At 45.3% G+C, this 1050407-nt stretch overlaps 2 protein-coding genes and 1 long non-coding RNA gene across 8 annotated transcripts; 2 read left to right on the forward strand and 1 right to left on the reverse strand.

Moving 5' to 3' along the window:
- The first annotated feature begins 31121 nt into the window (after window positions 1–31121).
- On the forward strand, window positions 31122–32183 carry LOC134949841 (paraneoplastic antigen Ma1 homolog). Its single transcript, XM_063938552.1, has one exon. The coding sequence runs from the start codon at window positions 31122–31124 to the stop codon at window positions 32181–32183; it is 1062 nt and encodes a 353-aa protein (XP_063794622.1).
- Window positions 32184–190975: 158792 nt separating this feature from the next.
- LOC134949072 (uncharacterized) lies at window positions 190976–204397 on the reverse strand. The gene is made up of 3 exons (XR_010183096.1): window positions 204182–204397; window positions 196710–196853; window positions 190976–191971 (listed from the first exon to the last, which is right to left on the reverse strand). It is a non-coding gene; the product is annotated as an uncharacterized LOC134949072 (long non-coding RNA).
- Window positions 204398–205020: 623 nt separating this feature from the next.
- FGF13 (fibroblast growth factor 13) lies at window positions 205021–881375 on the forward strand. Of its 6 annotated transcripts, XM_063937423.1 has the most exons (8): window positions 205021–205239; window positions 305533–305719; window positions 475885–476049; window positions 622731–622898; window positions 794262–794372; window positions 797835–797938; window positions 876861–877059; window positions 879723–881375. In XM_063937423.1, exons 3-8 carry the CDS (start codon window positions 476031–476033, stop codon window positions 879857–879859), a joined length of 738 nt encoding a protein of 245 aa, XP_063793493.1. In that variant the 5' UTR covers window positions 205021–205239; window positions 305533–305719; window positions 475885–476030; the 3' UTR covers window positions 879860–881375. The 6 variants fall into 6 exon arrangements, with proteins under 6 accessions (XP_063793493.1, XP_063793492.1, XP_063793496.1 ...); XM_063937422.1 differs by lacking the exon at window positions 475885–476049; XM_063937426.1 differs by lacking the exons at window positions 475885–476049; window positions 622731–622898.
- Window positions 881376–1050407: the final 169032 nt, after the last annotated feature.

Here is a 1050407-nt window from a genome sequence, read left to right on the forward strand (position 1 = left end):
TACTGGACACAGAGTCTCAGAAAGTATTCCTTCCCTTGGAAAAGGCAATGGTAATCCAGTTGATGGTTCAGGCCATCTTGAAGTCGACCCGTATCTCGATAAATCTCTGCATGCACCTTCTAGGGAAAATGGTGGCTTCTTACAAAGCAATTCAGTATGGAAGGTTTCATGCGAGACCCTTCCAGCTGGATCTGTTGGACAAATGGTCCGGATCGCATCTTCACATGTACTGGAGGATTCGACTGTCACCAAAACCAGGATCTCCCTCCTGTGGTGGTTACAGACTTCTCCCCTAGTCGAGGGTCAGAGGTTCGGGATTCAGAATTGGATTCTGCTAACCACAGACGCAAGCCTCAGAGGTTGGGGAGCAGTCACCCAGGGGGTGCAGTTTCTGGGAAGATGGTCAAGTCAAGAAGTCATCCTTCCAATAAACATCTTGGAACTAAGGGCTATCTACAACGCCCTTCTGCAGGCCTCGTCTCTTCTTCAGAACCAGATCATTCAGGTTCAGTCGGACAATGTTACGGCGGTAACGTACATAAACCGACAGGGCAGAACGAAAAGTAGAGCCGCAATGTCAGAGGTGTCATGAATTCTCCTCTTTGCGGAAAAACGTGCCGTGGCATTGTCGGCGATCTTCATTCCGAGGGTAGACAACTGGGAAGCAGGCTTCCTCAGCAGACACAATCTGCACCCGGGGGAATGGGGCCTCCACCCGGAGGTGTTCCGGTGGTTAACACGTCGGTGGGGATATCCACAAATCGACATGATGGCCTCTCGACTCAACAAGAAGCTCAAGCAGTATTATTCCAGGTCGAGGGACCCACAGGCAGTAGCGGTAGACATCCTAACAAATCCGTGGGTCTACCAGCTGGTGTACTTGTTTCCTCCCATTCCTCTGATCCCAAGAATTCTAAAAAGAATAAGAAGGGAAAAGGTTCAAGCAATACTCATTGCTCCAGACTGGCCAAGAAGGGCCTGGTATGCAGATCTTCTGGAGATGCTAAGCGAAGATCCTGGCCTCTGCCTCTTCAAGAGGATCTTCTGCAACAAGGCCCGTTCATCTATCAAGACTTACCACAGCTACGTTTAATGGCATGGAAGTTGAACGGCTGATTCTAGCCAGGAGAGGGATCCCGACTATGATCCAAGCCAGAAAGGGGGTAATGTCTAAGCATTACCATCGTATCTGGAAGAAATATGTCTCTTGGTGTGAGAGCAGACAATATTCTGCGGTGGAATTTCATCTGGGACGTTTCCTGCTTTTTCTGCATTCAGGAGTTGACGTGGGCCTACACCTAGACTCCATTAAAGTTCAGATTTTGGCCCTATCTGTTTTCTTTAAGAAACAATTGGCTTCTTTCCATGAGGTCCAGACATTCTTAAAAGGTGTTCTGCACTTACAGCCTACTTTTGTGCCTCCTACGGCACCTTGGGATCTCAATTTGGTACTGCAGTTCCTTCAATCAGACTGGTTTAAACCATTGCAGGAGGTAGACGTAAAGTACTTTATGTGGAAGACCGTCACACTGTTGGATTTGGCTTCAGCAAGACGTGTGTCAGAGCTGGGGGCGTTGTCTCACAAGAGCCCCTACTTAATTTTCAATGAGGACAGAGCTGAACTCAGGACTTGTTAGCAATTTCTTCCTAAGGTGGTGTCCGCGTTTCACATCAACCAACCTATTGTGGTTCCGGCTGTTGCGGACGCCTCTGCTACTTCAAAGTCTTTGGATGTCATAAGGGCTTTGAAGGTCTATGTGAAGAGAACAGCTTGTCACAGAAAATCAGACTCGCTGTTCGTTCTTTATGATCTCAATAAAATTGGATGTCCTGCTTCGAATCAGTCCATTGCACGCTGGATCAGACTCACTGTCCAGCATGCTTATTCCACAGCAAGTTTGCCGATTCCGAAATCTGTTCAAGCCCACTCTACTAGATCGGTGGGTTCCTCTCGGGTGGCTACCCGGGGTGTCTCGGCTTTACAGCTCTGCCGATCTGCAGCTACTTGGTCGGGGTCGAACACGTTTGCTAAGTTTTACAAGTTCAATACTTTGGCCTCTGTGGACCTTCAGTTTGGTCAGTCAGTTCGGCAGGAACCTCAGCACGCTCCCACCTGGATTTGGTGCTTTGGTACTTCCCCATGGTACTGAATGGATTCCCAGTATCCCCTAGGACTTAAGATAAAATAGGATTTTAATTACCTACCGGTAAATCCTTTTCTCGTAGTCTGTAGGGGATACTGGGCGCTCGCCCAGTGCTTCGTTCTTCCTGATCTGTTACTTGCTTCAGTAAAGTTGTTTGGTTCATCTGTTGCTGTCCCTGTTTGCAAGTTTGGTTAGCAAGGCTTTCCTCTTATTCTGGTTGTGCTGGTTCGAATTCTCACCACTTTCCTTTTCAGTGGCGGAACTAACAAGCGGTAGGCCCAGGTGCAACAAAATGCTTGGGTGCCTTCCCCTTCATCCCGTCCAAGTCCACCCCCTCACCCCTGGAGAGGATCTGGTGAGGGGGACCTGCTCAGGGCCAGGGAAATGGATACCTAGCAATAGTGTCGTAACTAGACATTTTAGCGCTGTGTGCAAGAAACTGCATCGGCGCCCCCTCTATGTAAAACAGGGGCAGTCCGCGGCGTAGGCGCGTGCAAAAAATATAGGGGCGTGGCTTCACAGGGAAGGAGTGTGGCCACAAAATAATACCAATTCATATAACGGTGCACAGTAGTCTCCATTATTCAAATTACGCCGCACAGTAGCACCATTACACCAGGTAGAGCCCCTTTTACACATTACGGTGGACAGATTCCCCTTTTTACACATTACGGCAGACAGCGTCCCCTTTTTACACATTACGGCAGACAGCGTCCCGTTTTTACACATTACGGCAGACAGCGTCCCCTTTTTTACACATTACGGCAGACAAAGTCCCCTTTTTTACACATTACAGCAGAAAGTCCCCCTTTTTTACACATTACGGCAGACAGTGTCCCCTTTTTACACATTACGGCATATAGCGTCCCCTTTTTACACATTACGGCAGACGGAGTCCCCTTTTTTACACATTACAGCAGACAGCGTCCCCCTTTTTTACACATTACGGCAGACAGAGTCCCCTTTTTTACACATTACGGCAGGCAGAGTCCCCTTTTTTACACATTACGGCAGACAGAGTCCCCTATTTTACACATTACAGCAGACAGCGTCCCCTTTTTTACACATTACGGCAGACAGCGTCCCCTTTTTTATACATTACGGCAGACAGCGTTCCCTTTTTACACATTACGGCAGAGTCCCCTTTTTTACACATTACGGCAGACTGCGTCCCCTTTTTACACATTAAGGCAGACAGACAGAATAGATAGATAGATAGAATAGATTATACTTACTGTCTCGGCTGGCAGTCAGGCTCCTTGGTGCAGCTTCTGGCAGATGATGATCCCGGGCAGGGGAGAAGAAGGAGGAGGGAGGGGGACTCGGGAGCCACAGCAGCGCAATGTAATTGGTGGAGGCGCTGCTGCAGCGGTCCCTCTCCTTCCACATAGGCTGTCCTCCGCCGCTGTGATGAGGGAAGCACATCCCTGCATTCACAGCGGTGGCCAGCCTATGTGGAAGGAGAGGGACAGCTGCAGCAGCGCCTCCACCAATTACACTGCGCTGCTGTGGCCCCCTCCTCCACCTCCCTCATCCTCCTTCCCCCCCATGGCCGATGCGTCCCTGTGCCCTTCTCGGTGGGCGGCAGTGGCCCGCAGCACACAGCGGCAGCCAGGCGGCATGTAATGAGTCAGTTTGACTCAATACATGCCACGCTGGCTTTGGGCCCCTTTACAGTGGCGGGCCCCAGTGCAAGGCATCGCTTGCACTGGTGGTAGAGCCACCACTGTTCCTTTTCTATATCCTTCTCTCAAAGTATGTACGTCTCCTCGGGCACAGTTTCTTAGACTGAGTCTTTAGGAGGGGCATAGAGGGAGGAGCCAGCACACACAATCAAAATTCTATAGTGCCCATGGCTCCTAGTGGACCCGTCTACGGACTACGAGAAAATGATTTACCGGTAGGTAATTAAAATCCTATTATCTAAATGTATCTATCTATCTATCTATCTATCTATCTATCTATCTATCTGTCTATCTATCTATATATATATATATATATACACACACACACACATGCACAAAAAACATCTGCCTAATGCTGTGGTTGTCTCCTCATGCAAAACAGATCTGACCTGTAGAGGTATGGATGCCACAAGACATCTGAACCTTTCTTTTGGTATCTAGCACCAAGAAGTACAGTAAGCCTGTAAATTCTCTAAGAGGTCTATTTATTAACATTATTTTTTACTAAAATAATGCGAAAAAGGGTGTTCTCACTAGAGATGTGCGGCTGACACTTTTTGTGTTTTGATTTTGGTTCTACAGTACTTCCACTTTCGTGTTTTGGTTTGGGCTTGGTTTTGCCAAAACCACCCTTTCGGGTTTTGGTTTTGGATCTGGATGATTTTTGAAAAAAACATAAAAACAGCTAAAATCACAGAATTTGGGGGTAATTTTGCTCCTATTATTAACCTCAGTAACATTCATTTCCAGTCTATTCTGAACACCTCACACCACACAATATTGTTTTTAGGCCTAAAAGTTGTACCGAGGTTGCAATCTCGGTATCGCCTGCCTAGTGAAGTGGAATCTACAGTAGATGGGATTTGATAGAGGGGACACAATACCTCCATCAATTGTCTAAATCCCACTGCACTAATGGCGGATACCGGACACACGTCTAACACCAACATAAGTGTCAAGGCCTCAGTTATGAGGGCTTGCATCGTCATGTGAAGCTGAACCACTAGTCATGAACATAGGCCACTCCGTGTCGTAAATGGCATATTGGCAAGTTTACATTTCTCCTCAGACTATTTAAATTTATTTTTTGGGGTCTTTTTACTGAACTTTGGCTTTTTGGATATTACATGCCCTCTACTATCACTCCTGGGGAAGCCTGCTTAGACAGGCCAAACTAGTTGATAGCAGAGGTATCAGCAACTGTCTGCCGGCAGACACCCGTTCTCATACTTGCTGTGGCATTAAAGTAAGTGATTTTTGAGCTCTATGGTCATCCGAATTGAGGACATGGTCTAAATATAAGGAGATGTCTGTTTGAACAAATATCAGAAGGACTGCTTTTTGGCTTGTATAAACCAGGGAACTTGATGGGACAATTTCCTGCTTGATACAGGAATATATTACAGCACCTGTTCCAGTATCCTGAGACTAACTAGAACTTACCTGAGGATTACAAATACTATACCCCAGTGTGTAATTCGTGAATTGAGCGTATCACGGAACTTATATGTTGTATGTTTTTGCCTTGTTTGTTTTGAGTATACCGGTATTAGGATTCACGAGTAGTAACTTTTACTAGACTTTTTAATATAAATGGAATAAAAGAGGACCTTTCTTCTACAGTTTATTTTAGTACTTTGTCTTATATAAAGGAAATAAGTATATTTTTATATTAAAGAAACATTGGTATTAGAATTATGTGGCTACCTATTATTTATATAGACAGATATCATAGTGAGAATATATAGAAAACACTTGATGAAATTAGCGCTGGGAGATATTCTTTTATTTGCACTAACTGTGAGGAAAGTGGAAATCCTTGTTTCTTTTCCATAGCAGCTTAAGTCTATCAAGTGAGGCATACAAGCGCAGTCCTCAACTCTTCTTTTTTGTAATTATACAGCAGCACTGGGCATATGGCAGCAGATGCCACCACCACTTTGAATGGTCACTGGACTGACTGATGCACAGGACACTAGCACTGGTCTGATGCAGGACAACACAGATATTTAATTATACAGCAGCACGGGGCATATGGCAGCAGATGCCACCACCACTGTGAATGGTCACTGGACTGACTGATACCCAGGACACTACCACTGGTCTGATGCAGGACAACACAGCAACACTGTAAGGGACTTATTATACAGCAGCACTTGGACATATGGCAGCAGAGGACACCACCACTGTGACTGATGCAGCACAACACACCACCACTGGACAGCACTGGACATATGGCAGCAGAGGACACAAGCACTGTGACTGGACAGATTCAGCACAAGACACGGACACTGAGAGAACGGAGACACATCCTCTCTCTACATTCTCCAATGCCGGAGTGAAAATGGCGGGGACGTGCGGCTCCTTATATGGAATCTAAACCCCGCGAGAAACCGACAGTGGGATGATGACATTTTGCCTCGTTCGTGTTTCCGAATCAGGCGGGAAAACCGGAGCCTGGCTCGGATCCGGACTCGAATGGTGAAGGAGACTATGGTCTTCCACGAAGAAATGGATAATTACACCCAACATGTCCTGATTTGGATGAGATATATAGACGACCTGCTGATATTGTGGGATAGTCCTAGGGATAAGTTTAGAGAATTCATTAACATACTTAATAACAATACACTTAATCTCAAACTTACCTATGAGATCAGTGACTCGGAGGTGACCTTTTTGGACTTAAGGGTGAGGAAAATAGAAGATGGTCGAATTGGAACAGACCTTTTCAGGAAACATACAGCGACCAATAGTGTCCTCCACAAATCAAGAGCACATTTTCCACCAGTACTCAAAGGAATACCCAATGGGGAATTTCTAAGAATGAGGAGAAATTGCTCTGGAGTAGGGGATTTCGAAAAGAGGGCGATGGAATTGAGCAAAAGACTCCTTAAAAGGGGATACTCCAAAAGGGCCATCAAAAAAGCAAGATACCAAGTGATACAAATGGACAGGAATCAGCTGTTATATCCAAATAAGAGTGAGACCAAGAAGCCCGAAGTGATTAGATTTGTGGGGGACTTTTGCTCTGAATGGGAGGAAATTCAGAGAATTCTGAAGAAACATTGGTCGATCCTGACATTAGATCCGGATCTGGCCAAAGAATTGGAACCCAAACCATCCATGAGCTGGAGGAGAGCAAATAATCTGAGAGATGAAGTGGTCCATAGCCATTATAGCTCAAAGAACATAACAACTAGAAAAGCAATCACAGGATCATACAGATGTGGGAACTGTAAGGCATGTGAATTCATGACAAAAACAACTGAATTCAAGGACAAATACTGTAAGACACATAAAATCAAGGACTATATTAACTGCAAAACATCAGTAGTAATATACTGCCTTACCTGTACCTGCGGAAAAAGATATGTTGGGATGACGACCAGGCCCCTAAATCAGAGAGTGCTAGAACACGTAGGCTCTATAAGAAATTGTAAAAAAGATCATAATAAATTCAAACAATTAACAACGGTGGCAAAGCATTTCTATGAAAAACATGCCGGGAATACAACTGACTTGAGAGTCTACGGGATAGAGCGAGTCCAACTGGGCATAAGAGGAGGTAGCCTTACCCAAGAATTGTTAAAAAGGGAAAGCCGGTGGACATTCCTGCTGGATGGACTCCAACCACATGGATTAAATGAACACATCAATTTTTCAGCATTCCTGAAATTGTAGATTCCTGGGAAGTACCCAGTGAAAACACAAAAAAACTGAAATTCAAACACAAGGTAACTGTGGGTGAGGACCAATAAAATTGATCCTCGCCACTAAAGGCTTAAATATCAGGACATATTTATATTAAAATCCAAGCGTCTGTCTAATTTTTTGTTTTTTGCACTTTCACGTAGTTTGACACTGTATTTGTGTGACACACTTTTATCACGTATTTCAAGTTGTAATAGATATACGCATATATTCTTAGATAGATGATATATCTATGCTAAGAACTATGTGACATATTTAAGATTTGTTATCTAAGTTAATTATCGTACCACCTTGCATACGCATCACAGGAGATTGATGGGTAGTGATTCACTATCCCATCCTTCAATGGGAGTATCCACACAGCACGAGCTCTTGACAAGATATAGCCTAAGAGCAATTAGATATATACAAAAGGAGACATATTTAAGATATTTCCATGCAATTCATCACGGTATCACTATACACAACATAGGAGATATACCCATCTTTTAAGGGGAGTATTCACATAGCACTGGTTCCTGATAAGATATACAGTAGAAAATTGTTTTACAGAAGACTCTTGTGTGGGTGCACTCTTGTATTAATTTGTTTTTATGAAAATATTAAAACATAACTTTTATTATCTAATTAAATTAAAATAAATCCTTCGGTGTTAGTTAGTTAGTGGGTTAGTAAAATTTGATATACTGGCAAGATTTTTTGTAACTAGTTACCCTTGGGCTACTGTATATCTTAAGGAGTAGGTATGATTCCGCACCAGTCCCAACGGTTCAAAAGAAGTAGTAAGGTACCAGAATAAACTACAATATACAGGAATAATTCCTATTATTAGTGCCTGGTGGTGCAGCCAGAGTCAGAGGGAAGCTCAGAAGAAAATTGTTTTACAGAAGACTCTTGTGTGGGTGCACTCTTGTATTAATTTGTTTATATGAAAATATTAAAACATAACTTTTATTATCTAATTAATTTAAAATAAACCCACACTTACTTAGTCCACCACAACTGGTCATGAACTATAATGATACATATATGTGCCTCAGCCCGCCAGTATCCCGGAGAGACACCATATATAATTTTAATGTGGCTGATTAGTGTAGAATACTGGAGCAAGTATAAGCAAAAGCCAGTAGATTCGTAGATTTAAAAAATTGGAAATGTTCTGGTTAGTCTATGCTGATAGACTTGAGGAGGGATGTAGACACTTTAAATCTACACCCTAATCCTATCCCACCAGCACAAGCTCAGCTTGTGTTAATAAGACCTCAAGGGGTCAATGAACTGGACTGTTATAGGGAGTATAGATCCTGGATTGTTTTAAAACTAAACAGATCTATGAGGTATCAGGGAAGGCGGTACTTAGGAAGAATATTCAGTGTCAAGTAAAAGAATGAACGAGAGAAATGATTGGAGAAAAAATGTGGTGATCCTGCTGTTGGTATACAGTCGAGAAAGGTCATGAATAACAACACCGGGTATTCTCTGGGGTCCCGCTCACAGATACTGGCCCAGCCAACCACCGTTTTGCTTCCAAGATCGGACGAGATCGGGCTCTGTCGGTGGGGTATGGTTGTAATTTCTCGGGCCCTCTATAACCGACTTACCAATGAGAGTGCACCTAAGGAAGATTGGGGGAGAAAATAGAAAAAGTAGCGGATCTGCTGTCTACGTTAGGCACAGGATGACCCTGTGGATCATAGATGAGAGTCCGCGGATATGATAGAGAGGAAAAATAGGAAGAGAGGGTAGAAAAAAGGAGAGAGAAATAAATTGGGACTGTCACCGGTGTCAGTATTGATCTCAGACCGGAGTTATGTCAAATTGAGTTTGTTGTGCATAAGACAAAAAGGTTGGCAATATTAAATATTCAGTATGTTAGGCCGTCACCCTTATTGCAGGCGAAATCAAACAGAGAAAAAATACATACATAGACCCTAATAGGTGCTGATTGACCCCCTTACTCACACATATGCTGTATCAAATCCTTATGCATAGCTTTCAGAGAAAGAGTAAATGGAGCCCGAACACAGACAGACAATATCTGTATACATTTAACAGCTGACAAATGACTGGAAAATGATAATGGTCCCTGCCCACAACCCTGGGTCACCCTTAATAAGGTCAAGGGGGTACACATACAGGGATAAGCCAGAATCATTCGCGATATTGGGTCTGTTGAGCAATAACCCTCTTTCCCAGCAGAATCAAATTGAGGGGGGGTGCCCTAGCCCTCCTAAGTGCTGATTAAACCACTTGCTCATACACATGCATATATTGAATCCCTATGCAAAAGCATTGGAAGTGAACAAGCCCGCAGGACGGGTGAAACGCGTTTTCCAGCATGAACTAAGGACCTAAGGAGTATTTTCTGGATCCTGGTAACCTGAGACTGACCCAGGGACCGGTACACTTCTATTCATTCATCTGACTCTATATACCCATAATAACAGCATTGGTACAGACATTTCATCCCCCTACAGGATTGATATATGCCGACCCTTAATTTTACATACATCTGAGGAATGCAGGATTTTGGCTAGGTTTTGGACAGATACTGTTTCATCACATTGCTTCTAGTCTATACAACATATATTATACTGATTCTTCAACAGGTTAATCCTTCATTTCTTTTTTCGTTCATTAAGCCTTTACTAACAGATTGTGCAATACTGACTACTAGTCCTGCGCATATGTAATTCTTTTTCCACCAACTTTTGCCCTATTTAGGGTGGCCCAGAGATCTGGGCAGAGACTGTTATTATCCGGCTACTTTTTTAGCCACCAGCGCACATGGACACTGTTTGTTCTGCTTTCTGGCTTTGATAACCTCTCTCTGAATACTTTTGCATAGGGATTCAATATATGCATGTGTATGAGCAAGTGGTTTAATCAGCACTTAGGAGGGCCAGTGCGCCCCCCCTCAAATTGATTCTACTGGGAAAGAAGGTTATTGCTCAACAGACCCAATATCGCGAATGATTCTGGCTTATCCCTGTATGTGTACCCCCTTGACCTTATTAAGGGTGACCCAGGGTTGTGGGCAGGGACCATTATCATTTTCCAGTCATTTGTCAGCTGTTAAATGTATACAGATATTGTCTGTCTGTGTTCGGGCTCCATTTACTCTTTCTCTGAAAGCTATGCATAAGGATTTGATACAGCATATGTGTGAGTAAGGGGGTCAATCAGCACCTATTAGGGTCTATGTATGTATTTTTTCTCTGTTTGATTTTGCCTGCAATAAGGGTGATGGCCTAACATACTGAATATTTAATATTGCCAACCTTTTTGTCTTATGCACAACAAACTCAATTTGACATAACTCCGGTCTGAGATCAATACTGACACCGGTGACAGTCCCAATTTATTTTTCTCTCCTCTTTTCTACCCTCTCTTCCTATTTTACCTCTCTATCATATCCGCGGACTCTCATCTATGATCCACAGGGTCATCCTGTGCCTAACGTAGACAGCAGATCCGCTACTTTTTCTATTTTCTCCCCCAATCTTTCTTAGGTGCACTCTCATTGGTAAGTTGGTTAAAGAGGGCCCGAGAAATTACTACCATACCCCACCGTCAGAGCCCGATCTCGTCCGATCTTGGAAGCAAAATGGTGGTGGGCTGGGCCAGTATCTGTGAGGGGGACCCCAGAGAATACCAGGTGTTGTTATTCATGACCTTTCTCGACTGTATACCAACAGCAGGATCACCACATTTTTTCTCCAATCATTTCTCTCGTTCATTCTTTTACTTGACACTGAATATTCTTCCTAAGTACCGCCTTCCCTGATACCTCATAGATCTGTTTAGTTTTAAAACAATCCAGGATCTATACTCCCTATAACAGTCCAGTTCGTTGACCCCTTGAGGTCTTATTAACACAAGCTGAGCTTGTGCTGGTGGGATAGGATTAAGGTGTAGATTTATAGTGTCTACATCCCTCCTCAAGTCTATCAGCATAGACTAACCAGAACATTTCCAATTTTTTCAATCTACGAATCTACTGGCTTTTGCTTATACTTGCTCCAGTATTCTACACTAATCAGCCACATTAAAATTATATATGGTATCTCTCCGGGATACTGGCGGGCTGAGGCACATATATGTATCATTATAGTTCATGACCAGTTGTGGTGGACTAAGTAAGTGTGGATTTATTTTAAATTAATTAGATAATAAAAGTTATGTTTTAATATTTTCATATAAACAAATTAATACAAGAGTGCACCCACACAAGAGTCTTCTGTAAAACAATTTTCTTCTGAGCTTCCCTCTGACTCTGGGTGCACCACCAGGCACTAATAATAGGAATTATTCCTGTATATTGTAGTTTATTCTGGTACCTTACTACTTCTTTTGAACCGTTGGGACTGGTGCGGAATCATACCTACTCCTTAAGATATACAGTAGCCCAAGGGTAACTAGTTACAAAAAATCTTGCCAGTATATCAAATTTTACTAACCCACTAACTAACACCGAAGGAATAAAAGGTGAAGAGGGATCTCCATGGATACTCATGGAGTCTGTAGACTTCCATAGCTAAACTAGATACCCAACAAGAATGAGGTATCTGTTTAATCCTCAAGGAAGTAGAAGAAACAAGCTAGGGGGACAAAATATAGAAGAGGTGCTTAATTGAGATAAATCTTACTGTCACCAACTAATGGACAATGGAAACAATCACTGGGTAAATTTATATCTGATATCCAAAATTAATAACAATATATGGTCATAATTATGCCTATGAAATTAGGGCATATTATATATCAAATTATCCATTTAAAAACAGTGCAATACTGTAACAGAAAACAACTTGCACCAATCATATCCCTAGAGAATGGGCTAATAGATAAACTAATAAATCATAGCCTGAAATGGTCTGCGGAAAAGGGGAGGAAAAAAAAGAGAGAGTATCTAAACATCAAAATATAAAAAAAAATAAAAACAATATAAACAATAAATATGAATAAAAATATAATTCATAATTCATTTAATTCAGATCTCAAAATAACCTTGATTTTGGAACCATCAGATCTGACATAATCATAATTAAGAATATTTGATTATCATGGGACATAATATGTTGATATATAATAAAATAAAGAATGCAATTTCCATACGTTTATTATTATTATTATTATACAATTCCCAGAATTAAGACACAAAGATAATAAAATTTCTTAGTGGTGAGTACCATCATATAACTCCCTCCAGGAGTAAGTAATTGGATTAAAAAGATAACATTAGACCTTATTGTTCCAAAAAAATGTTGATAGGTGATTGGACCTGTCAATCAAAAATAGTGACGAATGAGAGACTGAGACAGGGGATATAGTCCTCTCAAACCCGGAAATCGGGTTTCCTATGATTAAGCAAATGCAAAATGATCGTTAGGAGATCGGACGCAGATACTAGTATGTGTCCTATCCTTTTAATAGCTTAGCCACTGTCCTATGTATTGCATGTTTAGCTAAGTGTCTATTACACCTTAGTGCTGTGGTTTAAAGTAATAATACAGCCGCTGCTGGCGCTATTGCTCTTACAGCCGGAGACGGCTTTATTCTAATAAGTGCATGGCCACGTGGGTGGTCTCCGAGACGGGAGCCGCCATTAGCGGCTTCAGTGCTAGGGCACGCAGCCAAAGAGAGATATAGGCTGAGATAGCCTTGAGCTCAATGGGAGATGGTACACACGTGCGGAGGGTCGATTTATAAATACCGCCGCGTGTGAATCTGGGAGACAACAAATTGTTTAAGACTATAACGTGTCGGCAGTCACACATGGGGATACAGGACAGCCATTATTACACTGTGTTAACATTTATGTCAGAAATGCCTGTGACTGTTACATGTAAATAACTGGCGATGACTAGTTTACTTATCAACCCCACAAGTGATATATGATGGAGACCTCTTATTAACACCAGTACAGCGCTATACTAAATAAAGCATTTTGACTTAAATTAATAACATAGCTGCTGTCGGCAGCACTGATTTATAGCCGGAGATGGATCTATCATAACTAATGGACAGCCACGCATAGGCGTGCGCAGGACATTTTATTAGGGGGTGCACAATTAGAAGGGCGTGTTTAGCACCGCCTATTGGACATGTCTAACACCACCTAATGGGTGTGTCTAGCACTACCTATCAGGCGGGTCTACCACCACATATTGGCACTTAATGCAAACTAAATAATATAGAGAATTGATGCACAGATATATAGAGAGAGAGAGAGATACAGATATATAAAATCTGTTTACTATATGTTCAATTTGTATATTTTATTACCATGGATTAAAGCCTAATCTCTCGAAATTTATATTGATATTGAATTTGAACTTGTCCTCCTCCAAGAGGAACGCTGTATTCTGTGGCGTTGGCACATGATGAGGAGAGAGAGAGAGCATGGGTGGGAGCATGAGCGGGCATGCACGCTGCATGACATCATCACGACACATCCCACAGGTCAGAGGAACTGGGAGTAGGATTATGTCAGTGATGCTGCACCATAAAAATTAATGACAGCCACACTCAGCGATCGCCGATACTGCAGCAGCAGCAGCAAGTGTGTGTGAGGGTGTTACAGACATTAGGGGGTGCCTGTGCGCACCAGGCACCCCCCCTGCGCACGCCTATGCAGCCACGTATGTGATTATTACACGTAAACAACTGGCGATGACCAGTATATTCATCTAACCCCACAAGTGATATATGATGGAGACCTCTTATTAACAACAGTACAGCGCCATATTAAACAAAGCACTGTGATGTGACCTAAATTAACAATATAGCTGCCGTCGGTGCCACTGATTCACAGCCGGAGACGGCTTCATTATAACCAGTGGATAGCCACGGGTATCCGGACTCCAGGTCGACAACAAAAAGGTCGACACACCTTAGGTCGACACCAATTGGTCGACACACCTTAGGTCGACATGGACAAAAGGTCGACATGGGCAAAAGGTCGACAGGAGCAAGGTCGACATGGAAAAAGGTCGACATGAGTTTTTCACGATTTTTTTCTTTTTTGGAACCTTTTCATACTTAACGATCCACGTGGACTACGATCGGAATGGTAATCTGTGCCGAGCAAAGCGGTAGCGGAGCGAAAGCACCATGCCCGAAGCATGGCGAGCAAACGCGGTGCACTAATTGGGGTTCCCGGTCACTATACGAAGAAAACGACACCAAAAAAACATAAAAAACTCATGTCGACCTTTTTCCATGTTGACCTTGTTCCTGTCGACCTTTTGTACATGTCGACATTTTGTCCATGTTGACCTAAGGTGTGTCGACCAATTGGCGTCGACCTAAGGTGTGTCGACCTGTTGTCCCAGACCCATAGCCACGCGGGTGGTCTCCGAAACGGTAACCGCGGCTAGCGGCTTTATATTAGGACACGACGTCAAGGGGAGTCACAGGCTGAGTCAGCCTTGAGCTTCACAGGAAAGCACTGTGACTAATATAATACAGTAATTAGATCACAGAGTGAAAACAATTAATTGAAGCCTCTTATGACAAGTGGACTATATATATGTATATAGATATAATTATACATATATCAGATGGGGTTAGCATGTGAGAATCATCTATTACATTCCTCACTACACAGTGACACTGTATAGATTTAAGAGAAGGAACCTATTGACAATACTCCCTTAAGCAACCTAGTGGCTGTGGATACCATAAGGCACTTATTTAATTCATCCATTCAAGCAATAAGGTCCACCAATATCAACTATAATAAAAGGTGCATTATAAGTCAGTGATGCGCACACTGCAAGCATACTACATGATAAGGTTTATGGTGGTATGATTAAACTAATCATAGGAGTTATTTATCTTGAGATACATTAATATCGGTGAAAGACACTCAGCAGCTGACATTCCAATAAATATAGAAACATTGTTACAGAATAGTAGAGTCAGTGAAGAAAGAATACAACACAGCGGCAAAGCTTTTTAATTCACTTATTATAATTTTTCACACAAAGTATTACACTTGCACAATATTTCGCTTATGTTTTAAGGATGATAATAAAAGTTATATTTTAATATTATTGGTCATCTACTGTAAGGATATTTGACTATTAGAAAAAATATATTGGTCCGTGTGTGCCCATAATAGGGAATACTTTTTTCTGATTGTTCTGTACATATATGCCATTCCCAGGAGCACCTCCCTATAGGTTTAAGAAATATATATATACTGTATATATATTACTGATTAAAGGGGAAAGGACAAATATATTCACATACATATGATATAAAAATTAAATTTGAATAGAGGGTGTCTGTGCGACCTCTTTACCTAGTGTATAGACACTGAGAGAACGGGGACACGTCCTCTCTCTACACTCTCCAATGCCGGAGTGAAAATGGCGGGAAAACCCGAGCCTGGCTCGGATCTGGAATCGAATAGTGAAGTTCGGTACGGTTCGGTTCTCTGAGAACCAAACCCGCTCATCTCTAGTTCTCACACCCTTTTCACATTATTTTAGTATCACCTGAATGTATTAAAGGGCATTTGGAGCAGTTTACATGAAAAACTGCTCCAACCTTTTGATTCACTTTTTTTTAGTAAGCCACATCACATTCCCATACTTATAATGGGAAATGCGATCTGACCAGATTTACTTTAAAAAAAAATGTGAACAAATACCGCAGTGTGCCCTGTGATAATCTCGCCAGCTCAGGCTGGCGAGATCACAGGGCAGCGCTGTGATGGGAGTCATTTGCGCAGCTTTCTCTGCCCCTGGCAGAGAAAGCTGTGTGGGACCCAGCTCCAGTGATCACCTATATGTGTCCGGCAAATGCACAAGCTGATCAAAGTGTTTAAAAAAAAAAAAAAGGAAGTGCTGCCGGGCGCCAGATCCCCCATGTGTTGCAATGTGACCCTGATGCAGTAAAGTGACGCTGCAAAGCGGCAGCGCAATTTACAGCACCGGGGGTCACCGCAGCACACAGGATCCGGCGCCTGGCAGACCAGCTGAAGCAGCGCGGACCGGCGCCCTGGACAGGTGAGTATATTATCATGCTGGGGGGGTATCTGCAGCGCGGGGGTGGTTTCGACCAGGCAGCGGCGGTAGCGGCGATTTCGGTGGGGGCAGCGCATGCGCAGCAGGACATCGGGGCATTTTTTACTGAAAAATACCCCAATGATGCTGTGAAGAGGCATCGCAGGGACAGGGTTTGACCGCAAGCTCTGTCCCTGCATGCGATAATTGATACATCCCTGCAATGTAATCAATCATTGCAGTGCGAGTTTGGGCGATTTTATCACATGACTTCCGCATCAAAGATGCGGATGGTGATAAATAGGCCTCTAAGTCCTGTAAATTGTGAGTTGAGGCCTCCATGGCTCAGACTTGTTTTTCTATTACACTCAGTGCATTGTGGTAGGATATATTATCCTGCTGAAAGAGGCTACTGCCATCAAGGAATCCTGTTGTTATGAAAGGGTGTGTACAGTACTTGGTCTAAAGCAATGTTTAGGTAGGTGGTAAGTTTCAAAGTAGCATCCACATGAATGCCATGACCCAAGGTTTCCCAGCAGATCATTGCTCAGAGAATCACACTGCCTCTGCCAGCTTGCCTTCTTTCCATAGTGCATCCTGGTGACATCTCTTCCCCAGGTAAATGATGCACATACACCCACATGATGTAAAAGAAAACATGATTTATCAAACCAGGCCACCTTCTTCCATTGATCCATGGACCAGCTCTGACATTTATTGATACTGCTGCGTAACCCTAAGTGTCACACTGGTGTTGTCTTTTTTGTCACTGTCCGCAGTGCAGCTGCAGCCCAGTGCTATTATATATTTTGTACAACTGGTGTGTGCTGTGCCCCACTGCGTTCACATAAATAATATAAGCAGTGTGACTTCACAGTGAGCGGTCATTTAAAAAAAATGTTCAAGTAAATAAATAATACTGTTATACTGTACTATAGTTGTTTTTTTGTGTAATGTTTGTGTGCTCTGCTGTACTCCAGTGCATTCACATCAGATAAGCAGTGTGACTCCGTAGTGACTTGAGTGGTCATTTAAAAAAAAATGTTCAAGTAAATAAATAATACTGTTATACTGTACTATAGTTGTTTTTTTGTGTAATGTTTGTGTGCTCTGCTGTACTCCAGTGCATTCACATCAGATAAGCAGTGTGACTCCGTAGTGACTTGAGTGGTCATTTAAAAAAAAAAAAATTCAAGTAAATAAATATACAGTAATACTATTACACCATAGTTTTTTGTGTACAACGGGTGTGTGCTTTATGCCACTATGTTCACATAAATATAAGCACTGAGTTGTTATGGATCAGGATCAGTCGACAGAAGAGCAGGATCAGCAACCAGTTACTACTGCCATTGCTGCCGTCAGTCATGATAATACTACAACATCTAGTAAAGGTGGTCCAGGGGTCAGAAAGTTTAGGAAAGGGCACCTGAAATCAAAATATTTCACACTATAATAAAAAAGGAATAGAGGTGTCACATAAAAAAACCTGACAAATTAGTGGCAGAACAAACTGTGTATTCACAAATCCCTGAGGATAGTCTAGGGGTGTTCATGTTAGCTATGTGTGAGTCTGACATTGCTGATACTCCTTCCACCAACTCTGTACCCTCTGCAAATGTGAGGATGAGCAGTCCAAGTAAAGATGGTGATGACAATGACATAGTAATTGAGGATGCTATATTGGAAGTGAAACAGGATAAGGGGTATATTTGTGTACTCTCTGACGCTACTGTGGATGATGATAGGCTGTTGATGATGTTGTTTGTGTAAGTCAGCCAACAGTGGCAGAAATTATTGCCTTTGATAAAAAAAAAAAAATAGGCCATTGTGATGCTTGGGCATAATATAAAAAAAAGTCACCTCTTGGGTGTGGGATTATTTCTACCCAAATCCTGACAATGTTTGTGAAAGCATCTGCTCCATTTCTGATGCCACAGTTAGTAGAAGTAGGGACAGTGGCGGAACTGTGGGAGGCAATGGAGTCGCCTGCCGCCAGGCTTCTGACCTGCAGGGGGCACTTCTCCATTGCCTCCCACCCGACAATCCATCGCTGCATCTGACTGGAGTGGACGGAGGAGCTGTGTCACTGTCGTGACACGGCAGCAGCAGCTCTCTCATATGCAGAGAGTGAGCTCAGCTGACAGCTGGCTGCAGCTAGGGGGAGCTCCGGTGCACTGCTGCTCACAGGACTTCAAAATGAGCTGGCCGGCTGAAGCTCTCTCTTCCTCCGTCATGGGGATAGCAACAGGTAGGCACTGTCACCACCTGCCTCAAGCTGCTGCATTGAGTGTGTGTGTGTGTGTGTGTGTGTGGGTGCATGTGGGTGCGTGTGTGTGTGTAGGGGTATGTGGGCGAACGGGGGGGGGGGGTGATTACCAGGGGTATCTTTAATAAATGTTGTCAGCACTGTGTTTATGTGTGTGAATGTTTTTAAGTGATGTGTGTATGTCTGTGTTTTTTAATGGAAAGTTGTGTGTTCAAGTGAAAGAGTTGTGTGTGTGTTTGTGTGTTTGTGTAATTGTGTGTGTGTAAGTGAAAGTGATGTGTAATTGTGTGTAAGTGAAAGTGGCGTGTGTGTAAGTGAAAGTGGTGTGTAATTGTGTGTGTGTAAGTGAAAGAGGCGTGTGTGGGTGTGTGTGTGTGTGTGTGTGTATAAGTGAAAGAGGCATGTGTGTGTGTAATTATGTGAAAGTGGCGTCTGTGTGTAAGTGAAAGTGGCGTATGTGTAACTGTGTGTAAGTGAAAGTGACGTGTGTGTGTAATTGTGTGTGAGTGAAAAAGGCGTGTGTAAGTGAAAAAGGCGTGTGTGTGTGTGTGTGTGTGTGTGTGTGTGTGTGTGTGTAAGTGAGAGGTGTGTGTGTAAGTGAAAGAGGCATGTGAGTTAGTGAAAGAGGTGTGTGTGTGTGTGTGTAAGTGAAAAAGGCATGCGTGTAAGTGAAAGAGGCATGTGAGTTAGTGAAAAAGATGTGTGTGTGTGTAAGTGAAAGAGGTGTGTGTGTTTTAAGTGAAAAAGGCATGTGTGTGTGCAAGGAAAGGAGGCATATGTGTGTAAGTGAAAGAGGTGTGTGTGTGTGTGTATCTATACTATTGTGAAAGGCACCTGAGTATGCTGCTACTGTTCACCCTGTGTACAAGATATCTACGGGTTCAGTATGGTATGCCGGCGGTCGGGCTCCCGGTGACCAGCATACCGGCGCCGGGAGCCCGACCGCCGGCTTACCAACAGTGTGGCGAGCGCAAATGAGCCCCTTGTGGGCTTGCTGCGCTCGCCACGCTACGGGCACGGTGGCGCGCTATGTGCACCACGCTATTTTATTCTCCCTCCAGGGGGGTCGTGGACCCCCACGAGGGAGAATAAGTGTCGGTATGCCAGCTGTCAGGATTCCGGCGCTGGTATACTGTGCGCCGGGATCCCGTCAGTCGGCATACTGAAGACCACCCGATATCTACATATGGCATATATATATATATATATATATATATCCCTATATGGGGTGGGGTGGGCACCAACATTTTATCATGCCTCCGGGCGACTAGGGTGAACTTACGCCACTGAGTAGGGACATTCACCATCTAGGCACCTACTCCCTGTTATATCATTTGCAGCTAGTTCATGAAATGTATTTTACAAAATAATAATTGTTGTAATTATCAATAATAATAATAATAATAATAGTTTGATTTATATAGCGCTCTATATAGGACTCAAGGCATTTTACAGACATAAAAAACAATGCACATAGGGGGGTCACTCTGACATGATCGCACGCTGCAGTTTTTTGCAGCGATCAGGTCACTACTGCACATGCGTATGCACCGCAATGCGCAGGCGCATCATACGGGTACAAATCGGATCGTTGCTGGCAGTGGCGTAACTAGAAATTTTTCTCCCCCAAGCCAAAAAATTCTTCGGCGCCCCCCCCCCATCCCCCATAATTGCCACTATTAAAGGGATAAATGTGCGCGCGCCTCCGCCGCGCGCCGCAAAATAGGGGGTGTGGCTTCATTGGGATGGGCTTGGCTTCACATTAAGGGGCATGGCATTGCAGGAAAAGACTACGTTATACCCCAGTTTTCCAACCTGCACGCCCAGACGTTAGCCACCACTGGAAAGAAAAATAATCCTGATTCATGCCCCTTACATTATTTGTAATTTTCCTCCTTATAGTAATGCCCAGTATACATTATGCCACATACTGCAATGGCCCTTAGACCTTATGCCACACACAATAATGCACATGACACCATATGCACACACCATAATGCCCCCGACACATTATGCCACACACCGTAATGCCCCCGACACATTATGAAAGGAATCGCAATGCCCGTTATACATTATGCTACACACTGCAATGCCCCTGATACATTATACCACATACCACAATGCCCGTGATATAGTATACAACACACCGTAATGCCTGACACATTATGACAGGAATCGCAATGCCCGTTATACATTATGCTACACACTGCAATGCCCCTGATACATTATACCACATACCACAATGCCCGTGATATAGTATACAACACACCGTAATGCCTGACACATACCGCAATGCCCGTTATACCCCATGCTACACACCGCAATGCCCGTTATACATTATGCCACACTGCAATGACCCTGAGACATTATACCACATACCATAATGCCCGTGATACAGTATGCCACACACCGTAATGCCTGTGACACATTATGACACACACCGCAATGTCCGTGATACATTATGCCACACACCGTAATGCCCATTACACATTAAGTCCTACAGTAAGGCTTCTAATTACTTTTAAATTACCTGCTCATTGCCAGGGGTTTTCATGCTCAAGGTGTCATGCTCGTTGCCAGGGGTATCATGCACTGGGTGTCATGCTCGTTGCCAGGTGTTTCATGCACTGGGTGTCATGCTCGTTGCCAGGGGTTTCATGCACTGGGTGTCATGCTCGTTGCTAGGGGGTAGTGCTTGTTGCTAGGGCTGTGCTCCCAGTGCCACATATGTCCCCAGTGCCAGATATTACCCCACGGTGCCAGGTACTCACATGACCCCAGTGCACAATATAGCCCCCCCCCCTATGTGCCAGGTACACATATACCCCCCCAGTGCCACATATGCCCTTAGTGCCAGATATTCCCCCTCAGTGCCACATATGCCCCCAGTGCCAGATATCCCCCCCGTGCCACATATGCCCCCAGTGCCAGATATTCCCCCCCAGTGCCAGATATGCTCCCAGTGCCAGATTCCCCCAACCCCCAGTGCCACATATGCCCCCAGTGCCAGATATTCCCCCCCAGTGCCATATATGCCCCCTCCCCCGCCGCCGCTGCTCCCCCGCTGGTTTGTGTTGGAGGGACACGGAGGGCACAGCGCGCGCCTCTCCTGTGTCCCTCCTGCATCATCTCCGGCGGCCGCGGGTCTAATAAACGAAGTGCCGTTCATGAGCTCTGACTGGCTCACGAACCGACACTTCTTCTATTCGACCCGCGGCCGCCGGAGATGATGCAGGAGGGACACAGGAGAGGCGCGCGCTGTGCCCTCCGTGTCCCTCCAACACGGCAGGGAGGGTTAGTAGGAGCAGATTGACATGCGGACGCTCGTCCGCATGTCAATCTGTGCTAAATCAGTGGCGCCCCGCAGCCCCTCGCCCCCAAGCCACCGCGAGGGCTGCGGGGGCAGTAGTTACGCCACTGGTTGCTGGGTGATGGATTTAACGAAGAATCCATTCAAACAGCCGATCGCATAAAGATTGACAGGAAGAAGGCGTTTATGGGTGTCAACTGACCGTTTTCAGGGAGTGGTTGGTAAAACGCAGGCATGTCCATACGTTTGCAGGGCGGGTGTCTGAGTCAGTTCCGGGACCGGACAGGCTGAAGTGATCGCAGCGGCTGAGTAAGTTGAGACCTACTCAGAAACTGCACAAACTGTTTTTGTACCGCTCGGCTGCACAAGCATTCGCACACTTGCACAGCTAAAATACACTCCCCTGTGGGCGGCGAATATGCGTTTGCATGGCTGCAAAAAGTAGCTAGTGAGCAATTAACTCGGAATGACCCCCATAATACATAAGATTTAAGTAATACAGCAACAGATAAGCTACACAGACATATAAAGAAAACCTTGAGTGCACAGTATGCATAATGCAGGATTGGTTTAGACATTTTGGGTATTCCACCCTCACAGGTACCAGGTGAAGCAGCCATCTTGGGCTCACTGTGTAGCAATACCCTGGGTGGAAGAGTCCACCCCTAGAATAGATTACACAAAATGGGGTGATTGCAGTGCCCTAATGCTCAGAGTAGGGTCCCAACAAAACCGTCAGGTCCATGTATTTTTCATCCCATCCCCAAGCGTACCAGATGACGCAGCCATGTTGGACGCACTACAAAGGTTACACTGTGGGAAGTGAGGCCCAATGCATATATGGGAAAACTGACACTTGTGTAGTGGTATGATATACCCTGCAGGGAAAGATCCACGTGAAGCACATCCTGTCCATGGAGGAACCATCCGAGGAAACAATCTGGGATGCATTGCGTAGGTTGCTGTTGGCAGGGAGTGCAATCAGTGGAGGTATACATTACAAGAATACAGATGTAGCAATGCTTATCTTTGCTCTGATGCAACATGCTGCAACACAGCTTGCTGCATGGCATGCCATCATTCCTAATATTAATGGAGCGATCGCTGGCTGCGAATAGTTGCAGCCTGGCACGCCATGCAGTATGCCGTGATACAACATGCCGCATTGCAGTAAGATGAGCATGGCACACAGTGGAGTAGAAGTATGCAAAAAAACACATTTGCATGTAACCAGTGGAAGGAGGAATATTGGGATAAGATTATTTTGATAAACGTATAAATGTCCTGGTCATGTGAGCAGTATGGATGGATATGAGAATGTAGGAAGCACGCTAACGTCCAATGGAAATGTCCCTACTGAGCCTGGCCCCGGTGCTCTCCCCCCCACGGCTCCCTGCACAGCTTTAGGGGTAGGCCCAGGGGCAGTCCTGATGTCTGATGGAGGGGTGGTACAGTAAGCCTGGTCCTGGTGTTCTCATGGCAGAGTTGAGAGAGGCCACATAATGATCATGGGCTGCAGTGTTTGTAAAAAAATGTTTCATTTTAGAATCTAGAGTAGTCCAAAGTCCAAATCCAGTTCAAACTCCAGTTCTAACTGCATCCTTTACATGTCATCCTTAAAATGCATTCTTAACAAATGCAGGCCAAGACCTTGACTGCAGGAATTGTCAGTAATGTTCTTAAATATTACACACTGTCATCAGGGCTCAGGGAGAGGTGTGTTAATCATGTGCTGCAGTCTAATTAGCAGAGGGGGTTGTTGCATTGCAGACATGATCACAGTTGCAGATAAACTTTCTTGGGGTGTCTAAAGTGTAGCCAGAGAGAGATTGAAAACTCAGATATATAAGATTGAAAACTCAGATATATAAACGTGAAGATGGGTTTTACTGTTCTATGTTGATAGCAGTCCATTTGGAGGAGGCATAGAAGATTAGATACAGTAGTTGTCCCTCTGTTTTCTCCTGTTTATCTCCAGTCTATGTCCGATATTCATATTACTGTTTCATCACACATTACACTATTCATATTACTGTTTCATCACACATTACACTAACACACTTCACATCTACTCATCTACACAGCCGGTCAAATATTGATTAAGTACAGCATGGAGACCAGTGTAGAGGCTTACTGAGGGCAATGGGGATGGTCTTTTAACACTAATTTGCAACACATTTTTAACAAGAAATGATGTGGTGCCTTACACATGTTAATTTTAATGAATTAATCAATCAATCAATCAATCAATCAATCAGTCAATCGATCATTCTTGTTTTCTGTTATAGTCTTTTCTCTCCTGACTTAATGCAAAACAAAAGTTGATATAGTCCACGTCTTAATTTTTTTTTCTTTATCAATCAGTATATCAATTGATTATTCTTGTATTTTTTATTGCTTTTTCTCTCCTGACTTGCAGCAAAACAGAAAATCGATATAGTCCTCATCTCAGTTTTAATATTTTTAATAATCAATCGATCATTCTTGGATTTTTTAATTGCCTCTTTTCTTCTGACTTGCTGCAAAACAGAAAGTTGATATAGTCATCGTCTCAGTTTTATTTATTTTTTTAATAATGATTCAATCAATCGATCATTCTTGTATTTTTTATGGTCTTTTCTCTCCTGACTTGCTGCAAAACAGAAGGTTGAAATAGTCCACCTATTTTTTATTTAATTTTGATAATCAATCAATCGATCATTCTTTTACCTACCTTCCACTATATACTCCACCTCCATTTCCCTCTACTTCCCTCAGGTCTCTGATCTAATTCTTGATTAATGAAAACATTCTTGTTACTTTCTATAGGGTCGTATAGTTTATTAAACTACCATCCTGTCTGCTATTACAGTACCACTCGGTTTCCCAGATGTGCCATGTTTAAAGTTGAACTGCCACGTGTTTGTGCCACTTCCTGCTGTCACTTAGCTTAGTCAGTCAGCTACAGATGGAGCCACGCTAGTCGTGGCTCCGTCTGTGCCTGGGCACGCCCGCCCAGGCACGCCTAGCGACTACTGGTGTCTCTCTAGAATGGGAGAGCATCTCCGTCCGGGCGGAAGAGCACACCCCCGACGGAGACGCTCTCCCATTCATAGAATGGGAGAGCATCTCTGTGCACTCCCGGTGTGACTAGGCGGACAGATCACCTAGTCACGCCGGGAGTGCACGTCTGCGATGGAGCCACCTCAGATAAGCATGGCTCCACCTGTAGCTTGGTGCAACCTTTTGGCCTAAACTGGATTAAAACAATATTGTGAGCTTTGAGGTGGTCAAACTTGGTAATGGCTGGAAATGAATGTTATTGAGGATAATAAATACTGTAGGAACAAAAATAGAACCAAATTATGTGATTTTAGATGTTTTTATCAATTTTTGAAAAAATTACACATCCGAAACCAAAACATGTGAGGAAATGAATGTTACTGAGGTTAATAAATACTGTAGGAACAAAAATAGAACCAAATTATGTGATTTTAGCTGTTTTTATAAATTTTTTAAAACACTACACATCCGAAACCAAAACATGTGAAGGCAGTTTTGGCAAAACTGAAACACGCAGTTAATACAGTTTCAGAACCAAAACACGGGGGTCAGTGCACAGCTCTAATATATACAATCACAACACAGGTTATATGGATAAATAAATATGACAGAATGACTCATATTGCTGCTGTACTAATGTAGCATAATGAGAATAATAAGGTACAATGAAATTTGAATAACTCATTTGTAATTTGGTATATTATTTCATCTAATGATTTTATTAAACTGTCATACAGAAGCATGTGACAAACACACTTCCCCGCTGTTATACATAGGTCCCGTCCCCAGTGGTTGAGCCCTGTGCTTTAACGTGGTGCTTTAAAAATAAACAGTAATACTAATGTGAATAAGCACTGATATAATTCAACAATAAATGGATGACATATAACACTTAATACAAGGGATAATGCATTTATGGCAGTCACTTATAATGCAATTTTGTGTATATAATGACATATAGAACTCATTAGACCTTTAATAATGTTTCATATCTGCAATTACAATTTTTTCCATCATTTATTAAGTAGGTGATCTTGAAATATTGATATGGCAAAAGAGAAAAAGAGAGACTGGCAAAATTGAGAAAAAGTGAAAATTGGGTATCTATGCTAATAAATTGCGTGAATTTTTTTCTCATCCATCATTTATCTTACCTCATTATGACATTCAATGCATGCTCATTTCCCCATTCATGAGCCTTTTTAAGTACTTACAATTTCCCACCATACCTTGCTCACTCTCACATGTTCACTGTTGTACCCGCAAAACAACTCTCAGCACTATTCTCATTACACTTCACTTCACCTTGACCTAACAGACAATTCCTTAACATACACTCTGACCCACTCCCTTTAATTCTTCTCAGCGACATAACCTTTCACACCACACACATGGGACACATCTTGCACACATTATCGCGCCATACACTCTTTTTGCCCCAACCTAATCTCCTATTATCACCGGACCTGCACACCGACACACAAATATATCCACTTCCCCATTTTTACCTCATATCTTGTATTCCACACTAAAAGGGGGAGATTCAAATGTTTGAAAAGTCAGTTGGGTGTCTGTTTTTTCCTAATAGACTGGAAAAACAGACACCCAACCGACTTTTCAAACATTTGAATCTCCCCCAATGACTTATACTGAAAAGTGTGACCTTTAGTAGCTATCCTAAAACACTATGTTTTTCACGCAATTTATTAGCATAGATACCCAATTTTCACTTTTTCTCAATTTTTTATTTAAAAATGTTAATGTATTTATTATATATCCCCTCTCCTATATCTAGGATTAGAACAACTAACTCTAAGGCATGGGAATAAACGTACAAATGTTCCTATCCCTATGATTAGATCCCTAGTAGCTAATATCTCCCTTACAATATATTTAAAACTATCCTCTGCTGTATAGACTAAGCCAGTTGTTTCCAAACATTTTTGAATCACGGCGCCCTAGAGTATCAGAATTTTTTTCACTGCACCCCTAGGCCAAAAATTTCTTACTGAAAAATTTAGAAAGAAATATTAAATTAAGTAAATTGTATTTATATGTCATCCTTAGGCTCAATTGTGTGGTGAGGGACAATATTTGCTTCTGTTTGTCCCCATATTTTATGACTGACAGCCACCAGCACTAGTTTTGACTATTATATTGACCATAAATAATTTGAATTGGTCCTGGACCACCAATCCATGGCACCCCTGCAAGTGTTCCGAGGCACCCAAGGGAGCCACGGCACACAGTTTGGGAACCATTGGACTAAGCACTGCCGAACACCCATATGACTTGTCCTGATTCTCAGGCAACAAACATACTTAACGCTGATGTGGTTACCTGGCAACCAAAACATAACATTGTCACATGACTTCATTGCCGAGCAACCCTTCTGCCAGCCGCGATTGGCGCTTTTACAGAACCGGAAACAACGTGCCAGAAGCGGGCCTAGGGGTTACATCCTGCTACCTAGCAACTATCTGCTGCATCAGACGTGAAGCCGCGATCGGCCTCTCACGCCCAACAGGAACCGGAAGTGATGTGTCTTGACGCAACTTCCGGGAATACGCATTTACCGGAACCGGAAGTGATGTATTAGACGCAGCTTCCGCAGAATCGATCCCAGCACGTTCTTATGAGTGTTTATTTGTAAGAGACCAATCCCCTATTTTTACCTTAAATAAGGCAGCACTTTCCACTGTCATTACACAGTAAACAAGCCACTTCTAGGTGAAACGGGCGTCTGTGGATTAGTGGTGCTGAACCGTGCACAGTTCAGCCCACTCACCTCCTGGTATCGTATACATGCCCATTTGGGTTGAAAATTGTTTACTATTTCGCTTTTTCCTTTATTTCTATTGCTATGAATTGCGTATAATATCAGAGTCTTATTTACTATTTTTTACCAAAAGTGTATATATCTCTTTACATACTGTTGTCTCCATTACAAAAAACTTTTTCCAACCCCATTATGAAATACTTGCATATATTATCAGTACAAATCCCTTGCTCCAAAGAACTGCTATGTATATTTACTCTACAAAATAGCAACACTATAAATGTATTGGATTACTGACATTCGGGTAATTGTCTCTATGAGTCTTATCAATTACCAAAAAAAACTGCTATATTGTATATCTACCCCATATAGTAGATACATTATAATTGATTTGAGTATACTGCACTGTTTGCCAATTGGGTTACCAACATCTAGGCTATTGTTAAGTGTGAGTCTCATCAATAAATTTCACATTTTCCAATTTTTCTATTTTCATTAGGCTAAGGTAACCCACCTCTCTCATTCACTGTCCGCTATATTATCATATGACAGTGGACAACAGAAGACGGACCCTGAACCTATACATTTCTTTGTATCAGATCTATTTCCGTACTCTCTCATCCAAATGCCAGCCAATCATCTCTCTGCAATGCCACGGTAACAGAGAATCTGTGCATAATATTGGACAGCAGAAGTACTTCTTATCTCGGTATGCGCCAATAACCATACACTCGCTCATTTGCAACCACTGAGCAATTACTGCCATATTTCACTGGCTATGCCTAATCTTGACTGATCTTGGAAGCAAAGCAGTGAGAAGCCCTACTGGTACCTAGATGGGAGACCTCTAGGGAATATTGGGTGCAGTAAAAACACTCCTTATTTAATGTGAAAAGCAGAAGTGTTGGAGCAACCTTTGCGTCCTTACCAATCCATCTATCTATCTAGACTATACACTTTTTTGACATCAGATCTATACACAGCAAATTAGTGTAGCCCCTATACTCATATAAAAAAAAATGAGGTATAAAATAAATACATGTACCCCTGATTAATTGTTATAAATTAACTTACTATGTAAAATAGACAAGTCAGAAAATCTACTGTATATATATATGTATGGATATTAATTGTATAAGGAGGCTGTGGTACTGGTTGTGGTAAACACAAAGAACCAACATGGACCGCAGGACTTTTATATTAATATCATGGCACGAGGGGCTTGAGAGAGACTTCCAGAAGCACCTCGTGCAAGGAGAGGAGAGAGCGTGAGTGAGGAGGGAGGAAAAACGATGGTTGGTGTCGCAGAGAGGATCGAGGGAGCAACGGAGACGGACGGAGAAGAAGCAGCTCAGTCCGAGGGGAGAAAGCTATTCTCTACCGGAGGAAGAGAGAAGGCACCTGACATCCGACGGGACTAGCAAACCGGAGGAGGAACGGATCGTAGACCACTGGCATCATAGTGACGAGTGGAGCCGGAATCTCGCAAGCACCTAACCCCGCCATACACCGGAGCGCCCAGCCACCTGCAAGTCAGCTCCTGCTGCGGAATATCTCGGTAAGACACCTAGCTGAGATTAGCGGTAGAGCCTGCATATTAAACCCGGGAGGTAAATCAGTCTAGAGAGGATGGCTGGGGTCACCAAGCGACGGGTGGAAGTGCCTTAGAGGAGGAAATATAGAGAGAGTCAGGACCACCATTACCTGCAGTATAATTTCCGTGCCCGCAATTCGGGGGAGGAGTCAAGGAGCCTAATTAACAACTCCATGATATGGACTGTGGCCAGGAGTGTGTATTTGCAAACCTATATAGAGATATACACTAGTTCTGTGATGATTCTAAAGGCCAATGTTAATGTATACATTGAGGAGTGAATCACATAGTCCACCTCCATATGGCTTCCATGGGAGGAGGCTGATGCTATGACTGTGAAGAACTGGCGACAGCCCCTCCTTTATAGCCCCCGGAGTAAATACAGCTCGTCAGAGGATTTCACATCCCGATCTTCCTTCCGCTTTACGGAATTATTTATATGATCACTCTGCAGAGGAATACGAAAATTATACGTACACTATAATAATATCTGTTTTCCCTTTTCTTCATAATTTATCATATCTGTGGTGAACGATTAATTGAGGAATTAACTATTACCCTAATATCTACGAAATGGTGACGAAGGCACCCGCAATATAAATAAAATACTTTGACCTCCCTGAAATATATACAAAGTATAGCATATTGTATGGCCCATATTTCTATTCTAATATAGTCTATCCTGAAGTATGAGCACTGAGAAGCCCTGTTTAGTCCCTCAATAGGTTGCTCTTTTCAGCGTTGGAACAGTGGAAAAGTAGGATCCGCCTTCTATCCTATTAATGGTACTACTAATATATATAACAGTATTGTACTCTTCCTAGAATATTGACATTGAAGTAACTCTAGCTAATCAAGAAGTAGTACGTAATCCATTCAATATGATATATGTCTGTGCAAAAGCAAAGATACATACAGGAAGCTAACTTCATTAGTAGAACCAACCCAACCGACCTTTGAGTAATCAACGTCTCATGGGCCCCAACACGTGCACCAACTGTATATTAGTATAGACTATTATAATAATACTATTTAATATAAGCGCAGCGACTAACCCAGTACTTTTCCTTTACAAAGTGGGTTTTTTAAGGGTTTTTTGTGATGCATGCAATTTAATTGTATATAGAGGGGGAGGGAAAATATTAATTCTATATATACTCTTACAGCTAGAAAATGTTATAATCTTATAATAAAGTGACATAGTTATTCACTAATAAGGGGTATGGTATTTATTAGAAGTTAACACTTACCTTTAATCCGGAGTCCTGGGAAACGAGTCCGAAGAGGATCTGGAAAACACAGAAGACAAATATTTGAACCACATTTGGTAGGTGTATACAACACACTAAAATTACGATCATTGTTTTGGTAAAGGGAAACATTCCCTAAGGGCTTTCCCAAGTTAGCCCAACTATATCAAATCGATCAAATTAGCTTGGGTGGAGGCACTGCTGGTGGTAATACTTAGTAACTCTGGTGTCTAAGGTAGAGACGAGGGGGAGAGGGTTACATTTGGAGGCACTGCTGAGATCCTGAACCCTAGGTCTCTTGTTTATTACTAGGTAGGATGGCAGGAGTAAGAAAGGAAGATATCTTCCGTTGGTGTAGAGAAAAGGAGATAACTGTGGAAAGCAGTTTTGGATTAACTGGAAATTTGACTGATGCCAGCGATGATAGTATCATCAATTCAGTCAAGTTTCTGTATGGAGTCAGCGATCCGCGTATTGTGGATAAATGGAAAGGGTTAAATGGTAATATCACCGCTGTATTAATCAACAATAAGAACCTGCTAGACCCAGTGTTGCTTCCTAGTATGGTGGTAGTGGAGGGAGTACCTGGGTGGAAAGTACATGTGGTATGGCCTGAGTGGAAAAGCAGTGGGACTGGAACCGATATCCCGTGTGAAGAACTGGGCACGGGGGAGCCAAATATACTAGCTACGGGGGACCTTGTTCCTCCACCAGTGGCTGATACAGAAGTACCCCATCAACGGGAGGATGCAATTGAGAGTCAAGTGGATACAGTAGTGGGCAAAATGGTTAGTCATTTGGAAAAATGGCACTTTGAAGGGGGATATCGACGCCTTAGGATATTTTCAGGAATCACACCTATTCCAGCTGGAGAGGAGACCTACGAATTGTGGAGGGAGGCGGCAACCCAACATTCAGAGGAATGGCAATGCCCTGACCATGTCAAACGCCAGAGGGTGGTGGAAAGTCTGAGGGGGCCAGCTATGGGGGTAATTCAAGCTACCCGAAGAAGCAACCCAAAAGCCACCCTGAAAGATTATCTGGAGGCCTTGGACTTCTCTTTTGGTACAATGGATGATGTCGGGGATTTGTTAGCTCGACTGAACCATACTTATCAAGATCTGGGAGAAACATTGACTCATTATGTGTACAGGGTAGATAGACTTATTTATAAAATAGTGGACAAAGGGGGCATCGATAAAGATACAGTGGATAGTCGGAGACTGACACAAGTACTAAAAGGAGCGTTAACTAGCAATCCGGTAGCACAAAGATTGAGGTGCACCATGTCGGCTGCCCGGGCCCCTACATTGAATGAACTAGTTAGAGAAGTGAAATTAGAGGAGGTGCAAATTGAGAATAGGGAGAAAGGTTGTTGAAGCTCATGGAAGAACAAAATAAGAAACTGGAACAGTTAATAGCACTTCAGACGGTTAATCCCTATAGTCCGGTGTCTATCCAGGGATTTGATCGGGGAGTGAGAGCAAGAAGGGAGAACCGCCCTCCCATAATTTGCTATAGCTGTGGACAAGCTGGTCATCGATCCTTCGAATGCCCGATGAACGGAAACAGTACCCGGAGGAATGGAAGTAATGGTAACTATCAGAGGAGAAATTTACAGTTGGAAAACTCCAACGGGAGTGCTGTGAACCCCTCACAGGCTCCCCAGTAATTATCGTTCATGCCATGGGGAGTGCTCAGTGGTCCTCGGAGATTCCGGAGACTCTGATGGGCAATGCACCTAGGACCAAGGCTATGATTAATGGACATGCCTGTAATGTTCTGTTAGATAGTGGCTCCCAAATTTCCATTGTTTTCGAATCCTGGTACCAGAATTACCTGACAGATGTACCCATCCACCCGTTGAGTGGGCTCACCATCTGGGGATTGAGCGAGCAAAAGTACCCTTATTTGGGATATATCATCACACAAATCACTTTCGAGCCTGGACTGATATCCCCTAATGAAACAGTCCCATTTGTAGCTTTGGTTTGTCCAGACTCCCCTGGAGACAACGGGGAGTTACCTGTTATTGTAGGGACCAATACCAACATGTTTAAAAGCCTAATTAAGTGGTGTGATAAGCAAACACTGAAAAGTGAGGTAGTCGAGAAGAGTCGATCGGAAGGATCTGTGATCCCTTGCAAAAGAGTGGATATTAACCTTTCAAAGTCATTACTGATAAAATTGGAGTCCTGTTTCCAAGGGAGTGACATCGACCCCCACAACCGAGTTCTACTATTAGAACAATTACAGCAGAGAGATGCCGTATTTTCACAAAGTGAGTGGGATCTAGGGACCGCCAAGGATGTAGAACATCGGATTAAACTGTCTGACGAGACCCCCTTCAGAGAGCGATCTCGTCGATTGGCACCCGCTGATTTCGAAGACGTACGGACTCATTTGCGTAACCTTTCAGAGAATCAGGTGATTGCTGATTCGGAAAGTCAATATGCCTCCCCCATTGTGGTTGCAAGAAAGAAGAGTAGTGAGATCCGGCTGTGCATCGATTATAGGACATTAAATCAACGTACTATACCAGACCAATACACTGTCCCCAAAATTGAAGAAGCTCTGGACTGTTTACAAGGAAGTCAATGGTTTTCCGTACTAGATTTACGGTGTGGGTATTATCAAATCCCAATGTGCGCCAGTGATAGGGCCAAGACTGCGTTCATATGTCCCATCGGATTTTTCGAATTCTTAAAAATGCCCCAGGGTATAACGGGAGCGCCGGCCACCTTTCAGCGGACCATGGAAAAGACTGTGGGCGACATGTGCTACCGCGAGGTCCTAGTTTATTTAGATGACATCATAGTCTTTGGTAAAACATTGGAAGAACACAACGAGAGGCTCTTGAAAGTATTGGACCGACTCCAACGGCGAGGGTTGAAACTATCCATTGAGAAATGCCAGCTATGCCGATCCATGGTGAAGTACCTGGGGCATATTGTTAGTAGACAGGGGATTGCCACCGATCCGGAAAAGGTAGCTACCGTTATGAATTGGCCACGACCAAACACCCTTAAAGAATTGCGATCCTTTTTAGGATTTTGTGGTTATTATAGAAAATTTGTACCTAAATACTCTAAAATAGCCCGACCCTTGACAAATCTAACCAAAGGATATCCCCCCATTGCTACTAAAGGAAGGCTGAATTCTCAAAAGAGAATGGAATACTTTTGTCCCAGAGAACCCTTTGGGGATAGGTGGAATGAGGCATGTGAAGACGCATTCAATAATCTCAAAGAACGACTGTCGCAGTCGCCTGTGCTAGCTTATGCTGACCCAGAGCTTCCATATGAGGTGCATATTGATGCCTCCTTAGACGGCCTTGGAGGAGTATTGTACTAATGGAGGGAGGATCAACTCAGACCAATTGCGTACGTCAGCAGGGGTTTATCGGGGAGTGAAAGGAATTATCCCGCCCACAAACTAGAATTTTTGGCTTTGAAGTGGGCAATTAGTGAAAAATTCCACGACTATTTGTACAGAGCCTCTTTCACAATACATACGGATAATAACCCGTTAACCTACATTCAGTCAACAGCCAAACTAGATGCTACTGGTCATCGATGGTTAGCGGCTCTGTCTAACTACCAATTTACCATCAAGTATCGACCTGGTGTCAGCAATCAGGACGCGGATTCCTTGTCTAGGATAGCTCACAATGAAGTATCCTCACCCCTGGAAGAATGGATCGAGGTCCCAGCTGCGGAAGTAAGAGGCCTATGTCAATGGGTTAGAATAAACCCAATTGCTCCTTTAGTGGGGATAGTTAATACCGGGGCTTCGGCACAGGCAATACCTCCTCCATATCGTAGATTGAGCCCATCAGCAATGGAAGGATTGGAGATGGTGTCGCGGGACAAATTATCTCAAGAGCAAAGGGATGATACTCATATTGGTCCTATATATAAGTACTTGGAAAACTCCAAGCAGTTGATCGCCTGTTCTGGACTATCTAGGGAAACTAGAGTGTTGTGGCGACAGATTAAGCGACTAAAGATAAGGAAAGGGGTGCTTTATAGGACAACCCGAAACATAGCAGGCACTACTCGATTACAGATAGTATTACCATCTAAATATAAATCTATGGTATTGGTTGAGTTACATAATCATCATGGTCATGTGGGACAAGAAAAGACCCTAGGATTGATAGCTGAGAGATTTTTCTGGCCATTAATGAAGAGGGATGTCGAACAGTTCTGTAAATCATGTGGAAACTGTGTACTAAGGAAAACGGTACCTGGCAATGCCGCACCTCTTATCAACTTAAAGAGTGCAGGGCCCTTCGATTTAGTGTGTATCGATTTCTTATCCCTAGAAGGCCCCGACGGACGCGAAAGTAATATCTTAGTTGTCACTGATCACTTTACCAGGTATGCGCAAGCCTATGTCACGGTAAATCAAAGGACAGTGACGGTGGCTCGTACGCTGTGGGATAAATTTTTCGTCCATTATGGGCTGCCTGCACGAATTCATTCCGACCAAGGGAGGGAGTTTGAAAGCAACTTAATTAAAGAATTGTGCTACTGTTGCGGCATAAGAAAATCCAGAACTACACCGTACCATCCGCAGGGGGATCCACAACCCGAAAGATTCAACCGGACGTTATTAAATATGCTGGGAACATTGAATGACAAACAAAAGCGGTTATGGATACAACACATTACATATCTAGTTCATGCCTAAAATTGTACCCGGAATGAGGCGACGGGGTATAGTCCCTACCTACTTCTGTTTGGTAGAGAAGCAAGGTTACCTATAGATGTGTGTTTACCTACACAAATCAACGCTCCTTCCTGGGGTTCCCATTCCCATTATTTGAGAAAATTACAGCAACAATTACAAGAAGCCTATACACTGGCTCGAAATAATGCAGAGAAAATGGGGAAGAAAAATAAAATACAACACGATCGGAAAGTAGTAGAACATTGCTTGCAACCCGGGGACAGGGTATTGATTGAATTGCTAGGAGTACCCAGAAGACAGAAGCTTAAGAATCGATGGAAAACCGATCCATATATAGTATTAAAGCAACTACCTAATATACCAGTATATCAGCTCATTCCGGAGAAGGGAGAAGGAGCTGTAGTGACATATCACAGGCAACATATATTACCTATTGCCCAAAACATTAGATGGGATGAGTCAGAGACGGGACCTTCTCCTGGGCACTACAAAACCTCACCTGCAACATCAACATTGTTGACTACATACCCCGAAGAAGAGGATAGTAGTCAGGAAGATGAACCCTTTGGAAGTGGGGTATATTATAAAGACAAGGAGTATATAGATGCTGGTAGTACAATGTTCTCCACAGGGGGCCAACCTGATTTACCTTCAACTGCTCCAGAAGGGGAAGTAACCTATATAGATGGAAATCCGAATGTGGACTTGGGGGAGAGTCATTGGGCCAAAGAGGATTATAATAGTCCTATTAGAGGATTTCTTAATGATGAATACGATACTAGTGGTGAATCAACAATACGTACACGGGACAACCCACCCAGACCCCAGAGGATAAGAAAACCACCCCTTATACTTACCTATGACCGTTTGGGTATGCCCACGGAGATACCTTTGACGATTCATCCTAGTGTAGTAATGTCATGGCCTTATTTCGGATATGGAATAGATTGGGGGTAAAGTTATGTATTATAAGGTACCCTGTGGCCCATATAAGTACAGGATGGGGATTCCCATTTTCACATAAGAAGGGTAAAATGGGATCCCCAGGGGGAGAGTGTAGCCCCTATACTCATATAAAAAAAAAAAAAAATGAGGTATAAAATAAATACATGTACCCCTGATTAATTGTTATAAATTAACTTACTATGTAAAATAGACAAGTCAGAAAATCTTCTGTATATATATATATATATATATATATATATATATATGTATGGATATTAATTGTATAAGGAGGCTGTGGTACTGGTTGTGGTAAACACAAAGAACCAACATGGACCGCAGGACTTTTATATTAATATCATGGCACGAGGGGCTTGAGAGAGACTTCCAGAAGCACCTCGTGCAAGGAGAGGAGAGAGAGTGAGTGAGGAGGGAGGAAAAACGATGGTTGGTGTCGCAGAGAGGATCGAGGGAGCAACGGAGACGGACGGAGAAGAAGCAGCTCAGTCCAAGGGGAGAAAGCTATTCTCTGCCGGAGGAAGAGAGAAGGCACCTGACATCCGACGGGACTAGCGATCCGGAGGAGGAACGGATCGTAGACCACTGGCATCATAGTGACGAGTGGAGCCGGAATCTCGCAAGCACCTAACCCCGCCATACACCGGAGCGCCCAGCCGCCTGCAAGTCAGCTCCTGATGCGGAATATCTCGGTAAGACACCTAGCTGAGATTAGCGGTAGAGCCTGCATATTAAACCCGGGAGGTAAATCAGTCTAGAGAGGATGGCTGGGGTCACCAAGCGACGGGTGGAAGTGCCTTAGAGGAGGAAATATAGAGAGAGTCAGGACCACCATTACCTGCAGTATAATTTCCGTGCCCGCAATTCGGGGGAGGAGTCAAGGAGCCTAATTAACAACTCCATGATATGGACTGTGGCCAGGAGTGTGTATTTGCAAACCTATATAGAGATATACACTAGTTCTGTGACGATTCTAAAGGCCAATGTTAATGTATACATTGAGGAGTGAATCACAAAGTCCACCTCCATATGGCTTCCATGGGAGGAGGCTGATGCTATGACTGTGAAGAACTGGCGACAGCCCCTCCTTTATAGCCCCCGGAGTAAATACAGCTCGTCAGAGGATTTCACATCCCGATCTTCCTTCCGCTTTACGGAATTATTTATATGATCACTCTGCAGAGGAATCCGAAAATTATACGTACACTATAATAATATCTGTTTTCCCTTTTCTTCATAATTTATCATATCTGTGGTGAACGATTAATTGAGGAATTAACTATTACCCTAATACCTACGAAATGGTAACGAAGGCACCCGCAATATAAATAAAATACTTTGACCTCCCTGAAATATATACAAAGTATAGCATATTGTATGGCCCATATTTCTATTCTAATATAGTCTATCCTGAAGTATGAGCACTGAGAAGCCCTGTTTAGTCCCTCAATAGGTTGCTCTTTTCAGCGTTGGAACAGTGGAAAAGTAGGATCCGCCTTCTATCCTATTAATGGTACTACTAATATATATAACAGTATTGTACTCTTCCTAGAATATTGACATTGAAGTAACTCTAGCTAATCAAGAAGTAGTACGTAATCCATTCAATATGATATATGTCTGTGCAAAAGCAAAGATACATACAGGAAGCTAACTTCATTAGTAGAACCAACCCAACCGACCTTTGAGTAATCAACGTCTCATGGGCCCCAACACATGCACCAACTGTATATTAGTATAGACTATTATAATAATACTATTTAATATAAGCGCAGCGACTAACCCTGTACTTTTCCTTTACAGAGTGGGTTTTTTAAGAGTTTTTTGTGATGCATGCAATTTATTTGTATATAGAGGGGGAGGGAAAATATTAATTCTATATATACTCTTACAGCTAGAAAATGTTATAATCTTATAATAAAGTGACATAGTTATTCACTAATAAGGGTATGGTATTTATTAGAAGTTAACACTTACCTTTAATCCGGAGTCCTGGGAAAAGAGTCCGAAGAGGATCTGGAAAACACAGAAGACAAATATTTGAACCACATTTGGTAGGTGTATACAACACACTAAAATTACGATCATTGTTTAGGTAAAGGGAAACATTCCCTAAGGGCTTTCCCAAGTTAGCCCAACTATATCAAATCGATCAAATTAGCTTGGGTGGAGGCACTGCTGGTGGTAATACTTAGTAACTCTGGTGTCTAAGGTAGAGACGAGGGGGAGAGGGTTACATTACCTTATACCAGGGGATGATGTTACAGCTGGAACTTAACATTGGACTAACATTACAGTCGTGATTATTTTGGTATGTGACACTGTCTTTTACCTTTGATATTTTACTGATATTCATTTGATATTTCTATTCTGATATTTTCACCTCAGGTGCAACTGTCACCAAGAACATTTAGTTCTCGGAGTGTATTTACCTCCAGTTTTGATTAAGAATTTATGATATCAGATGTGGAGGTGAAATTCTGAAACCTTCCTTATGTGTCATTTTGTGTGTTTGTTTGTGTACAATCCTTTTATCATATTTAATTAAAAGTTAAGTTTTATTATATAAAGAGTGCCCCAACACAGAGTCTCTCTTTTTCTTTTTTGCCACATCAATAGTTCAAGATCACCTACTTAATAAATGATGGAAAAAATTGTAATTGCAAATATGAAAGTATTTCAGTGGCGATGGAAGGTTATGTGCTTTATCTAATGCTGCTTTTCTTGTTTCAAGCCCCATGTATAGTTTTGCCATATCGATACGTACCATTGACTCTTGGTAATTCCTTGGATACCTACTACAGACATCTTTCATGTATATGCACTGTTGGTTCACAAGGGACATATTTCATAAGAGCCCTTTATAAAGATTGCTAAAAAGGTCCTGTACGGTACCAAATCGAACCCTTCTCAAGTGTACCTGATCTTGAAATATTAAAAGATTGCCAAGGGCATATGATCACTAAGGGTCCTGACTCAAAGGTGCGAAAAAGATTGCAGCCACTTGCCGAAACACAATAATTTCACTTTCCATAACACACCTTTGACACCTCATCTTTTTGTGAAGACTTTAGGTCACCTCCCACTCTCCACACTGGACGATCCATGGATTGCAGAAGCCATTTCAAGTAATAGGGAAGCAGAGGCGTATCTACCTATTGGCAAGGATGGCACTCGCCAGGGGCGCCAGCCGAGGAGGGGCGCCACCGGACGGTGCCACCAGCGGCCAGGCGGTAGATACACTTCGTACCTTTGTTCCCCCTTCCCCTGGCAGTTCCTCACCCGCCCCGGCATCAACCACGGCAGGAAGCAGCAGGAGTCACTGTAAGGCACCAGGCAGAGCCGGCCCTAACCAATATGATGCTCTAGGCAAGACTTTGACTGGTGCCCCCTTGAACAGATGCTAGTTCCGCCTCTGACCCTGTACCCCTTTCCCAGCACCATCACCCCTCACCCATAGCAGTCCTCAATTTGGTGCTTCTACCCCTTATATTTTAAATAGGAACAGTGTGCACATTCGGTGCGCAGCCCAAAACGGGGCATGTTCTTGCTGGGAAGGGGCATGGCCACACAATAACACCCTTAGTTGAAATTATACCACACAGTACTGCAACTTTATTCACATTATATCATGCAATAGTGTCTCTTATTCACGTTACATCACACAGTAGTACTGTACCACATTACTCCTCACACTAGTGCCGCTTATTCATTTTACACCACACCATATTGCTCTTTATTCCCATTAGACCACACAGTAGTGCCCTTTCTATACATTACGCCACAAAGTACTGTAGTACACCTTATACACATAATGCCGCACATTAGTAATGCATTTTGTATGCAGATAGAGCTGCAGTCACACACAGAATATAGGCATGCTGCATATCATTTTAATCAGCAGGAGCTGCTTATGCCCATAGGCATTCCAAATGCCCTTGGCATTTGCCTAGTTTTCCTATGCCTAGGGCCAGCCCTGGCACCGGGGGCCGGCGCCGCACCGCATTACAATAAAGAAACATTGCATAAACTACAGCTCCCAGCAGCCCTTGCTTCTGTGAGCTGTAGTTAATGCTATGTTTCTTTATTGTAATGTGCTGGACACCGGCACCTACAGTGGCCCCAGCCGCTGGCTGCCGTGGTTGTTGCCTGTTGCCAGGGTGGGTGAGGAACTGCCAGGGGAAGAGGGAACAAAGGTACTGCCTCTTCACGTCCCTCCATTGCCCGGCAGGATTATAAATATATATATATATATGCACTATGAGCACTGACAGTGAAGACGCCTGCTGCTGCAATTTTTCCCAATTTGGTGCTATTCACGCATCAATTGGAGCTCTTGAACCAGCGCCGTCTGTGCGGCAGCTCCTGATTGGCTGCCAGTCCGCAGAAGATTAGATAATGATCTGGTCCAGAGAAGATTTGATAATGGTGGCGGTCATAGGAGCAGCGCCGAAGGCCGGCGACCAGAGTCTCCTCACCCGTGCCACTGCTCACAGCCTTCTCCACACCACAGATGCCCACAGCCGCCTCCTCTGCACCGCCACCACAGGGCCTCCTCATCCACCACACCGCCGACCACAGCCTCCTCCACGCTGCAGATGCCTACAGTCTGCTCATCCTCCGCACGAGCGACCACAGCCTCCTCCGCACCGCCGCTGCTCATTAGATAATCTCTTACCCTGCTGCCTTTCTCTCTCCTCAGTCCACATCATGTATGTCCATGATGTTCCTCTCTTTGTCACTCTCCCTGTCCCTATGATCCTGCTGTCACTCTCCCTGTCCCTGCTGTCACTCTCCCTGTCCCTATGTCCCTGCTGTCACTTTCCCTGTCCTTATGTCCCTGCTATCACTCACCCTGTCCCTGCTGTCACTCTCCCTGTCCCTGAATTTTCAGTATGGCATAATGTGAATTTTGTCTCATTCAGTGTGAATTGTGGCTCATACTGTGTGGCATCATGTGACTTGTGGCTCATACTGTGTGGCATAATGTGAATTTCATCTCATTCCGTGTGCATAATGTGATTTTTGTCTCATTCAGTGTGAATTTCGGCTCATACCGTGTGGCATATGTGAATTTCGGCTTATACTATGGGGGTAATTCCAAGTTGATCACAGCAGGAAATTTTTTAGCAGTTGGGCAAAACCATGTGCACTGCAGGGGGGCAGATATAACATGTGCAGAGAGAGATAGATTTGAGTGTGGTGAGTTCAATCTGCAATCTAAATTGCAGTGTAAAAATAAAGCAGCCAGTATTTACCCCACACAGAAACAAAATAACCCACCCAAATCTAACTCTCTCTGCACATGTTATATCTGCCTCCCCTCCAGCCACTCCCGCGTTTCAGGGAAAAACGCGGGAGTTGCTGGAGAAACGGGGGAGTGTCTGGGCGAACACTGGGTGTGTTTGTGACGTCAAACCAGGAACGAAACTGACTGAACTGATCGCAGTGGCAGAGTAAGTCCCGAACTGCTCAGAAACTGCAAAGAAATTTCTATTCGCAATTATGCTAATCTTTCGTTCGCAATTCTGCAAAGCTAAGATTCACTCCCAGTAGGCGGCGGTTTAGCGTGTGCAAAGCTGCTAAAAGCAGCTAGCGAGCGAACAACTCGGAATGAGGGCCATGGTTTTGCCCAACTGCTAAAAAATTTCCTGCTGCGATCAACTTGGAATTACCCCCTATGTCATGTAATGTGAATTTTGGCTCATTCCATGTGGCATAATGTGAAAGTTGCACCAGTACTAGATAGTATAAGGGGTCTTACTATTGTGGTAAATAATGTGTATAAGGGACATGACCCCTTTTGAGTAGCCACGGCCCCTTTTCTGGGGTGCTTGCATATTACAGCCTTTACTTTTCCATGCCGCCACTTCAAAATTTCCACATCGACCACTATATATATCTTCTTTAAAAAACAATCTACCTATTTCTCAATTTTTACGAGTTATGCGCATAAACAATGATGCGGGCAACAGAGAGAAACAACTTACAGAAATTAAACAAAGGTTTACCGAGAGAGGTTATTCAAATAAGGTGATTAACAACAGTTTACGCAAAGCTAGACGTAAATTTAATGAGACCACATCTGCTGCCTCGTCCATCGATAACCGCATGGTCTTTACGACCAAGTATGACAATTATGCACAGTTTACGCGTAAAACTTTACGCAAGCATTGGCCAATTGTAAAGTCAGATCCTGGGTTACCTTTCACGCACATGGATCCACCCATGATGGCTTATAAACGGGGACCAAACCTAAGACAGATTCTCATGAGACCGACAGCGGTACCCGAGACTAAATTGAATTTTCTCCAGATCATGAGCAGCAAACCGGGTTGCTTCTCATGTGGCAAATGTACAACCTGCAGATCTTTACTGACTGGCTCTACGTTTCCGCACCCTCACTCAGGGAGAAATATCAAAATCAGGTATCATCTACACTGTAGGCTAGACTTTGTGGTTTACACACTAACTTGCCCGTGTGGATTACACTATGTAGGCCTTACCACCCGGTGTTTCAGGGAACGAATGGCAAACCATCGGTTGTCCATTCGCACGGCTATCCAAACGGGTACGACTGATAAACCCGTTGCCAGACATTATCTACAGAGAGGACACCAGGTGGCAAACATCAAATGCAGACTCATAGACTGGGTCCCACCGTTGTCACATGGTGGGGACCGTACTCTTGCTTTACGACAACGCGAGAGTTTCTGGATTTCTCATCTCAATACAGTTTCACCTAAAGGCCTAAATGAACATTCTGCTATGAATGTTTTCCTGTGAATCATCTCTGAGGTTAGGTCCCCAGCAATTTCTTATCCGTTGAGCCTTCACACCCAATCGGTTTACCCATACTGGACTACCTTTAATCAGTAGTCCATCAGTAAGCAAGAGCTGGGAGTTTAGCAGGCAAGGGAAGATGCGGGTGTAGAGAGCTCATTTCTTACAGACATATGTGAACGACGCCATCTGTATACTACTAGACCCTATCTGACATAGATGACTATGTTACATATCCCTTTAAAATATATATTTAAGTACTATTCCTTTCTAGTCCCTAGTAGTATAATATAGGGTTAAGCTCTATAAGTGTCCACAGGGGTCTGGTAGTAGTCGGGTTGTGTCGGACTAAATATGTCTTTTTTTAATGTGTTGTTTATTTGTTTATTTGATTATTCTGTCCTATATGACACCGCGTCAGTTTGATCACTATAGCACCTTTAGTGGAGACTGTTGAGACCTGGTTTGCATTAATGCATTGGTATATTCCTATTCAGGATTTAATATCCTGTATTCCCACGAGAGCTTATCTCAGCACTAAGTGAGTAGTGTCACTTCCATTGTGTTCCCATTATTTGTCCTTTAGAAATCAGCATTGAGCAGCGCAGGATTTTATAGTTGGTCACCCTCTTATTCATGAGTATCTATACCCTAGGCAGTGGAACGCAAAGCGTTCCGTGGTTGCCATGGTGAGCGTTGTGTGTACGTCACCAAGTTATCAACAGGACTCTGACAACCTATTTCCTGTAGCGTGGAGCGCAATGCGCTCCACGAGCAGTGTATAAGACGAGACGACGTGTGCACCCGGCACTTCCGGTCACGAGGCCGTGGAACGCAATGCGTTCCACGAACGGTAATCAGTGGATTACAGTGTAAATTACGCATTATGAATGCTGGTTTCTGAACGCCCGAAATGTGATGACATTTGGACCGAGTTGGTAGGTTTCTGTTGGATATTAAGCCTGCCCAAACCCATAGTTCAGAGGAGTCTGTGTTTTACAGTGGTGCACGATCCATTTCCGGTGAGGGGGTATATAAGTGCTGGTAATGAGTGGTGTAGCAGTATGGCTGCCAATGCTGGTATGATATGATCATTCAGGGTAAGTACTTGGTATACCTCATGAGCTTAATTGACACTATTTGAGTGACACTTGTCTAGTGAGTTTTTTACTTACTAAGAGGTCTGATCATATATTACACATATGTTTTGTAGTGATCTATGGAGTTGTTTAAGTTGTCTACAAGAGCTGGTTGTCTACATGAGCTTGCAATCTACACGTGTGAGTATTATAATTCACACCTGTATAACTAGGGTGGTGACCAGTTGTAGCTTCCTCTATTTGCTTTGACTCTGATATGAATACTATCTTTCTAGAAACCGTTTTGCATATGGCTTCATGAGTTGTGCAGCCACGGTATAGTCCGAACTGGATGTATTGATTAGCAGAGTAAGTTTGTTTAATACCTTTGACACGCATTAAGCCCCGTGTGTTTTCTATATTTCACTGTAGCTCTTTATGACGTGCATGTGGTGCGAGGGTATTCACCCACTTTTGCTTTGGTGTCGCATTTGTCTTTCACCTGGTGCATAGTGAACTCAATTGACGCGGTGGTTCGCCACTATATGCTTTTTGTTTTTGTTTTGTGTTTTTTGTAATGTTTGTAAAACAGTGTGAATTTATATATGTATTGTTCATTGTATTGTAGAAATCAATATATGATGCCTTGTGAGCATTAATTATATGTCGAAGCTTGTCTTGAAAAAGATCCCGACAATGAGGATCGAAACGTCGACTGAATAAGCCGAATTTCCATCAATAAATTTATGTGAATTATGAAAAGCTGCTGTGAATCACTTATTGGATGAGTGCACCTCCAAAATTATTCTTTTGGACTCTAACCTGAATATTGTGGGCCCACCAGTACTTGGAGTACCCCACTAGGAGCACCCCACTGTTGTTATTTTTGATGCGAGTGCAGGAGTATACATGTTCTATATATATACCTATATATATATATATATATATATATATATACCTATATATATATATATATATATATATATAGACAGCAAAGTACTCTCCTGGCAGAGAGAGTAATACATGGCACTGCAGGATTTGTAAATAACAGAAAAGTTTACACTGGTCCGGTGTTTTCACATCCACACACTGGCAAATCTTACACCATCAGGCATCGTGTAACATGCACCACTACACATGTGGTTTACATGTTAAAGTGTCCCTGTGGTCTTGCCTATGTAGGCAAGACCCAGAGACAATTTCGTGAAAGAATGGCACTACACCGTAGTGCCATTAAGCAAGCGTATGAGAAAAAAACCAGTGACCAATCACTAGCACGGCATTGTTTAGCGGCGAAACATAATGTTTCCAGTTTACGTGCCATAATCATTGATCATGTCCCACAGTCCCATAGGGGGGGAGACCGCAATAAAATTCTATTGCAGCGAGAGAGTAGATGGATTTTCATCTTAAACACCTTAGCACCCAAGGGACTTAATGAAACACTGGGGCTCCAGTGTTTCTTATAACTTACATGAATGTTTTTAGATATTTGATATTGTTTTGGGGCTTTTCCGTGCTGCTCATTAATATGATTGTTGATATATAATGTTATACAGGTATCTGTAATAATCCAGGTATATATGTTCTTTATTTTATATTTTTATACATGGTAGGAGGTTTTTTGTTTGACACATATGTATGTTTTTCATGTTTTCCTTGATTGAAGCATCTCCTTAATTGATTCACCTGTCCTCGGCTCCTAAGCCTGACGTCTTTATCCTGCGTCTATAGTGTGGAGACGAGGGTTGGGCGTCAGCGGCACTGGTGGACAGGTGATGTGAAATGATGGATTGATTGTCTTTTGGGGGGTATATATTGTTTGTAAATGTCTGTCATTTGTATATGATTGTCCCTGAAGACGGGTTGTTACCCGAAACGGCGTAGGACGCAATAAAGTAAAAGCTGTTTTAATCTACTTGAAGTCTGTGGAGTGCCGCCATTTCTGCTATTTCTACATTGGGTCTGCTCAAGGCTTATGGAAGGCACCGCAGCCCGCAATTGGAATTCCCCACAGTGACTGCCGGGTTCTTTGGTATGCTTATTTGGAAGCTTGTGTTGTCGCCCATTGCTTTGGGGAAACACTGTCTTTCTAGCCAAGGCACCTAGGGAAGTGGTTCAAGTTATACCTCAGGACAATACATTCTTTCTTCATTTGTTTGTCGTATATTTTATACCACTGTGGTGATACCTGGAATTTACAGACATCTACATTTTGATATTTAACCACTATGGCTGAAGGTGGTTCAGATATGGATGCAGCATGGGAGTTAGCCCAGCAGGATGCCCGAGAGCGGTTCAGTTTCTCTGATGCTGAGGCACAAGCCATATTAATTACACGAAAACTGGATGACGACACAACTGTATCTACTTCAGAGGAATTGTATCGCCAATGGTTAAAACTTAAACAGCGTGAATGTGACTTTACTTACCATGGAATTAGTCTTTCTGACTATTATCGGAACAACCAAATACCGCGAGGATTCAGGATTCGCAACACGCCGACGATAGGGAGGTACAGCATACCTTTCTGTCGCCGGTGGGTTGCGATCCTGAACAAATGTTCTATGGACTTGCTACTTCTGGTGGTGGAGGAATCTACTCGTGAGCTGAACCTTGTTAAAGAACAATTGATTTCTTTTGAAACTTTACACCGTACTGCACTATCTCAGGATACCAGTACTAATTGGTTGGATAAATTAACAGTCCAAATGGACCAATACAAACGCGACCTTATTAAGTTTAAAAAGGAAAAATTATACAAGGTTCAACTTGATTATCAACAAAGACGTGTTTATTCATGGCTAAATAACACCAACTCTAATAGTGATGTCCACCAGCATGCCAGGAGACAGCGTCCACGTAGACGATTTCATGACAACACTGTGTCTAGCTCATCAGTTAGTGAATCAGATCAGTCTTCCTCTGCCAAAAATACCACAGTATCATACCCTTTAGGGTTAACTGCCGGTCTACCACATCATGCAACACCCGGCCGCGGACGAGGAGGTCGGGGCAGAATACAAGGCAACAACGGACGGCGACAGCCTCGACGGTGACAGATTTGGTTTTCAACCTATCATCGTCACCACTTACCGATTCCGAACTTAGTGTCCTCTCGAAGGGGTTAACCTTTGTACCTACAGTAAGACCAGATCCCTTTCAATCTAAAGTGGAACTCTATAAGTTCAACAGGACACTACATTTGAAAGAATACTTCGGAATGCAGGAGAATTCATCTACGACGAATCAATTACCTGATAAATTAAGGAAATTGGCCCCACGTTCCAGGTTTGATCCAGTCACCAGGAATTCATCGGTCCGGACGTTTTCACGGCTAATGGAACATAACTACCATACAGCCGTCCCTTCTTACCGGCACAATAATCTGACTGGCCCTGAATTAATGGCATTGAATGATTTATCTAAACGGACTGATTTGATAATCCGCAGTGCCGATAAGGGTGGTGCCATTGTGGTCCAAGACCTATCGGACTATATGAATGAATGCAGAAGACAACTCAGTGACGCAAGTACTTATGTATCATTAACGTATGAGCCAACTGCTAAATTTAAGTTAGAACTAGACGGTTTATTATTGTCAGCTAGGAACAGTGGTATTATCTCTGAAGCACAATTGAAGGCTATGACTGTGGACTGTCCCACGGTCCCTTTATTTTATACACTTCCGAAGGTGCACAAGTCCCTGTCACAGCCGCCTGGCCGACCAATTGTGTCAGCCAGAAATTCACTGTACTACCCCGTATCTGTCTTCCTTGACATTTATTTAAATCCCTGCATTCAGGGTTTGTCTTCACATTTACGGGATACTACAGCATTACTTAATGATTTGGGTCAATTGACAAATATTCCTACTGGGCTAGTGATGTGCAGTGCTGATGTAACCAGCCTCTACACCTGTATCCCACATGATGCAGGTGTAGAGGCTGTTAGAGAACTAATAACTAATAATCCGCTCTACCATGGTCCGGCGATAGACTTTTTTGTACAGCTGCTAAGGCTTGTTCTCACACGCAATTATTTTTCCTTTAATGGTTCTCTGTATTTACAGCTAGCTGGCTGTGCGATGGGGTCCCCGGTGGCCCCATCGTACGCTAATGCATTCATGTCCTTAATTGAAGGTGATTTGTTTGATTGTCATAAAGGTACCTCTTTGTTTTTTTACAAAAGGTACATCGACGATCTCTTGATCTTTTGGCAAGGCTCTCCCCAATCATTACAACAATTGATTGACACACATAATGACACCAATAGTGTAATTAAATTCACTTATGTGATGGATGAATTGTCGGTTCACTTTTTGGATGTGGATATATCAATTTCTGATGGTAATTTAAAAACCACACTTTTTGTCAAACCGACAGACAGAAATTCAGTACTGTGTCATGACAGTTTCCACCCTCTGCCTCTGAGGAGGGGTCTTCCGTACTCGCAGTTTTTGCGGGTCAAAAGGATCACGTCCAATGAGGAGGAGGTGGAACCAGCACTTGATTGTATGATAGATAAGTTTATACAAAGGGGATATCCCAAGAAAGAACTAATGATGAGTAAACAAAAGGTATTACAGAAGTCAAGGGACTCCTTATTGACACCATCAGTCTCCACAGTCAGTAATGTTAAAAACTCAGCCCCTTGCATTCCATGGGTTAATCGCTATACAACTACATCAGACTCCATCACAAAACGAGCTAAAAGTCTGTGGCCCATAGTAAATACTGACAGTGATTTGCCTAATTTAATGGATACTCGACTGCTCCCTTGTTATACGAGAGGGAAAAGCATTTCTGACAGGATCGTTAAACTTGATGTATATCCTTTAACCAAAAAACAACAAACACATTTTTTAAGACCCAGATTGGGCTGTTACCGCTGCCTTGGGTGTTCAACGTGTAACACACTGCTAACTGGTCCGGTGTTTTCACATCCACACACTGGCAAATCTTACACCATCAGGCATCGTGTAACATGCACCACTACACATGTGGTTTACATGTTAAAGTGTCCCTGTGGTCTTGCCTATGTAGGCAAGACCCAGAGACAATTTCGTGAAAGAATGGCACTACACCGTAGTGCCATTAAGCAAGCGTATGAGAAAAAAACCAGTGACCAATCACTAGCACGGCATTGTTTAGCGGCGAAACATAATGTTTCCAGTTTACGTGCCATAATCATTGATCATGTCCCACAGTCCCATAGGGGGGGAGACCGCAATAAAATTCTATTGCAGCGAGAGAGTAGATGGATTTTCATCTTAAACACCTTAGCACCCAAGGGACTTAATGAAACACTGGGGCTCCAGTGTTTCTTATAACTTACATGAATGTTTTTAGATATTTGATATTGTTTTGGGGCTTTTCCGTGCTGCTCATTAATATGATTGTTGATATATAATGTTATACAGGCATCTGTAATAATCCAGGTATATATGTTCTTTATTTTATATTTTTATACATGGTAGGAGGTTTTTTGTTTGACACATATGTATGTTTTTCATGTTTTCCTTGATTGAAGCATCTCCTTAATTGATTCACCTGTCCTCGGCTCCTAAGCCTGACGTCTTTATCCTGCGTCTATAGTGTGGAGACGAGGGTTGGGCGTCAGCGGCACTGGTGGACAGGTGATGTGAAATGATGGATTGATTGTCTTTTGGGGGGTATATATTGTTTGTAAATGTCTGTCATTTGTATATGATTGTCCCTGAAGACGGGTTGTTACCCGAAACGGCGTAGGACGCAATAAAGTAAAAGCTGTTTTAATCTACTTGAAGTCTGTGGAGTGCCGCCATTTCTGCTATTTCTACATTGGGTCTGCTCAAGGCTTATGGAAGGCACCGCAGCCTGCAATTGGAATTCCCCACAGTGAGTGCCGGGTTCTTTGGTATGCTATATATATATATATATATATGCAGAGAAAGGGGTGGTGTCTAATGGAGCTAAACCCAATAATATCTTCCAGAATTTGACCACAAATCACTTTAAAATATTTTTTTTATATATTTATATAAAAGTATTCAACAATCACAGTGAATAACAAATGGCTGACATAATCAAAATGCAGACATCAGATATGGACACCATATATTGTGGATAATTGGTAAGTCCAATGTGGTTTTCTTAATTAGTACATATCCGATGTTCTTATATCCGAACCAGAAACCCGATGCGTTCCGTCCAACTGGACTTCATCAGGGGCTCAATATCTAAACAATAAATAGATCAATGATATATGATAATATGAACAATCGCAAGGTCAGGCCATAGTGGTCAAAAGGTTAGGGACAGATAATTGGATTGTAATATATACATATATGTACATGCATATACATACCAAAAACAAGTCGGAAGAGCATAAAGGAATAGACGACCAATTAATGATCGTATTAATCCCACATCTGAAAAAAAAAACATTTTATATATATATATATATATATATATATAATATTTCCAAACTCTATCGGGTGAATTAAACTAAAACATTTTCAAAATGAAATGATGAGGTAAAAAAAGGGGAATATAGGTCCATTGGATATGTTTCAATTAATACGTTTGAACATCATTCAGTAATGTCTATTATAACATTATATGAGGGAGTCCAGAATGGAGGGGGTGGAGCATGAGGTGGAAAATGAACATACATAAAAATAGAGATACAGAGTATCAAATGACAATTGTTATACATACCAGTAAAACAGGCTTTGCAATAACAGATGTAATAAAGAATGAGCTGATTCCACAGCAATCCAAAACCACACACTCCTGGTGCTGTGATTGATTACAGATAGATGCTGCAATCCCCAAGGGTTTTTGGTTTTAACCCGTTATATAGTAACCAAGAAAAAAACGAATACAGGAACTGCGCAATCTAATCTTTTGTGGATATTTAATCTCACATAAAATTTAATCTTTACATACACACATACATATAATACTTGATACCGGCCAGCATCACATAAAATATTAATACATAAAACCAAGTAATAGATAATTATGCTCAATAGTATCTAATAATATTAAACTCCACAAGGGTTAATATATTTTATATTCCAATAAACTTTCTACTATATCCAAATATAAATACTCTATTGTCTAACAATATATTACTTTCGTTCTGAGTCGCTCAAGACCACATTTAGCACCTCTGTTCTGAATATGCTGTTTATATTTCCCTTCTATATGTATAAACATGCAATGTTAGTGAGGTTACTGCAGTTAGTGAGACCAATCAAGCAAGGATAGATTGTCCAATGTTGGTAATTAGTAGCATAAAAACATGCAAAAAGTCTCTTATTCCAGATGTTAATAATTCAGCATAGCATGCATTGATAAAGATCCTTATTACCAGATGAACCTTTTTTTCACATTAATAGGGACTACCAAATGTCACAAACGTCCATCAATTAGAAGCACTTTCCATAATATAAAGGCTCCTGCTGTTTAGCCAAGCAGATCATGCGTGATTATAGCCTCTTATATAACAGTTTGTGTCATTCATATGGTCCAGAATATATTATACTGTGCCTGTATGGTGCCTTTGAACAACCCCTCCCGGCTGGATCAGCCTTATCTGGAGCCTTCGGGTATTTTTCAAAGGCGCATTTCTCCTCCCCCAGCCAAAGATGGGGCTGTCACTCCTGCGGCCGGCCGGCTCGCTGATATCTTTTGCTGCTGGATCCTGTGTGTGGAAGTGATGACAGATGCGTTTCTCTGCCTATAATTATGTCAGCGGCTTCCTCAGTGTCGAATACTCCCACTTTCATTCATCTGGTTTAAATACCCAATCGCGCCAATCGCACATGCGCAGAACTACTGCGGGTCAAGCCTCATTTTGATTATAGCTTTCAGCATATAGACGTCTCCATTTTTGTACTCCAGACCTCAATTCTGTTTTGTATATAGACTGTATGTTTATTAGTATGGTCTCACTTATATATTCTACTCTATTTGGAGCCTATGGATAATTACTAGATTCATTAAAATAATATAAATACACAACAGTATTCTAATACATATTTATATATCTCACTCATCATTGGCATCGCTCAATATTACCACAAACTACCTACTAGCGCCATCTAGTGGTTAAAAATGATATCCTATTCTATAAATTCCAAAGCATCTCCCCTGGATATATACATACTCTAATTTATATTTATCTATACTCAGCATTTAGCCACTTATATCATCAATTTCATATATATTTATTCTTAACAGTTACCCCCCTCTTGATAGAGAACAACTAATAATTATAAATTATTCTTACACATTTTTAACATTTACATGTAGAATCACGAGAATCCTACATACATACCACTTGATACGATATTATCCCCATCTACACCCCATTAAGTTCCACCATATCGTTAAGGCCTGACGGTACTAATGTGTCCAATCTAAAGATCCAGTAAGCTTCGCGTCTCCGAAGCCTACTGAATCTATCACCCCCCCGATTGGTTGATTTAATTTGTTCAATTCCAACCATTGTTACATTTTTCCAATTTGCCTTTTGACAATAAATTACATGATCTGATAGTGCATGTTTTGCCCCTTTAATTATATTTCTTCGATGTTCCATATAGTGGATATGTAGGGTTCTCGTGGTTCGTCCCACATACTGCTTCCCACATTGATAGGTAATAAGATAAATAATATAAGTTGACATACAATTTATGAATTCTTTAATGGGAAAAATTTCTCTAGTAATAGAAGATGACTGAAAGGTGATACTCTTTCTTGGTATACTGTTACACGACTGACAATAAGTTTTTCCACATTTGTGACACCCTATTGGTCTCACAGACAACCATGTATTATTTGTATCAACTGTCTTTCTATTCTCTTTCTGAAAATGACTTGGCACCAGTTTCTTCCTTAGATTATCCGCTTTTCTGAAAATGGTATAGCCTCTCGGATCTATATGTGTTTTCAGCACCTCATCCAGAAGCAATAAGGATGTATTTTTCTTTACTACCTGACTTATCTTATACGCACAACTGTTATATTGTGTAACAAAGGCTTCACTTCTCTTACTATCCCGTTCCTTCACACCCTTACTATCTTTTGGTTTTAATAATATTTCCCTATCCATATGTTCTACCTCTCGATATGCTTTTTCTAATATCTCCCGTGGATATCCCTGTTCTTGGAATGATTCTATAAGCGTTTTTGCCTGTATTTGGAACATAGACATAGAGCTACAATTCCGGCGTAGCCTCACCAGCTCGCCCCTGGGGATATTATCTTTCCATCCACGTTTATGGGCACTCTTATAATCCAAATAACGATTATTGTCTACTGATTTAATGTGTGTTTTTGTAACTAGATTCTCCTCCTCTACTGATAGCTCTATATCTAGGAAACATAAACTAGTAGTGCTGTGATTCGATGTGAATTTTAAACCATAATTATTACTATTTAAACCATTAGTGAATGTCTGCAGTGCCTCATAACTCCCACCCCAAATTATAAATAAATCATCTATATATCGGCCATAGTATACCAGATCCGCCCCAATTCCGCCTCCCCACACATGTTCATCCTCAAAGATGCCCATATATAGGTTAGCGAAACTCAGAGCGAATCTGGCCCCCATGGCCGCACCCGTGTCTGTAAATAATAATGTGCATCAAACATAAAATAATTATGTGATAATATAAATTGAATTGCCTCTAATACAAAGATACGTAGAGGGTCCGAGGTATTCCCTTGTCTCAAGTAACTTTCTACCGCCGAAACCCCTTTTTCGTGTGGAATGTTTGAATATAGTGACTCTACGTCACATGTTACTAGATAGAAACCTTTTTTCCATTTAATTTTGTTTATAATATTCAGAAAATGCTGTGTATCTTTTATATGCGACTTCAGACCCTCTATGTATCCCTGCAAATAGTGCTCTACAAAAAAAGATAAGTTATTTGTGAGTGATCCCACGCCCGAAATAATAGGTCTCCCAGGTGGATTAACAAGTGTTTTATGAATCTTTGGTAAATAATAAAATGTTGGCGTAACTGGATGTGCACAAAGAAGAAAATTAAAAGTTTCCTTAGATATAGAGCCACCTTCAAGCGCTGCATCCAATAACTCCATATACTGTCTCTGAAAAAGGGTGGTGGGGTTGGAATCCAACCTACGATAGAAGTTTGTATCTTTTAATTGTCTATGACATTCTATTATGTATTCCTCCATTTCCAGGACTACAACCCCACCACCCTTATCAGCTGGCTTTATTATTATGCCATTATCATCTTGCAAAGATCTTATCGCCTTCCTTTCCCCAGGGGTCAGATTGTCTTGATATTTTATATCATGCGTTTTCTCACAGACTTGTCTAAAACTGGCGAGAGTAGATCTATAGAAACTTTCTATGTATGGTCCTTTATAGGCTAAAGCAGTGGCGGAACTAGCAAGCGGTGGGCCCAGGTGCGACAAAATGCTTTGGGCCCCACCCCCCCATCCCATCCAAGTCCACCCCCTCACCCCTTGAGAGGATCTGGTGAGGAAGACCTGCTCAGGGCCAGAGAAATGGATACCTAGCAACAGTGCCGTAACTAGATATTTTAGCACTGTGTGCAAGAAACGGCATCGGAGCCCCACCCCTGCATGCAAAACAGGGGCAGTGCGCGCCGTAGGCGCGCGCAAAAATACATAGTGGCGTGGCTTCGCGGGGAAGGGGTGTGGCCACAAAATAATACCAATTCCTAAAACGGTGCACAGTAGTCTCCATTCTTCAAATTACGCCGCACAGTAGCACCACTACACCAGGTAGAGACCCTTTTACACCTTACAGCGAACAGATTCCTCTTTTTACACATTACGGCAGACAGCGTCCCCTTTTTACACATTACGGCAGACAGCGTCCCCCTTTTTATACATTACGGCAGACAGCGTCCCCTTTTTATACATTACGGCAGACAGCGTCCCCTTTTTACACATAACGGCAGACAGCGTGCCCTTGTTACTCATAGCGGCAGACAGCGTGCACTTTTTACACATTACGGCAGACAGCGTACACTTTTTACACATAACGGCAGACAGCGTGCACTTTTTACACATAACGGCAGACAGCGTGCCCTTGTTAAACATAGCGGCAGACAGCGTACACTTTTTACACATAACGGCAGACAGCGCCCCCCTTTTTACACATTACGGCAGACAGCGTCCCCTTTTTACACATTACGGCAGACAGCGTCCCCTTTTTACACATAACGGCAGACAGCGTGCCCTTGTTACTCATAGCGGCAGACAGCGTGCACTTTTTACACATTACGGCAGACAGCGTACACTTTTTACACATAACGGCAGACAGCGTGCACTTTTTACACATAACGGCAGACAGCGTGCCCTTGTTAAACATAGCGGCAGACAGCGTACACTTTTTACACATAACGGCAGACAGCGTCCCCTTTTTACACATTACGGCAGACAGCGTACACTTTTTACACATAACGGCAGACAACGTACACTTTTTACACATAGCGGCAGACAGCGTGCCCTTGTTACACATAACGGCAGACAGCGTGCCCTTGTTACACATTACGGCAGACAGCGTGCCCTTGTTACACATTACGGCAGACAGCGTGCCCTTGTTACACATTACGGCAGGCAGATTCCCCCTTTTTACACGTTGCGGCAGGCAGTCCCCCGTTTTTACACATTGCGGCAGGCAGATTCCCAATTTTTACACATTGCGGCAGGCAGTCCCCTCTTTTTACACATTGCGGCAGGCAGTCCCCCATTTTTACACATAGCGGCAGGCAGTCCACCCTTTTTACACATTGCGGTAGGCAGTCCCCCATTTTTACACATAGCGGCAGGCAGTCCACCCTTTTTACACATTGCGGTAGGCAGTCCCCCATTTTTACACATAGCGGCAGGCAGTCCCAACAAATAAAGAAAGAAAGAGACAGAAAGAAATAAAGAAAGAAAGAGACAGAAAGAAAGAAAGAAAGAAAGAAATAAAGAGAAAGAAAGAAAGTAGAATCATACTTACCCTCTCCGCTGGCTCAGGCTCCTCGTGCAGCTTGACGATTCCCGGGCAGTAGACGAGGTGGAGGAGGGAGCCGCAGCAGCGCTGTGTTATTGGTGGAGGCGCTGCTGCTGCTGCCCCCCTGCTTCACTATAGGCTGTTCTCGGAAGACAGCCTATACTGAAGCAGAGGGGCAGCAGCAGCAGCGCCTCCACCAGTAACAAAGCGCTGCTGCGGCTCCCTCCTTCACCTCCGTCCTCCTCCTTCCCCCGTCCGTGCCGCTGCTCTTCTCCTCTGTGGGTGGCTGTGCGCTGCGGGCAGCGGTTGCCCGCAGCGCACAGCGACATGTAATGAGTCAGTTTGACTCATTACATGCTTGGGCCCCTGGACAGAGGCGGGCCCCAGTGCAACGCACTGCTTGCCCTGCCGGTAGTTCCGCCTCTGGGCTAAAGGGTAAAAATCTGATTTCTTTTTAAAGGGTTTCATTCCAATATCAAATATAGGTATTTCTACATCTATATCTTGTTCATTCGTAGCTCCCTATTGTCCCAAACTTTCGAGTACTTCTCTAATATCCTCATCGTCTTTATCCGAAAATTATGATTTAAAAAGAGTAAACACAGTTGTTTGACAATAAATGGCTTCACCCAACCACTAACCATGAGTGAAAGAAACGTTTGTGAGTTATCATTCATATTCTCTGACAAATGGCCAGAAAATCACAAATTCTGCTAGGGTATGTAAACTTATGAGCACAACTGTATATTCAAAAATATTATGTCTCCATAATCCCAAAAACGTCAGTCTTCTTGGAAAGTGGTTTGTTCCTTTGTAAGGGAAAGAGAACAAACGTTCTCAAACAACGGATTCTCAATTTCTTTTTCCTCTGGGAAGGGATTGTGGATTCGCAGGAATATCTGAGCATTTCTGTAATCTACAAATGTTTACGAATAATTCCAGTGATTTTGTCATTTTCTTCCAGTGATTTGGACCAATAATACCATTGATTAGAACGAATAATACCAGTGATTTTGTCATTTTCTTCCAGTGATTTGGACCAATAATACCATTGATTAGAACAAATAATTCCTGTGATATTGAGGTGTTTGTGTTGCTTAGCTTAGCCATCCAGCGACCACAGTGCACCTCTTTTTCTCTTTTCTTTGCATCATGTGCTGTTTGGGGCCAATTTTTTGAAGTGCCATCCTATCTGACACTGCAGTGCCACTCCTAGATGGGCCAGGTGTTTGTGCCGCCCTCTTGGGTCGCTTTGCTTAGGGGGTCATTCTGAGTTGTTCGCTCGTTGCCGATTTTCGCTATACTGCGATTAGTCGCTTACTGCGCATGCACAAGGTATGCAGAGTGCATGCGCTTAGTTATTTTACTAAAAACTTAGCTGTTTTGCTGTAGCGTCTGCGGCGCTTTTCAGTAGCACTGGTGTTCGGTAAGTGATTGACAGGAAAGGGGCATTTCTGGGCGGCAACTCAGCGTTTTCCCGGCGTTGGCTAAAAATCGCAGACGTGTCAGGGAAAAACGCGGGAGTGTCTGGAGAAATGGGGGAGTGGCTGGCCGAACGCGGGGCGTGTTTGTGATGTCAAACCAGTTACGAAACGGTCTGAGCTGATCGCAGTGTAAGAGTAAGTCTCGAGCTTCTCAGAAACTGCTAAGAATTTTCTATTCGCAATTCTGCTAATCTTTCGTTCACTATTCTGCTATGCTAAAATACACTCCCAGAGGGCGGCGGCCTAGCATGTTTAATGCTGCTAAAATCAGCTAGCAAGCGAACAACTCGGAATGACCCCCTTAGTCATCCAGCGACCTCGGTGCAAATTTTAGGACTAAAAATAGTATTGTGAGGTGTGAGGTGTTCAGAATAGTCTGGAAATGAGTGGAAATTGTGGTTATTGAGGTTAATAATACTATAGGATTAAAATTACCCCCAAATTCTATGATTTAAGATGTTTTTGAGGGGTTTTTGAATAAAACACCCGAATACAAAACACACCCGAATGTGACAAAAAATTTTCAGGGAGGGTTTGCCAAAATGCGTCCGAATCCAAAACACGGCCGTGGAACCGAATCCAAAACCAAAACACTGATTCTCTGGAAGAAGCCGCCGACTTGCACATAGGCAGAGAAACGCGTAGAGAGGAGTGCTATCTACGGCTGTAACATTGTGGTTATCCAGCGGCTATACGTGAGGACTGGAGTACGCCATTAGGAGTGAGACGTCACCCTGCATTTAGACCCCAGGTCTGAAGACACGTCGAGCTGGATATCTAATTAGCGTGGCCACGCTGGACTGATAAGCTGGACTGATAAGTATAAGTCTATCTCTGCTAAGAGATCATACGGAAAATTACTAATACTAAACTTCTACTACTAACCAAGTTTGCATGAATATCTACACGCTTTGATCTTATAATACTGCCATTTGATAAATACGAGGAACTGCCAGCTCATTATTGTCACATGACATTAACCATTGGTGCTTTCTGAGCTTTCTAACATCTCTGAGCTTTATTATATAGTAAGTAAGTACTGAAGCTAGGATTTGTTGGCTAAATGCCATTCATGCTGCTAATTATTAGTGAAGTAATCAAGCTAAACTAATTCAGAAGTGGCCACCAGCTTTTCCATATATATTTTATTATTTTAATTCATTGTTACGCCGGCCGTGTGATTAATGTTTGTATGTTATGTAATGTAAAATAAATGTTTTGTGTTTTGAAAATTCATTGATCTGGACAGCGCTTCATTTCTTGGAGTTTTGGATTTTTTGCTTTTTTAGGGGGTTAACAGTGACCTCTTAAGTGAAGCAGCAGTCCTTGATCTGTTTAATCTATTAATATCCCAGAATTTATTGTCTGTCAGCGCCCAGGTATTCTTTATTGTTTCGGTGTTCAGAATAGACTGGAAATGAGTGGAAATTGTGGTTATTGAGGTTAATAATACTATAGGATCAAAATTACCCCCAAATTCTATGATTTAAGATGTTTTTGAGGGGTTTTTGAAAAAAACACCCGAATACAAAACACACCCGAATGCGACAAAAAATTTTCAGGGAGGTTTTGCCAAAATGCGTCCGAATCCAAAACACGTCCGTGGAACCGAATCCAAAACCAAAACACAAAACCCGAAAAATTACCGGTGCACATCTCTAATATATATATATATATATATATTCATATAATATACAGAATATATGTATGTATATATATATATATATATATATATATTATACACACACAATCATAGTTACACCCATCTTCCCTATATCATATAGGAAAGGGGGGGGGGGCAGTCCCTTACTTTGCCAGGGGTGCTCGGACCCCTAAATACACCCCTGTAGGAAAGTCATATGCAAATATGTACACCATTGTTCACGTGTGTGCAGTAAGGGTTGTCTAGCAAACAATCACTCAATTGTACAGGAATCGCTACTACTGCGTCCACCTCTGAGTCAGGCCCTAAGAGAGAGGTTGTTGCTTTGAATCTAAGTAAGGCATTTGAATCCATTTTATGGCCTTAAATGTACTTGCTAAAGAGGCAACATACAAGTGTTAGTTTGGTGGTGTAATGTGGGGATCTATTTCAGAATGTCACACATTGGGCTTCCAGGCCCCCTTACCTGATGCAACGCTGCCACTTGCTGCTATTTGGGGCATCCTTGTGATCATCTCTCATATCTTTGGTGCTTGGGTTCCGACCATTTTGATTCCTATCAGCTAACTATATGATCACAAACCAGAATCCGCTCTAGGACCCAAGGAGACTATCAGGGTTAGGGCTTCCTATCTAAGGCTGTTCCGGTGAGCAGATCAGTCCCAGAATAAATTCACTTTTCTGACCTGCTGCTTGCTTCCGGTCATTATTCCTTGTGTGTCCCAGTTCCTTGTTGTGTTACTGACTGCTAGCTCCAGCAAGTACTAGTCTCCATTCTACACAGTGCACTTAAATATGCAAATATCAGTATCCATTCTATAAAGCACACTTCATGCTGCAAGTTCTAGTAAATATTCCAGTATGCAAATACTAGTTTCCATTATATGCAGTGCACTTCAGTCTGCAAGTACCAGTGACCATTCTACGCTGTGCACTTCATCCAGCAAAAAACAGTTCTCATTCTATTCTGTGCACTCATCTAGTTAGCACAGTGTGGTGCATTCCTCTCCTTAATACTCTATTTCTATAGTGAATGAAGGGCTCTATCCAGCAAGTGTTTTCATTAGAGATGAGCGGGTTCGGTTCCTCTGAATCCGAACCCGCCCGAACTTCATGTTTTTTTACACGGGTCCGAGCGACTCGGATCTTCCCGCCTTGCTCGGTTAACCCGAGCGCGCCCGAACGTCATCATCACGCTGTCGGATTCTCGCGAGGCTCGGATTCTATCGCGAGACTCGGATTCTATATAAGGAGCCGCGCGTCGCCGCCATTTTCACACGTGCATTGAGATTGATAGGGAGAGGACGTGGCTGGCATCCTCTCCGTTTAGAAATAGATAGGAGAGTGAGAGTGAGACACTTCATTTACTGGAGCTTAGGAGGAGTACTCAGAGAGTGCAGAATTTTGCTGATAGTAGTTAGTTAGTTATACTAGTGACTGACCAGTGAGACCACCAGTGCAGTTTTATTATTATTTAATATAATCCGTTCTCTGCCTGAAAAAAACGATACACAGTGACTCAGTCACATACCATATCTGTGCTCAGCCCAGTGTGCTGCATCATCTATGTATAATATCTGACTGTGCTCACACAGCTTAATTGTGGGGGAGACTGGGGAGCAGTTATAGGTTATAGCAGGAGCCAGGAGTACATATTAAACAGTGCACACTTTTGCTGCCAGAGTGCCACTGCCAGTGTGACTGACCAGTGACCTGACCACACTGACCACCAGTATATTGTGATTGTCTGCCTGAAAAAGTTAAACACTCGTCGTGTGACTTGTGTGGTGTTTTTTTATTCTATAAAAAACTCATTCTGCTGACAGACAGTGTCCAGCAGGTCCGTCATTATATAATATATACCTGTCCGGCTGCAGTAGTGATATATATATATTTTTTATATCATTATTTATCATCCAGTCTATACTAGCAGCAGACACAGTACGGTAGTTCACGGCTGTAGCTACCTCTGTGTCGGCACTCGGCAGTCCATCCATAATTGTATACCACCTACCCGTGGGTTTTTTTTTCTTTCTTCTTTATACATACTACATCTCATTATCATCCAGTCTATATTAGCAGCAGACACAGTACAGTACGGTAGTCCACGGCTGTAGCTATCTCTGTGTCGGCACTCGGCAGTCCATCCATAATTGTATACCACCACCTACCCGTGGTTTTTTTTTTCTTTCTTCTTTATACATACTACATCTCATTATCATCCAGTCTATATTAGCAGCAGACACAGTACGGTAGTCCACGGCTGTAGCTACCTCTGTGTCGGCACTCGGCAGTCCATCCATAATTGTATACCACCTACCCGTGGTTTTTTTTTTCTTTCTTCTTTATACATACTACATCTCATTATCAACCAGTCTATATTAGCAGCAGACACAGTACGGTAGTCCACGGCTGTAGCTACCTCTGTGTCGGCACTCAGCAGTCCATCCATAATTGTATACCACCTACCCGTGGTTTTTTTTTCTTTCTTCTTTATACATACTACATCTCATTATCATCCAGTCTATATTAGCAGCAGACACAGTACGGTAGTCCACATCTGTAGCTACCTCTGTGTCGGCACTCGGCAGTCCATCCATAATTGTATACCACCTACCCGTGGTTTTTTTTTCTTTCTTCTTTATACATACTACATCTCATTATCATCCAGTCTATATTAGCAGCAGACACAGTACGGTAGTCCACGGCTGTAGCTACCTCTGTGTCGGCACTCAGCAGTCCATCCATAATTGTATACCACCTACCCGTGGTTTTTTTTTTTTCTTTCTTCTTTGTACATACTACTATAGTATAGTAGCTTACTGTAGCAGTCTGCGGTGCTGCTGAGCTGACAGTGTCCAGCAGGTCCGTCATCAGTCATCATTACCTAATAAATATATTATCTACCTGTCCGGCTGCAGTACTAGTGATATTATATATACATACATATATATATTGATTTCATCTCATTATCAATCATCCAGTCTATATTAGCAGCAGACACAGTACGTTAGTCCACGGCTGTAGCTACCTCTGTGTCGGCACTCAGCAGTCCATCCATAATTGTATACCACCTACCCGTGTTTTTTTTTTTTTTCTTTCTTCTTTGTACATACTACTATAGTATAGTAGCTTACTGTAGCAGTCTGCGGTGCTGCTGAGCTGACAGTGTCCAGCAGGTCCGTCATCAGTCATCATTACCTAATAAATATATTATCTACCTGTCCAGCTGCAGTACTAGTGATATTATATATACATACATATATATATTGATTTCATCTCATTATCAATCATCCAGTCTATATTAGCAGCAGACACAGTACGTTAGTCCACGGCTGTAGCTACCTCTGTGTCGGCACTCAGCAGTCCATCCATAATTGTATACCACCTACCCGTGGTTTTTTTTTTTTCTTTCTTCTTTGTACATACTACTATAGTATAGTAGCTTACTGTAGCAGTCTGCGGTGCTGCTGAGCTGACAGTGTCCAGCAGGTCCGTCATCAGTCATCATTACCTAATAAATATATTATCTACCTGTCCGGCTGCAGTACTAGTGATATTATATATACATACATATATATATTGATTTCATCTCATTATCAATCATCCAGTCTATATTAGCAGCAGACACAGTACGTTAGTCCACGGCTGTAGCTACCTCTGTGTCGGCACTCAGCAGTCCATCTATAATTGTATACCACCTACCCGTGTTTTTTTTTTTCTTTCTTCTTTGTACATACTACTATAGTATAGTAGCTTACTGTAGCAGTCTGCGGTGCTGCTTAGCTGACAGTGTCCAGCAGGTCCGTCATCAGTCATCATTACCTAATAAATATATTATCTACCTGTCCGGCTGCAGTACTAGTGATATTATATATACATACATATATATATTGATTTCATCTCATTATCAATCATCCAGTCTATATTAGCAGCAGACACAGTACGTTAGTCCACGGCTGTAGCTACCTCTGTGTCGGCACTCGGCAGTCCATCCATAAGTATACTAGTATCCATCCATCTCCATTGTTTACCTGAGGTGCCTTTTAGTTGTGCCTATTAAAATATGGAGAACAAAAATGTTGAGGTTCCAAAATTAGGGAAAGATCAAGATCCACTTCCACCTCGTGCTGAAGCTGCTGCCACTAGTCATGGCCGAGACGATGAAATGCGAGCAACGTCGTCTGCCAAGGCCGATGCCCAATGTCATAGTACAGAGCATGTCAAATCCAAAACACCAAATATCAGTAAAAAAAGGACTCCAAAACCTAAAATAAAATTGTCGGAGGAGAAGCGTAAACTTGCCAATATGCCATTTACCACACGGAGTGGCAAGGAACGGCTGAGGCCCTGGCCTATGTTCATGGCTAGTGGTTCAGCTTCACATGAGGATGGAAGCACTCAGCCTCTCGCTAGAAAACTGAAAAGACTCAAGCTGGCAAAAGCACCGCAAAGAACTGTGCGTTCTTCGAAATCCCAAATCCACAAGGAGAGTCCAATTGTGTCGGTTGCGATGCCTGACCTTCCCAACACTGGACGTGAAGAGCATGCGCCTTCCACCATTTGCACGCCCCCTGCAAGTGCTGGAAGGAGCACCCGCAGTCCAGTTCCTGATAGTCAGATTGAAGATGTCAGTGTTGAAGTACACCAGGATGAGGAGGATATGGGTGTTGCTGGCGCTGGGGAGGAAATTGACCAGGAGGATTCTGATGGTGAGGTGGTTTGTTTAAGTCAGGCACCCGGGGAGACACCTGTTGTCCGTGGGAGGAATATGGCCACTGACATGCCTGGTGAAAATACCAAAAAAATCAGCTCTTCGGTGTGGAAGTATTTCAACAGAAATGCGGACAACAGGTGTCAAGCCGTGTGTTGCCTTTGTCAAGCTGTAATAAGTAGGGGTAAGGACGTTAACCACCTCGGAACATCCTCCCTTATACGTCACCTGCAGCGCATTCATAATAAGTCAGTGACAAGTTCAAAAACTTTGGGTGACAGCGGAAGCAGTCCACTGACCAGTAAATCCCTTCCTCTTGTAACCAAGCTCACGCAAACCACCCCACCAACTCCCTCAGTGTCAATTTCCTCCTTCCCCAGGAATGCCAATAGTCCTGCAGGCCATGTCACTGGCAATTCTGACGATTCCTCTCCTGCCTGGGATTCCTCCGATGCATCCTTGCGTGTAACGCCTACTGCTGCTGGCGCTGCTGTTGTTGCTGCTGGGAGTCGATGGTCATCCCAGAGGGGAAGTCGTAAGACCACTTTTACTACTTCCACCAAGCAATTGACTGTCCAACAGTCCTTTGCGAGGAAGATGAAATATCACAGCAGTCATCCTACTGCAAAGCGGATAACTGAGGCCTTGGCATCCTGGGTGGTGAGAAACGTGGTTCCGGTATCCATCATTACTGCAGAGCCAACTAGAGACTTGTTGGAGGTACTGTGTCCCCGGTACCAAATACCATCTAGGTTCCATTTCTCTAGGCAGGCGATACCGAAAATGTACACAGACCTCAGAAAAAGAGTCACCAGTGTCCTAAAAAATGCAGCTGTACCCAATGTCCACTTAACCACGGACATGTGGACAAGTGGAGCAGGGCAGGGTCAGGACTATATGACTGTGACAGCCCACTGGGTAGATGTATGGACTCCCGCCGCAAGAACAGCAGCGGCGGCACCAGTAGCAGCATCTCGCAAACGCCAACTCTTTCCTAGGCAGGCTACGCTTTGTATCACCGGTTTCCAGAATACGCACACAGCTGAAAACCTCTTACGGCAACTGAGGAAGATCATCGCGGAATGGCTTACCCCAATTGGACTCTCCTGTGGATTTGTGGCATCGGACAACGCCAGCAATATTGTGTGTGCATTAAATATGGGCAAATTCCAGCACGTCCCATGTTTTGCACATACCTTGAATTTGGTGGTGCAGAATTATTTAAAAAACGACAGGGGCGTGCAAGAGATGCTGTCGGTGGCCAGAAGAATTGCGGGACACTTTCGGCGTACAGGCACCACGTACAGAAGACTGGAGCACCACCAAAAACTACTGAACCTGCCCTGCCATCATCTGAAGCAAGAAGTGGTAACGAGGTGGAATTCAACCCTCTATATGCTTCAGAGGTTGGAGGAGCAGCAAAAGGCCATTCAAGCCTATACAATTGAGCACGATATAGGAGGTGGAATGCACCTGTCTCAAGCGCAGTGGAGAATGATTTCAACGTTGTGCAAGGTTCTGATGCCCTTTGAACTTGCCACACGTGAAGTCAGTTCAGACACTGCCAGCCTGAGTCAGGTCATTCCCCTCATCAGGCTTTTGCAGAAGAAGCTGGAGACATTGAAGGAGGAGCTAACACGGAGCGATTCCGCTAGGCATGTGGGACTTGTGGATGGAGCCCTTAATTCGCTTAACAAGGATTCACGGGTGGTCAATCTGTTGAAATCAGAGCACTACATTTTGGCCACCGTGCTCGATCCTAGATTTAAAGCCTACCTTGGATCTCTCTTTCTGGCAGACACAAGTCTGCTGGGGTTGAAAGACCTGCTGGTGAGAAAATTGTCAAGTCAAGCGCGACGTGTCAACATCTCCTCCTTCACATTCTCCCGCAACTGGGGGTGCGAGGAAAAGGCTCAGAATTCCGAGCCCACCCGCTGGCGGTGATGCAGGGCAGTCTGGAGCGACTGCTGATGCTGACATCTGGTCCGGACTGAAGGACCTGACAACGATTACGGACATGTCGTCTACTGTCACTGCATATGATTCTCTCAACATTGAAAGAATGGTGGAGGATTATATGAGTGACCGCATCCAAGTAGGCACGTCACACAGTCCGTACTTATACTGGCAGGAAAAAGAGGCAATTTGGAGGCCCTTGCACAAACTAGCTTTATTCTACCTAAGTTGCCCTCCCACAAGTGTGTACTCCGAAAGAGTGTTTAGTGCCGCCGCTCACCTTGTCAGCAATCGGCGTACGAGGTTACATCCAGAAAATGTGGAGAAGATGATGTTCATTAAAATGAATTATAATCAATTCCTCCGCTGAGACATTGACCAGCAGCAATTGCCTCCACAAAGTACACAGGGAGCTGAGATGGTGGATTCCAGTGGGGACGAATTGATAATCTGTGAGGAGGGGGATGTACACGGTGATATATCGGAGGATGATGATGAGGTGGACATCTTGCCTCTGTAGAGCCAGTTTGTGCAAGGAGAGATTAATTGCTTCTTTTTTGGTGGGGGTCCAAACCAACCCGTCATATCAGTCACAGTCGTGTGGCAGACCCTGTCACTGAAATGATGGGTTGGTTAAAGTGTGCATGTCCTGTTTATACAACATAAGGGTGGGTGGGAGGGCCCAAGGACAATTCCATCTTGCACCTCTTTTTTCTTTAATTTTTCTTTGCGTCATGTGCTGTTTGGGGAGTGTTTTTTGGAAGGGCCATCCTGCGTGACACTGCAGTGCCACTCCTAGATGGGCCCGGTGTTTGTGTCGGCCACTAGGGTCGCTTATCTTACTCACACAGCTACCTCATTGCGCCTCTTTTTTTCTTTGCGTCATGTGCTGTTTGGGGAGGGTTTTTTGGAAGGGACATCCTGCGTGACACTGCAGTGCCACTCCTAGATGGGCCCGGTGTTTGTGTCGGCCACTAGGGTCGCTTATCTTACTCACACAGCTACCTCATTGCGCCTCTTTTTTTCTTTGCGTCATGTGCTGTTTGGGGAGGGTTTTTTGGAAGGGACATCCTGCGTGACACTGCAGTGCCACTCCTAGATGGGCCCGGTGTTTGTGTCGGCCACTAGGGTCGCTTATCTTACTCACACAGCTACCTCATTGCGCCTCTTTTTTTCTTTGCGTCATGTGCTGTTTGGGGAGGTTTTTTTGGAAGGGACATCCTGCGTGACACTGCAGTGCCACTCCTAGATGGGCCAGGTGTTTGTGTCGGCCACTAGGGTCGCTTAGCTTAGTCATCCAGCGACCTCGGTGCAAATTTTAGGACTAAAAATAATATTGTGAGGTGTGAGGTATTCAGAGTAGACTGAAAATGAGTGGAAATGATGGTTTTTGAGGTTAATAATACTTTGGGATCAAAATGACCCCCAAATTCTATGATTTAAGCTGTTTTTTAGGTTTTTTGGAAAAAAAACACCCGAATCCAAAACACACCCGAATCCGACAAAAAAAATTCGGTTAGGTTTTGCCAAAACGCGGTCGAACCCAAAACACGGCCGCGGAACCGAACCCAAAACCAAAACACAAAACCCGAAAAATTTCCGGCGCTCATCTCTAGTTTTCATCCATCAAGGCCAGTGTGTGGTTCTGTAGCACTTCCTCACTATTCATCAGACGGTACATCATATCTGCTATCTTCTGACTCTTCTGATCATCAAGCACAACCTAGTTTGCCACATCACAAGCAACCATCAGTTCCATACAGGTCTATACACTGCAAACCCTGGTACTCATTCACCTCCCACTTGAGCAGGAGCCTCATGATGCCTCCTAGCTTCATACACTCTCCTAACACCCAAGTCGACCCTCTGGTTCCTGATCCGAGCTCACAAAACCCCAGAGACCTGACACAGAATTTATGTGCAAGCAATAAATATAGGGCATTCCAGTCATTAATAAGCTGGGATGAGGCTATGCCCTATCGAGACACTTTTTTTTGCAGAATGACAGACCCTAAAAAATGACCCCTTCTACCAGGTATAAAATACTCTACTCCTTAATTTCCCACTTAATTTATTATAGCAGACCCTGTGTTACATCACCATTCTACCCAATGTATTAGTCAACAAAGATGTCTGCATTTTGTACCTGGTGGAATGGGTCATGTTGGAGGGCGTTGTGTATGAAATGCTGACGGTGGGGATGACGACGGTCAGAAGGCCGACCGTGGCATCCTGATGCTTAGAATTCTGACATCGGGAAAGTCAGTTACCTTACCCCAATGCCCCCTAATGCCCCTTGCTGCAGTGTAAACCTAACCCATCCCCCGCAGCCTAAACCCAACCCTCCCCGGTGGTGCCTAAATCTAACTCCTGCAGCCTAAATCAAGCCCTCCCCCCCTCCCGCAGCCTAAATCTAACCCTCCCTCCCCCTACAGCCTAACCCTAGCTCTCCACGGGGATACTTTAACCCCCCTCCCAGCAGTGTAAACCTAACTCCCCTAGGCCGCAGCCTAACCCTACCAACCCCCCCCCCCCCCCCCTCCCCTGCAGCCTAAACCTAAGTTTACCCCCTGAGCGACTTATTTGCCTGGCGGCCCAGTCCACGATCATTCGGGATCCCCGCGGTCAGGGTTCCAGCGCTGGGATGGAGCTTCTTGTTGGGATGCCTGCGCCAGTATTTTGATCACTGTCAGGATTCCGGTGTCGGTATTTCTACTGCTGGGATCCTACCTGCCGGGATCCTGACCGAATCCTGTAGGAGGGTATAGAAAGTATGTATGAGGGGGCATTGTCATCCAATAGGGGTATGGTTACACCTCTCCAGCAAACCCGTGCCTCTCCCGGGTACTTAACTATGGAAGCCAACTTTTTCTAATTATTGGGGGTTGCTCACCTTACAGCCACCATATCACTCAAAAATACTATGCACAGGCATAACCGCTGTCATTTTTAGGGCCAGGCAAACAGTGGTATTGCACGGGGCGCCTGTAGTCAGTGTTTGCATAATATTTCATGTCTGGCTGTCCGCTTGAAATACTATTGAAAATGTCCCAAAATGGCTGTCGCCACAGAGGAGACAGTTTTGAAGGATGCTGGAAGATGAGGCCACATCGCTCCCCTGAAGTGCCGAGATTGAGGGGCGACTGCAGCTAAAGAAAGGCAGCGGCAGCGGTGTGAAACCATTGACAATGAGCAGGTAGTGGCTGTGGGGTATTATTATGTGAGGCTGACAGGGCTTAACTGTGGGGAATATTATGGTGCACTGCAAAGGGCATAATATGGTGCAAGGGGCATTTACTGTGTGGGGCATATGGTGAAAGGTGAATTACTGTGAGAGGCATATGGTGCAAGGGGCATTACTGTGTGGGGCATATGGTGCAAGTGGCATTACTGTGTGGGGATATGGTGCAAGGAACATAATATGGTGCAAGAGACATTACAGTGTGGGGCATAATAAGGTGCAAGGGGCATTTACTGTATTGGGCATAGGGTGCAAGGAGCATTACTGTGTGAGGCATAATATGGTGGAGTTTCTTTTTTCCAATGTTGGCCAATGTCTGGGGGTGCAGGGTCAAAAACTGGGGTATAAGGTAGTCTTTTCCTGCAAAGCCACGCCCATTTCAGTGAGACTATGCTCCATTTTTGGGATGCACGCTTCTATTTACATCTTAGAATGTCTATGGGGAGAGGGGCGCATTTTTCTACTGTTCGCACTGGGAACCAAATTGTCTAGAAACAGCCCTGGGCATAACTGTGGGAAGCACATATACTGGTGATGTTCCAGCATAGAATTGGCTCCAGTGCTTCTCTGTAACCCCTGTTGAAGGGTTTGCTATTAAAAAGACATTACTTCCTCAGACATTTCTTGCTACCTGTAACTGAGTTATACAATCCCAGAATTTCCATAAAGATTGCTTAGTGTCTTGAGATCTCACTGCAACTCAAACTCTACAACAAAATATTAAAGTCATCAGCAACGATGCTCTTGCATTTGCACTTGCAGATACTTTTATGATGAGGCTTTGTTTAAGTATACAGATGAGTCCACTTACTGTATAGCCAGGGGCGTAGGGAGGGTGGTTCCGGTGGAGCTCAAGCTCCAGGCGCCCAAGACAGTACAGGGCGCCGCAGCTCAACTCCACCGGGACCTCCGTCTGGCCGTACGGAGCTCGCAGCTGTCAGTCACTGACAGCTGCGAGCCGAAGCAGCGTCAACTCTCTAGCTTCCTCCCCTGCTCCGTGCTTTGTGATGCACGGGCGGCTGACGTCATGACGTCAGACACCCGACGGTTGGAGACGCACCGCAGCCAGACGGGACAGGACTGCGGAGACGGAGCAGCACGAGCGGGACAGGTGAGTATTGTTTTTTTTTTCTTTGTGTGTGAAGCGGCGCTACCAGGGGGCACAACTACTGGGGGCAAATATACAGGGGGCACAACTACTGTGGGCAAATATACAGAGGGCACAACTACTGGGGGCAAATATACAGGGGGCACTACTACTGTGGGCAAATCTACAGGGGGCACAATTACTGGGGGCAAATATACAGGGGGCACAACTACTGTGGGCAAATATACAGCAGGCACAACTACTGGGGGCAAATATACAGGGGGCACTACTACTGTGGGCAAATCTACAGTGGGCACAACTACTGGGGGCAAATCTACAGGGGGCACTACTACTATGGGCAAATCTACAGGGGGCACTACTACTGGGGCAAATCTAAAGGGGGTACAGCTACAAGGGGCACAGCTACAGGGGGCACAGCTACAGGGGGCACAACTACTGGGGGCAAATCTACAGGGAGCAAATCTACAGGGGGCTCAGCTACAGGGGCACAACTACGGGGGCAAATCTACAGGGGGCACAGCTACTGGGGGCACAACTACTGAGGGCACAACTACTGGGGAAAATCTACAGGGGCACAGCTACTGGGGGCACAACTACTGGGAGCACAACTACTGGGGGCAAATCTACAGGGAGCAAATCTACAGGGGGCTCAGCTACAGGCGCACAACTACTGGGGGCATATCTACAGGGGCACAGCTACTGGGGGCACAACTACTCCGGGCACAGCTATAGGGGGCACAACTACTGGGTCCATAACTACAGGCGGCATAACTGTGGCGATGCCCCTTCCCTATGAAGCCATGCATGTGTGTGTGCGGTGGTGGTGGTGGTGGGGGGGCGCAAAAAGGAAACTTTTGCTCTGAGTGCCACAAGGTCTAGAACCGGCCCAGGTGGCCACGCCCCCAATTCAGTACAGGGGAGGGGGGCGCCGAAACATACCTTGTTCCAGGCACCATGATACCTTGCTACATCTCTGTGTATAGCTATCCTAAAATCTTGCTAAATAGCAAATTGCTGTGCTGCCCAATGCATTCCACCCAGTGGCGTAACTACCATGGGTGCAGGGGATGTGACTGCTATGGGGCCCTGACTGCTTCAAGGGCCCGCCATGCCCCCTGCACCCAGGCATGCAGGGAGGGATGAACATCTAGAGCTGGAGCCCCTGCCTGCTCCCCTGCCTGCTGTCCTACCTGAACTCCATGTGCCTGCCTGCCCACCACACAATCCCACCGCACAGCCAACTCACATCACACAGTTACACCACACCCCGCAGGGAGAGAGAAAACATCACAGTGACAGCTGTAGCTGCAGCAGGATGAGGAGGAGCCAGCAGGCACATGAGGAGTGGAGCGGGAACAAGACGCTGAGAGGAAGAGACAACTGGTAAGGAGGAGCGGGGACGAATAGATGAAGAGCACGGAGGAACTGTTAGGAGGAGACAGACGTATGAAAGGAGTGGGGGAGGAGCTAGGAGGATGGATCAGTGATGGGACGCGTTGGGACAGCCGTAGTACAGACAGGACACTGGCACTCAGTATTAAGTGGCCCCATCTGCATAGAGCAGCTCTGAGTGAGGCTAGATGGGGTAGACACAGGCAGCAGTGTGGTGGAGTATGAACTGTTGCCTCCATGGGGTGTGAGTCACAGGGGCATTCATAAGTTATACACGGGTCAGGGGCAGGTATACACAGGCTAGGGGGCAATGATACTCCATACATGGGGTAGCTGGAAGTCATGCTTCATACATTAATGCTTACAGATGTGTCCTCTTACAACTTTGCCCCATGCGCTACAAGTAGCGTTACACATAACGTGTGAGTGCCGGGTGACTCGATAATGCAGAGCATCTTTTTTGCATCTTTTGCCACGAAAATAGACGTTATGGTAAGAACTTACCGTTGATAACGTAATTTCTCTTATGTCCACAGGTATCCACAGGATAACATTAGGATATGCCGGAGCGACAGCGGAAATGGCACCAAACAGTCACAAGCTTTCTGGCCTCCCAGGATGCATCGGGGCTTCACCATATAATCCCGCCCACTGACTCAGTCAAATCAGTTCTTTCCACAGCGATTAGGCAGGAGCATCAGATAGAAACCTATTTAGGCGATAAGAACACACATGCACACCCTTCCATACAAGAGGGAAGAGGCTTAGTGATTGTCAAGATCCTCAAATCAGGTTCGTCAGGGTGGGACCCCTGTGGATACCTGTGGACATAAAAGAAATTACGTTATCAACGGTAAGTTCTTACCATAACGTCTATTTCTCTGGCTGGGTCCACAGGTTATCCACAGGATAACATTGGGATTCCCAAAGCCATTTTTAGTGGTGGGGACGAACCTGATTACACAGGAGGACTTTTCGCCCGAAGTCTGCGTCATGAGAGGCAAAAGTATCCAAGGCATAATGTCTGATGAATGTGTTTATGGAAGACCATCTGGCTGCCTTACAAATCTGTTCTGCCGAAGCACCCTGTTGTGCTGCCCATGAAGGACCTACCTTACATGTAGAGTGAGCAGAGACATTAGCCGGAGTAGGGAGATCTGCATGAGAATAAGCATAAGCTTCTGATATTACTTTCGGAGCCATCTTGCGAGCGTCTGTTTACTAGCAGGCCATCCTCTTCTATGAAATCCATAGAGGATGAAGAGAGAATCTGTTTTTCCAATGGCACTAGTACAATCTATGTAGATTCTTAATGCTCGGACTACATCCAGTGACGCTTCTCCCGCAGAAAGTCCCGATACCTGAAAAGCTGGGACTACAATCTCTTCGTTAAGGTGAAACTTTGAAACCACCTTTGGAAGATAACCAGATCTAGTTCTGAGAACTGCTCTATCTGGAAAAAAACTTAGGAAAAGAAACTTACACGATAACGCTCCTAAATCTGACACTCTTCTGGCTGATGCCATTGCCAGTAGAAAAAGTACTTTAGCCATTAACCATTTAAGACCTGCTCTCTTAAGTGGTTCGAACGGAGGTCCCTGAAGGAATCTAAGATCTAGAAATCATCAATCTTACGCTGAAACCATCCAGTTAACGCTGATACTTGAACTCTCAAGGAAGCTACTTTTCAAACCTTTATCCAATCCTGCTTGAAGGAAATCCAAAATCCTGGATACTTTAAAAGATCTTGGATTCAAACTTTTTTCAGTACACCAATGAATATAGGCTTGCCATATTCGGTGATAAACACGAGCTGAAGAAGGCTTTCTTGCTCTAAACATAGTTTGAATTACTTGTTTTGAAAATCCTCTAGCTTTTAAGATAGAGGTTTCAACAGCCACGCCGTCAAAAACAGACGATCCAGATGGCTGTGACAACAAGGACCCTGCATTAGCAGATCTAGACGTTGAGGGAGCAGTATTGGTGCTTCCATGGACATTCTCAGTAGATCTGTGTACCAATGCCTTCTTGGCCAAGCTGGAGCTATTAGAATTATGGCTCCCTTTGCTTGCTTTATTTTTCTCACTACTCTGGGTAACAGAGATATTGGAGGGAACAGATACGCCAGACGAAATTTCCATTCTACTGACAGTGCATCTACAAGGACCGCTCCGGGATCCTTTGTTCTTAATCCGTACCTCGGAACTTTGTTGTTTAGACGAGACGCCATGAGATCTATCTCCGGTAGACCCCATCTGTTCACTATCATCTGAAACACTTCTGGGTGTAATGCCCATTCGGTTTCCTGAATGGTGTGTCGACTGAGAAAATCCGCTTCCCAGTTCAGTACACCTGGGACAAACACTGCTGACAATGCTGGAAGATGGAGTTTTGCCCACCTTAGAATGGGAGTTACTTCCTCCATCAGTCTCTTGCTGTGAGTTCCTCCTTGATGATTGAGGTACGCTAGTGCTGTCGCATTGTCTGAGTGAATCTGGACCGGTCTTCCTTGCAGACTGTCCTTTGCCTGAACTAGAGCCATATAAATGGCCCTTATTTCCAACAGATTTATTGGCAGGCGACTTTCCCTTACGGTCCATTTTCCCAAAGGCTTCCGAGTACCGCACCTCAGCTTTGCAGACTGGCATCTGTTGTCAGGACTTGCCATTCTTTTATCCAAAAGGGTCTCCCCTTGTTTAAATGGTCTGTCTGTAGCCACCACGCTAGAGACCTTTTTACGTTTACTGGAAACTTTATCATCTGCTTTTTATCGTCTGATGATTTCCATTCCATTTGGTCAGAATAAGGTGCTGTAACAGTCTGGAGTGTAATTGTGCATATTCTACCATGTCGAAGGTTGATACCATCAGACCCAACAGTCGCATTGCTGCATGGACTGACATTGTCTGGGTGTGCAACGCTTCCTGAGCCATGACCTGCACCTTGACTATCTTTTTCTCTGGTAAGAAAACTTTCTGTAGACCTGAATCCAATATGGCCCCCAAATGAACCATCTGTTTTGACGGATTCAGAGACGACTTTTCCCAATTTATGAATTCACGAATTCATTCATTCAATTCATTCAATTCATTCATTCAATTCATTCAATTTATGAAGTCACGAGCTTTCTGGCTTCCCAGGATGCATCGGGGCTTCACCATATAATCCCACCCACTGACTCAGTCAAATCAGTTTTTTGTTTGGTCCTGCAGGAGCCGGACCATGGTCACAGGGCTGCTGTTAATAAAGCAGCCTGAAGCTTTTATTATGTTATTTTTATAGTCTTACTATGTTTTTGAGTGACTTTTCTTACCAGCGTCTTAAACGCATATCAGAAAGAGTCGCTCCAACAACTCCCCACCGGGTCGCAACAACGCTTACCTTGGCGGTACAGTGCTGTCTCGACGGGCGTCTGTGTCGGATGTTCTAGCAGGTCCAGCAGACATAACCAGGCTGTGGCCGGAGCATGGGGGGAAGGTAAGTCTATGGATTTCCTCTTACTAGGGGGGTCCGGACACAGCTACACTGATGTACATCCAGAGATACCATGTAATCTCACGGTTCCATAGCCAACATTATGGAGCGTAATGTCTCCATGTGGAACCTTGGAATCCAAATGTATTTGTTTAACATTTTCAGATTGAGAATTGGTCGAAATGACCCATTTGGCTTCTGAATCAGAAATAGATTGGAGTAAAACCCCTGTCCCCTTTGTGATGTTGGTACTGGGACCATCACACCTGACTGCAGTAATTTTTGGACTGCTTCTTGCAGGGCATTGGCCTTCGACTCTATACGAGATGGGCTGGTGCAAAAAAATCTTTGAGGAGGCTGCCTCCTGAATGGGAACCCATACCCCTGAGATACCACCTTCTGCACCCAAGCATCTGTTGTCGACTGTTGCCATATGTGTGCAAAATGAAGGAGTCGGCCCCCAACCGTGGAATCCTCCAGGCGGAGGCCCGTCTCTTCAGGCTGATGGTTTCTGTTCAGGCTTGGAAGCTGGCTTTCTACTAGCCCATTGCTTCCTACCCCTGGCCGATCTATTGGACTGGGGTTGCTTAGACTCCTCTTTAGCTTTCGCTTTGCCTTGCCATCGAAATGGCCGAAACTTTGAACCCTTGGTCTTAGGGTTATAACTAGCCGGAAATCTGACCTTCTTTGATTCAGCTTCCGATTCTAGAATATCAGACAATTGTTTTCCAAACAATATATTACCCATGAAAGGCAATGCTTCCAATTCTTTCTTGGATTCCGTATATCTGCTTTCCAGGTACGTAGCCAGACTGCTCTATAAGCGGCTACTGTCAAGGCTGAAGCTTTAGAAGCAATTGTACCCATATCAATTGCTGCTTCTTCCAAAAATTGGGCAGATTGCCTTAAACGGCTTAAATGATACTCTTGCTCCCTATTAGGAGGAGAGAGGCCATTCTCTAGTTCCTCTAACCATTCGCCCATTGCCTTTGCTATCCAGGCCGAAGCCATAGCCGGTCTTACCACTGCTTCTGAGAGAGAAAATATATTTTTCAAGAAGCTATCTACCCTTCTGTCTGTGACATAATTTAGTGAGGTAGATGACAGTGGTAAAGCAGATTTATGCACAAGTCGCAGTACATGTGCATCTACTTTTGGAGGAACTTCTCTTTTTGAACAATCCACAGCTGGAAATGGATAAAAAGAATCCCATCTTTTCGGAATCTTATACTTTTTACTGGGCGTCGCCCAAGACTCATCCATCATTTCCGTCAGCTCATCTGACACTGGGAATTCAGTTTTAACTGTCTTTGTTCGTTTAAACACAGGTGATTTAGACTTTGACACTGTCTTGACTGACTCTTCCAAAGAGAGAACAGCCTTCACCGCATCAATAAGTTCAGCTACATCCTCTGAACTAAAACTCTGCGACTGATCATCATACGGAGTATTTGAATATACTGTATCATCTGTTGTATCATCTTGTGTAGTCTGCCACATAAACGCATCTGTCTTAGTCTTACCTGTCCCTTGGTTACTTATAGAGGCTACTGGAACCAACCCATAGGAAGGGAGCTGCATGTTTGGGTTAATAGTGTAACCTAACCCCTGGGGGGGTATTGCCGGAGTTAACCTATCCGCTTTTGAAGACAAAGTCTTTGCAAACATGCTCCATGGTGGCTCTGCTGGTTGTTGAACCATATCCTGTTTTTTACTTTGCTGAAAAGCAAAACAGTTCACACACAACCCCTCATAAGTGACCAACTGGTTCATACCAATTAACCCTGTCTTACAAGATAAGCATGTTAGGGATGTAGGAGTGCCTGATAAATTCTCCTCGTCACTTTTGCCGCTCACAGACATGGTAATATTCTGTTTATGACTACACAATATTGTGACTGAAAATCACCTATATATGGATATATAGAAGTGAGATCAATCTGACCACAACCGTGCACCTGATTTGAGGGTCAGAACAGGACTGACAACATAAAAAAGTCAGCACACATACTAGCAGTCAGTCACATGTTAAGGCATTAACATTGTCATATGAGAATACAACCCCCATAACAACATACAAGTAAGTAGGAAAATTGTACTTCTGTTTTTAACTGGTTTTCTCAAACATAACATGCAGAAACAACAGTAATATACAGGTCTCATATGCAATATGTACTAAAATTAACAATTCATACTAACAAGTAGAGAGAATTTTTAGTACTGTATACCCTTCCTACATAGAGCGGGATACAGGGAGACTCACCACACTTCCATATCCAAACAAATACGCTCGCAAGACGCTGAGTGGATTCAGACGCTACTGGTGTACACTGCCTTTCTGATAACTGATACAAGACACGGGCGCTCACTAACGGACACGGACGCTCAGTGAAATGCCACGTATATGCAGACGCTACGGCCTGCAACTCGGTCCGGCAATCTCTAGTGTACAACACCGCGGCGTCTAAGCTGCGACCGAGTACCCTCGTGGTAGCACCTGAGACGGAAGTGAGGTCATTCAGTTCATGGACGGGAGACGTGCGGAAACTGGTCATGAACTTGGGGGAGGGGAGGCCAGGAGAGCATCTGATTCCCCCCGTTGACTTAAACTTTAAGGATCGCGGCCTCAACTTAGTCCTGGCGCCTATGATCCCTAGAGCATAGCGCTGTCGCACCAGAGAATGTTCGGTGCATCAACACACTGTTTGTAGTCTCCACCAAAAATCAGTGTAGCTGTGTCCGGACCCCCCTAGTAAGAGGAAATCCATAGACTTACCTTCCCCCCATGCTCCGGCCACAGCCTGGTTACGTCTGCTGGACCTGCTAGAACATCCGACACAGACGCCCGTCGAGACAGCACTGTACCGCGAAGGTAAGCGTTGTTGCGACCCGGTGGGGAGTTGTTGGAGAGACTCTTTCTGATATGCGTTTAAGACGCTGGTAAGAAAAGTCACTCAAAAACATAGTAAGACTATAAAAATAACATAATAAAAGCTTCAGGCTGCTTTATTAACAGCAGCCCTGTGACCATGGTCCGGCTTCTGCAGGACCAAACAAAATACTGATTTGACTGAGTCAGTGGGCGGGATTATATGGTGAAGCCCCGATGCATCCTGGGAAGCCAGAAAGCTCGTAACCGTTTGGTGCCATTTCCGCTGTCGCTCGGGCATATCCCAATGTTATCCTTTGGATAACCTGTGGACCCAGCCAGAGAAATGCATCTTAGACGCAATGTAATGTAATAGGATGCACAAGAAGTTTCTGCTGATTAAAATAATATGCAGCATGCCTATATTCTGTGTGTGACTGAGACTGTATTTGCATACAAAATGCTATGCTACAGTGTTTTCCTGGAAACACTGAAACGTTTCATTTCGGATGCAAATAGAGCCGTAGTACCACACAGAAAATAGACATGCTGCATATCATGTTAATCAGTAGAAGCTGCTCGTGTGTCCCATTACTTTACATTGAGTGTAAGATGCATTTTTTCGTCAAAAGACACAAAAACAGATGCACAGCGATACGGAGTCCCACCACGGAATGGCTGGACTTGAAGGGCTGTTTAGCGTGACTGCAGCAAGGATGTAAGAGGACACATCTGTATGTACTTATAGCTTGTGTAGTGACACCCCTCCCCCCGTATATGCACTGACCCCCACTCTACCCATCTGCCTTACAGGGTATGTACGGAACCTCAGTCTCCAATATGTGCTCTGACCACCCACACCCCATACCTCCCATACATTGTGCAGGGTAAGTACCGTGACCTCCCCCATTGTACACAATGAACTATGAGAACTGTCCTTCACCCCCGAATATATGCTCTGACACCCACACCTCTCATCCCCGCAAACTGTGCAAGCTGAGTACTGAGACTCCCCCCCACACTATACACAGTGCACTGTGGGCCTAATTCAGCATGGAATGTAGATGTACGATAAATCACACAGGGCAAGTCCACCCCGCATGCCGGTTCCACCTCCGCCCTGCACACATGCGAAAACATCGCATGGTGGCGATGCTTTCACATGTTTAGGGTAGTCCACTGCCTACGTAAAGAACAGAAGCGCTTATAGATTCCTTATTAAAAGAACTTTTATTTTTACTTTTTTAGCTATTACTAAATAGCTCTTTAACTTACCTATATATCTAATTACACATTAAAGAGTTCTACTTTATATAGTGTTCTAAAAAATCTGGCCAGCTTAAAAAACAATAATAACACATTCACAATTAAATACTCTGCTCAGTGCGGTGAAATAAACAGTTAAATACAGATGGATCACACTGTTTCCTTTCGATGTTACAAGGTAACCAGCCTCAGGATTGATACATAATTACTCATTCAGCTTGTGCTTAAAGCCTTTCAGGTTTTGTAGCTGTGTTGAGAAATGATTTTGACACAGTTTCTCATTCAGAATGTAGACTAATATTCACAAGTCCACGCTCTTATAGATTGCAATAATCTTAACTTTCAGATGTATTGAACCATGTGCACAATCTCAGTAGCTGTTCCTTTTCACTTGGAAAGTATAGATGATTTAATACACAGCAGCAATGAATTGGTTGTTTGTAAGTTAGCGTGCAAAGCCAAAGTATAAGCTTCATTCAAAGCAATAAAGAGTTTTTACAGCTCAGCTGATGTTTTAAAGCTGATTAGATATATAGCATCAGCCACTTAATTGCTCATAGATTAGCAAATGGACATATGGGAGCTTTACTCCGAACGGTGATAGAAACTTTTTCTGCACCTCAGCTGATATTATAACATGGCCATGTTGTATGAAGATAATTACCACATAACCTCCTGGGTTCAAGTCCTTTTCACTCCCGGCTCTGGTGTTCGAATGCCTTTGTATGAGCCTTATCCGGAGGTCTTTGGATGTTTCCCAGCGTAATGAGGCAGATTCGTGGTGTAGTCCTCATAGGTAAGTAGGAACCAAATGGTGAGACGCGTTTCTCCGCCTACAACACTCGGCGGCTTCCTCAGTCAGACCTCCGGATAAGGAGGAAAAGGAGTGAAAAGGACTTGAACCCAGGAGGTTATGTGGTAATTATCTTCATACAACATGGCCATGTTATAATATCAGCTGAGGTGCAGAAAAAGTTTCTATCACCGTTCGAAGTAAAGCTCCCATATGTCCATTTGCTAATCTATGAGCAATTAAGTGGCTGATGCTATATATCTAATCAGCTTTAAAACATCAGCTGAGCTGTAAAAACTCTTTATTGCTTTGAATGAAGCTTATACTTTGGCTTTGCACGCTAACTTACAAGCAACCAATTAATCGCTGCTGTGTATTAAATCATCTATACTTTCCAAGTGAAAAGGAACAGCTACTGAGATTGTGCACATGGTTCAATACATCTGAAAGTTAAGATTATTGCAATCTATAAGAGCGTGGACTTGTGAATATTAGTCTACATTCTGAATGAGAAACTGTGTCAAAATCATTTCTCAACACAGCTACAAAACCTGAAAGGCTTTAAGCACAAGCTGAATGAGTAATTATGTATCAATCCTGAGGCTGGTTACCTTGTAACATCGAAAGGAAACAGTGTGATCCATCTGTATTTAACTGTTTATTTCACCGCACTGAGCAGAGTATTTAATTGTGAATGTGTTATTATTGTTTTTTAAGATGGCCAGATTTTTTAGAACACTATATAAAGTAAAACTCTTTAATGTGTAATTAGATATATAGGTAAGTTAAGGAGCTATTTAGTAATAGCTAAAAAAGTAAAAATAAAAGTTCTTTTAATAAGGAATCTATTAGCGCTTCTGTTCTTTTTTCTAAGAGTATTGTGGTAAGGGGGTAGAGAAGCCCCCATATTTACAGTGAGCTGCTTTTAGATTCTCCAAAACAAACGAATTTTAAAGGGTTAAAAACACTATAAGACATATATACGCATTAATTGTAAATTACTAATCAGCGCCAGGGGGTCACTTTGTTGTGCCCACTGCCTACGTAGCCTAACTGCAAAGGCAGATAGCTACCCGCCAACTTTTTGGTTGCCGCTGCTGCATGTGACATCATGCATCTGCCATGGCCCGCGCGGCAAACGGTCCAGACAAGACTGCATTGTCCAGACCGTGCCCCCCCAATGCCGCTGCGATGCCCCTTAAACGCTGCAGCAACGCCCCCTCCCGCCCCACGAATGCCTCTGCCTGTCAATCAGGCAGAGGTGTTCACACAGGTGAGATGCCGTTGCAACTCACAGTGTGTGCATGCGCAGTGCGGATTCTGCGAGTGCGCATACTTCACAGGGCATCAGCATGAGAAAGCGTTCCATGCTGAATTAGGCCCTGTGAGCGCTAATTCTCACCCTGCATATTCTCCACCTGACGACCCCCCCCCCACACACACACACTATGCAGTGCAGTATACTGACCTCCTCAATATGTGCTTTGTACCCCCCTTCCACCCCCTCTACACACACACATTATACACTATGCAAGGTGAGTACTGACATGCACCTCTCCCTTCCTCCCACCCTGATATGTCCTCTGTGCTCCCCCCATCCCATACACTTTGCAGGGTCAGTACTGTACACTTTCAATTCACCGCCCATGACAGCTTGCATTCAGCATCCATAACAGTACGGCAATTCACTGCCCATAACAGCTTGCATTCAGCATCCATAACAGTACGGCAATTCACCGCCCATGACAGCATGCATTCAGCATCCATAACAGTACGGCAATTCACTGCCCATAACAGCATGCATTCAGCATCCATAACAGTACGGCAATTCACTGCCCATAACAGCATGCATTCAGCATCCATAACAGTACGGCAATTCACCGCCCATGACAGCATGCATTCAGCATCCATAACAGTACGGCAATTCACTGCCCATAACAGCATGCATTCAGCATCCATAACAGTACGGCAATTCACTGCCCATAACAGCATGCATTCAGCATCCATAACAGTACGGCAATTCACCGCCCATGACAGCATGCATTCAGCATCCATAACAGTACGGCAATTCTCTGCCCATAACAGCATGCATTCAGCATCCATAACAGTACGGCAATTCACCGCCCATGACAGCATGCATTCAGCATCCATAACAGTACGGCAATTCACTGCCCATAACAGCATGCATTCAGCAACCATAACAGTACGGCATTTCACCGCCCATGACAGCATGCATTCAGCATCCATAACAGTACGGCAATTCACCGCCCATAACAGTACAGCAATTCACTGCCCATGACAGCTTGCATTCAGCATCCATAACAGTACGGCAATTCACTGCCCATGACAGCATGCATTCAGCATACATAACAGTACGGCAATTCACTGCCCATAACAGCTTGCATTCAGCATCCATAACAGTACGGCAATTCAATCCATAACAGTACGGCAATTCACTGCCCATGACAGCATGCATTCAGCATCCATAACAGTACTGCAATTCACTGCCCTTGACAGCATGCATTCAGCATCCATAACAGTACGGCAATTCACTGCCCATGACAGCATGCATTCAGCATCCATAACAGTACGGCAATTCACTGCCCATGACAGCATGCATTCAGCATCCATAACAGTACGGCAATTCACTGCCCACGACAGCTTGCATTCAGCATCCATAACAGTACGGCAATTCACTGCCCACGACAGCATGCATTCAGCATCCATAACAGTACGGCAATTCACTGCCCATGACAGCTTGCATTCAGCATCCATAACAGTACGGCAATTCACTGCCCATAACAGCTTGCATTCAGCATCCATAACAGTACGGCAATTCACTGCCCATGACAGCATGCATTCAGCATCCATAACAGTACGGCAATTCACTGCCCATGACAGCAGGCATTCAGCATCCATAACAGTACGGCAATTCACTGCCCATGACAGCATGCATTCAGCATCCATAACAGTACTGCAATTCACTGCCCTTGACAGCATGCATTCAGCATCCATAACAGTACGGCAATTCACTGCCCATGACAGCATGCATTCAGCATCCATAACAGTACGGCAATTCACTGCCCACGACAGCTTGCATTCAGCATCCATAACAGTATGGCAATTCACTGCCCATGACAGCATGCATTCAGCATCCATAACAGTACAGCAATTCACTGCCCATGACAGCATGCATTCAGCATCCATAACAGTACGGCAATTCACTGCCCATGACAGCTTGCATTCAGCATCCATAACAGTACGGCAATTCACTGCCCATAACAGCTTGCATTCAGCATCCATAACAGTACGGCAATTCACTGCCCATGACAGCATGCATTCAGCATCCATAACAGTACGGCAATTCACTGCCCATGACAGCTTGCATTCAGCATCCATAACAGTACGGCAATTCACTGCCCATAACAGCATGCATTCAGCATCCATAACAGTACGGCAATTCACTGCCCATGACAGCATGCATTCAGCATCCATAACAGTACGGCAATTCACTGCCCACGACAGCTTGCATTCAGCATCCATAACAGTACGGCAATTCACTGCCCATGACAGCTTGCATTCAGCATCCATAACAGTATGGCAATTCACCGCCCATAACAGCTTGCATTCAGCATCCATAACAGTACGGCAATTCACTGCCCATAACAGCATGCATTCAGCATCCATAACAGTACGGCAATTCACCGCCCATGACAGCATGCATTCAGCATCCATAACAGTACGGCAATTCTCTGCCCATAACAGCATGCATTCAGCATCCATAACAGTACGGCAATTCACCACCCATGACAGCATGCATTCAGCATCCATAACAGTACGGCAATTCACTGCCCATAACAGCATGCATTCAGCAACCATAACAGTACGGCATTTCACCGCCCATGACAGCATGCATTCAGCATCCATAACAGTACGGCAATTCACCGCCCATAACAGTACAGCAATTCACTGCCCATGACAGCTTGCATTCAGCATCCATAACAGTACAGCAATTCACTGCCCATGACAGCATGCATTCAGCATACATAACAGTACGGCAATTCACTGCCCATAACAGCTTGCATTCAGCATCCATAACAGTACGGCAATTCAATCCATAACAGTACGGCAATTCACTGCCCATGACAGCATGCATTCAGCATCCATAACAGTACTGCAATTCACTGCCCTTGACAGCATGCATTCAGCATCCATAACAGTACGGCAATTCACTGCCCATGACAGCATGCATTCAGCATCCATAACAGTACGGCAATTCACTGCCCATGACAGCATGCATTCAGCATCCATAACAGTACGGCAATTCACTGCCCACGACAGCTTGCATTCAGCATCCATAACAGTACGGCAATTCACTGCCCACGACAGCATGCATTCAGCATCCATAACAGTACGGCAATTCACTGCCCATGACAGCTTGCATTCAGCATCCATAACAGTACGGCAATTCACTGCCCATAACAGCTTGCATTCAGCATCCATAACAGTACGGCAATTCACTGCCCATGACAGCATGCATTCAGCATCCATAACAGTACGGCAATTCACTGCCCATGACAGCAGGCATTCAGCATCCATAACAGTACGGCAATTCACTGCCCATGACAGCATGCATTCAGCATCCATAACAGTACTGCAATTCACTGCCCTTGACAGCATGCATTCAGCATCCATAACAGTACGGCAATTCACTGCCCATGACAGCATGCATTCAGCATCCATAACAGTACGGCAATTCACTGCCCACGACAGCTTGCATTCAGCATCCATAACAGTATGGCAATTCACTGCCCATGACAGCATGCATTCAGCATCCATAACAGTACAGCAATTCACTGCCCATGACAGCATGCATTCAGCATCCATAACAGTACGGCAATTCACTGCCCATGACAGCTTGCATTCAGCATCCATAACAGTACGGCAATTCACTGCCCATAACAGCTTGCATTCAGCATCCATAACAGTACGGCAATTCACTGCCCATGACAGCATGCATTCAGCATCCATAACAGTACGGCAATTCACTGCCCATGACAGCTTGCATTCAGCATCCATAACAGTACGGCAATTCACTGCCCATAACAGCATGCATTCAGCATCCATAACAGTACGGCAATTCACTGCCCATAACAGCTTGCATTCAGCATCCATAACAGTACGGCAATTCACTGCCCATGACAGCATGCATTCAGCATCCATAACAGTACGGCAATTCACTGCCCATGACAGCTTGCATTCAGCATCCATAACAGTACGGCAATTCACTGCCCATAACAGCATGCATTCAGCATCCATAACAGTACGGCAATTCACTGCCCATGACAGCATGCATTCAGCATCCATAACAGTACGGCAATTCACTGCCCACGACAGCTTGCATTCAGCATCCATAACAGTACGGCAATTCACTGCCCATGACAGCTTGCATTCAGCATCCATAACAGTATGGCAATTCACCGCCCATAACAGCTTGCATTCAGCATCCATAACAGTACGGCAATTCACTGCCCATGACAGCTTGCATTCAGCATCCATAACATTATGGCAATTCACCGCCCATGACAGCATGCATTCAGCATCCATAACAGTACGGATAGTGTAATGGTTAGGGTGGGGCCCTTTCAAGATTTTGTAAGGGGCCCACAAAGTTCCAGTTGCGCCCCTGATTCCACCGTACACCGTGCATGCTATTTGCATTACCACTGCAACAAAAGTACAATGCACTAGGAACCTGTACAATGGTGCTGGCATGGCATGCATGCTGTGTGTGACTCGAGCGCTAAACTGGGTAAAAAAGACTGTAGACTGATATAAGGGAGCTGTGGTCATGTATCACGCCACGCATGGTTGTGCCTAATCTGTGACTTTATACAGGGGCGTTTCTAGAGAGGAGGAGGCCCGTGTTCAGGCTCTGGCTGGACCCCCTCCTCTCTAGTTGGCAGCGCTGTGTAGACTCAGGGCACTAGGGTCCCTAGGCGACCCTAGCGCTGTCCCAGAGTCTACAGCGCATGCGCAGATCTCCGAGAAAATGGCGCGGTGGCCATTTTCCCAGTGATTTACCTACTGCGCATGTGCAAAACACCGGGAAAATGGCGCCGCACCATTTTCCCAGTGATTTCGACAGTGCTGCTGCTGCGCCGTGGTACTCCGGAGGGTAAGTATTTCAATTAATTGGTGCAGGGTGTGCGTTGTGGGGCCCCCTGAACCTCCAGGGGCCCGTGTGCACCACACACACTGCTCCCATTATAAATACGCCAGTGACTTTACAGCAATTCATGCAACAAAATTGCTAATCCTAAGTGTCTAGGACAGTGTTTCCCAACCACGGTCCTCAAGGCACACTAACAGTCCTGGTTTTAGTGATATCCAGGCTTGAACACAGGTGACTCAATTAGAACCTCAGTTATTTGATTTAACCATCTGTGCTGAAGCCTGGATATCACTAAAACCTGCACTGTTGGTGTGCCTTGAGGACCGCGGTTGAGAATGCCTGGTCTAGGACACTATAAGCGAATTTGTAGGCACTTAATTCAGGAATAAGTACAAAAGTCCGGCGATCTCTACCTGTGGCAGAGCGTGTACGTCTCCTACTATAGGCCCAGACTGAATTATCTGTGATGTAAATTTTTATACAGTACTTTATATGTTATTTTTGGATATGAGGCGATGCTAATGAAAGACGCTGAATATAAAGTTGGCATTTCTCTCCTGCCAAACACTATATTTGCATATTGTTGTCTTTGAAAGATTAACTCAAGAATGTGCAAATGGACTTTAGAAAGTATACAGAACCTGAAAAATAGTCCTCGCCTCCCTAGCCAAGTGCGTTTACCCCTGACAGATAAAAACTATTGTAAGAAGAGACTTTCATTTTGATTTTAATTTCTCTGACCATTCTAAGAGAGTGTGAAGCTTCAAGCCTGCCTCAAGATCTCAGCTTAGCACACTGTGTAGCCATGTTATTGAAAAATCCAGATTCTCATTTTGAAAAACTAATTTTGGTGTAACTGCTCAGCTCACATTACAAAAGTGTCAGCAGATCTCCTACAGTCTTCAATATCTGACAGTTTCTGGAGGAGATGAGTTTATTGTGAAGCAGATGAGCGGGTTCGGTTTTACTCGGTTCTCAAACCGGCATCTTATTTGCTCACGGATGTCTCGTGTTTTGGATAGCCAATAAGATGCCGTTTTGAGAACCGAGTAAAACCGAATCCGCTCATCTCTAGCATCATTTAACATTGATGTGTTTCACCAAGTACATTGCATTGTTGCATGAGGTATAAGGCTGACTTGTAAGCCTGAGACCATTTAAAACACAAACAGTAGCAGTGATTGAGCTGAGCGACAATATATGTGGGTTAAACTTTAAAAAAATTGGGGTCCTACTCCACTGTTTCTTGATCCTATTACAAGGGGTCTAAGGGCAGACAACAGTTTGGACAGTGCTGGGGTGGTGTCAAGTGGCAGCTTGGGCAGTGCTTGGGACAGGTAGCAGTTAGGGTAGATCTGGGGCTCAAAGCAATCAGCAGTTAGGGTAGAGCTGGGGGTTGAGACAGGGAGCTGTTGGGGCAGGGTGCGAGAAGATGGGGGTAAGGGCAGACAGTGCTAGGAGTAGGGAGGGAGTAAGGGCAGGAAGCAGTTTGGAAAGTGCTGTCACAGGTAACAGTGGGGTAAAGGTTGATAACTGCATGCAGCAGTTTGGGTACTGTAAGGGTAGATAGTAGCTGCAGCAGTACTGGGGGCAAGAAGGGGGCTAGGGGCAGACAGTACTTGGGCAGTGCTCGGGGTAGGGAGGGGGTAAGTGTAGCTTGCTGCTGGAGCAGTGCCTGGGGGCAAGAAGGGGGCTAGGGGCAGACAGTACTTGGGCAGTGCTCGGGGTAGGGAGGGGGTAAGTGTAGCTTGCTGCTGGAGCAGTGCCTGGGGGCAAGAAGGGGGCTAGGGGCAGACAGTACTTGGGCAGTGCTCGGGGTAGGGAGGGGGTTAGTGTAGCTTGCTGCTGGAGCAGTGCCTGGGGGCAAGGAGGGAGTAAGTGTAGATAGCTGTACCCCCCAGTACAGTGCTGGGCGTGAAGTAGACTGGTGCACTATTGGGGGCAAAGAGAGGTGTAGGGGCAGGCAGTGTGTGAGTAGGGACGGGGGTAAGGGTAGATAGCTGCTGGGGCAGTACTAAGGGCGAAGAGAGGGTAATTTAAGATATCTGCTGGGGCAGGGTAGATAGCAGGTGAGGCAGTATTGGGGCAAATAGTGAGTTAGGGGCAGGCAGTACTGTGGGGTAGGGATAGAGGGTAAGGGTAGATAGCTGCTTGGGGAGTACTGGGGGTAAGGGGGTGGTTAGGGGCATTCTGTACTTGGGCTTGTCCTGGGGTGTAGATAGGGGGTAAGTGTAGGAAGCTGCTGGGGCAATACTGTGGTTAGGGTAAATAGCAGCTGGGGCAGTAGTTACCTGCATCCTTCTACTAGGAACCCCTAATCAGGTCACTGTTGTCTGTCTCTATCTTTAGCTGCAGCCCCAGTATGTTCCTCAGCGCCTGGGTAGAGATGGCCTCCTGCATGCAGAGAGCTGGCTGAAGAAGACAAGGATGGAGCGCTACTGGAGGGGCCCGGCACACCTGACATGATGTGAGAGGGGAAGCTGTATTCTGAGGAGGATGCCCAATCCATTTTTTTTACTAAGTCCCTCACTGCCTGTGTGCGCCATAGCACGTATTTGCAATCACTGCAGTGATTGAGATGTGAGCGTGTCCCCCCCCCCCCCCCCCCCTCCCTTATACAAATAAGTGATTAACACTTGTAGGGGGTTCTATGTTTTCCCTAGTGATTAGGGAGCCATTGTATTGTGAATGGCAGAGTTATATAAGTGTTTTCTATGGGTTGAAAGAATGTATGTTATTTATTTGTAGTATTTTATATTAGTTGGGTGCACTCTCACCAAAAATGATGTTAGGTCATTATTTTCCTGACAGGAAATTGGACTCCACCCTTTCGGGTGTGCTTTGTTGGCTGGGGAAGAGCTGAACACCAATTACTGAGTTTATGTATGCTAGATATTGTCTTGTTTTCTATTCTTTTTATCTGCCACCATACTAACAATTTTAAAAACTCAGTTATACCCCTTTCATGCCGAGCTGCTGACTCGGGATATTAAAAGGGGAAATCGGGTCCTGGCTTGGTGTTAAAGGGACTACCGGAGTCCGGTGCCCTAGAACCTGGGACCGACCCAGGTGGTCTTCAGTGTGAAAGCACGACCAGTGTAATACAACATGAGTTATGCTAAAAGTATGCAGAGAGCCGGATTACTGGCAAAGGGACAACCTGCCAATAACTGAGGGTGCAGCCTGCAGTGTGAACATGGTTTCAAGCAGCTAGAGATGGCTTGAAACTGTGGGCCTAATTCAGATCTGATCGCAGCAGCAAATTTGTTAGCTAAAATAAAGAAAATAAAGCAGACAGTATTTACCCAGCAGAGAAACAATATAACCCTCCCAAATCTAACTCTCTCTGCACGTTATATCTGTCCCCCCTGCAGTGCACATGGTTTTGTCCATTTGCTAACAAATTTGCGGCTGTGATCAAATCTGAATTAGGCCTTGTGTTCAATAACCTAGGTTGGACCCGGGTTATTGGTGTGAAAGGGGTGTCAAATGGGTATTAGATATCTATATCGATCTATCTATATATAATAAAGTTGTAATTTTTTTTTGTCTGTTCGTTCCGGCATCACGCAAAAACTACTGGATGAATCTGGATGGCGTTTTCACTGTTGTATAGCTTCGCAGTGACATGTGGTGGGGTGACGCAGAGCCTTTCCTGTCATACTAACGTTTGTGCCAGAGTTTTGACTGTATAAAATATATGAGAAACACAAAGAATATGTTAGAAATATCTTCTTTGTATTATTCTAATCATTATTTTTTATAACAATATTTTATTCAGTAGATGAAGAAAAATAAACAGTCAAGCATTTTATCCAAATATGGGACCCCTGGACTCCAAACTTCCAGATAACTCCAGCATTTCTATAAACCTGTCATGGATATCCCACACTTTAATCCTACTATGGGGGTAATTCAGACCTGATTGTAGCAGCAACTTTGTTAGCAGTTGGGCAAAATCATGGGGGTCATTCTGACCTGGTCGCATGCAGGCTATTTTTTGCACTGCTGCAACCAGGTACTCACCCGCTGCGATGATCCTTCCTGGAGCTGACGTCAGGATCCCTCCCTGCAAACGGCCGGGCACGCCTGCGTTTTCTTCGACGCTCCCAGAAAACAGTGAGTTGACACCCCCGGTCGGCCTCTTCCTGTCAATCTTCTTGCGTTCGCCGTTGCGAACGCTTTCTTCTATCAATCGGGCAACAATGCACCTGCTCATTGCGGCCCGCACGCATGCGCAGTTCAGACCTGATCGCGCTGCTGTGAAAAACAGCAGCGTGCGATCAGGTCGGAATGACCCCCCATGTGCACTGCAGGGGGGGCAGATATAACATGTGCAGACAGAGTTAGATTTGGGTGGGTTATATTGTTTCTGTGCAGGGTAAATACTGGCTGCTTTATTTTTACACTGCAATTTAGATTTCAGTTTGAACTAATGATAAGCGGGTTCGGTTTCTCGGAAGCCGAACCCCCTCGAACTTCACCCTTTTTACACGGGTCCGAGGCAGGTTCGAACCTTCCCGCCTTGCTCGGCTAACCCGAGCGCGCCCGAACGTCATCATCCGGCTGTCGGATTCTCGCGAGATTCGGATTCTATATAAGCAGCCGCGCGTCGCCGCCATTTTCACTCGTGCATTGGAGATGATAGGGAGAGGACGTGGCTGGCGTCCTCTCCGTTTATTGTTGAAGTTGATTGCTTTATTGCTTAATTGTGGGGAGGATTGGAAAGCAGCTGTTAGGAGGAGTACAGTGCAGAGTTTTGCTGATAAGTGACCACCAGTTTTTATCCGTTCTCTGCCTGAAAAAAACGCTCCATACAATATCTGTGCTCAGTGTGCTGCATAATATATCTGTGCTGAGTGCTCACACTGCTTAATTGTGGGGACTGGGGAGCAGCATATAGCAGGAGTACAGTGCAGAGTTTTGCTGACAGTGACCACCAGTATACGTTGTCTGCCTGAAAAACACTCCATATCTGTGCTCAGTGTGCTGCTTTATTGTGGGGACTGGGAACCACCAGTATAATTAATATTATATAGGAGGAGTACAGTGCAGAGTGCACTGCTGTACCTACCTCTGTGTCGTCATCCATTAAGTATACTATCCATCTACATTCTATACCTGTGGTGCATTTTAGTTCTGCAGTTTGCTGACACAGTGACCACCAGTATACCATATATAGCAGTACGGTAGGCCACTGCTGTACCTACCTCTGTGTCGTCATCCATTAAGTATACTATCCATCTACATTCTATACCTGTGGTGCATTTTAGTTTTGCAGTTTGCTGACACAGTGACCACCAGTATACTATATATAGCAGTACGGTAGGCCACTGCTGTACCTACCTCTGTGTCGTCATCCATTAAGTATACTATCCATCTACATTCTATACCTGTGGTGCATTTTAGTTTTGCAGTTTGCTGACACAGTGACCACCAGTATACTATATATAGCAGTACGGTAGGCCTCTGCTGTACCTACCTCTGTGTCGTCATCCATTAAGTATACTATCCATCTACATTCTATACCTGTGGTGCATTTTAGTTTTGCAGTTTGCTGACACAGTGACCACCAGTATACTATATATAGCAGTACGGTAGGCCACTGCATTACCTACCTTTGTGTCGTCATCCATTAAGTATACAATCCATCTACATTCTATACCTGTGGTGCATTTTAGTTTTGCAGTTTGCTGACACAGTGAACACCAGTATACTATATATAGCAGTACGGTAGGCCACTGCTGTACCTACCTCTGTGTCGTCATCCATTAAGTATACTATCCATCTACATTCTATACCTGTGGTGCATTTTAGTTTTGCAGTTTGCTGACACAGTGACCACCAGTATACTATATATAGCAGTACGGTAGGCCACTGCTGTACCTACCTCTGTGTCGTCATCCATTAAGTATACTATCCATCTACATTCTATACCTGTGGTGCATTTTAGTTTTGCAGTTTGCTGACACAGTGACCACCAGTATACTATATATAGCAGTACGGTAGGCCACTGCTGTACCTACCTCTGTGTCATCATCCATTAAGTATACTATCCATCTACATTCTATACCTGTGGTGCATTTTAGTTTTGCAGTTTGCTGACACAGTGACCACCAGTATACTATATATAGCAGTACGGTAGGCCACTGCTGTACCTACCTCTGTGTCGTCATCCATTAAGTATACTATCCATCTACATTCTATACCTGTGGTGCATTTTAGTTTTGCAGTTTGCTGACACAGTGACCACCAGTATACTATATATAGCAGTACGGTAGGCCACTGCTGTACCTACCTTTGTGTCGTCATCCATTAAGTATACTATCCATCTACATTCTATACCTGTGGTGCATTTTAGTTTTGCAGTTTGCTGACACAGTGACCCCCAGTATACTATATATAGCAGTACGGTAGGCCACTGCTGTACCTACCTCTGTGTCGTCATCCATTAAGTATACTATCCATCTACATTCTATACCTGTGGTGCATTTTAGTTTTGCAGTTTGCTGACACAGTGACCACCAGTATACTATATATAGCAGTACGGTAGGCCACTGCTGTACCTACCTCTGTGTCGTCATCCATTAAGTATACTATCCATCTACATTCTATACCTGTGGTGCATTTTAGTTTTGCAGTTTGCTGACACAGTGACCACCAGTATACTATATATAGCAGTACGGTAGGCCACTGCTGTACCTACCTCTGTGTCGTCATCCATTAAGTATACTATCCATCTACATTCTATACCTGTGGTGCATTTTAGTTTTGCAGTTTGCTGACACAGTGACCACCAGTATACTATATATAGCAGTACGGTAGGCCACTGCTTTACCTACCTCTGTATCGTCATCCATTAAGTATACTATCCATCTACATTCTATACCTGTGGTGCATTTTAGTTTTGCAGTTTGCTGACACAGTGACCACCAGTATACTATATGTAGCAGTACGGTAGGCCACTGCTGTACCTACCTCTGTGTCGTCATCCATTAAGTATACTATCCATCTACATTCTATACCTGTGGTGCATTTTAGTTTTGCAGTTTGCTGACACAGTGACCACCAGTATACTATATATAGCAGTACGGTAGGCCACTGCTGTACCTACCTCTGTGTCGTCATCCATTAAGTATACTATCCATCTACATTCTATACCTGTGGTGCATTTTAGTTTTGCAGTTTGCTGACACAGTGACCACCAGTATACTATATATAGCAGTACGGAAGGCCACTGCTGTACCTACCTCTGTGTCGTCATTCATTAAGTATACTATCCATCTCTTTTATCCGCCTCTTTTTTTCTTTGCATCATGTGCTGTTTGGGGACTATTTTTTTGAAGTGCCATCCTGCCTGACACTGCAGTGCCACTCCTAGATGGGCCAGGTGTTTGTGTCGGCCACTTGTGTCGCTTAGCTTAGTCACACAGCGACCTTGGTGCGCCTCTTTTTTTCTTTGCATCATGTGCTGTTTGGGGACAATTTTTTTGAAGTGCCATCCTGCCTGACACTGCAGTGCCACTCCTAGATGGGCCAGGTGTTTGTGTCGGCCACTTGTGTCGCTTAGCTTAGTCACACAGCGACCTTGGTGCGCCTCTTTTTTTCTTTGCAACATGTGCTGTTTGGGGACAATTTTTTTGAAGTCCCATCCTGCCTGACACTGCAGTGCCACTCCTAGATGGGCCAGGTGTTTGTGTCGGCCACTTGTGTCGCTTAGCTTAGTCACACAGCGACCTTGGTGCGCCTCTTTTTTTCTTTGCATCATGTGCTGTTTGGGGACAATTTTTTGAAGTGCCATCCTGCCTGACACTGCAGTGCCACTCCTAGATGGGCCAGGTGTTTGTGTCGGCCACTTGTGTCGCTTAGCTTAGTCACACAGCGACCTTGGTGCGCCTCTTTTTTTCTTTGCATCATGTGCTGTTTGGGGACAATTTTTTGGAAGTGTCATCCTGCCTGACACTGCAGTGCCACTCCTAGATGGGACAGGTGTTTGTGTCGGCCACTTGTGTCGCTTAGCTTAGTCACACAGCGACCTTGGTGCGCCTCTTTTTTTCTTTGCATCATGTGCTGTTTGGGGACAATTTTTTTGAAGTGCCATCCTGCCTGACACTGCAGTGCCACTCCTAGTTGGGCCAGGTGTTTGTGTCGGCCACTTGTGTCGCTTAGCTTTGTCACACAGCGACCTTGGTGCGCCTCTTTTTTTCTTTGCATCATGTGCTGTTTGGGGACAATTTTTTGGAAGTGCCATCCTGCCTGACACTGCAGTGCCACTCCTAGATGGGCCACGTGTTTGTGTCGGCCACTTGTGTCGCTTAGCTTAGTCACACAGCGACCTTGGTGCGCCTCTTTTTTTCTTTGCATCATGTGCTGTTTGGGGACAATTTTTTGAAGTGCCATCCTGCCTGACACTGCAGTGCCACTCCTAGATGGGCCAGGTGTTTGTGTCGGCCACTTGTGTCACTTAGCTTAGCCATCCAGCGACCTCGATGCAAATTGTAGGACTAAAAATAATATTGTGAGGTGTGAGGTGTTCAGAATAGACTGGAAATGAGTGGAAATTATGGTAATTGAGGTTAATAATACTATGGGATCAAAATGACCCCCAAATTCTATGATTTAAGCTGTTTTTTAGGTTTTTTTGAAAAAAACACCCGAATCCAAAACATACCCGAATCCGACAACATTTTTTTGGTGAGGTATTGCCAAAACGCGTCCGAATCCAAAACACGGCCGCGGAACCGAATCCAAAACCAAAACACAAAACCCGAAAAATGTCCGGTGCACATCACTAGTTTGAACACACCCCTCCCAAATCTAACTTTCTCTGCACATGTTACATCTGCCCCCCCCCCCTGCAGTGCACATGGTTTTGTCCAACTGCTAACAAATTTGCTGCTGTGATCAGGTCTGAATTACCCCCTATACTGTATCTATCCCTACCATACGTTGGGTTCTTCAGATGTCAGTAGATATATATAGGGGTATATTCAATTAGGGTCGGATCCATTCTGACATGCATTTGTCTGAATGAATCCGTCAACCCCTATTCAATCCCATCTCAATTCGACTTTAAAAAAAGTTGAATTGAGATGAGACCTGTGAGCGGAGGAGAGGGGGGAGACCAGCAGGGACAGCCGCAGGCAGACGGAGGAGAGCAGCGCTACAGCAGCGCTGCAGAAGGATGTCTCACAGTCGCCAGACCTCACGGCAGTGTCCACCCGGCTCCAGCAAGCGTGACCTCACTTCCTGGAGCCGGGTGGACGCTGCCGTGAGTGGCTGTGACACATCATCCTGCAGCGCTGTGCTGTAGCGTTGCTCTCCCCTGTCTGCCCGCGGCTCTCCCTCGTCTCCCCGCGGTTTCCCCCCCCCCCCCCCCGCCTCGTCTAAGGTCCCTCATCTCAGCCAGACATTTTCTTCATACTATTCGACAAGTTGAATTCCCCGACTTGTCGAATAAAAAGAGCTGGGATTGAATAGGTTAAATCAAAAAGTCGAAAACTGCCGTCTTTTCGACAGACGGCAGCTTTCGACCCTAATTGAATATACCCCATAGGAATTCAGTTGGGTAAAGATTTTCCTCTTTCCTTTTTCTCCCTATTCCTTTTCCCTTTCCTCCTTTTGTGTGCTTGCCACGCCAGACTGCTTTCTCTCTCTCTGTCTCTGTCTTTCTTTCTCTTCCTTTTACTCTTTCCTCCCTCCTTTCTATTTCTACTTTTATATTGCACTATTATTCTAATAATTTTTATAGTCAAAACTTTGGTGTAAAAAGTCTACATCAGGTGAGGCGCCTACCTTTTCCACACTTCTCTGATCAAAACTCAACAAATTTCCAGGAGTTTATACCCCTGCACCTTTGCATAATGCCCACATGAACCATTTGGCTCATATATTGTGTGTAAATCTGACTCTTATACTAGCCAGTGCCTCCTGACCATTTACCTCACCGCACGTCCCTGTAGCTTAGTGACCTAGAAAGAAATGGAGGTATGTATTATCTCGATGTGACATCAGGGAGAGGAGCAATAAAGGAAAAATTAGATGCTTGACATTCGGCGCGTACAGTGTGCAGGCTCCTCAAGTCCAAAATGACTAAATGTATATAAATTAGAGATGTGCACCGAAAACTTTTCGGATTTTGTGTTTTGGTTTTGGATTCGGTTCCGCGGCCGTGTTTTGAATTCGGACGCGTTTTGGCAAAACCTCCCTTAAAAGTGTTTGTCGGATTCGGGTGTTTTTTTTTCAAAAACCCCTCAAAAACAGCTTAAATCATAGAATTTGGGGGTAATTTTGATCCTATAGTATTATTAACCTCAATAACCATAATTTCCACTCATTTCCAGTCTATTCTGAACACCTCACACCTCACAATATTATTTTTAGTCCTAAAATTTGCACCGAGGTCGCTGGATGACTAAGCTAAGCGAGCCAAGTGGCCAGCACAAAAACCTGGCCCATCTAGGAGTGGCACAGCAGTGTCAGACAGGATGGCACTTAAAAAAAATTGGCCCCAAACATCACATGATGCAAAGATAAATTAAAGAAAAAAGAGGTGCAAGAATGAATTGCCCTTGGGCCCTCCCACCCACCCTTATGTTGTATTAACAGGACATGCACACTTTAACAAACACATAATTTCAGCGACAGGGTCTGCCACACGACTGTGACTGAATTAACTGGTTGGTTTGGGCCCCACCAAAAAAAGAAGCAATCAATCTCTCCTTGCACAAACTGGCTCTACAGAGGCAAGATGTCCACCTCCTCCTCATCCTCCGATTCATCACCCCTTTCACTGTGTACATCCCCCTCCTCACAGATTATTAATTCGTCCCCACTGGAATCCACCATCTCAGGTCCCTGTGTACTTTCTGGAGGCAATTGCTGGTAAATGTCTTCACGGAGGAATTGATTATAATTCATTTTGATGAACATCATCTTCTCCACATTTTGTGGAAGTAACCTCGTATGCCGATTGCTGACAAGGTGACCGGCTGCACTAACCACTCTTTAGGAGTACACACTGGAGGGGGGGGGGGCAACTTAGGTAAAATAAAGCCAGTTTGTGCAAGGGCCTCCAAATTGCCTCTTTTTCCTGCCAGTATACGTAGGGACTGTCTGACGTGCCTACTTGGATGCGGTCACTCACATAATACTTCACCATTTTTTCAATGGTGACAGAATCATATGCAGTGACAGTAGACGACATGTTAGTAATTGTTGGCAGGTCCTTCAGTCCGGACCAGATGTCAGCACTCGCTCCAGACTGCCCTGCATCACCGCCAGCGGGTGGGCTCGGAATTCTGAGCCTTTTCCTCGCAGCCCCAGTTGCGGGAGAATGTAAAGGAGGAGCTGTTGACGGGTCACGTTCCGCTTGACTTGACAAGTGTCTCACCAGCAGGTCTTTGCACCTCTGCAGACTTGTGTCTGCCGGAAAGAGAGATACAATGTAGGCTTTAAACCTAGGATCGAGCACGGTGGCCAAAATGTAGTGCTCTGATTTCAACAGATTGACCACCCGTGAATCCTGGTTAAGCGAATGAAGGGCTCCATCCACAAGTCTCACATGCCTAGCGGAATCGCTCCGTTTTACCTCCTCCTTCAATTTCTCCAGCTTCTTCTGCAAAAGCCTGATGAGGGTAATGACCTGACTCAGGCTGGCAGTGTCTGAACTGACTTCACGTGTGGCAAGTTCAAAGGGTTGCAGAACCTTGCACAACGTTGAAATCATTCTCCACTGCACTTGAGTCAGGTGCATTCCCCCTCCTTTGCCTATATCGTAGGCAGATGTATAGGCTTGAATGGACTTTTGTCTGCTCCTCCATCCTCTGAAGCACATAGAGGGTTGAATTCCATCTCGTTACCACCTCTTGCTTCAGATGATGGCGGGGCAGGTTCAGGAGTGTTTGCTGGTGCTCCAGTCTTCGGCACGCGATGGCTGAATGCCGAAAGTGGCCCGCAATTCTTCGGGCCACCGACAGCATCTCTTGCACGCCCCTGTCGTTTTTTTTTTTTTAATTCTGCACCACCAAATTCAATGTATGTGCAAAATATGGGACGTGCTGGAATTTGCCCAGATGTAATGCATGCACAATATTGGTTGCGTTGTCCGATGTCACAAATCCCCAGGAGAGTCCAATTGGGCAAGCCATTCTGCGATGATGTGTCTCAGTTTCCGTAAGAGGTTGTCAGCTGTGTGCCTCTTATGGAAAGCGGTGATACAAAGCGTAGCCTGCCTAGGAACGAGTTGGCGTTTGCGAGATGCTGCTACTGGTGCCGCCGCTGCTGTTCTTGCTGCGGGAGGCAATACATCTACCCAGTGGGCTGTCACAGTCATATAGTCCTGAGTCTGCCCTGCTCCACTTGTCCACATGTCCGTGGTTAAGTGGACATTGGGTACAACTGCATTTTTTTGGACACTGGTGAGTCTTTTTCTGAGGTCTGTGTACATTTTCGGTATCGCCTGCCTAGAGAAATGGAACCTAGATGGTATTTGGTACCGGGGACACAGTACCTCCAACAAGTCTCTAGTTGGCTCTGCAGTAATGATGGATACCGGAACCACGTTTCTCACCGCCCAGGAAGCCAAGGCCTCAGTTATCCGCTTTGCAGCAGGATGACTGCTGTGATATTTCATCTTCCTCGCAAAGGACTGTTGGACAGTCAATTGCTTGGTGGAAGTAGTAAAAGTGGTCTTACGAGTACGACTTCCCCTCTGGGATGACCATCGACTCCCAGCAGCAACAACAGCAGCGCCAGCAGCAGTAGGCGTTACACGCAAGGATGCATCGGAGGAATCCCAGGCAGGAGAGGACTCGTCAGAATTGCCAGTGACATGGCCTGCAGGACTATTGGCATTCCTGAGGAAGGAGGAAATAGACACTGAGGGAGTTGGTGGGGTGGTTTGCGTGAGCTTGGTTACAAGAGGAAGGGATTTAATGGTCAGTGGACTGCTTCCGCTGTCGCCCAAAGTTTTTGAACTTGTCACTGACTTATGATGAATGCGCTGCAGGTGACGTATAAGGGAGGATGTTCCGAGGTGGTTAACGTCCTTACCCCTACTTATTACAGCTTGACAAAGGCAACACACGGCTTGACAAATGTTGTCCGCATTTCTGTTGAAATACTTCCACACCGAAGAGCTGATTTTTTTGGTATTTTCACCAGGCATGTCAATGGCCCTATTCCTCCCACGGACAACAGGTGTCTCCCCGGGTGCCTGACTTAAACAAACCACCTCACCATCAGAATCCTCCTGGTCAATTTCCTCCCCAGCGCCAGCAACACCCATATCCTCCTCATCCTGGTGTACTTCAACACTGACATCTTCAATCTGACTATCAGGAACTGGACTGCGGGTGCTCCTTCCAGCACTTGCAGGGGGCGTGCAAATGGTGGAAGGCGCATGCTCTTCACGTCCAGTGTTGGGAAGGTCAGGCATCGCAAACGACACAATTGGACTCTCCTTGTGGATTTGTGATTTCGAAGAATGCACAGTTCTTTGCTGTGCTTTTGCCAGCTTGAGTCTTTTCATTTTTCTAGCGAGAGGCTGAGTGCTTCCATCCTCATGTGAAGCTGAACCACTAGCCATGAACATAGGCCAGGGCCTCAGCCGTTCCTTGCCACTCCGTGTGGTAAATGGCATATTGGCAAGTTTACGCTTCTCCTCTGACAATTTTATTTTAGATTTTTGAGTCCTTTTTTTACTGATATTTGGTGTTTTGGATTTTACATGCTCTGTACTATGACATTGGGCATCGGCCTTGGCAGACGACGTTGCTGGCATTTCATCGTCTCGGCCATGACTAGTGGCAGCAGCTTCAGCACGAGGTGGAAGTCGATCTTGATCTTTCCCTATTTTTGGAACCTCAACATTTTTGTTCTCCATATTTTAATAGGCACAACTAAAAGGCACCTCAGGTAAACAATGGAGATGGATGGATACTAGTATACTTATGGATGGACGAGCGACTGCCGACACAGAGGTAGCTACAGCCGTGGACTACCGTACTGCGTCTGCTGCTAATATAGACTGGATGATAATGATATAAAAAATATATATATATCACTACTGCAGCCGGACAGGTATATATTATATAATGACGGACCTGCTGGACACTGTCAGCACTGCAGACTCCTAAAGTAAGCTACTAGTATCAAGAAGATAGAAAAAAAAAAACACCACGGGTAGGTGGTATACAATTATGGATGGACGAGCGACTGCCGACACAGAGGTAGCTACAGCCGTGGACTACCGTACTGCGTCTGCTGCTAATATAGACTGGATGATAATGATATAAAAAATATATATATATATCACTACTGCAGCCGGACAGGTATATATTATATAATGACGGACCTGCTGGACACTGTCAGCTCAGCACTGCAGACTCCTAAAGTAAGCTACTAGTATCAAGAAGATAGAAAGAAAAAAAAACACCACGGGTAGGTGGTATACAATTATGGATGGACGAGCGACTGCCGACACAGAGGTAGCTACAGCCGTGGACTACCGTACTGCGTCTGCTGCTAATATAGACTGGATGATAATGAGATATAAAATATATATATATCACTACTGCAGCCGGACAGGTATATATTATATAATGACGGACCTGCTGGACACTGTCAGCTCAGCACTGCAGACTCCTAAAGTAAGCTACTAGTATCAAGAAGATAGACAAAAAAAAAACCACCACGGGTAGGTGGTATACAATTATGGATGGACGAGCGACTGCCGACACAGAGGTAGCTACAGCCGTGGACTACCGTACTGCGTCTGCTGCTAATATAGACTGGATGATAATGAGATATAAAATATATATATATATCACTACTGCAGCCGGACAGGTATATATTATATAATGACGGACCTGCTGGACACTGTCAGCTCAGCACTGCAGACTCCTAAAGTAAGCTACTAGTAGTATCAAGAAGATAGAAAAAAAAAAAAACACCACAGGTAGGTGGTATACAATTATGGATGGACGAGCGACTGCCGACACAGAGGTAGCTACAGCCGTGGACTACCGTACTGCGTCTGCTGCTAATATAGACTGGATGATAATGATATAAAAAATATATATATATCACTACTGCAGCCGGACAGGTATATATTATATAATGACGGACCTGCTGGACACTGTTAGCTCAGCACTGCAGACTCCTAAAGTAAGCTACTAGTATCAAGAAGATAGAAAAAAAAAAACACCACGGGTAGGTGGTATACAATTATGGATGGACGAGCGACTGCCGACACAGAGGTAGCTACAGCCGTGGACTACCGTACTGCGTCTGCTGCTAATATAGACTGGATGATAATGATATAAAAAATATATATATATCACTACTGCAGCCGGACAGGTATATATTATATAATGACGGACCTGCTGGACACTGTCAGCACTGCAGACTCCTAAAGTAAGCTACTAGTATCAAGAAGATAGAAAAAAAAAAAACACCACAGGTAGGTGGTATACAATTATGGATGGACGAGCGACTGCCGACACAGAGGTAGCTACAGCCGTGGACTACCATACTGCGTCTGCTGCTAATAATGACTGGATGATAATGATATAAAAAATATATATATATCACTACTGCAGCCGGACAGGTATATATTATATAATGACGGACCTGCTGGACACTGTCAGCTCAGCACTGCAGACTCCTAAAGTAAGCTACTAGTATCAAGAAGATAGAAAGAAAAAAAAACACCACGGGTAGGTGGTATACAATTATGGATGGACGAGCGACTGCCGACACAGAGGTAGCTACAGCCGTGGACTACCGTACTGCGTCTGCTGCTAATATAGACTGGATGATAATGAGATATAAAATATATATATATCACTACTGCAGCCGGACAGGTATATATTATATAATGACGGACCTGCTGGACACTGTCAGCTCAGCACTGCAGACTCCTAAAGTAAGCTACTAGTATCAAGAAGATAGAAAAAAAAAAACACCACGGGTAGGTGGTATACAATTATGGATGTACGAGCGACTGCCGACACAGAGGTAGCTACAGCCGTGGACTACCGTACTGCGTCTGCTGCTAATATAGACTGGATGATAATGAGATATAAAATATATATATATCACTACTGCAGCCGGACAGGTATATATTATATAATGACGGACCTGCTGGACACTGTCAGCTCAGCACTGCAGACTCCTAAAGTAAGCTACTAGTAGTATCAAGAAGATAGAAAAAAAAAACACCACAGGTAGGTGGTATACAATTATGGATGGACGAGCGACTGCCGACACAGAGGTAGCTACAGCCGTGGACTACCGTACTGCGTCTGCTGCTAATATAGACTGGATGATAATGAGATATAAAATATATATATATATATCACTACTGCAGCCGGACAGGTATATATTATATAATGACGGACCTTCTGGACACTGTCAGCTCAGCACTGCAGACTCCTAAAGTAAGCTACTAGTATCAAGAAGATAGAAAGAAAAAAAAAACACCACGGGTAGGTGGTATACAATTATGGATGGACGAGCGACTGCCGACACAGAGGTAGCTACAGCCGTGGACTACCGTACTGCGTCTGCTGCAGTGCTAATATAGACTGGATGATAATGATATAAAAAATATATATATATCACTACTGCAGCCGGACAGGTATATATTATATAATGACGGACCTGCTGGACACTGTCAGCAGAATGCGTTTATAGAATAAAAACACCACACGACGAGTGTTTAACTTTTTCAGGCAGACAATCACAATATACTGGTGGTCAGTGGTCACTGGTCAGTCACACTGGCAGTGGCACTCTGGCAGCAAAAGTGTGCACTGTTAAAATATGTACTCCTGCTATAACTGTTCCCCAGTCTCCCCCACAATTAAGCTGTGTGAGCAGTGAGCACTCAGCACAGTCAGATATACAGTATTACATAGATGATGCAGCACACTGAGGCTGAGTACAGATATGGTATGTGACTGTGTCACACTGTGTATCGTTTTTTTTCAGGCAGAGAACGGATTAATTAAACTGGTGGTCACTGGTCACACTATCAGCAAGTAGTACTCCTAATATGCTCCCCAAAATTAGTAAATCAAGTGTCTCTACTACTCTCTAGTCTACTCTAAACGGAGAGGACGCCAGCCACGTCCTCTCCCTATCAATCTCAATGCACGTGTGAAAATGGCGGCGACGCGCGGCTCCTTATATAGAATCCGAGTCTCGCGACAGAATACGAGCCTCGCGAGAATCCGACAGCGGGATGATGACGTTCGGGCGCGCTCGGTTAACCGAGCAAGGCGGGAAGATCCGAGTCTGCCTCGGACCCGTGTAAAAAGCGTGAAGTTCGGGGGGGTTCGGTTTCCGAGAAACCGAACCCGCTCATCACTATGCAAAATATCTTCTTTTTACAATACTTTTCATAACACACAATTGTTAAAGATTTTTTTTATTAATCACTTTAGAAGGCAAACAATGAGAAAACACTTCTACAATATAGAAAAAAATAGATGTCTATGTAGGAGAACTACTGTAGGAACAGGAATGGAACAAGAGGAGAGGAAGAGAGAAAGCTGGGGATAGTAGAATAACAATCGAGCAATAGTACAATCAACAAACTGAGCGTCGATGGGTACGGTATACAAGTTAGACAGTTAAAAAAGATAGACAGTCATTAGGTCGACACAATATGGTCAACAGTCGACAGGGTCAAAAGTCCGACAGTCAAAAAATCAACCGTGTCAAAAGGTCGACAAAAAATGAAAACCTTTTTCCGAAATTTGTTGAAATTTGTCCCGTCACATGCTCACTTTTCTCGCCACTCTTCGGGCTCGGTGGTACGCTCTGCTCCGCTTTGCTCGCCACTAGGTTGCTGAAGGTAAGAGTTTGTGACATGGATAGTAAATGCAAAAAAAAGTTGTAAAAGCATGAAAAAACACTAAAAAGCATTTGCTGACCCTGTCGACCTTTTGACCGTGTCAACCTTTTGACTGCCGACATATGGTGTCGACCTAATGACTGTCTATCTTTTAACTATCTATCAACCGCCTCTCTGTGTCAATTGGAAAATAAAGAAACTATAACATAATCAAAACTGAAATCAATAGTAACATAAAACCCTCAGTGGGATGAATGAAACCTCTGATGTGCACTAACCAGAGAAGGTCAGGCATCATCTGTGTTGTTGTAACAATACGGAACATTGCTGCATGGTGCTCATCATTCATGGAAGATCCGTGTTTTGACCTGTTGAATTGCATCACACAAAATGTCTGCTCGCTTAAGTATATTAAGCCAAATAGCACAAGCATCTAATGTGCATGAGCCTTGATCTCTGGAAAGCTTTGTCCACTGAGAGAGGCATGAAATCAACAAAGATGCTCTAATGTGAATTGCTCTTTAAGCAAAGCATCACACTGCAGCACTGCAGGTCAATAAGCTCAAGTTGGAGATCACATGGTGTGTCAACATCAAATGTGAAAGATGACGAGATCAAAGATAAATTATTTTCTATTGTTCTGAATCGCTGACCACGTAAATCAAGTATTGATGATGTGTATTATTCCAGATTTCCGTCTGAGACAGCAGTCTGCTGCAAAGAGGAGAAATGAACTACTTGTTTGCTGAATGATGGGGGAAAAGCAGCAATTTTGTCATAAATTACGTCACACTGAAATTCAGATCATGAGCAAAAAGCCCCTTCCTTTGCAGTCTTAAATTCAATTCATTTGTGTGGCCCATAACATCAACAGCAAATGCAAAATCAGAGCGACAGTCCTCATCTTTCAGCAGGAGAAAATCAGATTCTTTTCCTTTCATGTTTAGAAACACACCAATCTGCTCTCTCAGTTCCCACGTACTTTTCAAAACGTTCCCCAAGCTAAGTCATCTCACACTGGTATGACACAGAACATCTCTGTTTGGCTTCATACTCTTCTAGAAAAGATACAAATTGTCTGAGAATGAGGGGTCTATTAACTAAGCCTTGGATGGAGATATAGGGGTATATTCAATAAGAGTCGGATGGAGATATAGGGGTATATTCAACAAGAATCGGTTCCATTCCGACATGCATTTTTCGGAATGGATCTGACAACCCCTATTCAATAGAGTGGCTAAATCTGACTGTCGGATTTGGCCAGTGTCCGTGCGGCTGTCAGCAGCTCCCCGTGTGTGAGAACACAGGGAGCTGCTGGAGCCGCACATCACAGCCGCCCAGTGCCATGCCGCAGGGAGAGAGGTGCCTAGCCCGGTGACGGCCATTAAGGTACCTTTCATCCCCGTAGCCCGCCGCACCACTCCCCGTATCCTCGCCTCAATCTGACTTTTTGTAAAGTCGTATTGAGATTGTCAGAAAGGGGACCAAAACCTGTCGGATTTGGCCCAGTTTCCGAGAGAAGCACGCGGATCGGCGGCTATTCTGGAGATCCATGTGTTTTCTGACAAGTTGTGAATTCACGACTTGTCGGAAAAAAACTGCGCTTTTTGAATAGGTCAGAACCCCTTCCGACTGAAATCTGTAAGAAGCTGCCGTCTTTCCGACAAGACGGCAGTTTCCAACAGCTATTGAATACACCCCAAAGGGTACGGAGATAAAGTACCAGTCAATCAGCTCCTAACTGTCATTTTATCAAACACAGCCTGTGTCATGGCAGTTAGGAGCAGATTGGCTGGTACTTTATCTCCGTCGAATTTATCTCCATCCAAGGCTTAGTAAATAGACCGCTTAATCATCTTGCCTTCCTCTAGAATTAATGCTCTAGTTACCCACTTTTGTAACTGGTGTCCACAACATTGCTTAATTTTAAAATGCATTTACAAAGGACGTATTGATGGATAATGCAATGTTCAAAGACAATTTGAATTTTTGGATGCTTTTGTTTGACTCTTAAATTCTTTATAGCATTCCAACATTTTTTTCCTGTTTGATTCAGGCTTCTATCAGTTGTCACAGCAGCCACTCCACTCAAAATTTGGACACACTCCCATTTACCACTTCCAATAAATCCTTTCCAGTTGTATCTTTTCTTTGATACCTTGACTAAAAATCATAAATGAGAAATTGTCAAATTCATTTGTAATTGCAGTTCCATGTGCCAGAGCTGGATTAAGGGGGGGGGGGGGGGGGGGGCTGGGAGTAAGTACCCTGGGGCCCCCTTTCTAAAAGGGCCACCTGCCACAGGTCAGATCTTTACCGATCCCCGATCTGCAGTGCTCCCAGATCTTCACGGCACTGGTAGGCAAACAGTGCACCCAGTTCCTGCTGCCACTGGAGCCGCGCAGTGCGCCTACTGGTAGGCTTTTAATATTAAATCATCAAATATCCTCTCCCATCCTGCACAACACCTTCTCACCCTGCGTCCTCTCCCACCCTGCACAACACCTTCTCACCCTGCGTCCTCTCCCACCCTGCACAACCTCCTCTCACCCTGCACAACCCCCTCTCACCCTGCGTCCTCTCCCACCCTGCACAACCGCCTCTCACCCTGCATCCTCTCCCAACCTGCACACCCTCCTCTCACCCTGCACAACCCCCTCACCCTGCCCCCTCTCACAACCTGCACACCCCCCTCTCACCCTGCACACCCTCCTCTCACCCTGTGTCCTCTCCACCCTTCACACCCCCCTCTCACCCTGCGTCCTCTCCCAACCTGCACACCCCCCTCTCACCCTGCACACCCTCCTCTCACCCTGTGTCCTCTCCAACCTTCACACCCCCCTCTCACCCTGCGTCCTCTCCCAACCTGCACACCCCCCTCTCACCCTGCACACCCCCCTCTCACCCTGCGTCCTCTCCCAACTTGCACACACCCCTCTCACCCTGCGTCCTCTCCCAACCTGCACACCCCCTACTCACCCTGCACATCCCCTTCTCACCCTGCGTCCTCTCCCACCCTGCACAACCCCCTCTCACCCTGCGTCCTCTCCCAACCTGCACAACCCCCTTTCACCCTGCACACACCCCTCTCACCATGTGTCCTCTCCCAACCTGCACACCCCCCTCTCACCCTGCGTCCTCTCCAGTGGCGTAAGTTCGCCCCAGCCGCCCGGAGGCATGATAAAATGTTGGTGCCCCCCCTATACATATAGGAATATATATATATATATATATACACACATATATATGAAGAAGTGGCACTCACAGGACATGATTGATAAAAATAAGACTCAGAATACGGCTGTCTCAGATGAAAGATACACACACCACGCCTCATTCAATTACACACACACACAAACACACACACACCTGAGGCAAACGCAGGAATTTTAGGGGGGAAGGGGGGGTTCCAGAATATATTTTATATATATATGTGTGTGTGTGTGTACACTGAATTCCGCCCCCATGCAGTCCCGACAGTCGGAATGCCGACTAACAGGGACTATTTCCACTCATGGGTGTCCATGCCACCCATAGAGTGGGAATATAGCGAATGCAGGATGATGGCAGCAGAGGAAGAGGCTGACTGTTAATATGGGCTGAAATCTCAGTGACAGGAGAAGCAGGGAGCCAGCCGGAATGATAGCTGGGTATGAGGAGAGGAGAAGATGGTTACTACCTGTCAGCCACTGGCGTTCTGTCTTCTCTATCCTGTCTGAGCAGCGCTCTGGACTCGTGCTGGAACGCGGCTCCGTCTCTCGCCTTCTCCCTCTGTGGTGTGGAGGTTGTTTGACTGCCACTCCAGTTCCCGCCCCCGGCACCTTCAGCTGGCAGGGTCTCGCCCAAACTACACTTGCCGCCGGGTCCTCTCTTGACCTGGTGCGGCACCCGCTGCCTCAGTTCTCACAGCAGCGCATTTCTTTCCGGGCACAGCCGCGAGTCTATTGCCGCCTGGAGCTCTCCCTCTCCACTGCTGTACACTGCTCCGTCTGCCGCCTGAGAGGAGATGTGCGCTGTATTCAAGCAGACACATCTGCCGGAGCTGCTCAATTAAAAAAGAAAAAGCTAATATAGGTCAGCTTCACTGATATATCGGTGGGCAGGGGGGGTTTCTGGGTCCTCGGAAACCCCCCCTGCGTGCGCGTATGCGCACACACACACACACACACACACACACACACACACACACACACACACATGCCTTTCACTTACACACATGCCTATTTCAATTACGTACACACACACACACACCTCTTTCAATTACACACAGTTACACACCCACAATTACACACACACATGCCTCTTTCACTTAAACAGACACACACATGCCTCTTTCAACTACACACACAATTACACACACACACACACACCACGCCTCATTTAATTACACACACACACACACACACACACACACACACACACACACACACACACATTTCTTTCACTTAAACACACAACTTTCGTTAAAAAACAGACACACACACACACACACCTCCCTTAAAAACATCAACACACATAAACACAGTCAGTGCTGCCAATATTTATTAAAGATACCCCCAGTAATCACCCCCCCAATACACACACATACACCACACACACCACACATACACAGTACAGCAGCATGAGGCAGGTGGTGCCAGTGCCTACCTGCGGCTAGCAGCAGGACGGGGGAAGAGAGATCTTCAGCCGGCCAGCTCTATTTGAAGTGCTGGAAGCAGCTGTGTGCTGGAGCTCCCCCTAGCTGCAGCCAGCTGCCAGCACATCTCTGTGGATACGAGGAGGCAGCTGCTGCAGCCGTGTCACTCACGACACTGACACCGCTCCTCCATCCACATTCGGCGCAGCGGCAATGGACAGTCAGGCCAGGGCCGTCTTTTCATATGGGCTCAATGGGCTCTTGCCCAAGGGCCCCAGGAGTAAAAGGGCCCTAGACTGATAGCTGAGGGTCCCCTCTTTCCAGGGGTACCAGATTTTTGAAAATCGGCCCAGGGGATCCAGAGATATCCGACTTCAGAGCAGTGGTCCCCATCCAAGCCTGTTAATTGTTCTTCCCAGCCAGATATCTCGGGTTCTTTCTGAATTAGTGATTTTCTGAGGGTATACTCCAAAAGCTGGGACTCTCCCCATTCAGTGGACAATGGCAGCTTGTCTCTACTATGCCCAGAACCAGTGATATCAGCCTTCAAGCAGCTGGTCCCTGCTTCAGCTCCACACGCCTAATATGCAGTTTTATATTTTTGTTGGTGGATTGCTCTGACTACTGAAGTCTGATCCCCAAGTCCCCAGTACCTCCTGAAAGGTGGGACTCCCTAGGTTTTTTTTATCCCATTAAAGCTAAGAAATCTATTTCCAGGAACTGGAGATATCTGCGGTAAAGCAAGCTGTCCTGACCCCCGGAAAATGATGAATATTAAGCCCACTCCACTATCCACCCCTCCCCTGTGCATTAAACACCCCCTACCACCCTGGAAGTCATGTACCAGGGCCCCTTCATTCAGCACAATGTCCCCTTCTACAGTTTAGTATTCTCCTTCCCGCCCCACCTGTACAGTAAAGGTGTAATTAGCAGAAATTATTTCTCCAGGTCCTACATGCTGAGCAAAAGATAGAACCTCCCTAACCCCTGCGGGACATCAAAGCTGCCACTGATAGCACCCCCTACCCCTACCACTGATGGGTGGGTAGGGGCCCCAGTACATTGCTGTGCCCAGGGGCCTACACTGCTGTTAAGACAGCTCTGTGTCAGGCAGTGGGAGGCAATGGAGGACAGGTGCCCCCTTGAGGTCAGGAGCCCGGCGGCAGCCGACTCCACTGCCTCCCACAGTTCCGCCACTGGTCCTCTCCAACCCTGCATAACCCCCTATAACCCTGCATCCTCTCCCAACCTGCACACCGCCCTCTCATCCTGCACCCTCTCCCACCCTGCACACTACCCTCTCACCCTGCGTCCTCTCCCACCCTGCACACCCCCCTCTCACCCTGCGTCCTCTCCCAACCTGCACACCCGCCTCTCACCCTGCACACCCTCCTCTCATCCTGCGTCCTCTCCCACCCTGCACAACCCCCTCTCACCTTGCGTCCTCTCCCAACCTGCACACCACCCTCTCACCCTGCACACACCCCTCTTACCATGCGTCCTCTCCCAACCTGAACATCCCCTCTCACCCTGCGTCCTCTCCCACCCTGCATAACCCCCTCTAACCCTGCATCCTCTCCCAACCTGCAGACTGCCCTCTCATCCTGCATCCTCTCCCACCCTGCACACCACCCTCTCACCCTGCGTCCTCTCCCACCCTGCACACCCCCCTCTCACCCTGCGTCCTCTCCCAACCTGCACACACCGCTCTCACCCTGCGTCCTCTCCCACCCTGCACAACCGCCTCTCACCCTGCGTCCTATCCCAACCTGCACACCCTCCTCTCACCCTGCACAACCCCCTCTCACCCTGCGTCCTCTCCCAACCTGCACACCCCCCTCTCACCCTGCACACCCTCCTCTCACACTGCGTCCTCTCCCACCCTGCACACCCCCCTCTCACCCTGCGTCCTCTCCCACCCTGTACACCCCCCTCTCACTCTGCATCCTCTCTCAACCTGCACAGCCTCCTCTCACCCTGCACACCCCCTTCTCATCCTGCATCCTCTCCCACCCTGCACACCACCCTCTCACCCTGCGTCCTCTCCCACCCTGCGCACCCCTTCTCACCCTGCGTCCTCTCCCAACCAGCACACCCCCCCTCACCCTGCACACCCTCCTCTCACCCTGCGTCCTCTCCCACCCTGCACAACCCGCTCTCACCTCTCTCACCCTGCACACACCCCTCTCACCATGCGTCCTCTCCCAACCTGCACACCCCCCTCTCACCTGCATCCTCTCCCACCCTGCATAACCCCCTCTAACCCTGCATCCTCTCCCAACCTGCACACCACCCTCTCATCCTGCATCCTCTCCCACCCTGCACACCACCCTCTCACCCTGCGTCCTCTCCCACCCTGCACAACCCCCTCTCATCCTGCGTCCTCTCCCAACCTGCACACCCCCCTCTCACCCTGCACCCCTCCCTCACTATGTGTCCTCTCCCAACCTACACACCACCCTCTCACCCTGTGTCCTCTCCCACCCTGCATAACCCCCTCTAACCCTGCATCCTCTCCCAACCTGCACACCGCCCTCTCATCCTGCACACCCTCCTCTCACCCTGCGTCCTCTCCCAATCTGCACACCCCCCTCTCACCCTGCACACACCCCTCTCACCTTGCGTCCTCTCCCAACCTGCACACCCCCCTCGTACCCTGCGTCCTCTCCCACCCTGCATAACCCCCTCTCACCTTGCACACACCCCTCTCACCCTGCATCCTCTCCCAACCTGCACACACCCCTCTCACCCTGCGTCCTCTCCCAACCTGCACACACCCCTCTCACCCTGCGTCCTCTCCCACCCTGCACAACCCCCTCTCACCCTGCATCCTCTCCCAACCTGCACACCCCCCTCTCACCCTGCACACCCTCCTCTCACCCTGCGTCCTCTCCCACCCTGCACACACCCCTCTCACCCTGCGTCCTCTCCCACCCTGCATAACCCCCTCTAACCCTGCATCCTCTCCCAACCTGCACACCGCCCTCTCATCCTGCATCCTCTCCCACCCTGCACACCCCCCTCTCACCCTGCGTCCTCTCCCACCCTGCACACACCCCTCTCACCCTGCGTCCTTTCCCAACCTGCAGAACCCCCTCTCACCCTGCACACCCTCCTCTCACCCTGCGTCCTCTCCCAACCTGCACACACCCCTCTCACCCTGCATCCTCTCCCACCCTGCACAACCCCCTCTCACCCTGCGTCCTCTCCCAACCAGCACCCCCCCCCCTCTCACCCTGCACACCCTCCTCTCACTCTGCGTCCTCTCCCACCCTGCACAACCCCCTCTCACCTTGCGTCCTCTCCCAACCTGCACACCCCCCTCTCACCCTGCACACACCCCTCTCACCATGCGTCCTCTCCCAACCTGCACACCCCCCTCTCACCCTGCATCCTCCTCCACCCTGCATAACCCCCTCTAATCCTGCATCCTTTCCCAACCTGAACACCGCCCTCTCATCCTGCATCCTCTCGAACCCTGCACACCACCCTCTCACCCTGCATCCTCTCCCACCCTGCACACCCCCCTCTCACCCTGCGTCCTCTCCCAACCTGCACACCCCCCTCTCACCCTGCACACCCTCCTTTCACCCTGCGTCCTCTCCCACCCTGCACAACCCCCTCTCACCTTGCGTCCTCTCCCAACCTGCACACCCCCCTCTCACCCTGCACACACCCCTCTCACCTTGCGTCCTCTCCCAACCTGCACACACCCCTCTCACCCTGCATCCTCCTCCACCCTGCATTACCCCCTCTAACCCTGCATCCTCTCCCAACCTGAACACCGCCCTCTCATCCTGCATCTTCTCGAACCCTGCACACCCCCCTCTCACCCTGCACACCTTCCTCTCACCCTGCGTCCTCTCCCACCCTGCACAACCCCCTCTCACCTTGCGTCCTCTCCCAACCTGCACACCCTCCTCTCACCCTGCACACACCCCTCTCACCTTGCGTCATCTCCCAACCTTCACACCCCCCTCGCACCCTGCGTCCTCTCCCACCCTGCATAACCCCCTTTCACCCTGCACACACCCCTCTCACCCTGCATCCTCTCCCAACCTGCACACACCCCTCTCACCCTGCGTCCTCTCCCAACCTGCACACACCCCTCTCACCCTGCGTCCTCTCCCACCCTGCACAACCCCCTCTCACCCTGCATCCTCTCCCAACCTGCACACCCCCCTCTCACCCTGCACACCCCCCTCTCACCATGTGTCTTCTCCCAACCTGCACACCCCCCTCTCACCCTGCGTCCTCTCCCACCCTGCATAACCCCCTCTAACTCTGCATCCTCTCCCAACCTGCACACCGCCCTCTCATCCTGCATCCTCTCCCACCCTGCACACCACCCTCACACCCTGCGTCCTCTCCCACCCTGCACACCCCCTCTCACCCTGCGTCCTCTCCCAACCTGCACACCCGCCTCTCACCCTGCACACCCTCCTCTCATCCTGCGTCCTCTCCCACCCTGCACAACCCCCTCTCACCTTGCGTCCTCTCCCAACCTGCACACCCCCCTCTCACCCTGCACACACCCCTCTTACCATGCGTCCTCTCCCAACCTGCACACCCCCTCTCACCCTGCGTCCTCTTCCACCCTGCATAACCCCCTCTAACCCTGCATCCTCTACCAACCTGCAGACTGCCCTCTCATCCTGCATCCTCTCCCACCCTGCACACCACCCTCTCACCCTGCGTCCTCTCCCACCCTGCACACCCCCCTCTCACCCTGCGTCCTCTCCCAACCTGCACACACCGCTCTCACCCTGCGTCCTCTCCCACCCTGCACAACCGCCTCTCACCCTGCGTCCTATCCCAACCTGCACACCCTCCTCTCACCCTGCACAACCCCCTCTCACCCTGGGTCCTCTCCCAACCTGCACACCCCCCTCTCACCCTGCACACCCTCCTCTCACCCTGCGTCCTCTCCCACCCTGCACACCCCCCTCTCACCCTGCGTCCTCTCCCACCCTGTACACCCCCCTCTCACTCTGCATCCTCTCCCAACCTGCACACCCTCCTCTCACCCTGCACACCCCCTTCTCATCCTGCATCCTCTCCCACCCTGCACACCACCCTCTCACCCTGCGTCCTCTCCAACCCTGCACACCCCCTCTCACCCTGCGTCCTCTCCCAACCAGCACACCCCCCCTCACCCTGCACACCCTCCTCTCACCCTGCGTCCTCTCCCACCCTGCACAACCCCCTCTCACCTCTCTCACCCTGCACACACCCCTCTCACCATGCGTCCTCTCCCAACCTGCACACCCCCCTCTCACCTGCATGCTCTCCCACCCTGCATAACCCCCTCTAACCCTGCATCCTCTCCCAACCTGCACACCGCCCTCTCATCCTGCATCCTCTCCCACCCTGCACACCACCCTCTCACCCTGCGTCCTCTCCCACCCTGCACAACCCCCTCTCACCCTGCGTCCTCTCCCAACCTGCACACCCCCCTCTCACCCTGCGTCCTCTCCCAACCTGCACACCCGCCTCTCACCCTGCACACCCTCCTCTCATCCTGCGTCCTCTCCCACCCTGCACAACCCCCTCTCACCTTGCGTCCTCTCCCAACATGCACACCCCCCTCTCACCCTACACACACCCCTCTTACCATGCGTCCTCTCCCAACCTGCACACCCCCTCTCACCCTGCGTCCTCTCCCACCCTGCATAAACCCTTCTAACCCTGCATCCTCTCCCAACCTGCAGACTGCCCTCTCATCCTGCATCCTCTCCCACCCTGCACACCACCCTCTCACCTTGCGTCCTCTCCCACCCTGCACCCCCCCCTCTCACCCTGCGTCCTCTCCCAACCTGCACACACCGCTCTCACCCTGCGTCCTCTCCCACCCTGCACAACCGCCTCTCACCCTGCGTCCTATCCCAACCTGCACACCCTCCTCTCACCCTGCACAATCCCCTCTCACCCTGCGTCCTCTCCCAACCTGCACACCCCCCTCTCACCCTGCACACCCTCCTCTCACCCTGCGTCCTCTCCCACCCTGCACACCCCCCTCTCACCCTGCGTCCTCTCCCACCCTGTACACCCCCCTCTCACTCTGCATCCTCTCCCAACCTGCACACCCTCCTCTCACCCTGCACACCCCCTTCTCATCCTGCATCCTCTCCCACCCTGCACACCACCCTCTCACCCTGCGTCCTCTCCCACCCTGCACACCCCCTCTCACCCTGCGTCCTATCCCAACCAGCACCCCCCCCCCTCACCCTGCACACCCTCCTCTCACCCTGCGTCCTCTCCCACCCTGCACAACCCCCTCTCACCTCTCTCACCCTGCACACACCCCTCTCACCATGCGTCCTCTCCCAACCTGCACCCCCCCCTCTCACCTGCATCCTCTCCCACCCTGCATAACCCCCTCTAACCCTGCATCCTCTCCCAACCTGCACACCGCCCTCTCATCCTGCATCCTCTCCCACCCTGCACACCACCCTCTCACCCTGCGTCCTCTCCCACCCTGCACAACCCCCTCTCACCCTGCGTCCTCTCCCAACCTGCACACCCCCCTCTCACCCTGCACCCCCCCCCTCACTATGTGTCCTCTCCCAACCTACACACCACCCTCTCACCCTGCGTCCTCTCCCACCCTGCATAACCCCCTCTAACCCTGCATCCTCTCCCAACCTGCACACCGCCCTCTCATCCTGCATCCTCTCCCACCCTGCACACCACCCTCTCACCCTGCGTCCTCTCCCACCCTGCATTACCCCCTCTAACCCTGCATCCTCTCCCAACCTGCACACCGCCCTCTCATCCTGCACCCTCTCCCACCCTGCACACTACCCTCACCCTGCGTCCTCTCCCACCCTGCACCCCCCCCTCTCAAGCTGCGTCCTCTCCCAACCAGCACACCCCCCCTCACCCTGCACACCCTCCTCTCACCCTGCGTCCTCTCCCACCCTGCACAACCCCCTCTCACCTCTCTCACCCTGCACACACCCCTCTCACCATGCGTCCTCTCCCAACCTGCACAACCCCCTCTCACCCTGCATCCTCTCCCAACCTGCACACCCCCCTCTCACCCTGCACACCCCCCTCTCACCATGTGTCTTCTCCCAACCTGCACAACCCCCTCTCACCCTGCGTCCTCTCCCACCCTGCATAACCCCCTCTAACCCTGCATCCTCTCCCAACCTGCACACCGCCCTCTCATCCTGCATCCTCTCCCACCCTGCACACCACCCTCACACCCTGCGTCCTCTCCCACCCTGCACACCCCCCTCTCACCCTGCGTCCTCTCCCAACCTGCACACCCCCCTCTCACCCTGCACACCCTCCTCTCACCCTGCGTCCTCTCCCACCCTGCACAACCCCCTCTCACCTTGCGTCCTCTGCCAACCTGCACACCCCCCTCTCACCCTTCACACACCCCTCTTACCATGCGTCCTCTCCCAACCTGCACACCCCCTCTCACCCTGCGTCCTCTCCCACCCTGCATAACCCGCTCTAACCCTGCATCCTCTCCCAACCTGCAGACTGCCCTCTCATCCTGCATCCTCTCCCACCCTGCACACCACCCTCTCACCCTGCGTCCTCTCCCACCCTGCACACCCCCCTCTCACCCTGCATCCTCTCCCAACCTGCACACACCGCTCTCACCCTGCGTCCTCTCCCACCCTGCACAACCGCCTCTCACCCTGCATCCTATCCCAACCTGCACACCCTCCTCTCACCCTGCACAACCCCCTCTCACCCTGCGTCCTCTCCCACCCTGCACACCCCCTCTCACCCTGCGTCCTCTCCCAACCAGCACACCCCCCCTCACCCTGCACACCCTCCTCTCACCCTGCGTCCTCTCCCACCCTGCACAACCTCCTCTCACCTCTCTCACCCTGCACACACCCCTCTCACCATGCGTCCTCTCCCAACCTGCACACCCCCCTCTCACCTGCATCCTCTCCCACCCTGCATAACCCCCTCTCACCCTGCGTCCTCTCCCACCCTGCACAACCCCCTCTCACCCTGCGTCCTCTCCCAACCTGCACACCCCCCTCTCACCTGCATCCTCTCCCACCCTGCATAACCCCCTCTAACCCTGCATCCTCTCCCAACCTGCACACCGCCCTCTCATCCTGCATCCTCTCCCACCCTGCACACCACCCTCTCACCCTGCGTCCTCTCCCACCCTGCAAAACCCCCTCTCACCCTGCGTCCTCTCCCAACCTGCACACCCCCCTCTCACCCTGCACCCCCCCCCTCACTATGTGTCCTCTCCCAACCTACACACCACCCTCTCACCCTGCGTCCTCTCCCACCCTGCATAACCCCCTCTAACCCTGCATCCTCTCCCAACCTGCACACCGCCCTCTCATCCTGCATCCTCTCTCACCCTGCGTCCTCTCCCACCCTGCATTACCCCCTCTAACCCTGCATCCTCTCCCAACCTGCACACCGCCCTCTCATCCTGCACCCTCTCCCACCCTGCACACTACCCTCTCACCCTGCGTCCTCTCCCACCCTGCACACCCCCCTCTCAAGCTGCGTCCTCTCCCAACCAGCACCCCCCCTCACCCTGCACACCCTCCTCTCACCCTGCGTCCTCTCCCACCCTGCACAACCCCCTCTCACCTCTCTCACCCTGCACACACCCCTCTCACCATGCATCCTCTCCCAACCTGCACAACCCCCTCTCACCCTGCATCCTCTCCCAACCTGCACACCCCCCTCTCACCCTGCACCCCCCCCCTCTCACCATGTGTCTTCTCCCAACCTGCACAACCCCCTCTCACCCTGCGTCCTCTCCCACCCTGCATAACCCCCTCTAACCCTGCATCCTCTCCCAACCTGCACACCGCCCTCTCATCCTGCATCCTCTCCCACCCTGCACACCACCCTCTCACCCTGCGTCCTCTCCCACCCTGCACAACCCCCTCTCACCCTGCGTCCTCTCCCAACCTGCACACCCCCCTCTCACCCTGCACCCCCCCCCTCACTATGTGTCCTCTCCCAACCTACACACCACCCTCTCACCCTGCGTCCTCTCCCACCCTGCATAACCCCCTCTAACCCTGCATCCTCTCCCAACCTGCACACCGCCCTCTCATCCTGCATCCTTTCTCACCCTGCGTCCTCTCCCACCCTGCATTACCCCCTCTAACCCTGCATCCTCTCCCAACCTGCACACCGCCCTCTCATCCTGCACCCTCTCCCACCCTGCACACTACCCTCTCACCCTGCGTCCTCTCCCAGTCTGCACACCCCCCTCTCAAGCTGCGTCCTCTCCCAACCAGCACCCCCCCTCACCCTGCACACCCTCCTCTCACCCTGCGTCCTCTCCCACCCTGCACAACCCCCTCTCACCTCTCTCACCCTGCACACACCCCTCTCACCATGCATCCTCTCCCAACCTGCACAACCCCCCTCTCACCCTGCATCCTCTCCCAACCTGCACACCCCCCTCTCACCCTGCACCCCCCCCCTCTCACCATGTGTCTTCTCCCAACCTGCACAACCCCCTCTCACCCTGCGTCCTCTCCCACCCTGCATAACCCCCTCTAACCCTGCATCCTCTCCCAACCTGCACACCGCCCTCTCATCCTGCATCCTCTCCCACCCTGCACACCACCCTCACACCCTGCGTCCTCTCCCACCCTGCACACCCCCCTCTCACCCTGCGTCCTCTCCCAACCTGCACACCCCCCTCTCACCCTGCACACCCTCCTCTCACCCTGCGTCCTCTCCCACCCTGCACAACCCCCTCTCACCTTGCGTCTTCTGTCAACCTGCACACCCCCCTCTCACCCTTCACACACCCCTCTTACCATGCGTCCTCTCCCAACCTGCACACCCCCTCTCACCCTGCGTCCTCTCCCACCCTGCATAACCCCCTCTAACCCTGCATCCTCTCCCAACCTGCAGACTGCCCTCTCATCCTGCATCCTCTCCCACCCTGCACACCACCCTCTCACCCTGCGTCCTCTCCCACCCTGCACACACCCCTCTCACCCTGCGTCCTCTCCCAACCTGCACACACCGCTCTCAACCTGCGTCCTCTCCACCCTGCACAACCGCCTCTCACCCTGCATCCTATCCCAACCTGCACACCCTCCTCTCACCCTGCACAACCCCCTCTCACCCTGCGTCCTCTCCCAACCTGCACACCCCCCTCTCACCCTGCACACCCTCCTCTCACCCTGCGTCCTCTCCCACCCTGCACACCCCCCTCTCACCCTGCGTCCTCTCCCACCCTGTACACCCCCCTCTCACTCTGCATCCTCTCCCAACCTGCACACCCTCCTCTCACCCTGCACACCCCCTTCTCATCCTGCATCCTCTCCCACCCTGCACACCACCCTCTCACCCTGCGTCCTCTCCCACCCTGCACACCCCCTCTCATCCTCCGTCCTCTCCCAACCAGCACACCCCCCCTCACCCTGCACACCCTCCTCTCACCCTGCGTCCTCTCCCACCCTGCACAACCCCCTCTCACCTCTCTCACCCTGCACACACCCCTCTCACCATGCGTCCTCTCCCAACCTGCACAACCCCCTCTCACCTGCATCCTCTCCCACCCTGCATAACCCCCTCTAACCCTGCATCCTCTCCCAACCTGCACACCGCCCTCTCATCCTGCATCCTCTCCCACCCTGCACACCACCCTCTCACCCTGCGTCCTCTCCCACCCTGCACAACCCCCTCTCACCCTGCGTCCTCTCCCAACCTGCACACCCCCCTCTCACCCTGCACCCCCCCTCACTATGTGTCCTCTCCCAACCTACACACCGCCCTCTCATCCTGCATCCTCTCCCACCCTGCACACCACCCTCTCACCCTGCATCCTCTCCCACCCTGCACACCCCCCCTCTCACCCTGCGTCCTCTCCCAACCAGCACCCCCCCTCTCACCCTGCACACCCTCCTCTTACTCTGCGTCCTCTCCCACCCTGCACAACCCCCTCTCACCTTGCGTCCTTTCCCAACCTGCACACCCCCCTCTCACCCTGCACACACCCCTCTCACCATGCGTCCTCTCCCAACCTGCGCACCCCCCTCTCACCCTGCATCCTCCTCCACCCTGCATAACCCCCTCTAACCTTGCATTTTTTCTCCCAACCTGCACACCCCCCTCTCACCCTGCACCCCCCCTCTTATCATGCGTCCTCTCCCAACCTGCACACCCCCCTCTCACCCTGCGTCCTCTCCCACCCTGCATAACCCCCTCTAACCCTGCATCCTCTCTCAACCTGCACACCGCCCTCTCATCCTGCATCCTCTCCCACCCTGCACACCACCCTCACACCCTGCGTCCTCTCCCACCCTGCACACCCCCCTCTCACCCTGCGTCCTCTCCCAACCTGCACACCCCCCTCTCACCCTGCACACCCTCCTCTCACCCTGCGTCCTCTCCCACCCTGCACAACCCCCTCTCACCTTGCGTCCTCTCCCAACCTGAACACCCCCCCTCTCACCCTGCACACACACCACTCACCATGTGTCCTCTCCCACCCTGCACACACCCCTCTCACCCTGCATCCTCTCCCAACCTGCACACACCGCTCTCACCCTGCGTCCTCTCCCAACCTGCGCACCCCCCTCTCACCCTGCATCCTCCTCCACCCTGCATAACCCCCTCTAACCTTGCATTTTTTCTCCCAACCTGCACACCCCCCTCTCACCCTGCACCCCCCCCTCTTATCATGCGTCCTCTCCCAACCTGCACACCCCCCTCTCACCCTGCGTCCTCTCCCACCCTGCATAACCCCCTCTAACCCTGCATCCTCTCTCAACCTGCACACCGCCCTCTCATCCTGCATCCTCTCCCACCCTGCACACCACCCTCACACCCTGCGTCCTCTCCCACCCTGCACACCCCCCTCTCACCCTGCGTCCTCTCCCAACCTGCACACCCCCCTCTCACCCTGCACACCCTCCTCTCACCCTGCGTCCTCTCCCACCCTGCACAACCCCCTCTCACCTTGCGTCCTCTCCCAACCTGAACACCCCCCCTCTCACCCTGCACACACACCACTCACCATGCGTCTCTCCCACCCTGCATTACCCCCTCTAACCCTGCATCCTCTCCCAACCTGCACACACCGCTCTCACACCCTGCGTCCTCTCCCACCCTGCACAACCCCCTCTCACCCTGCGTCCTCTCCCAACCTGCACACCCCCCCTTTAACCCTGCATCCTCTCCCACCTGCACACCCCCCTCTCACCCTGCAACCTCTCCCAACCTGCACACCCCTCTCTCACCCTGCGTCCTCTCCAACCTGCACACCCCCCTCTCACCCTGCAACCTCTCCCAACCTGCACACCCCTCTCTCACCCTGCGTCCTCTCCCAACCTGCACACCCCCCTCTCACCCTGCATCCTCTCCCACCCTGCACAAACCCACTCTAAAACCTGCGTCCTCTCTCACCCTGCACACCCCCCTCTCACCCTGCACACCCCCCTTCTCACCCTGCGTCCTCTCCCACCCTGCACAACCCCCTCTCACCTGGTGCCCCCTGTGTTCCCCCTCTTCCTCTTTCCCTCTCCCCAATATGTCCTATTCACACCCTGCATCCCCCTCTCACCTGGTGCCCCTCTCCCACCCTGCAACCCTCTCCCACCAGTGTCCAATCCCCCACAATATGTCCATCTCCCACCCTGCATCCTCTCCCACCCAGCATTCCACCCTTCCTCTGTCCCTCTCCCCATTATGTCCTTCTCCCACACTGCATCCCCTTTCTCTCCCACTCTGCCCTAGTCCCCCTCAGTCTTTCCTCCGCCATGTGTCCTTCCTCTCGTCCAGTGCCTCTTAAGGACACACCCCTTTTTTGGCGCGCGCGACTTTGACGTGCGCAACAGTACACCCTGGAGTGGACACTATACCCCTTTAAATTTTCCATACCCTCACTTCAAAATTCCCACTTTGACCACTGTATATGTATGTGTGTGCGTATCTATGTATATATATATATATATATATATATATATAGCTCGAGGTAGAATAGGTGGCACTCAGTCAGACTCTTCGAGCGTAGTAGAAAAAAGGTAGGTTTATTACCTTTTTTCTACTACGATTGAAGAGTCTGACTTAGTGCCACCTATTCTACCTCCAGCTACATTGGGGAACAGCACATTCCTCCAGGAGGGCACCGCAGCATTTGTGACCGTTGTATTGGGGGGGGGTGCCAGGCCAACAGTGTATATATATATATATGTATTATATATATATATATATATATATATATATATTTATTTCATCTGCCTGCCTCTTTATTAGCGGCCCCATTGTCTGAAGTGCCCTAGGCCCCCATAGCCTTAATCCGGCTCTTCCATGTGCTTAGATACTGTATGTTCTCAATTCAGTTCAGAACAGTTCGCCTTGACAAGCTAATGTTTTCAAATTGCGGTTTCTTGTCTGGGCACAAGATTGCGGCAGAATGAACCATACGCCGCTTCAGTGAATGGTCTACTCATCTTGGTGATTTTTATGTGCTGTTACTAGGCTCACCCTTGTAATTGTATCCTGTGCAGATCTTGTGAAAAACATTATTTTTGCATTCGACCAACCATCTCTTTTGCTCTCTCATTTCTCTTCAGCAGATACGTTTTTATACTTCAAAGCATGTTTTGTCTCAAATGTCGATTCAAATTATACTCTTTGAGCACTGCCACAGATTCCTTACAAATTAAGCACATGGTTTTTTTCACCCACAATGTAAAATAAATATTTAACAGTCCATTCATTGCTGAATTTTCTGCATTCATTGTATATCTTTAATTTCACAATCTATTGATAATTTGAACTAAAAAGGTGGCAAGAAAATATAACAAGAGCGACACTTATCCTCTTATCCCCAGATGCCCACAGAATCCCCTCACCCCCACATATGACACCCCTATAAAATGTTTCTTTTATTATTTACTGTATATCACTATGCTCAGACTGTTTGATCAGTTTGCTTGGTATGCTATGCTTTCTGCCTCTGCTACTGTATGCTATTGTCATTAAAAACAAGTGATTAAAATCAATATATATATATATATATATATATATATAAATAAATAAAACATAAAATGTGCAGGATAAAAGGGGTCCCCTTGATGAAGTCCATGAGGGACGAAACGCGTTGGGTGCCACTCTGATTCTACCTCAATCACTGAAGTTAAGCTACTTCTCTCTTTTTTATCTTTTATCCTGCACATTTTATGCCTTATATCTTATGTTTTTATGTTCTCTTTTATGAAATTTGGCATATTGGTTTTTTGTATATTTTTATGCTTTTCCTTTACTTTTTTATACATCAATTTGCATAGGCTGCATTTTTATTGTCATTATCTTACACAATACCCCTTTTTTTAGTGCTATGTTTTCTGAAATAAATTTTATGTTTTCATAATTACCTGTCTTCATAATATTAATTGACACCTTTGGTCGCTTGCCAACACCTCATCCCCCTTGCACCAATTTGTAAAAATTTAGGCATATATACCAGTGCCTATATATTTTTTGAGGTTAATAAGCTGACGCCCTAATAGTCTGGAGGAGTGTCTACCAGTTCCTTTTTTGGCAATTATTCAGAACACATGGGTCCGATACTGTCGTTTTTATTTTAGATACTGTATCTGTGGCGCTGTTAGCTTCTCTGGTACACACACATATATATACATATATATATATATATATATATATATATATATATATAGATGAGCAATTATTGTTAAATTGGTTCAAAAAGTAGTGTTAATACATTATATTGGCAATATGTAGTATTCCAGTAATATCTGAATAGGTATATCTATAATGCTTTAATGTTGTCAATTTGTATCATTTTGTATTATCTTATGTAACTGAACTGCTGTGCACCTTGCATGGTCCGGTTTCGCATGTGAAGAATAACGGAGTTATCTGTATTAAGCAGTGTCACTATTTTGTGTTTTTGTTTATACGTTCCTAGGTTACCAGAGCAAGGACGGGGCTGTGAGCACGCTACACTTTATTTACTGCTGTTGATGAAGTCCTGTTTGAGTGCCGCCTGGTATACTGTACCTACCTTTATATTTGGCGTCCAGCATGGGTAGGCACCGGGGCATACAGTAAGGAGGTTGAGTGTCGGTAACACACAGTTTTTTATATATATATATATATACAACACACACAGCAAGCAGGTCCGGCTCTCCCATTACAATCAAAAGCGCTGGGTGCCCTCACATGGGATGGATACATACAGCGGGCTGGTGCGGCACTCCAAGCGGCTGACACAAATAGGCAGTAGAGTACTCGGTATGGACAACGTTTCAATGCAGTTTAATATAGCATTTTTCATCAGGTCATATAAAATAAACAAAGTGCACTCACCTAAATACCCAGCATGTGCGACGCTCACCACGTGCTTCCGGAGCTCAGGCACCCGCCAGGCTCGTCAGCGCTATGTGATGACGCAATCGGGCAGTGCCCATCACCATAGCAACGTATCGTTCAAAAACTGCACACTGTATACATACACATTAAAAAGACACAAAGATGGACAAATAGCATCCGGCAATAACATAATGGATATTGCACAACAAAGTATTGGAAAAAATTAAGTAAATACACAATGGAACAAATGTCAGCTAAATGAGCACTAACAACTGAGCAAATGTATCACATAAGGCACTATACCATATATAAATATATTAAATTGGATTAATATATAGTCACCAGCCTAATTAGAATAGTACTGACATACAATAAATGGCTAACTTTAATGGCACTACAATCCTCATAGTAGCGCATGCAGACCTAACTGTTCGTTTAGTCCCCTCGGATGGAGGGTCCCCAGATGGTGGATCCACCTGACCTCACATTCCAACAATTTATGTCCTCTATCACCCCCACGAATAAGGGGGGGGACATGCTCGATCATGCGGTAGCGTAATGCCGCTGGTGGATGCCGTGCCATCAGAAAGTGTCGGGCGCCCGGCTGGTCGCTCGAACCCTTCGTGATAGCCGATTTAATTGCCGACCTGTGGGCTGCCATACGTTCCTTGAACATACGTTCGGTCTTGCCAATGTATGACAGCCCACAGGGGCAAAGGAGCTGGTACACAACGAATTTCGAAGAGCATGTCAAGGTAAAATTGATAGTCAAAGAACGGCCAGTGAGAGGATGTTGGAAGGTCCTGCCACCAATCATGAACTGACAAGTAATACAGGTGCACCGAATGCACCCACGAGGGTTAGAATGCATACTGATTTGGGGTTTAGGTGTGATATCTGATTTGACCAAAATGTCCCTTATATTGCGTCGCCGGGTGTAGCAAGACATGAGGCGTGTTTCATGGAGATCTAGCTCAGGATCAGATTGTACAATATTCCAAAGTATTTTAGATACCTGGTTAATTTCTTTGCTAGCGGGGCTATATTGGCCTACCCATGGAATAATCTTATTAGCTTTAGGGCTTTTGGATTCCTGCTGTAGCAATTGAGCTCGATCTAATGCCATGACTTTTAATTTAGCTTGTTGGAGTAGCTGCGCGGGGTAACCTCTACAGCGGAATTTATGGATCATGGTAGACATTTGTGCCTCAGCTAACTCAGGATCAGATGTAATCCGCCGGATTCGCAATAGTTGGGAGTAGGGCAAGCCCCGCTTCAATGAAGGGGGATGAAAACTTGAAAAATGGAAGAGATCATTTCTATCAGTAGGTTTACTGAACAGCGATGTATGGACATAGCCATCGCTGATGGATATATTCACATCAAGATAATGTACTGATTGCGCACTCATGGTGTAAGTAAATTTAACCAGATGATTATTGTTATTATGTGTATCAATGATCTGTTTTAACCGTTCCGGGCTACCCTTCCATATGATGAGTAAATCATCTATATAACGATAGTAGCTGATAATATCAGCGGCTATCGTAGGGTCATCGAAGAACACCTCCTGTTCGACTTGGAACATGAAGATGTTCGAGTACGAAGGGGCCACAGGGGACCCCATCGCACACCCGGTTTGTTGCAAATAAATCTTACCATCAAAAGAAAATAAATTTTTGGTTAGAATCATATACAGCATGTCAAGACAAAATTGGAGGTCAGGACCTTTGTAATCAGGGTGGTTATGCAAGAAGCCATGTACCGCCTGCATCCCACTATTGTGGGGGATAATGGTGTACAAACTCTGTACATCGATGCTGCACAGAATTACCTCACCCTCAAATCTATTCAACATATGTAATTTGCGTAAATGCATGTTGGTATCAAGCAAAAAACGAGGATGTGATTGAATACAAGGCTGGAACACCGAGTCGAGGAATAGAGCAATCGGTTGGAACAGGGATTTGGTGGCCGATATAATTGGCCTACCCGGAGGTTTGTCTAAAGATTTATGGATTTTTGGAGTAGTATAAAGAAGTGGCATAACAGGAAATTTAGGCAATAAAGCATTACGAAGATTACTAGATATAATCCCTGCTCCAACCGCCTCATCCAATCTACTACTCATCTCATTCCTAAACTGCATAGTGGGGTCAATCTGTAAACGCCTATATGTGGATGAATCTGCAAGTTGTTTATAAATTTCCTCCTTGTATTCAGACAAATCCTGTAGCACAAGGGCACCCCCTTTATCTGCAGGTCTAAATACAATATCACGACAAGATGATAGACTATCTAAGGCTATTTGTTCAGCTCTACTGAGATTGTTTCTAATTGCCGGTAGAGCAGAAATACTTTTGTCCGTCTCAGACTCTAAAAGTCGCATGAATGTCCGGACAGATGCATTATGTGACTGGGGTTCAAAGGTAGATTTAGGTAGAAGGTTCTTGAGTTTAGGAGGAATGTCTGAAGTCTCTTCAAGCGCAGTGGGATGTCTAGTAAAATGCTCACGTAATTTAAGCTGTCGATGTAAACGATATTTGTCGGCCTTCCACTGCAAAGGATCTTGCCGGCAAGAAGGTATAAAAGATAGTCCACGTGAGAGGACAGATAATTCCACATCGCTTAATTCATTACTAGACAAATTGATTACTAAGTTCTCTGGGTTTTCGCATTCTTGGGCGGTCGCCCCACTCTGCCCCTTCCTCTGCCATTGGTGCCCACATCTTGTGTGGCGGCGTTGCCTCTTACACCAGGGATCTTGGCCCTGGTTGCCACCCCTAAAGGGTGAGTATGTCGAGATGTCTGAGCAGTATTGTCGGAATCACTGGTGGTTGAGGTGTGTTCGTGGGAGGACTCAAGGTCACGGGTACGGTGGGTCCTACGTCGAAAAAATGGACGTCTATATTCACGTTTAGCATTACCATCTACCCATTTGTAGACATTGTGTTGTTCATAGTCAATATTGACTTTCTGCCTTTTAGTTGCTTTAAATTTGATCAGTTCACGTTTATGTAGCTGTAGTTGGTCATTAAGCTTGGTGAACCAGTCTACCGCCGTGTCTGCCTCTAAATTGGCTTTGTGTATGGATTCAAATTCAGTTGCTTTGGCCTTATATACATTCATCTCCAGAGTAGATTTCTCAATGATAAGTAGCATCAAATCCATGGAGCAGCGGTTTAAGATGCCGACCCACTTGCGGCAAAACGAGGGGTCATTACGTCCAATTGTGGGGAAGTTACGCACTCGCAACCCACGTGGTATCTTTTTAGATCTATAGTATTCTGATAACGAGAGACAATGGTAAAAATAATCTCTCTCTTTCTTTTTAATTTTTAAAAGGTCATAGTAAAGATCCTCTAAAGATAAAGATTCTTGTTGTTCACACAGTTTAGCAGAGTATAAAATAGCATCAGCTTCAGCTTCAGAATCTCCTATATAATAGCCCAGATCTGTGATCTTGTGATTCATTTGCTAACGCTGGGCGGAGTCACAATAGTCGGCGGAGTTAGTCAAATGAGTCACAGATCTGGCCAAATCTATAGGACACTAGGTGACTAGGAGCAGCTGCAGAAGCAGATAGTATGGACATGGCACAGGCAGGGGTGCATAGCTCCCAGCTTTCACACACACACACACACACACACTCACACACACACACACACACACACACACACACACACACAGCGAAAAGGGGGCGTGGCTTCGCGGGAGGGGCCCCGTTTTTGTCAGTGAGGGGGCATGCCCAGCGCTCTGTGAGCTGCTGGCATGCCCCCAGGGGCTGATTATGAGTCCGGGGGGCACAGGGTACTTTAGACAGGGGAGCCCTATCTCATTGCTGTGCCTGCTGTGGGTTGGGGGCGTGGCCTAATCGCGGGACGCGAGGACACGCCCCATTATGCAAATTCCGGGTTTTTTTTGTTTTTATTTTAATGGAATTTTGGCCCCTCAGCTAGGGCTAAATCCAGAGGAGGTGGTCGCTCCCCCTATACACCCGCACAGGCAGAAGAAAGCAGGGAGACTGCTGCCACCCTGTAACACCACAGACCTGACAATACGCAGCAGCGTGTGCTGACTGTAGCACAATGCTGCCGCTGTTGCTGGCAGGACGGGGGAGCTTCTGAGCTGGGACAGAGCTACTCGAGCCGGGGGGGCCCCTAAAACTGTGGGGCCAACGGTACGTACCGCCTGCCCCCCCCCCCCCCTAATCCGGCTCTGCTGCTGGAACCCCCCCTTAATCTGTACCCCCCTGATGCCCCCTCTCCCTCTGTCTCCACTATTCACCGCTGCTCTGCTAAGCAGAACAGCGAGTACAGGAGCTTTCCAACTGCTCCCCCCTCCCCCACCCGCAGAACACTGCGACCCGCGGGTGGGACAGCGGGACAGACCCCAAAAAATGGGACTGTCCCGCGAAAATTGGGACATTTGGGAGGTATGGGGGTGTGTGAGGGGGTATGCCATACTTGACCCCCACATCAGCATACTCAGCAGGGTCTCTCTGGCGGGGAGGAGCGTCACATTCTGGCACACTCCACGCTTCTTAGCTGTAGTTTTGTGGGTCACCAGCCGCTGTGCACTTTCCGTACTGCCTCTGTTATCTCCAGCCCCTGCGACCCCACCGCTAGCTGCAGCGCTGCAACCCGCAGTGAGTTGCGCCCAGCTCCTTCACACACTTTAGCCGGCGGGTAGCACTGCAGAAGTCCGCGCTGCTTGCAGGCTCTGACCCCCTCCTCCCTCCAGCATCAGCGTCTCCTGGGAGCTAACCAGTCACTCCCAGTCTCCCCTTACCATAGTGCCCAGCAGCCGTGAGGTCCGCGCCACGTGCATGCTATGACCCCCTCCTCCCTCCAGCCGCAGCATCTCCTGGGGGCTAACCAGTCACTCCCAGTCTCACCTTACCACAGTGCCCGGCAGCTGCGCGAGGTCTGCGGTGTGTGACTGAGGAGGGGGGGAGTGATGCGGACGGGCAGAGGAAGCAGGAATACAGCCTAAGAGAGTCAGCCATGCCAAGTCTCCACCAGCAGCAGATGCCAACAGGTTGGAGTGGAACAGCAGCAGCCAGCAGCAGTGACTCCGGTAAGACACATCTGTCTGTCACCACTGTTCTGTCCCTAATACCAATCTCTCCCGTGCCCTGTGTTCTGTCATGTCCCTGTCACCCCTGGCCTTGACCTGCCACCCTTATCCTGGCCCTTTCACCCTTATCCTGGCCCTGTCACCCTTATGCTGGCCCTGCTACCCCTATCCTGGCCCTGTCACCCCTGTGCTTGCCCTGTCAACCCTATACTAGCCCTGTCACCCCTGTCCTGGTCCTGCCGCCCCTACACTGACCCTGTCACCCCTATCCTGTCCCTGTCATTTCTGTCCTGGCCCCGTTGCCCATGTCCTGGCCCCGTCACCCCTGTCCTGGCCCCGTCAACCCTGTTCTGACCCTGTCACCCCTGTTCTGACCCTGTCACCCCTGTCCTGGCCCAGTCAACCCTGTTCTGACCCTGTCACCCCTGTCCTGGCCCTGTTACTGCATACCCTCCAACTACCTGTTTGGCAGGTACAGTACCCGCAGCACCTCCAGACCTCTCCCCAATGCACCACACCTCCGCACCTTCCCCTCCACCACATGCGGCACTCCACCCCTCCCCCACATGCTGTGCCTCCAGACCCCAACACCACCCGCGGCTCCCACTCCTTCGCCCCTTCACCACCCCCAGCAATCTCCAGGCCCCCTCCACCATTCACCCCCCTTATATGTCTCCCCCACACCTGCCCCCCTCCACCTGCAGCATCTGCAGACACCCTCCTCCATCCGCGGTCCCCCCCTCACCCACCCCTCCCCCACCAATGGCACCCCCGCACCTGCCCCACCACCACCTGCAGCACCTCCGGACCTCCTTCCCCATCTGCCGCAACACCCGTACCTGCCCCTCCCCTACCCATGGCGCCTACGGACCCCTACCCCACCAGCAGCACTCCCGCCCCTTCCCATCCCACAGCACCTCCGGAACCCTTCACCCATCTGCAACATCCCCACACCTGCCCCTCCCCCACCCATGGCACCCCTGCCCCTCCCCCACCTGCAGTGCCTCCGGACCCCTCCCCCATCTGCATCCCCCACTCCTCTGCCCCTCCCCCACCCGCAGCACCTCCCAACCCTTCCCCATCCGGGCCCCACCCCCACTTCCGCCCCCCCTCCATCCGCAGCATCTACAGACACCATCCGCAGTACCCCCCGCACCCGCTACATTCTGTACATTGTGGCCTGCAGGTGCTGTTCACGCCGTCGCAAGGGGCTGCGCCTCCTTCACCATCGCACACCCTTTCATTGTGCAATATTTGGTTTTCACCTGACTGCGCTCATCCCCTACAGTTTGAGTATTCGTGAAATGATGCAAATGGATACTTATATAAAGGTGTGTTTTACTTTCACATGTATCAAATATGACACTCAATATAATGAAACAGTGCAGATAAATATTGTTGAACATGAAAAATGGGACAGATTGCAGGAACATGTGATCTGCCCCCTGCAATACTAACAACCTCAACCACCAATCAAAAAAACAAAACAAAAGGGAACTTCATTTGCATTGCCATGTTTTCAGACTTTCCCTGTTTCTGAAACTCACAAATGGGACAGATTGCAGGAACATGTGATCTGCCCCCTGCAATACTAACAACCTCAACCACCAATCAAAAAAAAAAAAAAAAAAAAATATTCCGTCTGTAATGAGAGAGGCAGACACTGAATACGGTATAGTAAAAGAACATTGAACGATGGGGAGCCTTGACAGAGAGTACACTCACGAGGTGGTGTGTAATCTCATACACATACAGCAAGCAGGTCCGGCTCTCCCATTACAATCAAAAGCGCTGGGTGCCCTCACATGGGATGGATACATACAGCAGGCTGGTGCGGCACTCCAAGCGGCTGACACAAATAGGCAGTAGAGTCCTCGGTGTGGACAACGTTTCAATGCAGTTTAATATAGCATTTTCATCAGGTCATATAAAACAAACAAAGTGCACTCACCTAAATACCCAGCATGTGCGACGCTCACCACGCGCTTCATCATTGAAGTGTATGAGAACTTTTTATTATTGACTTTGCACATTAGCACTGTGGGTTGCACTTTATTGCACTTAGGACTTTGTGATCTGTACGTGTTGCATGCACTGAACTTGATACACCCGGCACGGCTTGTGGATATCAGCATATAGGAAGTGATTTGTAAAGATCTTTCCAGTCCCCAAGTCTCTTATCTCACTGGCCCTCATTCCGAGTTGTTCGCTCGGTATTTTTCATCGCATCGCAGTGAAAATCCGCTTAGTACGCATGCGCAATGTTCGCACTGCGACTGCGCCAAGTAACTTTACTATGATGAAAGTATTTTTACTCACGGCTTTTTCTTCGCTCCGGCGATCGTAATGTGATTGACAGGAAATGGGTGTTACTGGGCGGAAACACGGCGTTTCAGGGGCGTGTGGCTGAAAACGCTACCGTTTCCGGAAAAAACGCAGGAGTGGCCGGAGAAACGGTGGGAGTGCCTGGGCGAACGCTGGGTGTGTTTGTGACGTCAACCAGGAACGACAAGCACTGAACTGATCGCACAGGCAGAGTAAGTCTGGAGCTACTCTGAAACTGCTAAGTAGTTAGTAATCGCAATATTGCGAATACATCGGTCGCAATTTTAAGAAGCTAAGATTCACTCCCAGTAGGCGGCGGCTTAGCGTGTGTAACTCTGCTAAATTCGCCTGGCGACCGATCAACTCGGAATGAGGGCCACTGGCTGGAGCTTTGATACATCGTAGTGCAAGCAGGTGGTGGTTATTATGGCAGATGAAACCAGTGAAACCAGCAGCCAAGGGGTGTCGTTTGCTCAATACCCTATTGGGGAATTATATGGATATTCTGAAGCTGAAGCTGATGCTATTTTATACTCTGCTAAACTGTGTGAACAACAAGAATCTATATCTTTAGAGGATCTTTACTCTGGCGTTTTAAAAATTAAAAAGAAAGAGATAGATTATTTTTACCATTGTCTCTCGTTATCAGAATACTATAGATCTAAAAAGATACCACGTGGGTTGCGAGTGCGTAACTCCCCCACAATTGGACGTAATGACCCCTCGTTTTGCCGCAAGTGGGTCGGCATCTTAAACCGCTGCTCCATGGATTTGATGCTACTTATCATTGAGAAATCTACTATGGAGATGAATGTATATAAGGCCAAAGCAACTGAATTTGAATCCATACACAAAGCCAATTTAGAGGCAGACACGACGGTAGACTGGTTCACCAAGCTTAATGACCAACTACAGCTACATAAACGTGAACTGATCAAATTGAAAGCAACTAAAAGGCAGAAAGTCGATATTGACTATGAATAACACAATGTCTACAAATGGGTAGATGGTAATGCTAAACGTGAATATAGACGTCCATTTTTTCGACGTAGGACCCACCGTACCCGTGACCTTGGGTCCTCCCACGAACACACCTCAACCACCAGTGATTCCGACAATACTGCTCAGACATCTCGATATACTCACCCTTTAGGGGTGGCCACCAGGGCCAAGATTCCTGGTGTATGAGGCAACGCCGCCACACAAGACGTGGGCACCAATGGCAGAGGAAGGGGCAGAGTGGGGCGACCGCCCAAGAATGCGAAAACCCAGAGAACTTAGTAATCAATTTGTCTAGTTATGAATTAAGCGATGTGGAATTATCTGTCCTCTCACGTGGACTATCTTTTATACCTTCTTGCCGGCAAGATCCTTTGCAGTGGAAGGCCGACAAATATCGTTTACATCGACAGCTTAAATTACGTGAGCATTTTACTAGACATCCCACTGCGCTTGAAGAGACTTCAGACGTTCCTCCTAAACTCAAGAACCTTCTACCTAAATCTACCTTTGAACACCAGTCACATAATGCATCTGTCCGGACATTCATGCGACTTTTAGAGTCTGAGACGGACAAAAGTATTTCTGCTCTACCGGCAATTAGAAACAATCTCAGTAGAGCTGAACAAATAGCCTTAGATAGTCTATCATCTTGTCGTGATATTGTATTTAGACCTGCAGATAAAGGGGGTGCCCTTGTGCTACAGGATTTGTCTGAATACAAGGAGGAAATTTATAAACAACTTGCAGATTCATCCACATATAGGTGTTTACAGATTGACCCCACTATGCAGTTTAGGAATGAGATGAGTAGTAGATTGGATGAGGCGGTTGGAGCAGGGATTATATCTAGTAATCTTCGTAATGCTTTATTGCCTAAATTTCCTGTTATGCCACTTCTTTATACTACTCCAAAAATCCATAAATCTTTAGACAAACCTCCGGGCAGGCCAATTATATCGGCCACCAAATCCCTGTTCCAACCGATTGCTCTATTCCTCGACTCGGTGTTCCAGCCTTGTATTCAATCACATCCTCGTTTTTTGCTTGATACCAACATGCATTTACGCAAATTACATATGTTGAATAGATTTGAGGGTGAGGTAATTCTGTGCAGCATCGATGTACAGAGTTTGTACACCATTATCCCCCACAATAGTGGGATGCAGGCGGTACATGGCTTCTTGCATAACCACCCTGATTACAAAGGTCCTGACCTCCAATTTTGTCTTGACATGCTGTATATGATTCTAACCAAAAATGTCTTTTCTTTTGATGGTAAGATTTATTTGCAACAAACCGGGTGTGTGATGGGGTCCCCTGTGGCCCCTTCGTACTCGAACATCTTCATGTTCCAAGTCGAACAGGAGGTGTTCTTCGATGACCCTACGATAGCCGCTGATATTATCAGCTACTATCGTTATATAGATGATTTACTCATCATATGGAAGGGTAGCCCGGAACGGTTAAAACAGATCATTGATACACATAATAACAATAATCATCCGGTTAAATTTACTTACACCATGAGTGCGCAATCAGTACATTATTTTGATGTGAATATATCCATCAGTGATGGCTATGTCCATACATCGCTGTTCAGTAAACCTACTGATAGAAATAACCTCCTACATTTTTCAAGTTTTCATCCCCCTTCATTGAAGCGGGGCTTGCCCTACTCCCAACTATTGCGAATCCGGCGGATTACATCTGATCCTGAGTTAGCTGAGGCACAAATGTCTACCATGATCCATAAATTCCGCTGTAGAGGTTACTAGAGATGAGCGGGTTCGGTTTCTCTGAATCCGAACCCGCCAGAACTTCATGTTTTTTTTCACGGGTCCGAGCGACTCGGATCTTCCCGCCTTGCTCGGTTAACCCGAGCGCGCCCGAACGTCATCATGACGCTGTCGGATTCTCGCGAGGCTCGGATTCTATCGCGAGACTCGGATTCTATATAAGGAGCCGCGCGTCGCCGCCATTTTCACACGTGCATTGAGATTGATAGGGAGAGGACGTGGCTGGCGTCCTCTCCGTTTAGAATTAGAATAGATTAGAGAGACACTTGATTTACTAATTTTGGGGAGCATTAGGAGTACTCAGTAGTGTACAGTGCAGAGTTTTGCTGATAGTGACCAGTGACCACCACTTTTATTTATAATCCGTTCTCTGCCTGAAAAAAGCGATACACAGCACACAGTGACTCAGTCACATACCATATCTGTGTGCACTGCTCAGGCTCAGGCCAGTGTGCTGCATCATCTATTATCTATATATAATATTATATATATCTGTCTGACTGCTCAGCTCACACAGCTTATAATTGTGGGGGAGACTGGGGAGCACTACTGCAGTGCCAGTTATAGGTTATAGCAGGAGCCAGGAGTACATAATATAATCCGTTCTCTGCCTGAAAAAAGCGATACACAGCACACAGTGACTCAGTCACATACCATATCTGTGTGCACTGCTCAGGCTCAGGCCAGTGTGCTGCATCATCTATTATCTATATATAATATTATATATATCTGTCTGACTGCTCAGCTCACACAGCTTATAATTGTGGGGGAGACTGGGGAGCACTACTGCAGTGCCAGTTATAGGTTATAGCAGGAGCCAGGAGTACATAATATATTATATAGTGAGTGACCACCAGACACACAGTGCAGTTTATTTAATATATCCGTTCTCTGCCTGAAAAAAGCGATACACACAGTGACTCAGTCAGTCACATACCATATCTGTGTGCACTGCTCAGGCTCAGGCCAGTGTGCTGCATCATCTATATATATTATATATCTGTCTGACTGCTCAGCTCACACAGCTTATAATTGTGGGGGAGACTGGGGAGCACTACTGCAGTGCCAGTTATAGGTTATAGCAGGAGCCAGGAGTACATAATATTATATTAAAATTAAACAGTGCACACTTTTGCTGCAGGAGTGCCACTGCCAGTGTGACTAGTGACCAGTGACCTGACCACCAGTATATAATATTAGTAGTATACTATCTCTTTATCAACCAGTCTATATTAGCAGCAGACACAGTACAGTGCGGTAGTTCACGGCTGTGGCTACCTCTGTGTCGGCACTCGGCAGCCCGTCCATAATTGTATATACCACCTAACCGTGTTTTTTTTTTCTTTCTTTATACATACATACTAGTTACGAGTATACTATCTCTTTATCAACCAGTCTATATATTAGCAGCAGACACAGTACAGTGCGGTAGTTCACGGCTGTGGCTACCTCTGTGTCGGCACTCGGCAGCCCGTCCATAATTGTATATACCACCTAACCGTGGTTTTTTTTTCTTTCTTTATACATACATACTAGTTACGAGTATACTATCTCTTTATCAACCAGTCTATATATTAGCAGCAGACACAGTACAGTGCGGTAGTTCACGGCTGTGGCTACCTCTGTGTCGGCACTCGGCAGCCCGTCCATAATTGTATATACCACCTAACCGTGGTTTTTTTTTCTTTCTTTATACATACATACTAGTTACGAGTATACTATCTCTTTATCAACCAGTCTATATTAGCAGCAGACACAGTACAGTGCGGTAGTTCACGGCTGTGGCTACCTCTGTATCGGCACTCGGCAGCCCGTCCATAATTGTATATACCACCTAACCGTGGTTTTTTTTTCTTTCTTTATACATACATACTAGTTACGAGTATACTATCTCTTTATCAACCAGTCTATATATTAGCAGCAGACACAGTACAGTGCGGTAGTTCACGGCTGTGGCTACCTCTGTGTCGGCACTCGGCAGCCCGTCCATAATTGTATATACCACCTAACCGTGGTTTTTTTTTCTTTCTTTATACATACATACTAGTTACGAGTATACTATCTCTTTATCAACCAGTCTATATATTAGCAGCAGACACAGTACAGTGCGGTAGTTCACGGCTGTGGCTACCTCTGTGTCGGCACTCGGCAGCCCGTCCATAATTGTATATACCACCTAACCGTGGTTTTTTTTTCTTTCTTTATACATACATACTAGTTACGAGTATACTATCTCTTTATCAACCAGTCTATATATTAGCAGCAGACACAGTACAGTGCGGTAGTTCACGGCTGTGGCTACCTCTGTGTCGGCACTCGGCAGCCCGTCCATAATTGTATATACCACCTAACCGTGGTTTTTTTTTCATTCTTTATACATACATACTAGTTACGAGTATACTATCTCTTTATCAACCAGTCTATATTAGCAGCAGACACAGTACAGTGCGGTAGTTCACGGCTGTGGCTACCTCTGTGTCGGCACTCGGCAGCCCGTCCATAATTGTATACTAGTATCCAATCCATCCATCTCCATTGTTTACCTGAGGTGCCTTTTAGTTGTGCCTATTAAAATATGGAGAACAAAAATGTTGAGGTTCCAAAATTAGGGAAAGATCAAGATCCACTTCCACCTCGTGCTGAAGCTGCTGCCACTAGTCATGGCCGAGACGATGAAATGCCAGCAACGTCGTCTGCCAAGGCCGATGCCCAATGGCATAGTACAGAGCATGTCAAAACCAAAACACCAAATATCAGTAAAAAAAGGACTCCAAAACCTAAAATAAAATTGTCGGAGGAGAAGCGTAAACTTGCCAATATGCCATTTACCACACGGAGTGGCAAGGAACGGCTGAGGCCCTGGCCTATGTTCATGGCTAGTGGTTCAGCTTCACATGAGGATGGAAGCACTCAGCCTCTCGCTAGAAAACTGAAAAGACTCAAGCTGGCAAAAGCACCGCAAAGAACTGTGCGTTCTTTGAAATCCCAAATCCACAAGGAGAGTCCAATTGTGTCGGTTGCGATGCCTGACCTTCCCAACACTGGACGTGAAGAGCATGCGCCTTCCACCATTTGCACGCCCCCTGCAAGTGCTGGAAGGAGCACCCGCAGTCCAGTTCCTGATAGTCAGATTGAAGATGTCAGTGTTGAAGTACACCAGGATGAGGAGGATATGGGTGTTGCTGGCGCTGGGGAGGAAATTGACCAGGAGGATTCTGATGGTGAGGTGGTTTGTTTAAGTCAGGCACCCGGGGAGACACCTGTTGTCCGTGGGAGGAATATGGCCGTTGACATGCCAGGTGAAAATACCAAAAAAATCAGCTCTTCGGTGTGGAGGTATTTCACCAGAAATGCGGACAACAGGTGTCAAGCCGTGTGTTCCCTTTGTCAAGCTGTAATAAGTAGGGGTAAGGACGTTAACCACCTCGGAACATCCTCCCTTATACGTCACCTGCAGCGCATTCATAATAAGTCAGTGACAAGTTCAAAAACTTTGGGTGACAGCGGAAGCAGTCCACTGACCAGTAAATCCCTTCCTCTTGTAACCAAGCTCACGCAAACCACCCCACCAACTCCCTCAGTGTCAATTTCCTCCTTCCCCAGGAATGCCAATAGTCCTGCAGGCCATGTCACTGGCAATTCTGACGAGTCCTCTCCTGCCTGGGATTCCTCCGATGCATCCTTGCGTGTAACGCCTACTGCTGCTGGCGCTGCTGTTGTTGCCGCTGGGAGTCGATGGTCATCCCAGAGGGGAAGTCGTAAGCCCACTTGTACTACTTCCAGTAAGCAATTGACTGTTCAACAGTCCTTTGCGAGGAAGATGAAATATCACAGCAGTCATCCTACTGCAAAGCGGATAACTGAGTCCTTGACAACTATGTTGGTGTTAGACGTGCGTCCGGTATCCGCCGTTAGTTCACAGGGAACTAGACAATTTATTGAGGCAGTGTGCCCCCGTTACCAAATACCATCTAGGTTCCACTTCTCTAGGCAGGCGATACCGAGAATGTACACGGACGTCAGAAAAAGACTCACCAGTGTCCTAAAAAATGCAGTTGTACCCAATGTCCACTTAACCACGGACATGTGGACAAGTGGAGCAGGGCAGGGTCAGGACTATATGACTGTGACAGCCCACTGGGTAGATGTATGGACTCCCGCCGCAAGAACAGCAGCGGCGGCACCAGTAGCAGCATCTCGCAAACGCCAACTCTTTCCTAGGCAGGCTACGCTTTGTATCACCGCTTTCCAGAATACGCACACAGCTGAAAACCTCTTACGGCAACTGAGGAAGATCATCGCGGAATGGCTTACCCCAATTGGACTCTCCTGTGGATTTGTGGCATCGGACAACGCCAGCAATATTGTGTGTGCATTAAATATGGGCAAATTCCAGCACGTCCCATGTTTTGCACATACCTTGAATTTGGTGGTGCAGAATTTTTTAAAAAACGACAGGGGCGTGCAAGAGATGCTGTCGGTGGCCAGAAAAATTGCGGGACACTTTCGGCGTACAGGCACCACGTACAGAAGACTGGAGCACCACCAAAAACTACTGAACCTGCCCTGCCATCATCTGAAGCAAGAAGTGGTAACGAGGTGGAATTCAACCCTCTATATGCTTCAGAGGTTGGAGGAGCAGCAAAAGGCCATTCAAGCCTATACAATTGAGCACGATATAGTAGGTGGAATGCACCTGTCTCAAGTGCAGTGGAGAATGATTTCAACGTTGTGCAAGGTTCTGATGCCCTTTGAACTTGCCACACGTGAAGTCAGTTCAGACACTGCCAGCCTGAGTCAGGTCATTCCCCTCATCAGGCTTTTGCAGAAGAAGCTGGAGGCATTGAAGGAGGAGCTAAAAGGGAGCGATTCCGCTAGGCATGTGGGACTTGTGGATGCAGCCCTTAATTCGCTTAACAAGGATTCACGGGTGGTCAATCTGTTGAAATCAGAGCACTACATTTTGGCCACCGTTCTCGATCCTAGATTTAAAGCCTACCTTGGATCTCTCTTTCCGGCAGACACAGGTCTGCTGGGGTTGAAAGACCTGCTGGTGACAAAATTGTCAAGTCAAGCGGAACGCGACCTGTCAACATCTCCTCCTTCACATTCTCCCGCAACTGGGGGTGCGAGGAAAAGGCTCAGAATTCCAAGCCCACCCGCTGGCGGTGATGCAGGGCAGTCTGGAGCGACTGCTGATGCTGACATCTGGTCCGGACTGAAGGACCTGACAACGATTACGGACATGTCGTCTACTGTCACTGCATATGATTCTCTCAACATTGATAGAATGGTGGAGGATTATATGAGTGACCGCATCCAAGTAGGCACGTCACACAGTCCGTACTTATACTGGCAGGAAAAAGAGGCAATTTGGAGGCCCTTGCACAAACTGGCTTTATTCTACCTAAGTTGCCCTCCCACAAGTGTGTACTCCGAAAGAGTGTTTAGTGCCGCCGCTCACCTTGTCAGCAATCGGCGTACGAGGTTACATCCAGAAAATGTGGAGAAGATGATGTTCATTAAAATGAATTATAATCAATTCCTCCGCGGAGACATTGACCAGCAGCAATTGCCTCCACAAAGTACACAGGGAGCTGAGATGGTGGATTCCAGTGGGGACGAATTGATAATCTGTGAGGAGGGGGATGTACACGGTGCTATATCAGAGGGTGAAGATGAGGTGGACATCTTGCCTCTGTAGAGCCAGTTTGTGCAAGGAGAGATTAATTGCTTCTTTTTTGGGGGGGGTCCAAACCAACCCGTCATATCAGTCACAGTCGTGTGGCAGACCCTGTCACTGAAATGATGGGTTGGTTAAAGTGTGCATGTCCTGTTTTGTTTATACAACATAAGGGTGGGTGGGAGGGCCCAAGGACAATTCCATCTTGCACCTCTTTTTTCTTTTCTTTTTCTTTGCATCATGTGCTGATTGGGGAGGGTTTTTTGGAAGGGACATCCTGCGTGACACTGCAGTGCCACTCCTAGATGGGCCCGGTGTTTGTGTCGGCCACTAGGGTCGCTAATCTTACTCACACAGTCAGCTACCTCATTGCGCCTCTTTTTTTCTTTGCGTCATGTGCTGTTTGGGGAGGGTTTTTTGGAAGGGACATCCTGCGTGACACTGCAGTGCCACTCCTAGATGGGCCCGGTGTTTGTGTCGGCCACTAGGGTCGCTAATCTTACTCACACAGCTACCTCATTGCGCCTCTTTTTTTCTTTGCGTCATGTGCTGTTTGGGGAGGGTTTTTTGGAAGGGACATCCTGCGTGACACTGCAGTGCCACTCCTAGATGGGCCCGGTGTTTGTGTCGGCCACTAGGGTCGCTAATCTTACTCACACAGCTACCTCATTGCGCCTCTTTTTTTCTTTGCGTCATGTGCTGTTTGGGGAGGGTTTTTTGGAAGGGACATCCTGCGTGACACTGCAGTGCCACTCCTAGATGGGCCCGGTGTTTGTGTCGGCCACTAGGGTCGCTAATCTTACTCACACAGCTACCTCATTGCGCCTCTTTTTTTCTTTGCGTCATGTGCTGTTTGGGGAGGGTTTTTTGGAAGGGCCATCCTGCGTGACACTGCAGTGCCACTCCTAGATGGGCCCGGTGTTTGTGTCGGCCACTAGGGTCGCTAATCTTACTCACACAGCTACCTCATTGCGCCTCTTTTTTTCTTTGCGTCATGTGCTGTTTGGGGAGGGTTTTTTGGAAGGGACATCCTGCGTGACACTGCAGTGCCACTCCTAGATGGGCCCGGTGTTTGTGTCGGCCACTAGGGTCGCTTATCTTACTCACACAGCGACCTCGGTGCAAATTTTAGGACTAAAAATAATATTGTGAGGTGTGAGGTATTCAGAATAGACTGAAAATGAGTGTAAATTATGGTTTTTGAGGTTAATAATACTTTGGGATCAAAATGACCCCCAAATTCTATGATTTAAGCTGTTTTTTAGTGTTTTTTGAAAAAAACACCCAAATCCAAAACACACCCGAATCCGACAAAAAAAATTCGGTGAGGTTTTGCCAAAACGCGTTCGAACCCAAAACACGGCCGCGGAACCGAACCCAAAACCAAAACACAAAACCCGAAAAATTTCAGGCGCTCATCTCTAGAGGTTACCCCGCGCAGCTACTCCAACAAGCTAAATTGAAAGTCATGGCATTAGATTGAGCTCAATTGCTACAGCAGGAATCCAAAAGCCCTAAAGCTAATAAGATTATTCCATGGGTAGGCCAATATAGCCCCGCTAGCAAAGAAATTCACCAGGTATCTAAAACACTTTGGAATATTGTACAATCTGATCCTGAGCTAGATCTCCATGAAACACGCCTCATGTCTTGCTACACCCGGCGACGCAATATAAGGGACATTTTGGTCAAATCAGATATCACACCTAAACCCCAAATCAGTATGCATTCTAACCCTCGTGGGTGCATTTGGTGCACCTGTATTACTTGTCAGTTCATGATTGGTGGCAGGACCTTCCAACATCTTCTCACTGGCCGTTCTTTGACTATCAATTTTACCTTGACATGCTCTTCGAAATTCGTTGTGTACCAGCTCCTTTGCCCCTGTGGGCTGTCATACATTGGCAAGACCGAACGTATGTTCAAGGAACATATGGCAGCCCACAGGTCGGCAATTAAATCAGCTATCACGAAGGGTTCGAGCGACCAGCCGGTCGCCCGACACTTTCTGATGGCACGGCATCCACTAGCGGCATTACGCTACCGCATGATCGACCATGTCCCCCCCTTATTCGTGGGGGTGATAGAGGACATAAATTGTTGGAATGTGAGGTCAGGTGGATCCACCGTCTGGGCACCCTCCATCCGAGGGGACTAAACGAACAGTTAGGTCTGCATGCGCTACTATGAGGATTGTAGTGCCATTAAAGTTTAGCCATTTATTGTATGTCAGTACTATTCTAATTAGGCTGGTGACTATATATTAATCCAATTTAATATATTTATATATGGTATTAGTGCCTTATGTGATGCATTTGCTCAGTTGTTAGTGCTCATTTAGCTGACATTTGTTCCATTGTGTATTTACTTGATTTTTTCCAATATTTTGTTGTGCAATATCCATTATGTTATTGCCGAATGCTATTTGTCCATCTTTGTGTCTTTTTTAATGTGTATGTATACAGTGTGCAGTTTTTGTACGATACGTTGCTATGGTGATGGGCACTGGCCAATTGCGTCATCACATAGCGCTGACGAGCCTGGCGGGTGCCTGAGCTCCGGAAGCGCGTGGTGAGCGTCGCACATGCTAGGTATTTAGGTGAGTGCACTTTGTTTGTTTTATATGACCTGCTGAAAAGTAAGAATTTACTCACCGGTAATTCTATTTCTCGTAGTCCGTAGTGGATGCTGGGAACTCCGTAAGGACCATGGGGAATAGACGGGCTCCGCAGGAGACTGGGCACTCTAAGAAAGAATTAGGACTACTGGTGTGCACTGGCTCCTCCCTCTATGCCCCTCCTCCAGACCTCAGTTAGGGAAACTGTGCCCGGAAGAGCTGACACAACAAGGAAAGGATTTGGAATCCCGGGTAAGACTCATACCAGCCACACCAATCACACCGTACAACTCGTGATACTATACCCAGTTAACAGTATGAATAACAACTGAGCCTCACTAACAGATGGCTCATAACAATAACCCTTTAGTTAGGCAATAACTATATACAAGTATTGCAGACAATCCGCACTTGGGATGGGCGCCCAGCATCCACTACGGACTACGAGAAATATAATTACCGGTGAGTAAATTCTTATTTTCTCTGACGTCCTAGTGGATGCTGGGAACTCCGTAAGGACCATGGGGATTATACCAAAGCTCCCAAACGGGCGGGAGAGTGCGGATGACTCTGCAGCACCGAATGAGCAAACTCAAGGTCCTCCTCAGCCAGGGTATCAAACTTGTAGAATTTTGCAAACGTGTTTGATCCCGACCAGGTAGCAGCTCGGCAAAGTTGTAAAGCCGAGACCCCTCGGGCAGCCGCCCAAGAAGAGCCCACCTTCCTCGTGGAATGGGCTTTTACTGATTTAGGATGCGGCAGTCCAGCCGCAGAATGTGCAAGTTGAATCGTGGAGCAGATCCAGCGAGCAATAGTCTGCTTAGAAGCAGGAGCACCCAGCTTGTTGGGTGCATGCAGGATAAACAGCGAGCCAGTCTTTCTGACTCTAGCCGTCCTAGAAAATAGATTTTCAGGGCCCGGACTACGTCCAGCAACTTGGAAGCCTCCAAGTCCCGAGTAGCCGCAGGCACCACAATAGGTTGGTTCAAATGAAACGCTGACACCACCTTAGGGAGGAATTGGGGACGAGTCCTCAATTCTGCTCTGTCCATATGGAAGATCAGATAGGGGCTTTTACAGGACAAAGCCGCCAATTCTGATACCCGCCTAGCCGAAGCCAAGGCCAAAAGCATGACCACTTTCCACGTGAGATATTTTAATTCCACGGTCTGAAGTGGCTCAAACCAATGTGATTTTAGGAAATCCAACACAACGTTGAGATCCCAAGGTGCCACTGGGGGCACAAAAGGGGGCTGAATATGCAGCACTCCCTTAACAAACGTCTGAACTTCAGGCAGTGAAGCCAGTTCTTTTTGAAAGAAAATAGACAGGGCCGAAATCTGGACTTTAATGGATCCCAATTTTAGGCCCATAGTCACTCCTGACTGTAGGAAATGCAGAAATCGACCCTGCTGAAATTCTTCTGTGGGGGCCTTCATAGCCTCACACCAAGCAACATATTTTCGCCATATGCGGTGATAATGTTTTGCTGTCACATCTTTCCTAGCTTTTATCAGCGTAGGAATGACTTCAACCGGAATGCCCTTTTCCATCAGGATCCGGCGTTCAACCGCCATGCCGTCAAACGCAGCCGCAGTAAGTCTTGGAACAGACAGGGCCCCTGCTGTAGCAGGTCCTGTCTGAGAGGCAGAGGCCATGGTTCCTCTGAGATAATTTCTTGTAGTTCCGGGTACCAAGTCCTTTTTGGCCAATCCGGAACGATGAGTATAGTTCTTACTCCTCTCTTTCTTATTATCCTCAGCACCTTTGGTATGAGAGGAAGAGGAGGGAACACATAAACCGACTGGTACACCCACGGTGTCACTAGAGCGTCCACAGCTATTGCCTGAGGGTCCCTTGACCTGGCGCAATATCTTTTTAGCTTTTTGTTGAGGCGGGACGCCATCATGTCCACCTGTGGCCTTTCCCAACGATTTACAATCAGTTGGAAGACTTCTGGATGAAGTCCCCACTCTCCCGGGTGGAGGTCGTGCCTGCTGAGGAAGTCTGCTTCCCAGTTGTCCACTCCCGGAATGAACACTGCTGACAGTGCTATCACGTGATTTTCCGCCCATTGGAGAATCCTTGTGGCTTCTGCCATCGCCATCCTGCTTCTTGTGCCGCCCTATCGGTTTACATGGGCGACCGCCGTGATGTTGTCTGACTGAATCAGCACCGGCAGGTTTTGGAGCAGGGGTCTTGCCTGAATTAGGGCATTGTAAATGGCCCTTAGTTCCAGAATATTTATGTGTAGGGAAGCTTCCTGACTCGACCATTGTCCTTGGAAGTTTCTTCCCTGAGTGACTGCCCCCCAACCTCGGAGGCTTGCATCCGTGGTCACCAGGATCCAGTCCTGTATGCCGAATCTGCGGCCCTCTAGAAGATGAGCACTTTGCAGCCACCACAGCAGAGACACCCTGGCCCTCGGGGACAGGGTGATCAGCCGATGCATCTGAAGATGCGATCCGGACCACTTGTCTAACAGATCCCACTGAAAGACCCTTGCATGGAACCTGCCGAATGGAATTGCCTCATAAGAAGCTACCATCTTTCCCAGGACTCGCGTGCAATGATGCACCGACACCTGTTTTGGTTTCAGGAGGTCTCTGACCAGAGATGACAACTCCTTGGCCTTCTCCTCTGGGAGAAACACCTTCTTCTGTCCTGTGTCCAGAATCATACCCAGGAACAGCAGACGCGTCGTAGGAACCAGCTGCGACTTTGGAATATTCAGAATCCAGCCGTGCTGTTGTAGCACTTCCTGAGATAGTGCTACTCCGACCAACAACTGCTCCCTGGACCTAGCCTTTATAAGGAGATCGTCCAAGTATGGGATAATTATAACTCCCTTCTTTCGAAGGAGTATCATCATTTCGGCCATTACCTTGGTAAATACCCTCGGTGCCGTGGACAGACTAAACGGCAACGTCTGGAATTGGTAATGGCAGTCCTGTATTACAAAACGGAGGTTCACCTGGTGAGGTAGGTAAATGGGGACATGCAGGTAAGCATCCTTGATGTCCAGTGATACCATGTAATCCCCTTCTCCCAGGCTTGCAATAACCACCCTGAGCGATTCCATTTTGAACTTGAACTTCCTTATATAAGTGTTCAAGGATTTCAAATTTAGAATGGGTCTCACCGAACCGTCTGGTTTCGGTACCACAAACATTGTGGAATAGTAACCCCGTCCCTGTTGAAGGAGGGGAACTTTTATTATCACCTGCTGGAGGTACAGCTTGTGAATTGCCGCCAGCACTACCTCCCTGTCCGGGGGAGTAGCTGGCAAGGCTGATTTGAGGTAACGGCGAGGGGGAGACGTCTCGAATTCCTGCTTGTATCCCTGAGATACCACTTGTAGAACCCAGGGATCCACCTGTGAGCGAACCCACCGGTCGCTGAAGTTCCGGAGACGGGCCCCCACCGCACCTGGCTCCACCAGTGGAGCCCCAGCATCATGCGGTGGATTTAGTGGAAGCAGGGGAGGATTTTTGTTCTTGGGAACTGGCTGTATGGTGCAGCTTTTTCCCTCTACCCCTGCCTCTGGGCAGAAAGGACGCGCCTTTAACCCGCTTGCCTTTCTGGGGCCGAAAGGACTGTACCTGATAATACGGTGCTTTCTTAGGCTGGGAGGGAACCTGAGGTAAAAATGTCGACTTCCCAGCTGTTGCTGTGGAAACGAGGTCCGAGAGACCATCCCCAAACAATTCCTCACCTTTGTAAGGCAAAACCTCCATGTGCCTTTTAGAATCCGCATCACCTGTCCACTGCCGAGTCCATAATACTCTCCTGGCAGAAATGGACATTGCATTAATTCTAGATGCCAGCCGGCAAATATCCCTCTGTGCATCTCTCATATATAAGACTACGTCTTTAATATGCTCTATGGTTAGCAATATAGTGTCCCTGTCAAGGGAATCAATGTTATCAGACAGGGAATCAGACCACGCTGCTGCAGCACTGCACATCCATGCTGAAGCAATAGCAGGTCTCAGTATAGTACCTGAGTGTGTATCAGACCACGCTGCTGCAGCACTGCACATCCATGCTAAAGCAATAGCAGGTCTCAGTATAGTACCTGAGTGTGTATATACAGACTTCAGGATAGCCTCCTGCTTTCTATCCGCAGGCTCCTTTAAGGCGGCCGTATCCTGAGACGGTAGTGCCACCTTTTTTGACAAGCGTGTGAGCGCTTTATCCACCCTCGGGGATGTCTCCCAACGTACCCTGTCCTCTGGCGGGAAAGGGTACGCCATCAGTAACTTTTTAGAAATCACTAGTTTTTTATCAGGGGAAGCCCACGCTTCTTCACACACGTCATTCAACTCATCTGATGGGGGAAAAACCACTGGTTGCTTTTTCTCCCCAAACATAATACCCTTTTTAGTGGTACCTGGGTTAATGTCAGAAATGTGCAACACATTTTTCATTGCCGTAATCATGCAACGGATGGCCCTAGTGGAATGTACATTAGTCTCGTCGTCGTCGACACTGGAGTCAGACTCCGTGTCGACATCTGTGTCAGCCATCTGAGGTAGCGGGCGTTTTTGAGCCCCTGATGGCCTTTGAGACGCCTGGGCAGGCACTGGCTGAGAAGCCGGCTGTCCCACAGCTGTTATGTCATCGAACCTTTTATGTAAGGAGTTGACACTGTCGTGTAAAACCTTCCACATATCCATCCACTCTGGTGTCGACCCCGCAGGGGGTGACATCACATTTATCGGCACCTGCTTCGCCTCCACATAAGCCTCCTCATCAAACATGTCGACACAGCCGTACCGACACACCGCACACACACAGGGAATGCTCTGACTGAGGACAGGACCCCACAAAATCCTTTGGGGAGACAGAGAGAGAGTATGCCAGCACACACCACAGCGCTATATAAACAGGGATTTACACTACACAAAGTGATTTTCCCTATAGCAGCTATACAATACAGTTTGCGCCTAAATTTAGTGCCCCCCCTCTCTTTTTTTACCCTTTGAGCCTGGAAACTGCAGGGGAGAGCCTAGGGAGCTGTCTTCCAGCGGAGCTGTGAAGAGGAAATGGCGCCAGTGTACTGAGGGAGATAGCCCCGCCCCCTTTTTGGCGGGCTTCACCCGCTCTTTTATTAATATTATGGCAGGGGATTTTTACACATATATAGTTTATTAGACTATATTATGTGTTGTTTTGCCAATTTAAGCTACTCTAATTGCAGCCCAGGGCGCCCCCCCCCCCAGCGCCCTGCACCCATCAGTGACCGGAGTATGTGGTGTGCATAGGGAGCAATGGCGCACAGCTGCAGTGCTGTGCGCTACCTTAATGAAGACCGGAGTCTTCAGCCGCCGATTTCCAGGACGTTCTTCTTGCTTCTGGCTCTGCAAGGGGGACGGCGGCGCGGCTCCGGGACCGGACGACCGAGGCTGGGCCTGTGTTCGATCCCTCTGGAGCTAATGGTGTCCAGTAGCCTAGAAGCCCAAGCTAGCTGCAAGCAGGTAGGTTCGCTTCTCTCCCCTAAGTCCCTCGTAGCACTGAGTCTGTTGCCAGCAGATCTCACTGAAAATAAAAAACCTAATAAATACTTTCTTTTCTAGAAGCTCAGGAGAGCCCCTAGTGTGCAACCAGCTCGAGCCGGGCACAGATTCTAACTGAGGTCTGGAGGAGGGGCATAGAGGGAGGAGCCAGTGCACACCAGTAGTCCTAATTCTTTCTTAGAATGCCCAGTCTCCTGCGGAGCCCGTCTATTCCCCATGGTCCTTACGGAGTTCCCAGCATCCACTAGGATGTCAGATAAATGCTATATTAAACTGCATTGAAACGTTGTCCACACCGAGGACTCTACTGCCTATTTGTGTCAGCCGCTTGGAGTGCCACACCAGCCCGCTGTATGTATCCATCCCATGTGAGGGCACCCAGCGCTTTCGATTGTAATGGGAGAGCCGGACCTGCTTGCTGTATGTGTATGAGATTACACACCACCTCGTGAGTGTACTCTCTGTCAAGGCTCCCCATCGTTCAATGTTCTTTTACTATACCGTATTCAGTGTCTGCCTCTCTCATCATTGAAGTGTATGAGAACTTTTTATTATTGACTTTGCACATTAGCACTGTGGGTTGCACTTTATTGCACTTAGGACTTTGTGATCTGTACGTGTTGCATGCACTGAACTTGATACACCCGGCATGGCTTGTGGATATCAACATATAGGAAGTGATTTGTAAAGATCTTTCCAGTCCCCAAGTCTCTTATCTCTCTGGCTGGAGTTTTGATACATCGTAGTGCAAGCAGGTGGTGGTTATTATGGCAGATGAAACCAGTGAAACCAGCAGCCAAGGGGTGTCGTTTGCTCAATACCCTACTGGGGAATTATATGGATATTCTGAAGCTGAAGCTGATGCTATTTTATACTCTGCTAAACTGTGTGAACAACAAGAATCTTTATCTTTAGAGGATCTTTACTATGACCTTTTAAAAATTAAAAAGAAAGAGATAGATTATTTTTACCATTGTCTCTCATTATCAGAATACTATAGATCTAAAAAGATACCACGTGGGTTGCGAGTGCTTAACTCCCCCACAATTGGACGTAATGACCCCTCGTTTTGCCGCAAGTGGGTCGGCATCTTAAACCGCTGCTCCATGGATTTGATGCTACTTATCATTGAGAAATCTACTATGGAGATGAATGTATAGAAGGCCAAAGCAACTGAATTTGAATCCATACACAAAGCCAATTTAGAGGCAGACACGACGGTAGACTGGTTCACCAAGCTTAATGACCAACTACAGCTACATAAACGTGAACTGATCAAATTGAAAGCAACTAAAAGGCAGAAAGTCGATATTGACTATGAACAACACAATGTCTACAAATGGGTAGATGGTAATGCTAAACGTGAATATAGACATCCATTTTTTCGACGTAGGACCCACCGTACCCGTGACCTTGGGTCCTCCCACGAACACACCTCAACCACCAGTGATTCCGACAATACTGCTAAGACATCTCGACATACTCACCCTTTAGGGGTGGCCACCAGGGCCAAGATTCCTGGTGTAAGAGGCAACGCCGCCACACAAGACGTGGGCACCAATGGCAGAGGAAGGGGCAGAGTGGGGCGACCGCCCAAGAATGCGAAAACCCAGAGAACTTAGTAATCAATTTGTCTAGTTATGAATTAAGCGATGTGGAATTATCTGTCCTCTCACGTGGACTATCTTTTATACCTTCTTGCCGGCAAGATCCTTTGCAGTGGAAGGCCGACAAGTATCGTTTACATCGACAGCTCAAATTACGTGAGCATTTTACTAGACATCCCACTGCGCTTGAAGAGACTTCAGACATTCCTCCTAAACTCAAGAACCTTCTACCTAAATCTACCTTTGAACACCAGTCACATAATGCATCTGTCCGGACATTCATGCGACTTTTAGAGTCTGAGACGGACAAAAGTATTTCTGCTCTGCCGGCAATTAGAAACAATCTCAGTAGAGCTGAACAAATTGCCTTAGATAGTCTATCATCCTGTCGTGATATTGTATTTAGACCTGCAGATAAAGGGGGTGCCCTTGTGCTACAGGATTTGTCTGAATACAAGGAGGAAATTTATAAACAACTTGCAGATTCATCCACATATAGGCGTTTACAGATTGACCCCACTATGCAGTTTAGGAATGAGATGAGTAGTAGATTGGATGAGGCGGTTGGAGCAGGGATTATATCTAGTAATCTTCGTAATGCTTTATTGCCTAAATTTCCTGTTATGCCGCTTCTTTATACTACTCCAAAAATCCATAAATCTTTAGACAAACCTCCGGGTAGGCCAATTATATCAGCCACCAAATCCCTGTTCCAACCGATTGCTCTATTCCTCGACTCGGTGTTCCAGCCTTGTATTCAATCACATCCTCGTTTTTTGCTTGATACCAACATGCTTTTACGCAAATTACATATGTTGAATAGATTTGAGGGTGAGGTAATTCTGTGCAGCATCGATGTACAGAGTTTGTACACCATTATCCCCCACAATAGTGGGATGCAGGCAGTACATGGCTTCTTGCATAACCACCCTGATTACAAAGGTCCTGACCTCCAATTTTGTCTTGACATGCTGTATATGATTCTAACCAAAAATTTATTTTCTTTTGATGGTAAGATTTATTTGCAACAAACCGGGTGTGCGATGGGGTCCCCTGTGGCCCCTTCGTACTCGAACATCTTCATGTTCCAAGTCGAACAGGAGGTGTTCTTCGATGACCCTACGATAGCCGCTGATATTATCAGCTACTATCGTTATATAGATGATTTACTCATCATATGGAAGGGTAGCCCGGAATGGTTAAAACGGATCATTGATACACATAATAACAATAATCATCCGGTTAAATTTACTTACACCATGAGTGCGCAATCAGTACATTATCTTGATGTGAATATATCCATCAGTGATGGCTATGTCCATACATCGCTGTTCAGTAAACCTACTGATAGAAATAACCTCTTACATTTTTCAAGTTTTCATCCCCCTTCATTGAAGCGGGGCTTGCCCTACTCCCAACTATTGCGAATCCGGCGGATTACATCTGATCCTGAGTTAGCTGAGGCACAAATGTCTACCATGATCCATAAATTCCGCTGTAGAGGTTACCCCGCGCAGCTACTCCAACAAGCTAAATTGAAAGTCATGGCATTAGATCGAGCTCAATTGCTACAGCAGGAATCCAAAAGCCCTAAAGCTAATAAGATTATTCCATGGGTAGACCAATATAGCCCCGCTAGCAAAGAAATTAACCAGGTATCTAAAACACTTTGGAATATTGTACAATCTGATCCTGAGCTAGATCTCCATGAAACACGCCTCATGTCTTGCTACACTCGGCGACGCAATATAAGGGACATTTTGGTCAAATCAGATATCACACCTAAACCCCAAATTAGTATGCATTCTAACCCTCGTGGGTGCATTTGGTGCACCTGTATTACTTGTCAGTTCATGATTGGTGGCAGGACCTTCCAACATCTTCTCACTGGCCGTTCTTTGACTATCAATTTTACCTTGACATGCTCTTCGAAATTCGTTGTGTACCAGCTTCTTTGCCCCTGTGGGCTGTCATACATTGGCAAGACCGAACGTATGTTCAAGGAACGTATGGCAGCCCACAGGTCGGCAATTAAATCGGCATCATATATTGATTTTCGACCAAGTCACTATATCAGGTTCAGACCCCATGGGGTGGCTGTAGAGGCTGTGAGGACCAGATCACCACGGTGATCTCCTGTGTTGTCCAAGCTGTTCTATGATTGTGAGTTTTTAATAACCACACATAATCTACATTTGAATATGGCCTCAATAGCCGTGCAGCCTTGGTACTGTCTGAACCTGATATAGTGACTTGGTCGAAAATCAATATATGATGCTTTCAAAGTATTGTCTATAACTGGAAGCTTGTCTTGATAAAGATCCTAAAACTGAGGATCGAAACGTCGACTGAATAAGCCGAATTTCTACCAATAAAGTCATTGTGAATAAGAAAAATTGTTGAAAAATTATTGAACCGGAAGAGTGCACCTCCAGATTTCTGGACTTCTGTCTATATATATATATATATATATATATATACACATTGTGGCTTTTGCAGGACAGGGTACAATAGTTCGGGTGCCCCGTGCCAAAGCGGCCAGGGTTTAGGACTGGACCAAGAGGAAGCCGCAGATGAGATCCCATCAATGCAGGTCCGGTCCAGGTGTTGGAGCAAGCGCTCCCAGCAATCAAGCACACCTGTACCACACTTTTATAAACCCTGTTATGGCTCCTGAGCGTTCCGGTCTATGGTACAAAAAAGTTCATGAACTGGTTAAAGGTAGCAAAGTGTCAGGGTGCTAATGTACTTGCCTATGTCAATGCCGTGGGATACTGTCAATAAGTCGGCGGTCGGGATCCTGGCTTTCGGGATCCCAGGGTTGGCGATTTTTGGTATCCCTGTGTTCAAAATACCAACACTGAAATCCCGCCTGCCGACAATGCTGCCAGCCGGAATCATAACGCAACAGGGCTATTCACATTTGTGGGTGTCGTGGACACTCACAGAATGAGAATAGATACTGTGGCGAGTGCAACAACTTATTTTATTTATATTAGTTAAATTTGTTTGCTACAGTCTATACTATAGTCCATCTATAGTGTCCATCTAGAGTCAATATAACAGTAGGTTCTTCTACTGCTCTCCCAGACTCCCGCACTTGCTCAAAGATCCACAGAGTGGGAGATTGTGGGTTGCATTTGGAAACGCCCCTTTAGACTACTGTACTTGACAACAGCTATGAAACTTAATTAGGAATCTTGATTAAAACTTGATTAAATATACATTACAACATAAAGAATATGAAGATTATATACCAACCAGAGGTATTACATAGGTACCCTCCTTCTTACAGTTCTAGCTCCCAACAGGCTTATGCCTCAGTGGGCACTATGTAGAAGTTGTCTGGATGGAAGTCCGGTGGGGAGCAGGCAGTGTAGGGATCTACAGAATGTTAATCTTTTGACACATAAGTGATAATATGGAAGCAACATCCCTGTATATGCTAGTGCTTAGTGCTGCTTAGGTGGTACAGTAGTTACCTACTTCCAATGTAGATTAATGGTCTAGATACAGAGGAAATGGCTGCTTGTGTCCATCCTCACATATTATTATTACCAGTTATTTCTATAGCGCACACATATTCCAAAACAAGGTATGATTCCGCACCAGTCCAAAGATCAGACAGAATTGTATTAAACCAGAATTATAACAATATACGGGTACAATCCCACTATAGTTACCTGGTGGTGCACCCAGAGTCAGAGAGAAACTTAGGAAAAAATTGGCTTGCAGAAGACTCTTGTGTGGGTGCACTCTTATGTAAATTTGTTTATATGAAAATGTTAAGACATAACTTTTAATAAATAATTAATTTAAGAAAAAGCTCCACATTATCGTGTTCCACCACCGTTGATCAGTAAGGATACACTGGTATCTATGTACCCACAAACGTGCCAACTTATCTATATCTCTTAGGGATAAGATAACACCAAAGGTGTGACTGCGTTAATCTGAATAGTGAAAACTATGCAGATTATAGGGTGAACCAATCAACTGATTGATGGGTTGAAAAATTGGAAATGTTCTGGTTTGTCTAAGGTATTAGACTTATAGGAGGATGTAGACACTAGCTCTACATCCAAATCCTCTCCAACCAGCACAAGCTAGGCTTGTTTTAATGAGACCTCAATGGGTCACTGGACCAGACTGATATTAGGAGTATAGGTCCCAACATATAAGTACGAGATCGACCTCTCTGGGACCGTGTACAAGTATAAACATATGTTATAAAAGTGACTCAGGCATTGTGCTTATGATGATTACATGTATTCGTGATGACATATATATGGAAACAAAAAGAAAACAGAAATACAGTATAGCATAGCCAATAAAAGTACAAACACCCTTTGGTGCAGGATAATGAATGCTGAGCAATGAGCATTTACACTTCCGCGGATGTATAAATGCCAATAAGCACATCAAAAACCACAATGTGCTTATTACCATCTATACATCCGGAAAAGTGCAAATGCTCATTGCTCCTGACGCAATGTGATTCAGGAAAACGTGTATAACATATGGGGACTGTGGAAACTTTCAATATAAAAGTTTGAGGCGAGGTCATCTTTACAGCCTGGGCAAAGCAATACACTGGGGGGGCCTGCCCAACCATTTACGGGAATGGGCCTGCCCACCCATTTACAGGAATAAATTAAAATAATAATAACTGACCCTTCCTGCAGTCCCGTGCTGGGCCGGGTATGATATGCCAGCGGTCAGAAGACCAACCGCAGCTTCCCGATGTTGAGAATCTCGACAAGGGCTAGGTACAGTAAGTATACTTACTTTCCCCCAATGCCCCTCTAACCCTCCCTTTACACAGCATAATCCCTAACCTTTCCCCCTCTGCAGCCTAACTTTAACCCTCCAAGGTGGTGCCTAAACCTAACCTCCCTTTCCCACAGCCTAAACCTAACCCTGCCTCCCCCGCAGCTGAGCCCTAACCTTCCCCAGGGATGCCTAAACCTATCCCTCTCCATGCAGCCTAACCCTGACCCTTCCTTTCTCAGAGCCTAACCCCAACCCCTACTACCCCCGCAGCGTAAACCTCACCCCACCCCCTGCGGCTTACCTGTCTGACAGCTACGACAAACCCTCGATCAGGATCCCGGTGGTCAGGATTCCGGGATTGTGATCCTTGTTGGGATGCCGTGGCCAGCATTCCGAGCAGTGTTGGGATTCCAGTGTCTGTATTGTGACCACTGGGAACCTGACCGAATTCCCCCTTGCTATCTCTCCACATACTTCCATACAGGGAATGGCTGTAAGCACTCTGATTGGTGAAAAACTACAACCATCTATCTTTCAGAATGCACACAGCCATTTGCTGTCTAACTGCAGGCTAGGAGGCAGTTAGAGTATACTGCCCTCTGATTGGTGAATAGCTCCAGCCATCAAGCAATCAACATGCTCACAGCCATTCATAGGCTTGGAGGCAGATAGAGAATGATTCCTGGCCACTCTATGTAATTCACAATCAGAGTAGACAGGCAGATGCTCTGGAGTGACCAGCATGGTGAGCAAATGACCCTGGCCCAGCCTGCCCCTGCCGGAAGGACCCTACAATCGTGGTACCCTAGGCAGTGTTAAGATGACCCTGGCTTGAGACACCTATTGTCACTCTTCTGCATTAATTTTCCTGCACCAAAGGGTGTTTGAACAGTATCCGGTCTTTAGGTCAACCACACTTAGGTTGACAGTCATTAGATCGACCACTATTGGTCGACATGTATTAGGTCAACATTGTTACTAGGTTGACATGTACTAGGTCGACACAAGTTTTTCACTTTGTTTTTTCATTTTTGAACTTTTTCATAATTTACAATCCGTGTGGACTACGAATGGGAATAGTAACCTGTGCTGAGCGCAGCGGTAGCAGAGCCATGCGAAGGGACACGGTACACTAATTGGGGTTCCCGGTCTCTTTACGAAGAAAACAACACCAAAACTCCCCAAAAAACTTCCCCTCCACTATGGATCAGGTTCCAGACTGTGCACTTGAATTGTACAAAATACATGTTACCTTATACTGCACAGGACTATGGTGTATTACTCTGGTACATTATCATGCATGCATTAGCAGCCCATGCACTCTCTCATGATTAGGCAAACCAATGTGGCGGCTGGCCACACCCCTCCAGGAGACTGGCCACACCTCTAAAAATGGGCCCCGACCACTGCATACCCCCGATGGGCCCTTTATGCCTCAGTCCGACACTGCATCTGTTTATCTACATGGTACAATAGCTGTGTACTGTACTTCTCCATAACCCTTCATGGCGTTGCACTGGGCATTTAATTCCCTCGCACTCCAAATTCCTACATAACCTGTCCCAGCCTTGGCGTTTATAGGTTGGTATGTTTACTTCCATACCCCTTTATCATTATTACACTAAACTTCTAATTTGTGATGCCGTACTGGCTAGAGCATCAATAGTTTCATGTACTGGGAATATACTGTAACTGAAAGGTTTTACGGAAAACCTTTGGGGTAACACTCAAAGGGGTAAATTTACTAAAATGGGAGTTCTATTTAAGATGGGATGTTACCCATAGCAACCAATCAGATTAAAGGTATTATGTTCTAGAAGGTGCTAGATAATTGAGAAGTAGAATCTGATTGGTTGCTATGGGCAACATCCCATCTTAAATAGAACTCTGAGTCCCATCTTAGTAAATTTACCCCATAGTGTTACTCAGTTCAGTTGTTCTTCTGTAAGAGACAGCATGGACATCATAATGCACTTAATGTGTTTGTCTCTAGATCACAGACTAGTAGACCAATTCAAATCATTATAACAATTATGTTGGTGCATCAGAATAACCAGTCAGAAAGGTCAGCTTGACAAAGCAAATTTGCTGGTATAATCCAATCAAAGTGCATAATTGAGTGCATTAAACAACTCCATGGCCCTGTTTATAAGGGATGCTTTGTATCTTTCTAAATAAGAATGACACAAAATCTTATATAATATCTTGTTTATATAAAACTGATATGATAAAAGCTAGTGCAGCGTCCGCCTGTAGCAAGAAGTATTTACAGCACCCATATAATTCAGTACAAAAACAAATGATATCATTAATCTGTTTTCAGAATCTATATTGTGTGTGCAATGTGCACATCCTGTAGTCAGAGAGAAATGCAGGGAAGAGCAGATTGTGTCTGTATTAGGTTTCTTCCGCCTTGTCTCCGCAAACTCATTGAATTACTTAAATATTAAATTTAGTACTCTGGCCACAGGAAACTGAGGTGATGTAAATCTCTGCACTTTTTGAGGCTTTAATGAAGAACCACTTAACTGAAAATGCAAGTTGACTTTATAAAAGCCTCCTAGCAAGATTCAGAATTGTACATGTAACTATTTGCTGGCTGTATACAAAACGACCTGTCGCGCTATACAGTAACTGCTTCAATTCTTGAATCAGGCAATCAGACTGAGGGCCGAAATCAATGTAGAGTGTTAAAGGCGACATAATGGGTGCACACATATGGTAAGCAAAATGACCACACAATTATATGGGCCAGCATGCTGAAGCTCACTCAGGCTGGTCGTAGGGTCCGAGCATTGGGGTCCAGGAAGTATGCGTCCGAAGACGTAGACCCTGGACCCATCACATTCAAAACGGGGGCGTCAAGCCCCCATTTTGAAGAACGGTGTCCACCCCCACTCTGCAGCATGTCAATCATGCTGTGACTGACAGGGGGCTGTGAGCGACATTGCACATGCACAGAATGAGTCTTGCGTCTGTGCAGTTCCCAAACATTGTATTTGTACAAAACCATTGGGTCCATCTTCTATCAACTTTTAATTTTAGGTGGATATTGGATAACAATACTGTACTGTACCTATTTTTTCCTAGAAATAAAGCACTGATGAACAGGTTGATGTGCTCACAGCACTTCCGATGTGCAGATATGCCATGGTAACTAATCAGGAATTTGTTATCTCCGCCTTGCACTAGCTTGTCTACTGTAAAGCTGATGGCTGATGTGTACTTTGAGGGTCATTCAGACCCAGCCGCTAGTGCGGCCTGCAGGCAAACTGTGCATTAGCATGGGCTGCGTCGTGACTGCACATGTGCAGTGGCCGCATCGCAGCTGCGCGGGCATACACACTGTGGTCTCATCCCCGATGGATGTGACCGCAATGTGACTGACAGCAGCAGGCGTTCGCAGGCGGCGACACAGCGATGGGGGAGTGGGGCGGACTGGTGTGAAAATCTGATATATCAGTTGTTGTTAATTCAAAGTATGTTTATTTCTGTTGTTCATTAAATTTAATGTAATCGTACTTCAATACCACGCGTCACCTTTTTATATTCTTATGCAGATACTGTTGTTACACTGAGGAATGGAGAATGGAGAGATACTGCCTGAAAGATTATTCTGATAACATGGATATTGGATTAACTCTGCACATGGTAATATCATTTTCCCACGGAAAATTATTAATTCAGCCTGTAAGATAAAGAGCTTTATTTCCTTATAAAATATAAGTGGTAGAAATCCCTGTCACTTATGTTTTCCCTTTACCTATGTATTGAGGCACTCTGTACAACATTGCTTTATAGTTCATTCTCTACACTAGTCTCGTTTTATTAAACTACAAACTCATGTACATCCAGTTGTAATTGATGTATAAAATGTATATGTAAGATAGCTGTAACTCTGTAGCTTTGTGCTGGTTACTGTGACATCACACCTAGCCTGTGACAACACAATGCTTCTTACTGTAACATTCTATCTACAGCTACTGACGTTTCCAGTTACCATGCAGGAAGACAGGTAGGAGGAGGTGAGTCCTACATAGCAGGGTATGATGGAGGGGGGTAAGGAAGACAGAGTGCAGTATAATCAGCTGAAAGACAAGACAAGATAGACAGATCAGGGAATATAGGTACAAGGACACATAATTAAGAGAAGCGCAGGAAGGAACGGCATATTTAGGAATAAAAATGTAGCAGTGCAGAAATAAAGAGGGCAGTATGGAGGATAAGCACACATACAGGGGATGCAGCTAACCTGAGGCAGGATCGTGGCTTTGGGATGAAATTAAAAAGTTTATAAAATACAGCAGATAAATGGGATGTTGATAACTTTGAAAGTATGTTTGGTTTAAGGAAAATTGGGAAACTGGTAGACTCATGGACGTTTTATTGTACTTAAACTAGTGCTATGCTTAATGATAGTCTTGTGTTTTTTAGATCATCATATGGATTCTGGCAAAGAGATTTGCAGAGTGTCGGGTGACCGGCAAAGAGATCTGCAAAGTGTCAGTTGAAGACGACGGGAGGGGTCGCAGAGGTAGCAAGGACTGGAGTATAACATGCAGGAGGTAAGTTACCATACTTGTGTAATTATGTGGGTGGTGGGGAGTATTATGAGCACGGTACAAAACAGAGACTATAGTGTGGGAAAGCGGATGATACAAAACATGCAGAAGGGGCAGCTCAGTATAGGACATACAGATGGTATGGGATGGGCAGAGGCGGTGCTGGGGTGTTTGGCGCCCCCTGCAAAATATAAATTTGAACCTTCCCATACTTTGTAAAGTGACAGCAAGCAGCCTGAGAAAGGGGTGTGTTCTCACATAGAAGGGGTGTGGCCACACAATAGTACTCCCAATTCAAATTACGCCACACAAAAGCATAATCTTATTCACATTACACCACATGTAGCTCCCCAATTCATAGTATGCCACATAGTAGTGTCCCTTATTCACATTACATCACACAGTAGTGCCCCCTAGTCACATCACATCACATCACACAGTAGTGCCCCCTAGTCACATTACGTCACACAGAATTGCCTATTATTCACATACAGATGGAGCCACGCTCATTGAGCGTGGCTACATCACAGGCAGGGGTGAGTGGCATACCTACACCTTGTCCTGTTGACGAGCGCACACAGACACTCCCATTCACTTTGAACGGGGCACGTGCGCGTCTACGACGCATGCGGGCCCGTTCGCTCCCAGCGGTCTGCCTCGCCGGGCGCGCCCAGGCACAAATGGAGCCACAATTAGCATAGCTCCATCTGTAATGCCCACAGCAGTGATACCCCTTACAAATAATGCCTATGGTAGTAGTGCTGCTTATACACATTATTCCCACAGTAGTGCCCCTTATATGCATAATGTCAACAGTAATAATGACCCTTATACACATGATGCACACATTAGTAGTGCCACTAAAACATAATGTCCACAGTAGTAGTGCCGCTTATAAGCATAATGTCAACGGTAGAAGTGCTGCTTATATGCATAATGTCCACAATAGTAGTGCCCCTATAGTGGTCCTTTATACATAATGCTTTATATACCATGCCCAGCATAGTAGTGATTCTTATACATAATGACCACAGTCGTGCCCCTTATACACATAATGCCCACAGTAGTAGTGCCCCGAACACATAATGCCCACAGTAGTAGTGTTCCTTATACATATAATGCCCACAGTAGTAGTGTTCCTTATACACATAATGCCCACAGTAGTGCCCCTTATACATATAATATCCACAATAATAGTGGCACTTATACACATAATGTCATCACTGATATAAACAATAGTTACAGTAGCTCTATCATTATAACTGTAACCTGGACACTGGGTATTGGGCATAATTCAGACCTGATCGCAGCTGCAAATTTGTTCTCTAATGGGCAAAACCATGTGCACTGCAGGGGGGAAGATTTTACATGTGCAGAGAGAGTTAAATTTGGGTGGGGTGTGTTCAAACTGAAATCTACATTTCAGTGTAAAAATAAAGCAGACAGTATTACTCTGCACAGAAACAAAATTTTGCCGGGCTACGATCAGGTCTGAATTATAGGCCATGGTTTTGTCCATTAGAGAACATATTTGTTGCTGCGATCAGGTCTGAATTAGGCCCAGTGTATGATACTAACATGGTCCTAGCACTAGGGAAGATTAAACCTGGAACTTGGGTCTCTATGAGAAAGGATCTTGGTTTTGGATAAAAAGTCAATAAAATAGATACATTGCAAATGAATAAAAATGAAAGTATGTAACAAAATGTAATAGTACAATTATACACATAGGGGGATATTCAATTTGGCCCGAAGAGACATCGGGAGTAAAAACCCCCGATGTTTCTTCGGGTGCTGCGGTCGGGCTATTTAATTTGCTCGGCCGGTAACAAGTCCTCTTACACCCTCAGTGAAACCTGTGTGTTTTCGGGTGAAACAGCCCCGTTTTCGGTTGAAAACGGGGCTGTTATCGGCATTTTGCTTCGCCTGCCGGAGGCAGGTGAAGCAAAACCCCCGATAAGCCGCGGCACGCGCCGGCTTATCGGGGCCAATTAAATAGCCCCCACCGGACTATACTTATCACCCGGCACCCCGGGCCAAATTGAATATCCCCCACAGTATGTCTGACCAAGAAATTCTGGTTATTTAGATCATCATTTGGCAAAGCTCTGGCAAAGAGATTTGCAGATTGTCGGGTGACCGGCAAAGAGATCTGCAAAGTGTCAGTTGAAAACGACGGAAGGGGTCGCAGAGGCAGCAAGGACTGGAGGATAGCATGCAGGAGGTAAGTTATCATACTTGTGTAATTGTGTGTGTGTGGTGGGGGGATTGAGAGAACAGTACAAAACATTGAGACTGTGGTGGGGAGAGCGGACAATACAAAACATGCAGAAGGGGGAAACTTGGTATAGCACATACAGATGGTGTGGGGGCACAATACAAAAACATAGAAATGGTGGTGTACTCTATAGGCCATACAGAGGAAGGACATAAACTTTGGGGGGTTACGAGATGTACAACATAATACAAAAAAAACAGGAAGAGCGGGGAGAGCACAATATAGAACATACAGATAGGGAGAAGAACAATACAGATTGGGGGAGGGCACAATATTGGACATACAGGTTAGGGGGTGTCGAAGTCAAAAATAGTACATAAAGAGAACATACAAACTACACACATTATGAGTCGCTATACTTGCAAATACGCGCAGCGAGCACAGCCATATATGGTAACACACGTATCTACACGGACATGCCACAGAGATGGATTCAACACTTATTTCATACAGTGCATAATTATAATAATATCAAGCGCCAGACATCATGATGATTTAAAATTATATCTAATGAATTAATGTCATGAATGTGTATTATTTGAACGAAGCAAGATAGACCTGTCATATTTACTCTTAAAACAACCAGCTTAATGTGTAGATTAATTTGATACTTGTTATTGAGTTGTGGGACATTGTGACGGATGGTTATGATTAGATGTATGGAAGCTGGGATCACTTTTGTTAGAACAATGGATGTTCCGAATAGGACAGTGGACAGGAAGCTCAGGCCAGCCCCTTTGGACGTCCCCAGGGCTGAGCCTGTTCAGCACATACAAAGGAACTGGTGACTCATCGTGAATCCCTCCCCCAGAAACTAGATAACACATTGATCACACAGGAAGGTAGTTCCTGTTTTGGTCTCAGAGTTGCTGTAAGGTCTCAGAGGAAGATGGAGTCCCAGCATTACATTAAAGAGAGAGAGAGAGTGATATGGAAAGATGAATTTATATAACTTAAGGATAATGGTATTGTATCGCTGGCATGTAACTGCATGTAACTGTATGTAATTGTATGTTTTAACTGCTTACTGTGTGAGTGTAACCATGTAACTATAGGTATACTGTACTTTGTAATATATATTGAATCCATATCCTTTTTAATAACAAATATATACATCAATGAGCTTTGGAACTCAGATAATGTGTGGGTGTATTTTTTTCTCTTATGGGATACAGTGTTTTGCGATGTACAGTGCATTTTTATCGTATATGGTAATAAGATGCGCCTGGCGTCTGCAATATATATTAGAGCGGGCATTTTAAATATTTGTGAGAAATCAATTTGTTATTCTTAGGGGCATGTGTGGGGTTTCTGATGGGCCTTATAATGGGCATGTGGGCAACACCTGGACCTGGGGAGAATATTTTTCTCTGTTCATTTCCCTTAATGTCAAAACTGGATAAGCCGTTCCCCTGGAGATAGTGATATGGCCGACCTTTATCTCAATGGACTGGGGGCAGATGTACTAAACCTGGGAGAGTGATAAAGTGGAGAGAGATAAACTAACAACCAATCAGCTCCTAGCTGTAATTTTTCAAACACAGCATGTAACATGGCAGTTAGGAGCTGATTGGCTGGTACTTTATCTCTCTCCACTTTATTACTCTGCAGGGCTTAATACATCTCCCCCATAGAATAATCAAATTATGAAATGGGATATAATGGTATAAATTATGTGAATTGGAGCTGTAACAAGTGACTGATTCCCTATCTCTGCCTACTATAAAGGTGACAAAGTCCTTTCCCAGGAGTCCTTCTCCTTACCGCTCAGGGGGCCTGAATCAGATGCGGACGAAGAGCTGCTGTTGCATCAAGTGGGTCATTGCTTTTTCACTGCGCATTTGTGTAAGCTGCACTGTGCACAAGATGCGATCAAGCTCACATAGAGGATCCCATCGCAAAGTGATTGACAGGAAGTCATTGTTTGGTGTGGTTACGGGTGTGGCTAACTGTACACAGGCGTGTCAGGTCCATTCGAATCCCAGTCCGTGCGCGTGCACAAATTGCCCATTGCGATCTGTGTTGCTGCTGGAGAGTCCCCTGTGTCTAGGAGACTTGCTCAGCCTACAACTGCTTAGACTCACGATGCAAGGGCGAACGGCAATATTTGTAGCAGCGATCGCTTCAACAACCACAACTGAATCAGGCCCACAATTACACCATTATATTTTACTATTTTATCACATCTAACAATTAAGGGGTCAATTTAATTAGGTGTGAGTTTGTCTTACAACAGCCGCACTTTCCGGCAGCCCCATAGGCTGAAATCTGGCCACGAAGGGTGTGAGTTTGGGTGCAGTTGCCGGTGTTGAAACGTCGCAGCAATGGTAACTCGTACCTAATTGGATTGACCCCTAAATTTTACCAATTTACAGCTTTTATTATTTACTGGTCAGTTTTATTTTCTGAAGGTACCCACTTATTACTATAAGAGAGAACTTATCCCCCAATGTGTGTATTGTATAAAAACAATGGGCCCTTGGGGATAATTGTCCTTATTTTAGGAATTTTCCATATCCTCAATAGTTAGAATAACTTATTTACACAGAGAGATTTTCCGCTTTACTTAACCACACCACTGTTTGCAGTTTGTGTCTCTGCTTGTTCATCCACTAACAATGTTTTTTCATCTTTTCCTCTCAGTGGGTGATCCCTGAATAGCTGCCCTAGGAGTAGAGCTGCAGACACATGCTCCAAATGTTGGGACATATGCATTACCTATTAGGAGATGCGGTAAAGATGCCAGCTGTTGGGTTTACGGCAGTCAGAATACTGACACTGGGATCCCGACACTTATCAGAATCCCGACGTTGGAACTCCGAATGGGCAAGGATACCGACGCCCGTATCCCCACGATTTTAGGTTTAGAGCCGGGGGAGGGGGGTTAGGTTTAGGCACCAGGCACGGGGAGTTAGGTTTAGGCATCAGACGGGGGTTTGGGTTAGGCTGCGGGGTGGAAGTTAGGGATAGGCTGCGGGCAGGGTGGGTTAGGGTTAGGCACCCCCTGGGGTGGTTAGGCTGCGGGGGAATGGAGGGTTAGGTTTAGGTGTCAGGCGGGGGTTTAGGTATCAGGTGGGAGGGTTAGGTTTAGGCTGCGGGTGGGGGGAGTTTAGGGTTAGACACCCCTGTGGGTGGTTAGGCTGCAGGGGAGCGAGGGTTAGGTTTAGGCATCAGGCGGGGGATTAGGTTTAGGCATCAGGTGGAGTGGTTAGGGTCATGCTGTGGGTGGGGGAGGTTAGGGTTAGACTGCGGGTAGGGTGGGTTAGGGTTAGGCACCCCCAGGGGTGGTTAGGCTAAGGGGGAGGGAGGGTTAGGTGTAGGCATCAGGTTGGAGCGTTAGGTTTAGGCGTCAGGTGGGGGGGTTTGGTTTAGGCTGCGGGTAGGGTGGGTTAGGGTTAAGCACCCCCGGGAGTGGTTAGGCTGTGGGTGAGGAAGTGTTAGGTTTAGGCAGCAGGGACAGAGGGGGGTGGTTAGGTGGTGGGGGAAGGAGGTATAGGCATCAGGTACAGAGGAGGGGTGGTTAGGCTGTGGGAGAGGGTTAGGTTTAGGCATCAGGTGGGGGGTTAGATTTAGGCTGCGGGTAGGGTGGGTTTGGGTTAGGCACTACCGGGGGTGGTTAGGTTGTGGTGGAGGAAGTATTAGGTTTAGGCATAAGGCAGTGGGATTAGGTTTAAGTATCAGGCTGGGGGGTTAGGTTTAGGAGTCAGGTGGGGGGGGGGTTAGGTTTAGGGTGTGTGTGGGGGGGAGGTTAGGGATAGGCTGCGGTAAGGGTGGGTTAGAGTTAGGCACCCCGGGAGTGGTTAGGCTGCGGGGGAGGGAGGGATAGGTTTAGGCAGCAGGGACGGAGGGGGGTGGTTAGACTGCAGGGGAGTGAGGGTTAGGTTTAGGCATTAGGTAGGGGGTTTAGGGTTAGGCTGTGGGTGGGGGGAGGATAGGGTTAGGCTGTGGGTAGGGTGGGCTAGGGTTAGGCAACCCCGGGGGTGGTTAGGCTGCGGGCGAAGGAGAGTTAGGTTTAGGCATCAGGCTGGGGGGTTAGGTTTAGGCTGTGGGTGTGGGGAGGTTAGGGTTAGGCTGCTGGTAGCGTGGGTTATGCAACCCTCGGGGTGGTTAGGCTGCAGGGGAGGGAGGGTTAGGTTTAGGCGTCAGGCGGGGGGGTTAGGATTAGGCTGTGGGTGGGGGGAGGTTAGGGTTAGGCTGCGGATGGGGGAGGTTAGGGTTAGGCTGCAGGTCGGGTGGGTTAGGGTTAGGCTGCGGATGGGGGAGGTTAGGGTTAGGCTGCAGGTCGGGTGGGTTAGGGTTAGGCACCCCCAGGAGTGGTTATGCTGCAGGGGAGGGAGGGTTAGGTTTAGGCAGCAGGGACGGAGGTTAGTATTAGGCACCTCCTCGGGAGGGTTAGGCACAAAGGGGAGAGGTTAGGGTGAGACTGCGGACAGGCATAGGTAGGGGGGTGGGGAGAGGGGAGAACACCTCTTACTCACCTCTGTCGGTCTTTTCTGCACTGGGATCCCAGCATCGGTATTACAACCACTGGGATCTCACTGGAATATCATACTGATCCCCCTATTAGTACACCTCTTAATGCCCAGAGGGAAGGGCGATCCTGAGGCCATGGTTCCCCAGAGGTTTCCCCCCAAGGGGGTTTTCCTCTCCAGAGTGCTGAAGGATGACTCTTTGTGAGTCCAGAGGTGTAGCTTTTATGCCATAATGAGTACCAATCTCATGCCCATCCCTGCAATGTACAAGAAGTAAAGTAATTGCTAATGCGATCCCTTTACTTCTGGGTTTAGACCCCGGCTGTGCTAGTTCACATGTGCAATCGTCAGACTGCGTATGTGAGAGACTGTGTATGTTGATCCCAAGGATCCTTCAACTGGGAATTATTGCATAATGTAGCCCACAGGCTACAAAAGCCATTTGGAAATGGCATTAGCTGCCGGGCCAAGCTCAGAAATGCTTTCCATTCTGGAACTTGGTAAGTTTCACAGTTTACCAACTGCGTAGAAACTTTTGGTGGCTGCTTTTGTGTTCAAAATAGGAGGAGCGCAACAGATATCCCCAATATCCATTGCAGTCCCCAATACATACATTCAGGGGCTGTTTAATATTTGTGGGCAGCCACCAAAACGAACTGTTTTTGGAGATGTTTCGCAAATATTATTTTTTAAATATCCCACATAATAAAATTTTTATATTTTAACATAAACTAAAAATGCTTTATGTATTCATTGACTGAGTCTCCCGTCTTTACTGCATGCTAATTTCACAGGGTCCTCAAATTATTACTGATATGACTGTTACTCTACTGTCCTGCTGGTGCTCCTGGCCTGCTATATAGCAGCTAGACATATTTTATATACAGCACTCTTGGGGAGATGTATCAAGCCTTGAGAGAGATAAAGTACAGATGTCCAAACCACCCAATCTTCTTCTGTCACTTACCTAGCACAGTACAGGTTGAGTATCCCTTATCCAAAATGCTTGGGACCAGAGGAATTTTGGATATGGGATTTTTCCGTATTTTGGAATAATTGCATACCATAATGAGATATCATGGTGATGGGACCTAAATCTAAGCACAGAATGCATTTATGTTACATATACACCTTATACACACAGCCTGAAGGTCATTATAGCCAATATTTTTTGTAACTTTGTGTACTAAACAAAGTGTGTCTACATTCACACAATTCATTTAGGTTTCATATACACCTTATATACACAGTCTGCAGGTCATTTAATACAATATATTTAATAACTTTGTATATTAAACAAAGTTTGTGTACACTGAGCCATCAAAAAACTAAGTTTTCACTATCTCAATCTCAGGAAAAAAAAGTCCGTATTTCGGAATATTCCGTATTTCGGAATATTTGGATAAGGGATACTCAACCTGTACATGAAATGATACCTGTAGCTAGAAGCTTCATTTGATTTTGGCAAATACTCAACTTTATCTCTCTCCACGGCTTGATACATCTCCTGGAAAATATCATGTCTTCCTTTCACTTAAATAACAAGTTAAATTCATAAATTGTCTTGAAACAGGGTAAGAAATTCACAGTATAAGATAACGTTATAAAGGGTTTCCATCTTTCGATAACTTTCTACTGGCTTGTCAATACCTCCTGGTACATTGACAATGATTTATCATTCACATTTATTCCATGCCAGACAGGGGCGGATTGGGAACATAAAGTGGCCTCATGTAGGTTTGAGTAAGTCAGCTATAAGCGGGGCCTAACACAAATTGGGGTTAAGCAAATTGTTAGCATTAGCCACAATGGTAGTAAGCAAGGCTAATGCAGCATGGTAGGCAGTCACAGAACCAGCAGGAGGATCCTGTCACAGGAGGTGGAGATCACACCAGTAGGTTAGGCATTGTACTGGTAGGCAGTCACAGTACCTATAGTAGCTACATAATACATGTAACTGTGACAGGGAAGGTGGCCCCTCTCAGCTCTGGGCCCCATAGCAGCTGCACTCCCCACACCTATGGTAGCTACACCCTTGTATATAACACATGTAACTGTGACAGGGAAGGTGGCCCCTCTCAGCTCTGGGCCCCATAGCAGCTGCACTCCCCGCACCTTTGGTAGCTACACCCTTGTATATAACACATGTAACTGTGACAGGGAAGGTGGCCCCTCTCAGCACTGGGCCCCATAGCAGCTGCACTTCCTGCACCTATAGTAGCTACACCCTGTATATAACACATGTAACTGTGACAGGAAAGGTGGCCCTTCTCAGCACTAGGCCCCAGAGCAGCTGCACTCCCCGCACCTATGGTAGCTACACCCTTGTACATAACACATGTAACTGTGACCGGGAAGGTGGCCCCTCTCAGCTCCGGGCCCCATAGCTGCTGCATTGCCATGAACCTATGGTAGCAACGCCCTTGGAGAGCCCGCATGGGGCTCTGTTGCACTCATTTCCTCACCGGCAATCTGACGGCCAGGATCCCGGCATCAGGATGCTGACCGCTGGGATCCCAACCACCTGTCACACGATCCCAATGCATGATAGAGCATATGGTACTTGCCTATTCTCCTGCAATGTCTTGGAGTCTCCACGATAGCAGACACCAAGGTGCATATCTCCAGTAAGCGCCTCAGTGTCACACACTAATGCCTGCTTCCTGTGTGCAGTGACCAGTCCAGGCGAGCTGATGACGCTATTCCTGCTGAATCCCATTATCATGGCCCCTTCCCCCGCTTTACAATGATGTAATCGTGGCTTTATATACTGTGCATTGATGATGTGATTCTGCTGTCATGCCCCTGCACTGCCCACATGATTGCAGTTGCACCACACCCCTCCCAACTGGCAGCCAGGAAGTTGGTAAGTGTGTGATATCTGGGCCCTGTAGCTCACCAGCAAAAAAGTATCTATTTTTTAACAATTCTATCACCCACACATCCACTGCATACAATGGGGTCTACATACCTCCCAACTTTTGTCTTCTGTGAAGAGGGACATATGCGCGGCTTCGCCGCGCGCGCTCCCGAAAAGGGGGTGTGGCCTGCGAAAAGGGGGCGTGGCTGCGCGGGAGGACCCGCGATCGCGAGCCACGCCCCCTGTTTTCGTCACTGAAGGGGCATGCCCAGCGCTCTGTGAGCCGCTGGCATGCCCCCTCTCCCTCTGTCTCCAATGAATAGACGCTGTGCGCATGCGCACAGTGTCTATTCTCCGCTGCTCTGCTAAGCAGGGCAGCGAGAGACAGAGACTCCCAACTGCCCCCCCCCCACCGCGGGACACTGCGGCCCGCGGGTGGGACAGCGGGACAGTCGCCCAAAAACGGGACTGTCCCGCGAAAATCGGGACAGTTGGGAGGTATGGGTCTATGTACTAAGCCTTGGAGAGAGATAAAGTGGATGGAGATAAAGTACCAGCCAATCAGCTCCTGTCATTTTTCAAGCCCAGCCTGTAATATGACAGTTAGCAGCTGATTGGCTGGTACTTATCTCCGTCCACTTTATCTTTCTCCAAGGCTTAGTAAATAGACCCCAGTATTTTTTAATGAGCCCCAGTGCTTTAGCCTACGTAAACACCCACCACCACCACGACCAATTTTGCAACTAAACACTGTAAAGCATGAGAGGACATGGGCTGTTATCCGATGTCTCCACTGCACAGCTGGCCACAATATATAGAAACTTGTTTACAAAAAGAAGGAAAGAAATGGACTTAATGTGGCGCACTAACATGAATTAAATAGACACATAAAATGTAACTTTTATTTATATACTTTTAAAAAGCCTGTAACTGTGAAATATTAAAACCCACATACAAGTTAAAAGACAATGTGTAACATAAATGTTTTGAAAACACACACTGTACTCCATGGTGGTCATTCCGAGCTGTTCGCTAGCTGTTTTCGGTCGCTGCGCAGCGTTCAGGCAAAAAACAGCACTTCTGCGCATGCGTATGCAGCGCAATGCACACGCGCGACGTACTTTCACAACAGCCGATGCAGTTTCACACAAGGTCTAGCGACGCTTTTCAATCACACTGCTGGCCGCAGAGTGATTGACAGGAAGTGGGTGTTTCTGGGAGGTAACTGACCGTTTTCGGGGAGTGTGTGGAAAAACGCAGTTGTGTCAGATACAAACGCAGGCGTGCCTGGGGAAACGCAGGCGTGGCTGGCCAAATGTAGGGCGTGTTCGTGACGTCAAAACAGGAACTAAACTGTCTGAAGTGATCGCAAGCTAGGAGTAAGTCTGGAGCCGCTCAGAAACTGCACAATCTTTTTTTGTAGCATTGCTGCGATCCTTTCGTTCGCACTTCTGCTAAGCTAAGATGCACTCCCAGAGGGCGACGGCTTAGCGTTTGCATGGCTGCTAAAAGCAGCTATCGAGCGAACAACTCGGAATGAGGGCCCATGTGTTATGCAATGGATATAAAGTTGATTCTGGGTACTATGACCTCCAATGGTATTCCATGTGTTAATCAGAATGTTTATCCCAAGTAATACCTATCAAAATATAGGTATCACATCGTGAAGACTATGCTGCTCACCGACTGATTTAAACTCGACCTAACATATATATTATTGCACTAAGTGAATCTACGATTACTTACAATTACTGGAAAAAACACGATGTGATACCTTTATTTTGATAGGAATTACTTAGGAAATTACTTGTTTGAAAATGCAATTTTCTTTTAATATGACAGAACTCTGCCTGCTATCATACGTATCAGTTGCTTGGGGTTAGAAACATTCCCATAGAGGGTCTTACATAGGCTTACCAAACTGGGGCACTCATAGATTACACAGGTTCTGTGGCTGGCTTAATTCAAGTCTGCATTTTGGGGGTAATTCCAAATTGATCGCAGCAGGATTTTTGTTAGCAGTTGGGCAAAACCATGTGCACTGCAGGGGGGGCAGATATAACATGTGCAGAAAGAATTAGATTTGGGTGGGTTATTTAATTTCTGTGCAGGGTAAATACTGGCTGCTTTATTTTTACACTGCAAATTAGATTTCAGATTGAACACACCACACCCAAATCTAAGGGTGTGTACACACGGTTAGATCTTTGCTTCCGATTCTGACTATATAGTCAGAATCGGAAGAAAAGATAGTGCAGATCGCAAGGTGACAGTCACCTTGCGATCCCGATCCGATGCCGATGTGCGGCCCCGCGCGGTCGGCATCGGCCGAAAAAACAGGCTGTGCAGGCAAGTCAATCCTGACTATCTCTATAGAAGAGATAGTCAGGATTGACACTTAGCCAAAATCGTATACAACCAGGATCGCAAGCACACTCATTATGTGCTTGCGATACTGGCTAAGTGCCGACCCGGCCCCCCGTCGCACAGTGAGAATCGGATAAGTCCGAATCTCACCGTGTGTACACGGCCTAATGGGCCCTACTCACTGGCCGACCCGCCGCCGAGCTGCCCGACGGCGGATACGGCCGACGAGCGACCCGGCGGCGGGGAGTCACTGACGGGGGGAGTGAAGTTTCTTCACTCCCCCCGTCACGCGGCTCCATAGAACTGCAGGCAAATATGGACGAGATCGTCCATATTGGCCTGCATGCACAGCAGACGGGGGACCAGCGATGAACGAGAGCGGGACCGCGCATCGTTCATCGCTGGAGCCTCCACACTGAAAGATATGAACGAGTTCTCGTTCATTTATGAACGAGATCGTTCATATCTTTCAAAAAATCGGCCAGTGTGTAGGGCCTATAACTCTCTCTGCACATGTTATATCTGCCTCTCCTGCAGAGCACATGGGGGGTAATTCCAAGTTGATCGCAGCAGGAAATTTTTTAGCAGTTGGGCAGAACCATGTGTACTGCAGGGGAGGCAGATATAACATGTGCAGAGAGAGTTAGATTTGGGTGGGTTATTTTGTTTCTGTGCAGGATAAATACTGGCTGCTTTACTTTTACACTGCAATTTAGATTGCAGATTGAACACACCACACCCAAATCTAGCTCTCTCTGCACATGTTATATCTGTCTCCCCTGCAGTGCACATGGTTTTGCCCAACTGCTAAAAAACTTGCTGCTGCGATCAACTCAGAATTACCCCCATGGTTTTGCCCAACTGCTAACAAAAATCCTGCTGCGATCAACTTGGAATTACCCCCTTTACCTGGTTTTAATCAGCCATAGAACCTGTGTAATCTATGAGCGTCCTGATTTAAAGGGATAGTCTATTGATAGGAGTGCCAAGAGGCAGGGTGTGTGTGGGTGTGTTGGGAAGGTATGGGCATATTTGCCTACCTGACCCTCTCCATGAGGGAGAAAATGCTCTGTTCCTGGACTTTCCTGGTAATGTATGATTGCCATCACCTGTGGTGAAACACCTTTCTTATAGTATCTGAGGTTGAAAAAAGACAATTGTCCATCGAGTTCAACCTATTTGTGGTGTCCTATGCATGATGATTTGACTAAAATTTCTGACTGATGCTGCTGTCAGCCATTGCATTTTATCCCTATTTATAGTAACTATAATGCATGACTATGCACCATACCCCTGGATATCCTTATCCAATAGGAATTTATCTAACCCATTCTTAAAGGTGTTGACAGATTCCGCCATTACAACTCCCTCGGGCAGGGAATTCCAAACACGTATTGTCCTTACCGTGAAAAAGCCTTTACGCCGTATTGTGCGGAATCTCCTTTCCTCTAACCTGAGCGAGTGTCCACGAGTCCTCTGTGTTGATCTAACCAAAAACAGGTCCCTCGCAAGCTCTGTGTATTGTCCCCTTATATATTTGTAGATGTTGATCATATCCCCTCTTAGTCTCCGCTTTTCCAATGTAAACATGCCTAGTCTTTCAAGCCTTTCCTTGTATTCCATCGTCTCCATGCCCTTAATTAGTTTGGTCGCCCTCCTCTGTACCTTTTCAAGCTCCATGATATCCTTTTTGTAGTACGGTGCCCAGAACTGTACACAGTATTCAAGGTGTGGCCTCACTAGTGATTTATATAACGGGAGTATAATACTCTCGTCCCTAGCATCAATACCCCGTTTTATGCATGCTAATATCTTATTAGCCTTCTTTGCTGCAGTCCTACTTTGGGTACTACTGCTTAGCTTGCTATCTATGAGGACACCTAAGTCCTTTTCCAGTACAGAATCCCCTAATTTTACCCCATTTAGTAGGTAGGTGTAATTTTTGTTCTTGTTACCACAGTGCATTACCTTACACTTGTCTGTGTTGAAGCGCATTCTCCATTTGGCTGCCCATGCTTCTAATTTAAGTCGTTCTGAAGAGACTCGGCATCCTCCTCTGTATTTATAGCCTTACACAAATCAATTAACTAGCTCACCACAGCTGATGGCAATCATACATTACCAGGAAAGTCCAGGAACAGAGCATTTTCTCCCTCATGGAGAGGGTCAGGTAGGCAAGTATGGGTATGGGATGCCAACCAATGATTATCAGCCGACAAAGAGGGCAACAGTAAGGTTTACTGGTCTATATATTCTGCTCTGGTAAGAAAATAATATGTTTGTTCCCTACGAGTGGGCATCATTTTTTGCACCATTCACATCCATTAAGAATACGGTTGCCACCTCATCCCTTTAATTCTGGACACATACTAATTACACAGGTTCTGTGGCTGGCTGACTTCAAGACTCCATTTCACCTGGTTTTAATCAGGTGAAATGCATGAGGTGGTAAATCTAATTTAGAATGCAGACTGTTACAATGACAGCTGATGTGTTCAGTGTAATACATTGCCCTCCCTTATACTGCTGCTTGCTGCGTATGATAGTTCATCTAGGTTCCTGCATTGTTTATTGTTTCTTTCTGGGGTTGTTCTTCCTTTCTCAGGCCACACATAGGATATTATTAGGTTGGGCCTCCTGTGAGCACCAGCCGTATCATGTAAGGTCTGTGTCTCATTCTGTTTGATTTGTATACAGGCTGCTTCTGAGTGCTGTGTGTGATGAAGGCCTAAGAGATGTTGTACGATAGCATTCAACTGGATAATAGGAATGACGTACTTGCTCCCTCTCCACTGAACCTGAAATGATGCGCAGGCAGATGCAGATGCACTTCTGATCTCTACCAGTGCATTATAATCTACCAGTGAACCAGCTCAACAGGATTTTTCACTGCTAGCAATTCTCAGAGAGAAACACAGGCGTTTATATCACACATGATCTTCCCTCCAATAGCCTAACCATCTTACAGCTGCAGCTCTTTGCTGTAACACAGTGATGATCTTAATTGTTAGCAGGTGCTATAGAACATTTAAGACACAAATAAACAGCTGTCTGAATCATAGTATGACTTATACACTGTAATATATATGAAGCTGAGCAGGTTTAAGGCTTGGGTTCTGCTCTCTATGATCCCTCCATAACAACAATAATAATAATAATAATATACAAAATGTCATTTTAGTTACCTAAGGTGAGTACATGTAGTTAATCATAAAGGCTTTTATATTATTATTACTGTAACTACTTAAGACTACATAGAATATGGATTGCTATTTGGTACAACATATTAATGGCATTTGCAGTTCTGTAGGTGTCTGCAAGCACCAATCAGTTAATGGATGATACTTGTAGTGTCCATTTTGATGGTAAATAACTACTCAGATTAAACTGGTATAGGAACGTGCTGTTACTAATGAACTTCGCACCGGGGTGTAAGTGGAATTTTACATCTGAGAGTTGAACTACCACATATGACGTCCGAATTGGCTGGAGGTGCGGGTTCCCAGCTGAACTCAGACTTTCTGCTGCGGGGTACACTGAGCTCCACAAGGATTGGACAATGGGGTCTAGAATAGGATCTTGATCCGAGGCACCAACAGGTTCAAAGCTTTAATTGCTCCCAGAATGCACAGCGCCGCCTTCTATATCACCCCGCCTCCCAGCACAGGAGCTCAGTTTCGTAAGTTGGTGCTGCAGTAAGCAGGCACTGAACAGAGGGGCTGCTCCAAGCAGCCCTAAGAAAAGCTTTTTATGAAATAAAAAGTGAAGACTTCAAGGGCAGCAGCGGTGGTAAATGTCTTGTGACATTCACTGCTACAGCTCCAGCTCTCCCCAGCGGCGCTGTACACTCCCGAGCCCTGGTTGCCGGGTACCTACAGCAGAGGCACCGGTTTTCTTCACGTTAGACACACATGGCTGGGGCTCTCCAGGATCGCGTGGCCGCGCTTCGGGAGGTGTTAAGTGGGTCCCGCTTGCGCGACCCGGTCTTTATCGTGATCCGGCGCGGTCAGTGGGAGGCGGGCCGCGCGCGTTGGTGGTGGACACTGTGGCAGTACAGGCGATCCCACTAGATCACCAGGGCATGGGCGCAGGTCAGGTTTTCTCTCTAAACCATTTCTTATATCGCCCACAGTACCCGGTGGTTTTGCCAGCAGAGGGGATAAGGCTTAGACCTGAAGCCCCTCCCCCAGCCCCAGGGCGCCATTTCTAGCAAGTGTTCCTGCCCTGGAGCTGCATATCTGTCTTTTCCTCACTCCCTGTCAGTGTCTGCGGCGCCATTATCCCTCAGCTCACTGTTCCTGGGACTACTTGGGCAAATCCTCCTATGTAAAACCGCCTGGTTGTCAGCGCTGTGCCTTTACATGACACTTAAGTATTCTACCTGCCTTTTTAGACAGTGATAGTTAAGAAAGAGTGCACTTAGTCAGGGTTTTATAGTACAATTACCCTGTGATATACATCCAGTTCTTACTGTGTACTGTTATATCTATTGTTATTTAGCTGTGTTAGCTAGTCCAGTGCAGTATTATTGTCAGTAATAACCTCTGCATTGTACAAACTGTGACTTTCAGTGTGTGCATTTGATAGCTGAGTGGTGTCCATTTCGTGTCTTTCACTCAACCTGCTATCCCTATATTCCATAACCTGAGGGGGCTTGGTGCGTCAGGTGTTATCTAATATAGGATTTTCACAAAGATATACTGTATTACGTATTTTTCTCTGTGATTTAGTCACCATATCTCTCCTTTATCTCTGCTAGTGCTGACTACACTGAACAGGGGTTTGGGTTCAGAGGTATAGTGCTGCTGATAATTGTACTGTGTTAACCTCATACTGCAAGTTATATCATGTCTGCTTCTGAGGGTAACGGTTCTGGGGCTGAACACACTGTCGGTGTTGCTGACGCCACGGGGCCATATGAGGAGAATTTAGCAGCTGTGGGCTCTGGTTCCGGGGGCTCCTTGCCACCCAGTGGGACTGTGGCAACGGAGGCACATACTGACCCACCGTGGGCCACTTTTTCCACGCTTCTGCATATGCTAGTTCACAAACTAACTCCCCCTATGGGACCCCCAATGCCGGTACAACCGTATGTGGTCCCTGCAGCTAACCCGCCGTGGGCGGACGATTTATCTGCTCAATTAAAGAAGTTGAACCAGTCCTTGACTACTAAAAAGTCTGACCAATGCTCGCCTAAGTCCAAGAGGTCCTCTAAGCGAGCGCTTATCACCTCACAATCCACTGCTGTCACTGACACCTCGTCTGATGAAGACAGCACATATACTGACCCCTCAGGTTCTGACTCAGATACGGCTGATGGGGAGGGTAGTTCACATGTGGATGTTCCTGATCTTTTGGAGGCTATTAAGTTAATTCTGCAGATTACGGATGATCCCGAGCCATCTGTCCCTCCTAAGAAACCAGATAAGTTCAAGCGTCCGAAGGTGGTTAAGCAAGTTTTACCTCACTCTGACCACCTAGTGGATATACATCAGGAACCCTGGGAAAACCCGGGTATGAAGTTTGTGCCTCAAAAGAAGATGCTGGCTCGCTATCCCCTCACGCCAGAGCTGTCTAAAAATTGGGAAACGCCTCCTCCAGTGGACTCACATGTGGCTAGGATGGTGGTTTCCTCAGCTCTACCTGTCACTACCGTCACGTCTCTAAAAGAGCCTACGGATAAACGTGTGGAGGGTTGTCTGAAAGCGATTTACACCCTCACGGGTGCTGCACAAAGGCCCACTATTGCAGCTACATGGGCTGCAGAGGCTATTGAAGCATGGGCCTTGGAGTTAGAAGCTGAAATCTCTTCTGACCATGCTAGACAATGCTTGTCATATATTGTCACAGCTTCTCGATATATTAAAGAGGCGGCTTCTGATGCCGGTATCCTATCAGCCAAGGCCTCTACTACATCAGTCCTGGCTTGCCGGATATTGTGGCTGAGATCCTGGTCTGTGGATCTGGACTCTAGAAAAACCCTGGAGGTACTCCCTTTCAAGAGATATTCTGTTTGGGGAGGACTTAAATAAGATTGTGGCTGACTTGGCTACTGCCAAAACTGCCTGTCTGCCTAATACTGCTCCTTCTGTGTCGAAGGCTAAAGGTACGTCCTTTCGCCCCTTTCGTCCTTCAAGTAAAGCAACAGGTCAGGCGTACCATAAGCAGGCCCGCACTTCCAAACCTAGTAAGCCAAAGCCCAAAAGAGCCTGGGCTGCCCGTCAGCCAGCTGCCAAGACCGATAAGCCTGCTACATGATTGGGCGGGCCTCCCCTGGGGGATCCCAGGGTGGGGGGCCGGCTTCCAGGATATACCCAGGAATGGTTGAAGACCACTTCAGATGCCTGGGTATGGGAAGTCGTCACTCGAGGTTACGCCATAGCCTTCAAAAACCGACCCCCTCATCGATTTTGCCAGACAGATGTCCCGTTGGACAAAACAAAGGCAAACACTTTACATTCGGTGGTACAGACCCTCCTGCATACAGGAGTCGTCGTACAGGTGCCTCTTGCTCAGAGGGGCCAGGGGTACTATTCTCTGCTGTTTCTGGTCCCGAAACCGAATGGGTCCTCCCGGCCCATTCTCAACCTCAAGGCATTGAACAGGTTTGTGAAGGTTTCCAAGTTCCGTATTGCAATCCTTCGCTCTATAGTTCTGGCCTTGGAGGCTGGGGACTACATGGTCTCCCTGGACATACAGGATGCTTACCTGCATATTCCTATAGCAGTGTCACATCAACAATACCTGTGGTTCGCTATTGGCAACCTACATTACCAGTTTCGGGCATTACCTTTTGGTTTAACGACGGCTCCGCGAGTCTTCACCAAAGTTATGGGGGTGATGACGGTGGTCCTCCGCCGTCAAGGGGTCAGGATACTGCCGTATCTGGACGACTTGTTAATCCTGGCCAATTCCCTAGATCTTCTCCTGCGTCATCTGGATATGACGGTCCGGTTTCTACAAGCCCACGGGTGGCTCATCAACTTGAAGAAATCCTCCCTGGTCCCTGCTCAGAGCATGGTGCACCTGGGAGCGTTGTTGGACACTCACAACCAGAGGTTGTTCTTGTCTCAGGAGAAAGTCCTAAAGATTCAGGACAGGATTCGTTGCTTCTTTTCTCGTCCGCAAGTGTTGATATATTCGGCAATGCAGGTGCTGGGCCTAATGGTATCAGCATTCGACATGGTGGAGTATGCTCAATTACGTTCTCGCCCCCTCCAGAGGCTGATTCTAGCAAAGTGGAACGGCCTGCCTCACCGGATCAGATCTCAAATGATCTTCTTGACTCCGGAGGTCCGTCTGTCGTTACACTGGTGGCTCGGGGACCTACAATTGTGCAGGGGTCATCCCTTCTGGATATCCAACTGGGTCCTGTTGACGACAGATGCCAGTCTAAGAGGTTGGGGCGCAGTGCTGGAGCAACACTCCCTTCAGGGTCGGTGGACCAAGGAGGAATCTCTCCTCTCGATCAACATTCTGGAATTGCGGGCGGTCTTCAATGCGTTGAACCTGGCCCAGCATTTAATTCAGAATCACCCTGTTCAAATACAGTTGGACAACACCACCACAGTGGCTTACATAAATCATCAAGGCGGCACTCGAAGCCGTTTGGCAATGAAGGAGGTCTCACGGATTCTACGTTGGGCGGAACGCCATCTACCGCCCATATCGGCAATATTCATTCCGGGAGTCTTGAATTGGGAAGCGGACTTTCTCAGTAATCAGGACGTGCATGCCGGCGAGTGGGGCCTCCATCCAGAAGTGTTTCAACTCCTCGTGGAAAAGTGGATTCTTCCAGACGTGGATCTGATGGCGTCTCGACACAATCACAAGGTTCCGGTCTTCGGAGCAAGGACAAGGGATCCTCGAGCAGCATTCGTGGATGCGCTGGTGATGCCGTGGAGGTTTCGGCTGCCGTATGTGTTCCCTCCGGTGTCACTCCTGCCCAGGGTAATTCGGAAGTTCAAGCAAGAAAAAGGAAATCTGCTTCTCATAGCTCCAGCGTGGCCCAGACGGCACTGGTTCTCAGACCTGCAGGGCCTATCGTCAAAGCGTCCAATTCTACTTCCACAACGCCCAGACCTCCTCGTTCAGGGCCCCTGTGTCTACCAGGACCAAGCCCGGCTGTCTTTGACGGCGTGGCTCTTGAAGCTTCCGTCTTGAGGGCTAAGGGTTTTTCTGAAGAGGTCATTAAAACTATGTTGCGGGCCCGGAAACCGGCTTCTGCTCGGATTTACCATAGGGTCTGGCATTCCTACTTTATTTGGTGCGCATCTAACAATTATGACGCTTCCAGGTTTAGTACAGCCAAGCTTTTGGCTTTTCTGCAGCAAGGCCTAGAGTTGGGCCTGCGTCTAGCCTCCCTAAAGGTTCATATTTCTGCCTTGTCGGTGTGGTTTCAGAGAAAAATTGCGACAATGCCTGATGTTCATACTTTCACTCAGGGTGTGTTGCGTATCCAACCTCCCTATGTCCCGCCTGTGGCTCCTTGGGACTTGTCGGTGGTTTTGGAGGCGTTGCAGGAGCCTCCGTTTGAACCCCTTGGTTCAGCTGACCTTAAGTGGCTTTCCCTTAAGGTGGGGTTCTTGCTGGCTATTGCCTCTGCTAGAAGAGTGTCGGATCTGGGTGCCTTGTCTTGTAGTTCCCCATATCTGATCTTTCACCGTGATCGGGCGGTTCTTAGGACACATCCCGGATATTTACCTAAGGTGGTTTCTTCGTTTCACCTTAAGCAGGAGATTGTGGTTCCGGCCTTTATCTCTCCTGATTTGTCTTCTAAAGAGCGGTCTTTGGATGTGGTACGGGCTCTCCGTATCTATGTGAAGAGAACTGCTTTTATCCGAAAATCTGATTCTTTGTTTTGTTTGGATTTTACAAACGTGGCTAGCCTGCTCACAAGCAGACCCTGGCCAGATGGATTAGAATGGTGATTGCACATGCTTATGTGAAGGCTGGTCTCTCTGCTCCTGATCACATCAAGGCCCATTCTACTCGGTCTGTTGGACCTTCTTGGGTGGCCCAACGTGGTGCGACCCTTGAACAATTGTGCAAGGCGGCTACGTGGTCTTCCGGGAACATGTTCATAAGGTTCTATGCCTTCGAGACTGCCGCTTCCCAGGATGCTTCCTTTGGACGCCGGGTTCTTGTGCCTTCTACAGTGCGTCTCCTCCCATAAGGAACTGCTTTAGGACATCCCCATTGTCCAATCATTGTGGAGCCCAGTGTACCCCGCAGCAGAAAACGAGTTTTATGGTAAGAAAATGCAAAAAAGAAAAATTGGTACTTAGTACCACCTGGCGCCAATTTTAAATGCTCAGTAATTTAAAGACAGTCTGTCTGCAGCTTTCTTAAATTAGAGGGACCACCACGCCCTCCACAGATAAGCAATACAAAATGAAAAAAACTAAGAAAGCGCTGACACACTGAATACTAAAATTCAATCACTTTTTATTAAAATATGTAAAATACACAAGGACTGTTCCTAGACCACCTTTATAAACTATATTAATACAATGAACCTAATCAATCCCTATCAATATATAGACATGTGGGTTCCCTATAATCACAACACTGTATGTTTTTTGGGCCAAAAGTAATTGTCATAGATATATATAGCAAGGTTAATGCACTCAATACAGCCAGATGTTTGAATTGGCAACAAAATAATTGAGTAATCTTTGTAGTGGTAACTGTTGCAGTATTTGTTTCATATAGTACAAATGGTTACAAGTCCACAGAATTATCTCCAAATATTTTAACAAAAGTTCCAGTTGTTAGATGTTAGTTTGCCAGGTAAATATGGAACTGTTATGCATGCAAAGTTGAAATGTGTTGCAGAGTTATAGTTATTGAACTCTATTAAGCATGGCCATGCTTTAAATATGATTGTTTTTACCGCGACCTCCCTCTGGTAAACGGGTTGCAGTCCACTCCCGGCTCTGGTGCTCCACGACCCTGAATCAAACCTTATCCGGAGTTAAAGACGGTCCCAAAAGCAATGGAGGGTGATGGTCCAGCGGTACAGAGAGGGAACCTCAGTGCGGGTCTCAGGTCACGGTCCGTATGAGACGCGTTTCCCCACCTTAGAGCAATTCAGCATCGGCGGCTTCATCAGTCAGTGACGTGTACAACAGTGCTTGGCTTTTTATCCACATCCCGGCTTCATTATCCACTACACCTGTGTAACTCAGCTGCAATTCACACCATTTTCATGACAATTATGTGAAACTACAGACTGATCATTTAGTCTGAATTTACCGGCCGCTGTATAATATTTAGACACCGGCCAATCTTAGACTTCTCTAAATCTATTACACATTGTATCTTCATTGGGTGTACTCCTTATAAATATTAATTGTTACTCGTCTAATATATATTAAGTTATACTATAAGGTGGATTTTTCACAGCTCTTCACCATTAATGTTATTTATAGAGCTTTTTCCCCTTTTAATTTTTGCCAGCACATTATACCAAAATTAACATTTAAAATTAACAGTTGAAGATTAAAAAACTGAGCATTGCAAAACTGAACATTTTAAACAGGTCCTTCTAGAAAAGGAAAAATTTCCCTCCTCTTATACTCACTCCCCCGGAATTGAACCCAGGACTTCTACGTGTAAAGCAGACATATTAACCACTACACTTTTACGGATGACATAGATCTTTACCACTCCATAGATGAATAGTTTTGTTCAGTTATTAGATTTTCTTAGATTATACTCAATGGGAGATAGTCCATAATCCTTATTATACATAGAGATGTTTCATAGATTCTTACCGTATTATTATACATATTCAGAGTTTAGATTAACTATATTAAGGTCAAGCTTTGCTGATAATAGACTTTTTTTAGTTTCAATATTAATATTAATATATAATTTATCAATATTATTCATATTTCTAATTTTCTTTGCCCTATTTATTCAATTCTAACTGCATCATGCATCTGAACCTCAATCGGGCCAGACTAAAATAAGAATTTACTTACCGATAATTCTATTTCTCGTAGTCCGTAGTGGATGCTGGGGACTCCGTAAGGACCATGGGGAATAGCGGCTCCACAGGAGACTGGGCACAAAAGTAAAGCTTTAGAACTACCTGGTGTGCACTGGCTCCTCCCCCTATGACCCTCCTCCAAGCCTCAGTTAGGATACTGTGCCCGGACGAGCGTACACAATAAGGAAGGATTTTGAATCCCGGGTAAGACTCATACCAGCCACACCAATCACACCATATAACTTGTGATCTAAACCCAGTTAACAGCATGATAACAGAGGAGCCTCTAGAAAAGATGGCTCACTACAGCAATAACCCGATTTTTTGGTAACAATAACTATGTACCAGTATTGCAGACAATCCGCACTTGGGATGGGCGCCCAGCATCCACTACGGACTACGAGAAATAGAATTATCGGTAAGTAAATTCTTATTTTCTCTAACGTCCTAAGTGGATGCTGGGGACTCCGTAAGGACCATGGGGATTATACCAAAGCTCCCAAACGGGCGGGAGAGTGCGGATGACTCTGCAGCACCAAATGAGAGAACTCCCGGTCCTCCTCAGCCAGGGTATCAAATTTGTAGAATTTTACAAACGTATTTGCTCCTGACCAAGTAGCTGCTCGGCAAAGTTGTAAAGCCGAGACCCCTCGGGCAGCCGCCCAAGATGAGCCCACCTTCCTTGTGGAATGGGCTTTTACAGATTTTGGCTGTGGCAGGCCTGCCACAGAATGTGCAAGCTGAATTGTACTACAAATCCAACGAGCAATAGTCTGCTTAGAAGCAGGAGCACCCAGCTTGTTGGGTGCATACAGAATAAACAACGAGTCAGATTTTCTGACTCCAGCCGTCCTGGAAACCTATATTTCCAGGGCTCTGACAACGTCTAGCAACTTGGAGTCCTCCAAGTCCCTAGTAGCCGCAGGCACCACAATAGGTTGATTCAGGTGAAACGCTGAAAACCACCTTAGGGAGAAACTGAGGACAAGTCCTCAATTCCGCCCTGTCCGAATGGAAAATCAGATGAGGGCTTTTACAGGATAAAGCCGCCAATTCTGACACGCACCTGGCCCAGGCCAGGGCCAACAGCATGACCACTTTCCATGTGAGATATTTTAACTCCACATATTTAAGTGGTTCAAACCAATGTGACTTTTGGAACTCAAAAACTACATTTAGATCCCAAGGTCCCACTGGAGGCACAAAAGGAGGCTGTATATACAGTACCCCTTTCACAAACGTCTGAACTTCAGGGACTGAAGCTAGTTCTTTTTGGAAGAAAATTGACAGGGCCTGAAATTTGAACCTTAATGGACCCCCATTTCAGGCCCATAGACACTCCTGTTTGCAGGAAATGTAGGAATCGACCTAGTTGAAAATTCCTCCGTCGGGGCCTTACTGGCCTCGCACCACGCAACATATTTTCGCCAAATGCGGTGATAATGTTTTGCGGTTATATCTTTCCTGGCTTTGATCAGGATAGGGATGACTTCATCCGGAATGCCTTTTTCCTTCAGGATCCGGCGTTCAACCGCCCTGCCGTTAAACGCAGCCGCGGTAAGTCTTGGAACAGACAGGGTCCTTGCTGGAGCAGGTCCCTTCTTAGAGGTAGAGGCCACGGATCCTCCGTGAGCATCTCTTGAAGTTCCGGTTACCAAGTCCTTCTTGGCCAATCCGGAGCCACGAATATAGTGCTTACTCCTCTCCATCTTATAATTCTCAGTACCTTGGTTATGAGAGGCAGAGGAGGGAACACATACACTGACTGGTACACCCACTGTGTTACCAGAGCGTCTACAGCTATTGCCTGAGGGTCCCTTGACCTGGCGCAATACTTGTCGAGTTTTATAAACATGTGGAAGACTTCTGGGTAAAGTCCTCACTCTCCCGGGTGGAGGTCGTGTCTGCTGAGGAAGTCTGCTTCCCAGTTGTCCACTCCCGGAATGAATACTGCTGACAGTGCTATCACATGATTTTCCGCCCAGCGAAGAATCCTTGCAGCTTCTGCCATTGCCCTTCTGCTTCTTGTGTCACCCTGTCTGTTTACGTGGGTGACTGCCGTGATGTTGTCCGAATGGATCAACTCCGGGTGACCTTGAAGCAGAGGTCTTGCTGAGCTTAGAGCATTGTAAATGGCCCTTAGCTTCAGGATATTTATGTGAAGTAATGTCTCCAGGCTTGACCATAAGCTCTGGAAATTCCTTCCCTGTGTGACTGCTCCCCAGCCTCGCAGGCTGGCATCCGTGGTCACCCGGACCCAGTCCTGAATGTGCGGCCCTCTAGAAGATGAGCACTCTGCAACCACCACAGGAGAGACACCCTTGTGCTTGGTGACAGGGTTATCCGCTGATGCATCTGAAGATGCGACCCAGACCATTTGTCCAGCAGGTCCCACTGGAAAGTTCTTGCGTGGAATCTGCCGCATGGGATTGCTTCATAGGAAGCCACCATTTTTTCCAGAACCATCTCATTGATGTACTGAGACTTGGCTCGGTTATAGGAGGTTCCCGACTAGCTCGGATAACTCCCTGACTTTCTCCTCCGGGAGAAACACCTTTTTCTGAACTGTGTCCAGGATCATCCCTAAGAACAGAAGACGAGTCGTCGGAATCAGCTGTGATTTTGGAATATTGAGAATCCAATCGTGCTGCCGCAACACTACCTGAGATAGTGCTACACCGACCTCCAACTGTTCCCTGGATCTTACCCTTATCAGGGAATCGTCCAAGTAAGGGATAACTAAAATTCCCTTCCTTCGAAGGAGTATCATCATTTCGGCCATTACCTTGGTAAAGACCCGGGGTGCCGTGGACCATCCATACGGCAGCGTCTGAAACTGATAGTGACAGTTCTGTACCATAAACCTGAGGTACCCTTGGTGAGAAGGGTAAATTGGGACATGAAGGTAAGCATCCTTGATGTACCGAGACATCATGTAGTCCTCTTCTTCCAGGTTCGCAATCACTGCTCTGAGTGACTCAATCTTGAATTTGAACCTCTGTATGTAAGTGTTCAAAGATTTTAGATTTAGAATCGGTCTCACCGAGCCGTCCGGCTTCGGTACCACAACAGTGTGGAATAATACCCCGTTCCCTGTTGCAGGAGGGGTACCTTGATTATCACCTGCTGGGAATACAGCTTGTGAATGGCTTCCAAAACTGTCTCCCTGTCAGAAGGAGACATCGGTAAAGCCGACTTTAGGAAACGGCGAGGGGGAGACGTCTCGAATTCCAATTTGTACCCCTGAGATATCACCTGAAGGATCCAGGGGTCTACTTGCGAGTGAGCCCACTGCGCGCTGAAATTCATTGAGACGGGCCCCCACCGTGCCTGATTCTGCTTGTAAAGCCCCAGCGTCATACTGAGGGCTTGGCAGAGGCGGGAGAGGGTTTCTGTTCCTGGGAACTGGCTGATTTCTGCAGCCTTTTTCCTCTCCCTCTGTCACGGGGCAGAAATGAGGAACCTTTTGCCCGCTTGCCCACGAAAAGACTGCGCCTGATAATACGGCGTCTTCTCATGTTGAGAGGCGACCTGGGGTACAAACGTGGATTTCCCAGCTGTTGCCATGGCCAACCCAGCACTGCACATCCAGGCTGAGGCGATTGCTGGTCGCAGTATAACACCAGTATGTGTGTAAATACCTTTTAGGATGCCCTCCTGCTTTCTATCAGCAGGATCCTTAAGGGCGGCCATCTCAGGAGAGGGTAGAGCCCTTGTTCTTACAAGCGTGTGAGCGCTTTATCCACCCTAGGGGGTGTTTCCCAACGCACCCTAACCTCTGGCGGGAAAGGATATAATGCCAATAACATTTTAGAAATTATCAGTTGTTATCGGGGGAAAACCACGCATCATCACACACCTCATTTAATTTCTCAGATTCAGGAAAACTACAGGTAGTTTTTCCTCACCGAACATAATACCCCTTTTTGGTGGTACTCGTATTATCAGAAATGTGTGAAACATTTTTCATTGCCTCAATCATGTAACGTGTGGCCCTACTGGAAGTCACATTTGTCTCTTCACCGTCGACACTGGAGTCAGTATCCGTGTCGGCGTCTATATCTGCCATCTGAGGTAACGGGCGCTTTAGAGCCCCTGACGGCCTATGAGACGTCTGGACAGGCACAAGCTGAGTAGCCGGCTGTCTCATGTCAACCACTGTCTTTTATACAGAGCTGACACTGTTACGTAATTCCTTCCAACAGTTCATTCACTCAGGTGTCGACCCCCTAGGGGGTGACATCACTATTACAGGCAATCTGCTCCGTCTCCACATCTTTTTTCTCCTCATACATGTCGACACAAACGTACCGACATACAGCACACACACAGGGAATGCTCTGATAGAGGACAGGACCCCACTAGCCCTTTGGGGAGACAGAGGGAGAGTTTGCCAGCACACACCAGAGCGCTATATATATACAGGGATAACCTTATATAAGTGTTTTTCCCCTTATAGCTGCTGTATTTTTTTATACTGCGCGTAATTAGTGCCCCCCTCTCTTTTTTAACCCTTTCTGTAGTGTAGTGACTGCAGGGGAGAGCCAGGGAGCTTCCCTCCAACGGAGCTGTGAGGGAAAATGGCGCCAGTGTGCTGAGGAGATAGGCTCCGCCCCCTTATCGGCGGCCTTATCTCCCGTTTTTCTGTGTATTCTGGCAGGGGTTAAATTCATCCATATAGCCCAGGAGCTATATGTGATGCATTTTTTGCCATCCAAGGTGTTTTTATTGCGTCTCAGGGCGCCCCCCCCCCCAGCGCCCTGCACCCTCAGTGACCGGAGTGTGAAGTGTGCTGAGAGCAATGGCGCACAGCTGCAGTGCTGTGCGCTACCTTGTTGAAGACAGGATGTCTTCTGCCGCCGATTTTCCGGACCTCTTCTGTCTTCTGGCTCTGTAAGGGGGCCGGCGGCGCGGATCTGGGACCCATCCATGACTGGGCCTGTGATCGTCCCTCTGGAGCTAATGTCCAGTAGCCTAAGAAGCCCAATCCACACTGCATGCAGGTGAGTTCGCTTCTTCTCCCCTTAGTCCCTCGATGCAGTGAGCCTGTTGCCAGCAGGTCTCACTGAAAATAAAAAACCTAAAACTAAACTTTTCACTAAGCAGCTCAGGAGAGCCACCTAGTGTGCACCCTTCTCGTTCGGGCACAAAAATCTAACTGAGGCTTGGAGGAGGGTCATAGGGGGAGGAGCCAGTGCACACCAGGTAGTTCTAAAGCTTTACTTTTGTGCCCAGTCTCCTGCGGAGCCGCTATTCCCCATGGTCCTTACGGAGTCCCCAGCATCCACTTAGGACGTTAGAGAAATAGTCCTGTTTGACTAACCCCGATGGACCTCAGGTGTTACCCGATTTAGAACCAACATCCACAGGGTACTACCCAGCTGGACATTTATACAATCACATAGAATAGCACCTTGGAAATAAAGGACACATGCAAAAAAACAGACAGTAGTACCTACTAGTTTGATTATCTACTGGATATGGTTAAGTTCCACCATATCTGTCAGGCCTTCTGGATATAAAGTATTTAGCTGATATATCCAGAATGCATCTCTGCGGCACAGGGTATTAAATCGATCTCCTCCTCTTATGGTAGTTTTGATTTGTTCTATCCATATTACTTTTATATCCTTCATTGTGTAGTCCCCGCACTTTGCAATGTGGCTTGACAGGGGATGTGTCTCTCAAATGATTATTTTGTATAGCAGTTACGCTTTATCCAAATAAACTGCCCTTTAGGAATATTTTCTTTCCATACCTTTGCATGTGAGCTGTCAAAGTTCAGATATCTACTCTATAATTTTTAGAAAAGCTGAAAATCTGAAACAGAAGTTAACAAGGAGTCACTACAAAAGAAGTGTGACATCACTGCAATCAAGCAGTATGTGGTTACCCTCCAAACCCTCCGGATACCATAGGTGTGGAAATCCTGTATGTAATAAATGTATTTACAGTAATAGAAAGGAAACTGAGTTTATCTCCCACTCAAATGGAAACAAGTTCAAAATAAAAAGTTTTATTAATTGCAGGTCCACCTTCGTTGTGTATATTGTACAATGTGGATGTGGCCGACAATACGTGGGAAGAACCACCTGTATGCTCCATACTAGAATAATGGAGCACCTTAGAAATATATCTAAAGGTGTAAAAACTCATCCCCTGTCGAGCCACATTGCAAAGTGCGGGGACTACACAATGAAGGATATAAAAGTTATAGGGATAGAACAAATCAAAACTACCATAAGAGGAGGAGATCGATTTAATACCCTGTGCCGCAGAGAGGCAAATACTTTATATCCAGAAGAGCTAAATACTTTATATCCAGAAGGCCTGAACGATATGGTGGAACTTAACCATATCCAGTAGATCATCAAACTAGTAGGTACTACTGTCTGTTTTTTGCATGTGTCCTTTATTTCCAAGGTGCTATTCTATGTGATTGTATAAATGTCCAGCTGGGTAGTACCCTGTGGATGTTGGTTCTAAATCGGGTAACACCTGAGGTCCATCGGGGTTAGTCGAACAGGACTATTTAGTCTGGCCCGATTGAGGTTCAGATGCATGATGCAGTTAGAATTGAATAAATAGGGCAAAGAAAATTAGAAATATGAATAATATTGATAAATTATATATTAATATTAATATTGAAACTAAAAAAAAGTCTATTATCAGCAAAGCTTGACCTTAATATAGTTAATCTAAACTCTGAATATGTATAATAATACGGTAAGAATCTATGAAACATCTCTATGTATAATAAGGATTATGGACTATCTCCCATTGAGTATAATCTAAGAAAATCTAATAACTGAACAAAACTATACATCTATGGAGTGGTAAAGATCTATGTCATCCGTAAGAGTGTAGTGGTTAATATGTCTGCTTTACACGTAGAAGTCCTGGGTTCAATTCCGGGGGAGTGAGTATAAGAGGAGGGAAATTTTTCCTTTTCTAGAAGGACCTGTTTAAAATGTTCAGTTTTGCAATGCTCAGTTTTTTAATCTTCAACTGTTAATTTTAAATGTTAATTTTGGTATAATGTGCTGGCAAAAATTAAAAGGGGAAAAAGCTCTTTAAATAACATTAATGGTGTAGAGCTGTGAAAAGTCCACCTTATAATATAACATAATATATATTAGACGAGTAACAATGAATATTTATAAGGAGTACACCCAATGAAGATACAATGTGTAATAGATTTAGAGAAGTCTAACATTGGCCGGTGTCTAAATATTATACAGCTAAATGGTCAATCTGTAGTTTCACATAATTGTCATGAAAATGGTGTGAATTGCAGCTGAGTTACACAGGTGTAGTGGATAATGAAGCCGGGATGTGGATAAAAAGCCAAGCACTGTTGTACACGTCAATGACTGATGAAGCCGCCGATGCTGAATTGCTCTAAGGTGGGGAAACGCATCTCATACGAACTGTGACCTGAGACCCGCACTGAGGTTCCTTCTCTGTACCGCTGGACCGATGGTCAAAATCCCGACAAGGTCAAAATCCCGACATGGACAAAATACCGACATTTAACATACCGAAAAGGTCAAAATACCGACATGTAAAATGCCGACAGGTCAAATACCGACATGAGTTTTTCATGAGTTTTTTCATTGAAACCGACTTGTTCATACTTTACCATCCCAGTGGACCTGGAGGGGGAATATAATAGTGTGCCGAGCGTAGCGAGGCACCGTGACATGCGAGGGGACGCGGTACACTTTATATGGTGTCCATGTTGACTTATGTCAACATACACACAGAAAACAACAAGAAAATGTGTGTCGGTATTTTGACCTGTCGGCATTTTACATGTCGGTATTTTGACCTTGTCAGTATTTTAAATGTCGGTATTTTGTCCATGTCGGTATTTTGACCTTGTAGGGATTTTGACCATCGGTCAATTGGTGTCGGGATTTTGAACGTCGGGATTTTGATTGGAGGTATTTCATACCGATCCCCTGACACACTGCTCCTAACTATCACATTTTAAGCTCTTTGATCTCAGACTTGCTATATGGTGGATTTTGTCCACATTAGACTATACAGCGCTGTTGTTTGAGTGCATATAACAGCCTTTTAGGTTCAGCAGCTGACATATTACTATACAGTTGTCTTTTTCTTTACTTTTTGCTCCCTCTCATTTCAAAACCTTGCTATGCAATTAGCACTGTTCTGTATTATCCCTTTTCCCTGGGACGCTCATGGATTACACAGGTTCTGTGGCTGATTTGAACCAGCTGAAATGTAGACTTGAAGTCAGCCAGCCACAGAACCTGTGTAATCCATCAGCGTCCCAGGAAAAAGGGATAATATGGTCACCCTACTGTAGGTCCAAAACTTTTATTAAAACACAAACAAATGGTTGTTTTTCAATGCACTGATTAAAATAATCCTATCTCCAAATTTAACACCTGCAAATTATTTCAATAAATCAAATTTATTTATTATTAATGCATTAAAATATATAATCCTATATAATAAAAGGCTAACACTGTTCCTAACCTCTTTGGGGGGAATTCAAGTGTTTTCCACACCAGCGGCCAGTAGATGGTATGCAAGAAAGATATATTTGTATCAATTGCTTGATACAAGTTCTGGCGCTATGATTGTGCTGGTTCTCTAAGCTGCTGCTAAAGTGAGAGACAGTCAATCTCTCATAGACTAGAAATACAACGTGTGAAACATAAAAACAGCGCTAATAATAAATCTAAAATCGGCCAGTAGATGGTGCCTGATGGAGCAATTAAAGTGTTGCTCCATTCGGACGTGCACAGCCGCCGGTGCTGACATTACTGTTATGTTGATCCATCATTTTGGATGGTAACTAGTCAAAATATAAGCAGCCCAATACTAACAAACAGATGTGTCCTCACCACTTGGGTGTCCATGCGCCATATGGCGTTAGACACCACTTTGCAGATGCAGTGAAAAGCAGCTCACAGTGCACTATAGAAGCTGGGCTGTGACTTTAACCACACAGGAATTAGTTTTACACACGTACAAAATCGCAGGTGAATCACAGCGGAACTTGGCGTGAGTAAAAGCTGCGACTGCAGAGCTCTTTGTACACAAACTCAAACGCAGCAGCACACAGATGTACATATGTTGTACACCCTATCAATAAAGTATATGCTAGCAATGTAGTCATGCCATTAATATGTGTTTTAATTATGCGAACAAGATGCATCGAGAGAAGCAACAGTAAATAAAAGGACATATCTGTATGTTGTGACAATAATATCCTAAATTTTAAATCAGATTTCATTTGGCTAATTTCACCCTTTTTTTTATTTTACTAAACTTTTGGTGCCTTAAACGTCATTCCCTCTTCCTTTTAAAGCCTTCTTGGGTGATTCGCATTTTGCACCCAGTTTATTAGAAATACATGAAACTTTACAGTTATCTATAGTATGCATACAGAAATACTTGTATATTACCTGTTGTAGATTCAGAATAAGAGAATATGCTGACAGCACTCACTCAGAATACAATTTGTCTTTTAAATACCAATCATACATTAAATTAACTAACTCTATGATAGATTACATCATCTGATTTCTTTAATCTCATTTCCTTGATGCAATGCTTGAATGGTTTGAATTAGGGAACATCTTACATGCCTTGTTATAATTTTCCTGGGTTAACATCTTTTTGTTTAATCCAGTTTGCATGACTACTGTAGGTGATGGGGACATCTATGTAGATTAGTCTCTCTCTTCCACTCGTATATTGGTTAATGCGGTCAAAGCAAGGTCCCAGTATCTGCAGGTGTGACAAAGGATGAAACACATGTTTGGCAGGTGGAATGGTGCACAGATCCATAGAAATAATGGATGTCAGCTAATCTTTAATATATATATATATATATATATATATATATATATACACACAGTGGGGCACAAAAGTATTTGGACAGCCACCGATTGTGCAAGTTGACCCACTTAAAAAGATGAGAGAGGTCTGTACTCTCCATCATAGGTACACTTCAACTGTGAGAGACAGAATCTGAAAACCAAGAAATCACATTGTATGATTTTTAAACAATTTACTTGTATATTCTTGTGGAAAATAAATATTTGGACACCTACCAAGCAGCAAGATTTCTGGCTCTCACAGACCAGTTACTTCTTCTTTAAGAAGCTCTTCTATCCTCCACTCGTTACCTGTATTAATGGCACCTGTTTGAACTGGTTATCTGCATAAAAGACACCTGTCCACACCCTCAAACAGTCAGACTCCTACCTCTCCACCATGGCCAAGACCAGAGAGCTGTCTAAGGACACCAGGGACAAAATTGTAGAGCTACACAAGGCTGGGATGAGCTACTCGACAACATGCAATCAGTTTGGTGAGAAGAGATCAACTATTGGCGCAATTAAGTAGAAGAAATACAAGATCACTGACAATCTCTCTCGACCTGGGGCTACATGCAAGATCTCACCTCGTGGGGTATCAATGATCTTGAGAACGGTAAGGAATCAGCACAGAGCTACACGGGGAGACCTGGTCAATGACCTCAAGAGAGCTGGGACCACAGTCACAAAGGTTACCATTAGTAACACACTACGTCATCATGGATTGAAATCCTCCAGCACCCGAAAGGTCCCCCTGCTTAAGCCAGCACATGTCCAGGCCCATCTAAAGTTTGCCAGTGACCATCTGAATGATCCAGAGGAGGATTGGGAGAATGTAATGTGGTCAGATGAGAGCAAAAATCAAACTTTTTTGTATAAACTCCACTTACCGTGTTTGGAGGGAGAAGAATGATGAATGGCATCCCAAGAACACCATACCCACTGTGAAGCATGGAGGTGGAAACATTATGCTTTGGGGCTGCTTTTCTGCAAAGGGGAAAGGACAGCTGATCCATATCATGGAGAGGATAAGATTTTGGGTGAAAACCTCCTTTCCTTAGTAAGAGCATTGAAGATGGAACGTGACTAGGTCTTCCAGCATGACAATGATCCCAAACACACCGCCCGGGCAACTAAGGAGTGGCACCGTAAGAAGCATTTCAAGGTCCTGGAGTGGCCTAGCCAGTCTCCAGACCTCAACCCAATAGAAAATCTGTGGAGGGAGTTGAAAGTCTGTGTTGCCCGGCGACAGCCCCAAAACATGATAGATCTAGAGAAGATCTGCATGGAAGAGTGGGCCAAAATACCTGCTACAGTGTGTGCAAAGCTGGTCAAAAACTACAGGCAATGTTTGACCTCTGTAATTGCCAACCGAGGTTATATTACAAAGTATTGAGTTAAACTTTTTGATTGTCCAAATATTTATTTTCCGCAAGACTATACAAATAAATTGTTTAAAAATCATACAATGTGATTTCCTAGTTTTTTTTTTTCAGATTCTGTCTCTCACAATTGAAGTGTACCTATGATGGAAATTACAGACCTCTCTCATCTTTTTAAGTGGGTCAACTTGCACAATCGGTGGCTGTCCAAATACTTTTTTGCACCTATATATATATGTACACATACATACATACATACATACATATATATAGGTGCGGGGGTGCCGTGGGTGGGGGAGGGGGGACCGCGGATGGAGGAGGGTGTCTGCAGATGCTGCGGGTGGAGGGAGGGCAGGTGGGTGGGGAGACATATATGGGGGGTGGATGGTGGAGGGGGTCTGGAGGTGCTGTGGGTGGTGGAGGGGCGGGAGAGTTTGAGCCACGGGTGGTGTAGGGGGTCTGGAGGCACAGTGTGTGGGGGAGGGGTGGAGTGCCGCATGTGGTGGAGGGGAAGGTGCGGAGGTGTGGTGCATTGGGGAGGGGTATGGAGGGTACTGTACCTGCCAAAAAGGTAGTTGGAGGGTATGCAGTAATAGGGCAAGGACAGGGGTGACAGGGTCAGAACAGGGGTGACAGGGTCAGAACAGGGGTGACAGGGCCAGGACAGGGGTGACAGGGTCAGAACAGGGGTGACGGGGCCAGGACAGGGGTGACGGGGCCAGGACAGGGGTGACGGGGCCAGGACAGGGACGACGGGGCCAGGACAGAAATGACAGGGACAGGATAGGGGTGACAGGGCCAGGGTAGGGGCAGCAGGACCAGGACAGGGTTGACAGGGCCAGGATAGAGTTGACAGGGCAAGCACAGGAGTGACAGGGCCAGGATAGGGGTAACAGGCCCAGGATAGGGGTAACAGGGCCAGGATAAGGGTGACAGGGCCAGGATAAGGGTGAAAGGGCCAGGATAAGGGTGAAAGGGCCAGGATAAGGGTGACAGGGCAAGGTCAGGGGTGACAGGGCAAGGCCAGGGGTGACAGGGACATGACAGAACACAGGGCACGGGAGAGATTGGTATTAGGGACAGAACAGAGGTGACAGTGACAGATGTGTGTTACTGGAGTCACCGCTGCTGGCTGCTGCTGTTCCACTCCAACCTGTTGGGATCTGCTGCTGGTGGAGACTTGGCATGGCTGACTCTCAGGCTGGAGTACTGCTTCCTCTGCCCATCCGCATCCCTCCCCCCCCCCCTCCTCAGTCACACACTGCAGACCTCGCGGCTGCCGGGCACTGTGGTAATGGGAGACTGGGAGTGACTGGTTAGCCCCCAGGAGATGCTGCGGCTGAAGAAAGGAGGGGGTCGGAGCCTGCAAGCAGCGTGGACTTCTGCAGCGCTGCCCGCCGGCTAAAGTGTGTGAAGGAGCTGGGCGCACCTCACTGCGGGCAGCAGCACTGCAGCTAGCGGTTGGGTTGCCGGGGCTGGAGATAACAGTAGCAGTACGGAACCTGCACATCGGCAGGTGCCCCACAAAACTGCAGCTATGAAGCGTGGAGTGTGCCAGAAAGTGACGCTCCTCCGCGCCAGAGAGCCCCTGCTGAGTATGCTGATGTGGGGGGTCAAGCACACAGTGAGCCGGTGCCCGTCTGTCTGTATGGCATACCCCCTCACACACACCCATAACTCCCAACTGTCCCGATTTTCACGGGACAGTCCCATTTTTTTGGGTCTGTCCCGCTGTTCCACCCATCTATTTAGTGGAGACGTAGGGAGAGGGGGCATCAGGGGGTACGGATTAAGGGGGGGTCCGGCAGCAGAGCCAGATTAAGGGGGGGGCCCAGGAGGTACGTACCATGGGCCCCACAGTTTTAGGGGCCCCCCCGGCTGGAGTAGCTCTGTCCCAGCTCTGAAGCTCCCCTGTCCTGCCAGCAATAGCAGCAGCATTGTGCTACAGTCAGTACACGCTGCTGCGTGTTGGCAGGTCTGTGGTGTTGCAGGGAGGCAGCAGTCTCCCTGCTTTCTTCTGCCTGTGCGGGTGTGTAGGGGGGAGTGACCACCCCCTCTGGATTTATCCCTAGCTGAGGGGCCAAAATCCCATTAAAAAAAAATATCCCGGAATTTGCATAAGGGGCGTGGCCACACGGCCGCGATTAGGCCACGCCCCAAACCCCACAGCAGGCACAGCAATGAGTAAGGCCCCCCCCTGTCTCAAGTGCCCTGAGCCCCCGGACTCATAATCCGCCCCTGAGGGCATGCCAGCAGCTCACGGAACGCTGGACATGTACCCTCACTGACGAAAACGGGGCGTGGCACGCGATCGCGGATCCTCCCGTGAAGCCACGCTCCATTTTCGTTGGTCATGCCCCCTTTTGCCGTGCGTGTGTCCCTCCTTCTGCCTGAAGAAAGCTGGGAGGTATGCACCCCTGTCTGCCTGAAGAAAGCTGGGAGGTATGCACCCCTGCCTGTGCTATGCCCATACCATCTGCTTCTGCTCCTAGTCTCCTATAGATTTACCCAGATCTGACTCATTTGACTAACTCCGCCCAGTGTTGTGACTCCGCCCAGCATTAGCAAATGAGGCACAAAGTAACAGATCTGGGCTATTATATAGGATATATATATACAGGTTGAGTATCCCTTATCCAAAATGCTTAGGACCAGAGGTATTTTGGATATCGGATTTTTCCGCATTTTGGAATAATTAGATACCATAATGAGATATCATGGTGATGGGACCTAAATCTAAGCACAGAATGCATTTAGGTTACATATACACCTTATACACACAGCCTGAAAGTAATTTTAGCCAATATATTTAATAACTTTGTGCATTAAACAAAGTGTGTCTACATTCACACAATTCATTTATGTTTCATATACACCTTATACACACAGCCTGAAGGTCATTTAATACAATATTATTAATAACTTTGTGTATTAAACAAAGTTTGTGTACATTGAGCCATCAAAAAACAAAGATTTCAGTATGTCACTCTCACTCAAAAAAGTCCGTATTTCGGAATATTCCGTATTTCGGAATATTTGGATATGGGATACTCAACCTGTATATATATATATATATATATATAGGATAAAGAAATCGGCGGCACTCAAGCAGGCTGGTAGATAGATGCAAAATAGTGTCCCTTTATTCGCCTACATGTTTCGGGGAAACTCCCCGTCCTCAGGGCTAGACAACAGTGAAAAACCCACATATACAACATTTATATACAACACAGACAAAGACATCAGTGTAAAGATTGTACTCACCTGTCCTCACGGCGCTGCCGCCCGCCTGCACACGCTGTTCGCTTCCGCGTCGCCGGGCTATGACGTCACGGTGCGCCGCGGGATGGGGAGATTGTCATGGTAACAGATAAAACAAGATCGCAGGCTCCCACATATCTGTAGAACCTGAAAAAAACATACATATATAACATGAAACAGCACATTTAAAATACACAAATATCACCACAAGGGAGGAAATCATAATAGCCCCTATCAGTCGCTATATCATTATAATAGTATACCATAAATAGGAACTATCCCACAAATTAGCGGATTTATACACCTCTCTATAGTGGTATAATATTCTGATACTGGAGACACAAGATTATCCCAGTGCTGTGCTACCTCCCATCTAAGGAACATATACATGATAACGTAGAGGTTAAACAAATAGGTACTCTCTAATTGGGCTAAAGAAAACACTGTAACCCCAAGTTTTCATTAAGACCACCAGGGGACAGTGTTCCCAGTCTGAAAATCCAACGTGACTCTTTTTGTAAACGTAACTTATCCCTATTGCCACCCCTCAACATAATGGGGGTATGGTCAATAAGGATAGCTTGAATGCTAGCCACCCCATGTTTTGCCAACAGGCAATGGCGAGCAAATGGCTGGTCACTGGAACCCTTCTCGAGCGCCTTTTTGATTGCGCTCCTGTGGAGTGCCATCCTTTCCCTAAATTGTCGTATGGTCTTGCCCACGTAGGCAAGACCACACGGACATGTGAGCAAAAATATCCCATGGGTAGTGGTACATGTGAGCCGATGTCTAATGGGTATTTTCTGGCCTGTTTGTAGATGATTAAAAGTGGTGCCCGTCTGCAAAGTATTGCAGGTGGCACATCCCAGACACCTATAACATCCCATCTTGGGTCTAAGAAAATGAGCTTGATCAGATCTAGTCATATTGGTAACATCAAGACGAACCACATGGTCCCCTATATTATTACCCCTAGTGTGGATAGGTAATAATCTGGTATTAGATAAACTACTCAAAGCTATCTCCGTTTGTATAATAGGCCACAGTTGCCCTGAGGACGGGGAGTTTCCCCGAAACATGTAGGTGAATAAAGGGACACTATTTTGCATCTATCTACCAGCCTGCTTGAGTGCCGCCGATTTCTTTATCCTGTTTTGTCATCAATTGACCTGGAGGGCACCGCAGCAAAGCAACTTTTTATAATTTGGAGTGCCGGTATAACTTTTCGATTTATATATATATATATATATATATATATATATATATATATACATACATATACATACACACACATATATATATATATATATATATATATATACATACATACATTTATTTTTTATTTATTTGTATACAGAGCCGGCCATAGGCATAGGCAAACTAGGCAATTGCCTAGGGCATTTGATATGCCTAGGGGCATCATCAGCTTCTGCTGATTAAAATGATATGCAGCATGCCTATATTCTCTATGTAGCATTTCATATGCAGATACAGCCACAGTCTCACACAGTATATAGGCATGCTGCATATCAGTTTAATCGGCAGAAGCTGCTTGTGCATCCTAGCCACATAGCAATGCAAATAAGATGCATTTTCATTAAAAAAAAGGTGCCCGACATTAGCATTGATGCAAGATTTGTGAGGACACATCTGTATCCAAGCAGAGGCAGAGGTCACAGTGTTAGTGGAAGTGTGAGTGCTATGTGCACGTGAGTGGGTTGGTTGTGCAGTAGTGTTCAGAATATGTGTAAGGAGCATTATGTGTCATGTAAAAATGCATTAATAATGTGCAACATATGTGTAAAGGGCCACTATGTGTGTCATTATGTGTATAAGGGCATTAATAATGTGCGGCATATGTGTAACAGGGTACTACTGTATGTGTGTCATTATGTGTATAGGGGCACTAATAATGTGCAGCAAATGTGTAGGGGGCACTATGTGTGTCATTATGTGTATAAGGGCATTAATAAAGGTTGTCAATAAATGTGTAAGGTACATTATGTTTATAAGGACATTAATGTGTCTCATGTGTAAGGGGCATTACTGTGTGGAATTGTGTATAAATGCATTACTAATATGTGGCATTATGTGAATAAGGTGCTCTACTATGTGGCGTTGCATATAGAAAGGGCACTACTGTGTCATCTAATGTGAATAAAGAGCAATAAGGTGTGGTGTAATGTGAATTAGGAGCAATTCAGTGTGATGTAATGTGAATAAGGGGCTCTACTGTGAGGAGTAACGTTTATACGGTAAAGTGATACTACTGTGGGATATAATATGAATTATGGACACTATCGCAAGATAAAATGTGAATAAAGTTGCAGTACTGTGTGGCGCAATTGGAATTGGGGTTACTATTGTGTGGCCATGCACCTTCCCAGCAAGAAGATGCCCCTTTTTGGGCTGTGCGTCAAATGTGCGAACTGTTCCTATTTAAAATATAGGGGGTACAAGGACTGCTATGGGTGAGGGGTGATGGTGCAGGGAAAGAGGTGCAAGGTCAGAGGCAGAACCAGTGGTGGTGCTAGGGGGCACCAGCCAAAATCTTGCCTAGGGCATCATATTGGTTAGGGCCGGCTCTGTTTGTATATATTTTAGTTTATGAATTGTACTATATATATAGTCATCATGGATTTAGATTATTATAGGGAAGAAGCTCTGAGCCAACTAGCTGAACAGGGGGTATATCGTAAGCTCTCCAAGAATCCAACGTTGGAATATCAACAGGAATTGTTCTCCATCTTAGATAAAGCCAAAACACAAGGCTTGTTATCGGACAAAGTACACAAGGTGCTATGTGTCCAGCATCCAAAGAGCCCTATACTTTATACGATTCCGAAGCTTCATAAGCATCAGACTAAACCCCCTGGGAGACCGATCAACTCCGCTAGAGACTCGCTTTACCAGCCTGTGTCCCAGCTTCTGGACAGTATCCTGCAACCATTACTATTGGAACAAAGAACATTCCTGAAGGATACTAATTCTTTCATTTTGAAATTGCAGGAACTTGCGGCACTACCTCCGGGCACGTTGATGTGCTGCCTGGATGTCTGCAGCTTATACACGTCCATCCCACATCAGGAGGGATGTGTGCGATGCGGGACTTCCTGGAGGACAACCTAGCTCCATCATCATTCAACCACAGTTTGTTTCTTACTCTGTAAGAGCTCACCTTAAGCAGAAATTATTTTCTGTTTGATGGTGAGTTCTACCTGCAGCTGCGAGGGTGCGCGATGGGATCATCGGTAGCACCCTCGTATGCTAACATTTATATGTTTGCACAGGAGCACAGAATGTTTTTCACTAATCAAGCTGTGGCTGACAATATCATTTTGTATACTAGGTATATTGATGATGTTTTCCTATTAAGGGGCGGGGGGGGGGGGGAAGAAGCCTTCCAGAACTTGATGTCAGAAATTAATACCCTTCCCTCCCCTATTAAATTCACGTATACTTGTGATGAGAGGGTGGCTAATTTTCTAGACGTTAAGATTATGCTTACTGGGGGCTGTATTTCTACTGAAATTTTTTCCAAACCTACCGATAGGAATACATTATTGATGGCCTCCAGTCAGCACCCCAAGCCGTTGAAAAAGGGAGTGTCCTTGTCCCAGATGATGCGGGTAGCCCGCATCACAAGTGACAGAGAGAAGATCCCTGCCCTACTAGATGACATGATCCTTAAGTTTCTAGCTAGGGGGTATGAAGACTCGGTTCTGCAGTCACAAAAACAACATGTGTTGCAGATGTCCAGGGATCAGCTGTTACATCCAGCAAAAAAAGATTCCAGCAACATTCTTCCCTGGGCCACCGACTTTTCAACGGCGAGTCCGATTATCTGCAGGGCTTCACAAGCTTTGTGGCCCATTGTGGCGTCGGACCCGGAACTGCCATCGTTTAAAAATATTAAACCCATTGCTGCATTCAGGCAAGGAGCTAATTTACGTGACAAAATTGTTAGAACCGACATTGCTGGGATGGGTAATCTTCCTGTGTCTAATGTTCAAAAAAAGTCCCCGGGGTGTTACCGTTGCCCCAAGTGCGCAACGTGTAACTATATGGTATCTTGTAGGGAATTCCAACACCCACATAGGAATTTCAAATTTTCCATTAGACAGGTGATTACCTGCAGTACTGCGTTTGTGGTGTATGCTATAGTTTGCCCATGTGGGTTGTACTACATAGGGCAGACTACACGCAAGTTTAGTGAACGCATGGCAGCACACCGCTCTGCCATCAAGTTTACTCTGGAAGGTAAACCTGTAGATCAGCCGGTGGCCTGGCATTTTAAGACCGCGGGCCACCCCTTAAGCTCTTTGAAATATTTTGGCATTGAACATGTACCATTGTCCATGAGGGGAGGGGATAGGGCCAGGATCCTACTGGAAAAGGAGACCCGTTGGATCTTGAAATTGGATACGTTCTGGCCTCGTGGCCTTAACGATAAAATTAATTGGAATGTGTTTGGCTAGGCACTTGTGCCTTTAGCCAAGCTTTTTCATACTAACATAGGAGCATTGGTGTTTTGGACCCATGTAGTGTTCATGAGCTCACTTTAGTATCTATAAGCTTTATTAACATGAGGGCTGTTATGTTGATTGTATCTACCACCCTGCTTATGTAAGCTTAGTCTCACTATTGGGAGCTGCCTGGGTGACAGAGTAGGGACTAGAATAGGCTCCCTGCCTGTGGGTCTGGGGACTTGAATTTTTCTTAGTTTATAACCACACTTTTCTATTTAATGTTACATATGTCTGTATTCTCTCTGCTGTGTGTTATTCATGTGCACTGTTTATTGTCTCTGTATAGGCGGAGGTGCATTAGGTCATCACCCCCCCTCTCCGATCGTGGGTGCCCTGGTTGAGGAGGAAGCAGAGCCGGTCCCCTGTGAGACGCAGCAGTGAAGTGGTGAACCGCAAGCAGCGGGTCCCCATGACAACTAGTGACGCGCTCACCGGAAGTGACCCGGCGGCTTCATTTCCGGAAGCAGGGACGCGTGGAGAGCATGCGGCGGTGAGCGCCTCAGCGGGTATTTAGGTGGGGTAAGTGTTGCTTGTTTGTTTGTTTTGTCCAGCATTTGGTGTTGTTGCTGCTTGAGGAAAGGGCTACTGCCCTGAAACTGCTGTCACTTTTAAATACACATCATCATTCCTGAATTCATTGCCTCCAGTGCCGTTCTTTTTGGAGTGGTGCATTGATATTTTGAACATCGCACAGAGGCTAGTTGTGGTGTTTAACCCTGTGAGTGCCGACTGCCTTGTCTGTATATATATATATAGTACAATTCATGAACTTAAACCCCATTATATTTCTAGTTATGTATTAAAGTCTTGAAGTGAATGAGGTTACTGAGGAGAGTGCTGGGTTCTCTGTATATGTATATGTGAGAAGGTGGGCCCAGCCAACTGCACCCCAACCTAGGGGTGGAGAGTGCATGTGGGCACCCCATTCCTGGGAATGCAGTGTGTGGTGGATTCCTGTATGTGTAGAATAGGGTTAATTTTTAATTAGCCTTTTTGTGATCATAGCTCTCCCATGCACCCCTTTCTAATCTCATTTACTTTAAACCTGTGTCAGCTGTTTCACTGGTGTGTTGGTGACTGTCTTACCTTTAAAAGCCAAAAGTTTGTTGGCAGGTGAGCTTTAAACCAGGTAAACACATTTCTTCTATTGGATAGCAGTTGCCAGGTTTCCAATAAATCTATGTGAAAAATGTATGTGATAGAGTAGGACTTGCAGTGAAATGGGGTCTCGTGATGTGGGCTGCAAGCTTAAATAGATTGTAAAATTCATGAACTAAAGCCCCATTATTTATCTAGTTATGTATTAATGCTTTGAAGTGAATGAGGCTACTGAGGAAAGTGCTGCGTTCTCTGTATATATATCTATCTATCTATCTATCTATCTATCTATCTATCTATCTATCTATCTATATATATACACACACACTTACATACTCTACACAGGCAGCAAGCAGTCTCTTGTATTCTATATCTAATAAAACATTGTAATAAAAATAAATCCTATGTCCACATCTTGACATTGCAGTTTAATTATCCTGCATCATCAGATTTATTGGGTGAGAGCACTCACTCATGTTGGGACTGTCTTTCCATACTTCACTATTAATCTCCTGTAGCCAGTCTCTGTTTCCACATAACTCCACTTGCCCAACTCCTCTCTTTACTTGATGGTCTTGTATAATAGGGTAACTGGGTTCTCCATACTCCAGTTATAAAGACACTTTGCATGTACCTAGATTTCACACTTGTCAGGATAAGCTGCACACTAAACTCTTTTGTTTGTCACCTGCTTTTACTTGACACTCTTCCTATCTCTCTGCACATTTATATCACATGTTCCTATCCCAATGTGTTGGCACTTCACTACACACGTTACTCTCAGAACATTTGTCTCTCGCTCCCCCCTCCTGCTCATCATCCGTCTTTCCAAGCTCTTCTCTGCTTAATGCTGAACTTGGCTCACACTGAACTCTGATCTCTGGACTCCTTGAACTTCGTAACTTCCTCTAATGCCCTAAGGAATTTTCAGAGGGATGTTATTTTCCTATATCTGGTGAGGTAGGATTGGCGGTGAACATACTTTGCAGTGGATGTGGTTGGGCATGAGTGTACACATGAGTGTGTGGTTAATGAGTTAGCGCACATGAATTTAAGATTCTTGGATTACCTTAAGGATGGGTTGGAGAATGTGCAGTAGATGCGTCATAGTGGTAGCTTTGGTATTTGGATTGAAAAAATAGAAAGATGGGCATTTGTGTATTTGAAGCGGCATAGAGGATACATATGCATTATATGCACTGATGTTTCTGATTCAGGGGTTAGGCATATGCACACTGGAATGGCTCTGTAGGTACATACTGTATGTGTATTTAGGGTGGGTCTATGTGCATTTGGGATGGGATGGTATTCGCATACATTGATGTGACAAGAGTTTGTGCACATCTATAGCTATATCATTTTCCTAAAATGTTTGCTACTTGCCCCAACTTTTATAATTGCCACCAATTGAGGAAACAAAATAGCCATCCATCCACTATAACAAGACACGCCCCATGCTCCACATTCCTGTACTTATAGGATGATCAGAACATTCTCCACACACCCAACACATTATCTGGACCACAATGTCAAAATATCATTTAGCACACTACCTGCATCAGGCATGGGGTGAAATGTAATAGGGTGTGAGAATGAGAAAGTAAGAGATTTTGGTAAAATTATCCTGTTATTTTTAAAAGTGGCAATCATTTACATGGCAAAACCAGGTTGATTTTGCCATGTAAATGATCGTCACTTTAAAAAAACAGGAGAATTTTACCAAAATCTCTCACTTTCTGATTCTCACTCCCTATAACATTTCCCCCTTGGGATTTAAAGCCCAACAGGCTTACATCATCTCCATTATTCTAATTATCTGGCTGGCGCATCTAGTCTGTGCATTCTGACCTGAGTGTTCTCTGCAGCAATGTGCTTTACTTCATTACAGTGGTCCCTTGTTAATACTGGGGCTCCCATTAGAGTCAACTCCGCAGAATAACCAGTGCAATTACTAACAGCATAGCCGTTCCACATCTGCATCCATCCCCACACTAAGCAGTAGCAGGCAGATCCTCCCTGACATCAGCTCCCGGTGTTAGGCTGCCGTATAATGGCATGCTCAGGTGACCGTTCCCACTGGAGCACCTTAGTTAACATAGATAGTCCTTAGTTGTCCAGCCCAGCAACTTGTATTTATTTATATTGCAGATGCCATGTGTTGGATGCAAGTAAACAACCACATACGGCACATGTTGATGTATTAAAGCTTACATCACCAGAAGTGTAGAGTTACTTTGCAGCAACCTTTCTTAACTCATTCCAAACCCAATGGCTGATCTCCATGACTTCTGACTGTCTGTGGAACCCAAGCCAAAGAATCACAGTTCCATCATCTATCTTCATGAGCTACGCTCATTCTTCTCTGTCTGTACCCACACCTAGTCTATCAAAACCACGTATACAGTAAGGACAACTACAACCATATCAATCTGTTTAAAAGTGAGGGTTATACATTAAGTCGTTCTACTTGAATACAATCAATAAAAATATACATTTTTCTGTATAAAAATAAATGAAATCTTTTTTTCTGTGTTTCCTTAACCTAATAAAGACGTAGTCTTGTAAGGTGATCTGCCCACAGCTGTCTCCTGCACTTAGTTAGAGCAACTTGGAAAGAAAAGGACCAGTCAGAGGAATTCAGTTTCCCTAAAAATAGAATCGATATACAGCCTGTGACATGCCACTTTTCAGATTACTCTGGTGTGAACTGCATGGAGCTGATGACCCCTGTAATTGCTCTTGACATCTATCCCATATTTGATTAACTTACTTTTTGTGGACAATATTAGCAACAAGTGGTCTTACCAAGGGGCGGGCAGGACCTACGGTTCTTCTTTTTAAAGTGATGCAGTTAAAAGCGTCTGGCTGCACAGTGTACTTGTATTGGAAATCATAACCAAGCAAAGGTATGTACAAATATACAGCGGCATCTGCCATTCTTGTCATCGCCCTAGACTTTGCTTGTTTGGGTAAAAAAAACAGAATAACACGGGAAATGTAATACATAGAGTCATATTTATGGAAGATTCTTCAGATAAGATAAAAAGTTCAGTTCAGATAAAAACTGAATTATGAAAAAAGCCTACAAAGTGATTTGTTTTACACTGTGTTACGTTTCTACTGAAGAATAGGTATTATCTGCCGTGTTCTTTTCTGAGAGATTTATGGACTAGATCTCTGTGTTGCTGTGTTCCCTAATCCCTTCTGCGATCTGCTGAGAAACCGTTTGGGGAAACATTTAAATGAAGTGAAGATATTTGGTTTTAAATGTGTTACTGTTTTAATCAGAAAACAAAAGGTGTTTTTTACTGGTATCATATTATTCAAAGTAAAAAGTAAACACTTTTATTTTGTTCAGTATTAGGGCCCCAATACACTGGTACCATTTGACAATTTTCTACACGATTTCGACCTATCGGGCCAATAAATCGTGTGTAGAGTATCAAATTGTGTGTCATTTATATCCAATTCCGATCATTTTGCATACGATGTTTCACATGCAATCCCATGCACTACTCCAGGATACAATGTATCCTTGGTACAGCAGTGACAATCTCCAGATCCGATCCGATGCGCACGGGGCCGCTCATCGGATCAGAATCGGAAGTGAATGACACACGATTTGACACTTTTCTCATGATTTCATACCTCCCAACATTTGTCAAGCGGGACATCTACGCAGGCAAAAAGGGGCATGGCCTATGTGAAAGGGGCGTGGCTACGTGGGAGGGCAGCGATCGCAAGCCATGCCCCCCGTTTCCATCACTGAGGGGGCATGCCCAGCGCTCTGTGAGCTGCTGGCATGCCTCCTCTTCATCTGTCTCCCGTGAATAGACGCTGTGCGCATGCAACGCTGCTCTGCTAAGCAGGGCAGCGAGTACAGGAGCCACCCAACTGCCCCGCCCCCCCCCCCCACCCCCCCGCCCACCACCACCACGGGACATTGCGGCCCAAAAAAAGGGACTGTCCCGTGAAAATCGGGACAGTTGGGAGCTGTGCGATTTATTGGCCCAATGGCTCGAAATCATGTAGAAAAGGGCCAAATCGTACTAGTGTATGGGGGTCTTAAGATGCTACTAGTCTCCCATACATTATGCCCATCCATACTGTACAGCACATTCACTGTTTTATTACTGCCTCATTGAGGGTGTGGGGGAAACCCCTGAAGTTTGTTGGTACAATTACCGTGTACTAGACCTAGTTTGTAAGAAGTATTCTGCAAGGTAACATTATATTTCTGGAACATCACCCTCACAAAATGATTACTGTAAATAGATCTGCATGAGTTGCAGGTACTCTCAGTAGATCATGTGATAGTTTTAAGTGTCACAAGTCTAAAAACACTTTTACTAGTTTGTTTCTGATCAGATTGTTGCTGTGTTGCCATGGATTTTTCACAGGTCCTTCATTCAGCACCTTTAGCCTGTGGCAGAAATGTAAAGCTCCAGACACCAAAGGTGAACGTAGAAAATGAGTCACAGAGTATAGACAAATGCATGTAGAAATTAGAGATGAGCGCCGGAAATTTTTCGGGTTTTGTGTTTTGGTTTTGGGTTCGGTTCCGCGGCCGTGTTTTGGGTTCGACCGCGTTTTGGCAAAACCTCACCGAATTTTTTTTGTCGGATTCGGGTGTGTTTTGGATTCGGGTGTTTTTTTCCAAAAAACCTAAAAAACAGCTTAAATCATAGAATTTGGCGGTCATTTTGATCCCAAAGTATTATTAACCTCAAAAACCATAATTTCCACTCATTTTCAGTCTATTCTGAATACCTCACACCTCACAATATTATTTTTAGTCCTAAAATTTGCACCGAGGTCGCTGTGTGAGTAAGATAAGCGACCCTAGTGGCCGACACAAACACCGGGCCCATCTAGGAGTGGCACTGCAGTGTCACGCAGGATGGCCCTTCCAAAAAACCCTCCCCAAACAGCACATGACGCAAAGAAAAAAAGAGGCGCAATGAGGTAGCTGTGTGAGTAAGATTAGCGACCCTAGTGGCCGACACAAACACCGGGCCCATCTAGGAGTGGCACTGCAGTGTCACGCAGGATGTCCCTTCCAAAAAACCCTCCCCAAACAGCACATGACGCAAAGAAAAAAAGAGGCGCAATGAGGTAGCTGTGTGAGTAAGATAAGCGACCCTAGTGGCCGACACAAACACCGGGCCCATCTAGGAGTGTCACTGCAGTGTCACGCAGGATGTCCCTTCCAAAAAACCCTCCCCAAACAGCACATGACGCAAAGAAAAAAAGAGGCGCAATATGAGGTAGCTGTGTGAGTAAGATAAGCGACCCTAGTGGCCGACACAAACACCGGGCCCATCTAGGAGTGGCACTGCAGTGTCACGCAGGATGTCCCTTCCAAAAAACCCTCCCCAAACAGCACATGACGCAAAGAAAAAGAAAAGAAAAAAGAGGTGCAAGATGGAATTGTCCTTGGGCCCTCCCACCCACCCTTATGTTGTATAAACAAAACAGGACATGCACACTTTAACCAACCCATCATTTCAGTGACAGGGTCTGCCACACGACTGTGACTGATATGACGGGTTGGTTAGGACCCCCCCCAAAAAAGAAGCAATTAATCTCTCCTTGCACAAACTGGCTCTACAGAGGCAAGATGTCCACCTCATCATCACCCTCCGATATATCACCGTGTACATCCCCCTCCTCACAGATTATCAATTCGTCCCCACTGGAATCCACCATCTCAGCTCCCTGTGTACTTTGTGGAGGCAATTGCTGCTGGTCAATGTCTCCGCGGAGGAATTGATTATAATTCATTTTAATGAACATCATCTTCTCCACATTTTCTGGATGTAACCTCGTACGCCGATTGCTGACAAGGTGAGTGGCGGCACTAAACACTCTTTCGGAGTACACACTTGTGGGAGGGCAACTTAGGTAGAATAAAGCCAGTTTGTGCAAGGGCCTCCAAATTGCCTCTTTTTCCTGCCAGTATAAGTACGGACTGTGTGACGTGCCTACTTGGATGCGGTCACTCATATAATCCTCCACCATTCTATCAATGTTGAGAGAATCATATGCAGTGACAGTAGACGACATGTCCGTAATCGTTGTCAGGTCCTTCAGTCCGGACCAGATGTCAGCATCAGCAGTCGCTCCAGACTGCCCTGCATCACCGCCAGCGGGTGGGCTCGGAATTCTGAGCCTTTTCCTCGCACCCCCAGTTGCGGGAGAATGTGAAGGAGGAGATGTTGACAGGTCGCGTTCCGCTTGACTTGACAATTTTGTCACCAGCAGGTCTTTCAACCCCAGCAGACTTGTGTCTGCCGGAAAGAGAGATCCAAGGTAGGCTTTAAATCTAGGATCGAGCACGGTGGCCAAAATGTAGTGCTCTGATTTCAACAGATTGACCACCCGTGAATCCTTGTTAAGCGAATTAAGGGCTCCATCCACAAGTCCCACATGCCTAGCGGAATCGCTCCGTGTTAGCTCCTCCTTCAATGTCTCCAGCTTCTTCTGCAAAAGCCTGATGAGGGGAATGACCTGACTCAGGCTGGCAGTGTCTGAACTGACTTCACGTGTGGCAAGTTCAAAGGGCATCAGAACCTTGCACAACGTTGAAATCATTCTCCACTGCGCTTGAGACAGGTGCATTCCACCTACTATATCGTGCTCAATTGTATAGGCTTGAATGGCCTTTTGCTGCTCCTCCAACCTCTGAAGCATATAAAGGGTTGAATTCCACCTCGTTACCACTTCTTGCTTCAGATGATGGCAGGGCAGGTTCAGTAGTTTTTGGTGGTGCTCCAGTCTTCTGTACGTGGTGCCTGTACGCCGAAAGTGTCCCGCAATTCTTCTGGCCACCGACAGCATCTCTTGCACGCCCCTGTCGTTTTTTAAAAAATTCTGCACCACCAAATTCAAGGTATGTGCAAAACATGGGACGTGCTGGAATTTGCCCATATTTAATGCACACACAATATTGCTGGCGTTGTCCGATGCCACAAATCCACAGGAGAGTCCAATTGGGGTAAGCCATTCCGCGATGATCTTCCTCAGTTGCCGTAAGAGGTTTTCAGCTGTGTGCGTATTCTGGAAAGCGGTGATACAAAGCGTAGCCTGCCTAGGAAAGAGTTGGCGTTTGCGAGATGCTGCTACTGGTGCCGCCGCTGCTGTTCTTGCGGCGGGAGTCCATACATCTACCCAGTGGGCTGTCACAGTCATATAGTCCTGACCCTGCCCTGCTCCACTTGTCCACATGTCCGTGGTTAAGTGGACATTGGGTACAACTGCATTTTTTAGGACACTGGAGAGTCTTTTTCTGACGTCCGTGTACATTCTCGGTATCGCCTGCCTAGAGAAGTGGAACCTAGATGGTATTTGGTAACGGGGGCACACTGCCTCAATAAATTGTCTAGTTCCCTGTGAACTAACGGCGGATACCGGACGCACGTCTAACACCAACATAGTTGTCAAGGCCTCAGTTATCCGCTTTGCAGCAGGATGACTGCTGTGATATTTCATCTTCCTCGCAAAGGACTGTTGAACAGTCAATTGCTTACTGGAAGTAGTACAAGTGGGCTTACGACTTCCCCTCTGGGATGACCATCGACTCCCAGCAGCAACAACAGCAGCGCCAGCAGCAGTAGGCGTTACACGCAAGGATGCATCGGAGGAATCCCAGGCAGGAGAGGACTCGTCAGAATTGCCAGTGACATTGCCTGCAGGACTATTGGCATTCCTGGGGAAGGAGGAAATTGACACTGAGGGAGTTGGTGGGGTGGTTTGCGTGAGCTTGGTTACAAGAGGAAGGGATTTACTGGTCAGTGGACTGCTTCCGCTGTCACCCAAAGTTTTTGAACTTGTCACTGACTTATTATGAATGCGCTGCAGGTGACGTATAAGGGAGGATGTTCCGAGGTGGTTAACGTCCTTACCCCTACTTATTACAGCTTGACAAAGGGAACACACGGCTTGACACCTGTTGTCCGCATTTCTGGTGAAATACTTCCACACCGAAGAGCTGATTTTTTTGGTATTTTCACCAGGCATGTCAACGGCCATATTCCTCCCACGGACAACAGGTGTCTCCCCGGGTGCCTGACTTAAACAAACCACCTCACCATCAGAATCCTCCTGGTCAATTTCCTCCCCAGCGCCAGCAACACCCATATCCTCCTCATCCTGGTGTACTTCAACACTGACATCTTCAATCTGACTATCAGGAACTGGACTGCGGGTGCTCCTTCCATCACTTGCAGGGGGCGTGCAAATGGTGGAAGGCGCATGCTCTTCACGTCCAGTGTTGGGAAGGTCAGGCATCGCAACCGACACAATTGGAGTCGGACTCTCCTTGTGGATTTGGGATTTCGAAGAACGCACAGTTCTTTGCGGTGCTACTGCTTTTGCCAGCTTTAGTCTTTTCATTTTTCTAGCGAGAGGCTGAGTGCTTCCATCCTCATGTGAAGCTGAACCACTAGCCATGAACATAGGCCAGGGCCTCAGCCGTTCCTTGCCACTCCGTGTGGTAAATGGCATATTGGCAAGTTTACGCTTCTCCTCCGACAATTTTATTTTAGGTTTTGGAGTCCTTTTTTTACTGATATTTGGTGTTTTGGATTTGACATGCTCTGTACTATGACATTGGGCATCGGCCTTGGCAGACGACGTTGCTGGCATTTCATCGTCTCGGCCATGACTAGTGGCAGCAGCTTCAGCACGAGGTGGAAGTGGATCTTGATCTTTCCCTAATTTTGGAACCTCAACATTTTTGTTCTCCATATTTTAATAGGCACAACTAAAAGGCACCTCAGGTAAACAATGGAGATGGATGGATTGGATACTAGTATACAATTATGGACGGGCTGCCGAGTGCCGACACAGAGGTAGCCACAGCCGTGAACTACCGCACTGTACTGTGTCTGCTGCTAATATATAGACTGGTTGATAAAGAGATAGTATACTCGTAACTAGTATGTATGTATAAAGAAAGAAAAAAAAACCACGGTTAGGTGGTATATACAATTATGGACGGGCTGCCGAGTGCCGACACAGAGGTAGCCACAGCCGTGAACTACCGCACTGTACTGTGTCTGCTGCTAATATATAGACTGGTTGATAAAGAGATAGTATACTCGTAACTAGTATGTATGTATAAAGAAAGAAAAAAAAACCACGGTTAGGTGGTATATACAATTATGGACGGGCTGCCGAGTGCCGACACAGAGGTAGCCACAGCCGTGAACTACCGCACTGTACTGTGTCTGCTGCTAATATATAGACTGGTTGAACTAGTATGTATGTATAAAGAAAGAAAAAAAAACCACGGTTAGGTGGTATATACAATTATGGACGGGCTGCCGAGTGCCGACACAGAGGTAGCCACAGCCGTGAACTACCGCACTGTACTGTGTCTGCTGCTAATATATAGACTGGTTGATAAAGAGATAGTATACTCGTAACTAGTATGTATGTATAAAGAAAGAAAAAAAAACCACGGTTAGGTGGTATATACAATTATGGACGGGCTGCCGAGTGCCGACACAGAGGTAGCCACAGCCGTGAACTACCGCACTGTACTGTGTCTGCTGCTAATATAGACTGGTTGATAAAGAGATAGTATACTCGTAACTAGTATGTATGTATAAAGAAAGAAAAAAAAACCACGGTTAGGTGGTATATACAATTATGGACGGGCTGCCGAGTGCCGACACAGAGGTAGCCACAGCCGTGAACTACCGCACTGTACTGTGTCTGCTGCTAATATATAGACTGGTTGATAAAGAGATAGTATACTCGTAACTAGTATGTATGTATAAAGAAAGAAAAAAAAACCACGGTTAGGTGGTATATACAATTATGGACGGGCTGCCGAGTGCCGACACAGAGGTAGCCACAGCCGTGAACTACCGCACTGTACTGTGTCTGCTGCTAATATATAGACTGGTTGATAAAGAGATAGTATACTCGTAACTAGTATGTATGTATAAAGAAAGAAAAAAAAACCACGGTTAGGTGGTATATACAATTATGGACGGGCTGCCGAGTGCCGACACAGAGGTAGCCACAGCCGTGAACTACCGCACTGTACTGTGTCTGCTGCTAATATATAGACTGGTTGATAAAGAGATAGTATACTCGTAACTAGTATGTATGTATAAAGAAAGAAAAAAAAACCACGGTTAGGTGGTATATACAATTATGGACGGGCTGCCGAGTGCCGACACAGAGGTAGCCACAGCCGTGAACTACCGCACTGTACTGTGTCTGCTGCTAATATATAGACTGGTTGATAAAGAGATAGTATACTCGTAACTAGTATGTATGTATAAAGAAAGAAAAAAAAACCACGGTTAGGTGGTATATACAATTATGGACGGGCTGCCGAGTGCCGACACAGAGGTAGCCACAGCCGTGAACTACCGCACTGTACTGTGTCTGCTGCTAATATAGACTGGTTGATAAAGAGATAGTATACTCGTAACTAGTATGTATGTATAAAGAAAGAAAAAAAAACCACGGTTAGGTGGTATATACAATTATGGACGGGCTGCCGAGTGCCGACACAGAGGTAGCCACAGCCGTGAACTACCGCACTGTACTGTGTCTGCTGCTAATATATAGACTGGTTGATAAAGAGATAGTATACTCGTAACTAGTATGTATGTATAAAGAAAGAAAAAAAAACCACGGTTAGGTGGTATATACAATTATGGACGGGCTGCCGAGTGCCGACACAGAGGTAGCCACAGCCGTGAACTACCGCACTGTACTGTGTCTGCTGCTAATATAGACTGGTTGATAAAGAGATAGTATACTCGTAACTAGTATGACTATAAAGAAAGAAAAAAAACCACGGTTAGGTGGTATATACAATTATGGACGGGCTGCCGAGTGCCGACACAGAGGTAGCCACAGCCGTGAACTACCGCACTGTAGTGTCTGCTGCTAATATATAGACTGGTTGATAAAGAGATAGTATACTCGTAACTAGTATGTATGTATAAAGAAAGAAAAAAAAAAACACGGTTAGGTGGTATATACAATTATGGACGGGCTGCCGAGTGCCGACACAGAGGTAGCCACAGCCGTGAACTACCGCACTGTACTGTGTCTGCTGCTAATATATAGACTGGTTGATAAAGAGATAGTATACTCGTAACTAGTATGTATGTATAAAGGAAAAAAAAAAAAACACGGTTAGGTGGTATATACAATTATGGACGGGCTGCCGAGTGCCGACACAGAGGTAGCCACAGCCGTGAACTACCGCACTGTACTGTGTCTGCTGCTAATATAGACTGGTTGATAAAGAGATAGTATACTCGTAACTAGTATGTATGTATAAAGAAAGAAAAAAAAACCACGGTTAGGTGGTATATACAATTATGGACGGGCTGCCGAGTGCCGACACAGAGGTAGCCACAGCCGTGAACTACCGCACTGTACTGTGTCTGCTGCTAATATAGACTGGTTGATAAAGAGATAGTATACTCGTAACTAGTATGACTATAAAGAAAGAAAAAAAAACCACGGTTAGGTGGTATATACAATTATGGACGGGCTGCCGAGTGCCGACACAGAGGTAGCCACAGCCGTGAACTACCGCACTGTACTGTGTCTGCTGCTAATATAGACTGGTTGATAAAGAGATAGTATACTACTAATATTATATATACTGGTGGTCAGGTCACTGGTCACTAGTCACACTGGCAGTGGCACTCCTGCAGCAAAAGTGTGCACTGTTTAATTTTAATATAATATTATGTACTCCTGGCTCCTGCTATAACCTATAACTGGCACTGCAGTGCTCCCCAGTCTCCCCCACAATTATAAGCTGTGTGAGCTGAGCACAGTCATATATATATATACATTGATGCAGCACACTGGGCTGAGCAGTGCACACAGATATGGTATGTGACTGAGTCACTGTGTGTATCGTTTTTTTCAGGCAGAGAACGGATATATTAAATAAAACAAACAACTGCACTGTCTGGTGGTCACTGTGGTCGTCAGTCACTAAACTCTGCACTCTCTTCTACAGTATCACAGCCTCAGGTCAATCTCTCTCTCTCTCTCTCTCAACCCTAATCTAAATGGAGAGGACGCCAGCCACGTCCTCTCCCTATCAACCTCAATGCACGTGTGAAAATGGCGGCGACGCGCGGCTCCTTATATAGAATCCGAGTCTCGCGATAGAATCCGAGCCTCGCGAGAATCCGACAGCGTCATGATGACGTTCGGGCGCGCTCGGGTTAACCGAGCAAGGCGGGAAGATCCGAGTCGCTCGGACCCGTGAAAAAAAACATGAAGTTCGGGCGGGTTCGGATTCAGAGAAACCGAACCCGCTCATCTCTAGTAGAAATCCCATATTATGATAGAAATTAGTATATAATACACAGTATTTGCTTTTTTTTGGGAAGACAACACTCAAGGAAGTTTAAAGTATAAAAGTAAATTGTAAACAAAGGCACAACATTTTGTGACTTTGTTAACAATATACTTTCACTTTCAAATCCTTGAGTGAGGACCATTCTTTCTGCCTATGTATACACGCTAGCTGGCATGGAAGGCCAATTTCACATTTATACATACATATATATTAGAGATGTGCGGCGGGCACTTTTCGTGTTTTGGTTTTGGATCTGGTTCCATGCTCTTGTTTTGGATCTAGATTGCTTTTGCCAAAGCCACCCTTTCAGGTTTTGGTTTTGGATCTGGATGATTTTTGAAAAAAATAACCCCCACAAAAACAGCTAAAATCACAGAATTTGGGTGTAATTTTGATCCTACGGTATTATTAACATCAATAACAATCATTTCCACTCATTTCCAGTCTATTCTGAACACCTCACACTATTGTTTTAGGCTAAAAGGTTGCATCGAGGTCGCTGGATGACTAAGCTAAACAACCCAAGTGAGCGGCACAAACACCTGGCCCACCTAGGAGTGGCACTGCAGTGGCAGACAGGATGGCAGATTTAAAAAAAATAGGCCCCAAACAGCACATCATGCAAAGAAGAAAAAGAGGTGCAATGAGGTAGCTGGATGGCTAGGCTAAGCGACACAAGTGTGTGGCACAAACACCTGGCCCATCTAGGAATGGCACTGCAGTGGCAGACAGGATGCCTTTGCACTTCTGCGGAGGGGGGGGGGGGGGGTGGACGGCACTGACATGCGGGGCTGACTAGCCCTGTGCTGGGCGTCCCCCCGCATGTCAGTGTGAATGATCGTAGCTGTGCTAAATTTAGCACAGTTACGATCAACTCGGAATCACACCTGATATTCCCTCCCATAGTCCAAATCACGTACTGATTTATTGTTTGGCTTCTGACATAATTTTATATGTTTGTTTGTGCGCGAGGAGCTGAGGCAGGGGACAAATCGTCTGATACAATTGTACAGAGCTGTAGTATATGTTGGTGCTATATAAATAAACCATACTGATAATTGAAACTGAATTTGAAAATGCTCAGCTTGTGTAGTACCAGGAATTTTATTCATGAGATTATTTTGTTTTGAACTGTGGCAAACTGTAAAATAAAGGTACTTAACTATTTTAAAGATAAAGACAGCTTTTAAAAGACAACATTTCATCATATTGAAGTGAACTCTAAGTATTCTATGCAGACGTCTGCTTTACCATGATGTGCCTTGATAGCTTGTCTTCAAATGAGCAATAATAAGCCAGGTACACTGAGAAAGTACATTTCCATGACAACAGAAATAAGTTTGATTACCTACATAAAACTCAGCATAATAATAGAAGTAAAATAAAAGTGCTGTAGAATACTATGTGATGGTTAGTGGCATGAAGTAGAATAACCATTACACAAATATGGCAATGTGAGCAAACAACTTCTGAATGATTTCTGTTATAACATCCAGTCAGGCAGTATGGGTCCCCATCTTTTACAAAAAAATTAAAGTTTTAAAGTCTTGACATATTACTGTATATTGCACATTAAATTTATAGTTTTACTCTTCCAAGTTTGGAGGTACCAGCTTGTCCACTGGTGGGATGTACAGTAATGCAGTCCGAAATCACCAGAGGTGTGGGTTTGCTGGCCGATCTCTACAATTTTTTAAAGGGGTAATCGCCTACAAGGCATGGTTTTGCCTTGTAAGTGATTGACAATTTAAAAAAATGTCCGAGATCGTCCAGCATCACTCATCTCTGGCGATCTCGGACTGCATTACATCCCGCCACCTATCTTAGATAGCCTGCTTACTGTAAAGTCATCTAACCCTAGAGCTATCACATACAGTCACATACAGTAGTTGTAAAGATTGAAAAAGACATACTGTACGTCTGTTAAGTAGACTTTCCAATCTCAAATAATCCCTGCTCATCCATAAAGAGGGGGAAAAAAAACATCTGAACAAGTATAGTCCAATAATACATACTGACCCTGTTGGGAATGATGTGTGTGCATGTGTTATTTGCAGAGTTATATAGGCACACACCAGTGGATGACTCAAACTATGAGCAGCCCAATTACCTAACCAGTAGTGTTGGTTTATTGAAGTATATAGGTTCAGACATACACACTGGTTCTCATGGAATGAAGCTTCAGCATAGTAGGGTTCTAAACAGCTCACCAGCTGCTGAGGGTATGCTAATTAAGGTCCTTGTGCTGGATGCTGGAACAGCTTTATATTGCAGGTATCTCTGGAGCTAAGTGGGAGACTTGTGTTTTCATCATATATCTTCTCACACAGTCAGGCTAAGGATCTACAACATGGCAACAGTGCAGTCACATGTGCAGTAATACATCAGATTGGAGGACAGACCACCCTGGGTCCTAGTGCCCATCATGTATGCACCGTGGACACATACACAGTTGAATGTGCCGTCTCATGACCCCCCATCCCCGCCAAGCTCCCTGGTGTGCAGTAGATCAAAAGGTGCTTTTGCACCTTATGATCTATCGTACGATCTGCACTGGACCCCTACCCAGATCGACTGATCATATGTGCAGCCACTCATCGCATAGTAATTGTACCCAAAACATGCACGATGTGCATGCAATGGGTCAAATGATGAGCCGATATCGTGTATTCGTACACAATATTGACCTAGTGTATGGCCGGTAATAGATACAACATAAAAATTGTGATAGGGCTTATTTTCACTTTAGCGATATATAAAGGAGGCTTTTTATTACTGCCAATAAATGTGTCAGTGTTAGTCTTCTCAAGGCAAAAGCAAAACCTATTTAACAAAGTGCAAGTATAGCATTGTGATGGTACAACAAAAGAATCACTTAGCAAATGTTGCTTATTGTCACATACACATGTTTACCTACTTTACTGCCCCTACTCTGGGAGGGGACAGCATGGTACTGTAGGTGCATAGGGGGCATGGCCAGTGGGAATGTGGGCTGCCTGTGGGCGTGACATCACAATTGCATCATCGTGGCTTCTCCCCCTGTTATACAGTACCAAGAAAACAGGCACTGAATAGTGGGAGGGCGGAGCTACGATGATGCAATTCAGCAAGTCTCCCTCGGACTACCCACTTGGGCTCTGCTGTGGGCGTTTGCGGGGGGCTGGCGAGGAAAGCAGGAGACTTGCCTACCTTTCTTGGGGGCCAGAGTGCCGCCCGATTTTTGGGAGCCTCCCGGCTGTCCCAGGAGGGTAGGCAAGTATGTGCATACATTCCATATAAAATGGCTGCTGTCAACATATTCCACCACTTAAAAAAAATAAAAAATAAACCTTTACTCAATTTGGCATAGCTATTAACTTGAGGTAGTTAAAAAGCTGCAATAGAAAAATAGATCTGTTTGTTGTTGTCTTGATCTTTGAAGTATATACTGTACTATATAAGACATTTTAATTAGAGATGAGCGGGTTCGGTTTCTCTGAATCCGAACCCGCCAGAACTTCATGTTTTTTTTCACGGGTCCGAGCGACTCGGATCTTCCCGCCTTGCTCGGTTAACCCGAGCGCGCCCGAACGTCATCATGACGCTGTCGGATTCTCGCGAGGCTCGGATTCTATCGCGAGACTCGGATTCTATATAAGGAGCCGCGCGTCGCCGCCATTTTCACACGTGCATTGAGATTGATAGGGAGAGGACGTGGCTGGCGTCCTCTCCATTTAGATTATAAGAGACTGAGAGAGATTTACTGGAGCTGACTAGGAGGAGTACTGTTACTGTAGAAGTGTAGAGACTGAGTGGAGAGAGTTTACTAGTGAGGACAGTGCAGTTTACTTTATAATCCGTTCTCTGCCTGAAAAAAGCGATACACAGCACACAGTGACTCAGTCACATACCATATCTGTGTGCACTGCTCAGGCTCAGGCCAGTGTGCTGCATCATCTATTATCTATATATAATATTATATATATCTGTCTGACTGCTCAGCTCACACAGCTTATAATTGTGGGGGAGACTGGGGAGCACTACTGCAGTGCCAGTTATAGGTTATAGCAGGAGCCAGGAGTACATAATATATTATATAGTGAGTGACCACCAGACACACAGTGCAGTTTATTTAATATATCCGTTCTCTGCCTGAAAAAAGCGATACACACAGTGACTCAGTCAGTCACATACCATATCTGTGTGCACTGCTCAGGCTCAGGCCAGTGTGCTGCATCATCTATTATCTATATATAATATTATATATATCTGTCTGACTGCTCAGCTCACACAGCTTATAATTGTGGGGGAGACTGGGGAGCACTACTGCAGTGCCAGTTATAGGTTATAGCAGGAGCCAGGAGTACATAATATATTATATAGTGAGTGACCACCAGACACACAGTGCAGTTTATTTAATATATCCGTTCTCTGCCTGAAAAAAGCGATACACACAGTGACTCAGTCAGTCACATACCATATCTGTGTGCACTGCTCAGGCTCAGGCCAGTGTGCTGCATCATCTATTATCTATATATAATATTATATATATCTGTCTGACTGCTCAGCTCACACAGCTTATAATTGTGGGGGAGACTGGGGAGCACTACTGCAGTGCCAGTTATAGGTTATAGCAGGAGCCAGGAGTACATAATATATTATATAGTGAGTGACCACCAGACACACAGTGCAGTTTATTTAATATATCCATTCTCTGCCTGAAAAAAGCGATACACACAGTGACTCAGTCAGTCACATACCATATCTGTGTGCACTGCTCAGGCTCAGGCCAGTGTGCTGCATCATCTATTATCTATATATAATATTATATATATCTGTCTGACTGCTCAGCTCACACAGCTTATAATTGTGGGGGAGACTGGGGAGCACTACTGCAGTGCCAGTTATAGGTTATAGCAGGAGCCAGGAGTACATAATATATTATATAGTGAGTGACCACCAGACACACAGTGCAGTTTATTTAATATATCCGTTCTCTGCCTGAAAAAAGCGATACACACAGTAACTCAGTCAGTCACATACCATATCTGTGTGCACTGCTCAGGCTCAGGCCAGTGTGCTGCATCATCTATATATATTATATATCTGTCTGACTGCTCAGCTCACACAGCTTATAATTGTGGGGGAGACTGGGGAGCACTACTGCAGTGCCAGTTATAGGTTATAGCAGGAGCCAGGAGTACATATTATATTAAAATTAAACAGTGCACACTTTTGCTGCAGGAGTGCCACTGCCAGTGTGACTGACCAGTGACCTGACCACACTGACCACCAGTATAGTTAGTAGTATACTTATATTGTGATTGCCTGAAAAAGTTAAACACTCGTCGTGTGACTTCACTTGTGTGTTTTTTTTTTTTTATTCTATAAAAATAAAACTCATTCTGCTGACAGACAGTGTCCAGCAGGTCCGTCATTATATAATATATAATATATACCTGTCCGGCTGCAGTAGTGATATATATATATTTTTTATATCATTTATCATCCAGTCGCAGCAGACACAGTACGGTAGTTCACGGCTGTGGCTACCTCTGTGTCTCTGCACTCGGCAGGCAGTCCGTCCATAATTGTAATACCACCTAACCGTGGATTTTTTTCATTCTTCTTTATACATACATAGTTACATAGACATCTTCTCTTTATCAACCAGTCTATATTAGCTGCAGACACAGTACAGTATGGTAGTTCACGGCTGTGGCTACCTCTGTGTCTGCACTCGGCAGGCAGTCCGTCCATAATTGTATACCACCTAACCGTGGTTTTTTTTCATTCTTCTTTATACATACATAGTTACATAGACATCTTCTCTTTATCAACCAGTCTATATTAGCTGCAGACACAGTACAGTACGGTAGTTCACGGCTGTGGCTACCTCTGTGTCTGCACTCGGCAGGCAGTCCGTCCATAATTGTATACCACCTAACCGTGGTTTTTTTTCATTCTTCTTTATACATACATAGTTACATAGACATCTTCTCTTTATCAACCAGTCTATATTAGCTGCAGACACAGTACAGTACGGTAGTTCACGGCTGTGGCTACCTCTGTGTCTGCACTCGGCAGGCAGTCCGTCCATAATTGTATACCACCTAACCGTGGATTTTTTTCAGTCTTCTTTATACATACATAGTTACATAGACATCTTCTCTTTATCAACCAGTCTATATTAGCTGCAGACACAGTACAGTACGGTAGTTCACGGCTGTGGCTACCTCTGTGTCTGCACTCGGCAGGCAGTCCGTCCATAATTGTATACCACCTAACCGTGGATTTTTTTCAGTCTTCTTTATACATACATAGTTACATAGACATCTTCTCTTTATCAACCAGTCTATATTAGCTGCAGACACAGTACAGTACGGTAGTTCACGGCTGTGGCTACCTCTGTGTCTGCAGTCGGCAGGCAGTCCATAATTGTATACTAGTATCCATCTCCATTGTTTACCTGAGGTGCCTTTTAGTTGTGCCTATTAAAATATGGAGAACAAAAATGTTGAGGTTCCAAAATTAGGGAAAGATCAAGATCCACTTCCACCTCGTGCTGAAGCTGCTGCCACTAGTCATGGCCGAGACGATGAAATGCCAGCAACGTCGTCTGCCAAGGCCGATGCCCAATGTCATAGTACAGAGCATGTCAAATCCAAAACACCAAATATCAGAAAAAAAAGGACTCCAAAACCTAAAATAAAATTGTCGGAGGAGAAGCGTAAACTTGCCAATATGCCATTTACCACACGGAGTGGCAAGGAACGGCTGAGGCCCTGGCCTATGTTCATGGCTAGTGGTTCAGCTTCACATGAGGATGGAAGCACTCAGCCTCTCGCTAGAAAAATGAAAAGACTCAAGCTGGCAAAAGCAGCACAGCAAAGAACTGTGCATTCTTCGAAATCCCAAATCCACAAGGAGAGTCCAATTGTGTCGGTTGCGATGCCTGACCTTCCCAACACTGGACGCGAAGAGCATGCGCCTTCCACCATTTGCACGCCCCCTGCAAGTGCTGGAAGGAGCACCCGCAGTCCAGTTCCTGATAGTCAGATTGAAGATGTCAGTGTTGAAGTACACCAGGATGAGGAGGATATGGGTGTTGCTGGCGCTGGGGAGGAAATTGACCAGGAGGATTCTGATGGTGAGGTGGTTTGTTTAAGTCAGGCACCCGGGGAGACACCTGTTGTCCGTGGGAGGAATATGGCCGTTGACATGCCAGGTGAAAATACCAAAAAAATCAGCTCTTCGGTGTGGAGGTATTTCACCAGAAATGCGGACAACAGGTGTCAAGCCGTGTGTTCCCTTTGTCAAGCTGTAATAAGTAGGGGTAAGGACGTTAACCACCTCGGAACATCCTCCCTTATACGTCACCTGCAGCGCATTCATAATAAGTCAGTGACAAGTTCAAAAACTTTGGGTGACAGCGGAAGCAGTCCACTGACCAGTAAATCCCTTCCTCTTGTAACCAAGCTCACGCAAACCACCCCACCAACTCCCTCAGTGTCAATTTCCTCCTTCCCCAGGAATGCCAATAGTCCTGCAGGCCATGTCACTGGCAATTCTGACGAGTCCTCTCCTGCCTGGGATTCCTCCGATGCATCCTTGCGTGTAACGCCTACTGCTGCTGGCGCTGCTGTTGTTGCCGCTGGGAGTCGATGGTCATCCCAGAGGGGAAGTCGTAAGCCCACTTGTACTACTTCCAGTAAGCAATTGACTGTTCAACAGTCCTTTGCGAGGAAGATGAAATATCACAGCAGTCATCCTACTGCAAAGCGGATAACTGAGGCCTTGACAACTATGTTGGTGTTAGACGTGCGTCCGGTATCCGCCGTTAGTTCACAGGGAACTAGACAATTTATTGAGGCAGTGTGCCCCCGTTACCAAATACCATCTAGGTTCCACTTCTCTAGGCAGGCGATACCGAGAATGTACACGGACGTCAGAAAAAGACTCACCAGTGTCCTAAAACATGCAGTTGTACCCAATGTCCACTTAACCACGGACATGTGGACAAGTGGAGCAGGGCAGGGTCAGGACTATATGACTGTGACAGCCCACTGGGTAGATGTATGGACTCCCGCCGCAAGAACAGCAGCGGCGGCACCAGTAGCAGCATCTCGCAAACGCCAACTCTTTCCTAGGCAGGCTACGCTTTGTATCACCGCTTTCCAGAATACGCACACAGCTGAAAACCTCTTACGGCAACTGAGGAAGATCATCGCGGAATGGCTTACCCCAATTGGACTCTCCTGTGGATTTGTGGCATCGGACAACGCCAGCAATATTGTGTGTGCATTAAATATGGGCAAATTCCAGCACGTCCCATGTTTTGCACATACCTTGAATTTGGTGGTGCAGAATTTTTTAAAAAACGACAGGGGCGTGCAAGAGATGCTGTCGGTGGCCAGAAAAATTGCGGGACACTTTCGGCGTACAGGCACCACGTACAGAAGACTGGAGCACCACCAAAAACTACTGAACCTGCCCTGCCATCATCTGAAGCAAGAAGTGGTAACGAGGTGGAATTCAACCCTCTATATGCTTCAGAGGTTGGAGGAGCAGCAAAAGGCCATTCAAGCCTATACAATTGAGCACGATATAGGAGGTGGAATGCACCTGTCTCAAGTGCAGTGGAGAATGATTTCAACGTTGTGCAAGGTTCTGATGCCCTTTGAACTTGCCACACGTGAAGTCAGTTCAGACACTGCCAGCCTGAGTCAGGTCATTCCCCTCATCAGGCTTTTGCAGAAGAAGCTGGAGGCATTGAAGAAGGAGCTAAAAGGGAGCGATTCCGCTAGGCATGTGGGACTTGTGGATGCAGCCCTTAATTCGCTTAACAAGGATTCACGGGTGGTCAATCTGTTGAAATCAGAGCACTACATTTTGGCCACCGTGCTCGATCCTAGATTTAAAGCCTACCTTGGATCTCTCTTTCCGGCAGACACAAGTCTGCTGGGGTTGAAAGACCTGCTGGTGACAAAATTGTCAAGTCAAGCGGAACGCGACCTGTCAACATCTCCTCCTTCACATTCTCCCGCAACTGGGGGTGCGAGGAAAAGGCTCAGAATTCCGAGCCCACCCGCTGGCGGTGATGCAGGGCAGTCTGGAGCGACTGCTGATGCTGACATCTGGTCCGGACTGAAGGACCTGACAACGATTACGGACATGTCGTCTACTGTCACTGCATATGATTCTCTCAACATTGATAGAATGGTGGAGGATTATATGAGTGACCGCATCCAAGTAGGCACGTCACACAGTCCGTACTTATACTGGCAGGAAAAAGAGGCAATTTGGAGGCCCTTGCACAAACTGGCTTTATTCTACCTAAGTTGCCCTCCCACAAGTGTGTACTCCGAAAGAGTGTTTAGTGCCGCCGCTCACCTTGTCAGCAATCGGCGTACGAGGTTACATCCAGAAAATGTGGAGAAGATGATGTTCATTAAAATGAATTATAATCAATTCCTCCGCGGAGACATTGACCAGCAGCAATTGCCTCCACAAAGTACACAGGGAGCTGAGATGGTGGATTCCAGTGGGGACGAATTGATAATCTGTGAGGAGGGGGATGTACACGGTGATATATCGGAGGGTGAAGATGAGGTGGACATCTTGCCTCTGTAGAGCCAGTTTGTGCAAGGAGAGATTAATTGCTTCTTTTTTGGGGGGGGTCCAAACCAACCCGTCATATCAGTCACAGTCGTGTGGCAGACCCTGTCACTGAAATGATGGGTTGGTTAAAGTGTGCATGTCCTGTTTTGTTTATACAACATAAGGGTGGGTGGGAGGGCCCAAGGACAATTCCATCTTGCACCTCTTTTTTCTTTTCTTTTTCTTTGCATCATGTGCTGATTGGGGAGGGTTTTTTGGAAGGGACATCCTGCGTGACACTGCAGTGCCACTCCTAGATGGGCCCGGTGTTTGTGTCGGCCACTAGGGTCGCTAATCTTACTCACACAGTCAGCTACCTCATTGCGCCTCTTTTTTTCTTTGCGTCATGTGCTGTTTGGGGAGGGTTTTTTGGAAGGGACATCCTGCGTGACACTGCAGTGCCACTCCTAGATGGGCCCGGTGTTTGTGTCGGCCACTAGGGTCGCTAATCTTACTCACACAGCTACCTCATTGCGCCTCTTTTTTTCTTTGCGTCATGTGCTGTTTGGGGAGGGTTTTTTGGAAGGGCCATCCTGCGTGACACTGCAGTGCCACTCCTAGATGGGCCCGGTGTTTGTGTCGGCCACTAGGGTCGCTAATCTTACTCACACAGCTACCTCATTGCGCCTCTTTTTTTCTTTGCGTCATGTGCTGTTTGGGGAGGGTTTTTTGGAAGGGACATCCTGCGTGACACTGCAGTGCCACTCCTAGATGGGCCCGGTGTTTGTGTCGGCCACTAGGGTCGCTTATCTTACTCACACAGCGACCTCGGTGCAAATTTTAGGACTAAAAATAATATTGTGAGGTGTGAGGTATTCAGAATAGACTGAAAATGAGTGTAAATTATGGTTTTTGAGGTTAATAATACTTTGGGATCAAAATGACCCCCAAATTCTATGATTTAAGCTGTTTTTTAGTGATTTTTGAAAAAAACACACCCGAATCCGACAAAAAAAATTCGGTGAGGTTTTGCCAAAACGCGTTCGAACCCAAAACACGGCCGCGGAACCGAACCCAAAACCAAAACACAAAACCCGAAAAATTTCAGGCGCTCATCTCTAATTTTAATAGTTTCGAAATACATAACTAGATGAAGCATTTTGCATTGCTTGCTCCGTTAATGTCCATATATTTTATTGGTATAATTAGTCAGCAAGACATATAGCTGTAGATTTCTTCTCCTATTCTCTCTGCCTTTATAGTGGATAAACAAAGTACATTTGCATCTTGCTTTGTCCATAACAGTATTATTTTATTACCGCAAATATTTGATTTGCAATAGTATTTATCTTCTCAGTACTTAGCTGCAATGTATCCTAATTATGCGCTCTGTGCTTTGGGGGTCATTTCAAGTTGATCGCTCGCTAGCAACTTTTTGCAGCGCTGCGATCAGGTTAAATCTCGGCAAAACTGCGCATATACCGCAATGCGCAGGCGCATCGTACGGGTACAAAGAGGATCGGTGCTGGGCGATGGATTTACCGAAGAATCGATTCGCACAGCCGATCGCAAGGTGATTGACAGAAAGAGGGCGTTTGTGGGTGTCAACTGACCGTTTTCTGGGAGTGTTTGGGAAAACACAGGCGTGTCCAAGCGTTTGCAGGGCGGGTGTCTGACATCAATTCCAGGACCAAAAAGACTGAAGTGATCGCAGCGGCTGAGTAAGTCCAGAGCTACTCAGAAACGGCAAAAAACTTTTTTTGTGCCATCGGCTGCAAAAGCGTTCGTACATTTGCAAAGCAAAAAATACACTCCCCAATAGGCGGCGACTATCTGATCGCAGCGCTGCAAAAAGTTGATAGCGAGCGATCAACTCGGAATGACCCCCTTTATACTTATGTTTTTATATCACTCAGCAAAGCTGCTTATTTTCCTTGCTGTTGGAAATGTGTGCTCTCTGCATTACTACCGTAGCCAGAGGGCAATTTAGGGCCTAATTCAGAGTTGATCGCAGCAGCAAATTTGTTAGCAGTTGGGCAAATCCATGTGCACTGCAGGGGGGGTGGTGCAGATATAACATATGCAGAGAGAGTTAAGGGCCCTACTCACTGGCCGAGCTGCCCGACGGCGGATACGGCCGACGAGCGACACGGCGGCGGGGGGGGCAGTGACGGGGGGAGTTAAGTTTCTTCACTCCCCCCGTCACGCGGCTACATAGATCTGCAGGCAAATATGCACGAGATCGTCCATATTGGCCTGCATGCACAGCCGACGGGGGACCAGCGATGAACGAGCGCGGGACCGCGCATCGTTCATCGCTGGAGCCTCCACACTGAAAGATATGAACGAGTTCTCATTCATTTATGAACGAGATCGTTCATATCTTTCAAAAAATCGGCCAGTGTGTAGTAGAGATGAGCGGGTTCGGTTTCTCTGAATCCGAACCCGCCAGAACTTCATGTTTTTTTTCACGAGTCCGAGCGACTCGGATCTTCCCGCCTTGCTCGGTTAACCCGAGCGCGCCCGAACGTCATCATGACGCTGTCGGATTCTCGCGAGGCTCGGATTCTATCGCGAGACTCGGATTCTATATAAGGAGTGGCGCGTCGCCGCCATTTTCACACGTGCATTGAGATTGATAGGGAGAGGACGTGGCTGGCGTCCTCTCCGTTTAGACACTTGATTTACTAATGTTGGGGAGCATTAGGAGTACTCAGTAGTGTACAGTGCAGAGTTTTGCTGATAGTGACCAGTGACCACCACTTTTATTTATAATCCGTTCTCTGCCTGAAAAAAGCGATACACAGCACACAGTGACTCAGTCACATACATACCATATCTGTGTGCACTGCTCAGGCTCAGGCCAGTGTGCTGCATCATCTATATATATTATATATCTGTCTGACTGCTCAGCTCACACAGCTTATAATTGTGGGGGAGACTGGGGAGCACTACTGCAGTGCCAGTTATAGGTTATAGCAGGAGCCAGGAGTACATAATATTATATTAAAATTAAACAGTGCACACTTTTGCTGCAGGAGTGCCACTGCCAGTGTGACTAGTGACCAGTGACCTGACCACCAGTATATAATATTAGTAGTATACTATCTCTTTATCAACCAGTCTATATTAGCAGCAGACACAGTACAGTGCGGTAGTTCACGGCTGTGGCTACCTCTGTGTCGGCACTCGGCAGCCCGTCCATAATTGTATATACCAGTGACCTAACCGTGTTTTTTTTTTCTTTCTTTATACATACATACTAGTTACGAGTATACTATCTCTTTATCAACCAGTCTATATATTAGCAGCAGACACAGTACAGTGCGGTAGTTCATGGCTGTGGCTACCTCTGTGTCGGCACTCGGCAGCCCGTCCATAATTGTATATACCAGTGACCTAACCGTGGTTTTTTTTTCTTTCTTTATACATACATACTAGTTACGAGTATACTATCTCTTTATCAACCAGTCTATATATTAGCAGCAGACACAGTACAGTGCGGTAGTTCACGGCTGTGGCTACCTCTGTGTCGGCACTCGGCAGCCCGTCCATAATTGTATATACCACCTAACCCTGGTTTTTTTTTCTTTCTTTATACATACATACTAGTTACGAGTATACTATCTCTTTATCAACCAGTCTATATATTAGCAGCAGACACAGTACAGTGCGGTAGTTCACGGCTGTGGCTACCTCTGTGTTGGCACTCCGCAGCCCGTCCATAATTGTATATACCAGTGACCTAACCGTGGTTTTTTTTTCTTTCTTTATACATACATACTAGTTACGAGTATACTATCTCTTTATCAACCAGTCTATATATTAGCAGCAGACACAGTACAGTGCGGTAGTTCACGGCTGTGGCTACCTCTGTGTCGGCACTCGGCAGCCCGTCCATAATTGTATATACCAGTGACCTAACCGTGGTTTTTTTTTCTTTCTTTATACATACATACTAGTTACGAGTATACTATCTCTTTATCAACCAGTCTATATATTAGCAGCAGACACAGTACAGTGCGGTAGTTCACGGCTGTGGCTACCTCTGTGTCGGCACTCGGCAGCCCGTCCATAATTGTATATACCAGTGACCTAACCGTGGTTTTTTTTTCTTTCTTTATACATACATACTAGTTACGAGTATACTATCTCTTTATCAACCAGTCTATATATTAGCAGCAGACACAGTACAGTGCGGTAGTTCACGGCTGTGGCTACCTCTGTGTCGGCACTCGGCAGCCCGTCCATAATTGTATACTAGTATCCAATCCATCCATCTCCATTGTTTACCTGAGGTGCCTTTTAGTTGTGCCTATTAAAATATGGAGAACAAAAATGTTGAGGTTCCAAAATTAGGGAAAGATCAAGATCCACTTCCACCTCGTGCTGAAGCTGCTGCCACTAGTCATGGCCGAGACGATGAAATGCCAGCAACGTCGTCTGCCAAGGCCGATGCCCAATGTCATAGTACAGAGCATGTCAAATCCAAAACACCAAATATCAGCAAAAAAAGGACTCCAAAACCTAAAATAAAATTGTCGGAGGAGAAGCGTAAACTTGCCAATATGCCATTTACCACACGGAGTGGCAAGGAACGGCTGAGGCCCTGGCCTATGTTCATGGCTAGTGGTTCAGCTTCACATGAGGATGGAAGCACTCAGCCTCTCGCTAGAAAAATGAAAAGACTCAAGCTGGCAAAAGCAGCACAGCAAAGAACTGTGCATTCTTCGAAATCCCAAATCCACAAGGAGAGTCCAATTGTGTCGGTTGCGATGCCTGACCTTCCCAACACTGGACGTGAAGAGCATGCGCCTTCCACCATTTGCACGCCCCCTGCAAGTGCTGGAAGGAGCACCCGCAGTCCAGTTCCTGATAGTCAGATTGAAGATGTCAGTGTTGAAGTACACCAGGATGAGGAGGATATGGGTGTTGCTGGCGCTGGGGAGGAAATTGACCAGGAGGATTCTGATGGTGAGGTGGTTTGTTTAAGTCAGGCACCCGGGGAGACACCTGTTGTCCGTGGGAGGAAAATGGCCGTTGACATGCCAGGTGAAAATACCAAAAAAATCAGCTCTTCGGTCAGTTCGGTGTGGAGGTATTTCACCAGAAATGCAGACAACAGGTGTCAAGCCGTGTGTTCCCTTTGTCAAGCTGTAATAAGTAGGGGTAAGGACGTTAACCACCTCGGAACATCCTCCCTTATACGTCACCTGCAGCGCATTCATAATAAGTCAGTGACAAGTTCAAAAACTTTGGGTGACAGCGGAAGCAGTCCACTGACCAGTAAATCCCTTCCTCTTGTAACCAAGCTCACGCAAACCACCCCACCAACTCCCTCAGTGTCAATTTCCTCCTTCCCCAGGAATGCCAATAGTCCTGCAGGCCATGTCACTGGCAATTCTGACGAGTCCTCTCCTGCCTGGGATTCCTCCGATGCATCCTTGCGTGTAACGCCTACTGCTGCTGGCGCTGCTGTTGTTGCCGCTGGGAGTCGATGGTCATCCCAGAGGGGAAGTCGTAAGCCCACTTGTACTACTTCCAGTAAGCAATTGACTGTTCAACAGTCCTTTGCGAGGAAGATGAAATATCACAGCAGTCATCCTACTGCAAAGCGGATAACTGAGGCCTTGGCATCCTGGGTGGTGAGAAACGTGGTTCCGGTATCCATCATTACTGCAGAGCCAACTAGAGACTTGTTGGAGGTACTGTGTCCCCGGTACCAAATACCATCTAGGTTCCATTTCTCTAGGCAGGCGATACCGAAAATGTACACAGACCTCAGAAAAAGAGTCACCAGTGTCCTAAAAAATGCAGCTGTACCCAATGTCCACTTAACCACGGACATGTGGACAAGTGGAGCAGGGCAGGGTCAGGACTATATGACTGTGACAGCCCACTGGGTAGATGTATGGACTCCCGCCGCAAGAACAGCAGCGGCGGCACCAGTAGCAGCATCTCGCAAACGCCAACTCTTTCCTAGGCAGGCTACGCTTTGTATCACCGCTTTCCAGAATACGCACACAGCTGAAAACCTCTTACGGCAACTGAGGAAGATCATCGCGGAATGGCTTACCCCAATTGGACTCTCCTGTGGATTTGTGGCATCGGACAACGCCAGCAATATTGTGTGTGCATTAAATCTGGGCCAATTCCAGCACGTCCCATGTTTTGCACATACCTTGAATTTGGTGGTGCAGAATTTTTTAAAAAACGACAGGGGCGTGCAAGAGATGCTGTCGGTGGCCAGAAGAATTGCGGGACACTTTCGGCGTACAGGCACCACGTACAGAAAACTGGAGCACCACCAAAAACTACTGAACCTGCCCTGCCATCATCTGAAGCAAGAAGTGGTAACGAGGTGGAATTCAACCCTCTATATGCTTCAGAGGTTGGAGGAGCAGCAAAAGGCCATTCAAGCCTATACAATTGAGCACGATATAGTAGGTGGAATGCACCTGTCTCAAGTGCAGTGGAGAATGATTTCAACATTGTGCAAGGTTCTGATGCCCTTTGAACTTGCCACACGTGAAGTCAGTTCAGACACTGCCAGCCTGAGTCAGGTCATTCCCCTCATCAGGCTTTTGCAGAAGAAGCTGGAGGCATTGAAGGAGGAGCTAACACGGAGCGATTCCGCTAGGCATGTGGGACTTGTGGATGCAGCCCTTAATTCGCTTAACAAGGATTCACGGGTGGTCAATCTGTTGAAATCAGAGCACTACATTTTGGCCACCGTGCTCGATCCTAGATTTAAAGCCTACCTTGGATCTCTCTTTCCGGCAGACACAGGTCTGCTGGGGTTGAAAGACCTGCTGGTGACAAAATTGTCAAGTCAAGCGGAACGCGACCTGTCAACATCTCCTCCTTCACATTCTCCCGCAACTGGGGGTGCGAGGAAAAGGCTCAGAATTCCGAGCCCACCCGCTGGCGGTGATGCAGGGCAGTCTGGAGCGACTGCTGATGCTGACATCTGGTCCGGACTGAAGGACCTGACAACGATTACGGACATGTCGTCTACTGTCACTGCATATGATTCTCTCAACATTGATAGAATGGTGGAGGATTATATGAGTGACCGCATCCAAGTAGGCACGTCACACAGTCCGTACTTATACTGGCAGGAAAAAGAGGCAATTTGGAGGCCCTTGCACAAACTGGCTTTATTCTACCTAAGTTGCCCTCCCACAAGTGTGTACTCCGAAAGAGTGTTTAGTGCCGCCGCTCACCTTGTCAGCAATCGGCGTACGAGGTTACATCCAGAAAATGTGGAGAAGATGATGTTCATTAAAATGAATTATAATCAATTCCTCCGCGGAGACATTGACCAGCAGCAATTGCCTCCACAAAGTACACAGGGAGCTGAGATGGTGGATTCCAGTGGGGACGAATTGATAATCTGTGAGGAGGGGGATGTACACGGTGATATATCGGAGGGTGAAGATGAGGTGGACATCTTGCCTCTGTAGAGCCAGTTTGTGCAAGGAGAGATTAATTGCTTCTTTTTTGGGGGGGGTCCAAACCAACCCGTCATATCAGTCACAGTCGTGTGGCAGACCCTGTCACTGAAATGATGGGTTGGTTAAAGTGTGCATGTCCTGTTTTGTTTATACAACATAAGGGTGGGTGGGAGGGCCCAAGGATAATTCCATCTTGCACCTCTTTTTTCTTTTCTTTTTCTTTGCATCATGTGCTGATTGGGGAGGGTTTTTTGGAAGGGACATCCTGCGTGACACTGCAGTGCCACTCCTAGATGGGCCCGGTGTTTGTGTCGGCCACTAGGGTCGCTAATCTTACTCACACAGCTACCTCATTGCGCCTCTTTTTTTCTTTGCGTCATGTGCTGTTTGGGGAGGGTTTTTTGGAAGGGACATCCTGCGTGACACTGCAGTGCCACTCCTAGATGTGCCCGGTGTTTGTGTCGGCCACTAGGGTCGCTAATCTTACTCACACAGCTACCTCATTGCGCCTCTTTTTTTCTTTGCGTCATGTGCTGTTTGGGGAGGGTTTTTTGGAAGGGACATCCTGCGTGACACTGCAGTGCCACTCCTAGATGGGCCCGGTGTTTGTGTCGGCCACTAGGGTCGCTAATCTTACTCACACAGTCAGCTACCTCATTGCGCCTCTTTTTTTCTTTGCGTCATGTGCTGTTTGGGGAGGGTTTTTTGGAAGGGCCATCCTGCGTGACACTGCAGTGCCACTCCTAGATGGGCCCGGTGTTTGTGTCGGCCACTAGGGTCGCTAATCTTACTCACACAGCTACCTCATTGCGCCTCTTTTTTTCTTTGCGTCATGTGCTGTTTGGGGAGGGTTTTTTGGAAGGGCCATCCTGCGTGACACTGCAGTGCCACTCCTAGATGGGCCCGGTGTTTGTGTCGGCCACTAGGGTCGCTAATCTTACTCACACAGCTACCTCATTGCGCCTCTTTTTTTCTTTGCGTCATGTGCTGTTTGGGGAGGGTTTTTTGGAAGGGACATCCTGCGTGACACTGCAGTGCCACTCCTAGATGGGCCCGGTGTTTGTGTCGGCCACTAGGGTCGCTTATCTTACTCACACAGCGACCTCGGTGCAAATTTTAGGACTAAAAATAATATTGTGAGGTGTGAGGTATTCAGAATAGACTGAAAATGAGTGTAAATTATGGTTTTTGAGGTTAATAATACTTTGGGATCAAAATGACCCCCAAATTCTATGATTTAAGCTGTTTTTTAGTGTTTTTGGAAAAAAACACCCGAATCCAAAACACACCCGAATCCGACAAAAATAATTCGGTGAGGTTTTGCCAAAACGCGTTCGAACCCAAAACACGGCCGCGGAACCGAACCCAAAACCAAAACACAAAACCCGAAAATTTTCAGGCGCTCATCTCTAGTGTGTAGGGCCGATTAGATTTGGGTGGGGTGTGTTCAATCTGCAATCTAAATTGCAGTGTAAAAATAAAGCAGCCAGTATTTACCCAGCACAGAAACAAAATAACCCACCCAAATCTAACTCTCTCTGCAAATGTTATATCTGCCCCCCCTGCAGTGCACATGGGGGGTAATTCCAAGTTGATCGCAGCAGGAAATTTTTTAGCAATTGGGCAAAACCATGTGCACTGCAGGGAAGGCAGATATAACATGTGCAGAAAGAGTTAGATTTGGGTGGGTTATTTTGTTTCTGTGCAGGGTTAATACTGGCTGCTTTATTTTTACACTGCAAATTAGATTGCAGATTGAACACACCACACCCAAATCTAACTCTCTCTGCACATGTTATATCTGCCTCCCCTGCAGTGCACATGGTTTTGCCCAACTGCTAAAAAAAATTCCTGCTGCGATCAACTTGGAATTACCCTCATGGTTTTGTCCAACTGCTAACAAATTTGCTGCTGCAATAAACTCTTAGTGCATTATCAAAAAGGGGGATCGGTATGGGATGTCGAATGTCAGTATACCGACATCGGCATCCCGTGCACCAGAATGCCGGCATGGAGGGGGGGGGGCGATCGCAATGAAGCCCCTTGCGGGCTCGGTGGCGAGCAGGTTCTATTCTCCCTCTGTGTCGTGGACACCCACAGAGGGGGAATCACCTACTTTGCCGGGACAGAAAATAAACAATGAATCATGGAAAGACATCGCGGAAAACACAACGAAAGCTACTGTGCCATAAAAATATCTCCTATATATTTGCCCAAGTCTATGACTCTGTGCCCGTAACGCTGGGCGGAGTCACAGGCACAGATCTGGCCAGGAATAGTCCCCTCCCTCTCTCCGCCCAGTCCCCTCCCCATCTCCGCCCAGTCCACTGTCTCCCTTCTCCCCGTACACTCTCTCTGGTGACACCGCAGCCGCTGACTGTGAGCGGAACTCACACTACCCGCCTCACAGAGTAGCGGCTGCTGCAGAGTTCAGGGGGACATGCTGAGCACTGGCAGCTGCTCTCGCTCCCTCTCCCACCCGCGGCATCCACCCGTCACTTACCCGCGGTCGCGGGTGAAAAGGAGGCGTGGCTTCGCGGAAGGGGGCGTGGCTTCGTGTCCCGACCCCCGTTTTCGGCACAATTCGCCCCCCTCCCACCCGCGGCAACCACCCGCATCTGCCTCCCACCCGCGGCATCCACCCGTCACTTACCCGCGGTCGCGGGTGAAAAGGGGGGCGTGGCTCCACGGAAGGGGGCGTGGCTTCGCGTCCTGACCCCCGTTTTCGGCACATTGTGGGTCGGGGCAGTGCTGGCTTCTGCACTGTGACAGGAGCCGGCACTTTGGTGTCACCCCTCAGAGGGTAACACCCGGGTGCGGCCCGCACCCACGTTGTGGCGCCACTGCTCCCGCCCCCACCCGTAGCACAAACACCCGCCGCATCCACCCACCACCCGCGGCACTCCCGTCCCCTCCCCCACCCAGAGCACAAACACCCGCGCCACCCACCCGCGGAACTCCCGCCCCCTCCCCCACCGGTAGCACCAACACCCGAGGCAGAACAACCGCATTCGCCCCCCACCCGCGGCACTCCCACCCGCAGCACCAACACCCGCGACACCCACCGCATCCACTCACCACCCGTGGCACTCCACCCCCTCCCCCACCTGCAGCACCAACACCCGCACCACCCGTGGCACTCTGCCCCCTCCCCCACCCACAGCACCAACACCCGCTGGCCCCCCCTGCGGCACCCAACGCATCCCCCACATCCGCTCCCACCCGCGGCACTCACGCCCCCACCCGTAGCTCCCACACCTGCAGCACCCCCGCCCCTCCCCCACCCGCTGCAACCCTGCCCCTCCCCCATACACACCTCTCCCCCCTGCTGCACCCTTCACCCAACCCGCACCACCACCGCAACTGCCCCATCCTGCACCCACCCCTCCTGCACCCACCCCTCCCCCACCCGCACCACCTCCCCAACCCTCGGAACCCCAGCAGCTGCCCCCACCACCCAACTGCACCACCACTGCTCCAGCCCCTGCCCCCCCTCCGCACCTGTCCCCCACCCACAGCACCTCCCCCATCCCTATCATCTACAGACACCTCCCCCACCCCCAGCACTTCTACAAACCATCACCCAACCTCCCCCTCTGCAACCCCAACTCCCCCTACATCGCCCCTCCCCCACACACAGCACCTCCAGACCCCCTCCTTTATCCACAGCCTCCTGCACCTGCCCATCCACCACCAGCATCTACAGACCCCATCCACACCCCCTCCCGCCCCCCCAACCCACCCGCAGCATCCTCACACCCGCCTCTTCCCCACCGCCGCACCCCCTCCCCTGCCCCTCCCCTACCCGCCGCAGCTGCACCAACCGCCCTACCCCAACTGCGGTATCCCTGCACCGGCACCCTCCCCCACCCACTGCAGCAGCACACCTGGCCCACTACAACATCCGTAACCCCACACCCACCACTCACTCATCCACAGCGCCCACGGACCCCCTCCCCCATCCGTGCCATCCCCGCACCCGCCCCTCCCCTAGCTACCGCACATCCACATCACCTACCCCATCCAGATCACGTACCCCACCCGCAACACCCCCGCCACTCCCACAGCACCTACCCGCCCGCATTATCTACAGGCACCCTCCACATCTGCGGACCTCCCACACCTGCCCCTCCCCCACCCGCGACACCTCTGGACCACCACCCGAACCACCTCCGGACTCCCTCCCCATCCACAGCTCCCCCGCATCCACCCCTCCCCCATCCACAACATCTACATCCCCCATCCGTGCCATCCCACACCTCCCCCACCCACAGCACTTCTGAAACCCATCACCTAAGCTCACCCCCCCCCTGCACCTCCAAACGCACACCCCTACATCGCCCTTCCCACACACACATCACCTCCATACCCCCTCCTTCATACAGAGTCCCCCTCCCCCACCCCTCCCCCACCAACAGCAACTACACTCCCCATCCGCGCCCCCTCTACACCTCCCCCACCCACAGGACCTCTGCACCCTTTACGCCATCCATGCCCCTGCACCCACCCCTCCGCCACCCACAACACCTCTGGACCCCCTCCCACACCCAACCCTCCACCACACGTAGCACCTCGAATCACCATCCACAGCCGCTACAAGTGATTCCCACGGATAGGAACCTCACTGTACCCACCCCCTTTCCAAACCCCCCAAACTTTTGTGAGTATAGTTGCTACCAATGAACATTGGATTAATTAGAAACACTAATACTGTGGCCATTATGTGTATAAGCAACACTGCTACCTGTGCCCATTGTGTATAAGTGGCGCTGCTACCTGTGCACACTGTGTGTATAAGCGGCTCTGCTACCTGTGGTCACTGTGTGTATAAGCGGCTTTGCTACCTGTGGGTATTGTGTGTATAAGCCGCTCTGCTACCTGTGGGTATTGTGTGTACACGTGGCTCTGCTACCTGTGCCCATTGTGTGCATAAGCACCTCTGCTACCTGTGGGCACTGTGTATAAGCGCCTCTGCTACCTGGGGGTATTGTGTGTATAAGCGGCTCAGCTAGCTGTGGGCACTGTGTGTATAAGCGTCTCTGCCCCCTGTGGGTATTGTGTGTATAAGCGGTTCTGCTACCTGTGGGTAATGTGTGTACATGTGGCTCTGCTACCTGTGCTCATTGTGCGTATAAGCCCCTCTGCTACCTGTGGTCACTGTGTGTATAAGCGCCTCTGCCCCTGTGGGTATTGTGTGTATAAGCGGTTCTGCTACCTGTGGGTAATGTGTGTATAAGTGGCTCTGCTACCTGTGGGTATTGTGTGTATAAGCGGTTCTGCTACCTGTGGGTATTGTGTGTATAAGCGGCTCTGCTACCTGTGGGCATTGTGTGTATAAGCGGCTCTGCTACCTGTGGCCACTGTGTGTATAAGCGCCTCTGCTACCTGTGGGTATTGTGTGTATAAGCGGCTCTTCTACCTGTGGCCATTGTGTGTATAAGCGGCTCTGCTACCTGTGGGTATTGTGTGTATAAGCGCCTCTGCTACCTGTGGGCACTGTGTGTATAAGCCCCTCTGCTACCTGTGGGTATTGTGTGTATAAGCGGTTCTGCTACCTGTGAGTATTGTGTGTATAAGCGGCTCTGCTACCTGTGGCCACTGTGTGTATAAGCGCCTCTGCTACCTGTGGGTATTGTGTGTATAAGCGGCTCTTCTACCTGTGGCCATTGTGTGTATAAGCGGCTCTGCTACCTGTGGGTATTGTGTGTATAAGCGCCTCTGCTACCTGTGGGCACTGTGTGTATAAGCCCCTCTGCTACCTGTGGGTATTGTGTGTATAAGCGGTTCTGCTACCTGTGGGTATTGTGTGTATAAGCGGTTCTGCTACCTGTGAGTATTGTGTGTATAAGCGGATCTGCTATCTGTGGGCACTGTGTGTAGAAGCGCCTCTGCCCCCTGTGGGTATTGTGTGTATAAGCGGCTCTGCTACCTGTGGCCACTGTGTGTATAAGCGGCTCTGCTACCTGTGGCCATTCTGTGTATAAGCGGTTCTGCTACCTGTGGGTATTGAGTGTATAAGCGGCTCTGCTACCTGTGGCCATTGTGTGTATAAGCGGCTCTGCTACCTGTGGCCACAGCACCTTCGTATCTTATCTACAGTGCATTGCTGTTACTCATCTGGTACTTCATAATGCAGACACTAGCAATATATACTACACTCTACACTATGTTATTCATTGTGCCCTGCGGCCACTCTGCACGCCCTCACAAAGGCCTACGCCCCCTTGACAATCGCACGCCCTCCCCCCTTACAATATTTACCCACTGCCATAAAAAAAAACCAGGTAATACTCCATATAATAACAATTATAGCACAGCTGAAGCCCGTGCAGGGGATAATGGATCGTAGCCCCTTGCAACGGTATTTTCTTTCTAACACCTTCCCTCTCTTTATCCTCTCCCTACCACCCTGCCTCTCCCTATCCTTTACCGATCGCACAGCGTTTCTGTACATTCCCTTTCTCTCCCCCTACGCCTCTCTATCTTATCTCAACCGGAACCCATTTCTGTATGCCCTCTATACTGCCCTGCGTTTCTGATTCTGTTATCTACCGCCCTGCGTATGTTCAAAGGCGTGCAGAGGTTAACGGGGCGTAGCCCCTAACGACGGTGTGAAGAGCGCCCGTAGGGCGCGATGAATCACCTAGTATTAAAGTATTTGTGCAATTTTATTTAATTATTCAGAAGAATCATATTATAAATAGCAATATAGATACATCAGACACTGAGTACACACACTGTCTGAGAGGCACAGAGTCTGGCTCCCTATGACCTTACACTAGTCACCTTATCTCCCAGAGCATGAGTACCAAAATTAGACTGCAGGCAACAAGGTAAAGGGTGTTTGTCAAAACTTGTGTTTGATGACAAGCACAATATCACAAATGTGCAATGTACAGAATTTCTATAATGATCTATGAATGTTTGTTCCCAGTTGGTGCTTTATTGCATGCAAAGTTAAAAACATAGAGGTCCAGCTATGCTAGGCAGTATATTAAATGACAATAAGTAAAAAGAAAAGTGACATTTATATTCATTGCAAACCAAAAATAGAATTCAGTCAAAACTTGCAATCTCCATGACCCCACCAAATGAAGCTGGGCAAATCGGACAATCCCTTGCTGATTGTGAGCGAAACAGAAAATTGTATCTTGTATTGTGCCCACAAGCGACACTAAGATTTATATTGCACTACAATATAGTTAACTGAGGGCAAAAGAGTAATTAATTTATGGGTATGTTCCTTTTTATCAGGTGTCCAAAGAGCCTTTTTACCCAACAAAACAGCCTTGATCTTCTACATTTTTATATTCTGGGTCTTGGTAAGTAGGACATACTAGCCTACATTTTTTTCTTACTCCTCTGGGAGATTTTCCAGAGAGGATATGCAGCTGTGCACTGTGGGAGGATGACCAGATAAAGCACATCATTTGGCCACACACTTGTGGCGCAATGACACAAACCACAGCTTCGCACAAAAGGGGGCAGGGCTCTGATGATGCAACTCACTGAGAATAGATATGAGCATAAAGCAATTCATGATGGGATCATGACACGTGGGAGAATCAATACAGGTGGAGTTTCCCATAACCAAAATGCTTGGGACCAGAAGTATTTTGGATTTCGCATTTTTCCACATTTTGCAGTATTTGCATACCATAATGAGATATCTTGGGGATAGGACACAAGTCTAAACACAAAATGCATTTATGTTTCATATGCACTTTATGCACATAGCCTGAAGGAAATTTGATACAATATTTTTAATTTTTGCAGAAAACCAGGACTGCCACATACGCACAAGTGGTGGGACTGCGCATGTGCAAAACAAGGGCTTCTATGGACTGCATCAGCTGCAGCCCAGCTTATCAGTAACACTAGCGCTGCCTGTATCATCTATTGATGTAGATGATGGGGCAAGTTTTTCTGTTGGAACCCCTGATATAGGGGTTGTTAGGGTGCTCTCTGCATTGTATAATGTTCACTATGATGCTGTCTATAGACAGGATGCATCAAGCGTCAGATCTTGAATGCAATGCATCTAGCCACTGATCACATGCATATAGTGGCACATTTAGGAATGCCATATGCTTTGTACATTTGCAGCTAAAAGGACAACTCTCCTGATAAGAGCTATACCTTGCGGAATAAGGACTCCCAGGTTTATGACCAAGGTGGCCAACTGTGCATGTGCAATCATTGGCCAGTGCAAGTGAGCCACCGGGGACATTGGAAGGGATCCAACTCACAGGAACCAATGTGGAGAGAAGCCCATAGGCTTCTATTAGGCAAGTGGGTATAGAGAAGACAAGTAATTGCGTAATTGCTGGTGGGCATAGCAGTGAGTGTGCAGTGGGTCTAGAGGAGACAAGGGATTGCGTAATTACTGGTGGGCACAGCAATGAGTGTGCAGTGGGCATAGACAGAGGAAACAATGCCTTGTTTAATTACTAGTGGGCATAGCAGTTATTGTGCAGTGGGTAAAAAGAGCCAGACTGTATCAGTTGTCCAGTAGTAGCCTTTATGGTGATTTTAACTGATTAAATGATGACCTGCTGAAAATAATGATGATAATAATTTTGTTGGGCTGTATTTACCAATGAGGAATAATTTTCTAGACTAATGACATTCATGTCAGCCTACCCATCTTCTACTGTTAAGTATAGATAAACATTTTGGATCTCCTATATCTAATTCCAGATCAAAGGTAAACAAGCATCACACTTTCCATGACTCATTGGGAGCCCTTGGCCTAAAGTTCTAGTTTCAGAAAATCATTTACACATAGATTATTGTGGTTTGTACTAGATACTGTATGAGCTACAGTAAATGTTAAACATATGAAGTTTTGCTGGGGAACAGTCTTGTTCGCAGAAGAGCAACGTTCAACCCATGTAATACATGAGTTCCACTTTTGCTTTGCAATTCTGCTGAATGCCATTTCACACTGTAATGAGGCAAATATTTCACACAACACTTGGTCATCTCTAGCTTGTGCCAGCCATGCACTTTTTTTGCATGTTATAGTAACAGTATAGTTATAGTCTCACAAATGGCACAGAACATATGGCTCAGCACTCCTCATGTCTGAAGAAAGAGGACCAGTGAGGAGAGTAATAATCAGAAGCAGAACTACCATGTTTGAAGGGAGTGCAGGTAATATGTAGAGATGAGCGCCGGAAATTTTTCGGGTTTTGTGTTTTGGTTTTGGGTTCGGTTCCGCGGCCGTGTTTTGGGTTCGACCGCGTTTTGGCAAAACCTCACCGAATTTTTTTTGTCGGATTCGGGTGTGTTTTGGATTCGGGTGTTTTTTTCCAAAAAAACCTAAAAAACAGCTTAAATCATAGAATTTGGCGGTCATTTTGATCCCAAAGTATTATTAACCTCAAAAACCATAATTTCCACTCATTTTCAGTCTATTCTGAATACCTCACACCTCACAATATTATTTTTAGTCCTAAAATTTGCACCGAGGTCGCTGTGTGAGTAAGATAAGCGACCCTAGTGGCCGACACAAACACCGGGCCCATCTAGGAGTGGCACTGCAGTGTCACGCAGGATGGCCCTTCCAAAAAACCCTCCCCAAACAGCACATGACACAAAGAAAAAAAGAGGCGCAATGAGGTAGCTGTGTGAGTAAGATTAGCGACCCTAGTGGCCGACACAAACACCGGGCCCATCTAGGAGTGGCACTGCAGTGTCACGCAGGATGTCCCTTCCAAAAAACCCTCCCCAAACAGCACATGACGCAAAGAAAAAAAGAGGCGCAATGAGGTAGCTGTGTGAGTAAGATAAGCGACCCTAGTGGCCGACACAAACACCGGGCCCATCTAGGAGTGTCACTGCAGTGTCACGCAGGATGTCCCTTCAAAAAAACCCTCCCCAAACAGTACATGACGCAAAGAAAAAAAGAGGCGCAATGAGGTAGCTGTGTGAGTAAGATAAGCGACCCTAGTGGCCGACACAAACACCGGGCCCATCTAGGAGTGGCACTGCAGTGTCACGCAGGATGTCCCTTCCAAAAAACCCTCCCCAAACAGCACATGACGCAAAGAAAAAGAAAAGAAAAAAGAGGTGCAAGATGGAATTGTCCTTGGGCCCTCCCACCCACCCTTATGTTGTATAAACAAAACAGGACATGCACACTTTAACCAACCCATCATTTCAGTGACAGGGTCTGCCACACGACTGTGACTGATATGACGGGTTGGTTTGGACCCCCCCCAAAAAAGAAGCAATTAATCTCTCCTTGCACAAACTGGCTCTACAGAGGCAAGATGTCCACCTCATCATCACCCTCCGATATATCACCGTGTACATCCCCCTCCTCACAGATTATCAATTCGTCCCCACTGGAATCCACCATCTCAGCTCCCTGTGTACTTTGTGGAGGCAATTGCTGCTGGTCAATGTCTCCGCGGAGGAATTGATTATAATTCATTTTAATGAACATCGTCTTCTCCACATTTTCTGGATGTAACCTCGTACGCCGATTGCTGACAAGGTGAGCGGCGGCACTAAACACTCTTTCGGAGTACACACTTGTGGGAGGGCAACTTAGGTAGAATAAAGCCAGTTTGTGCAAGGGCCTCCAAATTGCCTCTTTTTCCTGCCAGTATAAGTACGGACTGTGTGACGTGCCTACTTGGATGCGGTCACTCATATAATCCTCCACCATTCTATCAATGTTGAGAGAATCATATGCAGTGACAGTAGACGACATGTCCGTAATCGTTGTCAGGTCCTTCAGTCCGGACCAGATGTCAGCATCAGCAGTCGCTCCAGACTGCCCTGCATCACCGCCAGCGGGTGGGCTCGGAATTCTGAGCCTTTTCCTCGCACCCCCAGTTGCGGGAGAATGTGAAGGAGGAGATGTTGACAGGTCGCGTTCCGCTTGACTTGACAATTTTGTCACCAGCAGGTCTTTCAACCCCAGCAGACTTGTGTCTGCCGGAAAGAGAGATCCAAGGTAGGCTTTAAATCTAGGATCGAGCACGGTGGCCAAAATGTAGTGCTCTGATTTCAACAGATTGACCACCCGTGAATCCTTGTTAAGCGAATTAAGGGCTCCATCCACAAGTCCCACATGCCTAGCGGAATCGCTCCGTGTTAGCTCCTCCTTCAATGTCTCCAGCTTCTTCTGCAAAAGCCTGATGAGGGGAATGACCTGACTCAGGCTGGCAGTGTCTGAACTGACTTCACGTGTGGCAAGTTCAAAGGGCATCAGAACCTTGCACAACGTTGAAATCATTCTCCACTGCGCTTGAGACAGGTGCATTCCACCTACTATATCGTGCTCAATTGTATAGGCTTGAATGGCCTTTTGCTGCTCCTCCAACCTCTGAAGCATATAGAGGGTTGAATTCCACCTCGTTACCACTTCTTGCTTCAGATGATGGCAGGGCAGGTTCAGTAGTTTTTGGTGGTGCTCCAGTCTTCTGTACGTGGTGCCTGTACGCCGAAAGTGTCCCGCAATTCTTCTGGCCACCGACAGCATCTCTTGCACGCCCCTGTCGTTTTTAAAAAAATTCTGCACCACCAAATTCAAGGTATGTGCAAAACATGGGACGTGCTGGAATTTGCCCATATTTAATGCACACACAATATTGCTGGCGTTGTCCGATGCCACAAATCCACAGGAGAGTCCAATTGGGGTAAGCCATTCCGCGATGATCTTCCTCAGTTGCCGTAAGAGGTTTTCAGCTGTGTGCGTATTCTGGAAAGCGGTGATACAAAGCGTAGCCTGCCTAGGAAAGAGTTGGCGTTTGCGAGATGCTGCTACTGGTGCCGCCGCTGCTGTTCTTGCGGCGGGAGTCCATACATCTACCCAGTGGGCTGTCACAGTCATATAGTCCTGACCCTGCCCTGCTCCATTTGTCCACATGTCCGTGGTTAAGTGGACATTGGGTACAACTGCATTTTTTAGGACACTGGTGAGTCTTTTTCTGACGTCCGTGTACATTCTCGGTATCGCCTGCCTAGAGAAGTGGAACCTAGATGGTATTTGGTAACGGGGGCACACTGCCTCAATAAATTGTCTAGTTCCCTGTGAACTAACGGCGGATACCGGACGCACGTCTAACACCAACATAGTTGTCAAGGCCTCAGTTATCCGCTTTGCAGCAGGATGACTGCTGTGATATTTCATCTTCCTCGCAAAGGACTGTTGAACAGTCAATTGCTTACTGGAAGTAGTACAAGTGGGCTTACGACTTCCCCTCTGGGATGACCATCGACTCCCAGCAGCAACAACAGCAGCGCCAGCAGCAGTAGGCGTTACACGCAAGGATGCATCGGAGGAATCCCAGGCAGGAGAGGACTCGTCAGAATTGCCAGTGACATTGCCTGCAGGACTATTGGCATTCCTGGGGAAGGAGGAAATTGACACTGAGGGAGTTGGTGGGGTGGTTTGCGTGAGCTTGGTTACAAGAGGAAGGGATTTACTGGTCAGTGGACTGCTTCCGCTGTCACCCAAAGTTTTTGAACTTGTCACTGACTTATTATGAATGCGCTGCAGGTGACGTATAAGGGAGGATGTTCCGAGGTGGTTAACGTCCTTACCCCTACTTATTACAGCTTGACAAAGGGAACACACGGCTTGACACCTGTTGTCCGCATTTCTGGTGAAATACTTCCACACCGAAGAGCTGATTTTTTTGGTATTTTCACCAGGCATGTCAACGGCCATATTCCTCCCACGGACAACAGGTGTCTCCCCGGGTGCCTGACTTAAACAAACCACCTCACCATCAGAATACTCCTGGTCAATTTCCTCCCCAGCGCCAGCAACACCCATATCCTCCTCATCCTGGTGTACTTCAACACTGACATCTTCAATCTGACTATCAGGAACTGGACTGCGGGTGCTCCTTCCATCACTTGCAGGGGGCGTGCAAATGGTGGAAGGCGCATGCTCTTCACGTCCAGTGTTGGGAAGGTCAGGCATCGCAACCGACACAATTGGAGTCGGACTCTCCTTGTGGATTTGGGATTTCGAAGAACGCACAGTTCTTTGCGGTGCTACTGCTTTTGCCAGCTTTAGTCTTTTCATTTTTCTAGCGAGAGGCTGAGTGCTTCCATACTCATGTGAAGCTGAACCACTAGCCATGAACATAGGCCAGGGCCTCAGCCGTTCCTTGCCACTCCGTGTGGTAAATGGCATATTGGCAAGTTTACGCTTCTCCTCCGACAATTTTATTTTAGGTTTTGGAGTCCTTTTTTTACTGATATTTGGTGTTTTGGATTTGACATGCTCTGTACTATGACATTAGGCATCGGCCTTGGCAGACGACGTTGCTGGCATTTCATCGTCTCGGCCATGACTAGTGGCAGCAGCTTCAGCACGAGGTGGAAGTGGATCTTGATCTTTCCCTAATTTTGGAACCTCAACATTTTTGTTCTCCATATTTTAATAGGCACAACTAAAAGGCACCTCAGGTAAACAATGGAGATGGATGGATTGGATACTAGTATACAATTATGGACGGGCTGCCGAGTGCCGACACAGAGGTAGCCACAGCCGTGAACTACCGCACTGTACTGTGTCTGCTGCTAATATATAGACTGGTTGATAAAGAGATAGTATACTCGTAACTAGTATGTATGTATAAAGAAAGAAAAAAAAACCACGGTTAGGTGGTATATACAATTATGGACGGGCTGCCGAGTGCCGACACAGAGGTAGCCACAGCCGTGAACTACCGCACTGTACTGTGTCTGCTGCTAATATATAGACTGGTTGATAAAGAGATAGTATACTCGTAACTAGTATGTATGTATAAAGAAAGAAAAAAAAACCACGGTTAGGTGGTATATACAATTATGGACGGGCTGCCGAGTGCCGACACAGAGGTAGCCACAGCCGTGAACTACCGCACTGTACTGTGTCTGCTGCTAATATAGACTGGTTGATAAAGAGATAGTATACTCGTAACTAGTATGTATGTATAAAGAAAGAAAAAAAAACCACGGTTAGGTGGTATATACAATTATGGACGGGCTGCCGAGTGCCGACACAGAGGTAGCCACAGCCGTGAACTACCGCACTGTACTGTGTCTGCTGCTAATATATAGACTGGTTGATAAAGAGATAGTATACTCGTAACTAGTATGTATGTATAAAGAAAGAAAAAAAAACCACGGTTAGGTGGTATATACAATTATGGACGGGCTGCCGAGTGCCGACACAGAGGTAGCCACAGCCGTGAACTACCGCACTGTACTGTGTCTGCTGCTAATATAGACTGGTTGATAAAGAGATAGTATACTCGTAACTAGTATGACTATAAAGAAAGAAAAAAAAACCACGGTTAGGTGGTATATACAATTATGGACGGGCTGCCGAGTGCCGACACAGAGGTAGCCACAGCCGTGAACTACCGCACTGTACTGTGTCTGCTGCTAATATATAGACTGGTTGATAAAGAGATAGTATACTCGTGACTAGTATGTATGTATAAAGAAAGAAAAAAAAACCACGGTTAGGTGGTATATACAATTATGGACGGGCTGCCGAGTGCCGACACAGAGGTAGCCACAGCCGTGAACTACCGCACTGTACTGTGTCTGCTGCTAATATATAGACTGGTTGATAAAGAGATAGTATACTCGTAACTAGTATGTATGTATAAAGAAAGAAAAAAAAACCACGGTTAGGTGGTATATACAATTATGGACGGGCTGCCGAGTGCCGACACAGAGGTAGCCACAGCCGTGAACTACCGCACTGTACTGTGTCTGCTGCTAATATAGACTGGTTGATAAAGAGATAGTATACTCGTAACTAGTATGTATGTATGTATAAAGAAAGAAAAAAAAACCACGGTTAGGTGGTATATACAATTATGGACGGGCTGCCGAGTGCCGACACAGAGGTAGCCACAGCCGTGAACTACCGCACTGTACTGTGTCTGCTGCTAATATAGACTGGTTGATAAAGAGATAGTATACTCGTAACTAGTATGACTATAAAGAAAGAAAAAAAAACCACGGTTAGGTGGTATATACAATTATGGACGGGCTGCCGAGTGCCGACATAGAGGTAGCCACAGCCGTGAACTACCGCACTGTACTGTGTCTGCTGCTAATATAGACTGGTTGATAAAGAGATAGTATACTACTAATATTATATATACTGGTGGTCAGGTCACTGGTCACTAGTCACACTGGCAGTGGCACTCCTGCAGCAAAAGTGTGCACTGTTTAATTTTAATATAATATTATGTACTCCTGGCTCCTGCTATAACCTATAACTGGCACTGCAGTGCTCCCCAGTCTCCCCCACAATTATAAGCTGTGTGAGCTGAGCACAGTCAGATATATATATACATTGATGCAGCACACTGGGCTGAGCAGTGCACACAGATATGGTATGTGACTGAGTCACTGTGTGTATCGTTTTTTTCAGGCAGAGAACGGATATATTAAATAAAACAAACAACTGCACTGTCTGGTGGTCACTGTGGTCGTCAGTCACTAAACTCTGCACTCTCTTCTACAGTATCACAGCCTCAGGTCAATCTCTCTCTCTCTCTCTCTCAACCCTAATCTAAATGGAGAGGATGCCAGCCACGTCCTCTCCCTATCAATCTCAATGCACGTGTGAAAATGGCGGCGACGCGCGGCTCCTTATATAGAATCCGAGTCTCGCGAGAATCCGACAGCGTCATGATGACGTTCGGGCGCGCTCGGGTTAACCGAGCAAGGCGGGAGGATCCGAGTCTGCTCGGACCCGTGAAAAAAACATGAAGTTCGTGCGGGTTCGGATTCAGAGAAACCGAACCCGCTCATCTCTAGTAATATGGGGACTGCAGCTTTGGGGGCCACCACCCATGTCACCTTTATGGGCATAGTAGTGTGGCTGTAGACAGTTTATCTCCCCCTCTGATTTACTGAAACTCCCTCTAGTGATCAGGCACTAACGTCTATTGACGTAACCAATAGGAACCGGAAACCTTCTATTGGTTACCAATATAGACTGATTCCTATTGCTTACTATAACAGCAGCTATGGACTGATCACTGGCGAGAGCTTAAGTATGCCACCAGAGGTGTGAAATTGTCTGCTTCAGCTACATGGGGGCTATTACAAATATTTTGCTATAGGGCCCACAAATGGTGAGTTAATAACTAATGTTGCATATCTACAAAATAGCTGTACCAGTTTAGATTACATTCTTACTAAACTGTCTACTATAAGCAAACTTCCTGAACTGCTGTGTTACGTTTTTTCTAGTCCTCTGAAATACACTCACTTCTGAACTTGGCTGTGCTCCTTAATGTATTTAAGTAACTTCAGATTGCACACTCACTGAGCACATATGGTGGTTTTATTTCCAGCATCCATTTGTTATGTAGTTGTAAGAATTGTATTTATATGAAATTTAAAATACCATAAATAGAATAAGATATATGAACTAAAGTGGTTCAAATGGAAGTGCATGAGAAGACTTCACAAAGGCTTCCGCAGTGCAGTATCATTTGTGTTATACAAAGTGCATCTGAAGTATACTTGACATTCAAGTCGATCTTTATCAACCATTATAATGTTCACAGTGGCAAAATAACATGATGTAACTCTGTGTCACTGTGATCATGTGCAATAATACGAAACAACATGGCTCTATTACAGGTAAAACAATTGACCCTTAAAATTATAACTAAAACTTAAAATTGTTTCAGTAATGAAAGCAATATCTTAAAAGGAACATTTCCAGTCAGCAATAGATCAAATAAACATATTATTTGTTATTATGCAGTAAATAGCAACTTACAACAACTCACACACAGGATCTCTGTCCAGTACTATCTATCTATCTATCTATCTATCTATCTATCTATCTATCTATCTATCTATCTATCTATCTATCTATATCCTAAATAATAAAAAGCTAACACCTCTGTTGGTGGAATGAAGTGTTTTGCGCTCCGATGGCCACTACATGGATCCTGATGGAGCAATTCAATTGTTGTTCTGTTCGGCCACGCAGACCCGCTGGATCTGACAAAACTGTTATGTTGGTCTATCATGTTGATGGGCTGGTAACTAGTATGTGTATATATATATATATATATATATATATACATACACACACAGTATATATATATATATATATATATAATTGTAGTAAACGGATTGGCACTCACCTACCAGGTGGTAATTTGCTCCGGTGCCCTCTGAAACATCATTTAAATCACCATATCTAATCCATACAGCGGCACTCAGAGACTTGGTAAAGTGACAAAATACTTTTACTGGATAGTCATGATAAGTTGCATTCCAACGTTTCGGGGCGCAACCCGCCCCTTTGTCAAGGTGAGCAAACAAACAAGTGAATAAAGTGCAAAATCACATACCTTTATGCTTAGGAAAGACCCGTCGGCGGGAACAACAGCTGTGCGCGGTGAGGACCGGTGGCTTCCGGCTGTGTGCTGTGACGCGAGTGCAGGAAGTGTTAGTCAGGTGTTCACGGTCATCAGTTGCGGCTCTTAGGCGTTACCATGGCAGCCCCCAGTACACGGAAGTGGCAGCGCACTTACGTCGTGGTCATGGCAACCAAGGGACTCCGTGTGTTCGCGTCCTGAGACCGGCCCACTATTTGGTGACTGTGAAAAGTGATAGATAAGTAAAAAAGATAGATAAGTAAAAAAATGGATAAGAAGGATAAAAATGGAACAAGAAAAAAACTTCCTAAGAATACTGACACTTATGGCAGTGATATGAGCTGTACTATACACTGTTACTGTACTGGGCATAAACCATAAACAAATAATAAACAATAAACAATAAACAATGAACAAATAGACAGCATAGGGAAACACCACAAGTGAGGGAAAAGAAAGACAGGTGACCGACTATAGATGTATCATGTAAGTATGTATATGACCATCTAGACTACTGTTGGTCAAGTGTGAAAGCTATCTGATGTGTAAAAGTCCAGGATACGAGTTAGTATGATCAGGTCCCTGGACGCTGTGGTTATATAGGTATCCGTCACGTATATTGGTATGATGTGTGCGGATCCATCAGTTCTATATTCCAATCGAATATACTTTGTAGATGGAAACGAAGATGTTCAAAACACGCTCCATTGGATGCGGTCGTTGAGGCCCATTGGTTTGGTGGTATTCAGTTTGAACTGCCATCTTGCTTCCAATTTTAATAAAGTACCGGCTCTGTCCCCCCCACGGATGTTCTTGGGGATGTGGTCTATGATTTGAAAGTTCAGTTCACTCAACGCATGCCCACTTTCCACGTAATGTCTGGCCACCGGTTGTTCAGACTTGCGTTGTTTCAGTGCTGCTTTGACAGCGGATCTGTGCATGGCGAATCGTTCCCTGGCCGTACGTACTGTTTTGCCCACGTATTGTAATTTACATGGGCAAGTTATTAGATAAATTACATGGTTGGTGGTACACGTAAGTACATGCCTCATGGAGTATGTTCGGCCGGTCGCGTTGGAAGTAAACGTGTCTCCTGTGGTCATGTATTTGCATGTTTCACATCCAAGGCACTTATATAAAAACACTGCTCAAAAAAATAAAGGGAACACTAAGATAACACATCCTGGATCTGAATGAATGAAATATTCTTATTAAATACTTTGTTCTTTACATAGTTGAATGTGCTGACCACAAAATCACACAAAAATAATCAATGGAAATCAATTTTATTAACCCATGGAGGTCTGGATTTGGAGTCACACTCAAAAGTAAAGTGGAAAAACACACTACAGGCTGATCCAACTTTGATATAATGTCCTTAAAACAAGTCAAAATGAGGCTCAGTAGTGTGTGTGGCCTCCACGTGCCTGTATGACCTCCCTACAACCCACACAAGCGGCTCAGGTAGTGCAGCTCATCCAGGATGGCACATCAATGCGAGCTGTGGCAAGAAGGTTTGCTGTGTCTGTCAGCGTAGTGTCCAGAGCATGGAGGCGCTACCAGGAGACAGGCCAGTACATCAGGAGACGTGGAGGAGGCCGTAGGAGGGCAACAACCCAGCAGCAGGACCGCTACCTCCGCCTTTGTGCAAGGAGGAACAGGAGGAGCACTGCCAGAGCCCTGCAAAAGGACCTCCAGCAAGCCACAAATGTGCATGTGTCTACTCAAACGATCAGAAACAGACTCCATGAGGGTGGTATGAGGGCCCGACGTCCACAGGTGGGGGTTGTGCGTACAGCCCAACACCGTGCAGGACATTTGGCATTTGCCAGAGAACACCAAGATTGGCAAATTCGCCACTGGCGCCCTGTGCTCTTAACAGATGAAAGCAGGTTCTCACTGAGCACATGTGACAGACGTGACAGAGTCTGGAGACGCCAAGGAGAACGTTCTGCTGCCTGCAACATCCTCCAGCATGACCGGTTTGGCAGTGGGTCAGTAATGGTGTGGGGTGGCATTTCTTTGGGGGGCCGCACAGCCCTCCATGTGCTCGCCAGAGGTAGCCTGACTGCCATTAGGTACCGAGATGAGATCCTCAGACCCCTTGTGAGACCATATGCTGGTGCGGTTGGCCCTGGGTTCCTCCTAATGCAAGACAATGCTAGACCTCATGTGTCTGGAGTGTGTCAGCAGTTCCTGCAAGACGAAGGCATTGATGCTATGGACTGGCCCGTCCGTTCCTTAGACCTGAATCCAATTGAGCACATCTGGGACATCATGTCTCGCTCCATTCACCAACGGTACGTTGCACCACAGACTGTCCAGGAGTTGGCGGATGCTTTAGTCCAGGTCTGGGAGGAGATCCCTCAGGAGACCATCCGCCACCTCATCAGGAGCATGCCCAGGCATTGTAGGGAGGTCATACAGGCACAAGTAGGCCACAGACACTACTGAGCCTCATTTTGACTTGTTTTAAGGACATTACATCAAAGTTGGATCAGCCTGTAGTGTGTTTTTCCACTTTAATTTTGAGTGTGACTCCAAATCCAGACCTCCACGGGTTAATAAATTTGATTTCCATTGATAATTTTTGTGTGATTTTGTTGTCAGCACATTCAACTATGTAAAGAACAAAGTATTTAATAAGAATATTTCATTCACTCAGATCTAGGATGTGTTATTTTAGTGTTCCCTTTATTTTTTTGAGCAGTGTATATATAAGCACAATGAAGCGGCACTCCAGGACTTAATTCAAATAAACGGGTCCAGTCTGGAGTGTTGCTTCATTGTGCTTATGTCTGCAACCTACAAAGTTGATTTAGAGCGCACCGGGCAAGCTGACTGTGATGTTTATTTCATGAGTGCCGAATACAAATACTATATATATATATATATATATATATATATATATAAATACACTCACAACTGACTGAGGCAGCTTTATCAGGGCTGAGTGTTAACAAGCTGACTTGTTGGAAAGGTGGCATCCTATGACATGGGCTCAACAGGGCCAGATCTACCATTAGATACCTTTAGGCAGCTGCCTTGGGGCACTGGGAACTTCGGGGCACCATTGAAACCACTTAACACTAAAGTGAAGGCTGTCTCTGAAAAGGATCTGAAAATGAATTGCGCTCATCTGAGGCGGCTCCATCGCAACCGTGCAATCCCAGCGTGAGTAGGCGATCCATCCGCCTAGTCACGCAGGGAGTGCACAGAGCCGCTCCTACTCAGAGCGTCTCTGTCCGGGTACGCGGACGTAGACACTCTCCATTTAAGTGGAGGGGGGTGGCATCATCCTCGGTGAGCAGTGTGGGGGCATGGGCACGTGATTGCATCATTGTGGCCCTGCCCCCACTATGCAATACCCAGATTACTGGCATTGTAAAGCGGGGGTGGGGGTTGTGGAATGGGCAGGTGTGGGCGGTGGAGGCTGGTTAGGGGAGACTTGCCCACTTTTCCAGGTGACTGGGAGTGACATCTGATTTAGTATGCTTCTACTCAGGGGCGAATTTAGGGGTGAAGCTGCCCCTAGGCACAACAGTAATGCCCCCCCCCCCCCCCGACTAATTTTATTATTTTTATTGATTGGTTATAAGCCCTCATTTGAAAGCCAATTTAATAGAATAATAAAACGCCACTAACTATGACATTTTAATTATGTTTACATATTTACTAAGTAGGACAGCTTACAGAGGAGGTATGTGCATGTCCTACCCATTTACATTCCATTCAAGATGGCCGGCTAGATGCATCATCGCTTGGAGAGTGATAAAATGGAAAGTAATAAACTACCAGCCAACCAGCTCCTAACTGCCATTTTTTAAACAGGGCCTGTGACATGGTAGTTAGGAGCTGATTGGCTGGTGCCTTTTCTCTTTCCATTTTATCACTCTCTAAGCGATGATGCACCTAGCCCGCCGGCCATATGGTATAGTACAGTGGAAATATTTTGCAGTTACTGGTACTTTTTAGGCTGACAGTACCAACACAAGCATCCAAGTGCCGCCCCCAAACCAGTTCCGCCCCTAGGCATGTGCCTCACATGCCTAATAGGAATTTCACTACTACTACTACTACTACTACTACTACTACTACTACTACAGGTTGAGTATCCCATATCCAAATATTCCGAAATACGGAATATTCCGAAATACGGACTTTTTTGAGTGAGACTGAGATAGTGAAACCTTTGTTTTTTGATGGCTCAATGTACACAAACTTTGTTTAATACTCAAAGTTATTAAAAATATTGTATTAAATGACCTTCAGGCTGTGTGTATAAGGTGTATATGAAACATAAATGAATTGTGTGAATGTACACACACTTTGTTTAATGCACAAAGTTAAAAAAAAATATTGGCTAAAATTACCTTCAGGCCGTGTGTATAAGCTGTATATGTAACATAAATGCATTCTGTGCTTAGATTTAGGTCCCATCACCATGATATCTCATTATGGTATGCAATTATTCCAAAATACGGAAAAATCCCATATCCAAAATTCCTCTGGTCCCAAGCATTTTGGATAAGGGATACTCAACCTGTACAACTAATAATAAGAAGCATTAATATACTGTATTTAAAATAAATCAATAAAGTAAATAAAAGTAAGAATAAAATAATGTTACTTTCTTTTATAAATCAAATCAAATCATATATATTTTTACGTTTTCATTGCATCTGCACTTGGAAGTCCAAGACTGAGTTGCACATGCACCAGAGTCACTAGTGGCCGGCAATAGAGGAAGCTTCAGGTTACTGCTCCCAGCCAGTGTCAGCGGGAAACTGAGAATTGCTCAGCTGCCATGGAGATTTCTTTTTTCTTTAAATAGGGCTGTAAAATATTTTGTTAAGAGAAATAACAAAACCTTGATAATTTTATAATCCCCGTTACATCACATCTATGTGCAATTAGGATGACAATAGCAAGGGTAGCGTAATTGTTTTATATAGTGTGTTTTTATTCTTTTAAATTACGTATACAGGAGATTATACTTTTATTGTGGGAGGGAGGGGGGGTATACTTTGAATAAACCCTTCAAATTCTTTCCATAGGGACACCTGGTTTATGTTTATGCATCTATGCAGCATACAGTATGAGCGAAGATCTGACCCTAATTGTTTTGCTGCTTAAAGCTGCACTGAAAAACCTCTCATCACTTACACAATTTGCAGTAACCATTTACTCTATGGGGGAGATTCAAATATTTGAAAAGTCGGTTGGGTGTCTGTTTTTTCCTATCTATTAGACAGGAAAATACAGACACCCAACTGACTTTTCAAACATTTGAATCTCCCCCTATATGTGCTGTGTGCACTTTAAAAGGCAATATTGTCATTTTAAAACATTGTTAGAACTACCAACAAGATAAAAAACACTAATTTTTAGGCTTTTGTTTGAAGGAAACCCCCACACCTTCATACAGGAACACCCTGCTACACAATTGTGAAGCCCACACTCCTTTTCCGTAAATTATGCTGTATTAGCATTTACAATGCGTTGCAACACAAATCAAATTCATTTAAACAGTTTGTCATTTGGCACAATTATATTTGTTTCCACGGCTGTTAAATGTGTTAAACATATTTGTACCTACTGTTACTTGCATTACAAAAGAATGTTGAATGCAGCTTTATAACACCCGTATGTACTAGAGATGAGCGGGTTCGGTTCCTCGGAATCCGAACCCGCCCGAACTTCAGCTTTTTTTACACGGATCCGAGCGACTCGGATCTTCCCGCCTTGCTCGGTTAACCCGAGCGCGCCCGAACGTCATCATGACGCTGTCGGATTCTCGCGAGGCTCGGATTCTATCGCGAGACTCGGATTCTATATAAGGAGCCGCGCGTCGCCGCCATTTTCACACGTGCATTGAGATTGATAGGGAGAGGACGTGGCTGGCGTCCTCTCCATTTAGATTAGAAGAGAGAGAGTGAGATTGAGACAGAGACACTTGATTTACTGGAGCTTAGGAGTACTAGAGAGTGCAGAGTTTACTAGTGACTGACCACTGACCAGTGACCACCAGTGCAGTTTTATTTAATATAATCCGTTCTCTGCCTGAAAAAAACGATACACAGTGACTCAGTCACATACCATATCTGTGCTCAGCCCAGTGTGCTGCATCATCTATGTATAATATCTGACTGTGCTCACACAGCTTAATTGTGGGGGAGACTGGGGAGCAGTTATAGGTTATAGCAGGAGCCAGGAGTACATATTATTAAAATTAAACAGTGCACACTTTTGCTGCAGGAGTGCCACTGCCAGTGTGACTGACCAGTGACCTGACCACACTGACCACCAGTATAGTATACTATATTGTGATTGCCTGAAAAAGTTAAACACTCGTCGTGTGACTTGTGTGGTGTTTTTTTATTCTATAAAAAACTCATTCTGCTGACAGACAGTGTCCAGCAGGTCCGTCATTATATAATATATACCTGTCCGGCTGCAGTAGTGATATATATATATTTTTTATATCATTATTTATCATCCAGTCGCAGCAGACACAGTACGGTAGTTCACGGCTGTAGCTACCTCTGTGTCGGCACTCGGCAGTCCATCCATAATTGTATACCACCTACCCGTGGTTTTTTTTTCTTTCTTCTTTATACATACTACATCTCATTATCATCCAGTCTATATTAGCAGCAGACACAGTACAGTACGGTAGTCCACGGTTGTAGCTACCTCTGTGTCGGCACTCGGCAGTCCATCCATAATTGTATACCACCTACCCGTGGTTTTTTTTTCTTCTTTATACATACTACATCTCATTATCATCCAGTCTATATTAGCAGCAGACACAGTACAGTACGGTAGTCCACGGCTGTAGCTACCTCTGTGTCGGCACTCGGCAGTCCATCCATAATTGTATACCACCTACCCGTGGTTTTTTTTCTTTCTTCTTTATACATACTACATCTCATTATCAACCAGTCTATATTAGCAGCAGACACAGTACAGTACGGTAGTCCACGGCTGTAGCTACCTCTGTGTCGGCACTCGGCAGTCCGTCCATAATTGTATACCACCTACCCGTGGTTTTTTTTTCTTTCTTCTTTATACATACTACATCTCATTATCATCCAGTCTATATTAGCAGCAGACACAGTACAGTACGGTAGTCCACGGCTGTAGCTACCTCTGTGTCGGCACTCGGCAGTCCATCCATAATTGTATACCACCTACCCGTGGGTTTTTTTTTTCTTCTTTATACATACTACATCTCATTATCATCCAGTCTATATTAGCAGCAGACACAGTACAGTACGGTAGTCCACGGCTGTAGCTACCTCTGTGTCGGCACTCGGCAGTCCATCCATAATTGTATACCACCTACCCGTGGTTTTTTTTTCTTTCTTCTTTATACATACTACATCTCATTATCATCCAGTCTATATTAGCAGCAGACACAGTACAGTACGGTAGTCCACGGCTGTAGCTACCTCTGTGTCGGCACTCGGCAGTCCGTCCATAATTGTATACCACCTACCCGTGGTTTTTTTTTCTTTCTTCTTTATACATACATACTACATCTCATTATCAACCAGTCTATATTAGCAGCAGACACAGTACAGTACGGTAGTCCACGGCTGTAGCTACCTCTGTGTCGGCACTCGGCAGTCCATCCATAATTGTATACCACCTACCCGTGTTTTTTTTTTTCTTCTTTATACATACTACATCTCATTATCATCCAGTCTATATTAGCAGCAGACACAGTACAGTACGGTAGTCCACGGCTGTAGCTACCTCTGTGTCGGCACTCGGCAGTCCATCCATAATTGTATACCACCTACCCGTGGTTTTTTTTTTTCTTCTTTATACATACTACATCTCATTATCAACCAGTCTATATTAGCAGCAGACACAGTACAGTACGGTAGTCCACGGCTGTAGCTACCTCTGTGTCGGCACTCGGCAGTCCATCCATAATTGTATACCACCTACCCGTGGTTTTTTTTTCTTTCTTCTTTATACATACTACATCTCATTATCATCCAGTCTATATTAGCAGCAGACACAGTACAGTACGGTAGTCCACGGCTGTAGCTACCTCTGTGTCGGCACTCGGCAGTCCGTCCATAATTGTATACCACCTACCCGTGGTTTTTTTTTCTTTCTTCTTTATACATACTACATATCATTATCATCCAGTCTATATTAGCAGCAGACACAGTACAGTACGGTAGTCCACGGCTGTAGCTACCTCTGTGTCGGCACTCGGCAGTCCGTCCATAATTGTATACCACCTACCCGTGGTTTTTTTTTCTTTCTTCTTTATACATACTACATCTCATTATCATCCAGTCTATATTAGCAGCAGACACAGTACAGTACGGTAGTCCACGGCTGTAGCTACCTCTGTGTCGGCACTCAGCAGTCCATCCATAATTGTATACTAGTATCCATCCATCTCCATTGTTTACCTGAGGTGCCTTTTAGTTGTGCCTATTAAAATATGGAGAACAAAAATGTTGAGGTTCCAAAATTAGGGAAAGATCAAGATCCACTTCCACCTCGTGCTGAAGCTGCTGCCACTAGTCATGGCCGAGACGAGGAAATGCCAGCAACGTCGTCTGCCAAGGCCGATGCCCAATGTCATAGTACAGAGCATGTCAAATCCAAAACACCAAATATCAGTAAAAAAAGGACTCCAAAACCTAAAATAAAATTGTCGGAGGAGAAGCGTAAACTTGCCAATATGCCATTTACCACACGGAGTGGCAAGGAACGGCTGAGGCCCTGGCCTATGTTCATGGCTAGTGGTTCAGCTTCACATGAGGATGGAAGCACTCAGCCTCTCGCTAGAAAAATGAAAAGACTCAAGCTGGAAAAAGCACAGCAAAGAACTGTGCGTTCTTCGAAATCCCAAATCCACAAGGAGAGACCAATTGTGTCGGTTGCGATGCCTGACCTTCCCAACACTGGACGTGAAGAGCATGCGCCTTCCACCATTTGCATGCCCCCTGCAAGTGCTGGAAGGAGCACCCGCAGTCCAGTTCCTGATAGTCAGATTGAAGATGTCAGTGTTGAAGTACACCAGGATGAGGAGGATATGGGTGTTGCTGGCGCTGGGGAGGAAATTGACCAGGAGGATTCTGATGGTGAGGTGGTTTGTTTAAGTCAGGCACCCGGGGAGACACCTGTTGTCCGTGGGAGGAATATGGCCGTTGACATGCCTGGTGAAAATACCAAAAAAATCAGCTCTTCGGTGTGGAAGTATTTCACCAGAAATGCGGACAACATTTGTCAAGCCGTGTGTTCCCTTTGTCAAGCTGTAATAAGTAGGGGTAAGGACGTTAACCACCTCGGAACATCCTCCCTTATACGTCACCTGCAGCGCATTCATAATAAGTCAGTGACAAGTTCAAAAACTTTGGCCGACAGCGGAAGCAGTCCACTGACCAGTAAATCCCTTCCTCTTGTAACCAAGCTCACGCAAACCACCCCACCAACTCCCTCAGTGTCAATTTCCTCCTTCCCCAGGAATGCCAATAGTCCTGCAGGCCATGTCACTGGCAATTCTGATGATTCCTCTCCTGCCTGGGATTCCTCCGATGCATCCTTGCGTGTAACGCCTACTGCTGCTGGCGCTGCTGTTGTTGCTGCTGGGAGTCGATGGTCATCTCAGAGGGGAAGTCGTAAGCCCACTTGTACTACTTCCAGTAAGCAATTGACTGTTCAACAGTCCTTTGCGAGGAAGATGAAATATCACAGCAGTCATCCTGCTGCAAAGCGGATAACTGAGGCCTTGACAACTATGTTGGTGTTAGACGTGCGTCCGGTATCCGCCGTTAGTTCACAGGGAACTAGACAATTTATTGAGGCAGTGTGCCCCCGTTACCAAATACCATCTAGGTTCCACTTCTCTAGGCAGGCGATACCGAGAATGTACACGGACGTCAGAAAAAGACTCACCAGTGTCCTAAAAAATGCAGTTGTACCCAATGTCCACTTAACCACGGACATGTGGACAAGTGGAGCAGGGCAGGGTCAGGACTATATGACTGTGACAGCCCACTGGGTAGATGTATGGACTCCCGCCGCAAGAACAGCAGCGGCGGCACCAGTAGCAGCATCTCGCAAACGCCAACTCTTTCCTAGGCAGGCTACGCTTTGTATCACCGGTTTCCAGAATACGCACACAGCTGAAAACCTCTTACGGCAACTGAGGAAGATCATCGCGGAATGGCTTACCCCAATTGGACTCTCCTGTGGATTTGTGGCATCGGACAACGCCAGCAATATTGTGTGTGCATTAAATATGGGCAAATTCCAGCACGTCCCATGTTTTGCACATACCTTGAATTTGGTGGTGCAGAATTTTTTAAAAAACGACAGGGGCGTGCAAGAGATGCTGTCGGTGGCCAGAAGAATTGCGGGACACTTTCGGTGTACAGGCACCACGTACAGAAGACTGGAGCACCACCAAAAACTACTGAACCTGCCCTGCCATCATCTGAAGCAAGAAGTGGTAACGAGGTGGAATTCAACCCTCTATATGCTTCAGAGGTTGGAGGAGCAGCAAAAGGCCATTCAAGCCTATACAATTGAGCACGATATAGGAGGTGGAATGCACCTGTCTCAAGCGCAGTGGAGAATGATTTCAACGTTGTGCAAGGTTCTGATGCCCTTTGAACTTGCCACACGTGAAGTCAGTTCAGACACTGCCAGCCTGAGTCAGGTCATTCCCCTCATCAGGCTTTTGCAGAAGAAGCTGGAGACATTGAAGGAGGAGCTAACATGGAGCGATTCCGCTAGGCATGTGGGACTTGTGGATGGAGCCCTTAATTCGCTTAACAAGGATTCACGGGTGGTCAATCTGTTGAAATCAGAGCACTACATTTTGGCCACCATGCTCGATCCTAGATTTAAAGCCTACCTTGGATCTCTCTTTCCGGCAGACACAAGTCTGCTGGGGTTGAAAGACCTGCTGGTGAGAAAATTGTCAAGTCAAGCGGAACGCGACCTGTCAACATCTCCTCCTTCACATTCTCCCGCAACTGGGGGTGCGAGGAAAAGGCTCAGAATTCCGAGCCCACCCGCTGGCGGTGATGCAGGGCAGTCTGGAGCGACTGCTGATGCTGACATCTGGTCCGGACTGAAGGACCTGACAACGATTACGGACATGTCGTCTACTGTCACTGCATATGATTCTCTCAACATTGAAAGAATGGTGGAGGATTATATGAGTGACCGCATCCAAGTAGGCACGTCACACAGTCCGTACTTATACTGGCAGGAAAAAGAGGCAATTTGGAGGCCCTTGCACAAACTGGCTTTATTCTACCTAAGTTGCCCTCCCACAAGTGTGTACTCCGAAAGAGTGTTTAGTGCCGCCGCTCACCTTGTCAGCAATCGGCGTACGAGGTTACATCCAGAAAATGTGGAGAAGATGATGTTCATTAAAATGAATTATAATCAATTCCTCCGCGGAGACATTGACCAGCAGCAATTGCCTCCACAAAGTACACAGGGAGCTGAGATGGTGGATTCCAGTGGGGACGAATTGATAATCTGTGAGGAGGGGGATGTACACGGTGATATATCGGAGGATGATGATGAGGTGGACATCTTGCCTCTGTAGAGCCAGTTTGTGCATGGAGAGATTAATTGCTTCTTTTTTGGGGGGGTCCAAACCAACCCGTCATATCAGTCACAGTCGTGTGGCAGACCCTGTCACTGAAATGATGGGTTGGTTAAAGTGTGCATGTCCTGTTTTGTTTATACAACATAAGGGTGGGTGGGAGGGCCCAAGGACAATTCCATCTTGCACCTCTTTTTTCTTTTATTTTTCTTGGCGTCATGTGCTGTTTGGGGAGGGTTTTTTGGAAGGGCCATCCTGCGTGACACTGCAGTGCCACTCCTAGATGGGCCCGGTGTTTGTGTCGGCCACTAGGGTCGCTTATCTTACTCACACAGTCAGCTACCTCATTGCGCCTCTTTTTTTCTTTGCGTCATGTGCTGTTTGGGGAGGGTTTTTTGGAAGGGACATCCTGCGTGACACTGCAGTGCCACTCCTAGATGGGCCCGGTGTTTGTGTCGGCCACTAGGGTCGCTTATCTTACTCACACAGTCAGCTACCTCATTGCGCCTCTTTTTTTCTTTGCGTCATGTGCTGTTTGGGGAGGGTTTTTTGGAAGGGACATCCTGCGTGACACTGCAGTGCCACTCCTAGATGGGCCCGGTGTTTGTGTCGGCCACTAGGGTCGCTTATCTTACTCACACAGCTACCTCATTGCGCCTCTTTTTTTCTTTGCGTCATGTGCTGTTTGGGGAGGGTTTTTTGGAAGGGACATCCTGCGTGACACTGCAGTGCCACTCCTAGATGGGCCCGGTGTTTGTGTCGGCCACTAGGGTCGCTTATCTTACTCACACAGTCAGCTACCTCATTGCGCCTCTTTTTTTCTTTGCGTCATGTGCTGTTTGGGGAGGGTTTTTTGGAAGGGACATCCTGCGTGACACTGCAGTGCCACTCCTAGATGGGCCCGGTGTTTGTGTCGGCCACTAGGGTCGCTTATCTTACTCACACAGCTACCTCATTGCGCCTCTTTTTTTCTTTGCGTCATGTGCTGTTTGGGGAGGGTTTTTTGGAAAGGACATCCTGCGTGACACTGCAGTGCCACTCCTAGATGGGCCCGGTGTTTGTGTCGGCCACTAGGGTCGCTTATCTTACTCACACAGTCAGCTACCTCATTGCGCCTCTTTTTTTCTTTGCGTCATGTGCTGTTTGGGGAGGGTTTTTTGGAAGGGACATCCTGCGTGACACTGCAGTGCCACTCCTAGATGGGCCTGGTGTTTGTGTCGGCCACTAGGGTCGCTTATCTTACTCACACAGCTACCTCATTGCGCCTCTTTTTTTCTTTGCGTCATGTGCTGTTTGGGGAGGGTTTTTTGGAAGGGACATCCTGCGTATCACTGCAGTGCCACTCCTAGATGGGCCCGGTGTTTGTGTCGGCCACCAGGGTCACTTATCTTACACACACAGCGACCTCGGTGCAAATGTTAGGACTAAAAATAATATTGTGAGGTGTGAGGTATTCAGAATAGACTGAAAATGAGTGGAAATTATGGTTTTTGAGGTTAATAATACTTTGGGATCAAAATGACCCCCAAATTCTATGATTTAAGCTGTTTTTTAGGGTTTTTTGAAAAAAACACCCGAATCCAAAACACACCCGAATCCGACAAAAAAAATTCGGTGAGGTTTTGCCAAAACGCGGTCGAACCCAAAACACGGCCGCGGAACCGAACCCAAAACCAAAACACAAAACCCGAAAAATTTCCGGCGCTCATCTCTAGTATGTACACAGGGGGTCATTCTGACCTGATCGCTCGCTGCAGTTCATCGCAGCGAAGCGATCAGGTCAGAAATGCGCAATGCGCCGGCGCATGGCTGACTGCCGATGGCTGTCGTTGCCTAGCGATCACCTCTGCTTGATTGACAGGCAGAGGTGGTCACTGGGCGGGAGGGGGCGGCACGGCGGCATTTTATGGGCGTGGTCCGGCCAATGCAGGCTTGGCCAAATCGTGCGGGGGGCGGGCAGCAGCGGCTGCGTGATGTCGTGCGCAACCGCTGCGAACCGAGCACCGACCGAGTTATTCTTCAAATACATCAGCATGGCCGCTGTGCAATGCTTTTGTACTTGTGTGGGGTGGGCCGGCTTGACATGTGGGTCGGAATAGCCCTGTGCTGTGCGTCCCCCCGCATGTCATTGTAAGTGATCGTAGCTGTGCTAAATGTAGCACAGCTACGATCAGGTCGGAGTGATCCCCATAGAGTGACTATAGCAGGAGAGCTCTGAGACAGTGCTGCTGATACTGCCAGTACTCCCTTCTGCTAAGGGGGTGAGTCATTTCTAGTTATGTCCCTGAGGTTTGCATCACTGTTAATAATCAGCATTAAACATTTCCCTTTCCTATTTAGTAATGTACACATACTGTACAGTAATGAGCTTCTTTGAGCACCACTTGTCTGATATAAAAAATTGTTAAAAAACCATTGCATCCATTATAAAATGAATGACATAGAATGGGATTTACATCTTTTATTGCACATTAAGTAAGGAAGTTGAATGATGGGGTGTTAAGTGCCAAGAGGCTTCACTTTGATTAAATTGCTCCTGCATCTATTCTACTAGGCAGCAGACTGCAGTACATGTATGTTCCCATTTGCATACAGTCCTGATTTTTCTGCAACAGTCCCAAGCCAAAACGACACATGGCCACTTGGAAAGTTGTGTGACGTCACTTGAAATGAGTGTGGCAACTGAGCGTGAATATCATTTTGTGGTGTTCCAGATAACATTCCACATTCTGCGTCATTTCCCCTTTAAAAAAAGGGGGAAAAATTGGGTTAGGGTCATCTAGGGCCCCAAATCTCCACTGGGCCCTAATAGAGAGCCTAGGTTGTCTAGTGAATGATCTCGCTATGAAGTGATAGGGAACATCAGGTTGTTGCAGATGGATGGGGAATTGATCTAATTTGTCCTAGTTTTCCAATTGGTAAGAATGGGAGTTATGAGGGTCAGTCAGAATTATACATGTAAACATATCAGGAGCTAAACATATTTAAGTTTTAAAACTGATTGGTTGAAAAAAAATATAAAGATGTTGAGTAAAAAATAAAAAAAATAAAATAAAAAAAGATAACAGAGAGCAACAGCTTGCATTCAACTCCTTAGCAATTGTGCATAACAATGTCAAACATACGAATTGTGTCAATGTGTTATATCGGATGAAAACTTGCATTATGGGCCCTATTCAGCATGGATCACATCTGAGATGCGATCGCATACTGATAATTTCCGGGAGAGTGCAAATGCGCAGCACTCGTTCACCGCGGTTGTGGGAGCTGCAATGCGGCATTGCGGGGGTGTAGTGTCGGAAAAGGGGTGGGTTTGGGCGGCCACGTGACATCGATGCGATCGCAAGCAGTTGCAGTTTTGTTACTTTAGCAAGGCCCTATAGTCTAATGGTTAAATACAGGTTGAGTATCCCTTATCCAAAATGCTTGGGACCAGAAGTATTTTGGATATCGGATTTTTCCGTAGTTTGGAACAATTGCATACCATAATGAGATATCATGGCGATGGGACCCAAGTCTAAACACAGAATACATTCATGTTTCAAATACACCTTATACACACAGCCTGAAGGTCATTTTAGCCAATGTTTGTAAAAACTTTGTGCATTAAACAATGTTTGTGTATACTGAGCAATCAGAAAACAAAGGTTTCACTATCTCACTCTCACGCAAAAAAATCTGTATTTCGGAATATTCCGTATTTTGTAATTTTTGGATATGGGATACTCAACCTGTCTATCTATCTATCTATCTATCTATCTATCTATCTATCTATCTATCTATCTATCTATCTATCTATCTATCTGTCTGTCTGTCTGTGTGTGTATATGTATACAGATGGGCCTAGGCGCGCTGGAGTCCGTGGCAGACAGTTGGGGGAGTTGCTTTGCAGCCATTCCCCTCACTGTCAGTACTCCCAGGACCCGCCGCTAATCTCCCAGACCCCCTCGCCAATGCGCCTGACCCTCATGCTGACACACCCGACCCTACTGATGGCCCCCCATCAACGTGCCGGATCTGGCGTGGACCCCCGCCAACACGCCAGACCGCCCTCGGACCCCTGGGACCCATCCAAATAACATGTATTCTGGAAAAATCCCATATCCCAAATGCTCCTGGTCCTGAAGATTCTGGATATGGGATACTCGACGCTTGTGTGTGTGTGTTTATATATATATATATATATATATATATATATATATAAAATCAACAGATGGACCGGCACTCGTATAATGAAACAAATCAATAGGCCCGGAGCCCTCCACAGCAAGAAAGCAAACACACATGTACAAGAGAGGCGGCACTCACGGCTAGTAGACTCAGGAATAAATGACACCACAAAGGGCTTGTTTCAATGTTTCAATTCCAATTAATTTTCGTCAGGATACACATACACAATCAAAAACAGCTTACCTTATATCCCCTCACCAATCGTGCTCAGGTGTGTTCGCCGCCGGGACCCGGCTCCCCGGCCCCGTCATTTAAAGATGACGTCATCGCGCCTACGGTGCATGTCAGCGTCACCATCACCATAGTAACCCGGGATGTGAATACAACAAAAGGGAGGGGGAATGCAGCAGCAGTCCGAAGAAGTCCGACTGGACGAAACGCGTAGGATTTATCAATTATTGTACACTTTCCCTTTGTTGTGATTATTCCTTCAAGAGCTCACACAGTAATGTGAGGAGGATTGTCATCATAACATCATAAGCATTTCTGGTGTGTGTACCAAACATTGTAATGTTATTTTAATATGTTTTATAATGTTAAAAAATCCTTTTTGATTATGGATTAAAGATTATTTTACACAAAGTATCTTCTTTTACTAAACTGTGTATTTTTGTCGGGTGATTTTCCCTGGTGAGAGGGTTTTTCCTTAGGCCCCAATTAGGAGCTTCCTAAGTGAATAAAGAACTCAAGAGAAGTCCATTCCTTGAATCTGGAAGTGATTAATTGTCGACCAGTTGCACTGTCTTAGCGCACTCTGTATTTATTGTCTGTCTCTATTTCTAAGATCCCACTAACAGGGGACCTTTCAGTGGTGCTGCTCAGCCTCAGTGCAGGAAGGGTATTTTTGTCTTTGTTTCATATACATATATATATATATATATATGTATGTATGTATGTATGTGTGCATGTATGTTCCAGCATAACTCTGGAATGCCTGGAGCAATTTACACCAACTTTGGTACGCATATGACTTGCAATCTGGAAAAAAATACATTGGGGGTAAGACACCCCTAGCACCCCTAGGTGTGGGGGTGGGAAGGGGTGACATGTAAAAATCCATACTTTTCGGGGGCGCTGAGATGAATAGTGACACTCCCGATGCCATTTCAGTCCAAGTGCCATTTCAGATATAAGTACTTAACTAACCTATTTCCAGTCAGGAGAGGATAGTGTCTCAGTTATCTGAGGTTAACATGTCACTTGAACTAAACATTGTCCAACCTCTCAGAGAGCAATTGGAGGAAAGGAAAGATAGATATTTTGACTTTTAAATACATTAAAGGAAAGATTGATAGTCAGCAACTGCTTATCTGAATGGTCTGGGCTTCACACAGGTCATTCCCTCTGCCACACATAAAAGTGGTCACACTCTCGACCTTGTCTTTCAGATTGGATTAGAAGTCACTGACCTAAAAATAAACCCAGTCATCTGGTCAGACCACTACTCCCTCTGGTTCTCAGTTGCAACCCCTCAAATAAGATCTCTGCCCGTGGAGTTGACCAGGTATCGTCCAAGGAGGAGTATGACTCCCCAGGCTCTTGCAGCAAATCTGGATCTCTCTGCTATACTGGGTGCCTGTGAAGATCCCTGTTCCCTAGTCCGTTATTATAATAGGGATGTTATGGCTGCAATTGATATTATCGCCCCTGTGCGTTTAAGACCTCGTAAACCACAACGTCAAGCTCCATGGTTCGACAACAGTGTTAGTGAGCTCAAGAAAAGGGGGCGTAGACTGGAAAGACGATGGAGGAAGACTAACCTAGTGGATGACAAAATAAAACTAATAAAGCATAATGAAGAATATCAATCGACAATCACTCGTAAGAAACCACAGTTCCTATCAAATGAGATCACAGCAGCAAACAATAGGCCAGCTCAACTTTTCCGCACAGTGGAGATGCTTTGCAAGCCAGCATGCCTGCAGACTGATGAGACCCTCTCCCAGGCAAGATGCAACGAGTTTGCAAACTTCTTTGCAGATAAAATATCCACCATCCGGGCTGGAATCTCCACAGTGCCATCAAAGGAGTGCCAAACTACAAAGCCTGCCAATATAAGCTACCTGCCTTCATGGACCAGCTTTGATCCAGTGGATGTAAAGGACACTGCTGAAATTGCTCGGATTTTGCGTCCCACCACCTGTGATCTGGACCCAGCCTCAACCAAGTTTCTAATAGGTTGTATGGATATAATTGGTCCTGTCTTTACAAAAATTGTTCAATGCTCTTTGCCGACAGGCATTTTTCCTGAAACCCTAAAGGAAACAATTATTAGACCGCTTCTTAAAAAACCTAATTTAGATCCCGACTGCATGACCAACTACAGACCGGTATCAAACCTTCCTTTCCTAGGAAAGGTTATTGAGAAAGTCGTTGCAAATCAACTGGAAACCCGCCTGACAACCCATGATATTTATGATCCATTTCAATCAGGATTCAGGAGAAGACATAGCACTGAAACAGCCCTGGTGTGTGTGTTAAATGATCTTCTGATGGCAAAAGACAGAGGTGACTGTTCAATATTAATCCTTCTGGATCTCTCGGCAGCAATTGATACTGTGGACCATGGGCTTCTGATTGAGCGACTGATACATTTCTGTGGTCTGGATGGCACATTCCTAAACTGGTTCAAATCATTTCTCACAGGCAGGTCACAGAGAGTATCATCTGGATTATACTCATAACCACCAGTGCCATTGCCATGTGGTGTCCCACAAGGTTCTATACTATCCCCCATGCTTTTTTCAGTATACATGCTCCCATTGGGCGAAATAATCAGGCGCCATGGCCTGGTCTACCACTGCTATGCAGATGATACACAACTGTACTTGTCCTTTGCTCCGGGCACTGATAACCCAATAGCAACCCTAAATGGCTGTCTAGCTGATCTACAGGAGTGGATGAGCGCCAGTTGGCTGCGACTGAACCCGGATAAAACAGAGGTCCTTATGATACGACCGCAACATCAAAGGACAAGACTGCAGCATAGCCAACCAACTGGACTTACACTCGGGCATTCAGAATTACAGACCAGTGATCGTGTGCGGAATCTTGGCGTTGTCCTGGATGGTGGCTTGATACTTAAACATCAGATATCAGCCACAATCAAATCCTTATTCTTTCACCTGAGGAACATAGCCAGAATCAAGCACTTAATTCCCTCAGATGATATGCCAAAAGTCATACATGCATTTGTATCCTCTCATTTAGACTACTGTAATGCCCTCTACCTTGGTCTACCAGCAAAAGAATTGCAGCGCTTACAGCTGGTGCAAAACACAGCTGCCAGGCTATTAACCAACCAGCCCCGTTCTAGCCACATAACACCCATCCTCTACTCCCTTTACTGGTTGCCTGTACGATGGCGAATCATCTTCAAGATTGGCTTACTGAGTTTCAAAGCATTACATGACCAAGGCCCAAGGTACCTGAAACAGCTTCTGACCCCATACTGCCCCACTCGATTACTGCGATCTGTAGATGAAGGACTTTTAGCAGTACCTAGAATCTACCGTAATTCATCTGGGGGTCGAGCTTTTAGTCATGCGGCTCCGACTCTATGGAACTCACTTCCCCGCACAGTGCGTGAGGCCCCAACTATAGAATCCTTCAAAAGTAGACTCAAGACTTTTCTGTTTACTCACGCATTTCCATAATGTCCCTTTTAGTATCTTCATGCTTCTGTATTTTATGAAAATGTACTTCATTATTTTCTGTACTATATTATGCTATGTATCTGTTAAGCGCCTTGAGTCCTATTGGAGAAAGAGCGCTATATAAATAAAATTATTATTATTATTATTATTATCTGCTGTGTAAAGTGTACCGGCAGCTCTCCCAGTGACCTTAAGTGTTGTGCATAAATCTTTACCTTTTTACCTCAAAGGAGGAGCCCTAAGGAGAGCGAGAAGCTAAGCAAGGAGACCTAGGGTCCTTTGGAATAGAGTCAGCCTATTCGTGCAAACCTTACATATTTAAAATACAGCAGGCGGAGCTTGGCTTGTCGTCCCAGTATTAACAACACTGAGCAGGGCATCATCAGAGGCAGGACGGGCAGATAAAGAGGCGGATTATTAACCTCAGCGCCAACCTTTTGACAACATCAATCTGGGGAAGGCCCGTCCGGAGGTGCGGCTTGACAAAGATTGGCAGCGGCGGCTAGAGCATGTCCTGTTGTAAGTCTAATTGCTGATCTTCTGTGATAAACTAACCAGTTAACTTCAGGTATATCACACAGAGAATATAGATTCCCGTAGTTTTGTATTTTATATGTAAAAATTGTAAATTGTACCTGAATCTTGTGTTTTTTAAATGCAGATTTCCTGGCCTCTGTAGCGTGAAAAGATGGCTGATGTTCACGCAAGTGATCCAAGGCTACATATTCTGATGCAGTGGCGGATCACACAAGCATGCAGGAGGTGTCTGTTTACAGTACTGCAGTGCTTTCACATATTTTTGTACAGCAGCTGCACTGAAAGACGCAGCTGCTGTACGAACTCCACCCCATAGTTGCCTACCCTCCCTCATTCTGCAGGACACTCTCTGAAATAGCATCAATCTCCCTGACTCCCTGAACAGTCCATCAATCTCCCTGATTGCACCTTATCCCCATTATGAACCTGTTACGTTCTTGGGGGGGAAAGAGAAATAAAAAAATCCATTACATTCAAATAGGCTCATCAGTGCCATTTCCTTGCATTGTTATAAGGCACAATGATACCCACATGCTACATGCATATAAGGTTTCTCATGGCCACTTACAGTATATGCAACCTCTTGTAAAACACAATACACTAACAAATCCTGAAAAATATACAGTGCCTTGCTAAAGTATTCACCCCCTTTGCATTTTTCATGTTTTGTTGCCTCACAACCTGGAATTAAAATGGATTGTTTGAGGGTTTGCATGATTTCATTCATAGAACATGCCTACAACTTTGAAAATGTTTTTTTTTTTTCATTGTGAAGCAAACAACAAATAGGACAAAATAACAGAAAACGTCAGCGTGCATAACTATTCACCCCCCTAAAGTCAGTACTTTGTAGAGTTACCTTTTGCGGCAATTACAGCTGCAAGTTGCTTTGGATAAGTCTTTATGAGCTTGCCACATCTTGCCACTGAGATTTTTGGCCATTCCTCAAGGCAAAACTGCTCCAGCTCCTTCATGTTGGATGGTTTCTGCTTGTGAACAGCAATCTTCAAGTCTGACCATAGATTCTCAATTGGATTGAGATCTGGGCTTTGACTAGGCCAGTCCAAAACATTTAAATGGTTCCCCTTAAACCCCTCGAGTGTTGCTTTAGCAGTATGCTTCATGTCATTTTCCTGCTGGAAGGTGAACCTCCGTCCCAGTCTCAAATCAAAGGCAGACTGAAACAGGTTTTGCTCAAGAATATCCCTGTATTTAGCACCATCCATCTTTCCCTCGACTCAAAACATTTTTAACAGTCCCTGCCGCTGAAAAACATCCCCACAGCATGATGCTGCCACCACCATGTTTCACTGTGGTGATGGTGTTCTTGGGGTGATGGGATATGTTGGGTTTGCGGCAGTCTCATCTGACCAGAGCACCTTCCTCCATACATTTGGGGAGTCGTCCACATGCTTATTGGCAAACTCAAAACGTGCCTTCTTATTTTTAACACTAAGTAATGGCTTTTTTCTGGCCACTCTTCCATAAAGCCCAGCTCAATAGAGTGTACGGCTTATTGTGCTCACATGCACAGATACACCAGTCTCTGCTGTGGAACTCTGCAGCTCCTTCAGGGTTACCTTTGTCTCTGTGCGGCCTCTCTGATTAACGCCCTCTTTGTCTGGTCTGTGAGTTTTGGTGGCCGGCCCTCTCTTGGCAGGTTTGTTGTGGTACCTTGGGGGTCATTCCGAGTTGTTCGCTCGTTATTTTTTTTCGCAACGGAGCGATTAGTCGCGAATAAACATGCGCAATGTCCGCAGTGCGACTGCGCCAAGTAAATTTGCTATGCAGTTAGGAATTTTACTCACGGTTTTTTCTTCGTTCTGGTGATCGTAATGTGATTGACAGGAAGTGGGTGTTTCTGGGCGGAAACAGGCCGTTTTATGGGTGTGTGCGAAAAAACGCTACCGTTTCCGGGAAAAACGCGGGAGTGGCTGAAGAAACGGAGGAGTGTCTGGGCGAACGCTGGGTGTGTTTGTGATGTCAAACCAGGAACGACAAGCACTGAACTGATCGCAGATGCCGAGTAAGTTTGAAGCTACTCAGAAACTGCTAAGAGGTGTGTAATCGCAATTTTGAGAATCTTTCGTTCGCAATTTTACTATGCTAAGATTCACTCCCAGTAGGCGGCGGCTTAGCATGTGCAAAGCTGCTAAAAGCAGCTTGCGAGCGAACAACTCGGAATGAGGGCCCTTGTTCTTTCCATTTGAAGATAATGGATTTGATGGTGCTCTGGGGGATCAATAAAAAATTTTGATTTTTTTTTTTTTTTTATAATCCACCCAACCTTAAATTGTACTTCTCAACAACTTTGTCCCTGACTTGTTTGGAGAGCTCCTTGGTCTTCATGGTGTGATGACTCTTGCTTAGTTGTATTGAAGCCTCTGGGGCCTTTCAGAAAAGGTGTGTTTATACTGACCGATCATGTGACACTTAGATTGCACACAGGTGGACTTCATTTCACTAATTATGTGACTTCTGAAGGTAATTGGTTGCACTAGAACTTTTGAGGGGCTTCATAGCAAAGGGGGTGAATACATATGCACATGCCAATTTTCAAATTCTTATTTATAAAAATTATTTTTTAGATTAATTTTTCTCATTTCACTTCACCAACGTATACTATTTTGTGCAGATCCATCACATAAAATTCAGATAAAAAAAATATATATTTTTTTACAGGTTGTAATGTAACATAATAAGTAAAAAGCCAAGGGGGGTGAATACTTTAGCAAGACACTGTAATTTACTTTTGGATGTAAGTCATTTTTATGACACGCCTCTCAGATGTAGCAGTGCACGTCACTGTGATGAAGTGTTCCTCTGAAGACCTGAAAAACTAGATGTTTAGTTTTATGTTCGAATTCTCCTTGAAAGTGAATAAACAAAATTCACACCATTACTCTGCTAAGGTTGCAGGTCGTGGTATCATTTATATCAGCATCCAATAGCTGTGAACACTAAAATGGCACAAAATCATTCACATACGACAACATAATGTTCATTTTGAATGATGTAGTCAGACAAGCAAAACAGCATAAAAATAGACTTCAATACGCACTATCTTAGTATTGTTATCTGATTTTTGAAAGACATAAATCATTAAAATATTTAACAATTGCATATGTCACTAGGGCAGGAAATAGAATCTCAGCAGCTTATATTACTCCTCCTTATACTTCAACAGAGTCATTACATACATTGTCTTTGGTTATGTTTGGTATTCAAAGCTCTCATCAAGCTAAAGTGAGACATATTTCCAGTCTCATACATCTCATTCCAGGCGTGTATGTATGTACTTATAAAAATAAATACTGCTTCCTCAGTCATGTTAAATCTAATTTGCTGTTTAATAGATCTCCCTTATTTTCCTTTTTATTATGATACATTTTTTGTTCACAGAACGTTTGAACCAGTAGGAAAGAAATTGTGATTTATCTTGTTTGCATATACATTTTAGCTACAACAGCTACTCCTAGAGCATAGATTACAGTAATACAGAATACTATCACTGTTCACACAACTTTGCCGTATTTGGAATTGCCTCTGATTTAGCAATCCGGATTTGGATATGCCAAACTGCCGTGGATTTAGTTTTTTTTATTCCTCAAAAATGTACAAAACAAGCTAAAATCACAATATTGGCTAAAGGCTGCAGTGAGCTGGCTGGTTACTAATACCCCTTGCAGACCGCCTGAGGCAGGTCGCCCCCAAGAGCCTGACATGGGAGCTCCCAGTGTGCGACTCTCCTGAGGCGCCCCAATATGCCGGGTTGTTTACAGCGGCGACGCAGCGGGGGCGGCGCTTGGAGATCACATGATCTCCAAGCGCTGCCTGTCAACACACAGTGAACGGGAAATGGGTCTCATCGACTCAACCCCCATTCTATGAAACATTGCCACAACGTACTGGGATACATTGCATAGAACAGTACAAAAAAAAGAAAAAAAATATCTATCTATCTATCTATCTATCTATCTACTATCAATCAGGGACCAGAGATGTGCGGTGGGGTGAGGCAGAGCCTTTCCTGTCATACTATCATTTGAACCAGCGTTTTGACTGTATAAAGTATATGAAAAATACAAAGAATATATTAGAAATATCTACCGATGTATTATTCTGATAATTTTTATAGTCAAAACTCTGAAGTGAAAAGTTTATGACCGGCGAGTCAATGCCCCCCTGCCTATCTTTTTCTGAACATCTCTGATCAAAACTCACCAAATTTCCAGTAGGTTATACTACTGCACCTGTGTATAATGCCCACATGCACCATTTGGCTCATATATTGTGTATAAACCTGGCTCTGGTGCTACCCAGAGCCTCCTGAGCCATTTACCTCACTGCACACCACACGTCCCTGATATATATATATATATATATATATATATATATAAGTATGGTATGTAGGCGGCACTCGTGGACTTAATTCAAATAAGAAACCCGGACACTCCTGGGTTGAATATTCAACCCAGGAGTGTCCGGGTTTCTTATTTGAATTAAGTCCACGAGTGCCGCCTACATACCATACTTATATCAAACTCAGAAGGAAGGCACCGGGCAAGATGTCTACATTTATTTGGCGGAGTGCCGAGTGTATCTTTACTATATATATATATATATATATATATATATATATATACATACACACACACACACACACACACACACACACATTTTACTGTATGTATTATTTTTAACTTGCAGCTTGGTTCAAACTGCGTTGATCACAGGGTTTATAGATGCATCTTAATAAAGCTCACCAAACAGTGCAAACAATATATATATATATATATATTTTTTTTTTTTTATTTTTTTTTTTTTAACTTGCAGCTCTGTTCAAATGTGTGGATCACGGGAATTATAGATGCACGTGAACAAAGCGCACTAGAGTAAAGCACACCAAAAAGTACAAACAATAGATATATACATTTTTAATTTTCTGTTTTTTAACCTGCAGTTTGGTTCAAACTGTGTGGATCACATGGCTTAAAGATGCACATGAACAACACACACTATGGTAAACAGTACAAACAATAGAAATACAGATGTAGCTATGCTCATCGTGGCTACATCTAGGCAAAAATGCACTTTTTTTGCTGCAACCGTGTGCATGCCTAGCGGGCATCTTAGTCCCACCAATACCCATTAAGAATGTATTGAGTGGCAGTTGCCGGACATGGGTGCAACTTGGTGCGCCAAGTGTGCATGTATTGGTGCAGCAAAGCCACGATGAGTGTAGCTACTTCTGTGTGTGTGGGTGTGTATGTATATATATATATATATATATAACATATATTTAAAATATATATATATATATATATTTATATACAAATTATATCTCTTTGGAGCGCACTTCTTTAACGTATTAGATAATTATTTGTCTAATGATAATAATTTTTCTGAATATATATATATATATATATATATATAAAGAGAGGATGACTTTACACATTTAGATACCCATATTTAAAAAAAAACACATGTTTTTATTGTTAAGACAATGTAGTTCAAAATCACATCTGCAATAAAAATTATAATTGTTTCCTTACAAAGTAATATTGATCATTAGGAATACAAATGTTTGTTCAGTTTATACATTTAAAATTAATAATAAAGACGCTTTCACCCAATGCGTTTCGTCTTATAGCGACTTCTTCAGGGGTGTTTTCTAAACAACATTTTTTTCTCTTATTGATCTCAAAATTTGAGATGTTTCCTTCTTAAGAGGTTATAGAAAGTGATATTTTGATCAAACCAATTATTATACTGATTGCTAGTATCAGTATTAGTATCCAAAAAGAAGGCTTTTAGCTGTTACAAAGCTCCTTTCAATTCTCCAGCAGCAATCCTATTTCCACAGTATGACAAAATTTAATCGGATTCCCCCTAATTAGGACCATCTAATTACTAGTATCAGTATTAGTGTCCAAAAAGAGGGCTTTTAGCTGTTATCAAGCTCCTTTCAATCCTTCAGCAGCAATCCTATATGTCTGCATACATGGGAATCCAAATGTGTATATATATATATATATATATATATATATATATATATATATATGTAATATAGTTTTTTCTGTTTTTCTCAGCGTTTTGGAGCTAGCCAGAGGCTGCAGGAGAGGGATCGGAAGATACCTCTCCTGTGAATTTTCTTACATATGCATAAAGCAGTTTATACCATCTGATTATGGCGTAAACTGGTGTGGGCAATCTCCAGAAAGCATAGCTTTTTCAGAGTTTGGTGCATAGGGAGTCATACCGTAGTTCCCATTGATAATAATGTAAACTGCGGTCTGCATCGCTAATTAACCTTCTGTGAAATCTCCAGCATTAGGCTTAGTACATGGCAACAATTCATAAAATTATGTAGAAACTACTGTTTCTACATAATTTTATGGAAAAGCTTGATAAATAGGACCTATGTTCTTTATGTTCTTTATAAGCCAATACTTTTAATATAGGCAAATCTAAAAAAAAAAAAGTTAAGATAGATATTTATAAATAACCTCATACAAGCAATGAAGAGCCACTTGGCCTGCAAGTGACAAACTGTCAGAAAAATGCCCTGTTCCCGCCAGAGAAATAATATTTTGCACTTTATCGCCATAGACCTCTATGCGGACTGCAACATCTCTCTATTTATCAAGCCTAGATTTTGTTGCTGGGTAACATCAGTTTAAGAGGCTGAAGACTGTCACAGCTTCCACAAATATAACTTTCACTGGCAGCCTTTTAACCCACAAGAGAACCTCACAGAGGAGGAAGATACCGTTTAATGTCACCAGACAGGTAAGTGATTATGGATACCGGCAGGGCCACCTCCAGGCATGTTCGACTGGAGCGGCTGTGCGGGTCGCCGAGTTTTTTAGGGTGCCCGGCCATTTCAAATGTGGTACCATCTGACAGCCAATCAGAGCTTGTGGACCGGCAGTGGTGGCTCCTGATTGGCTGCCGGACCGCAAGCTTTGTTTGGCTCATGAACCTACACCATATTTGAGACAGCACTCTCTTCTCAGACATGGATGTTAGCAGCAGTAGAGCCCAGTAGCAGCAACATAGTCCAGCCAAGCAAAGGAGTGGTGGCAGTGAGCACGGGGGACAGTATATGTAAGCAGCACTACTGTGGGCATTATGTGTATCTGGCACTTTTGGTGGCATTATGTGTATCTGGCACTATTGGGGGCATTATGTGCAGCTAGCAGTATTGAGTGCAGTATGTGTATCTGGCCCTATACTGGGGGCATTATGAGTATCTGGCACTATACTAGGGGCATTATGTGTATCTGGCACAATACTGGGAACATTATGTGTATCTGGCACTATACTAGGGGCATTATGTGTACCTGGAACTATACTGGGGGCATTATGTGTAACCTGAACTATACTGGGGCATTATTTGTACCTGGCACTATACTAGAGACAGTATGTGTAAGGCTGCTAAGTGTGTGTGTGTGTGTGTGTGTGTGTGTGTGTGTGTGTGTGTGTGTGTGTGTGTGTAGAGGGGTGTGTGATTTTATATATATATATATATATTGAATAGATGTGGATTATTCTTGCAATGTAATCTGTGTTTGCTGGCTCTATGGACGATATATTCATTTGAATATTTATGGTAATGTTGTGACATCATTATGACGTGACTAGCGTCTTGTTTTGGCACCAGTTTTTGAATATTGGGGGTATTTAAGGAGCCTGGGAGGCATTGGTCTGATACACTGCTTGACCCGGTGGATTGGGATGAGATAGCTGCTTTTACATATGTCTCCTGATCAGTGGCGGAACTAGCGAGCGGCGGGCCCATGTGCGACAAAATGCTTTGGGCCCCCCTCATCCCATCCAAGTCCACCCCCTCACCCCTGGAGAGGATCTGGTGAGGGGGACCTGCTCAGGGCCAGGGAAATGGATACCTAGCAACAGTGCCGTAATTAGACATTTTAGCGCTGTGTGCAAGAAACGGCATCGGAGCCCTTCCCACTCCATGCAAAACAGGGGCGTAGCTTCGTGGGGAAGGGGTGTGGCCACAAAATAATACCAATTCATATAATGGTGCACAGTAGTCTCCATTATTCAAGTTACGCTGCACGGTACAACAACTACACCAGGTAGAGCCCCTTTTACACATTACGGCGGACAGATTCGCCTTTTTCACATTACGGCAGACAGCGTCAACCTTTAACGCATTACGGCAGACAGCGTCCCCTTTATTACACATTACGGCAGACAGCGTCCCCTTTATTACACATTACGGCAGACAGCGTCCCCTTTTTTACACATTACGGCAGACAGCGTATCCTTTTTACACATTACGGCAGACAGCGTCCCTTTTTTACACATTGCAGCAAACAGCGTCCCCTTTTTTACCCATTAAGGCAGACAGCGTCCCCTTTTTTACACTTTACGGCAAACAGAATAGATAGATAGATAGATAGATAGATAGTATACTTACTGTTTCCGCTGGCTCAGGCTCCTCGTGCAGCTTCTGGCAGATCCCGGGCAGCCAGGGAGAAGAAGGAGGAGGAGGAGGAGGAGGGAGGGGGACTCGGGAGCCTCAGCAGCGCACTGTAATTGGGAGAGCCGCTGCTGCTGCTGGCCCTCTCCTTCACCATAGGCTGCCCTCCACCGCTGTGAATGCTGGGAAGTGCATCCCAGCATTCAGAGCGGCGGAGGGCAGCCTATGGTGAAGGAGAGGGCCAGCAGCAGCAGCGCCTCCACCAATTACACAGCGCTGCGGCTCCCTCCTCCTCCTCCTTATCTGTAGTTTGATGACATAATGTAAAATTACAAGTCCATGCCCACTTTCCCAGGAAGTCGTGTGCATTGAGGGGGGCTTCTAAATTTCTCTTTCAGGGTAGGTGCCCACTCACCTACAATATATCTATGGATTTGTTTTTAGCCTAGGCCTCTGTATTGGGTAAGTTCCAGATGACCTGAGGGAGACTGAGGTGTTTCAAATAAGTAAGCTTTTATTCCAGGCTGAAAGGCAGGGCCAGTCTAACTGTTTCTTACACAGGGTGCCAACATAAGTTCAGGTACAATAATTCAGCTTACATGCGACAGCAGTTCAAACGTATTCACAGCTGTATTCACAGCAAAGTCATTGAAGTCATTGTTCAGATTTTCCAGCATAGAGAGGGTTGCCAAAGGTGTAACCTCTCCCTCACTTTCCCCCTGGCTAACTCATCTAAGTCAAGCTAAGCTATAAAAACATGGTTAAACTATGTAAACATCAGAACGATATCGACGTCTGCGATGAGACCCGTAATGGGGGGGAGGGGCAGGCATGCAGGCAATGTCGCCCCCGGACCTGGATGGACAATGTCGCTGACAATGCACGGGAGTGCGCATCATCAGCGACATTGTGCATACACAGTGGGTGATATTGCGAAGGATGTGTCCGAATTCGGCACATAGTTGCGCTATTGTTCTGTTGTGTATGCACCTTTAATTGAGGAAAGGGTGTGGTTCCTAACTGAGGAGGTTAACCCTTTCCTCAGAATGTGGGAGAGACCCACTCTGCCACATACCTCCACGTTACTGGTCGAACCTAAATTGCCCGCAGAAGCCCTACTCTCCAGCGCTGTTTGGGACGAAAAAAACTGTATTCATATGTAGAGGTCCCGGTTGGTGCTGGACTTCAAAAGAAAAAGGCTGGAGAGCCATGTACCACCTTGTCAGTCCTGTTTTAGCATCTTTCATGGACTGCAACCATTTTAATATCGCATGATCAGTAACCACGGTAAACCTGGCCCCACAGAGATAATCAGAAATGTATCTATAAATGACTGCGCTGGATAATAAATTCAGTAATAGTATCCACCTGTTCCCATATAGAGACCACACAATTGGCTTCTCCTTCCAAATACAAGTACTGTAATTTATTACAAGACAACATATAAACATTGATACATGATAATAATGGAGCTACAGCTCCTGCTGTGAAACAATGTAATACTCAAACAGGAATTAAACCACAAATCTCCAGAATGTAAAAAATATCTATAGCTTCCAGGTATATTTGCTATACATAAGTAATATCAACCCAGTCTGAAGATAAGTTGGAAACAAGTCTAATCAGATCCAGTTAAAAGCTTAAGGGCCCTACACACTGGGTGATTTTTTCGATTTTAACGACCAACGATATTATCGTTGGTCGTTTTTTTCATCACCTATGTTTGCCTACATATTGGACGATATCAATGGCCAATTTTGACGATATGACAGTACATACATCTATATAGTCCAAATTGACTTGCATTTATAAATGAGGATAGATCAACAATGAACGACTGCGGGGATGCGCATCGTTCATCGTTGATGCATACACACTGGAAGATATAAGTGATTTTGTTCATATCGACCATCGTAATCGCTACGTGTGAAGGACCCTTAAGGCAATTTAATAAACAGTGCCAATGATATAGTTTGAGATCTCAATGCACTGCAGAATAGTTGTTAGTCCCGGTGGTCACTGTAATTTGTAGTTTAGTCCGGCTGTGTATCCGCTGCCCAATAAATGTAGCAGAGCGAGCCTTTTAAGATAATTGGTAGAGGCATCTGCTATTCCATAGACATCTGAAGCAATGTATCGCATCTGTGATGGACAGAGGTGTACAGTAACTAGGGTTTTTGGCGCCCAGGGCATGATTAAACATGGCGCCTCTTCTCTCCCCCCCCCCAAAAAAAAAAAAATAAAAAAAAAAATTCTATAAATGCATGATAGAAATCTAATCAAGATATATAAACTGGTTAATTGCTGCAAAGCTGCTTACATAAGTAACTACAAAATAAATAAAGAAATTAACAAATATAAAACTTTAAAACAATAACTTTTATTGTTGCCTGGGGCTTTTTTAAAATAAAGAAAGAAAGAAAGGCTTGGGTTTTTGTTTTTTTGTTTATTTAATAAACAGCATTTCTTAAGTAAGGTCTATGGCTTATTAATAAATAAGAAAGGCCCGGGTTTTTTTTTTATTGTTTCTTAAGCAAGGCCTGTGGATTTTGTTTTACAACTATTTAAGCCAGGGGCGACCCCAGGGTGGCTTTTTATAAATTATAAACATGCCACGCAGTAGTAGTACTCCATGTACGCATTATGTCACACAGTAGTAGTAGTATCCTATATACACCTTACGCTACAGAGTAGTGGTGCAGTGCCCATTAGAAATGTTACCCCACACAATAGTAGTGCTCATTATACACATTATGCCACACAGTAGTACTTCCCATTATGTACATTATGGCACACAGTAGTAGCACCCATTATATGACACGGTAGTAGTACCCACTATACACAATATGCAACACATTAGTAGTACCCATTAAGCACATTATGCCACACAGTAGTAGTGCCCATTACACACAATATGCCACACAGTAGTAGTGCTCATTATACATATTATGCCACACAGTAGTAGTGACCATGATGCACATTATGCCACACAGTAGTAGTGCTCATTATACACAATAGTCGACAAGGTAGTAGTGGCCATTATACACATTATGTGACATGGTAATAGTGCCCATTATACACACTGGGGGAGATTCAAATGTTTGAAAAGTTGGTTGGGTGTCTGTTTTTTCCTGTCTATTAGATAGGAAAAAAAAGACTCCCAACTGACTTTTCAAACATTTGAATCTCCCCCACTATGTGACATGGTAATAGTGCTAATTATACAACATGTTAATAATGCCCATTATACCATTACGTGACACCGGTAGTAGTGCCCATTATACAACAGGCCCCCCCAACACTCCCCTCCCGCAGCCTAACCCTCAGCTGTACTGTATATATAAATAATTCCTATCGTGACGAAAGGATTGGTGCTGTTGTCTTTTCCAAAATCCAGATATTTCAAAAGCAGATAGAGGAGACAGAGGTGTCACCAGTTGGAGTAGACATGCCTGAAATCTTGTATTGTACTATGCTCTCTCACCTTGGTATGGTGCTTTGGTGCACACAATTTAATGTACTGTCCCTCAACATTCATCCCCCCACCCCCTCCCTCAAGCAGACGTTTATCACCTTCCCCTCTCGTGCCCCTCAGCAACAGCAGGAGGTGTGGAATTGGTGCTGGGCCAGAAGGCATTCACAGAGAGACAGAGGCACAGCACCACTGTCATTTGTAATCTGGCACAATCCATGAGTCAATCAGAGGTTACGAACCATCAGCCAATCAGGAGCGGCCGTAGCCAAGATTCTATTGGCTCGCAGACAGTATCAGATGAGTAATGATTGTGGTGCTGTACCGCACATTCCAGTGATACCTCTTCTCTTCCACAATCGGCAGTCCATGCCATCGCCAGCTGCTCCCCTCAGCTCCTCTGTGCGCTAGCTCTGCACATTGACCAGCCAGCGACGGTCTCCAGCAAAATGACACTCTGCCAGGTAGTACACTGGCCTGGCTGGTGCCCCCCCCCCTCTCTCTCTTAAACCTGCCAAGGCACCCAGGGCATGCAGCCTGTTTGCCCCGCCCCTGTTACGCCTCTGGTGATGGAATAACCGTCAGCTTGTATACATAGGTGCTGGGCAGCTGGGATCACACTTGCACTTGGGCCTTTTCTAAATCAGGCTGAGGTGCAAGGGGAAGCCTTAAGACCTCTTCATTAATACTTCTTAACTGGACCACAAGATTATTCCCCATGCCATGAGGACTGGCCTGGCTGCTAGGCCTGTAATAATTTGTAGAAGTGGCTCAACATGGGCAGCACAAGAGGAATAACGTACCGTGTAGCCATGGCAGCATCACTGGATGCAGAGTTGCTGTACTGCAGAAATGGAATAACAGAATGAATGGGGACAGTGCAGTGTACCGAGTGTGGTGAGCTGCCTGTCATGTGGGGGGTGGGGCCACATGACAACACACAAAACAGGGCACACACACATGTTGGCCTACCAGGAAACTTCTTGGTGAGCCCTATGGCCAATTTGCCCTCGGGGGTATATATTATTACAGTCTCCATAGATCACACACAGGTAATGGAAGACTTAATGTATTTGAACTATAGTCACATCCGTCCCTAATATACCCAGTGATGCAGAGAGAGTAGGGGAGAGAGTACTAATTAACCGGGCCAATGTCTGATGGAGGGGCCTAGTGGGACCCAGATCCCCTTCCCCCCCCTTACCTGGCAGCAGCAACTGCAGCTTTTCTTCTCAGCTGCAGAGTGGCCAGGGAGGTGCTTAAAATAAAATGTTTCAGTATTTTTTTCTAAGTGCATTGCCATACATCCTGTGATTAGGCCACACCCCCTTAGAGGTACCTGGGCTCAGCCAGGCTCTCTGCTGCCCTGAATATACCAATACACAGCCAGAATATACTGGTAGGACTGATGTGAATGGCCAAATATTCTCTATAAAGTGCTGCAAAATATGTGTGAGCTATATAAATAACTGGTGGTAATAATAATAATAATAATAGTAATAATAATAGTAGTAATAATAATAATAATAATAATAATAATAATATTTCCAAGCCATATATTGAGTCCTAGAGGCTAATGCATCGTGGAAAAGTCTGAGCTCTTGGAGAGGAACTGTATGACTGAAGCTATTTTAGTTTCACAAATACACAAATTCCAAACTGCAGCAAAATGTATAGTGAAATTCACTTGAGTATTTCTGGCTGGAAAACAATATGTATTCAAAAGGAAATACTGTATCATATAACACATGTCAATAGTGTTTTTAATCCTAGTACAGTTCATGTAAATGGGAGTGATGCAAATAGTTTGCACTTTCACCATACTGTACTCACTAATGTTTCTACCAGCGTTCTGTTGACTAGCCCAATTATGGTTTGTTTATCAGCAGCTGCCAGGGATCCCTGACTCTGGCAACGTCAATGATCTATAAAAGGTTTGAGCAAATGCACTTTAGTGTCAGTAGACATTTGCAGGGCCGCGGCCATGGGCTGAGGTATTGAGAGGTGGGGGTGAGGAGGTGCGTCCATGTCCACATCCCCTAAAAAAAAATGTCTGTGCCAGCGACCATACAGGGGGCACCGGCAGCCACACACAGGGCTACACCCACAGAATGGCCTCCTATAAATCTCATATCACACCCACAGCAGACAGCGCCTATTGGGAGAGACTTTCTCCTAAGTGCACATGCCTCCGACCCTCAAGTCCCCTCTCCGCCGCTGTACAGGGGGCGCCGTGCTGCACAGGAGGTAAAAGTGATTGGACTGAAATAACTAGAACAGACAGAAGAAGACGATAAAATTCAGTTAACATGAAAAACAAAAATGGGTATTTTTGATAAAGAGTCACATTTTCAATAACATTCTTATGACGTTTGAAGTACTATTGTCTTCAATGCTCCTTTTACTGATGAAATGGTGCGTCTGCACAATTTCCTCTTTAGAAAGTTTATTGATTGGCCTGGCAGCTTTGATTGCTCCAGACAACATGACAAACTAAGGCATTTTCCTTTACTTCAATGATGTCCTCAGCTATACATCCTTTATCACCACACACCACTTCATTCCATCTCTATTACTAGCAGTGAAAGGGAATATAGGTCACTTTTTATTTCTTTAAAATACATTTTTGTACATTTTGGTTAAACCAGAGTCACTAATACAACTCTTGTTACTTTAATTACAATATATATTTTTTCCTTAAACTGCTAGATTACTGCGTCATTATTTCAGTATTGTGGTAGAAACATTTCCCCAGGTAGGGTTTTAAAATCCTTAAACCCATTCTACAGCATTTTTTTTTACACAAAAGTGATGTCATTGCACATGGGCCCTCATTCCGAGTTGTTCGCTCGCAAGCTGCTTTTAGCAGCATTGCACACGCTAAGCCGCCGCCTACTGGGAGTGAATCTTAGCTTATCAAAATTGCGAAGGAAAGATTCGCAATATTGCGAAAAGACTTCTCTGCAGTTTCTGAGTAGCTCGAGACTTACTCTTCCAGTGCGATCAGTTCAGTGCTTGTCGTTCCTGGTTTGACGTCACAAACACACCCAGCGTTCGCCCAGACACTCCTCCGTTTCTCCAGCCACTCCCGCGTTTTTCCCAGAAACTGTAGCGTTTTTTCACACACTCCCATAAAACGGCCAGTTTCCGCCCAGAAACACCCACTTCCTGTCAATCACACTCCGATCTCCAGAACGAAGAAGAAACCTCGTAATGCTGTGAGTAAAATACCAATCTTCATAGCAAATTTACTTGGCGCAGTCGCAGTGCGAACATTGCGCATGCGGAATTAGCGGAAAATCGCTGCGATGCGAAGAAAATTACCGAGCGAACAACTCGGAATGACCACCATGACCACATCACTTCCTGTTTCTCTCCCTGCTGCCCAAGAGTCCCCGGCTTACGGTCAATAGGTCGACAAGACTAAGGTCGACAGTCATTAGGTGGACCGCTATTGGTCGACATGCATTAGGTTGACATGGTCATTTGGTCGACATGGTCATTAGGTCGACATGAACAAGGTCGACATGGAAAAAGGTTGACATGAGTTTTTTACATTATTTTTTTCATTTTTTGAACTTTTTCATACTTTACGATCCAAGTGAACTACAATTGGGAATGGTAACCTGTGCCGAGCGCAGCGGTAGTGGAGCGAGGCACCTTGCCCGAATTATGACAAGCGAAGCGAGCCATGCGAGGGGACACTGTGTGCTAATTGGGGTTCCCCGTCACTTTACCAAGAAAACTACACCAAAAAAGTAAAAAAAACTTATGTCAACCTTTTTCCATATCAACTTTGTTCATGTTGACCTAATGACCCTGTCGACCTAATGCATGTCGACCAATAGTGGTCAACCTAATGACTGTTGACCTAAGTCTTGTCGACCTAATGACCCATACCCAGATTCCCCAGTGGTCATCAGGATATGGTCATTTTGTTTTGTTACATCCATGTCACCAGTCCCTGTGGATGACGAGTGGTGCTCCTCATACTCAGTGTTAAGTTATACATGGACAATGGAGCAAACTTGTCATCCGCAGCAAAGGAGTTAATTAACAGCACACATAATGATACTGCACTAAATATATCAATTATGCTCTTCTTCAGTGTATTGAGGAAAGTCATCTTGTTGTAAGGAGAGGATGCTTATACGAGCAAGTTACTGATTTAGAAACGTACTACACAGAAATGCACTGCATGGATTGGTGGATTCATATATATGTGAAGGACCAATGATGGATTACTTAATTATTGAACTTTCAGCTTTTTAACATACTGTATATAAGATCTCAGTAGATTGTAGGATGTGCCAAACATCAACAAAAATCAACAATTTTATACCAAGACACCTTCTCGATATTTTAAAATGTTTTTCATAGAATTTGCTGGATGTACAGGTAGTAAGCGGTGAGTTCACATATAACTCAACGTAGGCTAGAATAACTCTCAGGAAAATAGAGGTCCCTCTGGCCTGCAGTGTCAGTTACCTGGCCGGTCACCCCGTTGTACAAAATAGTAAAATTAATAACTTTTATAAAAAATAGAATGATGCCTTCCCTCCAAAAAAAAAAAAGTGTCACCAGTACTAGGGTTCAAAGCCAAGGTATGTAGTGGGGATATAAACAATATGGGGTCTAGTGAGAAAGCTGTTACCAGCACTAGGCTTTCTCATATTTTGCTGGAGACACCTTAGTAGGGAGGCCAATATGGCGCATCCACTCTACGGAATACTGTATATTACCAGCATTTTGAAGGGATCTTTTAATAAATTTATTAAGGTCTGGGAACCATGGACCTCCTATTTTCAGGCTTCCTCTGCATTAAATTGATCACTCTCTCTCATCCTTTGTGCACTTGATGTAGTGACCCCAATACTAGACTCTCCAGCAGGGCCGGATCTAGACCTTGCAGCGCCCCGGGTGAAAAAATAGGGACGTGGCTTCATGGAGAAGGGGCGTGGTCAGTTATGCCTCCTGTAGCTGTGCCCACAGTAGTACTGCACCTAGTACTGTGTTCCCTGTAGAGTTGTGCCCCCAGTAGTATTTCCCCCAGTACTGTGCCCCCTGTAGAGTTGTGCCCCCAGTAGTATTGCCCCCAGTACTGTGCCCCCTTGTTGCGCCATTTACAAACAAATAAAAAATAAAATAAATGAATACTTACAATCCCCGCTCCTGCTTCCCAACCGCTGCTGCCCTCCGTCTCCGGCCGCTGGCGCCGCTCCACAGATCTATGGGAGAGACGTCATGATGTCTCTCCATAGCACCGCATAGAAACTAGAGATCAATTATGACCTCTAGCGGCTATGTGCCGCTCCCACAATCAAGTGCGGTGCGCAATGATTTCATCACTCACCGGGCATCTAAACAGCACCGGGTGGCATCAGTAGTGGATCTTGCCACAGCGGTAGCGCCCTCCGGACGGCGGCTGAGCACGCTGGAAGGCGGCGCCCCGGGCAAAAATCCTGCTTGCCCATAGCAAGATCCGCTACTGATACCCCTCTTTTTTCTTATCTGCCTCCTCCACCACTCTCTAACTTTCATTTATTGCTTCTTGTCTCCTTTCATTTCCTCCTTCCTGTGTGTCAATCTTCTTCATGAGACTGTATAAATGAATTGCCTTCATACTGTATGTGCTCAATGACTGTCTTTTGTATCAGGCACCATTTATATGTATTTATTTTTCTGTTAAAGTTTGTAGTGATGAGCGGGTTCGGTTTCTCGGAAACCGAACCCCCCCGAACTTCACCCTTTTTACACGGGTCCGAGCCATACTCGGATTCTCCCGTATGGCTCGGTTAACCCGAGCGCGCCCGAACGTCATCATCCCGCTGTCGGATTCTCACGAGATTCGGATTCTATATAAGCAGCCGCGCGTCGCCGCCATTTTCACTCGTGCATTGGAAATGTTAGGGAGAGGACGTGGCTGGTGTCCTCTCCGTTATTGTTGAACTTGATTGTGCTTTATTGCTTAATTGTGGGGAGGACTGGGGAGCAGCTGTATAATATAGGAGGAGTACAGTGCAGAGTTTTGCTGATCAGTGACCACCAGTTTTATCCGTTCTCTGCCTGAAAAAAACGCTCCTTATCTGTGCTCAGTGTGCTGCATATATCTGTGCTCACACTGCTTAATTGTGGGGACTGGGGAGCAGCTGTATTATATAGCAGGAGTACAGTGCAGAGTTTTGCTGACAGTGACCACCAGTATACGTTGTCTGCCTGAAAAACACTCCATATCTGTGCTCAGTGTGCTGCTTTATTGTGGGGACTGGGGACCACCAGTATAATATTATATAGGAGGAGTACAGTGCAGAGTTTTGCTGACCAGTGACCACCAGTATATAATATATAGCATTACGGTACAGTAGGCCACTGCTGTACCTACCTCTGCATCGTCAAGTATACTATCCATCTAGTATCTGTACCTGTGGTGCATTTCAGTTGTGCAGTTTGCTGACACAGTGACCACCAGTATATATAGCAGTACGGTACGGAAGCCACTGCTGTACCTACCTCTCTGTCGTCATTAAGTATACTATCCATCTACATTCTATACCTGTGGTGCATTTTAGTTTTGTAGTTTGCTGACACAGTAACCACCAGTATACTATATATAGCAGTACGGTACGGAAGGCCACTGCTGTACCTACCTCTGTGTCGTCATTAAGTATACTATCCATCTACATTCTATACCTGTGGTGCATTTTTGTTTTGCAGTTTGCTGACACAGTGACCACCAGTATATATAGCAGTACGGTACGGAAGGCCACTGCTGTACCTACCTCTGTGTCGTCATTAAGTATACTATCCATCTACATTCTATACCTGTGGTGCATTTTAGTTTTGCAGTTTGCTGACACGGTGACCACCAGTATACTATATATAGCAGTACGGTACGGAAGGCCACTGCTGTACCTACCTCTGTGTCGTCATTAAGTATACTATCCATCTACATTCTATACCTGTGGTGCATTTTAGTTTTGCAGTTTGCTGACACAGTGACCACCAGTATATATAGCAGTACGGTACGGAAGGCCACTGCTGTACCTACCTCTGTGTCGTCATTAAGTATACTATCCATCTACATTCTATACCTGTGGTGCATTTTAGTTTTGCAGTTTGCTGACACAGTGACCACCAGTATACTATATATAGCGGTACGGAAGGCCACTGCTGTACCTACCTCTGTGTCGTCATTAAGTATACTATCAATCTACATTCTATACCTGTGGTGCATTTTAGTTTTGCAGTTTGCTGACACAGTGACCACCAGTATACTATATATAGCAGTACGGTACGGAAGGCCACTGCTGTACCTACCTCTGTGTCATCATTAAGTATACTATCCATCTACATTCTATACCTGTGGTGCATTTTAGTTTTGCAGTTTGCTGACACAGTGACCACCAGTATATATAGCAGTACGGTACGGAAGGCCACTGCTGTACCTACCTGTGTCGTCATTAAGTATACTATCCATCTACATTCTATACCTGTGGTGCATTTTAGTTGTGCGCAATATATATAGTAGTAGGCCATTGCTATTGATACTGGCATATAATTCCACACATTAAAAAATGGAGAACAAAAATGTGGAGGTTAAAATAGGGAAATATCAAGATCCACTTCCACCTCGTGCTGAAGCTGCTGCCACTAGTCATGGCCGAGACGATGAAATGCCATCAACGTCGTCTGCCAAGGCCGATGCTAATGTCATAGTAGAGAGCATGTAAAATCTAAAAAACAAAAGTTCAGTAAAATGACCCAAAAATCAAAATTGAAAGCGTCTGATGAGAAGCGTAAACTTGCCAATATGCCATTTACGGCACGGAGTGGCAAGGAACGGCTGAGGCCCTGGCCTATGTTCATGGCTAGTGGTTCAGATTCACATGAGGATGGAAGCACTCATCCTCTCGCTAGAAAACTGCAGTGCCACTCCTAGATGGGCCAGGTGTTTGTGTCGGCCACTTGGGTCGCTTAGCTTAGTCACACAGCTACCTCATTGCGCCTCTTTTTTCTTTGCATCATGTGCTGTTTGGGGACAATTTTTTTGAAGTGCCACCCTGCCTGACACTGCAGTGCCACTCCTAGATGGGCCAGGTGTTTGTGTCGGCCACTTGTGTCGCTTAGCTTAGTCACACAGCGACCTTGGTGCGCCTCTTTTTTTCTTTGCATCATGTGCTGTTTGGGGACTATTTTTTTGAAGTGCCATCCTGCCTGACACTGCAGTGTCACTCCTAGATGGGCCAGGTGTTTGTGTCGGCCACTTGTGTCGCTTAGCTTAGTCACACAGCGACCTTGGTGCGCCTCTGTTTTTCTTTGCATCATGTGCTGTTTGGGGACAATTTTTTTGAAGTGCCATCCTATCTGACACTGCAGTGCCACTCCTAGATGGGCCAGGTGTTTGTGTCGGCCACTTGGGTCGGTTAGCTTAGTCACACAGCTACCTCATTGCGCCTCTTTTTTTCTTTGCATCATGTGCTGTTTGGGGACTATTTTTTTGAAGTGCCATCCTGTCTGACACTGCAGTGCCACTCCTAGATGGGCCAGGTGTTTGTGTCGGCCACTTGGGTCGCTTAGCTTAGTCATCCAGCGACCTCGGGGCAAATTTTAGGACTAAAAATAATATTGTGAGGTGTGCAGAATAGACTGAAAATGAGTGGAAATTATGGTTATTGAGGTTAATAATACTATGGGATCAAAATGACCCCCAAATTCTATGATTTAAGCTGTTTTTGAGGGGTTTTTGTAAAAAAACACCCGAATCCAAAACACACCCGAATCCGACAAAAAATTTTCGGCGAGGTTTTGCCAAAACGCGTCCGAATCCAAAACACGGCCGCGGAACCGAATCCAAAACCAAAACACAAAACACGAAAAATGTCCGGTGCACATTAGTTTGTCAATACTCTCAGACCTATGTGCTGGTTCATTCCTGTAACATTTTCACAATGTTTCTATTCTAATCTCATCAATAAAAAATATTATAAAAAAATAAAAATAGGGCAGATGGAGCTCCAGCTTTAGGCCTCTATATAAAAATAGGGCCATCATTGTGGCAGCATGACGACATAGTCAGCCATAAATCATAAGTATTAAATTGTTTCTCTAGTTTCTCACATAATGATGCAATTTTTCTACTTTTATGTATTTAGGGAGACAGTGAGGCTGATGGTGTAGGATGTGTGCACACCCACGTGGCTCTGGCCATAGCTCCTCCCCTTCTCAGTATAGGCCATTAAACATTCTCAGCCCCAGGCCCTTAATCTGGCCCTGTACCCTGCAATAATGTCCAACAATCCTAGCTAATGCAGCACAGGGCTTTGCTAGACAAAATAAAACCACACATACTACACCACAACATACCTACCAACTTTTACTTAAATGTGATCAGGACCATCGCGCAACCTGAAAAGGGGTGTGGCCTTGAGTGGAGGGGCACGGCCTTGAGTGGAAGGGGTGTGGCCTCCTGTGGAGGGTGTGGCCTTGTGGCACAGACCTGTATATGGCATGTTGGGTTGCGTGTTCAGCACTCCCTGAGAAGCTTGGCAGCACATATATAGTTTGGCAGATGCTCAATTAGCTTAGTGATATCATTCAGGTGCTTGAAAGGAAGGGGTATTTCTGAGCAAGATAAAAAGGCATTTGGTTTCCCCCAGCACCCTGAATGATAACAGTAACTATATGTAAATCCCACATAATAATAGAATTCAGAGATCTTCGTTACATATATTTGCGCAAATGTATGGTTAAGCCCCAAAGCCGCATCAAGGCGTCTCCGTATATTTAGGGTCCCTAGCGCTATATCTAGGTGCAGGGTGTGGCACCCCAAAACACCAGCATAAGCCAGAAAGCCCATGGCAGCATACCAGTGAAAAAACTATAGTGTTAATAAATTAATGTTAGGAAGCCGAAGCTACGAAGAAGGTGATACAAAAATGAAATGTAATTAAAATAGAGAAATAGTGTTAAAGAAATTAGTGTGAAAATTGTTAATAGAATGTAAAGGTATGCCACAATTAAGCCATCCAGCTCAGCCAGTCCAGAGGCACCACATCTCACACCTCCATTACCCCAAACTGGGTCTATCATTAACCAGCAAAGAGCCACATGATAATGGCTCCTTACTTAAATATATCTAAGCTAAGCGCTACCTACCTTGGAGCAACCCCATAATGCTCCATATAGCACGTCAGGGCCTGCACCTCCTCCTAATGCAGGAACCTCTCTGCCTCTCACAACAGACATATATAGTTTGGCAGATGCTCAATTAGCTTAGTGATATCATTCAGGTGCTTGAAAGGGAGGGGTATTTCTGAGCAAGAAAAAAAGCATTCTGTTTCCCCCAGCACACTGAATGATAACAGTAACTAGATGTAAATCCCACATAATAATAGAATTCAGAGATCTTCGTTACATATATTTGCGCAAATGTATGGTTAAGCCCCATAGTCGGATCAAGGCGTCTCCGTATATTTGGGGTGCAGGCCCTGACATGCCATATGGAGCATTATAGGGTTGCTCCAAGGTAGGTAGCTCTTAGCTTAAATGTTACGATCCTGATGCTCAGGACAGGGGAGATCTTATGTAGTGAGTCCTGAGCACCAAGACGGAATGCTGGGATTGGGAAATGGGAAGGAAATAGCCCCTAGCACCCTACCTCCGTTGTCTTACCCGTGTTATCAATTCACGCCTGAACGACTATGGTTTCTTGGGCCCATGGCAGCCGCGTTTGAAGGGCGGATTAGGTCTGCCCAACTCCGATGCCCCCTCAGGTCTTAAAGAGAGACAAGGTGTGAACTGAGACAGGGTAATAACAAGGGGACCTCTAACTGAAACAACCACGCTGGGGGCTATAAACTACCTAAAAACTAAACGTATGTGCGGCACGCCGCCAAAGGAAAAAGAACTACAAAGAAACCACTGTCCACTCCCCTACACGGCACCGCCGAGTTCCGGGGAGGACAGTGAAAGCGGAAACCTCCGCAAATGCACCAATTCACAGTAAAGTAAACACTAAGCGGCACAGGCCGCAACACGCGGCAGAAGCCGCTACTCACGAAACCGGGCGAGAACCCCAGATGACAAACAGGTTCGCAAGGACTAGAAGGATTCCCAGGACCGGCTTCGGACCTCCAAAGTACCAAAGGGCAGGGAGCAAGATCCACCAAACACGGCTGACAGGAACAGAGTTCTGCAAGGCAGGAACAGCATACAAGAAGCTATCACCGGCGGGGCTGCAGTGTGCTGGCTCACATAAAAAGGTCCTGCTGGCCAATAACAGGAGGGCCAGCAGAACCAGCCCCCAGACCCTAATTACTAGTTGCCGTGCAGCTGCCCTGCTGCACGAGCAACCTAATTAACTATTCTTAGCAACGGGGAACTCGGTCCTCCTGTGGCGTCCCCGTTGCTATGCACCCGGCGGCCCTGCATGCACGGCGTCCTGCGTTGCCAGGGACTTGGCGACTATCGTGCGTACGGCATCCTGGCGTTGCTAGGCGCCGTGCGGGGGACAGGGAAGGAGAGAGGCGCGGTGGCCGTGACCGCTGCTCAGTCAGGGCACGGCCGAAGACCGCCGCGCCTAACATTAGATATATTTAAGTAAGGAGCCATTATCATGTGGCTCCTTGCTGGTTAATGATAGACCCAGATTGGGGTAATGGAGGTGTGAGGTGTGGTGCCTCTGGACTGGCTGAGCTGGATGGCTTTAGTGTGGCATACCTTTACATTCTGTTAACACTTTTCACACTAATTTCTTTAACACTATTTCTCTATTTTAATTACATTTAATTTTTGTATCACCTTGTACATAGCTTCGGCTTCCTAACATTAATTTATTAACACTATAGTTTTTTCACTGGTATGCTGCCATGGGCTTTCTGGCCTATGCTGGTGTTTTGGGGTGCCACACCCTGCACCTAGATATAGCGCAAGGGACCCCAAATATACAGAGACGCCTTGATGCGGCATTGGGGTTTAACCATACATTTGCGCAAATATATGTAACGAAGATCTCTGAATTCTATTATTATGTGGTATTTACATCTAGTTACTGTTATCATTCAGTGTGGTGGGGGAAACAAAATGCATTTTTTTCAAGCTTGGCAGCACCCCAGCTCACCTCTCTACACTGTTGCCTGCCGTGCACATGTGCACTGCTTCTATATTCATTGGTCACAGGCTGCTTCGAAGAGCAGAGCAGCGGTGATTACAGGATCCCCCAACTGCCCTATCCCCCCCCCCCTTATTCTACCCACGGGACACTGCGGCCCGCGGGTGGTACAGCAGGGCAGGGTCCAAATAGTAGCACCGTGGCTGATATGTCTGTGAACATGAATGCTATAGCGACCAGTGTGTATAGCTTTATATGAAATGGTAAATAAGCTACTATTGAATCCAGTTTGCCTGATCTACTGTATTAGGACAGGCTGGCAGAGAAAACCTGATTCAGGCGTCTTCTGCCCTCAGCTGGCCTGCTGCTGCCTGTCATTGAAGGGAGGCTGAAGTGCTGTGCGCTCTGCATTTGAAAAGTATTGGGCTTTAAGTGTTGCATGTTGTGTTTGTGGGGTTAGAAATAAAATCTAAAGAAACACTGAACCCCCTTTTACCATGACAATGGTATGCTCTGCGGAGAGGCCCCTATTTGTAATGGCTGTTATGATGACAATATGGGATGTCACAAAGATGGTTTTTAATCAGTAAAAAAATGGGAGAAGGAGTGTACAAAGCTGAAGTGACAGTATAAAAATAAACTCTGCGGGGGTCATTCAGACCTGAATGCAGCCGCGTGTCTGTATGCAGACCTTTCGGATGGTCTGCGTACGCGCATCGGCCACAGTGTGCATGCATGACCCCACACCTTGAGGCTGCATACTGGAAGGATGTGGGCACAAGGTGAATAACAGCGGCGACCATCGGGAAGGCGGCGACACAGCGTTCTGCGGGTGGGGTGAATGGGGGTGGGCCAGGAGTGTTTTCGGGGCGGCTGCATGACGTCACGCTAAGCTGCTCTGATTAAAAAATGGCCACGGCTCAGCAGCCAAGGGTCAATCTTAATTCGATGCGTCCACAATGTAATTGCGGATGCATCGGCAGGCGGTGTAACACACATGCAGAGCGGCCCCCAACGTGTGAGGAGATGGAGGCAGATCTTACTGCATATGCAGCAATGTGCATCCATCTCTGAATCAGCTCCTGTATTCTACCATCATGCTAAATATATGACAGTTGTGCTACTTTCATTTCAAAAACACAACTATGATAGATACCTACAGTACTTTCAATATACTGTACTTTATATCCCACATTTATATGTGTTCTTTATTTTGGCAATTACTAAGCCCCAAAAACCAATACACAGTTTGCAAACTAAGCCAGTCCTGGAGAAAAGGGGTAACAACAACCATATATGATGATGCACCATTTGCGACATCTCCCATAATTACACTCTGTCTCCCTGTGTTATGAATGGATGTTTCAGCATATGCATACTCCCTGCCTCAGCAGAGCGAGGTGTTACCTCTCATTGGTAAGATGAATGATTGTAGTCAGGCACATGATGATAGTCCTCAGACACATGATATAATAGCATTAACCTGTTGGCAGCTGAGCTTGAAGTTAAACTATTAACCCTTTCTACAGTCTCCAGCTACTGAGCAAGCTATGATACTGAAATCATATTTATTTGTATAAGGAGGTGAGAATGTGACCAATAAGCTTCTATAATTGTTCCCATGTGTAAACATCAGAACTGATGGTAGCTTCAGCTATAGCGGCAGTGTAAGGGTTTATATAAAATCACACCAAATCTTTCGCACTGGTCATGAATGTTTTAGCAGTGCAGTTTGATGTCCTATAGATTCAGTGTCAGCCGCTGAATATTACTCTACATGTAGCAGAGCATCTGGCTAGGATAAAGCACATAAATTGAGTTGTGTTTATTGAAGGGATATTCATATTATGTTTCTATGAAGAACCCTCCAACACTGCAGAGGGTAAATACTAGAGATGAGCGCCTGAAATTTTTCGGGTTTTGTGTTTTGGTTTTGGGTTCGGTTCCGCGGCCGTGTTTTGGGTTCGACCGCGTTTTGGCAAAACCTCACCGAATTTTTTTTGTCGGATTCGGGTGTGTTTTGGATTCGGGTGTTTTTTTCAAAAAACCCTAAAAAACAGCTTAAATCATAGAATTTGGGGGTAATTTTGATCCCAAAGTATTATTAACCTCAAAAAACATAATTTACACTCATTTTCAGCCTATTCTGAACACATCACACCTCACAATATTATTTTTAGTCCTAAAATTTGCACCGAGGTCGCTGTGTGAGTAAGATAAGCGACCCTAGTGGCCGACACAAACACCGGGCCCATCTAGGAGTGGCACTGCAGTGTCACGCAGGATGTCCCTTCCAAAAAACCCTCCCCAAACAGCACATGACGCAAAGAAAAAAAGAGGCGCAATGAGGTAGCTGACTGTGTGAGAAAGATAAGCGACCCTAGTGGCCGACACAAACACCGGGCCCATCTAGGAGTGGCACTGCAGTGTCACGCAGGATGTCCCTTCCAAAAAACCCTCCCCAATCAGCACATGATGCAAAGAAAAAGAAAAAAGAGGTGCAAGATGGAATTATCCTTGGGCCCTCCCACCCACCCTTATGTTGTATAAACAAAACAGGACATGCACACTTTAACCAACCCATCATTTCAGTGACAGGGTCTGCCACACGACTGTGACTGATATGACGGGTTGGTTTGGACCCCCCCCAAAAAAGAAGCAATTAATCTCTCCTTGCACAAACTGGCTCTACAGAGGCAAGATGTCCACCTCATCTTCACCCTCCGATATATCACCGTGTACATCCCCCTCCTCACAGATTATCAATTCGTCCCCACTGGAATCCACCATCTCAGCTCCCTGTGTACTTTGTGGAGGCAATTGCTGCTGGTCAATGTCTCCGCGGAGGAATTGATTATAATTCATTTTAATGAACATCATCTTCTCCACATTTTCTGGATGTAACCTCGTACGCCGATTGCTGACAAGGTGAGCGGCGGCACTAAACACTCTTTCGGAGTACACACTTGTGGGAGGGCAACTTAGGTAGAATAAAGCCAGTTTGTGCAAGGGCCTCCAAATTGCCTCTTTTTCCTGCCAGTATAAGTACGGACTGTGTGACGTGCCTACTTGGATGCGGTCACTCATATAATCCTCCACCATTCTATCAATGTTGAGAGAATCATATGCAGTGACAGTAGACGACATGTCCGTAATCGTTGTCAGGTCCTTCAGTCCGGACCAGATGTCAGCATCAGCAGTCGCTCCAGACTGCCCTGCATCACCGCCAGCGGGTGGGCTCGGAATTCTGAGCCTTTTCCTCGCACCCCCAGTTGCGGGAGAATGTGAAGGAGGAGATGTTGACAGGTCGCGTTCCGCTTGACTTGACAATTTTGTCACCAGCAGGTCTTTCAACCCCAGCAGACCTGTGTCTGCCGGAAAGAGAGATCCAAGGTAGGCTTTAAATCTAGGATCGAGCACGGTGGCCAAAATGTAGTGCTCTGATTTCAACAGATTGACCACCCGTGAATCCTTGTTAAGCGAATTAAGGGCTGCATCCACAAGTCCCACATGCCTAGCGGAATCGCTCCGTGTTAGCTCCTTCTTCAATGCCTCCAGCTTCTTCTGCAAAAGCCTGATGAGGGGAATGACCTGACTCAGGCTGGCAGTGTCTGAACTGACTTCACGTGTGGCAAGTTCAAAGGGCATCAGAACCTTGCACAACGTTGAAATCATTCTCCACTGCACTTGAGACAGGTGCATTCCATCTCCTATATCGTGCTCAATTGTATAGGCTTGAATGGCCTTTTGCTGCTCCTCCAACCTCTGAAGCATATAGAGGGTTGAATTCCACCTCGTTACCACTTCTTGCTTCAGATGATGGCAGGGCAGGTTCAGTAGTTTTTGGTGGTGCTCCAGTCTTCTGTACGTGGTGCCTGTACGCCGAAAGTGTCCCGCAATTTTTCTGGCCACCGACAGCATCTCTTGCACGCCCCTGTCGTTTTTTAAAAAATTCTGCACCACCAAATTCAAGGTATGTGCAAAACATGGGACGTGCTGGAATTTGCCCATATTTAATGCACACACAATATTGCTGGCGTTGTCCGATGCCACAAATCCACAGGAGAGTCCAATTGGGGTAAGCCATTCCGCGATGATCTTCCTCAGTTGCCGTAAGAGGTTTTCAGCTGTGTGCGTATTCTGGAAAGCGGTGATACAAAGCGTAGCCTGCCTAGGAAAGAGTTGGCGTTTGCGAGATGCTGCTACTGGTGCCGCCGCTGCTGTTCTTGCGGCGGGAGTCCATACATCTACCCAGTGGGCTGTCACAGTCATATAGTCCTGACCCTGCCCTGCTCCACTTGTCCACATGTCCGTGGTTAAGTGGACATTGGGTACAACTGCATTTTTTAGGACACTGGTGAGTCTTTTTCTGACGTCCGTGTACATTCTCGGTATCGCCTGCCTAGAGAAGTGGAACCTAGATGGTATTTGGTAACGGGGGCACACTGCCTCAATAAATTGTCTAGTTCCCTGTGAACTAACGGCGGATACCGGACGCACGTCTAACACCAACATAGTTGTCAAGGACTCAGTTATCCGCTTTGCAGTAGGATGACTGCTGTGATATTTCATCTTCCTCGCAAAGGACTGTTGAACAGTCAATTGCTTACTGGAAGTAGTACAAGTGGGCTTACGACTTCCCCTCTGGGATGACCATCGACTCCCAGCGGCAACAACAGCAGCGCCAGCAGCAGTAGGCGTTACACGCAAGGATGCATCGGAGGAATCACAGGCAGGAGAGGACTCGTCAGACTTGCCAGTGACATGGCCTGCAGGACTATTGGCATTCCTGGGGAAGGAGGAAATTGACACTGAGGGAGTTGGTGGGGTGGTTTGCGTGAGCTTGGTTACAAGAGGAAGGGATTTACTGGTCAGTGGACTGCTTCCGCTGTCACCCAAAGTTTTTGAACTTGTCACTGACTTATTATGAATGCGCTGCAGGTGACGTATAAGGGAGGATGTTCCGAGGTGGTTAACGTCCTTACCCCTACTTATTACAGCTTGACAAAGGGAACACACGGCTTGACACCTGTTGTCCGCATTTCTGGTGAAATACCTCCACACCGAAGAGCTGATTTTTTTGGTATTTTCACCTGGCATGTCAACGGCCATATTCCTCCCACGGACAACAGGTGTCTCCCCGGGTGCCTGACTTAAACAAACCACCTCACCATCAGAATCCTCCTGGTCAATTTCCTCCCCAGCGCCAGCAACACCCATATCCTCCTCATCCTGGTGTACTTCAACACTGACATCTTCAATCTGACTATCAGGAACTGGACTGCGGGTGCTCCTTCCAGCACTTGCAGGGGGCATGCAAATAGTGGAAGGCGCATGCTCTTCACGTCCAGTGTTGGGAAGGTCAGGCATCGCAAACGACACAATTGGACTCTCCTTGTGGATTTGGGATTTCAAAGAACGCACAGTTCTTTGCGGTGCTTTTGCCAGCTTGAGTCTTTTCAGTTTTCTAGCGAGAGGCTGAGTGCTTCCATCCTCATGTGAAGCTGAACCACTAGCCATGAACATAGGCCAGGGCCTCAGCCGTTCCTTGCCACTCCGTGTGGTAAATGGCATATTGGCAAGTTTACGCTTCTCCTCCGACAATTTTATTTTAGGTTTTGGAGTCCTTTTTTTTCTGATATTTGGTGTTTTGGATTTGACATGCTCTGTACTATGACATTGGGCATCGGCCTTGGCAGACGACGTTGCTGGCATTTCATCGTCTCGGCCATGACTAGTGGCAGCAGCTTCAGCACGAGGTGGAAGTGGATCTTGATCTTTCCCTAATTTTGGAACCTCAACTTTTTTGTTCTCCATATTTTATAGGCAGAACTAAAAGGCACCTCAGGTAAACAATGGAGATGGATGGATTGGATACTAGTATACAATTATGGACGGACTGCCACGGTTAGGTGGTATAAAAAAACCACGGTTAGGTGGTATATATTATAATAATAATACAATTATGGATGGACGGACTGCCTGCCGACTGCCGACACAGAGGTAGCCACAGCCGTGAACTACCGCACTGTACACTGGTTGATAAAGAGATAGTAGTATACTCGTAACAACTAGTATGACACTATGACGACGGTATAAAGAAAGAAAAAAAAATACCACAGTTAGGTGGTATATATTATAATAATAATACAATTATGGATGGACGGACTGCCTGCCGACTGCCGACACAGAGGTAGCCACAGCCGTGAACTACCGCACTGTACACTGGTTGATAAAGAGATAGTAGTATACTCGTAACAACTAGTATGACACTATGACGACGGTATAAAGAATGAAAAAAAAACCACGGTTAGGTGGTATATATTATAATAATAATACAATTATGGATGGACGGACTGCCTGCCGACTGCCGACACAGAGGTAGCCACAGCCGTGAACTACCGCACTGTACACTGGTTGATAAAGAGATAGTAGTATACTCGTAACAACTAGTATGACACTATGACGACGGTATAAAGAATGAAAAAAAAACCACGGTTAGGTGGTATATATTATAATAATAATACAATTATGGATGGACGGACTGCCTGCCGACTGCCGACACAGAGGTAGCCACAGCCGTGAACTACCGCACTGTACACTGGTTGATAAAGAGATAGTAGTATACTCGTAACAACTAGTATGACACTATGACGGTATAAAGAATGAAAAAAAAACCACGGTTAGGTGGTATATATTATAATAATAATACAATTATGGATGGACGGACTGCCTGCCGACTGCCGACACAGAGGTAGCCACAGCCGTGAACTACCGCACTGTACACTGGTTGATAAAGAGATAGTAGTATACTCGTAACAACTAGTATGACACTATGACGACGGTATAAAGAAAGAAAAAAAAATACCACGGTTAGGTGGTATATATTGTAATACAATTATGGATGGACGGACTGCCTGCCGAGTTCCGACTGCCGACACAGAGGTAGCCACAGCCGTGAACTACCGCACTGTACTGTGTCTGCTGCTAATATAGACTGGTTGATAAAGAGATAGTATACAATACATACAACAATATACTACTATACTGGTGGTCAGGCACTGGTCACCACTAGTCACACTGGCAGTGGCACTCCTGCAGCAAAAGTGTGCACTGTTTAATTTTAAATTAATATAATATTATGTACTCCTGGGGGCTCCTGCTATAACAACCTGCAGTGCTCCCCAGTCTCCCCCACAATTATTATAAGCTTTGCCTTTTATACATTGATGTGCAGCACACTGGGCTGAGCTGAGTGCACACAGACTGAGTCACACTGTGTGACTGGCTGCTGCTGTGTATCGTTTTTTTTCAGGCAGAGAACGGATATAGCAGAGAACGGATATATTATATTAAAATAAATAAAAGTTAACTAACAACAACTGCACTGGTCACTGTGGTAAACTCTGTCTGACTCTGCACAATCTCTCTCTCTCTTCTAATCTAATTTCTAATGGAGAGGACGCCAGCCACGTCCTCTCCCTATCAATCTCAATGCACGTGTGAAAATGGCGGCGACGCGCGGCTCCTTATATAGAATCCGAGTCTCGCGAGAATCCGACAGCGTCATGATGACGTTCGGGCGCGCTCGGGTTAACCGAGCAAGGCGGGAGGATCCGAGTCTGCTCGGACCCGTAAAAAAAACATGAAGTTCGTGCGGGTTCGGTTTCAGAGAAACCGAACCCGCTCATCTCTAGTAAATACAACTACAGAACAGCATTCCAAATGTTATCAGTGATGATGTTTGATTGACAGTGGTACTGTGCATTATAGAAATAGTTATTATGACATTTGTACATATTTTGCATTTCCATCAATGGTGCAGTGACTGTTGTAATTCTGGTGCTTATGGTTTTTCTATGACACTTGGAAAGGTCCATAAGCAAAAAAAATGTGAAATACTGTACTAGATCCATCAAGTTTGGCATTGCATTAAATCAGTAGGTACAAGACACTGTCCTGTGCAGACACCTATTATTTATTAGGCAACAACATACTGTGCAGTGCTGTAGAATGAGCAAATAAACCATTTATTAAAATATTTACCAAACATTAGGACAAACGTAGTAAGGGCCTAGTTCTAAAGAGCTTACAATCTAATAGGCAACCAGGAGAGATTTATAGAATAAACATGTTCATATTATGAAAACTGGCATGCTTAATGTGAATCTAAGAGTATTATGCAGACTTTTGCAATCCTGGGGTGTAATGAGCAAAAGCTGGTTCTGTCTGCTAATGTATGTCTGTCCTAAAAGCTGAGCAGAGGGTCGTAATGCACTCCAGAGGGTATATTTATTAAAGTGTGAGTTGCTACTGGCGTATCAATAATGGGTGCAGAGCGTATGAGGGCCCCTGGGTCCAGGGGGGGCCTCACACTTCACACCCTGCACCCATTTCTTTTATACTTACCTCTCCAGAGTCCAGCGTTGGCAGCCGCAGTGATGAAAATCACAGCGAATATGGCTGCTGTGGCCATTTTCCCGGCATTTGGCGCATACACAGTAGGGAGTTCACTGGGAAAATGGGCGTGGTGCCCATTTTCTCAGACACCTGCTCATGCTCAGTAGACTCTGGCACAGTGTCAGAGTCTACTAGTGCTCAGATAAGCGCTGCCAGCTAGAGGAGAGGAGGCCCAGACGGAGACAGCACTCTACCCTCATGATATGTCCCTGGATGTTGCCCATAGCAACCAATCAGATTCTAGCTATTATCTTCTAGATGGGGCTAGATAAATGATAAGTAGAATTTGACTAGTTGCTATGGGCAACATCTCCACTTCTATAAACCCGCACTATAGTAAATGTACCCTCAGGTGAAAAATGTGTTTAGAGGTTCAAACAGGTTTTTGTTTCATCAAGATTGTACTTTTTCTTAATGCGCAACTACTATAACTTGTTCATCATTATAAGATAATACTGTTCTAGACACCTGTAGAACATAGTATGGAAGTTGAGATACAGTAAGTGCTAAACATGTGTACCCTTATAATCTAAAAAGGTTTAAGTTTATAAATCTCAGTCTGGAGTTTTTGGAGACCTCAGAATTTCCCTCAACAAAGTTTCTGAAGATGTAAACCATAAGTTCTCAAACTCCTTCCTCAGGACCCCAAACAGTCAACGTTTTCCTAGTAACCCAGCAGGTGCACTCGTGTACTCATTACTGACACGTTTTAAAAGGTCCACAGGTGGATCTAATTATTTCACTTGTGATTCTGTGAGGAGACCTGCAAAACATGCACTGTGTGCGGTTCTGAAGATCGAGTTTGAGAACCTGTGATTAAACTGTTGCACAGATAGAACACACTGTACTGTAGATGCTTATCTCCAGACCGGCCGTATGCATCCACTGATGTTTTATTTTATATTATACATTTTATCATACAGTATTTATATGATACAGCTTTCATTCATTATCAGCATGCATTTGCCACAGCATTATCAGTTGTGTATACTCCTACCTCTGAATAGTCAGTAATTCCATTTCTCTGCCCACATCACATTTATCCTACATCATACCTCCCAACATGACCCTCTCCAGGAGGGACAGAATACTCTGCTCCTGGACTTCCCTCTTACTGTATGATTGCCATCACCTGTGGTGAAACACCTTTCTTGTTCATTAACCTGTTCAGCACAGGTGATGGCAATCACAAATTAAGAGAAAAGTCCAGGATCAGAGCATTCTGTCCCTCCTGGAAAGGGTCATGTTGGGAGGTATGCTACAGGGAAATGCCCCGTTGTAGCTCAGTTATACCCATTTAGTCGCAAGTGGAGATCCAGATAACTTGTGCACAATTCTGTATCCCCGGTGGCAGGTCTGCGGAGATGCATATGTACACCTTTGGATGCCTTCCTAAGCATACTTGCCTATCTGACCCTCTCCATGAGGGAGAAAATGCTCTGTTCCTGGACTTTCCTGGTAATGTATGATTGCCATCACCTGTGGTGAAACACCTTTCTTATCAATTAACTAGCTCACCACAGGTGATGGCAATCATACATTACCAGGAAAGTCCAGGAACAGAGCATTTTCTCCCTCATGGAGAGGGTCCGGTAGGCAAGTATGTTCCTAAGCATGCTCAGTGGGAAACAGAAGCGGATGCTTTGCTTGTGATGACACTGAATCAGGTCCTTTAGTGTTCTTCATTCTTGTCAGTGTTTCACCAACTCCTTATAGAGATTTTCAATATGAAAAAATGTGATTGAGGAACAAACACTTCCTTTGTATAGGAACGAGAATGAGAAATACATATAACATACCTCCCAACATGATCCTCTCCAGGAGGGACACAATGCTCTGCTCCTGGACTTTTCTCATCATTTATGATTACCAGCACCTGTGTTGAACAGATTAATGGATAAGAAAGGTGTTTCAGCACAGGTGCTGGCAATCACACATTAAGAGGGAAGTTCAGGAGCAGAGCATTCTGTCCCTCCTGGAGAGGGTCATGTTGGGAGGTATGATATAATGTGCACTGAGACAGCAATGGTTCAGTCACTGTATTGAGTTGCATTGTCTTAAAGAGAATTTTGTCTTTTTGACACATATGGAGATGAAACTGAAAGGGATAAGCCTTATTATTTTTTTTTAGACTAAATGTACTTAGAGCAACAACTTTAATGAAATACAGTAGCTAAGAAAGTTACATGAAGTGCTAAACATTGTAGCTTCTGCTATGGAATAATATTATTTTACATATATGTTACATGTTACATTTACTACTCATCTTGAACTATTTACTAGCCCCTGCCAACACATACTGTATGACGGGAGTGACCAGCATTTAACGCTCTCTGGGGCAGATGTATTAACCTGTAGAAGGCATAAGGAAGTGATAAACCAGTGATATGTGCAAGGTGATAAAGGCACCAGCCAATCAGATCCTAACTGTTAATTTACATATTGGAACTGATTGGCTGGTGCCTTTATCACCTTGCACATATCACTGGTTTATCACTTCATTATGCCTTCTCCAGGTTAATACATCTGCCCCACTATTACTAACCACCTGAAATAGGCGTTGTATGCAGAAGCCAGCCTGAGCCTGTACTATTTATGCAGCTGAATGGGTATTTGCTATAAATGATGTATCCAGTTATACATTTTAATCGTATGCCCTTATATTACGCAACCTGCCAGAGAGATGGACTTATAATTCTATACCAGCTGGAATGCCCGAGTTATCTATGTCTGCTTTATATTTGCCACGAACACTTCCTACAAGCCAGGTGCCTCACACACGTCACCTGACCGCGGTCTATGTCAGTATGGGGGCCATACCATGACAAGACCCAATGATATCCGATGCTAATAATTAAATAATAAAAACCTTCAATAAATGCGACTACTACTGTTAAAGTATACTGCACGCTCAATACAGAATCTGAGCTTTAATTTTAAAATATAGTACAAAACTACAAATAGTAAGTTAAAAGAATGGGAAAAAATTCTCCTACAAAATACCCATAAAAAAACCCACCAAAGGTCTCATTTTAAACTCAGGAACTCTCCATGGAATTGATTCCCTGTTGGTATCTGCTGTATATTGCTGTCATTATACGAGTGACAATGGTACGTGTGCCTTATGTGATGCTTAGAAAACACTGATTTATGGTAATGTCACTAGCCTTACAGAAGCTGAGTGGCCAGGGCTAGAGATGTATACAGGGGCTTCATCCTCCCCTGACACTGGCCTTACTGAGGCTGTCCTGGTGTGGTCCATTAGAGTGGCAGGAGGCGGACCTCCAGTTTACCTCTATTTCTAGAAGGAGGAGGCGTATCTGAGGAGGTTATTTCCAGCTCATTTCCAGCCCTGACTGTCTGATCTGACAACGGCAAGCTTACGTTAGAGCAGCTCTTACTACAACAGGCAGCTTTTGTGTTTCAATGTCTAAGACAGAGCATCTCTGCTAGTTCCATTCAGTTGAGAGAGAAAGAAAGACAAGGGGACAAGGTAAGGCACTGCATCCTTCGCATCAAACACCAAACTGGCAGAAACCTAACTAGACCTTTCCAATGCAGGGCTTGCATGCACACCACATTAACCTATTAATTGCCAGGGCATGAAGAACAATGCAGTCAAACCAAACAATTTATTTTATTTTGCAAATTGACTACACTGCATTGTTAGTACCTACTTGTTCCATCCATATTTAGCAATGTGCGCTATTTGTTTTGTCTTTGTGTCTATTTCTGGTATGTCTTTAAGTGGTGATGGCATGCAATAGGGGGTGGGAGTTGTTAGGATATGAAAGGTAGAACACGTCTCTTTGTCTGTGTTTTTCGCATCCTGGGGACAGTAGTAATGAAGTGAGATCCTCAACTGGAAATCGTTCATCAGACAAATATTTTTTTCTTTACTCCCTTTAGTCATCGGGGGGGAAAAAAGACACCCGCATAGAGACATTTTGGGGGGAATCGAGGAGGATTGTCTGACATATTCATCTGAATCCTATCCAAGAACAAATTCAATCACATTTGGGAATTTTTACAAGCAAACTGGGATCTATGAGTGGAAAGGTGATCAAACCGAAGGAGGATAAAGATGCTTCTAAGGGTAAGCAGCTCATAATGAACCTAATAGAGGAGAGTCATTTCAGAAGGTGGTGACCTTCGACCTTTACACCTTTGTGACGTTGTGACCATGCCTGTATGACGCCGAAGTGACTGAGATACAAAACAAACACACACGGTACTGTGTATTGTATGTGTCACATGCCTACAGGATCAACAGTGTCAGCACCTTGCAGTGGAAGGTGTCACCTGCTCATATTGAGAAGCCCCCATAGGCAAGTGCAGGGGGGGGGGAATATAACAGATTCTTGAAATACGAACTCACCAATGAAATGATAAAGACAAGCGTTACTACCGCCCCTGAGGCGCGTTCACACATACCTGCTTTGTTTGAGCTTTCACGCATTAATAAATGTTAAAAAAGCGCAATAAAATAGGACACAGTAGACGTAAGGGTGTACTGTATATAACAGCATGGATGATATATCATGTGCTAACATTCGCTACCAGTACAGTGTATTGTGTTGGTAAAAACACATGAAAAGCACATGGGAAACACATTACAAATTGCATCACTAAAGCGTGGTTAGGTTTCATGCATTATGATCTATTTTGCTGTGAATCTGTGTGAACCAGCTTTTAGCATGGATTCCTTTGTGCACAACATCGCAGCCCTAGACATTATTATTATGTACTGTATACAGTATTTGTGGAATATGTAGAGACTGAATATTGTTGATTACCAGCAATGCTGCAATCCTTCCTGTATAATCCTTGCGCTGGTCCCTGCCACCTGTGTGTAGAAGTTGTATGCACCCTGTGCATCTACAAGAGGGATGATTTGTAACAGCCCTCTCCATTAACCATTTCAGTGCAAGCATGCTACTTTCCAGTCTTCCAGCCCTCATAATGTTAATGCATCAAGGGAGCACATTGCTTGCTGTAGGATCTGAGGCTATAGTGACATAAAACCTGGGCTCTTATATACAGTAAGATTAATAAGAATGCTGTCACATTAACAAGTCTTTCTTCACAGAGAAGGGCCATGCTTACTGCAAGAAATGATGTGTTCCCCCCTATTACCATGCAATCGACTGGTTGTGCTGCTGCTGGATGTAAACTGGGTGACAATTGCCATGGAGACAAGAAGGGCAGGGGGGGTGGGGGAGGAGGTATATTACACTGCAACGGCATTAGTTTCATTTGCATCCTCAACACCAGCAGCAGCAATAATGCAGATCCAAGGTATCCAGCTGTCTGACATTATGTTTATTCAAGTCTATTATTATTGACGTATCAGACAAATACAGAAATGACAATATCAGCCATGTGCACTTATTTGCTGGAATCCTATTTATCACTTCTCAAACTTTTCCCCAAGGACAGCAAACATGATAACATTGGTTTGCCTACTTAGGTACCTATAAATATAGAACTGTATATACTTAAATACATATGTGTGTGTCTGTTTATTTATGTGTGCATATATATATATTTACATACACACATATATATATATATATATATATATATATATATATATAGTTTGATATAATGGTATATACTATATTAGATATATATATATATATATATATATATACATATATATATATATATATATATATATATATATATATTTATTTCAATTATACTGTCTATATCTAATACAATTTATGACTATTTCTATCCTATTCCTGTGTGTGTGTGTGTGTGAGTGTGTGTGTGTGTGTGTGTGTGTGTGTGTGTGTGTGTGTGTGTGTGTATATATATATATATATATATATATATATATATTTATTTGAAAAGAGATATATTACATTTTCAATATACGGTGTATTAAATATATTGACATTGGATTTTCCAAGAAAAGTGTCTGCATGCAGTATTGGGGCTGTGTGTAAAATGCTTTGTTGTCTATGTTTATATAGGAAACAGCTGTATAATTGTAAGTCAGCAAATGTACATACTGTATAGACTGTTTTGAATAATATAGAATAATATATGCCAAATCAGTATTTAATAAACCTTAAGGATAGTGCATGCGTTTGCAGCAGTATTGTGTTTAATATTTTGCACTGTAATAGGATCTTATGGGTTTTCTGCAGTCTGCATAAATAAATATATATATATATATATATATATAGATATATATAGATAGATAGATGCAATGATATAACAATACACACTATACTATAAAAATCCTTTCCTGAAGGCTTTCTATATGTCCTTTCAACCCAGTGAGGTATTTTGGGTAACACTAACCATATGAAGTAATGATAGGAAATATGACAATGTGGTTATTCATACATACAGTACTATACAAAAATTTGGCAACGGCTTCTAATACAAGAAAGTAGAGTCTTTAAATTGATGTTTTTGGGATTCTTATTGGTTTTTCGCTCTAAGCAAATATGTTGTATCCACGCCTGCAAGACAAAAATCTATCAACTAAATGAATTTGAGTAATTATTAATAGAAATAACACCAGAAGGTACAGTATGAATCATTCATGTAAAATTGTGATAGGAAAAAAAAAATATTTTTTTTGTATACAGCAGCTAAATGAAGTATCTATTCAGTAAGCTCCTAAAATTGAATCCACAAAATGTAAATACAGTAAATTCCATTCTGCAGTAACTCATATACTCGTGTTATACAATAGGCATATTATTTTAAGTTAGATATTCACAGCGTCTTGCTGCTGGCAAATAAAGGCTCACATAAATAAATATGTTTGTGATTTGCTGCTATTCATGACTTCCCATATATTTCTCCAATTTTATTTGTCTTTCATTTATTTATGTATCACTTTAACAGAGTTCTTTATAGGAAATGAAATAGGTTGATCTATTTATCTATCTATCTATCTATCTATCTATCTATCTATCTATCTATCTATCTATCTATCTATCTATCTATCTATTGCCAGTACTATATATATATATATTGCATCTTTCTAATATTCATCTGAGTGTACAGTATGTGCTTATTTAAACAGTAGCACTTTCCAGGAAATGAATCAGTATAATGTATCTGAAAGTAATATACAGATAGAACGTCTAATAGTACATGTTAATGACAGCAGTAGCACATGCAAGGATATAAACAGTGTGTACATAGTATAAACACATTCAAACTAACCTTATAAACCTTTTGGTCCATTCAAATACTGTAGAAGTTTTTCCTTGTGTAGTGGTTCCAATATTGCGCATACAGTAAAACAACAATCAGTGAACTTATCTGAACGTTTTATGGGGTTGGCCAGATACAAAGTTTTTTAGTCTAAGGTAAGGTTTATTCTTATAATAAGATGTCAAACTGGGCGTGAGAATGTCCTCAACAGTCCTACCATATACAGATTTCCTCCATGTTTCATCTTTTCAAAAACATCTCAGGGAGACTTGAATTCATTTATACTTTAGAGGAATAGAAGCAGGGCTATACATATATCTATCTGTACAGGTTGAGTATCCCATATCCAAATATTCCGAAATACGGAATATTCCGAAATACAGAATTTTTTGAGTGAGAGTGAGATAGTGCAACTTTTGTTTTCTGATGGCTCCATGTACACAAACTTTGTTTAATACACAAAGTTATTCAAAATATTGTATTAAATGACCTTCAAGCTATGTGTACAAGGTGTATATGAAACATGAATGAATTGTGACTATACACACACTTTGTTCAATGCACAAAGTTATTAAAAATATTGATTAAAATGACCATCAGGCTGTGTGTATAAGGTGTATATTGAACATAAGTGCATTCTGCGCTTAGACTTAGGTCCCATCGCCATTATATTTCAGTATGGTATGCAATTATTCCAAAACACGGAAAAATCCGATATCCAAAATTCTTCAATTCTTACAATACCGCTAGTCGGGATCTCGGAGGTCACAATGCCGAAGCCAGAAATCCGAATAGCGGTGAAATGCCACCGCCGGAATACCGGCACCACAAGGGGCTTTGTAGCGCTTTCTCCGCTGTCAGCATACTGGTGGCTGGAATGCCGCAGTCTGTATTCTGACGGACGGCATTGCGGCTGCTGGTATTTCCTATTGAACCTAATAGGACAACAGTTGTAAACAAAAACTGTTACAATCAAAAATTAAATGCAATAATTATAACAACATGCAACTTGTATTTTTACCAGGAAAAATTGTAGACTGAAGCATACTTTAGAATCTTGGAGCTTGCGTATTATAAAATTGCAAAAGACAGCGCTTAATCTTAAACAAGTTCCTCAGAAGATATAACAATCCTAAATTGAAACTCCCGCACACAAATCAGGCCTTTTTTAATATTTATTCGAAGAGAACTTTGGTTTCTAAGGTCCTATTCATTAACCATCCAACTCGCTGCGAGTAGCAGTGGTAGATACAAAATCACTGAAGCATTTCAACATTGCTTTGGTGCAGAGACAGATCAGTGAAGATCAGCTGTCCACACAATCCCTGTCACCGGTGAAATTTAGCACTGCGAGTCTGACTCATCAGTGCCAGTGCGCATGTATGAACTTGGGCTCAATCATGCACAACTTCCAGTGGAGGGATCCGAAAGAATTCTTCTTCGCAACCCGGGGCTCCTTACTATAGGGAAGGAGTGTGGTCCTGAAATCAGCACCATCACAAGATGGAGAAGGTTCCTGCTATATTTAGTATTTTTGGCTTAATTTATGTCCCCATCAGTGGCGGATTCTACCTTTTGGGCTGCAGGACTGCAGCCCCCGCAGTAAAATCCGCCACTGCAGGGAGTGAGCCAGTTGCAGTATATGACTACATTGGCTACACAATGACTGGCAGTGATAACTTCTATTGGAAGTCCTCCCTGCCAGTAAACCACAGTACAGGCAGTCCAATGGGGAGGTGTCTCCTCCCTTGGGGACTGCCAGACCAGGCTGCAATCCCCTGAGAGTGATCGGCACATTCCCAGTTAACCGCACACCCGGCTTCTATGGACTGCAGCCAATACAGTCTATAGAATCCGGGGGGTTGCGCATCCGCAGCCGCTTGACTACGCATGTGCCAGGTCCGGGACATTGCTGGTGGCAGCTGTGGCTTTCCTCCTCTCCCAGGACCTGGCCCTCAGCAGCCCCCCTCCTCCTCAAAGGTAACTGGTCCCAATAGTATGGGGAAATCGAGCCATGTTGGGACTGAAAGGTAAGCAGGAGATATCTGTGATATCTCTTGCATAACCTTTATTTATGAATGCCAATTTCTACAAAAGTAGGTGAGCATGTTAATTTTCACCTACCATTGTAGAAATTAAGGGATAATGAGTAGACCTCTAAAAGATCTAAAAGGGAAATGTTCCTTTCTTAGGATAGGATAGGAGAGAAAATAGAAATGTTTATATTAGATTTTTCTGAACTGAAAATATAAAGTCCACTTTTAGTAAATAAGGCTGTGAACCTGCTGAATACAATCAGTAATGAGAGGTGCAGAAGACAGACGTTTTACAGTGTAAAACCCTGTTTACACAACCGCACACCATGTCAACCAGCCTTTTCGCTCAGTAGCTGGCTGGACATATAGTGACAGTAAGGTAAATGATAAATTCACATTATGTTATGTAAAAGATTGGTAATGGTAATCTTGGTTTCTGTAGCAATAGCTCACGCTAGTATGAAATACTATGAAGAGTCATTATTTTTAATTGCATTATAATTAAGAGAAAGTGATACAAAGGTTTCACTGTAATCTAACATCTCAAATGCCTTTGATGATAAAAACATAATACAATTTACACAAAGTTTAATGGGTCCTTGGGGTACGTATTATGCCACTTTGAAATGTCGATGTAAAACTTTCACATGCACAGTAGTTCCTGGGCTACTTGTACGTGGCTTAATCTAAAATATTTAGTCAAGAAATGAATGAATCAGTTTTATTAAACACTATAGACAAGCCTGGGCCAATAGAGTCTGAGATAGACTCTGGGGTTGATCCTAGTATCCGCGAAGGGTGCAATGTGCCGTTGCAACGGCGTTTAAACATCGGCAACGGCACCCGATCTCGCACCCTCTGCGGGATGGTTTCTGCCTGAACTCGCACAAAAGTGCTCAGAGCCCTGTGGTAGCGAGCACATTTGTGCAAACTGGGGCCGCCATAAAGTGCGGCTTCTGACGCGATGATTCGCACCTGGGATATCAAATAGGATCAACTAGGGAAGCCAATCCCGGGCCATTTTTTCAATCCCGGGTATCGGGATTGAAAAATGGCCAATCTCGGGATACCCGGGTTTGGCTTTTAGATAGGTTGCTGCCCCCTCGCCCCACCCCGCCCCGCACATATAACTTACCATATACCGAGGGCGGGCAGGAGGGGATCATCCTTTGATCGCTGCTGACGGCTTCTGACAGCGCAGCGTGACCTCTCACGCTGCGCTGGGGACCCGGAAGGAGGAAGCCGGGCAGCGTCTGAGCGTCCTGTGGACGCTCAACGCTGATCCCTCAATCCCGGGATTGGAGCTTCCAATCCCGGGATTGAATACCGCCCATTTTTGGGCCTAAATCCCGGGATCCCGCTGATCCCGATCCCGGGATTGGCCACCATATGATCAACCCCCTAAATTTATTTATGTCAGAGAGATCACAATAATACTTTGTTCTTTTTTTTTAGAGTTTGATTCCAGTTGTTTTATGCATCACAATTCATCACTTTTAGCAGTTATAGCAGAAGTTAATAAATCAGCTAAAACAGTTCTAAAGTAATATTGGTAGAATTTTTAATATTAAGCAGACGTCTTATGAATCTCCTGTAAATGTTTTATGTACATATTAATTATTTGATATAATAATGGATAATATATTCTACAGAGGAACATGTGATCAGTTCAGGTAACATTGTATAAAGACATTTTTTTATAGATTCCCTAAATGATTCTTCAGACATCGTGTCTCCGAGTTTTTGCCTCTAGTCCCTAAGATGCGTATTAGCTGTGTATTTTGTTAATATAATAATGAGCAATTTTTTGAGGTAAAATGCTGGATTGCATGTATTATTTGACAGAATATAGCTATACACAGATGTGATATTATTATGAATAATGTTACAGAATAGTGTATTTACAGGGAAGCAGGGGTTTGTCGACTTGATCAATATGGAGAGACTTTTGGCTTGTTAGCTGTGGTGAAATTACATCTCCCAACATGCCCAAGCAGCAGTAGGAACAACACACTTTGATTAATTTATTGTTTTTGACAATAGATCATTAGGAAACTACACTAAATAATATATCTTCTAAATTCTGGCAGCCTCCAATATTAATAACACAGGGGTTATATCACATCCATATTACACCCAGGGCCACCGAGAATGTGAATAGGTACTGGGGAGGGTGACCAAATCCGGGGAGGCATACCCATACCTCCTAATAAAATGGAGAAAAAATAGTATTTGCTGGCACCATAAAGCACTGCCACGCACTACATAAGGGGCGCCAGCAGCTGAATAAAGGGGACATTTGTACCCCTCAGCAGCACTGCAAAGTGGGACAATGACCCAGTTAGCAGCTGACCCAAGCCCGGGGCCCCTCCAACAAGCCTGGGCCCGGGTAATTAGTACCCGCTCCTTCCTCCTCTTGGCACATCTGATCACACCAATAGGTCATACACATCCATCATTGTCATGGTTATTTTGTATATTGCCCTTTACAACCATGATGTGAAGCTGGTGAAAATTACCAGGAATGGGCATGTATCTACATTTGGTGGCTTTCTATAAAATGACCCAAACATTTTATTTGACTTTTTTGTATATCATAAACGTATTGTTTACTTAGTCATTATTATATCTGATAACAATATGAAAAAAATTCTCACATTTATATATTTACAGCTATAAAATCGGCTCTGTATATTTTTTTGCTGCCTAACAGAACCACCCCAACATTTTCATTTTCCCCTATAGTGGCACAACACACCCAGTGCCGGATTAAAGCTATGGGTGGCCTGGGGCATTTCAGACAGCGGGCCTCTAATATAGTGTATTGTATTGTAGTGTATTATAATAGTGTAAATCTGTATTAATAGTCACTGATGTGGGTTTTTCATTCCGGCTACAGATTTACACTAATTTAAAAGCCTGAGGAGTGCTGCCTATCTTTTATATTGAGTTAGGAGGACACTCTGGCATATATATATATAGTCAGGACAGCACTCAAAGCCATTCAATATATAATAAACAAAAAGGTGGTGCAAGGCAGTGGTATAAACATAAACACTCACTTTTCCAGCGTCGTAGAAAAAGACAACAAGCCAGCACTCACGTGAAGATGAAGCAAAAGAAACAAGGTTTAATCTTTAGCCAAACGGCATGGTCATGTACAGCTAACACAAACACATGTATGTTCAGTATGATTTCCCGATGGACGGGATGCCGGCGGTCAGGATACCGACAGCGGCATCCCATCCATCAGAATCCCGACAGCCCCCTCTAAAGTACCATAACCCTTCTTTCTCCGCTGCCTAAACCTAACCCTCCTCGCTTGGTGCCTAACCCTAACACTCCCTCCCCGATCCGTAACCGTCCCGGCCCTGCACCCTAACCCCCTTCTCCTTCCTAAAACTACCCCCCCACCCCCACCCCCGCTGTATCCTCCTGCTGAATGGATTTTCAAGATTCCGGCTATCGGTATTGTGACGCCGGTATATTGACCGCCGGGATCCTGACTGCTTTCCATATTATATATATATAATATATATATATATATATATATATATATATATATATATATATATATATAGATACATACACATCACTGCAGGTCCGGCTCTCCAATTACTAAAGCAAGTCTAAGCACCGGGTGCCCGTACAAGTTGAGATACAGACTGGCGGATGGTGGCTGGTCGAAAATGGTGCAATAAAGGCATTGAAATGTTGCCCACAAACCTGCCGCTATGTGTGTTATTGACTTGTGCCGCACCATCTTCCAGTCATATATATATATATTGCTTGTTCGGTCTGGCACGCCACCTGCTGGATAACTGCCACCAGTGCCCTCGGTATAGGTAAGTGTAGAGGAAAAAATCAGCGGCACTCGGATGGTCTTCAATCAAATGAAAAGTGTTTTGTCAAAGTACATATTGGTATGTCCAACGTTTCGAGGCCTGAATGCCCCTTTGTTAAGGTGTGTATAAGAGCACATATATATATATATATATATATATATATATATATAAAATATAAATATATATATGTATATATAAATATATGTATATATATATATATATATATGTATGTATATCTATATATACTGTGTATATATATATATATATATATATATATACACAGATGGAGCCACGTTCATCTTGGCTTCTGTGCTGCGCCTAGGCATACCAAAGTTTATTAGCATAAGCCCTTCATCTAAAGTTCTCAGCTGCAATACAATACAGAGAAAACAATACATCAGGGGATTAACTCATTACAGCAGGGGATTAAGTCCGACTGCCTTGGCTCAGTTAATCCTATTAAAGGCCAAGATAATTGTGGCTCCATCTGTATATACTATACTATCTCCTATATAATAGCCCAGATCTGTGACTCTGTGCCTGTGTGTCTAATGCTGGGCGAAGCAAGGAGCTCTCATTGGGTTAGTGGCAGGTCTGTCACACCCAGTGCACAGCTGATTGGTCGAGAAACGCCCTCCCACACAGGTTACATACAGGCTCTGCCCTTTGGCTGCTGTGTGTTCCCAGAGCAGGATTAACAATGGGGCTGATGGAGCTGCAGCTCCAGGTCCACACCCCAAAATATGCCCACTGCATCTGCAGCAACATACCCTCCAACAATTTACACATAAAATAGGTACAAATTTGAAAAGGGGGCATGATCACGGGTAAAGTGGCCACGCCCCTTTCCCTATACTTTCAATGGAAGTTTGAAGAGCCAAACATCGGTACAGACCATAAAAAAAAGTTACTGTACCTGCCAAAAAGCTACAGTTGGAGGGTATGCCACTGCATCTGCAGCAAGTCTCTGCGCTGTAGATAGGGGAAAAAAAAACATTTACTGCAGCGTCCTATGTCCTGCTGCCAGTCTGCCTGCCCCCTCCGGCATCAACAATCCCCACTCCCTAGCCGCGGTGCAGGTGGAACAAAAGTTGCTGCGGCCACCGGAATAGATGTGTATGAAAGTGGCGCAGCTGAAGGCTTTCATAGCCCTCCCTGCACTGCATACTCTCTCATCCTCGGAGCCTCCTCTGCGCGTGATGTCACAGAAGTGCCTTCCCACCACAGCCGCGCCCAGATCCCCAAAGGCCCTGACTCCGCAACACAGCACCTGGGCTGCTGGCCTGGAAGCCCCGAGATGGCTAATGTAACGGATAATGTCTGGATGCTGAATCAATTTAAAAGGTGACAGTGATGTGCAGTGCAGTGGGTGTGCAGTGTCACTGACACTGCACAGCACTCTCACCTTTTACATTGATTCAGCCAGTCAGTCAGTTCTGCCAGCCAGTCACTATTGTTAGCGCTGGTGTCCCAACGCGCCGCATTACAGGGAAGTTGACGTACTAAATAAACTACACCTCCCAGCAGCCCGTAGCACCAAAGCATTCCGGCTATAAGGGCTGCTGGGAGCTGCAGTTTATTGAGTTTGTATGGACATTCCGAGTGCCAGAGGTTTGAAACAAAAAAAACAAACAAAAAAATAAAAATAAATATATATATATATATATATATATACACGTGTTACCATTAATACAAATACCTGGTCCGCAGCACTCATGGCTCCCAGTATCCACGGACGGACCAGTATCCACAAAGCTGTTGTGACATACTGTACTTAAATATGTTGAATGGGTGCCTGCATAAGAGACAGGAGAGAGAGAGAGAGAGAGATCGTTTCTCTCTGTCTCCTAAGCACTGCTGCACACTCCATCCCCTGGCTCCGCATGCTGCCACATCTCTCCTTCCGGCTGGGCAGCAGCGCAGCCTGCACGCCCAGCCAATGACTGAGGCGCAGGCTGCTACATTACAAACTAATGGACAGCTGAGCCGTCGCTCAGCTTTCCTGTACTGCTATGCGGCGCCTCGGCTGTTAGGGGAGATGGGAACAGCGCAATGCCGTAGATCAGTAAGAGAGCTCCGTTCTGTGGTGGGTGGCTTGCGGGGGGCTGGTTACATTGCTAATTCTATAGCATTTTGTAGTATAAAAGCGTAGGGACGGTCCAGGAACGGTACAAGGTCTCTCGGCACCCTAGGCAAAACTTCAGCCTACTGCCCCTAATCACCACCAATACCCACCTCCCAGCCCTTCAGATGAAAGTGTGATTAATAAGTTCTACAGTCACCACTTGCATCAAGTACAACAAGGATGTTTCGTTCAGAGACATCCTTAATTTTGTGATGGGCAGACTCTGTGGCATGCCCCCAGATCCCAGCGCCCTAGGCATCTGCCTAAAGCTTCCTAATGTTAGAGTTGGTCATGTATAGGTCGCCATTAAATCCATAGCACCCCCACGGAAAATCAACAGCCCCCTTATATTTCTTAGAATTCATATAGAAACTTTATAGTGGGAGTCAATGATCCATACAAATTCATAACAGATTTTAAACTTAATTTGGCTATTAAGAACGCCTCCCTGGAGTACCACATTGAAGATCTGCTGCTCATTATAAACCTGTACAATTGGTTTAGTTTTCAGTATTGCTCTGCTTAAGCAGCGTGGTCTCTTCTAAGAGAAATGCAAACCTGCACTTCTATTTTTGGGGCCAAGTGTCACTGCTCTGGCTGGTCCGGACACTTATGCCTGATGCTTGCAGGTGGTTGGAGATGTCGCTATGTCTTACTCATGTGTGTCTCCACTCTCCAGTCCATTAATGCAAAATCATATCAACACTACATTCCTGGAATTTGATAAACATCCTCATTTCCACAGTACACAGTTTTTACTGCTTATTTGACCATCCATTAGTAATGGGCATTTTTAGTGTGCTACTTTACTGGTATATTTTCCTGCACACTTCTGTACAAAAAGCTTAACCATAGAAAAATTAACTTAATGCTATCTCTAGACCAGGAGCAGTGTCAGATTGGGCCAAGAAGGGCCCAACAGGGGAATGCAGTGGTAAGGTCACATGCTGAGGGGTGTTGCCATTCTCCAGAGGGGGTGTGGTCAGCCACCAGAGAAGTTTGGCTAACCATAAGAGAGTGCATGGGTTGGGTCCCTTGGAATGCACTGTAGAAAAATACACCATAATACTGTGCAGCCAGTATAATATTACATATGTATAATGTATAATTAAAGCACAGTCTGATGTCTGAACCCTAGAGGAAGAGGTGGGTCCTCTAGCAGTGGGACACACTGGGGGTATCCCCTGTACCCGGATGGGCCAGCCCAACCCTGACCAGAAACATAAGCTCAGCCTATGTGCTTCTGCGAAACTTTATATTATCTCTCCTACATGAAACACCTCCACATTTGCCTTGTTTTTCATTTTCTATGTTAATGCTCACTTTCCCTAACATCGCCCCTGGCTGATACTATCAGCCCCTGCAGCTTCAAAAGTCATTCAGCAATTAGCCTCCTACCATAGTGGGTGTTTGCAATGTCTGGAACATTCGCAAGGAGAGCTTTCAATGAAATACATTTTACTAATCCTGCAAATTATGGAAAATGCTGATCATGTACAGAAGGGACAGAGTAAAAATAGAACGAAAGTGAAAAACACAATAAACTTTACTATGCAGTTAGCAAAGGGGAAAAAGGACACCAGTCCATTATGTCCAAGCGTTCAAAAATTCTGATTGCGTTGATCTAGAGGAACACTAACGTCACCCTGGTGCAGCCTGCACCCCCCTTATGATGCTACTGGGTAGCGGCCCCAGTTGATTGCTTTGCCCAAGGCCTACAATGCTGTTAAGACGGCCCCGCTATGCAGTTACTCATACATGTAATAATTACACACGTTTTCAGACTGATTTTTTGCACCAGGGACAGGACTGGTGCAAGTGATGAAGGCCATGAAGCTAAGAACACGGATAGGGGTGGTTTGGCTGCAGAGATTCCTATAGCTCAGCATTTGGCCATTATTTTTCTGCATGTAATGTGGGAATAATCAGTTATCAGTTTGGAACATAGTTTATATGACTCTAGAAATAAAGTACAGCTTGTTATTTACTCTTACCAAAGTATTGAAAATAAATTTCTACAAATAGTGTTACAGAGTAAATGATATTTTAATAGGAGTGATCAATGGTAACACATGGGGGTGTTGTTTGTTAGTATGTAATTCCCATCATGTATCAGCATGCCCTATTTCATGTGACACCTCAACACATTCATAATGAAGCAGTGATATCACTTACCTGCTATATTTCATCTTTACTTCATACAACACGACTGAGTGCAGCCAGATCATTCTGACCTAGAACATTGTGGATGAACAACACAAGTCTCTAACCACGTCGCCAGCTTGACTACATTTTCTGTAATAACATTATAGAAAATAAGGCAGCATCACTTTCTGTGTGAGTTATAATTACCAGAGCATATGTTAGTGTGTAGCACTAGCAGCATGTAGTATTAGCATGTGGGAACAGAACCTGATTTACTCCCTCATGGTGCCTTGGACAAGTCACTGGTTTCCCTTCTCAGCCTTCGTTGCCCAAAAGGTGGAATTGAACACAGTCTTTTCTAACTAAGTCTGCAACAATAGATTGCTTGAATACTTTTAAGGTTCATTCACATTTACATTTGTCAAATGTCGGGCATGCGATATTGAACCACATTGATTACATGGTTTTGTTGCCTAATGAATGTGTGCAAGGTGATGAGAGGCGGTAGTGGCCACTCTGGGCGCTAGAGCTTGTTGAGCAGGAATACCCAAGCCCCATAAAATGGCACAGCCATGACCCTCTCTTTGGTGCATACTTTCTTCAAGAGGCACCTAATGGGGCATAGCCCTGTGTCAACATGCCTAGTCTCCCCCAACCAGCATTGGTGCAATCTGATCTCTTAGTGTCATTTCTGGATTTAACAAGCTCCATGTACAGTATATAAGCCCATGAATATATAACCACACATTTGGCGATTTTGTCTTTTAATGGAGTCATTCTTGTGACGTGTTTGCCTAAAATAATCATAAACAATTAAAATAGGCTAGAATAGGATACAAAGGGGCATATTTGTGAAGCATTCCAGAGCTTGTTGCCAGTAATGGACACCATATTTAGATGGTGCTAGCCATTGTACTGTAGTCTATGGGCTACATTCTGCACATTTTACCAAGAGCAATGGCCGCTCAAACATGCGTGGTTTGATGTCTGTGCATACGCAGTATCATGGCTGACCCCCCATACCAGGAAGTAAAGTGATCACATTAGCAATCACTTCACATAATGCAAGAATGTGCTCCTATCAGAGCCCCTGTCCCTGAATGTGTTTTTTGATAAGTACTGGTAATCCTTAATTTATTATTGCCATGATAAGCGGTGATAAGAACTTATAATTATTGGGTCTAAAAGACGACAATTAATAAATATGCCCTAAAAGGAGTTGAGCTGGCAGGTAGAAAATCCTTTTCTGATAATGACTGCTTAAATAAGTGTGTAGTGTCTTCAGCTGATGGAGTATACTTTACTACACTGTGAGACCTCGTGCTTAATTGAATCAGTGTCACAACTGAGGGCTGGTGATGGTAACTGGGAGCCTCAGTTGTAGGGGCTGATGGGTACCGGAATGTGGGAGGAGCGAGTAGACTCCTAGACATATGCAAGGTAGCACTATGTAGAGCCCGAAGGTGTGACAACTGGAAATCTCTTTCAGTGATTTTATTAAATAAAAAGTCATATAACGTGCAAAAGAATACTAGAAAGTCACAAGTGGTAATTTGGTGCACAACTGGTTAAAACCAGTAGTCTGGAATGTGGAGGAAAGTTCTGTAAAGTAAAAATGAAGCTAGGGTTCGCTGGAAGATGAGAAAATAAGAATTTACTCACCGGTAATTCTATTTCTCGTAGTCCGTAGTGGATGCTGGGAACTCCGTAAGGACCATGGGGAATAGCGGGCTCCGAAGGAGGCTGGGCACTCTAGAAAGATTTATGACTACCTGGTGTGCACTGGCTCCTCCCACTATGACCCTCCTCCAAGCCTCAGTTAGGACACTGTGCCCGGACGAGCTGACATAATAAGGAAGGATTTAGAATCCCGGGTAAGACTCTTACCAGCCACACCAATCACACCGTACAACTCGTGATACTATATCCAGTTTGACAGTATGAAAACAACTGAGCCTCTCAACAGATGGCTCAACAATAACCCTTAGTTAACAATAACTATTTACAAGTATTGCAGACAATCCGCACTTGGGATGGGCGCCCAGCATCCACTACGGACTACGAGAAATAGAATTACCGGTGAGTAAATTCTTATTTTCTCTGACGTCCTAGTGGATACTGGGAACTCCGTAAGGACCATGGGGATTATACCAAAGCTCCCAAACGGGCGGGAGAGTGCGGATGACTCTGCAGCACCGAATAAGAGAACTCCAGGTCCTCCTCAGCCAGGGTATCAAATTTGTAGAATTTTGCAAACGTGTTTGCCCCTGACCAAGTAGCTGCTCGGCAAAGTTGTAAAGCCGAGACCCCTCGGGCAGCCGCCCAAGATGAGCCCACCTTCCTTGTGGAATGGGCATTCACAGATTTTGGCTGTGGCAGGCCTGCCACAGAATGTGCAAGCTGAATTGTACTACAAATCCAGCGAGCAATAGACTGCTTAGAAGCAGGCGCACCCAGCTTGTTGGGTGCATACAGGATAAACAACGAGTCAGATTTTCTGACTCCAGCCGTCCTGGAAACATATATTTTCAGGGCCCTGACAACGTCTAGCAACTTGGAGTCCTCCAAATCCTTAGTAGCCGCAGGCACCACAATAGGCTGGTTCAGGTGAAACGCTGACACCACCTTAGGGAGAAACTGGGGACGAGTCCTCAATTCTGCCCTATCCATATGGAAAATCAGATAAGGGCTTTTACATGATAAAGCCGCCAATTCTGACACTCGCCTGGCTGAAGCCAAGGCCAATAACATGACCACTTTCCACGTGAGATATTTCAGATCCACGGTTTTTAGTGGCTCAAACCAATGTGATTTTAAGAAACTCAACATCACGTTGAGATCCCAAGGTGCCACAGGAGGCACAAATGGGGGCTGAATATGCAGCACTCCTTTCACAAATGTCTGAACTTCAGGTACTGAAGCTAGTTCTTTTTGAAAGAAAATCGACAGAGCCGAGATCTGTACTTTAATGGAGCCTAGTTTTAGGCCCATATTCACTCCTGCTTGCAGGAAATGCAGAAATCGACCTAGTTGAAAATCCTCTGTTGGGGCCTTTTTGGCCTCGCACCATGCAACATATTTCCGCCATATGCGGTGATAATGCTTTGCCGTAACATCTTTCCTGGCCTTAATAAGCGTAGGAATGACTTCTTCCGGAATACCCTTTTCCTTTAGGATCCGGTGTTCAACCGCCATGCCGTCAAACGCAGCCGCGGTAAGTCTTGGAACAGACAGGGCCCCTGTTGTAGCAGGTCCTGTCTGAGCGGTAGAGGCCACGGGTCCTCTGAGAGCATCTCTTGAAGTTCCGGGCACCACGCTCGTCTTGGCCAATCCGGAACCACGAGAATGGTGTTTACTCCTCGCTTTCTTATTATTCTCAATACCTTTGGTATGAGAGGCAGAGGAGGGAACACATAAACCGACTGGTACACCCACGGTGTCACTAGAGCGTCCACAGCTATCGCCTGAGGGTCCCTTGACCTGGCGCAATATCTTTTTAACTTTTTGTTGAGGCGGGACGCCATCATGTCCACCTGTGGTTTTTCCCAACGGTTTACCAGCATCTGGAAGACTTCTGGATGAAGTCCCCACTCTCCCGGGTGGAGGTCGTGTCTGCTGAGGAAGTCTGCTTCCCAGTTGTCCACTCCCGGAATGAACACTGCTGACAGTGCTAGTACATGATTCTCCGCCCATCGGAGAATTCTTCTGGCTTCCGCCATCGCCATCCTGCTTCTTGTGCCGCCCTGTCGATTTACATGGGCGACTGCCGTGATGTTGTCTGACTGGATCAGCACCGGCTGGTGTAGGAGCAGGGATTTTTCTTGACTTAGGGCATTGTAGATGGCCCTTAGTTCCAGAATATTTATGTGAAGGGAAGTCTCCTGACTCGACCATAGTCCTTGGAAGTTTCTTCCCTGTGTGACTGCCCCCCAGCCTCGAAGGCTGGCATCCGTGGTCACCAGGACCCAGTCCTGTATGCCGAACCTGCGGCCCTCTAGAAGATGGGCACTCTGCAGCCACCACAGTAGCGACACCCTGGTTCTTGGAGACAGGGTTATCAAGCGATGCATCTGAAGATGCGATCCGGACCACTGGTCCAACAGGTCCCACTGAAAGATTCTGGCATGGAACCTGCCGAAGGGAATTGCTTCGTAAGAAGCCACCATCTTTCCCAGGACCCGCGTGCAGCGATGCACTGATACCTGTTTTGGTTTCAGGAGGTCTCTGACTAGAGATGACAACTCCCTGGCTTTCTCCTCCGGGAGAAACACTTTTTTCTGGACTGTATCCAGAATCATTCCCAGGAACAGTAGTCGTGTCGTCGGAACCAGCTGTGACTTTGGGATATTCAGAATCCAGCCGTGCTGGTGCAGCACCTCCTGAGATAGTGCTACTCCCACCAACAACTGTTCCTTGGACCTCGCTTTTATCAGGAGATCGTCCAAGTACGGGATAATTAAAACTCCCTTTTTTCGAAGGAGTATCATCATTTCCGCCATCACCTTGGTAAATACCCTCGGTGCCGTGGACAGTCCAAACGGCAGCGTCTGGAATTGGTAATGGCAATCCTGTACCACAAATCTGAGGTATTCCTGGTGAGGATGGTAAATGGGGACATGCAAGTAAGCATCCTTGATGTCCAGGGATACCATGTAATCCCCCTCTTCCAGGCTCGCAATAACCGCCCTGAGCGATTCCATCTTGAACTTGAATTTTTTTATGTATGTGTTCAAGGATTTCAAATTTAAAATGGGTCTCACCGAACCGTCCGGTTTCGGTACCACAAATAGTGTGGAATAGTAACCCCGGCCTTGTTGAAGTAGGGGTACCTTGATTATCACCTGCTGGGGATACAGCTTGTGAATTGCCGCTAGCACCGCCTCCCTGTCTGAGGGAGCAATCGGCAAGGCAGATTTTAGGAACCGGTGGGGTGGAGACGCCTCGAATTCCAGTTTGTACCCCTGAGATACTACTTGAAGGATCCAGGGATCCACCTGTGAGCGAGCCCACTGATCGCTGAAATTCTTGAGGCGGCCCCCCACCGTACCAGGCTCCGCCTGTGGAGCCCCACCGTCATGCGGCGGACTTGGCAGAAGAAGCGGGGGAGGACTTTTGCTCCTGGGAACCTGCTGTTTGTTGCAGCCTTTTTCTCCTACCTCTGCCTCTGGATAGAAAGGATCCGCCTTTTCCACGCCTGTTTTTCTGGGTCCGAAAGGACTGAACCTGATAAAACGGCGCCTTCTTAGGCTGTGAGGGGACATGGGGTAAAAATGCTGACTTCCCAGACGTTGCTGTGGAAACTAGGTCCGAGAGACCATCCCCAAATAATTCCTCACCTTTATATGGCAACACTTCCATGTGCCTTTTAGAATCTGCATCTCCTGTCCACTGGCGAGTCCATAAGCCTCTCCTAGCAGAAATGGACAATGCACTAACTTTAGATGCCAGTCGGCAGATTTCCCTCTGTGCATCTCTCATATATAAGACTGAGGGGCAGATTTATTAAGCTCGGTGAAGTGATAAAGTGGAAGGTAATAAAGCACCAGCCAGTCAGCTCCTAACTGTAATTTTTCAAACCCAGCTTGTGACATGATAGTAAGGATCTGATTGGCTGGTCCTTTATCACCTTCCACTTTATCACTTCACCGAGTTTAATAAATCTGCCCCTGAGTCTTTTATATGGTCTATGGTTAACAGGATCGTGTCTCTGTCTAATGTGTCAATATTTTCTGACAGTTTATCTGACCACGCAGCGGCAGCACTGCACATCCAAGCTGACGCAATAGCTGGCCTAAGTATAATGCCTGAGTGTGTATATACAGACTTCAGGATCGCCTCCTGCTTTCTATCAGCAGGTTCCTTGAGGGCGGCCGTATCCGGAGACGGTAGTGCCACCATTTTTGATAAACGTGTGAGTGCTTTATCCACCCTAGGAGGTGTTTCCCAACGTGACCTATCCTCTGGCGGGAAAGGGAACGCCATTAGTACCTTCTTAGGAATTACCAATTTTATATCAGGGAAAGCCCACGCTTCTTCACACACTTCATTTAATTCATCTGATGGGGGAAAAACTATGGGTAGTTTTTTCTCTCCAAACATAATACCCTTTTTAGTGGTACCTGTATTTATTAGAGATGAGCGCCTGAAATTTTTCGGGTTTTGTGTTTTGGTTTTGGGTTCGGTTCCGCGGCCGTGTTTTGGGTTCGAACGCGTTTTGGCAAAACCTCACCGAATTTTTTTTGTCGGATTCGGGTGTGTTTTGGATTCGGGTGTTTTTTTCAAAAAACACTAAAAAACAGCTTAAATCATAGAATTTGGGGGTCATTTTGATCCCAAAGTATTATTAACCTCAAAAACCATAATTGACACTCATTTTCAGTCTATTCTGAATACCTCACACCTCACAATATTATTTTTAGTCCTAAAATTTGCACCGAGGTCGCTGTGTGAGTAAGATAAGCGACCCTAGTGGCCGACACAAACACCGGGCCCATCTAGGAGTGGCACTGCAGTGTCACGCAGGTTGTCCCTTCCAAAAAACCCTCCCCAAACAGCACATGACGCAAAGAAAAAAAGAGGCGCAATGAGGTAGCTGTGTGAGTAAGATTAGCGACCCTAGTGGCCGACACAAACACCGGGCCCATCTAGGAGTGGCACTGCAGTGTCACGCAGGATGGCCCTTCCAAAAAACCCTCCCCAAACAGCACATGACGCAAAGAAAAAAAGAGGCGCAATGAGGTAGCTGTGTGAGTAAGATTAGCGACCCTAGTGGCCGACACAAACACCGGGCCCATTTAGGAGTGGCACTGCAGTGTCACGCAGGATGTCCCTTCCAAAAAACCCTCCCCAAACAGCACATGACGCAAAGAAAAAAAGAGGCGCAATGAGGTAGCTGTGTGAGTAAGATTAGCGACCCTAGTGGCCGACACAAACACCGGGCCCATCTAGGAGTGGCACTGCAGTGTCACGCAGGATGTCCCTTCCAAAAAACCCTCCCCAAACAGCACATGACGCAAAGAAAAAAAGAGGCGCAATGAGGTAGCTGACTGTGTGAGTAAGATTAGCGACCCTAGTGGCCGACACAAACACCGGGCCCATTTAGGAGTGGCACTGCAGTGTCACGCAGGATGTCCCTTCCAAAAAACCCTCCCCAATCAGCACATGATGCAAAGAAAAAGAAAAGAAAAAAGAGGTGCAAGATGGAATTGTCCTTGGGCCCTCCCACCCACCCTTATGTTGTATAAACAAAACAGGACATGCACACTTTAACCAACCCATCATTTCAGTGACAGGGTCTGCCACACGACTGTGACTGATATGACGGGTTGGTTTGGACCCCCCCCAAAAAAGAAGCAATTAATCTCTCCTTGCACAAACTGGCTCTACAGAGGCAAGATGTCCACCTCATCATCACCCTCCGATATATCACCGTGTACATCCCCCTCCTCACAGATTATCAATTCGTCCCCACTGGAATCCACCATCTCGGCTCCCTGTGTACTTTGTGGAGGCAATTGCTGCTGGTCAATGTCTCCGCGGAGGAATTGATTATAATTCATTTTAATGAACATCATCTTCTCCACATTTTCTGGATGTAACCTCGTACGCCGATTGCTGACAAGGTGAGCGGCGGCACTAAACACTCTTTCTCTAACGTCCTAGTGGATGCTGGGGACTCCGTCAGGACCATGGGGAATAGCGGCTCCGCAGGAGACAGGGCACAAAAGCAAGCTTTTAGGATCACATGGTGTGTACTGGCTCCTCCCCCTATGACCCTCCTCCAAGCCTCAGTTAGGTTTTTGTGCCCGTCCGAGTAGGGTGCAATCTAGGTGGCTCTCTTAAAGAGTTACTTAGAAAAAGTTTTTAGGTTCTTTATTTTCAGTGAGTCCTGCTGGCAACAGGCTCACTGCATCGAGGGACTTAGGGGAGAGATTTTCAACTCACCTGCGTGCAGGATGGATTGGATTCTTAGGCTACTGGACACCATTAGCTCCAGAGGGAGTCGGAACACAGGGCTCGCCCTGGGGTTCGTCCCGGAGCCGCGCCGCCGACCCCCCTTGCAGATGCTGAAGATGAAGAGGTCCGGAACCAGGCGGCAGAAGACTTTCAGTCTTCATCAGGTAGCGCACAGCACTGCAGCTGTGCGCCATTGTTGTCAGCACACTTCTCACAGCAGTCACGGAGGGTGCAGGGCGCTGGGGGGGGGCGCCCTGGGCAGCAATGTATAATACCTGTATGGCGAAAAATACATCACATATAGCCCTTGAGGCTATATGGATGTATTTAACCCCTGCCAGATATCAAAAACTCCGGAGAAGAAGCCCGCCGAAAAGGGGGCGGGGCCTATTCTCCTCAGCACACAGCGCCATTTTCCCTCACAGAAATGCTGGTGGGAAGGCTCCCAGGCTCTCCCCTGCACTGCACTACAGAAACAGGGTTAAAACAGAGAGGGGGGGCACTGATTTGGCGATATGTACATATATTAAAATGCTATAAGGGAGGAACACTTATATAAAGGTTGTCCCTGGATAATTATAGCGTTTTGGTGTGTGCTGGCAAACTCTCCCTCTGTCTCCCCAAAGGGCTAGTGGGTCCTGTCCTCTATCAGAGCATTCCCTATGTGTGTGCTGTATGTCGGTACGTGTGTGTCGACATGTATGAGGTAAATGTTGGTGAGGAGGCGGAGCAAATTGCCTGTAATGGTGATGTCACTCTCTAGGGAGTCGACACCGGAATGGATGGCTTATTTATGGAATTACGTGATAATGTCAACACGCTGTAAGCCGGTTGACGACATGAGAGGGCCGGCGAACAAATTAGTATCTGTCCAGGCGTCTCAAACACCGTCAGGGGCTGTAAAATGCCCATTTACCTCAGTCGGTCGACACAGACCCAGACAAGGACACTGATTTCAGTGTCGACGGTGAAGAAACAAACGTATTTTCCTTTAGGGCCACACGTTAAGGGCAATGAAGGAGGTGTTACATATTTCTGATACTCCAAGTACCACAAAAAAGGGTATTATGTGTGAGGTGAAAAAACTACCTGTAGTTTTTCCTGAATCAGATAAATTATATGAAGTGTGTGATGATGCGTGGGTTTCCCCCGATAGAAAATTATTGGCGGTATACCTTTTCCCGCCAGAAGTTAAGGCGCGTTGGGAAACACCCCTCAGGGTGGATAAGGCGCTCACACGCTTATCAGAACAAGTGGCGGTACCATCTACAGATAGGACCGTACTTAAGGAGCCAGCTAATAGGAGGCTGAAAAATATCCTAAATTGTATACACACACATGCTGGTGTTATACTGTGACCAGCGATCGCCTCAGCCTGGATGTGCAGACCAGAGGTGGCTTGGTCGGATTCCCTGACTAAAAATATTGATACCCTTGACAGGGACAGTATTTTATTGACTATAGAGCATTTAAAGGATGCATTTCTATATATGCGAGATGCGCAGAGGGATATTGCACTCTGGCATCAAGAGTAAATGCGATGTCCATATCTGCAAGAAGATGTTTATGGACACGACAGTGGTCAGGTGATGCAGATTCCAAACGGCACAAAGATGTATTGCCGTATAAAGGGGAGGAGTTATTTGGGGTCGGTCCATGGGACCTGGTGGCCACGGCAACTGCTGGAAAATCCACCGTTATTTACCCTAAGTCACATCTCTGCAGAAAAAGACACCGTCTTTTCAGCCTCAGTCTTTTCGTCCCTATAAGAGTCATATCTGCCCAGGGATAGAGAAAAGGGAAGAAGACTGCAGCAGGCAGCCCATTCCCAGGAATAGAAGCCCTTCGCCGCTTCTACTAAGTTCTCAGCATGACGCTGGGACCGTACAGGACCCCTGGATCCTACAAGTAGTATCCAAGGGGTACAGATTGGAATGTCGAGGCGTTTCCCCCCTCGCAGGTTCCTGTAGTCTGCTGTACCAATGTCTCCCTCCGACAGGGAGGCAGTATTGAAAATAATTCACAAGCTGTATTCCCAGCAGGTGATAATAAAAATACCCCTCCTACAACAAGGAAAGGGGTATTGTTCCACACTATATGGTGGTACTGAAGCCAGAAGGCTAGGTGAGACCGATTCTAAATCAAAAAATTTTTTTGAACACTTACAAAGGTTCAAATTCAGATGGAGTCACTCAGAGCAGTGATAGCAAACAAGGGGACTATATAGTGTCCCGGGACATCAGGGATGCTTACCTCCATGTCCCAAAAATTTGCTTTTCTCACCAAGGGTACCTCAGGTTCGTGGTACAGAACTGTCACTATCAGTTTCAGACGATGCCGTTGGATTGTCCAAGGCACCCCGGGTCCTTACCAAGGTAATGACCGAAATGAGGATTCGTCGTCAAAGAGAATGGACGACCTCCTGATAAGAACAAGGTCCAGAGAACAGTTGGAGGTCGGAGTAGCACTATCTCAAGTAGTTCTACGACAGCACGGGTGGATTCTAAATATTCCATAACCGCAGTTGTTCCGACGACACGTCTGCTGGTCCTAGGGATGATTCTGGACACAGTCCAGGAAAAGGTGTTTCTCCCAGAGGAGAAAGCCAGGGAGTTATCCGAGCTAATCGGGATCCTCCTAAAACCAGGAAAAGTGTCAGTGCATCATTGCACAAGAGTCCTGGTAAAAATGGTGGCTTATTACGAAGCGCTTCCTTTCGGCAGATTTCACACAAGAACTCTTCAGTGGGATCTGCTGGACAAATGGTCCGGATCGCATCTTCAGATGCATCAGCGGATAACCCTATATCCAAGGACAAGGGTGTCTCTCCTGTGGTGATTACAGAGTGCTCATCTTCTAGAGGGCCGCAGATTCGGCATTTAGGATTGGATGCTGGTAACCACGGAGGCCAGCCTGAGAGGCTGGGGAGCAGTCACACAGGGAAAAAATTTCCAGGGAGTGTGATCAAGTCTGGAGAATTCTCTCCACATAAATATACTGGAGCTAAGAGCAAATTTATAATGCTCTAAGTTTAGCAAGGCCTCTGCTTCAAGGTCAGCCGGTATTGATCCAGTGGGATAACATCACGGCAGTCGCCCACGTAAACAGAAAGGGCGGCACAAGAAGCAGGAGGGCAGTGGTCAAAACTGCAAGGATTTTTCGCTAGGCGGAAAATCATGTGTTAGCACTGTCAGCAGTGTTCATTCCGGGAGTGGATGACTGGGAAGCAGACTTCCTCAGCAGGCACGACCTCCACCCGGGAGAGTGGGAACTTCATCGGGAAGTTTTCCGCATGATTGTGAACCGTTGGGAAAGACCAAAGGTGGACATGATGGCGTCCCGCCCGAACAAAAAACGTGACAGGTATTGCGCCAGGTCACGAGACCTTCAGGCGATAGCTGTGGACGTCCTGGTAACACCGTGGGTGTAACAGTCGGTGTATGTGTTCCCTCCTCTGTTTCTCATAACCAAGGTATTGAGAATTATAAGACGAAGAGGAGTAAGAACTATACTCGTGGCTCCGGATTGGCCAAGAGGGACTTGGTACCCGGAACTTCAAGAGATGCTCACAGAGGACTAATGGCCTCGGGAGCTAAGATGGGATTTGCTTTCAGCAAGAACCATGTCTGTTCCAAGAGGAACCGTGGCATCTGCCTCTAAGAAAGGACCTGCTCCAGCAGGGACCTTGTCTGTTCCAAGACTTACCGCGACTGCGTTTGACGGCATGGCGGTTGAACGCCGGATCCTAAGGGAAAAGGCATTCCGGAAGAAGTCATACCTACCCTGGTCAAAGCCAGGAAGGAGGTGACCGTACAACGTTATCACCACATGTGGTGAAAATATATTGCGTGGGTGAGGCCAGGAAGGCCCCACGAAAAAATTTCGACTAGGTCGATTTCTGCACTTCCTGAAAACAGGAGTGTCTATGAGCCTCAAATTGGGGTCCATTAAGGTTCAAGTTTCGGCCCTGTAGATTTTCTTCCAGAAAAAATTGGCTTCAATTCCTGAAGTCCAGACGTTTGTCAAGGGAGTATTGCATATACAGCCCCTTGTGTGCCTCCAGTGGCACCGTGGGATCTCAACGTAGTGTTGGGATTCCTAAAATCATATTGGTTTGAACCGCTCAAATCTGTGGATTTGAAATATCTCACATGGAAAGTGACCATGTTGTGGCCCTGGCCTCGGCCAGACGATTGTCAGAATTGGGGGCTTTGTCTTAAAAAAGCCCATATTTGTTTTTCCAGTCGGACAAGGCAGAACTGCGGACTCGTCCCCAGTTTCTTCCTAAGGTGGTGTCAGCGTTTCACCTGAAACAACATATTGTGGTGCCTGCGGCTACTAGGGACTTGGAGGACTCCAAGTTGCTAGACGTTGTCGGGGCCCTAAAAATATATATATATATATATATATATATATATATTTCCAGGACGGCTGGAGTCAGAAATTCTGACTTGCTGTTTATATTGTATGCACCCAAAAAGCTGGGTGCTCCTGCTTCTAAGCAGACTATTGCTTGTTGGATTTGTAGTACAATTTAGCTTGCACATTCTGTGGCAGGCCTGCCACAGCCAAAATCTGTAAGTGCCCATTCCACAAGGAAGGTGGGCTCATCTTGGGCGGATGCCCGAGGGGGTCTCGGCTTTAAAATTTTGCCGAGCAGTTACGTGGTCAGGGGGGAACACGTTTGTAAAATTCTACAAATTTGATACCCTGGCTGAGGAGGACCTGGAGTTCTCTCATTCGGTGCTGCAGAGTCATCCGCACTCTCCCGCCCGTTTGGGAGCTTTGGTATAATCCCCATGGTCCTGACGGAGTCCCCAGCATCCACTAGGACGTTAGAGAAAATAAGATTTTACTTACCGATAAATCTATTTCTCGTAGTCCGTAGTGGATGCTGGGCGCCCATCCCAAGTGCGGATTGTCTGCATTACTTGTACATAGTTATTGTTACAAAAATCGGGTTATTTTTGTTGTGAGCCATCTTTTTTAGAGGCTACTTCATTGTTATCATACTGTTAACTGGGTTCAGATCACAAGTTGTACGGTGTGATTGGTGTGGCTGGTATGAGTCTTACCCGGGATTCAAGATCCTTCCTTATTGTGTACGCTCGTCCGGGCACAGTACCTAACTGAGGCTTGGAGGAGGGTCATAGGGGGAGGAGCCAGTACACACCATGTGATCCTAAAAGCTTGCTTTTGTGCCCTGTCTCCTGCGGAGCCGCTATTCCCCATGGTCCTGACGGAGTCCCCAGCATCCACTACGGACTACGAGAAATAGATTTATCGGTAAGTAAAATCTTATTTTCGGAGTACACACTTGTGGGAGGGCAACTTAGGTAGAATAAAGCCAGTTTGTGCAAGGGCCTCCAAATTGCCTCTTTTTCCTGCCAGTATAAGTACGGACTGTGTGACGTGCCTACTTGGATGCGGTCACTCATATAATCCTCCACCATTCTATCAATGTTGAGAGAATCATATGCAGTGACAGTAGACGACATGTCCGTAATCGTTGTCAGGTCCTTCAGTCCGGACCAGATGTCAGCATCAGCAGTCGCTCCAGACTGCCCTGCATCACCGCCAGCGGGTGGGCTCGGAATTCTGAGCCTTTTCCTCGCACCCCCAGTTGCGGGAGAATGTGAAGGAGGAGATGTTGACAGGTCGCGTTCCGCTTGACTTGACAATTTTGTCACCAGCAGGTCTTTCAACCCCAGCAGACTTGTGTCTGCCGGAAAGAGAGATCCAAGGTAGGCTTTAAATCTAGGATCGAGCACGGTGGCCAAAATGTAGTGCTCTGATTTCAACAGATTGACCACCCGTGAATCCTTGTTAAGCGAATTAAGGGCTCCATCCACAAGTTCCACATGCCTAGCGGAATCGCTCCGTGTTAGCTCCTCCTTCAATGTCTCCAGCTTCTTCTGCAAAAGCCTGATGAGGGGAATGACCTGACTCAGGCTGGCAGTGTCTGAACTGACTTCACGTGTGGCAAGTTCAAAGGGCATCAGAACCTTGCACAACGTTGAAATCATTCTCCACTGCGCTTGAGACAGGTGCATTCCACCTCCTATATCGTGCTCAATTGTATAGGCTTGAATGGCCTTTTGCTGCTCCTCCAACCTCTGAAGCATATAGAGGGTTGAATTCCACCTCGTTACCACTTCTTGCTTCAGATGATGGCAGGGCAGGTTCAGTAGTTTTTGGTGGTGCTCCAGTCTTCTGTACGTGGTGCCTGTACGCCGAAAGTGTCCCGCAATTCTTCTGGCCACCGACAGCATCTCTTGCACGCCCCTGTCGTTTTTTAAAAAATTCTGCACCACCAAATTCAAGGTATGTGCAAAACATGGGACGTGCTGGAATTTGCCCATATTTAATGCACACACAATATTGCTGGCGTTGTCCGATGCCACAAATCCACAGGAGAGTCCAATTGGGGTAAGCCATTCCGCGATGATCTTCCTCAGTTGCCGTAAGAGGTTTTCAGCTGTGTGCGTATTCTGGAAAGCGGTGATACAAAGCGTAGCCTGCCTAGGAAAGAGTTGGCGTTTGCGAGATGCTGCTACTGGTGCCGCCGCTGCTGTTCTTGCGGCGGGAGTCCATACATCTACCCAGTGGGCTGTCACAGTCATATAGTCCTGACCCTGCCCTGCTCCACTTGTCCACATGTCCGTGGTTAAGTGGACATTGGGTACAACTGCATTTTTTAGGACACTGGTGAGTCTTTTTCTGACGTCCGTGTACATTCTCGGTATCGCCTGCCTAGAGAAGTGGAACCTAGATGGTATTTGGTAACGGGGGCACACTGCCTCAATAAATTGTCTAGTTCCCTGTGAACTAACGGCGGATACCGGACGCACGTCTAACACCAACATAGTTGTCAAGGCCTCAGTTATCCGCTTTGCAGCAGGATGACTGCTGTGATATTTAATCTTCCTCGCAAAGGACTGTTGAACAGTCAATTGCTTACTGGAAGTAGTACAAGTGGGCTTACGACTTCCCCTCTGGGATGACCATCGACTCCCAGCAGCAACAACAGCAGCGCCAGCAGCAGTAGGCGTTACACGCAAGGATGCATCGGAGGAATCCCAGGCAGGAGAGGACTCGTCAGAATTGCCAGTGACATGGCCTGCAGGACTATTGGCATTCCTGGGGAAGGAGGAAATTGACACTGAGGGAGTTGGTGGGGTGGTTTGCGTGAGCTTGGTTACAAGAGGAAGGGATTTACTGGTCAGTGGACTGCTTCCGCTGTCACCCAAAGTTTTTGAACTTGTCACTGACTTATTATGAATGCGCTGCAGGTGACGTATAAGGGAGGATGTTCCGAGGTGGTTAACGTCCTTACCCCTACTTATTACAGCTTGACAAAGGGAACACACGGCTTGACACCTGTTGTCCGCATTTCTGGTGAAATACCTCCACACCGAAGAGCTGATTTTTTTGGTATTTTCACCTGGCATGTCAACGGCCATATTCCTCCCACGGACAACAGGTGTCTCCCCGGGTGCCTGACTTAAACAAACCACCTCACCATCAGAATCCTCCTGGTCAATTTCCTCCCCAGCGCCAGCAACACCCATATCCTCCTCATCCTGGTGTACTTCAACACTGACATCTTCAATCTGACTATCAGGAACTGGACTGCGGGTGCTCCTTCCAGCACTTGCAGGGGGCGTGCAAATGGTGGAAGGCGCATGCTCTTCACGTCCAGTGTTGGGAAGGTCAGGCATCGCAACCGACACAATTGGACTCTCCTTGTGGATTTGGGATTTCGAAGAATGCACAGTTCTTTGCTGTGCTGCTTTTGCCAGCTTGAGTCTTTTCATTTTTCTAGCGAGAGGCTGAGTGCTTCCATCCTCATGTGAAGCTGAACCACTAGCCATGAACATAGGCCAGGGCCTCAGCCGTTCCTTGCCACTCCGTGTCGTAAATGGCATATTGGCAAGTTTACGCTTCTCCTCCGACAATTTTATTTTAGGTTTTGGAGTCCTTTTTTTTCTGATATTTGGTGTTTTGGATTTGACATGCTCTGTACTATGACATTGGGCATCGGCCTTGGCAGACGACGTTGCTGGCATTTCATCGTCTCGGCCATGACTAGTGGCAGCAGCTTCAGCACGAGGTGGAAGTGGATCTTGATCTTTCCCTAATTTTGGAACCTCAACATTTTTGTTCTCCATATTTTAATAGGCACAACTAAAAGGCACCTCAGGTAAACAATGGAGATGGATACTAGTATACAATTATGGACTGCCTGCCGAGTGCAGACACAGAGGTAGCCACAGCCGTGAACTACCGTACTGTACTGTGTCTGCTGCTAATATAGACTGGTTGATAAAGAGATGTCTATGTAACTATGTATGTATAAAGAAGAAAGAAAAAAAAACCACGGTTAGGTGGTATACAATTATGGACGGACTGCCTGCCGAGTGCAGACACAGAGGTAGCCACAGCCGTGAACTACCGTACAGTACTGTGTCTGCTGCTAATAATATAGACTGGTTGATAAAGAGATGTCGTAGTAGTATGTATGTATAAAGAAGAAAGAAAAAAAAACCACGGTTAGGTGGTATACAATTATGGACGGACTGCCTGCCGAGTGCAGACACAGAGGTAGCCACAGCCGTGAACTACCGTACTGTACTGTGTCTGCTGCTAATATAGACTGGTTGATAAAGAGATGTCTATGTAACTATGTATGTATAAAGAAGAAAGAAAAAAAAACCACGGTTAGGTGGTATACAATTATGGACGGACTGCCTGCCGAGTGCAGACACAGAGGTAGCCACAGCCGTGAACTACCGTACTGTACTGTGTCTGCTGCTAATATAGACTGGTTGATAAAGAGATGTCTATGTAACTATGTATGTATAAAGAAGAAAGAAAAAAAAACCACGGTTAGGTGGTATACAATTATGGACGGACTGCCTGCCGAGTGCAGACACAGAGGTAGCCACAGCCGTGAACTACCGTACTGTACTGTGTCTGCTGCTAATATAGACTGGTTGATAAAGAGATGTCTATGTAACTATGTATGTATAAAGAAGAAAGAAAAAAAAACCACGGTTAGGTGGTATACAATTATGGACGGACTGCCTGCCGAGTGCAGACACAGAGGTAGCCACAGCCGTGAACTACCGTACTGTACTGTGTCTGCTGCTAATATAGACTGGTTGATAAAGAGATGTCTATGTAACTATGTATGTATAAAGAAGAAAGAAAAAAAAACCACGGTTAGGTGGTATACAATTATGGACGGACTGCCTGCCGAGTGCAGACACAGAGGTAGCCACAGCCGTGAACTACCGTACTGTACTGTGTCTGCTGCTAATATAGACTGGATGATAAAGAGATGTCTATGTAACTATGTATGTATAAAGAAGAAAGAAAAAAAAACCACGGTTAGGTGGTATGCAATTATGGACGGACTGCCTGCCGAGTGCAGACACAGAGGTAGCCACAGCCGTGAACTACCGTACTGTACTGTGTCTGCTGCTAATATAGACTGGTTGATAAAGAGATGTCTATGTAACTATGTATGTATAAAGAAGAAAGAAAAAAAAACCACGGTTAGGTGGTATACAATTATGGACGGACTGCCTGCCGAGTGCAGACACAGAGGTAGCCACAGCCGTGAACTACCGTACTGTACTGTGTCTGCTGCTAATATAGACTGGTTGATAAAGAGATGTCGTAGTAGTATGTATGTATAAAGAAGAAAAAAAAACCACGGTTAGGTGGTATACAATTATGGACGGACTGCCTGCCGAGTGCAGACACAGAGGTAGCCACAGCCGTGAACTACCGTACTGTGTCTGCTGCGACTGGATGATAAATGATATAAAAAATATATATATATCACTACTGCAGCCGGACAGGTATATATTATATATTATATAATGACGGACCTGCTGGACACTGTCTGTCAGCAGAATGAGTTTTATTTTTATAGAATAAAAAAAACAACAACACACAAGTGAAGTCACACGACGAGTGTTTAACTTTTTCAGGCAATCACAATATAAGTATACTACTAACTATACTGGTGGTCAGTGTGCTCAGGTCACTGGTCAGTCACACTGGCAGTGGCACTCCTGCAGCAAAAGTGTGCACTGTTTAATTTTAATATAATATTATGTACTCCTGGCTCCTGCTATAACCTATAACTGGCACTGCAGTGCTCCCCAGTCTCCCCCACAATTATAAGCTGTGTGAGCTGAGCAGTCAGACAGATATATAATATATATAGATGATGCAGCACACTGGGCTGAGCCTGAGCAGTGCACACAGATATGGTATGTGACTGAGTCACTGTGTGTATCGCTTTTTTTAGGCAGAGAACGGATATATTAAATAAACTGCACTGTCTGGTGGTCACTCACTATATAATATTATGTACTCCTGGCTCCTGCTATAACCTATAACTGGCACTGCAGTGCTCCCCAGTCTCCCCCACAATTATAAGCTGTGTGAGCTGAGCAGTCAGACAGATATATAATATATATTGATGATGCAGCACACTGGGCTGAGCCTGAGCAGTGCACACAGATATGGTATGTGACTGAGTCACTGTGTGTATCGCTTTTTTCAGGCAGAGAACGGATATATTAAATAAACTGCACTGTCTGGTGGTCACTCACTAGTAAACTCTCTGCACTCTCTACACTTCTACAGTACTCCTCCTAGTCCTAAGCTCCAGTAAATCTCTCTCTTATAATCTAAATGGAGAGGACGCCAGCCACGTCCTCTCCCTATCAATCTCAATGCACGTGTGAAAATGGCGGCGACGCGCGGCTCCATATATAGAATCCGAGTCTCGCGATAGAATCCGAGCCTCGCGAGAATCCGACAGCGTCATGATGACGTTCGGGCGCGCTCGGGTTAACCGAGCAAGGCGGGAAGATCTGAGTCGCTCGGATCCGTGTAAAAAAAGCTGAAGTTCGGGCGGGTTCGGATTCCGAGGAACCGAACCCGCTCATCTCTAGTATTTATATCAGAAATGTGTAACACCTCTTTCATTGCCTCAATCATGCAGTGAATGGCCTTAGTGGGCATCAGATTAGACTCATCGTCGTCGACACTGGTGTCAGTATCAGTGTCGACATCTGGGTCTGCGGTCTGAGGTAGCGGGCGTTTTAGAGCCCCTGATGACCTGTGCGACGCCTGGACAGGCACGAGCTGAGAAGTCGGCTGTCCCACATTAGGCATGTCGTCAAATTTCTTATGTAAGGAGTCTATACGTGCACTCATTTCTTTCCATAAGTTCAACCACTCAGGTGTCTGCCCCGCAGGGGGTGACATCCCTTCTAAAGGCATCTGCTCCGTCTCCACATCATTATCCTTATCAAACATGTCGACACAGCCGTACCGACACACCGCACACACACAAGGAATGCTCCAACAGAGGACAGGACCCACAAAAGCCCTTTGGGGGGACAGAGTGAGAGTATGCCAGCACACACCAGAGCGCTATATAATGCAGGGACTAACTGAGTTATGTCCCTTATAGCTGCTTTTTCTATATAATTATATACAGCGCCTAAATTTAGTGCCCCCCCTCTCTTTTTTTTACCCTTTTCTGTAGTGTAGACTGCAGAGGAGAGCCAGGGAGCTTCCTTCCAGTGGATCTGTGAAGGAGAAATGGCGCCAGTGTGCTGCAGGAGATAGCTCCGCCCCTTTTCCGCGGCCTATTCTCCCGCTTTTTTCTGGATTCTGGCAGGGGTATTTTTCACATATATAGCCTCTAGGGCTATATATTGTGGTATTTTTGCCAGCCAAGGTGTTATAATTGCTTCTCAGGGCGCCCCCCCCCCCAGCGCCCTGCACCCTCAGTGACCGGAGTGTGAAGTGTGTGTGAGGAGCAATGGCGCACAGCTGCAATGCTGTGCGCTACCTTGGAGAAGACTGATGTCTTCTGCCGCCGATTTTCCGGACCTCTTCTTGCTTCTGGCTCTGTAAGGGGGACGGCGGCGCGGCTCCGGGACCGAACACCAAGGACTGGGCCTGCGGTCGATCCCTCTGGAGCTAATGGTGTCCAGTAGCCTAAGAAGCCCAATCCGGCTGCAAGCAGGCGAGTTCGCTTCTTCTCCCCTTAGTCCCTCGCTGCAGTGAGCCTGTTGCCAGCAGGTCTCACTGAAAATAAAAAACCTAAATCTATACTTTCTTTCTAAGGGCTCAGGAGAGCCCCTAGTGTGCATCCAACCTCGGCCGGGCACAAAATCTAATTGAGGCTTGGAGGAGGGTCATAGTGGGAGGAGCCAGTGCACACCAGGTAGTCATAAATCTTTCTAGAGTGCCCAGCCTCCTTCGGAGCCCGCTATTCCCCATGGTCCTTACGGAGTTCCTAGCATCCACTAGGACGTCAGAGAAATGAAGGACGGCTACTCAGGGCCGGATTAAGCCTTTGGGGGGGCCCGGGGCACCTAAGAGAGGGGGCCCTCATCAACACTGCCCCCCTGGTGTTGCAGTGCCCGCTGTATGTGTGCCTCTTCTTCCTGCTCCTCCATGAATGCAGCAGTGCAGGTCGTATATATATATATATTTCTCTAACGTCTTAGAGGATGCTGGGGACTCCGTAAGGACCATGGGGATAGACGGGCTCCGCAGGAGACATGGGCACTTTAGGAAAGACTTTAGATCTGGGTGTGCACTGGCTCCTCCCTCTATGCCCCTCCTCCAGACCTCAGTTTGATACTGTGCCCAGAGGAGATGGGTGCACTACAGGGAGCTCTCCTGAGCTTCCTGTCAGAAAGTATATTTGTTAGGTTTTTAATTTTCAGGGAGCCTGCTGGCAACAGACTTCCTGCATCGAGGGACTGAGGAGAGAGAAACAGACCTACTTCTGTGAGTTTCAAGGCTCTGTTTCTTAGGCTACTGGACACCATTAGCTCCAGAGAGATTGGTACGCAGGTCTCACCCTCGCCGTCCGTCCCAGAGCCGCGCCGCCATCTTCCTCGCAGAGCCGAAAGATAGAAGCCGGGTGAGTATGAGAAGAAAAGAAGACTTCAGAGGCGGCAGAAGACTTCATGATCTTCACTGAGGTAACACACAGCAGTAAGGCTGTGCGCCATTGCTCCCATACACCTCACACACCGCAGTCACTGTAAGGGTGCAGGGCGCAGGGGGGGCGCCCCGGGCAGCAATAAAACCTCTCCATTGGCAAAATAAGTATATACATGTACAGATGGGCACTGTACATGTATATAACAGAGCCCCCGCCAGTTTTCAGGAATTTTGAGCGGGACAGAAGCCCGCCGCCGAGGGGGCGGGGCTTCTCCCTCAGCACTCACCAGTGCCATTTTTCTCCACAGCACAGCGCTGAGAGGAAGCTCCCCGGACTCTCCCCTGCTAATACACGGTGATAGAGGGGTTTTAAGAGGGTGGGGGCACAAATTTGGCGGATATAAAGTATAAACAGCGCTACAGGATAAACATTTAGTGTTTCTTTTCCAGGGTCATATAGCGCTGGGGTGTGTGCTGACATACTCTCTCTCTGTCTCTCCAAAGGGCCTGGTGGGGAAACTGTCTTCAGATAAGAGCTTCCCTGTGTGTGTGGTGTGTCGGTACGTGTGTGTCGACATGTCTGAGGTAGAAGGCTCACCTAGGGAGGAGGGGGAGCGTATGAATGTGAGGTCTCCGTCGGCGGTGCCGACACCTGACTGGATGGATATGTGGAATGTTTTAAGTGCTAGTGTGAACTTATTGCACAAAAGAATAGACAAAGCTGAAGCTAAGGAACAGTCAGGGAGTGAACCCATGTCTGTCCCTATGTCGCCGGGACCTTCAGGGTCTCAGAAGCGCCCACTATCCCAGATAGGAGACACAGATACCGACACGGATTCGGACTCCAGTGTCGACTACGATGATGCAAAGTTACAGCCAAAAGTGGCTAAATGTATTCGATATATGATTATTGCAATAAAAGAAGTGTTGCATATCACAGAGGAACCCCCTGTCCCTGACACGAGGGTACACATGTATAAGGGAAAGAAGCCTGAGGTAACTTTTCCCTCCTCACATGAGTTGAACGAATGATGTGAAAAAGCGTGGCAATCTCCAGACAAAAAAACTGCAGATTCCCAAAAGGATTCTTATGGCGTATCCTTTCCCGCCAACGGACAGGATACGGTGGGAATCCTCCCCTAAGGTGGACAAAGCATTGACACGCTTGTCAAAAAAGCTGCCATCCCAAGATACGGCTACCAACAAGGATCCTGCTGACCGCAAGCAGGAGGTTACCTTGGAATCCATTTACACACATTCTGGTACATTACTCAGACCGGCAATTGCGTCGGCCTGGGTTTGTAGCGCTTTAGCAGCATGGACAGATTCCTTATCAGCGGAAATTGAGACCCTAGATAAGGATACCATTTTATTGACCCTAGGCCATATAAAGGATGCTGTCTTATATATGAGAGATGCTCAAAGAGACATTAGTTTACTGGGTTCCAGAATAAACGCTATGTCAGTTTCTGCTAGATGAGTCCTCCTGACCCGGCAGTGGACAGATGATGCAGACTCAAAAAGACATATGGAGGTCTTACCTTACAAGGGTGAGGAATTGTTTGGGGAAGGGCTCTCGGACCTGGTCTCCACAGCTACGGCAGGTAAATCGAATTTTTTGCCTTATGTTCCCTCACAACCTAAGAAAGCGCCACATTATCAAATGCAGTCCTTTCGTTCAAATAAAAGCAAAAGAGTACGTGGATCGTCCTTTCTTGCCAGAGGTAAGGGCAGAGGTAAAAAGCTGCGCAGCACAGCTAGTTCCCAGGAACAGAAATCCTCCCCGGCCTCTGCAAAATCCACCGCATGACGCTGGGGCTCCGCTGAGGGAGTCCGCCCCAGTGGGGGCACGTCTTCGACTTTTCAGCCACATCTGGGTTCACTCACAGGTGGATCCCTGGGCTATAGAAATTGTTTCTCAGGGATACAAGCTGGAATTCGAAGAGGTTTCTCCTCGCCAGTTTTTCAAATTGGCTCTACCGACTTCTCCCCTAGAAAGGCAGATAGTGTTAAATGCTATTCACAAATTGTGTCTTCAACAAGTGGTGGTCGAAGTTCCCCTGCTTCAGAGAGGGAAGGGATACTACTCAACCCTGTTTGTAGTTCCGAAACCGGACGGTTCGGTCAGACCCATTTTGAATTTAAAATCCCTGAACCTATACTTAAAACGGTTCAAGTTCAAGATGGAATCGCTCAGAGCGGTCATCGCCAGCCTGGAAGGGGGGGATTTTATGGTATCTCTGGACATAAAGGATGCATACCTTCATGTCCCCATTTACCCACCTCACCAGGCGTACCTGAGATTTGCGGTACAGGATTGTCATTACCAATTTCAGACGTTGCCGTTTGGGCTTTCCACGGCCCGAGGATTTTCACCAAGGTAATGGCGGAAATGATGGTGCTCCTGCGCAAGCAGGGTGTCACAATTATCCCATACTTGGACGATCTCCTCATAAAAGCGAGATCACGAGAGAAGTTACTGAACAGCGTGTCACTTTCATTGAAGGTGTTACAGCAACACGGCTGGATTCTCAATATCCCGAAGTCACAGCTGGTTCCTACGACTCGTCTGACCTTCTTGGGCATGATTCTGGACACAGACCAGAAAAGGGGGTTTCTTCCGATAGAAAAAGCTCAGGAACTCATGACTCTAGTCAAGAACCTATTGAAGCCAAAACAAGTGTCTGTGCATCATTGCACTCAAGTCCTGGGAAAGATGGTGGCAACATACGAAGCCATTCCCTTCGGCAGGTTCCATGCAAGGACTTTCCAATGGGACCTATTGGACAAGTGGTCCGGGTCACATCTACAAATTCATCAGCTGATCACCCTGTCCCCCAGGGCCAGGGTATCTCTCCTGTGGTGGCTGCAGAGTGCTCACCTTTTGGAAGGCCGCAGGTTCGGCATTCAGGATTGGATCCTGGTGACCACGGACGCGAGCCTCAGAGGGTGGGGAGCAGTCACACAGGGAAGAAACTTCCAAGGACTTTGGACAAGTCAAGAGACTTGTCTTCACATCAACATCCTGGAACTGAGGGCCATATACAACGCCCTACGTCAAGCAGAGAACTTACTTCGCGACCAACCAGTTCTGATCCAGTCAGACAACATCACCGCATTGGCTCATGTAAACCGCCAAGGCGGCACAAGGAGCAGAGTGGCAATGGCGGAAGCCACTAGGATTCTTCGCTGGGCGGAAAATCATGTAAGCGCACTGTCAGCAGTGTTCATTCCAGGAGTGGACAACTGGGAAGCAGACTTCCTCAGCAGACACGACCTGCATCCAGGGGAGTGGGGACTTCATCGGGAAGTCTTTGCACAGATTGCAAGTCAGTGGGGACTGCCCCAGATAGACATGATGGCGTCCCGCCTCAACAAAAAGCTACAGAGGTATTGCGCCAAATCAAAAGACCCTCAGGCGGTAGCAGTAGACGCCCTAGTGACACCGTGGGTGTTCCAGTCGGTCTATGTGTTTCCTCCTCTTCCTCTCATACCCAAGGTGTTGAGAATAATAAGAAAAAGAGGAGTGAGAACAATTCTCATTGTTCCAGATTGGCCACGAAGGACCTGGTATCCGAATCTGCTGGAAATGCTCACAGAAGATCCGTGGCCTCTTCCTCTAAGACAGGACCTGTTACAACAGGGGCCATGTCTGTTCCAAGACTTACCGCGGCTGCGTTTGACGGCATGGTGGTTGAACGCTGGATCCTAGCGGTAAAGGGAATTCCGGATGAGGTCATTCTTACTCTGATAAAGGCTAGGAAAGATGTGACAGCGAAACATTATCACCAGATATGGCGAAAAAATGTTTCTTGGTGTAAGGCCAGGAATGCTCCTACGGAACAATTCCATCTGGGACGTTTCCTTCACTTCCTACAGACGGGAGTGAATTTGGGTCTAAAATTAGGCTCCATTAAGGTTCAGATTTTGGCCTTATCCATTTTCTTTCAAAAAGAATTGGCTTCTCTCCCCGAAGTACAGACTTTTGTGAAGGGAGTGCTGCATTTTCAGCCTCCTTTTATACCTCCGATGGGACCTTGGGACCTTAACGTGGTGTTGAGTTTCCTTAAGTCGCACTGGTTTGAACCACTTCAAACGGTGGAGTTAAAATATCTCACTTGGAAGGTGGTCATGTTATTAGCCTTGGCTTCGGCTAGGCGAGTGTCGGAATTGGCGGCTTTGTCTCATAAAAGCCCCTATCTGGTTTTCCATATGGATAGTGCGGAATTGCGGACCCGTCCTCAATTCTTGCCTAAGGTGGTGTCATCTTTTCATATGAACCAATTTATTCTGGTGCCTGTGGCTACACGAGATTTGGAGGATTCAGAGTCCTTTGATGTAGTCAGGGCTTTGAAAATTTATGTGGCCAGAACGGCTAGAGTCAGGAAAACAGAAGCACTGTTTGTCCTATATGCAGCCAACAAGGTTGGCGCCCCTGCTTCGAAGCAGACTATTGCTCACTGGATCTGTAATACGATTCAGCAGGCGCATTCTACGGCTGGGTTGCCGTTACCAAAATTGGTCAAGGCCCATTCCACTAAGAAGGTGGACTCGTCTTGGGCGGCTGCCCGAGGGGTCTCGGCACTACAACTGTGCCGAGCTGCTACTTGGTCGGGTTCAAACACCTTTGCAAGGTTCTATAAGTCTGATACCCTGGCTGAGGAGGACCTAAGGTTTGCTCATTCGGTGCTGCAGAGTCATCCGCACTCTCCCGCCCGTTTGGGAGCTTTGGTATAATCCCCATGGTCCTTACGGAGTCCCCAGCATCCTCTAGGACGTTAGAGAAAATAAGATTTTAAACCTACCGGTAAATCTTTTTCTCGTAGTCCGTAGAGGATGCTGGGCGCCTGTCCCAAGTGCGGACTACTTCTGCGAGACTTGTATATAGTTTTGCTTACATAAGGGTTATGTTATAGTTTCATCAGGTTGGACTGATGCTACGTTGTTTTTTCATACTGTTAACTGTTTAATAGATACACAAGTTATACGGTGTGATTGGTGTGGCTGTTATGAATCTTGCCCTTGGATTCACAAAAATCCTTTCCTCGTACTGTCCGTCTCCTTTGGGCACAGTTTCTCTAACTGAGGTCTGGAGGAGGGGCATAGAGGGAGGAGCCAGTGCACACCCAGACCTAAAGTCTTTCTTAAAGTGCCCATGTCTCCTGCGGAGCCCGTCTATTCCCATGGTCCTTACAGAGTCCCCAGCATCCTCTACGGACTACGAGAAAAAGATTTACCAGTAGGTTTAAAATCTTATTTTATATATATATATATATATATATATATATATATATATAAATCTATATGTCGGTATGCCATGTGTCGGGATTCCGGCGCCGGTATATTGAGCGCCGGGATCCCAACAGCCGGCATACTTAATACCACCTCAATCAGTCCAGCCTCCCTCTCCCTGTCACCAACCTTCAAATGCACAGCGCCGGTGTCTGCTTGTCATCGGCGCCAGCAAAGTAGGTGAGTGAGTGAGAGCAAACAGGTACAGGTTACCTGTGTTCGGGATCTTCCGCCGCAGCAGCTTCTTGCGCTGCTGTGCACAACTGCGGCGCTGCTGCTGTTGATGGTGGCGGAGCTTGGAGAAGCGGAACTCATCCACGTGTAGCAGCTCCGGTGAGGGGACTCCTGACATGGAGGGCTGGGGTTACTGAACCCTAGCCCACCCCCTTCCTGGCTCGATGCGGTGGCTCAGCTTCCCGCTATCTCCTCTCCCACCCCGGGCTGGCTCCTTCCTGCAAGTCGCGCGGCCAGTCATAGAGACGGTTGCTGGAAGCACAGCACATAGCAGGTGTGGCGCTGTCAGTATGACGGCTGCTAGCACCTGCTGTTGTGGCACTGCAGATCAGTGTTTAAGGTCCGATCTGTGGTGTGTGTGGCAGGGGGCCCTCTTAGATCAGGGGGCCCGGGGTACTTACCCCCTATGACCCCCTCTTAATCCGGCTCTGTGGCTACTGGAAAGCCAGAGTTCAGACACAGGTGAATCAGGGTAGATTGTAGAGGGTTAATCTCTGGAGAGTCGGGTTACACTGCAGAGTGTAATGACCAGGGAGTCAGGCTTAACTGCAGAATGGAATCACAGGAGAAAGTCTGTAGTGAAGCTTACAGGCTGGAATCACTGAAGACAATGAAAGCACTGACAACCCTTCAGTGCCGGGACAGGCTATTTAAACCCACAGGTTAGCAGGGATTGGTAGGCAATTAGGCTCCAGCACTTGTCAGCACCACGGATAGGAGAAACAATGTCATGTGACTGAAGTCCAACATGGCTGTGCCCATGAACACACACAGAAGGGGAATAAAGTACTATAGGCATGTAGCAATGGCGGCGGAGGACGCAACAGCAAAGTCCATGTGCCCATCGACTACAGAGATGGAGGCACACACTCAGAGGGGAACACGAGCTCGGCAGCGACAGCCACGACGGGACTGAGAGCGCCGCACCACCGCAAATGCAAACACTGAGGAGGCTCGCCAAAACCAGCGCTGCAGGAAAACACGCACTACAGCCCGGCCCTGGCTCACTAAGCCAACCCCAGGAGGCACCTAACCGGTAAGAAACAGCGTCTAGTTACCCGAATCGTGACATCACCCCTCCCTTTAGGAGTGGCCCCAGGACACTTCTTTGGTCTTCGTGGGAATTTCTGGATGAAGACTTGTGCCAATTTGTAAGAGGGAGATCCGTGACGGAATCCATCGAGGGATGAGTCCACGGACGATGAAGAACAGACAAGGAAACCAGTTGCCTAGTGGTTGACTGGCGGGGTACTTTGTGCTGGGCACATTTTGGGCAGGAGGCCACAAATTCAGCAATGTCCTTTTTTTAGGGTCGGCCACCAGTATGCTCTGGAAACTAATTTTAAGGTCTTGCGTATGCCCGCGTGTCCGGCAAAGCGAGAGGAATATGCCCAATGCAAGAGCTCCCTTCTGAGAGCCGGCTTCACAAGACTTTTCCCTGGCGGGGGCATAGAGTCCATCCTCACTGTGGTGAACGCCACTGGATCAACCATATAATGCTTTTCAGTAGATTCAGACTCATTTTCTTGCTACCAGGAGCGGGAAAGGGCATCAGCCTTGTGATTTGGTGACCCTGGACAAAACTGTATTTTGAAGTTTTGATATGGAAGTGGCGGAACATCAGAAGACTCATAGGAGGATAGGCAAACTGTAAGCTCTTTTTGGAGACAAGTCTCTGAGCAGGAAGGACCCCATGCCAGGATACGGGTCGACTTCCAATCAACTTGAGGATTATGCAACTGAAGCCATGGGAGGCCTAGAACCACAGGATGAGTGGCCCTTGGAATTACCTGAAAGGAAATCAACTCTGTATGCTGAGCCCCTACCTTCAGACGGATAGGTAGGGTCTTGGAGGTAATTACCGCATCAGGAATCCTACTGCCGTCCATGGCAGTTAGAGATATAGGAGATGACAGTCCCTCAGTGGGTAGAGACCACTGTATAACAAACCTCTCTGTAATAAAGTTTCCAGCTGCTCCTGAATCCAATAAGGCAGTGAGATTCTTTGTACGCTGAACCACCTGCAGAGAATCTGAGAGATTGCAGTTTCTTGAAGATGGAGAGAAATTCGTCACTCCTACCTGGTCTTCCCCTTGGTGGGCTAGGACTTGGGGTCATCCCGGACGCTTGGGACAGGACTTGATAACGTGAGAAGATTCGGCACAATACAGACAGAGACGCTCAGCAAGACGTCTACTACGCTCTGCCGGAGATAAACGAGAGTGACCTAACTGCATAGGTTCCTCCCTAGACGGAGATGGCTGACGAGGAATGGAAACAGTAGGAATCTTGGGAAATGTGGATCTTCCTCGTTCAACTGCCCTTTCACGGAACCGTAAATCGACCTTAGTGCAGAGGGAAATGAGCTCGTTTACTGTTAAAGGCAAGTCTCTAGCAGCAAGCTCATCTTTGATACACTCGGATAGCCCTCCCCAGAAGGCCGCGTAAATGCGTCATCATTCCAGGAGACTTCAGATGCCAACATCTGGAATTGCACCAAATACTGGCCGACAGTTCGCGTCCCCTGACGCAGCCGAAGGATCTCTGAAGAAGCTGATGATACCCGACCTGGCTCATCCAAGATTCGCCTGAAAGTTGCCACGAAGACAGAGTAGGATGACAGCAAAGCGTCCAATCTTTCCCATAGGGGTGATGCCCAGTCGAGAGCAGGACCACTGAGTAGAGAAATGAGGTATGCCACCTTAATGCGGTCTGTAGGAAAACTGCTGGGTTGCAATTCAAAGTGGATCTTGCACTGGTTTAGGAAACCCCTGCAGGCTTTAGGGGATCCATCATATTTAGCAGGAGACGACAAGTGAAGGTAAGGAGCAGGAACGGGTATGGTGGGTGGGGACACCAACGAAGGCACTGGAATCAGCACACTGGACGCCCCTGACCCACGGAGGGCCGCTTGAATTTCATCCAGCCGGGAGGAGAGGTCCTGGAGACAGCGGATAACATGGCTGAATGCTGCCTCTAGCTGTTCAAGGCGGGCTGCTTGTTCTTGCCTCCGCCTGGTCGCCTGGTCTTGATCTCCGGACGGATTCATTTGGTCAGTGCTTACTGTCACAACTGAGGGCTGGTGATGGTGGCTGGGAGCCTCAGTTGTAGGGGCTGATGGGTACCGGAATGTGGGAGGAGCGAGTAGACTCCTAGACATATGCAAGGTAGCACTATGTAGAGCCCGAAGGCGTGACCACGACAACTGGAAATCTCTTTCAGTGATTTTATTAAATAAAAAGTAATATAACGTGCAAAAGAATAATAGAAAGTCACAAGCATAGGCGTGCGCAGACACTGACAGGTGGGTGCCGCTCCGGACTTCCCCCCCTCCACAGAATTATAGTGTTCTCTCACCTCCCCTGTCCTGGATATAGACTGCTCACCTGGGTGGCCCATAGACTGCTCACCTGGGTGGCCCAGGTAAGCAGTCTATATCCAGGACAGGGGAGGTGAGAGAACACTATAATGCCGTGGAGGGGGGGGGGATGGGAGTCCGGAGCGGCACCCAACTGTCAGTGTCTACGCACGCCTATGGTCACAAGTGATTATTTGGTGCACAACTGGTTAAAACCAGTAGTCTGGAATGTGGAGGAAAGTTCTGTAAAGTAAAAATGAAGCTAGGGTTCGCTGGAAGATGAGAAATGAAGGATGGCAGGCTACTGGAAAGCCAGAGTTCAGACACAGGTGAATCAGGGTAGACTGTAGAGGGTTAATCTCTGGAGAGTCGGGTTACACTGCAGAGTGTAATGACCAGGGAGTCAGGCTGAACTGCAGAATGTAATCGCAGAAAAAAGTCTGTAGTGAAGCTTACAGGCTGGAATCACTGAAGACAATGAAAGCACTGACAACCCTTCAGTGCTGGGACAGGCTATTTAAACCCACAGGTTAGCAGGGATTGGTGGGCAATTAGGCTCCAGCACTTGTCAGCACCGCGGATAGGAGAAACAATGTCATGTGACTGAAGTCCAACATGGCTGTGCCCATGAACACACACAGAAGGGGAATAAAGTACTATAGGCATGTAGCAATGGCGGCGGAGGCCGCAACAGCAAAGTCCATGTGCCCAGCAACTACAGAGATGGAGGTACACACTCAGAGGGGGACACGAGCTCGGCAGCGACAGCCACGACGGGACTGAGAGCGACGCACCACCGCAAGTGCAAACACTGAGGAGGCTCGCCATAACCAGCGCTGCAGGAAAACACGCACTACAGCCCGGCCCTGGCTCACTAAGCCAACCCCAGGAGGCACCTAACCGGTAAGAAACGGCGTCTAGTTACCCGAATCGTGACAATCAGCCCCTGTATGAGGAGCACCCATTGGCGTATCTATAATGGGTGCAGTGTGTGCGAGGCACACGGGCCCCCAGGGTCCAGGGGGGCCCACCCTGCACACACTGCACCCAGTTGTTTAATACTTACCTCTCTGGAGTCCCCCGTTGGAGCCATCCCTTCTCAGCAGCGTAAAAGAGTTTGAACACTCTATTGCGCCTTCTGAAAACTCCGGAAAGATGGCACGGCGGACATTTTTCTGGAGTTTCACGCATGCGCATTAGAAAAATCTTCGGGAAAATGGCCGCTGCGCCGTGTTCCCCGGAGGTTTGCGCATGCGTAATAGAGTCTGTTCTCAGACTCTATTGCTGCTGCGGAGAAGGATGGCACCGGCGGGGGACCCAGGAGAGGTAAGTGTTAAAACACCTGTGCACAGTCAGAGAGGAGGGGGCCCCTGAAACAGAAGGCTGCTCATGGGCCTCTTCCTCTCTTAAAACGCCCCTGGGAGCACCTATGAGTATGAGCGCATTCCATAATTAACCCTTTTAAATAAGCGTCTGATGCTGCTCCAGCTAAATGGAGAGCCAAACAGGGTAAAAATAAGAATTTACTCACCGGTAATTCTATTTCTCGTAGTCCGTAGTGGATGCTGGGGACTCCGTAAGGACCATGGGGAATAGACGGGCTCCGCAGGAGACTGGGCACACTAAAAGAAAGATTTGGTACTACCTGGTGTGCACTGGCTCCTCCCTCTATGCCCCTCCTCCAGACCTCAGTTAGGATACTGTGCCCGGAAGAGCTGACACAATAAGGAAGGATTTTGAATCCCGGGTAAGACTCATACCAGCCACACCAATCACACTGTATAACTCGTGATATTAAACCCAGTTAACAGTATGAAATACAACTGAGCCTCTCAACAGATGGCTCAACAATAACCCTTTAGTTAGGCAATAACTATATACAAGTATTGCAGACAATCCGCACTTGGGATGGGCGCCCAGCATCCACTACGGACTACGAGAAATAGAATTACCGGTGAGTAAATTCTTATTTTCTCTGACGTCCTAGTGGATGCTGGGGACTCCGTAAGGACCATGGGGATTATACCAAAGCTCCCAAACGGGCGGGAGAGAGAGTGCGGATGACTCTGCAGCACCGAATGAGAGAACTCCAGGTCCTCCTCAGCCAGGGTATCAAATTTGTAGAATTTTGCAAACGTGTTTGCCCCTGACCAAGTAGCAGCTCGGCAAAGTTGTGAAGCCGAGACCCCTCGGGCAGCCGCCCAAGATGAGCCCACCTTCCTCGTGGAATGGGCTTTCACTGATTTAGGATGCGGCAATCCAGCCGCAGAATGCGCCAGCTGAATTGTGCTACAAATCCAGCGAGCAATAGTCCGCTTAGAAGCAGGAGCACCTATTTTGTTGGGTGCATACAGGATAAAAGCGAGTCAGTTTTCCTGACTCCAGCCGTCCTGGAAACATAAATTTTCAAGGCCCTGACTACGTCCAGTAACTTGGAATCCTCCAAGTCCCTAGTAGCCGCAGGCACCACAATAGGTTGGTTCAAGTGAAAAGCTGATACCACCTTAGGGAGAAACTGGGGACGAGTCCTCAATTCTGCCCTATCCATATGGAAAATCAGATAAGGGCTTTTACATGACAAAGCCGCCAATTCTGACACACGCCTGGCCGAAGCCAAGGCCAATAACATGACCACTTTCCACGTGAGATATTTGAGATCCACGGTTTTAAGTGGTTCAAACCAATGTGATTTTAGGAAACTCAACACCACATTGAGATCCCAAGGTGCCACAGGAGGCACAAAAGGGGGCTGAATATGAAGCACTCCCTTTACAAAAGTCTGAACTTCAGGCAGTGAAGCCAGTTCTTTCTGGAAGAAAATCGACAGAGCCGAAATCTGGACCTTAATGGAACCCAATTTTAGGCCCATAGTCACTCCTGACTGTAGGAAGTGCAGAAAACGACCCAGCTGAAATTCCTCTGTAGGGGCCTTCCTGGCCTCACACCACGCAACATATTTTCGCCAAATGTGGTGATAATGGTTTGCGGTTACTTCTTTCCTGGCTTTTATCAGCGTAGGAATGACTTCCTCCGGAATGCCCTTTTCCTTTAGGATCCGGAATTCAACCGCCATGCCGTCAAACGCAGCCGCGGTAAGTCTTGGAACAGACAGGGCCCCTGCTGTAGCAGATCCTGTCTGAGCGGTAGAGGCCATGGGTCCTCTGATAACATTTCTTGAAGTTCCGGGTACCAAGCTCTTCTTGGCCAATCCGGAACCACGAGTATCGTTCTTACTCCTCGCCTTCTTATTATTCTCAGTACCTTTGGTATGAGGGGCAGAGGAGGGAACACATAGACCGACTGGTACACCCACGGTGTCACTAGAGCGTCCACAGCTATCTCCTGAGGGTCCCTTGACCTGGCGCAATATCTCTTTAGCTTCTTGTTGAGGCGGGACGCCATCATGTCCACCTGTGGCCTTTCCCAGCGGTTTACCAACAGTAGGAAGACTTCTGGATGAAGTCCCCACTCTCCCGGGTGTAGGTCGTGTCTGCTGAGGAAGTCTGCTTCCCAGTTGTCCACTCCCGGAATGAACACTGCTGACAGTGCTAGTACGTGATTTTCCGCCCATCGGAGAATCCTTGTGGCTTCTGCCATGGCCACCCTGCTTCTTGTGCCGCCCTGTCGGTTTACATGGGCGACTGCCGTGATGTTGTCTGATTGGATCAGAACCGGCTGGTTTTGAAGCAGGGGCCTTGCCTGACTTAGGGCATTGTAAATGGCCCTCAGTTCCAGAATGTTTATGTGTAGGGACGACTCCTGACTTGACCAAAGTCCCTGGAAATTTCTTCCCTGTGTGACTGCGCCCCAGCCCCGAAGGCTGGCATCCGTGGTCACCAGGACCCAGTCCTGTATGCCGAATCTGCGGCCCACTAGAAGATGAGCACTCTGTAGCCACCACAGTAGAGACACCCTGGTCCTTGGAGACAGGGTTATCAGTTGATGCATCTGAAGATGCGATCCCGACCACTTGTCCAAGAGGTCCCACTGGAAGGTCCTTGCATGGAACCTGCCGAATGGAATTGCTTCGTACGAAGCCACCATTTTTTCCAGGACTCGTGTGCAGTGATGCACCAATACCCGTTTTGGTTTTAGGAGGTCTCTGACTAGAGATGACAGCTCCTTGGCTTTCTCCTGCGGGAGAAACACTTTTTTCTGTTCTGTGTACAGAATCATCCCCAGGAACAGTAAGCGTGTGGAAGGAACCAGTTGTGACTTTGGAATGTTTAGAATCCAGTCATGCTGTTGTAGCACTTCCCGAGATAGTGCTACTCTGACCAGTAACTGCTCCCTGGACCTCGCCTTTATTAGGAGATCGTCCAAGTACGGGATAATTAAAACTCCCTTTTTTCGAAGGAGTATCATCATTTATGCCATTACCTTGGTAAACACCCTCGGTGCCGTGGACAGTCCAAACGGTAGTGTCTGGAATTGGTAATGGCAATCCTGTACCACAAATCTGAGGTACTCCTGGTGAGGAAGGTAAATTGGGACATGCAGGTAAGCATCCTTGATGTCCAGGGATACCATGTAATCCCCCTCGTCCAGGCTTGCAATAACCGCCCTGAGCGATTCCATCTTGAACTTGAATTTTTTTATGTATGTGTTCAAGGATTTCAAATTTAAAATGGGTCTCACCGAACCGTCCGGTTTCGGTACCACAAAGAGTGTGGAATAGTAACCCCGTCCTTGTTGAAGTAGGGGTGCCCTGACTATCACCTGCTTGGAATACAGCTTGTGAATTGCCTCTAGCACAGCCTCCCTGCCCGAGGGAGTTGTCGGTAAGGCCGATTTGAGGAAACGGCGGGGGGGAGGCGCCTCGAATTCCAGCTTGTACCCCTGAGATACTACTTGAAGGATCCAGGGATCCACCCGTGAGCGAACCCACTGATCGCTGAAATTTTTGAGGCGGCCCCCCACCGTACCTGGCTCCGCCTGTGGAGCCCCACCGTCATGCGGCGGATTTGGAAGAAGCGGGGGAGGACTTTTGTTCCTGGGAACCTACTGCGTGGTGCAGCTTTTTTCCCCTTCCTCTGCCTCTAGACAGAAAGGACCCGCCTTTTCCCCGCCTGTTTTTCTGGGGTCGAAAGGACTGTACCTGATAATACGGCGCTTTCTTAGGCTGTGAGGGGACATGGGGCAAAAATGCTGACTTCCCAGCTGTTGCTGTGGAAACAAGGTCTGAGAGACCATCCCCGAATAACTCCTCACCCTTATAAGGCAAAACTTCCATGTGCCTTTTAGAATCTGCATCCTCTGTCCACTGCCGAGTCCATAAGCCTCTCCTAGCAGAAATGGACAATGCACTTATTCTAGATGCCAGCCGGCAGATCTCCCTCTGTGCATCTCTCATGTACAAAACTGAGTCTTTTATATGCTCTACGGTTAGCAATATAGTGTCCCTGTCCAGGGTGTCAATATTTTCTGACAGGGAATCTGACCAAGCAGCAGCAGCACTGCACATCCACGCTGAAGCAATAGCTGGTCTCAGTATAACACCAGTGTGTGTATATATAGACTTTAGGATAGCCTCCTGCTTTCTATCAGCAGGTTCCTTTAGGGCGGCCGTATCCGGAGACGGTAGTGCCACCTTTTTAGACAAACGTGTGAGCGCTTTATCCACCCTAGGGGGAGTTTCCCAACGTGACCTATCCTCTGGCGAGAAAGGGAACGCCATTAGTAATTTTTTTGAAATCACCAATTTTTTTATCAGGGAAAGCCCACGCTTCTTCACACACTTCATTTAATTCTTCAGATGGGGGAAAAACTATTGGTAGTTTTTTCTCCCCAAACATAACACCCTTTTTTGAGGTACCTGGGTTTATATCAGAAAGGTGTAAAACCTCTTTCTTTGCCTCAATCATGCAACGAATGGCCCTAGTGGACATTAAATTTGACTCATCGTCGTCGACACTGGTATCAGTATCCGTGTCGACATCTGTGTCTGCCATCTGAGGTAGTGGGCGTTTTAGAGCCCCTGATGGCCTTTGAATTGCCTGGGCAGGCACGAGCTGAGAAGCCGGCTGTCCCGCATTTGGCATGTCGTCAAATTTTTTATGTAAGGAGTCGACACTTGCACGTAATTCCTTCCATAAGTCCATCCACTCAGGTGTCTGCCCCGCAGGGGGTGACATCACATTTATAGGCATCTGCTCCGCCTCCACATAAGTCTCCTCATCAAACATGTCAACACAGCCGTACCGACACACCACACACACACACACACACACACACACACACACACACACACACACACACACACACACACACACACACACACACAGAGGGAATGCTCTTAAAGGAGACAGGACCCCACAAAAGCCCTTTGGGGAGACAGAGAGAGAGTATGCCAGCACACACTCGAGCGCTATATAATGCAGGGACTAACTGAATTATGTCCCCTATAGCTGCTATAATATTTACTGCGCCTCAAATCTGTGCCCCCCCTCTCTTTTTTACCCTTTTCTGTAGTGTAGACTGCAGGGGAGAGTCAGGGAGCTTCCTTCCAGCAGAACTGTGAGGGAGAAATGGCGCCAGTGTGCTGAGGGAGATGGCTCCGCCCCTTTTTCGGCTGACTTTTCTCCCGCTTTTTTCTGTATTCTGGCAGGGGTAATTACCACATATATAGCCTCTGGGGCTATATATTGTGGTTATTTTGCCAGCCAAGGTGATATTATTGCTGCTCAGGGCGCCCCCCCCCCAGCGCCCTGCACCCTCAGTGACCGGAGTGTGAAGTGTGTATGAGGAGCAATGGCGCACAGCTGCAGTGCTGTGCGCTACCTTGGTGAAGACTGAAGTCTTCTGCCGCCGATTTTCCGGACCATCTTCTTGCTTCTGGCTCTGTAAGGGGGACGGCGGCGCGGCTCCGGGAACGAACACCAAGGACGGGTCCTGCGGTCGATCCCTCTGGAGCTAATGGTGTCCAGTAGCCTAAGAAGCCCAAGCTAGCTGCAAGCAGGTAGGTTCGCTTCTTCTCCCCTTAGTCCCTCGTTGCAATGAGCCTGTTGCCAGCAGGTCTCACTGTAAAATAAAAAACCTAATATATACTTTCTTTCTAGGAGCTCAGGAGAGCCCCTAGTGTGCATCCAGCTCGGCCGGGCACAGAAATCTAACTGAGGTCTGGAGGAGGGGCATAGAGGGAGGAGCCAGTGCACACCAGGTAGTACCAAATCTTTCTTTTAGTGTGCCCAGTCTCCTGCGGAGCCCGTCTATTCCCCATGGTCCTTACGGAGTCCCCAGCATCCACTAGGACGTCAGAGAAATGTTTTAATGAAGATGTTTCACTGTAACATAGCCTTCACTGACATCTGTGCGTTTGGCCAGCAGCCTGTCTACCAAACAACCAGATGTATCCAATTTGGCTATAAATGGCCATATGTGCCCTGCTTCATACAGCTAGTGCGGCTTGTTTAAAAAAAAAGTGCTAGGATTTTCTTTAAAATTTGCATTTCTTAAATTGACAAGGTCATCGCCACTTTTATACAACATAATTAGCTACTTTAACATTTCATTGGTGTAACACATACTAAAGTTTTTAATTGGATTGGACCATGTGTCATTTACAACAGTGTTTCCCTAATAATAGTACTATATCAGGGCAAGCTTATTACAATGTTAATAAATGCAGTTGCATATAAGAGATCCATTCATTTTTTTCTCACTATCTTTTAAATAATTGTTGAATTTGTGTAATTCCTTAGACAATTAGAACTCATTAAATGGCATAGCTGCAGTTTCCAGGTCTCACTGTACATGTTTGTTTCTGAATGTGCATTTCAAGATTGCTTGCTGAATAAATCAGACATCCACTGAGGCTTCAGTTTCTTCAAAATTCAGAAATAGGCATTACACTTTCTTGTCAAGACTTGCGTCTCCTCCAGGAAGTTAAAAATAGAGCCTGACGAGGGTCTGTGCTGAGGGAACGTTCAATTATGTTTTCTCTGCTCTCGTTGTATGTGGTACAGCTAGTGTCTGGATAATATTATTCCCTATCTACTTAAAATGGTTATCTTATTGAAACTCATACTATTCTTTCAATGTAGAAAATTATGGTAGGTCTTTACATTATTTTGTAAACAGCACTGTGGTACAGGGGAATTCAACATGTGGCCCTCCAGCTGCCGTGGAACTACACATCCCAGCATGCTCTGCCACAGTTTTATGATGCGCTAATAGCTAAACCTTAGCAGGGCATGCTGGGATGTATAGTTTTATGGCAGCTGGAGGGCCACATATTAAATAACCCTGCTGTAGTATATATAGCAAATGAAAACCTTTACATCTTGTTAAATGGCTTTACATAATAATTGGAAAATTGCCAGTATTGAGAATCATAGACACTTACATGTACATGGGCACTATTCTTTAGCAGGTGAGCAAATGTCCATGTTCAGTAGATGTTAACCAGAACATTACAGACGGGAGCATATCATTATCTTTAAAATTAACAGATAGTTAATCATATACAGGCATGTACATTGCTTAGTTATAATAGGGGCACAGCTGCAATATATTCCTGTACAACCTCAGCACTGCGTATATGTCTGAGGAGAATCAAAGAGAGGCTCATGTAGCACTGGAGTAACTGCATTAATGCTACAAACATACACAGGAAAAGTGTTCAGTCTGACACATCTCAAAATGCCTCCAGTCATATAACAATAGTATATCTCCCAACTGTCCCGATTTTATCGGGGCAGTCACGGTTTTTGAGCACTGTCCCACCCGCCAACCACAGTGTCCCACAGTGAGGGCAGTTGGGAGGCTTACTGTCACTCGCTGCTTTGCTTATTCTGTGCGCATGCACACAGCATCTATTCACGGGGGGGTAGAGGGACTTGGGGCATGTCCAGCAGCTCACAGAATGCTGGGCAGGGCCCGCTGTAAAAAAAAGGGGGGGGGGGGGGTAACTCGCGATCGCTGCATTTGCCGTAAAGCTACACACACTTGTCACTAGGCCACGCCCCCTGAATTCATGTGCGCGTTTGCAGCGTGCCTGAGTGTCCCTGTTCCCTGCAATACAAAGTTAGGAGGCATGTGTGCATATGCATTAAAACATTATTTTGTATCCTGTGCAGTCATGCTTCAAGATGTGAGTCACATTACATAAATGCACTTCAAGTAAAAGAGATGATGTTTACTGCCATTGCACAGCTAGAGAAAGGCTGTGTAGTAGAATCCACAGCGGAGTACTGTATCTGCCTTTCAGCCATGATGTTTTTAATAAACTTCACACTATATCTATGAATAACATGTGATGCTACAGATCTTGGACATGCATCAGTATACTGAAACTCAACGCTTACACACAGGGGGTCCTCCCATCTAATATTTCTCTTGGTCTCTGCTACATTTCCTGCCATGCTTTATATACAGTATATTATGTCGTACAATCTGTGCGCTGCAGCTGGGTCATTTACTATGGGCAAACATTTCCTGGTGCAAGTGATTAGCCAGCATCATACCAGCGTTGCTCTGGCCTGGATGCTGGAGAAAGGTGCTATCCAGTTTCTCTAGTTTCAGACTATGACTACAGATGTATCCTTAAACCTCTTAATACTTATAAGCACAGGGTACACTTAAGGATATGTCAACTGTCTTTACATCATAGAATTCTTATAACCTCAATCTACCTGTCAGGGCCCTAGGTAGAAACATAGGAATTGATCAGGGTTGGACCACTACCTGGGGCCCCATATCCTCCTCTAGGATCAGGTTTCAGACTGTGCACTTGAATTATATGTTATACACATGTTACCTTATACTGCACAGGACTATATGTGTACTATCTACAGTGCATTGCTGCTATTAATGTAGATACAGTACATTATCATACATGCACTAGCAGTATTTGCTATATATATTTACCAAGGGCCCAGACCATGCACTCTCTAATGGTTAGTTAAGCTTATGTGCCAACTGGCCACACCCCCTCTGGAGACTGGCCCCACCCCTTAACATATGGCCCTAGCACTGCATTCTCCCGGTGGGCCATTCATGCCGCAGTCTGACATGGAATTGATGTAATAATGTAATGCATGAAGTTTTCATTACTGGATTTAAAAGCAGGTTTGACAACTTGGCATGTGAATAGTTAGAACGGTCTGCATGCCACATAATGGCACAGGGGCAAATAATAAAGTCAGAGGCAAGTCAGTGGGCCTGATCAATAGACTTTAATAGATGAACTAGCTTTTACTGAGGCATAGTCAAGATAAAGGTAGAGATAAGCGCCTGAAATTTTTCGGGTTTTGTGTTTTGGTTTTGGGTTCGGTTCCGCGGCCGTGTTTTGGGTTCGAACGCGTTTTGGCAAAACCTCACCGAATTTTTTTTGTCGGATTCGGGTGTGTTTTGGATTCGGGTGTTTTTTTCAAAAAACACTAAAAAACAGCTTAAATCATAGAATTTGGGGGTCATTTTGATCCCAAAGTATTATTAACCTCAAAAACCATAATTTACACTCATTTTCAGTCTATTCTGAATACCTCACACCTCACAATATTATTTTTAGTCCTAAAATTTGCACCGAGGTCGCTGTGTGAGTAAGATAAGCGACCCTAGTGGCCGACACAAACACCGGGCCCATCTAGGAGTGGCACTGCAGTGTCACGCAGGATGTCCCTTCCAAAAAACCCTCCCCAAACAGCACATGACGCAAAGAAAAAAAGAGGCGCAATGAGGTAGCTGTGTGAGTAAGATTAGCGACCCTAGTGGCCGACACAAACACCGGGCCCATCTAGGAGTGGCACTGCAGTGTCACGCAGGATGGCCCTTCCAAAAAACCCTCCCCAAACAGCACATGACGCAAAGAAAAAAAGAGGCGCAATGAGGTAGCTGACTGTGTGAGTAAGATTAGCGACCCTAGTGGCCGACACAAACACCGGGCCCATCTAGGAGTGGCACTGCAGTGTCACGCAGGATGTCCCTTCCAAAAAAACCCTCCCCAATCAGCACATGATGCAAAGAAAAAGAAAAGAAAAAAGAGGTGCAAGATGGAATTGTCCTTGGGCCCTCCCACCCACCCTTATGTTGTATAAACAAAACAGGACATGCACACTTTAACCAACCCATCATTTCAGTGACAGGGTCTGCCACACGACTGTGACTGATATGACGGGTTGGTTTGGACCCCCCCCAAAAAAGAAGCAATTAATCTCTCCTTGCACAAACTGGCTCTACAGAGGCAAGATGTCCACCTCATCTTCACCCTCCGATATATCACCGTGTACATCCCCCTCCTCACAGATTATCAATTCGTCCCCACTGGAATCCACCATCTCAGCTCCCTGTGTACTTTGTGGAGGCAATTGCTGCTGGTCAATGTCTCCGCGGAGGAATTGATTATAATTCATTTTAATGAACATCATCTTCTCCACATTTTCTGGATGTAACCTCGTACGCCGATTGCTGACAAGGTGAGCGGCGGCACTAAACACTCTTTCGGAGTACACACTTGTGGGAGGGCAACTTAGGTAGAATAAAGCCAGTTTGTGCAAGGGCCTCCAAATTGCCTCTTTTTCCTGCCAGTATAAGTACGGACTGTGTGACGTGCCTACTTGGATGCGGTCACTCATATAATCCTCCACCATTCTATCAATGTTGAGAGAATCATATGCAGTGACAGTAGACGACATGTCCGTAATCGTTGTCAGGTCCTTCAGTCCGGACCAGATGTCAGCATCAGCAGTCGCTCCAGACTGCCCTGCATCACCGCCAGCGGGTGGGCTCGGAATTCTGAGCCTTTTCCTCGCACCCCCAGTTGCGGGAGAATGTGAAGGAGGAGATGTTGACAGGTCGCGTTCCGCTTGACTTGACAATTTTGTCACCAGCAGGTCTTTCAACCCCAGCAGACCTGTGTCTGCCGGAAAGAGAGATCCAAGGTAGGCTTTAAATCTAGGATCGAGCACGGTGGCCAAAATGTAGTGCTCTGATTTCAACAGATTGACCACCCGTGAATCCTTGTTAAGCGAATTAAGGGCTGCATCCACAAGTCCCACATGCCTAGCGGAATCGCTCCCTTTTAGCTCCTTCTTCAATGCCTCCAGCTTCTTCTGCAAAAGCCTGATGAGGGGAATGACCTGACTCAGGCTGGCAGTGTCTGAACTGACTTCACGTGTGGCAAGTTCAAAGGGCATCAGAACCTTGCACAACGTTGAAATCATTCTCCACTGCGCTTGAGACAGGTGCATTCCATCTCCTATATCGTGCTCAATTGTATAGGCTTGAATGGCCTTTTGCTGCTCCTCCAACCTCTGAAGCATATAGAGGGTTGAATTCCACCTCGTTACCACTTCTTGCTTCAGATGATGGCAGGGCAGGTTCAGTAGTTTTTGGTGGTGCTCCAGTCTTCTGTACGTGGTGCCTGTACGCCGAAAGTGTCCCGCAATTTTTCTGGCCACCGACAGCATCTCTTGCACGCCCCTGTCGTTTTTTAAAAAATTCTGCACCACCAAATTCAAGGTATGTGCAAAACATGGGACGTGCTGGAATTTGCCCATATTTAATGCACACACAATATTGCTGGCGTTGTCCGATGCCACAAATCCACAGGAGAGTCCAATTGGGGTAAGCCATTCCGCGATGATCTTCCTCAGTTGCCGTAAGAGGTTTTCAGCTGTGTGCGTATTCTGGAAAGCGGTGATACAAAGCGTAGCCTGCCTAGGAAAGAGTTGGCGTTTGCGAGATGCTGCTACTGGTGCCGCCGCTGCTGTTCTTGCGGCGGGAGTCCATACATCTACCCAGTGGGCTGTCACAGTCATATAGTCCTGACCCTGCCCTGCTCCACTTGTCCACATGTCCGTGGTTAAGTGGACATTGGGTACAACTGCATTTTTTAGGACACTGGTGAGTCTTTTTCTGACGTCCGTGTACATTCTCGGTATCGCCTGCCTACAGAAGTGGAACCTAGATGGTATTTGGTAACGGGGGCACACTGCCTCAATAAATTGTCTAGTTCCCTGTGAACTAACGGCGGATACCGGACGCACGTCTAACACCAACATAGTTGTCAAGGACTCAGTTATCCGCTTTGCAGTAGGATGACTACTGTGATATTTCATCTTCCTCGCAAAGGACTGTTGAACAGTCAATTGCTTACTGGAAGTAGTACAAGTGGGCTTACGACTTCCCCTCTGGGATGACCATCGACTCCCAGCGGCAACAACAACAGCGCCAGCAGCAGTAGGCGTTACACGCAAGGATGCATCGGAGGAATCCCAGGCAGGAGAGGACTCGTCAGACTTGCCAGTGACATGGCCTGCAGGACTATTGGCATTCCTGGGGAAGGAGGAAATTGACACTGAGGGAGTTGGTGGGGTGGTTTGCGTGAGCTTGGTTACAAGAGGAAGGGATTTACTGGTCAGTGGACTGCTTCCGTTGTCACCCAAAGTTTTTGAACTTGTCACTGACTTATTATGAATGCGCTGCAGGTGACGTATAAGGGAGGATGTTCCGAGGTGGTTAACGTCCTTACCCCTACTTATTACAGCTTGACAAAGGGAACACACGGCTTGACACCTGTTGTCCGCATTTCTGGTGAAATACCTCCACACCGAAGAGCTGATTTTTTTGGTATTTTCACCTGGCATGTCAACGGCCATATTCCTCCCACGGACAACAGGTGTCTCCCCGGGTGCCTGACTTAAACAAACCACCTCACCATCAGAATCCTCCTGGTCAATTTCCTCCCCAGCGCCAGCAACACCCATATCCTCCTCATCCTGGTGTACTTCAACACTGACATCTTCAATCTGACTATCAGGAACTGGACTGCGGGTGCTCCTTCCAGCACTTGCAGGGGGCGTGCAAATGGTGGAAGGCGCATGCTCTTCACGTCCAGTGTTGGGAAGGTCAGGCATCGCAACCGACACAATTGGACTCTCCTTGTGGATTTGGGATTTCAAAGAACGCACAGTTCTTTGCGGTGCTTTTGCCAGCTTGAGTCTTTTCAGTTTTCTAGCGAGAGGCTGAGTGCTTCCATCCTCATGTGAAGCTGAACCACTAGCCATGAACATAGGCCAGGGCCTCAGCCGTTCCTTGCCACTCCGTGTGGTAAATGGCATATTGGCAAGTTTACGCTTCTCCTCCGACAATTTTATTTTAGGTTTTGGAGTCCTTTTTTTACTGATATTTGGTGTTTTGGTTTTGACATGCTCTGTACTATGCCATTGGGCATCGGCCTTGGCAGACGACGTTGCTGGCATTTCATCGTCTCGGCCATGACTAGTGGCAGCAGCTTCAGCACGAGGTGGAAGTGGATCTTGATCTTTCCCTAATTTTGGAACCTCAACATTTTTGTTCTCCATATTTTAATAGGCACAACTAAAAGGCACCTCAGGTAAACAATGGAGATGGATGGATTGGATACTAGTATACAATTATGGACGGGCTGCCGAGTGCCGACACAGAGGTAGCCACAGCCGTGAACTACCGCACTGTACTGTGTCTGCTGCTAATATATAGACTGGTTGATAAAGAGATAGTATACTCGTAACTAGTATGTATGTATAAAGAAAGAAAAAAAAACCACGGTTAGGTGGTATATACAATTATGGACGGGCTGCCGAGTGCCGACACAGAGGTAGCCACAGCCGTGAACTACCGCACTGTACTGTGTCTGCTGCTAATATATAGACTGGTTGATAAAGAGATAGTATACTCGTAACTAGTATGTATGTATAAAGAAAGAAAAAAAAACCACGGTTAGGTGGTATATACAATTATGGACGGGCTGCCGAGTGCCGACACAGAGGTAGCCACAGCCGTGAACTACCGCACTGTACTGTGTCTGCTGCTAATATATAGACTGGTTGATAAAGAGATAGTATACTCGTAACTAGTATGTATGTATAAAGAAAGAAAAAAAAAACACGGTTAGGTGGTATATACAATTATGGACGGGCTGCCGAGTGCCGACACAGAGGTAGCCACAGCCGTGAACTACCGCACTGTACTGTGTCTGCTGCTAATATATAGACTGGTTGATAAAGAGATAGTATACTCGTAACTAGTATGTATGTATAAAGAAAGAAAAAAAAACCACGGTTAGGTCACTGGTATATACAATTATGGACGGGCTGCCGAGTGCCGACACAGAGGTTGCCACAGCCGTGAACTACCGCACTGTACTGTGTCTGCTGCTAATATATAGACTGGTTGATAAAGAGATAGTATACTCGTAACTAGTATGTATGTATAAAGAAAGAAAAAAAAACCACGGTTAGGTGGTATATACAATTATGGACGGGCTGCCGAGTGCCGACACAGAGGTAGCCACAGCCGTGAACTACCGCACTGTACTGTGTCTGCTGCTAATATATAGACTGGTTGATAAAGAGATAGTATACTCGTAACTAGTATGTATGTATAAAGAAAGAAAAAAAAACCACGGTTAGGTGGTATATACAATTATGGACGGGCTGCCGAGTGCCGACACAGAGGTAGCCACAGCCGTGAACTACCGCACTGTACTGTGTCTGCTGCTAATATATAGACTGGTTGATAAAGAGATAGTATACTCGTAACTAGTATGTATGTATAAAGAAAGAAAAAAAAAACACGGTTAGGTGGTATATACAATTATGGACGGGCTGCCGAGTGCCGACACAGAGGTAGCCACAGCCGTGAACTACCGCACTGTACTGTGTCTGCTGCTAATATATAGACTGGTTGATAAAGAGATAGTATACTCGTAACTAGTATGTATGTATAAAGAAAGAAAAAAAAACCACGGTTAGGTGGTATATACAATTATGGACGGGCTGCCGAGTGCCGACACAGAGGTAGCCACAGCCGTGAACTACCGCACTGTACTGTGTCTGCTGCTAATATATAGACTGGTTGATAAAGAGATAGTATACTCGTAACTAGTATGTATGTATAAAGAAAGAAAAAAAAACCACGGTTAGGTGGTATATACAATTATGGACGGGCTGCCGAGTGCCGACACAGAGGTAGCCACAGCCGTGAACTACCGCACTGTACTGTGTCTGCTGCTAATATAGACTGGTTGATAAAGAGATAGTATACTACTAATATTATATATACTGGTGGTCAGGTCACTGGTCACTAGTCACACTGGCAGTGGCACTCCTGCAGCAAAAGTGTGCACTGTTTAATTTTAATATAATATTATGTACTCCTGGCTCCTGCTATAACCTATAACTGGCACTGCAGTAGTGCTCCCCAGTCTCCCCCACAATTATAAGCTGTGTGAGCTGAGCAGTCAGACAGATATATAATATATATAGATGATGCAGCACACTGGCCTGAGCCTGAGCAGTGCACACAGATATGGTATGTGACTGACTGAGTCACTGTGTGTATCGCTTTTTTCAGGCAGAGAACGGATATATTAAATAAACTGCACTGTGTGTCTGGTGGTCACTCACTATATAATATATTATGTACTCCTGGCTCCTGCTATAACCTATAACTGGCACTGCAGTAGTGCTCCCCAGTCTCCCCCACAATTATAAGCTGTGTGAGCTGAGCAGTCAGACAGATATATAATATTATATATAGATAATAGATGATGCAGCACACTGGCCTGAGCCTGAGCAGTGCACACAGATATGGTATGTGACTGAGTCACTGTGTGCTGTGTATCGCTTTTTTCAGGCAGAGAACGGATTATAAATAAAAGTGGTGGTCAGTCACTGGTCACTATCAGCAAAACTCTGCACTGTACACTACTGAGTACTCCTAATGCTCCCCAAAATTAGTAAATCAAGTGTCTAAACGGAGAGGACGCCAGCCACGTCCTCTCCCTATCAATCTCAATGCACGTGTGAAAATGGCGGCGACGCGCAGCTCCTTATATAGAATCCGAGTCTCGCGATAGAATCCGAGCCTCGCGAGAATCCGACAGCGTCATGATGACGTTCGGGCGCGCTCGGGCTAACCGAGCAAGGCGGGAAGATCCGAGTCGCTCGGACCCGTGAAAAAAAACATGAAGTTCTGGCGGGTTCGGATTCAGAGAAACCGAACCCGCTCATCTCTAGATAAAGGCAGCAGATTTAATGATAGATGGAAACCCAGCAGAGATCAATAGAAAGGAGTCGGACAGGTTGAAGCATTGTCAGCTCCATGGTACAACCTATGTGCAAAGGCGAAGCAGGCAGGGACAAGAAACAGACAGGAGTTCTGTCTATAGGGGAAAAGCCTGGTTGCTGAGAGTAGCTGGACATACCCTGATAATTGCAGGTAAGCATGTCCAGCTGCAGAAGGACGGAGTATTAGGGAAATACTCTCTGAGCCTGCCCAAAGGTGACAGCTACATATCTGGGCAGAAGTTGTTCTGGGCATGCTTACCCTGATGTAAGAAACCTAGGAGAAGCTCACTAGGTACATAAAACTGGTCAGGAGGAAATGTAGGGGGTGTAGTCACTGTGGGACCTGAAGGTGAGGGGGAACCTTTGGTTCCTGGTTGCCCCCACCTCTTAGACCACCGCTACCTATGAAGCCACTCAGAAGAGTGGAGGTCTCCTCTAAGCAGGTGTTCTTGGTGCTCAGTACAGTAGCAAGACAAAAGATAACACAAATACTGGCCAGTTATATTTTAATATTGTGATTTAGGTCCAAATTTATCAAGCCTCGGAGAGTGATAAATTGCACGGCGATAAAGTACCAACCAAACAGCTCCTAACTGTCATTTACCAAACACAGCCTGTAACATGGCAGTTAGGAGCTGATTGGCTGGTACTTACTTTTATCACTCGCCAAGACTTGATAAATCTGTGCCTTAGAGTTAAGTTAGGACATGCACCCTTCCCAAGTCTAAATCTGTCCTCACACTTTAAATGTGACCTCCATTATTGATTTTATTTAAAATGAGTTAGGTCACTAATACAAAACATAGCTCCTAAGTTATGTTGGGTATCTTAGGGAGGCATGTTCACCTTCCAATGCACTGGATCGCCCTCCAGACTGCTCCCCTTTCCTAAATGCATCCTTTGAACAATGTGTGCAGATACAGAACATCAGTAAATGGAACCAGTGGCAGTAAATGGAACCAGGGCACTAACACACACTGGGATGGACACTGTACTCCTGCACATGAGATATCATAATGTCCTAAAGAGGGGACAAGACCCGGAAGGAATTGCATCCTAACGATGTGCCAAGTAGCTCTCTGACACCTTCCCAGGCTGCAGAGTGATGTTTCAGCTCCAGGTACCCGGCAGGCTAAATACAGCTGCCACTAGGGCAGCGATAATGGGGCAGAGCAGGCCTTGCACCCTGGACAGCGGCACCGCTAGTACACCACTAGTTACGGCCCTGAACAGGACATAACTCTCAACTTTCTGGACCGACTGAGACACATCTGTGCCATTGGGGGGGGTCCCTTCTATGGGAAATTGTTTAAAGGTGGGTACACATCAGTAGATATATCTGCAGATCAATTGATCTGCAGATATATCTATGTACGGATCGGGCAGTGTGCTGTGCGTACACACTGCCCGATCCGTCGGGGGACTGACGTCATGAACTGGGCGGGCGGGCGCCCACCCAGTTCACCTGTCAATCACCGCCAGCCGCCGCAGCATGTGTACGGGCGGTCGTACGACCGCCCTGTACACACACAGCGACGCGCCAATATATCGTTAGATATATTGGCCGTCAGCTGTGCTGCGCAGCCGACGCGATACGTCTGTGAACGACGGAGTTCACTGACGTATCGCCCGTACACACTGGCCGACGATCCCGCGATATATCGGGCGTTCAAGAGAACGGCCGATATATCGACCAGTGTGTACGGGTAGGTTAGAGGAAATCTTTTTATAGTGAATAAAAGTTTATGCTAATTACTGTAAAGTGTTCCTTAAAAGTAGTCAGAATGTAATTCTGTTTAATGTATGAGTCATTGAATGTTCTGATCACATTAATATCACTGAACCATCTCTGATTAAAAATGTCAGAAAAGTCAGCTAAATCATCGTCATTTCTTGTGTTGATAACCAGGTGATACATATCCCATGCATTATTTATCATTCATTCAATTACAATGTGTCTTTTTTTTTCAAAGCATGAACAGTCACTTTAATGGTGTATTCAGTACATAGAGAACAATTAAGATTTTCAGTCTGGAATAATGTCATTTCTCAGACGTCCCATATTATTAAGTAGTATATGAAAGAACAGAATTATGCATTAATTTCTACGTTACTGAAGCTGCACTAGACACTTCTGCTGAATATCTGGGAAGAGACTGAAAGTCAGTGACTGTGCTGATTGGTCATGGCTCAGCAGGTGTCCAATCAGCAGGTGTCCAATCAACTCCAAAGAATCTCTAGTTGGTAGCTACAAATAGAAAAAGACATGACTGAACATTTGAATCAAGGAATATGGGATGGTATCGGGATCCCGTCGTTTGAGATGCCGGCGGTTATCCCGAGGCGCAGAATCCTGACACATACTAGGTAAGTATTCTAACCCTGCACATCTACCCCCTAACCCTCCGTACCCTCAGTTTAACCCCAACCTCCCCTCCCGCAGCCTAACCCTAACCTTCCCCGCTAAGTGCCTAACCCAGAGGTTCTCAAACTCGGTCCTCGGGGGCCCACACAGTGCATGTTTTGCAGGTAACCCAGCAGGTGCACAGGTGGAGCTAATTATTTCACTTGCGATTCTGTGATGAGACCTGCAAAACATGCACTGTGTGGGCCCCCGAGGACCGAGTTTGAGAACCTCTGGCCTAACCCTCCCTCCCGCAGCCTAACCCTCCCCCCCTTATAGTACCTAACCCTATACCCTCCCTTTTAAAGTAACCCTAACCCCCCGCTTTTTTAGTGCCTGACCCTAACCAGGGACATAATTACATATTTTGGTCCCCTCCTTCTGGCATCACCTCCCTCCCCCTCCCATGGTACCTGCTCATTGTCAGGCTGTCAATGTTACAGGCTGTGTTTGAAAAATGACAGGAGCTGAATGATAGGCAGGGCTGTCATCAGAAATGATGGGGCCCACGACTGACCCTCACAAGGCCCCCACCACACTGTCCGATTCCCCCCCCCCTTCCCCTTCCCTGCATTCCCCAAACTGTACCTTTTGAAGTGCATCAGGTGGTTGTAGTAAGGATCAGGGGGCCAGGTCACCTGCTTGGCGCCTGCGCATGGGCAGGCAGCCGCGGAGGGACAGAGCCGCGGTCCTGTTCTTTATACAGGGCCGGCCGTGAGCCAATTGGAGCTCACGGACTGGCAGCCAATCAGGAGCTGCCAGTCAGCAGCACCTGATTGGCTGCCAGTCCATGAGCTCCGATTGGCTCACGGCCGGCTCTGTATTAAGAATATGACCGCGGGCCGCGGCTCTGCCTCTGTCCTTCTGTGGCTGCCTGCCGATGCGGAGACAGGCAGCTGACCTGGCCCCCTGTTCCTCACTGCAACCATCCAGGCCCCATCTTAGTCCGGGCTCGGGACTTCAGTACTCACCGTCCCCCCTTGATGGCGGGCCTGATGATAGGTACTTTATCTCTCCACTTTATCACTCTCCAAGGCTTAGTACATATGCCCCATAGAGAGATGAAGACAGTGCTTTACATTTCAACACGTTATCTTTGCATGCTGTAAATGTAGGAAATTCTACTATCACCACATCTGTAACCTAGTCTAGTCCAGTGCAAATTTCTGCACTGTTATTGATCCCAGCATTTCCCAGATGAAAGTTTATTTCAGAACATTTGTTTGTATACTGTGATTTGTTTTTACATGAATCGTATTGTTATTCCCCTTGCACTTCTTATTGACCCCCTCCCCTCCAGGATCTCTCATAATGGAGGTATAAAATACAGGCAAGCAGTGGTTTTACCACAGGGGTGCAGGGGGTACCGGCTGCTCTCAGGTGTTACCCGCTGAAGGGTGACACCAAAATGGCGGTTTCTATTCAGTGACAGGATCCGGGTGCTGCACTGTAACATTGGGTTGGTATCGATATACCAGCGCCAGTCATCCCGGCGGTCATAATCCCAGCCGCGGGATGTCGGGCGCTGGAATGCCGGCAGCAGGGTGAGCGCAAAAGAGCCCCTTGTGGGCTTGCTGCACGCACCGCGCTATTTATTCTCCTTCCAGGGGTGTCGTGGACACCCCAAGAGGGAAAATAGGTGTCGGTATCCTGGCGGTCAGGATCCTGGCACCGGTATGCTGAGCGCCGGGATCCCAACAGCCAGGATATCGAATGCATCCCCTGTAACATTATGTGCAGCACTCGGCTCCTGACACTGTGTAGGAGCCGCTACTGCAGACAGACAGTCTCCGGGGGCAGCCCAGCATCTCAGGGATGAAAATGGGGGTCGGCCCACAAGACCATAACCCATTCCAGCGAGGTTACGGCTCCTTTTTGACATGGATTCAGTCTACTGTACCAGGTGTCACCAAGGTCAGTGACTCCTCTGCAGGCAAGTATGAGCCAACATCTCCTTTTCTTCCCCGCTATCTGCAGAACAGGTATCAAAAATGTTCCCTGATATGTGTGCAGCCTCTTTTGCCTGTTAGAGCTCTGAAAGGGGTAAAAAAAATTATGATTTTTTTTTCCCACTCCCAACATCATTCACTCCCTCACTGACCTCATTCACTCCCTCACTGACCTCATTATGTTATCCTGAGAGTTGACGTTTAGTGTGGCTGGTTTTCCTGGTAGCAGAGAAAGCTTTGGAGCTGTGTGACGTGACAGTGGAGAGAGGTCATTATAGCAGCTGCAGCCCATCTCTGTAAATGGTCACAGTCAGTTTTCTGACTCATATTTATTGATATTTAGGTTTTAGAAAACATGTGTTATGTAAAAGCCAAAGGGTGGGATGCATTAATCAACCAGCCAACAGGAGTTAAGAACTAGAAAACACTGAATATGAGCGGAATGTTGGTATTGTCCTGGATGGTGGCTTTACAGTAAACATCAGGTATCAGTCACAATCAAATCCTCATTCTTTCATCTAAGGGACTATAGCCAGAATCAAGCACTTCATTCCCTCAGATGATCTGCCTAATGTCAAACATGCATTTTTATCATCTCGATTAGACGGAATGTAGTTACATTGCCTGCAATCGGAATCCCGGGAGACATGATACCGTCACCGGAATCCCGACCACTGACAATGTCGCCAGCCAGAATCCCGGCTTACAGGGGCTATACCCACTCGTGGGTGTCCAAGACACCCATAGAGTGGGAATAGAATGTGTGGCAAACGAAGTGAGCCACCGAGCCTGCAGCATGGCGAGCACAGAGATCCCGCAAGGGGCTTCTTTGTGCTCACCCCCCTGCCGGCATTCTAGGAGCCGGGATCCCGGCGTCGGTATTAGAGATGAGCGGGTTCGGTTCCTCGGAATCCGAACCCCCCCGAACTTCAGCCTTTTTACACGGGTCCGAGGCAGGTTAGAACCTTCCCGCCTTGCTCGGCTAACCCGAGCGCGCCCGAACGTCATCATCCCGCTGTCGGATTCTCGCGAGGCTCGTATTCTATCGCGAGACTCGGATTCTATATAAGGAGCCGCGCGTCGCCGCCATTTTCACACGTGCATTGAGATTGATAGGGAGAGGACGTGGCTGGCGTCCTCTCCGTTAGAATAGATAGAGACACTTGAGTTGATTTACTACTAACTTAGTAATTTTGGGGAGCATTAGGAGTACTCAGAGTGCAGAGTTTTGCTGATAGTTACTAGTGACCACCACCAGTTTTATTTATTATTTAATATAATCCGTTCTCTGCCTGAAAAAAAAGATACACAGTCACATACCATATCTGTGCTCAGCCTCAGTGTGCTGCATGATAATATCATCTATGTATATCTGACTGTGCTGAGTGCTCACTGCTCACACAGCTGAATTGTGGGGGAGACTGGGGAGCAGTTATAGCAGGAGTACATAACAGTGCACACTTTTGCTGCCAGTGTGACTGACCAGTGACCACCAGTATATTGTCTGCCTGAAAAAGTTAAACACTCCTGTGGTGTTTTTTTTTTGTTGTTCTATAAACGCATTCTGCTGACAGTGTCCAGCAGGTCCGTCATTCATTATATTATATAAATATTTACCTGCAGTAGTGTTATATTTTTTTTGTTCATCTCTATCATCTTTATCATCTCTATATTAGCAGACGCAGTACAGTAGTCCACGGCTGTGGCTACCTCTGTGTCATCAGTGCTCGTCCATAATTGTATACCTACCTGTGGTGGGTTTTTTTTTACTATCTTCTTCATACTAGTAGTTTAGGAGTCTGCTGACAGTGTCCAGCAGGTCCGTCATTATATTATATATACCTGCAGTAGTGATATATATATATTTTTAATATCATTATCATCTCTATACTAGCAGACGCAGTATGGTAGTCCACGGCTGTAGCTACCTCTGTGTCGTCAGTGCTCGTCCATAATTGTATACCTACCTGTGGTGGGGTTTTTTTTTCTATCTTCTTCATACTAATAGTTTAGGAGTCTGCTGACAGTGTCCAGCAGGTCCGTCATTATATTATATATACCTGCAGTAGTGATATATATATATATATTTTTTATATCATTATCATCTCTATACTAGCAGACGCAGTACGGTAGTCCACGGCCGTAGCTACCTCTGTGTCGTCAGTGCTCATCCATAATTGTATACCTACCTGTGGTGGGGTTTTTTTTTCTATCTTCTTCATACTAGTAGTTTAGGAGTCTGCTGACAGTGTCCAGCAGGTCCGTCATTATATTATATATACCTGCAGTAGTGATATATATATATTTTTAATATCATTATCATCTCTATACTAGCAGACGCAGTACGGTAGTCCACGGCTGTAGCTACCTCTGTGTCGTCAGTGCTCGTCCATAATTGTATACCTACCTGTGGTGGGGTTTTTTTTTCTATCTTCTTCATACTAGTAGTTTAGGAGTCTGCTGACAGTGTCCAGCAGGTCCGTCATTATATTATATATACCTGCAGTAGTGATATATATATATTTTTATATCATTATCATCTCTATACTAGCAGACGCAGTACGGTAGTCCACGGCTGTAGCTACCTCTGTGTCGTCAGTGCTCGTCCATAATTGTATACCTACCTGTGGTGGGTTTTTTTTTTCTATCTTCTTCATACTAGTAGTTTAGGAGTCTGCTGACAGTGTCCAGCAGGTCCGTCATTATATTATATATACCTGCAGTAGTGATATATATATATATTTTATATCATTATCATCTCTATACTAGCAGACGCAGTATGGTAGTCCACGGCTGTAGCTACCTCTGTGTCGTCAGTGCTCGTCCATAATTGTATACCTACCTGTGGTGTTTTTTTTTTTCTATCTTCTTCATACTAGTAGTTTAGGAGTCTGCTGACAGTGTCCATCAGGTCCGTCATTATATTATATATACCTGCAGTAGTGATATATATATATTTTTTTATATCATTATCATCTCTATACTAGCAGACGCAGTACGGTAGTCCACGGCTGTGGCTACCTCTGTGTCGTCAGTGCTCGTCCATAATTGTATACCTACCTGTGGTGGGGTTTTTTTTTTCTATCTTCTTCATACTAGTAGTTTAGGAGTCTGCTGACAGTGTCCAGCAGGTCCGTCATTATATTATATATACCTGCAGTAGTGATATATATATATTTTTTATATCATTATCATCTCTATACTAGCAGACGCAGTACGGTAGTCCACGGCTGTAGCTACCTCTGTGTCGTCAGTGCTCGTCCATAATTGTATACCTACCTGTGGTGGGGGTTTTTTTTCTATCTTCTTCATACTAGTAGTTTAGGAGTCTGCTGACAGTGTCCAGCAGGTCCGTCATTATATTATATATACCTGCAGTAGTGATATATATATATATTTTTTATATCATTATCATCTCTATACTAGCAGACGCAGTACGGTAGTCCACGGCTGTAGCTACCTCTGTGTCGTCAGTGCTCGTCCATAATTGTATACCTACCTGTGGTGGGGTTTTTTTCTATCTTCTTCATACTAGTAGTTTAGGAGTCTGCTGACAGTGTCCAGCAGGTCCGTCATTATATTATATATACCTGCAGTAGTGATATATATATTTTTTATATCATTATCATCTCTATACTAGCAGACGCAGTACGGTAGTCCACGGCTGTAGCTACCTCTGTGTCGTCAGTGCTCGTCCATAATTGTATACCTACCTGTGGTGGGGTTTTTTTTTCTATCTTCTTCATACTAGTAGTTTAGGAGTCTGCTGACAGTGTCCAGCAGGTCCGTCATTATATTATATATACCTGCAGTAGTGATATATATATATATTTTTTATATCATTATCATCTCTATACTAGCAGACGCAGTACGGTAGTCCACGGCTGTAGCTACCTCTGTGTCGTCAGTGCTCGTCCATAATTGTATACCTACCTGTGGTGGTTTTTTTTTTCTATCTTCTTCATACTAGTAGTTTAGGAGTCTGCTGACAGTGTCCATCAGGTCCGTCATTATATTATATATACCTGCAGTAGTGATATATATATATTTTTTTATATCATTATCATCTCTATACTAGCAGACGCAGTACGGTAGTCCACGGCTGTAGCTACCTCTGTGTCGTCAGTGCTCGTCCATAATTGTATACCTACCTGTGGTGGGTTTTTTTTTTCTATCTTCTTCATACTAGTAGTTTAGGAGTCTGCTGACAGTGTCCAGCAGGTCCGTCATTATATTATATATACCTGCAGTAGTGATATATATATATTTTTTATATCATTATCATCTCTATACTAGCAGACGCAGTACGGTAGTCCATGGCTGTAGCTACCTCTGTGTCGTCAGTCACTCGTCATCCATAAGTATACTAGTATCCATCCATCTCCATTGTTTACCTGAGGTGCCTTTTAGTTGTGCCTATTAAAATATGGAGAACAAAAATGTTGAGGTTCCAAAAATAGGGAAAGATCAAGATCCACTTCCACCTCGTGCTGAAGCTGCTGCCACTAGTCATGGCCGAGACGATGAAATTCCATCAAGGTCGTCTGCCAAGGCCGATGCCCAATGTCATAGTACAGAGCATGTAAAATCCAAAACACAAAATATCAGTAAAAAAAGGACTCAAAAATCTAAAATAAAATCGTCGGAGGAGAAGCGTAAACTTGCCAATATGCCATTTACCACACGGAGTGGCAAGGAACGGCTGAGGCCCTGGCCTATGTTCATGGCTAGTGGTTCAGCTTCACATGAGGATGGAAGCACTCAGCCTCTCGCTAGAAAAATGAAAAGACTTAAGCTGGCAAAAGCACAGCAAAGAACTGTGCGTTCTTCGAAATCACAAATTCACAAGGAGAGTCCAATTGTGTCGGTTGCGATGCCTGACCTTCCCAACACTGGACGTGAAGAGCATGCGCCTTCCACCATTTGCACGCCCCCTGCAAGTGCTGGAAGGAGCACCAGCAGTCCAGTTCCTGATAGTCAGATTGAAGATGTCAGTGTTGAAGTACACCAGGATGAGGAAGATATGGGTGTTGCTGGCGCTGGGGAGGAAATTGACAAGGAGGATTCTGATGGTGAGGTGGTTTGTTTAAGTCAGGCACCCGGGGAGACACCTGTTGTCCGTGGGAGGAATATGGCCATTGACATGCCTGGTGAAAATACCAAAAAAATCAGCTCTTCGGTGTGGAAGTATTTCAACAGAAATGCGGACAACAGGTGTCAAGCCGTGTGTTGCCTTTGTCAAGCTGTAATAAGTAGGGGTAAGGACGTTAACCACCTCGGAACATCCTCCCTTATACGTCACCTGCAGCGCATTCATCATAAGTCAGTGACAAGTTCAAAAACTTTGGGCGACAGCGGATGCAGTCCACTGACCAGTAAATCCCTTCCTCTTGTAACCAAGCTCACGCAAACCACCCCACCAACTCCCTCAGTGTCAATTTCCTCCTTCCCCAGGAATGCCAATAGTCCTGCAGGCCATGTCACTGGCAATTCTGACGAGTCCTCTCCTGCCTGGGATTCCTCCGATGCATCCTTGAGTGTAATGCCTACTGCTGCTGGCGCTGCTGTTGTTGCTGCTGGGAGTCGATGGTCATCCCAGAGGGGAAGTCGTAAGACCACTTTTACTACTTCCACCAAGCAATTGACTGTCCAACAGTCCTTTGCGAGGAAGATGAAATATCACAGCAGTCATCCTGCTGCAAAGCGGATAACTGAGGCCTTGTCATCCTGGGCGGTGAGAAACGTGGTTCCGGTATCCATCATTACTGCAGAGCCAACTATAGACTTGTTTGAGGTACTGTGTCCCCGGTACCAAATACCATCTAGGTTCCATTTCTCTAGGCAGGCGATACCGAAAATGTACACAGACCTCAGAAAAAGACTTACCAGTGTCCTAAAAAATGCAGTTGTACCCAATGTCCACTTAACCACGGACATGTGGACAAGTGGAGCAGGGCAGACTCAGGACTATATGACTGTGACAGCCCACTGGGTAGATGTATTGACTCCCGCCGCAAGAACAGCAGCGGCGGCACCAGTAGCAGCATCTCGCAAATGCCAACTCTTTCCTAGGCTGGCTACGCTTTGTATCACCGCTTTCCAGAATACGCACACAGCTGAAAACCTCTTACGGCAACTGAGGAAGATCATCACAGAATGGCTTACCCCAATTGGACTCTCCTGTGGATTTGTGGCATCGGACAACGCCAGCAATATTGTGTGTGCATTAAATCTGGGCAAATTCCAGCACGTCCCATGTTTTGCACATACCTTGAATTTGGTGGTGCAGAATTATTTAAAAAACGAGAGGGGTGTGCAAGAGATGCTGTCGGTGGCCAGAAGAATTGCGGGACACTTTCGGCGTACAGGCACCACGTACAGAAGACTGGAGCACCACCAAAAACGCCTGAACCTGCCCTGCCATCATCTGAAGCAAGAAGTGGTAACGAGGTGGAATTCAACCCTCTATATGCTTCAGAGGTTGGAGGAGCAGCAAAAGGCCATTCAAGCCTATACAACTGACCACGATATAGGAGGTGGAATGCACCTGTCTCAAGCGCAGTGGAGAATGATTTCAACGTTGTGCAAGGTTCTGCAACCTTTTGAACTTGCCACACGTGAAGTCAGTTCAGACACTGCCAGCCTGAGTCAGGTCATTCCCCTCATCAGGCTTTTGCAGAAGAAGCTGGAGGCATTGAAGGAGGAGCTAAAAGGGAGCGATTCCGCTAGGCATGTGGGACTTGTGGATGGAGCCCTTAATTCGCTTAACAAGGATTCACGGGTGGTCAATCTGTTGAAATCAGAGCACTACATTTTGGCCACCGTGCTCGATCCTAGATTTAAAACCTACGTTGTATCTCCCTTTCCGGCAGACACAAGTCTGCAGGGGTTCAAAGAACTGCTGGTGAGAAAATTGTCAAGTCAAGCGGAACGCGACCTGTCAACATCTCCTCCTTCACATTCTCCCGCAACTGGGGGTGCGAGGAAAAGGCTCAGAATTCCGAGCCCACCCGCTGGCGGTGATGCAGGGCAGTCTGGAGCGACTGCTGATGCTGACATCTGGTCCGGACTGAAGGACCTGACAACGATTACGGACATGTCGTCTACTGTCACTGCATATGATTCTCTCACCATTGAAAGAATGGTGGAGGATTATATGAGTGACCGCATCCAAGTAGGCACGTCAGACAGTCCGTACGTATACTGGCAGGAAAAAGAGGCAATTTGGAGGCCCTTGCACAAACTGGCTTTATTCTACCTAAGTTGCCCTCCCACAAGTGTGTACTCCGAAAGAGTGTTTAGTGCCGCCGCTCACCTTGTCAGCAATCGGCGTACGAGGTTACTTCCAGAAAATGTGGAGAAGATGATGTTCATTAAAATGAATTATAATCAATTCCTCCATGGAGACATTCACCAGCAGCAATTGCCTCCACAAAGTACACAGGGAGCTGTGATGGTGGATTCCAGTGGGGACGAATTGATAATCTGTGAGGAGGGGGATGTACACGGTGATCAATCGGAGGATGATGATGAGGTGGACATCTTGCCTCTGTAGAGCCAGTTTGTGCAAGGAGAGATTAATTGCTTCTTTTTTGGTGGGGGTCCAAACCAACCCGTCATTTCAGTAACAGTCGTGTGGCAGACCCTGTCACTGAAATGATGGGTTGGTTAAAGTGTGCATGTCCTGTTTATACAACATAAGGGTGGGTGGGAGGGCCCAAGGACAATTCCATCTTGCACCTCTTTTTCTTTCATTTTTCTTTGCGTCATGTGCTGTTTGGGGAGTGTTTTTTGGAAGGGCCATCCTGCGTGACACTGCAGTGCCACTCCTAGATGGGCCAGGTGTTTGTGTCGGCCACTAGGGTCGCTTATCTTAGTCACACAGCTACCTCATTGCGCCTCTTTTTTTTCTTCTTTGCGTCATGTGCTGTTTGGGGAGTATTTTTTGGAAGGGCCATCCTGCGTGACACTGCAGTGCCACTCCTAGATGGGCCAGGTGTTTGTGTCGCCCACTAGGGTCACTTATCTTAGTCACACAGCTACCTCATTGCGCCTCTTTTTTTCTTCTTTGCGTCATGTGCTGTTTGGGGAGTATTTTTTGGAAGGGCCATCCGGCCTGACACTGCAGTGCCACTCCTAGATGGGCCAGGTGTTTGTGTCAGCCACTAGGGTCGCTTAGCTTACTCACACAGCTACCTCATTGCGCCTCTTTTTTTCTTTGCGTCATGTGCTGTTTGGGGAGTGTTTTTTGGAAGGGCCATCCTGCGTGACACTGCAGTGCCACTCCTAGATGGGCCAGGTGTTTGTGTCGGCCACTTGGGTCGCTGAGCTTAGTCATCCAGCGACCTCGGTGCAAATTTTAGGACTAAAAATAATATTGTGAGGTGTGAGGTGTTCAGAATAGACTGAAAATGAGTGGAAATTATGGTTATTGAGGTTAATAATACTTTGGGATCAAAATGACCCCCAAATTCTATGATTTAAGCTGTTTTTTAGGGTTTTTAGAAAAAAACACCCGAATCCAAAACACACCCGAATCCGACAAAAAAAATTCGGTGAGGTTTTGCCAAAACGCGTTCGAACCCAAAACACGGCCACGGAACCGAACCCAAAACCAAAACACAAAACCCGAAAAATTTCCGGTGCACATCTCTAGTCGGTATGCTGCCGGGATTCCGGCCGCCGGCATCCGATTAACAACATGACAACATGATTAGACTACTCTTATGCCCTCTACCTTGGTCTCACAGCAAAAGAATTGCACCGCTTACAGCTGGTACAAAATGCATCTGCCAGGCTATTAACCAAACAGCCTCATTCCAGCCATATAACAGCCATCCTCTACTCCCTCCACTGGCTGCCTGTAAGATGGCGAATCATCTTCAAGATTGGCTTACTGACTTTCAAAGCCCTACATGACCAGACCCAAGGTCCTGAAGCAGCTTCTAATTCCATACTGTCCCACTGGATTAATGCGATCTGTAGAAGAAGTACTATTAGCAGTACCTAGAACCTAGGTCGAGCTTTTAGTTTTGTGGCTCCACCTCTATGGAACTCTCTTCTACGCACAGAAGCCTCCAGTCTAGAATTCTTTCAACACAGACTCTAGACTTTCCTATTTACTCACGCCTTTCACTAATATTTACAGTTAAACTTGTTTTGTATTTTGTGCTGTGTAAAGCACACTGAGTCCTATTAGGAGAAAAGTGCTATATAAATAACATTACTAGCAGTTGCGGACGTTACCTATGGACTTCAGCACAGAGTCCGTGAAGCCAGATGCAGTCTGTGAGACTGCTCTGGCTTCACTGTGACTGGCAGTGACTTCCTATTGGAAGTACTGCCTGTCAGTCACAGACACTACAGGCAGTCCCATTGGGAGGTGTTTCCTCCCTCCAGGACTGCCAGACTGGTATGCGATAGGCAGAGAGCTGGCTTTCTGTGAACTACATTGTACAGATGCCAGGACCCAGCCAGCGGCGGGGACCAGGGAGGAGAGACACAGCAGCATGACCAGCGGCTACCCCCCTCCTCCATCGAGGTAGGAGCCGCAGCTGATTATTATTATTAATCAACAAAATGCGGGCAAACCCCCGAAAACTGCCTTTTTTGGAGGTGTACCACAACATACATGGTTCTCCATATGTATTAAAGTGGTCGGCATCAGATATCGGAGATGTCGGCTGCAGACCGCCAGCACAACAATCACCATAGAATTCTAAGGGGCTGTGATGTATCCATATGCATCAGGCCCCGAATGGTGATTCCTACAGAAGCCTATGGACTTCTGACTATAATGAGTTCCCTGACCCTTTCCTTCCCCCTGTACCTGTCGCAGAAGAGCTGTTCCAGGCGTAAGTAATCATTCATACCGGCATTAATAAACGGCTTTATGCATGTGATAAGAGGTGGGATGTATCGCATAGTATATGCCATACATGATACTGTACATCCCATCCTACATGTTTTGATCAACTCATAAATCAATTATAGTGCCAAGATATAAAATAATTTACACTAGTATGGACAGCCGCTGACAAGTAATCAAACTGACAATTGTGGGTTTTATTAACTCACATAATGCATTTATATTACTGTACCAGCACGTACTGGCATGGCCTACAGTTGGAATATTTAATTTCTATTTTGCACGCAACATAAAGATGTTTGAAGGAAGTGGGAGAGAAACCTCAGGAGCAATGAAATTTCTCCTGGAAGAAGTCTGATCTGAAAACAAGCATAGACGACAATGCAACCAGACAAACAGTATTACCATCACTGCCCTATGACACCGTCACTGCCATATGGCCTGAAGAAGCACCCTGCAGCCTGTAGAGCCACCCGGGGCATCTGTAAGGACTATTCAATCAGTGCTCTTCTACATTTTGGCAGTGTCCCTACCCCCTCTGCATGACGTGACAATTATTATTTAGTTATTAACAGTTTCTTATATAGTGCAGCATAATCCATTGCACTTTACAATCAGAACAACAGTAATAGAACAGAACTGAGTAAAAACAGACAGACATAGAGGTAGGAGGGCCCTGCTCGCAAGCTTACAATCTATCGGGAAATAGGCATTGATACACAAGGATAGATGCTACCTATTGCATAATGGTCCACCAGATTGCTAGGTTCTTAATGGGTTGTATGATATGATCACCCAGCAATGTTGGTCAGGGGTCAGGAGGGTGTGAGAGTAAAGAAAGACAAGATATGTGATGTTATGTAGACTGTACAGAGAGGATGAAATCAGGGAAGCACTGACGATTATGTGGGTGGGTCTGGAATTTGATAGGCTTGTCTGAAGAGGTGAGTTTTCAGGGAACGTTTAAAGGTTTGGAGACTAGAGGTGAGTCTTATTGTGTGTGGGAGGGCATTCCACAGAGTGGGTGAAGACCGGATAATGAGCCTAATTCAGGTTGGATCGCAGTGTACGGCCAAACGGGGGGGGGGGGCGGAGGCGGCCAAATGGGGGGGTGATAATGGCGTCTGCATGATGTCACATGCAGATGCCGCAATTCAAAACATGGCGGCAGGACTCCTGCGGGCGCAGCTCAGCTGCGCCAGTAGGAACCATCCTTAGTTTCTGCTAACAAGCAGAAATTGCGAAGCGTTCGCAATTTCTACTTGATGAACGGGGGGAGGCGGCCGTCAATATGCTGGGCATCCTTGACCAGCGATGGGTGGCCCCCAGCATGCGATCCAAAGGATTGCAAATTCTGTTAGTTAGCAGAATGTGCAATGCTTAATGAATTAGGGACAAAGTCCTGTAATTTTGAGTGGGAACAAGTAATACGTGTGAATGAGAGACGCAGATCTTGTGCAGAGCGGAGAGGTCGGGTAGGGAGATATTTTGAGATGAGTGAAGAGATGTATGTTGGTGCAGTTTGGTTAATAGCCTTGTATGTAAGTAAAAGTATTTTATATTTACTACGATAGAATACCGGTAACCAATGGAGAGACTGACAGAGCAGATCTGCAGACGATGAACGTCTAGCGAGGAAGATTAGCCTCGCAGCTGCATTCAATATGAATTGTAGTGGTGAGAGCCTATGTTTGGGAAGACCAGTCAGGAGACTATTACAATAATCAATGCGGGAGATAATGAGAGCATTGATTAGAGTTTTCGCTGTGTCTTGTGTGAGATATGGTCGTATTTTGGATATGTTTCTTAGATGTATGTAACATGATTTTGTGACAGATTGAATATGGGGAACAAAGGACAGCTCAGAGTCAAGAATGACACCTAGGCAGCGAGCTTGTGTGGTAGGGATGATTGCTGAGTTATCAACAGTGATAGAGATATCAGGTTGGTAACTACTACTGGCCGGTGGAAATATAATTAATTCTGTTTTGGAAATATTAAGTTTGAGGTGGTGAGATGTCATCCAAGATGAAATGACAGAAAGGCATTCAGTGACACGGCCCAATACAGATGGTGACAAATCTGGGGAGAATAGGTAGATTTGAATATCATCTGCATACAAATTATACTAAAATCCGAAAGAGCTGATTAGTTTGCCAAGAGAGGAGGTATAGATTGAGAAAAACAGAGGACCTCAGACTGAACCTTGCGGTACTCCACTGAGAGAGGTAGCGAAGAGAAGGTGAATTCAGAGAAACAAACACTGAAGGAGTGATCACTGAAGGAGGATAAGAACCAAGAAATGGCTATGCCCTGAAGACCTAGGGATTGTAGTGTTTGTTTGACATCACATGATTGGGGGAAGGAGCACCACAGGATCACATTACATCGTTGAATACAACAATGACTTATCCTACTTTTTCCTTCTATTGTTTTTTTTGTTTTGTACTTAATTGCCGTCAAGGCTAAAGTATCATCTCCATGTACCCTCCAACCCATGGTCCACAATTTGGTGCAAATCGAATGCAGCATGATGAGATTTACCAACAATTTGCACACTGGCAGCCAGAGCTGGACCTAGGCATAGGCATAATAGGCAATGTCTAGGGGCATCTTGAATGCCTAGGGACATATCAAGCCCCCAAGCCTAGGGCAAGTGGTAGATTTGGGCACTGGAGCAGCAGCGGCTGCTGCTACCGCTATCATAGCTCAGCTCCAACTGGGTAGCGCAGTAGTAAGAATTAGATCATTCAGTTTTACATGTTAAATGACCATTGGAGGGCTGCTGTGCATGCCATCCCATGAGCCTTTGTGGCGCTCGTAAGTCACTCACTGGACTCTGCAGCAAAGCACATCTCAGTGTGTGTTTGGCTGGGGAGAGTCTGCAGCTGGTTGACAGGTAAGAAGGGGGGTGGGGGAGGTGCAGACCCAGGCCCCTGCCAGGCCCTTCAACACGTATGGGCCCAGGTAAGTAATATTCCTCCTCCCTTCTCGGGACCACTGCACAGAGGCCCACTAAAGATGGATACTCACTGCTTGGGCTATGCCAAGATGGCTTCCATTGGGCTACAAAAGAGGACCATTAGTTATGTCTGGTAGTTCTCAAGGCCTGATTGACATAAAGTGGGGGCACAGTCAATCTGGAGTCGGGTCTAGTGGAAAGCAGTGAAGCAGAGCCTTTAGAAGGAGCTTGTTTGGCGCAAAATGTGGTTTCTGTGCAAAAGGAGAGGAAGCGGATCCAGGAGACTGACTGGGAGTGTACAATTAGACCTGCCTGGGCGCAAGACTGCTGGACGGACTGCTGGGGGGCTGATAGATAGGATTGCTAATCCCTGCTGTTGCTAGAGAGCAGGTTTCTGTGAAAGATGTGACTATACGGGGGGATTTGTACTAAGCCTTTGAGAGTGATAAATTGGAGAGATAAAGTACCAGACAATCAGCTCCTAACTGCCATGTTACAGGCTGTATTTGAAAAACTTCAGGTGCTGATTGGTTGGTAGTTTATCTCTCTCCACTTTATCACTCCCCAAGGCTTAGTACATCTACCCCACAGTGTGGATAGTGGTGCAGCGCTGACCCCTTGGGAGAGCCAGGCCAGTATCTGCAGCGTTCAGCATCCGAGAGGGAGTATCCGGTTCTGGGTGAATGCCAGTGGGTATTCTTTTAGAAAGAAAGGGTAACACTTTCATACAACAGTCCTTATATATAGTACAGATAAGTGATGCACACATAGAGATATATTTGCGGTAATTGATCTGAAAAGAATTGTGGTGTGTATTAGGGAGTATTTATTGCTATTTGAACACCGTTCTATGGTGGTCATTCCGAGTTGTTCGCTCGTTGCCGTTTTTCGCAACGGAGCGATTAGGTGGAAAATGCTCGTGCGCATGGTACGCAGCGCGCATGCGTTAAGTAATTTAACACAAAACTTTGGAGATTTACACAAGCTCGAGCAACGTTTTTTTCATCGCTCGAGTGATCGTAGTGTGATTGACAGGAAGTGGGTGTTTCTGGGCGGAAACTGGCCGTTTTCAGGGAGTGTGCTAAAAAACGCAGGCGTGCCAGGTAAAAACGCAGGAGTGACTGGAGAAACGGGGGAGTGGCTGGCCGAACGCAGGGCGTGTTTGTGACGTCAAACCAGGAACTAAACGGACTGAGGTGATCGCAATCTAGGAGTAGGTCTGGAGCTATTCAGAAACTGCAAGGAATTATTAAGTAGCAGTTCTGCTAACCTTTCGTTCGCTATTCTGCTAAGCTAAGATACACTCCCAGAGGGCGGCAGCCTAGCGTGTGCAATGCTGCTAAAAGCAGCTAGCGAGCGAACAACTCGGAATCAGGGCCATTGGACAGTGATCCACAGTATATCCCAGTACATATCACAGGAGGAGAGGGATATAAATTGTCCTGCATAATCCAAAAAAAATCTATTGTAGCACCAAAAGCCTTTAGAGAAATTTGATACGAGAGAGAGAGAGAGTAACTAAAGCTATTCATTCTTGCGCCCCAATGGTCATGGTACTCACCTGCAGAATAAGCTTGCAAGGTTAATAAACTGTGTGTGTGGCTGTATTCCTACCATAGAGTACTGAAGTATAAAGCTGCTGTATTTTGTTAAGTTCAATAATGAGTAATAGGTTTTGTGTATTTGTGTATTAATCATAGTATAGTTGTTCCTGCAGAATAAGGAGATTGTGTATAGCCCATTTGAAGTATAATATTGTGGTGGGTGTGGTGTCCCTGATAGTACTGCCTGTGTAAACTGCATGTTTATGGCCTCAGAAGATCTGATTGGTACAGAGTATTTATCGATGGTGTTTGTATTTCTTCTGATTTTGTGCCTACTATTGGATATTGTCTGGTGTAGTATTCATCATCGCTAACTCTATATATCCATATAATTATCGATGTTCTTATGTATTAGTCATTATTACTGTTCCTATGTCATAGTCATTATCGATATTTTTGTATTTAACTCATTATCGATATTCTTGTGCCTTATTCATTATCAATATTTTCCTACCTCAATTTCTACTGGTGCGTTTGATGTCATGCCTAGGCTGAGTTATGCGTCCGGGAAAAAGTTGGACAAACAAGGACATTATAATAAAGTGCGTTTTATACGTTCACAATGCAAATTGCATTGACTACTCACAGGATATTTAGACCAGGAAGCGTCCGATTTTTTTCAGACCAACTGGAAACTTCTGTTAGTACAGTATAACAGTTGCACAGTGTAGCAGCAAGGGGTCTATTTACTAAGCCTTGGATGGAGATAAAGTCGCTGGAGATAAAGTGCCAGCCAATCAGCTCCTAACTGCTATGCCACAGGCTGTGTTTGAAAAATGACAGTTAGGATCTGTTTGGCTGGTACCTTGGGGGTCATTCCGAGTTGTTCGCTCGCAAGCTGCTTTTAGCAGCATTGCACACGCTAAGCCGCCGCCTACTGGGAGTGAATCTTAGCTTATCAAAATTGCGAACGAAAGATTAGCAGAATTGCGAATAGACAGTTCTTAGCAGTTTCTCAGTAGCTCCAGACTTACTCGGCATCTGCGATCAGTTCAGTGCTTGTCGTTCCTGGTTTGACGTCACAAACACACCCAGCGTTCGGCCAGACACTCCTCCGTTTCTCCAGCCACTCCCGCGTTTTTCCCAGAAACGGTAGCGTTTTTTCGCACACACCCATAAAACGGCGAGTTTCCGCCCAGAAACACCCACTTCCTGTCAATCACATTACGATCACTAGAACGAAGAAAAAACCTCGTAATGCCGTGAGTAAAATACCTAACTGCATAGCAAATTTACTTGGCGCAGTCACACTGCGGATATTGCGCATGCGCATTAGCGACTAATCGCTCCGTTGCGAGAAAAAAATAATGAGCGAACAACTCGGAATGACCCCCCTTATCTCCAGCGACTTTATCTTCATCCAAGGCTTAGTAAATAGACCCCAAAGTCACCTATTGTCACTCAAAAGTCCCATGATTGAAGCAACACACTCTATCTAAAACCTCAGACCTGTAGGACGCAAAATCCTGCTGATTACAAAGTGATATGCGGCATGGCTTTATTCTGTGTGTAACTGCGGCTGTATTGGTATGCCAAATTATGTTACAGTGTTTGGCTGGAGAACACATTAGCATAACATTTCATATGCAGATATAGTTACTATTGCACACAGAATATAGGCATGCTGCATATCATTTTAATCAGCAGGAGTTGCTTGCGAGTCCTATTCACATCATTTTGTATCTAATATGCATTTTACTGGGCAAAATGTGCAAAAATGACATATACAGTACGAAGACTATTTTAAGAGATCAGTTATTTGATTATTAAAAATGCTTATTTGTTGTAAATGTGCTGTAATTGTGTACTGCTAACTGATTTTCAACATTGTCAAATACAAGTCGCCCCAAAAAACAGCTCTATTTATGTCCGACTTTATAGAGCTGTTTTGTGTGAGATTTTAAAACTCGGATTCCATTACATTGGCCAAGTTGCAAGTTTAACACGGAGAAAACATCTGGATCTGACTTTTAATGGGCGCTCATTTTAAGAGTAGAAAACTTAGTAAAACTTAAGTAGAAAACTTAGTAAAACTTAAGTAGAAGACTTTGCATGCACTCGGACACTATTTCATTGGCCGGGTTTGCAAAATGTCTGACTTTTGTGTCAAAATTGGACATTTTACAAACTTGCCTCATACTCGGCTCCCATTACATCCTGGCCCTAGTGTTTACATTCCTCTATAAGTTTATATTCGAATGAAATTTGTAGCTAATATTCATTGTGTTATTTAAAGCCAAACTTTTGCCACCATTTTTACCAATGTTTGGTAAATTGCACAGGACCCGTACTGCACATGTTCAGTATGAGTGCTGTGTCCTCGGTTGCAGTAAAGCTGCAGATGTTAGACGATTGACACTCGGCAGCCGTTTGGGGAAGTGGAGAGGTCAGTGATGGTCTCCATATCACAAAACATGGGCTGTCACCTCTGTTTTGTGGGAGTGCCAAGGCCAGGATCCGTCTTACAACAGAGATTTCCTAACCTAAGCGATGGAGCTTCTGCGGCCGGTCTCCGTAACCTGAGGGTTACTCAGCCGGCCAATGGTGTTGCAGAATGATCTCATGCTGTATCCTCAGATGCAGCACTTGATCACACATGCATGCAGGATATGTCTACCTACACCAGATACCTCCTCTGCATTACCATATGTAAGCATCACTCTATGCTTTCTACAACTGCACTTGAATCAGGCCCTTTGTGTGTTCTGTTTTCCTTGAGTATTAGGGTTGTGAGAGCAAAGGATTCCTGAATCAATCTCTGGTGGATTGAAAACCCATTCCATACTCCATGGCCTATCAAGATTCAGTTGGAGGCACTGTCTTATTTCAAGTGAAAGAAAGGTGAGGGAAGCATTTGTTACATAATCACCACTACTGCAGCCACTGCAGCCTAGCGTGTTTGAAATGGGAGTTACAATTATTTGAAATCACAATTTTTATTAATTTCTTTTTGAAATGTGTATATATTATACAGTATATACGTCTTGGATTTCAATGATGCTGCACAAGTGTGAACTGTGTAGCGAGGTCACGTCGGCCCATATTACTTTTATCCTTTATTTATTTGGCACCACAAGGGTGCTGCAAAGCCTACAGTACATAAACAAATGAGTTAAACAAGAAAACTGTGACTTACTGTACAGTGCAAAACAATGAAGGACATGGTTTATAAACATTTCTGCATCAGTGATCATAACACTCATACAGTATATGCTGCAGGGTGACAGTAACCAATGATTAAGCGCATTGTAGGGAGTCTGAATAAGTAAATTACAACACAAGTAAGGAAAGTAGAAGCACATGTGGGGAGAGCTTACATGCTAAAAGGGAGTGGCAGACAGACAGGGGTGACACAGATGACATAGACGGTGAGGAAGGAGCATGGGATAGTCGGTTAATATGAGAGTTGGATGGCTTTCATGAAGAAGTGGGTCTTGAGAGCTCATTTGAAGTTTTTAAGAGAGTTGGAGAGTCTGATAGGGAGAGGGAGAGAATTCCAGAGGTAAGGAGCAGCACAGGTGAAATCTTGGAGGCGGCAGTGGGAGGAAGTAATCAGTTGGGAAGAGAAGAAGCATTTGTAGAGTAAAGTTGGCGGGCAGGAGTGTGAAAGGAGATTTGGTCATAGATGGAAATGGGAGATTAGGTGCGGGCTTCTTTGCAAGTAAGTGTGAAAATTTGGAACTGGGTTCTGAAGAGGAAGGGAAGTCAGTGTAAGGCTTGTAGGAGAGGGTAGGCAGATGTAGTACGTTTGAATGGGAAGGTGAGTTGTGCATCAGCATTAAGGACAGATTGGAGTGGGGAAAGGTGGGAGTCTGGGAGGCCAGATAGGAGGAGATTACAGTAGTTCAATCTAGAGGTGACCAGTGAGTGGATGGCAGTCTAAGGGGACATTTACTAAGCAGTGATAAGAGCGGAGAAGTGAGCCAGTGGAGAAGTTTCCCCATCAACCAATCAGCAGCTCTGTATCATTTTATAGTATGCAAATTATAGCTGTTACTTCAGTGCTGATTGGTTGCCATGGGCACTTCTCCACTGGCTCACTTCTCTGCTCTTATCACTGCTTAGTAAATGTCCCCCTTAATAACATCATGGGTGATTAAGGGGCTGATCCTAGAAATATCCCCTGAAACTGGCCTGGTGAAGTGGTGGGTGAACTCTTACTGAAACAAAGCAGTATAGCTATGACAAGTGACACTATTTTATTCATAGATTGCAATGACAGGTAATTTCCTATCAGCGGTGATCGAAAATCAGCTCTTTTGCTGCAAATTTATAAATAAGGCCCTGTATTTCTATTGCTCTAACAAAAAGAACAGGTTCCTCCTTTTCTTTTTATGGTTTAAATCTTTCCATTTTATACCCTCTACCCCATTGCTTTTTCAGATTATTTCTCATTGGAAAAACATGTATGGTTTCAATGTACTTACTTTGCATATAATGACAGCACAGTTTTGTTTTGCAGCCAAGCAGGAATATAATTTTAGACGTCGCCTTTGCAGAATTGGTGACTTTTCTTTTTTTCATTGAATGAGTCATGTTGGCTGCTAGTTGTGTTACAAAACAAGGCTTTCTAATAGTGTGCCTCTTTCACCTGCTGTTGTTAACAAATAAGCTATGAATTAAATAATCCTGGAGTGAGTGGAATCAAAAACGAATGCAATAGACTTGACTAAATGTTATTGTACTGTAAAGTCATTGTGCTATATAATAAATAATAGAGATACAAAGCTACCACCACTAAAGACATTTGTCTAAATTGTGCACACTTACTTAAGGCCAGTCTGGTCTAGTTTCCAGCTATTGTGATTGTTATGCATAACATTTCAATGTACTGCAAAAGACTTGTCTGGTTTTAGTACTCACAATGAAATGAATCACTTACAGTCGGAGTAGAAAGATACAACAAACACATAAAGCCAGGCAACGGCGTAGCTACCACAGGTGCGGGCAGTGCAGCCGCTATGTGGCCCAGAACTGAGAGGGGCCCACCTTCCCTGTCAAAGTTACATGTGTTATATACATTTGTCACAATTAGTAGATACATAAGGGCCCTCTCAACTTTTGCATTTGGGCAGAGGCGTCGGAACGGGGTAGGGTGGGGTGAGGGGCAACATGCCCCTCCCCAAACGTGACATGGGTGAGTTGGAGTGCTTACCCCTGGATCCCCGCGGGCGACTCCCCCTGTAAAAACAGCCTGCTATGCCCCATGTCCCCCTAGCCGGCTCTTCACAGATGCATTACTGGGAGGAGGCGAGGCCATGCTGAGCCTGGTGGGACATACCCACCTCCTTCCAGTAATTAATCTGTGAAGACCTGACTAGGAGGACATGGGGCATAGCAGGCTGCAGCAGCACACTGGGGCAGATGTATTAACCTATAGAAGGCATAATGAAGTGATAAACCAGTGATATGTGCAAGGTGATAAAGGCACCAGCCAATCAGATCCTAACTGTTAATTTACATATTGGAAACTGATTGGCTGGTGCCTTTATCACCTTGCACATATCACTGGTTTATCACTTCCTTATGCCTTCTCCAGGTTAATACATCTGCCCCACTGTTTCTACAGGAGGAGTCGCCAGGAGGTAAGCACTCGTCCACACTGGGGGGTGGGGGTGGGGAGGTTTGGGGGGTGCGCCAAAATGTAATTTTTTTCTAAAACACTCCTTCCAACACAACCTTAAAACATTCCGGCGCCTCCCCTGCGTTGGGGCCTACAATATATCTAGTTATGCCCCCGGTCCTGATCATTGTAATGTGGTATATAATATATATAATGAAGTGGAGGTTATTACAATGTTACACACTGAAATATGAACTGGCCGGGGCACTGTAATGTGGCACATTATTAAGTGGATTGGATACACTATAGTGTGGCATACTATGAACTGGGGACACTGTATGTCATACTGTGAATTGTGGGTACTGTGTAATAGTAATGAATACTGGCATAATGTGTACTTGTAGCCCTACAATGTGGCATACGTAAACTAGGGTAGTACTATGGTTCATTAAAATAAACTAGGGCACTACTCTGGGGCATAAGATTACCTAAGGCAGTACTATGGCTCAGAATATCAAATAGGGCACTATTATGGGGCTTACAATTAACAGCTGCTGCGGAGAGGAGTAACTCTAGAAGCATTGGGACAGGGGCCCCTTCAAAATGTTGCTATGGGGCCCTCAAAGTTCTGGCTACACCCCTGAAGCCAGGATGTCTATTATCACTGTAGATGAATCTGTATGCAGTAGTGGGATAATTCAATCTATGACTATCATATACAAATGTGTTCTCATACACTGTGGATTCACTCGCGCCAAATAACCCTCCTTGGCATATCCATAGTGGGTGAAGTGTGTGCAGTGCACACAGGATTCTGGGTCCAGGGGGCCACTCCTCTCACGCTGAAACCATTTATTCGGTACTTACCTCTCAAGAGTCCAGAATTCACTTGGTTGAAGTGAATGGTTGCAAAATCACAGGGATAATGGTGCTGTGACAACTTTCATGGCGTTTTGCGCATGCGCAGTAAGGAAATCACGGGGAAAATGGCTGCCGCACTATTTTCTCGGGGGCATGCAGTAGACTCTAGCACAGTGCTAGAGTCTACTAGTTCTCCACAGCTCACATATACTATGCTGCTGGCTAGAGATGAGGGTGCCTGGATGGAGACTGCACATGGGGGGTAATTCCGTGTTGATCGTAGCCCTGCAAAATTTTGCAGGGCTACGATCATGACAATAGACATGCAGGGGGATGCCTAGCACAGGGCTATCCCGCCCCGCATGTCAGTGCCGGCACACCCCCTGCAGAAGTGCAAAAGCATCGCACAGCGGCGATGCTTTTGCACTTTAGGAGTAGCTCACGGCCAGTGCAGCTTAAGCGTGCTGGCCTGGAGCTACTCATCGCTATTGTCCAGGCACTGCCTGCGCAGTTCTGACCCGATCGCTGCACTGCGATAAACCCGCAGCGTGCGATCAGGTCAGAATGACCCCCATGGGCCCCTTTTCTTTTAATACTCCCCTGCTTGGCTTGCCATGTCCGGGACTGCTTGTCCGCGAGCGTCTTTGTCGCTCACAATGTGCATCTTATTCGCTGAAATAAATCATCAAGAAGCAACAAAACTACTTTGTTAGATTGTACTGGTCAAGTTGTTGTGCAACATTTGTATATTAATGTGTGAACGAGTGTGTATCTCTATATGACGTGCTACGATGAAAGTTCTGCTGCTTTATCTCATGGTAAGTTCTGTTGTGCTTCATCTGCGACTTTGCATGTGTTTAAAAATAATTCCTGTGCAGTTAAAGGGCCTGACTCAAAGATCCTTTCCTGTGTGGGGAAAACGTAGCTATTAACTCCCTCCCCCCCGGCTGCTGCTTTTATCTGTGTCTCCCCCCTCACCCCCCCCCCCCCCCGCCTCTAGGACACACCTTTTACTGGCCCAGGGCTCCATGCAGGTGATGAAAAGGGGAGGGGGTCCCGCCGCCCTGCGGCAAACCCCCCCCTCCCGCGGCGTTCGCGCCTTCGGGCCGCCCGGCACCCCTACTCCTTATCTCGCTGCGGCGCCATTGCTGCCCCCTTCGCCCCTGTAAAGCCTGTGCTAAAATATGCAAAAGCCACATTAGGCATCTTGCGTAAAGAGACGCCCACTGCAGACTTCTGTGATCTGAAGTCTGCTTCTGATATCTGGCAAAACCATGCTGATGGGCCACTGAAGCTGCATACGAGGAAATAGCCACCGACTTTGGCACACCCAAAAAACAAGGCCATCACCCACCTGCACTGTGGAATGATCCATCTCTATGCCCCCAAATGGCTGCACTGTCGACTATGTCGACCTAATGCATGTTGACCAATAGTGGTTGACCTAATGACTGTCGACCTAAATCTTGTCGACCTAATGACCCACACCCTTTATAACAGAGCTGGGGGCGGGGCCACACAACAGTAAAGCTGCACAGAAAGGGAGCTAATAGAATAGAGGCATGCCTCTGAGTTTGGGGGGCGGGCCTTGTGCACGGATGGACATTTGGATGTGTCATGTGACCAGGAAGTTCACTGCAATCAGAGCTCAGTCAGCAGCAGCAAGAGAAGACACATTTACACAGGGATCAGGTAGGAGACTCAAAGGACACTGTAGTTTAGTGTAGTGAGGGGAGAGTTACAGTGAGTAGGGGAGGAAACAGGCTCCCAGCATTCATCATGGCCCATCCCCCTGTGTGCCTCCCCAGCCATTCACCTAACTGCAGGTTACTGCTAAGATCACCTGCCCGCCTATACACCAGGGAAATCAAAATGCTATTTTATATAATACTGTATTATTATAAATAATAACTTTATATAACATTCACATATTAAATAGCACTTTTCAGAGACTGATTACTGTATCATTGACATGTGTAATATAACACAGTATGTAAGAGATGAGCAATTCAGTATGTAAAGGCCAGTACTCAGGGGCCGATGTGGGAGAGATGTGTGCTGAGCGAACCGCTCAGCACACATCTCTCCCACCGCTCAGCACAGCGCGATGTGTGCTGAGCATGCCGGGGGAGATGGGGGGGCCGCTCATTTCACCCGCTGGCAGGCCAATCTAGCACCAGCGATAGTGATGCGCTATCACTCCGTTTGTACCCCCCACAGCGATAGCGATGCGCAGCCCCGCGCATCGCTATCGCTGTGGGGGGTACAAACGGAGTGATCAGGTTAAAATCTAAGCAATCTAGTCAGATCGCTCCGTGATTACCCCCCTTAAGAGATGAGCAATTATATATAAAAAGTTCCAAAACATTTGTCTTATTCTGTATTTAGCTGCAAAAGTTTGCACGTATTGTGATAGGATTTAGCACTTAGGCCAGTACTACCCAAGCAACAATGCATTATACAGAAAATCAATTGTCTATCGTTGTTCAAGCTCTATTGATTCTGTGAAATTACAATTTGCATATACATATATAATACTCAAAGACTGTATCATCGGATCTTCAAACTTGAAATTGTCCCGTTCCGCTGCAGAGCTACTTTTTAAAGCAGCTTTGCTCTTTAATAGTATAAATGGAGCATATCTGTAAATTCTAGTAGTTCATGGTTCATTGTACATAGGTGTTTATTTAGTTATAGTAAAATTACATGGTCATAGCTAGTGGATGCAGGGGGTGACAGTGGTGTGGGTCCCAGAGGCTTAGGGGGCCTCGGACTCTGGCCATATAGTGTTCTACCAAGTGCCCAGAATAAAGGGTGGCCTGCACTGCACACCCCAATGTTAAACACAAGCAAATAAAAGTGAGCTAGGATAAGAGTTCAAAGCGATATGGGGGGTGATTCTGGGTTTGCAGTAAAGCAATTAAAAACCCAAGCAACTGCATACCTTGGCACAACATGCTGCACTGCAGGTGGTGCAGATTTAAAACATGCAAAGAGATATAGATTGGGAGGGGCATACCCTAGTTCAGTATAGCTGTCCAGCATTTGTAGGCTGCATGCAAAAATATCCTGTATTGACACTGCATGCAAAAACAATAAATGCACTTGTACCCCTTGCTGTCCAGCATGGTTTGTCTAAGTTACTCCTTTTTAACTCATAGTGTAGTGGATGTTATACTTGTAAGGTGGGTGAATAGTGGATGTTATAATGTGCTGGGGATACTGTAATGTTACATAATATGAACTAGGGCACTGTAGTGTGGCACAATATGAATGAAAGGTACTAGTGTGGTACGTATAATATGAACTGGAGGCACTGTAATGTGGCACAATATGAGCTTGAGGGACTATACATTGCTAACCATTATACCATCCGTACTGCCTCATATTATGCATAATATAAACTGTGGGCACTATAATGTGGCATAATATGAATTGGGAACACTGTGTGGCATAAAAATATGTACTGGGGCACTGTGTGGCAAAATGGGTACTGGAAGAACTTCAATGTGGCATAATATAAGCTTTGGATACTGTGAAGTATGATGTAAACTAGGTGGTATACCCTCCTGATAGTATACCCGATTCAGAATGACCCCAGCTTGGGTAAATGTCAGGTGTGCCCTGAAATGGGGTCACCTTTACCATAGGTGTGGTAGGTACCTATGAGGCTTCTGAGGCTGTGTCTAGTTAATGAGTCTTGGGAGTGTGACTAGTGCGGCGTCCCACCTGTCAGTCCCTTAATGTATGCACCGCTAGAGGTGGTGGGTGTGGGGCTGTGTTTTCACACTTAGCGCTGGGGGTAAGCTGGAGCGCTTACCGCGGGTGCCTGCGCTCCCGTGCCCACATCCTCCGGTGCCTTTGTCTGCCTCGTCCGTCTCTCCGGTTAAATATTTAAATACCTCCTGCAGCTTATCCAGCAACAAGTGTGTGCAAGGATCTGGTCCTTGCACACACTTGTTGCTGGATAAGCTAAGGGAGGTATTTAAATATTTAAGAATTATCCTTCCTGTGCTTCCAATAGAGAACAGACCCCCCTCCCCGGCCGGAGAAGGGGACTCTACAAACTCTGGTTCATGAACATCACGCTCACGTGACACCGCATGTGACGCGCGAACCAGGAAGCCACAGACGGGATCCACAGGTGGAGAAGGACAGCGGCGGCTGGATCCGAACGGGGACCGGAAAAGACGGACGAGGCAGCAAAGGACCCCGGAGGACGTGGGCACGGGAGCGCAGGCACCCGCGGTAAGCGCTCCAGCTTACCCCTGGTGGTAAGTGTGAAAACACAGCCCCACACCCACCACCTCTAGCGGTGCATACATTAAGGGACTGACAGGCGGGACGCCGCACTAGTCACACTCCCAAGACTCATTAACTAGACACAGCCTCAGAAGCCACATAGGTACCTACCACACCTATGGTAAAGGTGACCCCATTTCAGGGCACACCTGACATTTACCCAAGCTGGGGTCATTCTGAATCGGGTGTACTATCAGGAGGGTATACCATGTAAAGGGTGGTCTGCAGGACACACCTGACAGTGGTATCTGACTTTTACTTCAATAAGGGACTCTGTGAACATTAGTGTACTATTCAGGAGGGTACACTCCAAAAGGGTGGTCTGCAGGACACACCTGAAAGAACCTGTTTTACACTTTAATAAATACGATATCGATTAACATCAACAACAGTTCCATTATTGGTACATAGAGAGATACATATCCACTAATAGGATCCTCACACACATACCTCTCCTTTCCTTTCCAATCCTTTCCCCCCTATTCCTCCCCAAGCCTCCACATCCCTTATAGAGTGTGCTGACCACATTCTGCATTAAACATATTATCAGGAGGTAGGACACCTCCAGATTAAGCAGCACTTATCCCTACTGTCCCCATAGTGAGCGCAGTCTCCTCCCACTCCACATGATGTAAACTAGGACACTACTAGGGGCATAAAATGAACTAGAGCACTGCTATGGGGTATAATATGAAAAACCTCTGCAGAAAGAGGAGTTTCTCTAGAATCATTGGGACAGGGGCGCCTTCAAAATGGCCTTTGTGGCCTTAGTTACACCCAGGGCAGTCGAGAGCCGGGCTGGGCCCAGATACGTTTCAAGGGGCGTGGCCTAATCACGGGATGTGTGGTCATGTACCTTTAGAAAAAATACTGAAAAAATAGTATTTTAAGCACCTCCATAGCCACACTGCAGCCCAGTACACACCAGTGTGTGCTGGGCTGAGGAGAAGACCTGCAGCTGTTGCTGCCAGGTAAGGGGGAGGAGGTCTGGGCCCCTACCGGACCCTTACTGGGCCCCTCCATCAGACCTGGGTAATTTGTACCCTCCCCCCCCCCCCTCTCTCGACACTCCTGGTTACACCCCTGGTATAGGGTGTATTCAATCAGCACATTCTAAAATCATAATCAAGATAGTGTCATGATTATATCCACTCTCGTAAAGAGCATAAGCTCACTAAATACTAGAAAACCACTCGTGGATACAAATGAAACTCCAAAAATCCATAGTTTGAAATGATTGATCGGGTATGAGGTATAGATCACAGGGCGTAAGAACAAATAAAATTTGTACAAGTTTGTCTCATGAATATAATAGGAAAAATGTCTTGTTTTCTCCAATCTTTCATACAGTTGGACCTTCAAGGACAAAGAGATCTGCCCAAAATCATTTTTTGTAACAAAAATCCATGATATTTTTCTAACTGTATAGTTGTGCTCATTTTTATAGCTGAAAGCTAAGAAAAGTAGCCGAACCCCTGACCTCAAAGCTCGAAGACATTTAGCTACTGTTCTGTATTTGTAAAAACTTTCATGTACTGTACTGTGTTCTTTGTACAAGATGTTACCGGTCTGTAAGGGGCACGAAATGTTCTCTGGTACGCGCTGACATATCTCTTCAGCGGTAAAGAAAAAAAAAAGTTGGATTTTATGGCGTATGATGAAAAAGTAACACATTTAGAAATGATAATTCTATTATGACCTGTCAAGTGTACATATTATTTTACACAGCACAATGCATTCAAGTGTTTTAGATTTTTGACTATGAAGAGGGTAGCAGAACTGTATATCGGAGTTAAATCTTCCAAGGTAAAGTGTCACTATAACTTAAAAGCAAGAAAAAAAATAATTTCAGCATTTAAGATACATTTTCCAACTGAGAATACAGAAATTATTGTGAAAAATGTATATTTGCGTATTTACGTAAGACACAGTGTATATTTTTTAACATCTCTTTTTCCATTTCAGTGTGCCCAATGTGCATACGCTTTTTAAAACGTACTTGGCTGCCCACCTGCATCTTCACAAATCCAAGTGATTGTGTACAAAGGGGGTGACTAAGACTGGAACGCTACAGCGGCAGCATTTGCAATCTGGTGTGGTGTGCGCACACGCAGTGGCCGCACTGCGTGTGTTCACACAGTGAGATTTGAAAGCATCTCACTGGTGCGATCGCCTCTGCCTGATTGATAGGCAGAGGCGGTCGTGGGCGTGTTGGCAGTATTGGTGGGGCATGTCAGTGGCGTTGTGGGGGCGCAGTTTGGACAACAAAGAGCAAATGTAGTTCCACTGCACAAAAGTGGAAGCAAGGAAGAAGCAAGTAACTACAGACCAGTAAGCCTTACATCAGTAGTAGGGAAAGTAATGGAAAAACTATTAAAAGAAAGAGTAGTGGAATATCTTAAATCAAACAACTTACAGGATCCAAAACAGCATGGCTTTACTGGTGGGAGATCATGCCAAACAAATCTTATTGACTTTTTTGACTCTGTGATGAAAATAATAGATCAAGGGGGAGCTGTAGATGTAGCATATCTAGACTTTAGTAAGGCATTTGACACTGTCCCACATCGCAGACTGCTAAATAAACTTGAAAGCCTGGGGGTGGATTATAAATCAGTTAAATGGATAAGAACCTGGTTGCAGGATAGGAAACAGACAGTCGTAGTTAATGGAGTGCAATCTATGGAGGGAAATGTTACCAGTGGAGTACCCCAGGGATCTGTACTTGGTCCAGTTCTCTTTAATATCTTTGTTGGTGACATTGCAGATGGTATTGAAAGGAAGATATGCCTTTTTGCAGATGATACAAAGATATGCAACAGGGTAGACACACCGGGAGGGGTCAAACAAATGATTAATGACCTAGGTAGGCTTGAGAAATGGTCAAGAACGTGGCAACTACAGTTTAATGCTAAAAAATGCAAAATCATGCACTTGGGTCTCAAAAACCCAAAGGCTAAGTATAGTATCAAGGGTACTATAATGGAAACTACTGAGGAGGAAAGAGATTTAGGAGTCACTATTTCAAGTAGAGATGAGCGGGTTCGGTTTCTCTGAATCCGAACCCGCCAGAACTTCATGTTTTTTTTCACGGGTCCGAGCGACTCGGATCTTCCCGCCTTGCTCGGTTAACCCGAGCGCGCCCGAACGTCATCATGACGCTGTCGGATTCTCGCGAGGCTCGGATTCTATCGCGAGACTCGGATTCTATATAAGGAGCCGCGCGTCGCCGCCATTTTCACACGTGCATTGAGATTGATAGGGAGAGGACGTGGCTGGCGTCCTCTCCGTTTAGACACTTGATTTACTAATTTTGGGGAGCATTAGGAGTACTCAGTAGTGTACAGTGCAGAGTTTTGCTGATAGTGACCAGTGACTGACCACCACTTTTATTTATAATCCGTTCTCTGCCTGAAAAAAGCGATACACAGCACACAGTGACTCAGTCACATACCATATCTGTGTGCACTGCTCAGGCTCAGGCCAGTGTGGCTGCATCATCTATATATATTATATATCTGTCTGACTGCTCAGCTCACACAGCTTATAATTGTGGGGGAGACTGGGGAGCACTACTGCAGTGCCAGTTATAGGTTATAGCAGGAGCCAGGAGTACACATCTATGATTTAAGCTGTTTTTTAGTGTTTTTTGAAAAAAACACCCGAATCCAAAACACACCCGAATCCGACAAAAAAAATTCGGTGAGGTTTTGCCAAAACGCGTTCGAACCCAAAACACGGCCGCGGAACCGAACCCAAAACCAAAACACAAAACCCGAAAAATTTCAGGCGCTCATCTCTAATTTCAAGTGACTTGAAGGCAGGAAAGCAATGCAACAAAGCAATGAGAAAGGTAAGTCAGATGCTTGGTTGCATAGGGAGAGGAATCAGTAGCAGGAAAAAAGAAGTGATAATGCCACTGTATAGGTCATTGGTACGGCCCCATCTGGAATACTGTGTCCAGTTCTGGAGACCCTATCTCCAGAAGGATATAAATACATTAGAGAATGTACAATAAGGGCAACTAAAATGGTGCATGGCCTACATCACAAAACTTACCCGGAAAGGCTAAAAGATCTTTACATGTATAGTTTGGAGGAGAGAAGGGAAAGGGGGGACATGATAGAAACTTTCAAATATATCAAGGGTCTTAACAAAGTTCAGGAGGGAAACATTCTTCAAAGGAAAAGAAGTATTAGAACTCGAGGGCATACATTGAGACTGGAGGGGGGGAGGTTCAGGGGAAATTTAAGGAAAAATTACTTCACAGAAAGGGTAGTGGATAAGTGGAATAGTCTCCCATCAGAGGTGGTAGAGGCTAAGACTGTAGGGCAATTTAAACATGCTTGGCACAGGCATATGAATATCCTTACAAAGAATTAAGGTTAAAAAAGGGTTGAGATTGCCTAAAGGATAAAATAAAAAAGGGGCAGACTAGATGGGCCAAGTGGTTCTTATCTGCCGTCAAATTCTATGTTTCTATGTTTCTATGTAACACAGGCGTGTTCGGACCATTTGAGCTGTAACCCAAAACATGGCGTTTAGACGCCAGCCTCTACAGCTAGGTTGCGTAGGCAGGGAGCTACTCACCAGCCAGGTGCAAAAGCATTGTTGCCGTGCAGGGGCGGATTTGCCGCTATGCAACGAAGGCATACGCTTAGGGCCCCCTGAGACTCAGGGGGCTGGCTGCGGCCACGGATTGCCATAAGCAGCGGCGCTGCAGAGGAGATTTTTTTTTACATGCATCAATCTGAGCTGGCCCGGCCCCAGCAGGCTGTCAGCGCACACTGATTGGACAGCTGCCGCTGGGACCAGAGCCAGATCAGCCCTCTACTCCATGTGACTGACCAGCAGCACCGCAGCCCGGGAGACGGAGCGGGCTGTGGGAGGAGAGAGGAGAGCAACTGGCCAGCCATAGGAGAGAGGAGAGCCGCTGCCCAGACATAGGAGAGAGCCTGGTCACCATCGGAGGATTGAAGGAGGAGAGCTGTCAGTGCTCAGTGATTATCGCGGCTGCGACCGGGGCCCGGGCTGCCTTTAAAGTGTGTGCGGCGGTGGGGGCCATGTAGTTAATGGGGCAATCCTCATCCTTCCTGCTTCTTGATGGGGTTTGGGGGGGGTTTTATGGGGGCTGCCAGTGGGGTGGGGGTGGGGTGCAATTGGCCACGGGGTGAGACTGACAGTGTGCCTTCCATTGCCAGTACTGCTGGCTATCAATCAGCATGTAGGGGAGAGGGGGTGGGGGGGCATGTGTGCTGTGGGAGGGTGGACTGTGTGGTATAATGTATATTTCAACTCATACTGTGGTGCATAATACTTATTTGTACTCATACCATGTGGCGTAATATGAATTTTGGCTCATACTGTGTGGCGAAACGTATGTTTTGGCTCATAGTATGTGGCATAATATGCATTTTGACTCATATCATGTTATCATGGGGCATATTGTGAATTTCGGCAAATGTCATGTGGCGTAATGAATTTTTCTGCTCATACTGTGGTGCATAATACGCATTTCTACTCATACCATATGGCGTAATATGAATTTCGTCTCATACTGTGTGGCGTAATGTATATTTCGGCTCATACTGTGGTGCATAATATGCATTTTTACTCATAACATGTGGCACAATGTGAATTTCAGCTCCTGCTGTGTGGTGATAATTAAATATTATGTTTGCACTGTGTTTTTATGTACCTTTTTAATGTTTGTGATGCCAATAATGTTTAAAGTTTTAAAAAGTAGAATATAAGGAGGAAAAATGACAAATAATGTAAGGAGAATAAATCAGGAATGAAAATATAGTGTTATGGATTGTTTGAGGAAGGGGTGCCCCAAATCAATGTCTTGTTTAGGACCCCATGAGATCTAAATCCGCCTCTACCGCCGTGCGATGCTTTAGCACCTCTGCGGGGGGAGGGTAGGGCCTGTCATGTGGGGCGGAGTAGCTCTGTGCCGGGCGTACCCCCACATGCCTCAGATTGTGATTGTAGGCGTGCGTTTTTTCGTACATCTACGATCAGTTCTGAATTACACCCAAAGGCAGATCAGTTGATTATCAGAATGGCCGCCAAAACTGAGACACCGGAGCCATTGTGTCTGTATAAGGGATCACAGTTTGAGACATGGTCCCAAAATGGTCAGGACTCGTCTGCATTTGAGGCGCCACTTAACTCGTTACCTCCCAAAAAATAGACAATAATATTAACTATTCATTCATTTTTCTGTGGTATGTGGGGATAAACTTTAGAGTAGTAGTAAATTGTTAACTGATTGATTGGAGCCAATGTGTATAAATAAAGTATTTGAATTGATATCAAGCAAATATATCTGTCTATGGGCGTTCCCAGAGTGTATTTTTGCATTTACAAAGAGCTTTCACATGAATTTTAAAGAAAATCCAAATCAAATTGTTGCAATCTCATGCTTATTATGAACTTATGAATCAAAATCTAACACAGTAAAAACAATAATGATAATAATTATAAATAGTAAATAACTAGAGAACATCAGAGAGGGGGAGAAGTCAGTGAGAAGGGGTCACTGCCACATGCGGGTCAGAGATAGAGGTGGCCCATGCTGGGTCTGCTATTCTAGTTGTAGCATTATTTGCAATATAAATCGTCAGTTCCATGTCTGAACCTTGAACTTGACTGTAAAGGTTGACGAGCAGGACGAGCATCACATATGCATGTGTTTTGTCAGTTTTGCATATGCATGTGTGCGTTTTATATTTTGTATCTCTACGGCACTGCAGTGTCTTTTGACTCCTTTCAAATAGACAATGATGATGATGATGATGATGATGATAATGCCACTCCAATTAGAAGATCCGCTTTGTCCTATGATTTAGGGACCTCTTTATGAAGTAGGTGTCAGTTACCCAGGAGAAGTTTTTAAAAAGTTTGAACGATTCCTCTGTTGCCACCGATGATAATCTTGCAAAAATGTATTATCCCCACGATTCTTAGTACATAGGCTACTTAAGCTGGCCGCACACCTAAAGGGTATCTTTCCAACCAGACAACTATTTAGCTAGTTGGAATGAAAATCTGGTAATGTAGAGAATCAAATTACCTGCTTGCTCTCAAACCCCCCCCCCCAAAAAAGACATAAATTGTTGTTCAGACTAGTTAGTTAAATCTGTATTATTTAACTGATTTGTCTTAATGACTAGTTTTGTCCATTTGACAGCGCTTACTAGCAAATGGTCGGTGGTCGTTTGCTCTTATACTGTACATTACCAGATTCTCATTACTAATTGACTGATTAAGCTTGTAGCCACTTTATCACTATATGGAGAGATAATATACTGTATAAGTGTTTTGGTGTGCAGTTGATCACATTGCAAGATGTTTCCATGTTGTGTAAACATTTAACTATGACTGAAGCATGAAATACATTTCAGCTGCCCAATCACTAAAACTACATAGTTCAAAGTTAACAGAAATTTCTTGCAATTATACACTAATAAAGTCATCTAGTATGAACAGCAGACAACCATGTATTGGAAATAAAAGGAGATGTCTAGATGAGTAATTTTCTACTGTGTCCTCCCTCCCACAACTAGCAGAATCATAAAGAATAATTGCTATTACCAAAAGTGTTTTGTGTAACAATTAATTATTGCTAATTACGTAGGTTTAAACGTGCATGCAATGCAATACAAACAGCATGGATGGTATAGTGGTAAGCATTACTGCCTCACAGCACTGAGTGGGTTCGACTCCCACCATCTCCCTAAGGGCTAAAACACACCGGATGGCTTTTTCCCGCGCTGGTATTGTAATGAACAGTGCAAAGGGTAGGGTCCTTTCACACTGCACGGCCCCGGCTGCCAGGTCGCAGCCGGAAATATCCACTGGCAGGTCCGGCTGCCGGTCCGGGGCCGTGCCGTCTTTGCAGGCAGTGGACCGTGTGTGTGAAGGGGAGCCGTGTCTAATGCTGCGCATGCGCACAGCATTACACATGGCTCAAAGTTTGTCCGACTTTTTGCCATCCGGGAGAAACTAACGCATGTGTTACAGCCCTGTCTGTGTCGAGATTGCATATTCTCCCCGTTCTTGCGTGGGTTTCCTCCGGTTAATCCAGTTTCCTCCCACAATCTGAAACTATACTGGTAGGTTAAGTGACTCACAACAAAAATGAACCCTAGTGTGTAAGTGTGTGTACATGTGGTAGGGAATATAGATTGTAAGCTCTAGTGGGGCAGGGAATGATGTGAATGGCCAAATATTCTCTGTAAAGTGCTATAGACTATATGTGCACTTCATACCGTAAATAACTGGTAATAAATAAATAATATGAAAGGCCTGTCCAAATACTGCTGCTTATATGTACTGTACTGTATGTAACATGTTTAGAAAAGTTTGCAATGTCAAGGGAATTACCATTCCAAGGTGAGGATTTAAACACACTAAGTTGTTAAAATGAAGTTGTATATTACATCAAATACTTAACAAATAGCCAACAGTCTACAGCAAAGTGTTGGATAAAATTGTCGTTAGATTGTACACAGCACATCATGAACTTTTAATCTATAATCATCATATCTTTACATTAACGATCAGTTTCTGCAATCACAGCAATAAAAAAAAAACAATTCACCTATTAGGTATGTATGATGGGGTGTGTGGTTGTGAGGTTTAGATTAGCAGAGAAGATTTCTATATATACTATGGAGTTTGGACTGGGCATTGTTTTATGAAGTGACAGTCACCAGGTTCTTATAATCGGGTAACTTTTACTTTTTTTATGCGGCAGATTCTAAGGCAGCAAATTAGTAAGATTATTGTCAGTTTATGCCTATTAAATTGATTGTGCACAGAATATAAGTGATCAAATGTAATAATCTAAAGGGCCCTAAACATTGGCCGATCCGCCGCCGAGCTGCCCGACGGCGGATACTGCCGACGGGCGACCCGGATCCGTAGAAGTGCAGGCAAATATGGACGAGATCATCCATATTGGCCTGCATGCACAGCCGACGGGGCACCAGCGATGAACGAGTGCGGGGCTGCGCAATCATTCATCGCTGGTGCCTCCAGTGTGTAGGGCCTATGAATGATTCAAAATGGGGAAAAATATAATGAATGTACTAAACTATACTCGGTCTGCTAATCCACATAACACACCTCTGCACACGTTCACTATTTTGCTGTGAAAGATTACTCACAATTATACTGTAAATAATTAAGAGTCCCATTTAGCAATGAACCTTATTACCAACTGAATATTTTGGGTATTTAGCACTTACCCCTCCAGCGAGGTCCCGCAACATCCCCCTCCTTGGCGCATCATCCACACAGTTGGTGGCAGCCTATTGCTGCTAGTAAGGGGCTGTTGCGCCAGATTGCGCAAACGCATTACACTTTCACCTACAGGGGACTGGTCAATATCTGGAAAACATTGCTGAAGCCGGAAAAGTTGTTGCTGGGTCCCCATTGCCACCAATTGAGACCTTATCACTAACGCCATCTATAGGTGGCATGCAGTAAGTGGTACAGTGACAAACAATGGTAAGCTAAGCTTGCTAGGTACTGTAAAGAGGCCATAACCCCTATGGATTCGGTATGATATGGACGGGATGCCAGCAGTCAGGATACTGACAGCAGCATCCCGACCACCAAAAAGTACCCTAACCCCCCCCCCCTAACCCCTACCCTAACCCTCCCAAGTGGGTCCCTAACCCTAACCCTAACCCTCCCCACTTAGTGACTAACCCTAACCTCTCCTTGTAAGTGCCTAATGCTGCTGGTCGGGATTCCGGCGTCGGTATTTCGTCCACCGGGATTCAGTCTGGCGACATTGTAACTACATCCCAACCCCTATAGCACGTGCTAAAAGCATAAGGCCCTTATTGAGCTTGGATCGCAGTTTGACGAAAATCGCAAATTAGCGATTTTTGGCAAACTGTACATGAGCTATGACCGCACAGCGCATGTGTGAGCGTGAAGGATGCAATCACACTATGATTGACAGCGGTGGCCACAGGGGGCTGGCGTTGCGGGGGAGTGGTCCGGCTGCATAATGTCACACGGAGCCGCTCCGATGAAGAAAATGGTGGCGGACCGGCTGTATACGCAGTATAGCTATGTATGCAGGGGGTCATCATTAATTCTTGCCCTGCGCTAGGCGGCCCCAGCATGCTATAGAAGCAGTTGCAGATTCAGATTTTTAGCAGAATCTGCAACTCTTACTGAATAAGGTCCTATGTATCATTGTTAAATGGGGCTCTATATATTAAAGGATCTTCCATAAGATAAGTCTGATCACTTGCTTTGGTTATATCGGGGATCATTCCGAGTTGATCGCTCACTGCCGATTTTCACAGCGCAGCGATCAGTTAAAAATACGGCAAAACTGTGCATGCGTACAAACAGCATCGTTGCTGTGCAATGCTTCTAGCGAAGAATCCATTCGCACAACCAATCGCAAGGAGATTGACAGGAAGAGGGCATTTATGGGTGTCAACTGACCCTTTTTTTGAGTGGTAGGGAAAAGGCAGGCGTGTCCGGGCGTTTGCAGGGCGGGTGTCTGGCGTCAATTCTGGGACCGGACAGGCTGAAGTGATCGCAAGGGCTGAGTAAGTTCAGACCTACTCAGAAACTGCAAAAAACTTTTTCGTACCGCTCGGCTGCACATGCGTTCGCACACTTGCAAAGCAAAAATACACTCTCCTGTAGGCGGCGACTATGCGTTTGCACGGCTGCAAAAAGTAGCTAGCGAGCGATCAACTCAGAATGAGAGCCATCACCCACAGTGATCTGTACCCAGGGCCGTCTTTTCGTATGGGCTCAATGGGCTCTTGCCCAAGGGCCCCAGGAGTGGTAGGGCCCTAGGCTGATAGCTGAGGGTCCCCTCTTTCCAGGGGTACCAAATTTTGAAAATCGGCCCTGGGGAACCGGAGTTATCCAACTTCAAAGCAGTGGTCCCCATCCAAGCCTGTTAATTGTGCTTCCCAGCCAGATATCTCGGGTTCTGTCTAACTTAGAGTATTTCTGAGGGTATAATTCAAAATCTGAGACTCTCCCCTTTCAGTGGACACTGGCAGCTTGTCTCTACTATGCCCAGAACCAGAGACATCAGCCTTCCAGCTCCATCTCCACGCGCCTGGTATGCAGTTTTATATATTCATTGGTGAATTACTCTGGCTCCTGAACTCTGATCTCCAAGTCCCCAGTATCTCCTGTAAGGTGGGACTCTCTTGTTTTTTTTATCCTGTTAAAGCTAAGAAATCTATTTCCAGGAACTGGAGATATCTGCAGTAAAGCAAGCTGCCCTCCCACCAGAAAATTATGAATATAAAGACCACTCCAGTATCCACCCCTCCCCTGTGTATTACTATTAAACACCCCCTACCACCCTGGAAGTCATGTACCAGGGCCCCTCCATTCCGCACAATGTCCCCTTCTACAGTTTAGTGTTCTCCTTCCCACCCCATTTGTGCAGTAAAGGAGTAATTAGCAGAAATTATTTCTCCAGGTCCTACATGCTGAGCGAACGATAGAACACACCCTACCCACCGCGGGACATCAAAGCTGCCGCTGATAGCACCCCCCACCCCTACCGCTGATGGGTGGGTAGGGGCCCCATTGCATTGCTGTGCCCAGGGGCCTACATTGCTGTTAAGACGGCTCTGTCTGTACCAATATTACAATGCAAAACAATAATTGTACCTACTGTACCTGAACTGTATATGCATTTTTACCAAAATTGGTTGTTGTAAAGTTAGACTGTAGGGAGTTCTAGAGGCTTGAGATGCTGTATGATAATATCATTGTTTATTCTATCACAATGGGACAGCTGCTGCATCATTATAAACACATACCACTAACAAAAATAAAAATGGAATTATCATGAGTATCCTTGGTGCACATCTAAACCCATATGTTGTAGCTTCAATGTTACAAACATTTAACAACATTTTTAAATATAGTGTATTATTTTCAGTAGCCTTCTCTCTACGCCAGAGGTTCCCAAATGGTCCCGGTTTTAAGTATATCCACGGCTCAGCACAATGAAATCAAATTGACTGAGGTACTACTAATGAAGTCACCTGTGGCCAAGCATGGATATACTTAAAACCTGGAACCAATGCTCTAAGTACATAATTTTTATTTTATTTTTGTACTGCAGTGTTATAAAACTAAATAAAAAACCCTGGTAGTATATATGCTCTTTTTATAAACTAATCTTTAAATGTTAATCTACGATGTACGATCTCCTCACTTGTCTACACCTGGTAAAGGTACTTATATGTTAGTACATTGGAATGATCAAAGCAGCGGTCTCTACAGGTTCTTGCATTTTGCATATTTAAGCTACTTAATTGTTAGAGATATGTCCTGATTTTACAAATGGGAACAACCTGAAAAGAAGATAATGCTGCAGAAATGTGAAAATGTCCCAAAACAAAGACAAGATGAGAGAAAATGTCCAATTCAGGCCAAGCTGATTAAATACAAATACACTCAGACAGCAGTTTATTACTAATGCCACCTTTTATGTCAATACTTCAAAGTATGTGATTACGCATATTTAGCCTTTACAATTATCTCTCATTTGCAAATGTAATTAGACTAATTCATTCTGTAGAGCAAAACAGAAGAAATCCAGGGAAGTTACGTGAAACATTTGCACCTGAAGACAAACAGTCAGAAGTTGTGATATTGTATATAAAGAATGAATATACAGTATACTGATAGTGAAATTGGATTCTGACAAAGAAATAACCATAGCATATAGGTGTGTATGTGAATTACCAAATATTCTCTTTATAGAGCTGCAAAATATGTGTGCTATATGAATAACTGTTAATAGATAATAAATATTATTACCAAAATATCATGAAATCGTATTGTTATAGTCTGTTATTCAAAATCAATTGCAGTTTTTGTCCATTAGAAATAGCGGTTGCTCTAGCCTGATCGTTCATCCCATATGTAAATGAGCCACTGTCAGTTACAGCATAAATGGATCTATTCATGAAGCAGTGAAAAGTGTGGAGAAGTGAGCCAGTGGAGAAGTTGCCCATGGTAACCAATCAGCATTGAAGTTACATTTATAATTTGCAAACTATACAATTGTACGGAGCAGCTGATTGGTTGCCATGTGCAACTTCTCCACAGGCTCACTTCTCCACTCTTTTCACTTCTTCACGAACAGACCCCAATAATATCACTCAGCATGAACATTACAAAAAGATTTAGAGCAGGGTTTCCCAAACTCTGTCCTCAAGGCATATCAAAGCTGGGTACACACTAACCAATGTGTGCCGCCATTCCGATAAACACTCTGATCCGAAATAGCGATTATCGGAGCGGTACGCACCTATACACACTGAACACATTTATGCTTATTGGGTAATTTCCTCTCATCTATTGTATGGGATCAGGAGGTCGAGAACGAGATAGTGGGTACAGCACACATGATCTCGTTTGGGCATTGCAATAGTGTTTAAGCGTCAAACACTCCAACACTCCTGTGTGCACACTAACCATTTATCAGGCCGATCAGCCAAATACTGTATCAGCTGATTGGCCCAATAATTGGAAGGTGTGTACCCAGCATATGGGTTTTATGGATATTCATGCTTGTACACAGATGGTATAATCAAACTGACTGAGGTACTAATTAAGTCATATGTGCTTTCATATGAATATCCTTTAAACCTGGACTTTCATGCTAGGCATACACCTTGAGATTAAATTGTCTTTCAGCACGGCATCCAATTATTTGACACCGTGAGAACATCCAATTCCATTGCCATATACTGTCTGATACACTGAATAAGGTATTTGCTTACAAAACAGGTAATAATGTTATTTAAGACCGCACCACCTTTATTACGCCAAAAAGGTCCTTTTACCACATACTATATATATATATATATATATATATATATATATGCACACACACATTTATATATACTGTATATAGAGAAAGAGAGAGAGAGATTGAGAGAGCGCACAAGCTATAAGTATACAGTGGATGTACTGTATATGTGTTATTTAGCCATAAATGTCCACAATGTGCAGCATATATCAATTGTATTTTTTTAAACCAATTTTATTATATCCTGTGTTGTGAGGAATACAGGTATATTTGATGAACAGTATTCAATATAGAACCCCAATATACTATGATACTATACAAAGCATATTCTATTTTAAGAGTATGCAATGTGGAGCTCAATTTATCTTAATCCGCTGCAAATCATCCCCCATTGTGTCAATTTTCTGCCATGGTTTGGACTAACCAAAATCTAGTTAATTGAGTAGATGCAAACAGATTTATTGGATCTATCTGCATGAGCCAATGATTATTATTTATATTATTTTGCTAAAAACTCCCTATGTGCCTATATCTATGTTCTACTATATAGTTAGATAAATACAGTATATATATTTCTCTTAATTATTATTTTTATTTATTTACAGTTTCTTATTTTGCGCAACATATTCCATTGAGGTTTACAATTGGAAACAACAATGAATAGACAAACTGGCTAATAACAGGCAGACATAAAGGTAGAAAGGCCCTGCTCACAAGTTTACAATCTATAGGGAATGAGGAAGGATACATAAGGATAGGCATTATCCATAGCATAGCGCAGGCTTGGACTGGCCCACAAGGGTACAGGGGAAACCACCGGTGGGCCCCACTGCCTGGGGGCCCACCTCCTGCGATAAGGATCAGGTTCTAGACTGTGCACTTGAATTATACATATGTTACCTTATACTGGACTATGGTGTATTTTCTACAGTGCATTGCTGTTATTAATCTGTTATTAATCTGGTATATTATCATGCATGCAGCAGCTGAATTTACTGTATGTATTTATGAAGGGGCCCAGACGTTGCATGGGCCCATATCCACTGCATTCCCCCGGTGGGCCCTACATGCCCCAGTCCAACAGTGGCGTAGCAGTCCCACCAGATAGCAGAGGCAGTACTGATGGGATATAATTAGACATGAATGCTTCTGAAGGTTATGTGGGCGGTTCAAGAATTTGATAGGTTTGCCTGAAGAGGTGAGTTTTCAAGGAACGCTTGGAAGTTTGGAGACTAGAGGAGAGTCTTATTGTGTGTGGGAGGGCATTCCATAGGGTGGGTGCTGCCCGAATAATGTCTTGCAATTGTTAATGGGAACGAGTGATTTGTGCAGATGAGAGATGCAGATCGTGTGCAGAGCAGAGAGGTCTAGTTGGGAGATATTTTGAGATAAGCAAAGAGATATATGTTGGTGTAGTTTGGTTAATAGCTTATTATGTGATTAGAAGTATTTTAAATTGAGTACAGTAGAATATGGGCAACCAATGAAGGGACTGACAGAGTGGATCAGCAGATGATGAATATCTTGCTAGGAAGATTAGCCTCGCAGCTGCATTCAGAATGGATTGTAGTGGTGAGAGTCTTTTCTTGGGAAGACCAGTCAGGAGACTTTTGCAATAATTAATGCAGCAGATAATGAGAGCAAGGATTACAGTTTTTGCAGTGTCTTGTCTAAGATACGGTCATATTCTGGATATGTTTTTTATATGCATGTAACATATATACTGTACATGCATGCATACTATAGATAGCCATAAGTTTGTGTACTAATAATTTTAAATTCTTGTAAAGGTTCCACTTGCATCAAGGACCTTAAAGTGGGATCTTTAGAATGTAAGCTCTCACGAGCAGGGCCCTCTCTCCCCTCATGTGCTTTCTTCTCTTACTTATACTATCGTCTACACCATACTCCCTACAAAAGCACCTAACCCTTGGTTTCTGCCACCCTGCTGCTTATTTGAGTGTAATGACCACTGATCAGTTAGTTATGATCATAAACCATGCACTTGTCCAGCATTTTCTTGCACTGTAAGTCATTGTTTTCTTGTTTTGCTCATTTGTTTCTGGACTTTGTTAGGTGCTGTGGAACTCTTGGGGCACCATAGAAATAAAGGATAATAACAACAACAATAATAATGTTAATAATAATAATAATAATAATTGGACCCCCTTTCAGGCCAGTCCTTGCATTATTGCCCAAAGCATTTCATTATAATGTGCAATTGTATGTCCTTTTTTAAAGATTTTATTTTACTTTTTTATTTTATTTGACTGTACCACATATACCGTACATTGCTCAGTATGAGAACACTCTTTATTAAATATTTATAAATTATTTTTAAAGTCTCATATATTTGTGAGAAGCCTCAGGTTTTTGCCTTGATTTGTCAGGTTAAACCAAGTAGAAGATTTGAATGTCTTTGGTGCGAATGCTTACACACCCTCCGTCTGTGCGAGGGCATGCCGGGAGCTCGGTTTGCTTCTATAAAGTAGTCATCTAACTATGCAGAAAGTAGAGTCATGGTGTATTATGTTTAATGCAAAGTAAAAGACTAGACAGGATATAGACAACATTATTTACATTCATCTGTAGAAAATGTATTTGAAGATAAATCTTCCTAGGTGAGTTACAAGATGGATTAACATGTCATTGTTCCACTCTGCACATAGCTCAAGGAATATGTCTGACATAAAATGTAGTATATTTCATATTACATGATATATGCCTTGGCTATGTCTCTCTTGAAATGACAAGAACAGGGCAGGGTCACCATGAGGTGAGGTGTGTCATGCAGGAAAATAATAGGAGGACCTCGCACCATTCGTTTTTTTCTCTCCCCTCCCTACAAATCACCTCACTTCTAATAAAAGGGTCTATTCGTGAAGCAGTGAAAAGTGTGGAGAAGTGAGCCAGTGGAGAAGTTGTCCATGTCAACCAATCAGCATTGAAGAAACATTTATCATTTGCATACTATAAAATTGTACGGAGCAGCTGATTGGTTGCCATGGACAACTTCTCCACAGGCTCACTTCTCCACACTTTCCACTGCTTTATGAATAGACCCCATAGTCACTACATAATGTAATGCATGGCAATATACAAACTACAGCACTTCACGTACTTCCACCTACAGCCACTGTATGTGAGATGTGAGCTGGATGAAGGTACAGTAGCAGGCAAATGAGGCTGAAATCAGCACACCCTGCAGTATACAAATATATACTGTACCTGAAGCACTAATAGCATGTATATCCAACTATAATGACCACAGTACATTGCAGATACCATTGACATAGCAGATCGCAATCTGATGAATGCAGTAAATGGAGATCCTTGCTAATGACACAATATTATGTAGACATTATTCTGGTTACCAAAGTACAGTACAATGCAAAAACGTCTCTAATGACCCAAGTACAATGCAGAATCTATATGATAACCCCTTTACAATGCAGAGTCCAATCTTATGATACAAAAAAAACCCACAGCCTCTGTCAACCACATCTGGTGACCCCTTTACAATTTAGTGGCCACTTGGGTATTCAAGAAGATGTTCTGATGACCAAAGTAAAAGCATAGCCCATTCTGGTGACCCTAGTACAATGCACAGCATGTTCTGGTGGCTCCAGTCATTGTTGAATCCATTTTCATAACCAGAAAAGATTGTCCAGACTATTCTGTGCCAACCAACAAAATTAGAGCCCTATCTTTATAATATGATACAAGGGACAGCCTGTTTTGTGGTGGCCTTAGTAACTGCAGAACCTTCTCTGCTAACCTCAGTGTAATTCATGCAAAAACCCTTTTCTCTGATGGCTAGGAACATTGCAGACCCTGTTCACTGTACCCTAGTACTCACCAACCACTCTACATGATATGGAACATTTTCCACTCCTGTTGTATGTATCAGATGATGGGATCAGTCTCCTTCTTGCTGTGAATGCTGATTTGCTGCCATAGTTGACTGTAGGAGAAGGATCAGACAAGTATCCGTCTCTTACAACTTAGACACTTTGGTGACACCAGATATCTTGTTCACATTACATATGGGGAGAACAGGGTATAATATAACATCGGCACCCAGCAAATTCAGTTATTTTTGTTAGTGAGAATGTGAGATGCAGGAACCCTCAGACATAGAGCAGCCTTATATCTGACACCATAAATGCCTGACAGACTCTGCATGGAGCTGTCTCATTTTACAGGGAAATGCGAACCACTCATCACCACCTTTGGCAGCCCTTGGTGGGGGGATATTATGGAGAAAGGTAAAATAAATATTTTATTCCTGATGTGAAAAGACCAGCGGTATCCTGACTGCCAGTCACATAACTATATCCCTTTACCGGGGCTAAATTCCTGCCGATGGGCTATCCTAGTAGCCCGATGCTGGCACTTATCTGGGCCCCATGAGTAACCAGTTTTTCCACAATAGCTGGTACGAAAACACATTCTGCTGCTTTTTACAGACCCTATGTGTTTATACTCGAATAGGGGTAATTTGCCACACAAAACAAATTGGCTATTCAGTTGGATTGCCCATATTGACCATCAGGCTTTTATCTCTATAAAAGCCCATTTTTTTGTGCGCCAAATTATTGCGACTAGTAGGATGCCCCTTTTACTTTGGAATCTCCCAGGTTGTATCGATTTATGCTCCACTAAAAGCAGGTTCACTGCCATACTAGTAGACGGGGAGAGCTACACCCCAGTAGCAAGCCTGGAGTTGACTTTTGGCTATTAAGAAACTGGCAGAGTAATGCATCTTTCTTACTGTACTTACTTACCTTTCATACTTTCTTACTGTACTTACTTACCTTTCATACTTTCTTACTGTACTTTTAAATAAAAAAAATTTCAGGGAGATTGTGAAAGTAATACCTACAGTATAAGCACAGACGTGTACTGCTGCACCCGAAATGCAGGCCATAAAAATGACGTATCCAAATGTAAATGAGCAGCAAAGTAGTTAGTAAGCTCTACTTGATGATGAAAATACACTGATACTTTTCAGGGCTTGCTCGTGTATTGTGTTTTACAAGGGGTTCCATACACGCGGCTATGAGAAACCTTATTTTCAAATGCAGGTAGCCATAGAAATCATTGTGCCTTATAACCAGTGCAGGAAATGACACGGATAATCCCATATGAATGTTTATGTGATTAATTTATATTTCCCCAGAACATAACTGCTACATACAGTAATTGGGGTAAGGTGCAATTAGTGAAATTACTAGACTGTTCAGGGAGTTGGGGAGATTGCTACTATTTCAAGGAGTCTCCTGACAATCAGGGAGACTTGTATGCACTTCATCCTCTTATGTTATATTTCATCCCCTTGTGTGATCTATTGTACTATATGCTTCATTCATTGTAGTGTGATTGTTTTTAAGGTGTTTTCAAAGTGCTATAATAACTGCCTTAATAAACCTAACTCTTACTGTACTTTGTTCAGATATTTGAGTGTGTAACTATGTTTCCACATTCTAGGTAATGGCTGCATCAGATGAGCAGTGAATAGAATTACTAGGAAAGGATGGGATGTGGGAAATGACTGCAGTTCCTTAGGGGTTGGACTCAAGTGGTATAGCAAGCAGGAATGCCCATGAACAGGTCATCAATGTAATTCCAATCAAGAGGGTCATTCCGAGTTGATCGCTAGCTGAATTCGTTCGCTGTGCAGCTATGAGGCAAAAAAAGGCACTTCTGCGCATGCGTATGCAGTGCAATGTGCACGCGTGACGTACTATTACAACGAACGTTGTAGTTTCACACAGGGTCTAGCGATGCTTTTCAGTCGCACTGGCTGCCGCAGAGTGATTGACATGAAGTGAGCGTTTCTGGGTGTCAACTGACCGTTTTCAGGGAGTGTTCAGAAAAACACAGGCGTGCCAGAAAAAAACGCAGGCGTGGCTGGGCGAACGCAGGGCGTGTTTGTGACGTCAAAACTGGAACTGAATGGTCTGAAGTTATCACAAGTGCTGAGTAGGTTTTGAGCTACTCTGAAACTGCACAAAAATACTTTGTAGCCGCGATGTGATCCTTTCGCTCGCACTTCTGCTAAGCTAAAATACACTCCCAGTGGGAGACGGCCTAGCGTTTGCACTGCTGCTAAAAACTGCTAGCGAGCGAACAACTCGGAATGACCATCCAAATGCATAGGATACCATAAATCTTGCACATCTTAACTAGAGATGAGCGGGTTCGGTTTCTCTGAATCCGAACCCGCCCGAACTTCATGTTTTTTTACACGGGTCCGAGCGACTCGGATCTTCCCGCCTTGCTCGGTTAACCCGAGCGCGCCCGAACGTCATCATCACGCTGTCGGATTCTCGCGAGGCTCGGATTCTATCGCGAGACTCGGATTCTATATAAGGAGCCGCGCGTCGCGGCCATTTTCACACGTGCATTGAGATTGATAGGGAGAGGACGTGGCTGGCGTCCTCTCCGTTTAGAAATTAAAATAGATAGGAGAGTGAGAGTGAGACACTTCATTTACTTACTGGAGCTTAGGAGGAGTTATACTAGTGACTGATGACCAGTGACCTGACCACCAGTGCAGTTTTATAATTTATTATTATTTAATAATCCGTTTTGTTCTTGTTCTCTGCCTGAAAAAAACGATACACAGTGACTCAGTCACACTCACATACCATATCTGTGCTCAGCCCAGTGTGCTGCATCATCTATGTATAATATCTGACTGTGCTCACACAGCTTAATTGTGGGGGAGACTGGGGAGCAGTTATAGGTTATAGCAGGAGCCAGGAGTACATATTAAACAGTGCACACTTTTGCTGCCAGAGTGCCACTGCCAGTGTGACTGACCACTGACCACTGTGACCAGTGACCTGACCACACTGACCACCAGTATAGTATATTGTGATTGAATGTCTGCCTGAAAAAGTACACTCGTCGTGTGACTTGTGTGGTGTTTTTTTATTCTATAAAAATTAAAAAACTCATTCTGCTGACAGACAGTGTCCACTCCAGCAGGTCCGTCATTATATAATATATACCTGTCCGGCTGCAGTAGTGATATATATATATTTTTTATATCATTATTTATCATCCAGTCTACTAGCAGCAGACACAGTACGGTAGTTCACGGCTGTAGCTACCTCTGTGTCGGCACTCGGCAGTCCATCCATAATTGTATACCACCTACCCGTGGTTTTTTTTTTCTTTCTTCTTTATACATACTACATCTCATTATCATCCAGTCTATATTAGCAGCAGACACAGTACAGTACGGTAGTCCACGGCTGTAGCTACCTCTGTGTCGGCACTCGGCAGTCCATCCATAATTGTATACCACCTACCCGTGGTTTTTTTTTCTTTCTTCTTTATACATACTACATCTCATTATCAACCAGTCTATATTAGCAGCAGACACAGTACGGTAGTTCACGGCTGTAGCTACCTCTGTGTCGGCACTCGGCAGTCCATCCATAATTGTATACCACCTACCCGTGGTTTTTTTTTTCTTTCTTCTTTATACATACATACTACATCTCATTATCATCCAGTCTATATTAGCAGCAGACACAGTACAGTACGGTAGTCCACGGCTGTAGCTACCTCTGTGTCGGCACTCGGCAGTCCATCCATAATTGTATACCACCTACCCGTGGTTTTTTTTCTTTCTTCTTTATACATACTACATCTCATTATCATCCAGTCTATATTAGCAGCAGACACAGTACAGTACGGTAGTCCACGGCTGTAGCTACCTCTGTGTCGGCACTCGGCACTCGGCAGTCCATCCATAATTGTATACCACCTACCCGTGTTTTTTTTTTTCTTTCTTCTTTATACATACTACATCTCATTATCAACCAGTCTATATTAGCAGCAGACACAGTACAGTACGGTAGTCCACGGCTGTAGCTACCTCTGTGTCGGCACTCGGCAGTCCATCCATAATTGTATACCACCTACCCGTGGTTTTTTTTTTCTTTCTTCTTTATACATACTACATCTCATTATCATCCAGTCTATATTAGCAGCAGACACAGTACAGTACGGTAGTCCACGGCTGTAGCTACCTCTGTGTCGGCACTCGGCAGTCCATCCATAATTGTATACCACCTACCCGTGGTTTTTTTTTTCTTTCTTCTTTATACATACTACATCTCATTATCAACCAGTCTATATTAGCAGCAGACACAGTACAGTACGGTAGTCCACGGCTGTAGCTACCTCTGTGTCGGCACTCGGCAGTCCATCCATAATTGTATACCACCTACCCGTGTTTTTTTTTTTCTTTCTTCTTTATACATACTACATCTCATTATCATCCAGTCTATATTAGCAGCAGACACAGTACAGTACGGTAGTCCACGGCTGTAGCTACCTCTGTGTCGGCACTCGGCAGTCCATCCATAATTGTATACCACCTACCCGTGGTTTTTTTTTTCTTTCTTCTTTATACATACTACATCTCATTATCATCCAGTCTATATTAGCAGCAGACACAGTACAGTACGGTAGTCCACGGCTGTAGCTACCTCTGTGTCGGCACTCGGCAGTCCATCCATAATTGTATACCACCTACCCGTGGTTTTTTTTCCCTTTCTTCTTTATACATACTACATCTCATTATCAACCAGTCTATATTAGCAGCAGACACAGTACAGTACGGTAGTCCACGGCTGTAGCTACCTCTGTGTCGGCACTCGGCAGTCCATCCATAATTGTATACCACCTACCCGTGGTTTTTTTTTTCTTTCTTCTTTATACATACTACATCTCATTATCAACCAGTCTATATTAGCAGCAGACACAGTACAGTACGGTAGTCCACGGCTGTAGCTACCTCTGTGTCGGCACTCGGAAGTCCATCCATAATTGTATACCACCTACCCGTGGTTTTTTTTTTTTTCTTTATACATACTACATCTCATTATCATCCAGTCTATATTAGCAGCAGACACAGTACAGTACGGTAGTCCACGGCTGTAGCTACCTCTGTGTCAGCACTCGGCAGTCCATCCATAATTGTATACCACCTACCCGTGGTTTTTTTTTCTTTCTTCTTTATACATACTACATCTCATTATCAACCAGTCTATATTAGCAGCAGACACAGTACAGTACGGTAGTCCACGGCTGTAGCTACCTCTGTGTCGGCACTCGGCAGTCCATCCATAAGTATACTAGTATCCATCCATCTCCATTGTTTACCTGAGGTGCCTTTTAGTTGTGCCTATTAAAATATGGAGAACAAAAATGTTGAGGTTCCAAAATTAGGGAAAGATCAAGATCCACTTCCACCTCGTGCTGAAGCTGCTGCCACTAGTCATGGCCGAGACGATGAAATGCCAGCAACGTCGTCTGCCAAGGCCGATGCCCAATGTCATAGTACAGAGCATGTCAAATCCAAAACACCAAATATCAGTAAAAAAAGGACTCCAAAACCTAAAATAAAATTGTCGGAGGAGAAGCGTAAACTTGCCAATATGCCATTTACCACACGGAGTGGCAAGGAACGGCTGAGGCCCTGGCCTATGTTCATGGCTAGTGGTTCAGCTTCACATGAGGATGGAAGCACTCAGCCTCTCGCTAGAAAACTGAAAAGACTCAAGCTGGCAAAAGCACCGCAAAGAACTGTGCGTTCTTCGAAATCCCAAATCCACAAGGAGAGTCCAATTGTGTCGGTTGCGATGCCTGACCTTCCCAACACTGGACGTGAAGAGCATGCGCCTTCCACCATTTGCACGCCCCCTGCAAGTGCTGGAAGGAGCACCCGCAGTCCAGTTCCTGATAGTCAGATTGAAGATGTCAGTGTTGAAGTACACCAGGATGAGGAGGATATGGGTGTTGCTGGCGCTGGGGAGGAAATTGACCAGGAGGATTCTGATGGTGAGGTGGTTTGTTTAAGTCAGGCACCCGGGGAGACACCTGTTGTCCGTGGGAGGAATATGGCCGTTGACATGCCTGGTGAAAATACCAAAAAAAAATCAGCTCTTCGGTGTGGAAGTATTTCAACAGAAATGCGGACAACAGGTGTCAAGCCGTTTGTTGCCTTTGTCAAGCTGTAATAAGTAGGGGTAAGGACGTTAACCACCTCGGAACATCCTCCCTTATACGTCACCTGCAGCACATTCATCATAAGTCAGTGACAAGTTCAAAAACTTTGGGCGACAGCGGAAGCAGTCCACTGACCAGTAAATCCCTTCCTCTTGTAACCAAGCTCACGCAAACCACCCCACCAACTCCCTCAGTGTCAATTTCCTCCTTCCCCAGGAATGCCAATAGTCCTGCAGGCCATGTCACTGGCAATTCTGACGAGTCCTCTCCTGCCTGGGATTCCTCCGATGCATCCTTGCGTGTAACGCCTACTGCTGCTGGCGCTGCTGTTGTTGCTGCTGGGAGTCGATGGTCATCCCAGAGGGGAAGTCGTAAGCCCACTTGTACTACTTCCAGTAAGCAATTGACTGTCCAACAGTCCTTTGCGAGGAAGATGAAATATCACAGCAGTCATCCTGCTGCAAAGCGGATAACTGAGGCCTTGACAACTATGTTGGTGTTAGACGTGCGTCCGGTATCCGCCGTTAGTTCACAGGGAACTAGACAATTTATTGAGGCAGTGTGCCCCCGTTACCAAATACCATCTAGGTTCCACTTCTCTAGGCAGGCGATACCGAGAATGTACACGGACGTCAGAAAAAGACTCACCAGTGTCCTAAAAAATGCAGTTGTACCCAATGTCCACTTAACCACGGACATGTGGACAAGTGGAGCAGGGCAGGGTCAGGACTATATGACTGTGACAGCCCACTGGGTAGATGTATGGACTCCCGCCGCAAGAACAGCAGCGGCGGCACCAGTAGCAGCATCTCGCAAACGCCAACTCTTTCCTAGGCAGGCTACGCTTTGTATCACCGCTTTCCAGAATACGCACACAGCTGAAAACCTCTTACGGCAACTGAGGAAGATCATCGCGGAATGGCTTACCCCAATTGGACTCTCCTGTGGATTTGTGGCATCGGACAACGCCAGCAATATTGTGTGTGCATTAAATATGGGCAAATTCCAGCACGTCCCATGTTTTGCACATACCTTGAATTTGGTGGTGCAGAATTTTTAAAAAAAACGACAGGGGCGTGCAAGAGATGCTGTCGGTGGCCAGAAGAATTGCGGGACACTTTCGGCGTACAGGCACCACGTACAGAAGACTGGAGCACCACCAAAAACTACTGAACCTGCCCTGCCATCATCTGAAGCAAGAAGTGGTAACGAGGTGGAATTCAACCCTCTATATGCTTCAGAGGTTGGAGGAGCAGCAAAAGGCCATTCAAGCCTATACAATTGAGCACGATATAGGAGGTGGAATGCACCTGTCTCAAGTGCAGTGGAGAATGATTTCAACGTTGTGCAAGGTTCTGATGCCCTTTGAACTTGCCACACGTGAAGTCAGTTCAGACACTGCCAGCCTGAGTCAGGTCATTCCCCTCATCAGGCTTTTGCAGAAGAAGCTGGAGACATTGAAGGAGGAGCTAACACGGAGCGATTCCGCTAGGCATGTGGGACTTGTGGATGGAGCCCTTAATTCGCTTAACAAGGATTCACGGGTGGTCAATCTGTTGAAATCAGAGCACTACATTTTGGCCACCGTGCTCGATCCTAGATTTAAAGCCTACCTTGGATCTCTCTTTCCGGCAGACACAAGTCTGCTGGGGTTGAAAGACCTGCTGGTGAGAAAATTGTCAAGTCAAGCGGAACGCGACCTGTCAACATCTCCTCGTTCACATTCTCCCGCAACTGGGGGTGCGAGGAAAAGGCTCAGAATTCCGAGCCCACCCGCTGGCGGTGATGCAGGGCAGTCTGGAGCGACTGCTGATGCTGACATCTGGTCCGGACTGAAGGACCTGACAACGATTACGGACATGTCGTCTACTGTCACTGCATATGATTCTCTCACCATTGAAAGAATGGTGGAGGATTATATGAGTGACCGCATCCAAGTAGGCACGTCACACAGTCCGTACTTATACTGGCAGGAAAAAGAGGCAATTTGGAGGCCCTTGCACAAACTGGCTTTATTCTACCTAAGTTGCCCTCCCACAAGTGTGTACTCCAAAAGAGTGTTTAGTGCCGCCGCTCACCTTGTCAGCAATCGGCGTACGAGGTTACATCCAGAAAATGTGGAGAAGATGATGTTCATTAAAATGAATTATAATCAATTCCTCCGTGGAGACATTGACCAGCAGCAATTGCCTCCACAAAGTACACAGGGAGCTGAGATGGTGGATTCCAGTGGGGACGAATTGATAATCTGTGAGGAGGGGGATGTACACGGTGATATATCGGAGGATGATGATGAGGTGGACATCTTGCCTCTGTAGAGCCAGTTTGTGCAAGGAGAGATTAATTGCTTCTTTTTTGGTGGGGGTCCAAACCAACCCGTCATTTCAGTCACAGTCGTGTGGCAGACCCTGTCACTGAAATGATGGGTTGGTTAAAGTGTGCATGTCCTGTTTATACAACATAAGGGTGGGTGGGAGGGCCCAAGGACAATTCCATCTTGCACCTCTTTTTTCTTTAATTTTTCTTTGCGTCATGTGCTGTTTGGGGAGGGTTTTTTGGAAGGGACATCCTGCGTGACACTGCAGTGACACTCCTAGATGGGCCCGGTGTTTGTGTCGGCCACTAGGGTCGCTTATCTTACTCACACAGCTACCTCATTGCGCCTCTTTTTTTCTTTGCGTCATGTGCTGTTTGGGGAGGGTTTTTTGGAAGGGACATCCTGCGTGACACTGCAGTGACACTCCTAGATGGGCCCGGTGTTTGTGTCGGCCACTAGGGTCGCTTATCTTACTCACACAGCTACCTCATTGCGCCTCTTTTTTTCTTTGCGTCATGTGCTGTTTGGGGAGGGTTTTTTGGAAGGGACATCCTGCGTGACACTGCAGTGCCACTCCTAGATGGGCCCGGTGTTTGTGTCGGCCACTAGGGTCGCTTATCTTACTCACACAGCTACCTCATTGCGCCTCTTTTTTTCTTTGCGTCATGTGCTGTTTGGGGAGGGTTTTTTGGAAGGGACATCCTGCGTGACACTGCAGTGACACTCCTAGATGGGCCCGGTGTTTGTGTCGGCCACTAGGGTCGCTTATCTTACTCACACAGCTACCTCATTGCGCCTCTTTTTTTCTTTGCGTCATGTGCTGTTTGGGGAGGGTTTTTTGGAAGGGACATCCTGCGTGACACTGCAGTGACACTCCTAGATGGGCCCGGTGTTTGTGTCGGCCACTAGGGTCGCTTATCTTACTCACACAGCTACCTCATTGCGCCTCTTTTTTTCTTTGCGTCATGTGCTGTTTGGGGAGGTTTTTTTGGAAGGGACATCCTGCGTGACACTGCAGTGACACTCCTAGATGGGCCCGGTGTTTGTGTCGGCCACTAGGGTCGCTTATCTTACTCACACAGCTACCTCATTGCGCCTCTTTTTTTCTTTGCGTCATGTGCTGTTTGGGGAGGGTTTTTTGGAAGGGACATCCTGCGTGACACTGCAGTGACACTCCTAGATGGGCCCGGTGTTTGTGTCGGCCACTAGGGTCGCTTAGCTTAGTCATCCAGCGACCTAGGTGCAAATTTTAGGACTAAAAATAATATTGTGAGGTGTGAGGTATTCAGAATAGACTGAAAATGAGTGTAAATTATGGTTTTTGAGGTTAATAATACTTTGGGATCAAAATGACCCCCAAATTCTATGATTTAAGCTGTTTTTTAGTGTTTTTTGAAAAAAACACCCGAATCCGACAAAAAAAATTCGGTGAGGTTTTGCCAAAACGCGGTCGAACCCAAAACACGGCCGCGGAACCGAACCCAAAACCAAAACACAAAACCCGAAAAATTTCCGGCGCTCATCTCTAATCTTAACAAGAAAGTTCAAAAATCAGCCATTTATGTTAAGATGGAAAATATAATGTTAGCTTAATTACCTCTATTTTAATTGTTCTTTCCTCACATGAAAATGACTGTAGGTTATATACTACTTTCTTGTCTGTTTGATTTTCATGTGAGTGTTGTTTGTTACCTGCAAGACTCCTTGCCTCGAAGGTAGCTGAAGTCAGTGGTAGCAAATTGGTCATAAATGACATAGTTGATAGTGATGCATGTACAACAAGTTAGGGCAATTTGCTAGGTTGCCAAATTCCGTTAGCTTCATTTTTATTGCTGTATAAAGTTCAGTCTGCATGAAAAGATTCAACAGAAATAATTGCAGGAAATGACTCAGTCAATTGGAAATCAAGAATTGTCTGGCTTATTATGTTTACCTATTTTTAATGGTCATAGCAGTCCATAGCTTGAATGGAGTTATTAAAATTTAGCTGAAAGCATACAATTAGATTTCTTGCACCTCATTTTCACTGGTTATATTTATTTTGTGGTATTTAAGCAAAGGGATATGGAACAAGTTAATGACTTTATTTAAAAGCTATGTTTTAGGCGTTTGTTTACTTGTGCAGTACATAGGAATGGTTCATATTTTGCAGAAAGAAAACGCACACGATCTGCGTGTTACACCACAGTCACAAAAATGCTGGCATAGCAGCCGTATGGCTACAGTCAGAAGAATGGAGTTTAGGACTTTTTACGAGCATGCTCCAGGGTGGTGCATGTGCAGTGTAGCCTCAGTTTGGGCAGAGAGCTGAGTAAGTACCCAGGAGAAGGAGCTGCGTCTGTGTAACCATCATCCACATTAGCGATGGGGCCTGGCAATCCTGTGTTCTGCTTCATACTGTAGTCACTCTTACCCATCATACTTTAATACTGACACCCTTTTGAAGAGTGCTGCTTTAATATCAATTCCTATCCAGAGAGTACAAAGTGTCTGATGCATCAATTAAGTTCATACTAGGCTACATTCTCATGAATAGAGCCTGTTCAAAAACGGAGGGGACCTGGACTGCACAACCTATTACTAAAGATATCAAGAGGTGCTATCATGCTGAGGCTTCTAATACTATGCTGGGGGAAGAGAGATGCAGATGCACACTCCTAGCTCTAAGAACACTGATAGTAAAAATAATTTAAATAGACCCTCACAATTAACAGGGAGTATAATTGAAGTTCTTAGCACACATTTGCGCAAATATGCGGGCCCATGTACCGCGGCCAGGTGACTTCATCACATGGGTCCCTAACATTCCTAATACTATCACATTCTATAAATTTATTCAGGACTTACCTCTAAATAGGGCCCTTATCAATATGTGATCTGAAATGCAGGAACCCAGCTAATTAAAACACCTGAGAGTAAATGGGAGGGGTGCCAATACCAGAGGAAGGAAGTCTTGCCTTCCAGTGTACAATATATACACAAATATAGTGGAAAAAAGGGGGGGACCTGGACTGCACACCCTATTACTAAAGAGATCAAGAGGTGCTATCATGCTGAGGCTTCTAATACTATGCTTGAGGAAGAGAGATGCAGATGCAGAGTTTGGGCTATAAATATTATTAGAATAATGCAAAGAAGATATTTCAAACAAATTATCAGTATTTTTCATATATTTTATTCAGTCAAAACTCTGGTTTAAACGTAAGTATGACAGGAAAGGCTCTGCCTCACCTGCCTCACCCCTCCGCACGTCACTGAGATGCACACTACTAGCACTAAGAACACTGATAGTAAAAGTATAAAAGTACTGATAGTATGGCCAAAGTCAGAAGAATGGAGTTTAGGACTTATTACGAGTATGCTCTAGGGTGGTGCTTGTGCCGTGTATCCTCAGTTTGGGCAGAGAGCTGAGTGAGTACCCAGGAGAAGGAGCTGCGTCTGTGTAACCATCATCCACATTAGCGATGGGGCCTGGCAATCCAGTGTTCCGATTTATACTGTAGTCTCTCTTACCCATCATACTTTAATACTGACACCCTTTTGAAGAGTGCTGCTTTAAAATCAATTCCTATCCAGAGAGTACAAAGTGTCTGATGCATCAATTAAATTCATACTAGGCTACATTCTCATGAATAGAGCCTGTTCATTAGGGTTTAGACTAGTGATGAGCGGGTTCGGTTTCTCGGAAACCGAACCCCCCCGAACTTCATGCTTTTTACACGGGTCCGAGGCAGACTCGGATCTTCCTGCCTTGCTCGGCTAACCCGAGCGCGCCCGAACGTCATCATCCCGCTGTCGGATTCTCGCGAGACTCGGATTCTATATAAGGAGCCGCGCGTCGCCGCCATTTTCACACGTGCATTGAGATTGATAGGGAGAGGACGTGGCTGGCGTCCTCTCCGTTTAGATAGAGAGTGTGACACTTGATTTACTGGAGCATTAGGAGTACTCAGAGAGTGCAGAGTTTTGCTGATAGTTATACTAGTGACCACCAGTTTTATTTATTATTTAATATAATCCGTTCTCTGCCTGAAAAAAAACGATACACAGTCACATACCATATCTGTGCTCAGCCTCAGTGTGCTGCATGATAATATCATCTATGTATATCTGACTGTGCTGAGTAGTGCTCACTGCTCACACAGCTTAATTGTGGGGGAGACTGGGGAGCAGTTATAGCAGGAGTACATATTTAACAGTGCACACTTTTGCTGCCAGAGTGCCAGTGTGACTGACCAGCAGTGACCACCAGTATATTGTCTGCCTGAAAAAGTTAAACACTCGTGTGGTGTTTTTTTTTTTCTATTCTATAAACGCATTCTGCTGACAGTGTCCAGCAGGTCCGTCATTCATTATATTTCTATCTTCTTCATACTAGTAGTTTAGGAGTCTGCAGTGCTGACAGTGTCCAGCAGGTCCGTCATTATATAATATATACCTGTCCTGCAGTAGTGATATATATATATTTTTTATATCATTATCATCCAGTCTATACTAGCAGACGCAGTACGGTAGTCCACGGCTGTAGCTACCTCTGTGTCGGCACTGGCAGTCGCTCGTCCATAATTGTATACCTACCTGTGGTGGTTTTTTTTTTTTCTATCTTCTTCATACTAGTAGTTTAGGAGTCTGCAGTGCTGACAGTGTCCAGCAGGTCCGTCATTATACAATATATACCTGTCCTGCAGTAGTGATATATATATATATATTTTTTATATCATTATCATCCAGCCTATACTAGCAGACGCAGTATGGTAGTCCACGGCTGTAGCTACCTCTGTGTCGGCACTGGCAGTCGCTCGTCCATAATTGTATACCTACCTGTGGTGTTTTTTTTTTTTCCTATCTTCTTCATACTAGTAGTTTTGGAGTCTGCAGTGCTGACAGTGTCCAGCAGGTCCGTCATTATATAATATATACCTGTCCTGCAGTAGTGATATATATATATATTTTTTATATCATTATCATCCAGTCTATACTAGCAGACGCAGTACGGTAGTCCACGGCTGTAGCTACCTCTGTGTCGGCACTGGCAGTCGCTCGTCCATAATTGTATACCTACCTGTGGTGGTTTTTTTTTTTTTCTATCTTCTTCATACTAGTAGTTTAGGAGTCTGCAGTGCTGACAGTGTCCAGCAGGTCCGTCATTATACAATATATACCTGTCCTGCAGTAGTGATATATATATATTTTTTATATCATTATCATCCAGTCTATACTAGCAGACGCAGTACGGTAGTCCACGGCTGTAGCTACCTCTGTGTCGGCACTGGCAGTCGCTCGTCCATAATTGTATACCTACCTGTGGTGGGTTTTTTTTTTCTATCTTCTTCATACTAGTAGTTTAGGAGTCTGCAGTGCTGACAGTGTCCAGCAGGTCCGTCATTATATAATATATACCTGTCCTGCAGTAGTGATATATATATATTTTTTATATCATTATCATCCAGTCTATACTAGCAGACGCAGTACGGTAGTCCACGGCTGTAGCTACCTCTGTGTCGGCACTGGCAGTCGCTCGTCCATAATTGTATACCTACCTGTGGTGGTTTTTTTTCTTTCTATCTTCTTCATACTAGTAGTTTAGGAGTCTGCAGTGCTGACAGTGTCCAGCAGGTCCGTCATTATACAATATATACCTGTCCTGCAGTAGTGATATATATATATTTTTTATATCATTATCATCCAGTCTATACTAGCAGACGCAGTACGGTAGTCCACGGCTGTAGCTACCTCTGTGTCGGCACTGGCAGTCGCTCGTCCATAATTGTATACCTACCTGTGGTGGTTTTTTTTCTTTCTATCTTCTTCATACTAGTAGTTTAGGAGTCTGCAGTGCTGACAGTGTCCAGCAGGTCCGTCATTATACAATATATACCTGTCCTGCAGTAGTGATATATATATATTTTTTATATCATTATCATCCAGTCTATACTAGCAGACGCAGTACGGTAGTCCACGGCTGTAGCTACCTCTGTGTCGGCAGTCGCTCGTCATCCATAAGTATACTAGTATCCATCCATCTCCATTGTTTACCTGAGGTGCCTTTTAGTTGTGCCTATTAAAATATGGAGAACAAAAATGTTGAGGTTCCAAAAATAGGAAAAGATCAAGATCCACTTCCACCTCGTGCTGAAGCTGCTGCCACTAGTCATGGCCGAGACGATGAAATGCCATCAACGTCGTCTGCCAAGGCCGATGCCCAATGTCATAGTACAGAGCATGTAAAATCCAAAACACCAAATATCAGTAAAAAAAAGGACTCAAAAATCTAAAATAAAATCGTCGGAGGAGAAGCGTAAACTTGCCAATATGCCATTTACCACACGGAGTGGCAAGGAACGGCTGAGGCCCTGGCCTATGTTCATGGCTAGTGGTTCAGCTTCACATGAGGATGGAAGCACTCAGCCTCTCGCTAGAAAAATGAAAAGACTTAAGCTGGCAAAAGCACAGCAAAGAACTGTGCGTTCTTCGAAATCACAAATCCACAAGGAGAGTCCAATTGTGTCGGTTGCGATGCCTGACCTTCCCAACACTGGACGTGAAGAGCATGCGCCTTCCACCATTTGCACGCCCCCTGCAAGTGCTGGAAGGAGCACCCGCAGTCCAGTTCCTGATAGTCAGATTGAAGATGTCAGTGTTGAAGTACACCAGGATGAGGAGGATATGGGTGTTGCTGGCGCTGGGGAGGAAATTGACCAGGAGGATTCTGATGGTGAGGTGGTTTGTTTAAGTCAGGCACCCGGGGAGACACCTGTTGTCCGTGGGAGGAATATGGCCATTGACATGCCTGGTGAAAATACCAAAAAAATCAGCTCTTCAGTGTGGAAGTATTTCAACAGAAATGCGGACAACATTTGTCAAGCCGTGTGTTGCCTTTGTCAAGCTGTAATAAGTAGGGGTAAGGACGTTAACCACCTCGGAACATCCTCCCTTATACGTCACCTGCAGCGCATTCATCATAAGTCAGTGACAAGTTCAAAAACTTTGGGCGACAGCGGAAGCAGTCCACTGACCAGTAAATCCCTTCCTCTTGTAACCAAGCTCACGCAAACCACCCCACCAACTCCCTCAGTGTCAATTTCCTCTTTCCCCAGGAATGCCAATAGTCCTGCAGGCCATGTCACTGGCAATTCTGACGAGTCCTCTCCTGCCTGGGATTCCTTCGATGCATCCTTGCGTGTAACGCCTACTGCTGCTGGCGCTGCTGTTGTTGCTGCTGGGAGTCGATGGTCATCCCAGAGGGGAAGTCGTAAGACCACTTTTACTACTTCCACCAAGCAATTGACTGTCCAACAGTCCTTTGCGAGGAAGATGAAATATCACAGCAGTCATCCTGCTGCAAAGCGGATAACTGAGGCCATGGCATCCTGGGCGGTGAGAAACGTGGTTCCGGTATCCATCATTACTGCAGAGCCAACTAGAGACTTGTTGGAGGTACTGTGTCCCCGGTACCAAATACCATCTAGGTTCCATTTCTCTAGGCAGGCGATACCGAAAATGTACACAGACCTCAGAAAAAGACTCACCAGTGTCCTAAAAAATGCAGTTGTACCCAATGTCCACTTAACCACGGACATGTGGACAAGTGGAGCAGGGCAGACTCAGGACTATATGACTGTGACAGCCCACTGGGTAGATGTATTGACTCCCGCCGCAAGAACAGCAGCGGCGGCACCAGTAGCAGCATCTCGCAAACGCCAACTCTTTCCTAGGCAGGCTACGCTTTGTATCACCGCTTTCCAGAATACGCACACAGCTGAAAACCTCTTACGGCAACTGAGGAAGATCATCGCAGAATGGCTTACCCCAATTGGACTCTCCTGTGGATTTGTGGCATCGGACAACGCCAGCAATATTGTGTGTGCATTAAATCTGGGCAAATTCCAGCACGTCCCATGTTTTGCACATACCTTGAATTTGGTGGTGCAGAATTATTTAAAAAACGACAGGGGCGTGCAAGAGATGCTGTCGGTGGCCAGAAGAATTGCGGCACACTTTCGGCGTACAGGCACCACGTACAGAAGACTGGTGCACCACCAAAAACGCCTGAACCTGCCCTGCCATCATCTGAATCAAGAAGTGGTAACGAGGTGGAATTCAACCCTCTATATGCTTCAGAGGTTGGAGGAGCAGCAAAAGGCCATTCAAGCCTATACAACTGAGCACGATATAGGAGGTGGAATGCACCTGTCTCAAGCGCAGTGGAGAATGATTTCAACGTTGTGCAAGGTTCTGCAACCTTTTGAACTTGCCACACGTGAAGTCAGTTCAGACACTGCCAGCCTGAGTCAGGTCATTCCCCTCATCAGGCTTTTGCAGAAGAAGCTGGACACATTGAAGGAGGAGCTAACACAGAGCGATTCCGCTAGGCATGTGGGACTTGTGGATGGAGCCCTTAATTCGCTTAACAAGGATTCACGGGTGGTCAATCTGTTGAAATCAGATCACTACATTTTGGCCACCGTGCTCGATCCTAGATTTAAAACCTACCTTGGATCTCTCTTTCCGGCAGACACAAGTCTGCTGGGGTTCAAAGAACTGCTGGTGAGAAAATTGTCAAGTCAAGCGGAACGCGACCTGTCAACATCTCCTCCTTCACATTCTCCCGCAACTGGGGGTGCGAGGAAAAGGCTCAGAATTCCGAGCCCACCCGCTGGCGGTGATGCAGGGCAGTCTGGAGCGACTGCTGATGCTGACATCTGGTCCGGACTGAAGGACCTTACAACGATTACGGACATGTCGTCTACTGTCACTGCATATGATTCTCTCCCTATTGAAAGAATGGTGGAGGATTATATGAGTGACCGCATCCAAGTAGGCACGTCAGACAGTCCGTACTTATACTGGCAGGAAAAAGAGGCAATTTGGAGGCCCTTGCACAAACTGGCTTTATTCTACCTAAGTTGCCCTCCCACAAGTGTGTACTCCGAAAGAGTGTTTAGTGCCGCCGCTCACCTTGTCAGCAATCGGCGTACGAGGTTACATCCAGAAAATGTGGAGAAGATGATGTTCATTAAAATGAATTATAATCAATTCCTCCGTGGAGACATTCACCAGCAGCAATTGCCTCCACAAAGTACACAGGGAGCTGAGATGGTGGATTCCAGTGGGGACGAATTGATAATCTGTGAGGAGGGGGATGTACACGGTGATATATCGGAGGATGATGATGAGGTGGACATCTTGCCTCTGTAGAGCCAGTTTGTGCAAGGAGAGATTAATTGCTTCTTTTTTGGTGGGGGTCCAAACCAACCCGTCATTTCAGTCACAGTCGTGTGGCAGACCCTGTCACTGAAATGATGGGTTGGTTAAAGTGTGCATGTCCTGTTTATACAACATAAGGGTGGGTGGGAGGGCCCAAGGACAATTCCATCTTGCACCTCTTTTTTCTTTCATTTTTCTTTGCGTCATGTGCTGTTTGGGGAGTAGTTTTTGGAAGGGCCATCCTGCGTAACACTGCAGTGCCACTCCTAGATGGGCCAGGTGTTTGTGTCGGCCACTTGGGTCGCTTATCTTAGTCACACAGCTACCTCATTGCGCCTCTTTTTTTCTTTGCGTCATGTGCTGTTTGGGGGTGTTTTTTGGAAGGGCCATCCTGCGTGACACTGCAGTGCCACTCCTAGATGGGCCAGGTGTTTGTGTCGGCCACTAGGGTCGCTTAGCTTACTCACACAGCTACCTCATTGCGCCTCTTTTTTTTCTTCTTTGCGTCATGTGCTGTTTGGGGGGTGTTTTTTGGAAGGGCCATCCTGCGTGACACTGCAGTGCCACTCCTAGATGGGCCAGGTGTTTGTGTCGGCCACTTGGGTCGCTGAGCTTAGTCATCCAGCGACCTCGGTGCAAATTTTAGGACTAAAAATAATATTGTGAGGTGTGAGGTGTTCAGAATAGACTGAAAATGAGTGGAAATTATGGTTATTGAGGTTAATAATACTTTGGGATCAAAATGACCCCCAAATTCTATGATTTAAGCTGTTTTTTAGGGTTTTTTGAAAAAAACACCCGAATCCAAAACACACCCGAATCCGACAAAAAAAATTCGGTGAGGTTTTGCCAAAACGCGTTCGAACCCAAAACACGGCCGCGGAACCGAACCCAATACCAAAACACAAAACCCGAAAAATTTCCGGTGCTCATCACTAGTTTAGACCACAGAATGGTTTTGGGTTCAGCCCACATAATGGTTGCTCCTGTGTATCTAGGCATCTAGTATAGTACAGCTTATTATACTTTAGGGAAATTAAAGTGAGAGGTCTCATAGAAGCCTTGTGCAATGGGCTTTTGCATTCATTTCTGGATATTTCGGTTCTGTATGTATAACTTATTATTGTGTACTGAAGCAATGTACAGTAATAGCATCATAACACCCAATGGAAATACATCAGACAAGGGTCCTAACTAATCCCACATCTTTGTCTTGTATTCACTCACATACATACACACCAGTGCAGATTTAGGTTTTCCAGGTGCAAATATTGACTATGTAGCTGAAATTGTTTCTTACTTTAAATGAGGCACAACGTGATAAATATGATACTCAATTGCTATACTACAGTACAATAGCTTTGATGATAAACATATGTTTCCATAGAAAATACACGTTCTATCTCTGGCTACGGCGAATGACATGCTATCTAATCTCATCTATCAAAACAATGAATCAAAGTTCAAGTCTAAGATTATGTTCCATCCTAATTCATCTTTCTATACTCTGTGATTGCCATCTTATTCTTTCACAGCTGTCAGATGCCTTCTAGAACTGCAGCCTTATATAGACATGTGAATTGTCTCAGTTTTCAGTGATGACACCACTAGGAATTGTATTTAATGATGAGCCTGGCATATGTGTGTGGTATTAATGTAGCTGCTATACTTCAGTGTTTGATTTAGCATATACTGTCACAGGAATGTCTTGCTATGAATGATCCCCCATTACTGTTCAAGGAAGAGAAAAGACCTTCGAGCCTAGTATTAGTATTCTCCAAGCCTAGTATTACCTAGAATACTTCTATGGCTGGCATTGTGATTATCATATATCTCCCAAGGTTGTGCACCATCTTTTGCAGTATGTACATTACAGTTAGGGGGTTATCCAGCTAAAGGGTGCATATTTGCATTTGGAGAAACCATGTTGACATGTAAGCAGTACAAATGCAAAATATACAGTATTTTTTGCATTTATTGCGTTAAATGGAATCAGGCCCCTTCCCAACCTTCTTGGCGTACTTAGGGGGTAAGTCAAACCTGATCGCTGCTGTGCGTTTTCGCACAGCAGCGATCAGATCTCAACTGCGCATGCATATGCACCGCATTGCGCCGGCGCGTTGGACAACTTCACCGGGCATCGGTGCCTAGCAAAGGGATGGTTCGAAAAAAGCGATAGCACGGGCGATTGCAAGGTGATTGACAGGAAGAGGCAGTTTACGGGTGGCAACTGACCGTTTTACAGGAGTGTGCTGAAAAACGCATGCGGGCTCAGGCGTTTGGTGGGAGGGTGTCTGACGTCAGCTCTGGCCCCGATCAGTAGCAAACAATCGCAGCGGCAGAGTAAGCCCTGGGCAGAGCAGAGGCTGCACCAACTGATGTTTGTGCAGCTCTACTACAAAAGCGGTCGCACACCTGCACAGCACTTTACCCCTCCCCCTATAGGCGGCCACTATCTGATCGCAGGGATGCAAAAAATGCACCCTAGCGATCGGGTCTGAATTATCCCCTTAGTTCTGTCTCATAAATCAGTATCTATGTATTATCATACTTACCTAATTGTAAAGAATCAGGTAGCATGGTCTATAACTTCTAGGGCTATAAGGTCCTAGGGACTATTGGACATTATGAAGAAAGTTCACATTATCAAGCCTTATCCACATTGCTAAATGCTACTATTTAGGCACCAGGCAGTGGGGGTGGAGCTGTGATGACAATATATGCTGCCAGAGCTAGACGTATACAATTTGATGCCCCCCCCCCCCCCCCCCTGGGTAAGATGGGCTAGTTGTATGTGTACTGTATACTAGTGATAATTGCTGCTCTCATGCCTTAGAGCTGGGGGCGGTGCTGTCACACAGATGTGTACCACTCCCAATACAGATAGGACTTCCCATCACTGGAGTTATCAGGAAATACGTTTGCATTATGCGCGACTTAGAATCAGGCCTGTTACATGTATCTCTAAGAAGAAAAATTAATTTCCACTATTTAAAGGCAGACTCGTATACATTCTGTTGCCATCCTGAAGCAGCAACAGTGCTGTACAACACACCTTCATGCAAGCCAGCTGTTCTACAGTTACCAACAGCTGGATATTATTTCCAAAGCGACTGTACAGAACTCTCTGTGGCATATATTATACTACTTCAATACAGCGTTTCATATCATTTTAAATACCCACCGTAGAGTTTGACTACAGCATACAGAAGAAAAAAAATACTCTAAACATGCAGTTCCTTAATCCAGTTTACATGACAAGAGAAGGGGGTCCTGTACAATATCCATACAGAGAAAAAAGAACAAGTGCAGAGACTTACATTCAGCATATAGACCAGGAGAAGTGTTGCTGTACATTATCCATATATATCGAGACAAAGAATTCATATGAATTTCAGCCTGTATATAGAACAGGAGAAGTGGTATTGGACACAGGGTCTGACTGGCTCACTGACGCACTGGGTAAGGACTCCGGTGGGCCTCACCCCACACTTACATACTCTCCCAGAAAGGTCGGGAGGCTCACGAAAATCATGTGGCACTCCCGACCCCTGGGGAAGTGGGCAAGTCTCCCGCATGCCGCTCACCCCCCGCCGCATCCCCCCTCTCACCTCATCCCCCTTGCTAACCGTGGCTGCACGGCATCACGTCACAAAGAAGGGGGCGGGGAGATGACACGATTCATGCAAAATCACGTCATCGTAGCCCCACCCCCCGCTTTACAGTGTCGGTAATGTAGGCATTGAAAAAAGGGGCGGGGCTACAATTAACGATCGTGTCACAACGCCCCTGTACCGCCTCCTCCACGCCCCCTCCTATATGACCTGGCTACTCCCTCCCGGAGGGAGTAGCCAAATTGTAGGCAGGTATGCCTCAGCCCTCCTCTAATGTCAGATTCCAGACAGTGCACTCAAAGTATACATTGTTACTCTATTAACAAGGTCAGTGACAGGGGGAGGAGATGTACTAAGCCTGAAAAGTGATAAATATCACTGTGATAAAGCACCAGCCAATCGGCTGCTAACTGCCATGTTACAGTCTGTTTGAAAAATGACAGTTAGGAGCCGATTGGCTGGTACTTTATCACTGTGATATTTATCACTTTTCAGGCTTAGTACATCTGGCCCAGGGTCTCTAATGGCTGTCCAAGCCTCTCCCATCATAGCTTAAGGTAAGTAGCATCATTTACCTAAAAGAAAATTGCTGCACATACAGCACAGAATAATACGAAATGAGGAAAAGTAACTCTAGTGTACAGGACAAGGGATGTTATGCAGAGGTGTTTTAAGAGATTACCTTTGGGGGTAATTCAGACCTGATCGCTGCTGTGCGATTTCGCACAGCGGGCGATCAGGTCCAAACTGTGCATGCGTATGCACCGCAATGCGCAGGCGCATCGCACGGGTACAAAGCGGATCGCCGCTCAGCGATGGGTTTGTGCGATGGGTTTGTGCGACGGATCCGTTCGTACTGAAGATCGCAGGGAGATTGACAGGAAGAGAGCGTTTGTGGGTGTCAACTGACAGTTTTCAGGGAGTGTCTGGAAAAACGCAGAGGTGTCAATTCCTGACGTCAATTCCGGACCCGGACAGGCTGATGTGATCACAGCGGCTGAGTAAGTCCTGGGCTGCGCAGAGACTGCACAAAATCAGTTTGTACAGCTCTGCTACACATGGGATCGCACACTTGCGCAGCTAAAATACCCTTCCCCTGTAGGCGGCGGCTATCTGATCGTAGCAGTGCAAAAATCGCCTGCTAGCGATCAGGTCCGAATTAGGCCCTTTGTGCAGACTCTCTCTGGCCCCCCTCCTCTCTCTCTCGCCAGCAGTGTAGTCTCTGTTACGGTGCCACTAGTAGACTCTAGTGCTATGTTAAAGTCTACTATTCAAGCTCAGGGCAATGGGGAAAATGGCACGACGGACATTTTTCCGGTGATTCCCCCATACTGTGCATGCACAAAATGCCGGGAAAATGGTTAATGCTTTTACAGGGCTGCTGCAGCAGATGTCAGAGTCTGAAGAGGTGAGTACTGAAAAAATGTGTGAAGCGTGTGCGGTGTGGGCCCCCCTGGACCTGAGCGTTCCATGTGTACTGCACACACTGCAATCATTATAGATACACCAGTGACGTTCTGCTTTACAGATGTCAATATGGAAGAAAATGTAAAAAATACAGACAATGTTAAACAGCTGGGAACTTGTCAGAGACTTTAAAAAACCAAAACATTTATGCAAGGTTACTAATTATTAACTGTTGATTTCTTGGGCTAGTGCTTGATTCAGGGATTCTCATTTTATAATTGATGTTAATCTTTGCTTCCCTCCATCCTATGATTACGACAGGGGAACTGATTTGCTGCATAAACCTGATAACTTTCTGATTCCTTATGAGATGGTGTAATGGTGCAATGGTTAGCACCAGGTCTGGCTCAAGGCCTACTAGCACCCTGAGCGAGAAAATGTCAAAGCGTTCCCCCCCCCCACCCCAATACACGCGCTGAAGGCATGCTCTCCTGGAAAAGTGGGCGTGGCCTCACAACTTGTGCAAGGTACGCATGATATGCCCCAGTGCAGTGCCAGCTACACATGATATGCCCCACAGCAGTGACAGCTTCACATGATATGCCCCGCAGCAGTGCCAGCCAGCTACACATGATATGCCCCCAGCAGTGCCAGCTACACATGATATGCCCCGCAGCAGTGACAGCTACACATGATATGCCCCGCAGCAGTGACAGCCAGCTACACATGATATGCCCCCAGCAGTGCCAGCTACACATGATATGCCCCCAGCAGTGCCAGCTACACATGATATGCCCCCAGTAGTGCCAGCTACACATGATATGCCCCGCAGCAGTGCCAGGTACATATGATATGCCCCGCAGCAGTGCCAGATACACATGATATGCCCCTCAGCAGTGCCAGATACACGTCCCCACAGTGCCAACTACATATATGACCCCAGTGCCAGATACATATATGTCCCCACAGTGCCAGATACACATGTACCCACAGTGCCAGATATGCCTCCAGTGCCAGATACATATATATGCCCCCAGTGCCAGATACATATATGCCCCCAGTGCTAGATACACATGTCCCCACAGTGCCAGATATGCCCCCAATGCCAGATACACATGTAGCCAGAGTGCCAGATATGCCCCCAGTGCCAGATACACATGCCCCCAGTGCAAGATATGCCCCTAGTGCCAGATACACATGTCCCCAGAGTGCCAGTTATGCCCCCAATGCCAGGTACACATGCCCCCAGAGTGTCAGATGTGCCCCCAGTGCCAGATACACATGTCCCCAGAGTGCCAGATATGCCCCCAGTGCCAGATACACATATCCCACAGTGCCATATACACATGTCCCACAGTGCCAGATACACATGCCCCCAGAGTGCCAGATATGCCCTTAGTGTCAGATACACATGCCCCACAGTGCCAGATATGCCCTCAGTGACAGATTCATATGCCCCACAGTGCCAGATATGCCCCCAGTGCCAGATACACATGCCCCACAGTGCCAGATATGCCTCCAGTCCCAGATACACATGCCCCCACAGTGCCAGATATGCCTCCAGTGCCAGATACATATGCCCCATAGTGCCAGATACAGTACACATGCCCCACAGTGCCAGATATGCCCCCAGTCCCAGATACACATGTCCCCGGTCCGGCGGACGGACGCTGCGGCTGTAGTGCAGAGACTTGGCTCCAGGCAGGGCAGGTTCCAATATGGCGGCGCGAGCTAGCGGCGCCCATTAAGTGTGGCGCCCTATTCGGCCGCTCTATTGGAACGTGCCTGAATCCGGCCCTGGTTAGCAGTGCACTACTGCCTCACAGCACTGAGGTCATGGGTTTGATTCCCACCGCATCCCTAACTATGTGGAGTTATATTTTCTCCCTGTACTTGCGTGGGTTTCCTTCGGGTGCTTCGGTTTCCTCCTACAATCCAAAAATATACTGGTAGGTTACTTGGCTCCTGAGATGGGCCAAGTGGTTCTTATCTTTCGTCAAATTCTGGGGGGTAAATTTACTAAGATGGGAGTTCTATTTAAGATGGGTTGTTGTCCATAGCAACGATTCAGATTCCATGTATTATCTTCTAGAACATAGGTCTGCAAACTCGGTCTTCATTACCCCACACAGTGCATGTTTTGCAGGTCTCCTCCTACTGTGTGAGGTAATGAGGACCGAGTTTGCAGACCTATGTTCTAGAACACAGATTCTCAAACTCGGTCCTCAGGACCCCACACGGTGCATGTTTTGCAGGTCTCCTCACAGAATCGCAAGTAAAATAATTTGCTCCACCTGTGGACCTTTTAAAATGTGTCAGTGAATAATGAATACACCTGCGCACCTGCTGGGTTACCTGCAAAACATGCCCTGTGTGGGGTCCTGAGGGCCGAGTTTGAGAACCACTGTTCTAGAAGGTGCTAGATAAATGAGAAGTAGAATCTGATTGGATGCTTTGGGCAACATCCCATCTTAAATAGATCTCCCATCTTAGTAAATTTACCCCTATGTGTCCGGGAACTGTTTTGTGAAAGCTTACAGGTATTTTATAGTAATTATTGCATAGTCTGTTTACCCTATTAGCGCGGCGGTCATTTTTTGGAGTCCTGTGCATGCAATGTAGACTCTGGCACTGTGCCAGAGTCTGCAGCGCTCAAAGCGCTAGCAGCGGTGTGACGGCTATGGGAGAGGAGGGGGACCACACATGGAGTCTGCACACGGGTTCCCTCCTCTCTAGAGACGCCCCTGCCAGGGCCGGTTCAAGGGCGCTCTCCGCCCCGGGCAGGAAAAGGGGTGTGGCCTAATACAGGGGGCGTGGTCAGTTACGCCCCCTGTACATTGCTAGCGCCGCTTGAATGCTGAGCGGTGCGCGATGACGTCATCGCGCACCGCACAGCAATAGGTCCTCTCCACGAAGGGAAACTAGACGCTATGCGTCTAGTTCCCTTCGTGGAGAGGACCTTTGCTGTGCGGTGCGCGATGACGTCATCGCGCACCGCTCAGCAAAGTTACTCTCCACGAAGGGAAACTAGACGCATAGCGTCTAGTTCCCTTCACAGGAGGCGGACGGGGACGGCAGCGGAGGCGGACGGGGGACACAGCGGGCAGCAGTGGCGGATCATGCCACGGTGCGGCGCCCTCCGGATGGCGCCAGCGCCCTCCGGAAGGCGGCGCCCCGGGCAAAAGTCCTGCTTGCCCGTGGCAAGATCCGCTACTGGCCCCTGCCTATAAGGTAGGTGCTGTAAGCCAATGTAACTAATAAGATACTGTATTTGCTTTCATTTTCTAGCATGAAAACTTACAATGTGGCAGTTATAATTCATTTGGTTGCGTTGGGTTTTATGTATCTTTTGGTATGCACTCCAGTGTATTTAAAAAACAATTTAAGTGAAAATAAATCATTTAGAGAAATGGGATACATATTCCTAGCTGTCAAATGGTGTTTTAGTTAAGCACTAAACTAAATATTAATAGAAACACATAAGAGCAAAGGATCTTTCATATCTCCTGGACTACTGATGTCCTCAGTAAATTATAGCTGATCAGATTGGATTGTATGTGACATATTTCAGTTTGCCCATTCAGCAGCAGCAGCAGCCGTGCCTCTTGGCGAACTATTATTAATCACGGGACATAGCTCACCACCCACTGAATTGTCACTGACTCACCAACCATTGTCAGTAATGTGGTTCAAAGCACAGCAAGATATTATTTTCTGTAAACAAGCTATTCTGTTCCATTACCTTTCTGAGAAATCAAACATGGATCAAGTTCAGGGTCACAGTGTTTCAACATAAGGCAACATGTACCTTTTTTTACATAATGTAAATTAAATTAATGTAATCAGGGAAGATCTTGCTAAATGGAAGCTACTGAAATTCTGGGCTTTGTACCCAGGTATGAAAACACTGAAGTGCCATGGGTGGTTTGATTTGCCCATGATTGCTGAAGTGTTTTCCAGAGAAGACTGATTTATGTCACCAGGCTACTAAATAATGTTAAAATTCCATGTAAATTCCTGGCTACTGTAAATAACATACCTCCCAACATGACCCTCTAGAGCCAGGAGGGACACAATGCTCTGCTTCTGGACTTTTCTCTTAATGTATGATTGCTGGCACATGTGTTGAACAGGTAAATGGATAAGAAAGGTGTTTCAGCACAGGTGCTGGCAATCATAAACTAAGAGGGAAGTCCAGGAGCAGAGCATTCTGTCCCTCCTGGAGAGGACTATGTTTGGAGGTCTGAAATAATATGTGGGACTTGATCAGATATTTAGAATGCTGCGTCCTTGCTCCTCTGTCTTGCAGTTCTCTGGCTCACTGTAAAGCTGCTCTGTTTGGTTGGCCTGATACTCTCCAATGTAAGACAAGTTCTGCAAACAGAATGCTAATTGGGGGATCCTAACTTGTACAGGGCCAATAGTTTCAGAGGAAACTTAAAAGACATTTAGGGAAATTTACTAAGCTCCCGATTTTGACCGAGATGGTGTTTTTTCTTCAAAGTGTCATCTCGGGAATTTACTAAACTCAAATCACGGCAGTGATGAGGGCATTCGTATTTTTTTGGAGCTCAAAGAAAAAAATTACGAATGAATACATCATCGGTCAAATACGCCTGTTATTTGGTAGAACTCGGTAATTTACTAAAAAGTGTAATTCACAAACACTGCCGGCAATAGCCAAACACTGACGTGAAAAAATACAAATCATAAAAAAGTGCTAAAATAAAACAGACCTGCTTTTTTTTACCGTGTTCTGATAGGCATGCACGGATCCATGAGATCCGTGCATGTTTATCAGTGGGAAGGGGTGGGAAAGTGTTAAATTTGTGGGGAAAAAATGCGTAGGGTCCCCCCTCCTAAGCAAAACCAGCCTCGGGCTCTTTGAGCCGGTCCTGGTTGAAAAAATATGGGGGGAAAAATGACAGGGGTTCCCCCATATTTAATCAACCAGCACCGGGCTCTGCGCCTGGTCCTGGTTCCAAAAATACGGGGGACAAAAAGCGTAGGGGTCCCCCGTATTTTTGAAACCAGCACCGGGCTCCACTAGCCAGGTACATAATGCCACAGCCGGGGGACACTTTTATATTGGTCCCTGCAGCCCTGGCATTACATACCCGACTAGTCACCCCTGGCCGGGGTACCCTGGAGGAGTGGGAACCCCTTAGATCAAGGGGTCCCCCCCCTCCAGCCACCCAAGGGCCAGGGCTGAAGCACGAGGCTGTCCCCCCCATCCAAGGGGGGCGGATGGGGGGCTGATAGCCTTTTTGTCAAAATGTGAATATTGTTTTTAGTAGCAGTACTACAAGTCCCAGCAAGCCTCCCCCGCAAGCTGGTACTTTGAGAACCACAAGTACCAGCATGCGGAGGAAAACCGGGCCCGCTGGTACCTGTAGTACTACTACTAAAAAAATACCCCAATAAAAACAGGAGACACACACCTTGAAAGTAAAAGTTTATTACATACATCCACACCTCCAAACATACATACTTACCTATGTTCACACGAGGGTCGGTCCTCTTCTCCATGTAGAATCCATGGGGTACCTGTGGGAAAAATTATACTCACATAATCCAGTGTAGATCGGTCCTCTTCTGTTCTGTTTGTAATCCACGTACTTTGCAAAATAAAAAAACGGACACCCGACCACGCACTGAAAGGGGCCCCATGTTTTCACATGGGACCCCTTTCCCCGACTGCCAGGAACCCCCCCTGACTTCTGTCTAAGAGGGTTCCTTCAGCCAATCAGGGAGCGCCACGTCGTGGCACCCTCCTGATTGGCTGTGTGCTCCTGTAGTGTCTGTCAGGCAGCACACAGCAGTGGTACAATGTAGCACCTATGCGCTCCATTGTAACCAATGGTGGGAACTTTGCGGTCAGCGGTTGACCGAAAGTAACCTCACCGCTGACCACAAAGTGCCCAACTGTATATATGTTTACTTTTGCCAACAGAGGTCCATATGCCGCCCAGGGCACCCCCCCATGCGCCCTGCACCCTTACAGTGACCGGAGTATGTGAGGTGTGTATGGAGCAATGGCGCACAGCTGCAGTGCTGTGCGTTACCTCATGTGAAGAACTGAGTCTTCTGCCGCCGATTTCGAAGTCTTCTTTGCTTCTCATACTCACCCGGCTTCTGTCTTCCGGCTCTGCGAGGGGGACGGCGGCGCGGCTCTGGGAACGGACGACGAGGGTGAGATCCTGTGTACGATCCCTCTGGAGCTAATGGTGTCCAGTAGCCTAAGAAGCAGGACCTAGCTTCAGAGAGTAGGGCTGCTTCTCTCCCCTCAGTCCCACGATGCAGGGAGTCTGTTGCCAGCAGAGCTCCCTGAAAATAAAAAACCTAACAAAATACTTTCTTACAGCAAGCTCAGGAGAGCTCACTGAACAGCACCCAGCTCGTCCGGGCACAGATTCAAACTGAGGTCTGGAGGAGGGACATAGAGGGAGGAGCCAGAGCACACCAGAATCTAAATTCTTTCTTAAAGTGCCCATGTCTCCTGCGGAGCCCGTCTATTCCCCATGGTCCTTACGGAGTCCCCAGCATCCACTAGGACGTTAGAGAAAATGCTCTGTTCCTGGACTTTCCTGGTAATGTATGATTGCCATCACCTGTGGTGAGCTAGTTAATTGATAAGAAAGGGGTTTCACTTTCACCACAGGTGATGGCAATCATACATTACCAGGAAAGTCCAGGAACAGAGCATTTTCTCCCTCATGGAGAGGGTCAGGTAGGCAAGTATGTTATGATCTAGGCACATAAACATTACTTTTTAACAATCCTGAAGTAGAGAGAGTAACGCTGATCACTGCTTTGCATTTATTTTCAATATATGGAATTTAACATTTTGGAGTTTAAATTCAGTTTTTTCACAGTGATTATAGGAAATATAATTACCAAACTTTCACTAAGGCCCTGTGCTGTCTTCTGACCCCCAACCCCTTGTTCATCAGTATTTCACTGATGTCTACCAAGTCTTCTGAGCCCTGACCATTTATTCACCAGTATTTCACTATGCTCTACCAAGTCTTCTGAGCCCCTAAACCTTCTTTACTAGTATTTCACAAGGGTTTATCCTGTCTTGCACTAAGGTCTAACCAGTCTTCTGAGCCCCAAACCCTTATTTATCAGTATTTCACTAAGGTCTACCCAATTTTCTAGCCAGCGACGCCTCTTTGCTACCTTCACTTCACTTTTTTTGTGAACCTGCGGCTTTCCCCCTTAGTTTCTTATAACCTATGATTTTTCCTCATAATTCAAAGATAAAACTGACATGCTTCACAAAAGCGCCCCTGCTTGCACATTAATAATTTGTGTTCAAGCAATATTTATCTATCTCTCCTCTCACTCACCTCTAGACTTCTGTCAGCATCTTTCCTCTGAGGATACCTTCACAAATGTAATCAATAATCGACTTACAGAAATGTCTGTGGGTCCCTTCCCTATACACAACCTTCTAGGCCTCTAGTAACAGCTTTGCTCACCATCTTCTCCTGCACACGTATCACTCCATTGGGCTTGGGCTTAATGACACAGTTCTTTCTTGGTTTATTACTGTAAATACCTCTCTGAGTGCTCCTTCAGTGGCAGTTGTAGAGAAGTACATTATTCAAATAGGGGAGCCACGCCCAACGATGTTTGACAGTGTATAGGGGTGGCAGTTGATTTGGCTCCCCTATTTGAATAAGGGACTGCTCTCCAACTGCCACTGACAAGGAAGCCCAGGAACAGAGCATTGTGTCCTCCCCCCTCCACGACTTGGTTTCGCCGGCACCATGCATTATTTATAGCCCCTGCCGGGTGGGCTGTCTTAACTGTCCTCTGTGAGGGAGGAATTCCCAATATTCATCTCACCCCTTTTAACCTCTTTGTGGGTTGAATTTTGAAAAATTCCTTCTTAGTGGTTGTCTACATCACAAAAGCAAGCTCACCAAGAACTCATAAGGCCATGTTAGACGGACTTGTAGAATGTCTGGATCCTGTTGTAAAAACGTGTAACTATTTAGCTCCTGGACGTTTTTACAACAGGATCCAGACATTCTACAAGTCCGTCTAACATGGCCTTATCAGTTCTTGGTGAGGGGCACTATTAACTATAGCAGTTCTGTGCTTCGTTCTTTTTTTCCTCTCTCTGTTTACTACAGCACGTCACACGGGGGGCGCCGGCGTTGTCCGGTCTCCATGGCACCGGCGGGCGCCGCTGAATGACGCAAGCGGAAGATGCCGGGACTCGCCGGGGAGCAGCGGGCGACGCCAGACGCACGAGCACCTGAGGGACTTTCACTTCTTGGTATAAAGGTATGTTCTTCTCCTTTGTTCATTTGCTATTCACCTTGACAAACGGACGTGTTTGTCCCGAAACGTTGGTATTCATGCAGTGATTCATTAATACACCTGTTTGCTATAACAAGACCCTGAGTGCCGCTGATTGCTTTACCGCCTCGCGTCTGACTCATTTGTACCAGAGGGCACCGGGGCACATTTTTTCCAGCAGCGGGAGTGCCGGTCCACGCAAGAACTATATATATATATATATATATATATACCAAACGAAAGGGACGGCACTCAGAGGATTTTAGTGAAAATGCTTGTATTCAAAAAATCATCTTAATTACATCATCATCGACGTTTCGGTGGTCATCTCACCATCTTCAGGATGTACATGCAATATAATCACCACCAATGACAGATTATATTGCATGTACATCCTGAAGACGGTGAGATGACCACCGAAACGTCGATGATGATGTAATTAAGATGATTTTTTGAATATAAGCATTTTCACTAAAATCCTCTGAGTGCCGTCCCTTTCGTTTGGTATAGTAGTGGATGCACCACTTTGGACTTGGACACCGGGGTAAGAGACTTTGATATTTTGAGTGCCGGACACAGCAAATATATATATATATATATATATATTGCTAGAAAATTCACCTTTCTCATCCAAGAAGCAACTAAAGCTCTGATCAACTCCTCCTCCCATCTGTCCCCACGCAATACACACTAAATGCACTAGCAAATTGATATGCCTTTGCCATGAATATTTACAAAGCTAATTTGTTAATCCCTACACTGTCTAGCCCTATCGTCTAGAGCAGGGGTTCTCAAACTCGGTCCTCAGGACCCCACACAGTGCATGTTTTGCAGGTAACCCAGCAAGTGCACAGGTGTATTCATTATTCACTGACACATTTTAAAAGTTCCACAGGTGGAGCAAATGATTTCACTTGCGATTCTGTGAGGAGACCTGCAAAACATGCACTGTGTGGGGTCCTGAGGACCGAGTTTGAGAACCTGTGGTCTAGAGTCTGGAATACTTTATCACTCTCCACTTCACCCAAAAAAAAAACCTTTTGTAACACCATCCATTCATATATCTCAGAGCTGGATGATCTGTAATGCACCCTGCAAACTTAACTTTTAGTTATATGTTTTTATTACAAACAGAGGGGGAAAGGGGCCCTAATTAGTATCTTACCAAGAGCCTCACAGAGTTTTAATCAGGCTCTGCCTTGTTGCATAATATTTCCCCCCAAAGCATCTCAAATTGCCTCCCTTCTGATCACCCCTCACTCCTGCCCATAAGAGTTCAGTCTCTTCCTCAACCTTCAATTCATACAAAAATACTGGCTGGAGAGGCTGTATGTGAATATTTGTAACACACAGCCACCAACCAAGTACCGCCCCGCTTCTCTGCTGCCATACCTTTACCTTGTCAAAGGCATATCACTCGCCATCCTTAAGGACAAATAAAACATTTAACTACTTTCCTAGAATTTAGACTACTGTATTATTAAACTTGGTGCAGTAATTTTGATGGAATGTAAATGTTTTTCGTGTCAATGTTCATACCACACAGGTGTCTGTATTATTACAACAAATGGGCGTTCTAAGTATATTGGAAAGAGATCTCCCTAGGCAGCAGGCATTTACTCAATAACCTTCTATTTACAGACTGTTGCTAGGCGCTGTGGTCTGGGACATAAACTGTATTGATGTTCTATTAATAATAATTACTGTCCCAAGCTTGACACAAAGTGTTTTCATGTTGCTCTTTCCACGGACATTACAATATACTGTATGGAAATAAAAGTAATACTCGTACAGTACATCCTATAAAAGCACTCATACAGCACACTGTGCCCTATGTAAGAGGTTTATCAGGAACTCAATAACGAAGTCTATATCAGAGTCACAGTATTGTACTATGCTATTCTACTCAGACGCAGGCAAAAACATTTTTGGGATGGGCCAGATCGATTGGGTGGGGAGGTTGTTGTGATGAACCTTACTAGGACTGCAGAAGCAGAGGCCGTGTTGAAGACAGTAGACCTCTTTTCTCTTGGTAGCACTGATGTCATTGCACAGTGCCCCCATGACATTAGAGAATTTTAGAATGCCCTAGCACTGATATGGTAGCCATTCCTGCTGCCCAAATGAGGTATTAGCAAGAAAAGATGTGATGAAACAAGTTGGGTGCTTGGTAAACAGAGTATTGGGCAAAACAGCAGATGAAAAAAAAGAGGATGGCAGGGGTAAGCGATGGGCATAGTAGACACAAAAGACATGGAGAAGACATATGGGTAGGCATGAGGAAACTGGGCAGGTATAGGGTGGGCAGGGGATGTCCTAGATATGGCATGTAGACTATGGTGAAGGAATGGTGAAGTGATATATTATCTAGCTGAAATTTGAGGCAAGGATTATGTAAAGAGGCAGGGGGACAACAAGTCAGAGACAGAGACAATGGTTTAGGGCAGTGGTCTCCAACCTTAATTGTGGTGTGAGCTACTTTCGGAAAATAAAACCTCTGAAGGAGTTACCCTCTCCCCCCAATGCACGTGCATTCCTGCGAAAGTGGGTGTGGAATCACAAAAGTGGGTGTGGCCTCACAACTACAAGTAATGCCCCCCTGCGTAGTGCCAGATACACAAATAATGCCCCTCAGCATTGCCAGATATACAAATAATGCCACTCAGCAGTGTCAGATATTCAAATAATGCCTCCCAGCAGTGCCAGAAACACAAATAATGCCCCCACCAGTGCCAGGTAAAATGCCCCTCCCCCCCCCCGCAGTGTCCAATACAGTGCCCCACACAGTGCTAACCCTTGCTGGCTTCTTCTACTGCCTCCGGCGCTGCTCCTACTGTTTGAGGGACGGAAGGGGAGGAGAGCGCAGCGCGCGCCTCTCCTGTGAAGTCTGGAGAGCGGCTGCAGTGAAGGTGACAGAGTCTCCGGCGGCGGCAGACATTTAAAATATGGTGGCGGTAAGTGAGCCAATCAAAACGCGCGGTTTGGCAGCCAATCAGGTGCCGCCACTGCCGATCCACGAGCTCTGATTGGCTGACAGCCGGCACCATATTAAAAATGAAGGGAGGAGGAGTGCCAGTGACTGCCCAAGCCCGTGCGCTCTGTGAGCTACCAAAAGTACTACAGCGAGCTACGGGTTGGAGATCACTGGTTTAGGGTGTATTGTGAATCAAAGAGATGGGGCATATGTGAATAATGGAGTTAAGGGAGTTTTGTGAGGTAAGAATGCAAGAGATAAGATCGAAGATGGAATTTACATAAAAAAATATTATTTTAAAAAATTACTAAATTACATTATTCCAACACAGAATCCAGTTACAGCTACTTGGGATAACACATATCAGTCTTTCCATGGGTTCAGATTTAGTTAGGATTATGATTTTCACAATAAAATAGGACCATCAATGGAAGTTTTAGGCGGGCTCTTACTGTACAAAGCTGGAAAGGCTGGCTTCCTGCGTGACATGGCTGGGGATAAGGTATGTGTTGTGTGGGAGGCTGCAACTCCTGTAGATTGGGGGTCACTTTGATACACTGAGACCTGAAATCCAGTGTATCTGAAATAAGTAAGCTTTATTCACAGCTGCAAAAATGCAATATTTGAAGCTGAAATAACGGGACGTAATGTGATATGTTGCTTTAAATGGCAAATGCTGTTTCCCTGTAATATGAGAGCAATTCAACTGTCAAAACATTGCAGGACAGGAAAACAGTGCTCCACACTGAATGTAATGTGTCACATTGGGCTCTGATTACAGCTTCAGAATGCTATGTGTTTCTAGATGGTCAAAGGTGATAGTCAACGATTCCCATGAGGCACTTTACGCTGATGGGAACATGCTCAGATCAGCTTATTTTAGTGTTTTGGTGTTTATGCTACGAACACTAAGCAGCTAATTTAGTAAATATGTAACAGCCTATCAGATCTTAGAACCATTTTAGAACCTCCAATCAAATGTAAAAACCAAAAAATATCCCCTTTTCATTTTTAAATTACATAATTGGAGAAGGATAGAGGTCAACAGGGATCCTAATTGTATAAAATGGAGGAAAACAACCACATTTGTGTTTCATTCTTTTACTATGGGCATTAACCATTTGCAACTCTGAACTACATTTGGAGGCAGTATTTCTGAATAATTATAATGTACTCATTTATTTTTCTAATGCAAAGTCTATGGTTTGATCTGATAATTTATACAGCATATAGTTTGTATAGTTTAGATTTACTGTATGACCATAGATTTGATGTATTATTGTATTTATTCTCTGTCTTTGTATGTTTATAAAATCTATTACAATTTTAAATACCATAGCTCACTAGTTCCCAAACTGGGTGCCGTGGCACCATGGGGTGTCGCAGGACACAGCGAGGGGTGCCACAGGTTGGTGGACCAAGACCAAATCATTATTTATGGTCCATGAAATAAACAAAACCAGAGCTGGTGACTGACAATCATACAATATGTGACAAACAGAAGTGCAACCCTGACCTCCACCACATAACTAAACCTAAGGATGACTTAGATGTAGCCATGCTCATCATGGCTGAACGAGCCGTGCCAAGTTGTGGCATTTGCAGCTCCCACTCATGCGAATGGGGCACAGGCGCGTCTAAGAAACACACGTGTCTCAGACGTGCACACAGGCGCTCCTAACAAAGCGTGATCGCGGGAAGATGTAGCCACAATGATCATGGTTACATCTGTATAAGCACAATGTACCTAATTTAATAATGTTTCATGAATTCCTTAATAAGATCATTTTGGTATAAGAATGCTATAAAGCAATGCTGATATTCTAAGGTGCTGTAATTCCAAAAAGTTTGAGAACCACTGTTATACCTGTAGCTTATTATACACTGTTCTTACACCCAGGATCGGACTGGCCCACAGGGGTACCAGGGAAACCACCGGTAGGCCCCGCTGCCTGAGGGTCCACTCCTTCCTCTAGGGATCAGATTCCAGACTGTGCACTTGTATTATACTGTACATGGTAGATATGTTGTATTACACTGCATTAGACTATTGTGTATTTCAAGCCTCTGTGGAGGCAGGCCACACTCACTTTGTAGGCTGGCCACACCCCTAAGTATGGGCCCCTATCACTGCATTCCCCCGGTGGGCCCTTCATGCCCCAGTCCGACACTGCTTACACCTAATACAACAGGATTGTTTTGTGTTCTGAGCACAGTGATCCTTTGCACAACGTATCTTGTTATTTTTTTTACTGTGCATTTTTTGTGATTTATATTTCCTGTCATATTCCAGTTACTGTATATATTCTGCCAGTTTACAGTAAACATGTCTCTTTTTTTAAGGTGTATTTGACTAGAATCTGAAAATGTTGTTATAGTCAATTTCTCCTGCTTGTTCTATGTATACCCTGTATATTAGCTAAAAAGGTTGGCTGAATGCGAGTCACAACATAGTCAATGAGATCATCACAAGTCCCATAACAGCACAGAGTATTTCATGGGATTAGTATGCTGACTTGTTGAAGGTAGTGATTTATCCCCTTGTGTGATTGTGTGAGGACAAGGCTGCATGTGATAGGGCCATTGCATTAAGTGGGGAAAGGGAAAGAAAACAAGTATTGACAAATATAGTGGAACTAATAGAATACTAAAGGCCAGTAGTGTTTTAGGCTTCTGGTTTGGAAGACTGTAATGTTAAATGCATCCTATATGAAGCAACTAGCTGTGCTCGGTTTTTTGCTCCCTGTCCCCAAACCCCTGTATGCCTCTTTCCCTTCTCTCTGCACCTTTTCTGTATGTATCTATCTATCTATCTATCTATCTATCTATCTATCTATCTATCTATCTATCTATCTACAGATGGGTCCATGTCTGTCTTGATCTTTAATAGGATTAACTGAGACTGGGCAGTCAGACTTAATCCCCTGATGTAATGACTTAATCCCCTGCTGTATTGTTCTCTGTATTGTATTGCAGCCGAGAACAATAGTTGAAGGGTTTATGACTTTATGTTAATAAACCATGTTGTGCCTAGGTGCAGCAAACTAGCCAAGATAACCGTGGACCCATCTGTATCTATCTATCTATCTATCTATCTATCTATCTATCTATCTATCTATCTATCTATCCTCCAGACCCTCCCCCCTTTCCCCTCATCCTACCCTCCCTCTCTTTCCCTCTTTTCACAATCCATTGTACAAGTATAGTTATGAACCACTTCTAGTGATTCCTATGAGGCATGTAGTGGTAGTAAGTAGCTGGGATGTATGCACAATCTAATATACACCCCCCGTCCTTCACCGTGGCCCCTCCAGTCTTAAGTGCCCCAGGCCACCCCAATCCGGCATTGGCTCCACTGAAATACAAAACCAGCTCTGTAAGATTATTCTGTTTCCAATCTGAGAAAGAAAAGCATTTAGCTTTATACATATGAAGTGAACACTATGAGCTTTCCTTTTTCATTTCATATTGCCTTTAGTTCATTACTGTCTTCAAAAAATATTAATGTTATAACCACAATGGCCTATTCCGTACCTCTGTGCCCTGCACTACTTAATCATTTCATCTTTTCCTATTATACAGTTTTAAGTAGCTATAAATAACCTCTCCCAATTTGGCTGTTTTTCCATATAAAGTGATCACCAAGTGGAAATGCTGCTCGCTTTCAGTAAAGATTTATGGATGTTCAGGAGCCATGAGAAAAAAAAATAAAAAATTGTGAACTACATTATGCACGTTAGGTAACTGCGAATTGAGATTGAGGGCAAAGAGTTCTAAAGAATTCATCAGTAATGAGCCAATAAAAGGTATTAGAAGGCATGTTGGCGGAACTCTGCTGGCTTGTATCACTCTATTATGTAGAATCCAACAGCCTAAGAGAAAGCGCCAAGGGAACAACTATTTGGAGACAGTGCTATCCAAAATATAATCCGAATGACTGAGACATAGTGATGGAAAAGAGTTATTTACAGGTTCAGAGCACGCTCGCTGATGCTAAGTACAGCCACATGCTAATAAGTAAGACAGGGCTTCCTTGCTTATCCATACATTGTCTGTAAGCATAGTACAGCTCTATGCAAGAATTTAAATTGGTATATATTGCAGCATGAAGGTAAAATACAGTACATTGTTCAGAATTACCCTCATTAATACTAGACTTGTATATACAATATAGATTGATAGATAGATAGATAGATGACAGATAGATAGATAGATAGATAGATATAGTCCAAAAATTGCTTTACTTTCTCTTTAATTATCACTAGTGTTTGATCGTGGCTTCGCGAGGATGTCTGTTATTGCTCAGCAGAACTAATTTTTCAAAGACAGTAGTGCCATCTAATATTGTGAGTGATGTGTATATTTTGTATTGTACATATTGATCACAAAATGTCTTTGTAAACAATATTTGCAGAAAAGATGCCTGGGGCTACTAACTCATGACCAAGCCACATAAAGTTGCCCATAGGAGAAGCAGCTGGTCCTGAGATCTACGCTTGCATCCCTGAGCGTTTGTCCCTGCGACATTACACCGATAAATAATAATCCCCAGTTTTCTATTTTTTTATGTAAACCACAAAATCCAATTCAAGGAGCAATCAATCTCGCAGTCCAGTTCACTCTAGTCAAACAACTATTATCTTGTGGATCCCAAATCTGTTGCTACCTAACCTACAGTAACACTGAAAGATTGCAAGTAACATGACCAGTGACTCTACTATATGTAATACAGTATTTGTCTTGGTGCGCCATCTACTGGATTGACATGTATATTGTAACTTCATGAGTCAAGATAAGCTGCCTAATTCGTGATTAATATATAGTTGGATATATCTTGATATATATATATATATATATATATATATATATATATGTGTGTATGTGTGTGTGTATTACTATTTATACATACATACATACATACATACATACATACATATATAACTGTGTGTGTCTGGGGTGTGTAATTTATGTTTCTTTTGTATGTATATTTATATACATATGTAGCCATGATGCAATACGGCTTGTTGCATGGAATGCCAGGCTGCGACTATTCATAGCGGGCTGTGACTATTCGCAGCCAGCTGCAAATAATCACATCCCAGTGCACCATGCAGCATGCCATGGTGCAGCATACCACAGGCATGGCTACATCTACACATATAGTAATTGTGGACTTGAAGATCCTGTGCAAATTCCGCTAAAAAAATGTTTGTCTCCATAGTTCATAAACAGTCCCTAGAAGTATATTTGTCCCCCAAAAAATATTTTTCTATACATAGTCAATTTTGGCCTGAGGAGCCTGCACACTGCACGTGCTGAGTGTCAAGTGTCTGTTTTTTCCTTTATTGCTCCTCTCCCTGATGTCACATTGAGATAATACATACCTCCATTTCTTTCTAAGTCATTAAGCCAGTGGTTCTCAAACTGTGTGCCGTGGCACCCTGGGGTGCCTCAGGACACTTGTAGTGGTGCCCTGGGTTGGTGGTACAGGACCAACTGAAATTATTTATGGTCAGTGTAATAGGCAAAAACAGTGTTTTTGACTACAAATCATAAAATATGTGGACAAACAGAAGCAAATCTTGTCCCTTACCACGTATCTGAACCTAAGGATAACATATAAACACAATTTACTTAATGTAATATTTCTTTCTAAATTTCTCAATAAGAAACTTTTGGCCTAGGTGCCATAAAAAAAAAATTGCTCTAGGGCGCCGTGATTCAAAAAAGTTTGAGAACCACTGCATTAAGCTATCCAATAGTGAATACGACATCCAAATTTGTCTTGTAGTTTTTGTGTGATGCCGGAATAAAGAGACAGACAAACAAAACTTCAGAATGTATTGTCTCCATAGTTCATACACAGGGCCTAATTCAGATCTGATTACTGCTGTGCGCTTCCGCACAGCGGACAATCATATAGGAACTGCGCATGCATCTAAGCCGCAATGCGCAGGCAGACAGGCGGCTACAACGGGCAGCGGCGGTCAGCGACAGGATGGTGCGATGGATCGATTCGCACGGGCGTTTGCAAGATGATTGACAGGAAGAGACCATTTGTGGGTGTCAACAGACCGTTTTCCGGGAGTGTCCGGAAAAACGCAGGTGGGCTCAAGCATTTTGAGGGAGGGTGTCTGACGTCAGGTCCGGCCCCGATCAGCAGGATTCAATTGCACTGGAAGAGTAAAGGTGTGTACACACGGTAAGATTTTTTTCTTACGATTTTGGCCCTCATTCCGAGTTGATCGCTCGCTAGCTACTTTTAGCAGCCATGCAAATGCATAGTCGCCACCCACGGGGGAGTGTATTTTCGCTTTGTAAGAGTGCGAACGCCTGTGCAGCCAAGCGGTACAAAAACATTTTGTGCAAAACAAGACCAGCCCTGTAGTTACTTATTCTGTGTGATGATTGCTGCGACGAATGTCCCGGAATTGATGTCAGATACCCACCCTGCAAACACCTGGACATGTCTGCGTTTTTCCAAACATTCCCAGAAAACGGTCAGTTAACACCCATAAACGCCTTCTTCCTGTCAATCTCCTTGCGATCGGCTGTGCGAATGGAATCATCGCTAGAAGCAATGCAAAACACAGATGCTCTTTGTACCCGTATGCCGTGCGTGCACATTGTGGCCCATATGCATGCGTAGTTTTGACATTTTTTTAAATGATCGCTACGCAGCGAACAATGCCAGCTAGCGATCAACTCGGAATGAAAGCCTATATAGTCAAAATCGTAAGGAAAGTTAGTGCAGATCATAAGGTGAAAGTCACCTTGAAATCCCGATGCTATACTGATGCGAGGTTGGTATCGCAAGCCTACATAGACTGTGCAGGCAAGTCAATTTTGACTATCTCGTAGAAAAGATAGTCAAAATTGACACTTATCCAAAATCGCACATAGTTAGTATCGCAAGCACACTCATCTATGTTTGCGATACCGACTTAGTCCCTATCGCATAGTGAGAATCTCACCATGCAGTGTCGGACTGGGGTATGAAGGGCTCACCAGGGAGATGCAGTGATAGGGGCTCATACTTAGGGGTGTGGCCAGCATAAAAAGGGGGTGTGGCCAGCCTCCACAGAGGCTTGAAATACACAATAGTCTTGGACAGTGTAATGCAACATATCTACCAATACAAGTGCACAGTCTGGAACCTGATCCCTAGAGGAAGAAGTGGGACCTCAGGCAGTGGCGCCCACCGGTGGTTTCCCCTGTACCCCTGTGGGCCAGTCCGACCCTGTCACCATGTGTACATTAAGTCCTGGGCTGCGCAGAGACTGCACAAACTGATTTTGTGCAGCTCCGCTAACACGTAGGAACCCACAATTGCACAGCAAAAATACACTCCCCCTGTAGGGTGCGACTATCTGATCGCAGGACAGCAAAATTAGCAGCCCAGCGATCAGATCTGAATTAGACCCACATTCCCAAGAAGTATATTTCTCCAAACAAAATTCTATGTACAGACACAATCATTACAACTGTATTATATAATATAAGTATAGATTGTTGGAAGGAAAGTCATTAATAATACCAGTCTAGTGTCTAGCATTCATCTCTTCATTTGTCTCAAAATATCTCTCAACACTATCCATCTGCACTGCTGGAGATCCGCATCCCTTAGTTACAGGGCGTGGGCTACACACACTCTGTGGAATTCCCTCACTATAATAATAATAATAATTTCTCCTAGCCTCCAAACCTTCTTACATTCAATGAAAATTCACCTTTTCGGGCAAGTGCATTAATTTCCCAAACCACATTTTTAACACCCTAAAACATTCTGCAAACATTACCTGTACCTGTACCTCCTCTGCAAAGTTAATGCAGACCTGTTACTTATTATATTTTTATGAACAAACAGCCTAGTGACCCCAAGTGCATGTGCACATGATCACAATCTAATCCCATCTTCCAGAATACAGTAGATGGGAGCACAGGTGTTTCTCATCTGCAATTAATACTACAGACATTTTTTTGTATACAACCTTTTATATTGTGATTCCACCCTTTTTTATTTTGAATATAGGGGTATGCACTATGTGTTTGCCTTTGATTGTGATCTAACTCCCATCTACCAGAATAGAGCGTATTTCAAGTCTATCTACTTTGTTATTTTTAGCCCAAGTGCATGTAAGAAAGCGCCATAGCCATATTTTCCCATTCAACCTGTCTGCAGCAACTTGCACTCTGAGGCATCTACTGGCATGTAACAAACACAAATGTTCCTATATATTGTAATCTTGCCAGCAGGGCCCTGATATTACTTTGCCTGTAAATATTCTATTACTTTTTTGTACTACTACTACTACTACTACTACTACTACTACTACTACTACTACTACTACTACTACTACTACTACTGCTGCTGCTACTACTACTACTATCATTATTATTATTATTAAGGGTGGACCTATCATTGGTGCAGCAGGTGCATTGCACTGGGGCCCCTAAGGACTAAGGGGTCCACTGATGCCCAGACCAGCAATGAAGTATCCCCTGGCTTTCCCCCCTCAGAACATTTTGAGCAATGTCGGGTGAATGGCCCAGTACAGAGAGCAGGGTGGGCTCCATTGCCTCTCCCTGTCACCCATTGCCTCCCCCTGTCACTCACTGCCTCTCCCTGTCACCCTCTGCCACCCCTTGCTTTCTGTTGTCACCATCTGCCTCTGTATGTCAACCTCGGCCTCCCCCTCCCTACCAGTGTGAATGGGAGCTGAATCAATCGCGATCTGTAAAAGGCAGCTTTCAAACTGGGCGCTATGGCTCCAATGCAGAAATGGAACTTCATGAAGGTTGCTATGGAATCTTCCATAAAGGGGTGTTCTCAGGACCCAGCAATAAGAGGTCACTTAGAATTACTGACAACTGTAACTGAATGTACAGTAGAAGTAGAACACTATTACAACTGATCTTGCAATTCTTAGGTAAAGCCTCAGGACACTCTTGAAAGTGTCCTAATGGACCCATTATTTAAAAAAAAGTTTTAAAAACCTATGAATAAAATTAAAGGATAGAAATACAAAACAGACAATTATTCAAAATTGCAGGGATTGCACTAAATACATGGAATTCACTATGAGCAGAATTATGTAATAGTTTTTTAATCCATATTGCCTTGTGTAATAAAATAGATTTTTATCGCCGGGAGGCGCGCATCCCGGCCGTTGCCTAGGAGCCGAGACGCTGCATCTCCTGCTCCCACCCAGCACCTTGCAACAGGTGGACGCCCGGCGCAAGGTCTGCTGGTCCCCGCCCGGCGCCTAGCAACAGGCTATTGCTGGGCACTGGGAGCCACCAGACTCCTAGCAACAGGGACGCCGCAGGCAGACAGCGTTCCCCGTTGCAGGGCAGCTGCACTTATTTTGCAATCAGGGTTTTGATTAGTTTTTGCCCACATATATTCACTTCCAGTTCACTCCCCAGATCGCTGGTGATTAGTTCATGTTCTTAGTGAGAACCTGTCGGCCTGTGAATACTGGTGATTCTGAGACCCTGTCTGACTGCTTTCCTGATCGGATCCAGCTAGCCTTGTATTCAGGTTTTGGTGTGGAATTTCCACACAGGCACTGTCTTTGCCTATATTTCTTTATTGTCTCCACCTTGTGCACTGTTACATTAATATTTGATAAAGTTGCTTATTATATCCTGTGCATTGTTGCCTTTACAAATCATTTGTATATACAGTATTGTTGCTAATAACACCCTGTGCATTGTTGCATGTACATATTGATTGTGTTAAGATTATAATCCCACCTGGGCATTGTTGCACTCACGTGCACTTCTTATATACTCCTCAGTCTGTGCCTTAGCATTGTTGTAAGGTTGTGTCTGGTAAACGTCTCACCATACTGTAGTTACCCCTGCCCTGCCTCCGATAGTCACCTTGTTCATACATAAGACCTGGATGCATCTGAGTACGGGGTGGACCTAATTCACCCTGGAAAAGCTGCTGTTATAGGAGAAGCCTAGCATTGCAGGAGGCTAAAAGACTGCTGGGCAGTAGGTAATTGCATGAGCAAGGCACCGCCTATAAACCTACAGAGCTGAGTGTAAGCATAACATAGTTATAATATTTGCACAATGATGTTAGAACTTCCATGCTTCATCTGTCCCAAGAAAATGTAAATTAAATCCTCTCTGGATGGCTATCAGAAATCAGAAAGTTATTCCTAACAAAGCTGGCACACATTCAGAATGTGATATAAGTGGAATCTGATTAGTTGCTCACAACTTAGTAAATATACCCCATAGGTCATAGAGTCTTGTCATTAAGGTATGGGATTCTGGCCATGAAGGAGTTAAAAGATGTATGTTTGTTACTCAGAAAGTAATGAGAAGGTAGTACTGCAATATAGGTCCATGGTTTGAGTGAAACACATCAAAGCAATTTTACCGAATTTCACTCTTTGAGCATCATTTGAATTATTTATATGACGGTAGATCTTCTTCTCTTTGGAAGTTAGGAAATTCTGAGACTTAGTTCTGAGAAGTACATTTTTAATTTAGTTCCTTTTTTTGAAGTCAATATACACTGTAGTCAGAATGAAGGAAGAGAACGTCTAACATGTCATATTTAAATGCTGCTTCTCTGTTGACACTTGTGAAAATATTCTAATGAATGTTTCACAAAATACTGGCAACATTCTTAATATTGCAGGCACACTCAGGCAGCGGCTTCATACACACAAATGCCTTATGGTAATTGAGCAATGTGTAGTACAGTATATTAAAAGTCTTCATACAGATGTAGAACATGTGGTAATGCAACAATAACATACAGTACCAGCATATTGTGCTTGATTGTCTATTTTATGAGCAACTGTATTTTAGGGGCCTATTCATCATCACTTAATTGGTCCGTTAGACATGCGAAATGGCACATGTGCTCGGAGTCCTGCTCATCCTTCCACCGCTCTTAACCCATACATTTATCTGATGAAGTTGTGTGTTATTCCACAATGAAATGCATCAGGTAACTGGGACTACTACTATACCAGACTAATCTGTACTCCATTTTCAGCTTAAACAGAGGTACAAAGAGATGTCCCCAGTACCTAATTAGGTTAAATGCTGCCTTCTCTAATATTGAAGCAGGCTGAAAAATTGTTGTCACCATAGTCAAAAGGGTTGCAAGGAGATCTATTGAACCCCAGAACTAATGGTTGTAGCCAAGTATGTGTGGGGGAAGGGGGGGGGGGGGGGTGGCGAAGCCCATTCTTTATTTTAGGTTCTCTTTATAGGCTGCGCTGCCCCCTGTCTGTGCTCCTGCCTGGCAGCATGTGATAGGTATGCTTCACATTTAGCAATTTATGGTTATAGTTCATTTTCTGTATCTCTTTAGCAATTTTTTTAATGAAATGTAGGACACACATTCTACATTTAATTATGCCTCACTGATAAAGCCACCGCACTGAGCGGCCAAGTTTTACTTGAATGAATTGCAGACTACAGGGTAAAATCTTTAAAAAAGAAAATTCTCACTGGGAGATGTTAAAGAGAATCCGTTGCCTATAAATTAAGATGCTTTTGCAAGATACTGCAAAAGGGATGATTATTTCTGCATTTTATCATGACAGAATCAAAGAGTTTTTGAACTTCTTAATATAAAATATGTAATAGGATTTTGCTTGAACCTTGCTTGAGACCATCTTGCACGGTTATTTCATGGCCCTTCGCAAACCAACCCAAAGAAAAAGCACAATTGTCTTCAAGTTAGTCATTACATAATCCTAATAATTCTTTATACTTAAACACAATAGGGTATATTTACTAAGATGTGAGGTTTTTTTTAAAAGTGGAGATGTTGCCCATAGCATTCCCTACTAAGAAGGGCCATCACTAGTGGGTTCCCCGCAGGGATTTGGCACGCCTAGTCAAGCATGTTTCTGTGGAGACAGTGGTGATCCTTCATAATACTGATTGATATACATTTATAGAAAAAAAAGAGAACATCTATCATTGTAGCACTCCATAGAACCAATGCTAATTGTGGTGCAGTACTTGCTTCAAAGACTTCAAATGTATACAGACAAAAAGAAATGGTTCAAACGCTCCTGATTATGGTGAATCTGCAGCAGCGTTGTCACCCGCAGGTCCCTCCTGCCTGATTGACAGGCAGCAGCATTGAGGGAGAGGGCAGGGGCCAGGTGGAGGCCCTTGTTCCCAGACACAGGGAAGGGAGAGTCCAGGGACTGCGCATTACCACACAGACTTCTTGGCCTCGCAGCTCCCACTTCTATCGGTCAGCTGAGTAAGCTGGAGTATGCTGATCGCGATGATGGATTCCAGCTTGCGATGTTGGTTGCAGGTCTGGGATCGCAGTTACATGCAGGAGGTGTCTCTTCATGCAGTTACATGCAGGAGGTGTCTCAACGTTTCCTGCATGTCCCTCCTTATAGTCTGATGGAAATGTAAAGCTGCTTGCAAGCAACTATGCATTTTCGTCCATCTCTGAATCAGGCGCGGTGTTTCAGGAGTGTAGATTTGGCATGTGGATGAGGAAGGAAATGCCTCTATGACATTGTGTTCCTTCTTGCTACGCTAATAAACACACCCTGACCTTATTGTTATTTATTAAACTTTCCAAGTGCAGGTTTTCAAAAATGTATTTTTCCGTATCTCAGAGGTTTCCAAACTCTGCTATTACAGTCCAGGTTTTAAGGATATCCATTCCTGAGCACAGGTGACTAAATGAGTTCCTTAGTCAAGACTCAGGTATGGATATTCTTAAAACCTGGACTGTAATGGTGAAGTTTGAGAAACTCTGCCATAACTGACGAATGACAGAATGATTTTTCATTTGTTATTTTGTTTGTATTTCATTTAGATACTATTTACAGTATGTATTTGGCTTTACTGACATTGCTCTAATAAAATACAGCATATAATTGGTTCATAAACTATAAGCATGTGTGTAGTCTATATCAACCAATCAGATACTACTACACATTGTAGAATGAAAGCATGGATTGGTGAGCTAGCTCACATGCTGTGTAGTTCTCAGCTCTTACGACTATTGTATTTGCATTGAACGTCTGCATGCTAAAGATGACACATTCTTGTAGTTTGAATATAAAATCTGCATCTTTGTACATTTATCTACTCACTGAACTCCACTGTTACGTCTAATGTCTCTGTATTACACATTATTCCAAGAGACAGTGTAGTGTATAAACAGAGACTGTGCGGTGAAAGTAGAGTATGGAACTGTGTGCATATACTGTAGTATGTAAGTAGGACAGATGGCCTCTGTAGAATCTAGTTTGGACCCTTCCAGCCACTGCTATGTCTGAGCCTAGTGTCCTTCATGTTTCCTTGCCCTGGGAGCAGCTGCAGAGGCAGAGAACATACAGTATTTCTAGGTCATACAAGGTCATTGGAACTTGCACAATATATTTTCTGTGGGGACTGTAAACTGAACATTTCTTAACTTGCACAATCCCCTTTCCTGAGTTACAAATGGCAGCATAGGAGTAGATTATCAGGGAGCAATTACGTTCTGCTGTTTGCATATCAGACCAGGGGTGGGATGTATTAAAATACATCGCCGCCCCTCGCCATCTACCGCAGCAATGTTGATCGCATATGTACTAACAAATGCGATCAACATCGCAATGCGGTGACGGAGGCCCCCCGCGATACCTGTGAGGTGGTGTGCGGGGGGTCTCCGTCACCTTCCAGGGGTCTCCACACTGCCCGCACGCCGGGAAGCAGCAGCAGGACCTCCGAATGCGTTGCTAGGGGGAGGAGGAGATTACCTTCTGGGACCAGGGCTGCCTGGAGGAAGGTATGCCGGGGGGGAGGAGGGGAGGCATCTGCGGCGGGGGCAGCGGAGGCAGCAGGTTGCGGCAGCTGGTGATAAGAAGCCCATAGGCTTCTATAGGGTATCATACAGAGATGGCGATACCCTGGACGGCGAAAAACCGGCGGTGGGGTCTTAGTACATTTGAAAATGCGGTAAAACCCCCGAAAATGGGAGTTTTACAGCATTTTTCCCTTAGTAATAATAATAATAATTTTATTTATATAGCGCTCTTTCTCCAATAGAACTCAAGGCGCTTAACAGATACACAGCATAATATAGTACAGAAAATAATGAAGTACATTTTCATAAAATACAGAATCATGAAGATACTAAAAGTTATACTATGGAAATGCTTGATTAAACAGGAAAGTCTTGAGTCTACTTTTGAAGGATTTGATAGTTGGGGCCTCTCGCACTGTCCGGGGAAGTGAGTTCCACAGAGTTGGAGCCGCATGACTAAAAGCTCGACCCCCAGATAAATTACGGTAGATTCTAGGTACTGCTAAAAGTCCTTCATCTACAGATCGCAGTAATCGAGTGGGGCAGTATGGGGTCAGAAGCTGTTTCAGGTACCTTGGGCCCTGGTCATGTAATGCTTTGAAACTCAGTAAGCCAATCTTGAAGATGATTCACCATTTTACAGGCAACCAGTGAAGGGAGTAGAGGATGGGTGTTATGTGGCTAGAACGGGGCTGGTTGGTTAACAGCCTGGCAGCTGTGTTTTGCACCAGCTGTAAGAATTGCAATTCTTTTGCTGGGAGACCAAGGTAGAGGGCATTACAGTAGTCTAATCGAGATGATACAAATGCATGTATGACTTTTGGCATATAATCTGAGGGAATTAAGTGCTTGATTCTGACTATGTTCCTCAGGTGAAAGAATGAGGATTTGATTGTGGCTGATATCTGATGTTTAAGTGTCAAGCCACCATCCAGGACAACGCCAAGATTCCACACACGATCACTGGTCTGTAATTCTGAATCCCCGAGTGTAATTCCAGTTGGTTGGCTATGCTGCAGTCTTGTCCTTTGATGTTGCGGTCGTATCATAAGGACCTCTGTTTTATCCGGGTTCAGTCGCAGCCAACTGGCGCTCATCCACTCCTGTAGCTCAGCTAGACAGCCATTTAGGGTTACTATTGGGTTATCAGTGTCCAGAGCAAAGGACATGTACAGTTGTGTATCATCTGCATAGCAGTGGTAGACCAGGCCATGGCGCCTGATTATTTCGCCCAATGGGAGAATGTATACTGCAAAAAGCATGGGGGATAGTATAGAACCTTGTGGGACACCACATGGCAATGGCACTGGTGGTGATGAGTATAATCCAGACGATACTCTCTGTGACCTGCCTGTGAGAAATGATTTGAACCAGCTTAGGACTGTGCCATCCAGACCACAGAAATGTATCAGTCGCTCAATCAGAAGCCCATGGTCCACGATATCAAATGCTGTCGAGAGATCTAGAAGGATTAATATTGAACAGTCACCTCTGTCTCTTGCCATCAGAAGATCATTTAACACACACACCAGGGCTGTTTCACTGCTATGTCTTCTCCCAGTACATCCCACCTCAGGTCTGTTACCTTTCTATAGTGCATACTGTATGTTGTGTTTTAAATTAAAATGCTTAATTTTAGCAACCAGCTAAATGCACTTTATATACAGTAACTGAGCACTAACCATTTTCCCCCAGAAAAGCCTGCATAGATTTCACTATATTAAGTAGTTAAATCACTAAACGCTGATCATTACTAATACTTGTTACATCTAAAACTGCTTACAGTAATTTGTATTATTCATGCACTATCAACATCATTCAAGTACCCTGCGTAAAATGTATCAAGATATGTTTAAAATTGTACTTACTACACTGGCCGTTCTGTTCAACTTGTTATTGAAGCAGAGATATACTGTACTATTTATAACTTCTGCATTATGCTGTTGTTACATAGCTGGAACTATACTTTCTGAATAATTTTATTAAAAAACTGGCTTCATAAATAGACCTCTTAGTCTTTGTGTGTAACAGTTGGTGAAGATGGATGAACAACACCTAACCTAAAAGTTTCCAAAATGTAATGTACCAGCCCCTTCACCCTGTTCTCTAGACTGCAGCACATTCCCACCTTACTAGTATCTTAAGAATTTTTGCACAGGGTGAAGATGCAAAATTAATCAAAGGCAGATCCCAGGACCCTGTAACAGTGCCAGGCCCCATTAAAAAATACATATATTAGTGTCTTTTAGTTCCAAAATCAACAATATAAAATGCCAATCTGGGAAAATTGACTTGGTTATAAAGCATCCGGTCACAACGTGGTTAATGTAGTCGTTTATTTATTTACACTTGTTTATATTTTATATATTTGTTGAAATGTGACATTCCTAATGTTAAACATAACTCATCATTTCTATACAAGCTTGTCCAAGCAAAATCATTTTACAGTTGATGATTTTTTTTTGTAGCTTTTCCAAGATACCTTATAATAATTGAATCCACTTCTTAAACGACATTGTGCAATTCTACAAATAGTAACTTAATTAAAGAAAGGAGCATATAGTAGAATTTATCAATATGAAGCAACAAAATTCATTTCCTGAGGACTCATGTCTAATTATAGATAATTTTCGACCTCTCTGTTGGAGCACTTATACCCAAAGCAGTCGTCCATGACGGCTAATTCTCCAGCGTCATGGAAAAATATATATCATTTTTATTTTTATCAGACCAGTGGTTTCATTATTTTACAAATAAAATTCCAAGAACCACATTAGAATACATATGACATATATCAAATAACATAGGTTTATGATATAAAACATCTTGAAATTTGTATAATTTTTATGAACAAAAAATAACAACAAATATTAATTGAATAATTTTTTTATGGACTCGATTTCAAACTTGAAATGTTGTAAAGTAATTCATATAAAGAACATATTATACATGTATGTATTACATGGCACTTTGGACTAATGATACAGATCAGAACAGGAGGTTGTACAAACAATTGTTATGGTCATGTTCTGCTATTGAACTGCATGTTTCATTGACACAAACTATTTGACTTGAGTGTTGGAATCTCAAGACATTTGTCAACCTAAAGAAACATGACAGCACGTGTCACACTTGGTTTACAAGACATATGAAACATTAAACCACTTCAATGCTCTCGCAAGTTCTAACATATATACTATTGTTCATTTTATGATTGGATGAGCATAGAATGGAGGTAGTGATTGTAAATTTTACCTTTTATATTCACAATGTGGAAGGTCATCTCTAAAGTTTCTATTGATAAATCCGCAAAATGCAAGGTGTAGCCTCTCACTTATAAAAAGAGAACTTTTACTTGTTCATAACATGTTCCACTTGGGTTACTAGATTATTATAACTTAATTCTTATTGGAAATCTAGCTAATCTCTTTTATTCTTAATATACTGTAACACAGACACTATATGGACATACTGACGAACATTGGGGGTCATTCCGAGTTGATTGTAGCTGTGATAAATTTAGCACAGCTACGATCGTTAACTCAGACATGCGGGGGGATGCCCAGCACAGGGCTAGTCCACCCCGCATGTCAGTGCCGCCCCCCCCCCCCCCCGCACAAATACAAAAGCATCGCACAGAGGCGATGCCTTTGTATTTGAGGAGTAACTCCCCCCAATGGTCCGGCCGCGCCTGCGTTGGCCGGACCGCTCCCCCCTAAACAGCGGCTTAGCGCCGCCATTCTGCCACCTCCCGCCTAGCGACCACCTCTGTCTCAGAGACGATCACTAGGTAACGAAAGCTGCCATGCACCGGCGCACTGTGGCGCGGCCGCATGCGCAGTTCCGACCCGATTGCTCCGCTGCGACAAACTGCAGCAAACAATCGGGTTGGAATGACCCCCTTTGACCCTACAGTTTCTCTCTGAGTAATCTTTAACCCCAGCTTAAGCTGTCCTGGGTATATATTGCTTATTGGATGGCCTAAGCCTCGCTTATGTCTAATTTAAATCTGCCTGACTGATTGACATGTTTAGACTGCTAATGTCCACAGTCCTTACATTTCTTCACCACAGGCGGTGTATTTTAAAATCCCGGTTATTGGATACAATCTCTGAGCCTCATAATGACTTTGTTCATAATGTTCCTTGTTGCCCTTCAAGAAAAGGTCACATAATAATGGTAAGATAATATGTAGTTGGAATGCTCTGGGGCTTGTCACATGCAGTCAGACCAGGCTCAGCATAAGTGGGCTGTAAATTTTTATTTCTGCCTAAATAATGACTATTAATATCATATTACTAGGGTCAAGGGCTGGAGTTGCTTAGGAATGACGGCTATGTTTGGTGTCTCCGGAGTTTCTCTTGCTGAATTAGTCACTGTTGTCTACTGTACATATTCTCTGCACTTTATATTATTCAGTATTGCACACAATGAAGGTTAAGTGGCAGCAAGATTTCTATGTGAAAACCTTTGTTTCGTTCGACAATGACAGGACTGAATTGTTCTTGTAGTATATTGCTTTGTTGAGTTAAAGGAGAACTACTGTATTATTGTTCTAGTTTTATTCTAATGAGGAGGTAATTTGCAGGAGCTAAATCATTGGCATACCTTAGGTTCCAATTTGAAATTCAAGATATTTAAGAAGATTTCAGGGGCTCAGGGTTTAAGGCCATCATTTTAATATCATGAGCACAGTGCCCCTGGTCCATATTGTCATTGACTTTCTCCAGTTATTGCTATTTAATTTTTGTTTTATAAGTACTGCAACTATAAGAAGCTCTAAAGTGATAATTTTTATACTTAGAAACCCAAAAATAAATACGTGTAATCCACCTTTGTAGTATAAAATCTGTGCATTATAATATTACCAATTGATATGTATGATAGAAGTTACCATGATTCCTGTGACCTGTATATTATGTTTGACTATTTTGTAAAAATGTCTGTGAGACTCCCAAATTAGGGTAAGTTCTATGGGTGGTCAAGGAGAGCAGTAAACAATCCTTTCCCTAGGGACTTGAGTCGATTCACTGAGAACTGCATCATTATGACCTATTCCATGTGTTGTAATGATTCCATACATGGGATTATGCCATGGAGCAGGGAATGATGGGGTAAATCACATTGCTATTCCCTCCTCCACTTGGACCTCACCGTCCCTTGTACCATCAATTACCACCACTATCCACTTCACTAAGAAATAGCGATTACATCCTGTTCTAGCAGGCTGAGAGAACTTCCCATAATTCGTAAGTCTCCGGGAGCAGGGGACGAGTTCTATTTAAGATGGGATGTTGCCCCTAGCAACCAATCAGATTCGGCTTCTCATTTATCTAGCACATTCTAGAAGATAATACCTGGAATCTGGTTGGTTGCTATGGGAAACATCCCATCTTAAATAGAACTCCCTATGTAAAGACTCCCACACAGCTTTTAGGCCTCTTACTAGCCCCAAAGCGCCATAAGATTAGGTGCTCCTGTGATAGCACTATTTTTGCTATTTAAAGCATTAAATGAAGACTGATACATGTAAATGAATAGGTCTGTTGGGAATAATTTTTATTACATACTTTATTTAACATCAAAAACAATGTATCATGTGGCTAATATAGGCTGAACAAAATGACAGGAACTCTATATTTTGTCACACAAGCTTTGAAATTGTTCAAACCTTCTACTTGGAAAATCTTAATGGAATTATCTTGTTTTGTATTGATAACAGAGCTTGTTTCTTGATCTCTTTCATGGTGAGTTCATAGGAAATACTATCAGACTGTTTGCTCCACAGTAGGACAATGTGACTTGTCAGGAATGTAATGAATATAATATCAGTAGTATACTATTGCCATCAAATGCAACAGAGTACAATTATACATGATGGCTGGGATGCTGGTAAAGTCATTTGGCAGGTATAAATGAGCAGCATAGTGTACATGAGCAAGAAGTTTTAAATACAAGATATGTGTGTAGCCATGGTTACTTCTAATTTGTGTTAAACCGTTAAGCCTTCAGCGCTGTGAAAAGGCATATTTCATGATCCGATTTGATGACCAATAAAGAGGAGAAGAAGATTAGTGGCAGGTTTGGATTCTAGATTGATCAACAAACTGACGTCCCTGGCTGCCTTATTCATTCCAGGAACAGAATACACTAAGGCAGCAGGCTGCTAACAGAAATTAGTTCTGATTATTATTATTATTATTTACAGTGACAGAATGTAAAGCACAAGCCCAATTTGACAGGCAAGGTAGGAACTGGTGAGCCAGAGTCAGCCCATTAGTATGTATGATATAATTCCGGGTTGCTATAGTTATAGTGGTAATGGTCACCTTGTACAGTGTCCTCACACAAGATTCAGCCATAAAACCTTTTCTGTGTGTGCGCAGAACGGATTTTGCAATGTTGCTCGTAGCCCCTGTTAGCTGTAGCATGATTGACATGCTGCAGCATTTGTGGGGTAGAGCAGGGGCAGCACCCAGCACTGTCTTTCAAAATGGGCGTATCCCCCCATTTTGAAGGGGTGAAGGGCTCAGGGTCTGGGTCATCGGATGCAGACTTCCTGGACCCGGGTGTCCAGATCCAACGGGCAACAGCTTTCGCAGGCTGGCCAGTGCCTAAAACCATTAGGAATTATGACCAATGGTGGCGTTGGTTGCGATGGTGATCTGAGACTTGGTCCTCAGATGCAGCACTTGGATCCTCACTAATGCTAACAGGAGGCATCTATCTCCTACAGATGCTTCATGCGGCATTAGGATTTTAATGACACAGAATTGCACAACCGCTTCCGTACGACCGTGCAATTCCTTACAAACATGAATCAGGCCCTGTGTCCCCTTTGAGGTGGCGCCCCCGTCCGGCCACGGCACTTGAATGTCCCTCAACCCTGTTAATGAGCCTCTACCACTTTACAACCTATTAGGCAGCTTTACCCCACAAAAGTATCACACAAAACAGACATATTTTTAGGTTTCCACCAAGCCAGCCTGTAGCCATACATGTACTGTAAGTAATACAGTACGTTACCCTTGCTACAGTTATTTGCAGATTACATGACCTATTTACAAAAGTTAAATGCCCCGTTACCACTAATTTAGGTAAGGAGTCTATACAGTATATTAAACCTTTAATATCTCCTGTCAGAAAGATAAAATGCACTCAGCGCTGCCCTGCCGGGCGCTCTCTTACCTCTCTCGCTCCAACTCGGCACGTCAGTGGTCCTGTGCTGATGGCCACGGGTCTCCAATCACCTCCTCATCATGCAGCCGCAGTGTTTGACGTTCCACATGAAACCGGCTCCTGGCGCCGCTATGTTAGTTCTGATTCCTTGTCCTTTGAAGCACCAATGAGTTAACAAAGAAAGCAGCATCAGCGGAGAACAGCAAATCGACTGAGACCTATTTGCATCCCTCCACCTGCCCTGGCCCTCACAATGCACTTGTGTGACCTAAGGATGGAACCCAGCAGTGCAAACTTTCACTATGGTCTTTAGTGGCAAAAGTTAAGCTGTAAAGATTTGCCAGTGCAGCGGCTTTTTGGATGTGCTGTCCCGAGTCTGCATCAATGGTAAATAGCACTGAAAGTGAAATGCTAAACGCTATAAAATGATAAATAAGCCACATAATGTGGTCTACAAATGCAAAAAATACTGTAAATGCATAGATTTCTATTTTTAATCTTGACTGTTTCTGTCCCTGGTGGCTTTCTGCAGTACATTCAATGCAGAGGAACACCGTTACCCAAAGAGGTGATGGGCCTTGTATAGTGTAGATACAGTAGTCTACTTCATTTTGACTGATTTAGCACAACTGTAAGTGCATATCCATTAAGATTTTATAGAACTAAAAGCCACTTCAGTTTGATTTATTGCAGCTTTCTTTGAGGTTGTCTTCTAGAGCCTACACCTCTGTTTTGAAACTTCAACAATTGAAGTTTCAACAGTGAGTTGAAGCAACTTGGGATTGATACAAACTGGTATGGAGGAGATCAAGGGGCTGAAGGGAATTCCCCAGTGTGCCATACTGTACGAGGGCCCACCCCCTCATGTTCCAGACTCATACTGTACCTTCTTACTCTATTAGAGTTCAGCTACCTAGTGGAGCAGGAACACTAATAAACATGAGTTCTTGGTTCACTTCTATAAAAATGACACAGAGATTTGCCTAATTGTTATCTAAGCATCTGCATGGGCTCATGCCATTGCATTCCCCCTGTGGGCCCATCATGCCACAGTCCAACACTGATGGAGCTGCATTTAAGGTGATTTTTTTTTTTACTGGATACCTTTAGACAATAACTCTCCCTAGAAATTGTGAGCAATGCAGATTATATAATAGTTTTGTGTAGCTTTGTTTAAACAATCACCAGACGTGTTAATCCACCTGCAGATAACAACATGCAGTGTGTACAGTATCTAGAAATGACCTTTACAAATAAATGTCAATTTCTGAATAGTACAATTTTTTCTTTTACAGAAATGCACATTATTATGATCACCAGCTTCTAGCCAGAGTAACCGCCATGTGCAGTATGGACAGCAGCTAGACGGGTTGAACTGTCATTTTAGACACAAGTCTAGTAGCCCCCAGGTTCATTTTGATGGTGAGCTGCTCCACTGTAGCGTGTCACTCTACCCTCACGCACCTTCGTAGTCGACGTTCACCTCAAACATCAATGGCACATGGTGCTCCGCAGTTTGCACGTCGGTTATTCACAATGATGCCATTTGTCCAGTCACGATACACCTTCACCACAGCAGCAGGTGAACAGTTCACAGACTGAGCTGTGTCAGAAATACTGCCACCCTTTACCCGAAAGCCGAAAATCATCCTTTTTTGCAACTCTGGTAAATCGTCCCTTTAACCAATAACAGTGACGAGTGATATGTGTGGAGACGGCCTATCACACACCTTATATACCCACCAACCCAGGGCACGACACATGACGTACTTCATGGGCTACGCGCTGCTGACGTCAAATGTAGGAGGTGGTCATAATAATGTGACTCGAAGGTGTATAAGACCTTAGTTTGGAAATAACGGTGCTCCAGCTTTCCACTTGTAAAACCACATTATTCCAGGTATAGAGCAAATGAATAGGTGAGATGTACAGATAGAGCCATGCTAATCATGGCTCCATCTGTGACTGGGCATGGCCTCCCGGGCGTGCCTATTGCAGCATCTGGATGGGAGCATCTTTGTGCACTCCCGGCGTCAATAGGCGGACAGATCGCCTAGTCACGCCGGGAACGCTGGTATGCGATGGAGCCGCATAATATGAGCACGGCTCCATCTGTAATAGTGTCTGAGATTGACGGAGGTGTGGGATACTGGCCGATCTTGGACTTTTATTTAAAGCAGCAATCATATACAAGGTATGGTTTTGCCTTTTAAATGACTGCTGCTTTAAAAAAAGTCAGAGATCGTCCGGCATCCCGCAAACACGTCAATTTCCGACGCTATTACATCTCGCCTAGCCCTATAGTGTTTGCATGAGGTCATGAACACAGTGCAGGCTGCCCCATACCTCTTTCGAACAATAGGCCTAGTTCATGTTTGTAAGTAAATGCATATGCAGCTATGTTTTTCTAGGTCATGGAATAGTTAATCATCGCAAATGAAGCTGCTGCTAGGGAGGCCAGTCCCGGGATCTGGATCGGCGGGGTCCCGGGATTTAGGCCCAAAAATGGCCGGGATTCAATCCCAGGATTGGAAGCTCCAATCCCGGGGATTGAGGGATCAGCGTTGAGCGTCCTTAGTACGCTCAGACGCTGCCCGGCTCCCTCCTCCCGGCTCATCCTGCGCAGCATGACCTGTGACTGTGAGGTCACGCTGCGCTGTCATCAGCCGCAGAGCCGGAAGGTACGGTGGTATTCACCCGCCGCCTCCTCCTGGCTCCCCCTTCACTCACCCGCCGCTTCCTCCCAGCTCCCCTGCACTCACCCGCCGCCTCCTCCCCGCTCCCTTGCACTCACCCGCCGCCTCCTCCCGGCTCCCCTGCACTCACCCGCCGCCTCCTCCTCACCCGCCACCCGGCATGTGCAGGTTTGTACTTGTTTTTATGTCTGCGGGGCTGGTGGGGAGGGGCCGGGCGGGGCGTGGGGGATGGCCGGACACAGTTGAAAGCCAATTCCAGGATTGACCATTTTTCAATCCCAATACCCGGGATTGAAAACATGGCCCGGGATTGGCCTCCCTAGCTGCTGCCCAGGAAAGAAGAGAGACGCCCACCAGGCCCATCGCAAAGTACTTCACAATTGCGAACTCATACACCGCGCCGACACAATGACAAGAAACATCGACTCTTAGGGCTGACCTATGACTACGTAGACTGGCTGCGGCAGTTGCGATGCTGGCGCCAGGTTTCTCCACTTCAGCCTTAAACATCATAAAACACTATTAGACCAAAAATAACAACAATAGGAATAGAAAAGACAGGAGCATTAAAGATGCTGAAACAGATTAAGGAAGCTGATTTACGGGTTTTGATGTATAACAATCCATGATGCATATTCATTTTAAAGTTGAAAGAGAAACCACAAAATAAAGTAGATGAATAAGGCTGTTTTTCTAATTGCAATTTCCGAGTTTTCCCTTAATACTGTGTTGGAGCAGTGAATTTATAACTCGATTACTGAGAAGAACGGATGTAAATGTGATCGTTTGGTTAAAAAGTCTACTTGTATTGACCATAAACCATTAATGCTCTAATATACTAAGTGATCATTCCTTTATGCAATTATAAGGTTGACCACATACAAGGCTTGTAGGCAGCATGACTCAAAAAGTCCATTTAAACACCTAACATTAATACTTTAACCCCTGTATAACAATAATAATAATAATAATAATACATTTTATAATGTATATAGACTACAAAGATGAAAGACTAACAAATACCCAGTGCAATACAAATACAGTTTTTTTACTGGATAACAGACTCTCTATTTTAAATTAGGAACCCTTGCATATTATAATAATAATAATGGCCAGATTATGCAAATTGTTCTACAGCTGTAAATAATTTCAATTACTGGAAAACTAATTGGATTCAAAAACAAATGACTGATCTATTTTCTTACAAATAAAGCAGATGGTGACATGCAGGAACCAGCTACAAATGAACAATGTGCTTTGTACCTTTATAGACACAAAGCTCTAAACTGCTCCACAATTTCTTTTCATTTGGCTAAACATGAGATGATTGGGACAATCATTTCAAAGGTCATTTGGCCAGTTAGCATTGCGTTAATCACCTAGAGGCATTTAATAACAGCTAATAATATTCAGAGAAGCAACATAAAATCTACAGTATAGGGTTTCTTTGAATGGCTACTAATTAACACTTCATTGTAAAGCAGTATAGACAAAATATAGCTAAACGCCAGTAAACTGTGTGGTTAGCAGGATTCAGCCATGCAAAAAAAGTGTTTAGTACCAAAGTGTGCACATTGTGCATCTGAAATGTCGCCAGAAACCATATTTTAACACCCCAAAAATACGCACAGTTGGAACTCTCCAGGAACAGCTGGTTTTGCCTTCTTGACTGCACTAATCCTATTTTATACTAAATCTAAATACTGCTTTGTCTATTAAGATTTACAATTAGCAGACTTTTGTTTCTAGTCTACTAGGTATACTGTTGTGTATTACCATTCTGTACAGTTATAGGGCTCAATCCTATTGTTTGCGAAGGGTGCAAGTAGCCAATGCCATGACATTTCAACACTGGCAATGGCACCCGACTCTTAACCCTCACGGGCTGATTACTAAATTATCGAAAACAAATGGGATATTCACCGCGCTATGAAAATGGGTGCTGCTAGTACACAAGGTTACCACCAACCTTACTTTACATGCAAACAAATCAAAAGATGTGACCTCCCAAGCTAGGGTATATATCATCAGATCTAATGACAGTCCTCTCCGTATAGGATGACTTTACACTGTATTTCAATGAGATTTTCCTTAGTGTTTCCTATTTGCCGAGGTACCTCAAAGGAAAAGAGATGTGCTTCTCATTGCCTAAAACAGTTTATACATTTAATTATACACATCAAAACAGGTAAAATACATACAATTCACAAAAATCACATAAAAATGATTCACCACTATAAAGAGTGGCTGCGTACCAGAGTGGGCCTATGCAAGGCATGTGAATCGTATAAAAGGGGTTAGTCCCGGGCACAACTGCTCCACGGTTCAGATGTTTAGCCCCTCAAGGTTCCACCAGGTGTCAGTCACTGTTCCTCTCCACCTGCAGGTGGCCCACTCTGGTACTCTTTATAGTGGTGAATAATTTTTCTGTGATTTTTTTTTTAATGTGACCATTGATCTCTTCTCTAGGACATGCTATTACTTACTACTTACTCCGATACTCTACACTCTGCCCCCCCCCCCCACTCTTCCCACTTCTCTCTCCACGCCGTCTCTTAGTGGCACCTGCACAAACAAAAAACTTAATTTTAGCCCCCCCAAAAAACAAAGCAAAAACAAACAGACGGAACAGTGAGGAGACTCCTGCAGTGCCGGTCTGAGATGGCAAAATCATTACAGGTAAAATTCATAACGCTCAGTGCCACTAACTATTCATACATTTACTGGCACATTGGCGCCCTATTTTGAACACCAATAATGACGAGGGTGCATAGCACACTTCACTTCATTAACACATGGGGAGAAGTGATAACTTTAGCACATAACACTGCACGGTTACTGGTAACCCCATAATACCCTATTATATATCTACCCCCATGTTCTTAAAAGGCACTGCTTTCACAAACCACTGATATTCATAGAATCACAAAATTTATTACAAATATTGCTTACCTCTATCCAGATGTTCATTATCTTTAGTACTTGGGCAGTCAGGTTGGGGTCAGTTATTAGCAGTGCTTCTTTTCTATGACAAAAGGTACCCGTACTCAGACAGATAAGACAGACTGCGGCTGACATGAAACAACAAATGTATATAAGTCACATATAAAATGAACTAGCCATAATCAATATTCTGACATAAAGATCGAAAATTGAGAGCTCCTATATTGAAATGAAACCCTCTGTTTCCACAGATAATCAGTATTAGTTATGTAGTTTCTGTTTTTTGATAATTCAATTAAACTCATTACCAATGTAATGTAATGAACTTGAACTAGTGGTTGTTATTATCCGGACAATGTAAAAATCCAACCGACACAAAGACAATAATGTATAACCAACATAATATTAGAATAATTAGTCCCAACAATATATTAGTTAGTGGTAAAATAATAGTATTGTTAGTGTTACTGAAAGCAGGAGATGGTCTAGTCCGCACAAGCTCCCCTGAAGCTCCCACTACCTTCCTCATCCACAGCTCCTCAGGTTGAGCTGTTCTGCATGATTGCAGTAATGGAATAAACCCAACATGTGTTCCACTACTATATTGCTTAAATGTTGTCATAGGTCAGATGAGTGTAGCACCACACCAGGGATTGGGAATGACAACTAAGGTGGAGGTGCTTATTCAGCTTGCTAGTGGGATGCGGAAGCTAACTGCCTCCCTTTGTTATGAGTAGCAAGCATTCCAAAGTGTTCCACTGTAACATGATATGTCACAGCCTACTTGACGCGTTTCTCTGACCTATGATCAGAGGCGTCGGAACAGGGGGAGGGGGATAAGGGGGCAGCTTGCCCCCCCAAACAAGACAAAGGTGCCGATGCCCAGTGCTGGAGAGCGCTTACCTCTGGATCCCCGTGGGCGGGGTCACTATTCCAAGCGCTTTGCTGTTGTAAGGTGATGTCCCATCCACTGTCCTAGCCGGCTGTCACTGAGTATTCACTGATGCGTTACTCGGAGGACCCTCACTGGGGGAGAGAGACCGAGGGTGGGGGAGGCTGGCAGCACAGCACAATGCATGGTGAGTCTAGCAGCGACACCACTGGGGAGCAGGAAGGGTTTTCCTGTGCATTACAGGAATAGGTATATAGGGGCGCAAAAATGGCATTTTATATTTGCCCCCCCAAAACTGAAAACATTGTGGTGCCCCTGCCTATGATGCTGCAGTTTCATCAGAAAACAATTATTGGCTTGCTGAAGATCCTCAAGCCAGGTAAGTGTCTTCCCGGAATATAAAGTAGCAAGTATGGAGAAACTTAATCAGCTGTGTGGGATTCATTGGACACAGCTTCACACAAGGATTCATTGGGACTGTCAGACAGACAGATCAGTAGAGAGAGCACCAATGGTGCTAGGAGAGATTCTGTAGGCACTGGAAATCCCAGGCAGCAGAACTGGTGCGGCAGTTGATCTCCTGTCGATGGCACCACACAGTGGGGGTAATTCCGAGTTGATCGCAGCATCAAATTTGTTAGCAGTTGGGTAAAACCATTTGCACTGCAGGTGTGGCAGATAAAACATTTGCAGAGAGAGTTAGATTTAGGTGGGGTGTGTTCAAACTGAAATCTAAATTGCAGTGTAAAAATAAAGCAGCCAGTATTTACCCTGCACAGAAACAAAATAACCAACCCAAATCTAACTTTCTCTGCAATGTTATATCTGCCCCCCCCCCCCCCCCCCTGCAGTGCACATGGTTTTACCCAACTGCTAACAAATTTGATGCTGCGATCAACTCGGAATTACCCCCTGTATGTACTATACCTGCAGAACTCTGAACTTTCCAGAACTCGTTCTAAGACTTAAAATGATAGAAAACAAACCATGCTGATACCGTGCACTCTTGGTAATATCGGATCCTGATCGGATCCCAAAGAAGGAGCGCTGGTTATTAGTCTTTCTGTTTCCACAGAAACAATATTTCTGTATCTCTGATGGCTTTAATCATACAAGCGAAAGACGATATTTCTGCGGCGCTCCCCCCCCCAAAAAATTTATATTATTTTACAGTGCTGTAGACTTTCATTGATCCATATGAAACTGTTATACATTGCTTCTAATGTCTTTTCTTAGACCCAGTGAACTGGAAATAGAAAATGCTGTTTATTATTCTGACAAGCGTCTCTTTGTTCCTTTACTTAAAGAAAATACAGCTCTGTTGTACTGCTGCATCCACTAATTCCGGCTCTGCATGAAGAAAACGTGCCATTTGTGGTCAGGCTGCTCACTGAAAATTGAAAAAAATATGATGATGGATGATAATACAGATATCACCTGAGACTACATCAGAATGTATTGCAGACAGGCCAGTAGGTTATTTTAAAATAAATCTTCTAATCTCAGACCCTCCGCTGTGCAGAGCATGCTTTCTCCCAGCGCCTAAATCTTTTTTCTTTTTGCTTCGGTTGAGTTTTTCAGGCATATATTTTCTGAGCGTTATCTATCTGTTATTGACGCTTTCTGTGGAAGAGAGAAGATGATGTATAATCACTTATGAGTTTGCATGAAATCTATGAAAAGGTAGCAGAAATTACTGAAATGTAATGAAGTGATAAGTATCTGCTGGGTGCATAGAGTGAGGATGACGGATTAGTCACTTTGCTTTCTGCATTTGAGTCACTCGGGTTACTGTACGTTTTCCATTTTTGGGTATGATGATTATGCTAGTGTGTGCAATAATGAAAACTAGGGTTTGTTCACAAACGTTTTTGAATTATTCTAATTAACGTTAGTATCTTCTGATCCCTCCCCGGTAGGCATGACGCATGTTGCTGTGCATGTGGTAGTTATCGGTTTACCACTATTCCTGTGGGCAGATAGTCTCATATCAGAGCCACTGTTCCTGTAAGGTTTTCTATGTGAAATATGCTCATAAAATCCTTCCTTAGCATCGCAATATGCGGCAATAATTACTTTTCTGGGCCCACTGCCATCAATGATAAATACAGTATACTTGTTTAGGAAATGTTTAAAACCTTCTAAAGAGGACAACTGGATTAGTTGCCTGTAGTAACCAATTTGATTTTTCCTTTTAGAAATGTACTAGATATACTGCATGATAAGTAACATAGAAATATAGAATTTGACGGCAGATAAGAACCACTTGGCCCATTTAGTCTGCCCCCTTTTTTTTTACCCTTTTTGAACCTTAATTCTTTGTAAGGATGCCTATCCCAAGCATGTTTAAATTTCTCTACAGTCTTAGCTTCTACCACCTCAGATGGGAGGCTATTCCACTTATCCACTACCCTTTCTGTGAAGTAATTTTTCCTTAAATTTCCCCTGAACCTTCCCCTAGAAGATTATTGGTTGCTATGGGCAACTGCTCCACTTGTGATCTTTAGAAGCTTTAATACATCTCTTAGGGGGAGATGTACTAAGCTGTGAAAAGAGTGGAGAAGTGAGCCAGTGGTGAAGTTGCCTATGGCAGCCAATCAGCACTGAAATAACATTTATCATTTGCATACTATCAAATTATACAGAGCAGCTGATTGGTTGCCATGGGCAACATCTCCACTGGCTCACTTCTCCAACCTTTTCACAGCTTAGTACATCTCCCTATAAGAGATGTATCAAAGCTTATAAAGAGCACAAGTGCAGAAGTTGCCCATAGTAACCAATAATTTTCTAGTTATCATATATCTAGTACATTTTCTAAAAGGAAAAATCACATTGGTTTCTACAGGCAACTACTCCATTTGTCCTTGTTAGAAGGTTTAAAACATTTCCAAAACAGGTATATGTATCATTGATGACAGTGGGCCCAGAAAAGTATAATTAATTATTGCTGCATATTGCGGTGCTAAGGAATGTATAATTATAAATGTTACTTCATTGCTGATTGGTTGTCGTGGGCAACTTCTCCACTGGTTCACTTCTCCACTGTTTTCACTGCTTAGTACATCTCGCCCTAATTAGTCTTTCAAATTTATTAGTGATAATATGGGTGGGGTGTACTAAAGCCTAAAATGTAAAAACCCTGAAAATCCCATTTTCGTGTTTTTTTTTTAACTGTATTTCCATATGTACCAAATGTTCCATATGTGCCAAGCTCCAGAATGCAATGCATTCCGGAGCTTGGTCCCGGTAGGTAACACCATCATTGAGTGGCATTACCCAATAGCAGCCTATGGGCTTCTTTTTGTGATTCCCCATGAGAGGAATCCAATTTGCAGCTCTTTTCGGGAAAGCTGTCCTTTGCGATACTAATCATATATGTAAGTACATGTGTGACTCGTGTGTCTGGTGTAAGTGGCAGGATGTACCGCATAGCGGACGCAATCCTTAGTACATCCCGCCATGTACTAATGCAGAAATTAGATGAAAACCTTGTTTGTTTTTAAGGTTTTTACCGCAATTCCAGTTGTACTAAAGCACAGTCGCCGGGGTTCCAATGCGGAGGGTAATGCCAGCTGTAGCAATAGCTATATAATAACTTAATTTGCCTTGTGCCTCAGATCCCAACCTTGCTTTCTTGCTGAATGCAGAAAGAGAAGTTGATCTCAATACGTGGGAGCATTTATCTGAGACCTTGTTGAAATCTAGTCTCTGGCAATATTTGTTCAGATTTTACAATCCCTCAATGTTGGCAGTGCCCCAACACAGGTAGCGAGTGTAGAAAGGTAGGGGGAGTGGTTTTACCAGAGACTGGCACTCTCATCTCTCCTTCATTCTATGGGGAAATTCAATTGGTATTGCTGCCCAATCTCCCATTCTACCGTGTAAAATGATAGGAGATCGCAGGGGTGATATTCAATTGTTGCTGTTTATCGCACCAATCCCACCCATTAGTGTCGGGTTTAGCCGCACAAAGCAGCTAAACCTGACTAAACAAATGGGCACGATTGTGAAAAGTGCCATTTGGGCAAACGGGTCACTTTTTGCACATTTCACCTCGCCAGCATGGGGGCTATGAACTGAAATGTGTCTCCCCGTGGCTCATCGTGCCTGAACGGAACAACAATTGAATTGCTCTGTTGGGCGCCATCTAGTGGCAGCCGCAGATAGTAACAATTGAATCCCCCCTATGTTTGTGAGACATTGGCTGGGATGTAATGAATTCCAAGTTCACTGGCTGTGAGGGTTGCCGGCCGAGCTCGGGTGTTTTTTTAAAGGCTCATGCCTTGTACGTAATTGCCCTTTAAATAAAAGTCAGAGTTAGGCCGTCAACCTGCACGGCTGCTGAACTTTGACTTCATTACATCCCACCCAATAATAGAGCACCATATGTTGCCTTGTAGTTTGTTTTGTATAACGCATTAGTTTTATATGATATTGTCTTTGTTGCTATCCATTTTGCATAGTGAACCATGTACAGGTTGAGTATCCCATATCCAAATATTCCGAAATACGGAATATTCCGAAATACGGACTTTTTTGAGTGAGAGTGAGATAGTGAAACCTTTGTTTTCTGATGGCTCAATGTACACAAACTTTGTTTAATACACAAAGTTATAAAAAATATTCTATTAAATGACCTTCAGGCTGTGTGTATAAGGTGTATATGAAACATAAATGAATTGTGTGAATGTACACACACTTTGTTTAATGCACAAAGTTATTAAAAATATTGGCTAAAATTACCTTCAGGCTGTGTGTATAAGGTGTATATGTAACATAAATGCATTCTGTGCTTAGATTTAGGTCCCATCACCATGATATCTCATTATGGGATGCAATTATTCCAAAATACGGAAAAATACGATATCCAAAATACCTCTGGTCCCAAGCATTTTGGATAAGAGATACTCACCGTGTATTATATTTATACATTTCTCTATTTGTTCAGACATTTTGCGTTAATATTATCTACCTGTTCCTCTGCAATTTTCTAGTTTGGATCTATTCTATATTCATGGTTCACTACTTCATACCCTCTTGTAGCACATTGTATGATTTTGCTTTCTATCATTTCAATAAAAGAAAAAAAAATTATTAAAAAAAACAATGAATTAGTGGAGGCTCAATCTAAACTGCCTAAGATGTTAAGATTTCTTTAGAAACCATAGAACATACTGTATAGCTTGCTTGTGTGTGTGTGTGTGTGTGTGTGTGTGTGTGTGTGTGGTTATTCAATATATGGTATTCAAGCTTTTTAAATTTTAGTCTTTACATTGTGCATTTTATGGAAAACATATTGTGATATAATTGAGATTAAAGTGTCTATTTCACATCATGCGGCAGAAGGAGAGTTTTTCTATCACTGCATATTGCAACAATAGAAAATCCTCTATCACGGCACTTTACCATTAAGCCTTCATTGGGGCAGCTGCTCTCCAGCTATACTGACTGGCAGAAGAAAGGAAACACTTTTAGCTCGCCAACCAGTCTGGGATCGCTTTTGCATATGCAGAAATTTCAGTGTTAATACAAAATGCTTCATGTGATAAAATACATTTTTTCCCACTGTCGGCATTCTGAGGTGGTTGTGAGACAGGCCAGCATATTAGGGCTAGGGTTAACCACTTTTCTGTTTTGACTGGATTTGGAAAAAGACCATGAGCTGCCGCAGGTGTGGTGCATTGGGCCTAATTCAAGGTTGATTGCAATATAACTTTTTCCCCTAATGGGCAAAACCATGTGCACTGCAGGTGGGGCAGATATAACATGTGCAGAGAGAGAGTTAGATTTAGGTGGGTTATATTGTTTCTGTGCAGGGTAAATACTGGCTGCTTCATTTTTACAACACAATTTAGATTTCAGTGTGAACACACCCCACCCAAATCTAACTCTCTCTGCACATGTTATATCTGTCCCACCTGCAGTGCACATGGTTTTGCCCATTAGAGGAAAATGTTATTTTGCAATCAACCTTGAATTAGGCCTTTTGTGCGAGTCTAGCCCTTTTTTTTTAAAGCAGCAATCATTTACAAGGTAAAACCAACCTGGTTTTGCCCTGTAAATGATTGCTGCTTTAAAAAAAACAGGCAGAATGGCACAAAGTCTCGCGCCTGCAGCAACTCGGAGGCTATTACAATTAGCACCATGTTTGCATGTCTAAAAAAAATATTTTATAGGTACAGTAAGTCTAATGCCTGCTCTACAGGTTTACATTCATATGGATTTTTATTACTCATGTGAATCTCCTTTTTATTAATGCCAGAATTACTGTCTGAGGTATAATATTTACTGCTTTTCCAATTAAAATTGGAAGCTGTCGGAATCTCTGTTCATTAGTTGGAAAGTCATTGCATATATCGTTAACTTAGACAGAAGAGTGCAATTTCACTATAAATAACTGCCCTTTAATTTCTTATTTGGCTAGCAGTGTATTGTTAGTCGTTATGGGAAAATGTGGATTTTGTTTTGCAGTCAGGTATTAATTAGAGATAATTAAAAGCAATGCCCTGTTCCAAGTTAAACTATATGTGTTTATAGTTAATATAGCAGAGAATGATGCCTCATTCAACAATCTCTTTTCCATTAAAATCACCTTCCTCTGGTGCAGGGGCGTAGTTACCATAGATGCAGGCAGTGCAGCTGCTATGGGGCCCACTGCTGGAAGGGGCCCACCTTCCCTGCCAAAGTTGCATGTGTTGTATACATTTTCCACCATTGGGTGGTACATAGGGGGCCCATACAAACTTATGCCTTTTCGTCCTACATCTAGTTATCTAGTTACACCCCTGGACCTGCTCATTGTACTGTGGTATAAAATTAACTGGAGGGCACTATAGTGTGGCATAATATGAACTGAGGCACCGTAATGTGGCATAATATAAAGTGGAGGCACTACAGTGTGGCATAATATGAACTGGGGGCACTGTATATAGTAATGTAATTTAGGGGTACTGTATTGAATAATGTGTACTGGCAGCAGATACGATGTGACATACTATGGTATATAAAACAAACAAGGGCAGTACTATTGGGGAAAACTAAGTCACAACCATAGGCGTGCGCAGGGGGCGTGCCTGGTGCACCCAGGCACCCCCTAATGTCTAGCACCCCGATCTCACATGCCTGATGAAGCGATCGCCGAGCAGGCTGATTACTGTCCCCTCTGCGCTGCACCCTGTCAGGACTGCATTACTGACCGGACACCTGGGTTAATCAAGGGTGCTACTGCCACCGGCTTTCAAACTCCCGGCTCAATTCCATGTACAAAAACAGTGTGATGTGACGTGATTACGTCATGCTGCTCGCACGCCCACCCTTTACACGCCCACCTCTCTCCTTCTATGCTATGCCAATGCCAGCCACTGATGAGGAGCAGCATGCAGCCAGTGTTCCTCTTAGGAAGACAAATTCAATACTGGCAGGCAGTCGGCAGCAGCATTGACACGTCACTCGTTTTTCCAGCAGTAGCAGTACTAGTCTGCGACTGTCAGTGTCAGTGAGTGACTGCAGCTTGCAGGGGAAAGAGAGGGGGAGCCAGACCAGGCTGAGGAGGAGCAGTGTAATTGCAGTTAGTGCCATTAGGGGTGTTTGTTTGGTGCACACACAACATCTGACAATGTATCAATAGGGTGGATATTTATATTGTGTTGACCGTCAATAGATGGTGCTAGACATACCCAAAAGGCGGTGCTAGACACACCACTCCGACGATGCACCCCCTATTAAAATGTGCTGCACACGCCTATGGTCACAACTATAGTTCAGTAAAAAAAAATAGGGCACTATTATGGGGCATACAATGAACAGCTGCCACAGAGAGGTGTCTCTCTAAAAGCATTTGGACAGGGGCCCCTTCAAAATGTTGCTATGGGGCCCACAAAGGTCTGGCTACACCCCTGCTCTGGTGCACATGACCTGCTAATTTGTACTGACAACCAAGTAAGCATACAAGCCAGAATATTTCACCTACTACTGTAACACATAAATCATATACTGTATTTTATATGTTTTGTTCCACGTCATGTTCTTCAGTGTCCATTAATGCTTTCTTGCTTGTATTTTTATCTGAATAAAATTGTTATGCATCCATCCTTTTTCTGGCCGTCAGTGTAACATTCATTAATGATCATATTTAAAACGAACCCTAGAGAAATTAAATCTTCTGTCAGTTTCTTATCTCAAAACTGAAATATATTCATTTGCTTACTAGGCAGTATATGCATTTAGAAGCAAATTAGACATGCAGAAAGATTACGGCATGTTAATTGTACAGTAAATCCTTTTAACGACTAAAATTGATTGATTGATTTTTTTCGCAGCAAGTTGCTCTTTACTTACATAATTGGAACTATGGGGGTCATTCCGAGTTGATCGCTCGTTGCCGATTTTCGCAACGGAGCGATTAAGGCAAAAATGTGCATGCGCATGGTACGCAGTGCGCATGCGCTAAGTATTTTAGCACAAAACTTAGTAGATTTACTCACGTCCGAACTAATAATTTTCCTAGTTGAAGTGATCGGAGTGTGATTGACACGAAGTGGGTGTTTCTAAGCGGAAACTGGCCGTTTTCTGGGAGTGTGCGGAAAAACGCAGGCGTGCCAGGATAAAACGCGGGAGTGTCTGGAGAAGTGGGGGAGTGGCTGGCCGAACGCAGGGCGTGTTTGTGACGTCAAACCAGAAACGAAACGGCCTGAACTGATCGCAGTGTAGGAGTAAGTCTCGAGCTACTCAGAAACTGCTAAGAGTTTTCTATTCGCAATTCTGCTAATCTTTCGTTCGCTATTCTGCTAAGCTAAGATACACTCCCAGAGGGCGGCGGCCTAGCGTGTGCAATGCTGCTAAAATCTGCTAGCAAACGAACATCTCGGAATGACCCCCTATGATCAATGACTTAGAAAGTATATAGTAGCCATATAATGTAAAGCTAGGTATACATCAGGTTATGCATACCCAACCGATATGTCAGCCCGTAACTGTGACAGGGAAGGTTAGCCACTCTCATCTCTGGGCCCAATAGCGGCTGCACTACTACACTATTTGGTAGTTACGTCCTTGTAAAAGTGACATGCGGTGAGGTGAGGCACAGCCTTTCCTGTCACACTAACGTGTGCACAAGAGTTTTGACTATATAAAGTATATAAAAAAAACAAAGAATATAGAAGAAATATCTTCTTTGTATTATTATAATCATTTTTATAGTCAATATACTTGAGTAAAAAGTCTATGATGATCTCTAATCAAAACTCACCACATATCCAGCAGCATACAGTACTGCTGCACCTATGTATAATGTCCACATGAACCCTTTGGCTTATATATTATGTGTAAATCTGGCTCTGGTACTAGCCCGTGCCTCCTCAGCCGTTTATCTCACAGCACGTCCTTGCCTTGTATATAACACATGTAACTGTGACAGGGAAGGTGGCCAGCTCTGGGTTCCATAGTGGCTGCACTCCCTGCACATATGGTAGCTACGCCCTTGCGCCCTAGTTACAAATATGGTTTTAAATTATATATAGAAAAGTTATTCACCACTTTTACATTTGCAAACTTTTTTTGGCCCGCACAACATTGTCACTAGAGTCTCATCAATCCTAACAGACAATACTGAAAACCAGAGACAAACTAGGGCTGTCTAACAGCCCTTGCAATGGCATTGTATTGTGCAAACGGGTGTAAAAAAGGGTGGCTTGATCATGACTCACAAGGGGTGTGAGTCATGGAGGCCTGGTCTTGCTGCACGCCCCTATGTCTTCATATGCCAGGCAGCTGAGCAGAGCATCGGAAGATGGAACAGCTGGCTAGTCCCTGTCTATGAGAGCTGGGCAGCTGAACAGAGTTGGATTTTGGCAATAAGATATTGTTAACCTGGTTTTGCCTTTAATCTAATTGCTGCTTTAAATCTAATGACTATCTCGTCATAGAATGACATTGTTTCTTGTTTTTAAACATAGTGTGGCTGCTATTTACTGTTTAGGGCATATACATGCTGGTATATTTGCAGGAACACTGCATGCCAACTGTAATCGCATCTCACATGCAGTTGTACTACCTATATTCGCAAATTCACTTGTGTTAAATTCATTGAATGGTGCAAGGAGAATTTTAAAGAGATAACACTCCGGAACATGTGAATGAATATGTAGTCATTGCAAATAAAGGCCAGTACTCACCGGCAGATGTGGGGAGAGAGGTGTGCTGAGCGAACCGCTCAGCACACATCTCTCCCCCCGCTCAGCACAGCGCGATGTGTGCTGAGCGTGCGGGGGGAGACGGGGGGCCGCTCATTTCACCCAGCGGGTGAAGTGAGCGACCTGCTAGATTGGCCTGCATGAAGGCCAATCTAGCACCAGCGATAGCGATGCGCGGGGCTGCGCATCGCTATCACTGTGAGGGGTACACACAGAGTCATCGCTGCTTAAAATCTAAGCAATCTAGTCAGATTGCTTAGATTTTAAGCAGCGATCGCTCCGTGAGTACCCCCCTTTACCGTTTCCACTTCCAGGCAAATTTTTGCGCGTTCTAATATAGGGCCTAAATCAGATCTGATCGCAGCAGCAAATTTGTTAGCAGTTGGCCAAAACCATGTGCACTGCAGGGGGGGCAGATATAACTTGTGTACAGAGGGGGTCATTCCGACCCGATCGCTCGCTGCAGTGTCTCGCAGCGCAGCGATCGGGTCTGAACTGCGCATGTGCCGCGTGGTTGGACCGTTAGGGGGGCGGGCCGCGGTGACTGCGCGACGAGTAGCTCCCGTTCAGCACGCTAAAGCTGCGCTGGTCAGGAGCTACTCTTGAAGTGCAAAGGCATCGCTGCTGTTTCGATGCCTTTGCACTTCTGCAGGGGGGGGGGGGGGTTGCCAGTATTTACCCTGCACAGAAACAATATAACCCACCCAAATCTAACTCTCTCTGCACATGTTATATTTGCCACACCTGCAGTACACATGGTTTTGCCCAACTGCTAACAAATTTGCTGCTGCGATCAGGTCTGAATAACCCCCATAGTGGAAAATATACAATGTATGATATTTAAGTCAAGGATATGAAGCCATTAGTGTAACATTATACTCACACTGAAAGTAACACAGAACAGAAAACATTTTTCAAGCCTCTAATGTGCTTTAATCCCTTCAGACATCTATAAAACATAAAAGTGCACCTGAAGGCATCTTCTAGGGGCTGTATCCATTTAAATAGCAATCTTTAAAAAAACAAAAGAGCAACATGACCCTTTTTAATCCAAGTAGATTGTAATTTATTCTTACAGTTTAGATGTCGAGCTTTGCATTGTTCTTTGCTAGATTCATGAAGCTGTTTATTATCCACTTTGCTTAGCTCACTGAAAATGGACTGATCAATGATTGGCTTATTAGTACCTGTAATAGTGGTGGTGCCGCTCGAAGCCATTCTTTGATGCTGTGCTCAGCGTTAATGCTAAGCTTTGTGCTAGTAAACGACTATGTGATGGAGTAGCCCCTGTCCCAGAAGGCTTAGAACATAAGTAAAAAGTGAATCATTTCAGACACTGAGCCAGCAAAACAAAGCTAGTAAGATTAGATATAAAAATACAAAAGGGACATTAGAGAGTTAGTCGGCGTTCATCTGCACTTCGTACAGAGCTGTAACATGAAGGCTGTGTTCATCTGCATTGCTTACAGAGCATTAACAAGACAGAAATCGAATACATTTAACAAGACAGACCCACAAAGGTAGCTCATTATACATTTCTTGATAGACTAGTCTAAAAGTTGATCAGCGCTGATTCAATGGCATTTCTATAATTGGTGCAATGCACACACTGCACCCATATTTTAATACGTCCCTTTCCAGAATCCTGCATCGTGGCAAAAAATTGCAGCCCAAATGGCCGCCATGCATGCGCAGTAGTCAAATTGGTCTCCGGAACATGGTGGGCGCCATGTTTCTGGAGACCTGCGCAATTGCAGTAGACTCCGGCACAATGCCAGAGACTACTGCACCGTGCAGAAGAGGGGGCCCTCCCAGAGGTGCACTTGGGTCCCTTCCTCTGTTAAAGGATTGCATTATACAATCTTCATTACATTATAGTATTTATATAGTCCTTGCATTACGGGGTATAAATTGGTGATAATGGAAGTTGGCTATCTAGGGTTTTTGGATTTTGGTAATATATAGGGTAGAGGTTGTTGGGAAAATGTGTTATACGTGTTTGCAAGGAGAGGCGTGCTTCTCTTTCTTCAGAAGTTTCGTTCTCCCTATTTATACAGGCACACTGTCTTTGCGAAGAGAGGCAAGCTGCAATTTCTTCAGAGGTTTCACCTTGCCTACTGTATGTAAATGGGGTTGTTCTCTGCTGCAGATTTTCTGCGTGACGCTGAGAAACATGTCTCCGGTCTTCTAAGAGGAGATGTTCTCTCTCTGGGTTATCTTCATTTCGTCTCGCAATGTGAACCCCTTTCAGACGCAGCACTGGATGACCCAGTGAAGATTTTCTCCTAGGCATTGTGAAATCGCAACAAAAACTAAACAGTTAAAAAAATCTTTTATAGCTCTTTAAGATACATTTATAGATGTTAGTACAGAGAAGTACTAATTAATTACACTTACCTGCGAATAAGTCTATCACAGTGCACAGTACACATGTGCCGCAATGTTCTGAGTGGTCGCTATTGAGGAGCGTACACATGTCACTGATAATTTGTCAAGAAAAGTGCAGAGGACCCCTTCCTGCAGAGCCGATCATGATGATACTTACTGAAGCTTAAAACATTCCAGGGAAAATTACCTACACAACGGTGAAAACCGCATCACAACCGGTTCAGTGGTTTCAGAGTTTTTTGCAATCAGACAAACAAACAAACAAACAAACAAACAAACAAACAAACAAAAATACGTTCTAAGTTATAAAATGTATATATTGGGGTCAAAGCATCTATCATATTAATTTGATAAACTTGGGGACACATGGATGAGAAAGATATGTAGCTAGAACAACCTGCAGCCAATCAATTCATTAAAATGTTAACAGTAGCACAGGTTATTTTGCCTCTGTTATCTGCTGCCTGCTCATACAGTATGTAGACAAATTACATACCTTCCAACTGTCTCTATTTGAGGGCTCTATCCCATACCTCCCAACTCAGTCCCGCTATTCGGACATTGTCCCACTGTCCCTCCCGCGGGTCGCAGTGTCCAGCGGGCGCGCGGGGGGGGGGGGGGGGCAGTTGGGGGAGGCTTTGATCACCCGCTGCTCTGCAAAGCAGCAAGTGATCACTGAATAGATGCCGTGCACGGCATCTATTCAGTGCTGGGAGGGTAGCAGAGGGCTGCCCAGCTGCTTGGGGAGCGCTGGGCATGCCCTTAAAATGCAAAAAAAAAACGGGTCCGTGATGCTCGGCCATGTCCCTCTCACCCTAAGCCATGTCCCCTTTTCGGGTCGTGCGCGGCTATGCTGCGCGAGCATCCCGACCCTAGCATCTAGAAAGTTGTGAGGTATGCTATCCCACTATGATGATCGGGACTGCATTGTCCCGATCAGCCTGGGAGGCATAACTTATTCAATCTGCATTACATAAAGGGATTCCAATACTGAAATCACTTAGTAATCTTGGGATTTCCGGATCCCAATCTTGGGGTTTCCGGATCCCAATCTTGGGGTTTCCGGATCCCAATCTTGGGATCACATGTGTTATTTTGGGACTAACATTTACCCGTGGCTTCGCTCACATGGAATATCTGTTATTGCTCAGCAGAACTTATTTTACAAATACAGTAGTGCCTTCTAATATTGTGATGTATATTTTATATTGTACATATTGATCACAAAATTTCTCTATAAACAATATTTTCAGTTTTTTCTTCAGGGATTAACACAAACAGATGCATGGGGCCACTTGTGAGCAGGCCACCTAAAGCTTCCCATGGGAGAAGCAGCTGGTCCTGAGATCTACACTTGGAGTCCTGGGCATTTTCCCCAGTGACTTGTTGATCATCATAGGGGTATATTCAACTGAAGTCAAAACCGCTGTCTTGTCGTAAAGACGGCAGTTTTCGACTTTTTCACGTTGGAAGGGGTTCCGACCTATTCAACCCCCGGCTTTTTTATCCGACAGGTCGGGGAATTTGACTTGTCGGAAAGCATGTGGATCAGCGGAATAGCTGCTGATCCGCATGCGTCTGTCGGAAACAGGGCCAAATCCGACAGGTTTTGGCCCTGTTTCCGACCATCTCAATCCAACTTTAAAAAAAGTCGGATTGAGATGAGGGAGCTGAGAGGGGGGAGAGCCGCAGGGAGATGGGGGAGAGCTGCAGGGAGACGGGGGAGAGCAGCACTACAGCAGCATAGCAGGAGGATGTGGCACAGGCGCCGCTCACGGCAGCATCCACCCGGCTCCTGCAAGCGAGGTCTGGTGGCGGTGCCGCATCCTCCTACTACGCTGCTGTAGCGCTGCTCTTCCCCGTCTCCCCGCGGCCCTCCCCAGTCTCCATCCCCCCGTCTCCTCCTCTCAGCACCCTCATCTCAATTCAACTTTTTTTAAAGTCGGATTGAGATGGTCATTGAATAGCTCTTGCATGCATGCATGTCGGAATGGATCTGACTGTAATTGAATATACCCCAGAGTGATTCAGATGCTTACAGGAAACTGCAGGCGCTTGAATTGAAAGGGAAAATTGTGGGGGATAAGGGGTATACATGGTATAATCACAATCTCACCTGCGCCACATTCCGTTAGAATCTCTGCCTGATTAGGTTTCTCTGCAGAGCAGTCACTTTAAGTCGGGTTCCTTTGTATAACTTGGGTGGAGCCAAGTTATGCAGAAGCATGATCGGAACACAAACATTCAGTGCGCCAAGTGTCAAGCATCTGGTTTTTCCTTTATTGCTTCTCTACCTGGTGTCACATCGAGAAAATACATACCTCAGTTTCTTTCTAGGTCACTAAGCTATACAATAGTGAAAGCACAATCCAAATTCAGTAGTTTTTTTTTTGTGATGCCAGTAGTAGTTTTTTTTGTGATGCCAGAACAAAGAAATAAACAGACGAACATTGAAAGAAAAGAAAAGAAAAAAAATCTCTCCATACTGTAGTTCATAAACAGTCCCTAGAAGTATATTTCTCAAAAAAAATTCTATGTACAAACATATCCCTTACAGTTTTTTAATGTACTGTATATCTTGGGATTCTCCACCCCTTTCCTTCCTGCATCCATCTCCACCCTCGTCTTCTCTCTGTCATTCATATCATCACTTCTGTACTCTCCAGGCTCCAGGCCCAGGTACTGTAGGAGGCATGGCCATGCCCCTGCATAAAATATATATCAGTACAACGGTAAGCCTAGGCCTAGGTAAATAGTCCTCATCCCGCCCTCGGTGCCAATGACTATGCTTCTACCTCTTCTCCCATGCTATCCTATGTTGCAATAACCTCTACAGCATTCAACGGAATATGGTTACTGGGAACTGTCTTCTAAATAATAGCCTATAGATCTTATAGGACCACACTATCCGTAATGAAAGTACTGACTTCAAATAATTGTCTGTCAATTATTTTTTACACAATGTGACATCTAGTCTTTAGGGAAAATAAATAAATAAATAATAAACTAGTATTTTGCTGATACAATTTGGCAGAAACATTTTCTTGTGTAGAGTATGAAATAATAAGATTTTACTTACCGATAAATCTATTTCTCGTAGTCCGTAGTGGATGCTGGGGACTCCGTCAGGACCATGGGGAATAGCGGCTCCGCAGGAGACAGGGCACAAAAAGTAAGCTTTTAGGATCACATGGTGTGTACTGGCTCCTCCCCCTATGACCCTCCTCCAAGCCTCAGTTAGGTACTGTGCCCGGACGAGCGTACACAATAAGGAAGGATCTTGAATCCCGGGTAAGACTCATACCAGCCACACCAATCACACCATACAACCTGTGATTTGAACCCAGTTAACAGTATGATAACAACGAAGGAGCCTCTGAAAAGATGGCCCACAACAATAACAACCCGATTTTTGTAACAATAATTATGTACAAGTAATGCAGACAATCCGCACTTGGGATGGGCGCCCAGCATCCACTACGGACTACGAGAAATAGATTTATCGGTAAGTAAAATCTTATTTTCTCTAACGTCCTAGTGGATGCTGGGGACTCCGTCAGGACCATGGGGATTATACCAAAGCTCCCAAACGGGCGGGAGAGTGCGGATGACTCTGCAGCACCGAATGAGAGAAACTCCAGGTCCTCCTCAGCCAGGGTATCAAATTTGTAGAATTTTACAAACGTGTTCCCCCCTGACCACGTAGCTGCTCGGCAAAGTTGTAAAGCCGAGACCCCTCGGGCAGCCGCCCAAGATGAGCCCACCTTCCTTGTGGAATGGGCATTTACAGATTTTGGCTGTGGCAAGCCTGCCACAGAATGTGCAAGCTGAATTGTACTACAAATCCAACGAGCAATAGTCTGCTTAGAAGCAGGAGCACCCAGCTTTTTGGGTGCATACAATATAAACAGCAAGTCAGACTTTCTGACTCCAGCCGTCCTGGAATTATATATATATATATATATATATATATATATATATATATTTTCAGGGCCCTGACAACGTCTAGCAACTTGGAGTCCTCCAAGTCCCTAGTAGCCGCAGGCACCACAATAGGTTGTTTCAGGTGAAACGCTGACACCACCTTAGGAAGAAACTGGGGACAAGTCCGCAGTTCTGCCCTGTCCGAATGGAAAATCAAATATGGGCTTTTGTAAGACAAAGCCGCCAATTCTGACAATCGCCTGGCCGAGGCCAGGGCCAACAGCATGGTCACTTTCCATGTGAGACATTTCAAATCCACAGATTTGAGCGGTTCAAACCAATATGATTTGAGGAATCCCAACACTACGTTGAGATCCCACGGTGCCACTGGAGGCACAAAAGGGGCTGTATATGCAATACTCCCTTGACAAACGTCTGGACTTCAGGAACCGAAGCCAATTCTTTCTGGAAGAAAATCTACAGGGCCGAAACTTGAACCTTAATGGACCCCAATTTGAGGCTCATAGACACTCCTGTTTTCAGGAAGTGCAGAAATCGACCTAGTTGAAATTTCTTCGTGGGGCCTTCCTGGCCTCACCCACGCAACATATTTTCACCACATGTGGTGATAACGTTGTGCGGTCACCTCCTTCCTGGCTTTGACCAGGGTAGGTATGACCTCTTCCGAAATGCCTTTTCCCTTAGGATCCGGCGTTCAACCGCCATGCCGTCAAACGCAGCCGCGGTAAGTCTTGGAACAGACATGGTACTTGCTGAAGCAAGTCCCTTCTTAGCTCCCGAGGCCATTAGTCCTCTGTGAGCATCTCTTGAAGTTCCGGGTACCAAGTCCCTCTTGGCCAATCCGGAGCCACGAGTATAGTTCTTACTCCTCTACGTCTTATAATTCTCAATACCTTGGTTATGAGAAGCAGAGGAGGGAACACATACACCGACTGTTACACCCACGGTGTTACCAGGACGTCCACAGCTATCGCCTGAAGGTCTCGTGACCTGGCGCAATACCTGTCCCGTTTTTTGTTCGGGCGGGACGCCATCATGTCCACCTTTGGTCTTTCCCAACGGTTCACAATCATGCGGAAAACTTCCCGATGAAGTTCCCACTCTCCCGGGTGGAGGTCGTGCCTGCTGAGGAAGTCTGCTTCCCAGTCGTCCACTCCCGGAATGAACACTGCTGACAGTGCTATCACATGATTTTCCGCCTAGCGAAAAATCCTTGCAGTTTTGCCACTGCCCTCCTGCTTCTTGTGCCGCCCTTTCTGTTTACGTGGGCGACTGCCGTGATGTTATCCCACTGGATCAATACCGGCTGACCTTGAAGCAGAGGTCTTGCTAAGCTTAGAGCATTATAAATTTGCTCTTAGCTCCAGTATATTTATGTGGAGAGAATTCTCCAGACTTGATCACACTCCCTGGAAATTTTGTCCCTGTGTGACTGCTCCCCAGCCTCTCAGGCTGGCCTCCGTGGTCACCAGCATCCAATCCTGAATGCCGAATCTGCGGCCCTCTAGAAGATGAGCACTCTGTAATCACCACAGGAGAGACACCCTTGTCCTTGGATATAGGGTTATCCGCTGATGCATCTGAAGATGCGATCCGGACCATTTGTCCAGCAGATCCCACTGAAGAGTTCTTGCGTGAAATCTGCCGAATGGAATCGCTTCGTAATAAGCCACCATTTTTACCAGGACTCTTGTGCAATGATGCACTGACACTTTTCCTGGTTTTAGGAGGATCCCGATTAGCTCGGATAACTCCCTGGCTTTCTCCTCTGGGAGAAACACCTTTTTTTTTTTGGACTGTGTCCAGAATCATCCCTAGGACCAGCAGACGTGTCGTCGGAACAACTGCGGTTTTGGAATATTTAGAATCCACCCGTGCTGTCGTAGAACTACTTGAGATAGTGCTACTCCGACCTCCAACCGTTCTCTGGACCTTGTTCTTATCAGGAGGTCGTCCATTTTCTTTGAAGACGAATCCTCATTTCGGTCATTACCTTGGTAAGGACCCGGGGTGCCTTGGACAATCCAACGGCATCGTCTGAAACTGATAGTGACAGTTCTGTACCACGAACCTGAGGTACCCTTGGTGAGAAAGGCAAATTTTGGGACATGGAGGTAAGCATCCCTGATGTCCCGGGACACCATATAGTCCCCTTCTTCCCGGTTCGCTATCACTGCTCTGAGTGACTGCATCTGGATTTGAACCTTTGTAAGTGTTCAAATATTTCAGATTTAGAATAGGTCTCACCTAGCCTTCTGGCTTCAGTACCACCATATAGTGTGGAATAATACCCCTTTCCTTGTTGTAGGAGGGGTAATTTTATTATCACCTGCTGGGAATACAGCTTGTGAATTGTTTTCAATACTGCCTCCCTGTCGGAGGGAGACATTGGTACAGCAGACTACAGGAACCTGCGAGGGGGAAACGTCTCGACATTCCAATCTGTACCCCTTGGATACTACTTGTAGGATCCAGGGGTCCTGTACGGTCCCAGCGTCATGCTGAGAACTTGGTAGAAGCGGTGGAGGGCTTCTGTTCCTGGGAATGGGCTGCCTGCTGCAGTCTTCTTCCCTTTCCTCTATCCCTGGGCAGATATGACTCTTATAGGGACGAAAGGACTGAGGCTGAAAAGACGGTGTCTTTTTCTGCAGAGATGTGACTTAGGGTAAAAAACGGTGGATTTTCCAGCAGTTGCCGTGGCCACCAGGTCCCATGGACCGACCCCAAATAATTCCTCCCCTTTATACGGCAATACATCTTTGTGCCGTTTGGAATCTGCATCACCTGACCACTGTCGTGTCCATAAACATCTTCTTGCAGATATGGACATCGCATTTACTCTTGATGCCAGAGTGCAAATATCCCTCTGCGCATCTCGCATATATAGAAATGCATCCTTTAAATGCTCTATAGTCAATAAAATACTGTCCCTGTCAAGGGTATCAATATTTTTAGTCAGGGAATCCGACCAAGCCACCTCAGCTCTGCACATCCAGGCTGAGGCGATCGCTGGTCGCAGTATAACACCAGCATGTGTGTGTATACTTTTTAGGATATTTTCCAGCCTCCTATCAGCTGGCTCCTTAAGTACGGCCCTATCTGTAGATGGTACCGCCACTTGTTCTGATAAGCATGTGAGCGCCTTATCCACCCTAAGGGGTGTTTCCCAACGCGCCCTAACTTCTGGCGGGAAAGGGTATACCGCCAATAATTTTCTATCGGGGGAAACCCACGCATCATCACACACTTCATTTAATTTATCTGATTCAGGAAAAACTACAGGTAGTTTTTTCACATCCCACATAATACCCTTTTTTGTGGTACTTGTAGTATCAGAAATATGTAACACCTCCTTCATTGCCCTTAACGTGTGGCCCTAAAGGAAAATACGTTTGTTTCTTCACCGTCGACACTGAAATCAGTGTCCGTGTCTGGGTCTGTGTCGACCGACTGAGGTAAATGGGCGTTTTACAGCCCCTGACGGTGTTTTAGATGCCTGGACAGGTACTAATTTGTTCGCCGGCCGTCTAATGTCGTCAACCGGCTTGCAGCGTGTTGACATTATCACGTAATTCCATAAATAAACCATCCATTCCGGTGTCGACTCCCTAGAGAGTGACATCACCATTACAGGCAATTTGCTCCGCCTCCTCACCAACATTTTCCTCATACATGTCGACACACACGTACCGACATACAGCACACACATAGGGAATGCTCTGATAGAGGACAGGACCCACTAGCCCTTTGGGGAGACAGAGGGAGAGTTTGCCAGCACACACCAAAACGCTATAATTATACAGGGACAACCTTTATATAAGTGTTCCTCCCTTATAGCATTTTAATATATATTCATATCGCCAAATCAGTGCCCCCCCTCTCTGTTTTAACCCTGTTTCTATAGTGCAGTGCAGGGGAGAGCATGGGAGCCTTCCCACCAGCATTTCTGTGAGGGAAAATGGCGCTGTGTGCTGAGGAGAATAGGCCCCGCCCCCTTTTCGGCGGGCTTCTTCTCCGGAGTCTGTGATATCTGGCAGGGGTTAAATACATCCATATAGCCTCAAGGGCTATATGTGATGTATTTTTCGCCATACAGGTATTATACATTGCTGCCCAGGGCGCCCCCCCCCGCGCCCTGCACCCTCCGTGACCGCTGTGTGAAGTGTGCTGACAACAATGGCGCACAGCTGCAGTGCTGTGCGCTACCTGATGAAGACTGAAAGTCTTCTGCCGCCTGGTTCCGGACCTCTTCAATCTTCAGGATCTGCAAGGGGGGTCGGCGGCGCGGCTCCGGGACGAACCCCAGGCCGAGACCTGTGTTCCGACTCCCTCTGGAGCTAATGGTGTCCAGTAGCCTAAGAAGCCAATCCATCCTGCACGCAGGTGAGTTCACTTCTCTCCCCTAAGTCCCTCGATGCAGTGAGCCTGTTGCCAGCAGGACTCACTGAAAATAAAGAACCTAAAAACTTTTTCTAAGCAACTCTTTAAGAGAGCCACCTAGATTGCACCCTGCTCGGACGGGCACAAAAACCTAACTGAGGCTTGGAGGAGGGTCATAGGGGGAGGAGCCAGTACACACCATGTGATCCTAAAAGCTTACTTTTTGTGCCCTGTCTCCTGCGGAGCCGCTATTCCCCATGGTCCTGACGGAGTCCCCAGCATCCACTAGGACGTTAGAGAAAAAAGCACATATGTCTGTATTATAAAAAGGTGGCATCAGCATGTATGTAATAAGTCTGGATGGGCTTTGAATGCAGCTTGCTAAATATCTGATCCGCCATAACCATGGCTACAGACAGTGTGGTCTTCATAATGATCTATTGATCATTATTCTAAAGTCTGTTAATGTGGTGTGCACCTTCCCAAGAATGTGCCTCAGAGCAATGCACTATGGGAGAATGCTAAATAGTCAGCTTGTGAGATAGAAGAAAACAGAGATACAGCATGTCTGCTCTTATCTAGGGTCCTTAATCAATTTAAAACATCTAGATGTGGAACAAGTCCCATCAATTAGGAGATAAAGGGGTCTATGTACTAATCATTAGAGAGAGATAAAGTACTAACCAACCAGCTCCTGTCATTTTTAGAACTCAGCCTGTAACATGGCAGCTAGGATCTGATTGGTTGGTACTTCATCTCCGTCCACTTTGTCTCTCTACAAGGCTTAGTGCATAGGTCCCATAGGCCCTGACGGCTGCAACAGTCAGTCCTGCTGCAGCTTGGGGCACTCTGTGCAAGCTCGCAGGGCCCTTTCTGCATGTGTAGAATGGATACTGCGCATGTACAGACCCCCTATTGGACTTATACGCTAACCATCAGGTACAAGTCTGAATCAGGCCCATAGACTATTAAATTATTAGAATGTATGCCTTTTAAAAGGAAGGTGGTTCATTTTATGCTTCAAGTGTTGTTTTTTTTAAAAAGTTTGTAGCTTGGCTGTGAAATGCAGAATTTTGGATAATGGGTATGCTTAAAAATGTAGTGATAAGGAATAGGGATGCTTCTAGTTTAGCATTCCATGGTGTTTCAGCTGATGCATTGCAGTGCTGGTCACATGTCTACTGTATAATATCTTTCATTATGAATACGCTGATCTAACCTGTACTATGTTTGTGTTGTATAATGCATAATGAGTTACTGAATGTTACACTTTTACTGCATGCTGAAGAATGTTTGTTATCGCCAACTCAATCATTTAGATTTCAATCAAAGAAACAAACCTGGTTGCATTAGAATCAGGCAACTAAAGATGTTGAACACATACCCAACATCTGCATATGAGAACACTCAGCTCTCCCACACACAAGAGGCGTGCCATGTTCCCGGAGACCTGCGCATGCACAGCACAGAGCCAGTCTATTCGGCCATCGTGTTGGCGAGAGGAGTGTCCGCCTCTGGGTGAGAAAAACAATCTTTAGCAGATTCCCCCCAATATCTTCCTGTTCCAGTAAACAGTTGGACAGTGAAATATGAAGGAGTGCACAAGAATTGTTTTGTTTCTTTCATCCTGTATTGCAGGCAGATTAGCGCTGCTTTGCCTAGTCCAGTCACAAGTGTTGTTTGATGTGATTTGCATAATTGCAGTCCTTAATGTGCAATGACATGTTTTGTGTCACTGGATAAGCATACCTACACTCTGGGAATGTCCAAGAGACTATCTCCATGCTCCACAGCCAGCATCAGCACTCCCATTCCCAATCCCAGTCCGTCTTCTGCCTTACAAGCTGCCTGCCCTGGTCGGTGTCTGCACCCCTGCCCCAGCGCACAGGAATCGTTCAAGTGGAGGGGAGGCGGGGACTGCCAGCAGTGCGCCCGCCTCCTCACTGCTGTACTATCTGTCTTAGTCTGTCCCAAACTCCCGCCGCAGCAGCAGCTCGTGCTTTTAGGTGAAGGACTATCATTAAACATATTTTATTTATAGGTGGGGATGAGAGAAGGTTGTTCAATCCTGACATGAGGGGGAGGAGCCCCCCTATTTTTAGTGCCCTGGGTCCCCTCAAAGCTTAATCCGGCACTGAGCTCACTGGACCCCCGGGAAGAGTAGGTGGTCATCCAGTAGGTGGTCTTCTAGTGATGTGACAAGGATCGGGAGCATAATACTGAAAATCACAGGTACATGGGGAGGGGGCAGGGCTAATATGATGCAAATCTGTTAGAATCATATTATTTTGCCCTACGTTCTTTTTATCAAGTTGTTTGTACCTGCACTCAGCGTATAGACGTTCTGTCAGTACAGTCTGTTATATGTGCCCATTTATACACAGTATTCTGTAGCTTTACAGCAGAAACTAAATAGAATATGTTTATGCTAATGGCCATTTTAAGCCTACTGTATGTTTAATAATCTGCCCTTCTGCTGAAAGATGTAAAGAAGGCTGAATGTACTGTAACATATCAGGTCACATTTTAGCACCAATTAGAAATAACTTACGGCTATTTCAACACAGAAATTGCTTCTAGAGTGACCTTGCAGCATAAACCTTGCCTGGCGTGCCACCATGGAACCCTGCCACTTCCTATTTGTTTCTGGACGGTGATGTTACGCTGATACTGTGATCTCATATTGGGAAACAAATGTAGCAGGAAGGAAGCAATTTTACCTTTTATTTCTCCAATGTTTATCAATGATGTTTACGGCCCTTCAAGCGACCACTGTCTATGTTTAAGGCTTAAAAGCTACTCCTGCATGTTGTCAGTCACTGGTCTAGATCATTCTACAAGTGATGAAGAAGAATTTGAACAAAATAAAATGATTTGCCTCAAATACATTCAGGGGTTGCTCAATTCTACTTCAGGCGTTCTAGAACACTTGTTCTAGTATAGTACACGTTCACATACTCGGTCCTCAGGACCCAAAATAGTTAATGTTTTCCTGGTCTCCATACAGAATCACAAGTCAAATAATTAGCTCCACCTGTGGATCTTATAAAATGTGTCAGTGAGTGATGAATACACCTGTGCACCTGCTAGATGACCTGGAAAACGTCAGCTGTTTGGGGTCCTGAGGGCAGTGTTTGAGAAGAACCACTGTAGAATAGGATATAATAGTTACTTGAGTATTGTGGTACCAACAATACAGATTGCTCAAGTCGTGACAAGTAACCTGCCTTAGTGGGCACCAGGTCCCGGGCGTATCAGCCCAAAATATGCATATTAATAAAAAAATTAAAGAACTAGGACCTGTATACTCTCACTGTGACAAATAGCCACTACAAAAGGATGAGGATAATACACAAAGGAATGATTATATATATATATATATATATATATATATATAAATATATATATATATATATATAGTAGCAGATATATAGAAGATATACTCGGCACTCCGCTATTACAATTGCAGCATCTTGCCCGGTGCCCTCCTTCTATGTGAAGTATAGGTATTGTTTGCAGGCGGCACTCACGGACTCAACTTAAATAAATGACCCGGACACTCCTGGGTATGATACAACGTTTCGGTTTTTATAAACCTTCGTCAGGTATGAATGAAATACAGAAAAAAGAGCTTACCTTTATACAGAAACTGAAACACCAAGTGAAAATCTCGTGCAAAGACACGTCCCGTGTTTCCGCTGTCGTCATCATTGACGGACGGCGCCAGTGCGGTGACTGGGGCAAAGTGGAAGTAAAAAACCGTCACCATGGATACAGCAATACAAATGTCTAAAGTATACATTTCACATTATTGATCTAATGCCAACACTACTAGTAGACTATATATCCTGAGCATTTTATGAAAAGAAAGCCGGGCAACTACAGGTGCCTGGGTTGTACCACTTGTACTTATTTGGAGACTGGCAATTATATTAGGCACCCACATAATGGAAACCAGATTAAACTAAAACACGTATTCACATGCACTAGCAAATATGTTATCTACTGCATTAGGTGCCCCTGCAGTTTATATTATATAGGCAAGACTGTGTGCCAATTTAAAGAACGGATGGCACAACACCGTAGTGCCATTAAGTAGATACTGGAGGGTAAGAATGTAGATCAGCCCGTAGCTAAACACTTCAAAGCATGTAATCACAGCCTATCCTCACTCCGTTACATGATGTTGGATCATGTTAAAGAAGATATCAGGGGGGGTGACAGAGGAAGAATCCTCTTGCAGCTTGAAATCAAGTGGATTCATTTACTAAACACTGTCTCTCCGTATGGATTAAATGAAATGATTTCTTTTAACTGTTTCCTGTAAGCATTATGTCCCCAGGACAGTAGTGTTGGCATTAGATCAATAATGTGAAATGATGACGTCAGCGGAAACACGGGACGTGTCTTTGCACGAGATTTTCACTTGGTGTTTCAGTTTCTGTATAAAGGTAAGCTCTTTTTTCTGTATTTCATTCATACCTGACGAAGGTTTATAAAAACCGAAACGTTGTATCATACCCAGGAGTGTCCGGGTCATTTATTTAAGTTGAGTCCGTGAGTGCCGCCTGCAAACAATACCTATATATATATATATATATATATATATATATAAAAGGCGCATATGTGGTATAGGTGCAGGTAACTACTTTCTTTGCACTAGCTGTAATGTAATACCTGGGCATGCAGAATTCACCATATGTGCGCAGTAGGATGTGTGTCACTCTCAGCTTATTCCTTTGATACCGCAGCAAACCTTTAGTGGATAACACATTCCTAAAACCCTGCTGTCTTTTACGGGTGTCATACAGGAGATGTGCCATTTACGTTCTTTCTTTCATGCGTCAGCAATTCCCAGAACACCGCACAGGCTCTAGTGGGCATAGAGGCCCAGATATAGTCAGTGATCTTGTACAATGCTATCATAAATCTTTCTGTGCTCATTAAATCTGTGTATTATATATGACAACCAACCCTGTAATTTCATGTCACTAATACAGCATTTGGGAAGTGTAGCATAGAATTGGAATAGATCTAAACTGACAAGATTTCATCACAGCTGAGATTAAGCATAAGCTCTTGCTACACTATACCTCCTAAGCAGTGATGTTTTTTAAGCCCTAAAGGGTCTATATTAGTATGATAGAGCGAAAAGACCATACTTGCCTACCTGACTCTCTTTATGAGGGAGAAAATGCTCTGTTCCTGGACTTTCCTGGTAATGTATGATTGCCATCACCTGTGGTGAGCTAGTTAATTGATAAGAAAGGTGTTTCACCACAGGTGATGGCAATCATACATTACCAGGAAAGTCCAGGAACAGAGCATTTTCTCCCTCATGGAGAGGGTCAGGTAGGCAAGCATGGAAAAGACCTAAATCCTGCAAAAAAAAAAAAAAAAGGGCCTTGAGTTTGGGCTTCTCTCTAGTTAAGAAACCCTTCACCAGATTGCAGCAAGGCATGGAGAAACCTCATTAAGAAGGAGCATGGCGGTACATCCTGCTGCAATCCTCTTGTCACTATTGCCCTATCAGGATGGACAGTACAGGAGGCAGTAAAGGACAATTATTGAAGCTTTTTTTTATTTTTCCAAAAGTAAAACTATTAACAACACTATTTTCTATAAAAAATTTTTTTTACTTGTTAATTTAATTTAAATTCAAAATTGCATTGCCACTGGTGGGGTGGAGAAGGAATACTTCAATGGGGACATATGGACACTAGGGGGTGGGGACTCTAGTCACCCCCTAGGTGTATTTGTTTGAATTAGAAATGTAAGTACATTTTTAAAAATATGTTCTTAATTAAATAAAAAAACAACTGATGTAAGGTGAGTGGCAACATGCCATCAATGTGTTATCCATTTCCATCCTCTTCAGTCAACAGTGAGTGGCAGGGGTGTGATGATGTGAGACAAATTACATGATCAAGCCGCTTCTAACTCCATTTTCACTACCTTGCCGCTTACTCTCCCAGAAGAAAGGTACAAAAAGTATGGCGGTATGGTTTATTTTCACTTGTTTAACAAAAAAAAACATATTTGTCTGTATATATAGTTAGTTTTAGTATTAATTATGAATGAGCTATCATGCTACTCAATGGCTGACTTAGAATCCAATTATCCCTTCTAATCAGTGATGTAGCTACCATGGCTCATAATTGCTTAATTTAATGACTTCTCGCTCTGGAAATATGGGTGGTGCAGGCTGGCATGTCATCGTGAATAGTGTCACCATGGTCCGCTCCCCACTGTACAATGTCATGATTCACAAAATTGGGCAGCATAGTAGGGCTAATGTGATGCCATTCAACTCAAGTTGTATCATAAAGTACATGCCTCACCACCCACACAGTAGGTAGGATCTAGGAGGCTGGCTTACTCTCCAAAGAGTTTAGGTGAACTCTCAGAAAATCTGGAGTATCTCAGACGTTCTGGCAGATAGGTAAATATGCGATAGGTGTAGGGTGTGCAGTGCCTATGGGCATATGAGTCAAGTGGTGATTTGCCAACTCTTTAATTCATAAGCCTTTCTCACCCTACAGCCACAATTATAACTTTTTTGTATATTCTGTTTTTATTCAAGAAAATTCAATAATTACAACACAGTTGAGTTCAGAAGGCTGTTATAAATGCAGTTAGAATTAGGTATAATCTAAACTACAGCATCAATATAGAAAGTTGTCACAGGTTTTGAAGGTTATTACAAGTATAGTCATCAATATATCATCCTGTAATATTTAATACGTTATCCAATTGCCTTCTGTTTATACAATAATCCTAATCAAAACATCGAGGTAATGATAGTGAAGTAATTAGAGGAAAGGGGGGGGTATGATGGGCGAGGTAAGGAATGGGGAGTGGGAGGGTCAGGGATCGGGGTTGACCAGTACCAGGAGGTTCGTAGGTTAAGAGGAGGATGGGATGCCTTCATTATGGGGGCTGGTTGCATTGCTAGTTCACTTGGTTGTATACAGGTGCTCCTTATACTCTTTGGAGGTGGTATAATCTATCCATGGTAGCCACATAGCCATGAATTCTGAGAGTTTATCTCTAGAGCTCAAGAGAATGTTCTCCATATTCATGTAGTGATTGATCCTCTCAAACCATAGTTTTCTTGTGGGTGGAGTTGGAGACCTCCACAGGGTGGGGATAATTGCCCGCGCTGCATTGGATAGATGACGTAGCAGTGACGTTTTGTGCTGTGCCAGTGGGGTAGGGGAGTGGGAGAGCAGCCAAAAGGCCGGGTCAGTATGGACAGGTGTGTGTAGTATATTTTGGGAGATGGAAATGACTTCTGCCCAGAAAGGGCGTATTAAGGGGCAGGACCACCAAATATGCATTAGGGAACCGGTTGCGCCGAGGCATCTCCAGCATTTGGTTGTCACTCCCGGGTACATGTGATGGAGGAGGGAGGGGTGTCTGTACCACCGCATTATCAATTTATATTGGGTTTCCCTGACTTGTATACACACTGAGCTTTTGTGGGCTTTGAGAAATATCATACGCCACTCTTTATCCGTCAGTCGGATTTCCAGATCTCTCTCCCATGCCTTTTGAAAGGGTGTGGGTGTTTGGACTTCAAGGTCTTGTATTAGTTTGTAAAGTGTAGAGATTGTATGGTGGGGGGTGCTTCTGGAAACACATAGCCTCTCAAACTGTGTAAGTTCCCTTGAGGCTTGGGGGTGTCTATGCCCGGAATGTATGTAGTGTCTTAGTTGTAGATATTTCCAAAAATCTCGCTGCGGAATGTCCCACTTTAGTTTTACTTCTGAGAATTGCTTAACCCCTGTGGAAGTTGCTATTTGGCCTACCCTGAAGAGACCCGCGAGGGCCCAGTTACTGAAATGTGATGGTGTTAAGCCGGGTTGAAAGTCTGGGTTGGCTAGAAAAGAAGTCATTGGGCCGAAAGCGGATGAAATATTTGACCAGGTGCGTGCTTTTTTCCAGAATGAAAGGGTCGCGCTGATAGTTGGGTGAGTGGTATGGGTCTTGGGGAGGGAGGGGAGCCACGGAAAGCTCTCCTGGAATTGCTGCATATAGAGTCCCTCTAGTGCCACCCATTGTTTTGTATCCCGACTCCTCGTCCAGTCCAAGACTCTATTGAGCAATATTGCCCAGTAATAGCCCCTGATATTTGGTAATTGAAAGCCCCCACTCCGGGTAGAGCGGGTCATTGTGGATCTGCTAATTCTTGGTCTTCTCCTAGACCATATGAATTGCTGTGTCAGGAGTTGTATGGACTTGAACCAGGAGTCTGGGATTTGTATTGGGAGGGTTTGTAATTTGTATAGTAATTTAGGGAGTGTATTCATTTTTACAACGTTCACTCTCCCCAACCATGATAGTGGCTTGAGGTACCATCTACTATAATCAGCTCTAATCGTCCGGAGGAGAGGAGTGAAGTTCAGGTTAAATAAGCGGGATAAGTCTTTTGGTAGCAGTACATCCAGATAGGGTAGGTGTGATGTGTTCCAAGTGAATGGGAAGGATTGCTTAAGTTTATTCACAGTGTCGGGGGGTGAGGATATGTTCAAGGCACACGACTTAGACATGTTTATTTTAAAGTTGGAAAGTTGTCCGAAGTGAGTCAGTTCCTGCATAAAATGGGGTAGGGAGGTGATCGGATACGTTATTGTGGCCAGTAGATCATCAGCAAATAGGGAGAGTTTATGTTCTGTATCTCCTACTGTCAGGCCTGTGATGAGGCCATTAGCTCTAATGGCCCTTGCAAGGGCCTCAATGCATAGGATAAATAGTAGAGGTGATAGTGGGCAGCCCTGTCGTGTCCCATTGTTTATGCAGAAGGGTTCAGACAATGTCCCATTGATTCGGACTCGGGCTGTGGGTAATCTATATAATCCCATGATTCTGCCAAGTGCCAGGGGGCCCAGTCCTATGTGCCCCAGAACAGACCTCATAAAGCCCCAGCTGACTCTATCGAAGGCCTTTTCAGCGTCAGTGGACATTAGCACCGTAGGGGGACCTCCTTGGGATGCTATATGGATTAGGCTTAGGACCTTTGTGGTATTATCTTTGGCTTCACGGTCTAAAACAAAGCCCACCTGGTCATTATGGATCAGTGATGGAAGGAGTACATTCAGTCTATTTGCCATTAATTTTGCAAATAGCTTGGCATCAATGTTTAGTAGGGATATGGGTCTGTAACTAGAGCACACCGAGGGGTCCTTACCGGGCTTAGGCAGTACTGAGATGTGAGCTTCCAGGGATTGGGCCGAGAAATGGGTGTCCGCAGAGATTGAATTGAAGGCCTGGAGAAGGTAAGGGGAGAGGAGGTCTTTAAATTGTTTGTAATATGTAAGTGTGAAGCCATCCGGCCCCGGGCTTTTACCAGTGGGAGTCGAGGCTAGGGCATTTTCCAACTCTAACTGGGTGAAAGGTTGCTCTAGTGATTCTCTATCTGCTAGTGTTAGAACAGGGTAGGATACTTTTTCTAGGTACGCTTTTGCCTGTAGGAGGTTATAAGGGGTAGGGGTATTATCGGCTCGGGTCTCTAAGTTATATAAGAGGGAGTAGTATTGTTTGAAGCACGCAGCTATTTCGGGGGATTTAAATCTGTGGGTTCCGTCTCCGTCTTTTATGCTACTGATGTACAGAGATGAGCGTTGTGCTTTAAGTGCTTGGGCCAAAAGGCGGCCAGGTTTATTACCCCACTGGTAGTATTTGGAGTTACACTTGCGTATAGAAAGCTGGATACTGTCTGTGAGGGTTTTTTTCAATTGGGATCGTGTATCTATCAGGTCTAAGTAGTCAGATTTTGAAAGGGATTGTTTATGTAAGGACTCGAGGCGGTGAAGACGTTCTAGTAATTTGGTAATATGAGCTGACCTCTGTTTTTTCATAAAAGTCCCCAGCTGTATAAGTTTGCCTCTAATGGTGCATTTGTGTGCTTCCCACAAGGTAACTTTAGAGACCTCATCGGTGTCATTAAGGGAGAAATATTCTGTCAGGGCCTTCTCTAATTCGCCTTTGCAGTACTGATCCTGCAAGAGTAGCTCGTTTAGGCGCCAGGTCCATTGGCCTGGAGCTGTTTGGGGGGTTGAGAGGGTCATATGTATTGGGGCATGGTCTGACCAGGTTATCGAGCCTATGGAGGAATATATTAGCTGAGGGAGGTGTCTGTGGCTCAAAAATATATAATCGAGACGTGAGTAAACGTTATGTGGATTCGAGTAAAATGAGTAGTCTCTGTCAGAGGGGTGGAGTATTCTCCAGGAATCTACCAACTGCAGATCGTGAAATAGTCGCTTAGCCTGTCGGTGTTGACGTTGGGAAAGTCAGGGTGAGCCAGAGGATGAGTCTAAGGATGGGTCCATTATCCAGTTCAGGTCTCCTCCCACAACCACAACCCCCGTAAGTAAGGGCTCGAGTAGGGTAAGGGCCGAGCGGAAGAATGGGATCTGATCTTTGTTTGGGGCATACAGGGCCACAAATGTATATGGGCACATACATATTTTGCAATTGACTACCAGGAGGCGCCCTGGGATCGGTTTGTGGACTGATATGTCCGACAGTTGGAGAGTCCTGGAGAACATTATCGCTACTCCCTTAGATTTGGTATCTGGGTTGTTGCTATAGTAGGCCTGGGGGAAGCGGAAATTTGTCAGGGGCGGATTCTTAGCGGAAATTTTAAAATGTGACTCTTGGATTAGTGCGACGTCTACTCTGTCAGCCCATAGGGACCGCAGTAAGGATGATCTTTTCTCAGGGGCATTGAGGCCTTTCGCATTGAGTGATGTTATTTTAGTTTTTCCGGGGGATGTCATGATGATTGTGGGTCATAGAGGGTCGTTGTTGTCCTGGAGTGGTCGAGGGAGGGGAGTGATGAAGGTATGGGGGAGGTATGAGAAGGGTAAAACATGGAAAAAAGGTAAACAATAACATTAACTTTTGAATAACCCGCGTTGAGGCCACCAAACCAGTTAAGGATTGGAGACCCAAGAGGCAAGCTTGCCATGAGCGGGTGTGGGGCGGACAAGGGAACTCCCGCCTTGGGCATCTGGTTATTAATCTAAGATAGAGCTAAAGTAACTAAACATATACAATGTTAGCTAGTCGTATACTGTTAAGTATAATCTATACATTATAAACTGTAAACCTCGTTAAACTGTAAATCGCAACTAGTATTTGGTTGCAGTGGGTCTCATATTCGATGGGTTTCATTTTGCAGTCCGCACTCCGTGATGGAGTGATGGGTCAAGACCCCATAACTGCTAAATGACAAATAAAGATCCACCAGAGGTATAATATAGTCTCACGCTGTGTGCAGGGAATTGTGACCCTCCATTGGTGTTCCATCAGGTAGCTCGTGGATCCTCGCTTGGGGGGCTGCCTTTGGAGTTTCGTTTCCCGTTCTTTCGTACTTCTGTCCAGGGAGCTCCAGTGTGCAAAGGCTGGAAAGGTGGTAGCTCTGGATTGTGGATGTCCCAATCGCGTAGGTTAGGTTTCGGAATACCCAATCCCGTACAGAATTCCGGGATATCCATGAACGTGTTGAGTGTATGGGTTTTTCCCGACGAGGAGACTTGGAGATTAAAGGGGTATCCCCATCTGTATTTTAATTGTCGTTTGCGGAGTTCATCCGTTAGGGGTTTAAGGGCTTTCCGCTGTTGAAGAGTGAACCAGGACAAGTCTTGATATATTTGGATTGGTGAGCCATTGAAGTCGACCCCGTCGAGCTGTCGGACTTTGCGCATGATGTCGTCCTTTTGGGAAAAGTAATGTAATCTGCAAATTACATCGCGTGGGCTATCTGAAGAGAGACCTCTTGGCTTCAAGGCTCTGTGGGCCCTATCGAAGGTAATATTGTCGTCGGGGTCATTGCCCAGGATTTCATTGAAGATTTTTGTAAGGGCGTCTATTAGGCCTGTTTGGGTAACGTCTTCCGGCAGGCCCCGTACTCGGATATTGTTTCTTCTCCCTCTGTTATCCAAATCTGTTAGTCGGGTCTGGAGTGATCGTATCTCTGTGGATTGAGCTTCGATGATGGACTCCATGGACTTTAAAAATGTATCGGAGGAATCATGGTGTTCTTCTAAGCTCATCACTCGGTCTGAGACGTGGGAGATATCTTGTCCCACGGCCGCCAGTTCACGTCTCACAGTGTCCTGCAGGTCCTTCTTAGTGGGTAGGTTTTTCATATAGGCCAGAATTTCTTGCAGATCTTTGTTTCTTGGGGGGCTCTCAAGTGGCGTTTCCGTGCCTGAGGGAGATGGGTGGGGTGTCCGCAAGGGGATGGAGTGATCTGCCTCTGGTGGGTTATCAGCCTGGGCAGGCGGGGTGGGTTGTAAGAAAGGTCTCAGAGCGGATTGTGACATATTTCCTCGAGGGGTTGATGTGTCGGCTTTTTTAATAGGTCTTTAGTTCCTGGTCATCACTCAGCTAGCGGGGGGGAGGTCTAGTTTCCTGGACTCCGATCAACGAGGTTTAGATTAATGTATATAGCTCGCATATGGGTGCCATCAGCAGTGCAGTTCCCTTTGGATTGGCATCAGCTGTACATTACGGTATTAGTAGCATCAACAGGTAGATGAAATATATGGTTGATAGCGCCATTCGCTCAATATTGCAGAAAGATGTTTGAATGATTTCTCTTGGGCGGGTTCAAGTGCACGTCTTTGGTGCATTATCTTGGGATAACCACCCGTAGTCTAACGAAGTTAGAAGTAATTACATAGCTCACACAAGAATGCCTTTAGCAAAGCAGCTCCCTGCGGTTTAGCATCTGCGATGTATTACGGTATCAGTAGTTACAGCAGCTAGAAAAGGTGTATAGCTGGTAACGCCATTTACTCAGAGATATAGGGAAACATTCAGGTGCTTTTCCTTTGAATGGGTTTAAATGCACTTCATTGGTGTATTTTCTTGAAGTAGCCACCAGGGGGAGTTTGCTGTGTGAGCTAGGACTCTGGGTGCATAGGGGAGCCTGTCTCAGGTGTTATGGTTAATTGAGTCCCCGGCTTCAAGTATGGGGCTAGGCCTCGGTCTGCAGGGGTGCTTCAGGGCCTCCCCCAACTCCGCAAGCCCAGTTAATGGTACCCCTTTAATGTTAAAGTACAGGTGTGCCCTGGGGGAGGAGGGAATATGTGCCTGCGGAGATGGTGTCAGTCCCAGTTGTGTTGTTACCTCAGGCAACTGCGTGGAGCCTCCCGGCGTGATGTAACTGAAGGCCGGAGGGAGGGTGCCGGCGCCTGCTGAGCACAGGGGGAGCGGATGTCGTTACCCGTTCAGCGGAGCAATAAGGCGGTCTGTACAGCGGAGTGCTCTATGCTGCGCTGCGGGGCCGGGAGGGAGACAGCAGTGTCGCGGGGGTCCCGGCCAGTGGGAGTCGCCACAGCGTCCACGGCCTGAGCTCCGTGCCTGGAGCGGACTTACCCCCGAATATAGTGGGTCCGGGTGGGACGATGGTAGCCGCCAGGTATCTTCGTATGACGGAGCTCCACTTCCGGATGGTGCGGCCCGGACTTTTCTCTTACTCTAGGTCCCGGCTTCTTCCCGGGGAGAAGGCCGCAGTCCGCAGAAGCACTTAAAAGCGCTTCCCGACTCCGCGGGTCTCCCTAGGTCGTGTTTATGGGATTAAAGGGTCTGTTGTGCAAGGTCTTGGCTGTGTGTGAAGCAGGCAAAGGGGTTTTATGAGCTTTATAGGGGTGATCACCGATGGAGCTGAGGTGAAACACAGCCACCTTCCCTGCCAGCCAAACCACGCCCCCCAATTATAACTTGTACTGCCCACTGCAAGTAAGTCAGCCAGAGTAGTGCAGAGACGTGATCACTAAGCAGACATGGGGGGAAATTTATCAAAGACAAAGTAGAGAGAGATAAAGTACCAACCAATCAGCTGCTGTCATTTTACAGGCTGTATTTGAAAAATGACAGTTAGGAGTTGATTGGTCAGTACTTTATCTCTTTCAAAGCTTTGATACCATGGTGAGAAAATTGTAGCAGAGAAGGTAAGTAATCACAAAATTTGTGGAAATTTAGGTAAGATTGGATGTTAAGGCCCCCATACATCTGCAACGGATTGTCGCAATTTCCCAATCCCCCAACGCCTGGGTCGGGGAATCGGGAATATTCCACAGGTTGAAAAATCTCAATTCCCTAATCCCTATCAAAAATGGTTGGGACTGTCAAATCGGGGAATTTTAACATGAAGATGTTCCCAGATTTCGCGACAGATCGCAATCATCAATGGCCACCGATCGGTGGTTTAAAATCAGCAGATTGGCAGTTTCAGCGCATCGGGGGAATCTAAGACACGGCAAGCAGATGTATGGGGTCTAAAACAGTCAGTAGCTTCTAATACTCAATTTTAAAAAAGTTTGAAAATATAAGAAACTATTACTTTTCTATCACATTTCCTATTTAGCGTAAGCTTCAGAAGGAGGCATGTATTTGTTAAAAGTGTGTTAGAATTGAAGTTAGCAAGATGCTTTTGCCCTTGAATTTTGTGTAATGTGATATCCTGTGAAGATGTGCAGAGGCTAATAGATTGCTTCAGTACAGTATGTGAGAAATTATATATACACTGTTTTTAACATTGGTTTATTAATAAACTGGGCCTCATTTGTTGTTAAGAGCAAAGCAAATGAAATGGAGCAAATATGCATCTTGGTAAAACCATATTGCACTGCTGAGGGTGCCCAGGGGTTTAGTGGCAAATGTACTTAGAGGAGATTTGTCAAAATTGCTCTTCTTCAAAGATATTTCCAGATTTAAAGGTTTTATTCAACCTTCTTTCGGATGAGATGCGTCATTTGTGCACATAATTTAACAACAAATGTAATAATATTAATAATAAAGACACAGACATATATTTGACAGAAAAAACTGTTAGCTATTTGTTTTCACTTATATATATACAGGGACGGCTCCAGGCCTACTAGCACCCTGAGCGAGAAAATGTAAAAGCGCCCCCCCCCCCCCCCCCCATGCGCACGCCGAAGGCGCGCGCACTCCCGGAAAAGTGGGTGTGGCCTCTTGAAAAGTGGGCGTGGCCTCGTAACTTCATATCATCAAACTATAAATATATTTTCACACAATTAGCAGCCTTACACATAGCCACAGTAGTGTTCCTCACACACAATGTCTCCAGTATAGTGCCAGATACACATAATGTGCAGTGCCAGATAGACATGACATGCCCCCCAGCAGTGCCAGCTACACATGACATGCCCCGCAGCAGTGCCAGCTACACATGACATGCCCCGCAGCAGTGCCAGCTACACATGACATGCCCCGCAGCAGTGCCAGCTACACATGATAGTGTTCACTTTTTTTTAGGGCATGGTGCTGATCACAGGGAGGGCGCGCAGCAAAAATTAAGGGGAGTTACTTCGTGGGGAAGGTACGTGGCCACATAATAGTGGCAATTTGCATTACACCACACAGTAGTGCAGCTAATACACACTGCACCAGGTAGAACCTCCTATACACTTTGCGCCAGGCACAGCACTGAGACACATTGCACCAGGGAGAGCACTGAGACACATTGCCTAGCCACAGACGCCTAGCGGGAACACTACATGACATGCCCCCCAGCAGTGCCAGCTACACGTGACATGCCCCCCAGCAGTGCCAGCTACACGTGACATGCTCCCCAGCAGTGCCAGCTACACGTGACATGCCCCCCAGCAGTGCCAGCTACACGTGACATGCCCCCCAGCAGTGCCAGCTACACGTGACATGCCCCCCAGCAGTGCCAGCTACATAAATGGCCACACAGTGCCAGATATGCACCCACAGTTCAGATACATAAATGCCCCCAAAGTGCCAGATACATAAATGCCCCCACAGTGCAGATATGCCCCCCACAGTGCCAGATACATAAATGCCCCCCCAGTGCCAGATACATAAGTGCCCACACAGTGCCAGATACATAAGTGCTCCCACAGTGCCAGATATAAAAATGCCCACACAGTGCCAGATATGTCCCCACAGTGCCAGATATAAAAATGCCCCCACAGTGCCAGATATGCCCCCACAGGGCCAGATACATAAATGCCCCCAGTGCCAGATACATAAATGCCCACACATTGCCAGATGCATAAATGCCCCCAGTGCCAGATGCATAAGTGCCCACACAGTGCCAGATACATTATTGCCCCCCACAGTGTCAGATACATTAATGCCCCCAGTGCCAGATATGCCCCCTCAGTGCCAGATATTCCCCCACAGTGCCAGATATGCCCCCACAGTGCCAGATACCTTAATGCCCCCAGTGCCAGATATGCCCCCACAGTGAGAGATACCTTAATGCCCCCAGTGCCAGATATGCCCCCACAGTGCCAGATACATTAAATGCCCCCAGTGCCAGATATGCCCCCACAGTGCCAGATAAATAAATGCCCCCCACAGTGCCAGATAAATAAATGCCCCCCACAGTGCCAGATAAATAAATGCCCCCCACAGTGCCAGATAAATAAATGCCCCCCACAGTGCCAGATAAATAAATGCCCCCCACAGTGCCAGATAAATAAATGCCCCCACAGTGCCAGATAAATAAGGGCCCCCACAGTGCCAGATAAATGCCCCCCACAGTGCCACATATGCCCCCAGTACCTGCTGTGCCGAGGGAGGGGGAGTGCTGCTGGTAGTGCTGCTGTGCGCGCCGCTGTCTGTGCGCGCTGTGCGGCGCCGGTGTCTCACATCAGACGCCGGCGCCGCACAGCGCACACAGCGGCGGCGCACACAGCGGGAGCCGGGAAAACAGCAGGGGAGATCAGGGCCTGCTCCAGGCTCCGACATGGCGGCGCCAGCGCGCGGCGCCCTTTAAGGGTGGCGCCCTGCACGGCCGCTCGAGTCGAACATGCCTCGAGCCGGCCCTGTATATATATTTATGCTATATCGGACTGGGCCCACCGGGGGCATGCTCTATGCTTAAAGCGTGTGGCCAGTTACCACAGGAGGTAAGGCCAGCCCCCAGAGAGGCTAGGACAGCCAATAGAGACCTGGGAACTAACCCTTTAAATAGAGTAACGGCCTCTACAGGGGTGGTCTTCAGGTTGCCGACTGTCGGGATCCTGGCGCACAGTATACCGGTGCCAAAATCCCGACAGACGGCATACTGACAGTTTATCTCCCTCGTGGGGGTCCACGACCCCCCTGGAGGGAGAATAAATAGCATGGCACGCGTAGCGTGCCACCGTGCCCGCAAGGGGCTCATTTGCGCTCGCCATGCTGTCGGTATGCCAGCGGTCGGGCTTCCAGAGCCGGTATGCTGGTCGCCGGGAGCCCGGCTGCCGGCATACCATACCACACCCCCTTTACAGTCTAGCTATGGTTGCTCCATGCGGTTATGGTTGCTCCAGATGGCTATCCAGCAGCACTACTGGCTGCATGCCCAGAGTGTCCTGTGGTTGCTCCAGGTGGCAATCCAGCAGCACTACTGGCTGCATGCCCGGAGTGTCTTGCGGTTGCTCCAGGTGGCTATCCAGCAGCGCTACTGGCTGCATGCCCGGAGTGTCCTGTGGATGCTCCAGGTGGCTCTCTGCCAGCGCTACTGGCTGCATGCCTGAAGTGCCCTATAGATTGCTCCAGGTGGCTCTCCAGCAGAGCTTCAGGCTGCATGCCCGGAGTGTCCTGTAGTTGCTCCAGGCAGCTCTCCAGCAGTGCTACTGGCCACAATACCCGGAGTGTCCTTTGGATGCTCCAGGTGGCTATCCAGCAGCGCTACAGGCTGCAGGGTACCACTCACACACCCCTAGTTACTACCCTGATTGCATGTTACTAAAGGTGCTACTAGCAATCTGTGAAGAACGATCGCCAACCTCTTCTGATTGGTATCAATTTAAAGCAAAATTCGAGGTCTGAGTGAGTGCATCAGTGAGTTGGAGTAACTCTTAGTATTACAGTATATTGTCAAGTGAACTTGCCAGGTTTATGTACAACTATTTTTTACATGTGCACTACTGTATGTGCATTGTTTAAAAATTTACTTCTTCCTTACAAATTCAACATGGAATTATGCCAAACTTCTATAATTTTTTTCAGAACATCTGGGAGACTCACAAATTTCGGGGAGTACTCCCAGACAACCTGGAAAGCAGGTTACAGTAAAACATTGCACCATGGGGGTGGGGAAATTGCAGTGCCCCACCCGGCTCTAGCAGCCTGTACAGTACCTATCTTCCTAGAGGTGACAACAGTAGATGCTGTAAGTATGAGTCATGCTCACTCTCACCAGGCTTCCTCCTAGGGTTGCTTTGCAGCTAAGAGAAATGACATCTGTCCCTTTAAAGTATATTACTTTAGTTATCAGGCTTCTTCAACCTGATTTTCTGTAAAAATGGGCAGCAGGTCCTTATATCATATATTATATATACATACAAGTTATGTTTTAGCGTTTTTTGTGACCCATCAAACAAGGAATGAAAACCCATGGGCCCGAAGCCTAAATATCTAGACAGGTTCCTTTTCTATAATTACATTGACTGCTTTAATTGAATAATGTATCAAAAGAAAGCTGGCATATTTCTAGGCTTTCCTTTAATGAATGAATGTGATACTAAAGACCAATTAAACCACATGCACCCTTAATTACAGCTCAATCATCTTGTACATGGAAAGCATTTTATTGTAGAATATGCTGAAATAATTAATGTCTTTAATATCAATCTTCAGTGTATTATAAAGTCTTTGAACTTGTAGCTGATGTTGAAATCTGTTGAAACAGCATTCAGCGGCATACACATTTTATTAAGCGTGGCTTGATGATCCGGGACAGTACAACACGTATTAACTAATCTTTTTCCTATACAAATTGTAAATTGAGCTCTGATGTTACATCTGCACCACTGGCGTATATGTATAATGGGTGCAGTGTGGGTTCAGGGGGGCCCACATCGCACACCCTCACCTATTATTTTTAATACTTACCCTCCGGAGTCCAGTGCTGTAGAAATCACTGGGAAAATTGCGTGGCGCCATTTTCCAGGTGTTTTGCGCAGTAGGAAAATCACTGGGAAAATGGCCACCGTGCCATTTTCTAGAGATATGTGTATGCGCACTTGGCTCTGGAACAGCGCTAGGGTCGGGTCCCTAGTGCCCAGAGCTCCCGGCAAGAGAGGGGGGTGCCCGGACGGTGCCTGCACACGGGCCACCGCCTCTCTATATATGTCTCTGATATGCACGTAGGGTCTGATTCCAATTTGTACGGTGTTAGCTTCCCTGCTGTGTCCTTGCACGTAGCAGCGATGCTAACATGTGCCAATGCAGCTGGTATAAATGCATGCATGTGTGATCCGATGCTGCATCTGAGTACTCAACGAAGCTAAGTAACCTTCAGGTTACATAGATTGGCCACCACAGCTCTGTAAATGAGGCCAGGAAATCTGCATAGACAGATGCAGACCTCGGTTCAACACTTCCCTAAAATGGGGGCAACATACCCCCTGTTTTTGGAAGTGCTGGTTGGCACCACCCCCTCCCTGTCCTCAAACGGCTGCAGCCTGTCAATCAGACTGCGGCTGTCCAGACATTGTGAGCGTGATTGCAGGACTTGTTCTGCACATGCACAGAATGGATCCCATGTGTAAATTCCCCACCATCAGATTAGTATGTAAACCAGTGGGGTTACATACTAATCTGAATGAGGCTTTAAGTGTAGCTGCAAATTACAACTGGTCCTCATTGTTCCGTTTGGGTGACAACAGGATGGGTTTTATGGAAATAGTATGCTGGTACAAAACAATAAGCTAAATATGACTTTAAATAGGATAAAACAAGTACGAGCGCACAAACAGTTCCTTAAAAGAATGTTTTCTGTGGAACTACAAGTCCAATGTTGGATAAAACAATCCAATCAACCACTGACAGGTGGTCTTTGTCAGTCTGCACACTGGGTTTACCAGCTGTTGTCCTCCCCAAGAGCCCGATTCCGAGTGAGTGATAATTGTCTGGAAAAATACGAAGAAGTGGGGGCGCCACTAGTGCATTAAAAGTATATCAGTTTTATTAAAATTTCCATATGAAACAGAGCAGGTAATTTCCGTACCAAAAGTGGTGGTTAAACCTCTGCTGGTATAACAGATTTTGAAAGTTACCAGTAGGCATAAACACCACGTCCTCAGACCGTGATCAGTTTCCTTGCGTCAAACCATGCCCATAAAAATTTCGTCACTGGACTTCTTCAGTGGACTTTAAATAGACCTGCTGTCATTTCGTTACTGTCCCCATCAAAAGCGATTGTGTTAGTTTAACCAATATTTAAGAGAATGCAGGCTATTAATTTACTTGGATTTTGATACATTTGATACATTGGGATAAATAGAAAATAATTTTAGGTGGTTAAAAAAACATATAGAAAATATAGATAAACTTATAGGTCTTGATTCAGACTTGTATGCTAATCCGATGATTAGCGTGCAAGTTCAATGGTGGGGACATTGTGCAAGTGCAGAATGGATCATGCGTCTTCACACACACTGCCCCCTAACTCCCAATCTGATTGATAGGCTCAGGGCATTTGGGGGTGGGGAAGGGTTAGGGGACCAGGTCTCAGATACATAAGAAACCCAAATGTATTATTCATATTATTATTATTATTATTAATTTAATTAAGGTTATGATTTAAAATATAACTTTTTAATCCTTACATATTTATTTTTTTCAGCCAGAGGCCACAGTTGGAAGACTGCATGGCTTGAGAATTGAGTACTGTTAGTAGGACCATGCTTGTGGGTAGGGAGTTACTGATAACACACAGGGAACATTCACTAATTTACTCCATGCTCTTGATCTCATTTGAACTCAGAAAGTACTCCTAGCCAGGCAGATTGGGCCTCTCCAATAAGTCATCACCTAAAATCTTTCTTCTGTGAGGTCATGAGCTGCTACAGCAGCGAGCCAATATCCTCAAATCATAAGTGTAAGAAGATTAAAGATCTAAATATGTACAACCAGTTCCATTATTTAGAAGCTATCTAAACATCCAGCTTTACAGTCTTGATGGGGTGGCCTGACCTTTAGATGACCTTTGATTTTAAAGGAATCAAATTGATAATTTTTGTGGATCTTATGTGAGCTTTGTCCACTTGATAAATAATAGCCAACCTGATCTGTCGGGCTCAGTGGGGAAGGGACTGGTGTGAATGGCCACATATTAACACGCTGCGGATTATGTGTGTGCTATATAAATAACTGGCATTAAATAAATAAAAGTACCCTATACTGTATGTACTGTACGTCATCCCTTTTATCTGAGGTGACAAGCTTTTCCTATGGATCATTCATGGTTTGACACCTTTAGTGGTCTTTTCATGAAGCAGTGAAAAGAGTGGAGAAGTTAACCTGTGGAGAAGTTGCCCATGATAACCAATCAGCTGCTCCGTACAATTGTATAGTATGCAAATTATAAAAGTTACGTCAATGCTGATTGGTTGCCATGGGCAACTTCTTCACTGGCTCACTTCTCCACACTTTTCACTGCTTCATGAATAGACCCCTTACAAATTTTCTATAGGTTGTTGCTCACTCACTCATAGAATGATCACACTATGCGTGTGTGTTATAAATTATTGACAATATTATGTAACAATACTTTTTCGTTTTTCCCAGCCTGTCAGAGGCACATCATTTACTTGGGTGGGTTCTAAACTGGCCACTTAGTAACTGGGGTTTCTATATTTATACGGGGGAAATATTGATGGTTATGTGATATTCATTTGTATTCTACAATGTGCTTTCTCTGCGATATAGTGTCGGCTTTAGACTTTGTATCTCAGTGGGATGGACTCTTGCAAGAAAAACAACACAATCCTGGTAAGAGAACAAACACGTCACTTAGTAGATATACCCCCAAGCTTTCAAGGCTATGCTAAATTGAGGAAAATGTGTACTTATTTTTATATGCTTCGCCTACTGTATGTGTACATGCCCTAAATCAGAAGACAGAAAGGCATTCAGGCACAATACAAAGTAGATGAATTTTTTGCAACATCGCCAGCCAGCTAAAAAAAAAAAAAAAAAAAACATGTGTTGAAGCCTTTGAACAGCTGTGCACAGCAACACTGGTAGTTTACAAACCTTCTGTACTGTCCTTGTTGTTCCTTGATGTCCAACTATTTTGCTGTTTTACATACGCTTAACTGTAGCTCTGTTTTACACTATTCCTGTTCTCTTGCCTTGTTATGGGTATGAAAACAAAATAATGTAGGTAAGTTATACCTTATCTGAACCGTATCTGAATAATTTGTGTAAATAGTTTGTGTTTTTTACACATTTTAACCATAAGCAACTGCATAGTTAAAGTGATCACTTAATATAAAATGCTGAAATACACAAAATATTTGCGAATATTTATTTTAGCAATTGAAAAATAATAGAATATGGAAAATTATATATACACATATTATTATATACACATATTATTATTTCACCATTCTCATTTGTCTTTGTCTTGCTGCATTTGTCTTACTACAGTTTACCAGTTTGTGCAGAATGAGCAACTCTTAAATGTAACATGTATCATACAGTTATGATATAAGATAGCTAGATACAGTAGAGAGATAGATAGATAGATAGATAGATAGATAGATAGATAGATAGATAGATAGAGGTACATACTATAAATGACAACACAAGCTATAAATGTGTGTGAATTTATGTGTATATGTGTGTGTGTGTGTGTGTGTGTGTGTGTGTGTGTGTGTGTGTGTGTATATATATATATATATATATATATATACTGTATATACAGGTATGTTTTGACCTCATCAACGATGCATATTATAGAAGTTGCTACTAGAAGCATATAATAAAAAGACAGCACAGTCTTCGATAAAATTTATGACCTGAATGTCTAGTGTGTAAATATTTCTTATGTATTCATACAGTCTAGATGTGATAAATTACTTTGAAAATAAGTCAGCAGGGAATGCTTGAACGTTTCTTATTAGGCTCATAGGGGAATGCATTCGCACAGTAAGGAGAGATTGGCCAAATCTCTACAGTGTACTATACCGATCTCTCCTCAATTATGCTATTCACATACAGTACAAGGTAAACAGAAATGTTTAAACTAGCAGAGGCAAATACAGCTACTCTACAGGGAGGTCTCCAAATGCTTGATTTTGGAAAAGAAAGCAAATAATAAGCAAGAGTAATAGAAACGTACGACATATAGAAATTGAATAAAGCATTAATGTGAAATAAAAAATGTTAGTAATGTAAAGAATAAGGCATAAAGGAATGGGAAAAACAATGATGAGGAAACTGTACATTAATGTACAAAAAACAAAATTTTTATTCATCTCATTTAAATAAATCCATCTTCACTATCATGCTGCTAAATTAATATAATACCTTGTACGTGAATACAATGACACAAAATACAGTAAATACTAATCTTCTCTTAACGTTACATTTACTCACCCAGTGCTTCACATCATTTTCTACAATCAAGAAAGTGCAGAGGAGTGCCCACAGCTAACTTTTACTGCATGTTCTTTTTCCCTAAAGCTATAATAAAGCACTACAGTGAAAACACCAGAAAAATGCACTAGTGCCAAAAAATAAGTCAGAACTAGGGTGGCCAATCCCGGTATTGGCAGGAACCTGGGATTTAGGCCTAAAATTGGGCGGGATTCAATTCCAGGATTGGAGCTTCCAATCCCGGGGATTTCAGGATTAGAAAGCCCCATGTTTTTTAATGCCGGGCAGCCTTGAGCGTCCTCAAGAGGCTCAGACGCTGCCCAGTTCCCTTCACCCAGTTTCCCCTGCCCCCGGCTGTGTGCACTGTGGGCAGCATAAAGTCAGAGGTCACGCTGCGCAGTCTGACGCCGGCCTCCCACGCTGCCCAGACGACACCTCGCCACCCACCACCTGCAGGAAGTGAACCCGCCGGCACTCCCATGGGATGGTGAGTAGTTCTGTGGGCTGGAAAGGTCCGGGAAGGTGGGAGGGCACTGAAGATTTTAATTTTAAAATCTTCAACCCAATCCCAGGTATTTGAGGAATCCCGCTATTGATCATTTTTCAATCCCGATACCTGGAATTAAAGAAAAGGCCCGGGATTGGCCTCCCTAGTCAGAGCTATTACAGAAGCCTTTTTATTGAATCCAACAAAACAAGGCAGGTGCCCACAAGATTGTGTCTCATAATTCAGATAAAGTATTATATATTTTTTATAATGAATGCAATAACTGGGAGGCTGCTTCCTCTTTACCAGCAGAACTGTTATGATTTAATGTGAGGGATTTTGGGCAACGTGAAACCCCACTTATGTGTGCCTCTAAGTCGTCTGCATAATCTACTGCATTTTTGTCATAGCTAAACAAGTTTATTTTAGAAATCATGTTGAAAATTTTGGGGAATGTGAAATAATGTAGGTTCCATATATGTTTAATAAAACAGACATACAGTATTACAAAATAAACTTGAAAAATGTTTTATTTTACTATTTTGACTATATTATATCTTCAGGAATCCAATTAACTCATCCTCAGATGAGAGGGGGGGGGGGGGGGGTAGTTGCCATTGTGATGGTGTGTAAATGGCGGCAACAGCATCAAAAATCACCCCTCCACCCCCACCTCCCTCACAACTTGGATTCGCACCGGACTCACGCTATTTTGCTCACAGCCCTATGCGGCTATGAACACAAATCTGTGAAAGCAGCAATACCATAAGTGCAGCATATAGCTGCACTAGCTCGCAGGAGTGACAACATCGCTCCTAACTGAAGCCCCCCCGTAGAGGACATTTCAGAGGGTGAGATGGCTTATACCAGAGCACAAATGATGACACTGTCAGCCTCATGTATAAGGAGTACACCGCAAGCTCAGATAAAACACTCTGTACTTCCCTTTACAAGTGTCCGCGTCCAGCTGGAATATGCATGGTGGAAAAGGGTAAAAGCAGCACTCATTTCAACCTTTCGGCTGTTCTCTTGAAATTACTTTTCGGATTAGCTTCTTGTACTGTATAACTTAAATGAATCATGAAAGTGAGGGCTCTTATAACACGCGTCATCTTTGTGTACTGAATGTTTTATTTCAATGATGTGCCCACAAATGTCCTTTCCCTAAAGAGTGACTATATTGTGTTCAATTTGGTTTCCAGCAGTGCAAACCGTGTCCACCCTACTTGATATAATAGTGTAAGTCAGTAATAACATTACATATTCAAACGCACAAGACGCTACACACTGCGACATTTACAGTAGGTACTGGTACAGCGACTCTCTATTCTGTAGAGATTGTGGTCATATTTGTGATGATTCAGATACTGACAGTGTTCAGCATAAGGTCACATGGAATTCACAGTGGAACAGAGCCAGGAACGTCTCCTTGAAAGTCAGTTTATTTACCAACTGTGCCACTCCTCCTCTTAGGAGAGTTTAGCAGTCCAGAAATAATCAAGTAAATGGAGTGCCAAGCAAAATGTCATGATCTGATATGATAGAATATGTGAGGCACAATTACTGTAACACCTTCCCAGCCAAAGCAATACATGTTGTTAATACAACATGGTAACCCATTGCTGATTATATACTATGATCGAAAAGTTAATTTGTAGATGCTGGTATGGTAATGCAGAAGCCACTAATGTCCCCAGGAGCTTTAGGGTATGAATAGTCTGAAATTAATTTTAGATTCTTTTTTACACTGTGTAGAATCATTTAAAACATATTAAATAATGCAAGGCTGTCCTCCCTGTGTCAGTTACTCTCCTGTGTCCCTCTTAAGGGGGCTACACACGGAGAGATCCATGTTTAAAATCTAAGCAATCTAGTCAGTTTGCTTAGATTTTAAGCACAGATCTGTCGTGTGTATCGCTATCGCCAGTGCTAGATTGAGCCTGCATGCAGGCAGGGCTGTCGTTTTGTATGGGCTCAATGGGCACTTGCCCAAGGGTCCCAGGAGTATAAGGGCCCGAGGCTGATAGCTGAGGGTCTCCTCTTTCCAGGGGTACCAGATTTTTTAAAATCGGCCCTGAGGAACCGGAGATATTCAATGTCAAAGCAGTGGTCCCCATCCAAGCCTGTTAATTGCTATTTCCAGCCAGATATCTCGGGTTCTGTCTGACTTCGAGTTTTTCTGAGGATATACTCCAAAATCTGGGACTCTCCCCTTTCAGTGGCCACTGGCAGTTTGTCTCTACTGTGTCCAGAACAAGAGATATCAGCCTTCAAGCAGCTGGTCCCTGCTCCAGCTCCACACGCCTGGTATGCAGTTTTATATTTTCGTCTCTGGATTGCTCAGGCTCCTGAACTCTGATCCCCAATTCCCCAGTACCTTCTGACAGGTAGGACTCTCTAGTTTTTTTTATTCCATTCAAAGCTAAGAAATCTATTTCCAGGAACTTGAGATATCTGCAGTCAAGCAAGCTGCCCTCCCACCGGAAAATTATGAATATTAAGCCCACTCTACTATCCACCCCACTCTACATATTAAACACCCCCTACCACCCTGGAAGTAATGTACTTGGGACCCTTCATTTATTACAATGCCCACTTCTACAGTTTAGTGTTCTCCCTCCCGCCCCATCTCCCACCACCTGTGCAGTAAAGGAGTAATTAGCAGAAATGACTGCTCCAGGTCCTACAAGCTGAGTGGAAGATAGAACACCCCCTACCGCCAGCGAGAAATCAAAGCTGCCGCTGATAGCACCCCCCACCCCTACCGCTGGAGGATCGGTAGGGGCCCCAGTGCATTGCTGTGCCCAGGGGCCTACATTGCTGTTAAGACGGCCCTGCATGCAGGCTCAATCTAGCGGGTCGCTCACTTCACCGCTGTGTGAAGTGAGCGGCCCCCCGTCCATCCCCACCTCTTGCTCAGCACATGAGCTGGGGGAGAGATGTGTGCTGAGCGGTCTGTGTTCAGATCGCTCAGCACACATCTCTCCCGTCAGTACTGGCCTTTACTCTTCTTTCTGTCTACTGTGTTATTTCAGTTTTCACTATTGTCTTGTGTATTGCGTCATCTCTCCCATATCCCATTACACTTTCCCTCTTATCTCTTGTGTCCTTTCAAATGTCTATAATATCTCCCCTGTGTCTTCTACACTTCTCCCTTATATTCAGGGTGTCCCTTTTCCTTCTTCTTCTACATTTCCTTTATCTGCCAAGACTACCCATGTTCCCTTATCTTCACCCCAGGCAACTCCCTCTCTACCCCCCTCTGCTCTATTTGTCATGAGAGGTCTCAATAGGTATCACCTGCACTATATCTATTCATGTTTGGGCAAGTAGATCTTTCTGTTTGAAAATGTAGCACTTTCCCTAAACACATGACTTTTGGGGGTATGGCAAGAAAATATAAGGCACATACATGCTAGTGTATTTTGCACTGGACCTGCTTGTAAAAAGCACCTTTTCTGTAGAAGCACCAAATGAGCATACATTGGTAGGTTAAACTGAATGGTAACAGAGATCGCAGGGACAAGACTTAATTTTACCCCTTAAAACAGGGGTGGGGAACCTCAGGACCGCGGGCCGTATAAGGCCTGCAAAGCCACTTGATCTGTCCCTCACAGGCTCACCTAACCAAGGGAGATGCCGGGCGCCCGCTGAGATTTTTTTATTAGCGGGCGCCCGGCTCCTTCCCCTCAGCAGCAGCTGGAGGTAGGAGCTCACTCCTGAGCTCCGCCTTCCGGCTCTGGCAGTGTGCGTGTGTGCCTGTGCGGTGCTATGGGAGAGATGTCATGACGTCTCTCCCATAGTTCTGAGGAGCAGGCAGCCAGGCAGAGGGCAAGGCTCTGGAAGCAGGAGCGGGCCTGGTGAGTATTGTGTTTTTTCTTTCTTTTAATGTGTGTGTGTAAGCGGCGCTACTAGGGTCATATTTAATGGGGGCATATCTACTAGAGGCAGGCTAATTTTGAAGTTGATAATTTTTGTATAGCCCCCGAAGGATTTTATAAATATCCAAATGGCCCTTGGTAGAAAAAAAGGTTCCCCACCCATGCCTTAGAAGAACAGGGTATTTTATTGTGAGGTCACTACACTGACAGAAAATTGAGCAACTGACCATAGTTAAAGTAGACTTTATGATATTCATATCTAAGCAGCTGTGTTTACAGTGTAACCGTATCTATTGGCAGGTAGGTACTTCCTAGGCAGCTGGGAATAGGCACCACAAATCTGCTCAATGGCACATGGGAAATTTGGCTCAATTATTCCTATAGATTAGGTGTCCTTCCAGATGCCTAATAACTTTCCTAATCACAAAGACATAGTTACAGTATGTCTAGTAGATATCTGAGCCTATATTGTTTCCAAGTACAGAACAAACCCTGGTGAAATCTTCAATAGGGCTTTCCTGCACAGAGCCTCTAGGTCACATATATAGGATCTGACATATGACCATATATGCTATAACTTAAAAAACGAAGGCATCTGTTTCCTTTAATCACATCCACAAGCAAATAACCTGAAAAAGTAATGCATTAAAAAGTAATACAGGTTGAGTATCCCATATCCAAATATTCCGAAAATACGGAATATTCCGAAATACGGACTTTTTTGAGTGAGACAGTGAAACCTTTGTTTTCTAATGGCTCAATGTACACAAACTTTGTTTAATACACAAATTATTACAAATATTGTATTAAATTACCTTCAGGCTGTGTGTATAAGGTGTATAAGAAACATAAATGCATTCTGTGCTTAGACTTAGGTCCCATCGCCATGGTATCTCATTATGGTATGCAATTATTCCAAAATACGGAAAAATCCGATATCCAAAATACTTCTGATCCCAAGCATTTTGGATAAGGGATACTCAACCTGTAATAACAGAATATGTGAGATTAAGTTATATCTTTGGTAAGATATGATTTCTACGAACACCACCGGACTGGCCATCTGGCAAACGTTTGACCATGCCAAGCATAATCTAAAGCTACAATACAGGTACTATAGACTCTCTTCTTTTCAAGTGTGACACACATCTGTCTTGGGTTCATTTTGCTCTACAATACTTACGCCACCAGAGGCAATCTAACTCCCATACAGGACTCAACTCTGATCACTGTAACTTCTCTTTCAGGTACTCTCATTGACCTTTCAATCATTTGCATAATGGCCAGAAGCAGAAACGGGGGACACTGATGTGTTTCCTGTAATCTATCACACAGTGCACTGCTTAACTGTTCTCTCTAATCTTCACATATATGTTGATAGTATACTATACTTATTTATGTTAAAGTGGATTTATGGAATGAAACAAGACCAGACTCTACAGTGGGTTTATTGTCAAATCCCCATAGAGAGGCGAAAGAAAAGAGAAACCAGTTACGACTACGGTGCACACAAACCAATTGCTAAGTAAAAATACAATGTTTAATATGAATATATATATCATATCAATATTCATATTAAAGATTGTATTTTTACTTAGCAATTGGGTTGTGTGCACCCTAGTCGTAACTAGTTTCTCTTTTCTTTTCCCTCTCTATGGGGATTTGACAATATATCCTAACCCAAACCAGTTGGTAGCACCATTTGAGCCTCCAGTTTCATCTGCGTGTCGACATGTGTACTTCCACCCCACCCAAAAAAGCTTGGGGCTGTGAATACACACAAAGAAGGCACCCCAATTTTTATACATATATTATAAGTTATTTCTTCTTGGTGTGGGTTACCCTCCAGGAAGGGTTAAAGTTCTTACTTTTCTAAGCATTGGAACCCCTTGATCTACAGTGGGTTTGTTAATTTTCCTAAAATTTGGGAAATTCAGAGTTTTTCTGAGGTTTTGTTCTGATACTTCTTTAATTCATGTGATTATGATTATGATGATGTTTGTGCATAATATTGTGAACAACATATCACAGACTGAAATGGCTCATGTTGCCTTTATCTTTTGAAATTCTATATTACTGTGACTAAGCCTTTGTGTATGATAGTGAAGCTTCCTATAGGCATTAGATTCCTAGGAACAGGTGTACTACAAATTGCCGGCTGTCGGGATCCCGGCGCCCAGCACACCGGCGCCAGGATCCCAACAGCCTGAATGCCGGCAGCAGGGTGATCGCAAAAGAGCCCCTTGTGGGTATAGTGGCGCGCTACACGCACCACGCTATTTATTCTCATTCCAGGGGTGTCGTGGACACCCCAAGAGGGAGAATAGTTGTCGGTATACCGGCTGTTGGGATCCCGACGCCGGTATGCTGAGCGCCGGGATCCTGACAGCCTGTATAACGAGTGCCACCCCTAGTAACAACAAAGTTCATTTAACTTTCTGGTACTTAGATGACACCTGAAAGGGCTGCCTGGACTAGAAGGAGTCCCACCTTCTTATCACCTTCTTATCACTATGGGGAAAAAAAAAGTCAATGCGGTTCTCACTTCAGATGTTGTCCATCAGTCTGTAAATGTCTATGAAACACAATCCTCAAAATATTCAATGAGGCATTAAGTCATTTGTTTAGTGTATCCACTTGGTATGATAATTCCACTGTGATAGTCTGGGAACCAGTCTCAATGTAGCTCCACTATCACTACTTCAAATCTTTAAATCCCTACGCTTGATTCCAATCATATTTATAACTGCACAGACTGGATCTACCAATTTCAACACACTACTCTTCTGTGGAAAGAGATAAAGAACCAACCAATCAGCTTCTAACTGTTATTTTACAGGCTGTGCTTGGAAAATGACAGTTAGGCACTGATTGGTTGGTACTTTATCTCTCTTCACAATTATTGTTCTCCAATGTTTGATCTATCTCTTCTTTAAACATTAATAGCATTTCATTTGATTTGAGGTTTACATTTTTGGGGGTTTTGAGAACACAGGTACAGCATCGATTATCCGGCCCCTGATGGTCTGGCATCTCTTTTAATCTGGACACATCAGGCACCAGGGGGAATTAGGCTGTGGGGCGGAGTTAGGCTGTGGGAGGGCTCACTTAGGCTTCTGGAGGGCTCAGTTTGGCTGCGGGACTGCTCAATTAGGCAGCAGGGTAGAGTTAGGCTGTGGGAGGAAGTTAGGCTGCGGGAGGTTTAGGTGTGGCGGGGGGGCTAGTTAGGCTGCGAGAGGGCTCAGTTAGGCTGTAGGAGGGAGTCAGACTGCAGGAGGTTTAGGGGGTGGGGGGAGTGGGAGGGAGAGGCGTCGGGATGCCGTTGTATATACCACCGATAATCCGGAAAAATGGATAATCCGGCACAGTGGCGGAACTAAGGGTGTCGGATTATGGGTGGTGTATCTGGATTTAGAGACAGTTGGCAAATATGCTGTTTTTAGATAGATAGATAGATAGATAGATAGATAGATAGATACATAGATAGATAGCTAGATAGATATTTTATGAATTAATAATTATATATTTGTTCCAGAACACCAAGCAATTTATTATGATGGCCTGTTTAACTATACGGAAAGCTGGCTCATACAAGCCTTTTTTTCAATATGCTATTTTGGTTGAGTGTGCAATCAAAATTCCATTTTAAAAAACGGTTTGCTTTCGATAAACATTTTTAGGAGTTCAGCCTAGATATCTGACTGAGCATATGGTGCCTAAGGGGATTAAACTAAGTGGGAGTCTGCCAAATGCTTGAATGGTTAGAGTCTTTGGGAAAGCTTAAGTTAAGGGAAAGCATATCTCTACATTGTAGGCATTGCTCACTATCATTTCTGACAGCAAAACAAATGTATTTTCAGGCTACTATAGAAGGATTTCCAAGTAAAGGATTAGTCTTTTAGCATATGCAATAAACCTTGCCTTCCTTTTACAGAATTTGATTTATTTATTTGTACTTGCGCTAAAAAGAAAATGTTTGTTATTAATAAGAACAATATATCAAGAGAAAAAGCTATATAAACCTTTGTAAACGTGTATGACCATCACCGAGATGGAAACGGCATCAAACTATAGATAGAACAATTTAGCATCAACTGGGAAAGATTACAAGTTGCCTCTCCTTACTGAAACCTTACATTATTGTCTTAGTGTGTCCGGGCAAGTCCTACTTTTAAAGATGGCAAAAATGTGTAGCCTAAGAAAGGGCAAGAACTTGAAGGGGATTTGGAAGGGTCTGGTCTGATCAAGTGTATACTAGTGTTTATTTAATTTGCTTAATTAGCACTGTAGAAAGGAATATAATTACCTAACTACAGTACTGTCATGAAGCACCACTCATCTAACCCTGGTAATATGTCCGCAATAAAAGGTTACTAAAAAAAACAACCACCACTCTGTTTAAAATGTATTAAAATTCCTATTACTGTATATCACGCATTCACTATTAAATACCATGTATCATTTCTAGTGCTAAGCTAATTTTGGCACATGAACTGGTTAGATTAGAACACAATGACATAAACTTTTTAAGTTATGTTTAAACAGAGAAGAAATCCAGAATGCTTAAGATACAAAGACAAATAATAAAATTGATCCACAAAAATATTATTCAATAGTTCTTTATCAGTTAAAAATGAAATAATAACAGAAATTGATATGCTTACTTATCTGCTAGTTGGGTGAAGCATAAATTCTGTGGAACACTTCTACAGGATGGATATTGATAAAGAAGAAATGAACAAAGTCTCTCAGGCTTAGAAGCTATATACATAAGGTGACTATGACCTCTGCCCTGTTGATGTCACCATAGTCAGGCCTGTTTGAATGCAAGTAAGCATTTATGTTTTTATTTAAAGACACCTTACTAGTCAGGCATTCCTAATAATATAATAATATTCTTTAACTGAATGTCATCCAGAGATGATATTACAGCCATATAAATGGTCATAAGGATAATCTTTCATTAAATATGAAATCTGCATGTGTACTAATTTACAAATTTTCAACCTTAAGCTGGGTACACACTAAACAATATGTAGCCCGATCCCGCGGCTCTGAGCGACATATCGGGTGCATTGTTTAGTGTGTACCCATGATATGCGCGCTCCTGTGGGTCCCTAGTGACATATCCCCCTTTGGACCTGCAGCATTGCTGATTGGGGTTGTCACTAGCGAGTACATGCTGCATTCTGCAGCATGTCACATGTCTCCCCCCCAACCCCTCCCCATTGGACCTGGCATCGGCAAGTGTGTATGCACTTGCCGCATGCCATGTTCCATTGGCGGCAATGTCAGGCTAAGTACACATCCAGCTTCCATACTTCCTGTCACCCATCCTGAGATGCCACAGAAACATTAGAAATTTGACAGGTTTGTTTAAGGTGTTGATGGATTTTTATGTAGCTTTTAGAGAAATTCCAATTCCTGCCATTAATTTTTAGCAGCATCTCCTATCTAGTTGCTGAGTAAGCACTTCTGTCTGACCCCTCTACTCATGTGCACATCCTCAGCAGAGCACATGAACTCAGAGAAGAGATAACCAATTTAATACAGCACCCCTCTTCCTAGAGGTTAGTCCTTAACACTATACGATTTGATATGTGAAATATCAAGAAATATATGTGAGGTTAGACTTAATACAGATATTTCCTCTCTCCTTTACACGTGATAAGCCAATGCACGTGGCAAGTCCAGTGCTTGGTCAGATTATTGGAGGCATCTTGTTTAGCATCCTATATTATTAGTAATGGTAATAGAAATTATTGTAAACAATACCTCAAAAAGTCCCCTATATAGAAGGTACACAGTAGATAGCAGATGTTCATTCCTTGGTATTGCTGGCTTGGGGTGACAGTAAGGAACACTATCACAGTTACCTTGCAGGTAAATAGAGAAATTGGCATTCATACCTGATATTGCAAAAATTATTTTTTACGTTTTCTTGAAATACTGTTGAAAAAGCACCTTTTTCAGATGATGGCGCATTATTATTATTTATATGGCACCACAAAATGTTTCTAGCTCAGTGGTTCTCAAACTTTTTTGAATCACTGCGCCCTAGAGTATCAGAATTTGTTTCATGGCACCCTTAGGCCAAAAGTTTCTTATTGAGAAATTTAGAAAGAAATATAAAATTAAGTAAATTGTGTTTGTATGTCATCCTTAGGGTTAGTTATGTGGTGAGGGACAAGATTTGCCTCTGTTTGTCCACAGATTTTATTATTGACAGACACCAGCACTAGTTTTGCCTATTACATTGACCATAAATAATTTTAATTGGTTCTGGACCACCAACCCAGGGCACCCCTGCAAGTGTCCTGAGGCACCCCAGGGTGCCACGGCACACAGTTTTGAGAACTGCTGTCCTAGTACAATGCAAGGAGAATTCCAATAAGGTAAACAAACAATACGTGTCCTCATTAAAGATGTGTGTGGACCCCCGTGTTTTGGTTCTAATTCATTATCCGGTTTTGGTTTTGGCAAAACCACCCTCAACTGTTTTTGTTCGGATTTGGTTTATGGATTGGTTTTAGATTCCTTTTAAATCAATAAAAATAGCTAAACATTATTTAAAAAAACAAAAACAATAAAAATTGATAAAAACAACTAGAATCATGTAAATTGGACCTGTTTTACATGCAATACAAAATCTGAGTTTGCTTTTTTAAATCCAATTTCCGGACTAACAAGAGACCCAAGCTGGGACTAAGTTCCACTAGGAAACCCAAAGTGATTCCGAAGTGAGACTCGATTTGACTTTAAACTCCTAAGTTGGGGTGTGTTCGTATTTCCGCACATCTCTTGTACTCATACACCTAGCATCTATTTACAATACAGTGTGAGGCACAGGCCTACAACTATAACCGCACAGGAAGTAGTTTTAATAATACACAAAGTCGCCGTTGAAGAACAACGGAGCTTGGCAAGACAAAAAGCCACACTGCATAGTAGCACTTCTTATACTGATACAGACAGATGTACAAATGTTGCACACCAAATGGATCAGTGCCATCTAGCAAAGTAGCTTTGTTGCTCCCAGTTGATTTCTTTAAGCAAATATATGAAGTTCAAAGTTTATTGTCATCAACCAACATGATGACAAATTACATTTCATTTGTACATCAGCAGCCCATAAAACGCTCACGCACAGTGAGAAAGATTGGGTGTGGCCGAGTCGCCTGGGACTATTTTCCATGGCTTGAGCAACAGTGTATGAAGACACACCTGTAAGGGATTAAAGCTACAGTACAGGGAAAAATCAAACAGTGGAATACTTATAGAACAAGATGAGATAGCAAATAACAGTAGCAATTCAGTGCATACTATCAATTAGTTCTGTGCACAGCAATGACTTAATAATAAAAATGAGTTTGCATTTGCTGGTGTGTATGGCTATTTCTTTCATAACCTTTATGATTAAAGGAATATTAAAAGCAAAAATGTAGAACATACTGTACATGAAATATCATATTTCCAGCATTCATTAACCTTTTTCATTGCATTTGACCCTTCATTGTTTTTACTGGTTCTCTATCTTTTTGACCCACTTGATATTGCCTCTAGCACAGCCCATTGACAGAGAGCTTACCGTATAACTGACAGGAGAGGGTATGATTTGGTAGTGACTGTTTACTGGGATAATATGGTTCAGAAGAGCAATGGATGATGAAACAAAGAAGTCCAGAATACATTTATTTGCATGCATATTATTGCATAATGCTACCGGTTCTGGCTTGTTTGAAATGGGTTTAGATATCCTTTAATTAAAAAAAGTACAATTCAAGATGTGCAACGCAGGTAGCAGACTGTATACCCAGACCTATAGGCAAAGCAGACATTATTCCACCACTAGAAATCTGACAAGAATGTTCAATGTAAACATTTTTCATTAGTATTCTGACCTCAGTGAGATATTGATTGATTTGCTGAGGACTATCTATCACCAAGTTTAAGCACTTTATCAACCATGTGTGCCTTGGCATCATAAATCACTGTATCTGCATGCTTATCTGCTGTGTACAATGGGCAGACATCTTTTTTACAGAGGAAGGGAGATGCTAAGAAGGACATGTTATTACAGGGGGAAAACGTGCTGAAAGCTCAATAATATTAAATTCTTTGTTTTCAGAATATATTGCTCTAACTTGGACGAGAAGGAATTGATGTACAATTATGTGCGTTTGGTTGGTTTTCCCCTACAGGTTGTACTTTAGAAAACAAGTTAATTGGGTTTATGCAGTAATGAGCACAATGCTGTTGTCACATAATTGATGGACTTTAATCCTCACTGTGGTCCACGCGTTCCTCCCTAAAGTGACTCAGATGAATCTCACTCATCACACTACAACTGAGGTGTGTACAAAATGTAGGGAGAACTGGGCTTATTTCCCACACATGGATGGTTTTTGTTGCTATTTACATTTGTTTATCATGGCTCTAACTGTGGACGCAGTATTTCTAAAGAGTGTTTTACAGATACTTGAAATTAGAGCTCACGAAAAGGGTATAATTACCACTTAACAAGATATAGATGCATCATCGCTTGGAAAGTGATAAAATGGAGAGTGAAAAGTGCCAGCCAATCAGGTCCCAACTGCCATGTCACAGGCTGTGTTTGAAAAATGGCCTCATACAAAGTGCAGTGTATGTCATACATCACACTAAGGGGGATATGTAATAAAACATAATTATCTCATAAAAGCTGGAAAATGTGATATTGATGTTTTCTGGAGATGGAGATAAATATCTCCTCTCCAGTAACAGTTGCAGCACAGTCCACAATTCAAATAGGGGAGCCACACCAACTGCCACACCAAACACTGCCAGACATTGCTGTTTGGGACTCACTGGCAGTTGGTGTGGCTCCCCTGTTTGAATTTTGGACTGTGCTGCAACTGTCACTGGAGAGGAGATATTTATCTCCATCTCCAGAAAACAGATATATCAAATATTCCTGCTTTTAGGAGATAATTGTGTTTTATTAAATATCCCCCATATACAGGGCCAGTGATCATGGTAAGCCATTAGATGTGGTAGTAGGGAGAGCCCAACTGAGCTGAATATTTTTTTCCAGGATGTGGGCACCATTCCGCAATCCAATGCCCCTGCTCTGCGGAGCTTTGGAACCAGTCTAAGGGAACGGCAGATGAACCTAGCACCAGCTCTGGACATATTTAAACATATTGGTCTGATAGCGTATGTAATACTGTATTAATATAATAGTATAGTAAATGCATACCTCCCAACTTTGTAATCATTTAACCTGGGACTATGCGCGTGCAAGAGAGCACGACCTCTGGTCCGTGGGGCCACGTTCCTGGGTGTATGACGCTTTGGGGGCATAACATGTGGTCATGCCCCAAATTCTTATTGTGCAGGGGGCTTGCCCAGCACTCCGGGAGCTACTGGGCTGCCCGAGCTTCTTCCTGCAGTGTGGATTACGTGCACATGCGTGTGTCATCTATTCCCCATCGCTCTGTTTATGCAGAGCAGCCGTGACAGAGTGAGCCCCCAACCCCCCGCATCCCCCTGCCCCGCGCCAGCGGGACACTGGGTGGGACGGTAGCCAGAAATCGGGACTGTCCTGCTGAATTTGGGATGGTTGGGAGGTATGCTATATGTACTAGGGGAGAGGTCCTACAAAATGTACTCTCTGTATCAAACCTATAGCTATAGTATAGTAAAATCATATTATATACCACTATACTATTGTGGTTATGATTTGATACACTAGTCTGGGGGAAGGGTGGTTATGAGTAACTACAAACCCCACGCGTTTGCCTATGCTTCCCAAAGGCTGCAATGAACATTCCTTTTTCAATCATCTATATAGTGTTTAATTATTATGCTGTGATAAATAACTTATTACCACAATGTATCCATAAAATATCACAGGTAGCTGAGTGATGATTGGCTGCATTGGCCAGCATTAGTCAAGACCAGTATGATTTACAGAAACTAAAAGCCCAGACAGAAATAGTATTCTAAAAAATATATTAAAACATAGTAAAACATTACTTTTAAATCTTGTTCATTGAAAAAAATGCTTAATTCATAGAACAAAGCATTTCTTTAATTATTATTATTTTTTTAGCACCATCCTGAGTCAGCCATAATAGTACAAGGATTGTGGCAGTACCTGTACCACCATAAAGCTTGTTAGGGCCAGGCCATGCAACGGGCAAACTTTTCTCTGGCAGGGGCTACTACCGCTTGTGACAGAAGTGTTATCATCGATGGTGACCCCTTGATATATAGATTGAAGCCCTACTAGCCAGCAAGAACTCCCATTTTCTTTGGCCATAGGGCTTAATGCCAGGGGATAAATATGTCCCCCAGTGATGTTGTCTCTCACACTCTTCAGGACACCAGGACATTTATAGGAGATGATACCAACAGTGAATAATATTAAATTGTTTTCACATTACTGTATATTGGTCTAACTTGGACCAGAAGGAATTGCTGTACAATGATATGTGCTTGTTAGGTTTCCCCTACAGGTTGTAAAGGTGAAAACAAATTAATTTAATTTATGCAGTACTGAGCACAATGCCTTTGTCTAATTAATTGATTGTCTTTAATCCTCAGTACCCCCCTCTAACATGACTAAATTGTGTATAAAATATAGTAACAACTGCGCTTATTCCCTGACACATGGATTGCTTTGTTGTTATTTCTGTTTGCTTACACTTATATTGAACATAGAGAAATATAAAAGATCTACTGATTGGCACTTTAACTGCTTTTTGTTGTGTTTTTGTTGTATTTGAAAATCATAATGAAAGTTTGTTTTGTTAATAGTTACTCATGTATTGTCATTCCTCCAATAGCATTTTATATGTACAATCCTATATAATAAAACGCTGCTCCTCAACTCTATGGCGGGAATTCAAGTGTTTTGTGCGCCAGCGGCCACTAGATGCCGTCCAAGAGAGCAATTCAAGTGTTGCTCCATTTAGGCACGTGCAGCCGCCTACGCTGACAATATTGTGACTGTATGTTGGTCCGTCATTTTGATAGGCTGGTAACTAGTAGGAAACTTAAATAATTAAGTACAATACTATATGCGGGATCTGGTCAAGATGCCGCCGGCCGGAATCCCGACCGCCGCAATCCCGACATATTCTCCCTCCGTGGGTGTCCACGACACCCATAGAGGGAGAATATAATAGTGTGCCGAGCGTAGCGAGGCACCGTGCCCGCAGCGTGGCGAGCGAAGCGAGCCCGCAAGGGGCTGCATTCCGCTCGCCACCCCTGTCGGGATTGTGTGGTCGGGATTCCGGCGTCGGTATTTCGACCGCCGGGATTCCGACCACCGGCATTTAGTACTGATCCCCTATATGCATAGCCATTAGAACATACAGTGCATCCGGAAAGTATTCACAGCGCTTCATTTTTTCCACATTTTGTTATGTCACAGCCTTATTCCAAAATGGAATAAATAAATGTTTTCCCTCAAAATTATACACACAATGGGGGTAATTCTGAGTTGATCGCAGCAGCAAGTTTGTTAGCAATTGGGCAAAACCATGTGCACTGGAGGGGGGGCACATGTATAGTATATGTTCTTTTTTTGATAAATGGAGGGGTCCCCAAATGTGTAGGTTGCCTGGGGTCCTTGACTCCTTGAAGGCTCTTGAGTTTTTGCTGCTGCCTTTACAGGATGCATTCCTATCATAGTTGTATATTTATCAACTACATATTTACACCATCAAGCCAGTTAATTTACAGTGCAATGGGCTATTACATGTTGTGCTCTCTGTAATTAATAAAATTGCACTCACACTCAAAGGGAGATGTATCAAACCTATGATCTAGAATATCTATAAAGCAGCTAGAAGCTGATTAGTTCTCCACTTTCTATCTCTCAAAGGTTTAATACATCTGCCCCTCAGAATGCAGATTTGTGTTGCATTAGAACATCAAAATTATCATCTCTGACTGAGGAAACCAAGTACAATATAATATAAGCCCCCTATCCAAACCCCCCCTCCCCCCATCATCACCACCCCCACTCTTTCCCCGGGCCCCACCAAGGCTTAATCCGGCCCTGACTGGAGGACCCAGTGACATGTTTTTTGAGGGGTTTTTAAGGTCCCCCGCCTTCAGTGTGAGTGGAGAGATTACTATGGGTGCACTAAGTAGTTTCGCCTAAGCCAGTTAAGATATATACACTGCTCAAAAAAATAAAGGGAACACTAAAATAACACATCCTAGATCTGAATGAATGAAATATTCTTATTAAATACTTTGTTCTTTACATAGTTGAATGTGGTGACAACAAAATCACACACAAATTATCAATGTAAATCAAATTTATTAAACCATAGAGGTCTGGATTTGGAGTCACACTCAAAATTAAAGTGGAAAAACACACTACAGGCTGATCCAACTTTGATGTAATGTCCTTAAACCAAGTCAAAATGAGGCTCAGTAGTGTGTGTGGCCTCCACGTGCCTGTATGACCTCCCTACAATGCCTGGGCATGCTCCTGATGAGGTGGCGGATGGTCTCCTGAGGGATCTCCTCCCAGACCTGGACTAAAGCATCCACCTGTTACGTTCTTGGTGCTCTGAACAAAAAGGTATTGCATAGAAAGTCCAGAGCACAAGAACGTGACGCTGAAATAATGGCAAGGTGTAATAATAGCCCCTAGCAGCCTACCTCCGTTGTTTCACCCGCATGGTCAGTTTACGCCTGCGAGACTATGGTTTCTTGGGCCCACAGCAGCCGCGTTTGAAGGGCGGATTATGACTGCCCAACTCCGATGCCCCCATGTCTTAATGTTAGACAAGGCGTAAACCGAGATGGGATGATAACAAGGGGACCTCTAACTAAACCAAACCGAGAGCTAGGGGCTACAAAGAGACCTAAAACTAAACGTATATGCTGCACAGCCGCCAGGATAAACAACAAAGGAAATGCTGTCCACACGCCGACACAATACTGTTGTGTACCGGCGGTGACAGCATATGCAGAACCCTCTGCAAAACACCAGTAACAAATATAACTAAAGAATACAGCGGCCTAGGCCGACGGACACGGCAAAGCCGCTACTCACAAAACTGGTACAAATACTGGCAAACGGACAGGAATTCCCAATGTAGCAGACACAGGCTCTTAGAACCGGAGGACAGGCAGAATCCCAAACAACAGACCGGTGGACACCAAGAAGCCACAGGACTTCTGGACAGGAACGCTTCACGGCAGAACACTGGATCAGACACTGGATCAGACACTGGATCAGACACTGGATCAGACAATGGAACAGACACTGGAACCAGGCTGGAAGCAGCTAGACAGAAGCTGCTAGACAGAAACTCAGGAACTGTCAGGAACTATCACCGGCGTCTGTGTATTGCACTGAGCCAGAATATAACAGGGAGCCCTAATTAATTATGTTGTGCAGCTGCCCTGTTGCACGACTCCAAACTGACAAGATGCAATTAACAGACAGGTGAGGCCAAACACATGGAAACAGGCTGCAATTACACAGACTCACCACCGGCAGCAAACAAGAGTCTTCTAAACCAGAGCAAAGGGAAATCCTGGCCTGCAAGAGAAGTATAACATAAAATACATAAACGGAAAACAAGAATGAACCACTACCTGTGGTTCACAACAGTACCCTCTCCTTAAGGGTGGGCTCTGAACACCCCATGACACCCACGGGGACCAGAAACAGAAGTATAACATAAAATACATAACTAAAATGCAAAACAGGAATGAGCCACTGCCGTGGCTCGTAATACCGCCAACTCCTGGAGAGTCTGTGGTGCAATGTGGCGTTGGTGGATGGAGCAAGACATGATGTCCCAGATGTGCTCAATTGGATTCAGGTCTGGGGAACGGGCGGGCCAGTCCATAGCATCAATGCCTTCGTCTTGCAGGAACTGTTGACACACTCCAGCCACATGAGGTCTAGCATTGTCTTGCATTAGGAGGAACCCAGGGCCAACCGCACCAGCATATGGTCTCACAATTGGTCTGAGAATCTCATCTCGGTACCTAATGGCAGTCAGGCTACCTCTGGCGAGCACATGGAGGGCTGTGCGGCCCCCCAAAGAAATGCCACCCCACACCATTACTGACCCACTGCCAAACCGGTCATGCTGGAGGATGTTGCAGGCAGCAGAACGTTCTCCTTGGCGTCTCCAGACTCTGTCACGTCAGTCATATGTGCTCAGTGAGAACCTGCTTTCATCTGTGAAGAGCACAGGGCGCCAGTGGCGAATTTGCCAATCTTGGTGTTCTCTGGCAAATGCCAAACATCCTGCACGGTGTTGGGCTGTAAGCACAACCCCCACCTGTGGATGTAGAGCCCTCATACCACCCTCATGGAGTCTGTTTCTGATCTTTTGAGTAGACACATGCACATTTGTGGCTTGCTGGAGATCATTTTGCAGGGCTCTGGCAATGCTCCTTCTGTTCCTCCTTGCACAAAGGCGGAGGTAGCGGTCCTGCTGCTGGGTTGTTGCCCTCCTACGGCCTCCTCCACGTCTCCTGATGTATTGGCCTGTCTCCTGGTAGTGCCTCCATGCTCTGGACACTACGCTGACAGACACAGCAAACCTTCTTGCCACAGCTCGCATTGATGTGCCATCCTGGATGAGCTGCACTACCTGAGCCACTTGTGTGGGTTGTAGACTCCGTCTCATGCTACCACTAGCGTGAAAGCACCGCCAGCTTTCAAAAGTGACCAAAACATCAGCCAGAAAGCAAAGGAGCTGAGAAGTGGTCTGTGGTCACCACCTGCAGAACAACTCCTTTATTGGGGGTGTCTTGCTAATTGCCTATAATTTCCACCTGTTGTCTATTCCATTTGCACAACAGCATGTGAAATTGATTGTCCATCAGTGTTGCTTCCTAAGTGGACAGTTTGATTTCACAGAAGTGTGATTGACTTGGAGTTACATTGGGGTATATTTACGAAGGTCCCGATTTTGACCGAGATGCCGTTTTTTCTTCAAAGTGTCATCTCGGTAATTTACTAAGCAAAAATCATGGCAGTGATGAGGGCATTCGTAATATTTTGGAAGTCCTAGGAAAAAATCACGAATCAATACACCATCGGTCAAATACGCCTGCAATTTGGTAGAAATCGGGAATTTACTAAAAAGTGCAAATCACAAACACTGCCGACAATAGCCAAACACTGCCGTGCTGAAATACAAATCGTAAAAAAGTGCTAAAAAAAACCAGACCTGCTTTTTTATCCCGTGTTTGGATAGGCATGCAGGGATCCATGAGATCCGTGCATGTTTATCAGTGGGAAGGGGATGGGAAAGTGTTAATTTCTGGGGAAAAAATTGCGTGGGGTCCCCCCTCCTAAGCCAAACCAGCCTCGGGCTCTTTGAGCCGGTCCTGGTTGCAAAAATATGGGGAAAAAATTGACAGGGGTTCCCCCATATTTAAGCAACCAGCACCGGGCTCGACGCCTGGTCCTGGTTCCAAAAATACGGGGGACAAAAAGCGTAGGGGTCCCCCGTATTTTTGAAACCAGCACCGGGCTCCACTAGCTGGACAGATAATGCCACAGCCGGGGGTCACTTTTATACAGCGCCCTGCGGCCGTGGCATTAAATACCCAACTTGTCACCCCTGGCCGGGGTACCCTGGAGGAGTGGGAACCCCTTCAATCAAGGGGTCCCCCCCCTCCAGCCACCCAAGGGCCAGGGGTGAAGCCCGAGGCTGTCCCCCCCATCCAATGGGCTGCGGATGGGGGGCTGATAGCCTTTGTTGTAAGTTATGAATATTGTTTTTAGTAGCAGTACTACAAGTCCCAGCAAGCCTCCCCCGCAAGCTGGTACTTGGAGAACCACAAGTACCAGCATGCGGCTGACATCCGGGCCCGCTGGTACCTGTAGTACTACTACTAAAAAAATACCCCAATAAAGACATAACACACACACCTTGAAAGTATAACTTTAATGCATACATACACACCACCATATACAAATACTTACCTTATGTTCACACGAGGGTCGGTCCTCTTCTCCATGTAGAATCCATGGTGTACCTGTTGAAAAAATTCTACTCACCAAATCCAGTGTAGAGGGCTCCTCGGGTAATCCATTTGTAATCCACGTACTTGTAAAAATAAAAAAACGGACACCCGACCACGAACTGAAAGGGGCCCCATGTTTTCACATGGGACCCCTTTCCCCGAATGCCAGAAACCCCCTCTGACTTATGTCTAAGAGGGTTTCTTCAGCCAATCAGGGAGCGCCACGTTGTGGCACCCTCCTGATCGGCTGTGTGCTCCTGTACTGTCTGACAGGCGGCACACGGCAGTGTTACAATGTAGCGACTATGCGCTCCATTATAACCAATGGTGGGAACTTTGTGGTCAGCGGTGAGGTTACTTTCGGTCACCCGCTGACCACAAAGTTCCCACCATTGGTTACAATGGAGCGCATAGGCGCTACATTGTAACACTGCCGTGTGCCGCCTGTCAGACAGTACAGGAGCACACAGCCAATCAGGAGGGTGCCACAACGTGGCGCTCCCTGATTGGCTGAAGAAACCCTCTTAGACATAAGTCAGAGGGGGTTTCTGGCATTCGGGGAAAGGGGTCCCATGTGAAAACATGGGGCCCCTTTCAGTTCGTGGTCGGGTGTCCGTTTTTTTATTTTTACAAGTACGTGGATTACAAATGGATTACCCGAGGAGCCCTCTACACTGGATTTGGTGGGTAGAATTTTTTCAACAGGTACACCATGGATTCTACATGGAGAAGAGGACCGACCGTCGTGTGAACATAAGGTAAGTATGTGTATATGGTGGTGTGTATGTATGCATTAAAGTTATACTTTCAAGGTGTGTGTGTTATGTCTTTATTGGGGTATTTTTTTAGTAGTAGTACTACAGGTACCAGCGGGCCCGGATTTCCGCCGCATGCTGGTACTTGTGGTTCTCCAAGTACCAGCTTGCGGGGGAGGCTTGCTGGGACTTGTAGTACTGCTACTAAAAACAATATTCATAACTTACAACAAAGGCTATCAGCCCCCCATCCGCAGCCCATTGGATGGGGGGGACAGCCTCGGGCTTCACCCCTGGCCCTTGGGTGGCTGGAGGGGGGGGACCCCTTGATTGAAGGGGTTCCCACTCCTCCAGGGTACCCCGGCCAGGGGTGACTAGTTGGGTATTTAATGCCACGGCCGCAGGGCGCTGTATAAAAGTGACCCCCGGCTGTGGCATTATCTGTCCAGCTAGTGGAGCCCGGTGCTGGTTTCAAAAATACGGGGGACCCCTACGCTTTTTGTCCCCCGTATTTTTGGAACCAGGACCAGGCGTCGAGCCCGGTGCTGGTTGCTTAAATATGGGGGAACCCCTGTCAATTTTTTTCCCATATTTTTGCAACCAGGACCGGCTCAAAGAGCCCGAGGCTGGTTTGGCTTAGGAGGGGGGACCCCACGCAATTTTTTTTTAAAGTTTAAACATTTTTTTTTCTTTTCTCTAACGTCCTAAGTGGATGCTGGGGACTCCGTCAGGACCATGGGGAATAGCGGCTCCGCAGGAGACAGGGCACAAAAATAAAGCTTTAGGATTAGGTGGTGTGTACTGGCTCCTCCCCCTATGACCCTCCTCCAAGCCTCAGTTAGGTTTTTGTGCCCGTCCGAGCAGGGTGCAATCTAGGTGGCTCTCCTAAAGAGCTGCTTAGAAAAAGTTTTTAGGTTTTTTATTTTCAGTGAGTCCTGCTGGCAACAGGCTCACTGCATCGAGGGACTTAGGGGAGAGAATTTCAACTCACTTGCGTGCAGGATGGATTGGATTCTTAGGCTACTGGACACCATTAGCTCCAGAGGGAGTCGGAACACAGGTCTCACCCTGGGGTTCGTCCCGGAGCCGCGCCGCCGACCCCCCTTACAGATGCTGAAGATTGAAGGTCCGGAAACAGGCGGCAGAAGGCTCTTCAGTCTTCATGAAGGTAGCGCACAGCACTGCAGCTGTGCGCCATTGTTGTCACACACTTCACACCAAGCGGTCACGGAGGGTGCAGGGCGCTGCTGGGGGCGCCCTGGGCAGCAATATTTAATACCTTTATGGCAAAAGAATACATCACATATAGCCATTGAGGCTATATGTATGTATTTAACCCATGCCAGATATCTAAAACTCCGGGAGAAAAGCCCGCCGAAATAGGGGGCGGGGCTTATTCTCCTCAGCACACAGCGCCATTTTCCTGCTCAGCTCCGCTGTGAGGAAGGCTCCCAGGACTCTCCCCTGCACTGCACTACAGAAACAGGGTAAAACAGAGAGGGGGGGCATTTTTTGGCGATATTTTGATATATTTAAGCTGCTATAAGGAACAACACTTATATAAGGTTGTTCCCATATATATTATAGCGCTTGGGTGTGTGCTGGCAAACTCTCCCTCTGTCTCCCCAAAGGGCTAGTGGGGTCCTGTCTTCGATAAGAGCATTCCCTGTGTGTATGCTGTGTGTCGGTACGTGTGTGTCGACATGTATGAGGACGATGTTGGTGTGGAGGCAGAGCAATTGCCGATAATGGTGATGTCACCCCCCAGGGAGTCGACACCGGAATGGATGGCTTTGTTTATGGAATTACGTGATAATGTCAGCGCATTACAAAAATCAGTTGACGACATGAGACGGACGGCAAACCAGTTAGTACCTGCCCAGGCGTCTCAGACACCGTCAGGGGCTGTAAAGCGCCCTTTACCTCAGTCGGTCGACACAGACCCAGACACAGACACTGAATCTAGTGTCGACGGTGATGAAACAAACGTATTTTCAAGTAGGGCCACACGTTATATGATCACGGCAATGAAGGAGGCTTTGCATATCTCTGATACTGCAAGTACCACAAAAAGGGGTATTATGTGGGGGGTGAAAAAACTACCTGTAGTTTTTCCTGAATCAGAGGAATTAAATGATGTATGTGATGAAGCGTGGGTTAACCCAGATAGAAAAGTGCTAATGTCAAAAAAGTTATTAGCATTATACCCTTTCCCGCCAGAGGTTAGGGCGCGCTGGGAAACACCCCCTAGGGTGGATAAGGCGCTCACACGCTTATCAAAACAAGTGGCGTTACCGTCTCCTGATACGGCCGCCCTCAGGGATCCAGCTGATAGGAGACTGGAAACTACCCTAAAAAGTATATACACACATACTGGTGTTAAACTGCGACCAGCCATCGCCTCAGCCTGGATGTGCAGTGCTGGGATCGTCTGGTTGGATTCCCTGACTGAAAATATTGATACCCTGGATAGGGACAGTATTTTATTGACTATAGAGCAATTAAAGGATGCTTTCCTTTATATGCGAGATGCTCAGAGAGATATTTGCACTCTGGCATCGAGAGTAAATGCGATGTCCATATCTGCCAGAAGGAGTTTATGGACGCGACAGTGGTCAGGTGATGCGGATTCCAAACGACATATGGAAGTATTGCCGTATAAAGGGGCGGAATTATTTGGCGTCGGTCTATCGGATCTGGTGGCCACGGCAACTGCCGGAAAATCCACCTTTTTACCTCAGACCCCCTCCCAAAAGAAAAAGACACCGTCTTTTCAGCCGCAGTCCTTTCGGTCCTATAAGAACAAGCGGACAAAAGGACAGTCATATCTGCCTCGGGGCAGAGGAAGGGGTAAGAGAGGGCAGCAAGCAGCCCCTGCCCAGGAACAGAAGCCCTCTCAGGGTTCTGCAAAGCCCTCAGCATGACGCTGGGGCCTTACAAGCGGACTCAGGAGCGGTGGGGGGTCGACTCAAGAATTTCAGCGCACAGTGGGCTTGCTCACAGGTGGACCCCTGGATCCTGCAGGTAGTATCTCAGGGTTACAGGTTGGAATTCGAGAAGTCTCCCCCTCGCAGGTTCCTAAAGTCTGCTTTGCCAACGTCTCCCTCAGACAGGGCGACGGTATTGGAAGCCATTCACAAGCTGTTTTCTCAGCAGGTGATAGTCAAGGTACCCCTCCTACAACAGGGAAAGGGGTATTACTCCACGCTATTTGTGGTACCGAAGCCGGATGGCTCGGTAAGACCTATTCTAAATCTGAAATCTTTGAACCTGTACATACAAAAATTCAAGTTCAAGATGGAGTCACTCAGAGCAGTGATAGCGAATCTGGAAGAAGGGGACTTTATGGTGTCCCTGGACATAAAGGATGCTTACCTGCATGTCCCAATTTGCCCTTCACATCAAGGGTACCTCAGGTTCGTGGTGCAAAACTGTCATTATCAGTTTCAGACGCTGCCGTTTGGATTGTCCACGGCACCTCGGGTCTTTACCAAGGTAATGGCCGAAATGATGATTCTTCTGCGAAGAAGAGGCGTATTAATTATCCCTTACTTGGACGATCTCCTGATAAGGGCAAGGTCCAGAGAACAGCTGGAGGACGGAGTAGCACTAACCCGACTAGTGCTGCAACAACACGGGTGGATTCTGAATTTTCCAAAATCTCAGTTGACCCCGACGACACGTCTGCTGTTCCTGGGAATGATTCTGGACACGGTTCAGAAAAAGGTGTTTCTTCCGGAGGAGAAAGCCAGGGAGTTATCCGAACTTGTCAGGAACCTCCTAAAACCAGGGAAAGTGTCTGTGCATCAATGCACAAGAGTCCTGGGAAAGATGGTGGCTTCTTACGAAGCGATTCCATTCGGCAGATTCCACGCACGAACTTTTCAGTGGGATCTGCTGGACAAATGGTCCGGATCACATCTGCAGATGCATCAGCGGATAACCTTATCGCCACGGACAAGGGTGTCTCTTCTGTGGTGGTTGCAGAGTGCTCATCTGTTAGAGGGCCGCAGATTTGGCATACAGGACTGGGTCCTGGTGACCACGGATGCCAGTCTGAGAGGCTGGGGAGCGGTCACACAGGGAAGAAACTTCCAGGGAGTATGGTCAAGCCTGGAGATGTCTCTTCACATAAATATACTGGAGCTAAGAGCGATTTACAATGCTCTAAGTCTGGCAAAACCCCTGCTTCAGGGTCAGCCGGTGTTGATCCAGTCGGACAACATCACGGCAGTCGCCCACGTAAACAGACAGGGCGGCACAAGAAGCAGGACAGCAATGGCAGAAGCTGCAAGGATTCTTCGCTGGGCGGAAGATCATATGATAGCACTGTCAGCAGTATTCATTCCGGGAGTGGACAACTGGGAAGCAGACTTCCTCAGCAGACACGATCTACACCCGGGAGAGTGGGGACTTCATCCAGAAGTCTTCCACATGATTGTGAACCGTTGGGAAAAACCAATGGTGGATATGATGGCGTCCCGCCTCAACAAAAAACTGGACAGGTATTGCGCCAGGTCAAGAGACCCTCAGGCAATAGCTGTGGACGCTCTGGTAACACCGTGGGTGTTCCAGTCAGTGTATGTGTTCCCTCCTCTGCCTCTCATACCAAAAGTACTGAGAATTATACGGCAAAAGGGAGTAAGAACGATACTAGTGGCTCCGGATTGGCCAAGAAGAACTTGGTACCCGGAACTTCAAGAGATGCTCACGGAGGATCCGTGGCCTCTACCTCTAAGACGGGACCTGCTTCAGCAGGGACCGTGTCTATTCCAAGACTTACCGCGGCTGCGTTTGACGGCATGGCGGTTGAACGCCGAATTCTAAGGGATAAAGGCATTCCGGAAGAGGTCATTCCTACACTGGTAAAAGCCAGGAAGGAGGTGACTGCACAACATTATCACCGCATTTGGAGGAAATATGTTGCGTGGTGTGAGGCCAGGAAGGCCCCCACGGAGGAATTTCAACTGGGTCGATTCCTACATTTCCTGCAAACAGGATTGTCTATGGGCCTCAAATTGGGGTCCATTAAGGTTCAAATTTCGGCCCTGTCGATTTTCTTCCAGAAAGAATTGGCTTCAGTTCCTGAAGTCCAGACTTTTGTAAAAGGAGTACTACATATACAGCCCCCGGTTGTGCCCCCAGTGGCACCGTGGGATCTTAATGTAGTCTTGGATTTTCTCAAATCCCATTGGTTTGAGCCGCTCAAATCGGTGGAGTTGAAGTATCTTACATGGAAAGTAACCGTGCTACTGGCCCTGGCTTCAGCCAGGAGAGTATCAGAATTGGCGGCTTTATCATATAAGAGCCCATATCTGATTTTCCATACGGACAGGGCAGAACTGCGGACGCGTCCTCATTTTCTGCCTAAGGTGGTGTCAGCGTTTCACCTGAACCAGCCTATTGTGGTGCCTGCGGCTACTAACGATTTGGAGGATTCCAAGTTGTTGGACGTGGTCCGGGCATTGAAAATACATATTTCAAGAACGGCGGGAGTCAGAAAGTCTGACTCACTGTTTATATTGTATGCACCCAACAAGATGGGTGCTCCTGCTTCTAAGCAGACGATTGCTCGTTGGATTTGTAGCACAATTCAACTTGCACATTCTGTGGCAGGCTTGCCACAACCTAAATCTGTCAAGGCCCATTCCACAAGGAAAGTGGGCTCATCCTGGGCGGCTGCCCGGGGGGTCTCGGCATTACAACTCTGCCGAGCTGCTACTTGGTCAGGGGCAAACACGTTTGCAAAATTCTACAAATTTGATACCCTGGCTGAGGAGGACCTTGAGTTCTCTCATTCGGTGCTGCAGAGTCATCCGCACTCTCCCGCCCGTTTGGGAGCTTTGGTATAATCCCCATGGTCCTGACGGAGTCCCCAGCATCCACTTAGGACGTTAGAGAAAATAAGAATTTACTTACCGATAATTCTATTTCTCGTAGTCCGTAGTGGATGCTGGGCGCCCATCCCAAGTGCGGATTGTCTGCAATACTTGTACATAGTTATTGTTACAAACAAACTCGGGTTGTTATTGTTGTGAGCCGTCTGTTCAGAGGCTCCTACGTTTGTCATACTGTTAACTGGGTTCAGATCACAAGTTATACGGTGTGATTGGTGTGGCTGGTGTGAGTCTTACCCGGGATTCAATATCCTTCCTTATTGTGTACGCTCGTCCAGGCACAGTATCCTAACTGAGGCTTGGGGGAGGGTCATAGGGGGAGGAGCCAGTACACACCACCTAATCCTAAAGCTTTATTTTTGTGCCCTGTCTCCTGCGGAGCCGCTATTCCCCATGGTCCTGACGGAGTCCCCAGCATCCACTACGGACTACGAGAAATAGAATTATCGGTAAGTAAATTCTTATTTTTTACAAGGTGCACAATGAAGCCCAGCACGGATCTCTCAGATCCGGCCGAGATTCATTGTATTAAAGTCGGCAGTGTTTTACAAGTCACTCACGTAAAACACTGCCTAAAAAAACGAATGACATCGACATCAGAAAATCCGAAAATGCAGAATACGGCAGCTTAGTAAATTAGTCGTAATCATTTCAAAAAGTTGCATATTTACACTTTAGATGTCATTCGTGATTGAACTTTGACCTCAAACGGGAAAATACGATTCTTAGTAAATTTACCCCATTGTGTTGTTTAAGTGTTCCCTTTATATTTTTGAGCAGTGTATATCACAATACCCAGTTTCAGAAGCGCTGCAATACTCAGTGCAAGATGTGTAAACGGCCTGAGTAAATAGTTTGATTTGGGCCCGCACCACCCATCGGCGGATTGGTAGTCTTTGCGTTAATGAATAATATAAGCAAACTAGGTTGAACATACAATCTTCATCTGCCTTCATCATCCTATATTGCATAATCAACGTACACGGAAATCAGTGTAAATTATGGTCCACGGGGATAATGCCCTTCCCTACATTTTTTTCCCACAGAGTATATAGAAATGATCATGAATATTATAGGCCAGCAGTAGACGGCAAATTCAGAATGAATTTCTTTGTAAATGTCTGAGCCAGTCACAGTGATAGAAAGAGGTTTGTTCAGTCTTTCTCTTCGTAGCTGAGCTGTCTGTCATTTCTGTGACTAAGTTAATACTACTGTAAGCTTTAGAGTTTTTGTGCTACAGAGTCATCACTAATGACCTTTCAGCATCCAGCAACCCCCAGGCATCTCTTTCCTTTCCATCCTCCTCACACTCATCTTTAAGACCATGCAGCTTCTGCAGCAAGTTCATGTCAGTTGTTATTGGTGAATGCAGACATATACAGCTCACACAAAGTGTCACATTCTAGCAGGCAAATACTTGGCCGGATTGTACAACAACAGATACTGTAATACAAAGCACTCATTAGGTACAGTATTTGTTTTTTGCTTCTTTCACAGCTCAAGGCTCCCATGTACAGTCTGCCTATTGTGTAGTTTTGGGTTCACTACGATATGCCGGCGGTCGGGCTCCCGGCGACCAGCATACCGGCGCCGGGAGCCCGATCGCCGGCTTACCGACAGTGTGGCGACTGCAAATGAGCCCCTTGCGGGCGCCACACTGTTTTATTCTCCCTCCAGGGGGGTCGTGGACCCCTACGAGGGAGAATAAGTGTCGGGATCCCGGCGCCGGTATACTGTGCGCCGGGATCCCGTCAGTCGGCATACAGAAGACCACCCTGTAGTTTTACCATACTTCCCAATACATAGAAATCAAAGGTTAGAACAAACTAAGTTAAACCCCTGTTCTGCCTAAACTCTGCCCGACCGACAAAAAGATTACCTGTTCCACCTAGAAATGCCCACTATTAGGGTGAAACTCTGCCCTGTTTGAGGTCAACAAATTAGGTGGCAAATTTGCCACCAAACACAGAACAGTTGAAGGTATCGTTTTCTACCTAATAAATAAACAAATAATAATTTCTACAAAACGTAAAGAAATAAATCATGGCACAGATACACTAGAAATACGTTTCTTAAGGAGGCATAAAAATGTCATCCTTAATATTATGTGATAGAACGCTATAGATACTTGTCATTGAGGTTCTTAGCGCATTTTTGGCCAAACATATGAGCCCACGCACCGCATAAAGGTGAACCCCGTCAGATGGGTCCCTGACATTACTAGCGCTAACACATTATGTCAGTTTATCAAAGACTTGCCGTCATAGTGCCCTCTAATACGTAGGATTTGCCGTCATAGTGCCCTCTAGTATGTAGGCAGCGATGCAGGACCTAAAACCACTTAAGGGCAGTTGGGTGGGATGCTGGTAAAATGCAGAAGAAAGTCTCTAACTTCAAGTGTACTTTATATACAGTGAAAGGGGAATATAATATGACACTATAGCATTGTGCTGTACTTTATTATGCTGTCACATATAATAGCAAGAATGGAACAGTTTTTGCAGATTAGAGTGTCCAGATATGTCATTTCATTGTAATGGGAAAAACCAGCCCAACTCTGGTTATTTCAAATTGCAGTCAGGGTAGAATAGGGTAGATAAGTAACTATGGAGTATAGTTAATTAATAATAATAATAATAATAATAATAATAATAATCTAAAGAGACTATGGCAAGGGAAGGAAATTACTTTTCAATAGCAATAACATATCGTAATCTCATTTTGTTTTATGTTTTGCAGAAATTATTATGAGTTCAGTTATTAAGTTATGAAAACCTAATTGGAATGCACGAATACAGAAGAACAAAAATACAGTGTCTTATAGAGATGAGCGGGTTCGGTTTCTCTGAATCCGAACCCGCACGAACTTCATGTTTTTTTTCACGGGTCCGAGCGACTCGGATCTTCCCGCCTTGCTCGGTTAACCCGAGCGCGCCCGAACGTCATCATGACGCTGTCGGATTCTCGCGAGGCTCGGATTCTATCGCGAGACTCGGATTCTATATAAGGAGCCGCGCGTCGCCGCCATTTTCACACGTGCATTGAGATTGATAGGGAGAGGACGTGGCTGGCGTCCTCTCCATTTAGATTATAAGAGAGAGAGATTTACTGGAGCTTAGGACTAGGAGGAGTACTGTAGAAGTGTAGAGAGTGCAGAGAGTTTACTAGTGAGTGACCACCAGACAGTGCAGTTTATTTAATATATCCGTTCTCTGCCTGAAAAAAGCGATACACACAGTGACTCAGTCACATACCATATCTGTGTGCACTGCTCAGGCTCAGCCCAGTGTGCTGCATCATCTATATATATTATATATCTGTCTGACTGCTCAGCTCACACAGCTTATAATTGTGGGGGAGACTGGGGAGCACTGCAGTGCCAGTTATAGGTTATAGCAGGAGCCAGGAGTACATAATATTATATTAAAATTAAACAGTGCACACTTTTGCTGCAGGAGTGCCACTGCCAGTGTGACTGACCAGTGACCTGACCACACTGACCACCAGTATAGTTAGTAGTATACTTATATTGTGATTGCCTGAAAAAGTTAAACACTCGTCGTGTGACTTCACTTGTGTGTTGTTGTTTTTTTTATTCTATAAAAATAAAACTCATTCTGCTGACAGACAGTGTCCAGCAGGTCCGTCATTATATAATATATAATATATACCTGTCCGGCTGCAGTAGTGATATATATATATTTTTTATATCATTTATCATCCAGTCGCAGCAGACACAGTACGGTAGTTCACGGCTGTGGCTACCTCTGTGTCTGCACTCGGCAGGCAGTCCGTCCATAATTGTATACAACCTAACCGTGTTTTTTTTTTCTTTCTTCTTTATACATACATAGTTACATAGACATCTCTTTATCAACCAGTCTATATTAGCAGCAGACACAGTACAGTACGGTAGTTCACGGCTGTGGCTACCTCTGTGTCTGCACTCGGCAGGCAGTCCGTCCATAATTGTATACCACCTAACCGTGGTTTTTTTTTCTTTCTTCTTTATACATACATAGTTACATAGACATCTCTTTATCAACCAGTCTATATTAGCAGCAGACACAGTACAGTACGGTAGTTCACGGCTGTGGCTACCTCTGTGTCTGCACTCGGCAGGCAGTCCGTCCATAATTGTATACCCCCTAACCGTGGTTTTTTTTTCTTTCTTCTTTATACATACATAGTTACATAGACATCTCTTTATCAACCAGTCTATATTAGCAGCAGACACAGTACAGTACGGTAGTTCACGGCTGTGGCTACCTCTGTGTCTGCACTCGGCAGGCAGTCCGTCCATAATTGTATACCACCTAACCGTGGTTTTTTTTTCTTTCTTCTTTATACATACATAGTTACATAGACATCTCTTTATCAACCAGTCTATATTAGCAGCAGACACAGTACAGTACGGTAGTTCACGGCTGTGGCTACCTCTGTGTCTGCACTCGGCAGGCAGTCCATAATTGTATACTAGTATCCATCTCCATTGTTTACCTGAGGTGCCTTTTAGTTGTGCCTATTAAAATATGGAGAACAAAAATGTTGAGGTTCCAAAATTAGGGAAAGATCAAGATCCACTTCCACCTCGTGCTGAAGCTGCTGCCACTAGTCATGGCCGAGACGATGAAATGCCAGCAACGTCGTCTGCCAAGGCCAATGCCCAATGTCATAGTACAGAGCATGTCAAATCCAAAACACCAAATATCAGAAAAAAAAGGACTCCAAAACCTAAAATAAAATTGTCGGAGGAGAAGCGTAAACTTGCCAATATGCCATTTACGACACGGAGTGGCAAGGAACGGCTGAGGCCCTGGCCTATGTTCATGGCTAGTGGTTCAGCTTCACATGAGGATGGAAGCACTCAGCCTCTCGCTAGAAAAATGAAAAGACTCAAGCTGGCAAAAGCAGCACAGCAAAGAACTGTGCATTCTTCGAAATCCCAAATCCACAAGGAGAGTCCAATTGTGTCGGTTGCGATGCCTGACCTTCCCAACACTGGACGTGAAGAGCATGCGCCTTCCACCATTTGCACGCCCCCTGCAAGTGCTGGAAGGAGCACCCGCAGTCCAGTTCCTGATAGTCAGATTGAAGATGTCAGTGTTGAAGTACACCAGGATGAGGAGGATATGGGTGTTGCTGGCGCTGGGGAGGAAATTGACCAGGAGGATTCTGATGGTGAGGTGGTTTGTTTAAGTCAGGCACCCGGGGAGACACCTGTTGTCCGTGGGAGGAATATGGCCGTTGACATGCCAGGTGAAAATACCAAAAAAATCAGCTCTTCGGTGTGGAGGTATTTCACCAGAAATGCGGACAACAGGTGTCAAGCCGTGTGTTCCCTTTGTCAAGCTGTAATAAGTAGGGGTAAGGACGTTAACCACCTCGGAACATCCTCCCTTATACGTCACCTGCAGCGCATTCATAATAAGTCAGTGACAAGTTCAAAAACTTTGGGTGACAGCGGAAGCAGTCCACTGACCAGTAAATCCCTTCCTCTTGTAACCAAGCTCACGCAAACCACCCCACCAACTCCCTCAGTGTCAATTTCCTCCTTCCCCAGGAATGCCAATAGTCCTGCAGGCCATGTCACTGGCAATTCTGACGAGTCCTCTCCTGCCTGGGATTCCTCCGATGCATCCTTGCGTGTAACACCTACTGCTGCTGGCGCTGCTGTTGTTGCCGCTGGGAGTCGATGGTCATCCCAGAGGGGAAGTCGTAAGCCCACTTGTACTACTTCCAGTAAGCAATTGACTGTTCAACAGTCCTTTGCGAGGAAGATGAAATATCACAGCAGTCATCCTACTGCAAAGCGGATAACTGAGGCCTTGGCATCCTGGGTGGTGAGAAACGTGGTTCCGGTATCCATCATTACTGCAGAGCCAACTAGAGACTTGTTGGAGGTACTGTGTCCCCGGTACCAAATACCATCTAGGTTCCATTTCTCTAGGCAGGCGATACCGAAAATGTACACAGACCTCAGAAAAAGAGTCACCAGTGTCCTAAAAAATGCAGCTGTACCCAATGTCCACTTAACCACGGACATGTGGACAAGTGGAGCAGGGCAGGGTCAGGACTATATGACTGTGACAGCCCACTGGGTAGATGTATGGACTCCCGCCGCAAGAACAGCAGCGGCGGCACCAGTAGCAGCATCTCGCAAACGCCAACTCTTTCCTAGGCAGGCTACGCTTTGTATCACCGGTTTCCAGAATACGCACACAGCTGAAAACCTCTTACGGCAACTGAGGAAGATCATCGCGGAATGGCTTACCCCAATTGGACTCTCCTGTGGATTTGTGGCATCGGACAACGCCAGCAATATTGTGTGTGCATTAAATATGGGCAAATTCCAGCACGTCCCATGTTTTGCACATACCTTGAATTTGGTGGTGCAGAATTTTTTAAAAAACGACAGGGGCGTGCAAGAGATGCTGTCGGTGGCCAGAAGAATTGCGGGACACTTTCGGCGTACAGGCACCACGTACAGAAGACTGGAGCACCACCAAAAACTACTGAACCTGCCCTGCCATCATCTGAAGCAAGAAGTGGTAACGAGGTGGAATTCAACCCTCTATATGCTTCAGAGGTTGGAGGAGCAGCAAAAGGCCATTCAAGCCTATACAATTGAGCACGATATAGTAGGTGGAATGCACCTGTCTCAAGCGCAGTGGAGAATGATTTCAACGTTGTGCAAGGTTCTGATGCCCTTTGAACTTGCCACACGTGAAGTCAGTTCAGACACTGCCAGCCTGAGTCAGGTCATTCCCCTCATCAGGCTTTTGCAGAAGAAGCTGGAGACATTGAAGGAGGAGCTAACACGGAGCGATTCCGCTAGGCATGTGGGACTTGTGGATGGAGCCCTTAATTCGCTTAACAAGGATTCACGGGTGGTCAATCTGTTGAAATCAGAGCACTACATTTTGGCCACCGTGCTCGATCCTAGATTTAAAGCCTACCTTGGATCTCTCTTTCCGGCAGACACAAGTCTGCTGGGGTTGAAAGACCTGCTGGTGACAAAATTGTCAAGTCAAGCGGAACGCGACCTGTCAACATCTCCTCCTTCACATTCTCCCGCAACTGGGGGTGCGAGGAAAAGGCTCAGAATTCCGAGCCCACCCGCTGGCGGTGATGCAGGGCAGTCTGGAGCGACTGCTGATGCTGACATCTGGTCCGGACTGAAGGACCTGACAACGATTACGGACATGTCGTCTACTGTCACTGCATATGATTCTCTCAACATTGATAGAATGGTGGAGGATTATATGAGTGACCGCATCCAAGTAGGCACGTCACACAGTCCGCACTTATACTGGCAGGAAAAAGAGGCAATTTGGAGGCCCTTGCACAAACTGGCTTTATTCTACCTAAGTTGCCCTCCCACAAGTGTGTACTCCGAAAGAGTGTTTAGTGCCGCCGCTCACCTTGTCAGCAATCGGCGTACGAGGTTACATCCAGAAAATGTGGAGAAGATGATGTTCATTAAAATGAATTATAATCAATTCCTCCGCGGAGACATTGACCAGCAGCAATTGCCTCCACAAAGTACACAGGGAGCTGAGATGGTGGATTCCAGTGGGGACGAATTGATAATCTGTGAGGAGGGGGATGTACACGGTGATATATCGGAGGGTGAAGATGAGGTGGACATCTTGCCTCTGTAGAGCCAGTTTGTGCAAGGAGAGATTAATTGCTTCTTTTTTGGGGGGGGTCCAAACCAACCCGTCATATCAGTCACAGTCGTGTGGCAGACCCTGTCACTGAAATGATGGGTTGGTTAAAGTGTGCATGTCCTGTTTTGTTTATACAACATAAGGGTGGGTGGGAGGGCCCAAGGACAATTCCATCTTGCACCTCTTTTTTCTTTTCTTTTTCTTTGCATCATGTGCTGATTGGGGAGGGTTTTTTGGAAGGGACATCCTGCGTGACACTGCAGTGCCACTCCTAAATGGGCCCGGTGTTTGTGTCGGCCACTAGGGTCGCTAATCTTACTCACACAGTCAGCTACCTCATTGCGCCTCTTTTTTTCTTTGCGTCATGTGCTGTTTGGGGAGGGTTTTTTGGAAGGGACATCCTGCGTGACACTGCAGTGCCACTCCTAGATGGGCCCGGTGTTTGTGTCGGCCACTAGGGTCGCTAATCTTACTCACACAGCTACCTCATTGCGCCTCTTTTTTTCTTTGCGTCATGTGCTGTTTGGGGAGGGTTTTTTGGAAGGGACATCCTGCGTGACACTGCAGTGCCACTCCTAGATGGGCCCGGTGTTTGTGTCGGCCACTAGGGTCGCTAATCTTACTCACACAGCTACCTCATTGCGCCTCTTTTTTTCTTTGCGTCATGTGCTGTTTGGGGAGGGTTTTTTGGAAGGGCCATCCTGCGTGACACTGCAGTGCCACTCCTAGATGGGCCCGGTGTTTGTGTCGGCCACTAGGGTCGCTAATCTTACTCACACAGCTACCTCATTGCGCCTCTTTTTTTCTTTGCGTCATGTGCTGTTTGGGGAGGGTTTTTTGGAAGGGACATCCTGCGTGACACTGCAGTGCCACTCCTAGATGGGCCCGGTGTTTGTGTCGGCCACTAGGGTCGCTTATCTTACTCACACAGCGACCTCGGTGCAAATTTTAGGACTAAAAATAATATTGTGAGGTGTGAGGTATTCAGAATAGACTGAAAATGAGTGTAAATTATGGTTTTTGAGGTTAATAATACTTTGGGATCAAAATGACCCCCAAATTCTATGATTTAAGCTGTTTTTTAGTGTTTTTTGAAAAAAACACCCGAATCCAAAACACACCCGAATCCGACAAAAAAAATTCGGTGAGGTTTTGCCAAAACGCGTTCGAACCCAAAACACGGCCGCGGAACCGAACCCAAAACCAAAACACAAAACCCGAAAAATTTCAGGCGCTCATCTCTAGTGTCTTATCACTTTAACAAATGTATTTATTTATTATTTTCAGACGGGATATGGAGTTGTTTCTTCTGTTTTAGAAAAGTTCTTAAAATGTTATGGAATGTACATTTTGCAAGCACAACACATGGCTGAAAATATGGGTGCCTGCTGTATACAGCCATTGTGGAACGGTATACATCCTGTGATGTATATAAATAAATGTATTTATGCAATGCACAGTTAATAATTAGTGACGAAATTACTGAGATTAAGGATTAGCATACAGCGGATTATAAAAGGAGACGGCCTGGGGTTTCCGCATGCGGAAAGGTCAGTGGTGATAGCTCTGTAGTACAAAACCTCAGGAGTGACAGATCACTCACCTTAGCAGGAAAAGACTGAACAAACCTTTTTCCAATAGCTGTGAAGGAAACAGGCCCAATTAAGAAAGAACTTGTACGGCAAAAATTGTGCAGTTTTAGGAGACTGAAGGTGACATTAATTGGTAAGAACTGATTTTATATTCTGTATTTCATTTTATTGCTTTGTATGAGAAATCTCTGTTCCAAAAAAGTCATGTCCCATTAATTTACTTGCCAATCATTTACGGTGTTTACTATTTATAACTTTTTTGAGTACTGGTGTTGGAATGCTTTTACAAGGTTTTATATCTGTGCTTTTTTATTAATGCTGATCAATTGCACAACAGTATTGTGTTCTTTATGTTGCACTACTAGAGATTAGGGAATCTAGGTTTGCTGTGAAACATAATGTTTTGTAGAGATTATTATTATTATTATTATTATTATCCTTTATTTATATGGCGCCACAAGGGTTCCGCAGCGCCCAATTACAGAGTACATATGCACATAGTCAAAACAGGAAAACAGTGACTTACAATTGAAGACAATATAGGACAAGTACAGGGTAACTAAGCATAACTACACCAGTAAATGACAGAGATAAGTTCCAGGTGGCCAAAAAACTGTGTGATTTGGGCAGTTGAGGATTATTAAAGTAAGAAAAGGATAAGCACATGAGGGAAGAGGGCCCTACTCATGAGAGCTTACATTCTAAGGGGAGGGGTAGACAGACAGGGGTGACACAGATGGGGTACATAGAGAGCGTGGAACAGAGGGTTAGGATGACATTTGGCTGGGTTTGGTAAAGAAATGGGTCTTAAGAGCCCGTTTGAAGTTTTGTAGAGAGGTGAAGAGTCTGAGGGGGAGAGGTAAAGAATTCCAGAGAAAGGGAGCAGCACGTGAAAAATCTTGGAGATAGGAGTGGGAGGAAGTAATCAGAAGACAGGAGAGTCGGCGTGCATTAGGAGAGCGAAGAGGACGGGTGGGAGAGTAAAGGGCGATAAGGGCAGAGATGTAAATGGGAGAGGAGTGGGTGAGTGCTTTGTAAGTGAGTGTGAGAAGTTTGAATTGGATTCTGAAAGGGAAGTGAAGCCAGTGAAGGGCCTGTAGGAGAGGGGAGGTGGACGTAGTGCGTTTGGTGAGGAAGATAAGCTGGGCAGCAGCATTGAGGATAGATTGGAGTGGAGAGAGGTAATTGTCAGGGAGGCCAGTTAAGAGGAGATTACAGTAGTCCAGTCTGGAAATAATCAGTGAGTGAATAATGATCTTAGTGGCATCCTGGGTGAGAAAAGGTCTGATCCTGGAAATGTTTTTGAGATGAAAATGACAGGTTTGTGAGAGGTGCTGAATGTGTGGTTTGAAGTAGAGGGAGGAGTCAAGGATTACACCAAGACAGCGTACTTGGGGGCTAGAGGAGATGCAAACCTCCAGTGTTTCCATATTTCTGTAGAAGATCTATTCTACATTGTAGTTATTCATTTCTAATTTTACCAAATTTATAGTCTGGACAACCATGGTGTTAGATTACTTCAGTAGTGTGGATGGGGCACAATAAAGAAGTTTGGGTGGCTGGCACATGTAAGCAAGAAATATGAAATTCTGCCCTCAAATATCTCACCGAGGTTTAGAAACTATTCTCTACACCAGGCATTCCCAACCACGGTCCTCACGGCACACCAACAGTGCAGGTTTTAGTGATATCCAGGCTGCAGCACAGATGGTTAAATCAAAATAACTGAGCTACTAATTAAGTCACCTGTGTTCAACCCTGGATATCACTAAAACCTGCACTGTTAGTGTGCCTTGAGGACCGTGGTTGGGAATGCCTGCTCTACACACTACCTGATTTTACTTGGAATAATTAATATACTGTATTACTATTTATTGAAAGTGAGTATTTAACATACAACGTAATTACATGTAAAGGTTGACATGCTAACATTCAGAGCGGTATTCAAATGATATATCACACCCAATCTCCTTTCTAAAGTTATTCCCGTTATCGCGCATATCGTGACCATAGTAATCAGGTTTAGCTGCGTAAACTATTATACCACACCCGTTAGCAGAAACAGAACAGGTGTAGAAGGGGGTGAAGGGAATTGAATATCGCCCTCAGTGATTGTATGATGTTGGTGTCAGGTGTACAGTGTGTCATTCTCAATCAAATGGTGCAGTGTTATCACATTGAAAAGTAGTTATTCTGTTATTGGTATTCAGAATAAGACCACTTACCACGGATTACATATGTATTACCAGCGGATGGTATGCCGGCTGTCAATATCTCGACGGCGCCATCCCGCCCACCAGAATGCTGGCAGCGGGTGAGCACTAAGAGTCCCCTTGGGGGCTCGCAGTGTTCACCATGCTGTGGGTTCGGTAGCTTTCTGCGCTCGCTACAGGATCTATTCCCCCTCTATGTGTGTCGTGTTCACCTGCAAGTGGGAATAGCCCTGGTGCACTGGGATTCCGGCTGGTGGCATTGTCGGCTGGCAGGATTTTTGCGTCAGTATCCTGAACTCAGGGCCGTCTTAACAGCAGTGTAGGCCCCTGGGCACCGCAATGCCCTGGGCCCCCTACCCATCCTCCAGTGGCAGCTTTGATGTCCCGCAGGCGGTAGGGTATGTTCTATCTTCTGCTCAGCATGTAGGACCTGGAGCAGTAATTTCTGCTAATTACTCCTTTACTGCACAGATGGGGCTAAACTGTAGAAGGGGCATTGGGCTGAATAAAGGGTCCCTGGTACATGACTTCCAGTTTGGTAGGGGTTGTTTAATATTCATGGGAGGAGTGGATAGTAGAGTAGGTAGGAGTGGATAGTGGAGTGGGCTTAATATTTATCATTTTCCGGTGGGAGGGCAGCTTACTTGACTGCAGATATCTCAAGTTCCTGAAAATATATTTCTTAGATTTGAATGCTATAAAAAACTAGAGAGTCCCACATTTCAGGAGGTATTGGGGACTTGGGGATCAGAGTTCAGGAGCCAGAGCAATCCATCAACGAAAATCTAACACTGCATACCAGGCGTGTGGAGCTGGAGCAGGGACCAGCTGCTGGAAGGCTGATATCTCTGGTTCTGGGCATAGTAGAGACAAGCTGCCAGTGTCCACCAAAAGGGGAGAGTCCCAGATTTAGTATTATATCCTCAGAAAAACTCTAAGTCAGACAGAACTGAAGATATCTGACTGGGAAGAGCAATTAACAGGCTTGGATGGGGACCGCTGCTTTCAAGTCAGATATCTCCAGTTCCCCAGGGCCGATTTTCAAAAATCTGGTAGCGCTGGAAGAGGGGACCCTCAGTAATCAGCCAAGGGCCCTTATACTCCTGGGGCCCTTGGGCAAGAGCCCATTGAGCCCATACGAAAAGATGGCCCTGCCTGAACTCCAGGATCCCAACAGCCGGCATTTTAAATGCATCCCATTACCGCAATGGAGTAGCCTAGTTGGAGAGGGAACGTGGTAACCTGGTTACTGATTAATGACCATTTGAGGTTATTTGCTTTGCATCTGCTTGGTCATATGGCAGTCTTGCTGCCAGGTCCAAAATTGGAAGCAAAGTATTACTACATGTTATCATTTTACGTTTAACTCATCATTGCTATCAAGGAGGCGGCGTCATGGCGATAGCCCTTTGTCCCAAAAATGTATTACAAATCACCAAGATATGCAGAGTTTAGAAATTTACATTTTCTGGGTATGTACGTAAAAGATCAAAAATAGGTTCCATAATAATGACTGAATGCATTGGTGCATTTTAATGAATAGGGAATGTTTCATTTAAAGAAGTGATTCTTCAGGCTAAAGCTTATTTGTATAAAGGGAGAGAGCGCATAAAGTTTTATAAGGTTTTATTACAATTTAAAAACAAAAAAGGTTCTTTCCTTGTTTGCAATATTAATACATGCATATATTACTAAAATGCTGATTAAACCACTTAATATATATAATTTGTACTACTAACATATGTATCATTAATCAACCGTCTGTATTGATTCCACTTAGTCCATAAATTGTGATTTTGATGACAGCTGCTACAGAATATCAAACGCAGGTTCCAAAATCCCTTTCTGTGTTTACTCAGATAGATATTTTGTAATTATGTCCCACACCTGAGAGAAGCACTCATAGGATTGAACTGTGGTATTTAAAATGGATACAGGCTTCAGTATTGATTAGATTTGCTCTGAATGGCCATTCATCTGTAAATTTCTCATATGCTGATTATTTGTGATGTACATAAATTCGCTTAGCCAGGTATTGCATCGAATTCAGCAGAATTATTTTGTATAGTTTGTCACAAGCACTGTTTCTCACCTCTCACGTAAAAGATCAAAAATAGGTTCCATAATAATGACTGAATGCATTGGTGCATTTTAATGAATAGGGAATGTTTCATTTAAAGAAGTGATTCTTCAGGCTAAAGCTTATTTGCCTTGTAACTTCCCACATACTAAAGTATCAGATCCTAAAAGTGCAATAGGTGCAAAAACGTAGTACAGAATTGTCAAATCTATTGATTGTTGGTGCATCAAGCACAGATTTGCACTGTGCTGTCCAATTTATCCCAGTGCTGATTTTATGTTAGGATTGCAAAAAATGCCTAATTGTCTGTTGGAAAAGACAAATACAGTACAAATGATATTGATTAACGCATTCTGTTTTACTATGGTTTCAGTGTCTGACTCTGTGTTTATAGGAATAATAGTCCAAACTTTTTGAACAGCTATAAATGCAATCAGAGATGTTTTAGGACCCATCTGTATGTAATTTAACATTGTATGTATTAATTAAATTTTTTTTTTTGTGTGTATTTTTCCTTCAAACTTCTTTTTGGAAGCTTCCATTTGATAAAATGGCTTGGAAATCAATATACACAGTTTACTGTATATAAAAAAAGAAGCAAGGCATCTAAAATGTCACGGAAATTGATTTATTTTTCAGTCTTGTTTTATTAAATGTCATCAGACCTTATTACAAATTATACCATCTGATAGATCATTGCTCTCCTACTTTCATCCTTTTACCCAACAGTAGGTAAAGACACTAATATATTCAATGTGTCAACACAAAGCTAAAAATAATGAGTCTGTTTACAGTTTATTGTGCTGATCCTAAGCAAAGTTTTATAAAATATGACAGAAAACCCTGAAAAGCAATTATAGGCTGGGAATATGCTGCTGCTTTGCTTATATACACCTATAGTAATTAGCTTTTATTTGAATACTGTATGTTGAGATGTACTGGGAAGTCTCTGGTAACCAAAAGATTAAGTGTGTTGTTCTCTAACCAGCCATTAAAGGCAAAAAGTATACTAAATCAAAAATAGCTGCATGTTCCAAAACTAAAGCGTAACTAAATATCAAATTAGTCAAGATTATATTTCAAACCTAGTTTATACTAGAGATGAGCGGGTTCGGTTTCTCTGAATCCGAACCCGCACGAACTTCATGTTTTTTTTCACGGGTCCGAGCGACTCGGATCTTCCCGCCTTGCTCGGTTAACCCGAGCGCGCCCGAACGTCATCATGACGCTGTTGGATTCTCGCGAGACTCGGATTCTATATAAGGAGCCGCGCGTCGCCGCCATTTTCACACGTGCATTGAGATTGATAGGGAGAGGACGTGGCTGGCGTCCTCTCCATTTAGATTAGGAGAGAGAGAGATTGACCTGAGGCTGATACTGTAGAAGAGAGTGCAGAGTTTAGTGACTGACCACAGTGACCACCAGCAGTGCAGTTGTTTTATTTAATATATCCGTTCTCTGCCTGAAAAAAACGGTACACACAGTGGGGTACATTTACTAACATTCGTAATTCCCGAAAATAGGTCAAAGTTCAATCACGAATGACATCGACAGTGTAAAACTGCAACTTTTTGAATTTATTACGATGGATTTACTAAGCTGTCGTATTCGTGTTTTTCTTATCTTCCGATGTCGATGTCATTCGTTTTTTTTTTACCTAATTTTACGGCAGTGATTAGCAAAACACTGCCTTTTTTTTTTTACAATCAATCTCGGCCGGATCTGTGTGATCCGTGCTGGGGTTCTTTTTTTTTTTTTTTTTTAATTAAACAATGTAAAATCCCCAAAAAAATTGCGTGGGGTCCCCCCTCCTAAGCATAACCAGCCTCGGGCTCTTTGAGCCGATCCTGGTTGCAGAAATATGGGGAAAAAAATGACAGGGGTTCCCCCATATTTAAGCAACCAGCATCGGGCTCTGCGCCTGGTCCTGGTCCCAAAAATACGGGGGACAAAAAGAGTAGGGGTCCCCCGTATTTTTAAAACCAGCACCGGGCTCCACTAGCTGGACAGATAATGCCACAGCCGGGGGTCACTTTTATATAGTGCCCTGCGGCCGTGGCATCAAAAATCCAACTAGTCACCCCTGGCCGGGGTACCCTGGGGGAGTGGGGACCCCTTCAATCATGGGGTCCCCCCCCCCCAGCCACCCAAGGGCCAGGGGTGAAGCCCGAGGCTGTCCCCCCCCATCCAATGGGCTGCGGATGGGAGGGCTGATAGCCTTTGTTGTAAAATAAAAGATATTGTTTTTAGTAGCAGTACTACAAGTCCCAGCAAGCCTCCCCCGCATGCTGGTACTTGGAGAACCACAAGTACCAGCATGCGGCGGAAAAACGGGCCCGCTGGTACCTGTAGTACTACCACTAAAAAAATACCCAAAAAAACACAAGACACACACACCGTGAAAGTATAATTTTATTACATACATACACACATACATACATACTTACCTTATGTTCTCACGCAGGTCGGTCCTCTTCTCCAGTAGAATCCAAGGGGTACCTGTTGAAAAAATTATACTCACGAGATCCAGGGGTCCAGGCTCCTCGGGAAATCCAGGGATAATCCACGTACTTGAATAAAACAAAAAAACGGTTGCCCGACCACGAACTGAAAGGTGACCCATGTTTGCACATGGGTCACCTTCCCACGAATGCCAGAAACCCACTTTGCCTTCTGGCTAAGTGGGTTTCTTCAGCCAATCAGGGAGTGCCACGTTGTAGCACTCTCCTGATCAGCTGTGTGCTCCTGTCTTCACTGACAGGCGGCACACGGCAGTGTTACAATGTAGCGCCTATGCGCTACATTGTAACCAATGATGGGAACTTTCTGCCCTGCGGTTGACCTAAAGTGACGTCACCGCTGAGCAGAAAGTTCCCATCATTGGTTACAATGTAGCGCATAGGCGCTACATTGTAACACTGCCGCGTGCTGCCTGTCAGTGAGGACAGGACCACACAGCTGATCAGGAGGGTGCCACAACGTGGCACTCCCTGATTGGCTGAAGAAACCCACTTAGCCAGAAGGCAAAGTGGGTTTCTGGCATTCGTGGGAAGGTGACCCATGTGCAAACATGGGTCACCTTTCAGTTCGTGGTCGGGCAACCGTTTTTTTGTTTTATTCAAGTACGTGGATTATCCCTGGATTTGCCGAGGAGCCTGGACCACTGGATCTGGTGAGTAGAATTTATTCAACAGGTACCCCTTGGATTCTACTGGAGAAGAGGACCGACCTGCGTGGGAACTTAAGGTAAGTATGTATGTATGTGTGTATGTATGTAATAAAATTATACTTTCACGGTGTGTGTGTCTTGTGTTTTTTTGGGTATTTTTTTAGTGGTAGTACTACAGGTACCAGCGGGCCCGTTTTTCCGCCGCATGCTGGTACTTGTGGTTCTCCAAGTACCAGCATGCGGGGGAGGCTTGCTGGGACTTGTAGTACTGCTACTAAAAACAATATCTTTTATTTTACAACAAAGGCTATCAGCCCTCCCATCCGCAGCCCATTGGATGGGGGGGGACAGCCTCGGGCTTCACCCCTGGCCCTTGGGTGGCTGGGGGGGGGGACCCCTTGATTGAAGGGGTTCCCACTCCCCCAGGGTACCCCGGCCAGGGGTGACTAGTTGGATTTTTGATGCCACGGCCGCAGGGCACTATATAAAAGTGACCCCCGGCTGTGGCATTATCTGTCCAGCTAGTGGAGCCCGGTGCTGGTTTTAAAAATACGGGGGACCCCTACTCTTTTTGTCCCCCGTATTTTTGGGACCAGGACCAGGCGCAGAGCCCGATGCTGGTTGCTTAAATATGGGGGAACCCCTGTCATTTTTTTCACCATATTTCTGCAACCAGGATCGGCTCAAAGAGCCCGAGGCTGGTTATGCTTAGGAGGGGGGACCCTACGCAATTTTTTTTGTAAAAATAAGCACTTTCCCACCCCTTCCCACTGATATACATGCACGGATCTCATGGATCCGTGCATGCCTATCCAAACACGAATAAAAAAAAAAGTTCTGTTTTTTTTTAGCACTTTTTTACGAGTTGTAATTTTTCACGGCAGTGTTTGTTCTTTTTTTGCTTTGCACTTCTTAGTAAATGACCGAGATTCATACTTAAACAGCCGCGTTTTGACCGATGGTGTATTCATTCGTAATTTTTTACCTGAACTAGCAAAAAATTACGAATGCCCTCATCACTGCCGTGATTAGTGTTTAGTAAATGACCGAGATTAACCGAGATGACACTTTGAAGAAAAAACGGCATCTCGGTCAAAATCGGGAGCTTAGTAAATATACCCCAGTGACTCAGTCACATACCATATCTGTGTGCACTGCTCAGCCCAGTGTGCTGCATGCCTGCATCATCTATGTATATATTATATATCTGACTGTGCTCAGCTCACACAGCTTATAATTGTGGGGGAGACTGGGGAGCACTGCAGTGCCAGTTATAGGTTATAGCAGGAGCCAGGAGTACAAGACAGTCACATACCATATCTGTGTGCACTGCTCAGCCCAGTGTGCTGCATCATCTATGTATATATTATATATCTGACTGTGCTCAGCTCACACAGCTTATAATTGTGGGGGAGACTGGGGAGCACTGCAGTGCCAGTTATAGGTTATAGCAGGAGCCAGGAGTACATATTATATTAAAATTAAACAGTGCACACTTTTGCTGCAGGAGTGCCACTGCCAGTGTGACTGACCAGTGACCTGACCACACTGACCACCAGTAAAGTTAGTAGTATACTATATTGTGATTGCCTGAAAAAGTTAAACACTCGTCGTGTGACTTCACTTGTGTGGTGTTTTTTTTTTATTCTATAAAAAACTCATTCTGCTGACAGACAGTGTCCAGCAGGTCCGTCATTATATAATATATATACCTGTCCGGCTGCAGTAGTGATATATATATATTTTTTATATCATTATTTATCATCCAGTCGCAGCAGACACAGTACGGTAGTTCACGGCTGTAGCTACCTCTGTGTCGGCACTCGGCAGTCCATCCATAATTGTATACCACCTACCCGTGGTTTTTTTTTCTTTCTTCTTTATACATACATACTACTACATCTCTTTATCAACCAGTCTATATTAGCAGCAGACACAGTACAGTACGGTAGTTCACGGCTGTGGCTACCTCTGTGTCGGCACTCGGCAGTCCGTCCATAATTGTATACCACCTAACCGTGGTTTCTCTAACGTCCTAGTGGATGCTGGGGACTCCGTCAGGACCATGGGGAATAGCGGCTCCGCAGGAGACAGGGCACAAAAGCAAGCTTTTAGGATCACATGGTGTGTACTGGCTCCTCCCCCTATGACCCTCCTCCAAGCCTCAGTTAGGTTTTTGTGCCCGTCCGAGAAGGGTGCAATCTAGGTGGCTCTCTTAAAGAGTTGCTTAGAAAAAGTTTTTAGGTTCTTTATTTTCAGTGAGTCCTGCTGGCAACAGGCTCACTGCATCGAGGGACTTAGGGGAGAGAATTTCAACTCACCTGCGTGCAGGATGGATTGGATTCTTAGGCTACTGGACACCATTAGCTTCAGAGGGAGTCGGAACACAGGTCTCGCCCTGGGGTTCGTCCCGGAGCCGCGCCGCCGACCCCCTTGCAGATGCTGAAGATTGAAGAGGTCCGGAACCAGGCGGCAGAAGACTTTTCAGTCTTCCTCAGGTAGCGCACAGCACTGCAGCTGTGCGCCATTGTCTGTCAGCACACTTCCCACAGCGATCACGGAGGGTGCAGGGCGCGGGGGGGGGCGCCCTGGCAGCAATGTAGAATACCTGTATGGCGAAAAATACATCACATATAGCCCTTGAGGCTATATGGATGTATTTAACCCCTGCCAGACTTCACAATCTCCGGAGAAGAAGCCCGCCGAAAAGGGGGCGGGGCCTATTCTCCTCAGCACACAGCGCCATTTTCCCTCACAGAAAGGCTGAGGGGAAGGCTCACAGGCTCTCCCCTGCACTGCACTACAGAAACAGGGTTAAAACAGAGAGGGGGGGCACTGATTTGGCGATATACATATATATTAAATGCTATATGGGAGGAACACTTATATAAGGGTTGTCCCTGTATAATTATAGCATTTTGGTGTGTGCTGGCAAAACTCTCCCTCTGTCTCCCCAAAGGGCTAGTGGGTCCTGTCCTCTATCAGAGCATTCCCTATGTGTGTGCTGTATGTCGGTACGTGTGTGTCGACATGTATGAGGAAAATGTTGGTGAGGAGGCGGAGCAAATTGCCTGTAATGGTGATGTCACTCTCTAGGGAGTCGACACCGGAATGGATGGCTTACTTATGGAATTACGTGATAATGTCAACACGCTGCAAGTGGGTTGACGACATGAGACGGCCGGCGAACAAATTAGTACCGGTCCAGGCGTCTCAGACACCGTCAGGGGCTTGTAAAAACGCCCATTTACCTCAGTCGGTCGACATAGACCCAGACACGGACACTGATTTCAGTGTCGACGGTGAAGAAACAAACGTATTTTCCTTTAGGGCCACACGTTAAGGGCAATGAAGGAGGTGTTACATATTTCTGATACTCCAAGTACCACAAAGAAGGGTATTATGTGTGAGGTGAAAAAACTACCTGTAGTTTTTCCTGAATCAGATAAATTAAATGAAGTGTGTGATGATGCGTGGGTTTCCCCCGATAGAAAATTATTGGCGGTATACCTTTTCCCGCCAGAAGTTAAGGCGCATTGGGAAACACCCCTCAGGGTGGATAAGGCGCTCACATGCTTATCAGAAAAATATCCTAAAAAGTATACACACACATACTGGTGTTATACTGTGACCAGCGATCGCCTCAGCCTGGATGTGCAGAGCTGAGGTGGCTTGGTCGGATTCCCTGACTAAAAATATTGATACCCTTGACAGGGACAGTATTTTATTGACTATAGAGCATTTAAAGGATGCATTTCTATATATACGAGATGCGCAGAGGGATATTTGCACTCTGGCATCAAGAGTAAATGCGATGTCCATATCTGCAAGAAGATGTTTATGGACACGACAGTGGTCAGGGGATGCAGATTCCAAACGGCACAAAGATGTATTGCCGTATAAAAGGGGAGGAGTTATTTGGGGTCGGTCCATGGGACCTGGTGGCCACGGCAACTGCTGGAAGATCCACTGTTTTTTACCCTAAGTCACATCTCTGCAGAAAAAGACACCGTCTTTTCAGCCTCAGTCTTTTCGTCCCTATAAGATATCTGCCCAGGGATAGAGGAAAGGGAAGAAGACTGCAGCAGGCAATCCATTCCCAGTAACAGAAGCCCTCCACCGCTTCTACTAAGTTCTCAGCATGACGCTGGGACCGTACAGGACCCCTGGATCCTACAAGTAGTATCAAAGGGGCACAGATTGGAATGTCGAGGCGTTTCCCCCCTCGCAGGTTCCTGTAGTCTGCTGTACCAATGTCCCCCTCCGACAGGGAGGCAGTATTGAAAACAATTCACAAGCTGTATTCCCAGCAGGTGATAATAAAATTACCCCTCCTACAACAAGGAAAGGGGTATTGTTCCACACTATAGGGTGGTACTGAAGCCAGAAGGCTAGGTGAGACCGATTCTAAATCTGAAAAATTTGAACACTTACAAGGGTTCAAATCCAGATGGAGTCACTCAGAGCAGTGATAGCGAACTGGGAACAAGGGGACTATATGGTGTCCCGGGACATCAGGGATGCTTACCTCCATGTCCCAAAATTTGCTTTTCTCACCAAGGGTACCTCAGGTTCGTGGTACAGAACTGTCACTATCAGTTTCAGACGATGCCGTTGGAGTGTCCAAGGCACCCCGGGTCTTTACCAAGGTAATGACCGAAATGAGGATTCGTCTTCAAAGAAAATGGACGACCTCCTGATAAGAACAAGGTCCAGAGAACAGTTGGAGGTCGGAGTAGCACTATCTCAAGTAGTTCTACGACAGCACGGGTGGATTCTAAATATTCCAAAACCGCAGTTGTTCCGACGACACGTCTGCTGGTCCTAGGGATGATTCTGGACACAGTCCAGGAAAAGGGTGTTTCTCCCAGAGGAGAAAGCCAGGGAGTTATCCGAGCTAATCGGGATCCTCCTAAAACCAGGAAAAGTGTCAGTGCATCATTGCACAAGAGTCCTGGTAAAAAATGGTGGCTTATTACGAAGCGCTTCCATTCGGCAGATTTCACGCAAGAACTCTTCAGTGGGATCTGCTGGACAAATGGTCCGGATCGCATCTTCAGATGCATCAGCGGATAACCCTATATCCAAGGACAAGGGTGTCTCTCCTGTGGTGATTACAGAGTGCTCATCTTCTAGAGGGCCGCAGATTCGGCATTCAGGATTGGATGCTGGTAACCACGGAGGCCAGCCTGAAAGGCTGGGGAGCAGTCACACAGGGAAAAAATTTCCAGGGAGTGTGATCAAGTCTGGAGAATTCTCTCCACATAAATATACTGGAGCTAAGAGCAAATTTGTAATGCTATAAGCTTAGCAAGGCCTCTGCTTCAAGGTCAGCCGGTATTGATCCAGTGGGATAACATCACGGCAGTCGCCCACGTAAACAGATAGGGCGGCACAAGAAGCAGGAGGGCAGTGGTCAAAACTGCAAGGATTTTTCGCTAGACGGAAAATCATGTGATAGCACTGTCAGCAGTGTTCATTCCGGGAGTGGACGACTGGGAAGCAGACTTCCTCAGCAGGCACGACCTCCACCCGGGAGAGTGGGAACTTCATCGGGAAGTTTTCCGCATGATTGTGAACCGTTGGGAAAGACCAAAGGTGGAAATGATGGCGTCCCGCCCGAACAAAAAACGGGACAGGTATTGCGCCAGGTCACGAGACCTTCAGGCGATAGCTGTGGACGTCCTGGTAACACCGTGGGTGTAACAGTCGGTGTATGTGTTCCCTCTTCTGCTTCTCATAACCAAGGTATTGAGAATTATAAGACGTAGAGGAGTAAGAACTATACTCGTGGCTCCGGATTGGCCAAGAGGGACTTGGTACCCGGAACTTCAAGAGATGCTCACAGAGGACTAATGGCCTCGGGAGCTAAGATGGGATTTGCTTTCAGCAAGAACCATGTCTGTTCCAAGAGGAACCGTGGCATCTGCCTCTAAGAAAGGACCTGCTCCAGCAGGGACCTTGTCTGTTCCAAGACTTACCGCGACTGCGTTTGACGGCATGGCGGTTGAACACCGGATCCTAAGGGAAAAGGCATTCCGGAAGAGGTCATACCTACCCTGGTCAAAGCCAGGAAGGAGGTGACCGCACAACGTTATCACCACATGTGGTGAAAATATGTTGCGTGGGTGAGGCCAGGAAGGCCCCACGAAAAAATTTCAACTAGGTCGATTTCTGCACTTCCTGAAAACAGGAGTGTCTATGAGCCTCAAATTGGGGTCCATTAAGGTTCAAGTTTCGGCCCTGTAGATTTTCTTCCAGAAAAAATTGGCTTCCATTCCTGAAGTCCAGACGTTTGTCAAGGGAGTATTGCATATACAGCCCCTTGTGTGCCTCCAGTGGCACCGTGGGATCTCAACGTAGTGTTGGGATTCCTCAAATCATATTGGTTTGAACCGATCAAATCTGTGGATTTGAAATATCTCACATGGAAAGGGACCATGTTGTGGCCCTGGCCTCGGCCAGGCGATTGTCAGAATTGGGGGCTTTGTCTTAAAAAAAAAAAAGCTCATATTTGTTTTTCCATTCGGACAGGGCAGAACTGCGGACTCGTCCCCAGTTTCTTCCTAAGGTGGTGTCAGCGTTTCGCCTGAAACAACATATTGTGGTGCCTGCGGCTACTAGGGACTTGGAGGACTCCAAGTTGCTAGACGTTGTCGGGGCCCTAAAAATATATATATATATATATATATATATATATATATATATATTTCCAGGACGGCTGGAGTCAGAAAGTCTGACTTGCTGTTTATATTGTATGCACCCCAAAAGATGGGTGCTCCTGCTTCTAAGCAGACTATTGCTCGTTGGATTTGTAGTACAATTCAGCTTGCACAGTCTGTGGCAGGCCTGCCACAGCCAAAATCTGTCAATGCCCATTCCACAAGGAAGGTGGGCTCATCTTGGGCGGATGCCCGAGGGGGTCTCGGCTTTAAAATTTTGCCGAGCAGCTACGTGGTCAGGGGGGAACACGTTTGTAAAATTCTACAAATTTGATACCCTGGCTGAGGAGGACCTGGAGTTCTCTCATTCGGTGCTGCAGAGTCACCCGCACTCTCCCGCCCGTTTGGGAGCTTTGGTATAATCCCCATGGTCCTGACGGAGTCCCCAGCATCCACTAGGACGTCAGAGAAAATAAGATTTTACTTACCGATAAATCTATTTCTCGTAGTCCGTAGTGGATGCTGGGCGCCCATCCCAAGTGCGGATTGTCTGCATTACTTGTACATAGTTATTGTTACAAAAATCGGGTTATTATTGTTGTGAGCCATCTTTTTTAGAGGCTACTTCATTGTTATCATACTGTTAACTGGGTTCAGATCACAAGTTGTACGGTGTGATTGGTGTGGCTGGTTTGGGTCTTACCCGGGATTCAAGATCCTTCCTTATTGTGTACGCTCGTCCGGGCACAGTACCTAACTGAGGCTTGGAGGAGGGTCATAGGGGGAGGAGCCAGTACACACCATGTGATCCTAAAAGCTTGCTTTTGTGCCCTGTCTCCTGCGGAGCCGCTATTCCCCATGGTCCTGACGGAGTCCCCAGCATCCACTACGGACTACGAGAAATAGATTTATCGGTAAGTAAAATCTTATTTTTTTTTTCTTTCTTCTTTATACATACATACTACGACATCTCTTTATCAACCAGTCTATATTAGCAGCAGACACAGTACAGTACGGTAGTTCACGGCTGTGGCTACCTCTGTGTCGGCACTCGGCAGTCCGTCCATAATTGTATACCACCTAACCGTGGTTTTTTTTTCTTTCTTCTTCATACATACATACTACGACATCTCTTTATCAACCAGTCTATATTAGCAGCAGACACAGTACAGTACGGTAGTTCACGGCTGTGGCTACCTCTGTGTCGGCACTCGGCAGTCCGTCCATAATTGTATACCACCTAACCGTGGTTTTTTTTTCTTTCTTCTTTATACATACATACTACGACATCTCTTTATCAACCAGTCTATATTAGCAGCAGACACAGTACAGTACGGTAGTTCACGGCTGTGGCTACCTCTGTGTCGGCACTCGGCAGTCCGTCCATAATTGTATACCACCTAACCGTGGTTTTTTTTTCTTTCTTCTTCATACATACATACTACGACATCTCTTTATCAACCAGTCTATATTAGCAGCAGACACAGTACAGTACGGTAGTTCACGGCTGTGGCTACATCTGTGTCGGCACTCGGCAGTCCGTCCATAATTGTATACCACCTACCCGTGGTTTTTTTTTCTTTCTTCTTTATACATACATACTACTACATCTCTTTATCAACCAGTCTATATTAGCAGCAGACACAGTACAGTACGGTAGTTCACGGCTGTGGCTACCTCTGTGTCGGCACTCGGCAGTCCGTCCATAATTGTATACCACCTACCCGTGGTTTTTTTTTCTTTCTTCTTCATACATACATACTACGACATCTCTTTATCAACCAGTCTATATTAGCAGCAGACACAGTACAGTACGGTAGTTCACGGCTGTGGCTACCTCTGTGTCGGCACTCGGCAGTCCGTCCATAATTGTATACCACCTAACCGTGGTTTTTTTTTCTTTCTTCTTCATACATACATACTACGACATCTCTTTATCAACCAGTCTATATTAGCAGCAGACACAGTACGGTAGTTCACGGCTGTAGCTACCTCTGTGTCGGCACTCGGCAGTCCGTCCATAATTGTATACTAGTATCCATCCATCTCCATTGTTTACCTGAGGTGCCTTTTAGTTGTGCCTATTAAAATATGGAGAACAAAAATGTTGAGGTTCCAAAATTAGGGAAAGATCAAGATCCACTTCCACCTCGTGCTGAAGCTGCTGCCACTAGTCATGGCCGAGACGATGAAATGCCAGCAACGTCGTCTGCCAAGGCCGATGCCCAATGTCATAGTACAGAGCATGTCAAATCCAAAACACCAAATATCAGTAAAAAAAGGACTCCAAAACCTAAAATAAAATTGTCGGAGGAGAAGCGTAAACTTGCCAACATGCCATTTACCACACGGAGTGGCAAGGAACGGCTGAGGCCCTGGCCTATGTTCATGGCTAGTGGTTCAGCTTCACATGAGGATGGAGGCACTCAGCCTCTCGCTAGAAAAATGAAAAGACTCAAGCTGGCAAAAGCAGTAGCACCGCAAAGAACTGTGCGTTCTTCGAAATCCCAAATCCACAAGGAGAGTCCAATTGTGTCGGTTGCGATGCCTGACCTTCCCAACACTGGACGTGAAGAGCATGCGCCTTCCACCATTTGCACGCCCCCTGCAAGTGCTGGAAGGAGCACCCGCAGTCCAGTTCCTGATAGTCAGATTGAAGATGTCAGTGTTGAAGTACACCAGGATGAGGAGGATATGGGTGTTGCTGGCGCTGGGGAGGAAATTGACCAGGAGGATTCTGATGGTGAGGTGGTTTGTTTAAGTCAGGCACCCGGGGAGACACCTGTTGTCCGTGGGAGGAATATGGCCGTTGACATGCCTGGTGAAAATACCAAAAAAATCAGCTCTTCGGTGTGGAACTATTTCAACAGAAATGCGGACAACAGGTGTCAAGCCGTGTGTTCCCTTTGTCAAGCTGTAATAAGTAGGGGTAAGGACGTTAACCACCTCGGAACATCCTCCCTTATACGTCACCTGCAGCGCATTCATAATAAGTCAGTGACAAGTTCAAAAACTTTGGGTGACAGCGGAAGCAGTCCACTGACCAGTAAATCCCTTCCTCTTGTAACCAAGCTCACGCAAACCACCCCACCAACTCCCTCAGTGTCAATTTCCTCCTTCCCCAGGAATGCCAATAGTCCTGCAGGCAATGTCACTGGCAATTCTGACGAGTCCTCTCCTGCCTGGGATTCCTCCGATGCATCCTTGCGTGTAACGCCTACTGCTGCTGGCGCTGCTGTTGTTGCTGCTGGGAGTCGATGGTCATCCCAGAGGGGAAGTCGTAAGCCCACTTGTACTACTTCCAGTAAGCAATTGACTGTTCAACAGTCCTTTGCGAGGAAGATGAAATATCACAGCAGTCATCCTGCTGCAAAGCGGATAACTGAGGCCTTGACAACTATGTTGGTGTTAGACGTGCGTCCGGTATCCGCCGTTAGTTCACAGGGAACTAGACAATTTATTGAGGCAGTGTGCCCCCGTTACCAAATACCATCTAGGTTCCACTTCTCTAGGCAGGCGATACCGAGAATGTACACGGACGTCAGAAAAAGACTCACCAGTGTCCTAAAAAATGCAGTTGTACCCAATGTCCACTTAACCACGGACATGTGGACAAGTGGAGCAGGGCAGGGTCAGGACTATATGACTGTGACAGCCCACTGGGTAGATGTATGGACTCCCGCCGCAAGAACAGCAGCGGCGGCACCAGTAGCAGCATCTCGCAAACGCCAACTCTTTCCTAGGCAGGCTACGCTTTGTATCACCGGTTTCCAGAATACGCACACAGCTGAAAACCTCTTACGGCAACTGAGGAAGATCATCGCGGAATGGCTTACCCCAATTGGACTCTCCTGTGGATTTGTGGCATCGGACAACGCCAGCAATATTGTGTGTGCATTAAATATGGGCAAATTCCAGCACGTCCCATGTTTTGCACATACCTTGAATTTGGTGGTGCAGAATTATTTAAAAAACGACAGGGGCGTGCAAGAGATGCTGTCGGTGGCCAGAAAAATTGCGGGACACTTTCGGCGTACAGGCACCACGTACAGAAGACTGGAGCACCACCAAAAACTACTGAACCTGCCCTGCCATCATCTGAAGCAAGAAGTGGTAACGAGGTGGAATTCAACCCTCTATATGCTTCAGAGGTTGGAGGAGCAGCAAAAGGCCATTCAAGCCTATACAATTGAGCACGATATAGGAGGTGGAATGCACCTGTCTCAAGCGCAGTGGAGAATGATTTCAACGTTGAGCAAGGTTCTGATGCCCTTTGAACTTGCCACACGTGAAGTCAGTTCAGACACTGCCAGCCTGAGTCAGGTCATTCCCCTCATCAGGCTTTTGCAGAAGAAGCTGGAGACATTGAAGGAGGAGCTAACACGGAGCGATTCCGCTAGGCATGTGGGACTTGTGGATGGAGCCCTTAATTCGCTTAACAAGGATTCATGGGTGGTCAATCTGTTGAAATCAGAGCACTACATTTTGGCCACCGTGCTCGATCCTAGATTTAAAGCCTACCTTGGATCTCTCTTTCCGGCAGACACAAGTCTGCTGGGGTTGAAAGACCTGCTGGTGAGAAAATTGTCAAGTCAAGCGGAACGCGACCTGTCAACATCTCCTCCTTCACATTCTCCCGCAACTGGGGGTGCGAGGAAAAGGCTCAGAATTCCGAGCCCACCCGCTGGCGGTGATGCAGGGCAGTCTGGAGCGACTGCTGATGCTGACATCTGGTCCGGACTGAAGGACCTGACAACGATTACGGACATGTCGTCTACTGTCACTGCATATGATTCTCTCACCATTGAAAGAATGGTGGAGGATTATATGAGTGACCGCATCCAAGTAGGCACGTCACACAGTCCATACTTATACTGGCAGGAAAAAGAGGCAATTTGGAGGCCATTGCACAAACTGGCTTTATTCTACCTAAGTTGCCCTCCCACAAGTGTGTACTCCGAAAGAGTGTTTAGTGCCGCCGCTCACCTTGTCAGCAATCGGCGTACGAGGTTACATCCAGAAAATGTGGAGAAGATGATGTTCATCAAAATGAATTATAATCAATTCCTCCGCGGAGACATTGACCAGCAGCAATTGCCTCCACAAAGTACACAGGGAGCTGAGATGGTGGATTCCAGTGGGGACGAATTGATAATCTGTGAGGAGGGGGATGTACACGGTGATATATCGGAGGGTGATGATGAGGTGGACATCTTGCCTCTGTAGAGCCAGTTTGTGCAAGGAGAGATTAATTGCTTCTTTTTTGGGGGGGGTCCAAACCAACCCGTCATATCAGTCACAGTCGTGTGGCAGACCCTGTCACTGAAATGATGGGTTGGTTAAAGTGTGCATGTCCTGTTTTGTTTATACAACATAAGGGTGGGTGGGAGGGCCCAAGGACAATTCCATCTTGCACCTCTTTTTTCTTTTATTTTTCTTTGCGTCATGTGCTGTTTGGGGAGGGTTTTTTGGAAGGGACATCCTGCGTGACACTGCAGTGCCACTCCTAAATGGGCCCGGTGTTTGTGTCGGCCACTAGGGTCGCTAATCTTACTCACACAGTCAGCTACCTCATTGCGCCTCTTTTTTTCTTTGCGTCATGTGCTGATTGGGGAGGGTTTTTTGGAAGGGACATCCTGCGTGACACTGCAGTGCCACTCCTAAATGGGCCCGGTGTTTGTGTCGGCCACTAGGGTCGCTAATCTTACTCACACAGTCAGCTACCTCATTGCGCCTCTTTTTTTCTTTGCGTCATGTGCTGATTAAGGAGGGTTTTTTGGAAGGGACATCCTGCGTGACACTGCAGTGCCACTCCTAAATGGGCCCGGTGTTTGTGTCGGCCACTAGGGTCGCTAATCTTACTCACACAGTCAGCTACCTCATTGCGCCTCTTTTTTTCTTTGCGTCATGTGCTGATTGGGGAGGGTTTTTTGGAAGGGACATCCTGCGTGACACTGCAGTGCCACTCCTAAATGGGCCCGGTGTTTGTGTCGGCCACTAGGGTCGCTAATCTTACTCACACAGTCAGCTACCTCATTGCGCCTCTTTTTTTCTTTGCGTCATGTGCTGATTGGGGAGGGTTTTTTGGAAGGGACATCCTGCGTGACACTGCAGTGCCACTCCTAAATGGGCCCGGTGTTTGTGTCGGCCACTAGGGTCGCTAATCTTACTCACACAGTCAGCTACCTCATTGCGCCTCTTTTTTTCTTTGCGTCATGTGCTGATTGGGGAGGGTTTTTTGGAAGGGACATCCTGCGTGACACTGCAGTGCCACTCCTAAATGGGCCCGGTGTTTGTGTCGGCCACTAGGGTCGCTAATCTTACTCACACAGTCAGCTACCTCATTGCGCCTCTTTTTTTCTTTGCGTCATGTGCTGATTGGGGAGGGTTTTTTGGAAGGGACATCCTGCGTGACACTGCAGTGCCACTCCTAAATGGGCCCGGTGTTTGTGTCGGCCACTAGGGTCGCTAATCTTACTCACACAGTCAGCTACCTCATTGCGCCTCTTTTTTTCTTTGCGTCATGTGCTGATTGGGGAGGTTTTTTTGGAAGGGCCATCCTGCGTGACACTGCAGTGCCACTCCTAAATGGGCCCGGTGTTTGTGTCGGCCACTAGGGTCGCTAATCTTACTCACACAGTCAGCTACCTCATTGCGCCTCTTTTTTTCTTTGCGTCATGTGCTGATTGGGGAGGGTTTTTTGGAAGGGACATCCTGCGTGACACTGCAGTGCCACTCCTAAATGGGCCCGGTGTTTGTGTCGGCCACTAGGGTCGCTAATCTTACTCACACAGTCAGCTACCTCATTGCGCCTCTTTTTTTCTTTGCGTCATGTGCTGATTGGGGAGGGTTTTTTGGAAGGGACATCCTGCGTGACACTGCAGTGCCACTCCTAAATGGGCCCGGTGTTTGTGTCGGCCACTAGGGTCGCTTATCTTACTCACACAGTCAGCTACCTCATTGCGCCTCTTTTTTTCTTTGCGTCATGTGCTGATTGGGGAGGGTTTTTTGGAAGGGACATCCTGCGTGACACTGCAGTGCCACTCCTAGATGGGCCAGGTGTTTGTGTCGGCCACTAGTGTCGCTTAGCTTAGTCATCCAGCGACCTTGGTGCAAATTTTAGGACTAAAAATAATATTGTGAGGTGTGAGGTATTCAGAATAGACTGAAAATGAGTGGAAATTATGGTTTTTGAGGTTAATAATAATATGGGATCAAAATGACCCCCAAATTCTATGATTTAAGCTGTTTTTTAGTGTTTTTTTAAAAAAACACCCGAATCCAAAACACACCCGAATCCGACAAAAAAAATTCGGTGAGGTTTTGCCAAAACGCGGTCGAACCCAAAACACGGCCGCGGAACCGAACCCAAAACCAAAACACAAAACCCGAAAAATTTCAGGCGCTCATCTCTAGTTTATACTTAGAATCACTGAAGTGTTTTCAACTTTATTAAATAAGGACAGTAATTCATCTGTACTCTGCTGTTCGGACAGTTACTATAATAATTATCATAGTTGCAGAGTTTCCCTGTCTTTAATCAGTATGTAACAGTGCAGAGTTTTGAGTCTCCTTGATACAAAAATTACCTTAAACGGGTGGTATTCAGTATACCGATGTTGGGAACCTGGCGCACAGTATACCGGGGTGGCGGCGCCGGACACCCCCCCTTAAACATATGAATATGAATTCACCATAGGTGCAAGGGCAATTGTTGACACGTTAAGCAAATACTTGCTTTACTCTCACTGAATGTCTGGGAGACTCCAGAATTTTGGGATGCCCTCCCAGATTCCTGGGAAAGTAAATAAGCCTCCTGGAACTTGCTCACTACCCCAGGTGAGTCAAGTCATCATGGCTCCCTCCCTGTGGTACAATGTCACAATTTACAACTTTATCCAGCCAACCGATTCTACCCTGAAGAAAAACAGCAAGTATTACTAAGCGTAAATGTCACTTTATATATATATATATTTAATTTTTTTTTTAGTCTGTAATAACAACTTTTAGTAATTGTCTATACAGTAGGTCATGCTTTGTGTCTCTTACAGATAGTAATGAAGTAGGAAAAAAATACATCAGCACATTTTTTTTTTTACAATGCTTAAGAGGAAAGGGGTGTATTCAGGGGTGCTGAGAGAAGGGGGTCGGGTGCTTGTCTGGAAGTCGGGTCTGCCTCACATGGTGTTGCCACGATAACTTTAGTTGCAGCACAGCATGTACAGAGGGCCCTGATATTAACAATGTGATATAGCCAAGTCCCCACGTGTTTAATTATGGCTACTAATACCGAGGACTGAAAGATTTCATGGTAGACAAGGGTCTATTTAGTATTAAAATGTAATCAAGGCAACTCAATGATATTTTCAGTATAAGGGTTATCTTACTACTTGTGACTTACCTAGTGGATCCGTTAATGCGCATTGCAACTGGGTTTGCAGTTAGACTTCTATGATTTTTTTTTTTAAATGTAAAGAATTCTAATTGAAAAAAACATATTTGAAAAAATAATGGATTAGAAAAAAATATGTATTTAAAGAATAATTATTTTACTTAATTGATTTTCCTGTAGCACCATCCTAAAATGGTGTTATCAGTAGAAGGACTGTGGCAGTACTTGTACCCCATCCTTTACAAGACTTGGCAGATCTCACTGTCTATGGTAACTCCTTGACAGATCGGGATAAATCCTATTTCCATTGAGAACACCTTTAATAAAGAGCCGTAAGTATGACAGAACAGTGAATTGGACTTTTATTTTTCAAATAAGAATATATATTTAAGTCTTTATTGTCCAATATGCATATACTTTAAAAATTAAGAAGAATTTGGTTATTTATTTTTATCAGACTTGTTCGTTTTATACTAATGGATTATTAGGTATCCCAAAAAACCTCAAATGCTGAACCATCTAAAACAGTGAACAACTAGACATAAGTTTAGCACATTTCCTATTTCGAATGATGTGTGTGTTATAATTATGACACCAATACTACTGTGCATACTGTAATTAAGAATACATAAATAGGCACATATGAGAGCAAAATGCACTTTACTGATGCAAAATCATATTGTGAGACTGCTACCATACTTGCTCACTCTCCTCCACTCTCTCTATTCTGCAAAGTGTCTTATCATAGAGGATTAAGTTGGTTTTCAGTTTTCTTTTTTTTTTTAAGGGGGAAGGAGCCTTAATACATGGTAATACTATTACAGGGAAACCCACAAGACGAGATCTCCCTGTGATAATGTGACACAGCTCAGACTGGTAAGCTTGGGCATAAGTGCTCCTAAGGGCTCAGGACTGGGAAAAAAAAAAAAAAAATATATATATATATATATATATATATATATAGTGCATCTGGAAAGTATTCACAGCGCTTACTTTTGCCACATTTTGTTATGTTACGGCATTATTCCAAAATGGAATAAATTCATTTTTCCCCTCAAAATTCTAGACACAATACCCCATAATGACAAAGTGAAAAAAGTTTCTTTGAGATTTTTGCAAATGTATTAAAAATAAAAAACTAAGAAATCATATGTACATAAGTATTCACAGCCTGAGATTTCTTAGTTTTTTAATCATTAATACATTTTCAAAAAAACTTTTTCACGTTGTCATTATGGGGTAAGTGGTATTGTGTGTAGAATTTTGAGGGAAAAAATTTATTTATTCCATTTTGGAATAAGGCTGTAACATAACAAAATGTGGAAAAAGTGAAGCGCTGTGAATACTTTCCGGATGCACTGGGTACTAGCAGTGCCTACATTTTTTCTTTCACATTTTTTAGTTCACTTATCTGATATCTTCTAGGTATTTATTTGATTAATATTTATTTTAGCAATGAAATACTGTCATTAAAAAATAAAAACCGGTATCTTAACAAAAGTGCAAAGATGTCATAATATCAAAACTCTTCAAGATCACATGGATATATCCAATGCATAAGGAGCCCGCTCGCACAGTGCCCATGTGACCGGGAGCGCTATAGCCTTTGTCTCACTTGCACACATTTCATCCTGTGTGTGGTGGCGGTAATGACGCAGAATCAACATACGCATGCATAGGAGGATTCAGGGGGCCCAGAGGCACATCAGTCCCGCCCCCTCTCATTTAGGAAAAAATTAAGTGTATTTTGTTCATGTGCAGCAACAGTGTGTAAAGACACATGCCTTTACTGGGGAGGGGGGGGGGGAATCACCCACCTGAGTCAGCAGCACTGCAGTCAAGGGCATGCAGGCGACAGGTAAACGGTATTAGTTTCCTTAGCGCACTGCACTCCACTGACTGGCATCCCCCTGGCCCCCCTTCCCCATACAGCGCATGCCTTTGCACACTGTGTTGCTGCACTTCAATAATGTGCCTCTGACATCCCCACATAACTCATGTAAGCCTCTGACCACCAACCCCCCATTACCCATGTGTGGCTCGGGTTTGGTTCATTAGAAAAGTAAAAAGTAAAATGGTCTACAGTCAATAGGTCGACCCCAAATGAATGACATGTACAAAGTTGACATGGTCAAAAGGTCAACAGAAAAACGTAGACAGCACAAAAGGTCAACAGGATCAAAAGGTCAACATGGAAATGGTTGACACAAAAAAGGTCGAAATCAGATTTTTTTGTGTTTTTCTCTTTTGTCATACTAAAAGCTTCCCTAAGTAAACCGCATCCCCTCACATGGTGAGTGTAGGCAAAGTGTCTTACTGTGCATGTCACTCAGAGGATATCTAAAGGAACATGTCAATAAAAACCCGATCACAGTTAGTTAAGTAGTTCTTGAGTTTATGGTGAACATACATACAAACGCTTAATTTTTATATATATATATATATATATATATATATAGAGAGAGAGAGAGAGAGAATATAGACAAAGATAGGTGTGTGTGTTGTGTGTATATGTGTGTGGTATATGTGTGATGTGTTTGTATGTATTGTGTGTATATGTGTGGTGGGTGCATTCTACTTTTTGACCACAAGATGTAATCACACCGTTTATTTATTTAGTTTTCTAATTAGCCAATTAACATGATAGAGAAATGATTCATAGTCTGTGTTACTCAGAGGATCTCAAGGAACATTTCAGTGAAAACCCCATCAAAATCAGTTCAGTTCAGCTGTTGCTGAGTTTACCCCGCACATACATACAAATGAACTATTCTATCTATCTATCTATCTATCTATCTATCTATCTATCTATCTATCTATCTATCTATCTATCTATCTATCTATCTATATCTCAGTGCAGCACCTTCCTCAAAAATGGAGGGTGCACCAGTGAGTTTTAGAAACAAAATAACATTTACTTATATCAATGCTCACATACAGTATATCCCGAAGAAGCAGTAAGCAGCATCAAATAGCTCAGCCTCAGGATATTCACACTGTTGTTTCTAGATTACAGCGGGCAGACAAATTCTCCTGGCTTCAGCTGCATGTAAATCATTTGTTACTTCCTGGAGGGGACCAATGACATAACCACATCCACCATCAGATAGGCCACACCCAATTTATATATATATTTATTGGGGTAAATAGTAGAATAAACATGTTTTTGTATGTGGCCCTGTTAGTTCCAAGCACCAGCATACCTTTGCATCAAAATGAATATTCATTAAACAATAGTACAGAAGAATATTTTATTGTCATTTGCCATTCTTGCCAATAAATTTCCACATTTAAAAAAAATGCTCGATGATGATATGCTTGCTAAGCATCTTACAGTAAAATGAATATAATGATTGGCAGTTTTTATAGATTTTTAAAATTTTTACATTTACATGACATAAACCTGTATCTGAGAGTGATATTGTTGTTGGCATATTCCCTGCGTGCCTTCGGCATCAGTTTGCACTTGCTCTTGTTGGCCGTTGTATTTCTGTCAGTTAATGATTTTGTAGGGCAAATACAGTATGCCTGTACAGTACACAAGCATTCCCTAGTAACTGGTACTGCAGTTGTTTATTCTCAGCATAGTTGGCAACTATAGTTTCTACCACATATTGAAAACTGAATCCTCTGAAGTTTTTGCCCACAGAACCTGATAGCTTGAGAAATTAAAACCTGTGGGTGTGAAGAATTTACTACTTACTGCTCTTATAGAGCAGTATCGGCTACAGATAAAAGTAAGAGCTGCATAGTGCATTGTTGGGATTTTAGCTAAGGAGGTGCCTGAACCCAGGTGATTCCCAGCTCCTTGTACAGTGTAGTGCTATGTCAGCTGTAGCCAGAGGCGGATTTAGACCTCATGGGGCCCTAAGCAAGGATTGAAAAAACAAATCCATAAAATCAACTTCATTTATTTTAAATTGCCTCCTGTGGCCATGAGAAACGCAGCTACTGCGCAGCTGCAGAAGCTCCTCAGTGACAGCGGTGGAGGTGGGTTTCTGGGCCACATGGTATATACAGGTCACACCCCTGATCCCCATCTCCCACTTTTACAGGCAGATGGTGATGTACAGGAGATACTAGGTGCAGGTGGGATCCAGTGGCTTATGAAGGGGCGGGGCCCTGCTCATCCAGCCTGACTGTGTCAGACAGGGCTGAGCCCTCCTCTCTGTCCAGGCCTCCCAGCAGTTTCCCTGTAATGGTGCTTTTGTATTCTACCCTGTCGGTGGGCCCCCTGGGACCTGCCGGGCCTTAGACAAATGCCTTTGTTGCATAGCAGTAAATCTGCTGCTGGCTGTAGCTATATGTATAACTGATGCTGCCTAAGGAATTCTATATTGACGATGGTGTTCCCAACATGCTGCATTTCATAGATCTGTGGCACTCCCGGGCGAGTGTGATTACCTTATTGGTGTGGGAACTTCCCTTTTTCCGGTTCTTCGTATCCAGCAGTCCAAGGAAATCTGCTGAAGACTTAAGGCGTGGACACACTAGCAGTATGCAATCAGGTTCTTTTATTTAGTTTCAACCTTAGAACTTGAATACTTCTTATTTCACTGAGGTAATGATAACCTCTTGTTCTTTTACTCGGGTAATCTCTTTATGAATTGACAAATCACTTATAATGTTACATATCTTGTGTATAACAAATCACTTACAATGAGGCAAACACTTCACCCACTAACATATCTCTTTGGTATAATAACCTCACAGCTACCATTAATTACTTTGTTTAGTGCAGATCTACTTATCAAAACAACATTAGCATTTCCATCCTATTGTTTTAGGACTACCTGTGGTATACCATTTGTGTACTAGCAGCTGCAGTATTAAGCTAACCTGTGCACAGGGATTTGGGTCCCTGCTCATGAGCACATGTGTCTCCATTGCCAGAGCCGGCCCTAACCAATATGATGCCCTAGGCAAGTTTTTGGCTGGTGGTGCCCCCTAGCATCACCGCTAGTTCTGCCGCTGACAGTGCACCCCTTTCCCAGCACCATCATCCCTCACCCATAGCAGTCTTTATTTTAAGTTTCCTATCCCCTATATTTTAAATAAGAACAGTCGGCGCACAGCCCACAAAGGGGTGTGTTTTTGCTGGGAAGGGGCCTTGCCACACAATATTACCCCTAATTCAAATCACGCCTCACAGTACTACAACTTTATTCACATTTTATCATGCGATAGTGTCACTAATTCACGTTATATCACACAGTAGTACGACTATACCTTATATACATTACTCCTCACCGTAGTGCCCCTTATTCACATTACACCACACTGAATTGCTCTTTATTCACATTACACCACACAGTAGTGCTCTTTTTATACATTACACCACACAGTAGAGCATCTTATGCACATAGTGCCACACATTAGTAATGCATTTATACACATAATACCACACAGTTATACCCCTTACACATATGCTCCTCTCTCTCCTGCTCCGTCCAGCTCACGATGCACTGCTCCTCTCTCTGCTTCTCCCGCACCACACGTTGCTGCCCAGTTCTTCCCTTTCTCGCGCCACTCTCCTCCAATCTGGTCTCTTTTCTCTCCTTCAGGTGGAGGGGGGGGAGTCCCGCCTCTTTCTTCCACAATCTTCCCTCAGGACCCATTAACCCCTTGGTTTCCAGCATTACACTGGGCTTGGATTGCTAAAGTCAAGGGGCGCCCACTGGGTATAGCAGGATGCCACAGATCCGTATGTATTATTTATACTAAAGAAAACAGGTGACCAAGGGCCTGATTCAGAGATGGACACAATGTTTTACGCAATGAAGCGATTTATTTTCCACTAGATTACCATATAAGTCAGAGAAACATAGAATTTGACAGCAGCTAAGAGCCACTTGGCCCATCTAGTCAGCTCTAAGCACATGTACACACACACACACACACACACACACACACACACATGGATTCATTTTTGTTGGGAGCCAATTAACCTACCAGTATATTTTTGGATTATGGGAGGAAACCGGAGTGCCCAGAGGAAACCCATGCAAGTATAGGGAGAAGATATAAACTGCACACCGCTAGGGCCGTGGTGGGAATTGAACCAGTGACCTCAGTGCTGTGAGGCAGTAATGCTAACCATTATACCATCCGTTCTGCCCTGTGCACTGTGCATGTGTCGGGATGGTCTTGTGATGGCATGCCCAGTGAGGATTTATTCACAAAGTAATTAACAGTCAGGAATTATTTGTGAGTGGTAACAAGAGAGTGGCCAGTCAAACGCAGGCGAGTCATTACCAATTCAGGCTCATGTCTCAGCTTGTTACTGTAATCCCTTATGCAGTAAGCATTGCTCCTGTGTCTTACCTCCAGCAGCTGTAGGGTTACTCAGAATCCGATGTTTGATTGGAATGCATTTGATGGTTTTAATACACAAGCGGAGTATCTCAGAAAACTTCAGTGAGTGTCTTAATACAAATACTGGTGGCTGAATATATTCGCACAGCCACTGTGTACTGCTACAACACTAGTTTGCAGGAATCTATGACCTGCAAAGTCTCTTTGTTCTAGGGAATAGGATTGCCACCTAGTAACAGCTGGTGGGTTAGGTGCAAGCCTCCCTGACGAATTGCTGGGAAGGTATAGTGAAAGAAAACTTTCACTTACCTTCCCACAGCCTGGGGAGAGCGGGGTCAGAGCCGCGGGTAGCGGCCGCTCAGGGCCCCGTTCACGCGCATGGTGCGCGTCACGGGAGCGCGCGCGCACCGCCGGGCACGCACGCGCACGCTGGGCACGTGCGCGCGCACCCTATAAGGCGCTAGGCCCCGCCCCCAGAATTTAGATTTTACGGAAGCTTACAGATGGCAATCCCAACTAGAACAAGAGAGTACATTTTTTAAGGGGTAAGATCACCCTAGCTCCTGTAACCTAGTAACGAAGGACACGGGAGACCATGTAGATGCAGAAACGAAATGTGTTTACTAGAAACCTCTCAACAGTAATACAGGTGATAAGAAAAAAACAACTGGCGATGGCCAAAGAAAGAACTGTTATGCTGCTGTGAAATTAGCATATAAACAAAACTCCTGCAAACTTGCAGAGCTCATTAAGGATATTTGTAAGGCTTTTTTTGTTCTTTAGGTTGCTGCGTCTGCGGCTGCTTCTTCGGACCTTTTGCGGCGCCTGAAATCCAAAGAGAAAACAGGCATAATTAATGACTGTTGTTAGAGATTACAACCAACAGACCTAGCAAGGTATAGGGTGGGTTGGGTGGGAGCTGTTGCTAGGTGGCAATCCTATTCCCTAGAACAAAGAGAGTTTGCAGGTCATAGATTCCTGCAAACTAGTGTTTGTTCGTCGGGAGACTTGCCACATAGCAACAGCTGGTGGGTAGACTACCACATACCTGGTGGTTGCTCTAAGGAATTCTATCCTTTGAGTATCAGAAGGCCTCCAATAATGTTTCACGAAGGTACGAGTGGACGACCAACGTGCGGCCAGCATTATGGATTGTAAGGTTAAGTCTCTAGCTGCTGCCGAGGTGACACCGGCCCCGCGGATGGAGTGTCCCTTGAAAATGGAGGTATCTACTCCTGAGCTTTGCATGGCAGAAACTATCCATCCCCTGATTGTAGAGGGTCTGGCCGGACGAAAAGGCTTTCGGCATGTGATAAAAAGGCTAGAAATGTTATCTCTCCATGGAGCTGTTGTTGTAAGGTAAGCGGATAAGCACTCAACTATGCAAAGATCCGTGTCTAACTGGTCACTGACTAGGTCAAACTCAACCAAAGGGTTTTGAATGGAACTGGTCTTTGTGTGACCTTTAAGGATGATATGGAAACCCATTGGAGTGGTTGTCATGCAGGGTTCGGATGTGTCTATTAAGGAAAGTTCGGCTCCTCTAGCTGCGAAAGCTAGTGCTAGTAGCGAAGCCAGTTTTCTTGACAGATTGGAGAAGTCGGAATCTGAAGGTATTGTGGCTAAATAATTTAAGAAAGGATTAATATCCCACGTGGAAGAGTATCGCGGACATGGTGGCCTAGACAAGAAGATACCTTTGAGTAATCTAAGGTACATCTTGTTTTATGTAAGCCCTGGAATGAGAAGAGCTAGGGCTGAGCCATACGACCGTATGGTGGCGGATGCCAGGCCTGACTCAAACTTAACGGCCAGGAAGTCTATCGCTAAGTTAGGTTCAGAAAGAGAAGCTGAAGGAAGATTTTGAGAAGCTTGCCAAGACATAAACTCATTTATGATGGACTGGTACCTGGATTTTGTTCTGGGTCTAAGGGAAGCATTTATCAAGGTTACTGAGGCGGTCGAGAGGTTAGTGGTGGTCAGCAACCGAGTAATGTCGCTATCCACATGCAATGTGGAAGTTCCTGAAGGAGGTCGGGAATCCCTTGGAAACAATCCTTGGACATGCCTAGGGGAAACTTGGGTCCCTTGCGAAGAGGGTTGATCAAGGGGAACCAAACTCGTAAAGGCCAAACGGGGTAAACCAAGACGAGATGAGGTACTCTGTCTGTCTTGATCTTGTGAAGTACCTTCAGTAGCATAGCTGGGGGAGGGAAAGCATATGGGAGAACTATATCTGTCCACGGAAAGGACATTGCATCCGAGTGGAGAGCCCCTTGAGTCCATATTTTGGACACGAAGGTTGGGACCTGTGTGTTCGATGGAGTTGCAAACAGATCTACCTGCGGTTGACCAAAGGTTTTCTCGATACTGGTGAAAATTTCCGGTCTCAGAGTTGCCCGATCCAGTGTTAATTTCTTCCTGGATATTGAGTCGGCTAACTCGTTTAGCTCTCCTGGGACGTATGTTGCAGAGAGGAGTATGGACCTTTCCATCGCCCAGTTCCAGATGTCTATAGCTTCTTGACAGAGAGTAAGGGATCGAGTACCCCCCATTTTGTTGAGGTAGGACACTGCGGTCCTGTTGTCTAGACAGAGGAGAACTGAGTTGTTCTGGAAGGTCGGGGGAACTAGAGAGGAAAGTGCTAACTTCGCCGCCCTCAATTCTAATAGATTGATGTGCGCTGTCGATTCTTGAGTGGACCATCTTCCCCTTACCGCTCGGTCTCTTGTTAATGCTCCCCAACCCGAGAGGGACGCATCTGATGTGATGAAAATGTCTGGAGGAGGAGGTAGGAGAGGTCTGGGAGATGGCAGCCGAAGGTCTCTCCAACTGCGAATCTCTTTGAAAACTAAGGGTGTCAAGAGGATTTTGTCTGACCAAGTCCATCCTCGACGAAGGAGAGCTGAAAAAAGAATCTGAGAGTGTCTGCAGACAAGGGGAGCTTGGAGAAATCCAGGATCTAAAGACCTCATTTTCCCCATGACTCTGGCCAAGTCTCTCAGCGAGAAACGGTGTTTCAGGGTTCGAGTTACGAAGTCTTGAATGTCTCTCCACTTGTCTGGGGGAACTGCTATCGAGAAAGAAGGGGTATCTAGTAAGAAACCCAGAAAAAAAATTGACTGGGTAGGTGTTAACATGGACTTGTCGTAATTTATAGTAAACCCTAGGTTCTGGAGGAGAGAAAGAATTAGCTCTTTGTGAAGCAGAAGGGTTTTTTGGTCTGCATGGACTACTAACAAGTCATCTAGGTAGATTATACAATGGATCGCTTTCTGGCGAAGGTGAGAGATCACTGCTTTCATAAGACGAGTGAATGTGTAGGGAGCATTGGAAAGGCCGAAGACCATGACGGTCCACTGATAGAGAACGTCTTTCCACAGGAACCTCAGAAGTCTTCTGTGGTTTGGGTGCATTTGAATTGTGTGAAAGGCCTCCTTGAGGTCTATTTTGATACAGAAATCGTTCTTTGTTAGCAGGAAAGGTATGTCGGCTAAGCCATCCATATGGAAAGAGTGAGGTTTTATGTGTCGGTTGAGAGATTGACGTTTAAGACTGGTCTGTGTGAACCGTCCTGTTTCCTGACAGGAAAAAGGTGACTGACCCAGCCTCTTGTGGAAGTGTCTGCCAACTCTATCTTGCCTAGCTGTAGGGCAAGGGATAGGACTCCATCTAATAACGGACTGGCGTTTTTTGAACAGGGAAAAATTTGTCGTGGAAAATGTAAAAGGGGGAGGGATAAACCTTTTTCCACGATTTTTAGCAACCACCTGTCTGTGGTAATCTGCCTCCAGGAGGCTATTGTCTGGGAAAGACAAGGAGGAGGTTGCAAAGTAAAGTGACTTACCGTATCCTGTCTTTCCTGGGGGCGTATGTGCCGCCGGACCCTGTATCTCTTGTGGTCTGTGTTCAGGAAGGGCCACCTCTGTGAGCTCTGGGAGCGCCTCTGTAGTCTCGGGTCGAGCTGCTGGCTCCCGCAGGATGACCCTCCTGATGAAAGGGCCGCCTGGAAGGCTGAGGTCCTTTAAGGTCTGCGAACGATTTGCAAGCTTTATAGCGGACCTTCACTTTGTCTATGAAGTCGGGTCCGAAAAGGTCAGAATCTATCAGATTGGGGACGTCTACTGGTTTGGGTGCTAGGTTAGTTAGCCCTGCATTAGCTAGCCAGCGAGTTCTACGTGGGTTTGATATGAAATCAAATGTCTGACCAATTATTAAGGTAGCCCTACTAATAGCCTTTATGAGGGCCATTTTGGAAGCAACCGGGGAATCTAGGGAGCCCCCTGAGATGCCTTCTTTTTCTGCTTTGTCAAGGACAAATAATAAAGGACCGGCAGCGTCTGAAACCTTAAATTGAATTTTTCTCAGCAATTTATCCATAGTGTCACTCTGAACATTTTCCCCCATGAGTGAAGTTAAAGCTGAATCGATGTCTGGGGCAAATAGGGCCAGAATATCTGGGATGCCAGTGTGGTTACGGAGAACCATGTCATCCTCCTTAACGAGTGCCATTCTAAAGGCTAACTGGGCGAAATTGTATACTTGAGAGCGCTCGCTCAGAGCCCAGTGGGCTGAATATATTTTAGAAGGTGGCATTGTCTAAGGCTACACGGGCCATCTGCAAGTCACTATATTCGCCTCTGCGAGAGGATGCGCTAGTCCTGGTTACCTCCTCTGGCTCCCAATCTACTGGAAGGTAACAAGCTTCCCTAAATGCGTGGGAAAGGGGGGTTGTATGACTATGACTAGTCCCCTTATGAGCGCGGTCCTGCGCAGGTTGCCGATCAGTGACAGGGAATGTATGTCGGCTGTGGACAGGAGAGGGGGGTCTGCTATGGCCCTTAGAGGTATTCCAAGTACTGGCAATACCTTGGAGAAGAGATGTTTTTACTTGAACAGGCATCTCTAGAAGAAACATGGTCAGTGTGTTTCTTTTTACTTGTACACTTTCTCACCACTCTGTGAGAATATGCAGGAGAAGGAGTCTCAGCATTCTGACTGACTTCTCCCTCCTCAGAGCTGTCCCTGTTGTCATCCGACCTGACAGGGTTAATGATTTTTCTTCTTTTAAATATAATATCCTCATCTGAGGAAGTTGTGTTGGCAGCTTTGTCTAGGCTCTTCCTAGAAGGCTGCCTGCCTCTCTTGCTGCGCTGTGGGGACACAATCAGAGTGTCTGTGGCTGATACAGACACTGTGTCCTCCATTATCGGCGCTGAGGTAAAATAAAAATTCTGGGGGCGGGGCCTAGCGCCTTATAGGGTGCGTGCGCACATGCCCAGCGTGCACGTGCGTGCCCGGCGGTGCGCGTGCGCTCACGTGACGCGCGCCATGCGCGCGAAGGGGTCCCTGAGTGGCCGCTACCCGCGGCTCAGACCCCGCTCTCCCCAGGCTGTGGGAAGGTAAGTGAAAGTTTTCTTTCACTATACCTTCCCAGCGATTCGTCAGGGAGGCTTGCACCTAACCCACCAGCTGTTGCTAGGTGGCAAGCCTCCCGACGAACAAAATGCAATTGCATACATCTCTGAATCAGACCTCAAGACCTATTTATCATTCACCACATTTCTGCCTTGCTAAAGTATCATCTCTTATAGCCATTTTTCACAGTGAGTTAATTTGCTGCTGACATCGATGTTTTTGCTACTGTGCATGTGTGTAAGTTGTATGTGACAGGCACGTAGCGTTTGTGGGAGGTAATGGGGGAAGTAGGAACAAATGCATGCGTGTCACTGCTGTTTACGGAGCTTGTTATAGCTTGTGACTACAGTCCTGTACGAAATTGGAATGCCTCCAGTGTCGTATTGCTTTCGGCCATGCTTCAGGTTACTCAGAAAGTCAGTGTGCTCGACCGATGTACATCCAATGGTTACGTTCCTGTACACAGGTTCAGAGAAGTGACCAGTGAGCGTCTTTGTACAAATCTGGGCAGCTGCAACATTTGCATATTTTCGCTCAGCTGCTGAGTACGAATTTGCAGATGTGGTGTCATTACGAAGTACATCGCTGAATCAGGCACTATGGGGGTAATTCTGAGTTGATCGCAGCAGGATTTTTGTTAGCAGTTGGGCAAAACCATGTGCACTGCAGGGGAGGCAGATATAACATGTGCAGAGAGAGATAGATTTGGGTGTGGTGAGTTCAATCTGCAATCTAAATTGCAGTGTAAAAATAAAGCAGCCAGTATTTACCTTGCACAGAAACAAAATATCCCACCCAAATCTAACTCTCTCTGCAAATGTTATATCTGCCTCCCCTGCAGTGCACATGGTTTTGCCCAACTGCCAAAAAATTTCCTGCTGCGATCAACTTGGAATTACCCCCTATGTTAACTAGGCATTTTGATCTGATACATTGGTAATTATGGGGACTAGATTGTTCTGGCATCTCCAGTGCTAGACTTTGGTTTAAGGCTTGCCACAATAAAATGCTGTAGGCCCACTTGTACTAACTACAAATAAAAATGAATCTAAAAGCCAACACAATGAATAAAGTAAAACATAAAGTGGATCACTGGGCATGATTCAGATGCGGTCACAAAGTGGCTAAAATACACAAGTCGTTCAAAGTTTTCTTACTGCACGAGTCTGAGCCACACTGCACATGTGCAGCAATAGAATTGCAATAGCATTCACAACGAGGGATTATTGGCAAAGTGAATGACAAGTAGATGGTGTTTGGGGGTGGTAAATGGAATTGGTCAGCCAAACGCAGGCGTGTCGTGGCCGTTTAGGTGACACTTTCTGAGCATGAATAAGTTAACAGCAATTGCATCAACAACCATACCTGAATCAGGCCCGCTGTGTCTTACAGTGACATATTATGAAATGTTTTATTTTTAAGAAGAAAAATATGTCTTTGTAATATGTCTGTCATTACATTTGTTGCATGGCGAGTTCTTTTCATTATGTTTCACCAAGGAAAGAAGAAGGTCCATAAGGGGTGATTTCAGCTGTTACATAATTGACAGAGGTGAAGAAATAAAATGTGATATATGAAATGTAGGATCATGGGAGCTGCAAGGCCATGACAGTATTACAGAATGATTTACATACCAGCTGATTTGGGATTTAAATGTGCTAGTGGACTGGTTCATATGATGATTTAAACAGCAAAAATCTGTGCCTACAATTAAAAGAAGTCTATCATCCTTATTCATTATATTAATAACAATAATGTATATTACTGGAGCAAAAGAAGCTTACAATCATCTGTAAATAAACCCTTGTCCCTGAGTGCTCAGTGATCCAATGAGGAAATGCCATGTCATCAACAGCCTCACTGTGGATTCAAGATGCCTCTAGTAATATGAGTAACATGGAGACAGCTGGAAGTCACCAGTGGTGCAAGTAGAAATATTTTCTTAGTGGTACCGAGTGCCGAAAAATGGGTGTGGTCATGTGGTGTGAGGGTGTGTGGCCATGTGCTGCTAGTGGGAGTGGCTACATGCAGGGCTGTTTCTAGCCAATTTGGCTCCCAGTGCGAGATTTAAAAATGCGCCCCCCCCATGACATAAAAAAAATGTGCCCCCTCCCCCCACACACCTAGATTTAAAAAAAAACTTGCGCGCGCACCCGACAAGGGGGCGTGGCCTCATCTAAATGGGTGTGGCCTCATTTAAATGGGCATGGCCTCGTCTGAAAAGACTAACTCACAATCCAGTTTTTGACCCTGCTCCAACAGATCACAACCAGCACAGGAAAAAAAAAATTCTACCATATTAAGCCCCACACAGTAATGCCCCCTGCACCATATTATGCCACACACCGCAGTGCCCTTGATACATTAAATCCCCACACTACGGCAGGCAAGAGTCCCCATTTCACACATTACGGCAGGTGTTCCCATTTTACACATTGAGAGAGAGAGAGAGAGAATACTTACAGAGGCGATTACCGCTCTTCGGGCCGCCTCACCAGTCGCTCCTCGCGCCGGCCTTTCCCTCTTCCTAACTTGGATCCCCCTCTGTACTCCGCTCGGGGAGGGGGGGGGGGGGGAGTTTCACGGAGTGATGGGGTTGCGTCGTGATGTAACGACGCAACCGCGTCATTCCGTGAAACTCCGCCCCCCGAGCGGGTTACTCGGGGAGAAATAGGAGGGGGAAGCAGGGAGTCATAATTAGTGCCACGGCGGGCGCCCAGTGCGGTTGCACTGCTCGCCTGCTCCAAGAAACGGCCCTGGCTACATGACACTAGCGGCATGGCCACATGACAGCCCCTTTTTGGGGGGGAATCTGGAGGCAAGGCTAAAAATATATAGTACTGCCTCCAGTATAATAGAAATACATAGTGATACCTCCAGTATAATAGAAATATATAGTAATGCCCCCAATTTAATAACAATATATAGTAATGCCTTCATTTTAACAGGAAAATACAGCCACTGTCGCACTCCCAGTAACTCTGACAAAGTGGGAGGAGCCGTCATGCTGCCAAGCACCATGGTCTTGTTGTTTTGTGACACATTATAATTGTGGTAATGGCAAAGTGTGTGGCAGGTGGTACTGCGTACCCGCTGACAAATTCTTAAGGGTACTCCGTACCCGAGTGTACCCGCATACTTGCACCGCTGGAAGTCACATCGACACAGTCTGCACTGTAGTATATAGAGGCACATGCTTCTAATAAACAATAAAGACAGCCATTTTAAAACATTTAAAATAACGGAGCCTATCAATGAACTAAGGGTTAGAGCTAACAGCATCTCAGGGCTGTAATCGCTTCTTCCTGATTGACAGGCAGAGGCGGTCGCGGGGTGGGAGGGGGTGTGCCAATGCTGGCGTGTACGGATCGTTGCGGGGGCGGCCCGTGGTGGCTGCGTGATGTCACACACAGCCGTTGCAACCCGGGACGAGGCGGGTAGCCGCATGCCAGTGCAGCTTGGGCTGCGCAGGCAGGGAGCTACTTGCCGGGTGCAAAAGCATTACCGCTGTGCGATGCTTTTGCACCCTTGCGAGGCAGGTAGGGCCTGACATGTGGGGCGGACTAGCCCTGTGCTGGGCGTTCCCCCGCATGTCAGAGAAACTGATCATAGATGTGCTAAATTTAGCACATCTACGGTCAGATCTGAATTACCCCCTAAGCACTGGTAACATCACTAAGGCGTACAGTAGCAGCTGCCATTTTGTAAGATGAACCAATGTTCATAGAACTGCACTATGGGGGTAATTCCAAGTTGATCGCAGCAGGATTTTTGTTAGCAAATGGGCAAAACCATGTGCACTGCAGGGGAGGCAGATATAACATGTGCAGAGAGAGTTAGATTTGGGTGGGGTGTGTTCAAACTGAAATCTAAATTGCAGTGTAAAAATAAAGCAGCCAGTATTTACCCTGCACAGAAACAAAATAACCCACCCAAATCTAACTCTCTCTGCACATGTTATATCTGCCTCCCCTGCAGTGCACATGGTTTTGCCCAATTGCTATCAAAAATCCTGCTGTGATCAACTTGGAATTACCCCCTTTGAACTAGACTTTGCAAATGCAATGGGTACATTTGAATACTTACGAGGTGATTAATTTTGCAGCAAGACTAGAGATGTCTAATATTTTCAAAACTCTGTTTTGCCTGTGAAATTTGGCTTCAAGTTTACCCAGTCCTACAGCAAAAATCACATGACCTTATCTTATTGCCCTAACCTTTTATTTTCATTTTTAATATTGGACAAAACCTCATACAGTATGTACTGTATTTTGTTCAAAACCTGACTTTTTCTCAAGGCTTTATAATGTAATATTCTTTGAAAGAGTGCATTTATGATGCAATAAAATTAGATTATGAATGTTATATTGCTGATTGTCTGCACCTGCCCAACAGCAAGACTCCCTGGAAATTATATTTAACTGCTGACATCTTTGTATCCTCAAAGGAGCTTATTACAGTTGTGTTTTATTTGTCAGTAGGAACCATGGGTGATAGTCGCATCAATGTTTCACTCATCCCAGGATGTCTGTTACAAACATGAGTGTATGGAATGTGGCAATGGCAGTGTAGGACGAGTATCTGAAGAGTATATCAATATTTGTGTTTGAAATGTACATTAAAAACAACCGTAACTACTTTTACTGACTTGCGTCCGCTGGGACGTGTAGTAGGAAAGACAAGGTGGGCACGGCATGATGGCATTGCAGTAGCTTCATTCTTGTTCTTGTCAGCATATCCTGGGGTAATACATCATCACTGCCTGTCAGTAGACATTTAGTGGTGGGCTTGATGATGCATGACACATTTTGATTCCTGGCTACATTCTCATGCATTTGAATATAATTCACCCCTCCAGGGCTACCAGGGACATGGCAAAAGGGGGGAGTGGCTACGATGGGCCCACATGGTGATGTTTGACAATGGAGGGTGGATGGCTACAAAATATTGAAGGGAGTGGTTATGGCTTGGATGGCCCATGCTCACAGACAGGCTCAGGCCTGAGTACTCTGTACCCAATACCCCCCCCATCCTGGCACCCCTACATAGGGCTTGTAGGGCCCACCGGGGGGATGCAGTGGTAGGGGCCCATGTTTAGGGGTGTGGCCAGTCCACAGAGGGGGTGTGGCCTGCCACCTCATTGGTTTGACTAACCATTAGAGAGCGCAACATCTGGGCCCCTTCATAAATATATACAGTAAGTTCAGCTGCTGCATGCATGATAATGTACCAGATTAATGACAGAGTAATAACAGAAATGCACTGTAGAAAATACACCATAGTACAGTATAAGGTAACATATGTATAATGTATAATTCAAGTGCACAGTCTAGAACCTGATCCTTAGAGCAGGAGGTGGGACCCCAGGCAGTGGGGCCCACCGGTGGTTTCCCCTGTACCCCTGTGGGCCAGTCCAAGCCTGCCCCTACATGCTACCTGTAGTGGACAAGTGCACCTTAAACTTTTGTACCATTATGCTATGCTAGCCATTTATTCCATTATAGGTTTTTTTTTCTAGATTTTAATTGAGGTGACATGTTAAGAAATGCATTTTTTCAATGATGTGAGATTTCAATCAGAAAGAAACATAAAAATGCTAAATAGATTTGTTAGTTCATTTTTAGACTAATAAAAAAATGAATAGTAAAACATTCTAGCTGGATTTTGCTTGGGGATATGTGTACTATAGATTACTAAAGGATGTATTTTCAAGAGCTTTCCTGTAAAAGTGTTTTCTAGCTGTGAGATATGTGCAGAGGACAGGCATGGATAATAGTGCATAGCATGAAAACAGTCTGTTGTTGGACTAAAGAATGCAGCACTGATTCCACTGTTTACATCGAAGTCTGGTAAGAAACGGTTCTTCAAAGCCATCCAGATGGTGCAGTTTTACTTCTTCTGTGCTTGCCAGCCTGTGGGAAAGTCATCTGATTTGGTTGTTAACAAAACACAAGAACGCGGCCAAGTCTCAGCCTCCACTGAGCGGAATTATTATCATTTGTTTATAAAGCACCAGCAGATTTTGCCGCGCTATAGAATTACTTGTTCATTAACTAAAACCTTAGCGTTGCATAACCAGACCAACTGTCAACCTTAGAAAGACACTAGGTTCCGTCCAATGACTTTTCACACATCCAGAGACTGCTTTATGGCAGGACAGAGGAATTTTACCTAGAAACTAGAAGGGCCAGGGGCAGGAATTGCACTTTTTATAGTATAAGATCTATATAGCTATAGATAGTTATATCTGTTTTCAATCTATTGCCAAGCTTGTTTTCTGCCTGGGGCACTTTTATTACTATAATTAAATAAGTTTGGGAAATACGCTCAGCACTTATGTTTGGGAAGCCCGATATATACTCAATGACATTTTCACAGATTTTCAAATTGACCATAGCATTAATATACCACAATGTTTGTGATATTTGTTTGACTGTTTTGCAGTATTGATAATCAGTGGTATATATTTACTAAAGTACTGGTTTATAGAAGTGAAGATGTTGCTCATAGCAACCAATCAGATTCTTGCTATTAACTTCTAGAAGTTGCTAGATAAATGGTATGTTGTATCTGATTAGTTGCTAAGGACAATCTGAAGGTAGTGTACGTTCAAAAGAAGGAATACTGTATATACGAAATGCCGGTGGTCAACATGCTGGAGGTCACATGACTGATAATGGCATCCCGACACTGAAGATGCTGATATTGGGGGTGGTAAGTATCCCCCCCCCCCCCACCACCCATCTCCTACCCTAACCCTCCAGGGCTGTTGGCTACTGCTAACCCTCGGAGGGTGGCGTCTAGGGCTAACTACCCCCATAGTGTCTAACCCTAACCTACCCCCCCCCCCCAGTGCCTCCCCCTCCCCCCAGGCCCTAACTCTGAACCCTGATACTCACCTTTGGGATATCGGCTGGCTGTCATCCCCAACACACAAATACAAATAGCTTGCAATATGTACTGGGGTGTGCACAGCACACATCACAAGATGCATCCCACTTTATAGTACATCAATATCTTATGCGTAAAGTTTACACCAGGCCTACATACACCCACCGATACCTAGTGTATAAAAGCAGAATTATTATTATTTTTGAATCAAGCATCTTTATGATAGTTTTAACAATTGCCTCCTATAAGAAAACTCCCTGTAATGCAGCGCAGATGAAAGAATCAGCACAGTTTATGTTGAAGTATGCACACCCAATCATATTATATATCCACTATCAGTGCAAAGCACTGGCGACCATCATCATCATCATCATCATCATCTGCGTGTACAGTATTCACCCCAGACCTCAGTCACCCATAAGTTAGATACTGAAAGGCGTATACTGTATGCTTCTCCAGTGTATGTTTACAATTATGCGATTTTTACTTTTCCCCCTCGGTTCTATCTTTAAGTTATGTGAGTATCATATATACATACAAAAACGAATCACTAGTATGAGAATAATATATAAATTTGTGTTGTGATCATGAACTTTATGTTCTGATCTCTCCTTATTCCTGGCCACCAAAATGGGTGCATGGTAATGCTTTGGAGGATGTGCCCAATGAAATGTGGGTATGATTGAGAGGATTGAGGGTTGATTTGGACAGACTGAAGGCGCTACTCAGTATGTGGGCATATTATGGGGGAGATGTATATATTCTTGGAGAGATAGAAAGTGGAGAGAGATAAATTACCAACCTATCAGCTCCTAGCTGTGAACTGTCAAACACCGCCTGTGACATGCATATCCCGGATGTAGCAACACAGTGCTATTAGACATCAGCGGGTGTGGATTAACAGATCGACGTCAGTAGGTTGACACCATAGGGTCGACAGTCAATAGGTTGACAGGTACAGAAGGTTGACAGGTTCAAAAGGTCGTCGTGATAAAGGTAGACAGTACAAAAGGTCGACAGGCACAAATGATCGACATGAATATTGTTGAAACAAAACAGGTTGACAGAAAAAAACATTTTGGGGTGTCATTTTCTATGTTTAACTATATACAGTACAGTATGACCCAAATTAGTAGAAACGTGTACCCTGGCGGGCATACTTCACCTGCAATGCTTTGGTCACGGTTACTAAAGGTAATAAATGATGGCATGGATAGTAAATTAAGCAAAAGTTGAAAAAAACATGAAAACTCCCCAAAAGACATGTCAACCATTGTCATAACGACCTTTTGAACGTGTCGACCTATTGCACTTGTCGGCCTTTTGTTCTGCCTGTCTTTTACATGTCGATATTTTAAGCTTGTTGACCTTTTCTACCTGTCCACCTTTTAATTGTTGACCATATGTTGTCGGCCTATTAAATATCAACCTATTGACTGCTGCTCTGTCATCCGCCATCTGATATCCGCTGCAGTTTCTCTATTTTTTCTCTAGGTTTCTATGGGGACTGTGATATTGCCACATTTATCAAGCTCTGAAAAGCTTACCTACAGTACCTATCTAACACTATCTTCCGATGGTGTCAGTCAATGTAGCCTATAGCCTACAAGATTGCATTCTTTTCCTAGAGACAGTAATGACCAGTGCGGCTCCAGAGGTGGGGCTGCAGTGCAGTCCAAAATTCAAATAAGGGAGCCACACCAACTGCCAGTGAGTCTTGGCTGGCGATGTTTGGAGTGGTAGTTGCTGTGACTCCCCTATTTGAATTTTGGACTTTGATGCAGTCCCACCTCTGGAGCCGCCACCGATGATGACCGATTGCACATGTGCAGTCCCATAGCCATACACATGCATAGGTTCTGCTGGGTCCCAACCAAGAAGCAAAGCAGTTGTATAAGCGATCTCTTTGCTTTACATACTGCACAGGGTCAGGTCCGGGGCATTGCGTGAATACCTTGCCCTGAATTTTTTTTATTTTATAACAATATACAGCATTAGGAAATTATAATTATCAGGGCTAAGGTGTGGAAATATAAATATTTCTGATTCTAAAAGAGCCCACTGTCCAAGGACGGTTTACATACAGTAGGTGCAATACTATAGCAGCACTGCACGTGCTGGAATTCCTTTTGGAAAAAAGTATTTACTTTGCAATGTCATTTTGTAATAATCGAACATGATGTGCGCTTATTATTGTACAATAACCATATGGCATAACACAGGTAACAAAAAGCAATGTACTGTACATTGCATCATAATAAATAAAAATGCTTAGATCATAACAAAGACATTATGATAAATACCACTGGCTCCTCTCGCCAGAGATATCTTTTGGCATAAGAAAATTACATTACAGCTTTCCACGCTTATAGAGTTTTAAAGGCCATGTAATCAGTAGGAACTATTGTCCTTGTTAAGTGCAAATATAATTCATGTGATCTCTTTCTCATTTCCAAAAGAAAATTATATAGAGTCAATTAAATTGCACAGGGGTGAAAAGTGCATAGTATAAAGAATGGAAAAATTAATGATCTCTCCTATGTCTTGTGAGATTTATCCAGACCTACTCTTTATTTATTAACCTTTGGCCCAACACCTTCTCTTATTCTGAGAACAGCTAAGAAACACACACATGAAACACCACTTCATAATGCATAATACATAGTATAAGCAGTTGAAGTCTATTGTACCTTCAATGTATATTTTTTAGTTATGATCATTCCATTTGAATGCTAATGCTGTTTAATGAAGACATGTGAGGGTTAAAAGGAAATAGAATTTTCATATAGGTTTACATTTGTAGATATTTAGGGGCATATTCATCATGAAAAAAAATATGCAGTGAGAATTTTTAATGTTAGATTCTCATTGTATTCTTCCACAATTTGTTCAGTATTCATTTGTCCCCATCATACAATTATCACTTCAGAAAAACTGGTGTTTTTAAAAAGACAGTTATTCGGAAAGTGATAATTCTTCCCCCTGGCTGCCCGACCCCCTGCTGACACCGGATGCTTCTTCTTGCCAGGGGTACTTGGCTGCTGAAAGGATCACTGCAGCTCACCCCACTTCCTCCCCGGCAGGTACTGCAACAGCGGACCCCTAAACACCCACCTACCACCCTGCCTCTGTGGCATCATACTGCAGGGGCTGCCCCACTACAGAAGTCACTACTAACCCCTAACCCCCCGCGGCATCAGAGTCACTGCAGCGGCACCAACTCCCCCTGCAGCATCTTAGGGAGCACTGCAGCCGCAGCCCCCTCTTCCCTGGCATGCACTGCAACCGTTCACCCCTAAACACCCATCCTCCCTCTGCGGCATCATATTGCAGGGCTGCCCCGTTACAGAAAGTCACTAATAATCCCTAACCCCCCGCCGGCATCAGAGCCACCGCAGCGGCACCAACTCCCCCTGCGGCATCTTAGGGAGCACTGCACCCGCGGCCCACTCCCCCTGGTGCACAAGCTGTGAAGATATCGGGGGCTGTTCGCTATCTCAGGATGGTGAACAGTTTCTCTTTCAAACTCTGAAAATAAAGCATTTTCGGGGTTTGATGAATGTCACAATTTCTGCATCCCCTGGGGAGTGTAGAAATTGTGACAATTAAAGGATAATGGATATGCCCCCTTTAAAACCTTGTGTGTGCTAAAGAATGTAATGATCCTGTAACAAATGTTTTGCCGGACTCCACTTATAGCCAGACATATAGGAAATAAAGAATCTCTTTAGATCTACTTAGATATGCTAAGTGATTGCCTCATTAGATTACAGAAATACTGTTCATAAAACAGAATGGTCTCAACATGGGCGAATTTATAATGGGTGAAGTTTGTGCAGCGCACTTGAGCCTCATTCATGATAATTACCTTTCTGACAATGCTGGACAGGGAAACTGCACACAGGCCCCTCCGCTGTTAAACCATTCCTGGGTCTCAACCAATAAGTGTGGGTGTCTCGAATGGTTCCTCTGTGGGCAGGATGTTCCTCACGTGGATATTGCCATATACAGATGTGTCCATTTCCATCTTTGCTATTTTGCTCAATTTGACACAACATGCAAAACACGGCTAAGCTGTTTTTCACGAGTAGCGAGTGGATGAATTTAAAAAATTTTGTTTGCCATAATAGAATATGTATAAAGTAACATAATAAAGAAGCAAATTAAGAAAAACCACAAGGCATGGCTAAATCTCTGAGTATATGGCGATGTGTGTGGACACATCTGTAGGTTATATCATACTGCTACACAAGTGTCCGTTTTCCCATATATCCATTAGGCCCTTGTATGGCTCACCTCCCACAGTGTAACCTCCGTAGTGCGCCCAACATGGCTGCTTCAACTGGTACGCTTTGTGGATGGGATGAAAAATACATGGACCTGACTGTTTTGTTGGGACCCTACTCAGAGCGTTAGGACGCTGCAATCCCCACCATTCTGTGTCGTCTCTTCTAGGGGTTGACTATTCCACCCAGGGTAATCCTACACAGTGCACCCAAGATGACTGCTTCACCTGGTACCTTGTGAGGGTGGAATTCACAACCCATGGAAGTTATTACCCAATATGCCTAAACCAATCCTGTATTATGCTTACGCTATACATTCTAGGTTTTCTTGTTTATGTCTCTGTGGCTTGTGTATTGCTTTATGTGCATTGTTTTGATGTCTGTAAAGCGCTTTGAGTCCTGTTTGGTGAAAGAGCGCTATATAAATAAAATTATTATTATTATTATTAATACTTGTAAAATATGACATTCTTACTAGTTAATGGATACAAGAAGGCTTGTGTTCCAAAGTATCGGGCTGATGTTATCTCAGTGGAACGTTGTTCACATTCACTGATCAATGCTAGTCTGTAGTCACGCATTATATGATGCAGCCCAGAATTGCCAGATGCCGGAATTGTACTCCCCTGAGCCCTGTGCCGGCCCCACCTTGTGACACCATACGAAGGGGGCAAGGTTGTGGAGCTGAAGATGTGTGGAGAGGTGCCCTGATGCTCCCGCCAGCTCTATACACTGCAGGATGTGTGCCTGGAGTGTCCATTGAGCTGTTAGCCAGATACAAGGGCTATGGGGTAGAGACTGTGTTGCCCCCAGGGCCCTGTGGCCTGAGTGACGGCACCTCTTGCATATCCCTCCCTACAGCACTGCTGCAGCCACCTATACACAGTGCCATGTAACAGGATCAGGTCCACATGGCACTCTGTATAAGTGGCCATGGGCAACTTCTCCACAGGCTCACTTCTCCACACTTTTCACTGCTTCATGAATAGACCCCTAAACATGGCGTATCTATCATATATTCAGAGTTAAGCAGTACATATAATATTGCTCAAATAAAAACTGAGTGGGTACAGATGTTAAATGGGCCCATTTCTGGTCTAATAGCTATTTGTTCTGCAATGGATAAAAAAAGGATTTAGTTCAGTTGCAGACAAAACAGAAGAGTATATAATGCTTCACCACTAGCAGATATGAATTACATTAACCCTATAGTGTCTTGCTGTTGCTGGTGTTATAGGGGGTCATTCCGAGTTGATCGCTCGCTAGCTATTTTTTGCAGCGCTGCGATCAGATAGTCGCTGCCTATGGTGGAGTGTATTTTCGCTTTGCAAGTGTGCGAATGCTTGTGCAGCCGAGCGGTACAAAAACAGTTTGTGCAGTTTCTGAGTAGGTCTGAACTTACTCAGCCGCCGCGATCACTCCAGCCTGTCCGGTCCCGGAATTGACATCAAACACCTGCCCTGCAAACGCTTGGACACGCCTGCATTTTTCCAACCACTCCCAGAAAACGGTCAGTTGACACCCATAAACGCCTTCTTCCTGTCAATCTTCTTGCGATCGGGTGTGCGAATGGATTCTTCGTTAAATCCATCGTCCAGCACCGATCCGCTTTGTACCCATACGACGCGCATGCGTATTGCGGTGCATATGCATGCGCAGTTTTGCTGAGTTCTGATCTGATCGCAGCACTGCAAAAAATAGCTAGCGTGCAATCAGGTCGGAATGACCCCCATAGAGCGCAGATGGCCAGCATCCTCGGAGCTAGGACCCAGTTCCAGTACCTATACGCCAGAGCTGCACCTTGTGAAAAGCAGAAGCATTTAGAACAGATAATTCAGGACACTGTCTAGGCATGTTGACATTAAAGAAGAGATTTTTATACAGCAAATGGTACAAGCTGCTTCTTACGGTATCGGAACACACATCTAATGACAGTTATTTTTATTATTTTTTTCCTTTATAAACTGGATAAAAATACACACAGTACAACTGCAATATCTTTATGAATAATTACAACCACATTCAATGGACAGATACTTATTTCTGTATCTTAGTTCTAAGTGTTTTAAGCTTGGGTCTTGGTAGCGGTTTTGTCAAAACATAATGTATGATCTTGTCAGTCTCACAGTAAACAAATACAGTCACATCATATTCCTCATGCTGACATAGATGGTGGTCTATGACAACAATATCCTTGGTTCTAGGATTGATCTTTTTCAGTGTTTGCACAAGTGACAATAGTCATGGTTATCACCGTATATTACTGTTGGTTGAGTTGTTGTCTCTCTACGTTGTTTGATCCAACCAAATCACATCTTGGCAGGCATAAGCTGCTGAAACATATTCTGCCTCTATTAAGGATAATATACAGTATTTGTCACTTGTATTTTGCTTGATCAGGAGATCGATCTATCTCTTTTTTTAGATAAGTAATCACTTGTTGACATCACTAGAGTTACAGGGTCAATTTGCATCACATAGCTTCTGCAAGGTCTTTATTTTGCTTATATCTTCAAACACATTATTTAGTATTTAATCTATTTATGTTAGTGCATGACTATCTTGACTACACTTAAATCTCTTTGGCATGGCGACAGAGAATTCTGATTGCAGCTGCATTATTTAGAAGAGTAAAGGTGGCACACACCAGGACGACGGGCAATCAGGCCGATAGTTGAGACAACTTCCCTTCGCCCTGGACTTTACCTAATTGCCCATACACACCGGGAAGATTTAATGAAAGACGGAACGATATCATGCAATATCTTCTGATTGGCTGTGCAGCGGAGTCAACCGGAAGATGTCACATGCCAACAGTAGAAGCGAGCAACAGTGCATACACACTAGTTGATATGCATGCTTTGTCACTCTGATACGGCTAATCGTGCCAATATAGCTCTGGTGTGTACCCACCCTAATTGTTACCACCTACAATATTACTATGGATCTTTTCTTCTGTGATACCAAACTAGTTATGGATTGAGCTGATTTTAGCATTCTGGTTTCATCCTTCTCTGTATGAATCTGGATTCCCAGGTAGAATGTCAAATCTCTCTGAACTTAGGGCCTTATTCAGGTTTGTTAGCAAACCTAAAACGTTAGCAATTGGGCCAAACCATGTTGCACTGCAGGTGGGACTAATGTAACATGTGCAGAGAGAGAGAGTTAGATTTTGGTGGTGTGTGTTCAAACTGAAATCTAAATTGCGGTGTAAGAATAAAGCAGCCAGTGTTTACTATTCACAGAAACAATATAACCCACCCAAATCTAAATCTTTCTGCACATGTTACATCTGCCCCACCTGCAGTGCAACATGGTTTTGCCCAATTGCTAACAAACCTGAATAACACCTCTAGTTTCAAAGAGAATATTACTGTACCTTACATTTCTTTGTCTTACTATTAAACTATACTTAGTTAGTTCATATATAGAGAAGCAGGTGCATCTATTTTGTATTACTACACTTAAAAGTACAAGAAGAAATTAGAATTAATTTTCTGGCTTCACTTTATCAATCTTTCCTTTACCACAATCTTGTTCATCTTAGAGTTCCATGTTCAGCGGCTGAATGCTTCAGTAAATTGAGTGACTTCTTCCTCTTCTTCCTCATGTTTCCTCCTCTTCCTCTTCTTCCTCATGTTTCTCTTTTTCTTCTTCCTTTTCTTCTTCTTTCTCCCTTGAATCTGCGAACTTTACCTTTAAAGCCCACTTAAATGCTTTATTTACTGTATATTCACACCCAAGACGGCTGCATCACCGATTGCGGTTATGATGAACGATCTGGTGAACTGATGATGACTTTGTATGTATTTTGCCTTGCTTATTGTTACCATTATAATTATAATGTGCATGTAATATTTCCTCATTGTAACTATTATAGTGTGCCCAAGTGGATTACCTCACCTTTACTGTGTTATACGTTGATATGTACTGTATACATCAAATGTAAAGTGCCTTCAATCCTACTGTATTGGTGAAAAGTGTTATATACATAAAATGATTATTGTCTTATATGTTTATTATGATTTTTTGATTTTTTTATTGTTATTTTTTTTAAGTTTAAACCTTAAAAAAAGGTTTAAAAACATCTACAACAAAAACTAGAAAGTGACAGCTTGTGAGATGATGTGTGTGCTGCTTCACTGTAAGAAGTCTCTTGTAAGGTTTGCACTATTATAAAACATTAGGTGCTTCATCGCGCCCTACGGGCGCTCTTCACACCGTCGCAAGGGGCTACGCCCCCTTAACCCTTGCATGCCTTTCTGGGGTTTAATATTTGTATTATATGGAGTATTACCTGCATTCCTTTGTTAGTGGTTAAATATTGCACAATGAAAGGGCGTGCGATGGTGAAGGAGGCGCAGCCCCTTGCGACGGCGTGAACAGCACCTGCAGGGCACGATGTACAGAATGTAGCGGGTGCGGGGGGGACTGCGGATGGTGTCTGTAGATGCTGCGGGTGGAGGGGAGGCAGAAGTGGGGGTGGGGCCCGGATGGGGAAGGTTCGGGAGGTGCTGCGCGTGGGGGAGGGGCAGAGGAGTGGGGGATGCAGATGGGGGAGGGGTCCGGAGGCACCGCAGGTGGGGGAGGGGCAGGGGTGCCACGGGTGGGAGAGGGGCAGGTGTGGGGATGTTGTGGATGGGTGAAGGGTTCCGGAGGTGCTGTGGGATGGGAAGGGACGGGTGTGCCGGGGGTTGGGTAGGGGACCGCAGGCACCATGGGTAGGGTAGGGGCAGGTACGGGTGTTGCGGCGGATGGGAAAGGAGGTCCGGAGGTGCTGCAGGTGGTGGAGGGGCAGGTGCAGGGGTGCCATTGGTGGGGGAGGGGTGGGTGAGGGGGGGACCGCTGATGGAGGAGGGTGTCTGCAGATGCTGCGGGTGGAGGGGGGCAGGTGTGGGGGGAGACGTATAAGGGGGGTGAATGGTGGAAGGGGCCTGGAGGTGCTGTGGGTGGTGAAGGGGTGGAGGAGTGGGAGCCACGGGTGGTGTAGGGGGTCTGGAGGCACAGCATGTGGGGGAGGGGTGGAGTGCCGCATGTGGTGGAGGGGAAGGTGCGGAGGTGTGGTGCATTGGGGAGAGGTCTGGAGGCGCTGCGGGTACTGTACATGCCATAAAAGGTAGTTGGAGGGTATGCAGTAACAGGGCCAGGACAGGGGTGACAGGGTCAGTACAGGGTTGACGAGGCCAGGACAGGGGTGACGGTGCCAGGATAGGGGTGACGGGGCCAGGACAGGGGTGACGGGGCCAGGACAGGGGTGACGGGGCCAGGACAGGGGTGACAGGGCCAGGACAGAAATGATAGGGACAGGATAGGGGTGACAGGGCCAGGGTAGGGGCGGCAGGACCAGGACAGGGGTGACGGGGCCAGTATAGGGTTCACAGGGCAAGCACAGGGGTGACAGGGCCAGGATAGGGGTAACAGGGCCAACATAAGGGTGACAGGGCCAGGATAAGGGTGAAAGGGCCAGAATAAGGGTGGCAGGGCAAGGCCAGGGACATGACAGAACACAGGGCACGGGAGAGATTGGTATTAGGGACAAAACAGTGGTGACAGACAGATGTGTCTTACCGGAGTCACTGCTGCTGGCTGCTGCTGTTCCATTCCAACCTGTTGGGATATGCTGCTGCTGGAGACTTGGCATGGCTGACTCTCTCAGGCTGGAGTCCTGCTTTCTCTGCCAGTCCGCATCCCTCCCCCCCTCCTCAGTCACACACCGCAGACCTCGCGCAGCTGCCGGGCACTGTGGTAAGGTGAGACTGGAAATGACTGGTTAGCCCCCAGGTGATGCTGCGGCTGGAGGGAGGAGGGGGTCATAGCATGCACGTGGCGCGGACCTCACGGCTTCCGGGCACTGTGGTAAGGGGAGACTGGGAGTGACTGGTTAGCTCCCAGGAGACGCTGCGGCTGGAGGGAGGAGTGGGTCAGAGTCTGCAAGCAGCTCGGATTTCTGCAGCGCTACCCGCCAGCTAAAGTGTGTGAATGAGCTGGGCGCACTCCACTGCGGGTGGCAGCGCTGCAGCTAGCGGTGGGGTTGCCGGGGCTGGAGATAACAGAGGCAGTATGGAACCTGCACAGCGGCAGGTGCCTCACTAAACTGCAGCTAAGAAGCGTGGAGTGTGCCAGAAAGTGACGCTCCTCCGCACCAGAGAGACCCTGCTGAGTATGCCGATGTGGGGGGTCAAGCACACAGTGAGCCGGTGCCCGTCTGTCTGTATGACATACCCCCTCACACACCCCCATACCTCCCAAATGTCCCGATTTTCGCGGGACAGTCCCATTTTTTGGGGTCTGTCCCGCTGTCCCACCCGCGGGTCGCAGTGTCCTGCGGTGGGGGGGCAGTTGGAAAACTCCTGTACTCGCTGTTCTGCTTAGCAGAGCAGCGGTGAATAGTGGAGACAGAGGGAGAGGGGGCATCAGGGGGTACGGATTAATGGGGGGGTTCCAGCAGCAGAGCCGGATTAAGGGGGGGGGGATGCGTACCGTTGGCCCCACAGTTTTAGAGGCCCCCCCGGCTGGAGTAGCTCTGTCCCAGCTCAGAAGCTCCCCCCCCCCCCCCCCCGTCCTGCCAGCAACAGTGGCAGCATTGTGCTACAGTCAGCACACGTTGCTGCATATTGGCAGGTCTGTGGTGTTGCAGGGAGGCAGCAGTCTCCCTGCTTTCTTCTCCCTGTGCGGGTGTGTAGGGGGGAGCGACCACCTCCTCTGGATTTAGCCCTAGCTGAGGGGCCAAAATCCCATAAAAAAATAAAAACAAAAATCGGAATTTGCATAAGGGGGCGTAGCCGCGCGGTCCGCAATTAGGCCACGCCCCCAACCCCCAGCAGGCACAGCAATGAGATAGGGCTCCCCTGTCTCAAGTGCCCTGGGCCCCCTGGACTCATAATCAGCACCTGGGGGCATGCCAGCAGCTCACAGAGCGCTGGGCATGCCCCCTCACTGACGAAAACGGGGACCCTCCCGTGAAGCCACGCCCCCTTTTCGCCGAGTGTTTCCCTCCTTCTGCCTGGAGAAAGCTCCTGCAGAAAGCTGGGAGGTATGCAGCCCTGTCTGTGACATGCCCAATGTCCATGCTATCTGCTTCTGCTCCTAGTCTCCTGTAGATTTGGCCAGATCTCTGTGACTCATTTGAATAACTCCGCCCACTGTTGTGACTCCGCCCAGCGTTAGCAAATGAATCACAAGGTCACAGAATAGGGCTATTATATAGGAGATACCTTCTTTAAATTCAACATGCTTGGACAATGTCATCAATTTTCTGGAAAAGTAAAAGTTAAAAGTTTAAAACTGGTGCCCATTTTGACAAACTAGAACTGATGGCCATGGAATTTTAAAGTGAAGATGCTGATAATCAGGGAAGGTACATATAAATATATACAAAAGACCTGGCCTGTTCTATTCTGACATTAATACAGCACAAAGTACAGTACTACCTCCCTTATCATAGATGATGATAAAATTGTGCATACAGAGTGTTTGATTAGAAAAACGAAAGCTCATGAAGAAGCACCATATGCTGGAGCATATAAGGAGTTCCTAAGAAAAGTAAGAACTCATGGTGTCTGCAGGAGAATTACCTGGTTTGTGGCTACTCATTTCATGAAGACCATGCAAACATTGCACATAATGACTAAGATCAGGGTCACACAGACATATCAGAATTTGCCGATGTGTTAATGCCAAAACCTCAGGGAAACTACACTTTAGATCAGTGGTTCTCAAACTGTGTGCAGTGGCACCCTGGGGTGCCGCGGGACACTTGCAGGGGTGCCTCAGGTTGGTGGTCCAGGACTAATTCAAACTATTTATAGTCAATGTAATAGGCAAAAGTAGTGCTTGTGGCTGCCAATCATAAAATATGTGGACAAACAGAATCAAATCTTGTTCCTCACCACATAATTAAACCTAAGGATGACATATAAACACAATTTACCTAATTTAATATTTTTTTCTAAATTTATCAATAAGAAACTTTTGGCCTAGGTGTGCCGTGAAAAACATTCTGATACTTTTGAGTGCCGCGATTCAAAAAAGTTTGGGAACCACTGATTTAGATTATAATATAATAGAACTGAAAATCAAAGCCCAAACAGCATTGTAGACCACTGAAAAAATAGATTAGAATGAAACCGCATCAAGCAGGGGTTTTGAAACCTACCGAAAAACTACTGGCAAACCCGCTTAAACAACAGATGGCTCTGTAAGTTTATAAGTATAGAAATAGTTACATTTAAGAAAAAAAAATGCATGGGTCTCTTCTTCAATAACCAGCCCTAGACCAGTTTAAACACTAAAAATGCCAATTTATAAATACTCTCATTTAAAACTTGAAACCATTGCCTATCCAATGGTTTACAGCAGATTGATATTAGCACATAATCCGCTGCTTAGTAAATGTATTAATTCTGGTTGAATAGACTACCCACCAAACCCTGCATGCATCTCAGTCACCTAGAAAAACCATGGATGCTTTTTACAGTCAGTGTTGGACTGGCCAAGACGGATGCAGGGGAAACCTGCTGGCCACACCCCCTCTGGATACTGGCCACACCACTAAACAGGGGCCCCTACCAATGTATTCACCTGGTGGGCTGTTCATGCCCCAGTCAGGCACTGCTTACAGTATGTGGCAGGGTGCATATTGAAAGGGTTCAGTGATGGGTGTCAATATTCTGGCGTCGGTATTCCGACTGCCGAGATCCTGACAGCTGTCATCTTAACCGCATCCCCAAAGAAAGCTAGGTATCACAACAAGAGCTTGACAATAGGCTTAATTCGGCTTCAGTAGCAGTTTTGCTAAAATTGCAAAACCTGCTACTGCTTACAATCGCATGCTGGTGGCCGCCCAATGAGGGCAACGCCGCCCAGCATGTTAAGTGCCGCCCAGCAATGCGATCGCAATCCAATTGCGATCACATTGCAGAAATTGTCAGTTAGTGGAAGCCCCCTGCATATGCAGCCAGGCTGCGTATGCAGGCGCACCGTCACCATGTTTTCGATTGCAGAAAACAAAGGCAATGTAATCGGGCCATGACACGCCTGCGTTTCCTGTTTGCCCTCCCTCCAACGCCGCGTCGCTGCAAACAAACACCTGCCGCCTATCACTCATTTTGCAGTTGCATCCTTCAGAGATGCGATTGCAACGTGAAAGTCGGTGCAAGTGCGCTGTGAACTTCGCGCATGCGCAGACATCTGAACAGTGTCCGTCTGTGATTTTTGCAGTTTTACAACTGCTACTGAATTAGGCCCAATGTACACTGTCCATGGGATCCAGTCTATTCATAACTGATTTATAGCATGGAATAATTAAAATAATGTTCTTTCATTGCTAAATGTTATTCGTTTGAAAAGTTTATAAACATAGTCACATATTTTAAATTACTCAGTTCACTAAAGATACTACTGTACTTTTAATTGACATCCATATGTAAAACAACAGTATCTTTTCTAAGTTCTCCAAAGCTGTAGACATGCTTTTCTGTTTCAGTAAGTCTTCTTGTGCTGCATTGCAGTGTCTTGTAGTTTTTCCAACACAGAATGCTGCCACCACCGTACAATTAAGGTAGACATAGAGCAGGACATATGGAAATGCAGGGAGAGATTACAGTACAATAAAGTATTGTAGTTAGGGGTCTATTTATGATACTGGGGGAGATGTACTAAGCCTTGAAAAGTGAAACATTTTGCGGTGATAATGTACCAGCCAATCAGCTCCTAACTGACATGTCACAGGCTGAGTTTGAAAAATGGCAGGAGCTGGTTGGTTGATTCTTTATCACTATGCAATTTATCACTTTTCAAGGTTTAGTACATCTGGCCTATTGTGTTGAGCCTAAGCTTATTAGAATTTAGAATACAGTGTTCTATTCATCAAAGGGTTAACGCCAGGGAAATCAGATTTGTCCGGATGTAACTTGTCTTCTGTTGTCTGGTACAAACTAACACCACCTCAGTACGACTTTCGCTTACCACATACACAGGGCCTGGACCACTGTCCATGTGCGGATGTTTACTGGCACTTTATTGCCTGGGGCATCGCGTGTGACCACCAGCAGAATACTGCATAGGATGGCTGGGAATATATACTATTTCCCAGTGGGCGGGATGCCGGCTGTCAAGATCCCAACTACGGCATCCCACCCGCCAGAATGCCGACAGTAAGGCGAGCGGTACGAGTCCCCTTGCGGGTTCAGTGGCTCGCTGTGCTCGCTACAGGTTCGATTCTCACTCTATGGGTGACGTGGACACCCATGAGTGAGAATAATCCCTGCACTTTGGGGTTCCGGGTGTCGGTATTTCCGGCTGTTGGGATTCCAGCGTCGGTATCCTGACCTCCGGGATCCCGATGGCCGGCAAATTGATTGCATCCCAATGGCTAGACTGGGGGTCTATGTTAAATGGCAGCAGTACTACCTTATGTAACACTGCAGCTGTATACGCAGCAATGCTGAATTGTAGTCAGTGTGACCCACCAATTACCAATGATAAATAGTGCGTAATGGATTGCAGTTGCATTAACTCTAGAACTCCACTACTGCCAAGGCCAGATAACCGGCTTGGTGGAATATCCAATTACCCACGATAGTAAAATTCAGTAGTTACATTTCTTAAATGGTAATATAGATAAAAGGATAAATATAAATAACTAGATAAATACTGTAGAACACCTATTAAATCATCTATTTATCTAACCTATATTCACCAGTGACGTGCGGTGGGGTGAGGCAGGTGAGGCAGAGCCTTTCCTGTCATACTAACGTTTGTACCAGAGTTTTTACTATATAAAGTATATGAAAATACAAAGAATACGTTTGAAATATCTTCTTTTCATTATTCTAATCATTTTTATAGCCAAAACTGTGGAGTAAAAAGTCTATGGCAGGTGAGGCAGTGCCGCACATCTCTGATCAAATCTCACCAAATTTCCAGGAGTTTATACTGCTGCACCTGTGTATAATGCCCCCATGTACCATTTGGCTCATTTATTGCGTGTAAATCTGGCTCTGGTGCTAGCCAGTGCCTCCTGAGAAATTTAGCTCACCGCATATCCCTGATATTCACCTATTAATGTAACACTTATTAAAGGATGAAATAATTATTAATTATTAGTCACAAAACTAATGATTTCATAGCTCCTACCCATTATTTGGTGATGGATCTTTTGCATCTTTTAATCAAGAGGTGTTTGATTCATACCTTTTTCTTCTCTAATTTTTTTTATATTTTTTACACTGTGGTCTAATTGATTTTTTCCTATTTCAATTTGTGCTTTCAATTACATAAGTAGGTCTTATAAAAGTTGATCTATTTAGCAACTAACATAAGGAATTTTAAGCTTGTGATCTCCTCCTCCTCCTCCGCCTCCTCCTCCTCTTCCTCCGCCTCCTCCCGTATGACGTATGCAGGTAAACATACAGTACATAATGAAAACATTTAGGAGTTTATTTATTAATGTAAATGCCCCTGAAAATCATGCTGATATGGCATTTACACCACGATTTTAGTATGAGGGCAATTTACCAAATGACAAATACAGATATCTCTTGCATTTGGCAGACTAATGGGCGGTACACACGGAGCGATTTTTGCCTATTTTCTAAGCGATCTGACTAGCTCACTTAGAAATGAAATCCCTCCGTGTGTATGCTCCATAGCGATAGCGATGCGCAGCCCGGTGCGGTGCTATCGCCGACTCAGATCATTCATGCATGCAGTATAAATCTAGTCAGATCGCCTGGAATACATAAAGAAAACACTAGTTAGCACAGATCGCTCAGCACAGATCGCTGTATAGTGGTGTATAGCAATGTGTGCTCAGTGATCTGTGCTAACAAGTCGCCCCGTGTGTATGGGGCATAACGCAGGATATCACAGTTTACATTACATGCACTGCAGTCCGAAGCAAATTACCAAGCTCTGACTTTTGGAGCTTGACTACGTTAGCTACGTTTACACCATCTTTATATATCATCAGCTTATTGCAGCGTTCAGAATCCTTTCCGGTAACCATCGCTCGCATAGGCGCGGCCCAATGGCTGCTTATGCACATAAGCTCAGCGGGGTCAAACTTGAATCCAAAGAGATCTCATAAGTGATGACTGTAATTTTTTTGCTTCATCGGTACGGGTTCCATTCAGAGTCCATGGGGGTCATTCCGAGTTGATCGCTAGCTGCCGTTGTTCGCAGCGTAGCGATCAGGCTAAAAATTGGTACTTCTGCGCATGCGTATGGGCCGCAGTACGCACGCGCGAAGTACTTTCACACAAAACTATGCTATTTTACACAAGGTCGAGCAACGCTTTTCTGTCGCTCTGCTGATCGTTGAGTGATTGACAGGAAAGGGGTGTTTCTGGGTGGTAACTGACCGTTTTCCGGGAGTGTGCTAAAAAATGCAGGTGTGTCAGGTAAAAACGCAGGTGTGCCAGGGGAAACGGGGGAGTGGCTGGCCGAATGCAGGGCGTGTTTGTGACTCGCAAGGTAGGAGTAGGTCTGGAGCTACTCAGAAACGGCTTGAAAATTTTTACAAGCACTTCTGCTAACCTTTTGGTCGCACTTCTGCTAAGCTAAGATACACTCCCAGAGGGCGGCGTCTTAGCGTTTGCACTGCTGCTAAAAGCAGCTAGCGAGCGAACAACTCGGAATGAGGGCCCATGTCTCAGCGTGTTTACAGTGATAAATCCCAACACACAGTCTGAATCATCACAATATGCATTTATAAGGAATGCTAATTTATGTGGCTTTTACAAAAACCATAATAAACTTCTTAGTAGGAAAAATGATAAAGTTGGCCAATAGTGAAAACAGGAATATTAACAGATATCTATCTTTAAAACTATGTTAATTAGGGCATTTGATAACTATTTAATATAATATAGCACATGCTTTCCCCTATTTATTAACCAAAAATAGTATACATACTGTATGTGATAAGAAGTCTGCTCAGTAAACAAAAGACACCCCTTGTCATTTTAGGCATTACAGCAGCAATAGTAACTGTGCTATCTTGGTGTATCTGGTCACTGATTCTGTAAAATGTAAACTGGCAAGTAATGGATCAGCCCTGGCGTAGCTGGCGCACACCGGAATGCAGAATATACAGTATGACATTACTTACTGGGCTCTCTCGCCGCTGAGGTATTTTTTTCAAATTGCATGGAGAGAAAAAAATGAAGCACTGGCGCCCTCTATACTTCAAATAGGAAAGCAACACCAATTGCAAAATCCATTAAAGCTTTTTTTGTATATTCCATGGAAAATGTTATGTTGTAACTATTATTGAATACTTTATCATATATATATATATATATATATAGTTTAATATGAAAATGAAGGGGATATATATTAGTATTAGTTACGGAGATGTCATGACTATGAAAACATGAAACCATTGATGAAATTGCGCTAGCTGTGAGCTTCCCAGTGCCCCACAAATAGATCTTTGCAGCATCAAGTGTGTATTTTTGGCGTAGCCTATAGGATCAGAGGCAGAACTCTGTGAGGCAACGGAGTCATCTGCCGCCGGGCTCCTGCTCTGAAGGGGGCACCTCTCCTCCCAATCTGTGACACCATTGAATTAAGTTAATATGAGAATTTTAACTATATGAAGATACTTCTCTGACAATTACACGTAACTTTATATAGTTAGAATTCTCATGCTTCCCGTACAGGAGCAAATAGCTCCATCAGTAAAGTGTCTGCTGTCAGTGTAACAGGTCATGGGTTCTAATCCTGGGTATGACTGCTAGGAATTGTGTGATTTAAAATAAAATACAATTAAATGTATAAATACAGTATATAACGCCACTGTATAGGATAATTATAATAACAAATTACATACATGTGCTCATTTGCTACTCTGTAAATAGACACGCTCAGCCTAGTATTTTAATCACATAACTGCACACCTGTGAAAATAAACCATCATGAAAACAAACTACTTACACTGGATATAAAGTGTCTACACACCCTTATTTCATGAGGACCCATTTTCTACCTTCAATCTGTTCTTCAAACAAAGAAAATGCATATGAAAAACAAAGAGACAGCTGATGGGAAAAATAAAATAAAACATCTAATATACAGTGCTTGTATAATTTATTATTATATTTTTTATTATTATTATTATTATTATTATAGAACCCTTTGCTTTCATTTTAGCAATGAGCCTTTTTGACTATGTCTCTACTGTATAAGCTTCTCTTACTTAAAAAAAAGTTAAAAGTCCATCAAATTCCAAGGGGATTTCCTGTGCACAGCCATCTTCAGGTCATTCTACAGGATTGAGGTCTTGGCTCTGACTTGGCCATACCAAGACTTTGATCTCCCGATTCTGAAGCCATTTCTTACTTGAATGTGTGCTTTGCATCGATCTGTTAGGTGAAAGCCCTCCTTATAATCATCTTATTGACAGAGGCCAACACTTGTCAAATATTTTATAGTTTAAGCAATTCATTATGCCGTCTATCCGGACTAGAGCCGCCCCAGCTGATGAGAAAGAGCCATATAATATGATACTGTGACCACCATGTGTCACAGTACTTATGCAGTTCTGTGGGTGGTGTGTCTTCTAGAATTCAGCGCAAAAATCGAATTCTTGATATCATCAGACCACAAGACATTTTCCCACAGGGTTTGGGGTCATCGTATTTAATTTAAAAAATTTTTTTAGATAGACTTGGTCATTCTTTCTTGTAAGAAATTGCATTTTACCAGTCTACCCCATAGCCCATATCTAGATAACAAAGACTGCTGTCACATGCAGGGAGTCACCGGATTATGCCAGAATTTCCTTCTGTGCCTTTAATTTAATGTCCTCTTATCAACTATGGAGGAACATCCAGATTGTTTCAAAGTCTCTGTTTTGCTACGTTTTCTCTACTTATGATTGTTACAGTGTTCCATGGTACACGTAAAAAGATCTAGCATTGTTTATCTTGATTTCAGGCTGCAACAATGAAAAGTTGAAATTCCACTCTATCTATCTATCTATCTATCTATCTATCTATCTATCTATCTATCTATCTATCTATCTATCTATCTATCTATCTATCTATCTATTATTATTATTATTATTATTATTCATTTATACATAAACTAACAATCAAAACAGAAAAACAGTGGCTTACCGTTAAAGACAATATAGGACAAGTAACAAGTATAGGGTACACCATCATGGATGCATCAGCAAACACTGAAATAAGCATCGGCGTGTCAGAAAACCACAGGATTTGGTGCCATCGAAGATGGTTTAAGTAAGACTATACAGTACATATATATTCTTGACTGGCAGAGGAGAAATAGAAGTCTGAATCTTTGTCTGTTTAATACATGGGTTTAGAATTTCAGTCAAAACCAACAACTAGGAGAAAAGTAGATTTATTGCTTTGAAACCAAAACTATGATTACAATGAAGGTTACTAATTATGATGGTATAGTGATAGGTAACTGGTTAGTGCAATCAAAATATACCTTTGTTACTGGTCTCTCAAATAGACAAAGTCTGACTACTAACACTGGGTTTATAATGTGTTCTAATGCCTATAGCAGGGGTTCTCAAACTGTGCGCCGTGGCACCCTGGGGTGCCTTGGGACACTTGCAGTGGTGGCCTGAATTGGTGGTCCAGAACCAATTAAAATTATTTATGATCAATATAATAGGCAAAACCAATGCAGGTAGCTACCAATCATACACTATGTGGACAAACAGAGTCAAATCTTGCTTAATTTAATGTCTCTTTCTAAACTTCTCAATAAGAAACTTTTGGCCTAGGGATGCTGTGAAAAAAATGTTGTTGAACTGCACATCTCAGCATGCCCTGCATCAGTTTTGCAGGGCATGCTGGGATGTGTAGTTCAACAACAGCTGGAGTGTCAAGGTTAGCCATCACTGCTCTAGGGAGCCGTGATTCAATAAAGTTTGGGAACCACTGCCCTATAGTAATATGTTTTGAGAGTGGAAAGTTTTTCCCTCCCACTCTCGTACATAGAAAATATCAGTGGCATCTAGGGTGCTTACTGAAATCAGCCGGTGGCCACGTGATTCATTCTTGCTTTGGGAATGCGCCTTTTCTCTTTTTAAATTAAATTCCGTAATTGATTTGGCCAGATATATGCATGTCCAATATTTCACGGAAATGTAAACATTGCTCCCAAACAGGGCCGGTTCTAGCCCTTGTGGCGCCCCGGGCGGAAAATAGGCGCGTGGCTTCATACAGGGGCATGGTCAGTTACGCCCCCTGTAGAGTTGTGCCCCCAGTAGCGCCATTTGTGCCCCCAGTAGCGCCATTTGTGTCCCCAGTAGCGCCGCTTAAAAAAAAAAAAGGATACTTACAATCCCTGCTTCCGAGTCCCGGCAGTTGCAGACCTCCTCCGCCGCCGCTCCTCTCGTCGGATCTATGGGATAGACATCATGACGTCTCTCCCATAGCACAGCATAGACATTAGAGGTCAATCATGACCCCTAGCGTCTGTGCCAGTCCCACAATGCTGTGCGGTGCGCGATGACGTCATCGCGCACCGCACAGCAAAGGTCCTCTGCACGAAGGGAAACTAGACGGATAGCGTCTAGTTCCCTTCACTGCGGGGGGACCAGAGGGGGACACAGCGGCAGCGGGGGGCACAGTGGCGGATCTTGCCATGGTGCGGCGCCCTCCGGATGGTGCCGGCGCCCTCTGGAAGGCGGCGCCCCGGGCAAAAGTCCTGCTTGCCCGTGGCAAGATCCGCTACTGCTCCCAAATTGCATATTATCTATGTGGTTAATTTAATTAATGTGCAATAAGTGACCTATGCTACAGTTAATTTAATTCCTGTGCTATAAGTGAGCTTAAAACTGAGATGTTGTGTGAGCCTGTTTTATATCTCCATATGGACAAAGAACTGGATGGTGCAGAGAGAGAAATGGCATCTGCAATGAAAGCGAATTAGGAGGTGGAATAGAGAACTAACAAAATAGATAAAGGAGAGAAAAGATTATGTTATAATGATAAGATAAGAACAAGCTACTACAATGGATATGCTGAAAGGAAGCAGGTAATAACTAATCTTATACTCAATAAAGTTTGCAAAGACAAGAGTGCCCAAACTTAGCTTTAAAGTTCAAACACATAAGACATCCACATTTTTATGGAAACAAATGTCACTTTCAGCTTGTGTACACAAAGAAAATGCATATGAAAAACAAAGAGACAGCTTATGGGTAAAAGCAATGTTCAATACTATAGTTAGTTTGGAAAGAACTAGAAATAAAATGTGATATAACAATGTGTGTGATCCCGAAACAATCACATTGCCTAATAATATTCTGATTGCAACTGACAGGACTATTTTTCAAGATTCTTCTTAATACTGTATGGTAGAGTATGGCTGCACCTTTATAGGCCTACACTGTACAGTACATGCTGGGTCATCTTCGTTCTGACCTCATGAACAGGAATAAGGAGATCGCCCAGCTCCCATCTTCCAACTATGGAAATGTTGGTTCTCATCTAGTCTGACCAGTTATGTATGTGACCACATTATGCTGTAATCCGGTCTCTTGACACTCAGGGCCAATTTCATAGATGTACGCAAATGTGTGGAAAAATGCTACTGCTGCCACCGCCTGAAAATGTATTGAGACAAAGATGCAGCATGATCATAGCTCTTTCTATAATTGGTCTTCAGTGCAGGGCTGGCTCCCAGAGCGGGATTTAAAAATGCGCCCCCCACCTCTTTACATAAAAAAATGCCCCCCCACAGATACAAGAAAAATAAATTTGCGTGTGCACTCCCTGCAAGGGGCCATGGCCTTGCTGAAATGGGGGTGGCCTCGCCTGAAAAGACTACGTTACACCCCAGTTTTTGACCCTGCACCAACAGGCCTCGGCCACCACAGGGGGAAAAAAACAGATTCCACCATATTAAGCCCCACGCAGTAATGCCCCGTGCACAATATTATACCTGCCGCACTATATTATGCCACACACCGCAATGCGCGTGATACATTATACCCTACAGTAAAGCTTCTTATTACTTTTAAATTACCTGCTTGTTGCCAAGGGTTTTACGCGCTGGGTGTCATGCTCATTGCCAGGGGTTTCATGCTCTGGGACGGGTGTCATGATTGTTGCCAGGGGTAATGCTCGTTGTCAGGGCTCAGGGGTGTGTAATGCTTGGTGCCTGGGGTGTATAATGCCAGGAGTGTGTGCTACTGTAGTTGCCAGGGGTGTGTGCTAGTTGCCAGGGGTGTGTAGTACCAGGAGTGTGTGCTAGTTGCCAGGGGTGTGTAATGCCAGGAGTGTGTGCTAGTTGCTAGGGGTGTGTGCTAGTTCCCATGGGTGAGTAGAGCCAGGGGTGTGTAGTGCTCGTTGTAATGACTGTGTACAGTGCCAGCCAGCCCGCCCAAAACCCGCCCACACGCCCGCCTGCCAGCAGCTCCCCCTGTTCGCTGTCATTAGCACTCCACTCGAGGGGCAAAGTTTCGCGAAATTACGCGTTGTTATCCTACAAAACTCCTCCCCCTGTGCGGAGTGCTAATGACAGGGAGGAGAGGGAGCACCCGGAGCATTGGAAAGTGTTGCAGCAGGCCCCCCGTGCGACGGCACGGCTGGCCCGCCACAAGAAACGGCACTGCTTCAGTGTAACCCTATGGTCATACAGAATAGCCGAGTGTACTAAGATGCAGGAGCCCTCTCTAACGCATATGAGATCGCAAATGCAGGTAGATGTATGCCATTAAAATGGCGGCGATACGCCTGTGATTTCCCACTACTCCTTGTTACCTCCTACAAATGGTCCCTTCCTGTCAGTCACTTTGCAAATGAATTCTCACTGCTAGAGACTATGGTGATGCACTTTGAAGTGTGAGCAAAGCGGCTAAGATGCATGCGCAGTCAGACGATAATCGTTCATCTGCGAAAACATCGGCATAGTGTACAACGCTATATCTAAGCCTCAGGCCACAATGCAGGATCATACTGCGCGGGACTCACCTAAATTTCCGTCCATTTTTTCTTTCTTTTTTTAATACAGTTTTTGTAATATAGGATATACAGTATGTGTACTTTGAACTGGTTTTAAAGGAAGATAGTCACTATTTTAATTATGCTAACAGAGCAGGTAACGTTGAATTTTTATAAAAATATACCTTTGTAGAATAAATATTTTGGAAAACTTTTGATAACCTTTAAATGTGGTGACTTGCGGACTAATAAAGTGACACATTATTTATTATTAGGCATGCATGGAATTTGGGAATTGAGCATAGGACATGTCTCCAGACAAAACAGTCTGGTGTTCTAGTTTAGCCTTCTGCTGCGTGGTTGTTTTATTAATTTATATTCCTTGTAAAAATAATTGCACCTACACACTATTCCAGCAAACTAGCCATCTGCCAGCTCTTTATTTCAGCAAAATCCCATTATGTCAGTATTATTTACAAAATGCACAGCACAATATGTTTTCGTATGCCATACATATGTGCAGTGCTGCATAATACTTTAGATATGGTACTATTATTATGTAAGTTTTGCCATTGCATTACCAGAATGGGTGTGGTTACTGGGATACTATTGTGTTTACTTATCCTATTTTAATATGTGGCCAGGGCAGTCAAGAGCCGGGCTGGGCCCAGGTACTCTTCAAGGGTTGTGGCCTAATCACAGGAGGTGTGGTCATGTACCTTTAGAAAAAAATACTGAAAAATATTGTATTCTAAGCACCTCCATGGCCTCACTGCAGTCCAGTACACAGCAGAGTCTGCTGGGCTGAGGAGAAGAGCTGCAGCTGCTGCTGCCAGGTAAGGGGGAGCAGGCTTGGGCCCCTACTGGACCCTCACTGGGCCCCTCCATCAGACCTGGGCCTGGTAATTTGTACCCTCTCCCCCCCTCTCTCGACACCACTGTATGTGGTGCTATACTGCACATCATGAAGTTTACTAAGAGCACTTGTGTCAAGACCTTAATGTCAAGACCTTTAATGCTTTTGAACTGATATTTTTTTATAAAAACAAAATAGATATACCATCAATTTAACATGTTTAATTATCACATGTTGTTTACTCAGCCCTGATAATTAAATTACATAATATGTAGCGGTATTTAAAAGTTGTGTTACTGACTCAATGACTAGGTTTTAAAAATAAAATTCCTAATTTTTCTGCATATCCACTTCTAAAAGTGGAAGACATTGAAAGAAAGGTTACAAAAGGTCAAAACTGTTTTTTTATTTTTACCTTTGGCGCAAATTGCATGTCACTTGTACCTCATCCACTGAAAACAACTATTAGCTATACAGGTATCTGATTAGATTTATAATTAATAACAAAGCACACATATATTTGTTTGAGCACTTTTTCCATTTTGCATGCTTATATTAAAAGTGGCTATTTTATTTTATTAATGTTCACACCAATAATATTGTGTTGCTATCTATTTAGTTTCACTGTGTGTGTTTTTCTTAAAAGTTTTTATGTTGTTTCACCTGATGCATTATTAATGCTTCTTAAGAAATAATTTTAGTTTTGTCCTTTTAAAAAAAAAATCCTGCCATTCATTTGAACTTTATGTTACACCACTGTTAATTAATCTATTACTGTAACTATATTATCCAATAAATCAGTCGCTTTCTGGCCTTGAATATTTCCAATTGAATAGGGCAATCAGCAATGTATTTATCTATACAAGTTATTTTACACATAACACCATATCCTTTTTTTTTAAGTGGTTTGAAGAGTTAGTGAAGGCTTCCATTTTGTGGGCTGAACCAATATTGAGAAGAATACAGTCAATCACTTCCCGAGCAATAAAATTTTTTCATTGGTTTGCTTGTTCCTAGGATAAGATAGGATGCATTCTCTGTGTGCTTGTTCCATCCAAAATGGCTGCTTCCATTATGAACTTCTTTGTTTTAACCAGCGACGGCTGCAGCCCCGTTGCTGCAGCGCTGACTACATACTACCGATGGGGAAGCAGGTTAGCACAAATGAACATACATGCAGAGATATATGTAACATATGTGCTGGCTGCAGGTCTCCTTCTAAGCCCAACCCATACTCCCATTTGCTAGGTTTCCCTGGTGATAGACACAGCTCTGCTGATTACCAGAGGCCTGCAGCCATCATGTATGTTAAATACATCTCTGCATGTATATTCATATGTGCTGCTAACCTACTCCCCCCTCCCCCCAGTACTATGTAGTCGGCGCTGCAGACCAAGAGCCCAGCCGCCGCTGGTTTTCACTTTATTGAATTGAGAGGCTGTGTTTTTAATTTCATGCATATTGGTTTATCCCACAAATGTCTGCATTGGTAACATGTAAATATACGTCACAAGTTAAACTCACAGATGAAGCTTCCCCCCCCCCCCCCCCCCCCCGATAACAAGAGTTAAGTTGCTAGAGTACAATAAGCTACATACTGCCCCAGACATAATTACACCGTCATTGTGATCTTACAGGGAGGGAGACCAGTATACTCCTTATTTATAATATTCACATAGTTCTGTGTCCAAGTAATCTAGGGGGAGATGTATCAAAGCTTAAAGAGAGATGAAGTGGATAAAGCACCAACCAATCAGCTCCTGTCAAATTTCAAACAGAGGGGGATTTTTAATAAAACAAAATGATCTCATAAAAGCTGGAAAATGTTATATTTATGTTTTCTGGAGATGGACAGTTGTAGCACAGACCATAATTCAAATAGGGGAGCCACACCAACTGCCACCCCAAGCACTGCCAGATATTGCTGTCCGTGACTCACTGGCAGTTGGTGTGGCTCCCCTGTTTGAATATTGGACTGTGCTCCAACTGTCACTGGAGAGGAGATATTTATCTCCATCTCCAGAGAGAGAACATAAATATAACATTTTCCAACTTTTATGAGGAGATAATTATGTTTTTTTAAATATCCCCCAAAGCCTATAAAATAACACTTAGGAGCTGATTGGTTGGTACTTTATATCTCAACTGTATCTCTCAGCAAGGTGTGATACCTCTACCAGTAGTGACTGTTTCCGTACTCAGAGATACTTTTCCAGGCTTTCCACTCTGCTTGTTTTGTTTACTTTGAAAGGTTTATGTTTTCACTGGAAATAACATAGCACGTATTTCTAAGAAATTATTAGATTCTCATATTCAGCTCTAACTTCAGTTCATTTTGTTATGTGGTAACCACAGTTCTGGATGACGCTCCCCCTGGCACACAAGAATACATTATGTTACGGCAAGATTCCATCCAGTCAGCGGATTTAAAGAAAAAAGAGTCCCCCTTTCGTGCTAAATGTCACGAAATCTTCTGCTGTCCTCTGAAGCAAGTGCACCTCAAAGAAAACACAGATCTGGAAGGTTTGTTCACCATGGATCCATGTTATGTTCGTTTCCCTCCTTTTTTTCCTTTCTACTGTTCGTGTCCCTGTCCCTATTCCGTGCTGTACATTCCCCGGCCTGTGTCAGGAATGACACGGGGAACATAATGCGCTTCATATCATATCCCCCTGCTTGCCTGTTAGTGTCGTATACAGTCTATCAAGGGACACTGTATGATATTAAGCATGTATACGCATTATACAAAAAAGAAATAAATAACAAGAGAAAAATGACTTGGCTTTCCCCAGACGTAGCTGTTCTTTACCCATGCAGTCTGCATCATCGCACTGCCCTTTATGGCTGCTAAATTTGCTTGCTCTTTTAAACAGCATTTACCCTCATGTTTTCTTCCGATATTTGAAGTAATGCACCTTTTCTGAAGTATGGCACATGCAAACAAATGATCCTTCCCCATAAGGCTTCTGCACTTGCTAATAATTTAAAGTTTAGCGTCAGCTTAAAAAAAAGCAACAGAAGAATGTGTTTGTAATGCACGCTGGACATGAATAAACTGCATGCAAAAGAACTGTGCACCTTACAGAAGATTGTTTTTGTTTGTGTTTCTTTTCAGGAGCAATAAAGGTTTGGATTCTTTTATTGTTATACCAAGTGAGATTGAAATGATTTACAAATGTGCACACAGTATTTTATAGGGTAGTGCCCTTACCAGGGGTCACTGAAGTCTGTAAGATTTATAGTTTCCATGTCTGTACAAAAAACAGAATCAAATCTAAATTGGGACATAAAAAGGAACAGGAGAACACCCATCTCCACATATTGTAGATTCATAGCTTCCCAGGACTCTAAGCAGACTCTGGCCTGTCACAACAGGATATTTTAGCTCTATAATAATCTATACAATGAGCTATTAATTACTGAGCTATACAGTATCTCATATAACAGTAATGTCAGCATCGGCAACTGTGCACGCTTGAACAGAGTAACACTTGAATTGGTCTGTCAGGCACCATGCGCCATCTAGAGTGGCTGCCGGCATCCAAGACACTTGAATTCCCCCCAGAGAGGTTAGGAGCAGCGTTAGCCTTTTATTATATAGGATATATATGTATATATATATATAAAATGTATTTATATATATATATATATATATATATATACACACACATACACAAGCACACACATCATATAGATACATCGATAGTTGAATAGATGGAATCCCCTCCAGCTGTCTATAGCATGTGGTATAATTAGCTGAAAATATATACTGTATAGATCAGCATTTTTATCTGTATATGTAGAATGGTTTTATCATTCCTTTTCATTAAAATAGTGTCTATTATAAAGTTTGAACTACAATTAAGCAACAGCTATGTGCTATAATTGCCTGCAGTTTTTTACTCTGTTTAATAATTTTCATCACATTGATTTATAATTTATCATAAAAGAGTACATTACAATCAGCGGTTATGAGGTCCTATGTCAAAGTTATCAAATGTCATGTGAAATTAGCACACAATAATTATCAGAGTGAAAATCAATACTTGACTGGAGGTTAAGTGAATGCATACCCTATTCAGCTGGTGATAGACTGCGGGGCTACATTTAGCTGTGTAAGTTAAAAGCTTTGAAGTCGTTTGTTAGTGATTCAGAAATACTGTGTCACAATTATCATTTTTATAGTCTTTTATCAGATTACAAATGGTGAATAAAAGAGCCAGAATTGTCGACCATGAAACACATGGAGATGTAAAGGCTTGTAGTGCAGCTATAAGGGAAGATTATGAATTTAGTTCGAAAAACGCTTCTCAGCTTGTAGGCCTGTGAAAACAACATTGATTTTGTTATTAACTATTATTGGCTACTGAAAAGGTCCTAGGCAGAATAAAAATAATATCTTGGAAAGCATGAGAAGATAGAATAATTTACACTATTCCAATTCTACCTCAGGTCAAGGTCAGAATCTTATCTCTGGTGGAAGAATATTACGGGGGGAAGACAAAAATGTGTTTCTACCCTAAATCCAAGTATCTTGCATTATTCCCCTGCCTCCACAATACCTCCACTCCGCTCATACTGTATGTTACCAATCATTTTGCCCTACATTATACAGTTTGATAATGTTGATATTATCTTAAACCATAAAGCTATACCTTTAAACACACCTTTACCATGGAGCTGCTGCGGTCGCTAGCTCACGCTACGTACTTCGTACGCTATTTGCGCACAGAGTCCCGTACCGTATACGCACTCAGCGTACAAACGCCGCACTGTGGGTACAAAGCACACACAGCGTGCGCACACACAATTAATACACCTTAAAACCTTATACAGTTATACAATGCAATGATATGATTACACTTTAAACCTTATGCAGCAAAGCTCTGCAATGATGTTATACCTTAAACCTTAAGTAGCGCTGACGGTATAAAGTACCCGCAGTGCGTACACCTTCTCAATACTTATACACCTTATACAGATAAATACACTTTAAACTCCCTTGCAGGAAATTGAAGACACCACACCGATTTGTAGTTGAAACCACAGGGTTCTAAGGCCACTGTGGATTGATTCCAAAAAGGTAAACAATACAATTTATACACTACAGGCTAACAAGAAATTCTAAACAGAATAATGGCTACAGAGAATGTACATACGTGAGAATGTATCGCAAGCGCAACCCGGTCCGGTCCTCCGCCATCTGATAGATAGCGTTGTGAGCCTTCTGTCTGACTAAACCTGCTGTAGGCTCTCTTTATTCACTTCATCCAAAACACAACACAATGGATACTGTAATCTCTTTGTCCATTGGACACAGGGATGGTCATTTACATTACAGGAGAGGTCATAGGTGGATTTGAATAGGTGGGCGATGTCTTTCCCCAACTGCTCTTCTAGGTGGTCTCCTCTGGATTCCCCCCGCTTACATAATATACAGTAAACAAAGTTCATGTTCATATTCTACTTTTGCACATAACTATACGCAGGAACAAGCAATCTTTCTCAAACCAACATCAGAATGTTTCCCTTAAAATACCCTACAGCTGGATACCAAACACCACCTGTAACCTTGTTCTGTCCCCTCCTATCCTGTAAAGGTGAATCCCTTTGTTCTGTTACTATTTTAAACAGCTATTTCTTTCTGATGTGGTGCAGGGGGCTATGTGTACAATGTGCACTATTTGGGTTAAATATGTAATGTTCTAATAACCCTCTACGCGCTCACAAACTCCGCCGTAAATACCCATATCACGCGCATGATCGCCGGAGAGATCCTACGCAAATTGCGGATATGTGCACTCACGGAGGACTGAGTGCACGAGCAGCGGGCATGTGCATGGGGTTAGTACATGGGGCATGCATTACAATATTTTTCGACTTTAACAGTCCACCCTTTGGCAGTCAATAATAACTGCCACTATCTAAACCAGGTATTCCCAACCACGGTCCTCAAGGCACACCAACAGTGCAGGTTTTAGAGATATCCAGGCTGCAGCACAGATGGTTAAATCAAAATAACTGAGCTACTAATTAAGTCACCTGGGCTCAAGCCTGGATATCACTAAAACCTGCACTGTTGGTGTGCCTTGAGGACCGTGGTTGGGAATGCCTGATCTAAACATTAAACAGAAAAATATACAATACAATATCTATAAAATAATTGGATGGTAAGAGGAGAGGTGTAGGCGGGAAATGTATGGCCTAGTGGGATAGTAAAAGCATGTATGTATGAAATTCATGTCTGAGGGGCATGTATCATCGTGCCGTACATGTTCTAGATAAGCGTCGAGGTATTGCGAAGTATACATTAAATCCTTCTCATCCCGTATTAAGGGTCTGTAAGTGGGCCAACAAACACTACCGAGCTCTTTTCGGCTTCTTGTTCCAACAAATGGGGTGCACATTTAGTTGATGATACATGGAGGGGGAACATATGTGACTGCTAATATGTGGATATCACCTGTCGACTATGTGTGATACTACCTGAAGGTTGTAGAGATGAAGATAAGACACGTAACACAAATACATTCACATAACATTTGTGCAATCATTCTTGGATGTTGGTTGAAGTCTTGTCCGGATGGGTGTATTCTTGCTGTGGGTGTTAATCAAAGTCTTTAGAGTGTCCGAGTGTCCATAAAAGTCTTTAGAATGTCCATCAAAGTCTTTAGAATGTCCATCAAAGTCTTTTCCGAGTGGATGTATAGTTCATCAAAGTTTCTTCCGAATGGATGTATTTTTGCTTGAGGGAAAACAAAGGAGAAACGGGTGAAAGAAACGGATCGTGGAATCACGTCTTATCACAATATTGTCTCGATTGATGGGTCATAAATTAAATCAGTTGTTGTAACAATGCCCCCACTCCTCAAACTCATCACTTTGGTACTGCGCTTGCGCCGCATTAAAATTCGAACACATCTAAATATCAAACCAATCATTATGACAACTCCCAGGATACAAAGGAGAAACTTTCCTACACTCATGATAACATTTTGAGCCCATTCTCCTAAACCTGAGAACCAATTGCGTGGGTTCAACCATGAGACCCAGCCGGTCAGTTCATTACTCACAGCAGTAAGGGTAAGGTTGTGTCTCCTTCGGAACTCCCACTTCAACTGCAAGATATCGTCCATCTTTTGATCTATGACCTCGGTTGGGTCGTCAGTGCTGTTTGTAATGTACGTGCAACACTTCATACCATACTGAGTTGCCAAGGTGACACAATACCCGCCTGTCTCCGCTGTGATATAATTTAGAACCATCCTGTGCTGGATCAGTTCCGTTTTGTAAGCTTGCAACTCCCTCCCTGTATACCTGAAGGTGTCATCATACATCTCGGTGATATTATCTATCAGGTTCGCTAGCACATGAATATACCTATAATTTCTAATTCCTCTGGCGGTACGGGTGATATCTAACGTGAGTAGGAATTGAATCCCGGTGGATTCGTGGATCAAATCAGAGGCTGCGTACTCTGTCCTATCTATAAGGTGTCTCTTAACGATGTGTTCATAGTGAGTATGAGTGTAAGGAGCTTGAGCATTGCGGTGAACGTCTTTCATCTTATTATGGGTTATGGTCATTACTTCTGGCAACACTCTTCCAATGTAACACAATCCCTCTGAGTTTGGGGCAAGCAACTTATATGCCTTCCTCCCGCATATGAAATATGCATCATCGGGGAGAACATATGGGACAGAATATGACATTACCATATTGCAAACCTTCCAAGTGAAAAATCCTATCCCTAACCCTCTCATCTGTTCAGTACACGTATCAGGCTGTATGATATGCGCACAGTATCCTGGTGATACTTCTCCAACCCGCATGGTCCTACTTCCTAGAGCGTACCTGTACCGAAAATACCTTCCAACGTCGGCTATTTGGCGTATAAGTTCTGAGTCTATGGGCATTCTGTCGGCTCTGTGTGAAAATGCCACGGTTTGGTTATTCCATGTCACTTCCCAATTTCCCGGCTTTCGGGGATTGGAAATGTTGAAACATACTAAGGACCTATCCACATGATATTGGTGGAGCTTCAGACTAGGGGGCTTAGAAATATAAAATTTCTTGTCCACCGGTCTCCCACCCCGTAATTCAAGTACCTCATCTATTGTTAATGGATACGGTACTAGTCCTTACTTGCTCTGACCTTGAGGTACTTGTGAGCACACCCAGCATTCTGTTTGGTTTAAAACCTTACCACTAGTGAGTGATAATCACTCAATGGATGACGGTCCATGTTAATATTAAGGCTGGACTGACATCTCTGGATGCACCCGTCCTCAACTATGTTTTCACAGTTTCTACAAATACAATTTTCCTCAGCCAATAACCCTTCACAGTGCCTCCTAGTTTCTTGACTACTAGATCGTTTTCTGATACTCGCCTTTGCTCGATGGATGTGTTGCTCTTGGAATTCTACAAATCCGTCCTTGCCATCAGAACCCATTCCAGATCCTTTCTCGACCTCTCTGGTACTCTCACCGAAACAGACTGCTCTGGTCAACAACAGGGTCAACAGGAAAACCCGGAATGCAGTCTCTTGGGGTAAGTCCATCTTGTTAAGGGGAGAGAAAGGGAACAAGAAGGGGGAGGAAAGGAGGGTAATGGGAGATGGAGAAAATAATAAAAAGGAAAAAGAAAACTGGTACGACAACCGCCTCTAGTCTTGTTGTTCTCCGTGCTCAGGTGCCGTCTCAACAGTGCTGCCTCTCAACCTTCCTGGAACAGACACTCCAGTGATACGATGTTCTCTCCGAGTCAGCGACCTTTCTGTAGGGAACATAAATCTTGCATTACCATGTGTTTAACTGTTGTGTGAAATAAACCATCCGTAGAAAATGAAAAAAGAGAGAGAGAATAATAAAAAGAAAATTTGTCAGATTTGCGTTCACCATCAGGCTGTCACACCATCATGTCTATCGGTATCTCTGCACATTCTCCCTTCACCAGTATCTCCACTCTCCACCCTCTGTGCATGGCCAGGCACAATGATGCTCGTGAGATATACTGGGGTTGGGCAGACCTCTGAAAAGACTGAGTAGATATGTGACGTTTGAGCTGTAAATCTGTCGGTGAACGTCAGAGATGAAGAGGAAACTTTAAAGATAAATCACAGAGTTTACCTGGCCGCCCCCGCATCTACAAGGAATGATCTACCAACTACATCAACTGTGACCTCAGGTTTACTACCAAGGCTAGCAATCAACTTCACTGGCTGCAGACTACGGGTGCGGCCCAAAATTTTTCCTATGTGATCCCTGATCCCAATTACGTGTATCATAACTTTGCTCGTGTTCTTGTCTAGGGGGTCTGAATTTATGTGTGCTGTTACAGTTGCTGGCATAATGCCCTTCCCTTTTACACAGATAACAAACTCTTGGCTTCCTCCATGTGCCAGGGGCCTGGGGTTTTGGTCGAGTTGATACTTCCAGTGCTTGGATGCTCATCACCATCAACCGCTCTCCCTGTGCCTCTCTGGTTCTTTGGATATTACGGTCATGCTCGGTAGCGGACTCTCTTAATGCAGCCACCGAAATACCTCTCCAGTTAGGTAGAGAGGTTTGTACCCTGGTTCTTAGTGTGTCTTTTAACCCGTCCATTAATACGGACACAGCTACCTCTCTATGATGTACATTTTCCTTAATGTCCTCGATCCCAGTGTATCTAGCCATTTCCTGCAGTGCTCGATGGAAATATTCAGAAGCCGTTTCACCTTCTTTTTGTCTAATGGAGAAAATTTTATTCCAATTGACAACAGTTGGGAAATCTACTCCTAATTGCAGATTGATCTGTCGTACATTCTCCTGAGTGTATTCATCAGTGAGTGGTACTTCTACATCTAATTTACAATCAGTAATGAATTTCGCAGGGTCAATATTGGAGGGTAAACATGCCCGTAGCACTGTTCGCCAATCTTTGTTTGTGGGTTTGGTGGCGTTACCTAGTTCTCTAATAAACCTCTGACATGCGCCTAGATCCTTTCTGGGATCGGGAAATTCAGACATAATTGTCCTCAATTCTGTCCGGGACCAAGGACAATGCATAGCAATGTTCCTGACGGGAGTGATTCCCTGAGCGTCAGTCTTCCCATTGGGGACTGCGATCACCCTGACAGGATTTAGTTCATTTACACCATTTTGTGTTGACTCTACAATGTGAGGTGCTATTATCTCTGCATAATGTACAGTACCATACTTACCTGTGGACACGACCTCACTTATCCCTCCGCTAGGGGGCTTTACTACTGCTCTTACCGGTTGGGCCGTGCCCACCTGGGTGTCCTGTATGGTGGCTGCTAGAAAAAGTGCCGATATCGTGCTGGGTTCATCTTCTTGCTTGTAGTCCTGAGAAAAGTTTAAAATGGGATGCAACTTGCACGGGTTAGAATTAATACATTTATCAGTTTTACTCTTATCGTCATTAATACATTTATCAACTTTACTCTTATCATATATCGGTATGCCATTGTCTGTAGCCACTTTCTTCCCTGTAATATACGGTGGTGGTGGTGCGGTTGTCATCAGTTTCCTGCTAGGGTTGGAACCAGCTGTGTAAGCTAGTTCCCTCTGCATATCACCCTCTTGCTGCCATAAATTTAAACAGTTTGTGTGTCTAATCCTTTGTTTTTGAGATTTTATCAGACAGATCCTAAGCCTAAGATTATGCAATACCTCTGAGTCAAAACTACCTATCCCAGGAAATGGTGCTTTATCCCCCACAGTCATTCGTGTCCATTCATCACAAAAGGTCTCAGTGTGGGGACCATACTTCCCCCACATTACTAACCGAGCTGACCCCTGGGTCTGAAATCTGCAGTCTGAACCCTGACTGCTGAACGTCCCTGTGTTGTGCACTTGGCTTCCATTGTGGACCTTTTTAACACGGGAAAACTTCCTAAAATGCACCAAACACAGTAGTCTACCGGTGGAAGTCCTCAAAGTTCTTCCACTAACTTCTTCTGCTCTGAGTAGCACAGATCCACCTTTTAGCAGACACGTGTAGCCGTTGCAGGCCCTACTTCGACCTATATCCCCTGGGCCTTTAGGTACCCAGTAAATATCTGCCTCTGGAGATTTTCCTGAGAGACCAGCGAAAACTCCCTAAACCTTTACTTTACACAAATCACGCTTGTATGTGCTTCACAGAACGCTATGATGACGAGATTTACGCACAATTATGCAAAACTTCGTATCACGTTGCGCCATGTATTGCCCACACAACCGCTCATAGACACTTGCTATCTATAAGTGGTAGGATCACTGGAGTCTCCACACTGTGCTCCAAAACAGCCGGAGCGTAATACCACGAAAACTTTATCACACTCCATTGCACGTATTCACCTAGACCGTGCTTCACCAAGCTTCACCAAGATTCACCATGATCACCAAGTTCACCAAGCGGGGTTCAATATATTCACACCCTATTCAGCCCACACTAACATTCTATAGTTTTCTGATCAGAAAAATCCTTTCCTGTTAACTGATAGCTTTCCCCAGTGGTAATACAGAAAAAAAAGGTTTTTAAACTAAATTTTGGAAACTGAACAAATTTGTGCTATTATCGCGTGGCTACCGTCTCGCGCTTAAACTAAAACAATGCTATTGTGTGATTTGTACTTAGTGGGCGTACTTTTACGCACGTTGCGTAAACCCGCCACGTGTGTATGCCTTTACGTTGCGTACGCAGTCCCGTACACTGTCCGAGACACGTGTACAAAGGCCATACGTCCGCAATACTACAAATCCCACACTTCTATAAATGTAAGCGATATTTAACTATAAATGCTTACTTAACACTTCACACAGTTTCTACTGTATAAACCTTTACTAGGCCAGGCTGCGTGTGCGTCTTACACTTATTTCCTTAACTATTAACTCTATATTTTAACTAAATAGCAACAAATTTTCTCAGTACAGGTCAAAATAAATCTAGTAATCGCTAATTCAAATGGTATGATTCAGATTGGATAGCCATCTTGCAGAACATACATTGATATAAACACACACATAATTATAATATTATATATATGTACCATTCACTGGTCTCCTGAGACTCATTTACCCATTAAGTGCTTCTAATTTGCATATGAATGCTATGTGCTATTGGCTGCCTGTAAAGGTGGGTTTTTTTTCCCACTGCTAGGAAAAAGCAGTTACACAGGTTAATTTGCATTTCAATGGCTATCTTACAGCAAGCAGAGTTAACTGAATCCTAGAGGTAAAAGGAAAAAAAAAACTTTTTTATATCTGTGTGTCGTTCTTACATCAAGTATTCATCTTACTATTAACTTTCATTAGGCCCCATCTGAAACTATTTGTAATTGACTATGGCATGGGTTAAATAAATGCATTGGTAACTCATAAATGGTGATTTCTTTTTGACCAGGGAGGGCTGATTATTCTTGACAGTGAAAATCAGCCATTTAGAAAAATGACCTTCCCAACATGGCCGCTGCTCCTCCCCCTTCCACATCCATGAGGGTTACACAAAATGGTGGACAGGCCATGTGGTTAGTCCAAAATGGAGGACAAACCATGCGGCTTCCTTTGTCACAAAGAAATCACACAGCATGCAAGCCCCTGAAGTTATTTTAGGCCAGAGTTAAAAAAACCCAAAACACTATATCAAGGCTTTTGCAGCAACTTTTAAATGTACTTTTACCCTACTTAACAGATAAGCAATCCAATCTGAATCAAACACAACATGACTTATTTGAACCTTGTTTTGCAACAATATGATCAGATATGCAGAATACAGGTGTATGCTTGTATTGTGTGCACATTTGGCCCAAACTGAAATTTACAGATTTTAAAATAGCTTTGCGTTCTTACCTTCCGGATCCCACCAGCATTCCAACAAACCTTGCAGAGCAGACACCATCTTATCAGCAATGAAATAGGGTTTACCAGTGTATTCTATAGCCAAAAAAATAAGATTTTACTCACCGGTAAATCTTTTTCTCGTAGTCCGTAGTGGATGCTGGGACCTCTGTAAGTACCATGGGGAATAGACGGGCTCCGCAGGAGACTGGGCACTCTAAAGAAAGATTTAGTACTATCTGGTGTGCACTGGCTCCTCCCTCTATGCCCCTCCTCCAGACCTCAGTTAAGGAAACTGTGCCCGGAAGAGCAGACATTATAAGGAAAGGATTTTGGAATCCCGGGTAAGACTCATACCAGCCACACCAATCACACCGTATAACTTGTGATACACTTATCCAGTCAACAGTATGAACCACAACAGGGCATCAAACAATGGATGCCAACATAACATAACCCATTATTAAGCAATAACTATATACACGTATTGCAGAAAGTCCGCACTAGGGACGGGCGCCCAGCATCCACTACGGTCTACGAGAAAAAGATTTACCGGTGAGTAAAATCTTATTTTCTCTAACGTCCTAGTGGATGCTGGGGACTCCGTAAGGACCATGGGGATTATACCAAAGCTCCCAAACGGGAGGAAGAGTGCGGATGACTCTGCAGCACCGAATGGGCAAACTCAAGGTCCTCCTCAGCCAGGGTATCAAACTTGTAGAATTTTGTAAATGTGTTTGAACCCGACCAAGTAGCAGCTCGGCAAAGCTGTAATGCCGAGACCCCTCGGGCAGCCGCCCAAGAAGAGCCCACCTTCCTTGTGGAATGGGCTTTCACTGATTTTGGATGCGGCAATCCAGCCGCAGAATGAGCCTGCTGAATCGTGTTACAGATCCAGCGGGCAACGGTTTGCTTTGAAGCAGGAGCACCCAACTTGTTGGGGGCATACAGGATAAACAGCGAGTCAGTTTTCCTGACTCCAGCCGTTCTGGCTACATAACTCTTCAAAGCCCTGACTACATCTAGTAACCTGGAATCCTCCAAGTCACGAGTAGCCGCAGGCACTACAATAGGTTGGTTCAAATGAAAAGATGACACCACCTTTGGCAGAAATTGGGGACGAGTCCGCAATTCTGCCCTGTCCATATGAAAAACCAGATAGGGGCTTTTACATGACAAAGCCGCCAATTCTGACACACGCCTAGCCGAAGCTAAGGCCAATAGCATGACCACCTTCCACGTGAGATACTTTAGCTCCACGGTCTTAAGTGGTTCAAACCAGTGGGATTTCAGGAAACCCAACACCACGTTGAGATCCCAAGGTGCCACTGGTGGCACAAAAGGGGGCTGAATATGCAGCACTCCCTTAACAAACGTCTGAACTTCAGGAAGAGACGCCAGTTCCTTTTGAAAGAAAATGGATAGGGCCGAAATCTGGACCTTTATGGATCCCAACTTCAAGCCCATAGTCACTCCAGACTGTAGAAAGTGCAGAAATCTGCCCAGTTGGAATTCCTCTGTAGGGGCCTTCCTGGCCTCACACCAAGCAACATATTTTCGCCATATGCGGTGATAATGCTTTGCTGTCACGTCCTTCCTAGCCTTTATCAGCGTAGGAATAACTTCCTCCGGAATGCCTTTTTCCGCTAGGATCCGGCGTTCAACCGCCATGCCGCCAAACGCAGCCGCGGTAAGTCTTGGAACAGGCAGGGCCCCTGTTGCAACAGGTCCTGTCTGAGAGGCAGAGGCCATGGGTCCTCTGTGAGCATTTCTTGCAGTTCCGGGTACCAAGACCTTCTTGGCCAATCCAGAACAATGAGTATTGTTCTCACTCCTCTTCTTACGATTCTCAGCACCTTGGGTATGAGTGGAAGAGGAGGAAACACATAGACCGACTGGAACACCCACGGTGTTACCAGGGCGTCCACAGCTATCGCCTGAGGGTCTCTTGACCTGGCGCAATACCGTTGTAGCTTTTTGTTGAGACGGGACGCCATCATGTCTACCTGTGGCAGTTCCCATCGATTTGTAATCTGAATGAAGACTTCGTGATGAATTCCCCACTCTCCCGGATGAAGGTCGTGCCTGCTGAGGAAGTCTGCTTCCCAGTTGTCCACCCCCGGAATGAACACTGCTGACAGTGCTTGCACGTGATTCTCCGCCCACCGAAGAATCCTGGTGCCTTCAGCAATCGCGACTCTGCTTCTTGTGCCGCCCTGGCGGTTTACATGAGCCACCGCGGTGATGTTGTCTGACTGAATCAGCACCGGTTGGTTGCTAAGCAGGGGCTCCGCTTGACTCAGGGCGTTGAATATGGCCCTTAGTTCCAGGATATTTATGTGCAGACAAGCCTCCTGACTTGACCACAACCCTTGGAAGTTTCTTCCCTGAGTGACTGCCCCCCACCCTCGGAGGCTCGCATCCGTGGTCACCAGGACCCAGTACTGTATGCCGAACCTGCGGCCCTCGAGAAGGTGAGCACTCTGTAGCCACCACAGAAGAGACACCCTGGCCCTGGGGGACAGGGTGATCAGCTGATGCATCTGAAGATGCGATCCGGACCATTTGTCCAACAGATCCCATTGAAAGATCCTCGCATGGAACCTGCCGAAGGGAATGGCTTCGTACGATGCCACCATCTTTCCCAGGACTCGCGTGCAGTGATGCACCGACACCTGTTTCGGTTTTAAGAGGTCTCTGACTAGAGTCACAAGCTCTTGAGCCTTCTCCGTCTCATTATATCCCGCATTGATTATTGTAATAGTCTCCTGACTGGTCTTCCCAAACATAGGCTCTAACCACTACAATCCATTTTGAATGCAGCTGCGAGGCTAATCTTCCTCGCTAGACGTTCATCGTCTGTAGATCCGCTCTGTCAGTCACTCCACTGGTTACCGGTATTTATTAAATATAAAATACTTTTACTTAAATACAAGGATATTAACCAAGCTGCACCAGCATACATCTCTTCACTCATCTCAAAACATCTCCCTACCCGACCTCTCCGCTCTGCACAAGATCTGCATCTCTCATCCACACGCATTACTTGTTCACACTCAAAACTACAGGACTTTATCCGGGCTTCACCCACTCTGTGGAATGCCCTCCTACGCACAATAAGACTCACCTCTAGTCTCCAAACCTTTAAACGTTCCCTGAAAACTTACCTCTTCAGACAAGCCTATCAAATTCCAGACTCACCCACATAACCTTCAGTGCTTCCCTGATTTCATCCTCTCTGTACAGTACACATAACATCACATATCTTGTCTTTCTTTACTCTCACACCCTCCTGACCCTTGGCCAACATTGCTGGGTGATCATATCATACAACCCATTAAGAACCTAGCAATATGGTGGACCATTATGCAATAGGTAGCATCTATCCTTGTGTGTCAATGCCTATTTCCCTACAGATTATAAGCTTGCGAGCAGTGCCTTCCTACCTCTATGTCGTGTTTTTATCCAGTTCTGTTCTATTACTGTTGTTCTAATTGTAAAGCGCAACAGAATATGCTGCACTATATAAGAAACTGTTAATAAATAAAATAATAAATAAGGATAATAGAGTATCCTGGAAGTACTTATTATGCTAGTCTTTCAGGCCTAAGCTTTTCCCAGAAGGAAAGTAAAATGCCTTCTGTAGCTCATTTGGGGTGAAGGGTGAATTGGATTAAAACACAGAATTCCTTATTCACAGTAATCTGAGGTATCGGTGGTATTGTTTAATTCATTCCTCCTTCTTGCATAATTCTTGTGTGAAATACATTTTTAATATAGTTTATAAAGGTGCGTACTCTTTGGGCTCTATGAGCTCATGCCAAGAATTCACCAGATTTGTTTTCATGCTCTTATGCTTCTATGTCTGTGAGGTTTCTATTTATTGTGAGCATTAAGAAAAGTATTTAAATCATACATATAACAAAACAAGGAGGTCTGAATATAGGATAATCTGTTTCTGTGTTTTATGTTAGCTTTTTAAGGCTGCATCATGTTAAATGAAGTGATATTTAGAATATCTAGGAGGTTCTGTATTCCCTCTAGGGTAGTTTAGGAGGAATGCCAGCACCTTGCAAAAGTTTTCTTGTCCTTCTGAGCCCCTGAGAACAGGCATGCCTTCATGGAGGAACAGAAATAACCAACTAAGTTGGAAGGGGCGCTCAAGCTGTGGCTCTAATTAATGTGTATTTAGCAGCTGTCTGGATAGGCTAGTCACACCTATAACATCATACATACAAACAAGAATACCAGAAATAAGACAGCGCTGACTGAGATGGATTGTCAATAAAATTACAATAATATTTAATGAGTTAAAATTGAAATAAAATAAAATAATTGAATAAAATAAATCTCACTGCACTAATGAGCTCATAGTCACCATACATATAGAGATTGTTCACTTGCCGCTTGATCCAATGTCCCCATGGGGCTCGCACAATTAAATGTCCCTTATCCTGGGGTTGTGGCACAATCCCCGGGCCGAATGCTTGTAATAACAACGCTGGAGGAATAACTGTCCCAGTAGTGTGGCAATACAACAGGAAAGTCCTCACCAGTAGTGCGTAGTTGTGATGCTGTTCGGTCCTTGTTGAATGGATGTGGGTACAATAGCGCTATTTTGGCAGAGTCCTCAGAGGTCCAAGCGGTGATGGGTATTCAATGAAAGGTGACACAGGCTCACACCTGACACGTTTCACAGCTGGCTGCTGCTTTATTAAAGGTGACTGTGATCCTAACTGGCAGTGTATTTATACCTAAGTTAATTACTCCATTCATTACAGCTGGTTTAGACAATCCATCTCATAACATATGTGTAAATTACAAAAAAAAAATCATCACTCTATGTATTCTGTGGATAGGCTCAAGGCAATATAAAAGACACAATATACTCTATAGGCCATTATACCTTATTGGTTTTAAAATTATACTTAAATCCAGTCCGAACGTGCTGGAATGCACGCGGACTTCCGGTTAGTGACCCGCATTGGTTGCTATGGAGATAGATCTACTCCAATCGTGTGCCGCGGACGTAATTACTTCCGGTCCGTGACCCGCATAGGTTGTTATGGAGACGGAGTCTATCTCTGCTCCAGTCATATAGCGCACACGAGGTCACGTGATCGGCACTCAGTGGAACGCATAATGTACTAGGAAGCCTATCTATATTCGTCCTGCTCGTGACATAATAAAGTTACATCAATTATCTGTTCTTCTAGCCTACCATCATAAGATTTTTGTATTAGCAAACAGAGAGAGTTTAATTTAATAAGACCCTATGATTAATACAGAACAATCTTATACGGCTGGTAACATTCTACAGTTATATAAATTATCGATTTAATTTATTTTCTATTTTCTGATCATTATGGCAGATATGGAAAAATTTCCTTTAATAGAAATACAGAACAGTCATATATCTTATTCACCATCCAGTTAATTAGTCATTATTAAATTAATGTAAACAGAGTCCAGATAATTCATACACTGATCAAATAAATATCTGTACATAATTAGCTTGAAACATATCAATAAACAGAAATGTCAGAAACAATAAACGTATCTAGTTACTGGTTAGTATGTGATTATTTACTTCTAGGGGGACATACTATTTCTTCATTGGACATAGATAATCCTTATAGTTAGAAGGGGATCTCTTATTTTGTTTTATGCTATAGGTTACAGCAGCAGATCCACTTACTCGATGAAACCCGCTGGTGTAACAATTTATATATTGGCATTGGGGAAGCAAGGGAAAGGAGAGGGGGAGGGGGTAGGAAAGGGAAAAATAAATAATGGGGAGTTAGGTAAGTGGGGAGCAAAAATCTATATTTTAGATCACACAATTGAGTTCTACTGACTCATTTAGACCTGCAGGGAATATACTGTTCATTTTGAGCATCCAGAATACTTCTTGTTTACAGAGGGTCTTATACCGATCCCCCCCCCCTCGTATCGTTTTACTAATAAATTCTATGCCTGTCACCTACAGACATTTGGGGTTTCCTTTATGGGAATCCGCATAGTGTTTCGATACACTATGTGTTAGGACTTTTTTCAGGATGTTCCTGCGGTGCTCAAGAAATCTTACTTTTAAAGGACGTGTAGTCCTACCAATATATTTTAAGTTACAACCGCAGGTCAGCATATAGATTACATAAGGTGTATTACAATTCATATATGTTTTTATTTCATAAGGTTTCTCTTCCCCATCTCTATTAATCATTACAGTATGATCAGCTGTAAAGTTGCAGGTTAAGCATCTATTCCTGCCACATTTAAAAAACCCTTTCATTTTATTGCCCAACTGTGTGAGCCAATCTGTTCTTTCTAGGCAACTTTTAGGATTATTACCTTCCTCGATTCTTTTCAGGTGGCTGGGGGCTAATATAGTTTTTAGGGATTTATTCTTTCGAAAAATAAAATTAGGTTCTTTTGGAAGAATGTTTACTAGTATATTATCTTGTTTTAGGATATTATAATTTTTCAATATAATTTCTCTTACTTCTGCATGACAGTTATTGTAAGTTGAAATAAATGATATATCTGAAAATGGGTTCTCCTCTCTTTTATTATTATGACTAGTCTTATATGGATTAAGAAGTTGGTCTCTTTCGATGCTCTTAACTTCATTCAGTGCTTTTTCTAGTATGTGGCTTGGGTACCCTCTATCTATAAAGGAATCTATCATAGTTTTTGCTTGGGAGTCAAAAGAAGTCATGATAGAACAGTTTCTTCTTATGCGTAATAATTGGCTCTTAGGAATACCTTTTTTCCGTGATGAGTGATGTGCACTGTTGTAGTGTAGATAAGTATTTGTGCCAGTCTCTTTTACATAATTACATGTAACAATTTCTTTATTTACTACTTCTAGCGAAACATCCAGAAAATTAATCAGGGAAGTGTTAAAGGAGTGAGTGAAAGTGAGGTTATAGGAATTATTGTTCAAATAAGTGACAAAGGAAAGTGCTGATGCATAATCCCCATCCCAAATAATAAATAAGTCATCTATAGATTACTTATTTATTATTTGGTATGGGGATTATGCATCAGCACTTTCCTTTGTCACTTATTTGAACAATAATTCCTATAACCTCACTTTCACTCACTCCTTTAACACTTCCCTGATTAATTTTCTGAATGTTTCGCTAGAAGTAGTAAATAAAGAAATTGTTACATGTAATTATGTAAAAGAGACTGGCACAAATACTTATCTACACTACAACAGTGCACATCACTCATCATGGAAAAAAGGTATTCCTAAGAGCCAATTATTACACATAAGAAGAAACTGTTCTATCATGACTTCTTTTGACCCCCAAGCAAAAACTATGATAGATTCCTTTATAGATAGGGGGTACCCAAGCCACATACTAGAAAAAGCACTGAATGAAGTTAAGAGCATCGAAAGAGACCAACTTCTTAATCCATCTAAGACTAGTCATAATAATAAAAGAGAGGAGAACCCATTTTCAGATATATCATTTATTTCAACTTACAATAACTGTCATGCAGAAGTAAGAGAAATTATATTGAAAAATTATAATATCCTAAAACAAGATAATATACTAGTAAACATTCTTCCAATAGAACCTAATTTTATTTTTCGAAAGAATAAATCCCTAAAAACTATATTAGCCCCCAGCCACCTGAAAAGAATCGAGGAAGGTAATAATCCTAAAAGTAGCCTAGAAAGAACAGATTGGCTCACACAGTTGGGCAATAAAATGAAAGGGTTTTTAAATGTGGCAGGAATAGATGCTTAACCTGCAACTTTACAGCTGATCATACTGTAATGATTAATACAGATGGGGAAGAGAAACCTTATGAAATAAAAACATATATGAATTGTAATACACCTTATGTAATCTATATGCTGACCTGCGGTTGTATCGAAACACTATGCGGATTCCCATAAAGGAAACCCCAAATGTCTGAAGGTGACAGGCATAGAATTTATTAGTAAAACCATACGAGGGGGGGGGGGGGGGTCGGTATAAGACCCTCTGTAAACAAGAAGTATTCTGGATGCTCAAATTGAACAGTATATTCCCTGCAGGTCAAAATGAGTCAGTAGAACTCAATTGTGTGATCTAAAATATAGATTTTTGCTCCCCACTTACCTAACTCCCCATTATTTATTTTTCCCTTTCCTACCCCCTCCCCCTCTCCTTTCCCTTGCTTCCCCAATGCTAATATATAAATTGTTACACCAGCGGGTTTCATCGAGTAAGTGGATCTGCTGCTGTAACCTATAGCATAAAACAAAATAAGAGATCCCCTTCTAACTATAAGGATTATCTATGTCCAATGAAGAAATAGTATGTCCCCCTAGAAGTAAATAATCACATACTAACCAGTAACTAGATACGTTTATTGTTCCTGACATTTCTGTTTATTGATATGTTTCAAGCTAATTATGTACAGATATTTATTTGATCAGTGTATGAATTATCTGGACTCTGTTTACATTAATTTAATAATGACTAATTAACTGGATGGTGAATAAGATATATGACTGTTCTGTATTTCTATTAAAGGAAATTTTTCCATATCTGCCATAATGATCAGAAAATAGAAAATAAATTAAATCGATAATTTATATAACTGTAGAATGTTACCAGCCGGATAAGATTGTTCTGTATTAATCATAGGATCTTATTAAATGAAACTCTCTCTGTTTGCTAATACAAAAATCTTATGACGGTAGGCTAGAAGAACAGATAATCGATGTAACTTTATTATGTCACGAGCAGGACGAATATAGATAGGCTTCCTAGTACATTATGCGTTCCACTGAGTGCCGATCACGTGACCTCGTGTGCGCTATATGACTGGAGCAGAGATAGACTCCGTCTCCATAACAACCTATGCGGGTCACGGACCGGAAGTAATTACGTCCGCGGCACACGATTGGAGTAGATCTATCTCCATAGCAACCAATGCGGGTCACTAACCGGAAGTCCGCGTGCGTTCCAGCACGTTCGGACTGGATTTAAGTATAATTTTAAAACAAATAAGGTATAATGGTCTATAGAGTATATTGTGTCTTTTATATTGCCTTGAGTCTATCCACAGAATACATAGAGTGATGATTTTTTTTAGTAATTTACACATATGTTATGAGATGGATTGGCTAAACCAACTGTAATTAATGGAGTAATTAACTTAGGTATAAATACACTGCCAGTTAGGATCACAGTCACCTTTAATAAAGCAGCAGCCAGCTGTGAAACGTGTCAGGTGTGAGCCTGTGTCACCTTTCATTGAATACCCATCACCGCTTGGACCTCTGAGGACTCTGCCAAAATAGCGCTATTGTACCCACATCCATTCAACAAGGACCGAACAGCATCACAACTACGCACTACTGGTGAGGACTTTCCTGTTGTATTGCCACACTACTGGGACAGTTATTCCTCCAGCGTTGTTATTACAAGCATTTGGCCCGGGGATTGTGCCACAACCCCAGGATAAGGGACATTTAATTGTGCGGGCCCCATGGGGACATTGGATCAAGCGGCAAGTGAACAATCTCTATATGTATGGTGACTATGAGCTCATTAGTGCAGTGAGATTTATTTTATTCAATTATTTTATTTTATTTCAATTTTAACTCATTAAATATTATTGTAATTTTATTGACAATCCATCTCAGTCAGCGCTGTCTTATTTCTGGTATCCATGCCTTCATGGAGGACTTGCAAACTAGGGGGAATCACCTTTGGATTTTTAGTTTACCCACCTACAAGGTATTGAATACAGGCCTCAAAATTGCCTGTTCCTTTTTTCTGGGTTCTACCGCATTCCCCATATGTACCAAGACCTGGCCGACGGGTTTCCAATGCGGTGGGTAACACTAGCAAAAGCTGGCGTCACCCTTTAGATGCTTATGGGCTTCTTACTGCATCAGTGCTATCAGAGGGAACTGATTGGATCCCTCCAGGCACCCCTCGCAGCCACCGTGTCACTGCGCATGTGCAGATGGACTCCCTGGTCCAGGGACCGGCGGCCATCGCAAAGGGCACCTCTTATCGGGAGAGCTGCCCTTTGCAGTACTAATCACATATGTTCCGATGTGTGGTGGGATGTACAGCAAGAGTTTGGTACATCCCACCCACTGTCTCATCACACTTATCACCCAACTGCTGCAGCAGTAACTATCACTTACTGTAATTTCAGGTAGATCTTGTTTTAACAACTATAAGACCTGATTTATAGGGGCTGACTCTGTGTACGGACACAAATGGTGAGATTTGCATACAGCGTATGTGCAGATATCTTTGCCTAAGGGCCCGAGTCAGCATGGAATGCTGTTGCGGCAGCTTTTGCCTGCTGGGTCATCAGCACACTGTGAACGCCTCTGCCTGATTGACAGGCCGAGGCATTTGCGGAGTGGGAGTGTGCGTCGCATCAGCGTTTAAGGGGCGTCGCAGCAGCGCTGGTTGGGGCACGCTGGCTGCGTGACATCACACGCAGCCGCTGCAACCCAAAACACGGCGGGTAGCCATTTGCCTTTGCAGCTAGGCTGCATAGGCACAGGGCTACCTTAGACATGCAAAAGCATCGCCGCTCCTTCTACGATCTACGATCCATGCTGAATTAGGCCCTATGTCCGTCCTACTCGGATTCAGACTAAACTCAGTCTGTCCATGAATTTGGGCGTTTCGGGGCAGCAACTGGGCGGCAAATATGTGAGTACACGGAATCGCCCTGACTTGTGGAAGTGCCATGTGAGTGTTAAGACGTGAAGCTAAAGCTCTGCGCTATTTTAATTCTTTTAAGTGTGAGTACAGACACTAATGGTGACTGGTATGGCGGCTGGTGTAAAATCAATATGTAGTACGGCTTCCATCTTGCTAATTACCCCCTTGTGTTAAGCCCTGAGGGAGACGTTTTTTTCCCAATCTCAGGAGCTGTGAGGAAAAGCGAAAAAAGGCACCTGCTGGGGTGCGGAATATATGGGTTAGTGTGCATTAACTCTGTGTTTACTGCAAGTGGAAAAGGCAGTTTTATTTAATAGCTACAGCTATATTGTGGCCAATCCTGGGATCGGGATCGGCGGGATACCGGGATTTAGAAGCTTCAATCCCGGGGATTGAGTGATCAGCGTTGAGCGTCCACAGGACGCTCAGACGCTACCCGGCTTCCTTATTCCGGCTCCCCAGGGCAGCGTTAGAGGTCACGCTGCACCGTCAGCTGCTGCAGGAAGCCGCCAGCAGCGATGAGAGGATGTTTCCCACCCGCCCGCTCCTGGTATATGGTGAGTTATGTGTGTGGGGCGGGCGGTGCGGGGTGGGGCGAGGGGGCGGCCACCTAGCTAAAAGCCAATCCCGGGTATCCCAGGATTGGCCATTTTTCATTCCCGATACAGCTATTTAATAAAGCATTTTCCCCATGTGGCTATTTGGATTCTTCCCATTAGTGTCTTCAAAGTCTGCAATGGTGACTGCTAACAAAAGCTCTTGTGTCCCCATAGTATGACAGGTATGACAGGTATAATAGCAACTCACATGTTTCCTTGTCATCTAGACTGCGAGCATGAGCTAACCAGTCCCTCATTTCATGTGTTTGACACATATGTACATTACCACGGCTTTGGGAGGTATTTTCCTTTTGTTGACTTAAGCCGTCATTCTTTATTACATCATTGACAATTAATACTGTAAACGTAATAAACAATAGGGACTTCAGTTAGAAGGAATTGACAGGCTGTCTGGTGAGAAGCGCAGAAAAACAGCAATATACTTTACACTAGTCAGTGCATGGCAGAATAAATGATCTTGCTAAAGTTAATTGTTTTGCCTGGATATTTATAAACCGAGATAAGCTTATGATAGTTATAAGAAGTGGCTGCCTATTTTATCAGTCTCGGGCCCCACAATTTTTGATGGCAGCCCTGGTCAGTACTATGTAGTATAAAAATGGTGTTATAATAGTAGTGGGGCTCCTCACAATGGGCCTAATTCAGACCTGACGCAGCTGCAAATTTGTTAGCTAATGGGCAGAGGCGTCACTAGGGTTGGTGTCACCCGGTGTGGTAACTCATGGTGTCACCCCCCCATGGACCTCCTCCCATATCACACCACACACATCCTTAGTAATGTTTTTGTACTAGTTTTACTTGTAAATCATAATTCCTGTATATCACTGAATGCGATGGCAATAGTAGTGACATAGGACCCTAATCAGGTTGGTTTGCATATTCTGCTAAAAAGCAGTATCTGCAATCGTTTCTGCAGCATGCTGGGGGCTGTCCAGCATGCTAATTGGCATCCAGCGATGCGATCGCAAAATAATTGAGATCCCATCGCTGAAGCAGAAACTAAGGATGACCCCCTGCAGACGTAGCTAGGCTGCGTATTCAGGCGATGAACCGGCAATTTTTGGGTTGTAGTGGGCGCGTGTGATGTCACGTAGCCGCCCCAAAAAAGCTCTGACCCCCTTTTGCAGCTACGCCTGCCCCCAATGCCCGCCGCCAGTGGCGTAATTAGACATTTTAGTGCTGTGTGCAAAATAGGGCATTGGTGCCAACCTGCACGCAAAACAGTGACAGGGCGCGCCGTAGGCGCGCGCAAAAAATATAGGGGCATGGCTTCATGGGAAGGGGTGTGGCCACAAAATAATAACGATTCATATTACACGGCACAGTAGTCTCCATTATTCAAATTACGCCGCACAGTAGCGCCACTACACCAGGTAGAGCGCCTTTTTACACATTACGGCAGACAGCATCCCCTTTTTACACATTACGGCAGACAGCGTCCCCCTTTTTACACATTACGGCAGACAGCATCCCCCTTTTTACACATTACGGCAGACAGAGTCCCCTTTTTACACATTACGGCAGACAGAATAGATTATACTTACCATTTCTCCGCTGGCTCAGTCAGGCTCCTCGTTGCTGGCAGCTCCGGGTGCAGGGGAGAAGGAAGAGGAGGGAGGGGGAGGAGGGAGGGAGCCGCAGCAGTGCACTGTAATTGCTGGCGGTGCCGCTGCAGCTGTCCATATCCTTCCGCATTGGCTGGCCGCCACTGCTGTGCATGCTGGGATGAAGGAAGCGCATCCCAACATTCACAGCAGCGGCAGCCAGCCTATGTGGAATGAGAGGGACAGCTGCAGCAGCGCTGCCACCAATTACATAGCGCTGCTGCGGCTCCTTCCCTCCACCCCCTCCCTCCTCTTCCTTCTCCGCTGCTCCCGCTGCTGCTCCTCTCCTCCTCAGGCACAGGCGGCTTGTAATGAGTCAACTTGACTCATTACAAGCTGCTGACTTTAGGGAATCGGGGCCGTTGCGCCCTCAGGGCGACTGCGCTGTGTGCCAGGCACACCTGACACACACATAGTTACGGCACTGCCCGCCGCTGTCAATGAAAGTGCAGTCGCATCCTTCAGGGATGCAAACGCGCTTTGATTGCATGCACACTGTTACCGTGGCATATTTTTGCAAAAATCACTCTATTGCGATTATTGCTAAAATGAAATGCGACCAGAATTAGGTCCATAAACAGCTAATGGGCCCTACACATTAGGCGATATAACTGCACGATATGAACGTTCTCGTACGTAGGCACCAGCGATGAACGATGTGCGGCCCCGCACTCGTTCATCATTGGTGCTGGGTCACTTATGCATGCAGGCCAATATGGACAATCTCGTCCATATTAGCATGCACTGCTATGGAGCCGGGTGACGTTATACCACACAGTATGAGCCGAAAATCACATGATAGCACACGGTATGAGCAGAAATTCACATTATAGCACACAGAATTAGCCGAAAATCACATGATGGCACACAGAATGAGCCGAAATTCACATTATAGCACATGGTATGAGCAGAAATTCACATTATAGCACACAGAATGAGCCGAAAATCACATGATGGCACACAGAATGAGCCAAAATCACATGATGGCACACAGAATGAGCCAAAATCACATGATAGCACACAGAATGAGCCGAAATTCACATTATAGCACACAGAATGAGCAGAAATTCACATTATAGCACACAGTATGAGCCGAAATTCACATTATACAACATACAGTAGATTTAGACAAAATTCACATATGCCACACAGTATGATCCACAACTCAGGGCCAGGGAGATTGGCAGCAGGGACAGTGACAGGGAGAGGGACACAGGAAAGCAGGGTAAGAGTACCTAAGATGAGCAGCGGAGGACGTGGGCGGCGGCAGTGTGCAGAATGTGGCTGGCGCGGGTGAGGAGAATAGCAAGCCGCAAGAGCATCCTCACACTTCTCCCTCCTAGAATCCCGGCGGCGTGATGACGTTCAGACCCGGCCGCGGCGGAGTCCTCCTCTTCCAGCAGGGGGGGGGGGGGAATGGGATGCGATCAAAACTGAGCCGCGGCGGAGTCTTCTTGTTGCAGGCGGGGGTATATGATTTTGAGTCGGCGGGGGTGCGATCGTAATGCAAATAGAGCACTGCAGTTACGATCGCACCCTCGCCGAATCAAAATCATATACCCCCGCCTGCAACAAAAAGACTCCGCCGCGGCTCAGTTTTGATCGCATCCCCCCCTAGCAGGTGCGAGTGCGGCTCTTGTTTGGTGTCACCCCATTGAAGGGTGACACCGGGGTGCGGGCGGCACCCCCCGCACCCGCCACTGCCGGTAGCAGAGGTACAGATGGGGAAAGGAGCAGAGACAGACAGGCACACATGGAGGGGGAGAGGAGCACATGGCGCATGGGGGCAGAGTCACAGAGGGGGGGAAGGGGGGGGGAGTATCAGAGACACAGATGGGGAAAGTACCAAAGATATACAGACTGTACAGATATAGGAAAGTGAGCGAGGCACTTATGGGAAAGGGAACTGCGGCATAGAAGGGTTGAGGGGCAGAGGCACAGACGGAGGGGTGACAAAAACACAGCTGATATAGGTGAAAGGTTCACTTGGGTAAGTAGGAGCAGAGGCACACATGGGGATATAGGGAAAGAGTAACACATGGGTATACAGGGGAAGGAGGCACACATGGGGATACAGGGGAAAGAGGCACACATGGAGATACAGGGGAAAGAGGCACACATGGAGATACAGGGGAACACCTGGGGATTCAGGGGAAAGAGGCACACCTGGGGATACAGGGGAAAGAGGCACACCTGGGGATACAGGGGAAAGAGGCACACATGTGGATACAGGGGAAAGAGGCACACCTGGGAATGTAGGGGAAGGAAGCATACCTGGGAAACTTGTGAGAGCTAGAAGAAGCAGGAGAAGGAGGAGAACAGAGGAGCAGCAGGAGACCTGGGGGCGGGGCAACATGCAGTGCAGTAAATATAACTGAAGAGAGGAAGGAAACTACTGAGCTAGTCGGGACTCGGGAGAGATTTAAGTGAATGCCCTGAGAGGCTGCTGCGACTGGAGAGCGGGGGAGGGGGGCACACAACCCCCATGCTGGTAACTACAACCTGCATGTAAAGATAAAATGCTGCCAGTGGGGGCCACTAGCACTGATGATCCCAGCCCTGGGCTGCTTCCTCCTCACAGACATCTGCCTGCCTGCAGCCGCGATCATCAGCACAAGCATGGCCCCTGTACACAGTGACACTGTACTTCCCCCACACTTCTCAGCTGTACCTGCCGCCGGCCACTTCAATCAATCCTGCCCCTCAGCAATGCCAGCATTCGCCAGCTTGTAAATAGCTGCCCTCCGCCTTGCCCCACATAGCGCTGATGGGAGCCGCGCCTCTGAGGGGAGGGGACTCGGAGTGAAGAGTCTGAAGATCCGGCCAGGGGGATCGTGCTGACAGTCAGTGCCCCGTCCTGTGCTGTCATCTAGCTTGCTGCTGCCTGTCAGCTGTTGACAGGCGCAGAAAGCAGCGGAGCGCGGGGTGAGCTCCTATTGAGCCTGCAGCGCTTAGTGCCGGGGAAGAGGAGGTGTGGACGTCGCTGCTGACATGTCTATGTCAGTTCTTTTGATGGGATTAGGGTGCGGCTGGGAGTGCAGGGCTCTATTTGGTGTCACCCTATTGAAGGGTTACACCCGGGTGCGGGCCGCACCCCCCGCACCCCCCTCATGACGCCACTGCTAATGGGCAAAACCATGTGCACTGCAGGAGGGGGGGGGGGCAGATATAACATGTGAAAAGAGTTAGATTTGGGTGGGGTGTGTTCAAACTGAAATCTAAATTGTAGTGTAAAAATAAAGCAGCCAATATTTACCCTGCACAGAAACAACATTAGCCACCCAAATCTAACTCTCTCTCTGCACGTTATATCTGTCCCCCTGCAATGTACATGGGCCCTCATTCCGAGTTGTTCGCTCGGTATTTTTCATCGCATCGCAGTGAAAATCCGCTTAGTACGCATGCGCAATGTTCGCACTGCGACTGCGCCAAGTAACTTTACTATGAAGAAAGTATTTTTACTCACGGCTTTTTCTTCGCTCCGGCGAACGTAATGTGATTGACAGGAAATGGGTGTTACTGGGCGGAAACACGGCGTTTCAGGGGCGTGTGGCTGAAAACGCTACCGTTTCCGGAAAAAACGCAGGAGTGGCCGGGGAAACGGTGGGAGTGCCTGGCCGAACGCTGGGTGTGTTTGTGACGTCAACCAGGAACGACAAGCACTGAAATGATCGCACAGGCAGAGTAAGTCTGGAGCTACTCTGAAACTGCTAAGTAGTTAGTAATCGCATTATTGCGAATACATCGGTCGCAATTTTATGAAGCTAAGATTCACTCCCAGTAGGCGGCGGCTTAGCGTGTGTAACTCTGCTAAAATCGCCTTGCGACCGATCAACTCGGAATGAGGGCCATGGTTTTGCCCATTTGCTAACAAATTTGCTTCTGCGATCAGGTCTGAATTAGGCCCAATGTCCTTTAGTCATACCTCCCAACTGTCCCGATTTTCGCGGGACAGTCCTGTTTTTGGGGACTGTCCTGCTGTCCGACCCGCGGGCAGCAGTGTCCCGCGGTGCGGGGTGGGGGGGCAGTTGGGAGGCTCTGTCTCTCCCTGCCCTGCTTAGCAGAGCAGCAGTGAATAGACGCTGTGCACATGCGCACAGAGTCTATTCTCTGGAATCAGAGGGAGGGGGCATGCCAGCAGCTCACAGAGCACTGGGCATGCCCCTTCAGTGACAGAAATGGGGGCGTGGCTCACGATCGCGGATCCTCCGTGAAGCCACACCCCCTTTTATAGGTCATGCCCCTTTTCGCAGCGCGTGTGTCCCTCTTCCAATGAGGACAAAGTTGGGAGGTATGCTTTGGTGGTGGGGGTTGGAGTAATAATTTAAAGCATTCACATTTTTAATTTAGTATGTGGCACTACAGGTGCCAGCAATTTTTGGTTAGGGCATACCGTGCTTGTAGAACTGCAAGTGTCAGCATTAACTGGAAGCTAAGGCCTCCTGGTACCTGGAGTGCAACATTTTTAAAGCAAATTGAGACACACACCGTGGTAAAACTAATGTATTATAAATAAATAAATAAATAAATGAATAAATAAAGGATAACCTATTTCCCCTACAGTATGTCCTGGTTGCCATCTTATTGCACTCCGAAAAAATAATAATAATTCTCATGCTATCCAGTAATATGTGGGCTAGAGAAAAACCTGCAGTATACATTTGCTCTGCTAGGAGTTGCAACCACATGGCAGGAGGCTTGTCCACATGTATCCAGAGTGGTGAAGGCCGGGTACACACTACAGTGATCTCGGGCCGATATGTTGTTTCCGGCTGAGTGGGAATGACATATTAGCTGGATCATTCATGTGTATGCTGAATCTGCTCGCTCCCGCGTTACATGCAATATCTTCTGCCCCTTGTGGGCTTGTTGCGGGCACGGTGGCTTGCTGAGCACGCCACAGGTTATATTCTCCCTCTATGGGTGTCGTGGACACCCACAGAGGGAGAATAACCTGTGACGCCGGTATCCTGGTATTTCACCGCTAGTCGTGATTCCGGCGTCGGTACTGTGACTGCCGGGATCCCAACTAGCGCTATTGTAACCACTTCCAGTATGTAGATAGACTAAACATATTAATACATACAAGCACACTCATAGATGAAATTGAAAATAAGAACAACAAGTTAATGTTATTACAATAATAATAATAATTTTATTTATATAGCGCTCTTTCTCCAGTAGGACTCAAGGCACTTAACAGATACATAGCATAATATAGTACAGAAAATAATGAAGTACAGAACAGATTTTCATAAAATACAGAAGCATGGAGATACTAAAGGGACAATTATGGGAATGATTGAGTAAAAAGGAAAGTTTTGAGTCTACTTTTGAAGGATTCTATAGTTGGAGCCTCTCGCACTGTGCGGGGAAGTGAGTTCCATAGAGTCAGATCCGCATGACTAAAAGCTCGACCCCCAGATGAATTACGGGAGATTCTAGGTACTGCTAAAAGTCCTTCATCTATGGATCGCAGTAATCGAGTGGGGCAGTATGGGGTCAGTAGCTGCTTCAGGTACCTTGGGCCCTGGTCATGTAGTGCTTTGAAACTCAGTAAGCCAATCTTGAAGATGATTCGCCATCTTACAGGCAGCCAGTGAAGGGAGTAGAGTATGGGTGTTATGTGGCTAGAACGGGGCTAGTCGGTTAACAGCCTGGTAGCTGTGTTTTGCACCAGCTGTAAGCGGTGTAATTCTTTTGCTGGGAGACCAAGGTAGAGGGCATTACAGTAGTCTAATCGAGATGATACAAATACATGGATGACTTTTGGCATATCATCTGAGGGAATTAAGAGCTTGATTCTGGCTATGTTCCTCAGGTGAAAGAATGAGGATTTGATTGTGGCTGATATATGATGTTTAAGTGTCTAGCCACCATCCAGGACAACGCCAAGATTCCGCACACGATCAGTGGTTTGTAATTCGGAATCCCCTAGTGTAAGTCCAGTTGGTTGGCTATGCTGCAGTCTTGTCCTTTGATGTTGCGGTCCTATCATAAGGACCTCTGTTTTATCCGGGTTCAGTCGCAGCCAACTAGCACTCATCCACTCCTGGAGTTCAACTAGACAGCCATTTAGGGTTGCTATTGGGTTATCAGTGCCCGGAGCAAAGGACAAGTACAGTTGTGTATCATCTGCATAGCAGTGGTAGACTAGCCCATGGCGCCTGATTATTTCACCCAGCGGGAGCATGTATACTGCAAAACGCATGGGGGATAGTATAGAACCTTGTGGGACACCACATGGCAATGGCACTGGTGGTGATGAGTTTACTCCAGACGATACTCTCTGTGACCTGCCTGTGAGAAATGATTTGAACCAGCTTAGGACTGTGCCATCCAGTCCACAAAAATGTATCAGTCGCTCAATCAGAAGCCCATGGTCCACGGTATCAAATGCTGCAGAGAGATCCAGAAGGATTAATATTGAACAGTCACCTCTGTCTCTTGCCATCAGAAGATCATTTAACACACACACCAGGGCTGTTTCAGTGCTATGTCTTCTGAATCCTGATTGGAATGGATCATAGATATCATGGGTTGTCAGGCGGGTTTCCAGTTGATTTGCAACCACTTTCTCAATAACCTTTCCTAGAAAAGGAAGGTTTGATACCGGTCTATAGTTGGTCATGCAGTCAGGATCTAAATTAGGTTTTTTAAGAAGAGGTCTAACAATTGCTTCATTTAGGGGTCCAGGAAATATGCCTGTCTGCAAAGAGCATTAAATAATTAAATAAATCTGAATAGTTATACAAAATGGAAAATGCAAAAGCACTTTTCAGAGAAACATGGACACACAAAAAAAGGAGACGTTAAGCATAAGCACTGGCCATGTCACTGGGATTAAACACAATTTTTCTTAGTATAATAGGCTTTGAGCAGTAGGGGCAGTGTGCAGGGGTGTGTGTGATGGGGCAGTGAGCTGTGATGTGAGCAATGTGAGCAGTAGGGGGCAGTGTGCAGGGGTGTGTGTGATGGGGGCAGTGAGCTGTGATGTGAGCAATGTGAGCAGTAGGGGGCAGTGTGCAGGGGTGTGTGTGTGATGGGGGCAGTGAGCTGTGATGTGAGCAATGTGAGCAGTGGGGGGGCCAGTGAGGTGTGGAGGAACAGTGAAGCAGTAGAGGGGCAGATGGGAGCAATGTGAGCAGTAGGGGGCAGTGTGCAGGGGTGTGTGTGATGGGGCAGTGAGCTGTGATGTGAGCAAAGTGAGCAGTGGGGGGGCAGTGAGGGGTGGGTGGGGCAGTGAAATATGGAAGGAAATGGAGAAAGCAATGAAAGGAGTAATGAGAAGGCTTTGGGGCGATATGGAGGGAAGTAACAGTAAAAGACATATCTTTATTTTTGGAGGTGGGGGGCAGCCAATAATGTTGTGCCTAGCGGCCCTCTGGCACGAAATGTTCCAGGGATTGTAGTGTAGATCAAAGAAGAAAATATCTAACAGCATACAGAGAAATTGGGTTTGAAATAAAGCTAGCATTTAGTTCAAAATATATGTGACTGAAAAATTAGGAGAAAAAAATGTTGAATGTGCAGTGTATGGAAAGGAGGAGTCCCTTTCTTCTCCCAGGCCACGTTTTGTGGTTGAAGTGGAGATCGTGGTGTGTGACAGCTACAGGCAAGTCAATGTCTGATTATGGGCCTAATTCAGAGTTGAGCACAGAAACAAAATAACCCACCCAAATCTAATGCTGGCCATACACTTGTGCGATGCCGTTCATGAAATCGCACCTGAACTGCCAAAGTGATTACCATGGGATCATGCGATAGATCTCATGGTAATCACGTGATGGGCACGTCATCGCCGAGTGGGAGCGGCCTCTGGCCGCTCCCGGCGGGTGCCCATCGCACATCGTAGTGCGATATATAGCATGTGTTTTTAAAAACACATGCGATCGCACTGCGATTCGATAAATATTAAGTGCAGCACAAAATATCTTGAGATGCGAGATTTGACCGGCGTGCCCCGCATCGCGTCGAAAGGTACCTAAAATGTGCATACAATCCCCCGATTTCTCTCACAGATGTGGTCGAAATCGAAGGCTAGTACCGATAATCTCACAAGTGTATGGGCACCATAACTCTCTCTGCAAATTTTATGTCTGCCACGGGTGGTATTCAGTATACCGCCTGTTGGGATCCCGGCGCTCATTATACCGGCCAAGGAATCCCGACACCCGGCATACTGACAACTATTCTGCCTCTTGGGGGTCCATGAATCCCCTGGAGGGAGAATAAATAGTGTGGCATGCGTAGCGTGCCACCGTGCCCGCAAGAGCTGCTGATTGGTTGATGGGGCAACTTCTCCACTGGCTCACTTCTCCACTCTTATCTCTGCTTAGTAAATGTCCCCCTTAGACCTCATGGGGTCCTAAGCAATACACCGATTTGGGGTCCCCCTTCCTCAAACAATCCTCAATCTGCCCCCCCCCCCCCCCCACCAACTGTAGCAGACAGGTGCCTGCTCATTATGCCTCCCCCCAGTCAGTGTATGCTCCCCAATCTGCTCCCCACCAATTATAGCAGGCAGATGGTAGTTGTACTAGTGTATTTATTTTTATTTATTACCAGATATTTATATAGCGCACACATATTCCACAGCGCTTTAAAGAGAACATTTGGCCATTCAAATCAGTCCCTGGAGCTTACAATCTATATTCCCTACCATATGAACACATTCACGCCAGGGTTAATTTTGTTGGTAACCAATTAACCTATCAGTATATTTTTGGATTGTGGGAGGAAACTGGAGTACCCGGAGGAAATCCATGCAAGTACGGGGAGAATATACAAACTCCACACAGTTAGGGCCATGATGGGAAATGAACCCATAAGCTGAGTGCTGTGTGACAGTAATGCTAACCAGTAAACCGTCCATGTTGGCCTTAAAATCACACTGTAGGCACTGCGTACAGGCAGGTGCAGGCAACTGGCAGCTATCTAGTCACTGACAGCCTGCCGGGAGTGTTCAGCCAGTCCAGCACTCAGACATTTTTGGCAGAAATCAAAAATGCCCTCCCGACTCCATGATCTTTCAGCGAGCCCCCTGGGACCCGCCAGGCCCTTATGGCTGCTTTGGTTGAATATTGATAAATCTGCTACTGTGCGGTAGCAAGTTCACTCACTTAATTGTAAGACCTAGTATAATGGAGTAACACTAAAGGCACTTATTTAGTCAATACAGCCACTGAGTGGTGCAATAATGGATATTATAAGGGATGGGGAACCTGCTAATAGGGGATGGGGACGTGCTACAATCAGTAAGGGGGGGGGGGCACTGATATATAATGCAGACACCCATACCTTATAATACTTATTATTACATCCAATTACATTAGTGTTGACTGCATTATATATGAGTGCCTCTCCCCCTATTACTGACTGCGGCAGCCTAGTAGGTCCCCCATCCCTTATAACAGGGCCGTAACTAGGTGTGTGCTGGCGGTGCCTTGCACACAGCGCAAATACGACCGGCAGGCAGCACATGCTGGGCCGCACTGTGCTTCTCTTTCAACGCGCTGCCCCAGCCCCGCCGCCGCTAGCTGTATGTAATGTAGAGTAATGTATGTAAGCTGTGCGCTCAGCTCCATCTCTGCTCTGCACACCACTACATACATTACTGCATTACATTACATCCATTACCGCGGGCAGCGCTGTAGCTGTATGCCTGCATTTGCTGCCCCCTCTCAGCTCACAGTTATCCACCTCCTGCCGCATCGATTACCGCGGGGATCATTGGCTGTATGCCCACATTCTCCGCCCCCTCCCGACTCACTCATCCGCCGCCGGCCGTATCCATTTCCGCGGGCAGCGCTGCGGCTGTATGCCTACCACCTTCACCCCCTCCCGGCTCACTCAACCACCAGCTGCATCAACTACTGTGGCCAGCGTTGCGGCTGTATGCCCTCATTCTCCATCCCCTTCTAGCTGACTCATCGACCTCTGGCAACATCCATTACTGCGGGCAGTGCTGCGGCTGTATGCCTCTGGCTGAAACTTGAGGTAAAAACAAACACACACACACACACACACACACACACACACACATACACACTCTCTCTCTCCACCTTGCGCCATGGCTGTAACTAGGTGTGGACAGATGGTGCTTCAACACAGCGCATTTACGCTGTGGGCGCACCATCCGCATCTACCCCGATTGGCCGCTGCAGCGCTGCCCGCTCCTCTGTGCCCACTCCTCTGCCGGACGCACAGCTGCTTATGTTCATTATAGCCAGCAGTGCTGCTCGGTCTCCACATATGTTCTGTCCTGCTCCTCCCATCTCTTGCAGCAGCATCCCCTCACCATCCCGGGCTAGAGCTATGCCTCCTCCCGGCAGGGGATGCCGGGAACCGGTAGGATGGAGTGGCGCCAGCTCCAGCAGCTCTGATTACTGCAGTTACAGACATCACCAGCACAGGGACATCATTCCGCCGCCACCATGGCTACCTGCACTCCAGCCATCACAACATAGGTACCGCTGCGTGTGTCTCTCCCCCCACTCTCTCTATCCCCCTCCCACCCCCTCTGTCTTTATCCTTCCCACTATTCTCTCTCTCTGTCTCCCTGCCTGCCACCTCTCTTTCTCTCTCCCTTACAACCCTATCTATCTCTCCCTCCTTCTCTCTCTCTCTCTCTCACTTTTGTGACTCTACCTGCCTTATTGTGTAAAAGGGGACTCTAATTGCTGTACTGCGTAAAAGGGAACTCTACCTGCCATAATGTGTAAAAGGGGACTTTGCCAGCTATAATGTGTAAAATAAGAATTTACTTACCGATAATTCTATTTCTCGGAGTCCGTAGTGGATGCTGGGGTTCCTGAAAGGACCATGGGGAATAGCGGCTCCGCAGGAGACAGGGCACAAAAGTAAAGCTTTCCGATCAGGTGGTGTGCACTGGCTCCTCCCCCTATGACCCTCCTCCAAGCCAGTTAGGTACTGTGCCCGGACGAGCGTACACAATAAGGGAGGAATTTTGAATCCCGGGTAAGACTCATACCAGCCACACCAATCACACCGTACAACTTGTGATCTAAACCCAGTTAACAGTATGATAACAGCGGAGCCTCTGAAAAGATGGCTCACAACAATAATAACCCGATTTTTGTAACTATGTACAAGTATTGCAGATAATCCACACTTGGGATGGGCGCCCAGCATCCACTACGGACTCCGAGAAATAGAATTATCGGTAAGTAAATTCTTATTTTCTCTATCGTCCTAGTGGATGCTGGGGTTCCTGAAAGGACCATGGGGATTATACCAAAGCTCCCAAACGGGCGGGAGAGTGCGGATGACTCTGCAGCACCGAATGAGAGAACTCCAGGTCCTCCTTAGCCAGGGTATCAAATTTGTAGAATTTAGCAAACGTGTTTGCCCCTGACCAAGTAGCTGCTCGGCAAAGTTGTAAAGCCGAGACCCCTCGGGCAGCCGCCCAAGATGAGCCCACCTTCCTTGTGGAATGGGCATTTACAGATTTAGGCTGTGGCAGGCCTGCCACAGAATGTGCAAGCTGAATTGTATTACACATCCAACTAGCAATAGTCTGCTTAGAAGCAAGAGCACCCAGTTTGTTGGGTGCATACAGGATAACAGCAAGTCAGTTTTCCTGACTCCAGCCGTCCTGGAACATATTTTCAGGGCCCTGACAACATCTAGCAACTTGGAGTCCTCCAAGTCCCTAGTAGGTGCAAGGCACCACAATAAGCTAGTTCAGGTGAAACACTGACACCACCTTAGGGAGAGAACTGGGGACGAGTCCGCAGCTCTGCCCTGTCCGAATGGACAAACAGATATGGGCTTTTTTGAGAAAAAACCACCAATTTGACACTCGCCTGGTCCAGGCTAGGGCCAAGAGCATGGTCACTTTTCATGTGAGATGCTTCAAATCCACAGATTTGACTGGTTTTAAACCAATGTGATTTGAGGAATCCCAGAACTACGTTGAGATCCCACAGTGCCACTGGAGGCACAAAAGGGGGTTGTATATGCAATACTCCCTTGACAAACTTCTGGACTTCAGGAACTGAAGCCAATTCTTTCTGGAAGAAAATCGACAGGGCCGAAATTTGAACCTTAATGGACCCCAATTTGAGGCCCATAGACACTCCTGTTTGCAGGAAATGCAGGAAACGACCGAGTTGAAATTTCTTTGTGGGGCCTTCCTGGCCTCACACCACGCAACATATTTTCGCCACATGTGGTGATAATGTTGTGCGGTCACCTCCTTTCTGGCTTTGACCAGGGTAGGAATGACCTCTTCCGGAATGCCTTTTTCCCTTAGGATCCGGCTTTCCACCGCCATGCCGACAAACGCAGCTGCGGTAAGTCTTGGAACAGACATGGTACTTGCTGAAGCAAGTCCATTCTTAGCGGCAGAGGCCATAAGACCTCTGTAAGCATCTCTTGAAGTTCCGGGTACCAAGTCCTTCTTGGCCAATCCGGAGCCATGAGTATAGTTCTTACTCCTCTACGTCTTATAATTCTCAGCACCTTAGGTATGAGAAGCAGAGGAGGGAACACATACACCGACTGGTACACCCACGGTGTTACCAGAACGTCCACAGCTATTGCCTGAGGGTCTCTTGACCTGGCGCAATACCTGTCCCGTTTTTTGTTCAGACGGGACGCCATCATGTCCACCTTTGGTATTTCCCAACGGTTTACAATCATGTGGAAAAAACTTCCCGATGAAGTTTCCACTCTCCCGGGTGGAGGTCGTGCCTGCTGAGGAAGTCTGCTTCCCAGTTTCCATTCCCGGGATGAAACACTGCTGACAGTGCTATCACATGATTTTCCGCCCAGCGAAAAGTCCTTGCAGTTTTTGCCATTGCCCTCCTGCTTCTTGTGTCGCCCTGTCTGTTTACGTGGGCGACTGCCGTGATGTTTTTCCCACTGGATCAATACCGGCTGACCTTGAAGCAGAGGTCTTGCTAAGCTTAGAGCATTATAAATTTACCCTTAGCTCCAGTATATTTATGTGGAGAAAAGTCTCCAGACTTGATCACACTCCCTGGAAATTTTTTCCTTGTGTGACTGCTCCCCAGCCTCTCGGGCTGGGCTCCGTGGTCACCAGCATCCAATCCTGAATGCCGAATCTGCGGCCCTCTAGAAGATGAGCACTCTATAACCACCACAGGAGAGACACCCTTGTCCTTGGATATAGGGTTATCCGCTGATGCATCTGAAGATGCGATCCGGACCATTTGTCCAGCAGATCCCACTGAAAAGTTCTTGCGTGAAATCTGCCGAATGGAATTGCTTCGTAGGAAGCCACCATTTTTACCAGGACCCTTGTGCAATGATGCACTGTTTTTAGGAGGTTCCTGACTAGCTCGGATAACTCCCTGGCTTTCTCTTCCGGGAGAAACACCTTTTTCTGGACTGTGTCCAGAATCATCCCTAGGCACAGCAGACGTGTCGTCGGGATCAGCTGCGATTTTGGAATATTTAGAATCCACCCGTGCTGTTGTAGCAGTATCCGAGATAGTGCTACTCCGACCTCCAACTGTTCCCTGGACTATGCCCTTATCAGGAGATCGTCCAAGTAAGGGATAATTAAGACGCCTTTTCTTCGAAGAAGAATCATCATTTCGGCCATTACCTTGGTAAAGACCCGGGGTGCCGTGGACAATCCAAACGGCAGCGTCTGAAACTGATAGTGACAGTTCTGCACCACGAACCTGAGGTACCCTTAGTGAGAAGGGCAAATTTGGGACATAGAGGTAAGCATCCCTGATGTCCCGGGACACTATATAGTCCCCTTCTTCCTGGTTCGTTATCACTGCTCTGAGTGACTCCATCTTGATTTGAACCTTTGTAAGTGTTCAAAATTTTTTTTAGAATAAGTCTCACCTAGCCTACTGGCTTCAGTACCACAATATAGTGTGGAATAATACCCCTTTTCTTGTAGTAGGAGGGGTAATTTAATTATCACCTGCTGGGAATACAGCTTGTGAATTTTTTCCCATACTGCCTCCTTGTCGGAGGGAGACCTTGGTAAAGCAGACTTCAGGAGCCTGCGAAGGGGAAACGTCTCGACATTCCAATCTGTACCCCTGGGATACTACTTGTAGGATCCAGGGGTCCTGTACGGTCTCAGCGCCATGCTGAGAACTTGTCAGAAGCGGTGGAACGCTTCTGTTCCTGGGAATGGGCTGCCTGCTGCAGTCTTCTTCCCTTTCCTCTATCCCTGGGCAGATATGATCTTATAGGGACGAAAGGACTGAGGCTGAAAAGACGGTGTCTTTTTCTGCAGAGATGTGACTTAGGGTAAAAACGGCGGATTTTCCAGCAGTTGCCGTGGCCACCAGGTCCGATGGACCGACCCCAAATAACTCCTCTTCCTTTATACGGCAATACACCTTTGTGCCGTTTGGAATCTGCATCACCTGACCACTGTCGTGTCCATAACATCTTCTGGCAGATATGGACATCGCATTTACTCTTGATGCCAGAGTGCAAATATCCCTCTGTGCATCTCGCATATATAGAAATGCATCCTTTAAATGCTCTATAGTCAATAAAATACTGTCCCTGTCAAGGGTATCAATATTTTTAGTCAGGGAATCCGACCAAGCTACCCCAGCTCTGCACATCCAGGCTGAGGCGATCGCTGGTCGCAGTATAACACCAGTATGTGTGTATATACTTTTTATGATGTTTTCCAGCCTCCTGTCAGCTGGTCCTTGAGGACGGCCCTATCTATAGACGGTACCGCCACTTGTTTTGATAAGCGTGTGAGCGCCTTATCCACCCTAAGGGGTGTTTCCCAACGCGCCCTAACTTCTGGCGGGAAAGGGTATACCGCCCATAATTTTCTATCGGGGGGAACCCACGCATCATCACACACTTTATTTAATTTATCTGATTCAGGAAAAACTACGGTAGTTTTTTCACATCCCACATAATACCCTCTTTTGTGGTACTTGTAGTATCAGAAATATGTAACACCTCCTTCATTGCCTTTAACGTGTGGCCCTAATAAGGAATACGTTTGTTTATTCACCGTCGACACTGGATTCAGTGTCCCTGTCTGTGTCTGTGTCGACCGACTAAAGTAAACGGGCGTTTTAAAACCCCTGACGGTGTTTTTGAGACGTCTGGACCGGTACTAATTGTTTGTCGGCCGTCTCATGTCGTCAACCGACCTTGCAGCGTGTTGACATTATCACGTAATTCCCTAAATAAGCCATCCATTCCGGTGTCGACTCCCTAGAGAGTGACATCACCATTACAGGCAATTGCTCCGCCTCCTCACCAACATCGTCCTCATACATGTCGACACACACGTACCGACACACAGCACACACACAGGGAATGCTCTGATAGAGGACAGGACCCACTAGCCCTTTGGAGAGACAGAGGGAGAGTTTACCAGCACACACCAAAAACGCTATAATTATATAGGGACAACCTTATATAAGTGTTTTCCCTTATAGCATCTTTTTTATATATTTCTAACGCCAAATTAGTGCCCCCCCTCTCTGTTTTAACCCTGTTTCTCTAGTGCAGTGCAGGGGAGAGCCTGGGAGCCTTCCCTCCAGCCTTTCTGTGAGGGAAAATGGCGCTGTGTGCTGAGGAGATAGGCCCCGCCCCTTTTTCGGCGGCCTCGTCTCCCGCTCTTAACGGATTCTGGCAGGGGTTAAATATCTCCATATAGCCTCCGGAGGCTATATGTGAGGTATTTTTAGCCAAAATAGGTATTCATTTGCCTCCCAGGGCGCCCCCCTCCCAGCGCCCTGCACCCTCAGTGACTGCCGTGTGAAGTGTGCTGAGAGGAAAATGGCGCACAGCTGCAGTGCTGTGCGCTACCTTTAGAAGACTGAGGAGTCTTCTGCCGCCGATTCTGGACCTCTTCTTACTTCAGCATCTGCAAGGGGGCCGGCGGCAAGGCTCCGGTGACCATCCAGGCTGTACCTGTGATCGTCCCTCTGGAGCTGATGTCCAGTAGCCAAGAAGCCAATCCATCCAGCACGCAGGTGAGTTCACTTCTTCTCCCCTAAGTCCCTCGTTGCAGTGATCCTGTTGCCAGCAGGACTCACTGTAAAATAAAAAACCTAAGCTAAACTTTTCTAAGCAGCTCTTTAGGAGAGCCACCTAGATTGCACCCTTCTCGGCCGGGCACAAAAATCTAACTGGCTTGGAGGAGGGTCATAGGGGGAGGAGCCAGTGCACACCACCTGATCGGAAAGCTTTACTTTTGTGCCCTGTCTCCTGCGGAGCCGCTATTCCCCATGGTCCTTTCAGGAACCCCAGCATCCACTAGGACGATAGAGAAAAGGGGGCTCTACCTGGCGTAATATATATAAGAGGCTCAACCTGGCGTAATGTATATAAAGGGCTCTACCTGGCGTATATAAGGGGCTCTACCTGGCATAATGTATATAAGGGGATCTACCTACCGTAATGTGTAAAAGGGGACTCTACCTGCTGTACTGTGTAAAAGGGGATTCTACCTGCAATAATCTGTAAAAGGGGACATTGCCGGCTGTAATGTGTAAACGGGAGCTCTGCCTGCCGTATGGTGTAAAAGGGGGCTCTACCTAGCTTAATGTATAAAATGGGACCCTACCTGGAGTAATGTGTGACAGGGGCTCTACCTGGCGTAATGTGTAAAAGGGTTCTAGCTGGTGTAATGTGTATTAGTGGTGCTACTGTGAATAATGGAGACTACTGTGCAGCATAATATAAATTATTATTTTGTGACCATGCCTCTTCCCCATGAAGCCACACCCCTATATTTTTGTCTTGAGCCGCAGGTGCGCACTGGCCCTATTTCGAGTATGGGGGGGAGGCGCGCCGATGCTGTGCCTTGCACTCAGCGCTGAACTGTCTAGTTATGGCACTGCCTTATAATTCCCATTATTACACCTCTCAGTCAGTGTGACTGTATTGATTATATAAGAGTGCCCCACTGATTATACCAGGCATCTTTCATACACGGCAGTACTTAAAATAGTGTATTATAGCATATTGATATATAACCAGTCAGTGTGTGCCTCCTCCCAGCCATGATTGAAGCAGGCGGGTGTTAGACGCTGTACTTAAAATAACACTGCCCAACCCCCATCCCCACTCCCGCCTAGTTGGAATTTGAAGTACTGTAGGTGGATGTTATGTAAAATAAAAATACTGTAATAAAGTACACTGGAAGACCTCATGTTTTTCTGTGCACATCCCGACTACTCTTTCTAAGCATCTGACGTCATACACACGTGTGTCATGATGGGTCACACGCATAGCCATATTAAGGGTGGGGCGCTGGGGATACTCTAGCCCGTGCCCCCCTCTGTCTGCCGGTGCACACTGACATCACTAGCTTTCACTCTTGTGCAGCAACAGAACCAGGCAGACAGAATGTGAGAAGGACGGTATGCGGTGCACACAGAAACACAGATCTATCAGGTTTCATGAACTACAGTACCAATGGAGCTTCCCGAACAGAGTAGGGATGGGAGGGGAAAGAGAGGTATAAGTGACCCAGGGATCCCAGCCTCTCCTCCTCTTCTGTGTAAAAATACTGTACCTATCTTATCAATAAAATAATTCAACACAGGTGACGCTAATCATTTATTAAGAGGAAAGTCCTGGTAAAGCATTTTGTCCCTCCTGGAATGGGTCATGTTGGGAGGTATGCACAATCTAATAAACCCCCCTTCCCCGGGTGCTCCCTTGTCTTAAGTGCCCAGGGACCCTCCAACTCTTAATCCGGCCCTGGTCACAATCACAGTACTGCAGGACTGAAGACACAGGCATGCGCTGGAGCCGGCACCCAACAGCTGTCTAATCACTGACAGCCTGCTGGGAGTATTCAGCCAGCCCAGCTATCGGACAATTTCGGTGAACCTCGTGGCCCAGAAGTGCCTTTTATACAGCCTTGTCGGAGGGCCTCCTGGGACCAATAGGGCCCTAAGCAGCTACTTTGGTTGCCTTGTGGTAAATCCTCCACTGGCTGTGTAACAGTTGTGTGCTGCTATACACATATAAGCCCAGTTATTGGAGCCATGGCTGTATAACACCCCTGGCTGCCAGATCACTTTCTTACAATTTTTAATCAATTTCCCGACCGGATCACTGTCCCATGATTAGAAATAAATTTCCCTGCACAGACAAGAAAACTGATCAGTAACTTGGTGGGGACCTGACAGAGCCCGGGACAGTGATCTGGCAGTCGAAGGTACAGTATTAAACATAGAATTTGATGGCAGATAAGAACCACTTGGCCCATCTAGTCTGCCCCTTTTTTTTTACCCTATTTTTATCTCAAACCTTATTTGACACTTATTTTTTCTTTGTAAGGATATCATGTTTAAAATGCTCTACTGTGTTAGCCTCTACCACCTCTGATGGGAGGCTATTCACTACCTTTTCTGTGAAGTAATTTTTCCTCAAATTTCCTCTGAACCCCCCCCCACTCCAGTCTCAGTGCATGTCCTCGTGTCCTATTGCTTCTTTTCATTTGGAGAATGTTTCCCTCTTGGACTTTGTTAAAACCCTTGATATATTTGAAAGTTTCTATCATGTCCCCACTTTCCCTTCTCTGCTCCAAACTATACATATTGAGATTTCTTTATCTTTCTGGGTATGTTTTGTGATGTAGGCCATGCATCATTTTAGTTGCCCTTCTTTGTACGGTCTCTAATGTATTAATATTCTTTTTGAAGATATGGCCTCCAGAATTGAACACTGTATTCTAGATGTGGCCGTACCAATGACCTATACAGTGGCATTATTACTTCTTTCTTTCTGCTGCTGATTCCTCTCCCAATGCAGCCCAGCATCTGACTAGCCTTCCCCACTGCTTTGTTACATTGCTTACCTGCCTCTAAGTCACCTGAAATAGTGACTCCTAGATCCCTTTCCTCCTCAGTAGTTTCCAGTATAGTGCCATTAATACTATACTTAGCCTTTGGATTTTGAGACCCAAGTTCATGATTTTGCATTTTTTGGCATTAAACTGTAATTGCCACACTCTTGACCATTCCTCTAGTCTACCTAGATCCTCAATCATTCGTTTTACCCCACCTTGTGTGTCTACCCTGTTGCATACCTTTATGTCATCTGCAAAAAGGCATACTTCCCCTTTAATGCCATTTGCAATGTCACCAATAAAGATATTAAAAAGCACTGGTCCAAGTACAGATCCCTGGGGTACTCCACTGGTAACATTTCCCTCCTGTGAATGCACTCCATTTACCACAACTCTGTTTTTTATCCTGCAACCAATATCTTCTCCATTCAATAATCCTAGTATCCAATCCCAAGCTATCAAGTTTATATAGCCGTCTCCAATGTGGAACAGTGTTAAAGTCTTACTAAAGTGTGGATAAGCTGTATCCACGGCTCCACCTTTATCCATCACTTTAGTCACACAGTCAAAAAAGTCAATAAGATTTGTTTGACATGATCTCCCCCCAGTGAATCCATGCTGTTTGGGATCCTGTAAATTGCAGGATTTGAGATAGTCTACAACTCTTTTAAGAGTGTTTCCATCAATTTCTCTACTACTGATGTAAGACTCACTGGTCTGTAGTTGTTTGCCTCTTCTTTGCTTCCACTTTTGTGCAGTGGGACTATGTTTGCTCTTTCCTAGTCCTCTGGAATTAATCCTGTAGCTAATGACTGGTTGAATAATTCTGTCAATGGTGCTACCAGCACCTCTTTAAGTTCTTTTAGTATCCATGGATGTATCCCATCTGGCCCCATAGATTTGTCCACTTTCAGCTTTGAGAGTTCTGTTAGGACCTTCTCCACTGTAAATGTATTTGTTTAATTTTCCTGAATATCCTTGCAACTTAACTGTTGCCCATTCCCCTCTCTTTCAGTAGTGAATACTGGTCAAAAATAATTATTAAGATGATCTGCTATTACATTGTCTCCTTCAATAATACTCCCAGTCTCTGTCTTTAGTTTTATTCCGCCTTTTGTTTTTCTCCTTTCGCTTATATACCTTATATGCCTTTGCACATCTGATTACCTTCTTAGAAACCTTCTGTCTAATAAGATATATCTCTTTGTCTTCATAATTTTGTGTCTGCTTATATTACTTAAAAGCCATCTTTTTTGCTCTCATAATACTTGCTACTTCTTTCGGAAACCTCACTGGCTTCCTTTTCTTTGTGTTTTTCCTAACACTTTTGATACAAAGGTCTGTTGTCTTTAATATTGCACTTTTTAATGTTTCCCACCTCTCCTGCACTGCTTCCAAGTTCCTCCACTCTACAAAAGAATCGCTTACACATTTTCCCATCCCTACAAAATCAGCCTTCCTAAAATCCAACACCTTTGTTTTTATATGGGATGAGTCAGTCTCTGTCTTTATGCTGAACCATACTGCTTGATGATCACTGGATCCCAGGTTTTCACCCACTTTTATATCCGATATTCTGTCTCTATTTGTAAGTATTAGGTCTAATATTGCATCTTTCTGAGTGGGCTACCTCACCAATTGGTGGAGGGATGCGCCCTGAAGGGAATTTTAAATGTCCCTACTTCTAGTGGAACTAGCAACAAACACCTCCCAGTTTACATTAGGAAGATTAAAGTCTCACATGATTACTACCTCTCCTTTTAATGCCTTTTTAGTTACGTCCTGTGTTATACAGCTTGCAGCCACCATGTCCTGTGAAAAGCCTGTCTTCGCAGCAAAAAATCTGCAAAAGCAGCGAAATTGGCAATCGTGGTAAATGACAGCGATTTCACTTCTAATTGAATTCGTCCCTAAAACAAATCTACATCACCTTTAAAAAACTAAAATAATTATTTCACATTTTTAATGTATTTAGAAAATTTAGCAAAAAATAGGAAGTTTACAGTGAGAAAAAAAGGGGAAGGGAACAAAAACAAATATAAGGAGACTAGTAGAAATAAGAATACCAGGGGCCAGATGTAATGGTTTGCGAGACGGCCGGAGCTCCGAGACTCCGGCCGGACTCGTTAGTTTTTTTAAAGCAGCAAAGGTATACAAGGCAAAACCTGGTTGGTATCGGAGCTCCGGCCATCTCGCAAGCCATTACATCCGGCCCTATATATGTTTGCAAAAGCAAGGTTGCAATATAAATATCAACAACTGGGTATATAAAAAATGCAAATAAGGAAATACGATAACTCAGTTCCCAAGCCAGGCATCGCATTGTGGGGATTCAATGAGAAGTGCATCAGAAGTATGAATATGCTTGACAGCAGTAGCTCCCTCACCACCAGTAACAAGGAAATGCCATGAGAGTCATTTTGCTATAATAAGCGATATAACTAATATCGTTACAGAGGCATTATTTACTCCAAGGCACAGTAAATATGGAGTGTAAGAGGCTATTAAATAAGCATGAGGCCTTCACACAACTTGGTTGATAGAATGAACTAGACACATAACAGCATCATACGTAGGGCCCTCTTCCCTCATGTGCTTATCCTTTTCTTACTTTAATAATCCTCAACTGCCCAAATCACGCAGTTTTTTGGCCACCTGGAACTTATCTCTGTCATTTACTGGTGTAGTTATGCTTAGTTACCCTGTACTTGTCCTAAATTGTCTTCAACTGTAAGTCACTGTTTTCCTGTTTTGATTATGTGCATTTATACTCTGTAATTGGGCGCTGCGGAACCCTTGTGGCGCCATATAAATAAAGGATAATAATAATAAATACTTGTTTTATAGTTTCTTAAATAAAAGTGTGCCTATTCGTTTTCAGTGATATCTATGCATGTTTACTAAGCTTGTAAGATGTACGCTTACTAACAAGGCAAAGTTTAGGATTTCCTGGCTCTGCGTATCTTTCAATTGAGTCAACCTGTTTTTACTATTATCTATCTCAGAAAATTCAAGATGTCCCCCTTTCTAAATTCCTCATAACACTAAAACCGTGAAATAATATTTTTTTCTTACAAAGTTCCTGCTGGCTTAATTAACAGTAGAGGTGAAAAAAAAAAATCTAAAAATTGCTGATCTTGTGGAAGGAAGTGACCTTTTTCTACTGGTGTGATAATGGGGTCTATTTACTAAGCCTTGTATGGAGATAAAGTGGAGAGAGATAAAGTACCAGCCAATCAGCTCTTAACTGCTATGTCACAGGCTGCGTTTGAAAAATTACAGTTACAGTAGGAGCTGGTTAGTTGGTACTTTGGGGGTAATTCTGAGTTGATCGCAGCAGGATTTTTTTTAGCAGTTGGACAAAACCATGTGTACTGCAGGGGAGGCAGATATAACATGTGCAGAGAGAGATAGATTTGGGTGTGGTGAGTTCAATCTGCAATCTAAATTGCAGTGTAAAAATAAAGCAGCCAGTATTTACCCTGCACAGAAACAAAATAACCCACCCAAATATAACTCTCTCTGCAAATGTTATATCTGCCCCCCCTCCAGTGCACATGGTTTTGCCCAACTGCTAAAAAATTTCCTGCTGCGATCAACTTGGAATTACCCCCTTTATCTCCATCCACTTTATCTTTTTTTTCCAAGGCTTAGTAAATAGACCCCTAGTCACTATTGCCATTGTTTCATGGAACTGACAGGGCCATAATGTCAGGTAAGGAAGGGAGAGTGAAGACAACTAGGAGGCCACACCTAGGAGTAGGTTAGAAAGGACTAGGTCATCGAAGGTCAACAGCACATAATAGCATACTTCCCAAGTCTCCAGGAATGTCTAGGGGTCTCCAATTTAGGGGGGCGCTTGCGGGATCCTGATAGTTGAATTTTGAAATGATACAAGAATACACTTGGAAAGAATTATGTTAAGTTTGTGTGAAATGAACTATGAAATATGACTCCTCTGATAACTGTACCAATTAGACTTCAGGTTAAGATTACAACAATTTGGGAAATAAGTCATGCCAATGCATAATAGTGGCATCCTAAAACCTGGTAAACAAACACTTAGGGCTAAAACACACTACCCGGCTTTTCCCGTGCCGGCATTGTAGTTAACAGTGTGAGGGCTAGGGTCCCTTCACACTGCACGGCCCCGCTGCCGGGTTGCAGCCGGGTCTCACCACTGGAAGGTCCGGCGGCCGGGCGGCCGCCGGGCCGTCTATGCAGCCAGTAAACCATGTGTGTGAAGGGGAGCTTTCACACGCAACAGTTTTTTCTGATGCCGTGTCTGATGCTGCACATGCGCACAGCATCACACACGGCTCAAAGCCGTCCTGTGTGACAGACACTGCCGGTTTCTCCCGGATGGCAAAAAGCCGGACAAAGTTTGTCTGGCTTTTTGCCATCCGGGAAAAACCGGAGTGTGTGTTATAGCCCTAACCCCAGTGTTTATATGTGGCAGTTTAGTGTCAGGAAAGACATCTGATACAATTTACACCAAGCTTCCTCCTCACACTCCGATGCCTTTATAATCATCCTAACTCACTTCTAAGGCTTGCACAGCTTTTTATTTAACACTGGTCAGCAATCGTAAACCAGATCATTGATTACAATATTGATTTTAAATTCTACATAAGGAATTAAATTATAGCTTTTAAAAGAGGATTGGTTAGCAGTTAGCTAGTTAATGATTTTCGGCGGCAGGCCATGAAATATGAAAAAATATGTTATAAGAGAAATTGTGTAGTCTTTCAACTTACAGTATATGATGACACTTTATGGCCATATAAATAATGCATACATTATTGCTAAAACATAGGGCCTGATTCCGATTTGTACTTTAAAGCCTACACAGCTGTGATTTTCAACCTACGGACTAGGAAAAAATACAATTTTATCTATGGAGATTGGTTACTTAGGGGCCTATCAGCTCCTGATAAATATCTAACTTGCTGCGAGTTGCAGCTGTGGATACATAATTACTGGAGCAATTCGGCAATTGCTCTGGTTGCGGGGACAGCTGCCCTGTAAATCAGCTATCCCCGCAATCCCCTAACACTCCTACTTCAGTAGCAGTGTTACTTACTAAACTGTGTCGACCTTCTGCCCATGCGGGTCCTAAGGTCACCCATGCGCACAGATAAAGGTCACATTGTGCAGCGACTATGTAGGGATCTGCTGAGGTCCCAATTCGCAACCCCGGAACTACTTTCCTTAGGAAGGAGCAAGGCCAAGATGGAGTTGATTCTTAGAAGCAAGCTCTGAAAATGTTTGCTAAATAATGGGCGGCCCTATCAGACCCCAATAATGAATGGGCCCATTACATAAAATATGTGGAAACTAGGGTTTCAGCATGTGTAATGGGCACATTAGTAATGATGAATTGGCCCCTTTTTCAGGTCCTATTGTATTAGAAGAGGACATAAAGAGCATCACCTTCTGCCTTTTAAACACAAACAATATTCACAATGCCTGAGATATAGGGGTACATTCAATTGAAGTCGAAAGCTGCCGTCTGTCGAAAAGACGGCAGTTTTCAACTTTTTTAGGTCGGAAGGGGTTCCGACCTATTCAATCTAACCCCAAATTATTCGAAAAGTCGAGGAATTCGACTTGTCGAAAAGCACGTGGATCGGCGGAATAGCTGCCAATCTGCGTGCTTGTGTCGAAAATGTAGGTTTTGGCCCCCTTTTCGACCATCTCAATTCGACTTTAAAAAAAGACAAATTGATATGCGGGAGCAGAGACGGGGGAGAGCCGCGGGCAGACGGGGGAGAACAGCGCTACAGCAGCGGCAGCGTAGCCGGAGGATGTATCACAGCCGCTGCTCACAGCAGTGTCCACCCGGCTCCAGCAAACGAGATCTCGCTTGCTAGAGCCGGGTGGATGCTGTGTGAGCAGTGGCTGTGATGCATCCTCCGGCTATGCTGCTGTAGCACTGCAATCCCCCGTCTGCCCGCGGCTCTCCCCCGTCTTCTCTCCCGCATCTCAATCCAACTTTTTTTAAAATCGAATTGAGATTGCATTGAATAGCCCAGGTCGGATCCATTTTGACAAATGAATGTCGGAATGGATCCGACTTCAATTGAATATATCTCATAATGTCAGAAGGTCTCCAACTGTACTCGGGTCAGTGTTTCCAGCACTATGCCTGGCCATCCGGTGCAGTGCCCTACAGCTCCAGTAATGGTGTATGTTTTGTAATAGAATTCAGAATGGAAAAGCACGTTACATCAGTCAATAATACAATTAAAAGTACAAGTGACAATGCGGTCCTAGAATTTGGTGTATTGTAGGTCCTAAACAAGAGTCGGGATCCTCATGCTGTAACCCCACAGTGTTTGGTTAGAGGAAAGACAATAGTCCCAGGTTATGAATAAGATTTGGACTTTTTCTTATTTATAAACCACATATCTATTTTTATCATGTCAGGCATAACTGGCAGCAGGACATAAAAGGTACTGATAATACGCACATATTTAAACACCCTATTAGCTTCAAGGAGAGCGATAGAGCACCAGCCGTTTTATCTTTATTGTCATGGTGTTAATGTAATGTCCAATGTGTCTCACTGTCACCACAATGCACATTAATCTCCATGACAAATACAAGGGCTGTCCTGTTATAAATCAAGGTTATCTTACATTCAGAAATAAATGAAGGTCAAAATGATTTCCGAAAGCCTTCACGTACGCGCAGATAAATCCAAGACCAGCTCATCTCTGTAGCGGGTTAAAAAACAACAGGCCTAGATATTGAAAGACAGATTATGAGTTTGCTCTAGTATCCTTAGATAATATTCATGCTGTCATTAAAGCTTCTGTTCATTATTGTAATAATATGTTATTTATCAAAGGTGCAGCTGCTGTGGGACCCAGAGCTGAAGAAAGAGAAACTATGTGATGATATGTGTTGACTGTACAGTGGGGATATAATTAGATAAGAAAGCTTGTGAAGGTTATGTGGAAAGTTTAGAGACTGGAGGAGCATAGGTATTTCTATAATGTGTGCATAGTGTGTGATGGGCCCACACCGCACATCCTGCACCCATATATTATACTCACCCCACCAGAGTCCTGAAGCCAGGGGCATCTCTAGAGAGGAGGGGACCCATGTGCAGACTCCATGTGTGGGCCCCTCCTCTCCCGTAGCCATTGCACCGCTGCTAGCGCTCTGAGCACTGTAGACTCTGGCACAGTGCCAGAGTCTACAGCGCATGCTCAGGACTCCGAAAAATGGCCGCCGTGCCATTTTTTCGGAGTTCTGCACATGCGCTGTAGACTCTGACACTGTGCCAGAATCTCTAGTGGTCAGTGCGCTAGCAGCGGCGCGATGGCTACGGGAGAGGAGGGGGCCCACACACGGGCAGCGATGGACTCTGGAAGGGTAAGTATAGGAGATATGGGTGCAGTGTGTGCCCCCCCGGGACTCATGGGCCCGTGTGCACTGCACACACTGCACCCATTATAGAAACACCAATGCCTGCAGCGGTGGTCCTGTACTGCAGACACAAATCCCTTAGCTGTGCCCATTTCCGAGTGATTTGCACATGTGCACTGGAGATGTCCCCGGGAACAAGATATGGATGCCATGTTCCTGGAGACCTGCGCATGCACAGTACACTCTGCATAATGCCAGAGTCTTCTCGCTGCCAGAGAGGAGGGGGCCAGCAACAGAGGCTGCACACGGGCCCTCTCCTCTTTTAAAATGCCCCTGTGGAGGAGATTCTTATTATGTGGGGGAGGGCAGTCCACAGAGTGAGTGAAGACCGAAGAAAGTCCTGCAATTGTGAATGGGAGCGAGTAACTAGTGTGGATGAGAGACGCAGATCTTGTGCGAAGTGGAGAGGTCGAATAGGGAGATATTTTGAGATAAGCGAAGAGATGTATGTTGGTGTAGTTTGGTTAATAGCCTCGTGTGTAAGTAAAAGTATTTTATATTGAATGCGGTAGAAGACAGGTAACAAATGGAGGGACTGACAGAGCAGATCAGCAGACGATGACCGTCTAACGAGGAAGATTAGCCTCGCAGCTGCATTCAAAATGGATTGTAGTGGTGAGAGTCTGTTTTTGGTAAGATCAGTAAGGAGACAATTGCAATAATCAATGCGCAAGATAATGGGGTAAATTTACTAAGATGGGAGTTCTATTTAAGATGGGATGTTGCCTATAGCAACCAATCAGAATCTACTTCTCATTTACAGTATCTAGCACCTTCTAGAAGATAATACCTGGAATCTGATTGGTTGCTGTGGGCAACATCCCATCTTAAATAGAACTCCCATCTTAGTAAATTTACCCCAATGAGTCCATGGATTAGAGCAGGGGTGTCAAACTCAAATTCATCGGGGGCCGCATCAGCAGTTTGGTCCCCATCAAAGGGCCGGTTGTATCTGTAGGTCTATCCAAAATTTACCGCTCCACCTGCCTTATATGTGCCCAGCCATCTGCCCCCTTTTAAAGTGCCCAGCCATGTGCCCCCTTTTATAGTGCCCAGCCATGTGCCCCCTTTTATAGTGCACAGGTCCCCATTTTACACATTGCGGCAGGCACATGTCCCCATTTTACACATTGCGGCAGGCACAGGTCCCCATTTTACACATAGCGGCAGGTACAGGTCCCCATTTTACACATTGTGGCAGGCACAGGTCCCCATTTTACACATTGTGGCAGGCACAGGTCCCCATTTTACACATTGTGGCAGGCACAGGTCCCCATTTTACACATTGTGGCAGGCACAGGTCCCCATTTTACACATTGCGGCAGGTGGTGGAAGGAGGGAGAGAGAGAGAAAGAGAGGAAGGGAGAGGGGCTGACTTACATTTGAAGCGGTTCTCGCCGCTCTTCAGCCGCCTCTCCCTCCTCGTCTGCGCGGCTCCCTTCTCCCTCCTCCGACGGGGTTTCGTTGAATGACGCGTTTGCGCCGTGACGTCACGACGCAATCGCGTCATTCCGCGAAACCCCGCCCCCCCGAGCTGGGCACTCGGGAGAAGGGGGTTTCATGGCGGCGGCACCGCGGGCCATCAGACGAGGTCTGGCGGGCCGGATTTGGCCCGCGGGCCTTGTCTTTGACACCCCTGGATTAGAGTTTTTGCTATATCTTGTGTAAGACATGGGCATATTTTGGATATCATTTTTAGATGTATGTAACAAGATTTAGAGACAGACTGAATGTGGGGAATAAAGGACAGGTCAGAGTCATGGATGATACACAGACAGCGAGCTTGTGGGGTAGGGATGATTATTAAGTTACTGTATCAACAGTGATATCAGGTTGATCACTACTAATGGCCGAAGGAAATATAATTTCTCTGACGTCCTAGTGGATGCTGGGGACTCCGTAAGGACCATGGGGAATAGCGGCTCCGCAGGAAACTGGGCTCAAAAGTAAAGCTTTAGAACTACCTGGTGTGCACTGGCTCCTCCCCCTATGACCCTCCTCCAAGCCTCAGTTAGATTTTTGTGCCCGAACGAGAAGGGTGCACACTAGGTGGCTCTCCTGAGCTGCTTAGTGAAAAGTTTAGTTTTAGGTTTTTTATGTTCAGTGAGACCTGCTGGCAACAGGCTCACTGCATCGAGGGACTAAGGGGAGAAGAAGCGAACTCACCTGCGTGCAGAGTGGATTGGGCTTCTTAGGCTACTGGACATTAGCTCCAGAGGGACCGATCACAGGCCCAGCCATGGATAGGTCCCAGAGCCGCGCCGCCGGCCCCCTTACAGAGCCAGAAGACAGAAGAGGTCCGGAAAATCGGCGGCAGAAGACGTCCTGTCTTCAACAAGGTAGCGCACAGCACTGCAGCTGTGCGCCATTGCTCTCAGCACACTTCACACTCCGGTCACTGAGGGTGCAGGGCGCTGGGGGGGGGGCGCCCTGAGACGCAATAAAAACACCTTGGATGGAAAAAAAATGCATCACATATAGCTCCTGGGCTATATGGATGAATTTAACCCCTGCCAGAATACACAGAAAAACGGGAGATAAGGCCGCCGAGAAGGGGGCGGAGCCTATCTCCTCAGCACACTGGCGCCATTTTCCCTCACAGCTCCGTTGGAGGGAAGCTCCCTGGCTCTCCCCTGCAGTCACTACACTACAGAAAGGGTTAAAAAAGAGAGGGGGGCACTAATTACGCGCAGTATTAAAAATACAGCAGCTATAAGGGGAAAAACACTTATATAAGGTTATCCCTGTATATATATAGCGCTCTGGTGTGTGCTGGCAAACTCTCCATCTGTCTCCCCAAAGGGCTAGTGGGGTCCTGTCCTCTATCAGAGCATTCCCTGTGTGTGTGCTGTGTGTCGGTACGTTTGTGTCGACATGTATGAGGAGAAAAATGATGTGGAGACGGAGCAGATTGCCTGTAATAGTGATGTCACCCCCTAGGGGGTCGACACCTGAGTGGATGAACTGTTGGAAGGAATTAACACATTTCTGATAATACGAGTACCACCAAAAAGGGGTATTATGTTCGGTGAGGAAAAACTACCTGTAGTTTTCCTGAATCTGAGAAATTAAATGAGGTGTGTGATGATGCGTGGGTTTCCCCCGATAACAACTGATAATTTCTAAAATGTTATTGGCATTATATCCTTTCCCGCCAGAGGTTAGGGTGCGTTGGGAAACACCCCCTAGGGTGGATAAAGCGCTCACACGCTTGTAAGAACAAGGGCTCTACCCTCTCCTGAGATGGCCGCCCTTAAGGATCCTGCTGATAGAAAGCAGGAGGGTATCCTAAAATGTATTTACACACATACTGGTGTTATACTGCGACCAGCAATCGCCTCAGCCTGGATGTGCAGTGCTGGGTTGGCGTGGTCGGATTCCCTGACTGAAAATATTGATACCCTAGATAGGGACAGTATATTATTGCCTATAGAGCATTTAAAAGATGCATTTCTATATATGCGTGATGCACAGCGGAATATTTGCCGACTGGCATCAAGTCTAAGTGCGTTGTCCATTTCTGCCAGTAGAGGGTTATGGACACGACAGTGGTCAGGTGATGCGGATTCCAAACGGCATTTGGAAGTATTGCCTTATTAAGGGGAGGAGTTATTTGGGGTCGGTCTTTCAGACCTGGTGGCCACGGCAACAGCTGGGAAATCCACGTTTGTACCCCAGGTCGCCTCTCAACATAAGAAGACGCCGTATTATCAGGCGCAGTCTTTTCGTGGGCAAGCGGGCAAAAGGTTCCTCATTTCTGCCCCGTGACAGAGGGAGAGGAAAAAGGCTGCAGAAATCAGCCAGTTCCCAGGAACAGAAACCCTCTCCCGCCTCTGCCAAGCCCTCAGTATGACGCTGGGGCTTTACAAGCAGAATCAGGCACGGTGGGGGCCCGTCTCAATGAATTTCAGCGCGCAGTGGGCTCACTCGCAAGTAGACCCCTGGATCCTTCAGGTACCTCAGGTTTATGGTACAGAACTGTCACTATCAGTTTCAGACGCTGCCGTATGGATGGTCCACGGCACCCCGGGTCTTTACCAAGGTAATGGCCGAAATGATGATACTCCTTCGAAGGAAGGGAATTTTAGTTATCCCTTACTTGGACGATTCCCTGATAAGGGTAAGATCCAGGGAACAGTTGGAGGTCGGTGTAGCACTATCTCAGGTAGTGTTGCGGCAGCACGATTGGATTCTCAATATTCCAAAATCGCAGTTGATTCCGACGACTCGTCTTCTGTTCTTAGGGATGATCCTGGACACAGTCCAGAAAAAGGTGTTTCTCCCGGAGGAGAAAGTCAGGGAGTTATCCGAGCTAGTCGGGAACCTCCTATAACAGAGCCAAGTCTCAGTACATCAATGAAATGGTTCTGGGAAAAATGGTGGCTTCCTACGAAGCAATCCCATTCGGCAGATTCCACGCAAGAACTTTCCAGTGGGACCTGCTGGACAAATGGTCCGGGTCGCATCTTCAGATGCATCAGCGGATAACCCTGTCACCAAGCACAAGGGTGTCTCTCCTGTGGTGGTTGCAGAGTGCTCATCTTCTAGAGGGCCGCACATTCAGGACTGGGTCCTGGTGACCACGGATGCCAGCCTGCGAGGCTGGGGAGCAGTCACACAGGGAAGGAATTTCCAGAGCTTATGGTCAAGCCTGGAGACATCACTTCACATATCCTGAAGCTAAGGGCCATTTACAATGCTCTAAGCTCAGCAAGACCTCTGCTTCAAGGTCACCCGGAGTTGATCCATTCGGACATCACGGCAGTCACCCACGTAAACAGACAGGGTGACACAAGAAGCAGGAGGGCAATGGCAGAAGCTGCAAGGATTCTTCGCTGGGTGGAAAATCATGTGATAGCACTGTCAGCAGTATTCATTCCGGGAGTGGACAACTGGGAAGCAGACTTCCTCAGCAGACACGACCTCCACCCGGGAGAGTGGGGACTTCACCCAGAAGTCTTCCACATGTTTATAAAACTCGACAAGTATTGCGCCAGGTCAAGGGACCCTCAGGCAATAGCTGTAGACGCTCTGGTAACACAGTGGGTGTACCAGTCAGTGTATGTGTTCCCTCCTCTGCCTCTCATACCCAAGGTACTGAGAATTATAAGATGGAGAGGAGTAAGCACTATATTCGTGGCTCCGGATTGGCCAAAAAGGACTTGGTAACCGGAAGTTCAAGAGATGCTCACGGAGGATCCGTGGCCTCTACCTCTGAGAAGGGACCTGCTCCAGCAAGGACCCTGTCTGTTCCAAGACTTACCGCGGCTGCGTTTGACGGCATGGCGGTTGAACGCCGGATCCTGAAGGAGAAAGGCATTCCGAATGAAGTCATTCCTATCCTGATCAAAGCCAGGAAAGATATAACCGCAAAACATTATCACCGCATTTGGCGAAAATATGTTGCGTGGTGCGAGGCCAGTAAGGCCCCGATGGAGGAATTTTCAACTAGGTCGATTCCTACATTTCCTGCAAACAGGAGTGTCCATGGGCCTGAAATGGGGGTCCATTAAGGTTCAAATTTCGGCCCTGTCAATTTTCTTCCAAAAAGAACTAGCTTCAGTCCCTGAAGTTCAGACGTTTGTGAAAGGGGTACTGTATATACAGCCTCCTTTTGTGCCTCCAGTGGCACCTTGGGATCTAAATGTAGTTTTTGGGTTCCAAAAGTCACATTGGTTTGAACCACTTAAATATGTGGAGTTAAAATATCTCACATGGAAAGTGGTCATGCTGTTGGCCCTGGCCTGGGCCAGGTGCGTGTCAGAATTGGCGGCTTTATCCTGTAAAAGCCCTCATCTGATTTTCCATTCGGACAGGGCGGAATTGAGGACTTGTCCTCAGTTTCTCCCTAAGGTGGTTTTCAGCGTTTCACCTGAATCAACCTATTGTGGTGCCTGCGGCTACTAGGGACTTTGAGGACTCCAAGTTGCTAGACGTTGTCAGAGCCCTGGAAATATAGGTTTCCAGGACGGCTGGAGTCAGAAAATCTGACTTGTTGTTTATTCTGTATGCACCCAACAAGCTGGGTGCTCCTGCTTCTAAGCAGACTATTGCTCGTTGGATTTGTAGTACAATTCAGCTTGCACATTCTGTGGCAGGCCTGCCACAGCCAAAATCTGTAAAAGCCCATTCCACAAGGAAGGTGGGCTCATCTTGGGCGGCTGCCCGAGGGGTCTCGGCTTTACAACTTTGCCGAGCAGCTACTTGGTCAGGAGCAAATACGTTTGTAAAATTCTACAAATTTGATACCCTGGCTGAGGAGGACCTGGAGTTCTCTCATTTGGTGCTGCAGAGTCATCCGCACTCTCCCGCCCGTTTGGGAGCTTTGGTATAATCCCCATGGTCCTTACGGAGTCCCCAGCATCCACTAGGACGTCAGAGAAAATAAGAATTTACTTACCGATAATTCTATTTCTCGTAGTCCGTAGTGGATGCTGGGCGCCCATCCCAAGTGCGGATTGTCTGCAATACTGGTACATAGTTATTGTTACCAAAAAAATCGGGTTATTGCTGTAGTGAGCCATCTTTTCTAGAGGCTCCTCTGTTATCATGCTGTTAACTGGGTTTAGATCACAAGTTATATGGTGTGATTGGTGTGGCTGTTATGAGTCTTACCCGGGATTCAAAATCCTTCCTTATTGTGTACGCTCGTCCGGGCACAGTATCCTAACTGAGGCTTGGAGGAGGGTCATAGGGGGAGGAGCCAGTGCACACCAGGTAGTTCTAAAGCTTTACTTTTGTGCCCAGTCTCCTGCGGAGCCGCTATTCCCCATGGTCCTTACGGAGTCCCCAGCATCCACTACGGACTACGAGAAATAGAATTATCGGTAAGTAAATTCTTATTTTATTCTGATTTAGAAATATTAAGTTTTAGGTGTCAAAATGAAATCCAGAAAGGCATTCAGTGACACGGACCAACACAGATGGTGACAAATCTGGAGAGGATAGGTAGATTTGATTATCATCTACGTACAGATGATACTGAACTCCAAAAGAGCTGATTAGTTTGCAAATTTATTTGGTATAGAATAAGAAAAGCAGAGGACCTAACACGGAGCCTTATGGTACTCCAACTGATAGAGGTAGCAAAGAGGGTGGATTCAGAGAAGCGAACATTGAAAAAGCGATTAGATAGGTAGGACGAGAATCAAGAAAGGACTGTGTCCTGAAGACCTAGGTATTATAGCGTCTGTATGGGAAGAGAGTGGTCAACTGTGTGAAATGCAGCAGAGTGAGCTAGAAGAATGAGAAGTGAGTCATTGTCTTTAGGGGATGCGGTCAGGATGCCGCCGGACGGAATCCCGGCGGTCGAAATACCGACGCCGGAATCCCGACATATTCTCCCTCCGTGGGTGTCCACGACACCCATAGAGGGAGAATATAATAGTGTGCCGAGCGTAGCGAGGCACCGTGCCCGCAGCGTGGCGAGCGAAGCGAGCCCGCAAGGGGCTTCGTTCCGCTCACCACCCCTGTCGGGATTGTGTGGTCGGGATTCCGGCGTCAGTATTTCGACCGCCGGGATTCCGACCGGCGGCATTTAGTACTGATCCCGTCTTTAGCCTCAGTGGTGGCAAGTGTAACACCCACAAATCTGGTGCCGGAACTTAAAACTGAGTGTGGGGTGTAAATGAAACAGGTTCGGTTAGGATCAGAGAGGCAGACCTGCTTTACCCCTCAGACACAACGACCACACAGAAATACAGGATCCAACTCAATTTTATTCATACATAAAACAAACAAAGTAGCAATTTTACTTCTCACCACAAGAGACTTCAATTTAGCAATGCTGAAACAGTTAATTAACTCAGAGTTTAATTAATTAGCATGTATGTGAATTTGGAAAATACAATTTTGCATAACATTCCCTGCAATATAAACAGTTCACGTGCACAGTCCAATGCTTTGGGAAACGGAAAACAAGCTTTTTTAAAGCATAATGATTAGCATGAGTCTTTGCAAGGTTAGCTCTTAGCATACAGAGTCCAGCATTGAAAGAGCATAAGCATTAGCACAAAGTCTTTGCAAGTATAGCTCTTTGCATACAGAGTCCAGCATTAGAAACACACAAACAATACAACCAAGTCCTGTATTTTAGATAGCGAAAACATTAACATAAGAAAATATGTCTGCTTCATTACATTCAACATTTGTGAGCACACCTTTACTTTGACCTGTCTTCATTTTAAACCATTCACTTTGGCCTGAGCACATCAGCATTTGCACGACATACATTTGCATCTACACACTTTTTCTAGCCATATTTGCATGGAATTACATACATTTACATTATCACATTTTAACATTTCAAAACACCATAAGGGAATGCAAGCTAGAGGGGAAAAGAGGGGACACAAGAAAACCTATCCCTGTTGCTGATCACGTCTGGGTAGCACTGGAGATGGGGTACCTAACCCTTTTTATTTCATGCAGGGGCACACCAATAATGAGGGGAGCCAACCCCCTTCCATATATGTCCTGCCGGCCATTAACGCAGATGGAAGCCTACCCCCTTATGTACTTGTCTCCCATAAGAGGAGTCTACCCCCTTAGTCCTATCATAATTAGGCAGAGTTGGCAGCGGAAAGGCATTAAACAGTGTATCTCACCACCCTGCAGCTTTACTCCAGGAGTCCAGGTCACTGCAATGGGTCCTTCTGAGCCCAGGGACCTCTCAGAAGCTGACAGGTGGTCCTCCTAACTGCCTGCCTGTTTATAGCAGTGCTGATGGGGTCCTGCAGCCAGCAAGGGGGGTAGCCCCACCATTGCCTGCCTCCTTTGTGACATCCAGCAAGGACTGTCTCAGCACAGGTCCTCTTGGGTCCTTGCACCGGCTCCACGCAGCCGGGATCCTCACTCTGCAGCAGTTCCATGACAGTGCCACAGCTGCTGACCCCCAGACCTCTCCTGCCATCTCTATCCTCCTGGCCGCTGGTCACCCACTCTCCTTGCCGACCCCACTCTGCCTTACTGGTGGCTTCATTACTGCACTCCTCACAGGCAGGCTCCTCTCTGTGTGTCTCTCTGAACTACATGGCTGCTCCTGCACAGGTTCACTTCCCATCTGTGTGAGTCCCCTGTCTTCCCTCAGCTGCTTCTTTTTATCTCTCTTCCTGCTGCTTGGCCCAACTCTGCCTCAGGGTCTGCAGTCTCTCACTGGGCTGAGGTCCCCTGGTACCAGCCAGCCCCTGCACTCCTCTGCCCAGCAACCTATCCATCCAATCCTCTGGGGGGATTTTTCCGGGTAAAGGCTGTTGCTGGCCAAGGGGAAACTTTTGGGTGGCACCAAACTCCCTGTCAGCTAGCCTGACAGGGTCAATTAAAGTTAACTCTCCATGCTCCCATGTGCTGTATTGAGGCAGCACTATTTGTGTGGAGAAAATAACAGGGGGTCCCCTTTTTTCCCTTATTACAATAACTATGGGATATTACACAAGGTCATTCACTACTTTGGTCAGTGCTATCTCTGTGGAAAGAAAGCCTGACTGAAGTGAGCCCAATAAGTTGTGCGAGATAGGAAAATGTATGAAGCGAGTATAGGAAAGTCTCTCAAGTTTCAGAAAAAGAACAATCACTGCATGCCTGGACAGTGAAGGAAATATACCAGTAGAAGGAGAAAGTTATTAAACATTTTAGTTAAGGTTGGGATGTGCACAGGAGACAGAGCTTTACTAATTTGTTAGGTATAGGATCACGAGGCGAGGTAGTAGAGTAGGAATATGAGAAGAGTGTTAATACTTCATCTTCATTTGTGGGAAGAAAAGCAGAGAAGGGGCCATAGGGTTCATATAGGGGGTCACTGCGGAGGAAGAGCATACCATTACATTTCAGATCTTAACAATCCTGTCCTTGAAGTAGAAAGCAAGATCTTGTGCATTGATAGTGGCTGGTGAGTTGGGTGAGGGAGGTATAAGAAGTGATTTAAATGTATTAAAAAGTTGCATGGGGTTAAAGACCTGAGCAGAGATGAGAGATTGAAAATATGTTTGTTTGGCAGTGTCCAGGGCATTTATGATAGGAGCGGTAGATAGTCTTATATATGAGGAAGTCACTTGGAGTACGAGATTTATAACACTGAAGCTCTACTTTATGTTAGAGTTTTTGTATGTGTCTTTATATATTTTATTTAATTAATAACAGTAGGGTTGCTACGTGTTTGGAGGACTTCAGTGGCATTTAGTGTGAAGTGATGGAGGAGAGCATGCAGGTGATAAGATAGTGATCTGAGAGAGAGGAAGGAGTGTTAGTGAATACAGGAAGTGTATTCTGGTGAATTATTTAAATATGTGTCATTATTGGTCTCTACCAAGCATAAAAATACAGTCTTCATGCTGTTATATATAATATAATTAAACGTGACAATTTTTAAATATATACTATATATATATATATATATATATATATATATATATATATATATATATACACACACAGCTTATCATTATGCCTGGAATGCTGAAAATGTTTCTTTTCTAGTACAAGTAGCTTACATTTGTCTTTCTTTGATTGAAGTGCTCATGACATATATTTTCTCTTATTATTACAATTTGATGTGTTTTCGTTTTACAGTAACGTCAGCATAATCTTTTCCCATCTTGTAAATTAGAAAATAATGTGTCCTCCTCTGTTAATGGAAATTGCAATAGAAATAGCCATATTTGTCAATAGACCCAAGCTAGATAGTGAATAAAAAATGTGATCTATTACTAATATTACCCACAAACATTTTGCTACTATTATAAATTCAATTTAAAAAATACAGTTGGCTCCTCAAGATCTATTTCTCTTCCCAGCTGCAGTCATTATAATCTGTTTCATAGGAAGAGCACAAAACCTGGGTATGACAGCCAACTCATATAATTAGTATACAATATAAAGATAGGTTATCACATATTTGAGTCAGTAGTAAAAAAATCATATAGGCCAGTTTCCAATTAGCTGTGGTAATTTACAGCAGTTAATGGATTCGGCTGGGGCTATTCAATTAGCTCCGATATGCGGCACTTATCATGGTATAAAATCTGCGATAAGCATCCGTCAGAGCCGCGATAACACTTGGGATCGGGAGTTTATCCCAGGTCCTATGTGTCATCACATGATCAATGATCATGGGTCCTATTTCGGACAATAAAAACGGCCTATAATTTAATAGCGCGATAATAACCATCAGTTAAAAATCGCGCTATCAGGTGGTTTTTCTCAGCCAAAAAACACGAAATGCGTTGCAGCAGGAGAGTGGAGTGTCTACTATATCCGGACAGGGAGAAGGCTGACCAGACGGTAGTGTGACAGGGGAAGGGAAACAAGGTTCCGGAGCCAGTTACCCCAGTGTTACATCTGAATGCCCGCATTACACAGCCATCTGGTAATCCTCCACCCTTATAGTACCCTACATTTGGGGGCCTATTTTAATTGTGTGATCATTGTTTCATGTGCATTTTATGTGTTTTATCAGTTTTGGAGTTGAACTCGTCATATTAAAAAAAAATTCCCTTTACAAATATACTATACTATATGCCATCTTTTCTGTTTCCTTTACATATGGAATTTGCCTAAGATAGCTTGCATGTGTTAAGTATTAAGGGAAGTATATATTTTGTTGCCTTCATCATTTCTATCATATCTGCGCACCCTTTTGTACCTATCCTTTGCATGCTTGTTCAAATATTCTGGTAACAGGGAATACCACTGGTCCAAAGGGGGTTGCTGCAAATATAGTACAAAATTGGCGCCACATTAGCTCTTTAGACCTATCTCCCACCACTAATGGTCTTAAGGTGCATACACATGGTGCGATGTGTACACAGCTTGCGATACCAATGTGCGATCCCGCGAGATAGGTATCGCAAGAAAAAATAGACTGTGCAGGCAAGGCAATTTTGACTATATTGTGTACAATCTGTTACAAAGTGTAGTCAAAAACGGTCAAAATTGCACATAGCCAAAATCGCACCATCTGTATAGACAATATCGGTGCTTCTGGGCTCTGGGGGAGTTCAAGGGAAATCGCATAGTCAACATCAGGCATAGTCAATATCTCACCATGTGTATGCACCTTTAGTGGCATCCTGGGTGGGAAAGGATCTGATCCTGGAAATATTTTTCAGATGAAAATGTCAGGTTTGTGAAAGGTGCAGAATGTCTGGTTTGAAGGAGAGGGAGGAGTCAAGGATTTCTCCAAGACAGCGCACTTGGGGAATAGAGGAGATATTCGGGCCATCAGTAGATAATGAGATTGTGGGAGGTGAAGTTATACCACTCTGAAAGGTATTAGAAACAGCTATGCAAGCAAATTCTGACCAGATCATTGTCCTCAGAGTGGAGGAAAACTCCAGATACATAATGCATAGATTTGCTAGTCCTCAATTAAGTCTCCCTGTAGAAACAATCAGAGCGATGCAAAATTCATTGACTTGGTGAAACAGAACCTTAGGTCCAGAGAGTAAAGCTGCATAATGAAACCATCTGCATATAAATTAAACTTGATCATATTACAATATTAAATCTTGATGCATTTCATCACGTTCAAACGTTATTTCAGAGGAAAACACTTGGATATACTGTATCTTTATTACTATACTACTATCTGACTCAAATGTGTGATATCTCTCATATGGTGTAAGAATTACACTGAAGATCTATTTGCTATTGCTATTTTAATCGGATTATTACACAAGCTGTAGTTATGCACCACCTATGTATTATAGGCACAATCTTTTTATGTCAGACTACCAACATAAAAAAATTGTTAATTTGACTCACTTGTTAAATATGTATAAATAAGATGCTGGTTACATTCAGTTTCTACATAGGTTTTTTTTTTTACTACAAATAGTTAAAGGTGTCTCCCTATCTGGGATTTTAATCCTCACACTTCTATTGCTGAATGTGAGGACCTCTTTCCACTTGTTGGAACATTAGTTCTTAATTATAGCAACATTTAGATGGTACTATGTCATATTATCAGGAAATACTGGGTAAAATGTACACACAAAGCATGTTACTGATTTTTTATAGAACAGCTTAACCCCCACATACACATGTATGTATGTATGTATGTATGTATGTATGTATACACAGCACAGTACCTGGCAGCAGCCTGTCGTGATGCTGTGTCATATGCGCATGCGTGAAAGCCATGGGGAGCGCGGCTGAGCCAGCCCAATGCAGAGTTCAGAGTGGCCGCGGCGTTGAAGAGGCGGAACGAGTGAGTGATTTCCCGTGAGGGTGAGAGGAGAAAACTACAGGGAGTGCAGAGAAAGGCAGGTAACGCTGCGGGAGAGGATAGTACATCCCACCCTTAATATTTAGTTGAATATCTGATACTTAGAATACTCTTCCCAAACTGCAACCACAACCTAGTTTAAGCAGAGATACTGCAGACACGGCAATAACCTGGGTCAAAAGTTTGGTGTAAAAGGGGTATAATATAGATTAACTAACCTGTGCATGATTACAGAAATCCACAAAACATGATTCGTATGGTGATAATTGAGGACTAGCGTTGAGAGACCCCTGTATTAAACCACAGTTGTCTAAAGCAACTTCAAATTTGAATTGATCATGACCATATTCATATATTATTTTCTTATAGTGCCCCGCAGAAAAAAGGAAAAAGCAAGTGCACACTCCAAGCACTAAGAATACAAATAATCAGAACAATTATAATAAACTCTACAATGTAACCTGGAGTAATAATAAGGCCTCTTAGTACATGTTTGGCCAAAAAATGTAAGCCCACCTACCATGGAAAAGTGAACCTTTATCAGGTGGGTCCCATACATCCCTAATACTGACATATTACATATATTTATCTAGGACTTATCTTTCATAGTGCCATTCTAATGTGTAGACTGCTATGCAAGGACCATACACTAATTAAAATCACGAAAGGGCGGGTGGGTGGGGTGCTAATTCAGACAGAAAGAGTCTTACCTTTGAGTGTACAATATAGACACACATACAGAGGAAAAAAAACAAGTAATACGCAGACTTTGGTATATAGCAATACCTTGCTTTTAAAATAGTTTGTTTTTTTATTGTTAGAGATCCAGGTAGGGCTTAAGAAGCTTAACTCAATTATTCTGAGTGACCAGTGTTGATTTTTACAGTAATAGGGGTGTAATTAATGAATAAGAGCGAGGCAGTAGCACAGAAATAAATAGATGGAAACTCTGTACAATTTTCCATCAGAAATGTTTCAATGTTGGCTGTACTAAAAATATACTTGCAATATCAACTGAAGGGACATGAACCTATCCTAAGGCAGCGCTGACAACACAGCAACTTGCTAATCTCTGGAAGGAGAGCTTAAGAGATGCATCTGACAAGCCCTTCCTGTACAGCTGTTTATCTTGGCAAATGACGGACATGTAACTGATATATTTGTCGAATTAAAACCTGGAAAAATGTAAGCAGTGCTAACTACATGGCAATATACTGGAAACTTCACTTAGAGTTACTGACACCGAGGTCGTTTTCTTGGGCAGATCGTTGTAAGGTGTTCTGTTTTAATGCCTTAAAAGCGTTTTAAAAGTAGAACCCATTATTCCGTATTTAGTTGTTCAGAATCGACGTGATTGCTAGGATAAAAAATAAAATAAAAAATTGTTGCATGCATTTAACCCACAGTAGGTCTATTGATATGTGGGTCCACAAACCAATTAAAAGATCTATATAGAGCAAAGAGCTGAGCAGTATATCTGTACAAGGCAATCACTATGCCATAGGGGAACATGATTACAAGGATCATTCCTCACTAGTGTGGTGTAGTCACAGATATGTAAAGAAGTCATTAAAGACCTGAGTATGTGTATATATATATATATATATATATATATATATATATATATATATATATATACAAACAGAGAACCCAGCACTCACCAAAGTAAACTCACTTATCCTCAACAATTCAATAAATAAATGATGGGGGTTTAGTTGGTGGATTGGCCAATGCACGGAAGCCTGTATACCGATTCAAGGTACCCCACCTTCATACAGGTCCTACACTATCACAGAGTCTTAAAACCTGACTACCACACTGCTGCATCATCTGCCTGCTAGATGTAATGTGTACCTGCCACAGACTTATATGGCTTTTAAAGGCACACTAGTCACCTATTGCACTGGCTCAAAGATGATTGCTAAAAAACAGCTGAGACAGGTTCAGGATAATAAAGTCCACACAGGGGTGCATGAGAAAGCTAGTGGCCACGGTTAATAAGAGCTAACCATAGATTAACCCCTTCATATACACACAGAGTAAAAACCACAGCACTCACCGCACCAGAAGCGGGGCACAGCTATGCACTTACCACTCACAGGGTGGGGTGCATGTAACACTGCACTCTCCACCACAGAAGCGGGGTACACAGCTGTACTTACCACTCACAGGGCGGGGTGCATGTAGCCCATGACCACATCGCTCTAATAAATACAAACAGAGAACCCAGCACTCACCAAAGTAAACTCACTTATCCTCAACAATTCAATAAATAAATGATGGGGGTTTAGTTGGTGGATTGGCCAATGCACGGAAGCCTGTATACCGATTCAAGGTACCCCACCTTCATACAGGTCCTACACTATCACAGAGTCTTAAAACCTGACTACCACACTGCTGCATCATCTGCCTGCTAGATGTAATGTGTACCTGCCACAGACTTATATGGCTTTTAAAGGCACACTAGTCACCTATTGCACTGGCTCAAAGATGATTGCTAAAAAACAGCTGAGACAGGTTCAGGATAATAAAGTCCACACAGGGGTGCATGAGAAAGCTAGTGGCCACGGTTAATAAGAGCTAACCATAGATTAACCCCTTCATATACACACAGAGTAAAAACCACAGCACTCACCGCACCAGAAGCGGGGCACAGCTATGCACTTACCACTCACAGGGTGGGGTGCATGTAACACTGCACTCTCCACCACAGAAGCGGGGTACACAGCTGTACTTACCACTCACAGGGCGGGGTGCATGTAGCCCATGACCACATCGCTCTAATAAATACAAACAGAGAACCCAGCACTCACCAAAGTAAACTCACTTATCCTCAACAATTCAATAAATAAATGATGGGGGTTTAGTTGGTGGATTGGCCAATGCACGGAAGCCTGTATACCGATTCAAGGTACCCCACCTTCATACAGGTCCTACACTATCACAGAGTCTTAAAACCTGACTACCACACTGCTGCATCATCTGCCTGCTAGATGTAATGTGTACCTGCCACAGACTTATATGGCTTTTAAAGGCACACTAGTCACCTATTGCACTGGCTCAAAGATGATTGCTAAAAAACAGCTGAGACAGGTTCAGGATAATAAAGTCCACACAGGGGTGCATGAGAAAGCTAGTGGCCACGGTTAATAAGAGCTAACCATAGATTAACCCCTTCATATACACACAGAGTAAAAACCACAGCACTCACCGCACCAGAAGCGGGGCACAGCTATGCACTTACCACTCACAGGGTGGGGTGCATGTAACACTGCACTCTCCACCACAGAAGCGGGGTACACAGCTGTACTTACCACTCACAGGGCGGGGTGCATGTAGCCCATGACCACATCGCTCTAATAAATACAAACAGAGAACCCAGCACTCACCAAAGTAAACTCACTTATCCTCAACAATTCAATAAATAAATGATGGGGGTTTAGTTGGTGGATTGGCCAATGCACGGAAGCCTGTATACCGATTCAAGGTACCCCACCTTCATACAGGTCCTACACTATCACAGAGTCTTAAAACCTGACTACCACACTGCTGCATCATCTGCCTGCTAGATGTAATGTGTACCTGCCACAGACTTATATGGCTTTTAAAGGCACACTAGTCACCTATTGCACTGGCTCAAAGATGATTGCTAAAAAACAGCTGAGACAGGTTCAGGATAATAAAGTCCACACAGGGGTGCATGAGAAAGCTAGTGGCCACGGTTAATAAGAGCTAACCATAGATTAACCCCTTCATATACACACAGAGTAAAAACCACAGCACTCACCGCACCAGAAGCGGGGCACAGCTATGCACTTACCACTCACAGGGTGGGGTGCATGTAACACTGCACTCTCCACCACAGAAGCGGGGTACACAGCTGTACTTACCACTCACAGGGCGGGGTGCATGTAGCCCATGACCACATCGCTCTAATAAATACAAACAGAGAACCCAGCACTCACCAAAGTAAACTCACTTATCCTCAACAATTCAATAAATAAATGATGGGGGTTTAGTTGGTGGATTGGCCAATGCACGGAAGCCTGTATACCGATTCAAGGTACCCCACCTTCATACAGGTCCTACACTATCACAGAGTCTTAAAACCTGACTACCACACTGCTGCATCATCTGCCTGCTAGATGTAATGTGTACCTGCCACAGACTTATATGGCTTTTAAAGGCACACTAGTCACCTATTGCACTGGCTCAAAGATGATTGCTAAAAAACAGCTGAGACAGGTTCAGGATAATAAAGTCCACACAGGGGTGCATGAGAAAGCTAGTGGCCACGGTTAATAAGAGCTAACCATAGATTAACCCCTTCATATACACACAGAGTAAAAACCACAGCACTCACCGCACCAGAAGCGGGGCACAGCTATGCACTTACCACTCACAGGGTGGGGTGCATGTAACACTGCACTCTCCACCACAGAAGCGGGGTACACAGCTGTACTTACCACTCACAGGGCGGGGTGCATGTAGCCCATGACCACATCGCTCTAATAAATACAAACAGAGAACCCAGCACTCACCAAAGTAAACTCACTTATCCTCAACAATTCAATAAATAAATGATGGGGGTTTAGTTGGTGGATTGGCCAATGCACGGAAGCCTGTATACCGATTCAAGGTACCCCACCTTCATACAGGTCCTACACTATCACAGAGTCTTAAAACCTGACTACCACACTGCTGCATCATCTGCCTGCTAGATGTAATGTGTACCTGCCACAGACTTATATGGCTTTTAAAGGCACACTAGTCACCTATTGCACTGGCTCAAAGATGATTGCTAAAAAACAGCTGAGACAGGTTCAGGATAATAAAGTCCACACAGGGGTGCATGAGAAAGCTAGTGGCCACGGTTAATAAGAGCTAACCATAGATTAACCCCTTCATATACACACAGAGTAAAAACCACAGCACTCACCGCACCAGAAGCGGGGCACAGCTATGCACTTACCACTCACAGGGTGGGGTGCATGTAACACTGCACTCTCCACCACAGAAGCGGGGTACACAGCTGTACTTACCACTCACAGGGCGGGGTGCATGTAGCCCATGACCACATCGCTCTAATAAATACAAACAGAGAACCCAGCACTCACCAAAGTAAACTCACTTATCCTCAACAATTCAATAAATAAATGATGGGGGTTTAGTTGGTGGATTGGCCAATGCACGGAAGCCTGTATACCGATTCAAGGTACCCCACCTTCATACAGGTCCTACACTATCACAGAGTCTTAAAACCTGACTACCACACTGCTGCATCATCTGCCTGCTAGATGTAATGTGTACCTGCCACAGACTTATATGGCTTTTAAAGGCACACTAGTCACCTATTGCACTGGCTCAAAGATGATTGCTAAAAAACAGCTGAGACAGGTTCAGGATAATAAAGTCCACACAGGGGTGCATGAGAAAGCTAGTGGCCACGGTTAATAAGAGCTAACCATAGATTAACCCCTTCATATACACACAGAGTAAAAACCACAGCACTCACCGCACCAGAAGCGGGGCACAGCTATGCACTTACCACTCACAGGGTGGGGTGCATGTAACACTGCACTCTCCACCACAGAAGCGGGGTACACAGCTGTACTTACCACTCACAGGGCGGGGTGCATGTAGCCCATGACCACATCGCTCTAATAAATACAAACAGAGAACCCAGCACTCACCAAAGTAAACTCACTTATCCTCAACAATTCAATAAATAAATGATGGGGGTTTAGTTGGTGGATTGGCCAATGCACGGAAGCCTGTATACCGATTCAAGGTACCCCACCTTCATACAGGTCCTACACTATCACAGAGTCTTAAAACCTGACTACCACACTGCTGCATCATCTGCCTGCTAGATGTAATGTGTACCTGCCACAGACTTATATGGCTTTTAAAGGCACACTAGTCACCTATTGCACTGGCTCAAAGATGATTGCTAAAAAACAGCTGAGACAGGTTCAGGATAATAAAGTCCACACAGGGGTGCATGAGAAAGCTAGTGGCCACGGTTAATAAGAGCTAACCATAGATTAACCCCTTCATATACACACAGAGTAAAAACCACAGCACTCACCGCACCAGAAGCGGGGCACAGCTATGCACTTACCACTCACAGGGTGGGGTGCATGTAACACTGCACTCTCCACCACAGAAGCGGGGTACACAGCTGTACTTACCACTCACAGGGCGGGGTGCATGTAGCCCATGACCACATCGCTCTAATAAATACAAACAGTACAGCTGTGTACCCCGCTTCTGTGGTGGAGAGTGCAGTGTTACATGCACCCCACCCTGTGAGTGGTAAGTGCATAGCTGTGCCCCGCTTCTGGTGCGGTGAGTGCTGTGGTTTTTACTCTGTGTGTATATGAAGGGGTTAATCTATGGTTAGCTCTTATTAACCGTGGCCACTAGCTTTCTCATGCACCCCTGTGTGGACTTTATTATCCTGAACCTGTCTCAGCTGTTTTTTAGCAATCATCTTTGAGCCAGTGCAATAGGTGACTAGTGTGCCTTTAAAAGCCATATAAGTCTGTGGCAGGTACACATTACATCTAGCAGGCAGATGATGCAGCAGTGTGGTAGTCAGGTTTTAAGACTCTGTGATAGTGTAGGACCTGTATGAAGGTGGGGTACCTTGAATCGGTATACAGGCTTCCGTGCATTGGCCAATCCACCAACTAAACCCCCATCATTTATTTATTGAATTGTTGAGGATAAGTGAGTTTACTTTGGTGAGTGCTGGGTTCTCTGTTTGTATTTATTAGAGCGATGTGGTCATGGGCTACATGCACCCCGCCCTGTGAGTGGTAAGTACAGCTGTGTACCCCGCTTCTGTGGTGGAGAGTGCAGTGTTACATGCACCCCACCCTGTGAGTGGTAAGTGCATAGCTGTGCCCCGCTTCTGGTGCGGTGAGTGCTGTGGTTTTTACTCTGTGTGTATATATATATATATATATATATATATGTCCCAAACAGAAACACGGCACTCCAGGACTTGGTAAAGTAGATTAATGTATTCCAAAAGCGTCACATAAAATTACCCATATAATCTGGGCCAAAAATGCACATAATACAAGAGATGTAAGCACATGCCACTCTCACATCAGCATGGTACAGCAGATGGCACACGCTGCTGGTCTATGCAGCATTTTGGGACCACAAGAGGACCCTTCCTCAGGACATGCAGATGCCAGCCAGGAGAGACAGAATAAAGGTGCATAAAAACAAGACTTACCTAGATAGATACCCCTAGGCCACCCACCTAGCCATGAATCAGTGTGGAGCATCCGGAGCATGGAGGCGCTGAGCTGGTGACATCATCAGGCTGCGGCAGTTGCCATAGCAACCCGGCTAAACATCACGCTCCCGCATTGTCCTCTGACTGGAAGCCGGCATAGAGGGATCTATGAAACATACAAACATACAAGATTTGTGCAGATCAATAACTAATGTATAAAGCAGTAAACAAATAGTCAGACAGAGTCAGTTATGCTTCAACATCATCACATGGCAGAACGGAACTCCTAGCCTAGCGCAAATGGAAAAGTATGAAACACAAATTACATAGGATATATAGATAAGACAGACCTAGGACAGCCCTGTCCCCAATAAAGGCATATCTTACTAGTAAGATTAAATAACCACCTAGATGATATAACAACAGTACAATACACATATATGATCCAGGGAAAACGATCTGACAGTCACTGTCTCACTTATAATGTATTCCAACTGAGTTTGTCATTTAGTCCAGATGGCTGTAACGTGTTGAGTTTGTATATCCAGCATGCCACCAATCGATGTAACACCAGGGTTCTATCACCCCCACGATGTAATGGGGGCACATGGTCTATAATCTGATATTTCAATATAGATAATGGATGTGCTTTAGAACACAAATGTCTTGCTACAGGTTGGTCATTAGGTTTTCCACATAAAGCTTGATTAATGGAGGACCTATGGAGGGCCATACGGTCTCTTAGAGTTCTACTAGTCAACCTGACACAGTAGTTTACAAGGACAGATGATGTAGTAAATAATAAATTTAGTCATGCATGTTAATACATGTCGAATATCAAATTTTTTCTTAGATATTGGATGCTCAAAAGTGGATCCTGGAATCAAAAAAGAACAGGTCGTACAAGTCGGACACCTATAACACCCTGCTTTTTTATATGGCCAAACAGACCCGGTTTCGGGTTATAGTCAGTGAAGTCCATTTTAACCAGATGGTCACGTAGATTCCTGCCTCGTTAATAGCACGTCATGATCTGGGAATTCTGAAAGCAGGATAATGATTTACTGTATTGGTCTTAATGATTGGCCATAAGGCTAAAGTAGCCCTAGGAATAATCGGGCTAGCAGTAGAGAATCTGGTTGTCCATATAAATTTGTCTTGAGCATGATCACTTTTTGTACATTGTTGTAGTAATGCAGATCTTTCCAGGCCCATTACTTTATTTTTTGTCTTATCCAACTCTCCACGGTTTGTAATGCACTATCCAGTAAAAGTGGATTTAAGGCGAGCATTTAAAAAATACAAATCTGACGGGGATGCAGAGTCATTTCAGCAATATAAGGAATGTAACAAAAATTGCAAAAAGGAAATAAGAGCGGCTAAAGTAGAAACTGAAAAACTAGTAGCAAAGGAAAGCAAAGCGAATCCCAAAAAATTCTTTAAATACATTAATAGCAAGAGATTAAAAAAGGAGAGTATAGGCCCTTTGAAAGACAAGTTGGGAGTCTTAAGCAAAAATGATAATGACATAGCGGACACACTAAATGAGTTTTTTTCAACAGTATTCACTAGAGAGGACCCAATTCAGGGACTGACACACAATCTCAATAATGACAATATCACACTGATAGGTACTGGGGGGTAGGGTAGGAAGCAATCACACTGATCGCTCCCCCTCTGGATTTGCTCCTGGCTGAGGGGCACTATAGTGTCCCCCCCCAAAAAAAATAACAACAGCAATTTGAATAAGGGGCGTGGTCACTGGATTAGGCCACACCCCTGACAAACTATCTGGCCCTACCATAGCTATCTACACCCCTGGGACTAGCCCCTTAATGTGTTAAATATAAATCAACAATCAGCTAAAAATGTAGAAAGGCAGCTGATGTAACCTTATCTGTTACTACAAAAAGACTTGGCTGACATATTTTCTCATCTCTTATAAATGTGACAGTCATATGGGAAACTCATTTATAATCATTAATGGCTCATGATATTTCCTGTTCAGATCAGCTTCGCTACATTCACATACATAACGCTCTTAATGCAGTATTCTTGGCATTTTCCATAGATATGAAACATTTTCCTATGTCTGCTGCTGATTTTATGTGAAGACAAGATCATTTTATTTGGGACATTTCAGGCTAGGACCTTCCCTACTGTTTATTATGTATGTGTTTTTGTGAAATATTCCTTGTTTTATAGGGGGTCATTCCGAGCTGATCACTCGCTAGCTACTTTTTGCAGCCATGCAAACGCATAGTCACCGCCCACAGGGGAGTGTATTTTAGCTTTGCAAGTGTGCGAACACCTGTGCAGCCAAGCTCTACAAAAACATTTTGTGGAGTTTCTGAGTAGGTCTGAACTTACTCAGCCGCTGCGATCACTTCAGCCTGTCCGGTCCCAGAATTGACGTCAGACACCCGCCCTGCAAACGCTTGGACGCGCCTGCGTTTTTCCAACCACTCCCGGAAAACGGTCAGTTGACACTCATAAACGCCCTCTTCCTGTCAATCTTCTTGTGATCGGCTGTGCGAATGGATTCTTCGTTAAATCCATCGCCCAGCAAACATCCGCTTTGTACCCGTACGACGCGCCTGCGCATTGCGGTGCATATGCATGCGCAGTAGTGACCTGACCGCTGCGCTGCGAAAAATGGCAGCGTGCGATCAGGTCGGAATGACCCCCATAGTTAGTTTAGTACATGACAGCAGTGCAGCTTTCCTTAAGCAGAACTGCCCGATAAATTGACGACCATACTATACTGCAAAAAACAGAGTATCAATGCACTTTGCCCAAAAAGAAATGGATTGGTATAGAGCTAATTTATTGATCTAAGTTGCAATGGCAATCAGCATCGGGCTGGGCTGGGGGTAGGGAGGGGGCAAGGTGGCATCTGTCCCTTGGGTTGGTACAATTTTAGGGATTTGGGCCACCTGCACTCTGCAGATATCTACTCAGTGCATATATGTACGTTTTCTTCAAACCAAGTCATGAAGTAGGTACTGACACCTAAAGGAAGGGAAAAAAGCTATTGAATGTCACATTTTTCTAAATATAGGCCTTAATTGCCCATACTATGGATATATTACTGCAATCCTGATGACAACATACATGGAAGATGCATAGCTGCAAATGGGAATTCTCAGGGTCACTATCAACTTCTCTCCACTGTGCCGTTGGCTAATACAGACCACCACAACTAGGAATCCCAGAGCACGTGAGAAGTATATGGAATAAGGTAGAGAACCATTCTATTCCAAGATATTGCAAGCCTGCAGCCCAACTCCAGGTGCTAGAATCACAACTAACATATTGGTTGCAACCTCATAAGTATCTATTTAGTACGGAGCTATTTTTTGTCTTGGTATATTGAAATAACTATGTTGAACAAGCTGAAGTGCTTTTTTTTATCATGTTTAGTGATTTTTTTTATTTTTTATTTGTCACAATTTCCTGCGTGAGAGCAAATTGCTGTTATCAGTATTACACTATGTTATTTCTCTCTTTTATGGTTCACGTCCTATTATCCAGACAACAAGAGTTAGAGAGAAAGTACTGAGGATTATAGGAAACATCGATAAGTAGGGAATTTCTTTCCATCTAGTACGCATACAGTATATTATATATCTTGATGTTTAAGTGATACACCAAAGGCGCTATTTCTTATCTCTATTTGATTTATTTGTATATAATTTTTGAATATGAGTGACACATGAAGATTTCATCTGCCACCTTTATTTATGAGGGAGTGTATACTCATGAATTGGATATTTACTGTGGACTTTATTTGCATTTTCTCTATATGTTACTGTAGTTCTTTTTGCACCCTTTTTCTGTGTGTGTGTGTGTGTGTGTGTGTGTGTGTGTGTGTGTGTGTGTGTGTGTGTGTGTGTGTGTATACTTTTATATATATATATATATATATATATACATAAAATAAGAATTTACTCACCGGTAATTCTGTTTCTCGTAGTCCGTAGTGGATGCTGGGAACTCCGTAAGGACCATGGGGAATAGCGGGCTCCGAAGGAGGCTGGGCACTCTAGAAAGATCTTAGACTACCTGGTGTGCACTGGCTCCTCCCACTATGACCCTCCTCCAAGCCTCAGTTAGGTACCGTGCCCGGACGAGCGTACACAATAAGGAAGGATTTTGAATCCCGGGTAAGACTCATACCAGCCACACCAATCACACCGAACAACTCGTGATATGAAACCCAGTTAACAGTATGAAACGATAGAGCCTCTCAACAGACGGCTCAACAATAACCCGATTTAGTTAACAATAACTATGTACAAGTATTGCAGATAGACCGCACTTGGGATGGGCGCCCAGCATCCACTACGGACTACGAGAAACAGAATTACCGGTGAGTAAATTCTTATTTTCTCTAACGTCCTAGTGGATGCTGGGAACTCCGTAAGGACCATGGGGATTATACCAAAGCTCCCAAACGGGCGGGAGAGTGCGGATGACTCTGCAGCACCGAATGAGAGAACTCCAGGTCCTCCTCAGCCAGGGTATCAAATTTATAGAATTTTGCAAACGTGTTTGCCCCTGACCAAGTAGCTGCTCGGCAAAGTTGTAAAGCCGAGACCCCTCGGGCAGCCGCCCAAGATGAGCCCACCTTCCTTGTGGAATGGGCATTGACAGATTTAGGCTGTGGCAGGCCTGCCACAGTATGTGCAAGCTGAATTGTACTACAAATCCAACGAGCAATAGTCTGCTTAGAAGCAGGAGCACCCAGCTTGTTGGGTGCATATAGGATAAACAGCGAGTCAGATTTTCTGACTCCAGCCGTCCTGGAAACATATATTTGCAGGGCCCTGACAACGTCTAGCAACTTGGAGTCCTCCAAATCCTTAGTAGCCGCAGGCACCACAATAGGCTGGTTCAGGTGAAACGCTGACACCACCTTAGGGAGAAACTGGGGACGAGTCCTCAATTCTGCCCTATCCATATGAAAAATCAGATAAGGGCTTTTACATGATAAAGCCGCCAATTCTGACACTCGCCTGGCTGATGCCAAGGCCAATAACATGACCACTTTCCACGTGAGATATTTCAGATCCACGGTTTTTAGTGGCTCAAACCAATGTGATTTCAAGAAATTCAACATCACGTTGAGATCCCACGGTGCCACAGGAGGCACAAATGGGGGCTGAATATGCAGCACTCCTTTCACAAATGTCTGAACTTCAGGTACTGAAGCTAGTTCCTTTTGAAAGAAAATCGACAGAGCCGAGATCTGTACTTTAATGGAGCCTAGTTTTAGGCCCATATTCACTCCTGCTTGCAGGAAATGTAGAAATCGACCCAGTTGAAATTCCTCTGTTGGGGCCTTTTTGGCCTCGCACCATGCAACATATTTCCGCCATATGCGGTGATAATGTTTTGCCGTAACATCTTTCCTGGCTTTAATAAGCGTAGGAATGACTTCCTCCGGAATGCCCTTTTCCTTCAGGATCCGGCGTTCAACCGCCATGCCGTCAAACGCAGCCGCGGTAAGTCTTGGAACAGGCAGGGGCCCTGCTGTAGCAGGTCCTGTCTGAGCGGCAGGGACCAAGGGTCCTCTGAGATCATCTCTTGAAGTTCCGGGTACCACGCTCTTCTTGGCCAATCCGGAACCACGAGAATTGTGTTTACTCCTCGCTTTCTTATTATTCTCAGTACCTTTGGTATGAGAGGTAGAGGAGGGAACACATATACTGACCGGTACACCCACGGTGTCACTAGGGCGTCCACCGCTATCGCCTGAGGGTCTCTTGACCTGGCGCAATACTTCTCTAGTTTTTTGTTTATGCGGGACGCCATCATGTCCACCTGTGGACGACCCCATTGATTTACAATCATTTTGAAGACTTCTGGATGAAGTCCCCACTCTCCCGGGTGGAGGTCGTGCCTGCTGAGAAAGTCTGCTTCCCAGTTGTCCACTCCCGGGATGAACACTGCTGACAGTGCTAGTACATGATTCTCCGCCCATCGGAGAATTTTTGTGGCTTCTGCCATCGCTGTCCTGCTTCTTGTGCCGCCTTGTCGATTCACATGGGCGACTGCCGTGATGTTGTCTGACTGGATCAGCACCGGCTGGTGTAGAAGCAGGGATTTTGCTTGACTTAGGGCATTGTAAATGGCCCTTAGTTCCAGAATATTTATGTGAAGGGCAGTCTCCTGACTTGACCATAGTCCCTGGAAATTTCTTCCCTTTGTGACTGCCCCCCAGCCCCGTAGGCTGGCATCCGTGGTCACCAGGACCCAGTCCTGTATGCCGAATCTGCGGCCCTCCAGAAGATGAGCACTGTTCAGCCACCACAGAAGAGACACCCTGGTTCGTGGAGACAGGGTTATTAAACGATGCATCTGAAGATGCGATCCGGACCACTTGTCCAACAGGTTCCACTGAAAGATTCTGGCATGGAACCTGCCGAATGGAATTGCTTCGTAAGAAGCTACCATCTTTCCCAGGACCCGCGTGCAGCGATGCACCGATACCTGTTTTGGTTTTAGGAGGTCTCTGACTAGAGAAGACAACTCCCTGGCTTTCTCCTCCGGGAGAAACACTTTTTTCTGGGCCGTGTCCAGAATCATTCCCAGGAACATTAGACGTGTCGTGGGGACCAGCTGTGACTTTGGGATATTCAGAATCCAACCGTGCTGGCTCAGCACTTCCTGAGATAGTGCTACTCCCACTAACAACTGTTCCTTGGATCGTGCCTTTATTAGGAGATCGTCCAAGTATGGGATAATTAAAACTCCCTTTTTTCGAAGGAGTATCATCATTTCCGCCATAACCTTGGTAAATACCCTCGGTGCCGTGGAGAGTCCAAACGGCAGCGTCTGGAATTGGTAATGGCAATCCTGTACCACAAATCTGAGGTACTCCTGGTGAGAATTGTAAATGGGGACATGCAGGTAAGCATCCTTGATGTCCAGGGATACCATGTAATCCCCCTCGTCCAGGCTTGCAATAACCGCCCTGAGCGATTCCATCTTGAACTTGAATTTTTTTATGTATGTGTTCAAGGACTTCAAATTTAGAATGGGTCTCACCGAACCGTCCGGTTTCGGTACCACAAATAGTGTGGAATAGTAACCCCGGCCTTATTGAAGTAGGGGTACCTTGATTATCACCTGCTGGGAATACAGCTTGTGAATTGCCGCTAGCACTGCCTCCCTGTCTGAGGGAGCAATCGGCAAGGCGGATTTTAGGAAACGGCGGGGTGGAATCGCCTCGAATTCCAGCCTGTATCCCTGAGATACTATTTGAAGGATCCAGGGATCTACCTGTGAGCGAACCCACTGATCGCTGAAATTCCTGAGGCGGGCCCCCACCGTACCTGGCTCCGCTTGTGAAGCCCCACCGTCATGCGGCGGACTTGGAAGAGGAAGCGGGGGAGGACTTTTGTTCCTGGGAACCTGCTGTTTGCTGCAGCCTTTTTCCCCTGCCTCTGCCTCTAGACAGAAAAGACCCTCCTTTTCCCCGCTTATTTTTCTGGGATCGAAAGGACTGAACCTGATAAAATGGCGCCTTCTTAGGCTGTGAGGGGACATGGGGTAAAAATGCTGACTTCCCAGACGTTGCTGTGGAAACTAGGTCGGAGAGACCATCCCCAAATAATTCCTCCCCTTTATAAGGCAAAACTTCCATGTGCCTTTTGGAATCTGCATCTCCAGTCCACTGGCGAGTCCATAAGCATCTCCTAGCAGAGATAGATAGTGCACTTACTTTAGATGCCAGCCGGCAGATTTCCCTCTGTGCATCTCTCATGTATAAGACTGAGTCTTTGATATGGTCAATTGTTAACAGGATCGTGTCTCTGTCTAGTGTGTCAATATTTTCTGACAGGTTATCTGACCATGCAGCGGCAGCACTGCACATCCAAGCTGACGCAATTGCTGGTCTGAGTATAATGCCTGAGTGTGTATATACAGACTTCAGGATCGCCTCCTGCCTTCTATCAGCAGGTTCCTTAAGGGCGGCCGTATCCTGGGACGGTAGTGCCACCTTTTTTGACAAACGTGTGAGCGCTTTATCCACCCTCGGGGGTGTTTCCCAACGTAACCTATCCTCTGGCGGGAAAGGGAACGCCATTAGTAATTTCTTAGGAATCACCAATTTCTTATCAGGGGAAGCCCACGCTTCTTCACACACTTCATTTAATTCATCTGACGGGGGAAAAACTACAGGTAGTTTTTTCTCCCCAAACATAATACCCTTTTTTGTGGTACCTGGATGTAAATCAGAAATATTTAACACCTCTTTCATTGCCTCAATCATGCAGCGAATGGCCTTAACGGGCATTAAATTTGACTCATCGTCGTCGACACTGGCGTCAGTATCCGTGTCGACATCTACTTGTGCCACCTGAGATAACGGGCGTTTTAGAGCCCCTGATGACTTTTGAGACCCTTGGACCGGCACGAGCTGAAGACTCGGCTGTCCCACAGTCGGCATGTCGTCAAATTTTTTATGTAAGGAGTCTATACGTGCACTCATTTCTTGCCATAATACCATCCACTCCGGTGTCTGCCCCGCAGGGGGTGACATCTCTGCTAAAGGCATCTGCTCCCCCTCCACATCATTATCCTCCTCAAACATGTCGACACAGCCGTACCGACACACTCCACACACACAGGGAATGCTCAAATAGAGGACAGGACCCACAAAAGCCCTTTGGGGGGACAGAGTAAGAGTATGCCAGCACACACCAGAGCGCTATATATATACAGGGACTAACTGAGTTATGTCCCTAATAGCTGCTTATACTGTATACAGTGCCAATTTAGTGCCCCCCCTCTCTTTTTCCCTCTTACTGTATTGTAGAAATGCAGGGAAGAGCCAGGGAGCTTCCTTCCAGCCGAGCTGTGAGGGAAAAATGGCGCCAGTGTGCTGAGGAGATAGGCTCCGCCCCTTTTTCGCGGCCTATTCTCCCGCTTATTTTGGGATTCTGGCAGGGGTATTTACCTCATATATAGCCCCAGGGGCTATATATTGAGGTATTTTAGCCAGCCAAGGTGTTTTTATTGCTGCCTCAGAGCGCCCCCCCCCAGCGCTCTGCACCCTCAGTGACCGGAGTGTGAAGTGTGTATGAGGAGCAATGGCGCACAGCTGCAGTGCTGTGCGCTACCTTGGTGAAGACAGGATGTCTTCATGCCGCCGATTTTCCGGACCATCTTCCTGCTTCTGGCTCTGTAAGGGGGACGGCGGCGCGGCTCCGGGACCGAACATCAAGGCTGGGCCTGCGGTCGATCCCTCTGGAGCTAATGGTGTCCAGTAGCCTAAGAAGCCCAATCCGGCTGCAAGCAGGCGAGTTCGCTTCTTCTCCCCTTAGTCCCTCGCTGCAGTGAGCCTGTTGCCAGCAGGTCTCACTGAAAAAAAAAAAAAATTCTAAGACTATAACTTTCTAAGAGCTCAGGAGAGCCCCTAGTGTGCATCCAACCTCGGCCGGGCACGAAATCTAACAGAGGCTTGGAGGAGGGTCATAGTGGGAGGAGCCAGTGCACACCAGGTAGTCTAAGATCTTTCTAGAGTGCCCAGCCTCCTTCGGAGCCCGCTATTCCCCATGGTCCTTACGGAGTTCCCAGCATCCACTAGGACGTTAGAGAAATACAAATAAATATATATATATATATATATTATATTGTTATATTGTATTGCATTATGGGTTCTTACTATATATATAATAAGAATTTACTCACCGGTAATTCTATTTCTCGTAGTCCGTAGTGGATGCTGGGAACTCCGTAAGGACCATGGGGAATAGACGGGCTCAGCAGGAGACTGGACACTCTTAAAAGAAAGATTAGGTACTATATCTGGTGTGCACTGGCTCCTCCCTCTATGCCCCTCCTCCAGACCTCAGTTAGGGAAACTGTGCCCGGAAGAGCTGGCATTACTAGGAAAGGATTTGGAATCCAGGGTAAGACTAATACCAGCCACACCAATCACACTGTACAACTCGTGATAACCATACCCAGTTAACAGTATGAACAACAACTGAGCCTCAGTAACAGATGGCTCATAACAATAACCCTTTAGTTAAGCAATAACTATATACATGTATTGCAGAGAGTCCGCACTTGGGACGGGCGCCCAGCATCCACTACGGACTACGAGAAATAGAATTACCGGTGAGTAAATTCTTATTTTCTCTGACGTCCTAGTGGATGCTGGGAACTCCGTAAGGACCATGGGGATTATACCAAAGCTCCCAAACGGGCGGGAGAGTGCGGATGACTCTGCAGCACCGAATGAGCAAAGGCAAGGTCCTCCTCAGCCAGGGTATCAAACTTGTAGAACTTAGCAAATGTGTTTGAACCCCACCAAGTAGCAGCTCGGCAAAGCTGTAAAGCCGAGACCCCTCGGGCAGCCGCCCAAGAAGAGCCCACCTTCCTTGTGGAATGGGCTTTTACTGATTTAGGATGCGGCAATCCTGCCGCAGGATGAGCTTGCTGAATCGTGTTACAGATCCAGCGCGCAATAGTTTGCTTTGAAGCAGGAGCACCCAGCTTGTTGGGCGCATGCAGGATAAACAGCGAGTCAGTTTTCCTGACTCCAGCCGTCCTGGCTACATAGATTTTCAAAGCCCTGACTACATCTAGTAACTTGGAATCCTCCAAGTCCCTAGTAGCCGCAGGCACCACAATAGGTTGGTTCAAATGAAACGCTGATACCACCTTCGGGAGAAATTGGGGGCGAGTCCTCAATTCTGCCCTGTCCATATGGAAGATCAGATAAGGGCTTTTACACCACAAAGCCGCCAATTCTGACACACGCCTAGCCGAAGCTAAGGCCAATAGCATGACCACTTTCCATGTGAGATATTTTAGCTCCACGGTCTTAAGTGGCTCAAACCAGTGGGATTTCAGGAAATCCAACACAACGTTAAGATCCCAAGGTGCCACTGGAGGCACAAAAGGGGGCTGAATATGCAGCACTCCCTTAACAAACGTCTGAACTTCAGACAGTGAAGCCAGTTCTTTTTGAAAGAAAATAGATAGGGCCGAAATCTAGACCTTTATGGATCCTAATTTTAGGCCCATAGTCACTCCTGACTGTAGGAAGTGCAGGAATCGACCCAGCTGGAATTCCTCTGTAGGGGCCTTCCTGGCCTCACACCAAGCAACATATTTTCGCCATATACGGTGATAATGTTGTGTTGTCACGTCTTTCCTAGCCTTTATCAGCGTAGGAATCACTTCATCTGGAATGCCTTTTTCCGTTAGGATCCGGCGTTCAACCGCCATGCCGTCAAACGCAGCCGCGGTAAGTCTTGGAACAGACAGGGCCCCTGCTGTAACAGGTCCTGTCTGAGAGGCAGAGGCCATGAGATCATTTCTTGTAGTTCTGGGTACCAAGTTCTTCTTGGCCAATCCGGAACGATGAGTATAGTTCTTACTCCTCTCTTTCTTACAATCCTCAGTACCTTGGGTATGAGAGGAAGAGGAGGGAACACATAAACCGACTGGCACACCCACGGTGTCACTAGTGCATCCACCGCTATCGCCTGAGGGTCTCTTGACCTGTCGCAATATTTTTTTAGCTTTTTGTTGAGGCGGGACGCCATCATGTCTACCTGTGGCCGTTCCCAACGATTTACAATCAGCGTGAAGACTTCTGGATGAAGTCCCCACTCTCCCGGGTGGAGGACGTGCCTGCTGAGAAAGTCTGCTTCCCAGTTGTCCACTCCCAGAATGAACACTGCTGACAGTGCTAGCACGTGATTCTCCGCCCATCGAAGAATCATTGTGGCTTCTGCCATCGCCATCCTGCTTCTTGTGCCGCCCTGTCGGTTTACATGGGCGACCGCCGTGATGTTGTCTGACTGAATCAGCACCGGTTGGTTTTGAAGCAGGGGTTCTGCTTGACTCAGGGCGTTGTAAATGGCCCTTAGTTCCAGAATATTTATGTGAAGGGAAGTCTCCTGACTTGACCACTGTCCTTGGAAGTTCCTTCCCTGAGTGACTGCCCCCCAACCTCGGAGGCTTGCATCCGTGGTCACCAGGACCCAGTCCTGTATGCTGAATCTGCGGCCCTCGAGAAGATGAGCACTCTGCAGCCACCACAGCAGAGACACCCTGGCCCTCGGGGACAGGGTGATCAGCCGATGCATCTGAAGATGCGATCCGGACCACTTGTCTAACAGATCCCACTGAAAGATCCTTGCATGGAACCTGCCGAAGGGAATTGCTTCGTAAGAAGCTACCATCTTTCCCAGGACTCGCGTGCAGTGATGCACCGACACCTGTTTTGGTTTCAGGAGGTCCCTGACCAGAGATGACAATTCCTGGGCCTTCTCCACCAGGAGAAACACCTTCTTCTGTTCTGTGTCCAGAATCATGCCCAAGAACAGCAGACGCGTCGCAGGAATCAGCTGCGACTTTGGGATATTCAGAATCCAGCCGTGCTGTTGCAGCACTTCCCGAGATAGTGCTACGTTGATTAACAACTGCTCCTTGGACCTCGCCTTTATAAGGAGATCGTCCAAGTACAGGATAATTATAACTCCCTTCTTCCGAAGGAGTATCATCATTTCGGCCATTACCTTGGTAAATACCCTCGGTGCCGTGGACAGACCAAACGGCAACATCTGGAATTGGTAATGACAGTCCTGTACCACAAACCTGAGGTACTCCTGGTGAGGTGGGTAAATGGGGACATGCAGATAAGCGTCCTTGATGTCCAGCGACACCATAAAATCCCCCTCTTCCAGGCTTGCAATAACCGCCCTGAGCGATTCCATTTTGAACTTGAACTTCCTTACATAAGTGTTCAAGGATTTTAAATTTAGAATGGGTCTCACCGAACAGTCTGGTTTCGGTACCACAAACATTGTGGAATAGTAACCCCGTCCCTGTTGAAGGAGGGGAACCTTGATTATCACCTGCTGAAGGTACAGCTTGTGAATAGCCGCCAGCACTACCTCCCTTTCCCTGGGAGCCGCTGGCAAGGCTAATTTGAGGTAACGGCGAGGGGGAGTCGCCTCGAACTCCAGCATGTATCCCTGAGATACCACTTGTAGAACCCAGAGATCCACCTGTGAGCGAACCCACTGGTCGCTGAAGTTCCGGAGACGCCCCCCACCACACCTGGCCCCACCTGTGGAGCCCCAGCATCATGCGGTGGACTTAGTGGAAGCAGGGGAGGATTTTTGTTCCTTGGAACTGGCTGTCTGGTGCAGCTTTTTTCCTCTACCCCTGCCTCTGGGCAGAAAGGACGCGCCTCTGACCCGCTTGCCTTTCTGAGGCCGAAAGGACTGTACTTGATAATACGGTGCTTTCTTAGGCTGTGAGGGAACCTGAGGTAAAAAAAGTCGACTTCCCAGCTGTTGCTGTGGATACGAGGTCCGAGAGACCGTCCCCAAACAATTCCTCACCCTTATAAGGCAAAACCTCCATGTGCCTTTTAGAATCAGCATCACCTGTCCACTGCCGAGTCCATAATACTCTCCTGGCAGAAATGGACATTGCATGAATTCTAGATGCCAGCCGGCAAATGTCCCTCTGTGCATCCCTCATATACAAGACAACGTCCTTTATATGCTCTATGGTTAGCAAAATAGCATCCCTGTCGAGGGTATCAATGTTGTCTGACAGGGTATCAGACCATGCTGCTGCAGCACTACACATCCATGCTGAAGCAATAGCAGGTCTCAGTATAGTACCTGAGTGTGTATATACAGACTTCAGGATAGCCTCCTGCTTTCTATCTGCAGGCTCCTTTAGGGCGGCCGTATCCTGAGACGGCAGTGCCACCCTTTTAGATAATCGTGTGAGCGCCTTGTCCACCCAAGGGGATGTCTCCCAGCGTAACCTATCCGTTGGCGGGAAAGAGTACGCCATCAGTAACCTCTTAGAAATCACTAGTTTCTTATCAGGGGAACACCACGCTTCTTCACACAATTCATTTAATTCATCAGATGGGGGAAAAGTCACTGGCTGCTTTTTCTCCCCAAACATAATACCCTTTTTAGTGGTAACCGGGTTAATGTCAGAAATGTGCAACACATTTTTCATTGCCGTAATCATGCATCGGATGGCCCTTGTGGACTGTACATTTGTCTCATTCTCGTCTACACTGGAGTCAGACTCCGTGTCGACATTTGTGTCTGCCATCTGAGCTAGCGGGCGTTTTTGAGCCCCTGATGGCCTCTGAAACGCCTGGGCAGGCGCGGGCTGAGATGCCGGCTGTCCCAAGGCTGTTACGTCATCGAACCTTTTATGTAAGGAGTTGACACTGTTGGTTAATACCTTCCACATATCCATCCACTCCGGTGTCGGCCCCGTAGGGGGCGACATCACACTTATCGGCTCCTGCTCCGCCTCCACGTAGCCCTCCTCATCAAACATGTCGACACAGCCGTACCGACACACCGCACACACACAGGGAATGCTCTGACTGAGGACAGGACCCCACAAAGTCCTTTGGGGAGACAGAGAGAGAGAGTATGCCAGCACACACCACAGCGCTATATAACACAGGGATTTTCACTATACTGAGTGATTTTTCCCAATAGCTGCTTATTAACACAAATTGTGCCTAAATTTATGTGCCCCCCCTCTCTTTTTTACCCTTGTTGTACTGGATACTGCAGGGGAGAGCCTGGGGAGCGTCCTTCCAGCGGAGCTGTGAAGAGAAAATGGCGCTGGCTGTGCTGAGGAAGATAGCCCCCTCAGCGGCGGGCTTCTCCCGCTTTTTATAATGTTAATGGTGGGGGTTTTTGCACATATACAGTGTTATACACTGTATCATGTGCTATTTGTGCCAAAAAGGTAAACTAATTGCTGCCCATGGCGCCCCCCCCCCCAGCGCCCTGCACCCAACAGTGACTGGAGTGTGTGGTGTGCTATGGGAGCAATGGCGCACAGCTGCAGTGCTGTGTGCTACCTTAATGAAGACAGGAGTCTTCAGCCGCCGTTTTTCATCTTTATCTTCCGTCTTCTGGCTCTGCAAGGGGGACGGCGGCGCGGCTCCGGGAACGGACGATCGAGGTCGGGCCCTGTGTTCGATCCCTCTGGAGCTAATGGTGTCCAGTAGCCTTAGAAGCACAAGCTAGCTGCAAGCAGGTAGGTTTGCTTCTCTCACCTCAGTCCCTCGTAGCAGTGAGTCTGTTGCCAGCAGATCTCACTGAAAATAAAAAACCTAACAAATACTTTCTTTTCTAGTGAGCTCAGGAGAGCCCACTAGGTGCATCCAGCTCTGGCCGGGCACAGATTCTAACTGAGGTCTGGAGGAGGGGCATAGAGGGAGGAGCCAGTGCACACCAGATATAGTACCTAATCTTTCTTTTAAGAGTGCCCAGTCTCCTGCGGAGCCCGTCTATTCCCCATGGTCCTTACGGAGTTCCCAGCATCCACTAGGACGTCAGAGAAATATATATATTTATATATATATATATATATATATATATACATATATATATATATATATATACACTGCTCAAAAAAATAAAGGGAACACTAAAATACCACATCCTAGATCTGAATGAATGAAATATTCTTATTAAATACTTTGTTCTTTACATAGTTGAATGTGCTGACCACAAAATCACACAAAAAATTATCAATGGAAATCAAATTTATTAACCCATGGAGGTTTGGATTTGGAGTCACACTCAAAATTAAAGTGCAAAAACACACTACAGGCTGATCCAACTTTGATGAAATGTCCTTAAAACAAGTCAAAATGAGGCTCAGTAGTGTGTGTGGCCTTCACGTGCCTGTATGACCTCCCTACCAATGCCTCGGCATGCTCCTGATGAGGTGGCGGATGGTCTCCTAAGGGATCTCCTCCCAGACCTGGACTAAAGCATCCGCCAACTCCTGGACAGTCTGGTGGATGGAGCGAGACATGATGTCCCAGATGTGCTCAATTGGATTCAGGTCTGGGGAACGGGCGGGCCAGTCCATAGCATCAATGCCTTCGTCTTGCAGGAACTGCTGACACACTCCAGCCACATGAGGTCTAGCATTGTCTTGCATTAGGAGGAACCCAGGACCAACCGCACCAGCATATGGTCTCAAAAGGGGTCTGAGGATCTCATCTCGGTACCTAATGGCAGTCAGGCTACCTCTGGCGAGCACATGGAGGGCTGTGCGGCCCCCCAAAGAAATGTCACCCCTCACCATTACTGACCCACTGCCAAACCGGTCATGCTGGAGGATGTTGCAGGCAGCAGAACATTCTCCTTGGCGTCTCCAGACTTTGTCACGTCTGTCACATGTGCTCAGTGAGAACCTTTCATCTGTGAAGAGCACAGGGCGCCAGTGGCGAATTTGCCAATCTTGGTGTTCTCTGGCAAATGCCAAACGTCCTGCACGGTGTTGGGCTGTAGGCACAACCCCCACCTGTGGACGTCGGGCCCTCATACCACCCTCATGGAGTTTGTTTCTGATCTTTTGAGTAGACACATGCACATTTGTGGCTTGCTGGCGGTCATTTTGCAGGGCTCTGGCAGTGCTCCTCCTGTTCCTCCTTGCACAAAGGCGGAGGTAGCGGTCCTGCTGCTTGGTTGTTGCCCTCCTACGGCCTCCTCCACGTCTCCTGATGTACTGGCCTGTCTCCTGGTAGCGCCTCCATGCTCTGGACACTACGCTGACAGACACAGCAAACCTTCTTGCCACAGCTCGCATTGATGTGCCATCCTGGATGAGCTGCACTACCTGAGCCACTTGTGTGGGTTGTAGACTCCGTCTCATGCTACCATTAGAGTGAAAGCACTGCCAGCTTTCAAAAGTGACCAAAACATCAGCCAGAAAGCATAGGAGCTGAGAAGTGGTCTGTGGTCACGACCTGCAGAACCACTCCTTTATTGGGGGTGTCTTGCTAATTGCCTATAATTTCCACCTGTTGTCTATTCCATTTGCACAACAGCATGTGAAATTGATTGTCAATCAGTGTTGCTTCCTAAGTGGACAGTTTGATTTCACAGAAGTGTGATTGACTTGGAGTTACGTTGTGTTGTTTAAGTGTTCCCTTTATTTTTTTGAGCAGTATATATATATATATATATATATATATATATACATACAGCGTGGGGCCCGGCACTCTCCGCATAAATGTCCGTTACTTTCTCCGGTGCCCTCCGACAGGGAGTATCTTTACAGACTAGGTTGTGATTCTCTGACTGACAAACCATTGTCAGTCAGAGAATCACAACCTAGTCTGTAAAGATACTCCCTGTCGAGCTCGCACCTTGCAAAAGGTGAGAGGATATCTAGATTCCACCTTACAAACGTGTTGGCTGTGTACTCTTTTGGTTGCATTTTATTGACACAATTTTATACTTTGAACTGTGTATACGTTATTAAAATAACTTTTTACTAATTGGCCTGTTGGCCTCTTGTTTGGGTGACTATTTGGTGAGGGGTGTCTGTTACAGGTCTCCAGAATTAAATACCCTCCAGTCTACATTCCGACGAAAATAATGCTGAAAGAACTGTGTAATTACATTCCACTATAGCGCAATTGGGAATTTGTGTTTATTCATATATATATATATATACAGGTTGAGTGTCCCATATCCAAATATTCCGAAATACGGAATATTCCGAAATACGGAATTTTTTGAGTGAGAGTGAGATAATTAAACTTTTGTTTTTTGATGGCTCAATGTACACAAACTTTGTTTAATACACAGTTATTAAAAATTTTGTATTAAATGACCTTCAGGCTGTATATATAAGGTGTATATGAAACATAAATTAATTGTGTGAATGTACATACACTTTGTTTAATGCACAAAGTTATTAAAAATATTGGCTAAAATTACCTTCAGGCTGTGTGTATAAGGTGTATATGAAACATAAATGCATTCTGTGCTTAGATTTAGGTCCCATCACCATGATATCTCATTATAGTATGCAATTATTCCAAAATACGGAAAAATCCGATATCCAAAATACCTCTGGTCCCAAGCATTTTGGATAAGGGATACTCAACCTGTACATATATATATATATATTCTACCTTTCCTTGCATGGGAGTTTCTGATTTTCATGGTTGTAAATACAAATGGGTGTTAAAAGTTTAGTTAATCTATAGAGCTGTAAATTTGTGACATCTCAAAGTGAATATTAATCTATGGTTCTTGGCGTTATCCGAGGAGTACCACTAGCAGATACCTGACAGAACCATTTTAGTAGTTTATTAAATTCTATGCATTGGAGGTGCAATCCAAATTTTGATTTGATTGTCCGTTTGGGCGTTATCGTTCCCGCAACGCAAGCCACGCAACGGTAATGATGTCATTATGTCAACCCCCTTTTTATCCCCCTAGGGGAGGTTTATTAAAATTCTAATTACCGTATATACTCGAGTATAAGCCGACTTTTTCAGCACCTTTTTTTGTGCTGAAAAAGCCACTTCGGCTTATACTCGAGTCAGTTGTAGGAGGGACACGGAGGGCACAGCGCGCGGCTCTCCTGTGTCCCTCCTGTGTCTCCGGCGTGTATGTGTTAAAGGAAGTGCACGAACCGGCACTTCCTTTAACACACACATGCCGCTGCCGCCAGAGACGCAGGAGGGACACAGAAGAGCCGCGTGCTGTGCCCTCCGTGTCCCTCCTTCAGAAGACAGAGCGGGAGCGACGAGACAGCGCAGGAGCGACGGAGGGTAAGTAACAAACTGGCACTGTGGGGCATATCTGGCAGCATGAGGGCACATCTGGCAGCATGAGGGCACATCTGGCACTGTGGGGCACATCTGGCACTGTGGGGCACATCTGGCAGCATGAGGGCATATCTAGCACTGTGGGGCATATCTGGCACTGTGGGGCATATCTGGCACTGTGGGGCATATCTGGCACTGTGGGGCATATCTGGCACTGTGGGGCATATCTGGCAGCATGAGGGCATATCTGGCAGCATGAGGGCATATCTGGCACTGTGGGGCATATCTGGCAGCATGAGGGCATATCTGGCACTGTGGGGCATATCTGGCAGCATGAGGGCATATCTGGCACTGTGGGGCATATCTGGCAGCATGAGGGCATATCTGGCACTGTGGGGGCATATCTGGCACTGAGGGCTGTGTACGTCTAGAGCTGCATTTCCCACCCTAGGCTTATACTCGAGTCAATAAGTTTTCCCAGGTTTTTATGGTAAAATTAGGTGCCTCGGCTTATATTCGGGTCGACTTATACTCGAGTATATACGGTACGTAGTTTTCCTATTTCCCACCTGAAGAATACCTATGTTAAATTTCTGCTTCCTAACATATCGGGAAGTAAGAGAACTAGTGATGAGTCATATATATATATAATATATATTATATATATATATATATATATAAACACTGTATATATACATATGCATTACATATTGTTATCCCTGAGGAAGCACTCCACAGGCCCATACACACTAGACGAGAAAGTAAAAGATCTCACTCAGAAGGGCCAATCTGAGCGAGATCTTTTACAATCTCGTTGTTATGCACACCAGTGCCAGCAGGAAAGTACTGGTGTCAGAACTGTTATGCACTCCAGTGTCTGCAGGAATGTACTGGTGTTTGAACTGTTATGCAAAACAGATGGACTCACAGACAAACTGGGGGATATGACATAACGTACACAGAAGGTGATAGGGTAACAAAATACACACAAAGTGAACAGAGAAGCCCAGAGGCTAAGGAACTGGGTATCTCCCTTGTATTAGAACTGCTAAGATGGAAAAAGCAAGATGTTGTGTTTTAATACGTAGAGTACCCGAAATGCTGTTGCTAAGGGCAACAGCAAAACCCCAAAGGGCCACCAACGGGTGTGGCAGTAAACTCCTTGGTCAGAGATGGAACGATAGACACAAGGAGAATCTCCACAATCCAAATTCTCACCCGCAGTGCACAGGTTTTAGCTCACTGCCACTAAACTGACCCCTGACACCTAGCACAGTGAGACAGGATTAGACAGGCAAGTCTTAGAATACAGCCGCAAACTTGCTAAGTTCACAGAGCAGCAACAGAACCCCAGCAAGCTAAACGACTGACTCCAGTCTTACTGCTAGGTCTGGACTGGCAGAGTGCAACACCAAATTCCCAGGCCTATTTGCAGTAAGCAACAAACAAATACAAAGCTACACAGTACTGGCTAACGTTCATGAACTGACTAACCAACAAAGATTCAGCAGCATCTGCTTACCCTGAAAAGAGGCCTTATAAAGCAGGTGCTGTCCACGCCCCACTCAGACCTCACAGACTGTGAGCACAAAAACCAGCACCGGATCCCCTGCCGTGCACAGAGCCTATAACCACTGCACAGCAAAAGACCCGAACCGGAGTATCAGCTGCGCTCAGGTTACTCCACTAGCACTTGTCTCCCGGTTGCCATGACGACGTGGCAGCACAGGGCAGGAGACCCTAACACTCGTCCAGTGTGTACACTCAATGTCGTTAACGATGCGCGCTCCCACACATCGTTAATGACCCCATCCCTCGTCTGAATATGTAAAGTTGAGGGAGGTCCTCGTTAATGACAGCCATGCTGCAGATGCAGCATGTGCGTCGTTCCTCCCGCTGTCGCTCCATTCCCCATTGGCATCGGCAAGTGTGTATGCACTTGCTGATGCCGGCATCCCGCATCGGCTACTGTGTATGGGGCTTTATGAAGCACAGGACATAGGTGCACTGGGACTTTAAAGGAATTAAAGACTTAGAGGCTTATTTATTAAAGCCACAAGTACTATGCATATGTCAATGGTTTTTTTTAACGGTTGCCGCATTTTTGATAATCAGGGGTATTTAACTCAGTTCCCCCTCTCTACGATTGCAAACTCCATGAGGACTATGTAAAAGCCACGTTTACCAATACGAGAAAATTTTAGCTTTTTGGAGCTCTGTTAGCCCATTGTACAGATTTATCCAGTCATTATGTTGTGCTTTCCTTGCTTTTCTTTCTTTGGACCCAGAACATCTAGTTTCCGGAGCTGACCTCTGAACTGCCCTTGGATTTTTTTCTTGATCTAAAAATTGCTGCCTCTTCCTTTTCTTTTCTGTGCTCATTGGGTGTCCTGATTCCTGCATCCATCACCTCTGTTTTTCTTCCTGTATATTGTTTGCTGCATCCCTGATATCTGCTATACTCCCTTAAAGTCCTGATTTACTGACCTATTGATTTACTGACCAATACTTTGTCCCATGTATAATATACATCAATGTCAAAAGTGCACGCATATAAAAAGCAGCATACCACAGACCTCATACAATATATGGGGACATTATAGTATTGTAATTGGACATGCTCCACAAACCAAAGCTTTTCAGAGCTTTTCTATGTAGGGTAACGTCACCTGAAGAAGGCATTCCCTCTCTTACCACTATGGAACAATATGACCAGAAAAGGATCTTGCAGTGGCAGCCTGGTGGGCTGTAGCTGAAGCCAATGCCCAGTGCCCACTGCAACTACTTTGCACTGAATGTGTTATGGACGGATGGCTGCGCATACATAGTAGTGTGGATGAGTCTGAACCTGGAAGTAAAATGTACTCATCCTCATTGGCGTTGCATGCAAGTCTGCTCTGTGGACAGATATACTGCAGCAATTCTCAACTGCGCATGTGATGGAGCATGCATACCCAACTTCTAGCAACTGCGCATCTCAGCCACATCTCCACTTCTGGCTCATTGTGTGCAACTGGGTGGCAATGGGTTGTTTTCACGTAGGATAATGTGTCGTGGGTGTGTCAGCAGAATTGTGGGCTATTCCAGATATTTCTCTGTGGAAATCTGCTTCTTGAATTGCTCAAAGAAATGAAAACCCATTATATATAACAAGTGACGCAAAACAATTGAGTTTTCACAGCTTATAATTAGAGCACTATGATATATTTTATTTTAGAAAATATTTTCCATTTAGCATCTGTATTTAAACATAATTCCACTAGAGGGCGCAAAAGGTCTAAAATAGAGAGCAAAGAGAAGCTTGTTTTCCTTATACATGCTCTGTAATAATAGAGGATTCTGGCTGCATGAATCTGACTGAGAGGAGTCTTCATGGTCCACTGAGTGCATAGGAAAAATGTCAACATTGTGGTCCTGGGATTAATGTGTAAACACATTAATGTTTATTGGATTACCATGTATTATCTACATGAGCATACACAAGCAGTATTGCAATCATTGTGTGGCGCACAGCCAGGACCGGATTAAGGCTGGTGAGGGCCCAGGGCAATGAAGGTGTGGGGCCCCCCAACACACACACTACCTGAATGTCATGGACCAGCAGCCTGGCCAGGGACAGCGCGCCGGTGCTGCTCATACTCAGGGGTAAATTTACTAAGGTGGGAGATTTTTAGAACTGGTGATGTTGCCCATAGCAACCAATCAGATTATATCTATTATCTGCTAGAAGCAGCTAGAAAAATGGTAAGAAGAATCTGATTGGTTGCCATGGGTAACATCACCAGTTCTAAAAATCTCCCACCTTAGTAAATTTACCCCTCAGTGTCTCACAGGATTTCCTTTCACCATCCGACGAGACTGTACACACAAGTCCTTGGCGGCCGCTGTTCATGAACAGCTGAGCCACCGGAGGAATAGAAGAAAAGAAGAGCACAGCAGAAGGGATGGATGTGGAAAATATGGCAGTGGGCAAGAGCGGGCATGCCGGCGGGGTGATTGCGGACGCACTCTCAGACCACAGTATCAGGCAGCTTTTCTCCCCCAGACTACAGCAGCATCCGACGGTATTATTATTGCCGGCAGCAGCGCCACGCACAGGTGCTGCCGCCTCCCGATGTGTGAGCTGCCCTGCTGGGGTTCTCAACAGCAAGTGATCCTCAATATAAACTGCCCTAGGTATCACCAGCAAGCAATACATACATAAGAATATATATATATATATATATATAAACACAGCAATGGTGTAATGCAACAAAGTTTCGGGGTTTTCTTGTTCGGACGGGGTGAACAATATACATATATATATATATATATATAATCCTGACGAAAATGCCGCTTTGGTCATTGAAACGTTGATACACTAGACTTGCTTGTCTGTCTTCATTTGCGCCGAGAGTGCCGCCTGTTTCTGCACTATATACATTAGGATACAGCTGTGCTGTGTACTACTGGGAAGGCACCGGCATTACCATTACCTTTACACGAATCCTTGGGATCTGGGAGTGCCGTGGACTTTGCTTATCTATATATATATATATATATATATATATATATATATATATACGCACACACACGCACACGTGTATATATATATATATATATATACAGTATATACAGCAAAAAATATATGTATGCAGCCTGCCTGCTTGTACACAGAGAACAGGAAACAGCCACTTTTGATTAAATGTAAAATGCCTTACACTTTTACAGTGCTTCTTCCACTGGACAGGTCCACCCCTGCTTTGTGGTGGCGTTTCACTGGTTGCGGCGGAGTGCCCAGAGTCTGACTACATGCGCAGCAGCCCTCCTCCCAGAGCAGCGGCCATATTTCTCAGGGGCATACCCTGACTGCCCGACCAGCAGCACCAGCGCCGCACCCACGTATCTGCAGATTGTGTGCGCCCGCTTCGGCGCTACCGCAGGTGGCTCTGCTCCGATGTACAAGAGCAGAGCCACCACTGTGTGTGGAAAGACTGGAGAAAAAAGCCGCACTGCACAAGTAACCGGCGCCGCTGCCAGCTGCCTGTCATATAGTTTGATAGGCGCAGTGGCGGCTGGCATCGGACATCCCCGCATGTCAGTCATGTAGCATGTCATTGTGTGGGGGCTCTTAATGTGTGCACCGGCGCCACTGCCTGTCATATAGTCTGTGTGGGGGCCCCAGAACGGCCGCTCCTTTCGCCCCTCCCATAATCCGGCCATGTGCACAGCATTATGGTCTACTTTTTCTAAGCAGTGATAAGAACGGAGAAGTGAGCCAGTGGAGAAATTTCCCCATCAACCAATCAGCAGCTCTGTATCATTTTATAGTATGCAAATGATAGATGTTACTTCAGTGCTGATTGGTTGCCAATGCCATGGGCACTTCTCCACTGGCTCACTTCTCCGCTCTTATCACTGCTTAGTAAATGTACCCCTATAGGAGTGCGGTGCAGTGGGGATGAGAAAACTACACTTGCACTGGTGCAGTTACAGTCATGTAAATCATGAGGGTCAGAGCACTGGGAGAGGCCCGTTAGATTCCCCATGCTTTCTCATGAAGTGGAAAACAACAACATCATTGCAGTTAGTGCACTGCTAACATGTCCTGTAGATGCATGGTGTGACCACTAGATGGCAATAGAGTTGCTTTTGTAATGTCTGGAACTGGCTGCAGAAGATGATGCAAACTGTGGGGGTCATTCCGAGTTGTTCGCTCGCAAGCGGATTTCAGCAGATTTGCTCATGCTAAGCCGCCGCCTACTGGGAGTGAATCTTAGCATCTTAAAATTGCGAACGATGTATTCGCAATATTGCGATTACACACCTCGTAGCAGTTTTTGAGTAGCTCCAGACTTACTCGGCATCTGCGATCATTTCACTGCTTGTCGTTCCTGGTTTGACGTCACAAACACACCCAGCGTTCGCCCAGACACTCCTCCATTTCTCCGGCCACTCCTGCGTTTTTTCCGGAAACGGTAGCGTTTTTTCCCACACGCCCATAAAACGGCTTGTTTCCGCCCAGTAACACCCATTTCCTGTCAATCACATTACGATCGCCAGAACGATGAAAAAGCCGTGAGTAAAAATCCTAAGTGCATAGCAAATTTACTTGGCGCAGTCGCAGTGCGGACATTGCGCATGCGCATTAAGCGGAAAATCGCTGCGATGCGAAGATTTTTACAGAGCGAACAACTCGGAATGACCCCCTGTGTTTCTTCATTATTCATTAGTTTCTGGTTTCTGTTTTAAGTTTAACTTAATATATCACAGACTACAGGGTGTAATTCTGCAGGAGGACAAAATGTTTAGTTTGTTAAAAATGCAACTCGTATACTTTTCGTCACATTAAGGATTTTCGAAATGATTGATTTTTAAGGCATTATTAATTAATTAATAATAAATAATAAATTAATCGCAGAGGATGGCTTTATTTAGCAGCAAACAAGTTTAACAAAAATAAAGTACCATTCAGTACAGAGACTCTTACATACAGCAAGTCCAATCACAGTTCCCTGGCGATTTCTTTTAAAATGTTATTTTATCCCCATCTTTGTTTTGTTCTTATTTCAGATCTGAACTATGGGGGTCATTCCGACCTGTTCGCACGTTGCCGTTTTTCGCAGCGCAGCGATCAGGTCACTACTGTGCATGCGTATGCACCGCAATGCGCAGGCGCGTCATACGGGTACAAAGCGGATCGTTGCTGAACGATGGATTTAACGTGAATCCATTCGCACAGCCGATCGCAAGGAGACTGACAGGAAGAGGGCGTTTATGGGTGTCAAGTACTGACCATTTTCTGGGAGTGTTTGGGAAAACGCAGGCGTGTCCAAGCGATTGCAGGGCGGGTGTCTGACTTCAGTTCCGGGACCGGACAGGCTGAAGTGATCGCAGCGGCTGAGTAAGTCCAGACCTACTCAGAAACTGCACAAAATGTTTTTGCAGAGCTCGGCTGCACAAGCATTCGCACACTTGCAAAGCGAAAATACACAACCCCGTGGACAGCGACTATCTGATCGCAGCGCTGCAAAAAGTAGCTAGCGAGCGATCAACTCGGAATGACCCCCTATGTCAGTTTAAATTGATTTTAGTGTATTTCTCTATATTGCAATTACTTTTACATTTCTCATACAGAGCTAGCATTGTCTTACATGTTACATTTCTCATACAGAGCTAGCATTGTCTTACATGTTACATTTCTCATACAGAGCTAGCATTGTCTTACATGTTACATTTCTCATACAGAGCTAGCATTGTCTTACATGTTACATTTCTCATACAGAGCTAGCATTGTCTTACATGTTACAACTGTACGTACAACATTTCATTATACTGTAATCCACAGAAACAAAACCATTTGCCCCAACTAATAGCTGTGCTCATCTCACCCACATGTGCTCATCTCCCGATAGTTTCTACTTGTCAATCTTACTGACACCCATGGCTGGGACCAGGGCCGATGCTAGGGTGTATGTCGCCTCCCTGCAAACTATAAATTTGCGCCCTCTCTCCAATACTTAATAAAGGGAAAGCACACACTGAAGGCACGTGTGGTATTACAAGGGGTGTGCCCACACAATTGTACCCCAAATTCAAATTACACCACACAGTAGCACAAAAGTATCGTCATTACCCCGTATATAGTGCCCCTATTTCATATTTCGTCACACAGTACTGCCCCATATTCACGTTATGCTACACAGTAGTGCCCCATATACACAATTCCAATGATAGCAGTGCTGCTTATACACATAATGCCCACGATATCAGTGCCACGTATACAGTTACACATATACGTGTGTGCCACTTATACACATGCCCACAGTTTCAGTGCCACTTATACATATAATAATTGCCACCCCACCCCCTGTGTGTGTGATAGATAGATAGATAGATAGATAGATAGATAGATAGATAGATAGATAGATAGATAGATAGATAGATAGATAGATAGAGCTCTGGTAAAAAAAAAAAATAAGATTTTAAACCTACCGGTAAATATTATTTCTCCTAGTCCGTAGAGGATGCTGGGGACTCCGTAAGGACCATGGGGTATAGACGGGCTCCGCAGGAGATAGGGCACCTAAAAAGAACTTTGACTATGGGTGTGCACTGGCTCCTCCCTCTATGCCCCTCCTCCAGACCCCAGTTAGAGAACTGTGCCCAGAGGAGATGGACAATACAAGGCAGGATTTAGAAATCCAAGGGCAAGATTCATACCAGCCCACACCAATCATACCATGTAACCTGGATCATACATAACCAGTTAACCGTATGAACAACAACAGTAACGGTCCAAGACCGATTTCAACTGTGATATAACCCTTATGTAAGCAACAACTATATACAAGTCTTGCAGAGTTTCCGCACTGGGACGGGCGCCCAGCATCCTTTACGACTAGGAGAAATAGATTTACCGGTAGGTTTAAAATCTTATTTTCTCTTACGTCCTAGAGGATGCTGGGGACTCCGTAAGGACCATGGGGTTTATACCAAAGCATCCAATCGGGCGGGAGAGTGCGTATGACTCTGCGGCACCGACTGAGCAAACGCTAGGTCCTCATCAGCCAGGGTATCAAACTTGTAGAATTTAGCAAAAGTGTTTGACCCCGACCAAGTCGCGCTCGGCAAAGTTGTAATGCCGAGACGCCTCGGGCAGCCGCCCAAGAAGAGCCCACCTTCCTAGTGGAATGGGCCTTAACCGAATTTGGTACCGGCAATCCAGCCGTAGAGTGAGCCTGCTGAATCGTATTACAGATCCAGCGAGCAATAGTCTGCTTCGAAGCAGGTGCGCCAATCTTATTGGCCGCATACAGGACAAACAGAGCCTCTGTTTTCCTAATTCTAGCCGTCCTGGCTACATAAATCTTTAAGGCCCTGACTACGTCCAGGGATCTGGAATCCTCCAGGTCACTTGTAGCCACAGGCACCACAATAGGTTGATTCACATGGAATGAAGAAACCACCTTAGGCAAAAATTTCGGACGTGTCCTCAATTCAGCTCGATCCACATGAAAAATCAAGTAGGGGCTTTTGTGTGACAAAGCCGCCAATTCTGATACTCGCCTTGCTGATGCCAAGGCCAACAACATGACCACCTTCCAAGTAAGAAATTTCAACTCAACCTTGTTAAGCGGTTCAAACCAGTGTGATTTTAGGAACTGCAACACCACGTTGAGGTCCCACGGTGCCACTGGAGGCACAAAAGGAGGCTGGATGTGTAGCACTCCCTTTACAAACGTCTGGACTTCTGGAAGAGAAGCCAATTCCTTCTGATAGAAAATGGAGAGGGCCGAAATCTGAACCTTAACAGAGCCTAATTTCAGGCCCATATCCACTCCTGTCTGTAGGAAGTGGAGAAAACGACCCAGATGAAAATCTTCCGTAGGTGCATTCTTGGTCTCACACCAAGACACATACTTTCGCCAGATACGGTGATAATGCTTAACCGTCACCTCCTTCCTAGCCTTTATTAAAGTAGGGATGACCTCTTCCGGAATCCCCTTTTTCGCTAGGATTCGGCATTCAACCGCCATGCCGTCAAACGTAACCGCGGTAAGTCCTGAAATGCACAGGGCCCCTGTTGCAACAGGTCTTCCCTCAGAGGAAGAGGCCAGGGATCTCCTGTGAGCATCTCTTGTAGATCTGAGTACCAGGCCCTTCGAGGCCAGTCTGGGACAACGAGTATCGTCTGCACTCTTCTTTGCCTTATGATCCTCAACACTTTTGTGATGAGAGGAAGAGGAGGAAACACGTAGACCGATTTGAACACCCACGGTGTTATCAGAGCATCTACTGCCACTGCCTGAGGGTCCCGAGACCTGGCACAATACCTCCGAAGCTTTTTGTTGAGGCGTGACGCCATCATATCTATTTGAGGAGTACCCCAAAGACGTGTTATGTCTGTAAAGACTTCTTGATGAAGTCCCCACTCTCCTGGATGGAGATCGTGTCTGCTGAGGAAGTCTGCTTCCCAGTTGTCCACTCCCGGAATGAAGACAGCCGACAGAGCGCTTACATGATTTTCCGCCCAGCGAAGAATCCTGGTGGCTTCCGCCATCGCGACTCTGCTTCTTGTCCCTCCTTGGCGGTTCACATGAGCCACTGCTGTGACATTGTCTGATTGAATCAGAACCGGTAGGTTTCGAAGAAGACTCTCCGCTTGTCGAAGGCCATTGTAAATGGCCCTGAGTTCCAACACATTGATGTGTAGGCAGGACTCCTGGTCTGACCAAAGTCCCTGAAATTTTTTTCCCTGTGTGACCGCTCCCCATCCTCGGAGGCTCGCGTCCGTGGTAACCAGGATCCAGTCCTGAATTCCGAACCGGCGACCCTCCAGCAGGTGAGCACTTTGCAACCACCACAGGAGAGACACTCTGGCCCCTGACGACAGAGTTATTTTCCGATGTAAGTGCAGATGTGACCCGGACCACTTGTCCAGAAGGTCCCATCGAAAAGTCCTTGAATGGAACCTTCTGAAGGGAATGGCCTCGTAGGCCGCCACCTTTTTTCCCAGAACTCGAGTGCATTGGTGAACTGACACCCTTTTCGGTTTTAGCAGGTCTCTGACCATGTTCTGGATGTCCTGGGCTTTCTCTATTGGGAGGAAGACCTTCATTTGTTCCGTATCCAGTATCATACCTAGGAACGGCAGTCGAGTTGTCGGAATCAACTGTGACTTCGGTAGATTTAAAATCCAACCGTGTTGCTGGAGCACTCTCAGAGAGAGCGCCACACTGCTCAGCAATTTCTCCCTTGATCTCGCTTTTATCAGGAGATCGTCCAAGTATGGGATAATTGTGACTCCATGCTTGCGCAGGACCACCATCATTTCTGCCATTATCTTGGTGAAAATCCTCGGGGCCGTGGAAAGTCCAAACGGCAACGTCTGAAATTGGTAATGACAATCCTGTACAGCGAATCTCAGGTATTCCTGATGGGGGGCATATATAGGGACATGAAGGTACGCATCCTTTATGTCCAGAGACACCATAAACTCCCCCTCCTCCATGTTGGCTATTATCGCTCTGAGTGATTCCATTTTGAATTTGAATCTTTTTATGTACAGGTTTAGGGATTTCAGATTCAAAATAGGTCTGACCGAACCGTCCGGTTTCGTGACCACAAATAGGGTTGAGTAGTAACCTCTTCCCTGCTGGTGCAGGGGAACCTTGATTATCACTTGCTGTATACACAGCGTTTGAATTGCAGCTAACACTACATCCCTTTCCGATGTGGAAGCTGGTAGGGCCGATTTGAAAAATCGGCGCGGGGGCACCTCCTCGAATTCCAGTTTGTACCCCTGGGAAACTATTTCCAACACCCAGGGATTCAGGTCTGATCTGACCCAGGTCTGACTGAAAAGTCGAAGATGTGCCCCCACCGGTGCGGACTCCCTCAGGGGAGCCCCAGCGTCATGCTGTGGGTTTTGGAGCAGCCGGGGAGGACTTTTGGTCCTGGGCACCTGCCGAAGCAGGTGCTCTTTTGCCTCTGCCCTTACCTCTGGCGAGGAAAGAGGATCCCCGACCTCTTCTGGACATGTGCGACCGAAAGGACTGCATCTGATAGGGTGTTACTTTCTTTTGCTGTTGGGGAATATATGGTAAAAAAATTGATTTACCTGCTGTAGCTGTGGAAACCAGGTCCGTCAGCCCATCCCCAAACAATACCTCACCCTTATAGGGTAGTACTTCCATATGTTTTTTGGAATCCGCATCACTCGTCCATTGGCGAGTCCATAAGGATCTTCTCGCCGAGATAGACATGGCATAGGCCCTAGAAGCTAGCAGTCCAATGTCCCTTTGAGCATCCCTCATAAATAAGACTGCGTCTTTAATATGGGCTAGAGTTAAGAATATAGTATCCTTATCCATATTATCAAATTGATCTGTCAGCTCATCTGTCCAAGCTGCAATTGCGCTACACACCCATGCCGACGCAATTGTCGGTCTTAGCACAGCACCCGTATGAGAATAAATACACTTTAAGGTAGTTTCTTGCCTGCGATCTGCAGGGTCCTTAAGGGCCGCTGTGTCAGGAGACGGTAGCGCCACTTTCTTGGACAAGCGCGTCAGGGCCTTGTCCACAGTGGGGGGTGATTCCCAAATCTCCCTGTCCTGCTTAGGGAAGGGGTATGCCGTATAAATTCTTTTGGGGATCTGCGGTCTCTTTTCCGGAGTCTCCCAAGCTTTTTCAAAGAAATCATTTAATTCATGAGATGTGGGAAAATTAATAATCTGTTTCTTTTCCTTAAACATGTGTACCCTTGTGTCGGGGACCGAGGGTTCATCCTCAATATGCAACACATCCCTTATTGCCACAATCATACACTGAATGGTTTTAGTCACCCTAGGGTGCAATTTTACTTCGTCATAGGACTCAGAATCCGTGTCGGTAGTAGTGTCTTGTGTTAAGGGACGCTTTTGAGACCCCCGACGGGCCCTGTGAGTCGGTCCAATCCGAGGATTGACCCCCTGATGTCCCCCTTAATTCAGCCTTATCAAGCCTTTTATGTAAAGATGCCACACTTGCATTCAACATATGCCACATGTCCATCCATTCCGGAGTCGGCACAACCGACGGGGACACACCACTCATTTGCTCCACCTCCTTCTTGGAGAAGCCTTCCGCTTCAGACATGTCGACACCACGTACCGACACCCCACACACACAGGGATTAACCTACAAGGGGACAAAACCCCAACCAGGCCCTTAGGAGAGACAGAGAGAGAGTATGCCAGCACACACCCAGCGCTTAATAACACTGTGGAAAAATATGACCAGATAGCGCTTTTTTTATATATTAATATTCCAATTCCCACTCACTGCGTCGCCAATGTGCCCCCCTCCTCTTTTTTCCAGCCTGTGAAGTTCAGCAGGGGAGAGACCAGGGAGCCAGCGTTCAGCATGCAGCCTCTGTGGAGAAAATGGCGCTGGTTAGTGCTGAGGATCAAGCCCCGCCCACCCGATGGCGGGCTTCGGTCCCAGTGCTTATTTTATTAAAATGGCGGGGGATTCTTGGATTTACTGCTTCCGCAGCCTAATCCATCTTAACATGCCCAGAAGTGAGGAATATTGCTGCCCAGGGCGCCCCCCCCCAGCGCCCTGCACCCTTCAGTGCTGCTCTGTGTGTGTGTATAGTGGGAGCAATGGCGCGCATGAAAATCTGATGTCTTCTGCCGCCTGATGTCTTCTGCCTTCTCATACTCACCCGGCTTCTATCTTCGGCATCTGTGAGGAGGACGGCGGCGCGGCTCCGGGACGAACCCCAGGTGAGACCTGTGTTCCGACACCCTCTGGAGCTAATGGTGTCCAGTAGCCTAGAAACAGAGCCCAACCATAAAGCCAGCCCTGCTTCTCTCTCCTCAGTCCCACGATGCAGGGAGCCTGTTGCCAACAGGACTCCCTGAAAATGAAAAAACAAACAAAATTATTTTAAAACAGAAAACTCTGGAGAGCTCTCTGCAGTGTACCCTTTCTCCTCTGGGCACAGAATCTAACTGGGGTCTGGAGGAGGGGCATAGAGGGAGGAGCCAGTGCACACCCATAGTCAAAGTTCTATTTAGGTGCCCTATCTCCTGCGGAGCCCGTCTATACCCCATGGTCCTTACGGAGTCCCCAGCATCCTATAGGACGTAAGAGAAAATACAAATAGAAAGCACACACTTACAGCAGCAGCATTCAATACATTAGAAAACAAAGTTTTCAAAGAGTTAAACTCACTTTTGGCACAGTCGGCCTGCTCTGACCACACTTAAGGTCCTGCATCAGCATGTTGTAGAGGGAGAGGGCTGGAGCGCAGGGAGAACGGAGAACAGCTTTATGTCATAAATCACAAGCAGCCAGGAAGTGGAACAGAAAGTGAAAGTGGCCAGCCTGTGCGGACGATGGAGTGAAACCGCTACTGCATGTTCTGCTGGTAGGAGGAGGGAGGGAAGATCAGCTGGTGGACTGGACTCGAGCCTCTTGTTGCTGTGGCAGCCGGCAGCAGCAGCGCGCAGCAGCAGAGTCTCAGAGCAGGGAGAGCGCCTCTCTTTGCCAGTGCCTCCCTGCTTTGCTGACTCTGCTGAGCGGGTTGCGCCGGCTCTGGCTGGGACAGATGGCAGTAACCTGAGGAACAGAATAGGTTTATGTTCCTTCAGTAGGGGATGTAATGCTATAGTGCGTCTTTGTGTGATTTGTAACTCTGTTGACGCAAAAAGAATAAAAAGACTTCACTCTGAATTGTTAATGACAATAAATGTATCATATGTTTTCTGAATAACTTTAGACACCAGAAAAGGTTAAACTTATATAGTGGTCAACATTAAGGGCACTGCTTTGAATTCATTTAGATTATAAATTAATAGAATATTTAAGAATAAAAAAAAAATCACTGGATTAGCACTACCAAAGGGGGGTAGCCAGTTAGCTGCAGTAATTTGACACGGTTATTTGGATCAGCAGGGGTTATCCTATTAGTCCCAATAGCCGGAATTTATTAGGGATTGGTTTTGCTTACCTTGGACAGACGAGGCCAAATCCCAGATAAGTGACTATTTTTGCCGTGAAAATACATACAGTAGGTCCGCGGCTTTTCGTGTATTGTATGTATTTTCTTGAGAAAAAAGGGGCAATGTAATTGGATATTTGTGAAAAAACTGGTGATAAAATTTAAAAAATTGCAAAAAAAAACGTTTTTCGTTGCTGTGGCATTATCACGGCTAATTGGATACTACCCATATCAGAGTATAACTCCTGGTTTTCCAACCAAATTGTATCTGGCCAGCTTCCCATATCTGTGTAGACTTTTTTCTCCCTGGACATAACGCCCACTCCTGTGTTCTACAACTTCATCTTGTCTTTTTGGCCTCTTCAATGAATGGATCACTGCCTTTTTCATTACAGCTAGGTGAGCTGATGCAAATGTTATTATTGTAGGCTATATCTAGGGATGCCAATCCCAGGCCTTTTTCCCAATCCCGGGGATCGGGATTGAAAAATGATCAATCCCGGGATACCCAGAATTGGGTTGGACATTTTAAAATTAAAATATTCAGTGCCCACCACCCCCTTCCCAAACCTGTCCAGCCCACAGAACTACTCCCTATCCTCTTGGAGTGTGGGCAGGTTCACTTGCTGTAGGCGGTGGGTGGCGAGGTGCGATCTGGGCAGCGCCGGCATCTGGTGTCAGACTGCGCAGCGTGACCTCTGACTTCTCATCATGCTGTGCAGTGCGCACAGCTGGGAGCAGAGGGAGCTGGGAGAAGGGAGCTGGGCAGTGTCTGAGCCTCCTGAGAACGCTCAACGCTGCATGGCATTGAAAAAACAAGGGGGCTTTCTAATCCCGAAAATCCCCGGGATTGGAAACTCAAATCCCAGGATTGAATACCGGACAATTTTAAGCCTAAATCCCGGGATCACTTTGTTATAGTTAATGTATATGTATTATCATTGTAACTTTTACTTCTAAAACGCCTTTATCTGACTTTCTCTCTGACTTGCTGCAGTATCCTGTTTCTGTTTTCTGGGATATAATTGTGCAAATCTTGACTCATTGTGTCAACCAACAAGTTTTTATACAGAATGCCATGAATAAGGAAAGCCAGGTAATGAAAGGGTGAAGGAAATATATGTTAAAAATGGTTTATTACTTTCCCAGTCTTTTGGGAGTGACCCTCACCCTGATTTCTATTTATACATAGTCTGTTTCTTTATATGGGATCCGATCAGGATCCCGGCAGTCGAAATACTGACACCAGAATTCCGACACTGCTCTGAATGCCGGCATCCCGAATGGGATCACAATCCTGGCTCCGGCATCCCGACAGCTGCAATCCTGAACGAGTGACTGCTGAGCCGCCAGAGAGGTAAGCTGCGAGGGGGTGTGTGTGTGTGTGTGTGTGTGTGTGTGTGTGTGTGTGTGTGTGTGTGTGTGTGTGTGTGTGTGTGTGTGTGTGGTGTTAAATTTAGGCTGCGGGAGGAGGGTTAGGGTTAGACTGCAGGGGGAGGGTTAGGTTTAGGCTGTGTGGAAGGGGGGATTAGGTTTAGGCTGCAGGAAGGGAGGTTAGGTTTGAGTACACACGGGGGAGGGTTGGGGTTAGGCTGCAGGGGGAGAGTTAGATTTAGGCTGCAGGAAGGGGGATTAGGTTTAGGCTGCAGGAAGGGGGATTAGGTTTAGGCTGCAGTAAGGAGGGTTAGATTTAGGCTGCAGTAAAGGGGGGTTAGGTTTGAGTACACACGGGGAAGGTTAGGGCTAGGCTGTGGGAAAGGGGAGGTTAGTTTTAGGCACCACAGGGGTGACTTAGGGTTAGGCTGCGGGGTGGGGTGGGGGGTTAGGTTTTGGCTGCAGTAAGGGAGGGATAGGTTTAGGGTGTGGGGGTTAAGGTGCCCATACACTAAATGATATTATGAGCGATTTGGCCTTATCCAACGGATCGTAACGACAATTCGTTTGCAATAGTGCAGATCGTACAGTGTCTATGAATGATAACGATGTGCAGTCCCGCAGGTCGTTGGTCGGATGTTGTGATCTTCCGTGCTGCAAGGAAGATCTGATGCTATCGTTAACGACAGCATGCTCCTGGATGTGACCACTCCTCAGATCTTAATTATATCTTATGTATATGCACCAAATCGTTTGTCCGGGACTGCTGGGGAGCTGCCGGGAGTTCAAAGGGAAATTGTTAACAAGTTTGTATTGTTTACAAGTCATCTAGTGTATGGGCATCTTTAGTTTACTTACCCGACCCATGTTGGGATTCTAACCATCTATATGCCATGGTTGGTATTCTAACCGCTGGCATTTCAGTCTCAACCTCTTTATACAGCAGTATTTCTTACTATTCAGCCTTACTCTTCATCCACCTCTTGCATACTTGCTTTTACTTGTGTTTTAAGCCTCAATAAAAATATTTGTTCTCTACCTAAGCTATTTTTTGTTGATTTGGAAACAGGGTTTATTTGGTTAGCTACTTTGAGTTTAACACACAAAATCTATTCTTTATTTTATCTGTCAGTTCTGATGGTGACAGAGAAAACATACATACAGTATGTACAGGATAGATGGGCGCTGATGCACAGTACCTACTGCCACAGTTTTTGTAGCTTACCGTATCTTCCCTTGAATTCACAGTGGCCCTCATTCAGAGGGGGACAGAGTAGCGACTCATGCAGCAAAGTATGTCCATTAGCAGTGAAAGGGTGCAGTTACTTTAACCATTTAACTGACAATCATGTGTCAAGCAGTGAAAAGAGTGGAGAAGTGGACCAGTGAAGAAGTTGCCCATAGCAACCAATCAGCTTGTACCTGTCATTTCATAGCATGTTCTTTATAAATGTTACCTCAAAGCTGATTGGTATGACCGTATTTATATAGCTGCACTTTTGCAGAACTGACATCTATATAAAATGCTGGGACATGTAGCTGGAGTGGTTAATGTTACAGTCTAACTAATATCCAATCACAATAGAGACTATAGACAGTCTGTGTTAGTTACAGAATGTACACAGATAAACATGTCAGACATCAGTCTCTATGCTGATATTATGTCTGGACAGTGACCATGAAGTAATACAGGTTAATCCCTGCAGAGTTGCAAGGCAATAAGAAGAAAAGGTAGACAGACGAGAAACTGTGCTAAGAGATATTCTCAGCTAGTCATGTGATCTCTGGTACCGCCTACCATACCTTTTACCTGTCCTGACAGAATTTGAAGGGACATACAGTATCACTCAGCTCACGGGAAGTTGGGAGCTATGTTCCATGGTTGTTGGGTGCAGCACATACCAGAAGCAGATGCCACTTGTGTATGCAGCAGTTCAAGGGTATTCTTGGGCACTTAGGCTAGAAGCAGCCTAACTCCCTTAGAGTAATGTAGATACAGTATGTCACTAATGTGAGAAGACCCACTACCACGAGAGGGGGGCCAGGTAAAGTCCAGGCCTGCTACTGCTCCCCTCACCCTTACCTCATACCTCCCAACATGACCCTCTCCAGGAGGAACAGAATGCTCTGCTCCTGGACTTCCCTCTTAATATATGATTGCCATCACCTGTGCTGAAACACCTTTCTTATCCATTAACCTGTTCAACACAGGTGCCGGTAATCATAAATTAAGAGAAAAGTCCAGAAGCAGAGCATTGTGTCCCTCCTGGAGAGGGTCATGTTGGGAGGTATGTTACCTGTCTGTAGCAGGTGCTTCTTTACCAAGACAGCTGTGTGATGGCTGGGCTGTAGTGTGTCCAGGGAAGCTGCTGCTGCTATGGCCCTGACAAGACCACACACCCTTTAAGAGGAGGTGTGGCCATGTCAATGCTGTACAAATTTTAAATGTTGAGAGGTATGCATCATCAGGGAATCAGACGTGATCTATGGCCTCCACATATTGTCACGTTTAGTTTTATTAAAGTACTTCAATTTTACTACACCGGCTGCAGCAGTGAACTTCAACAGGCCAGAGGAAACTTATACTTCTCATACAGGATGAGATTGGTCACCCTTGTGGACAGCCACTCAGCTCCTGATCACAAACATCCAGCAATCTGGCATAAATAAATGTGCCCCTGCAGGAGGAAGGACAGCAGCAAAAGGCAGCTTTCCCACAGCTCCCCCTTGGAGCTGGAAACTGTTACCATAATGTAGACTTAGGACTGTATTCAATAGCTGTCGGGTCCGTTCTGATGGAAAGGACCCGACAGCACTCTATTCAATGCCGGGCAAAATCCGACAGTGTCAATCCGACTTTTTTAAAAGTTTCTGACTCTTATTGAATACACCCCTTAGACTGGGTTCAGCAGGACCTGACATGTTGCAAATGCATACACCCTTGCAGATGCCGAGTCCTTTACTTTGGCAGGGGTGCCGGACCTCTAGATACGCTGTTGGGCTAATCAAAACTGTATTCTCAGAGCATCTTGTTACAGAACAGTATATACTGTAGGGATAAAAATCAATTCTACCGCAGTGCCGGAGAGCTAGACCTCACTGTAATACAGTATCTATATTGTATATATGTCAGCATTTTACACCTCACCAGTAAGTAACACACACACACATTTAGAAAAAATGCAGGATCATGAGCACTGGCTGCAGTGGGATTATTATTGATTCTTGACAGTCCAGCCGGAAACCATTACATGGTAGATGGCTCCAGCATAGTTAAAAACAGAATTAGAAAATGTAGAACACTATGCGCCTACAGCTGCAGAATATAAGTCCCCTGATCTGCAAGGGCCCGGACCATCACTCCTTACACAGCTCCATTCAGGGCATATGTACATTCTAAATAATAGTGATATACGTACAGTATGTGCACACGTGTGTCCTGTCATGCCTCACTCCCTATTAACACAGATGTGATCAGAGTGAGGCTGGGTACGCACTCATACCTCTCAACTCTAGAAAGTAGGTAGGAGGGACGCATACTTTACCGCGCACCAAAGCTGAAAATAGGGGGCGTGGCCTCGCTGGTAGGGGGCATGGTTTCGCAGAAGCACCGTGATTGTGGATCGCGCCCCCCTTTTTCGCGGCTGTGGGGGGCATGCCAAGCACTCTGTGAGCTGCTGGCATGCCCCTTGTCCATCTCTCCCAATGAACAGATGCTGTGCGCATGCGCACAGCGTCTATTCACCGCTGCTCTGCTAAGCAGTCAGTCAGTGGATCGACCGTGCACACAGCCAGATGCACTGGTATAAGCTGTGCTGCAGGACTGACCCAATATGTCGTCGTTCACAGATGCGCTGCCATTCGTCTACGGAACGAGCAGTATATCATAAGGTGTGTACCCAGCCTAAGGGAAACTGGTATGGTTACTTCCCCTCTGACATAGCATGATGGCCAAGTGAGAGAGGGGGAGGGTGTTTGAAACATGATGTTGGGAGGGATATATTAATCCTTGGAGAGAGATTTAGTACCAATCAAACAGCTTCTCTCTGTCATTTTACAGGCTATGTTTGAAAAATGACCGTTAAATGCTGATTGATTGGCACTTTATCTCTCTCCAAGGTTTTATACATCTCCCCCAATGTGAACTCAAAATTATGTAAAAGAATGATGATGAAATTGGTTTATTAAGTGAGGATGAGGAATTGAGGATGAAAGTTTAATTCTTGATGCAGGATGAATGATAGGTTAATAATGAAAGATGAGGGGTTACTATTCGCTTTTAAAAACAAAAATTTGGTATACACCCTAAATGTAGATGCTGTATGTGGATAATTCGTATCTTTTCAGAACATCGGTAATTATTTAGGGACATTAGGGTTAATAAAGCTCCTGCTATATTTTTCTTATGGCAAATATGTGGGTTATCTGGTAGATACCCTATTAGCACTTAGGGTTGTGTTACTACTTGTCATGGGTACCGCGGTCTTTATTGATACTTGATGCTATTGTAAAGACAGCTTTAAATAAACCAACTATTACTGAGCTATAACTGAATTACTGTTGGCCAGATGCATCATCGCTTGGAAAGTGATAAAATGGAGAGTGAAAAAGTATCAGCCAATCAGCTCCTAAATACCATTTTTCAAACACAGCCTGTGACATGGCAGTTAGTACCTGATTGGCTGGTACCTTTTCACTCTCCATTTTATCACTCTACAAGCGATGATGCTTCTAGCCCTGTATGTTATATTGCTCTTCATTTATCATTTAAGAATTTGCAACAGCCTGTTTATGTCTCTAGCTATAGGTGATTGCTGTGTGTACTTTCTGTATGAGAAGTGTTATGTAGACAACATACAACCTCCAAACTCTAATGCCGGAAACAGTGCAATAAATGGCCTTCCTTCTGTGCACTTAATGAATGGTGAACGTTTACTGCAGGGGTTGACACATTCAGTTCATCATAATAATGCATGTCAGCGATTCGATAATGATTCTCTTCATTTTCTACACTGTACCATACACATTACACAAACAGGCTTGTCAGGACAAGGCCTTTATTCAGTGTAGCTTTCAGGAAGGTATCCCTGATCAGTGGAAGAACAAGTCATTTTCTTTCTGTCTAACAACCATTTTGGTTTTCAGTAATTGGCAAAAAAAAAAAAAAAAATCAATATAGCAGGCAGTTTCATACCCAGAGAAATCTGTGAGATCTGTTTTGTTCCTGAACAGATGGAATCTGCAGAATCATGCCTGGTGAAAGTATGCACAAAATAGGGTAATTGTGTTCGATGAAATTGAATGTGCCACTGTGAAGTTTGTTTGCACACATATCAATATACAGATGTGTCCTCCAGCCTCAATACGCCATGTAGCGCGAGATGCCTGGTGTGAGTGAGCTGCCAGGTTACACCCGGCTAATGTTGGGCATCTTTTTTTTTTGTCAAAAATGCACCGCAATGCGACTAGCACGCACAAGGAGACTGTCCTGATTAGTTTGATATATGCCACTTTTATATTGTGTGTGGTTGAGTCTGTATATGGAGCAGAACAGAACTTGTATTTGAAAAAAGCTGCAGCTGCTACATTGTAGCACTTCGTATACAGATTCAGAGACTCAGTGACACACAAATATACAAATGTCATACAGTATATTAAATTAATCAGCAAAGTTTCCTTGTATGTTTTAGTCACATTGTGTTGTGACTAAGATGCATTTTTGGGACAAAAAGATGCAAAAAATATGCCTGACACTAGAAGATTCTCATGCGACCTGGATTGCCAAGAGGGGCTTTTTGGCATGACTGCATGGAGCACATGGGGGATACACTGCCTGATCAACACTGCCTGCTGTAATATATGCAGCAGCCAGCGTAGCAGGTGTCGTAAGATGCAAAGGCAGCCAGTCAATCATGGTGGATTGCGGACAGTGCACCCACAGGGGCAAATGCGCTGTGGGCATAGCACTGTATGCACCACCCTAGTTACGGCCCTGACAGATACATGCTTTGAGAGTGGAGTCTGGAGAGCGCTACTGTGCAGACTCCATATTGTTCCTCTAGGAAGGCTACATTCGCTGTACCAAGATGGCCACTGCCCTAAGAACTGTTTATACACTGCGTCATCTTGTCACTGTGTTAGAGTGCTACAGTGAGAGATAACAGTCTTCCACTTTGATCCAGTGAAACCTGGAAGTGCCTGCCTTCCAAGCACTGTTTCAGCCTCCCTGCTCCACTACTTTTATCCGCAAACACTCACCTGCTGGTGAGCTATATGAGACCTTGCCCTGCTCAAGCTCCGCGCCTTCAGAGCCAGTGCATGTAACAGTGAGTACAGCTGTACCCAGTATTCCTTCATTAAGACATTCCACTGGTTAAGCAACTGGGCTGATTGTTATCTCAGGCAGGGCTGTCTTAACATAATTGTAGGCCCTGGGCAAAACAATCCACTGCGACCCCTACCCTTCCATTCACGGGAACCAATTAAGAAAAAAATATTTTTTTATACCCCTACTGCAGTCCTGCACCATCTCTCCATACATTGAATGGCTGACAGCCCTCTGATTGGTGGATAACTCCAGCCTTCCACCAATCAGTATGCTGACAGCCATTTCAGCATTTCAGAAGTAGGCAAGTATGCATTAATCGCAAACCTCTTTGTAAATCAGATCCTTCTAAACCGTATAAATATTATAGCATTTTCAGAAACAAAAAGTGTGATTTTTAATGCTTCCTTTAGCTGTGGCTTTTAATGATAATAAATAATGTAGCCTCATAGTAAACAACACCATTTTCATGTTGCACTATGATGGAGGTTTTTTTCTCTCTGATCGAATTGCTGAAAATGAAGCTGGATCCTCCAACCAGGGACCGCGCACTGTAAAGCTTATTCCATGTCATCCGGTGTCCAGTTACAAACCCATTTATTTATTTATTTATTTTTCCCTTTGTAATCCAGAAGCCGGGATAAATGTTTTGTCCTAAAAACTAACATGTTTATCTCTGAATAAAAGGACTGGACGACATTCAGATCCAAGACATTGTCAGATATTGCCAGAAGAATTCTGCTGTGTGATGAATCATTAATGATCTCTGAAAGTCATAATGGCCTGTCATTAATGCCCATTAATGATCTCTGTTTACCACCAGTAGGGGCTGATGGTTCTGGCCAATACCTTAGAGAATACTTTAAATATGCCTTAAACTTTCCCTGTCTGTTTGCCTGCTGCAAATGTAGACTGCAGCTGTGCTTGATCACTTCGACTCCAAACCAAGATGTCTTTGGGGTTAAGAAAGTCCAATTCAGGTAAGTCGTTCCCATTTTTAAAATTATTATTTTCAAATTAATTGTGAAAGAAGCGGCCCATATTTTTCTTTAAATAAGTTAATCTTTCTGGATCTCCCATTGCAAAACATAATCAAATCTCTGGCTGATATGTATAACAATACTGGATTTTTATGGGACTTTTATTGTGATTTATGATTTTCTTATTATCCCTTTTGACAAACTACATGCGTACTTTAGCTACAATCATACATAATTACTGTAGATATTATTTATTTCTCCTATATCAGTTTACTATCTGGATATATCATTTTTAGTGTCATACAGTTTACTATGCTTTAAATACAGAAATCTACCATTGCCTAAGAAAATGCTAACCCTTATACTTAAGTGTTCAGATGGGACAGTTTAATGGGAATACGTTAAATTATAGTCCATAAAAGTGTACGGTATTTGTTCTACTTGTCGTTAATATGATGGGACCTTTGTTCATATAACATAAGATGAATTAGATATGCTTACTGTATGACCAACGCCCACAAATCTGAATATAAGCCAAGACATCCTGTTTCTCTCTGGTATATACAGCAGCATTGAATTCAGTTAGATATTTACTAATAGTATCCTGTTGTTTGTTCTTCTTATGAAGACATTGGTTAATATTAGATTTATAGAATAGATGTCACTATAATTTAGGTATCATGCTAATATATTGAATAATGTGTGTATCAGCAAAGCAGAACTGACAACTCAAAATATGTTTGCAATGGACTGTATAGTATATTGAGGTAATCTCTGATAATACATTATGACATGCCTTTTACGTTGTGAAAAAATTTATAAAGTATAAATTATTCTCCATTATATTACTGCAAGCTTGCACTATGGCAGAAACCATTGCCTGTCTAGCATTCCGTCTTGTTAAAGTACTGATAAAGCTAGCACACTAGTAGTGCTTGGAGCCAGAAGGATAGTGACTTAAGTTAGTACATAAACACACTGCTGTCCTGTCTCTAATATGCCGGTTGGCCATTGGTCATAAGTACTGCTAGTTTCAACTAGTGTTAGGACAGATTGACAAGACAAGTTCAAAAAATATCATAAACATACTTTTGCACTAGCACTATATAGTTTTTTCTTCTGACGTTTATTTTTTGTACATGTTATTCCAGCTACAGAAAGAAATACGCACAGTACTGTTATTCTCCAATTCATAATTGACTGATCTAGATAGTAAAAACTATTCTTTACTAATTCTGGGTGGTGACATACAGTAAATTAGCTACTTATCAGCTGACGCCCTTTCTGGTTTATTGTCGTTTTCACAGACACCATGAGAGCGCTTGCTTATTGATTGGCCCATTTTTAAGCAGAGACAGCTTCCAACACTTGGTCTTAAAATATATGTTTCTCTTGAACTGAAAGGGCACTTGTCCTTTTTGTTTTTGTACTCACTGTTCAATACATCTTCACTTTGACTCAATTTAAAATGGTCCACAAAGCTACTGTCTCTGCCTTAAATAAAAATAAAATAAAAAAAAACGGCACTATTGTATTAACTCTTGTAGAGAAGTGTCTACTACTGACAAGTACAGGATTTCTTTAGAGGGTTTACAGTTTTGACTTTAATGTGGGTGTGTATGTATGTATGTATGTATATATATATATATATATATATATATACACACACATATGTAAATTTTACAGAGATAACAAGTAAATTTTGTTGATAGCTTTACAGCTAATTCTATACAGATGACCTTTGTCCTAAAGGCACCATTAAGTCCCCTACTCCCCGACAATTGCCTATGTTTTTGAATTTGTGATTTGAGTGTTCAAATAATTTAGAGTATTTGTAAAAAGCATTAGCTAGAAGACAAATACTTATTATATGATCTCAGATTTCAGTAGCTCTTCCATCCATACCTAGACTAACAGGAAAGCATTATACTAATTCTATATAGGTACCATTGTTGTTGACCACTTGTGGCCTAGGTGTAAAAATCTACCCAGCTGGTGATAGGTTGTTACACAGGGCTGTAGGGAGGGGTATGCTAGTGGTGCCGTCACTCAGGTTGCAGGGCTGCCCCGTGGCCCCTGCATATGGATAGTCTAATATTCCCACTGTGGCCAGTAGTGCAACAACAGTTCTATCGTAGCATCCAAAGGACACTCTAGACATGCACCCTGCACTATGTAGAGTTACCTGGAGCGTCCAGGCAGCTGTCTTTACTTTTTCTGCCACTGGCCCTGCCCCGTTATGTGTCATCATAGGTTGGGTGGTGGGGCTGGCACAGGTCAGCACTAATACAGCGCTGCTGTAACAACAATATAGATAGGGGGAGGATTAAAAAAATACCCTTGGTTGCATATGCCCAGTATCTGTGCCCATAACTCTGCCATAATCTTTCTATGCCTGATAAAACATTAAACTGCAAGAAATTACTGCAAGAAAAATATATTTTCCTAGTTATTTGCTCTGTCAGCGGTCTCATCTGAATAGCACTAAAACTGTTCTTTATTATTATTAGCCTGTAGCCTATCTCAGTCTGGAACTAGGGTTTGAGGAATTATTTAAAGAGAACCAGACTGACTATGGTCATATGTGAAATCGTGACCTTCCTCTTTTACTTCTTACCAAAATGAATGTCAAAGGCAAAAAATTATCTTTTTTTGGCCTGCTAATCCTTATTATTTTAGCAGCCTCCCTTTTGCCACAGTTGAGGTACTGAACAATAAGGGCAACAAAAGAAGCCTAAAAGTTTTTGTTTTACATTTTAAATTCTGTCAGTGCATACAAGCTACAGTCAAACTGTATCTCCTTCATTTGCTCTTCCCGCTCTCCTTTCCTGTCTCTGTAGACTAGATGTTTGTTGAGTTACTGCCCCTATCCATTGTGTGCTCAGTTTTTCCATTCCCAGGTCCTGCTTTCTGTTTTGCCCCATGCATCTATTCTTCTTGCCTCAAGTTTTTTTTGTTTGCTTTTTTAAATCAAGGTTTGTAATTTTGTCTCCTGTCTTCCCCCAACAGTTATATCAGCACCTTAGCTTTTGGTCTGCTTTGGCCTATTATGCTGCATTTCTATTCCTTTATGTCTGTCTTCTTTTTCTTCTCCTCTCATGCCTCATGTTTGCCCGCTTGTCTCTAATGCACAATTTGGAGCCTTTTCATTTAAGAATTGTTGCAAGATGTCTATTTGGGCAGGGAAACAGTTCCGGTTATACTGTACAGCATGCCTGGTGTAACCACACTTCTGTCCCAGTGTGACCTGACTGACAGTAAGGCAGATGGAAAGTTTAGTATTGTCTAGGCAATATACGGTACATGAAACATATTCACCATAGACAAGTAAAAATTTGCCCCAGCAAAGTATTTAATAGGAAATATGTTCTTTTCTAGAAAGTGGAGGATTCATAGCTACTGTGTGAACAGAACTGGGATGGGTTACAAGAACTACATGGAACTCTATCTTTACCCCCTAAATGTCTCTCTTTTTATCCCATAGTCTCTCCGCCCTTTTCTACTTCGCAATTATAACTAGTTTAGCATTAAAATAATTATGTATATACATCATCATTGCTCTAAGAGGTTACATGGCTTCTCACCCCTTGATGTGTTGCGCCCACTGAATGAATTCTGGTATTTGGACAAGTCCTGTGTCCTACAGTATGTTGCACACTGATGGAATATTGCTATTTTAGCCGAGCAGCACATGCACAGCCAGACAAGGAGACAACAGCATCACTCATATGTGGTCTCCCTCGACATTCTGCAGGCTGCTGTGTTCCTGACCACACAGGGAACCGCTCTCTCCACTGAGGTGAGGTGAACGGCGCACATGCGGCTTATAGACATTCGTGCCCAGCTGCTTAGTGTTGTCACCGTCCTCCTTCATGGACTATTAATTATAAGGAGCACTCTTCCTGACTGTCAGTACAGTCAGGGAGCGCCGTATTTACAGTTTGTAGAAATTTGCTTCATTCTTTATCACAAGTCATAACCAACTGTATAACCCAGTGGTTTCCATACTTTTTTGAATCACGGCGCCCTAGAATATCAGAATTTTTGTCACGGCACCCCTAGGCCAAAACTTTCTTATTGAAAAATGTAGAAAGAAATATTACATTAAATTGATCGCGTTTATATGTCATCCTTAGGGTCAGTTGTGTGGTGAGGGACAAGATTTGCTTCTGTTTGGCCACATATTTTATGACTGGCAGCCACCAGCACTGGTTTTGCCTATTATACTGACCGTGAATAATTTGAATTGGTCCTGGACCACCAACCCAGGGCACCCCTGCAAGTGTCCCGAGGCACCCCAGGGAGCCACGGCACACAGTTTGGGAACCTCTGGTATAACCGATAAACACCTACCTGGAGCACACGCCTTATTTAGAAAAAAAATTGCAACTTTTATCAGTACAAAGAAATTAATTTACAAGTCTCTTATTTCTGAACCTGTGACCATTTCTACATTGTGATAATGAGATGCATGGTTACTTGTACTATCTTATAAGGATACTAAATAAGTATGTTTATTAATATCACCTAGCTTTATGATGTTTCATGAGATTTATGTGATTTTTTTCTGTTTTTGAAGGATTCATTTATGGTTTTATATTTAAATATTGAGCATTAGTGCAATAAAATGTATTGAAACCGAGCTGTGCGTGTTAATTACTATATCTACAGGGGATGGGTCGGGTGACCGGCACTTGGGATCTTGCCGATCACCATACCGATGCGGGGATCCCGGGGATTAGAATGGCAGCAAGGGGGGCGAGCGCAACGAAGCCCCTTGTGGGCTCGGCGGCAAGCTGCACTCGCCACAGATTCTATTCCCACTCTATGGGTGTTGTGGGAATAGTCCCTTTTAGTCGGCATGCTGACTCTCGGAATGTTAAGGGGGTGGGATGTAAGTGTCAGTATTGGGACTGGCGGTCTCCTGACTGCTGGTCACATAACTACATCCCACCTACAGCAATCTTTGTAATTGCTCTATGGTGCATGCTTTGGAGCTTAGATACGCAGCTTAAGCATGTATGGGCCATTCAGAGTCATACACATCTCAGCCCCATCTCCACTGGTGGCTATGTGAATGTAACTGGACGGCAACAGGGTGTTTGAATGTAGAATAAGTGTGCCGTGGGTGTGTAGCGATATAATAAGTGTGCACAGAGATCTGTCTCATAGGACTGGTGCAAACACACGCTCTTGGTGATCATGGCTACTTTCACAAGTGGTCAGATGTGCACGGTGTGCCTGGATAGATACTGTAGTGCAGCTCTGAATACAGGTGGAGGTCTGCATTTATTTCTGAGCAGGAGATGCAGCCACAGATATTGCCAAATTCTCTGTCAGGCCCATAATATTTACTTGACTTCTGGGGGACATTTACTAAACAGTGATAAGAGCAGAGAAGTGAGCCATTAACCAATCAGCAGCTCTGTATAATTTTATAGTATGCAATTATAGATGTTACTTCAGTGCTGATTGGCTGCCATGGGCAACTTCTCCACTGTCTCACTTCTCCACTCTTTTCACTGCTTAGTACATGTCCCCCTTAATCTGAACCCATGGAAAAACTATATGTTATCCCAAGTAGCTGTAACTGGATTCTGTGTTGGAATAATGCAATTTCTGGCTCACGTCTCCGCTCTTATCACTGCTTAGTAAATGTCCCCTTTAGAAACTTATAAATGGTATCATAGTACAATATTACTGCTAGCTGTGGTTATTACATATCCATAAAGGGAGATGTGTTCTGCTGGTTTATTCTAGACATCTAAAAAGTTGTGTATGTGTTTCCTTATGCACATCTAAAGCAATCACACACGTTTCTGGCCTTTCCACTGACTGAGCTACTCTCTGCCCTATCTCCTTTACTTGAAACATGCCCCCATCCACATAAAACTCCTGCACTCCTTATGTAGTACAGGTTGGGTATCCCTTATCCAAAATGCTTGGGACCAGAGGTATTTTGGATATCGGATTTTTCCGTATTTTGGAATAATTGCTTACCATAATGAGATATCATGGCGATGGAACCCTAGTATAAGCACAGAATGCATTTATGTTTCATATACACCTTATACACACAGCCTGAAGTAAATTTTAGCCAATATTTTTTATAACTTTGTGCATTAAACAAAGTGTGTCTACATTCACACAATTAATTTATGTTTCATATACACCTTATACACACAGCCTGAAGGTCATTTAATACAATATTTTTAATAACTTTGTGTATTAAACAAAGTTTGTGTACATTGAGCCATCAAAAAACAAAGGTTTCACTATCTCACTCTCACTCAAAAAAGTCCGTATTTCGGAATATTCCGTATTTCGGAATATTTGGATATGGGTTACTCAACCTGTAGAAGTACTGGGGAGTGAGGACACTTCTGCTCCTTCCTCTCTGATAGCTCTACTCCCCTGTAGCCAGCAGGAGCCCTCTCATACAGTTAGTGCAGGATAGGTCTGTGATTTTCCCTGAGCATCCTCCTGTATTGATGATCTACTCCTGTACGGAGTGCAGGCACTGGGGAGGGAGGAAATAAGGCAGGTATCTTTCTGTCACTTGGGGTCACACTTACTTTGCTTCTTTGTAAAACAGGCCTGGGGTCACATTGCAGAATCATATTACATGGAAGCAAAACGTATTATAGTGCAATCTATCATTATACGATAATGCACAGTCTATTATTATAAGATTATGCACAGTACTACATAATGGGGGTCATTCCGAGTTGATCGCTCGCTAGCAGTTTTTAGCAGCCGTGCAAACGCTATGCCGCTGCCCACTGGGAGTGTATTTTAGCTTAGCAGAAGTGCGAACGGTTGTATCGCAGAGCGGCTCCAACATTTTTTTGTGTAGTTTCAGAGTAGCTCAAAACCTACTCAGCGCTTGCGATCACTTCAGACTATACAGTTCCGGATTTGACGTCACACACCCGCCCAGCCACACCTGCGCTTTTCCTGGCACGCCTGCGTATTTCCGCACACTCCCTGAAACTGGTCAGTTGCCACCCAGAAATGCCCACTTCATGTCAATCACTCTGCGGCAAGCAGTGCGACTGAAATGCATCGCTAGACCCTGTGTAAAACTACATCGTTCGTTGTGCCCGTATGTCGCGCGTGCGCATTGCGCCGCATACGCATGTGCAGAACTGCCATTTTTTCGCCTGATCGCTGCGCTGCGAACAAATGCAGCTAGCGATCAACTCGGAATGACCCCTATTGTCTGGGCACCAGCTGTGCCTCAGCCTAGTCTGGAACTTAGGAATCAATGTTAGGATAAATCTTTCTTGTTCTCTGGCAGCCTATCTCTGTCCTGCACTCATGTTACAGTACTTTCCTGGGTAGGAGACAGCACTGTATATGACTACTAAATATTGTATTGCTTTATTTAATGTGTGGATAAAAAGGCAAAGCTGTGCCATCTGATGTTTTATTATACAATGTTTTATATCCTTTACATAACTTCCATTTGCCCAGATGGGAAGAAGAAAAGCTGAGTAGAAAATGAATTACAGTAGCTAGGGGATTGTTAAATGTACATAGTACAGTATCACACAAAGTGAGACAATTGGATTACTTGCAAGTGCATTTACAATATCAGGTTAAGTGCCTTTGGTAAGTTAGAAAGGTTAATAGTACTGTAAGTACATTTGGTACAGAATGGAGTGTGAAATCCTTTGGATTAAAGGCATTAGGTACATTCAAGAGCAGTGCACATGTAAGGTATAAGTGCACAGGAGGTAATTGTGCTAAGTGGAAAGCTATTGAAATAATTTCATAATATCCCAAATACTTTGTTTTCTAGAGCTCTATAGCCAGGGCTGAGATAATACTCACACTGGATTCTGCAGTCATATATTGCAAAGAATTAAGAAAAGCTTTTCAATATAACATCCTCTAGATGTCACTCTAGTTCCAAATGTTCTTTTTATTCCTAAATATATCCCTGGTATATGCAGCCAGCTGCTCTCCCTCTATCCTCTGCATCCCTGAGTATTTTTATGTTTGTATATAGGGGGTCATTCCGAGTTGATCGCACGTAGCAACTTTTTGCTGCCCGTGCGATCAACTAGACACCGCCTATGGGGGAGTGTATTTCTACATAGCAGGGCTGCGAACGCTTGTGCAGCCCAGCTATGCAAAAAAAGTTTTCTGTAAAAGAAGACCAGGGAATGAGTTACACATACTGTACCCTGTTCGATCAATCCAGCAATGCAGGTCACGGAATTGGCGTCAGACATCCGCCCTCCAAACGCCCGGAAACGCCTGCATTGTACTCACCACTCCTCGAAAATGGTGAGTTGCCCCCCGTATCAGTCTTCCTCCTGTGAATCTTTTTGCGGTCACCGCTGCGACCGCTTTCTTCGCTAGCGACGACGCTGCCTGGCAACAGCCGTCGTCGGGCAACAACGCACCTGTGCAATGTGTCTCATTATTGGCTATTATTGTTTTGAAAATAACACCCAGCCACATACTAGAGATGAGCGCCTGAAATTTTTCGGGTTTTGTGTTTTGGTTTTGGGTTCGGTTCCGCGGCCGTGTTTTGGGTTCGAACGCGTTTTGGCAAAACCTCACCGAATTTTTTTTGTCGGATTCGGGTGTGTTTTGGATTCGGGTGTTTTTTTCAAAAAACACTAAAAAACAGCTTAAATCATAGAATTTGGGGGTCATTTTGATCCCAAAGTATTATTAACCTCAAAAACCATAATTTACACTCATTTTCAGTCTATTCTGAATACCTCACACCTCACAATATTATTTTTAGTCCTAAAATTTGCACCGAGGTCGCTGTGTGAGTAAGATAAGCGACCCTAGTGGCCGACACAAACACCGGGCCCATCTAGGAGTGGCACTGCAGTGTCACGCAGGATGTCCCTTCCAAAAAACCCTCCCCAAACAGCACATGACGCAAAGAAAAAAAGAGGCGCAATGAGGTAGCTGTGTGAGTAAGATTAGCGACCCTAGTGGCCGACACAAACACCGGGCCCATCTAGGAGTGGCACTGCAGTGTCACGCAGGATGGCCCTTCCAAAAAACCCTCCCCAAACAGCACATGACGCAAAGAAAAAAAGAGGCGCAATGAGGTAGCTGTGTGAGTAAGATTAGCGACCCTAGTGGCCGACACAAACACCGGGCCCATCTAGGAGTGGCACTGCAGTGTCACGCAGGATGTCCCTTCCAAAAAACCCTCCCCAAACAGCACATGACGCAAAGAAAAAAAGAGGCGCAATGAGGTAGCTGTGTGAGTAAGATTAGCGACCCTAGTGGCCGACACAAACACCGGGCCCATCTAGGAGTGGCACTGCAGTGTCACGCAGGATGTCCCTTCCAAAAAACCCTCCCCAAACAGCACATGACGCAAAGAAAAAAAGAGGCGCAATGAGGTAGCTGACTGTGTGAGTAAGATTAGCGACCCTAGTGGCCGACACAAACACCGGGCCCATCTAGGAGTGGCACTGCAGTGTCACGCAGGATGTCCCTTCCAAAAAACCCTCCCCAATCAGCACATGATGCAAAGAAAAAGAAAAGAAAAAAGAGGTGCAAGATGGAATTGTCCTTGGGCCCTCCCACCCACCCTTATGTTGTATAAACAAAACAGGACATGCACACTTTAACCAACCCATCATTTCAGTGACAGGGTCTGCCACACGACTGTGACTGATATGACGGGTTGGTTTGGACCCCCCCAAAAAAGAAGCAATTAATCTCTCCTTGCACAAACTGGCTCTACAGAGGCAAGATGTCCACCTCATCTTCACCCTCCGATATATCACCGTGTACATCCCCCTCCTCACAGATTATCAATTCGTCCCCACTGGAATCCACCATCTCAGCTCCCTGTGTACTTTGTGGAGGCAATTGCTGCTGGTCAATGTCTCCGCGGAGGAATTGATTATAATTCATTTTAATGAACATCATCTTCTCCACATTTTCTGGATGTAACCTCGTACGCCGATTGCTGACAAGGTGAGCGGCGGCACTAAACACTCTTTCGGAGTACACACTTGTGGGAGGGCAACTTAGGTAGAATAAAGCCAGTTTGTGCAAGGGCCTCCAAATTGCCTCTTTTTCCTGCCAGTATAAGTACGGACTGTGTGACGTGCCTACTTGGATGCGGTCACTCATATAATCCTCCACCATTCTATCAATGTTGAGAGAATCATATGCAGTGACAGTAGACGACATGTCCGTAATCGTTGTCAGGTCCTTCAGTCCGGACCAGATGTCAGCATCAGCAGTCGCTCCAGACTGCCCTGCATCACCGCCAGCGGGTGGGCTCGGAATTCTGAGCCTTTTCCTCGCACCCCCAGTTGCGGGAGAATGTGAAGGAGGAGATGTTGACAGGTCGCGTTCCGCTTGACTTGACAATTTTGTCACCAGCAGGTCTTTCAACCCCAGCAGACTTGTGTCTGCCGGAAAGAGAGATCCAAGGTAGGCTTTAAATCTAGGATCGAACACGGTGGCCAAAATGTAGTGCTCTGATTTCAACAGATTGACCACCCGTGAATCCTTGTTAAGCGAATTAAGGGCTGCATCCACAAGTCCCACATGCCTAGCGGAATCGCTCCCTTTTAGCTCCTTCTTCAATGCCTCCAGCTTCTTCTGCAAAAGCCTGATGAGGGGAATGACCTGACTCAGGCTGGCAGTGTCTGAACTGACTTCACGTGTGGCAAGTTCAAAGGGCATCAGAACCTTGCACAACGTTGAAATCATTCTCCACTGCACTTGAGACAGGTGCATTCCACCTCCTATATCGTGCTCAATTGTATAGGCTTGAATGGCCTTTTGCTGCTCCTCCAACCTCTGAAGCATATAGAGGGTTGAATTCCACCTCGTTACCACTTCTTGCTTCAGATGATGGCAGGGCAGGTTCAGTAGTTTTTGGTGGTGCTCCAGTCTTCTGTACGTGGTGCCTGTACGCCGAAAGTGTCCCGCAATTCTTCTGGCCACCGACAGCATCTCTTGCACGCCCCTGTCGTTTTTTTAAAAATTCTGCACCACCAAATTCAAGGTATGTGCAAAACATGGGACGTGCTGGAATTTGCCCATATTTAATGCACACACAATATTGCTGGCGTTGTCCGATGCCACAAATCCACAGGAGAGTCCAATTGGGGTAAGCCATTCCGCGATGATCTTCCTCAGTTGCCGTAAGAGGTTTTCAGCTGTGTGCGTATTCTGGAAAGCGGTGATACAAAGCGTAGCCTGCCTAGGAAAGAGTTGGCGTTTGCGAGATGCTGTTACTGGTGCCGCCGCTGCTGTTCTTGCGGCGGGAGTCCATACATCTACCCAGTGGGCTGTCACAGTCATATAGTCCTGACCCTGCCCTGCTCCACTTGTCCACATGTCCGTGGTTAAGTGGACATTGGGTACAACTGCATTTTTTAGGACACTGGTGAGTCTTTTTCTGACGTCCGTGTACATTCTCGGTATCGCCTGCCTAGAGAAGTGGAACCTAGATGGTATTTGGTAACGGGGGCACACTGCCTTAATAAATTGTCTAGTTCCCTGTGAACTAACGGCGGATACCGGACGCACGTCTAACACCAACATAGTTGTCAAGGCCTCAGTTATCCGCTTTGCAGTAGGATGACTGCTGTGATATTTCATCTTCCTCGCAAAGGACTGTTGAACAGTCAATTGCTTACTGGAAGTAGTACAAGTGGGCTTACGACTTCCCCTCTGGGATGACCATCGACTCCCAGCGGCAACAACAGCAGCGCCAGCAGCAGTAGGCGTTACACGCAAGGATGCATCGGAGGAATCCCAGGCAGGAGAGGACTCGTCAGAATTGCCAGTGACATGGCCTGCAGGACTATTGGCATTCCTGGGGAAGGAGGAAATTGACACTGAGGGAGTTGGTGGGGTGGTTTGCGTGAGCTTGGTTACAAGAGGAAGGGATTTACTGGTCAGTGGACTGCTTCCGCTGTCACCCAAAGTTTTTGAACTTGTCACTGACTTATTATGAATGCGCTGCAGGTGACGTATAAGGGAGGATGTTCCGAGGTGGTTAACGTCCTTACCCCTACTTATTACAGCTTGACAAAGGGAACACACGGCTTGACACCTGTTGTCCGCATTTCTGGTGAAATACCTCCACACCGAAGAGCTGATTTTTTTGGTATTTTCACCTGGCATGTCAACGGCCATATTCCTCCCACGGACAACAGGTGTCTCCCCGGGTGCCTGACTTAAACAAACCACCTCACCATCAGAATCCTCCTGGTCAATTTCCTCCCCAGCGCCAGCAACACCCATATCCTCCTCATCCTGGTGTACTTCAACACTGACATCTTCAATCTGACTATCAGGAACTGGACTGCGGGTGCTCCTTCCAGCACTTGCAGGGGGCGTGCAAATGGTGGAAGGCGCATGCTCTTCACGTCCAGTGTTGGGAAGGTCAGGCATCGCAACCGACACAATTGGACTCTCCTTGTGGATTTGGGATTTCGAAGAATGCACAGTTCTTTGCTGTGCTGCTTTTGCCAGCTTGAGTCTTTTCATTTTTCTAGCGAGAGGCTGAGTGCTTCCATCCTCATGTGAAGCTGAACCACTAGCCATGAACATAGGCCAGGGCCTCAGCCGTTCCTTGCCACTCCGTGTGGTAAATGGCATATTGGCAAGTTTACGCTTCTCCTCCGACAATTTTATTTTAGGTTTTGGAGTCCTTTTTTTTCTGATATTTGGTGTTTTGGATTTGACATGCTCTGTACTATGACATTGGGCATCGGCCTTGGCAGACGACGTTGCTGGCATTTCATCGTCTCGGCCATGACTAGTGGCAGCAGCTTCAGCACGAGGTGGAAGTGGATCTTGATCTTTCCCTAATTTTGGAACCTCAACATTTTTGTTCTCCATATTTTAATAGGCACAACTAAAAGGCACCTCAGGTAAACATTGGAGATGGATACTAGTATACAATTATGGACTGCCTGCCGACTGCAGACACAGAGGTAGCCACAGCCGTGAACTACCGTACTGTACTGTGTCTGCAGCTAATATAGACTGGTTGATAAAGAGAAGATGTCTATGTAACTATGTATGTATAAAGAAGACTGAAAAAAATCCACGGTTAGGTGGTATACAATTATGGACGGACTGCCTGCCGAGTGCAGACACAGAGGTAGCCACAGCCGTGAACTACCGTACTGTACTGTGTCTGCAGCTAATATAGACTGGTTGATAAAGAGAAGATGTCTATGTAACTATGTATGTATAAAGAAGAATGAAAAAAAACCACGGTTAGGTGGTATACAATTATGGACGGACTGCCTGCCGAGTGCAGACACAGAGGTAGCCACAGCCGTGAACTACCGTACCGTACTGTACTGTGTCTGCAGCTAATATAGACTGGTTGATAAAGAGAAGATGTCTATGTAACTATGTATGTATAAAGAAGAATGAAAAAAATCCACGGTTAGGTGGTATTACAATTATGGACGGACTGCCTGCCGAGTGCAGAGACACAGAGGTAGCCACAGCCGTGAACTACCGTACTGTGTCTGCTGCGACTGGATGATAAATGATATAAAAAATATATATATATCACTACTGCAGCCGGACAGGTATATATTATATATTATATAATGACGGACCTGCTGGACACTGTCTGTCAGCAGAATGAGTTTTATTTTTATAGAATAAAAAAAAAAAAAACACACAAGTGAAGTCACACGACGAGTGTTTAACTTTTTCAGGCAATCACAATATAAGTATACTACTAACTATACTGGTGGTCAGTGTGGTCAGGTCACTGGTCAGTCACACTGGCAGTGGCACTCCTGCAGCAAAAGTGTGCACTGTTTAATTTTAATATAATATGTACTCCTGGCTCCTGCTATAACCTATAACTGGCACTGCAGTAGTGCTCCCCAGTCTCCCCCACAATTATAAGCTGTGTGAGCTGAGCAGTCAGACAGATATATAATATATATAGATGATGCAGCACACTGGCCTGAGCCTGAGCAGTGCACACAGATATGGTATGTGACTGACTGAGTCACTGTGTGTATCGCTTTTTTCAGGCAGAGAACGGATATATTAAATAAACTGCACTGTGTGTCTGGTGGTCACTCACTATATAATATATTATGTACTCCTGGCTCCTGCTATAACCTATAACTGGCACTGCAGTAGTGCTCCCCAGTCTCCCCCACAATTATAAGCTGTGTGAGCTGAGCAGTCAGACAGATATATAATATATATAGATGATGCAGCACACTGGCCTGAGCCTGAGCAGTGCACACAGATATGGTATGTGACTGACTGAGTCACTGTGTGTATCGCTTTTTTCAGGCAGAGAACGGATATATTAAATAAACTGCACTGTGTGTCTGGTGGTCACTCACTATATAATATATTATGTACTCCTGGCTCCTGCTATAACCTATAACTGGCACTGCAGTAGTGCTCCCCAGTCTCCCCCACAATTATAAGCTGTGTGAGCTGAGCAGTCAGACAGATATATATAATATTATATATAGATAATAGATGATGCAGCACACTGGCCTGAGCAGTGCACACAGATATGGTATGTGACTGACTGAGTCACTGTGTGTATCGCTTTTTTCAGGCAGAGAACGGATATATTAAATAAACTGCACTGTGTGTCTGGTGGTCACTCACTATATAATATATTATGTACTCCTGGCTCCTGCTATAACCTATAACTGGCACTGCAGTAGTGCTCCCCAGTCTCCCCCACAATTATAAGCTGTGTGAGCTGAGCAGTCAGACAGATATATATAATATTATATATAGATAATAGATGATGCAGCACACTGGCCTGAGCCTGAGCAGTGCACACAGATATGGTATGTGACTGAGTCACTGTGTGCTGTGTATCGCTTTTTTCAGGCAGAGAACGGATTATAAAGTAAACTGCACTGTCCTCACTAGTAAACTCTCTCCACTCAGTCTCTACACTTCTACAGTAACAGTACTCCTCCTAGTCAGCTCCAGTAAATCTCTCTCAGTCTCTTATAATCTAAATGGAGAGGACGCCAGCCACGTCCTCTCCCTATCAATCTCAATGCACGTGTGAAAATGGCGGCGACGCGCGGCTCCTTATATAGAATCCGAGTCTCGCGATAGAATCCGAGCCTCGCGAGAATCCGACAGCGTCATGATGACGTTCGGGCGCGCTCGGGTTAACCGAGCAAGGCGGGAAGATCCGAGTCGCTCGGACCCGTGAAAAAAAACATGAAGTTCTGGCGGGTTCGGATTCAGAGAAACCGAACCCGCTCATCTCTACCACATACCCACTATAATCCTCTTGAAAACCTTGTTTAACTTTACTTCTAACAAAATGAGATGCAGAACTTGCCGTGATGTTTTATATTTTATTTTGCAGTAGGTTGATTATATTGCTTACATCTTGAATCTGTCTATGGGGGTAATTCAGAGTTGATCATAGATGTGCTAAATTTAGCACATCTACGATCATTTACTCTGACATGTGGGGGGACGTCCAGCACAGGGCTAGAGTCTGCCCCGCATGTCATGCACTAGCCCCCCTGCACAGGTACAAAAGCATTGAACGGTGGCGATGCTTTTGTACCTGGCGAGTAGCTCCCTACCTGCACAGCTTCTGCGAGCTACCCACCATGTTCCGGGTCGCAGCGGCCGCAGCCCACCCCTCAATGACCCGGACACGCCTCTGTTGTCCGGACCGCGCTCCAACTTTGATGTTCTAATGTTGTTGGCATGCCCCCTCCTGCCCCGCGACCGCCTCTGCCTGATAGCATGTCACTGGGCTCCCGGGGTGCGCACGCGCAGTGTGGCCGCTGCGTGTGCGCACTCCTCAAAGTAATTCTGCAGCGATCCAATCTGCATTACCCCCTATGTCCAGTGGCACACTTCCATCCTCCATTAAACGTGCTTATCTCACTAGTTTTAAAGTAACATAAAGTGAGCCAAGATGATGTTCCAGGCAGTGCCGTTCTTCCCAGTGCTGGCAGGCCCCACCCTTTAGGTGTGACATCATGATGTCATGCACTTCAGGGGTGGAGCCATCACAAGGTGCGCTGCCACCCTGTTATGGCGTAGTTTGCCACTGAATTCTTTGAGCAACTTCTCTACAATAACCTATTTTGCTTTTTCCTCACTCCATTCTATGCTATATTTATTTTTATTCATTATTTATTAACAGTTTCTTATATAGCGCAGCATATTCCGTTGCGCTTTACAATTAGAACAACAGTAATAGAACAAAACTGAGTAAAAACAGACAGACATAGAGGTAGGAATGCCCTGCTCGCAAGCTTACAATCTCTTGGAAATAGGCATTGATACACAAGGATAGAGGCTACCTATTGCATAATGGTCCACCAGATTGCTAGGTTCTTAATGGGTTGTATGATATGATCACCCAGCAATTTTGGCAAAGGGTCAGGTGGGTGTGAGAGTAAAGAAAGACAAGATATGTGATGTTATGTGTACTGTATAGAGGGGATGTAATTAGATAGGGAAGCATTGAAGGTTTATGCAGGTGGGTCTGAAATTTGATAGGCTTGTCTGAAGAGGTGAGTTTTTAGGGAACGTTTAAAGGTTTGGAGACTAGAGGTGAGTCTTATTGTGCGTGGAAGGGCATTCCACAGAGTAGGTGAAGCCCAGATAAAGTCCTGTAAGTGGGATCAAGTAATGCATGTGGATGAGAGACGCAGATCTTGTGCAGAGCGAAGAGGTCGGTTAGGAAGATATCTTGAGATGAGTGAGGAGATGTATATTGGTGCAATTTGGTTAATATCCTTGTATGTAAGTAAAAGTATTTTATATTTAATACGGTAGAATACCGGTAACCAATGGAGAGACTGACAGAGCAGATCTGCAGATGATGAACGTCTAGCGAGGAAGATTAGCCTCGCAGCTGCATTCAAAATGGATTGTAGTGGTGAGAGTCTATGTTTGGGAAGACCAGTCAGGAGACTATTACAATAATCAATGCGGGAGATAATGAGAGCATGGATCAGAGTTTTTGCTGTGTCTTGTGTAAGATATGGTCGTATTTTGGATATGTTTCTTAGATGTATGTAACATGATTTTGAGACAGATTGAATGTGGGGAACAAAGGACAGTTCAGAGTCAAGAATGACACCTATGCAATACCCTTACACCACAACATTCTCCTGAGACTGTGCTGACAAAATTACAATAATCTAGTTATAGCAAAGTCTAAGGATCATTTCTCCATACTCATTCTCCTATGCCTCTCACTGTTGATTGCCCACTTTAGCAGCACAGTTCTTTTCTGGTTTACTTCCTACCTACCAACCTGCTCCTATAGTGGCTATCTTCCCCTCTATTTCCAGTACCTTTTTTCTGATCCCAGAGTGCTATTACTCTCTGTATCACATTGTTCTTGAGGAACTTATTTGGTTATTTGGCTTACAGTGCCACCTCTATGCTGACTGCACCTCTCCTCCCGTGACCTCTTCCCTTCTGTACTTTCATGTGTGACCAACTGTCTCTCTGCTATATCCACGTGGATGTCATTTAGCCACCTAAAGTCCAATATATCCTACACATAGTATATCTTGTATCTTGCCACAGTGTCCACGGTACCTCAAAACTCCCTCACTCTCATTAGCTGCGCAGTTTCCTCAGTATCCCAAATCCACTGTCCTGGTGTCACATCTGACTTATTAACCACATCCAGTTTCTGTATGCATCAATGCTAGGAGACAGATAAAGCAGAGAGAGATAAAGCACCAACCAATCAGCTCCTGGCTGTCACTTGACAGGCTGTGTTTGGAAAATGACAGTTAGGAGCTGGTTCATTGGTACTTAGGGGGTCATTCCGACCTGATCGCATGCTGCCGTTTTTCGCAGTGCAGCGATCAGGTCACTACTGCGCATGCGTATGCACCGCAATGCTCAGGAATGTCGTACGGGTACAAAGCGAATCATTGCTGGGCGATGGATTTAACAAAGAATCCATTTGCACAGCCGATCGCAGAATGATTGACAGGGAGAAGGCGTCTATGGGTGTCAACTGACCGTTTTCCGGGAGTGGTTGGAAAAATGCAGGCATGTCCAAGCGTTTGCAGGGCAGGTGTCTGACGTCAATTCCGGGTCAGACAGGTTGAAGTGAGCTACTCAGAATACTTCACAAAACTTTTTTGTACCGCTCGGCTGCACATGCGATCGCACACTTGCAAAGCAAACCTACACTACACTATGGGGGTCATTCCGAGTTGATCGCTCACTGACGGTTTTCACAGCGCAGCGATCAGGTGAAAAAATGGCATTTATGCGCATGTGTATGGGCCGCAATGCGCACGCGCATCATATGGGTACAAAGCCCGTTGTGGTTGTGCACAGGTTCTAGCAAAGTATTTCTTCGCACTGACAGCCGCAAGAAGATTAACAGAAAGGGGGTGTTTCTGGGTGCCAACTGACCGTTTTCAGGGAGTATTTGCAAAAACACAGGTGTGTCTGAAAAAACGCAGGCGTGGCTGGGCGTTCGCTGGGCGGGTGTATGACGTCAAATCCGGACACCAATAGGCTGAAGTGATCGCAAGCGCTGAGTAAGTTCAGAGCTGCTCTGAATCTGCACAAACTGTTTTTGCAGAGCTCGGCTGCACATGCGTTCGCACTTCTGCTAAGCTAAAATACACTCCCCAGTGGGCGGCGGCATTTGCACGGCTGCTAAAACTAGCAAGCGAGCGATCAACTCGGAATGACCCTCTATGGGCGGTGACTATCTGATTGCAGCGCTGCAAAAAATAGCTAGCGAGCGATCAGGTCTGAATGACGCCCTTTGTCTTCATTGTAGAGTACAGTAGTAATCTCCTTTTCTGTGTATATCCTGTTTCTGCAGCAGGGTACCGCAGGGAATACATTGGGGTGTAGAGATGGATCTTGATCCAGAGGCACCAACAGGCTAAAGCTTTAGACTGTCCCAGGATGCATTGCAGAGCCTCCTCTATAAACCCGCCTCCAGGCACTGTGAGCTCAGTTTTAGAGCTGGTGCCTGCATATTGCATAAGCAGGTCACTTAACGGGGGGCAGCCCTGAAAAAGCTATTTAGAAGACTTCAAGGGCTGCAGTACTTCATATGTCAGTGTGACATACTGTGCTGCAGCTCCATCACCTCCCCAGCGGCGTTGCATACTCCCGCTGGCTTTATTCCTGGGTACTTGCAGTGGAGGTGCTCCGATTCCTAGGCACACCACCGCAGACGCTCTCCTGGATCGCGTGGCTGCATCTAAGGGAGGAGGTCAGAGAGTCCCCCAGGCGGGACCTGCCATTAAAATGCGCTCCGGTCGCGGTCTAAGGAGATGGACCACGACGCTGGCATGGACACTGTGGCTGAGCAGGGACCCCACTATATCCACTAGGGCAGGGGAGCACAGGTCGGATAATACATTATCTATTTTTTTTAAAGCTCCATAGTACCTGGTGGTGAGGACCAGCATAGGAGATAAGGTGCTTGACCTGTAGCCCCTCCCCCAGCTCCGGGCACCATCTACTGCTGGTGTTCCCACCCTGGAGGTGACTCACACTCTCCCTCACTCCCTGACTGAGACTTTGGGCGCCATTTTATAACAGTAGCTGTGACTGGTCTCCGAGACTGCAGGGCAAGGCCTCCTCTGTAAATCCGCCTGATTTATCAGCGCTGTGATTCTACAGACACTTAAGAATTCTACATGTCATTTTAAGACAGCGTTAGTTAAGAACAAGTATACTTCTACCAGAATATATTGTACGAGTATTCTGATATATACATCCGGTCTCAGACTGCTTATTGTTTTATATATATATACTAGTCCGGTGCAGGTTTATTGTCCGACTAAAATAATTATCTACATTGTCACTGTGACTGTGTGTGCCTGTATCTGCTGTCTGAATTTCACTTTCAGTGTATCACAAGCTATAGCTATCACTGTATTCTGTACCCTAGGGGACTAGGGGCGTCAGGGTTTATTATATAGTGCTGTGCAGTATTTACAGTTAAGTGTATTTTACTGTGTATTTCAGTCACCTCAAACAGCATTTATTCTCTCCTTGTGTTTTGCACAAACCTACCCCACATCTCTCTGTGGTCAAGGGGTCATCTAAGCTGGCCACCTCCTCCTCACAATCCACTCATATCTCAGATGATACTTCTGATGAGGATGGGGAGTATACTGACCCGTCAGACACTGATACAGTCACTTCTGACGAGGAAACTACAACGCAAGTTGATGTCCCTGACCTAGTAGAGGCTATTAAGGTGATTCTACAAATCGATAATGATGTAGATCCCACTACTGTGTCTAAGAAGCCTGATAAATTTAAACATCAGAAGGTAACTAAAGTAGTCTTACCACATTCTGACCATTTGGTAAACATACGTCAGGAACCCTGGTCTTCTAGCTCGTTATCTTCTCTCCGCTGAGATGTGTGACAAGTGGGAAAATACACCGCCGGTGGATTCCCATGTCACCCGTCTTGTGGTGTCATCTACTCTTCCTGTCACAACTGTCACCTCACTGAAGGAACCGACAGATAAGCATGCCTGAAGTCTATTTACTCCCTTATAGGTGCTGTACATAGACCCACTATAGCGGCCTCCTGGGCCACAAAAGGAATTGAAGCATGGGTTCAGGCTATAGAGGAAGAGCTTCCTCAGGATATATCTGACACTGCCAGACAGTATCTGTCTCATATTGCAACTGCCTCCCACTACATTCAGGAGGCTTCCTCTGAGGCAGGTGTAATGGCGGCCAAGGCGTCGACTACGTCCATCCTGGCTCACCGAATTCTGTGGTTGAGGTCATGGAAGGTGGACCTGGATTTTAAAAAGACCTTGGAGGTGCTCCCTTTTAATGGAGACATCCTATTTGGGGAGGATCTGAATAAGATTGTAACTGACTTAGCGGCTGCTAAGACTGCGTTTCTTCCAAATACTAATCCTTTTGCACAGAAGGCAAAAAGTACCACTTTTCGTTGCTTTTGACCTCAAGGGAAAGCAAAAGGTCAGGCATACCGGAGACAAGCTCGTGCTCCCAAGACCACTAAGCCCAAAGCAAAACCATCCTGGGCTGCCCGTCAACCTGCTTCCAAACAAGACAAGCTTGCTGCATGATGGGGCGAGCCTTCCCCTGGGGGATCCCAAGGTTGGAGGCTGACTTCTGCAATTCACCCAAGTTTGGTTAAAGACCACTTCAGACGCATGGGTGCGAGAAGTCGTCTCTCACGGGTACTCAGTCTCTCAAGTTCCGAACAATGGATATCCCTTTGGACCAGTTGAAGATGCAAGCTTTACACCTGGTTGTGCGTTCCCTCCTGGATACAGGAGTGGTAGTGCTGGTAACCCTGTCCCAGAGAGGCGGGGGATACTACTCGACCCGGTTTCTAGTACCGAAACCCAATGGGTCTTTTCGGCCTATACTCAACCTCAAATCACTGAACAAATTTGTGAGAGTGTCCAAGTTCCATATGGAAATGCTGCGCTTGATTGTACTGGCCATGGAACCCAGAGATTATATAGTATCCCTGGATATACAAGATGCCTATCTGCATATACCTATTGTCATATCGCATCAGTAAAATCTTCAGTTTGCTATTGGCAACCTTCATTATCAGTTCCAGGCTCTGCCGTTTGGACTGCCCATGGCTCCTCAGATCTTCACCAAGGTTATGGCCGTGATGACAGCTCATCTGCGTCATCAGGGAATCAGGAACCCAAGATGTCCTTCTCAGTCATCTACAACTGACGGTAAACTTCCTACTTGCCCACGGGTGGCTCGTCAACTGGAAAAAGTCCTCGCTGGTCCCTGCTCGGAGCATGGTGCACCTGGGGGCACTGCTAGACACACACAGCCAAAGACTGTTTCTGTCTCCAGAGAAAGTCCTGAAACTTCAAGACAGGATCAGATACTTCCTCTCTCACCCAAGAGTGTCGATACACTCGGTGATGCAAGTACTAGGCCTCATGGTGTCGGTTTTCGACATGGTTGAGTACGCTCAATTTAATTCCCTCCCTCTAAGGAGGTTAATTCTTTCCAAATGGGATGGCCTGCCTCATCAGATCAGATCTCAAATGATCTCCTTGACTCCGGAGGTTCACTTGTCACTGAACTGGTGGCTACAGGACCAACAGTTGAGCAGGTGCCGTCCCTTCTGGATCCCCAACTAGGTCCTACTGACTACAGACGCCAGTCTGAGGGGTTGGGGCGCGGTGCTGGAGCAACACTCTCTCCCGGGTCGGTGGACCAAGGAGGAATCTCTCCTCCCAATAAACATTCTGGAATTGCGGGCAGTGTTCAATGCTTTGACTCTTGCCCTGCCTCTGATACGGAACAGACCTGTTCAAGTACAATCAGACAACGCCACCACAGTGGCATACATAAACCATCAAGGTGGCACTCGAAGCCGCATGGCAATGATGGAAGTGTCAAAAATCCTTTTTTGGGCGGAATGCCATCTGCCAGCAATATCGGCAGTGTTCACTCCCGGAGTCCTCAACTGGGAAGCGGATTTCCTCAGTCGTCAGGACGTACACGTCAGAGAGTGGAGTCTTCATCAGGAAGTCTTTCAACTCTTCGTGGACAAGTGGGGTCTACCAGATGTAGACCTGATGACGTCCCGACACAATCACAAAGTTCCGGTCTTTGGATCAAGAACAAGGGATCCTCAAGCAGCATTCGTGGACGCATTGGCAATTCCATGGAACTTTCGACTGCCCTACGTGTTCCCTCCAGTGTCACTTCTGCCCAGGGTACTACGGAAGTTCAATCAAGAAGGAGGAATACTACTTCTAGTCGCTCCAGCGTGGCCCAGACGGAATTGGTTCTCAGACCTGCAGGGTCTATCAATAGAGCATCCTCTTCTACTTCCTCAACACCCAGACCTTCTCGTTCAGGGCTCTTGTGTCTACCCGGACCTGGCCACACTGGCTTTGACGGTGTGGCTCTTGAAGCTTCACTCCAGAGGGCCAAAGGATTCTCTGAGGCTCTTATCCAAACTATGCTAAAGGCCCGCAAACCAGCTTCTGCACAGATTTATTATGGGGTCTGGAATTCTTACTTCACCTGGTGTGCTGCTAAGAATTATGATGCGTCAAAGATTAGTACTTCCAGGCTTTTTTGCAACAAGGCCTGGATTTACGGCTTCGTCTGGCCTCCCTCAAGGTTCACATATCTGCCTTGTTGGTGTGTTTCAGAGAAAAATTGCGTCTATACCTGACGTTCATACATTCACTCAGGGCGTACTGTGGATTCAGCCTCCCTATGTCCCTCCTGTGGCTCCATGGGATTTGTCTGTTGTCCTGAATGCCATGCAAGAGTTTCCATTTGAACCTCTTGAGTAGTGGACCTTAAATGGCTTACGTTTAAGGTCCTGTTCTTACTGGTTATTGCCTCTGCCAGAAGGGTGTCGGACCTAGGCACTTTGTCCTGTCGTCCAACCTTTCTGATATTTCATCGTGACCGAGCAGTTCTTCGAACTCGCCCTGGTTATTTACCTAAGGTGGTGTCATCTTTTCACCTTAATCAAGAGATTGTGGTTACGGCCTTTATCTCTTCTGATTTGTCCTCCAAAGAGCGGTCTTTGGATGTGGTAAGGGCTCTCAGTATATATGTGGAGAGGACTGCCTCTATCAGGAGGTCAGATTTCCTTTTTGTACTTTTTGGTTTTCACAAACGTGGCTAGCCTGCGAATAAGCAAACTTGGCCGGATGGATTAGAATGGTGATTGCACAAGCCTATGCGCAGGCTGGACTCCCAGCTCCTGCTGCTAATAAAGCCCATTTTACTCAGCCTGTTGGACCTTCTTGGGTGGCCCCCTGTGGTCCTCAGTGAACACATTCATTAGGTTTTATGCCTTTGATACTTCCGCCTCCCAGGATGCTTCTTTTGGACGCCGAGTTCTCATACCCACTAAGGTGCTTCCCCTCCCTTGAGGAACTGCTTTAGGACATCCCCGATGTATTCCCTGTGGAACACAGTGTGCCCCGCTGCAGAAAAGGAGATTTATGGTAGACTTACCATAGTTAAATCTCTTTCTGCGAGGTACACTGGTTTCCACAGGGCGCCCACCCTGACACACTTAGCTTCTTTGGGTTTGTATGGCATTAGCCGCTAGTACCTTTTCCTGTCGTGAGAACGTTGTTCTATGTGACTAACATCTGCCTTCTCTTTTACCTGCTTCTGCATTGGACTGGTTAACAAAACTGAGCTCACAGTTCCTGGAGGTGGGGTTATAGAGGAGGCTCCACAATGCATCCTGGGACAGTCTAAAGCTTTAGCCTGTTGGATCCATCTCTACACCCCGATGTATTCCCTGTGGAACCCAGTGTACCTCTCAAAAAGAGATTTAACTATGGTAAGTCTACCATAAATCTACTTTTTCCAGACTGTGTGAAGCTGCATCTTACAAATCTACAGTAATACTACTACTACTACTACTAATAATAATAATAGCTATTACTTGTGTTGTGATGTGTTTATGAAATGGAAATTGTTATCCAAAAGAAGGCTAGTGATCAGAAGGTAGTAATTTAGCAATAAAGCCAGGTATTAAGCTGCAGTACCATCACTATATTGTACATCTGCGATTTGCAAACCATATCTTTATTTTAAAGCATTGAGCCTAAAATTGTATATGTAGCATGACACTAAAATATGCTGTTTTAGCTTACATCTCCTATATAATAGCCCAGATCTGTGAATCTGTGCCTGGCCGTAACGCTGGGCGGAGTCACAGAGCTGGGCGGAATCAACTGCATCTGCTGCAGGGAGCTACCCCATACCCAGTGCCAGCAGCAGTCAGGTACAAGACCCTACCTTACAGTATAGGCCTAGGGAGGTGAGGATGGCCACCAGTAGCAAAAGTACACCATGGCCACTGACACCTGCAGGGAGGGGAACAGCGCTGATGTGGAGGGTACTTGCAGGCAGCGAGTCGCCGCCCGCAGCTCCTCTCCCGCCTACACACCATACCTGCCGCCTGACATCCACACCCCAGGGAGAGGCCGCTAGCTCAGGCACCGCTATATCAGCATCTGCAGCATACAGACAAGGGCTGCCATGCTCAGCGGCAAGCGGTGCGGAGCATGTGCAGCAGAACAGCGCCAGGACAGAACCCGCACTGATTAACATTGCTGCTGGCCCGGAGCTCCCTCCTTCTGCAGCCTAAGGCCGCGCGCCGCACCTCTCCGGGGAAACACCATGCCTGCCCGCCCGCCCACAGGGCTCCGGACGCTTACCCATGCTCCGCGATCACAGCAGCTGACGCTGCCAGGCAGGATGGAGGAATGACGCCCGTCAGACGGGGCGGACAGTGTGCGGTGGAATGGCGCCAGGAAGGAATGCTGACCACGACCCATTGCAGCTGGGTCGGAGCTCCCTCCCTCTGCAGTCACCATCTCACAGCAGCAGCCAGGAGGTTAGTGGCCACCACGACCCGCACATCCTTATGTCACACATGAGAGCAAAGGTACACACACTGTGACATCACACCTGTACCCCACCCCTATATCTGCTAAGTACTCCCCATCACTATGCCCTGTCACCATCATCCTGCTCTCTAACTGCCTGTCTGTGTACTGGCCTTCACCCCTCTTACACCATCAGCAACCCTCACTAACTACCACAGAGAATATGTGCACTGATATCTGCTGTAAAACCTACAGCGACACCCGCCCCTCCACCACCTGCAGCGCCCCTGGACCCCTCCCCATCCCCCGCAAACCCCCGCACCTGCCCCTCCACCACCCGTGGCACCCCCACCCACTGTGCCTTCGGACCCCCTCCCCCACCCGCAGTGCCTCCCAAACCCCTCCCCCATCTGTAGCTGCCCCTCCCCCATCCGCTGCACCCCCGGACCCATCCCCTGCACCCCCACCCCTCCAGCAACCGAAACACCTTCGGACCCACTACCCCACCCGCAGCACCCACCCCACCACCACCCACTCCACCTGCGGACCCCCTACACCACCTGCTCCTCCACCACCTACAGCCCCTCCCGATCCACCGCACCCTCGCCCCCCTCCCTCCCCCACCCGCAGCGCCTCCAGGCCCCCTACCTCACCCGCAACACCCGCACCCTTCTCCACCAGCAGCACCTCCGGAACCCCTCCCCCATCCGCAACAGCCCCTCACCCACCTCCCCAACCCACAGCACCCCCACCCCTCCCGCATCCCCTGACCCCCTCCCCCATCCGCTGAACCCCCGCACCCACCCCTCCCCCATCCGCTGCACCCACGGACCCATCCCCTACACCCCCACCCCTCCAGCAACCGCAACACCTTCGGACCCACTACCCCACCCTCAGCACCCACCCCTCCACCACCCACTGCACCTCCGGACCCCCTCCACCACCCGCTCCTCCACCACCTGCAGCCCCTCCCCATCCACCGCACCCCCACCCGCAGCGCCTCCAGTTCCCCTACCTCACCCGCAACACCTGCACTCTTCCCCACCTGCAGCGCCTCCGGAACCCCTCCCCCATCCGCAACAGCCCCTCACCCGCCTCTCCCCCACCCACAGCACCTCACCTCTCCCACACTCCCGGACCACCTCCACCATCCGCTGCACCCCCGCACCCACCCCCTATCCCACCCGCGCACACACCCCTCCACCACCTGCAGCACCTCCAGACCCCCTCCCCCATCCGCCGCAAATCCACGCACCTGTCCCTCCACCACCCGTGGCACCCCCACCCACTGCTCCTACAGACCCCACACCTCCACACACACGGACCCTTCCTCCTCCGGACCCCTAACCCCATTCACTGCACCCCCCACCCGCAACGCCTCCACACCTCCTACCCACCCGCCACACCCTTCCCCACCCGCAGTACCTCTGGAACCCCTCCCCCATCCAGCCCAGCATCTGCCCCTCCCCCACCTGCCCCTCCCCCACACACAACGCCACCCCGGCACCCACCCCTCCCCCACCCGCGGCGCCTCCAGACCCCCTACGCCACCCGCCCCTCCACCACCTGCAGCACCTCCGGACCCCCTCCCCCATCCGCCACACCCCACATCTGGCTCTCCCCCGCCCGCTGCACCTTTGGATCCCCTACCCCACCCACGCAGCAGGCCCTTCCCCATCCGCATCGCCTCCACCATTCGCAACAGCCCGCACCCGCCACTCCCCCACCCACGGCACCCCCGCACCCACCCCTCCCCCACCCACCGTGCCCCCTGGACACCTCCCCCATCCACTGCACACCCGCACCCACCCCTTCCCCATCTGCAGCGCCTTCGGAACCCCTCCTCCATCCGCAACAGCCCCGCTCCTGCCATCCCCCACCTGCGACACCCCCGCTCCTACCCCACCCACAGCACCTTCATACCCCCTCCCCCATCCGCGGTCCCCACTCCCCAAATCCCTCCCCGTTGCAAGGGACTACGCCCCCTTCACCATCGGACGCCCTTTCATTGTGCAATATTTAAACACTAACAAAACTAGGAATGCAGGTAATACTCCATATAATACATATACTGAACCCCAGAAAGGCGTGCAGGGGTTAAGGGGGCGTAGCCCCTACCGGCGGTGTGAAGAGCGCCCCTAGGGCGCGATGAAGCACCTAGTTATATTATATTCACCAGACAGTGCACTGAGAGATACTGACCTTCGGTGCATTATCTGGACCAGGCTCCCAAGTAGCATCTGTAATAACTTCTCACTGTTTCCAGGCAGAGTAGCATGATAGGCTCTGATCAGTCAGCCATGAATAGTAAGCATACTGCCACAAGACTGACCTATTTTGTGTCTGTCATCTATTACACAGCTTACAATTATCCATTATGTAATGTCCACTATTATTCTCACCCCCGGCGTGATAGCAAATAACAACAAATTGAGCATATTGTACATATCTCCTTAATTATCCAATAAATGTGCTTGAGCACTTTACACAGCTGTAATATAGAATATAAACCTTCTATAGGATGATGCCGGACTGCATGATAACATTACCAATTAAATATGAACTAACTTAACTTATCTAGAAATAACGACACAGACCACTGAAATGCCATTAAAATCGGTCAACCGTTATTTATTTATAATACTAAAACTAAATATGGTGGCAATAAGAAAGAACGGCCAGATCATCAGTGACATTACGACTTATTGCCACTACACAAGTCCACGACATGACTTTATTTATCTCATTGGCTACACCAATAAATGCTGAGTCTCCAACTCTCTCCCCAGTACACCATAATAGAGCCGGCCAGACAGCCAAGCCCAATGACCCCCGATAAGGAGGGCCAGAGTATACAATGTATTGGGCAAAGAGCGCATCTCCAAACAGCAGCACAATAGCCACTATAACTGACGTTCTTTCCCGCCACACACCAGCCCAGCAGGAGCCGGTGCCGCCACCATACTCTAGAACCCACTACTACAAAACAACCTGACTAAGCGCTAACCAACTCAAACCAAGCTATCAAGTACTCTAAAAATGCTTACCAAAAATAAGCAAGTACCCTCATCAGTCAAATGGATGCCATCTGGTATAAATAAATGGGCGTCCCTAAAACGAATAAGTGAGTGGGAGACTACTGCGCCACCAAGATCCAATACGACACCAAGCAGTGGACTACACCAAACCTGACGCAGAATGATTGCGGACCAAACAATCCGACACCAAGGCCACCACGTCATGACCTGCTCCAAATCACGCGCCATCCGACGACATAACTCAATCGAGGGCAGAGATCCTATGTCGTTACCCCCTAGGTGAATGACCAACACTCCGAGGGGGGGTGGGGGGTTGGGGACATGGGATTTAATGTGCAAGGTCAATGCAGGCAGAAGTTCCTCCCATCTCATCCCCCTATGACCTAACCATCTAACCCATTGTAAAATAGTAACCGTAGCTGAGTCCCTGGACAGAAGCAACCTAGCCGCCAAATAAACAAATGAGTGGCCCAAGATCCATATAGGGTGCATGTTAAGTGACACTCCTAAAAATAAACAAATACAATAGGTTAATAAGGTAACTCAAGCGCAACCGAACTAACCGACAACGTATGGGAAGGGCGGTCCAGGGGAGGGGAGGGAAGGGGAATGACCTGTCCCAAAGTGAAAACCTGCAAAACTTGCCACGGAAGGTGTGAGCCACTAGCACCCCCTGGGTTCTCAGGAGAAAAGCAGGGCAAAATCCAATGGGACCCTCACCGTTCAAACAGTGACATGTGGCCAAAAGGGCTACAGGTCAAGTCCAGTTGAGGAAAAACAAGAAGACGGGGAAACAAGACAGAGCCGAGGCTACCCTCGAAGACGACACAGAAAATTCCATGCGGCTGAAGAGCAGGCACCTCCACCCTGTATCGTCGGCCCGCCCTCTCGTTGCCCTGCGAGCGAACTGAAAACGGAACAAAATTAAAAACAAGAAAAATACAAATGCATAAAAAATAACATTATCCAATGCAAAGGAAAAGGCTGGCCCGAAACAGGAAAAAACAGTATCTGACATTCTTTATAGGCATTGGATTTCCAGCGACCATGCGATTTAATCTCAGCCTCTGAGAAACCCAATGACGCGGCTGTTTTTGCATCCGCAATGCGAAAGGAATGCGTGCCATACATTGATGGCGACAATCCCAATGCAAGGAGGCACTTCCTAAATACCCACCGGAATTGGTAGACTGTCAACGGGGACCCATCGAGGTGCATGAGCCACCCTCTGCCACCAAGAGACCTTGAGCCACAGTACGCATGGGCCAATGTTACAGGACAGATGCTGGTGTTAGGGTAGGCAGGTAAGGCAACCCAACACCCGCGCCTCAGCTGATCTGTCTTAGACCGGCTTAGTTTGCATAGAAATGTGTCTGCCAGCAGCACCTGGGACTTGAGTAGAGGTGAGACCACTGACCTGGAGGGCGCCACCAACTCGCTGATCCAAAAGACTCAGTGAAAAGCCATCGTAAAGGCGAGCCTGAAAAAGCAACACCTCATGGTGAGATCCACAAACGGACGGTAATACGTCTATTAAACTAACCAGCATTGAAACAGATATAAGGCTCCTGCGATCCCCTGACACTAGAGAGGAAATACCCCCAGCCCGCAGAAAACGACTCACTAAAAAGCTTTTAGTGAAATCATGTCTACCATGCAAACGCAGAAAAAAGGAGATTCCTGCAAGCATCTGCCCAACAACAGCGTGCGACTTCCCAGCGACATACAGATGCCAGATAAAGTCCAACAGTAAATGAAAAGAAGGCTTACCTTCGTTCCGCCTGCACACAATATATGCCTACCATCGACTGAAAGCTGCCCAGTATTTCACCAGCATGGCTGGAGCGACTGACTGACTTGCCAAAGCAGTTATCCCTGCCATATAACCTGCCAACAACGAGAAGGGAAAACATCACCCTTATGCACCGCAGCAGGAGCCAATACGCAAAACCTATCCCACTGTCACCTAGAAAGCGCATCGGCAATGCCGTTGTCTACCCCTGGGACGTGCCGTACAACAAAGTGTATATTAAGACACAAGCAGCGAAAGACCAGGTGGGCCAGCAACCAAAGTACTGGAAGCGAGGATGATCGCTGCCCATTGATCACCTGGACCACGCCCAGATTGTCACACCAGAAGACCATGTGCTGGTCTCTGACCCGCTTACCCCACAGCTCCAAAGCAACAATGGGAAAAAGTTCCAGCAACAAAAGGTTTCGATTCAAGCCCAACTGGAACCACAAATCCAGCCAAGGGGCAGCAGACCAAACACCATCAAGGTACACACCGTACCCCGACGCATCCATGAACAGCTGGATACCTGGACTATGGACGAGATCTGACAGCCAAATGAACACGCCATTGAAATCACTTAAAAGGCTTCCCGAACTCGCAGAGCTCTGCAACTCTCATATGACAATCTAATGAAGTGATGCGGCCGACGCACACCAGCCATCGCCCACTCCAATTTCTGGCAAAAGATCATACCCATAGAATGACCCTGTAAGCAAAATTGAAAAGACCAAGAAGGGATTGGCACTAGCGCAGGGTAACCTTGCCGCCTGCAAATGCCCTCTCAATCCCCTCACGCAGTTTGGCAACTTTGTCTAAGGGCAAACGGCAGCAGCCCGCCTCAGTATCTATTTCTATGCCTAGATATGAGAGGCAAGTACAGGGACCCTCACATTTTTCTGGAGCGTTCGGTACACCGAACTCAGAAAAAAGTGCTTTCAAGGAAAAGAGCATCCACGCACACCTTTCCCAATTGTAAGGCCCCACACACAGGAAATCGTCCAGATAGTAGGAGACTCCCATTTCGCCCGTCCCAGCACAAACTCACCAATGGAGAAATGAACTAAAAGCCTCGAAAAAAGCGCAGGAGACCAAGCAACCCATGGGTAGACATTTGTTGATGTAAAATCAGGACATCCAGCCTAAAGCCCATGAAATGAAACAAATCAGGGTACAATGGTAAAAGACAAAACGCAGATTAAACAGCAACTATACCCAGAAATGCATGGGGGCCCACTGCTCTGACTAACTTCAAAGCATCGACAAATGACTGATACGTAACCGAGGACAGCGCCTCGGGAATAGCATCTTTGACGCACCATGCGGGTGAGAGAGGTGCTGGATTAGCCTAAATTTCCCAGGAGTTTTCTTAGGGACCACTCCAACCAGGGATAATACCAAATTCAGCAACGGGGGTGCAGCAAAGGGTCCGGCCATGCAACCCAGCTTCACCTCCTTGGCCACTTTCTCTTTCAAGACGTGGGGAAGGTCCCTGGCCGAGCGCAAATTCCGAGGAGCTTGCCGCTAATGGAAAGGCGAAAGCCCACGCTAAAACCTTCCATCAAAAATAGGGCCTGAGAGCAAAGCGGGTACCAGTACAGCCATTTGTGCATGGCGCCAACCCTGATGGCGGAAGGGGCTCTACTCTGCGCGGTTAATGCCGAGGATCTGCCACCTGATCCCACACCAGCAGGCTTGGGACAATCCTTAGCTGGATGGGACGCTCCACAACGCAGGCAGCTGTGTTGAAAACGACATTTTGACCCGTATCCGCAATTGCCGTTGTTAAAGGCAAAACAATGACCTTTAGCCTTTTTGCTCATGTTGGAAGGAAAGGAACCCCTATCGTTTGACCTTGCTGTACCTGATTGAGATGAGACAGGATTGTGACAGGAGACGTGGTGTCACTGACAGTATAGAAATCGCACCATGCAATGGACATACAGTATATTGAAGTTAATGGCTGGACTGTCGAGCTAATAAGTGTCCAAGTGGCTAAGAGCATCTGAATTGCTCTGCAAAGCAGACACAAATATAATTTTTATTTTTTTTATTTTTTTATTTCGACACTTGTAAATATATTTGCTGGCTTCCCTTCCCCAATTGTACATGAATCATTCTTAGTTCCAGAAAAATAAGGATTTAATAATGTGTAGTGTCTTGTTAAGCACTGCTCCTGCTGCTTTTTTTTATTTTTTTGTATAAATGGGTTTGTTTTTTCACCTGCACTTACACCATGATACTACATGCCCAGAAAATGCCCTTACTTTACATTTGTAGCAACTGGCCACCACTGCAGTCACATTGACAGTAAGGGCCTAATTCAGACCTGAACGTAGATGTGCAAAAAAACGCACATCTACAATCAAAATCTTTGACATGCGGGGGGTCCTGCCCTCCCCCCTCCCCCCGCGCTGACAATGCTTTCACACCTGCCGAGTAGCTCACTGCTTTATGCAGCTAAGTGCAAATGCAGATGGCTACGCAGCCGCGACCTGCCCCAGCAATGGTCCGGACACGCCTCCGTTGTCCGGACTGTGCCCACCCCCAACGCTGCAGCAACGCCGTCCCAATGCTGCTGACATGCCCTCGACCGCATTGTAACAGCCTCTGCCTGTCAATCGGACAACGCCATCAACACCCCGCCCCGAAAATGCAGGCAGAAGAGTTCGCAGTTAATGCGACCCAATCGCATTAACTGCTCATGCACGAGCAGGACGGGACCTGCGTGTGCGCACAGCGGGCTCGTCTAAAAAAACAAAACACGGTCACATCGCAAACCTGAATCAGGCCCTATATTCATTTGTTTTACAATACTCTTTTTACCGTATCTGCTATGGGTGCTCCTCGGGTAACGCCAAGAAACATGGATTAATATTTACTTACATTAAGACGGCTATAGATTTACCCAATTTTTAACACTCGTTTATATGTACAACTGTGAAAACCATAAACTCCCGTGCAAAGAATAGGTAGAACAGCTAGTTTTATTTTTTTATATAGCAGTCTTAATCCAATTGGACTCAAGGCATTTAACAGAACATTCAGTAATACAGTGCAGAAACACAATAGAGAGATCTAACTATGCAAGAAATACAGAGACTATGAGGATAATACAAAGGCAGTGGCAGCCATTGTGGGTCATCCGTTGCAAGAATATTTTTCCTACCCATGCAGGGTCCATGTGAGTCAGCTATTTTTTTGTTGTACTATGTAGTATTACCCTGGGCAGAATAGGTGATTATGCCTGGAACTGATGACACATAATGAGGGAGATAAAATGTTTGGTGCGATCCTTGCAAGTTCAGTTAAACTGTGCATTTTATTCCACACAGAGCACCATAGGAGGCAGCCATGTTAGGGGCACTACAGTATATTGATTACAGTTATTCTCTCCCTCTCTGCACACCCACCTCACAACACAATCTACAAAAATACAACACACTTCAGTTATCAGTCGTAATGCAAAAATTCTGCAGCCTATACGGTATCTATGTGCCACCCAAGCACAAATGGGTAGATACAATAGTGGGTGCTGTAGAAGAAATAATACGCAAAAAAAAAAGTGAGATAAAAATAGAAGAACACCCTCCTTGTAGATCACAATGAAGTATCCATGATGGTATCTCATAGATTATATGTAAAAGTAGCAAAAAACAAACATAATAGTGTTACACAGTGGGAAGCTGACACCTTAGCTGCATGAAGGGTGACCCTGAGAAGGACATGGACACTACGTCACAATGTAGAGGGTAAGAAGCAGATGGAAAATCATCAAGGTTAAGAACCCTTGTCAGTATTGTGTTTACTTTGGATGCACTTAATACCTAGCATGTAGTAAAGGCTGTAACTATCAACACGTGGGACATTCCATTTATTCTAGGTAGAGCACATAGAAATGTGAGGATAAAGCATATAATAGTGTAATTCTGTGATGGATGAGTCCCATTATCAGGTAAATCCCCCCTTCCCCCTTCAGCCCCCCTCCCCCGTCCCAAACCCCTCACCAACAGTAATATGCCATATCCTCCTCTAGATACTTTGTTTATACTGTATTTCTGATGATATTCTTGGGGTCCACTGTTACAAACAAGACAGTTTTTGGAATGTTAATAATGAAGGGGAAGAGTGACTGGCAGAGTTTGAACAAGATATAGCCTCTTAGGAACAGTGGCAGATTTTACCTAGGGTCTGGAGGGCTACAGCCCCCCTCCAGTATAATTCAACATCTCACCATCTCAGAGAGCCAGTTGCAGTCCGTGACAGTACTGGCAACAATGTGACTGCCAGTGACTTCCCTCAGTGCTACCTGCCAATCACACACAGGACAGGCAGTCCCATTGGGATGTGTTTTCTCCCTCTAGGATTGCCAGTACAGGCTGCAATTAATAGTGAGCATGCTTTATATTTATTATACTCCCTGCCTTTTGGGCAGTCCTACCTGGCTTCTATGGGCTGCAGCTGATGCAGTACCCAGAAACTGCTATATAAAGTGTACACTTTGTCACACTGCTTTAGCTGCAGAACGACTTCCATTCAGTAAAGGGAGGAGGACAGGGGCAGCCCAGCAACTGCCGGATTGCTGGGTTTCCCCCATTGTGATGAACACAGGTGGGCATGACATGTGGTTAGGCACCCTAAAACAGCACACACCAAAGGGCGTGGCCTAACTGACAATGCTATGCCTCTTACAGTGAGGTTCTGCTCCTTTTTAGGTCCCAATTTAGGATTTAGCAAAGTTAGAATGTATAGTCAAGTGTAATTAGAACTTTAGAGGGAGACTGTCATTAAGGGTCTCACTTATCATACAACCCCTTTCTTATCTGTAACTTATCTACATCCAGTTGCTAGTTTATAGAACTTCCTTGTTTGGAAATTCTGCCATCTTAAGGAGGCTAGCCATAATGTGTCTTCTGACTGCAGCAGCAAACCTCTCTTATGTCACAAACACCACACCATCAGGTTTCTGCTGAATAGTGCATACACAATTTCATGCTACTCTTATCAAATCTGATTACATTGACAAGATAGCATGTCACAGGGAGGTGGCCATAGACAGACTCACTAAGCTTAGCCCCAATTGATTTTGAAAGCTTAAAGACAAGAGTTATATCCCTTTCAGATTGGCAGAACCTGGGAATTTGTACATAGGTGCTTCCCGGGTGCGACCTGGCTTGAGACCCCTTTCAGACTGGTGGCCCGACTCAGCATATTGGGTGTAGTATGGTATGCCAGTGGCCGGGCTTCCGGCGACCAGCATACCGGCGCCGGGATCCCGACCACCGGCATACTGACAGCGTGGCGAGCGCAAATAAGCCCCTTGCGGGCTCGCTGTGCTCGCCACGCTGCGGTCACGGTGGTGCGCTACGCGTGCCACACTATTTATTCTCCCTCCAGTGGGGTCGTGGCCCCCCAAGAGGGAGAAAATGTCGGTATGCCAGCTGTCGGGATTCCGGCGCCGGTATACTGTGCGCCGGGATCCCGACAGTCGGCAAACTGAAAACCACCCCAGCATATTGCCTAGTTGGTGACGTCACCACTGATGCTACAGGAGGAGACACATGGACATCATCATCTCTAAGCATCAATTCCTCCTATGTAGAGAATGGGTGTCAGTCGCCTTGACCCCGCTTACCGTTTACACTGCACCGCATCCCAGGTCGATTCTGGCATCAACCCAGGTCGCGTCCTGGGATGAAATGCCGGGAGTCTCATCCCGGGATATTCCTTCAGGACCCTTTCAGACTAAGCAAAATCCTGGGTTGATGCGCATTCACGTGCAATAACCTGGGAAATTTATGTTTGTCTGAAAGGGGTATTATTTATGCACTCTACATGAAGGTGTACAGTATATATAAAACATGTACTACTAGGACAGTATGCAGTATAGACCCATAGGCAAAATGTGAGCGATTCTGTAATACAAACAGAAGCTACGCAGAGAGAATTGATATGGAAATTTACCTTGGATTTTGATACTTTTTTATATTACATTGGTCTGATTACATTTTAAATATTTTACTATTGAAATAAGTTATTTTTGGATATATCTGTAGACGCGTTGCGGCTAATGTCGTTGTTTTGTTGCAATTATCTGAACATCTAACACAAAGATTGCTACTACCGTTATCCTCTGTGACCTACTTACACTCCCTGAGATTTGTTTTCATCCTGGTACTGTTTTGATGATGTGAAGAAAAGCCGTGTAGGAATCCCTTTGCTTTATATTCTCATTGTCATGTGTCTGCAGGCGAGTAACTTCCTAGGATAAAATACAATACCTCTACTAGTAGTAACTGTAGTGAATTGTGCATATCATAATGTACTTACCGTACAGCTCAAGGCACACAGAGGACATGAAAGGATATGGTTGGAAATCTAGTCCTGGATAGACATTTATTTTGTGGCTTCAGCTGTGGAATGTGTGGACAATATACGTAGTGTGTTATTATTTACATGTCTGACAAGTGAAAACATGGCAGTTCTCGGAGTGTACAGTAACAGATTGCTCAAGGCTGCATTAAAAGGAAGAGTTCTTGCGTTGTTCTATTCACAAGCAGATAATTAATTACATTATCAACAGCCTGACATCGGTTTACAGTCCACTATATACTCCCACGCAGCATTGCTGATTAGATCCTGGAGAAATCACGCTGGGGATTCCACATGCCATCTCTAACAATGTGCATCTGCTTAACACTCTTCTCAGCAGACATCTACTGGCTGGGCTCTGGAGAGCAATGTTATGGTCAAAGAGTCTCTACATTACTCAGTAGCAATGCTGTCATTTGTCTTAGTGTCACGTAATCAGCTGTTCCTTTATCAGCCTGTAGCTGCAGTAAATCGTAATGCTTTTTCTGATTTGTAGACCTTATCTTGGAACCCAGTTATGGGCTTACAGACAGACATGACTGAGTTGCACAATTCACTAGTAATCGGTAGCATCTGGTGCTAAACGTTTGTCCAAAACTTGAAAAATTCAAAATCAGAACAAAATACCCCCGATCTACCCACTAGCCATGCCCCCAGTCTTCCAGACAGACCCAATCCCATTAGGTAAAACTGTACCTTTTCATCATGCGGCCTAGACTGACCATACTATCCCTTTAAACTGGGACACTCATGAATTACACAGATTCTGTGGCTGCTTAAAACCAGGTGAAATGCAGGCTTGAAGTCAGCCAGCCACAGTACCTGTGTAATTCATGAGTGTCCCAGTTTAAAGGGCTAGTATGGTCAGTCTAAATGCCTGAACATTTATACTGTTCCACGAAAGATAGGACAGTTGGGAGGCACAGTATGTTTCCATTCTATTGTTCTGGCTAATTTCATCCATTGTTTTATAAATGCCTTTTTATCACTGACAGGATAATTGTCCATCCAGGATAATCCACTATCCTGTTTTTAAATGTGTGGCTGTGCGTTACCTTCTCTATCCCAGGATGTCATTGACAAATTGAGACATGACTTGGAACCAACCAAAACCATGGGGTATATTTACTAAGCTCCCGATTTTGACCGAGATGCCGTTTTTTCTTCAAAGTGTCATCTCGGTTAATCTCGGTCATTTACTAAACACTAATCACGGCAGTGATGAGGGCATTCGTAATTTTTTGCTAGTTCAGGTAAAAAATTACGAATGAATACACCATCGGTCAAATTACGCCTGTTTAGATATGAATCTCGGTCATTTACTAAGAAGTGCAAAGCAAAAAAACACAAAACACTGCCGTGAAAAATTACAACTCGTAAAAAAGTCCTAAAAAAAAACAGACCTGCTTTTTTTTTCCGTGATTTGAGATGCATGCAGGGATCCATGAGATCCGTGCATGTATATCAGTGGGAAGGGGTGGGAAAGTGCTTATTTTTGCCAAAAAAATTGCGTGGGGTCCCCCCTCCTAAGCATAACCAGCCTCGGGCTCTTTGAGCCGATCCTGGTTGCAGAAATATGGGGGAAAAAATGACAGGGGTTCCCCCATATTTAAGCAACCAGCATCGGGCTCTGCGCCTGGTCCTGGTCCCAAAAATACGGGGGACAAAAAGAGTAGGGGTCCCCCGTATTTTTAAAACCAGCACCGGGCTCCACTAGCTGGACAGATAATGCCACAGCCGGGGGTCACTTTTATACAGTGCCCTGCGGCCGTGGCATCAAAAATCCAACTAGTCACCCCTGGCCGGGGTACCCTGGGGGAGTGGGGACCCCTTCAATCAAGGGGTCCCCCCCCCCAGCCACCCAAGGGCCAGGGGTGAAGCCCGAGGCTGTCCCCCCCCATCCAATGGGCTGCGGATGGGGAGGCTGATAGCCATTTGTGATAATGAAAAGATATTGTTTTTAGTAGCAGTACTACAAGTCCCAGCAAGCCTCCCCCGCATGCTGGTACTTGGAGAACCACAAGTACCAGCATGCGGCGGAAAAACGGGCCCGCTGGTACCTGTAGTACTACCACTAAAAAAATACCCAAAAAAACACAAGACACACACACCGTGAAAGTATAATTTTATTACATACATACACACATACATACATACTTACCTTATGTTCTCACGCAGGTCGGTCCTCTTCTCCAGTAGAATCCAAGGGCTACCTGTTGAAGAAATTCTACTCACCAGATCCATGGGTCCAGGCTCCTCGGCAAATCCAGGGTTAATCCACGTACTTGAATAAATAAAAAAAAACGGTGTCCCGACCACGAACTGAAAGGGGACCCATGTTTGCACATGGGTCACCTTCCCACGAATGCCAGAAACCCACTTTGACTTCTGTCTAAGTGGGTTTCTTCAGCCAATCAGGGAGTGCCACGTTGTAGCACTCTCCTGATCAGCTGTGTGCTGCTGTCCTCACTGACAGGCGGCACACGGCAGTGTTACAATGTAGCGCCTATGCGCTCCATTGTAACCAATGCTGGGAACTTTCTGCTCAGCGGTGACGTCACTTTAGGTCAACCGCAGGGCAGAAAGTTCCCATCATTGGTTACATCATCACTTCATTGACTTCATCAGGGGCTCAATAGCAGTAAAACAGGCTTTGCAATAACAGATGTAATAAAGAATGAGCTGATTTCACAGCAAGGATTGTATTGAATATGCCAACTCAGTAAGGCAAACAGTAATACAATAATGCTGAGTTCGGTATAAGCCACAATTTCGTTTTCGTGGATAAGTCACTGCTGACTAGGAGAAGCCACTCTTCCTGCTGAGGATTCTGGAAGATATCATTGGGTTCAGCTCCCTTAGACACCACCCCTTTCTCTGCATTTGTACTTCTGTACTCCGTCTAACAGGGAGTACGACTTGAGGTTGAGCTCTTCATTTAGCGCTATTGTTAGGTCTACTCCACTTTCCATATATATATATATATATATATATATATATAAAAAGCACATACTAGGAAGCATTATTATCCAACTTATTTCTTTTCAAGTCCCCTGACTGTCAGCACTAGTACAATGACCATGTGTCATGTTTTGCTGTGGCATTTTAATCAGAGCAGAAAACAACATGAGAATATACAGTAACATGCATTCCACCTGGCCTGCAACATATCAGCAATTGAGGTCTACCACAGGAATTTGCTACTATATTAAAATAATACCAATAATGTAATTGGTGAAATGCAGCTATCTGTCACAGCAGGAGAGGCTCCAGGTCATGCCTCACTAAGTTCACTCCCCAATGTTATTGTGATGCAATGTGGTGTGAGAATTGCCCAATCACATAATTTGATCCAATTTATGAGGCTGCAAGGAAAAATCCAGCCTCTGGTAATTAGTGCGCCAGAATCCCACAGCAAGCTGAATTGGGAAGAGCAAACAATTACAGTAACTGTAGGGTAATCCCCACGGCTAATTGAATTCTCCCCATATGTTTATATAGGGCTGTGATATGACCGTCTGCATTAAGCTCCTGAAAGCTTAACTTTCTAGAGCTTGTACCTGCTAGTTTACATCAAAAACCCTGGAGAGTAGGGATGGGCATTGAAAAGTGATCTTTCTGACAGATAATTATTCTTCATGCCAGATTCATTGTGATATTTGGATCTATCCTGGAGGTTTGATGTATCAATAGGATCAATCCACAAATCAAATACTGACACCAATTTTCTTACCTATTCCATGTCATCTCTTCTTCCATTGCGCATGCATGACCTTTCCTTTTTACTTTTTATTGTCTGCACATGCACAACCTTTCCCTGATTCCTTGGATAAATGTAATAGCCTACAAGCTGCCTGAAGTGTGGGACTTTGTGCAAGAATGCCCATAAGGCAAGACCAGATTGCCGGTTTTAAAAAATGGGTATTCTCGCCAGGGGCGTTTCAACAGAGGTGGGGGCCTGTGTGCACCTTCGGGTGAGCCCCCTCCTCTGTACAGCGCTGTAGACTCTGGCACTGTGCCGGAGTCTACTGCGCATGCACGGTTCTCCAGAAACATGGCACCCGTCATGATCCGGAGACCAATTTGGTTATTGCGCATGTGCCACGGCCATTTTGGCTGCGATTTCTGCCACGATCGCAGCGCCCGACCCTGGACTCCGGCAAGGTAAGTATTAAAAGAAGTGCAATGTGTGCGGTGTGGGCCCCCCCTGGACCCAAGGGCCCGTGTGCATCCGCATCCATTGCACCCATTATAGAAATGCCAATCATTCTCGCAGAAAGTCCCGCACCTCCATCTTCTCTCAGGCTATTACATTTAGTCCCCTAACTGCACATGCACAACCTTTCCCTGACTCCCTAACTGCACATGCACAACCTTTCCCTGACTCCTTCACTGCACATGCACAACCTTTCCCTGACTCCTTTACTGCACATGCACAACCTTTCCTTGACTCCTTCACTGCACATGCACAACCTTTCCCTGACTCCCTATCTGCACATGCACAACATATCCCCGACTCCCTAAGTTATACCTCCAAACTTCTTTGTTCCTTGAAGAGGTATATCTTCGTGCGCCGAAGGCGTGCGGTCGATATTAGGGGGAACGGTTATGGGGAGTGGCCTCACGGCAAGTGCCACACTTGCTAATCACGCCCCCATTTTCACCACTATGGGAGTATGGACAGCACTCAGTGAGCTGCTGGCCATGACTACTGTCCCTTTCTGCCAGGGAATATATGCTGTGCGCATGTGCACAGCATCTATTCACCACTGCTCTGCTTAGAGCAGCAATCTCCCAACTACCCTCCACCGTGGGAAACTGCGACTCGCGAGTGGGACAGACCGTGAAAAACAGGACTGTCCCACCAAAATCGGGACAGTTAGGAGGTATGACCTAACTGTACATGTACAATCTTTCCCTCACTCCCTAAATGCACACACAACCTATCCCTAACCTCACATGCACAACGTATCCCTGACTCCCTAACTGCACATGCACAACCTATCCCTTTCTCCCTAACTGCACATGTGCAACCTATCCCTGTCTCCCTAACTGCACATGCACAACCTATCCCTTTCTCCCTAACTGCATACCCTTCAACTGTACCTTTTTGCCAGGTACAGTACCTTTTTTTATGGTCTGTACCGATTTTTGACTCTCCAAACTTCCATTGAAAGTATAGGAAAGGGGGCATGGCCACACTCCCTTTACACGTGGCCACGCCCCTTTTCCTAGTTTGTACCGATTTTTATGTGTTAAATGTTGGAGGGTATGTAACTGCACATGCACAACCTATCCCTTTCAGTTTCTGCCTAACTGCACATGCACAACCTATCCATGTGCACATGCACAGCCTATCCCTGACTCCCTAACTGCACATGCACAACCTATCCCCTTTCTTCCTAACTGTACATGCACAACCTATCCCTTTCTCCCTAACTGCACATGCACAGCCTATTCCTGTCTCCCTAACTGCACATGCACAGCCTATTCCTGTCTCCCTAACTGTACATGCACAACCTATCCCTTTCTCCCTAACTGCACATGCACAGCCTATTCCTGTCTCCCTAACTGCACATGCACAACTTCTCCCTGACACCCTAACTCAACACACGCATTATCAATCCTTAACTGCACATGCACAACCTATCTCTGACTCCCTAACTGCATAGCACACACACATACAAACACACACACACACACACACACACACACACACACACACACACACACACACACACACACACACACACACATTTCCCTAACAACCTAACTGCACACACAGAACCTTTTCCTGACTCCCTAAATGCACACACACAACAGTTTCCTGACAACCTAACTGCACACACACAACCTTTCAATGACTCCCTAACTGTACATGCAGAATCTTTTCCTGACTCAATAACTGTGAACACACACACACACACACACACACACACACACACACACACACCTGTACAACCTATTCCTGACTCTCTGACAGTACATTCACAACCTTTCCCTGACTCCCTAAATGCACATGCAGAACTTTTCCTGACTCCCTATCTGTTCACGCACTCAAAGTAATACTGGTCCTGCAGAATATCGATATTATTCTTGTGATTATTATCTAAATTAAATACAGAGATACCAACCCTGTATTAATCCGAAAAATTGATACACGCATGTGTATTTTAAACCACCCAGCAAATTCCCTGATAGTCTGGTATGCAGGCAAACAGAGTAGGAGTGTATTCATTTTTTTAATGCGATAAATGATACCTCTCCCCCTTAATGAGACTTAGGGGGAAATTCAAATAGCCCCAATATTTTTCGTGTGTGAAAATGGGAGATTTTCACAATTTTTTTCATGTTTTAACAACTATTTTCAAGTTATTCAATTGCGCCAGAAAAAATATTAATTTTCAAGTGATAACACATAGAATCTGTGATAAATTCACAGATATATGTGTTTTCGCTGCAGATTTGCAAAAACTGTCTTTATCAGGGTTTTTATTTTTCCAAGCATGCTTATGTCCCAAATAAACATCCCCAGTAATAGCTGCCACACTTCGGTGCTAATAGTATAGTCATGAGGGATCAATTAGCTTGCGGTAAATTGCCGCGGCTAATTGAATTCCCTCCTAAGGCAGCAAACTTACAGCTCCCATGGAGGATATGTCAGATTTCACCTCTCTGACCGTACAGTCTGCACAATGTTGCTATGTGTATGCGGTGGTACTGTTACACTCTCTCTATGTAAGCAACACACACATTTATGCATACATGTATGTACAAGGCCAATATACATTTTGTTCTCCAATGTTCTCTTAAAAATATATCTACAGTAACTTGTCAATTCACGGCAAGTATTCTGTACTCTATAAGAAAGTAATCAATCATATCTAATCGATACAGTACAATGTGGCATTTCTGCCATGACAGGAAATGCAAATGACCTCTTTATGAGTAAATAACACAGCACCCTTGTTATATTAACCAGTTAAGTAAGTGCTACACTTCCCCTATTGCTGGGTCATGAGAAGCCAGTCATACAGCATCTAAAATTCAAATCAACTGCTTGAGCCAAGGTATGAAAATCAATAACTTTAAGTGGAGACTCAATATATTAGATGTATCATTTACAAAATAAAATTATCTATATTTCCAAGAAAGTGTAAATTGATTTCTATAGAATATATCAATTGCCATTTTTAGAGTAGCTGATACATAAGTCGTATGCAGGAGGAGTGAAAGCTTAACTGCACCTCTAAAGATGGCAGATAAAAAGATTTAAGGGGGGTGCTCACGGAGAGATCCATGCTTAAAATCTAAGCAATCTGACTAGATTGCTTAGATTTTAAGCACAGATCACTCGTGTGTACCCCCCACAGCGATAGCGATGCGCGGCCCCGCGCATAGCTATCGCTGGTGCTAGATTGAGCCTGCAAGCAGGCCAATCTAGCACGTCACTCATTTTAGCCGCTGGGTGAAATGAGCGCCCCCCCGTCCACCCCCGCATCGCTCAACACACATCGTGCTGTGCTGAGCGGCAGGAGAGATGTGTGTTGAGCGGTTCGCTTAGCACACATCTCTCCCGTGTATACCAGCCTTAAGGGTAAGTTTTGGACAATTACTTCAAACTTGTTGGTTATGGTGTCAGCTATACCCAGCCAAAGCAAACTGTGGTGAAGGAAGATTTTGATCAGGGACATAGAGCAAGGTGTTAAAGCAGTGACAGTAAGCTAGCCTTGTCCCCACTACACTACTGCTGCTGCAGTTATTCTTAGTATTTCATAGTACGCATCCCTTTAATTGACCACTCCATACACAGGTCATGCAATGAGCACATGTGAAATATTTCCATGGCTAGATCATTAAAAAAATAGTTTGGATGGTAAGGAAAATCCCAAATGCATGTAGGGTGCATTTTTAAAGATTACTAACTACCCGTTAATTAAAAGATTCTGGCAACAGATTTGCCATTTTACGTTGGATCATTTGGTCAATTATGCACCTCTTACGCCCGAATGGGCATTATTTGGCGTATTACCTACTGAATTGAGAGTTTCCAGGGGGATTAGGAAATTGCTCCTAGCAGTGTCTGCGGCAGTCTGCAAGGCGATTTTACAATTATGGACCCAAAACACAACACCTAACCTTCAAATTTTTCAGGATAAACTGTTCTTTAAGTACAGAAAAGATATCTCCCAGCGCTAAATTCTATCAAATGAGTCTTATATATTTTTTTTTACTATATGACCAAACTGTCAAACATCGATCATCACAAGGAAAATGTTAAATGAATAAATTTCCTTTATTAAAGGTAAAATATAGAACTCATATGGTGTCTTTTTCAGTCACTCATTAAAAATACTAAAATGACTATAGTGATTCCTAATACCGGTATACTAGAAAATAAATAACAGACTGTCACTCACCGCGGGCAGCGGCAGCCGCGCTTGTCCCTGCGGGTGACCTGGTCTGCCCGGCGCCTCTCTTCTCCCGGCGATCTCCGGTTCCAGCGCCGGGTCGGCGCGTTCCTCCGGCGGCTTCCCGGAGCGAGGGCGCCGCCATCATAGTGAGGTCAAGGAGGCGGAGCAGGACTGACGTCACCTGCCTGCTCCGCCAATCAGGCAAGGGCGGGGAATTCAAAACCAGACGCCAGGCAGAGATCCGGTGCCTGAGTATCTTCGTTTCTCCCGCAGAAGCTGTGATTCCAGAGCTCCCACGTTCCTGTGATCTCCGTGCCTCCAAGCACCCTGTACCTCCAAGCGCCTCCGTGCCTCCAAGCACCTCCGTGCCTCCAAGCACCTCCGTGCCTCCAAGCACCTCCATGCCTCCAAGCACCTCGTGCCTCCAAGCACCTCCGTGCCTCCAAGCACCTCCGTGCCTCCAAGCACCCTGTGCCTCCAAGCACCTCCGTGCCTCCAAGCACCTCCGTGCCTCCAAGCACCTCGTGCCTCCAAGCACCTCCGTGCCTCCAAGCACCCCGTGCCTCCAAGCACCTCCGTGCCTCCAAGCACCTCCGTGCCTCCAAGCACCTCGTGCCTCCAAGCACCTCCGTGCCTCCAAGCACCTCCGTGCCTGCAAGCACCTCCGTGCCTCCAAGCACCTCGTGCCTCCAAGCACCTCCATGCCTCCAAGCACCTCTGTGCCTCCAAGCACCTCCGTGCCTCCAGCACTTCAGTGCCTCCAGTGCCTCAGCATTCAGTGTCACTGTGCTCCCGGCACCTGTGTGTCTCAGTACCTGTACTACCAGCACCTCAGTGCCTCCAACACCACAGTGCCTCCAACACCACAGTGCCTCCAAGCACCTCCGTGCCTCCAAGCACCTCCGTGCCTCCAAGCACCCTGTGCCTCCAAGCACCTCCGTGCCTCCAAGCACCTCCGTGCCTCCAAGCACCTCGTGCCTCCAAGCACCTCCGTGCCTCCAAGCACCCCGTGCCTCCAAGCACCTCCGTGCCTCCAAGCACCTCCGTGCCTCCAAGCACCTCGTGCCTCCAAGCACCTCCGTGCCTCCAAGCACCTCCGTGCCTGCAAGCACCTCCGTGCCTCCAAGCACCTCGTGCCTCCAAGCACCTCCATGCCTCCAAGCACCTCTGTGCCTCCAAGCACCTCCGTGCCTCCAGCACTTCAGTGCCTCCAGTGCCTCAGCATTCAGTGTCACTGTGCTCCCGGCACCTGTGTGTCTCAGTACCTGTACTACCAGCACCTCAGTGCCTCCAACACCACAGTGCCTCCAACACCACAGTGCCTCCAACACCACAGTGCCTCCAACACCTCAGTACCTCAGTATTCAGTATTTCTACAAGTCTTGTCTTTCAGGAAACCTTCAAGAATTCTTCCGTGCTTCCTGCCTGCCGTCTTAATCCTGCATGAGGAAGACCTACATCCGGCCATCTCTACTGCGACCCAGTAGCGGTTCCTCTTCCCGGTCATCGGAAGAAGCCCCGAGTCCACAACACTCCCAAATCAGGTCAGTGACAGTATACTCAGGCCAGATGGACCCGGGGAATCAGAACACGGACTCAAGTGTCATCCAGAATCTGGCTTCCCGAGTACAAAGTCAGGAAGCGGCGCAAGGCCAGGTGATGCAGTACCTCCAGCAGTTGTCCGGGCGTCTGGATCAGATTCGTCTCTAGCCTCTGTAATTCCGGCACCTGTTCCAGTAGTTGCACCAGTTGCCGTTGCCAGCAATGTTCAACCATCGGCCGGTATCACCCCACGCCTTCAGCTGCCTACTCCGTCCCGCTATAATGGGAATCCTAAAAATTGTCGCGGTTTCTTAAACCAATGCGAGGTACATTTCGAGCTACTTGCACACAACTTTCCTACAGACCGGTCCAAGGTAGCATATATTATTTCTCTGCTGGAAGGGTCTGCCTTGGATTGGTTGTCTCCATTATGGGAACGATCTGATCCCATGGTTTCCAACTATACCAACTTCATCACGTCCTTTCGAAGAATTTTCGACGAACCCGGCAGAATGACCACTGCTTCTTCCGACTTGCTCCGTGTTCGACAGGGCACCCGTTCCGTGGGTCAGTACGTGGTTCATTTCCAGACCATTGCCTCCGAACTACGCTGAAATAATGATGCCCTGAGAGCTGCCTTCTGGAACGGTCTTTCCGACCAGCTGAAAGATGAGCTGGTTACTAGAGATCTGCCGGATCCATTAGAAGATTTGATTTCCCTTTGCGGCAAGGTGGATCTTCGGATGCAGGAGCGTGGAAGAGAACGTAGCCGTTCGGATCGTTCCAGGTTCCGGAATCCTACTCCTAGACCGGTGGCCTCACCTAGCTCGGACGAGCCCATGCAAATTAACCGATCCCGACTGTCTCCGGAAGAACGACAGCGTCGTCGTGAGGGTAAACTCTGCCTTTACTGTGGAGCCGCAGATCATTTTCTTAAATCTTGTAAATCCCGTCCGGGAAACGGGCAGGCCTAGCTTGTTCCGGAGGAGTCAAGCTGGGAGTTACGACAAAAGCTTCTCCAACTTCGGACTGTTTGCTTCCTGTACCTCTAGTCTCGATTCAGTCTCCAAGTCTTGTGAAGCCCTGTTGGATTCCGGGGCTGCGGGGAACTTCGTATCTTCCTTCTGTGCCCAAAGCTTGGGTTTAAAGTTACGGCCTATCGAGCGGCCAATTTCACTGACGGCTATCAACGGGACTAGAATTTCCAAAGGTCTTATAATGTGGCGCACGGGGCCAGTTAAGCTGCAGGTTGGGGCTCTACATCAGGAAGGTCTGGAACTCTTGGTAATCCCAGAAATGCACCATGATCTGGTTCTTGGAATGCCTTGGCTAAAAAGTCATAATCCCCACATCGACTGGAAGTCTTCACAAATTCTGTCCTGGAGTTCCTTTTGTCACACTAATTGTCTCACTCCTGTTTGTCCGCTCCGTGTCTCCTCCAAGACAGATGAAGAGCACATTCCGGAGGCGTATCAAGGGTACAAGGACGTATTTTCGGAACAAGCAGCTGATCTGTTACCACCTCATAGGCCTTGGGACTGCCCTATTGACCTTGTCCCAGGGAAGACGCCACCCCGTGGTCGCACATATCCTCTGTCACTTCCCGAGACTCAAGCTATGTCGGAGTATATTAAGTCCAATCTGCTCAAGGGATTTATTCGCTCCTCTTCCTCCCCTGCTGGAGCGGGCTTCTTTTTCGTGAAGAAAAAGGACGGGGGGTTGAGACCATGCATCGACTACCGCGGTTTAAACGATATTACTATCAAGAATAAATACCCCTTGCCACTAATCACAGAGTTATTTGATAGGGTTCGTGGTGCCCGCATTTTTTCCAAACTCGACTTGAGGGGAGCTTATAATCTTATACGCATCCAAGAAGGGGATGAATGGAAGACTGCCTTCAATACCCGAGATGGGCATTACGAATACTTGGTGATGCCGTTCAGTCTCAGTAATGCTCCCGCTGTTTTCCAGGGATTTGTCAATTAAATCTTTCGTGACATGTTATATCAGAGTGTTGTGGTATATTTGGACGACATACTGATCTTTTCCAAGAATCTTGTCGAACACAGGACTCAAGTCAAAGAGGTGCTCCACCGTTTACGAGAGAATCATCTCTATGCCAAGCTTTCCAAATGTACCTTTGAAGTAACATCAATTCCGTTCCTCGGTTATATCATCTCGGGGACGGAGCTTCGCATGGATCCGGAAAAGCTGTCTGCCATTCGTGACTGGTCTCAGCCTCTTTCTTTGAAAGCAATACAAAGGTTTCTGGGCTTTGCGAACTACTACAGGAAATTCATTAGGGGTTTCTCCACCATTGTTGCGCCCATTACTGCCCTGACGAGAAAGGGTTCTAATCCAAGTTTGTGGCCTCCGGAAGCCATTGAGGCTTTTTCCCACTTAAAGTTAGCTTTCATGACGGCTCCAGTTCTCCAACAACCAAATTTCGATGAACCTTTCTTCCTAGAGGTTGATGCATCTTCAGTCGGGGTTGGGGCTGTTCTCTCTCAGTACTCCTCTGATAAGAAATTACATCCGTGTGGCTTCCATTCTCGTAAATTCTCTCCGGCCGAACGAAATTACACTATTGGAGACCAGGAACTCTTGGCAATTAAATCCGCCTTGGAAGAGTGGAGATATCTTTTGGAAGGGGCTAAACATGTGTTTACCATCTACACGGATCACAAAAATTTGCTGTACATCAAATCCGCACAATGCTTGAATCCTCGCCAAGTGAGATGGGCACTTTTCTTTTCTCGATTCTCGTTTGTTATCAAGTACCGGGCCGGGACTCTCAATATTAAAGCAGATGCGCTTTCCCGTTCACAAGCTTCCACAGACGAGGATGAATCTCCTGAGCGGGGTTTAATTCTAAATCCAGTTTCTGTCTCTGCTGCTTTAACTACTCCAGCTCCTCCTCCTGGAAGAATGTCCGTACCAGCTAGATTCCGGCCAAGAATACTACAGTGGGTCCATAACTCCAAGTTTTCCGGTCATCCCGGTGCCCAGAAGATGTACAAGTTTCTGCAAAGGTCTTACTGGTGGAACACCATGAGGAAGGATGTACAAGATTGCGTTAATTCTTGTCCACAATGTACACAACATAAATCTCCTCGTCTGCCTCCTGCAGGGTTACTTCGTCCTTTGCCTATCCCTGTGAGACCCTGGACTCACATTTCCATGGACTTCATCACTGACTTGCCCTGTTCCAAGGGTTGCAACACCGTTTGGGTAATCGTTGACCGTTTTTCGAAGATGGCACACTTCGTGCCTTTGACTGGTCTCCCGACAGCTCCGAAACTGGCTCTACTGTTCATCCAAGAACATTTTCGATTGCATGGGTTGACACAAGAAATTGTTTCTGACCGTGGAGTACAGTTCACCGCCAGGTTTTGGAAAGCCCTCTGTTCAACTCTACAAATTAAACTTAAGTTTTCGTCCGCTTATCATCCCCAAACAAATGGTCAAACGGAACGAGTCAATCAAGATCTAGAGACTTTCCTTCGTTTGTATCTCTCCCCTTCACAGGACAACTGGGTGGAGTTGTTGCCTTGGGCGGAGTTTGCCCATAACCATTTGTTTCATTCTTCCACTGGGGAATCACCATTCTTCGTCAACTACGGGTTCCATCCACGTGTTCCAGAATTTCCAAGCATTCCGATAGAAGAGGTTCCAGCTGTAACGTCCACTCTACGACACTTCGGACAAATTTGGAGAAAGGTTCATGCTAATCTTAAGAAGGTTTCAGTCCGGTACAAGTTCTTCGCAGATAAGAAACGGCGAGCCGCACCTCAATATAAAGTTGGGGACAGGGTATGGCTGTCCACACGTAATCTCCGGTTGAAGGTGCCCACCATGAAGTTCGCTCCAAGGTTCATCGGTCCTTACCCTGTGCTACAAGTCTTAAATCCTGTGGTCTGTAAACTGGGTTTGCCTTCCCACCTTCGAATACCTAACGCCTTTCATGTTTCTCTACTCCGTCCCCTCATTCTGAATCGGTTCCACTCAGCATCCCCTAGGCCAACATCTGTAGTAACTAAGCTGGAGCGGAGTTTGAAATCAAAGCTATTCTTGACTCTCGTTATCTTCATAAAAAATTACAGTACTTGGTGGACTGGAAGGGTTATGGTCCTGAGGAGAGAAGTTGGATTAAGGCTACTGAAGTAACGGCTCCTCGACTGGTTCGGATCTTCCACTCCAGACATCCAACTAAGCCCGGAAAGTGTCCAGGGGCCACTCCTGGAGGAGGGGGTACTGTCACTCACCGCGGGCAGCGGCGGCCGCGCTTGTCCCTGCGGGTGACCTGGTCTGCCCGGCGCCTCTCTTCTCCCGGCGATCTCCGGTTCCAGCGGCGGGTCGGCGCGTTCCTCCGGCGGCTTCCCGGAGCGAGGGCGCCGCCATCATAGTGAGGTCAAGGAAGCGGAGCAGGACTGACGTCACCTGCCTGCTCCGCCAATCAGGCAAGGGCGGGGAATTCAAAACCAGACGCCGGGCAGAGATCCGGTGCCTGAGTATCTTCGTTTCTCCCACAGAAGCTGTGATTCCAGAGCTCCCACGTTCCTGTGATCTCCGTGCCTCCAAGCACCAGCACCTCCGTGCCTCCAAGCACCTCCGTGCCTCCAAGCACTCCGTGCCTCCAAGTACCTCCGTGCCTCCAAGCACCCTGTGCCTCCAAGCACCTCCGTGCCTCCAAGCACCTCCGTGCCTCCAAGCACCCTGTGCCTCCAAGCACCTCCGTGCCTCCAAGCACCTCCGTGCCTCAAAGCACCTCCGTGCCTCAAAGCACCTCGTGCCTCCAAGCACCTCTGTGCCTCCAAGCACCTCCATGCCTCCAAGCACCTCCGTGCCTCCAGCACTTCAGTGCCTCCAGTGCCTCAGCATTCAGTCTCACTGTGCTCCCGGCACCTGTGTGTCTCAGTACCTGTACTACCAGCACCTCAGTGCCTCCAACACCACAGTGCCTCCAACACCACAGTGCCTCCAACACCACAGTGCCTCCAACAGCTCGGTACCTCAGTATTCAGTATTTCTACAAGTCTTGTCTTTCAGGAAACCTTCAAGAATTCTTCCGTGCTTCCTGCCTGCCGTCTTAATCCTGCATGAGGAAGACCTACATCCGGCCATCTCTACTGCGACCCAGTAGCGGTTCCTCTTCCCGGTCATCGGAAGAAGCCCCAAGTCCACAACACTCCCAAATCAGGTCAGTGACACAGACAAGACAAAAAACACCAAACATATACAGTCTGTGATACGCTATCTTCTAGTGATTTACTCACTATAATTTTCCAGACAAATTGTTCTCAGATGAATAAGACCATTGTATGACATGCAGTCCTGAATATCCAGGAATGGGGTAATCTTCCACCCAGTTTCTTGACATCCTGAGGAAGCCTGCTGAGACAGGCGAAACTAGTCGATTGCAGAGACGCCATTTCACTGTCTGCCGGCAGACACCCGTGTGTTATGGGCTTCATGAGATTGACGTAAATGGCTCTTCATATGGTTTACCTGGGACAGGAACGCTTACTGGATTCAGGAAGTATTAGCCTGAATTGATTACAACTAAGACTGCTGTGTTGGTTAAAGCAAGCCAAGAAACTGGGTGGAAGATTACCCCATTCCTGGATATTCAGGACTGCATGTCATACAATGGTCTTATTCATCTGAGAACAATTTGTCTGGAAAATTATAGTGAGTAAATCGCTAGAAGATAGCGTATCACAGACTGTATATGTTTGGTGTTTTTTGTCTTGTCTGTTATTTATTTTCTAGTATACCGGTATTAGGAATCACTATAGTCATTTTAGTATTTTTAATGAGTGACTGAAAAAGACACCATATGTAGAGTTCTATATTTTACCTTTAATAAAGGAAATTTATTCATTTAACATTTTCCTTGTGATGATCGATGTTTGACAGTTTGGTCATATAGTAAAAAAATATATAAGACTCATTTGATAGAATTTAGCGCTGGGAGATATCTTTTCTGTACTTGTAGTTCTAACAATAGGGAGGATAGTGGAATCCTCTCTTTTCTCCATAGCAGCTTAAAGTTATCGAGTGAGGCAAAAAAGCGCAGTCCCCAACTCTCTTTTTTGCATAAACTGTTCTTTATTTTCCATTTGGACTGGCTAGAAACCTCTCTACAAAAAGAGGCTCGGACGGAAAGTTTTTCCTAACCTGGGAGAGCTATGGAAGATCCTCTGATTTCCTTTTGATGACATATTGCTCATTTCGACCTAGAGATAATTGTTGAGTGGTCAACGATAACCGATATGTGATGGATAATCTGTCTTCTTGTACTATGTTCAAAGATTCAATAAAGGAAAGTTTAAAAAAATAAATAAAAGATTACTAACTAATCCTGAATTGGATGACAATAGATGAATGGTAGATGACATTATATTTTTCAGAGGTCTCACAAATAGGCCCTTTTCCCACATGGGACCACATACTTCATTTGTTGAGATGCTTCAGATCACATTAAGGAGGCAGAGCAATGCAGAAGGGCCACATGTGATGCGTATGGTTGCCACTGTTTGTTGACAACACTAGAGGCATTGGAACGCTGGGGAGAGGGAGTGGAGCACTTACCACGGGATCACCGCAAAGACTCCTACTTTAAAAAGTGTCAGAGGTGCAGGCGCTGGGGAGATTGGAGCGGAGCACTTACTACGGGATGACCGCAAAGACTCCTACTTTAAAAGGTGGGGATGTCTGAACAGGCTCATCATGACCACACCTCCTCCCAGTAATGCATCAGTGAAGAGCTGACTAGGACAGGACAGGGGGCAGCACGCTGCGGCAGCACATAGCACACTTTCTAAAGTAGGAGTCTCCGCGGGGATCCCGTGTAAGCTCTCCCCTGCATGGAGAGGGGAGAAGGGATAATCGGGGGGAGCGGCAAAATTTATTTTTATGCTTCCCCCCATCACAAAACATTCTGGCACCCCTGGACAGCACTATTTGGAATGGAATGTTTCAAGCTGGCTACACAGGTCTATCATTTTTGGCCCACGCAGCGAAAGATGGAAACCAATTTCAATAGGGCATTAAGGTATTACAGTTGGCTCACACACGGCCCAGTTAGTTCAGTTGACAGATGACTGCACAAACATCCAAAGTTTTGTCAACCAGAATTACAGGCATGTCTGAAAGATTAACAGATAGCATTTGCCAACAGCCAGTCATAGGGGATCATTCAGATCTGATCGTAGATGTGCTAAATTTAGCACATCTACGATCATTTACTCTGACATGCGGGGGGACGCCCAGCACAGGGCTAGTTCACCTTGCATGTCAGTGCCGCCTCCTCCCCCCCTCCATACACACACACAGTTACAAAAGCATTGCACGGCGGCGATGCTTTTGTACCTGGCGAGTAGCTCCCTGCCAGCGCAACTACTGTGCGCTGGGTCAGGCCGCTACTCACAGCGGCCCGCCCCTAATGTTCCGGACACGCCTCCATTGTCCAGACCACGCACACCAAAGGCGTTCCATCTCACTGGACTCCCGGGGTGCGCGAGCGCACTCCAAAAAAAAATCAGACTGCGATTGATGCCGCTGCAGCGATGCAGTCTGAATTACCCCCATATTCCGCTGCACGGAGCATTTACCCTGTTTCAAACCTTGAAACTGCTGTTGCTCCTCAGTAAGAGTATGGCTATAATAATTAGAAAGCTATTATTTACATTTGACAAGTACATTTTAAGTGTGTTCAAGGTAGGAGCGACTGCAACATTTTGTTAATTAAATCTATTGTACGTGATAGTCGCACATTAATTCAATCACCACCTTTTTTTGAAATGGCAAGTGCTAAATCATTAGATTACCCTCCACCTTAGACACTAAATTATATTGCTTTTCAAGGCTAAATTGATAATGAGTGCTATTGGAAAGATAACATTTAATATTTACCATAGAGATCTAAGAAAAGCTGCCAACATTAGCATTTTATCACTGTTTAATCCATGTGGGCTAAGGTAGCCAAGAGAATATACATAATTGTTAACAAAAAGAGAACTGTGTGGAGTTTGTTTATTCTCCCCATACTTGCGTGGGTTTTGTCCGGGTACACCTCCCACAATCCAAAAATATATATTGGTAGGCTAATTGGATCCCAGCAAAATTAACCCTAGCGTGAATGTATGTGCATGTACATGTGGTAGGGAATATAGATTGTAAGCTCCACTGGGCCAAACAATCTCTGTAAAGCGCTGCGGAATATGCACTATATAAATAACTGGTAATAAATAATAAATAAATTATGCCACAAGCTGAATTCATCAGACCCAACTTTGCAGTATATGATCTGGGCTTGTGGCCATCGTATACAGCCTAATGGTCCAGCACATACAAATTTAGCCACGCTCATCTTACTGCGATGCGGCATGCTGCATGGCGTGCCAGGCTGTGACTATTTGCAGATGGCGATTGCTCCGTTAATTCCATTAGGAATGAATGGATGGATCGCTGGCTGCGAAAAGTTGCAGGTTGGCATGCCATGCAGAAAGCCGTGTTACAGTATGCTGCATCGCAGCAGAGATGACCATGGGGGTCATTCCGAGTTGATCGCTAGCTGCTTTCTTTCGCAGCGCAGCGATCAGGTCAAATAATGGCAATTCTGCGTATGGGGCGCACTGCGCACGCGCGACGTACTTTCACAAACTCTAGCAACGATTTTCAGTCGCACTGCTGATCGTTGAGTGATTGACAGGAAGTGGGTGTTTCTGGGTGGTAACTGACCTTTTTCGGGGAGTGTGTGTAAAAACACAGGCGTGCCAGATAAAAACGCAGGTGTGGCTGAGGAAACGGGGGAGTGGCTGGCCGAACGCAGGGCGTGTTTGTGACGTCAAAACAGGAACTAAATTGTCTGAAGTGATCGCAAGGTAGGAGTAGGTCTGCAGCTACTCTCAAACTGCACAATCTTTTTTTGTAGCAGCGCGGTGATTCTTTCGTTCGCACTTCTGCTAAGCTAAGATACACTCCCAGAGGGCGTCGGCTTAGCATTTGCACGACTGCTAAAAGCAGCTAGCGAGCGAACAACTCGGAATGAGGGCCCATGGCTCATCCACATGAGAGTGGTATAGTCTCATGGTCAACTCATAGTCATGCACACATTTTAAGATACAGGGGCCAATTCATTATCACTGATGGACCCATTACACATGCAGAAACGCTAGTTAATTTTTAGGCCACCTAGTACTCTGCAAACTTTTTGTTTTCAGAGTTCTCCTGTGGGACCCAACACAAGCTTTAGATGGCGCTGATTCCCAAAGTCCAGCTCCTTACTATGGGAAGGAGGTGCGGGGTTACAAAGAGGGTTCCGAGTGAATCCCTCTGACGCCTCAGTTCTCTGCAGCCAGGTGCATGCGTGAATGTAGGTCACACTTGCGCAGTCAGCCTGAATGGCACCAGTAGGTAACATTGCTACTTTGGTAGCAGTGTTAGCGATTGCAGGGATAACTGCTTTTGGAGTAGCTGTAGTCGCTCTGGAGTACTACTGCATTGCTCCGGTAGTTAAGCATTCACCACCACAACCCGTATTTTATTGTTTGTTGCTATGTACTAATAGCATAATACAGGAGATGTCACAGAAATCTCCAGCTGAAGGCCGATTAGCAGTACAGATCGCAGTTCCCATTAATATCAAAGGGGACTAAAATCTGACCCTTATGTACCAAACTCTGAAAAGCAAAGCTTTCAGCCTATGGACTTGCAGACAGAGATTTTCTGATCTCCCTTCCGCAGCCTCCGTCTGCGCTGGCTCCGATTCTGGAAACTGACTCTGTACACATGTTATTAAAAAACAGTTCCAAAATGCAGGGAAAACAAAACCCTGCGGGTTTCACTTAGTACATAGGGGGTCATTCCGAGTTGATCGTAGCTGTGCTAAATTTAGCACAGCTACGATCATCTTCCCTGACAATCGGGGGGACGCCCAGCATGTCAGTGCAGCCCCCCCCCCCCCCCTCCCGCACAAATACACAGCGGCAATGCTTTTGTATTTCTGGAGTAACTCCCGACCAGCGCAGCTTCTACGGCTGTCCGGAAGTTGTTCGTCGCTGCCGCTGGCCGCAGCGGCTGCGTGAGATGTCACGCAGCCGCCGCAGCCCGCCCCCCAATGGTCCGGCCACGCCTGCGTTGGCCGGACCGTGCCCCCTAAACGGCGGCTTAACGCCGCCGTTCAGCCCCCTCCTGCCCGGCGACCGCCTCTGTCTCTGGCAATCTCTAGGCAATGAAGACTGCCATGCGCCAGCGCACTGCAGCGCCGTCGCATGCACAGTTCCAACCCGATCACTGCGTCAAACTGCAGCGAGCGATCGGGTCGGAATGACCCCCATAGAGGGGATATTTTCATAAAAAAATGAAAATATTCACTGCGAAATGGAATGTCAATATTAATACATACATTAAATAGCATGATTGATACTTTCAGTGTCATGAGCAACGTGCCATCTATGGCATCGTGTTGGCTATAGAGTTTCAGGCAGAATATAATTGGAATAAAGGCAAGCATAGTTAATGCTCTCTTTTGAGGAAGAACTAGGCAGGAAAATTACACAGACCAATCAGGATACTCCCACTAACAGCCAATCCAGTGCCCTCAGCAATGACCAATATGGATTATCTCTTTTTTCCAAATCCAGTTACTCACCTTGCATCTTTAATGCCCTGGCAATTAAATAGTCATTTGACAATTAATTAAAATTTCCTTTTTCTCTCCGGGAGGGGACTTATGAGAGCAGGTTACCTTCATCAAAGCACAGCTCATCCTATCCTGACATGTCATGCCTCTTGCAGAAATAGGAGAGCCTGCAATGTAAATTCATATATGACTTTAATCAACAAATGGAACAACTGAGCTGTAAATGCCTTTGTTGTGCTCAGTAAAAGTAACCAGATGTGTGCAGATGACATAGAATAGGAGATTGGTCAGAGCTATTCTGTATTTCATTGAAAAAAGGAGGGGATCAGACCATCTGCATCTCTTTCTCTCTCTTCCTCTCTCTCTTCCTCTCTCTCTCTCTCTCTCTCTCTCTCTCTCTCTCTCTCTCTCACACACACACACAGTTACAAGTGGCTTCAGTGCATGAAGACTGAGGCTGCTGCTGCTGCATTGTACACAGCTTTCTTGGAATACAGAAAAGGCTCATTTTTATCTCGAATGTAGCTAGTGTGTCTAGGGGAAGATGCATCAGCTGGAAAAAACAGACGTGAGCTGTATCTGTGATGCCAGAATGGATGTGGAAAGAACAGACCATTGTCTTATCGAGGTCAAGCCCGTACTGCACCGTTGGTCAATATTCAGATTTTAAAACTCTGAACAAAATATCCACTGGATAAATAAAGAAGAGTAACTATATGATCTGGGACAGAGCCTAATGGTTTAAAGTCTGAGGGATTGAAAAAGTTGTCGCGATTTACAAGGGGAGGAAGTGAGTTAGGGTATATATTTTTTACCAGTGGATCTGAATTATTTGACCATATTCATTCTTCAAGAGGAACTCCATTACTGATCATAGAAAGATTGATGTTACAATTGTGAACTTTCTTAGTCTCCAGGAAAATAATCGTCGTCATATCTGATCTTGTGGCGATTGCTGTATTGTACGCCTGAATAGACCGACCAAATTTTTTTTGTTGGTGAACATTAGTTATGGCTGCCGCTATTGCCAGCTCCCTTATTAGGCAGAAGAGACAAGCTCGGGAGAGGGAAAAATCCAACGCATGTAAATGTGTTAGCAGCCCCAGCAAAGGCAAAGGGAACTGTGAGAAAAATAAACTCAATGTCTTCTCTCGGGTCAAACTGTTCAGCTCCAAAAAGAGGAGAAGACGACGACCAGGTTTGAAAGCTTCTTATGGTCTAATGTCGACCTTCTTTATGCATCAGTCATGCTTCATCAGATATTGCATAGGTTACATGTATCAGTGATTCCACTTTATTATATTATGCTTCAGTAAATGAGCTTTTAGATTTTACTAAAGTGTACCACTACATTGTTATACACAGATCGAAAGGCAAAACAACATGGTAATAAGTCAAAGTACAGGGATAGTCTCTTGCTTGTGATTGGAAGGAAACTGGAGCAATGTGTTCCATTGGTCATTTTATTTGTCTTTTTAAAATAATCTATATTTTAAGATAGTGATCGGAACATAAGTCCTCAGTATTGTAAACCTATTCAAGACGTTTCCTAATCAGGGAAAGATTGCATAATGGTTCTTTATGCAGATTTTACGCTCAAATGGCTAATATAAAGTATTCTGAATTTATTGGTGACATGGCGATGCCACCGATACATTCTGATAGTATATATATATATATATATATATAAATGAGTGTGTGTATGTATGTGTACATACATATGTGATATTTGTGTGTGTGTGTGTGTGTGTGTGTGTGTGTGTATGTATATATATATATATATATATATATATGCCTATTATATAATCCTACCAATACAAACCTGAAATATGTCTATCGAAGTATTATTATTATTAACAATCATCACATTCATCTTCATATATGCCCTCAAACATTGTTGACATGACAGCAAATTATAGTCCAAGCATCATTGGAGGTGATCTTAATCTTGCTATAGGATTGTGTAAGTCATCAGGTCCTTTCTATGCAGTATGAATGGCCAAGACTGCTATAATCCGTGTAAGGATAATCACTAGGCATTCCCCCTTGCTATAAACATATTATTTCACATTCACAGTCTTCCTCTGAGCAGTGGTTTGTTACGCAGAAATGGGATTTCCCTCTTGCTATTTATTGTTCATGTTTTTCTCTCCTTCTGAGTGAATGAACTAACACATTGCGCACATAAAATAATTTACCATGTGGCTGTATGCAGCCTACTACAGAATGTACTCATCTTAAAATAAACAGTTTAGAGTAAAAAAATAGGATACGTATATAAAAATATGGCTGTTATTTGTATTTATCTACAATGAAAGAAATAGGTGTGTACCCTTATAATACATCATATTTCAGTCTCTGAAATCACAGTGATGAGTGACTGATGCAATTGTACAGAACTGATTCAAAGTTTGTTGAATTCTGTCATGTTTAAGAGATGGTTCTTATCTGCTTTGTGTTGTCTGTTTACTTACAGAACCTCAACTCAAAGGTATAGTCACTAAGCTCTATAGCCGGCAAGGATACCACTTGCAGCTCCAAGCAGATGGCACAATTGATGGGACAAAGGAAGAGGAAAGCAGCTACAGTAAGTAGTTATTGATCTGTTTCTTTAGCTCTCTTACCCCTGTACATAATAGTGGGCAGTTACACAGCTCTCTGAATGCAGCGTAGGGTTGTTTAGTGCAGATGGTAACTAGGCAGGCAATAACGTGTGTTATATGTGTGATGCAAATATTACAAAGAAAAACTGAGCTGGGGGACAAGGATGTTGACAACGAGTGAAATGTTATCTCCATGGAGATCTAGAGATGTCCTCTAGATTGTATCGTACATTTAATCAAAGAAAGCTATATTCACCCACACACCCTGCCAGTAATAGACCAGTCCCCTCTTCACTTTTACCCAGTTACTCATTTAACCCCTCACCTTCCCAGATGAGTCAACGCACACCAATGGAGCCTTCTCTGACAGCAGGTAGCTGGTTAATCACGCACTAACCATCTCCAATGCCTCCCTAATATAAAAAGAGTAGATTGGGCAACACAAACGCAGACAGAATAGTTTTATCAGTTCTTCTGGAAAGTTCCATTTGCAAAGACTGTGTGATAATTGTTATTTTTAGACACCTAAAAGCAGATAAGAAAGGCAGATGCCACCCTGTTGCTGGAGTGTGAAAGTATTTAGTCATCAATACAAAAGCAACCCTTATTTTTATTATCTATGTATTCTTATGTATGCTATTTAACTTGTCAACATGTCTTTATGCACAGAGGTTAATATCCCAGGTGTCCAAATTCTGTCCATAGTCTGTCTTCTGCGTAGGGACATTCTTGTTCATGAGTTGTAATGTATATATGTATGTATGAAAAAAAGACCATATAATCTCTATAGGATCATAAATATCCTATAATGTTGCCTGTAATTTGTTCCCTCAGTTAAACACAGAGTTAGGGGCATATTCAATTGTGTCCTCTGAATTTTTGCATGAAAAAAACAGGGTATTATCACAATGTTATACCCGTTTCTTGTGCAAACATTTTCCCATTTTCTAACGATAGCACATAAAATCACGGATAAGTTCCTGAATCTACGTGTTTTCGTGAAAGAAAAATGGGCTGATAGGGCTGGTTATCGGGGATTTTTTTTTATCTGCCTGTCTCAGGCAGGTGAAAAAAATCTCCAGTAACTGTCGGCATCGGGGACATTTGAATATCCCCAGGGAGGTCAATTAGCTAATTGAAAATCCACCTTAGTATATTACAGAACAAAACTTGAAAAGTTTTCACTCGGAACAGTTATAGAATGGAACAGCAAGACATGTATAAAGGAATGGACATGCATGTAATGTGCTGAATAAGGTGTAGGCTCTGTATTACTAAATATTAATAATGATACTACTACTACTACTACTACTACTACTACTACTAATAATAATAATACTTATACTATTAAAAATGCATTCAGGATTTAGATTTGTAAATGTTGAGTGTCCATTAAAATATGGATTTGCACAATTTTTTTTCCACTTCTGTATATTGAGTTACAGTACAAACATCTACATAGCATATGCAGCATATATGTAGATGTAAACACTGTATACAGTTATCATCATCATTAACCTCAAAAACTGCCTTATTTAGGCGGAGAATTTACGATAGGTAATTATTAATGTATGTCAGAGATTTGTATTAGCCAAAACAGGACGCATTTCAAAGGGACATGCTTAGCAGTGCATCTGTGTGTCCTTACTGCACTGCAGTCACATCTAATCAACCCCTTGACATGCAAGTGTTAGATACAGACAGCTCAAAGTACTGGTGCAAGTCATGTGCACAAGCAGTACAGTACATTTACACATCTCACATATCTCCACAGCACAAATGCAGGTGCATCCACTCTGAATTGTCTGCCTTGTGTGTACTGCTATAGCTACATAGCCTAAAAAGTAACAGTGACACCACTAAGTGGCTACCAGCGCTTTGTTAGAACATTGCCATCAGTCGTGCTGTGCTTCGGTTTTGTTATTTCATAGAAATTACTTTTTCATCACCGTTAACCTTTTTTAAATTGGTTTAACCCAAGTAATTAACTCTGTAGAACATCATTAGTAGATAACTTTCAAGTCTCCCATCACATTATTCGGCAAAGCTTTCATTTATTTTAGCAATCTGTACTCTGAGATTGCTGTTCTTGACTTTCAAAATACTATTTGAAGTGTAGTATACAAAGTGTAAAAAATAAACACCTTAAACCACGTAACTCATAAATTTAAAATCAATCAATCAATCAATCAATCAATAAATATAGTTATTTATTTTAGAGGGTGATACAATTCAGTGCGAGGTCTCATAGGAGCCTTGCATGGGGTTTAGTATGATATACCTACAATCAAAATCCTGACCGTTAACATACCGACATTTAATACACAGACAAGGTCATAATACCGACATTTAAACTGTCGACAGGTCAAAAAGTCGACACATGTTTTTCATTGTTTTGGTGTGTATGTTGACATAGGTCGTCATGGACACCGTATAAGTGCACCGCGTCCTCTCTCATGGGCGAGCGCACGGTGCCTTGCTACACTCTGCACACTATTATATTCCCACTCCAAGTCGGTTTTAATTAAATTTGTTTGACCTGTCGACATTTTAAGTGTCGGTATTTTCAACTTGTCTATATTTTAACTGTCAGTATTTTGACCATGTCGGAATTTTGACCTTGACGGTATTTTGACCATCGGTCAATTGTTGTCGGTATTTAGTCTGGATTTTGATTGTAGGTAAATTGACCGCATCCCCTTGCATGATGACACTCAGAGAATTAGAAATAGTTTTGCATGGGAGCAGAGATAAGCAGTTTTATTTATGTGCTGAAAAACCCGGAAATGTACAAAAGTCGCATATCACAGCAGGACCTCATGCTGAATTTAATCAACAGCATATATAATAAAAACTAATGCTCACACATGTAGAAAATAAAATAGAAACAATTGTAAAAAAAAATAAAATTTTTTTATTGTTATTTATATTGTGTTTTCTTTGCCTAACCAATTCCTATGTGTACAAGAACTATTGGATTCTAAAGAGAGCAACAAGAGTGTAAATGTTTTGATATGTAAAATCAGATGATGAGTCAGTCATTGTCGTCGGTATCACAAGATTAAATTTAAATGCACTTTTGATAGTAAGAACTAAGAAGTAGCTATGGATTAATCCAAGGAAACCCCAATAATCGCAAACATCTGTTGCTGTGTTTTTTTGGATTATTATTATTGTTGTTGTTGTTGTTATTATATAAATGTACCTTTGCTCTCTTCTAGATTATAGCTGCTTAGTATATCTATCAGTAGTATTTTACATTAATGAAAGACGTACATCACATATGGTGATAAATTACAGCTACTATGAAATACTGTAGTGAGCCACTTATTGCTACTTGATGCTTTTAAGAGGCTGCATTAAGAAGTTGGTGGCAGTGATTGATAATACTTAAGCATTTAATATACTGATATAAACATGCTTCAGTTTATTTTTATTTATTTCAGCTTTGTTTAACCTCATACCAGTTGGCTTACGAGTGGTGGCAATTCAAGGTGTTCAAACTAAACTATACCTGGCAATGAACAGTGAAGGTTACTTGTACACCTCCGTAAGTACTTGTTTCATTCTGGAATGCATTTATTAAGAAGTACTGTGCATGCTTTATCCTGCGTAAATAATAAGTAAACACATAATATGACATACTGTTGAAAGTGCCTTGTTATGAGACTTGTAAAGACTTGCTTATGCTTGTAGTACAATGCAGCCTAGTTCTAGTACCAGGGTAAAGTAATGCTATTTGTCTAAAGGTTTGAACTGATTCTTCAGTGAAATAATACTTAGCTCTAGAGAAGTGCTTATATCTGTGGTATATTAGTTGGAATGTGTAGATGGGTAGTTTATTAAGTGAGGCATTGATTGTTCTGTTGCTGGAAGAATCTTACAAGTGTGTAGGAGGGAAGATGGGTGAATCATCTTCTCTTACAGTTACAATGGAAGCGGTATACCTTTGTGCCTTCTGGTACCATGTACACATCAGGCATGCCGGTAAAGATGGCTTTAGCTGTTGGAGCAACACAATGCTTTCCAAAGCTTGGAACATTACATAATTTATCAGCCTGCATAAAGATCCATGGGGTCACTTATGGATGGACCATAGCAGCTATAGGAGATATCTGCTCTTTGTACATCCTATGGATACTTAATTTTTGCCGGTATCCCTAGTAAATGTCTGTTTTCGGGAAAATTGACCCCAAATAATATTGATAAATATGCCCAGCTAGTAAATACAAAATATATAGTACTGTAGGGGGTCTATAGATAAAGAGTTCAAAGAGCAGAATAATTGGTACTGAAGCCGCTGTGTAATACTTGTATAATCTCTAAATTCCCCAGCAGTATTGTGAAGTCTTTTGATGCTACGTATACATTTTGATAATACTGTAGCTGTCAGCACAACATATTCACCTCCAGTGATAAGTGCGGTGCAGATTGCAGCACCCCTTTCCACCATATTACTGGTTTTGTTCTGTCATATATATAGAAATGTTTTAAGCAGCATTCTTACATTTTCCCACTACAATGCAAACCTGCATGACAAAGGTAAGTTGTGGCTAAAAATGAAAATGTCCCTTTCTATGTTTTGCACAGTAATACGACATTATAGAGCAAAATTATAAATTTGGTTAGCATCCTGCATCTCATGGCTCTCCTGCTCTCACAAGTAGAGATCTGACCAAGAGACTGGAATCTCCATTCTACTGTGAGTAAACTCTGAGCTGAATGGACATGTATGCTGCTACTACAGAATATGTACAGTGTGTGCAAGTAGAAAATCGAGGGCTGTTATTAACCATTTAAGTGCACACATGAATACAGCACTATCTATGGGAAAGCTGCGCAAGATGTAGTCTGTAAGAAGCAGGGGCGTTTCTACAGAGGAGGGGGCCCGTGTGCACCTCCGGGTGTGCCCCCTCCTCTGTACGGCGCTGTAGACTCCGGCATTGTGCCGGAGTCTACTGCGCATGTGCAGGTCTCCGGAAACATGGCGCCCACCATGATCCGGAGACCAATTTGGCTACCTCAGATGCGCGGTGGCCATTTTGGCGGCAATTTCCACCATGATTGCAGCTCCCAGCTGAAAGGTAAGTATTAAAATGGGTGCAATGGGTGTGGTGTGGCCCCCCCTGGACCCAGTGGCCCGTGTGCACTGCACCCATTGCACCCATTATAGAAACACCAATGGTAGGAAGCTAATTGATCATCAGGATTTAACATGGGAGATAGAGGCTTTTGGTCTAGAAAGTTCTGCACAGTCTCTTCCCCACAACTCTCCCCCACAATATACAGTACCTACTGTTAGAGTATGTATTTACACATGAGTTTGGCTGTCTGTAACATCCAAGCCCATGGTATTGCATATAAACACATTCATTACCTATCAACAGTTTGAATAAAGAGGTAGACATGAATAAAATTAATATATGCTATAAAAAAGGTATAAAATACACTCATTCACTTGACGCATACACTTTATTATGGATCAAAACACTGGCCAAGCTACAGCCCCCCCTTCTATAATGTACATATATTTGGCATATCTATAAATGGTAGAGAATTCTGAGAATAAATCTATGAGTATAGTTTATGTGTTGAGCTAATTTGGCTTAAGTATTTATGGGAAGAAGGTTTTTTCCTCATACTGCTAATAAATAAATAAAGAAATAAATAAATGACTGTGGTACCAAAAGAAAGTCTTAAGGCCCATACACATTAGACAATGTCGCTCTGTGAGCGACATCGTCTAATGTTTCCCCCTCCCGGGCCGGCCGGTCGGCGGCCGCCTGTACGCACTGAGCGATATGACCGCTCATATCGCTCAGTGACGTCACGCCCCCGCCAGCCCTGCATGAAGGTCGTGGACGACAGTCCACATCCTTCATGCATGCCCTACCGACAGCGACGATCGTTGCCGACCCGCGGGGCGGCGCATCGGTCGTCGCTGGCGGCATACACACTTGACGATAAAATGAGCGACGTCGCTCAAGGAGGGGGAAAATGAGCGACGTCGCTCATTTTATCGTTAAGTGTGTATGGACTTTTATTGGTGCTGAAAATATACATAAATAAGTAACATATGTTTAGATATAATAAAAAAAAAGTAAATAAGAATAAATATAAAAATAGAAATTCCCAGTGAAACTTATTTAGCATAATTATAGAAGAAATTGTGGGGTCTCCCGTGGCACATATTTGTCAGATGTAAGGGAGAGGTGTCTGCTATCTGTCTTATAATTTCTCTTTAGCCATGTTACTGACATTGGTCAGTACTTTTACTGTATAGCTTGCCCATTTGTAGAAAGCACAGATGCATCCAGAATATGGTGGATATCCTATTAATAAACATATAAGCAGAACGCTTGTAATTAGTATCTAAAAAGTGTGAACACCATACCTGTAATAAGAAAGAAATTTCATTTGGTGCCAAAGTAAATAATGTTTAAAACTCTTTTATGAAATTGTGTTTGCAGTATCCGGCTGGGTTTCAATTCTTGCCGCAGGTTAATATGTGCATGGTACTTTAGTAGGTTATGAATTAACTAGCCCTACCACTGTCTACCTTCTTTCTTCGGCTGGTTCCCGCTGTGTCGGAGCACACGTCCGCCCGGCGGTGTCTGGTAATTACAATGTTCCCAAACTACCAGGGCCAGATGTAATGAAGTCTGGGTTGGCCGGAGGTGCAGGTTCAAGGTTTTTAAAGGGGCAGTCATGTACAAGGCAAAACTATGTCTTGTAAATCATTACTGCTTTAAGAAAATGGCCGAGTTCGGCTGGGAACCTGCACCTCTGGCAAACTCTGATTTCATTACATCCGGCCTCGGTCTTTACTGCGTGCTTTCCAACGCGTTTCATGTGGATGCACTTTGTCAAGGACAGCGCTGTGGTCCTGGTTCCTTCTTTTCGTTCTTTTAAACCCTAATTAAAGGAACCAGCACCCCAGCGCTATCCTTGACAAAGTGCAGCTGACATGAAAAGCGTTGAAGAGCGTGCAGTAAAGACCGGAAATTTTGGAACCATACCATTGCAGGCTCGACCGGGCAGACATGTGCTCCGACACAGTGGGAACCAGGCGAGGAAAGCAGCCAGAAGAAGAAGGTAGGCAGTGGTAGAGATAGTTAGTTCAATAACCTACCAAAATACCGGGCACATATTAACCTGCGGCAAGAATCGGAACCCAGCTGGATACTGAAAACACAACTTCAAAGAGAGCTTTAAACATTGTTTACTTTGGCACCCATGTAAAATTTATTTTTTATTACAGATATTACGTTCACACTATTTAGACTAGTATATGTTTATAATCATTTCCTAAGAAAACTAAACAGCTTTATGTAGTATCCACCATTAGTGTGGATTCAGCCCCCTGTGCGGATGTTCTATTAAGTTAGGCATTTATGCAGTTATTTTTACAGTGAGATGAGTTGTTAAAATTGCGCAAACATTCTTCTGCAAGATCTATCTTTATATGCCACTCATTAGATGTAGAATCTGACAGTAATCTCTGTTCTGCAAGATGACCGACATTTTAGAGGAAGCTGGCTCAATCAATACTTGTGCTATGACTCTTCCGCAAACTGTGACAGCTTATTACAAGCTTCTCCGATACCATTTAATTGTATGTTTTAAAATGACATAAGCTATGCATGTTCATGTACACAAAACACTATCCTTATCTCCGAAAATATAACATTTCTATTCATTGTCAATATTTTTAAAGTTGACACCAGTTTAGACTCCAGAAGTGGGGCTGCAGCGCGGTCCAAAATTCAAATAGGGGAGACACACCAACTGTCACCTCAAACACTGCCAAACATCACCGCCCGGAACTCAGGCAGTTGGTGTGGCTTCCTTATTTGAATTTTGGACTGCGCTACAGCCCCACCTCTGGAGCCGCCACTGGATAACACCCATTCCTATGGGCCTGGACCAGGGGTGTGCTAAGGGAGTAATTCAGAGTTGATCATAGATGTGCTAAATTTAGCACAGGGTTAGTCCACCCTGCATGTCAGACCCGACAACCCCCCCCCACCACGCACAGGTACAAAAGCATCGTACGGCAACAATGCTTTTGTACCTGGCGAGTAGCTCCCTACCTGCACAGCTCCTGCATGCTCGCAGGGAGCTACCCACTGCGTTCTGGGGCGCAGCAGCTGCATGTGATGTCACGCAGCAGCTGCGTGTGTTGTTAGGCAGCCGCTGCGGCCCGCTCCCCCAACGGTCCAGACATGACTACATTGTCCGTACTGCACCCCGTTAATGGCGTTCTAGCGCCATTGGCACGCCACCTCCCGCCCTGCGGCCGCCTCTGCCTGGTTGACAGGCAGGGCGGTCGCAGCCAGTGAGATGTTGATAGCATCTCACTGGGCAATTCAGACTGCGATCGCTGCCGCTGCAGTGATGCAGTCTGAATTACCCCCTAAGAGCGGTGGGACACGTGTGCAGTCTCTGTCCAGCCCTCCTCTTCTCTAGGTGGTGGCACAAGTGTGTAGACTATGGCACATTGCCAGAGTCTACTGTGCATATACAGGTCTCCTGGAAAATGGCTCGGCACCATTTTTCCAGTGATTTGTGCAGAACTGCCACTAACGAACGTACTTTGGAGTTTGGACAGGGAATTATGAAAGAACATGGGTGCAGAATGTGCGGTGTGGGGCCATACACCTTGCACTCTTTAGAGATACCCCACTTGCCGGGATTTCAATTTAAGAGCCAAGATAGTAGTTTCTTCTGTGGTAGAACGTGTCTTTGGATGGAAGTGGCTTACTGACTGCATAATGTACCTTACTGACTGCGGGCTAAGTCAGGAAATGTAGTACCTTGTCATTTGCAGATGTCTAATAAAAAGATCTTGTACTATACAGTAGAGTATTTAAATGAGTTGTGGCCTTTGAGGGAAGCACATTTTGGGGCTGATTCAGCATTGGGAGCAAAGTACAGCAGTACTAACTTTTCACCTGGCCAAACTAAATTTTTCTGCACGTTTTAAACCTGCCCCACCTGAAGGGAAACATGGTTTGCCCAAGTGTAAAGTTACAATACGTGGAGCGTGACGAAACGCGTTAGGATCCCGCCTCCCAGCACACCTTTGTCCAGGTCTCCATCTGTAGTTATCCGCACCGATCCAGCGTGATCTCCATCTGACCCGCTTACTGCTGCTGGCTGCTGCCGCTCCTCACACTGCTCCTGCCAGATACAATAGACCGGCGGCTTTCTTATCTCATCTCTCCTCCGCTGCATAGCGTTTGTTGGCATTGCGGGACATTTGGCCGAGGACGCTCGGTTCATAACCAGCCCACGAAGAAAGGTAAATACCGTTTCATTCACCTAGCATGGTGATGCTAATTATTTGAAATTCCGGGACTGCATCAACTACTCTTTGATCATTAGCTACCATTTTCAATATCACCAGCACTCTGTGATTGCGGATATCTGTTAAAGGAACTTATATCAGCTATTATCTATATATGCTGAAAGAGATACCTAATACATGAGACAAATAAGGTGTGCTTATCAATTTCACTAATGATATCTTCATAATTGTTTATTTTACATTTTTTACGCATTGTTAATAAATGTATATATTATATACGTCGGCTCTCATCTTTTTATTATCTCCTGGTATACAGCACAACCACTTCTTGTTTAAATTATAAAGTTACAGTACTCCTATATTTTGCTTTGTTCCCAATTTTGAATCTGCAACGTAAAGCACATTCCCTGTTTAGTGGGGAACAGCATCTCTCTGCAAAAGGACATGAATTTTACGAGTACTCAGGAGGTGCCAGTAATAAAGAATCATTCTTTGCTGCCAATGGCACATTCTACTTTATACTGGAAATTATATTTTAGGAGCATTTCCTCCATTGTACTATATAAAAAAAACATAGAAAATACAACAGTGGCACATTTATTAAACTCGTCCTGATGATTCATTACCCTCTGAAAAATAAATTGTTGTATAGTATGATGGACAATGAAGTAGCACACCCAAATGCTGCAAACGTAGGTACCCACTTTCCAAGTGGAACTCCCAAACGTGGCACCTGTGACTGCACTAGGCCGAGAAATATTGTAAATGTACTAATGTTGTAATGTATGACTTGGGCTCTCGCTAATTGATAGGGATCCAATTATGTTTTTATTTTAACAAGATCTAATTGCAATGTTGTTATACCTACTCCCTTAATGTAATATACAGCCCGAATATTGAATCTGATTGAGTATAAATGCTTTGCAAAGATGAGCAGTCAACCAACAGCTCGGCAAAAAAACCATTTCATCTTGTGTGTACCTATCCAGTGCTTTTCTCAATTCGCATTCGGCTCCATAGAAAGGTAATTACTTGTAAGACACAGAATTCCCCATCTGCAGTTCAGTGACAGAATTCACAGTTCTTCATTCCCCAATGAGACAGGCACAGAGAACATGATTTTCTGTGAAAATGACATTTCACTTTGAAACTTGTTTTTATTATAGCTTTTTTTTAATCTTATTTGGTTGCTTTAGTACTGTTTTTTATTTTATTTTTATCATTGTATGTAATTAAATAAAGGGTTTCGTTTCTATTACAATTGGTGCTTTAAACATGACCACCTCAACCAGAAACTCTTTCCCTACATGCACACATTGGATGTTCATGGTTCATTTATGAAGGTGTCCATCTTCCGTGAAGCTCTCACATTTAATATGGATGGTGACCTCTTCCTGTCTCTCTTCATAACCCAATTATAACACAGAAATGCATGGAGAATATGACGTACATTAGCGATGGGTTGCTACACTTCAATAGTGTGCTGATGCGAGATTGGAGATTAATGTATTGTATAAGTCTATAAAGCAATGTGGAGGAAAGACACTTTACAGCTCTTCAATTTAAATAATTTGTCAAATTTAAACAAAAAGTTGTGAGGTATTTTTTTTGGCTGAAGTTTGCCTTGAGTAATTATTTTTTTCATCTGATAAATATTATGCAATGTAATCAGGCAAATGGGCCCGTCATTTTTTGAGGACTTACAGGACCACTAGACCTATAATACAACTTACCAAATATATTATATGTATTATATCATTTATTATATAATCAAAATAATACTATGTTCATGGAGCTGGTATTATTTATCCTATAGACTTCCGACTCCGGACTCTATAGGTGCCTGTTAGCCAGATGTATATGTTGTGTTCGGCCACAAGGGACACATTTAGCATTGTCACATGAAGTCGTCATTCAAAGGGAGAGATTTATCAAATCTTGGAGAGAGGTAAAGCGGAGAAATTCCTCATAGCAACTAATCAGCTTCCAAAATAAATTTTTCAAGCACAATCTGTAAAGTCTGTTTGTAATTTATCTCTCTCCAAGATTTGATCAATCTTCCACATAGTCAGATGAAGACATTTTCAGATTGGATTTTCTTGCAGTCCATCTATTTCGGAAAGATCCCTATCAGATATTGATCTGTAAAGCCAGCCCTAAAGGGTTAATCTCCACTTTAAGCTGCTACCTAAGTATCACAATGTGCAGCAGCAGCTACTGAAGAACAGTATAAAATGGCTGATGATAGGAAACCATTCCTTACACTCAACCAGAGTTGGACTGGCTCCCCGGGGAACCGCTTCCAATCCATGTATGCAGGGAAAATGTTTAGAGGCACCTGGTTTCTGCACTTGCACCTACTCTACAATCATCCTCACTGACTGATCATGATATCCACAATGCTGATTGTATGTGCACACTGGTGTATCTATAATGGGAGCAAGGCGTGCGGTGCACACAGGCCCCTGGGTTCGTGGAGGCCGACACTGCACACCCTGGCACCCATTTCTTGAATACTTACCCCTCTGGAGTCCTAAGTTGGTGGCAGCACAAGTAAGTGTAAAATGCCGCGGTGGACATTTTCTCTGCATTTTGCGCATACGTAGTGGGAAAATCAATGGGAAAATGGCTCGCTCACCATTTTCCTGGAGTCCTGCGCATGAGCACTAGATTCTGGCACAGCTGCCAGTTGCAGAGGAGCGAGCCCTGATTTATACTGCACACTGGCCCACTACTTTCTTAATATGCCCCTGTATGTGTGGGATCAGGTACAGAGAGCAGGGTGCCAACATGCATGGACTGGCAATTAATCTTGGCAATACCCTGGAGAGCCAGTCCGACTCTTTACTCACTACATAATGCATGTAACTATAATGGTAAAGAAACAGGGCATAGCTATAATGGGTGCAGGGTGTGTAATTCACACAGGTCCCTGGGCTCGCACTGTACACCCTGTTCCCGTATCAGGCCTTAAAGGTTTCTTGTATCCAGTCTGCCAGTGTAAGAAGTGGCAATGGAGCCATCTTTTGGGCGATATCTTAGGAAACATGGTGCTGCGCAGTGATAGCAAAGACTTTGGCAGTGTGCCAGAGCCTCTTGCTATCTTTGCGAATGCCCCATCTTTTACAGAGAATATGCATGACACGGTACACTGCACGAGGCATATAGAGCACAATACACAAATGAATATAAGTAGCCACACAAGTGAATTTCAACTTTACAAAATTTATCTTCCTCTTTCTTTTTCACATTAATGTTAAAAAAGATGAGAAAGTCTATAAAGTGGAAATTCATTGCAATATAAACTGTGGCTACATTACTCTGGGAGTAAGAGATTTGTCCCACTTCACGGTGTTCCTCATACGCAGTTGAGTAACATTATTATGACCACCTGTTATGCACACCAGTGCCAGCAGGAATGTACTGGTGTCTGAACGGAGAGGGATGCAAAACAAATGAACTCACAGACAGACTGGGGAATATGACATTACATACATAGAAGGTGATAGGGTAACAAAATAAACACAAAGTGAACAGAGAAGCCCAAAGGCTAAGAAACTGGGTGTCTCCCTAGTATTAGGAATGCTCAGATGGAAAGAAGCGAGATGTTGTGATTTAATACGTAGAGAACCCGAAATGCTGTTGCTAAGGGCAACAGCAAAACCCTAAAGGGTTACCAACGGGTGTGGCAGTAAACTCCTTGGTCAGAGATGGAATAATAGACACAAGGAGAGTCTCCACAATCCTAGTCCTCACTTGCAGTGTTCTGGTTCAGCTTACTGCCACTAAACTGACACCTGAACACCTTGCACAGTGAGAAAGGATTTTGGCAGGCAAGTCTGAGAATACAGCCGCAAACTTGCTAGGTTCACAGAGTAGCAAAAGAACCCCAGCAGGTTAAACGACTGACTCCAGTCTTACTGCTAGGTCTGGATTGGCAGAGTGTAATACCAAATCCCAAGGCCTATTTGCAGTAAGCAACAAACAAATACAAAGTTTACACAGTACTAGCTAGCTTTCAGGAACTGACTAACCAACAAAGATTCAGCAGCATCTGCCTAACCTGAGAAGAGGTTTTATATAGCAGGTGCTGTCCACGCCCCACTCAGACCTCACAGACTGTGAGCACAAAAACCAGCACCGGATCCCCTGCCGTGCACAGAGCCTGTAACCACTGCACAGCAAAAGACCCGAACCGGAGTATCAGCTACGCTCAGGTTACTCCGCTAGCACTTGTCTCCCGGTTGCCATGACGACGTGGCAGCACAGAGCAGGAGACCCTAACACCACCGACTACATTTGACATTGGCAGCGCGTAACCCATGAAGTATGTCATGTTTTTGTGCGATGGCCTGGTGGGTATATAAGGTGTGCGATAGGTCTTCTGCACACATATCACTCGTTGCTGTCATGGATTAAAGGGGCGATTTATCAGAGTTGCTAAAAGGGATGATTATCGGCTTTCGGGCCAAGGGTGGCAATATTTATGAAACAGAACAGTTAGTGAACGTCAGTTTCGAAGGTGTGTGAGAGCCGACCGACATCCTACAGTGGAGCAGCTCACTGTCAAAATGTACCTGTGCCAACGTACCAGCACCTTATTGAGTCAGTCCCAGCCTGTCTAGCTGCTGTCTGTGCCGCACACGTCAGTTACTTCTCTAATACCATTTCACCATATCTGTCTAAATCTGAATGCACCATCTTCCCAAATATCACTGGGACAATGGTATCCCAACAGTGGCGACAGTGATGTGTGGTGAGCTAAATGGCTCAAAATGCACTAACTAGCACCAGAGCCAGATTTACACACAATATTTGAGCCAAAGGGTACATCTAGACATTATACACAAGTGCAGCAGTATAAACTCCTTTGATGAGTTTTGATCAGAGATTCAGGGAAAAGATAGACAGGTGAGGCACTTTCTCATCTACCATAGACTTTTTACTCAGAGTTTTGGCTATAAAAAGTATTAGAATAATACAAAGAAGATATTTCAAACAAATTCTATGTATTTTTCATATACTTTATACAGTCAAACCTCTGGCACAAACGTTAGTATAACAGGAAAGGCTCTGCCTCACCCCACCGCATATATACACACACACACACACACATAGTGGTGCTTGAAAGTTTGTGAACCGTTTCAGAATTTTCTATATTTGCTGCTGAAACTTGAGCTAAAACTACCTCAGATTTTCAAACAAGTCCTAAAAGTAGATAGAGATCCGATTCAAACAAATTAGACTTGCTCTTTTATTTTATTTTGGGGGGTGGGGGGGTGGGAGAAGAATGATCCAATATCACAAATCTGTGAGTAGCAAAAGTATGTAATTTGCAAAAGTATTTAAACGTTTCTGGTAATTGTTGATTAGTCCTGAACAACGGCTTTGAGGAATTTTACCCCATTCCGCCGTACAAAACAGCTTCAGCTCTGTTATGTTGGTGGGTTTCCTCCCATGAACTCCTCACTTCAGGTCCTTCCACAAGATTTCGATTGGAGTAAGGTCAGGACTTTGACTTGGCCATTCCAATACTTTACATTTATTCTTCTTTGACCATTCTTTGGTCGAATGACTTGCGTGCTTTGGGTCATTGTCTTGCTGCATGACCCACGTTATCTTGAGAGGCAGCTCATGGACAGATGTCCTGAAATTTTCCTTTAGAATATTTTGTTATTGTTATAATTCAGAATTCATTGTCCCATCATCATCCTGGACCAGAGGCAGCCAAAAAAAAACAAACCATGATACCACCACCACCGTATTTCACAGATGGTATTTATGCTGGAATACAGCATTCTCCATTGTTCAAACACCACTAGATAGCTGCAGTGCCTGGCTATTTCTTACATAGGTAGCCGGCAAGAGCTGCAGCTTCCCATCCATTTGTACGCTCCACCCCTCTCGGCTTCCCCTTCTGTTTGTGTCCGCAGCATCTGAAAAGCTGCAGTGTTTGGATGGGAGGAGGCTGGTGGAAGCTGCTTCTTCACAGCAGCTTAACCTAGCACACACACACAAACACAAACACACTGACACTTTCCCCGCCATGTTGTGTAACAGGGGCTCTGCCTGGCGTAATGTGTAACAGGGGCTCTGCCTGGCGTAATGTGTAAAAGGGGGCTCTACCTGGAGTAATGTGTAAAAGGGGTCTCTACCTGGAGTTATGGGTAAAAGGAGGCTCTACCTGGAGTAATTTGTAAAAGTGGGCTCTGCCTGGAGTTATGTGTAAAAGGGGCTCTACCTGGAGTAATGTATATAAGCGGCACTGGAGACTACTGTGCGGCGTAATATAAATTGGTATTATTTTGTGACCACGCCGCTTCCCCATGAAGCCACTGTCTCTTTCTGGCACAGGGCACCAAAATGTCTAGTTACGGCTCTGACTTACAGACCTTATGTGGTCCGATTGTACTTTTCCTGCAACAGGTGACCAGTGGAGGTATTGGTTTTATTTAAAATGTATTATGTTATTTGTTATCTTCTGCAGTATTCCGCAAAATGAGGAAGTATAAAATTGACATTCATGTTGCCCAAATGGAATTTAATATTCGCATCACTGTTATACTGGGCTTGGTGGAATAGAAGGTGATGGAAACAGCAGTGCTGGTGTGGTATCACTGTACATTACTACATGGTGTCTTACTACTGGCACTACTATCACAGTGACATATTACTGACCTCCCAACCATCCCAATTTTGTCAGGACAGTCCCACTTTTCAGGCACTGACCCACCCACTGGCCTCAGTTTCCCATGGGAGCACAGTGGGGACGGGCAGTTGGGATGTCACTTGATCTGCTGCTGTAAACATTTAAACTAGGAATGGCCATCGACCATTGATGATTCATAATCTTCGATGGTTTATGGTCGCTGTTGAATACTTTTGCCATCGATGATAGAGAACCAAATGGTTTCCTTCCTTTGATGGCACAGCATAACCGAATACTTTTTTTTTTTTACAAGGTGTTGGGACACGGAGCATGGCTCTGCCCCCTACACCCACCAAGCCACATCTCAGGCTGTGATTGGTGCACTGGCCAGTTACTGAAAGAACAGGGATAACCATCAGTGGGCAAAACTATCAATGGTCTCCGATACTATAGTTGGTTACCATTGATGGCCACACACAGCTTCACCATTGATGGCAACCATCGATAATGAACACATCGATGGCCATCCCTAATTTAAACAATAGAGCGAGGGACTGGGTGCAACCCAGCAACCAGGGAAGTGCTGTGCATGCCTCCACCGAGCCTGGCAAGAAATGAGGGTGTGACACAAGGCTATAAAGTCATACCACGAGGCCAGGGTCCCTTTTTGTGAGCATGCCCCACACCTCCCAAATGTTGGGAATATGATATTTGGGGGCACCACTACAAGTACTTCTGGCTACTAGCATTACTGTAGGCTTATTCGTAGGCATAGTTCTGTTGGCATATAACTGTGCAATAGTATTTTGGGTTAAATATTAATCGGCACTGCAAGTACTGCTACTGTATTATTGGTAAACTGCTGCAAAACTACCGGGATTTCATACATGCTGCTTATTTCCCCCTTGAGCTTTCATTAATAATTGTTTTCCATACTTATGTATCACATAGCCATTATTGATATAATGGACAATGGGCCCGATTTAGAACTGATTGCTGTTGTGCGAATTGGCAAGGTGGCCAATTATCAATCGACTGCACATGTTTATGAAACGTAGTGCACACGCGTGAGGCCAAAATGCGAAAAAGTCCACAGACTTTTTTGAGCGCTAGGTGATTGACAGGAAGCCGGCGTTTGGGGCTGGTAACTGGCCGTTTTCTGGGAGAGTCAGAAAAAATGCAGGCGTGCCCAAGCGTTTTCAGGGAGGGTGTGTGACGTCAGCTCCGGCCCTGATCAGCCTGATTCTATCGCACTGTAGGAGTAGGTCCGGGGCGACGCACAGATTGCACAGGCTGGAAAAATAATTAGATGGTGAGTGAGTTGCAAACAGATTTGCAGCTCACCGGTATTCACAGAGATTTTCGCCAGGCGTACTCAGACTTGCGCGGGGCGGGTTTTCACTCTGTTTGGCAGCGACTATCTGATCGCAAACTTCTGCAAATTTGCGGAGGCGCGATCAGGTCTGAATTACCCCCAATAAGTAGTTCTAATATTAACCATTTTGGGATTAGGCTCTTTAGATAATTCTTTCTTCTGGGCCTTTATTGTAAAAAAACATTTTTACAGATAATTGTTCTGCAGCTGTGAATCATCTGTGTGGGATTAATGAGGCTTTCTCTGATTAACATCTAGTGCCTGGAAATGGAATCTGTAATACAAATATTATATATTATATATGTCTAATAAAAGAACAAAGAACAATAGTGCCACTATTTCTACTAGACCTTCCTTCATCAAATAAGATTATAAAGGTAGATTTGAGTTCAAATCTGAATATAATTTATAACATACAGAACTCGCCAGAATATTTTAGTTCTAATATACTTTCTGCACTGCATAAAGCCACATTCCAGACACACATAATGCTCTAATGAGTTATAATAATTGATCGCCTTGTTCCAGCCACGCACCATAGCAAGTTTTTCTATCTCTCTCCAAAACCCTTATTAAATGCATGAAACTAATCCAAAGGCAGAGACAGGTTTATTTCAAACAGCATTTTAAATGTGCTCTCTTTGGTAATGTTTGTATTTTATTGCTATTCTACACAGTGTAAATCCTTAATAAAGATTACTTAACGTTTGTAGGTTCTCTGGAGGCTTTTTGAGGATTTACCCGCTTTTTGGAATTACATTATATATTCCATTTCCATTTTTATTAATTTTGTTATACAGTAGATCTGAAATCTTTCAGCATTGTCCACTAACACATTTTAGGTATGTGGATCTGACTTCGCCTTGCTCCAATTATCCCATCTTGGACATGTATATATAGGCAAATGCAGGGGGGGTTCCAGTTGCTCGGAAACCCCCCTCCTCTTGACAATTGGCTCACATTATGACAATAGCAATGGTATATAATATGATTATTAGAGCTGCCACCACATCATGCAGTTTAAGGGACAGAGCAGAGCTGCTGGACATGCCCAGTGGTAGCAGCTTCTTCTACCAAATTTGCTGTGTGTGTGGGTCTGAGTCCTCAATCAGTGCTCTGGACCAGAGAGTAGCTACCAGGAAGAAGAGACAGGAGCCTTACCATGAGGTGGGAGAATGTGTGCTTAGAAAGTACAGTACTGGTTCTATTATGCTTGTGTATTTATTTACTGTGGTATGTTTAACCTTTTAATGACCACTTTGTTTGATACAGCCTATACTATAGACCATCTATAGTGTTAAATAATAATAATACTGTATTCCATACAGTATCCAGTGTAAAAAAAGACCAATGTTTTCATTAATGTCCAGGATCGTTACTAGGTTCTTCTACCGCTCCCCCAGACTCCCGCACTTGCTCCCACATTCTGCAGAGTGGGAGATTGTGGACTAGCATTTGGAAACCCCCTCTAGAAATCCTGCGTTTGCCACAGGTATACATTGACATGCATAGGTGGCGAAGCATTAAGCTTCAGTAATACCACTTTTACACTCGCACTCCCGGGTCACTCCCGGGATGCTTCCCGGGATGCATCCCGGGATGCATTCCCGGGACTGACCCCTTTCACACTGCATTAAGACCTGGGATCGACCCGGGACAGCCCCATTTACACTGATCCCGGGATATCCCTGCAAATGCATTAGTATGTCATTAGAAATGGCCTTGGGCTCAGAAAAGATGACATCAGCTTTTCTGAGCCCAAGAAAGCTCCAATCCAAGTCCTTTTAACAGTCCCGGGATAGTGAATCCCGGGACGGACCCTTTTACACTACACAGCTTCCCGGGACGGTCCCGGGTTCAACCCTGCTTTTGACCTGGGATGAAATCCCGGGATGCTCGTCCCGGGAAATTGTCCATGTACCCATTTACACTGAGAAGAATCCCGGGATGATGCGCGTCCACGTGCAATATCCCGGGATTTTCCTGCGAGTGTAAAAGGGGTATTAGTGAGTTTGATGAATTATGTCCATGTATGATTTCAAGATAAGGTACAATATATATATGGACGTGTTGAAAGTGTTATAATGGCTAGAAATGCAGTAAAGGTGAATGTTTTCCTTTTCTACGTGTAATACGGTAATCTGACAATATTATGGTATTCATGGCAAGTGATCTGTTAATCACTTTGTGAAAGGAGAAAAAATAATAATAATAATTTTTGGGCACTCTCTTCCCTCCAACTACTAAATGATGGGCTCCCGGTTCTATCAGAGACCATCCAAACAGTAAAATGTTAATCTTTGTATTTGAGGCTGCCTCTGTGGTTCTCTGCTCCATCCCCCACCCTGCCCCACACCCACCCACACCCCCACGGGCAACAATCCATTTGCAATTGCTTGACTAATAGGCCTTGTCTATACATTAAGTGCTGTCTGGACAATGTGAAAATGACATATTTTGAAACTGTGACATCCATACTGTTTGTAAACACTTGTTCCTTACATTGAGCACCATCCTGGCTCTCCCTGCAGCGTCACACACTTATCTGCATTGGATTTTTACTCACTAGTACAAATATTTTTCTGCATTCCCAGTTCAAGCCTGTTGATTTAAAGTAAGTGACTCACTGGTGTGGGCTGGGAGCATCAGACAAATGCGTATGTCTGTCTCACTGACGATAAAATCACTGCAGGAGAGGTAAATGTTAGGCACACTCTGCAACAGCATGGATTCTGCAAATAAATTGTTCTTAAATTGAAGCCATATATATATAAAAAAAACAAGTGCTCAAAGCTAGACTAGTCTTAAAGGTAAATTCTAAATGCCGAATGGTAGAATTTGTAGGGGCTCATTGATGTTGCCCTAGACTCCCAAGGTATCCGGACTCCAGGTCGACAGCACACAGGTCGACACACCTTAGGTCGACGCCAATTGGTCGACACACCTTAGGTCGACATGGACAAAAGGTCGACATGGGCAAAATGTCGACAGGAACAAGGTCGACATGGAAAAAGGTCGACATGATTTTTTCACGATTTTTTTCTTTTTTTGAACCTTTTCATACTTAACGATCCACGTGGACTACGATTGGAATGGTAAAGTGTGCCGAGCGAAGCGAAGGCACCATGCCCGAAGCATGGCGAGCGAAGCGAGCCATGCGAGGGGACGCAGTGCACTAATTCGGGATCACGGTCACTCTACGAAGAAAACGACACCAAAAAAACATAAAAAACTCATGTCGACCTTTTTCCATGTCGACCTTGTTCCTGTCAACCTTTTGTCCATGTCGACCTTTTGTCCATGTCGACCTAAGGCGTGTCGACCAATTGTCGTCGACCTAAGGTGTGTCGACCTTTGTGCTGTCGACCCTCAGTCCCAGACCCGACTCCCAAGACCTTTCCTAAGCATATGCAGTCTGTCCACTCGGCGGGATGTACAAAATGACATTGCCATCCATCGTTGTCATTCATCACGATGCTAAGCACATATGTACTTACATATGCGCTTAGCATTGCCAAGGACAGCTCTTCCGATAAGAGCTGTCCACCGCGATCCCCGGCGTCTCTTTGACTTCCGGGATTCGGTCGCCTGTGTCATTCTGCGCATGTGCAGAATGACGGTGACAGCCGCGAGGCATGCTGGCAAGGATCCATTCGGATCCCGCACACAGCACTGCAGAGTGAAGTCCATAGGCTTCTATGGGGTATTGACAGCAAAAGCTGGCAAACCCCTCCGCAGCGCTGTTCTGCCGGCAGGTTGTTAGTACTTTAGGAAAATGCGGTAAACGGGGGTTTTACTGCATTTTCCGTTTAGTACATCCCGCCCACTATACCTACTGCCATACAGTACATCGGATCAGCTTCCATTCGCTTTCTTTGAGCCTTGCTAACCTCACTTCCAGGTTCAGTGGCAGCAGCACCCAGAGCCTGATTCAGGTCCCATTGTAATAGCAGTGCATGTCGCACATATGCAGTACGGGTCTGCGGCGTTACACGTAGATCAGCAACAGACTCTCAGTGATTGACAGTCTTCTGCCGTTTTGGGGGCGGGAAGGGGGTGGCGAAAGCCTCTGTTTCCCATAACGGAGGCCTGTCGCTGCTTCATCTGAGGATGGAGAATGGAGATTTCCTGGTCTCTTGGTATGACGTACATCGGCCGATGGTGTAGCAGATAATACAATGCGACGCAGCTCGGATCACTAATGCATACAGGAAGCATGACGCCCCCTGCAGCATTACCATATTAGTGCTATCGCTGCTGCTTTAATGTAAATGATAGCCATTCCAACCACATCTGTTTAATGTATTGAGAGGAAAATATTCGCCCATTACTGTACAACATTGATATTTTCTGTAAATAGGCAGGGCAGTAGAACAACAATTACAGTAGTAGAGTAAATAGCATACAGTATGCTATATAGATTAGATGGGGTTAATTGCAAACTGCATCTATAGCCTCCAGCAGATTACTGCCACCTGATGACAGAGTACATTCCTGGTATAGACAATCGACAGTTATTAGAGGAACATCTCAGTATAAGTGTGCCATTTTGTTAGTGTTATTTGCCGTATGTATAGTTTTCAATGCTTTACCAGATAAAAGCATTTGAAGAATAAATCACGTACCATATAGTAACCCATATATAGTTATTTCCTCTTATGTGTATATAACAGACAATTAAACACCTTTTTCATAAAACTTTATTTACTGCCATATGCCAGCAAGAAGTTAAGGCTTCTAATTTGGAAATATGCTATTTATTTATTTTTATATCCCCAGATGATAGGATGCCAGGAGCAGAACAGCTTTTGATGGGTATATCAGGAGCAGAATGACATATATATCCATGTTCCAATTTACACCCAGTCGGTCTTCCCTCATTACCTAGGGCATCCATTTTTTTACATACAGTATTTCCAAAGCTTTAAAATAATTGCAGCTTGAAAAATAGTTGGTGTCTGTTGCTAGGTTAAACAGCTTTGAGAAATCCAATTTGATTTTCATATATGTTATATAAGATTATAGTTTATTATATTCAGTGTTATCTGTGCAATTTACAGTCTGTTCCTATGGCACAAATGTGTATGGTATATGATGGAAGTAAATACTGTAAGTACTGTAGCAGGCAAAGGATGCAGTCAGCAGGTTTACAATCATAATAGCGCCAGTCAAAAGGTCGACCCTATAATGTGGAGTGCCATAATGTCAGAATGGTTAACATGTCAACGCAGACAAAAAAACAACAATATATATTAGATTCAGAGTAAAGTCGCTTGTCGACAGTTTCAACATGTTGGCATTTTGTCAGTATCAACATGTTGATCCTGTTGACACTGCACTGTCTATATCACATGGGTAATATCGACAAAACATACCAAGTAAATATTATGCAGGGTAGGCACAGTTGACCAGTATGTTGAATAAACCAATGCCCATTATATAAACTCTAATGTACACCACATATAGGGTGGATGTATCAAGCCTTGGAGAGTGATACAGTGGATACATTGCCCAATGTAACCAGTCAACTACTAACTGTCATTTCAAATACCGTGCTAGATAAATGAGAGGTAAAATCTGATTGGTCACATTTGGGCAACTTCTCTACTCTATCACTTTCCAAGGCTTGATTCATCTCCCCTATAGTCTTAGGGCTAGATGCAGAAGTGGATGAGTACCGAGTTAAGCAATAGTCATCTGACATTAGTTTGCAAAGTGGCAAGTGCAGAAAAATGGGTTAAAAAAGATGTGGGACATGTACAGTCAGGGGCGGATCCAGAAGAAAATGATAGGGGGGGCACCATGGAAGGGGCAAGTACATTTGTGTGCAGCTTCGGTGCATGTGAGGTGGAGCTTCTTATACAATGCCCACAGTTGTAGCGCTCATTATGCAATGTCCACTGTACTGGTAGTGCCCCTTATATAGACCCCATAGTAGTGGTGCCCCTTATGCAGTGCCCGTATTGCCCCCAGTAGTAATGTTGCCTGTAGTAATGCCCCCAGTCATTTAGCGCCCTAGTAGTTATGCCCCCAGTGGTAATGCCCCTGCAGTTATGACCCCAGTAGTTTACCCCCCCCCTTAGTTTAGCCTCCCAGTGGTAATGCCCCCAGTAGTTTGCCTGCTTGTAGTTTCGCCACCAGTAGTAATGCCCCCCCTCTAGTTTGCCCCATTGCAGTTTAGCCTCTGTAGTTATGCCCCCCTTGTAGTTTAGCCCCCAGTAGTAATGCCCCCAGTAGTTTGGTCCCTGTAGTTATCCCCCAGTAGTTTGGCCCCTGTAGTTATGCCCCCAGTAGTTTGGCCCCCCTGTAGTTTAGCCCCCAAGTAGTAATGCCCCTGTAGTTAAGCTGACAGTAGTAATGCCCCTGTAGTTACGCCGCCAGTAGTAATGCCCTCCTGTAGTATGCCCCCAGTTGTTAGCCCCTTTGTAGTTGGCCCCCAGTAATAATGTCTATGTCCCCCTAGTAGTTTGCCCCAAGTAGATGCCCCCCAGTAATAATGTCCCCCAGTAGTTTGCCCCCAGTAGATGCCCCCCAGTAATAATGTCCTCCAGTAGTTTGCCCCCAGTAGTAATGCCCCCTAGGAGTTTGCCCCCAATAGATGACCCCCCAGTAGTAATGCCCCCAGTAGATGCCCCCAGTAATAATGCCCCCAGTAGATGGCCCCCAGTAAAAATGTCCCCCAGTAGCTGCCCCCAGTAGTAATGCCCCCAACAGATGACCCCCCAGTAGTAATGCCTCCAGTAGATGCCCCCAGTAGATGGCCCCCAGTAAAAATGTCCCCCAGTAGTAATGCCCCCAATAGATGACCCCCCAGTAGTAATGCCCCCAGTAATAATGTTCCCAGTAGTTTGCCCCCAGTAGTAATGCCCCCCCTGTAGTAATGCCCCTTGTTGATGCCCCCCCCCCAGTAGTAATGTCCCCCCGTAGTTTGCCCCCAGTACATGCCCCCGCTGCACTAAGGAAGAAAAAAACATTATACTTACCGAGCCCCGTTCCCGCTTCCAGACCGCTGCAGTCCTCCTCTTGGTGACAGCGCCGGAAGCCAGAGCTCAGTAGTGAGCTCCGGCCTCCGGCTGCCGCTGTGCAGGGAGACGGGCGCCCGCTGGTAACACAATCTCAGCGGGCGCCCGTCATCTCCCTGTGCGGCACCGGGAGGGAATGGGGGACGGAGGCCACAAATGACAGGGGGGGAACTGGCCCGAGTGCCCCCCCCCCTGGATCCGCCACTGTGTACAGTATATAGAGGTCAGTGGTAGAACTTGTGAGTGGTGGGTCCAGGTGCAAAAATATACTCTGGGGGCCCCTACTCTTACCCACCCGAAGTTAATACTATGCCACACACCATTGTGTGACAGGGAGAGGAAGAGGATGACAGGGAGAAGCAGTGGGTGGCAGAGAGAGGCATAGAATGACAGAGAGAGGTAAGAGGGAGACGCTGTGGGTGACAGAGAGAGGATGACAGGAGTAAAATTACACAGTCCTGTGCTGTATGGAGACCAGGGGGAAGGGGCAGGTTCCTCCGTCATGGGGCACACCATACTCCCTTTGCTGAGCTAGACGTCTGACTTTGCTCAGACTTGTTGTGCAGTGGCCCAGAGAAAAACTCATTGCTGGTCTGGGCAGCATTGGGCCCCTTAGTCCTCAGGGGCCCTGGCGCAAGTCACCTGCTGCACCAGTAGTAGTTCCGCCTCTGATAGAGGTATTCTATGGATGGCACAGGTGTAAAAAAACATTGCATTTGGGAGTTACAGGTGTGTTTTATCCAGTTTTTAAAAGTGTCTTTAAATTATAAAAAAATTACCTTACAGGCTTTTTATTAGAGATGAGCGCCTGACATTTTTCGGGTTTTGTGTTTTGGTTTTGGGTTCGGTTCCGCGGCCGTGTTTTGGGTTCGAACGCGTTTTGGCAAAACCTCACCGAATTATTTTTGTCGGATTCGGGTGTGTTTTGGATTCGGGTGTTTTTTTCAAAAAACCCTAAAAAACAGCTTAAATCATAGAATTTGGGGGTAATTTTGATCCCAAAGTATTATTAACCTCAAAAAACATAATTTACACTCATTTTCAGCCTATTCTGAACACATCACACCTCACAATATTATTTTTAGTCCTAAAATTTGCACCGAGGTCGCTGTGTGAGTAAGATAAGCGACCCTAGTGGCCGACACAAACACCGGGCCCATCTAGGAGTGGCACTGCAGTGTCACGCAGGATGTCCCTTCCAAAAAACCCTCCCCAAACAGCACATGACGCAAAGAAAAAAAGAGGCGCAATGAGGTAGCTGTGTGAGTAAGATTAGCGACCCTAGTGGCCGACACAAACACCGGGCCCATCTAGGAGTGGCACTGCAGTGTCACGCAGGATGTCCCTTCCAAAAAACCCTCCCCAAACAGCACATGACGCAAAGAAAAAAAGAGGCGCAATGAGGTAGCTGACTGTGTGAGAAAGATAAGCGACCCTAGTGGCCGACACAAACACCGGGCCCATCTAGGAGTGGCACTGCAGTGTCACGCAGGATGGCCCTTCCAAAAAACCCTCCCCAAACAGCACATGACGCAAAGAAAAAAAGAGGCGCAATGAGGTAGCTGACTGTGTGAGTAAGATTAGCGACCCTAGTGGCCGACACAAACACCGGGCACATCTAGGAGTGACACTGCAGTGTCACGCAGGATGTCCCTTCCAAAAAACCCTCCCCAAACAGCACATGACGCAAAGAAAAAAAGAGGCGCAATGAGGTAGCTGTGTGAGTAAGATTAGCGACCCTAGTGGCCGACACAAACACCGGGCCCATCTAGGAGTGGCACTGCAGTGTCACGCAGGATGTCCCTTCCAAAAAACCCTCCCCAATCAGCACATGATGCAAAGAAAAAGAAAAGAAAAAAGAGGTGCAAGATGGAATTATCCTTGGGCCCTCCCACCCACCCTTATGTTGTATAAACAAAACAGGACATGCACACTTTAACCAACCCATCATTTCAGTGACAGGGTCTGCCACACGACTGTGACTGATATGACGGGTTGGTTTGGACCCCCCCCAAAAAAGAAGCAATTAATCTCTCCTTGCACAAACTGGCTCTACAGAGGCAAGATGTCCACCTCATCTTCACCCTCCGATATATCACCGTGTACATCCCCCTCCTCACAGATTATCAATTCGTCCCCACTGGAATCCACCATCTCAGCTCCCTGTGTACTTTGTGGAGGCAATTGCTGCTGGTCAATGTCTCCGCGGAGGAATTGATTATAATTCATTTTAATGAACATCATCTTCTCCACATTTTCTGGATGTAACCTCGTACGCCGATTGCTGACAAGGTGAGCGGCGGCACTAAACACTCTTTCGGAGTACACACTTGTGGGAGGGCAACTTAGGTAGAATAAAGCCAGTTTGTGCAAGGGCCTCCAAATTGCCTCTTTTTCCTGCCAGTATAAGTACGGACTGTGTGACGTGCCTACTTGGATGCGGTCACTCATATAATCCTCCACCATTCTATCAATGTTGAGAGAATCATATGCAGTGACAGTAGACGACATGTCCGTAATCGTTGTCAGGTCCTTCAGTCCGGACCAGATGTCAGCATCAGCAGTCGCTCCAGACTGCCCTGCATCACCGCCAGCGGGTGGGCTCGGAATTCTGAGCCTTTTCCTCGCACCCCCAGTTGCGGGAGAATGTGAAGGAGGAGATGTTGACAGGTCGCGTTCCGCTTGACTTGACAATTTTGTCACCAGCAGGTCTTTCAACCCCAGCAGACCTGTGTCTGCCGGAAAGAGAGATCCAAGGTAGGCTTTAAATCTAGGATCGAGCACGGTGGCCAAAATGTAGTGCTCTGATTTCAACAGATTGACCACCCGTGAATCCTTGTTAAGCGAATTAAGGGCTGCATCCACAAGTCCCACATGCCTAGCGGAATCGCTCCGTGTTAGCTCCTTCTTCAATGCCTCCAGCTTCTTCTGCAAAAGCCTGATGAGGGGAATGACCTGACTCAGGCTGGCAGTGTCTGAACTGACTTCACGTGTGGCAAGTTCAAAGGGCATCAGAACCTTGCACAACGTTGAAATCATTCTCCACTGCACTTGAGACAGGTGCATTCCACCTACTATATCGTGCTCAATTGTATAGGCTTGAATGGCCTTTTGCTGCTCCTCCAACCTCTGAAGCATATAGAGGGTTGAATTCCACCTCGTTACCACTTCTTGCTTCAGATGATGGCAGGGCAGGTTCAGTAGTTTTTGGTGGTGCTCCAGTTTTCTGTACGTGGTGCCTGTACGCCGAAAGTGTCCCGCAATTCTTCTGGCCACCGACAGCATCTCTTGCACGCCCCTGTCGTTTTTTAAAAAATTCTGCACCACCAAATTCAAGGTATGTGCAAAACATGGGACGTGCTGGAATTGGCCCAGATTTAATGCACACACAATATTGCTGGCGTTGTCCGATGCCACAAATCCACAGGAGAGTCCAATTGGGGTAAGCCATTCCGCGATGATCTTCCTCAGTTGCCGTAAGAGGTTTTCAGCTGTGTGCGTATTCTGGAAAGCGGTGATACAAAGCGTAGCCTGCCTAGGAAAGAGTTGGCGTTTGCGAGATGCTGCTACTGGTGCCGCCGCTGCTGTTCTTGCGGCGGGAGTCCATACATCTACCCAGTGGGCTGTCACAGTCATATAGTCCTGACCCTGCCCTGCTCCACTTGTCCACATGTCCGTGGTTAAGTGGACATTGGGTACAGCTGCATTTTTTAGGACACTGGTGACTCTTTTTCTGAGGTCTGTGTACATTTTCGGTATCGCCTGCCTAGAGAAATGGAACCTAGATGGTATTTGGTACCGGGGACACAGTACCTCCAACAAGTCTCTAGTTGGCTCTGCAGTAATGATGGATACCGGAACCACGTTTCTCACCACCCAGGATGCCAAGGCCTCAGTTATCCGCTTTGCAGTAGGATGACTGCTGTGATATTTCATCTTCCTCGCAAAGGACTGTTGAACAGTCAATTGCTTACTGGAAGTAGTACAAGTGGGCTTACGACTTCCCCTCTGGGATGACCATCGACTCCCAGCGGCAACAACAGCAGCGCCAGCAGCAGTAGGCGTTACACGCAAGGATGCATCGGAGGAATCCCAGGCAGGAGAGGACTCGTCAGACTTGCCAGTGACATGGCCTGCAGGACTATTGGCATTCCTGGGGAAGGAGGAAATTGACACTGAGGGAGTTGGTGGGGTGGTTTGCGTGAGCTTGGTTACAAGAGGAAGGGATTTACTGGTCAGTGGACTGCTTCCGCTGTCACCCAAAGTTTTTGAACTTGTCACTGACTTATTATGAATGCGCTGCAGGTGACGTATAAGGGAGGATGTTCCGAGGTGGTTAACGTCCTTACCCCTACTTATTACAGCTTGACAAAGGGAACACACGGCTTGACACCTGTTGTCCGCATTTCTGGTGAAATACCTCCACACCGAAGAGCTGATTTTTTTGGTATTTTCACCTGGCATGTCAACGGCCATATTCCTCCCACGGACAACAGGTGTCTCCCCGGGTGCCTGACTTAAACAAACCACCTCACCATCAGAATCCTCCTGGTCAATTTCCTCCCCAGCGCCAGCAACACCCATATCCTCCTCATCCTGGTGTACTTCAACACTGACATCTTCAATCTGACTATCAGGAACTGGACTGCGGGTGCTCCTTCCAGCACTTGCAGGGGGCGTGCAAATGGTGGAAGGCGCATGCTCTTCACCTCCAGTGTTGGGAAGGTCAGGCATCGCAACCGACACAATTGGACTCTCCTTGTGGATTTGGGATTTCGAAGAACGCACAGTTCTTTGCGGTGCTTTTGCCAGCTTGAGTCTTTTCAGTTTTCTAGCGAGAGGCTGAGTGCTTCCATCCTCATGTGAAGCTGAACCACTAGCCATGAACATAGGCCAGGGCCTCAGCCGTTCCTTGCCACTCCGTGTGGTAAATGGCATATTGGCAAGTTTACGCTTCTCCTCCGACAATTTTATTTTAGGTTTTGGAGTCCTTTTTTTTCTGATATTTGGTGTTTTGGATTTGACATGCTCTGTACTATGACATTGGGCATCGGCCTTGGCAGACGACGTTGCTGGCATTTCATCGTCTCGGCCATGACTAGTGGCAGCAGCTTCAGCACGAGGTGGAAGTGGATCTTGATCTTTCCCTAATTTTGGAACCTCAACTTTTTTGTTCTCCATATTTTATAGGCAGAACTAAAAGGCACCTCAGGTAAACAATGGAGATGGATGGATTGGATACTAGTATTGGATACCTGCCGACTGCCGACACAGAGGTAGCCACAGCCGTGAACTACCGCACTGTACACTGGTTGATAAAGAGATAGTAGTATACTCGTAACAACTAGTATGACACTATGACGACGGTATAAAGAATGAAAAAAAAACCACGGTTAGGTGGTATATATTATAATAATAATACAATTATGGATGGACGGACTGCCTGCCGACTGCCGACACAGAGGTAGCCACAGCCGTGAACTACCGCACTGTACACTGGTTGATAAAGAGATAGTAGTATACTCGTAACAACTAGTATGACACTATGACGACGGTATAAAGAATGAAAAAAAAACCACGGTTAGGTGGTATATATTATAATAATAATACAATTATGGATGGACGGACTGCCTGCCGACTGCCGACACAGAGGTAGCCACAGCCGTGAACTACCGCACTGTACACTGGTTGATAAAGAGATAGTAGTATACTCGTAACAACTAGTATGACACTATGACGACGGTATAAAGAATGAAAAAAAAACCACGGTTAGGTGGTATATATTATAATAATAATACAATTATGGATGGACGGACTGCCTGCCGACTGCCGACACAGAGGTAGCCACAGCCGTGAACTACCGCACTGTACACTGGTTGATAAAGAGATAGTAGTATACTCGTAACAACTAGTATGACACTATGACGACGGTATAAAGAATGAAAAAAAAAACCACGGTTAGGTGGTATATATTATAATAATAATACAATTATGGATGGACGGACTGCCTGCCGACTGCCGACACAGAGGTAGCCACAGCCGTGAACTACCGCACTGTACACTGGTTGATAAAGAGATAGTAGTATACTCGTAACAACTAGTATGACACTATGACGACGGTATAAAGAATGAAAAAAAAACCACGGTTAGGTGGTATATATTATAATAATAATACAATTATGGATGGACGGACTGCCTGCCGACTGCCGACACAGAGGTAGCCACAGCCGTGAACTACCGCACTGTACACTGGTTGATAAAGAGATAGTAGTATACTCGTAACAACTAGTATGACACTATGACGACGGTATAAAGAATGAAAAAAAAACCACGGTTAGGTGGTATATATTATAATAATAATACAATTATGGATGGACGGACTGCGTGCCGACTGCCGACACAGAGGTAGCCACAGCCGTGAACTACCGCACTGTACACTGGTTGATAAAGAGATAGTAGTATACTCGTAACAACTAGTATGACACTATGACGACGGTATAAAGAAAGAAAAAAAAATACCACGGTTAGGTGGTATATATTGTAATACAATTATGGATGGACGGACTGCCTGCCGAGTTCCGACTGCCGACACAGAGGTAGCCACAGCCGTGAACTACCGCACTGTACTGTGTCTGCTGCTAATATAGACTGGTTGATAAAGAGATAGTATACAATACATACAACAATATACTACTATACTGGTGGTCAGGCACTGGTCACCACTAGTCACACTGGCAGTGGCACTCCTGCAGCAAAAGTGTGCACTGTTTAATTTTAAATTAATATAATATTATGTACTCCTGGGGGCTCCTGCTATAACAACCTGCAGTGCTCCCCAGTCTCCCCCACAATTATTATAAGCTTTGCCTTTTATACATTGATGTGCAGCACACTGGGCTGAGCTGAGTGCACACAGACTGAGTCACACTGTGTGACTGGCTGCTGCTGTGTATCGTTTTTTTTCAGGCAGAGAACGGATATAGCAGAGAACGGATATATTAAAATAAATAAAAGTTAACTAACAACAACTGCACTGGTCACTGTGGTAAACTCTGTCTGACTCTGCACAATCTCTCTCTCTCTTCTAATCTAATTTCTAATGGAGAGGACGCCAGCCACGTCCTCTCCCTATCAATCTCAATGCACGTGTGAAAATGGCGGCGACGCGCGGCTCCTTATATAGAATCCGAGTCTCGCGAGAATCCGACAGCGTCATGATGACGTTCGGGCGCGCTCGGGTTAACCGAGCAAGGCGGGAGGATCCGAGTCTGCTCGGACCCGTGAAAAAAACATGAAGTTCGTGCGGGTTCGGTTTCAGAGAAACCGAACCCGCTCATCTCTACTTTTTATGCCTCCCACCACCCTAAATTTAACTTGAGAATTTATTAGCTGAACGACACTAGCTTTCTAGCATTTCACTGTTGTTAAAAGGTTTTATGTAACCTTTTAAGATCCCCAAATATTTTGCTTTTGCTCTGTAATACACATGTATACTATTATCCAATAATTATTGGTAGTTTTTTTATGGTACAGTCTGAATATTTTTCCAATAATTTATGTGGCTATTAATTGTTAAAATGCGAGGCATTCAATTTGCTGGCTGTCGGGATCCTGGCTGTCAGGATACCGACGCCGGAATCCCAACACCCGGTGAAATACCGCTAGCCAGAATCCCGACCATCGGCCGGAATCCTGACCGCCGGCTGGAATCCCAACTCGGGTGGTGGTCCATGCCACCACTCGAGGGGGAATATAACTATGTGGCGACCAGAGTTCGCTTCTAAGCCCGAAGCGTGGCTTGCAATTGGTGGTATTCCAGCTGTCGGGATCCCGGCATCGGTCTCCTGACCGCTAGGATCCCGACAGCCGGGATAACATACTGAACCCGCTAAAATATCCATGTGAGGTTGTTTTCGGTTGGATGATGCTTGATTTTGGAGACTGCATAGCTGCGCTAATCGGGAATTTGCTGTCATAGGCGCGTTAATTTCAGCAAGATAAATCTCACGGACAGTTGAATAGTTTTCCCCACATGTAAGCTTTAATTGCTAGTGATAAAATATCTGAATGCACAGAAAAAAAATCTTATACATAAAGATAATGATGTAAGTTGCTTACAGGAGACAAGATGATCTCGCCTTCCTTCCATGAACACAATGTACAATTGCTGAGGACTGGGGACTGCAGACAGTCTGTGTAATTGCATAATTTGCCTCTGCGTCCTCTGTCTAGCCAAGCCTGAAAATCCACATACAGTACATACCCTGCAGAGTTCTCCTGTTCATTAACATTTGCATCAGACTCTGTGGCGCTGGATGATGCAAATTCACATAAATTTATATTTTAATCATGCAATATTCTTTGCTCACTGCTTTCTTTTTCATGTGTGCGCCATATGATTTTATTTGCCACAATAAAGCGTTAATATAATGCAAATACATTTTCCACGGACACTGCTAGGAAAGAGTACTGCGTTGCTTTTTGAATCCTTTCCCATGCATCCCAGCGTGTATGAACACAACCATGAGAGCAGGGCCAAAACTAGGATTATTTTGACACCCAAGGCAAGGCATTTATTTGCCCCATACACACAACCCCTGTCTTGAAATGTAAACATATATTTCTCTATCGTCCTAGTGGATGCTGGGGTTCCTGAAAGGACCATGGGGAATAGCGGCTCCGCAGGAGACAGGGCACAAAAAGTAAAGCTTTAGGATCAGGTGGTGTGCACTGGCTCCTCCCCCTATGACCCTCCTCCAAGCCTCAGTTAGATTTTTGTGCCCGGCCGAGAAGGGTGCAATCTAGGTGGCTCTCCTAAAGAGCTGCTTAGAAAAGTTTAGCTTAGGTTTTTTATTTTACAGTGAGTCCTGCTGGCAACAGGATCACTGCAACGAGGGACTTAGGGGAGAAGAAGTGAACTCACCTGCATGCAGGATGGATTGGCTTCTTTGGCTACTGGACATTAGCTCCAGAGGGACGATCACAGGTACAGCCTGGATGGTCACCGGAGCCTCGCCGCCGGCCCCCTTGCAGATGCTGAAACAAGAAGAAGGTCCAGAATCGGCGGCATGAAGACTCCTCAGTCTTCTTAAGGTAGCGCACAGCACTGCAGCTGTGCGCCATTTCCTCTCAGCACACTTCACACGGCAATCACTGAGGGTGCAGGGCGCTGGGAGGGGGGCGCCCTGGGAGGCAATGAAAACCTATTTTTGGCTAAAAATACCTCACATATAGCCTCCGGGGGCTATATGGAGATATTTAACCCCTGCCAGAATCCGTTAAGAGCGGGAGACGAGGCCGCCGAAAAAGGGGCGGGGCCTATCTCCTCAGCACACAGCGCCATTTTCCCTCACAGAAAGGCTGGAGGGAAGGCTCCCAGGCTCTCCCCTGCACTGCACTACAGAAACAGGGTTAAAACAGAGAGGGGGGGCACTAATTTGGCGTTAAAAATATATAAAAAAGATGCTATAAGGGAAAACACTTATATAAGGTTGTCCCTATATAATTATAGCGTTTTTGGTGTGTGCTGGCAAACTCTCCCTCTGTCTCTCCAAAGGGCTAGTAGGTCCTGTCCTCTATCAGAGCATTCCCTGTGTGTGTGCTGTGTGTCGGTACGTGTGTGTCGACATGTATGAGGACGATGTTGGTGAGGAGGCGGAGCAATTGCCTGTAATGGTGATGTCACTCTCTAGGGAGTCGACACCGGAATGGATGGCTTATTTAGGGAATTACGTGATAATGTCAACACGCGGCAAGGTTGGTTGACGACATGAGACGGCCGACAAACAATTAGTACCGGTCCAGACGTCTCAAAAACACCGTCAGGGGTTTTAAAACGCCCGTTTACTTTAGTCGGTCGACACAGACACAGACAGGGACACTGAATCCAGTGTCGACGGTGAATAAACAAACGTATTCCTTATTAGGGCCACACGTTAAGGGCAATGAAGGAGGTGTTACATATTTCTGATACTACAAGTACCACAAAAGAGGGTATTATGTGGGATGTGAAAAAACTACCGTAGTTTTTCCTGAATCAGATAAATTAAATGAAGTGTGTGATGATGCGTGGGTTCCCCCCGATAGAAAATATGGGCGGTATACCCTTTCCCGCCAGAAGTTAGGGCGCGTTGGGAAACACCCCTTAGGGTGGATAAGGCGCTCACACGCTTATCAGAACAAGTGGCGGTACCGTCTATAGATAGGGCCGTCCTCAAGGAGCCAGCTGACAGGAGGCTGGAAAATATCATAAAAAGTATATACACACATACTGGTGTTATACTGCGACCAGCGATCGCCTCAGCCTGGATGTGCAGAGCTGGGGTGGCTTGGTCGGATTTCCTGACTAAAAATATTGATACCCTTGACAGGGACAGTATTTTATTGACTATAGAGCATTTAAAGGATGCATTTCTATATATGCGAGATGCACAGAGGGATATTTGCACTCTGGCATCAAGAGTAAGTGCGATGTCCATATCTGCCAGAAGATGTTTATGGACACGACAGTGGTCAGGTGATGCAGATTCCAAACGGCACAAAGGTGTATTGCCGTATAAAGGAAGAGGAGTTATTTGGGGTCGGTCCATCGGACCTGGTGGCCACGGCAACTGCTGGAAAATCCACCGTTTTTACCCTAAGTCACATCTCTGCAGAAAAAGACACCGTCTTTTCAGCTTCAGTCCTTTCGTCCCTATAAGAGTCATATCTGCCCAGGGATAGAGGAAAGGGAAGAAGACTGCAGCAGGCAGCCCATTCCCAGGAACAGAAGCGTTCCACCGCTTCTGACAAGCTCTCAGCATGACGCTGAGACCGTACAGGACCCCTGGATCCTACAAGTAGTATCCCAGGGGTACAGATTGGAATGTCGAGACGTATCCCCTGCGCAGGCTCCTGAAGTCTGCTTTACCAAGGTCTCCCTCCGACAAGGAGGCAGTATGGGAAACAATTCACGAGCTGTATTCCCAGCAGGTGATAATTAAATTACCCCTCCTACAACAAGAAAAGGGGTATTATTCCACACTATATTGTGGTACTGAAGCCAGAAGGCTAGGTGAGACCTATTCTAAATCTAAAAAAAAAAAAAAAAAAATTTGAACACTTACAAAGGTTCAAATCAAGATGGAGTCACTCAGAGCAGTGATAACGAACCGGGAAGAAAGGGACTATATGGTGTCCCGAGACATCAGGGATGCTTACCTCCATGTCCCAAATTTGCCCTTATCACTAAGGGTACCTCAGGTTCGTGGTACAGAACTGTCACTATCAGTTTCAGACGCTGCCGTTTGGATTGTCCACGGCACCCCGGGTCTTTACCAAGGTAATGGCCGAAATGATGGTTCTTCTTCGAAGAAAAGGCGTCTTAATTATCCCTTACTTGGACGATCTCCTGATAAGGGCAAAGTCCAGGGAACAGTTGGAGGTCGGAGTAGTACTATCTCGGATACTGTTACAACAGCAGCGGTGGATTCTAAATATTCCAAAATCGCAGCTGATCCCGACAACAAGTCTCCTGTGCTTAGGGATGATTCTGGACACAGTCCAGAAAAAGGTGTTTCTCCCGGAAGAGAAAGCCAGGGAGTTATCCGAGCTAGTCAGGAACCTCCTAAAATCAGTGCATCATTGCACAAGGGCCATGGTAAAAAAATGGTGACTTCCTTCGAAGCAATTCCAGTCGGCAGATTTCATGCAAGAACTTTTCAGTGGGATCTGCTGGACAAATGGTCCGGATCGCATCTTCAGATGCATCAGCGGATAACCCTATATCCAAGGACAAGGGTGTCTCTCCTGTGGTGGTTACAGAGTGCTCATCTTCTAGAGGGCCGCAGATTCGGCATTCAGTTTTGGATGTTGGTGACCACGGAGGCCAGCCCGAGAGGCTGGGGAGCAGTCACACAAGGAAAAAATTTCCAGGGAGTGTGATCAAGTCTGGAGACTTTTCTCCACATAAATATAGCTAAGGGTAAATTTATAATGCTCTAAGCTTAGCAAGACCTCTGCTTCAAGGTCAGCCGGTATTGATCCAGTGGGATAAAACATCACGGCAGTCGCCCACGTAAATAGACAGGGCGGCACAAGAAGCAGGAGGGCAGTGGCAAAAACTGCAAGGACTTTTCGCTGGGCGGAAAATCATGTGATAGCACTGTCAGCAGTGTTTCATTCCGGGAATGGAAACTGGGAAGCAGACTTCCTCAGTAGGCACGACCTCCACCCGGCAGAGTGGGAACTTCATGGGGAAGTTTTCCACATGATTGTAAACCGTTGGGAATTACCAAAGGTGGACATGATGGCGTCCCGTCTGAACAAAAAACGGGACAGGTGTTGCGCCAGGTTAAGAGACCCTCAGGCAATAGCTGTGGACGTTCTGGTAACACCGTGGGTGTACCAGTCGGTGTATGTGTTCCATCCTCTGCTTTTCATACCTAAGGTACTGAGAATTATAAGACGTAGAGGAGTAAGAACTATACTCATGGCTCCGGATTGGCCAAGAAGGACTTGGTACCCGGAACTTCAAGAGATGCTCACAGAGGACTTATGGCCTCTGCCGCTAAGAAGGGACTTGTTTCAGCAAGTACCATGTCTGTTCCAAGACTTACCGCAGCTGCGTTTGACGGCATGGCGGTGGAACGCCGGATCCTAAGGGAAAAGGCATTCAGGAAGAGGTCATTCCTACCCTGGTCAAAGCCAGAAAGGAGGTGACCGCACAACATTATCACCACATGTGGCGAAAATATGTTGCGTGGTGTGAGGCCAGGAAGGCCCCACGAAGAAATTTCAACTCGGTCGATTCCTGCATTTCCTGCAAACAGGAGTGTCTATGGGCCTCAAATTGGGGTCCATTAAGGTTCAAATTTCGGCCCTGTCGATTTTTCTTCCAGAAAGAATTGGCTTCAGTTCCTGAAGTCCAGAAGTTTGTCAAGGGAGTATTGCATATACAACCCCCTTTTGTGCCTCCAGTGGCACTGTGGGATCTCAACGTAGTTCTGGGATTCCTCAAAACACATTGGTTTAAAACCAGTCAAATCTGTGGATTTGAAGCATCTCACATGAAAAGTGAACATGCTCTTGGACCTGGCCTGGACCAGGCGAGTGTCAAATTGGTGGTTTTTTTTTTTTCTCAAAAAAGCCCATATCTGTTTGTCCATTCGGACAGGGCAGAGCTGCGGACTCGTCCCCAGTTCTCTCCCTAAGGTGGTGTCAGTGTTTCACCTGAACCAGCTTATTGTGGTGTCTTGCGCCTACTAGGGACTTGGAGGACTCCAAGTTGCTAGATGTGGTCAGGGCCCTGAAAATATAGGTTCCAGGACGGCTGGAGTCAGGAAAACTGACTTGCTGTTATCCTGTATGCACCCAACAAACTGGGTGCTCTTGCTTCTAAGCAGACTTTTGCTAGTTGGATGTGTAATACAATTCAGCTTGCACATTCTGTGGCAGGCCTGCCACAGCCAAAATATGTAAATGCCCATTCCACAAGGAAGGTGGGCTCATCTTGGGCGGCTGCCCGAGGGGTCTCGGCTTTACAACTTTGCCGAGCGGCTATTTAGTCAGGGGCAAACACGTTTGTAAAATCCTACAAATTTGATAACCTGGCTAAGGAGGACCTGGAGTTCTCTCATTCGGTGCTGCAGAGTCATCCGCACTCTCCCGCCCGTTTGGGAGCTTTGGTATAATCCCCATGGTCCTTTCAGGAACCCCAGCATCCACTAGGACGATAGAGAAAATAAGAATTTACTTACCGATAATTCTATTTCTCGGAGTCCGTAGTGGATGCTGGGCGCCCATCCCAAGTGCGGATTATCTGCAATACTTGTACATAGTTACAAAAATCGGGTTATTATTGTTGTGAGCCATCTTTCAGAGGCTCCGCTGTTATCATACTGTTAACTGGGTTCAGATCACAGGTTGTACAGTGTGATTGGTGTGGCTGGTATGAGTCTTACCCGGGATTCATAAATCCTTCCTTATTGTGTACGCTCGTCCGGGCACAGTATCCTAACTGAGGCTTGGAGGAGGGTCATAGGGGGAGGAGCCAGTGCACACCACCTGATCCTAAAGCTTTACTTTTTGTGCCCTGTCTCCTGCGGAGCCGCTATTCCCCATGGTCCTTTCAGGAACCCCAGCATCCACTACGGACTCCGAGAAATAGAATTATCGGTAAGTAAATTCTTATTATTGGGTGTAACACCTAACGATAGAATGGGTGCTGAAGCAATCAGGTCAACAGGAGACAAATATACGTAAATAACCCAAGTAATAATTTATTAGGACTGAAGATAACATACAGTAACCAAGTTGACACAGGTAGGTAGATTGGGGGAAGTACAAGCTATTGGTATGACAGGTAACATACGCAAGCAGAGGGGCTGCAGGTAATGCTGCGGTGATACAGAATAGCTGCAGGTGTCACTGGACAGACAGGTACAGGGGATATACACATAGGGGGACAGGGGTTACAGTGACAGGACAGCCAGAGGCTCCTTTCCACTCTATTCTGCTCACAATCACTGCAAAACTCCTGGACATGCCTCACATGGGCCCTCATTCCGAGTTGATCGCTAGCTGCCGTTGTTCGCAGCGCAGCGATCAGGCAAAAAATCGACACTTCTGCGCATGCATATGGTGCGCACTGCGCACACGCGACGTACTTTCACAAAAACCGATGCAGTTTCACACAAGGTCTAGCGACGCTTTTCAGTCGCACTGTTGACCGCTGATTGATTGACAGGAATGGGGCGTTTCTGGGAGGTAACTGACCGTTTTCCGGGAGTGTGCTGAAAAACGCAGGTGTGTCAGATACAAACGCAGGCGTGCCTGGGGAAACGGGGGAGTGGCTGACCGAACGCAGGGCATGTTTGTGACGTCAAAACAGGAACTAAATAGTCTGACGTGATCGCAAGGTAGGAGTAGGACAGCAGCTACTCAGAAACTGCTTGAAAAAATGTTGACGTCGTTCTGCGATCCTTTCGTTCGCACTTCTGCTAAGCTAAGATACACTCCCAGAGGGTGGAGTCTTAGCTTTTGCACTGCGGCTAAATGCAGCTAGCGAGCGATCAACTCGGATTGAGGGCCATGATCTCCTCGTGCCCAGCAGGGAATGTGACTGTGTGACGATGGCTACTGAGCCAGCTGATGTGCAGAAAGTCTTTGTCATTCCCCCTGGCGGCGGGTATGGAGCCAGTCATGTTGTGTAACATGATGCACTCCTTGGCATATCAGTGAACCCGCAGATCTGGGGCCTAGGGCACGTGCCCCCCCTAAGCGCATCCCCCCTCCCCTGCCAGTTACAGCCCTGATGAGGGTCTGTTTTACAGTGCAACCCTTTGCAATGTATTTTTCCTAGACGTTTGTTATTAACTGTATAATTTTCACATTGCTTTGCTTAAAGGGAATGGTGTTAAAGCTATTACATGAAGTAGGAGCCTAATCGCATCACAGATCAGGTAATTTCACAGTTGCAACTCACAGCTATTACAAGCCATCCAGTCACACTAAATAAGACTCTAGAGGTCTGTTAAACTTTAAGAACACTGGAAAGACGGAGTCTTGCAGCTATGTGACTAACTGTGCAATCCTCTAGTCTATAGTGGATTTATATGTTATGCTTTGGAAGACGGTCTAAAAGTGCTTGCCAACCAAGTAATTAATCTGATATTTTTTGGGCTGTTCAATCTGTAACTGTATAAATCACCTTTAATCTGTAGAAAAAGATTGTTTGGATGAAACTTAAAACTTTAATATTTAACTTGCATTAATTAAATTACTGATTTAAATTCCTTTATCTCCGCTGTCTTTTATCTTTATATTCCTTACTAGCCAGATATAAGGAAAAATGATAACAAAGAAATCCAGTAACTAGCTTTACCTTTATTATATCACGTGCAAAATATAATGCTAAAATGTACTTGCTCCAATGTAAAACTGTAATTTTCATCCATCATACAGTAGTTTTCAATTACAGAGGTAATCAGTGCATACATGATCTAAGACAAAGTTAGTGGAAAATCTCTCTCTTGGAGGTGGAAAATTCCAGTATTTCCTAACTATATAACACTACCTGTCTACAGAACACAGGCACAGGCTAACTTAATACCACAGAATGAATCAACAATAGCCATTAGCAACGAATCAGATATTCAGGTTTGCAAGCTTATAGATACTGATACTAATTAAAGTAAATGTCTTATTGTTTTTCTGTAGGTTACAGTATTCTTATGTGCATCATCCTGTTACATAAGATTTAAGATTTTATATATTACAATATAATGAATTTAAAAGAAATGTGTTTTAAAGAAAGCAGAATTAGTGAATTGCGCTTGCAGACATATTTAGTAAATGTTTAGTTACAGTATTTACAGAACAAAAACCCAAACTATCACTTTCTTACCTTTTGAAAATAAGTCTACTGTAATTTTTGCAGGGTTTAAACTGATTTACAACAAACATCATAAGATAATTTAATGATTTGTATATAACCTACTGCAACTTTCACTAAATACATTGATTTATCTTTGTGGCAGCCATATGTGCTTTATTGTACTGACATTGTATGGCACAACTTTATTTATTTATATATTTTTCTCTGGTTGCAAGACAGATTTACTTTGTTATCTACATAAGACAACATTTTCCAGAGAGCAACTAAAGACTAAAGTCTTCAGAAAGTTGACCAAATGTTCTGAATCAGTGGTTTGTTACAATATCTATAAATTTACCCCTGCAAAGTGAGAAGGTTAAACTGAGTTTATAAATTAAAAATATACTCATTGGAACCCGCTTCTCCATCTATGCAGTCTATTTTATCACGAATCTGGTACATTTATCGCATGGAGTATATGAGTAGCATTATTAATCATTCTTCCAAATTTGACAAAATATGGTGCCCTTGGTTAGCCTCTCAACATGCCCCCTCCCCTTTTGCCAACTAAACACATGGACTTACTTCTGTTGCTATCCTAAGCACCCACCCCCAGGGTTTCTCCTTCCGCCTTTATTGTTCTTTTCTTGTCTCCTCTTTCTCTTTTCACCTTTCTCCTGTACAACCTTTCTCACTGTTGTGCACACTGGCTTTTTCTTTTCTTACTAACAATGTTATCTTTTAAAAATAGATCACAAGTTAGCTTGTTTTTGTATGGACCTAAGATCTGCTTTGATCATTATTTTTGTTACTGAGATTTTACAGTCAGGTACTTATCCATCATGCACTAGCATCAAGGAGGAGACCAAAATACTTTAGTTGCATTTATTTTCTGTAGTTATACACTATAGTCCTGAAGAAGGGGTCCTGTGTGGCTCCGAAATGCCGCATTGGCTGATTGTGTGAAATGTACCTGTTTTTCTAACATAAAATTACTGTTACAAATTCCTGTAGTGCCGTGCCTTGGTAAGAACTGCGGTTCCTAACCATACTGGACTTTTGTGGATTATAGCAGAGCCACACATGTGCATATTTAACAGGAATCAGAGTGCTGGCTTGTTTTGGATCTTGTAGACAGATAGATAGATAACATCAAGTTGTCACATAACCAGTCTTATCTACAAAAGAAAGGGTTAAGTGCTGGAGAGTAAGAAAACACACACACTTATGGTGTTCTAGCAGTACTCTATTTCATATTAGCAGCAGAGGGCAGTATTGCCTAAATTATTATTATTATTATTATCAATAAGTAAATATTGATTTTCTAGACTATTTAGCTGTCCCTGGGAACACATAGATAATGGCATTCCATTGAATTCTAAGCTCATGGGAATCCAAGCTGCGCAACTCTGAGAAAATATGTGAGAATATGAACCTTTAAAGACAAATTCCTATTTCTACATGTCACCATAATTTGAACAACCCATCACACAGAACTAATGCTAAAGGGGGATATTTACTAATTATTGGCTTTTTATACCCGATAATTAGAATTTCTTATTGCCATGTTTTGCTGCAATAAGAAACTAACATTTGCAGGAATGTACTAAAAATCCCATGCAGGACCTTCCCTGCGATGCATTAATAAGTGAAATTATCACAAAAGCAATAATGACACTTCTATATCAGGAGCCATGGCCATTCTCTGCATGCACTGTCTTCTGAGGGACTCTCTCTTAGTAATTTTTGCAAAATAGTAGCCTACAGCCTACTATATTATAACACCATCTGGAGTCCCACAATATTGAATATCTTGCAAATACAGCATCATTTGATAAAAAGATCCCTAAATATTGGATAAACAGACCAGCAGAGACAGCAGATTTCTGTTAATTAGCTGATGATACAAACAAACCTGCATTAAGGAAAAAAAATGAAAATATTCTCAATCTTACTACTTTAGGGGACCTACACATGTTGCGATATATCTACCTTTATGGACTATATAGTCCATGGGGGTAATTCTGAGTTGATCGCAGCAGGAACTTTGTTAGCAGTTGGGCAAAACCATGTGCACTGCAGGGGAGGCAGATATAACATGTGTTGTGCATAGAGAGTTAGATTTGGGTGTGGTGAGTTCAATCTGCAATCTAAATTGCAGTGTAAAAATAAAGCAGCCAGTATTTACCCTGCACAGAAACAAAATAACCCACACAAATCTAACTCTCTCTGCAAATGTTATATCTGTCCCCCCCCCCCCCCCCCCCCGCCCCCTGCAGTGCACATGGTTTTGCCCAACTGCTAAAAAATTTCCTGCTGCGATCAACTTGGAATTACCCCCCATATCTGTAGAAAACACAGTGTGTAAACACCTTGTGATGCCAATGCGCGGTCCTTCAGGATCCGCATCACAAGGAAATATAGTGGGTGCAGGCATGGCTGATACTGACTATATTGTAGGTTCATGCGTTTGATGTCAATATAGTCATTATATCGGCCGCTGCACCGCGTCGCACCGTGTGTATGCAGCATTAGACTTACATAGTAACTATTATTCCAGTATTATTATTATTATTATTAACAACAGTTATGTATACAGGCCCTCATTCCGAGTTGTTCGCTTGCTAGCTGCTTTTAGCAGCATTGCACACGCTAGGCCGCCGCCCTCTGGGAGTGTATCTTAGCATAGCAGAATAGCGAACGAAAAATTAGCAAAACTGCTACTAAATAATTCTTAGCAGTTTCTGAGTAGCTCCAGACCTACTCACAGATTGCGATCAGCTCAGTCCGTTTAGTACCTGGTTTGACATCACAAACACGCCCTGCGTACGGCCAGCCACTCCCCCATTTCCCCAGCCACTCCCGCATTTTTCCCTGACACGCCTGCGTTTTTTTGCAAACGCCAGGAAAACGCTGAGTTGCCGCCCAGAAACACCCCTTTCCTGTCAATCATTTACCGAACAGCAGTGCGACTGAAAAGCGCCGCAGAATCCACAGCAAATCTGCTAAGCTTTTAGTTAAATAACTAAGCGCATGTTACTAAGCGCATGTGCCCTGCGTGCCTTGCGCATGCACAGTTTGCATCAAATCGCAGCATAGCGAAAATCGGCAACGAGCGAACAACTCGGAATGACCCCCATAGTGCTTACATATTCTGCTGCCCTTTACAATTACACAAGCATTTTTATCATGGCAGGTAAAGCTGGGTGCATACTATGCAATTATCGGCTGCACATAATTAATCACTGAGGGTGGGTTGTACAGTGTAAATGCATACCTCCCAACAGTCCCAATTTCAGCGGGACAGGCCTGCTATTAGGACACTGTCATGCTGTCCCACCCGTGGGCCGCAGTGTCCCATGGGCAGGGGGGGTGTTTTGGGAGAGGCTTTTATCTCCCGCTGCTCTGCACTGCAAAGTGGGTGATCTCTGAATAGATGCCGTGCGTCTATACAAAGCTGGGATTTGAGCCGAGGGATGTCCGGCTGCTCTGGGAGTGTTGGGCAAGCACCCAAAATGCTGAATGCATGGTAAAGCCGCAAGCCCTAACCCTCCTACCCAAGGCCACGCCCATTCCACCTGAGGTCACGCCCTCTTTCCGGCACGGCACACCTTCGGGCGCACAAGTGTCCCAATCTTTGGGATGAAAAAGTTGGGAGGCATGTAAATGACCTATCTGAAATAGTTTATATAAAAATGTCACCTTTGATGATCTTTAGGAAAATAATCGTTCAGATAGGAACAAATAATTCAGTAGTGTGTAGATGGGAAAGCAGATGTTATCAAAGTGGTTTAAATTCTCAGAAAATTGTGGATGGTGAACAAAACCTTTCAGTATGCACCTATCTTAAGGATATACAGTAATAGAACTGTCAGTTATTTAGCTGTAGTACATAAACAAAGTAACAATCAGATAAATAATTCACAGTGTTGCGTAAGAGAATATTCTAACGGATGTGTTAGTGGCTGAAAACATGTAGCAATTGTTATCTTAGTAGAGGGAAAAGAATGTCTACCTTCATTAATCCACTCTTATCCACTCACTGGTAATCTCCAGACTGGACTACTGTAATCTCCTCCTGACTGGCATTCCTGACAAATACCTCTCTCTACTCCAATCTATCCTCAATGCTGCTGCCCGGCTCATTTTCCTCACCAAACGCACTACGTCCACCTCTCCTCTCTTATTAGACCTTCACTGGCTCCCCTTCCCTTTCAGAATCCATTTCAAGCTTCTCACACTCGCTTACAAAGCCCTCACCCACTCCTCTCCCATCTACATCTCTGACCTTATCTCCCTTTACACTCCCACCCGTCCTCTTCGCTCTGCTAATGCACGACGACTCTCCTGCCTACGGATTACTTCCTCCCACTCCTACCTCCAAGATTTTTCACGTGCTACACCACTTCTCTGGAATTCCCTACCTCTCCCCCTCAAACTCTCCACCTCTCTACAAAACTTCAAACGGGCTCTCAAGACCCACTTCTTCACCAAACCCAGCCAAATCTCATCCTAAACCTCTGTTCCATGCTCTCTATGTACCCCATCTGTCTCACCCCTGTCTGTCTACCCCTCCCCTTTAGAATGTAAGCTCTCACGAGCAGGGCCCTCTTGCCTCATGTGCTTATCCTTTTCTTACTTTAATAATCTTCAGCTGCACCAAATCCATCAGTCTTCTGCCACCTGATACTTATTCCAGTGTCATCTGCTGATGTAACTATGTTTATTTACCCTGTACTTGTCCTATATTGTCGTCAACTGTAAGTTGCTGTTTTCCTGTTTGATTATTTGTTTATGTACTCTGTAATAATTACCGGTAATACTTGTTTACCAAACCTCATATGTTTTCACAATGCTCAAATTTTTTTTTATTACTGTTGAAAATATATATATTTTTCTTATAAATGGTACATACAGTACTGTAGGATGTGTTTCTGTAATAAAGCGATTTAGTACAAGCCTCAGTTCTTCATCAGTCTGTCTGCAAACTCCATACTCACGCCTAGACAAAGATACCTGCTTACTGTTCCAGACTCTTTGTCATTCACAGTGCTATCTCAGAATCTCTCCTATCCCTTCTCTCAGATGCCATCGGGACACCGTACCAGTGCTCAGCCTTGCGTTACAAAGCAATGGGTGTCCATTTTTCTATGTACTGCTCACCTACGTGTTTAGGACCAGGTCACAGTACATATGACAGAACTGGAGATGCAACAAGAATAATGAAATCTCAAATAACAGATCTGTCTAGTCCAGAGATGATGGCATTATGATTTATTCTGTAATCAGACAAAGCAAGTGCAAATCTATGTCAACAGCAAATCAATACAAGTACAACACTCATCCTCTGCCAAATACTAATTATTTTGCACCAACAATTTATTTTTAATTTTTTTAAAAGCTGAACTAGTTATACCGTCAGCTGGTTCTATAATATAACAAAGCTCAAAAAAATGATTAAGTACCTTGGTATGTATTTAATACAGTAGCATAACTGGACAAGATGTTGCGAAATCAGTTAATGAAATCCATTTATCTAATGAGTGCCCATTTATAAGCAATATATTCTATTTGTTTAGATGTTAAATGACAAATCAATGTTCCTTTGAACTACTATATATAATAAATAAAAAATGAAAATTCCGGTTTCTCATTAAGATAGTTACGATAAAGGGAAAAAAATAATTTTAACATGTTTCTGTCCAGATATATGTACATGTTAAGAGTATTGTCACATTGCCTTTTGCCCATCTGAGGTGCCCTGGGTTGCCCCATCCAGGACCAGGAAACTCAGTGCTGTGTGCATACCATGGACAGCTCTCCATGCAGCAGGGTGCCAGTCCAGGCACCACGCAAGACATACAGTATACAGCTGCTACAAGGGCAGCCAGTGACTGTGCTGTTCCCTCTCTGTTGCGCACAGGGTTGCAGCACCATGTGCTCCCCACTTGTTACAGTTTGCCTGGTATTGAATATTGCTATTAGACAACTAGGGCTGGATTAAAGCAGGGGCGACAGGAACGGTCGTCCCTGGGCCCCCACATAACAGTAACAGCAGTCACCAGGAACTCCTCCGTATATGGGGGGTCATTCCGAGTTGTTCGCTCGTTATTTTTTTCTCGCAACGGAGCGATTAGTCGCTAATGCACATGCGCAATGTCCGCAGTGCGACTGCGCCAAGTAAATTTGCTATGCAGTTAGGTATTTTACTCACGGCATTACGAGGTTTTTTCTTCGTTCTGGTGATCGTAATGTGATTGACAGGAAGTGGGTGTTTCTGGGCGGAAACTGGCCGTTTTATGGGTGTGCGCGAAAAAACGCTACCGTTTCTGGGAAAAACGCGGGAGTGGCTGGAGAAACGGAGGAGTGTCTGGGCGAACGCTGGGTGTGTTTGTGACGTCAAACCAGGAACGACAAGCACTGAACTGATCGCAGATGCCGAGTAAGTCTGGAGCTACTCAGAAACTGCTAAGAAGTGTCTATTCGCAATTTTGCTAATCTTTCGTTCGCAATTTTGATAAGCTAAGATTCACTCCCAGTAGGCGGTGGCTTAGCGTGTGCAATGCTGCTAAAAGCAGCTTGCGAGCGAACAACTCGGAATGACCCCCATGGTGTGTTGTGTGTGTTTCCGTACGTCCAGTGGAGTCCTGCCAGCGTATGTGAACTGAGTCTCCGCTCAGGACCGTGAGGCTCAGGACCATGTATGGGGGAGGAAGGAGGTCACTTGCTGTTGTCATTGGGGAGAATACGGGGGCAGAGCCGGCAAAGCACCAGCAGCATCTGCGGCACCAGGGAAGGAGGAAGAGCTGCAGGTCAGGACACTGGTGGGAGGTGTATGGAGGAAGGGGGAGATGATGGAGGTAGATAGAGGAGATGGGGTAAAGTACAGGAGGGGGCAAAGAGAGGACTGTGGGGGTAAGTACAGGAGGGGGTAGAGAGAGGATTGTGGGGGTAAGTGCTGAAGGGGGTAGGTAGAGGACTGTGGGGTTAGAACAGACTGGAAGGGGTAAATAGAGGATTGTAGGGGTAAATAGAAGATGGTAGCGGGTAGACAGAAGTAGTTCAGGCTAGATGGAGTTGGTAGGGGATAGATGGAAGGAGGAGGGGTGTGTGTGTGTGTGTGGGGGGGTGCACTCAGGCATATTAGTGGGGACCCCACAGCTTTAGTTGCCCCTGGGCCCCCACAACCCTTAATCTGGCTTTGCAGATAACAATGTGGGCATCAGAGTGGAGGAGTAAATCATGGGGAACACTTTGAATGACAGTTGCCTAAAGAGGATATTTCCTTCTATAGTAAGTCTTATGTATGTAGTCCACTGTCATCTGTGAACAGATTCATTTTTGCCATACTCAGTTTATATTGTTGATGTAGAGTGTAAATAGGAGAGGGCCCGGGATGTGATAAACTACAGCTTCAAGCTAAAGGTTTCGGGATGTGATAAACTACAGCTTCAAGCTAAAGGTTGACTTTTAGAGATCTAGGGGAAATAGTGTTTGGAATCTCAGTCTAATTAATTACATGTCTGAGCTGTTTAATCCAAGTAATGCCAAGACTGGAAAGTCACAGCAGAGTCTGTGTGATAGATTTACATTCATTTGGACTAATGTGCCATTTGTGCCTCTCATGTGCTTTTTTTTTTTTTTTAAATTGAATTTTCAGGAATTCTTTATGGGGCAAGTATATACTGTATTCTGTTTTATCATGCTGCTGTATTGCTGTAGTGTATCCTTTCCATAAACAATGGCAGTATTATGTATACCCTCATTATATCAGTGCTACATTATATAGCCTGCTGTATTATAGGCTGTGTCTGTTTCTCATCGACTTGCAGCTCATGTTTCATGGGTCCGTTTCTACACTCTGCTTTCTGTTGAGTAATCGGAGGGAAATCCAGTTGCCATGTTTTTTTTCATATTAACTATTTTCAAAGAAAGCCTTTGAAGTAGCATGAGACAGAGTCAAGCCTCATCATTAATGTATTTACTGCACCACGGGGGATGACCTAATATGTAAAGGGAAATCCACAGTACATTTAGCTGTGCTGTAAGTATGGGCTTTGCAGAGGTTTTCTGCCAAGGACCTCAGCACTTAAGGTTACTGAAGCACATGATAAGGTATATCCCTCTCCATGTTCTCTTATTATGACTCCCAGTACTGTGTCTGCCTTAATGAGCCTAGCTGTAATGAGTTCCCAGCAGTCACAAGGAGTATACAAATCACGGTATTACACTGGAGGTTGCTGGAATAATTTTGTCCAGCTTCACAACAGTACGTGTTGCAGTCTTTCCATCTTAACATTAATTTATATTTTGTGTTTCCTGTTCTCTGGATCTCATGGTTTAACCTGTGTCTGCTTAGAATTGTTTTTTTTTTTTTTAGCTTGCTTCGTTCCTATAGTCCTGGCTGTATCATCCTCAGTTTTTGACTTTCCTTATCCTACTGTATTCTAAATCCCACCCACTACCTGAGGGTAGTCCCAATGGGAAAAATGGCTTCAATAGTTCCAAAATTGGAAACTCATTTCTCCAGTAGTGGGGATTTGAGCGACGGGCCCTTGCACATCCACATCATTCATGCCTCAGTCTAGTCTGATATCCTGTGTCCTATTGAGGTTTTTTATTTGACTCTTTGGGGTACATTTACTAAGATGGGAGTTCTATTTAAGATGAGGCGTTGCCCATAGCAACCAATCAGATTACAGGTATTATCTTCTATCTGATTGGTTGCTATGGGCAACATCCCATATTAAATAGAGCTCCCATCTTAGTAGATTTACCCCTTAATATTGACTTCTACATGAGTGATTATTTTGCTGCTGTGTCTTCTTCCCTTTGTCTGTTTATATGGGTCTATTTATCAAATGGTAAAAGGCTCTATTTCTAAATAGATTTTGTCATGGTCTAAATGGGTGGTGTACCACCACAATCAATGAAAAGTTCAACCATTTAGAAATATAATTTTCTTCCTATTTCTATACATTTGTATACAATATATATTTATTTTATTGTTTCAACTAATTAGATCTGAAAGTCCAAGTGTGGCTTTTGGTTGATCTGTGCATGCTTGAACCTGGTTTGCCAGATCATAAATGTGCAAATCCCTTTATCAGTTAACCATTACTGTTCTTGGCCAGAGTTGCCACGACAGCTGAGTACGGCTCCACTACCTCTGCAACATTTTAATGGTAAGTTACATGATAGGTGTCTACGGCAAATCAGTTTTATCACCATATTTCAATTTATAATATATATATAATTATATATATCTGTCTTGCTATGCTCATAAGTCAAACACCTCTCTGTAGGACGCCCAGACTATCCATCATAGTACTCCTTTCTGCATTGTTTGCTGATCAGCAATTACCTGCCAATCATTACAGTGGGTTTCTATGTTTATGATACAATGGCAATTTGACTCTTTCGTGATATACCTTGGAAAATAGTTTTTGAACCCTTCATTTTCACACTGCAATTCATTCTATTGGGCAGAATCCTAATGTCCATTTGTCTACTTTTTTCTTTTTTCTTAATTAATAATTTTTGTTTCAGCTGTTCTTTTTCCTTATTTTGGTTTCTGAATCCGATTGTTTTCTCTGTAACCAGATTTTCCTGCTTCTGTTCCATGTTACTATTTTCTGTTCCTGTCCATGGTGTTGTTACAGTATACATTTTTGACATTCACAATGTCAGCATTCATCATGTTATGTCATAAAGTAGGTAACGCCGTGCGACTGGTGCTCTTAAAAAGTGTAGTGCAGTCCGAGTGTTTCAATGCTAAAAACAAAAGAGAGAATCTAAACACTAGAAAGCGGAAACCCTCAGGACACTGATAAAAACCCAAAAATGATGAAACTGAAATTAAATGAAACTTCCCGTTAAATGTCAAACTCTGGTGGAGATGCTCAGGTATTCTCAGTCTTCAATACATGCAAAATAAAGGCAATCAACAATAGTGTAATACAGCAATAAAATGTCCCAAAGCACAATATGGGCGGGATGTAATGCTGTACAAATTTGGCGGCCGTGCAAGATGCCGGCTGAACTTGGATGTTTTTTTTAAGGGGCAATCACTTACAAGGCAAAACCAGATCTTGTTCGGCCGGCATTCCGTACAGCTGCATTACATTCCGCCCTATGATACAGAAAAGAGCAATAATTTAGTAAAGAAAATAGAAATGGTTATCAGGATAGATAGGACTTTTATCCAGTTGATGACTATATATAAAATACAGTGTTTTATGTGCCCCCTAATCCTTGGCACCCTAAACAACTTCTTTAGGCCTCATAATGGTTGTGCTGTCACTTAGTAAGATACAGATAGTTTTACACCAGCTTTACACTAAAGGAGCTTCATAAGAGTTGATAAATTTGTTTTATAAAACAGGCCCAAAGTAAGTAATCTATGAATTGCTTGACTCTCATCTTCCTGTATTAAAACCGCCACAATATATGGACTCTTGGGCTGATTTCATTCTTTGTGGCAAGGTTTACTTACAGCTATCACCTAAGTTGTGTAACTGCATAGCCATTCTGTGCAACCAAAAGTCTCTTCATAAACAATTAAAATGGAAATGCCACCAAATATTCACAGTTTAAATTATTTGAAGTTTATTAGACTACCCCCACTAGCAGGGGCATCTTAAGAGAGGAGGGGGCCCGTGTGCTGACTCCCGGTGGGCCCCCTCCTCTCCACGGCGCCGTAGGCTCCAAAACTGAGCTGGAGTCTACTGCACATGTGCAGGTCTCCGGAAATATGGCGCCCACCATTTTCCAGAGACAAAATTCATACTGCGCATGCGCTGCAGCCATTTTGGAAGGGATTTTCTTCCGTGACGGCTGTGACTGCAGCGTCTGATGCTGGACTCCGGTGCAATGGGTGCAATGTGTGCAGTGTTGGCATCCCCTGGACCCAGGGGCCGTGTGCTACGCACACATTGCACCCATAATAGAAACGCCTATGCCCACTAGGTTGCCTGGCTATAGTTTCAGTGCCTTGCTTAGGGAATGGTTGCAAGCTACAAGGAGTGATCCCTAGTCTCGGGGATGTATAAGTGGAAGTATAATCTCCTCCTATCTGTCTTCCCTTACAAACAACCTCTTACCACACCAATTTATCCTAAATATTGCTGCCTGGCACTTCCTTCCTCTCCAAATGTACTATGTCCACCTTCCCTCTCTTACATGCCCTTCACAGACTCCCCTTCCGATTCCTAATCCAATCCAATTTCTCACACTCACAAAGCTCTCAGCCTCTCTCATTTACATATCTGACCTAATCTCCCTTTACACTCCCACCCGCCCTCTTCGATCCACAAATACATGACACCTCTCCTACCTTCTGACTACTTCCTCCTATTACTGCCTCCAAGATTTTGCCTGGGGTTCTCCCTACCTCTGGAATTCTTTACCTCTCTCTGTCAGACTATCCACCTCTCTACAAAACTTTAAATCAAGACCCACTTCTCTATCAAACCCAGCCTTCTCTCATCCAAACCCTCTGTTGCATGCTCACTTCTACCCCATCTGTGTTACCCCTGTCTGTCTACCCCTTCCCTTCAGATTGTAAGCTCTTAAGAGCAGGGCACTTTCCCCTCACATGCTTTTCCCTCTCTTAGACTAGTTTCTACTCGATACTCCCTACAATGGCACCTAATGCTTGGTTTCTGCCACCCTGATGATTATTTCTACTTTATTCTCTATAACAACATTAATGTTACTGAAAAATAATGACCTCACCCACAGAACCCAAGTACCATGGGAACAGAAAAACTCCACTTGTGAGACCTCTCTCCAACTGATTACCACCTACTATAGCACACAATATATAGAACTTAATGAGTCACTTCCTATGGTGTGTTGTTTTTAAAATTCAAATAACTTATCCTGCCAAATGTTGAATCTCATCCAGGAAAGACTAATAGGATAACATAAATGATCCCTTTAGTGAAATTGGAAAAAACAACTTGTTCTGTCTTGATACAATGACTACGCTTTTTTTATACACCCCAACATATGACTAATGTCCAGTGAAGTCATAGGCTGTTTTGTCAGGTACTGTAGTTCAGCCTATAAAATGGTATCTTAAGAGTAAAAGTCTCGAGTTAAATGCACTTGTGAAAACAGTTCTGTATTGCATTCAGAAAGTTGAAGTATCTGTCTGTGATATTTTAAAACAAAAAAAATAAATACCATTACCTTTTATTTTATTTTTATAATTATCTGGCCTATTTATCCGGACTCGCCGATTATGTATCCAACTCGCCGCGTGTTGCAGCGATGGATGCTTAACTAGCAATTCAGCTGTCTCTCCAATCCCTAAAACATCTGCCAAAGTAGCAGTCTGACTTACCAATGCCATGTCACTTGACTGCGCATGTGTGACCTGAGTTTATGCATGCACATGGCCGCAGGGCTCACAGTGCGGAGGCAGTGGAGGGCTCAGATTAGATTCCTCTTTGCAACCCCAGATTTCCTTCCCATTTGAAGGATTGGGGCTCCCAGAACCAACGACATCTGACCTTCTTGCAGCAAACTCCAAAAACTTTCAGTATTCTGAGTTTGCTGAATACTAGGTGGCCCCATCAAGCCCATAATAGTGACTTTTGTAGGTGACAGTTTTAATATAGCTATGCATAGTAACCGCATACTTGGAAACCGCATACTTGTACTAGCGGAGAAACGCATCAAGGTTCTCTTATTAATTTACTTTTTATGCACTTATCCTGACCGCCATACCCTGTGCTGTGCTAAGCAACTACGAACTTTATAGCTACAAACGGAACTCCCATGCAGCTTGTGAGTTACTTCACTATTTAAGCACTGTATCAGGTCCGAAAGCCCGTCTCTCTTAGGAGCCGGTAAACGGACCCGCTTAAAGGAAACTGCTGTAAGGAGCCGCCATCAGCTGTTACTTCTATGCTGCAGCCCTGCCAGATAGCTTATCTCTAACAGGAGCCGTTACACAGAGTCCTTCTAAAGGAGGTACAACAAGGATATACCATCATCAGTCCTATACTAGCTGCCAACCTGCATAAGGAGCCGCTATACAGAGCCGTCATTTGAAGCCGCTGTATCAAGCCACAATCAGCTGCGTCCTCCCTTATTCTCACCGACGAAAATCACCTCTTTGTAGCCACACAATTTACAACAATACAGACTACAATCTGGTGAGTTAAGGTGGTAGCATAAGCGCAAGAGCTTCAGCTCCTGTCACTACGAGACTTTATACTAGAGATGAGCGCCTGAAATTTTTCGGGTTTTGTGTTTTGGTTTTGGGTTCGGTTCCGCGGCCGTGTTTTGGGTTCGAACGCGTTTTGGCAAAACCTCACCGAATTTTTTTTGTCGGATTCGGGTGTGTTTTGGATTCGGGTGTTTTTTTCAAAAAACACTAAAAAACAGCTTAAATCATAGAATTTGGGGGTCATTTTGATCCCAAAGTATTATTAACCTCAAAAACCATAATTTACACTCATTTTCAGTCTATTCTGAATACCTCACACCTCACAATATTATTTTTAGTCCTAAAATTTGCACCGAGGTCGCTGTGTGAGTAAGATAAGCGACCCTAGTGGCCGACACAAACACCGGGCCCATCTAGGAGTGGCACTGCAGTGTCACGCAGGATGTCCCTTCCAAAAAACCCTCCCCAAACAGCACATGACGCAGAGAAAAAAAGAGGCGCAATGAGGTAGCTGTGTGAGTAAGATTAGCGACCCTAGTGGCCGACACAAACACCGGGCCCATCTAGGAGTGGCACTGCAGTGTCACGCAGGATGGCCCTTCCAAAAAACCCTCCCCAAACAGCACATGACGCAAAGAAAAAAAGAGGCGCAATGAGGTAGCTGTGTGAGTAAGATTAGCGACCCTAGTGGCCGACACAAACACCGGGCCCATCTAGGAGTGGCACTGCAGTGTCACGCAGGATGTCCCTTCCAAAAAACCCTCCCCAAACATCACATGACGCAAAGAAAAAAAGAGGCGCAATGAGGTAGCTGTGTGAGTAAGATTAGCGACCCTAGTGGCCGACACAAACACCGGGCCCATCTAGGAGTGGCACTGCAGTGTCACGCAGGATGTCCCTTCCAAAAAACCCTCCCCAAACAGCACATGACGCAAAGAAAAAAAGAGGCGCAATGAGGTAGCTGACTGTGTGAGTAAGATTAGCGACCCTAGTGGCCGACACAAACACCGGGCCCATTTAGGAGTGGCACTGCAGTGTCACGCAGGATGTCCCTTCCAAAAAACCCTCCCCAATCAGCACATGATGCAAAGAAAAAGAAAAGAAAAAAGAGGTGCAAGATGGAATTGTCCTTGGGCCCTCCCACCCACCCTTATGTTGTATAAACAAAACAGGACATGCACACTTTAACCAACCCATCATTTCAGTGACAGGGTCTGCCACACGACTGTGACTGATATGACGGGTTGGTTTGGACCCCCCCCCAAAAAAGAAGCAATTAATCTCTCCTTGCACAAACTGGCTCTACAGAGGCAAGATGTCCACCTCATCATCACCCTCCGATATATCACCGTGTACATCCCCCTCCTCACAGATTATCAATTCGTCCCCACTGGAATCCACCATCTCAGCTCCCTGTGTACTTTGTGGAGGCAATTGCTGCTGGTCAATGTCTCCGCGGAGGAATTGATTATAATTCATTTTAATGAACATCATCTTCTCCACATTTTCTGGATGTAACCTCGTACGCCGATTGCTGACAAGGTGAGCGGCGGCACTAAACACTCTTTCGGAGTACACACTTGTGGGAGGGCAACTTAGGTAGAATAAAGCCAGTTTGTGCAAGGGCCTCCAAATTGCCTCTTTTTCCTGCCAGTATAAGTACGGACTGTGTGACGTGCCTACTTGGATGCGGTCACTCATATAATCCTCCACCATTCTATAAATGTTGAGAGAATCATATGCAGTGACAGTAGACGACATGTCCGTAATCGTTGTCAGGTCCTTCAGTCCGGACCAGATGTCAGCATCAGCAGTCGCTCCAGACTGCCCTGCATCACCGCCAGCGGGTGGGCTCGGAATTCTGAGCCTTTTCCTCGCACCCCCAGTTGCGGGAGAATGTGAAGGAGGAGATGTTGACAGGTCGCGTTCCGCTTGACTTGACAATTTTGTCACCAGCAGGTCTTTCAACCCCAGCAGACATGTGTCTGCCGGAAAGAGAGATCCAAGGTAGGCTTTAAATCTAGGATCGAGCACGGTGGCCAAAATGTAGTGCTCTGATTTCAACAGATTGACCACCCGTGAATCCTTGTTAAGCGAATTAAGGGCTCCATCCACAAGTCCCACATGCCTAGCGGAATCGCTCCGTGTTAGCTCCTCCTTCAATGTCTCCAGCTTCTTCTGCAAAAGCCTGATGAGGGGAATGACCTGACTCAGGCTGGCAGTGTCTGAACTGACTTCACGTGTGGCAAGTTCAAAGGGCATCAGAACCTTGCACAACGTTGAAATCATTCTCCACTGCGCCTGAGACAGGTGCATTCCACCTACTATATCGTGCTCAATTGTATAGGCTTGAATGGCCTTTTGCTGCTCCTCCAACCTCTGAAGCATATAGAGGGTTGAATTCCACCTCGTTACCACTTCTTGCTTCAGATGATGGCAGGGCAGGTTCAGTAGTTTTTGGTGGTGCTCCAGTCTTCTGTACGTGGTGCCTGTACGCCGAAAGTGTCCCGCAATTCTTCTGGCCACCGACAGCATCTCTTGCACGCCCCTGTCGTTTTTAAAAAAATTCTGCACCACCAAATTCAAGGTATGTGCAAAACATGGGACGTGCTGGAATTTGCCCATATTTAATGCACACACAATATTGCTGGCGTTGTCCGATGCCACAAATCCACAGGAGAGTCCAATTGGGGTAAGCCATTCCGCGATGATCTTCCTCAGTTGCCGTAAGAGGTTTTCAGCTGTGTGCGTATTCTGGAAAGCGGTGATACAAAGCGTAGCCTGCCTAGGAAAGAGTTGGCGTTTGCGAGATGCTGCTACTGGTGCCGCCGCTGCTGTTCTTGCGGCGGGAGTCCATACATCTACCCAGTGGGCTGTCACAGTCATATAGTCCTGACCCTGCCCTGCTCCACTTGTCCACATGTCCGTGGTTAAGTGGACATTGGGTACAACTGCATTTTTTAGGACACTGGTGAGTCTTTTTCTGACGTCCGTGTACATTCTCGGTATCGCCTGCCTAGAGAAGTGGAACCTAGATGGTATTTGGTAACGGGGGCACACTGCCTCAATAAATTGTCTAGTTCCCTGTGAACTAACGGCGGATACCGGACGCACGTCTAACACCAACATAGTTGTCAAGGCCTCAGTTATCCGCTTTGCAGCAGGATGACTGCTGTGATATTTCATCTTCCTCGCAAAAGACTGTTGAACAGTCAATTGCTTACTGGAAGTAGTACAAGTGGGCTTACGACTTCCCCTCTGGGATGACCATCGACTCCCAGCAGCAACAACAGCAGCGCCAGCAGCAGTAGGCGTTACACGCAAGGATGCATCGGAGGAATCCCAGGCAGGAGAGGAATCGTCAGAATTGCCAGTGACATGGCCTGCAGGACTATTGGCATTCCTGGGGAAGGAGGAAATTGACACTGAGGGAGTTGGTGGGGTGGTTTGCGTGAGCTTGGTTACAAGAGGAAGGGATTTACTGGTCAGTGGACTGCTTCCGCTGTCACCCAAAGTTTTTGAACTTGTCACTGACTTATTATGAATGCGCTGCAGGTGACGTATAAGGGAGGATGTTCCGAGGTGGTTAACGTCCTTACCCCTACTTATTACAGCTTGACAAAGGGAACACACGGCTTGACACCTGTTGTCCGCATTTCTGGTGAAATACCTCCACACCGAAGAGCTGATTTTTTTGGTATTTTCACCTGGCATGTCAACGGCCATATTCCTCCCACGGACAACAGGTGTCTCCCCGGGTGCCTGACTTAAACAAACCACCTCACCATCAGAATCCTCCTGGTCAATTTCCTCCCCAGCGCCAGCAACACCCATATCCTCCTCATCCTGGTGTACTTCAACACTGACATCTTCAATCTGACTATCAGGAACTGGACTGCGGGTGCTCCTTCCAGCACTTGCAGGGGGCGTGCAAATGGTGGAAGGCGCATGCTCTTCACGTCCAGTGTTGGGAAGGTCAGGCATCGCAACCGACACAATTGGACTCTCCTTGTGGATTTGGGATTTCGAAGAATGCACAGTTCTTTGTTGTGCTGCTTTTGCCAGCTTGAGTCTTTTCATTTTTCTAGCGAGAGGCTGAGTGCTTCCATCCTCATGTGAAGCTGAACCACTAGCCATGAACATAGGCCAGGGCCTCAGCCGTTCCTTGCCACTCCGTGTCGTAAATGGCATATTGGCAAGTTTACGCTTCTCCTCCGACAATTTTATTTTAGGTTTTGGAGTCCTTTTTTTTCTGATATTTGGTGTTTTGGATTTGACATGCTCTGTACTATGACATTGGGCATCGGCCTTGGCAGACGACGTTGCTGGCATTTCATCGTCTCGGCCATGACTAGTGGCAGCAGCTTCAGCACGAGGTGGAAGTGGATCTTGATCTTTCCCTAATTTTGGAACCTCAACATTTTTGTTCTCCATATTTTAATAGGCACAACTAAAAGGCACCTCAGGTAAACAATGGAGATGGATACTAGTATACAATTATGGACTGCCTGCCGAGTGCAGACACAGAGGTAGCCACAGCCGTGAACTACCGTACTGTACTGTGTCTGCTGCTAATATAGACTGGTTGATAAAGAGATGTCTATGTAACTATGTATGTATAAAGAAGAAAGAAAAAAAAACCACGGTTAGGTGGTATACAATTATGGACGGACTGCCTGCCGAGTGCAGACACAGAGGTAGCCACAGCCGTGAACTACCGTACTGTACTGTGTCTGCTGCTAATATAGACTGGTTGATAAAGAGATGTCTATGTAACTATGTATGTATAAAGAAGAAAGAAAAAAAAACCACGGTTAGGTGGTATACAATTATGGACGGACTGCCTGCCGAGTGCAGACACAGAGGTAGCCACAGCCGTGAACTACCGTACTGTACTGTGTCTGCTGCTAATATAGACTGGTTGATAAAGAGATGTCTATGTAACTATGTATGTATAAAGAAGAAAGAAAAAAAAACCACGGTTAGGTGGTATACAATTATGGACGGACTGCCTGCCGAGTGCAGACACAGAGGTAGCCACAGCCGTGAACTACCGTACTGTACTGTGTCTGCTGCTAATATAGACTGGTTGATAAAGAGATGTCTATGTAACTATGTATGTATAAAGAAGAAAGAAAAAAAAACCACGGTTAGGTGGTATACAATTATGGACGGACTGCCTGCCGAGTGCAGACACAGAGGTAGCCACAGCCGTGAACTACCGTACTGTACTGTGTCTGCTGCTAATATAGACTGGTTGATAAAGAGATGTCGTAGTAGTATGTATGTATAAAGAAGAAAAAAAAACCACGGTTAGGTGGTATATACAATTATGGACGGGCTGCCGAGTGCCGACACAGAGGTAGCCACAGCCGTGAACTACCGCACTGTACTGTGTCTGCTGCTAATATATAGACTGGTTGATAAAGAGATAGTATACTCGTAACTAGTATGTATGTATAAAGAAAGAAAAAAAAACCACGGTTAGGTGGTATATACAATTATGGACGGGCTGCCGAGTGCCGACACAGAGGTAGCCACAGCCGTGAACTACCGCACTGTACTGTGTCTGCTGCTAATATATAGACTGGTTGATAAAGAGATAGTATACTCGTAACTAGTATGTATGTATAAAGAAAGAAAAAAAAACCACGGTTAGGTGGTATATACAATTATGGACGGTCTGCCGAGTGCCGACACAGAGGTAGCCACAGCCGTGAACTACCGCACTGTACTGTGTCTGCTGCTAATATATAGACTGGTTGATAAAGAGATAGTATACTCGTAACTAGTATGTATGTATAAAGAAAGAAAAAAAAACCACGGTTAGGTGGTATATACAATTATGGACGGGCTGCCGAGTGCCGACACAGAGGTAGCCACAGCCGTGAACTACCGCACTGTACTGTGTCTGCTGCTAATATATAGACTGGTTGATAAAGAGATAGTATACTCGTAACTAGTATGTATGTATAAAGAAAGAAAAAAAAACCACGGTTAGGTGGTATATACAATTATGGACGGGCTGCCGAGTGCCGACACAGAGGTAGCCACAGCCGTGAACTACCGCACTGTACTGTGTCTGCTGCTAATATATAGACTGGTTGATAAAGAGATAGTATACTCGTAACTAGTATGTATGTATAAAGAAAGAAAAAAAAACCACGGTTAGGTGGTATATACAATTATGGACGGGCTGCCGAGTGCCGACACAGAGGTAGCCACAGCCGTGAACTACCGCACTGTACTGTGTCTGCTGCTAATATATAGACTGGTTGATAAAGAGATAGTATACTCGTAACTAGTATGTATGTATAAAGAAAGAAAAAAAAACCACGGTTAGGTGGTATATACAATTATGGACGGGCTGCCAAGTGCCGACACAGAGGTAGCCACAGCCGTGAACTACCGCACTGTACTGTGTCTGCTGCTAATATATAGACTGGTTGATAAAGAGATAGTATACTCGTAACTAGTATGTATGTATAAAGAAAGAAAAAAAAACCACGGTTAGGTGGTATATACAATTATGGACGGGCTGCCGAGTGCCGACACAGAGGTAGCCACAGCCGTGAACTACCGCACTGTACTGTGTCTGCTGCTAATATATAGACTGGTTGATAAAGAGATAGTATACTCGTAACTAGTATGTATGTATAAAGAAAGAAAAAAAAACCACGGTTAGGTGGTATATACAATTATGGACGGGCTGCCGAGTGCCGACACAGAGGTAGCCACAGCCGTGAACTACCGCACTGTACTGTGTCTGCTGCTAATATATAGACTGGTTGATAAAGAGATAGTATACTCGTAACTAGTATGTATGTATAAAGAAAGAAAAAAAAACCACGGTTAGGTGGTATATACAATTATGGACGGGCTGCCGAGTGCCGACACAGAGGTAGCCACAGCCGTGAACTACCGCACTGTACTGTGTCTGCTGCTAATATATAGACTGGTTGATAAAGAGATAGTATACTCGTAACTAGTATGTATGTATAAAGAAAGAAAAAAAAACCACGGTTAGGTGGTATATACAATTATGGACGGGCTGCCGAGTGCCGACACAGAGGTAGCCACAGCCGTGAACTACCGCACTGTACTGTGTCTGCTGCTAATATATAGACTGGTTGATAAAGAGATAGTATACTCGTAACTAGTATGTATGTATAAAGAAAGAAAAAAAAACCACGGTTAGGTGGTATATACAATTATGGACGGGCTGCCGAGTGCCGACACAGAGGTAGCCACAGCCGTGAACTACCGCACTGTACTGTGTCTGCTGCTAATATATAGACTGGTTGATAAAGAGATAGTATACTCGTAACTAGTATGTATGTATAAAGAAAGAAAAAAAAACCACGGTTAGGTGGTATATACAATTATGGACGGGCTGCCGAGTGCCGACACAGAGGTAGCCACAGCCGTGAACTACCGCACTGTACTGTGTCTGCTGCTAATATATAGACTGGTTGATAAAGAGATAGTATACTCGTAACTAGTATGTATGTATAAAGAAAGAAAAAAAAACCACGGTTAGGTGGTATATACAATTATGGACGGGCTGCCGAGTGCCGACACAGAGGTAGCCACAGCCGTGAACTACCGCACTGTACTGTGTCTGCTGCTAATATATAGACTGGTTGATAAAGAGATAGTATACTCGTAACTAGTATGTATGTATAAAGAAAGAAAAAAAAACCACGGTTAGGTGGTATATACAATTATGGACGGGCTGCCGAGTGCCGACACAGAGGTAGCCACAGCCGTGAACTACCGCACTGTACTGTGTCTGCTGCTAATATATAGACTGGTTGATAAAGAGATAGTATACTCGTAACTAGTATGTATGTATAAAGAAAGAAAAAAAAACCACGGTTAGGTGGTATATACAATTATGGACGGGCTGCCGAGTGCCGACACAGAGGTAGCCACAGCCGTGAACTACCGCACTGTACTGTGTCTGCTGCTAATATAGACAGGTTGATAAAGAGATAGTATACTCGTAACTAGTATGTATGTATAAAGAAAGAAAAAAAAACCACGGTTAGGTGGTATATACAATTATGGACGGGCTGCCGAGTGCCGACACAGAGGTAGCCACAGCCATGAACTACCGCACTGTACTGTGTCTGCTGCTAATATAGACTGGTTGATAAAGAGATAGTATACTCGTAACTAGTATGACTATAAAGAAAGAAAAAAAAACCACGGTTAGGTGGTATATACAATTATGGACGGGCTGCCGAGTGCCGACACAGAGGTAGCCACAGCCGTGAACTACCGCACTGTACTGTGTCTGCTGCTAATATAGACTGGTTGATAAAGAGATAGTATACTACTAATATTATATATACTGGTGGTCAGGTCACTGGTCACTAGTCACACTGGCAGTGGCACTCCTGCAGCAAAAGTGTGCACTGTTTAATTTTAATATAATATTATGTACTCCTGGCTCCTGCTATAACCTATAACTGGCACTGCAGTGCTCCCCAGTCTCCCCCACAATTATAAGCTGTGTGAGCTGAGCACAGTCAGATATATATATACATTGATGCAGCACACTGGGCTGAGCAGTGCACACAGATATGGTATGTGACTGAGTCACTGTGTGTATCGTTTTTTTCAGGCAGAGAACGGATATATTAAATAAAACAAACAACTGCACTGTCTGGTGGTCACTGTGGTCGTCAGTCACTAAACTCTGCACTCTCTTCTACAGTATCACAGCCTCAGGTCAATCTCTCTCTCTCTCTCTCAACCCTAATCTAAATGGAGAGGACGCCAGCCACGTCCTCTCCCTATCAATCTCAATGCACGTGTGAAAATGGCGGCGACGCGCGGCTCCTTATATAGAATCCGAGTCTCGCGATAGAATCCGAGCCTCGCGAGAATCCGACAGCGTCATGATGACGTTCGGGCGCGCTCGGGTTAACCGAGCAAGGCGGGAAGATCCGAGTCGCTCGGACCCGTGAAAAAAAACATGAAGTTCGGGCGGGTTCGGATTCAGAGAAACCGAACCCGCTCATCTCTACTTTATACAGCTATCTGTTTAATTCATTTGAGTACACACCATCAGCGGTGGATCTCCACATTTATGACTTTTTACTATTTTATTATTATTTTTAGACACATTTTTTAGGAATGTATCCAGCTAATGTTTATATATATATATATGTATAATAATACTAAAATTGTTGCTACTAATTAACCTCTATCTATACATGACAAATTAGCGCTCTCTATGTATTACATGATAGTAAATAGTTAGCTAATAAATATGAGCTTTTGTGTTCTGATGTTAACCAAGCAAACTTTCCTGATTTCACACCAGCTAAATGGGGCCAGTACATGCTTGTAATTTAGTCGTGATATATGGTTGATGCTATAAATACTGGATGTCATAAAACCATTTATAATACATAAGTGATATAAAATATATGCAATAACTCCTGTAAATATATGCTTATATTTGCAGAGCTGCTGGGGGATCTATTAGGATCAGTATTAGTGAGAGTTGTCAAAGGTTTGGGAGCATGGTCATGCTCATTAGTGAATACTGTGTCCCTCTATACCATTGATTAAACTTGGCATGGTCATACCATATTGGAGGCGTGGCTGTACCTGCACCCCAGATAGGCCTATGCCTGAGTACTTTATACCCAATCCAGCCCTCTCTCTGCACCCTGTAAATTTGTGAAGCAGTCATTTCATCAGTTATGTTTGGACAGTAGTGGGGCCATTCCTGGAAGAGATAATTTTATGTTTGATGTCACTCGTGTCATAGGGCTCATACTGAAATAGTGGGAATGTGTATCTGCCAATAAAGATAAGCTATACTTAGATATGAGGATCACACATACAGGAGCCGTTTATTGTCCAACAGAAGCCAGTGTAATACTTATGCTTACCTATTTTACCCTTATTTTGGAGAGTTTACGCAGACCCAACCCACATCCCTAGTGAAATAGGCAGGTCTTGAAGAAACAATTTGCTGCAAATCATGGGCCTGCCCCAGCTGTGTAACAAATCACCGTATCTACAGCACTTTCCCCCTTGGATCTCCCCCATTGACCTTTGGCCTCCCCTCTGAAATGAATGTCCTAAATCCATACTTGCCAACATTTTCTTTTTGTGTTGCGTGGTGTATCCTACGATTGTGTGGATGTGGGAAGGGACATTTTAGCATGGGCTTTCTCTGGGATCAGTTTTGTCATGTCCCTTCTCCCATGGAAGGACAGGTGGATGGCAGCGCTTAAACTAACATTAATTTGGATGTAACAATAGAAATTTTATAAAATTACAACAAACTTATTATAAAACAATAAAAAGCATCATTAGCAGTCACATTAATTGTGTAAACAAATGACATATGCACTATAGGTTGGAAACAGCGTTCAAAAATGACTGATCAATGGGGGTCATTCCGAGTTGTTCGCTCGGTAATTTTTTTCGCATCGCAGCGATTTTCCGCTTAGTGCGCATGCGCAATGTCCGCAGTGTGACTGCGCCAAGTAAATTTGCTATGCAGTTAGGAATTTTACTCACGGTTTTTTCTTCGTTCTGGTGATCGTAGTGTGATTGACAGGAAGTGGGTGTTACTGGGCGGAAACTGGCCGTTTTATGGGTGTGTGCGGAAAAACGCTACAGTTTCTGGGAAAAACGCGGGAGTGGCTGGAGAAACGGAGGAGTGTCTGGGCGAACGCTAGGTGTGTTTATGACGTCAACCCAGGAACGACAAGCACTGAACTGATCGCAGATGCCGAGTAAGGTTGAAGCTACTCAGAAACTGCTAAGAGGTGTGTAATCGCAATTTTGAGAATCTTTCGTTCGCAATTTTAAGATGCTAAGATTCACTCCCAGTAGGCGGCGGCTTAGCGTGTGTAAAGATGCTAAAAACAGCTTGCGAGCGAACAACTCGGAATGACCCCCAATATGTATAAAGGAGTGTCCATTCCTATAATGCCACCTGTGTAAAGGACTCCAAGGTTCATTAAAGGCAGAGGATTTCAACTTAGGTCAGCCAATCCATAGAGGGATATATTTACCAGTTCCACCGTTAGAGGACATGCACAGTTTAATAAACCCATCATTTCAGCAACAGGTGGTCCCCCTGGAAAAAGCTCACCAAGTTCTCCGAATCATAGCTAGCTACAAACATACCACCTCCTTCTTTGATGACTTTTCACATTATGAGAAGAGGCAAGAGGAAGAGGACAGTGTCAAGAAGGTGATTAAAAATTAGAGAGGCACAAGCAATCAGGAACAACACACAGGCTTTCACCTCCACTCCTATATTATGTGGAACAGAAAGGACTTCAACCAAGCAAATATATAATTAGTAATTACCACATTACTGGACAAACTGAAAAACTAGAGGCCAAAGCCTCCAAATTTGTACCCCCTTCTCCATGTTTAGGGATTAAGATAATCTCGGATTTAATGCTGGGATGCAAATAAACTGGTGTATACCACAGGATCAAGATTGGATATTTTCCCCTCCACTGAGTCTGGAGACTTATTTTGTGAAAATCTCATGGGTTTCTATTTTTTCCATTTTTTTATTGCATTTTTATTTACATATTTTGTGGCAGATGCCTTATTTTTGTTTTTGCCAGCTCCCAGTTACACGCATGTGAGCATACCTGTGTTTCCCAGTTACATGCATGTGAGCATACCTATGTGTCTTGTTTATTTTATTCATATTTTATTTTTAAATAAAGCAGCCCCTTAGATGTTTTAGCAGCCCCTCCTGAGCCCCACAGCAGCCCCGAATGGGGCAAGTTGAGTTCGGGTGGGTTCGGTAAAATGCTAAGCATGACTGTGCAGTGATTTTTTGTTATTGAGCCCCTGCCCTAGTGGAGCTTACCACTCTACAGACAAAACTCATTTCTTACTATAAATAGGACTGTGGGAGGAAGCAATGCTAACCTCTGTTCCCACAGCATGCCTCAGCCTGGCAAGCCAGACATCTTCCTGGCTGTAAGCCACCATGACACTCCATACTGGGCCTTTTTCAGTAACTGTTTGTGCCTCACAGGAGCTCCTGGCCTATCTAGTGCTGCAGTGCAATGGAAAGCTGATGCAATACAAGATCACTGAAACTCTGTTCTTCTAACACCACGAGGGTCTTGTGATAACCCTACACAGCCCTTAGGAAAAGATGCGCATTTCAAAATAAATAATCCCAAAATGTGAAACATCAATAATAAATCAAAATTAAGTTTGATTAATTGGAACCATTCATTTGAGTGAGTCCCTAACATGAAATAATTGAGAAGAACCTCTCTCTAATGCTGCGGCAGAAAATCTCACTTTTACCTCTTCAGCAGTTGCACTGAATTATGATTCAGTCTCTTCTGAGTCACACTGACTTTGGCCACAATTGTGGTCTCTCCCTACTTTATTTAAAAACAATTAATCAAAATAGCAATTTCTATTTCCACCCCTGCGGCTATGTTTTAACAAATCTATTTGTGATGTTGAAGCTTGTTTCATATCTGCTCTAGGATTTAATTTAAACCTAGGATCAAGTACAGCAGCACCCCTGGAATTATATGGCAGCACCCCGGGAGACTTACACAGCACAGCAGACAAGCAACAGCACCCCTGGACTTAAACGGCAGTGGGGCAACACCCCTGAACTGATAGGGCAGAGGGGCAGTACCCCATATAGGGCAGTCCCCCCAGAATGATGTGGCAAAGAAAATACGTGCAAGATGGAATTGTTCTTGGGCCCTCCCACCCAATCTTATGTTGTATAAACAGGACATGCACACTTTAACAAACCAGTCATTTCAGTGACAGGGTTTGTGACATGACTGTGGCTGAAATGATTGGTTTGTTTGGGCCCCCAGCAAAAATGAAGCAATTAATCTCTCCTTGCACAAACTGGCTCTACAGTGGCAAGATGTCATCCTTATCCTCAGATCCCCCCCATTCAGTGTTTACACCCTCATCTTTTTCACATAAACTTCTGTTGTGCTTCATATACAGACTCAGTCACACACAGTGCATGCTAATCGCATCTCATTGTAACTAAGACACATTTCAGGTAAAAAGACGCTAAAAGATGGCCCGCTCTACCAGAGTTCGACGGCGTCTGTCTTATTCGCACCAGACGTCTTTCACCACATGGCATATTATTGAGGCTAGTTGTATGAGGACACGTTTGTATATAAATAAACAGACAGATAGATAGATAGATAGATATACAGTATATCTATATTACAAACAAAAACAAAACTCAGTTCCTCTATATGACCCCAGGCTCTCTCCAGCTATTGATCCTCCTGAGATTTTTGCATAGCTCCACAGTGGATTCTCTGGAATCCCCCTCAGGGCTCTACCCACACTTTCTCTTGGGTGTTCTATCCTGCCACATGTATGTCACCTGCCTCATCTGTTAGTTTGGGGTCAGCAGGTCCAACCACTGGCAGATGAGATGGCACAATGGAGATGGGGTATCTAGTGCCTCCCAGCAGTACTGTACTCAGCAGTGACAGCACATAAAGAGCCATCCTCTGCTTTGGTTAGATCAGGGGTAAGAGGTTCTAGATACTCAGAAACCCCCCTGTGTGCGCCACTGCCACACTAAACTGGTAGACAAAGCCCTCAAATCAGGACTGTGCCATATATATTGGGATTTTTGGGAAGTGCAGTATGAATATAGACATTTATGGAGTCACAATGGCATTTACAGAACACTTATAGAACACATACGGTTCATCAATTACATCCCTAAAATGTCAGCATTCTAAAGGTTTTTTTTTACAATAATAGCACATCCCAGTTCTTCTTTATATGAAACAGAATGTTAATGTGTTCTGTGTCAAATAAAGAAGTGCTGGAATGTGCTATTTTTGTGATGGGAGGTACTGTATGTATCTGTTAACCTGCCCTTTACAACCCCAATATATGAGCATATTCACATTGCATATGGACAATGACAGTGCTTAATGTAGAAATGAACACATAAAGGGGTTTATTCAATTACTGCTGGATCATCTCCGACGGAGAGCATCCGACAGTTCCTTATTCAATTTGCAGGCGTTTTCGACTACTTTTGTCCTAATTTCGACATGCCAATCCGAATTTTTTTAAAGTTTAATTGGCATGAGCAAAAACGGGACAAAAACTGTCAAACGCCCGCAAATTTTCCAAAACAGGTGGATCGGCGGCGAATTCTGTTTTTCGACAGTGTCGGAATTTCCAACAAGTTGAAGCAACGGCACTTACATTAAATAGGGCGAATCGAAATTTGCTCTAAAAACGTCAAAAAGGGCCGTTTATGCGACCTATCGGAAACTCTGACAGGAATTGAATATACCCCATTGTGTTAAACGTAATAGTCTACAGAGTTTCCGGAGAGTTTACCCGATGTTTTAAAGGAACAAGCATTTGAATGTCAAAATTTGGTTTTTATTTTTAAAACAATGCCTCTTTAAAACATTGGGCAGACTCGCCGGATACTCACCTCTGCTTCTTCGTGGAAGCTATTACATTTACCCTATAGAGTGAGTTTAAGACAAATACCATAATACTAAATCAGCTGGATAGACCCTGAGATGAGTTACAGAACCAAATATTTTGTCTCAAATGCATTTGCTGAGCCTGTTAAAGTACAATAAAGTACAATTGTGTATGTATTAAAACACTGCACCATACAAGTCTTACACTTGTCAAATACACTGTATGTTTTTTGTCTTTCATCTTGTGCTGATTTGGTTGATGCTCTACATATTATCTCGGTCTCTAGACATTGGGCCAACCAATTAAAGTAAATAAAACCTTAAATAAATAAATAAATACCTTAAATAAAGGTAATAAAAATACAATTGATGCATGTGCATTCAAAAACTAAAACAACTGCCTGTAGCTTGTAGCAAGATCAATAAATGTACAAAATAAAAAAGGGAAAAGAAAAACTAAATACCTCAGCAATGCAAATATACAGTGTGTTTGTATTTGTGGCCATTGCTTGATTTAATTTGAGATCTACTGTGAAGATGTAGTCATATTATGCAATGGAAAGAGTGGAGAAGTGGACCACTGGAGAAGTAGCCCAAAGCCACCAATCAGCATTGAGCTAGCATTTATCAAGTAAATTCTATAAAATGATAGGTAATAGTCGATGACTGGTTGCTATGGGCATCGTCTCCTTTGGTCCACTTCTCCAATCTTTTGAATGCTTGAATATTTTGAAGATAGTGTAACCACACAAGTATAGTTCCCCTATAATACTGCATTTTCAGTTTTGAATCTGACATGTAGTAAATTTCTGTACTTTTGCCCCACTAATATCCCATAGTAAGCTGTGTGCTTCTAATTTTTAAAGCATGCTTACCTACCCTCCCAGAATGACCGGGAGACTCCGGAAAATCATGTGGCTCTCCTGGTCTCCAAGAAAGGTAGGCAAGTCTCCCGCTTTCCCCACCAGCCCCCTGCACCTCCCCTCGGCAAAGCACAAGTGAATCACGTAATTGTAGCTCCTCCCCCCGCTTTTCAGTGCCTGTTTTCTCTGCACTATACAGGGGAGCGAAGCCACAATATGATTGTGATGCCACACCCCCATATAGCCTACCTTCCCATTGGCCATGCCCCCTATGTGCCTACCACCAGGAGGGGGCAACAAAATAGGTAAGTATGACTTGAAGATACAATTTGCTGCAAATTATGGCCCTGTACCCTGCTGCGTAATGATGCAAATCACAACAGCTCCTGTACTTGCCCCTTGGAACGACCTCATTGACCCTTGAATGTCCTATCTCCATCAATAAATGTCCTAACTCCATACAGCAGTTCCATTTCCCTACGATTACTAAATAGTTATTACAGGACTGTCAGTAGGCGACTATGCAATACTGTGTATAGGAAGGTGGTTGTGAGAGAAACTTTACCACAATCTAGTACAGATTTTTGATAAGGGATACTCAACCTGAAATTTTAAGCGGGATCGGTATGTAAAACCGAACAGCAGGATCATGGCCACCAGTATGCCGGCAGCACGGCGAGCGCTAGCAAGCTCCTTGTGGGCTCGCCATGCTGCGGGCACGGTGGCTCGCAGCACTTGCCACAGGATATATTCTCCCTCTGTGGGTGTCGCGGACACCCATAGAGGGAGGAAAGGCTGTGGCACTGGGATTCCAGCACCAGTATTTCCCCTCTAGTTGGGATTCCAGCGTCGGCATTGCGACTTCCGGGATACCGACTTATGGTATGGTGACCGCTCCCCCTTTAAACATCTTTGCAAGAATCTTTGATTAAAACTGTTTTTCATTGAAAAAGATCATTTATGTGGAACACCATCCCTACACAGATGAGCCATTATATAGAATATACCAATTATGGACGCTTTGGTCAATTTTGCACATAAGATTGAAAACTGAAGTAACTGCTTGGGTTCATGATGAAGCCTTCTTTATAGTAAGAGCTGTACTCATTATCACTGAATCTGACATTACACTACTTGGGTGTATACTAATGGGTGACTACACAGCCAAACCGATATGTTACTTACACCAATGAATGCGACATTATAGCTTGGAAAAATAGTAATCGATAAATAACTGTGTATTTGCACTAAGATAAATTTAGCAATGCAGTAAGCTACAGTATTTTTGTGGTTTGTACAGCGCTTGTTAAAACGTCCGCAAGGCTAGTCACAGGACTAATTTTCTGGGAACACAGCTAGTGGAACACCCCACAGACAGTTGTGGAGCCTCCTGAGAGTATGCATCTTTATAAATACAGTAATATTGCATAGTTGTAAACAGTCTATTATCTGTTCCATATCAGAAAAATACAGCTATTATATCATGCTGATGCCAAACTGACAATTATTTTTTAATTGTGTATTTTCTCAGACCAGCCGACAACCGTAGCTGCCCACAGTGAGTGGTTCTTGTGATGAGAGAAATGTCATATATTTTGTTTTTTCAAAGATTTCAAATGTTCATCTAAGTGGATCCACACTTGACAGTCTGTCCTCTTGCTTGCTTGAGCACTGCTGAACTGTGAAGCCAGAACATTCAGCATTCTGAGAGTTCACCTTATACTGAAGGCTATATTTAGAATTTGTGATGGCATGTGGGAAATATTGTATTTGTATTTCCTTTATATAGCAATATGTCATTCAGTGGAAGTGCAGGAAGTGATCGATTAGAAATTCTTATTCTAAATCAATGTTAAAAAATGACTAGTCATATGCTGCTGAATGAAATCTGGTGCACTATGATTGTGGAGTATGAAGACACATAAAATGAATATGAATAAAAATATGGAAAACCAGCAATTGTGGAATTTTTCAGTGAGACGTGTACTGATTGCATTTGGGCATTTCTGACCAAGAGGAAGAGCCTAAATTCAGAGTCTGATTCGGGTTGCAATGGCGATGTTCGCGCAGTTGTGCAATTGTTTGCTACTGAAAACACCTACGGTGAATGCGTTCCACTGACTGTACGCACAGACCGCTGGCATTAGGACTTGTGATGCACAACCATGGGCTTTTCGTAGGCATGGACTGGGAGGTGGCCAAGATGGGTTATGGGAGTGTAACGGGCGTGTCAGAGGGCATGGCTGCATTCACAAATGCAGAGCCACAGGGGCCATGTTTAGGGGAACTTCAGAAGGAGACACTAGGTTGGTACAAGTGTCTATGGTGCCCTCAATGGTGCACTGATGGTGGAGTGTTCCGAAACACCCTCAGAGTTGCACTGTTCATGGGCACTGAAAAAGGGTGTCTACTGAATGCTGAAACTAGCATTTGCATATTAGCGTTGCTGTTGCTCCACAAAAAAAGTCACAGCCGTGCATGCATTAGCGTCCACCTCTGAAATTGGTCCTTTCCTAGCTCACTGGGCTTACCATGCCATCTGCTATTGGTTCTCTAAGTAATTATGTTGTGCTAATTATATGATTCGGGCCACCCAAGCCCATCCCTTGTCCTGCTATACTTTCCCTTTGTCAGAACTGCAGGATCCTCCTCCTCTGGTCTGTCCTGCATCTAGTGTGACTGTGAGAGCCACTGGTGGAGGGCGTACTCCAACTGCACATGTCGATCTGAAGACACACCATAGCCGATTATTATATAGATGACAGTTGCTAACTAATCATAATTTCCTTACCTAGCCTGTCAAAGACATTCAGTATGACTTACCGGCGGCCGAGATGCCGGCTGTCAATATACCGAAAGCGGCATCCCGGCCACCAGAATGCCGGCAGCGGGGCGAGTGCAAAGAGTCCCCTTGCGGGCGTGCTGCGCTCGCCATGCTGTGAGCTCTGTTTCCACTCCATGGGTTTTGTGGACACCGATTGGGATTAGTCCTGTAGCGCCAGTATTCCAGCTGGTGGCATTGCTGGCTGTCGGGATCCCAGCTTAGGTATCCTGACCGCCGGGATCCCGACAGCCGACAAATTAAATGGATCCCTGTCAAAGCTTCCATATCACCAGTAGAATGTAATGATTGGGTATGTGTGACCACCGGGGGGCGAGCGCAACAAAGCCACTTGAGACTGAATAGGGTCCTTAATCCACCTTGGGTAATAGTGTGGTGCAGTGTGCACACAGAGTTGGATATACAGTATCTGTGTACCATTTTCTATTTGGCTGCAGTATCCTACTTCTTTGTGAAAATCCACCTGTATGTGTCTGCATGTGGAAGCCTATCTCGCCCACTGTTTGTACATCCACAGCCCCAACAAGCATCATTAGTATCAGGACCTATACGTTCCCCATGCTGGATACAGAGGATCCATCTGAAACAGCCGCCCGCACGTTATGATTGAGCACTGAAACCAGCTCACATGCCCATGACACTCCCATCAGACAGAACAGTTCCATGCATGGCCACTGCCCAGTTACAGCTAGGGATGAGCGGGTTCTATTCCCTAAGAACTGAACCCACCCAAACTTCACGTCCCGAGCCCGGATCCGAGCCCGGTTTGGGTCTTCCCGACAGACTTGGAAACCAGAACGAGGCAAAAGTCATCATCCCGCTGTCAGATTCTCGCGGGTTTTGGTTACCATATAAGGAGCCGCGCATTGCCACCATTTTCACTCCAGTCCTGGAGAGTGTAGCGAGAGGACATGTCTCCTTCCTTAGTGTCTATGCATATAAGTTGCATGGGGCGTGCAGTGTTGGGTGGCAACCTGCTCTTTTGTATCATTCCAAAGGTGCTGTCTTGTGCTCCATCAGTCCAGTGGTGCTGTCTTGTGCTGCCATACGTCCAGTGCTGCTGTATATGTCCAGTCCAGTGGTGCTGTCTTGTGCTGCCATAAGTCCAGTGCTGCTGTATATGTCCAGTCCAGTGGTGGTGTCTTGTGCTGCATCAGTCCAGTGGTGGTGTCCTGTGCTGTATATTATTTACTTAAAATAAAAGGGTTATATACTTATATTTTTATAAAATAATTTTTACAGGGTTTGCCCTTTGTGGTGTAGGGGTGTACTCTCCTGTGGTGCATATTGTTATTATAATAATAACTCCAAATAAAAGGGTTATATTAGTATTATCCAAATAATTTGTACAGGGTTTGCCCTGTGTGGTGTAGGGGTACGCTCGCCTGTGTTGCATATTATTACAACTCAAAATAAAAGGGTTATATTATTATCCAAATAATTTTTAATGGGTTTGCCCTGTGTGTGTGGTTTAGGGGTACGCTCTCCTGTGCTGCATATTATTATAATAACTCCAAATAAAAGGGTTATTATTATCCAAATAATATTACAGGCTTTGCCATGTGTGGTGTAGGTGTACACCGCCTGTGCTGCATATTATTATAATAGCTCCAAATAAATGGATTATTATTATTATCCAAATAATTTTTAATGGGTTTGCCCTGTGTGGTTTAGGGGTACGCTCGCCTGTGCTGCATATTATTATAATAACTCCAAATAAAAGGGTTATTATTATCCAAATAATTTTCACAGGCTTTGCCGTGTATGTGTGGTTTAGGGGTATGCTCTCCTGTGCCACCAATATTGTGTGTGTATTACATCTAGGCAAATCCCAGCATGTCCCATGTTTTGCACATACAATTAATTTGGTGGTGCAGAATTTTTTGAGAAATAACAGGGGCATGCAGGAGATGCTGTCGGTGGGCCGAAAAATTGCGGGCCACTTTCGACATTCAGCCACTGTGTGCCACTCCTAGATGGGACAGGTGTTGTGCTGCACACTTATTTTGCTTAGCTTAGTCATACAGCTACCTCATTGCACCTCTTTTTCTTCTTTGCATGATGTCCTGTTTGGGGCCTAATTTTTTAAAAGTGCCATCCTGTCTGACACTACAGTGCCACTCCTAGATGGGCCAGGTGTTTGGGACACACACTTGTGTTGCTTAGCTTAGTCATACAGCTACCTCATTGCATCTCTTTTTCTTCTTTGCATGATGTCCTGTTTGGGGTCTAATTTTTGAAAAGTGCCCTCCTGTCTGACACTGCAGTGCCACTCCTAAATGGGCCAGGTGTTTGTGCCGCTGCGACCTCTGTGCAACTTTTTGGCCTAAAAACAATATTGTGACGTGTGAAGAGTTCAGGATAGACTGGAAATCACAGGATCAAAATTACCCCCAAATTCTGTGATTTCAGCTATTTTTATGGTTTTTTTTTTCAAAAATCATCCAGATCCAAAACCAAAACCCGAAAGGGTGGTTTTGGCAAAACCAATCCAGATCCAAAACACGAGCGGAGATTCAGATCCAAAACCAAAACACAAAACACGAAACGTGCCTGCCGCACATCTCTAGTTACAGACCAGAAACGCCCATTTCATGTAACGTGTTGTCTGTCAATGGATGGTTCAATCTACATATACTTATGATCTCCGACCATGGGGGGTAATTCTGAGTTGATCGCAGCAGAAATTTTGTTAGCAGTTGGGCAAAACCATGTGCACTGCAGGGGAGGCAAATATAACATGTGCAGAGAGAGTTAGATTTGGGTGGGTTATTTTGTTTCTGTGCAGGGTAAATACTGGCTGCTTTATTTTACACTGCTAATTAGATTGCATATTGAACACACCACACCCAAATCTAACTCTCTCTGCACATGTTAAATCTGCCTCCCCTGCAGTGCACATAGGGGGTAATTCCAAGTTGATCGCAGCAGGATTTTTGTTAGCAATTGGGCAAAACCATATGCACTGCAGGGGAGGCAGATATAACATGTGCAGAGAGAGTTAGATTTGGGTGGGGTGTGTTCAATCTGCAATCTAATTTGCAGTGTAAAAATAAAGCAGCCAGTATTTACCCTGCACAGAAATAAAATAACCCACCCAAATCTAACTCTTTCTGCACATGTTATATCTGCCTCCCCTGCAGTGCACATGGTTTTGCCCAATTGCTATCAAAAATCCTGCTGCGATCAACTTGGAATTACCCCCATGGTTTTGCCCAACTGCTAACAAAATTCCTGCTGCGATCAACTCAGAATTACCCCCCATGTGCGTAAACCTGACCTGGCACATAATTTCTTCCTTTGGCAAATGCGCAGTATGCTGACATCCACTACATCCACTTGAGTCTGAATCAGGCCTGTATGGTGTAACCCAGAGCAACCAGAGATAGATTTAGATAGATGTAGTAATCTATACTGATGTTCTTGGTAAACATATCGGTTCCAACATGTTACATAACATCAGTGCTATTTTTGTAGAAAAATAGGTTCAGGAACTGCCGTGGGTGGGCAGTGATGGGCGGAGCTGTGGGTTATGTGGGAGGAGCTACAGTGGGGGAGCACCTTTGCAAGAATAAAAGTGTGTGTGTGGGGTCACCTTTGTCCTAAAAATGAGTGGCCTCACTGTAAGGGGCATGGCTTTGCTGCAAGGAGGATGGCCTTGCAGGAAAAGACTAACTTATACCTTAGTTTTGCAAGCCACACTCCCAGACATTGCCTACCACAGGAAAAAAGAATCCTGATTCATGCCCCTTACATTATTTGTAATTTTTTCCTCCTTATAGTAATGTCAATTATACATAATGCCTGACACCGTAATGCCCATTACACATTATGCCACACACCGTAATGCCCATTACGCAATATGCCACACACCATTATGCCAATTACGCAATATGCCAAACTCCGTAATGCCCATTACGCAAAATGCCACATGCCGTAAGGACCATTACGCAATATGTGACACACCGTAATGCCCATTGCACATTATGCCACACACCCTAATGCCCATTACACATTATGCCACACACCGTAATTTCCATTATGCAATATGCCACACACTGTAATGCCCATTACGCAATATGATACACCATAATGCCTATTACACATTATACCACACACCGTAATGTCCATTCCATGTTATGCCACACACAGTTATGGCCCTGACACTATTTTATGCCACACACAATAATGCCCCTTACAAATTATGCCACACAGTAAGGCTTCTAATTATGTTTAAATTACCTGCCTGTGGTCAGGGTTCTCATGCTCGTTGCCAAGAGTTTCATGCATGTTGTCAGGGGTTTCATGCTCTGGGTTTCTTGCTTGTTGCCAGGGGTTTCATGCTCGTTACCAGGGGTTTCAGGTGCGTTGCCAGGGGTTTCATGTGCTTTGCCAGTGGTTTCATGCGCATTGTGAGGAGTCTCCTGCGCATTGCCAGGGGTTTCATGCACATTGCCAGGGGTTTCATATATGTTGTCAGGGGTCTCCTGCGCATTGCCAGGGGTTTCATGTGCGTTGCCAGGGGTTTCATGCACATTGCCAACGATTTAATTGCGTTGTCAGGGGTGGGGGCGGGTGCGGGCTGTGAGTAAGCATACCACTACTAGCCCCCACAGTGTATTGAGACACGTCTGTACTGCGGAATTGCTTCCGCCCGTAGCAATATACAAAAAGACCCCTCTTAAAATGTCCGCCGCTGAGGAGACAGGCGCTAGAGGTCATATGTGACCTCTAGCATCTATCTCCTCCATGGCGGCAGCCATTTTAGGTGTTTTTTTACACTGCTGCAGATGGAAGTGCTTCTGTAGCCCTCAGCGCGTCTCAATCCACTGCGGGGACTGCAGGGGGCTAGTGGTATGCTTACTGATGCCTGCACCCACTCTCCCAAACTTTGTTGGTGCAGCGGTTAGGACGTTCCGTTACGTCATTCCAGGTGACGCCATTTTTCAGAACACCTTCAGGAACGGCATTCCGGAGTGTTCCGGCCACAAAATTGCCCTGCATAACATTAAATGAGGCCCGCATTTGCTTATTAAATCTACTGTGTTCAGGACTAGTCACTTATAAACATGTAATACATTTTTTAAATGCCATATAGTGTAATCCTGTATATTAACATATATTATATCGATGTTGCATGCAAATATATCAGAAAAAAGTAGCACTTTCTAAATAATAGTGAATAGAAACAAATCAATCTCATTCAGTGTATTTATGCCTATAGCAGATTTGTAAATTACTCATTCCTTACAATAAGCACCCCCTTCATTATTCCCTTGTTGTGCTTTGCATGGTAACAGACATTTACAATAGCGGCTCACAGATTCTTAAAGGATTTCCTGCTAATGGTAATGAAAAGCATATGGTGACGACTTGTGTAGTGTCTGCTTAAATGTTCACTTGGAATGATTAGCGCAATGTTATAGCCGTGTTCTCAAGAACGCGAGCCTCAATGCTTTTCCCTCTGATGAGCCACAATGTCAAAATAAATATTCAAAAGTGTTTTTAGTTAGTCTCCTCTCTGTTTCATCCCACGCAGTTTTGACTGCTGGTTCCTCTTGAGATATTTTAATTTTGCCCAGTAGTCTTTTTAGCTGACGGATATAGTTGCCTACAGTATTTGAGAAGAAAGAAGGATTTACTTTCTTCTTACTAGTAACCTACCAGAGAAATTAAATAAACTAAAAATATGATTCCCTTATTCACAGTTGTGGGAGGACAGCGGACAAGCTGTTCCCTTAGATATGTGATGTAATCAGCACTGAGCCTGTATATACTGTACGACTGATGATTAATATTGACAAAATTCCAATACATCAATTTTCTAGTCATTTTAATTAGTGTCTTGCACTAGTGACAGTGACATAAGGCACACTTACATATTGTTCACCTAATTTGATTCAGGTTTATAATGAACATGTTACTTTTTATTCCTTTAAGGCAGTGATTCTCAAACTCAAGGAGCACTAATGGTCCAGGTTTTAAGTACATCCATGCTTGGCCACAGGTGACTTAATTAGTACCTCAGTCAATTTGATTTAACCATCTGACCCATGGATATCTTTTATACCTGGACTTTTAGTGCTACTTGGGGACAAAGTTATGAAACCACTGTTTGAAGGAACTTGTCTACTGATATTTGAATATGGCTTTGTGCTGTCAGTTACTGTATTTGCACCATGTGGGCTGCCTGGAGAGGCATGCCACTACATAGATGCAGGGTGAGTGCCACTACATAGTATGATGCTAAGGATGCACTCAGTGCCACTCTTCCTGCTACACCAGCACTTTTCCAGATTGTCCGAGCACCCTGCTATGGAAAAGTCCAGCCCAGGACACTGAACACGGGTTTCAAGCCCTGTCACAAGCAGCTTGAACCCCACTTACACCGCAGGCTGGACCCAGAATATTGCTGAGGCTTACCTATGGTAGCGCTTGGAGATTATATCATCTCTAAGTACTGGGAATGCAACTCTCCTTATGCAGTGAATGGGACCCGGGTCAGACAACCCGGGTTACTCATTTACACTGCCCTGTAACCCAGGTCCTTCTTGAACCAACCAAGGTAGCTAGCTGGGTTGGATTACCATGTCCTGGTACCTGGGTTAACTCTTTTACACGAGCAGTGGTCTGGATTAACCTGGAAATAACCTTGGTTTATGGTGTAAAAGGGGTAAACAGTATAACCCACTAACCCAATCTGAGTGTCAGAATTTTAATACTTTCAGTTTGGACATTTGTATTATATTTAAAAGTAAAAATTCCAAACTCGAAAACTTTAGTCCAGGGAATTAATAGATTTTTCTGAAGATCATATGGACTCTTATTCGTTGAGTCCTGAGGACATCTGATTGGTTGTGAGCTGGAGAAGACATCCCACAGCCAATTATAGCCTGTCCTTCCTACAGGAACTCAATTTGCGCCACTCCTTGCAAACTTTCCCCAGCCAGGGACACTGTCCAAAGCAGCATTCAGCATTATAGAAGGGCAGCAGCTGCTAGAAAGGCATACAGTGATATTTCATGATGCAGCATAAATTGGAGGGTTAGCTTTGATATTTTTTTTCTTTTAAAATATGGTAATTGTTTATTTCAAGAGTGCAAAGGCTAATACATTGGCCAGACAGTGCATGAGAATGCATCTTTTGAAATTCATTTTCTTAATGAATGTTTGGAATTATGTTCATATTAGCAGATGATAAATGCCAATATTTGTTTAATTTTGCTACAAATATTGCAGTTGAGTCCCCCCCCCCCCTTGTACAGTTGTGTTTATTATAGAGATGAGCGCCTGAAATTTTTCGGGTTTTGTGTTTTGGTTTTGGGTTCGGTTCCGCGGCCGTGTTTTGGGTTCGAACGCGTTTTGGCAAAACCTCACCGAATTTTTTTTGTCGGATTCGGGTGTGTTTTGGATTCGGGTGTTTTTTTCAAAAAACACTAAAAAACAGCTTAAATCATAGAATTTGGGGGTCATTTTGATCCCAAAGTATTATTAACCTCAAAAACCATAATTTACACTCATTTTCAGTCTATTCTGAATACCTCACACCTCACAATATTATTTTTAGTCCTAAAATTTGCACCGAGGTCGCTGTGTGAGTAAGATAAGCGACCCTAGTGGCCGACACAAACACCGGGCCCATCTAGGAGTGGCACTGCAGTGTCACGCAGGATGTCCCTTCCAAAAAACCCTCCCCAAACAGCACATGACGCAAAGAAAAAAAGAGGCGCAATGAGGTAGCTGTGTGAGTAAGATTAGCGACCCTAGTGGCCGACACAAACACCGGGCCCATCTAGGAGTGGCACTGCAGTGTCACGCAGGATGGCCCTTCCAAAAAACCCTCCCCAAACAGCACATGACGCAAAGAAAAAAAGAGGCGCAATGAGGTAGCTGTGTGAGTAAGATTAGCGACCCTAGTGGCCGACACAAACACCGGGCCCATCTAGGAGTGGCACTGCAGTGTCACGCAGGATGTCCCTTCCAAAAAACCCTCCCCAAACAGCACATGACGCAAAGAAAAAAAGAGGCGCAATGAGGTAGCTGTGTGAGTAAGATTAGCGACCCTAGTGGCCGACACAAACACCGGGCCCATCTAGGAGTGGCACTGCAGTGTCACGCAGGATGTCCCTTCCAAAAAACCCTCCCCAAACAGCACATGACGCAAAGAAAAAAAGAGGCGCAATGAGGTAGCTGACTGTGTGAGTAAGATTAGCGACCCTAGTGGCCGACACAAACACCGGGCCCATTTAGGAGTGGCACTGCAGTGTCACGCAGGATGTCCCTTCCAAAAAAACCTCCCCAATCAGCACATGATGCAAAGAAAAAGGTTAGGTGGTATACAATTATGGACGGACTGCCTGCCGAGTGCAGACACAGAGGTAGCCACAGCCGTGAACTACCGTACTGTACTGTGTCTGCTGCTAATATAGACTGGTTGATAAAGAGATGTCGTAGTAGTATGTATGTATAAAGAAGAAAAAAAACCACGGTTAGGTGGTATACAATTATGGACGGACTGCCTGCCGAGTGCAGACACAGAGGTAGCCACAGCCGTGAACTACCGTACTGTGTCTGCTGCGACTGGATGATAAATGATATAAAAAATATATATATATCACTACTGCAGCCGGACAGGTATATATTATATATTATATAATGACGGACCTGCTGGACACTGTCTGTCAGCAGAATGAGTTTTATTTTTATAGAATAAAAAAAACAACAACACACAAGTGAAGTCACACGACGAGTGTTTAACTTTTTCAGGCAATCACAATATAAGTATACTACTAACTATACTGGTGGTCAGTGTGGTCAGGTCACTGGTCAGTCACACTGGCAGTGGCACTCCTGCAGCAAAAGTGTGCACTGTTTAATTTTAATATAATATTATGTACTCCTGGCTCCTGCTATAACCTATAACTGGCACTGCAGTGCTCCCCAGTCTCCCCCACAATTATAAGCTGTGTGAGCTGAGCAGTCAGACAGATATATAATATATATAGATGATGCAGCACACTGGGCTGAGCCTGAGCAGTGCACACAGATATGGTATGTGACTGAGTCACTGTGTGTATCGCTTTTTTCAGGCAGAGAACGGATATATTAAATAAACTGCACTGTCTGGTGGTCACTCACTATATAATATTATGTACTCCTGGCTCCTGCTATAACCTATAACTGGCACTGCAGTGCTCCCCAGTCTCCCCCACAATTATAAGCTGTGTGAGCTGAGCAGTCAGACAGATATATAATATATATAGATGATGCAGCACACTGGGCTGAGCCTGAGCAGTGCACACAGATATGGTATGTGACTGAGTCACTGTGTGTATCGCTTTTTTCAGGCAGAGAACGGATATATTAAATAAACTGCACTGTCTGGTGGTCACTCACTAGTAAACTCTCTGCACTCTCTACACTTCTACAGTACTCCTCCTAGTCCTAAGCTCCAGTAAATCTCTCTCTCTTATAATCTAAATGGAGAGGACGCCAGCCACGTCCTCTCACTATCAATCTCAATGCACGTGTGAAAATGGCGGCGACGCGCGGCTCCTTATATAGAATCCGAGTCTCGCGAGAATCCGACAGCGTCATGATGACGTTCGGGCGCGCTCGGGTTAACCGAGCAAGGCGGGAGGATCCGAGTCTGCTCGGACCCGTGAAAAAAACCATGAAGTTCGGGCGGGTTCGGATTCAGAGAAACCGAACCCGCTCATCTCTAGTTTATTACATAAAGGTTTCTTTAATCTGCTGACATGTTCGTGCCCCACTTGCACAAAGGTCATAGGCAAACATGTTGGGGAGGGGGCATCAGTTGCCTGGAACCCCCCTGCCCTCAAATCATGACTACAGTAGCAGTTGTATATAATACAATTTTACCAAAGCTGCAGCCACAACATGCAGAATAAGGGTTATAACAGAGATGTGCCGTACTGTGCTGCCGAACATAACTGCATGCTGTGATTGCTGGTCCTGTATATTGTTGAAGTATTACATATGTTGCACTTTCTCTGAGGCTTGTTAAGTGCTAATCATGGACTGGCCACACTCGCTCTAAAATCAAGCTTTTGGAAAGCGCCTCTAGAAATCCAGCGTTTGTCCCTGTAGGTCATAATCACAGTCTTATCACAAGTTGCTATTGCCTCATTCCTGTAAATGTGTGATTGGGTGCAGCTGTTGTATGAGCCAGTGCCATGCAAGCAGGATGAGGGCTCCAACACTGCCATAGATTGACTGTTACACATGAATAATGTATCACACCGCTGATTTAATATTCCTTAGTGATTATTCTTCATGTAAAAATAGAGTAATAATCCTCATTGTCTTCCTGCTTTTCATTATTAAAGTTCTGTGCATTATTCTATACTAACTGCATTATTTAAGACATATCATTTATTTTACAGGAACATTTTACGCCTGAATGCAAATTCAAAGAGTCGGTGTTTGAAAATTACTACGTGACATATTCTTCAATGATATACAGACAGCAGGGTTCGGGACGGAGCTGGTTTTTGGGTCTCAACAAAGAGGGAGAAATTATGAAAGGAAATCATGTAAAGAAAAACAAGCCTGCAGCTCACTTTCTGCCGAAACCTCTAAAAGGTAGCGTGCATAAATAATCTGTTTATCGCATTACATTTCCGTCATAAATATTCCCTAACAAATGACAAATGAGTCGTTACCAGAGAAGATGAATTTGCCAATGTATTGTGGCTCCAACAATTAGAAGAAGGAATAGTAGAATTTCTACAAACTTCATGGTAAACCTGGGAGGAAAACAATAGGAAAGCAATTGCACCAATACAACAGGCAGTCAGCACCAAATAGATTGCTCTTCGAGGATAGATGTTGGTTTTTCCTGGGAGTTTCCGTCTTCAAGAGTAGGGTGGTTTTAGAAATGTCTGACAATCACCTACCTACAGTGGATGTTAGGTAGATGTATCAAATTCTTCAAGAAAGATAAAATTGAAAAGTTGCTCGTAGCAACCAAGCTTCTAGTTCAGTGGTTCACAAACTGTGTGCCGTGGCACCCTGGGGTGCCTCAGGATACTTGCAGGGGTGCCCTGGGTTGGTGGTCCAGGACCGATTAAAATTATTTATGGTCAGTGTAACAGGCAATTCCAGTGCTGGTGGCGGCTAATCATAAACTATGTGGACAGACAGAAGCAAATCTTGTCCCTCACCACACAATTAAACCTAAGGATGACATATAAACACAATTTACTTAATCTAATATTTTTTTCTAAATTTATCAATAAGAAACTTTTGGCCATGGGGTAGCGTTAAAAAAATTCTGGGGCGCTGTGATTCAAAAAAGTTTGAGAACCACTGTTCTAGTTATCATTTATCTAGCACGGCCTATAAAATGACAGAAGCTGGTTGCTATGGGCATCTTCTCCACTTTATCGCTCTGTATGCTTTGATACATTTCCCCTCAGAGAGATTAAATTAATTGCACCATGTACAAACTGTAATGCTTAACTCTTTGCAAATGATATATGTAACCCACAGCCATCGTAGCTGGTAAGCCTAGTATTGTAAGTTAGGGTACTGAAGGCAAATAAGTCACTGGTTTAAGAAAGTCCTGTTTGCTTTGCTATGCGGTCTATGTATCAAAAGGAGGGACACATTTATTGAACTCTTTAGTCCACCATCCTGCTGTTTCTTTGCTTGTGAATTTCCTACTTAGAGGTAGCAGAGCTAGTTAGCCCTGGTTATATTCTGCTGTCCCTTGTGCGAATCCCCTATTTGCGTAACATTGATGTCACCATATTCCTCTATACTGTAGGTTTTCTCCAGTTTAACAAGCTCTGAAAGCGTAACTTTTAGGAGTTTGCTCAATAGCCAACACCATTTTCTATGGAAAGAGCTACAGAATTGTGATGGGTTTCCCCAGACTTCTGTGCTTCTTCTAACTCTTACTCTGCACATATCAAGTACAACTGTTACATGACCTGGCAGTGTAAGCTTTGGCCACTGCAATTAGCAGGTCTGACGGAGAGGATGTCGCTGACTATGTGTGGGAGTGTGCATCGTCAGTGACATAGCGCATACACACCAGATGATATCGTGAACGATGTGTCGGATGTGTCCATGATATCGTCTCGTGTGTACCCGACTTTATTTGGATCTGCAATCTTATCTCTTACAGTATATTTTCACTAAGGAGAATTGTTTAATTGTATCTTTTAGTTTATTTAAGTGATGTTTGGCAGTAAATCTTAGATTAAAGAATATGTGTCTGGACCTATTATTATTATTATTATTATTATTATTATTATTATGTCTTATTTCTTAAGTTATGCATTATATATGACTTTGATATACATTTTAGGTGTGCTAGGTTCTTTAAGATAATATAGCTTTCATATCATTGAGGGCTGATCTAGCAATAGTTATTGGATAGGACTAATGCGTTATGTCATACATTGCATACATTTAATCACCTTCGGTCTTAGTGCTACTGTAGGTAAGGTAATAGTCCTCTTGAGCCTCATTTGCAGAGTGGCCTTTAGACCCTTTTATGGAGCTTGAGGCACACAGTACATTATCAGAGAGGCATTACATGGTGATAGCCATGTGCTGGTAAAGGCACCTTCTTCTGTAGGGAGCTTCAGTTCCTCCTAAGTACGATCTGTATTGAGAAGATGTCACTCTGGTTATGTAAATGCTGTGTGATTGTACTTTCACATTATAATTGCTTAGCTCTCTCTAAGGGGTACATTTACTAAGCAGTGATAAGAGCGGAGAAGTGAGCCAGTGGAGAAGTTGCCCTATCAACCAATCAGCACTGAAGTAACATCTATAATTTGCATACTATAAAATTATACAGAGCTGCTGATTGGTTGATGAGGAAATTTCTCCACTGGCTCACTTCTCCGCTCTTATCACTGCTTAGTAAATGTTCCCCTAAAACAGAAAAATACTTCTGTTGCAGCATACTGTTTATGACTAATCCGGGTGATGGATGGCTTGTGCATTATATTTTAATGCAAATGAACATACTTACTCCAATAAGCACTCAGCCAACCTGTTCCGGGAAGTCTAGATGAACCATTATTTACATTTTTATTTTATGTTTCCATAAATTCCCAATGTCAAACAGCCAAAAATTTGAACAGCATTCCCTTGATACATATGAAGGATTTAAGCAAACAATTGACCCATCAGTCCTTAATACATGCATAATACATAAATTAAGTTGTTTGTTTTAGAAGAGAAAATTAAATATTAATGTTGTTGTTTTTCTTTTCCTATTATTTCAGTGGCTATGTACAAAGAACCTTCTCTTCATGATCTCACAGAATTTTCCAGATCTGGAAGCGGCACACCAACCAAAAGCAGAAGTGTTTCAGGGGTACTAAATGGCGGTAAATCCATGAGTCAACATGAATCAACGTAGCCAGCTGCAGGCAAGACAAAAGCTACTGTACACCTATTAATGGAACCTTACCTCTGGATGCTGTTGAATTCTTACTTAGCAGTCCTTCATCCAAATATTCAAGTTTTTTCAGGACAAGCACTGAACTTGCATAGGTCGCTCACGTCAGCCATTAGATCTCTGGGTTTTCAGTGGATTCCATCATTTTAGAATGTGCTTTTTTGCATCTCAGAAGGCACTTGGATAGTCAGCAAAACATACAGTGGAATAAACACCAAGGAGAGGACATACCCTGCTCTCTGTTTATATCACCTATGCTTTGTGGAGAGATAAAACGAAACCAAACATTTCACAGAACTTAATGTTGATAAGAAATTTTGCTTCCAACCAAGAAAAAATAAAAAGACCACTTTTGCTCTTTAAAGAAAATTTTACTGCTTATATGTTTTATAGGGGGCAACCATATAAAATGTCTAATCTGTTGTTTATTGGCTTACAGTTTTATATATAAGCTTGATGACATGTATTATTCATTTGGAGAAGTGCAACACTTTGATTTTCAACAGAAACAGCTTTGCAAATCCATTCCGGTTCTTTAGAGCTGGATCTCCTTGTCAAAATCAGTTCAGATCTGAGGTGACACCTCAGTCTCAAGTAAACAGTGTTCCTGTAACTTATAATTACGGTATAACATGCTAAAATGTTTTTTGTTTTTTTTATATATACCGTATCTTTGTAGTATCCTGGTTGTAGTGTTAATCCATTAATGTAGACACAGAAACGTATTGTCAAACAGAAACAGTAATATATACCATTATGGATTCTATCATCCACCTACGTAAATTTCTCTTAATTCCATTTTTGTGTACGATGTTATTTAAATGTTGTGATTTCTTTTCTAACAAAAAAATGAAACCGTGGAATTAAGGAGACAATTTTTATAGCAAATGTCTTATTTGTAAATGTCCTTTTTTTTCAATGTATGGCATATTTAAGTATCGTAGACGAGGAGACATTCTGGGCAGGCTGTGTCTACACAACAGGTACATGTGACTGCTATTTAATAAAAATGTTTAGGATCTATTATGTTTTCCAAGTAGGTGGTCATTACCTTTGCATGGACAAAGAGAGGGTAGGAGTCAAGGCTGCATGACATGTTTCGTTTTGTGCATTAGCTAATGAGGATTTATTTTCTCCCCATAAATATAATATGGACGGGAGGGTTTAAATCTTGTACACATTGTTGATTTGTTGTATACACCAAATGCACTGAATACATCATTTTTATTAAACTGTTATCATTTTTACAATACAGTATTATTAATTTCATAGCTAAAATGTTTCTTCCCCTCCAATACCAAATGTTAATAGTAATATTCTGATTTTAAAGCAGGCTATGCATTATCACTGTTTACATGTTTAGTCATAATATTTTCTTTTAAATTTGATTCAATAATATATTTTATTTTTAATAGGACCCTGTTTACGTTGAAGCAGATTGTGCACTTGTAAAATAAATATGTTTCCTTCAGCTAAATATCTTGGTCTTCACTTTGTTATTCATGATTACAATGTAGCATATAAAGGTCAGCTACAAACATTGGAATTTACATATGAAGCGCACAGGTAAAATTCATTAGACTGATTCTAATTTGGAAGGAAAATAAAAAATAAATAAAAAAAACCTGCACCTGGGCAAAACCATGTTGCAATGTAGGTGGGGTAGATGTAATGTGTAAAGAGAGTTAGATTTGGGTGGGGTGTGTCCAAACTGAAATCTAAATTGCAGTGTAAAAATAAAGCTGTCAAAAATTTCTAGCCTACATGCAAAAGCAGACAGAATTTAACCTGCACAGAAAAATATAAATGTATGTGCTCCCCTTGCATTTCAGCATGGTTTGTTCCAGATACAAAGTTACTGTACCTACTTTTTTTTTTTTTGCTTTACTTCCAAATCAGAACCAGGCCCTCAGTCTCCCATTTTAAAGCAGCAATTTCAAAGAAGATGGTTAAATGTCGTGTGTACTCTTGTATACACTTGCAAAATAAATACTTTTAAACAAATACACTGTTACACAAACTACAGTATCTCTGTTTATGCTAATAATGAATGATGTGACAACAGGGTCAATGATTTGATTACCTCCGAGACTTACTTGATGCTCTAAAAACACTGCTCTAAACAGAAGTTTCCTGATGGAGCAAAAGCAGTCCTGTGATACAGCATCTGTCTGAGGGTATACTTTATACTATATTAGTGGCTTACAAGGCACAGGATTGCTGAATTATCACTATGATGATTAATAAATGATCCCATAACTGGGATTAATGTTATAAGGTGGATCGATACTGTATTCCAGTGTTTCACAATCTCGGTCCTCAAAGCACACTAACAGTGCAGGTTTTAAGGCCCATACACACTAGATGAGAAAATAAAAGATATTGCTCAGAATGGCCAATCTGAGCGAGATCTTTTACAATCTCGTCTAGTGTGTACACTCAATGTCGTTAACGATGCGCGCTCCCACGCATCGTTAATGACCCCACCCCTCGTCTAAACATTGTACAGACGAGGGAGGTTCTCGCTATCGACAGCCATGCTGCAGCATGGGCGTCGCTCCCCCCACCCACTCTCCCCGCTGTTGCTCCCTTCCCCGCTGGCATCAGCAAGTGTGTATGCAATTGCCGATGCCGGCACCCCACCAGGTCCCCGCCGCCACAAATATCGTCTAGTGTGTATGGGCCTTCAATGATATCAATGCTTGAGGCCAGATGGTTAAATCAAAATAACGGAGGTATTAATTAAGTCACATGTGCTCATGTATGGCTATCATTAAAACCTGCACTGTTAGTGTGCTTTGGTCGGGATTCTCTGCTGTACTCCATCAAATATGACTACATTTTTTTCCATTATGATAGTACAGAGCACAATACTGCACCACAAGTCTATAACTTATTTTAGAACAGGGGTGTCCAAACTTTCCTCTTGGAGTGCCATATTAAGAAAAGGACTATGAGCAGAGGGCCACATTGTTTTGTTCATAAGACAGAGATTTTCAACTCTTTCCAAACAGGGTGGGACTGGCCCACAGGGGTACTGGGGAAATCCCTAGTGGGACCCACTACATGAGGGCCCATCCAGTCCTCTGGAGGTCAGTTTCCAACTGTGTACTTGATTTATTCATTGTTACTCTATTAAAGGGTCAGTGACCTGGTAGAGCAGGACCATTAATAAACATGGCTGCTTGGTTCACCTGTATAGAGTCCTAATGGTTAGCCAAATGTCTGTAGTTGCTGGCCACACCCCCTCTGGTGGCTGCCCCACTGCAAAAGTTGTGTATTTTGTTGCAAAAGATGTAGTCCAATCTGAACGTGTGGTCCAAAGCACAAAAGCAATTTATTCCATAATATAAAAGTATAAGTACCGCCAATACAATATGCAAGTGCATGAACAGTACTGCGCTAAACATCTATACAGAAACGCAGTGACCTTAATGGTCCCAGCTTACAATTGTATACATTTCAAAATGAACAAGGCTATGACATCACAACTGTAAACAATCTATACAATCTATGCAATAGAGGTCATCATTCATAGACTGAATGGTCTTACCCAAGTACTCAACGTGCGATAGGTCAAATCCTTTGGTCTTTTTCCCCTGGAATGAGCACTGCCACACATATTGCCTCAGGGCTTCTTTAGTAGAGTATAGGGGGGTACACACAGAACGATGTTCAGCTAATTTCTAAGCAATCTGACTAAATTAGCTGAACATCGCTCCATATGTAGGGGTGCCGGCGACAGTGATGCGCGCTCCCGTGCGTCGCTATCACCGGTGCTAGATTGGCCTGCATCTAGCGGTGAAATTAGCGCCCCCCCCCCCCCCCCCGTGTTCACCCCCCCTCTCTCTCTCAGCACATCGCGGGGGGGGGGGGAGATGTGTGCTGAGCGGTCTGTGCTAGAGTATGGCCCTTACCTCTCTAGAAAGTCCTTTTGTGTTTCAGTATCATGGGAAGAGTTGAGTTTCAGGGCCAATGAAACTACTGTATAAACAAACATCTAACTAACGTGCATTTCTTGATGGATCTGAAAACATTATATATACAGTATTATCACATACATATATGCCGTGGATATTTGGTATTTACATAAAACAATGCATATTTTCTTATGCTGATTAAAACAAGTCTAAACAATGAGCATACAGTTATTCAAACTTATAAATATACGAAAACTAAATTTTTAATGTGAGAACTTTCTATTGATCATATTTAATATCTGCATGATGCAATCACTTCTGCAGTGTCACTAGGCGTTTCCTATTGAGATATAGAACAGAATGAGTCCAAACAATAAAGAGTTTGCATACTGTGTACACAAATCACTTTTATCCCAATAGTATACAATGGAGGTCATTCTGAGTTAATCGCACGTAGCAACTTTTTGCTGCTCATGCGATCAACTAGACGCCGCCTATGGGGGAGTGCATTTTAGCATAGCAAGGCTGCGATCGCTTGTGCAGCTCTGCTATGCTAAAAAAGTTTTGTGTAAAACAAGACTAGGCCTGCAGTTACTTACCCTGTGCGATGGATCTAGCGATGAAGGTCCCGGAATTGACGTCAGACATCCGCCCTCCAAACGCCTAGACATGCCTGCGTTCGGATCTCCACACCCGGAAAACGATGAGTTGACGCCCTGGAACGCCTTCCTCCTGTCAATCTTCTTGCGGTTGCTGCTGCGACCGCTTTCTTTGTATGCGGCATCGCTGCCCGGCGACGCCCGCCACCGGACAACGATACGGCTGCCGTGCATGCGCAGTTCTGACCCATTATTTCTGCTGCGATAAACCGCAGCGTGCGAACAGGTCGGAATGACCCCCAATGTGTGTTCTGGCTAGTGATAAAAAGTGTCTGTATTACTTTTTGTTTTATACCCCTTTTAAATGCATCAATGTTATATACTATATTTACAAGTCATAATCTCAACTATTATCAATCTTAATATAACCGGCGACCTGTCTTAAACATGCAAATAAGTTGTAATCGTATGCGACTAAATCACGTGACCAAATCGCACGGAATCAAACTGGACGATTTGTGACCTGTATTAAGAAATGCCTTCATCCAATATATCCAACTCTGAAATGGTCCACTACCACTGCATTCCCCAAGTGGGCCTTTCAAATCTCAGTCTGATACTGTTTCCAACTCACGGCTCACTGAACGAGATCCTAAAATAGACACGCCAATAGTTTATTGTATGGAGAGATCTTATTATTAAAAATATGAGCATTAAGATTCTGTCCCCAGTTCACATCATACCCCCCTGTATACTCCAGTTCACATAATGCCACATTGTACTGCCTCCTAGTTAGCCTCATGAGTCAGATCATGTAATGCTGATATCAGGGACGTGCGGTGAGTTAAATGGCTCAGGAGTCACTGGCTAGTACCAGACCTAGATATACACACAATATATGAGCCAAAGGGTTCATGTGGGCATTATAAACAGGTGCAGCAGTATATACTGCTGGAAATTTGGTGAGGTTTGAGCAGAGATGTGCGGAAAAGGTAGGCTGCCTCACCTGCCATAGACTTTTTACTCCAGAGTTTTGACTATACATAAAAATTAGAATAATACAAAGAAGATATTTGTAACATATTCTTTGTATTTTTCATATACTTTATACAGTCAAAACTCTGACTCTAATGTTAGTATGACAGGAAAGACTCTGCCTCACCCCACCGCACTTCACTGACTGATATTCATGCAGTCAATGTTTTTAAGTGGGCATGAGCCATACATTCCTTAGTGTGAGCTTCCAGAGTCACAGAACTGATTGAAGCGCATAGCTGGTTGCCAGCTCAGGCAATTAATCGCTTACATTGGAAGCCATACCTTGATGAATATTCTGCATCTACAGAAGCATGGGGCTGGTGCTTGGCTTCCACCAAAAATTAGCTCTAGTGTGTGTATGTGTGTGTACATGGGTTTATGGCAGACTAGATGGGCCAAGTGTTTCCTATCTGCCGTCAAATTCTATGTTTCTATATAAGCTTAGGCAGCCCTAGTGCTTGTGCCTAGGATAGCATGGACAATTTTGTGTGGGGTCCGCTGCATCAATTTTCCTTTATCAGCACTAGGATTGACCAGCCATGGCCCCTTACCATCATTCCAACAGCCCTAGCCTTTTCGCACAAGGGCTGGTTTCCCCAGGATAGTGAATCTGGAAATATATGTGCACCCCCCTCTCTCCTGGGTCCAACCTGCCTAGTGCCAGTAGCACTAGGATTCTTCTCTGTACGCCTGGTGGTGGTAAATATGAAGGTAATGTTATTTTTATGATAGTAATATTTTTTTTTACAGGTAAACTACTAGTCCCAGTAAGTCGGCCAGGCAGAATGGCACTTGTCGATCCAAAGGTATCAGCATACCCAGGCATCAAATACCCGCTGGCACCTGTAGTCCATCTGTAAAAGAAATAATAAACAAATAAGAGGACACACACAACATAGAGAAAAAGATTATTAAAATGTTAAAGACTTACCCAGACACCCTTGGGCATTCCACTGGGTCTTGGCAAAAAACCCAAATCAGACAACACAACTTGGCCCTTTCGGGACCCCGCCAGTACTGAGAGGTCACTATGGCACACTCTCCATAGGAATGATTTCTTATGGAGAGTATTGCAAGGACTGCAACCATCACTTAGAAATTGTCACACATTGTAATGTAAATTGTCACAGGCCTTCCGTTCACTTTAATATTGTCCATGGGGAATCCTACGTCGCTCAGAAATTGTAACACACTGCTTCAACAAATGCACATGCAGTACATTAAATTACAGTATTTAGCCACTGTACAGTGTATATAAAAGAAAAAATCTTTAACAATACATAATCATAACAAGCGCAGCAAAGACTACATTAGTATATTTACTGTATTGGAGAACATTGGAGAAGGAAACAAAAGAGCAGTGAATTAAAATATACGGTAGTCTTGTACTGTAAGTTTACTGTACCGTAAGTGCCATTTTGCCACGTTGGCTATGTAGTTTAGAAAAGGCGGCATCTGGTGGATGAAAGTAGTATTACATGCTCTCGCTTCTCAGTACATTATGCTATTAGATACAGCAAGCCTGCTGCACTACATGGTATATGGAATCTAGGTGTATGAGGACACACCTCTGTATTCATACCTCCCAACATTAAAGACCGCGGAGTGGGGACTTCCATGCGTGGCTTCGCGGAAATGCTGCAATCGCAAGCCACGCCTCCCGTTTTGGTTACTGAAGGGGATTGTCCAGCTCACTATGAGCTGCTGGCATGCCCCTAGTCCCTCTGTCTCCCGTCGATTCATCGCTGCCCTAAGCAGAGCATCGAGTGACAGGAGTCTACCAACTGCCCCCCCACCCCACCTTCCACAGCAGGACACTTCAGATCGTGGGTGGGACAGCGAGACAGTGCCCAAAAAACTGGACTGTCCCCTGAAAACTGGTAAAGTTGGGAGGTATGTGTATGAGCTATACGTTTTGTTACTCTTGGTTCTTATATACAATGACTTCAGCCATTCATTTGGAGTCTCCAGGGTTTGCACTTGCATGCAGGTCCAGAAGGAAGCGCTTCTGCCATACTAAATGGTGGGGTGCACAGATCCAGATCAGGACTATAGGAGGAGGAGGAGACTCCGGCTTTGGCATCCTTCTGTCAGAGCTCCTGGCAGTGGTATCGGCACATCATGGCTTCCAACACCATAACAATTGCTGAGACATTCTCCTTGTCTGTTCTGTGTAACACAATAGAAGACTTTATGGAATAAAAGATCAGTTTTATACAACATATAACTAAATATTTCACTATGTCTCTTATAGCAAGGAGGTGTAGAGTGATAGCTTTGCCTAATGAAAGCAGACAGTGTGATTTAAAGTTTGTATTGTCACTTATTCCACTTAATGCACCTTCTATCCACTCTCTGGTTATGTGGTTTAATAAGTTCCCTTTCAGTATGCTCGAGTACAAAGCCTGCTTTTATTCACAGTTCAATTCCTTTTCTCTTGATAAGAAATGGCATTGGCAATTATCCAGATCCTACAATGCCTATGAATGTAAAGTTTGTGTTAGATGGGTTTGTTCAAAACCTAGGAAACTTGCAGCATTATGGGTATTATATAGCCGTTGCTGTATACAGTATCTTTTTAATGAGCGAATCAGTGGCAATTATCTCAGGCAGCCAGTATAATGCTGCAAAGTGAAGGTAATTAACAAAACATTGTTTTTATGTTATAGCCTCAATAAGCAGAATTACAATGTGCCTGCACAATGCACAATGCACATAACTCCAATACTCATATTTATTGTACTCTGAAAAAAGGGGACAAGGGCTATTTTCATTGTGATCACAAGTAGCAGAATGGCAAGTTTCACTAATGGTATCAGAAGTATTAGCATGAGGGCATGCGGTTATGACCGCCAGTCACTGTACCGACGCCGGGATCCCAAATGGTGAGCAGCCTGATGATCGGCATGCCGACCAACAGGGACTATTCCCACTCGTGGGTGTCCACGACACCAATAGAGTGGGAATAGAACCTGTGTTAAGCACAGCAAGCCACCGAGGCCACTGTGTGGCGAGCGCAGCGACCCCGCAAGGGGCGTCATTGCACTGCCCCCCCTCCCCGCCGGCCATCTGAAAGCCGGGATCCCGCTGTCGGTATGGTGACTGGTAGTCTCCTAGCCGCCGGTCACATGAACCCAACCCAGCATGAGAACCACAGACAGGAAAATATTATGGTCTGAAAGTCTACATGAGGTTCCCGTGATGTCTGCTGCCCGCCATTGATATGATTTCTCTCTACAGATTGGCATTGTGTAATCAATATTTTACTTTAAGTTTGGACCAGAAATAACTAGCTTGTTCTGCTTTACTTGAGCTTCTTATCCTTTATCAGCAGCCCTTTAGTTATTTGAAAATACCCCATTAAGCTATTTTTGGTTAATACCTCATTAAACATATTGGTTCGTGTCACTGAATGCCTGTCTGCCATTTCGTCTTGGATGACATCTCGCCAACTCAAACTCAACATTTCCATAACAGAATTAATTATTTTCCCACCAGCCAATAGTAGTTATCAACCTGATATTTCCATAACTGTTGACAATGCGACTATCCACCCTACCCCACAAGCTCGCTGCCTAGGTGTCATCCTTGACTCTGAATTGTCCTTTGTTCCACACATTCAATCTGTCTCTAAATCATGTTACATGCACCTACAAAACTTATCAAAATGCGTCCTTATCTTATACAAAAACTGCACTGCAAAAACTCTAATCCATGCATCATCTACCGCATTGATTATTGTAATAGTCTCCTTACTGGTCTTCCCAAACATAGGCTCTCACTACTACAATCCATTTTGAATGCAGCTGCGAGGCTAATCTTCATCGCTAGACATTCATCGTCTGCTGATCCGCTCTGTCAGTCTCTCCATTGGTTACCGGTATTTTACCGTGTTAAATATAAAATACTTTTACTTACATACAAGGCTATTAACCAAACTGCACCAACATACATCTCTTCACTCATCTCAAAATATCTCCCTACCAGAATTCTCCACTCTGCACAAGATCTGTGTCTCTCATCCACACGTATTACTTGTTCCCACTAAAAATTACAGGACTTTATCCGGGCTTCCCCCACTCTGTGGAATGCCCTCCCATGCACAATAAGACTCACCTCTAGTCTCCAAACCTTTAAACTTTCCCTGAAAACTCACCTCTTCAGACAAGCCTATCAAATTCCAGACCCACCCACATAACCTTTAATGCTTGCCTATCTAATTACATCCTCTCTGTACAGTCCACATAACCTCACATATTTTGTCTTCCAACAATGCTGGCAGACCATTATGCAATAGGTAGCATCTATCCCTGTGTATCAATGCCTATTCCCCTACAGATTATAAGCTTGCGAGCAGGGCCTTCTTACCTCTATGTCTGTCTGTTTATGCCCAGTTTTGTTCTATTAATGTTGTTCTAATTATAAAGCGTAATGGAATATGCTGCGCTATATAAGAAACTATTAATAATAATAATAATAATAATAATAATAATAATTATCTTAGGTGATTTCAACATCCCAATCGATATCCCCACAAAATCCCCTGCCTCTAAACTCCTTATCCTCACATTTTTCCTTGGTCTCTCCCAGTGGACCTCCTCACCCTCCCAAGTGAATGGGAGATCACTGGATCTGGTCTTCACTCACTGCTGGGATATTTCTGATTTCTCCAGCTCCCCATTTCCCCACTTTGCTCTCTCTTAACCTATCTATCTCTGAGCCACACATGCTGGGCAGCCCTGCCCTGTGCTGGGTGGCCCCCAACATGGGAGTACAGTATATGGTCACAAAACCAAAAGCTGTAACCAACTCTGAATTCCCCCTCCCCAAATCCTTCAGTTTTTTTGTTTTCTGCTGATGCAGCTTTGTTTATATACCCTGTACTTTCCTTAATTGTCTTGAACTTAAAGTCACTGTTTTCTTGTTTTGCTTATTTGTTCATGTACTCTGTAATTGGGTGCTGTGGAATCCTTGTGGCACCATATAAATAAAGGATAACAATAATATTTGGAATATTTTTTTTTAAACATACTTCTCGACATTTCTTTGCTCATCTCCAGGGAGGTGCCCTGAGAAGAGATACAGCTGATCACTAATGGGGGTAGGTTCAGATGCTTCTCATTATTAGGCCCCGCCCCCACACACCATAATGCCTCAAATTGTGGGTCTGTGCAGAATGGGGAGGACCAAACTTATGTGATTCTTACAGAACTACTGTATTATTATATACTGTATATTAGCGCTGTCCCTTCCTCATGGACCAATGATTCATGCCATTATGTGCCCCATTCAGCTCATCTTATTAGGTAGTGCAGTTTCAGACCGAGGCATAAAGGGCTCACCAGAAGAATGCAGTGGTAGGGTTCCATACATAAAGTGTTTGGCCAGCCACCAAAGAGGCTTGGACATAGACTCCAGGCTTCTTGGATACTACAGTGCATTGTCTGTTCATTCCTGTTCCTGCTCTACCAGCTAACTGATACTGTAATAGAGTAACATTGAATAATTTGAATACACTGTCTGGTACCTGACATTAGAAGAGGAAGCAGGGCCAACCAGGGATTTCCCCTATACAGCTGTGGGTCAGTCAAACCCTGAGGTAGTGGGTGGGATGTTGGAGGTTCACCTACTGTTCCAGGGGTAGCCAAAAATGTATCAGTCTTCTGGACATTTAAGAAGAGATGAGTGTGTTTAAAGTAAAGCAGTCACCCTAATGATCGTCACAGTTATAGATTTTCAGCTATTGTATATATCCCTGGGGTTTTTTGTTTTTGTGGTCCTAAGTTTCACAGTGTTTTAATTTAATAGTTACTTTCAACAGACTGTTGCATCCAGAATATAACACAGTGAGGAAGTAAAATACATTTTCTAGGGGGGGAATGTAATAGGGTGTGAGAATCAGAAAGTGAGAGATTTTGTGAGATTTCTCCTGTTTTTAAAGAGGTAATCATTTACATGACAAAACCAGGTTGCTTTTGTCATGTAAATGATTGCCACTTTAAAAAAACAGGAGAAATCTCCCAAACGCTTTCGCTTTCTGATTCTCACACCCTATTACATTCCCCCCATAGTGTCAGAGAGGTTATACTAAAATTTTCATATTGGTGTGATAATTATTTTGCACTTTCTCATGCTGCCAACAACAGCAGATGAACATCTTATTAGCAGAGTAAGAGAGTTCATTCTTGATTACAACAAAATGTTCTCAAGTCACTTTTTGTGACTTCTCAATAGTTCCCATGCCAAAAACATGAGCCAATCTATACGACAGTAGAAAACTAAAAATATTTTACCGACATGCAATCGGGGTTGTGTAGAAAGAGTTAAAGAATGCTTGATTATTACAATATGGGTTCACATAATTAGCTGGCAAAATATGGCATTGTTTAAGGCTTTAAGGCCCTACACACTTAAAGATTATCTGTCCAATCTGCCTGATTGGAAAGAAAATCTGGCAATGGCTGGCAGCAAATGACAATCAACAATTTGCTACCAAAATCAAGAAAATGGTCAAAAACAGTTCAGATAAACTGGTTTAATGAAACAAACTTAACCAATTTGTCTTAAAGTCTATTTTTGTCTGTTTTCCAATGTTTGAGAGCAAATAGTCAATTGCCATTTGCTCCCAGATATTGCCAGATTTTCTTTCCAATCAGCCAGATTGGACAGATAATCTTTTAGTGTGTAGGGCCCTTTTATTTGTCAAAGTGCAATAGGCTCTGCAAGACTCATTCAGAGCAGCTGCGATAATTTACAGCAGCTAATGGATTTGGCAGGGGCTCTCCAATTACCCTCGGTACGAGGCACTTATCGGGGGAATATAATCTGCGATAAACAGCCATTGGAGCCGCGATAACACAGGGGATCGGGAATTTATCCGAGAATTCATGTGTTATCGAATGATCACGGGTTCTTTTTCAGCTGATAAAAACGGTCTATAATTGGATAGCATGATAATGACCATCGGTCAGGCTGATTTTATTGGCTGAAAAAGGATCACACCTAATTATTATTTATTTATTACCAGTTATTTATAAGGCACGCGCATATTCCGCTGCGCTATAATTTTTAGCCATTTACCTCAGTCCCTGTGCCAGTGGAGCTTACATTCTATATTACCTATCACATGTACACCCACACACGTTCATGCTAGGGTTAATTTTGCTGGGAACCAATAAACCTACCAGTATATATTTGGATTGTGGGAGGAAACCAGAGTACCCGGAGGAAAACCACACAAGCATGAGGAGAATATACAAACTCCACACAGTTTGGGCCATGGTGGGAGTCAAACCTAATAAGATACCAGCCTTTGTCACACAAGGTGGTGGTACAGCATGGTAGAAACTTTGCTGCGTGTAACAAATCACAAAGTTGGATGGATCTCTATGGAATGGTCACAGATTTTATGGAGGTAAACAATTGTGGGCAGATGGAATAATAAAACAAGGGAAAGATAAATGGATACAGTCTTAAGGTGCATACACACGGAGCAATTTTGACTGAGCAATTAACCTTGAACTGGCAGTAGGCGATTTTAACTATGGAGAACGAATTGACAGAATAGGAGAGGAGTGGGTTAAACCTCAGCTAGTCTGGGGGGGCAGGACGGTAAGGCATTATGGGAGTTTATTGTTAGCCAATAGGAGTGAACGTTGGGGGTAGGTGGAAAGGGTTTTTAAGACTGGTAAAGGGGCTGGTTCAGCCTCTTCTGCTGTAACCGTGGTAGGGGTGAGTGCTCTTCACCCCTTTCTCCTGTGTTTGTGCTGCTTGCCCCTTATTGCTTTTACTCACTTGCCTGGCCTGGGTCCATTTTATATTGTGCCCACCCTGTGTCCCCCTTTCTGTTGCCCATTGCATCCTGGTTATTTCGTGCTGGCCGCCATGTCTCGTTCCCGCTGCTCTGCTGGTGCCCCTGCACGTTATGCTGCTGCTCCCCCCTCTCCGTCTCGGGCCCCGGGCCTGAGCGCTGTGCTCACGGCTGGGGCTCAGTCTCCTGGTGCCGCTGCGGGTGCCCATCCGCGGGCACGTGCGGCGGCGTGTGTGTCCGCTCCTGCGCTGGCAGAGCCGCGGGCGCCGGGGGATTCTCCCGGCGCAGCGGCGGCTGGTAAGGGACGGGGAGCTGGACGGCGGAGGACGAGATTGGGCGGTCGGAGGGGGGAGCCAGCAGGGGTGCCCGCTGGCGGGAATCCCTCTCCGGCTGCGGCGGCTCGGAGACGCGCGTTGGGGGTGCGGCTGCGGCTCCGGATCCCTCTGCCGTTGCGGCAGAAATGTCGGCAATGACGGTGGCGTTTGCGCCGTTTTTGCCGGCTTTGTCCCCGGCTGGCGTTTCCGTGGCTCCTGCTTCGGTCGACGTGGCCGTTCTACCTGGTGCTTCTGGCCCCGCCATGGCGCAGTTTCTCCAGGCGTGTCGCGCTATGGGCTCTACCGCTGTGTTGCTGGGTGGCGCTGCCCTGTCGCCCGCAGGGGCGTCTGCTTTCATCCCCGCCGGGGGGGGGGGCCCTCGGCACCCGTGGCGACTTTCCCTTCTTTTTCACATTCGGATGCGGGTGACGATCAGGAAGAGGAGCTGACGTTTCGCCTTCAGGAAGCGGGCCAACCGGTGAGTGGGACACCGATACAGTTACTGTGTCTCGTGGGTCTTCTTCTTCCTCTTCCGGAAGTAGGTCCAGTAGGTCTTCTTCCTCTTCTTCCTTGTTGCAGTCGGCAGCTAGTAGCTCCACGAAGGCTAAAAAGAGGGCTTGCAAGTACGCGCGGCGTGAGGCGCGGCACCGGGATAAGCGGTCTAGGAAGAGCGGTAGTAGTTCCCGTAGGGAAAGGAGGCGGCGTAATTTGCCGGGTGTAGTTCGCTGCGATTATACGGCGGTGTTGCGGGGGTTGCGTGAGAGTTGCAGGAAGAAGATTAGGCGGGGGCAATACGTCGACCTCCGCCCCAATACCGCCCTTCGTAAGTGCTTCCTTACCTTCCTAAGGAAGCACTTACGAAGGGCGGTATTGGGGCGGAGGCCTTTCGCTCGTATGACAATTGGTTGGCGGGTTTCTGTGTGTTCGCGGCATGCTACTTGGAGGATCGCCCTGATGAGCACATCAACGTCATCGGGTACATTCACCTCGTGCATGACATGCAGCGTCAGTCTAAGGATGATACGTGGCTGCATTATGACAAGCAGTTCCGTCAGAAGCACGATTGCCTGCACATCATTGACTACGGGTGCAAATATGTGGAGGTATGACTTCGGGTCACTTGGGCGCAGGATATGAAAATGGTGGTGAAAGGGGGGTCCGTGGCTCAGACCGCGGTGGCGAATCAGTCCCGGCCCGCCTTTGAAGGAGAAGTGCTTCGCGTTCAACAATTCCACGTGCCCCGTCGGTCAACGGTGTCGTTTTCGACACCTTTGCTTGCGCTGTAATGGATCACACCTGGCTTCCAATTGCTTTCGCGCGGGGCGGCCGGGAGCTAAGGCAGCCGGGGGCGCGGCCGGAAAACCAGCTGGGGAGGTTGCCGCTAGTTAGGGCGCCGTCCCCGGTTCATTTGGGGGCCATGCTCAAATGGTTGGGGTGGTACCCAAACAGAGACGACGCTAAATTTCTGCATGATGGTTTTGCGTCGGGTTTTCGTTTGCCGGTGGAGGGGGAAGTTTTAGTTCGGGCCGCCAGGAACCTGCAGTCTGCTCTGGATTTCCCCGACGTGCTTCGGGAAAAGGTTGAGCAGGAGGTTTGCCTGGGGAGAATGGCGGGCCCCTTTGCGCTGCCGCCTATCGAGGATTTGATTATTTCCCCGGTGGGGGTCGTGCCCAAAAAGGCCCCGGGTAAGTTCCGGTTCATTCAGCATTTGTCTTATCCATCGTGGTCCTCGGTTAACGATGCAATTCCACCGGAGTGTTGTTCGGTGGTTTATTAGTCTTTCGAGGATGCCCTGGGCATGGTACGGGGCTGCGGCCCTGGGGCCCTCATGGCTAAGCTTGATGTTGAATCGGCCTTTCGCTTGCTCCCTTTGCACCCGGAGTCGTTTCGAGTCATGGGTTTCCGCGTCGGGGAGGAATACTTTGTAGACAAGTGTCTGCCTATGGGGTGTTCCGTTTTGTGTGCCCTTTTCAAAAAGTTCAGCACCTTTTTACATTGGTGTGTGGAGTTTTCTTGCGGAGGTAGCGGTATCGCGCATTACCTTGATGACTTTTTGTGTATGGGGCTCGCGCATTCTCCTCGCTGTGGTTTCCTGTTGTTTTCGCTGCGTGCCTTGTTGGGGCATTTTGGCGTTCCTGTGGCCGAGGACAAGACGGAGGGGCCGCTCTCCTATTTGTCCTTTTTGGGTATCGAGATTGATACTGTCGCAGGGGCTTGCCGGCTGCCTCGGGACAAGGTTGCGAGGCTTCAGGAGTGCATAACGCGGTGCTTGGAGCGGCGTAAGGTGACGTTGCGGGAGGCTCAATCCCTCCTCGGGCTGTTGAACTTTTCCTGTCGGGTGATCCCCATGGGCAGGGCTTTTTGTTCGACGTTGGAGCGGTCCACGGCTGGGGTGTCCAGGCCGCACCATTTTGTCCGTTTCTCGGCTGAGATTAGGAGAGACCTCGCTGTGTAGGTTTCGTTTCTGGCGGATTTCAATGGTGTGCTGATCTGGATGGCCCCGCTTGTTGACAATGTTGACCTGCAGTTGTTCACGGACGCGGCGGGCTCGTCGGGGTTCGGTTGTTATCTCGATGGGGCTTGGTGCGTCTTGGTCGCGGGAGGGGCTGACCAGCGACCTGTTGTTGCTGGAGCTCTTTCCCATCATGGTGGCCTTGGAGGTTTGGGGGGAGCGCCTTCACGATCGCAGTATTATTTTTCGCTGCGATAATTTAGGGGTCGTGCACGCGGTTAACAACCAAAGGGCTAAGGCCCTGCGGGTCCTCCGGGTGTTGTCGCGACTCGTGCTGACTTGTATGCGATGTAATATTCTGTTTCGGGCTCAGCACGTCCCCAGGGTTGATAATGGGATCGCCGATGCATTGTCCAGGGAGCAGTGGGATAGGTTCCGTTTATTGGCCCCGGAGGCTGATTCAGCGGGTTTGCCCTGCCCTTCTTATGTTTGGCAGGTCATCATGGCAGATTGGAAGGGATAGCCGAGCTATCTTTGGCTCGATCCACTCACAGGATACCGTTAGGCCTGGAAGGAAAGGGAAGACTTTTCCCGTGACCAAGGGCCTAGAGGTAAGAGGGGTCAGGGATTGTTTCTGGACTTCGTTTTGGCAAGTCTTCGTGACGGGTAGATCGAGAGCCGTGGTGTCTCGATACCTCGCTGGAATATCCTTTTATTCAAAGTTGAAGGGTGTTCCGGATTTTACGAAGAGTTTCCTGCTGATGAAGGCGCTTAAAGGTTGGGCGCGCTCTGCGCTGGTGCCTCCTGATAGTCGGCGCCCTATCGATGCGTCCCTGCTTTCTTCACTCATGAGGGCGGTGGCGGCGGTGGCGGACTCCCATTTTGAAACGCTTTTATTTCAGTTGGCTTTTTCCATGGCTTTCCATGGAGCGTTTAGTGTCTCTGAGTTGGTTGCGGCTTCTAAAAAGTCGGATGCCATTATGCGGCGCACAGATGTTGTCGTGGGTGTGGGGTCTGTGCTGTGCAGGCTGCGCCGCTCCAAAACTGATCAGATGGGTAGAGGTCATTGGATCACTTTGGCACCTTCAGGTAATGGGGCCTGTTGTCCGGTGGCATTGGCTAATCGGTATGCGGAGGTCAGGCCCTTGTCAGAAGGGTCTTGGCTTCTGCACTATGATGATTTGCCATTGACGAAATACCAATTTGCTTGGATGATGCGGCGCTGCCTGTCCAGTTTGGGCCTCTCCCCTCGGGATTTTGGTTTGCATTCATTTAGAATTGGAGCCGCCACTTCCGCAGCAGCTACAGGGCGCGCAGTGAACGAAATTAAGGCTTTGGGCCGCTGGAAGTCGGCGGCTTATAAGCGTTACATTCGGCCCGTTGTTGCATGAGCGAGTTGTTTGTTCTACTAACATTTTGTTCGTTTACTGTTTCTAGGTTTCGGTTCAGTTTGTTCGTTTGTATTGTTTGTCTCCTCTGTCCTCCCTACTCGGATGGCTAGCTACTCGCCACTACTGGCAGTGGGGGTCTGGAGTGCTTTGCGATTTTTTTGCCTGAACTGACGTACTGATTTGGCTTAATTCATTCAATTCGGCTAATTGACTTCTAATTACAAGTTCCTAAGCAGGTTTTTACGTTTCACCTCCAGCCGAGTTATTCTGTGTGACCCCATACCCCCCCCCCCTCCACTCCCTAACAACCCCCCCCCCCCCCAATTCCCCTTTTTCTTATTTTAAGTTTTCCTTCCGTTTCTTTTTGTTGCTTCGATTGGCCTGAAGCTTGTCCGAGAGGAAATTCATAGTCCTCTATTCAATTTTTCTTTTTGGCAGATCCTCGTTCTTGTAGTTGGTTCCTGTTCTGGTCTGGGGTTTTTGCTTTCCTTTGTATATTCACGATTGTTTGTCTATTTTTTCCCTTATAGGTTGGCGAGAGGATGAGTTTAGTGTTTGGGTGATTGGTCACTCCTATGTTTTTTGGGCAGCCGAGTTGGTGGCTTCGGAGGGGGCTCCTGGCTTTGTTGGGTCGGATAACGTGAGGTGGATAGGAGTTAGGGGGATGTTGTGGCAGGATCTGAAGGTTACCCTTTTGGAGCAGGTTAAGCATTTTGGGCTGCCCAGATTGTTGGTGATACACTTAGGTGGCAACGACCTGGGTAAGAGGAAGACAGTGAATCTTAGATTGGCCATTGTTCATGACTTACAGGTGATTGCGGGTGCTTGGCCGGGCTGTAGACTTGTCTGGTCCTGTATAGTGCCGCGGTTGTGTTGGCGTGGAGTTGCGGACTGTAGGGCGATCGCTGCCTCTCGGCGGAAAGTCAATTCCGCAGTTGCTAAGTTTGTGGTGGCTCTTGGCGGTGCTGTGGTGTGGCACCAGCGGATTAAGTTTCGGATGGGGTTTCGGATGGGGTTCATTTGACTAGGCAGTGACTAGGTATTTTCCTTGAGGATCTGTTTTCGGTGGTTGGTTCTTTGGGTTAGGGGTATGGTGGTGGAGCGTAGTTGCTGTTGGGCAGAACTTCGCTGTTGGCGGGAAAGAACGGCAAGTTAACTTTTGTTGTATTAAAGGAGTTGATTGGAGGTCGTTTGGTGGTTGGTTTTTTAGGTGCGCTCTCCTTCGTTGACTGGTATTACATCTGCTGGACCACCTTCACGGGGGCAGCCTCATCACCTTCATGGGTGGGTAGTCAAGATGGAGGTTGAGCGGATACCTATTGTTTGTTGGAAGGTTTACGTCAGTTTTTTATAAGATAGGTTTTGTTCATGGGATAGGGTTGTTTTAACCGTTCTTTCTGGCCACCATACTTTAGTTTAATTATTCATCAGTTAATGGTTCATTTAAATAAATAGCTAACATTTTCTGCCAAATTCAAGTCTCAGTGTCTTTATTTATTATAGTTAAGTGTTAAGATGTTATGGTTTAAGTTTACGGACAATCCTCAGGTTATATGAGGTTTAGGAGAACGAATTGACAGAATAGGAGAGGAGTGGGTTAAACCTCAGCTAGTCTGGGGGGCAGGACGGTAAGGCATTATGGGAGTTTATTGTTAGCCAATAGGAGTGAACGTTGGGGGTAGGTGGAAAGGGTTTTTAAGCCTGGTAAAGGGGCTGGGTCAGCCTCTTCTGCTGTAATCGTCCTACCCTCCCTCCCTACTGGTTGCGTTTGTATTCTTGTGTTGTGTGCGTTGGCTATTTCCGTGGTCTGGGTTGTCACGGTTTTGTTGTGGTGGGAAAGAATGGCAAGTTAACTTTTGTTGTATTAAAGGAGTTGATTGGAGGTCGTTTGGTGGTTGGTTTTTTAGGTGCGCTCTCCTTCGTTGACTGGTATTACATCTGCTTGACCACCTTCACGGGGGCAGCCTCATCACCTTCACGGGTGGGTAGTCAAGATGGAGGTTGAGCGGATACCTATTGTTTGTTGGAAGGTTTACGTCAGTTTTTTATAAGATAGGTTTTGTTCATGGGATAGGGTTGTTTTAGCCGTTCTTTCTGGCCACCATACTTTAGTTTAATTATTCATCAGTTAATGGTTCATTTAAATAAATAGCTAACATTTCCTGCCAAATTCAAGTCTCCGTGTCTTTATTTATTATAGTTAAGTGTTAAGATGTTATGGTTTAAGTTTACGGACAATCCTCAGACTATATGAGGTTTACTTTACCAGCGAGTTTGACTAAGTGTGCAAGCAATTTTGGCTATGGGCGATTTTGACTAACTCATTTAAATAGGGGGATGCTTTTACTTTTCAACCAACATAGTGATAATTTACTTGCCTGCACAGTCTATTTTTTCCAGCGATAGCAACCTGGCGGGGACGCGCATCGCTACCGCTCGCTATGTATACATGGGGGCCGATTCAGACCTGATCGCTGCTGTGCATTTTCGCACAGCGGCGATCAGGTCTGAACTGCGCATGCGTATGCACCACAATGCGCAGGTGCGATGGTCTGCAGCGTCGAGGAGCGCCGGGCAGCAACGGGATGGTGCGAAAAATCCCATTGCACTGACGAACACAAGGAGATTGACCAGAAGACGGCATTTGAGGGTGGCAACTGACCATTTTTGAGGAGTGTCCGGAAAAACGCAGGAGGGACCAGGCGTTTGGAGGGAGGGTTTCTGATGTCAGCTCCGGCCCCGATCATCGTAGTGGCTGAGTTAGTCCTGGGCTGTGCAGAGACTGCACAAACTTCTGTTCTTTCAGCTCTCCTGCACATGCGGTCGCACCCCTGCACAGCGAATTCCGCCTCCCCCTGTAGGCAACTGCGGCGACTACCTGATCGCAGGGATGCAAAAAACGCACCCTAACTATCAGGTCTGAATGACCCCCCTGAGCAATATGCACTAACTTTCTTAGCGATTTTGACTATATAGTGAAAATCGCTGAGCCATATCACTCCGGGTGTACACACCTTTAGGCGCAAGCTCTGTGGCAGATGGAGGTACTCGGGCACCCCCAATATTTACAACTTTCCCAGATGTTAAAAAGCAATCTTATAACTGTGCCTCAACAGCACAGGAATTAGAACGCAAAGCCAGCTCTCCTCAGAGATTGGACCAATCAGTGTGATCTCCCTGGTGCTCACTGTGAGCAGCAAAGTTTGTGACAGGAGAGACAGCTTTTCTCTTGTGAGCCACAGAGCTGGCAGTACTGCAGAAACTGACATCAGGGCCATCTTTAGAGAGCTGCAGACTGCCTTACTGGGGTTTATGTACGCTGCAACGTGCTTTACACTGAATGTTGTTGGTGCTTTATATATTCAGCTCCAACTCGCTGAGAAGCTGCGTAAATAAACCCAACTATCAAATTTTAGCAGTCAGGGTGCTAGGCAGGGTACTGTGTGCTGCTCGGGTTTTCAGGTATGAGCACAGTGAGCACATACGCAGTAAAACAAGAAAGCAAGTGTAATCAGGGCAGGTGCAAGGTTTCTTAGCACCCTAGGCAAAACCCATCCAACCCCTCCTCCCCCCAGGGCCGGCACCAGGCATGCTCCAATAGAGCGTCCGCGCAGGGCGCCACCCTTAATGGGCACCGCACGCTGGTGCTGCCATATTGGAGCCTGGAGCCTGGTCATGTGTGCGCCTCCAGCAGCGTCCGCCCGTCCCGGCCCTATGGACTATGGTAAACTACTCAGTGCACACTATGCGCGCTGTGCGGCGCCGGCGTCTGACGTCAGATGCCAGCACCGCACAGCGCGCATAGCGTGCACTGAGTAGTTTAACTTTTGTCTGCCCGCGGCCCACAGCAGTCCCCCTCCCTCGTCGCCAACGCCGGACAGCAGGTACTGTGGGGGCATATCTGGCACTGTGGGTGCATTTATGTATTTGGCACTGTAGGGGCATTTATGTATCTGGCACTGTGGGGGCATTTATGTATCTGGCACTGCTGGGGGCATTTATGTATGTGGCACTGTGGGGGCATTTATGTATTTGGTACTGCTGGGGGCATTTATGTATGTGGCACTGTGGGGGCATTTATGTATCTGGCACTGCTGGGGGCATTTATGTATGTGGCACTGTGGGGGCATTTATGTATGTGGCACTGTGGGGGCATTTATGTATGTGGCACTGCTGGGGGCATATATGTATATGGCACTGTGGGGGCATTTATGTATGTGACACTGTGGGGGCACCTATGTATTTGGCACTGCTGGGGGCATTTATATATCTGGCAATGCTGGGGGGCATTTATGTATCTGCCACTGTGGGGGCATTTATGTATCTGTCAATGCTGGGGGCATTTATGTATCTGGCACTGTGGGGGCATTTATGTATCTGGCACAGTGGGTGCATTTATGTATCTGGCACTGCTGGGGGCATTTATGTATCTGGCACTGCTGGGGGCATTTATGTATGTGGCACTGTGGGGGCATTTATCTATGTGGCACTGTGAGGGCATTTATTTATGTGGCACTGTGGGGGCATTTATGCATCTGGCAATGCTGGGGGCATTTATGTATCTTGCACTGTGGAAGCATTTATGTATCTGGCACTGTGGGGGCATTTACTGTATGTATGTGGCACTGTGGGGGCATTTATGTATCCCATAGATTGTAAGCTTGCGAGCAGGGCCCGCCTCTCTCTATGACTGTTTGTTTTTACCAAGTTTTGTCTTCTAATTGTGTCCAGTTGTAAAGCGCAACGGAATTTGCTGCGCTATATAAGAAACTGTTAATAAAATAAATCTGGCACTGTGGGCATTTATGTATATGGCAATGCTGGGGACATTTATGTATCTGGCAATGCTGGGGGCATTTATGTATCTGGTACTGTAGGTGCATTTATGTATCTGGCACTGTGGGGGTACTTATGTAGCTGGCACTGTGGGGGCATCTATGTCGCTGGCACTGTGGTGGCATTTATGTAGCTGGCACTATGGGGGCATTTATGTAGCTGGTGCTGCTGGAGGGCATGTCCTGTGTAGCTGGCACTGCTGGGGGGGATGTCCTGTGTAGCTGGCACTGCCGGGTGGGCATGTCCTGTGTAGCTGGCACTGCTTGACTGTAGACATTATGTGTAGCTGGCACTGTACTGGAGACATTATGTTTAAGGAACACTATTGTGGCTGTTATGTGTAAGGCTGCTAACTGTGTGCGTAGAGGGGGTGTTAAAATATATTTAAAATGTTCTCGCTCAGTTTGCTAGTAGGCCTGGAGCCGGCCCTGCCCCCCACCCCCATACTAATTTTTCAGATAGGAAAGGAGAGAGGGGTAACGGAGTATGGAGGGGGTTATCAGGCAGCAGTAGTGCGCGGTGCAGCCCATTCCATTCTTATATAGAAGTATTAGGTGAAGTCCTTTCTGGACCTGGGGGGGTTGACACAGAACCTGAGAAAATGAGGGGGGGAAGAAGGTGACACAAGACACGAGGAGGAGAGGGACACAGGACCTGGGCAAATGAAGGGGGGGGAAACACAGGTCTTATGAGGGTGACAAGGGACCTGGGCATATAAGGGTCAGGGGGGGGGGGGGAGAGTGACATGGGAAATGGGGGGTGGGGGGACAAAACCTAGAGAAATGAAGGGGTGAGGGTAAGGAGGAACACAGGATCTGGGGCATGAGGGGCTGTAACACAGGACATAGGGGGTTGTCACAGGACCTTGGCCCATGAGGGGGAAGTTGGTGACATGGGGACATGAGTGGGGTGAAGGTGGAGTTGGGACACAAGACCTGGGAACATGAGGGTGAATGACAAATGACGTGGGGACATGAATGGGGTGAAGACCTGGGACACAGGACCTGGGGAAAATTTGGGAGAAGTGTGTGTGTGCGTGTGAGAGGGTGTACAGGATTTCGCACTGCGTGGTCGGTTCAGCGCTGTACGGGTGGGGGAAGGGCTGTGTGTCTTCTCTCACCTCATATTAGTTTCTCCTACTCCAGAGGTGGCTCTGGGTATTATTCTTGTCCTTGGTGGGTGGCTCCGGTCAGGAACTCACCAAACTACAAGCGACAGTGACATGCCTCCCCAGGAGCAGACAGCACCGGCATGGTACAGATTCTGTGTATGCGCAATCCGCAATGTTACCATAACTTTCCGCCCTCCTCACTCTTTGGCGCATTGCCTGTGAAGCTGTCAGCACTGCATCCTCTCTCCCTGTTGCTGATCTCTAAGGCTCGGAGTCACTTGTGTCTGACTCCCTGAGCAGCTGTATAGTCGCACACACTGCTCTGGTCCTAGGGCTGCCAATAGAACCCTGGTCTTTCAGAGACATTTTTCTTCCAGGCAGCCTCAGCAGGCCGCCCTCAGGTCCCGACGCCCATAGGCAGCTGCCTAAAGCTGCCTAGTGGAAGCGCCAGCTCTGAGTGTAATGTGTAAATAGGTGTAGCAGCAGTGCTTTTTGTGAAGGTACTTAGCGGTACACAATACCGACACCTTCTTCATTGGTCTAATTATTATTTCTTATAACTAATTAAAAAAACCAGAAAGAAATCAGTGAAATAATTTCAGAAGTAAATAAGTATCTATACAATTATGTAGAGTATGGGTGATACTATAAATCTTGTGCTAGCTTGCAACTTTAGGTGAGTACCAACACCTTTGTTCATAGAAAAAAGCACATTACTGAAGGTATAAGTCTATAAATAACTATAAATATTATAACTAGAAATTTTGTAGAAAGTGTAAGTAAATGGAGTAAACATGGACTATGAATAGGCATACCATACTATCCGGCACACTCATGAATTACACAGGCTCTGGAGCTGATTAAAACCAGGGAGAAAATTTACTAAGCTCCCGATTTTGACCGATTTTGCGTTTTTACTTCAAAGTGTCAACTCGGGAATTTACTAAGCACAAATCTCGGCAGTGATGAGGGCATTCGTATTTTTTGGAAGTCCATGAAAATTTTTACGAATGAATACACCATCGGGCAAATACGCCTGTTATTTTATAGAACTCGCTCATTTACTAAAATTTGTATTTCACAAACACTGCCGGCAATAGCCAAACACTGCCGTGAATAAATACAAATCGTAAAAAAAAGCAGTTTTAAAATAGACCTGCTTTTTTTTACCGTGTTCTGATAGGCATGCACGGATCTGTGAGATCCGTGCATGTTTATCAGTGGGAAGGGGTGGGAAAGTGTTAATTTTGTTAAAAAAAAATGCATGGGGTCCCCCCTCCTAAACAAAACCAGCCTCGGGCTCTTTGAGCCGGTCCTGGTTCACAAAATATGGGGAAAAAAATGACCGGGGCTCCCCCATATTTCATAAACCAGCACCGGGCTCTGCGCCTGGTTCTGGTTCCAAAAATACGGGGGACAAAAAGCGTAGGGGTCCCCCATATTTTTGAAACCAGCACCGGGCTCAGCCGCTCCACTAGCCAGGTACATAATGCCATAGCCGGGGGACACATTTATATTGGTCCCTGCGGCCCTGGCATTACATACCCAACTATGGAGAACCACAAGTACCAGCATGCGGTGGAAAACTGGGCCCGCTGGTACCTGTAGTACTACTACTAAAAAAATACCCCCAAAAAAACAGGACACACACACCGTGAAAGTATAAGTTTATTACATACATGCACACCACCATACATACATACTTACCTATGTACCCATGAAGCATGGTCCTCTTGTCCCAGTAGAATCCTTGGGGTACCTATTAAAAAATTATACTCACATAATCCAGGGTCTCTTGTTTTCTTTGTATAATCCACGTACTTGGCAAAAAAATAAAACGGAAACCCGACCACGCACTGAAAGGGGTCCCATGTTTACACATGGGACCCCTTTCCCCGACTGCCAGGACCCCCCCTGACTCCTGTCAAAGAGGGTCCCTTCAGCCAATCAGGGAGCGCCACGTCGTGGCACTCTCCTGATTGGCTGTGTGCTCCTGTAGTGTCTTTCAGGCTCCACACGGCAGAGATACGCGCTCCATTGTATCCAATGGTGGAAACTTTGCGGTCAGCGGTGAGGTTACTTTCGGTCAACCGCTGACCGCAAAGTTCCCACCATTGGATACAATGGAGCGCATAGGCGCTACATTGTATATCTGCCGTGTGCTGCCTTACAGACACTACAGGAGCACACAGCCAATCAGGAGAGTGCCACGACGTGGCGCTCCCTGATTGGCTGAAGGGACCCTCTTTGACAGGAGTCAGGGGGGGTCCTGGCAGTCGGGGAAAGGGGTCCCATGTGAAAACATGGGACCCCTTTCAGTGCGTGGTCGGGTTTCCGTTTTATTTTTTTGCCAAGTACGTGGATTATACAAAGGAAAGCAGATACCCTGGATTATGTGAGTATAATTTTTTTCACAGGTACCTCTAGGATTCTACATGGAGAAGAGGACTGAGCCACGTGTGAACATAGGTAAGTATGTATGTATGGTGGTGTGCATGTATGTAATAAACTTATACTTTCGCGGTGTGTGTCCCCTGTTTTTTTGGGGGTATTTTTTTAGTAGTAGTACTACAGGTACCAGCAGGCCCGGTTTTCCACCGCATGCTGGTACTTGTGGTTCTCCAAGTACCAGCTTGCGGGGGAGGCTTGCTGGGACTTGTAGTACTGCTACGAAAAACAATATTCTCATTTTTTCAAAAGGCTATCAGCCCCCCATCCGCCGCCCTTGGATGGGGGGACAGCCTCGGGCTTCACCCCTGGCCCTTGGGTGGCTGGAGGGGGGGGACCCCTTGATTTAAGGGGTTCCCACTCCTCCAGGGTACCCCGGCCAGGGGTGACTAGTTGGGTATGTAATGCCAGGGCCGCAGGGACCAATATAAAAGTGTCCCCCGGCTGTGGCATTATGTACCTGACTAGTGGAGCCCGGTGCTGGTTTCAAAAATACGGGGGACGCCTACGCTTTTTGTCCCCCGTATTTTTGGAACCAGGACCAGGCGCAGAGCCCGGTGCTGGTTTATTAAATATGGGGGAACCCCGGTCATTTTCCCTCCCATATTTTGTGAACCAGGACCGGCTCAAAGAGCCCGAGGCTGGTTTTGTTTGGGAGGGGGGAACCCACGCATTTTTTTTTTAGGATTTTTAACAATGTTCTTTTTTTTACGAAAGGTGCACAATGAAGCCCAGCACGGATCTCACAGATCCGGCCGAGATTCATTGTGTTAATGTCGGCAGTGTGTTACAATTCACTCCCGTAAAACACTGCCAAGAAATACGATTGACATCGACATCGGAAAACTCGAAAATGCAGAATACGACAGCTTAGTAAATTAGTCGTAATAAATTCAAAAAGTTGCAATTTTACACGTTCGATGTCATTCGTGTTTGAACTTTAACCTCATTCGGAAAAATACGAATTTAGTAAATTTATCCCCAGGTGAGATACAGGCTTGAAGTCAACCAGCCGCAGAACCTGTGTAATTCATGAGTGTCTCAGTTTAAAGCAGAGATGTGCACCAACCTTCATATTTTGGTTTTAGTTTTGGATCTGAATATACTTTCAGTATATAGCACATCTATGAAACATTGCAGGAAGAGCAGTGGCAGACAGGATTGCATTTTAATAATTATACAACCCCATGAAGGAGTTTTAACAGTACCTAGAATCTCCCGTAATTCATCTGGGGGTTGAGCTTTTAGCCATGCGGCTCCAACTCTATGTCTATATCGCTTCTATCTGTTTTTTTTTTTTTTTTTTTTAAATATGTTTATTGAAGGTTTTTTATTTTAAACATGTACATATGAATAAACGTATAACACATGGCAATACTGTGTAATAAGCATCTATACAGACATATGCTAGTAGACAATTTAAGAAGCCTGAATATATTGAAAAGATATCTTCACCTCAGAGATTACCAGGTACTCCGGCATTTAACAATATATATCTCGGGCTTCCAAAAGGCGGCAAATCGCCTTTGGTCTGCACAAGTAGCAGTACTGCCACATGAGGAAGATCTTAAAAAAGGGAAGAAGTCAAAATACAAGAACATAAAACAAAAAATCAAGAAGATGAAAGAGGTACTGTACATGTGGGGAAGGGGGGGTAGGAGGGGGGACACAAAAGGGCATCAGCGAGAAAGGGAGGGGATATATGACAGGATAAGGGTGAGTGTTAGGGCCTGCCCATAGCACTCATTTTCACAATATAAGAGCGCCATATATAGAGGAATAACTGATCACATGGTATGGGTGTGAGACCTATGTAATTACTCATTCTTTTATTCTAACAAACGATTCATAAGACAGCATAGAGCAGTCCAAAGTTTTCAAGATATGATGCTTGGTACGCGTAGGCAGCGTGTCGATGAATGGGCTCCATTTACGGCAAAACTTCTGCGTGCTAAAGAAAGGTGAGGTTAAAACCGATTTCCTATCGTAGTACAATAATTGCAGTAGTTTCTGCTTGATTTCCGCAAGGGAGGGCGCGGAGCGTTTCACCCATTTAATCAATATACATTTTTTCCCAAGTGTGAGGATCACGCTGAGAAGAGCAAAATTTCTCGGATTGATCTGCCAATTTGTGAAATTTAAGAAAAGGCATGCTAACTGATCTGGTGGTACATTTAAAGAAAATATGTTGTTGATATAGGCAAAAAGTTTACACCAAAATTTTCTGATTTTTCTGCATTCCCACACACAATGTATAAAGGATGCATTGGTCTTTCCACATTTTAGGCATTCACCAGATTCGGAGGGTAACATATGAGAACGTTGTGCCGGTGAAATGTACGCTCTATGCAAAAATCTTAGGTGCACCTCTTGGAAGTAAGCCGACGACAAAAATCTCAGTGATCTTTTACATGGTTGTATGACATCAGAAACACTGACTAAAGCAGGGATGTCTTCCTTCCATTTTAATAACAAATTATCCCATTGTACTGTGGGTAGGCAGGACATCAGAATGGAATAAATATATTTTACTTTAAATGGTCGCCTTTGGGAAGAGTGCAGGAGAGCATCAATATCTTGAGACGCAGGGTAGTCCTCAGGGGAACCTGCCGCGTATGACAATGCATCATGGGAGAATACAAAGTGTCGCACCTGGAAGTACATAAACATGTGGCGTGGAGACAAATCAAATTTCTGGCAAAGATCCGAGAAGGAGTAAAGAACTCCTCCTGGATCAAACACCTTGTGAAAGGAATCAAGGCCCTTTTCCTTCCAGAGGGAGTACGCGGCATTGTGCATTGAGGGTGGAAACGCTGGGTTACCCCACAACGGAATGTATTTGGAGAAATGAGGATCTCTGTGACATTGTTTATTAATGATTAACCAAGCGTGGAAAGTGTCTTTAAATAATATATGGTTCTTTAGTTGGGAGGGTATCTGGGTGTAATGCGAGTGTATTAGTGCACTAGGTGCGTATGGAGAGAATATTGCCAAGTCAAGGTCGTAATCAACATAATGGGAAGATGCATGGAGCCAATCAATAATATAGCGGAACTGAACAGCTAAGGAGTATGCCTGGATATCAGGAGCAGCAAAGCCCCCCTTTGCTTTAGGAAATTTTAGTTTCTGCCTGGCTATGCGTGGTCTTTTGCCTTGCCACAGAAACTTAGAAAAAAGTGCTTCAAGTCTAAGAATATCAGAACGTGTCAGTGAAATAGGAAGCATTTGTAGAAAGTAAAATAACTTGGGGAAAATGATACATTTAATCACCTCTAACCTTCCCAAAAGAGATAATGGTAGATCTGTCCAAGACTCCAACTTAAGGGCCAAATTCTCTATGAGAGGAGAGTAATTAATTTTATACAGATTGCGGAGATCAGAGCAGATATTAATACCTAGGTATTTGAAATGGGAGTGGGTTATTTTAAAGGGTGGAATGTCAGGATGGGATAATAGCGAAGGTGGTAAATTGCCCAGGGGCAAAAGTTCCGACTTATTAACATTGATTCTATAACCTGCAATTTTTCCAAAGGATTGAATCATTTGAATTAAGGACGGTAATGATCTTTCTGGATTCGTTAAAAATAAAAGTGTGTCGTCAGCAAATAATGCTATTTTCAGGACCTGCGACCCAATGGTAATACCAGAAATATGTGGTGAGTTACGGATAGCTATAGCGAGAGGCTCAATTGATAGGTCAAAAAGGAGTGGAGAAAGGGGGCAGCCTTGTCTCGTCCCCCTTTGCAAAGTGAAGGGAGCCGAGAGAAGACCGTTGCATGAAATGTAAGAAGCGGGTGAAGAGTATAATGTGCTAATAATGGAAATGAAAGATTCCGGGAAACCAAATCTATGTAGTATTTTAAAAAGATAGGGCCATAATAAAAGGTCAAAGGCCTTTTCTGCATCTATTGATAAGATAAATGCCGGGGAGGAGGTAGGAGAAGAATTGGCATGTTGGATGACCGAGAGAACCCGCCTAAGATTCACTACTGAATGTCGACCAGATATAAAACCTGTTTGGTCTTTATGGATAAGTAGCGGTAGGACTGGCTTTAGTCTCTGCGCGAGGATAGAAGTAAAAATCTTAAAATCCACATTCAGTAGTGAAATAGGTCTATAGGAACCTGGTAAGGAGAGGTCTCTGCTTGTTTTGGGTAACACTTTGATCACTGCGTCTGTGAATCTATCAGGAAGAATCCCCTCAGTTAAAATTTTGTTAAAGACCACCTGTAAGGTCGGACCAATCTTATGGGACATGAACTTATAAAATTCATTTGTGTAGCCATCCGGTCCTGGGGCTTTACCAGGTTTAAGCCTATTTATAGTTGTCAGGATTTCAGAAAGCGTAATGGGAGAGGTTAAGGAAGAAATCAGTTCAGCTGGCACTTGAGGTAGAGGAAGATTATCCCAAAAGTGGGGTGGGTATATATTCTGAGGGGTGAGGGCATTTTCCGGGTCAGGAGACGAGTATAAGGACATGTAGTATTCACGCATTATGTTCGCAATCTGAGCATTTGAAGAGGACCGGGAACCATCTGGATTTAATAATGGATGGACCACCATTGGTTTCCTAGATCCCTGTAATAATGAAGTAAGGAGTTTACCTGCCTTGTTACCAAAGCGATGAAACTTATAACTGACGTTAAACTGATATTTTTCCCCCGCTATGTGCAAAATATCATTAAACGTAGTTTTTGCCAAATTATAGGCTGTTCTAGTTTCCAGTGAGGGCTGCAGTTTAAAAGACTGATAGGCCATTGATAGGATATTTTGGGTTTCCAGGTACGTCTGATTAAGTGATCTCCTAAGATATAAATTATAGGAAATCACTTCGCCTCTCAGAACTGTTTTGGCGGTTTGCCAAAAAAGGGAAGGGTTTTCCAATTCATGTATTGAATTATCCAGTCGAAAGTTCTCCCAAATATCTTCGCATTTGTTTTTAAAATTATCTGATTTAGCTAGATGCGAAGGGAATTTCCATAAAGGTGGAGAGGATTTTTCCGCTGAATAAGTCATTTCAATCCAAACCATTCCATGATCTGAGATAGAAATCGGTTCAATGGTGGCCTGGCGAATATTAGGGAATAATAGGGAAGCAACTAATATGTAGTCTATACGGGACCAAGAGTTATGCACCATTGAGAGGCATGTAAACTCTTTTTCTGTAGGGTTTAAAGCTCGCCATGTATCTACCAAATTTAGTGATTTGGCAAGCCACGGAACACCCATTTTAGGGAGGGGTCGAGACCGACTTGTATAATGAGATTTGTCTAGAAATAGGGAGGAGACTAAATTTAAATCACCACATAAAATTAGGGAGGAGAGGTCACAGGAGTAAAGTTTAGTCATGAGTGAGGAAAAATTTTTTTTTTTATAAGTATTAGGGGCATAAACGGAACATAAATGATAACAAGAGATACCTATTTTACAATGCACAATCACATATCTTCCCTCTGGATCGGCATCCACCGACAATACTTCAATGGGGAGAGCGCGTCTCGCTAAAATCACCACACCACAAGATTTTGAATTAAACGATGCTGCGCCCAGTAAGGACCAATTCATCATCTGTAGCTTTTTTGTTTCCCTGAGGACCAGGTGCGTCTCCTGCAAACATGCAATATCAATATGATTTTTATTCAAATATGATAGAATCTTCCGTCTCTTAGCAGGAGTGTTTATGCCTCCTACGTTAAGTGTACATAGTTTAACCAAAGCCATACCTCAAGAAAGAAAAATAGAACATCCGGCAAGTGTACATCACGTCATTATATCTCATCCCTATAGAAGGTGTAAGAAAATAGAAGGGGAGGGGGGGGGGACACATGAGGAAAGAAGACTTTGACAGGGGATACAGACCAAAAGATTGTAAAAGAAAGAAAGTTGTACAGAAAGTACAAAAGTAATGAAGTAAACATTACATAAGCAATAAGATTGGTAATAAACTGACTTCGGGTGGTACAATAACAGAAAGTGATTGTAACCATAAAGAAAAAATCAAAAGGGTGGCGGGTGCTTCTCCGCCACCACCAGCAACCACAGAACACGATAACATTAATATAACAATTTGTCACGCTCACTAAGAGAATACCAAAATACCCAGAATACTACAAATTTGTATGCAGTGTCAAAACTTTGCTTAAACCACATAATCTGCACTTTAGGTGCTACAGTATGCCTGAAACCTGAAAAGAGATATTAGAAAAGGGTCACCCTGGTGGGTCATCAGAGATATCATACGCCTGCGAGTCAGCTTCTTCTTTAAGATAAGCTTCAGCATCACCGGGAGTAGTAAAGTCAGTGAAGGTGGATCCCTGGAAAATCCTGAGTCGAGCTGGGTATAACATAGCAAATTTTCTCTTGTTCTTGACCAGGAAGGTGCAAACAGGATTGAAAGCTTTGCGGAGGCGAGAAAGTTCAGCCGAGAAATCTTGAAAAATCCTGAGAGGGGCACCCTCCCAACGGAGATCTATTTTACGAGAGGCCTTCCATATGGCATCCTTGTGAAGGAAATTCAGAGTCTTGAAAATTACCACTCGTGGTCTATTAGCGCTTGTACGAGACTGATCTCCCATTCTGTGCACACGCTCGATCACCATATCAGCACATTCGGCCTCTACGTTAAGCATTTTTGGTAGGGCAGACCGAACAAATTGCTCCAATCCTGGGCCTTTAAAAGATTCGGGCAGGCCAATTATACGCAAATTGCACCTGCGCGTGCGGTTTTCTATATTATCCATTTTGTCAATAAGATGCTTATTATCCTTTTCCAGGCGCCCCACAGTGGATTTTAAGTTTGCAACCTCATCCATAGTGACCCCCAAGTTAATTTCTGTGTCAGAAACTCTGCTTGATAAGTGTTGCAGTTGTAGAGTAATATCCCCAACCGCTTTCTGCAGTAGGGGGGCCATGGTATCTTGAATGGCAGCTACCATGTCGTTATAAGTTAAAGGAGCATTAGGTGAGGAGATCTTATCATGTACCTGTGATTGTGAAGCGTCAGAGATTTCCTTGATTGATTTCTTAGCTGCAGGCTTCATTGGGCTGGAATCTGAGCTGGTTGGGGGTGTCTGGTCTGCACAACGTTTTTCCTGCCTGGGGGGCAGTGCTGGAGGTGGGATCTTGGATGCAGCTGGCGGGCCCAGGAACTTTTCCATGCTGTGCAGGGATATTAATATTTTGCAATATTTAAAGTGGCTTCTAGAGTCAAGGCTTATATCTTTAGGGCACTATCAGGCCCAGAAATGAGACACCACCAAACGACTCTGGAAATTGCGTGTTGCGTGCGGGGGTGCGAAGGAGTGAGCACCGCTTCCCTCCCTGACCTTTCTGTCCACAGCCGCCGGAGGCTTAGAGCACCGCTGTCAGCCGCCGCACAGGCCCGGCCCTCCACGCGCCGCACGAGCACACACAGCGCGATCGGAAAACGTGCTGGAAGGGGGAGAGCGGACAGCGGGAGATGTCTAGCGCCGAGCACCGGAGCTGGGAGTCTCTGTTCTCGGGCTATGAGCTATGGAGCTGGTAGTGGCGGAGGAGCGCACAGGAGCTGCTGCTTACTCCGCCATGCCGGAACCGGAAGTCTATCGCTTCTATCTGTTAAGTGCCTTGAGTCCTATAGTAGAAAGAGCTCTATATAAATAAAACATTTTTTTTAATTATTATTATTATTATGATGATGTAATCACAATGTGTTTTGCAGCCACTAAAGCGAAAGACCATAAAAGAGTACACTGTTATAACAAAGGATTCCTGACAAGGGTTGAAAGAACTGATTTATTGATTCATTTAGTTGATTTAGAATGCAAAAATATAACAAAAATCTGTTTTGCAGCCACTAAGAGAAAAGGCCATCCATAAGACAAGAGTACAATATTAATAGTCAAGGATTCCTGACAAGTGTTGAAAGAACTGGTTCATTTATTGATTAATTATTTTAGAATAAAAAAATGACAATCACAAAAATCACACTAATATTAATTAAATATTAGGAGGCTGACTTGCTGGCCATGCTACCCCCCTTCCCCTCCTTCCTAATTGTGTAATACTGTGCTCCCCTGTAGTACATTTATGATGTGCCACAGAGAGTCTGAGTATGATGGATAATACCATGTTTTTTTGACATAAATCTAGCCCACAAGTGGTGCAAGATGGAATTGTCCAACCACCATTTTTTTAATATTTAAAAAGACACTGCCACTTTTGTGTGTTGAAGTGCTTGGTTTGTTTGGTCCCCCACAATTATTTTTTTTGGAATGACTGCCTCTGATCATTAATGAGGAGGTTGATGATGACAGTAATAGCAGTGGAGATTGCATGTGCTGGTCCAAACTGCTAGTAGCTAATACAGGACAGCTTGTTATTACTTTAAAGGATTTAAAAGAATTTCAGATTTTGATAAATAAGTTGCCTGAACTCGCTGCAAATGACGTAACAGGGAAATGGTTGACGTCCCTACCTCTACTAAATTTGTTCTCACAAATGGTACAGATGCCTTCACAAATATGTCAGGATTAGGTCAAAATAATCCCACACCCAATAGGTGGCTTTTTTGGTTTTATTTTCATCATGAGCATAACTGCTTCCACAGGTGGTTGACCTATAAAAAAACCTCACTGCCACATAGTGCCCCCCAATATGTCCCACAGTGCCACCCTATATTCTACACAGTGCCCGCCAGTACCTGAGTACTCACCTCCCTTGGCTGGCTGCTCTAGAAACCTTTTCAACCCTGTTTTCTGTATACAAAGCGCATGCAAGTCTCAGAGCCACGGCAGCCCCTATCCAGGAACAAGTGCTACTGGGCACCTGTTCTCTGCAATTGCAGTGTCAGCCATAACCTGTGTGTGTGGGCTCGAGTCACCTCACCACCTTGATCCTGGCTCCCAGGGCAGACCCCTTCCCTCTTCTCCCCTTAATACGCCACTGGCAGCACCTCTGCTCAGCAGATTCTCCAGTTGTAAATTAGCTAATATTTGAGAAACTTCCCTTCTTTATATAAGAGCAGCCGGTTAGGAGTGTTGTCTCTGTGAATTCACAATGGGTGGGTAACTTAATGCAAAAGTAGGCATCGCGAAGCAGGTAGTTGGTTGTTTTGACTTTGTAAAATTTGCACCCCCAAACAATTTGGGTTTTATGTATTCACTAGCCCATTTTGGGCCACATTGTTCATCTACATTCACTAATTATATTCATATTTAACATTTTCTATCGAAGGCCAATTGTTGTAGCATGTCATTTATTGTAATACTAGACAGTTGACCTCTATTACTTGCAATTTTATAGTCCAACTATAGGTAATCACTGTTTATTTCAACAGATTTATATACCCAGTGCAATGAAGACATTTTTCTTTTCTAACCTCAGAAAAATGTTCAAACATGGGGGTATATTTACTAAGCTCCCGATTTTGACCGTTTTTGACCGATTTGGTGTTTTTTCTTCAAAGTGTCATCTCGGGAATTTACTAAACTCAAATCTCGGCAGTGATGAGGGCATTCGTATTTTTTTTTGGAAGTCAAAGAAAAATATACGAATGAATACACCATCGGTCAAACGCGGCTGTTTAGGTATACAACTCGGTAATTTACTATGCATTGGTATTTGAAATCTCTACCGTGAAAGTGCATTGGCGGCCGTGAAAAAAAGCGAATCGTAAAAAAAAGTCTGGAAAAAAATAGACCTGCTTTTGAGAAGCGTGTTTACATGTGTTTCCAATTCTACATTAATCACACCTGCATTTTTGGCCCTTCAAAAGGGACCAAAGCTAATTTTTCAACCTCTCACTCTTAAATGGCTGCTGCCGTGTGTACTACTGATTTTTTGTTTGCCGTGGGATACCTGAGACTGCTCCATGAGGCTACAATAAACCAGAGCCAGGAAACTGAACATGGTCAGCAGGTTGTCCAGGTGCCGCGGAGGCTGCGCAGACCTCGTTTTTTTAGGGGGCGTTTAAACTTAAACGCATTGGCCGATGACCAGGTCATACAGATGTTCCGGCTACATAGAAACAACATTTTCCGTCTGTATGACCTTGTCAAACTGGACCTAGACCCTGAGACAGCACGCTCTCGCTCTGTCTCAGGCCTGCACAAACTACTGGCTGTGTTGCACTTTATGGCTACTGGCAGCTTTCAGGCTGTGACTGGCGATGTAATTGGTATCTCACAGCCCACCTTTTCTAAATTTTTAAAGCAGGTGAGTTAAAACATACATACGCCTCTATGTCTAAGTGGTGCTTCTGTTATGTAATATAGCACAGTATTGTATTTTTAACAGGTCATGACACTCACCTTATATTTTGTAATGTCCACTCAGGTTTTGGATGCTTTGTAATTATCCACACATAGATGCCTCTATCTGCTTCCCTACCAAGGAGTCGCAGTGACATGCAGTCAGGGTATCTTTCTATGAGCTTGCTGGCATGCCCAATGTGCTGGGTGCCATAGATTGCACACACGTTGAGGTGAGACCACCTAGGGGCAGCCAATACATTTATACCAATAGACATCTGGCCCACTCAACTAATGTCCAGGTGGTTTGTGTTGCAAATCGAAAACTTATGAGTGTTGTTTCGGGTTACCCTGGCGGCTGCCATGGCTTCTTCATCCTCAGTCAGTCATCCCTCTTTGACCAATTTGAGGGCGGACAAATGCCTGATGGATGACTGCAGGGTATGTTCCAAATTTGTAGTGTGTATGTGTGTTAACCTCAACATCGTCATTCTGTTTCTTAATATTTACCTAAACCACATGTCCTAATGTTGGCTATATTTGTCTTTCAGGTGATGGGTGATATGGGTGCTTATCTTGGCTTCTTAGTCCATTGTCCCAACCTCATTCCCCTGCTGAACACCATTACAATAATGCACATAAGTCCACGCGGAATGTGATAGAAAGCTGTTTTGGTGTGCTGAAATCTATGTTTCGGTGTCTGGATAAGTCTGCATGACTTTTGTTGTATCTAGGATTGTGTTCTGCTGCTGTTTTCTTCATAACATGTGTTTGTGTCAACATCTGCCACATGTTGAGGAGGAGGATGATGTTGGTGATGAAGTAAACAGTCAGCAAGTAGAGGAGATAGAAACATCTTGCGACAGTGTGAGTACAGATGTAGGGGGGCAGGTAAGCCAATAACTGATTATGCGTCATTTTACCGGTAAGTCTTAATTTATCAAACTCAACATTGGCTAACCCCAAACCTAAAATATATGGAGTTATGAATTATGTTTGTGATGCGTTTTTGTTTGATATTAGGCATGTTGTTTACGATTAGTCAATATTATTTTCATATTACACTGTCAGTCAATAACAAATTAAACATTACACATATAGCATTTGAGTAATTTATTATCTTAAACACTATAATTTTGTTGGCCACAATTCTTTAAACGTTATTTTTCTCTAACGTCCTAGTGGATGCTGGGGACTCCGTCAGGACCATGGGGAATAGCGGGCTCCGCAGGAGACAGGGCACATCTAAAAAAGCTTTTAGGTCACATGGTGTGTACTGGCTCCTCCCCCCATGACCCTCCTCCAAGCCTCAGTTAGGTTTTTGTGCCCGTCCGAGAAGGGTGCAATCTAGGTGGCTCTCTTAAAGAGCTGTTTAGAAAAGTTTTTTTTTTTTTTTAGGTTTCATTCAGTGATTCCTGCTGGCAACAGGATCACTGCAACGAGGGACTTAGGGGAGAGATCTCCAACTCACCTGCGTGCAGGATGGATTGGGATCTTAGGCTACTGGACACTGAGCTCCAGAGGGAGTCGGAACACAGGTCAGCCTGGGGTTCGTCCCGGAGCCGCGCCGCCGATCCCCCTTACAGACGCTGAAGAAGACGGCAGAACGGAGGTCCGGAAACAGGCGGCAGAAGACTTCACAGTCTTCATGAAGGTAGCGCACAGCACTGCAGCTGTGCGCCATTGTTGTCACACGGCTCACTGACCTAGTCACGGAGGGTGCAGGGCGCTGCTGGGGGCGCCCTGGGCAGCAATATAAGTACCTTATTGGCAAAATAAATACATCACATATAGCCATTAAGGCTATATGTATGTATTTTAACCCAGGCCAGTTCTTAAAAACCGGGAGAAAAAACCCGCCGAAAAAGGGGCGGAGCTTATTCTCCTCAGCACACAGCGCCATTTTCCCTCACAGAAAGGCTGAGGGGAAGGCTCCCATGCTCTCCCCTGCACTGCACTACAGAAACAGGGTTAAAACAGAGAGGGGGGGGCACTGATTTGGCGATATAAATATATATTAAATGCTATAAGGGAGGAACACTTTTATAAAGGTTGTCCCTGTATAATTATAGCATTTTGGTGTGTGCTGGCAAACTCTCCCTCTGTCTCCCCAAAGGGCTAGTGGGTCCTGTCCTCTATCAGAGCATTCCCTGTGTGTGTGCTGTAGGTCGGTACGTGTGTGTCGACATGTATGAGGAAAATGTTGGTGAGGAGGCGGAGCAAATTGCCTGTAATGGTGATGTCACTCTCTAGGGAGTCGACACCGGAATGGATGGCTTACTTGTGGAAGTACGTGATCATGTCAACACGCTGCGAGCCGGTTGACGACATGAGACGACCGGCAAACAAATTAGTACCTGTCCAGGCGTCTCAGACACCGTCAGGGGCTTGTAAAAACGCCCATTTACTTCAGGGACACTGACTCCAGTGTCGACGGTGAAGAAACAAACGTATTTTCCTTTAGGGCCACACGTTACATGTTAAGGGCATGAAGGAGGTGTTACATATTTCTGATACTACAAGTACCACAAATAAGGGTATTTTGTAGGGTGTGAATAAACTACTTGTAGTTTTGCCTGAATCAGATAAATTAAATGAAGTGTGTGATGATACGTGGGTTTCCTCCGATAGAAAGTTATGGGCGGTATACCCTTTCACGCCAGAAGTAAGGGCGAGTTGGGAAACACACCTTAGGGTGGATAAGGCGCTCACACGCTTATAAAAACAAGTGGCGTTACCGTCTCCAGATACGGCCGCCCTCAAGGAGCCAGCTGATAGGAAGCTGAAAAATAGCCTAAGAAGTATATACACACATACTGGTGTTATACTACGACCAGCAATCGCCTCAGACTGGATGTGCAGCGCTGAGGGGGCTTGGTCGGATTTCCTGACTGAAAATTTTGATACCCTTGACAGGGACAAGATTTTATTGTCTATAGAGCATTTTAAGGATGCATTTCTATATATGCGTGATGCGCAGAGGGATATTTGCATTCTGGCATCAAGAGTAAATGTGATGTCCATATCTGCCAGACGAAGACACGACAGTGGTCAGGTGAGGCAGATTCCAGACGGCACATGGAAGTATTGCCGTATAAAGGGGCGGTCCATCGGACCTGGTGGCCATGGCAACAGCTGAAAAATCCACCTTTTGTTCCCCGAGTCACATCTCAGCAGAAAAGGACACAGTCTTTTCAGTCTCAGTCCTTTCGTCCCCATACGGGCAGGCGGGCAAAGGCCAGTCATATCTGCCCAGGGGTAGAGGAAAGGGAAGAAGACTGCAGCAAGCAGCCCATTCCCAGGAACAGAAGCCCTTCACAGCTTCTGCCAAGTCCGCAGCATGACGCTGGGGCAGTACAAGTGGACTCAGGTGCGGTAGGGGGTCATCTCAAGAGTTTCAGCACGCAGTGGGCTCACTCGCAAGGGGACTCCTGGATCCTACATGTAGTATCCCAGGTGTACATTGGAAATTCGAGACGTCTCCTCCTCACAAGTTCCGGAAGTCTGTTTTACCAACGTCTACCTCCGACAGGGAGGCAGTATTGGAAACAATTCACAGGCTGTATTCCCAGCAGGTGATAATCAAGGTACCCCTCCTACAACAAGGGAGGGGGTATTATTCCACACTATATTGTGGTACTGAAGCCAAACGGCTCGGTGAGATCTGGAATATTTGAACACTTACATACAAGCGTTCAAATCAAGATGGAGTCACTCAGAGCAGTGATAGCGAACCAGGAAGAAGGGGACGAGATGGTGTCACTGGATATCAGGGACCTTTACCTACATGTCCAAATTTGCCCTTCTCACCAAGGGTACTTCAGGTTCGTGGTACAGAACTGTCACTATCAGTTCAGACGCTGCCGTTTGGATTGTCCACGGCGCCCCGGGTCTTTACCAAGGTAATGGCCGAAATGATGATTCTTCTTAAAAGAAACTTGGACGCTTTCCTGATAAGGGCAAGGTCCAGAGAACAGTTGGAGGTCGGAGTAGCACTATCTTTAATAGTTCTACGACAGCACGAGTGGATTCTAAATATTCCAAAATCGTAGCTTTTCCGAGGACACGTCTACTGTTCCTAGGGATGATTCTGGACACAGTCCAGAAAAAGGTGTTTCTCCCAGAGGAGAAAGCCAGGGAGTTATCCGAGCTAATCGGGATCCTCCTAAAACCAGGAAAAGTGTCAGTGCATCATTGCACAAGAGTCCTGGTAAGAATGGTGGCTTATTACGAAGCAATTCCATTCGGCAGATTTCACGCAAGAACTCTTCAGTGGGATCTGCTGGACAAATGGTCCGGATCGCATCTTCAGATGCATCAGCGGATAACCCTATATCCAAGGACAAGGGTGTCTCTCCTGTGGTGATTACAGAGTGCTCATCTTCTAGAGGGCCACAGATTCAGCATTCAGGATTGGATGCTGGTGACCACGGAGGCCAGCCTGAGAGGCTGGGGAGCAGTCACACAGGAAAAAAAAAAAAAAAAAAAAAAAAAAAAAATTTCCAGGAAAGTGTGATCAAGTCTGGAGAATTCTCTCCACATAGATGGAGCTAAGCAAAATTATAAGGCTCTAAACTTATCAAGACCTCTGCTTCAAGGTCAGCCGGTATTGATCCAGTGGGATAACATCACGGCAGTCGCCCACGTAAACAGAAAGGGCGACACAAGAAGCTGGAGGGCAGTGAAAAAACTGCAAGGATTTTTCGCTAGGCGGAAAATCATGTGATAGCACTGTCAGCAGTGTTCTCTCCGGGAGTGGACGACTGGGAAGCAGACTTCCTCAGCAGGCATGACCTCCACCTGGGAGAGTGGGAACTTCATAGGGAAGTTTTTCCGCATGATTGTGAGCCATTGGCAAAGACCAAAGGTGGAAATGATGGCGTCCCGCCCGAACAAAAAACGGGACAGGTATTGCGCCAGGTCATGAGACCTTCAGGCGATAGCTGTGGATGTCCTGGTAACACCGTGGGTGTAACAGTCGGTGTATGTGTTCCCTCCTCTGCTTCTCATAACCAAGGTATTGAGAATTATAAGACATAGAGGAGTATGAACTATACTCGTGACTCCGGATTGGCCAAGAGGGACTTGGTACCCGGAACTTCAAGAGATGCTCACAGAGGACTAAGGGCCTGGGGAGCTAAGAAGGGACTTGCTTCAGCAGGTACCATGTCTATTCCAAGACTTACCGCGGCTGCGTTTGACGGCATGGCGGTTGAATGCCGGATCCTGAAGGAAAAAGGCATTCCATAAGAGGTCATACCTACCCTGGTCAAACCAGGAAGGAGGTGACCGCACAACGTCATCACCACATGTGGTGAAAATATGTTGCGTGGGTGAGGCCAGGAAGGCCCCACGAAGAAAATTCAACTAGGTCGATTTCTACACTTCCTGAAAACAGGAGTGTTTTGAGCCTAAAATTGGGGTTCTTTAAGGTTTTAAGTTTCGGCCCTGTAGAATTTCTTCCGAAAAGAATTGACTTCAGTTCCTGAAGTCCAGATTGTCAAGGGAGTATTGCATATACACCCCTTTTTGTGCCTCTAGTGGCACCGTGGGATCTCAACATAGTGTTGGGATTCCTTAAAATCATATTGGTTTGAACCGCTCAAATCTGTGGATTTGAAATATATCACATGGAAAGTGAACATGCTGTTGACCAATATCTCACATGGACAGTGACCATGCTGTTGGTCCTGGCCTCGGCCAGGCGATTGTCAGAATGGGCGGCTTTGTCTTACAAAAGCCCATATTTAATTTTCCATTCGGACAGGGCAGAACTGGGACTCGTCTCCATTTTTCTTCCTAAGGGGGTGTCAGGTTTTTCACCTGAAACAACCTATTATGGTGCCTGCGGCTTCTAGGGACTTGGAGGACTCCAAGTTACTAGACGTTGTCAGGACCCTAAAAATATATATATATATATATATATATATATATAGTTTAGGACGGCTGGAGTCAGAAAGTCTGACTTGCTGTTTATATTGTATGCACCCAACAAGATGGGTGCTCCTGCGTCTAAACAGACGATTGCAAGTTGGATCTGTAGCACAATCCAACTTGCACATTCTGTGGCAGGCGTGCCACAGCCTAAATCTGTAAAGGCCCACTCCACTAGGAAAGTGGGCGCATCTTGGGCGGCTGCCCGAGGGGTCTCGGCATTACAACTTTGCCGAGCAGCTACGTGGTCAGGGGAGAACACGTTTGTAAAATTTTACAAATTTGATACTCTGGCTAAGGAGGACCTGGAGTTCTCTCATTCGGTGCTGCAGAGTCATCCGCACTCTCCCGCCCGTTTGGGAGCTTTGGTATAATCCCCATGGTCCTGACGGAGTCCCCAGCATCCACTAGGACGTTAGAGAAAATAAGAATTTACTTACCGATAATTCTATTTCTCGTAGTCCGTAGTGGATGCTGGGCGCCCATCCCAAGTGCGGTTTGTCTGCAATGCTTGTACATAGTTATTGTTACAAAAATCGGGTTATTCTTGTTGTGAGCCATCTTTTCAGAGGCTACTTCGTTTTGTTATCATACTGTTAACTGGGTTCAGATCACAAGTGGTACGGTGTGATTGGTGTGGCTGGTATGAGTCTTACCCGGGATTCAAGATCCTTCCTTATTGTGTACGCTCGTCCGGGCACAGTACCTAACTGAGGCTTGGAGGAGGGTCATGGGGGGAGGAGCCAGTACACACCATGTGACCTAAAAGCTTTTTTAGATGTGCCCTGTCTCCTGCGGAGCCCGCTATTCCCCATGGTCCTGATGGAGTCCCCAGCATCCACTACGGACTACGAGAAATAGAATTATCGGTAAGTAAATTCTTATTATATTTGACAATACTTTATGTTTTTTGGCTGGCTTGCTCATTTCCTTGTTGTTTTTTTGGTGGCTGCAGAGGATTCTGTTGGCACATTAGGCCGTGTTCTGCTTGATCGTCTAACTGGGGAGGTAACTGGGGTCTGGCTAGGTGTGGTTGTCCCTGAGCTTGAGCCTTGTTGCTGGGCTGCCAACAAATTTATGTTTTGGCTCAGGTTGTTGAGGCTTGCTGTCAGTTGTGTTGTTGCGGCTGTGTTGTTGGCGATTATTCTGGACAGGCTTTCTCAGATTAGCTGATTGTTCTGAATTATTTGAATCAGGGCTTGTTGATGGTGGTTTTGTTCGTCCATGATGCGTTGAAAGCTTCCTATCAGTTCGCTGTTGTCTGCTCTCATTTGTTCCATGGTATTGGCCACTCTGCCAAGTTGTACAATCAGTCTGCCTGAGTTTCTACTCAGTCTAGGTAGATGATGTGGCAGACTGGCAAGATATTGGCTGTGTTTTTGCAGACAGGCATAGTGTTGGGCCTGTTGTGTGGCCCAACTGGACCAAAAGTCTTGTCCCATTTCTGGCTGGGGTGGTGTTGGGCTCAATTGTTGGGTGGGGGTTGTTTGGGGTGGTGGAGTAATGTCAGCCGGCGTGGTTGGCTGGTTCGGGTCAACTGCTTGCAGGTGTAGAGTGAAAGTTTGCTGCAAGTCAGTTTCCTGCTGTGTATCCTGGGGCATGATGTCTGGATCTGTATGGGGTTGAAGACAGCAACAATTTAGTTACTGTTGGGCTTCTGGTTTGATTGTGCTTTACGTCAACATGCATTACTTCTTAATATGCATGTAGAAAATTATAAATAGAGTGTGCCCTAAACTTATAATTATATTGGACATTATAGTAAAAACATGTGGCTTCTTTGGTTCCCTACACATTACAACAATCTTTAAGGTAAATGTTGGACTATGAGCTTTACTTAATGGCCAAACACGTAGAACTGTAAAAATGCAACATTCCACCCTTGACATATTATGTTTAAAGCTTCCTTTTGCCAAACAAACAGAATACATTAAATGTGTACAACAATACACTTATACATTGTTAAAGGCTGTCAGTCTTTCCCAGTAAACATTTTCAATTACAGGTTGAGTCTCCCTTATCCAAAATGCTGGGGACCAGAGGTATTTTGGATATCGGATTTTTCCGTATTTTGGAATAATTGCATACCATAATGAGATATCATGGCGATGGGACCTAAATCTAAGCACAGAATGCATTTATGTTACATATACACCATATACACACAGCCTGAAGGTAATTTTAGCCAATATTTTTTATAACTTTGTGCATTAAACACAGTGTGTCTACATTCACACAATTCATTTATGTTTCATATACACCTTATACACACAGCCTGAAGGTCATTTAATACAATATTTTTAATAACTTTGTGTATTAAATAGAGATGTGCACTTGAAATTTTTCGGGTTTTGTGTTTTAGTTTTGGGTTCGGTTCCGCGGCCGTGTTTTGGGTTCGACCGCGTTTTGGCAAAACCTCACCGAATTTTTTTTGTCGGATTCGGGTGTGTTTTGGATTCGGGTGTTTTTTTCAAAAAACACTAAAAAACAGCTTAAATCATAGAATTTGGGGGTCATTTTGATCCCAAAGTATTATTAACCTCAAAAACCATAATTTCCACTCATTTTCAGTCTATTCTGAATACCTCACACCTCACAATATTATTTTTAGTCCTAAAATTTGCACCGAGGTCGCTGGATGACTAAGCTAAGCGACCCTAGTGGCCGACACAAACACCGGGCCCATCTAGGAGTGTCACTGCAGTGTCACGCAGGATGGCCCTTCCAAAAAAGTAACCTCGTACGCCGATTGCTGACAAGGTGAGCGGCGGCACTAAACACTCTTTCGGAGTACACACTTGTGGGAGGGCAACTTAGGTAGAATAAAGCCAGTTTGTGCAAGGGCCTCCAAATTGCCTCTTTTTCCTGCCAGTATAAGTACGGACTGTCTGACGTGCCTACTTGGATGCGGTCACTCATATAATCCTCCACCATTCTTTCAATGGTGAGAGAATCATATGCAGTGACAGTAGACGACATGTCCGTAATCGTTGTCAATTCCTTTAGTCTGGACCAGATGTCAGCATCAGCAGTCGCTCCAGACTGCCCTGCATCACCGCCAGCGGGTGGGCTCGGAATTCTGAGCCTTTTCCTCGCACCCCCAGTTGCGGGAGAATGTGAAGGAGGAGATGTTGACAGGTCACGTTCCGCTTGACTTGACAATTTTGTCACCAGCAGGTCTTTGAACCCCAGCAGACTTGTGTCTGCCGGAAAGAGAGATCCAAGGTAGGTTTTAAATCTAGGATCGAGCACGGTGGCCAAAATGTAGTGCTCTGATTTCAACAGATTGACCACCCGTGAATCCTTGTTAAGCGAATTAAGGGCTCCATCCACAAGTCCCACATGCCTAGCGGAATCGCTCCCTTTTAGCTCCTCCTTCAATGCCTCCAGCTTCTTCTGCAAAAGCCTGATGAGGGGAATGACCTGACTCAGGCTGGCAGTGTCTGAACTGACTTCACGTGTGGCAAGTTCAAAAGGTTGCAGAACCTTGCACAACGTTGAAATCATTCTCCACTGCACTTGAGACAGGTACATTCCACCTCCTATATCGTGCTCAATTGTATAGGCTTGAATGGCCTTTTGCTGCTCCTCCAACCTATGAAGCATATAGAGGGTTGAATTCCACCTCGTTACCACTTCTTGCTTCAGATGATGGCAGGGCAGGTTCAGGCGTTTTTGGTGGTGCTCCAGTCTTCTGTACGTGGTGCCTGTACGCCGAAAGTGTACCGCAATTCTTCTGGCCACCGACAGCATCTCTTGCACGTCCCTGTCGTTTTTTTTAAAAATTCTGCACCACCAAATTCAAGGTATGTGCAAAACATGGGACGTGCTGGAATTTGCCCATATTTAATGCACACACAATATTGCTGGCGTTGTCCGATGCCACAAATCCACAGGAGAGTCCAATTGGGGTAAGCCATTCCGCGATGATCTTCCTCAGTTGCCGTAAGAGGTTTTCAGCTGTGTGCGTATTCTGGAAAGCGGTGATACAAAGCGTAGCCTGCCTAGGAAAGAGTTGGCGTTTGCGAGATGCTGCTACTGGTGCCGCCGCTGCTGTTCTTGCGGCGGGAGTCCATACATCTACCCAGTGGGCTGTCACAGTCATATAGTCCTGACCCTGCCCTGCTCCACTTGTCCACATGTCCGTGGTTAAGTGGACATTGGGTACAACTGCATTTTTTAGGACACTGGTGAGTCTTTTTCTGACGTCCGTGTACATTCTCGGTATCGCCTGCCTAGAGAAGTGGAACCTAGATGGTATTTGGTAACGGGGGCACACTACCTCAAGAAATTGTCTAGTTCCCTGTGAACTAACGGCGGATACCGGACGCACGTCTAACACCAACATAGTTGTCAAGGCCTCAGTTATCCGCTTTGCAACAGGATGACTGCTGTGATATTTCATCTTCCTCGCAAAGGACTGTTGGACAGTCAATTGCTTGGTGGAAGTAGTAAAAGTGGGCTTACGACTTCCCCTCTGGGATGACCATCGACTCCCAGCAGCAACAACAGCAGCGCCAGCAGCAGTAGGAGTTACACGCAAGGATGCATCGGAGGAATCCCAGGCAGGAGAGGACTCGTCAGAATTGCCAGTGACATGGCCTGCAGGACTATTGGCATTCCTGGGGAAGGAGGAAATTGACACTGAGGGAGTTGGTGGGGTGGTTTGCGTGAGCTTGGTTACAAGAGGAAGGGATTTACTGGTCAGTGGACTGCTTCCGCTGTCGCCCAAAGTTTTTGAACTTGTCACTGACTTATTATGAATGCGCTGCAGGTGACGTATAAGGGAGGATGTTCCGAGGTGGTTAACGTCCTTACCCCTACTTATTACAGCTTGACAAAGGCAACACACGGCTTGACAAATGTTGTCCGCATTTCTGGTGAAATACTTCCACACCGAAGAGCTGATTTTTTTGGTATTTTCACCAGGCATGTCAACGGCCCTATTCCTCCCACGGACAACAGGTGTCTCCCCGGGTGCCTGACTTAAACAAACCACCTCACCATCAGAATCCTCCTTGTCAATTTCCTCCCCAGCGCCAGCAACACCCATATCCTCCTCATCCTGGTGTACTTCAACCCTGACATCTTCAATCTGACTATCAGGAACTGGACTGCGGGTGCTCTTTCCAGCACTTGCAGGGGGCGTGCAAATGGTGGAAGGCGCATGCTCTTCACGTCCAGTGTTGGGAAGGTCAGGCATCGCAACCGACACAATTGGACTCTCCTTGTGGATTTGGGATTTCGAAGAACGCACAGTTCTTTGCGGTGCTTTTGCCAGCTTGAGTCTCTTCATTTTTCTAGCGAGAGGCTGAGTGCTTCCATCCTCATGTGAAGCTGAACCACTAGCCATGAACATAGGCCAGGGCCTCAGCCGTTCCTTGCCACTCCGTGTGGTAAATGGCATATTGGCAAGTTTACGCTTCTCCTCCGACAATTTTATTTTAGATTTTGGAGTCCTTTTTTTACTGATATTTGGTGTTTTGGATTTTACATGCTCTGTACTATGACATTGGGCATCGGCCTTGGCAGACGACGTTGCTGGCATTTCATCGTCTCGGCCATGACTAGTAGCAGCAGCTTCAGCACGAGGTGGAAGTGGATCTTGATCTTTCCTTAATTTTGGAACCTCAACATTTTTGTTCTCCATATTTTAATAGGCACAACTAAAAGGCACCTCAGGTAAACAATGGAGATGGATGGATACTAGTATACTTATGGATGGACGAGCGACTGCCGACACAGAGGTAGCTACAGCCGTGGACTACCGTACTGTGTCTGCTGCTAATATAGACTGGATGATAATGAGATGAAATTAATATATATATATATACATAATATCACTAGTACTGCAGCCGGACAGGTATATATATTTATTATGTAATGACTGATGACGGACCTGCTGGACACTGTCAGCTCAGCAGCACCGCAGACTGCTACAGTAAGCTACTATAGTAGTATGTATCAAGAAGAAAGAAAAAAAAAACCACGGGTAGGTGGTATACAATTATGGATGGACCAGCGACGGCCGACACAGAGGTAGCTACAGCCGTGGACTACCGTACTGTGTCTGCTGCTAATATAGACTGGATGATAATGAGATGAAATTAATATATATATATATATATATAATATCACTAGTACTGCAGCCGGACAGGTATATATATTTATTATGTAATGACTGATGACAGACCTGCTGGACACTGTCAGCTCAGCAGCACCGCAGACTGCTACAGTAAGCTACTATAGTAGTATGTATCAAGAAGAAAGAAAAAAAACCCACGGGTAGGTGGTATACAATTATGGATGGACCAGCGACTGCCGACACAAAGGTAGCTACAGCCGTGGACTACCGTACTGTGTCTGCTGCTAATATAGACTGGATGATAATGAGATGAAATTAATATATATATATATATAATATCACTAGTACTGCAGCCGGACAGGTAGATATATTTATTATATAATGACTGATGACGGACCTGCTGGACACTGTCAGCTCAGCAGCACCGCAGACTGCTACAGTAAGCTACTATAGTAGTATGTATCAAGAAGAAAGAAAAAAAAAAAAAAAACACGGGTAGGTGGTATACAATTATGGATGGACCAGCGACTGCCGACACAGAGGTAGCTACAGCCGTGGACTACCGTACTGTGTCTGCTGCTAATATAGACTGGATGATAATGAGATGAAATTAATATATATATATATATATATAATATCACTAGTACTGCAGCCGGACAGGTATATATATTTATTATGTAATGACTGATGACGGACCTGCTGGACACTGTCAGCTCAGCAGCACCGCAGACTGCTACAGTAAGCTACTATAGTAGTATGTATCAAGAAGAAAGAAAAAAAAAACCACGGGTAGATGGTATACAATTATGGATGGACCAGCGACTGCCGACACAGAGGTAGCTACAGCCGTGGACTACCGTACTGTGTCTGCTGCTAATATAGACTGGATGATAATGAGATGAAATTAATATATATATATATATATATATATATATATAATATCACTAGTACTGCAGCCGGACAGGTATATATATTTATTATGTAATGACTGATGACGGACCTGCTGGACACTGTCAGCTCAGCAGCACCGCAGACTGCTACAGTAAGCTACTATAGTAGTATGTATCAAGAAGAAAGAAAAAAAAAAAACCACGGGTAGGTGGTATACAATTATGGATGGACCAGCGACTGCCGACACAGAGGTAGCTACAGCCGTGGACTACCGTACTGTGTCTGCTGCTAATATAGACTGGATGATAATGAGATGAAATTAATATATATATATATATATATATATATATATAATATCACTAGTACTGCAGCCGGACAGGTATATATATTTATTATGTAATGACTGATGACGGACCTGCTGGACACTGTCAGCTCAGCAGCACCGCAGACTGCTACAGTAAGCTACTATAGTAGTATGTATCAAGAAGAAAGAAAAAAAAAACCACGGGTAGATGGTATACAATTATGGATGGACCAGCGACTGCCGACACAGAGGTAGCTACAGCCGTGGACTACCGTACTGTGTCTGCTGCTAATATAGACTGGATGATAATGAGATGAAATTAATATATATATATATATATATATATATATATAATATCACTAGTACTGCAGCCGGACAGGTATATATATTTATTATGTAATGACTGATGACGGACCTGCTGGACACTGTCAGCTCAGCAGCACCGCAGACTGCTACAGTAAGCTACTATAGTAGTATGTATCAAGAAGAAAGAAAAAAAAAAAACCACGGGTAGGTGGTATACAATTATGGATGGACCAGCGACTGCCGACACAGAGGTAGCTACAGCCGTGGACTACCGTACTGTGTCTGCTGCTAATATAGACTGGATGATAATGAGATGAAATTAATATATATATATATATAATATCACTAGTACTGCAGCCGGACAGGTATATATATTTATTATGTAATGACTGATGACGGACCTGCTGGACACTGTCAGCTCAGCAGCACCGCAGACTGCTACAGTAAGCTACTATAGTAGTATGTATCAAGAAGAAAGAAAAAAAAAAAAACCACGGGTAGGTGGTATACAATTATGGATGGACCAGCGACTGCCGACACAGAGGTAGCTACAGCCGTGGACTACCGTACTGTGTCTGCTGCTAATATAGACTGGATGATAATGAGATGAAATTAATATATATATATATATATAATATCACTAGTACTGCAGCCGGACAGGTATATATATTTATTATGTAATGACTGATGACGGACCTGCTGGACACTGTCAGCTCAGCAGCACCGCAGACTGCTACAGTAAGCTACTACAGTAGTATGTATCAAGAAGAAAGAAAAAAAAAAAACCACGGGTAGGTGGTATACAATTATGGATGGACCAGCGACTGCCGACACAGAGGTAGCTACAGCCGTGGACTACCGTACTGTGTCTGCTGCTAATATAGACTGGATGATAATGAGATGAAATTAATATATATATATATATATATAATATCACTAGTACTGCAGCCGGACAGGTATATATATTTATTATGTAATGACTGATGACGGACCTGCTGGACACTGTCAGCTCAGCAGCACCGCAGACTGCTACAGTAAGCTACTATAGTAGTATGTATCAAGAAGAAAGAAAAAAAAAAAAACCACGGGTAGGTGGTATACAATTATGGATGGACCAGCGACTGCCGACACAGAGGTAGCTACAGCCGTGGACTACCGTACTGTGTCTGCTGCTAATATAGACTGGATGATAATGAGATGAAATTAATATATATATATATATATATATATATATATATATATAATATCACTAGTACTGCAGCCGGACAGGTATATATATTTATTATGTAATGACTGATGACGGACCTGCTGGACACTGTCAGCTCAGCAGCACCGCAGACTGCTACAGTAAGCTACTATAGTAGTATGTATCAAGAAGAAAGAGAAAAAAAAAACCACGGGTAGGTGGTATACATATACAATTATATATATATTATATACAATTTTATATATATATATATATATATATATATATATTAAACTGGTGGTGATTAATTAAACTGGTGGTCAGGTCACTGGTCACACTATCAGCAACTTGCAAGTAGTACTCCTAAGCAGACAATCACAATATATATTATACTGGTGGTCAGTGTGGTCACAATGGCAATGTGGCACTCTGGCAGCAAAAGTGTGCACTGTACGTTTTATGTACTCCTGCTCTCAGACTCTAACTGCTCCCCACTGTCAGTGTCTCCCCCACAAGTCAGATATACATTATACAGTCACACTATCTATCTATCTCTTCAGCAAGTAGTAGTACTCCTCCTAATGCTCCCCAAAATTACTAAAGTAAATAATACTGTGCCTCTCTCTACTCCAGTAGTCTCACTCTCTATAAACGGAGAGGACGCCAGCCACGTCCTCTCCCTATGAATCTCAATGCACGTGTGAAAATGGCGGCGACGCGCGGCTCCTTATATAGAATCCGAGTCTCGCGATAGAATCCGAGCCTCGCGAGAATCCGACAGCGGGATGATGACGTTCGGGCGCGCTCGGGTTAACCGAGCAAGGCGGGAAGATCCGAGTCGCTCGGACCCGTGTAAAAAAAACTGAAGTTCGGGCGGGTTCGGATTCCGAGGAACCGAACCCGCTCATCTCTAGTATTAAACAAAGTTTGTGTACATTGAGCCATCAAAAAACAAAGGTTTCACTATCTCACTCTCACTCAAAAAAGTCCGTATTTCGGAATATTCCGTATTTCGGAATATTTGGATATGGGATACTCAACCTGTATAGTGAAAAAACATATGCTTAAAAATATGGTTGGCAGAAGTGGGCACACCTATTTTGCGCATATTGTTAATTTGAGATGTGTACCACGAAATAATGCTTACCATGAGGTCAAATTACTAAGATTGAATTTGGTTTTAAGATGGGATGTTGTCCATAGCAACCAATAACATTGCAGGGATTATATTCGAGAAGGTGCTGTATTAATGTTACTGAGAATAGGATAGGTTGCTATGGGCAACATCACATCTTAAATAGAAGTCCCATCTTAGTAACGTTACCCACATGTGTTTCCTGGTGTGGATTAGTACAAGGATGAGTGTGTGCTTTTGGGGTTTTTTTTGTGCAAAAACACTGTGTAAAATTCATTTTTTTTTTTAAATTAAGGTTTACTCACCAGACAGCTGAGGGGATTGTGGTTCATCGCTTTGTGGACTGGCCAAAATGGCTTCTGGTGGCTGAGCCAACACAGTGGAGATGCGCCGTTGTGGTGGTGAGGATGCGGGTGTAGTTACCCCCTCAAGACGGCGTCTCTTACTACCCATCTTCTGTAGACTGGCAGACCCCTGTGAATGTCGTCTTAGTGGAGTGCGGTGCGATGATGAAGTTCCTATGGGATAATATAAACATTATAATTCTGTATTTCTATGTGTTTTCAGAATATGTGTACCCACAAAAATATTACCTGCATCACCAGCATCCGCATCTCTTGCCAGTGTGATTTGTGTCCTGGCTGTGCTGCCTCTCTTTCGTACTGTTGAAATATGAATTTAGACCTTATGATCATTATATTGTGAATAGATATTTACTCAAAAACCTTATTGTGATGTGGACATATGAAGAACATTATGAAAATTAAACTAAACTTTGCTTATGCTTTTCTGGCTGACTTCATTGGGTGTGTATACTTTAATCATGAACCAATTACAACAACCAATCCATACCCTAAGGTGCAGAATTCACAATATTATACAACTACAAAACCAACCGTGGATGTTTAACACAACAAGAATATTAGTCTGTTAAAAAAAAAAATCTTTGCAACAAAAATAACTCACAACAATCAAATATATTATAAAAAATAAATAAAAAATAAATAAATTATTTTGCGGCAATAATCACATCTTGCACACAAAGGCCTATCCACAATACATTAACCATAAATACATAAAAAAATGGATTAAACATTCATGAAAACACATGAGTCACACTTCATTTAAAGGCACACCCAAAAATTCGAAAAAAAAACAAAATAAACAAAAAAAATTAGATGCAGCAAAAGGGACAGCACAACTGCTAACTCCACAATACATAGGAAAATAACATAACTATTTATGCACAAAACTACATCACCAACACATGTGAAAAATTAATCCAACTTACAAACACAATTAGCTACAATACATTTCAGACAACTAAGGACAAAGCACATATGTTAAAATAATATAAATATTGTACCACAAACTCACCATCCTGCCTTGGACGATCCGAATCCCGGACATAAGTCGCACCAACCACTTCTGGCGGAATAAGGGAACGCACAGGCTCCTCCCAATCCCGATATGACGCTCTGAGGGGATGGCCACTAGAGATGTGCACTTGAAATTTTTCGGGTTTTATGTTTTGGTTTTGGGTTCGGTTCCGCGGCCGTGTTTTGGGTTCGACCGCGTTTTGGCAAAACCTCACCGAATTTTTTTTGTCGGATTCGGGTGTGTTTTGGATTCGGGTGTTTTTTTCAAAAAACACTAAAAAACAGCTTAAATCATAGAATTTGGGGGTCATTTTGATCCCAAAGTATTATTAACCTCAAAAACCATAATTTCCACTCATTTTCAGTCTATTCTGAATACCTCACACCTCACAATATTATTTTTAGTCCTAAAATTTGCACCGAGGTCGCTGGATGACTAAGCTAAGCGACCCTAGTGGCCGACACAAACACCGGGCCCATCTAGGAGTGGCACTGCAGTGTCACGCAGGATGGCCCTTCCAAAAAACACTCCCCAAACAGCACATGACGCAAAGAAAAAAAGAGGCGCAATGAGGTAGCTGTGTGAGTAAGATAAGCGACCCTAGTGGCCGACACAAACACCGGGCCCATCTAGGAGTGTCACTGCAGTGTCACGCAGGATGGCCCTTCCAAAAAACACTCCCCAAACAGCACATGATGCAAAGAAAAAAAGAGGCGCAATGAGGTAGCTGTGTGAGTAAGATAAGCGACCCTAGTAGCCGACACAAACACCTGGCCCATCTAGGAGTGTCACTGCAGTGTCACGCAGGATGGCCCTTCCAAAAAACACTCCCCAAACAGCACATGACGCAAAGAAAAATTAAAGAAAAAAGAGGTGCAAGATGGAATTGTCCTTGGGCCCTCCCACCCACCCTTATGTTGTATAAACAGGACATGCACACTTTAACCAACCCATCATTTCAGTGACAGGGTCTGCCACACGACTGTGACTGAAATGACGGGTTGGTTTGGACCCCCACCAAAAAAGAAGCAATTAATCTCTCCTTGCACAAACTGGCTCTACAGAGGCAAGATGTCCACCTCATCATCATCCTCCGATATATCACCGTGTACATCCCCCTCCTCACAGATTATCAATTCGTCCCCACTGGAATCCACCATCTCAGCTCCCTGTGTACTTTGTGGAGGCAATTGCTGCTGGTCAATGTCTCCACGGAGGAATTGATTATAATTAATTTTAATGAACATCATCTTCTCCACATTTTCTGGAAGTAACCTCGTACGCCGATTGCTGACAAGGTGAGCGGCGGCACTAAACACTCTTTCGGAGTACACACTTGTGGGAGGGCAACTTAGGTAGAATAAAGCCAGTTTGTGCAAGGGCCTCCAAATTGCCTCTTTTTCCTGCCAGTATAAGTACGGACTGTGTGACGTGCCTACTTGGATGCGGTCACTCATATAATCCTCCACCATTCTTTCAATGGGGAGAGAATCATATGCAGTGACAGTAGACGACATGTCCGTAATCGTTGACAGGTCCTTCAGTCCGGACCAGATGTCAGCATCAGCAGTCGCTCCAGACTGCCCTGCATCACCGCCAGCGGGTGGGCTCGGAATTCTGAGCCTTTTCCTCGCACCCCCAGTTGCGGGAGAATGTGAAGGAGGAGATGTTGACAGGTCACGTTCCGCTTGACTTGACAATTTTCTCACCAGCAGGTCTTTGAACCCCAGCAGACTTGTGTCTGCCGGAAAGAGAGATCCAAGGTAGGTTTTAAATCTAGGATCGAGCACGGTGGCCAAAATGTAGTGCTCTGATTTCAACAGATTGACCACCCGTGAATCCTTGTTAAGCGAATTAAGGGCTCCATCCACAAGTCCCACATGCCTAGCGGAATCGCTCCGTGTTAGCTCCTCCTTCAATGTCTCCAGCTTCTTCTGCAAAAGCCTGATGAGGGGAATGACCTGACTCAGGCTGGCAGTGTCTGAACTGACTTCACGTGTGGCAAGTTCAAAGGGCAGCAGAACCTTGCACAACGTTGAAATCATTCTCCACTGCGCTTGAGACAGGTGCATTCCACCTCCTATATCGTGCTGAATTGTATAGGCTTGAATGGCCTTTTGCTGCTCCTCCAACCTCTGAAGCATATATAGGGTTGAATTCCACCTCGTTACCACTTCTTGCTTCAGATGATGGCAGGGCAGGTTCAGGCGTTTTTGGTGTTGCTCCAGTCTTCTGTACGTGGTGCCTGTACGCCGAAAGTGTCCCGCAATTCTTCTGGCCACCGACAGCATCTCTTGCACGCCCCTGTCGTTTTTTAAAAAATTCTGCACCACCAAATTCAAGGTATGTGCAAAACATGGGACGTGCTGGAATTTGCCCATATTTAATGCACACACAATATTGCTGGCGTTGTCCGATGCCACAAATCCACAGGAGAGTCCAATTGGGGTAAGCCATTCCGCGATGATCTTCCTCAGTTGCCGTAAGAGGTTTTCAGCTGTGTGCGTATTCTGGAAACCGGTGATACAAAGCGTAGCCTGCCTAGGAAAGAGTTGGCGTTTGCGAGATGCTGCTACTGGTGCCGCCGCTGCTGTTCTTGCGGCGGGAGTCCATACATCTACCCAGTGGGCTGTCACAGTCATATAGTCCTGACCCTGCCCTGCTCCACTTGTCCACATGTCCGTGGTTAAGTGGACATTGGGTACAGCTGCATTTTTTAGGACACTGGTGACTCTTTTTCTGAGGTCTGTGTACATTTTCGGTATCGCCTGCCTAGAGAAATGGAACCTAGATGGTATTTGGTACCGGGGACACAGTACCTCCAACAAGTCTCTAGTTGGCTCTGCAGTAATGATGGATACCGGAACCACGTTTCTCACCACCCAGGATGCCAAGGCCTCAGTTATCCGCTTTGCAGCAGGATGACTGCTGTGATATTTCTTCTTCCTCACAAAGGACTGTTGGACAGTCAATTGCTTGGTGGAAGTAGTAAAAGTGGTCTTACGATTTCCCCTCTGGGATGACCATCGACTCCCAGCAGCAACAACAGCAGCGCCAGCAGCAGTAGGCGTTACACGCAAGGATGCATCGGAGGAATCCCAGGCAGGAGAGGAATCGTCAGAATTGCCAGTGACATGGCCTGCAGGACTATTGGCATTCCTGGGGAAGGAGGAAATTGACACTGAGGGAGTTGGTGGGGTGGTTTGCGTGAGCTTGGTTACAAGAGGAAGGGATTTACTGGTCAGTGGACTGCTTCCGCTGTCGCCCAAAGTTTTTGAACTTGTCACTGACTTATTATGAATGCGCTGCAGGTGACGTATAAGGGAGGATGTTCCGAGGTGGTTAACGTCCTTACCCCTACTTATTACAGCTTGACAAAGGCAACACACGGCTTGACAAATGTTGTCCGCATTTCTGTTGAAATACTTCCACACCGAAGAGCTGATTTTTTTGGTATTTTCACCAGGCATGTCAACGGCCATATTCCTCCCACGGACAACAGGTGTCTCCCCGGGTGCCTGACTTAAACAAACCACCTCACCATCAGAATCCTCCTTGTCAATTTCCTCCCCAGCGCCAGCAACACCCATATCCTCCTCATCCTGGTGTACTTCAACACTGACATCTTCAATCTGACTATCAGGAACTGGACTGCGGGTGCTCCTTCCAGCACTTGCAGGGGGCGTGCAAATGGTGGAAGGCGCATGCTCTTCACGTCCAGTGTTGGGAAGGTCAGGCATCGCAACCGACACAATTGGACTCTCCTTGTGGATTTGGGATTTCGAAGAATGCACAGTTCTTTGCGGTGCTTTTGCCAGCTTGAGTCTTTTCATTTTTCTAGCGAGAGGCTGAGTGCTTCCATCCTCATGTGAAGCTGAACCACTAGCCATGAACATAGGCCAGGGCCTCAGCCGTTCCTTGCCACTCCGTGTGGTAAATGGCATATTGGCAAGTTTACGCTTCTCCTCTGACAATTTTATTTTAGATTTTGGAGTCCTTTTTTTACTGATATTTGGTGTTTTGGATTTTACATGCTCTGTACTATGACATTGGGCATCGGCCTTGGCAGACGACGTTGCTGGCATTTCATCGTCTCGGCCATGACTAGTGGCAGCAGCTTCAGCACGAGGTGGAAGTGGATCTTGATCTCTCCCTAATTTTGGAACCTCAACATTTTTGTTCTCCATATTTTAATAGGCACAACTAAAAGGCACCTCAGGTAAACAATGGAGATGGATGGATACTAGTATACTTATGGATGGACGAGCGACTGCCGACACAGAGGTAGCTACAGCCGTGGACTACCGTACTGTGTCTGCTGCTAATATAGACTGGATGATAATGAGATGAAATCAATATATATATATATATAATATCACTAGTACTGCAGCCGGACAGGTATATATATTTATTATGTAATGACTGATGACGGACCTGCTGGACACTGTCAGCTCAGCAGCACCGCAGACTGCTACAGTAAGCTACTATAGTAGTATGTATAAAGAAGAAAGAAAAAAAAAAAACACGGGTAGGTGGTATACAATTATGGATGGACGAGTGACTGCCGACACAGAGGTAGCTACAGCCGTGGACTACAGTACTGTGTCTGCTGCTAATATAGACTGGATGATAATGAGATGAAATCAATATATATATATATAATATCACACTAGTACTGCAGCCGGACAGGTAGATATATTTATTATGTAATGACTGATGACGGACCTGCTGGACACTGTCAGCTCAGCAGCACCGCAGACTGCTACAGTAAGCTACTATAGTAGTATGTATAAAGAAGAAAGAAGAAAAAAAAACCACGGGTAGGTGGCATACAATTATGGATGGACGAGCGACTGCCAACACAGAGGTAGCTACAGCCGTGGACTACCGTACTGTGTCTGCTGCTAATATAGACTGGATGATAATGAGATGAAATCAATATATATATATATAATATCACACTAGTACTGCAGCCGGACAGGTAGATATATTTATTATGTAATGACTGATGACGGACCTGCTGGACACTGTCAGCTCAGCAGCACCGCAGACTGCTACAGTAAGCTACTATAGTAGTATGTATAAAGAAGAAAGAAAAAAAAAACCACGGGTAGGTGGTATACAATTATGGATGGACGAGCGACTGCCGACACAGAGGTAGCTACAGCCGTGGACTACCGTACTGTGTCTGCTGCTAATATAGACTGGATGATAATGAGATGAAATCAATATATATATATATATATAATATCACACTAGTACTGCAGCCGGACAGGTAGATATATTTATTATGTAATGACTGATGACGGACCTGCTGGACACTGTCAGCTCAGCAGCACCGCAGACTGCTACAGTAAGCTACTATAGTAGTATGTATAAAGAAGAAAGAAAAAAAAAAAACCACTGGTAGGTGGTATACAATTATGGATGGACGAGCGACTGCCGACACAGAGGTAGCTACAGCCGTGGACTACCGTACTGTGTCTGCTGCTAATATAGACTGGATGATAATGAGATGAAATCAATATATATATATATAATATCACACTAGTACTGCAGCCGGACAGGTAGATATATTTATTATGTAATGACTGATGACGGACCTGCTGGACACTGTCAGCTCAGCAGCACCGCAGACTGCTACAGTAAGCTACTATAGTAGTATGTATAAAGAAGAAAGAAAAAAAAAAAAACCACGGGTAGGTGGTATACAATTATGGATGGACGAGCGACTGCCGACACAGAGTTAGCTACAGCCGTGGACTACCGTACTGTGTCTGCTGCTAATATAGACTGGATGATAATGAGATGAAATCAATATATATATATATAATATCACACTAGTACTGCAGCCGGACAGGTAGATATATTTATTATGTAATGACTGATGACGGACCTGCTGGACACTGTCAGCTCAGCAGCACCGCAGACTGCTACAGTAAGCTACTATAGTAGTATGTGTAAAGAAGAAAGAAAAAAAAAAACACGGGTAGGTGGTATACAATATTATATATATATATATTATATACAATTTTATATATATATATATATATATATATTAAACTGGTGGTGATTATTAAACTGGTGGTCAGGTCACTGGTCACACTATCAGCAACTTGCAAGTAGTACTCCTAAGCAAACAATCACAATATATATTATACTGGTGGTCAGTGTGGTCACAATGGCAGTGTGGCACTCTGGCAGCAAAAGTGTGCACTGTACGTTATATGTACTCCTGAGTCCTGCTCTCAGACTCTAACTGCTCCCCACTGTCAGTGTCTCCCCCACAAGTCAGATATACATTATACAGTCACACTATCTATCTATCACTTCAGCAAGTAGTAGTACTCCTCCTAATGCTCCCCAAAATTACTACTGTGTCTCTCTCTACTCTAGTCTCACTCTCTTTTCTATAAACGGAGAGGACGCCAGCCACGTCCTCTCCCTATGAATCTCAATGCACGTGTGAAAATGGCGGCGACGCGCGGCTCCTTATATAGAATCCGAGTCTCGCGATAGAATCCGAGCCTCGCGAGAATCCGACAGCGGGATGATGACGTTCGGGCGCGCTCGGGTTAACCGAGCAAGGCGGGAAGATCCGAGTCGCTCGGACCCGTGTAAAAAAAAATGAAGTTCGGGCGGGTTCGGATTCCGAGGAACCGAACCCGCTCATCTCTAATGGCCACCCCCTGTTTGTCTGGCTGACTTAGCCTCCTTCGCCATCTTAGCCTTGACACGGCGCTTGATGTCGTAGAATCGTTTACGACACGTGTCCTCGGTCCTCCTCACCACACCCTCACTATTAACTGCCGCTACTACCTTCCCCCACAGAACACTCTTCCTGTGTGAAGGGACCTTGGCAGCATCAGGCCCAAACAGCTGACGATGATGTCTCATCAGCTCCCGCACCAATGCTACATTCTCTGCATAGCTGAACTTCACATTGCGCCCAGTCTTTGTAGTGGTGCGTGGCTGCGTAGCCACAGCACCATCACTGTTACTCTCACTCAAGGCCGCAGCACCAACCTCTCCCTCCTCCTCCCCCTCACTCACCTCCTCCCTCTCACTCACCTCCTCCCTCTCACTCACCTCTGACTGGGACATATTCCGGACAAACAACAAATAACACTGATCAAAATAAAACACAAAACACACTCCTCCACTACCACTACACACACACACACACACACACACACACACACACACACACACACACACACACACACACACATACACACACACACACACAATGACAATAGACTGAAAAAAAACAAAGACAAAAAACTAAACAGACTTTTAAATAACTACACAAGTATGACAAAACTACTTACACACACACACACACACACACACACACACACACACACACACACACACACAGTACAGTACTCAGCAATCGCAAAAATCCACCTCAAATCCTCCAAAAACTCCAAACAACTCTCCAACACCAAACACCACTTCCTCTCACCTCTCCACTAGCTAAACCCACGAGGTTCGGACGGTTTGGGGCGGTTTTATAGTAATAAGCACAGACATTCCTTCCTCAGGAAACAAACCAATCACGGACGAGTGGCAAAAACGAAAGTTAGAAAAAAATCGCGTCCGGGAACAAAAAAAACACTTCCGTAACATTCAAATGGCGCATTCGTAAAAAAGCACACAACACGGCCGCAAAAACACAAACTCGGCCGCATTCTACCTTTGAGAAACACAAATGACATCGACATCGAAAAATGAAAATAATCAAAATACGACAGCCTAGTAAATGAGGCGTAAAAAAAACAAAAAGTTGCAAATTCAAACATTCGATGCCAATCGTGATTTATCTCCCACCAAATCGACATAAATACAAATTTTTGTAAATACTGTATACCCCATGGTCTGAAAAGTTCTAGCTCCATTAAAGGGAGAAATCTCCTAGACTAACAGCGTTGTTGTAGACCTCTAGATCTTTACCAATATTTTTTTTTTTTACCACAAAAAGATAGAGAATAGCTATCTGACATTCTAAAATTATTTATCTCAAATCTCAAATTTCCTAACATTTTAGTTCATTTAAGTCAACTAGTCCACTGAATTCCAATTAAATATAGACTGACCACAGCATTTCACTGGTGAGATAACACAAGGACTAGGATATAAATCTCCTGTTTCAATGTACGATGACCTTGGCTCCATCTGCTGCCAGCTCTTTTGATATGGGAGATGTATCAAACATTCTAAAGAGTGCACATGGAGAAATTGCCTATATTAATCAATCAATCAATCAATCAATCAATCATTCAGCTTCTAGCTATCATTTACCTTGTACCCTGTATAAAAAGATAGCTAGAAGCTGGAGAAGTTTTGATACATCTTCTCCTATGTGGGACACATTTCTGCTGATAATTGTGCAGACATAGAAAGAGCTCAGCAAAACGTTTTGAGGCAAGTGTCGATGTGTTTTACCAATGTCATATACAGTAATATGTAATGTGTGCTCCTTTCAAATGAACCTGTGATAACATTTCAAGCTTCCCTATTAAATGATAGTATGTTAGAGAACCCATAAAGTACATAGGCCCTCATTCCGAGTTGTTCGCTCGGTATTTTTCATCGCATCGCAATGAAAATCCGCTTAGTACGCATGCGCAATGTTCGCACTGCGACTGCGCCAAGTAACTTTGCTATGTAGAAAGTAATTTTACTCACGGCTTTTTCATCGCTCCGGCGATCGTAATGTGATTGACAGGAAATGGGTGTTACTGGGCGGAAACACGGCGTTTCAGGGGCGTGTGGCTGAAAACGCTACCGTTTCCGGAAAAAACGCAGGAGTGGCCGGAGAAACGGTGGGAGTGCCTGGGCGAACGCTGGGTGTGTTTGTGACGTCAACCAGGAACGACAAGCACTGAACTGATCGCACAGGCAGAGTAAGTCTGAAGCTACTCTGAAACTGCTAAGTAGTTAGTAATCGCAATATTGCGAATACATCGGTCGCAATTTTAAGAAGCTAAGATTCACTCCCAGTAGGCGGCGGCTTAGCGTGTGTAACTCTGCTAAATTCGCCTTGCGACCGATCAACTCGGAATGAGGGCCATAATCCTTCATACTGGCGTAATCTGCATCCGATCCTTTATTTACTTGTTTTAATTGCGAAGATTTGTTTTGGGTTTAGAACAAAAAAAACAAACAGCACTAACAAGATACTGAACTGTGTTGGGGACTAAACTCTTTCAGCTCTATCTCTGTGTTAACCCACAAATCTGTATGCTGTATTTTCAGTATTTGTATTTTAATTATATTGAACCTGTATCTTAGAGCTTATGTGCTGAATCAATACAACAAATCAAACAAAACAATATAACTCCACCAGCCTAGAAAGCTTTCTAAAGATGACAAGGGCAATGTAACGGAGAGCAATCTGCTCAAATCCACGATTTTCAGTGATTTTTTTTTTATTGCTGTAAATTTTTGTTGTAAATGCATTAAAGGCAAATGTCTTTTAAAACACAATGCAAATTACATTCCAATTATTTTCAGTATTTTGAATATAAATTTGTGGCTGTAATAAGCTGCAAGTTCCCAAAGCACTGGACAATGGGCCTAACTCATGTTTTACGTACTTGCCTACCCAGCTGTGATTTTACAGGCTGTGGAATTGCTAATCAATGCAAATGAAGCTGCATCCCAGGAAAGAAAATAGACGCCCACCAGAGCCACTGCAATAGCCTTAGCAACTGCTTACACATACACAGCACCAACGCAATAACAAGGCACATCAGACTGGCCACAGCAGTAGCGAAGGTGGGCCATGTTTATCTATGTACAGCTGAAGGCAGATACACACCCCAAAAATGGCTGGAACAAGTCTGTGTTTTTGCCCTCATTTAACTTTACCTTCCCCAAGTGGTCCCTTCCTGTCAATCACTCTGCACTAAAAGTAGAGATGAGCAGGTTCGGGTCTCACAAAATCGCTCCCCCCACACCCGAACCTCACAATCCGAGCCAGGAAACGAGTCCAGCTCGGGACTTCCCGCCTGACTCGGATCCCAGAATGAGGCAAAAAGTCATCATCCCACTGTCAGATTCTCACGGGTTTTGGACACCATATAAAGAGCCGTGCATCACTGCCATTTTCATTCCTGACTTGGAGAATGAGAGAGACAGACCTGTGTCTCTCAATCTGTGGGTGGTGGCATCAGGTGGGGTCAGTGTGTACTCTTTCGGGGTGTGGCCTGTGTACTGTTAGGAGTGCTTTCCTGTCACTGTGCAGTCCTGTGCTGTTAGGGGTGCTGTCCTGTCACTGTGGTGTCATGTGCTGTTAGGGGTGCTGCAGCTGTACATGGGTGTCGCTGTCCTGTCACTGTGCAGTACAGGACCACTGTCCTGTATGCTGTAAAAATAAAGGAATGCTGTGAAAATACAGGGGTGCTGGTTCTTTCTTGTATGCTGTAATATCACAGGGGTGCTGGTTCTGTCTTGTATGCTGTAAAAAATACAGGGGTGTTGTAAAGGTACACTGGCCCTGTCTTGTATGCTGTAATATTACAGGGGTGCTGTGAAAATACATGTACACTGGCCATGTCTTGTACGCTGGAAAATACAGGGGTACTGTGAAAATATAGGGGTGCTGGTTCTGTTCTGTATGCTGTAAAAAATACAGGGGAGTTGTAAAGGTACACTGGCCCTGCTTTGTGTGCTGTAAAATTACAGGGAAACTGAAAATAAATGTACACTAGCCCTGTCTTGTATGCTGTAAAATACAGAGGTGCTATAAAAATACAGGGGTGCTAGTTCTGTCCTGTATGCTGTAAAAATACAAGGGTGTTGTAAAGGTACACTGGCCCTGTCTTGTATGCTGTAAAATTACAGGGGTTCTGTGAAAATAAATGTACACTGGCCCTGTCCTGTATGCTGTAAAAATACAGGGGTGCTGTGAAGTTAAATGTACACTGGCCCTGTCTTGCATGCTGTAAAAATACAGGGGTTCTGTGAAAATAAATATACACTGGCTCTGTCTTGTATGCTGTAAAAATACAGGGGTGCTGGGAAAATAAATGTACACTGGCCCTGTCTTGTATGCTGTAAAAATATGGGGTGCTGTGAAAATAAATGTACACTGGCCCTGTCGTTAATGCTAGCCCTGTCTTGTATTTTGTAAAATATACAGGGATGCTGTGAAAATAAATGTACACTGTCCCTGTCCTGTATGCTGTAAAAATAAAGGGGTGCTGTGAAAGTAAATGTGCACTGGCCATGTCTTGTATGCTGTAAAAATACAGGGATGCTGTAAAATAAAGGGGCACTGTTCTGTGTGCTGTAATAATAAAGGGGTGCTGTCCTGTGAAATGGAGAACAAACATTTTGGAGGAAAAAATTGTGAAAGATCAGGAACCACTTCCAGTTCCTAGTACTAGTGTACTAGGATGCCCAATGTCATAGAGGGCATGTAAAGTCCTAGAAGCAAAAATTAATAACAAAAAAAAAGAAATTGTCTGATAAGAAACGTAAAATTAACAATATGACATTCATGACATGAAGTGGCAAGGAAAGGCTAAGGCATTGGCCTATGTTCATGACTGGTGGTTCAGCTTCTCATGAAGATGGAAGCCCTCCTCCCTCTCGAAGAAAAATAAAATAAAGCTTGTTAAAGCACAGGAAAAAACAACTGTACATTCAGAGATATCACAAATCCCCAAGGAGAGTCCAAGTGTGTCCGCGATTGCGATGTCTAGGCCTGACCTTCCCAAGACTGTATGGGAAGAGGAGGCTCCTATCACCATTTGCACGCCCCCTGAAAGTGCTGGGAGGATCACCGCCAGTCCAGTTGCTGATATTGATATTGAGGATGTCACTGTAGAAGTACACCAGGATGAGGAGGATATTGGTGTAGCTGGCGCTGAGGAGGAAGTTGACCATAAGGATTCTGATGGTGATGTGGTTTGTTTGAATAAGGCACCAGTGGAGGCAGTTGTTGGCCATGGGATGAAAAAGCCCATTGTCATGCCTGGGCAAAATACCAAACAATCCACCTCTTCGGGTGGAATTATTTCTTTGTGAGGATGAGAATGTAAACACTGAAGGGGGTGAGGAACTGGAGGATGAGGATGACATCTTGCCTCTGTAGAGCCAGTTTGTGCAAGGAGAGTTTATTTGCTTCTTTTTTGGTGGGGGCCCCAACAAAACAATCATTTCAGCCACAGTCATGTGGCAGACCCTGTTGCTGAAATGATTGGTTTGTTAAAGTGTGCATGTCCTGTTTATAAAAGATAATGGTGAATGGGAGAGCCCAAGGACAATTCCAATGTGAAAAACAAAAATAAGGCATCTGCCACAAAATATGTAAATAAAAAGGCAATTAAAAAAAATGGAAAAAAAGAAACCCACAAGATTTTCACAAAATAAGTCTCTAGACTCCGTGGAGGAAAAATATCCAATCTTAATCCTGTGGTATACACCAGTTTATTTGCATCCCCAAATTTCAGATTTACTGTAAATAAAAATTAGATGTTTTTTTTCTTTAAATGAATGGCATTTTCTACAAATCTTGTTTCTCTCTTACAAATTGGACAGTTAGGACAGTTTGGGAGAGTTTTGATCAATTAAAAAAAGTGTAAGTAGATGTTACAAGGGTTTATTCCCATTGGATTTGATCTTTATTACTTCAACACAGAAATCAAGAAGATACCAATGGTTTTTGGAAGTAAAATAAAATGAAAAGTACTGAATTGTGGAGTGTTTATTTATTTTATATTAATGGTGACAGTGTCATTATTATTATTATTATTATTATTGTTATTATTATTATTATTATTATTATTATTATTTATGTGCATGGGACTACAGGTACCAGCAGTGATATGCTGATGTTTGTAGTTCCCTAAGCACCAGCATGTACATTGTCAGCTACAGTATAAGCATGATTTATTTGCAGTTTTTAAGAGACAGCCCACCCAAGCACTTAATGGCTGTCAGGGCTTGCTGAGACTTTTAGTTGCACACAATAAACAAATGTATTTTTAATAAAAATGTATAACCAAAATGTCCTCCATATGCAGCGTGCTTTCATTAAGCTTTCCTAATTTATTTAAACTTTTTATGCAGATGATGACAATGATCATCATCATCATTGCACATTTCACTACACTAGGACCCGAGTAGCCACAAAACATCTGACTTCTGGACATATGTCTGACTCACACCAGGCTGCATCACGAGCGGACATGACACTTCTCCCTGTAGAGACGTTGCACTTGTACACACTGATCAGCGTCTGCAGGTGTAGAGCGCCAGTGTTGGACTGGGGCATATAGGGCCCACAGGAGGAATGCAGTGGTAGAGGTCCATGTTTAGGAGTGTGGCCAGTCTGCAAAGGGGGTGTGGCCTGCCACCTCATTGGTTTGACTAACCATTAGAGAGTGCAACGTCTGGGCCTCTTCACAAATGTAAATGTAAATTCATCTGCTGCATGCATGATAATGTACCAGATTAATTACAGATTAACAACAGAAATGCACTGTAGAAAATACACCATAGTACAGTATAAGGTACTTGTAGGTAGAGATGTGCACCGGTTTTGTGTTTTGGTTTTGGATTCGGTTCCGCGGCCGTGTTTTGGATTCGGACGCGTTTTGGCAAAACCTACCTGAAATTTTTTTGTCGGATTCGGGTGTTTTTTTTACAAAAAACCCTAAAAAACAGCTTAAATCATAGAATTTGGTGGTAATTTTGATCCCATAGTATTATTAACCTCAATAACAACAATTTCCACTCATTTCCAGTCTATTCTGAACACCTCACAACTCACAATATTATTTTTAGTCCTAAAATTTGCACCAAGGTCGCTGGATGACTAAGCTAAGCGACCCAAGTGGCCGGCACAAACACCTGGCCCATCTAGGAGTGGCACTGCAGTGTCAGACACGATGGCACTTAAAAAAATTAGCCCCAAATATCACATGATGCAAAGATAAATAAATAAAAAAGAGGTGCAAGATGGAATTGTCCTTGGGCCCTCCCACCCACCCTTATGTTGTATAAACAGGACATGCACACTTTAACAAACCCATAATTTCAGCGACAGGGTCTGCCACACGACTGTGGCTGAAATGACTGGTTGGTTTGGGCCCCCACCAAAAAAGAAGCAATCAATCTCTCCTTGCACAAACTGGCTCTACAGAGGCAAGATGTCCACCTCCTCCTCATCCTCCAATTCATCACCCTTTTCACTGTGTACATCCCCCTCCTCACAGAGTATTAATTTGTCCCCACTGGAATCCACCATCTCAGGTCCCTGTGTACTTTCTGGAGGCAATTGCTGGTGAATCTCTCCACGGAGGAATTGATTATAATTAATTTTGATGAACATCATCTTCTCCACATTTTGTGGAAGTAACCTCGTACGCCGATCGCTGACAAGGTGAGCGGCTGCACTAAACACTCTTTCAGAGTACACACTGGAGGGGGGGCAACTTAGGTAAAATAAAGCCAGTTTGTGCAAGGGCCTCCAAATTGCCTCTTTTTCCTGCCAGTATACGTACGGACTGTCTGACGTGACTACTTGGATGCGGTCACTCATATAATCCTCCACCATTCTTTCAATGGTGACAGAATCATATGCAGTGACAGTAGACGACATGTCAGTAATCGTTGGCAGGTCCTTCAGTCCGGACCAGATGTCAGCACTCGCTCCAGACTGCCCTGAATCACCGCCAGCGGGTGGGTTCGGAATTCTTAGCCTTTTCCTCGCAGCCCCAGTTGCGGGAGAATGTGAAGGAGAAGCTGTTGGCGGGTCACGTTCCGCTTGACTTGACAAGTGTCTCACCATCAGGTCTTTGAACATCTGCAGACTTGTGTCTGCCGGAAAGAGAGATACAACGTAGGCTTTAAACCTAGGATCGAGCACGGTCGCCAAAATGTAGTGCTTTGATTTCAACAGATTGACCACCCGTGAATCCTGGTTAAGCGAATTAAGGGCTCCATCCACAAGTCCCACATGCCTAGTGGAATCGCTCTGTTTTAGCTCCTCCTTCAATGTCTCCATCTTCTTCTGCAAAAGCCTGATGAGGGGAATGACCTGACTCAGGCTGGCAGTGTCTGAACTGACTTCACGTGTGGCAAGTTCAAAGGGTTGCAGAACCTTGCACAACGTTGAAATCATTCTCCACTGCGCTTGAGTCAGGTGCATTCCCCCTCCTTTGCCTATATCGTGGGCAGATGTATAGGCTTGAATGGCCTTTTGCTGCTCCTCCATCCTCTGAAGCATATAGAGGGTTGAATTCCACCTCGTTACCACCTCTTGCTTCAGATGATGGCAGGGCAGGTTCAGCTTCTCATCAGACGCTTTCAATTTTGATTTTTGGGTCATTTTACTGAACTTTTGTTTTTTGGATTTTACATGCTCTCTACTATGACATTGGGCATCGGCCTTGGCAGACGACGTTGATGGCATTTCATCGTCTCGGCCATGACTAGTGGCAGCAGCTTCAGCACGAGGTGGAAGTGGATCTTGATCTTTCCCTATTTTACCCTCCACATTTTGTTCTCCATCTTTTAATGTGTGGAATTATATGCCAGTAATATATCAATAGCAATGGCTTACTGTACCGTACTGCTATATATATATATATATATATATATATACTGGTGGTCAGCAGAATTCTACACCGTCCTCCTACTATATGCTGCGCACAACTACAATGCAGCACAGATATGGATAGTATACTAGATGACACAGATGTAGAGCAATGGACTACTGTACCGTACTGCTATATATATATATATATATATATTAGTGATGTGCACCGGACATTTTTCAGGTTTTGTGTTTTGGTTTTGGATTCGGTTCTGCGGCCGTGTTTTGGATTCGGACGCGTTTTGGCAAAACCTCTCTGAAATTTTTTTGTCAGATTCGGGTGTGTTTTGGATTCGGGTGTTTTTTTACAAAAAACCCTCAAAAACAGCTTAAATCATAGAATTTGGGGGTCATTTTGATCCCATAGTATTATTAACCTCAATAACCATAATTTACACTCATTTTCAGTCTATAAACTTCACACGTCAGATGCATCCGCACGCCACTCAAGCACACTTATCCTAATAAATGAAGACACAACAACTGTGATTGGCGTGAAAGGGGTCAGCTTTTTATTTTGACTGAGAGGAAGGCCTATTAAAACTAAAACTAAAATGCAGACTTCCCTCTCTAACTAAGGTGGCGGGGAGAAGAACGGTTAAGCATGATAAACAACTTAATAAGGGTGATCCAAAATTATATGACAAAATAGAGCAATAAACATGTGTGTGTGAGGGGGCCTTCTGCCCCAGATGTTCCGGGATCGGCCTGCTGCCTCCATCCCGAGCAATAAAACATATGTGTGAGGGGGCCTTCTGCCCCAGATGTTCCGGGATCGGCCTCCTGCCTACATCCCAGACATCGGAAATCCAAAATCCAAGGCCAGGGGTCGACCTTCTGCCACTACCCCTGCCCACCAACAGTTGTAGGGACGGAGGTACGCTCCGCCCCTACGGGATAAAAAATTGGGCCTCCGGCCCCGATATCCACACATGTTCATGATCCATCATATGGGCCCACCAAGTACGGTGGAGCCCATCACTTAATTATAAGACTATAAAAATACCTAAAAGTTCACCCGAACTTACTAACAATACACTCCTTAAGTTAAACTAAAATAACCGTTCAGAAACCGGCCACCAAAAGCCGACACAAGTAACCCTACTGGAGCAACAAAAACCAACTCCCCAGGGCGGGAGGGTGGGTCATGGAAAAAGCAGGGAGAGGCAGGATGTGCTGGGTCTAAAGACTATATGTATGTCAGACCGGCCCCTATGCAGAATCCAGCCAATCACAATCCAGGCAGTTTTTCTTCCATTCCTCCCACAAAAACTGTAACCCCTTACGTGCCAGAGTGATGCACTAAGAGGCGTGCCGCATGCCCATCCGGTGAGTTTATGTTGCTTTCGGCCATATTACATGACCTACGCAGTCTTTCTGAACACCTCACACCTCAATATTATTTTTAGTCCTAAAATTTGCACCGAGGTCGCTGGATGGCTAAGCTAAGCGACACAAGTTGCCGACACAAACACCTGGCCCATCTAGGAGTGGCACTGCAGTGTCAGGCAGGATGGCACTTCAAAAAAATAGTCCCCAAACAGCACATGATTCAAAGAAAAAAAGAGGCGCACCAAGGTCGCTGTGTGACTAAGCTAAGCGACCCAAGTGGCCGACACAAACACCTGGCCCATCTAGGAGTGGCACGGCAGTGTCAGGCAGGATGGCACTTCAAAAAAATAGTCCCCAAACAGCACATGATGCAAAGAAAAAAAGAGGCGCACCAAGGTCGCTGTGTGACTAAGCTAAGTGACACAAGTGGCCGACACAAACACCTGGCCCATCTAGGAGTGGCACTGCAGTGTCCGGCAGGTTGGCACTTCAAAAAATAGTCCCCAAACAGCACATGATGCAAAGAAAAAAAGAGGCACACCAAGGTCGCTGTGTGACTAAGCTAAGTAACCCAAGTGGCCGACACAAACACCTGGCCCATCTAGGAGTGGCACTGCAGTGTCAGGCAGGATGGCACTTCAAAAAAATAGTCCCCAAACAGCACATGATGCAAAGAAAAAAAGAGGCGCACCAAGGTTGCTGTGTGACTAAGCTAAGCGACCCAAGTGGCCGACAAAAACACCTGGCCCATCTAGGAGTGGCACTGCAGTGTCAGGCAGGATGGCACTTAAAAAAAATAGTCCCCAAACAGCACATGATGCAAAGAAAAAAAGAGGCGCACCAAAGTCGCTGTGTGACTAAGCTAAGCGACACAAGTGGCCAACAGAAACACCTGGCCCATCTAGGAGTGGCACTGCAGTGTCAGGCAGGATGGCACTTCAAAAAAATAGTCCCCAAACAGCACATGATGCAAAGAAATAAAGAGGCGCACCAAGGTCGCTGTGTGACTAAGCTAATTGACACAAGTGGCCGACACAAACACCTGGCCCATCTAGGAGTGGCACTGCAGTGTCAGGCAGGATGGCACTTCAAAAAAATAGTCCCCAAACAGCACATGATGCAAAGAAAAATGAAAGAAAAAAGAGGTGCAAGATGGAATTGTCCTTGGGCCCTCCCACCCACCCTTATGTTGTATAAACAGGACATGCACACTTTAACGAACCCATCATTTCAGCGACAGGGTCTGCCACACGACTGTGACTGAAATGACTGGTTGGTTTGGGCCCCCACCAAAAAAAGAAGCAATCAATCTCTCCTTGCACAAACTGGCTCTACAGAGGCAAGATGTCCACCTCATCATCATCCTCCGATTCCTCACCCCTTTCACTATGTACATCCCCCTCCTCACAGATTATTAATTCGTCCCCACTGGAATCCACCATCTCAGGTCCCTGTGTACTTTCTGGAGGCAATTGCTGCTGGTGAATGTCTCCACGGAGGAATTGATTATAATTCATTTTGATGAACATCATCTTCTCCGCATTTTCTGGAAGTAACCTCGTACGCCGATTGCTGACAAGGTGAGCGGCTGCACTAAACACTCTTTCGGAGTACACACTGGAGGGAGGGCAACTTAGGTAGAATAAAGCCAGTTTGTGCAAGGGCCTCCAAATTGCCTCTTTTTCCTGCCAGTATACGTACGGACTGTCTGACGTGCCTACTTGGATGCGGTCACTCATATAATCCTCCACCATTCTTTCAATGGTGAGAGAATCATATGCAGTGACAGTAGACGACATGTCAGTAATCGTTGGCAGGTCCTTCAGTCCGGACCAGATGTCAGCACTCGCCCCAGACTGCCCTGCATCACCGCCAGCGGGTGGGCTCGGAATTCTTAGCCTTTTCCTCGCACCCCCAGTTGCGGGAGAATGTGAAGGAGGAGATGTTGACGGGTCACTTTCCGCTTGACTTGACAATTTTCTCACCAGCAGGTCTTTGAACCTCTGCAGACTTGTGTCTGTCGGAAAGAGAGATACAACGTAGGTTTTAAATCTAGGATCGAGCACGGTGGCCAAAATGTAGTGCTCTGATTTCAACAGATTGACCACCCGTGAATCCTGGTTAAGCGAATTAAGGGCTCCATCCACAAGTCCCACATGCCTAGCGGAATCGCTCTGTTTTAGCTCCTCCTTCAATGTCTCCAGCTTCTTCTGCAAAAGCCTGATGAGGAGAATGACCTGACTCAGGCTGGCAGTGTCTGAACTGACTTCACGTGTGGCAAGTTCAAAGGGTTGCAGAACCTTGCACAACGTTGAAATCATTCTCCACTGCGCTTGAGTCAGGTGCATTCCCCCTCCTTTGCCTATATCGTGGGCAGATGTATAGGCTTGAATGGCCTTTTGCTGCTCCTCCATCCTCTGAAGCATATAGAGGGTTGAATTCCACCTCGTTACCACCTCTTGCTTCAGATGATGGCAGGGCAGGTTCAGGAATGTTTGGTGGTGCTCCAGTCTTCGGCACGTGGTGGCTGAATGCCGAAAGTGGCCCGCAATTCTTCGGGCCACCGACAGCATCTCTTGCACGCCCCTGTCATGTTTTAAATAATTCTGCACCACCAAATTCAATGTATGTGCAAAACATGGGACGTGCTGGAATTTGCCCAGATGTAATGCACGCACAATATTGGTGGCGTTGTCCGATGTCACAAATACCCAGGAGAGTCCAATTGGGGTAAGCCATTCCGCAATGATGTTCCTCAGTTTCCGTAAGAGGTTGTCAGCTGTGTGCCTCTTCTGGAAAGCGGTGATACAAAGCGTAGCCTGCCTAGGAACGAGTTGGCGTTTGCGAGATGCTGCTACTGGTGCCGCCGCTGCTGTTCTTGCTGCGGGAGGCAATACATCTACCCAGTGGGCTGTCACAGTCATATAGTCCTGAGTCTGCCCTGCTCCACTTGTCCACATGTCCGTGGTTAAGTGGACATTGGGTACAACTGCATTTTTTAGGACACTGGTGACTCTTTTTCTGAGGTCTGTGTACATTTTCGGTATCGCCTGCCTAGAGAAATGGAACCTAGATGGTATTTGGTACCGGGGACGCAGTACCTCAATCAAGTCTCTAGTTGCCTCTGAATTAACGGTGGATACCGGAACCACGTTTCTCACCGCCCAGGCTGCCAAGGCCTGAGTCATCCGCTTTGCAGCAGGATGACTGCTGTGATATTTCATCTTCCTCGCAAAGGACTGTTGGACAGTCAATTGCTTACTGGAAGTAGTACAAGTGGTCTTCCGACTTCCCCTCTGGGATGACGATCGACTCCCAGCAGCAACAACAGCAGCGCCAGCAGCAGTAGGCGTTACACTCAAGGATGCATCGGAGGAATCCCATGCAGGAGAGGACTCGTCAGACTTGCCAGTGACATGGTCTGCAGGACTATTGGCTTTCCTAGGTAAGGAGGAAATTGACACTGAGGGAGTTGGTGGTGTGGTTTGCAGGAGCTTGGTTACAAGAGGAAGGGATTTAGTTGTCAGTGGACTGCTTCCGCTGTCACCCAAAGTTTTTGAACTTGTCACTGACTTCTGATGAATGCGGTCCAGGTGACGTATATGGGAGGATGTTCCTAGGTGGTTAACGTCCTTACCCCTACCTATTACAGCATGACAAAGGCAACACACGGCTTGACACCTGTTGTCCGCATTTGTGTTGAAATAATTCCACACCGAAGAGCTGATTTTTTTTGTATTTTGACCAGGCATGTCAATGGCTATATTCGTCCCACGGACAACAGGTGTCTCCCCGGGTGCCTGACTTAAACAAACCACCTCACCATCATAATCCTCCTTGTCAATTTCCTCCCCAGCGCCAGCAACACCCATATCCTCATCCTGGTGTACTTCAACAGTGACATCTTCAATTTGACTATCAGGAACTGGACTGCGGGTGCTCCTTCCAGCACTTGCAGGGGGTGTGCAAATGGTGGAAGGCGCAAGCTCTACCCGTCCAGTGTTGGGAAGGTCAGGCATCGCAACCGACACAATTGGACTCTCCTTGGGGATTTGTGATTTAGTAGAACGCACAGTTCTTTGCTGTGCTTTTGGCAGCTTAAGTCTTTTCATTTTTCTAGCGAGAGGCTGAGTGCTTCCATCCTCATGTGAATCTGAACCACTAGCCATGAACATAGGCCAGGGCCTCAGCCGTTCCTTGCCACTCCGTGTCGTAAATGGCGTTTTGGCAAGTTTACGCTTCTCATCAGACGCTTTCAATTTTGATTTTTGGGTCATTTTACTGAACTTTTGTTTTTTGGATTTTACATGCTCTCTATTATGACATTGGGCATCGGCCTTGGCAGACGACGTTGATGGCATTTCATCGTCTCGGCCATGACTAGTGGCAGCAGCTTCAGCACGAGGTGGAAGTGGATCTTGATCTTTCCCTATTTTAACCTCCACATTTTTGTTCTCCATTTTTTAATGTGTGGAATTATATGCCAGTATCAATAGCAATGGCCTACTACTATATATACTGCGCACAACTGAAATGCACCACAGGTATGGATGGATACTAGTATACTTGATGACACAGAGGTAGGTACAGCAGTGGCCTACTGTACCGTACTGCTATATATTATATGCTGGTGGTCAGCAAACTGTGCAAAACTGAAATGCACCACAGGTATGGATGGATAGTATACTTGACGACACAGAGGTAGGTACAGCAGTGGCCTACTGTACCGTAATGCTATATATTATATACTGGTGGTCAGCAAACTGTACAAAACTGAAATGCACCACAGGTATGGATGGATAGTATGCTTGACGACACAGAGGTAGGTACAGCAGTGGCCTACTGTACCGTACTGCTATATATTATATACTGGTGGTCAGCAAACTGTGCAAAACTGAAATGCACCACAGGTATGGATGGATAGTATACTTGACGACACAGAGGTAGGTACAGCAGTGGCCTACTGTACCGTACTGCTATATATTATATACTGGTGGTCAGCAAACTGTGCAAAACTGAAATGCACCACAGGTATGGATGGATAGTATACTTGACGACACAGAGGTAGGTACAGCAGTGGCCTACTGTACCGTAATGCTATATATTATATACTGGTGGTCAGCAAACTGTGCAAAACTGAAATGCACCACAGGTATGGATGGATAGTATACTTGACGACACAGAGGTAGGTACAGCAGTGGCCTTCTGTACCGTACTCCTATATATTATATACTGGTGGTCAGCAAAATTATGCACTGTACTCCTACCATATACTGTCTACAATGCAGCACAGATATGGAGTGTTTTTCAGGCAGACAACGTATACTGGTGGTCACTGGTCAGCAAAACTCTGCACTGTACTCCTCCAATATAATATTATACTGGTGGTCCCCAGTCCCCACAATAAAGCAGCACACTGAGCACAGATATGGAGTGTTTTTCAGGCAGACAACGTATACTGGTGGTCACTGTCAGCAAAACTCTGCACTGTACTCCTGCTATATAATACAGCTGCTCCCCAGTCCCCACAATTAAGCAGTGTGAGCACATACATATGCAGCACACTGAGCACAGATAATGAGAGTTTTTTCAGGCAGAGAACGGATAAAACTGGTGGTCACTGATCAGCAAAACTCTGCACTGTACTCCTCCTATATTAATATACAGCTGCTCCCCAGTCCCCACAATTAAGCAATAAGTAAATCAAGCACAAATATTTGCATCAACAATACACGGAGAGGACGCCAGCCACGTCCTCTCCCTAACATTTCCAATGCACGAGTGAAAATGGCGGCGACGCGCGGCTGCTTATATAGAATCCGAATCTCGCGAGAATCCGACAGCGGGATGATGACGTTCGGGCGCGCTTGGGTTAACCGAGCCATACGGGAGAATCCGAGTATGCCTCGGACCCGTGTAAAAAGTGTGAAGTTCGGGGGGGGGGGGGGTTCGGTTTCCGAGGAACCGAACCCGCTCATCACTAATATATATATATACTGGTGGTCAGCAAAATTCTGCACTGTCCTCCTATTATATACTGTGCACAACTACAATGCGGCACAGATATGGATAGTATACTTGACGACACAGAGGTAGAGCAATGGACTACTGTACCATACTGCTATATATATACTGGTGGTCAGCAAAATTCTGCATTGTCCTCCTACAACATACTGCGCACAACTACAATGCAGCACAGATATGGATAGTATACTTGACGACACAGAGGTAGAGCAATGGACTACTGTACTGTACTGCTATATATATATATATATATATATATATACACTGGTAGTCAGCAAAATTCTGCACTGTCCTCCTACTATATACTGCGCACAACTACAATGCAGCACAGATATGGATAGTATACTTGACGACACAGAGGTAGAGCAATGGACTACTGTACCATACTGCTATATATATACTGGTAGTCAGCAAAATTCTGCACTGTCCTCCTACTATATACTGCGCACAACTACAATGCAGCACAGATATGGATAATATACTTGACGACACAGAGGTAGAGCAATGGACTACTGTACCGTACTGCTATATATATACTGGTGGTCAGCAAAATTCTGCACTGTCCTCCTACTATATACTGTGCACAACTACAATGCAGCATAGATATGGATAGTATACTTGACACAGAGGTAGAGCAATGGACTACTGTACCGTACTGCTATATATATACTGGTGGTCAGCAAAATGCTGCACTGTCCTCCTACTATATACTGCGCACAACTACAATGCAGCACAGATATGGATAGTATATTTGACGACACAGAGGTAGAGCAATGGACTACTGTACCGTACTGCTATATATATATATATATATATATACTGGTGGTCAGCAAAATTCTGCACTGTCCTCCTACTATATACTGCGCACAACTACAATGCAGCACAGATATGGATAGTATACTTGACGACACAGAGGTAGAGCAATGGACTACTGTACCGTACTGCTATATATATACTGGTGGTCAGCAAAATTCTGCACTGTCCTCCTACTATATACTGTGCACAACTACAATGCAGCATAGATATGGATAGTATACTTGACGACACAGAGGTAGAGCAATGGATACTGTACCGTACTGCTATAAATATATATATACTGGTGGTCAGCAAAATTCTGCACTGTCCTCCTACTGTATACTGCGCACAACTACAATGCAGCACAGATATGGATAGTATACTTGACGACACAGAGGTAGAGCAATGGACTACTGTACCATACTGCTATATATATATATATACTGGTGGTCAGCAAAATTCTGCACTGTCCTCCTACTATATACTGCGCACAACTACAATGCAGCACATATATGGAGCGTTTTCAGGCAGAGAATGTAGATATTTGCAGCACACTGAGCACAGATATTTGCAGCACACTGAACACAGAAACTGAGAGAACGCAACCACGTTCTCTCGCTATCATCTCCAATGCACGAGTGAAAATGGCGGCGACGCACGGCTTATTATATGCAATACGAATCTCGCAAGAATACGACAGCGGGATGATGACATTCGGGCGCGTTCGTGTTAACCGAGCAAGGCGGGAAGATCCGAGGCTGGCTTGGACCCGTGTAAACCACGTGAAGTTCTGGGGGGGTTCGGATCTCGAGGAACCAAACCCGCTCATCTCCACTTGTAGGTGATGTAAAATTCAAGTGCACAGTCTGGAACCTGATCCTTAGAGCAGGAGGTGGGCCCCCAGGCAGTGGGGCCCACTTGTGGTTTCCCCTGTACCCCTGTGGGCCAGTCCGAGCCTGAAGTTGTGCTGCAAGTGCAACGTACAGTATGCTACACTCAAAATTCCATGTGCAATAAAGAAAAGAGGGCTTTTACACATCAGAGTTGGACTGACAGTCATCTACAAGTGCCCTATTTCCTGCAAATCACCATTTAATACATTTTACCCATAATCTTATTTATTGTTTCTGGTTCTCAGATGTTTTTTTGTCTGCAGCACAGTGCAAAACTAATGAGTCTGATACTGAAATCCTCTCTTAATGCAAGATGAATAATTCCACTAATCTAATTCAGAATGCATTGTGTGTGTACAATTGTGCCCATCTGTGTATCCAGCACAGCAGACCTTCTTAGTAATGCTGTCTATTTCACCATCTCCATAGGGCTGGAAAGGCAGAAACATTTATACTACTGCTGTCTGACCCTACCACTTAAAATTAATCGATGAAGAACTGATAGAGACCATTGCAAAACATATACTAGCATTCAATTCAGTATAATATATGCATTCATGAAGTCCTACCAAATGTTCTAATGTGTTTGTAACTGGAAGTTAAATAAGTTTTTTATTAAAATGTTGCAGTAACGTGCGGTGAGGTCAGTGCCTGGGGAGGCACTGGCTAGTATTGTCCCGCCCAAGCAAGCGGGTTCGGTGATGCGGTGAGCCGCGCTTGGCTCATAGCACCCATCTTGAATGTTTTGCACACAGATCACTTTATAAGGGCTATAATTAATTATGTTCTTGTGGCAAGGGCTTGGAGCAGTAATTGAGGCCTACATTTAGAATGCAGATTTTTTTCTAACACAGAGTTACAAGACCACTGGGATACATTAAAATGAATGTGACAAGGTGTGTCTAGCATGGGTGATAGTGAAGATGGTTCCCATAGCACATTTAGATATGGGCTGAGGCATCATGCAATAATGGAAATAGCTTAACACAGGCAGAAATGAATCAATAAATCCTGTAATTTTGTAATGTAAGAGGTGGCATACTTGACCCCCGGGAACATAGGATGATCATGGACCTCCTCTGTCTGCCCAGCCCATCACACTACTCACTTATAACCCGGGTTATTGCATGTGAATGCTCAGCAACCCAGGCTCAGGCGCAGTCTGAAAGGGGCCAGTTGAAATATCCAGGTCGAGCGACCCAGTTTTTCAACCCAGGTAGGGAGCAGGGTTGAGCATGGGTGCAACCCGGCTTGTGGTATAGAGTGAACGGGTAAGCTGGGTCAATGTGACCTGGCATCCATCACTGCATAGGAAGAGGTGGCGCTTAGAGATCATCTCATTTCCAAACACCGCCTTAGGATGCATCAATGGTGACATCACCTACCCAGAAATAAGCCGGGTCGGGCCACCAGTCTAAAACGGGTGTGATGTGTTTTACGGTCAGAAGACTTACTGTGACATCCTGAGTATACTTAGCCTCCCCCAATACCTCCCCTTCCCACAGCCTAACCCTAACTTTCCCTGGTGGTGCCTAAAGCTAACCCCCCTCCCTGCGGCCTAAATCTAACCCTCCCTCCCCTGCATCCTAACCCTGACCCTCTCTTCCTCACAGCCTAACCATAACTTTCCCCAGGGGTACCTAAACTTAACCTCCCCCCTTCTTTTGGGCTAACACTAACAGTCCCCGCCATACTTACGATCGGGATTCCGGCTGCCAAGATTCCGGTGTCTGTATTTTGCGTGCAGTCGGAGTTCTGTCATCAGGCTGCGTACTGGGATTCCAACCACTGACATCCTGACCGCATCCCGTCTGAAAGGGGTCTCACCCAAGAAGGATCCGTGTACAAAATCCTGCGTGCGACCCGGCAATGCATTAGAACCTTTCTACCAATAGTGCCACATATGAATCGTGCCAAAACTTCTCTATTGTTTATGCCATATTTACTATAGTAACTATACCAACTTCATTTCAAAAATCTACTTATGGTCTTCCTAGTTTTCTCACCGCCCCTAATAAGTTATTAAGGATGGTGAGAAAACTGGGAAGACCATAAGTAGATTTTCAGAATGAAGTTGGTATAATTACCAACTATACTATAGTAAGGGTGAACAAAACGTCATGCAGGTATGACAAGAAGGCGCTTTCTAACTCAGAACAAAATGAGAAGTATTATGGTAGTTACGTTCCTGTTATAACAGTTTTCAGCACGTATCTCCTCTCTCTGAATGTTTTTTCTCAGACTTTTCCTTTTTCCAACCACCTCATTCACGATGACCATAAAAAATAAAATGTGTCGAATTTTCGTGTAAAACGTTCATTTATTTACAAGAAACACACAGAATAAAAAATCAACAGAGTAAAAACTCAATACAAAAGACACAGCTAAAATCCACAAAAACAGTCCCAAACAGGAACTAATATAGCACACTCAGCAAGAGATGGTATCCTTTATTGGTGAAAAATAGAATAATTACCGGATGATATGAGAACGGAATTGTTCTCAAACAGATGTAAATCAATATCCAGAAAAGCCCCCGAGTAAGCAATGTTCTGGATGCTGGTATCTGATTCCCTTGATCGCCAATGCACCCCAGCTGTACCAATGCGTTTTGAACCCTTCCTGGGTTCTTTCTCAAGGCAAGTGTGCTGATCTAGTCCTCTCACAATCTATTTAAACCTTGTCCCTCCAATCCAATCTCTAATTGTAAAGTTACAGCACCTGAGTAAAAAGGGCTGCCCCCATATGTTTAGTCTAGTTGTCATGGAGATGAACCGTCTCACTGATACAAACTCAATAAAAAATATTCCCTTACTTTATATTTGGGATGTATTGATCCCCGAGTACATCTTTATATGATATTTTTATTACCTATCTGGTTATGCACATTTGTCCCGCCAGTGCTGTGTCTGTTGCCAGAAGTTACGTGCAGACGCCACGTCACCTCCGGCAACAGCGTTGCCCAGCAACTGGGAAGGCACTCCATGGAGCAAATTATGAATGGTGGGTTATGAATACTTCCAATTGTTCATTTTGCACATGCACACTACAGCTGCTGCGCATGTGCAGATGGCCGATAAGCGGCTGTTTGTGAGATTGCATCGGCAGCAACAAACAAGCCTTATATATTGTAAGCCTAACTAGGTCAGTGACTTATTTAAATGTTTTAAATATTCACACACATAATATGAGTGTGATATACAAACATCTGTTAATACAGTATATATACAAGGAACCTGGCGGCAGGAGGCGGTGCCGACAATATAGTAGACGTGGAAAACAGTGGCGGAGACAAAGGCCGTGGAGCAAATCTACAGCAGAGAACATAGTAGTTCACATTGTCACCTCTTGAAATCAAAGTATTATCGAGAGGGCTCTCGTTTGTGCCTACAAACACTTTGAAACCATTTCAATGGCAGATTGAACAACACCTACTATGTCGCCAATTGAAGCTCAAAGAATATTTTGGCAGAAGTGCCAGTGAAAACAATGACCAGGATGACATCCCAATGGTATTACGGAAAATGTTACCCATATCTAACTTTGACCCACCATCATCAAATGCTACTATTAAAACGTTTATGTATACTTGGTGATGAGGTTAATAAAGAGGTTGAAAAATCTACACAAATTCGGCATAATCTGAGTAAAACCGAATTTTAAGCATTACTTGAATTATCAGGAAATCCAAGTTTAACATTTAGACCAGCAGACAAGGGTGGCGCCTTTGTTATACACAATAAGGGCAAATATATTAATGAGATCAAAAGGCAACTTTCTGATGTATCAACATATCGTCCTCTTGTTAAAGACCCTACATTTGTATTTAAAAAAGAATTACAACATCTCCTTACTGAAGCGGTAACAACTGTGATTATTACTGTGAAGTTGCGTGACGCACTCCTACCGGAGTTCCCAAAAGTACCTATATTATACACAACTCCTAAGATACACAAAGCCACAGTGGACCCACCTGGATGACCCATAATTGCAGCTGGTCAATCACTATTCCAACTGACCTCTGTTTACCTTGATTCACTCCTCCACTGCTTTGCTGATGAAACTCAGCTCTTTACCCATTTTGGATGAGGATGTGTGGCTATGCAGCATAGATGTATGCAGCTTGTATACTAATATACCCCATGAGGAAGGGATTGAGGCTTTTAGAAGGTTTCTTGTGAATAATCCATTGTACACAGGGCCTGAACTGAACTTGTGTTTGGAATTGTTGTGACTTATTCTTATCAGAATTTTTTTAAATGTTTGATGGTAATTATTATATACAATGTCACGGTTGTGCGATGGGTCCTAGTGTAGCACCGTCGTATGCTAATATTTACATGTACAAGATTGAAGAAGAAATATTTTTTGCAGATAGGGAGATAGCTAATATGGTGGTCTTCTAAACGAGATTCATTGATGACCTGCTAATTTTCTGGCGAGGTACTAGGGAATCATTTGTGGCTTTGATGGATCGCCACAATGAGTTAGACCACCCAGTAAAATTTACATATACAATTAGCAAAACTGAGGTTAACTTCCTAGATGTTAAAATAGCGTGCAGGTCTGTTAACAACATCGCTATACACTAAGCCTACAGATCGCAATAATTTGTTGCAAAAAAGCAGTTTCCATCCTGAACCTTTGAAGCACAGCTTACCATACTCCCAACTATTGCGTATTAAGAGAATCACCTCTGACCCATTGGTAGCTGATGAACAAATGAACATTATTATAGCTAAATTTCAGGAGAGAGGGTACCCATTAGAGCTTCTTAAACAGTCCAAGGAGCGTGTATTTAAATTGGATAGAAATACTTTGATTCAGCAGAAAAAAGCTAGTGACACCAAAATTATGGTTCCTTGGGTGCAAGAATTTAACCATCACAGCCATCATGTTAATAAGATTTCTAAAAAAACTTTGGCCGATGGTCCAAGGTGACGAAAACCTTAAACTGAATGGAGTACATCTGATGAATTGTTACACACGGAATCGCAATATTTGCGACATTCTAGTCAAAACTGATGTGAGATCTGTACAGGTATCACAAGCACATAATTTCCTACGTAAAAAATTGGGCAACATCAAATGTCAGTGTGCTACATGACAATTTTTAATACCAGGCGATACTTTTTATCACCCATTGACAGGAAAAATGTTTAAAATCCGAATGGATTTTTAGAATGGAAGCAAGTCCCAAGGGGTTAAATGAACATCTTGGACTTAACTGCTTCTTGTAAATTGTTACATTTGGGATGGTCCCCAGCATATCATTATAGCATGTCATTTTTATTAAGATAGGTCTGTCATACATTTAGATGTGGTCTTTAATATTTGTCATCTGTTATGAATTGATTGGTAAACAGAATTGAACATTTGTGCTTGGCTTAAGATCTTTATATATTTGTACAGTGCTTTGGATAGGTATTTCTGCAGAGTATATCCTTGCTCAGCTTAGTGTAATTTGTATAATGCTTCACTTTAGCATGTTAATGGGATATGATAACTATGGGCTGAGACCGGCTTCAGATTGTGTCCATTGTAATCAGTGTCAATTTCAGCTGCTTTTATCTATATGTTTCACTGTGGTGATTAGGGATGAGACGTCAATCCGGCCAGCCTTGGTGGGGTGTGGTCAGTGATGATATCATGCATGATGTGCCGCCGGATGGGTGGGAGGTCCCGATCCCGGCGATTGGCATCCATGAGGGTAATCATGTATATAGGTGAGTTAATTTTGTGTATGTAATGTCTGATGAAATTGCTGCATAATCAATAAATGGGCACTGAAAAGTTACCTGTACCTGCCGCTGTTAGTTGTGAACTTCTTGTGTCCGTGAGTACCGCACCTGAGTATTCATTGGCTGCATGTGTTGTGAAGGCACCCGGACCAGTATCTGCAGTACGGGGAGAGCCGGCCCACATTTTATATACAAACAGAAAACCACAGCCCTCGCCACCCCAGAAGCGGTATGCAGGCTTCCGTGCATTGGCCAATTCACTAAATAAACCCCCATCATTTATTTATTGATGTTGTGAGGATAAATGAGCTTGCTATGGTGAGTGCTGAACTTTCTGTTTGTATATATTTGGGTTGGTGGCCATGGGCTGCATGCACCCCACCCTATGAGTGGTGAGTGCAGATATTGCACCCCGCTTCTGGGGTGGCGAGTGCTGTGGTTTGTATATATATATATATATATATATATATATATATACTGTATATATTTGTTTTTTTTCTCTATCACTCGTTCAAGTCACAGGTTACAAGAGGAATGGATCATTTTCATAACTATCTGAAGGCAACATCAGGCTGGGTACATTATTCCCAAAGTGAGAGTGAACTGAGATATTTGCTAGATGACTTTAAGTGTGGGGCTATATTGTGATTACATTTTTCACTCTTCCCTACAGTTCAGAGAGGTAATGTAACTAAAATATTAGATAGATAGCCATCTATCCATTGTGGTTATTATCTTACTGCTAACTTCAACACAACTCTTCTCCACTGGGTAGATCAGGTATTCTATATTATCAATAATCCAGTTGGTAATGGTAACAGTTAATTAATAATCGATAATGGAAGATTGTGTGTACTCTGGCGCAATTGGTGTCAACCCAATCTGAATCCCCTAATTATCCGCCCAAAATCAGATACGAAAGACAATATGTAAACACAACAGGGCCAGATCAAAGGCGCCACTAAACCAATTTAAAAAAGAACCTGTAGATAAACAGGATAAGAGATTAACAAATGAATTGATAACAATTTTTACGTCACATGTGTTCATGGAGAATCTTCAATTCTTTATATCCTCGATGAATATCACAAAATCTCAGGATTCACATGTAAAAGAGAAATAAAAAATGCAATTGGTGGTATTGTTTAAAACTGATATGACTATCCCGTGATTAAACAGAAATGGAGTCCTAATGTGAAATTATCCTTGACAGATGAAAGGGATAGTTGCTCACCACGACTTTGACAAAAGTTGCAGACGTGACGAAATTTACATAAAGAATAGAAGAGACATGTACCTAGCGGTATATTTTACATTTCATACAGACATCTTGTGCACTAAGAATATTCTGTTCAAACAGATGCGTACCCCACTCACTTAATTATATGGCGGAATCCACACATAAAGGTTTCTTTTTCATACGATGTACCATGTTTTAATAAACTGAAAACTTTTATTTCTATCTGAAAGCACCAACTCCATTTCAACCTTCCTAGGTCTTTTTCAAGGTATAGCCTTGTATGAAGTGTAAAAGATACCGCTACGTACATGTCTCTTCTATCCTTTATGTAAGTTTTGGTACATCTGCAACTTTTGTCAAAGTGGTGGCGAGCAACTATCCCTATCATCTGTCAAGGATAACTTCCCGTTAGGACTCCATTTCTGTGTAATTAGGGGACGGTCATATCAGTTTTAAACAATACCACCCATTGCATTTTTTATTTCTCCTTTACATGTGAATCCTGAGATTTTGTGATATTTATTGAGGATATAAAGAATTGTAGACTCTCCGTAAACACATGTGATGTCTAAATTGTTATCAATTCATTTGTGAATCTCTTATCCTGTTTATCTAAACGTTCATTAATAGTTTATATTGGCAGTGGGGGATTGAAGGAAATGAAAACCTGAGGAGAGACACACAATACTGGAACACTTATGGAAAGTTTACGGATAGTGCACTGCAAAGCAGAAAATATGAAAACAGCAAAGTAAAATAAAATCCAAACCAAGAGGCAGAGCAGAAGAAACAAGAGACAGTAAACAATAAAAAAACATTCACAGAACATATTTACTTGCTGCTCACTTGACATGTAAAATACCTTTCTATCATGATCATCACAGGTGGAGTCAGTCAGGATAGAGGAATTCCAGAATTCACACTGGTTTATGCAAGCAGCAAGTAAATGAAAGTGAATATTTTAAAAATGTGTCAACAAAGAGAGCAGTAAACATCTATTTCTAAAAATAATGGCGAAGCCAAACACAGAATAAAACAGAACACAGACTCTATACATAGCCAGGATACACCATGGGATGGGACTGGGAGGAGCAGTGCAGGAAACCAAACAGAAAAGGGATCAGGATGTTGGGGCTAGCAGACACAGGCACAGACCACAAAGCCTTATCTGAGATTGTGGGAAGGTCTCCCTGAACCAGAATGGTCTCAAATGAGGTTATGATGTTAATGTTCTGTTTATATTCAAATATTGTAGCATATATTTTGCTTAGCTCTTTAAATCCTCCCCTACATAAGGTATTGAGGGATAAATGCAAAACAATACTTCATGCATTTTGGTCCTAATTTAGGACTATACAAAAAGGCAATGAGGTGATAGGCGATAAATGGATAAATTAATAAAATAAAATTAAATACGTCACATATTAGGTGTCCTTTCTTGATTGATCACTTTTTGAGATGTCTCATAAATCCAGATAATGAACATGAAAAAAGGAAATGATATACATATATGGGTGGTAACGTTTATGAAATAAATAAATAGTCCATGGGTGTCCAGAAAAAGAGAGCCTAATGTGCCGAGATATTTTGATAGTAGATGAGGACAGTTTTCTCGCCGCCATTCAATTCTACTGGTAAAACGTACCGAAACTCACTTAAAATAGAGTAAGAACAGGTGTATAAAGGTATCTTTCGGAGATCTATCCCACGTGATGTAAGGTAATAATAGAAAAACAGATAACGTACCCCACTTACTCTGTAAGGGGGGTTGATCCCACGTATAAAGGTTTCTTTTATGCCAGGACCAGAGAGAAATTCCAAGATACTTCAAAAACGATTTATTTTAAAAAGAATGTCCATTAAAACAACAATCGGGTACTTTTCTAGGTTCTTTTCCGCTCTCAGGTTAAAAAAGGCATGTAGGTCTGATGTATTTAGACAGGGCAACTGATGTAATCCGGTTTTACACCAGTGCTATCATGCAGAATCTAACACAAAAAGGTACTATCCCCTAAAAAGTAACAACAAAAATATAATCTAAAAACATGTAGCAAATAGGAGTAAACTCACTGCCTGATATCACCTATGAACAAACAAGACCTAATTTAGGACTGATCGCAGCAGCAAATTTGTTAGCTAATGGGCAAAACCATGTGCACTGCAGGGGGAGCAGATATAACATGTGCAGAGAGAGTTAGATTTGGGTGGGGTGTGTTCAAACTGAAATCTAAATTGCAGTGTAAAAAGCCAGTATTTACATTGCACGGAAACAATATAACCCACTCAAATCTAACTTTCTCTGCACATGTTGTATCTGCCCCACCTACAGACAGTACACATGGTTTTGCCCATTAGCTAACAAGTTTGCTGCTGCGTTCAGGTCTGAATTAGGCCCTTAGGTTTCTAAAATGAAATGCTTCCACTGTGCATTAGCTTCACAAATATTTTTTAAATATACAATTAGTGATATATAGAACTGTACGTTGTAACTGCAGTAGTTGGCAGATTTTTTACATCTGAAATAATAACATTATTGTCTACAATCCATGAAATAAAATCTAAACCTCTTTAGCACCAGTAGTAGCGAAAGTCTTGATAATGTTTATAAAGACCTGACATCGAGTACAAATTCTTCATAAATGTAACTTATACACTACATTGCCTTTCAATGTCATACATCTCCATTCTACAGATGTTAAAACAGCTGAATCACTTGATTGCCTAAATCCCTGATGTTCACACTTAACTGCATTCATCTACATGGCTGAGTGGTTTTCCATTTTGTTACTGTAATTGTCATGTAATTTTCAAGACTCACGTAATGACAAGTTCATTTTAATTAGGTGAAGATAACGTAAAATATTTAAGGATTGTGCTTTATTTTTTATGTTGCATATGCAAATGATGTTCATGCTACTGTACTGTTTGAAATATATTACAACATTTCTCACATTGCATTCCATAAATGGAGGAAGACTCTGATCACATGACACTCAATCCTATTCTGGGATGAGCTCTTAAGACAGGTATCACTCAGTACTTCTGTGATACCCAGCTACAACACGATAATTATGATGATTCTCTTAGTTTCCTATCACTTTTAATAGGGTCAATGGAATTTCATGTAACCCCTGTGCCATGTTGTTGGTGAACAGACACCAGGTGGCTACAAATATTGCTGGAAAAAACAGTATAACAACAGAACTACAAAGGGGTAGGGGCCTAAACTGGTACCAAAAAAGGGGGAAATGAGACTTAAAAACCACTGGGGAACAGGGGGAGAAGGTCCCCTACCTAAAGTGTCCCCAGAGACCAGGGGGGGGAGGGAAAGTGTTCTCTAGAGGGAGATGTATCAAGCCATTGAAAGAGAAACAAAGCAACCAATCCACTTTCACCACTTATTTAGCACACTCTATGAACTTACAGAAGCTGATTAGCTGCTTTGGACAACTTCTCCATAAACAGAGAGCGAGTGGAGTGCGTTGTCCACAGAAACAAAGGCTAGAGGGACTGTGGACTAGTTGGTCAACTTGGGACCCAGTTTTCTGAAAGCCTGGGTAGAGAGATCCTTGTAAGAGAGAGCTGAGAAATAGAGATCCAGAGTTAGAGATGCAGAGAGACAGCAGCAATTGGCATGGCAAAAACTGTGAGAAGGATCACAGCACATGAGGACAGAGATCAATATTGTTAGAGCATTCAAGTTCAACTCATTCAAGTCCCAGTTTTACTGAAGTAATGACATGCAGAAGATAATATACAGATGTAACCATGCTCATCATGGCTACATCTTAGCATGATTGCACCTTGTTAAGTGCAACCACAAGCGTAGGCAAAATGGTTTGTGAATCCCTAATATATGGCGCACCAAGAAGCAGCCCGCGAGCCAATTCACCACAACAGAAGCTCACCAAAAGTTCAAGTAATTCAACAGATTAAATAAACATTTGTGGGACCCAGGATAGCAGGCGCTTGATAAACAAAAGCAATATGTATGTACAGGTTGAGTATCCCTTATCCAAAATGCTTGGGACCAGAGGTATTTTGGATATCGGATTTTTCCGTATTTTGGAATAATTGCATACCATAATGAGATATCATGGTGATGGGCCTAAATCTAAGCACAGAATGCATTTATGTTTCATATATACCTTATACACACAGCCTGAAGGTCATTTAATACAATATTTTTTATAACTTTGTGTATTAAACAAAGTTTGTGTACATTGAGTCATCAAAAAACAAAGGTTTCACTATCTCATTCTCACTCAAAAAAGTCAGTATTTCGGAATATTCCGTATTTCAGATATTTAGATATGGGATACTCAACCTGTATATATACTCAGCAACACATCCCTGAGGTGTGCAGATATAGTGGATCTCCAAACCACAACGTGGATGACCTTCTTCCTTCTTCTGAAAAAAGCTCTCCCCTCAGGTTGATGTTGACATGAAAAGAAAATGATGTACTGTATATTTGTGTAGCAATGTTTCAATAATAGGCAAGTCTATCTTAATGCTGTACACATTCACACGGCAAAGACAATATTTATCCACCGAAGAGGCGTACCCCAACTCACTTTCCAAACGATAGGTATAAACCTATAAAGGTATATTTTATCCACCACTGTGCCAGAAAGCATTAATTTGAGTGATGAACCCTCTTTACCAAGAGAATAAGCGTACCTCACTCACACAAAGGAGGTATAGTAAAAGCACATAAAGGTTTCTTTTAAACTTTAGAGGATGAATGTAAGGCGTGCCCTACTCACGGCAAGAAAGATTGTACTCAGACACATCTGGGTTTCTTTCGATGGTCAACCATGTGGATTATTATAATCAATTCTAAATGGTGTAATAGGAGGTCCACACTCTCAGCTGGTCAACATGTTTTGGCCTGTCATTGGCCTTTATCAAGACATACTGAGAGAGTGGAAGGACCAGAAATTTATATGTGGAGTGACCAATCAGAAATCCTCTAATTATGACATCATCATTGGGTGACATTTTCTCATAATATAACACCATTGTGTAAATTGCAAGTAAATATACATCAATAATTTCTGTATAGATTAACAAAGTTGTGAAAAGAGGAACAGCATTAAAATGCACAATATTGGACATTTTATCCAAGGAGTCTCCATGGCAACCGTGTAAACAAATGGTATCGAGTTTGTGTTCACTGCAATCGATAGCAGGCAAAGAGAATAGCTTGTGCCAATTAAAATATCATTCAGCGGTGTCTGCATTCAAGCTATACACCGTTTGGAAAACTGGATGTATTGGTATTTAACAACATTGAGGCCGCGCGCCGTTACCATGGCGACGTGGTCTCCGAGGAGGAAGTGACGTCAGTGTGAGTCATTGGCACACCTCGTAGAACGCAAGCCGGATCCCGAAACTTCCTGTCCATTGACAGGAAGTCTAGGCGCGGCTAGGTCTGGAGGAGTATTCTTTTAACCTTTTAAGGTCCGGATAAGCCTGTGATCAAATGGGGTGTTTAAACAAAGTATCAATGGAATAACCAGATGGATATGGTTTTAAGTAATTAATAAATAGCACTTGATGTTAATCCGTCCTAAGTTATTTGCAAAGATGCTGGAGCGGCCATCTTTAGGATGGGCAGATAGTGGCCACATAATAGAGTTAATAAGGGTGTGTATCATAGACCAGTATGAACTAATGTCTGGGCAAGACCCCCACACATTCATCAGGGTACCAGAGAGCTCACTGTACTGTACCTCCTGCACAGGATAGAAGTATTAAGGAAGATAGAGTGAAGGCACGTTGGCAACCTGTTACTGGAGGAATCCTGATAACGAATTTTAAAAGTGCCAGACTTACAGGTATTAGAAGAAGAGATCCTGTGTAAGAGAAAGCCTGGAAAAGAGGGAGAAAAATAGAGAATACTGTATTATGCTGGATCCAATGATTATGCTGAGTATGAGATCGACCTGGAGTGAAGCAGGGGTTGTTCCACAAGGTATTCATATCAGGGTTAGAAGATCTCATTTGAAACAAGCAAGTGCAATAATCCCAAATTGACAAACAGAACCTAATAGTTGGAATAAAATTAAGAGTAACATTTCCGCGGCTGCCATCTAAATTTTAAAGCATGTTTTAGGGAATATAAAACATTTGGTGTAACATGAGGTACAGTACTTCAGATTTAGCCTCGTTGATTTTATAGTTGGAAGAGTACTATATACAGTATTTGGATATCTTTAAGCAAATCAGGAATGGAAATGTTGGGGTTTGTACTTGTGAGGAGCACTTCAGCAGAGAGCGCTATCTTATGATCGCAGGGCCCAATCCAGATACCAGAGATATCTGGATTATCTCTTATATGTGCTGAATCATTTGCAACAGCAGGGCAAATATCAAAAGGGAAAGTGAACACCCTTACCTGGTACCATTCAGTATGGGGAACGGGGGTGAAGTAAACCCATTTACATGGAACTACCTCCATCCTACTGTAAATCTCCAGATGTGTTCATAAACTGCTGTAAATAATCAGGTTTGCACTCACTTAATTCTACAGACTATTGTAACCTATAAAAATAGAGCCTGTAACACAGCTAACAATCTATTAAACTGTAATAGCTTATGACTATTACATATCATGACGTTAATTGCCAGAACAAAACTGAGTGGAATTATATAAAATAATCATTCTGGCAATACTTTACAACATGATTGAAATGTATACAGTTTAATGCCAAAAAATGTAAAATCATGCACTTGGGTCTCAAAAATCCTAAAGCTAAATACAGTATAAATGGCACTATACTGGAAACTACTGAGGAGGAAAGGGATCTAGGAGTCACTATTTCAGATGACTTAAAGGCAGGTAAGCAATGTAACAAGGCAATGAGGAAGGCTAGTCAGATGCTTGGCTGCATTGGGAGAGGAATCAGCAGCAGAAAGAAAGAAGTAATAATGCCACTGTATAGGTCATTGGTACGGCCTCATCTAGAATACTGTATTCAGTTCTGGAGGCCATATCTTCAAAAGGATATTAATACATTAGAAACTGTACAAAGGAGGGCAACTAAAATGGTGCATGGCCTACATCACAAAACATACCCAGAAAGACTGAGAAATCTCAATATGTATAGTTTGGAGCAGAGAAGGGAAAGGGGGGACATGATAGAAACTTTCAAATATATCAAGGGTTTTAACAAAGTCCAGGAGGGAAACATTCTCCAAATGAAGAGAAGCAATAGGACACAAGGACATGCACTGAGACTGGAGGGGGGGGGGGCTTCAGGGGAAATTTGTGGAAAAATTATTTCACAGAAAGGGTAGTGGATAAGTGGAATAGCCTCCCATCAGAGGTGGTAGAGGCTAAGACAGTAGAGCAATTTAAACATGCATGGGATAGACATAAGGATATCCTTACAAAGAAATAAGGATCAAATAAGGTTAGAGATAAAAATAATATTAAAAAAAAAAAAAAAAAAAGGGGCAGACTAGATGGGCCAAGTGGTTCTTATCTGCCGACAAATTCTATGTTTCTATGCTATTTACACTCAAAGCAGACAATCTCATGATTGAACAGGCAACACAATAACAGGTGTTTTTATTTGGACAGTGCAATACACATGACTGCATTTGAGTATCATACAATCACGTCATATCTAATGAATTGAGAGATGTGCGGCAAACACTTTTCGTGTTTTGTGTTTTTGTTTTGGTTCTGGTTCCATGCTCGTGTTTTGGATCTGGATTGGTTTTGCCAAAACCACCCTTTCATGTTTTGGTTTTGGATCTGGATGATTTTTGAAAAACAACAACATAAAAACAGCTAAAATCACATAATTTGGGGGTAATTTTGATCCTACAGCATTATTAACCTTAATAACATTCATTTCAACTCATTTCCAGTGTATTCTGAAAACCTCACAATATTGTTTTTAGGCCAAAAGGTTGCACCGAGGTGGCTGGATGACTAAGCTAAGTGACACAAGTGTGCGGCACAAACACCTGGGAGTGGCACTGCAGTGGCAGACAGGATGGCAGATTTAAAAAATAGGCCCCAAACAGCACATGATGCAAAGAAGAAAAAGAGGTGCAATTAGGTAGCTGTATGTCTAAGCTAAGCGACACAAGTGTGCGGCACAGACACCTGGCCTACAGTATCTAGGAGTGGCACTGCAGTTGCAGACAGGATGGCACTTAAAAAAACTAGACCCCAAACAGCACATCATGCAAACAAGAAAAAGAGGTGCAATGAGGTAGCTGTATGACTAAACTAAGCGACACAAGTGTGCGGCACAAACAACATGGGACGTGCTGGAATTTGCACAGATGTAATACACGCACAATATTGCTGGCACAGGAGAGCATACCCCTAAACCACACACACACACACACGGCAAAGCCTGTAAAATTAATTTGGATAATAATAACCCTTTTATTTGGAGCTATTATAATAATATGCAGCACAGGCAAGCGTACCCCTAATTTTTAATTTTAATTTTTACAGGGCAAACCCTGTAAAAATTATTTGTATAATAACATAAGTAATGTATATAACCCTTTTATTTGGGGTAAATAATATACAGCACAGGACACCACCACTGGACTGATGCAGCACAAGACAGCACCACTGAACTGGACTTATATGGCAGTACCCCTGGACTTATATGGCAGTACCCCTGGAGTTGTACGGCAGTGTCAGACAGGATGGCACTTTAAAAAACTAGTCCCAAACAGCACATGATGCAAAGAAGAAAAAGAGGTGCAAGATGAAATTGTCCTTGGGCCCTCCCACCCACCCTTATGTTGTATAAACAGGACATGCACACTTTAACAAACCAATCATTTCAGCGACAGGGTCTGTTACACGACTGTGGCTGAAATTACTGGTTTGTTTGGGCCATCACCAAGAAAGAAGCAATCAATCTCTCCTTGCACAAACTGGCTCTACAGAGGCAAGATGTCGACCTCATCCTCATCCTCTGATTCCTCACCCCTTTCAGTGTGTACATCCTCCTCCTCACTGAGTATTAATTCGTCCCCACTGGAATCCACCATCACAGGTTCCTGTGTACTTTCTGGAGGCAATTGCTGGTAAATGTCTTCCCGGAGAAATGTATAATTAATTTTGATGAACATCATCTTCTCCACATTTTGTAGAAGTAACCTCCTATGCCGATCGCTGACAAGGTTACCGGCTGCACTAAACACTCTTTCGGAGTACACACTGGAAGTGGGGAAACTTAAGTAAAACAAAGACAGTTTGTGCAAGGGCCTCCAAATTGCCTCTTTTTCCAGCCAGTATACATAAGGACTGTCTGATATGCCAACTTGGATGCTGTCACTCATATAATCCTTAATTCTTTTAATGGTGACAGAATCATATGCAGTGACAGTAGACATGTCAGTAATCGTTGGCAGGTCTTTCAGTCCAGACCAGATGTCAGCACTTGCTCCTGACTGCCCTGCATCACCGCCAGCGGGTGGGCTAGGAAATCTTATCCTTTTCCTCGCAGCCCCAGTTGCAGGAGAAAATGAAGGAGTAGCTGTTGACGGGTCACGTTCCGCTTGAGTTGACAGTTTTCTCACCAGCAGGTCTTTGTACATCTGCTGACTTGTGTCTGTTCGAAAGAGAGATACAACGTAGGCTTTAAACCTAGGATCGAGCACGGTGGCCAAAATGTAGTCCTCTGATTTCAACAGATTGACCATCCTTGAATCCTGGCAAAGCGAATGAAGGGCTCCATCCACAAATCCCACCTACTTTGCGGAATCACTCTGTCTTAGCTCCTCCTTCAATTTCTCCAGCTTCTTCTGCAAAAGCCTGATGAGGGGACTGACCTGACTCAAGCTGGCAGTGTCTGAACTGACTTCACGTTTAGCAAGTTCGAAGGGTTGGAGAACCTTGCACAAGACGGAATCTTTTGCTGATCCTCCATCCTCTGAAGCATATAGTGTTGAATTCCACCTCATTACCACCTCTTGCTTCAGGTGATGGCAGGGCAGGTTCAGGAGTGTTTGCTGGCACTCCAGTCTTCGGCATTCGGTGGCTGAATGTCGAAAGTGGCCTGCATCTTTTTGGGCCACCTTTTCATGCCCCTTTCATTTAAAAAAAAAATTCTGCATTACCAATTTAATTGTATGTGCAAAACATGGGACGTGTTGGAATTTACCCAGATGTAATGCACGCACAATATTGGTGGCGTTGTCCGATATCACAAATGCCCAGGAGAGTCCAATTGGGGTAAGCCATTGTGCGATGATGTCCCTCAGTTTCTCTTACGGAAAGCGGTGATACATAGAGTAGCTTGCATAGGATCAAGTTGGCGTTTGTGAGATGCTGCTACTAATGCTGCTGCTGCTGTTGCTGCGAGATGCAATACATCTACCCAGTGGGCTGTCACAGTCATATAGTCATATAGTACAGTCTGCCCGGTTCCACTTGTCCACATGTCCGTGGTTAAGTGGACAGTGTGTACAACTGCATTTTTAGGACACTGAGGACACTTTCTGACGTCTCTGTACATTCTCGGTATCGCCTGCCTAGAGAAGTGGAACCTAGATGGGATTTGGTACCGGGGAGACACTACCTCCATCAATTCTCTAAGTCCCACTGAACTAATGGTGGATACCGGACATACGGTTAACACCAACATAGCTGTCGAGGCCTCAGTTATCTGCTTTGCAACAGGATGGCTACTGTCATATTTCATCTTCCTCACAAAGGACTTTTGGACAGTCAATTGCTTACTGGAAGTAGTACAAGTGGTCTTCCGATTTCCCCTCTGGGATGACGATGGACTCTCAGCAGCAACAACAGCAGCGGCAGCAGCAGTAGGCGTACCACTCAAGGATTCTCCAGAGGAATCCCGGTTAGGAGAGGACTCCTCATTCTTGCCAGTGACATAGGCCTGCAGGACTACTGATGTTCCTGACTGAGGAGGAAGTTGACGTTGAGGGAGTTGGTGTTGTGGCTTGCAGGAGCTTGGGTACAAGAGGAAGAAGGGATTTAGGTGTCAGTGGACTGCTTACGCTCTTACCCAAAGTTTCACATCTTGACACTGACTTCTGATGAATGCGCAGCAGGTAACATATGAGGGAGGATGTTCCTAGGTGGTTAACGTTCTTACCCTTACTTATTATAGATTGACAGAGGCAACACACGGCTTGACACCTGTTGTCCGGATTTGTGGAGAAATAATTCCACACCAAAGAGGTTTTTTTTTTTGGTATTTTGCCCAGGCATCACAATAGGTTAATTCATCCCACGGACAACAGGTGTCTCCCCCAGTGCCTGATTTAAATAAACCACATCACCATCAGAATCATCATCGTCAACTTCCTCCTCAGCACCAGCAATACCCCTATCCTCATCCTGGTGTACTTCAACAGTGACATCTTCAAATTAATATCAGAAACTGGACTGTGGGTGTTCCTTCCAGCACTTGCAGGGGGCGAGCAAATGGTGGGAGGAGCCACCTCTTCCCATCCAGTGTTGAGAAGGTCAGGCATCGCAACCGCCGACACATTTTAACTCTCCTTGGGGATTTGTGATACCATCTTAGAACGCACAGTTCTTGGTTGTGCTTTTGCCAGCTTAACTCTTATCATTTATCTAGCGGGAGGATAAGGGCTTCCATCGTCATGTGAATCTGAACCACTAGTCATGAACATAGGCCAGGGCCTTAGCTGTTACTTGCCACTCCGTGTCGTAAATGGCATATTGGCAAGTTTACGTTTCTCCTCAGATCATTTCAATGTAATTTTTTTGGGTCTTTTTACTGAACTTTGGCTGTTTGGATTTTACATGCCCTCTACTATCACATTGGGCATCGGCCTTGGCAGATGATGTTGATGGCATATCATCATCTATATCATGACTAGTGGCAGCAGCTTCAGCAGTAGAAGGAAGTGGTTCTTGATCTCTCTCTATTTTATCCTCCAAATTTTTGTTCTCCATTATTTTTCTGGAGTTATATAACATTATGCGGTACAGGAGAGCATACGTTTGCACCACACTCTGTGAAAATTATTTGGATTAAATATTAATAATCCCTTTATTTGGAGTAAATAATATACAGCACAGGACAGCACCACTGAATTTTATATAGCAACACCACTGGACTGAACTTATACGGCAGTACCACTGGAATTATACGGCAGTATCACTGGAATTATACGGCAGTATTACTGGATTTATACTGCAGTACCACTGGATTTATATGGCAGTACCACTGGATTGGATTTATACGGCAGTATCGCTGGATTTATATTCCAGTACCACTGGAATTAGACGGCAGTATCACTGGAATTATATGGCAGTATCACTGGAATTATACGGCAGTATCACTGGAATTATATGGCAGTATCACTGGAATTATATGGCAGTATCACTGGAATTTTACGGTAGTACAACTGGACTTATACGGCAGTACCACTGGGCTTATATGACAGTACCACTGGACTGGATTTATATGACAGTATCACTGGAATTATACGCCAGTACCACTGGAATTATATGGCAGTATCACTGGTATTATACAGCAGTATTTCTGGATTTATACGGCAGTATCACTGGATTTATACGCCAGTACCACTCTAATTATACAGCAGTATCACTGTAATTATACGGCAGTATCACTGTAATTATACAGTAGTACAACTGGATTTATATGGCAGTGCCACTGGACTGAATTTATAAGGCAGTATCACTGGACTTATACACCAGTACCACTGGATTTATACGGCAGTATCACTGGAATTATACAGCAGTACCACTGGACATATATACGGCAGTATCACTGGACTGGATTAATACGCCAGTACCACTGGATTTATACGGCAGTACCACTGGACATATATGGCAGTATCACTGGACTGGATTTATACACCAGTACCACTGGATTTATACGGCAGAACCACTGGACATATATGGCAGTATCACTGGATTTATACAGCATTACCACTGGACATATACGGCAGTATCACTGGACTAGATATATATACCAGTACCACTGGATATATACGGCAGTACCAGTGGACATATACTGCAGTATCACTGGACATATACGGCAGTATCACTGGACATATACGGCAGTATCGCTGGATTTATACGGTAGTACCACTGGACATATACGGCAGTATCGCTGGACTGGATTTATTTGGCAGTACCACTGGATTTATACGGCAGTACCACTGGACACATATGGCAGTTTCCCTGGATTTTTACGCCAGTACCACTGGATTTATACGGCATGACCACTGGACATATACGGCAGTATCACTGGACTGGATTTATACACCAGTACCGCTGGAATTATACGCCAGTATCACTGGAATTTTACGGCAGTACCACTGGAATTTTACGGCAGTACCACTGGAATTATACGGCAGTACCACTGGACATATACGGCAGTATCACTGGACTGGATTTATACGACAGTACCACTGGAATTATATGGCAGTAGCACTGGACCGATACGGCAGTATCACTGGATTTATACGGCAGTACCGCTGGACATATGCGGCAGTATCACTGGCTATATATGGCAGTACCATTGGACATATACAGCAGCATAGGGACACCACCACTGGACTGATGCAGGATAACACAGCACCACTGCAATGGACTGGACTTATACAGCAGCGCTGGACATATGGCAGCAGAGGACACCACCACTATGACTGGACTGATGCAGCACAAGACACTACCACTGTACTAATGCAGGACAACACAGCACCACTGCAATGAACTGGACTTATACAGTAGCATTGGACATATGGCAGCAGAGCACATCACCACTGTGACTTGACTGATGCAGCACAATACACCACCACTGAACTGATGCAGCACAACACAGCACCACTGGACATATGGCAGCAGAGGACACCACCACTATGACTGGACTGATGCAGCACCCAGACACCACCACTGGACTGATGCAGCACAACACAGCACCACTGGACTGGACTTATACAGCAGCACTGGACATATGGCAGCAGAGGACACCACCACTATGACTGGACTGATGCAGCACAAGACACCACCACTGGACTGATGCAGCACAACACAGCACCACTGGACTGGACTTATACAGCAGCACTGGACATATGGAAGCAGAGGACACCACTACTGTGACTGAACTGATGCAGCACAAGACACTACCACTGAACTGATGCAGGACACTGAGGACGGAGACAAGTCCTCTCTCTACACTCTCCAATGCCGGAGTGAAAATGGCAGCGACATGCGGCTCCTTATATGGAATCCAAACCCTGCAAGAATCCACCAGTGGGATGATGACGTTTTGCTTCGTTCTGGTTTCTGAGTCAGACGGGAAAACCCGAGCCTAACTCGGATATGGGCACGGGTAGTGAAGTTCGGGGGGGGGTTAGGTTCTCAGGGAACCGAACCCGCTCCTCTCTACTAATCATATGTGTCCTTCCATGCAAGACTGCTTTTTCCAACTGTCCCAGTGTTAAATAATTCAAATGGTACAATGATCTGCAGTGGATAATGTGATTTGAAAGAGTGGGAAAAGGAAAAGTTTCTGGTTAACCGGAATCCTTTACTAAATGCAGATGACATTAGAGAGCATTTCATACATTCATGATAGCAATGTGAAAAGGATAAAATCTGATAAGGATTTGTAAGAGTCCTTCTAAAGTAAATAACCTTGGACCCACCACAGGTTCGGTGGGGGATATCATACAACAATTTCACAAAAACATAGAGATGAAGTCTAATGGCCTGGCAGGAAATTAGAATGAAATAGAGAACATTACACACATGAGAGGTCGGGTTACCTTACTTATTGAACCACCCTCACTCATATCATGCTGTGTACAAGGAACACATTGACATACACTGGAAAGGGAGATCTCTCTCCTGGGATGATATTAAATCATAAAAATGTTTTCATCATTTAGAAGAAAGATTGTATTTCATGCCTTGATTAAAAATTGTACTATTTAGGAGCAGTACATATTGTAACTGACATTGGATTTGATTAAAAATATAATTTAACAGGAACAAAATTAAATATTGGTAGATCTAAAAACAGGCACGTTTATTTTCTCTTCATTTTAAAGGAAAAATCCATCCCTGAGTTGTCAAAATGTTAATAAAATGATGACAACGCTGCTGTGGAGGATTTTATGAAGGTGTTGGGTATGATATGTCCATGTGCAGTTGTCTACACATTCAAAATGTAGAAAGATGACATCCAGAATGTTGACACTGGCATAATGCTGACATTTTTACTGATGACAGTGAGAATATTGACAGTACTATTTTAGTATAAAAGTAACCCTAACCCTAATTGCAGCCTAACACTAATTGTAGCCTAACTGTAACCTAAATTGCAAACAGTGACATTGTTACTGTTGACATTCGCAATGTTGAATATTTCAATATTAACATTGTGAATGGCCACATGTAAACTGGAAAAACTTTATAAAGATAGTGGGTGAATGGGATACAGACAGGGCCACCTAGAGCGGAACAGGGTGTGGGTACTGAGAAGTAGTAAAGGGCAAAATCAGGGAGGGTTAGCTATGACCTCTCTGAAAAAAGATATATATATATATATATATATATATATATATATAGTAAAGCAGTCAAGCGGCACTCCTTCCCAACTAGAACAAGCATTAGCAGCCGGTGCCTTCCATAAAGAACCTGCACAGTTCCCCACACATGTATAGGAATAGTCCGGCGGCACTCACAGCAATAAAGACAAAAGGCAGCTCCAATCAGCCAACGTTTCAATGTTATTTGTTCAACATTTTCCTCAGGGCATAATACAATGTACAAACATCACATACCTTTATACCTCCACTGATCCGTCCATTCCTCCCGTCGTCCGCGCGCCACGCTCGATAAAATTACGTCATCACGGTGCGCCCGGACACCAGTAGTACGGAGGGACCAGAGCACCACAATTGTACAAAGTGCAAAGTGCTGAATAAAAAAACAAGACAAACAGTAACATTACACATATTCAAAGAGTTACACTGTAGCATCCTGACTGTAGTATATTATAGCAATGGCAAAATATGTGCATACAATCAAAGGAGCTTTCATACATAATTGCACAATCGAGATTGTGTCATGTAACGATGTCCAACTGATACAAATAAAGCCAAAGTACATTTCCCTTAACTCTATAGGTATAATCCTAATATCTTATAGGAAGCATGATAATCCTAACTGTTCGTTTAACCCACGGGGGGACAGTGTATCCAGTAGAAAAATCCACTTGGATTCTGCTTGTAATAACCGTAGACCCCGATCACCCCCCCGTTTTAGCGGGGGGATGTGATCTATTATACGGTGGCGTAAAGTCGCTAGAGAATGGCGGGCTTCAACAAAGTGTCTGGGGACCGGTAGATCACTTTTCCCTGACAATAATGCGGCCCTTATCGATGAACGGTGGTTCGCCATGCGTTCCTTAAATGTACTTTCAGTTTTGCCCACGTAGTGCAAACCACACGGGCAACTGAGAAGATAAATAACAAACTTCGTACTACAAGTGACTCTATGTCGAATGTTAAACTTTTTTCCGGTATAAGGGTGATGGAATGAATCGCCTGCTATCATATGGCTGCACGTACTGCAGCCCAGGCATTTGAAGCAGCCTTTACGCTGCTGGTTCAAAAATGACTTGCTTTGTGTATCTGCTGGAGGTGGAAATTGTATGTCCGATTTTACCACATAATCCCGAATATTTCTACCCCTCTTGTAGGCTGGCATTATTCTTTGATCACGTAAATTATAGAGAGCGGGGTCAGATTGAATGACCGGCCAGAATGCTTTAGTTACCCTATTTGTTTTAGTACTTGCAGTATTAAATTTACTAACCCAGACAAACTTCGAATGACTTTTCCTAGCCACAGGAATCAGAGATTCAGATCTGGTAATTTTAAGGACCCGATTCTTGGTACGTGCCAACTCTCTAGGACAGTATCCCCTGTTCTTAAACTTATTGACCATCTCATCCAGAGCCTTTTCAAGCTGTGTCTCATCATTGATAATTCTACGAACTCGAAGCATCTGGGAAAAAGGAAGACCTCTCTTTAGGGGTTCTGGATGATGACTACTAGCTAACAGTATATTATTCCTATCTGTAGGTTTACAAAATAGCTGAGTTTGAATCTGATTATCAATGAGACTGATATTAACATCTAAAAAATTCACACTAGATGTACTGATGGTATAAGTGAATTTCACTGGCGAATCAGTTTCATTATGTGTATTAATCAAAGACTCCAGTTGCTCCTTTGGACCCGTCCAAAAGAGCAACAAGTCATCAATGTATCTAAGATACAATAATACATTCGACTTAACCTCATCTTTTGAAAAAAAATAATTCTTCCTCTACGCCAAACATAAAACAATTGGCCAGAGATGGAGACACATTACTCCCCATGGCGCAGCCCTGACGCTGTACATAATACGCATTGTTGAACATGAAGTAATTGCATTCTAACGTGAGACGCAATAACCGAATAAACAGTTCAACACAAGGCCCTTTGTATAGGGGATGGTTGTCAATCACCGTTTGTACAGCAGTCAGGCCATCACCATGGGGAATACACGTGTAGAGGCTCTTAACATCTATGGTCACTAGAAAACAACCCGGAGGAACTGTCTGAATGTCTGCCAATCTAGTCAAGAGTGAAGTAGTATCCTTTAAATAATGATCATGGGTCTGAACACATGGTTGTAAGAAAAAATCAAGATACATAGAGCTTTTTTGAAATAATGATCCCCTCGCAGATATGATGGGACGTGCTGGAGGATCATATCTATCTTTATGTATCTTGGGAATTGAGTACAATAGTGGTACAATCGGATAAGTAACCATTAATGCATCACACACATCAACCGAAATATCACCATCAAGAACAGCTTTATGCAAAATAGTATCTAACTCTTTCTTATATGACGACGTGGGATCAGACTTCAAGACAACATAGGTGGAGCGGTCACTAAGTTGACGATTCAGTTCAGATACATAGTCTGCTGTATTTTGCACGACTATGGCTCCGCCCTTATCAGCCGGTCTGAACACCACGTCATCATATTTGCTGAGAGACATTAATGCCTGCCATTCCTCCTTGGATAAATTGCTAAACTGATCATTAGAAGAAGTCGACATGCTATCAATACTCATGTCAATCGTACGACAGAAGGACTTAATGGCTGCATTCGATGAACATGGATCAAAAACTGATTTCTTATGCAAGAAGCTGGGTAATGGGTCACTAGTCACAGTCACTTTTTCAGGTGAATTGAAATATTCTTTGAGACGCAATTGTCTACTTAATTTATAACGTTCTATCTTCCATTCAAACGGTTCAAACTGCTGTGTAGGGACAAAGTTCAAACCTCTAGACAGTACCTTGTTTTCATTAGGAGTGAGAACACGATCTGAAATGTTAATGATCAGTTCCTCTTCTGTACTGGAGGACGTCCTCCGCCACGACCTTTGGTTTTGGCCCCCCCTCCTCGTGTACCTCCGCTTGGGTCGGATATTTGGACTCTTGTCCGAACCCCTAAAGGGTGACGACCAGAGATATTGCCACGCTCATTTTCACTGGCCGAAGCTGTGCCATCTGTTGATGTATCTGTATCAAATTGGCCCCTATTGTACCGATTGGACATCCGTTTCCTTGGGGCTCTTGAATAAGGGGTGGTGCCTGATATCCAGGGATATACCTGTTTCTTGGCATAATCTTGATTGACTTTCTCCAATTTCAGGCGTTTGTATTGCACTAGGTCTTTACGATATTTGTCGACCTGTGTCGATAACTGTTCTAGCCAATTGGAGGTAGTATCAGCCAATAACGTTGGTTTATGAGTGGTTTCAAACTCATCTATTTGGGACCTGATAGTCATTAACTCCTTCGTAACCTCCTCTATCACCAACAAGATGAGATCATAGGAACACTTATTTAAAATGGCTATCCATTTCTTACAGAAAGTGGCATTAAGCCTGCCAATAGTTGGAATGTTCCTTATCCTGAAACCACGTGGTATTTTACCCTCCCGGTGGTAATCAGACAATGTCACCCCATGATAATAATAATCTTGTTCACGCTTTTTGAGCTTCAATAGCTCTCTATATAAATTGATATTCTCAATGTTGCCTCCAGTTACTGATAAATTGTCTTTAAAACGAATATTGATGGCATCATTATCCGAATAGCTGAAAGTCTCTCCGGGGGCAAGTCAAACCCTGCCAATAGTGCATCCGCATCGGTGTCGGCAGCTGTCGACATTCCTGACAGGAACAGGGCAAACCACAGTACTGGAATATGTGACAGAGAACACACGTGCACACCCAATATGTTATCCCAGTGTGTGAAAATAGATGCTGCAGCAAGCACCCAATACAACCTGATGCAGGTAAAATACAACGGAGGGTGCCTTCAAGGAACGGTTCATCCAAAGATCAATCGTTTAAATAGTAAAGCAGTCAAGCGGCACTCCTTCCCAACTAGAACAAGCATTAGCAGCCGGTGCCTTCCATAAAGAACCTGCACGGTTCCCCACACATGTATAGGAATAGTCCGGCGGCACTCACGGCAATAAAGACAAAAGGCAGCTCCAATCAGCCAACGTTTCAATGTTATTTGTTCAACATTTTCCTCAGGGCATAATACAATATACAAACATCACATACCTTTATACCTCCACTGATCCGTCCATTCCTCCCGCCCTCCGCGCGCCACGCTCGATAAAATGACGTCATCACGGTGCGCCCGGACACCAGTAGTACGGAGGGACCTACAGATAGGAATAATATACTGTTAGCTAGTAGTCATCATCCAGAACCCCTAAAGAGAGGTCTTCCTTTTTCCCAGATGCTTCGAGTTCGTAGAATTATCAATGATGAGACACAGCTTGAAAAGGCTCTGGATGAGATGGTCAATAAGTTTAAGAACAGGGGATACTGTCCTAGAGAGTTGGCACGTACCAAGAATCGGGTCCTTAAAATTCCCAGATCTGAATCTCTGATTCCTGTGGCTAGGAAAAGTCATTCGAAGTTTGTCTGGGTTAGTAAATTTAATACTGCAAGTACTAAAACAAATAGGGTAACTAAAGCATTCTGGCCGGTCATTCAATCTGACCCCGCTCTCTCTAATTTACGTGATCAAAGAATAATGCCAGCCTACAAGAGGGGTAGAAATATTCGGGATTATGTGGTAAAATCGGACATACAATTTCCACCTCCAGCAGATACACAAAGCAAGTCATTTTTGAACCAGCAGCGTAAAGGCTGCTTCAAATGCCTGGGCTGCAGTACGTGCAGCCATATGATAGCAGGCGATTCATTCCATCACCCTTATACCGGAAAAAAGTTTAACATTCGACATAGAGTCACTTGTAGTACGAAGTTTGTTATTTATCTTCTCAGTTGCCCGTGTGGTTTGCACTACGTGGGCAAAACTGAAAGTACATTTAAGGAACGCATGGCGAACCACCGTTCATCGATAAGGGCCGCATTATTGTCAGGGAAAAGTGATCTACCGGTCCCCAGACACTTTGTTGAAGCCCGCCATTCTCTAGCGACTTTACGCCACCGTATAATAGATCACATCCCCCCGCTAAAACGGGGGGGGGGGGGGGGGGTGATCGGGGTCTACGGTTATTACAAGCAGAATCCAAGTGGATTTTTCTACTGGATACACTGTCCCCCCGTGGGTTAAACGAACAGTTAGGATTATCATGCTTCCTATAAGATATTAGGATTATACCTATAGAGTTAAGGGAAATGTACTTTGGCTTTATTTGTATCAGTTGGACATCGTTACATGACACAATCTCGATTGTGCAATTATGTATGAAAGCTCCTTTGATTGTATGCACATATTTTGCCATTGCTATAATATACTACAGGCAGGATGCTACAGTGTAACTCTTTGAATATGTGTAATGTTACTGTTTGTCTTGTTTTTTTATTCCGCACTTTGCACTTTGTACAATTGTGGTGCTCTGGTCCCTCCGTACTACTGGTGTCCGGGCGCACCGTGATGACGTCATTTTATCGAGCGTGGCGAGCGGACGGCGGGAGGAATGGACGGATCAGTGGAGGTATAAAGGTATGTGATGTTTGTATATTGTATTATGCCCTGAGGAAAATGTTGAACAAATAACATTGAAACGTTGGCTGATTGGAGCTGCCTTTTGTCTTTATTGCCGTGAGTGCCGCCGGACTATTCCTATATATATATATATATATACAGTATATATATATATATATATATATTAGTTCTGCTCATTAGCTGACATTTAATAAGACTGGGCCTGGGTAAGCAGTACCCCTCCCCCCGCCCTTCTCTTCGTGACCGTGGATAAAGACAGATGTGCATAGCAAGCGTTGACAAGGAAGCACCAATTTACAAAACTTACCAATAAATACCGCTTATTATATATATATATATATATATATATATATATATAGTAGAGAAGTCCGGCACTCTAAAACTGTTATGAACGTTTATACGCTCCGGTGCCCTGCTCTCTGGAAACAGTATACAGCATGGAAATGAGCTGGCACTCTAGAAGACTTTTTTTAAGTATGCAAACAACACAGTTTGATGTCAACGTTTCAGGGTGTTACCCCACATAGGCAAGACCACACGGACAAGTGAGTAAATAGATAACATGTGTTGACGTACATGTAAGACGATGTTTTATTGGTAGCTTCCTACCAGTTTGCGGGTGATTAAATGTAGTACCTGTCATTAGGGTATTACATGTGGCGCATCCAAGACATCTAAAACATCCTGCTTTTGGTCTGAGGAAATGTGTCTGGTTGGACCTAGTCATGTTGGTGACATCAAGCTTCACTACAAAATCACCTATATTATTACCTCGGGTGTCACTAGGCACTAAGCTAGTGTCAGATAGACATTTCAGGGCTGGCTCAGATTGAATGATTGGCCATAGTTGTTTGGCCTTTTTAACTGTACGGCTGGAACTGGTGGAAAATTTACTGACCCACGGTAATTTATTCACTATCGTAGTTGTACTGTTCCTAGTAGACAAAATCTCTTCTCTAGATTTTTTCAAGACCGCCTCCTTAGACTGCTGTAGCTCCCTAACTGGATACCCTCTCTGTGCGAATTTCTTAATTTCTTGGATGCGCCACATGTAATACCCTAATGACAGGTACTACATTTAATCACCCGCAAACTGGTAGGAAGCTACCAATAAAACATTGTCTTACATGTACGTCAACACATGTTATCTATTTACTCACTTGTCCGTGTGGTCTTGCCTATGTGGGCAAGACCATACGGCAATTTAGAAAAAGGATGGCGCTTCACAGAAGCGCTATAAAGAAAGCATTTGAGAAAGGATCTAGCGACCAACCATTTGCCCAACATTGTTTGAGGGCTAAACATGGGGTGGCTAGTATCAGAGCGATCCTTATTGACCATACTCCCCCGACTTAATAGGCAATAGGGATCGATTACTCCTCCAGAAGGTGTCACGGTGGATTTTCAACCTGGGTACCTTGTTCCCGGCGGTCTTAATGAAAATCTGGAACTGCAATGTTTCCTATGACTTTCAGTCATTGATTACATATATCCTATTGGATAGGGAATAGACCTATATGTAAATAGGAAATGTAGGCCCATTCTGTATAGGCTATCTTAATAAATTAATAATAAATTAATAATAATTTAAACAATAATAATAATTATAGTGATAGCTTATGTACAGGAGTTGTTTTGTTGTGCTTTACTCCTGGCCATTATATTGGTGCTATATGTAGATGCACGATCGTGATGACTATAGGTGATTTATGTGTATTTTAAATGTCTCACTTTGTTATGTTTTGCTAATTTTGTATATGTGCAGGATCCGTAGCCTTGATAGCGCCTGCAGGTTTTGTTGTTGGTCACCATGGTAACCTCCCTGCCGCACCGAGCGTCGTTACGTCATGGCCCGGCGACACGGAAGTGAGCAGTGGAGGCTGGCGGGCGATCGAGCCGTGCGGTCAGGTGAGAATAGTTAGAGCACTGATATCCTTGTCTTTGTATTGTATAAATGTTCTGTTTGTTTCACACCCAGTTTGTCAAGCACTGAGGACGGGGAGATTCCCTGAAACATGTTGGCATTAAAGGGAAACCTATTCTCTACGATTTAAGTCAGTCTGCGTGAGTGCCGCCATACACCTTCTGCTATATATATATATATATATATATATATATGTTCCAAACGGACCGGCACTCCCTCCTGCACTCAATAAATGCTCCGGTGCCCTCCATAGAAATCCAAACATGCATGAAGAAAAGGGCGGCACTCAGAGGCTTTGAAGTAATAACAAGTGTATTTCACAGATAGACCGACGTTTCGGGGCTAGATTACCCCTTTGTGCACCTTGACAAAGGGGTAATCTAGCCCCGAAACGTCGGTCTATCTGTGAAATACACTTGTTATTACTTCAAAGCCTCTGAGTGCTGCCCTTTTCTTCATGCATATATATATATATATATATATATATATATATATAATCTCTTTATTTATAAAAATAGTTGAAAGAGAAACAAATTACAATCGTGCAATTGTAAAAAGTGTACAATGTCATGTCAAATATAACCCCAATACATCAGCTGTATAAAAAAGTTTGTGCAGCTCAGTTATTGTTGCATAACTATTAATTAAATGGGTAACATAAAATACCAAAAGCATCTCTGAACAGATGAATGCAAAATGGTGAAAGGGGGTCTAAAAGGAGGGAGAGGGAAATAAGGCAGCACGCTGCCCACTACATACAGTAGCTGGAGAAGACCTGCTTAACTCTAACCCAGACAGCTATCTCTGAAAATCCGATTACCAATACCCCTTTCACATCGCAAAAATAACCCGGGTTACTGCCGAAAAGTGTGAAAGCTCCAAAAATAAATAATCCGAGTTGAGCAACCCGGCATTTCAACTCGGGTTAAAAGAAGTATTAAACACGGGTCAGACCTGGGTCATTGTGCAGTGTGAAAGCCTCTGACCCAGGATATTCAACCTGGGTCTCAGAAAAAGGTGCTAAATGGCTGTTTATGTGTCTGCTCAGAGCAGTCCCCAGTCCCTCCTTTTGTTTCCTTTGAAACCTCATCAATGTGAGCAGAGCCGGCCCTAACCAATATGATGCCCTAGGCAAGATTTTGGCTGGTGCACCCTAGCACCACCGCTAGTTCCGCCTCTGACCCCGCACCCCTTTCCCAGCACCATCAACCCCCCCACCCCACCCACAGCAGTCATTTTTTTGTTTTCCTACCCCCTGTAATTTAAATAAGAACAGTGTCCACATTCGGCACACAGCCCAATAAGGTATGTGTTTTTGCTGGCAAGGGGCATGGCCACACAATAGTACCCCCAATTCAAATTATGCCTCACAGTAGTGCAACTTTATTCACAAGTTATCATATGATAGTGTCCCTTATTCACATTAAATCACACAGTAGTATCAATTTACCTTATATACGTTACTTCTCACAGTAGTACCCCTCATTCACATAACATCATACTGAATTGCTCCTTATTCACATTACACCACACCATATTGCTCTTTATTCACAGCAGTGCCCTTTCTATACGTTACGCCACACAGTAGAGCACCTTATACACATAATGCCACACACTGGTAATGCATTTATACACATAATACCACACAGTAATGCCCCTTACACATATGACACACATTATTAATGTCCTTATAAACATAGTGCACCTTACACATTATACCAACCCTTATTAATGCCCTTATACACATAATTTCCCTTACACATATGCCGCACATTGTTAATGCCCTTATATACATTATGACACACATAATGTCCCTTGCACATATGCCGCACATTATTAGTGCCCTTATACACATAATGACACTTATAGTGCCCCTTACACATATGTTACACATTATTAATGCCCTTATACAAATAATGACACATATAGTTCCTGGCATGAGTCTACTGGCAGCTCTGCTAACGTCGGGTGCCTATTTTTTATGAAAATGCATCTTTTTTGCATTGCTATGTGGCTAGGATGCACAAGCAGCTTCTGCTGATTAAAATTATATGCAGCATGCCTATATATTGCGACTGTGGCTGTATCTGCATACAAAATGCTGCACACAGAATATAGGCATGCCGCATATAATTTTAATCAGCAGAAGCTGATTGTGCCCATAGGCATACCAGATGCCCTAGGCAATTGCCTAGTTTGCCTATGCCTAAGGCCGGCTCTGAATGTGAGCCAGAAAAGCTATTTTAAATCACATCACAGTGTTTAATATGGGTAACTCGGGTTCAGTGTGAAAAGCACCAACCCGGGAATAACCCGGGCCAAAACTGCAATGTGAAAGGGCCTGAGCCTACTCAGACCCGGGTTGGACCTGGGTTCAAAAGTTGAGTACGACCTGGGTTTGCATTCCACGGGTCTAAAGTGGTATGGAACTTCAGCACAGTATCATGGAGAAGAGCAGTTATATATTTAATTGATACTAGATATTAAACTTTCTTAATCAGAGCTGGTATTATTGACAAGGCACAAGAGTGTTTCCAATTCAGAGCTATCCATAGTATAAATACAGCTTTTCTAGGTAATATTTATAGGATTCATGAAACTTTATTATTTGAATTATTTTTCAGTGTTAGTAGCAGATGGAATTTTATTATAATTGTTTCAAATGAAAAAGTGTGTCTTCATCCAAAGATGTGCAATGTGATTTAATCACGTAATTTAACTTGAGCTTGTCCTATTTTATTTTTCAATGCAAGAATGGCTTCTATAGTAATATGATTAGTGTCTTATTAAATGAATTACCTTGGTATTCATGATTACTGATATCAATGTTTTTTTCACTTAAAATTGTAGAAGAAGCTTGAAGGAGATTCTCACTTTTGCTGTTGCATTAGATTCCTTCCCCTCCCAGTAATAGTTTTTCATACATCCCAATTGTCACAATTTTAGTGAGAGAGTACTGTTTTTCTTGGACTGTCCCACTGTCACACCTGCGCACTAGGGATGAGCGGGTTCGGTTCCTCGGAATCCGAACCCGCCCGAACTTCATGTTTTTTTACACGGGGCCGAGCGACTCGGATCTTCCCGCCTTGCTCGGTTAACCCGAGCGCGCCCGAACGTCATCATCCCGCTGTCGGATTCTCGCGAGGCTCGGATTCTATCGCGAGACTCGGATTCTATATAAGGAGCCGCGCGTCGCCGCCATTTTCACACGTGCATTGAGATTCATAGGGAGAGGACGTGGCTGGCGTCCTCTCCGTTTATAGAGAAGAGAGTGAGACAGTAGAGAGAGACACAGTAGTAATTTTGGGGAGCATTAGGAGGAGTACTAGTTACTTGCTGAAGTGATAGATAGTGTGACTGTATATTATCTGACTTGTGGGGGAGACACTGACAGTGGGGAGCAGTTAGAGTCTGAGAGCAGGACTCAGGAGTACATATAACGTACAGTGCACACTTTTGCTGCCAGAGTGCCACACTGCCATTGTGACCACACTGACCACCAGTATAATATATATTGTGATTGTCTGCTTAGGAGTACTACTTGCAAGTTGCTGATAGTGTGACCAGTGACCTGACCACCAGTCACCACCAGTTTAATATATATATATATATAGAAGAGAAATATTCGGCACTCACACTTGTAGAGAAATTCACCTCACCGGGTGCCCTCCAAGCTAAGAAAGCTATGTAGGTAGACGTAATGGCGGCACTCTCGGATTTCTACAATGCAGTAACGGAGATCACTCGGTACTGCTCAGACTTAAAGTCTGAGCAGTACCGAGTGATCTCCGTTACTGCATTGTAGAAATCCGAGAGTGCCGCCATTACGTCTACCTATATATATATATATATATATATATATATATATAATTGTATATAATATATATATAATATTGTATACCACCTACCCGTGGTTTTTTCTTTTTCTTTCTTCTTTATACATACTACTATAGTAGCTTACTGTAGCAGTCTGCGGTGCTGCTGAGCTGACTGTGTCCAGCTGGTCCGTCATCAGTCATTATATAATAAATATATATACCTGTCCGGCTGCAGTACTAGTGATATTATATATATATATATTGATTTCATCTCATTATCATCCAGTCTATATTAGCAGCAGACACAGTACGGTAGTCCACGGCTGTAGCTACCTCTGTGTCGGCAGTCGCTGGTCCATCCATAATTGTATACCACCTACCCGTGGTTTTTTTCTTTTCTTTCTTCTTTATACATACTACTATAGTAGCTTACTGTAGCAGTCTGCGGTGCTGCTGAGCTGACAGTGTCCAGCAGGTCCGTCATCAGTCATTACATAATAAATATATATACCTGTCCGGCTGCTCTACTAGTGATATTATATATATATATATTGATTTCATCTCATTATCATCCAGTCTATATTAGCAGCAGACACAGTACGGTAGTCCACGGCTGTAGCTACCTCTGTGTCGGCAGTCGCTGGTCCATCCATAATTGTATACCACCTACCCGTGGTTTTTTTTTTCCTTTCTTCTTCTTTATACATACTACTATAGTAGCTTACTGTAGCAGTCTGCGGTGCTGCTGAGCTGGCAGTGTCCAGCAGGTCCGTCATCAGTCATTACATAATAAATATATATACCTGTCCGGCTGCAGTACTAGTGATATTATATATATATATATATATTGATTTCATCTCATTATCATCCAGTCTATTTTAGCAGCAGACACAGTACGGTAGTCCACGGCTGTAGCTACCTCTGTGTCGGCAGTCGCTCGTCCATCCATAAGTATACTAGTATCCATCCATCTCCATTGTTTACCTGAGGTGCCTTTTAGTTGTGCCTATTAAAATATGGAGAACAAAAATGTTGAGGTTCCAAAATTAGGGAAAGATCAAGATCCACTTCCACCTCGTGCTGAAGCTGCTGCCACTAGTCATGGCCGAGACGATGAAATGCCAGCAACGTCGTCTGCCAAGGCCGATGCCCAATGTCATAGTACAGAGCATGTAAAATCCAAAACACCAAATATCAGTAAAAAAAGGACTCCAAAATCTAAAATAAAATTGTCGGAGGAGAAGCGTAAACTTGCCAATATGCCATTTACCACACGGAGTGGCAAGGAACGGCTGAGGCCCTGGCCTATGTTCATGGCTAGTGGTTCAGCTTCACATGAGGATGGAAGCACTCAGCCTCTCGCTAGAAAACTGAAAAGACTCAAGCTGGCAAAAGCACCGCAAAGAACTGTGCGTTCTTCGAAATCCCAAATCCACAAGGAGAGTCCAATTGTGTCGGTTGCGATGCCTGACCTTCCCAACACTGGACGTGAAGAGCATGCGCCTTCCACCATTTGCACGCCCCCTGCAAGTGCTGGAAGGAGCACCCGTAGTCCAGTTCCTGATAGTCAGATTGAAGATGTCAGTGTTGAAGTACACCAGGATGAGGAGGATATGGGTGTTGCTGGTGCTGGGGAGGAAATTGACAAGGAGGATTCTGATGGTGAGGTGGTTTGTTTAAGTCAGGCACCCGGGGAGACACCTGTTGTCCGTGGGAGGAATAGGGCCGTTGACATGCCTGGTGAAAATACCAAAAAAATCAGCTCTTCGGTGTGGAAGTATTTCACCAGAAATGCGGACAACATTTGTCAAGCCGTGTGTTGCCTTTGTCAAGCTGTAATAAGTAGGGGTAAGGACGTTAACCACCTCGGAACATCCTCCCTTATACGTCACCTGCAGCGCATTCATAATAAGTCAGTGACAAGTTCAAAAACTTTGGGCGACAGCGGAAGCAGTCCACTGACCAGTAAATCCCTTCCTCTTGTAACCAAGCTCACGCAAACCACCCCACCAACTCCCTCAGTGTCAATTTCCTCCTTCCCCAGGAATGCCAATAGTCCTGCATGCCATGTCACTGGCAATTCTGACGAGTCCTCTCCTGCCTGGGATTCCTCCGATGCATCCTTGCGTGTAACGCCTACTGCTGCTGGCGCTGCTGGGAGTCGATGGTCATCCCAGAGGGGAAGTCGTAAGCCCACTTTTACTACTTCCACCAAGCAATTGACTGTCCAACAGTCCTTTGCGAGGAAGATGAAATATCACAGCAGTCATCCTGTTGCAAAGTGGATAACTGAGGCCTTGACAACTATGTTGGTGTTAGACGTGCGTCCGGTATCCGCCGTTAGTTCACAGGGAACTAGACAATTTCTTGAGGCAGTGTGCCCCCGTTACCAAACACCATCTAGGTTCCACTTCTCTAGGCAGGCGATACCGAGAATGTACACGGACGTCAGAAAAAGACTCACCAGTGTCCTAAAAAATGCAGTTGTACCCAATGTCCACTTAACCACGGACATGTGGACAAGTGGAGCAGGGCAGGGTCAGGACTATATGACTGTGACAGCCCACTGGGTAGATGTATGGACTCCCGCCGCAAGAACAGCAGCGGCGGCACCAGTAGCAGCATCTCGCAAACGCCAACTCTTTCCTAGGCAGGCTACGCTTTGTATCACCGCTTTCCAGAATACGCACACAGCTGAAAACCTCTTACGGCAACTGAGGAAGATCATCGCGGAATGGCTTACCCCAATTGGACTCTCCTGTGGATTTGTGGCATCGGACAACGCCAGCAATATTGTGTGTGCATTAAATATGGGCAAATTCCAGCACGTCCCATGTTTTGCACATACCTTGAATTTGGTGGTGCAGAATTTTTTAAAAAACGACAGGGGCGTGCAAGAGATGCTGTCGGTGGCCAGAAGAATTGCGGGACACTTTCGGCGTACAGGCACCACGTACAGAAGACTGGAGCACCACCAAAAACGCCTGAACCTGCCCTGCCATCATCTGAAGCAAGAAGTGGTAACGAGGTGGAATTCAACCCTCTATATGCTTCAGAGGTTGGAGGAGCAGCAAAAGGCCATTCAAGCCTATACAATTGAGCACGATATAGGAGGTGGAATGTACCTGTCTCAAGCGCAGTGGAGAATGATTTCAACGTTGTGCAAGGTTCTGCAACCTTTTGAACTTGACACACGTGAAGTCAGTTCAGACACTGCCAGCCTGAGTCAGGTCATTCCCCTCATCAGGCTTTTGCAGAAGAAGCTGGAGGCATTGAAGGAGGAGCTAAAAGGGAGCGATTCCGCTAGGCATGTGGGACTTGTGGATGGAGCCCTTAATTCGCTTAACAAGGATTCACGGGTGGTCAATCTGTTGAAATCAGAGCACTACATTTTGGCCACCGTGCTCGATCCTAGATTTAAAAACTTCCTTGGATCTCTCTTTCCGGCAGACACAAGTCTGCTGGGGTTCAAAGACCTGCTGGTGACAAAATTGTCAAGTCAAGCGGAACGCGACCTGTCAACATCTCCTCCTTCACATTCTCCCGCAACTGGGGGTGCGAGGAAAAGGCTCAGAATTCCGAGTCCACCCGCTGGCGGTGATGCAGGGCAGTCTGGAGCGACTGCTGATGCTGACATCTGGTCCGGACTGAAGGACCTGACAACGATTACGGACATGTCGTCTACTGTCACTGCATATGATTCTCTCACCATTGAAAGAATGGTGGAGGATTATATGAGTGACCGCATCCAAGTAGGCACGTCAGACAGTCCGTACTTATACTGGCAGGAAAAAGAGGCAATTTGGAGGCCCTTGCAAAAACTGGCTTTATTCTACCTAAGTTGCCCTCCCACAAGTGTGAACTCCGAAAGAGTGTTTAGTGCCGCCGCTCACCTTGTCAGCAATCTGCGTACGAGGTTACTTCCAGAAAATGTGGAGAAGATGATGTTCATTAAAATGAATTATAATCAATTCCTCCGTGGAGACATTGACCAGCAGCAATTGCCTCCACAAAGTACACAGGGAGCTGAGATGGTGGATTCCAGTGGGGACGAATTGATAATCTGTGAGGAGCGGGATGTACACGGTGATATATCGGAGGATGATGATGAGGTGGACATCTTGCCTCTGTAGAGCCAGTTTGTGCAAGGAGAGATTAATTGCTTCTTTTTCGGTGGGGGTCCAAACCAACCCGTCATTTCAGTCACAGTCGTGTGGCAGACCCTGTCACTGAAATGATGGGTTGGTTAAAGTGTGCATGTCCTGTTTATACAACATAAGGGTGGGTGGGAGGGCCCAAGGACAATTCCATCTTGCACCTCTTTTTTCTTTCATTTTTATTTGCGTCATGTGCTGTTTGGGGAGTGTTTTTTGGAAGGGCCATCCTGCGTGACACTGCAGTGCCACTCCTAGATGGGCCAGGTGTTTGTGTCGGCCACTAGGGTCGCTTAGCTTACTCACACAGCTACCTCATTGCGCCTCTTTTTTTCTTCTTTGCGTCATGTGCTGTTTGGGGAGTGTTTTTTAGAAGGGCCATCCTGCGTGACACTGCAGTGCCACTCCTAGATGGGCCAGGTGTTTGTGTCGGCCACTAGGGTCGCTTAGCTTACTCACACAGCTACCTCATTGCGCCTCTTTTTTTCTTCTTTGCGTCATGTGCTGTTTGGGGAGTGTTTTTTAGAAGGGCCATCCTGCGTGACACTGCAGTGCCACTCCTAGATGGGCCAGGTGTTTGTGTCGGCCACTAGGGTCGCTTATCTTACTCACACAGCTACCTCATTGCGCCTCTTTTTTTCTTCTTTGCGTCATGTGCTGTTTGGGGAGTGTTTTTTGGAAGGGCCATCCTGCGTGACACTGCAGTGCCACTCCTAGATGGGCCAGGTGTTTGTGTCGGCCACTAGGGTCGCTTAGCTTACTCACACAGCTACCTCATTGCGCCTCTTTTTTTCTTCTTTGCGTCATGTGCTGTTTGGGGAGTGTTTTTTGGAAGGGCCATCCTGCGTGACACTGCAGTGCCACTCCTAGATGGGCCAGGTGTTTGTGTCGGCCACTAGGGTCGCTTATCTTACTCACACAGCTACCTCATTGCGCCTCTTTTTTTCTTCTTTGCGTCATGTGCTGTTTGGGGAGTGTTTTTTGGAAGGGCCATCCTGCGTGACACTGCAGTGCCACTCCTAGATGGGCCAGGTGTTTGTGTCGGCCACTAGGGTCGCTTATCTTACTCACACAGCTACCTCATTGCGCCTCTTTTTTTCTTCTTTGCGTCATGTGCTGTTTGGGGAGTGTTTTTTGGAAGGGCCATCCTGCGTGACACTGCAGTGCCACTCCTAGATAGGCCAGGTGTTTGTGTCGGCCACTAGGGTCGCTTAGCTTACTCACACAGCTACCTCATTGCGCCTCTTTTTTTCTTCTTTGCGTCATGTGCTGTTTGGGGAGTGTTTTTTGGAAGGGCCATCCTGCGTGACACTGCAGTGCCACTCCTAGATGGGCCAGGTGTTTGTGTCGGCCACTAGGGTCGCTTATCTTACTCACACAGCTACCTCATTGCGCCTCTTTTTTTCTTCTTTGCGTCATGTGCTGTTTGGGGAGTGTTTTTTGGAAGGGCCATCCTGCGTGACACTGCAGTGCCACTCCTAGATGGGCCAGGTGTTTGTGTCGGCCACTAGGGTCGCTTATCTTACTCACACAGCTACCTCATTGCGCCTCTTTTTTTCTTCTTTGCGTCATGTGCTGTTTGGGGAGTGTTTTTTGGAAGGGCCATCCTGCGTGACACTGCAGTGCCACTCTTAGATGGGCCAGGTGTTTGTGTCGGCCACTAGGGTCGCTTAGCTTACTCACACAGCTACCTCATTGCGCCTCTTTTTTTCTTCTTTGCGTCATGTGCTGTTTGGGGAGTGTTTTTGGAAGGGCCATCCTGCGTGACACTGCAGTGCCACTCCTAGATGGGCCAGGTGTTTGTGTCGGCCACTAGGGTCGCTTAGCTTAGTCATCCAGCGACCTCGGTGCAAATTTTAGGACTAAAAATAATATTGTGAGGTGTGAGGTATTCAGAATAGACTGAAAATGAGTGGAAATTATGGTTTTTGAGGTTAATAATACTTTGGGATCAAAATGACCCCCAAATTCTATGATTTAAGCTGTTTTTTAGGGTTTTTTGAAAAAAACACCCGAATCCAAAACACACCCGAATCCGACAAAAAAAATTCGGTGAGGTTTTGCCAAAACGCGGTCGAACCCAAAACACGGCCGCGGAACCGAACCCAAAACCAAAACACAAAACCCGAAAAATTGCAAGTGCACATCCCTACTGCGCACCACAGTGGCCCGGTGTGTGTGTGTGTGTGTGTGGGGGGGGGAGTTGGGAGGCCCCCTATCATTCGCTGGTTCACAGCATCTATTCACAAGAGAATGGGGGCATGAACAGCAGGTTACAGAGCACTAGGCATGCCCCCAGTGTGACCCCTTTTGCAGAGGCAGCACCCATGTCTTTGATCTACATAATGTTGGGAGGTATGGTACTTTTTGTATAACCCTTGCCTGGGACCCCGCCACTGGCTTTATCGAGTCCATAATCTGCACATATAGCAGAGACTTCTGCTGATCATCTGTGGCACTCTCTGACTGAATATTATGGCCTATACCATTAAACTCTATATTTACAAATGCTGGATTCCAATGGCAGAAAGGTTTAACAGCAAGATACAATACACAGCCGATAGAAGTGGTAATTACTTCTCTCACAAGGTTTTCTGGTGCACAGCAACAGAAGATGAGACTCAATTCTGACACTTCAGCAATTGCATCCTGAAAAGCAGATTAACACTGAGGTCTGACAAGTAGCAGGTTAAATACAATCCAAAGTCTGGTAACAGGTATCTAAGTACTAATGGGAAAAGACAGAGGCAGGTCAGGTTCCTTCCGACGTCTGGTAACAAGTTTCTAAGTATAAGCACTGCTGACGGGCATATACGTTACGCTGGGTACACACTAGGCGATATATAAGCTATCCGAGCGAGCGGGTGTGTTCACCCAATATGTCTGTTAACTACGTCATTCACAGACATATCACATATGCAGCACAGGTGATGTACAAAGCCTATGGCCGATATATCTAAGATGTGTGTACGGGTGGTCCGCCTTACCAGCAGACATCAGAGCTGCCTCTGGTGGCCTAAAAAACGTCAGTGCAGGAGCGGAGAACAGCAGCCTGTTTGCAGAGAGCAGACCACTAACGCTGACACTGATGGTAAGAAACATATCTACAGTATTTTAGGGGATGTTGTCATAATGTCAACATTAACAATAATATTAGGCATTAAATTACGTAAAGATTTATACTTAACTAAATATGTCCATAATGCTCAATTTCATTGCAGTACTTTAGGAGGGAGTTGTGTCTTTAATCTTTCATAAAATGACTGCCAGCTTTGCAGACTTGCACTGCAGGCAAGGTCAGACTGTCCCACAGGTGTTTAGGGGAAATTCCAAGTGGGCCCCACTGTCTAAGGGCCCCACCCTCTCCTTGGTGGGGACCAGATTCCAGACTGCATTCAAATTAAATATTGTTGTTCTACTAGAGGGTCAGTATCCTGGTGGAGCAGAATGACCTTGGGTGCTTGGTTCCTTTCTGTGGAAACTACACCAAGATTAGCACTCCTGACAAACAAAGTGGGCACTCCTGCTGCACCCTTGTTCTTTATAAAGGGGGCCTGTTCTTTGCAGTCTATGTTATTTGTAATGGCTTGTCACACCCACTCTAATGGATAGCTGCATCCCTTAAGCATGGACCCAGAGCCAGCCCTAAGCATAGGCAAACTATGCAAATGCCTTGGGGTATTCCAAGCCTAGGACTGGCTCATCTTGACAGCGGTGGTTTACGGGGTACCAGACAGGTGGGCAGCTCCAGGTCTGCAGGAAGGCCGCAGCTGGAGATGTGCCTTCCATGTTCCTTGTTCCTTTAAAATGGTCAATGCCTCATTCTTGCTGATAGAGTTTTCCCATTTCAGCCTTTTCATCGCCGATCCCCCCAGGCCACTGCAGCTAGGTTTCTGTCCCTGCAACTTCAATCCCCATCAAGCTGACTGGGGAATCCAGTCACGAGTTAGCGACAATCCCCAATTCTCAGGTCTCCACCTCTCCATACTAAACCAGTGGCCACAATGAAGTACTGGGCGACTGCTGTGATGGACAATCCGCAAGCTGTGTGTGGTTAGTTGTGCGCCTGTCTAGCCTAACCTACTCTGGGTTCCTTCCACTGGGTCTGACAGTACTAGTGGGCAGCGCTGTTGTTGTGACAGAGGCAATTAGGCAACATGAGATTTCATCCCTAAAAGAGGAGTAAATACCACGCTGGAGAGTTAGAGCCCTGCCTTAGCACAGCTGCACACTCTGACTGAACAAACAAAACCAGAAGAAAGAAGAGAATAATAGTCAACTGGAGGAGATGGTAAACAAAAGAGAGAGAGAGGAAGGGAAGAGAAATAACCAATATACAGTATAGGGTTTGGTGGTTCCACAAAATCCACAAAAATATACTGTGTGGTGTACAGTGTCAATGATGATAAGGTGGTAGAAACAGGGGGTGATAAGGTTGCCACAGGAGAATTTTACATCAAAGGAATCTGTGATGGCAATACACTTTATTACCCCTTAGTAAGTGCATTACCTACAATGTGTACTTTTTTTGGGTGGGGGGTGACAAGTATTCCATATTTTCCTCTGACTGGGTGAATAGTCATCAATTTGACACACAGCACTACACTACCTTTCTTTTTTTTTCTCTTTGAGTGAAACAATATGAAGACTTTACTTATCACTATATATATATATATATATATATATATATATACACGGGTGTGGTATGCATGACTGGCGGTCAGCATACTTCCGCCGTGATCCTGGCGGTGGAATGCCGGCACGGGGGCAAGCCCAACAAGCCCCTTGCGGGCTCGCTGCGCTTGCCATGGGTTCTATTCCCACTCATGGGTGTTGTGGACACCCACGAGTGGGAAAAGTCGCTGCTGTTGGTCGGCATGCTGACCGTCGGGATTATGAGGGGGCGGGATGTAGGGGGAGGTAATGTGACCGGTGGTCTATTGACCACTGGTCACATAGCTACCTCTCATATATACACTAGACAAATGTGTTTGGCCAACTGTCCTAACAGCTTCCACTCTTCTTGGAAGGCACTGATGTTGGACAAGTAGGTCTAGCTCGCAATCTCCGTTCCAGTTCATCCCAAAGGTGCTTGGTGGAATTGAGATCAGGGCTCTGTGTGGGCCAGTCAAGTTTCCACACCAAACTCATCAAACCATGTCTTTATAGTCTTTGCTTTGTGCACTGGGGTACAGTCATGTTGGAATAGAAAAGGGCCTTTCCCAAACTGTTGTATAAAATGTCTTGGTATGCTGAAGCATTAAGATTGCCCTTTACTCGAGATAAAGACCTAGCCCAAACCCTGATAAACAGAACCATACCATTATCCCTCCTCCTCCAAACTTTGCAGTTGGCACAATGCAGTCAGGCAGATAACTTTCTCTCTGCATCCGCCAAACCCAGACTTGCTCATCTGACTGCCAGAGAAGCGTGATTCGTCACTCCACAAACACATTTCCACTGCTCCACAGTCCAGTGAGTATGTGCTTCCGCTTTGTGGCTGAGGTGCCTTTGTTCCTAAATGCTTCCACTTTCTAATAATATCACTTATAGTTGACTTTGGAATATCTAACAGGGATGAAATTTCACAAACTGTCTTATTGCAAAGCCGCAATCTGAGTCTGTCTCCTGGTTTCCCACCAGACTCGGATCCCAAAACGGGGCAAAACATCATCATCCCGCTGTCGGATTCTCGAAAGGTTTTGGATTCTATAAAGGTCCCGGTGATTTGCGCCATTTTCTGACCAGCTGTGTCAGTGCCAGGTTGTGTGGCGTGGGGTGTGGGCGCAGGGCTGGTGGCTGCTGAGGGGGCTGGTATATCAGTCCAGGGGTGCTGTCTGTCTTCTGGTGTATCTGTCCACCTAGGGGTGATCTGTTCATACATCCAGGGGATCTGCCCGAGCATTAAATAAAAATCCAGTATACTGTTTACAGTGTGTACTATTTGCACCGCCACAAACAAGGCCACCACCTTTCTTTTAGATGTACAAAAAATATATAGCATAGCTGTCACTCATTCACACTGGGAGTAGCCATTTATGGTCTGCTCCCTATGGTTATCAATATTCATGATGAGGTGGCACAAAATGGCTGCACACACTGTGTGTTAGTGACAGGTGCTCTGTAGATGTCACTCAGATGATCATGTTTTAGATGGTTGGTTGAACTTGGTTCACATAGGATTAGACACAAATTGGCTTCAGTGAGCCCAAGACATCTCTGTGCAATGGTATAACGTCAAACACTGCATGAAATCTTCTGACAAACTCGCCAAGCTCAAATAGCGAAAAATTTTCAGGTCAAAGATGTCTTTCAGGAACAGAAGAACTTAATCTTACATTGAGGATGAAAATAATTTTAACGGGTGATTAATAAGGAACCTTCTCCACGTCAAAGAGTTCTTTCAGGAACATAAAAACTTAATCCTACATTAAAGTCTAAAATAAATTTAACGGATGATTAGCGAACCTTCTCCAGGTCAAAGTTATTTTTCAGGAACAGAAGAACTTGATCCTACTTTGAAAATAATTTTAACGGATGATTAGCGAACCTTCTCCAGGTCAAAGATATCTTTCAGAAACAGAAGAACTTGATCCTAATTTGAAAACAATTTTAAGGGATGATTAGAGACCCTTCTTCAGGTCCAAGATATCTTTAAGGAAAGACCGCCTGTAGCCACAGCTAGGCTGCGTATACAAGAGGCCATTTTTTAGATCGGAGCGGCTGCAAGTGATGTCATGTAGCCACCTCAAAAAGGCCACCGACCCACCCCCATTTTCCCCACATCGCCCACAATGCTCTGTCGCCACCCCCCACCCTGCGTCGCCTATGCCTGTCAATCAGGTAGAGGCATTTGTAGACAATGCAATCAGATCGAATTGGCAGCTAGCGCACGCGCAGGATGATACCTCACCAGGGTTATTGCGGTCCATTGCGATGTGACCTGAATAACCCCCACAGTGTAGTGTAATGTGAATAAGGAGCAATACAGGGTGGTGTAATGTCAATAAGAGGCCTACTGTGAGACATAACATGTATAAGGTAAAGGGCTACTACTGTATGGTGTAACACAGTGCCGGCCCTAACCAAACTGATGCCCTAGGCAAGATTTTGCACGGTTCCCTGTCTCCCAGCACAGCATCTATAGCCCAGCAGCACAGATCACAGCAACAGCTAGCAACACCCATCATCCCTCTCCCATAGCAATCCTCATCCACAGAACCGTAACATTTTGGTGCCCTGTACCAGCAAGAGAATTGGCGGCCCCATCCCTCATATTTAAAAAATGGACAGCAGGCGTGGCCACAAAACAGTACCCTCAATTCAAATTACTCCATACAATATTGCAACCTTATTCACATTACATCACACGATTGTTCCCTTATGTACATTACACTACAAAGTAGTTTATCTAAATTGGTTTCCACATTCTTCATAGAAAATAAACTAATTAAACAAAGCCAAGAGATTAGCAATATTTCACCCATCTTTTTTGGGGGAGCTGTATCAAGCTTTGGAGAGAGATATATAGAGAAGTTGTCCAAAGCACCCATGTAACTGGTTCTGATTCAGAGGTGGACACCACAGTGCTGATGTTTGTGCAGTTGAGCGGTATTTTGTGCAGCGCATGTGCCACAGTTTCGCAACATACAAGTGGTGGACATACTGAACAACCACAGGGTTGCTAAGATGATCGATGCACCTGTGAGTCTTTGTACAAAAGCAGCATATCAGAGACGCCGTCAGTGAGCGCCATCAGCATGTTTGGTATATCCGCTGCATGCACGATTGCAGCAGAGACAGCATGTGCATCCGCCTCTGAATCAGGTCGCTGTCATTTGTCTAGCACAGTCTATGAAATGACACAACTCATTTTGTTGCTTTGGGCAATCTGTTAGGATATGCCTGAGACAAGTTTGGGATTGGCAGAGATCCACTAGGTTAATTAACCTGGAGTATAGCAACTGGCAAGGCAAGGGTTCATTGCAGAAAGACTGTATGCAAGATGACTTGGCAAGGCTGGGGTTAATTGTACACTTTGGCTAGGTGATACTGGCAAGGCATGCAAGTGAAGCCAGCAAGACTTGATTAAATCAGATAGCACAGCATGGGTTTATTGCAGGTCATGTTAACAGGACACTGAAATGGTTACTGCAGACAGGCTTGAGAAGGGGCGTCCTTCAAACCCGATTGCTGCTGTGCATTTTCGCACAGCAGCGATCGGGTCTGAACTGCTCCTGCGCCAGCGCCGCAGTGCGCTGGCGCATGCCAGTCAACCAATGGCTGTCTTTAGCTAGCGATCGCCTCTGCCTGATTGACAGGCAGAGGCGGTCGCTGGGTGGGAGGTGGCAGGCCGGCGGCGTTTGGCCGCCATTTAGGGAGCAAGGTCCGGGCAACGCAGGCGTGCCCAGACCGTTGGGGCGGGGGGGGGGGGGCGGTGACTGCGTGACGTCACACGCAGCCGCTGCGGTCCTCACAGTGACGAGTAACTCCTGCCAGCGCACAGGAGCTGCGCTGGCAGGGAGTTACTCATACAGTACAAAAGCATCGCCACGGTGCGATAATTTTGTACTTCTACGACGGGGTAGGGACTGACATACGGGGTGGACTAGCCCTGTCCTGGGTGTCCCCCCACATGTCAGTGTGCCTGATCGTAGAGTGTGTGTGTGTGTGAGATGATTAAAAGCAAAGTTCTGTCAGCTTGAGCAGAGAGACTTGCTTGATGAATAGTGACTAGCTGTAATAACGGGATCAGTACTAAATGCCGCCGGTCGGAATCCCGGCGGTCGAAATACCGACGCCGGAATCCCGACCACACAATCCCGACAGGGGTGGTGAGCGGAACGCAGCCCCTTGCGGGCTCGCTTCGCTCGCCACGCTGCGGGCACGGTGCCTCGCTACGCTCGGCACACTATTATATTCTCCCTCTATGGGTGTCGTATACACCCACGGAGGGAGAATATGTCGGGATTGTGGCGGTCGGGATTCCGGCGTCGGTATTTCGACCGCCGGGATTCCGGCCGGCGGCATCTTGACCGCATCCCGTAATAACACACAGAGGCAGAGTTGTAGAGTACTGGTACACAGGAGTTAAAGTGAGCCACTTGGAGTTCCACTTGGAGACGGAACACAGTTCCGCCTCCTCCAGCTCACCTAAACTGATGTTAGCCCAGCGCCGCTGGAAGATGCTGGGCGCCCGCTGAGATTGTGTTACCAGCGGGCGCCCGGCTCTCTCTCCACAGCGGGCAGCCGGAGGCAGGAGCTCACTACTGAGCTCCGGCTTCCGGCTCTGTCAGTGTACGCAATGGGAGAGACATCATGACGTCTCTCCCATAGTGCCGAGGAGCGGACGCCGGAAGGACTGCTGCGGTCAGATATGGGAGCGGGGCTCGGTGAGTATGGTGTTTTTTTGTTTTTTTTCCTATGTGTAGCGGCGCATCTACTGAGGCATTACTACTGGGGGGCTTTAACCACTGGGGGCTTTACTACTGTGGGCAAACTACTGTGGGCAAACTACAAGGGGGCAAGCTACTGGTTGCATTACTAACAGGGGCATTATAACTGGGGGCATAACTACAGGTGCATTACTACTTGGGGGCAAACTACAAGGGTGCAAACTACAGGGGGGCTAAACTACTGGGGGCATAACTACAGGGGTTAAATTACTGGAGGCATTACTACTTGGGGGCTAAACTACAAGGGGGCAAGCTACATGGGGCAAACTACATGGGGGCTAGCTATTGGGGGCATTACTAACGGGGGCTTACTACTGGGGGCATTACTAATGGGGCTAACTACTGGGGGCATTACTAATGGGGGCTAACTACTGAGGGCAATCTACAGGAGTGCATTACTACTGGGGGCAAACTACAGGAGGGCATTACTACTGGGGGCAAACTACAGGAGGGCATTACTACTGGAGGTATAACTACAGGGGCATTACTACTTGAGGGCATTACTACAGGGGGGCTAAACTACTGGGGGCATAACTACAGGGGTTAAACTAATGGGGCATTACTACTTGGGCATTACTACTGGGGTCAAACTACAGTAGGGCATTACTACTGGGGGTATAACTACAGGGGTATTACTACTTGGGGTCAAACTACAGGGGAGCTAAACTACTGGGGGCATAACTACAGGGGTTAAACTACTGGGGCATCACTACTTGGGGGCACTACTACTGGGGGCTAAACTACAAGGGGGCATAACTACAGGGGCTAAACTACTGGGGGCATAACTACAGGGGCTGAACTACAGGGGGCATTATGACTGGGGGCATTACTACTGGGTGCTAAACTACAAGTGGGCAAACTACTGAGGCTAAACTACTGGGGGCATTACTAACGGGCAATCTACATGTGGGCTAAATTACAGGGGCTAAACAACTGGGGACTAAACTACTGGGGTCATAACTGACGGGCATTACCACTGGGGGAATAACTACTGGGGATAAACTACATTGGGCTAAACAACTGGGGGCATTACTACAGGCAACATTACTACTGGGGGCAATACTACATGGGGCATTACCATTAAGGGCATTACTACTGGGGGCACTACTAATGAGAGCATTGTAAAGGGGGCACTTCATAAGGGGTATCACTCCTGGGGACATAAGGGGCACTACTATTGCAGGCATTGCATAAGGGGCACCACTACTATGGGCTCTATATAAGGGGCACTACCAGTACAGTGGACATTGCATAAGGAGCACTACTACTGTGGGCATTGTATAAGGGGCGCTACTGCTGTGGGCATTATGTGTATTACGGGGTGCTACTACTGTGGGGATTATTACTATTGTGTGACCACGCCCCTTTCTTTTTGAGACCATGCCCCTTTTTGCTTACATGGGCGCCTTGGGGAAGGGGGGTGAGTTTCCCCACCTCTTTAGGACCATTTTAAGCACTGCTGGTACAGAAATACAGAAATTGCTGCAGGCATGTGAATACTGGCATGGCTGGAGTGAATAAAGTTTGCTACCGACAACCAAGGACACACAGGCTGGAAGTTCATGAGACCGGAGGTGGCAGGATAAACTCACGAAGACTTGGCAGGAGTTAGGCAAGTATCAGGACCATGCATGAGAATAACTGGAGGGTTATGGCTGGATGTTGACACAGAGCAGAAACAGACACAGGATGGCAGATACTGGGCAGGATCCAATGAGGCATGGGTCCTAGGACTGGCAAGGAACCAGGACTCAGGAACAGATGTGGGGTTCAGACAGACAAACCAGGGTTACAAGAACTGGGAACTACACAGTATGCAGCGACCGCGTGGCAGGCTCACTAGGTGTAGAAACTTAGTAATATCACCAGCTCCAGGAACAGGGCAGATTCCCTAATCAAAGGGAAAGAGACCACTCACAGGAGGAGTCAGGTAACAAGAGTATTTCAAACAGGTGTGCTACATACATAGCAGCCGGCTTCCAAGTTGCTAGGAGACAGTCAGAACACAAACAGGAATGAGTTACAGCGGTGGCTCATAACACAATCTCTCTCCAAGGCTTGATATATCTCTCCCTTTTGGATGAGAGTATAAGTGTATATGTTATTCTTCATTCTTGCATGTTTTAACACTACATTGCTACCTCCTGTGACTCCAGTTTTGTGGTTTCATTTGCAGGGCGTATTGGGTGTGCTTCGTAATTAACCTCCAATAAGCCAAGTTTTACTAAGTAGGCTGCATCACTAAAGACAGTAAAACCCATCACCAGAACTCAAACAGAAGACATCACAGCACTTACAAGCTAATAGACAAATAAGTACTGTATAATAGCAAAGTTCCAAATCACAGAAGCATTTTTGTGCTGACTAAATGGGTCATGCTGAGTGAAGTTTGTCTGCAATGTACTTGGATGGCACAACTGACAAATGTAAGTGACAGGCCGGAAATAATTCACAGCTGGCATATATGGGCACTGTTACATTTTACCTGTATATAATATGCTGTCAGGGTGATAACAGAATGGCTATAAAGACAGCATAGTTCCCATGAAGGCTACAATGTGATGCTTGTAGTGACATCTAATAAACACTTCTGTATTAGATTAGGACAGTGCCAATGAAATAGAGGCACCAGGACTGTCCTGTAGACTAGGACATAAATTGGCCTGGACAGTGAAAGCACACAGTTGTACTGTATCTGCACTCACTCCATGACAAATGATCTTCCACTCTGATGAGACATATACAGTTCCATCTATCAGACACTGCTGCATATTGCTGATTGATATTTGCTCCTGCGGCCGAGCTGCGAATTGCTGCCGCCACAGCCTGCCTGAGGGGTCAGAGCCTACTGCTGCTGCTGCCAGTAGGATTATCACAAGGGGGCCGGAGATTGCTGCTGCAGCTATCAGGGGAGCGTGATGGAGGGGGGGGGAGACTGCTTCCGTTGCTGCTGCTGTTACTGGAGGAGCCGGGGACTACTGCTGCATAAAAGAAAAGGACCAGGAGGCGCACAAGGATAGATAAGTATAAGCCTAACTACATTATTGTATAAGTGAGAGGTTTTTTTCCCCTGTTGTCTCTGTCCTTCTTTATCTCCCAGTGTCCTTGATTATTTTGTATTATAAATTACTGTCCTATTGTTGTATATTGTTTCTCGTCACATCTAGGCTATAGTACTGTATTGCATTACATAGATTGATTTGCTTTTTTTCTTCTTCTGAAGGTAACAGGGAGTTAGACCTTACAAACAATATGGGTGGGGCTGTGATTGGGGATCTCACTCAGAGCATGTCGTGCAAGATGTACGCACACCTGGAGCAACTGTCCCAGTGTGAATACATCTGCGCAAGGTGTGTGCGAACGGCTGCCCTGGAAGCCCAGGTAACTGATCTAGAGAAAACCGTTACCCATCTGAGGGAAATTCACAATCTCGAGCAAGGCTTAGATAGAATGGTGGAGGAGTTGCAGGAGGAGTCACCGGTAGATGAGGATGACAAGGCAGCTAGCAGGGTCACAGTTAGAAGGAAGAAAAAGAGGGGGAGGCACGACATCTTTGAACTACCAAACCCCAACAAATTTGCCCATTTGGATGAAGATTCGGTGGATGTTAGTGAGGAAATGACAGTGCCGGAGGAGACTGTTCTCTCTAGCAACCAGAGGAGCGGTCCCTCTGGCGCAGTTGGGATAAAAGATAGTGAGTTACCTAGTCGGATTGTGGTGGTAGGGGATTCTATTATCAGGAAGACAGACAGGGCAATCTGCTACCTGGACCGTGATCGCTGTACAGTCTGTTGATGGCCAGATGCTCGGGTGTGGCACATCGTGGACTGGGTAGATAGATTGTTGGGAGGGGCTGGGAATGACCCGGCGGTCTTGGTGCACGTTGTCGCCAACAACAAAGTTAGTGGTAGGTGGGATGTCCTTAAGAAAGATTATAGGGACTTAGGCTAGAAACTAAAGGCAAGGACATCTAAGGTAATATTCTCTGAAATATTACCTGTGCCACGTGCTAGCCCAGGGAGGCAGAGGGAGATCAGGGAGGTTAATGTGTGGCTCAGGGACTGGTGCAGGAAAGATGGGTTTGTGTTCCTGGAACACTGGGAGGAATTCTCAGTCAGGCGCCATCTCTTTTGTTGTGATGGATTGCACTTGAATGAGGAGGGGGCAGTGGTGCTGGGGGAAAGGATTGTTAGAAGGTTGGAGGGGATTTTAAACTAGGTGCCTGGGGGAGGGTTTAGTTAGAAACTACGGGTCATGCAGTGAGAATAGTAAGGATGGTGGTAGTGAACCAAATGGGGGTGGAGAAGGGAAAGAGCAGACTCCACAGCCATTAACATGGATACTAATAAGGGTATTACCAAGGGTATTGCCAAAACACTGGCTGGTGACGATTATGGATCATCGTTACTGCATACAGAAAATTATGTCACTTGTACAAGGGTAAATACTTATCTTACTTGTATATATGTAAACGCTAGTAGCCTAACAGGTAAAAAGGGAGAACTAGAAGTCCTTGCGGCAAGCAAACAGTGCAATATTATAGGCATTACTGAAACCTGGTGGGACGAATCTCATGATTGGTCAGTTAATAATAATATGGAGGGTTATAGACTGTTCAGGAGAGATAGATCAAACAAACGGGATGGAGGGGTGTGTCTTTACGTAAAGCCATTTTTAAAACCTGATGTAAGGGAAGATATTCATGAGGACACTGTAAACACTGTTGAGATGTTATGGGTTGAAATTGCATGCGGGGGAAAGGGAAAGAAAAAAATTGTATTGGGACTATGTTAAAGCCCCCTGGTATTAATGTGTCTGATGAGGAAATGTTGCTGAAGCAAATTGATAAAGTGGCGGGAGTAGGTGACGTAATAGTGATGGGAGATTTCAACTATCCTGAGATAAATTGGACAAACAATTCATGTGATACTGCTAGGGGTAATATGTTTTTAAACACACTAAATGATAATTACTTACTTCAACTAATCGAGGAACCAGCTAGGTATACAATGTAATCTTAGACCTGTTGTTGACAAACAATGGGGATTTGATATCAAATATTATAGTAGGGGAGCCGATAGGAAACAGCGACCACAATATGGTCACATTCAATATCAATTTTCATAAGCAGTCCTATATAGGCTCAATTAGGACTCTGAACTTTAGCAAAGCCAACTTTGACATGATGAGGGAAGCTTTAAGGGACATTGAATGGGAATTTTTGTTTCAAGGAAAAACACTACAGAGAAATGGGAGGTGTTAAAATCACTGCTCGATGAGATTACGCGTAAATTTATTCCCATGGGCAGCAAACAAAGGACTAAAAACTCCAAACCAATGTGGCTTAACAAAAATATTAAGGAACTAATGGGCAAAAAAAGGCGAGCATTCAAAAAATACAAATCAGACGGGAAGGAAGAGTCATTCCAGTACTATAAGGTTTGCGTAAAAGGGAGGAGAGAGATCGGTTGGTAGTTGGTGAGAGTGTTTGGATCAAGGGTAGGTTTTTTAAGAATAGGAGAGATGAGTGCATGCTTGAAGGCAGAGGGGACAGTGCCTGATGAGAGGGAGAGATTGAGAAGGTGGGCAAGATGGGAACAGGCAGAAGCAGAGAGGTAGCGGAGAAGGCGGGAGGGTATAGGGTCAAGTGGGGAGGTGGTGGGGGGAGGAACGGATGAGGGCCATGACTTCCTCACCAGATACATATGAGTAAGATGTCAGAGTTGGTGAGAGGGATGGGGAGGGCTAGTAAGGGATAGGAGGTGGCTGGTTGCTGATTGTATGGTGTGATGTGATGTCCTGATGTATGGAGTGAATTTTATATTTGAAGTAAGTGGCATAGTCAAGAGCAGAGAGTGAGGAGGGGAGACGAGGTGGAGGTGGGCAGAGGAGTGAGTTGAAAGTGGCAAGGAGGCGCCGGAGGTTGGAAGACTTGGAAGACTGGGAGGAGATGAGGTTCTTGCAGGGACGTGCAGTCAGGGGAGGCAGGGGAGGCAGTCATTAATGAGTAAAATAATACAAAGAAGATACTTATGACACATAAGTATCTTCTTTATTATTTTACCTATCATTAATGTGTGAAAATCAGTTTGGGAGGCACCGATCATGGTGCCTCCCGTAGTGATTTGGAAAGGTATGGGGAGCGGGGGGCGGGTGCGGGCGGGGCCTAGCAATGGGCAGGAAAAGCCCATTGAAATAACATGGGAAAGCGGCACCATTAGTGGTGCCGCTTTCCTACAGGGACGTGCTTTCAACCTATGAAAGCACGTCCCTGTGAGTGGAGCCACAGTGATTGGCCAGCGGATCCGTCACTGGATCCGCTGTCAATCACTGTGTGGGCGTCGGTACCAGCGGAGGTGCGGGCAGCGGAGGTGCGGGATGCGGCGGAGGTGCTGGCGGCGGAGAGGCGGGCGGCGGTAGCGGCGGCGGGACGCGGCATTCAGGCCCCTTGTGCAGAGTTTGGCAGCGGAAGCGGTACCCATTTCAAAAATAGCGCCTCAGCGTCATTTTTGAAATTCAAGATGGCCACCGCGAGCCAATCATAGCTCGCCGCGTCATCACCCCGCCCCCTCCCGCTGACTTATATAAGTCAGCGCGAGGCAGCGGCTGTCAGTCCGACGGCGGAGGAGGAGCGGAGAAGAGCTCCTGAATACTGAAGACACCGTGGAAGTCCTGGATGGGCGGCGGCTATGCAAAAGAGCTTAGCAGCCACCGCCCACAAGGTGAAGATGCTGGAAGTCATGGGAAGGCGGCGGCAATGCAAAAGAGCTTAAAGGCCGCCGCCTCCCAGGTGAAGACGTCATGGAAGTCCTGGATGGGCGGCGGCTATGCAAAAGAGCTTAGCAGCCGCCGCCCACCAGGTGAAGACGCCGGAGCAAGACCCCAGAAGCCCTGGGGAGGTGGCGCCCCCCCAGGTGAAGACGCCGGAAGCCCTGGGAAGGCGGCGGCTATGCTAAAGAGCTTAAAGGCCGCCGCCCCCAGGTGAAGACCCAGTTTAATAAAGGATTTTTTAAAGAATGTGTCGTGGTTTTTTTTCAATATTTTCTTTACAGGTGGACTACAGGTGCCAGCGGGCCCTTTATGTCCGGGCATGCTGGTACTTGTGGTTCTCCAAGTGTCAGCATGCTGGGGCAGGCTTGCTGGGACCTGTAGGCCACCTGTAAAGAACAATATTACTATTCTTTGCAGGTGGACTACAGGTGCCAGCGGGCCCTTTATGTCCGGGCATGCTGGCACTTGTGGTTCTCCAAGTGCCAGCATGCTGGGGCAGGCTTGCTGGGATCTGTAGGCCACCTGTAAAGAACAGAACATACAATGAACCCCGCACCCACCGCCACCAGGGGTGCGGGGCATAGCACTGGGCTATCAGCCCAGTGCTGGTTGTTGCTCGAGAGGGGGGACCCCATTTAGATTTTTTTGGGGCCCCACTTTCCGAGGAATTCCAGCCCTGGGCTGACTGGTTTGGGGGGTGTTTAATGGCATGGCAGGGGGACCCCACACTGAGTGTCTCCCCTGCTATGGCATTATCCCCCCTGGCTGGTTCTGCCTGGTGCTGGTTTTCGTGGTGTGGGGGGACTGCACTTTTTTTTTCGGGGGGGGGGGGGGGTTAGCTGCAGTGCCTCCCCAGGCCCTGACCTCACCGCACGTCACTGGGTTCTTGAAGTACTGTATGACTGTTTAGTTAGGGAAAGAGCAGCACTGAAGGATGAGAACATAAGTTTGAAATGGGTTCACTACGGCTGGCCGGCGGTCGGGCTCCCGGCGACCAGCATCCCGGCGCCGGGAGCCCGACCGCCGGCTTACCGACAGCTTGGCGAGCGCAAATGAGCCCCTTGCGGGCTCGCTGCGCTCGTCACGCTACGGGCACGGTGGCGCGCTACGCGCGCCACACTATTTTATTCTCCCTCTATGGGGGTCGTGGACCCCCACGAGGGAAAATAAGTGTCGGTATGCCGGCTGTCGGGCTCCCGGCGCCGGTATACTGAGCGCCGGGAGCCCGACCGCCGGCAAACAGAAGACCACCCGTTTGAAATGGAGGAGGTCTGCTTTAGAGCGTGATTTCCTCCAGTGTTGCTCAGCAGTACGTGAGCATCTTTGCAGATGTCTGGTGCATTTGGTGTGCCAGGGTTGATGTGTTTAATTTGCAAGGGTGTTTAGTGGTTGGTGAAGCGACAGAGTCAAGATCAGAAGTAAGGGATGCATTGTATAGGGAAGTGGCTTGTTCAGGGCATGAGAGAGAGAGAGAGAGAGAGAGAGAGAGACGTGAGACAAATGGAAATGGATGTGGTGTTTATAGCCTCAATGTTACGCTTAGTGATGGTAGCATTAGGAGGTAGAGATAGGGAAGCAGAGGGTGATAAGTTAAAGGAAAGCATGTGGTGGTAAGAGAGGGGAAATGGGAGTTGGAGAAATCACAAATATGTCAAAAGTTGTTCAGTACCCATACTTTCTTAACTGAGCTTCTTTTTATTCTGCAAATTTAAGCAGTGTTTACAATATATTACATACTGTTTCATTTTTAGTTTGGGCTTTATTTAGTGTTAAGAGCATACAGTATCTGACTTAAATGCGGCAAATAATTTTGTGACGCAAGAGGCAAATGTTATTTATTTAATGCATGTATTTACATGAAATGAATAAAAAATAATGGCACTGATAATTAACTTCTGTAGGGATGAAATCTAGCCTGGCCAGTATTGTCGGTCTAGCTGAGTAACATTTTAGTTCTTCTAGAATTATGGGCAAAAGAGTATTTGTTGTTGCCACAATAAGCTGCAACAAACTACACTTATTGCCACAATAGAAAGAAGTTTGATAATATGTCCCTAAATCATAAAACATTGATGAACAGTAAAAAGGCAGGCACTATATAGGCTGTGATACTGGATGGCCTGCAATAAAAAGAACTTGTTATGCCAACCTTACTTTGACTAGCACAGAGTCTAATTGGTTTAATTGGTATACTAGCTCCCTGTAAAATGAAAAATGTCTTGCTGTGTGCTACCACAAGCATACAGAGATTCTGCATATCATCAATTTAAATAATCTGTGGCTGTAATTTTACATTTTCAATTGACATCCTTTATTGATATTTAAATTAGCACCTGAATACTGTATCTCTGCTTTTTATTACTGCGATAAAGAGAGGCAGAGTGCAACAGACCCCAAGAGAGATGAGTGAGAAACCTGGTTGAAGCTGAGGAACTACAGGCACCGGTCAGCGAAGGGCCAGGTGGGCCCTTATATGCAAAGCATCTATAGTAACTGTGCTGTAAGTCAGTGCTGGTGGAGAAGGATGGAGTGCAATGCAAACATATCCTTATGATTGTCAAATGCTATTTGAAATATCCAATATAAGAGCAGGAGAGAGAGAGAGAGAGAGAGAGAGAGAGAGAGAGAGAGGGGGGAGAAGCCTGCTGTAACCATATGCTTATTATTATTCTTGTGAAAGTCATGTGGAGTAGGTGAGAAATAAATAATATTTGTATAAAAAAAGGTCTGGTACTGAGGAAGATAGATGCTAGATAGATGATAGATAGCTTAAGCATGTCAGCCATTTTGTTAAGTAGCAGCCATGATGTAGTGAAGTAAGAAGTATGCTTTGCTGAGTTAATCATAAAAATGCTGACATTTCATAGTACATTCTGTGCAAAGCAAGGTCGTAGCTATAATTCTTGAAAACATGTTATTAGACAGTCTCTGTGTGTTTAGACTTCTCTGAAGGGGTGGTCTTCTGTATGCCGACTGATGGGATCCCGGCGCACAGTATACCGGCGCCGGCATACCGACACTTATTCTCCCTCGTGGGGGTCCACGACCCCCCTGGAGGAAGAATAAAATAGTGTGGCGCGCGTACCTTGCCCGTAGCGTGGCGAGCGCAGCGAGCCCGCAAGGGGCTCATTTGCGCTCGCCACACTGTCGGTAAGTTGGCGGTCGGGCTCCCGGCGCCGGTATGCTGGTCGCCGGGAGCCCGACCACCGGCATATCGTAGTTAACCCCTCTGAAGGACACATAGGGGGATGTCAGCCTGAGAGGAGTTATGAGAAGAGATGCATTATTGTTTTGAAATATGACGTGTATCAAGTGTTCATGCAAGTAGCTTGTTCTCTATATAATGTCATGCTAAATAAAGTGAAGACAGTCTCATTTTGCTGGACATAACTGACGTGTGGTGTCGGCTTCCTGGGATTCCCAATCGATTGGTAAACAAAGGGTAACAACAGACAATTGAAGGAAATTGATAAGAGGAGGCTTATCTCCAACAGTACCCAAGTCATTCCTTCAAGAACTGTTATTCCATCTGTCTATACCTGTGTCTATATATGTGTGACTGTTATAAAGTCTGCATGGACAGCAGTGGTGCAAGTAGAAAAAATGTCTTATAGGTACTGTGTGCGTGCACCTTCGGCGCGCGTGCCAAAAATGGGTGTGGCCAAATGCCAAATGCGGCGTGGCCAATGAAAATGGGGGCATGATATACATATGGGGGGGGGGGCAGATACACATATGACCCCAATAGTGCCAGATACACGTTGCACCACAGTGCCAGATATACATTGCTCCACAGTGCCAGATATACATTGCCCCACAGTGACAGATATACATTGCCCCACAGTGACAGATACACATTGCCCCACAGTGCCAGATACACATTGCCCCACAGTGCCAGATACACATTGCCCCACAGTGCCAGATACACAAATGCCCCCAGAGTGCCAGATATACATTGCCTCACAGTGCCAGATACACATTGCCCAACAGTGCCAGATACACATTGCCCCACAGTGCCAGATACACAAATGCCCCCAGAGTGCCAGATATACATTGCCTCATAGTGCCAGATACACATTGCCCCACAGTGCCAGATACACAAATGCCCCCAGAGCGCCAGATATACATTGCTCACAGTGCCAGATACAGAAATGCCCCCACTGTGTCAGATATACATTGCCCCCCAGTGCCAGATACAGAAATGCCCACACAGTGTCATATATGCCCCCAGTGCCAGATATGCCCCCAGTGCCAGATACAGAAATGCCCCCAGTGCCAGATACAGAAATGCCCCCAGTGCCAGATACACATGTCCTCCCAGTGCCAGATATGCCCCCAGTGCCAGATATGCCCCGTTGCCAGATACAGAGATGCCCCAAGAGTGCCAGATATGCCCCCCAGTGCCAGATATGCCCCCAGTGCCAGATACAGAAATGCCCCCAGTGCCAGATACACATGTCCCCCCAGTGCCAGATATGTAACCAGTGCCAGATACAGAGATGCCCTCAGTGCCAGATATGCCCCACAGTGCCAGATACAGAAATGACCCCAGTGCCGAATACACATGTCCCCGCAGTGCCAGATATGCCCCCAGTGCCAGGTACACATGTCCTCACATTGCCCCCTCCCTGCTGCTAACCGCGCTGCTGCTGTCCTGTATGTGAGGGGAGGAGAGCGCAGCTTGCGCCTCTCCTGCTCCTCAGTCTCTGGCGGCAGTGCGGCTGTCTACCTTCATTTAGGCGCTGATCCGTGAGCCAGTCAAAGCTCGCGGTCCGGCAGCCAATCAGGAGCCTTGGCTGCTGGTCCGCGAGCTCTGATTGCCTCACGGGCCAGTGCCGAATTGAAGGTAGACACTGAGGGGCTGAAGAAGTGCACACTGCACTCTCCTCCCCTCACAGCAGCAGCGCGGTGAGCAGCAGCGGGGGGAGGGAGCGGTAGCCGGGAGGAGATTGAGCCGCATGCAGCTCAAGTGCAATGAGTGGCAGCCCGGCGGTGGTGGGTACGGTGTATGCATTGCTAAATTCTTAAGGGTACGCTGTACCCGCGCGTACCCGCCCACTTGCATCGCTAATGGACAGCGACCCCCTTCTCAGATATTGCCTACATCAGTAGTCTCCAACATTAACTGGGGTGTGAGCTACGCGAGAATAATTAAATTTCCTGAGGACCTACTAAAGTTTTTGGGAAAAAAATGCTGTACTTGAATGGTTGCTGGCGCTCTCTCGGTATTAAGACTGGACTCGTGGGCAGTGGCGTAGCTATACATTTTACACTCTCCTGCCAAAAAAGTTTCTGGCACCCCTCCCATTGCTATATTAAAAGTAAAGAATTAGCGCGCGCTTTGGGTGCGCGTGCTCAATAAAAAGGGTGTGGCCTCACTGCAAAGGGCATGCTATTGCAGGAAATTACTACCTTATACCCCAGTTTTGCAACCTGCATGCCCAGACATTGGCCACCACAGGAAAGAAAAATCCTGATTCATGCCCCTTATATATTTGTAATTTTTCCTCCTTTTAGTAATGCCCCTTACACATTATGCCACACACCGTAGTGCTCGTTACACATTATGCCACACTCCGCTGTGCACCTGACACATTATTCAACACACCATAATGCAAGTGACACATTATTCCACACCCCGTAATGCCCATGACACATTATGCCACACACCCCAATGCCCCTGACACATTATGCCACCTACTGCAATGCCCGTGATACATTAAGTTACACACCGTAATGCCCATTTCACATTATGCCCCACAGTGAGGCTTCTAATTAATTTTAAATTACCTGCTCGTTGTCAGGGGTCTCATGCTCATTGCCAGGGGTTTCATGCTCTATGTGTCATGCTTGTTGCCAGGGTTGTAATGGTTGTTGCTAGGGGTTTCATGCTATGGGTTCCATGCTTGTTGCCAGGGGTGTCATGCTTGTTTCCAAGGGTCTTGTTGCCAGGGCTGTAATGCCGTTTGTCCGGGGTCTTGTTGCCAGGGGAGTAATGCTCTGTGTGTCATGCTTGTTTCCAGGGGTCTTGTTGCCAGGGGTGTAATGCTCTGCATGTCACGCTCATTGTCAGGGGTCTTGTTGCCAGGGGTATAATGCTCTGTGTGTCATGATTGTTTCCAGGGGTCTTGTTGCCAGGAGTGTAATGCTCTGCGAGTCATCCTCATTGTCAGGGGTCTTGTTGCCAGGGGTATAATGCTCTGCATGTCATGCTCATTGTCAGGGGTCTTGTTGCCAGGGGTGTAATGGGTAGTGTCTAGTTACAGAGGTGTAATGTACAGTAAGTGCCGGGAGCACCAGCGCTGAGCTTTCCATGCACTTTCGGGTATTTATAGCGCCGTGCTGCCTGACAGATGCTGGAGGTCAAGTAGCATCTGTCTCCTCCGCGGCGGAGGAGTGCTACAGACTGGCAGGGTGGAGTCAATTGCAGACTCCCGCCGAAGTTGGGCAGTGGCAGCAGCCAGCACGGGTCGAGCGACGTGGATTGCGGCTGCTACAGGTTGGCAACCGCTGGCCTACATCCTGGAGAGATATCCTGGCACAACATAAGGTGTACGCTCCAAATGCACCATACATCACACAGAACACTGAAGGTGTTTGCATATCATTTTACTATGATCATGTTAATGGTCATGTTGACAAGTAGAGCAACGTTTTTCAAGTTCAGTCCATGAGTTCCACATTTCTAAGGCAGGTATAAGGATTTCCTTAATAATGCTGAAGAGGGAACATAATTTATAATAATACTAATTTTATTTATATAGTGATTTATACCACAGGACTCAAATTCGCTTTACATACATCAAGACCATGGTACATTATAGATAGGTATTAGAGTTATAGCAAGTTGACCAATCAGAAAAATAATTAGGAAACAACTAAACCTAGATAGCACAATAAGCATAATGCAGGGTTTGTGCAGACATTTTGGATAATAACTTCTACAGGTTATATATTCCACCAATGAAAGGTACCAGGTGAGGCAGCCATCTTGGGCGCACTATGTAATATTACCCTGGGTGGAATAGGTCATTCCCAGAAGAAATTACACAAAATGGGTGGTTGCAGCTTCTGATGGTAGGGGTAGTGTCCCCTAGCGTCACATTCATGAGTGTACCAGGTGAGAATTTGGGTGCACTGGGACAGTAATTATTCAGGAGGCCAATCCTCAAAACACTGGAAGATTCTGCTAAAGGACATTAGTTTTGTACCAACCTAGAGTTGGCAGGATGTACTTGGCATCTCGACGGTCAATCCCATCACTGCTTAGAATCAAGATGCCGCAATCCTGACAGCATCCCGAAAGTAAGTATGCCGGGAAGGGTTAGTAAAATGTGTCTGTATTCTGACCATTTGGATGCTGCTGTCTGTATTCTGACGGTAGACATGATTGTTGGAAACTCACCCAACCTGAACTGTCTTCAGCAGAGAAATACAGTATCAAGCACGCTCTTAGCAATGTAATATACAGTTTAACACATAAAAGTGCCACATATTATTATTAAGATGGTTCCCATGTTCCCAACATTTGTTCACACAGTACTACACATTAGAGAGAAAAGAGTGACAATTTAAAAGAAAAAGGGGTTTATTTATGAAGCAGTGAAAAGAGCGGAGAAACAGACCTATGGAGAAATTGCCCATAGCAACCAATCAGCATCTTCCTTACTGTTTATAGACTGTACTGTATAAAGGGCCTAATTCAGGGGGTCATTCCGACCTGATCGCTAGCAGGCTACTTTTAGCACTGCTGCGATCAGGTAGTCGCCGCCTACAGGGAAGTTGCGGATTAGCTGCGCTGGACTGCGATCCGCTGTGCAGAGACTGCACAAGCAAAAACTTTGTGCAGTCTCTGCTCAGCTCAAGACTTACTCACCCGCTGCGATGATCCTTGCTGGAGCTGACATCAGGATCCCTTCCTGCATTCGGCCGGACATGTCTGCGTTTTCTTCAGCACTTCCAGAAAACGGTCAGTTGCCACCCCCGGCCGGCTTCTTCCTGTCAAACTTCTTGCTTTCGCTGCTGCAAATGCTTTCTAAGTTATTCTCGTCGCTGCCCGACGACGCCCGTCGCCTGGCAGCGACGCGTGTGCGCATTGCTGCCAGTGCGCATGCGCACTTCTGACAAAAAACTTCAGCGTGCGAACGGGTTGGAATGACCCCCTCAGACCTGATCATAGCAGCAAATTTGTTAGCAAAGGTGGTCAAAGCCATGTGCACTGCAGGGGGAGGGGGGAGATTTAACATGTGCAGAGAGAGTTAGATTTGGGTGAGGTATGTCCAAACTGAAATCTAAATTGCAGCGTAAAAATAAAGCGGACAGTATTTACCCTGCACAGAAACAATATTACCCACCCAAATCTAACTCTCTCTGCACATGTTATATCCCCCCCTCCCCCCCCCCCCCGCAGTGCACATGGTTTTGCCCATCTGCTAACAAATTTGCTGCTACGATCAGGTCTCAATTAGGGGCTAAGGTTTTCTTCAAAGCTGATTTCTTGCTATGGGCAATTTTTCCACTGGTCCTGGAACTATATAATTGATAAGAAAGGTATTTCAGGACAGGTGATTGTAATTATAAATTAAAAGTGAAGTTCAAGTAGAAAGCGTTCTGACCTTCCTGGAATGGGTCATGTTGAGAGGCACAGATTGTGTATATTAAATTTAAACCAATGGTGTATATAAAAGTTAAACGAATAGTTTAATAATGCCTTGGTACTGGTTATATAGATCCACCTAACTGAGACACAACTATTTTATAACATTTTTTTTGTAGTGGTACAAATAAAACTAAAACAACTTTAAAATACACATAGAAAAATAAAATCTGTACTTTAGATTGTAATTTAGATTGTCACATGCAAGAAGACCAGCAGCCCCTGTACTACTTACTAGAGATGAGCGCCTGAAATTTTTCGGGTTTTGTGTTTTGGTTTTGGGTTCGGTTCCGCGGCCGTGTTTTGGGTTCGACCGCGTTTTGGCAAAACCTCACCGAATTTTTTTTGTCGGATTCGGGTGTGTTTTGGATTCGGGTGTTTTTTTCAAAAAACCCTAAAAAACAGCTTAAATCATAGAATTTGGGGGTCATTTTGATCCCATATTGGCCCTCATTCCGAGTTGATCGGTCGCAAGGCGAATTTAGCAGAGTTACACACGCTAAGCCGCCGCCTACTGGGAGTGAATCTTAGCTTCTTAAAATTGCGACCGATGTATTCGCAATATTGCGATTACTAACTACTTAGCAGTTTCAGAGTAGCTCCAGACTTACTCTGCCTGTGCGATCATTTCAGTGCTTGTCGTTCCTGGTTGACGTCACAAACACACCCAGCGTTCGCCCAGGCACTCCCACCGTTTCCCCGGCCACTCCTGCGTTTTTTCCGGAAACGGTAGCGTTTTCAGCCACACGCCCCTGAAACGCCGTGTTTCCGCCCAGTAACACCAATTTCCTGTCAATCACATTACGATTGCCGGAGCGAAGAAAAAGCCGTGAGTAAAATTACTTTCTTCATAGTAAAGTTACTTGGCGCAGTCGCAGTGCGAACATTGCGCATGCGTACTAAGCGGATTTTCACTGCGATGCGATGAAAAATACCGAGCGAACAACTCGGAATGAGGGCCATTATTATTAACCTCAAAAACCATAATTTCCACTCATTTTCAGTCTATTCTGAATACCTCACACCTCACAATATTATTTTTAGTCCTAAAATTTGCACCGAGGTCGCTGGATGACTAAGCTAAGCGACCCTAGTGGCCGACACAAACACCTGGCCCATCTAGGAGTGGCACTGCAGTGTCACGCAGGATGTCCCTTCCAAAAAACCCTCCCCAAACAGCACATGACGCAAAGAAAAAAAGAGGCGCAATGAGGTAGCTGACTGTGAGAGTAAGATAAGCGACCCTAGTGGCCGACACAAACACCGGGCCCATCTAGGAGTGGCACTGCAGTGTCACGCAGGATGGCCCTTCCAAAAAACCCTCCCCAAACAGCACATGACGCAAAGAAAAAAAGAGGCGCAATGAGGTAGCTGACTGTGTGAGTAAGATAAGCGACCCTAGTGGCCGACACAAACACCGGGCCCATTTAGGAGTGTCACTGCAGTGTCACGCAGGATGTCCCTTCCAAAAAACCCTCCCCAAAACAGCACATGACGCAAAGAAAATAAGAGGCGCAATGAGGTAGCTGTGTGAGTAAGATTAGCGACCCTAGTGGCCGACACAAACACCGGGCCCATCTAGGAGTGGCACTGCAGTGTCACGCAGGATGTCCCTTCCAAAAAACCCTCCCCAAACAGCACATGACGCAAAGAAAAAAAGAGGCGCAATGAGGTAGCTGTGTGAGTAAGATTAGCGACCCTAGTGGCCGACACAAACACCGGGCCCATTTAGGAGTGTCACTGCAGTGTCACGCAGGATGTCCCTTCCAAAAAACCCTCCCCAAACAGCACATGACGCAAAGAAAATAAGAGGCGCAATGAGGTAGCTGTGTGAGTAAGATTAGCGACCCTAGTGGCCGACACAAACACCGGGCCCATTTAGGAGTGTCACTGCAGTGTCACGCAGGATGTCCCTTCCAAAAAACCCTCCCCAAACAGCACATGACGCAAAGAAAATAAGAGGCGCAATGAGGTAGCTGTGTGAGTAAGATTAGCGACCCTAGTGGCCGACACAAACACCGGGCCCATTTAGGAGTGGCACTGCAGTGTCACGCAGGATGTCCCTTCCAAAAAACCCTCCCCAAACAGCACATGATGCAAAGAAAATAAGAGGCGCAATGAGGTAGCTGTGTGAGTAAGATTAGCGACCCTAGTGGCCGACACAAACACCGGGCCCATTTAGGAGTGGCACTGCAGTGTCACGCAGGATGTCCCTTCCAAAAAACCCTCCCCAAACAGCACATGATGCAAAGAAAAAAAGAGGCGCAATGAGGTAGCTGTGCGAGTAAGATTAGCGACCCTAGTGGCCAACACAAACACCGGGCCCATCTAGGAGTGGCACTGCAGTGTCACGCAGGATGGCCCTTCCAAAAAACACTCCCCAAACAGCACATGACGCAAAGAAAAAAAGAGGCGCAATGAGGTAGCTGTGTGAGTAAGATTAGCGACCCTAGTGGCCGACACAAACACCGGGCCCATCTAGGAGTGGCACTGCAGTGTCACGCAGGATGGCCCTTCCAAAAAACACTCCCCAAACAGCACATGACGCAAAGAAAAAAAGAGGCGCAATGAGGTAGCTGTGTGAGTAAGATTAGCGACCCTAGTGGCCGACACAAACACCGGGCCCATCTAGGAGTGGCACTGCAGTGTCACGCAGGATGGCCCTTCCAAAAAACACTCCCCAAACAGCACATGACGCAAAGAAAAAAAGAGGCGCAATGAGGTAGCTGACTGTGTGAGTAAGATAAGCGACCCTAGTGGCCGACACAAACACCGGGCCCATTTAGGAGTGGCACTGCAGTGTCACGCAGGATGTCCCTTCCAAAAAACCCTCCCCAAACAGCACATGACGCAAAGAAAAATAAAAGAAAAAAGAGGTGCAAGATGGAATTGTCCTTGGGCCCTCCCACCCACCCTTATGTTGTATAAACAAAACAGGACATGCACACTTTAACCAACCCATCATTTCAGTGACAGGGTCTGCCACACGACTGTGACTGATATGACGGGTTGGTTTGGACCCCCCCCAAAAAAGAAGCAATTAATCTCTCCTTGCACAAACTGGCTCTACAGAGGCAAGATGTCCTCCTCATCATCATCCTCCGATATATCACCGTGTACATCCCCCTCCTCACAGATTATCAATTCGTCCCCACTGGAATCCACCATCTCAGCTCCCTGTGTACTTTGTGGAGGCAATTGCTGCTGGTCAATGTCTCCGCGGAGGAATTGATTATAATTCATTTTAATGAACATCATCTTCTCCACATTTTCTGGATGTAACCTCGTACGCCGATTGCTGACAAGGTGAGCGGCGGCACTAAACACTCTTTCGGAGTACACACTTGTGGGAGGGCAACTTAGGTAGAATAAAGCCAGTTTGTGCAATGGCCTCCAAATTGCATCTTTTTCCTGCCAGTATAAGTATGGACTGTGTGACGTGCCTACTTGGATGCGGTCACTCATATAATCCTCCACCATTCTTTCAATGGTGAGAGAATCATATGCAGTGACAGTAGACGACATGTCCGTAATCGTTGTCAGGTCCTTCAGTCCGGACCAGATGTCAGCATCAGCAGTCGCTCCAGACTGCCCTGCATCACCGCCAGCGGGTGGGCTCGGAATTCTGAGCCTTTTCCTCGCACCCCCAGTTGCGGGAGAATGTGAAGGAGGAGATGTTGACAGGTCGCGTTCCGCTTGACTTGACAATTTTCTCACCAGCAGGTCTTTCAACCCCAGCAGACTTGTGTCTGCCGGAAAGAGAGATCCAAGGTAGGCTTTAAATCTAGGATCGAGCACGGTGGCCAAAATGTAGTGCTCTGATTTCAACAGATTGACCACCCGTGAATCCTTGTTAAGTGAATTAAGGGCTCCATCCACAAGTCCCACATGCCTAGCGGAATCGCTCCGTGTTAGCTCCTCCTTCAATGTCTCCAGCTTCTTCTGCAAAAGCCTGATGAGGGGAATGACCTGACTCAGGCTGGCAGTGTCTGAACTGACTTCACGTGTGGCAAGTTCAAAGGGCAGCAGAACCTTGCACAACGTTGAAATCATTCTCCACTGCGCTTGAGACAGGTGCATTCCACCTCCTATATCGTGCTCAATTGTATAGGCTTGAATGGCCTTTTGCTGCTCCTCCAACCTCTGAAGCATATAGAGGGTTGAATTCCACCTCGTTACCACTTCTTGCTTCAGATGATGGCAGGGCAGGTTCAGTAGTTTTTGGTGGTGCTCCAGTCTTCTGTACGTGGTGCCTGTACGCCGAAAGTGTCCCGCAATTCTTCTGGCCACCGACAGCATCTCTTGCACGCCCCTGTCGTTTTTTAAATAATTCTGCACCACCAAATTCAAGGTATGTGCAAAACATGGGACGTGCTGGAATTTGCCCATATTTAATGCACACACAATATTGCTGGCGTTGTCCGATGCCACAAATCCACAGGAGAGTCCAATTGGGGTAAGCCATTCCGCGATAATCTTCCTCAGTTGCCGTAAGAGGTTTTCAGCTGTGTGCGTATTCTGGAAACCGGTGATACAAAGCGTAGCCTGCCTAGGAAAGAGTTGGCGTTTGCGAGATGCTGCTACTGGTGCCGCCGCTGCTGTTCTTGCGGCGGGAGTCCATACATCTACCCAGTGGGCTGTCACAGTCATATAGTCCTGACCCTGCCCTGCTCCACTTGTCCACATGTCCGTGGTTAAGTGGACATTGGGTACAGCTGCATTTTTTAGGACACTGGTGACTCTTTTTCTGAGGTCTGTGTAAATTTTCGGTATCGCCTGCCTAGAGAAATGGAACCTAGATGGTATTTGGTTCCGGGGACACAGTACCTCCAACAAGTCTCTAGTTGGCTCTGCAGTAATGATGGATACCGGAACCACGGTTCTCACCACCCAGGATGCCAAGGCCTCAGTTATCCGCTTTGCAGTAGGATGACTGCTGTGATATTTCATCTTCCTCGCAAAGGACTGTTGGACAGTCAATTGCTTGGTGGAAGTAGTAAAAGTGGTCTTACGACTTCCCCTCTGGGATGACCATCGACTCCCAGCAGCAACAACAGCAGCGCCAGCAGCAGTAGGCGTTACACGCAAGGATGCATCGGAGGAATCCCAGGCAGGAGAGGAATCGTCAGAATTGCCAGTGACATGGCCTGCAGGACTATTGGCATTCCTGGGGAAGGAGGAAATTGACACTGAGGGAGTTGGTGGGGTGGTTTGCGTGAGCTTGGTTACAAGAGGAAGGGATTTACTGGTCAGTGGACTGCTTCCGCTGTCACCCAAAGTTTTTGAACTTGTCACTGACTTATTATGAATGCGCTGCAGGTGACGTATAAGGGAGGATGTTCCGAGGTGGTTAACGTCCTTACCCCTACTTATTACAGCTTGACAAAGGGAACACACGGCTTGACACCTGTTGTCCGCATTTCTGTTGAAATACCTCCACACCGAAGAGCTGATTTTTTTGGTATTTTCACCAGGCATGTCAACGGCCATATTCCTCCCACGGACAACAGGTGTCTCCCCGGGTGCCTGACTTAAACAAACCACCTCACCATCAGAATCCTCCTGGTCAATTTCCTCCCCAGCGCCAGCAACACCCATATCCTCCTCATCCTGGTGTACTTCAACACTGACATCTTCAATCTGACTATCAGGAACTGGACTGCGGGTGCTCCTTCCAGCACTTGCAGGGGGCGTGCAAATGGTGGAAGGCGCATGCTCTTCACGTCCAGTGTTGGGAAGGTCAGGCATCGCAACCGACACAATTGGACTCTCCTTGTGGATTTGGGATTTCGAAGAACGCACAGTTCTTTGCGGTGCTACTGCTTTTGCCAGCTTGAGTCTTTTCATTTTTCTAGCGAGAGGCTGAGTGCCTCCATCCTCATGTGAAGCTGAACCACTAGCCATGAACATAGGCCAGGGCCTCAGCCGTTCCTTGCCACTCCGTGTGGTAAATGGCATATTGGCAAGTTTACGCTTCTCCTCCGACAATTTTATTTTAGGTTTTGGAGTCCTTTTTTTACTGATATTTGGTGTTTTGGATTTGACATGCTCTGTACTATGACATTGGGCATCGGCCTTGGCAGACGACGTTGCTGGCATTTCATCGTCTCGGCCATGACTAGTGGCAGCAGCTTCAGCACGAGGTGGAAGTGGATCTTGATCTTTCCCTAATTTTGGAACCTCAACATTTTTGTTCTCCATATTTTAATAGGCACAACTAAAAGGCACCTCAGGTAAACAATGGAGATGGATGGATACTAGTATACAATTATGGACGGACTGCCGAGTGCCGACACAGAGGTAGCTACAGCCGTGAACTACCGTACTGTACTGTGTCTGCTGCTAATATAGACTGGTAGATAAAGAGATGTAGTAGTATGTATGTATAAAGAAGAAAGAAAAAAAAACCACGGGTAGGTGGTATACAATTATGGACGGACTGCTGAGTGCCGACACAGAGGTAGCTACAGCCGTGAACTACCGTACTGTACTGTGTCTGCTGCTAATATAGACTGGTTGATAAAGAGATGTAGTAGTATGTATGTATAAAGAAGAAAGAAAAAAAAACCACGGGTAGGTGGTATACAATTATGGACGGACTGCCGAGTGCCGACACAGAGGTAGCTACAGCCGTGAACTACCGTACTGTACTGTGTCTGCTGCTAATATAGACTGGTTGATAAAGAGATGTAGTAGTATGTATGTATAAAGAAGAAAGAAAAAAAAACCTCGGGTAGGTGGTATACAATTATGGACGGACTGCCGAGTGCCGACACAGAGGTAGCTACAGCCGTGGACTACCGTACTGTACTGTGTCTGCTGCTAATATAGACTGGTTGATAAAGAGATGTAGTAGTATGTATGTATAAAGAAGAAAGAAAAAAAACCACGGGTAGGTGGTATACAATTATGGACGGACTGCCGAGTGCCGACACAGAGGTAGCTACAGCCGTGAACTACCGTACTGTGTCTGCTGCTAATATAGACTGGTTGATAAAGAGATGTAGTAGTATGTATGTATAAAGAAGAAAGAAAAAAAAACCACGGGTAGGTGGTATACAATTATGGACGGACTGCCGAGTGCCGACACAGAGGTAGCTACAGCCGTGAACTACCGTACTGTGTCTGCTGCTAATATAGACTGGTTGATAAAGAGATGTAGTAGTATGTATGTATAAAGAAGAAAGAAAAAAAAAACCACGGGTAGGTGGTATACAATTATGGACGGACTGCCGAGTGCCGACACAGAGGTAGCTACAGCCGTGAACTACCGTACTGTACTGTGTCTGCTGCTAATATAGACTGGTTGATAAAGAGATGTAGTAGTATGTATGTATAAAGAAGAAAGAAAAAAAAACCACGGGTAGGTGGTATACAATTATGGACGGACTGCCGAGTGCCGACACAGAGGTAGCTACAGCCGTGAACTACCGTACTGTACTGTGTCTGCTGCTAATATAGACTGGTTGATAAAGAGATGTAGTAGTATGTATGTATAAAGAAGAAAGAAAAAAAAACCACGGGTAGGTGGTATACAATTATGGACGGACTGCCGAGTGCCGACACAGAGGTAGCTACAGCCGTGAACTACCGTACTGTGTCTGCTGCTAATATAGACTGGTTGATAAAGAGATGTAGTAGTATGTATGTATAAAGAAGAAAGAAAAAAAAACCACGGGTAGGTGGTATACAATTATGGACGGACTGCCGAGTGCCGACACAGAGGTAGCTACAGCCGTGAACTACCTTACTGTACTGTGTCTGCTGCTAATATAGACTGGTTGATAAAGAGATGTAGTAGTATGTATGTATAAAGAAGAAAGAAAAAAAAACCACGGGTAGGTGGTATACAATTATGGACGGACTGCCGAGTGCCGACACAGAGGTAGCTACAGCCGTGAACTACCGTACTGTGTCTGCTGCTAATATAGACTGGTTGATAAAGAGATGTAGTAGTATGTATGTATAAAGAAGAAAGAAAAAAAAACCTCGGGTAGGTGGTATACAATTATGGACGGACTGCCGAGTGCCGACACAGAGGTAGCTACAGCCGTGAACTACCGTACTGTGTCTGCTGCGACTGGATGATAAATAATGATATAAAAAAAATATATATATCACTACTGCAGCCGGACAGGTATATATTATATAATGACGGACCTGCTGGACACTGTCTGTCAGCAGAATGAGTTTTTTATAGAATAAAAAAAAAAACACCACACAAGTGAAGTCACACGACGAGTGTTTAACTTTTTCAGGCAATCACACAATATAGTATACTACTAACTATACTGGTGGTCAGTGTGGTCAGGTCACTGGTCAGTCACACTGGCAGTGGCACTCCTGCAGCAAAAGTGTGCACTGTTTAATTTTAATATAATATGTACTCCTGGCTCCTGCTATAACCTATAACTATTAACTGGCACTGCAGTGCTCCCCAGTCTCCCCCACAATTATAAGCTGTGTGAGCTGAGCACAGTCAGATATATATACATAGATGATGCAGCACACTGGGCTGAGCAGTGCACACAGATATGGTATGTGACTGAGTCACTGTGTGTATCGTTTTTTTCAGGCAGAGAACGGATATATTAAATAAAACTGCACTGTCTGGTGGTCACTGTGGTCAGTCACTAGTAAACTCTGCACTCTCTACACTTCTACAGTACTCCTAAGCTCCAGTAAATCAGGTCAATCTCTCTCTCTCTCTCTCTTCTAATCTAAATGGAGAGGACGCCAGCCACGTCCTCTCCCTATCAATCTCAATGCACGTGTGAAAATGGCGGCGACGCGCGGCTCCTTATATAGAATCCGAGTCTCGCGAGAATCCGACAGCGTCATGATGACGTTCGGGCGCGCTCGGGTTAACCGAGCAAGGCGGGAAGATCCGAGTCGCTCGGACCCGTGAAAAAAAACATGAAGTTCATGCGGGTTCGGATTCAGAGAAACCGAACCCGCTCATCTCTACTACTTACACACTGGGACAGGACTCAGGAGGACTCTCGGTATGTGTCTTTTTCTAGACCCAAATGCTGTCATGAAATAACAGGTTAAATAGGACCCAGGCACTCGGATGGAGAGGAGCAGAAGCTGGGATCCCCCTCCTTTCTCGTCTCTGGTCGGGAAGCTCCATTGGCAGTGGATGAAACCTAATACTCCTGTATCACTGCCTGCACTGCATACTGTCCTGTTCGCAATCTGTTCTGCTACTGAACAAAAGGGAAAATTAGTGATGGTAGTGTGCTCTGGCCAGGGACCACCTGACAAAAGGGGGCAAGGGTTATAGGATCCCCTGCACCGCTCCCTTAATCTGGCTATGGGTTGCAGCATGTGTCCTGAACCAAGAAGTCTGCAGGGAAGGCAAAGAAGTGAGCCATGCTGTTGGGTGTCAGACTGTGGTCAGGATGTACTAAAGGCAAAAAGTGGTAAAAACCCAGTTTTTGAGGATTTTTTTAGCACAGTTCCTTATGTACTTAGCCCTGGGCTTTTGTTGGCATTACCATATAGAAGCCTATGGGCTTCTTCCGCATCCTTACTGAGAGGGATCCAATTGGATACCTCCCAGCACCCCGCACATCCACCCCGTCACTCTGTGCATGTGCACATAGGGGTCATTCCGTGTTGAGCGTAGCTGTGCTAAATTTTGCACAGCTACGATCATAAACTCAGAAATGTGGGGGGACGCCCAGCACAGGGCTAGTCCGCCCCGCATGTCAGTGCCGCCCCCTCCCCACACAAATACAAAAGCATCGCACAGAGGCGATGCCTTTGTATTTGAGAAGAAACTCCCAGCCAGCGCAGCTTCTGCGGCTGGCAGGAAAGTTACTCGTCGCTCCCGCTGGCCGGAGCGGCTGCGTGAGACGCCACGCAGCCACCGCGGCCCGCCCCCGAACGGTCCGGCCACGCCTGCGTTGGCGAGACCGCTCCCCCTAAATGGTGGCTTAACGCCGCCGTTCAGCCCCCTCCCGCCTAGCGACTGCCTCTGTCTCAGAGGCGATCGCTAGGTAACGACGGCTGCCATGCACCGGCGCACTGTGGTGCCGGCGCATGCGCAGTTCCGACCCGATCTCTGCGCTGCAACAAACTGCAGTGAGCGATCGGGTTGGAATGACCCCCATGGTCTCCCGGTTCTTAAACCCGTAAGTCCAGTGACCAGTGCTGATTGCAAAGGACAGCTCTTATCGAGAAAGCTGTCATTTATGGTACTAATCACATATGTTAGTTCATATGCGATTACTGTGAATGCAATGTGTGTCAGAATGTACCGCCATTGGTTAGTACATGCCGCCCTGTGAGAGAGAGGGAGCAGAGTGCAGCCTGTAGTGAAAGGCTGCTGTGTGCCAGGAGGCTGAGAAAACAGGGTGGAAACTCTGGCTGCAGACACAGGTTGCAAAGACGGAACAGCAGGGAGAGAACCTCTGTGGGCAGCAGTTTTGTCAGCTCCAAACCACTACTCATCAGCAGCTACCAGAAACCTGGAGCCTGAGACCCCCATTAGCACCTAGCAGCAGCACCGCATAGCAGCACAAACACCACCCCAGCTGTGAGACTCTTTCCTACTACAGAATCTACTGACAGAGGCATCCTACTCAGCAGTGGCTCTTCAGAGGAGTGGTGAGGCTTGACTTTGTAACATTGTGCTACACTCACAGCACTCACAAACGCTATTGCTGTTAAAGTACCTTGAGTCTATCTGTCTTCTGAAGTGAACTTCCCAGCATATTAGCCATTACACTGAATCTGCTATCATGCTACCTCCTGGTGGTCAGAAGAACCCAAATTATAAGGACACTTCTATGTTGAATTTAAAACATTTCTACAATTACAAGAACATCTATACAGTAACTTGCATTTACGGCATTTCAAAAGTTAATTCAAGGGAACAATTTACACTTTATCCCTGTATACGAGCTCCAGCACGCTGAACGGTGAAGATTAGGGACACTATTACAGGGATGCACTAAGTAGGGACATTGGGTTTATTGTCAGTTATTTGAGAAAACAGTATTTAAATTGAAACGTTGGTTTATAATTTCTTACATATTGTGTTGTGAAATAATGAATGTTATAACTGTTCTTTGTATAGAAATGTAACATAACTCTTGAATGTTTACAGTACTGGCAGAGATATGAACATTTGAGGTTTGCTTGCACTACCATATTTGCATTTGATGTGGTGATATCTTTGCATGTTCTATTGTTTCAGTAATTTGATGTGATATTGTCAAGTGGATGTATTGATAAACAGCTTATGTTGAGTAACCAGTAACAGAGATTGCAGTCCTCTTCAATTATCAAGTTCTCTGTGGTGGTAACTGTTTGAATGAACCTTTGTGTGGACCCATCTTCCTTACCTCTCTGAAAGATTTAAAAGAACCTAAACCGTGTACGGAATTCAGTTTATTATAAATCACACTGTCACCATATCATAGTTGGGTGTAATCAGGGCCGTTTCTTGGGGAAGGTGAGCAGTGCAACCGCACTGGGCGCCCGCCGCGGCACTGACTGTGGCTCCCTGCTTCCCCCTCCTCGGAGTTTCACGGAATGACGCTTTTGCGTTGTTACGTCACAACGCAACCCCGTCACTCTGCGAAACTCCCCCCCCCCCCCCTAAGCGGAGTACAGAGGGGGATCCAAGTTAGGAAGAGGGAAAGGCCGGCGCGAGGAGCGACTGGTGAGGCGGGCCGAAGAGCGGTAATCGCCTCTGTAAGTATTCTCTCTCTCTTTCTCTCAATGTGTAAAATGGGGACACCTGCCGTAATGTGTGAAATGGGGACTCTTGCCTGCAGTAGTGTGGGGATTTAATGTATCAAGGGCATTGCAGAGTGTGGCATAATATGGCGCAGGGGGCATTACTGTATGGGGCTTAATATGGTAGAATTTTTTTTTCCTGTGGTGGTCGTGATCTGTTGGAGCAGGGTCAAAAACTGGATTGTGAAGTAGTCTTTTCAGACGAGGCCATGCCCATTTAAATGAGGCCACACCCATTAAATGAGGCCACGCCCCCTTGCCGGGTGCACGCGCAAGTTGTTGTTTTTTATCTAGGTGTGGGGGGGGGCACATTTTTTTATGTCATGGGGGCGCATTTTTAAATCTCGCACTGGGAGCCAAATTGGCTAGAAACAGCCCTGGGTGTAATACTGCCCTCCCAATTCTTCTCATATCAGTCCATAAGTAAAAGCTTGCTTAATTGGTAACACTAATATTTATTATATGCTCAATGTCTTCTCTGTGAACCCCCTCTGATGCTGCCAGTTCAGCATACATGCCCTACAACCAGTCTCCCACCAGTGAGAGATGCTGTACCACATCATGAAACGCTGGAAGCAGCTAAGTTTTATCTGCCATTTGAGTGTTGTTGATTACAGACAGCAGGAAAGATTTGGTTCTGTAAAACCACTATTTCCTGTAACAGCAGGCTTCCTCCTGTTTTTCCAAACCTGCATCATTTGAGGCTCTGCTGGAGCCAATCTATTTTTAATTAAGTATTTTAGTTTTTTTTAAGGAATAACATTCTGAAATTGTCAGATATAGGCTTACTTTTGTAGCTGTGCACATCATTTGGCCTGCAAGTAGAAAATGTCAAACTGTAGATGCCATGATAAAAGGGTTGCTATTTCTTGACAACATCAATTTCTCGGGAGAGTCGGAGTGACAAGTGCAGCCTGTTCTACAGCGAATTCATATTAAATCATTTTATTTAGATACAAATAAAACAAAATGCCATGTTACAGATGGAGTCATTGGGGATAATGCAGAGTTAATAGCAAAATTCACATAATTTAGTAAAAAAATAAAACCAGGTTCATGTAGAAATAACATATTTCTGTCAAACTATAGAGCTGTACACATATCGAGATGCAAATTTATTTATTTATTTATTAACAGTTTCTTATATAGCGCAGCATATTCCATTGCGCTTTACAATTGGACACAATGATAAAACAAAACTGGGTAATAAACAAACAGTCATAGAGGTAGGAGGGCCCTGGTCGCAAGCTTACAATCTATAGGGAAATAGGCATTGATACACAAGGAAAGGCACTGACTATCTATTGAATATTTGTCCACCGGATTGCAAAGGTTCTAGGTGGGTTGTATAATATCACATCACAGCAATGATGAACCCTGGTCAGAAAGAAGGGAAAGTGAAGAAATAGAAAATATGTGGAGGATATGTGTGGACTGTACAGTGCGGATATAATCGGATAGGAAAGCTTATGAAGGTTGAGTGAGCGGTTCTGTAATGTGATAAGCTAGCCTGAAGAGGTGAGTTTTCAGGGAGCGCTTGAATGTTTGGAGACTAGGGAGAGTCTTATTGTGCATGGTAGGGCATTCCACAGAGTGGGTGCAGCCCGAAGAAAGTCCTGCAAACGTGCATGGAAGCAAATAATGAGTGTGGATGAGAGACGTAGAGCTTGTGAAGAGCGGAGAGGTCGGATTGGGAGATATTTTGAGATGAGCGAAGAGATATACATTGGTGTAGTATGGTTAATGGCCTTATGTGTGAGTAAAAGTATTTTATATTGAATACGGTAGAATACAGGTAACCAATGGAGGGACTGACAGAGTGGATCTGCAGATGATGAACGTCTAGCAAGGAAGATTAGCCTCGATACAGAATGGATTGTAGTAGTGAGAGTCTATTTTTGGTAAGACCAGTAAGAAGACTATTGCAATAATCAATGCAGGAGATAATGTGAGCATGGATTAGAGTTTTTGCAGTGTCTTGTGTAAGGTATGGTTGTATTTTGGATATGTTTTTTAGATGCATGTAACATGATTTTGAGACAGATTGAATGAGGGGAGCAAAGCACAGTTCTGACTCAAGTATGACACCTATGTTACTGCTTCAACAGTATTTACATACCTCCCAATATTTGTGATAGTGATGGAGGGACATCTGCGCGGTGAAACAGCACCGGATGTTTAAAAGGGGTGTGGTCTGTGAAAAGGGGCGTGGCTTTGCTGGAGTGCCGCAACCGTGATCCACGCCCCCATTTCCGTCACTGAGGCACTGAGGGGACATACCCAGCGCTCTGTGAGCTGCTTGCTTGCCCCCTCTCCCTCTGTCTCCAGTGAATGGATGCTGTGTATGTGCACACAGCTTCTACTCGCCACTGCTCTGCTAAGCAGGGCAGCGATGGCAGGAGCCTCCCAACCGCTCCCCCCACCCCCCCCCCCCACCCCCACCACCACCGCAGGAAACTGGGTGGGACAGCGGGACAGTCCCCAAAAAATGGGACTGTCCCACGAAAAACGGGACAGTTGGGAGGTATGTGTTTGCGCCTAGTTTATGCCAAGTTATCATTGTCAGTGTGTATTTGCCCTTGTCCTGTAGCAGGGCAGAAGATAAATGCACATAAAGACATGTTTACATGAGCTGAATTTGCAATAACACAACCTTCTTGCTTAGACTATGGGACCTATTCAGACCTGGACGCTGCGAAGGCAATGGTCGCAGGCTGAAGCCCTGTGAAGTGTGCACACGCATAGTAGCCGCACTGTGTGTGCGCACACAGTGAAATGCAACGGCAATCAGACAGAGCCCTTTGCGGGATGGGAGGGGGCATTGCGATGGCATTGCGGGGGCGTTGCAACAGCATTGAGGGGGCGCAGTCCAGACAACACAGGTGTGGGTGGGCCACTGCGGCGCATGGCATGACATCACACGCAGCCGCAGTGACCCGAAGCATTGCAAGTAGCCGGCTGCCTTCGCAGTTAGGCTGTGCAGGCAGAGGGCTACTCTAAACATGCGAAAGGATCGAAGGTGTGCAATGCTTTCGCATGTCTGCAGGGGAGGGGGGCTAGATCTGGCATGCGGGGCAGACTTGCCCTGTGCTTGGTGTCCACCTGCTTGTAAGAGTAATGGATTGTAGATGTGCTTTTTTGAAACGGCCCCTATGTTAGAATCTCCCCCTTTGAGTTTATTTACAGTTATTTATATGGCACATACATATTCTGCTGCACTTTACAGAGGATATTCGCCTATTAACATCAGTTATAATATAATATCTCCAGTCATAGAGGGTGAGCATGCACATAGAATTTACACAAAATACACAGCGCTGTGTGGTGTATTACTTATCCCATTGTTATTAATAAATGTGTCCATATTTTGTTAGAGAGAAATTTTTAATACTTTATCATAATTCTATTGTGGTGCAGCACCTTCTGACATCATTTAAATGATGGTGTTTGTAAAATACCGTATAAACCTCTGTTATCTAGGCAACACCTCTAGATTAATCCTGTTGCACCTGTTGAAAAGCCAATAAATTGATTCAGAAACCTGCATTTTGTATATAACAGTTTTGATGGAAAGCTGGTCTTTGTAGTGCCATGTTGGAGGATTCTATTGTACCTCCTGGTAAGTAGAGAAGTGCGGTGGGCACTTTTCATGTTTTGTGTTTTGGTTTTGGTTCTAATTCCACTTTCGTGTTTTGGTTTTGCTTGGTTTTGCCAAAACCACCCTTTTGTGGTTTGGTTTTGGTTTTGGATCTGGATGATTTTTTTTTTTAAACATAAAAACAGCTAAACTCACAGAATTTTGGGGTAAGTTTGCTTCTACTGTATTATTTACCTCAATAACAATCATTTCCACTCATTTCCAGTCTATTCTGAACACCTCACACCTCACAATATTGTTTTTAGGCCAAAAGGTTGTACCGAGGTTGCTGGATGACTAAGCTAAGCGACACAAGTGGACAACATAAACACCTGGCCCATCTAGGCGTGGCACTGCAGTGGCAGACAGGAGGGCAGATATTAAAAAAAAGGCCCCAAACAGCACATCATGCAAAGAAGAAAAAGAATTGCTATGAGGTAGTTGTATTACTAAGCCAAGCGACACAAACAATTGGCCCATCTAGGCGTGGCACTGCAGTGGCAGACAGGAGAGCAGATATAAAAAAAAGGCCCCTAACAGCACATGATGCAAAGAAGAAAAAAAGGTGCATAGAGGCTGCTGTATGACTAAGCCAAGCGACACAAACAATTGGCCCATCTAGATGTGGCACTGCAGTGGCAGACAGGAGGGCAGATATCAAAAAAAGGCCCCTAACAGCACATGATGCATAGAAGAAAAAACGGTGCACCGAAGTTGCTGTATGACTAAGATAAGCGACACAACCACCTGGCCCATCTAGTAGTGTCATGCAGTGGCTGAATGTCGAGAGTGGGCCGCAATTGTTCGGTCCACTGACAGCATCTACAGCACGCTCCAGTCACTTTAAAAAAAATCTGCAATTGGTGGACTTATACGGCAGTACCCCAGGACTAATAAAGCAGTACCTCTGGACTCATACGGCAGTGTCACAGAGGATGGCACTTTTCAAAAACAAGGCCCCAAACAGCACCTCATGCAAAGATGTCGAAGAGGTGCAATGAGGTAGCTGTATGACTAAGCCTAGCGAAAAAAACAATTCCAACTTGAATTATACGTCCAAATCACTGGAATTGATTGGCAAGATCACTGTAATTAGTAATTATACGTCCAAATCACTGTAATTAATTGGCAAAATCACTGTAATTATATGTCCAAATCACTGGAATTAATTGGCAAGATCACTGTAGTAATTATACGTTCAAATCATTGGAATTAATTGGCAAAATCACTGTAATTATACGTCCAAATCACTGGAATTAAATGGCAAAATATCGGTATCGCCTGCCTAGTGAAGTTGAATCTAGATGGGATTTGTTACCAGGGACACAATACCTCCATCAATTGTCTAAATCCCACTGCACTAATGGCGGATACCGGACGCAGGTCTAACACCAACATAAGTGTCAAGGCCTCAGTTATGAGGGCTTCCATCGTCATGTGAAGCTGAACCACTAGTCGTGAACATAGGCCAGGGCCTCAGCCGTTCATTGCCACTCCGTGTCGTAAATGGCATATTGGAAATTTACGTTTCTCCTCAGACCATTTCAATTTCTATTTTTGGATCTTTTTACTGAACTTTGTCTTTTTGGATTTTACATGCCCTCTACTATCACAATGGCCATCGGCTTTGGCAGACGACATTGATGGCATTTCATCATCTATGTCATGGCTAGTGGCAGCAGCTTCAGCACTAGGAGGAAGTGGTTCTTGATCTTTCCCTATTTTATCCTCCAAATTTTTGTTCTCCATTATTTTTTGGGAGTTATTTAAGACAATATGCGGCACAGGAATGACTGGAATGACTGATGGCCAGGACACTACCACTGGTCTTATGCAGCACAACACAGCAACACTGTAAGGGACTTGTTGTTGTTATTATTATTATTATTATTATTATTATACGGCAGAAGTGGACATATAGCAGCAGCGTATACCACTGTGACTGCCTCTTCAGTCGAATGACTGATGGGCAGGACACTACCACTGGTCTGATGCAGCACAACACAACAACACTGTATGGGACTTATACAGCTACACTGGATGTGTGGCAGCAGAGGACACCACCACTGTGACTGGTCACTGGACTGATGCTGCACAAGACACTTCCCCTGGTCTAATGCAGGACAACACAGCACCACTGAAAGGGACTTATACAGCTACACTGGATATATGGCAGCAGAGGACACCACCACTGTGACTGGTCACTGGACTGATGCTGCACAAGATACTTTCCCTGGTCTAATGAAGGATGACACAGCACCATTGAAAGGGACTTATACAGCTACACTGGATATATGGCAGCAGAGGACACCACCACTGTGACTGGTCACTGGACTGATGCTGCACAAGACACTTCCCTTGATCTAATGCAGGAAAACACAGCACCACTGAAAGGGACTTGTTGTTGTTGTTGTTATTATTATTATACGGCAGCAGTGGACATATAGCAGCAGCGTATACCACTGTGACTGCCTCGTCACTGGAATGACTGATAGCCAGGACACTACCACTGGTCTGATGCAGCACAACACAACAACACTGTATGGGACTTATACAGCTACACTGGATGTGTGGCAGCAGAGGACACCACCACTGTGACTGGTCACTGGACTGATGCTGCACAAGACACTTCCCCTGGTCTAATGCAGGACAACACAGCACCACTGAAAGGGACTTATACAGCTACACTGGATATATGGCAGCAGAGGACACCACCACTGTGACTGGTCACTGGACTGATGCTGCACAAGATACTTTCCCTGGTCTAATGAAGGATGACACAGCACCATTGAAAGGGACTTATACAGCTACACTGGATATATGGCAGCAGAGGACACCACCACTGTGACTGGTCACTGGACTGATGCTGCACAAGACACTTCCCTTGATCTAATGCAGGAAAACACAGCACCACTGAAAGGGACTTATACAGCTACACTGGAATTATGGCAGCAGAGGACACCACCACTGTGACTGGTCACTGGACTGATGCTGCACAAGACATTACCCTTGGTCTGATGCAAGACAACACAGCAAAAATGCAAGGAACTTACACAGCAGCCAGCAGCACTGGGGACATATAGCAGCAGAGGACACCAACATTGTGACTGGCTGGACTGATGCAGCACAATACACTGACTACACTGGACTGAGCAGCATAACACAGCACAAGCCTCGCCACCCCACTTTCCCGCCCCCACATAGACACGTCCTCTCAATACACTCTACGAGACTGGAGTGAAAATAGCCACGGCGCGCGGCTCCCTATATGGAATCCAAATCCTGCGAGAATCCGACAGTGGGATGATGACGTTTTGCCTCATATGGGTTTCCAAGTCAGGCGGGAAAACCCGAGCCTGCCTCGGATCCGTACTCGGGTAGGAAGGTTCGGTAAGGTTCGGATCTCAGGGATCCAAACCCACTCATCTCTACTGGTAAGTTAACTCTAAAGCCAGGAACACACTAGACAATATATTGGACGATTTGTAATTTTGAAGCAAATTGGAATGAAAAATCGTCCACATTGTCCAGTCTGTAAGCATTATTGAGCGCTTCCATGAGTTGTTTGTTGCATCTTCTCATCAGCAGTGCAGGCAAATCTGCAGATGTCATCAACGATTTTGTTCAAATCATGTGGTAAGTACTAAGTACGCACTGCCTGATACTGTATATAACGTTAACAACCTAATGATGCACGATATATCGTTAAGTCATTTGAAGGATTGCACAGTGTGTACGCACTATGGGCCTAATCCAGCATCACCCATAAATGTGCTGAAATCACTATTAGGCAATTTCCGCACATGTGCACATGCGTGTACGCCAGTGCGCGCATGTGCGAGGGCTTAGATTGTGAGCACATATCATTTGTTCTATAATTCAAGGGAAATAGGGACGACCATCTCATCATTTGCACATCATCTAATGTGCACCCAGCTTTACACGGCACCTTTAGAGATACAATTCTTTCTGTGTTTGTTTTGCTTTGAATCTCCTGCATTGCAGCCTGCTCATAGGTGCACAGTTATCTGCTTGATACATTTTCAAGTTGCTGACTGCTGTTGTTGTATTGTGAAGAAATTCTGCCACCGAGTCCTATCAGAGTGTATGGAGTTAATAACACATATTTCTGTGACATTGAGCTTCCGGCAAAGAATTCTGTTGCCCATTTTGTAAGATTTTTATTGAAGATACTGTAAAGGTTGGCTGACTTGCCTGCACGAAATGAACTATAGTGATACTGAAGAGTAAGAAACATTGCAGACTGTATGTTTTAACATTTGGGAAGAGGCGTATGAATATGCCACAATGTTTGTCTTGTAGGATAGCCATATAATTGTATGCACTGTGTCTACAGGATTGTTATGTTCTTTGAATTATTTTATCATCTGCCCAACTTTTTAACTATTGAAATTTTTTAAGGAAGGAGTATCAAGTTGGCAATGCCTTCAGGTAGGTGTAGCTGGTATAATAAGCATTAGTGATATAGATTATAGGAGTAGTAAATATAAGTCTAAATATACTGCGGCAAAGCTATCCTGTTGTCTAGAAGTCAGGATCGAACTGTGTTAAGTTTGGGAGACATCAATGGGGAAATGTGTGCTATTATAGTGGGGATGGTAGTCTTCCTGGAGAAATCCTTATTTTGTTCAGCCAATGGTCATTCTGGGTAGGTTATGATGACAAACAAATTAGACTGCTCAAGGACAAAGTGATATGCTCTTCTTTGCCCCCTATGATGTAGTGCTGAACCTGGCCTGTGTAAGTCAGGAATGTATGGTGCAGATAAGTCTAGTGGCTGAAAAGCCATGACTCGTCATATGGGTACTGGATAAATTCCCCAAATAAGAGAATTATATCCACTGCCAGTGCTGTTGGTGAGAACCTTTTGTCTTGTGTGAACAGCCATATGCCAGTAGATTGCTATTACTTGCATGGAAATCATAGCGGTTGCTCATAACTTATTTTGGTACCTTAGCAGAAAGGTTTTCAGCCAAGAGGATCCAGCCAGCGTTATGGTTGTTTTAGTCTCAGCCAGGTTCACTACTGAGCCTGGAAAGTGGGAAATAGGATTTGTTCAATATTGTCGCAAGCATTTGATTGTTCCCTCTTACTCACCACCAATGTGATTACTGTGGATAGTGCTCAGAATTAGTTTGAGTACATTAGGCTGATAAATTAGGATGGGGAGGGATTATGCTATATAACTCAAGAGAACTGCAGGAACACCTTCACCGTTCAAGCCTCTTATGCCCCTTTCACTCCAAAATCCTGGGTCAGACTGCAGCTCCTACCCGGGTAATCCCTGGGTCAGTGTCATTTATACTGCACATGCATGCTGTGGAACTGGTCTACCGGCACTTGGATATGAAATCATCTCCAAGCGGCGGGAATGTGGCTCTCCCTATACTGTGAATGGGACCTGGGATGGGCGACCCAGGTTACCCTTTCACTCTGCCCCTTAACCTGGGGACCAACCCTGCAAGTTACCTGGGTTGGAATCCCTGGGTATCTGGACCTGGGTTTTTTCTTGGGACCCTTTCACACCGAGCAGCGACCTGGGTTATTCCGGCAAAAAAAACGTTAAATCAGTGGAGTGAAAAGGGTATTACTGTATGCTTCACCTCATTAAAATAAATATTTTTGTTATAAAGATATACGTAAGGTATAGGTGTGGGTTTAGCGAGGTATTTACTCTAAAATCAATATACTCTTAATATAATTAAAATATATTTGAATCTATTGATCATCAAGGAGCAACATAAATGTAAAATAATTTTATCCAATGTTTGTAATTTTGAATACTGTCTTTTGGTCTTTCTATAAATATATTAACCAAAATTCAATGTTTGCTTAATTTTAACTTTCCATTTCTGGGGTTCAAATGAACTCTGGTGTGCAGTACAGATTGTTTGCTGAGATTCCCGGTGGTGCAGATGCAAAATATGTGTTCTTTAATTGAATCTTAGTTCCCTGAGATCAGCATGAAAACTATCACCTGGCCAAGATTTATCAGAAAATAATTATTCAGTCAGGGAAGCATAGTAGAGTAGTTACTAAGTGAGACTTTACTGCCCTGGAGTCTAGAGTCTTGTGTCTTTCTTTGTGGTTAATGGTATGGAGTGTTCATGATAAGTCTTAGTTGGTCTGCAGACTTAGAATCATTGAAGTGGACATGGGCATTCTAGCTACAGTACATGCTATTAGTGTGATGCCACAGTCAAGATATCTCATGGGCGAAATGGCCATCATCTTACTAATCAAAAGTGTGGCCATTACCAAGAGGGCATGGCTAGAATTATTATTACCTACCACAAAGAAACCCAGAGAGAGGTAGTATAACTATAATGCAGGGGGGGAGAGGGGAGTACCCTGGGTTGAGTGCTGTTGGGAAGAGGGTTAGATAGTACAGAGATAGAAGATAGAGGGCAGCTCTGGGGTGAGAAGATGAATAATTTAGTGGGGAAAAATGTACAGTATAATGGAAATACCTGGGGCACAATTAGCTAAGGTGGAAGAGAGTGTCAGGCTTGTAGAAGCTGGATTTACAAAAGAGATTTATAACAGAATTACCATCTTGGTCCTTCTTCTTGGGTCATCCAGTTGATGCTTTGACCAGGCAGACAGATAAGCTGGCAGTCCAGATGATCAGTGCTAGTACCTAGTTAACTTCCATTGAAAATAATTAATTGATGCTCCTTCTTTACATCCGGTTATTCACAAAATTTGGCTGCAATTCCTACACATTCACTAAAATGTTGTATCTATGGTATATCTCTTCAATAAACCCAACATCCTGAAGGTCCTCCAGCCAAAACTGTTATATCTTTTACTAACACTCTGTTTAAAAAATATACCTCAGCATTTAATATGTAGTATATGACTCCTATTTTCTGTAGGACTTTGCTTCGTTAATACCCGAGGCACTCTAATAAGTAAACAGTGTACAACCTTTATAAAGCCTGAACAAATGTATTGGTATTGTTATCTACTCAATATTCAACAGTTATGTGATTTTATTTAGTTGTTTGGTATATGTTTTATATCTCTTATACCGTATAACCATTTAATTACATATACATTGGCATCTTTTTATGGTTTGTTCTGCTACTTTAAAATAAAAATAAAAGTTTAAAGAGATAAAAGTTCACATAGGAAACAGCGAGAGGAGAAAAGAAAGGTAAGGGGGAAAAAGAGGCTACACAAGTCTGATTTTGCTTGTGATAATGGAAGTAATTCAGAGTTGATCGCACAGCAAATTTGTTAGCAATTGGGCAAAACCATGGGGGTCATTCCGAGTTGTTCGCTCGTTAGCTGCTTTTAGCAGCATTGCACACGCTAGGCCGCCGCCCTCTGGGAGTGTATCTTTGCTTAGCAGAATAGCGAACGAAAAATTAGCAAAACTGCTACTAAATCATTCTTAGCAGTTTCTGAGTAGCTCCGGACTTACTCACAGATTGCGATCAGCTCAGTCCGTTTAGTTCCTGGTTTGACCTCACAAACACGCCCTGAGTTCGGCCAGCCACTCCCCCGTTTCTCCAGACAGTCCCGCGTTTTTCCCTGACACGCCTGCGTTTTTTTAGCAAACTCCGGGAAAACGCTGAGTTACCACCCAGAAACGCCCCTTTCCTGTCAATCATTTGCCGATCAGCAGTGCGACTGAAAAGCGCCGCAGAATCCTCAGCAAATCTGCTAAGTTTTTAGTTAAACAACTAAGCGCATGCGCCCTGCATGCCATGCGCATGCGCAGTTTGCATCAAATTGCAGCATAGCGAAAATCAGCAACGAGCGAACAACTCGGAATGACCCCCCATGTGCACTGCAGGTGTGGCAGATATAACATGTGCAGATAGAGTTAGATTTGGCTGGGTTATATTGTGTCTGTGCAGGGTAAATACCGGCTGCTTTATTTTTACACGGCAATATAGATTTCAGTTTGAACACACCCCACCCACATGTTATATCTGCCCCCCCTGCAGTGCACATAGGGGGTCATTCAGACCTGATTGTAGCTGTGCTAAATTTAGCACAGCTACGATCGTTTTTCCTGACATGCAGGGGGACGCCCAGCACAGGGCTAGTCTGCCCCACACAGCGGCAATGCTTTTGTACTTGTATAGTAACTCCCAGCCAGCGCAGCTCTTGTGGCTGGCAGGGAGTTAGTCATCGCTGGCCGGGTCGCAGTGGCTGCATGTGATGTCACGCAGCCGCTTTGGGGCCCCCCCCCCTCACGGTCCGGCCAAGCCTGTAATGTCCGGACCGCGCCCACAAGACGGCGGCCAAATGACGCCGTGCCGCCTTTTCCCGCCCAGCGAATGCCTCTGTCTGTTAATCAAGCAGAGGCGATCGCTGGGCTACGACAGCCGTTGGCTGTCTGGCATGCACCGGCGCACTGCGGCGCTGGTGCGTGCGTAGTTCCGACCTGATCAGCACCGATCAGGTCGGAATGACCCCCATGGTTTTGCCCAACTGCCAACAAATTTGCTGCTGCGATCAACTCTGAATTAGGCCCAGTGTGTCATGCAAGAAAAACCATGGAATGTTTTGCTTCAACACATTCAATTCATTTTGTTTTGTTCTTCCATAAGCAAAATAATTACTTTTTACATTGGTGTGAAAAGACCTATTCAGCTTACTGCATATATAAGTTTCTTACACATGCAATGAATTTTAATAACACCACAATGGTGGATTTTGCGATCCAAAAATCTCCCAGTGCTTCAATGAAAATAATACCTCAAATGTGACTCCCCCCCCCCCCCCCCACACACACACACACAGATCTGAAATCCTGCCAAATTTTCAATGAAAATAATGCATCAAAACTGACCCCCACCTCCGATTTGATAATCCCCCAATAAAAATAATACTGTAGAACTGCCATCCTAGACGTGATAATCCCACTATGCCTCAATGATAGGAATGTCCCATGTTTGCCTGGGGCAGAGACCACTGCACTATAGAAGCCTAAGGGGCAGAGAGAGCTGCACTGCAGCTTCCTGAGAGGCAGAGAGAGCTGTGCTGCAGCAGCCTGAGGGGCAGAGAGAGTTGCACCGCAGCAGACTGAGGGGCAGAGACAGTTGCACAGCAGCAGCCTGATGGGCAGAAAGAGCTGTTCTGCAGCAACCTAAGGAGCTGTGCCGCAGCAGCCTGAGTGACAGAGTGAGGTGCTGCAGCTTCTAATGCAGAGAGAGGTGCTGCCACTGCAGCTGGGGCAGAGAGAGGGGCTGTATCATCAATGTAGAGAGAGGTGCAGCAGCAGCCGGGGTATAGAGAGGTGCTTCAGTAATCTGGGCAGAGAGAGGTGCTACAGCAGTCGGGGCATAAAGCACTACTGCAGCAGCTGCTGCAGAGAGAAGTGTTGCAGCAGCTAGGGTGTGGAGATGTGCCCTGTATCACAGGGCACATTATTGCAGCAGCGGAGTGCAGGGGATCTGCGTCCCCTGCAAGGTGCGGCGGTGCCCGGCGCTGGGGCGGTGTGTCTGTCCCCAGCGCCGGTCAAGATACGGAGGTGGGTAGTGCCGCGGTAGCGGCGCTTTAAACTTGGCACCAATCTGGCCGCCAATGAAAAGCGCTGCCCGCGGCCTTTAAAACCCGGCGCCGCCCACGAGCCAATCGTGGCTCGTGGGGCGCCGGCCAATCAGAAGAGGGTGCGGTGAGCCAATCGACGCTCACCGCGTCCTAGGCCCCGCCCCCGGTATCTGACGTCAGACGGCGGGCGGGAGCCGAAGAGAAGAAGCGCGTGGAAATGCGCTGAAGAGGACGCCGTCAGAAGAAGACGGGAGGCCGCGCCGAAGAGCGGCAAAGAGCACCAGTGGCTGTGGAAGAGGCCAGAAGACTCCAGGCTCGGAAAGAAGATCTCTAGCGGCGGCTGGACGGGCCAGCGGCCGAAGACTGAGAAGGAGCGCCAGAGAGGCCACCAGGGGTGGAAAGGAAGAGAGCGGACGAAGCTCCACCCTGGTGCCTCTCCCAGCGGGTCAGGTAGGCCCTTCTCAGGTGCCCCTGTACCCGCTCCTCCCTAGACCACCGGGTGTTCGGGCATTAGGCCCGTGGGCACAGTCAGGCCCTCCCGGCCCGTGGGCACTTATGGTCAGGCCCTCCCGGCCCGTGGCCCTGTCAGCTGGGCACTAGGCCCGTGGCCACGTGTAGTCAGGTCCCCCCCCGGCCCGTGGCGCAAGATAGGCGGGCATTAGGCCCGAGGGGCAAGTGCAGGCAATAGGCCTGGAGGCCATTAGAGGGCATTAGGCCCTAGTTCAGTTGGCGGCCGCTAGGGACATAAGGTGACCCTGGGCACTAGGCCCAGGTAACCCAACAGGCGACAAGTTAGGCGGGCGCTAGGCCCGAGGGTGATGTCAGGCTTCTGGCCTGTGTAATTAGGGGCGCTAGGCCCAGTAAATAAGTGCCACCCCCAAGGTGAATAAAGGTGGCATTGGATGCTAGGCCCAGGCCACCCCAAGGTGTATAGGTAGGCAGGCTCGCTTGGCCTTAGCCCCACATAAGAGAGGGTACAGGAGGTGGGTAGGCTGTGTGGCGTCCCCCCCCCAGAGTGCAGGTAGGGATTTAAAGGAACAGCACCATTTGATTTTGTACTCTGATGATGTTGTGTGTGTTGTTACCGTGCAGGGCAAAGTGTTGTTTTAAAGTTTGTGCATAGATTGTGTTGCACCACCCACACTTGAGCCAGTTTGAGGGCTTTGTTTATGTAGCTAGTGTAGCGGATGCACACTAGGGTTGTTCTTGGCCTTGCAAGGCTGTTTCTATCTTTGCCTCCTTACAGGGACCTGTAAGTGGAGAAGATCGGAGTACAAGACGTAGGACGGTGAGTAACATCTGTCCGTGTGTTCCTTCTGTGTTTGTTCCTATCTGTCTCCCTTCCTTCAGGGCGAACGGTGAGCCTTGCACGCCGGTGCAAGATTGAATTTCCACCTGGTGCGAGAGTGCCAATAGGTGAAATTCGGGCTCTGAGGCCGTGCGCCCAGGATGACCCTCACCTAGCCTGAAAGCGCTATTTTCATCGGTCCCGGAGGGCATTTCGGTCCACAGTCAGGAGGACGGCACTCAGTAATCTCCTTCCTCCTAGGTCATCGTGTCCGGGTCCAGTCTGAAGATTTCCAGGTCTGTTGAAGGTTCCAGTACCTGAAGGTGAGAGAGTGCGGCGCCTGGTGAGTAGCGAAACTACACCTGCATGGCAGCAGGCACTAGACGCACCCCCCCCCCTCTTACATTTTGGCGTAGTCGGCAGGATCAAGGATATCGGACCGCGGACACGATGTGGAACGTCCCCAAGAAGACCTCCTTGTGGACGGCTCTGGAACAGACCCATCCCCAGACGTGTGTGGACCAGAGCGACTGGGTGACGGTGTCTGGGGCAGACCTCCTGAAGATGGTGCAGTGGTCAGTCCAGCGTGGAAAGGAAGAGCGCCGGGAGAAGGGGCGTAAGAAGGCCGCTGTGATGCCCTGCAAGAAATGTCGGCAAACGGGACACTTTGCAGACGAATGTACTTGGCGAGAGACATCCCCAAAGAAGGTGGTCCAGGAAGCGGACCGAAGAAGTCAGAAGGGCCAAGCGAAGAAAGAGTCCTGGTGTTTGCTCTGCGGAAACTAAGGGCATGAGCATAACAGTTGTCCCTGGGATGAAGAGTGGAGCCAAGACGAGGTTGATTTCCAGTGTAAAAGCTGTGGAGATCCCCGACATAGACTCCCAGAGTGTCCATGGACTGAAGACAGGACGGACTACAAGGCCACAGTGAAGCAGCTGACGGAGTCTCGTCAGCAACTTCGGAACCGGGTGGCTGTAGAGCCCATGTGTGCGCTCTGCGAGGCTAGGGGACATGAGCTTCCCGATTGTCCATGGAATGAAGACCGGATGATTGTGGATGGTCGTTCCCAGCTCTGTCCCAAGAAAGCGACCCCAGTAAGGAAGAATCCTTTCCCGCATAAGGACGACTGGGAGGTGAAGAGACCACGCTGCGAGGAAAAGCGTGAAGACCCAGTGACGGGGACGTCCGGAATCTCCCCGCGTTGGAACTGTCCACGACCAGGACGTGTGGAACAGGTGTGTACTGGGTACCAAGAGATGCCAGCAGAAGCGAAGGAGTACGCTGAGGAAGTAGAGATGCCAGCGGAAGAGAAGAAGTACGCTGAGGAATTAGAGATGCCAGCGGAAGAGAAGTATGCTGAGGAAATTATAGATGCCAGCGGAAGAGAAGTATGCTGAGGAATTAGAGATGCCAGCGGAAGGGACTAAGTACGCTGAGGAGGAAAATAATCCCCTGGTCCAGGTATCGGTGGAGGAGGACTCGGACTACTGTGAGATGTCCGCCGACTAATCCCTCCAAGAGCAGATGGAGGAGGACTTGGGCATCAGTAGTGTCGATGAGTGTGACTGGCAGGATCGGGTGGAGTCGTGCTCCCAGTTGATTGCTCTCCATGAAGAGGAGGAGATAGTCCTGGAGCAAGAATACCTGCCGGAAGTGCAGAGTTGGACGGACGGACGGGGAGAGGATCGTGATGCCGTGGGAGGACCCGTTCCAGAGGAAGACATGGGAACTTTGGAGATGCCCCACGAGGAAATGCGACAGATGGTGGTTTTTGCCCGGGAGGAAACGGATGCCCCGGAAAATTCCGCTGTTGGGTGGTGGTCGGTACCACACCCTGAAGACAGGGACGATGCCCCAGACGATATGGGAGGCCAAGAGTGGGTGACTGTTGTCCCAGTGGAGGAAGATTCCCCTTGGTGGCCCACGTCGAGCGACCGTGAGGAGATGCCACTCCCCCAGAGGATCAACCGATGGAGGTCAGGAGGAACAAAGAGGAGGAATCCGGAACCGGTTGAGGAAGGATGTGGGGTTACAGTCTGTCCGGGCTGGGCCCTCGAATACAACCTCGCCGGAGGGACCTCAGAATTCCCTGACCCGCGGACGATGGACGTCGTGGAGACCTTTGTAGGGACTACAAAGCAAAAAGGGGGGGAAATGTGGAGATGTGCCCTGTATCACAGGGCACATCGTTGCAGCGGCAGAGTGCAGGGGATCTGCGTCCCCTGCATGGTGCGGCGGTGGCCGGTGCTTGGGCGGTGTGTCTGTCCCCAGCGCCGGTCAAGATACAGAGGCGGGCAGTGCTGTGGCAGCGGCGCTTTAAACTTGGCGCCGATCTGGCGGCCAATGAAAAGCGCCGCCCGCGGCCTTTCAAACCCGTTGCCACCCACGAGCCAATCGCGGCTTGCGGGGCGCCGGCCAATCAGAGGAGGGCGTGGCGAGCCAATCGGTCCTCGCCAAGTCATAGGCCCCGCCCCCGGCGTCTGACGTCAAATGCCGGGAGGGAGCCGAAGAGAAGAAGCGCGCGGAAGAGCGCTGAAGAGCGCTGAAGAGCGCTGAAGAGGACGCCGACAGGAGAAGACAGGAGGCCGTGGCGAAGAGCTCCAGTGGCTGCGGAAGAGGCCAGAAGACTCCAGGCTCCGGAAAGAAGATGTCCAGCGGTGGCTGGACACAGCGAGGCGACGGCAGCACCGCTGGCCAGGACGGGCCAGTGGCCGAAGACTGAGAAGGAGCGCCGGAGAGGCCACCAGGGGTGGAAAGGAAGAGAGCTGACGAAGCTCCCCCTTGGTGCCTCTCCCAGCGGGTCAGGTAGGCCCTTCCCGGTGCCCCTGTACCCGCTCCTCCCTAGACCACCGGGTGTTCGGGCATTAGGCCCGTGGGCACAGTCAGGCCCTTCCAGCCTGTGGGCACATAGTCGGGCCCTCCCGGCCCATGGGCACTTATGGTCGGGCCCTCCCGGCCCGTGGCCCTGTCAGCCGGGCACTAGGCCCGTGGCCACGTGTAGTCGGGTCCCTCCCCCGGCACGTGGCGCAAGATAGACGGGCATTAGGCCCGAGGGCCAAGTGCAGGCAATAGGCTTGGGGGACATTAGAGGGCATTAGGCCCTGGTTCAGTTGGCGGCCGCTAGTGACATAAGGTGACCCTGGGCACTAGGCCCAAGTAACCCAACAGGCGACAAGTTAGGCGGGCGCTAGGCCTGAGGGTGATGTCAGGCCTCTGGCCTTTGTAATTAGGGGCGCTAGGCCCAGTAAATAAGTTCCCCCCCAAGGTGAATAAAGGTGGCATTGGGCGCTAGGCCCAGGCCACCCCAAGGTGTATAGGTAGCAGAGGCGTCGGAACGGGGAGGGCAAGGGGGCAGCACGCCCCCCCCCCAAAATATGAGAGAGGCGCCGCTGTACTGGAGGAGGCAATGTGCGGTCAGGTGAAAGA

The sequence above is a fragment of the Pseudophryne corroboree genome, chromosome 8 (assembly GCF_028390025.1).
Source record: "Pseudophryne corroboree isolate aPseCor3 chromosome 8, aPseCor3.hap2, whole genome shotgun sequence".
Taxonomy (NCBI): domain Eukaryota; kingdom Metazoa; phylum Chordata; class Amphibia; order Anura; family Myobatrachidae; genus Pseudophryne; species Pseudophryne corroboree.

Bases quoted from the DNA above. Each gene is read 5' to 3' on its own strand.
- LOC134949841 (XM_063938552.1), top strand. From the start codon at position 31,122: ATGGCAGGAGTAAGAAAGGAAGATATCTTCCGTTGGTGTAGAGAAAAG.
- FGF13 (XM_063937422.1), top strand. From the start codon at position 305,671: ATGAGTGGAAAGGTGATCAAACCGAAGGAGGATAAAGATGCTTCTAAG. The intron at 797,939-876,860 runs GTAAGTACTTGT...TTTATTTTACAG, and splicing joins AAGGTTACTTGTACACCTCC to GAACATTTTACGCCTGAATG. The intron at 877,060-879,722 runs GTAGCGTGCATA...CTATTATTTCAG, and splicing joins TCTGCCGAAACCTCTAAAAG to TGGCTATGTACAAAGAACCT.